The sequence below is a fragment of the Vicugna pacos genome, chromosome 5 (genome assembly GCF_048564905.1).
Source record: "Vicugna pacos chromosome 5, VicPac4, whole genome shotgun sequence".
In the NCBI taxonomy this organism is placed as follows: Eukaryota; Metazoa; Chordata; class Mammalia; order Artiodactyla; family Camelidae; genus Vicugna; species Vicugna pacos.
In genome coordinates this window covers 19,097,858-19,964,681 of record NC_132991.1, presented here as the reverse complement: position 1 = coordinate 19,964,681, position 866,824 = coordinate 19,097,858, and the positions used below count along the sequence as shown (strand labels likewise).

At 36.7% G+C, this 866,824-nt stretch overlaps 4 long non-coding RNA genes and 1 pseudogene across 12 annotated transcripts; 1 reads left to right on the top strand and 4 right to left on the bottom strand.

The window, feature by feature from the left end:
* Positions 1-15,152: 15,152 nt before the first annotated feature.
* LOC140696530 (endogenous retrovirus group V member 2 Env polyprotein-like) lies at positions 15,153-16,429 on the bottom strand (annotated as a pseudogene).
* A 1,299-nt stretch (positions 16,430-17,728) lies between these two features.
* LOC116280648 (uncharacterized) lies at positions 17,729-542,095 on the top strand. 6 transcript variants are annotated; one of them, XR_012072549.1, is made up of 8 exons: positions 17,729-17,840; positions 76,694-76,795; positions 204,903-205,137; positions 273,522-273,643; positions 310,589-310,640; positions 504,718-504,799; positions 518,539-518,675; positions 540,586-542,095. It is a non-coding gene; the product is annotated as an uncharacterized lncRNA (long non-coding RNA). The 6 variants fall into 6 exon arrangements; XR_012072552.1 differs by lacking the exon at positions 204,903-205,137; XR_012072550.1 differs by lacking the exon at positions 518,539-518,675.
* On the bottom strand, positions 255,011-258,896 carry LOC140696581 (uncharacterized). 2 transcript variants are annotated; one of them, XR_012073068.1, is made up of 4 exons: positions 258,821-258,896; positions 257,310-257,425; positions 255,470-255,633; positions 255,011-255,111 (listed from the first exon to the last, which is right to left on the bottom strand). It is a non-coding gene; the product is annotated as an uncharacterized lncRNA (long non-coding RNA). The 2 variants fall into 2 exon arrangements; XR_012073067.1 differs by having other exon boundaries at positions 257,310-257,501; positions 258,821-258,884.
* On the bottom strand, positions 477,698-496,705 carry LOC116280501 (uncharacterized). Of its 3 annotated transcripts, none has more exons than XR_012072556.1 (8): positions 496,468-496,705; positions 496,060-496,133; positions 492,346-492,501; positions 485,476-485,595; positions 484,834-484,989; positions 481,621-481,862; positions 480,620-480,874; positions 477,698-477,990 (listed from the first exon to the last, which is right to left on the bottom strand). It is a non-coding gene; the product is annotated as an uncharacterized lncRNA (long non-coding RNA). The 3 variants fall into 3 exon arrangements; XR_012072557.1 differs by lacking the exon at positions 477,698-477,990 and adding an exon at positions 478,848-478,928; XR_012072555.1 differs by lacking the exon at positions 477,698-477,990 and having other exon boundaries at positions 479,618-480,874.
* A 194,664-nt stretch (positions 542,096-736,759) lies between the features above and the next one.
* Positions 736,760-863,569, bottom strand: LOC116280502 (uncharacterized). The gene is made up of 6 exons (XR_004189843.2): positions 863,466-863,569; positions 805,751-805,913; positions 796,801-796,925; positions 792,778-792,869; positions 766,676-766,821; positions 736,760-737,168 (listed from the first exon to the last, which is right to left on the bottom strand). It is a non-coding gene; the product is annotated as an uncharacterized lncRNA (long non-coding RNA).
* Positions 863,570-866,824: the final 3,255 nt, after the last annotated feature.

The following is an 866,824-nucleotide window of genomic DNA, read 5'->3' as shown; positions in this document are numbered from 1 at the left end:
CGATAAAATGAAAAAAGTGCATAAACGTCAGTGCTCCTGTGTGCTGTGCCATGGGGGTTCTTCCTGTAATCCACACCCAGCCGCACCTCCAAACCTCCCACGACTTCATTAGGAAGAGCACCAGGCACCTTTAGTGTTCCCGCACCCCTTCTCTTTCTCAAAAACAGTGCTCGATGTCTGTCCTGTTTTCTGGCAACATCACTCTTTGAAAGAATGGAGAAGCTTGGGTTGGGGAAGTGCTCTGCCCACCTCAAGGAGTAAAAGGATGGCCATCCACTTCATTCTCTAATGCAGGTCCCAGACCTTCGCATATTGTTGCCAAGTATGGAGGAAACTTCTTTTTCTTTTTTTAATGCAGAGGCTCAGTTTCATGGGGGACATGATTGGTAGATTGCTAATGGTTTCTGTTTGTTTTTTACTTAGCTCCATTTCACCTAAAAACTCTCAATGGCTAATGTAGCATACTGATTTATCAATATGGGGGGGGGGTTCTAAGTGTTTTAGAGAAAATTACAAAAGACTGAGTCAAAGGCTTCTTGTTGGATAGCTTTTGAAATGGCTAGTTTCCTCCATAACCAGTAATAACCAATCTCGGTGCAGTATCCTGGAGTACTGCTTACCCTCTCCTGTGCGCAGCTGTGGCCCCGGTCCTTAGAACTCATCCACAGAGATGAGCCACCCATCGCCTCCCTCCGGACGTCGTCCCCTTAAAGGCGCGTTAGGCACTGCTTGCTTCCCACCGCACAGCCTCACTTTTCATCTTTCTAATTTTGCTGCCGCATTTATCTCTGCATGAGTGCAACCTGAGAACTCGGCCTCAGCTGTGCTTAGTCTCTCTGGATTAGCTCTTTATTGCTGCCGTAACAAATGACTGGTTAGCCTCTTAAAACAACACATGCGTCTCACCTCACAGGACTGTAGTTCTGAAGTCCAAGTTGGCTTGACTAGAGCCCCTGCACCAGGTTGCATAAGGCTGGAATCAAGGTGCTGACTACCTGAGCAGTAATCAGGAGGCTCTGGGAAGGATCTGCTCCCATTCAGGCTGATGGCAGACTCCTGTTCCTTGCAGATGTCCAACTGAGATTCAGGCTGTCACCCTGGGTCCAGCCTTAGCTCCCAGATGTATATTATGGTCCTAGTATTTGGGTCCTTATATCCCAGTAACGTGTTTAAAGCTCTTTGTGTTTAAGGGCTTCTGTGATTAGATTGAACCAACACGGATAATACAGGATAACTCCTTATTTTAAGGTCTATAACCTTAATTATATCTGCAAAGTCCCTTTTGCCGTGGAAGAACATATTCATGGAAGAACATGAATTAACATATTCATGGATTTCCAGGGATTAGGGCACCTGCGTCATTAAGGGGCCATTATTTGACCTACGATACATTCTTGCTTCTGCCCTGAGGCACCCTGGAGCCAGCGCAAAATAACCAGCCCTAGATGCCATTGTTAAATGTTAAACAAATTCTCTTATGTTCTTCCCTGCTGGTCCAACATCTTCATGATCCGCTCTTGAATGTACTCCCCTTCATATCAACCAGGTCTCAAAAATTTCTTACTCAAGCTACATACTTAATTGACTTTGATTATTTGTCTGAAGACAAATGATATGAGGGCAGAATGTGGGGAGGACAAGGAATCCAGCTGGCACTCAGCCATGTGCAACCTGGCGATCTGAAGGTGTTGTTACGCCATGGAGCAACCATTAACGAACACAAAATGTCCCAATTCCAACTCCTAGACAGCTAATTCCATGATTCATTCTTCCTGTCTTTTTGGATGGTTTCTGAGAAACAAGCCCAAGTTCCCCATATCAGGGGTCAATTTGATAACACCTGCTTGTTTGGCGCTTCTATTCCCAGTTTCCAATACCTAGTCTCGAGATCACTGCCCAACATAAGCTGCTTGCATAAAGTACACGTCTCAGGGTCTGCTTTGGGAAATAAAAAGCAGCCTTTAGAAGTAAAGTGTCAGGAGGGAATTCTAAAGCAGACTCACCCACCAGTCGAAGGACCCTATTGTCGGGTTAAGGAGGGGGATGACTACTCTGACATGCAGTGACATCACAATTTCCAAGAGCCTCACGAGTGGTAACCAGGATGAGTTACAGGTAGAAGATGTAGCATTGGCTTACATGGTAGTTGTGGTCCTTGGACAATATGGGGACAGTAGTAATTACAAAGATTATATTGTTGGATAATTTATCTGAGCCTTAACAAAGAAAAAGAAGCTAATGGAACCAGGTTAGTTAACAATCAACACACGTTAGCAGGCCGAATTGGAGGCAGTAGAAGGGACCCTTCCCTCCTCCAGTTTCAGACAGACTAAACTGATAATTAGACTTGGATTTCATTTTAAATGGAGCAGAGCTACAAAGGAGGAACCCTGGCACAGGCTCGACTTACCTCACAACTTAAGGTCAGTGATCTTATAGAAAACAGCTTCAGAAAGGAATATTTGAGTGAACAACTGTGAAAATTTCAAAACCTGCAAATTTCTCTGAATTATCCAGACTGACAGAAGGAGCACCTGCCCAGCTGCTGAAGGAAAACAACCAGCCTTTGCCTGGAGGTTCCATAAAGAACTCACTTGGAACCAATGCCTTACAAGGTCATTCTTGTTCCCCCTAGTTTGTTCCCATCTTACTGTCTTCAGAGCAATAATCAGGTTCAACCAGATCAAGCAGGGAAATAGTCCCTGCTTCAAGAAGAATTAGAAGACCTGGCTCATATGAGAGGGAACATATTCAAAAATGGATCAGGAAGCTGTTGGACCAGCAGGGAAGACTATAAAAGGAGAATTTGTTTAACGTCACGGTACGAGCGCCTGCAGCTAGTTATTTTGTGCTGTGATGAATCCCTAAATCATGGGGAACACGATGGTCCTCAAAAATGAGGTAGAGATGCAGGAACCGCCTTAATAGAGTACTTGGAGTGAGAAGGATCAAGGAGGTAGGTGGGAACGTTAGGCAAGATCTACTGCAAACTAGGAGCCAGCATGTGGATCAACCATGTTTTGTGTAAAGTCCAAGAGGACACTCTCTTCACCAGGTGGTAAAGGATTCCCTGGTAGGGGCAAACATAAACTTTATAGAGTAATAAACTATTTATAGTTTTATGAATTTGTTAAATTATTTGCAAGACTAATGTCATTGTATACAACTATTGGTAGTGCTATAACTCCAGGCATAAGGCAAAATTTAGAACTGAAATATTTTTTTTTTGCCTGAGTGTTTTCATTTTAAACAATTGGACACAAAATTGTTTGTAGTATTCCTAATACTGCCTCCATCCTGCATTCCATTTATTTTCTGTGGAATCCTTGAATCTTGAATTATCTGCCCTTTTTTTAAAAAAATATAATTTCTGTTCAAAGTCAATTAAGATATAATCCTTCCTACAGAGTACTTTCCTGCCTGCTTAATAATTTTTTAAATAACGCACTTTTGTTTATCTTAAAGACTGCAATAGAAAACATGAGTCTTTTTAAACATTTACCTTACCATCATTATTACTTGCAGTGCAATGCCTGCACATCCATTTAAATGCTTCTTTTTGGCCTATATTAGAATGTAAAATGAACTCTGAATCCCATGCTTGTAAGTGGATGTATATAAATATTTGAAATGAATGTCTTCAATGGACTCTGCAAGACAAGATCCTGACCCTTGACTCCCAATTAATTAGTACAAAGAGAGAAAATCTAGACAAACAGCCTCCCTATTCATTTGATAGCTAATTAAAATGCATAGTCTGTAGAAGTCACTTGACTCTCAATTACAATTAAGTATGCAAGGTTATCAGAACACTGCAAGCAGAAAGTTGAAAGTAATCTTCCCCTATGAGAGTGAACACATCAAGGATGGTCCTGTGTAATAAGGAAAGATTTCATGTATCACAGCGAGCTGTCCTGTTCATCAACTGTACCCACAGGGCGACAACAATGCTAACGTCACCCCTGATCTTAGGATCCCATCGGCTGTTGTAGGCTCAAGGTTAAGACCTAGTGAACTGTTAAAACTGTTTGTGGACCCCATCAAATACCAACTGGAACAGTCTAAGAGAAAAAAATCACTGTCAAGATTTGCCTGTTACTCTAATGGTGTTGGGTTAATTTTGCAATAAAATTAATGATGCACTTAAAATGAAGAGATTTATGATACCCACTAGCACTTCTAATTGAGTTAACCCAACAGAGCAGCTCACAAGTCATACAACTCCAAAAAAGAATGATTAATAAGGTGCCCAAATTGTGTCCTCCCTTTTTGACTGAAATCTCCAACAGGCTGTTAACATAATTACCTCATTTTTACTTCAATTATTGTCATTTTAAACCAGATGACTGTGTTTTTCATGAACACCAAGCCAGATTGTCTTCTTAAATTAACCTATGAGTAAAAAGCCTTATCGAGCCTTAGAAGAAAAGCTTTCTCTCTCTCTCTTTATATATTTATGCATATATATGTGACATAGTCCCCTTACTCATTTAGTTCCTATTCTTGTAACATCTTATAACGTGGGATAATTTTATTTAAACTCACTAGTTGAATTTTTAAAATGTGCTCTTCCTTTCAAAAATCACTTTTATGCAACTAGATTTATGATGTGCCAGTTTCCCACTACAGACCTTCTGGCTAAGATGAGACACAGTTTTTGCCACATCCAGTTCACTATGGGGCAAGAGGGAGGGGCCAAGTTCCATACATCGTCTCATGTAGATTTCAACCACGACAAAAAGTAATATTTGGTTTTGTATACATGAAACAGCAGAAATATCTGGCAAATCATATATAAAAAGATATGTGCTCTACATTTCCAAACCCTGCACAGAAAGATGAATTTTAAACTTTAGACCCTTATAATTGATGAGACTATGAATTAAGCCAGTAGAATCTGCTGACCATTAAGTATAAGGCTCTCACTTTATCACTTTGAATTCCACATTCAATAACTATGATTAATAAAGATAACTTGTAATTAATAGAATTTTTAAAGTGTTAATTATATGAAAGGAATCTTAAATTTACTGTTATTTTTTGCATTTTATATTAATATTAATGTATATATATGACATATGCAATTTAATTGAAATTAAAACTGCTTTATTTCACTAGTTTTGGGTGATAAAATCATGAATCAAAAATCATGGATCATCAGTTCAATGATTCTTTGAAATTCTAGTTTTGTCTCTGATGGTCTCAAAGCACCTCTAGGACAAATATGGCAGTCGCTTGTCCTAAAATCAACCTCAGACTACCTGCCATGCTCAAACAGCATAACACAAAGCATCTGACAGCAATTTTAGCCCTGATTGAGTAGATATTTTTAATCTATAAAAACTCCCAGAGTAACTCATTTCATGGTGTTCTTTTCACTCCACGAGGCACATATACATTAACTATGTTTAAACACAAGTAAACGGTGTGTTTGCTAAAATAGCTATTTTCAAGAATCCAAAAAACCGTTTTAGGAATCTGGTATTTCCATGAATTCAGGAACACGTTAGAGGTGTGATGTTCCACACGTCAGATGTCATGTGCAGTTTACCTAATTCATCTCCTTGCAGTCAAAGGAGGCCTAACTTAGGATGATTTCCAAAAGAGACATGTAATAACTTAGGATCTTATCAAGAAGTTGTGTGTGATGAGACACCTTCCCCTCCACCCCCGCCCAGCTCTTTTCAAGTAATAGCTGTGTTGAAAATTTCTATTTTCATTATAGGATAGTCTGAGATTTCTTAGAATGTATTTCAGCTCAAGGTTTATAAAATCCTCATGGCTTACAAATCCTTTCAGATTTCTAGATTTTCTTAGTGGATATCTAAAGTGAGGTACAACATTGCTTTGGTTTTCAAGAAGCTTAGTAAATCCCAGAATAATTCAATGTTGACAGTAAAACCTCAGATATGGGCAGTTCTTTTAGGCATATTAAAATTTAGACACATCACTGAAAATAACTTGATTCCCTAGAAGTTACATGAAGAACACCTGTGTATAAAAAGCCTGCAATGTGCTGGAAATTAATCATGGTTACCAAATATGTGCAAACGTGATCGGTTGGATGGATGGATGGATGAATAAATATTCCTTCCAGATATAAAGCATGGATGAGTAAAATCATAGTTATTTGGGAACACTGCGATTTAAGATTTCCTAGATTATATTTCAATCATGTATATTAATTAGATCACATCGTAAAAGTCAGAATTTTATTCCTGCTCTGTGCAAAATATATAGAGATATTGGAGAACAAGGTTAAAAAAGCATCAGTGTCTATCACATTGAAAGATGACGCACTGACAGCATATTTCTAGTGAAAATTCAATTTTTATGAACAACAAAAAAGACATATAATCCTGATTCCTATCTATTCTTGTGAGTTTCGACTCTTAATCTGAATCCTTGCTTCCTGCATTTTTCAATTCCCACTAGCTCTTCTCTTTGCTTTCCACCTACCGTACTACCATCATCACTGTCAGGGTCACCCACACTCACTCTGTTCATTTTATTCAGGGTTATAGCAATACCCTGTGGTAGTTATCTTTTTAGTTATTTAGCACTCACTCATAGTATCTCCCTTCTGGTTTTTCTTTCATTTACTCTGTCAGAGTAGCAGCATGCTCCTACACTGAAAAAAAGAATGGAAAAGGGAAGGAGTTTCAATGCAGGCCTGGAAAAGGTGATCTAGAAGTGAAGGTGGGATTTGGAAATAAGAATGAAGATTCGGATTATCTTTAAATGTCGATAGTTAATGCTTTTCTTGTTATTACTGTTAATCAGGGAGGGGTCCATAACAGTTAACCTTCTACGTGCAGTTTTTCAAGTGCCTTCATAACCTTCACCTTTGCTCTTCTTCTCCCACACCAGGGAGAGGCCGGCTGGGCCTCCTGGCTACCCACTGGCTCTGCATCATAACATACTGGTTACATACCATAAGCAACCAGCTCTAGAGCAAAGAGTAACAGCGTGATTCAAGCACATCCACGACAAAGGTCTCCTGAACCAAGAATGTCTGTTGGACGAGTTTACATTGGGCAGAACTGGTTAGGCCCTTGCCTCACTGCCTTGCTCAGTCATTGGCTGCCTTTTCTAGAGAAGCTTGGACTTTATACTCCAAAGCTGAGGCAGACTGACGGCTAGAGGCTTTCATCTGACCATCCTTCTCACAGCTGGGCAGTGGGTCCTTCCTTGAAGCAGGGTCTGAGTTGCATGTCTTCATTTCTGGCAAACTAACACTTTTTTGATATTCGCTAGACATCCAATAGACAAAAAATTTCTCTGTACTTTGTAAATAAAACAAAAATTGTTAAAACCTGCTCATGATGAGGTTTTAACTATTTATTTAAATAGCACATACACAGATAACTGAAGTCATCCCTCCTACACTCTTCCTGGCTCCACTCTCTTCCCCTGAAGGCCTCCATCTACAGGCACTGCTGCCAATCAGAACCATCATTTTTGCATTCTGTTGATTAGCTCTGGGTTTCCATTTAGCGTTTTGTTTTAGCTCACGTCTCAGGATTGTTTTCCCATGTTCTTTCTCCTTAATACTGATCAGTTGTTAGTACAATATTTCATAAGTATTCCGGTTTCTCTAGGAACACCTGTACCTGAACTGTTAAGGTACAAGGACCTTAACTGTCCTGACTTTTCTCAGGACACGTCCTCTTCCTCACCCAGGACTAGAACCTTCTTCCATACTTTCCATTTGCTTGTGCACTTTTATATACTACCTAGGACTAGTACTCCCCTTCTTGACTCCCAATTATTTGTGTGTCCCCTAATCCTTTCCTTCCATGTCCCACCCAATTAATGAATGTCATCAAAATGACTGCTTCCAGGACGCAGGAGAGACATCTTACCTTGTGGACCCTGTGCCTCTACGATTTTCACAACTCCGCCCTTTTAAGTGACGGCTCCTCAGACCCAGCAACATGGGGAATTTCCTAAAAAATATAGAACGCTAGGTTTGTTTATCTGGAGGGAAAACAAGAAAAAAATAGTGCATATGTGTTGGTTAATTGCATGAGTAGATGAGGTAAAAGTCATTTTAGTCTTATTATCAAATGTTTTGTTCTCTGTCACTTTAAAACTTTTTTCCCTTAACTAAGATAAAGCCGTTAGCTCATTAATAGTTAAACTCCCATCTGTGTGAACTGAATGAGTCTGAGGAATAAAGAAGCCAATTAAAGTAATTGTCTCCACATTCCTGATAGAAAAACCCTGGAGGCGTGGCATCAGGGGAGCAGGCCCAGCTCCGACAGTCAGGGCTGAAGCAGGGAAGCTGTAGCCCTGTCAGGGAAGGGGAAGGGGCCCTCTTATTTGTTCAGCGACGTTGACAAAAATTGGAACGAGGACCCAGAGTAGTACCCACACCCCTTGCAGTGTGATTTCACAGCTTCCCCTGTGACTACAGCAACGTAGGAGCAGGGGCGTACCCCCGCATCCAGACCTTAGGACACATTGCGCATCTCTGCTTGCTTTCTTGGCATCCTGCTCAGCCACCGTGTAAGGACCTGGCAGAACTTGACGGTAAGTGGGAGACTGTGTGTATAAGAGATAAGTCACCACCAAGGCTCCCAAGACCAGCCAAACTGGTGATTCTGAGACCAGTCAACCCAGAATTAACCAGAACTACCCAGCTAAGCCCAGTCCAAACTGCCATCCCACAGTCATGAGCTAAATAAATGGTGGTTGAGTTAACACCCATAGCATTAAGGTGGCTTGTCATGCAGAAAAACCTCACTGATACATGCAATGATACTCAGAATGGTCTAAAAATGTCACTAGCTGCATAATTACTGCCAGGGTGTCTGGTCCGTGATGATCTTGCCCTGCCACTAGTGGTGGGAGGGTGTGGAGGGCAGAATTTGGCCCTTTTCCTTTTCTGTCCACCATACTAATAAGTAAGTAAAGATATTTTTCTTTTTAATTAATAGTATCCTAGGTGTACAGGTCAATCAGCATGTGTGAATATGTTAAACTACACACACACACACACACACACACACTATGGAGTTTTCCATTTCCATCTAGCTCAGGGCCATCTGCAATATTACCTCAGTTAGTATATTCCCCTCTCCACTGGCTATATCTGAGATCTAACTTACATTAGCAAGGATTATAAAAAAGGTTAAAATACTATGGCTTAGAGAGTTAATGGCTAGAGGTGATCAGTGATAACTTCACAGGAATAAAAGAGGACTGAGGCGATCTTGAAAGCATGAATAGAATCTCTCCAGGGGAAAAATGAGGGACAACTATTCAAGACAGAAGGAGTGATTTAAACCTACAGCCCACATTTGAGATAAGGCAGAGGGAGAAGGGAAGATTTCATGAACAGGGGTCGTTGAAACAGACAAAATAGTTTGAGTCTAGGAAGGGGATGCCTCAAGTGCTACACTGAACTGGTACCTGACATCAAATTTGTACCTGATTTATGCAAAATAAAGTACTCTTAAAAGTTTTTGAATAGACAAAGGATATGAGCAGAAGTGGTCTTGAAAAAGTGAACCAGTTAGCAGATGGAGGGTAGATTTCAGGAGCTGGAGATGGAATGAGCTCTTGCAATGGTTCAGTGAAGAGTTAATGGATGAAAGTAATGACAACACACATGGTGCAGAGGATCTGAAGGACTCAGAGAATGATGGGATGTAGCATTCTGGTGACTGCAAAATTTTAAATTATGGTTCTGAATCTAATCGTATACCTCAGACAGAAATGCAAAACTAGAATTAAGAGCTGTTTGGAGGGTAATTCTTAGTTTGGTTTTGGAATATGATGATTTGTGAGTCTGAAAAGAATGTCAGATAATGGTGACACTAAATCTCAGGAGGTAAGTTGATGCTTATAGTGTTCATAAAGTTTAGCTATTTCTAGATAGACTAAACTTATTGAAAATGCATTAATTGGGAAAAGTAAAAAAAGAGAGAGAAAAATCATGTCTTTACAAAATTTGTTTCATAGTTCTAAATTTTAATTTGCTTGCTTTTTGTTTTACTTTTTGGAAAGAAATCAAAGAAGGAAAGCAGTATAGGAGAAAGTATAAAATGTGACAAATTTAAAACTGAACATCTGCATACCACAGAAAGGAAAGTGAGAGAAAAGTTTGACAAAATGTTTCTTTTAGCTCAGGATTTATTATGAGGTGTTTGCAAATTCTCTATCTAGTTTTGAATACAAATTACAGAATAACTAATGCACACTTGTTATTGGGTTGCTTGTGTCATCTTATAATTTGAATCTTGGAGCTCATTAACTTTTCTTTCTTACACAAACTGATGCAAAGAAGAAAATAATTCCTGAAAAAAAGACATGTCATGTATAAAAAGTATACTCAGTGTTTTGGATAGAGGTGAGCTGATGATAACTACAGAGAAACTGGCTGGTCTTAAAGCAGAATTCTTTGTCGTGCTATAAGATAACTGTAGGTAGTATACGTATTTATACATCTATATACTTTGCAGGAATTTATGCTCATATCTAGCAAATAATTCAGAAATAGCTTTATATTGTCTGAAAGCCAAATGCAATGAAAATATAAAGAAATAAATAGCAGCCTTTTCCTGCACTTTCTGAATATACTATTAAAGCCAAATTGTTTGGAAAAAACAAATCATAGGATGTTGTATGCTATCCAGTTACATCAGAAAACCATACAGTGAAGTGTCAAGCTGGAAAAAAAAAAAACTGGTGTCTAAATGTACCACCTGTGACCAGAATTTGATAAACATGAACATATTCCTACTATTAAATCTTTATTTTCTTAATCAGTGACCTAAAAAAAGCACTAAAATGATAGTTTCCAGACGGAATGTGGTGGGGAAAAAAAGGGGGAAAAAAATCTGACTACCCTTCAGAGCCCTGACTTGGAATTATTAGCATATCAGAGATGTTTATTTCAGATGTTAACACTTTCAAAAAGTGAAATGCTAGAGTGTTCAAACTAGGGAAAAAAGATATCTATCCAAAAAGGACACATTTTATTATCTGTGAGTCTGTTAACCGTATGTGATGTTTTTGAGGTTTTGGAGTGGCTTTGGATATGGTAAATGGAATGCGACCACTTGTCAGAGTGGATTCATTCCTATGGTTACTCATGGAACAGGCACTGCAGGGTCCACTATAGTTATATTGGAGAAAAATACTGATATGCTCTCAAGCAACTAGCTGTAAAGACGATGAAAAGAAAACAAATGGATCACAATGAATTGTGACTAACACTATTAATGATTTAAACAACCTATGTGATAGAGACTTACAGAGACAAGGGGTGTGGTCTATATTTAGACATGGTGGTTTCAGAATGCGTCATTGAGTACGTAATACTTATGCTGAAACATGGAAGGCGAGAAGGAACTACAAGGCAATCCATGGGAAAAAGTCCAGGCAGGGTGAACAGCTTGCTTAAGAATCATGAAGTAAGAATAAATTTTTAGTGTGTTGAAGACATGAGAGGAGGTAAGAATGTCTGGAACACTGAGGGTAACAAGGAGGTCTAAAATAAGTACAGAGATGGGCCAGATCTACTGTCTGTATTAATCACCAGTCTACTATTGCTGAGTAACAAATAGCCTCAGAAATCTTGGTTGCAAAAAATAATGATCATTTATTCATCACCAGTGAATACTTGCTCAACTGAGGAGTCTCTGCTTCAGGCTGGCAGTGGGTGGGGATCTGTCCCATGTCTGTCTGGAACATATTCTCATGCGCAAGAAGGAAGTCCATCCTACAAGCATGTTTTAAGCCTTTGTGTGTGTAATGCTGGTAACATCACCTCGGTCAAAACAACCAGGTGGCAAGCCCAGAGGCAAGCAATGGAGAAGAGGAACTTTGATAAGAAGAACTTCAAAGATACATCGCAAAGAGCAAAAAGTGTGTCTCACATACTGTTGTAAAGTATATTCTTACAATGTTGCCTTGTATATAGCAGAAACTCAAGATATAGTAAGACATTCAAAAATTGGTGAAAGATGTAATGCAAAATATTAGTGGCATTGGTTTTGGTAGTCCCACTACCAGTGGGAAAATGCCTGGGGTCTGGTTCAGTCATCTACACAGATATCATCAAGCATGAGCAAAGCAGAAGTTTCAGTAGCCACTGGAAGCACCACAATTACTTCATGTAAGTAACTCACATATCTACCATGATCTCAGTTCTTTATTATTAACCTTCTAGCAAATCTTTTTTTCCTTTTCTCTTTGTCATCCTTTCCTCTTTTTTCTCCTTTCCTCCTCCTCATCCTTTTTCATCTATTACTTTCCATTATTCTATTAAGAAACTTGGAAGTCTTACGTCCTGGGTTCAGAACTGATTCTATTCTATGATTCAATCAAAATTTATGTTTCTACTATATGAGTTATGCTGAGTGAATATGTATATAAAGTGCTTGGATCAGTGTCAGGCACATAGAATATGCTATATTTAGCTGATCAAACTTATCACTGTGAGAACTACAAATATAGAGTAATGAGAAACCTGAATAATCTTGAGTAGGATGGGGCTAGCAACTGGGAACAGTACAGACTAGAATTCTTAAGTGTCTAACTCATGAGTTGCATGGGCCAAGAAAAGTGCTGGTATTGTATTCAATAATGTAGCTTACTTGGCTTGCTTCTATGTATGTGGCTTGGTTTCAAAGAATTCCTCAAAGTGTAATGAAGATGATTTTCGTACTTTAAATTCCCCATGGAGATTATATGAGATGAGCAATTGGGAAAGGGACCCTCCAGGCTCTACACTCTTAAGAGAAGTCCTTTTATGTGGCATTGGTGGAATTTATTAATAATTGAAGAACTATCTTTAAAGCCTATTTGTAACTGGAAGCTGTGAATTTTTAAAAATTTTTGACCTACACACACTGGCGACTAAATTAAAACACAGACCTAAATACTACTCTGATACAAGGCTGTTCAAGGTATCTAATCCATTACTATGACCTAAATGTATTCTAAAAACAACAACAAAAATCCAACTGGGTTTTGGTAATACTTTAATTCTGGGTGTTTGTAAAGCTGACTCCCCATTGGGTGAAAGTTTCAGTACAGAAAGGGACATGTCTTGACAATAATCATTAGTAAAAATGTCTCAAGGGAGTATAGTTTAGGGCAGTGGGTGGGAGATGGGACATGATTAGAGAAAAAGGGAGGATTCAGGCCAGGAATCTGAAAAGCTTTTCTGGAAATTTGAACATAGGTGGAACTGCAGGAATCTTTAAATGATGAGTCATGAAGATTGTAAATTATAATGGAGGTTTTATAGTTTAGATGATCTGTGACAGCTTCCTTTGTCATAGATTTTCTGTTTTCAATTAGTACCACAAGGATCATGGTTTTCCTCTGACTATTGGACCATTCACAAATGTTTAATTAATTCTGACAGGTCCCATATTATCCTAGAAAGTCAATCAAAAATTACATATTTCCTTGGAAATAAACAAATTACCCCCAGCTTTAAAAACTGATGGTTTATATTTAGCTACAAAACCCATAGGAAGAGTTATTAAACTCAAAGAAGTTAACATGTATTAATTTCTATAATCTTATTAATGACCTAGACCTATTGCTTTATTCTGAAGAAAGCAGCATTCTTTTTGAAGAACATGGATTTTGTATACACAATAGTCTATTATCAATTTAAAAGTTTGTTGGCAACATTACTCTAAGAATGTTATTGAGCTATCTGCTGATAATCAGGGAATCCAACACATATTCTGCATTTCTATTTCCTAACATGAATAAATAAATACATTAGCCAGCAAATGTTAATGACCACTCACAATAAATAGAATTCACAGATAAAATCTGCATTAAAAGATCATTAGCGTTGAGGATTGAAAACACAAAACTATGGAAATGAGTTCTTAATTCTCTCATTCTATCTTCTTAGAGTAGATACATACCTCAAGATATAAATAAATTCAGAGGGCAATTTTAGTGGCATATGGGGTAACTTATTCCTTTTTTGCATTTGTAATTAGAGAAAGGGAGTTTGAGATCTCAGCCACAGTACTGGTTTGTGCCTCATGGACGTTTCCTGAGTTTACTCAGCGATAGGACACTAGCCTCGGATGGGTCCTATACCAGACGGCATCTTTGCACATCACAAAGTACCACTATTTTGCTTTCAGTTCAAATCTGCTTCTGGTTTGGGATGATATGGTCTAATTTTTCTAATTTTTTCTGTCTCTTTTTTTCACTTTCCATCTCGATCTCTTTTTCTGTCTCCCTTTTTCAAGCACTGTTTCCTGATGTTTTGACTAATTCTCTGAAACCTTTCGTTAGTCCAGAATTATCTATAGTTTGTCACATTCTGTCTATTTTATGGAATTCCTGCCATGATTCAGCTAGAGGTGACTTCAGGTGCCGACAGAACTGTAGTGTATTTGGCAAGTCAAAAATCTCCAGCCATAGACAGGGCTGCAGGAGGTGTGTGATTTCAGAAGGAAGGCACACTTACAGGCTGTCACCCACCTTTCTCCAGGCTCCCCCAACCCCTTTTAGAGTAGTGCATTCTCCTTGAGGATATCTGTACACAACACTTGCCATTTTTCTGACTATCAAGCAGCCGAACCCCCTCCTATATGTGTGCGTGTACCTTGGTAAGAGTGTTACACCCTGTTCTTTTAGGAAGTATTGCCAAGTGCAGGCAGATGATTGCAGGTCCCACCCTATCTCACTCCCCCTAAAGGATTCTACATTCCTTAAGGGTCAAGGGGCAGAAGATCTCTTCTTCGGGAGCTACTTCCTGCTAAACAGGGGCCACAGACCCTAACATCCCCTGGAGGTGTAACCGCCCCCTTCAGACTGCTCTAGGGGCCTGCGGGAACCTGGGCCACCATCTGTGGGGATTGGGTGAAACCCTTAGGCTACCATGAGCCTCACCTGAAACTACTGAAGCCTGGAAGACACAAATCTGACTAAAAGATTAAATAAAGAGGGTCCAAATAATAATCAAAGAACTATTGCCACTAGAGGACCCAGGAAAGGCAGGAACCAAATGATGCCTGGAACAAAGACTTTAATCAAGTCCCATGTAGTTTGGACAGTGGGATTGCTGAACACACATAACTATTTAGCTTGTTTGAAAATCTCCTAAATATTTAGTTTGACTTCCCCCTGAGTTGTTAATGCATGTACAGCAAGTTTGGTTAATTACTGCAGAGATACCCTTGATCAGCCAGAAGGTAATCTTGGGCTAACCTACTGTCAAACATCACATTAGCTAAGGAATCTAATGACTCCCAGAGGCCCCTTAAGGCATCACCAATCTTTGAGGCCAGATTCTCTATAGCCTGGGTAAGGATTTTTAAGATTGCTTTGTGATAGGCAACCCCCCCCAGGGCCAGTCCTGTGGTGGCCTCAGGTGTTGTCAGAATTAGTCCAAGTGCCCTGTTACACCTGTTTTGAGAGGTGGCATTATACAGTGACACCTAGTCCTTTAGGGCCCAATTGTCCCAAAGTGCATTCTCCTTGGAAGTGCATAGTGTCTAAGCATGGATAGGCCACTGCCCAGAGAGGCTGGGAGGAGGAACTTGGGTTCCCTTCACAGGATAGTTTATTTTGCAGTGGACTGCAGAGGAATAGATTGGGGGGGGGGTGTGCAAGCTTGGTGGGGTGAAGTGGAATCAAACCAGTGACCAAAAAGGGAGACCCAGTCAGGTGTATTACTGCACATGAGGGACAGGGGCCCTCTGTCTAGTGGTCCCTCATCTAGTTCTTCCCTTTCCCCTATTCCCTCATGCTTGCTGAAGGCAGACAGGAGGCTATAGGTGACTCTCCAGGAAGGCGCTACCCTTCCCCTCCAGTATGTACAAACAAGAGGTGCTGGGTTGGGTGCCTGGGGAGAAGAGAGATGGGTCCACACACCAGTGAGTCTGGTTAGGGATGCATGATGAGTTTAAAGTGGAAAATCACGGATAAACAGAGGGTAAGCTTCCTACATCAGGAAGGCAGATATCTTCCTGGCAGAAGCAACAGAGTTTTCCTTGTTCTGTGCAGAGAGGGGGCTGCTGGACCTGGAGACTAGTTTGGTTCCAGGGGTCTGTAAGCTTCATACCCCTCATATCAGCATGAGCATCAAGTTTCATTAGAAAATGGTGTGCTTCTAATGGGTTCAGAGGTCAGGGTGAGATTAATACCTTTACTAATAGGCACAAACTGGTTGCAAAATAGGTCCAGTTATAAAATGGTGCTAAAATTTAGCGATCCACGTTGGTGCCACCTCTTCTGGTTGCCTAAGGCATATTGGGGCAAAGACGTATTACAAAAGAAAGACAGCTTGTTCTTTTCTAAGCCGTCTAACTTGAACTGTCCCTGTTAAGAATGCAACCCAAGGGGCAGTCTGTGGGAATTCCTGGGACACTTCCTCATTGCTGTACTTCTGATGACCAATGATAAAGGGTCCAGGAGCAGGATGGAGTCCCATAGACCTTGTGTCAATGTAATTATCTGATCGTTCCTGGTCCCCAAAAACTCCCAAGAAGAAGACAGTGAAGGAGTGACAAAGCTACAGAGGACAAAGAAGGAGCCCCAGCAGGGAACAGATCCAATTATTCTCTAAATGGTCTTCACATAGGCAATCTCCCCTGTTTCTAGGGGAACAGAGCCGAAGAGACAGATGGCAGAGGAGATCACATAACTCACCTCCTGTGGTCCAGGGCGCAGAACAGAAAAACACTGGGAGGTAACATAGAGGTCGTCCCAGGAGGGGCCTCTAGGATGGAGGGGAGTGGAGGGTTCGGCTAGGGAGGGTAAGAAGAAAGAAAGGAAATGAGAGAGGGAGAGACAGAGAGCTTGTCCTTTCACCCCACCCCTCTGCGGGTGTCTGTCCAAGCAGTTCCAATCGGGCCCTCCATCCACCGGCCACCGGGAGAATTAGCACCAGAAGCCAGTGCCTACGGACTCTAACCCACAACTGGGACATCCACCCCCGAATGGGACTTCAACCCAGGGAAAAGATGTGGAGAAGTTTGTGACAACTGGGCTTCCAGCCACTGCAGGACATGAGGGCTGAACCTCTCTATCAGAAACCTCACCTCACATCAAGGCCAGCCCGCCGAGGTCTGCAGGGCGCGGCGAGACCCTCCCGCCTCTGGCGGTCACCGTCGGGGTGAGCTGGGGTCGGAGGGAGCGCGGACTCAGGGCTGAGAGGAACCGGGCTGGAGCTGCCCACTGTCCACTTTCTGAACGGATGTGACAGAAAAGCGGAGGGGACAGAGAAAGAAGAAAGAAAGAGAGAAAAACTGGAAGAGGGAAAAAAGACAAAGGGGAAAGGGAAGGGTTGCCTGAATGTGGATAATGAGACCTCCAAGCAAGGAAGGCAGACTTACCAAGCGCAATGATATTGAAACAAAAAAAATTTAGGCGCCGCTTGTCAACTGCGAGGAAGCTGCCTTCAGCCTTCTGGAAGAGAGCCCCCAGTCCTTTAGGGGGAGCAAAAGGTCTCACTGTCATGGTGAAGTTGCCACAAATGATGGTACCAGTCTGATTCTTGGACTCTTTAATCAAAAGAAGTTGCCGAAGAAACCAGAAGAGAATTTCAGGCAAAGCTTTAATGAGGGAGTGAACGCATGAATCAGGAAGCCGAGCCCGCTCCCCGCCGGTTCCATTAATTGGGTGAGTCGAGGGGCGGGGCGGTGGGGTGGCTTGGGCGGGGCTTTGGCCCCTCGGCGTGCCGGCTGCACGGATCATGCGCAGTCCTTCGCGCTTGCGTCGGTCCGCTGGAAAGCCGGGAAGTCCCTGAGAAACTTGTCATGGAAAACCGTCAAGGGGTCCCATCCTGCTGAACAAAGGCGTTTTTTCCTCTTGGTCCATTTCAAACCCTCCTGTTTCTTTCGGTAAGTGTTTCACGGTGCAGTTGTTCTGGAAAATGTATGGGTTTCAGCGTCCCCATTGTTTAACGGAAGTGCTGTCCAGGTGCAGGTGTGTGGGCAGATGACAGCCTGTGTCTTTTGGAGATACTGGCGCGGGCAGGTGACCTCCAGGCCCAGCCTATTTTAAGAGGAAGACTCCTTATTGAAGCAAAACTTACCACTTTCTCTTCCTGGTCCCCCAAAACCAGAGAATGGAAACAGGGCCAATTACATGTACACTGGAGGGACTGTTTCTGGGGGCCTAATGCACCTAAGTCGGAAACACATTAGGATATATTCCTGGAGGGAGAGACAGTGCTGCTTGGAGCATCACTAGGGTCCGGGGTGTGGCCTGCAGCATTCCATAGCATGGCTTGAATGTAGCTCTAGCCTCTCAACTTCATTCGTATCCCATCTGTTTTCCAAAGACTGCTTTTGCAGCCCTTCGGTGAACACGAGCTCTCTTTATCATCCAATTAATTCCTTTTTAGTCTGTTTTAACTGGAACCAAATTCTATTGCTTGTATTCCAGAATCTTGAACGGTGTTTAAATATTACCACGGAAATATTTAAATAATCCCTACTGAATTTCTGTCAATTTGGTGAAAACAAAAAGTACTCTTTTTGGTATGGGGGGAAATGCTGGGGAACATGAGGAGAAGTCTGGGTACTAAAAGGTCAAAAAACACACTTAACTGTCCTAACCATTGTCCTGGCAATAGTCACTGTGAAAACTTTACTGTCCCTCTGATAGCTGCTCATACATTTTGAAAGTAAAAAAAAAAGACCTTCATTTTCAGGGGGATTATGATGAAATGGTTACTTTCTAATTTTTTTTAATTAAAACACATTTTCCTATACTGATTTTGTTTGAAATGCTGGAAACTTTATTGAGGCTTTGAAAACGAGAGTGGGCTATCTGAATGGAAGGGCCTTTTTCCCACTCAAGTGTGGAGATTTGGCTAGTTTCTCCCCTTTGTTTCCCAGTATTAAGTGCTGTTATACCTCTGCAAAGTCCTTGAGTATAAACAGAAATTTCTGTACTTATGTTTGTAGTTCTTTTTGTTTCAGGATATTTTGTCTCTACCTTTCTTTCAGAAGATGTGTTAGGTGTATGTAAATATGTGATTTGGTTGATAGTTAAATACTGGATATGGAGAAGGACTGAAGAACTATCTCTAAAGCCAAATATTAGCACTTCTCCAAGCTATTGGGAGACATTTCAGTCATCTTGAGTAGAGGCTCTGTGTCCCAATAGCAGGAAAGGCTATTCTCAGCTTTTATATACAACCTGGTAAACTGAATCCTTTTGATTCAGTGGCTCTTCCCACTCCCATGATGCTGGTGGTAAATCTCCAGGTAGTCAGAAATTCTCCATCAGTCTCTGCCTCTGTGTTTTTCTGTGACCTCAGAGAGGAAACTTCTACAAAAGGATAGGCTACCTAGTAGTCAACGGTTTACTTGGGTCACAGGCAGAGCACCTTCCCGTTCCCTGCTCCTCCCTCCTGGGTTTTTAATCAACCACTAGGGTCCTGTGAGCCTTCAGTGAGCTAACACATCAGAGTACTCAGCACCCTGAGTGACTGGTCTGTCTTTTAGTCAGCCAGTGTTTACTCTGCACATACATGTGTTAGCACTCTTCTGGTTGCTGTGGGTACAGCACCAAACAACTCATATCCGTTCTCTCTGATCTCCTGATGTTCCCATGTAGAAGAAAGGCAATAAACTTGGGAGAAAGATGTGTAAATATTGATGGGGATGTTATATTAAGTAAGGTGGCCAGGAAAGGCCCTTTGTGGGGAAATGACATTTGAAGAGATTTGAGTCTAGTGAGGCTGAGTAATGTGAATCTGGGTTGGGAGTTGGGGAGGTTCCTGGTTTAGTGACAGGAAGTATAAAAGCAAGGCAGAGGGTGTGATTTTTTTATTTGGCGAGCACGGAAGGCAGGCGTTGCTGAGATGTAGAGAGCAAGTGAAGGAGATGCGAGAACTGAGAGGGAGGCGGCCTGTGACCAGATCACTTGATAGGTTTAATTGTCTCTCAAGACTAACAATATGTCACATACATGAAAAATAAATTTATTATGATTATAGCATTTAAAGTTTAGACATGTGCCTAAGTGAAAATGTTATAATTATACATTAAAATGTTTCTTTTATTTTTTACCATTTTTAGATAATGATAGAATTTTCTATTTTTATAAATATATAAAAAATATATTTTATGGATATAGAGAAATGTAATATAGATATATAGCATGAACATTCTTCTGAACTGTCCTTGTTGAGTGTATTTGAACCAGGAAAACTAGCAATCTGACCAACAGTGAATGTGAATGAACAAACACAAAGAAAACTCTTAGACTGAGTCATTTCTTAAGGTCAAATCCAGCATTATTTTTGAATATGAAATGCATGTGAAATGCCCTTTAGAGATTGTCTCTTTAAACCAAAGAAAATAAAAAATAAATAACTTGTATTTGTATTTTTAGTGGGCATTAACCTTCAGGGAATTGAAAGAGGTTGGAGACTGAAGAGTCATTTTATGTGAAACTAAATGTATTGAGCCAATTAGATGGTAGACATTTTACCTGTGCTTTTTTTAGTATAACCTTTCCTCCACCTTTATATAGTCTGGCATACAAGCTCTGAATACAGGTAGATATCTTGGTCCTGCAGAACATAAAATTAATATGGATATGCTCCCAAAATATATGCTATTCTTTTCCCAAGTTACATAAACAAACAAACAAAAAGTCAGGCTTGGGGTTACCAAAAACTACCTAAATTATTTAAAATTAATACCCTTGGCTTTGCCTGGTCTAACACAAGGTGATGTCACACTTAGAATTCAGAGAGAAATGGCTCCACTAATTAAATATTTTGCAGAAAAATGACTTTTCTTTTTAAAAAGATGATACTTTACTCTGGATGGGGGTATGGTAGATATCAACCTTAATACAGGAGGAATTTCTTGAAGTTCTAATCTGCATATTTCATGGGCATAAATTCTGCCAAAACTGTAGAGATTGTCCCAATTTTATAAATGTCTGCTGTGAAGGTCTGAGCAACTCTGTTGCTGTCTCCTCAGCACCTGCCAAAGCCAACTCCTCCCTCCTCATCCCTCCTCTCTGCACACCCCCAAAGCAGCCGCTGAGTCAGCCGCCACTAGAAGTTTTCTCTGGAAAGGTTTTCATTTGAAACTTGCCTACGACAACCAATTCTAGTTAGTACAATGCTAGATGTGACAGTATTTAATTTGGAGCATCAGAAAAGAGAAGTCAGAGTGGATGCAAACTGTCAAGAATAGCAGCCTGGAATTTCCGGGGCTTTTGCAAGGCTGTAGAACCTATACAAAGGGACTTCTGTTGTTAAAGGTAGAAAGTACTTTAATTCTAGTTCTGGGACATTAGAAAATGTAGAAGGCATTCCAGAGCCTTTTCTAATATGGAACATACCCTTAGAATAAAAAGCAGGACATTTTAAGTCAGAAACAAAGAAAATGATGTAGAAAAGACATTTAGAATGTGATTCTTTTGGGCAAGGGTTAGCCTTCTACCTGGAAAGATATTATCAGTAGCCATGAGGAACGGTCTGTGGTTAAAAGTGAAAACATAAACAAATAACTTAGAAAAAATGCCCCTATAGTATACCTAAGTGACCAAATGTCCTATGAGTTTACTTGATGGGCAAAAAATTTTCCTGTTTTCTCTACGAATTTCTTATTTATGAATTCTTTATGAAACAACTCTTCAGTTAAGTGAGTGTAGAAATGCTTACAAGTAATCTGGAAAGCATGTTTTAGCGTTTGTGTAAACATTGGTTTCTTGGGTCCTACCCCTGTTTCAGACTTGAACGTGGGCCTTTCCAGTTTGATTACTGCTGTGTATAGAAATCTTACAGATGCAGACGTATGACTATGATTAATTAATACAAACTACCTAACAGAGCACCTGGCATGCAGTAGTACTGCATCAGTACCACTGTCCCCGGACTTGAGCAGCCTGCAATAGCATCCAATCTTCCAACTGTTTTTTCAGTGGAAATTTGTACTGGGTTTGTGCATATTGAAAACTTGGTGCTGAACCAATTCAGTTTTTCCTTGAAATAATCACTGGCGTATCATACACATGATAGGGCTGATACATTTAAAGTCAACCCAATCGAAATGAATCTGTTTTGCATTTTTTCAAACCATACGTGTAGGTCTCGACTGCATAAAAATGTAAAATATTACTTTAAATTACAGCCCTATTTTACTGTTACACAGCCCAAGCGCTGTTCTGCACGTAAAAGAAAGTCTATAATTATTATAATTGCTTGTCATCATCAGATGCTTTCTAATCATTAGTTGCTATATGAATTATAAACATGTTGACGAATAGAATAGTCACCATTAACATCATGGTCAATTGTAGGTTTCTTATAGTTAATGAAGTTTTAAAAAAGGAAATTCATGAATCTTCTCTTAGGAACTTGTGTTTTATTGATCTCTTAAAATGTCTTGTGGATTCTATTATTAGAGGATAATGATAGTATTAGGGTGAAAAAGACAGTCTGAGAAATGTGTACTTGAATCAGTAAAACCTGGGTAGTTGTGCCTAATGACAGGTTGTATAATGGTATTTGTATAGAGTATTTCCTTTGACTATGTTGTTCTTCATCAGTTCACCAAACAGAAAGAGAAAAAAATCAACCTGGCATGACTGGAGCTGAGTTTTTAATATCTCTTATATAGAAACTTCGAGCTGCTCAGGAAAATGGTGTCTTCCAATGTGCACAAACCCAGTACAAATTTCCACTGAAAAAATAGTTGGAAGATTGGATGCTATTGCAGGCTGCTCAAGTCCGGGGACAGTGGTACTGATGCAGTACTACTGCATGCCAGGTGCTCTGTTAGGTAGTTTGTATTAATTAATCATAGTCAACCATGTGTTTACAGAAGAGGATACTGGAGCTTAGAGAAGTGAGGTCAGTGTTCCAACGGGCACAGCTGTAATTTGAACCCAGGCATTCTGACTCTGAAACTAGATTCTCTTTCCTCCCCCAAATCATACAAAATTGATGGCAGCATTTATTTAAATATTTCATATGCTAAATACTTACATTACTTAGTGTCTGTAACAAACAATAAAGCTTATAACTATGTGACGTTGTTTATCAAATTTTTTATTTCCTGAAAGCAGGGATTCTGATAGGTATGTGTGTCTCCCATAATGCCTTGCAATGACTCCTAGGTATTCAGTAATACGTAAGAATCATATAAATCATATATCTATTCACTCTATGCCATGAGAAGAAAAAGTGACTATGCATTTGGTGGCTTAATAATTATATAATAGACTCTTCATTCTTTTTGTTATTTGTGTCTGAATTTTATTTGAATCTTTATCATTGCTTATTAGACCCTAAAGTTTTGCCATACAAATATCTTTTCACCATTATCATATTACGATCATTAAGCACACATTTTTTAAAGTTTTTTATTGAGTTATAGTCAGTTTACAATGTTGTGTCAATTTCTGGTGTACAACCCAATTTTTCAGTGATACATGAACATACATATATTCATTATCATACTCTTTCACTGTGAGCTACAAGATCTTGTATATATTTCCCTGTGCTATATAGTATAAACTTGTTTATCTATTCTGTATATACCTGTCAGTATCTACAAATCTCAAACTCCCAGTCTGTCCCTTCTCACCTCCCTCCCTGCAAGCACACAATCTCTTTTAAGTAACCTGTTTAAATATATGTCTCTTAACCTTCATCACTCTCACTGTCTGTTTTACATTTTATTGTTGCTGTTCTCCATGTTAAACAGTAAACTTACAGTCCCAGGACATCCCTGTGCAGTGCGGTGTTCTCATTGAATGCTAATGAAATGGTTGTGTCTAAATGGCAACACTGATTTCTTTAACATGCAGTCACTGTTGTCTCTTATATTTGAGGTCTGGCTCTAGATGCTTTTGCTATAGCAGTGAAGAGAACAAGCTCTTCGACCTTTTCTAGTCAATAAACTCATAATAAACAAATAGTATTTAATTATCAATTAATGATAAATGCTAGAAAGAACACCTAAGCAAGGCAGGGTGATAGAGAATGATGAAGGAAGAGGAGGCAGATTGGTGATAAGGAAAGGTCTATCTGAAGAGATAAAATATAGGGAGAGATAAATTTTGAAGGATATAATCACGTAGGTATCAAGAGGGAAACATTTTAGAAGAGGGAATAATATGTGCAAAAAGCTGGTGTGGAAAATAGCTCAGAAGAACACTGTGACTCTGGTGGCCCATGCGAGGAGGGAGAAGACATGGGTTAGATCGTGGAAGCTGTGGGTTTTGTTCTCACTGTGATGGGAAGAGTATGGACGATTTTGAACAGAGCCGTGGTAAGATCCCATGAGTCTTTTGAAAGTATGATTTTTGCTGTTATACGCAGAAATGAGCTATTGAGGGACAGGAATTTACACAGAGAGTAGTAGAGGAGATGGAAAGTAGCTGGATTTGGAATTTGTTTTCTGAGGTAGGACTGACATAACTTCATAACCAGCTACATGTGGAGGGTCGGAAATTGGAAAAGATGCCACAGCCCAAGCACACTGTCATAGAGAAACCCGAAGAGGCAACATTGATTTGGCGTTCAAGGGGGTGCTTCTCTAACAGCAGAAATTGTTAGAGGCACCTGTTGACTTGCAAATATAATTTTCATTGGAGGAAAGGATATAGGATGAGACAGAGTGAGGAACAGTTCCAGAGGCATTGGGTTCTGCTCCTGAAGTAAGCCAGATGGTTGCAGGAAGGTGATGCCCAGAAATTAGAAAAAGGGAAGTAATTTCAGGATCATTGCCTTTCTTCTTACCAAGGACCAGGCTTCTAAGGGGAGGAAAGGAAGCCAGCAAGATGGAAAAGAAGTGGATGTTCATCTCCCTGCCCCCACATTCTATTTTTAACATGTATAGCCAAGCCGTCTTTGCTGGAGTCCTAATATTATTAGCAGTACTAATATTGCCTTCAGTTACCTGAGGCTTTATTAAGTTCCATGGATTGGCCTGGGGATATACTCACAGCTATTAAACATTCTCTCTGTGGAGAAATCCATGCTGAGTTCTCAAAAGCTTGCTTACAAACTTTGTAAGCATAATCTGTAAACTTTGAAACTGCATATACTCAGCTCCCCTTGTGAAGATGCCCCCAGAACATTTGTATTTACAGCTGTGGTGGGCCCTACATTAAACTGCCCAGCGTTGGGGGAGTCGTTTCCCACACTGGGGTGGGCGGAGCTCTTCCTTACACATGATTTACCTATTTCTGTAATTGCACTTGTGGTCAAAGTATAATGTTAAAAGGAGTGGCTTTGTAGAAGACTATTTGATGTTAGATTTGCTAGTAACAAGAAGGCCCATAGTTCTCTCAAGATGTGTGGGTGTTCTGTCCCTAAACCTAGGCCTTCTCCCACTATCCTCTGCTGTTTTCCTAAAAAAATACTTTGGGGGTTGTATCAGAATCAGAAATTACACAGGGAAATATATACAAGATCTTGTGGTAGCTCACAGTGGAAAAAAATGTGACAATGAATATATGTATGTTCATGTATAGCTGAAAATTCTGCTTTGCACTGGAATTTGACACAACATTGTAAAATGACTATTACTCAATAAAGAAATGTTAAAAAAAAATTCAGAAGTTAGAACAAAGGAGAAGGTTCCAAAAGAATAGAAAGGAAAAGGGAACTACATAGGAACGATCTCCTTCAATACCTCTATTAAAAAGCTGTACTTTACAGGGTCGGGGTACATAGTGAGTCCATCAAACTGGGTTGTCATGGTGGGGGGATGTGGTGCAATAGGGTAAAAAGGTATGAGTGAATAAATCCATTTATAAATTGTAAAATAAAAAAAATACCTTGCTGCACAGAAAAATGATGATGCTGCCACAAATGGAAATATTTGCTTCTTATATGTTCAAAACAACAATAGCAACTAAAAAACAACAGGTTGATATGAAATTTTGAAAGTTGAAATGCATTTTCCCTAAGAAACAAATTTTCACGGTTTCTTCAGAGACCTTATGTTGGGCAATCTATTTACGTGCTTCCTGGCATCCTCTAAATTCCGGTTCCTTCTTTCCTCACCAGCTAGAAAAATCTGCCTTATACCCTACATGGCTAACAAACCTCCACTCTCCTAAGTCAGAGCTGCTTCTTACCTGTGTGTCCTCCCTCTGTAGTTCCTGACTCCACATTGTTATCCATTTCATGTTAGGGTTCAATGTAAGAGCAATGCGAGAGAGGGCAGAATGCATCTACTTTGCATTTCAACTTGGTTTGTGCATTGTTCTTAAAATAATTCACTCCGTTAATTTTTCTCAACAGAAGGGAGACCTTTCTGTGCAAGTTGGACATGCTGATTATAAAGCAGGAAAGAGAAAGAGAGAGATGCCAAGAAAAACATACTATTTTAACATCAAGCAACAAAAAAGAGGCACAGGGTTATTTCTAGCCTAAAGTTGGAGACTATGTTTGGAACACAACTCTAAAAGACCAGATGCTTAACTCAATCTTTTTTAAAAAATTGAGGTAAAATACACATAACATAAAATTAGTCATTTTAAAGTGAACAATCCAGTGACATTTAGTACATTCACAGTATTATGCAACCACCAGCACTTTCAAGTTCCCAGAAGTCTCATACCCCAAAAGGAAACTCATAGCCATTAAGCAGTCTCTCCCATTTTTTCTTCCTCAGCCTCTGGCAAGCATCAGTCTACAACCTGTCTCTGTGGATTTACCTATTCTGGATATTTTATATAAATGAAATAATATAATATGTGAATGTTTTGGTGTCTAGCTTTTTTCATTTGGGATAATATTTTAGAGCTTCATCCACATTGTAACATGTCCATACTTCATTCCACTTTCTTACCTCCATAATAATTGCATTGTATGTATTTACAATTTGTTTAGTTATTCATCCATTGAAATTCAACGTTGTCTTACTCAAGAAACATCTGGAAATGAATATGTATTCATTAATAGACTTAGTAACAAGGGATTGCTAAGATTATGTACGTCAAATACAGCTAACTTATCGAAGTGATGTTTCTTCAACCCACATTAATGCTCTTGACCACTCTTATTTTTTTCCAGAGATTTTCTCATAGGCGTCAAACCTATTTGACCATCCTGTCTGTACACAGTACTCAGTTATCATGCGTCTGCTAATTCACTGAGAGCACATCACTCAGGATTGTGCTTCTGAGAAGTTTCTTACGTATATAGAAGGGTTTCATTTCCTCCTGCTTTCTTATTTCTGTGATTTTTGGTATTGAGGAGTAGGCTGGCACTGAGACGCTAAAGAATAAAAATACCAGCAATAACTGAAATGTTTTTGGAGTTTATACTTTTAACCTCTTAAAAATTTAGTTTCTGTTTCCTCTGTGGCTTTAAATTTACAGTCTTGAAACATGATAAGGAAAGGAATATTGATTTTTTTTTACCCTTCATATATTTGTGGTCCATTTTACGCTGAATTCATATTCTGATGTTGGAAGTTATACAGGAATTATTATTTGCAGAAAAACAACTTGTCTCTCCGCTGCAGAATCGAGTCCAATTAGGGATAAATAATAATGTGGTGCAGTGAGAGACCCCGGACTTGAGGCCCCGCAGACCCTGGCTTCACATTCTAACTCTATTCATTACTGTCAATGCTTCTCCTCCAGGGGGCGCACTTTCTTTCTCATTAAAATAAATTAGGATTAAGAGCTTTCCCGAAAGGATGCCAGTAACATTTTAAATGTTAAAAAAAAAACTTTTCACCTTCAAATAATATGGGAAAGTATTCATTTCAACGATGAGAAAACCATTATTTATAACACCTTTTGCACATTTATGAATGAACATTGCTAGTCTCTAAAAAGACTTAAGACTCTCTGGCCTTTAAGAAACGTATGAAAGCATATTTTTAAAAGAAATATGTAATGGGACTGCTTACTATTCAACATAAATTAAGTTGAGATGGTCTCTAAAGTCCTGTCTAAGGACCAATGAATACCAAAATATATCTTGTCATAAATGAGGCTGAAAGCTACAAAATATGAACATTTTCTGAAAAGGAGAAAATTGTACTTAAATATGGTTTCATGTTTAAATTCTGAATTTGTATTTTTGTCTCCTTCCTATTAGTGACATGAAAGTGTGAGATCTTGGCCAACAAAGAAAAATACGGGGTTATATGACTGCTGAATAAGAACAGAAAGGGTTACAGGATGGTGGAATTAAGAGTGCTGAGTGAGGAGGAGTAAATTACTGAATCTTTCTAGCAGCAAACATTGTGACATTCAAAACTAAACAAACTCTATCACTGTCCTACGCTTGCCTAGAAGTAATCACATACATGTCTACCTGCGCAAATGACACACAAACACACACATACACACACACTCTGATCTGATGATATTACTGAATGGTTATAACCCTGAAATCATCAAAATATACTATTTAGTGTTTCACTATCTCTGAATTGCAACTGCAGATTCCCCATACTCTTCCCCACTGATTAATAGGCATCATTATCTCCCAATTTATGGTTTTCATAAATCAGTATTTATTCAGTGCCAGGAGGCATGACATGACATACTGATGCTTTGGAATAGTGACTTAACAAAGATAGCAATTCCTGCCCTCTGTAAATTTGCAATTTAGAAAAATACAAAATAGATGATGGAGGTTTGGTTAAAAGTTTTCAGTGAAGTTTGGTACTGAGGTAGGTATATGTAATTTGCAGCAAAAACACACTTACATCCCATGGTTAAATACACTCCAGTTATTCACAGAGTTTCTAGGTAGCATGCTGCTAAATAAAACAGGACCCCCCCAGTTTCTTATAAGAGAATAAATATAACTAATTTAGAATACAGAAAAGTACTCATTATGGAACAAAAAGGATATATTCCCTATTGTGTTTATAGGTGAAAATGGCATAGGAGTTTTCTACTATACCAATCAGTTGAATTAGAATTTCAGGGAAACCAAAGTTGGAAATTCAGGTAAATAACTGAACAAACACAAATAAATGAACAAAGAAAGTAGATGTAGTAATCAAGCATAAATACTCACAAAAGCCTCACTAAGAAGGCAAGTGTCTTACATCCGGCTTCATCAATTAAGAAATCTGTTGTATTCAAAACTTTTTGTTTGTTGTCTGGCCGGGGAAACCTGATACCAGTATATGGTCGGAGGGTATCTGGGAGCTGTGCCAGCAGTAACTCAGGGAGGTTGGGGGAATTGGGGAAGAGATTCCATCTGATGGAGATTTCTTTACTACTATGTTACTGATGGTAAAAGAGTGGAAAGTACGTTTTCTTTTGGGATGAGTGAGATCAAATAAAGGAAAAGGAAATTATTCTTTTCATTACATTGTATTTTTCAAAGTGTTAAATATGAATTTGAATCATTTCAGAGCAGCATGTTTTTTGCTTATGGCAGGTATCTGAAATCTAGTGGTGTCTTTTCTGTCCAGGGTAATATGCATTCCCTGCTAGAGTGGAACTGAGCCGTAAGGAGGATCCACCCTGGTGACAGGATGTCCCAGTCCAGGTTGTGTGGCTGGCTTTCCTTCCTCATTCAGAAAGCTTTGCAGACATTGTGATGCTCTGGACCAGAGCAACCCTTCTGCCTCTTCCCAAACCCATAGAATTTTTTACCCTACACTGCCATCTCTACCCTGGATACCTTTAAGAAGTCCCTCTGTAGGATAGGACCCTTCGCAGCCTTCTGCAAACCTGGTGAATGTTTCTCCAAGGTATTTTAGACTCATTTTCAACCTTTTGCAGATATTTGTAATCCTTGGGGCAAAAATTATGAGCAAAGATGATCTATACAACTGGTATTTTCTGAGCACCTACCATGTGTCAGATATTCTAAGAACTGAAGATACAGCAGTAAGCAAAATAGATAAGAATCCATATTCTCCTGAAGCTTAAAATGGAGTGAGCCCATGATAATCAATTAAATGAATACCTGTATGTGTCAGGTGATAATCAATTTTGTGAAAAAAAAAAGGGGGGAGAGAGTATGCTAACTCTGAAACACACTGGAACAAAAACAGCTGCGTTGTCTCGATTATTAAAGTATGGTATGCTTTCAAAATAAAAACAGAAAAATAAAAGACTCTCTCTGGAGAGAGATACATGGTCTACTTGTGGGGGATGCTATTTTAAATACAGTGATTGGGGAAGATTCCTTCAAGTTGGTGTCTTTATAACAAAGGCTGATGGTTGTGAGGGAGAGAGCCGGGATGGTTTCTTGGGGAAAGAGCAAAGAAAGATACGGGACAAAGGGCATCAGTTAATTAGTCTTGGTGTTCTCCTGCCTGATACTGGTGGGAGATGGATGTGATTTTTGCCGGGAATACTCAGAACTGCTTCTTCTCAAGAAATTCTAAACTACAAGAACTGAAGGGCTTTGGTGGACATGGCTTTCCCATGGTTCCTCCTCTTTAAACCCACAGAGGCTTCCTTGCCCACGTTCTCTTCATGGATGCCAGTATACACGACTCTCTCACCTCTGTCTTCATTTTCTACCTAATCTTGACCTGTTTGTCCATCATCCCTACGATTCTCTGGCACCATAGATTCTCCAAGTCCTTATTCTCCTGCATCACCATGCAGAACATCTGACACAATAACTAGAGCAAGAGTTTGAAAGGTTATGAGGGGACAAGAGAGTGGGTGCTGCTGTTGGCTTCAGATTTCTCCCCTTCTCTTTGTCCTCAACTGTGATCATTGCAGCTGAATAACAGTGTCCAGTTTTCCTGAACTTACTTTGGAGGAAATGAATCTTGAAATGGTCTCAGTTTATCTTGGAAAGGATTAGATACTTTTACTATATGCTTAGTGTGTCCCAGCACATCAGAGAAATGGGATACACTGTACTCTGCAGACAGGTAACAGGATTCATAACAGGAATGGGGGCTGAAAGGGCATGTTCCTCCCAAACCCCTTACCCAGATGTTCATAACAGAACAGGGAGAAAGGAAGCCTTATGTGTGACTTCTAAAATCTCTGGTGTTGATACGCCCACCTAAGTTGACAATTGCTGTGACTAGTCCATGTCCCAGCTCTTAAAAATTTCTACTGTACGAGACATCCTGTCCCCCAGAAACGTGCTCATCAGACAGAAGGACTTTCATGGTCAAACCCAAGTTCCTATCCCCAACGCACAGTGAGGCCAAGCAAACTGAAACGTTGGAGTTTGGAGCAGAGAAAGATTTATTGGAGGGCTGAGCAAGGAAAACAGGCAACTCATGCTCATAAGATCTGAACTCACTGACGTGTCTCAGGGAAGAGTTTTTAAAGGCAGATTTGAGGGGAGAGCTGCAGGATATGTGACTTTCTTCTGACTGGTTAGTTAGTGGGGAAGTAACAGGCTGGTGTTCCGGGAATCTTTATCATCAGCCCTCTGGTTCCCACCAGTCTGGGGTCCAGTGCTTGTGCTCAGCCTGAAGTTACCATCTTCCAGCCTGTGTGGGGGCTTTAGCTCCTGTAGAAGAACTCAGAGATCTGAGTCAGATAGCTGTGCACACCCCCAGGAGGAGCCAGCACCCTACCCTACCGCTGCACTATTGTCTCTTGACTGCCTTTCTTTTGTTTCTGCGTCCCCTCACCGCCTTAATTAGTAACTGTTTGAATCTTCCTTTGGAACTCAGGGAAGGTCTAGGAGGCTGAGGTCTTTCCCCTACAAACAAGAAACAGGGGACACTGAAAAGCTTTTGTATCCAGAAGGGCCCTGCAGGGTCCTGCTCCGTTTCACTGTGAGGACTTAGACACACAGGGATGCTGTTACAGCACGTATTTCTCTTCATTCTACAGGATCCTTTCTTTTTGAGGACTATCCACTTCACCAGAAGCTGGCAAGCATTCCTCTGGCTGATCTTGCCTTTCCTCACCATGCGTTTACTTTTCTGAAGCAGTAGTTACATGAAACATGTGCATTTTCACACTAGCATTTCATTTTAAAATATTTATAAGAGGAAATGATCAACATTACATAACCTCAGTCATTTTGCAAAGAGAAGTAAAAAAATATTGATGCCTTTTAAAGGTTAGAGAAAATAATTGAAGTGATTAAAATCATTTCATATACCCTCCTTGGTTAAAATATTTAAGTGCCTGGTTTTTCAACTTGGATAAATAAATGGTGTCAGGTGAAATACAAATCAAAGAGTGAAAAAAGGAATCATTGCTGTGTGGCATCTTTGGTTCAGGAATAGGAGTGGGGAGTGTACTTTGTTCAGTCCCCAGAGGAAAAGAAAAAATTGGTGCTATTAAGGTTACATGGGATTTCAAATTCTGAATCTCCCAAGGATTACTGCAAGTATAATGTAGTTGAACATTTTTTTTTTTTTTATCGAGAACTCAAAATCTGTAGACAGGCACACATTTCTCCCTCAGCTTCATAGTAAGTCAGTTTCACTGTGTGGAAAGCAGATGCTACTGGGAGCAGAAAAGATGCTTGACTGACAAAACACATTACTAAATATGCTAAAAACAAAAACAGAAAACAACAACAAAGAGAAAATTATAATGCATACCTCTGAAGATCAGTGTTAGAAGGCTTGCTGTATAAATGTGTGTTTTTTATGAGTTTTAGCTTGTTTTCTCTTGTACGTTCAATGTCTCATTTAAAAGTTAAATCAGTTTTGTATGTGTATGTTACAGTTATTAAACTTAAAGTAAATGACACGTTTTAACACTTATTTTGAAACAAAAATGGACAGAAATTTAAACTTTCCCTGACTAGCCTGATGATAAGATGTAAATTTCAACTATGGATTTAGGGCTGAATAGTATCACTTACACTTATTTCCAATTCAGTAAAGAAATAAAGAAAAACTCTGTAAAACACTCCCTCACACATGTACACACTCACACAAAAACAACTTCAGGTTTCGTTGTGGAGTACTGCTTTGGAGGGGTCAGCGTCCCTGGGTATCATGCCAAATTAATGAAACATATGCACTTCTCTGAAAGGAGGTGCCTCTGCGGCTGTTTTACCCTGGTCTGTAGCTACAGCTGTGGTCTCAATCGCAAACTCTGTGGACCTTGGTGCAACTTTCAGCAAACTTTAGTAATTTTCGTGCTGGCTTTGTTCCTACTACTTGATGGTCAGGGTGTTCCAAGATTTTGTAGTCCTCGATTCATTTCAGAAAACCCCTTCAGGAGCGATGCTGGCAGGGAGTCTGGCCAGAGCATCAAAATATTGTCATAAAATTCCTGTTTAATTGCTCTTATTCCTATAATAGGAAGCACCCAGATGCTTATCCTGTATCCTAACAGGTGGGGAATGTTTGAAGAATGTTTGGCAGAATCATGTTGGCAGCTTTTAATGACATGCTCAGAATAAGGGTTGGCCTCTGCATCAGATCTCTTTGGCCTTACTTCTGGCTGCCCAGGGTTTACTGTCAAATGATCTGGATTCATTTAGAGAAGAACACCAACAAAAATAAAGAGTAGATGGATAGATAGATAAGGGGAGAAATAGGAAGGAGGGAGGGAGGGAGAGAGAAAGAAAAAGAAAGAAGAAAATAAAGAAAGGAAGGAAGAAGGAAGGGGAGGCAAAGAGGAAGGAAGGAAGAATCTAGGAGTGACTTTTACTTTGTTTTCTTTGAGTCAGACTTTGATATTACTTTGTGGAATCCAACAAATAGAGCTCTGGCTTATCGATCCATAAACAGAGGAATATATTTATGCTCACACACAACTTGCTCCTCTGTCTTTTTCTGAGCCTCTCTGTTTCAATGCCTATTATGAGAGATGGATGTTGACTTTGGATATCTTTCTTGGTTCTGTAATCTAGGAGTTTGATTCTTGCTCCAGACTTGCTTCCCAGCAATTGTGTATTGTGCATTTAATCCCTGGTCTTTAGTCTCCTTTGGCTGTGAAAGTAAGTGGACCCACGAATGCACAGTGCATAGAAGTTCACACAGTGAGCCCTAGATAAAATTAAGTTTTACAGTTAGTAGTACCAATCATCTTATTATTATAGATTCTTTACTCCTCTTTGTGTGCTCCTTTTCTTAAATGACCTCTCCCTTAAACTCCTTAACCATCCTCCTCTGTATACCCAGCTTCGTTGCGAAGATTTTCTAATTACGTATTAGCAAATGAGAATAAAATGGTGTTGCTGTTTTGGGGGGTTTTGTATTAAGCAGCATTCCGTGCCAAGACCCCTTAAATCACAGCATTGTAGATCCATACATGCCATCTACTCTAAAGGCTGATTTTGCTTCACACTTAAAAGCATTTGAATACTTGGGCCAGTTAACTCACTTATGGTATATAGACAATTTTATAAAGCTCTCTGGCTAGAATTTATGGGTTGTTTTACTCTGTTGAGCAGTCATAATTTCAAAAGACTACAAGATAGCAACTCTCAAGGTTGAATAATCACTAGTGGTGTCCTGATGAGCCAAAATGTCACAATAAGGCTAAATAGCATATGCTTTTGACCCAGCTGTCAGGTGTTATTAATAGGCTGACTTAAAAAATGAAAGCAGTAGGGGTGTCATCGACATTTGAGGCCCATATGCTTAATGCAGTAAAACACCTGCCAGGGCTAGTTTCTGGTTCCAAATGAAGTAAATCAAGCCTGCTTCCCCCCCCCCCCCACAGTTAAAAATACATCAACACCTACTCAGAATGTTTCAGTGTGCAGTAACCCTCAGGCTATCACCTCCACTCTGAACTGCTTATGATCCAATGTAAAACAAGTGTTTTAATTCTTCTTGCCTTTGGTATAAACTTTCCCTTTATTAAATAAATATATATTCCTTTACTGTGTATGTGTATGTGTGTGTGTGTGTGTGAGAGAGAGAGAATTGGGCTTCTCTTTTATTATCTCCAAAGTTTATGAAATTGAAATTTTGTTCACTTACAACATAGAACTCAAGGGGGATTTAGAAAATCCCATCTCAAGATGCCAAGTTGTGTTGACAATTAGATCAGAAACTAATTCAAACTTATAAAGTGTTATGTATCGATCCATAGTAGTTCTATACAGAGGGAAGAATGAGAATGAAGATATTTTTCTTACTGAGGATGAAATACACCTCTTTCAGAAGTCACTGAAAGTTTGCCTCTATTCAAACTCTTTGGATGATAATCTAATTTTAAAATCATTTCTTTTACATGGCTTAATTTAAAAGGGAAATATTCAAGTTGTTGTTCATTCTGTGGATGTAATTGATTGAGTGTCACTATGGTGAAGGTGTGGTGGATAGGAGTTTTTATTGAAATTTGTTCAGTCTGAACAATGGAAAAGCACTTAATTGGCTTTTTGACATGAATAGGTTCTCCATACTCTTGTACATATAATTTTAATAGCTATTTCACTTTAGAATCTGTTATTCCTCTTGTCTACTGGTCTGAGGAGTATTGGATTGTCAGAGGAGGGAGATGAGTGGGATAGAGTGATGCTGACAATTCATACCTTATCCCAAGACCATCCTTGAAGATATTTGCTTTAGTATCTTTCATTATTCTGCTTCATTTCCTTTGGTAATCTTTCAGTTTGAATTTTCTATTCATCTTCTTCGTTTTCTTGGATAGTTTAAAAGCTAATCCTCAAGACAATTCCAAAATAGCAGCTCCCCAAATTTTTATCAATGATACATGCAATTCATTACTGTACATTCTCTCCCAGTGACTATTTGACAAGGTGGGTTTTAGTTGACTATTAATATGTTTTTAAATCATTCGTTTTCCCATCTTATACTTGTTATTGTAAACACTGAATCTTTCATATCATTTAACAAATGACTGTCCAATACTGACAACTGTCATTGAACTTCCAAATGCATTTTATATATTCTAGATATTGACCACCAAGCTGAGAGCATCTGATTTACTATTATATACTCTCTCTCTTCCTTTCTCTCTGGAGAAATAACCAATTCCATTTATAGTCATCATCTCTCCTGTTGCCTTATCCAACTAATACTTAGAGGAGAGTTGAAACAGCACTGCAAGTTCATGCCAAATTCCTAGAACACTCCTAATGTTTGAGATGAACTGAGTTTATCTTTCTGTGGATTGTTTGAGAAAATAAAGGTAGTGATAGGATGCCTTAGCAAAGATTGTTGGAAGATAATTTCATGAGTAAATATCAGATCAATAGTATTACGTTCTGCTGACATTTCTTCCTTTGTGATGCCTCCAGCTCAGTTAGAATTTAAACTAGAATTGCCTAATAAGCATAACCAAGGAAGCATTGCCATTGACTGTTGGTCTACTTGAATTCTTTTCCAGGTGTTCACACCACCCAAAAGAAAAAATGTGTTTCCTCTACTTCTGTGATCTCAATGGCATCTTCTTACTCTTGTCCTCACTGTGTTTTCCATCCTTTTTTCTTCTCGGGCTTCATTTCTTCAGAAGCTTTATTATATCCCTTTTATAGCCATGCAGAGGCACTTGCATCTCAAAAATGGTAGTGCCCTTGATGATTATTTTTATATCACTGCTCAATAGCCTTACTTAAAACTAATTTTATGAATACACAGTGGATAAAAAGAGCTCAGGGTCTTCTCAGGCAATAAGCATGACAGGTCCTGCCTTTTGTAAGCTGTGAAAGTAGCTACAGTCTCCCAAGAACCATGTCAGAGGCATTACGATTGCTTCCTGCTGCTAGTCATTTGATTTTTCATTGACAGTGGAGTAAAATGAAAAAATTCTTGATTGCAAATTCTTTGAAACAGGCTAAATTTTTGCCAAATGCAGTAAGTACCATTAGAAATAATAAAATAAATTAAAAATAGAAGGCAGAATATGATAATCATTTTAAAATCTTTGAAACAGCATTTTTTGTGAAATTTTTTGAAATAGCAATTTTTACTTACATAAATAAATGCTAATAGAGACTTTTCTTCAAATAATATGTAAATATCAAAATTGTATTACTATAATGAAATAATGACAAAACTGCATTAAATATTTTCACATTTACTGAATTTTATTGAACTTTTTTACACATCTATTCTATATATTTAATAAAGAACCACGATGATACTTTACATTTCACTTCTTTTTGTTTCATAAACTACATCTAATTCATAGCTAATTCTGTTTTCTGTCTGAAATATATTTCAAATTTCACCACTCTCACTATCTCTGTTTGTGCTTCATTTCAGCCACATCAGTCTCTTACATTAATTATTGAAATATCTTTCTAACTGATCTCCCTACTTTGGGCCTTGTCCCCGTGTTCTCAACACAATAACCAGAGTGATCTTTTCAAAAGATGGTGTTAATTTTCTGATCAGTAATTTTATGACTCATGAGAATCAAAGTCAAAGTCAGGGGTCCATCCTGGTCTCTACCCTGTCTGCATCTCCCACCCCAGTCCTTACTTCTCTGACTTCGTCTTCCCCTTCTCCCATTCCTGCTGCACTATCTTTCTGAATGCATATGCCAACAAGCACAGAATATCTCTTTCCGGTTCCCACTCACACGTCACCAGAGTGAGAGCTTACTTACTGCACTATTTGCAAATGCAACACTCCCACTTTCCCACTGCACACCCTGTATGTATTAATGCATCATCTTTCTCCATAGCACTTGTTAACCAACTGACGTATTTCATGAATGTATTAATTTATTGTCTTTCTCCTTTATTTCTTAAATGGAAATTCCAAGGAAGGCAGGGATTTTTTTTTCCTGTTTTATTTACTGCTAGTATCCCCAGTCAATAGAATATTGCCCGATGATATCTTGTGCTTAATAAGCACTTGTTGGAATGAATATAAATGAATGAAAAGAATGTGCTTGGTGAAATATGTTGGACATGGTAATTACACCATAAATGGTAGCTATTGTTATAAAGATAATTTTTTCCAGGAAAGCTTGATTATACTTAATATCTAGGGGATGTGCTCTATTTTATGGAGTCAAAACTACATTTGAATTCTGCCAATAAAGAAAGCCTGGACAGGTTTTTAAATTTTGATGAACATGTGTTTCTTTATCTATAAAACAGAACTGCTAACACCGCATAGGTTATATATTTTTACAAGTACTAGATGAAATGACAAGTTTGAAATGTCTATTATAGTGTTTGGTCTAAATCAATAGAGATTTGTTGTCTCTCTGCTTCCTACCCATCCCCTCTTAGTGCTCTTTGATAATTGCTTTTTGGGTGTGTACCAGGTGTCAATCACTACGATTGCCATTGGGTATCAAAATATGACATACATGCTTTTAGGTGTTTACAGTTCATTGAGAAGAAAACACATAAGCAAAAAAAAAAAAAAAAAGCCTTCAAAATAATAGAGACTGTAAACTTAATGGAAGTACCGAGGAAGGACACCTAATGGTGGAAAAGACACCTGGATTAGACAGTCCCTAAGCTTACTCTTGAAGGATGACTGACATTTATCCAAGCATCCAAGCATCCAAGCTCAGAAATGAGGAAAGCTCTTCCAGGGGAAGAGAATAACATAAGCATATACACAGAGGCCGGAAAGAACACAGAATGTGTGGAAATTTGTGACTGGCTGGGGGGCAAGGTAAAAACCAGGAGTGGCAAAAGAGGAGCATGGGGATTTTGGAAGACACCAGGATATGGAAAGTCCTGTGTGTCACCCTAAAGAACTTAGCTGTTGTCCAAATGTCCATGGTGGGATGTGTGGGTGAGAATGAGAGTAGGGCAGCGCCCCATCTGTGTTTTAGAAAGATAACTATGCCAAATATGTGAAGGATGAGTTTTAGTGAGTGGCAGGACAATAGGGCTTTGCGTATGGAATATGGAACCAGAATTTTCAGTTCCACCCTCACTTGTTCCACTATTTCCCTTAGTTCCAAACGCACTAAAATATTCATGTTCTGCTAGTAACTTTTGCTTACAAACCATGCAGCCTTGGAAAACTTATTCACTGTTTCAATTTTCTTACCTGTAAAAACAGGATTAAAGTCAGTGTAGTTTCCATCAGTGTGTTACTGTGAATAGGCATTAAACTTATAAATTGTAAGCATATTTAACTAAATAAATTAATTATTAAACACTTAAAATTCATATAAATAAGAAATATGGGAGACTAAATCATTATTTTATTTTATTTTAAAATTTAAAAAGATTATAGACGTCTAAGTAGGAAGTTACTGTTTTCCATTAGGATAGCAGCCATGATAGTGTTGAAGAGGAGGTGGATTCAGAATTATTGTGAAGTAAAAGTGTCAGAGCTTGGTGGTTAACTCGCCAGGTTGGGGAGAAGTTGGCAGGGTGACAGAGCCTGAGACTTCTTGGCCAGAGTCCTTGGTTTCCAGTTTGGGCAATTCTGGAGGTCATTTAATGAAATCTGGGATAAAGAAGGAGATATTTATATTACCCAGTTCTATCTGTCTTTTCATTCACCAAATACATGTTCAGTACCTAATATGAACCTGTACTATGCTAGGTACTGAGAATGCAAGAGTAAACAAGATACTTAAGATTTCTGGCCTCATAAAGCTTTCAATTCGAGTGATTGAGGAAAGAAATGATTGAAATAAACATCTAATGGATGAAACAAGCAACTGATTAAATAAATGATATTCAATTACAAACATAAATGTTATAAAAAAAAGTGTTATAAAATAAGTGGTTAAAAAATGACAGAAAACAGGCCATATAACCTAGGGACTGACCTGGTTGAGGTGATAAGTGAGGCTATGACAGTTAAAAATATCTGAGAAATAAGCAGATGATAACAAAGCTGTATATAAGATGATGCTAGTAAGATAAGCCATGGTCAAATGTGCAGGATTTCTTTTTGTCCAAAGACATTGAAGTGTTAAAATTATAAAATATCTAATCCTGTGTATGTAGTTAAAATGTCCCTGTTGCATACACCATTTTAGGTGAAATGGATTAAAGCAGGATTAGGAGTGAGTCTGGTTACAAGGCTTTTGTAATAGTGCAGGCAGGAGAGAGCGGAAGGTTAGACTAGTGAGGTCATGATGGAGATGGAAAAACATAGAGAACCCTTAGAGGTGAGATGTTATTTGGTAACTGATCAGTAGGTCACAGCTTTCTAATGGCAGGATCTCAGACGTATCCCTTCTTAAGATACATGTTTGGGAGGGCAGAAGGGAGAATGTCAGGGAGAGTAGAAAGGAGACATGTGCTTCATGTCAAAGCAGAGCCACTGCCTGTGTCGTGTAGACCTGCAGCTCAGGTGCCACGGGCTGCCTCTAGATTACCACCGCTGAGTCCCTGACTCTGTCAGTCAGGCCTGCTGCTTTTATTCTTCTCAAGTTGTCCAGGAAGACGTGCTCACCTGTTGGTGATCTCTAATATCCCGCAGGGCTTCTTTTCACTCTCTCTTGTTGCCCTTTGGAGCCTGTTTTAGGTTCAAGTTCCTTATGTCTCTCTCTACCTACTGGGAAAATACTTCCTTTTCCTGGATCCAGTGCTTTTGTGATAACGTATTAGCTGTCTACGGCTCAATAACAAATCACCCTAAAACTTAATAGCGTGAAACCACACACATTTATTATCTCACAGTTTCTGTGGTCAGGAATCCAGGCAGGCTTAGCTAGGTTCTCTGCATCCAGGTCTCTCATCAAGCTGCTGTGAAGGCATTTTGGGTCTGTGGCATCATCCAAAAGCTGAATTGGAGAAGGATCCATATCCAAGCTTGCTCACATGGTTCTTGGCAGATTTCAGTCCTTTGCTGGCTGTTGGCTGGAGGAAGTCCTCAGTTCCTTGTTACTTGGATCTCTTCACAGGATAGTTCACAACATAACTAGCCTCAGCAGGACGGAAAGTGAGAAGAGCCAGAGAAAGAGGGAGAGAGAATGAGAATGAACAGGCAGAGAAGTCACAGTCTTCACAGCTTAATCTCAAAATTGACGTCCCATTGTCATTTATATTCATTAGAAGCAAGTAACTAGATCCATCCTGTGCTCAATTTGAGATCACACAAGGGTGTGAATTATAGTAGACTGGTAGGTGTCATTTCAAAGCTGTCTATCACAAATAGGGTGTATTCAGCGTGTATGAGACTTTTGGTAACAGTTCCTTACTTTCAGCAGTTTTCTTCTCCCCAGGGCCCACAGGCTTTCTCAGAGAGTCAGACAACTTCTGATGTAGCTTTCCTGTCCTCTTCACTCATCCAGGTTCTTCCTGAGTATGTGCAGCCCATAAGCCACATGTCTTCTTGTCAATAGTGATTTCCCCCAACAAATCCTTGAAGTCCTACCGTTGTTGTCCATTTCTGAGTCTCTCACAGTTAGTCATATACGTCTGTGTAGGTCTAGAGCCTAGTGGTGCACAAGGTTCGTCTTTTTCTATGAGATTCTTAGATATCAGTCAAATCAGAGGAACTGGCCAGAAACTAGTTTAATCTCTAAGTATCATAGCATCCTAGAAACTTAAGGTGAACTTCCAAGAGACATCCACCTTTAGAAGTCAGTATATTCAATTGTCAGTGAAAATCAAGGCAGTATGATAATTGTTACTCATTAGACAAATTTATTGTGGAATAAATGTGTTACAGTTTATATTATAGAGTGGTTCATGAATTCAGCAACCTATAAAGCATGTGCTATTTTTAACATATTGCTTTAAACAACAGTTTATAAAAATGTCAATCTGATTATTATACTTCTCTGATCAAAATCCTCGGTCCTTCAGTATCATTATAGCTTTCAAGATGACATTTTAACTGTAAGTGGCCCATGTGTGTTCGTTATCCAGCACCTGCCCACCTCAGTACTCAAATCTAGTTCTTTCTCCTCAAGCTTTCTTCCCTCCAGCCTTTCTGAGCCACACGGAGTACCACCTCAAGCCTCTGTGCCTTTGACTTGCAGTTCTCCTGCTCCACTGTCTCATTCATTCCTAGTCTCCTATCCTTCCATGCTCAGTTCAAGTGCACTGTGTTTTAGAGAGCCTTCCTTGATTTTCCACTGCGAAGGATCAGATCTCCTTGAAAGAGACAGCTACTCTCAGCTGCATGCTGTGCAGTTAGCTGTCAGCCCAGCTGTCAGCCCCTTCAGGATCCACCTCAGCTTCTGAACGGACATCATGCTCTTGGACCAGGGTAGCCCCAGCAGGTGACCAAGCACAGCAGAATTACAAGGGCCTCTCCTTTTATCCGAAGCAGGGCTCCTTGAAAGGGCGATCTTTACTCAGGAACTCCCTGCTGGACTAGACATCGTTAGCTCCACATCTTGGTCTGTCTCTTCTTGTTGTTCGTGCTTCTTCTGCCTCTTATCTTTCTACTGGTATTAGCCCCAGTAAAACTCATACCCTCCCAACTGTCTCACTAGCTGCTTCCCAGCAGATGCACTGAACACACCTGCTGAGAAGTTGATGTTTTTCTTCTGTTATGTACCAGGCAAACATCTGCCATAGCACTCACCATGTTGTATCATAGTGAAGTGTGTCTGTGTGTGTGTGCACTCACATGCTCATGTGTGTGTCTGTCTCTCCCATTGTCCTACAGTGCTTCTGGGAGCAAAGAGCAAGTGTTACTGATTTTTATATCACAGAGCTTTGCACAATGACATGGTACACTGCAGGAGCTCAGCAATGCCTTGAGTGGCAAAATTGCCAATAGGCCAGACACTTGAACTACATTTTCTTCTCTATTACTTTTATCTGCTCCTGTCTCATTTCCTTCCCAACTATTATTTCCATTTATTACAACCACTCATACTGTTCTAAATTCCAAAATTCTGCCTTCTACTACTCTACCTCTTTGCAAGATTTTAGACAAAACTCATAATTTAGTGATTGTGGGAAAAAGTGTTCATTTTTATAAATTTTTTTAACGTATAACCTCTAGGTCCAGTGTGTTTGCTAGTTTACTGACTTCAGAATTATAATGGCTTTATAGACAAAGGCAAGTATTATCTCCTGGGTTGGGTTGGGGGTAGTTCTTCCTTTGAAATATATTACTGCATAACAAATTACCCCAAATCTCAGCAGCTTAAAACAACAGCAATTATTATTTCGTAGGTTCTGTGGGTCAGGAATCTGAGCTTGACTTACGTGGTGCTCTAACTCCAGGTCCCTCGCAGGCTGCAGTTGAGGTGTCGGCTGGGCTTGTAGTCATCCCAAAGCTCTACTGAGGGGGTGGGAAACACTTTCAAGATCATGTACGTGGTTGCTGTCAAGATTCAGTTCTGTGTGTTGTTGGGCTGAGGGGCTGTTGTTGGAGGAGGCCACCCTCAGTTACCTGTTGTTTAGGGGCTTTCCATAAAGCAGCTCAAAGCATGGTAGCTGACTTCCTCCAAGTGGAAAGAGCCAGAGGATGTGGAAGCCACATGAAAACCATGGTCTTTTCTAATCTCTGAAGTGGCATCTCTTCATGTCATACTCTGTTCATCAGAAGTGAGTCATTAAGTCCAGTCCTTACTCAAGGGAGGGGGTTACACAATGGAGTGACTACCAGGAAGTCAAGCTCATTGGGAGCCTATCCCATGTGGTAGACCCTTTGTCAATGCTCTGGTTTCTCTCTTCAGCTCCTCCATAATAACATTTTCAGCTTAGATCACAAGCATTTATTGAACACTTAATTTGTGCACACACTTCTAAACCATAACATAGGTCTTCCTTTCTCATGACTGTATTAGCATGCATATTATTTTATAAAACTTTAATTCCTTTACTCATTCAGTGTATATTTATTAAGCACCTACTGTGCATTGAAATTGTACTAGATACTGGAATTTCCAAAATGAGTAAGAACTCAGAAACAAATTTTTAATCTCCAATTTTATGTATAATTATAATTAGCTTCACTTTACAATAGAAGTGACCTTTTAAAACTTTATCCTGTAACAGTATTTTTATAGAAAAATAATTAGTCTTTGATGTAATATATACTTTAAGAATTACGCTATCAGGTTAGTTATGTGTTTGGGTTTTAGAACATGGCAGGATAAATACCCTTGTTTGAAAGTGCATTATTGCTCCTAATTTTGTTGTTCCTATTAATGTTTTGTTTCTGCCATTAAATTGGCTACAGTGATTTAGATTCCTGTTTATAAAAATGTGTGAACCCAGACATTTATAGTAGGAACATTAAAATGAACTAGACGAGTGCATATTCACAACCGTTAGTCCCCCCTTTTTAATACTACTGATTGATTGTGCATTAGTTTGTATTAAACTTAAAGTTGTATTCCCTTTGCAAATTGCTTTTCTCCTTTACTCCCAAATATATTGTAAATTAATTGTAAAACTACTAGGCACATAGCTATGGCATGGAAAACAACGGCTGTGAAACAAACCAAAATGACACATGTGGTTCCTAGACGTCTGCCTACTGGATTGTGTATCACATTAAAACAAATACAGTGTGATGTGCCCAAGCGTTATCTGGGCTACTTCTCAGGATCATTCTGCCTCCCTCACAGTGGGAAGAGCAGCGAATAGAAAGTAAAGGAGATACGATGTGATAGATCAGTAACATAGAGTAATAATGACAGCTTGGGAGTTTGAGCATAAACAATCTGATGATAATTGAGTCCAAGGTAAAAGACTGAAAAAATGAAACTAGCTAATATGCGATTTATCTAGGGATAACTATATAGCCATTGTTTGGGTATTTTTTACATGGGTTCTACATATATATACACAACTTTTGGAAAAAAAAAGAAGTAAATAATTGCATTCTCCAAAACCTTACAAATGTTTTAATTAACTTTGTGCTCTGAATCCTTTTTTAGATGTCTGGTAAAACCGTTGTAGCAGATGATAGGTAAAATTTTAATTTGTGACATGAAAGTACTAACCAGTGTGAAATGTTTGCTTTGCTGGCCTCTGACTCTCAGTCTGGGAGGTCTGGGGTTACAGTTAACCTCTGGGGGGACAAGGAGAGGGTTTACAGGGTTCAGCAAATAAAACACATTATAGTCCTCCTGAGATCATAGAGAAAAAATAAAACCTAGATTTCAGGCATGAGACTAAAAATATTTCAAAATTGACTTTTGATAGAATCAGTTTTTCTCCTTTGCTCTATAGTGGACAAAATTACTGCTTTGTGGGGCAGGCAGGTGGGTGGTGTTTTACTTGCCATGGGACATTTAAGTCTGGAGACATTTTTGATTGTTGCAATTAGAGAGGTGATAGTGAGTGAGTAGTGAGTAGAGGCCTGCAGTGCCCAGGAGAGCCCCCACAGCAAAGAACTGCCTGGCCTCCAGTAACAGTAGTGCTGAGTTTGAGAGATGCTGAGCTGCGAATAAAGTAGACACTGAAAGAAGAGGTGGAGGAAGGCAGAGTGGAGAAAGTGGTGTTTGGGTTCCCTCTGCCAGTGCAGGTCAGGGGAAGGAAGAAGAAGGAATGAAAGAGTATCTGGCAAGAAAGGAAGGAGGAGGTACTCAGATAATTCCCCGAGTTTCTCACACAACTGAAGGTGGCATGAAGAGATCTGTAAGTTTCCCATAAGCCCAGAGTGAACTATGGAGTCTGGCAGGGGCTGGTGAGCCAAGAAACCATCGCAAGGAAAAGGGGACTCATTTTTGATGGATGCACATGTGTTGCTCATGGGAAGTGGAGAGGGGCTGAATGTGCACCAAGGATGGCATCCAACTCCATCCAAGATACAGAGACGTCTGCACGTCGGCCAGCCTCGACCAGCTCTGGAGTCTACTGCGATGAGCCCTGTAATCCCTAGCACGATTCTTTGCAACTAAGACCCTAAAAAAATGAGCCGCCTCCTTCCCTCACCATCACTACTCGCACTCCGTGCTAACACCGCCTTTGGGAACTGCCATGCAGGGACCACGTCCTGTGCCTTTAAAAGTAAGATGGGAGGGAAAAAATGGAGAAGAGCCTTTCAGGGGAAAACAATGATATGGAGATGAACCTTTGAGCATCACTGATTGCTTAGTTCATGGCTAAGCTCTTCTGAAGTAGCCTGAAAAATTGTGTAGAAGATAGAATTTACCTGAAAGCTGATATAGTAAGTCATCTGACAGACTCAAAAATTAGTCAAGAAAAATTCCATTTTTTACACCTCCGTTATGTGGACTGTTGTAACTATGAAATACCATACACATTACAACACTTCTGGTGCTTCTTATTTCTTGACATTGAATAGTAAACTGAGAGACAGGACCTTTGATATAACTGCTCATTACCATCCCTTGGCTTTACTGTTCTGTTCCTAGAAGTGGTATTCCTTAATGATGGGGAAGCCAAATGCCAATGGCGTACGCTTTGGCATCACTCACCCGAAAGTGATGCTTTGTCATCCCTCATTAATTCTCACTCATTCCTGTCAACTTAAACTCTCTTCCACCTGGAAACTTCTGCTTACTCCTAATAGATTAGGTTAAAAGCCCTGGAAATACATTTTCATAACACTTAACAAACTTTACTGTAATTTTTTATTAAATTATTCATTTTCTTTGAAAACAAGGTTCAGTGTTTATGGCTTGTCTCCAACTCTCCAGGGCCTAACATAGTGCTTAACACTTCACAGGCATTAGCAAGTGTAAGTTTATCTAAGTAATTAAATCTGTTGAAATTTGTGGTGACAGTTAAGTTTTAACAGCTAATTATAGACCTTTTAAAAACACTCCCCCATTTTCTACATTCAAAGGCCTATTTCTGCCACACACATGAGTATCATTTATGAAGATTATTTGTTTTTAAAATTCAACTTTGAAACTGTTTTGCCTTCTACTTCCTGGGTGACACAAAGCAGGATGATGACATGTAAGATAAGAAATGAAAAATTAGATATTTGGGTTAGAAACTCCCAAGGGCAAGATACTGGACTGTTTTATAAAACCAAATGCACGTAGCACATATACAGTTTGTTTCTCTTGACCAAGGGAGAAAATGTGGTGGAAAATACTGTGGGTTTTAGAGACTAACACAGCCAAGATAGGGGATTGGCTCCCCTGTCCGCCAGGTTTGTGATCTTGGAAGTAACCTATTCGAGTGTCTTTTTCTTAATATGTAAAAACGGGCATAACAATACCTACTTGTATTTTTGCTGATTATTTATTTACGTTTGTGTGTATTTTCATCTGTGTCCTGGTAATAATCCAATTCTCCTCATAAAAATATTAAGTGTCTTTAGCTCAGATTTCCAATTTTGCTGAGGAAGAAGTCAATTGGTCTCTTGAATGACACCTTCAACTGACCAGGAAGGGCCCTGCCGCTTTATTTTTAATCTCCAGACTCATCAGAGAAGAGAATAATCCAAGTTGCTCTATAGTCCCATAGCATGATGTGTTCTGCAACATTTACCGGATTCCTGGTGATTAATTTCTGAACCTGCTCCATTACCAAAACATTTAAAGTTAGGGCGTTTCATAAAAACAGGGAATTCCTTTGATATAACTTGGTAATGAAGGTAAAAAAATACATGTCCTTTCTCCCCTTGATAAGCCAGACCCAGGGAACCAAGGTCTGTGGAATGTCAACGTCTCAGTTTCTCATTTTGTCTGAAAAGCTGGTGATGCATGGCGTTAACAGAATGGAAGTGCTGATATCGAGCTATTTCATGATAAAACTGATGACTAAAGATGTAATTTGTCTGACTTTTAATCCTACCACACTGAACTGGAGGAGAAAAAATAATTACATGGGGTCTTGAAATCAGTTATTAAGCTAAAAAATCCTTTAGAGTACAAGTTTAATATCAATTTTATGATTAAATTCTACCATTATATTCCCAGAGCCTCGATAAAGTCCCACTTCGTGGTTTGATACAGCTTCTTGTTATCTGCCTCTTCCGAGTCTCTCCACCTCCTTCCCGATGCTCATTCCTGTTATGTCCTCTGCTCCAATCATGCTGAAATACTTGTGATTCTCAAATAGACTGTACCCTTTGTGACTTAACTTTCCAAAGCAAAGTTTATCACCCCAACTTACTGTACCTCACACTTCAGTGTATTTATTCCACAGACATTTATTCAGTGCGTTGGGTGTCCCAGTGATAGCAGAAGGTTCTTAGGAAATACAGCAGTAATAGCATGACCTTATTCCTAGAAGGTTCAGATCTGATAAAGAGAGACCTGTAGATAAATAAATGCTCAGAGATGATGTGTTGGTATAGTAGATGTGGATATTGCACACAGTGAATAGTGTGGAAAATTCCAAGCGGAGAGCAGATTTGAAAAGGGATTCAGAGAGAGAAAAAGAATTGAGCTGAGTCTTTAAGGTTAGAATGCAGAGAGATCTGTGGAGGAAAAGATAGAGTTAGGAGCTTTCCTGGTCTGTTAGGGAAAATATATGGAGGAACTACAAACATGTTGGAAGAGTGGTTAAGAGGTAACTAGGGTAACTAGGGTACGTCTGGACCTGAGTCCAAGACCTGAGTCTGGATTCAAACTGTGTGGCTACATGTTCCATGTATATATTCTCAAACCTCTCAATTTCTTCATCCCTGAAAAGTGAATAACCATCTTCCACAGTGTCATCAGAATTAATCCAGAACATATAAAGCACTCAGCTTGAGCACATTATCATACCTCAGTTATATTCCCTTTTTGTTTATGTTGTTATTTTGGCGGCTATCGTCTAGTGTGAGGGTGTGGTATGTGATGAGAGAGCTAGAAACATTGAGAAGCATTAGTTAGATACGCAGTATGCCGTGTGTATGGTAGACAAAAGGGGAGCCTCTGGAGCTGTCCACGTGCTCATTTCCGATGTGGACAGTGAGACTGTGTGCCCACGTTAGTTGATGTGGCCAAAGGGACTTTGCACATATAATTAAGAATCTTGATGGGGAAGGATATAGCTCAAAGTGGTAGAGCACACACTTAGCAATGCATGTGGTCCTGAGTTCAATCCCCAGTACCTCCTCTGGAAAAAGTAAATAAATACACCTAATTACCTCCCCACTACACACACACACACACAAAACTGAAAAGAAAAAAAAAAAATCTTGAGATGGAGCCATTACAATGGATTACCTGGATGGGCTCAGTATAGTTACAAAGGTTTAAAATGGAAAGAGGAAACAGGAGAGTCAGAATCAGAGAAGGAGATAAGATAAGGGAAGCTGAAGTCCGAGAAATTTGAAGATGCTGCACTGCTGACTTAGAAGCTGGAAGAAGGCACCTTGAGTTAAGGGACGCACGTAGCCTCCGGAAACTGGAAAAAGCAAGGAAACATACGCCCCTCTAGGGCCTCTCCAGGACCCTGCTACAATGATTTTAGGACTTATGTCAAGAACTGTAAGGTAATAAGTCTTGTGTTGTTTTAAGGGACTAAATTTGTGGTCATTTGTTGCCACAGAAGTAGAAAACTGTAACACATGTAAATATATTACAGATTTATACTCCACCCTTTGGTCAATGGAGAATTATCAGAATTTTAAGAAAGAAATTATAGCATAATTACCTTATACCTATTACATAACTTACAGCATAAGTTATGCAATTTAGAAACAATTGATGAGCAATACTGAGAACAGTGGAAATCAGATCAGAAAACTTCTCAGAGTCTAGAATATAGCTAAAGAGGGTTGGGTAAAGGAGCTATTAAGCAATGGAACCAGGTTTTATGAACTCTGAAGCTTTTATAATTTATCAGTCTGTGAAAAAAATACAAAATTACAAATGCAAAAGTAAGTGAAAAGTGAGTATTTGTTCAGAATGAGAAAAAGTCGAACTGTTTTTCTTTTTTTCCAAAATATTTAAAAGTGAAGTGATAGCTACTATAATTTTTACCAGAATTTTAGATAAAGAACATATTTTTATTAACTGCCTAACTCAAATCTTTAATGCTTTTTTCTGTATATTTCTATAGGCTGTTCTAAAGCCTTAGAAGAAACTGAGCCAACAAGGGGGACTTGAAGTTTAAGCTTCTTTAGTTGAACAGAAAGTCTGCTTCTGTAGTGCATAATATATAGGACTGGAGACTTACTGAACAGAGGGACAAAGAACATTTAGGAGCTATGGTTCGAGTGCTGGGATAGATGCTGCTTCCTCTGACGCAGCATTTAGAGCACGATAATGCCTTTTAAGTTTACATCTGTTCTGGGCTTTTAAAGTTTCCATCTGAATTCCTGGAGGACAGAGACTATCCTGTCTGGTACAGCTTGAATGAATGACTAAATATTACCAAATGTGCAGCTTTAACTGAAATGTGCATACACATTTGCATTTTAACAAAGTACAGCTTATGTTTTATGACAGCATTATATAAACTAAACCATTAAGGTAACTTTACTTAATGTGCAAACTCTGTACTATGACGTGCACTACAGGCTATAATTTCAGTGAAACTATTTTACTTTTTCAGCACAGAAACCTTTTATTTGTTTTAAAGAAAGCCTCTGAAAATTTTAAAACAATCATTTTAGACACAAAAAGTTACGGTTAGAAAGTGACTGACCACTTTGAGTTTAAAAAGTCAGCTTTCATTTTTAAAAACATAGATAATAATATCTTCACAATATGTCAAATGATAAAAAAAATGAAATTGACTTTTAGTATCATAGATTGTGAGATAATTATAATCTCTACTTTATCTTTAGTTGTTTTGATGGTATATTAACTCTCAGGTTTACTTTTGACTAAGTTTTAGTATATTATTTGAAGTATAGAAACAAGCGGTCACTTAACTGCAGTAGATTTATTACATCCAATCAAAATGCATTTAATCCATCAAAGCTGACAATATCTACCCACCAAATATTTTACCAAAAAAATTTTATTTGAATTAATGACTTAGGAGCACTACACCAAAAAGAAGTTTATTCCACAGTAATAATTATCTTACAGCATATAACCAAGTAAATTCTCGTAAGCCTTAAAAGATAAGGAATGTAGATTGGAGAATAAATTGGTATTTTAATCAGCATCTTTCTAAAACAATTCAGAGAACTAGATAACAATTCTCATCATATATTCTGATTAAAGTTATTAATGTCCTCTTAGATGTACTTGGTATTTTATAGATGACTTTCATCAAAGGTAACAGAATGATTCTTGCAACAACCTTACTTGTGTATGTGTAGCTGTGTCCAGGTGTATATATATAGAAGGAGAGAGCAGGATAGTCATAACTTGAGGTGGCGATGAACAAATTCCACGCTCACCACTTTAGAGTTCCAATAATGAGATGACACATCAAATACTAATTCAACTATGGTAAGTACTTGATTTTTTCAAGCATCTCCTATTTGTAGAGTACTGTTTTATGATGTTGAAGAGGATAAACTAGTGTCTGAAATTTCAATCAACTCTCTAATATGTAGATTCAATTTTCAGTACTCTAGATCAAATTAAAACCTGTGAATTTACATAATTAAAAGGATGTCATATTTATTATTATGTTTACATCAATTTATATTAAAACCTGAGACACAATCAATATAGTATCTTTAAAGCTGACAAATCTTCATTCTTTGAGAATGAATTTCCTTTTGAAATAGTGAAAACAAAAACGAATTTGGATGCCATTCTAGTGGATAATGTACCTGATCAAACCGGCTGATACTATTTTTGATCAGAAATAGGATATCACAATGAAGAAATCAACCTGATTTTATTTTTGTGGCTGGGAAAGTAGGTGAGGCAATTCTGAAATGGTTTTGAATTACAATAGGCTCTTGAAAAATGGTTATTCCCTCCCAGGCAAATGACTAGAAAGAGGCATCAAGCTTTTGGATGTGTAAGCTAGTCATTTAGAGGTGTCTGTCACCATCTATCCTTTTTCTCCAGAATTCTAACTCATTTAATTCTTATGTAATATGCCTTCTTATCTTAGAAATATCAAAAGCATGAAAACATACAGACTTTATATTCTATGAAGTATTTATTATATATTACCTTGAGACCAGAATAACCTGATTTAATTCCAATTAGCAGTTAAATAATTGAATTCTAATCATGTCATATGAGCCCTCGATACTAAAAAAAAAAACAAAAAAAAACTGCACAAGTGATGTATAATTTATCCATACCAATTAGAGTTACATGATTATATTACAAACCTCACATTAATCCTCTTCCAGAAAGAAGGTTAGACCAGAAAATACTGAACAGTAACCCAGATGATGCTTGATAGAGAATTAGGGACCTAAATTAAAAGTTAAAGAAAGAAAAGGCTATAGCTTAGTCTTCAAATAAAACCCTTCAAAGTTCAGAACTTTTAATTACTTAGAGACAGAGATTTAATTCAATAAATAGAAATAGCAATTTATCTGCAGATGCTGTGCTAGTGTGTTACATTTCTTGATGTGGTGGATTAAAAATGAAGTGTGACTGGCATTCTGCACTGATAATTGGAACCATTTCTGGTCTTTTGTTATATCTTGGCAGGGAATCACTGGCGTGTTTGAAAAAAAAAAATTCCAGTCCCTCATTAAACACCTGAAACCAAAAGTCTGCCTAAGATTTATTTTAAGGGGTCCATAATTATTACCACTGAATTATTCTGACTGGATTGCATGTTAGCCTCCTTTATTTCAAGGCCCACATATTTTAATAATTTGGCTACTCAGAGAAACTCAGAACCTATGACTACAATTACTAAGACATACCTAAGTTACATTTTTTCTATAATACAAAAAATCTTTACATTTATTTTCCTCTCTTAGTGTTTTAATTTCCAGTTTACGCTAATTTGGAGTAATGTAAAAATCTGTAAACAAAATATTTGAATAAGAAATGAAACATTGAGTGTTTTTTATTCTACATGGTGTTTCATTCAGACAACAGAAAGTATCCATTTATTCTTAAATATTATCTGATTATTGTCTCCTATCTGCTGAAAATAGGTTCACAGAGCAATTTATGCCTCCTAGGTAAGGTTGGCACCAAAGTGTTTTGATAGATGTTTGGCCTCTTCTCGTTTGTATTACCTGCTGACACAAAGGAATTGTTATAGAAACTGGCATTGATACTCAAAGTCTCAGTTTTTATTGAGATATTTATAAAACATGACTCATTTGTGCTAATTGGGACGTATTTACACACACAATGTTGTCAAATTTCATTTTAAAAAAAAATTTCACCTTAAAAATAACCAAGAATGCTTTACTGGCATCAGATTGTCTTAATGTACAATACACCGATGAGCTGTAGAAGGGGTTGGTCCAGGCTTCATCACCCTAGGCTCTCTCTATTTCCCTCTGTCCCACGTCGGTTTCCCCACTCGTCAGTCAGCTTGACCCAGCGTATAGCTGCCAGGGTTTCAGTGGCTTTTCTTCTTTCTTGAGATTATCTTTTATTCTGCTCTAGTTGCCATCTGTTTATCATTTATAGCTCTCACCTGAAATATGTATTCTCTGTCACTGTTCCTCCTCCTAAACTTTTCAAAGTTAGTTTATCTATTTTTTTAACATTTTTATTGATTTATAATCATTTTACAATGTTGTGTCAAATTCCAGTGTTCAGCACAATTTTTCAGTTATACATGAACATATATATATTCATTGTCACATTTTTTTCTCTGTGAGCTACCATAAGATCTTGTGTATATTTCCCTGTGCTATACAGTATAGTCTTGTTTATCTATTCTACAATTTTGAAAGTTAGTTTATTTTTATTTCAATTTTTTTTAACTTCAGAGTAAGTAGTTCCATGTCACGAGATTTTCAAAAAGTTCTCCTTTTTAATTGAAGAAAACTGGATCAGAATTATTTGAATTGTTTAAAGTTAAAATGACAAGCTCCACATATAGAATCACTGCATGCTTCAAATTGTTTGGCAGAATCTAGGGCACTCCAGGTGCTGTGTTTCCATGTTTTAAAAAATCCTTTCTTTACTCATAAAAAGGACAAACAAGTATTTATGAAACTAATGCTAAAAGTCAGAATAAATCCTTAAATCTTCGTCAACTTAAGACTGGAGAAAACAGCTTACAGAGGACTTACACTCTTGTTTTTGAAATACAGCTCATGTCTCCCCAGTGTATTGTTTTATTCGTAATGTGAAATTTTGATATCAAAATGTCAAATAAAGGAGAGAATGTTATTTCTACAAAAGTGAGCACACAGAAGGGGATACAAATTTAAATTAAAGTACCAGGAGCAGAATTCTGTTTTTTAACAGACTGATTAAACATGACAGGAATTCAATACTAAAAATATGTATGCCCACACATCCACAACACAGTTCAAAATAACCATAGTCTATTCAAAATGAATATATATATACATCAGAATTCTGTTTGCTCCATGCATTTTTCTATTTTTCATTTATTTATTTTTATTATGGAAATGGAAAAGAAATGTTGTGAAGACCTTCAACATCAATAATTATCAATAATTCTTGTTACATCTAGTCCACTACTTTTCTTTTCCTAGAGTCTTTTAAAGCAAATTTGAGATTTCATGATAAATATTTTAGTTTCTGTGTGCTAATGATGAGTATATCTCTGGTAAAGGTGAAAAGTGGCAAGCCTGGATATGTCTACTTGAGGTAAGAATCATGTATGTAGTCAGTCATTAACAAGCACCTTGTTTTTTATTAGGTTAATCGACATACCAAACGCCTAGGAAGTGAAGAAATAGTAAAGCTGTAAAATGACTCTCAATTTGGTTGAAATCAGGACCGAAAAGGTCAGGCTGGAGCTTTCAGGCTCGCATTGATCTGAGCTCATCCTCCTGTATTTTCCACCAATCACCCAAGTCTTCAGTCAGACACTTCCCCATCTGATGGGCACCTAAGATTAAACTGCATGTCCAGAAAGAATACGTTATTAATATTAGTCAGCTTTGAGCACACCAGCATTTTGAAGATGATGTAAATGACTTGTTTATTTTTCTCAAGTTCTCTTCTCTCTGTATAGAATTTATCTGAGCTAAGCCAAAGGTCTTCTGGGGCTCTTTAGTCTCCCTTCTTCATTCTCCTCTTCTCACTCATTTGATGTGGGTTCTTTCAGTTGTTTCTTCCCTTCTGCCCTTCCCCAGAGTCACACTCCACCCACCCCAGGACCGAGCATATTCTGTAGGAGGGGTGTTACAGACGGTAGAGGGCGCAGGGAATGGGCCCTAGTAGATGTCCCACTTGTGATATTCAAGACGGGTGAGACTTTGGGAAATGTGCTTAACCTGTCCAAGATTTATTTTCCTCATTTATTTAAAGGGATAAGAAAATAACTTGTAAGTTTTTTGTGTGCTAAATTAAATAAGAAGTAGGAAATGCTTAATTCAGTGCTTGATGCGTATACCAAGGGCTCCTTCAATAGTAGCTGTATTTTGGTGGTACAAAGGCACAGGATTGTGTGTACCACCAGCCACATACAACTGCCGAGAACTGACTGGGAAGAACAGGAAAACAAATTACTCTTTGGCAACATTCTTAGTTACAGCCTAAAATGAGCTTTTTATTCTCTAAGCTAAACTGCAATAACTTATATAGCAGGTATTTTATACTTGATGTTATATTTCTACAAGATCAAGCACAATGCTAAATGTACAGTAGATATTTATTACATAATTGCTGAATTTAAATATTATCTTTGCTGGTATCCATGTCCTAATAGAGGATGGGATGGGCTTCACCAGATCTGAAGTAATATGCTTTATTGGAAAACAGTAAGTTAAAATGCTTAAATCACTCTTAACTCCTGTACTCTCATGCATCAATATTTATCTTTGTTCTTCATTTTTCAGTTTTTGTACATAGACATAAACATTTTTACATCATTTCTGCCACGTGGTATACAGACTAAACAGGACATTTAAAAATGAGATAACTCTTTCAATATAAGGTTACTATTACATTAGTACCATATTAATACTACATTACTGTAGTACTATTGATTTGTCTTACGTCTCCCATTACTCTTGTTCATCACCCAAATGGCTGTAAGTGTGGAAACAAAGATGAGAATATATCATATATGTGCTGCCTCTGCATATTTCAGTGACTCCATTTTGATCCTTTTAAATTATTACCCCAACTTTCAAGAGAAAAATCATGCAATAGTTCTGGTACAGTAAGTGCACTAACTTTGCTTTTCAGAAAAAAAAAATCTAAAATGTTTGGAATTTTTAAAAGGGCACTATCAACTCTGAATCTATTTTAAAATTCCTATGTAGGTGCAATTTACAGTATTCATGGGTTGATGACATAGTGTGAATGGAATTTAATCTCAAACTCCTGTATATAAAACCTTAATCAATTGAGTCTTTAATTAACTATCATTGATGAATAGGGGAGATATTTGGAGGAAAATAAGCTATATATGTTACTAGGAGTACATAATTTGATATTTTCATGCTCAAACACCTCCTAACTCAGAATTTTATGGCTTTAGAGCATATACATAGTTAAATCCTGCTGTGTTTGAAATTAACCATATTAAGCTCAGATTGGTGTGATTAACACAACTCATCAGAGGATTGTTAAATTAATGTATTCATTTGTATCTATACTCTTATGAAATGATGATTTGTATGATTGCATTATTTAAGAATTTGTTTTCAAGTTTATCAAAATTGGACTATTAAAGGGCAGAGGAGAAAAATAATACGTGCAAGCACTTAATATGTGGAAATACTGCCAGTATCTCACTCTCAGTTGGAGACATTCACTGATATTTCCAGTGCACTGAATAGAAAAGCTGCAATCACAGTTGTATTCTGCCAAGAGCAATGGAACTGTTAGTTCTCTTAAATGAGTGAACCCAAAAAACAAATTAAGTAAAATGATTACCTTCGTCCCTAGTTGTCAAGAGTTCCAAAGTGCTCATTTTCAGTGACACTCTGTGGAATCTCACTCCACCCTCTGCAGACGGCCCAGATTCTATTGAAATGCTAATGAAACTAATCAGGTTGTTTCTTTTTTGAACTTCTTTTTGTCTTTAAATCTCTTCCCATCTGAGATGCTAATTTCGTTTATTTATCTATTGTTTGTCAGGTTTATAAATTCCTCTGTCTCTAGGGGTAGAAATTAGAGATGAGGGAGAAAAAAAGAAGAAAGGACTATGAAAGAATGTGTCTAGTCTCTTCAAAGTGATAAATCACTTCCAGATTTTGATTCCACCTGGATGGCTGCAAATATGGGTGCATCAGAATGTAAAGACTAAACAAGTAACAGAAGGGCTGTCAAAGGATTATCATTTCAAAGTTAGACCTAGCAGAAGGCAACTCCTGCAGCTTCTGGAAAAATGGCTCGATTTGGGCTATATTTAGACAGAACTAGCAAGTAAGCAGAAAGAAGCTTTGAAGGTCAGTGTTTCTTTTAAGGAGAGATTATGTCATTTGAGACAGGTGTGATATTTTTGACATGAGCATATTCATTTCATTTCCTACTTTTTTTTCTTTAGTACATTTTACTTTTTTTTACAGACAAATCTACAAAGGATGGTAAAGAGGATTAACTTTCAGATTGGGTCTCAGTCATCACCAATTCTGGAAGCCTCTATTCTCACATGATTGCATCTAGTTCCACAAGTAGTCCTAAACTAGCCCTAAGTTTAGAATATTCAAGAGTATAAGGAAGTAGTGTCATTTTCGGAAGGAAGGTGAATTCCAGATCCAGAACCTTAGACTCATAGATTCTGTGTTGCAAGTCTATGGGCATCAGCTTACTGTGTTCAATTCTAGGAGCACATAACAATAATAAGAATGTTCTACATGTAACATCCTGGAAAGAATATATGTGTGTGAATGTATGTATGTTCATATGTGATGTTTTAGATAAAAATTATGAAACATAAAGGACCATTTCTAATTGTTACCATGGATAATTTATTAGACGTTGGCCAAAAACGATTCAATTGATATGTGTAATAAAATGTTTTTTCCACTTGTTTTGTAGGGGGAAATTTGTGCTTCAATGGAGAATTATGCATCATTAGAACATACGCACTTGGTTATTCAATTCTAGCATTACATTGCCTTTGAGCTATTTTAGAACTCTAAATTATACATAATTGATAACAATGCAAAATCTTGTTTATAGATATGCTAATTCTGTCCTGTAGAGGTTCAGTTTACTTCTCTCTCCCAATGTGGAAGAAGCCAGCTTTGCCTCTATTTGCATATCCACTTCAACATTCCTGAGCTACAAATGTGTGTTTTCTTTGGATTCTCCTTTGAATAGCTTAACATCTTAGCAGTTTCCTCATTAATAGAGATAAACAACTCTATAATATGTGTTAATATATCTCCATGAGAGTCACTCTTCTGTAAAACTATCCTTCAGTGGGCTTTATTCCAGATTTTTAAAATATGAGTAATAGAACATAAAAAATACATCTACTTAAATGTGCATATATTTAATGTGTAATTTACTTTTTGTATTATATATCTTATTTTTTCTAATTTTAAATAATTGACAAATAAAAATTGTATGCAGTTAAGATATATAATGTGATGTTTTCATATACATATATGTTGTTTTTTCTGTTTCTGTGAAAAATGCCACAATCAAGCTAATTGATATAGCCATCACATCACATATATACCATATTCTTTTGTTTGTGGTGAGAATGCTTAAGATCTAGTCTCTTAGCATTTGCCAAGTATACTATCCAGTAGTATAAACTGTAGTCATTATGCTACACATTAGATCTCCAGAACTTACTTATCCTGCATAGCTGAAACTATTCTCTTTGACCAACATCTTCCCATTTTCCCCACCTCCCAGCCCTTGGTAAAAACTGTCTACTCTCTGCTTTTATGAGCTCAACCTTTTTTAGATTCCACACATAAGTGAAATCATACAGTATTTGTCTTTCTGGGTCTGGCTTATTTCACAAAGCGTAATGTCCTCCAGTTTCACCCATGTTGCCACAAATAATAGGATTTCCTTTTTTTAAAAGCTGAACAATATTCCAATGTATATATTTACCACGTTTTATTTATTCATTCATCTGTTAGCAGATACTTCAGTTGTTTCCATATCTTGGCATAATGATTATAAATAATGCTGCAATCAACATGGGATTGCAGATACCTCTTTGAGAATCTGATTTCATTTCCTTTGGATGTATACTTATTAGGATGGCTGGATCATATAGCAGTTCTGTTTTTCATATTTTGAGGAATCTCCATATTTTCTCTAATGGCTGTTTGTAATTTACATTCCCATCGACAGCATATAAGGGTTCCCTTTTCTCCATCCTCACTAACCCTTCTATTTTTTTGTCTTTTTAATAATAGCGGTTTTAACAGATGTGAGATATCTCATTGTGGGTTTTATTTGCATTTCTATGATGATTATGTTGTGGAGTGATTTTTCACGTCGCTTTTGGCCAGTTCTATGTCTTCTTTGGATAAATGTCTATTCAGGTCTTTTTTAATTGAATAATTTGCTTTTTTTTTTGCTGTTGAGTTCCATGAGTTCCTTATATATTTTGGATTTTAACCCTTTATCAGATATGTAATTTGCAAATACTTTCTCCTGTTTTGTAGGTTGTCTCTTCACTCTGTTGTTTGCTTCCTTTGCTGTGCAGAGCTTTTTAGTTTGATGCAATCCCATTCCTCTGTCTTTGTTTTTATTGCCTATGCTTTGGGTATCATAACCAAAAAATGATTGCCCAGACCGATGTCAAGAAGCTTTTTTCTTATCTGTGTTTTCTTCTAATAGTTCTATAATTTTAGGTCTTATATTTAAATCTTAATTCATTTTGAGTTGATTTTTATAAATGGTGTGATATTTTGTATATAGTATAAGATATTCATTTTTCTGCATATGAATATCATTTCTCCAAAACCATTTGTTGAAGAGACAATCCTTTCTTCATTGTGTACTCTTGGCACTTTGATGGAAGACCTGTTGACTGTTAAGGTGTAGATTTATTTCTGGGCTCTCTACTCTTTCCCACTGGTTTATATGCCTGCTTTTGTGCCAGTTCCATATTGTTCTGATTACTGTAGCTTTGAAATAAAATTTAAAGTCAAAATGTGTGATGCCTCCACTTTTGTTCTTCTTTCTCAAAATTGCTTTGTCTTTTTTTTTTTTTTGCTTTGTCTGTTTGAGGCTTTTATCATGTCATACTAATTGTATGTTTTTTTCTATATCTGGGAAAAATGTCATTAGAATTTTGATAGAGATTCCATTGAATCTGTAAATGGCTTTGGTTAGTAGACATTTTAATAATATTAACTCTTCTATTCCATAAAAATGGATTATCTTTCAATTTACCTGTGTCTTCTTCAATCTTTCATCAGTGTCTTGTAGTTTTCATTGTACAGATATGTCGCCTCCTTGATTAAGTTTATTACTAAGTATTTTATTATTTTTATGCTATTATAAATAGGATTTTTTCCTTAATTTATATTTTGGATAACTCATTGTTAGTGCATAGAAATGTATCTGATTTCTGTATGTTGATTTTGTATCCTGCAACTTTATTAAATTTGTTTATTAGTTTGAGTAGTTTTTTGGTTTTTTTTGGTAGAGTCTTTAGGATTCTCTATGTATAAGATAACCTCATCTGCAAATAGAAAAAATTTTACTCCTTCCTTTCCCATTTAGATGCCTTTAATTTCATTTTCTTGCCTAATTGCTCTAACTAGGACTTTCTGGATTATGTTCAATAGAAGTGGTGAGAGTGGGCATTTTTGTTTTTCTCTTGATCTTAGAAGAAAAGCTTTTAGCTTTTCATCATTGAGAATGATGTTAGATGTGGCCTTGTTATATATGGCCTATATTATATTGAGATACTTTCCTTCTATTTCTAGTTTGTCAAGTGTTTTAATCATCAAAAGGTGCTAAATTTTGTCAAATGCTTTTCTGCTCCTATTGTGATAATCAGATAGATGATTTTTATCCTTCATTCTCTTAAGGTCTGTTGCATCCATTTGATCTATAGTATAGTTCAAGTCCACTGTTTCCTTATTGGTTTTCTGTCTGAATGATCTATCCAGTGTTGAAAGTGGAATATTGAAGTCCCCTATCATTATTGTATTGTTGTCTATTTTCTCTTTCAGTTTTGTTAATATTTGCTTAATATATTTAGGTGCTCCAATTTTAGATGCATGTATTTCTGATTGTTATTTTCTCTTGATGAACTGACCCTCTTATCATTATATAATGACCTTCTTTGTCTCTCTTGACTTAACTTCTATTTTGGGTGATGTAAATGTAACCATCCCTGTTCTCTTTTGATTATCATTTCATGGAACATCTTTTACCATCCCTTAATTTTCAGCCTATATGTTCTGAAAACTATATATATTTAATTAATTTAAAGCATCATAAAGGAAAGTAGACTGTTATCTGCCAAATAGTTGTAGTGAGGCAGGAGGGAGAAAAGTTTAAAGTGAAAGTGTTTATTCTCCATTATATCTATTTATTTATCTGACTTTTTAAGATCTAGCATGTGATATTTTTATAATTAAGAAAAAAGAAAAATAAAACAAACCACAGCTACTCATCTAACCAAATAATACCTACTTGAGGAAAAGTTTTTTTTTTTAATTTAATTTTAGGAATACTGTTGCTTTCAAAATTTAGTGAACATAACACCTTGAACTCTAAATTTTTAAGTTACTAAATAATAATGAAAATGTAAGAAAGAAATGCAACAGAGTTCATTGTCATTCACAGATACAACAAAAATAGTCTCAGCTGATAAGTAACCTTGCTTTTCTACCATTAGCAGTTTGCTCAAAAATAACACATTTTTGGTCTTACCACTATAGTATAATCTCAACACTCAAAGGTAGTGAATGCCTGTCAATATTTTTAAAATATCTCTATCTCTGCCATATTCTTACAGTTTACAGATACACTACACTGTTCAAAGACAAAGCCATATTCATTTTTTATTTCTTATACTACAGTTTCAATTATACTTTGATAGATGCTTGTAGGAGAAATTTGAGAATAAAACTGACAATTTGTCATTTGTGGCATTTCTTTCTTTGTAGTTTTTCTGTTAATGATCTGAGTCCATTTTTTAAAATTAGAATGTTTGTCTTTCTTAATTTATATATTCACATGATATATCATTGTTATTAAATTGTATGACATATTTAAAAAATATTTTGTAAGTTTTTATTTTTTGTACTCTTTAAAGCTTTTAAGTGGTGTTGTCTGTGTGCAGAAATTTTATTATGTAGTCAAATCTACTGTTAATGTTTTATGGCTCCTGAATTTGATTTCATTCTTATGTATACCTTCTCAGTTCATAAGAAGTGTATGTATCTGTGTATGTACTTTATATTATGTGTGCTTTATTTCTGTACGTTTCACCTTGTATCTCCTCTGTATTTCATTCTGGCATTAAGTTGTAAGGTAGAGATAAGGATGGATTTTTGGTTTTTGTCTTTTCAAGTATATGGCCCTATATTTTTAGAAACCATCAGGTCATATAGTCACACAGGCAGCATTATTGACTATCTTCCATGTTTCATGCTCTGCTCTAGGCATGGAAAGACAGCAGTAGAAAAGACAGACAAGGTATCTTATACTAATGATGATTAGATGCCAAAGAGTAATAACCGAAAATAAAATAAACAACTAAATTGAAAAAGGTAATGGAGCAGTAAATATTTTAAGTATTCAACAGGGATTTATAAAAGGATAGGGTAGCATAATTCTAAAATGGAGCCCAAGACTGTCATTGTCTGGTACTCAAACCCTGTATAATCCATTTGCTTTGATGTGGGCAGGTCCTGCAAATAGGTTGAAATTGTTGCTCCCTTGATCAGATTACATTACATGGGAAAGGTGATGGCATAGCCACTCCCTTGATTACATTGTGTTACATAAGCCTCTGCCTTTCCAACTGGGAAGAGAATATTCTACTGCCTTCCAGGAAATAAGCTCTATATTGTGAGACACATGGCTAGGACCTGAGGTCAGGCTTTTGCTGCTTAGAGAACACTTTAGCCACCAGCCTGCAAGAAAATGTGAACCTCAGTCCTATACTTGCAAGAAACTGATTTCTGTCAACCACGTGAATAATCTTGGATGAGGACCCTGAGCTCCAGATGAGAACACAGCCCAGCTAGCCCTCAAAGAATTGTGAGGACAGAACCTGGGGCTGGAAAACTAGAACAGATGGGAATAATTTAAAACAGCTAGTCCTGCAATGATCAAAGAGCAGGGCAGTTTTAACCTGCAAGCAGTGTAACCTGACCTATACTTTTAAAGATCATGGTAACTGACTGCTACAAGGGGATTGAATTTTAGAAAGGCAGCAGGAAAACCATTTCTGTAGAAATGCCCCAGGAGAGAGAAATGAGTGACTTGGACCATAGGGGTTGCAGAGAAGAGAGAGAAGTCGAACATATAAATAGGTTGAGTTTCAGAGGTTTCTGATGGACTGGATGTGAAAGCTGCTTCAGTAATTGCTTTAGTTATATATCTGCAATTTGATTTGCAATATTTTTATTATCACTCATTTAAAAATAAAATTAATATCCATTATGAATTTTCCTTTTTTTTGTCCCATCAGTTACGTAAAGATGTGTTCAACATGTATAAACTTTTTTGATTTTTCTAGTTACCTTTTGCTTTTGATTTCTGATAGTCACATTGTAGTCAGAGAATGTGATTTGTATGACAGAAAGCCTTTGGAATGTGTTGAAACAGGCTTTGCAGCTTAGTATCTGACATTTGGGTTAATGTTCCATACTATCCTGTCATTGAGTGTACTGTTATAGAAATGTTCAAAAATTAAACTTGCTAATTGTCTTATTAAAATCTTACCAATGCTTACCAATGCTTACAGGTTTTTTTTGTTGTTTTTTGTTTGGTTTTTTTTTTTTTTTTTTGCCTCTGTTAGAGCTCTCAGTTACTAAGGTGTGCTAAATTTTTTCTAACATAATGAAGTTATTAATTTCTGCTTTAATTCTGTCAATATTTTCTTTATGTGTTTTAAGTCCTCTTCCAGGAGCTTACAAATTTAGACACATCATTTTAAGCTGAACCAAATCTTTTCCTTATTTCTAGTAAGCCTTTTAATATTTAATCTGTTATATATGATATAGAAATACCAGCTTTCTGTTGATAAATATTTGCCTGTCATGTATTTTTTATAATTTGATAAGCAAACTTTTTTTTTTGATTGGGTCTTTAGGTTTCAGACTCTTGTAAATTGTACACAGCTAGAATTTTTTTTATTGATTCTGTTAATCAGTACTTTTTGACTTGGAGAGCTTACTTTATTTACATTAATTGTGATCACTGATATGTTTTTTTTTTCATTATGCAAAAAATTTCAAAATATACAAGAGTAGATTAGTAAAGTAAATCCATCTGTTGGGATTCAATTCTCCATGGATCTCTTATGTTTCTGTCCATCTTATGAGCAGAGGCACTGATTGCCTTTGTTCTGGGCTAGCCTTTAAAGACTTTTCTGTAATGAATAATGTTAAAAACTAGAGATAGTGTCTATCTCTAGAACAAGGGCAGATTTATTTCTTGTCCAGTATAATAAAGACAGTGTCTCCCTCTAGGACAAAGTTTAGGTAAGCTTATAGCCCATTGTTAAGGAGTCTGTTCCCTAAGCTCAGGATTCCTCTTCTGCAGCATAATCTTCTTCATGCGTGGGTGTTATCTGGACCTTTTTGCGTTGTCCAATGGAAATTCAGGCTCAGGGAACCAACTTGGAGATCTGACTATTGCTATTACTGTGAGTGATAAAGTCCTTTGTCTCTGACCATGAAATTTTAAATCTTTTTTTGCCAGCATTTATGAAACTGTGACAAGCTAACTTGTTAGCTCGTAATTAAGGTAAAATCTCAGGCTTTTCAAAATTCTTTTTATCCCCTACCCCCAGTGTTAATCACTAGTGTGTTTCCTGAGGGGGTATAATCTCTCAGGCAAGAGGGTTCCCATTTGTTGAAAGCCAGTTCTTTGGAGAAGGGATCAACTGTGATCATCTGTGTTAACCAGCCCTATAAATGGGATCAGTTGCATCACTAACAGCATCTACTGCAAGTGAAAAACGAACAAACAAACAAACACTACAATTCCATTGTAGTTTTAAGTGATTTATAGTTTTCCCATGGAGAATGGAGAATAGGAATGACCCCTCATAATGGAATAGTTCATACATCAAGATTGGTGGCACATGCACAAGAGCATATGTAAAGATTACTCACACCGCAAGACTTCTGGTACAGGATGGTCCAGGTGACAAGAGTGAAATGAGATGTGGTTGGGAGGTGGGATTGAGGTCGGGGTTCCCACTTGAGTGCTGGGGTTTGCATGGTTTGAGCTACTCCTTGCACCAAGGGAAGGAGCATGCAAGTTTATTTTATTGTATTTTATTTTTTATTGAAGTATAGTCAGTTTACAGTGTTGTGTCAATTTCTGGCATACAGCATAATGTTTCAGTCATACAAATCAGCTTGCCCAAATATGGGGGGAAATTGGGTTGTAGGATATGAAAGCTGTCATTAGTCAGACATCAAAACTGAAATTCTTTTTTATTACAAAGTGTTTTTTGGCCAATACCAAAAATTAATTTAATTAATTTTAATTGAGTTTGCATACCTACTTGAAGTCTGGCTTATGCTTACAAATTCTCAGGATAAAAATTTTTGCTCTGTAGTGAGCACCAAAGTTGAAGTAGATGAATTTCCTCTCTGTCCCCTTCTGTATAGTGTTTTACTTCTCCTTCTGCCTCACACAGATGTTGTGACTCTTTGGGTCTCTGGCTTTATGCATAAATGTCTTACACCATTTTTTACCTAACGTAAGCCCTAAACTTAACCCCTATGCCCTATACATATTCTGGGAAGCCAACAAAATACAAGACATGGGTCTATAGATATATCTACTTGTATCCCAAGATTCCTACTTTCACTTTATGCTAGTTTCCGAAGATTCCATACTTCCTTGTCAGCTCAATTACATACATTTATGAGTATATGGTGTGTGTATGTGAATTTCAGTACTTAACAATTGTTTTTAGCAAGAGTGTTACTCAATGTCTAGACTGTCATTCTCTCAGAAACAATGTTTATTATTTTTTTGGTACATTCTGAAATGGTTTATATGAAATGAAAATACATCAGTCACTGATAAAACTGAAAATCAATTAAACTATGTGGGCAATGTTTTGTTTGTGTGTATGTGAGATGTGTCTTTATTTAGCTCAATTTCTTCCTGTTCTAATTTGTTAGTTAGCATTTTCTAAGAAATTTATCATATAATTGTTTTTCCAGTGTTTTAATATAATATTTATATTGTGTTAAAATGTACTATTTTCTTTATCTTTATTTAATTCATCTTAATTCCTGAATTTTTTATGCCTCTTTATTTGTATCCTGATTACATTTATAAAAGTATTTTTTTTGTTTTATTATTCTTAGTTCATTACATTCTTCTTAAATATAATAATAATTTCCTTACACTTCTACCTTAAAATGCAAACCTTTATGAGATAAACTTAGGTTTTTAATGTCTAGGTGTATTTCTGCTGCCTTTATCCCAAAAGTAATTTTTTGTCTAGGTATAGAAGATTTACAACACAATTTGTATTTTCACCCTCAAAACTACAAAATTATATTCTCAGTCATCTTTTTAGCATTTTAACAATACATTTTAGAGAAGTTGTATCCTAAGAGGATAAAGCAGTAATTGACCTAATTTAGTGGATTATTACTACTTTTTTTTTTCACTGATTATAGAATTAGATGAAATGTTCTATGCCAACAATAGACATACAGATTCAAAAAGAAAGAAAGAGGTCAGCAAATTTCCTGGCAGAAATTTAGCAGCCGCCAAAGGTAATTTCAAAATGTGCATTTTAAAATGGTAATTGGTAGTAATGTTTAAATGTCTGTAGTCATCCACAATATGGGGTGGGTGACACTACTGTTTTTTAAGTACTATACTATATTCAATTAAGTTAAGTAATAAGATAATATTTGCTCTTAATAAATTTGTATTCTAGTTGGAATGCCAGTTTATATAGATTGGAAAATATAAATGACTAAGAATGCAAAATAAACTGCTAGATAGTGTGCTAAATTGTCTCAGATGATGTCAATCCATGGCTGAAAATATTTAAGGTAGGGATACATCATCATTTCTCCTTTAAGGTAACAAAAATAGTACTATGACATAGTAAAGTTTGTTCTAATCTCATTCAGGATTATGTCCCCTTTTCTTCTCTTTTGTGCTTTTGAAGTCTGCATCTATAGTTTTGTCTACATATGAATCTGAGAAGCTTCATTTTAGAAATATTCCCAGGCTCACTTGGAAAGCAAAAAGTTCTTTTCCTTTTAATAAATGTGTGAATAAATTTACTTATTTCTAATAGAAAGTCAGTTTGAGTTAAAATGTTACCCAAGTTTCATAGATTCTTGTCATTTATTATATTTATTTAGAGGAGTTACCATCTTTATGGATTAAATTAAGTGTTGAGAGATAGATGCCTGTCCTGTTTCATTTTAAAATTTTTCCTACCATTCAATTTTATTTTCAAATTATCTTTATACTGTTAACTTACAGGTCCATCATTGAGTAACTACATACATTTCTGTATAAATGTTACATAGAAAAATCATTTATTTTCTTTCTGACTCATTTTTCTTCTGAGGGTTATACAAAAGACAAACTAAAAGAAACAATAAGAGAAATGAATTGAAAGGCCTTTGATGAAACTGAATATAAAATCCCCTTTTTGTAGAGTTCTTGCCAACAGAATTTTTATATGTTGCTACTGAAACCTGAGATTGAGGTGTAGACTTTTACTTTAGAGAGTATTATATTAAAACCAGTCTGTGGTGGTGTTTAAAGATTATTACACATTGCATGTAGCCTTCCTTGTCAGAGGAAATTCAGTCTGTTTGAATCAAATGACATGAGGAACCAAGGTGATTAATTCCTACTGCCTCCCACTTTCCATTGGGAGAAGAATTGAGAAACTCAGGGTTTACACTCTTTACCTAATCTGTTTTAAGGCTCTAACACTTTTATAAGAGTCCTCTGGTAAATCCAGTTATCACAGATGAACATTGTCATCAAGCAGTTTTCCAATCTTCTCTTTTCCATGAGTCATAGTATATACAGAGTATTATGTATCTATTATGAAGAAAAGAAAATTGATCTGAAAAAATTTTGTTTTAAAGTATCTGATAGTTTGTGAAGAGCTTTGAGCCATATTCTTGTAAATTTTTAAGGCATCACTTGAGAAATGAAATAAGATTTTATTGTGCAAATAGAACCCAGTGTTAAAAAAATAAAAGTAAAAATCTCTGGGAAGAGAATTCTGATGTGGATTCTATTCTGTGCTTACTAGATTTCTCCAGCCATCACCATAGTTGTAATAGTTTGACCTGGGGAAGTTTTCAGGTTGTCAAATGATATCTCTCTGAGAGTGTAGCCAGGTTAAACTAGAGATCTGCTTAACTGATTCCCTGGTGTAGTTCCAGCATACACAGTGGTACAGTTCTGAAGTATAAGGTACTTAATCATTGAGCCTGCTCTGGGAAAAAACAAAATTTACACATTTCCCCACCACACAAGTATGTCTAATTAACCTTTGAATGCAAGACTTCTCAAGCTACAGGTAAATTTCTCTTCTGCATTGTATTCACTGACTGAATGCTGTCATGCTGTCATCTGTAATTGTACTGCCTTTATTATTAAATGTCTTTGAGGGATTTTGGTGCAATGTTGAACACCTGCCATATCCACTAAGGAGTAAACAGATGAGTAGAGATTTCCAAACATCAAGCAGGAATGGGAGGTTATGAAAGTCACATAAACAACATATGAAAAACGTCATGTGAACTGTACCAAGGATAAAACAGTGAGCATTGTACAGAGCAGTTATATCATTCAAGAGGCACCAGGTATCACTTTATGGAAGACATAAAATCTAAGATATAAAATGGGTAGACTTAAGAGAGAAAGTGTTTTAAAAAGTATGATATGTTTCTTGGAGAGAATAGACTGAGAAAAAATCAGGGAGGTTCAAAGCTTCGGAGCACATTTGATGAACTACAAGCAGTCCAGTACGGTTAGGTCACCAAAGAGTTGTGGCATTTTTATTTTACTTTTTTTTTCACATTTTTTTGTCTTTACATTCTTTTAAAAAAATTCTTATTGACATATAGTTGATTTATAATGTTAGTTTCAAGTGTACAGCAAAATGATTCAGTTATACATACATATATATATATATATATATATATATATATATATATATATATATATTCTTTTTCAGTTTGTTTTCCGTTACAGGTTATTACAAGGTATCAAATACTGTTCCCTGTGCTACACAGTAGGTCCTTGTTGTTTATCTATTTTATATATAGTAGGATGTATCTGTTAATGCCAAACTCCTGATTTATCTCTCCCTACTCTTTCCCCTATGGCAACCATAAATTTGCTTTCTGTGTCTGTGAGTCTATTTTTGTTTTGTTAGTAAGTTCATTTGTATCAATTTTTTTTATATTCCACTTAGAAGTGATATCATACGATGTTTGTCTGTCTGACTGACTTCAGAGTATGATGATGTCTAGGTCCATCCGTGTTGCTGCAAATGAGTCTTGGGATTTAACTTTAAAAAAAAAATGTTACCTTGATGTCAAGAGTTTTAGTCAGTATAGGAAAACTTTTGAAGACTTTGGGCAAAGGGAGTGACACAGCCAGAATTGTGTTTAAAGATTTGCTTGGCAGAGTATTTAGGGTGGACCGAGTTGGGGAGAGTTAGAAGCCAGGAGGTTTGTTGTGGTGACTAGCAATAGCGTTCATCCAAGTTAGTCTAATAGAAATGAACTAGAGATCTGGGCTCTATGACAGTGCCGAGACTGATGTTGTACAATATGGAAAAGAAACAAGCAACAAAGAGAAGATTTGCAGGGGAAGGTGATGGGTTTTTGAACATGATGAATTTGAGGTAAAAAACAGGAGAAGATATATAGGAAGTAGGAGAAAAGAGAATTAGAGTACAAGAGAGACGTCAGAACGAGTGAAAAAGATTGGGAAGTCATTGGTGGAAGCATGGGGATTGAAGTGTATGAAATAAATAAGAAGTCTAAGGACAGGAGTGGATAAATAAGATTTTTCATCAGAACATATCCAAGCCCACTCACAACCTGGAATAGATCTGTTTGTGTTAAACTTACATAGTTTTTTTTTTCTTCTTGTTTGTTTTAAACTTACGTAGTTTTTTTTTCTTGTTTGTCCTAGAACTGTATGATTATATTTATTTTTGTGTCTATTTCTTTAACATCTGTCTCTACAGTAAGCCCATGTACCAGTCAGAAAAACAGAAACTATAGTAGAAGAGTTTTAAAACAGGAAATTGTTTTTGAGGAAGGAAAATGAAGCAGCGACTCTAATCTGGATGTCTTATTCCCTCTCACAGGACACGAGAGATAGGACATCTGTGCTTAGGCTTCCTGTTTCTGGAGGCCACTTATGAATAGTCCCTAGACTTTTTCAAGTATCTCAAAACCTACCTGCTTTTTCTTCTTTCCTCACTCCTTTTCATTTCTCATTTCCTGCTGCCATTCAGATAACCTGGGCTTTCCAGATTCCCCAACACGTGCCCCTCCTCAGTGTCAGTTGCCCCTCCTACTGAAATAATCCTCTTGGTCTCTATCAGTTCTTTCTGGTGATTTACAAATTTACTGTGTGGAGCGGATGGGTGTGTGTGGGGTGCGGGGAGCGGAGGTTGGCACCTGGAATATACTGGTTTGCTAGAGGACAGTGATAGGTAGGACAAAGGTAATGGATGTGATTTAAAACAGATTTTGAGCTTGGGGAACAAATCATGTTACTAAGGCTCAGTTTTCATTACGACAACAAAGTATTGGGAATAGTTCTAGAGAAGAAGTCCTCCTGGGCTGCTGGGAGCAAGAAGTAAGGCTGGTTTTCCGTGCACAGCCGTGTCTGCGGCCCTTCACAGGAGGCAGATGGGCCCCCGCTCCCTCCTGCTGGGCTCGGCCTGGGGATCTGTGTCTGTCCAGGGAAGGTCCAGAACAAACGGCTGGGACCTCCTGCTGTGGGGGTGTTCTCTCCTGGAGTCTCTAAAATCAAACAGATTTTTACTCTCTGAACACTAGTTTATTTATGGAGAACTCCCTCTTTTTGAGCTAAGTGAGGAATTCATATTTCTCCTAAAAATCACAGTTGCATCTGTTTTTGTATGTAACAACGTCTTGCCCTTACATGGTAAGACAACATTTTCTCCTTCCCACCAGGATTTATGCCACAAGCTATTTTACTTAATTCTGCTATGGAAATGAAGGGTAGTGAAGAAGTTTCAGAGTTTTCGCTGTTGTTGTTTTCCCAGAGAGGAACCTGAACAGTCTGCTGAAATGTCTGACATTTGGTCTCTCTGAGCTTCATATGACCTGTGTGATTCTGTATTTCTAAACAATACCTATCTTATACAAAAACATGATAATTCAACATTCCCTGCATACTTCTGATATCAATGTAATAGAAAGTGATCTTAATTTTGGTCATTTGATGCGATATTGGAAAAAGAATGCTGTAGGTTAGGGAATGAAGACAAAAAACAAACAAAAACAATAAGACAGACAGAATGAAGTGTGAATTGAAGAAATATGTAAGAAAGGAAAAAAATAAACGAGATAAAAAAGGAGATATCAAAGGGAAGACAACAAAAGAAAAAAGTCGAAAGAGAAAAGGTGAAAAAAATGTTGAATAGAAGAAATGTCATTCAGAATCTTCTTGGGCTCAGGCTTTTGGGTGTCAGTTTTAAACCCTAACTATAGGTAAAATTTACCTGATTGTCATATCCCCCAACATGTCAAATGTCATTTCTCAAGACTTTATCATCCATCAAAATGAAGGGGATCAAGTAAGAAGGTAAATAAAGAAGGTGGCACAGGACTAGGAGGGGCAAGGTAGAGTGGTGAGCCTTCCCGAAAGAAAATTAACACCTAAAGAAAACACATGAGAAGAAAATTAAAAATTACCTAGGATCCTAACATGTCCGACACTCAGCGTAAAGGTTGTGATCTCTGTATCCATCTACCCTTGTACCTCTGTACACATTTTTGACATTAATCATACCATGCCTACAATTTGTCACTGACCTTTATACTTTAAAACATAGTATGATCAGTTTTCTGTGAAACTAGATGTAGGAGTACAGTATTTTGATGTGTTAGGATATTGCCTGACTTAGAAAATTGTCAGTAAGTGTTTGCTGAGTGAATTCATTTTAGCAGCTACCTAGAATTCCTTAAACAACATTGTGGAAGTTAGAGTGTGCCTGTTTAGGGAAAAGATTTGTACTGTTACGGTATTTTTTCTAGTGTGTGCACGTAGGAATGGGGTCACTAATATTTTCTGAGATTATAGTTATCCCTTTGATTTTTTTTTTTCACATCACCCAAATTGGCTGTAAATAAGCCCAATTTTATTTTCTTAGTTTGAAAGGCCAGTTTTTATGTCTTGTATATGATATGTCATATCTTCTAGGGTACAATATTACAAACTAAAGAAAATAATCATCTAGATTGTTTATGAAATACAAATAGTGGCCTACCTCTCTTCTACCAGTTATGATACTGTAAGTCTGGGTTGTTGTCTAAGAATCAGTATATTTAAGAAACTCTCCAGACAAGTATTGGTTTTGTATTTTCTCTTCATCTTTACCACATCCCCTGTGGCAGGAGTTGTATGTATTGGCGGAGGCAGTTTGGTGGAGGGGCAGAACATAGTTTTCAAGATGTTTTGGCCTTCCCAGAGCAAGACCTAGGGTTGGCCTTTTTTCTTGACACTTTCAGGTTGAAAGCTGCAAGTCACAGCCTCCAGTTACTCTTAAAATGTTTGAGAATGAGCATAAATATAGGAAGTCATAAAGGGTGACAAGTAGGGAAGTTTGCTATTGGATGCTTTAGAAATTCCTATGTGGGAAGTAAGATTTTAAGAGATATTTTCCATTAGTTTTCATTCGTCAGATGGACGTACTTACCCTTCACAATTATTCTTTGCTTAGAGAAATAAAGATACAGAAGGACAGAATTAAATCCTTGACTTCAGCACACCTTAAGCTTAAGACCTGGAGTTAACACAACTGATTGAGAACTACATGCACTCTATCAGACAGGGGGCTTCCTCTCCCCCAGCCTAGGCTCGCTGCAAGTTACAGTCTGGGGGAAGAGAAAGTCCGAACACAGCTAATGCAATGCCCGTTGATGACACTGAGAATTAACTCTGTGGTCTCTTCCTCACTCACATCCTGCTGGGAAGGGGTGGAAAATAGAAAATCTATATAGATTCAGAATATCTGAGCCAGAATATCTGAACTTCCTCGTCCTCTCTGGAGTTTCTGGCAGCCACTGAGTGGAAAAGATGGCAATGTTAGCAGGTGGGCTTGGTGTAGCCTCAGAATTCCAGTGTAGTTGTATGTCCTCTGTGGTCCAAGAGAGGCAAGGAAGTAGCTAAAAATGAATGAAACATGGTGATAATTTGTTGTCAGAACATATAATGTGCTGTAGTTACCTGTGTGAAACGATAATGATAAAGCAAATGAAAGTGAGGCTATCTCAGTGTGTACATCTTAGACTGATGATGACCATGAACTAAGCCATGAACTTTCTCCCTCAATGACCCACCAAACCAATGCCTTCACCTTCTGTAAGCCCCTACAAATGTAGTCACATCATGGGTAGAAGAAAGAAAAGATTTTAAATACATTAAGTTTCCCTAAATTGTCTGACATGAATGTTCCCCAATGGGAAGAATAAAAGATTTAAGTAGAATATTTATTCAGTTACATAGACATCAAGGAAAATTTTATTTCTCTAAACTGCCAAAAGTATAGTTAAATATTAAGTTCTCTTGGGTGGAAAACAGGTGTTCCTCTAAGCTAAAGGAATTTGAAAGGAGAGTGAAGGTGAGGGGTACAAATCAGAGTAGAGATTTTATGTTTTGAACTGGCCAAGACTTTCTGTGGAGCTTGCCAACTACATTTTAAAACTTGGAGGAGTTTCCTGGGATGAGACATCCGTGTAATTCTAAGCTATACTTACCAAGTTGCCATGCTGCTATTTCCTGGGATGAAGTGGAATTTTAAAATAAATAAATGTCAAAGAATCCACAAATGTGGGATATTAAATGCATTATATTTTGCTCGATGCATATCAGAAGGTTAATTTTACTTATTTACATATTTTAAGAACTTAGCCAACACAATACTGTAAACAATAAAGAATTCGACCAGGAGAAATGAGCCCAAGGCAGGGTTAGCCTCCTCTGCTGCCAACTCTGCCCTTCTTCCTGGGTGTGGGGCTAAGGTTGGAAGGGATCTGCTGACATGCAGATACGGTCTGAGAAAGGTAATCCCTATGCCCTTAACCAGCTCAAGTTTAACTGCCAAATTAGTAAGTAATTCTCTCCTAGAAGTGACCTGACATTGTTATTTGTTTACATTAGAAAAAGAGAAAGTTTTAGAGCACTCAGTATTTTCAGGTGACGGAAATCAAGGACAAGTGCTATGACAAAAGAGTCTGTCAAATTGGGAAACAAGTGTAGGGCTTCTGGGATTTGGGGATGGGGAAGGACAAGAATCTGTGATGTGGTCCAGATAGAGGGCGTAAAATGGGCAGGCGCAGAGAAATTAAGGCAGGCTACTTAAGAGATTCAGTCTGGCTAGAAGTATAAGCAGGTGCTGTATGTGTCTAGCAGAATGATAGCTGTATGAGTGTGAGAATGTTTTTCCTAAGACAGTATGCTTTCAGTCTGATGTGCTCCCTTACTGTCTGTGCCCATTTGTATATATGTTACATGTATGTATGTATGTATGATCTGTCTGTCAGTTATCTGATCAGTCTATCTACCTAGCTACGATTTTGGTTTGTCAGCAGTGGTTGTTTTATACAATTATTCAATTTCTTTAGGCTTACATCTTGAATGCCTTTCTCTTTCTATCTGATATGAGAGGAAAAGCCTTTGAATTGCTCTCTTTTGGAAGTTTTATATTCATTGCTGTCCTTTAGCTTTCCCCAAATGCCCATAAGCCGAAGATTTCATGTGTTATTTCTGTAATTCGGTAGTTTTCATTCGAATTATGCATTAAAAATGAATATCCACCTTAAAACAATTGGCATGATTAATTATCTACTAAATTTTTCATTTCACAAAAGGCAGTGTTTTATGCCAGACACTTACACGGTTAAGGGACTTTGAAGTCAGACACATTTATGTTAAATCAGGAATCAAGCTAAACATTCTTTTAATCTCATATTCTTATTTTAGATTCACTGTTTTTCTCTAGATTTTATGTTGAAATTTACATTTCAATCACACCTATATTTTCAAGAAATTAAATACAGAAAATTAATCAATACTACTCTCAGTAAAACAGTGTAGACAGAATGAATGACAAAAATTAAGATCGTCTAATTAATTCTAAATGCAGATACTAACATAAATGACCTTACTATTTGCATGAAATTTTAAAATAAATGTTAATTCTTATGAATTGAATATCTAAGATGAATATATTTCTGCAATTTTATATTCTACAAGCTGATTAAAAGAAATATTTGATAGCAAAATAATAGTTGAGAAATACACCAATAATAAAGCAGATGTTTCTATTACCAACTATGGAAATGGTTTTATTTTCACAGATCATTTTTCAAATATATAAATATGTGTTTTTTGAAAATCTATTATGTGTGTGTCATATAATGTATATAATCATTAGATGATGTATTCATTTTCTGGGGCTGTTGATCATAATTATTGTATTAAAAAAACATGCACAGGAGATATATATATATAATGAAAATAATAATGAATGTATAATGAAACTAAAACTTTCTCCTTAAAATTTATGTGCAAAACCTGCATTCAACTATGTTTACAGCTTCTGAGCTGTCTCATGAGTCTGTTAGAATAGTGGGACAAGCCCAGGCTTTGCAATTAGACACAAAGCCACCGAATTACTCTTTGTGATCTCAGGAAATTTACTAACCATCTCCCACCCTTTGTTTCATCTGTTTATATATTACAAAATCAATGGACAGTATCAATAAAAAAATCTAAGACCATCTATTTTTAATTATTAGACTAGACTTTCTAAACCAATTACACGTAGTAGATGCACAGTGTATACCTCCCATGTATTTGATTCTATTGTTCCACTACCTCTCTCTCCCTAAAATAAAAATCAGTATATTTTTTAGCTCCTAACGTATGGCTCTGATCATTATAAGAACTAACTCTTCATATATGACCCTACTAATGTCCCATTGTAGACAGTACAGTGTAGCAAACATGGAGGATTGCTGCTCAGGGTCATTATGACTCCATCAAGTATGTCCTCCTATACTGGACAGTTTGGAATAATCACATCATTTTTATGTACTGTAACATATATATCATCATCTCAGAGTCCCTTGCAGCAATCAGCATCCTTTGCTAGCTACTTTTACTCTGTCCAGATCTCATAGTCCTGAAGCCCAAAATCTATTTCCCAGATTTCCTGGTCACAAGGGTGGTAAATCAGATTTGGTGATGACTGATCTGCAAATTCCAAATGATAGGAGTTTTTGTGGTTGCTGAACATAGATGTACCACCATCTAGCCACATCCAGGCTTTGGGACAGCCAACACACCAGCAGTAATTTCTTGTATCTTCCTCACTGTTGGCCTCTGTACTGTATGTACTACAATGCCATTACCTGCAGACTTCTGCTTTCCTACAGTCTCATTAACCTCAGTTCATTATATTACGTCTCTTACTACTCAAAATGATTGGAATAACTTGTTTTCTATATGAAACCCTTAATGATACATGTATATTTTGAAAAATAAATATTTGAGTCATTGAACTAATTTAATATTCTACTATTGTGCCCTCATATCATAAATTTGACTCTCCCCTCCCTCATGTATTTGTGGTAAAATGTTTAAATCTTATTCAGTATCAGAATTTTACTGTTATTACTTTTGTCACCCTAAGGATAAGAACAATTTAGTAAAATTATATAAATACGTGTGGCTCAAACTGACTTTATTTTCACAGCATTATCTGCTAACGCCCAACAACAATCACGAGTTGTAAGAGTCATTCTCAGCAACCCCCAAATGATTCGAAAAGAGAGATCTCTCTTCTCAGATCTCAAGGGTGAGTGACATACAACCAGTTACATGTGTCTAAATGTTAATTTCTAGAGATACACCAAGTATCAGATCAAGAATATTAACTCTCGTCTTCAGACAAATTTGTCTAAATTCCTGTCTGCTAGGTCTAATAGGTAATTAGTGAATAAAAAATCCCAGCTGACTTGGACAACTATCCACTTTCAATCTTCTACTTTGTAAATTAGAGAAATGAAACAAACAAGAGACAAACACAGACACAACTAAATGATTGGTAGGTCTATAATGTACTTTTGTCTCTCTTTTTGTTTTCAGCTGTAAGTGACTGACCTGTAATATTTTGTGCAAAAGTTAAGGGTTACTTTGCTTTTTTTTTTTTTTTTTTTTTTAACCCCCATGCTATGTTGGTTTCAGAAATGGATTAGAGCTCCATCTGTTTGGCAACCTTCATTTTTAAACATTGCGAAAGAAAAATCAGTCATAATGAAAGGTTATTCAGGCCTGAGAGTTCATTTCTGTATCTTGCAGGAGTTGCCTTTTATTGGGTGCTTTCTTTGGACTAAAAAGCACATAGCTAAGTAGCCTCCAACCAAGACTTTAATTAGATGCCTTAGAAACTTCAGATTATAAGCAATTCCATTCAGTTAATTTATGTGCACATCTGAATGTTCACAAGTGTCCATACTTTTCTTAATTGTATTAAATTTTTTAAAACACACTGAAATAGACGTTAACAGGCTGCTTGTAATTCTGGCTCCAGCAATACCACGGCTGTGATCTTACCTTCTTCACAGCTCTAAAGATATCCCATTATTTTCCTCCTTTCACCCTTTTACTTGCAGAATTATATTAATTTGCACCTTAATATTAAGTGTATATTTTACTCAAAATGTTTTTGCTCCTGTTTATTCTGTTATTTAAATACATTGCCTAACTCAGTTTGCTTTTTTAAAAAAAACTTCTTTGTTGATATGTGGGAATGAGCTATGCATTTTTTCTGTAACATCTAAGTTATGTTTCAGTATATGGTCACATTCATTTTTTAAAAAAAGTAACTGGAAAGATTTCATTAGGCTTTGCATTTCCCTCATATAATTTATTCTATCAGCAATTAGGCTGCCCAGATGTAATACCTTATCTAATGGACAAATGATACCTAAATATTTGCTATTTATTGCTGAATATAACATAATTCTTTTATGAAAACGAAGAGACTGGAAACATTTTCTGTATTGCGTTTCAATAACATGAGAGTTTCAGGGTATGGCATTTGAGTATATATATTACCAGAAATCAGAATAGAGTTTATATCTAGTATATATAATAACCCCTGAATGGCATTTTTCAAAGAGAATAGTAATCTTGAAGAATTTTGCTGATATTATTACCATTTTAATTTCACTGCTTGAAAAATCTTATTTCATAAGATGCCTTTCATAAGGTGAAAATGTCAGATAAATGTCATTTTCGGCAGCTGCCTAAGCAGTAATGATATCTTCTTATTTTGAACTCCAAATTAAAAAGAGCTGTCTTCCTGATTATCAAAAGTTAAATAATCTTTCCAGAAAGTTTAAGAACTACACTCATTATTTTTAAGGAGAATATTGAATATGTTCTTTCTAGCAATGATTCCAAGCAATTATATCATGACTCTTTAACTGTGTTCCTTACTCAACACCTAACATATATATACTTGTAAAGGAATATTTTTGGTTCTTAGTAACTATTCATGTCAGCCAAGCTACCAACACTCTGCTTTATAACATGAGTCTTCGGGCTTAACTAGAAATTACTGTGGATATGATCTGAATCTTAATTTTATCATGATGTTAATTATAAATGGTTATGTATATGAGTGAAATTTAATGCTTTTACTTAAGCTTTATAGATAAAGTCAGATCACAATATTATAGAAGTAATTAGATTCTTTACAAATTCAGGACATTCTGAATTAATAATTTTGGGGGGATCCACACTCTGGAGGATAATAGTCATATTCAAAGTGCTCTAAGCGTTCTTCACTTGAGGGCTGTGCTTTTGAGAAATATAATTTGTTTGGAATAAAGAAGTACAATTAAAAGTATAAATACTATTGTAAGTGTATATCTTTTGGAACAGGCTTCTAATTTACAGTTCAAAATTAATTAACAAAAACATTTTTAAAGCTAATTCAAATAAAGCAAATCATATAAGCTTGGGATCATTTAGTAAAGGGATTCACACAAATGTATTATATAAAACTACATTGATTTTTAAGATGCTGACATTGGAAAAAATAATCATAAGAAGTTGTATGAAAGAAGGGAAAATATAAATCAGTTAAAACATATTTTGGCCAATATATGCAAAAAATGCTTTGGTAAATATAGAGAGAGAACTCAAATATGTGGCAAATACGAATATACAGAGAGGAGCAGACTCATTTATTAAATGATAGACTTTCCTAGCATTAGTGCAGAATACTTTATTGTACATTGTTGTGTTTTATCCTCATAATGAAATGATCAGTGAAGTAATATTAATCTTGTTTTCATATAAAGAAAAAGAGACTCATAGAAGTAATTCAGTCTCTTGTGGTCATACCACAGTAAGTAGTGAATCTGGGCTTTGAACCTAGGGCTGCCTGATCAAAAAGCATGATTTCCTGGAGAGTCCTGAATAGCTGAGGTTTTCCTGAATAAGCAGATCTGTGATCATGTCCCTCATTATCTCCTGTGTGCTTTCCTCCCCATCCCAATCCTTTGAGTTTGGTTGGTACATAAACATATTCCATTCACTTTTCACAAAGTGAGAAGTCCCTTCCAATGAAAAAGACAACTGAAGAATTATGGCCTTACAGTGAGCACCCCAAAGCTTTCTAGGTAGAGATCAGAAGTTCAGAGCTTAGTAAATCTGCTGCTGTATTGAATCACTGTATTGAATCAGCTTAAGAGTGCTTAGCAGGACCGAGGGTGCTAAAAACATTTTATCACTTGTATGGTAGACTTTTCAGTGGTTAAAGACCACTGTCTTACACAGTATTAAGTTTTAGCTTCTGTTAATTGCTTTATTTATGAACTTAAATAATTGGACTTTAATTATTTGCATGTGAGTGGGCATGTAACCATCCCTGGATATGCTGAATAACAGATGCTATTGTTTGCCCTGCTTTTGTTAACGGTGACTCTGCTCTTCCTTGCCCGTTAATCCTCTTTTACATCCTTCACTCTTAACCATAATATGAGTGCCATTAGAACCCCATCCTTATTGCCACATCAACCTCAAATTCTTGGCTTTAAGACCTTCTCCTTGTCCACATTTGAGGTGTATGTTATTTCCACTTACTCTTTCTTGATCCAATTCACTTCGTTCAAGTCTCAGATTTCCTTTAATCAGGAGCTTCATTCTGGGATGACTGACATCAAGCACCTTCCAGCCACATTCCTGAATTACCCAGCCTGACTTCAGAGTGGCGCACTTACAGGAGGGAAGAAGACACTTCTACTCGTGCTGCTTCCCAAGCTAACTATTTCCGATCATAAAGTCACTTAGTTTATATCACTGCCTCTGGGAAACTCTCCTTGCAAACCTGGACTTGTAAGACTATTTTCCTCGATTCTAATTGAATAACTAGTCTCTCTTTCGTATCCTTTAATAGGTAAAAATTTAGTTTGCCAGGAAATCAACTTTTTGAGGTCTAACTTATCCCCTTAAGCTTTGTATGTTATTGATTTTATGTTATTTCATATTTATATTTTGAACAATAAGTGAATTACAGTCAAGCCAACCAAGTTTACTTATATTAATAGCTAACACAGATTTTCCTTGTGTCCTTTTTGTTATGTATGTTAAGTAGCATCAGCTGTATGCATTTGCAGAAGGCACACATGTATCGATTGAAGGGGGTCTCATTCTCTGTGGTGCAAATTTTCTCTTCTGTTGCCTGAGCCAGTGAGAGTGACAGCCTTGTTGTGGGGTTGGAAAAAATACCTTTACCTCTTTGTATCTGTAGCAGACACTTTTGACCCTGGCACAGAGAGAGCACTCAACACTGTTGGATGGATCAGAATAAGTGTTTCTTCATTTATCTGAAATAGAGTAGCAGTGAAGTATATATCAGTAGAAAAGTACAAAATAGAATAATGACTGCAGAAGTCAATATGCTGTACTAAAAATGGAAGGTATCAGGCATTCCAATCCTTGCAATTAAAAGAATATTATCTTGTGGTCTACTGAGAAAACTGAAGAAACTTTTAAATCGCTTTTCTGAAACTAATTTGCAAAAAAAGAGGCATTTAAAGACTGATAATTATTAGTTTGCTGTGTTATAGTAAAATATAGCAGCCTGAAAGAACTGATAAGATGGCAAGCTCTTTTTTCTTTAAACTTAATATTTAAAGTAAATTACACAGATTGAGGAATGGTCCATTGAGGAAAAGCTTATTGTTTTATTACCCAGCTGAGCTCAAAATTGAAATAATAGTGATACAACCAAATGCTCTGTAAATAGCTATTACACTACTGAATTAGGACAAAATATATTGATCAATATATTGTTAATCTGCATAGTGTTTGTCCATTTTCTTGTCAGAGAATTTAGCATTGTATTTAGTCTGAAATTATATCTGGTGAACCCAGATTTTTAGAATGAGGAAAGGCTACTTCAGAAGATTGCATTGTCTGTCAAGGTTGTATTTGTTGTCTTTTTTTTTTCCTCTGAGGTAATTGCATGATGAAATTATGTGTGAAAAGAGAATTTTCAGCTACTACGTGAATAAAGGTTGGGGAAAGGTTATGTTTAGCATAACTCCATTTCCAACACATTGTTGCCCTACAGGCAGAATAGTCTAATTTCCCTTTTTTCCTGATTCCAGTGGAGGACTGAATCCTCAGTCTTTCAGTGCATTTTTTGGTCTTTTTCCTCATTGGTATTTTCATTCCTTCCCCATATTGTGTGGGAAAATAAGGTAATATGAATGTAGTGATTTGAGAATAAGTCACTATTTTTAAAATGTCTTTTCCATTCCCGTGCTTGCATTTCTCTTACCGTTAAATACCTTCCAATAATATTTTTTCTCATTAAACTTATGAATTAGTCTTTTTCTGAAATATTGCTAAGTTTGACTCAGAAAGAGAAAAAATGATCAAGGATTCCAGCTTGATTTCTGTTAGCCTGGAATGATGATAGTGCTAGTGTGGTATTAAAATCCAGACCCAAGAATTACTTCTTGATTAATATTGATACATCACTTTCTACACATGAATGAAACGTCCAGTTTTTCATCTATTTATTTATTCACTCGTATGCTATTTATTATTTACTATGTGCCAACCACTGTTTTACAACTATCACTGGTGAATAAAGTGTTTTTTAAAAGCTAGGGGGGACCAATTAAAGAACATTCTACAAAATACCTGTCCGGTACTCCTCAAAACTGTCATGTCATTAAAAATGATAGAAATCTGAAAAACTGTCACAACCAAGAGGAGCCTAAAGAGGCATGATGATAAGATGCAGTGGAGTATCCTGAGGGAGATCTGTGAATAGATAAAGACATCACGTAAAAAGTAAGAAAATCTGAGTAAACTTTGGGCTTTAGTTAATAATAAGGTATTTGTATTGTCTCATTAATTGTAACAAATATATAACACAAATGCAAGATGTTAATAATAGAGGAAACAAGGCATGGAGTATGTAGGAATTCTCTGTACCATCTTGGCAATTTTTCTACAAATCAAAAACTATATATTATACACACACACACATATATATAAACTGGAAGCAATCTTAGCTGTCATATATTTAGCCCTGAACTCCTCATTTTGTAGAGGAAGAAACTGGTGGCCACAGTGATTGTATAACTTGCCTAGGGAGGGATATAGCTCATCAGTAAAAAACCTGGAACCAGAAAGTGACAGATTCTTTGACATAACTGATGATGAATTATTAAACCATTGCAATTTATATCTCAGCCCTTATAGGGAAAACAGCTTTAGTATATATTTTTTATTCCTTGATTTTAATGATATATCATTTTAACTATGTCTTATAGCATCTTTAACTAGTAGTATCTTTCCATGGTTTAAATTGATATTTTTCCACAGCCTTTAAGTAATTTCTGACTGCCCTTTCTTGTCCTTATCAGTGATCCATTTATACACTTTCTTTCCCTCTATAAAACTGATATCTCTAACATTTAATCTGATTTATTTCCATTTATTTCTGAATTTTTTAATTTCTTGCTTTATCAATACTTTTGGCATAGAGATTGTATTGCAATGTCACAAAGAAATGTTCTTTTGTACTATACTGGGTTATGTCTTAGCCTGGCTGAAGTGAACAAAGCCAAGAGAGTGATTAACAAAGCCATATGTAAAATTATATTTATTTATATTTGTATATTTAAATTATTCGAGCCAATAGATCTAGTTACTAAGAAGTTATTAAAAACAAAAGAGGATCATCTCTTCACACCCATCTGCTGGTGTTGCTCTGTTCAGACGGCATGTGGCACCTGTTGAGACGTGAAAGACCCTACCAGGTACATTGAGACTGTGGTTTTACAGGGAATCTTGGTACTTGAAGACTTCTAGGCTTCCTGCCTTACATTATTTATTTAAAAAATACAGGTGAATGCTTGAAATGCTTGAATAAATACACATAAAACCAGAATTGGATGTGAATAAACAGAAGAGAATAACTACAGGTTCATGTAGTAACATCCCCAAAGAAGTATTTAAGAGGCATTCAAGTAAGTAGGGAAGTGAGTTACATTTGCATACTTTCCTGTTTTAGCACAAGTATCGAAACTTCTCCTCTGTCAGCTCAACATGTACCATGAAACTGTAGAGATTAAACTTTACCCATATGCAATTAAATCTTATTTTAATAAACAGGACAAGATTCCCACACAGTTGAAAACCAAAGCACAGACAAAATAAACACTTTAAAACAGATAGAGAAGAAAACTACTTTACAGAATGTAAATACCTAATAGAATAATACAGCAATACTGTGCTAGGGAGAAAGTTACTTGTGTATTAATAAAGACACAGTGTATTAAACTTATACCTATTTCGAGAGGATTTTTATGTTAGAAAATAGTGTGGGTAGGTTGCATTGCTTCAAATGGCCATTTGAAGATGAGAGCTTTTGATATTTTGCAGGGAGTATAATTAGAAAAATGTTACCATATGTTATTAGGACCAGAGTCAGATAATGAGAACTGTGAGACCGTCTGTGCCAAAGTCTCAGTAATGTGATAAAAATAGTAAATGGAGACAGTATATTCTGAAATGAGCAGAGTGGAACTCTTTTTCCTCTCAACAGCTGTTTTTACCAGACCTGAGAATGTGGTTGAGGTTAAGTGGGTGGCTGAAGGAGGCAACGGGAAACAGCAACTGCACAAAAGTTATGGAAAAGGATTTCTTCCTTCTCCTTACCTTTTCACCCAGCCTGGATTTTCAGTCCTTGAGAATTTGATACGCAAAAAAGCAATAAGGCTATGTGTCAAGCTTTTTATCCTTCTGAAAATCTTCAGACAGAACTTTTCAGGGACATCGGGTCTCATTCATGCAGTCGAATGACAGAAACATTCAACATTTATAAGCGCCTTGGAAAATGGGATATGTTACAATTTACACACTTTCTCTTTTTTTTGTGCGTGGGTAGGTTTGAATTTGTTGATTAGGTGTACATAACTTCAAAGGGTTTAAAGCTAACATTGTGTTAGATTGTATGTCGGTCTATAAAATTTCCTTCCTAATAGGAGGAAAAAAGGAAACTTGTGGTAATTAAACATCTTAGCAGACTACCCCTTTCCACTAACCAGATTTGGGATCTTTTATGAAGAGTTTACTGGCTACTCCTCATCACTTAAGTCATTGTGATAATTTGACCCTTTAAAAATGTTCTATGTTCACAGTTCTATGGTGGTGACCGCTTCAGCACCCATGAGGCAAGAGAACCTGGGATTTTCCATGTTGAGCCTTTGTCTCTTTTTAATTGAGCCAATCAAGGAGCTAATTACTTTCCTTCATGCTGAGAATAGATTTTCAAGTCACATATGTATTTAAAATAATACTTTTTTAATTTACAAAAGTGGAAGAGATCATAGACTTGACACTTTCGTAAATACCCTTTCTATATTTGCCCACAAATTCATTCTACAAGAAGTAGATCTAAATAAAAATCCAGAGCATCTTCTCAGAAGAGTCACTGATGCTGACACTGTTTGGGGCCAGTAAAAGGGAGAAATTTGTACTATATTCTGGTTAAGCACCTTATTCCAAGCAATGGGAGGGAAAAATATGTGAGAAAAAGAGCTATGTTATAGCATTCAACACCCTCTTGACACTTGAATTCTGAGGTGAGTCAGGAGAACCAAAGCCTTCATCCGCACACATCCTAACTTACTCTTAAACAACATTCCAGGGTGAACCTAGCCGAGCCCTTGTCCCGGAAGAACCCATACCCTTTCCCTAATAGTCGCGCTCTGAGATAAGGTCCCTCAGAGAAAATATATGAGTACAGTTTTTAAACTGCTGCTGCTTTATTCGTGATTACTATCCTGGAGAGTAGGAGTGAGGAAAGGGGTGAGGTAGGGAAGAAAGACGAATGCATAGCAGCATGTGATACTCAAGGACCACAAGAAACTTGACTGATTGTTCACACTGGTAGGCTCATCTTCTGGGAAGCTGTAGAAAAGACTGACCACGAATGCCATCTTAAGGCCTTACTGGATCTTCTGGTCCAGTAGCAAGTACCACAGGTCTAAAAACGGAAACCAGAGAATTTAAAAACTTGAAAGTCCATATTGTATACCTGGTCCTAGCAATTTTGCAGCTGTATGGCTCCCAGAAACTAATTTTTCCCAGATAGTCACTTCAAAAAAATTTGTTTTATTTTTCTCTTATGTTCCTGTTCTGATACTCTACATGAATAACCACTGGTTCATCAGTCCATTTAGCTTTCTATTTTGATTCATACAAATTGACTGTGTAATCTGTTTTCCATGTTTTGCAGTCATCCCAGGTTTGTGCAAGTCTCCTGATGAATTGAATATACTTATTGTGATATGTATTTTTTTAAATTCCAGCTTTATTGAGCTATAATTGACATAAAACATTGTGTAAGTTTAAGGTATAAAACATGATGATCCGGTACACTTATATATTGTGAAATGATTGCCACCACAGACTTAACGCCTCCGTCATTTTGTGACATTGCCATTTCTTTATTTGTGGTGAAAACATTTAAAATCTATTAGCAACTTCCAAGAATATAATAGAGTATTATACTCCAGTCACCATGCTGTACATTAGATCCTCCCAAATTATTCATCTTATAACTGAAAGTTTTTACCCTTTGACTGACATCTACCCATTTCCCCACCCTCTAACCCCTAGCAACCACCATTCTACTCTCTATTCCTGCATTTGGTCTTTTTAGATGCCATATATAAGTGGACATTATATAACACTGTCTGACTTATACCCCTTAGCATAATACCCTCAAGGTCAATTCACATTGTTACAAGTAGATTTCCTTCTTAATTATGTCTTAATGCGTAGCTGATAGGTCATATTCACAATATAGGTTACTAACAATAGCCAGAATATTGAAACAACCTAAGCGTCCATTGACAGATGAATGAGTAAAGAAGATCTTCTATTGTGAGTAATGCTGCAGTGAACATGGGAGTGCAGATCTCTCTTTGAGAACCTGATTTCATTTCTTTTGGGTATATACCCAGAAGTGGTATTGTGGGTTCATATGGGAGTTCTATTTTTACTTTTTTGAGGAATCTGCATACAGTGTTCCATAATGGCTGCACCAATTTATATTCCTGCTGACAATGTACAAGGATTCCGTTTCCTCCAGAGCCTTGCCAGTACTTACCTATTGTCTTTTTGACAATAGCCATTCTAATAGTGTAAGATGGTAACTCATGGTGGTTTTAATTTGCGTTTCTCTGATGATTGGTGATGTTGACCTTCTTTTCTATATACTGACTGGCCATTTGTCTTTGGAAATATGTCTGTTTAGTTCCCTTGTACTTAAAAAAAAAACGGGATTGCATTTTTTTATTCAGCTACATGAATTTCTTACATATTGTAGATATTAATCCCTTATCAGATATAGAGTTTGCAAATATTTTCTCCCAATTCCATAGGTAGCCTTTTCATTTTGCTGATTGTTTCTTTTGTTGGGCAGAAGCTTTTTAGTTTATTTTTGTCTCACTCATTGATTTTTGCTTTTGTTGCTTGTTCTTCTGGTGTCACATTCAAAAAGTTGTTTCCAAAACCAACATCAAGGGAATTTCTCCTACTTTTAGCAGATTTACAGTTTCAAGCCTTATATTTAAGTCTTTAATCCATTTTGAGTTAATTTTTGTGAGTAGTGTAAGATAGGGGTCCAGTTTCATTATTCTGCAAAAGATGATCCAGTTTTCCTAACACCATTTCTTGCAAAGACTATTTTTTCCCTATCGAGTTTTCTTGGAATTCTTGTCAAATATTAGTTGATCATGTATGCTAAGGTATATTTCTAGGTTCCTGATTTTATCTCATTGGCCTATATGTTTGTTTTATGCCAGTAACCCACTCCCTTGGTTATCACAGCTTTTGTAAGATAGTTTGAAATCAGGAAGTGTGATGCCTCCAGCTTTGTTCCCCAGACTCAGGGTTGCTTTAGCTATTTGAGGTTCTTTGGGATTTCATATTAATTTTAGGATTTTTTTCCTGTTTCAGTGAAAATGTCATTAGAATTTTTATAGGGATTACATTGGGTGGTATGGATATTTTAACAGTGTTAATTCTTCTAATCCATGAGTACAAAATATTTTTCCATTTCTTTGTTTCTTCTTCAGTTTCATTTAATTCTCATAGTTTTCAGAGTGCAGATCTCTCACCTCCTTAGTTAAATTTATTCCTAAGTATTTTATTATTTTTGATGCTGTTGTCAGTAGGGTTGTTTTCTTTACTTCTTTTTCAGATATCTTGTTGTTAGTGTATAGAAACATGGCTGATTTCTGTATGTTGATTTTGTATCCTGCAGTTACTGAATTTATTGATTAGTTCTAACAGTTTCTTGGTGAAGTCTAGGAATTTCTGTATATAAGGTCACATCATCTTACAGAGACAATTTTGCCCCTTTTTTTCCAATTTGAATAGTTTTTATTTCTTTTTCTGACCTATTTACTCTGCTTAGGACTTCTAATATCATGCTGAATAAGAGTGGTGAGAATGGGTACCCGCTGCCGGGTCCATAGTGAGGACCAAGGTTTGTGTGCTTATTACCTAATGTAAGTGTGCTCAAGACTCCTTCCAGGTCTCTTGGTGCAAAGTGCTTGGTCCTAGAACTTCCACAAAGTAATTTTGTCCATTGATGGGTGCCAAATCATTGTTGTTGAGGGAGAGATATAAGTGAGGGACATCTGATTAATTCATGTTGCTGATTTTGCTCCTCTGATATTCTTTACTTTCATTTGCTGACCACAGACAAAGATACTCTCTATGGTTCTGGTTGTGTTCCAAGATAACTCTTGGTTTAGGTGCTTATTCATGTAACGTTTTTTATCTTTTTGAATTGCACAGATATGTCACTTAACATTTTATAAATTACTTTCATATATTTTCTTTTTAGCCTTCACAATAAATTCATAAGCTATATATTGTTATTATACACAATCCATATATGGACACTTTGGCTCAGAGGAACTAAATGGCTTACCCCAAGTCATATGGTTGGTCAATAAAAAAGTACATGGATTTGGAGCAAGGCTAGTTTCACAGCCTTACTTACATCTCTAAGAAGTAAGAAAAAAGGTTGGCTTTGAAAAAAGTTAATTGAGACCACCAGGTCTAAGATTAAAACATGGCATTGGAGAAGGAGAAATCATTTGTAACCAGGTAAGGTGGATTTTGGAATGATTTTTTTTTTCTGTTAGTTATAGCACATTATTTGGGGCAGATACATGTGACTGTCCATGTTGACGCGGCAGCAGATGATCACTGGAGTTCAGTATCACAGTATGAAATGTATTCTGCTACTCCTATTTAATGTACAAATGTGAAAAATCTGTTCCCTGTTGGAAGGCGACTCACAAAATAAACAAATAACATTGTATATATTAACATTAGCAAATGAGAACAGAAAATAGAGGGTTTTAAAAATTATACTTTTTAACATACCATATGAATGATGCATATTCCTTGGGGGTGAAGAAATTAACAATCTGTTCATATTGGTTGCCAGAAAGTTCTTGAATTTTAAATAGGGCTACTTCTATTGTAACTGTGAAAGCTAACGCATCTCTGTCTGAGATTTTAACCAGAATAACTGGTGAGGCTAGCTTAAGAACGGATATTCTGGACACAAAATGTATACCCATTTTATCAGTGCTAATATCTTATGTCTCTGTGTGTATGTTTTGCAATTGGAAGATGATGAGGAAGAATGAAATCACTTGCCTGGCTTAAAACATCTATTAATAAGTAAGAGAGAGAGACATGTCCATGATATATATAAAAATAATTGAGACTTTATGAGAAAGGACCACATACAGAGGTAGGAAGGATCAGAGGGTGAAATACTAGTAAATTCTCAGTATTTCTCTAATCATCATCTGGCTGGGGGAAAAGGTTAGTATTGTCATATCACTCAGAATGCAGTCAGAAATAAAGAATATTAAAACAGTGATATTGTAGCTGAAATTGAAGAAAAGACAGTGCTTTCTTCAATTCATTCAAAGAAATGATCTTTGAGGCTGCCATGCTTTTTCACAGACACCCTCTAGTGAGTGCTAGTGAGTCTATAATCACTATTATATTGTTGTTAGTGGCAAGTAAGTTTCTAGTTAGACTATAATATAGATAGAGGATCCTTGACTTTCCTTGAGAAGTGAGCAGTGGTGCAGACAGATAAGGCTGGGGCCCCTCAAGAAGACCGAGTTACAGGCAAAAGCTGTGTCTAAGAGGGCTCCTTAGACGGAAGAGGGAGCAGTGGTGACCAGGGGTGTTGTGTGAGTGTGTAATCAGGAAAATAGTTGTGTTGTTTATGGAGCATACTGGTCAAGCAGAAAAGGACTTTCAAATATTACTTTGAGGTTTTTGTTTTTTGCTTCTTTTTTTAAACTTGCAATTCTATAGTAGCTTTCCTGAGCATCCTGATTTGCATGGATATGAATAAGTAAAATTTTGTTAATGTGCAATACATAGTATTTTACAGAGTTTATGGAAATTTAGAACATACTCAGAAATGTATTAAATATGCTACATTTAGTGAAAACACCCAATTTATGTATTTTAACATTTTTTAGTTGTTATTGGAAGGAATATTTAGACTGTCCAAAGTAGTAGGTAAGATGAAATTAATTTATTTAATGCTTCATCCTTTCTTCCTTCTTTCCTTCCTTCCTCTCTCTCTCAGTCTCTCTCTCTCTAATTTCTCTCTGTCTATGTGGTTTATTTTCTCAGACTAGAAATGTAGTCTTGCCAGCTCCCACTGCCAGCTCCCACTGCCCACTGTAAGGAGTCCAGATCTCTTACTTTTTTTTTTTTTTACATTCTCTTTTTTCTCTTCTTTCTTTTTTCTTTGAGAGAATCTTCCTTCTCTAAGAAGTGACTAAACATCAATGTCTGGCTACCATTCCTAGTCCCAGACAATATAAGCATTTAAAATGCTTGACTTCAAAGAAAGAGGTTATTATTTATCAAAGGATGTGCACTTTACATCCTTGAGAAGAGATAGATATTTGTTTGAGTAGACATGGTGGCTGTATTACTTAGGGTTCTTCAGAGAAATAGAACCAATAGAATGCATATGTATATTTCCCTCTCTACAAATTATTATACAGAATTATTTATTTGTATCTATATGCATATACTGTGTGTGTATATATATATGTATGTATATGTATATAGTGTGTGTGTGTGTGTGTGTGTGTGTGTGGAGTTGGCTCATGTGATTATGGGGGCTGACAAGTCCCAAGACCTGCAGTTAGCAAGCTGGAGACCTAGGAGTGCCAATGGTATAATTCCAATCCATATGCTAGAAAAGCTATATTTCAGTTTGAGTCCAAAGGCAGAAAAAGGAAAAAGAAAAAAGACATCCAAGCTCAAGGTAGTCAGGCAGGAGGAATTTCGTCCTACTCAGGAGAGGGTCAACCTTTTTGGTCAGTTCAGCCCTTCAGCTGATTGGATGAAGCCCACGTACATTAAGGAGAACAATCTTCTTTATTCAGTCTGTCAATTTAAATGTTAAACTCATTCAAAAACATCATCACAGAAATATGCAGAATAACATTTGATCAGATATCTGGACACCTCACGCCCAGTTAAGTTGACACACAGAATTAACCATCACAATGGGGAAGACAGAATTGGCTACAGGAGGCAATAGTGTGAGGCCAGTGTGGCAATGAGATTAGACAGATGTTTAGTCAGTGTGGTTTCAACCAGGAACAACAACAACCAAAAAGGCCATCTGGGCATCTATGTGCTACAAAATACTATTTTTTCCAAGACAAAACACAAAACTAAGGAACAAGATAAAGTAGCCACAAAAACCATGAACCTTAAAGGATGACAGTCTTGTTGGGGGTCTTCAAAAGATGGACAGTGGAGGCTGACAGGGCACTGGTGGCATCCTCTGGGGCTTTGCAGTCGTGTGATATCCACAACTGTGTTAATCATATCTCTTCTAGGTCTCCATTTTGTACTACCAGCTTGCTGAGTTTTCTACTTTTATCTTTCCTTTTTGATAAATAAAATGTTTTATTTAAGAATTCTTACTCTCTTAAAACTACATAAAGATGGAGGAAAGAGTAAATATTTTCAGCCGATAATATGACCAATTACTTTTTTGAAAAAGTAATATTTTGGTGGGAAGTCGTCGACCAGACTGGGTGAACGGTGGCAGTGGCCTTCCGCTGGTCTTAAAGATGATCGGCACTTTCTGCCTGCCCATGGAGCGGCTTCCTGAGTTTTCTTCCTCCCTTTGTAAATCTCTGTGCCTCCTTGGCTAATGCACAAGGCCCCCTCCTGGGGTTGTTTTAACTGCTCAGCTAATAGGACAGGGCATTTTCCCCGCCCTGTGTCAGGGTTTCCTGTTAATCTTCAGAAGACCTCTCACCCTGTTGCCTATGATTTCTCCTCTAACAGGTAATTCCAAGAAAATGTGCAAGTATGATCTTGTAAGTCATTTACAATGAATGAATAGGTGGGTCAAAAGCAAAGGTGAAAGACACAGACTTTGAGTGCTAAATCTTGTTGAGGTTTAAGAATATCTTCTTGTATTGCACGGATTTCTGTTAAGTAGAGATAGCCTCATAGCAAGAGATTAATGCTGCAGGCTTAGAGGTTGCTGAACCTAAACGATCCTAGGAAGAAGCCATTTTTCACGTGTGGCTATCCAGGTTGCCACTGTGGAATGCATTTTCATCTACTTGGAGGCTGTATGTAGACATATTTCCTGTAACTTCTGCAACCAGAGAGATAAATAGTTTCTATTTGAAACTTTTTCTCACTTTCAAACATGGTATGCTGAGAATTTTTCCTTCTGTGATCACTGAGCCCCAGGTTGGCCATTTTGCTGCTCCTGAGCTGTCTTGGTATCTTATGCACTGGAATCTGGAGGTTCAAAACTGTTGGTCTGTTGTCCTGTCTTACACCTAGCTTTTTAATTTTTAACTTTGAAATAATTTCAGGCTAGGAGTCTTGCAAAGACAGTCCTAATACTTTCCTTGTAAACTTCACCCAGCATTCCCAGATGTTAACATCTTACATAACCATAGCCAATTATCAATCCCAGGACTTACTGATACAACACTACTAACACTACTAACTATAGACCTTACATCAGTTTTATCAGTTATCTCAGTAAGGACACTGTTTTCTGGACCAGGATCTGATCCAGGATCATGCAGTTGTCACGTCAGTTTAGTCTCCTTTAATCTGGAACAGTTCATCAGGTCTTCATCTTTCATGAGTAATAGCCAGTTGTTTGATAGAATGTCCCTCCAGTTGGGTTTGACATGTTTTCTCATTATTAAATTCAATTTTAAGAATTTCTGGCAGGAATAGTACAGAAGTGATGTCATGCCTTTCTCAGTGCATGTATCAGAATGCATGTAATGTGGATATTTCTGACTACTGACAGTGTGAGCTATGATCACCCAGTTAAGATGTCTCTGCCAGGTTTCTCCACTGGAAAGTTATTCTTTTTCCCTTTATGTTTTTCTTTGGAGAGTGTCCTCTTGTCTCACATTTGTTTGTTTGTTTAGACTCATGGATATTTGTTTAGTTATAAGGTACATCCTATCAGAGTATAGACTGTAACCTATATTTGTCAGGGTTCTCCAGATAAACAGAACTAGTAGGGTATAGATATAGATAGATATAGATGTATGGAGGTTTATTGTGAAAGATTGGCTCATGTGATTGTGGAGCCTAAGAAGCCCCATGATCTGGCATCTGCCATCTGAAGACCCAGGAAAGCTAGTGGTGTAGTTCCAGTCTGAGTCCAAAGGCCTGAGAATAAGGAAAGCATAATGGTGTAAATACCAGATTGAGGGCAAGAGAATGTGAGATGTGATGTACCCCTCAGACAGGCAGACAGTAAGCAAAAGGGGCCACCCTCTCCTTACTCCACGTCTTGTTCCATTTAGGTCCTCAGAGGATTAGATGATGCCCACCCACGTTGGGGATGGCCATCTGCTTTACTGACTGCAGTGATTCAAATGCTAATCTCATCCAAAAACACCCTCACAGACACACTCAAAATATTGTTTAATCTGGGCGCCCATGGTCAGTCAAGTTGACACATAAAATTAGCCATCACATAATTCATTAATATGATCTTCTATTATTTTGCTTAAATTGTACTAAGATTGGAATTTGGAAGCTTTCCTCATACTGACTTCTGTTTCATTTGACATCTTCATCACTTTTGGAGACTTCTTTGCTTTCTGAGACCACAAAATGTTTCAGTCTTACTTTGTTCTTTCTTTGCACCAATTATAGAAGCAGACTTTTCTCCAGGGAGTAGTATTTCCTTTCATTGGAGAGTGATATTTAGAAATCAGACTCTGGACACTAGGTGTAATCACTGCTATTGGTGTATCATTATTTCTAGGTGTTCTCTCCAGAAAGAGCTAAGAAATATTTGTATGGAAACATATGAACATACACATCTCTGTTTTTTACTTTATATTTGTATATCTATATTAAAAATAATTATTTTCTTCTGATACCTTCAGTTCTGATTCAGTACAAAGTTTATTCTAGGTTTCCTCCCTTTCTTATTTACAACTTTTTAATATAAAAGTAAGAAATCTGGTTCTCATTATTCACAATATATTCACTTATTGACTCCATTCTAGAATACGTATGGTTTCAGAATTGGTAAACTACATCTATGTGAGAAACAAGTTTACTATACTAGAGTGTGATGGTTGTGTACAGTTTTAATTTGCTCAGAGTATGTAGTTAAAATATTGTTATCCAAAGTTTATTGGTTATTTTCTTCTTTGTCCCCTTTGTTGTGGTAATTTTATTCATTTGTAATACAGAAAGTTTTTTTTAACTATTTCTAGTTCATTCTCAGTTTTCTCATATGATGGAATAATTAAAATTTTTAATTTACCTTTTGCAAATGTGAAATATTAACTTGGTTTTAAAAGCCATACCACAAAAGTATATTTAGAGACATTTCACTCTCTCATCATCCTTTCTGCTGTGTCCTCATTCCTCATCCTTTCCGTGCCATTTTCACTCATCACTTGCATGTAAACATGCTCATTCATTCCTGTCAATCATTTCAGTGGTGCTTTTATTTTTTTCACAAAAAAGCAGATAAATACAAATGTTTCACCTATTTTCTGTCTTACCTGACACAGAAACTACTATAGAGTCTCTTCTCCTTTCTTTTTTCACTTAGCAACATACTTTAGAAATTACTGCATATCAGTTCATAGAGATCTTTGTTCATTTTACAACTGCATTTACATTGTGTTTATTATTTAATCAACTACTTTCCAATGTTTGGGTATTTAGATTGTTTTAATATTTTGTAATTACCAGCAACGTGGCACTGAATAACCTTGTTCATATGTATTTTGCACTGGTGGAGGAGTATCTTCATTGTTACCCTTTTTCAGCGTACCATGTTAAAAAAAAAAAAGAGTAAAAGTGCTTTCTTTAATTAGAAAAAATATGTTATATTCCTCCCACTCATATCAAGCTCCATGTATTTTCACAAATTTATATATATTCAGCAATAATATAATATTTAGGGTAAGAGGTACACGGCTCAACTTTATCATCCGTCACTTCAGTTTACATACACAAAAATTACAAAAGAGCATACTGAGTCTTTTTACATTTTTACCAACCAAATGTATAGTCCTATCCATGTTTTGGCAAATGGAGCCAGGTTGTCTCATCTTTATTCCCAGTTCATGTTCATTGAACAACAGTGATGCTCTCCATCAAAATAGACCATAAACATGTTTCTTCAAATGTAAAGCAGAAGTAATTATATTCTGCACAGTAAATAAGAAAAGAGTAATAGGATAGCATCCAGGAAGTATTCATGTAAACAGCTTTGGAGAAAAGAAGAGACAAACTTAAACACACATTTCCATGATCCCTTAAAACATAAAACTAGAGAGTGGTCAGATGAAGAATTCAATCTTTTTTGATTCTTACCATTTATATTTTTGTGGAATTATCTCCTACTATTATCTTTTTTTTTCATATTTAGTGCTTTCTTTTCATTATCTCCCCAGCTTTCTTTATATCTTTTTACCAAGTAGTCTGTTTAGTGCCTTTCTTCAATCCTTTTTGTCTTTGTCCTGTTTTATTTTTCTCATGACCTCTCTCTGCTTTGACAAACAAGCAAAATACTACTCTATTCCCTTCAGTAAATAACATATTTATTTCTTATTTACATTTAATGTGTTATGGAGCAAAAGACCTTGCTTTGTGTTTCATGCTGTGAAATATCTGATGATAATGTATAATAAATTATAAGAGTTTCTGAAGACAGAAAAATTTTCAATATACATTTATTTAAAATTATCCACCCAAATAACAGCACTGAAACCTGTACATTTTTTATCCATTCACTATCAGACACATGTAATCTGCTTATCATTATAAAAAAACACCTTTGGTTATTGTCAGAAAGGTAGTATTTTGGATATGATAATCAAAGAACACAGACATAACACTATCAGAAGATAATTATTTTTTTCTGAAAACATTCACTTTATTCTGTAGATGATTCTTCAAAAAATCTTAAAATCTGTTAAAAAATACTTTTGCAAGTGTTTTATAATGAGACATAGGTGGGTTCATTTATATTTGTATGTTACGTATATAATATATATTAAAATATATATTTACATACACACATTAGAAGGCTGGGCACTGACAATTTGATTTGTATGATGCTTTCAAGGTTCCACAAGGGTTGATCAGTTCTAAGAAATTAAATCCTGCTTTTGTTGCCAATTCATTAAAAATGGCCATACCTGTTGCCCAGGGCACTGTTATTCCTTCAGACAGCCACAGTGGGAGAAGAGATTTCTTTTCTTTCCTTACCTAATTAAAATAAAACAAATGAGCTATAATAGAAATCATAAAGTCACCATAGGATATTTCCTTGGGCTATCAGCTTTCCCAGATGGTCATTAATACCCAGATTATAACACGCAACAGTTCTCATTACTCCTTGCAATGTACTGCATCTTGAAAATAGGCTTATTAAATATTTGGAAACAGCTAATATCATTGGGAAAATAATCATATACAGTGTTGACTCTTAACTGGTTTAAAGATTGATTAGTTAGAACCTAAGAATCCCTGGAACCAAAAAAAAAAAAATGCGGGCAAAGAAGTATCATTATATGAGGCAACAGGCAAAATTTTGTGTTGTTCGGGGAGGAATATTAGTAGAGTCAATCAACTGAGTATTAATTGGCTGCTTCCAGTGTATTTCTTACTTGCTTTGTGCTTCTGGAGCTACAAAGGAAGGAGGACCACAGTCCTTGTCCTTAAAAAGTAGGAACAGGTTAAAAATGTGTGCCTGTGTACAATCAAGAATTAAGCGGTGTGTTGAGAAGGCTTGGTTGTACAGCTGAACTTGTCTCTAGCAGCTTTCATTCTCCCCCTACCTCCAGAGACAAGTAAAGAACCAAAAGCCAAAGAATAACTATGTGAAAATTTAATTAAAAAAAATGAAATTTGTAAAATTACCTGAATAGATAAACAAGTGATTGTTCAAAAATCGATTATTATGATATTTAAAAAGACAATTTTATTTAAAAGTTAATCAGAGATCCACACGTAGAGATAGCTATAATAAAAATAGAGGAGGAAGGTAAGTTTAAATGTATGATTGTTTATATTTGCTTAGAGGTATATATGTCTGTATGAAGTATTTGGTAGCATTTATCATCTCTAATTGCTCAACCATTACCTGTTAGCACTTGGAAACCATTCCCCATTATTGTGGTTCTTAAATGCCTTCAATATTTCACATACTGAATTCAGAAATGCAATTAGCAAACTGAATATCATATCAACATTTGATAATTGCACCTAAAATATACAGCATATTATGCAGTTTTACTCTGAAAATGCTGTTCCTTGATTCACTCCCAGAAAATTTCCATTCTTTTTGGCATGTTTTATTTTCCCTCTTAATGCAAAAGTGATGGTATTGAATGCTAATGAATTGATTCTTGGTCAAATACCAAGCAGTTATTTTCAAGTAATTAGTTCAGCCTTTTGCATCTCTGACATTCTGCAAACATTTTGTTTGGATTCCTGATTTATCTTTTCTTAATAAATCAACTGCTGACCTTTAATAGGTACCTGTCCTAGGGAATAAGAGGGGCAGGACAAATTTGTCTTTTTCGAATGGACTAATTACAAATTCCGACAGTTGTGTAGGCTTGAGCATTTGCTTGGTGTAGCTTTGAACATTAGCCATTTGGCCAGAGAACATGAATGCTGTGTGTAGTCAGCAAGACCCGCATTGCTGCTCCACCCACCCAACCCTGGCATTTCTGGTGAGGAGAGCTTTTGGGAAATTCACCAAGATTGCAGATGTCTTGGGCCACAAACTCTTTTTGCTTCTCCTGGATGTGTTCTAAATAATTGTGGCCCAGTGCTATGGCAGCTTCAGTTTTACAGGTCCCACTGGCTGCTGTCCTCAAGTCTTTCCCTAGCTGTTGCTTCAAACTAGACCCCTGGGGTTCCTTATACTAACCCCTAGAAGTCTTTTTACCTGTTGTAATTCTGAGGGTTAATCTCCCAAAAGGCCATAGATAATTCTTGCCACCAGCAGAAAGAATGTTCTTTTACTGGTATTCCAGTGACTTCAGAATCCATGAATGATAGACACCTTTGGGAAAACATACTATTTCAGACATTTTCTTCAAAGCAGGTAGACCAAGATGGATATCCAAAGATAGTCAGGAGAGTTTGATTTTCTACCCAGTTCTCTTAGAGACCTAAAAATAAGATTTTCTGTTGTTATCAAGCAAGCATTATTTAAACCTGCTTTAAAGTTTCCCATTTTTTTTAAAGTTTCTGTTATTTCTGTATCAGTATTTTACAATACCTCCAGCTTTCATCATTAATTCATTCAACAAATTGTTCTAAACCCTTTTTAATGTGCCAGACACTAGAATAGGCATTGGAATAGATATCAAGAGAACGTGATTCTTCAACTAGTGGTTACCAGTGAGGAGAAGGAAGGTGGGAGGGGTAATACAGAGGTCGGGGATTAAGACATATGAATTATGAGGTTAAAAAAAGCTACACATATATATTGTACAACACGGGGAATATAGTCAATATTTTATAATAAGTATAAGTGGAATATAACCTGTAAAACTGTGAATCACTATATTATACACATGTAACATATAATATTACTGAACATCAACTATTCTTCAATTAAACAAAAAGAACATAGTTCTTGTTTTCAATAAGCTCGTGGTCTAGTGGGAGACCAAAATTAGTTACACCAGCCATTGGAGCAAGTGGGATCACACTAGAGGGGAGAGGGGGACAGATGATTAAAAAGAAACCTTTTAGAGGAGATAATGTGAGTTGCACTTCAAATGGTAATAAGGAAAACATAGGAAGAATTTTCTGTCCATAACTTAGAGCATCTGAAACCAAGATCTGAGGTGTTGTAAACCATGGACATGTTTGCCGCACAGCCACATAATTAACAGCAAAGACCCAGACTGAGAGTTCTTCCTGGGTTAGATTTTTGTCTTACTACACGTTGTATAAGCTGAAACAGGTTTCTTCTTTTTCATACCTTTGTTTTCTCATTGGCAAAATACGAAAAATGATTCTACCTTCCTCAGAAGTTTGTTGTAAGACCTAAATAAAATAATAAAAGAGTGTACTTAGAATAGTGTCTGGCAAAATGAAATAAGTGCCATCTTCAACTCCAACCATATGGGTCCTTATGGAAGTGTTGGATTGAGATTAATTCCAGAGGGAAGTTTTCAGACTGGCATCATAAAATGAACAAAGACAAATTTATGATCTGTAAATTCCGAAGTTGAAATAAAGGATGCAAGTGGGCATAGCTCAGTTTTGACTCATTCCTGACAGTAAAAAGCCTATAAGCTTTGGAGAGAAAATACAGTTGTATCATATTCTGGTGAGTTTAGCAAGTGCTGAGTGACACAAGAGTCTCTTACAGAATAGAATCCCCCCCTTGAGGCCCTGAAATTTGAGGAATTAGAAAGAAGGGGAAAGCAGTGCTTCTCAAAACTGTGTGAGGGCCTGATAGTCAAACGCTCAGTGAAAGGGTTTAGGGGCAGCATGAGAGCCCATTAGTAGGTCCCAGGTCCTGAAAAGCATGCCATATGACCACACCCATGTGTTCTAAATGAAGCATCATATTTAAGGGAGCAGAGGGAGGGAGGGGAAGAGGGAGAGAGCATGATACCAGGGGGTACTTGAGGGTTAGAAGGCCAGTGTAGACCTGAAGCAGATCTGTATCAAGAAGGAGAAGCCTCCTCCCTAAAATACGGTGGTGGCAATTGTGTACGTCACCCCCACCACCTTGCTCAGTCTCCCAAAGATTAGACTCAACGCCTGGGAGTAGAGTCCAAAGAAATAAAAATAAGAGAGTTTTATAATCCTTTATGAGACTGAAATATAAATCCTAATTGAAAAATCACTTAGTTGGACTGAGTTTAGATGAAAGTAACTAAATTGATTCTGAATCAGGCAGATGTAGTTTAGAATCAGAAAATCAAATTGAGTTATAAGAAAATAAAAGTTCAGATTTTACATAATGGTATCTGTGGTTTTAAATGTCTGTACCCCCTACATAATACAGGGTTTGAACTTCTTTCTGTGGGCAATTAGATGCCATTGAAAGAAACTAAGCTGAGAGGTGGCAAGATCATATTTTTATTTTAGTAAAAAAAAAGTCACTTAGGGAGAAAACTAATTGAATTGGAGTGGGAGGAAAAGCAGCAGGGTGTAGATAAGGAGATCAATTAGAAGAATATTGCTGAAACTCAGGCAGGAAGAATTAAGTTCTCTAAATAATACAGTGAAGTGGGTGGACCTGAGAGATATTAAACAGAAAGAATCCACAAGATTTAATGGCTGATTACACATGGGGTGATGGTAGAGGAGATGGAGGCTACATTCATTCATTCATTCATTCTTTTAATATTTAAATATTAAATATTAAATGCTGTGTGCCAGACACTGTTAGATGCAGGGAATATCTAAAACACAATGACAAAAAACCTGTATGATTGTCAGTGAGCTTACAGCCTAAAAACAGAAATACAGGTACTAATCTAACAATCACAGAAACAAATGTAAAACTACAGCAGGGTTTCATGATGTGATGAAAGATTTAAATGAGACAGAGAGGTAAAGAAAGGTTGTCTAAAACAGAGACAGCTGAGCTTAAAATTGAAGGATGGGGAAGGGTTAATTTAGTTTCTGGTGAGGAAAGATCTTTCTGATATTTTAAGTATTTATGATCAAGACCATCAGTAAGAAATGCATTTTACCTAATGGCCCAGTATCCATGCACACAAAACATATACCAACCCACAGACAGACATACACAGAACCAAAGTTTGGGAAATCAGATTTACTCTGATGACTTGCCAGTACTCTGTCATGCTATGTTGGTCTATCTTATAATTCGATGTTGCAGACAGCCCATGAAATTGATTTCATGATCTGCTCAGGAGTTGTGATCTGCAGTGTGCCAGATACTGACTGACTTAGTGACCATGTTTATTGAAGGTATACTATACTAAATCTATCACAGAAACCCTACAGGGTAAATGCTAACGTGAATCCCATCTTACATATGAGGCAACTGAGGTCACAGGGCTAAAGCCACACAGTTAAGAAATGGCAGAGCTTGTGTTATGAATAAAGCAGAGCCCACATGCTTAACCATTACACTATATTGTCACGTTGCTTACTTGGACATCAAGAGAGATGGGACTACCCCTTAATAGAGACAATAAACTAGAAAGTAAAAGGGAAGATTGTGATTTCTCATGACATATGGATCATACCTTTTCATATCCATAAAAGCAGACCATAGCTTAGCCAAACTTAACTGGTACAGCATGCCACTGACCATATCAATGATTGTGAAGTATTTCCAAAGGAATTTGAGAAAAAATGGAACCAAAGTGATTTGTTTTGTCCAATTAGAATATGGCATAGTAATCCTTAAGATTTCTAATATCCCCTGTGTCCTTATGTAAAATGATGGAAGACCAGCCACTTAGACATTGTGAACTATGTTGAGGTGCACATCATGACTCACTGTACACATATACGTGCACACATACACACACACCCCCCCCAAAAGCTTCACAAGACAATGTTTATTCTCGTTATATGCAATGCTTTATGTTTTCTATTCTCTTTTGATTTATCAAAATGCTGGCCAGGACCCACTAAATTGAGGTTTACCTACTTGTATACATCTTCCCTAAGCATCTGCCACCTTTTGGTGTCATTTTCTTGGGGAAGAGCCATGTCTTCTGTGATTCTCTATTAAAAATTCAATTAGCTTGTGTGAGTAGTGACACTTTAATTCATTATCAATTTTTGACAACTTAATGAGAATTAGATGATCAGATTCAATTCAGTGTAACAAATATTTATTGAAAATCACCCGGAAGACTCTATGAAAGAATCAAATAACTCAGTATCCTCAGAAGGTGATCACAAGAGCAGTGAAGGAACAGGGCAGAGATGGATAACTTTTGATGGGGGGACAGGGAAAGAAGATGGTTTATCCCACCTGTCCCATGGCAAGCTGCTGCTGAAAACCTGTGCTGGATGAGCCACTACAGGAGGGATGGTGAGGGGGTGTGTCATGGACGGTCTGAGTCCCCAGGGGCCCTAGGGAATCAGGAGAAAGAACAAGTGGTAACAAAGCTGGTATCAGAAGCAGCAGCACTCCAGGGGCAACTAGCACACCCAATACCCAGATCTCAGTTGCTAATACCATTCTCCAATAAAAGGATCCAGTGCTCGAAGAAATAACTGATTCCAGAGCTGGTTCAAGAGGAGCCTGGAGTATCTCCTGTTGCCGGAAAGTAAGGAAGTGTTCAAAAAAGCGCCCTAAAACAAAACAACCCACCATGATGCGAATATGTGAAAGGGACATGAGAGCCAGTAGAAGGAGCTCCACTGGCCAAAACTGGAGCGACTGGAGCAGTAAGATAAACACAATATTGGGTTATAACCCGAAGTATATGATAGAACTCTGTGAGTCCATCCTGATGTAAATGATTAAGTAGGTAAATAAATGGGAGAGAATAAACAGACCTCAAGTGCAGATGAAAATCAAATAATTTAAAGAGACATTCTACCCTCAAAGAGATGGAGCATAAATCCTGCCTCTTACATGACTTCCATCCAAAGAGCACAGCTTGGAGAGTGGGGAAAAAAAGAGGAGCTTTACAGTGGAGACACACACCACCTTGGTCAGGCAGTTAAGGTTGACATCAACAGTGATACGTTTTATTGACAGCAGGTCCCCTTGATAGGACATGATGATGAAAATAGAACTTACCTCTGCTGTCTTCTTTACAAAACCCCAAATCTCAGTCTAATCATTAAGAAAAATATTACATAAAAAAATTTAAGGACTATGCTACAAAATACCTGACAGTACTCCTCAAAACTGCCAAGGTCATTAAAAACAAGGAAAATGTGAGAAACTGTCAAAGCCAGGAGGAGCCTAAGAAAGCATGATGACTGAATGTAATGTGATGTTCTGAATGACAGCCTGAAAAAGAAAAAAGGATATTAGGTAAAAACTAAGTAAATTTGAATAAAGTATGGAATTTAGTTCACAATAATGCATCACACTTGCTTCGGTGGTTGCCACAAATGTACCACATATAAGAAGTTAATAATAGGGGAGACTGAGTGTTACATGTATAGGAACTCTTGGAAATAGTTTCATAACTTTTCTGTAAATCTACAACTATTCTAAAATTAAAAATTTATTTTAAAAAAAGCTGCTATTACAAATGGTAAAAATCTGGCATCACAACTTCCAGCAAAACAAAATCTCTTCCGTACACCGCAGCCTCCAGCTGGCTTTACCTGTGTTCCAAAGTAGATTTTCTACTTTTTTTCTACATGAGTGCTAAGTTGCCAAATTAATTCAAGTTTAAAAAGCTGGCAGCGAAAACATCAGGAGTGGAGGTGAGTGACTGAAATGATGCATTTTCAGTATCATCAGAGCCCTCTGGCACACAGCTCCTTATATAAAACAAATAAAGTGTTATGAGACAGTAAATTGAATATTATGTAATGCCAAATGATCAATTCAGCGTGCCTTGTCAACAGAAAAATAGCAACTCCTTGCAGAAAATCAACCAAGCAATTGCTGTATATGACACGAATAGTGTCCTCCTTGGAGCAGCTGCTGCTACCTCAGGAGAGGGGGAGAGGGCAGGTGGCGATAATGTCACTGCCTCTTTTTAAGTCCTTGTTCGATTTTCCCTGTAGTTGTTTCACCCGCCTCTTTTGGATGCAGTCACTAGTTGGTTTCCCTGGGGAGACTTAAACAGATTTGTGACGCTACTCAGCATAGCCAAAGTTGAATAGCTTCCAGATTGTTAATATTCCACACTAGCATTCCTATTGTGATGAGCCACATTCATTCCGTCCCTCTGCCAAACTGCTCTTTCCCCTTGTAGAACAAAAACTTACTGTTCCTCAGAGCTTCCTATGAGGCCAGAATGATGCTAAGACTTTATGTACATGAACTTGTAAAGCCCTCAAAATAGCCCCATTACTGAGCAACTTAGTTACAAGTGAGAAAACTGAGGTTTACACAGCTTAACTAATTTGCTCAAGATTGGAGATTAGCAGTGGTTCAGCCAGGATTTGAACCCAGACGATTTGACTTCAGAGCTTGTGCAGGTTTCCAGTGTACCACCCAGCCTGTACTTGGAGTGTGGTCATTTGAATGCGAGTCGGCTTCCCCCATGAGACCAAAAACTCCGTGAGGAAATCGATGACATTGTTTTTAGTTCTGACTTTTTTACCTAGGTCTCTAGGAACAATAAAAATACTTTATAATTATTTGCTAAATAAAATACACAAAACAGCATATGAGATATTATTTGTTACTGTTTTAAAATGTGTATTATACGTATAACATTACATTGACCTACAAAAAGATAGTGAGGTCTCCCTAACGGTTTTGTGCCTTTTCTTGTTCTTTCTTGTTGTTGACATTAAAGGGCAAAGTGACCAAGAAAACTTTGTAAGCTGAGATGTTTAGAAGGAAATAGCCAGGGACAAGCATTTCTTTTTCATTGCACAAAATCAGGTTTCAAAATAACATTCCCTTGAGAAAAGGTTTCCAGGAAGGATGCTCTATACTGCATTATTTGCATAGCCAGCAGGATAGTGTGATTATCTGGAGTAGAAAATCGCTTTGTGAAGTGACCCAGTGCTTCTGTGAGAGGCAAAAACACGATTAGTTGTGACACTGAGGACTGAGGGAAAATGCCCTGTCTACCTGGGACTGGTGAGCATCCACATGTTCACATGTTCTGAGACTTGCTAATCACTTGCTGTGCACTGAATAACTCTCTGAAGGAAGGAGATTGCATGTCTTTGAAGACATAAAGATGCCAGAGGACCAATGAAACATGTGCTTCAGCATCTTTAAATGGGAACAGCAACATTGCTCCAAGACTTTTCCATCAGTTCATGCATTTTGCAGTATGGACTGAGAGGAGAAGTTCTGAACCTTCTAGGCATTCCTTAGCATTCATAAATAGAAAGGGATCTTTATTAAACAACTGACAGTAGTTCTGCAAGGGAGCAACCAAGAAGATGTCAGATATGGGAAATCAATCAAGTAGGAAGAAATGGTGGCAGGTAACTTTTTAATTCTTGCCACTGGAACCTATAAAAGAAGGTGAGTGAGAGGTGATGGAACAGAATATAAAGAAGCAGAAGAAGAAGAGGGGAGAGGAAAGAAAGAGTAAGAGAGAAGAGAATGGACAAGGAAAAAAGAAAGAGGTAGAAGGGGGTCAAAAGACTCATTAGAGTAGAAGCTCCATAATGCAGAGAGTCTTGGGTTTTGTTGTTGTTGTTATTCACATGGTATCCCCAGTTCCAACACTCTATCTCCAGTGCCCAGCACAGAGTCATCTCTTCATAAATTTCTGTTGCTTAAATGTATGGAGAAGTCAAAGGAAGCTAATGATGGTGGTGACTAAATCAGAGATGCTGGTTTCCAATTTTCACTCTGTGATATACAAATTGTGGGACAACAGGTATGTCACTTGTCATTCTGAGACACCATATTCTCACATGTAATAATGCATCATTACTAAGCCTTTTATGAATATTAAATTAAATGCCAATGGATATAAAGCACCAAGTACTGTGCCTGAAACGTGATGGTGTTCAGTAAAAGTAACTCTCTTTCATTTGGTCCGTGACTACTTCAGAAGTACTGTTGTGAGTACAGGACACCACACAGTTTCAATACTGGGCAGAAATAGGTAAAGACAATGATACAAAATTCTTCACCCCAAAACAATTTCACTAGAGCTAGCTAGGCATGCAAAAGATAAAGTACCGTAAATAATTAGAATAAAAATTGCATCTTGCAATAGTGAGCATAAATAATTGCTCTAGGATTTCAAAGAAATAAAATACATGTTGGAAAAGCCATCTGCTCATTTCCCCATCTATGATACATATATTTCTTTCACACAATGCATGCTTCTAAGTACTCCACAAACCAAAGGGCTTGATGTAACTTAGAGTCATTATTATTTTAAATTATTTTCCCCACACGTTTCTATTCCAATCTGTCAACTTTACATCTTTACCAGCTGCTGAACTCAGTGCTATGTGATATGGTCTGTTTGAGGTCTCTTAGCGACAAGGGACAAAAAAATCTTCAAGAAACCTTAAATATTGAGAGATGTATTGATATTGGGAAAATACACTCACCCAAGTAGCCAGGGAGGTCTCAACAATGCAGTTAGAGAAAGCACATGGTAGGCACGTGAGGACCGTGGAGCCGGACTTCAGGGAGAAGAGGAGTCATAGGAAGACTGCCCCAAGGAGAGTTCCCCTGGGAGGACATTCCACATCAGAGACAATCAGGGGACCGAAGGAGCAAAAGATCTCTGATTCTGTTGTGTTTGATGTTGATCCTGCTCTGGTATGTGCACATGTGCATCAACCTGTTCTTTCTCTCTTTCTCTTTTTTAATTCTTGAAATTCAACTACCATCTGCCCTTTTCACCCTCTGATCAGTGATTCTTTCCCTATTGCATATCTAATTCTGGATATTTATAATTTCTACTTCCTCTTGACTCCAGGTTGTCATGTTAGCTCCTAGACTTTCCAGCAGAACTTGCTGCTGTCTTATTTTTTCTGTTTGTTTCCAGCCTTGAGTTCCTGAGAAGAGTTTCTAGAAGGATCTGAGGGTATGACAGGCACTATGATTGGCTTTTCTGGTCCAGCCCCTTGGTACTGTCCAGAGGAATTTAGAGCTGCACATGATCACATTGTTGAGAGGCCACTAGGAGCTTCAGAGAAAAGACTGTCAGAGCAAGAGGAGGTTGACGCTGAAATAAAGACCCATACTACTCACCTGATCAAGACATCCAACTTTCGTGGACACCAGTTCCCTGTTCTATAAAATGGAAATAGCATATCTAAAGGACAAATGAGATATGGCAGGTGACAAGTTATTGAAAACTTTGAATTCCCATATATACATCAGCTGTTCTACTGTTATTAGTGTACTATTATATGAATCAGAAACCACTGAACTAAAGCATTAAAAAAAATCAAATCAGGGAGATAACAATGGCTTTCTCTGTTTTAAAAGAATATAATTCTAAAGTTTTTTAATCTATAAAATTTTCTCTGTGCTCTTTCATGTGTATAAAATTTCTATATTATGTGAAAGTTAAACACAGTGTCCTACCAGTTTAACATTAACTGATCTGTGTTCTGATTAGGGGTGGAGGAAGCTGAAGTCATATTCCTTAATACCCTCCTGTGATCTGCTGTCACTTTCCCTGGATTAGTGAATAAAGGGCCATTTGTAAAGCTGCCAAACCTGAGTCCCCCATGCTGTAACTTGAGCCTGTTTCCTTTTATTTTATCCATCATAGAAAGAAACAACAGCTGGACACATCCATTTGCATGATAACCTCTCCTGCTTGGAGATTGTTAGAAAGTCAAGTCTCTACTCTTGCTGACACATCTCAGACAGAACCTCTCCTTTTTCCTTTTGTTCTGATAGCAATAAAAACTATCTTTTGGCCAAAGCTATATTTCCTTTAAACATCTGGGACATAATATTAACTGTAAGACCCCTTTTCTAATCTTCTCACATTTTTTAGCTGGGTGGTATGTTTAAAAAAAAAAAACAAAAACAAATAAACAAAATTCCACTCCTGAATAAATTACCCAGATAGTATTCTGGAGTAGTTTGGGTACATTTTGCTGAGTCACTGCTGACATTTTCATAACATATCAAATAAGTGAGATTAAATCGTTGCATAGAAGGGGAATTTGAGAAATAATTTTTTCCTAGTTATACTGTGAAGAATTTCAGAATCTCAGTGACAAATAATGTACACAAACGTCTAACTTTATACAATATTTTCTTTTTTTAACATTTTTTATTGATTTATAATCATTTTACAATGTTGTGTCAAATGCCAGTGTAGAGCACAATTTTTCAGTTACACACGAACATATATATATATATATATATATATATATACTCATTGTCATATTTTTTTCTCTGTGCACTACCATAAGATCTTGTGTATATTTCCCTGTGCTTTACAGTATATTCTTGTTTATCTATTCTACAATTTTGAAATCCCATCTAACCCTTCCCACCCTCTTGCCCCCTTGGCAACCACAACTTTGTATTCTATGTCTGTGAGTCTATTTCTGTTTTGTATTTATGCTTTGTTTGTTTGTTTGTTTGTTTTAGATTCCACATATGAGCGATTTCATATGATATTTTGCTTTTTCTTTCTGGCTTACTTCACTTAGAATGACATTCTCCAGGAACATCCATGTTGCTGCAAAAGGCGTTATGTTGTCAGTTTTTGTGGCTGAATAGTATTCCATTGTATAAATAAGCTATACCACAGCTTCTTTATCCAATCATCTGTTGATGGACATTTAGGCTGTCTCCATGTCTTGGCTATTGTAAATAGTGCTGCTATGAACATTGGGGTACAGGTGTCATCCTGAAGTAGGGTTCTTTCTGGGTATATGCCCAGGAGCAGGATTCCTGGGTCATATGGTAAATCTATTCCTAGTCTTTTGAGGAATCTCCATACTGTTTTCCACAGTGGCTGTACCAAACTGCATTCCCACCAGCAGTGTAGGAGGGTTCCCCTTCCTCCACAACCTCTCCAGCATATGTCATTTGTGGATTTTTGAATGATGGCCATTCTGACTCGTGTGAGGTGATACCTCATTGTAGTTTTGATTTGCATATCTCTGATAATTAGTGATATTGAGCATTTTTTCATGTGCCTATTGTATGTCTTCCTTGGAGAACTGCTTGTTTAGGTCTTTTGACCATCTTTGGATTGGGTTGTTTGGTTGTTTCTTATTAAGTCATATGAGCTGCTTATATATTCTGGAAATCAAGCCTTTGTCAGTTTCATTTGCAAAAATTGTCTCCCATTCCATAGGTTGTCTTTTTGTTTTACTTATGGTTTCCTTTGCTGTACAGAAGCTTGTAAGTTTCATTAGGTCCCATTTGTTTATTCTTGCTTTTATTTCTATTGCTTGAGTAGACTCTTCTAGGAGAACATTTCTGAGATGTATGTCAGATAATGTTTTGCCTATATTTTCTTCAAGAGGCTTATTGTATCTTGTCTTATGTTTAAGTCTTTTATCTATTTTGAGTTTATTTTTGTGTATGGTGTAAGGGAGTGTTCTAGCTTCACTGCTTTACATGCTGCTGTCCAGTTTTCCCAACACCATTTGCTGAAGAGACTGTCTTTATTCCATTGTATATTCTTGCCTCCTTTGTCGAAGATTAATTGACCAAAAATTTGTGGGTTCATTTCTGGGCTCTGTATTCTGTTCCATTGGTCTATATGTCTGTTTTGGTACCAATACCATGCTGTCTTGATGACTGTAGCTCTATAGTATTGTCTGAAGTCTGGGAGAGTTATTCCTCCAGCCTCTTTCTTTCTCTTCAGTAATGCTTTGGCAATTCTAGGTCTTTGATGGTTCCATATAAATTTTATTATGATTTGTTCTAGTTCTGTGAAATATGTCCTGGGTAATTGGATAGGGATTGCATTAAATCTGTGCCTTGGGCAGTGTGACCATTTTAACAATATTGATTCTTCCAGTCCAAGAGCATTGGATAACTTTACATTTTTTAAGTCTTCTTTAATTTCCTTCATCAATGGTTTATAGTTTTCTGTCTATAATTCTTTCACCTCCTTGGTTAGATTTATTCCTAGGTATTTTATTACTTTGGGTGCTATTTTAAAGGGGATTGTTTCTTTACCTTCTTTTTCTGTTGATTCATCGTTAGTGTAAAGAAATGCAACTGATTTTTGAACATTAATCTTGTCACCTGCTACCTTGCTGAATTTTTCAATCAGCTCTAGTAGTTTTTGTGTGGACCTTTTAGGGTCTTCTATATATAGTAACATGTCGTCAGCATATAGTGACACTTTTACCTCTTCTTTTCCAATTTGGATCCCTTTGATTTCTCTCTCTTGCCTGGTTGCTGTGGCTAGGACTTCCAAGGCTATGTTGAATAGGAGTGGTGATAGTGGGCATCCTTGTCTTGTCCCAGATTTTAGTGGGAAGCTTTTGAGTTTTTCACCATTGAGTACTATGCTGGTTTGTCATATATAGCTTTTATTATGTTGAGATATGTTCCCTCTATACCCACTTTGGTGAGAGTTTTTATCATAAATGGGTGTTGAATTTTATCAAATGCTTTTTCTGCATCTACTGAGATGATCATGTGGTTTTTGTCCTTTCTCTTGTTGATATGATGTATTTCATTGATTGATTTGCGAATGTTGAACCACCCTTGTGTCCCTGGGATGAACCCCACTTTGTCATGATGTATAATCTTTTTAATGTGTTGTTGGATTCTATTTGCTAAAATTTTGGTGAGGATTTTGGCATCTATGTTCATCAGTGATATTGGCCTATAATTCTCTTTTTTTGTAGTGTCTTTGCCTGGTTTTGGTATCAGGGTGATGGTGGCTTCATAGAATGAGTTTGGATGTATTCCCTCCATTTCAATCTTCTGGAAGTTTGAGAAGGACTGGTATGAGTTCTTCTTTGTATGTTTGGTAGAATTCCCTGGTGTAGCCGTCCGGTCCTGGACTTTTATTTGTAGAGAGGTTTTTTATTGCTATTTTGATTTCATTTCTAGTGATCGGTTTGTTCAAGTGGTCAGTTTCTTCTTGGTTCAGTCTTGGTGGACTGTTTCCAGAAACTTGTCCATCTCCTCTAGGTTATCCAGTTTGGTTCCATATAGTTTTTCATAATATTCTCGTATGATATTCTGTATTTCTGTTTTATTTGTTGTAATTTCTCCATTTTCCTTTCTTAATTTGCTAATTTGTGCTCTCTCTTTTTTCTTCTTTGTGAGTTTGGCCAGAGGTTTGTCAATTTTATTTACTTTTTCAAAAAACCAGCTTTTGGTTTGATTGATTTTTTTCTGTGTGTGTTTTTTTTTTAATCTCTGTTTTATTTATTTCCTCCCTGATGTTTATGATTTCCTTCTTTCTGCTGCCTTTTGGGGTTTTTTGTTCTTCTTTTTCTAGTTCTTTCAGCTGGTGGGTTAAATTGTTTATTTGGGATTGTTCTTCTTTTTTGAGGAAGGCCTGTATCGCTATAAACTTCCCTCTTAGCACTGCCTTTGCTGTGTCCCATAAATTTTGTGTGGTTGTGCTTTCATTTTCATTTGTCTCAAGGTGCTTTTTAATTTCAGCTTTTATTTACTCATTGACCCATTGGTTTTTTAACAGCATATTGTTTAATCTCCATTCTTTCCTTTTTTTCTCCTGTGTTTCTCTGTTGTTGATTTCCAGTTTCATGGCATTGTGGTCAGTAAAGATGCTTGAGATAATTTCTGTCTTCTTAAAATTGTTGAGGTTTCCTTTGTGCCCAAGTACATGATCAATCCTAGAAAATGTTCCATGTGCACATGAAAAGAATGTATATCCTATTTTTGGAGGGTGTAATGCTCTGAAAATATCCACCAAATCTAATGTTTCTATTGTATTATTTAGTTTCTCTGTTGCCTTATTTATTTTCTGTCTGAAAGATCTGTCTAGTGATATTAATGCGGTGTTAAAATCTCCAACTATGATTGTATTCCCATCAATATCCCCCTTTATCTCTGTTAGTAATTCTTTTATGTACTTAGGTGCTCCTATTTTAGGTGCATATATATTAACAAGTGTAATATCCTCATCTTGTATCACTCCTTTAATCATTATAAAATGTACTTCTTTAATTTTCTTTGTGGCCTTTGTTTTAAAGTCTATTTTGTCTGAAATCAGTACTACAACACCTGATTTTTTGGCTTTTCCATTTGCATGGGATATCGTTTTCCATCCTTTCACTCTCAATCTATATGTGTCCTTCTCCCTAAAGTGGGTCTCTTGTATGCAGCATATTGAAGGTTCTTGCTTTATTATCCAGTCTGCCACTCTATGTCTTTTGACTGGAGCATTTAGTCCATTAACATTTATAGAAATTAATGATAGATGTGTGTTTATTCCCATTTTGAACTTATCTTTGCAGTTGAATTGGTATATCCTCTTTGTTCCTTTCTTCTTCCTTTTGTGGTTTGGTAATTTTCCTATGTATTATCTTGAATTTTATTTAGTTTTTGTGACTCCCTTGTACGTTTTTGGCTTGTGGTTACCATTTTCTGTAAGTCTATTAGCCCATTACTATATCTCGAACCTATCCTACCGAAAACAAAAAATTTAAAAAAGAAAGAAAAAATTACTCTATATTTTCTTGTTTCCCTCTCCCATTCTTTTTTTTTTTCAAGTTCCACATTATATGTTTTTTTTTTACATTTTTTATTGATTCATAATCATTTTACAGTGTTGTGTCAAATTCCAGTGTTCAGCACAATTTTTCAGTCATTCATGGACATATACACACTCATTGTCACATTTTTTTCTCTGTGATTTATCATAACATTTTGTGTATATTTCCCTGTGCTATACAGTGTAATCTTGTTTATCTATTCTACAATTTTGAAACCCCAGTCTATCCCTTCCCACCCTCTACCCCGCCCCCCTCTCCCATTCTTAATGATTTAGATGTCTTCTTTTACAATTTTGTGTTTATTTTATTTGTAATTCATGAGTTATCACCTTTTCAGTTATGAGTTTCTCATTTCTGTAGCATCCTGCTGCTTTTCTATTTAAAGTAGACCTTTCAATATTTCTTTTAGCATGGGTTTAGTGTTGCTAAACTCTTTTAGTTTTTGCTTGTCTGTGAAATTCTTTATGTCTCCTTCTATCCTAAAGGATAGCCTTGCTTGATAAAGTATACTAGGCTGCAGCTTTCTTTCATTGGGGACTTTGAATATATCTTGCCACTCCCTTCTGGCCTGTAGTGTTTGTGTAGAGAAATCAGCTGAGAGCCTTATGGGGGTTCCCTTGTAACTCACTCTTTGCTTTTCTCTTGCTACCTTTAGGATCATTTCTTTATCCTTGACTCTGGCCATCTTGATTATGATATGTCTTGGTGTGGGTCTGTTTGGGTTCTTCCTGTTTGGGACCCTTTGAACTTCCAGTACTTGGATATCTGATTCCTTTTTTAAGTTTGGGAAATTTTCAGTCATGATTTCTTCAAGAACCTTTTCAATCCCCTTTGATCTTTCTTCCCCTTCTGGGACCTGTATTATGCAAAGATTGGCACACTTTATATTATCCCATAGGTCTCTTATGTTGCTTTCATTTGTTTTTATTTGTTTATCTTGCAGTTGTTCTGATTGAGTGCTTTCTGTTGTCCTGTCTTCTGGGTCACTAATTCATTCCTCTGCATTATCTAGTCTGCTTTGCACAGCCTTTAGATCCTTTCTCATCTCAGCCAATGAGTTTACCAATTCTACTTGGCTCGTCTTTATAGCTTTAATTTTTGACATATTTTATATCTCTAAACAGTATCTCTTTTAGTTCCTTCAATATTTTGATCACTCCTTTTTTGACATCTTGATCTAGTTGGCTATTGAAGTCTGTTTCACTGATCGTTCTTTCAGGGGATTTCTCTTGTTGTTTTAATTGGGAATGGTTTCTCTACTTCATCTTGCTCATATCTCTCTGGCACTGTGGCTTATGGAGTATCAGTTACCTATTGTGGTCCTTAAAGGAGTTTATTTATCTATCTATCTAATGCCTATGTAGGAATAAACCTTAAAAAATAAAAAAGGAGAGAGAGAGAAAGAGAATTTTAAAAGAAGGGAGAAAAAAGATTTGAAAAAAGTGTATAATCAATTATAGAAGAGCAATTTGAATCAGACTAGCGTTCGAGTTGAGACATCTTTTTAAAAACCCTTAAAAAAAGGAAAAAAGATCAAAAAATGATATTTGAAACCTGTTTATAATCAATAACAGGAGATCAAACCTGAAAGAAAATGAAATCAGGTGGATTTTTTAAAAAAAAACTAATAATATAACTTCTTTAAAAGAAAAATTTAAAAGGAATTAAAACTAGAAGCCTATACAATTGTTTAGAAAGTAGGAATTAAAAAGGTAATAAAAAATAGAACAGATAAAAAAAGATATGATAGAGAATTTTGAAAAAAGGGAGGAGAAAAAGGTTTGAAAACAATGTATAATGAATAATTGAAGAGCAAGTTGAAGCAGAATAGCAATTGGATTGAGATGTCTCTTAAAAACCTTTAAAAAAGGAGAAAAGAGGAAAAAATATATTTGAATATATATATTGTATAATCAATAACAGGAGATCAAAACCAAGAGAGATTAAAAATGACAGGATGTGGATTTTTTAAAATAATAGTATTATTTTAAAAGAAAAATTTAAAAGGGATTAAAACTGGGGGGATATATAATTGTTTAAAAAGTAAAAATTAAAAAGGTAATAGAAAATACAACAGGTAAAAACAGATTTAAAAAGAAAAAGGGGGGAGCGGGTGTTCTCTTGGAGACTGTGGTCTTAATGAGAAGTCTTTCTGTCTTTGCCCTGTTTCCGGAACTCAGCTTGCTGTTTCGAGAGGCCCTCTGTTGGTGCCCTTGTCTGTGCTGCTCCCAATGCAGATCCAAAGCAGATCGCGCCCCCTCCCAGCACAGCATTTCTGCTGGAAAGGCAGGGGGCCACCCGCTGTCTCCAGGCACTGGTGGCTCCGCAGCTCTGTGCCGCTGCGTGCTCCGCCCGGGGTCAGCGCTCCACAGGCGGATCCCACGAAGACCGTGGAACAGCCTCGCCCCTGTTCTGTGTCCAAACTCAGCTCCTTGTTTGTTCTGGCGGTGCGAACTTTGCGAGGCACCAGGGCAGAAGGATCCTATCTGACTCACACTGCAAACAAGTCACTGGCGGCCACGACTGAGCCCCACCTCTCCTTGCCAAAAACCTCCTGTGGGTTTTCAGAGATGGGGGTATGCACCCTTCCCCCAAGGGCGCATCAGCCGTGCTGTTTAATGGAGGCCCCTGGTGGTTCTGCCCTGTGCACTCACTCATCCATGTTGCCCAGCCCCCTACAGTCCCCCGGGGCTGCCTCAGTGCAGCCGCCCCCATCCTCCGCCCGGCTAGGGCAGCCTGTCCGGGTCCCCAGCTCCCTGCTCGGGTCTCAGGCTGGGTGTGGCAGGGACCCTCTGTGCCCATTTAACTTAGTTCCGTCAGTCAAGGGCTGCTCCATACAGATCCGAGCCTCGGAAGCTCCCTCTCTGTCCCGCTGGCCTCTCGGTTGGAGAGGGGAGACCCAGCAAAGGAGCGCCAGTCCTCCTTTGCTGCTCCCTCCCTGCGGACCCGTCCTGCACTGTTTTGCCTTTTCGTCTCTCTTTTTTTCCTTTCTCCTACCAGAGTTATGGCGTCTTTGTCTTTTGAAGAGGACAATGTTCTGTTGGAGTTCTGCAGGTGCTCTGGTTGGCTGAGTGGGTCCATGGATGTGAGTCTTGGTGTATCTGTGGGAGAGGGTGAGCTACGAGCATCCTACTCCACCATGTTGGCCTCGTCTACAATATTTTCTTAGATGTATAAGCCCAACAGAATCAAGGAAAGACATTTATTTTCGTGTAATAGAAATAACAGCCAACACAGGGTAGGTTGGACAGCTCTCACTTCTCCATGAAATCCCTCAAAATTCTTGATTTGTGTTTGATTTACAGAGAGCTACACTACACAGAATACACAGATATTACTTTAAAGAACTTTATCATAGAGTATTAAACTTTTGAATTGATGAAGCAGGATTGTGATTCATTTCCAGTCAGAAAAACTGAATTTTCACCTTTGAAACATTTTTGTCAAAGAGTGATTTGAGTAGATAAGAATATAAATAAGATACATTTTTATACATTTTAAAGAAAACTTGAATGGATGGAAAATGTTGACTCAAGAATTTAAACAAACCAAATTAAGCAAGCTTTTGGCTCTGATCGAGTAACTAGTATTGGATTAGATGTCTTACTTAGAAACTTTCTTTTAAGTATAAAAAAGTAATAATTTTTAAGAAAAAAGTAATTTTAAAAATAAAATTGTGTAATATATTCACATTGAAAACTGTGGAATTGCTTTAAAAAATGTATCAGGAAATGCAAACAAGGTGGAATAACCAATTCAGTTTTAGAAAAAAAAACACATTTGAAGGACTTAACACTACCTGGTTTCAAGAATTTTTTAAAAGCTTCACTTATCAAATCTCTATGATATTTGGGTAAAGATAAGCACAAAGATTTACTAAGTGGAGAGTCCATGAATAGACCCACATGTATTTATTTTTTTCTACAAGGACTCTAAGGTCATTAAATGATGTTGGAAAAATGGATTTCTGAAAGGAAAAATAATGACAATTGAATTCTACCTTTCACCATAGAGAAAATTAATTTGTAATTGATAATAAACCTAAATGTAAATGCAAAAACTATGAAGCTTTCAGAAGAAAAGTTAGGAAAAAACTTTATGGCCTTGTAATTAAAAACTTGCACGTGAGTGTTCATAGCATCTTTATAAGATCCAGAATAAACCTGATACAACCCAAATGTCCACCAGAAGTACATGAATAAACACATTGTTGTATATTATTACTAATGGAATGTTACACAGCAGTAAAAATAATGAAAGTTCATGAATCCCCAAAATATGATGAACAAAGTCATAAACCAGAACATTCATACAGTATAATTCCATTTATGTGAATTTCAGAGACAGGTAAAACTAATTCTTGGGTGATAGAAATAAGATCTGTGATTTTCTGGGAAGAAGTTGGAAATAAATTGACTACAGAGGGACATGCGAATACTTTCTGGATGTTGTAAATATTTTATATCTTAATCATTACAGTGGTTATACAGGTATAAACATCTGTTAAAACTCATCAAACTGTTCACTTGAAATTTGTACATTTTATTTTATGTAAACTACATCTTTATAGAGTTAAGTTTTTAAAATGTTAATGTTAAACTTGAGAAAGATATTAACTGCTCCTCTATCTTAAATTAGTTCTTTTAAAACAATTTTTAACTGAATATGTTGCTAAATTCTTTTTCTTCTACAGATTTCTAAAATATTCTCTTTTATATTGAGAATCAACAAGAAAATGTTAGAGTAGAATGCTATATAATACTTTATAAATTACTTTCCAGGAATGTATCTTTCACATGATGAGGTATACCTTTATTTTAATGTCTTGTCAACATTTAAAGTAAGTTTGGAAGATAGGAAAGTTTCTACATGCTTCTGTTCATTTACCTTCCACTTTTGCCTTGTAAACTGATTGACAGTCCTCGCAGATTATAGTCCTCGCTATTATCCAGATTATTTATAGTTAAATAACATAGATGTATTTGTTCTTGGATCTGTGTGGCACATTTCATTTCTAAAGTGAGTTTAATTTTTTTTTTTAATTCTGGTTCTTTCTCACCCATATTTGAAATGCATTCTCTAGACTCACAGCCTGCTGGTACATTCATACTTTGACTTCCAATTTATAGACAATGTGTGAGATCATGTGATCACTCAAATTTTGGTATGGATTTGAGACTCATGGAGACTCAAGCCAGGATGAATAGGTTTATTACTCACATAAGGAGGCTTTCTGGAGGAGAACAGGGCAGGTTTCTGAAGCAGGTCTGAAATAGCTTAAAAGAACTGAGAAAGGGAAATAAGTTGGGTTTCCATAGTGGTATCGAGTAAGGCGAGGGTGAAGGTTCTGTCCCAAGAAGAAGCTTGTGTGTTTTGAGTTTTCCACTGGTGGCCAAGGAAAGGGCACCTTTGCTTTCTTATCACCTTACCGAGATGTGGAGCTGGAGAGAGAAGGGAGGGGCAGGGCTCGAGAGTTGTCAGCAGTCAGGCAGCAAAAATGGATTCAGGTTCTTTATTACAGAAAGGAAAAAAGGAAGAAGAATCGGATATCAAGGAAGTTGAAAAATACTACATTAAAAGTACCTTAAGTCATGTTGACAGGCCTTGAATAATTTTTTTTATTGTTTGTTTTTAAAGTATGCTTACCTCAAAGAAAATAGGATTTTATTTTCTGAGAAGATTTGCCTCATGTCTGGACAAGTGTTAGTCTTGACCATTAATCAAATAGCATAGTCGCTGAAAGATTATGGGCAGAGCTGTTTAGATGCTCAGAAGTACTTTCTTGTAAGCCCAGACAAGCCCTATTCTATATGGAAGTCCGTCTGGATAATTACTATAGCCATTTTTAGTTTTCTTTGAGTCTTTGAATTTAAGAATATTTGCTTAGTTTCTTGACACAATTGGATCCTTTCTGGAGAGGAACTCTGAATAGCAGTTATACAGACAATTTTTCCCCCTGCAACAAATTCAATTCATTGATGCTCCAATGCCCTCCATTGATGCATACGCTATTTTCTGTTCAGTGCACCAGCTGTGACAGGAACTTTCAGGTGGTTGTTTGTTTTTGTTCAGAATTGGCTACTTATTATAATTGGCACTGCTAGCTATACACAGGAGGGAGTTTTTCCATCTAAAAAGAGTCCCAAGCCATAAATTATTTGTTGGTCAGAGATCCAGCTTGGATTTGACATCTGCAAACATTAAAGTAAAAATGACAAATACTCAGGTGGCAAACAATTCATGTGACTTAGAATAGCAAAACAAAACAAGCCAGAGAATTTGATGAAGCATTCATCTTTTTTAAACTTAACTGTGGCTGGTCAAATATTCTTTGTTTCTATCTCTTTAGGGAGACTTTTGAGAAGTACTCAAGTTGTCCATATAAGTCATTTAATAACAAGTTCAATATGGAGGGGGAGTTTTATTGAAAAGGCTGGTGTGTCAATTTTAAGAACTGGGGAACTGACTGTTACAAGTTTAACTTGAAGGAGCATGCTTGGCTGCAGTGTAAGCCTTCAGGATGGCGAGCATCTACAGTAATATAGGACTACTTTTGTTCTGTATTATTGTATTTATGACCTATGTTTTCAGAACTTAAATTAAGGATAACTTTGTTTCTCTTACTTTATTCATTAATTACCTCAACAAATATTTACTGAGAACTTATTATAAGCTAGACATCAGGTTAGATACTTTGTACGTGATTGCAAAAGAAAGGTAATGTGTACTGTCCAAAGGAAGTCTCTAGAGAAGCGGTGGAGACAGACAAGTAAACAGGCAATTGCACCACAGAGAGAGAAGTTAGTTACTACAGGCATTTGTGGTCTGAAAGCCTATAGGAGTGAATATTAATTTTGTCTCCAGGGAAGTCTTTCATGAAGAGTAAACTGGGATTTGAGAGTCTACACTTTGGTAGAGTTGAGTGGGGAGATATCGGGCAAAGAAGACTGAATACACTGAAGACAAAAGAGAGCGTGGCACCTCTGAAGAGCCATGAGAGAATGTGAGAGAGGCAATCCTCAGAAATGATACTCGGAAGGAGTGTTCAGACGACAGAGGATAAAGGCTTCTGAAATGATTAGTGACTTTATCCTAAGAAAGGTAGAGAGTTGGAAGAGTTTTAAGTAGGATTATAATTTAATCAAATTTATGTTTTAGAATGCTCGCTCTCTACTTCAGTGTGGAGAATGGATTGGAGGGCGGTAAGACTAGAAATAGTGTGAATATGGAACCCATTCTTTCTGTAAGTCATTGTCTCAGATTTCCTGTTTTATACATTTTGCAAAATCTACACTCTAAGCACTTCTACTGTAAAACAGATTGCATTTAAGGTAGATGGTAAAGCTTCACTACTAAATATTGTCGGCCAGATATCCGGCAGTCAACATAGAATGTTGCTTGAAAACAAATCCAAATGGACAATCTTCTAGAGTCTTCATCAAATAAACTTATTTGCTGGATATAAGTGTGAATGGAAACAGGCTCTTTGAAAAAATAAATGTTCAAACTTCAGATATTTATTTTTAAGTAGATATTTACTTAAAGCAATTTTTAATATTTAATAATCTGAGTATATTTTATTCTTGTGTTAAAATCAGTAAAGGTATTTTACAGTTTAGGATTTCATTTTAGATAATGAGATGTCAGATCTGATTTGGAGTGGAGACTCCTCTTCAGTTTGGGTCCAAATCCACTGTTTTGTTAGGTAATTATGTATGTCAGCATTAAATAAATGCCATATAGGTTATGCCCAAAGCATTTTAAATACATAAACTTGAAACTCTGAGAAGTTTATAGTTGCATTCATACGTATATAATCTTTTAAATCTATTTATTATGATTTGCATGATAATCATAATCTAGATGTATTTTATTCACATTTAAGAGGGACATAAATTCAGGCACATAATATAGATAGTGAAACTAAACAACTCAGTACCAGAGTACTTTATAGATCTTTATAATTGATATGAAATTTACCTGAACTGGAACTTTTAACCATAGTTCTAAGTCTCAGGATCAACTGAAGTATAAATAAACTATTATACAAATATTTCCTGGAGGGATTTGCTATTTTGGGGGATTTGCTATTAATATTTTTAAATAGATGAGTTGATCAGGTGTTTGCTTTGTGAGAAACAGGACATCTGAAAAGTTACATATTTAACGAGAATTGTTTTTATAAAAATAATGTAAATTTTCCAAAAGCTGATTCTGCCATCTTAAGAAAATCAAATACTGTGAAAATTCAAATATGCTTTTGTCCCTTCAAATTAGAGACTCATAGTATTTTTCAGTAAAGATACTGCTGGTACCTGGAGTGAAAAGTCTCATGTTTGTGCTGGAAGAAAGCACAGAGAAATGAGCAGCTTAGGTGAGATTGTAAAGGAGAAGAGTTTGCTTCACAGAGAGAACAAACAGTGTTACTTATATAACAAGGAGCTTATTTTTCTGTAAGGAAGTGATTTAGATTTCCAAACCTATGGAGAAGAGTGCAGAGCCAGAATAAATGAAAGGCAGATTTCCTTTCCTGCACTTACACAACACAAATAAAATCTCCTAATTTAGAGTTTAAGATTTTTATTATGTCTTATTGCCACAATGTAATTATCTCAACCATGTGGCCTTCCAGATTCAATCATCAATTCATTCAGCAAGTATTACTGAGTGACTACTATGTGCCATACATTTTTCTAGGCACTTGGAGTATATCAGTAAACATCATGACCAAATTTGTTAAATTTTCCAGGGGTTATTTTATGCTGGTATTAATTTCCAGACACATCTGCCAGTAAGAAAGAGTTCTATTTTTTTTTAATTTTTACTTTTTTCTTTTTTCACTTTTGTATTCAGGAGGTTCACAAACACACAAAAGTAGGGAAAATAGAATGAACTCTTATGTATCCATCAGACATTTCAACACTTACCAATATATAACCAAATTTACTGACTCTCTCCACCTCTTCCAATCCCTGACTTACTATTTTTGTTACCTTTTATTGAATCATCATAAACATTCAGACAAGTGTTCACACAATATCAATACATTTTCACAAACTGAACACATTTGTGGAACCAGTACCCAGATCCAGAAATAGAATATTACCAGTCCTCAGAAAAGCCGTCATTTCCCCCCAAGTATACTGTTCATCTAACAGCTTAAGTGAATGTTGGCTATTGCTATATTTTTTAGTATATAGGAAGTATATGTTCATGATCACATGTACTCTTTGTGTCTGGATTCTTTTTTTTTTCAATGTTATGCTCTATGTATCATGTGCATATACCATGATTTTTTCCTATATGTTGTACATTTGAGGATTTGTATTTGAATTGTTTTAATAGTTTCAGGTTAGGGCCACTAAGAATAATGCTTCTATGAACCCGAAGTACATACCTGTTAATAAAACATACACACACAGATAGGTAGATAAATACAGGTATAGGAATGGATTCTGCCACACTTGTCTAAAGTGGTTCACATCTTATTCTGTCACCAGCAAAATATTCTTTCCTTTAGTTCTGTGTCCTCATCAAGCCTTGTTTGCATGTTTGTTCCAGTGCAGCTTATCTTAGTAAGAGAGTAATGATCTCATAATGGTTTTAATTTGCATTCTTTAGCAACAAATGAATTGATTACCTCTTCTCTTTTCTTTTCCCCTCCCTCTCCCACTTCCCCTCCTTGTTCTTTTTCATTGTCATTGCCATTATCACCATTTGGATATGTTCTTTTTTTCAAGTCTTTTGCCAATTTTTTCTTTTTCTTAATGATTTGTAGTTCTTTAAATAATCTATATGCACTCTAATTACTTACCTCTCATGATGAAGGTTTCCTTTCAGCCCTCTTAATAGTGTACTGATTAACAGCATTTCTAAATTTCAAAAGTAAATCTAATACAGGTTAGCTTATTTTTAATGATTGGCACTTTTAATGTTTGAATTAAGAAACATCTCACTGCATCAAGGTTACAAAGACGCCCCTCTGTATTTATTTGTATAAACTGTATTGTTTGCCTTACACATTTAGATTTATAGTCCATTTGGATCTACTATCCACAGTATGTGGCACCTTTTAGAAACTTTGATAAATGTTTGATTGTATTATTAATTAGTTAATTTAAAAATGCAGCCTGACTTTTACAATAAAAATAAAAAGTTTATTTTCACTAACTTTATAAAAATGACTGTTAGAGATATTAGAAAATAACTAATTCATTATCCAGTCATTGCAGACATAGTAAATAACCTTATGGTTACTGGGGGGAAAGAGAGTGGGAAGGGATAAACTGGGAGTTCGAGGTTTACAAATATTGACTACTATGTATAAAAATAAAGGACAAATTTCTTATGTATAGCATAGGGAACTATATTCAATACCTTGTAATAACATTTAATGAAAAAGAATATGAAAATGAAAAAAAAAGAAAGCAATACGGAAATCTCTGTTAGAAGACTTTGATGTAATAATTCTGTATTTAAGAATCATTCCCCAAATAAATCATTTTTAAACCAAAGAAAACTTAATTCATAGTAGCGAATAGGGCATACATATTTTTCTCTTCTGTTAATATCTCACTGAAAAAAATGTTTAGAGACTAAAAAAAGTAGTAACTTAATAGCACCAGATAAAAACTAATGAGAATTACCAACAAATTTCTGCAAAGATGGAAATTAGATGGTCATGGGTAACAGATGAGACAAGTTGCAATTTAGAGTAGGATTCTTTTGGGCTTCTTTGCCAGACCATAAGCACCAAAGGCTAAGAGTCAGCAAGTTAAGCAGACAGGATAAGTGAGAATGTGTTCTGGAAAAAATAGTGAGAAAGGCAACTGTAGCCGTCAGCTGTAGTAGCCCTTGTCTCACTGTGACACTGAAAGTATGCATGATCAGTATGTCCTTTCTGGCAAAACACACCACCCCAAAACAACTAGAATGTCCTTCTCTAATGAATTCTAGCCTGAAGAAACTAAGATGACTTTTGGAGACATTAATACACCTGGATAAATTTCATGTACTTTGAAAAATACATTTTCTTTTCATATAGAACAGAAGTTATGTAGACGGAGAATATAAAAAGAAGAGGTGCAGTTAAAAAATTGGAGAGAAGGAAATTACAAAAAGAAATTACAGAACTATTTGCTAGAACTGAAGAAGGGTCTGACACTTGACTTCAGATTGAAAAGGCCCACCAAATGCCCATTTAACACAGTGAATGAAAACAACCACAAATGAACATGTATGATCTTGAATTTAACCAAAGCAGCAATAAAGAGATTATAAATGCTTCCAATATGAGGCAGGAAATAATCGAGAAACAAAGGGATGAAAAACAGGCTGCCATCAGACTTCTCATCAGCAACTCAACACCATACAACAAAAAACAGTGGAGTTTTTAGTGTTTTGAAAGATAATGATTATCTGTGTAAAGTTCTGTATGTCCCTAAATAATCAGTCAGGTAGAAGGGCAGGAGAACAGCATACTCAGACTTTTAAGAATTTAGATAGTTTATTTTCTATTAACCACTTACTTTACAAGTTATTGGAGGGACTTCTCTAACAAAAGGAGAAAACTGAAGACAAGAGATACAGGAAATAATCAGTCTAGTCAAGGAGAGCAGTGAAGGAAAGATCTGGGAGCCACCAGCTCTGAGATGGATGTTTCTTGGACCCAACAAACAAACAAACAAACCCAGAGACTTAACCTGATATAATGGGCAGTAAATATGCAATTCCACCCCCGAATGAAAAAGTAATTAAAATGTTTTGAAAATACTATTATGCATATCTTGCAAACAAATTTGTAGCATAATTTTAGGCATTTAATTGCATATGTAAAGGTGTATGGCCATTTAAATTTGAAGTTAGGGACAATTTTTAGAGTACCCAAGGATATAACAATTGATAATCTATATTTAATATAGTTGTATAAAAATTAAATATTTGGAAGAGAATAGGGGGATGCAGTAATGAAGTTGCAGCATCAGTGAAGGTAAATCTAGTCCAACATCATAGGGGTGATAAATATGATCAAAAACTGAAAAATCAAGAAATAAAAGTGAAAGAATATGACTGTGAATTATGGGGATACCTACCAGAAGAACTAAAAATAAATACGAGAAGTTGCCTCCTTAAGGGATGAGATGGGAAAATGTTACATGTCTGGATAAAATCCCCAATTCTATTCAATTTTTTACCACGTGGCTATATTATCTTCACAAACAGTAAAATAAAGTAAACCTTTGTGGTGACTAAGATGTGCTGAAATACTTGTGCTTTAAGATGCTGTAAGTTTGAAGAGCTGTAGACAGAGGCAGACCATGCTGTAAGGGTAAAAGGAGACTAAACTGCCACAGAAAAGACCACTCAGGGAAGATCAGCTTAGCAAAGGCAAAGTTCTTTGCTCTCAGCATGAAATGACTTAGGTTAGCCTAAAATAATGGAAAAAAATGGATGATTTTTAAATGGAAGAATGACATAATCATTTATAATTGTAATGATAACACATTTTTACAGAGAGATCAGTATGTATGAAGTCAATTGGCCATGTGCAAGAAGTCTTATATAGTAATATATTTTCTAGATAAATAACCACTGCCCTGCACGTTGACTTCACAATTCCCCTTCATCAAGGGAATCTCAAAGCTGCAGAACCCTATTTGGAAGAAAACTTGAGTCCAAATCTTTAGACCAAGAAGCGTATCTGGGTGTGCTGGGTGTTTTTCAATGTCTATATTTGAATGTCCATAGTAGTCATGGTTGCCACGGGGAGAAGTGGTAGAAGAAAGAGATGCACATTATCTTTTATTTTGACTGCTACATCCAATGAATACACCAACACCATCCCTACAGAGTTCTGGAGTTATCTTTACATGCACTAGAGGTTGGGGTCCACTGTGTTAGAGCACCATCTAAGACTCTGACTTAGGATAGTAGTGTGGCAATGTCTCTTTCCTGCCCATTAACACCAATGCTTTGATATCAGTATTGAAATTTTCTCTCCTCTTTGGTGACCTCAAAGATTCATGAAAATAAATATAGTAGTAATTTCTTCTAAAAACATATGATTTCCCTGTTTTGAGATTTTTATCAAGTTATCTGGTTTATGAGGGAAAATGAGGTCACTGCTTATAAAAATCCTCATAATTAATTTAGCTCACAAATATTGTGACATTTTCTTTAAAGGAGAAAACACATAGGATCTCCAGTAATTTATAATATGTGCCTACAGTGTGTTTTACCTTACTTTGGTCAGTATCTTTTCTTCTAGATACCCAAACGATTTTCCCGCAAGATTACGTGAGATAAAGGGTCATGTACTATCAGAAATAGAATTAAAGACCTTCTAGCTAGGAAACCTGTTTAAATCTTACTCTTGGTTATCTGCTATTATATTTCCTCAGGTCTTATGAGGACTTACTATCCAAGGTTATTTACTTAGGTAATGTCCTATCTGACTTTTTCCGTTTTCTTTACTGAAAAACAGAGAACTTACTGAGCTTAGGAGGCTAAAATAAAAATGTGCTGGACTGCTTCAAGACCTTCTCAGGTGGTGAAGTGTTTACCAAATATCTATTTAAAGTATCAAGAATCCTCTGAATTGCAGCAAAGGCATTTTCTTAAGAGCCATTTCATGGAAGTAATCTTGTAAGTCTGTACCCTCGCTGTTTACTACTTCTTTTGTCGAAATCCTTACAAGTGAAGTGATTCTGATTCAAACGAAACTAAGTGTTTCTGTACAATTGGAGAAATGCTCAAAATTATAACTACAAGGTGCCCAAAGGTACACTCTTCAATGTCCATTTTTTTTACTCAACAAATGAGTTGCTTCATGCTTTTTTGACCCTTTTGATAAAAGACAAAATTTAAAAACCAATTAAAATGCAATTGATATATTATTAACAAGATCTATATTGTCAACACCTGAGAAGGTCTTGAAGCAGTCCAGCACATTTTTATTTTAGCCTCCTAAGCTCAGTAAGTTCTCTGTTTTTCAGTAAAGAAAACGGAAAAAGTCAGATAGGACATTACCTAAGTAAATAACCTTGGATAGTAAGTCCTCATAAGACCTGAGGAAATATAATAGCAGATAACCAAGAGTAAGATTTAAACAGGTTTCCTAGCTAGAAGGTCTTTAATTCTATTTCTGATAGTACATGACCCTTTATCTTACAGACCTATATATGTTTACTACTTCTAACACTTACTTTTTTTAATATAAGAAAGTAATATATTTTTAAATGTTTGTTAAAAATTTTTGTTAAATGCCAGCTCAGGCATCTGGTTGAATTTGGAATCAAGTAGCATTAATGGTACTTATTCCCCATTAAAATATTTTTGAAAACTCTTGGAAGATAGAAAAAATGTAATAGTGACAAAGCAAAGAATCCATTTCAGAAATTTGGAGGTATTTCTTCCCACTATCAGACCCATAGAACTGAAATGGAGACTATAATAAACTGCTGTGATGGTTAATTTTATGTGTTGACTTCACTTGACTAGGCCACAAGTTCCCAGATACTTGTTCAAACATATTGTGGGTGTTTCTGTGAGGCTGCTTTTGGACAAGATCAGTATTTAAGTTGGTTGACTGAGTAAAGCAGATCGCTCTCACTAACGTGGGTGGGCCTCATGCCATCATTGAAGGCCTTAATAGAATAAAAAGGCTGACCCTCCCCTGAGAAGGAGAGTTCTTCCCCTCTGATGGCCTTCAAATTGAGACATTGGCTTTTTCTTACCTTCTGATCGAAAATGAAGCATTTTTTCTCCCTGGGTCTTGAGCATTGCAGCCTTCAGACTGCAGCTGCACTGTCAGCTCTCCTGGTCCTCAGGCCTTTGGACTCAGACTGGAACTAAACTTTGATTTTCTGGGTCTCCAGCTTGCTGACTCACCCTGCAGATCTTGGGACTTACCTTCCTCCATAATGATGTGAACCACTTCCTTATATAAATCATATATATAAATCATAAGTATATATTATAACAAATAAATATGATAAATATATAGGTACAGGCATGTCTTATTTAATGGTGTTTAGCTTCATTGCATTTTGCAGATACTGGATTTTTTATAAATTGAGTTTAAGGCAACCCTTGCATCAAGCGAGTTTATTGGGGCAGTTTTTCCAACAACATTTGATCACTTCGTGTCTCTGTGTCAGATTTTGACAATTTTCACAAAATTTCTCACTTTTCCTTTATTATTATATTTGTTGTGATGATCTGTGATCAGTGATCTTTGATGTTAACTATTCAAAAAAATTACGACTTGCTAAAGGCTCGAATTATGGTTAGCATTTTTTAGCAATAAAGTGCTTTTTAATTAAGGTATGTAGATTGTTTTTTTAGACATAGTGCTATTATTGCACACTTAATAGACTATAGTATAGTGTAAACATAGCTTTTATATGCACTGAAAAAGTGAAAGCAATTTATTTGACTGCCTTATTGCAGTGGTCTGGGACCAAATCTTCAATATCTCCAAGGTATGCCTGTATAAATGTAAAAAAGATAATTATTGTGTGTGAATAGGTTATTTCATATATTTATATGTTTAATAAATATATGTTTTATATACATGTTTATATATAAATAGGATATATATATCCAGGTTCAGGTTCTGGAGAACCCTGGCTAGTACAATTGTATATACTTACAATTGAGTTGTAGTGAGGAGAAAAAGACTTGAAGTTTTAGAAAGTTTAGAGCGGTATGATCTGTACCAATCTTGACCTTCCATTTATGAGACAATTTCCTTAAGACAGTCAAAATTATTTACCATCATCATCTTTTGAATCACTATTTTGTTTTTTACATTCATCCTAGAGCTACAATTTCTAAGCATGTGACACATATAGCTAAATAAAACTCACTAAATATGTCACTAGGAGAAATAATTAATATGACTATTAAAGAAATTTTGAAACCCTGGTTACAAACCTTCCCACAAAGAAAGCTCTAGGACAGATGGCTTTACACATAAATTCTATCAAACAGTTAAGAAAGAAAAACCATCAATCTTATACAAATTCTTTTAAAGAACAGGAAAAAAAAGATTAAATATACTTTGTATTAGTTATCTATTGCTGCAGAAAATATCCCAAAACATAGTAGCTTAGAAAAACAAACATTAATCATAGCAGTTTTTGTAATTCAGGAATCCACGTAGGGCTTTGCTGGGTCCTCTAGCTCAAGATCTCTCCCAAGGCTGCAGTCAAGGTGGAGTTGCTATTAACTGGGGGAGAAGACTGCAAGAAAAATAGGTGGGTAAAATTAGGACACAGACTTGGACATTTTAACCTTGAAATGCTTCTTGAGCATTCAGGTAGAAATATAAAGCATCCGGTTGGATATATGAGTCTGAACTTTAGGTAATAGGTCTAAGCTGGAGATATAAAATCATGAGGCTGGAAGAAATCACTGAAAGTGAGTGTGGACTGGAAAGATATGAGGGCTGATCACTGGGGGCACTCCATGTAAAAAGGTGAGGTGAGTGAGGCCCTGAACAGAGATTGCACAGGGCAGCCAGAGAGTGCGAGGGAAACAGCAGAGAGCGGCCTGGAAGTCTGGGGAGAGACTGATTAGCTGTACCAAAGGCTACTCAAAGATGGGAAAGAGAGGATGTTATGCCTCCTACCTAGGCATGTTATAAATATATCTTCTATCAATTCAAAATTGAACAGAAACAGTACTTTAAAAAGTAACACTAAACTGGAAGAGTCTGAATCCATCAACTAAATTGAATGAGCAGTTCACAATTTCCCCACCCCTTTGCTATCAAAAATACCCACCAGGCTCAAGAACTTCTATGAATTCTTCAGGAAATAGATAATCCAGCTCTAAATTAGAATGCCCCCCAGATCATTTTACAATGCTAATATAATTCTGATTTAAAATCAGACAAGGGCAATACAAATAACCAGAATTATGTACCAGTTCCATGTATAAATATAGATGCAATAAACTTAAATAAAATAGCAGAAAATTTAATTCAGCATGTATTAAAAATCCAAGAGGTACTTATCTCAGACTGCAGGATGCTTTAATTTTGAAAATCTATTAAAACAATTCATCACACTACCAAATTAAAGGAGAAAAACAAATACATGAGAGAAAGTAAGCTTTTGAAAAATTCAAAATCCATCTGTGACACAAAGTGTAATAATAAACATAGTACTAGAACAGAATGTCTTTGAATTGATGATAGATACCTTATTAAACTGGTAAAATACATTGTACTTGATGGTGTAATATTAGATAGATTCCTTTAAAGTCAGTGGCAAGAAAAAATATCTCTATTTCTTCATTCCTAGTCACCATTTTACTGGAGAGTTGAGCCAGTCAAATAAAATAGGAATATATATACATGTATGTATATTCAGGGATAAAAAGGGAGAGCCCAAATTGTCGTTATTCATAAGTAATAAAATTGTATAAAAAATCAAAGGGATTCTGTAACCTACTTTAACTATTGGAATATATCAGAGAATTAGAAATAGATCTTAATTTTCGTAGAAGAGTAAGGATAAGGATATTCAAGGCAATGAAGAAAAAAATATGAGCAAAGATTTTCTTTACAGTACATCAAGATTTAATTAAAGTAAAAGTAATTGAAAACACTGTGATATGTTGTAGTACTAGATAAACAGGTCAAAGAAATGCAGTAGGGAACCCCTATGTGCTAGGAACCAGGTAATTAAGGACAAAGCATATCACATTAGAGGAGATATACGAGCCATCTAAAAATAGCATCATGACAGCTGAATACTCATATAGAAAATGATAGATCCCTACCTCACTATATATGCAGTAATCAAATTTTACATTTTCTTACACATATATAGCATAATATCTTGATGAGTCTAGCACAGAAGATTTCTTAAATAAGACTCAATAAACACAGACCATAAATATGTACTAATTTGTGCAAATGTGGCTACATTAAACTTTTAAAGCTATTTACAGCAAAAGTATTATAAACACAATAGATATACAAATGACAGACTTAACAAGATACTTAGTCAAGTGAGAAAAAAATTTTAATTACAGTATACAAAGAACTCCCAAAATTTAATAAGGACAAATGACACAATTGTAAACCAGAGCAAGGTTTTCAACAATCAGTTTACATAAGAAGAATCCAAAAGGCAAATAAGCATACTAAAAGATCCTCGCCATTACTATGAATTACGTAAATTGAAATGTAAATTGAAACACCAATAATATATAATTTTCACCTTTCAGATAGGAAAAAATGTTTTAAAAATCTGTAATACTAGTTACTGGCAAAGTTTCAGGGAACTAAACATTTTTATATGTTGCTCAAGAGATTGTAAATTGTAGCTACCACAAAACTCAGTTTGGCAAAGTGATAAAGTTGAAGGTGCTCACCTTTCGTACTGTAATATCCACCAGTTTTGCTTCCACTTACGGTACTCCAGACAAAATCTTTTAGAAGTTCATCTGGGAACAGGAATGAGTTACTAAAGAATAAATAAATTAATTATTTTGTTAATTCATTATATATAAATTAATTTTCCTCCATATGGAGGTAGATAAGTTAACGGTAGCATATTGCTGGAATCAAATTCTGTATAGTAGTTGAGATGAATAAAGTATCTTCACCATGGATAAAAGTAAAAAACATGAAAGTTCATGAAAAAAAGTTGCAAATATGTTTATTAATATTATATAGACTAAATTTTCAAAGCACGAAAAATTTATATGTATTGCTTTTCTAGTGAAAGTACAAAAGTTAAACGGAGTAGAATAGTTCGTCTAGAAGGTAGAGCATGTAGAAAGGCCATGACAAGCAAAGTTTGTTCTAGTAACTGTAACAGGATCCCTTTGAAATGGGCACAGGGTGAGATGGGCTTGATGGTGTCAGGCTTCGGGGGGCCTGTTAAAGAATTTTGAACAAACAGAAACTAAAGTGTTTATTTAAAACAATGGATAAAGACAAGCATTTTTTTTTTAATTTTTAATTATGGTAAAATACACATAACATAAAATCTACCATGTCCACCAGGTCTTTTTTATCATCTTCCAGAACTCAAATTCTGTACCCTTTAAGTACTAACTTCTCACTGGCCACCCCCTCCACCCCCCTGGTAACCACTATTCTACTTTCTGTCTCTATGAAGTTGACAGCACTAGGTACCCCTCATACAAGCGGAATCATACGGTATTTGTCCTTTTGTGTTTGGCTTATTTCACTTAGCCTAACGTCTTCAAGATTCTTCCATGTTGTAATAGGGATCAGAATTTCATGCTTTTTTTTAGGGTTAAAAAACTTTCCATTATATGGTTGTACCACATCTTGTTTATCCATTCATTCGTTGATGGACTTTAGGGTGGTTTCTTAGTTTTTGGCTATTATGAATAATGCTGGTGTGAATATTGATGTTCTTTTCAAGTTCATGCTTTCAATTCTTTTCTTTACGTACGCAGAAGTGAAATTGGTGGATCAAATGACAATTCTACATATAATTTTCTGAGGAGTAACTTTTTCCACAGTGGCTACACCATCTTAGATTCCCACCAGCAGTGCAATTTCATTACATCCTGACTAGCACCTTTTCTTTTTTTTTAAATAATAATCATCCCAATGGGTGTGAGGTGGAATCTCATTGTGGTTTTGCTTTGCATCTTCCTAATGATTTGTACTGTTGAGCATCTTTTCAGATGTTCTGAGTAAGAGAAAAGGGAGATTGAGAAGAGAAAAGAGATAGTGAGGCCTTCTTTTCCAGCCTGGCATGGATTATGTCAAAACCCCATGGAGAAGGGGCCATTATCCCCATTTCTGCAGAAAATGTGTCTTATGAGGACCGAAGGGAAGCAGCAGAATGTCATTCTGACTCTTGGGAGATTGCAGGCTTGGTAGGACAGTCGTCACCTAGAGAAACATTAGCTGAGCACACATGGAGGTGGCGCCCTGCTCAGTGGGCATGGGATCACCCAGTACAGACCAGCAGAAGATCCTTATCCTGCATGGATATGGGTTTGTTTCTGAACACACATGTAAGCTTTTTGGAGATAATAGTGGTGATGGGTAAGAGAAGAGATTAAACGAATGAAGATGGGAGAACAGAGGGCATTTCCGATTTCTTACTGAATTCATGTCTTATCATATAAATGACTCTGCATGTATACTGGGTTACGTATGAAGTAATATTTTAAAAATAAGACAGAAAAGCAGGGCATCAGGGGTGTTTCCCTAACATGCAGTTACCCCAGTGTTTGACCTTATGGAAACCATTTGACCTTTTGAGGTCTTAGTTTCTTTTCATGTAGCATTTGGGAAATAAGATGTATCCCATTTTTTTACAGAGTTTATACATAAAGATAATATGTGGGGAAATCTTTGGAACAGTAGAAAGCATGTAAGATATGATTATGCCAAAGTTGACAGCTAAAAGGATCCATGACAAACTTGTTCCCTTTCCAACAATGCCGTATTATTTGCTCAAGGATGTTTCAAGAGCGATATGTCTGCTGCAAGTCTAGTGCCAGTCAGAAACAGACTAAGCATGACTTCCTGCTTTCTAAAGAGGATATAGATAGCATGCTTCTTTGTTGGGAAGAGAAATCTAGAATTTATAGGCTGAGAGAAACTGCAATTTATATTTCTCACCTACATGTGACATGAAGGGTGGGTGTACCAAGCAACACATCACCAAGAGATTCAAGAAAGATTCCAGGAAGTCCCACAGTTATTTATATCAGTGATTTTAGGTTCCCAAGTGAGTAATGAGTTAGAATTTGGTAATCTGCAAATCACATCAACCTCAATATCTCCAGTACATATACAAATGAAAATTAAGGAATCGTAATATATGGGAATAAAACTAACATGCCCAGAAGAAGCAAAAGAATGCAAGTCTGTCATCCAGTGTTCCAAAACTGACAGGTCTCTGATAATTGATGACAGTGAAGAAAAACTGTTGCCTTGTGCAGGACAAGATGACTCAATGCCACAATTCTTTCAGAATCAAAGAAACGTCAGATATTATCAGTATTAACAGAAAGCTTAAATATATGGTAGATCAAAATGTGTCAGCACCATTCTATTTGATTCATGTTTTTCAAAGACCCAGTTTCTTGGCCTCAGTTAATGATGGATTCTACTATTAAGGATTGTTGATCTCTGGTTCTTATCAGAGGAAATGGAGTGAGTAGAAATATGAATTGTATTTTATATTGCTTTATGCTCTGTTGCTCATTTGAAAAAAGAATTAAATACATGGCTTGCATTATCTATTATTATGGTCATCAACCAAATAGTTGCAATTTATCAGAAATTTGGCATGCAGTAAGGATTAAAAGACTTTTTTTCGTCATTTGAGAGATTGTGTTTGGCAAAAGATTAAATGTACAGAGAGTGGTGCTGGGGTATAAGTTGGTGGGGAAGGTGTCGAGATTCAGCAATTTGATTCAACAAATATTTTGTGCACCCAGCATGTTTTGTGCAGTGTTCTAGGTGCTGGGGGATATCAGCTAACAAAACCCAAAGTTGCTGGCCCTTGTGGATCTTACATTATAGCTGGGAAACACAGATAATAGTAAACAGACAAATAAAATAAATAAGCAAAGAAAATAAGATCAGTATGTGGGAGACTGAAAACAGAAGCATGGGGTAGAGTGGTTACTTAAATAAAGCATTCAAGGTGGATGTCACAAGAGCAAATCCCTAAAAGAGGTGGGGAAATTAGCTCCATAGGCTATGTGGGTAAAGAGCTTCCCTGACAAAAGGAACAACCAGTGCAAAGGCCCTGAGACAGAAATGTGCCCAGGACGCTCTCGATACAGCAAAGGCTAGAGCGTCGCAGCTGTGAGTGAAGAAGAGTAGGAAAGAGAAGAAAGGGGTGGGGAGGAGGGTGAGGACCATGGAAGGACTTATAGGCTTTTAGAAGGTTGTTGTCGTATGCTCAGATGTGCAGTTGTGGAAGGCTCTGTCAGAGATCTGACTTGCAAATTAACAGGACTTACTCTGACAGCTGTGTTAAGGAGAGAAGCAGAGAGACAAGGAAGAAGAGGTTATAGTAGTTCACACCAGAGTGGAGGGAAGTTTATGAATGGTAAATCATCTGAGGTTTACTAGGTGAGCTGAGAAAAATGCCACTTGGAACCTGACTATAGTAAAATCCGAAGTTCAAGATAAATAGTTATGTATTTTGGAACAGAAGGCCTAGGGAAGTATTTTTGCTTTTGTCTCCCTTTCATAATGTTTTCTCTTCTTGCATCAGGATCTATTTTTTTTTTCAGCTTGAAAAAGCATTACTAATTTGGAGGAAAGATGTAGAATCATCCATAAACTTTCAATAGACGCCCTTGGTTCGTGGAGCACTGCCCTGTTGCCCTGAAGCTAATAGCAGGATGCATAATGCATAATGCACTCCATGCCTTACATAAATACACATAAAACTTCAGCAGTTAAGAGGATGGAGCTATTAAAGAAAACAATGTGCGTATAAAACAGTTTTGCAGAGATTAAAAAATTTTAAGCCAAGAGCTTTTTCTAAAAGAACAGATTGGATTTCTGATTAGGGATTGGAGGAACTGATAACTGAAATACTCATTTCACCAATAGCCTAACATGTGTGAATCTGTCCAACTCATACCTGTTTTGGCTACAAAGAAATTATAATCATATATATTTCTTTCAGTGCATAACTATTTATTTTTCTCTCTTTTGTAGCAGAAATGGGTAGATTTTGTTCTTGCTATTTTTGCTGTTCTAACCAGTTTACAGTTTGCATTTTCCATGTAGTTTTTCATAATTGTGCTTTGAAGCTCATGGGTGTGACTTAAATGATAAAAGGGTGAGCATAAAAAGACAAGGAAGTTTATGTAATGATGTGCTGACTTCTTCATCTGCTGAGGTAACCATTCCTTTAATCTCAATGATTGTTTTATAGCTTTATTATTGAAGTTGGCAGACAGGCAGGGACTTTTGATTATCACATGCTTCGTCTGAGATCAAAAACCCCTAGGTTGCATATTCACATTCCAGAATAGTCTGTTCTAAGTAGAAGATTTTTTTTTTTGAACACCCTTGGTGATGTATGATCTCAAATGTCATACTTTGTGGTATATTTTTTAAATTCTTTTTTTCCACTCTGGTCAAGCTAAAGAGCTTATTTAGTTTTTGAAATTTTAGAATTCAGATTTCTTTTCAGTGTTTTGAAATGACTGAAAATTGTGAACGTATATCTTTCCCCCTAATAAGTTGGAACCAAACCTGGGAGCCCCGATCACTAAGTCTGGACACGGAAAAATGAGTTACACAATGTTGATGGAGGGACTAAGAGGAAGATTCTTTCACACTTACTCTGCAACTTTTAATTTTTTTATAGCTGCCTAACGTTGGAATATACTTTCACAGTTAACCTGTTTACACTTTGAAATAATACCATCCTGCCTCACTGGTAGTGCAGGTACCTTATTACAGAGTATTCCCAGTTCCGCCTCCCCGTCCTTTATCACATTGCGGACCCCTCCATTTTCTTTATCCATATGCTAATATCATCTTATCCATTGTTGATATTATTATGTTAAGCAAATTATTACCTATTTTATCAATTGAGAATGCAAAAAATAAAGAATTCGATTGTATATTTATTCCTTCTCTAAGGCTCTTCTTTTTTTAATGTAGATCTGATCTATAAAATTTTCCTTCTCTCTGAACTTCTTTTACCTCCCCTGAGACTGATTCCCCACATTTTTAACTCTCAAGCTAGTCCATACTGAGCCTCCAGTCAGTGTGATTATAGTTCAGATATTCCTACTGGTACTGGTTCCAGCTGCAGGAATCTGCTCTTAGACTTGTACTGCTGGTAAACTCAGAGCTCTAAATCTACCTGTCTTTCCAGGTTTAGGGGCAGCAGAGTGCCATGTAATCATAATTCTTTTAAAATTTTGTTAATTTTAATTTTTTTATTGAAGTATAGTTGATTTACAGTATTTCAGGTATATAGCAAAGTGATTCAGTTATAAATGTATATGTATTATTTTTCAGATTCTTTTCCATTATAGGTTAAGATATTAAATATAGTTCCCTGTGCTATACAGTATTGCTTATCTTTATTTATAGTGGTTTGTATCTATCAATCATATACTCCTAATTTGTCCCTACTCCCACTCCCTTTCCTCTTTGGTAACCTTATATTCGTTTTCTATATCTGTGAGTCTGTTTCTGTTTTGTAAATACATTCATTTGTATCATTTTTTAGATTCCACATGTAAGTGATATCATATGATGTTTCTCTTTATCTGTATGACTTACTTCACTTAGTATGATAATCTCTAGGTCATACGTGTTGCTGAAAATGGCATTCTTTTTTAATGGCTGAGTAATATTCCATTGTGTGTGTGTGTGTGTGTGTGTGTGTGTGTGTGTACACACATATCACATCTTATCAATTCATCTGTCAGTGGACATTTAGGTTGCTGCCATGTGTTGACTATTGTAAATAGTGCTGCTGTGAACATTGGGGTGCATGTGTCTTTTCAAATTAGAGTTTTCTGTGGATTTATGCCCAGAAGTGGGATTGCTGGATCATATGGTAACTGTATTTTTAGTTTTTAAGAAACCTCCATACTGTTCTCCATAGTGACTGCACCAATTTACATTCTTACCAACAGTGTAGAAAGGTTGCTTTTTCTCCACATCCTCTCCAGCGTTTATTATTTGTAGACTTTTTAGAGGTGGGTCATTCTGACTGATGTGAGGTGACACCTCATTGTGGTTTAGTTTGTATTTCTCTAATAACTAGTGATGTTGGGTATCTTTTCGTGTGCCTGTTAGCCATCTTTACGTCTTATTTGGAGAAATGTCTATTTAGGTCTTCTGCCCTATTTTTTGATTGGATTTTTTTTTATATTGAGCTGTATTAGCTGTCTGTATATTTTCGAAATTAATCCCTTGTGGGTTGCATCATTTGCAAATATTGTAACCATAATTCTTTAAATTAAGAGAATAGTTGATTTTTCCTCTGTTTAGTTTCTTCCTTGTTATGGGGAATGGAGTAATGACTTCCAAGTTCTTTACATAGATTGAAAACTTGAAGTCCTCACTCTGTGACTTTTGAATATCACTAGGTCATAACAATGGCTTACTCCACCATTGAGAGGCAGCGTGACCTGATGGGACATGCCCTAACTTAAAATAAGTCTTAGTTGAGGCACTAACTAGCTGTGACTCACCTGTTTCTTCATTTGAATGTTTACATTACCTATCTCAAAGAGTTGTGTAAAAATGACCCTCTATGAAGAATGTGTGTGTATATATATATTATTTGGTATATAGCATGTATTGAAACTAATGTTGTTTTTTTTCCCTTCCTTAATTATCCATGAAGAATGAATTGTACGTTACTTACCTCAAGGAGGCAGATGAAAAAATGGTGTTTTTTTCTTTGACTCTGCTCTTTGATTAAACTCTCATTTACTTCCTTTCTCAGGCTCTGCTCCTGCAGTTCAATCATAGAATCTTAGTCTACTCCACAGCTGATCACATGTGAACTCTTTCTAAGGTTCTTCTTCCTGGTATTTATATTCTTACTTCTGAAGTTCATGTTTTTGAGTTCATTATGTGAGAGTAGAGTCCCTGGATCTTGGTACTTTGCTGACACCCCCTCCCCACAGAGTTGTTGGGATTCTTCCTTAATTAGTATAAGAACTAAGTGAGCTCTGCGTCACTAAATGAAAGGGTTAGGTTGGAGTTGTTCAGGGAATACATGCAAAAAATTCTTCAGTGTTAATGCCTGCACTGTGACAGACTTCAGAAGTTGTTAGAGGGGACTTCGAGTTTCAAGATGTATGTAACTGGAGAAGAATTCCATTTTATTAGGTGTTGAGTGAGAATTACAATCATTATCAGAACATAGAATGATTTTTAACGTAATGTGAAAATTGTCTCTGAAAGCCATAAGCTTTGTGAATCCCAGTATACATTTAAGTATAAGATGAACATACGCAGTTGAAGTAATCTATTAGCTGAAGAGCTTTAAGCCACAAAATATGAAATTAAAGCAGTATAAAATTGAACAGAAACAAAATAACTCTTCTATGAAAATGGAGGCAGGTTTGCCTAGAATCATCTGTGACTACAAAGGCATAACAGTTTTAATAGAAAGATGGAAACACTGTGGTCTTGTAATTCTTTTTAAATGGTGGATTGCAGTTGCTGTGTGCTTGGGGGAGTTTCTGCAGATGATATCATGAGTGGAGCAAAACATTTGATTTAAGTTTTTATATTACTGGAGTGGAGCTCAATAAAGTAACTCTTTACCACTTTCCTAACCTCTCTGTTACCACTTTTTTTCTTTCATTATCATGGTTTTCTCTGTCCCTTCTTATTCAACTTCTTTCCTTGCACATGCTTTTCAAAAGAATGAAAATCCTTACTTAATCTTTTGCTGACTCTTTTTCTTCAAGTGAGAGTGGAGTTTGTTTTTGATGTTGGCATTTGATGAAATAAAATGGTACAATATCCAGTGTGGAGCCCCACTAGTGCCGACCTGTATAAAAGAAACACAAGATTTCCAATAGATACACTGAAGTGGGCTGGTGTGAATATATTTCAGACTGGGTTCTTTGTTACCTGTTTGCTTTGGGGATTGTATTCCACCTACCTAATCACCTCAAAATGTTTTTTCTTTTGTTTATTTCCACTTAGATTTCTGATGCAAAAACATTTAATTATCTCAAACAGGCAACTTATTAAAAAGAAGCTAAAATTTTGACTGAACTTACATAGAGACTATTTTCTTGCATAAAATTAGAAGACTCTAATATATATTAAGACACAATAAAGGTAGAAATCTTCAACTTAAAAATAATACTGTAGGATTTCTAACAGAAAATATATTTTCATTTTGTTTGGTTGAAAATGTTGTCAAATTGACTTAACAGTGGCGCATGCCTTATGACACTATTTGTCATCTAGTGTCCCAACTATAGATTAAATAAAGCATTCCAGAGACTAATTTCCTACTTGTATGCTATCTTACCTCTCAAGTAATTAATGTAGAATATTTTATTTCATTGAAAGGCACTATGTTACACAGTATACATAAATACTATCAAATTTCTATTCAGTGCTACTTTGTAAAGGAGTGATATGACATATCTGAAAAGATTATGAATAGAAACATTATGTGTATTTGTCCTCGAAAAGGGATTTGAATTTGCACTTGACATGTGTGTCTAAAATCTTGGCCTATCATCTCATTTTCAACTAATCCTTTGTGATGATAGGCAGGGGTAACTAGACAAGATTTGATCAAGTTTATTTCTTATTTTTTTTTCCATAAAAGACTTGCTGATCAGAGAAAAAAAAAAGTGAAAACAAAATTTAAAAAGTGAAAAGAAAGAAGAGACATTATGCTGAATGCCCCCCTCCACCCTAAAATTGCAGTTTTATCTTCATACATTTCATGGGCTATGTAAGATGAGAGGGAGCCAATTAAGTATTTGGGTTTCGAAGGTCCACTACTGGACAGGAAGCTTGAGAGAGGAAAAAAGACCAAGCTAAATAAGAGTCAGAAAAATCAAAGGACAACACCATGGGAAAAATAATCTGAAAATAGTATTTGTGATATATTATCAAGAATTGACTTTGCATTTGTATTTTGAAAAGGAAAGCATTTGTAGATTCAATATACTTGTTTGAATGCCTACTGTGCAAAAGTATTGTGCCAGGTGTTAACTGTAATCTTTATATCTTTCACATTTCATTTCAATTGCTTTCATAAGTCACAGGCAAGACATAATGATGTAAACTTGAGAATACTTCTTGTGTTTTTTATGCTATTAAAATAATTTATATTAGCAATTATCAAACCAACCTACACCCTCCTGGTAAAGAGATAACCATCCTGTTGTATGATTATCTATCCTCATAGCAGAGGGATTCTTACTTTTTTTTCCATAAACAAAGAGAGGACAGATAGTTTGTTACCTTACAGGGTTTCTACCTACTTTTTCTTTGATTACACAAGCAATAAAAATCTGCTTGTGAAATGAGGAAATAACTTCCTAAGCATCTTTTAATATGCCTCTGTAATTATCTCCCCCGTTTTCTCCCTGGTTGCTTAATTTTGACTTTTTTTTACTTTTAATAAAATTTTTAATAAAAATATTTTTAAGGAAAGTTGAAACAATAATTGCATCACTGCCATTTTTGTTATTATCCTTTGCAAACCACAAACTCAGAGCAGGTGTTCTCATTCAGTGATAACTAGTATAAGTCTAAATATGAAAAGTTTAAGATAGGTTCCCTCCCCAGATGCTAAAGATTTATCACGTTTTGTTAGGAACTGTTTCGACTGACATAAATATATGCAACAATTTTGTATTTGGGAGTAACTGAGTGAAAATAAGGAAGCGCAAATGTGGATGTTCGGAAAGTTGTATGTATTATGTTAAATGGAATTGGGACAGACCTATCATTGTAAGTTTTGTTTACAGACTTAGTAAACTTAGCAAATCTTCTGATTTGTCAGATAATTTATGACACTTTTATTGCTTTCTCTAGAAGGCTATTTTTTAATGCAAAAATTATCTCCTAAAACAAATGTCTACTCAACTGAGTTCTTAAAAGTCAAAGGGAATTAGAACTGTAATATCTTTAGTAGTAGAAAGCCCACAACAACAATTTTAAAACCACCATTGGCATATGGGGGAGTTGCAATACAAGTCATAAACTAACAAATCTTCCTTTTATTTAAATTAATTGGAATTATCGAGGGTTGATATACCAGTACTTGCCTTAAACCAGCACAAAAGGACTTGGATTATGAATCAAGAGACTTAGGTTCTATCACTGACTAGCTCTGTGTCTTTGTTGGCCATTTTACATAAGTATCTTGGAACCCAGTTTTCCTTACCCTGTTTAATAGACACTCAGTGTCTTTCTTGCATCCTGTTTTCTGTATGCTCTTTCCCCAGTGTCTGTGTTCTTTAACTTCTAATGACTTGCATCTCTGCTGCTCTTCATAAAGCAGGACACAGTTTGCTGGAAAATGCAAGCAGCCAAAAGTACATGATGATTTGTCCCTGCAGCACCTCGTAGCGAAAGACTCCATGCAGGAGTGTGAGGGCTCAAGGCCCGCTGTTCCTACTTGGAATAGACTCTGAGGTGCTATTTAAAAATCCAGAGCTCCCCTTCCTGATCAGGCTGAGGCTAGAACGTTGCCTGAAATCACACCCTTTCTTCACTTCTTCTCTGTCTTGATTCTTCTATTTTCTTATCGATCTGGCTTAGAGTGCTTCGTTAATACATCACTTACTACAAAATCCTCATCTAAGTTTCTTCTGGGGAACCCAATTCAAAACACCTGTGAAATAAGATGCTGGACTGAAGTCCTCTTCCCCTCTAATAGTCTATGATTCCAGTTAAGTTAAATGTATATATATATATTTATATATAACAGACATACTTTCTCTATGTAAGTTAGACTGTATTGGTATGCTAGACTCATTTCTAATGAGCACAGAGCAGTAACAGCAACATTTCCTAATCAATTTGATTTCATTGTCATAGAGAAGGTGCTACCATTACACTCGTACCTACCATGATATTCATAAAAATTGAAAGGGAATGTTATTTTGATCAGGTATCTGTTGATATAAAACTTGTATTTGGATTCTTTTGGAATTCTAAAGGAGAAATGATATATATAACTACTCAAGGTTAATGCTAAGCTACCGAAGACTAAGGATAAGAGCTTCTCTTTGTAGTTTCTGCATGCTAGTTCTCTGGAAGAAAGAAAATAATGATGAGCATCTGTGGATAGCATTTTTTTTTTGTTCTGCATGTTTTTGTTTTTTTGAGGAAGAGAAAGAACCGCAAGCAATTTGCTATCAGAGAAAAGTGTCAATTGAGAAGAACGCAAAGACACAGTAGGTGTGTGCACTTGTACTGTTATCACCCAAGTGAAATGGGGGCATATAAAAGTCAGACTCCAGTTGGACTGCAAAAATGAGGGCAAATTCTCCAAAATAAGCAGTGATATTTAGGAATCCAAGGTGTGTATTCTCTTGGTGCTCTGATCCTGATATTGAGAAATGAAAGAAGAAAAATATGTCAATAATTTGGAGACCACACATTTACATCATACATGTTGGGGTGGAGCATTCTCATAATCTTTTTTGAAGAGTCCTTTCTTAGGTTAGTCTGGAAGTTCTGGATAATGCAATGATTATGATGAGTTGCATAATTATAATGCAGATAGTTTCTATTTATTTAATTATAACTATCTGCCAAGAATTGTATTAAGGCCTTTACATGCATTAACTAAGCCCATTCTTGCAACAATCCTATGATGTAGGTATTAGCTACATTTGGTTTAGAGAGTTAAGTTCATTTATTTGCCATTTTCCCTTTTGTTGAGCATCCAGCTGTCTCAGAGCTGTACTAGTCCCTGGTAATCAGTGGTAAAGAGTACAGACAAAGTCCTTGCTTTTGTGTGTCTTGCAGTCTAATTAATACAGTTGTCCACATAAGGAATAAACAGATCCTTCAGATGTTGTGGTTTTTGACAACACAGTAATTGAAATTTTACAAAAGACCACTAGTGTCTTTTTTCCCTAATGAACCCATGGTAGGTATAACTATCCAGTTACGAGTATAAGATGTCCATCATTTTCCTCTTGAATCAGAGTGTCATTGAAACCTTAGTAAGAATACTAGTTAGAGGTTAATGCACTGTGCTCACAATATTTAGCTGAACTATTGTGTACAAAGTCCAGATATTTCCCCAGGATGATGTCACAAATAGGAAAAAAAAAAAGAGAGAGAGAGAGAAACAGTGCACAGTTCATTCTCAGTCTAGAGCTTCCCACCAAGGCCGGTTGCTGCTTGTGTGGACTGGATAAATTAGTTTGCTTTCTTTTATTGGATAATGATTCCCAGGTATCTCTTTTTTTCTAAGACAGAAATTCTGGACATTTTTTGGCTCTCAGTTGGAACAAATGTCCACTTTGTGTATTTCCTTTGTTTAAATATTTCCCCTTCAAACACATCTTCATTATAGAGCTCATGTTATTTTATTTGTGTGATAAATGACCCCACCATCACGTCCCTTTCCTTGTAGGCTTACTTACACATGGTGATTCCTGAGACACAGCACAGCACGTTGGGAGCCCCACACTCTAAGGAATGACACAGTGAATTTTCAATCTGGGTTGTATCCTTTATATGTTTGTGTGATGGACCTAGAGAAAATGTCTTAATCCTACTGATCTTCTTTTCATATTAAAAAATATGAAGATAAAATATATATAATTAGCTGTGAAAAACTGACATGAGGTAACTTATGTGAAGCTTATAATGAAAGTAGGGAAAACAAGTTAATCCTTTTAGTAATAGAGTCCCTGGTATATAGTAAGCAGTCCATGAATAGTAGCAGTTATTTATATGTGAAATTATGAAAACTAGTGATGTGTGGTTCCCTATGTTATTGATGTCAGGTATAAGAAAAAACTATAGTCAGACCAGGCCAGTTAAAAATTTTTAGTGTTTATGGTTTGCCATTACTTACCAAACTTCAACAATATTGGTAATTCCTCATGCATATTTCTAATAATGAGTATTTTACAAAACATTGTATTAAACTCAACAATAGTATCTTTTAGCATTTACCTTTCTCAAGTTCTTTGTTTTTTATTGATAATTTACATCTCAAAGTGGTAAAAATAATTCTGCACTTAGAAAATTACTACACAATTTTGAGAAATAGTGTGGAATGAGAGGCAGAAGACTGACTGACTTTACTAAGCAGGTACAAAGTAGACATTACTTTGTTTTTATATTAACTGAAATAAGACATAATCTACCTTGTTTTTTGTTTGTTTTTATCATTCTGCATATATTATAAACATTCCTCCAGGTCAGTAATTATGCCCCTATATTATCATTTTAATTGCCTTTATTATTCATGGTACAAATATTACAAAATTTATACTAACCTGTTTCCAGATAGTTAATTTATTATTCCCATGTGATGAGGAAAAAAAGTACCCATTTCTAACACTCACATCGATACCAATATTAGCAATCTTTTAAAAATTTGTTACCATAAATTATGGAAAATCTATCTTTTTATCAGTTTAGTCAAAAAAACATTTATATAGTACTGTCTGACAAAACTAAGTGGGAGAAATAATAAATATGTTGAGAACCAAATCATAATCTTTCCCCCAAAAAACACAAGTAGCAAAACTCAGGGGTCAAATTTTAAAAAGTAAAATTTAGAGTGCATTGATAGATGTTTACACTTGGTTCTGAAATTCTAAAGGCAGAAATTCAGGATGGGGGAGATGCAGTTCAGTGGCAGCACATATGAACAAAAGATGTAAGAAATTTAGCCATTAACAAGTTTCATATGAATCACTAGAAGTAATTAGGCATCAAAAAATAAACTGTGATTTTGGATTCTGTTGCTATCCATATATTAAATAGAATATTTGGCACTAGCCAGATACGTCTGTAGAAGTATATTTCATTCTCTATGCAGTACTTGAAATGAGATATAAACAAATTGAGTTGGTTTCAGAGAACAGAAATTAGGTAATGAAGAGAGTTAAGGGAGTCTCTAAACCTTATTATATAAGAACAGTCAAGGAAAATTAGGATATTTTGCTTGGAATAGAAAAGGTTCAGAAAGAACAAGACAGCTGCTTGTAAATATTTGAAGTATTGTCATGAGACTATGTGGCCCGAGAACACAAACTAGGACCAATTTTTGGATGCTACAGGGACCAGGATTTCAGCACAAAATAAAGAAGAGCTAACAGCTAGAGCTATTTACACATGAAGCAGGCTCTTTCTGGAGGTAATATGTAGCCTGTCACTGAAACTGTTCAAATGTAGGCAGGGGACCGTCACTTCAAAGGGAATTGCAAGGGAAATCCAAGCATAAAAGGGTAGCTAAATAAGATGATGGTTAATGCCTCATTTCAATCCAAAGATTCTGTGCTTCTATTACTTAGGGTTTTTCTTTGATTGTAATCTCAGTGTGAATTAAAATGGAAGTTTTGTTTTCCCCTCTTGAAACTAAAATCCCAGTTTTAAGGGAGGAGGAGAAGGGGAGATAAAAGTTTCATTGTGCTTTGTTTAAAGCAGATTGCATTGGTGAGGTGAACTTGAAATGTATAAGATAGATGGGGAGCAAGATGGAGGGAACATTTAGGGAAGAATGAATAGATATTAAGAATGTCTTCATATATGAAAGAGTTCTCATGTGAAGTGTGCTCAGTTAATTTTGTGTTGACTATCAACATTTCAGGAAAGTAGATTATACTGGATATAGTCACAAATAAACCAATGATATATTTTATAAAAGACTGCCTGAAAAACACATTCAATATTTATATAGCCATAATTATTATTATTATTATTCAGAGTAAATAGACTCTGATTCCTGCTTCTCTTCTACCTAGCTGTATGTGATATGGAATATGTCTGTTGCCCTCTCCTGGCCTCAATTTCTTCACATGTAGTGGGAAGTCATTTAAAGTAAGTGACAGCTAATTTTCTCTCACTTTGGAAATGCTAAAACTCCCTGCACAGGTGCAGGTCTGTTTTTGGTAACTCATTCCCCTAAGACCTACTTCCATCTTTCCTTCCTTTATAATGTCCAACTCCAGTGATTATTATCATCCTGTTTCAAAACCTTACTGTGATTGCCTGCTCAGAAGTCCAGTGAATTTTATATCGTCTGGATTTGGGGACCTTTAAACTCCCATTAGTCAGTCTAGCAGAACTGTTTCGAAACATGAAAGTGACAGTTACTCATTTGTAGCATCCTTGGGGAACCTCATGTGAAAGACATTCAGGTAAAGTAAAATATTTTTAAAACATAGCTCAAATGCAATTAGTGAATGTTAAAACAGCCGCACAGAGCCCCTCTGGAAATTGAAATGAAATTCATGGTTTTGACATAATGTGACCTTTGGATATGGTGTTTTCAATACCACCTTTTATCACAGCTGGGGAGAGAGAGTGAAGAGAAACAAGCTGACTCTAAACACTGTGTGAGTTAGGAATGCTACCGCAAGTCATCTATCTCATGAGCCACTCTAGTTGGCAACTTTTTGATATTACTGACAGAGTTAGATAAAGTACATACTCAGTAAATGCTGTTGATTGATTGGGTACTTATTTTGAAGAACAATTTAAAACATCTCATTCTCCATCTCTGTTGGCCAAACTCCAGCATAGAAGGTACACTGTTGTCTGATGCAAGAGACAGTGGTAAGACTTCACTGATGTGCAATGAGTAGACTGTGACAAATAAACATCTGAGTAAATAATTCCATTTCTCTGGGTCTGAACTGCATCATCTGTGAACTACGAAAGTGGTATTAAATAAATCAAAAGTTACTTCCTACATCTGAACTTCTTTTACACTCCATTGGGGGGATTATGCTTTGAGGTTAATTAAGAGGGACATATATGTTTTATCATCTGCTGTTTGTTACCTAACCCTGCTGCTTTCAGATGCTCACAGCCACACGATGTTTCGGAAATTAAGCAATGCAATGGTGAAGACAGAAACACCAGCTTTGAGAGTTGCATATGTGTGATCATTTCAGAATCAAGGATACTTTCTTCATCTTACTTTTTTTTCCTTCTTATTTTTTTTTTCTTTTGGTCAAAAGGAAAGGATGCAAAATTTGCAAAGGTTTGAAAATGCTTAATTTAGATCCCCAGATCTTACTTTTTTTCCTAAGAAAAACAATAAATTATTTGGTGAAATGAATACTAGCAATACTACCTTTCAATTCTCTGCAAAAAAATACAAATTGGAAGAATATTTTTTGAAGGACATTTTGATGAACATAATCTTTTGTAAGGAAAAAAAAATCTTTTGCAACAGCCCAAAGTAGACAAAAAGCAGCATCAATAAAAAGTAAATGTAACACACCTTTTATTTGAAACATTAAATGTTAATTTTAACACAGTTTTCATGAGAAATTTGGCAAAAGCAGACATGCTCCTGATTGGAATTTTTGACTTTCACATTTTCTGTTCCTTGAAGTCCGCAAAGATAATAAGGCCTGATATGCAAGAGAAGAAAAGAATCAGAAAAAGATTTAGTTATGCTATCCCAGGGTATTTTAGAAGGGTAAGCATATTCTGTAGTACTTCCAGATGGATTAGTATTGTGGAGAGACCTCAGCTCTGTGACTACTCTGAGCTTCAGATTTTCTCATCTGTGAAGTGAGTATAACAGCTCAGATATTATCAGATTGTTGTGGCATTTAAAACAAACATTAATGAATTACACAAACATGGTGTAATGTTTCATTATATAAGGAAAATAATTATTTTACAAGAAAAGTGCTTTAAGTAAGTAAATATACAAAATATTGTATATATAATAGTCTTGGACATGATTGTAATATTTTTCTAGTTTAGGATATGAGGCAGAATATGAATCTGTGCTAAAATTATTAAATTCTAACAATATAATGAAAAGATACAAAACCTTGAAATCACTAATCAGTTTAGAAAAGTAGCAACATGTTAACTGTAAGAAGCAAGAGATGGAATAGTTTGATACGGGAGCAAGAGAAGGTAGATTTGTAAGTCTGTGCCTCCCCTTGGATAAGACAGAGGCAATTCAACTGATTATTTCTACAGAGTCAGGCAGAGGCCTGAATGCATAATAGTGATGCTATTATTGTTTGCTAAATAAACTTGAAAGGGAAGGTAATATTGAAATTTGAAAAGTAGCTTGCACTTTAGTGTCTATAATTCTTTTAAAATTTTTCTCAAGGGAAATAGAGTCCAGTTGAGGGATCCATTTGTGTTTCTGGTTTGTTATTTGCTGCAAATGGTATGAAATGATGTTGATACTTGAAACCCTAAAATGATAAGAATGTTGTTAAAATTAATTTATCATGTCAAGAGTCATCAGATTTGCCTTTGGGGGGGTTGAAAACATTATGATCTCTACAGAGCAATAGAAAGTCAATAGCCTCCTTTTATAACCTTTTCCAGAATTGACTCAAACTCCTTTCTTTGAAATTCTGTTTTCGAATCATGTATAGACACAAAAGAGAATTCATTATCTCCCAAAAATGAATTTTTCCTCTCTGTGTATTGTTTCTCTGTTGGAGCCCCCTCCAGCCAGTGAGTCACTTAATCTTGTTACCAGGGAGTTATTCTTGATTCTTCACTCTTTCCTACATCCAGTAAAATGTCAAATATTTCAGATTTTATCTCTGAAATATTTCTTACAGAATTACCTCTCTATCATCATTACTGCTACTCCTCTAATACAGGCTTTAATCATCATTCACCTTGACTTTGGCACCAGCTTCTAACATAACTCCGTGTCCTGTCTGCTTCAGATGAATATGCTATTTATTGTACAATCAAAGCAATCTTTCTAAAAATGCGAATATTAACTAATCACTTCCATGCGTGAAACCTTTACTTGTGTATAAAATATCTTCAGAATAAAGCAGGCATTTAAAAAAAAAAGTCACATAAAGCAGTCTATAACCTTTCTCCTGCCTTATCTCTTAGCATTTTTTTGCTTTAAGTATTACTCTTCATCATCATTGACTACCTTGTAGTTTCCAGCTTTTATCATGTTGTTTCATAACTCCACTCATCAGCAATATAATTCTAAAAATCAAAGTTGATTGTATAAATGAATGAGGCTTTATGATGGGTCTGCTGAGTTCTAGACAAAAGTATTTCTAATTCTGTTTCCTTTCCTTAGTCCACACAACATCACTTGTCCCAGAGTAAGTGTAGTTTTCTGCTTTAGTTGGTGATTCTGGAGATCTGGTGAAGAAAAGGTGAGAAAATAAAGGCAGAATGCAAAGCTCTTAAAATGTTTGTAAAGCTGAGAGCTGAGATTTCGAAAACACTTCACCTACATTAGTTAGAATGGTTGGTTAAGAAGTAACTTTTAAAAGTATAAGAAGAGGCTATAAAGTTATAGGAGAAGCATGTCGTATTGCATAATAGTTAAACATGTGACCCATGGAGGCACAGAGCTGTGGGTTCTGTCTTTGTATTGCCACTTACTAAGCATGTGGCATGAGCAGTTACTTGACTCCTTCATGCTTCAGTTCCTTAAATGTGAACCAAGAAAAATGATAGTACGTAACTTCATACACTTATACTGAGGATTTAATTGTGTGTGTGTGTGTGGACTATCACTTACGAGTTTGCCTGGCACGTAGTAATTGCTCAGTAACTTATTATTATTGTTGGACAAATGGGTGCAATAACGTATTTTTTGCGTATGTCTCTAAAGGGAAATAGAATAATCCCATAAAACACTTATTCCTGACCACCTATAACAGAAAATACTGGATTTCAGTGTCCAAAACCAAAATCATTATTGCAACTAAGAAAGTAAGAAATACCTGTTACTCCAACAGTGAATTGTTTTCCAGATCTGGGGAATTTTACTTTTGTATCTGCATTATATTTAATTCTAAAAGGAATAGATAGGTGTATATTATGATGTAGTAAAGATTGAATGAATTGTGAAAATACTTCCCACGTAGTAGAAAAAGTTGCAAACCACAGTCTGTAATTAATTACCTGTGAACTCTTGTGTATTATTTAGCAGTAAGACTGATAATCCAAATACACTGGTTGTTTTCGGACCAAACCGAAATACATGAATGAAAGTAGAAGAAAAGTATATGGCAAGTTTTTCTCAGAATGCTTTGATTAGAATAAGATCCCTGTAATGTATGTGTGTTTCTGTTTCCTTCCTCTTTTGAATGCTCAGAGATTTATTTATGCATACAATCTATGTCTCTTGTAAGCCGACAGGGTGTGCTGCAGTCTCAGGTCAGGATTACATATATGTTAATTTCTGAGGAGTTGCTGGGCAGACATAGACCTGAAAGTCACGATGACATCTCCTGCATCCAAGGACGACTCCCGTAGCCTACTTCTTTGGCATGGGTTTGTTGTGTGCAAAAAGCTATAAAAGAGCAGTGGGCTGGAAGATGGTGCTAGATTTGATATTAAGATTTTGTATTTTAGACATATTTGTAAGAGTGAACATTGCCAATGTTTTAGTAGAAGAGTTACGATTTGTAAAGGTGAAATAATCAGGATGTGCTTATAACTGGCAGAACTATCCACCTCATTGCACAACCTGGTCCATGATCCATATTGTTGTTCTTGCCAGAAATAGACAAAAACCAGTCTCTCCCCCTATGTTTATAGCCAGTCAATCATAACATTCTAGACTGTTACATTTTCTAAATAACTTTCAAATACATCCATTATCAGTTTTGTTTTTAACAACTATGTGAGGTATAACTTACATATACATTTTAACTGCACAATTTAATTAATTTTTGTAAATTACTGAGTTGTGCAACCATCATCACAATCCAGTTAAAGAGATTTTCATCTCTCCAATAGGATCCTTTATGTCCATATACAATAAACCCTCATTCATTCCCTTCCATGTCATCCAGAAAACCACTTATCTACTTTCTGCCTCTGTATATTCACCTTCAATGGATACCTCATATAAATTCAATCATATAATATGTGGTCTTAGTTTCTTGCTCCTTTCACCTACATAATGCTTTTGAGGTTCATTTATGTTGTAGGGTTCATCAGTGTTTTATTCCTTATTGCTGAATAGTATTTCATTCTATAAACGTATCACATTTTGTTTCTCCACTTACCAGTGGATAGACATTTGAATCATTTCCACTTTTGGCTATTATGAATAATACTAGCTTCATACATTATGTGGACATATATTTTCATTTCCCTTAGGTAGCTACTTAGGAGTAGAATTGCTGGGCTGTGAAGTCATCCACATTGGTTCCTGACCCACCTTTAATCATTCCTATAGCCACTAGCATGGTCTTTGTAAGGTAAGGTCTTATTCATGACACATATCTGCTGAAAGCTCTGAAGGGACTCCTCATGTTTACTCACTCTGTCCTCATAGCTAGAACCCCATACGAAACATACAGAGACACTGCTTCATCTTGATCTGCCTCGTTATTATTCCCTTCTCTCTTAAAATGTCATCTTTTAAAAAACTAGTTACAGAAGCTAGATCTCCTAGTACTCCAGGTGCCTTCAGCTAGCTCTTACATGTGTTTGACAGCCTGCTGTGTTATTCCCGCTATATTCAGGTGACTGATTCATCTTTTAGATCTTAACTTCCTCAGAGAAGCTATCACTGGCCCTGAATATTTTTTAGAGCCCATTTAAAGACACAGCCAATCCTCTAATTTTACTTTCTATAATTTCTCACTATTGGTATTAATTAACTGTGTAAGAAAACATTGTTTAAAATGTCTTTCCCAGTATATCTCAAGGTTGGTGAAGCCAAGGACCATGTCTATCATGTCCATCACTAGATCTTCTGTCTCTTACACAGTGATGGAAGTGGCATAGCTACTCAATAACTCTTTTTTATACAAATGAATGGACTCAAGGAGCAACTGATGATTGATTGGATGATAACTGTCAATCTAGATGGTACTAAACTCAAGAACATCTTTAAATATTATAAATGTTAATAGAGAACAGGACGTCAGTCTTCACCAGGAAAAAAGTAACCATCCACAGAGGGCAAAGGAAAGGGGGCAGGGGAGAAAAGTATTATTATTTGCTTGAATAGATGCAAATATTTTTTTCTCTCTTTCTTTCACTCTCTTTTTAGTGGAGAATAAATGTAACTTCATATGGCCTGCTCTCCTGCCTCCCTGAATAACTTATTATGCTGAGAGATAAGGTAGTTTGGGCCTGATGTGAGATTCTAAATTGCCATATGCAAAAGATAGCCACAGGAGTAGGTGGAAAACACATTATGGAATTTGATATGCATTAATGCATAGTGAAGAAGAGAAATTCTGAAATGAGATAGAGAAGAGGAAAATCAGTGTGGGACAGTGTTCTAGGACGCTTGGTAATGAGAGAGCAATGACTAATGCTGTCCAAGGGAGAGCTAGTATTTCCTGGAATTGCAACAGTCAAATTCACAGTGGGAGAGGGTAGCTTATAAGAAATGAAATTTATTTTTTTTAACATCTGAATGCTTACAAAGTGAAATAATTATAAACTCAATTTTTCTTACAAGTTCTGTTTCTGAAAACAGTGTTGTAGTATCAGGGCAGCTATTCTACAGTAAGTTTCAAAGATGGTTTTTATTTTAAAAATATCTTAAAATATGAGCTGAAACTCATTGCATTTTTGAAACAGAATTTAACTTCAATACTGACACGACATTGATTTAAGACAGGGCTCTAATTTTATGGAGGACTGGTGCACTTTTTAATTTTAATGAGCAGACAAAAGTGAATTAGAAGTGTGAAGACTGCAGGCAAGTCATAGAGCTGCAAGTGTCAGTTTAAATAAGAACGACAGTCCTGGGAACTGACTCTGACAGTGGAAACTGAAATTACGGCAGCACATTGAGAAGCTGAGAAAAGCTCTGTGAAACTGACAAAGGAGTGTTTGACTTAAGAGAAAGACATTGTTAAATTTTCTCAGCTAAAAGGGAGCTGAACAAAAGATTTTCCCAGGAAGGCAACTTCTCTGGGCAGTTGGACAGTCACAGTTAAGCCCCATGTACAGGGAAGTTTATGGCTGAGAAGTTATCAGATACAGAGTGGTATAGAAATCCCAAGCAAGTGGTCACAAAGGGAATGTGAGTCTTCGCAAATTCTGATGGAAACATTTGGTCATGGAAATAACTTAAGAATTCAGCAGATTGACTTCTAGCATCTGTTGCCATAGCACCCAAAGTTCACTTCGGTACTAGCTCTTATTACGCTTCTATTGTTCGTGTTATTTTTCCATACATCTATCCCACAATACTGTCAGCCCCTTAGGAGCAGAAACTGGTTTGTGTGTTTGGACCCTTAACACCTAGGACAGCTCCCTGCCCCATAGAATACACTCAGTGTGCCAGATAAATGGGTGGATAGATAAGTAGATGCACGAACGAAAGAATTCATTTATTATTGCAGTTGACCAGTAGGGATGACTTGCTTTATACAGCATACAGGCTTACATCACACATTGAGAGATAATAAGGGAAAGTGAAAACTTGATTCTGTATTATTCTGTTATCTGCTGCCAAGACTTTAAAAATGATGCTTTATCAGATTCTGCACTCTGTGAGTATAGAGGTAATTTTTAAGTGATTTGTAGTGTTTACAATAGGCTAATTTTCACATATTTGGGGTACATATTTTCTTGCATAAAAACCATTTGCTGGCAAATGTATTTCTCAAATTAATGTAATGTTCTTGTCTAGTCTACTGTGCCTAATTTAAAAAGTGGAAGATGGTTTGGAACTTTCTGGCAGGAAGTTGAGTAATAAGACACATTAAGGAAGGCAAAGTGTATGACATATCAATTTAGGTCTCATTGGATCAAAGCATAACTTTCATAACCATGCAGTGTCCTCATTCTGCATCTCCTTGTTCTTATATTCTCAGTACTAAGATCTAAAATGGGGCATTCAAAAAGAATAAATAAAATGGGACATTCTTTCTGTTCTAATGCTGGCAAATAACTGTTCATTGCTATCAACAGGCCATCTATTGAGAAGGAGCAGGGATGACATTTCACGCTTTTCCTTAAAGGGTCATAAAACTTCAGTTTCTGGATGTCTCTGCTACAGATATTGACATCATGAGAAATCACTGCCTTAAGCCTCTAGGGGTCCCTTTTCTATGAGTATATCAGTGCTGAGAAGAGAAGAAAATAAAACGAAATTCAAAAGTGTCTTTGAAATATTTAACTCCTTTTTGACAGATTAACCACTCCCTTTGATTTTTCTTTTTTGTTGTTGTGGATTAATCGCCATAGGAGATATGAAAAAAAAATTTTAATGAAAAAGTCTACCATAAATTTTATTTGATTCTCCAATTAACATAATGTGTTGCAGTTTTTTTAAAGTCTTTATTTCAAAAAACACAGGAATGTAAAGGATTTTGTCTCTGTGTGTTACTTTGCTCTGTCAGCATCAGCTTGGAAGAACACACTGTGGAGCCTGGCGTATCAAGTAGTATAAAGTGTACAGAGCTATATATTGCCTCTAGCACAAAATGTACAGCACTAATAATACCTCATTTATCCTACTACTGCCCGTAGAACACCCGTAAGTGCTCAGCATAATTCATTTTGTCTGAACTAGCTTACTAATCCTTTTGCGTTAGTGCTTTCCAAGACGTTCATTGTTGGGAATTGTCTTCCAAGCAGGAGGCACTTGATGTTCTAGGTGCCAAGAAGTTAAAGTGGTATGGAATTATTAAATCATCAAATTTCCTATTTGAAGAGATGCCTGGGTAAATAAATCCTTTTGCTTATGCAGATTAGGTCCATCAGATATTTTGGGGAAGTCTGTCATCATTAAAGATGTAGAAGCAACTTTGCCAAGCTTTTAATGCTTTGTTTGTCTTCTTGGCAAATTCAGTGTCAGAGTTAGAGAAGTTTTAAGATGATGGAAATGGATTAAAGTGCAATTCAGACAAGGTAAACAGGTTTCAGTGCTATGGGAAGTTACTCTTTGCCACTCTCTAGCTTTGCATCAGTGGTTTGGGGTTTGGTTTTTTTTTAAATTTTTTAAATCTTGGAAACATTTATTCAGCTGAAATGTTTGGAAGAAGTCCAATATGTAAAATGTACCCTAGGGGATTTTCTCTGCTGGAAATGCATGTGAGCAGGAGCAGCCTGGAGCCCTGCCTGCTTGGCTTTCCTTCATGTCTTCCACCCCCTGCCCCTGCAGACCCATATCACCCTCTGAGTGCTCTACAACGTGCAATTTATAAAGCACTCTCCTAGACTGGACCTACCTGAGGGAAAATTGAGTTGAATATCAGTGTCAAAAATCACCCTGTAGTGACCAAGGTAGTAATAACAAATTAATTTAGTTGTTTATTCATTTAATTAGGTTTGTATCTGTGTATGTTTTTCATGCCAGGCATAATACATTTCTCCCTTTAATCTGAATTGACTAAGCAAATGAAATAATATCCAAAAAAAAAAAAGTGCCAGTAGGACTCTGCCATTTATAGTGAAGCTTCTAGTCTTTTTGTAGTTTGAGATTCAGGAGTTTGGATTGTGTATTATTGGGTGAGTTTCTTGCCAAAGAGGGAAATAAGAAAAACAGAATTCAAAGTCCAGGCTAGGAATAAATAAAACAGAAAGTCTGAGAAGTCTCAGGAGAGGAAAAAGCATCAGTATAAGGCTTCAGGACAAAGAGTGGAGACAAGAGATGGAACATCCCTGGTGGGAGAGGGGGGTGGGGGAGGGTAGAACTCAGTGGTGGAGCACGTGCTTGGCATGCATGAGGTCCTGGGTTCAATCCCCAGTGCATTCCTTAAGGAGGGGGAAAAGTTAAAATAAAAACGTCTTTTTTAAAGAAAAAAAAACAAAGGGAGAGAGAGAGATGGAATACCCAGATTCAGAACAGAGATGAGAGTACTTTTCCCAGAGGAACTTCTCTGGAGTTCCTGCAGCAGGAATGAAGGTGAGGAAAGAGCCTTAATAGATGTGGGCACTTGTCACATTATAAAATACATGCATTTTGTGAGTAAGTGGACATTTTCTATTGCACACATATTGTACAAAGTACTGAGGAAAAATAAGAGAAAACATAAAAAAGAGGGGTTATGTCGGGTTTAGGGAAACAATTAAGACCACCTAATGGATAAATAGAGGTATGGTATGTAGACAGAATATACCAAAACATGAATAAGACCAGCAAATAGTTCAGATTGTTGAAAGTCAAAGTAAAAAGTGTAGGAGTGGCAGAGCACAAAATTGTATATTTGTGCAGTGACTGGATCATAAAGGGCAGTGCCTGCCAGCTACTCAATTTAAAGTTTATTCTAAAAAAAAAAGTTTGTTCTATAGCCTATGGAGAGTCATTAAAAAACATTGTGCAAGGGATTAGTCGAATCAGATTTGTGTGCTGGAATAGCATGACGGAGTAAGGGAAGACTAATGTGAGTAACACATTCCTGCAAATGGCAGTTCCAGGAGTGTGCATAGTGGCAATAGTAGCTAATAATTACAATTACTTACTGTATTCCAGTGACAATTCTGAAGTTTTATCTATATCCGTTCATTTAATCCTTACAACAACCTCTAGAAGTACATACTAGTATTATCTGTATTTTACAACAAAGGAAGTAAGACATGTAGAAGCTAAATAATTTTCCCACTATCACATGTGAGAGCAAGGATTCAGACAACAAACAGCAGACACACAGCTAGTTTCTGTACTTAGCTGTTGTGAGTAATGCTGCAGTGAACTTAGTCACACATACCTCTTCAAGAACCTGATTTCATCTCCTTTGGATGTATATTCATAAGTGGGATGGCTGGATCATATGGTGGTTCTATTTTAATTTTTTTGAGAAACCTCCATACTATTTTCCATAAAGACTGCACTAGTTTACATTCCCACCAACAGTATCCAAGTGTTCCCTTTCCTCCACATCCTCACCAGCACTTCTGATCTTTTATCTTTTTAATACTAGCCATTTTAACAGGTGTGTTTTTTAATTTGCATTTCTGTTGAACTGCTCTGTTGAATTTTTCCGTATATTTAAGCTCTGTGATTTCTGTTTGATACTTTCTTATATATTCTGTTTCTTTGTTGAAATTCTCACTGTGTTCATGCAGTAGTCTCCTGACCTTAGTGAGCATTTTTATGACCAATATTTTTAACTCTCTGCCAGGTGAATCACTTATCTCTATTTCATTTGGGTCTGTTTCTGGAGATTTATTGTGTTTTATTGTCTAGAAGACACTCCTCTGTTTCTCCATTTTCCTTGACTCTGCGTTGATTTATATGCATTAGGTATAACAGCTGCTTCTCCTAGTCTTGAAGGAGCAGTCTCATGTAAGAGATGTACCTCATCAATCAGTCCAGCCCAGGCTCTTGGTTGTCTATCAGACCTTTGTGATTCTAAACCACCTCTTTGTTCTTAGTGCTTCCCAGTTGTTGAGAATGTTCCAGGACCCATCCGTGTTCCAATGGGGATGGGCAATTGCAGTCACCTCCTAGATGCTGGCTGATTAGAAGCTGGACCCTCAGGCAGCATCTATGAAAGTATGTAGTTAAGACCTTTTCAGGGAGAACCTGGACAAGTGCATTTTTCCCTACTCTCTCTGCTCTGAGCCTGGGTGTATAACAATCATCGGGTGTTCCTGCACCTGTTTAAAAACTGTTTCTTTGTTTGTTATAGTCTTGTGGGATTTGTGAATGGAAACCCTATTTGCTATTGGTGGTTTGGGGGGTCCATCACTTGGGCAGCAACTGCAAAAGCTGGGGAACTAGACATATGTAGCTCGCTCCAGGGATATAGTGACAACTCGGTTTTATTGTTGTAGTGATCTTGGTGGGAGATGGGGATGGAAATATCCATCAGTGTTCCCAATCTCTGAGAAGAGCTGCAGCCAGCCTCTAGATGCGTTCTGAATTAGAAGCTAGACCACTAAGTATTAGCCTGCAAAGTATGCAGATAGGCCCTTTCATGGAAAGGCTGAGAACTGGACATTTTTGTCTGCTCCCTTGCACTGAGTCCATGGGGGAGAGCCACAGTGGCCCCTCACATGTTCACGCCTGCTAGGAATCGTTTCTTTTTGTTATGGTTCTGTGGGACTCATGGTTGCAGACACCTTCACTATCAGAGCCAGGCCATCTGGGTGCCATCCATTGCATGTCAGCCACAAAAGCTGGAAACCCAGAGGTGTGCACAAGCTCATTCCAGGGAGATGCTGGTGACTTGGTTTTATCGTGAGAGTAGGCTAGAGGGATAAGGTGGGAAATGTGTCTACCAGGCTTCCCAGTCTCTGGGGAGGATCTCAGGTAGCCCCTGGATGCCTGCTAAACTTAGAAACAGACTCTCAGGTAGCAGCTTGTGATGTATGCAGACAGATCCTCTTTATGGAAATGTGGGAGACAGGCATGTGTCTGTTCTCTGTACATTGAGCCCTGGGGAGATAGCCACAGTGGGTGCTCACACGCCAGTTACGAGCGGCTTGTTTTCTCTACATGAGTGGGTCTCCTGGAGGTAACCCTCTGTTTGCCTTCAAATCTAGGTGTTTTGCAGCAGGCTTTTCCCTTGGGTGAAAGTCTTAAAAGTCAGAGTGCTAGATGTACAGTCCAAACCCTTTGCTCCTTGGGAATACTCTGCGAGTTGGGGGTTCCCTCCCAATTGTATGGTGCTGTGCTGACGGCAGGTTTTATGGTGACAGTGTGTCGACAGCCTGCCCTACCTGTTTCAGTGTAGGCATTTTCTCACTCACCTGATGTGTAGGAGTTTCTCGTTTCCAGATTTCATTCAGAAAGGATTGCTCCCTGTGTAGCTATTCATGCCACATGTCTGTGGGGGGAGGGAAGTTCAGGAGCCTCCTCTGTCACCATCCTTGTCAATTCCTCTCTTATTAATACAATTTAAAGAAAATGTACTCCAGATACAGAGAATAAACTCTTTAGAGTTTTTAAAAAAGAAATGAGACTAAATTTTAAAAACCATCACATCATGTTATTAATAGAAGCCAAGGAAATACAGACTCTAAGAAGATTAAGAGATGCTGAAATAAAATGGAAGGTGGTAGAGATGCAGCTAGGCATGAATAAAAAGCCAGAATAGATGATGAAAGATTGCAAAGAAATTAAATAAGCAGAGTTCAAAATCTGACTTTAACACAATAAGCAGAATGAGACTACAGAAAGTTGAAATGGTGCCAAAAAGCACACAATCCAAGTGTTCTTTCAAAAATATTATAGAAATCTCCAAAAACATAGACAGCAGAATAGTGACAGATATAATAGTTAAAAAATGACACTTAGACTAATGGATACTTGGCTAGAATAAAGAATGAATGAAAGTAAGTGGTTTAGAAGTAATCAACAGACTCTGACACTAGAAATAGCTAAGACATTTTCTTTACTAAAGCCACTTTTAAGCCAATTCCACCGTACTCTCATAGGTCTTACTAAACACATCTCCTCCTGCAGGATAACATCAACTCTGAGATCTTTAGCCAAACTTTGCTATTCTTGCTGCTCCTTAGGGTTGTGCTGTAATTTCTCAGGCATGGTTTGGGTTATCTTTTAACTGTTCACTTAAATAGTTGTATCTTTATGCTTTTAGTAAGAAGCTTTTGAATTTGTCTTCATCCAAATATATATCCCTGGTGTCCTTACATGGACCATCTAAATCACTTTAGTAAATGTTTTAAATAATCCTGTTTGGCCAACGTTAATATGAACACACTTATAAAGTGTGCTAAACCTATAGACAAGATCTAGCTGATGATCATGACTGACTTCAGTCTGCAGCACAGACTGTGCACACTTGGTGCTCTGACCAGGAGAATGCCTGGCACACTTGGTAATATACCACTCCTTTCTCTCAACCACCCCAAGACATCATTTTGTCACAATACCTTATACACTGAACATGGCGCTTACTAAATTTTAATATGCATATAAATTACCTGGAAGATCTTGTTAAAATGTTGATTCTAATACAGTATGTTTGCAACAAGCCCTGAGATTCTGCCTTTCTAGCATCTTATGTGATAAAAATGATGCTAGTCCAAGAGCCACATTTATAGCAGCAACGTATTGAAGTAACTAGACTAATGATTTTGAACCAAGGTTGTGTATTAGAATTATGTGGAGAACTTTTAAAATTATCAAGGCACAATCTCTATCCCAGATAATTAAATTAGAATTTCTGTGGCGGGGTGGAGGGGCAGGTATTGTCAAAAACTGCAGGCTATTTGAATATGCACTCAAGAATGAGAGCCTCGGGGTTAGCCTAGCCTGTCTACATCTTGCATCTGAATACATACTGCTAATATCTGTACATTCAAGGCACTTGGCCAGAGTCAGCTGAACATTCCTTGCTTTCAAGAGCAGGGGTACTATCTTATTCATTGATTTTACCATGACACATAACCCAGTGTCTGTCACATAAAAGACTCTCAAATCATATTTGTTGAAAAGGTCAGTTATTCCCCAGGACAGGCCTGTGACTTGCATGAAACTGAATTTTTCCTTGATCAATTTGAGCGAGAAAAGGAGAGAGAGACACTACTCATTAATGTATCCTTTCAGAATTCATTCAACATCTATTGTCTGTCAGGAATTTTGAGGATACAAAGAGCCTGTCCTCAGGAAAGTTGGAGTCTAGTGAATTAAGCGTTTATTTGTCTTATTGCCTCATACTCAGATCAAGATTTTGGAGTCATTTTTTTTGTGTAGTTTTCAAGCATGATTTTAAAACAATAAAATAGACAACTTGCAAGGATGACATTCATAAAATAAGGGCTATCAAGTGAGCCAACTGTCAAATTATGTAAATTTGAAAGTCTAACAACCTTGGTAAAGGTCCTTTAATTGGATGACTTGTATAGGAAGGAAATGAACTGTCATTTAAAAGTTCCTCTCTGTAGCAAGATTTAAAGGAACAGAAATAGTAGTTTAAAAAACTCAAGGTAATATGTGTATATATAGGCCTGACTGGGATATTGTGCTGTACACCAGAGATAGACACATTGTAATTGACTGCACTTCAATTAAAAAAAAAACCGGAATATCTTAAACTAAATAAATTAATTAATTAAAATTAAAAGCTCAATGTAGAATAAAGATCAATAATTTGCAGCATATTTTTGCATACCTAAAGTCTATGTTTTTAATATACTATATATGCTATACATAAGTATAGTCTCCTTTGTGAAAAGAAGATTTTATTGTATGTACTAATAGTGGCATCAGAAAAATTGACAACAGTTTGAACAATGTTTTGTGATTTTTTTTTCTTTTTTTTTATGGATGTACTGGGGATTGAATCCAGGACTTCATGCATGCTAAGTACATGCTCTACCCCTGAGCTATACCCTCCCCCACCAATGTTTTGTGATTTTAATTCAGGGAGATACATAAAATATTAATAGTCTTTATACCTAGATGTTGAGTTTATACAAAATACTTCCTTTATTATTTACTTTTTAAAAATATTCTCACAACTTTCTAAAGTCATTATTTATAATTAAGACATTATTAAAATAATACATTTAATAGCATCTCTGTTTTAATATTAAATTATATAGAAACAATTCATAGAATTATTTTTTCCCAACTATTTTCCCCTTCCTTCTTAACAGGATTCCTCTTCCCTGACTATTGTTATATAACTTACCTGTTTCCTTGACTTTGGGATTGGAAGAATGACATGCTTCATTGAGTGGTGTGTTTTAGCTTTTGGGTGGAAGCTTAACGTGATTGCATGGTTTAGCTAGTGCTCTCATGTCCGTGGTTTCTGCATGAAACAAGGGCATATTTTAGAGAGGCACTGCTTTTTCTGCCTGGATCTTGGAATGAAAAGGAGGAGCGGAAACCCACTCTACCTGCAGCCCCACTGCACTGAACTACAGTGACCCAGTGCCATCACTCAGTGTGAGTGAGAAGTGAATCTTTGTTGTTTATGCCACTGGAATTGTACAGTTCTTTCTTCCCAAAGCAAAAATAGGGAAGAAGAATTACAAGGTAAAGTTAAACTAATAAAACAGATTACTCAATTCCTTTAATGATTCTCATGGTGTCTTTAGATAAAGAAATTGTTAAAGAGGGGAGTTAGGGAGGGGAATTAGGGGGAGGAATGTGGGAGAGATTAGAAGAGAAAAACGGAGAAGTGCACCTTCTCTGTAAAGATGCAAATGTCAAAATAACGGAACCAGACAAACATTAGAAAGAAGCAAGCATGACTCCTTTTATAATTTTGGTGTTGGGGGAAACTTCGTATAACTCAGTACTGTGAGGGAAACCGAGGGGAGCTGGGGGAGTTTCCTCCATTGTTGAGGGAATGCAAAATGGCATTACCCCTGGGAGGAAGAATTTGGCAATATCTACCAACATTACAGTACACTTACCCTTTGACTCAGTCATCCTGAGATAGGAAGAGGGCAGGGCACAGACATTCAAGGAATGCTACAGCAATTAACATCAAAATGGTGGAAGATTCAACCCCCAGTAGGCCTTGAGGCTCAGGATGATGGGAGATTTAATTTCTAATAGATCTTGAGCTTCATTATATACCCATTGTAATATATTAACATAGTGAGTAACACGCCCACAGGCACCATGGCAGTCCCAAGGCTAGCCACAAAAGATCAAAGAGTGGGAAATGGCCAACTTCCTGGGAATCCCAGTCCCTTCCCCAGACTACTTAGACTGGTCCTTCCACTTACTAGCATATGAAGCCACCAAGCCCATTAAAACCTGGCAACACTCGCAGTGGCTGCCTGGCTCCCCACCCCCGGGAGATGGCCAGTACTCTGTCTATGGAGTGTGTACCTGCTTTTAATCTGAACACCCAACCCCCACACCTCGTTCCCTTTCTCTTGCCTTTACTCAACTGTGGCTCAATTTGAATTCTTTCCTGCTCGAAGCCAAGGACCCATGCTTGGTGGGGCACGTCCAGGGGCTCAGCCTAAGTCTGGGACACGGCCCTTCTTATGCCCCAAATCTGTTTTCCTGCATCAGTCCCACTTTTAGGAGTTTATCCTAAAAATGGACCTCTGGCAAGAGGAAAACAAATACAAACAAGATTGTCACTGCAGCATTTTTACACCAGTGAAATGTTAGAAACATCTTACATCACTGTACAGAGGAGATCATTTAAGGAACTGTGCAGTCTCACCATGGAGAACTGTGCAGCTGTAGAGACAGGATGAGGAAAAGTTCTACAAACTGATTCAGTGTAATAGCCCAGATACCCTGTTAAGAGGGAAAAAGCAGAATGAAGTATGTTGCATTTCCTGGAAGAGAGACAGCTCTATTTTTTTGCAGAAGAAGAAATGCAGAAAGGACAAACTAGAAATTAATGAAAATGGATGGATAACTACAATGTTTGGGGCTTCTCTGACTATATCTTGCTTTATACAGAACTGACTTTTCAACTATGTTAATATTTTATATATTCAAGATTAAGTTAGGTGGACAAAGATTGGGGGAAAGCCTTACAGTTGAATACACACAGAAACTAGTGAAGCTGAAAGTCCCTTCCCTGGTGCCAGGTTCTCTTCTCCTTACTAGTGTCTTGGAACCCTGTTTTAGGTAGGCGACTCCTCCAGCTTGGGAGCCTGAGTGAATTTGATGAGCAGAGCCCTCAGGCAGCTGATATTTGGCATGTAGAATGAATAAGAAATAAACTTGTATGTAGTTCAGCACTTAGATTTTTCTTTTTGTTTGTTTGCACAGCATAACTGACCTAGTCTATGCTGATGAATGAAGCAAAATACAGACTGTGATGTCATGGCATTTTAAAGACGGATTATTAGCAAGCTCCAAATCTTTATTACCTCTTCCAGTAGAATACAAAACAATAATTGTAGGTTTCACTCTCAAATCATTATCATAAACCACTGTGCATTTCTAGACATTACAATTGAGGGAGGGGAATTCTTGATGAGCAAAGACACAATAAGGCACTGGCCAGATTGAGAATCATGACGGAGTCTCTGAGGTGATGACAGGGACTCTGCTGATTACAGCTATTCATTCAGAAAGCAGGATAACTCTGGAATATTTCCACTTGTTTACTGCCATGCCTAATAGAAATACACCTCCCTTTGGAAACCAAGAGCTTGCTGGGGAATGACTAGAGAATAAGAACAAAAGAGGTACAAAGAATAAGAGAGGATGCATAAAAGCAAGGACTCTTAAGAGATGTGAAAATAAAAGGGAAGACGTAAATGTGAAAAGCTGGGGACCAAGGGCGGTAAAACAAACAGGTGGTATCATTTTTTACTGACAATTTCTTTAATTTTTTTAAAATTTTGGATGCTTGATATTAAGCTGCGTGCACTAAATCCATTCTGTGATATTCTGATTGAGAACTACATCTTTGATATCCAGGCCATTAAATAGTTATGATTACTTTAACTTACAAATAAATCTTTAGGCAGTAGAAATTCTTATTAAATTAGTCCAAGTGGTCAGCAGCTAGTGAAAACACATTTAGTTGGTGTTAAATATTGCACAGCACATTACAAATGGCTGATGCTCCATAACTGGCCCATTTATAGTTTATGGGGCAAATTTTAAAGTCAAGTAAATGGTGTTTTCAGCAGTAGTTCATGTGTTATGACTTGTCGGGGTTGTAAATAATTTGTAGGGCATTTATGTATTTCTAGATTCCATGTACCTCTTGCTTATAAATCTATTTATTAACCCTTATAAATAATTGATGGCCGTATCTTAAAATGAATCATTCCTAAAATTGCTTAACTGTCTGAAATTTTTCTTTAGTAATCCTGTCCCTCATCTTCTTTTCATATCTCAATCAGGTGTAAATAGAGGAACCTTGCATGCACCTTTTTCTTCTCATTTCCCAGTCTGAGTGTCTGTGTCATTATTCACCTGTATGGTGAGAAGCTATGAATTTATGTCATCAATTCTCCTTCTAGCACCTACAATGAGTAATCGGTTTTCTTCCCAACCCCCATTCTTCGCAGCTTTACAGCTAGCTTCTCTCTCTTTTTTTCTCCCCTTTTCTTTTTTTTTTTCTTTTTCACAACTTTGATATCCTACTAATTTCTTTCCATCCCTTAATAGCAGGGATCAGAATACCTAAATTCATCATCTCACTATGATAGTTTTTTTTTTTTTAATCATAGTAATTCTGTACATTGTGTCAGATAGCATGAAAGTCTTAGAATGGAGTGCAGACATGAGAATTAGATGTTTAAATAAAATGAAACAAATGTGTGAGATAATCTGGACAAAAGATACTTCAGGGGGTAAAAATAAAATGACGCTAAGTGAGTCATAGATCCTTTCTTCTTTCGTGTAGTGCAAAATGCATGTTCCAGAACAATGTTCATCCTTAAGACCATAGAGATGCCATTATTCTTATCTTCATTTGGGAAATCTTACGTTGCCGACCTCTGTAGCTAATGTTACTTCATCCCTCTGAAAATATCCTCATGAAACTCGTTTTTGCTGGACTTTCTTTTGGACGCCGTTATTATCTCTCTGTGTATTCCAAATGTGCTAATACTCTGGCTTTAATGGCTCAATAGAGCAGAGAAGATTATTTATAAGTCAAGCAGGATTTCAAGGGAATTATCCACATAAACATCCCATAAATCAAACAGAGAAGAAAACTTGCTGTCCACAGTGATGGTGGTCTTTGTTAGCAGAACACAGATGAATGCTTCTTTGTGTAGGTGCACTCAGAGTTTCTACACAGAACCAAACACTTTTCCTGGGGTAGAGCTGTTGGAGGGAGATGAAAAATGATGGTGTTCGTGTAATTAAAGTGTTATCTCCCTCCAAGTTGCATTTTGCATTATCCAATGTTTGAATTAGCTGCTGTTCGAAGGTAAAAGTTTCCACCAGGTGGGAGGTCAGACACAGGTAAATGCAGCTTACTAAATCAGAAGGAAATCTCAAACAATGTGCCTGAGAAGTAAGAAAAGCTGTGCAAGGATTTATCGAGGAAACTGTTTAGTTGATAAACGATAACATTTATTTGTAATCTGAGGATTTGACCCACATGACACTCATTAGCTTAGCTTGTACAGAGCCAATTAGTTTTATAAATTTATTCTTTGTCCTGATGCTATTTATAAAGGGATTTTATTATAGTACTGGAAATGAGATTTGTTTTAAAATAAATATGAATTATTTTCTTAATTATGCTATTTTGCTTTCTCTATAAAATTATGGATATCTCATTTTCACATAGCAGACTTATAGATGATTGCCCTACTTAAAAAAATTGACATAATAAAAACTCACCCTTTGTACTTGAGGCAAATTTTTGTAAGCATAGGAGATACTGATTTACTGATTCTATTTTAATTATGTTTCTTCTTTGCCACCCACCACCCACTGATCTTAATAACAAGAGCGAAAACATTTTATTGAGAATTTCCTATGTTCTAAGTAATATCCTAACTATTTGCATGAATTCTCTTTTCAAGTTCACAACTCAATAAAAATATATTCTATTATATATTCACCATTTTGGAAATGAGGAAGTAGAACTTACCAATTATAAATACTTTGTCTATGGACAGACATCAGTAAAATGAGGAGCTAGGATAAATACATGCAGTTTGTTTAGAGCTTTTATTACTTTTAACTACTATTTTATTCTTTCAAATTTGGTGCTATTTAATTTTATTATATTCTTTACTGTTCACATCTAAGTTGCTGTTACTTTCCATAGTAAGAAAGTGTTAGAAAACTGATGATCCCAATACCTGTCTTAATTTAAGTCAGAAAATACCTCAAGTGTCTTTGAAGAAGACATATTCATTTTTAATAAATATCAAATGTAAGTTGCTTTTTTTTCTTATAAAGATTCAGATGTATTTCCTTTCGTTAGCTAGTTTTTCTTATTGAACTCAACTGTTAGGGAAGGCAGGCCCATTTGGTGCCACCATCTGATACTACGAAGGCTGTGAATACAAGGCTTCAGTTTATTTGGTAACTGGTTAAAATGCAATAATTTAGAAAGGGATTTTCATTGAAGAAAGTCTAATGTTGGCTTAGTAAACAGAATTAAAGCATCTGAATGAAAAATTCTGTCGACTACTCAGCCGTAACTCTTTCTAACAAAAACTACCTTCTGTATTTAGAATCATTAGAAAAAAGTGTCTTCTGTGTTTCACTTGCAGTCTTCTACCTCATTGTTTATCTTTTTCTAGCGCTCAAGGGTTTACAATATAATTTAATAATTATTTTCATAGTCAATTCCTACAACAGTAAGGAAGCTAAGACTCAAAGATTAAATACATTTTCCAAAAAAAAAAAAATAGCCCCTCAGTGGCTTTTTTAAGCTAAGCCATAGTTCCATTTTGTATAATAGTATAAATATAGTATGTAGAAACAGTTTTAACCTAAAAACCACAGAGATAATTTGCCCATACTTGTCAAAACATAGAAATGCAAGTAAACATTGACTAGAGACTTTAATCAGATGTTTGAGTTCATTAAAGCCTACTCCTCCCAAACCTCGAACTCCTCACACACACACATTGTTCTGCCATTTTCTTTATATATAAACGTATGTCACATTAAAGCATTTCTTCCAGATTACCACCTTCTTGGAACTTTCCTCAGTGTCTGCTTCCTAAACTAACTTCCTAAAGCTGGCATCTTCAGTCTGCATAGGAGATGCACAAAGACCTCATAAAGTGCTATCTTGAAGCATTTGCTTCTCACTTGCTTACCGGTGCCAGAGAATAGGAATATATAAATTCGTGGGGTCCTGAGAAAGAAGGAGGTTTGGGCTTCATCTTATTCCCACATATAGAACGTGTGTTTGTGAAACAGTGTGCCTGTTTGGGTGGGAGGAAGTTGGGAAAAGTTAGGGAGAGAATCTGGAATTTAAGATATAAGCCGTGCTCTGTGCTGCCCAGGAGTTCTGTAGATTTAGGGCCCGTAGGCAGCTACTCACTGTCATACCAAAGGAGTAAGTAAGGGACAAGACATCAGAAATATGAGTTAGGTGGGTCCAAACACTCATCTAAGAATTTTGAAGATAAGAATCACAGAAATTCTAGTGTAAGGGAAAAGGGGGTCTAAAGGTACAAATTTCCACTTATAAAATAAATGTCATGGGAATGTAATATATAGTATAGTAACTATAGTTGATAATACTGTATTGCATATCTGAAAGTTGCTAAAGGAGTAGATGTTAAACATTCTCATCAGAAAAAATTTGTAACTATGTAAGGTGATGGATGTTAGGTAGATTTACTGTGTTGATTATTTCACAATGTTTACAAATATCAAATCATTATGCTGTGCACCTGAAACTAATATAATGTTATATGCCAAGTATACCTCAGTAAAAATTAACTAAACAGTTTTTTTTAAAAAAAGATAGTAAAAAGAGAGTGTTATAGAGGGTTTGTAAAGGATGCTTATTTTCTTTGGTCATTAACCCTATGAAATGAGGATCAGGGCATGGAAGCAGGTATCAAATACAGCAGGAAAAAACATTATGCTGGTGCTTCTTTGTTATTTTTTTCCTGATAGAAGTTGTTGTTAAATAGTGTTAAAATTGAGAAAGTTATCAGACATTATGAAAACAGTATTTCAGGGTGAGATTATTATTCTGACACTTGTTTTGCACTAATCATAAAAATAACAATGGGGTAGGAATCTGGTTTTAATCGTGTTATCATTCTTGTTACCTCCCATAGTTCTTGGAATATGGAAAGTGCCTCATAAATCTTAGAGTCAGCAAAATACACAATCCCACCAAAATCTTTACAAGTTTGAAAGCCGTAACACAGGATATTAAGATAGAACAGAACTATTTCTCCCTCAGTTTAGACTAAGATGCCAATGAAGTAGATACCAGATTTCGAAGTAATCCAAATTTCCACTACTGACTTTTCAAAAGAAATATTTTAGAACTATGTGGGGGGAGGGAGTGGATTCTACCTTGAACTCCTCAAGCCTACCGCTATCTTGGACTCTACTTTGGGAAGACACAGAGAGTTTGAAATGTGTTCTCTGCTGCTAGAAGACCCAGACATCTGGGACCAGAGAAAGCTAAAGCAGGCAATGTGTGCAGGATGCAGGAAGCTATGTCAGAATTGTCCTCTTCTCTAAGACTTCGTCAAGGCAAGGGATGTGCGAGTGTCTTCCTTGGAATTGATGTGGGCACTGGAAGAACGATAGGACTCCAGAAGGCAGAAGATAAACATACAGACCAGTTTACTAAGAGCTGAGGATGGGGTCACAAGTGACCACCAAAAATACACACAAATCTTCCCAAGTCAAGAGATTTGCATGAGGATGATATCTCAGTGATGAGTCCCAGCAAGAGTCCAGAAAATTACACCACAAGACAATGAGTCATCTTTAGCGTTCACCTCTGGAGAGAACAAAGCCAGTGGAAATAGTATAGCCATTCACTCTCATGCCACAGGCATCTGATGGCCTGAGAAGGAGCTGGGAAACTGCTGGTCTTCACCTTAGTTTGTTGCATCTTTTCTTCTTTCTTGAGTGGGTGGAAATCTGGATATCTAATGAGATTTCTCTAAAATGGAAGGGAAAGTGATAGTCAAAATGTCTAGGTTCATTTGACAGTAAAAGTGTCAGGGCCCCGTCTCTTGGGCCAGCCCACCGTCTTTTGAGGTAAAGAGATAGGAACATCCAAAGAGGAAGGAAATCAGACAAGACAGAATGGTGGTCTCCAAAGATAATCAGGCAGTGACATGACTGGTCCTGATTAACTTTGGGGAAAGCAAATGCCTGAAAGCAGAGAACAAGTTTGCTTAGTGACCAAAAGGACATATTTTCCCTTTCATTTCCACCAAAACCAAACTCTTGAGGTTTCCTTTAAAACCCAGAGGATGCACTGATAGGGAAGGAGATTGTAGTCTTCGGTTCTCTTTGAGGTAAAGTTGACATACAGTACTCTCAGGAACACCAGTTCCGAGAGAAAACACTGCAGTTTCAGAAAATCATTTTAAAATATCTTATTAGAGTACTCAACAATATTTCTAACGCAAGCAGCATAATGAATGCCGTTAGATAGAGAGGTGCCCTTAATTGTTTTTGGACGAAAGGAAATGAAAGCTTTGAGGAGATTCTCACTCTAACTTTGTACCTCAGTCTTGGGTTACATTTAGAACCTTTTTTGATGTGTTTGTGACTGACCAGTGCTTAGCACAGACAGTCCCCATCGCTGTATTCTTGTGATGCTCGATGCGGCCAATTGGCCGTCTCCCTGACGATGTCCTTCATTGAAAACTGGTTCATCTGAATAAAGAGTGTTGTTCTCAGGAGAACTGCTTGTGGGATTGTATGAACCAGTTGGGTCAGTGGGTGAAGTGCAGCTTTAGAAAGAACTCATCTGGTGCAGCTAATGTCTTTTACAGCCCACAGGATTTAATAATCTCCTTAATGACCATCCAGAGACACTAAGGAAAAGAACTTTTCCTGGCCAAGAAATGATTGCTTTGAAGATGTACAGTTCTTCCATATGCAGGTGGCCTTGAGTTGGGGGCTGTGTAGTAAATCCGTCTCGCAGTTGGAAACTGTATGATACATTGTCTTGGAAGTGGGAAGCCTAATTTCACAGTGCCCTATGTGCTCTGCACTCTTATCATTGACTCTTTTTGGTTCTTTCCTTTGGAGATAAGTGCATCTGCTCTTTTGTCGTACAGAAACCTAAAAGAAAAAAAAATGAAAATAATACACCTATAAATTATTTTCCTTTTAAAAAGCATGAACAAGGTCAACCATATTCCACAGGAGATGGCTGTTCTAGCATATTGTGACCACATTTTTCACTTAAAATTTTGGCTGTCAGTGAAGCAATGATTATTTGATGGAAGGAGTGACTTTCAACTTTCCTCACTTTTGTTTTTTCCATTTGGCATGACCTTGGAGTAGTAATATAAAATGATATGCAATATACATAAATATTCATAACTCATTTTAACATTGCTTTTTTAAATGGATTGCAATTTAAGACATTTTTGAAGCAAGCAAATAAACTACCACAGTAAACACAATGCATTGAGAAGTGTAGGGATTGGTACTTTATCTAGGGCTGAATTTCAGAAAATGAACTGATAGAACCCAAGGAAAAAGAGATTCAGAAAATGAGTTGTGTACCACTGTATTGTACTAAACACCTACGGTGTGTATTAGGTACCCAAATCCAATCCTGAAATTTGTGAAGATGCAAATGCAGACTTGTGGTTTGACTGTGAATTGAACTCAGATACTTATAGCTCCTCAATTACTTGCTTTATGCATACAGCTTCAGAATTACCTGCTCCATGAGGGATCCCTGTTGAGAAAGATTTTTACCTCTGAGATGTCTTGAGTTGAAAAAGTGATACACAGCATGACATAAATTCAGCAAAAGAAGAAGAATTTTCCATACTAAAAAATATTGATATCTTTTCTTAGTAACCATTAGTTGAAAAGTAAGTTTCCCTGAGGTTGAAATTGGCAGCCGAATGCAACCTTTTATTTTTTCCCTCAAATATCTATCTGTATTTTCAAAACCAAATGTGGACTTACATTAAAAATATAAAAATATTAAATATATTTATTGAGTGTGTGTTCACTCTTTTTTTATAGTGTGGATATCATATTCATTGCCAGTGAGGATATTTTTGGACCTTGCATTCATTACTGATCCTCAGGAAAGGAAAAATAATTTTAATTCTCAAGATTTCAATGATTTTTCAATGATTTTTAATTATTTGCGTGAACAGTCTCTCTGATAACTCACAATTTTGGTACCAGAACACAGCATTCTATAGCTTTTGTCAGTATTTAATTTAAATAACAAGCATTAAGACATCTAATACTGCACCTGGAGCCTATGAAGTGCTCAATAAATGTTTCCTAGCTGAGGAGTAATAAAACAGAATTAATTGCTTCAGATTCTGTGCCTTTTTCAATCTAGAGAAAAATATAGAAAATATAGAGTGGTTACCTAAATCAGAAAGACAGTTCCAACCTAAAAATGTTGTCTGAATTCTGAATTACTGGATTTTGGAAAGTATTTCCACATTATATATTTTCCACGTTTAGCCCTACACTGGATTCATGACTTTTTTAGAAAGATGGTTTGAATGATTATAACTGAATAAAGATGGATTATTTGGCAGTGAGGTTTGTTTTTTTTTAAACTCTATTTTTAGGGCAGTTTTAGGTTTATGGTAAAATTGAAAGGAAGGTGCAGAGATTTCTCAAATACTGTCTGCTTTCACACATGCATAGCCTCCCCCATTGTCAACACCCCCCACCAGAGTGGTACCTTCATGACAATTGATGAAACTAAATTGGACACATCATAATCACCCAGGGTCCATAGTTTACATTAGGGTTCACTCTTGGTGGTGTACAGTCTAAGGACAAGTATAATGGCATATATCCATCGTAGTATCACACAGAATAATTTCACTGCCTAAAGAATCCCTCTGTGCTCTACTTTTTCGTCCCTATCCATCCTCGCCTCCCTCTCTGGCTATCAGTGACCTTTTTACTTTTGCCATAGTTTTACCTAGCAGCGAGTCTTTAATAACAACAACTAAAACCCTACAAATTCTCAAAACTCCATACCTATGGTAGTGTTGTGATTACTGGTTTATACAGTCATTTATTTCTTTAACATTTGTTTTATGCTTAGTGGATGGCAGAGCAGGTCACCATTTTGTGTAACTCTTGTGGGGACCAGTCTCTTGCTATTCAGTTACCCTCCGGAAAGTCCTACCTAAGTGGAATGCAGGAGGGATGGAGTTATGCAGTGTGGGCCTCTGATGCCAGGCACCGTTCCAGAACACTGAGCCAAGCAAAACCCCACTCTTTCAATCTGAACTTCTCACTGTGAGGCAGACGATGCATGAATTAAGTCTAAAACACATAGTGCATTACAGTTAGGAGTTCTAGGGAGAAATCGAAAGCAGGAGGATATCCTGAGGGTGCAGGGGCTGAGCAGAGAAATTTTAGACATGGTGTGAAAGAGCTCTGTAGGAAGGTATCAGTTGAGGAAAGTTATGGAAAAAAAGCAAAAAGTCACATTTCCTCATCTAGAGGAAGAGAATTCTCAGCAGAAGGAAAGGTCCAAAAGTACGTGTGTGTCCAGAGTGTTTCAGAACTTGTGAGGAGGCTGGGGTGGCTGAAGGAACCCGAGGCCGCAGCAAAGTTGCTAGAAATGAGTTCAGAAAGGTGAGGGAGAGGGAATCAGGTAGGGCTTGAGCTTCAACGTTGGCACTTGGTCTCCTACTCAGAGTGCGTGAGAAGGAAGCATTTTGAGGAATTTGAAGAGAAACGTGGGAAGATCTGAGTTATGTTTTAACAGGGTAACTCTGGCTGCTCGACTGGAAATGGTCTGCAGGGTGAGGAGGGCAGAAACCGGGAGAACAGCGAGGGGGCTGCGGAGGGGACGCGGTCCGGGAAAGCGCCGCCGCTCTGCGTGCAGGGAGGCAGCGGCCGTTGTCCCGGGAGAGAGCTTTCCTTTTTCTTGAAGTAAAGCTGATTTACAAGGTGGTTAATTCTGGTGTGCAGCACAGTGATTCATTTATTTATTTTATATTCCTTTTTGTATTTGTTTTTCATTATAGGCCATTACAAGGTATTGAATATATCTTGAAGTAAGAATCTACTTATGAATGAGATAACTAGTGTCAGAGAAAGAGCAGTGCGGATAAAGAAGTGAACAATTAAAAAGTAAAGTTGCCGTGAACTGGGATGAGAAAGACTAGAAGAATCAGGACAAGCTGAGTCTTAGGAACACAGTTTTGCACAGGCCAAGTATAAGACGCCAACAAGGAGGGGTGCACATCGGGCACTGGCAATGACGATAGTTTCTTTCTCTCTTTTGCCAGAGACTCCAGTGTCAGGCTCTGTTTACCAAACTGATCGACATGCTGTTAATATATATTTTTCATTTTCCCAGGAGCCCTGAGTATTTTGAAGAAACTTTTGTAACCTAGCATACTATTTAGTCAAAATTAGGGTCCCACTTACCCTTTGGTTTTTCACACAGAGAGATCCCAAAAAAGAAGTAAAGTCCTGGAAAAAGTCAAAGCCTTTTATCTGTAAAATTCACTGCTAGTCCTTCCACGTGGGAAAAAAAAGCTATTTAAAATATTTTGAAAATAAAATAAGCTCTATGAGCTAAATCGTAAATTAATATTTTTAATTATTATTAAATATTTTTTGCTTCTAATTAGAAAAAAAACGCTGACCTTCCCCTCTTCACACATAGACATATACACAGGTTCACAAGTTGGCCTACAGGAAATTTAAAAAGAGATGTTTGATGCCATTTCCTCCCTAGAACAGAACTTTACATTGGAATTGCTTCTATAATTAGTCAATCTCCAGAGCAAGGTTTTTGAAGATGGAAAGCTAGACCAGAACTTTGAGTCTGAGTTTACATCACCAAAGTAGAAATAGAAATACCAAATGTAATAAATCTGTGCTGTTTTCACTCTTCTAATGTATGTATGTTGTATTCTGTAATACAATAATGATATTCTGTAGGACAAATGGGTCATTACCAGAACTTGTTTTATTTTTAAAGCATGGAACAGTAACCACCCCCCTCCCCCCCAAAAAAAGAAAGAAAGTAAAAGAAGACAAAATAATCATTTGGCTATCCAAGCAAAGACCATCTAGAGAAATTACATTATCATTATCCACCTTGTTAGTCACATTGATATTTAAGAACTTTGATTAAAATTTTAGAATATTCAAGAGGAAAGGAAAAAAGGAACTAAAAATCTTTTATTCAGCAGAACTAACCTTAAGGTATAGAGGTCACACAAAAATTATTTTCAACATTAAGAACTCAGGGGATATTGCTCCCATGAGCCCTTCATGAAAAATTTACTAGAAACAAGCTTTATAATTTTGTTACTTAAAAAAATTAAATGAACGCATTTCTTCTTCATCTGCATACACTAGTATTTTTTAGGATCTATTTTTAAAGTAGAATTGCTGAGTCTAAGAGTAGACACATTGTAAATTTTGATACTTATACTATATTGTTCTCCAAAAACATTTTAATAATTTGAAGTTTTACCAGTATGTCTTTTCCTCAGAAGGCTTGCCAATTCTGAGTATTAATGATAGTCTTTAAGATTTGTAAATCTGAAAAAAAAATTTGTAAATCTGACAAACACAAACCAACTCTTACGTTATATTTTTATTCTGCATTATTTTATTTATTAGTGTTCATATATTAATGTTTATTTGGTGGAAGGCTTTTTTTTTTTTTGGAAAATGCCTATTCATTTTCATTCTCCTTGTTCACTTAAGAATTTTTCTGTGTTTCTTTCCTGTAAAAGCTGTGTTTGCTTTAAGAACAGCAATGCTCTTTAAAAAAAAACTCACATGGGATTCAATATTATGCTAGTTTATAACCTATTTTAATTTTGTTCATGTTTCTTTTCTCTAAAGACAGTTTAAATATTCATGCAATCCAGTATGTCAGTCTTTTCTAACTATTGGCATGAATGTCAAGCTTAGCAATTACTTCCTTGCTTCAAAATTATGAAAAAGTCTGCACTGAGTTTTCTTCTGATATTTTAATGTAATATATGTGTTTTGTTTAACATTTTAAATTTAATTGGTCACCAGTATGCATTGGTAAATGTTATAAACAAGCCCTCTCCCTGTCTTTCTCGCTTCTTGTATGTGTGAGTGTGTGTGGTAGATACATATCTTACTACATTCTATCTGTGAGTCTGAGAAGGTCTTGAAAAGGAGAGGCTGGTTATCATTGGTCATTTTCCAGATTTAACTAAGTTTTAAATTAATAACATTGTTCATTGCACATGCATGTCAAGAAAACTAGACGAGAACAAGGCGGAACTGAAAATCAGCCTGGTGTCTGCAAGAGTCACCGTGGCATAAATTAATATGTGTTCATTATACTTCATTAAAATGTGAAAATCAAGCACAAATACAAGCAAGAAGGGATTCCAAGAAAATAAACATAAAGGGATGTGTTTAAGGCACAATGGATGTTTGGAACTCTAATTACAGAAGACAGGGAAAATTTAATGTGTTTAGTTCTATAAAAGAAATTGAATTTAGCAAGAGAACAAATAAATATTCTAGCAGTTACAGTTAAGACTGCTTAATGAGCAGATATTTAAGTCAAAAATGGATACAATTGAATAATATAAGGTATACACTTTTCTATATCAGTTTCTAAGGAATGAAAGGAAACAGAGGTACTTGTTGATAGACATTTTTCAGGCAGAACAAAGCCCAGCTGGAATTAACCCTTTACCTGACATTACTTTAAAAGCCAACCTGACTGAAGAAAATGAGGATTCTCAAAACTAATTATTTCACCCTGAGTCTTCATGACTTTATATTTATCCTCAAAAAGAAAAGAGAGAAGAAAAAAGGTCATGTCAAGAAGAAGGAAGAGCATTTGATTATTAATGATTCTCAACTATCTGCCTGATATAGAAAAAATACTTGTGTGGGTGTTTTTTAAGGTTTTAAATGGAAAGTGCTTGAAATTGCAAGTTAATAGCAATAATGATATAACAACCTAAACGGCTACCCTTGAATATGCACTTACTCATGCCAGGTATGGTGCTATGCACTTGACACACATTATATTATTTAATCCTCGTGGGAGTCAGTGAAGCAGTATAAAAATTGAAAAACATGAAAAGGCTGGCTGCTTTACTAAGGAGATCAGTGAGAAGAAGCACAGTGATTTATCCTGAAAATTAGAACATTAACTGTAACCAAGAAATTAATTCTCTAAGGTTTCCTTAACCCTTTCCTGTGAATAGGAAGTGAGTTATCAAAAATATTCGGTGAAAGCCCAGAACTCTCAGTGAGTTTTATAAACAAGCAGACATTTTCTAACAGAGCTGGAGGGTTGAAAAATACAGCACCAATGACAAATGAGAGCAGTGGAGTCGAGATCAAATTAATGAGGGCGGGCTTGCTTCAGGCCCTTTTCTGTCCTGCATTTCCTTTCACCGGGTGTCATTATGACCTATCCCAAAGACAGCAAAATCTTATCAAAAAGTCTACTCATTTCCTATTTCCATGGATACATAGTTGACTACCAGTGTCTTTTTAAGTCCCTAGTCTGAAACTCTACTAAAACCTTTCATGAATGCTGATGCTGAAATTTTGAAAAGATAGGAGATTGACTTTAAGCTATTAAATAATTTGGTTTAGCTTCACTGAAGCAAAAATATAAGGCCTCTAAAGTTCCATTGGGTTTGTTCACTTCTATCTTGACATTGTACAGAAATATGAGAGAAAAACTCTGTTTAAAAGTTATCGTGCCCAGGGAACATATTAGTTGACTTACAGAAGTTTCTTCCAGCACTTTGTGATTTTTTGATAACTGAGATATGACAAGTATATGGCTGAATTTCTTAACAGATTCAGAAAATATTTATTAGGACCTATTTAGAGCAAGAGTGAGTTGGTGCTGTAGAGCAAGCAAATGCAAAGTACGTGGCAGTGGCATTGTCAGTGTGCTCTTCTGGGAATTATGTGTTCGGTGTCATCGATCAGATATGTTAAGAAAAGATTACTTTTGGGTAACACTTGAAATAAATGAAATATGATATGTTTTAGTTTGAAGATCTTTTCTCTGGGTCATTTAATTTCTCTAGGGCAAAGTCTCCTATCTTTTGCCTGGGTGAGCTGGGGAGGGGCTTGTAATTTGCCTGGATGGCAATTTTCCCAGAAAATAGTGGAGGAGGTTGTGGAGGGTCCACAGTTCCCAATGAAAGCTTTCACAAAAATTCCTTTTTTTCTGCCCCTGTCTCCCCTGTTCCTTCCCCTGTGCTTGGAGACCTCAAGCCTCTGTGCTCCATTTGCTTTGCAGAATAAAGCATCCTGTTTCATGCAGCAGTGATGATGAGTAGCAGTCATTTCATGCATGCAGTAGGGAAGGACTCTGGAGGGCCAAACACACTGTGCAGAGACACTCAGCCAAGCACTGCTTGTCATCTCCTGCTAACATGTCCTGTAGTGTCTCCAAGCTCTGAGACCCTCAGCTGCTCTGCAGAGCTCTCTGGCTCACTTCTTGAAGATACTAACCTCTGGAGGCATGTAGATTCACCTTTCTCATCTGTGTGGTCAGTTACCACTTCTTCATCTTCTTTCTAAAAGTTGACTGAGAATTTTCATCCATGGTTGTTCCCTACCACCATTCTCATCATCCTTTGGGTTAATATCTTAAAATTTCCTTTTTTACCTTTCTGTCACTTTCTGTGTTTGGAAGAGGAAGATAACATCAATATGTCTAATTTAGTTGGTAGTCTATATACAATCGATAGCAATTTATATGAATAGAAGATGACTCTAAAGAATTTTGCAAAATGCTTTCTCCTGTAGTCATGAACTAGGAAAAGCTTTTTCATCTTTCCTGTTTCCTTCTTCCTCTGCAACAAACAGATTTGGTTTTCTTCTTGCTTTTTTATTTGCAGTCTCTATTTTAATCAACATTCTGTTCATTGAGGGAGCTGGCTTTTACTCCCTTTTGTGAAAAGTGAAAAATTCCTTGCTGAGGACTGAAATGTGTATAGATTCTTCCCCCACTGGCCAGAAATACAGCTATTATGGTGCTTCCTGTGAAGAAATGTTGCAGGTAGGACCTCTCCTCTCAGTCTCCACCTCTGCACACACTAAAGTCCTGCTTATTTCATGGCAATATCCTGCTGTTAGTGTGTGTGTATGTGCATGTGTCTGTGCATGTGTGTGTGTGTGCATGCTTGCACAGGTGTGCATGTGCTCAGTAAGTCACATAGTACAGGTTATTGGTCATTCTTGCACATCATAGTTAGAGGTAGGAGAAATGAAAGGCTAGGAATCAATAGAAGAAGATGAGCTGTTTCGCCTTCCCCTCTCACCAGCTGACATGTAACAGACTAAACTGATTCATGCAGATACCCAGGGTTCTGTGGTACAAGGTATATGAGGGTTGTGGTTACAGACATTGTTAGGCAGCAGATGTTCTCCATCTCAGGGAGGCTGAAAGTAAAAAAATCACTTGGAAGAGGAGAGGATATAGCTCAGTGATAGAGAGTGTGCCTAGTATGCAGGGGGTACTGGGTTCAATCCCCAGTACTATCAGTAAAATTAAGTAAACCTAATTACCCTTCCCCTACTGAAAACGAAACAAAACAAAAAACAACAAAAAACAAAACAAAACAAAATCAGTTGGGGTTGTTTCAGGACCTGGTTTGCACTAAGGGCTTAACAGACATAGAGCCAGTCTCAGGTCATATGTGCTTTCAAGAACTAACAAAGATGATCAGGGTGGACTCAGTGATTAGCTATGCCATGTTGAATGCTGGAGGATAAGGTATCTCAAACAATATCAGTATGGTTCTTGCTTTGTAGTTCAGGTTGCATGGTTACCTCCTTTTCCATGGTCAGGCATTCAGTCTCCACAAGGGCCAGGGACTGGGCAGTGAGATGCTTCCAAAAGGAGAATGGTTTTAGCACAGAAAGAATTGCATTGCTTGCCAGGCACATATGGCTCAAGCCCAAGGCATCGTATACCACAGCTGTGCTCTCTGCAGAGCTCTCTCTCATCTGGGGCTCCGTTCAGAGCTAGAGGCCTTCTGAGTTGCATACTTAAATACGATCGGGCAAAAACCAGAATTGCCCACACCGTCTTAATGGTGAGGGCTGCAAGGTACAGTAGCACTTATTTTAGAGAGGATATTCCAGCCTTCTGAAGACCAGTGGACTACTAGAAATTTCAGTGATATGACAGGACCCTGAATTTTCATAGGATTTAACTCCCTTTGACATGTAAGTCTCTTAATATGGCACCCAGTGTACTGGCTACTTAGTTTCACTCAGTCCGATTAATATAATGTCATTTATCTAATGGATAATCTTGATGTTTTATAAGATATCACGACATTAGGTTTCTTCTGGAAAATTGTACTACAGAGACCAGAAAAGCTGACATGGTATTTCAGAGCTAGGACATTGAAAGTAATTTCTTTCTCCATTTTGTAAGGCGGACAGCTTCTGATAGACTTTATTAATTATAATCAAGAAACAAAAGAATCTGCCAAGTCAATTGATGGTGGGTGAATTGATCTAGTAAAGATACCATACCTGGAGTGGCAAGTTCTACTGGTCTCCCCATTTTATTAAGTTTTCAGTAATACATGCTTTTTAATCAAAATCCATGATGAATTTTTGCAGTTTTCCATGATGCAAGGAAAGATAAATTGAGGAGTGATAAGAATGAACACCCTTGAATCCTTTAAGGATGTGCTGATGCATTCATCTCGTCATGTCCTCGTGGCATGAGGTAGGCATTGCCTCTTTGTTTTGGTGCAAAAGGGAATGAAATGGAGGTGCCAGGGGTAGTTCCTAAGGCTTTTCTGGCTTTTCCCACCAAAATATCTCAGTTATATGGGAATTCGTTTAGTAGCCAAGTATGTCCATCTCAAGTATACAATAGTTCATCTGATCTACATAATCCCTCTGACCACTTGCTATTTTGATTTTTAGATATCAACACTAAATTCATAATTAGTATCTAAGAAAATATGAGTTTTTACTGGGTACTGAATTTTTCTTAGGTTATAGTCTCTCTGATGAAAGGATACATAGCCTTCTGCGGAAATTTTTATAGCGGAAATTGTGGCTGCATTCCTTAAATTGACCTCGCCTCTCCCTCAATCAGTAGATTGTAGTTCTAATAACCGGTTTAGATGTGGGAACCAGGTGAGAGGCTTAGATTCCCACTGTGATAACTAGAGTCAAGTTTCTGTTTCTAGTTATAGAAAATTTTATTATATGTATCAAGCAACACCTTAGAAAGCTACCCATCTATTTCATTTCACAGTATCTTAAAGACTAAATAATAATCCTGTAGTCTTGAATTTGAATTAAAAGTATCAATATTAACTCATGATGCATTATATATTTTTAAATTACACAATTTCTAGCTCTTTTGACTGAGCAGGAATAGAAACAAAATAGCAATGGGCATCTTCTACACCCAAATTGATGTCTCTAAGTACTGTTTCTAAGTAAGGAAATGAAGCTCCTTAGAAATTATTAATTCTATGACTAAAGCAGGAAATCTGCACAACTAATCTTTCACTATCTCCCGTTACTATGGTTTTGCCTCTATAATTAACATCCATGTACTGCTCCCCTTCTATTGCACCTGCCTACCAAAACCTCTACACTGGAGACATCCCACTATACCTTCTTTGAGAATAAAACTCCTTTCAATCATGTAAAATATCTTGATTCTCAGTGACATAAAAATAATTATTCATTTGTTCTGTTGCAAAATACACATAGAGCTAACCCCTAATAACAAGATTATCGACACTATCAATGACGTGATTTAGGAAAACAGTTTACAGAATTTTTGCAGATTGCCTTTTTGTTTTGTTTTAAAATCCCTATGTTATTATTTTAGTTTATGACATGTTTGTTTAATTTTATATCAATTTTATAAATTGCTTTTTAAATTGTAATTTTATTTTACAATTATGTGTAATATTTACATAGGTTAAAATCATATCTAAAAATAAAAATCAACCAGTTAAATCTTTTGAAAGAGTCTGCAAGCTTTAGAGAAAATGTTCTATCCCTGACCATTCCACCCCATTACCATTATGCTATCTGTGAGTATAATTATTTTTCACTACTTAATGGTTGACCCTTCCATCATTTAAAATTTTTTTGTTAATGTGTAACATATACATAGTGAAAATCTCCCTTTTTAGTGTACAGTTTTCAAGTTTTGACAAACTCATAGAGTTGTGTAATCACAATGGTCAAGATACCACATAAGTCCCTCCCTGCTCCTTCATATTCAAACCCACAAGTACTCCTAGCCTCTGACAACCACTAATCTGTTTTGTCTGTATCATTTTGTCTTTTTCAGAATGTCACATAAATGGAATCACGTAGTATGCTGCTATTGAAGCAGGTTTCCTTCAGTTATCAGAATGCTTTTGATAGTAATCATTGTTATTGTATACATCAGTAGTACATTCTTTTTTATTGTTTTGTGGCATTCTGTTATAGAGTTGCACCATCATTTATTTTCCTTAACTCATTCAGAGGTTGAGGGACACTTGGGCTATTTCCAGTTTTCCAACTCTTCATTGCTGTTATAGGATAATACATTAATTTGTATTAATTGTCCTTATCCTGCAAACATGCTCAACTTGTTAATTAGTTCTAGTAGCTTTTTTGTGTAGATTCCTTAAGATTTTTCTACATAGATAATCATGCTGTCTGTCTATAAGGGACATTTACCTGTAGTTTTCATATATATGCAAATACAACTTTAGATGTTTATTCTCCCTTCCTTAAGCTATGACATTTTATATTTTTTCACCATGCTTTACTAAAACCAAAACCAACCTTACAGTTTATACTGCAAATCAGTCTTAATGGTTGTATATTTATTTCTTCCTTTTATGGATTATGGAATATTGGTCCTCCAGTGATTGGGTGTGCGTCATTTATTCGGTCCTCCCTTGGTGGACACTTAGATTGTCCCCAGTCTTCTGTTATTATGTAAAGAGTACAATGCATAGCTTAGTGCACATATCTTTTCATATTTTTATCAGTGCAATGTTGGAGCAAGTTTCTAAAAGTGGATAGCTGAACTAAATTTATATGTGATTTAATTAGTTATTGATATACTATTCTCCATAGGGGTTATGACAGTTTGCATGTCTGGTAACAATACATGAGAGTTTTGGTTTCAGACATCCTTTAAGAGAACACTCTAGTATAGCTGTAGAATTTTGTCACCCTTGTAGTGAAATCTTGTATTTCGATGTAATTTTTATTTTTAAATTATTTTATTACATATAATAACATGGGTAAGCTCTACAGTCTAAAGTGCGCAATCCATGAACCTATGAACCCGCTAAATGTAACTGTAGAATATTCCAAAAACTACAGAGGATCCCTCTCCTGCCCCACTCCCCCAGAGATAACCACTACTTTGACTTGTATTGGCCATTTGGATATTCTCATTTTATGAAATTTCTATGCAAGTCTTTTGCTTTTACTTATTATATTGTTGCTCTTTTCCTTATGACTTTGCTGAAGCTGTTTATGTATTCTGAAAAGCTTTTATTTTCAGAATATGTATTAAAAATCCCCACTTTCAGTGTTTTACTTTCCTGTTTATTTTAATGCGATCTTTCGATGAACAGAAATTTCTTATTTGATCAATTCATAAGTTTGTTTCCTACATTTGTTGCATTTCATTAGGCATTAGATTCACAGAGGTTCAAATATTATGTTTCTGCCACTATGTTGCCATAATAATTTTTCTTCATTGGGTTTTAAGCATACATTTTGTAGAGGCATTATAAAGCAAAGTTGTATTTAAAATCCTCTCTTCCATAATTTCATTATTCATATCTAGTAATTAACCTGTCTGATTTTTAATTTGATATCACTCACATGTTGATACTTAAACATTGCCTATTTTAAATGGAGTAGAAGATGCTATATCTACAATATGCCATTCCTTTAAGAGAAATAAATGGAAAGAAAAAAATCATGAATAGAGCTTCTAAAAATTGTTAGATAATTCATGACATCATCTTATTTTAATTGCATATTACACATTATATGACACTCCAACCTCAATCATGATGAACATTTTCACACATGAAAAGGAACTATAGTAGCAAGATCTCGTTTTATACATCAGTAATCTGAGAAGTGTCATCTGATTAGACTTGCAGAGTGAGCGACAATAAGGGCTCAAGTTTCTAGCTACTGTATAACTTCCATTATTCTCTGTATATTAACATTTTAAATTCATCAAAATCCCAACATGCTTGTCACCTGTATATGACACTCTCCTTTAAAATTAGAACTAGTGTGTGGCACTTTCCTTTAAAATTATAACCAAAAAAAATGTTAGATGTACAGGAGATGGGGGGAAATGCTTGTCAGATCAATGTGCAAATCCCCTGCCAAAGAAGATTAAGCATTTTCTTCATGTTCACGAGTTTCTTTCATCAGGCTCTTGTAGGCCCTTCTTTGGGCTGCTTGAGGACTTGGGGATTCGGGATCATCCTTCAAGTGTGTAATCAACAGTAGCACAGGGCAGTCCTGAGAGGTGTCATAAATAACTGCAGAATTCATCTTCAACTGTTTACTTAACGATTCATTTAAAAAAAAAAGATTCAAGATTTACTGGACTCAACTGGACTCAGTTCTAGGCACAGAAAGACAGTGGGGAACAGTGCTCTTAGGTTCTCTGTTCAGGTGAAGTTGATACTACAATGTCATCTGATTTATCAAAAATCATCTCTTTTTATAGACATAAGGTACATAGCGGGAAATGAAAAGCTAATCAATCAACTACCAATAAACAGTTTTCATGGCCAGGTATAGGACTAATTATCTGACATTGATCTGACAGGCATCTCTCTTCATCTCCTGTACATCTTACAAAGTTTTGTTAGGGAAGTAACACATAAGGATAGTAATTTGAAACAAATCTCAGTGCTGCTTTATGCAATGTGATTAAAATAAGCCTCATTCTCTCTAGAAGAAAAGAAAACAAGTTACTATTGCTTGATGAAATAGGTATACTAGTCACTCTCCTTAGTCTAGTAATATTTTTTAATATGCTTACATCCCCCAGCCTGATTTGTCACAAAATAGGCAATAAGGTCCTCTCTATAACCAAAGGCATAATGGTGACTTATTTTTGACTTACACAACTGTTTTCTCCTGTAATTTTTAATAAACTAGAAGTATAAACAATTCCATTTTAAGAAGTAATAATTAAAATAAATTTGTTATCTCTCACATGATACTAAAGTTCTTCATAAAACTAAACCAATTAACATCAAAACAACCAATAACCACCTCCCCCTGCCAACAAACCTAACAAATTAAGAAAGTTTTACTAAAACCCATGTCAAACAGGATGTTTGGCTCAGAAACAAGACAAGTTGTTTTTCAGTGAAGACAGGTAATAACTGAGAGTCTTTACAAATTCAGTAACTAAGTTTAGGGGTAGTCTTTACAAATTCTCTCTCTCAAATGGTTTCTTTCCTTACAACATGTGTAACTGTACATGTAAGGAATTTTTCATAAATGTAGGGGTTTTCTCTTTTTCTAAGTTTCAAGTGTACAGCATTATAGTTTAAAATCTGTATAAACTACAGAGTGATTGCCATCACAAGTCTAGTTACCATCCGTCACCATGCAGTTGATCCCTTCACCAATTTTTCCCAACCTCCAACCCTCTTTCCCCCTGGTAACCACTTATCTGTTCTGTCTATGAGATTTTTTGTTTGTTGGTTGGTTGGTTGATTGCTTCTTTTTTTATTTATTTAGTTTTATATTCCACATAAGACTGTAATCATATGATATTTCTGCACTGACTTCTTTCACTTAGCATAATACCCTCAAGGGTCATCAGTGTTGTTGTAAATGGATAGATTTCATCTACTTTTAAGACTAAATAGTATTCCACTATAAATGTATACGTGTGTGTGTATATGCCACGTCTTTATTCATTTGTCAGTCAGTGAACATGTGAGTTGTTTCCATATCTTGGCTATTGTAAATAATGCTGCAGTAAACACAGGAGTGCATATATCTTTCAAATTACTATTTTCTTGTTCTTCAGATAAATACAAGTTCCAACATTCTACTGGAGTTTCCTTTTCTCCATATCCTATCAACATTTGTTATTTTTTTTTGTCTTTTCAGTAGTTGCCATTCTAAAGAGTCTATAGGATTATCTCATTGTGGTTTTGATTTACATTTTCCTGATCATTAGTGATTTTGAACATCTTTTCATGTGTCATGTTTCATATGTCTTCTTTGGAAAAATGTCTATTCAGATTCTTTGCCCATTTTTCAGTTGGGTTGTGCGGCTTTGTGTTGTTGAATTATGAGTTCTTTACATATTTTGGATATTAATCCCTTATCAGGTATGTGATTTGCAAATATCTTCTCCAATTTAGTAGGTTAATGGTTTCCTTCTCTGTGCGAAAGCTTTTAAGTTTGATTAGGTCCTTTTAGTTTAGGATTTTGTTTCACTTATCTTTGGAGTCAGATTGACAAAAACATTGCTAATGAGGTTACTGCCTGTTTTCTTTTAGGAATTTTATGGGTTCAGGTATTACAGTAAAGTTGCTCATTCATTTTGAGTTAATTATTGTGTAGGGTATAAGATAGTAGTCTAGTTTGACTCTTGCGTGTGACTGTTCAGTTTTCCCAACACCGTTTACCGAAGAGACTGTCGCTTCATCATTGTATGTTCTTTGCTTTTTTGTTCTTGATTAATTGTTCGTATTTGTGTAGGTTTATTTCTGGGCTCTAAATTATATTCCATTGATCTATGTGTCTGTTTTTGTGCCAGAACTATTCTGTTTTGATTACTATCAGGTTGTAGTATAATTTGAAATCAGAGAACATGATACCATGATTTTTGTTCTTCTCAAGATTGTTTTGGCTATCTAGGTCTTCTGTGCTTTGATACACATTTTAGAATTACTTGTTTTATTTCTGTGAAATATGCCATTAGCATTTTGATAGAGAGTGCATTAAATCTGTCAGTTGTTTTGGGTAACAGGGCCATTTTAACAATATTAATTCTTCCAATCCATGAGCATGGAATATCTTTCCATTTTTTGGTATCTTCAGTTTCTTTTATTAGTGTCTTACAATTTTCAATGTATAGGTCTTTCATCTTCTAGGTTAACTTTATTCCTAGGTATTTTATTCTTTTTGATTCAGTTGTTGGGATTGTTTTCTTAATTTCTTTTTCTGCTAGTTTGCTATTTGTATATGAAAATACCACAGATTTCCTTTTATTGATTTTGTACCCTGCAACTTTACAGAATTCATTTATTGTTTCTAACAGTTTTTGCTGGATTCTTTAGGGTTTTCTGTATATAGTATCTTGACACCTGCAAATAGTGGCAGTTTTACTTCTTCCTTTCAAATTTAAATGCCTTTTAGTTCCTTTTATTGTCTTACTGCTGTGGCTAAAAATTCCACTACTATATTGAATAAAAGTGGTGAGAGTGGGCATTCTTGTCTTGTTCCTGATCTTCGAGGAAAAGCTTTTGGCTTTTCACCATTAAGCATGACTTTAGCTGTGGTTTTGTCACATACAGCCTTTATTATGTTGAGGTATGTTCCCACTGTACCCACTTTTTTGACAGTTTTTAGTATAAATGGATGTTGAATTTCGTCAGATGCTTTTCCTGCATCTGTTGAGATGATCATATGATCTTTATTCCTCATTTTGTTAATATGACGTGTCATATTAATTGATTTGTGGATATTGAACTGTTCTTGCATCCCTGAAATAGATTCCATCTGATCATAGTGTATGATCCTTTCAATGTACTGCTGGATTCAGCTTGCTAGTGCTTTGTTGAGGATTTTTTTCTCTATATTCACCAGGAATTTTGGCCTGTAATTTGCTTTTTTAGTGGTGTCCTTGTATGGTTTTGGTATCTTTGTAATGCTGGCTTTCTAAAATGTGTTTGAAAGTCATTCTATGTCTTCTGATTGCCAATCAAAGTCAATCTGTTTACATTTAAATTAATTATTCGTAAGTGTGAAATATTGCCATTTTGTTAATTGTTTTCTGGCTGCTTTTGTAGTTCCTCTCTTTTCCTTTCTTCTTTTTTTTTCCTCTCCTTTTGTTTTGGTGGTTTTACAGTGTTATACTTAGATTTCTGTTTTATTTTCTTTTGTATATTTACTATAAATTTTTTCCGTGTGGTTACCATGAGGTTTACATATAACATCCCATGTAGATAGTAATCTGTTTTAAGTTGGTAGCAACTTAAATTTGAACACATTCCAAGCTTTATCTTTTTATCCCCTCCTAATGTTTTATACTTTTATACATGACATATATTACATCCTTTACTTTTTGTACTCCTTAGCTAATTATTATAATTTTAGTTGACTTTCTACTTTTGCCTTTAACCTTCATGCTTGCTGAATAAGTTTTTGATCCACTACCTTTATTATAGATTTAACTTTTTCAGTGAGATTTTTATTTTTATATGTTTTCTGCTTATTAATGAGCACCATTTCTTTTCAGCTTAGAGAAGTACCCTTAACATTTCTTGTAGACCTGATTTAGTGGTGGTGAACTTCTTTAGCTTTTGCTTATCAGGGAAACTCTTAATCTTTCCTTCAATTCTGAGCGATAACTTCGCTGGGTGGAGATTTCTTGGTTGGTAGGGTTTTCTTCTTTTCAGCATTTTGAAAATGTTATGCCGCTGCCTTCTGGCCTGTAAGATTTCTGTTGAAAAATGTATTGATAGCCTTATGGGGTTTCCATTTATGTAATAAGTTGTTTTTCTCTTGCTGCTTTTGGGGTTCTGCCTGAATCCTTAATCTTTACCATTTTAATTATAATGTATCTTGGTGTTTAATCTCTTTGGGTTCATCTTATTGAAACGCTCTGGACTTCCCAGACCAGAATATTTATTTTCTTCTCCACATTAGGGAAATTTTCAGCCATTTTTTCCAAAGGATTTTTCTGTCCCTTCCTCTCTCTCTTCTCTTTCTGTGTCCCCTATAATACAAATGTTTTTCCACTTGACATTGTCTCAAAGATCCCTTAAAGTATCTTTACTTTTTAAATGATTTTTTTCATTTTGCTGTTCTGTCTGGATGAATTTCATTGCAGCTGATGATTTTCAGCTTGCTGATTTATTTATTCTACCTCATAGAATCTGCTGTTGAACCCCATTGTGTATTTTTCAGTTCAGTTATAACTTTTGGTTAGTATTTTCTTTTATTTTCTATCTCTTTTGTTGAAATTCTCACTGCATTCATCCATTCTTCTCCCAAGTTCAGTAAGCATTTTTATATCCATTATTTTGAACTCTTTATTAAATAGATTGCTTATCTATGTTTCATTTAGTTCTTGTTCTTTGGATTGGAAAATATTTTTGTTTCCACATTTCACCTAATTCTCTATATTTATTTCTATTTAACACTAGAAGTATATCAGCTACCTCTCCCTGTCTTGAAATGAGTGGCTTATGTAGAGGATGCCCTATGGAGTTGAGAAGCACAATCCTGCTGGCCACCAGGGACATGTGCTCAAGGAGTGTCCTTTATGTGGCTTGCATGTACCTTCCTGTTGTGGCGAGGCTGTGACTGCTGTGGCATACTGGTGACAGGACTGGTACCCAGGAAGGCTGTGGGGCCCACCCATGGTAGCTGTCTGGCCCCAAAGGCAAGGTTATCACTTGGCCCACTGTGAGACATGGCCAAGGTGCAGTGGTGAGTGGGACTATTGGCAGGGCATGCTCACTGGTGCTAATAGATTAGATAGAGATTTCCAAAATGGTTCCTGCCAGGAACTCAGTCCTCAGGGAGAACCCAAATGGTTCCTGCTTCTTCAGCAGACACTTCAAGAATAGTAAGTGGATCCTCTTCACCTAAGGTGCAAACACTTTTCAATCTGGTGTTTTGGTCAAATGAGTCTGTGCATGAGCCCTTTTAGAGTTCCCTGTAGATCTATAGCTTTCCTAGACACATTCCCCATTGGTTTTTGAAGACAGATATTTTGGGGGCTTTTTTCTCCTGTGCAGATTTTAAATGTTGGGTTTTTTGATGTGGACCTCAAATCCCTTACTCCTCAGGAAAAATAACCCTGTCTTTGTGATCCTTCCCAAGTGTGGGTAGCCTTGGATGAGGTGTGGTTTTTCCTTGGTATGACTGTATTTTTGTTTCTCCTGCTCATCTCAGTGCTGTCCTCTTACCCTTTATTGTGGGGATGCTGTTCATTCAACATTCAGGTCCCTGTTGGAGGGAATTATTCCATATGTGGTTGCCCGTTTGTAGTGTCCATGGGGGAAGGTGAGTTCAGGATCTTCCTGTGCCACCATCTTAAACCCTTTCCCAATGGTTAATTTCTCATGCATTTCTATGAACTAAATATCTTTAAATACTACAGCTATTTTTGAAGAATATTGATTCAAATATTTTCTAAGTGAATTCAACATTATTTTTAAAACTGAACTTGTGTAAATCTTCAGTGATATTTTCTTCTTTTTCCTTATTTTCTCTGTCCTACTTCCTGTACTGATTGATTCTTCTTCTCAAAGCTCAGGAATAAGTCAATAAGTCAAGAGATGTCTTTATATCCCACACTGAAATATGCTTTGACTTTGGATGGCTATTAATCCATGGCAGTGATAGTCACATAGACAGGCATCTCCTGAGTATAGTTGCCATGGGGCATTGCTAGGGAAAACCATGAGGAAGGTGACCTTTCTGTCCAGTTCCCTGTGGCCTGGCTCTCACTTAGTAGACTATGAATTACAAATTAACTTAGAGAACGTCAGGGGAGGACAGAAGACTCTGTAAGCAGATTGACTGACTGATAACAGAGGAGTTCTGACACCACTTGTGTTAAGACATTGAAGAAATGTCAACACCCAGTAGCATGGTCTGGTAACAGACACAAAAGGCTAAAAATGTTTACTGTTCAACTGGAGGGCAGGAATTCAGTCATTCAAGGAATGCCATGCATTTATTACATAGCATTGTTGCATTAACATACAAGCATTTAAAAATTTTTTAAAAATAAAGTATTTAAAGACTTTCGTCAGAAGCTTGACATTTCCTAAGACTTTAATATTATACTTTTCCTCATAGTTACCTTTCTTGAAACATTATCTTGCTTCAATTTTTAACTTGAAAATAATTTAGCCACCTAATTGTTGACTTTTATCAGATTAAGCAAATTGTCTGATTTGATTTTTTTTCTCATCGTTAGAGAGGGAGTAACATTTCTTGTGGTTTTCTGCTTTCTAAGTAGAAGCAGAAGTCTTCCTGTGGTTGGCTTGGCTACCTTCTGCTTAGTGTGGTTCCTAGGGCACCAGAGGGCTTTCTGCAATGTCACTGTCCCACGTTTAGCTCTCAGGAGACCCTGCAGATCTGTGCTTCAGGTGGGGCTGCTTTCCACACAACTGTCCCACCCCTCAACAGCAGCCTGCTAGGCTTATGTGGGGTCAGGAAGTTCTTGATTCTCCTGTTCAGCCTGGTTTGTAGTATCTTTTCTTAAGGTAACAGGACATTGTTTATATAATTTTTCTTATAAAAAAAAGAATCCCAATGGTCTATGAACAAGACTGAATGAACTGAAAAGTTTATAGCATTCAAATATTTATAGAATTTAAAACTAGAGAAAACAATAAGTAAAAACCTCCCCCCAAACTTAACTAAGCATAGAAGAGACACAAGCTTATCTATATCATGTGTAATTTGGAAATATACAGTGAATCAAAAACCATTAAAAATCTCTTAATCTATCTATGAGATATACTTTTTTAAAATTATTATATTAGCTTATGAGTTTAATTTTAAGGACCTTTGAAAAAAAGATTTTCCATCATAAAGACTTTTTATACTCAGTCTAGTTCAAAATGGCTTTGGGAATAAACTCATTTCAGATAAAAATTCAACGAAAGGGATTCATTATTAATCATCCACCCCTTACTGTGAGTGAGTTAACTACTTAATGAGATTAATTTATTGTGGTAGGTAGCTCCACTTTCATCAAGAAAATGGGACACTTAGTGGAGAGGAGTAGAAATGAGGACGGAATAAGGGCAATTCTGATGCATAGAAACATTGAAAACTTGGCCAGAGCACCATTTTGCCAGAGTGGGGCCTCAATGGGCTTTCTGTAGCTAAAGACTAGAATGTGGATATTTGAGTTTTAAAGTAGAGGAGAGGGAGCTTTGGGCAGTAGAGAAAGCACAAAATACGGACTATAAAAAGTAACTGAGATATAATTCACTAATTTAATATTTACCATGTATTAAATATGGGCTAACCATGCCATGAGGTATTCCTCACACAATAATTTACATATATATGTCTGTAAAAAGATAAGCATTAAGTTGTAGTCACCACAAGTTGAAAACTGTATGAGACAGAGAGAAGACTTAAAGAGGAGCTAAATATTTTTTGAAATACTGAAAACCAGAATTTGGGGTAAAACTCAAATCAAATGAATTATTTAGCAAAGCAAAGTGCTCATCCTGGCTACAAGTCTAGGCAATTCAAAAATATCTTAATAAAACTTAATAAGTTTTGTCAACAAAACAATATTTTTTTCAGTTATATGTAATTCTTTTTAAAAAAGCCCAGTAACTCTGAAATAACTATTTTTCTTCTATCCAAGAGTGCCTTTGAGTCAAAAGTCCTCAGAAGGCAACATTCAGAGGTATTAAAATACCTTGGGATATGTTGTTTATGATTCTTCATCTAGACTGAGTCTCAAAGACAAGCTTTTCTTCGCTATTCTGACTATAATGTTCATATGGGTCTAACAAAAACATGATTTCCAACTTCTGAAACAGTCTGTTTTTTAAGAAATTTTTCCATGACAAAAAGTCATGGAAAACTGTCTGCCTTTGGACAAATGCTGGTCTGTCGATTTGTTAGAGCATAGCTAGTGCCTGATAGCTCATTGACTCTCAGCTGTTTCTTCCTGAGGACTAGAGGTACAGCTGTTGACAACACAAGGGGCATTTACAACAGAGCTCATTTACTGTGTAGTAGATAATGGAAACACCCTTTCATATTTTCCTTTCCAGCTAAAATGCATATAGGGAATTACATCTCCCGAAACAACATTAGATGTATATTTATTTTTAAACTCTTTAAGACTCAATCTTTCTTCTCTGCAAGAGATAAGTAAATCATAATGCAAGCCTTAAAACTAGTTTTATCCAAAGTGCACACACACAATCAATATTTTTAATGCTTGTTTAACTTTTATGCAAAGTGCCAGACTAAACATCTGGTTGCTGTGCAACAGGACCCACATGTCTCCCTCCCCCTACATTCTTCCTCTTTCCCATGAGAAAAGTTTTTAAATTTTCTTGAGGCCACAGCTGGATACATAATTATATTGAATATTAAAATGATAAACTTACCTCTCCTTTTCATTGATGGGTGCTTATGTTGAGTGGCAAATATTTTGGCATGATAAATATGTCATAAACTGATTCAGTTTGCAATGTGTTAACCAGGTTAACTTTTTCACCCCAGCTAAATTTATAGAAGTTTTGTTTAATATCTGAACGTTCTTCACTGTCTTTTCTAATGTTAAAGCAGCAACATATGGTGCTTTGCAACGAAAGATAATTAAAATTTTGCCTTGCCTGCCTTTAATGCTCTAGTTTGTAAAAAGAAACAAAAAAAAGTCTGTTAATGGAATTTACAAATAATGGATGGGGTACAGTAAGAATAAGAAAACTTAACTGAGTAAATCATCAATATAGCACCGTCATCTGCACATTTCTAACTTTTCAAGCTTTTGAGTCCATTCCTAAGTAGAAATGTCCTGAATATTTTTAGCATATTAAAAGTAAATCCAGAACTTCTCCTCATACACCCAAGCAAAAAGAAAAACCCTTTCATTGTAAAATAATTGGAAGCTATTTGATAAAATCATGTTCTCCCTTCTCTGCAAAGATTTCATATTAAAACAATATGGTAATAAAATTGTGGCACCTGGAAACTCTTGCTATGTGATCTAGTTTTATTAATAATTTCAGTTCTTGGACATTTCTGGGCCTCATGTTTCTCTTCGTCATTTGGAAGGCCAAATATGGCAACCTGTTAAAAGGATAGTTGCATCATGAATTGTAATTCCAGTGAGAAGTATAGTGCCTAGCAAATAATAGGGACTCAATAAGCAACTGATAAACAAGTTAACAAATTAGATTTTTTCATAAGGTTTCTGTTAGTAACATAACAAGATAATCAGGCTTAAGAGATGACTGAATCTTAACTCTAGGAAAAGACCAGGCTATACCTCAGTCCCTCTTCTCCTTCCTTCTTGATTTTTCTTGACTCTTCTCACTCTTTGACTATATTTCTCTTTTTTTAGTAAGTACATTTTTATTGAAGTATAGTCATTTTTCAATATTGTGTCGATTTCTGGTGTACAGCACAATACTTCCGTCATATAGGAACAAACATATATTCGTTTTCATATTTTTTCACCTTAAGTTACTATAAGATATTGAATATAGTTCCCTGTGCTATACAGTATAAACTTGTTTATTGACTGTATTTCTACTCTTCTTGGTTATTCCTGAGAGAGTTTTACACGAAGTCTCTGCCTTTTGCGTTTTCCCTTTTTATTCTGCTCTTTCTTATTGCAATGACAGAGTCTGATCGTGGCTGTGGCCTAGCATCTTGGCTTCTGCTTCAAGAAATCATGATTCTGGAATTACGCTTCCATCATCCTAGACTTCAGTTCCACAGTACTTGGTTATGATTTTGCATTTCCATCCTTACGCCACTTCTGCACTGCCATACCAACAAAATTAGCCTCTACCAGCGAGATTTGAAATGCTCCCCACCGTGATGAAAGAGAGAATTATAATCCTCATAATGTTTTCACTTACTTTTTAATTTTTACTTAATTTGAAATTGGAGGAGAAAGCATTACAGCCCATCTCCCTAATTGTACTCCACATTTTGCAGTTTCCATTACAGAACATCATGAGCTGACCAGAATAACATAATCTTTATTTATCCATTCCTCATAAATACATGGTTTTATTCAGTGAAAAAAAAAACAAGGAAGCTGGTTTTAGAGGGGATGTTTCACTTCCAAAGTATCCCTAGGTGGTAAGACAAATAGAAATCAGAATAATTTATATCACCACTAAACTAAGACTAATGGATGAATTTAAGCTATATTTAATTTATATAAAGTTAATTTATATAAAGAGTTAATTTATATAAAGTAAATTGATGTTTAGAGAAGTTCTGATTTTAAAACTATTAGAAAGCATAATGACATTAGCAAATGTGGTAATTTACATAACAATTATTGAATTTTAAAATATCGATTACATTTTGAAATTTTGACTGCATGTTAAAAACAAGTATCATAAAATAGAGTGGTACTTTGAGGCGGTAGCTTGCAGTATAGATTGAGGAACTTGACAAGCATGGAGAATTCATAGAGTGTGGTATCCTAATGAGTTTAAACACATTTATGCCAAGATATTTTTGGGAAGCTTATTCACACAGAGGATACTTTCCACTTCAGTAAATATGTTCCCTAGTGCAAAAGCTCTCAATTCTGTTTGAATTCACTGTGAGATTCTGGCTTGCATGCTAGTTTGATGTGTGTGTGCACGAGTTTTCTTTCTTTTTCTTTCTTTCTTCCTTTTTTTTTTTTTGGACAAACACCACATGAATGGTAGTGCACAAAACGCAATTAACTTGAACTTGCTAAAAACTGTCTATGGTGTTAAGAGAAAAAACATAACAAAACAGAAACCTCCCTATTCCCTAATCATACAAATGAAGAGATTTGAATATCTCTTGTGTATAGCTGAAGCTTTCCCATTCTTCAAGTTTTAGCTGACTTTATTGTGTTTCTGGGAGACAGAAGAAAAAGGAAAAATATGGAAACAATAATGTACTAAAAATATATGAGAATCCACGCTCACTTTTTTTTTTCACTTTAATTTTGTAAAGGCATGAAAATTGGGCTCAATTTGATTTTCTGTCCTTTGAAGCAAATCTTTGTTTCACGTCGTTGTTTTGGTTTACACAAATTATGTGCATATCTTTTATGGTCATAAAAGGGCATTAGGCAAAAACTCATTATATAATCATGGACTAGATGACCTGACTAGACTGTGAAGACATGGGATTGTTGTTTGTTTCCTGTGTGCATGATCGGCTACTTCAACAAGATGTAACGCACCAGAGAACAGTACTTGATTTACCACGAGTCACCTGTCAAAATTATGATCACCTAACAAATGATTAATAACAGGTACTTGTTATTTTCATTGAAATAATGTGATCTTGGAAAATCACTGTACAAGGCTCAGCTGCTTCATCTGTTAAATGGAATAACAATAGTACCTAACTCAAAGGACAGTCATGAGTATTGAATAGGTTATACCTGTAAAGTCAGTGAACCTAGTGCCTGGTACGTAGCAATCTCTCCCCCACTTTTTTATCTCTATCCATATTAAAATAGAGAAAGATATAGTGTATTTTATAAATTCTAAAATACATTTCTTCATATTTTATTATCTCTGAAATAACAGTGTGTCTTATTTGCATCTTAGCATTGATGCATAGCTGTATTAGTATTTCTGTTTTTCCTTATTGTATAAAATAATGGTGTATCTTACAATAAATAGTGTCTGGCACTCAATTAAATGAATACATTTTTGATCTTGTAAATGAAGGCTCAAATGTTGTACCTGATGTATATCTTTTCACAGACTATATATAGAAATAGTATTTATCTGATTTGTGTAGCTACCAACAGACTGTTTTGTCTCTAGCTGGTTTTTGGCGAGAGCGCATTTATACTTAATATTGAGGAAGACAAATCTAAACTCAGAAGTTTCAACTGCAAAGGCCATGTCCCAAATATACTGTGGGATTGATAATCAACATTTGAAAATTAATCAGCAGAGTCAATAGAAATGTAAAGTTAATTGCATTCGAATATATACTTTACTGCATTTGTTGTGTACAACACAGCAACATGTCCAGTAAGAAACTTGTGCTGTGATAAAAGAGCACCTTCTGAAAGTTAGGAAGGTGTATTCCTAGTTCTTCTGGTAAACAAAATTATGTGCGCAAACCATTAACCTCTGTGAGCAACTGTTTCTTTCATTTGTAAGATGAGTGGTAGACTGGTTCTTGCTGATGTTTATATATGTTTTTATTGCACCAAGTGGTGTGATTTTTCTCCCAGGGCCAACTTGGGTCAAGCTACTTCACCAGGTAGAATAGCTCAATGTTCCTTGGTCTCCCTTGATGTGGAGGTTTGCCTCAAAAAAAAAAAAAATCAGATGTTTGTGTAGGGTAGTAGAAAGAATACAATACTAGAAGTTTTGCTCCCCACGATTTTGAATTCTTTCAAGAGGTTGTGCTCAGAGAAGTCAGGGGTCATAGTATTAGGTAATACAGTTACTCAAAGTCTTAGTCGAGCTTCCCATGACTTCTTGCACTGTGGAAATACAGGCTGCCCTCTGGAATTAGAAGTAGGGCAAGGCAATTTGTATTCATTTCTGTTCAATCAAGAAGGGTTTAGTGGAGGAGGCTCTATTTCACAAACCTTGTTATGAAAGGGGAAAGAATGTTAGCTTAATGCTCAATCGCATTAAGTGTTCAGTAAACCATACTGTCTAGTTCGCAGACTGGGGAAGCTATTTTCTCACTAGTGACAGCAAGAACAATGATATAGTATTAAGAGAGGTGACATTAAACAAGTCTTCACTAACTTACCATGTGACTTTGGGCAAGTCAGGTCTCCTCTGGAGATAATGGCGATCTGCATTTCTTTTTAATTTATCTTCTGGCTCCCAAGGAACATATTGTAGATACTTACTCGACAATTTAATAATTGAGATTTACTTTATACATGGTCCAGTGAGAATGAAAAATGATTACTAAAACTAACAGCACAGAGAAATGAGAAAAGCCTGGTCAATTGTGGTCATAATTTATCAAGAAAAGCTTTTAGAAATAGATAACCAAACTGATGATTCAAAACACTTTCCTGTAGCATGGGTGGTTCAGTGGTAGAATTCTCACCTGCCATGCCAAAACTCTTTCCTGTAAACATTTGTAGACAGCATCAAGAGATCAGTGTTATAATTCAGATTTCCAGTGTTTTGGCAAAAAGCCAGATATGTTTTTCACTTTTTTAAAAACATGAACTTGTCCATTAGAAGTGACAGATATCATCTCAGTTTAATTTCTTGATTTAGCTGAGGCACCAAACTTAGTTGATTTCAGATTTCCCCTCTATCCTTTTAACTCACCATTTATTATCTCTAAAAGTTGGTGATATAAGAGAGATCATGGTTGTAGGAAGATTAAATTGACAGAAACCAATCTTATAGAAAAAAAAAGGAACTGCAAAACAAATTTTAATAGAAGAATTGCTGATGCTCATTAAGTGTTCTTTATTATATGATTTATAATGAGGATGTATGCTATAAGTTATTCATAATATTTACATAGAAATTTAGGTTAACTTAGCCTAACTTAGTTAAATCCTTAGATTTGGAGAGAATATATAGTGTTAGCAAAAACTATAGTTTAGATTTCAGCTTTACTACTTATTGGCTGTATAATTTTAGGAAATTACCTGGTTCCAATATCTGTGAAATAAGGATAATACCTTTTTCATAATTATAAAATAGAATGATACTGTAGGCATAAGACCTACAAAGTGCCATGTATGTATGATGTTCTGATAATTGATCACTAAGGATTTAAACTTTAAGGTAATTATCAACTCAGAGTGGTAGATCTGAATTTTTCTTACATGCCTATAGTTCATACCTTTAAATTTAAATGTTAAAATAAATTAATATATGTGTTTGTTGTTAGTATAAAAATAGTTATAGACATCCCAATATTTTTCACATAGTGTCATACATGGAATATTAAATGTGTATGACACACTGGGGTTTGTGTACATCTATTTAGGACTTGACATGGTGCAAAAATCCTATGCAATATAATTATGACAAGGAAAACTAAAAGTATTAGTGCAGTGTGTACCAAACTTTACAGTAATCTAAACATGCTCAAGACCTCGTGACAGAATAGCAAAAAACAGTTGTTCCTCATTGTACTCACTGACAGTGGGGTTTGACGGGCATGCCCGTGAACCTGTTCCACTTGGGCAGGCCTTTGAGGAATCCAGATGAAGCTACTTAAGCAGAGCCAAGTGATCTTGTGGACTCTGCCTACAGTTACCTCCTCCAGGGAGTCCAGAGGATAAGGGGTGGCTATTTTAGGTAGCACTCTTATAATCTCTTCATGGCATACCAGTGTGCCATGGCCCACCACTTGAGAATTCCTGAAAAAGATCCTATATATGGAAGCATCTGGCACAGGTTCTAGCAGGACTACTGGATTGGAATATACATAATACTTTAACAGAACCACATATAACATATGAGTCTTTGAAAAGTTATCGAAACAAAATTGGTCACTTGCTTAGTGAATACCTTTAACCTTCATGCTCTTGAGCATTCATTTCCTAACCCCTTACAGCTGTCAGTACTGAACAAATATTTATGTGCTCCCCAAAGTTCATACCTAGGGCTTACAAGATACATCATGAAATTATACACATATGTTTTAAAGAATATATAAGCTCATGGTTTTTCAATTAGAAAGTTTTTTCTCAATATTGATTAGTTTTTAATTACAGTTTATTTTTATTATATAATTGTATAAATCAAAAGGACTTCCATATGTGTTAGTGAAAATGTAAGATTAAGAGAGCTAGTTAAATTTTATTGTGAATTGTACAATAATTTCTCCATAAAGTGGTAATATTCATATATTCTCAACAAAAGTCTTGCCAATGGTCAATTAATTTTATTTTAACCTAGATTCTGCCATAGTTTGATGTTCTCTGGGATTCTAGGATTTTATAGACTCAACAAGAAGAAATAATGACAATTAAAGAGTGACAGTTGAGAAGCTACAAAATGACATAATAGTATTTTTCTAGTTAGATAAAAGGCATGAATTGCTAGAGAAATGTTTTAAAATATTTATAGAAACTAAACAGATGTATGATTGTCTAGACTACTGTTCAGGTAGAAACAAGAATTTTAAAAGATTTTTATTTTATATTAATACAACTCATATTTTCGTGGCTCATTATGTTATTTTTAAATGTTAGATATAAAGTTAGGAAAATAAATTCTCCCATTACTACTTTCAATGTTATGTGTAAATAATTTTGCTGATTAGGCTACTGAAAGCTGGTCAATGTTGGCCAATTTTTCTCTTGATTTTCTTTAAACAAATAGCATTCCACCATGTTGACTCTATCTTTTGCTGAAGAAGTGGTAGAAAAACGACACCCCATGTGTACCCCATCACAATAGTAGTCAATGCTATGCATTAGGAATGAATTCTTAAAATCACCTATTCTGCAAGAAGAACAAGCATATGTTTATTTCATGCTTATCATGTGTCCATCATTTTGCTCGGTGCCTTAGAGAATACAAAGAATTGGATTCTAGATATTCTAGAGTAGTTGAAAGCCTGTTTGAAGAAGTAAGTGTTATATGTGACTCACATATGAAATATATACAAATATACTTGATTACATATAATTTTAAAAATTGGTTTAGAAAAATTAGAGAGAGATGGACTAACTGGAGAAGATTGATTTTTGTATAGTGAGGGCCTGAAGTCACCAGAAAAGGTTCAATGTTGAATTTTTAAGAAATTATCTTTAATTTTATATCATAAAAAATTTTGCTAAAAAAATATTTTTTACTTGCTTAGGAATCCGCTATATGGTGCAGTAATAAAAATCTTTACAAAGGTTACTTTGACTATTCTACTATCAAAAATGTCAAGACACCCATAATGATTTGGTATATTAAGATAACTTTGTCAATTGTTTGGGGGGACTATTAATTTCAGTACCTGGGTCACTCATTCTTTTTGGCATATCCATGATCAGAAAATTTCATGGAATGTCTCTATCCTTTTTTTTTCTTTTTGGAAATTTCAGTACTGTTTTTTGATCTGTTCTTTGACAGTTGTAGTATACAGGTAGGAATATAGGAAGAAATTTAAAACAAATTAAAAGCTCCAATCTATATGATGAAGGAAGCCAAATATTAAAGTAAGAGCCATTGAGAGTGTTTGAAACACAAAAACTAGAAATTTAAAGTTCTTTTTCTAAATATTCAGTTTAAGCACAGCTTATTATGTGCTACTGAATTGTTCTAATTTTATGTAGTAGATAGGCTCATGCTTATCTTATTTTGAATTCCTTAACTGTTGGAAAAATATCTCCCATATCTTAATGCTTAATAGTAAAATTTGTTTCTTGCTGACCTCAGTCATGTGCAGGTCAGAAAGGTGGTCTCCCTGCTTTATAAAGTAAAATAGGGACCTGGGTTCCTTCCAGGCTGTAGCTTTGACCTCTTATATGCTTGAAGTTCTCTCTCTTCAGTTGATTAATCGGAAAAAGAAAGAGAAAGAGCATGGAGAAAGCACACATGCATATAACCATGTCAGCCAGGAAATGATGTGTGTCACTTCCACTTACATTCTGTTGGTGAGAAATGGTGACATGGCACTACTTTGATGTAAGGGACAAGAAAATGTAGCCTAACTGCCAGTCATATAAATGGGAAAAATACATGAGGTACCAGCAATCTCTGAACAAGTCTAATATATATGTACTTATTCAAATCCAGGGACAACTTAGGTACTTAAAATAATGCCAATAAACTGAAAAGAGAATCTGTTTCTCCAGGCAGGCAATATATAACCAAGGGGAGTCCAGTGGGGAATTCTCAAGAAACTGTGCACCAAAAAGGCTTACCATTGACGCTAAATCAGAGATTTATTTTTTGATACATAATATAGCATGAGTTAATACCAAAACGGCATTAAACAAATAAGTTAGAGAGAAAACCAATTTCTTTTATAGTTAATTTATAAAAGAATCTCTTTCCTTCAATATCTGTAATCGAAGATGGGTGAGTGATAATCACATGACATCTAGGTGCCTGCCCTTGGCAAATTTTATCAACCTCTGCGATATTTACTCTTATTTATGAAAGGAAGATGATTTAAAAAGAAATATAAAGCAAAACCTACTTAATTCTTAGATTCTTACTTCCTTCATCAATTATAAATCTTAGAAGGATTATTTTAAAGCAAGTGTAGTGGGTCTGCATGAGGGAAGAAGAGAGAGATCAATTGGAGATGACTTCAGGGTTGAGCCTGTTTCCCTTTCCTTTTCAATCTCAGTTTAAATAATCAATTAATCGAGGGAGGAAAGTCATGGCCATTGCTGTAGTCTGCCATATATGTCCACATCCACCTGAATGCAGGAAGTATGTGTCTGTATACGTGTGTGTGTTCATACGTAAGTGATTTTGTCCTTTTCTAAGAAAATAAGGGAAATGGAAAGCAGAGGAGGTGAGAAAATCTAACTAGAGATAGAATATTAAAAAGTGCAACTTACTTTTAACTGAATTTAGCGTATTATTTTGTGTAAGTATAAGTATTTCTCCTGAAAAATCGAATTTTAAAAATGTATTTAAGAAATTAATCAAAATGTTTTTCTTCTAAATAACTAAGTATAAAACTATAAAATTATATTATAGCACTATTACTTTAAAATACATAGAGTATTTTGAATAATAAACTTTTATGTTAAATGCCATCCAAGCCTGTTTGAGTGAAATAATCTCATTTATAATTAGCAGCATTCAGTTAATTTTCTAAAAAGTCACTTAGGAAAATTTTGTAATTATGATGGTTCAACCTTTTCCTTTCAGTTTTTTATACTAGTGATTTGACTTGCACAAGCTTGCTTTGTAGATAATACAAAGGTAGAATGATAACCCCATCAGGATTGTTGTATCACAAACAGCCAAACTGCAGGGGCTTAGGTGCCCTGCGTCTCCTCCCTTCTGCCCACTGATGACGCTGTCCCCTCCACGGAGAAAGGCTGGGCAAGTTTGGGTCCAGTTAGTTGTGTCCCACGGACTAGAGCCAGTGAGAAGAGCTTGCATGGAATAAATCTGATACACCAGCTTCTCCTTAGTGCAGTCCTCATTATTGACTTCTGATGTCTGTCTGATGTAATTCAGTTCCAGAACAGCAATCACTATCCACTACAAAAACATATCCAAATCCTAATATATGTGTTTGAATAGCTGCTTTTTTGTGTTATTTACTGTTGTGAATTAATTATACCATCCCTCTCTCTTATTTGTAAAGACATTTGAAAGAAGATATTAGTGCTATATTTAGTTGAATTTGTAATTGCATTGCACTGAAGAAAGCATTAAAATCAGTTACTCTGTTTACTCTGAGAGGTTTGATTGAATACTCAATTGTAGGGGAAAAACCGCCTCCGTTTAAATTATCTGTACTGTTCAATTCATTTATTTGTTTCTGCTTTAAGTCCATGAAGTATCTTAAGTACAATGCTATTTAAGCTATTTAAATTGTTCTCTTGTTTCATTCCCAGATTTGTTTCAATCTGTAACTGCATATATTCAAAACCAAATACAACAGCTTTTATCCCAAACAGCTTTTTCCATACTTCTCTACCTCTGTAGGAAGCATGGTTTGCCATGTCGCTTATGGCCAAAAAAGTCAAAGTTATGTAATAACTCTTCAACTTGCCTCCTACATTCAATCAAACAAGACCTCTTATTTCTCCTGCTGCAGTTCCTTCCACATCTGCTTTTACTCCCTTTCCTAGATCGTTTCCTCTATATCTCTCAGTTGCTACAGTGTCCTAGCTTTTTACATTACCTCTCTTGTCTTTTTTCCTATGATGACATTGTACATTGTTCTCAGGTTGGTCCTATGGATACATGATTTGGATCATGACACTTCTCTGTTGAAAAGTAGTAAAATATCATAAACTCTTTAGCAGATTAAAAGCCTTTGTGTTAACCCCACTGAATGCCTACCATGTCGAGCATTATCTAATACAATTGAGCAAAATATCTCTCACTGATTGATTTTAAATAATGTTTTGTACCACTGTGGCATTTATGCCCTTCTGGCTATAATATAATTCTTAAAACAGATCTAAAACAGAACATTAAAGAATTGTTCTAATAATGAAGACATTGACATATCTGCATTAAGCTATGGAGAGAATATGAGAGAACAAACCTTTGTGATAAATTATCAATTTGTGTTTACCTTTTTACAAAAATGTAGTTGCTTTATTAGGTTATTATATATCATGTAATATGAACTCTGTGATTACTCGTGTTTTCAAAAAATCGTCATTGTCATCCTCATCCTCATTTTTTAATACTTGAGATGACTTTAACTTGCATTAATTTCCATGCAGACTAGTGTTGATCCACATAATCTTTCATGCTAATAAAGCTCTGAGCATGTTGCAGATTGTCTTATATCAGAAGCAATATCTGAGACAGTTTACCATGCAGGAAGTTTATTAGGGAACATGCTTGAGATCAGTTCCTGTAGACATGGGAAGGGATGAAATTAGGATTGAGAAGAGGAAGAAATCGAGCTATGATTTAGCTCCAACAAAAGCCTGTGTTGCTGTCCCAGGAGTACTGGAGCTGGAATGGCATTTCAGAGTTGTTCTGAGCTGGGCAAGGGGCTGAGCCTTTCTACCCCATGGTAATCAGTCACTGGATGTTGCATGACCTTAGAAGGACTTTCCACCTTGAGCATAGTAGCTAGATAGTCCCTAGGGAAGGATGAAGGCAGTCTTCCTGCAGCACTCTTAGCAGTTGTGAATATAAAGCCTTTGTTTCTGTTAGGAGATGTTGGCGGTGCCCTATAGCATCCATCTCAAATCAATAGTAATAATTCTGCTTGTTGGGATGCTTCTGACATACCTAAAGTTAACAGTGCCCTATAAACACCATTTGGACTTGAGGGAGCCCTCTTTTGATGCCAACCATGAAACCATCCACCTGTGAAAAATCACTGTCTCTTGAAGCATTACCATATGGAATGATGAAATTGAGATCATTTAAATAAGAACTGCAAATAATCAGCCTCTTTGGAAGTGGTGTTCTTAGATTATTTTATGAAGATGCATATGTGGATTTAACAGATTTACTTGACATATTGAAAAGGCTGAGAATATGCTTTTAAAGACAGGGGAAAATGTAAATGTCAGTAAAATGTAGGTTATCATCAGCATCATACTATGAAAGCAGCATGTTTGAACTGGAAATGCAATGTTTTCTTAGCCCCATCATTTATCATTTACTGGTAAAGAAAAAGAAGCACCAACATTCCACTGTCTTCCTGTGGTAGGCAGAATAATGGCTCTCCAAAGATGTGTGACTCAGGATTTGTTACTATGTTACCATACAGAAAAAAGGACTTTGCAGGTATCATTAAGGTTACAGACCTTGAGATAGAAAATCTGAGATTATCCAGGTGGGCCCAAATTAATCACATGATCTTCTATAACCACAGAACTTACTCCAGCTAGTTAGAGAACTGAGATGAAAGAAGAGAAAGGAGAGATTCAGATTGTGAGAGGGACTCCCCATTGTTGCTGACTTCGAAGATGGAGGAAGGAGATGCCAAGCCCAATGCAGGTGCCTCTTGGAGCTGGGAATAGTCCTGAGCTGATTAGACAGCAAACAAGTGAGGACCTCAGCCTGCAACATCAAGGAACTGAATTCTGCCAACCTTCCAAATGAATAAGGTAACAAATTCTCTTCTAGAGCCTCCAAAAGGAACATGGCTCTGACTACTGTAAGAAAATAAATTTGTTTCATTAATCTGCTAAGTTTGTCGTAACTTTGTATGGCAGCAGTAGAAGACTCTGTAGTAGACTAATACAGATTACCTGCCTTTCTTTAGAACTGGATCAGACAGTCCAGTGAGATGCAGTAAATTAAAGGCAATGGAGTTAAATAGATAGGAGCAAGGGTAGTAAGTACAGAGAAGAAATGTTCAAATGAGAGAATACTATTTAAATGTGTTGAATGGAGCTGTAACAACAAATTTTGCATTCACTATTATTTTCCCTAGATGTATTTTTGGCTAGAAATAAAGATTGTGGTCACAATTTCACTGCTTTTCTTCCTAGGTGTTTTTGAGCAGGTATTTTAGGTGAGTATTGCTTTCAAAACTGCAGAAAACCTATAAAGTTGTAAACAATATTGGTAGAACCAAAACTGAAGAACTCCTGGAAGGCAGCTTGCCTACATACTTAAAAGCAATGTTGCCATTACATTGTCGTCATAGGAAGCGCAAGTGCATAGGAAGGAAGAAGGCAATAATTTTACCTGGTGTTTAATTAGCATAACAAATCTGGGACCTACAAACATGCTAGAATCTCAAGGAAGCTAGAATTGTCGGGCTCATCTAGTGTGCAACTTATCAGTAATTCTCTAGTAATTAATTTATGGATTTGCCAATGTATATTCCATATTCAGATGAACAAATAAAATATTTAAATAAATAAAATATTTACAGTTTTTGCTTTTCATAACTCATCTAAACTATCTTCATGCATCCTCAAGCACGTGTTAACTGGAAAACCCTTATTTTATTCCAATTTGGTAAACACGGTACTATGCAACTAAAAACAAACAAAAGCCTAGGTTCTTTCTCTCTGCCTAAAAACTACCCCCTTACCCTTATTTCTCTGCCATGGCTGTCCAATGTAATGAATGACAGTGTGGCGAGCAGGGATGTATGTCTCCTGCTAGAATCTCAGGTAGAGGTGGAAACACTGATTTTTGGGCTTCTGCCTCTTTAATGGATCTCCCCATTCTGAGACTCGTAGAAGAAAGGCCAGAATATATATCTCTCACCATTTTTGTATGCCTTCCCCTCTATTCTTGCAAATCTGCCAGGACTGTAGACCCAGGCCGTTCACTATGTCTTCACTACGGCCGAGGTGTCATTTACGTCATGTCATCCTCTTTCCCAAGGAAGTTTCCCCCACCTCCTTTTCTTTGCAACTATAATTGCTGAAAAAACAGCCTGAGAACATGATTTCATAGGGACAACATAAAAAGCACCAATATAATAGTTTTAAAATGCTTTTTACCATTACTCTCCCTCTGTAGGAAAACACTGTGTCCCAACAAATCGTGTATATGCTCATTGCGAGCTCTTTTCACCTAAGATGACTGGATTAGCATTCGAGCAGAATTTGTTTTTTTTTTCAATCAGTTCCTCCAGAGGTGAGTGCAGGCAAATTCAGTTTCTGACTGAAGTTCTCTCCGCTTAAAACTGAGCAAGACCCTGCAGGGCCTTCCCAGGGATGGACCCCAGTGTCCCCCACCTCTTGTTTGTAGAAAAACTTTAGATTCCAAGGCGTTCCCCAAGTTCCAAAGAGCAGATTTAGTCAGAGAAATGAGAAAAAGCAGAAACAAAGGAAAACATTCAAGCAAGATAAAATAATAATAGGTTAGCGAATAAACGAAGTCGAGGACCTTTAGTTCCCCCTCAGGAGCTACAGGTAGTATCCTGAGCCGTACCCTTGAATTGCCTTGCAGATACTAAAACCACCACCAAGTGGAAGAAGTAAGCTGCATTCTGACCACCCACATGTAAACCCTAGACCCTTCTGGTCAACCACAGTTGACAACTGAGATTTCTGAAACATCACCCTGTTACCTCACCATCAACCAATCAGAGGATTGTGCAGAGGTTGATAATACACAGCGTCACCCTCTCCCTCCTGCTGCCTTTAGAATCCTTTTTGTTCAGTAACATTCTCATCACTTAGGTCATTCTTTATGCTCCCAAGAACTTCACCTTCCTCTCACTTCTGGTTTGTACCTCACCCACTTTTACTACTTTAAAGGTGCAAAGTCAGGTGGATCTTGCACACCACTGGATGAGATAACTGCCTCTATTTAAAGAAATTTGATATGGGGGCTGGTCCACATCTCTGATTTCCACCAGAGAATTTTTTCATTTCTGTTTTTAAATATCTGGTTCAAGAGGGATATGGGCCTCCTTAACCCAGAATTTCTTAAGACAGTCTTGTTCCCCTCTCTGCCCCCCAAGAAACTTCCAGCTGGCAAGACAGTCACAGCAAAAGTCTGGCCTGGCTACAGAATCATGGACATCCTTTCCAAACACAGCATCTGAAAACACACCCCAGGCCACTGGCACTGGACTTCCCTCCCTGAATAAGGATCTCTTTGCAAAAATTCAAAATTCAAAAGAGCTCTGGAAAGCAACTTGTCATGACTCTTCCCTTCTTCCTCTTGCTCACCAAACTGTATTTGCCTTTCTCTCACATGGTTGTAACCCTGACTTTCCTTGATTAAACTGAAGGTTGCCTGAGGCAAGGGATAAAGTCCCACCTTCTCGGATTTCTTGCAGTCCTTAATTCAGCATGGTGCTCCTTGGCTTTGGGCATGAAGCATGGCAGGAACTTCATGTCGTGCAGGATCTTTTCTGTCGCATACGGGGAGGGCAACTTTGGTAGCATTTTACAGAATATATTGAATCAACTGGCTAACCTCCATAGAAATGTTAAGGCAGGGAATGGTAGAATTGGTAGAAATGGTAGAAATGACATGGATTTGTCTAATTCAGCCATTTAACTGATTCCTGTAGCATCTCTCTACCACTTCCAGAAATTGGAAACCAGATTTTAAAATTAGAGTACTCAGCCATAAACTTGGGTTTTACTTCTTGATTTGTAAACTTGGAGAGGATAGTTTCCTTCTGCATAAAACGGGGCTAATAACACCTATATCAAAAGGTAGTTGAGAAGACTAAGTGAAGCATCATGTGCAGAATAGTTGGCACCTGGCACATAAAAGGTGCTCAGAAGCATTAAGTTTATTTTTATTGCTGTTATCGCATTGTTATTGAACATCTCTGTGAATACCTTTAATGATGTGGATGGACACGTTATTTCAAAAAGCAGCCTTATTTAATTTTGGACCCGTCTATTTTCTATAATATTCTTATAACTATGTAATGTCCTTTTATCTTTAATTTCTAGGCCTGCCTTGTGAAAAGCTCAGACAAAACTGCCTCCTTTCCATGTGCCTGCATTTTCTATTGTTGAAGAGAACTACATAACCGCACTGGGTCTCCTTTTCTCTAAGGTTAACACATGTGGGTCCATAGGTCAGTCTGCACATGATCAGTCCACCTTCTCTCTATTTTGTGCGCTTTTTTTATTGGATTTTGTTGTTGTTATGGCTGTTATTTATTTTGGTTGCTTTCTTTTGTGTTTTTGTTTTGTTTTCAGCCATTTTCTCTACATCTCTGGCTAACAGAACAGAACACAGTATTTACGGCATACTCTGATAAGCATAGATCAGAATATCAGTAGATATCATTTCTCATCTTGTTCTGTTTTTGCTGTTGAGCTTCTGTGATTGCTTCTGTTGTTGAATCACATGTCTGACTTCTAGTGAATTGGCAATCACCTTAAACCTTAAAGTTTATATATTTTTCCCCACAAAGGATGCGTTTGATTAACATTTCCCTTTTCTATATCTCTGTCTTAATTCAGTGGATCCAAAAAGCACTATCTACAGATATAATGAAGGTAGTACATTTCATACAATAGTCTATGGCTTTTCATTTGAAGAAAAACAAGCAGTACATGAGGGAAAACAGGAATCACCTACGTGCATGTTGTTTAACAGGTATCACCATGCAGTGGGGTTCTTGTTGTTGGCTGGCTTCCCTTCCTGCGTGTCCTGGCTCCCTTCATCGCATAGGCCATCAACATTGTGAGCATCTGTCTCCTGACTGGCCTAAGGATGATCCATTCCATGTTTAATCCAAGACTGTTGTTAAAAAAGAACAGACTTACTAGCCAGAGTGTTGTGCCAGTCATTGTTTCAAACGCATCCCTGAAATTTGATTTCTTTAAATTTCTCAGGAGAGAGGCAGAGGTTGGCTATGTGACATTGGAGGGAGTGAAACAATAGTAGGAACTAAATGCTTAGACTAAGGCTGGTTTGATGTGGTACTCAGAAGATTATAATTTCAGGGATTATTTATGAAGTTCACTGAAGAGAACTGTGACAGGAAGTAGAGAAAATGTACTTAAAGTTGCGTCAATTTATACTTATTTCATCATATGTTCTTTTTTTGTTCTTTCCTACTTAGAATGTATTAGAATAACTATCCTCTGAGGTACTTTTAAATTCTTGTTTGTTATGGTTCAGATGTTTCTATTAGTGTTAGAGGAAATTCAGGTGAAAAATCAGTTCACTATCTTTGAGGAAGCATTTAATGTGGCATTCTACTGTTAGTACATTTGCAAAGTTTAATAATCCCTGTTGTTGACATTACTCCAAATACTTCAGAAAATCTTTAAAAACTTGCTCACTCAGAAGTGTCTGAAATTTACAGTTACATATGCAATTGCTGGAACGTCAGATATTATTTTTTGAATAGGTTTTGTTCACAAATTATGTTATTGTCCACATAGGTTGTATCAATATTATAACCTTCATTCTTTCTATGTAATTAAAAATTCTAGTCATTTTGTGTATAATAGATATTGAGCTAAATTTTATATATCCTTCATGTTTCTTGTGCAAGTACTCATAGTTCAATTGTACGCCACCTTGTGCTTATTTTTAAGCCTTTTTTTTCCTGAATTATACTTAGTCAGACCATGCAATTTATTGTCCAGTGACACTTTTCCTAGTAAATTGAGGCACTAAAAGTAATTGCTCTGGGGTAAACGACAGCTATTCTAGGAAATGATGGATATAAGATCACCCTATCTATAACATGTGCTCATTTAGAAAAGTTAGAAAATCAGATAAATAATTAAAAATCACCCACAGTCCCTCGGTCTTCTTTCTGTCTTGCTCTCTCAGTAAGTATCTGCATCTATTGTTGTGCATATATGCTTATACATACATTCATACTTGCCCATGTCCATATTTATATGCACAAATACACACATATTATAGGATTGGATTTGCAATTTTTAAAAAAATCTTTCAATGTCACCATATTATTATGTTATATGGATGTGTGCAATGTCTATTTAATTCCCCTTTATCAAATGTTTAGGTTTTTTCCAGGTTTTGATTATTAATACCGTTGTGATGATAGCCTTGTACATAACTATTTGTCTCTACCAGTGGTTTTGCTTATAGTAGATCACTAGAAGTAGAATCATTGGATCGAACAGTGTTAATATGGTAATGTTCTTGACATACTTTTCCAGGTTGATTTTTATAAAAATTTCCTGAGTTAGCACTATTGTCAGTCTATAAGAAAGCTACTTTACCACTCCCTTACCACACTAGTGCTGGGCCATATCATCTTTAGTTTCTTTCATCCTTAGTGAAACTATAATCACTTCGTTGAAAAACTGGCAAAAAAGTCTTAAATTCACCTAAGTTGAAACGTCAAACTATACTTAAGGTTTTAATTTCCTTGAAATTTGTTCCAGATGCTCATAAGTGAACAAAAGAAATTTAAAAAAGACTATTTTAATCAAATTTAATCTACTCTTATGGTGCAACTGAATACAATGCTTAACAACAAAGCATTTACAAACCAGAAAGAAAGTCTGTTTTTCAGATATAGTCTTTAAAGAAAGAAAGAAAGCAGTACTCCCATGGTTCTAAGGCAGACTACCCTCACATTTCTGGTGGTTTCCTCTGAGATATATGACAGGTGAGAGATATGTTGTTCATATTCTTTCTTGGAACATACTTTGACTACTGGTAGCTACTATATTGGGTTGTTTCTTTGAAGGCATAAGTTTTAAGGCATTTAGGTTAAGGGACAAGAATCATCTCAAACAATCATGCGATAGAGCAAGATATACATGCAATCCTGTGTCTGTTTCCATTGTCACTTCAACATCATGCAGTGAAGCAGTGCTTTAAAGCATGGGCTCCAGAGTTAAACTGCACATTTTTAAAAAGTCTTTGCACTCGTCTTAATTAGTTGAGAGATTTTAGGCATGTCTCTTACCTTTGTAAGCCTCAGTTTCTGTGTAGGGAAAAGAAAAGAAAAGGGGGAAGGGAAAGGAGAGGAAAGAAAAGAAGAAAAAAGAAAAGAAAGAAAAAGAATATAGCAACGTTCTTTTATAAAGATCATATGCAATCATCTCTTTTCCTCTTACTATTCATTAGAAGAAAGCCAAGCCTAACAATCTATAACCAAAACATGTGTGTGAAAGAGGAGAGGTAGAATTTTTGGCTTATAATTATGGACTTTTTCTTGGATTAGATGCAGTATGCTCTTTTAAAAATAATGTTCTAGAATGCTATAAATAAAATCAACATTGTGGTCAGATTATGATACTTAAAAAATGATGTCTAATCATTGTACATTCTTATCCAAAGCATGATCAACATCAAAATATAAACATATTTACTTCATTTCTTATGTTCAATTTTCATAATAAAGTCTTCAGGAAATTCCCCATACACACTCTCCTTGGCTTATCTTCCTAAGTGCATTAATAACAAACAGAACTTTAAAAATGTATCTTATTCAAGAACAGAACCAGTCATTTGCCAGCGGTGTTTTCTTTAGGTGGTCCCATTGTTAGAGATCATATCTGGAAAACGCAAAATAGATGCTGTCATAAAAATACAGGCTTGGGAAGACCTGGTTTTGTATAGAAAAGAGTTAAGATACCAGGTCAAATTGCTAAAAGTATAAATAGAATCAACTTATAAAATGATTTGATGTATTTTAAACACAGGTGATTCACTCCTTTGTATGTTATTTTGGTTTGTGTAACTTTCATGGGAAGTTAGACTTGGAGAAACCTACTTTTTTATATAAGTGGGTTCAGCCTAGAAACAGAAGTCCTCTGAGACTACGTTTCAGTCAGTGGAGAAAGATGAAGGTAGAAAGGGAGAGTAATAAAAAAAATTGAGTTTTGAGGCTGGTGAGTCATAAATGGTTAGTCAACTTCATTAACTTTGGAGACCCTGATCTCGAGGAGAAAGAGAAATGATGAAAGCCTGTGGGAATTCAGCAATCATAGAAAACACACTGGTATCAGAGAAAGTTGCTAAGTTAGAGTCTGTTTATGCAGAAAAAAATACAGACATGGAAATCAGGCTATTAAAATAAAAATAGATAGTAGATAAATTAAAATTTTATACTTTGAATTTATCGGTGGTTTGTACTTGAAATTAAAACTACTTAATGTATGATATGTTAAGGAATTGTCTAATAGACGTATCAAAAATTGATGGTTCAGTGGAAAAGAGCCTAGATATTAAAACTACAAATAAATAAAACATAGTCATAAAAGTTCTTCCTTAAATATTTTTTTGTGACTGTTTTTTTCCAGATTTGTTGAGATATAATTGAAATAGAGCACTGTGTAAGTTTAAGGTATACAACATGTTGACTTGATACACATATGTAATTGCAGAATGATTACCATCATAGCCTCAGCTAACACTTCCATCATGTCACATAATTATCATTTCCTTTTTGTGGTGAGAACATTTAAGATCTTTTCTCTTAGCAAATTTCAAATATAGTATTGTTAACTGTAATCGCCGTGTTGATATTAAACCTCTATATTCATCTTATAACTGGAAGTTTGTACTCTTTGACTAACATCTATTCGTTTCTCCCATCTCTCATTCCCTGGTAACCACTATTCTAGTCTCTGTTTCTATGAATTGAGTTCTGTTCAAGAGTTTAGCCGAGTTTGGGTCTTGTTGCTTTGGTTACCTTCAAAGCATCACATCCTTCAATTTGCTCTAGCTTACTTTGTGTATATCATTGGTGCTGATGTGCTTCCGGGATAGGTCTTCCCTCCGCACCTCACCTTGCAGAAAGCTTCTCTCCAGGTTCTTCCCCCTCCCCAGCAGTAGACTTCTGTTATTTGTTACTTGATGCTTACCAGCCTCGCTAGTGGAGGGGTGGAGAAGTGGGGCACATATGAATCATACTCCACTGTTTTGATTCATCGTCATGCCTAGGCAGGCACATGTTCCTGGGTTTCAGGGATGGGTCCTTCTGAATGATCCCACCTCTCCCCATTAGGGGGTCTCTACTGGTCTGGGCCTAGGATGTTTTTCAGTCTCCTCCCCAGGGGTAGAAAGTTCTACTGTGTTCCCTTTCTCCAGCTGCACTGGGTCTTCACCTGTGCTTTAAGAGTGAATGGTTTACTACTCTTGCCTCAGCAGCTTAAAAGGTTTATTTTGTTCCACTGGGGATCTAGGAGAGAAAGATCGAGGCAGGGCTGCGTGCCTTTCCCCCCAGAGACTGCTGCTGCATCCACTAGGCCTACACCAGGAGGTATCTTTCCCTGTCACCAGTCTTTCTTGTGAAAGGTTTCCAGCCTATGAAGAAAAGCGTGCAAGTGGGATCAAATTCCTTTTGTTTCACAATCTCTTGGTAGTCCATGAGAATTAACAGTTCATTAAAATGTTTAGCCAAAAATGTTTTTAATCTAGTTATATGGCACCTGCCCCAGAAAAACAAGTGTTCGTATTCAATCTCTCCTGGGAAACATCTGTCTTAGCTTAGGTTTCAAATTAGCTGGTAATTTTCCAACTCTATTCTCAAAAGTTGTTGTGATCTTGTGGATTATAGGTTTTTGTTGTTGCTGCTGATGCTGTAACTGTTGTAAGGATACATGGCAGTGGTATTCCTTCTAGGTTTCATCATAAATAGAAGCCAACCACCCATAGAAGTTTGGGGACTGGATTCTTATAATATATTTATTTTAAATGTCTTTAGATGTCTTTTTGTGTTTCATTTTCTCTTTGAATGCTTTCCTAGTTGGAGTTAAAATTTGTTCCCATAAAGACTTTTTACCCTGAGATGGGAGATTTCAATTCAAATGAGGAAATCAACTCTTCTTGGTTAACTTAGGGAGATTTTGGAACTAACTTTAGAAAGAAATCCCTTATGAAACATGTTCAAAAGAGGTAAGGGATTAAGTTAGTTGGAATTTGTTTATTTCCTTTGGTATTTGCTGGATAACTGGGAGTTTATTTATTTTAAACTATTTCAGAGGGTTTTGATGTTTTTCTTTTTGTTGGTGATGTTTCCTGTTTCATTTGGGGGAATGATGGAATTATGTTTTCTGAGGAAAACACTTTGCATTAGCAGAGAAAAGACCTACTTACAGGACTAAGGAATAATAAATGATCATATAAACTGTACTTTATTTTATTTCATTGAATTTTATTTTCAGGTAAATGCAACAGTAGTGTTTACCTCTTTTACATACTCACAAATATAAGGGAAAAAAATATTCCTAGAAGAGCCACAGAGTGAATTCATGAATTCATCCTTCAACTAAGTTTCTATTGAGCGTATTCCCTGCGTCCAGGACTTTAACAGACACTCAGATTCAATAGTGAGCAAAGGAAGGTAGTATCCTTAATCTCATTTGAGTTTAGATTCCTTTGAATTAACCCTGGAGCCTCATCAAACATTATGGAGCTCAGAAAGCAAAAGAGAGAATAGAAAAAGATGAAAAGTTAAATGGAGCTAAAAATTAACTTTTACTGATTATTTACTATGAGCCAAGAACTATAAGTACTTTATGTCTGTTAACACATTTACTATCTCAATATTCCAAATTTCATTTCTAGTCCATTTTGGAGTAACTGGGACTGCCTCCACAACCCCTGAACAACTGAAAAATTGGACAAATTCCATGAAAACATTCTTTTCATGTGTTGGACAATAAGCAGCCTAAGACTGTTCTCAAAAGATACTGTGATCTTGTGGATTATAGATTTTTGTTGTTGTTGCTGATGCTATAACACAACGTCTGGTGTCTAATCAAAAATTATTTAGCCACGGAAAGAAGCAAAACAATATAGCTTATAATGAAGGGGGAAATACCAATCAATCAAAGCTCAGACCAAAGTGATGCAAATAATAGAACGAATAGACAAAGATGTTAAGGCAGTTATTCTATTGCATGGGGTCTGTCTGTACAACGTACAATGGTTGGCAACATCCCTGGCCTCTACCATTAAAATCTGGTACCTCCTACCCCCACCCATTGTGACAATCAAAAATTTATCCAGCCATTGCCAAAGTCCTCTCAAAGAGTAAAATTGCCCTGACTGAGAAACATTGGTCTAGGGAAAAGATTGTGTTGAGTAAAAATAAGTAAGATATTAAAAAGACCTAAATCATACTATTAGAGTTGAAAACTACATTATCTGAGATAAAAAATAAACTGGATGATGTTCGTAGCCGGTCAGATACTGCATAAGAGCAGATTAGTGGAGTGAAGATATAGCAACAAAAATTATCTAAGAATAAAGCCTGGGGGAAAGAATAAAGCATAGGTGAACTATGGGAGAATTTCAAGTGACCAAAATATACATATAATTGGAATCTCCAAAGGAAAGAAGACAGGAGAGAAAAAATAAATAAATAATGGCCCTGAATTGTCCAAATATAATGAAAACTATAAACCTAAAATTCAAGAGGTACAAGGAAACTCAAGCACAAGGAACACAAAAGAACTACATCAGCACATATCATAATCAAGTTGCTTAAAACTAATGATTAAAAAAGAAAAACCGTAACAACACAAAAGCATCAGAGGCAAAAAACACATTACATACAGGGAAAAAAGGTAAGGATGACAGTCCATTTCTTGTTGGAAGCAATGAAATCTAGACGATAGTGGAGTAAAATCTTTAAAGTTGTGAAATGAACGAAATAAAACTTGTCAACCCAGAATTCTTTACCCAACGATGATATCTTTGAAAAAGTAAGACAAAATAAAGAATTTTTCAGAAACACAGAAGCTGAAACAATTTTTCACAGAGGACTTACTACAAAAATGTTAATGCTGGTTCTTGAAGAAGCAGCCAGATAATCCACATGGATACCTGGTCTCCACAAAGGAGTGGAAAGCCCAAGAGATGGTAAAGGCATAGGCAAAATACAACTTTTCTTTGTATTACTTAAGTTCACTTAAAAAATTATTAACTGCTTCTGGAGAAAATAGTAACATATTGTGGAGTTTATAACATGATGAAAAAGTGAAATGTCTGACTGTAATAGCACAATGCCTGAGAGAAGAGAACTGTGAAGTGCTGTCTTAAGGGTATGATTTTATACACAGAGTAATGTAATAGCACTTGAAGATAGACTGTGACAAGCTAAACAGGCATATTATTAACCCTAAAGTAACCACTAAAATAACTCAACGGAGTTATAGCTAATAAACTTACAAAGGAGATGAAATTGCATCATAAAATAGTGCAATCATAAAGAAGGCAGAATTAGAGGAAGAAAAGAAGAATATATGGGACAGATAGAAAGTAAATAGCTAGATAATAGATTTTAAACCAAACCATGTCGTTAATCACATTAAATATAAGTGATTTAAACACTCCCAATTAACAGTCAGAGATTCTCAGATTGGAAAAGAGTGAGATCCAACTCTCTACTGCTTAAAAAAAAAGCCATTATATATAAAGAACATACTAGATTATGGGTGAAAAGATGGAAGAAGACATAAGATACTGACATTAATAAGAAGAAAGAAATTTAGACCGACTTTACAAATATCAGATAAACAAATTTCAGAGCAAAAATAACTGCAAAACAGAGAGCCTTCATTGTATGCAATGAGAGAGTTTATTGTAGCACACCTGTACAATAAGAACTGTGCAAGGAAGTCTTTGGGCTGAAAGAAATGATACCAGCTAGAAACTTGGATCTACATAATGGATTAAATAATGCTGGAGCAGCATAATATGTGGGTGAATAAAACTGGTTTTCCTTATTTATTCATCTTTAAAAAAAATAATTAAGGGGAAAATAAAGATAATGTACTGTAGTGTTTATGAAACATGTAGAAGTAAAATGCATGATAGAAATATCATAAAGAATGATACACAAAGTGGAGTAATGTTATTTGAAGCTGGACTGTGATAAGTTAAAGATGCATACTGGAAGCTCGAGGGCAACTGATAAAAAGCAAGAAGAGTTATTGTTAACATGACATCAGAGTGAACGAAGTGAAATAATAAAAAACTTAAGTAGTCTTAAAAAAAGGAAATGAGAAACAAAATGTAGTACATAGGAAGATCATGGACATAATTAATCAAAACATATCTGTAATTTTAAACTAAGCAGAAAAAACACTCCAGTTAAATGACAGAGTTTGTCAGTCTGGGTAAAGACTCAATTATACGCTACTTACTAGAAACCCACTTTAAATATAAAGATACAGGTTAAAAGCAAAAGGACAAGAAAAGTTAAACAGAAAAAAATTTAATGATATGATGAAGGGGATATGTTAATAACAAAGCAGATTGCAAGACAAGGAATGGTTCCAGAGATATAACAAGATATTTGGTAATAATAAAAGGTACAATTCATCAAGAAAATGTAACAATCCTAAATGGTATATAACCCATAAAAGAGCTTCAAGCTACATGAAGGAAAAACTGACAGAACTAAACTTGGAAAGTGACAAATGCACAATTATAGGTGGAGATTTCAATACTCCTCTCCCAGTTATTGACAGAACAAGCAGACAGAAAATCAGTAAGCATATAGGAGACTTTAACAACACTATAATCTAACCTGACCTAAAGACCATTTACAGAACACTCTACCCAACAAGGACAGAATGCGCCTTCTTTTCAATTGCACGTGAAACATTTAGTAAGTCAGACTATAGACCAGCTTACATGAGTCTCAGTAATTCAGCTAACCTTCATAAGAAATACATGCTGTGTTTAACTTTCATTTTATAGATGAAGAAACTGGGAAAAGAAAAGTTAAATAAGTCACTTAGTTATTAAGGGTCCAAACTGATATTTGAACACAGTGATATTTCAGAGCTCATGAGCTTTCCTTTAAGTTATTTAAAATATTTCCCCAGGCCACCATCTTTACTTGATGTGAGGTTCAGGAAGTAGGCAGATGCACAGGGAATAATTACAAAACAATGACAAAACTCTGATAAGCTGGGCTGGTTTGTGAGACTCTTAAGGTGAGTTTGCCAGATATAGTCTTGATTTATGCCTCTTGTCCTAGCATAATTATTAATAGTGTCCATTTCACTCACAGAAATATCCTGGTTTGGATTATAAATAATGCGGTCTCCAATATAATAGGCTTCTTACTAAAGTCAAGGCAGATTTTGGAAATTACCAAACTCTGGCCATCATATGGAAAAAAGCAATAAAAGAGAAATGAACGTTGGAAGAGCCTGATCTGCTAAGGCCAAAACCTGGGGAAATTGGCATCCCTGCTACTTACTTAGGAGAAGGAGGGAGATGTTTGGTTTCCTTTCCTGATAGAGTGAGTTATGGGCAATTACCCTTTAAACCATTCTGAAAAAGAGAAAGCCAAAGGAATGGGGGTGGGGTGGGGAAATGATAGGTAGAAAAATCATTCTTCTCATTTGAATGGGCTTTTAATAGAGCTGACCATTGCCATCAAATCTGACCCTTTCAGACTTGATTCCTGCTCTCCTTTACTCAAGAAAGAGAATAGGAAAACAGAACAATAGATTGCCTAGTCTATCTGCAACCCCAATATTCATATCGCTGGCCCCACTGCAAGGACTTTAGTTTTTCCTCTTTTTATTTGTGAATAGCCATCCATTATAAAGAAAAAAAATGCACATTGCAGTGTAATGCAGCAGCCTCCGAAGTAAACAACACAACAAGATAGTGGAGCATCAACAAAATGATCAGATTTGAATCTAATTTTTTCAAGATTAATGCTCTAAAAAAATTCCTATTCTTGGAAGGAAATAAAAAAGTAGACATCCCAAAGTATTGGAACCAGAACATGAAACATTTAATATACACAGTGAAACATTAAAACTGCAAGTCAGTCTTCCTGGAGTACTAAATCGGTGCTGCCATAGAAGAGAATTGTGTTGCTCTTAACACTTTTAAAGGGATAGACAATTTGAGGGAAAACTCAATTCAAGTCCCACCTGGTTTGAGTGAAGTTATGCTATAGATGACTTGACATCATGTTGTATAAGGCAGCGTTCTTACATTTCATTATTTTCTATTATTTTTAAAGGAAAAAATGTTTACACAAATAAATCTGTTATTTTGCCATTAAATAATATTTACAATTTGTAAAGATAAATATTTAATTATTTTTTACACACAGCATCAAACTATAACATACTTTTTAATTCTTAAAATATTTTTTAGAATTAAAATAATTTTAAGAATGTATTTAATGAAGTTTTGTTATTTTTGCTGTCCAATAAGAAATGTGATCATCACAGCAAGGCTTTTATTGACATCAAACAATATCTTCACATTCCTCTAATAATTAGTGATGTTAAGCATATTTTCACCTGTCTCTTGGCCATCTGTATATCTTTTTTGGAGAAATGTCTATTTAGGTCTTCTGCTCGTTTTTTTGATGGGGTTATCTGTTTCTTTGATATTGAGCTGTATGAGCTGTTTGCATATTTTAGAAATTAATCCTTGTCGGTCACATCATTTGCAGTGGTTGAATCTGTAGATTGCCTTGGGTAGTATGGTCATTTCAACAATATTGATTTTTCCAATCCAAGAACATGATACATCTTTCCATCTGTTTGTGTCATCTTCAATTTGTTTCATCATCATCCCCTCACACCAGTCAGAATGACCATCATCAAAACGCCTACAAATAATAAATGCTGGACAAGGTGTGGAGAAAAGAAAACCCTCCTACTCTGTTGGTGGGAATGTAAATTGGTGCAACCACTATGGATAACAGTATGGAGATTCCTTTAAAAACTAAAAATAGATTTACCGTATGATCCAGCAATCCCACTCCTTGACATATAACCAGAAAAGATGAAAACTCTAATTCAGAAAGATGCAATCAACCCAATGTTCCTAGCAGCACTATTTACAACACTAAAGACCTGGGAGCAACCTATATGTATGTATGTGTGTGTATATATACACACACACACACACATACATACAACAGCATATTACTCAGCCATAAAAAAGAATAAAATAATGCAATTTACAGCAACATGGATGAATCTAGAGAGTATCATATTATTCTTCAGTAAATTTAAATAATATCTTCACATTTGAAAAAGACAGAATTTTCTCTTATTGGTAGGCCTTAAGGAAGTATTTTTATGGTATTTTTATTTTAAGTATTTTATTTTATGGTATTTTTAAGTATTTTTCCATAACTCTGATCATTTATTTGTGAATATTTCTAATGTATATGGAATTAATGACAGAAAAGATACATAATTGTAAATACCTTCCATTTCTTCATTCTCCTGCCAGTTAAGGGGAAAGGATTTGTCCCTACTACACTTAATAGTTGATCTTTCATAATTTCACTAGTTATTATACATTAAGAATGTGCTCTTGATGAGAAAGACTGCTTTGAAATTCAAGTCCCTATTATTAATTTTTGTCTGTTGTATTACATTTCTTTGAATTCAGTTCCACGGGAGCCTGGAACATGGCCTAGAATGACTTTATTTATACAGGTTATACATAAATAATTCTGCTGATAAAAACAAATAAAAATTTTTCACATTATTGTAACTGCCAACAACATAAACATTTTGAAAGCTACCATCATTCCTTTCTGCAGGAAGTTTCATCCAGTGTTAAAGTGAGATCAAGTTAGAATTCATTATCTGTACCCTTGTGGTATCTCACAGATAAATTCCAGCTGCTAGCCATGATAGCAAGACTAGATTTAATGTTTGACTTTCTGGTTGACAGAGTGAGTGATTTGAGCCTGAGTTGAGAGTAGAGACTCTTATCTAGAACAAATTGATATATTGACAGATTATTCTTGAAGTTAGTCTGAACTCAGTACTTTTTAGTCAAGGAAAATAAGCTACTTTAGAGGAGTATTAAATAAAACAAGCAATCAGAACAAGATCTTTTCATAAATACTTATTTTTACATAGGGTTTCATTGACCTTCAACAATAGAAATGGCAAGCCTGAAGATTTTTTAATCCATCTTGTTATAGAAATGAAAAGGGGGTGGGAGAGAGAAAGAGAAAGGTGGGAAGAAGTAGAAGTAATTAAATAACAAATTGTTGTAAGTCTTTGCTGGTATAAGAACAAACATGAGAATATATTAGATGTGGTAATAATCACAAAAATAAAAATTAAATTGATAGATTGGGGTTCCATGGTAATTCTTAGAATAATATCCATATCTATAATAACTAGAATGGATGTCAAAGGTTTTGTTTTTCTAATTTCCTGAGTAGCAGTCCCACCTGGAATATTAAACTTGAGTTGTGTTTCTTTTCCCCTCTTACATTGCTAATAGTCTTTACAATTTTTTACTCAGAATTCACATAGTCATTTGGTTAGGCATTGTTATAATTTAGGTAAAATTTTCAATGCAGAATAGGAAATGTAAATATAAATTTATATATATTTTTTGAAATTTCAAATCTATGAAAAAAGATTTCCATATTAAAAGGAAAGAAAAATTGACCCAGGTCCTTTTTTTAATTTGTCATGATATGTATCCTCCATTTTAATTCTCTTGCATATGTTTGTAACATTATGTAATAACCAAAGGATACACTGGTAAACTAAAAAAGTTATTATGGATTATAATATGGAAATAAGAGGAAAGTGGTTTTTTTTCTTTGACAAAAACAAAGGACTAGCAGTAATGCAATTTTTAAACAATTAGTATAGAGAAACAATACCAATAAAATTATACAATGGAGATCTTGAAGACAGTGTTTGCTTTGTTGTATTATTTTGATTATTGTTATTATATACTTGAAGTTGATTGAGAAACTTAAATCGGAAGAAAGTAATCGAAGTCCAGTGTTTTATTCAAAAAACTTTTTCAGTGAATATTTTAGGTTGAGTGTCTCCTCAACCTGTCTTTCACTTTCTACATCCAAATTACTGTACATTGAGAATTCATTTTCAATGTAATGGCTGAGGCATTGCATGAAAGCCTTCAAAAGAAGGCAGCTTAGTTCACTGTACTGTATTTATAAAGACAGGAAAGGGGAGCAATAATTATAAAAGATTTTCAAGAACATGAGTTGGAACTAAACGCACTTTCTGATTTTATTTTTAGAGATTAAAACTGCTAGATTTATATACCTTCCAAGAACCCACACAAAGAACATAGGCAGCAACTCAGGTTTCAAACAAAAGAAAGTGAACTTTCTGTTTTTATTTTTTTATATATTTTAAGATTACAAGATTATTTTCTTTCATAGTAACATTATTGTTCAACAGATAGCATTGTGGTATGTGTCCATTCAATTGACTGGCTAGGTTTAATTCTATTAGGTTTCTCACTAACTGATTTCTGCAACATTTGAAAACTGGATCATCAATCTTATTAATGCAGATGCTGTAAAATACTATTAGTTATTTGCTACATAACAAATTGCTGCAAAACTTGGTGGCTTTGAATGGCTCATTTTTTTAAATCTCATCTTTTCTGTAGATCAAGAATCTAAGCATAGATTTACTAAATCCTCAGCTTTAGAGTTTCTCAAAAGGCTGCTTAGTCAAGGTGTTAGCCAGGGCTACAGTCTCTAAAAAGCTTAAATTTAGGAGAAGATCCAGTTCCTCAAAGACTTTTGGTCTGAGAAATTCTGCTCCTTGCTGGTGGTTGGCTGGAGGCCAACTTCAGATTCTTGCTCTCCACCTTGATTCATCAGAGCAAGCACACAGGAAGAATAAGACTTCCAGTAAGACAGAAGTTACAGTCTTTTATGACCTCTTCTCAGAAAGTACATTTTGCTCTCTTCTAATCATTTGAAGCAATCAGTAGGTGGTGCCAACCCTCAGGAAGAAGTGATTTCACCGTAGTGTGAATAACAGAAGACAGGGATCTTTGGGAGACATTTTACAGCTACCTGTCACAATATCAGACCATTTGGTAAATTACTATGTGAATTATGCCAATGAGCCATGCTTAAAGTTTTTTTTCAAAAAAATTTACTTTTTGCTTATTTTCAAAGCTGCTATAAATGAATGTTTTTCTTTTCTTAAAGGTTAATTTGATGGTCATCAGTACAGTGTTTTTTTAAAGAAATAAATGGGGACTTTTTTTATGGATGAGAGGTTAATCCATGACTGTGTGTTTCTCCCTGAATGAATAAGTAGAAAATTGTTTATATTACCAACTACCTGTAATCATTTTCTCAGAATGTCAACATAATTTTTCAAGATTTAAGAATTTCCAAGGGTTTTCTTTTCTCCAAATTTTTACTTATATTCTAGATTTTTATCCTTGAATTTTAGGGCATTTAAGTGATTATTTTTAAATAAAAAAAGATATGCATCCTATACTTCCAACATTTTAACTTATTTCCCTAATATCCATTCATTTGCATACACACACAGTTACACGTATCCAACTCAATGTTCCTCTTGTTTAGAAAGTCCCTTTTAAGACTGTTTTATTGTATATAACTAATGGAAGCACATCCCAAGTTATTACTTACAGCTGTAATTGGCTTTGATTCCTCTTTAGGGCTTGCCCAAGGCAGCCAACTAAGCAGAGGAATATAAACTTTTGGATTTGCATCTTATTTCTTGCTTCATTAATTTCATTAACTTCCAAACTGATGAATTCTTAGAATTAAAATGTCATTTACATTAATACTCAAAATCACTTTCTTTGCATTTAAACCCTTTAATGGTTATTTTTGAGCCCTAGTTCTAAATTGTGTTTGTCAAACTCTTAATTAGATTTATGTCATAGGAATATAGGAGTTAACTGAACAATAACAGGATTGAATGAGGTTTCCTTTATAAGGAATTAGAAAATGGCATAAAATATTTGGTATGCAATGTAGACTTTCTATACTGTGAAACTAAAGATATGTGTCTAAATTGGGCAAATGTTCTATGTAGGTAACTTGATTTATACAGGAAGATCAAATCTGGACACCTGAAGAAGAGACCTTTCTATTTTCCTACAAGTACAGACTGTGTGGGATTTGTATGGAGTCTTATTTAATAAGACAAGATTTTATTTTGCTGTTTCCTTACAACAGTGACAAATGGTGGCCAGAAGGGAAAGCAAAGTATGTCATCAATCTTAACACCTTTGTTGTTTTCCTGAGAGAACAATAACCAAAAACCCCCCACAAAACTAAAAACTAAAAAAAAAATTTTTTAAAAAGACAAAGAATGTACTTTGAGAGAAAAATGCGAAAAGATGTTTCTTGTTTCTGCTTTTAGTTTCGATGATGGTGAGGATCATGATAACAGTGATAGTCACTAGAACAAGGTACAGCGTGCCGACTGGTGTTAATCATATTGTACATTTGAAAGTTGCTAAGACAGTAAATCTTAAAAACTCTCATCATAAGAAACACCAATTGTGACTCTGTCTTTAAAAAATCTGCAATTGCAGATCTTTGAAGGGACACTGAAAGTTAGGTATTAATATCACAGTGTCACAGATGAGGATATTTGAATTTAACAGAAGCTAAAAAATTGCCTAAATTAACACTTCTAAAAAGTGGCAGAAAATATTCAAATCCAGCTCCATCTTTGTTTAAATTCTGGGTCCTTTCCATCAATTCACATGGCCCATCATACAGGGGTACTCATATACAGTTCAACTCATTATTTCCATAGTTGTAATCACATAGAAAGTCTGCTTTCTAGAATTCACTCCTGAAAAGTGCTTGGAACTTATATTCTCCCTTAAAATTTTTTTTTGTTATTTTAAAATCAGAAATATAATTCTACCACTATGTGGACATATTCAAAGAAACTGAAATATATTGTGAAGAAAATATAACTAATTTTGTCTCTATGAAATTGGTAAATCATAAAATAGATAATAAACTTTAGCTCCTGTTACTTGACTAAAATTCCAAGGGTCACCGAAATTGATAAAAGTATAAAAGTACCCATTTAGACTAAGATCACACATCCTACTTTTGACAGTTTTACTGACATTTATTATGTTTTAATAAGTGCTGATTCAGTTTTTGCTAAGAGAAGACATTAAGACCATGAGATTTGGAATCAAACAAACATGGGACAGAGCTTGGTCAATAGCCACATGGTTTAGATTTAGCATCTTTATTTTTTATAGGGAGAGACTAACTGTTATGGACATCATAGTGTGACTGTGCACAGTAAAAGAACAATGTGCTCTATGAATAGACATTATATTACTCTATTATTATCCTCAATATTGATGTCTCAAAGAGCACCAGCTTTAGTTTCAAATATGACTATGTAAGATTGCTTTCTGATGACTTTTATTAATTTATTCAATTTTATTTATTGATATCAGATCATTTGTCTGGTTCTTTGCCAGTCACTGAGATGGAAGGAGAATAAAATACACAGTCTCCCCTTAGCCCTATTCCTAAGTCATGCCTCTTCCCAAACTTCCTGCTGGCTTGAAATCTAGGTGGGGCTTAACAAGAACAGAATATCCAAAGAAACCTATGGAGTAAAAGGCTGTCTTATTCTTACAGTTTAAAAACTTTAAAAGGGAGTGGAATGACCCTATTTAAAAATCACTCTGGCTACTGTAAATGGGGTGTGGGAGAGAGTGCCTGTGGACCCATGCATCAGCTGGCAGTCGTCCCAGGAGGAGATTACAGTAGGTTGGAGATGGAGAGATAGGGATGAACTTGAGATACAGAACAGAGGCAACACTGACAGATGTTCTAATAGTAGATACGTGAGGACAGGTAGACAGAGGAAAACAAGGATGAGCTGATACTGATTTAGGGAAGAACTAACGTTAGATTAACTTTGCTTGGGAAAGTCAAGAGATCAGCTTTGGAAATGCTAAATTTGAGCTGTTTACAATATATTTAAGCACAGATGTCAATTAGGAGATTGGCCAGAGAAAAATGGGGTTCCAAGGACAGGTTTACATGGAGATATAAATTTTGGAATTTTTATCAGGCAGACTAAAAGTTAGTGAGAAAATAAAGGGATGTTTTACCAAGTTGTGAGAAAATCCAACCGAAAAGTTCAGATAAAGAAGAGGATAATGTATAAAAATTACCTAGCAAAGTGCCTAGTGCATATTTAAATGTAAATGAGTTATTTAAGAATAATGATTAATTAAAAATGGTATTTGTGCCCACCTCAGATATCCATACAAATTGAATATTATGCTTAAAACTAAAGCAGCTAAATGCCTCTCATATATTTTAACCATTTGCAGCTGCTCAGTAAAGTTACCATTATGTTTGTAGAGTTACGATTCCACTGATCTACTAATTTCCACTTATGTTAATTTTTCCGTCTTTTCTTTCTCATAAATATTACTTTGTGCTACTTTTACAAACTACACTACAATAGAGTTTTCTGAGTCAAATACCTTTCTTTGTGATTTAGCTGAGCAAGAAGGAAGGCAGAGAACACTGCAATGATGATAAGAAACATATGGGGTGACCTTCTGTTTCTTCTTCCTCTGGTCTTCTGAATTTGGGTGCTCTGAATGCTTTCATTTGGAATGTAAATCTGCTTTTCAACAAAGGCAGCTTTCATTAAGTTCTTTAAGTTCTTGTGTGAAATTCCCGCCAACTCTCTCAACTTTCACATTATTTAGTTTCTCAGATATCTTCAGTCTTATCAAAAGCAAGGCCCTTATGAGTCATGCATTTTTCTGGGTGGAACACTCTATGTCATTTGCTCTTCACTTTTGTACCTACATTTTAAGTTTAGATGCTTTTCCCTGTAATTTTTTTTTTTTTAGATAAGAACTATTTAGAAGAATGTTTTCCTTACTTAGTCTATGAAGTGTTAACTGAAATAAATGCACAGCCTAAAATTTGAGAGTTATGTTTTTTTTGGCCAGAGGACTCGAGCCAGGATGACAGCCTCTCAGATCGCTCTGAGGGGCTGCTCCGAAGAGGTAGGGAAGGAGCGAGGATATAGAGGAGTTTTACAACAAACACCAGGTAGTTGGAACATAAAAAGATTACTTTAAAAAGTAAAAGATTACTTGTTAACTGAAGAAAACCAGACAACTCAAGTTAAAGAATTTAGCGCTTTTCAATGTATGGGAGGAAGCAAACATTTGGGCTCATTGAATTCATTCCTTTGACAAGCGCCTAGCTATCTAGGGCCAGTATCCTGTCCTTTCTTATTCTGAGTCCCCTCAGGGTGCACCACTGTGAGTGGCTGCAGAGGCTGGGCTGCAGGCTTTTCTTCCCGGAGGGGTGGCAGCAGCCGCTAATGACTTGATGGCTTCAGCATTCTTTGCTTACTGATGCGGCTTGTAGTATTTTTCATTCACAGAAGGAAGAAAAAAAAAATTGTTGTTCAGAACTGTATTTTTGCCCATGATTTCCAGATCTATTCATCATTGTCCTATTTGTTTAAAGATATTTCTGTTGTATTTTAAATTGTATAACTGTCAGCGAAGCTTGGAGATAAAATTTTCTGATGCTGAATATGGATGACACAGAGCACTTGCTCAGAGGTCTTAACACACAGATGTCTAAGCTATTATCTTGGGCCAAATCCTCACTTATTTTGCCAAAAGCACATATCAATTAAGCAGAGTTAGAACTTTCTGCAAAATCACAATCACATTTTGGCTCACTGAATGCATCAACATTAACATTTTGGGGTGTGTGTGTGTGTGTGTGTGCGCGCGTGCGTGCGTGCTTTGCCTTTGAAATATCTCTGCATCCTGTCAGTCAGTTTTTTTTTTAATTGGTTTTATCCAAACTTTCAAACTAACACAACTTTTTTATATATCCCTGACTTAGTTTTAGTCTACACTTAAATTAGCTCAAAATTTGAAAATAAAAACCTTAGGTTATACTGATACAATCTTAATTTTAGAGAAACCAAAGAATGGTAGAAAGAATCTCCTTAGCCAAGCCACATTGGACTAATTTTGTGCTTTGACTTTGCATAATTAGTTTGGTGAACTTGGGCAAGAATCTAAAAATTATTGTTATTGTTATTTTTGGCTATTAGCCTATTTATTGTTGAAAGAATAATGTTAAGCTCTGTCTTTAGAAAAAATTAGTTGAAAGTATTAGATGAACAAGCGAAAAGTAATAAACTCATCTCATTTAACACAGTAAATGCTTAATAAATGGCAGTTTTTATTATTACAGAATTTCGGAAGCTGGGACAGATGCTCTCAATTGGTTGACTAAGTTTTCTAGACAGGACTATGCTCCCCAGGTCTCCTGTAGCTATGCTGTCTATGTTCTGTTAGGCATATGTACACATGTGAAACTGAAACTGAGCCTCCAAAAACCCAGTTTCCCTGCCGAGTTTATGATTAACTTCTCTATCCAAAACTTTATTTCTTGTCCAGCCCCTGTTCCCCTCAGGATTGAGAAACATCAAAGAAAAAGGGAGATTGAAACTTGAGTAGGACCCTTTCCTACGTACAAAAGCCCCTTCGTGTACTCTGTTTCTTATTTGTAGAAAAAAGGCTTTAGTCTCCTAGACCTTCCCTGTGTTCCAAAGAGCAGAGTCAAGAAGTCACTAATTCGAGAAGTGAAGGCATGCAGAAGCAATGAAAAAGCAGTCAAGCATGAAAGGTAATGATAGCTTAAATAATAGTTCTGCAATAAAATAGAATCAGTTTTATCCTCCTAAGTTCCTCATCAAGGGATGTACATAACAATCCAACACATATATTTGAGTTGTCCTGCAGAAACTCAGATTCCCACCCCAGTGGAGGATGGTGACTATATGCTGACTGCAGGCACAGAGACGCCAGACTGGTTGGAACCAGAAGGTTGCTAATCAAGATTCCCAAAACATCAACCTGGTAACTCAACACCAACCAATCAAAAGAAAGTCCATAAGCTGATCACACACCCTGCAAACCTCACCCCTAATGTTACCTTTAAAAACCCTTGCCCAAAAGCCATCAGGGAGTTTGGATCTTTTGAGCACTAGCTACCCATCCTCCTTTCTTGGCACCCAGCAATAAGCACTGTACTTTTGGTCACTACAGCCCAGTGCCAGTAGATTGGCTTTGCTGTAGTTTGGGCAGTCTGACCTGTGCTCAGCTCAGTAACACTCAAAAGGACAGAGTTTTCTAGAATACTGATCTGCTTTCAACAACAAATTGTTAAGTTTCTTTACCTTTTAAGTAACTGTTATAACTTTCTGCATTTGCTTTTGAAATCTTTTACTGTCGTTTGTTTAAGTGATTAAGTATTATTTCACAGTGACCTATGATACTGCTTGACCAGGTGTTTTGAAATTTTTTTTGATATTTTTGACAAACTCCTGAGGATCAATTTCTAATTGAAGTCCTTTTGACCCCTAGCTAGCCTTGGGATGCTTCAGAGGGCCCCTGAGGCATGTCACAGAGAGAGAGGTTAAACTCATTAGGATTGTTTGGTGTGTTGGGTTGCATGAGAAGCATTGTCAAATGAGTGGAGATAAACTTTCTTAGGTTATACTGTATGGGTAAATGTCATTATGTAGATATTCTAGAAACTATATGAAATTTCTAAAATTTGTTTATGTCCTGGTGCAATGTTTCAGTCATAATTCTAGTTATTATATTAAAATGTTATATGTCATAGTAGTAACCAAGTTTCTTTGATAACTGCATTGTAATCAAGTGTTTAACCATGTCTTTCAAAGTCTTTTGTCATCTAAAGACAGTTGTTATCCTCTGATGATTTTGCAAAAATGCTTCATGTTCAAGAAGATTTATAGAAAAAATTTTTTGACTAGTACAGATTTCTGATAACTTTCTGATCATATCTCTGTGCTGGGTAAGAAATTAAAGAATCCTAACAGAAAAGCTAATGACTTCATAAAACTGTTAATGAAAAGGATTATTACATAGGACTGAGTGAACTGATGAATATGGTTATAATTTTTATTGGGTTTTTTGTCTGAAATATTGCTGGCTTTTAATCTGTGTTTTCCAGCTATAAGGAAGTCTTTCTTCTTAAGCTAATTATGAGTATGGTAACTTGATAAATTATACTTTTATAAGCAGAATTGAAACATTTATCTTTTCTTTCTATCTGTTCCCTCCAAAATTTGGAAACTCTTGGGTTCCCAACAGCCTTATTAAAGGTGAATAAGAAAGTCCACCTCCTGACTGGTGCAGGAGTCTCAAAGATATTTGGGAGACCTTGAGAAGAAAGGAATTCATCAAAATCTATAGAATGGAATCTGATGGATTTGGTGTGGCTTTGGTGTGGCTTACCTGGCCTTGAGAGACCTTCTAACAGTTCAATATGAGATTCCTTATGAAAAGTTTTAGAACAGCTAATTTAAAAGCACCTAGGTAATGAGGTACATGTAGGTAAATCCTCAGACCAAGTTTATGGAAACTAGATTTACATTACAAACAAATCAGTCTTAATTTAGCTATGTTTGATAGAAATGAGGGTAATTTCAGAGAGAAAAAGATCAGTGAATATTAAATTCTATTTTTGTTAATTGAAATCTGTATTTACTGCCTGACTCCCTTCCTGCTAGCTCCTTGTTGCTGTGTTACCTTCTTGTAAAGTTTAATTGAATTATTAGACACTCTACTTTTGTTTTGAAGCTTATCACAGTCATTTATCTTTGGATGAAGATCAGATGCCCCATGACCTACAATCAGGAGATTATGCATACTGGAAAAGGCATCATTTAAAAAACTGTCTCTAACCTAGATAAAAAGACCCTATTGAGTACTCTTAACTAGCTCATGTGCAGTGAAACTGAAGGGAATTTATTCTTGAATTTTATTTCCCACTTAATAAGGGTGTCTGCACTAGATTGGTCTATAGGAAAAAAAATGCTGACCTCAAACAACCCACACCAGAACAAGAAGACAACAGCAGTGGTAAACAGCTGTCCCAAGAATCTGAACCAGGCCTGTAAGACCCGTCCTACTATTTCAGTTGAACTGTACCAAATGTTTGTGTCTCTATCAAAATTGAAAGTTATTTTTTTACTTCTAACCATACTATTGCTCCTAATATTTAGGATGGAAAGAAAGTTGTCACAGAGTATAACTATTCATGACATGTATCACTGCTTGCTTTAATGATGCTGCTAAAAGCATGTACGCAATGTTTGTGTAACAATCAGTATATTTGATAAAGTGTATAGTCTGTGTATATTTCTCCATTGCTATACCTCTGAGCTTGTTTAATATATCTGCTTAGTTTTCCCTCAGTGTGGATAAATCTGTCTATTTATGTGTGTGTATATGTATGTGTGTGTGTATGTATATGTTTGTATATGTGTGTGTATGCAAAAATTGAGGCCTATCATCAAGAAAAGGCCTGGCATCAAGGGACAAGTATTTTGACCATTAATGCTTTCTACCAAACAATTTGCAAACAGAATGGGAAATGGCAGAAGACATTTTCACATGTTGAGATATGGGGGAGGCACTATGGATCAAATATGATTTAACTGGAACCAGAACAGCCTGCTTTGTGGTCTGTTCAATATTCATTGTACATTTGCTTTAGCCCTTAAGGAAAATAATATATTTAAAAAATCACAGTAAAGGAACTGTGGTTCAGGCATCCAAAATAGAGCCAGGTGTTCATTGTGGACATGATTTTAGACACATTCCAGTATTACTGAGAACTTGAATTTTCTAATATTACTAAGAACTTGAATTTTCTGAACTGTATCAGACTCAAGGATACCACCAGACATTCTCAAAATAATATCTGCTAGCAGCTGCCCACTGCAACCTTATCGTCTCAAGATCTCCACTTGTAACTATTAAATCTACCTCTTACTTTAAGAATAGTAATAGCAAATGAGACAGCTCAAGCCATAGCCTTCCAGCAGAAGTCACTATATTCTTTGGCTAGAATAGCACTAGAAAATAAAATTGCTTTAGGTTAGATTTTAGCTGAAAAAGGAGACATATGTTTTAGTGACTAACAGTTTCTGTTGTGTATATATTAATACTACATTAGAAGGTATGACCTACTTAGATAAAAGTAGGCAACTGGCTACCTGCCTCCAATAATTCTCCCCAGAAGTGCCAGGTCTAGAGTAGTTTTTAGGCTTATTCTCCTGAATTCTTCAGGGAATGAGATCTATTTTCCAAGGCTTATTAAAGTTCACATTATCACTCCTACTGTTACCTCATTGGGTACCTGATTATAAAATGTACTATAAGCTGTTGCACCAAAATGTTGGAAGGGACTGAGATCTTAATCTTGGAAGACTTGGATCCAAAACCAGAACTCAGGAATATTTCCACCATAGTGAGCAACATTCCCGTTCCTCAGACTACGGCAGGGCTGTGCTCCTTTCAGCAGGGAATAACCAGTGCAATCATCATCTCGTTCTCTCACAGGTTTGGGGAACGTTGTCACAGGAATGGGGATTGAAACCAAGTCTCCGTAAAGTCGAGTTCCCCTGCTGAGTTTATGATTAACCTCTCTATCCAAAATTTCCTTTCTTGTCCCCTCTGACCTCAATCCTGTGTTAACTAAACACTGATCTATCAGGGTCAGATGGTGAAAATTGCTGTTGTTAATACCGTCATTAATGAACTAAAGTTGCTGTTGCCAATAACATTGTTGGTGTGCTGAAGTTGCTATTATATGCTATTTTAGATGTCAGCATCAAGGTACAAACTCAGGTTGTTTCTCCAGGGCAAGATGAGATAACAGACCCCTGAACCACCTGCCCAAAGAACAGTAAAACAGAGACATCCTGACTCCCAAAAGCATGATTAAGAAATGTCACAAGAATATGATTAACCCCAACTTTTTTGTTCTTCCTCTTAAAAAAACAAAACAAACAAAACCAAACCTCTAAGAGACAAAGCTGAAGTGGATCTGAGGCTTGTCTCCCACACCCTTGCTTGGTGCCCTGCAGTAAGTCCTTACTTTGTTGCAAACACCCACTGTCAGAGATTGGTTTTCGGTGCCACTGGCACATGAGTCCTTTGCTCAGTTACAAACCTTAGAAAGAGAAAGAGAGCAGCCTGACTCTTGGGTGACCAGAATTTCTGGACAACATGTCACCAGCGGGGTTTGGATTTTTTAAGACTGGAAATAGTGGCAGAGGCCTCCTGATGTGGCTTTCTGATCACAACAAGATTATGTGGTCTAAAGCAAGGGTTAGCACATCTCTCTCAGCAGACCACTTCTACAGTAGTGATCTGGGAGTTGTCCCTAGAATTTCTGCCTGCCTATCAATTGAAATATCTACTATTCCTTAATGAATCCTTTCCTAATTTATGTCACCAGAATAGATTGTTTCCACAACTGACCAGCACAGCAGTGGCTTATATATGATGAAAAAATAAAATGATTAATGTATTTAAGCCACTATTGTTTTTAGTTGTATTTGTTGTGTTGGTGAGGAGGAGAGGGTGCTCTGTGACGTCAGTAACTTTATGATTAGAGAAGTTATGCTCAGGAACTAGAACTTACTACGTAGAATTGACTAAGGGAACAAATAATGAGGTAGATATTTAGAATCAGATATTGCAGAATGGAAAAAATGTCTTCTATCCTTGTTACAGGGTAGTAAAATACTTGGTTACACTGTCACCTAATGTACTTTGAAAACAAGCCACATACTAAGGGGAATTAGGAAAAAAAATCAAAATGTTGACTGCTCTCTGTTAGTATCTTCAGTACCACAGGCCCCAGACATTTAAACTCTTCTTTTCCCATACGGACATCCAGTTATCCCAGCACCATTCATTACAGAGACCACCATCTCTCCGTCATGCTGCAGTGTCACCTTGTGTTAAAGCAAGGGACTGCATATGTCTGGGTCAGCTCTGTGTTCTCCTTTCTGTTGCAGTGTTCTATATGTGTATTGCCAACACCACGTCTTAATTATTGTAGCTTTATCAGTTTTTTATATGGTATTGTTTGTTTTCCTTTAAGATTGATGTGTTATTATTGGGCCTACCCATTTCCATACAAATATTAGATTCCAATTTTTAATTTCTAAATGTATTTATTTATTTTTTTGGAGGGAAAATTTTTGTCTGAAATTGCCTGAATCTGTAGTTTAGTTTGGAAGAATTGACTTTTTAAAAATATTGATTCTTTCAAACTGAGAAAATAGAATTTCCCCAAGTTTATTGAAATAATTTTTAAATGTCTCTCAGCAACATTTTGTTGTTTTATCTGTTTAGGTCTTGATCATCTTTCATTACAGTTATTCCCAGATATTTGAGGGTTCCTAATGCACTATTTAGTTACATCATTTCTTTTTTTTTTTTTTTCTTTTTTTTTTTTTGTGGGCCCAGGGGCCTGGAGGCTTTTATTTCTTGGCTGGTCCACAGGGCGATAGGTGGGCCCACTAGTTACATCATTTCTTAAATTTCTTTTCTAATTGTTCCTAGTACAAGGAAATACAGTTGACTTGTATATATTGTATCCAATAATTGTTAAAGTTATTTTCTAATTCTAATAGTTTGCCTTTAGATGCTTTTAGATTTTCTAAGCACATAATCATGTCTTTGGTAAATAACAGCACATATTTCTTCCTTTTCTTATGTAATAATTTGTACATATTTTTGTTGCTTTATTGTTGTTTAAGACCACTGGTAAAATATTGAAAAGTGTATTGATGGTGAGCAATCTTATTTATTTATAATCCTAGGGAGGAAATTATAGGGGAGGAAAAATAATTTTCCCTCTACCTTTCTAGGTTCTTGGCTGAGATTTCCCCTTTCATAGTAGACAGATTAATAGAAGAAAAACAAACAGAAGCTTAATAAAAGCTATACCTCCTATATACATAGGAGATACTCAGGAAAACAGAGTAACGCTTCAAAATGAGCCAAGCCACTAAGTACCATCTTCAACTAAAGAACATGTTAGGAGGGAGGTCTACCAGATATGGGAGGTTATCAGGTAAAGCAGAGTAATCAAGAGTATGGTTGTCATACAAATTTAAGTCTTTGCTTTCTCCATTGATAAGAGTTTTTAGAGATTTAGTCATTCTTCTCTTCCTGATACAGAGTATATATAAATTTTTCTTACAAAGGGGAAGCTTAGATTTGATTTTCAGAGCTTTTCCTGTGTGTGCTTTTCCTTAAAATAATCAGTTCAAGATAATTCTTATGCCAAAGACGCATATTTTAAGGCAGCATATTCTGCTCCACTTCAGAACCACAAAGGATTTTCAGATTTTGTGAAGGTGAGCAGTTGAATGGTAACATGTATAGTCTTTGACCAGCCTGAGAGTTAAATGAGTGTCAACTGCTATATCTGATCTTAATATGCATTGAGAGTTGTCTAGATTAAAATTTCCAGCCCTAGTAAAAGACATTTAGTCAATTTCCAAACACCAAAAACCAAAACCAAAAGAAGAAATATATAATTATAAGACACACTGTCTGGAGGTTGTGGATAGAGATTTTTAAGAAGAACTTTTTGAAATGAGAAATAAGAGAGGTATTGGGGTCTGGGAGGTCTGTCAAAGACAGAGAAAAATAAAAAGAAATTTAAAAGCCATTGGTCTAGACTATCTGTCACCTTCATGGTGTTTCAAGAAGTATAAGTTAAGTAAAGGGACCTGAATTATTTTGAATTTGTTCTGTTTTCATGTGCTGTGTCATTTTAACTGCAACACTGCCCTTGATCTGAACTGCATGGGTCAGGGCAGTAGAAGTATTTGTACACATTAGATTTATAGCTTTCCTACAAATTGGGGAAATTTTGCCCTGTGATGTATATATCAGGTTTTCACATGGTACTTCTGTTTGCAGCTGTAGGGAAAAAATATTTTTTCTTCTACCCTTCTAGGTTCTTTGGGTGGTCTAAAAGTTAAATTGACATAGACAGATTAACAGGAGAAGAACAAATTTAATTCTGTACCATTAAAAAAACAAAATTCAACTGAGTAAATTTGAAGATTTAATTGGCTTTATCCAATAATTCATGTATTGGGCAGCATCCTATCCAGCAAATAGAAAGGAACTCTGAGAAGCTGTACAAAGTGGAAGATTTTATAGGAGGAAAAAAATGGAGGGACAAAAAAAAAAAGCAAATTATTTCATCTTTCTTCTGGGAACAGAAGGGGTCTATCAAGTGGATTATCTCCCTAGTGCTGACTAGGTAATTCCAGACTGACTGGTTAAAGGTTACATTCCTGAGAGGGGCTGAAACTGCAATTAAGTCTCAGTGTGCTGACTTGGGTTTTAGCACAAGTGACTCCATTTTGGGCCTATTGTTTCTTTTTTTTTTTTTTTTAACAGTTCTCCCCTTTTGGTCATGGCTCTCAGCTTAACTGAGAGGTGTGATCAAAATTTAAGGCCTTAGGGCTGCTCTCAGCTATAGCTCTGGAGTTCTAACAGCTTTTATTGATCCTTTGTGTGATATTTACAGGTCATAACATTTTTTGCTGATTCTGTGTTGTTCACAGGTCATGACTTTGGGTTCACAATTTTTTAGTTGGTCATTATCTTCATTTCTTATTTGATGTTCTAGTCTTAGGGAGATCATTTATTCAGTGATAAGAGGCTACAATCATGCATTTAAAGCTTTTGAGAGAATACAACACATCAGGGAGACTACTATGATTATTACAAGCAGAATAAGTCCCAATGTTTGGAGTGCACTTCACAGCCATGGTCCCCAAGACCCAAAACAATCAAAATCAAATACGTCAAAGAAAGACCCCATTGAAAGAGTCAATTTTTAAGCCAAATGGCTTGCTTAGTGATCTTATATAACTGAGTTTCAACTTCCCTAGAAGTGTTAATACAGATGCAGCAGGTCATGTTGGCCACATCACAAACACTTACTTGCTCAGCTAAAAGATAATCGGGGGTATCCTATAATCAAAAATAATTTTGGCCAGAGAGTCTAAAGATTGTTGTTGTGCAACTATTGCTTTAGCAGCGGATTCTACAGTATTTTCAAAAGTTAAGGAGAGGCTCCTGGTCATAATCTCACTTACATTTACTTTTTTTTTTTTTTTAACTTAATCATACTGCTTTCCAGCTCACAGTCAGTAGAGATAGCCCCAGTGGAGAGAGCTGAGGGATCAGGGCCAGTGTGTGAAGGGTAGAATAAGTCTTGGACACTCTGCCCTGGGCACAGGGAGGGAAGGAGGGGTGTAGAGGTGCAAAGGGAAGAGGCCGTGGAGCACTGGGAACCAGAGGGACATGCTTTCTGGAAAGGACACTGATGACACAGCAAGCAGGGAACCCTGATGCCTGGGTTGGAACCCTCAACTCTTAATACCAAGACCAGAGCCTCCTGGGTGACCGTCCTCACGCAGCCCAGGGCCCCTCCCTCAGCACTAGAATCCAGTGGAGCAAGCCAGGCATCCAGAAGGGCAGAGAGGAACCCAAAATATTTTTTTCCAAGTATAAGCCTGGCCCAGTCCGACAGGGGAATGGGGATGGGACGGGAAGGGGAATAGTTGTGGGGGCAGCGGGCAGAGTCCAGGAGACAACTACCTTAGCTCTGCTCCAGATGCATCAGATTAAACAGCTCCAGGCAGGCAGCCTGCCTTCTCCCGATTTGGTAGGAAGTCCTGACTCAAGTTTGCAAGGCCAGGGGCGTGAAGGGCAGCAGCAGCAGCCAATAGAGAATGCACCCAGCAGACGCATCTCCTTGTCTGGAAGCAAAAGCAGCCAGTCTTGGCGCTATGCAGGACGCTAAGGGGCGGGGCTGAAGAACGGGGCTAGGGGCGGGGCTAAGGCGCCGCGGCGCCGCGCAGAGGTCATCGGGACAGTGCGCCATGGCGCACGGGCTGCAGTCGCCCCTCAGGCTAGGTGCCCCAGGGAAGAGCCTGGCTGGGCTGTGGGAACTTGCACTTCTTGCGGGGTTTTCGGCTCCTTCTCTAGAGCCACCAGGCACACACCACATGTGCCGTCTTCTGGGACTCCCGCCGGCTTCCGTGTCAGCCCTGCCCCTCGGCTGTTTTTATTTCTACGCGGGGAAGTAAGGTTCTGCCAAAAGAAGCAAATCCTGAATCATGGATACCTCCTGGTAAGTCTTTTCTGAGTGATGTAAATTCAGGGGACTTGACCAATGAGGTGTCTCAGTTTGTGAACAGTTAGGGGTACAGTAAGGTAACCTAAAAGGCATTTCCCAGTTACGCGCCAGCCATCCAGGCATCCCTAGGCCCAAGGATGATAACCACTACAGAAAAAGATAAATCCTGTTGGGAGCACAAACCATTGCTGTAAGGTAATACTTCTAGAACCATAGGCATCGTGAACAGGTTGAAGTTTTGATGACAAATCCAGCAGTCTTAAAGCTTACCCTCCTTAGCAGTGGCCTGGGAGATGTGGGTGATGGTGTTTTCTTTCTAGGCCAATGCCAAAGTAAAGAAAATAAAAAGAAAAGCAGGTTTTATGTTTAGAGTGTGAAGTCTTAATCTGGCGTTTTGGAAAGAAGCAGTCTACATTGATATCAGCTGCTTCTCGTCCTTGTCAGTTTGGTTTGGGGTCTCCAGCGTCTGCGCAGGACCAGGTGTCAGGTGGATTTTTTCAGCTGTGAGATATGTATCCAGGGTTCAAGTCCCTGTAGCTTGGCTGCCATCTGGGTAATGGGATCCAGTATAGTCCCTTTCAAGGAGATTCAAGCAGATTACTTGTTCTTAATGATATCAAATCATTAGAGTGGGAGAAAATTGGAAATATTTGGGGAGTCATGGCCAGGTATTTGAGGAAACTAAAAGAATTAAAGATCTAGTCCAGGTATATTATAATAAAAACTTCAAAGAAAATTAACAGAATTAGAATCTAATATTTACAAAGGTGGAAACATAATGTTTTTATACAATTATCCCCATTTTTTTCCACAGATAATTACAGTTAGACTAATTTACTTGTTAAACTTGGCCTGATTGTTTACATAATTGTAGAAAGAACTTATGAAAATAACTATATTGCCATAAAAAGAATACTCAAGAGTTTCTGAATTCTAGAGGGGTCAGGTAGGAAGAAAAAAATAAGTGTTTCATCTTTGTTTACAAAGCTATATTTTACCAATTTGCTGTAAGCCATAGTAAGAGAGAAGAAAAAAAGTTGCCTTATATCTGGAAAAGCAAAACATCAAGGAACCAGCAATGTTTTAAACAAAAAAATCATGAAATAATTATAATCATCTTTCTCAGTTTGTTCAGTTCCATACAATTAATACTTGTTCTGCTTGAATCAAGTTCAATTTTATTATCTTAGAGTTATCAGAAACCTGTACTTGTCAAAATCTTTTCCATGAATCTCCTTGAAGACGAAGCACTTTTGTAGGAATACTTTTGCAAAAGTATCTGAGTAAGACTATGATACTCTGTAAATGACAAAGACTTAAAAATACCAATTGTTAAAGATCTGATGAGAGTTCATTTAATAAGGAAATGTCATTATTTCTGAGCTATACAACATTTTAAGATAATAACTGAAATTATGACTAATGGCATTTTACCAGGATATATCAGATTTCTATGAATTTCACACATCAGGTTCCCAGGAACTTCTGAAACACTTATAAAATATACCTAAACAAATACAGCATAAAGTATTAGTATTACTTTTTATTTGACGCTTCCCATGCAATTTAACATATGAAGTAAGCCTAAACAGTTTAATAACTTCCTTTTTATAAGGAGAGAGAACAAAGCTTTTGAGATGTTTCAGGGATCCGCTGAAAAATCTCTAAATTGGTTCAGGGTCAAATTCATTTAGAATTTGATTTGGGGGAAATTTGTCAAAAATATTGAAAGGTTTTAAAACACTTGGTCAAATAGTATTATAGGTCTCTGTGAAACGGTACTTAGTTATCCACTTAACCATAGTGACAGTTAAAGCTTTCAAAGGAAAATATAGAAAGCTAAACTGTTTTTAAAAAAAGAAAGAAAGAAAGAAATTTAGCTATTTTAATAAGGAAATTCCATTTTATTAAGTAATCAAAGACCACAAGTAATCAAAGATAAAAACAAACATAGGAAATTATTTTGATGAAACACAGAAACTTTTTGTTTTCTAGGCAGATCATTTAAAAGGTGAAAACAACAACAAAAAATACTTTTCTTTATAATTTCTTATTAAAAACAAATACAAAATCCAATAAAACTTGTCATTCCAACAGAGAAAACCAAATTCTAATATTGTACCAGCTTATTTTGATATTAAAACTTGTGATTATCAACTTTTTAAAAATAAATTTACTTTACTCTTACCCATCTTGATCAGACGTACATTTTTTCCCCAAGATTTCCTGACCACAAACCTCTGCAGTTTTGTTCTGGGTTTTCCTCTTTCCCATTTTGAAATAATTAGTTTTACTCTATGATAAAATTACTTTTTTTCCTCATCAAAATGTATCTCTGGTCCTCATATCTTTTTTTTTTTTTTCACTGAAAACATACATCCTACTTTTCTTGCATACAGAGATGTTTCCTTTATTATTTCTAGTAACTTTAATTCTATATATATTTAATTCTATATGTTTATATTTTTTATACATTTCTATAAAATCTTATATATTTTCTAATTAAATATACTTAATTCTAAAAACCTTAATTTTTAGTGAAAATAAAGGAGTGAAAATTTGTGAACTATTAAGATTGTGTGGCTTGTCAAATTAATACCATTTGTAATTTTTGGAAACATATACTTTCTCTTAGTAAACGTTAGAGTGGCACAAAACCTGTACTAATCAACCCAAATATCTTTAGTTCCTCTGTGAAAGGAAGCCAAAAGTGGATAAACCTGTATTTAGTAACTAGTATTTCAGTATTTTTTCTTATTTAGAAATTATTTGGATATTTAATGACTATCCAGAATTTAATTTACCTTAGCAAATCTTTAAGATTTTAGGTTACTGAAAGGATTTGAGGAAACTTTTAAAAAAATTACTTAAAAGCTTTTATACAACCTACATCTATTTAATATGCTTGTTCTCAACAATTATGTTTAGATTATTATACGAAGTTAATTTTTTTGCTGACATGTTTTGTAACAGAAATAACATAAACTTATTTGACTAGTAAACCCAGGTAGAATTAAAGTTGCACATCTGTGTTAATTTTAAAGTTGATAAGTCTAAAGACATTAATTTTAATTAAATCAACAAACTTAAACTAGCTTGTGTTTACCAAAGATTATCTCAGATCACATGAACCTGAAAATCATGTGGTTAGTTTTTATTTTATTTCTGAACTTTTTTGAAAACATAATTCTCATGAGTGTTTAATTTTCTTCAGGCCAACAAATTAATTTTAGTAAAACCATCTGAAGGTAGAAAATATCACATGTCAATAACACATATATAGACACACATAAATACATAGATACAAACAGACACCTTATAGCTTCCATTTTTAAATTACTGCCGTAAATCAGGTATAGGAATACAAAATTCACTAGTTTTAAAAGAAGTTGGATCTAAGTTGTTTTTCTGGCAGATGGAATAAGTTAAAGTTACCTGCTCAGATGGCTAAAACTTTTTATTAATATTGGTGGCTCAAAGGCACATGGGAAAAGAAAGAAGCAAGTTGCTCCATGAAAGGCTTTGAATTGTTTCTATAGCCACATATCTGGTTTTCCTAAGATCTGTAAGGTAGGGACCGTTGCTTTTAATTCCTCAAGGAATTAGGTTGTAATGTAAATGACATCATAGGTTGATCCACTGCTAACTTCTTTTACACGGGCTTCAGAAGGTTTTTTCTTCCCTCTGGGGTACGTAGTTTTATTTTAGCTTAGGCCAGAAGGCCTCAAAAAAAAAAAAAAAACACAACAATTGCTATGTGTCTCTGTCTATCAGCTTTGAATTTTTCCAAATGTCTGATAGTAAAGTTATGAAATCCGTTCAAATATCTTGTCAGGTTTCAGCAATAATGAACAGTAAATATTTCTGGCAGTATTCCTGAGAGAGAGAGAGGGTAAATCCATGCTGGGGAAGGTGCAGGAGATGTCTAAGGAGGAAGGAGCCTGTGCTGTTGGGTCGAATGGCCCAGGATTATCACAGGGTTATCAAGGATCACCAGAAAGGTTACAGAACTCATACTCACCTGAAGTTCTTTTAATTTTAACTTTTGTGATATAACCTAATGAAAGCACCACAGATCACTCTGTTGCTGTCTTCCATGATGAGAAATAGAGGAAAGTCACATCCCCAGCCAGAGGATGTAACCCGTGGTCTCCAGGGTCTAGAGGTAGTCAGCACACACTAATGTAGGGAGAAGAGAGTATCTTCCGCAGCCCGAGAGTCCCAGAAGGCCCGAATAGCCTTCCCCATGAAGAGAGAGGCAGTCTTTCCATCAGCGAGTGCCAGTGAGTACAGTGGTGTCAGCTTGCCAGGAAATACCTTCATTGTGTCAAGACTACACTAAGATAAAAGGCAGTAATTTTCCTTTTGTCCAGTTGAATGGAGCTAAGGTTCTGATTCATTGACTCCAGCTGTTCCCAGATGTTTGACTATTCATTTTGTTTCAACAAATAAACCTACTAATTCAACATTCAAAGCAAAATGGCGAACCTTTCAAGAATGTATTTGACTGGTGACTCTCTCTGGGGTTTCTCACACTCTGATATATGAAAAAACTAAGAAAACCAGGCTCAAGGATGATTTTTCTGGGAATTCTAACTGAAATATAATATATTTCAAACCTAATGGGAAAAATGTCTTCTAATGTAGATAACTGAAATGTAGTATGCTTCATACATACTACAGCAGTTAAGAAATACAGCAGTGGCTTCCTTGTGACTATTTCTAGTCACAAGGTATTTCTTTTCTCAATTCTACCTCCTTTTTACTTGGCACTTCAAAGAATTCAGCTAACCCTGGAATATTGTCATTTAACAACTTTGCTATGGCATAGGACAGATACTGCATAGTACAGGTGTTGGTGACTGAAAGTATTGATTGATCCTACTTCTTTAAGATAACTTCAGTCGGTGGTGAATCACATAGTGTACTTGCTATTGCTTTTATTGTCTTGATAAATCCTGAAGTTTAGTCTAAGTTTATTTCATTTTCCTCTCAACAGAACATTTGCCCCTTTCTGCTGTACCCTTCGTTTTGTCTGATTTAATGGCTATTTTGTTGATCACTTGTCTGCATTTTTATTACTCCCACTGTTCTTTTCACTTAATTATTTGAGTGATTACAGCATTTTCTCTTAAAGTAGAGGTTCATTTTTAAAGGCCTGTCAATTAGTCTTTCACACCTTTAATGATGTTTACTATAGCAAGAAGCAAGATTTATTTCAGATCTTTCTCTCTCCTTTTCCCTCCCTCTTTCTCTCCTTGTAAAAATTTATGAGAATGAGCACTGAAACAATAATGTAATGAAAAATACCATTTGAAAAGTTGTGATTTTATCTTTTGTTGCTGTTAACTTTAGAAATTTAATAACTGAGAATCAGTCACAAAAGGCATGACTTAGAAGATGGACAATGGAGTGATATGAAGAAATAGAAAATAGAGGCTAAACTGAAATACTCTAAAACTAAATGCTCTTAAAGTCCAGACCCCCCCCCCAAAAAAATACATGGTTGCATCATTCCTAATTCATTTGATGTATTATCTTAAGAGACTCAGGCTTGTAATTTTCTCATGTAAGTGCTTAATACTGAGATTCCTCATATAGGCCATAAGTACATAAAAAACTTTATGAGGCAAAAAATATTAGATATTGTGTTTGGGAAACTGATGCCATTTCTGATCAAAGAAAAGCGAGAAGTTATGATGAGGTGTGTTAGGGAGAATTAGCCTCTGGGTAGCCCATAGATACTGTATTTCTACAACTTTGGGGATTGTGGAAACATAAATATATCATATGTCATACTTAAAATGCCTGTCAGGGTGTATCTATTTCAAACCTCAGTCTGCACCACGTAGTCCTTCTCTGTGGTGGAAGCAACTCTCTGACCATCAAAGATTCACACTCTTTTTCCATAGAATGAAGTAGGTGCTGGGAGAAACCTCTTCAGCCAAGCATATGTTTTTCAATCCACTTTAGCTAACAAGACACATTATTAACTCTGACTAATGAAATGTTAGCAAAAATAATGAGCACCACTTCTTCAGAAAGAAAGTTACGTAACCTACGTGTCTTTCTCACACACCACGGTAAACTTGTTGGCCCCATGTGGAAGACTGGACCATCACAAACGCAGAGGGTCTGAATTCTTGAGTCTACTTGGAGGAAAGCTGTCTGGCAAAGCACATCTGTTTAGGCTGGCACATTTTTCTGTAAAAGGCTCACTTTGTAAGTATTCTAGATTTTGTGAGCCACACTCTCTGTCCCTTCTGCTCTTCCTCCTCTTTCTTTAAGACCTTAAAAAACCTAAAAACTTTTCTTAGCTTGAGAATTACATTAAAACAGAATTACATTAAGCCTGTGGTCATGGTTTGTTGATCCCTATATTAAGCTACTGAAATTTGGAGGTTTTGCAATGGCAGTTAGCATAGTCACATTAATGCACTCTGTAATGGGGGTTGCCAGACTTCATCCTGAGGCCCAATCTAGGCTGTAGCCTGTTTGTATAAATAAAATTGTATTTGGACACAGCCAGACCCACTCACTTCCATAATCTGCATGGCTGCTTTTGCCTTACAAAGACCAAACTGAGTAGCTGCAACAGAGACCATACTGCTGGCAGAGACTAAAATACTTGCTATCCGTACCTTCACAGGAAGAGCCTGCTGACCCCTTTTCTATAACTTTGATTAATAGTTTCCCGATCTCTAAAAGTGCTTCTTCATTAACGTGGCAGTCACAACTCTCAAGGCAGCTGATTTTCCAACCTGATAGAAATTTCTCCCTCATATTAAGCCAAAATCTCTTTCAATGTAACATCTTTCCATTGATCCTAGTTCTTCCCCTGTAACCTCACAGCATAAGATGTTTCCTTTTCTTCAGAGCAGCCTCTCAAACATTGGAGTACTTTTGAAAAGAGGAAAATGAGTTACAGGGAGATACAGCACTCATTCACCACAAAGAGGCTCTCCTTTCCTTACAATAATTCCCCAACGTATTTGTTAGAACCTAAAAAAAATTCCTAGTTCAACTTAACCTCAAAGTGAGTTCTTCATGTATAAATCTGAAATTTTGAGGAAAAAAATGGTAATGTTCAGTTTTATATTTCTATTCTGAGAGACACTGGATGTATTTCTTTTTGCTTTAATGACATTAAGGATGAGATTGTATATAATAAGTAATGATTAGCATTTAAGAGTGAGGCTGTGGGGTCAGAATGATCTAAAGTCTAAACATAACTTTGTCACTTATAAACTGTGTAATTCCAGGCAATTTTCTTAAGTCCGTTATGTTTCACTTTTCTTATTTGTGAAATGGGAGAATTATTACTTAAGAAATACTCTCATAAACGTATTTTGAGGATTGAAAGAGACAGTGCATGTATAATGTTCTGTGCTATCCCAAACACATCAGAAGGACTAAGAAAGCATTACTTATTATGATGCTAATGCATGCTTTCATTTTGCATAGATATATGCTAAGAATAGCATATTATTGCCATGTTGCCTACATGTTGTCACACAAGGAGCACAGTGTGTGGATTTTGAAAATTTTATTGAATTTAGTTAACAGTTAACTTACGTTAAGACCATTCTAACCCTTGTGCAATTCTTTATTGCATTCCTACAATATGATTGTATATTTGTATATGAATTCTTAAATGTTATTTTGGTGTGACTGTTACAAAATTTTTCATTTGTTTTGAGGATATGGTACAGACTATCTCCTGTGTGTTGCCATTATTTATTAGATTAAAGGGAGAATCATAAATTCTTAGAGTGAATGAGAACTTAATCTAATGATAGTTCATTTAAGGAATAAATAGCTTTGACAACGTTTATTTAGTGTTCAGCAAGTATCCATTGAGTGTCTGCTCTGTGCCTCACACAGTTCTCATCTATGTTCTCTTGGAACATTCATTCATGGAGAAGAAAGACAATCAACAGACTGACAATAAATAAGCAAGAACAATGCGATAATGTGATCAGTGTTACTGTTCCAAGAGCAGTAAGGAGATTCTCCTTATCACTAGGGCTCAGTTCAAATACTACCTCCTCAAAGAGAAGATGCAAGGGAGAGTACTCCAGGCTAAGAGAACATTGAGTAAAAACAATTCTTGAGTCAGAAATGAGACAATGTGGGGAAAAGTTGCATTAAGTGGCAAGTCATCGTCTTCACATGGCTTGAAGTTGTGTATTTTAACTGGCCTTGTCAAGAGAATTCTTACTGTAAGAAAATATGTCTTTCTTTTACTGATTTCCAGTTATTTCTAGTTTACTTTCAGAACTGTGCAATATATAAGCCTAGTTCTTCTAATATTTGTCTTTTTCAATATTGAACTTCCTCAGTTTTTTCAACATTGCAAGGTAGTGTAATAGGAAGTGACCAAGAAGCCCCTACGTCTTTACCTAAATCTGCCCCTCTAGCAGGGACCTCATCACTCCTGCCTTTGCTGTTAGATAAACTCCAGCTGTAATTATAGATTACCTGTGTGGTCTCAGGAGAATTACATAATCTTCCTTAGCTCCAGTTTTCTCTTTTGTAAAATAAGGGTGATCACACTTGGCTTCCAGGAATACTGTGAGGATTAATTGAGAAAACTGTATAAAGTACAAAGACAGCACCAGGCACATACATGTGAAATGAAAGGCTGCTATGCTAATTACAGCTCCTGCATTCTCTTCCTGGGAGCTCTCCTGTTTGCCAGTGTTCCTCTGAAAATGCAGAATTTAGTACAGAATTCTAGATAGGGTGCATTCAGGTCATCACTTAAGGACAATTGCATTCTTTGTTTTTCGTACTTTACTTATAATTGAAACCTAGGATTTTTAAAATATTTTTGGCAAGTGTGTAATACTTGTATCGACCTTACTATAAACTAAAATTTCTGTCTTGTTTGCATATATCTGCCTTTTATCTTCTTTTCTGAACTGAGAGCTAAGTTTCTGGAACTTAGATGAGAAGCAGTATGTGACAGAGGGTAAAATACTGGCTTTCTGGCCAGATATGGCTTTGAATTTTGGCTTTGTATCTGTCTGAACTGAGACCAGTTGTTAAAAAATTCTGGGCATTTTTTTCATTTGTTGAGTGTGGATGTTAACTAGTCTGGAGGGGTCTTATAAAGTTTAAAAGGAACAACATATTTAAAATGTTAGTATAAGGCCTAGGATATAATGGTAGATCAATAAATGGTAGCTATTATTAACATTCTATAAAACTGTATGTTGTTAGTTTAATCATTGCTCTAGTTAAATGCATGTCTTCTTTTAGATCTTTATTCTGAAATCCTTATACTGTATATATATGTTCTTCTCCATTTTTGAGTCAGGCATGAATTTTATTAATGTTCTACTACATTTATGATGACATGATTGACGCAACTTTGAGAAGGACAGATTAGATATCAATATGAAAGTTAACTTTATTATCCTTAACTTGTGAAGTATATTAGCAATCAAATTTCTATTTTTAATGACTTCCAAGATGCTGTTTTTTAAAGATTTCTTTGCTCAAATCACATTCATTTATTAGAAGCCAATAAGCATACATATGAATGGGCATTTTATTGCAATCACTATACTTTCACCATTTACAATAATTTCTGTTTATTCCTGACTATGGACAGAGCAGTCCTTTATTCCAACAAATTGTAGTATAAGGACATTTTTAACAAAGCATTTTTCATTCTGCCATGTAAAATTGCATGGGCATATTTTTGTAAGTTTTTGACTTATTAAATCCCCTATCAGATAGTGCCAAACCATTACCATTAAATTTTGAGTAATTCATGTCACTACTTAGAATCCCAGTAATGAATCTTTTGACAAGTGGTGCAGTCTGGACTTCTGGATCAGGTAAATGAGATGGGCAAACCATTCCAATTGCACTATAGAAAGTAATCATAATTTTTATAAATGTTTATAGAAAAAGATCAATTGAAGTGAAGTGAGTCTAATTTAAATAATGTAAATGTCATTAAGCAATAGTGATCCCTATGTTTTACTCTATTAAAATCTACATGGTTGAATTTTTTATCTTGTTTTCAGTAACAGTTGCAATATGTCGTCATTATTTAAAATACAAAATCTTTATTTTCCTTTTTAAAGTCTCAAAACAATGAACAGTACTGAAGACTTCAACTGGGAAACTGTTAAAATTTTTTCAGAAATTTTTAAAAATAAAATTTAATTTATTAATCATTTTTAAAATTAGATTGAAAGTGATTTACTAAATGATTTAAAATTATTTCTAAAGATGTGTGAATAGCTTTACTGAACAAGCAAGTTTATGGCTATGGCTTATCACTATTGATGTTAGCACATATATGGCCTGGAAAAAGGCTGCAGTTTTCAATCAAGACTAATTTTGGTGGAGATACATCTCATTGAATAGTTTTTAACAAAATGTATTACAGAAAATGAAATCACACAGTGTGTTTAAAAGGAGGCCAATAAGAATGCATATAAGCTTTATTGATTTGAAATTATATTGGTTTCATTTTACTTGTATGAGTTAAATAGATTTCAATTTTGACTTTAATTCATTGAGTGCCTTAAAATTTATTAAAGAGAATTGTTAGAAGACTGCGGACTTCCAAGGATGGGTACAATTTGGTGTAGAGTGATATACGGTAGTTGTAGTAAATGGGTTCCCATGAATATGTCAGATTAGGAGCTGAGTCTGGTTCACTGTTATAACCCCAGTCATACAAAAAGCTGGATGTGTCTAAGTATTCCATAAGAATTTTCTGAACATTTCATCTAATTATAGATATAATTGGGTTTAAGCCCGTCATCTTTCTGTTTTTTATTTGTTTATATGTGAAGCTTCTGATTTTTCCATCAAATCTGAATGAGAGCCTTGCTGGACAGAGTATTCTTTGTTGTAAGTTATTCCCTTTCATCACTTTAAATATATCGTGCCTTCTGAACTGTAGAGTTTCTGCTGAAAAATCAGCTGATAACCTTATGGGAGTTCCCTTGCATATTATTTGTTGCTTTTCTCTTGCTAATTTTAGTATTTTCTCCTTATCCTTCATTTTTGTCATTTTGATTACTATGTGCCTTGATGTGTTCCTCTTTGGAATAATCCTGTGTGGAACTCTCTGCACTTCCTGGACTTGGGTGACTGTTTCCTTTACCAAGTTGGAAAAGTTTTTAGTTTTTATCTCTTCAAAAATTTTCTCAGGTTCTTTCTCTCTCTCTACTCTTTCTGGGACCCCTATCATGTGAATATTAGTGCACTTCATATTGTCCCAGAGTTCTCTTAAACTATCCTCATTTCTTTTCATTCTTTTTTCTGTTTTCTGTTCTGCAGTAGTGATTTCCACTCATCTGTCTTCTAGCTCACTGATCGTTCTTCTGCTTCATTTAGTCTACTCTTGGTTCCTTCTAGAGTGTTATTCATTTAAGTGATTTTATTCTTCAACTCTGTTTGGGTATTCTTTATATTTTCCAACTCTTTGCTAAAAACTTGGCTCAGTGCCAAGTGCTATAGGTGCTATACTTCTCTTGAATTCCTTAAACATCTTCACCAATATTACTTTAAACTCTTTTTCAGATAAATTGCCTATCTCCTCATCATTTATTTCTTCTTCTGGGACTTTATCTTGTGCCTTGGCCTGGGAGATATTCCTCTGCTGCTTCATATCGTCTATCTTTCTATTTGTATTTTTAAGTAAGTTACTTACGTTTTTTTGACCGTGGAGAAATTGTCCTCTGTGGGAGATGTCTCATGTATCCTAGCAGTACACTCCTCTCTTGTCATCCAAGGGCCAGGGTCCAGCTGGTCCCAGTGTAAAGTCTGGCCTGTGTATGTGAATTCCTTCTACAGGCTCTGGGATTGTTGTTTTCTTATTTCTGGTATCTCCCCCTGGTGGATGAAGCTGGACTAGAGGCTTATGCAGGTTTCCTGGCAGGAGGAGCTGGTGCCTGCCCACTGCTGGGTGAAGCTTATTCCTGGACCTCTGGTGGTTAGGGCCATGTTTAAAGGCTTCTGTGGCTCAGGAAGTCTGCTGATGTATGTGGCTGTGTTCCCACCTTGTATGTTGTTTGGCCTGAGGCTTCCCTATAGGCTGTTGGGTGGGGCTAGGTCTTGATGATATGATCCAATCAAGATGTCAGCCTCCAGGAAAGCTCATGGAGATGAACACTCCTGGGGTGTCTGCCACCAGATTTTATGTCCCCTGGGTGAGCTCACCTGTCCCCTACCTCCCCAGGAGACCCTCTAAAACCAGCAGGCAGGTCCGGCCCAGGTTCCTATGAAATCACTACTTCTGCCCTTGGACCTGGCACCCACGAAATTCTGTGTACGCTTCTCAAGAGAACGAAGTCTCTGTTTCCCCCAGTCCTATGGGGCTCATGAAGTTAAGCCCGAATGGCCTTCAAAACCAGATGTCCTGGGGTCTCCTCCTCCTCCCAATACCAGAACCCTGGGCAAGGGAACCTGACATAGGACTTATAACTCTCACTCCTGTGGGAGGGCCTCTGCGACTTCATTATTCTTCAGCTTGCGGGTCACCCACCCAGGGGCCCAATTATATCACGAGCATGCCCCTCCTACCATCCTGCTGTGGTTCCCTCTTTGTTTCCAGTTGAAGAATATCTTTTTTGCTAGTTTCCAGTCTTTTTGTTTTTTTTTTCCCCCCAATCGTTGTTTAGTAGTCAGTTGTGGTTTTGTTGTAGTCATGAGGTGAGGTGAGCTTGTGGTCCTACTACTCCACCATCTTGACCAGAAATCCCAGGGCCATATGTTTTGTCAATAAATTTGATAGTAGACAAAGTCATTGTCTTATTAAAAAGTCAGTGCTCATAACTGAAACACATTCCAAATTGATGGGATGACATTTTTCATAACTGAAGTTGTGTGCTGAGACCAAAAAGTCATAGATTAAAAAGAACCTATTAATTTTTAAAAATGGAGACCAATGACCAATCATTTATTAATATTTGATAAACAAAAGCTACTTTGTACACTGAGAAATTGAGAGAACAATGTTAGGCTTTTGAAGTATTTATTACTGCTGTGTTCTTTTGAACTGAAACGACAAATAAAAAAGTGTGAAAGACAAAAAAAAAATGTTATCCTAAACAGAGTCTGATGGTTACATAGTAAAGCTTTATAAAATATAAATATGTCTTTGTATCCACATATGTAGTATATACATGCACACATATGCCCAGACATATACATAAAACATTTCATTTTGAAAGTAGTATATATTCACCCCCAAATTTTAAAAAGATTAAGTTTATAAAAATAATCTAAGGAGTCCACCAATGAGAGATAGTAACTCTTACTTGCACTATTACAATCCTGATTTTCCCCGTATGTATGTATTTTATAGGATTGAGATTATGTCTTTCTAATACTATTTTTAAAACAATGTTATATTATAAAGATTTTCTTTTATATTAAATATTTATGCACATAATTTTAATGACTGTTAATGACTATGTACTATACTATTCCACACAATAACATGATTCATTGAACCATTCCCTTATTTTATGGAATTAAGCTTTCTCCATTTTTAAATGTTTATAAAAATGCCATTTAATTTTTTTTAAGTATTTGTAGGCATTTTTATTTCCTAATTGTTTTCTTGTAATGCCTTCCCACAGAGAAAATTATTGGAATAAAAACTACAAACTTTATAAGTCTATCATACATGTCATTCAGTTAATTTCTGAGAAGGTGTAGGCATTTATAACACACACACTATGTTTTAGAATTTCTATCACACCACATACTCACCAGCATTAAGTATTATCTTTTAGTTTGCAAATATATAAAAGAGGGTCCTTAATTTGCATCTCTATGCTCACAGGTAAGATTGAACATATTTTAAATTATATCAATCAGATCTGTATTCCATGAATTGCATACTCATTTATCCATGAGTTTCTTTGATTCTTAGTGTTCATCTCATTATGAGTTCGTATTTATTTTAAATAGTAAACTCTACATTTTTATGATCTAACATTTGGATTAAAAAAAAAATCTTTGCACTATTTCCCTATCAGCTTCCAGTTTCAGTAACAAAGTCTAAAAGGTAGAGACTGACAAATATATTTAACATGGTCACAATTTTTGTAGGGTTTACTAAATGCTACAGAATATTTGCATTCAAAGTTTTAAAAATCTGCTAGCTCTAAATTTCTGTTCTTGCCTTTTCTCACATCAAGAAATAATCTTAGAATAAAATCTAATCATGAATTGTGACTTTCCCTAGATGAGATCCAATTTATTCAGTTATAGTAATTGGCTCAATGGAATAAAACAGAAACATAATTAAAGTCATGGCTATAACCAAAAAGTCTATATCCATAAAATAAAATGTCTGAGCTATTATCCATTACTTTGGCATAAATACCCAAATGCTCTTTTTTTCAAGATAGAGTCAGTGATTAACAAGTATATTGTACCTACAAACAAATCATGTCCAGTGGAGTGAGTGGAGATAAGGTGAATGAAAAAGTACATGTGGTTAGATAAGTAGCCATCTCCTTGATCACTGAAAATCAGATTAAATGATCTTGTTTGGAAAGTGATTGGAGACATAATACAACACAGTGGCTATGAGCAGAGTTCAAGGTCTAGCTCCTCCAGGAAGTTACTCTGGGAGCCCAGCCAAGCCATGTAACATCTCTTGGCCTCAGTTGCTCAAGGTGAGTAACGTACTCAGAGTTGTTACTTTAACCCTTATGCAGAAATGATGCATGCAGGTAAGTTTTTTTCCCTGCAAATGAGGTCACAGTAGAAAACTAAAGACAGATTTTTTTAGTGTTTCATAGGTGAAAGAATATTGAATTGTACTGAAAAATGCATTGTTAGAATAAGTTAAGTTCTTTGGAAGAGGACATTCTTTTTATGCCATGTATAAATTCAGTTAATTTTGCCAAGATGAAAATGGATTAATTATCTTTACTAGAATTTTGTAGCTTGTTTTATATGTGAAATACGTGTGGCTTTGGCAACATACATATACGTGCTTTCAGGTACATGGAAGTGGGAGAAATTGCTTTCGCCTTTTATTTCTTAGTTTCTAAATAATCCTGTACATGTTATACACTCTTTGAGACCAGAACTTTTTTCCAAAGCAGAACAGAGTTCTCTAGCATGTTTGAACCTAGCTCATGAACAGAGTGCTACTAACAAGGAGTCTGTTCTGATTAATAGTTATTTTTAGAGCATCTTTCTCTCTAGAACTAGTACTACTTAGAGCACTGCTTTGAAACTTTAACTTCTGTTGATATCATTCAACCCACCTTAGTTTGTTTCAAGTGGAACTGCCCCTTTGAAAAAACAGCTTATATAAAAAAAGGATGAATTATAACCAGCAATTCAAAAACTGCTACCTTTTAAATCATTGAATCTTTGTCTTGATTATTTTAAGAAGGCTCTCTTCATTTACATAACTTTTCCCTTCCCGCAGTCAGTTCAGTTACCTTATTGTCTTGTTTTATGACTCTGCTAACAGGTACATCATTTATAATCCACGAAACCAGCTCCCCTATTCAGTTTTGTTTGTTTTTATCTCCATCTCCTTTTTTCTTAAACACCATTTGGAAATCAGGTATTTTTAATAGAATTGTTGCTTTCTTATCTGTTGTAACACATTTAAATTCTTACTCAAAAGCTGAGGCCACTGAGACCTCTATATAAGTGCTGCAGTTTAAAAAATTGACTTAATTTTGACTTATTTTAAAATTTAATAGCAGCACTGAAGTTGAGGCTATAGTCTTCTATTTGTAATTTTAGTTTACCTAAAACAAAACAAAACAAAAAAACTGAAGAGTTGATAGCCTGATAAATACATACTATGTTGGTAAAAGAAAAGATATTCTAATTTTCTAAGACCAAACTTACTCTGTGTGGTATAGATAAATGAACTCCTCATTCTGAGATCAGTCACAACCTGGGCTGCCAGAGACTGATGGAGAAGATAATTTAATAAATGAGTTCCAGAAGAACTTCAATGAACTTTATACGAAAGGACTTGAGAATGGAATTTCCTAGGGTGGGTCCATCCCATGTCAGCAGGGCAAGAGCAGGAGGAGTGGCTTATGAGAACTATGAAGTGTCTTTATAGGAGGAGCTGTACACATGTGCTGGGGAATGAAACTCTGATTAACCACACAGAGTTTTATGCCCATTGCCACTTTCCTCCCTAAACTCCTGTATTTGAAGAAATAATTCTCCATTTGATGACTACCCATAGCAGATATTTAAAAATGTATTATTCAACAAATGCACTTAATTTGCACCCTAATGTTCTCCAAAGTAAAAATTATTGATTTTCTTTCCCATTTTCTTGAATACATGGCTTGGCATTATGCACTCCAAGGAAAGGATCTCACTGAATTAAGAGATTGGAGACAAGTGTAATAAAAATGTTTTTCTTTTTCAAATTCTACTTTACTGAAGAAAGAAAGAAAAAGGCCTGAATAAAACATGCATAAATTATATTTTTTCACAAAGAAACCTCCCAATTAAACTAATGGCAGTGCATAACAAAACAGAATTATGCAAGAAACTAGAGGCTGAAAAATGTTGGTCTTTCTTAACGCATTTGTAATAGACACTTCTGTCAATCGGAATGAAAATAAGAGAATAAGGACTAAATGGCGTTCAGTCATATCTATAGCAATTAAGTTAATCATATACTAACAGAATACACTATAAAATATATATATTTTTGTTGTCAATTTCATGGAAGAACCATCTTTCTCTGATCCCTGAGAAGAAAGAATATGGTTCAAACATAGCATTAAAAAATATTTTTATTTTTTCAAGGAGAGAGAAAATAGATTTTCATCTTCATAACTTCTTCCAATTTTGCAGCAATTTCTTAATTTCAGCAATTCTAAACATGAAAGTTTTGTGATCACATTAGATTTTGTGTATATTATCAACTTCCCTTGCCTCAGTTTGACACCAAAAGTATGTGTTGGGAGATGGAGGAAAAGGAACACATCACCTTTGTACCAATCATAATGTATTACTTGGTTCTTGTATTAGTTTTCTTTTGCTACTGTACCAAACTAATACAAATTTAGTGGCTTAAAACAGAATGAAGTTTTTATCTTACAGTTTTTGAATTCAGAAGTGTGAAATAGATTTTTTTTCTGGGATAAAATCAAGGTGTCAGTAGGGCCATGTCCCTTTCTGGAGGCTATAGGAAAAAAACAATTTTCTTGCTTTTTACAGCTTTTAGAGGTTACCTAGATTCCTTGGCTCGTGGCGCCTTCCGTCTTCAAAGCTAGAAGTGGCTGCTTGGGTGTTTCTCACATCACATCTCTCTGATACTAACTCTTCTGCCTCTCTCTTCCCCATTTTAGGACACTTGTGATTACTTTGGGCTCACATAGATAATCCAGGATAGATTCTGTAATATAAGGTCAGCTGATTAGCAACCATAATTCCATCTGCTACCATAATTTTAATGTCTTTCCCATGTAACATGGTCTATTCATAGGTTCTAAGAATTAGGACATAGATATCTTTGATAGGCCATCATTCTGCATTCCACACTTCTTGATAAGGATACTTAAGATTCTTCTTTACAGTCAGCTAGGACAACCTGACTAGAAGCACAGCTCTGCCACATCTCTGGCACTAGTTTATTCATTAGTTGGGGATAGTTTGGGCTCCCCAATTCTAGCACTTAACCCAGTCAAATGTCTCACAGTTGAGATCCTGTCTTATTTCTCTGATGAAGGCCTCACCTGGTAACCAATTTCTTGCATGGATTTTACTATTTTCATTCTCCCAGTATCTTTAATGCTAACCACTACCTCATTCTAAAGTTTTCTTCCCTAGAGCTAAAATTCTGTCTCTACTCTATGTACTGTCCCCTGGGACTCCAATTCATGGAAACTCTATACATGACTGTTTCTAGAATCTAAATCATCTTGTCCCCTTATGTCTGTCAGGGAAATACTAATACCATGTGCTCAAATTTTATGAAGTCAGCCACCTGCTTTGATTAGCATCTCCTCTGTTATTTTGTCCTGAATTCTAGCTTCAGGCCACCACAGAAATTTTGCTTTATGTTGCCTGTAACATTCTGATGAATGAGTCCAGGTTGAGTCCTCACCAAGATGAGTTAATGTTTCTTTTATTTTTTTGGTGGGGACCATCTTTAAGTTTCTCATTTTAAGCAGAATCAATCTTCCTGCCTCCCTTCCTTCGTCTTCCTTCCTTCCTTCCTTCACCTTTCTTTCTTTCCTCCTTCCTTCCTTCCTTTCCTTCTTCCTTCCTTCCTTCCCTTCTTCCTTCGTTCCTTCCTTTCTTTTTCTTTCTTTCTCTTTCTTTCTTTCTTTCTTTCTTTCTTTCTTTCTTTCTTTCTTTCTTTCTTTCTTTCTTTCTTTCTTTCTTTCTTTCTTTCTTTTTCTTTCTCTCTCTCTCTCTCTCTCTCTTTCTCTTTCTCTTTCTCTTTCTCTTTCTCTTCTCTTCCCTTCCCTTCCCTTCCCTTTTCTTTTCTTTTCTCTTCTTTTCTTTTCTTTTCTCCCCCCCATATATCTAGCTTAAACTCCTTCCTTTGATTCTGCCTCATAAACAAATTTCCACATACTCCCTATCTGTCCCCCAGACCAGGAGTACTAATAAAGCAAGAGAGGAGCCTGGTACACAAAACTTAAGGAAGCACTCACTGTCAGGATTGTGCGAGTGCAGAGTCAGACCCTGAGGTTGAGTATCTCCTTAAATTTTACCTCCTGGGCTTCTCTCTTGCCTTACACTAGTTCAGGCCTGGGGTTAACTTCAAATTTAACGAAAAATTTTATTAGATCTTTACTATCTCTACTCACTGCATCATCTGTTGTTATACGAAGAGGAAAGAAAAAGAGCTATACTGTGTCCCACAAAATAAGGAGTGATCTCTTAGATTATTCTTCAGATGAGAGCATGATATATCAACTCTGACCTCCCACCGTGGCTCCTCAAATCCAGTTTCTTCTACCATGACCCATCAGCCCCAGCCTCACCATAACCTGTCCACCTCTGCCTCTCCCACCCTGACTCATCAGTCTTAACTTCCCCTATCATGACCTGTCACCATACCTTCTCATACCACAGCTGTCAGTCGTGACTTCTCCAACATGATCTTCCAACCTGATCTTCTCCAACCATGATCTTCCATCCCTGACTTCTCCCACTATGATCTCTGAATTTTTCTACTAAACATTTTATGCATTTCCTTTAGGCAAGTTTCTTGCAAACACTGACATTATATTGTCTTAACTCATTCTTTGTCTGGATTTGAGATTCCATGGACAGGAGGAGTAAGAGAAAACTTTCATCAATTTTAATTCCCCCCCAGAACTTGGGAAGAGAGGATGGAAAGCTGTTCGTTCCAAACTTCCCTCCATCTAGGTGACTTCTTCCTTTCTGTGCTGTTATACAGTTCCCTCTTAAGGGTCCCTGCTCTGTTAGACTTCTACAGTCCTCTCCATTTTCCTGGCACTTTTTATTCTTCCCTACCATTAATTGACTCCAGTGAAATTTGGTGGGCTTTTGTGCTTACAGAATTATTTACACAGAACACACAGAAAACAAAAATGCTGCCTGTTTGTGGGATTTTCTTCCAGGGACATGATAGCCTATATCTTATATTAGGTTCTTTTTTACTGAAATAAAATTAGATACTTTTATTTAAGTCAATTAGTAATATAAGGAGAATAACCTATTTTTAAAATTTAAGAGAGCACTTTAATAATTTTTATCATCATGGAAATATTTCAATTATTGACTATTTACATCTTATTTAAATCTTTCAAATATGCCTTCTCTTGGGAACCTGATTTGTTTTAGCTCAAGCGTTAAATGTCATTAGTTAATCACATAGTAATCTATAAAAGTAGTGAGATATCTTTATGGGTAAAGGCAAAATTACTTATTAATATACCCAAAACTCATTTTTCTTTTTTTATTTCCCTTGTTTGCATAGTATGAATGTCAAGCTTGATGCTCATGAACTAACATGACCTGATTTCATAGACTCTTATTTCTCTAGTCTTCTCAGTTATAAAATAGCATTAAAATAATAATTTTACTAAAGTAATCTAGGGGAAAAAAAAGAAGGGGGCATGCAGCATGCTCTTTCTTCAAAATTGCTTCCTTAGGTATTTTTACAATTGTAAAAAGAAAAAGGAAGAAAGGAAAAGAAAAAGAAAGAAGGAAGGAAGGAAGGGAGAGAGAGAGGAAGGAAGAAAAGGAAAAGGGAAAGCAGGAAAGAAAAAGGAACAGCAATTCTCTTGTTGGAAAAAAAAGCTTTCAGAGGAGATGCTTCTAAAAATGTTCATGAATAAAGAAAATAAACTATATTTGACAATCACCTTCTAAAAGATTTTCTCTTTTGATGCTATTTTAAGTGTTTTGGGAGAAAGTCTCAATTAGATATTAGTCTATATTTAACATATTTGCATCTGTCAGTTCAGTTAGGGAAGCATGGCTACTGAGTATGAAAAGGTGACTTGTGAAAGGAGTAAGATACTGTACAAGATGGAAGAAGCTGGGAAAGTAAAAAGCTGGACGGTAGAATTGGAGGATGAGAGAAAGGGTCACTAACCTACCCTCCACTGAAAAGCCAGCGCAGGTGAATGAGCCTGAACTTTCAGCAGAATCCAAGGAGCCAAGTACACCCTGCTGCCAAAAGGGGATAACAAAAGGTGAGCTCATGCAGAGGTTCTTGGAACTGCTTCCTCTGTGAGGTGTACAATGTCCGCAGGTCATCAGCCAAGCATCTGGGGTGAGCCTGGAGCCACTGCTGGCCAGCAGGAGGGAAGGGCAGGAAAAGCTGAGGCCGCTGGGCACCTCTGCATTCATCTGTGATTGTATCTGACTGAAAAGACCTTACAGGAATAATGCCTGCTGCTTTACTTTTGCTTTTCAATCTTTTGCAAATTTCTCTTTCACCTAACTTTAACCAAAGCACAAGGCAAGGGGGTCCAGGGAAAAATGGTTCTCAATTTAACCAGTTAAAATAGCACCAACCTCACACTCCTCTGTCTTGCTCTGCGATCCTTGTTAGTTAGAGCACACACCTGCAGGCGGCAGTAACAGCCAGCACTCGCAGGCCCTGGGGTGACTGAAAGGGCATTGCGACAAGTTGAATCCCTAAATGCTTTTAGAGACAAAAATATATTGAACCCAAATATCTTGAATTTATTAATAATTTCATTCAAAGGTTTAGTCAGATTTGCCACTTACGTTCTATGTAACATTGAGTTAATTTGTAAACTCTATGAATCTTCCTTTTTTTTTCTTTCTTTTTTTTTTAGTGGACATACTATTAAAATTGTGTGTCTTGGGATGGGTTTCCTGGGAGTAGCTGGGTGAGTTTTTCTGTGAAAGCGATTTATTAGGAAATATTCCCAGGAAAACCTGGCAAGGAAGTGGAGAAGGGGGAAAGGGAGAGGAAGGAAATCAGACACGGATAAGTTATTAATACGATAAAGAGGAGAGTTTGCTTCAGTCCCACAGGGAACTCTGATGACAATGGAGGCTTCCCCTCAGAGCTGACAGTGGAATTTATACTCTGCACCGTTGTTATGAGCTAAGGCTATCCTGGGGGAATGTCCCAAGAACTTGCCTCTCCATGTGCTCAGGTAGTGTAGCCTGGCAACATGAGGGCAACTCTGTCACTAAGAGACACAAATGTTGGCTGTTGGTAGTAATCACAGATGAGAGAATCTGATGGGATATACTTAGACTACTTGATATACAATAGTTTTAAAAGTTTTTGAGCAAAGTTAATACAAAAACATATTTAAAATACATAGAAAGTTTGCTAACACAGAGTAAACATTCAATAATATGTAGCCAGTAGTAGAAACATTGTTGAGGGAAGGGCGTCCCAATTAAGCCACCTCATGTAAGATAAGGAAATTATCGGTGACAAGACTGGATTTGACAAACATAGAAGTGAGGTTGGTAACTCTATGTATATTGAATGAAAACATAACACTCCTGGGGCAAAGTTGATTCTGGCCCTGCAAATTATCAAAATACACTGTAAAGTTATTATGATTTAAACAGTTTAGTGTTACCACGGGAACTGTCAAATTAAATAAGCAGAACTCAAGGCATTGAAAAGCAGGGCAGAAAATAAATAGTTGTGTACCATATGATAAATGAGGCACTTTTAAATGGTAAAGAATGTTATTCAATAAATTGTCTTTACTGGCAAGTAAAATCTATTTGCAAGTAAAAATTAAACTTTGATTGTTTTTTTCACACAATGTATAGAAATGTATCTCAAGTGTAATTGTGATAAAGATATTTAAACATTAAAACAAAATGTGAGAATCTTGTGATAAGTTCTTACAGAGTATAACAAAAATCTAAATACCCATCATAAACATTCATTGCAGATTTGACAACTAATTTTTTTTAACAAAGGACAAAATATCATACTGAGATAAAGTATTTGAAGCATACATAGCAGAAACAGGATTGATATCCAAAATGTATAATAAACTCTTGGTAAGAAATGAGAAGAAAATCAATAGATGAGAGATATGTCTCTACTAAACATAAAAATAAACTCAAAGCAGACATTAATATATGGAATGCTCAAATTCTATCATAGTAATAAAAAATTACAGTATAATTTTTTCTCTATCAGATAGACAAAATAATAAATCTTGTTAAGATCCAATAGTGGCTGGAATGTGGGTAATAAGTACTCTCATAGACTTTTAGTAGGACTAAAAATTGTTATGGGAGTTTTGGAGAAATTCTGTTATTTATTAAAATGCAGAGTAGTTTAATCAGCAGTTTCATATATAGGTATAGATACCAGAAGTACACAACTGTACAAAGAAGAATATACAGAGACATTTCATGGCAGCATTGCTGTTATTGAGATTTGGAAATAACATAAATATTAAAAGAGAATTGACAGCAGTCTCTTCAATATGTGGTGCTGGGAAAACTGGACAGCTACATGTGAAAGAATGAGATTAGAACATTTTCTCATATACATTATACCATATAAAAAAATAAAATCAGAATGGATTAAAGACTTAGATGTAAGACCAGAAATCCTAAAACTCCTAGAAGAAAACGAGCAGAACAATCTTTGCCATAAATTGCAGCAATATTTCTTTGCATCTGTCTCCTAAGGCAAAGGAAACAAAAGCAAAAATAAACCAACAGGGCCAAATTAAACTTAAAAGCTTTTGCACAGCAAAAAAAAAAAAACCAAAAAAACAAAAAACAAAAAACCATCCACAAAATGAAAAGACGACCTACTGAATGGGAGAAAATATTTGCAAATGATGTGACTGATAGGGGGTTAATATTCAAAATACACAAACAGCTCACAACTCAACATCAAAAAAACAAAGAACCCAATTAAGAATGGGCAAAAGACCTAAATAGTTATTTTTCCAAAGAAGACATACATCTGGCCAATAGACACATGAAAAGAAACTCAACATCACTAAAGAGAAAAGGGAACCCTTGTACGCTGTCGGTAGAAATGCAGATTGGTGCAGTCATTGTGGAAAACAGTATGGAGGCTCCTCACAAAACTAAAAATAAAATTACCATATAGTCCAGCAGTTACACTCTTGGTTATATTTACAGAGAAAATGAAAACACTAATTTGAAAAGATACATGCACCCCATAGCATATGTAACATAACAGCATTATTTATAATAGCCAAGATATAGAAGCAACCTAAGTATCCATCAACAGACAAACAGATTTTTTTAAAAATGTGGTATATATACACAATGGAATACTACTCGGCCATAAGCAAACAATGAAATTTTGCCATTTGCTACAACATGAATGAACTTGGAGGGTATTATGCTTAGTGAAATAAGTCAGGTAAAGACAAATATTTATGTTATCACTTATATGGGGAATTGAAAAAATAAAACAAGCTAATGAATGTGAAAAAAAAAAGAAACAGACTCACAGATATGGGAGACAAATTAGTGGTAACCAGAGGGATGAGGAAAGGGAGAGGGCCAAAATACAGGCATGGGATTAAGAGGTACAAACTATTACAAAATAAATAAGCTACAAGGATATATTGTACCACACAAGGAATATAGCCAATATTTTATAATAACTATAAATGGAGTATAATCTTTAAAAATTGTGAATCACTATGTTGTAAACCTGAAACACATACAATATTGTAAATTAACTATACTTCAAAAAAAAAGAATTGGCAAAACAATATACGATATATCCATAGGAAGGAATATAATGCAGTAGTTGGTGTAACAAATATACTTCATGTACTAACATAAAATAATCTCCAAAATATATCATTAACTGTGAAAAAGCAACTTTTAAAAATATATTGTACAAAATTATCTATTTGTTAGTGTAGAAACATACTCTGTTCAAAGCACTCATCAAACTGTTTAGAGAAAGAAGCAAACTAGGATCTCAATAACTTTGCTAATTTGAGTCTTATTACAGAATTTGATAAATGATGGCTCATGTTTCAAATCTAGAGGCCAAATAAAGTTTGGCCGCCACAATGTTTGTTTTTTAAATTGAGCAAATAAAACATGAAAAATATAAAAACATAACAATACTTTTTAAAAAACACAGAATTATTACCCTTTCTTAAAAATCCGATTTGGCAACAGATTGGAATTCTGCAAGGCAGACATACTTTCAGGCCCACCACAATCTTCACTGACTCCTTTACTTATTTGCGTAATCTGCCTGACACCTGTGGGTTTTGGGTTTTGTTTCTTTGACTGTTTTTATTATTATTATATTTAATATCTAAAATCTTTAACTTAATACGCTTCCTTGGATGCTAATGTACTGCTAGAACTGATGGCACATCTGCAAAATGATGAAGTTAAACTTGTTCCAGTACTCTGTGCTGGCTGTTTTCCTTCTATATATAATAAAGACCCCAGGGTCCATCCCAGTGTGCCAGACACATCAGGGAGCATCAAGGAAAGAATAGATGAATGAAAAAATAAGTGAAGTCAGTGGCTGTGGAACAGAATAAAAGCAGTGGGTTAGATCTTTCATCTCATTAATTGAACATTATAATTGAGCTGAACGACTATAGTTATGGTTGAATACTCTAGAGGATTTGCAGTTTTAGAAGAAAACCTAATGTGATTATGGTTTCTTAGTTCTCTGTGTGGAAACAGAAGTATCCTTTAAGTAGCTGTTAGAAGATTATGAGTTCCTGGCTCTTGTTGTAGATCAGAATTACTATGGCAGAAAAATCCTAAAAACGAAAGCTAGTTATTTAGGTAATCTATGTCAAATGTAAGTGAGTAGGTCAAAATCCAAGCCCATCATTCCAGTTTTCAAAGATGAGATGAAGAGTTTGTGTTGCCTTCTCCCATTCTGGGAAATCCTTAGGCTAAAATTGAGAAGTAAATGTATTTGAAATAAAGCCGTGGACTAACATTCCACAATCTCAATTGACTTTACAAATAAGTTGGGTACCTTGACAATAGGGGTGGTTCCCTTCTAGTAAAACTAATTGAAAATCCATGTATCTCTTAATTTGGCTTAGACATTTCCTATATATAAGGTATTATTGACTTGGAAAATGATTATATGGAAAACCAGGATCCATTCATTGAAATTTCAACTTTTTTCAGATTGCATTTCTAAACCCAGAGAAAGCAACTTAAAGAATGTAATTTATATTATAACATTTTTATTTGACCTATCACTTGATCTTTCTCTTTTGAGCTAAATGGCCCCAGCATACATGCAGGGAGACCAGCATGAAAGTGAAGTCTTACTTCTTAATTAGAGAAAATGTGTTAAATGGATATAAATAATTTGAATACAGCAGAGACCTCTTACATCTCTATCAATAAATCTGGAACTGCAGCAGGTTTATCTCTGCACAATAGATTCAGTTAAGGTTGGGCTTGAAATATGATAGTGAAATGAATTTGTTACTAATGCAATCAAGTGTTTCAGTAATTCATGAGATGGTAATTCCTCAATGTACATGAGTCACTTAATAATTTAGGAGTTTTCAGACTTGACAGTAGAATGAAATCTTCATAGATGAAAAAATAAATTTAGTACCTGCTCCAAGTGCTGTATTCCTTAAGTTCATTTAATTATCATGCTATTTATTTTGTAGAATAAAAATTGTTTGGGTGATGGTTAGAGTCTCAGTGTTTCTGTACACTTTACACAAAAATTGTTTTTTCCTAGATAATTAATGATCAGTTTGGTTCTGATTATATATTAAACATTTGAAAATATGTAATCATCCAACTAGTTGGATGTTCATCCTCTAATACAGATTTATTACATGCGGGGATTTATTCTGAGAAGCAATGATGAGTGTAAAAGAGATAATAGTCAGAGTTTTATAAATATCCATTTTGACTTTGTCTATTTTATAGGTGGCATTTTTTTCTAGAGACATTTATTTGAAAATGCTAGCCAATCTATATTACCGACTCTACAAAGGGGGAAATAATTTGATAAGCTATAAGAGGGTGCAAGTGTGCTTTTTTCTCAACTTGACATTTTACTATATACCCTCTTTGCTAGATAATGTAAAGACAGACCGGTCAAACCATATGTGTTTTTTATCTTTTTTTATATACTTCTCAGTCACCACTGTTTTTTTCTTCTTAATTCAGTGTTGTATGTGTTATAAGAGTTCTGTCCAACAATATAAAAATGCCCTTATTTTCATTGCTTTTGGTATCAGATGTTCAAAAGTCCTTTGAAAAAAATGTAAACTGTATTGTATCTGTTAGAGTCCTTACCTATGTGTTTATTTCATCTCCTTAAAACATTCTAATAGTTTTTCCCTCACAGAAATGATGTTGGCTTTTGTTATTTAAGTTACATGAAACATGCTGAATTTAGCAGTGTGCTTAGAGGGAGAGAAGAGGTTGTTTCCCCTTAATCCAAGCTAAATTCCAACTGCTGAGCACTCCAAGACAATAACTGGATTACTAAAGTTAAATAAAAGGTGTCTAGGAGAACCCTGACAGAAGTTCTAATGTTATTAGTGTTACAATTTTTCTTTATCTAATCTGGGTTCAAGATCAGTGATAGTTTTCACAAATCCTGCAGAAGCCAAAACCGTCCTCTTTATGTTCTTTCTGTATCCCTAGTACTGTAGTGTTTCTCACCGTGGCCTCTGGCTTACTTGCATTAGACTGTCTCCCTAGGAATGCTTGTTTAAAATGCTTGTTACCAGGTATATGCTTAGGCCACCTCAGGATGGCTATACTCTTGCTCTCTGTACATCCCCTGCTTGACCAGTCCCTATCTCACCTACTCACCTGACTGACCTTGCCACTTAATCATAGAGCCTTACTTGTAAATCCTACATACTGTCCATTCTGTGCCCAGCTAGTGATTGTTCTAATCTTTAGATCAGAACTCTCTCTACCATGATAATTTATCAAAGGGGTGTGCCCCTCTCCTGGTCTCCCTGGTAACCCTGACATCAATTCCCTCTGCAACTGGGATATCCCTCCATTACCTCCCTTTTCCCCTGGTGTTAGTGGATGGAAGATGCCCCCTTAGAATGGGGACCCCAGAAAAGGTGGATTCTTGCCTGCCAGCTGGAAAGAATTCACAGCTGAGGCAGAGGGACAGAGTGAAAGCTGCTTTATTTCTCAAAAGAGGAAAAGGAAGGAAAGTACTCAAGTAGGCAGAAGGGAAGAAAAGCACTCTAGTGGGAAAGGAAGCACTCCAGTGGGGAGCCACAGGCCCAGATGGCTAGTCAGGACAGCTCCAGCTGCGGCTTGGGCTACAGGACTTTTATGGGAGGCTTCTGCCATCATGTCCTCATTCCAAATGTGCTGGAGCCAATTGCCTTTCTTTTCCATCCTTCTATGTGGGCTTTTCTGGCTGTTGTCATGGCAATCATCAACTGTCATGGCACTGTTGGGTGTGTCACTTAGCATGCTAAAGTGTTACAATGGGTGTCTAGTGAGGCTCAAAGTCCACGAGAAGTCAAATCCTCTGCCATCTTGGGCTTCACAGGTTCTAACTAGTTCTTGTTTCTTCTCTTTGCAGCTGCCTCCTGAGACTTAATAAGAGCAATTGGCTTCTGTTTGAGTGAGAGGCAGGGGTCCTGATCCTGGGGCAACAGTCTTGGTGACCAGTACCCTGCCCCAAGGCTGCACTGTTGTTTCTTGATTATTCCTCCCTTGCTATTACGTTCCCTCCCTTCCCTGATTAGCAGCTGTTTCAATCTGTTCATTTGTTACTTAGGGAAATTCAAGAAGGCTGAATGAAGTCTATTTCCTACAAACAGGAAATGGGGAAAATAGAAAGATTTGTACCAAGGAGGACCCTACAGGGTCCTGCTCGGTATCAGTTGTACTGAAGGCTGCTGCCATGTCCCACCTGCTGTCTGCTGCACATGATGGGATGTCACTCCAGATAAGATACCCCTGTCCTTTAAACCATCGATGTCTGTGTTGCTGACTCCGGGCTCTTTCTTGAGGCTGGGCAAGTACAGGACTTGCAGGTCTGTGGGGTGCAGCCCAACACCAGGGATCCCTTAAGAACCTAATAAATCACATGTCCAAAGTCAGACAGGGAAACCTGCATTTTAAATAAGCTTCTCATGTGATTTTTAGATATCCCAAATTTTAAAAACACTTTCTATAATCTTCTAATAGCTGAAATCCTTTCAGCAAATTTTAAAGCTGTGAGTCAGGATGCAAGCCATAGGGGTTGGAGATAAATCCTCAGGTATGTCAAGACTCTTTAATTTTGAGATTTTATGGAAGTAATGAGGAATTGATGTCAGTGTCACTGAAAAGTTTTTTTATTTGTTTTTATTGTTGTTGTACTTGATTTACAATGTTGTGTTAGTTTCAGGTGTACAGCAAAATGATTAAATTATACATACACATTATATATATATATATCCTTTTTCATATTCTTTTCCATTATAGGTTATTATAAGATACTGAATATAATTCCCTGTGCTATACAGTAGGACCTCATTGTCTATCTATTTTACATATAGTAGTGTGTATATGTTAATCCTAAACTCTTAGTTTATCCCTTCCACCTACCCCTTTCTCCTTTGGTAACCATAGTTTGTTTTCTATGTCTGTGAGTCTATTTCTGGTTTGTAAATAAATTCTTTTATTTATTTATTTTTTAGGTTTCATATAAAAGTGATATTTGCCTTTGGCCAACTTCCTTCATTTAGTATGGTCCTCTCTAGGTCATCCATGTTGCTGCAAGTGGCATTATTTCATTTTTTTTGTAGCTGAGTGTATATACCATATATCCTTTATCCTTTCATCTGTCAACGAACATTTAGGTTGCTTCCATGTCTTGGCTATATAAATAGAGTGTCACTGAAAACGTTTAATAACACCCTACACCCTGAAGAATGACAATACTACACAAATTCTTTGAGTCTGAATAAAAAGTGTATATGGGTAAAAATGAAGGTACTTAAATTTATGACTATATCTCCACATTCATAATGTACTATTACTCAAAGGCTCTGTTGTCATCATATATACTTATAAATTGCTGACTCTACATTTTTCAGGTTAAAAATTAAGTCAGTGTGTTTTCTTTATGAGACAGGAGGGAAGGGGGTAGGGCACAACCACTGAAGGAATGACACAGCAGCTGAGGACAGGACAAACTGGTTAGAACCAAGATGGTGGAAAATTTGACTTCCAGTAGACCTTGAACCTCATGGCACACCCACAGGCACCATGACATTTCCTAGGCTGACCACAAAAGGTCAAAAAATGGATCAAAAAATCCCTGCCCTTTCCCCAGCATATTTGGAATAATCCTCCTACTCGTTCGCATATGAAATTACCTGGCTAGAAAAAGAATATGAAAATGAATATATGTATGTTTCTATATGACTGAAGCATTGTGCCATACACCAGAAATTGACACAACATTGTAAACTGACTATATTTCAATTTAAAAAAAATAAATAAATTACCTGGCTTATAAAAACTAACAACCCCACATCTCGTAGTCACCTCCATCTTGCCTTCTGAGATGGCCCACACTCTGTCTATGGACAGTATATCTACTTTTACTTTAAGCTAAACACCCCTACTCATCGCAGCCTCTCTCCCTCTCACCTTTTGAGATGGCCCACATTCTGCCTATGGCATGTATATCCCCTAAGCAGCTCTCCCTTCTAGTGAGATGGACCTCACTCTGTCTATGGAGTGTGTATCTCTCTAAATAAACTTGCTTTCACTTTACTATGCCTCACTCTTGAATTCTACCCTGCTCAAGGCAAGAACCTATTCTCTGGCAACATTTATATTTAGATATTTTGCTCTCTGTACTTTATCTTTAATTATGAAGTACATGGATTTAGTAGTTTTTACTAAAATAAATTTAAGCATCAGCATAGAGCTGAATGAAAATTCTCACCCTGCTGTTACTCCCCAAATTAAAATCAATTTAGCAGTATTCTGGTCCACAAGTTGTATGGGAGTGAGCTGTTCTAATATCATTTTTAGTATCTTTCTGCAATTTTTTACTGATGCCGGTCTTCCTTGGAGTCAGTGAACTCTGTGGCTTGGATGGGGCTGCTCTAAGGCAGGTTCTGGGAAGCGATGAAGACAGATCAGTCAACTACTGTTACTACTTCATTCCTGAAACCTGTCTCATTCTGGTTAGAGATACTAGGAGAAACAGCTTACCTTTCCTTCCTATAATTAGAGTCTGGTCCCCTTTAATCTTCTGAAACCCAGAATACCTGAGACCTAGCCCAATGTGTCTGCAGGCCATGAAGAGATAAAAAAAAAGGAAAGCTGTGGAGAAGTTCTGTCTAGGTTTTTAATTGATCTGTCTATTTGTGTGTCAGTGGATTGGCGCATAAGCCAGTCAAGGACATTTTTTTTATCAGTAGACAACAAATAAGTAAGGTTCAGCTTTATAAATATGATTCCAATTGATAGCTATTTGGAGAAAGTACTTTATCATTAATGCCACAAAGCCAGGAAATATCATACTTAAAATGTGTATGGTTAAATGTGTCAGATTATTATGTGTTTGAAGTACAGCATCCTTAATTAGGAAATGGCTTACAGATGTCAAATCCTTGCACCACAATTTATCACCTATCTGACTTTGGTGAAGGATTGAAGAGGATCAGAATATGCTACCCCAAAATATGTTTTTTTTGGGTAAGAATTATTTTGAGCTGAAGGGAATTAAAGAGGAGGAGATAAAGGGAAAACTAAAAAGCATAATTTTCCCTTTTGTAAAGAAGATAAACGTTTTTAGAGGAAATTTCCCTTTGCAAAGGTGTCTCTGTTTTTCTTACTAGGTTTAGGAGGAATACCCTCAACAATTCATCACTGGAGAAGGCACTGATTTAAATCTGCCTTACAGTCCTTACTAAACAACCTTTGTTTACCATTTTTTTACACATTTTCAGATCTCCTTCCCATAATTTACCCACCCCCCTAGAAACCCCAAACTATTTTTCCTTTGTCTAACCAAGATGGTATATACATCCTTCAAATTCAGAATTTCTCCTTGAGTCACATTTCCTTGTGAATTCCCTTGTGTATGCATATGCTTTAATCTGTTCTTTTCTCATGTTATTTGTTTTAATCAGTTTTATGTGTAGGCCCTAGCCATTAAAACTAGGAAGGTGGAGGAAGAGGTTTTTAACCTCCCTTAAAGTATCTTAACATTTCTAAAACTTAGCTTTTCATTATAATAAAAATTTTATCTATCTCTTAGGGCATGTGTTAAAATTAAAATTATTATCCAACCAAACTCAGGTCCACCCTCCCAATGTGCACTAAAGCCAGTCTACTGGCACCAAGTTGTGGTGAAGAAAAGTACAGCATTTATTGCTGGGTGCCAAGCAAGGTGAACTGGCAGCTCATGCTCAAAAGAGCCAAACTCCCTGGTGGCTTACAGGCAAGGGTTTTTAAAGGCAACATTAGGGGTGAGGGCCGCAGGGTGCGTGATCATGGACAGTCTTCTGGTTGATTTGTGGTGAAGTGATAGGGTTATATTTTGAAAATCTTAATCATCAACTCTCTAGTTCCAACCAGTCTGGGGCCTATGGCTGTGTTTGTGGTCAGCATGTAGTCAAAACTCTACAAAGTAGGAATCATAGCTTCTACAAAACAGCTCATGTATGTGTCATATTGTTATGAATATCGCTTGAGGAATAATTAAGAGTATTATTCCTCAGTCCTGAGGGGAACAAGGGCTGGATGAGAAAAGGAATAAAGTTTTGAATAGAGAGGTTAATCATAAACTCATCAAGGGAACTCAGTTTTGAAGGAACTTGGTTTCAAAATTATAATACCTCTAAATCTTTTAACACAATACCTAACTGATAAATTAAAGCCCAATATAAAATGACCATTGCTGTTTTTATCATTATTATTAGAGTAACACGGTGATAGTGGTTTGCTCTCTACCCCCAAATCAGGTTAGGTTGGCTCATTCATTGGTCCTACTACTGTAGCAGTCTAAAGAATGACAGCACTAAGTGTTCAAACAGTATTTGACTATATGTCTTCTTTATATATTAGAATTTAAGCTAAGAAACATTTCCTTATAGGTAGAATGCTGTAAAGTAGTTAAATTAAAGTTAATTTAAAAACTAATCTTACTTGTATTGTAATTGAAAGAAGTAAAAGCCATTATAGAATTTTCTCAGAGTGTGTTAATATTTCCAGTTTATCAATTGGTCATTCCAATTTTCTTGTATTCACCTTGATGTAGAATATGATTAGATTACTTTCAGAAAGCAGGCCAAGCAAATTTTCGTGAAGCTAAACTGTTGGCCTGGTATTTTATACAATTATGCATTTCAAAAGCTAAAAAGGACTCTTAGCTCCATCAATATGAATTGTTCCTTGGACTCATTTGTAAATTAAGCATTTCTAAGAGAGTCAAAACACATATTAGTGTATTTAAATTGATGAAATATCATATTGTAATAAATATATTCAACTTTATTTCCCCAGTGTTTCCAACATTTAACAATAATTCTGTACCTCTCCTATATTCACTTCTTTACTTTACAAAATACCTATTAACATCTTGAAGAATGCATTAATCTTGGGGAACAACTTCTTTTATAGAGAGAAAGCTGAGAACTTGTTAAATTAAGAGAATTATACAGGGCACAGTATTGAATAAATCTGAGAGTGTGTGTGTGTTTAGTTTTTAAATTCCATTACATAGCAAGTTCTTTTGTTCCTTATTCAGCCAGTTAGCTCTGAGAATCTGAGGCATATAAAGATCACTCAGCAATTTGTTTGCTGGAAAGCTTTTAGTTGAATAAAGTATAGTTATGAACTGTAGGAGAGGAAAAAATTCTTTACCCTTTTAGGTTCAATGCTTAGGGGAGGAAGAGGGGCACACAGTTTATGAATTAAACTGACAACAGGCAGATTAACAGGAGAAAAGGTGTATACATTGGTTAATTTTTTATTTTACATGCATGGGGGCATCATGGAAAGAAGTCAATACCCAAAGGAGTGTTGAGCTTTGAGAGCTTGTATACCATCTTACTGGGGAAAGGGAGGGACAAAACAGGTGCTTCCTTGAGAACAAATAACTTGGAAGGGTAAGGGAAAGGCACTTATGAAAACAGAAAGGAATCTTTGAAAGATAATAGGCCCTTAGGAAAAAAGATAGGCTCTATGATAGTTTTCTGACATTTGCTGGGATTTATTGCTGACTTCTTCAGTCCTTGTTTCCAAGAAGAGAATTCCTGGGGAGGGAATTTATGACAGCTGAATTCTTTGGGAAGGTTCTGCTTTTAGGAAGATCAGAGATTTTAGAAACTCACATGCCTTCAGCTCAAAATAATTCTTATGTCAAACTTATAACAATAATAATAATAATAATAGTAATAATAATAATAACATATTTGTTGATGGCTTGATTAATTTTGAAACAGCATGATAGACATTGCTAAAGGGGCCTTTAGAATTTTGATTCTAAGAACACTAAACAACGGTTATTTTAATTATACTGTATAGTCTCTTCTCTTCTGAGATAAAAATTACCTTAAATTGATGTACTCAGTTGTAAATCACATTCTGTATCCTTGACCCGGATGGAAAGTACTCTGTTTTGCAGGTGGAAAGCAGGTGCTCCTGTCTTTTGTGAATGTGGATGTGCCTGCTGTTTGCCTTTACATTTATTGCCGAAGTTGGTGCCAAACGAGTGTTGTTCAATTCTCGTCCATGCTTGAAGTTTACTCCTGTAAATTAAACTTGATGAAATAGGGGGTTGTTTTGAAAACCAGCTGTGTGAATTTTCAAAAACTCTTTTATCTGGCAATATGGTATAGAAAATTGAACCCTGTGTGGCCATCAGTACAGTATATTAACTACAAAATATGTTTGTGAGGGGGCTTTGTTTGTAACTACTTGGCGTCTGTAGATTTGGGATCGTATCTTGTTGAGTAGCTGATTTTATAAAAATCCAGAGGAATCCAAATGGTTCAATAAATTTTCTGTGATTTTTTTTTTAAGACATTCTTCACTAGGGTCATCCTTGCTATGAATTAACTAGGCATATAACCTCAGTGTAAGCTGTACAGAATTACAGTATACTGTTACAGAGAAAGCTTCATTTTTTCCTGACTCATTGTGTACTATTGGCAAAATCCACCAGATACAGAAAAATGGTATATAGGCCCTCTGGTTTGTTGGAGTTTATATTTGATTGTATGCAAAATGGCCATTGGTATATGAAGAAAAGAGACAGATTGTTCTCCTCTGTATGGTCATATAGTTTTAACAATTGCTGCATCTGCCTAGAGGACAAGAAATACATCTCCCAACATATTACTTTGAATAGAAAAAAAACTTAGTGTTTTTAATAATAAATTATTAAAAATTGTGTAAAAATACATTTCAAGAAAATATCACATGTGAATGAGTGCTTGTTCTTACAAAAGAGAAGGTTTCCACCAGTTCTTTAGACCAAGCACGTGGACTGCTTTCCTCTATGTCGGAAAACACCCTGGCCTGGTGAAGCAGAAGTGTTTCAACAGCTTTCCACATGAGCAAATGTGCCCATAGCTAGTCCTGATTGCCTCCTGCCCAGTAAAAAATAAAAGGAAGCCATGAGCACAAAGGTATTTGCAGTGTGACTGAGCCTGTAAAAACAAACAAAAAATATATATATTTATATATATACACGCACACGCACACGTTGAGTACAGCTTCCCTAGTGTGAATTTTGGTCTCCCAGCTTTTCTCATTCATGAGCTCTACGAGGCCCTTTCATGTCATGGTTTATCTTCTTGGAATTTTACTTCTGCTGTTCTCTTCCAGAATCAACTCCCTGACTGAAAGAAGCCTAGTATCTGGAGTCAGCTTCTCCATCCATGTGAGCCATGGGACTTAGAAATAACTGAAGACTTCCTTCGTGGATCAAGATCAAGCCGTTTACGTAGGTAAGAGATGAAAGTAGATATTCTAAGGCTAACATAATTATAAATACCTGATAATGACAATGAGGTTGCTTACAAACAAGGAGATGTATGTGAAAAATGCCCCCCAAAAGATTCTTCTTTGCCTCTCTCTGAAATCATATTTTTTTCCATGGATGAATTAATTTCTAACCAAGGATTTTTACCTTAGGTCAGGTTTACTAGTGACAGTTTCTAACCAGGTAGGTGAATGCTTGGTTCATAATTAATTTTAATAAGCATTAAGGAATTAGAAGATAATCAGAGAAGTGATGCAAAACAGAGATTCTCAGTGAGCTGTCCTCATTTCACCTACAACAGAATAACCTGAGATCCTGGGATGAAGCTGCAAACTTAATTTTTTATGAAAAACATCAGCTATTTTGCCCACTGTTGTCTGTGACTGACCTGCATAAAGAGCCTAGTACAGGCTTTAGAAAAATACAGACTTGAATGAAATTCTGATTTAGTCATTTATTCCTTGTAGAATCTTGGGAATCTTGTAACTTAATCAAGTCTTCAATTTGTTATTTGCAAAACAAGAATACTCCAAAAATGTCAGGATTGATTGAGAGAATAAAATGAGATGTTATATGTGAAGAGACCAACCAACTTTTTAAAATATTGTGTATACTCAGAGATAAATTTAAAATAAAACTCAGTCGTGTTCGGAATACCACTTCTAGAACACTGGAATGGACCTTAGAATTATATGTTTATGTGGTCATATGTGTTTGCCAAATTTGCAAAAAATTAAGGTATTTTTCCTCCAATCAGCTAAGTCCATGGCTCCTTCTACTGTAACTTCTACAACATTGTATGTGTCTATAGGAATGTTTAAGATTCAGTTAATACGTTGTCAGTATTAAATTGAGAATACTTTTAGTTTGGGTTGAACAAGATATATTTATGTGGTTTGCAACTGTCTTAGAGTAGGCTTGGCTTCCAGGAATATGTGGCTCCCTTCCACTGTGAGGACTTCTCCAAATCAAGACCCAAAAGTGTAGGGTTTGGAGTCATTAACGATATTTTTATGTTCAACAGTAGTAGACATTTCTGGGCTTATGGGGGAAGTGGAGATGAAATAAGATCTGAAATATTTGGTACCATAAACCACTACGTAGAGGTTTTTTCTTATTATCAAATGCATGAAATTGTAAGCAAAGGATAAGCTTCCTAAATATGCCAATGAAGAGCATAAGTTCCGTCAGGAATGTGTAGTTTTAATGCACATGTAATTTTAAATGCACAATGCATTATTTTTAGTCTTGACAGATAATCATACACGGTATAACATCACAGTTCATGAGTTTGTAACCAAAAATCTGTAGTATTACTCTAAGCACAAAGTAAGTCTGTATGGGATTTGATGCTGTCCAATTAACAATAATAGTAGTAATAATAATAATAATAATAAATTCATCAAGCAGCATAGAGGAAAGACTGGACTACATTTATAATCTCCTCAGAAAAAGGGATTATGAAATGATTGTCTTACCCAAAGGCAACCAAAGATTTCTAGGTTAAACAACAAAAATGTAGAAAAAGGAATCTTAGAAATATGTTAGATACAAACAATAATATTTTCTGGATTTTTTACTTGCAATAGATCACCTTTTGTGAATTTATTTATTATTATATTTCTTCATTCACACAAAAGAACAGTCATGTTTGTATTTAATTTTTATTTACTCATTCTGTTATTTTACTGTAATAAGACCACATATTTATTTAAGCTTCATGTCCCAGAAAATCTGAACCCACTTCTGCAAGTACATGGTGGTGGGACTGTATTTGTTGCTAATAGACATCATACACAAAGTTAAAAAAAAAAAAAACTAATTCAGAATAATGACTTATATTGTCCAGTATGAACATATAACCAAGCTATAGAAAGAGCTGATGAGAATTAAAACATCTCTATATTTTATTTCAGTTAGAAAATTAATAGAGAGTGGCCAGTTTAGGATAGAATTGGGTGGCAGTTGACCTGTCTTCAATGTTGTAAAAACAAGGTCAAAGCAAAGATGTCACAATAATAGCTCACTTAGGGTTAACCAGCTGTAGGTCAGTGATTCACATACACAAGTGGGTACAAAAGATAAAAAAACAACACTGGGAAAGGGGGGATAGGAATAAAATAAAAGGGGTACTCAGAAGGTTGAAAACACATTCTTATCTCCCATTTTAACATTGCCAAATATTACCAAGATTACATCCTCAATGAAAACCAAAATTTTCAGAATAATCCTCACCAAGTGTTTTTTTATTTTTTGCCATTGATTTCTTTTTTTCAAGAATCTTTCACATTGTTTTAAGCTGTTAAAGAAAAGTTAGACATGATTATATTCGTTGCATAAGTGGACTTAGAGGTCATTAGATCTTGTGGGAAAAATGCAACTTCTTAAAAACTACTGTATTTAGAAGCCAAAGAAGTGCTATTGAAAGTCGGCATCAAAGAGCAAAATTGCCTTAGAGATATAATTCAGATCATTGTGGAGCCATTAGATACAATTACCTTGGACTCACTATGACTTCTGAGGAGTTGTTTTTGAGGAAGATACTGAATTGTGAAGCTACTGGAGTGGGTAACAAAGTGTAATAGGAAGAGAAAGTATGAGCTTCTAAATATCTACCATTAAAAACTGAATTCTAAGACAATAATACAGATTATGTCACATTATTTAAAGTGAATGAGTAAATAGAGTTAAAACTATTTATTCCTCATTTATGGTCTTCATTCATTTCTAAAGGACAGATATTTGCATAGATAAAGCTCTTAGCATTTAACATTACTTTGATCATTACCTGAACTGAATTTTAAATCTGTCCTATTACATTTGAGGCTTTAAAAAGATATACTTCGATTTTATTTAATTGCAGTAAAACTTTTTCTGAATATTTAGTGGTGGTTATAGTTTTCTGCCATTTGTAAGCAGTTGCAAGAGCTTTCTAGTAGGAATAAACAGGAGAAAGTTTGAAACCACTTGCACTACTTTTTCCAAAAGCTCAGAATTAGGTGGCAAAGCATTGAAGTTTCTAGGCATACAAACTTCATGTGCAAAAGAGACTGTTAACCCTCTAGGGTGAAAAAATTAATTGCACCTTATAAAGTTTTTTCTAGGCCTAAATTGTTAGAATATTAAAAAAAAACACATTGGGGAAATCTAAATATATTCAGGTGAGTATGTTAATGGACAACAGGCATTTCAGTTATAAATAATTAGATTTCTAATTGCATTAAAATTCTGGTGATAATTATAGTAAAAAAAATAATAAAAATCATAATTATCATGCCATCTATCACTAGGATTGGGCCTCTATCACTATTGTTTAATCACATTAAAGCTGAATTTTATTTACACATTTAGTTAGGATTTACAGAAAACCCATAGTATGCAAAGTGCTGTCTTTAGAATCTATGACGAAGAGGTGAAATATAATTTACAGTTACTCCTCCAAAAAGTTTTCAATTTATTTAAGAAGATATGAGGCAATCAATTTAAGTTTTACATAACACAGGAAATAACACAGAAGTTAGAAAGAGATGTGAGATGAAAAAGAATGGTCAAAATTAGGTTTCAGGAAAAACTTCTAAAATTGGAAAACTGACTTTCACTCTGGACTTTACATAAGGGAAATCCCCTTTGCAGAGTCAGGGCTTCCACTGAAAACCTTAATAAATAAGGAAATTAAAAAGAGTTTCTTAGCACACCTCAATCTCCAGTACTCAAACACCTTCTCAGTACCCACCCAACATCCAATCTTTCTTATCTGGGAGTTTCTCTGGTTTTGGTTTTCTTTGGCTAATAGGAATGTTTTCAGAAACCTTGAGCTTTTTTGTTGGTAGCTTCTTTTGGAGCTGGTGGTAAATGCTTTAGTTTAAACAGTTGTCCACAACAACCTCACAGAAATAAAGGCGATGCTAGGAGTTTTATTCTTTGTCCTTATCTCAATATTGATTAATAATTTTCTCAACAGAATATCCAAATGATTAAACCCATTTGATTAGGATAACTAACAAAAAATACTTTATATTTGTATGTCTGTTAGGTATTCTATTACATATTTCATGTATATTTTATGTACATGTATTTATAAGAATGTAATCACACCATACGTGGTTTTTTAAACTACTTTTCCACTCGATAACGTATCTTTATGAAATATTTCCTCACTATTTTTAAGAGCATCATATATTCCATTATTTAAATAAGGCAATATTTATCAACTGTTCTGCTTTTTAGGGGCATGTGTGTTTTATTCAACAAGCATTTCCTGTATGCCTGACTTTATTCTTTGAATTTTATAATTATAAATATTCTGTGCACTTTGTAAATATTACAGATATTAATATTAATCATCATCACAGCTGCATGATGTAGAGTCTCTAATTTTTGGTTATAACAAATTTTCAATTAGTATCCCTCGACTTGTATCTTTGTACAGTCTTCAGGAAAGATTCTTAGGTATGGAATTTCTGGATTAAATAGCTAATAATTTTAACATTAATAGATAATGCCAAACTATCCTCTGAAAATGCCCTGTATGATAAATGTATAAAAGTGTACATTTTCCTACTCTTGCCAACATGTACATTCTTTCTCTTTGAGTGCACTCAGGAATCAGCAAGTATTAGCTATATCCTCCTGAACAGCCAGCCAGCTCTGTGAGTGACTATCGTAACACAGAAGAGAAGCTAGAGACAATTAAATATCAACAGCACAATAGGAATGTTGGAGGTTTCTTCACGTAAAGAGAAGGTCTGGATCATTTCCACAACTGGAATGTGTAACCCTCATTTTTAAGAAGCCCTTCTTAATACAAGGAGCAATTTCCATCATGTTGAGGAGAATTTAGAGTACAAGTCAGCAGCTAACCTGAGCATTAGCTGTCTTACTGATGTTCTTTATCTTGACTTGTGCCTCTTTTCTAGGAATTGGTATCTTGATTTGTCCTTTTATCTGCAGATATTCTAAGAGTCCTACCATTAGTAAACTGTCCCTCTGCGTCAAGAACCATGTCCTGTACATGTTAGTCTTCCCAGAATCTTCTGAAACCCAGACCCATGATATCAACCCTGCTAACTCCTACCTGATGACCAGTGTCCACGCTTCATCCAGCTACCTGCTGCCAATCTCTCATTCCCACATTTTGTCATCCTGCCAGCCACTACCTAAACTTCTCACTCGGAATGTCTCTCTGCCTGCACAGTTAGTTGTCTGTTGCCGTCTGTGATGCCCATCTTTTAGCTTGTTGATTCCTGTCTGGAACCCACCATGGCCTGCAGCTAGTTCTGTCATGGAGCACCTGTCTCCCGTGTGTGGATTTCCTTTATTTGGTGCCTGGCTACGGCTAATTTGACTCATTTTGTACTGACAGGCAAAAACTATTTAAAATGTCATTATAAAATCAAGTGCTAAGTTGTATTCTGTGGGCTTTAAGTTGAGCACTCTAATGGGAGGATCTAACCTACAGCAGAGTCAAACATCTGGACCAGCATCTGTAGGTAAAGGGTGAACAGCTGGTGTGAAATTGTATCCCAAACCCAGAGACACTTGAAAATATGAACCTACATTTATCTTCTCCTGATACTGTTCCCCGGACTGGTGAGTAGGGGTAATGCAGAACGCCATCGGTAGTTTTTAGTGAAACCCCTGATTGAGTAGTTATACTGGGAGCATGATACTTGATGCAGATTCTTATGTGGGCTGTATAAGGTGAATAAATACAGAACAGACAGGATGTGTGTCCTGTGTTGAAGAGGGGCTTACTTGTCTAAACTCCTGTCTTACAACTAAGCATGTCCTTTGCAGTGGGAGAGCGTGGAAGCTACACTAAGATGTTGTGAGATTTCCCATTCAGCTGCTGTTTAGCTGAATGTTAATTCCTGCTTCATATTCTTTAAAGCTAATTCAAACAGATGGGGAATTCACTGGGTACTAGAAATCTTTTTGTCAATTTCAGATATATGACCAGTTGGATAACAACTCATTGGTCACTTTGTCTGGAACATCAAATCAGGAAGTTTTCTTTTTTGTTTTTGTCTCTTATTGTGGTAAAATACAGATAACATAAAATTTACCACTTTAACTATTTTTAAGCATTACACATCAGTGACATTAGATATATTCTCATTGTTGTGCAATCAACACCATCACCCATTACCAGAACTATTCATCATCCCAAACTGAAACTCTGTGTCCATAAACTACAACTCCTCATTTTCCCCTCTTCTCTGCTTCTGGTAACCACTTTCTGTCTCCATGAATTTGACTAAATACCTCATATAAGTGGAATAATCCAATAAGTGTCCTTTTATGGCAGGCACATTTCACTTAGCATAATGTTTTCAAGATTCATCCATGTTGTAACATGTATCAGTGCTTCCTTTCTTTTTATAGCTGAATAACATCCCACCATATGGATCTGTGCATTTTCCTTATCCATTCATCTGTTGATAAACATTTGTATTGTTTGCACCTTTTAGCTATTGTGACTAATGCTGTTATAAAAATTGTTGTACCAACATCTATTCAAGTCCCTGTTTTCAGTTCTTTTGGGTATATACCCAGAAGTAGAATTGCTGGATCATAAGGTAATTCCTGGTGTAATATTTTGAGGAACTGTCGTACTGTTTTCCATAGCAGCTGCACCATTTTACATTCCCACTAGCAATACACAGGGTTCAAACTTCTAAATATCCTTGCCAACACTTTGATGTTCTTTGATGCACAACAGTTTTTAGTTTTGATAAAGTCCAATTTTTCTATTTTTTTGTTGTTGTTGCTTATGCTTTTTGTTTCATAACCAAGAAATCGTTGCCAAATCCAATGTTATAAGCTTTTTTCCTATGTTTTCTTCTTAGTATTTTAGCGCTTATATTTACATCTTTGATACATTTTGATTTAATCCTGGTATATGATATAAAGTAGTGATCCAGTTTCAGACTTTTGCATGTTGATATCTATATTTCTCAACAGTATTCATGTGACACACTATTCTGCGTTGAATAGTCTTAGCCCCCTGTCAAAGATCATCTGACTCCGTATGCAAGGATTTACTTCTGGGCTCTGCATTCTATTACATTGGTCTGTGTTTCTGTTTTTTGTCTTTATGCCAATACCACATTGCTTTGATTGTTGTAGCATTGTAGTAACTTTTGATACTAGGATATTTAAATCCTCAAACTTATTCTTCTTTTCCAAGATTATTTTGTCTATTCAGAATCTCTTGATATTCATAAGAACTTTGGCTTAGATTTTTATATTTCTGCAAAAAATGTCGTAAGAATCTTGATCAGGATTGCATTGAATTTGTAGCTTGCTTTTGGGTTAGGAAATGATCGGAATGAAAGATTAAATATTATTGTTACTGTATATAAAGTCTGTGCAAATCAATGCTATAAAGAATATTTATTTGATACATTGATCTCTTGAACAGTTTTAAAATACTTGTAAAATTCAAGTATTATGTGACATATTTTATTACTATATAATTTCAAAAAAATGTACAATTAATTTGTGATTGAGAACATTACCCAAAAGTGTTCAATTATGCCTCATATTTGTCTGTTCTTTCCAAAGAGCACTCTAATACACTGACAGCAGAAATAATAATAATGGCTACTATTAATTAAGGCTGTTTATGTACCAGGTGGCATCCTACCACTTGATTTACAAGTATTTTACTCACAAATACCATGTAAGGCATATATAATTGAGATATTCCCTTTGTATTTGAACAAATTATAATGAAAAAATAATTTATCAGACTCATATCTCCATCAATGAAAGATTATTTTATAGCCATGGCAAAGCTAACAACCTATCGATAGAATACTGTACAACTCACTTTGTGAGAGAAAGATTAATGATTGAGAGGATTTTTATTTTACCATTTTCTTACTTGACAGTTTTGCTTCATTTATTTACCCTGTAAATCAGAATATAATTTAGTCTATAAAATATTACAAATGCGAGCTTGTCAAACATGTGAACAATATACAGAAAATTCACTGGATCTTACCATTATAATTTTTACTATGTATATGTTGTAGTGTTCTTAAAAGAAGAAAATTCACTCTTTATATGTATAAAACTTTACCTCTCATATTGTAAGAGTTTTCTAAGATTTAATCCTTAGCAAAATATTCTGTCATTTTTTCTTAATGGCAATGGACACGTCTGCCTCCCACCTTGTAAAATTGGCGAATAGGTACACGCTGCCAAGGAGGTACCTTATCTTCATTGCTCCAGTGATGTGGAGCTCACAGGCAGAGTTTTGGATGCCAGTGACAAATCTAAGGATAGGGATAGAAATAGTGGTGATGATAATGATTTCCTGACGGGTGAGAAAACCACCTGGGAAAAGTCTACTTCAATCTTTCATTATAAAATTCATCTTTGCAGAAATGCAGCCTTAGAGTGAAACCAGGTTCTTTCTATGTCCTTCACTTTACCTTTGTGTAAAGAATCAAATGAGCAAAACCCTGGCTATCATCAGGGGACTTTCTTTCTTTTTTTTTTTTTTTAAAGAAAGTGCTTGCCTGTTCTTAGGATAAATGCTCATTTACTCCTGTACCCTGCCCAATACCTCTAGCACAGTAAAAGTATTGATTGAATTTATAGTGAAAAATTAAGTGAGATTTAAAAAGTCATCAAGTGAAATTTAAATCATTTGAATATGCTGTGTTAAAGGTGGCAGAAAATGTATATTACAAAAAGAATTACATCAGATGTTTCAAGATGTTAAAGAAATGTATATACTGTATTAAAAGAATTAAACTATTTGAAGGGTTAAACTCTTAAATGTCGTTAAAAATTCACATATCTAGAAAAAACTAATTTCTCAGCACTAGTACCTTTGCAAGAATTGGCAAATATATTCTGTGAAGGGCTAGAGAAAAAATATTTTAGGATATTTTGCTGGCCCTCCTGTCTCTGTTGTAACTACTCAACTGTTGTTTTAGCATGATAACAGCTATAGAAAACAAATAAATGAATAAGCATGATTGTATTCCAGTATAACTGTTTACAACTGGTAGAGTACTGGATTTGTTCCCCAGGTTGCAATTTGCCAACCCTGTTCTATAAAATAGGTATTGAATCTTTGGTATATCTCAGGGATTGGAATATGTTTAACTTCAATGGCAGTGAGAAATGTCTGGGAAGTTTTGATGAAGGTGAGAGTCTTGAAGGAGTAGTGGGCATTTCAGTGGTGCAGTTTATTATTTCTTCCACTATATTTTATTTATTGTAACACTAGCTATCTGGAAGAACCTCGAAAATATCCATTATATAGCTTTTCCTTATTCTACATTATTTTTGCTTAAATTGCGATCAGACATTAATTCAGAAGCTCTGCCTTTGCTTTGCTTGGTAAGTCACTGGTCCCCTAGTTCATCACAGAACCTTCAGGGGACCTAATAGAAAATGGTGTGACTTTCCTATGAGTAATATCATGGGGAGAACGATAAATTCATTACTGTCAGTGGAAGCTAAAGCTTGGTGAATAGCTCTATTCGCAGCTCTCTAAATTTGATTAAAAACCAATGGGCTCATATCTAATAAACATACCCATTCAATTCCTGCATGTAATTTAGAGATAGCAGCATGGAAATACCCATCAATGTGCTGCTGCACAGTCTGGGGGGATGTAAAGACCTCAAGATGTATTCCAAGGCTTTCCTGACTAATGTCTCCAGCATGACTTGTTAATCTCTGCAATGATCAAGTGGCTATTAAAGATAAAACTGTGCTAACCTTTTCAAAAATTACAAGAGCATGACTACAAGTGAAGTGACAGTGGCTTCCTGGAGGGGCATCCTTACAGGTGAAACATCGCCCTATCCAAGCAGGAGTAATGTATGCATTATTTATACAGTGTGTCTGGGGACTGCATGAAAAATGAAATCCCTGTCTGGGAAGTGCCTTTCTCAGCAGGACTGTTTTAGTTAAAGTGCACAACAGAGCCTGCTACATTTCCATAAGCTGAGTAGAAATGGGAAAAAATGGGTGTAATATATTTATCCTTCTCTCTGTGCTTCAGTCTGTGTAAAAAGAAGACTAGTGAATAATATAGGTAAAAATAAATGACTGTTCTAGTGTGCCGATTTTTGAAGGTTATTATAGACGAGTAACAAACAATTACTTAAATTGTTAGCTTCTTTCTCTGTACCTTCTTCTAGATTTACCTTACTTAGTGCATAGTATTCTACTCCAAAGAAGAGAAGATTGTTTTTTTTTTTTTCCCTCAAATCCAACTACTTCTGCTTTCTCCCTTGCTGTGAACTTTCTTGGAGACAATATAGCATCTGTCTTAATACCTGATTGAATAGGTGAAAGGCAGGGAGAAAATTAAATTAAAAACAAATTAGTTAGTTAAAAATATATTAGTATTAAAAATTTTTTGCTACATTGCTTCAGCTAGCATCTCAGAATGTCACATCCTAAATTAATCTGTTTGATGTTGACTAACCATATTAAAATTCTCATATTTCTCTAAACCCAACTGATTTTTTTTGCCATCATTGCATGCCCTTGAAAGTGGTGCTCTTAGTGCCTAGAATAAATTTTGCCCTTTCCCACATGACAACTCAGGATCTTCCAAGTGCAGTTATATGTGTTTCATAGTGGACACCTGTGCATGGGTTCATGATGGCCCTTCATTCATACTCTGAATCATTTTTAAAGAATTAGTTCATTGTTAGTTCCTCTCCAAAGTGTTCTCTAGCTTCAAAGTTGGTGAATGCCTTTCCTCTGTCTCCACATCTCTTTGTATATATCTCATTTTACTTTTAAATTCACCATTTCAAATGATAATTAATGATTTTTTTTACAGCTGTCTCATTAGAGTGAAACAGAATTATAAACCTAATCACATCATTGTTAACTCCAACTTAGATGGGAAATATAATTAAAGGAAAAGATAGAGGCCTCAGTTAGCAGTTCTTAATAAAGTATCTTGAGGGAGACAGTCTTCAGTAAATGAAAGATAAGTACAAACTTTATTACTTTTCTCATTGAAAGAAGATGGACTCCTCCCCTGAACTGGGCTGGTTTTGTGACTTGAGTCATTGAAAGAATACAGTGGAGGTTTACTTTATGGGACTTCTGATGCCAAATCACAGAAGCCTTGATGCTTCTGCCTGGGCTTCTTAAAATGCTTACTTCCCGAGATGCTCCCTTTGGAATACTTAGAGTTTAGTCACCATGTTGTGAGGAAGCCCAGGCAGTTCCTGGAGCGACCCTACATGGTGGTATCAAATCCTCCAACTGATAGTCTGAACTTGATTCCCAATTAATAGCTGTACCAATTTGCCCTCTGTGTGGGGAGCAGTCTTGGAAGTGGATCAGCCAGCGTTAGTCAAGTTGCCCTAGCTGCTGCCACATGAAACAGCAATAAGCACTGTCCAGCTTGTGAACTACAGAGAAAAGGAAATGATTGTTCTCCTAAGCTTCCAGTTTGGGGATATTTTGTAATGCAGCAGTAGATTACAAGAACAATAATGGCACAGATGTTTGAAAAACAAGCTTGCCCTAGTCATAAACATTCTTACACATATGAGGAAAAAGTAAATGCTTATATAATCCTTGTATCAAACATCTTTGATTGATGTTTTCTTGTGAATAGACCTTACTCTTCTAAATATACAGTATACCAAAATGAAGCAATTAGAGAAGAAAGTATGTATATACATATTACTGCATCCGTGATCATCTACAATGTAATGAAAAAATAAATGAAGTTAATATAATTTATCCTAGTGATTTATCCTAGGTTACACAGATGGTGACAAAAATCATCAAGATTTGACTTTGATTCTAGGTCTAAGTTGTTGTAACTTAAATACAAATTTAAAAAAAAAATTCAAGAAGGAAAAGATATTTAGCATATGATCAGAGTTCTAGTTACCCAAAATTCTCAAGTAGAAATAATATATTAGTTAAAGGACTTTTAAACATATAAGTTCTCCTTATCATCATTAGCCTATAATTATAGGACTGTGTTCAGTGACAGATGGTTGGGTCACTCAGTTATTAGGGGGATATAAATATTTCAAGACTGATTATATATGAGCCTTCAAATTAGAGGATTTAAAGTATTTTTATAACTTAGCTTTCCTTGCATTAAGTAACTCCCCTTGTACACTCATAAGCAAAGGTATTCATCTAGGACATCTTGGACTATTTATCTTGCAGAGGAGTCTCACAAAATGAAAATAAAACCACAATAACTCACCATAATAGATGATATTTTTTAAGAGTGTTGCTAGAATAAGACATTCATTTGTTGGCGCATTACAGGTGCCTGCAAGTATTCTATCCCAACTTTATAGAAACTTCAAGAAAATTAGTTGAGAAAATTGAGTGCGAGGAGGATGTGAGAATTGACGGCAAAAGACTGGAGATTAGAATCCCTTTCCCCATTATGGGAGTTACAACATACCAAGGTAATCTGTCAGTGCGTGGCTGTGCATGTGTGTGTGAGGAGTATAGTAGTATGGAGAAGCTACTTCCTCATGGTTAAATTTGTAGACTAAGAATCTTACCAAACACATGTGTTTAGAAATATTTCTAATCTCAATTTGAAAAGCTTATTTTCTAATATCATTGTCCAAACCCAAAGTCCCACCTCCTGCAAGGTCTAAGCTCCTTCCCAGGACATCTACAGATAGTTCACCTCCTTGGTGGTGCTTTTTTCCAAAGGGCTGACCTGTCTTTAATCTGCAACCACAATTAAGTTGTCATCAAAAATAGAACCATCATCTTAAATAAAATTCTACTTTCAGTCCTAGAACAAACATTCTTGAGGGATGAAATAAAGAGCCTTGCTTGAAATGGGAGAAAAAGGAAAATAGTGGGACAAATACTTCAAACTATTTTACTATAAGTTACCCATGTAGTCTTGGATATATGTTAAGGAAAGCGGTATTCTCAAGAATATTTGCCATATATCTGGGTTTCATGTCCGTTGGAAAGGCAAGGCCTCTCCTAAAATGAAGAGCAGGTGGCTATGAACAAGGTTTGGCACAAAAGATCAGTTTCATTTTGTATGTTCAGTTTCAGAGGATAGATATCTAAAGGGAGATGCCGAGTTGGACAATTGTGTCTGAAGCTCTAAAGAGAAGTTTGGACTACAGCCAAATATATGGGAGGGTTGTATGATGGTGAAGGCGATGCCAGTGAAAGCTATGTGCACAGGTGAGATTGTGTGGAGAGGTGCTGTATAGTGAAGACTGATTTAAAGGCTTTACAAGGCGAGTGACATGATAAAAATGATTGACGTAAAAGGGTAGAGAATTAGAAGGAAAACCAAAAAAAAAAAAAAAGAGTATGACATCTGAGAAGCTAGGGGGATTGTGTTTCAAGGAGAAAATGGTAAACAGCATCAATTATTCCTCACAAATGTAGTGAGGTGAGAACTTCTGTCCAGTTTCGGCTTCCCATACTACTTTCCAATCATACTAATTTTTAGATTCCTAAACATGCCATGATCTCCCTTCACCTCTGGGCCTTCACACCTCCTGCTCAATCTGCTTGGAATAAACTTCCTCTCCTTATTATTGGGTTAGTCATTAGTCAGCCTTAAAGTTTTGACTTAAAAGTTAAGTTTTCTGGAAAACCTTTTTGATCTCCCCCAAGGTAGGTCAGGAACTTAACCTATGAGCTCACATTACACCTTGTACTTTATTGTTATTACTTATTACTTTTTTTCCCTAACTGTTATTCCTTCCCATTGAGCAGTAGCCTCCACGATGGCTGGGATCATGATTACGTTGTACACCACCATAGCCTCAGGAGAGAAACTGGGACATAGTAAATATTTATTAAATGTATGTGAATAAGTAAATGAATGGTAGAAAAGGGATTTTACTCAAAAACTGTCCATCTTGGCTTTTTCTTTTAAGGCTTTCCTAATTCCTTCTTGGATGTTCCTCCTTTTCTTTTGCAGCACCAATTCTGACCTTAGATGTTGGTGTTCTCGGAGTTCAGTTCTTGCCCATCTTCTCTTGTCAGTCTATTACTAAGCACACATTCATGCTTTATTTACCATATTGCGATCAATAGGTATTGACCTTTGGCCCCAAGTCCCTCCAGTGATCCTATCTATATATCTACCTATTTATTAAATATTTTCAGTTGTGTATTAAACTCGTCCCTAGGTTCAATATGACCAATAACACAAGAATGAACTATCTCTAATCTATCCCTCTACCTGTGTTCACTGACCTCAGACGTTGGCATCAACGTTCTCCTGCTCACGTAAGGGGATTATCTGGGATTCATCATAGACTAGGCTCTTTGCCCACCGTATCTGATCAGGCACCAGTTTTCTTAATGTTTTGGAAATCTTTGGTCTATGTCTCATGTGTTTTTAGATCAAATGCTTATTGTTTTTCAAAAAGTTTTCTTAAGGTCCTCCTTCCTTAATTGCTTTATACACAGACTCCTTGCCCTTCAGTTTATTCTGTATATCGTTGAGTTATCTTTCTAAAAGGCCTCCTCCTTCAAACTCACCTGCTTCAAACTCTTTAGTGAGATCCCTTTTCATAAACCTCCCAAGCCAGGCAGCAAAGGCCCTTCCTGATGCGATTCCTGCCTCCTCCTTGACATTTGTGTCTTATTCCACCCTCTATCATTACAAAAGTGTTGTTCCCTTAACATGGATGTTCTTTTTATACTGTCATGACCACATATTCCTATTTTCTCTCTCTGGAAGTGTCCTTGCTATGATTCTTGTCAAAACTTAAAAAAAAAAAAAAAAACCAAACCTTGAAACACAATCAGCTGTCAGTTTTTTTGTGAAGCATGTCACTTCCATGCCCAGACAATGATCCATTTCTGAGATGTTCTTCCACTATAATCATAGGTTTGTTGCTACATGTTATCACCAAATTTTCATGGCTTCTTTGCCTTTCTTTGTCTTTTAGCTACTGTATTGTAATTTTTTTCTTTTTGGGCTACTTAAACTTTGTATTTTCAAGGCCTAGCACAATGTACACGCTCAGTAAAGCTTTTATGAATTGAAATAAAACAGCTTCTTGAAACAGAATTGTTATGAACTTAAAAACCAGTTCTCATCTTGCTAGAATTCAGATTTTTTCTGCAATTAGTCTTGTCCCTAAAGCAACTCAGCTACTTTAATACCACATTCAAAATTAATTACTGTTAAATTTAGATAATTAATGTCATTATTTTTAATAAGACACTGGTATATAACTAGCAAGTACTTTTGTTGATGGCGATGGTGTCACTAGATGAATTGCTTATCTTGTTAGGGAAATATTAGAGGCATCATGTTTCCGCTAAACTAAGTCAAAATTTAGTAGCATAGAATTTTTATTGTATGTAAAATACTGTAAAATAAGAGGATGATACTAAAACTGTCAACTAGAAAATTACTTTAGTACTGCAGCGTATCATTTTTTCATGCATAATCTGTAAAGTCAAATGTGAAAAAAATTTTATAAGTCCCTGTGGCAATGGAGAATGGAATTAAAATTCAGGTAAAATTAAATTCTAGAAGATTAATGTCTGTTATATTTGATGACAACAATAAACATAATACAGTTTTGTTAGCTTATTGCTTTAAAGTGCAGGTTGATAGCCAACAATGGTACCATTTTAGCACAGGTAACTAACTACTTGGGTTTGGGTGTCCCAGCAGGTAACCCGAATTGCAGTAACGAGAGATACGTAGCTCATTAATTCTTTTATAGTATCTTAAGTAAAATTATAATTTCTTTAGGGCCCCTAGTATATTCAGTGACTACATGGAGGATGTTGTTATTTCTTTACCTACACACCTATCTACTTATCTTTTTTTTTAAATCTTCAATTAAATATCATTTTCTATTGGGATTTTAACAATTATTAAGAGTTCTCAATTACACAATACGATCTCTTACACATAGGAGATACTTTTGAAGATGTATTTAGTTCATAAATATTGCTCACTAAGTCAGGGGAGGGCACTAACTTTAGTGAAGAGCTGTCCTTTTTCTGCTTCTTGCAGTCAGATAAATTCACCTGCCATTAACTTCACAACTGTGAGACTCTGGTTTGTTAATAAGTTAACACTTTAGTGGGATCCTTAGAGTATTGATCCCGGAAACATGGTCTCCAGATCTACAGCAGCATCACCTTGGAACTCATCAGAAATGCATAGTCGTGAGCCTGCCTCCAAAACTACTGAATCAGAAATTCTGGGGTGAGGCCCAGCAGCTCCTGTTTTAATAAGCCTTCTCCGTGATTCTGATGCACACTAACATTGGAGAAACTCTTCCTTAAAGTAAATAGGTCAGGGAATTTTGGCGTCCAAAGGAAACTTAGTAACTAACTCTCTCATTTTCTAAATGATGCCAGTAATGATTAAATGACTTGCTTAGGGCAACTCCATAGCTAACTGAATTCTTAAATTCCTGGTGCTGTGCAAGCTTATCCAAGCATAGAAGGATCTGTAAAATTGGACACACACGCACATGTACGTGCATGAAGTAAGTCTAGTATTTACTTTTTAAAGGGATTTCTGAATTTTTTATTGACCTCTCAAACGAATTAGGCTTTATACTTTATAAGCAATAGTCAATGTCATTTCCTATTTTAAGAGTTATACTTAATAAGGCTTACTGTTTCATTCACAGATAAGCCATGTTCCTACAAAGAGCTTGGTCAGTATCAATCATGTTTATTAAATAATTTATATATGAGAAACATGTAAGGCAGAGATAGCAAAAAGTCTCCTCTGACATAAGTCATTCTAAAGTATATTTTAAAATAAAATGATTTACATTCAAACCCGTATAGATTTGATTAAAATTACCTATTTAAAGCAGAAACAGATTAAAAATTTGATTCTTTTTAAACGCTTCACTACAATTGCAGTAGTTGTTTTAATGTTTATATAATATAAATATATATATTTATATATTATATAAATAACCTTTTTCCTAGTGCAATCAGATGTAAAAGTTAGTACTTTCCTAATTTGTGCATTTGCGTGAATAGACATGCTATTCTTCAGAAATTAAAATGTTCACAGGGCAAAAGCTTTGTTTCCCCAAAGAGGAGATAGAAGAAATGAATGGCGATAGATCCCCTATGAAGCGCTGACATTGTGCCAGAAGGAAATTGCATTTTCCAAGGAAGCTCTTGTAGATGGAGAAAAGACAAGACACCAGCTAAATAAATCAAAGTCCCATTTCAGTGAGCCCATCATAACAGAATGCATGTACTGGATTCATTACCTCGGAGGATGAGTCAAATCCATGGGGTTTCCCAAGGGTTTCAAATTTGATTTTTAGTCTTATCCTGATTATTAATATGTTTAGTCAACAAGGGAGTTAAAATACCTGCTTGAAAAAGAGTCAGAAATATATATGCCATATTTAGGCCGATCACCACCTCTCTATCCCCCAGTCCCAATAAACAAATCAATATGAATGAAATATACTGTGTTTTTGCTTAACTTACCCATTTTATTTCAAGTCACATACAAGCAAATAGTCACATAGAATGAGTCAGATAGTTCTATAGAATTAGGTTAAATACTGTGGAACTCCTAGTAGTAAAATAATAACATAACTCCCTTGGGGTTTAATGTGCTTTCAAAGATTAGGTTACCAGCTGTAAGTCTAACTGTGAGAATGTTTCTCCTTGAGCCCAGTTAGGACCTGTCACAATATTCTAGGATCCTATGACATCCCTGTAATAAACCAAGATAGGAAAACTGTCTAAATGTTTCCAGGTAATTGGAACCCCTGTTTTCTACATCTAGCAATGCACAAGACCATAGGTATAATAATGATTTGAGTTCAAGTATACAAGTTGAAAGTCAGTTATACCCCATTTCTAGATCAAGTCTTCATAATAATAATATACTGCTCTGATCTGGGATTAGAATTTGTTATTTCTGAGATTTATGAGATGTATAATATTATATAGTCTCTCATGCGGTATAGACAAATCCAACTTTGAGATAGTTCTATCTCAAATATAGTTCCTGTCTGGTACTTTAGGGAGCTGAAGATGTTTGAGCAATAAAATAGCATTTGTTAACTATTTACAACTGAACTCTTGGGATTTGTATCATGTATTAGATAGGAAACATGTGGAAAAAAATCCCAGCGATATCTCCCTCTTCAGAAAGCATGTAGTAATTTAAACTTTCTGCCTGTATATGGTCCCATAAAATTTATACAAGAAGAAATTAAATGTATAAAATGATTTATAGGTAGATTAAAAAAGCTTGCAAGCTTGGGATTTCATACATCTTCATGTAAACTGTTATAAATCTCTGCAACCTAAATTGCTTATCCTAGTTCTACAGAAGCGGCATAAACAGAGCAAGCAATTATCTGTAATAAACTTTTTCTTTAATATTATGGCAATCCCATTTTCTTAACACACTTGTCATAATACATCTCGTGCTCTTCTAGAATCAAAAACTGCATCCTAGTGGCTCATGCTTTTTGCAGTGGGGCCAATGCTGTAGTTACTGTGGATAAGTCTATATGGTCATAATGTTGAGAACAGATTATTAAAAAGAATGAAATTTTAGCTCTACTTTTGAGGGCTAATACATTTTTACATTCCAAACCTTTAAGTTTTTACTACCTATAGGAATTCTTTCAAAATAATATGTTCTTTTTCTAGTTTTCAGAACATTTGTTAAATAAGTTCCAGATTCTGTAAAACATAATATGCAGCTTGAGATATTAAATGACTCGACATGAACTGCTCGATGTAAGTGTTCAATGTGTCACAAAGAATTAATAATAACCCATAATTTTTAATTTGCAATTTAAAATTAAATACATTAAATTATTAAAATGACATTAACTTTAATGTTGGAGTCCCATTGACCATCCTGCAACAAAAGTTAGAAGTGGAGAGCTAACCTCACTACAGACATTTATTTCAAGGAGCATTTTAGTGATTTTTAAGAAAATTTAAGGACATGTGCAGGGTGTCTCTTCAAAACTCTTTATTTGTATCTATCTATTCTTTACAATTCTGTATTATTACTTTTTAAGTGTTAATATTTTATGCAGATTTACTTAGAGATAGTTGTACCTATTTCCTGGGAGGAAGTAGGAAGCAGATGAGATTTAGATCTTGGGAAACAGCTTGAAAACAGAATGAGGTAGAATTGCATTCCCATTGAGATAATTGTTTCATTTCTTTAAGATTAAAAAGTAAACTACTCCTTTTTTTTTTTTTTATTCCTTTTACCGTAGCTCCTCCCTTAAAATCTGAGTCAAGGAGCACTCCTCTCTTGCATAAAGTCACATACTTACAAGCACCAGGCAGGTGAAAATGCTTGAGTGACAATGGCCAGGCCAGTCAGGTAAAGCAGCAGACAGGAGAGCAAAGAGTGGCCCACATGAGCAAGCTGCTTTTCATGACCAAGTCGGGAATGAAGGGCTAGATTTCTCCATTCGGAGGATTAAAAAATCCAGACTTAAGTTGTATCTTACGGTTATAAAATGTTGTCTCAGTTAACTTAAAAGAATATTATCTACCTCTGTTTTTCAGTCTCTGAGCTAGTCTCAACCTCTTCAGGGCATACACGTGAAATTTTAATGGCATTGAAATTAGCATGATAATTATCATAATTATCATGATATTCTAATAAAATTTCTTTCAGATCAATATCCATTAGTGTATTTACACTCATATGGAGTTGGCCCTGAATCTGAATGTTCTTTAACTATAATAAGCACTTACTGTGCATGTGACATAGTTCTTTCTTGGTGTCGCAGATGAGAATGAAGAAAGAGAAGACTTAGTGTCTGGCATTCAGGTTGAGAACTTTAAAACATAAATGTGAGCCATGAATCAATTTCTCTGTTTTATGATTATAAATTATACATAGAATGTACCAGTATGTGCAGTAACTTTGAGATGTCTTTTTTCTTGTTTCTTAATGTATACATTATCTTTGGCTAATCAAAACAAAATATTCTCTAATCACATAATAATGTTTACTAAGTACCTACTTTATGTGCTAAGCAGCAGTATACTATATTTAATAAAATATTTTAGCTTCTATAACTCACAGAATAATATGGAAGAAAAGCACAGAATTGGGGGTAAATTATTTCTGTTACTGTCTCAGATGGTTTTTGACCTTGAGCCCATCTATTCATTTCTAAACTTAGTTATTGAAGCTATTAGGTGAAGATCATAATCATTCACTCCTAATAGGAGATCGTAGAGATGAAAATTCTTTGTCAAATGTACAAAACTATGAACATGTTTATATTATTATCTCTAATCGACTTTTTAACAAAAATGTAGAGAAAGCAAAAAAATGAAGTAGATGTGGCCATAGACATTAAAAAGATCTCAATCCCATTGCAGAAACATCTACAAATATTTATGTCCATTTTTTTATTTCAAGTGTAATTGTCTCTCTCATCTGTCATACACCATTATTTGGGGCAACTTTCGTTTTTCAGTCTATCCATAATTCTTAAAATTACTTCTGCAATATTGACTAGTTTTGTGGGGCCTTCACATTCTCTAATCTATTATCTAATGTATCTACTGTAAGTGACCATTTTTACACTGAAGAGAAAAAAACAATTTTAACTGAACTGAATATAGTAGGTAATGCTCAGTCTTTTCCCTAATATCTTTTTGTGACAAAGTTAATCAGTGCTTATTTCACTGCTTTTTACAGAACCATTTTTATCCACTTTGTGCAGTGTATTTGTTTAGATGTATGAAACCTGTTTTTAAAAGTGACATTGTACATAGTGCTACGGCTCATTCAGATTCAGCAAGATGTCAACTTAAAACCATAACAATTCATACATCATTGGAGACAGTGTTACTGATTCCATATGGAGTGTAATAGGCCTTCATTCTTAGCCCTGAAATCACTGACATCCATCTTCTCATGTTTACAACAACTACAACAACAAGAATTAAATAAAGGTGTTTAGAAGCATTTTTCATTCACCAAAAGTGCAACAGAATAGAAACAGTGTGTGACAAGTTTTAGGTCAACAAGAATTAAAATTGATGTATGATAAATCACTGCAGAATGGAGTCTTCACTAGAAAGCAGTGAAGAGTTTACTATCAACTCTTGTCTTTGTTTATGTAATTAGAGGAGGGACCCATCCAAGGAGTGGATCTGGTAATTGTCAAAGTCAGTAGCTACATGACATGTGAATATCTGGAGATGATGGATTGTGATTGCCTTTTTCACTTCTAATTCAGATATGTTGGCATCAGTTAGAGAGCAATGAGACACGTTTTGAAAATACATTGAGTTCTTCAGGCTAGAATTTCCTCGGTGAATCAAATCAATATTAGCAAATTGTTCAACCTAGATTCCTCTCTATTGAGTGAATAGAAATTACTAGGTGAAATCATATGGTAGATTTTAGCTACTCCATCTGAAGAAAGCAGTGTGGCATGATTGAAAGGGAATAGCCTTTAAACTCACACTCTCCTGGTCTGCGTTCCCAGAGCTGACATTTACCAGCTGTAAAACCATGGATAAATAATCTTCTCTGACCCTAAATTTCTTCAGTTCTAAAAGGGGAAAAATATATACCTCAATAGGCTATTTAAGATTAAAAAACAAATTTGAAGAAAACAATGTCATTTTAATTGTACTGGCTATAACAACACTGGCAGTTGTTACTATTAATATTATCATTGTTGTTGTTGTTATTATTATTATTATTATTATTCCCAACGGAGGTCATAATTAGAACTAGTCCCAATATGCTTTGCATCCCAGTTTACTATAATTACAAGAAGCTCAGCCTTTTCATGTCACTGTTTATGGCTGTGTCTGTAAACCTCTTAAATTGACTCGAACTGCCACAAATGAGACCCTGGCAGTAAATGTTCCACTGTGCCCTATGGAACCCACAGCCTGTCACTGGCAAAATGTCCTATATCCTCAGTGTAATTAAAGTCTGACTTCACCCTGACAGCTTTCAGGTCCTACACCTCTGCCTTCCCCTTTTGTACCACGTCTGACAAGATGAGAGGACAGCCCAGGCATTCCAGTTCTTGGCACCAGCATGGAAGCTCAAACCACGCAAACCCCAGTGCAGGCATGGAAGCTGTCATCCAAGCCCGAGCCCATTGCCACAACCACTCTCACCACCACTCTCTTGGCTTAAGTTCTTAAGGATCTTGGGTGCCTGTTCTCTCCAGAAAGTCCCATTATATGAGCAATACACTTTTTCATAAACTCTTGGCGCATGTGTGGCATAATTAGTCACAGCGTCCAAACAAATGTTAGGTGTTTGTGCTGGGGGGAGGAGTTGCGCCCATTATCTACAGGGTGTCCACGCAAGACTCGGTTTCTTCCTCATAATTCCTTCATGTCTTTGCTCTAGTTGAAACCTGGCAACTCTGAGAACCTTGATCCCATACATCTGTCTCAAGTGGTGGCTGTTCTTTGGCCCACACATGTCTTACCATTGGAGGGGGAGTTTTGTCTTAGATACTTCTCATTTTCTCTTCTAGACCATTGTTTCTTATCCTTCCCAAACAAACAAAACTCCAGATCCTTTGGACCACTGACTTCACACTGTAATTCTGCTGTCCTTTATTATGCAGGGAGCTATCATCATTCCAGTCACTGTCAAGTATCTGGCAAAAATTATATCAATTGCTGATTTTTTTTCTACTGCGATTTCCATCAGCATTTTTGATTATTTCAATAATCAAAGAGATGACATCACTCATCTCATTCAGAGGTGCCTACAATTGCTCAGTTGCTCAAGTTAACAGCATTGGCATTATTCTGACTCCTCTGTAACTCTCCATCAATATCTATGTCCAACCTACCAACAAATCTACCCCACATTCCGAAGATAATTTATCTTGACTAGGCCCTACCTCCACCACTATCATCTCATTCAAGTCACCTACATTTGACTCAGATCCTTGGAGCAGCTCTCTTGTTATTTTCAGGTGCCAAGTTTTGGCAATTTTTGTAGCCTCACTAGAAAATCAATTCATTTGCCTGTTTCTGCTCTTGTGCTGTAACAATCCCTTGGTGATAAGGTATACAGTGTGTTTCTTTTAAAATGCAGATGCAGTAATTTCATTTTCCTGCTCAAAATGCTTCAATGACTTCCTATTTCAGAATAAAATCCAGAGTCCACACCATGGTCTGTAAGGTCTCAGTGCTTTGGTATTGACTACCTCTCTTTACGACTGTCCTCTCTTTCACACCACTTCAGCCTCGCTGGACTCCATGCTCTTCTTTGGACACATCAGTTGTGCTCCTGCCTCATTTCCCCCTCTTCACTTGTATCTCAGCTCAAATGCTCTTTTCCTTAGAGAGCACCTTCCTGACCGCTGCACCCAAACAGTAGCCTCTGTCACTCTCTCATCATTGCCCAACTTTTCTTTGTATTCTTCTGTTTTCAGCTTTAGTTGCTATTACATCACCTATTAATTTGTTTATTTTCTTTCTTCTAGAATGTAAACTCCAGGTCAGGGGCTTTATTTCTTTCAACAGCTCTATCTCTAGCACTTAAAAGTAGCTTCTACCTTATAGTAGGCAATCAATACATGTTTATTGTGTGAATTACTTAACCTCCTATAGTAGCAATATTACTATCTATGCTTTTATATACCTAACAAGCCCCGTATGTTCTTAGTACTGCTTGTATGCCTCACAAAGTGAAATGCATTCCATCCTCATCTCAACCCTGAAAAGTAGGTCCCATTATTACGTAAATTTTATAGAAAAGGGAACTGAGGGACCAATTTGCCCAGAGTCACAGAGCTTATAAGTAACTGGCTTCTGGAGGCCACATGTTTAACCAGTAGGCTATGCTGTCTCTCTATAAGTTCTTTCACGTAAACATATATTGTACTAACTGATCTTATTTTTTCCTAAATATAATGCATTTTTCTATTTAAATTTTTATTTCAGTTGTCTTTTTAAATTTTTAAACCTCTTTTATTTGAGTAATTATAGATTCATAGGAAGTTGTAAAGGTAGAACAAAAGAGCCCTGTGTAGTCTTCACTCACTTCCCCCAATGGATACATCTCACATAACTATAACATAGTGTCAAATCCAGGAAAGTGACATGGTGCAATATGTGTATAAAGTTCTGAGTCATCTCATCACCTGGAGATTCCTGTAAGCACCAAACCAATCAAGATAAAAAAAAATTAGAATCAATACAAAGATATCTTGTGCTACTGTTTTTATAACATCCATCTCCTTCCCATCACTCCTAACCCCTAGCCACCACTAATCTGTTTTCCATCTCTATAACTTTGTTGTTTCAATAATATTATAGAAATAGAATCATGCATTATGTGACCTTTTGAGTTTGGCTTTATTTCCTTTAGTTTAATGCCCTTGAAATTCCTCCAAGCTACTGTGTCCATGAATGGTTCATTCTTTTTTATTACTGAGCTGTATTCCATATTTCAAATATGAATTATGATAATCTTTTTCTCAATATAAAGTAATAAAAGACTAAGAGAGCAACACATGATTAAATGCATGTTTTGAAAGACAGAAGTCTTCTGGAAAAAAATCTATTCTTGTAACAGAGTCAGAATTAATAAAATTCTAGTAGGCACTGTAGAAGCATGTTAACTTCAAAATATGACAGATAACATAGTTTAGAAAATTTAAGATTAATTTCAAATAAATTAAGTAAGCTAATGTTCATAAATGCATACATATTTAACAATAAAATCATAATCTGTCACCTGTCAAGAAACTGTAAATTTGCAGTTGTGCTTTCCAGGAGGTCACTGGGTGATGGCTAACAGGGACATAAAAAGATGCTCAACATCACTAATTATTAGAGAAATGCAAATCAAAACTAAAATGAGGTATCTCCTTACACCAGTCAGAATGGCCATCATCAACAAGTCTATAAATAATAAATGCTAGAAAGGGTGTGGAGAAAAGGGAACCCTCCTATCCTGTTGGTGGGAATGTAAATTGGTACAGCCACTATGGAGGACAGTATGGAGGTTCTTTAAAAAACTAAAATTAGAGTTACCATATGATCCAGCTATCCCACTTCTGGGCATGCATCCAGAAAAATCAAAAATTCTAATTCAAAAAGATACATGCACCCCAATGTTCATAGCAACAGTGTTTACAGTAGCCAGAATGTGGAAACAACCTAAATGTCCATTGGCAGATGACTGGGTGAAGAAGATGTGGGTATATATATACAATGGTATATTACTCAGCCATAAAAAAGAATGAAATAATGCCATTTGCAGCAACATAAATGGACCTAGAGATTATCATTCTAAGTGAAGTAAGTCAGACAGAGAAAGAGAAATGTTATATGATATCACTTACATGGGGACTGTAAAAATATGATACAAATGAACTTATTTACAAAACAGAAATAGACTCACAGACATTAAAAACAAATTTATAGTTACCAAAGGGGGAAGGGGAGCAGGGAAGGATAAATTAGAAGTTTGAGATTAACAGATACATACTCCTGTATATGAAATAGATAAAAATAAGGGCCTACTGTATAACACAGGGGACTGTATTCAATATTTTGTAATAACCTATAATGGAAAAGAATCTGAAAAAGAATATGTGTGTGTGTGTGTGTGTATCTGTATCTGAATCACTTTGCTGTACACCTGAGACTAACACAACATCGTAAATCAACTATACTTCAGTTAAAAAATAAAAGAACCAATGAAGGTGAAATTCAACAGGAAATGACTGAATGGCTGATTAAAGCTCACTTTATTCCCTAATTTAGGTTATGACCAAAAAAAGAAATAAAGAATTAAAGACGAAAAATAAATAAATAAAAGAGATCACTGGGTGCTGGCTAGAGTGAGCACATGCACAGGAAAACTGCCCCAATGAGCATATGTTATATGCTCTATGTTATATAGCAGAACACGGACAGTCATCTGTATATGGCAAGTGATCTCAGCCCTGATTACTTTTATTGGCGAGGGAGGGTGGGGGTTGGAGGCCTAGGCAAGTGTTGGCAAGGCAGGGAGCTTCTAGAGTGCTGGGTGCTGGGGAGGGTGCAGATTAGATAGTCAGTGTGTTCAGAATAATTTGGGATAGCTTGTTGCTAGACTGGTCTTTGCTGTCTGTATCAGTGCCTGTGTCTAGAGACATCAGAGTTGGATATGATCTTTCTCACCATTCTGTTGTTTTACTTAGAAAATTTGCAGTCCCAAATTTAATGTATCTGCAGTGGAATGATCTGTCCAGGACATGAGTTATCATCTGCATGACATCATTGTAGTCCTGGATGAATCCTTGCTTCTCCTTCTAGGAGCTTGATGCCATGGTGGCCATAGCGGGGAACTAGGCGCGGGATCAGTGCCTGCTCTTGTTGGGGCTTAGGCTCCTACTGCCTCAATTCTGTCTCGTGGACCTGGCTATAAAAGCTTCCAAGAGCCACCTCTATCCTTAGAGCCTTTTTTTTCCGTAGCTGTCCAAATTGTAGATTTGAGGAGCCACTACCACTAGAGACTTAACAGATACAATTACTTAATAAGTCTAAGTCTCAGTTTCCTCATTTGTAAAAAGAGGGCAAATATTCTATCTACCACATGTTAGTTGGGGTGTTATCAACATTAAATAACCAAATGAAACATATAATCCATCATCTTGCATGGTAAAAGCATGCAAGATAGTGTTAAAAAATATACTCTATATATTCTAGAGAATGCTTAGCCATGTGTCCCTAAGATTTAGCTGGCTATGTTTTTTTATATGATCTTTGAAGACTTGCATTGTCCTTGGCATTAATGACCACATGAAAACCATAGCAAGAGGCACCCTGGAGAAAGAAGGAAAACCACACTCAGCCCATTTGGGGGGAATACATACTAAGTTTTTGTTTGTAGACTTGATGATTTTTAGTATTGTTAGTTATAGCGTAACATTTTTAGGATATGAAAGAGTTTTTCCATGGAGTTCTAGGTCTTATTTAGATTCTTAGTATCATTCTGAATTAAGTGTTATTGAACTAACATGATTCTTAAGATATGATAGTAAATGGGAAGAGAACAAACAAAACCCATAGCAGCTGCAAAAAGAACAGGATAGGTCCATGAGTATATTACAACACATTAAAAAAACCAAAAGGCAGAGAGTTGATAGAAGCCTGATAATAAGTGAAAAAAATAGAGTAAGATTAATGATATGCCAGCCAGAATAATGCAGGAAGGGGCTCCAATGAATGAACTTTAGAAAGATTTACATCTTGGTGTGCACAGTGCTGGGTGATGGCCTGAGAACAGGGCTGGAGAAAGGGAAGTTTTCTGGAAAGCTGCCTATGAAAGCAGCTGCTCCAGGGCTTTCCCTCCTACCTTCACCATCCCTCCTCCATTTCCTTGTCATTCCACTAGTAGCTACCAGCATCCTAGTGTTTTCTCCTAAGCAAAAACTGGACGACGTTACACTAAATATACTAGCAAACTGTGGAGAACTAAGCCCCCCACTGTTAGCATAGACATCAAAGAATAAAACTCCTTACTCTACAATTTTGGGAGTGAGTAATCTAATGGCTAGTTCTCTATCTGCTGAAATCATACTGGTTATCAAGCCCTGCCCTTGAATGTGGCGTTTCCCCATCTTCTTAATAAGAGGAGAGAGTTAATAAACCACAAATCCAAGCACTGCACATTAGGGCTGGTTGTGGGAGAATACCAGCATTAATAGTCCTATTCCTTTTCTTACATATGAATGGATGTCAAAGGATCACCAGCAGAATGAGAAATGCCTATGTAAGCCAACCAAAGAAAGAAAACTGACTTGGAAGGAAGGGAAGATTTTATAGTAAATAGAAGACAACTAAAAAAAAAAATGCTGATTACTACCAACAAAGGGAAGAATGCTGTGGAAACCAACAAAGACACAATGGAGATGATCAACAAATCCCAAAACTAGTTTTTTCTAAAAATACTAATAAAATAGTAAAAACTCTAAAAAGTTTGATCAAGAGAAATATAGACATGGCAAGAAAATTTAAATACACATGCACACACATACACGTAGAAATATACACACATTTTGGAAATGGAAAATAATGGGTCCATCTCATAAAAACTATCAGATGAAAGGAGTGAGAAAATGTAAGGCTGCTAATTTCATCTGGCATAATAGGGAGCCCAGTGATAATACTGAAAGTAAACAACGTGAAGTAGAGGCTTGCTTATACAAGACCTCAGACTATAGAAATCAGGACGAAGAGGGAAGAAGAGGTGAGGCATAATATAACTTAAATTATTAGCTCACAAAGCAGGAGGGTTTTATCTCAATTAGGGACTCCTAGTTTAAGCTTACACATTTAAATTACTGCAGAAACCATTAAAGATTAAAACAAAACAGTGGGGTTGGTGGGAAGAATATGATGAAAGAGCAAGTGTTTATAAGTCCTCTTGTATTATTTTTTTCATCCTGACATATAAATATTTTAAAAACTAAGATAAAAACACTATTTAATCAGATAGATTTAAAACAATAAAAATAAGTTGGTTAAACTGGTTACATTTAATGTGGTTTGACAAAGTGCCAACTAATCTGACATTTACCTGACTGATTACACCATTTACGAGGCAAAATAATCATGTTCATAGACTACGTAGCCACAGCTCAAAGCTATGTGTTTATTGTACGTTGTGTAGTCTAATGAGTATTTGCTGGTGTTTAGAGGATACCTTTTGTTGCATTTCACTTAAAACATGTTATTTAAAAAGAAATGCTTATTTATTGTAGAGACTAAAACAAAAAAAGAACAATAAAAGTCACTTTTAGTCTAATGGCTGGTCCTTTTAAACTATTGTTTTGCTTTAATACAATTATTTTCCTAAGGAAGGAGTGTCAGGAGGGAATTTGACATTTTATAATGCTCTGTGCATAAGCTCACATATTATTTAAAATAAAATTTATGATTTAGACATATAGGTTATTCCAGCTCTGGTTTTCAGTTATTGAATAATTTAGCCTTTTTTCTTTTTTTTTTTTTGGCTATGTAGTTTCAGAAGGAAAATATTAACCACAGCAGTAGTTATGTAGGAGTCCTAATAAGGAAAAGCAGGGAGTTTTTTTTAAATAATAAATGCAAATTATTTCCATTTCAGATATATATGATGTTATTTGTTCATTTTAAAGTATAATTTCTTTTTATCCTTGAAAATAGAAAATAAACATTAGGGAAAAAATTGAAATTTAGTCTACTACTTTGGCATTGTACTGTTCATATGTCAGTTTAATAGTCCTGTGAACAATTAACAGATATGTCAGTGGAAATGAAAACAGAGCAATCATCATTGCAATGATATAATTTTGCTAATTTTTCAGTGTTGATTGGGTTAATATTTGCAGTAGACCTCTTTGTCATCATAATCCTCTTTCATGAAGATTTGCTGTTTTTGACCTTATTGCTTGATTTCCAGATCATCTGGATTTTTTAAATCTGTGAAATTTGATAAATCACCAAATATAAGACAGGCACGTTGCTGACTGCTAAAAATACAAGTGTACATAAACACAGTATTTTTTCTCAATTAAAAAAAGCATAAATACAAGTTAATGTAGAAGTGTCTAAATAAAATTCATATAGGTACTTAGTAGAGAGGGTTTACTGAAATCTGTTTCCTTACAAAAGCTTCCTTTAAGATGTTGGGCTGGAGAATAAAAAGCAGATTAGGAGGGCATGCTCAGAAGAGAGACAGGTAAGTGGCACAAGGCAGTGAGAAGGCAGATGTAGCTTCTTTCTGTTTGAACTGTAGAATGTTGAAGCCCGTGCCTCTCAGACTTTTATGGAAATGTGAGTCATGTGGGCATCTGGTTAATCTTCGGGCTTCAACCAGTCAGTCTGGCAGTGAGCTGAGATTCTGCATATGAAACAAACTTCCATGTGGGGCCTATGCCCCTAGTCCAAGGACCACAGTTGGTTCAGTCAAGGCTGATTCCATAGAGATTCAAAGCAAATGTTTTCAACTATGTACATATTTACTGAAGCAATGGAGAAGGTCATGTGTAGGAAAATGATTCAGGGAAAAGCTGTTTCTCCTTCTGGGCTCTCCAGCTTCTTAGTTTGCACTTCCTTTCTCTAACTTCCAGGGAGCAGGTTCCACTTAAGTCATAAGTCCTCCTTATACCCTGATGCTTGCCATTGCCTTACCCTTAATTTTTTTTTCAGTTTTAATTTATTTTTATTGAAGTACAGTCAGTTTACAATGTTGTGTCAGTTTCTAGTGTACAGCACAGTACTTCAGTCACATAGGAACATACATACATTTGTTCTCATATTTTTCACCATAGGTTACTACAAGATATTGAATATGGTCCCCTGTGGTATACAGTAGAAACTTGTTGTTTATCTATTTTACATACATTAGTTAATATCTGCAAATCTCGAACTTTTTACCCTTCACTTTTAAAAAACTGATTCTGCCAGTTTCCAGGAAGCAATAACTTGTTTATTTTATAAACACTTACTTATCTTACCTATACTTACTAAAATAAGCATTTTATTTTCCTCCTCAGCTAGTTTCAGTGTTGTTATTTTACCCAAGTAGAACACTTTCAATTTGATGGCTAATACAGCTTTTACTCTGGCATGGTATTTCCAGTCAGTCTATATGTGTTGCCTATAACCCACCCTGAAAATATGTGATCCAATATAGGTAGTCAACTTAGTTACATGTTAAACACCTTTAATGGTAGCTATTTCTCAATATGGTGCTCTGCCCACTGACTTTACCAGTTATGTCTTAGTGCATAAGAAAATTATTATCCTTGAAATATGTAAAATGTAGGTTTTATTGCTCTGCATGCAGAGATTTATATTCAGTGCCTCTGGTATTAGACTGTAGAAGCTGCATTTTTAATTAGCACTTAGTTTAGTCTGACTTTGTGTGTACCTCTGCTTAGGAGTTACTCTTCCCTTGCAACACCAGGACATCAGCACAGTTGACAGGCATGAATAGAGACATCTGACAACCTCTCTGTAGGTGGTGATTCTTGAAAATGAGAAGATTACCAATTTAAGCCAATTGGAGGGCCAGTAATTGAGATTTCATTCATGATCTGACCGTAAACTTAATGAGTTATTTTGTTATTAACAAAGAAAGAAAGGAAGAAATTGACCTTCAAATTGGGTTCATTTTGGACTATGAGGCAGAATGTCATTCAACTAAATGCTCATTATACCTGATCCTTAGATGAAAGATAACTTTTTCCCAAAAGATACGAAAAAAAGTTATGTTAATTTCACATGTTCAGCAGTGGATTAATGCTAAGATGTCAGAATGTCTCAGGAATAGGAAAGTAACTAATGTGTACACTAGAAATATTGCAAATAAGAGATGATTGCCATTGGGAATTTGCATGCATCTGAATCTTAAATAGATCTTCTTGTACTAAAGCTGATCTCTAAAAAAAGAAATTTGAGAACAGAGACTAGGGCCTCCAAGAGGTATTATACTAAGTTAAACTAATTAATCATTAATTATAGAAACATGGATCCAAGATAAATCCCTTATTAGAGCAATATTGAATATGGCAACTTTATGTGACTGTGGATCAATCACCAATTCATCTGTAAATGGCCATTACCCAACTTAATCACCATTTACCCAATTTAAAATTATAATTAAGAATTTTCAAATAGTCGATCTATGGCTACATTTTATACTTTATTATATCTAGTGTTAAATTTCAAGTTTTTAAAAATATTAACCTTTCATATATGAGAAATTAATGTCCTTAGTCTGAGTATCATGTAGAACAAGATGAATAACTAGTATAAGATTTAAACAAAAAATAACATTTAAGGAGAAAAATGTTATTTTTTCTTTAAATCTTTATCAGAATAACTCATCAACATCAAATAAATGACATGTCCTCCTTTTTCTCCCTATGTCCTTTTCTTCCATTGGCATAAATTTTATGCACATTTGAAGCACTTCTACTGGACCCATTATTGGAAGTACAATACAAAACACTAGGAATAAGAGCATAGGAGAAGAATTTCCTGCTGAGACAGGATCTGATTTGCCGGTATGTGTTAGTAAAAAGCTCAACAATACATTAATCACCCTCCATAGTCTAAGTAGTGTCCTAGGTACTGGTGATGTAGGTAGATGGTCCCTACTTTGAGGGAAACAAGTCAAGTGACACCCAGATAAGAAGTTAATTTCAAGTTCAATGTAGTTAAGCTTATAATAGGAATCCATGAAGGGTATTAAGATATAACAAAAGAAAATCTCTTAATCCAGATGGGGGAGAAGTATGACCTCCCAGAGTTGAGTGTCAACATGAAAAGTAGTATTTCAGAAATTAAAGAGTGAGAGACATGTACTTTCTATCAGGACAAGGACCAGTCCTGAAATTCAGGTACCTAGAGGTATACTGACTCCTCTTTGGTAGGATGGTATGTAGGTCAAAGCTGTGAAAGTGTGGATGTATGGAAGTTAGTATTGGATTTTGATTAAAAAACGATTAAAAATATTGATATGCTGAACATAAATTTAAAGTATATAATAATAAAAAAATGTGCTACATCTGTCTCCTGAAGCTTGTGGCTTTGTGAACACATTGAAGTGCTGGGAGGGTGACACACCCAAGAGAGAGGGCATGGAAGCTCCACACCTCCACACATCCCATGTGTTTTTCTATACTTCTCCTCCATTTGGCTGTTCTTAATTTGGACCCTTTATGGTAAACCAGTAGAGGTAAGTTAAAAAACAAAAAAACAAAAAAACCTCCCTATTACTAATTATATGAAAGTACTGCTTATAGAATTTATTTTGATCAGAAAATATTGGTATCAGTATCAAGTCAGTCTGCTTGCAGAAGGAGCCATAATCCTGTTTGATGACTTTTTTTTCTGCATTTAACTGACCACTGGCATTCCCTGATTCATTGCAAGGTATTGTGATGCTTGGGAATGATTTAGAGTTTTTTTTATTTCAGAAGAGATCATCTCTCCAAACACCACAAAGAATGCAATTATATTAATGAAATTCCCATTAGAGGGTTCTTGGGATGATAAAGTGGCAACAAGGATTAGCATTTCAAGGAGAAGCATTACATTTTAATGACAACCATACTCCCCTGTGTTTCAAAAGAATGGAAGGTGGTCCCCAAACAAGGAATTGTTAAGACAGGAGCCAGGCTTTCAATTTGACTGATTGGATATGGTAATTTTCTGCCTGTTTTTGGATTAGATATTTTAAAATAATGTTATCTGACTATAATAACAAGCTACCTTTTATATACAGCATTAGTCTTAAACGCTATGGTTACTTTTACCATACTGTGTGGATGGTAAACTGCCTCCCAGGACATTGGCCACTATATGGAGAGAACTCACTGCTGAGTAATATATTCTCAGGGAGTGTAGTACTAGCCCTGAAAGAAGGTCTAAAAAAGAAAAACATAGCAGAAGAAATCCTTCCATTTATTAAGGTACCAATGAGAAAAAAGTCTAACCAAAGAAAAATAAAATTCCCAACAATTGTACTTTAAGAACAAAAGACTTGTTCATGCTAAACCATGAAATTACTTCAGTGGGTCACTGACTGGGGAAACAAATGGAAATAGAGATTTCTTCTTGGCTGTAAGTGCAGAATTTATCAAGTTGCCTGGCTGTCTTTTCTCTACTTAAATGGTACCAAACTGGCAATTACTTATTTATTATATTTAATAATTAAGTTCTATCGATGTTTTGGCTTTCTTTAATTGTTTCTTCTCTCTCTTTTCTGTTTCTTCTAACTAAATGTTATTTTTGATAGGCTGAATATTTTATTCTGTAGCTGAAATGGCAGTATTTTTTCTGCCAAAACTTTGGTCAGTGGGCACCGTTGTGGACTAAAGTAGCCTTCTAGCTCCAAGACTAATTAAGAATGCAGTCATAATCAGTTTCATTCCTTCCAGAAGTGCCAATTTCCATCTCCACTGAGGCCAAAATCCTACTGAATGAATAGTTTTCTTCTCTCACTGCCTTTACAAATTCAGGAGGCAGCCCTCCCTTACCTAGACTAATACTATCAAATAGAAATATAATACAAACCACACTTGAAATTTAAAATTCTCTAGTTGTCACATTAAAAAGGAAAAAGACATGAGACAAAAATTTTAATAATATATTTTATTTAACACAATATACCCAAAATATTTTCATTTAAAAAATAATTAGTGTAAAAAATTATTGAGATACTTTGCAGTTTTTTTTTTAATTAAGCCTTCAAAATTCAGTGTGTATTTTATACTTCCAACACATCTCAATTCAGACTAGCCACATTTCAGGTGCTCAATAGACACACATGGCTAATGGCTACCACAGCGTACAACACAGTTTCTGGGAATGGTAGTATTCTTAAGAGTGTTCACAAATGCATAAAATCCTATGCCTTCAAATTATCTTTCACAAAATTAATAGAATTTAAGTAGACAGCAAGTAAGTAAATCAGATATATTATATTTCATGCCCATGTTTATAGGGGTATGTACAAAAAGGTGGCATAACTTACCTCAGGAAGAGAAAAAGAAAAGTAAACCAAACAAAAACTAAATCCAAAATGTCATCCATTTAAAAAATATTTCTTATAAACCATCAAAAGGAACAGTGTTATGTTATACTGTGTTAACTTTCTGAGAATATAATTACAGACGAATTATAAATAATATTTATAATTTATTTTTAGGTTAAAAGTTACAAGGCCACGTGCACCTCTGTTGCAAGAAAATTTCTCCCTAAGCTTAAATCTTTAGTCTCTTCATCTCTTGACTGTAACCCTTCTACCACTACTACCTATATTATTTCTCTTTTTCTCAAGCAGCAGTGTGGGCCCAGAAGATAAGGAAGACAAATTTGTAATTAAACCTTCTGTGAAATGGATAGCCACATCTATGACAGAGAGAGAGGGAGAAATGTTTGTACAGAGTTGTTCATGGTAGTCAAAATAGATATTTTGTTTGCATTGGAATTTTCTGGTAATTACTTTTTAAATGCTTGTAATTGTTTTAAAACTGTCCTGCCACTCACTCATGGAGAAAGTCTTTAATAAAACTGCACAGGATTCGTGAAGCATCAGAGAGCCGCCCAGAACTAGCTAAAGAGATGCTTTTATAACCTAAATCCAAAGGCTATTTCTATAAGACTCTGAAACAGCTAATCTGTCACTCCCACTGACCAGCAAGTCAGTGTTGAGGGGTGGGGGGAGGTGGATGCCAGTTAAATTGATTCTTTGGCTAAAAGGAGTGAATACTCATAGGCATAATTATGGCTTCAGCTGGAATGTGACTGACAGTATTCACAGGACAGATGCTTTAAGTAAAGCGGAAAAAAGAAGCAATTAGATGGATAGTTCAGACTTGTAAATGCGTTTATGTGCCTATTTGGATAACTGGGTTAGTGTTCCCACTTAGTTTTATGTATGACGACCCAGCCTCCAGTTGAGAGGTTTGGGTGGGGGCTGAGGCTGGAGAAAGTACCCTGGGAGCTGTGATCTTCAGTGGAATAGGAACCAAAAATCAACAAAAGAGCAGAAATGAAAACACATCAGCACAGAGAATGAAAAGCAAACAGAATGGACCAGAATAGTTTAAATTGAAGAAAAGGTCAATAGGACTGAGGTGATTGGTAGAAAAAATAACATACCTGTTTCTCCAAATTTTCTCCTCCTCTTTTTTCTTTTCCATATTATTTCTTTTTCTATCTAGATTATTCATAAAGACATTTAAGGCAAAAAATTCAGATATAACCTTCAAGTCAACAGTTTATACTGGAGTGATGAATGATTACCAAAGTTTTAGTTTTATTTTGATAAACTGTGCAAAAACAATTTGAGAGTGATTCAATAAATGTTTACAGGTAGATATTCTATTAATAATTAACATATTGGATAACAAAAAAAGTCTTAATGAATCTATCTACCTATTTACCTACTCATCTACCTTTCTCCTCAAATATATGTGTTAAATGATATAGCAGCCACTTCAGAGATGCGATATTTAAGAGAAAAGATGAGTCTACTTTAAATAGACTGATTTTCAGTTTTGGTTATACTTTCAAAATATTACTGTTGGGGACCAGGTACCAGCCACCACCCCTCAACCCTTTATTTTCTTTATACACAGTCTACATTTTCATTAATATATGGCTTAAATATAAACAAACATAGTTTATTGTTAATTTCAAAATCTTAGATGAATTTCAGTTGCAATTCTCATTCTACCGCTAACTAGTTGTGTGACCTTCGGTAGATTTTTTTCAGTCTTTCTATACCTCAGCTTCTTTATGTGTAAAATGAAGGAAATATCCACAATGTGGGGTTGGTATGAGGAATCAGTGATACTCAATAAAAGGATAGATGCAATTGCTACTTTTCTGTGCTCACAGGAAATCCATTACCCTCTGTCCAGTGCAATGGTTATTTATCACATGTCCCATCTCCCCTACCCATTAGCTTCTGCAGGGCAGAGACTGCGTCTCAGTAGTCTGTGCTGTCTGCCTTGTCCCATAATGCAGTTCCATGCAACATTGTGTAAATATTCCCTCTGCCTAGAATTGCTTCCCCTTACTTTGAATGTTAAAACTCCTTTTCATCATTCAGAAATTACCTTTAGCTCCTTTTCTATGAAAATTTTTGATTCCATCAACCAAGGCACTCGTTATGCTGGTGCCTCTATTGACCTTTGTCCATACCCCCTTTGCATCCATCAGCCCATGTGTTTTGTAGGTCCAGTTATCCCACAGAGAATGCACCGAGTCTTTTAAAGCTGTTTTAATATATTTTAATGTAATTATTTTAATAATTCTATAAAGTTAAAAATTAATACTTACATAGTGCTTCTAAGTACTAGGTAATATTCTGACTTCTTAACATATATTAAGTTATTTACTCCTACAGCAACTCTGTGATATAAGTATTACTGCCATCCCTATTTTACAGGGAACCCTGAGGATCAGGAAGATTAAGGAAGCTTCCCGGGACCACAATTTGAGTAAGTGATGGGGCTCATTTGGATAAAGAGCCCTTGTTTCTTATCTCTTCAGTCTAATATGCTTCTGTTTTTTATTACCTGTGAAATAGAATGTTTTGTAGGTTTTGGTTAAAAGAGTGAATTAAAACAAGGAGTTATGGGTGCTCAGGCACCACTAGCTGAAGAAAACTCTGCCCTGATATAGTGAGAAAGTCCAATGAAATACGCCCAATGTGTGGTTGAAGTAGGCTTTAAAACGTTCTCAATACACGATTGAGACAAGAATTAGAAACTGAACATTTTTCTGTTGTGCCTTGCCAAACTTGTGATTGTGATGGAATATTTAGAATGCAACCGTTGTTTCTCTGCTGCTTACCAAAATTGGATCAGACAGATGGGCAGCTCAAGGAATGTCAAGTTTAGGGAAGCCAGGAGCCAACAGTGGCACATATATAGGAAATCTGGCTTGTTGTTTCCCAATATTGGGTCTGTGTGTGTGTGTGTGTGTGCATATGCATGTATTTTTGCTACACAGAAGTTCTTCTGTTTTGCCTGTTAAAGACATAAAAGAAGAAGAATTTTGTCAAGAACTATTAATCAATTAATATGTATTGTTGCCCTGAAGGATTTTACAGTATAACTTAGAAAAGGAGACTAAATTATATGAATCAATTAGAAAAAAACGAAACCTCCGGCTAACTTAAATAATGGACTCTGATTACAAATGCGAAAGATCAGAGGAGAGAGTCTTCATGGAAGAGAGAGTCTTAAACTGTTTCTTAAGGACATGACATGTTGGGTCAGGGAGAGAGGAAGCAAAGAAGGAAGTAAGTGGCAGGATTGCTTGACAGGTTTCAGAAAAGAAGCATAAGCAGTCAGGAAGGCAGAATTCTACTTTTGAGGGATACAGGTATTTGAGTCTGTGTTTGACAGTTAATCAGTAGCCAGAGTGTTTTCAGGACATATTTCCCAGGCATTTCTCAGAGACAGTTGCTAAAGGTTGTCTTTCAACATTGACACTAATTATAATAACAATTCTTTTGTAAGGCCAGTATTTTGAACCTAAGTCACTACGTCTGTACCTTATTTCTATCACATTGAAACACTACCACATTTTCTTTCTCTTAAACTAAGATTTTTTAAAAGCAGATATTAAATGAGCACGGATGGTGCAGGCATGTTCCTTAGGGCTTGTTAACTAGATGGCAATTCCTAAATCTTCTCACAATTCAGCCAGCAAAGGGAGAGGAGGAAACAGTTGATCAATAGTGACATAGCTTTACAGAGGGCTAAATAAAACAAAATGGACTTAAATCGTACTAAGACATTTATGTTAGATGTACAGAGAAATTTCTTGATGGCTAGGGAAATTAGATACTAAAATAGGTTGTCAGTGCAGCCAGTGGAATCACTCTTCTGGAAAATTCAGCGAACATTGAGTAGACCATATGCTCCAACGAGTTTGTTCACTGACTTGCCTGGCTTAGATTGCAGACCTCTCAGAATCCAAGCTTCTGTGGTATGACTAGATTCTGCACTTTAGCTGAGAGAAAGTACTCCCTTTTACTTATTACAGATTCTCAGATATTCTAATTTTTAAGTAGCAAGATACATGGCTGATTGCTTTATTTTTAACAAAGCTGATTCTCATACAAATATAGATATAAGTATAGACATAGTGAAAAACGTGTGTGTGTGTGTGTGTATACACACACACACACACACGCTTTTGAATGTACAAGGAAATAAAGTATTCCTAAGAATAAATATGAAGTCATTTAAATCATTTATCATAAAGCTTGATTTCTGATACTTTGACTCTTGATTTGTGTTTGAATTGACTGAATACATTTTTAATACCCACCAAACTCTCACACTGAGAAAAGGCTTGTTGATAAATGAAATATGACACAGATCCTGCTTTAAAGAATATTTTCGATAGAGCCACACAATGTTGAAATATGTGTACATCAAAACAGTTAAATATAAGTGATTATTAGTTGGCTCAAACTCATACAACCTAATGGAGGGGAAATAAGACAGATACACCCAGAACAGTCAGATCACGATAGAAGAGAGCACATGAGTAAGTGTTGTGTTGAGTATTAGAGACAAGAGTGCTCAGAAGCTCAGGGAAGGAAGAGATCAATGGCGCCCGCAGCAGTCTGGGTAATAAATGTTCATTGATCTGAGTTGACTCGAATTGTTTGTCCAGTTCTGTTGAGACAAATCTTTCTTTCTTTGGAGCCCTATCTCTTCCTGCTCAAGGGTCTAGATACCAAAGTGAGTAATAACATTGGCACTTGATTCGGTGAATCCTTCAATAAAGCATTTCCATGGTAGACACTGGTATTAAATACCTGGGGAAGTGTGAAAAGTGAACTAAGGTCTGATCTCTGCCCTTGAAGAGCTTACAATTCTGTTGATTAAGTAATACTCAGTACATGGAACAAAGTTAAGAAGCATTTAAATACTACCAAGCAGTGTAATTCATAGAGTAGCACTAGAGTTTAGTGGGGAGAGAAATCCTTGTGGACCAATGTGATCAGTGAAGGCTTCCCCAAAGTTTGAGTTATCTGGGTCTTAAAGAATGGGCACACATTTAATTGATAGAATAAGGCCAACTGGATGACTACAAATCTGACAATAACCCTTTTCTGGAAATAGCTTGAACATTTTCAAACTCTAATTATTTTTGAAAAAATGATTAGATATGGTGTAGTTGTACCATTTTTTTCCTATGTAAAGTTCCATTCAGTATTCATTCATCCAGCTGGGTTGAATAAAATTTAGTCTAAGTTCAGTCACACACATTTTAGTGAACTTAAATTTTTTTTATAGTGCTGTGTGACCATAAAAGCTCAGGTTCCAGAGAATTAGTCTTTGATGGTATCTTAAGAAGCAGTTGTATAGGATTCTGAATAAAGGTTTATAGTCAGTAATGAAGGAGAAGTACTACCAAAAACCAGTTATGAAGCAGCAAAGGAAAATTGGACAACTGATTAGATCAGGGGTCATGAATCTACTGGTATCTGTTCAAGGCTCAAGGTTGATACTGAGAACCTGGGTGACTTGTTAGCAACTGTTATTTCAAAAGGATTCCATAATTACCTATGCCTCACTGAGGTTAGTCAGAACTCCAGTGTGACTTAAATATTCTATAACATGTTGGAACAAAACCCTGATTTAAAAAAAAATGAAATCAAGTAAGAAATTCAGAGATCAGAGGGTTGGTGAGAGGTGAGACCGTATTCCCTATTGTGACAAGTCAGGAATCCTACTCAATGCTGGTTTTGTTGTCCAAGTGACTCTTAGCAACTGCTTCCCCAGAGGAATTCTCCTTTCCTTGGTTTTAAGCATAACCCTTTAAGCCAGTTACATCTCAATAACTAAGTTTGTATACCACAAATAATGAATTCATAGTTGCCATGTATAATCATGGAAATTATGTTTTGTTGAATCATAGTACAAAACAGTCACCCCAAGGTGTGCACACGTGTTTATTGGATAAAAAGTATGCATGTGTGTCTTTTGGATATAAGGCACCCATGTGTGTCTGTTGGATACCCTTGCTTATTTTACATTAATGCACAATTCCATTAATATTTCCAAGACAGAATAAAGTTAGCTTCTTGTTCATTACAAAGCAGATGTAATTTATAAATACAGAACCTTATTAAAGAAGAATACTGATTCTCCCAATTTTTAAGGGTGAAAGAAAGTAGTATGCTCTAAAAATGGTTTAAGTCTAACATTATAAATATTTTCCCATACTGTATAAGTGAAAGGCCTCAGGACTAGAGATCAGAGCACAGGCTCACAGTCAGATGGCCTGTGGCTGTATTCAGCACCTCCACTTATTACCTGTACCCTGTGCCAGTTATTGAACCTCTAGGAGATTTTGTCTTTTTATCAGTAAAATAGGCTTAACGGCTATCTTATCCACCTTATATGGTAATTAAATGAGATGTTGAAGATAAAACGTTTAGATGGTGCCCTGAGGATAATAAATACTCAAAAGTTATCAATGTCGTTCACTGTACTGCTGCTGTTCTTAGGGAGGGTAGCCAGCATACACACTCAGTATAATGAAGTATCCTGTCTCCTTTTCTCAATGAAAGAGTTCATGCAGAAGGTACTTTATAAAGACCCTTGTGTATGGTGGAGAGATATCTTGTCTCAGGTTGGGGCCTTGTAGACATTTAAACTCCCAGATACCGTAAGTTTACTTTTTAATTAAACAAAAAAAGCCTGGAGTGTAAGTTTTCTTCGATAAAAAGAAAAATCCAGTGTGATTTTTTTTCCCACAAGAACCCCAAATTAAATCAGGAACCAGTACATCATGTGCATGGCTATCATATTATTTTTTTCATTTTACCTGTGAAGCAGCTGTGTTCCAGAGAGTTAGCGGGACCCCAGTAGAGATGAAAGCTATTTTCACAAGGAACGTTTCCCTTTGTTAGTTATTTGTGTATTCAGACTGTTCCACTTAATTTTTGATAAATCAAAATAATTAACTGTTCTTCAAAATATACTGTGTACTTTTATGTGTGAAATTCCTGTACCTTTGGGGATATAAGCAAGGAATGAATATCCCAGAATGCAGTTAGCTCAGCATAATCTTGAATATCTCCATCTGCAAAGAAAAGCAACACTGTCTAAGAGTGAATTCTTAGTGTTATCAGCAACAAACATAAACACTTATGGATTACTGATTATATTAGAAAAATTATTTTTGAATAACGGTCATCTTTTTAACGTATTTACTATTCCAAAACATTAATCATATCTCCATATGGACCTGCTTTCCTAGGATGTATTACACTCGTGCCCTCTTTTCTCAGAATGTAGTCTGAGTTCCTGATTCTTGAAATTGGTTTATGCATTCATTCAATTCACGTTCTTAGACTGTTCACCCTATACTAGGCACAGTGTCATTTTTTTTTAAATGTTTGGTCATTCAGGTCAGAGCCTTTAAAACCCTATTTCAGTGAAGTTATTTCACAGAATAAATTTGTTCACTGCAATCTGCTAGAGAGTGTTTGCCAGTAATATCAGTGCTTATCAAGTTAGTGCCTGAACTTACATATCAGCACACCAACATCTGATAGCAGGTAATGACATGATGACCTTTTTCTGCTAAGATTTCCTGAGGCTGCTTGCTGAAATAAACTGTAGCTTTGGATACACCTTTCCTTTAGGCAAAACGAAACTTAGAAACAGATCTAAGTCTTTGGAGGCATGAAAGAGAAAATAACTTGAAAATAGAGGTCGAAGAATGGATGAAATATCATAAGAAATATCTGACATAGTTGCAAAAGATGAAGCTGACCTGTGATTCTTTAAGACCTGACCCCTGGTTGGATAGATTTTTGAGGCTTGGGGTATATCTAAAGCAGCTATAAAAGAGCTGAAGGACCATTTTCCAAACAATGTCTCTCACAGATTGTACTGCAAAGTTGAAATTTAGAATTGCGGGGGAAAGCATGCTGTTACTAAGCTGAGCAATTGCTCAAATCCTGTTCATACACAAAAAGAGAAAATGTTATATTAATTCTATGTCCTGTTCATTCCACAAAGATTATTGACTAAGCAGTAGTTCTCAAAATATAGCATGGCTCAGTATCAGAGGACTCGTTAAACACAGATTTCTGAGTCCCTTTCTGAGATTCTCTGATTCAGTACGTCTGGGGCAAACAGAGAATCTGACTTTCTAACAAGTTCATGGGTGATGCTGATACTGCTGGTTCAGGGATGACACTTTGAGAACCACCAGATTAAGGTGACAGATAGGTTTCATTAGAAATTGATTTCAGCCATAAGATAGAAATCAATTTTGAAAAGTTGGAAAGATCATTTGTTTTGAAGCCCAAAAACGCGGACTAGATTTCTAGTTTTCTGTTTCAGTGACCTTGACCTAAAGAGTACAGCTACCTCACTGCAAATTAAGATTATGGTATCTAACATCAAAGGTTGTTGTTGTGAGGATTAATTAAATATTGTATACAAAGTACCTGACACATAGCAGGCGCTTAATACATAGTAGTTATGATTATACTATTGGTGGTTGCAATTATACTATTTTTATAAAATACCTGTACGTTAATCAGTTGTGAAAATAAGTGGATCTAGAAAATTTTTTAAGAATAACTGTGCCCCTTGCTACAGTTGCTGGGCAGAACATTGCTCTCACATTATTAACTGCCCTACCCACCACAGGTTGTTGATTTTTGTATTTTTGCAATCCCCCAGCACCTTCAGTCTGGAGTGCCATCTCAGGGACAATGAAAACTTGTCTTTTCTTGCTTTTATTAAAAGTCAAAGTCCGAGATCCATTGCATTATTAATCAAACTCTCCTTTCACCCTTATCTTTGTGCAAAATCCAAGCATTCATGATCTTCAGTCATTACAGACATTTATTCCCATATGGTGCCAAACATATTCCAAGACCCATCTCCTATTCCTACCTCTCCTCCCCAAACCCTTACTACTATGTCCTGTGGGATTCAGGGTCTGTTTGATCAACAGACTTCTCTACATCGTTAAACTCATCTCCAAAGATCTTTTTTCTGATTAATGGGACATCTCCTGAGGTCCGAGCTTCCCCTGCTATTTGGTCCCTCCCATACTTACTTCATGCACCTCAAGGCACTAAAGCCTAAGGGATCTTATGCTCCCAGTTTTTACATGCAAATAAATTCTCCTTGTCCCATTTTCATAAGTTCTAGTTCCTTTAGAACATGTCATCAGATTTTGCTAGTGTTACCCTGCCTTTTTATTATCTCTGTGTCCTCTTCCTTATCTCTAGACAAATGTCTTCTTTTCTACACAAGCCTGCTTTCATTCTTAGGGATTTTAACAAACAAGCAAATGATCTAACAAATAGAACATCTCTTGACCTTCCTAAAATTTGTGGAATTATTTCTTCCACAAGGATTATTTCCTCCACCCCAATCCAGCCACCTACTCACACACTTGCAGCCTGAGTCTTGCCACTATCAACAACAGCACCACGTGCAGCAAGTTTTTTTTCATACATTGACCACCCTCTGATCATCCCTTCTCTTCTCTCCAGCTCATTCACTCTCACTCCTATCCAGAACTGAAATTCTCTAAAAATAAATTTTATAAAAAACACTGATGTTCTCTGAAGATAGAGCCTGTTCCATCATCTATGGCAGGGATTTGCAGACAGAAAAGATTCAACTAACATGTGAACCTGACTTTACACAACCCTTCTTAGTATTTGATGGGAGAGGACTGAAAGCCAGAAAATGTGTTTTATCTTTTCAACTACAGAAATCAGTAGATTAGCTAGTTCTGTCCCTGGCTATATGTCCCTATAAAAGGAAGCTGGTCCAATTCAGAAGTTCTAGGAGAAAAGAAGCCAGATAAATACCATGAACTAATTCTTGCTCACAACCCACCCTCATCCCACCTCCCCCACCCCCACCCCACCCTGCCACACACAGGGTGATGGGCCCCAGTTGAATTGGAACAGAAATATCCATGTAAAAAGTAAATATTTTAGTTTCTTGAATCTCTGCAACTTGCCTTTTAAAACAAAGCCCACAAGACTTGAATGATGGATGTGATGGGAAACTTCTCCTGTTTTAACTCAGCAATTAGCTCTGTAAATCATATAATTCCTTAATTTCAATGACTGAATTGAACCAATTCTACACATGGAGATGAGGTTAAGGGCTCACGGAGGAAGATGATTCCCCTCTCACTGCTTGTGCCAAGTACAGGACCCACAGCCGTGTGCCATAATAGGTGGTCACAAAAATTTCCCAGAGGAAACCACAGTGATCTTTCATGTGGTTCAAACCACACTATATGGTGAGTGACCAGAGAGATATGAGCTCCTTCTGAGGTTGATGTGGGTGGGGGCTCTCAGGCAGCTCCAGAAGGGTGATTAATAACTGTACCATGACCTCCCTTATTCCCACCTAACCCGTTTCTGCTTTTTGGCAACAAAAGGGACAAGAACAAAAGACAAAGACTATAGAAAATTACCTTAAAATGACAGATTTGGGCTGCTAATATTTTAGAGCTGTCTAGTTTCCTCAAGATAGGTTTTTGGAAAAGGTTTTCTAAAAAGCTGCTTCTCTTTTATATAATACATAAGGGTAGGTCAGGGGAGAGTTAAGAGACCTCATAGAAAGACCTAGGAAGACAGATGCTTGATGATGAGATTCTAACTGTGGATAATAGATTGTCCAGGTGTATGCTAGGGATGTAAGCTGGAACTCCCTACTGCTCAAACTGCTCAGTAGCTACCAAAGTCTTCATTGCATTAAGAGAAGCAATATTCATGAAGAATTGCTTGAATCTATCACAATCCATCCATTTCCTTAGATCTTCTAAAGGAATCCATCCTTGAATTTGGCAGAGACCAGCAGAGAACTCTTCACCTAGGTTGCATGGCATTGTTTCTGCCCTCTCCCTTCCACCTCCCTCCCCCCACCACACTGTCTGGGTGATCAGCCATTTACTGAATCATGCTTTAGTACGCTGCCCTTGGTCTGCGTTGAAAAACCTGATAAAATGCAAGCCAGCGAAGCATAGAATAACATCTACTTTGGGGACACTGTTCACAGTGCTAATGATGAATATCCTTGGGAAACAAAAATCTGTTATCTCAGTATCAAAAAGTTTGCTTGTGCTGATTCACTTGTCTGTTTTTATGCTTAAGATGTGATGAATCATGCAGTGGATTGCACTCTCCCTTTTTCACTGCCCGCTGAGATGCTTAGAATTAACTTTGATGCCTACCTATAATAAGCATAGCAAATTGCCTTAATTATTTTCAATTTTATTTATTTTCTGTTGTCAATAATCTGCTTCTGGTACCAATGAGAATAAAAATATACTAAATATTTAAGATAAGATGAACTGCTTATGTTGATAAGGGAAGTGATCAGGGTGCTATGCAATTAGGTGAGACAATGCACTGTCTCCTTCCTGTGCAACCTGCCCCCGTTCTCCCAGCTCAGCACCGTAGGAGGTGGTCTAACATGCGTTATTTAAGAAACGTGCCTGGCATTGGACAGGATTTTAATGTCCAGATTCTTGATGTTTTAGCTATGTTATCTTAGATTTTAAGCCCTCATCTCTCCAAGTCAAAGTTTCTCCTTCTATAAAGTGCAGATTATAATTATGCCTACTTTATGTTTAAATGAGGATCTGATACAGTGGGATTTTTAAGAGGAATATTTAGTATCACCTTCATTCATAAGTGTATTTAACACAGTGACATACACACACAACACACATATAAATTATGAGATGATCTAGGAAATTATGTTACAATAATATGATTATTTAATAAATGATGGCTTTACTACATTATTCTTCTTCGTTACCGTTGTTACTTTTTCATGCATGAGCTCTAGGTAGTATTGTAGGAATTGAATTCATTCTCAACTCCTCCAGATGGAGCCCCTCTCACCACCAAAGGAGACTTTATTGATGGTAATTATATATATAATGTGATAGAAGTTTTATGGGAAAACATGGATTATGAGGTCAGGTAATTTTGGAAAACACTATATAAAGCAAAGTAAAAACTAATCTACTTAGTTAAGAAATTTTCAGTGTCTTTACGTATTAGTATATACATGAATTCTTCAAACCAGGAGCATAGAGTGCAGTCTTTAACAAACTTATTTTATCACAAAAAAAAAATATCTCTCCAGAATCATTCAGGAAACTGGATTTGGGAAATGTTGCAGTATACTAAAATTCCTCTTATAGTAATCTACTAAAGTGCTTGAAATTCTCATTTCTTTGTGATAAATCAGTCCTTGAAGAAGAACTGATATATCACACACAGTTATACTAAAGCTTTTAAGCCTCAAAGTGTAATCACCTGAGCAGTTTACAAGCTCTTATGCAGGATAGAAAAAGACTCAGACATGGAAACACAGCATGTTATCCAGTGGTAGGGGTCATGGTCAGGAGAACAAATCCAGATGGAGGAACCACAGAAGTTGAGGTACAGAATGAGGGCACAGAGGAAAGGAGGTAGTGGAAGAGGGAGGAGTATGGAAGAAAAGTAGTAGATAGGAGTGTCTTGAATAAACTTTATGAATGTATAGTGATGGATCACGGGCAGACGTGAAAGCTGCCTACCACTTATTAGATGATAATGGAACAGTTAAACCCCTACCCCTGATCTTCTTTTAAGAACTCCTTTTCCACCAAAGGGCACATGGAGTTAGTTTTAACTACACATGTTAGGTTACAAGTGGAGAGAGTCAAAAGATACTAGGATGTAAACCTCCCTACCCAAAGGTAGGGAGAATTATGAAATTCTTTGACTTTATTTCCCGAGCTTTTATCTGATGTATCTTTCCTTTATTCTCTTAACAAATTGCTAAAGGGCAGTTACTCTTGTCAGTATGAACCATCTCCAGCCCCATGTTCCACACTTAAGAATCCTATTTACCCTGAGGCTAGTTGATGGAGTGCAGATGAAATTTCTCCCCAGAGTTCTGGCATCATAATTTGCGTGAGACATCTTTTTTGGAAAATGAAGCTGATTATCAAATAGCTTCAGTTTTATTTTAGATTTTGATAGATTTTCTCTTTGCTTCTTCAGATAATGCTCAGATTTTAGCTGAGAACAATGATGGATTTGGGGATAGTATTTAAGTGATGGTGATTAAGGTAGGAGGCATATCAAGGAGGAAGAGGAACATCTGTCGAGTGTGGGACCTTTCTTCAAAGTGTACCTAAGGCTCTCACAATGGCTGATTTGATGATGATGGTGTATTTTAATGAAACTTACATGACTGAGTTTCTTTGCCACCTGGAATATTGATCCTTCTTTGTAACTTCTCCTTCCTCCAATGAACTTTTTCCAGTGAAATAATTGCTTTGCTTCTTAAACAATACAAGGGGAAAGAAAAAAAATTCCAGTAACTAAAGGCAATTTGATAGCCCGTATCATGATAATAGTCCTATATCTATCGTCTAGATAAACTTTGATGTGCTAGGAAAGAAAGAAGGAAAAAAGGTCTCTTGAAAACTATTTTTTTTAGCCAATTGTAATTGAATCTTATTTTTCCTAATGTGAGAAACATACCTGTACAGAGTTTCATTACTCAAAGTTTTGAATAAGAGAAGCTTTTTTTTTTTCATTTAGAAGTCATGAACACTTTAGGGAGGCAGAATAGAATTATCACAATATGCATCAATCCACATCACTGAAATTTTACACCATACCTTTTTGTTCTTCTCCTGACTGATTCCTACCATAGTATTTCTCCTTGGGAATTAGCGGGAAGATGAAAAGAATGCCAATATAAATACTGTAATAGTTAAGATTAAAAACATTTATACTAGTATTAGCATAAGTGACAATCAAGTGCAAAATGGCTTTTTTAGTAATTTCTAAATAGCCGTAATAACACAGAAGCTCCAGTGATTTGTTTTTCCCCGTTAGAATTATCTCCACATCTTTGTCATTTATACATATGACCTCACAAGTCTCTAGGAGGCAAAGTGGCATGTTCTTTTATATTAGCAAGATATGTTCAACCAAACTAATTTATTAGTATTTGTTCAGACAATTAAAATAATATTTCTCTCTGGGTTCCTTGTTTTTATTTTCTATCTTAGCACAAGCATCCATTTTATCTGACTAACTGGATAAACCCACCATTTAAATAGCTGTGATTATAAGTAACTTTTTTCCCGTTTCTGTTAACAAAAGGACAGATATAAAAGGAGAGAGAAGCATGTTGATCCAACTGTATTCTCACGTTTCATTATAAAGCACTAAAATTGTATATACTTATTCAGAAATATTTATGAAGAACCTATATTGTCCTTAATACTATTTCAAATCCTGGTTCCAGAGCAGTGAACAAAATTGAGCAAAATCTCCTTCCTTCGTGAAACTTACATTCTGAAACTATCTATTTAAATGAGCGATAAAGTTAAAGGAGTTGAAGATAACAGGTCCTAAGAAAACTGTGACAATTAAAAGTACAATACTGAAGGTATGATCCCACATCATACATGATAATAGTATTGTTAACAGTAGTCAAGTCAAACTATGGCCATGAACTACTCATTACATGAAGCTTTCTATTTAATGGTCACAACTTCTTACGAATGTGGTACTTTTAAATTCCCATTTAACAGGTTAGAAAACTGAGAGAGTTTAAATGACTTGTACAGATGCACATAACTAAGAAGGACCCAAACTCATAGAGACTGAACCCCAGATCTGTGCTCTTCACCCTTCACTCTTGGGTACATGGATCCAAACCAAGGAACAAAACTAAGTATTTTAATATGAACCGATTGTTTCACCTGCAGTGCCATGTGTTAGTTATTTTAAATATTAACAGAAAAATTAAATCTTCTTAAAAACCTTAAGACATAAGGAGGTGGACAGTAAGATGAAGGGCCCCTTATGTATCAAAGAATTGTCCAAATCATTGTCATTATTTTCCAGAATCCAATAATACAATATAGAGCACAAACATTTTATACAATTTAGTATTGTGTGGAATAAGCTTACTGTGTTTTTCCAGTTTTATTCTACTTATAATGCAAATATTAATTGAGGCTCTGCTCTAAGTTAATTAGTATTTATATTGCCAATTTTTACCTTTCAAATGAGATTGTTTCATGACCTTCAGTGTGTTCTCTCTTCTTATTATCGACTTGCAGAATGAAGGGAGAGAAAAATTATAGAATGATTATGATTTGTGTAATATGTGGCCTCTGCTGGGGAGCTCTGCTATTAGCCAGTTACAGTGTTTATCTCAAATTAAGCCCCATTCCATTCTTCCTAGTGGGAGTTCCAAACATTTTCCACGCTTCTTTAGCCCCAGTCTAACTACTATCATTGTTGTTCTCCCCAAATAGCATTCATTGAGGTCATTTAACATAAATTCCTCCAATCACACTCCATGTATTTTCAAAAAATTTCTGTATTTTAAACATGTCATCCTCCATCCTCTTTGTATGGCACCACTTTCTAACTTTTTTCAACTATTTCCTCAAATTCCTTGTATTTTTCTTTCTTTTCTTTTCTTTTTCTTTTTTCCCAGGTATTTAAACAGATACTGGTGGACTTACTCTCTTAAAGGAAGGACAAGGCTCTGGGAGTCTGCCTTCCTGAACATCTTCTTCAAAACCTTCTTGGAATATTTCTTACTAAACACATGCCCCTGAATCACTCCTGTGGAACCCTCAAATGCTAAGGAACACAGTTTAGGAACCACTGCATCAGACCACACTCAGATATAATCTGATAGGCTTGCTCCAACTCTTCATGAGGGATCTCAAGGTGCAATGAATTGTAAAAGGCAGAGTGGCAAAGTCTGAGCTTGAACAGGAAGCCAATCCAATTTCCCAGGAGAGACCACCCTTAAAATAGTTCCAGAAACAGAAGTCATCTATTTGGGTTACCCAGTCATTCCTTTTCCTTATTAGGTGCCATTTGCTTTGTAGAACTAAAATTCTGCATGGTTCTTCTCCATTAGATTGTTTCAAAACCAAGTTGAATCCCTCTCAAAAGTAGCTGGTCTGGAAGTGGTATATGTCAGCACAGTAGGAAGAGGAACCATTTGATTTAATTCTGAATTTTCTGAAAACTTGATTGCTAGATTTCTCTGCATTTCTATGGATCATTTCAGTTAATCAAGTGAGTTTTCATCTACTGGTTAAATTGATTCTGTGAGGTAGGAAATTAAGGTGAAGTCAGTAAGTGTTGCAGGTAGATCTTAAATCCAGGCCTCTCTGTGTTTATTTTACTCAGTGGTTATGCCTCCACAGGAAGGAGTTGTTTTCTTGACGTTTGCCCATCACCACAATGATGCTTCTCTTGCTTGCCTCACTTTTCTGGAGTACAATAATACATCATCAACGATTTCAAAATGACACTGAATCTTGAGGAAAGATAAAATACGTCATTCTTGTATTCTCAAAGAAGGGAAAGTTACATATTTTAGAAAGTAGCTAAAAATTTAGCTTTTCAGAAAAAAAACAGTTCTGTTGCTTGAAATTCACATATATGAATCTCTTTATGACCTAATAGCATGTGAATGAATTACATACTTTTTCATATTGATGACAAATAATGAGTTGTCTTTTATTCCTTGCCTGCTATTCACGAAGCTAGACATATCCAACAAGCCTTAGACAACAACTCCAGAATTAAATATTAATATTTCTGATTTACAAGTGGAGCTTGTATTTTTCTTGATGTTTTGCTGCAAAGTCATCTTTTTTTCTCCTCTTAAGTTTATCCTCTATAAGCTCTTTACTCTTCTATCTAAGACACAAAACTTTCTGGAATCCAATTTCTCTCTTCTAAAATATTCTGATTTCCTGATTTTAGTGCAGTTCCAAACTACCTTCCCCCTTATTGCTAGGAGTATCTTTTCTACCACGGTCTGTCTCACAGTACGCGCAGCCACCCCACAGTCTGGTTTCCCACAGTTCTACTCGACTGATAATGCCCTGTTAGGAATAATTGTTGGTCTTCTAATTGACGTATTCATGACTTTAATTCATAAAATTATTGAACACCACCTTCTACCTTTTCTTCATACCTGTACTCATCTAATTTTTCCTACTTCTATAAATATTCTTTTCTAGATGCTTTTTGCTTCTTACTCTAATTGCTTCTTAAGTGTAAGTTCATCCTCTATTTGAATACCTACCTTGTCCATTTTTGTGTAACAGTTTGCCCTGTAAAGTATCACCTGCCTTAAGAGTTTTAACTATCACTTTTAAGTTCATGGCTCCCAAGTCCATGTAAGTAAACTTCAGTCCTTAGCTAGCAATTAAATATCTCTTATTCATGCTTTATATTTTGGGGGGGTGTTAATTAGGTTTGTGTACCTATTTATTTTTTAAGAGGAGGCACTGGGGATTGAACTCAGGAACTAGTGAATGCTAAGCACACACTCTACCACTGAGCTATACCCTCTGTCCCTAAACATCTCAATGTAATCATGATGACAGCTCCCAGTCACAACCCAGAAATTACCTCATTACCTCCTTTTCCAAGACTTCTTGTCTCCTTTCACTCAGTTTTGAGTCACCATCAACTTTTCTCTCTGATTCACTTCTTAAACCCTGTCACTTCTATTTTAACCATGCTGTTTGCTTTAGCGATCTCTCTTCTGTTCCCAATGCTGCTGGACCAACGGCCCTGAACTGCATGCCAGGACTATTATAATAGCTTCCTAATTGGTGTATTGATTTCCAGTCTCCTGTTTTTTCAATCTATGATTCGTATCACCATCACACATCTCTTCTTAAACAAAGAGTAGTGTTGATGATTTCTTTTATCAAGAGCCTATATTGTCTGCACTGTCTCCTATTACACAGAGAGTGAAATACAAACTATTTGGCCTGCCACTGAAGATTCTTTCTTATCAGGTTACCAAAAACCTCCCTACCTACTGAACTTCAGTCATGAGTCTCCAACTACTAGCCCTTAAATATACCTACTTTCCTACTTGACTGATTTCACTTATATTCTTTTCTTACATGATTTTATTCCCTTAGCCCTTCTCATAATTCTCTATCTCACCTTCCTCACCTTCCAATACCTAGTTAAATCTCTTTCTGACATGCACATACTTCGACCCTGGCCTAGTGCATATTGTGTTGAATGAAACTGAATAAAATTAATTATTTTTTCTTGAGTACATTTTAAACAGTGGATTTTTTTTTTGTCAAAGTAACAAACATCCACGCTAGGAATTAGTTGCCGATAGACTAGCTGTGATTTTAAAAACACTTTAAGGAAGACTACAGCTAACTTCTACCTGAAACCTTCTAATACTATAATTAAGAGTTCATTCACAAATTATGTTTTCAAATGTATTAATTTTGAGATACTAATGTGGAAGTTTCAGAGAATGAAATTTAAAGATATACATACATATATATCTACAATGGCATATTTCTATATTTCTGTAGCCTATATCTATATTTATATATCCTATCTATATTTTTATCTATGTATCTTATGTCTATGTCTATATTTGAGATTAATAATAAAGTTTCCTGCTTATACAACCCAATTAATATGTTAAAAAGGTTGTTTTCTACATTTTAGAAGTGAGTTTGAAGTTTGAAAATGGCAGTAAGTATACACTGAGACAGAGTACACCCTGACAGAGCCAAGTGTTGTCTCGCCATGAAAACTCAGTCTGCCTTAAGTTTCAGTAGAGCTTATGCTCCTGTACTTTTATTCTACATTACTCACAGAAATACATAATACTTCCAGTATGAAAATAGTAAACAGATATCACAAATAATAATTAAGTAAAAATAATCAACACAACTGTAAATTTCCTCACTGGCCATCTTTTCCCACTCATCTTTGGGTATTTAAAATTAATGATGCTGAACAAGGAATTCTTTACCCTAAATTTATGTCTGTGAATACAGATTCTTCATTTGCCACTTGACTCACTTCCCTCTCTCATGTGTTGATTTAATATGTATAGTTTTCACTTTTTACTTAGCAGGAGTAATTTATCACTCTGGGTTCTAGGTTTAGGAGTGTCACCAGGTTATCTTGAACTAAGCATTTCGTGAGTCTGTAGTTTGGTTTCTCCATCTATGATAAGTTAGATGTGAAGATGAGGCTATGAAAAATAAACTGGAAAATCAGTGAGAAAGTTATAGTTAAAGTACTTCCGAAAGAAGATTAATCAACTAAATTACAAGCACATATCTAGCAAAAAAAAAAATCTGTTAGGTGGTCTTTTACACTCTCCCAGTGTTTTATACAATTACCCAATGGCATTCTTACACCATTATACCTATTTATCCATAGCTTGTCTTCTCATATGAATCATCATGTGACTGTTTTGCACAGAATACTGGTCACAGTGGGTGGGACTGGACAGGTGCTGGAAGTTGAGTTCCATTTCTCATTTTTGTTCCACAAAGACTGAAACCCACCGATTTTGTGAAGCAGGTTCTCTTAATTATCTGAAGTCTGGAGACCTTGCTAATTAACATTTACCTATAAGTAATGCAAGGGTTAGCCAACGTTAAGACTGTGGAATGTCCTCGCTCAGTGTAAAGCTCAATGAGGTAGGAATCAATCATGGTATGAACTAGGTTTTCTGGACATTGTGTTAAAACCTTTATTAGTACTTTAATGCCAAAATCGTTTCCATTTGTCTTTGCAGTTCTAATGTCATTTACAGGAATTTTAATAGCAGTTTCTACCATAGTCACTTTCAAAGTGCATTTCAGAACCCTCCTATGCTGTTTCTCCTCTCTGTCTTCACTTGTTTTACTTCCCATTTCAGAGGTCTTTCATGTTCTAAGGGAGCCGTAACTCCATATCCCCAGTTGGGAGTTGAGGGTTGTGGATGGAGAAAATGAAGCTAAGAGAATTAGGAACACATTACCAATAGTCTGATTTATGCAGCTAAAATCATTCCTTCCACCAATCATAATTGGTCGTTAGGGCTCTCTATACCCAGGGCTAGATTTTTTGTTTTCTACCACAAAGTCATCAGAATTCCTTCCTACTTGTATGCATTAACTTCTAGCATCTTTCCACTCCCATTCCCTGAGACACTGTTGAACTTTGTCTGAGCCCTGTGCTCTCATCCTTTTGCATTCCAATTAATGGCTAACAGCCAAGGGGCCACCTTTGTCTTTTTATTCCCAGATAGGACCCACCTCTCCCCTTCCTCAGTGACTCACCTCCATCCATCTTCATGATACCCATAAAACTCACAGATGGCTCCCTTGTTTACCTAACTCTCTAAAACTCCAGATCCCCTTGCTTATTTTTTTTTGAGATGTTCCTCATTAATAAATGTTTTCCCTGTTGCAGTAGCCTGAATAAAATAATCTCCATAATTGTTCAGTGCAGCATTTTATCTTTTATAGGTGCAACAAAGTAAAATTAAAACAAAGAAAAAAAGAAGAAAGTTGTCTAAAACACATGCAGCCAAAAAGATCTTTGTCTTTTTTCGCCATGGAACTTACAAGGCTGCTCTAATGGCATAAGAAAATATTTCACTAAACTGGCAACACATAGAAATATGGAAGACATATTTTTGTGTATGTATTTGTGGCATTAGATGTTAAAAGAATAAGTAGATGAGAAAGAAAAGACATAGAATTTCACATAGTATAATACTATATTGTAGTTTGGAACACATATACTTTTTTTTCTGAAATTAATGAGCTTTAGCAAGTTTTAATGCACCCTGAACAGGAAAATTGGGTAAAAATCTTGCTAACTATAGGGGGTTTATGACATTTCATCAGACGGCTTTATAGGTTTCTGAAATGCATTAGGAATATAAATGTTTATTAGACATTTTTTGAAATCTAATGTAGAAGAGCTGAGTCTGTGTTTAAAGTGTGTATCATTAGTACTTGACATAAGGTAGGTATTAATTAAATTGAAGCAACAAAGTACCATAGAAATCCATTAACTTCAGTAAAAGTCAAGATCCATATGATGTTCTTACCTCCCATCTTTAAAAAGTATAGCTAATGTGTCATAAGAGAACAACCACCTGAGAATAAAATGTGTTTGGTAAAGTTCTCAGTGCAATCATAAAATTGCAACAAAATTAAATTTCATTATATCATTTTGGAAACTGATTTATATAATGAAAAAAAATGATGATGAAGATATCTAGAAATTCTAATAGGCTTGATACTAATAGTGAGATATTTTTAGCTGAATTGTTTCTTACAGATTGTTACTAGTCAATCACCCATCACATCCAGTTCACTGTATAAATAACCTAGGGACAGCAAAGAAAATAAGAAAAAAAAAATCCTCGTCCTTCAGAGATCATTTTAAACATTCAAGGAGACAATGTTGGTAAAAGGATAAACAGCAGAGAAGAGTAAGATAGGGCAATTGCCAAATGATTGGTAATAGAAAGCATTTGAGAAAGAGGAGTGACATGTGCTGTAATGTATGTACAGAACTAAGCAAAATGCCTGGCATTGAGTGAGTGGTCAACAGACGATATCCAGGCAAATCAAATTTAAATCCTAGGGAGACCACTTAGGGAAAAGGAATTTAAATGCTCCTCGACAGGAGCATAACTTGACTGAGATAAACTAAGAGGAAGCACCAGAGGACAGTATCTAAACAGTAAGAATAGAAAAAGCAAAGATACCAAGGAACAGTTGCTATCACATGAAAGTTTGGAGGATCTGGATTCCATCTGTGCTCTTCATTGTATTTTCAGGATAGCCATAAACTCATCCACTGCCCTGGAAAACTAAATCAGTGATTCTCCAGGGGCTGTTTCAGTTTGAGGTGAACTTCACAGACTGGACATGTAGCTTGAAAATGACCCTGGAGAGTCTCCTAGTTCTTTTCTCACAGGCTGTAGTAAACCCTTGTAGGAATAGTTGGAAATAACTGTGTATATAGGTGACAGGAATAAAGGTCAGTAGATATCCATCTAAGGAGTGTGGACTGCCCGCAGAGGGAAGGTAGGAGGTGTTTGTGGGGAGGAGAAATTGCAGAGTGACAGGTCAGGGATATACGTGTATGTCAGTTATGCAACTAGTTTGGACCGAGGGAGGAGAGAATCAAGGCAAAAAAAACTGATTAGGAGACAGGAACTAGACATATCTAAAACTAAACATACTCACCTGAATGTCTTGACAATTTACAACTAACAATGCCACTGCAATTTATAACCCAACTCTGGCCAATTGCTAAGTAGCAAACCAAGCCACAACTTAACGCTGAGTGATTCTGTGGCTCAGATATCTCAAAAGGACACAGTGGGACATCAGCTGGAGTGATTTCAATGTCTGGGGTGATTCAACATCTAGAGATTGGAATTATTTGGAGTTTTTTTTTTTTTTTTTTTAACTCATTCTGGTACCTGGGCTGGGATGACTGGAAGGGTAGCTACAGCTGGGACTGTGGACCGGAGCACCTAATCAAGGCATAATCTCTTCATGTAGCTTGAACTTCTCGGAAGGTGGTGTTCTACATTCATGGGTCCTGTGATGAGCAAGTGAGCATTCCAAGAGACCCAGGCAAAAGCTTTAAAACTCCTGATCTTGCCTTGAAGTCAAAGTCATGCGACATCATTTCCTCTAAATTCTGTTAATCAAAGTGACCACCCAGATTCCAGGGGAAGATGCATAGGCATCACCTCTCAATGGTAAGAATGTCTAAGGATTTGAGGCCATGCTTTAAAACTGCCACATACAGATAATAACAGAAAAGCGTGTTTATTATTATGAAACAAAACCAATTTTAGCAGTTGTTTTCAAAGAACCTACTAAAAATTGCATACTGCTTATTTTTAACATTACTCATGCAATTCTATAATCATCAAAGACATATAATGAACACAAGAAGTTACCAATACTGATAGAACAGAATTGTTCATCAACAATGAAAAACCATATTTTTAATTCAAAATGGTCCTGTTACGAGCTCAAGGGTTAAAAGAGATACACCATTTAAAAGACTGAAATTTCTTAGAAATGCATGTTTGAAAATATGGCTGGCCCTCCAGTGCAAACATCATACAGATGAAAGATGGTGTAGTTAATTATCCAGATGTTTCAGATGTCAGCGTTCGTTACTACTTCTGCACTATCACTCATCATCTGGTTTACATTTTTCTTTACATTTAGGTGTTCCGAGTGGTAAATTTAGGTGGAGAATGGGGATGGCCCTTAAGACAGCCCATCACCATATGTTTCGTTTGGGCTTGAAAAATGAGAATAATCTAGACCTTTGCCAGCGAGACAGGTAGAGAGTTCCCGTCAATGGCCATTAAGCCTGAGGAATGGGGTTTTAAACAGACAACTTGTAGCGCTGCTCTTCAGGAACCTCCACAGCAGTTGTGCTTAGCTGCGGGTTCCATGATCCAGCCGTGTAGCTTTGGCTCCACGCAGCCCCTTGCCTGTGTCACCACTGTTGGAACCCCCTCTATGGAGTGCATCTGTTACCAGCTCTCTTTCAGAGAGCATCTGCTGCCAGAAGAGGCACACTTTTAATATGTTGATTTATCACTGTCAGATACAGGGTTTTATTGTTTGCATTTGAATATTGTATTTAAGGTACCTTTGTGATTACAGATATTTTACATATAAATTGCTTTATATTAGAAATATCTTTTTTTCAGTATTTTTAAGGAAACGTCACATTCATGTGTTTTGCATTTTAATATCTTCTGCACTGCTGAGCACTTGTGAATTGCTCTCTGTCTGTAATGGCAGTCGGTATGAGCAACAGCATCTGTGACTGTTGCTGCTTCAAAGGGAAAAAATTAAATGTGGGTATAGCTCTTCTTTTCTAGGGAACCAGAATTTATTAATTACTAAGGGCCGCTTTGATTGTTATTTTGCCCCCAAAACGGACAGAATAGGTCACTGCATAAAAATAGCTTCCCACTCCATAACCTTTGTAAACTAGAAAACAATGTCAAGTTTCACACTTTCCTCTCACTTGTTTCTGTAGTCTTAAAATAATTTTTAAGTCTTTGGGACTGTATGGTCTTTGAAATAATAGCACCATCTACTGTCTGATCCTGAATTCATACATCATGTTAAGGAAAAAAATAAAGATGGTGAGATGGAGGGGGTGCTCTGAGTCATTTAATAATATAGCACTAAGTGAATAATATATAACTAAAAAATGGGAAAATTCTTACCTAAAATTAGAAAATAACACTAATGTGGAGTTAGTTATAGTAAATAAACGTTGTGAAATACTCTTTTTTTAAGAAAGCTCATAACATGGTATTAAAATTTATAGATCAAGTAATTTCTTATTATCATCAGTCATCATTATTATTTTAGTTCATGCTTGTTTTGTATTCATTTGGATGATGGTGAGAGGTGAGAGAGGTGGATTTAAAAAGAAATATCTTAAAGAAATCCCTCCTCTCCACAACGCATCACAATGTAAGCATAATTGCTCCCTTTCTGCAGAGAGCTGGCCGCTCTCAGGACCACCTCTCCTAGTGGGAGTTGCGAGGGGTCCTGATTGTTCCCTGTCCTCAAATTCTTTCCCCAAAAGAGTAATGTTATTTCATTAAAGAAACTCACCTGTCTGGATAAACGATCAGTGAAAGTACGTCTCAGGGCTCTCATAAAAATAAGCTACTAGCTGTTTAAAGAACATAGTGTGAAATTCAGGACATTCTCCAGTCCTCCTTCATGCTGGTTTCTTTCAATGAGCAAGAGGTCGGTTGTCACTCTGCCTCCTGCACAGTTGTTTCCTTAACCTCACAGCTCCCGGAGGACTGTTTTGCCTCCCACACATCAATTGCAGACTGTATATGGTTCTTCCTGCCTCTGGAATTGGCATCAAGTTATTCCATCTACAGCAGGACTTTTATGTTTTCTGTCCAGTTTATTATCTCTTTTCTAAATCAATTCAAAAGGTCTCTTTTCTCTGTGTGGCCTTCTGCTCCCTTTCTTCCCACTTTCATTCTATTTTATTGTTTTTTTTTTAATTTTATTTCAAAATTCCTCATTTTAAAAAATGTTTTTATTTCCAGTTTTTAAGAACCAACGGTGTTTGCAAAAAATAGTTGGTGAAAACATACATTCTTATGATTGATACTTGTTATTCTGGTCCATTTTTTTGAGATGTCACAAAATATATTAAGTAAGAAATAAACAGTGATGACATCATTAAAATGCTAAGCATGATCTTATACTTATTTGCCAAATATACCTTAACGCTCTCCTGTCTACCAAAATATATGAAACACATTCCCTACCTTGAGAGGGGCTTACAATCAGTTAAATATTTCCTTATCCTCTTGTTTTAAATACTTTATTATCTTTTCATCTCCATTGTAGTAGCTAGATACTGACCAACTGCTCAGTTTCTACCTAGTCTAACCTTATCTTGGTTATTATTGTAACCTATAGTAAGGTAATATTTTGACAATATTAACTGTGTTTTTATTCACTGAGAAAATATCTTGGCTTTATGCACCATATATAGGGAGAAAGCAGATATAAAGGGAAAGAATAATAGTAGTAGTAGTAGTAGTAGTAGTAGTAGTAGTAATAATCTAATAACAAATTCAACTGAGTTGCCAAATACATTTAAAAAAAAACTTATTTCCAGTGATATCAGTGTCTTAACATTGATCTAAAGCTGGGTCAGCAAAGTCGTTGTAATGGGCCAAATAGTAAATATTTTAGGCTACAGAATCCATTTTACAACTACCCAACTCTGTTGTTGCAGCACAAAAATAGCCAAGAGAATGAGCATGATTATGTTCCAATAAAACTTTATTTACAGCAACAGCAGCATGACTGATTTTGCCATAATTTTCCAAATCTCATTCTAGAAAGTTCTATGGAGTTATAGTTTCAAAAATAAGGCAGTGGTAGCTAGTGAATAGGGTTGTCCCTCCTCTAGAATCGTTTCTTCATGATTCTTAAAGTCTCTAGCAGTCTTTTGGCACATGCCGCTGAACAATAAAGCCACTCCTGTGCTGTGCAGTCTCAGCGTGCACGCACACACACACGGTGTGGCTTTGCTCTTCTCAACTATAGATAATGACTCATTAAAACCCTTTTACTTATGTTGATAATGAAATTCCTCCATGCTAGCTTTTTATTTGTTATAGCTGGATCTGTGGCATCCTTAAAATCAATATAGAAATATTACATAAAGGGTGTCAGTTGTAGAACTCTTGAAAAATATGAGCCTAACAATGTTAAATAACAAAGTAATAGTAGAATCTTTTGAATATATAATGATTTCACATCTCTCCTTTGTTCCTTTGTTAAACAGGGGCCAGGTAGATGGGAAAAATATTTCTTGGGCTTGGGAAAAATAAATGAGTTGCTCAAGGCCACAAAGCAAATAAAAGTTGGACCTTGGCTCCAATCCATGTTCCTGCTTCCTATCCTAGTATACTTTTCACAACGTAATGTCTTCAACTAGTAATAGGACTATACATTTATGTGGCTGATAAAATCTGTAGTTAAAGTCCACAGTAGTCTACTACAAATGTCCTCAAATTCATTAGTAACCTAGACAGAACTGTTACACGTTTCTGTTTTCTTTTATCTCACTCTTTCTCATTGTGCACTTCCTCTTTACAGAAAAAAAATTTAAATTTGTTTTCAAGGATATGTTGTGTACATTTTATTTTTATGAAAACACAATAGATTATCAGTTTACCAATAATCTTGTCCTTTTGAGTAAGTTATATTCTTTGAATATAAGTAATATTCACAAATGAGTTAATTTACCCAGTGAAGTCCAGAACAAATACTAGTCTTGCATGCCTCTTAAAGATGTATTTGATCTCTCACATTCACACCCATCTGTTGGAGATCATCTGCCCTAATTACCTGGTTCTTCTCTGAGCAAATAGTAGTTGCCCCTGAAAGTAATAATATTGAGCTTTAACTTCCATTAGGAAGGGTCTCAGTTTTTATGTGTTCTCTTTCTCTTTCCATTACTGCCCTGTATATCTTTGGAAGATACTTAATGAAGGTAAGAGACGGAGACTTTTAAATTCTTGGCATGATAGTCTTCCTTAAGGAATTGGGAAACCTTTTAGGCACAGTGGTAAATATGGATAAGATATGCAAAGAATGAGAGGTGTCTCTGTTTTTATTTTGCTTCCTTCTCCCCAAAATACTCTCAGTTCTTTTAGAAAAAGAACATATAGTTACTGAAAAATGACATTATAATGCAGTTCTTTCTTGTTAGCACTAGTGTGATTCTTTTGATACTTGCATATAAAAGTCTCCCAACATGTTTTTGCTGTAATGAATGGAAATGTATTCCCTCAAAAACCTTTCAACTTTCTATTTAATAAGGGGATTCAAAATGAAAGTGAAAACTGGAAAAGACTGGAAACAATAAACCCAAATTAGAGGCACAGGTATACAGTTTGTATGTGCATAATGGACTTAGGTTGTGTCCCTGAAATGATTCAAGTTCTCTAACTGTACTGACTACGTATTTTTTTTCTTTATGAATTTTTGCTGTGTCTTAGAAAAGATTTGAGGCATCGAACAATCAGAACATGAATAATAAAGTGTTGGTAAAAGTAAATAATAAGTAAGAATCAAAACCAGGGGAAAAATGTAAATGGAAGTAGATGGTTATTGTTGAGTAGAGCTGATGAGAGGAGAACGTATAAGAAAAAGGAGTGGCAGAGACCAAGCCAAATCCATGCGCTCAGGCCCCGTGGTCCACAAATTTGTGATCATTGAACCTGAAGTTAGATTCATGTTTACTAACAACTAAAACAGAAAAGCTATTATTATTGTAGAGCAGAACTGCATTATGATCAAAGCTACATTATGACACTAAGATCTATAAGCAAAATTAAGACCTTAGTATTTGTACTGAATTATGTCCCCTCAAAATCCATATGTTGGAGTTGTAACCCCTGGTGTGACTGCATTTGAAGATAGAGAATTTAAAGAGATCATTAAGATTAAGTGAGGTCATAAGAGTGGAATTCTAATCCAATAAGACTGGTGTCTTTACAAGGAAGGGAAGAGATACCAGGAGTATGTGAGCATAGAAGAAAGGCTATGTGAGTGATGGACCTGAAGATCATCATACTAAGTGAAGTAAGCCAGAAAGAGAGACAGAAATACCATATGGTATCACTTATATGTGGAATCTAAAAAAAATGAGACAAATGAACTTATTTACTAAATAGAAACAGACCCACAGATACTGAAAACAAACCTGTGGTTAGTTACTAGGGGGAAAATAGGGGGGAGGGGTGGAGAGATAAAGTGGTAGTTTGGGATTTGTAGATACTAACTACTGTATATAAAATAAATAAACAGCAAGGTCCTACTATATAGCACAGGGAACTACATTCAATACCTGGTAATAGCCTATAATGAAAAAGAATATGAAAAGGTGTATATTCAGGTAACTCTTCAGGCAAGAGATTTTAAAGGCAAGTTTCAGTTAGGGCAGCAGGGTATGTGACTCCTTCTGATTGGTTGGTGGGGAGGTAACAGGGTGGTGTTTCAGGAATATCAATTGTCAGCCTTATGATTCCCACCAGTCTGGGGCTCAGTACTTATGCTCGGACTGAAGTTACCATCTTCCGTTTCGGTATGGGCTGGAGCCCCTCAGTATGTGAAGGCTGTTGTTCAGGTCCCCCAAAGAGGAGCCAGCACCCTGCCTCATCGCTGCACTGCTGTCTCTTGACTGCCTTTCCTTTGTTTCTGCATCCCCTCACTGCCCTAACTAGTAACTATTTGAATCTGCCCTTTGGAACTCGGGGAAGGTCTAGGAGGCTGAAGCCTTTTCCCCTACAAATAAGAGACAGGGAACATGGAAAGACTTTTGTACTCAGAAGGGCCCCACAGGGTCCTGCTCGGTTTCATCCTCACATGGCCTTTTTTTTCTTCTTTTTTTTTTTTTAATTAAAGTATAGTTGGTTTCAAATGTTGTGTTAACTTCTGGTGTAGAGCGTAGTGATTCAGTTTGTGTGTGAGTGTGTATATATATATATTTGACAGTTTTGCATGAATCCAAGTAAATATAATGTCATATAAGGTTTTGTTGCTCTAACTCCACCTAAGGATAGAACTTAAAGAAAAAAATAAAGGATGTCAGAGCATAACCTCCAGATAGGTAGATAGATAGATGGATAAATAGATAGATAGATAGATAGAAATCAGACAGTTGGATAGACTTCTAAATATAAATTTTCTTGATCTAGCTTTGCAAACAGAGAGAAGGTTGTTTTTATGTCATTTTAAATGGCATTTGCTATTTAAATAATATTTGTATAATATAATATTTTAACATTTAATAATATTTTATTTACTGACAATCTTTTATCAACTTTCTGAGTAACTGCCAAATCCTTTTCCAAAGTGGCTGTACCATTTTAAATTCCCATCAGCAATGTATGAAGATTCTAATTTTGATTCCACTCCTGAGTATCTACCCAAGAAAAATGAAAACTTATGTCCTCACAAAACTGGTACATTACTGTTCATGGCAGCATTATTCATATTAGCTTAAAAGTGGGAACAACTCAAATATCTATCAACTGATAAATGGAAAAACCAGATGTAAAATATCCATACAATGGAATAATATTCATTAGTAAAAAGAATGAAGTACTGATCCATGATCCAACATGGATGAACCTTGGAAACATTATGCTAAATGTAAAAAGCTAGACACAAAAGCCACTTAATATTTTTGAAATGTTCAGAATGGGCAAATTCATGTGCAGATTAGTGGCCACTTAGGGCTGGGGCAGAGGTATGGAAATAATGAGAATTGAACTTTCATAAGACAGAGTTTCTTTTGGAGAACAAGAGGCAGGCAAACATATTGTAAAATTGGCTATGGTGATGGTTGCACAACACTGTAAATATACTGAGCTATACAATTTTAAATGAGTGAGTTTCATGGTATGTGAATTATCTCAATAAAACTTCAAATTCTTAAAAAAAAAAAGATTATATAGAATATCCAGAAAATCCACATTAAAAATTGGCTGTAATTTCAACAAGACACAAGTAATCACTGTATATATTTAGTCTCATTTTTTGCTTAAGTAGATTACATCATTTAAAAAAACAGACTATAATATACTGTAAAATAGTAAAAACCATATATATTGGTCTGTGTCCCCAGTTCCCAACACAGAGCTCTTAAAACCCTTATAAGTTTCTAAGTGGTAAGAACACTAGGAACATCTTTTATTCTACTATCGATATTTGACCCCATCCCTGGCACAGGGCTTCTAAAACCCTTGTGAGTTCCTAAGTGGCAGGAGCACTAGGAGCATCTGTTGTTATAAAGAGGCCCCTCTGGGTGGGGTCCTGGATGGCTCCTGGATGGGGGTAGGTCACCAGGAAGACCAAGCATAATGAGAAGCTTGGAATTTTCAGTCATCTCTACCTCAATTTGTCAGAGAGAGGAGAGGAGCTAGAAAAGAAGTTAATCATTGATCATGCCTGTGTGGGGAAACTTCCATAAAATCCCAGTAGTATGGGGTTCAAAGAGCTTCTAGGTTGGTCAACACATCCCCTGGGAGGATGATTCACCCCAACTCCACTGGGCAGAAGCTCCTGGGCTGGGAACCCTCCTAGACCTCAAGTATGTATCTCTTCACCTGACTGTTCATCTGTATCTTTTATCATAATCTTTCATAAGCCAGTTAATGTTCTCTGAGTCCTGTGAGATACTCTCTAGCAAACAGTGGAATCGAAGAGGGAGGAGGCCATGGAAACCTCCAGTTGGTAGCCAAGTAAGACAGAAGTTGTTGGGTAACCTGAACACCTATCACCTGCGATCGACATCTGAATTGAGGGCGGGTAGTCTCTTGGGACTTAATCTGTGGATTCAGACACTGCCTCTGGATAGAGAGTGCCAGAATTGAATTAAGTTGCAGAACACTCACCTGGTGCCAGGGAGAACTGCGTGATGTAGGAAAAAGCCTCCACATGTTTGGTTACTTAGAAGTGTTTTCTGTAAGTAAAGGAGACGAACTGGGTTTCTCCCTACACAGGAGACAGATAAAACTGAGTACTTCAAAACATATACAAAACATTTTTAGCTTTTCTTTTTTTCCTTCTAGAAATAAACCAAGATAATTTGTTATACTACTAACTATTCTTCTGCAGGAGTTCATGGTACATTCTTCAAAGGCATGACAGAATCATCTAGAAGGGCAGCCATTCATTCCCGCTCTTCACATTAAGAACGCCCCTTATTCTCCCTGCTCTCTGGGAGTCCTGTTATTGTGAGCTAAGATTATTAATGTTAGGAAGTGCTGGATCCTTTGTGTGTGCTTCATTAGGAAAAAAGCTTGAGAACCACTAAAAAATATTTGAAGAACCTGGTTGTTTTTGATCAGCCTATCCAGAGATAAGCTTGATTGCCTACCCAGGAATTTATTTGGATGTCCAAACAGATGACACAGTTCACTCAGCAATGAACATGAATAACAGGTATTTAGTACAGATCCATCATAAGATGAAAATTTCGTAAGTTGAAAATGCATTTTATACACCTAACCTACCAAACGTTATAGTTTAGCCTAGCTAAATACCTACTGCTTTGTCACCATCATAAAGTAGAAAACCCGTAAGTCAGGGACTGTCTGTAGTCACAGTAAGCTGGGGGTTCTCAGGAGGGGAGGGACTCAAACCGAGGTCTGATGAGAAGTCAAGACAAGGATGGGGTTAAAAGGACAGAGGCTAGCGTGGAGTTTCACTGTGGTTAGGGAGTGGAGCTGTGTGGGCTGGAGACCGCACTCCTTAAAGTTCTTTGGGCTGAAGAGACAAAGGGTCTGTGTTGACCTTTTTATCTAGTTTGCCCAGACACAGAGCAGACAGGGAAGAGTGATGGGAGTCTAAAAGCTGTCAGTGGTCAAACATCAAAAATGGTCAACTTCTTTATTACAATGGCCAAGACAATCTTTTAGCAAATATTTTTACCCGAGGTGTACAACCGTAATGGCCATAGAAATATTTGTATAATATTACCAGGAAAGTTCTTTAAGGAAATATGATCTCTTTTTAAGTCAGTCTGAATGAATTAAATATAAAATATATCTCAAGTAATTAGACAAAATAAGTTACTATATAAGTCTACTGGCCAGAAGCTCAATAAAATTTGGAGGTCATCTAACTATGGAGCAATTTTAGTTTCCTTGAAAGGAGCCCAAAACTGTCACGTTATGTCCTGGGTCACAGAAATATACCGACAGATCTTAGAAAATTTTATTGCCTTTGTCATCCATCCAATAATGGACTCCAGCTCATAATTACAATAGCCACTTCTACTCCCTGTAACATAACAAATCATCATACGCATGCCCTAGAAGCAACTCTATTTAGAAAGCAATGAAAATAGTTGCAGAAGCAACTTTCCCTTACATCTTAAATGCCTGTCCATTAAACTTAGGGCAGAAGAAGTGGTCAGTATATATATTGAAAAATGCCAACATTCCTGAAAATTTTATCATTGATTTTTTTTCTTTCTCTAACCACATTAGCCTTGGAAAGGAAGCCCTCATGATGAAGACACAATTGATTTTAGCATCCTTCTAATTAATCCCCTTCCTCAGCCATGCTGTACACAGGTATTTCCCAAATGTGTAATGCTGTGACACCCCCCAATTAATTTGTTTTTACCAATTGTTCTCTTGTTCATGAGACAAATCATTTAAAACTCAGTTTGTATGTTCAAGCAGAACATCATTTCTTCTAAAGCCTTTTTTCACCGCCCCAATAACTTTGAGAGTCCATGGTCCTTTGTGTATCCACTTTCTGCTGTGTATCTATAGATTTCACTTTTTTATATCTTCGATTCTGTCTTTCATGCTATGAGCGCCTACAGTGCTGGGACTGTATTTCACTTAACGCTTTATATTTAGTATTGTGATTGTTGTCTATTAGATGTTTAACATTAGGAAGGAGGAAAAGATGGAAGAGAGAGAGGAAGGAAGGAAAGACAGAAGGAAGGCAGAGAACTTAACCTCATCAAAGGTTAAATTTGACTCCCATTTTGATAAAAATAGAGCCCCTCACTCTCCTAATATAAATTTATTCTTAATCTCAAATCCAAATTTAATTCTTAATCTCAAGTTCATTCTACATCCAACTGAAACAAAGATGACTTCAAAAACTCTGTTGTTTGTCCCTTCTACTTTCTAAATATGTACGTTTTCTACCCCTCCATCACCACAATTTTGTTCAAGGCTCCCAGGTTCCTCCCCACAGGTTCCCTGGAGTGTGTATTGTGCCTTCTCTGGAGATTGAGCTCTCTGTGATTAAATCTCTCTCTCTTTTCATCTTTTTCTTTTTCCTTTCCATCAATCAAAGCTTGCTCTTCTTTGGACATATATTTGAAGAGGTCATCTCTCAACAGCTTGTCTTGGTGAAAAGTGCTTGACATTAAACTGATTCACACAACACACTGCCCTCTGGGTCATTTTCCTGGAACAAAGAAAAAAAATTTTAAATGTGTAATCTGAGTGCCTTTACCCATGTTGGGTAAGAGGATTATCTCCTGTAATGCTGTCTAGCTGTATATTAATCTTACCACAACCATAGCAACTGTTTATTGAGTAAGGAAATATAATAATGTGAGTATGAATAATAATTGAATATGTTCGCATAGCAACAACTACAATTACCTATTCTGTGTTTGCCATTGGACTGAGTCCTTCATATCTATTAACTCATTTGAAATTCACAGCGACCCTGAAAGATAAGAATTCTTTATTCCCACATTACACATATAGAAACCAAGGTCTGTAGAGATTAAATTGTTTGCTCTAACTCACATAGCTGATAAGTGGCAGAACAGGTATTTAAATCAGAGCCTTTCTGACCCCAAGCCCTATGAAATATTACCACTCTGATCTTAAGGAATCTTTGGCCAACCTACCAGACAAGGGCAATAAGCGCAATGTGTGGTACTCTCGTGAAAATGTCGGCAACTCGTTCTCTTGTCTCGCAGTAGTCTGAATTTGTTTGCTTTCCCTCACAGCCTCCCTTACTCTGTTGGTGCGGGAGCATTCTGTTTACAAGCTGGACACTCCCACCCATGCACCCCTGTGGCGGTGACATTAGTCTTGGTTGGCTGTAGCTCATTTTATATAATTTGCTGCTGAGGTGGTTCACCTTTTCAACTTATTTAAGGTCACTGATTATAGTAAATTTTCATCAATCTACAGTTATGTAGCTCTTAATTAAAAAAAAAAGAGAAAGTAGCGACTCTGCTTCTAGAGATCATTAAAAGTTGTATTCTCCTGGGTCCAAAGTATTTATGTATTTTTCATGAGCACATTACTTATGATTAAGAGTAATTCTAACTGTTCTCTACATGCAAAATTTTAGTAAATAATTTGTTGCCTATAATATGTGGCTCAAATTTGTTAGTTTCTTATTAATTTTCTAAGCCTTTTTTGGTTGTTGCCTCTGTTTTGTTTTTCTGACTTTTGCTGTATTTTGATGTTTGTTTTTGGACAGGAATAACGCTTAATTCATACCTATTCTCCTCCCTCACAATTATGTTTTGTACTTTTAAAGGACTGGTTTTTTTTTTCCATTTATTCTTGTCTTTTCTATGCTTTGCAAACAAGATTACTATTATGTCACTCCTGGGTATATGTACCTCTTTCCAAAATCCTCTGAATTCTCAGTTCTGGGTTAGATCCATTCTCCTCCCAGTGTGGAAATCTCTATTCTGACTTATTCAGTGTGTTAGGTAGGGCCAAGGGAAAAGGAAAATGTGGAGGTCCTTGTTCAGAGAGCCCAGCGGGGCAAAATGCCATGAAAGATACTGAAATATAAAGCTTTATCTTTTCTCTCCTGTCTGTCAATATGTCAATATGCTTTTTATTTGCCTTTAATTGTGTTCTAATTAAAGAAACATTAAAAATTTAAGTTACTAGCATGAATTTTATTGTTCATATTGTGCAAGGCCAGTTTTAAATACAAATATAAGTGAAATTGTCAAAATTACACAATCTGTATTTCTTAGCTCCTGCATGCATATGTATTTCATTCTCATCAAAAACAGTGGAACTACTACACAAAACTAACTCAGCCATCTTTAATTCCACTTCTTGCTACGTGCATATTCTACTGACATTCCCTATCTTCTGCTTACTGAAGAGTATGGAAAATGGAAAGGAAAAGAAACTATAGGTTGCCCGTTCTTTTTCTTTTTCCTTTATGTCATCTTTTTTCAGTGACAGTGGCTGGCTAACAGGGAAGTAATAGAGTGAAAAAGGATCTGATGTGATGCCTTGGTCATTGGTGTTACTTCGAACACTGTTGCCTTCTTTCTGTATGTGAAGCAAGGTCTGATTCAGATGGCATGTTTGGCCTGTGAGTGCATCTGCTTACTCACAGTAGAGGCAAACACTTAATTTGTACCTTGAGCCTTGCTGAGTGACCATGCCTTGTGCGTGTGCACACAGCAGCATGTCCACTCATTAAAAGTGGAGAGAAACATGCGTGTTGTATGTACCCCCTTTGCCTGTGTGCAGGCTCTCTCGTCGTACTTCATTTACAAAACGCAAGATCAAAGATAAGATTATTAAGAATTTGAAGACAGTGACGGCACAGCATTAAGCCTACTGCAGGGCCCTTCTAAACACCGGTGCTGTGTAAATATCCTCCTGGGAAGCCAGGCCTGACACAGTCCAGCGAGCCCCAGGGGCACTCTTTTACTGGCTGCTTCTGAACTATGTCTGTTCTGACCTTACGTGGATCTTGTTTAGTTTGGTCTTAAGACACTCTTTTGCAAGGTCACCTTTAACTTAAATGACATTTTTGTGAAACTAAAAAAAGGTATGTCTTTTGAGGGGCAAACCAAGCCTCATGATAAGACACGTGACTAACTCATTCCCCACTGAACACCATGGTGGTGGGCTCTTTTGAAGGATATGGCTTGCTCACTCATAGGCATCAGGCTTGCTATTTTCTCACTAATGTTTATGGACTGTTAAAGCCAAGAGTTAACATAAGGAGCAGGCATTATTGCTGTGGCTCTGCCACCAACGTCTTGAATCTTTTTTCATAGATACTTTTTTCTCTTCTGTCCTGCTGCCCTGGCCCCTAGAAGACATCTACTTTCATAGCTCCTGGTCTTTGTGACCTGTAAACAATTAAAGTATCTCCTAACACTGTTAAAAACTGGCCTTGGAGCCCTCTAGAATTCGGCTACCCCAATTCCTACCTCCTCTTCTGCCCATCATAATTGGCAGAGAACCACTGTTGAAGGCTTCCTGCTATTAGCACTGATGATCTGTGTGAGTTCCTCCTGTCCTGGAGCTTTCCTACCTTTGCCCATCTGTTGCGAACATTCTTCCCTTGTCTGACTGGGTGTGGTGGCTGCTGCTGCTGCTACCTCAAAATGCATTGCTGACACCAGCTTCATTAGAATTTAGAATGTGACCTGCCTTGGGGATATGCAGTCCCTACCTTAGTCAAAGGGAAGGAAAAGTTTACTTGCAAAAATGAGGAGACTGGCTCACCAAATAAAGAACCCAGCTAGCGTTTAAAAGGAAAAACACAAAATTTGCAAGGTTACCAAGTGTCCATTATTGTGTTTGTAGTGGAAAATTTTCACATGATTATCATATTCAGGAAGATCATGCTACATCTTCAGACATCACTATAGCAAAAATCAGGGACAAAAATTGTTTTTGCTAAGAAGTTCAGGTTAAAGTAGATGCTCAAAATTTCATTTGAGAACCAGAACTGGAGAAAATGACCCTGTTATTTTTCATTTATATTCGGGTATAAAGTGCTTTTTTCCTCAGTGTGCATAATGTCAGGCACATAGTAATATTTAAAGCAGAGAAAACTGTCAGCTTTTGCTTCCATACCTCTCAGCATTAGAATTCTTTGGACAAATTCTGAACAGATAAGACACATAAACAGATGTGTCATCAGGGGCATCCATAATACAGGTCTGTCTTTTATTTACAACTTTATACCATCAGGGTCCAGACCCGTCAGACAACCCTTGAGGGAGGAGAGTATACAGTTCATCTCACCTCTGGACCAGATCCATCCTCCTCCACGGGTCTTGTCAGGCAGGAGCTATATGATTCTAGGATCTCATGGAACAGGGCTTGTGCACACTGAGCCCAAAGAGGCTCAGAGCTGGCAGACTACCTTGCTTTCCCATTAGCAGAAAAACGTTTCTTGCCGTTATCAAGGTGAACTTTTACTAATGAGACTTATTTGACTGCTTTGTTGCTTTCTCAGAAGCTTAAGTGTCTATGGAGGAGTGAGAGGCCTGGCGATTGGTAATGAATGGCCACATCCCTGTGTCTGAAAGCACATTGTCTCATTAGGTTAGGCAGCCGTGATCACTGGGCTTCGGCAAATCCTGGAGTTCGTTAGGCAACAGGACCCTGCGTTTTAGATTTTTAAAGTGGCAGAATAGTGAGATTTCATCCCTGAATAACTCAGCACTGTCTTTTCAGACCATGATACCTTTATGACATCCAGCGTATTTAACAGTTACACTGTAATACTGTATAGCATTCAGCCCATGTTCAGATTTACCCAATTGCCCCCAAAATGCCCTTTTATAAAAATTCAGAATCCAATCAGAGATTGCATACTGAATTTGGTTTTCATGTCTGTCTAAGCTTCTTGAAGGAAGGTGTTGTATCTAGAATAGTCCCAGTAACTTTTTTTTGTTTGTTTCTTTATGTTTTCTTATTTGTGAATTAATATTTTAAAGAAATCAAGCTATTTGATGTTCTTTAGAATCTTCTATTGATCTATTAATGTATCAGTACCAACTTGTTAAATTATACATGTTCTATAATCTGTTTTAATATTTGATATTAATTAGTTCCCTTACCCTATTTCTCTCATTTTTCGAAGTTTCTGGTATCTTCTTGGATATTTATTTTTTACATTAACTTTAGAATCTAATTTTCTACCTCCAGGGGAAAGAAAGAAATCTTGTTGGAATATTTCTTATGCTCAAATTGATGTTATGTATTGACTTGGGAAAATTGACATACTACCCAGACTCTTAATTATAAAAGCAGTGTCAGAAGACCTCTTAATATTTCAAAGACATACGACTTTTCCCAGCTACCTCAGAATTCATACTTTTGGTCATAGTCTTGAAGAAGCCAATGCTAAAGAACATATTAATTTTGTTTAATTTTTTAAATTATCAGACATACAAATTATGTATACTTGTATAATGAATGCCCCAGAACTCATCACCCACTTTAGACAACAATCAGCAGTTATTTCTTTTCATCTACTCACAGTTTGTGTCCACAGTCTGTTTTTTTGTTATGTTTTGTTTTGTTTTTTCCCTTTTGTGTGATAGACATGTGATCTAGCTTTGCTAAAATATCATTATCTCTTTAAGGATCATTAATATTTTAGTTTTCTTAATTTAAATCATGACTGTAGTAGTCAAAACTATAAGTGCAAACCAGTGCATTAAATTAAGCTGAAAAGTAATTGATTCACTGAATGAACAATCCTCTCCACATTAGTGAACTAGAATAGCCAGGTGTTGGGATAGAGTACCTAAGTAATTTGTTGTTTCAATCATTTCTAGAGATAAAATAAAATACAAGTTATAAATGGAGGTCATATTCGGAGCCTCTCATAATGTGACACATTTTGCTAACGGAAATGTCTTGGAACAGCAGGATACTGATAGTGAAGCACAGGCATTTCTGAGAAGGCTATTGGCATCTATCTAAATTTTTACATTTAAGCCAACAACTAGTTATCTTATTACTTACGTTGAATTCATGGTGCTCTCTGTCCTCAAAACAAAGTAACACAAATCCATGCCTTTTACGGCCTCTACTTAGTCTTCCATCGTGTCTCATTTCCTGCCTCCTCACGCTCTGTGGTCCAGCTTCTGAGCTGTCTATGGTTCTTTGAATGTTGGTCTCTGTCTCCAGACATTTAAGTGTGTCCTCACTCTTCTCACTCTCCCCTCTTCCTCCACTTCTCTCACGTGACTACTAACAGTTCCTCACACAAATCTCTAGATTGATATCTCGTCTCTTGGAAGCCATCCCTGACCCCTGTATTCCAACTTAGAACACTTCAGGTGTCATTATTTCATGCGTATTTACATGTTTTCATCTTCAGTAAATGGTGTGCTCCTTGAAAAAAGGAGCTGTATCTAAGTCATCTTTTTATTTGTGTCTTCTAACTAAATTCTCAATATAAAGTTAGGCTTATAAATATGTATGATTGAACATTATAATAAAAAGGTTTTCTCTATATGGAAATATAATGCAGAGACTGTGATTTACAGACTCTTGCTTATACTCTTATCTGCCTAGAATGGATTCTGTGATATACCAGTCATTGCTCTGTGTATTTTTGGTGGCTCTAAAATGAGAATCCTAATATTAGTCATGCAAAACTTACAAAATTACTATGAGAGTTGGATGTATTAAAAAATGCAAATATTATAAATTTTGAAAAGCAGTAAGCAGAGCAGGATTAACCTCAACTTGGGATCCATGCCCCACTATATTACAAGGAACAGGCACAGTACCTGACACATGTTAAGTGTTTAATATGTATTCATTTGTTCATTTCCTCCATGTATCACCTCACAGCTAAATGGATATAGTTAGAGAGAAATATATTGGACTTGTAATTATTTCAGTATGTCTAAAAAGCTCTGCTACAATGAGCCTATTTTGTATGAAGTCTTTTCAAGGACAAACTGTGAAAGGTATCTCCCTAATATAAGCTTGGTGCAAACAAGCAACACTAAGTTTCAGAGATCTTTGAGTAGTTATGTAGTATACCTAGACACATAGAACTTATTTGGAGTTTTGGGTTGATTATTATTATTTTTTTTTTAGCTTGGTGTGTTTCTTTTGGAAAAGCAAAATATTTTATAGCTGTAGCTTTACTTGGTAGCTGGCAGAACTAATGGAGCATCATCATGCTTGATGAAACACTTCTCCTGCTCAAAGAAATGTATCTCAAAATGAAAGTAAGTGGAGAGATTATTGCTTTTTAGATTAGTGTCTATTATCAATAAACAGAGAAAGTTTCAAGGGCTCTAGCTATTATGATTTCTTTGCCATTAAGGATAATTTATTGTTCTATTGTATGAATAGTTGTCAAATCTTTATACAATGGGTCACATAATTCTTTGTGCAATATTGAGTACCTCTGTAAAAATTGAGGTTTGAATTGTATTGAACAAGGGGCTACCTTTTAACATTTCTTCTCAGATAAAATGCTTGCTGCTTGAACATGAGATACAGATACAATCAGATAATATCCGCACGTGGCAGATCTGTAACTTTTACATGTGGCTGCCATCCTGTTGATTAATCACACATGATCAACATGAATTAATGACTCTGATAGGACCAAATGATCATGTCACCATTACTGCATTGTCAAAACAGGTCAACAAATCAAAGTATTAATTCTGGATTTGTCTACACACGAGCTTTTCTGGCAGTGAGGGAGGTCAATAGGATGTGTTAGTGTGTCTGTCGGGGTGACAGAGTCAGTGTGGGGGAACCACAGAGGTGCAACAGAAGTGCCACAAAGCAGACCATGGCAGCATCTTCTGGGTAACTTTGGTGAGAATGGACCAGGAAAGGGGAGGCTGGTGCTAGGGAGTTCAAGAATGAGTGACAAATTCTATCCCAGAAGGCTGGCTAAGTATTAAGGAGCGGATGATGCAGAGACCCTAGCGAACAAGTTCAGCCCCAGAGCTAAATCTGGGGGTCAGACTTCAGGATTACCAGAAGGGTAAGCAACAGCAAAGCAAACCACAGTCTTAAAAGTACTATTCATGGGTCCAGGAATAGAAAACAGTTTGGAATTCAGTTAGCAGTCCTAGGAACAGGGCTGGAGCTTCACACACCTCAGAATCAAAATATAAAATTCAGAGAACACAGAGAAAAATGGACTTGCTGTTTCAAAATCTGAACTATGAACAATGGCTTCTTAAATAGTCCTTGACCAGGAAAAGCAATTTATCAAGCAATTTACTGAGCTTTTAAAAAGTATAATTATTAATTATTTTTAACCAGTATTTAAAACAAAAATTTTTAATCACTCATAAAATACTGAGTGCCTTCTGTGTACCAGAGCTTATGCCGGCCAGGTTTCTTGAGTCCAATGGAGCGTTTGTTCCAGAAGGTCATAGACTGTGTTGTACATAGGGAATAAACAATCCCTGACTTGTTTTACATTTGGATAGCTAATAATTCAATTAGAAAATTCTTGTACTTAACCTGTTTTGGCAGATTAAATATAGCCACAGATTTGTTGCGACTCCTTCCTCTGAAAGTAAAATCTAAGTCCACTGTCCTTGTCTCTGGCGTGGTGTTAGTACTTGCTTGACCTAACTGAGGGCCTGATGTGTCACAAATATTTAATAAATCACTGGTGAATAGATCACGTTTTTAAAATTTGAGCCCCTTATAACATGCAGCTGGTCTCCAAATAACGTGCAGCTGTTCATAAATTAATTTTGTGTGTTTGAATACGTGCATATTTTTTTTCACAGAAAGAAGCAATCATTTTCATATTAGAATAAGTGAAAAATGAAGTTTTCTCCTTAACTCCTCCTCTCTCCTCCATAGCATAAAAGCTGTAAATAGCCTTCCATTTTCTAAATTCTCAAAGTATTTTATGTGTGATTTGATTGTAACCTCACTGTTTTAGAGTTGTGTAGTCATGCCTGTTTCTCCTCAGGGTCCCCTTAACTTCCTGGAGAGCAGTTTCCATGTCTTATTGTCTCTGGGATCTCAATCCTCAGCACTTATTAGTGAGCCTGATGCATGGTGTGTGCCAAATATCTTTGTCAAATTTATTTAAAATTAAAGTTTTACTACATTCCAATTTATTGCCAATAAACAATAAATTATATAATGAGTAAATATGGTTCTGTCTAGTAGACGTGTATTCCTCCCTCGGAATTTCTGCTGCTTCAAATTATATTAATGTTGATGGTGGTGTTCACATTCTGCTTGAAGCATTTCTAACAACAACATTTCCAAGATGTAAATTACTGTCCAATTAATATAAAGTTGTTAAGATAAATTGTTCAGGGAAATTGCATTAAGAGAAATTTACTGAGATCAAATTGAAACTCATGACAAAGTGATAAGTGGATTTATTTGTATAGACTTGAGGCAGGGATTTAGTAGGACTTGGTTACAGTGGAGATCTTATCCCAGTGCTGGTATGATCAGATTGACTTCAACAAAAGGATACAGGTCACCAGCGAGGGGGAAGAGCTAGTCTTCAGTCTTTCTGTGGCTTCACAAACCACCTCTGCTAATGTTATTGAACTTTTGGTTACAGACTGATATAACCTTCTCATCCAACAAAGTACCTTCATGTTATAAATCAGGATATTGTTTAAGATCTTACTTTTCAATATATAGTGTATGACATTTTCCCTGAAGAGGTGGTGATGAAAGAGGGGATCATAAAAGAACACCTTGTCTTAGAATGCTGTGCTTATTTTGTGAAAGGTTAGGGCCACATTTAGATCCTTAAACCCCAGATTTCAATTTTAATTTAAGCATTCCTTCCCAGTGACCTTTCTCTTTTACTGCAAAAAGACAGTGTTCAGTTTGACACTTTTGTTCTTCAAAATCTACCTGCTTCCTTGACTTTTAAGTAAGAATTGAGAGAGCCTATCAGAATCGTCAGAACGCAGGCATTTTTTTTCTTTTCTTCAGGGCTTTTGAGTTGTCTTTATCAGATAACAGACATTACTTGGCATAAAGCAAGAAAGTCCTAAGAGCAGTCCTAATGGGAGTTGAATGGTTAATCAAAAAACAAACAAACAAACAAACAAAACAGGGTAGCACCAATTTGTCAGTGATGTAGTGTCTACTGTCTCTCACTTCCTACTTCTTTCAAAGCCCGTCAGGTATCATCAGCTTGTTAAGCATATGGGCTGATAAAAAATTTATGTTCATTTTAATTAACACATATTCATTTCTCTAACGGGTGGAGGTGAGTGACAAATTATTCAGTAATAGTTATAGCATATATATTAAACTTAATTTTTCTAAAATGTTGGGACATTTCAGCAACTCAGTGATATACATTAGTTTTAAGGTGGGTTGGTTGGAAAATGTGAGCCTTTCAACGCAAATACTGTTGGAATACTTAGTTAAAGTGTCGCCTAATGCTGGCAATTACATGTCACAGTTGGGGTTATTGTAATGTGTTTTGCTAATGCCCTCTGCACAAAAATACCATGAAATTTTTAAAAATTGCATACATTTTAACAGCGTTAACAGGTATTTATTGAGTACAAAAGTAAGCCAAGACAATACTAATCAAAAGACACCCACAGCAAGCATGATAGATGTGGCCGCTGCTTTCCAGGAGACAATGTAAAAAAGGCCATGTGCCTCGGATGCCAAAATAGTCCAGCTGAAAATGGAAAAATAATCCCCCAGAAGTTTGTTCATCTGAACCAATCATATTTCCATTTGACTTAGTTTTGTTTGGTTTCAGAGAAAGCTGTTTGTCCAAAACTATTTTATTCAATGGAAAATATTTTATTTTATAGCCACAAAAAAATCCTATCAAGAATTTTCTCTACAGTAATGATTGTGTAGTGCTCAGTAAGCATTCTTTCTCTTACTCTTTCTTCTCTCTCTTCGTTTCCTTTTCCTCCTTCCCTTTAACAAATATCCAGTCAGCACCTAATTTGCTCCAGGCATTGTGTTAAACACCTGGGATTTAAAGTATGGTACCTGGTCTTATGGAGCTACTACCAAGCTGAGATGGCGTGAGGAGACTTCTTTGAGAGAAAAAAAAATAAAGTACTTGCTGGAGTAATATAATTATTTGTATTGAACCTCATTAGGAGAACTTAAAGTGAACTAGGGCTAGGGAAGTGGTGAATTCTGTGTGTCAGATCGGGGAAGCCTCTATAAAGCATTCTTCACTAATGTGTTCTGAGAGATATTTGGAATGTTCTGTCTCACCAGGCACTTGACTGAGGCTTCGTTGCTGCTTACCTCCTCACTCCCCAACACACACAAACCCCACGACCACACTTCTCCCTTGTGGCAGTTTCACTGCAGCCCATATTTAACGGTCCAGTTCGTCTTATTAAGGCTTCCTGGAATCTTATAGCAAATGCTGACTCCATCTCTATGGTTCGCTTAGATACAGTCAGTAACACCTCACACTAGTTTTCTAGTTGTTTGTCTCCCCAACCAGACAAGAAAGGAATGGATGGGATAGTTCTGTGAAGTCTCAGTTCTTCTAACAGGAAATTTAGCAGTTGATAACTAGGAACAGCTAATTTGATTCATTTCTCTGAAAATTGGACAGCTAATTATCTCTGTCCCTAATCCTTACCCGACATGTGCACAGTCTACTTACTATAGGCTGTAAGTAATAAGATTTCTACCCAGTTAAAGAGTGCTATGTATCTTCTTTTGCATGAAAAGATATAACAAGAAAAAAGAATTAGAATGGACTGATTGTCACATCACAAACCAAGAGTATGGTCTTAGTCTTTGTAATTTAAATGCCTTAAACACATTTTAGTGGAATTTATTCTCAGCAATAATGGAACTTGTTCTGGATTTAACAGGATTCTTTGAGTGTAAAATGTTAGAGAATAGCCTCGAAGAAAGGTGATTCATACACAGAAAATACTGTTTGTACATAGTCATTAGACATCCCAGGTACATACTGATTTGCCGGAGGAAAATGTCCCCTTTCTGATGTATTTTTTACTTTTTGTTTGGGCTTCTAATCGTTCTCTTTCTGAAGTACCAGGAAGAAAACTGTGAAGGATTTTTAAGAGGATGAAAAAGTTGACTTCAGGTCTCTTTCTCTCCTAAAGTTGCAAGTCTTTTAATGATCTTGTTTTAAAGTAGATGCGCATTTATTCTGCTAAAGGAAACCACGGTATGCTTTGATACCATGTCCTTCCTGCAGCTATGCGCTTCCTTAAGGAGAAAGTAAAAAAGATTTTTTCTGACTTGAAAGATTTGGGGATTTAGGGGTCAGTTTATTATAGTGCCTTTATCTACAACCTCCCCCCCCCCTTCTGTCTGCACTGCACACTAATTTCTTTGAAAGTTTAGGAGGAAAATGACATTTCCCCTCCGTTGTCCTTGAGCTAACAGCTGCAGACTTCAGATTCTTAAGGTAACTCAAGCAGCAACACATGTGAGGAAAGAAGTCCTACCCTCACTTAAAAGTTCAAAGGCTAGAGTAGAAATATGTGCCCGTATCAAGTGGCTTCTGAAGACACTGAACCTGTACGGAGCTAATAAGGCTAAAGGTTGGCAAATATTAGGAGGTTAGGATGAAAAGACTCAATAAAGGCCTTCCGTAAAGGTTGGCCAAAAGAGAGATGATCTAGACGAGGTCAAAAAACAGAAGAGTTGATCAGTAGAAAACACACACTCCGGTCACAAATCCAAGCAGAGAGGAATTGCTGAATGAGATGTCAGCTGATTTGTTTCCCCCTCAAGTTATTAAAATTGTGGGTATATAATGGAAATTAAATATTTTAAAACATTGTATAACATTTATCTACATGAGTTTGAATTGCATATGATTCAGGACTGTTTTGCTCTAGGAGAAGCCATTGGGGACGTGCAGTATCTTTGACGTGTGATCTTGACCTCAGGGCTGCCTTATAAATGAGGCTCACCCTTCGTCACTGTTGTTTCACTACTTAGACAATACAACCTCTGAAATGTGGAAGGTGAATCTAACATATCAAACTTTACTATGTCATTTAATAACATACTTTAAGTTTAACAGAGTTGTTCAATTTTCACAGCCTTCACAGGGCACACAAATTACTTTACCATGTTGCTGTGAATTATAATAAACATTTTTAATCTTCCTTCCACATTAGAGGAACTAAGCATTGAAGAACATCGAGAGAGTCCCAGAATTGTTCTTCAAATAGCCTCTAGCATGATCTCTCTAAAAACACAGATTTTATCATGCTATTAATAATATCGTCCATCCTCATTTTCTTTGTAAGGATTAAAAAAAGTGATGTATGTGAAAGTTCCAGTAAAATGCTGTGCACAAGACAGTGTTCAGTAAACACTGATTCCCTTCCCTTTTTTCTCTCTGTCTTGAATGACGATATACAGACTAGACCAAATGTAAATCCAACTCATCATAATAGAAATGAAGCATAAAATATAACAAGTCTCTTTTAAATGCACATCTGAATGCTTAAGGAAGTAAGACAGATATCAAAGAGCAATCATAAAGAGGGAGTCAAAAACAGAATGATAAATGTGAACCAGCAGTAGGACTTTAATGAAGTGACAATGAGGATTTTCTATTGGGAAAAAATGTATGTCTGAATTGGGATTTAATGGCCACCCAGAGACAGGCAATGAGACCTTTGGTTTAGAAGAGCCAGGGAGCAGGACTCCAAACCAATGCATAGTACATTGGTCCTTGCAAAAGACTACATCCACAGAGTAAATGTGGTCTAAACATAAAAAAAATCAAATATCTATCTTGACTCAAGAAGACCGCTTGTGTCAAAGGAAGCTTGACTCTTTTGTCCTGACTCTCAACTGAAGAAACAAACCTCTCTTGAGAAAAGTAAAAACTAATACAATATTAATTGAAAATTCAATAGAGAATAAACCAGCATAATAAACACAATGGAAAAAATAAATGGAAGGGCTAAAGATAAATTTGAGGAAATTATCCAGAATCCAGCACAGAGAGTTAAAGCAAGGATGCCCACTGTCACCATTTTTTTTTAACATAGTATTGAAAGTCCTAGCCAGAGCAAAGTAGGCAAGAAAATGAAATAAAATGCATCCAAGTTGGAAAGAAGAAAAATTGTCACAATTTACAATTGATATGACTTTATATATAGAAAACCCTAATGACTCCACCAAAAATCTATTAGAAATAATGAGCAAATATAGTAAAGTTACAGGGCACAGAATCAGTAATGCAACATGGTACTGAAAAAGAAATAAACAGTTTTCGGAGTCTGAAACTAACCTTTTCATTCATGGAAAACCTGATGTGGGACAGAGTTAGCCTAGAAAATCAGTAGATAAAATTTGAGCTATGGTCAAATGGTCCTGGTAACATTGGATTTCCAAATGGGAAAGGTAATATTGGATTCATATCTCATTTCACAAACTTAAACAAGGTGTTAAAAGGCCAAACAATAAACTAAATGATTGCTAAATGTGCCTATATAAAATTTTCTGAGAAAAAAAACCTTTAGAAACAAGCTGCAAATTAGGTAGAGTTTTATTTGTGCACAAATACTAGTCTTTGGCCTAGAAATCAATATAGGAGAGGAAAAAAAAAAGGAAAGAAATATGAGTAAATAGTATTAAAAGACATTTCTCAGGAGAGAAATTCCAAATGTCCAGTAAACATATGAAAGAGGTTCCATCTCATTTATAATCAGAAAAAAGATAATTTTAAGCCAAAATGAGATACAGTTTGCCACTGAAGACATTCTAAAGCACAAAACACCTAACTGTTACAAAGATGCAAAGCAACTGCCAACTCTCATACAATAGTCAAGGGTGTATAAACCGCTAAAACTCCCTTAAAGAAAACACTTTTGCAGTAAAGGACCACATACACTATATTCCAGTAATTCCAATTTATGTATCCCAGAGAAGTTATTATGTGCAAATGTAAGGAGAAATATATAAGAATATATTCTTATATTTAGTAGCCAAATGAAGTGGGGCAGGGAGGGGGGTTGGATACAGAACAACCTACATCACAGGAGAATGGATACATAATTTGAGGTATATTCATATACTGAAAGGTTGTTAGTTAAAAAGAGGGAAAAAAAGTGTGAACATGGATAAATCAATATATCTATTCAGAAGTCAAATAATATTGACCAAAAAGGGGGAGGACCGTTACAGAATCAGGTATACAGCATAATACAAATACATTTCAAAACCACAAAATAATTCTATATATCATTTATATATAAATGAAATTGTATGGGATTAAAAGCTAGAAACTTCAGAATGATAGTATTCCTGGACAGAGAAAAAGATAGGAAGTTTCACCTCTTTTAAACCATTTCTTTATTTCTTCTAAAGGATCTCAAGTAAATATGGCAAAGTGCTACTTATACGTATGTATATATGGGTGTATGTGTGTGTGTGTGTTTGGTGGTGGGGCCTTTGAGTGTCAATTATACTATTTCCTAGCTTTTTACATTGAAGTAGTATTTCAATTTTAAAATTTAGTTGCAACAGTAACAGTAATAATAAAAAAGGTAAGAGTGGTGCTTCTTTCCCAGAGTTGTTAGTATCCTACAATCTTAAGGTTGAAAGTATCAATTTTGATATTCAATAAAAAGGCAACAGAGTTCTGAATTCTTCTAAAACAATGGGAATTTTATGGGTAGCTCTTTACAAGTTGTAAAAAGCCATAATATTAATATGAATATCATCCCAGAGTTATAATACATATCAAATCTTTCATGTCACCTGAACTAAATATTTTTTTCTTACTTTACAGACTGTGCAGTAATAGTGACTTCATTAGAATTTGTCCATCCATCTTTATAATTAGAATGTTAGCTGGATTATTTGTAATTATGCCAAATGAATAAGGTCTCTAGGCTCTTGAAAAAGACCAATCAGTGAAAGAAATTTTATAATTAGAGGCAGATACTATAAGGGGAGAAGGGTATGCATCATGTTTATGTTCAAATTCCAGTTTTGCTACTAACCAGCTGTGTGATATTATAAAACTTGATTAACTTCTCTAGGTTTCCGTATTCTCATTAATAAAATGGAAATATCTATTTCGGTAACTGTCATTTAATAGGCATTTTGTAAGTGGCAGTTTATTTTTTAAATTTATTTCTTATTTATTCATCCTTTTTATTGAGTGCTAATATTACACATAAATCTCATTAAAGGCAGCTGGGAGTCTTTCACATTGGGAAAAACACGTAAAGAACTAAAAGTGACTTTTGGAAGTTGATGGCTAAGAGGACAGTTAATTTGCAAATAAAACAAAAGATTCTTGAAAGAATTTCCTGCGTCAGCACACGTAGAAGAGCAGTATTAATGATGAATTTAACAAGCATTATTGTAGCTGAATAAAAATTGAAACGTTCTTACCCAGAACAAATTGTAAGCAAAGCCTGAGGCTTTTCATGAGTGAGGAAAAGACACTAAGCCAATGGTTAGAGAAAAAGCTGATAAAAAATTCAAGGTGGTGAAAGAGTAGATAATTGTTTTACTTCTTCTAACACTTGCTTTAGCCAGTGCCTTTTATATTTTAAACATGGCTTGAAAATTTAAATCATATATATGTTATTGTCTATTTAAACAGTTTATTTCATTTTTAAAGGAGAGGAGTGTGTGTGAACGTTAAGTGCATTATTCATGTTTAAAATCCGTACCTGAAATAATTCTAACTGCTGGGCCTGCAGTACTATAATCAAAGACTCCACTCACTTGGGAAGAAACTACCACTCAGAGAAAAGGCACAGACACAGCTCTGTTTCTGTGCGACTTGCCTTGAAACATCAACTCTTTTTAAAGTAACAGCAGTAACAACAAATAGATCATTAAGGAGGAAGAATCATCAAAGAAAACTTGCTATAAAATGGTATCTTCTAAAAGGTGGCCTTAACGCCTAGGTCCTAAGAAATGCATTACTAAGAAATCACTGAAAGATTAGAAAGCTTTGTTTCTGTTTTTGTTTTTTCAAAATCTTCCCCATTTACAAAATCGCAAAGGCTGAGAGGAACCTTAGCCCAAAGGCAACATAGTCCCCACTCCCGACTCCTGGAAAGCCCAGGCCAAGGGACCCAAGCCTGAGGTTCTGTGCAGACTCCTGAGGCAGTCCTTCCCTTTGCTGGGAACCATCACTGAAAGAAAGTTACTTAAAACTTTAGAAGTCCTCCTCTTGGGATTTTCTTCCTTCTCTTCAAATGGGCCTTCTCTATGTAACATACAACTTTATTTCCCACCGCCATTCTACCTGAAGAGAGGCTCTTCTATGGTTAACACAGGCAGGAGCCAAAGTTGAAAGGCAAGTTCAGAGCTATAAAAGCAATGACCTCTTCTGCAGCATCCCTAGCTGCTACACACACGAAGCTTGTCCTACCTCCAGGCCTTCAAGGATGTCAGTTCTCTCACAGAATCCCCTTTCTTCTTACCGTGGTCTGCACAGGTTTTTCTCGGAATTCTAGATTCTGGTCAAGACTCAAGTTTTTTATTATCAAGCTTGAATGGTTCATTTTTATGCTTTTATGTAATTTTTCTTAAAACATTTCAATTAAGGCATTGATTGAAATATACACACGTACACCACTTTAGGAAGTATAGATCTTTCTTGACTTACGATGGACTTACCTCTCAATAAACCCACCGTTAAATTGAAAATAGCTTATGACGAAAATGCATTCAATACACCTAATCCATTGAACATCATAGCTTAGCCAAGCCTCACTTAAACATGCTCAGAAACTCTCACATTAGCCTATAGTTGGGCAAAGTCCTAGCACAAAGCCTATTTTATAATAAGGTGTTGAATAGTGATAGAATGTATTGAATTCTGTGCTGAAAGTGACAAGAGAGTGCTTATAAGTGTTTCAGTTGCTTCCCTGCATGATCACCACTGCTCCTGCCTTACATCACAAGAGAGCATCATAGTGCATGTTGCTAGCCTAGGAGACAATCAAAATTCAAAGTATGGTTTCTGCTGAACGTGTATCACTTTTGCACCATTGTAAAGTTGAAAATTGTAAGTAAGTCAAACCATCTTAAGTCAGGGATCGTCTGTATTTAAAAGTAGAAGCAACTTTGTCTTATCTCAAACCTAGAAACTTTGCCTTTTAAGCATAGTGAATGTTAGGACACCCTTTTCCCTTGAATGCTCTGCGTGAGCTGGGCAGAAATGTTGGACATTCCCATCCTCACACGAATGGGGTGTAGAAGGTGACAGACTCCATAGCTGTACGTTGGGGTGCCCTACATTTAGAATGGGAGCAGATGCCACATCAGCCCATTTATGGAAGGATAGCTTCACCTGAAGTAGAAGTTTGGTTACCACGAGTGAACTTTTCATGCACGTTGTTAGTAGAGTACCTTGAAAGGGCAGAGACAGCTGATGCTCCACTGAGCTAAGAGGACAAGTTTTATCAATAAATTTGTACCGCTAAATGGTCAGTACCTATATGTATGACACAATTCATTGAGACTTGCTTTCTTCCTTTCTTACCTGGTGGTAAAGTTGGAGATAAGGAAATATGTAATCTTCACCTATCTTTAACTATTGGAGTTCACCAGAATCCTACCAAAATCTACCAAACATAATCCCAGCAATAGTGAATGACCACATTTTAAGATTCCATTCTTACATCCCTAGCCATCAGATGTCACAGGTACTGTTACCTGGAACACACAGTGTAGCACTTATTACAGAAATACATCTGTCCTCTTCCTTTTCCCCATGGTTACCTATCCCCTTTCCAGACTTCCTAGCTGTCATTGATACCTGCTTTCTCTGCTTTATTCACTGTTTCACTTCTTTTTAGTTTTCTCACCACCAAACTGAGGGCAAACTGAATGTGTGTGGGTAAAACTAGTATAAACTTTAGAGTCACATGATACTAGATGCAAATTCTGACTACACAGGTTCCTAGCAGTGGGAACTTGTGCAAGTGACTTATATACTTCAGTTATGTTCTATGTAAAATGCATCCAATTATATCCAACTTACTTGAGTTTTCTAAGAAATAATGAGCTGAGGTGTGCAAAGTGCCTCACATAATAATTGACAAGTGGTTCACTCTCCAAAATCATGGGTCACCTCTTCAACTTAGCATCATACTAAGATACTTGCTGACTGATTAATAGATGCAATATGGATTTTTGTTTAATGTGGGTTAAGTAATATTTTCATTTTGGTTAAATATATTTCATTATCACTTCTAATATTGCCTCACAATTTTCATGTCAGGTGATGTGGAAATAAACACAGATCACAGCTTATTTAAAGTCCATTCAGTATTTATGGAAGACATTGCCACCAGTAAGCCAAGTAACCAAACAAAAAACAGATACAAATGACCAGTCTCTTTTCAAATGCTTCACACTTTTAAGAATAATGTGTTTGACATCATAATCACTAACAATGGTCTAGACAGTTGACCCTGGAACACATGGAGATGCAGTGGAAAATCCCTGTGTAACATAGTTGGCCCTCCTCTCCCTATCTGCTGTTCCTCCGTATCCACAATTCCACATCCGTAGATTCACCCAGTCATGGATCTCAGTACTGGAGTGTTTATCATTGAAAAAAATCCATGGTTAAGTGGACGCCTGCAGTTTAAACTGTAGTTGTTCAAGGGTCAACTGTGTATTTTTTTTCCGAGGGAACATTATTCTCTTACTTGTTTTATTATGTTTCTCAGTTAATGTCAAAAATACATTGAAACTCCAGATATAAAAAATAAACAATGAATTTATCTTAATTATGGTAAGAAGAGAAACTAAAAGAAAAAGAGCATTTACTTAGAATCACATAGTTTAAATCACTTAACATTTATCAGAAGGCGAAAGAAACAAAATGGGCATAATTTTTACTTTTACCTCAACCTGACTTACAAGTTCATACATACAACTCAGATGTCGAAAGAGCAAAAAAAGCATTTAAACACAGATAGAAGGTGGCACATTTCCATTTTCCTTTCTTGTTTAGCGGACCGCAAGCCAATTAATTATAAGCTCTACCTTTTCTGCGTAAAACGACTTTTGTAACATCTGGGCAAAGGTTGATAGCTTCAGAGCTAAGAAAACCTCTCGCTTATTACACTGCTTCATATTCCCTGTCTCAGCTTTCTCTGTCTGTCATTCAGGTCCAAGGAATGTAATCAAGCAGGGGAAATTGTAGTTGGGCACCACACCAGGTGTGATGAGCCTGGTCGCTGTGGTGTGCTGTTTTAACTGTTTGTAACTGTGTCCTTGGAACTGACATCTTGGGGTGAGAATATTTATATATGCATGCAGAATTGAAATACTTCTATGGCCTTTTTTTCTCCCTTTTTTGATTTATGTCTAAGCAACTTTCATAATTTTTAGTATTTTGTTTACATTCAATCCCACATCAAAAGTAATTGATTTTTTAAATTTCGGGTTTCTTCCTTAAATATGTACTATTTCTTTGTTGGTATTAATTATGGAACAGTATTCAAATTCTCAAACACCACATACATGGATTATGGTCTGAGATTTGAAGTGTTTAAAATTTTTGCATTTTGAGATACAGATTGCTATGGCAGTCAACATAGTATAGGAAAATATTGGCATTGATAAGAAAATTCTCAAATTGCAGAAAGATCCAAAACAAACTGATCAAGACTAAATATACAGTTGGTGTGGAAAATGACAATTTTGTTTTATTGTCAGTAGGCTAAGAATATGCTCAGGGTGATTGTGTTGTGCGTGTGTGTGTGTTGGTTTTTAGGCCGTGCACTAGGAATGATGCTTATGTTGGAGTCCTAAAATTGTAAAGTATTCTCAGATCTTTGTCAGTGTGCCCCTCACTCTAATAAGCACACTCTAATAAGCTACTGAAGTCCTTCTCTTTCTCACATGTAAAATGGACATAATAGGAGCATGTACTTCATGGACTTTTTGTGAGATGAAATGAGTCAGTGCATGTGAAATATTTATAATATTAAATATCACAGTTATTATTAGCTATTAGTTGTTATTATTAGGTATTAGCTATTATTATTATACACATTTTCCCCTAATAATAATTTCTCTTAATTATGTTAATTGCTTTCATTTTGGTATCCAGAGGAGTTGCAAAACAAGTGCTTTATAGACCCATAGAATTTGATATTCCATATGACCTGCTTCCAATCTAATTTATCGTAGAAACAAATAGTTTATTAATTATTCACTATGTGCCAGTGAAGAGGGAAGCACTGTGTGTATATATATTAGATATATACTCATTTAATCCACTCAGCTAGATGCTATTATATACCTCCACTTTACAGAGAAAACCAAGGCACACAGAAACTAATAACATTTTACCCAAAATTCTATAATAATAATATTTTAGAGCTGAGCCATGAACCAGATGTATCTTAAGGCCAACATTTGTGCTCTTAACTAAAACCTACCAGTGAAACAGTATTCCAGTCAAAAGATACGATGAACAGTTGACCTGCAAAAATTTATTTTTCTAAATGCTAAAGTTACTTGCTTTGTGCATAACTCATTCTTGATATTTTCTCTTATATAAGATACAATCATAGAGCGTAGCCATACCTCATAAGTATTTGTGAAATTAGATTATTTATATTAACTGATATAGTATCTTTGACGTTTTCTCAAAGTTCTTGATATGTAATTCTTTAATTAGTTTTGTGACTTTTCTTGACCCTCTATTTCTCTAAATCTCTTTTAATGTGTGAAAACCAAAAGTAGATACAGTATTCTAGTGAAGGCATGACTAATGCAAATTCTAATGGATGTTTCCACTTTGAGAAAAAAATGTTCCCATTATTACATTGCAACTCAGTTTTTCCCCATCCTTCTGGGAAAGCTTAGCTTTCCTTCAACATAAGAAATAATGATTTCCTGCTTTCACCATCTTATCCATATTTCTCCTGATTCGCAGGCAGCTAGTTTATAAGATCTGGGAGAAAGCTTAATCTCTAGGCAGGCTTTTCACAAAATGTATTTGAGCCCACGAATCCCCCAAGTTGTCTCTTAGAAATGGGTTCTGTGCACAAAGAAATTTAACTTGTAGCTTCATCTTGTTGATTCCCAATGCAAATTTTAAAATACACATTCCTTATTTTTGCTCAGTCCAGCATGGCCCAGTTTGGTGGCCACAGAGACTTCTGCTTCAGAGCACCTATGAGCACCCACTACCATCCGTAGCAGGGGACACAGCTAACTATTGCTCTTATTTCCCCTCTTTTGGCCCTGCTAACTCTCCATTGCTAAATTTGGGCACTTTACTGAGAAATGAAAGAGATCTAGGGAAAGAGAATATATTTAGTTATTTGACATGAGGTATAATTTAAGATTGTTGCAGAGGAGCAAACTTTGCAACTCCAAATGTCTCTTCGGTGTATATGGATTATTTCGATCTAAAACAATCACAGGCGCAAAAGACTCAGGAAGAAACTCTAACCTTCCCACTAAGAGCCTAAAATAATTTAGATAGAGGGCCTGTTCTGGGAATAGAGCTGTCACCAGAGGAATCTGCAAAGAATATGGGCTTGGTGTGGTGGGAGGCCTGAGGATCAGAGTCCACTCTGTGACTCATCGTCTCTGCCTGACCCGACAAACATTTGTTTACCAAACATTTGCTTTTCCACCAGCATGTGTGTTGCTTTCTTCCCCTTCCAAGTCTCAAACCACTACCCACAACATCCTCTTTTTTTTTTATCTTTATCTGAAGATGGTATTTAAGGTTAGTCCTTTGGTCGTTTTGATGAGTTACTCAGTTTTCCTGGGTCTCTTCTGTGTATACGTGTTCTTAAGCTTTAATTTCCCCCTGTTATTCTGTCTCATGTTAATTTATTTCTTAGATCTGCCGAAAGAACCTAGAAGGGTAGAGAAAAATCTCTTCCTCCAACACCATACTAATGATAATCAACATAGAATCGGGATTTTAGACCACAAAAAATGAGCTTATAGTATGTGTTGGGAAGAAATTTCTGAGTTGTGATTGTTCAGTCTTGATTTGGTCACCTATGACTGCATGCGTGCTAAACTTGATTATAGAGTTCGCTCTTTTAAGATGTGGGATATAGTGTCAAATGTGAGTGGACGCATTTTATTAGTTGTGAAGCACTGAATTAGATTCTGGGAGGTAAGTAAAAATTAATCAGGCAGATGATATGCGCTTATAGTCTGCATAGTAATCTATCTGCACATAAATAACTAATGCATTAAAAATTGTGATCTGGACCATAAGAATAGCAAATAAAGTGCTGAGAGAGTTTAAGAAGGCGGATAATACTTTCAATACTTCCTAGAAAAGATACTGTTTTTAACTAGGTTATAAAGGATGGGAAGAATTTAGACACATCGAAGTAAAGACTACTTAGGTTAGCTAGTAGAAGGGCATTCCAGGGAGAAGGGAGAAGTGTAAGCACAAACCTAGAAACTGGGTCTTAATAAGAACTAATGAGGAGTCATGCATTAGTTAGCTATTCATAGAATTGACAAGAAGATTAAATTAGATAATAATGGAGATGTCTGCTTTAAGTAATATCAGACTGTATAATTTGGGTCAACCATCCCACTCAGATGGAACAATACAGAAAAACAGTATTTTTTTAAATGTATGAATTATTCAGTTGGCTTCCTGTTTCTAATCTCACATGTGCAGAGCTTAGAAGTCGTCAACAACAAGGAAAAAGCTGAACTAAAAATCAACAACTACTCTTAGGTCTATCAGAGAATTTAGGTCACAGGGCAAACTGCTGTCCCCAAAATTAAAGACATAGGAAGATACAGAAAATCATAGTTCACCAGAGCAGAGGCTCACATCCACAAGCAGAAGTCTGCTGCCGGAACCAGCACCAGGTAAAACATAAAGTGTAATTGATGCATCTCCGGAGGCTCAGTGTGATTAAGCTTGAGAGTTCAACACTTTCTGAGTTTTACTTCCAGGAACACCTCCAGGTTCTCAGAATGAAAATCAAAAAAAAAAAAAAAAAAATAGAAAGAGAAAGAAAGGACTAAAAGACTCCTCTTGTGCTTCTGGTGAAGAGATGGGGGAAGTGGGGTGGAGAGGAATTATCTGCTTTCAAATATTCCATAGCATTCTGTTCACCTTAACAAAAGCATTGCCTGCAAGGAAAACTGTTTTGCCAAACTATTTTGGCACCTTGGGTATTATCACAGCCTGACCAACCTGGGGAAAGTAAATACCCAACTCCAGCCCTCTCTAGCCTTCCACCTGTCTTTTGTCTGATCTAAAAGTTTGAGACATTGTGGAAAATGCAAAACTATAGGGACAGTAAATTGTAGTTTTGAGGTGTTCAGGGGAAAGGAGGAAGGATGAATAGTGGAGCACAGGAGACTTTTAGGACAGTGAAATCATCTCTGTATGATACTGTTACAGTGAATACATATCAGTGTACATTCGTTAACACTCATAGAATGTAGAACATAAAAAGTGAACCCTAATGTACACTAAGAAATTTAGTTAAGAATGCTGTCTTAGTATCGATTCATCAATCATAGTGAACTTACCACCTTAATGCAAGATGTTAATAATAGGGGAAACTGCAGGGTGGAAGGGAGTGTCATATTAGAATACTCTATACTGTCTGCTTATTTTTTTCATGAAATACAAACATTTGTTTAAAATATAAAGTTTATTAATTTAAAAATAGATACATTTTATGATTAAAATTCATGAAAGTATATATTTAAAATGAGTACAATTTCTTATACATAATTTATACTTTAATAATGGGGATTTGGGGGAAAATAGCATTATAAAATATAAAATATTAAAACCCCGTTTTACAGTGGCAACAACAACAACAACAAAAACACCTATAAACTTAAAGCATAAAAACATTGTTGGAAAAAATTAAAGAAGATGAAGAAGAAGAAATATATGGAGAAATGAACCATGTTTATGAATTGAAAGACAATATTGGTAGGATGCAAATTATCTTTAGATCTTTAAATAATCTTTAGATTGATCCATAGGTTCAATGCAATTATAATAATCCTAGCAGACCTTTTAAAAAAGAAATAGGTTGATTCAGTAGTTTATGTGGAAATGCAGAGGACTTAAAATATTCAAACAACCTTGAAGGGGAAAAAAGTTACAGGATTTCAAGACTTAGCATAATCCTACTGTAATCAAGACAGGGTGATACTGGCATAAAGGTAGACAAAATGATCAATAGAATAAAAAAGAACTCAGAAACAATCCCTCAATTGTATGTTCAACTAATTCTCAATAAATTTGCTAAAGTAATAATTCCAATAGGGGAATGAAAGTCTACTTAACAGATCCTCTTGAAATACTCATAGCTTTAAATAAAACATAAATTAACTTCAACCCACCCTACACACAAATTAATTTTAGATAGATCATAGATTTTAGCATTAAAAATAAATCTTTAAACTACTAAAACATACATACAAGAAGGGAATATCATCACAACTTGAAAGTATGCAAAGGTTGTTTAGACAGGACACAGATATGTACATATATAATGCACACTACATGTATATACATATATCCTACAGCTCAGTAATAAAAAGACAAACCAAAATTTCAAAAATGGACAAAATTATAGTCACTCACAGAAGAAGATGTGTAAGTAGTTGATAACATCATGAAATGGTTTCAGTATCACTAGTCATTTTGGAAATTAAAACATTCATCAGAATTTTGAAAGCAAGCAAACAAAACACTGACAACAGTAACTGTTGACGAAGATGCACAGTAACCAGAGCTCTTCTTCATTGTTGAGTAGAGTGTGAAAACCTTGGGAAAACTTCTGACAGCGTTTTATAAACCTAAACCTGTGCCCCTGTGAGGTAACGATTTCACTTACAGATATTTATCCAAGAGGTAGGAAAGCATATGCCCATTAAAAGACTTTTACAAGAATGTTCATAGCAGCTTCATGTCTTAGTAGCTAAAAACTGGAAGCAGCCCAAGTGCTTACTAATAGGAGAACAGAGAAATACACCAGTATATGTTAATGCAATTTAATATCACTCAGCAAAAAATGAAAGCATATGTTCACATAACAATATACATGAATCTCAAAAATATACTAATGAAAGAAACTTCACTCAGATAAGCACATACTGTGTGAGTTTTATTTGTATGAATTTGGAGAAGAGGCTAATCTATGTATATATACATAAAAATTATTAAACAAAACACTTAACATTTATGCATCTCACTTGATGTAAATTTACCTCAAAAATCAAACCAAAAAACCATAAACATATTCTGAATTCTAGTTAATGATGTGAATGTTTGTGTCTATAGGGATGAAGTTTACTGAGAGCTGTAACTTACTGTGAAATACCTTAAAAAGATGAATTCACAGATAACCAGAGTAGATAGATGGATAAATATATGATAAAGCAACCATAAAAAATGTTAGTTGTTGAATCTAGGAGGTGGACAGATGGGTGTGTAATGAACAATTCTTTCAGCTTTTCAGTATGTTTGAAAATTTTCATACTGAAATAGTAGGGTAACATAGGGAGTCAGAAAAACTAACCAATGCATAATGGATACTTGGCTTACAACAGTGATTACTTTGCAGAACAATATCTTTTCAGTAAATGGTGCTGGGTCAATTGGATATAATAAAAATGAAATAACCCACAATTCATACTGTACACAGAAGTCAATTCTATTTATGTTTCATGTCTAAATATAAAATTTAAGACAATGAAGCTTTTAGAAGATAGCACAGAAAAATATCTTTATAATCTCAGGGAATTTACCGGTGAAAGTAGAATAAACCAGATACCCATATCATTAACCATCCAGAAAACTTGCTCCATTGGATTATATTAATTGAAATTGAAAGACATCATTAAGCAAGTGAAAAGTGCAAACTAGAACATACAAGAAGATATTTGTCATAAATATAGCCACAATGCACTCATGTCTTGAATATATAAAAACTTGTTTAAATTAATAGAAAAAAGACAGTGAGCTCAATAGAAAAAATGAGCAAGAAGTTTGAACAGGCATTTCACAAAATAGAATATTCAGATAGTCAACCATCAAGTGAAACTGTGCTTATCCTCGCCAGTAATCTGGAAAATACAAATCAAACTGCAATGAGAACTCACTGTACTTCTGTCAGAATGGCCAAAATTAGAAAGGCTTTACTAGAGTAAATGTTGACAGGGATGTGAAACAATGAGAACTTCCACAGATGAATTAAAATGGATTTTAAAATGTCATATTGACGCAATGGAATACTATATAGAATGAAAGTGAATGAATTACAGGTATATGCAACCACATGGATGAACCTCATAAATAAAATATTGGGCAAAAGGAGTCCAGCTCAAAAGAATACCCAGTGTATGTTTGACTAGATACAGATACAGAAATAGATATAGATTTTGAACATCTTCAAAAGTTTTCTAAAATGATTAGGCTAGCTGTCAAACTGGTGGGATTATAAATAAAACCTAGGGAATATTTCCCATAAAACAGGAAATCAAGAAAGTAGTTGTGTTTGCAGGTGGAAGAGCTAGTATTGGGAAGGCAAAGTGTGGCTACTGGAGTTTTGTCTATGTTCTTCTTTTGACCTGGGTGTTGTTTTGTGATGATTGTGAGCTGTGCATATTTGTCCACTTTTCTGTCTTTTTTCTAATGTTTCACAATAAAAAAACAAAAGTTTTGAAAGACTAATGTTGGGGGAAAAAAGACATAGCTGACATGTGTAAAGCACCAAGCATACGGCCTCAGAGCACAACCTCTGAGCGACATTCCGTGGGTTCAGTGTGGTCCCTCGATGTGTGGTTTGGGGCAAGTTACTTCAGTTTCCTTCAGCTTTAATTTTCCACCTGTACTAAAAGGATTGTAATTGTACCTGCATTATGTTTTGAGGTTTAAATGAGTGAAATCATGTACAAGTGATTAGTTCTGGCACATAGGTATGATTAGCTGCTAGCATTGTCCTCATCTTCATCACCATTAGAGCATCAGAACTGCACAGGAAGGAGTACAGCTGGGAAATAAATCAGACTAAATAGATGGAAATTTGAAAGCCACTAAGAGCCGGCTAAGAGCTTTGTGCTTTATTCTGTGACAATGCAGCACTAAATAGTAATAAAATAAAATTTTGAGATATCATTATCATAATTTAACAGATAAGAACCTGAAACTTAAAGAAATTCAGTATCCTGCTCCAATCACACAGCAAGAAAGGGAAGAACAGAATTTTAAACATTGCAGAAAGTTTCATCTGGCAGGAGGCCATCTGATAGATTTGAAGGTGAAGAGTCAGCAAGCAGGAGGGCAAATTAAGAGACTTTCATTTTTCCACCCAAACAAATAAAGACCATGGAAGTGGGAACAGAAAACTGGGGATGGATGAGAATCAGCAGGACTTGAGAAGAGATTTAATGTGGCAGCAAGAGAGGAATTGAAGAGGAGTCCATGCTATTTAGGGCTGGGAGCCTGGAAAACCCAGCGGGGCCATAAACAAGAAGTGGGATCACAAAAAGAGTAGCAGGCTTACACTGGGATGAAATGAAAAATTTAGACCAAGTATAATCATGGGGTCTGTTAGCACACTCAGCATCATCACGAAAAACGTTTATTAAACACTGCATTATGCAAGCCTAGGCTTCACAAAGCAAGCTCGCTGGGGCTGCAGGGCCAGACTCTCGCTGCGGTGGAAGGAAGGTAAAGGCTGCAGCATGGAGCACAGTGGGAAAAGGAGGACCAAAAGCTTGACCTGAGCATTTGGTCAGCATCCTCATGGTGAAGCCCTGGGCAGTTTAGAGGCTTTTTTGAAATCCATGGGAAACAAAAAGCAAGAGAAAGCTTCTGGCAGGATGGAAAGAAATCCATGACACGTTTTGCCTGTGATGTGCGCCATCAGAACTCCCTGAGCCAGGGCCAGGTTCTCTGGAGCCTGGGCTCCGTGTGGGCTGGCGTGGAGCTGGCTACCGAGCGTCAAAGAGGGAGCTGAAGGTCTGTCCAGGAACAAAGCTGGAATCAAGCTAAGCTGTGTGGCAAGACCAGGTGCAAGGCAATGAGGAAGCTAAATCACCGAGGCGAGAGCAGGCAGGCAGCATGTGGAGACCTTCCATGACAGTCTGGAGTTTCAGACTGGGTCTTTTTTATGGGAGCCTCAGGACTTGGCTACGGCTGATAAAGGATTTTATTACAGGAACTGAGCCTGTTCAGACACCACAAAAATGGGCAGAGAATTCCAGTGTGGCAAACAGACTCACAAATGAAGATGAGGAGCAAGGGAAGAAAGAGTGTAGCTCATATTGTTCTTGAACTAAAAAGGAACCCAGAAAGCACTTTTGTAAATCTTTTTCCCTACTTATTTTTATTCTTTTAACTGCTTTGTAAATCCCAACTTCCTCCCCACCTTTTTTTTTTTTTAAGAGAGCCTATCTTGAAGTCTTATCTTTTATAAATGACACACTCTTCCACAGAGCTCTTTTTCCAAGATTTGAAAGCTGGCGTATGGCTGTGAAGAGGGAAGTGTGGGCGGCCTCTGCCTGTATCATGTGCATCTCACAGATAACAGAGGACTTTTGACTCCCCGACTGCCAATCTTCATCTTTCATCTGCACCAAATTCACAACGATGAGGAAGAAAGGAAAGCAATTTAATTCTCAATGGTACTTCATATAGCTGCTGTAAAACATCATTTCTGCTTTATACCAAGTAAGCAGTAATAACATAGGAATACTGAATATTGTCAGTTGGGTGGTAAGAATAGTGGAAGAAAAGTTTTACGGAACAAATCTGGGTAATAAGGAAAAAATATATATGTATGCTACAGTGGGTTTTCATCAAGGATTCCAAAAACACCCACTTATCCTCTGTGAAGAACTTGTTACAGCTCATTTTCTATCTGTGTATGTAACTCCATCCCAAGATGAGCATCTGTCAAGCCTGGAAAGCATAACATTTATAATATTGTTTTCATTTTTGACTGAACACATGAAAAGCACAAAATCTAGTTAGAAGAATGGCATATGTGTGTGTGGGTTTTCTTAAAGCCATTGCCACAGGCTCTCACACACCCTCTTATATAATTTACAGGCTACTGAGGAGTTTTGCTTAGAAGGTTACGGAAGAAGTAAAACGAATCATTGGCATTTCTCTTCAGGTGGCTCCAGGAAAGGCACGGGGATGACAGGTGTTACCTAGTTCCATGGCATCTCCCCACTTTCATTTTTAAGTGTCTCATTATCATCTTAGCAGAAGCCGCAATCTCAGTGTCCCTCAGCCTGGAGATGAGAAACGCAAAGCCTGACTAGATAAGTTCCCGGCATCCCAGCCAAAGTTTCTCTCCGTGGTGGCTTGACTCCGATTTGGATGAGGATGCTGCGGCAGGGCAAGTTACCTCCCCTGGCTCCAGTCGGGAAGTAGAGTGCCAGGACACTCCATCTCTGTTCCTTAACCCCATGCCAACAGCCACATCCATTACATCTCTGTATTTGGCTTTGAGATAAATGTATTCCTTCTCCAGGGCAGGTTGTTCATCTCTGTGTCGTAATTCTCAAGGAAGATACATCCTGAGACAATCTGTTAATTTAGTTGGAAGCAGATGGGGAGGAGAGAGAAGAGAGAACTTGTACCCTTCAGGAACATTTTCTTACTCTTTCAGGAACATTTTCTTACTCCTACAATGTTATTTGAAGTCTTTGTTAGTTACACTTTTCCCTCCGTAAGTGCCCCAGCACCTGATGTAGCATCAGACCCATCACAGTAGTGCCGTGGAGTACCTGTGTCAAAGGGTATGGATTTGTAGTCCAAAATACTGGACTTTGGATCCATCACTAACTAGCTTTGTGATCTTGAACCCATTGTTTCATTTTTCTCAGCCTATTTCCTCTGGTGATACGATGATAAAAATACCTACTTGAGAGGATTTTATAGAGATGAAATGTGTTCATGTATGTGAAGCTTATACTTTGGTGCTGCATTGAATAATCAGCCCTTAACACATTATTCTTGTTGTATTATGGTAGTTATTTAACAATATTTTGTTCATGTGCTAAATAATTATTGCCTGAGATCAGAAGGGTTGAAAGTATAGCAAAATCGGGTGCAGAAATGATTCTGAAGCTGAGCACGCATTTGTAAAGTGTGGTATTTTTCCTCACATGGATTCCCTCCAGGGCTTCATTCTGTTTTCCTTTGCCATAACTCAGGGCCGTGAGGAAAGGACACCAGGAGAAAAAAGCATTACTTTCCTGCAGAGAAGCCGCTGAGAATCTCTCTTATCCTATTAGGATACGTAAACCTCTTTCCTGATAGCAATATTCATGTGCTTTCCTGTGATACATCCGGTACATTCTATATGCCATTCTGATTTTATCGAGGTAATTTAAAAAGAGTCGTATGCAATCCTCAAAGCACTTTTCAGAGCAGTGCTTTGTGTAAACAGTCACTTAAGTTATCGCTTCTCTTACTTTGTCACTTTTTGAGTGGTCTCCTTTTTCCTAGAGCAGTGTTCCTCAGTCTTGGCTACATATTAAATTCACTGGAGGAGAATTTTTTAAGATCCGTGTCCTGGCTGCATTTGGAATTGCGTATATCTCAATTGCTGGAAGTGAGGGCAGCCGTAAATACATTCTAAAATTTTCTCAAGAGATTCTTTTGTAGAGACGGGGTACGGAATCACTCTCCTAAAGGAAATCAACTTCTTTTTCCTGGGCTAATAGCTAACCTGGCTGACCAGATCAGTTAACTGGGCACTTTAGGTGAACAACCTAAAGATGGTGATAGAGGCTTTATTGGATCCTGAGGCCATGTGACAGGCGAGTCCTGTTTGTTGAGAGTTTGAATACCTCCCTGGACTTATTATTCCCATCTCCTAGATCCCTCAACACTACATTTTCCCACTCAGATCTCATTGTTTGATCAGAAATCTGATAAACCAACTCATGCTAATAAGAGAAGGGAGCGATATGCACATTTTAGTTCATATTTTCTGACGATTAGATTTTTTTTTCTTGCCAATTTAGTCTAATGGTGAGAATTTCATACAGATGAAAGAAGGAAAATAGTCCAAGCAAGTAGAGATTGTGAGATGTTGGAGAGCCTGTACTAATAAGCAACTATTTGAGGTGATGTTCGGTTGAAATCTAAATGATGATGTGAAGCCAGGCATGCAGACGTCTGGTGGGAGAGATCTCTAAGCAGAGAGAAGACTGAGTACACAGACTTCAGGCCAGGAATAAGTTTGAAGTGTTAAAGGTACAGAAAAAACTACTCCATCTGAAAGTTAAGGACAAAATGCGGGTAATGAAGGATTCCAGCACTGTCTTCCTCTAGACAGTCCCAGCCTGATCCCATTTAAGGATCTGCTAAATGTCACCCAATCAGAGACAGAGATGAGAGGCTTTCCTCAACTTAAAAAGACATTGAACTACACACACACACACACACAACATGCGCGCACACACATACACACATGCACACATGTGCATACACGTGCTCACACATGCATGCGCACACGTGTACGCACATGCACACACACTTGTTCTCTTCCAACCAATCTGCCAGTTCCACGTGAGCGGATACATTATGGATCCTTTGAGACATGTGATAAGTAGGATAAAAACTATTTTTGGAGTGAATGAATGGGTCAAAGAGGAAGGCAGAAGTTGCTGATGGACACGTAGTGCATGGTAAGGAATTTGGACAACATCAGAGTGTACTAAGCAAGGGAGTGCTGTGGTCTAAGACAGTTGTGAAAGATCATTCCGGTTTCTGTGGAGGGAAATGGTCAATAGGGAGATAGCAGTAGAGGCAGAGACAGAGCTAAGAGCTTCCTGCTGTCATCCAGGCCAGAATACTGAGGTTGGGGCACTAGCATTAGAAGATCTGGGGATAAAATCAAGTGGATTATTTAGGCATTGGTGAAGTCTGAGATGCCTAGCTGACATGTAGGAGGGAGGGAAGAGTTGTGTAAACGGATGAAGGTCAGTGATGAGGCCAGGGCCTGACATAAAAATGTGGGCTGTGTTACCTTATAGATGGCATTTAACAGTCATCTGAGTGGTGAAGTCATCCAGGAAAAGAGTTTAGATGGAATAGTGAAGAAGGTCTACTACGAAGGCCTAGGAGCACCATCAATCTGAGGTGGGGAAGAGGAGGAAGAGTCCACTAGTGCCAGATTGAGAAGTAGTTGTTGAGATAGGAGGAAAATCAGAAAATCTGATATCATAAAAACCCAAAAAACAAATTTCAAGAAGGAGGACATGACCAGATGTGTTGAATGACTGATGCTGAATAAGAAATAAGATGTGCATGAAGAACTGACCAATGGCTTAGCAGGATGCTGATCTTTGGACCATCGTGATAAGACCCATTTGAGCAGAACCACCTGAACAAGGTGTATTGAAAAGGGCATGAGGAGGTGGGTATTGGAGTCCATTAGTAAGTTCACTGATTAACTGAGAAAACTTGGGAAGTATTTGGGGGCTCTACTTCTGCCTTTCTAACTGAGAGTAACAATATAGCAGGTGCTGTACTGACATCAAGTACTTGTGAAGCCTTTGTGAGACCTCATATGTGACTTTCTCTCTACAACCTTAAAGTATATGCAAAATATGTACTATTTTTACTGTTACTTTTTTGTAGAGGGCTGATACTGTTATTCAGAACAATGAATAAATTGAGACAAACCAGGGTGAAACAGTTGTTATACTTGACACTTTATTATTCTTTAAAAAAAATCCCTTTAAAACATATTTTAAAGTAAATATAAATATTTACTTTAGGTATAGATATTAGTTTAGATATTACAGTACATTTATTACTTTCTTTCTTTCTATCTATGTTTTTACATCATTCTTTGCCCAAATTCTCTGGAGCATCTGAGAGAGCACACTGGTAGGATCTAATGAGTGTCTTCTGTCTCCAAAATGTCAGGTGAGATGGAATGCTCGTGGCTCACAACGAAGGAATAAAACATGTCACCGCCAACATCTCCCCAACTTCTTGGGTGAGCAGTGTGACATGATTATCAATGAACAGAATATTGGTTGTGGGAAATGGCCCCTAATGTCTTTCCCCAAGGAGGTAGAAAAGCTTTTCCAGAGCAATGGTTCTCCGTCTTGGTTGCACATTGAAATCACCTAGGGAGTTTACAAAATACTGATCCTAGGTGTCAATCCCAGAGATTCTGATTTAATTGGCCCACGGTGCAGCCTGAGCATTGGAATTTTTTAAATTTCCCACTATTGATTCTAATGTGCAGCTGAAGTTGAGAATCACTGGAGCAGAGGCAGAGAATTACATGCACAAATCAGCCCACAGAGGACATTCTCCCATCAAGGCAATCCAATAAATCCTCAGGTGCAGCCCAGCCTCTTTTCTCCTTGACTTTGTTGTCCTACATTTTGTCATTTTTTCTTTGCAGAACACTAAATTCTGTTACTCTTTAAAGGCAATAGTAACTGAAAAAGAATGATTAAAAGAATGATCAATGCACAGCATTTATAGAAAAAAAAAAGAAAAATCCAAAGTTGGACTTTAATACAACAATTTCCTTTGCTAGACAAGTAATAATAGCTCAAGGGAGAATGGACAAAACTCTACACTGTTGGCTTTAACTTATTAATGTGAAAGTTATTTCCTTAAATTCCCCTTGGTGATTTTTAAAGCACCTTTTTCATTCACTTTACCAGAAGCCACTCATATTTAATCTGAGGTTACAGTGCTTTCAACATTTAATTCAAAAAGAAGTACATTTTAAAAAAATTTTTCTCTAATTACATTCCCTTGACTAAACATGTAAAGATATGCCTAGCACACTAATTTCCACAAGTAATAGGGTTAAAGTTTTATAGCTAAGTTTTTCTCTGTGTTTGAATATTTAGCTAGTATAATGGATCCAAAAAACCAGTGTGTATTCAATTTATATGAGTTATTAGACTATTTGGTTTAATATGAGTAGAGAAGACATTGAAAAGTGCAGAGAGTCTCAGAATTTTGAGCTGCTTGAGGATGTAACAGCTAAAGTTAGCAAACTGTCTACGTTATAGATTGTTTTAAAGGAAATGCAGTGAGACATTCAAAATCATCCTGTCATTGGCTAAGATGAATAAATACAGTGATTTAAGCTAATATTTACATATATCATGTATGTTCTCTGAATTTATAGTCATTATATAAGCATTAATGCATATAACCCTCGTATGAATCTTATGAGGTACGTACTTGTGTATCCATTTTACAAATGAGGAAACTGAGGGACAGGGAGGTGAAAAATATATTCCAATTCCCACAGCTGCTAAGATGCAGGATAGGATTCCTACACAGGCAGTGTGGCTGCGAAGTCCACATCTTGATGACTCTTCGATTTTGTGTTAAAAATACACTTTGCATAGAAGCAATCAGACACCAGCACCCACTGAGGTTCACACCGTTCAAAGTATTTTCTTACACACTATAAAAGACTGAAATTGAGCCCCAAATAATTTAATCTCATTGTATATTTGATCAAATTCCATAGTAATAAAATATATGTGTCCTAGAGGAAAATTGGCTGCCAGCTTTAGGCTGAGCCCAATGTGATGGCAGTTATCTTGAAGTTGTCACCATATATACTCAGGTTCTCAATTTTACAGATGTGAAAGCTCAGTTGTGTTTGTGCACTTGGAGTTGATCAAACTATTAGAGATTGATTTATTAAATAAAGTGCCTGAATGGCAATGTATCCATTGTATATTAGAGGTTATATTCATCTTTTCAAAGATTACAACATTCATGTCTTCTGCCTAGGGAACTTTCAGTGCTTCTTGGAAACTAAGTCCAGATTATGTGGTTTCCTGTTGAATATGGACTCAATGCAAAGGAAATTGAATGCGACTTTCTAAAATAAGGATCTTTTAAAACATAACATAGGTTAATTTTATTATAGAAAACTGGAATAAACAAAAATATACCTCACAAAATACTGCTACCTGAAAGGGTTACTTTCAACATTTTAAGGTATTTCTCTATGCTAAAGAAAACAGTTAGTATAACATGTTTTAAAGAGTTTTATTAAAAGTTAGTTTTTACCTGATGATATAAACATGCTCAGTAGATGTAATTGAATTATATAATTTATATATAATTATAATTATATATTGCATAACTTTTTCTGATTATAAAAGTAATTCAATAAGTAATACATACTCATTATTTAAAAATAGACATTTCAGGGAAACATAAAGATCATAAAATCTTCTTATAATTCTAAACTTTGATTCAGTCCACAAATGTTGATTGTGTACCTGTCATGCATTAAGTACTGGGCAGTCAGCAGTGCAGAAGGCACTCAAAGAGATGTTAGAAAAATAAATGTCCAATTAGCATATATAGCATGGTGTGTTATTATGACAGAATCATAGGATGTGTGGGAGCATGAAAGAGGAGAGCCTAAGTCAGAGAATGCTTTCTGATTCAGCAGCATCCGAGCTGAGGCCCAAAGGTAAAACAGAAATTGATGGGAAGAAAAGTATGTTAATTTATTAAACATACTTAGGCAGGCATGTTGAAAAGCATTCTGGTAGTTTCTGAAAAGGTTAAAGATAGAATTATCATGTGATCCAGCAATTCCACTCTTAGGTATATACCCAAAAGAAATACAACCATATCTACATAAAAATGTGTACATGGGGGAGAGTGTATAGCTCAGTGATAGAGTGTGTGTCTAGCATGCACAAGGTCCTGGGTTCAGTCCCTAGTACCTCCATTAAAAACAAAGAAATAAATAAACCTAATTACTTCCTCTCTGCCCCCAAAATTTAAAAATTAAAAAAAAAACTTGTACATGAATGTTCATAGCAGTATTATTTCATAATAGTCAAAAAGTAGAAATATCCCAAATGTCCATCAACTGATGAATGGATAAACAAAATGTGGGCTATCTATACAATAGATTATTACTTGCCCATAGAAAGTAATGAAGTACTGATACATGCTACAATATGGGTGCATCCTGAAAACATTATGCTAAGTGAAAGAAGCTGGTGGCAAAAGGCTACATGCTGTTATGATACCATGTATATAAAATGTCTGGAATAGGCAAATCTGTAGAGACAGAAAGTAAATTGATGAGTCATTGCCTAGATCTGGTGGGAGTAGGGGTGGGGAAATTGGAGGATTGGGAAGTGAGGACCAAAATGTGTACGGTTTCTTTTTGGGGTAATGAAAATATTCTCAAACTGATTTTGGTGATTATGGTACAACTCTGTTAACATACCAAAAAATTATTGACTTGTGTGCTTTAAATGGGTAAATTTTATGACATGTGAATTTTACCTCAAAAAGAAAACACATTTGGAAATAGATAGTATGTTAAGTATGCCTCACATTGTAGGATTTCCATTTTAAGGGTCTTGACAATCCTCAAAGAAATCCAATGAGGTACATTGAAAGAGCTCAGATTGGTAAGCTTCAATTCCAAGATTTCCCATTTATCATTAGTAATGGGCAGCGCCAGGACTCATACTTAGGACTTCTGATTTCACACAGAATTTTCTTTTGAATTCTTTAAAGCTGATCTAAATTATATTCTTATTTAGTACAAAGAATATTGTGACATGGTGTTTTACATATAATGAGTAATATGTGTACTACCTCAAATATTTTTTTTAAATGGTGCTGGAAAGGTAATGAGATAGTGATTGTATCAACACCAGGCACACAGAAAATGTTAGGACTTCGTTTTCTAGGATATCAGGCGTTGTATTGGCATGTGGAGATGGGGAATGGGAGGTGAGTCCTAGTGGCCAGGAAAGGGAGTTTGTTTCACTCAGAAGGATCAACTTACATGATGCTTGTCATGAAAGAGAAGGGGTCAGGTGGCAAAGGGAAGTTGTTTTAGAGAATATCCAAGTGGTATATCTGGGGAATGGGGAGAAGAAAATGAATCACCTGTTGAAAGGGAGACCTTTGTCTGAATGAATGAATGATCCATAGTGTATATATACACACAATGGAATGCAACAATGGAACTCATAGTAACAGAGAATAGAATGGTGCTTGCCAGGAGCTTGGGGCTGGGGGAAATAGGAGGGTGTTGTTCAAAGGATATCAACTTAAGTTATAAAATAAAAAAGTTATGGAGACCTAATGTACAGCATGATGACTGTAGTTAATCATACTGTATTGTATACCTAAAATTTGCCAGGAGAGTAGATCTTAAGTATTTTAACCATAGACACACACAAATGGTAGCTGTGTGAGATGATAGATATGTTAATTAGATTGATTGTGGTAATCATTTCACATGTATATCAAATCATCACATTCTACACTTTAAATGTATATAATTTTCATTTGTCAATCATAACTCAATAAAGCTAGGAGACTTGGAGAAGGAAAATAATTAGCTGTCATCTCTGCTTGGCCACTTACTAGCTGGATGACTTTAGGTAAGTCAGTTTCCTCCTGCATCATTAGCACACTCCCTTGTGAAACTGGAATTTCTTACCTCATTGGGTTGATATCAAGATTAAAGGACTTACTTTGGTTAAAGCCCTCAGAGAGGTGCCTTACACATAGAAAAGGCTCAATAAACATTTTTTGGCTCTTGGTGAAGTGGGACCTTTGTACACTTGAGGTGAACATCACTTGGGATTTTCACCCAATCTTATCTTGATTTCTTCTAGATATTTTTAACTCATTTCTGTTTCTGTTGTGTATTCTTAGGCCCTTTCCTGGGAGACTACTGTAGGGGAGGAAAAAGAACTGTCCCTGTATCCTTGTAGCTCTTGGCTGAGACCTGCTTGAAATAAAAACATTAATAGGAGGAAAACAAATCTAAACATGTACATAGTTGCAGGAGCCCCCAAAATATATGACTCAAAGAAATGACCATAGCAGGAAGCATTTATACCTTTTAGACAAAAGAACGATAAATTTGTGAAGAATGTACAAGCCAAAGGGGTTTCGGCTACCTGTAATAAAATGGTAAAGAAAGTAACAAGGTTTGTTTATACAGCCTTCTTGTTCCTAAATTCCCTGTCTCTGTTCATAAGGATGCTTCCTAGGTGTGTTAACAGTGCTACTTGCCCCAAAGTATTGCACTTTGTCTTATGCTCTTCTAAATCTTGCCCATGCTTTTGTAAATGTTCTCTTTGTTAAGCTCTACACAAATTATTTAAATGTTGCTTCTAGTCCCTGCCAAGAGCCTGGTTGATATAGTTTCTCTTGATTACAGTAGTAATGATTTACAAATAACTATTATGAGGCAGAGAGACACTACCTCTCCTTACTGAAAGTGATAATGGGGGAAAAGCTGGAAACAATTTCATAAGATGATTTCTATTGTGTGTTGCAAGTTAGGGAGGAAGATGTGAGACATACTTAGAAAGTTTGACTGGAGAAGGGCTTGGAAAGAGAGGGTCACTGATTACAAGGGAAATCCAGATTAGTATGACAACCCTATTAGGAATTGATCAATGAGTATTTCATTTCACACTTACTGTCTGTGCCAGACAGACATGGTGCAGTTGTGGTACTGTGGACATACGGCGATAAAGAAGTCACACGTGATCTCAGTCCTAAAGAGTAGAGACGATGTCTCTGACAGACAAGGGGCATGTAAAAAATCTCGGAGGCAGTGGGGTTGGTATGAGAAAGAAAAGGAGAGCCCATTGCAGTAATTAAAATAAGTTTGATGTGCTTGAGAAGTTTGATAGAGTGCAGAGTTAGAAGAGGTGAGACACAATGCTAGCTTGCATCAGTATTTACATCGTTACTCACGGTAAAAAGAGTACAATATGAGCCAGGCAGGAAGACTTTGATAAGCATGGGAAGAAAGGGATATTAGAATCTGCAATCAACCACGCTATCTTCCTTTCAGCTCCAGACTTTGAAAGTTACATTTTAAGAAGTCCACAGTTTCAACAGATGGAAAGAGATAATGATCTAACTTGGAACAGCCCTTATTTTCTCTACTTGTTAAAAACTACTTTAGACTCTGGAATTTCCTGGATACATTCTGATAGCAAGAGTTGATTTCCTGTGTAACAAACTTGAATTTTTAAGTTATATGCCACGTATTTGTTTCATTTAGAAAAAAAGCTAAGAAAATATGATTTTATAAGAAAGAATGAATCACAAAAAGAAAATGATCTTTTAAAATTGAGGTAATATTTTAGACTTAGAAAATATGGATGTGCAATTAACAAGTTTTTAGATATCCGTAACTATGAGTTCAAAATTCACCTTTTAAAAATATTTGCAATTTAACACAGATAGAATTAAAAGCATGCCTCAAGAATGGAGACAATGTATTAATATATTTGTACAGAATGTCTCCTCAGCAGTTGTAAAACTCTGTTGAGTTTACACATGTCTGGTGAAGTGTTGGCACAAGGTCCAACAGAATCTATTTTGTTCGGAGCTGAGGAACCTTCCAGAGAATAATTCAACTATGACTGCAGTTGAGGTTGACATATGTGGTCTAAGCAGAAAGACTGTCTCTCTGTCTGATGCTGGAACTTGAAGTTTGCTGGGCAGGTGGTCAGGAAAGAAAGATCACAAGCAAGCCAGAATCTCACAAGCATGGGCTTGAACCCCACAAAGATGGACTGAAGCTCGTGCCTTTCTTGTTACCCCTGACATCAGTGACTGTGTATCTGCTTGGTATACAACAGAAGCTGGGGCCCTTAGTCTTGGAGGTAAACACACACACCTAGCCCAGTAGTCAGGGAAAATGAAGAAAAAATACAGGGAAGACAGAGCATCCACCTGCCCAGCTGCTCCCTCTTTCTGTGAAGGAGCAGAGGCTCTCTCTTGTAGTTTATTCTAACAGGAATCATGCAAGGAGCAGGATTTGGGTAAATGCAGTTCAGCCTGGCGAGTACCATGCATTTACTTCTAAAAGTTTTAAAGTTTTTATGTTCACTTGAAATTGATTGGGGTGTATGTATGTTATGAGATAGAAATTCTATTTTCTCCTTGAGAATAATACTTTTTCCAGTTTTTCCAACCTCCTTTATCAGCACTCCGACCCTCAGCAATATTGTCATTGGAAACTTGGCATATGATAGCAGTTGTAATATATAAACATATCATACATATGCGTGTGTGTGTGTATATGTGTATATATATATGTGTGTATATATATAAAATTTTGTTTCTTCCAATTCTCTACCTCCGTGCCAATGATGTGCTGTCTAAATTAGTTTAGATTTTAATAAATTTGGTAGGCTATACAAAGGAAATCTATATGATGATGAAAATGAATTAAGTAGAGTGATAGGTAAGCCAAATTCATATTGAAAAGGAAATACTGAACAAAATAAATGTAGTGTTGAGGGGGCAAAGGCAAAGACAGAACTACATATACCATGATACTATTTATATAATATTTTAATTATGCAAAATTATATATTGTTTAATGATATACACACAGTGAAAATGTAAATGAATATAAGTGATACTGAGAAAAAGTGAGATGCTGTAAGGGTAGATTACACAATGTATTAGTAATATTTTCTTTACCTGGCTGGGTGATACACCAAGATAATATCTTTTCTACCTTTTTATTTATTTGATCATACTATAATAATATGTTCCTAGTTTCAAAATGTCAATCGAAGTAGGTGCTCCAGAGCAGTCCCTAACAATGTTTTGTGTGAAGCACTTTAGCCTGGAAGATCTGTGCATCCTTACTGAGTCAGGCAGTGCCATAGCTCTGTGACCACGGAAACAGGCTAAGTTTTGGAGCACATATGAGACTTCCCCAAGAAACTGCAGAAATATTTGTCATGTTCATGTGGGAATTTGCAGAAGACTGGTTATCCTCTGAGTACAGTTTACACTTCAGGGGCAATTCAGTTTCCATACAGTGTCTTTCATGTAGTTACTCTGATGCATAGTAACAGCCATAGAGAACCATTAAACTAGAATTCTAAGTTTCGTTTATTTTCAGATGACAATAAAATGCTGACTGATAATGGATTAATGGATGGGCCAGTAAATATTTCCATGGTATTGAATTTTCTAGGTTATTTTAATTCCATAATATAATTAATGATACCCAAGATTTCCACTTACTATGAAATACTCTGCCTCAGTGGAGATATGAAAAATAAATGTAATAAGACATTGACATTCAAAAAGAATATACTTATCATCTAGTCTACATACAAAATAGCAGTGATTCAGTATAGAAAATGTACTGTAGTGTTTATAAAAAGAATTCATGGACAGTGTTTTAAAAGTAGAAAGGTAAAGGAATTTAAGGTTCTCTCATTTGAACATCAAAGGATTTACCCTTAAGGTTTACATGCAATGCCTTCATCCTTTTCATCTTCAAATATTGCAGTTGCTTTCAGAACCCTTTTGAAGGGTTGCCAATTTTACTAGGGTGCAACAGCCCCTCATCCAGAAGCAAAGGTTTACACCAAGGATAAAATGACTTTTTCAACTCTCATAACAAAGGAAAAACTTTTCTACCCCGAGTTGCTTATTAAAGACAAAAATGCATAGACATATTGTACTTATTAGGAGATACTAGGGAAGATTTGAGAAAGTTTTATTAATTGGGGGTGAATTAAGATGTGTAAGATGTGTTTTTTTTCCTAAAGCCAAATAAATAGGAGAATTCATTAAAGATGCTCTCCTATCACATTTTACCTTCCTGTGTTATAGTTTAATAAAAGTCTTCATTTCTTCAAAAGCCTCTAATTTCATGGGAACTACAGATGAGTGCACTCACATACACATGTTCTTGAGGAGGAAAGCTTGGCATGTATCTAACTCAGTCTCCCTTGGTAGTAGAAATAGATTGGTGTCATTTTAGTAAGTATGGAGAAGGTGAAACTCTTTCTACTTCTGCTTTTGTATTTTTAATAGGATATGCACATTTTCTCTAAGTTTGTTGACCATGAACATACTCTCTATAAATGCTTGTGTTATCCTGAGTTGGCAGACAAAAAAAGTCATTTCGTAAGCCCTACCTGGGAGTTTGAATGAGCTTGTCAAACACTATCTAAAAATCCAATAAGTCAACTGAAGGAGATTTTCTTTTTTAATATTAACTTGACTGGATGAAAATGTATCTCTTTGGAAGCATAGTCAAATATGTGAAATGTGTAAACCTGGCACCTCATCTGTTGCTTTTTGTTTAAAATAAGCAACATAGAAATTAATAGGTTTTACTCTACCTCAAGTTATTCTCGAAATAAGGAAATATGCTTGGTAGCTTCAAAAGGAATAGAAGTCACTCTAGGCCCTTCTGATGAGATCAGGAAATATATGCCCTTTATTTACTTCTCCTCCCATCCTCATCTGCCCACAGCATTCACAGAATATTCTAGAAAGCTGTGACACTGTTTCAGTTTCATTTTTCAAAGGAGATACCAGAAACTCTCAAAATGTTGCTATTATAGTTTTAATAGTCTGCCTCTGAGATTAATAGAAAATTAGTTTTCAGAGACCACCAAAGACTGGAAAACTGTATCACTTATCTAAAGAAAATTTACTGAGAGACTAGAAAATGCTTCAACAACTTTATGCCTTGCTCCCAGTAGTGAGGAGGTAAGCTCAAGGGTGGAATTTCATCTTAAATTTCTCTCTCATATCCAGTTTCCTGCTTGTTATTCATTTAACGAACATATATTGAGCAAGGATTATTGATTTAACATTGGAGTTGTAGAGGTGAATGACTCATGGGAAATAGCATATTAAGGAAAGCACACACATTTAGGAGCAGATGAACCTAAGTTTTTGTGACAGCCTCCCTTCTATTGGTGAATGACCACACTGAACCTCAGCTTTCTCGTTTGAAAGATGGAAATAAAAAATAGACATCTTGTACGATTCTCTGGTTGTGGTATCAGGTGTTTGATTGCAATTTGAAGAAATGGAATAGAGATAAGGAAGTTGGAGCCAGTTGTGCTTCCTCAGGTGTGTGGGAAAAGTGTTTTGCTAAAAAATTGGGGTTTTATTCTTTAGGCACTGGCAGGTGACTGAAGGATTTGAAAAGACACTGACATCTATGTTTCCACTGAAAGCCATGGCAGGCTGGCAAGTTAGAAAATAAATCAACATACTCCCAAAGCACCACACGATTCTTCATAAAAACCAGCATATGCATACAGGTTAGATTACCCAATATTGTTTTCAACATCTTTGCCACGGCTTCACTTCATGATGAGAACAGTGATTTTCAAACTTACTCATCCCACAGAACCCTCTCTTTAGATGAAATCTTAGCCAGGAGCATAAACAAATAAAATAGATAAAAGCAGAGTGATTCTGTTGAAGATAAATAAATCAAAAGGTTTTTCAGCTGCAAAGTACTAAGTATTCTCTTCATCTTATGAATTTCCATAATACTCGCTGTCTTCATCTGTCACCTCCTGCCAAATCATACACTCCCTTAAATTTTATTTTTAAGTGATTCTGTGGTATCCCTGTAACTAAATTGCGAGCTCTCTGTGACTGGAATCACTACTTCTAAAGCTTTATATTTCCCCCAACACATCCAACAATGTCTCTCACATAGTAGGTGTTTCCTACTATGCACGTGTATTCAAATTAATTGAATACAATGATGAACATATAGGCTTAACAAATGAAAATTCATTTATATCTATGTTTTTAGGAAGTACTCCCTTAGGTTCCTTAGATCCACACAGTTTAAAAAAACATCAAAGTGATATGAGTCATAAATATCAAAGTAATATATGTCAGAAAAATGAAATGTGTGTAAATTTACCAAATGAATCAGGAAACGAATGCATGAAATCATCGTTGACAATGCTTTACACATAATATGGGCACATAAAATACAGTGTAATAGTTACTCCTTTGAGATTATGGCTCAGGTAATAGTTTGTGTTTTTACTTACTTTCACAGAGGGTAAAGCTGACTAACTGTCAGATTCGACCCATTTGTAATTCTCTGAAGAGAGAGAAGGCCAGTACAACAGCTTGGTGCAAATAACCAGGGCTTGAACCAAGAGGATGGCAGTGAGGGTGCAATGGAAGAAGATGCAAGAGTTGCTTCCTTTCTTGTTCTTAGCTCCGGATTAAGCTAAGCTTGTACTACATACAAAAAATAGGCACACGTATTAAGATGAGAAATTGCCTGCAGTTGTCACTAGCCTTTCTATGCATTCAGTTTTATTAAGTATTATTTTAAGACTTTCAGCAAAAACAAGTGTCCTGTGCTTATTTCAGTTAAAATAGGTTCTGCTTATAATAAATAGCAAGAGTAGTATAAGGATCGATGCTGAATTTTAAACAATTCCCCACAGGGGAATACACACACACACACACACACACACACACACACACACACACACACACACACGGAATCTGTATTTCATTTATTTTACATGCTCTTTGCAAGTGGTACTTTGCAAAGAGGCTAGTGGCTTTTGAAATAATTGCGTGATTTATGTTGGCAAACCTCAAGTATCTTTCGAAAAGGTTTACCGGAAAAGTGATGGCAGTTAAGATTATTGTAGCCACATTTCATATTTTCTTTATCCAAGTTAGCATCTTATAGGTGCTCTATTCCATTCGGAAATGCTAATTGTAATCTTGAGCCATGACTACTTCTCAGATGTTTTCAGTTTTCATACAAGCACTCAGTAATCTCTGTAGTGATATAGTTAGGGTGTGTGTTCTTCTAGAAGGGATTACAGTAACTTATGTCATCCCCTTCAGTGGGCTGGAGACCACAAGCATGGTTTGTATATCTTGCCTTTAAAATAGGTATATTCCTTGAGTGAGCTTTGATCTTTGAGGTGATGCATACTATTTAAATTACTCTTTTATTTTTGCCTAAATATTTTGTGAAATAATGTAAAGTCAAAGAACACATTTGTGTCAGTTTAATGAACTCTCCAGAAGTCTCTTTGCTCAGAACACTTTAGGGTCAACCCCGTACCTGCCCCAAATATTTACTGGTCTGTATAGCTTATAATTTATTGAACCTCTTATAATCCCTTAGAAATTTCCAGATCAAGTGACCAAGACTTTAGCACCATCTTCCTTAAAATATAAGAAATATGAAAATGTCCCTTTGGAATCAAATGGAAGATATAACAGTAAAACTATAACAGTTTCTTGTAGAAAACACAAAATCAAATAAAATGCTTTGCGTATTGAGACAAGTAGGACAAATTTGTTTTGGTTTTGCAGAGGAAATTATGACTTTATGAGTTCTGCATAGTAACTTCTAAACTTCTAATGTAAATTGAAATGGTGATGGTGGAAACAAGGACAAAAGCAAGCAACAAATACATGCGAGACTGAAAGGGGAAAAGTGCAACTTCATGAACATGTAAATTGGTAAAATATATCAAAATTTAAAATGCTTAACCTACCCATTAGACTTTAGAAGTTTTCTTCTATAGGTGTATTTTCTCAGATACACACAGATGTACAAGGATTCCATTGAGGCATTGCTTGTAATGATTTATAAAAATGGAAGTAGCTTAAATACACAACAGTTGGGAACCTGTTAAATACAATATAGTATATCCATGTGATGGAACACTATGTAGTCATGAGAGAAACAAGACAATCACAATAATAATAAGGTAACCAACAACATTAATAATCTTTAGTCGAGCCCATGCTATGTATATTTAGAAAGTAGCATAGTGTGGCTTGGGGGCGCTTGTTCTGGAGTCTGGCTGCTTGGGATAAAATCGTATCCCTATCACTTCTGAACTCTGTGAGCCTCAGTTTACCAATCCATAGTAAATTTAACTCTCTCTTATTTTATAAGTCATAGAGAAGATTATATGAGAAGTCTGTTCAGTACAAATTCAATAAGTACTACCTATTATTATAATTACCAAAATAATACTTTTATCTTTACATTTACCATATGAGATAACATTATTATCCCCATTTTTATATATGAAGGATAAAGTTGGTTACCAGAAAGTCACACCATTGATAATCAGCAAGTTAAATAATCATTTCATTCGTTTTCAATAATATTTATCAAGAATCAATTTGATATTAGGCCTTGGAGAATAGAATGGTAGGAAAACCCACAAAGCTTTTATCATCCTGGACGTCACATTTTAATAAGAAAGGTAAGCATTAAGCAGATAAATATGTAACGTCAAGGAGAGTAGTTCTAAGTGCTATCAAGAAAAATGAAGTAAGGCCAGGGGATAAAGTATGATTGACAGAAGTCAACAGAGAACAGAAAGCTATGTTAAAAAGGGAGCTTGGAGACAGTTGAGGAGAGAAATGTATCAGGAGTGATGTAGATGGACAAAGGGCCTCCCAGGCTAAGGGAACCACAAGTGCAAATGCCAAAGTGAGGGTGTTCTCAGTATGTTGAGAGCTCAGGCTTCAGCTGAAGCTCTGTGAATCTGGACTGTGAAGATGCACAGATACTGATTTAGAAAAATATCCAAGACACGTCTAAGTGAAAGAGCTAGTTTATATGACTGTCCCATTTATAGTGTAGTAAGTATTTTCCTGTAAAATCTGTGCCTATGTTTATAAGTCAACGCATGCAAACATTTCTGGAGGCAGGTCACATTATGTTACTGCCCTTCAGATCCCTGACATCTCTGGCTTGAACTGCTGACTTTCTGCTGTTGAATGCGGCCCTAATGCTTGTTCTCCCCACCGCTCCTGGGCTGCTCCAGGTGACGGCTCAGAGCTCACTTGCACTTCTTTTCATCTTGTGACTGCTCTCCCTCAGTCTCCTGTCCTCGCAGGCATCACTCATCTCAAGCCTCGACAAATGCTTTCTAACGCTGGACAACTTGTGTTTAATTTTCTAGTGTGGGTAGGGAAATGTCTCCTGTCACTTCATGGTCCGTTCTCTTTATGGGGTACTCACTACATCAGAGTGACTAGGGTCCCATAGCTTAAGTAAGACTCTTTTTTTGTTTTGTAAGTGGTCCTTTCTTGCTCACTGTATGAATGCCAGTGTGCTGCCATGTTGGCTGAGTCGGGGATGTATTCAGATGGCGTATCATGATACCCTGCTCTGTTTTTCCCTCCGTTTCTTCAGCTTTATTCTTTTTTTTTTTTTTTTAAGTTTAGTCAGTTATAGTGTGTCAGTTTCTGGTGTGCAACATAATGTCATACATATACATACATATATTCGTTTTCGTATTCTTTTTCATTAAAGGTTATTAGAAGATATTGAATATAATTCCCTGTGCCATATGGAAGAAATTTGTTTTCATCTATTTTTATAAATAGTAGTTAATATCTGCAAATCTTGAATTTCCAAATGTATCCCTTCCTACCTCCTTTCCCCCAGTAACCATAAGATTGTTTACTATGTCTGCGAGTCTTTTTCTGTTTTGTAGATGAGTTCATTAGTGTCTTCATTTGTCTTTTTTTTAGATTCCACATATGAGTGATACATGACACCACACTCTTTAAATTCACCCCAGTTTCTGAGTCCTGGTAGTTATACTTATCTCCTTCTCTAATTGTGACTATGTCCCCTGGACCCTGGAGTCCTGCCCACCACTTAGTTTCTGCTGGTCTCCCCCAAGTTCACTGTATATGCTTTTATATTGCCAAACTCCCAAAGCGCTCACACAGTTTTTTTTTTTTCAGGAAACTCATAAACATCAAGAAAACTAGAGTGTATATATACGCGCGCGCGCACACACACACACACATACATACATACATACATACTGGTAATTAGAGTATACATTTGATCTTTTTATGATCACTACGTCTCATATGTTGGAGAAAATACCAGTTTTTCTAGAGCTGGGCAAAAATTCCATTGCATCTTATGGCTTGGGTTGAGGAATAGGGATAATCTTTATTGAGGACCTTGGCAGCCAAAGTTCAGCAAGAATCAAAGGCACAGGTCTGATCCTCGATTATCATCACATAGGCTGGCATTGTGCCAGTGCTCTCACAGCACATGTAGCGTGTCTCCATTCCAGGAAAAGCTCTCTGTTAGGCCATTGCTCTCCCTCCTTACAGAGCAATTGGCAGATAATCAGACTGCTTACTGATGTGCCAGACAGCCAGGGTAAGGTACCAACGCTTTACAGGAATTGTCTGGTAGGGGTCAATGTGGCTCCTGCGGTAGAAAAGAAGGCATCAGTCCTGTAAGAGGTTCATTTATGATGCACCCAGTTTGAATGTAATAAGGTATGAGTGGGGAGACAGGGGGTCCCAAACATCTCAGTCTCCAGAAGCCCAATGTAAGCTCCCAGGGTGATTTTCAGACAAATCTGTTTGTTGTGCCAGCATACCTGAGTTCTGTGACAGCCCAGCGTGTCTTTCCTGCTATGAATAGTCCAAACGATTGAATAAAATAACCAGTCGACGAGTAGGTCAGATTAGTTTGTTCTAAAGTAGAAGTTTTTAACATTTTAGGAATTGTGAATCACATTAAGAATCAGATGAAAGCTGTAGATATTATCCCCTAAATATGAGTTTAGGCAAATATACCAAGTCTACCACATTACAGAGTTTCAGGGGGTGTTCACATGATACTTTGCATATAAACTTCGCTATATGTAAACCACACTATAAATGTCAAAACTAATTTAGACTAGAGTCCCAAGCCATCTTATGTTAAGAATACTTAATTTTTTAATTTATGCAACTCATATTATTCTTTTATATTAAAAATTATTGCAAAAGACCAAATATCTATATAAGTGGTCATGTGAAGTGGTGGGATAAGATTAAAGTTATTCTTAATAAATTTTAATTGCAGTTGTTTATTGTATAAGTAGACAGCAAGAATTCAAATTTGGTGAATCATTCTTGAAAATTAACTCATTGTGGTTGTGGCTTTTATTTGATTAATTTTACTGTGTGACAGTGAAATACAACATTAACCCTCTCTCTCCTATTTAGATCTCACAGTGACATGTCAGGAAAAACCTGTAAAAGACTTTGAAATGAGCAAAAATGATTATTGGTGTTATGAACGCAGGTCTGGCTGCTTGCTGCTCAAAAGCCAGTAATTTAAGAGGCAAGTGTCTGTAGAAGGGAAAGGTGCTTTAATCAGAAAAGCCAGCAGTCTGGGGAGAAGTTGGACTCATGTCCAGAGACCAGCTACAAAGAGTCTGCTCAGCCATGGCAGGTTTTAAAAGGGAAAACAGGGAGGAGGGGGAAGAATCTCATCTAGGCAGAAGGTTAGGTTCTGTATCAGCCTCCATTGTGTGCAGGCTGGCTGACTCTATTCAGATGTTACCTTGCCTGCAGAATTGCTAAGAGGGCTCCTGGGGGTAGAAACCTAATCATTCTTTAATTGCTTTATTCTTCATTCTTACTTCTTTTTATCTAGGAAAAGAATCAACAGGTTAGACAAGGCATGGTGTACAGTCAGGAGAACATAAGTCAGGAGTTAATTTTAGTTGCTTAGTGATCTCATTCCTATAATTATGTTCTTTAGAGCTTAGAGCGGGGAAAGAAATGGGCAAACAGGAAAGGGGTAAAAGAGCTTCTTTCTCTGGTCTCTTGTCCAGAACACTCAGATTATTTTAGCCGTAAATGATGTTCAACCTATTTTACAACCCTGTAAGTTGTAGGAAACTGATGTAATATGAATAATTATTTTTGTTAGAAATGCAGATTTTTTTCTCAGTGAGGATGCAATTGATCATTGCTTTGTGGACATTGGCCAAATTTGCATCTATTTGCAAAGTCACATAAGTATGTCTATTTGTTTATACTTGTCCTTTGAATTCTCCTTTGAACCACTTTCTATATTTTGCTAGTTCCCACATTAATTAGTTTGCTGAATAAAATTTGTGAAGTGTGTTCATTTTATATTTCTATGTCATAGTTTTACCTTAAAAACTCTTCAGTCCATATCCTAAGTTCTCATTGGCAATAAATTTTTTTAAAAAACCATATTATTGCATGGACATGTGATTTTATGTATTTCGGTATAAAGATCCTCCAATTCTATGACTCTTTATTTAGTGTCATGAACTAGGAGGATAAAAAAGAAGATTGACAATTTTAGTTAGTTATTATTTTTAAAATTTGAGATGTGAAAGGTCCTACTCTAAAGTGGTAGAATTTACTGAGACTACTGTCCTGAAGTTCTGCATTTAGCCAGTTGCAATGTTCTTTGCTATTATGTGTTTTGCTTGTATATAGAGAGTTCAGTAACATAATTCACATTCTTCCAAATTCAACAAAACAAGGTTATTCTGGGCACACTTATCTTTGAATATTTCCAGGTGTTACTATAGACTGAAAAGAGAAAAAGTAAAGGTTATATTCACAATATATATTTTTGTTGAATGAAATAAACGTTTATCACAAAGTAGTATTTATTATTTCCAGTGTTTTCATTACAGTTGCATTAGAATTGTTAGATAATTAGCATTCTGATCATTTGGCTAAAAAAAATCATATGCGGTAACATGAGGTATTGTCTGATTTCTGTGGAGTAACTGAATCTTCAGGGAAATGGATTATGACAAAGTACAAATTCATTTCTGTTCTTTCAAAATAACAAGCTTCAATTAGATGTTAGCACCCCAGGTGTTTTACATCTCTTCAATGAAAAGATTATCACTTCAGCTATTGAGACAGAGATATGTCAAAAATCCAGATGCTTCATACATTTCTTTTGGAATTCAATGAAGAAAGTTAAGAAAGCTATCTGCATGTGAATTACTTTCTACAATGGACTGCATCCTGACACTGATTAATTGCTAAGCAAAACCCATACTCACTGGAATGACAGTTATATGCAAATATGAGAGGCCAACTGAAGAAGGCCTGGAATGACATACTACTTACAAGAAATTAAATTTTCGAGAAGTAAATGCAACATACTGAGATAGCAAGGCTTGGAGAAAAATAAACCATTATGGCTTAGAGGTATAATTTTATTTTCTTCTTTTCAAATTGTTTCTCACTTCATATGTCCATGAAAGTGATTTACACTTTTTTTTTTCAATACAAGACATTTTTATTGATCCACTGAACTTTTCTGAAACAGGTTTTAGGAATAGCTAAAATCTATTATTTTTTTCTTGGATTATGGAGATGGAGTAAAGAGGTGTGGTAAGGAGACTACCGAGAGATTATGAAATTTAAAATATAATAGTTCCCTGTAATTATAATTTCTTTTGAAGAATGTGAGGGTGACATGCCAGTCTGGTGCAAATATAACACCAGCACATGATCAAATGCAAAAGTGTTCAAAAAAGGGAAATTTCTGAGGGGGATCTGAATAAATCACTCCAAAATGTGTTCCTTTGGCAGAAGGGTTATTCTGAACGGAAGGCAACTGAGAAATAGCAGACATAGAAAGGACCATCTTTCCTCCCGTTTCTGCCTATGAGTAAGGGGTATATTTCTCTGTGAGTGGGACATAAATTTCCTTTTGTGAAAGTGTTGCTCTTCTCATACCAGGAAGACTAGAAATGACGCTGAGGTCTAAATCTGCTTAACAGACCTTACTAAAAAAACCTTCTTCACCATACATTTCTTAGTCATCTCGTCACAGTTTGTATCCCTTTGTTAAAATGGTGTATAACCCCCTTAGTCTAAACTCTTCTTTGGGTTTTTCATTTCTTTTCTGTGACTCCACTATATGTATAAAAAAATACAAACATTACGTACAATTTGTATGTCGCTTTCCTCCCCTGTGAATCTGTCATTTGTCAATGTAATTCACACACTCCTTCAAAGAACCTAATAGAGAAAAAATATTTCCTTCAATTTATTAAACAATTGTTTTCTATGAAATTCTTTTTTAAGCTCTAAGAGTACATAAAAGGAAAATTCTAAAGTGTATAGTTGCATTTTGAGCATTATGTAACCACCAAGGGTAGTTTGGCGTGGCATGACTGAACAGAGTACATATGGCATCAGGGCTAATTATGGCAAATTCATGGGTTGGATCAGGGCAAACCTTAGTCTATAGAATTTGGTCATAAGCAGATTTCCAGAAGTTCCCAGCCTGGAGCTCGATCACTCATTTACTCAAGTATTTACTTATTTATTTGTTTATTAAGTGTGTATTTACTGAGCACATAGTATTTGCCTCTCTTTTACATGTCAACCCTCCAAAGGTGTGCTGCTCTCCCTAAATCACCTTTCATATGCTGAATTGAATTTTTTAGTAAATCAGATAATGAATAAACACATTAGGCTATCTGATTTTGGTTCTTTAAGTTTGTAAAATTAATTGAGGATTTTGTTGTATTTTACAATTTTTCTTTTTTTACTCTGTGAAAATATAAATGAAACAACCATAGATGCTAATGAGGAAAAGTATCATTCTCAAGATAAAACTGAAACAAAGATAAAACTGAAATAAAGAAGGATATCTGGATATATTACTGAAATTGAAACTTCAGCAAGATTTTGTTAGAGGTTTATGATATTTCTGGTTCTCGTGGAATAGAAAACTCTTTATGTAAGTCTGTCTCATCCTACTGACATTCAGGATACATACATATCTTCAAGAAGGCATTATACACAAAGGAACTATCTTTATTATGAATAACACTGCAGTGAACATCTTTATATATAAATTGTTGTCTGCATCTCTGATTATTTTGCCACGGATAGTACCATGTCTAGTGTCTGCACTGCAGGTAACATTGCTGTGAATATCTTCACAGATAACTGTTTGACAGCACCTATCATTACAGTAGATTGTTTCAAGTGAGATCACTGATTGAAATGATTATATAACATGAAGGTTTGATTATATGTATTATACTCAGTTCTATCGGCAGCAACAGATGAGAATGAATGTTGGCAATCTTCAAGGGATTTTTATATTTTAAAATCATTTTACAATTGATTGGCAAATAAAATACTTCTTTGTATTAACATGCATTTATTTTATTGTATTTTTATTGAAGTATAGTCGATTTACAATGTTGTGTTAGTTTCAGGTGTACAGCAAAATGATTCACTTATACATACATACATATATTTTATATATATATATTCTTTTCCAGATTCTTTTCCATCATAGGTTATTACAAGATACTGAATATAATTCCCTGTACCATACAATAGGACTTTGTTGTTTATCTATTTTACATATATTAGTTTGTATCTGTTAATCCCAAGCTCCTAAGGTATCCCTTACCCCTTTTGTAACCATAAGTTTTTTTTTCTATATCTGTGAGTCTATTTCTGTTTTGTAAATAAGTTCATTCATGTCATTTTTAGAGTCCACATATCGTGATACCATATGATATTTGTCTTTCTCTGACTCACTTTGCTTAGTATGATAATCTATAGGTCCATCCATGTTGCTGCAGATGGCATTATTTCATTTTTATAGTCTAGTAATATTCCATTGTAAAAACCACATCTTTATCCAGTCATTTGTTGATGGACATTTAAGTTGCTTCCATGTCTTGGCTTTTGTAAAGAGTGCTGCTATGAACATTGGGGTACACGTATTTTTTTAATGGAACTCTTTTTTTATTTTTATTCTTTATTTTCTTTTTGAGGGTGAGGTAACTAGGTTTATTTATTATTTATTTTTAGAGGAGGTACTGGGGATTGAACCCAGGATCTTGTGCATGCTAAGCATGTGCTCTACCACTTGAGCTATATCCTCCCCCCTTATTTTTTCAAATTACAGTTTTCTCCAGATGTATGCCCAGAAGTGGGATTACTAAATCATATGGCAGCTCTATTTTTAATCTTTTAAGAACTCTCCATACTATTCTTTATAGTGGTTGCACCAATTTACATTCCTACCAATAGTGTAGGAGGGTTTCCTTTTCTCCTCACTCTCTCCAGCATTTATTATTTGTAGGCTTTTTGATTATGGTCATTCTGACTAGTGTGAGGTGATACCTCATTGTAGTTTTGATTTGCATTTCTCTAATAATTAGCAGTGTTGGGCATCTTTTCAGGTGCCTGTTGGCCATCTGTATGTCTTCTATTTACATCTTCTGACCTTTTTTTGATTGGGTTGTTTGGTTTTTTGATACTGAGCTATGTGAGGTGCATTTCTTTTATTTTTATCAAGCTTGACTGCCCTTAATGTGTTACTTGTATGTATTTTCATTTTTTTGTTGTAGCATTTATCTTATTTTTATTAATCTGTATTTGTTACAAAAGATGAATCTATGTCATATTTATTGCCAAAACTTAACCCAATTATTTTATTGGATTGCATAAAATGAAAACTATACTAATAGATAATTTTCTCTTTTGAATTTCTCTGTTCATGGCATTTTCCCTAAGTAGACCTAAGATTTATTTTGCCTTGAGTCAGCTGGAGTGGAGGCTAAAATTATTTCAAAAAGTCTTCAAAAGGGAGAGTTGTTAAAATTCTGTTCCCTACATTTGGATTTTTGATTCTTCAGCAAGACAGGTAGCAATATTTTGCAGCAAAAAAGGCAAGATTGTCAAGAGAAGATGTTACAGAATTCTTTTTCTTAACACTTGGCACTGGATAATTGGGCTTTTCTTAGGAAGCATGATACCTGGAAAAGAATGTAAAGAAGAAGACTGCTGGGGGCCAGCTATGTAATTTACAGGATGGAAATGCTGTTCCCTTGGTCCAGATGATTAAGAATATCAAAACAGGGACAACAGAGCATTACAGCAAGTACAGGGCCCAGTACCACTGCACAGGTCACATGCCCATGAAGCCAGTTCTGGATCTGCCTCTTCTGATCTCATTGGATTGTGGAGAGAAAAGAGATAAAATAAAGGGGAGGTTGTGGGTCAGAGATGTGCCACTATGTCCCCTCTCTGCCTCACAGTATAGTACTTGTTTGTAGGTTTAGGGAAACTCCTAGGGTGTGGGGGCCCTCCTCCCCCACATACATTCACATTTGGAATTAGGGGTGGAGAATCTCCTCACTCAGTCTCAAAGCAGCAACCTGGAGGGAGGGTGCATCAAGGGGAACTCAGCTCACACTTCCGTCAGGACAGGCTGGACTTTGGTAGAACTCTCAGCTTCCATGTGATGTCAGCAGAACTTCTTCATGCCCTGGAGGAACAAAGAAATCAGTTAATTGAGAGTAAAGGGGAGCAAACTTTGCCCCTCCAAAATGTCTCTTTGGCATGTGGGTTATTTCAAGCTGAAAACAATCAAGGCCCAAAAAACTCAGGAAGAAACATTGGCTCCCTGATGGCCTTAAAAAATAATCTGGAGAGAGGAACAGAATTATCACTGTATCACCAGAGATATCTGCAAAGAATATGGGCTAGAAGTTGTGGGGGGAATAGAACCTAGAGATCAGAGCCCACTCTGTGACCCATTATGTCTGCAGGGCCCAGCAAACGTTTATTTACCAAACATTTGCTTTTCCATCCCAGTGTCAATTGTCTTCCTCCCCTTTGAAGTCCCAAACCTTACTACCCCAAATCCTCTTTTGTCTTTAGCTGAAGATTGTCTTTAAGGCAAGGGTTTTGTCCATTTTGCTGTTTCTCAGTTTTTCTAGCTCTCTCCCATGTATACATGTTATTAAATTTTTGATTTTTCTCCTGTTACTCTGTCTCATGTCAATTTAATTCTTAGGCCAGCCAGAAGAACTTAGAAGGGTAGAGGAGATTTTTTCTTCCTTCCCAACAAGAGTCAGTAGAATGGCTGAGGCACCGGCTCTATCTGGGGGGAGGTGGTCCTGAGCAAAGGAGTGAGCCTGACGAGCCGCCCTGTCTCACAGCAGCTCAGGAGAGGTGAAGAATCCAGCTGCATTGTTGTACTGGTGCCGGTGGAATAGTCACTAGGAGAAAGGACGGAAAATGCTGGTCATGATGATTTGCCTGACACAGATCAGTCTTTCACATAACATCTTGTCTTGCAAATAAGTGAGACATGAGAAAATAAGCAAATCAAAATCCTATCAAGAATATCAAGATATGTCTATCTCCTGAATACCACAGTAGCTGTAACACCCACGGTTGAAAAGCTGTCTTTACTAACAGGAGCGTCGGCTGCCAGCTCCCCAAACAGAGCAACAGAGTAAACTGATGATCAAGGAGAGTTTAATTTATTAACTCATTACTGTAAGGGAGAGCATCACCTTAAGAGAGACTTTGTTTATTAAAGAGGGGACATGGGGAAGTTATTTCTAGAGGTTAAGGCTTTAGTGGTTGAAATTGAGTGTTTAGTTCCTGACTCTGACTGGGCTTGGGCACAGTTTTTGATATAATGGTTTGATCTGTGGACAGAGACAGGTGAGGGTCTTAGAACAGTGTTCCTCAGTTTCCAGTTTTCAGCTGAGTGATCTCTGCCCATTGGAGCAACCTGCTGTCCTGAGAAGAGGGCTTGCATAGAGGCTGGTTGAGCTTAATGCTTTTTAAATAATTAGATTTGAGGGAAGTACCTGAAGCAAACAACAAAGTTACTTACTGATTTGTTCCTTCATCTTCCCGAGAAAAATTTCCCAGAATAAATAATAATCATGTAAATGGAAGCCGATTTCATTTTTAGTCCTTTAAGCTTTGGGACTGCGGGTCATTTTTATCCTCACTAGACTCACAAGAGTAACATCAAAAACACTCCTAAAGAGAGTAAGATTTGCCTCCCACGATCCAGTAAGAGCATCAGACACTCCTAAAGTAATTGCCAACTGTGATCAACATGACCGGCCCTGGGCAAAATTTTAAAGAAAGTAAAGTTCTACCACTTCTTTCAGTAACTTTGTAATTTTATTTTTCCTCAACCTCTTGGATTCCCACCTTTGTTTTGGTTATACCATCTTTCTCATCCACCAAATTTTTAGATATTCTTTGCCAAGGTCTTTCTATAAGAAACTGCTTAGAGGCCAATTAAGTTCCTTTTTAATTAGAACTCCTTGCTATCAGTATATTTATTTGGTGATCGCAGTACTGCTTTGATAAACTATGAACATACATATTTACTTGCCATAATTTATTCTATTGAACAGAAAGTATAACATGCAGAATTCATGTCTTTGCAGAGGATGAATCACTTTGTATGCATAGTGTACTTTTCAAAAATATTTATTAACTGTGTAATAGATTAAATACTAAATCTCTTCAATATTTTTTAAATTTTGATCCCTTCAGTTTTAGTTGGCTTAAGTAAAATTTTGAATTTGTGTTTTCAGACCAATGTAGATTAAATTATATGATCATAGCTCATCAATGGCCTTTTGGTTGTTATTAAGTGTAATGTAGTGAGAAAGCACTGGATTGAGAGTGAGGAAATCTTGGTTTAGTCTTGACTCTGCCACAAATCAAGACTGTGGACTCCATATATCACTTAATTACCCTAAATTCCAGTCTACTTATTCATTATTTGAAGAATTGAACTAACTGATCTTTAAACCTAAGGGCAATTCCATCTTCTCCGATAGTTGAGTCGAAGTTATGCAGCATCTCCTGTGTGAGCTACTTAGATCGAGACAGTTTCTTTGTTTTCTTACCTGCTTTTGTTAGCCATTTGTGTCACATCCACAAAGTCATTTGTTATATATTGCTGGTTTATCATGGTTACTTCTGTACCTCTGTTTAGAGTGCCTACAACCAACGTTTCATAGCAGTTAGAGTTTTTTAGAACATGCTGGAAAAAATAGGAGGCCTCATTTGCCAAGAGCACATTGATGAACTTGTTGAAATAATGAAGATTATTTGGGAGCAGAGGGCAGGACTGTTGATGAACTGTTCAGATGAGCTATTCTGGCTCTTAGCTTCATCTCAGTGAAGATGAACTATTATAGAAGATGCCTGTCTTCTAAAGCAATGATAGCTGGGGATTTAGGGGAAGAGGTGATTAACTCCAAATATTACTGACTCTCAGGTCTGGCTCAGTAAGAATGATATGGCATTGGTTTAAAATACTTTTGTAAAATTTTACGGTAAACAACAAATAAATGGAAAAAGATACCTGCCTTCTATATCAGTATAAATGGTAGTAGTAAACAAAATAAAACAAAAATTTCAAAACAGAAGCAAAGTTAAGCTTCATATTTGTATCCTACCACAGCCAGATTTCAGACCAGAATCAGGGAAAAAGAGAGAGCTTTATCATGACCCACTGTTGTGCACTTCCAGGTTATATTTTGTTTTCTATTTTTAAATATTTTATCTGTCTCTGCTCTATGTTAGGAGCCAAAGGGATGAATAAAAAGTAAGTTTCATGCCCTGAGTGTCTAAATCAAGATTTAGCACTCTCTGCTTCTGGATCCTTCACAGCTGCTGCCTGGACCATGGCAAGGCAAGAGTTGATGGGCAAGGATAGAGATATTGGTTACTCCTGCAATGGTACACCCAACAAAGTATTACAGTTTTGGTCTTTGAGCCCTCTGCCTCTAGCAACCACAAACACCTCCATGTGTGGTCCATTCTTGGTGATGATTCTGCCTTTTTGCAGTAGTCATCTCCCTCAGGGACTCTCAGTAGTCATTTCCTTCTTCAGTTCTCCTTCAGTTGTTTTGGACTTCTAAGGATTTTCACAGTCTAGGGACCAATGAGCTTCTTTCTTGTGTTTTGTGTGTGTGTGTGTGTGTATGTATGTGTGTGTGGGGGTATGTGTGTGTTTGTTTCTGTGATTTTGGATATATTGTCATTCCTTTGAACCATCTGTAGGGACTGGGAACATAAGGAAGACAAGATACAACTTGTGTTCAATACATCATCTGGCAGCCATGGTAAACAGTCAGGTAGAAATGAAGTGGAAGTGGAAATGATGTTAAGACCAAGTTGAAGACCAAATAAGCATGCAGGGAAGTTATTTGTAGCAACAAAGAGAAAACATGTGTCAAAGCAATAATTTTGGAGCACAGGAATGAGGGGAAAAATGAAGTCATGGTGCAGCAGGGCCTATGATATGTAATGGGTAGGGCAGACCACAATGCTTGCAACACCTCACGTCACAACCTCTCTCACACAAGGGAATACAGATTTTAATCAGACTACCTCAGGATAAAATAATTTTATAAATAACAAAAAAAATTTCATACATAATGTCAAGCATAAACCCCAAAGTGTCCTCTTACTCTCAGACTATCCATGGTTGAACTCAACATCCTAGACATTCTCTGCAGTCATGGCCTGCCCAGGCATTTTATCTTCTCTCATGTTCCCCACTCCCCTTTAAATTATTTTTACTTTAAACTGGCTTCTGAGTAAGTTTTAAAACAAGAAACTTGGGAGGGCTTTATTGTAGGGAAAGGGGCTGAATATCTTCCACAGTCCTGGGCAAGTCAGTGCTGGGATGTCTGCCTTGTTTTATTTCAGTGCAGATTATCTTGAAGGTAAAAATATTCATTGCACTGGACAAAAGGGACCCATATAGGTTATTAGAACTGTTTAAAACCAATATATCCATCTTGTTAAAATAAATAATCAATAATTGTATTTGTTACAAGGCCAGTGATATATCTACATCTATATTTGTATATCTAATCTTACTTGGTTTCCATGTACACACCTACTTCACATGACTGTTCAGTTATAATTTTTTTTTAAGAACCATCCTGGAAAATTTATACAACTTTTGAGATAAGATCCTTTTGTTTTCAGAATAACACACTTTTTACCCCCAAATGTATACTGCATGGATATTATGAAGAAAGTAATATTTTGACATGTCAATTTCAAGCAGATACACCCACCAATTTACTCACAACTTCCAGTAAGAAAATATCATAAAGAACAAAACTGAACTTGCACACTCACACTGTGTTTGGATGAACCAAAAAGGTGTGGCTTTGAATTTTATGCCAAACAAGAGTGATGAAAAGTCAGTATTTTCTAGGATTCTTCAGTGCTGTGAATGTGGCCTATTTCCGTATTTCAAAGAACTCTTGTGTTGAGACCATATTTTGCCCTAAAGGTGTTTTTCTGTTCTATGACTTATTTCCAAGTGCAATTTGAGTGAAAGATAAACATGTGTTCCTAGAAGTGTAAAGATGCATCTTCAAAAGAATGATTCTCTTTCAGCTTTCGGCAATAACCCAAAATCAACCTTCTTTTCTTCCTGGTTAGCATTGTAAACCTTCATTAAGTATAATTTATTTATAAACAATAATTATATATTTTATTTTATTACTTATATAATTTTTGTATTATCCAATTAATATATTTTCTACTTGTAAATATTGTGTATCTTGGGTTAGTAAGGAGTATACTGTAATTTCCCCATTAAAATTTATATATGTATAGAGTTTTATTTTTTTAACTTAATGATTTTATTCACTAATGAGCAATGTTTTCAGAAACTAATCAAAGTCCTTAAGTAAGGCATAGGTGTGAATAATTTATTTCCATTGTTACTCCATGATGTTATTTGTTTAAGTATAATTTTCAGAATATTCTAAACAAACGTATGTCGAAGATTTTACTTGGCTCCATAACTAACTAATAAGGGACCCAGTAAGATATTAAAAGTAGTTCAAAACAGATTTCAAGAAATGGAGATTTATGTCGTCTGTCAGTCACAGTAACACTGAAAATAATTTGCAGCTAGATACCAAACTGATCAATGCCATACATGCAATTAACTTTAACATTTTCAGTTACTTTTTCTTCTGGGTAGAAATAATTTTACATTACTATTGAACAAGAGTCAGCTGTATTGCTCTCAGTCAAGAAACAATTGTATCAATGCCAGTTTTCTACAAGTTAACTACTATTCTTAGAGCTGAAAAGCATTCTAATCAATAGTAAAAAGGTACTTTAATAAAGACAGCCACCCCTAGAAACTGAGATAATCTTCAGTCAGGCTAGGTGCCCTCATCAGTGCTCAACATGACATTGAAGGGGCATTCAATAATCTCTTTTGCTTATGTCAATGTCTTGGATAACACTTTTTTTTTTAACCAACCTCAAAAGTAAGGGGTAAGAAAATCAACATTATAAAAGTGTTTATGCCTGTGTAGGCATAGAGTCTGGGGCAGATGAAGTATTAGGATTATCACACCCCAAAGGCAGATTTAATATTCAAGTTTTAACATCCAAAATAGTATTTTTGAGACTGTAGCAAGACAAAAGTTTGGAAGTTAGGTTGTTTCATGAGAGATATTCTTCTATCTACTCATTGAACACATCAGAGGGACGCCTGGAGAACACGGTTGCTGAGTTTCACCTAAGGAACATTCCAAAGAAGAGAAATAGTAGATTAACGAGATGACAGGGGTCAGATGGAGGAGACAGGCAGTCAGGTATACATAGTGGGAGATGAATTCTTTTCATTTAGGGGCATGCCAAGACCTCAGGAGCTTCGCCCAATTTCTCTTCAGGGGTCCTGGCTTAGTCAGCATGGTAGGATACCCTAAACGTCACCAAGAACAGCCATAGAGAAAACTTGATCGTAGGATACCCTCGGGCAGAGAGAGAGCCTGAATTCTTCTCAATCAGTGCTTCCTGACAGTTTTTGGGGACAGTAGTGGGATCCTGAACTTCTCACTCACTGTAGAGCACCCCTCTGGTGCAGGCAAGGATTTTCTGTAACTGCCCCTGGGCCTGGGGCAGAATGGGGCTCACACCCAGATCTCAGTAGGCACCATAACAGTGAGAGCCAAGATGTGTTCGGTTTATTCAAGAGGGCTGCCAGCACCCTGACTAAGTGAGGAAATGACTATTTCCTGGCCACAGATTTCAGCAGAAGATATCAGCAGATCGCTTTGAGAGTGGAAGGCCAAGCAGCCAACACCTCAGAGGAAAGACCAAGTCAGCTATGCTGTGGGGAAATCCAGGGTTGGAGGAGGACCCCAAGGAGGGGTGAGGATGAAGGTAAAGAGAAAGCTACAGGGCTTAGAGACTTTTGTCTCTTCTAAAGCCCAAGCCTGTGAAGCCACACCTCTCTCTAAACACGCAGATACCATCTAGGGAAGAAGACTACAATGAAATTTTATCCAGCATTGTCAGAACAGTTACCTAAAAGCACTTTAATGCATCAGACTAATTTTACTAAATTAAAGCTTCTGAATTTTTATTTTTTTCCTTCTAGCTCAGATGGGTCGGGGCATGTGATAAAAATCAGATAGCTATGGAAATTAATCTATATTTCTTTAAATAGCTGAATGTACTTGATTAAATATACAGTCCTGCTACTAATCTGTTCTCTCTAGTGCCTTAAACTTCCCTTTTTCCTTAAAAACACAACAAAACAAAAATTAAAAAAAAAAACAAAAACAAAAAAGGAAGAAAGGAACAAAGGAAAGAAGGAAAGGAAGGATAAAGGAAAGAGGGGGGAAAGAAGGGAGAAAAGGAGGGAAAGAGAGGGGACAGTTCTGGGCACTGTTAATTAGTTCGGGCTGGGCAGGAAGCCGTCATCCTCTTTGTTTTCAAATCTTTGCATGTATATCCTGCTCATTCAGACTGAGTAATCTACATGTCCTCTTCACATTTGAGTATATTGTAAGTATGGAACAGCAATAGAGGTCCCTCTGAAGTTGGAGAAATTAGAGGAGGTGACTCTGAACCTGGCTTCTTGTCTGGGAGTTCTGAATGGGGTGTATATGCAGAAGCTTGAGTCCAAGAGCAGTGTGAGGAAGCATCGGGGGAGCCCAGACTCACTGGGGAACTGAGATGGCCCTTTGCATGACCACAGCCTTTGTGGCCTCATGTGAAATGCTGAGGTTATCAAAAGAGGAGTCACTTGCTTGTTCAGTTGTGGCTTGATTAGACAAATGTATTGTCAAAAAAAAATGTGGATTGGATGACTGGACAACTAGTTGGGGCTTATAGGGATAAGATGCTTCCCGAGGGTGGGGCACATACTGAGGGAGACTTCACCCAAGCCATCCGTAGGTACCACCTCTGCCGAGCAGGCAGGATAAGCCCACCAGTGGTGCCAGAATTAAAGAACGGGGTGCAGAGACCACTAGGACTGTAAAGCAACCAGAAACAAGGGAAGAGAGGGAGAAGGAGAGAACAAAGATAAGACCTGGGAGAGAATTTTAAACCTGAATAAGACTGAATTACAGACTTGAATTGAATGAGGAACCAATCACTGCATTGTACAGAAGTTAAACCTAGAAATGACTAAATTGAATTGACTACAATAAGCAAGCAAGGAACTCTGAATCAGAATTTAAGACATAAAGAATAATACTTTTTCCCCCATACCCAAGTTTGTCACTAGGATTGTAATTATCAGAAATCTATACACTTGCATTACTTATCAAAGTAGAGGAAACAAACCCAAGTTCTAGTTCAGCAGCTGATGTCATTATACCCAACATTGTGTGTGTGATGTTTTTCACAAGTGTAAGGTAATGAGGGAGCCCCAACCTATTATTGTAGCACTATCTGCCAAATATTATAACTTGAAGTACTTGAAGTGTTTTTTGTTCGGTTGGTTGGTTTTTTTGTTTGTTTGTTTGTTTGTTTTTCTTTTATTCTAATACACAGTAGTTTGTGAGAACCAGTGGCCACAACCAAAACAAAAAAAAACTATAACTGAGAGATAATTAAATTTGTACAAAATCATAAGAAAGTCCAGCATATACCTGAGAAACAAAGATGGTAATTGTGAAAGAAAAAGAAGGAAAAAGAGAGGGGACAGTTTGACAGAACAAAGCAGCATAGAGCTAAAAAAAGATTTGATCTGCTGAAGATCAGCAGTGCATCCTTATTTTGGAAATTAATACCCCAGAGCTTTATTTTTCATTAAGACTACAAATGCTGTTTCTTTACACAAAACTATACAAACAATAATTCCCTTTTCAACTGCTGCTAATAGCTGATAAGAATGAAATTTCTTTTCCCACACATGGTAGGCCATCTTACATTAGTAGGAGGACCCTACTTTGTGTAAATCAAGTCATGATTTGTTTAATTTGTATTAAGATAGACATGATATAAAATATCATTTTAAAGTGTACAATTTATTGGCATGAAGTACATTTACAATAATTGTGCAACTGTCACTACTGTAGTTCCAGAATTTTTTCATCACTGCAGAAGGAAACCATAAATCATTAAGCAATCTTTCCCTATTCTCTCCCTTCCTCCAGGCCATGGAAGCCATTAATTTACTTCCTGTTCTGTGGATTTGCCTATTTAGGTTATTTCCTATAAATGGAATCATACAATATATGGCCTTTTGTGCTTGGCTTCTTTGCTTAGCATAATGTTTTTAAGGTTCCTCCATGCTATAATGTATTTCAGTACTTCATTCCTTTTTATGATAGGGTAATATTCCATTGGATGGATATAGACGTTTTGTTTATCCATTCATCTGTTGATAGATGTTTGAGCTGTGTCTACCTTTGCTTTTTGCATATAGAGCTGCCATGAATGTATGTATGTCAGTTTTTGTTTGACTACCTGTTTTCAATTTCTGGATATATACTTAAGAGTATAATTTCTGTATCATATGATATTTCTATTTATCTTATCGAGGAACTACCAAAAAGAGGCTGCACCATTTTTCACTCCTACCAGCAATGTAAGAGGGCTCCAGAATTTCTTCACAATCTCACCAACACTCATTATTTTCTCTCTTTAAAAAAAATATATTGTTCATCTTAGAAGATGTGAAGTGGTGTCTCATTTTGATTTGCATTTCACTAATGATAAGTAATGCCAAAAATCTTTTCATGTGCCATGTATACATCTTCTTTGGGAAGTATCTATTCAAGTCCTTTGCCCATTTTTTAGTTGAATTGGCTGTACTTTTGTTGTTGAGCCATGAAGTTTTGAACATGAAAGCAAATTAGAAATCATCTTGACAAACATGCTAATCTTGCAAATAAGGAGACAGAGAACACAGGAAGTTACATGACACAACCAAATTCACCCAGGTGTTCCTGAACCTGGGACTCAGATGCAGGTATCCTGTCCTCTACGTGTCCTAGCTGTCTCTAGCCATATTCTTTTGTATGTGATATCGTAAAACCAACAAAAGTTTTTAAGAGAATTGACTGGGATTAGGAGCACAATCTGTAATGTTGAAAGAATGATGACCACTTGAGGTAATCTAAATACTTTAAAATTACAAACACACATTTTGACTTAGAAACAAGATTTAGTGTTTAAGAAGTTAAAGGAATACATGTAAAACACATCTGGATCCCTCAAATGTGTAAAATATGTAGTTTAAGTGTCATTTTGTGATTCATGGAATTACCAAAGAAAATGCAAAGCATACATGGATTTTAATGAACCCAGCCTAAATCTAGAGTTTAGAATATCTAACAGACAAATCAAAATAAAATGGGAGACTAATTTATGTTCTAGCATATGTAATATAAAGTCCTATTAAAAATTAGTTCATTTTTGTCACCTTTAATATGTCCTTACACATTTCTATTCAGTTTTTTTTTATTCCAATTAGTTTTAAAGTAATGAAGAAAGGTACTAAATGGAAAGCTTGAATTCCTTGTTTGAAAATGGTTGATAGCTCTCCTGAGACTAGACTTCTTTGGTAAGGTATTAAGTGGAGTACAAGGAGGCCAGGCCTGTCCCGCTCAGGGCTCTAAAGGCAACTTTGCTCTTTTGTATCAATCAGAGTGTAGAAGGAACATCAGAAACATCCAGGCCAAAGGTCTAAAGCCACTGAGATGGGAGATAAAAGATGGGGCTAATCAGATGCTTAGATGGTCCAGGAACCAAAGCAGGGATTTAGGATGAAAGCAGTCAGCTATTTCAGACACAGCAAACAGAACAGAGCATGACCCTCGGGCTGGGAAGAGAATGCGCCAAGCCCAAAATTTCTCAGAGGTCAGGGATTACAAAAGAAGGACCATTGATAAAAATACGGACAGGAGTAAATTGCCTTAGTGCCTTGTGACCTGAGCAGTATATTTGCCCTGCTATTCCTTCCTGTATAAGAGAGATTATCCTTTATCTTACCTACCAAAAAGCATTCTAACATTTTCTCCTGGAGTCTCCTTTCATTTTTTCAAACTTTAACATAATCAAAATTTGTTGTCCCACTTATATGAGAAAATCTTACTAATTATCAACAGTTAATCTTCATTTTGGACTTTTAAATAATTTAAGCAGTATAAACAAAATTAGGGGGCTTATTCAAGAACCCCCAGGTGTCATGTTCCTTTTGGGGGAGAAGGAGTAGTGGAGCAGCAAGGGAAGCTGGCGATACTACGTGTCACTGGAATGCACTGGGAATCACATTTCTTCTGCTTAGATAGTTAATTTGCTTTGAAGACAAGGAAGTAAACTGTGCAAGAATTCAATTTACCATTGAACTCTTATAAATTTCCCCCTATGGATAATGTAGACCATTAGTTTTAAACAATGGACTCTACCTTCTAAATACAAAATATGTTTCCATTTGATACCTGGCAATATGAAAACAAAATCATGTATTTGTTTGCTGAAATTAAAATACAAACACATTTATTTTGCTATGGAGAGTGTTATAATTCTTTCACATATTTTCTATGTGACCTTCGCAGGCATTATTTTATTTTTACTTTTAAGTAGTTGTCTTGTGTTCAATTTTTAGGGCCGCCTCTAATTCACAGATATTACTATGTAAATCTTTCCATCATTTCTCCATTTGCCAGCTAAAATGTAGTGCAGGAGAAAGTTATAAAGAATATTCAAAGCTGAAAGTAAGCTTGATGTGATTTGTCAGTTTTTGCTCCCTTAAAAATGATGTAGAATATATAACATGTTGTATATTCAGATCACATGTCTATATATTTCTTGCTATATAGAAACACAATTTGTTCAGATATCCAGCTGTCAAAGAAGATGAGCCTTGTTCTAGTTCAGAGGTAAATTCTGATTTTCCTATAGTTCCAGCACTGTCCAGTAGGAATTGCTGTGATGACAGAATATTCAATTTCTACACTGTTCAGTATAGTAGCCATTAGCCTCCTGGGGCTTTTGAATACTTGAAATGTGGCCAGTATGATGGCAAAACTAAATTTTTTATTTTATTTAATTTTAATTAATACAAATGTATATTTAAATAGGCACATATAGCTACTGGCTACATATTGGACAACCCAGCACAACTAATCATGACCATCCCATTACTATTGCCAACAATGGATTGACATCAAGCATGTGACAGAATGTTGGCCAACAGATGGGAAGAGAATGTTGCTGGCACATGAAATGGTCTCTTCTTCTGCTAGACCATGTCCCACCTAGCATGAAACTCTGACAGTAAGCTTTTCACACTATCAGTAGTAACATGTCAGAGCAAGGCTCCAGCATTACTTAGAGACATCTGGAAAATAAGATAATGAATTTTTCATATTGTTTAAGCCCCTTTGATTTGTGTGTCCTATTATTTGTAGAGGAAAACATTATAGCCAATGTAAATGTCTTCCAGATTATTTGATGAAATTGTCAGAAGTATTTTTTTTAATTTTGAAATTAGAATACGCTATTATTTGAATTTTAGTAAAGATTTTTTGTATGTAGTATATATATTTGCTATGGTAAGGGTACTTATGTTTTATTGACAGTAACAATGAATATCGTATTTGTACATGCATTCATAATTGTCTAAATTCATCTTAAAATCTTATGAATAAATAGCACAAGTGAAAAATATGCAATTTTATAGATGAATAAATTGAAATTAGAGATTAATGGGTTCAGACAACTCTTAAATAATGGGGATATAGCTCAATCTTGGATCTTTTTTTCAACAAAATACTCCTTTTAATTAGATTAATTTTCTCTGTAATTAGATTCTTTGTAAGTAGATTCCAAGAATAGAACACAGATCATTTAGGTATTTGTATATGTAATGGTCTACTTGTTTTTGCATTCAGTTTATCTCTGTTTATAAAACCAGTACATTTTGAATCAAGTAAGTAGGGTGGAAAATGTCACCTTGAAGAGAAGAGCAGTATCTGCTTTAATTATATTAAATACAATTTGGGAAAAAAGGGGAATAATTGAAGTAAGATGTTGTTTCTAAATAACCTATAAAATATAAGATACAAATTCCAAAGTTACATGCAGTGAATAAGTAACTAAATTTAACAGCTAAAAAACTGAAGAGTTTTAACGTTTACTACTATTAAAATTAATCATTTACACCGTACATATCTGCTGTTAGTTAAAATATTTACGTAGAATTTTGAAAGTGTGTTTAATAATGGGAGCGATAGGTTTTGTTTTGTATCTTCTTGCCTTCAGAGCAGGAACTGTTGCTTTCCTTGGGTTTCAAGGGGGAAAAACAACCTTTGAACAGCAGCAGAGGCTCCTTAGTTTAGGTGTTACTTTTGTTAAACTTGGAATGGATTGTTGAGAGAGGTTATGCATCTCCTTTTTTAAAGGCATTTAAATACAGATTTGATCCTCATTTGTCTGGAAAATGGTATTTTCAAATGATGTGCTATGTAAAGATAATGCAATAGGCTAAAAAATAATTCAGTGTTTTTCCAAGTTTTCTGATTTCATCACTTAACTTTATCATTATAAATTTAAGACTATCAACATATTCAGATGATGTTGGAATTTAAATATTTTAACCCACTGAGAAACTTTACTAATTTAGCTTATAAAAAACAATTCCAAAATGCAAGTGTGAGAGTAACCCAAGTGAGGGTAAATGAAAGAGGAACTGTTGCTATAGAAGGAACCTATCTAGTTATCACTAAGATACAGCAACACTGAGCAAAGATCTATAAAAATAATAAGTAATTATAATTGTTATTACTAAAATAGTGATAATGACATTAACAGATAACATCTATTAAACTTTTCTTTGTGTTACATACTAGAGTAAGTTTTAAGGTATCTAACTAAATTCTTATAGCAATCCATATATATCCATGACTGGAACATTTATGCTGTACAACAGAAATCGACACATTATAACTAACCATACTTCAATAAAAAAAATCTTATAGCAATCTAATGAGATAGGTATTAATATCCCTATTTTATAAGTAAAAAAAATAAAGGAACTAAACAATTAATTTTAAATCATGAATAATAGTGGAGGAGTTGAAGTGATTGTGGGGCTGGTCTTGTTTGTTTGTTTCCCTTTCCTTGGGGGTCATAATCCTGGTCTGCTGCTGTCCAGTGTTTGAAAACAGTGTTGTTGTTGTTTCTTACATTTTTCTAATCACGGACAGTGGAAGAGTAAGTCAGGATCCTGCTGGGGGAAAAGCAATCTCGAATTCGATGACTCCAAGATCAGTGGGAAATTTTTTCTCACTTCCCATTTAAGAGTCTAGAGACAGGCTCCACCACTCTCAAGAGAAAGCGGCTGCACAGGAAAACGTGGTTAAGAGGACCAAAGAGAGCCTCACAAAGATTTTTACAACCTAGACTGGGCTGCAAGCTGGTGATTAATACCTGTGCCCTAAAACATGGCACATAACTCACGAAAGAGTGACGAAAGCTGGGTGAATGAAGAGGTATTTCAGTTAATACATTGCCCTCAGTTGACTTCCCATCTAACCAATGTTTTGGTAGCATGTAAGCCTCTGTCACTCAAAACTTAAGACAAACCTCAGGGGGAGAAAAGATCAAAAATTGTCTGTGTTTAAGATTCTGCTGTGCTAAAGGAATGGAAAGTTAAATTATTAATTTGCATAAGAACAAATTTTACTTTTGCATTTCAGAATTGTGGACTTACTAATCTCTAACTCATTTGGTGTAATTTCTTAAAATTGTAACCACAGTGGTGATATATGTCCAGATACCTGAATACGTATAGTCAATTTATGTTCCGAGTTTAAAGGTTAACTTAACGTGTGGTGGTTAATGTAAGTGCACAGCTTGAAATGATTAAGTCAAAATTGTGATATTCTGATTATTACATACGATAATGTGTAATTATGATTGTATCCTTTAGAAAGCAGTGTGAGCTCCATGGCTCAGCATGACTATATCCTTAGCACCTAAGAAAGTCCCTGGTCATCAATTACTATTGAGTGAGTAAGTGCAAAAATGAACATATATATATATATATATATATATATATATATATATATATATATATATATGTTTATATATGCATATATGTGCCAAATATTTAGTCCAGTAAGAGAAAAGTTTATGTGAATGGTATGTCAGATTTTTCTTTGATTCTTGTTTTTTTGAAATGTTCTTAGGGCTCGGAAAACTCATACTTGGTTTTGTTTGTTCAAGTAAAATAATGTTCTTGACTCCTCTTGAGTCATATGTCCTCAGAATTTTGCCAGATGAAACTAATAAATCTTATACATTAATTGTAATGTGGTTAGTAAATAGGTTTGCATTTACTATTCCCTATTGATAAAGATTGTTCTTAGCTGAAAGCAATATCTCTAGTACATGGAAGGTAAGATGAACATAGTTTGGATTAAGAAGATTTTCAAGAAACCTTACAGTCATCCTACATGAGCAACTTTTATCACAATCACTTGGCTCAGTCTAACAAAATGAAATATACATAAATTATTCTTACTGATATTTCAGCTAATGGACTTTTTTCTTTTAACTAAAGTCCACCAGCAAACACTCTTCCCAATAATGTTTGAGGTTTGCAAACATGATTGCCAATATATACTTCATATATTTCATAAAGTTTTTAGCCTGCTTTTCACTGAGGAAGATAAATTACTTGTAGATGGGGAGACGGTTCTTAAGTGGCTTTCATTTCTATCACTGTCGTTTTACATTTTAGTGATTAAAACATTTGGCAAGGAATTGGTATTTTTTGAAACTGGAAAATATCTTTGGAATATATGTATTCATTTTCATGTTATCTAGAAGTTTTACAATTATACATCATGCTTTGTTTTAAAAAAATAGGTGTTTAATCAAATGAGCATGCACCTATTGGTGTAAATCAAGCGTACCCTGTAAAGTATATAGAAGTAACAGAAGAGAAATAAAGACAAAGGAAAACCTTCAACTTTCTCGCTATAACAAAAGATTTCTACTGTGCTCTACAACAAAGAGATAGCTGTTTCAAGTGCCGAATGGAGAAAAAAAATTAGGAGTAAGTGTAACTTTTTAATTGAGTTTCATCAGTGACACTGATTAAATCTCGCCTCCCTCTACCAAGTAAAATCATTGTGATATCTCGTGGCTATAAATGATGGGGTTCCTGTTTTAAGCACCTGTGCTTACAACAGGTAAATGACTCTTGAAGCTGCATTCACATTTGCTTCCAAATCCAGTAAGGACAAAATAGGAGGAAATAGGGCTATAAACCAACTGAGTGATTTAGAGCAGACATAAGGTAAAGCACTACTCCCTGAAAGTTTATATATCAGAGATAAGGGGTTACGTGACCAGGATGATATACATCTGGCCCTGCCCAGACTCTGAGTGGTATAGTACATCATGAGTCTAGGCATCACCAAATGAATGAATTAGCAACGAGAGACATTGCTGTGTACTTTGGGTGGTAGGAGCAGGGGGTGGGGGGAGTTTTGGAACATACTGGTTCTATTCTTACCAAATTGATGCATAAATCCTAGATCTGGGATTCTTAATTCAGTAGACTCAAGCAACCATGAGCTTCAGGAAATCTACAAACATAGTGAAATTGAGTGTACACAACTTTATATACATATGTATGTGGTATTTTTACTGGGGAAGAATTCTTTCACATAATTCTGTGTGTAGGCTATGGTCACACACACACACACACACACACACACACAGACACGAGATTAAACACTACTTTTTGTAGATAACTTGGGAATTAGGAAAAAGAAGATTCACATTTTTTAATGTGTTGTAAACTATTAATAAAGAAAGAATTATTCCACAATTTCTGATTCTCATGTTCTAACTTACTTGTCCTTGCAAACTTACTTCTTATCCCACTAAAGAAATTCCGATCTGGAAAAACAATTGTATTAGCAGAATTGTACTCCTCTGCCTATGGCTCCAGCATCCATCTCCCCACAGCCTGCATCCCTCAGGCTCTCTGCCCCAGGCCTCTTGATCCCTTGCAATTTCCAGAGTGTTTTGTGTTCTCTCTGACCTCCTACCCTTTTCAGATACAGCTTTTTTCTCTCTGAAATGTTATCTCCACCTCTAGTCTTCAACTGATTAACCCTACTTGTCCTCTAGGATTCCTCTCTGGTAACCTTTGACCAATTTTCTGCGCAAATCTCTGTCCATGCACATTATCAGGCTGCACTAAAATAATCTGCTTTTAAATTTTTTTTCCATAGCTAAATTGCAGACTTTCTTAAATCATACGTGTTTAGTACTTTCTTTACCTCAGTAAGCTCACAGCCTCTCACAGCATCTGATACATTGAGGGTCAGTAGTCTTTATTGAATGTTGATGGTTTAGAAAAGGTTAACCAAAAAGATTCAGTGAGTTTTCTTTTTTAGGGTGTATGTGTTTTTAAACAAAGGAAAATGAAAGTTGAAGGAATTGATGGCTACCTTTGGAAATGATTTCATGCAGAAAGAAGCAATGTAGAAAGGTATCTGTTAATAAGGGGACCTTCCTGAAACCACTGAAGTGATTAAATTCACATCATATCATGGACACCTTAAGAGACCCACTCTCTTGAATCATTTATCACATGTCCCATTTGAAAGTACCTGAGAACTCACAATTTTTGTAAAAACAGTGTCATTGAAGTTCATAAGGAAGGGATGGAATTTGTACTTTGTCAGATAGCTATCCTAGCAATATTCTACTCTCAAATTAGAACTTAGACAAATTCCACCCACTCCCTCTCCTAGTAGTTTTCTTACGACCAGTGATTCTCTACTGGTTGTGTAGTGGATACAGTGATGTTCCAAAATCTACTCACCCAAAGTCTCACTGTCTCTCTGGGGAAGGCCTACATTCAGTGAATGGTTGATAGGAAGATAAAGTCCCTGCCAATTCTCACTACCTTGGGACAACTTGGAAAGGCCATTGTAGTTTCAGAGATTCTTGTGGAACTGAGGTACTTTTTCAAGACTGTGTAATGAGGATTCAAGAATGACTCCAGTTATGTGGGCCTCAGAACTGAAAAATGGTGAGGGAGGGCCTATAACGAGCAGATTTGGGAAGAGATCATTGAGAATTCATTTTGAAATATGTTGAGTTTGAGATGTCAAATTAGACATCCAATAAAGATATCAAATAGCCAGGTTTACAGTTCTGTGATCTAACGCGGCTCTATGTGTGGGAGGTGTAATTTTAGAAGTCTTTGGCGTATACTAATTTTTAAAGCTAAGAGAATGGGCGAGATCGCCAAGAGAATTAGTAGAGGTAAAGAAGAAGAAAAGACCAAAGGCTGAGACTTGAAACACTCCAATTTAGAGACTGGGAAGAAGAGGAAGAACCAGAAAAGAAGACTGAGATAAAATGACCATTGAGATAGGATAAATACTGGGAAAAGTAGAGTCTTGGTAGAAATGTGAGAAAGTATATTGAAGAGAATGGTGTGGGCAACTACTTCAAATGCTACTTAAGGTCAAGTAAATTGGCTTTAGTTACTTTGATGGTGATAATGATAGCAGGGTTTTTAGTAGCGTGATGATTTTCAAAACATGATAGGAATGTGTTTGTGAGAACATGTGAGGAGAGAAAATAATAACACCTCTTTCTAGATGTTTTGCTATAAAGGGGAGCAGAATAATACGAACGTAGGAAAGTGTCCATCAGCAGATGCATGGATAAAGAAGATGTGGTGTGTATATATACAATAGAATATTACTCAGCTATAAAAAAAGAAAGAAATTCTACCATTTTCAACAACATGCATAGACCTAGAGGTTATAAAGAAAGAAAAATACTCTGTGTTTTCACTTATATGTGGAGTCTAAAGAATAAAACAAAACAAACAAATATAACAAAACATTTTGTACACAGATACAGAGAATTGATACTTGGTTGGCAGAGGGGTATGGGGTGAGGGGAAGATAAAACAGGTGAAGGGGATTAAGAGGTACAAACTCCTATGTGTAAAATACATAAATTATAAGGATGTGAGTACAGCACAGAGAATATAGCCAATATTTTATAATAACTTTATTGAACTATAATCTATAAAAAGATTGAGTTACTGTATTGTACACTTGAAACTAATATAATTGTAAGTCAACTATATTTCCATTAAAAAAAAAAGAAGGAAAGATTTCTGGAGGAATGAAGTAGGGTCAAGCAAAACAGAATAGGGCCTAATACACAAGTGAAGAAAGTGGCATTAGATGTGAACACGACAACGTAGTAACAATAATAATCACTGTTTTTCATGTGCTGGACATGAGCCAGAGTACTTGTATAAAGAACTATTTATGGAGCTGTACTTACAAATTATAGGTTGAAGCCATCTCCATAGTTTTGGTAACTAGAAAAATGTACAATAGATTCAGAAAGCCAGATAATTTTTAAGTCTAAGGTGAAAGAATTTTAAAGATTATTTGAGACTTCTTTGTCAATATTATAATTTTAGCATAGTTAAATTACACCTTACCTTTTTAACATACAGTAGGTCCAAAGCCAAAAATTATATGTATCATTAGAAGTGTAATTGGGAATATAGTATGCTTTTCCCTATCTATTAAGGTAAACACTATATATCACATGTCAATGGACAAAAAGGTGAAAATGTGCCTAGGAAAAATAAGCATGTTAAAGATTTTATTTCATTAATATTCAGAAATAAAATATTTTGCTAAAAGTTAGATCTTAGTCATATATCATACAAAAATGACAAGTTAGTGAAATGACTGTTATTTCCAAAGGCATTTATTAGATAATATAATGCCAAGAATGGGAATTTAATTGTTAAAACAGATTGAGAAAAGTGGTTAGCATCTCCCATATTATCCTTATTTAGCTAATAAGTTTTATGTAAGCCATTAAAACGTAAGTCAGATAACAGTGGCAAATTCTGTAGCACTGGGTCATACCACTTACAAAAAGAGCATCTGGCAACAACTAACCTGAGTGGAAATTTACTTTTTCTCTATTATTATTCACATAAGTTTAAATTCCATTTCTCCTATCATTTGTATTTATCCGGTGGCAAAACAGAGGAGGCTACGTGTAAAAACACTGTCCTTTTCTTCCAGCTCCTTCCCATCTGTTACAAGATTCTTAGTTATAATTTTAGCCCATTTCCTAGTTACGTTAAATGTTCTTCTTTATAAATTGCTAAAAAACAAACATAATCTCAACTACTGTCACTTACACCAGAGGTGAATTATTACCATTAAGGAAAGGGTTATTGGTTGCAACATGAATGTCATATTTGTTAGGCAAAGCAATTTGCTCCTCCCAAGATCTACCTCTTCTGTCACTGTAGAGAAGCCAGGGCTCTAAGAACAGGAATCAGGAACTAATGCTTTGCAGGTACTGTGAAATTTGTAGTTGTCTTGACCCTTACAGTGTCAGTCCATTTCCTTATATAGATCCGCTCCCATCCATCTGTTTGTGTGAGTTTCTGTAGAAAGAGTAACTACCTCATGGTCATTCACTCACTGTCAAACATGTGGTACAATTATTTCTGCAATTGCTAGCAAGCAAGTAGGAGTGGTCAATGTTATGATAAACTGAGATGTCTACAGTCTGAGCAGTTCTGCTTCCAAAGAGGTATGGTGAGGTATTGGAAATACATTTATTTATCAGTGAAGAAACAGAAATCTATGCTTTTCTCTCTAGCTATCCATCATCTGTCTGTCTGTCTATCTATCCATCTAACCGTCATCTCTTTTGACATATATGATACATATCATCTGCCGATCCCCTAATCTCATTAAGAATTCCTGTGACAAAGGTCCACAATAACTAAGCCGCAATAGGAATGGGTACTTGCATTCTGGCTGGACGTTTGATTTTAAAATTCCATTTTTGAGCATTTGTATGATGAATATTCAAAACATGTCTTCCTGAATATTCAGTGGATTTTTGCATTGTCTTTATGACATTGCTTTTTTTAATCCTTTGATCATGTTTCTGCTAGTTGAAAAGTTCCTTTAAAATTGAAAAGCCCTTTTAGAACAACACAAAGCTTTTCTTGCCATTGCTTCAAGGTCAAGCACTGTCAGGGTTCTGGTCTTGAGGGCATGTAGCCAAGAAAAGAAACCAAGAAAATGTTATTCTGTTGGTAGGTGCTGCGTTTATCTGTAGGCCCTGACCAAACAATGCCATCTTTTGTCATTCTTTTATTATTTCTGTAGACCTCCCACTCAAACTGGAGTCTTTTACTCATAGGATAATCTAAACAAGAGTCATATTGATCACGTTTGTTTCTTCCATATATGGAAAGAAAGAAGAGGATAATGAAGTTAGTGTTAGTAGCTAGTTTTTAGGCAACAAGGCAAATCTTGAATTACTTGTTGCCATTATGTTAAACATGGAGGAAGAATATGGGAGGCAGTGTGAAAATTGTATCCTTTAGATAAAATAGAATAAGAGAAATAATTCTATATATTTCTAAAACATCTCTTCAATATCTATTTAGGTTGACGCCAGGACTATTATCTTGGTCTTAAAGACTCATGCTAACCTTTAAAGTTTGTGTGCTTGTGTGAGTTTGTGTGTGTTTACATGAATGCATCTACTAGCATTTGAAATGAAAACGTCTACCAATCTCTTACCATATAACTCAAATACTGCGTGTAGTATAAAACTGCCATATGGAAGATTCACACACTGTAGGGTGTAAATATCAAACCAAATGTCTTGAAATATTTAAAGCCTTATGTGGTAACACATGCTTGCATCAGTAACCTAGATGTAAACTGAGTTTTTGCTTCAGCTTTCTTATCACCTGACTTGATTAATCTATTTTCTTGGTTTTTCTCTCTATTTGACAGTATGAAGATTTATAAGTGCATTTTAATGATCTTTCACATATTTTCTTGTAAGTTCCCTATTTTTAGTAACAATATGAACTCAAGTTCTTGGCAAATTACGTTGGTTCCAGTTGGATTGGGAAAGGCAAGATGAGCTTGAGACAGTGATGTAGTAAGATGCTTTTTGACCAGTGGTTCATGGAAGCTTCATTCCCTTTGGTAAAAGCTAGCATGATAAATTGAATCTTGGGATATAGAAAAGTGCATCATATCACGCATTCTGATGATAAAAGTGGTGATGACAAAGAGGTCATAGATTATAAAATAGCAGAATGTGAGCTTCTCGGATTATGAATTTGTGTTAATATATTTATCAAACCCTTATTTTTAGAAAATATGTCATTTCTTCAAAAATTTAAAGACTGGAAAGGGAGAGCTTTTAACTGTGATGTAGCTCTGAAAAAGCTTTTAGGCAGCTCAATAGGGAGCTCCAGAGCAACTGACATGGGGCCCTAGTATGTTGTCATGTTTTGTCACTGGCTGGGATCTGCCCAGGGAGAGTGTATTTGACACAGATACTGAAATGGACCCCAAAGGTGCAACAACTTAAAGCTATTATCTGATTAAACTCTATGCAACAGGTTCATTCTTGAAGGTATACTGAATGGCATGCCTCCATTGACTCTACCTTAGTAACAGATTTTATTTTCTTTTTAAATTGAAGTATAGTTGATTTACAATGTTGTGTTAGTTTCAAGTGTATAGCAAAGTAATTCAGTTATACATATGTATGTGTATATACATACTTCTCAGATTCTTGTCCATTATAGGTAATTACAAGATACTGAATATAGTTCCCTGTGTTATATAGTAGGTCCTTGTCAGTTATCTATTTTACATATAGTAGTATGTATATGTTAATCTCAAACTCCTAATTTATCCCTCCCCCTTTCCCCTTTGGTAACCATAAGTTTGTTTTCTATGAATCTGTTTCTGTTTTGTAAATAAGTTCACTTGTATTATTATTTTTTTTAATTACACATATAAACAACATGATATATTTGTCTTTCTCTGACTTACTTCACTTAATATCATAACCAATAGGTCCATCCATATTGCTGCAAATGGCATTATTTCATTATTTTTTATGGCTGAGTAACATTCCTTTGTCTATATAGACCACATCTTTATCCATTCATTTGTTGATGGACATTTAGGTTGCTTCCATGGCTTAGCTATTATAAAAATTGCTGCTATGAACATTGGGGTGCATGTACCTTTTCAAATTAAGAGTTTCCTCTGAATATATGCCCAGGAGTAGGATAGCTGGATCATATAGTAAGTCTATTTTTAGGTTGTTAAGGAACTTCCATATTGTTCTCCGAGGTGGCTACACCAATTTACATTCCCACCAACAGTGTAGGAGGGTTCCTTTTTCTCTACACCCTCTCCAGCATGTATTGTTTTAATGATGGCCGTTTTGACTGGTATGTGTGAGATGATACCTCATTACAGTTTTGAGTTGCATATCTCTAATAATTAGTGATATGGAGCATCTTTTCATGTGCCTATTGGCCATCTGGATGTCTTCTTTGGAAAACATCTACTTAGGTCTTCTGCCCCTTTTTTGATTGGGTTGTTTGTTTTTTTAATACTGAGCTGTATGAGCTATTTGTATGTTTTGGAAATTAATCCCTTGTTGGTTGCATCATCTGCAAATATTTTCTCCCATTCTGTAAGTTGTCTTTTCATTTGGTCTATGGTTTCCTTTGTTGTGCTAAAGCTTGTTCCTGTTTTATAGCTGATAAATCTAGAAATTAAAGGTGTCAGAGAAACATTTATAAACTAGTTCTTTTAACAAGTCCGGAGTCTTTACCACTTTTTCATACTATAAATCTTTTGGATAAACTAAAATTCATTTTCTATTTATTCAGACATGAGGGATATTGACTATGAAATAAATGTGTTAATGAGAAACAAAATATGCCTCCATAAAGAACTAAGCATTTGTAAAGCCCCTTTCCAGCTCTTGGGACAGTGAGTTCTCAGACATTTATTCCACATTATGCCAGTTGAAATGTCAGTTGTGTTACAGAAAAACAGATAGTACAGAAAGAAGGGTCAATTAAAGCTCCTACGACCTGATGTAGCAGCCAGATGGCTGACCTTTCTCTGGATACCATCTCAGGGTATCTGGATTCTAATGTCCTTATTTAGTCCCTGTGGCAAGGCATTACATGGTTGGATCAGCCCACACCAGGCTGATGCACTTTCAAACTTGAAGCCAGCTGGAAAGACGCAGTCACAGTTCTGGACCCCAACTCTGCTGTGAGTCAAGCTGTTAGGATAAGCACTCTCTGCATTGTAACCTCTTGGCCACAAAGGGACTATATCCCTTCTCTCAGCATTGCTAAGCTGCTTTCTCACCCATAGGTATATATAATGATGTTGGGCATGGACAGAAGGTCTATTAATTAAACATGTCACTAGACAGAAAGAAATGGTTACAGGCTCGTGATCCAATCTGTAAGTTATCCAGGTTTCCCACCTCTTCTATTGCTCTCTTCTGAATGCTCTTTTTGGCAAATCATTCAGTGTTTCTCTATCACTATCAGAGTGAGAAATTGCAATTTACGAAAGCTCAACATCTGTTAAAAAAGAAAAAAGAAAAGAAAAGAAAAAATAAAGAGAACATTAGGCAGATGTTTAGTGAAGAATTAACCTTACCCAGAGAGGTCTGCCCTTAGTCCTAGCTACTGGAGGGTAACTTCTAAACCCTTGAAATTTCCTGAGTGAATGGAATGTCTGTGTTGGTCATGATGGGTCCATGGACCCAAACCTGATAGCTTATGCTAACAAGATGACCCCTTGGTAGGCTCCTTGGACCCCAACTGATAGTTAATGTTAAAGAGATAACCCACATAGGGGCTGGCCACTCCACAAATGCCAACCAGGTAATTAGAGAGTTAGGACTTTGGGTCTCCTGAAATCAGCCTGACTTCCAGGGACCTTGGTTAGAGATTAAGTTCAACTATGTGGGCAATAACTCAGTCAATCAGGCCTGCCTAAAGGAGTGTGGATTAAATCTCTGGACATCAATGCTAAGTGAACATCCTGGTTTGGCAATATTTCATGCACATTTTGCTACACTTCAGTGCCAGGAGGATAACATATCCCTTAGGACAGAGAAGCTTTGTATTTGAAATCATCCTCCTAGTCCCACATTCTGCATGAAGTGTATTTCTATATCATATCCTTTTGCCAGAAGAAAGCTAATAGTAAGTACACTGCCTTCCTGAGTCTTGTGAGGAAAATTATCACATATGAGGATGGTCATGTTTTTTACGTGACCTACTACATTTGTAGCCAGGAGGTCTAAATTGTGGGTGGCCCTGGGGACCCCTAAACTTGTGAATAATGTCTAAAGACTTGTGTACATTTGGCAGTCTTGGAGGACTGTACCCATAATGTCGAGTTTGACCTAACTCTGGGTAGCAAATGGTGTCAAAATAAGAGTCCTACAATAAACATATATGGAAATGTACATAATCTTCTATACAGTAATTCTAATACTAAAAATTTACACTAGTGCATTTGCCAAAGTGATGTCGTACTTCTCATTATATGATAAAGTGAGGTTCTGACACAAGGGCATGAAATTATCATGATTAACTTAATTTCATGATGATTCATATCCTGGTACTAGTGGAGGAGTCATGTCCCCTCTAGAATCAAGGAGCTTCCACCCTTAAGTAAGATCGAGTAAGATTTGGCTACTGAGTGCTGACAGTATCTACCATGGGAAATTACCTGTAAGCTAAGACACGGTGGATGAGTAGAATTAGCTAGAAAAATACGAATATCAGAGGGATAAAATGAGAGTGAGGATAGCACATGTAATCTTTCATAGAAAAAAATCTTTATAATTGTACTGAAATACCAGCCATTTGAGATCACAGTATTAAAAGTGAATGTTGAGGAATGAAATTATAAAAACTAAGGAAGAATCAAATCGTAAAGTACAACGTATTTACTTATAATGGAATGTTACTACTTAATCAAAAGAGTAACTTAAAAGATTATATAAAACATGTCCATATTTGTGGATAAAATTAAGAAAAATAAATATATGTACTTTGGTGGAAAGTATACAAAATGAATGTATGATATAGTATACAAAACAGAGTTGTGAGAAGATGGTAGGTTTATAGTTGCTATATAATTCACTTATTTTAAGTATTTGTTATGGTTGATTAAATTAAATGCTAATTAGTTTCCCAGCAGCACACTTTTTGCCCTTACTGGCAATTTACAATGTAGAATTGTCAATTACAATTATATTTTCTTCAAAGTTCAAGCTGCCATAAGTAGTTGTACAGATTGTGCACTGTGCAAGGTCATCCAAGAGGCAAGTGGTAGTCCTGCTTGCTCTGCCATTTATCTTGATGCAAGGTTGCACCTGCCAGGAAAGTTTCCATTTTTAATTCCCATAAAGTTATTGCATGGACTAGCCACAGCACTGCCTACAGTGGAAAATTACCTTATTATTTGAAATGAGATATGAAAATAACTCATTTTCCATATTCTCTTCTCTCTCAACTAACATGGCTGGCTATCCAAAAGTAACTGTAAAACTCATGAATTCACAAAAGGAGGGTATGTGAAGCTACACAAAGAACTATAGCAGAGTTCATAGAATAATGAATAGCAATATTCTTATTGGGAAATGAGAAATCTTCTGAAGAAAAAATATACATCAGGCAACTGTGATCCCTTGAGTGACCTCCAGGGATTCCTATAGATGCTGTTAGCAGAGAGCTCTTTTTCTGTTCATTTTGAAATTATTTCCTAAACTTCCTTAGATTCTTTATAGTGCTGTTTGACCTACAAAAAAGGTATTGAAATAGAAGTTTCTTTTCCCTTCTGACCAAATGAGAAGGGCAAGATTTGTGGAAGTTTTTCAAGAAAGAAATGAACTTCTTGTTATGGTGAATTATATGAAGAAAAGGGCCAAAATATAATTTGGTGTCTACTCTCCCTATTTAATCCTATTAGTTCCAGTCTTTTCAACATGTCTTCTGCACTTTTGTGAGCAGTCAGAATTCTCCTTTGCTGTGAGCTGGTGGCATGACCAGCAGAGTACAGCCACAGCATAGGGAAAACTCCTCCTTGGGGGTTCATGTAAGAAAATATGAAAAAAGCTTTTGCCAAGTAGGATGAAAAACGTCTTACAATATATGGACATCATTGTTTTGAAGCAGATATCTTTTCTCACCCTTGGTCCTTGCCTTAAAAACCTGCCTTTGCTATTTCTGGAGGGAAGTTTTAAGTTTTAACCAAGATGCCCTAACAAGATCAATTTCACAGCAGATCAGAATAAGAAGTTTTCAGAGACTGGCATTTTTCTGAAATTACTTAGATTCATCTAATGGCCTCAGCCAGCTCTGTCCTCATGTGAAAGAACTAAAAACAATAATTGCTGTATTTATTAAATGCTTACTATGTGCAATGACCTATTTAAGCACATTGCTTGCATTTACTCACTAAAATACTCACAAAACACCATATAAGTTAAGTAATATTGTGCCCTACAATTTACATATGAGAAAGCTGAGGCATTGAAAGATTAAAGTCAGCTAAATCTTAAGTGATGAAGTTAAAATCAAACCTGGTAGTTTAGCCCAGAGTCTGACCTGTAACTTCTCTGTGATCATAGTTCTGATTGATCAGACTGAATATTATATTTAGGGCAAAGAATTACAGAAATTTATAGATCATCAATGTCGATCTGCTAACTACTGCTTGAATTACCTCTGCATTAACTCCTCTAAGAATACAGTATTTCTAAGGATGAGAAACCCCCTTTTCTTGTAAATCTGGACACTTTATAGAGTTAGAAAAAAAAGCCACTTCTTTTGTTTAAACTGTCTGGTTGACTTAGGCAAATATAAGAAGAGAAGTAGATTGGTTGTTGATGTCTGTTCTTATTAATGAAGAATGCCAGCAATGTGCTATCCAAACAAATAGCTACATTCACACAACACATCTCATCCAGATGAAAGGTTTTGTTTCATTATTTGCTGAAAACAGTTTGTTTTCAAAGATTACAAAGGTCTCATATGCTTCAAGTAGCATTCGTGCAGTTTGTAGCAACACCTTCATTAAAAGATTTAGTGAAAAATCTGACTTCCATAGGGAAAGTGTAAACAATAAAGCTTTAAAACCTATCTGAAATATGAGGTCACCTATAAATTAGCAGGAATATGGTACTGTCTGTAGACAAGCATGTGGCAATAAAGCCTACTATTTTTTTATTGAAGTGCAGTCAGTTACAATGTGTCAGTTTCTGGTGTACAGCACAATGTCTCAGTCATGCATAATACATACCTATATTCAGTTTTCATAACTACTATTTTTGTATCATAGATGAGGGCCATGGTGCTAGCTAAGCAGGTGATAGCTGTGTTACACAACCTAGATGGGGAGTGTGTCTTTGCTTAAAACTCTTCTCCAGTATATACAGTTATCTAGCAGCAGTAATTATGCTGTTTTATAATAGATACTACAATGAGTAGGCAAAATCAAACCCCAAATAAACACTCCTTCCCGTACACTCACATGGCCTTATGAACTAATTTAACAATTAAGTGATAACTCCTGTTTTGAATCATTCTCTTCTTTCCTTGTATATGGGCTCTTGTAATAACCTTCTAATTGAACTCTCTGCTTGCAATTTCTGCATCAAATCCAGCTTCTGCATGTCTGTCTGTGGTGTGTTTGAGTCATATATCTTGTCTGATCCTTTCAGTGCTAAAAGCTTTCAGTGGAAGCTTGATTGCCTAAGAGAATCCCACATTTTTAATACGGAAATCAGGAAGCTTTACCTGGAGCTTCAACTCTCCCCAGTCTTCAATATCTAAATATTCTGAAAGTCTTTTTATTCGTTTTATGATTCACCCAAAAACATGAGGATAGCAAGATAAAGATAAATAAGTGTACAGACTCTCCCAAAGGACGCCATGCAAGGCTCTATGATCACTATGAGGGAAAAGTGATTAGGTGGGGCTTTTTATAGGTAGTGAGTCATAGGCAGAATTATAAAAAATAAGAGAATTGTTGAAAAAATGGAAAGGCACAAGATTTTCAATTATAGAAGCATGCCACCAAATCATTCATCATCAAAAATACTTTGAAAATTAGACATTCTTTATGAATTAACTGACACTGTATAAAATAGGGATTATATGCCACTTCTTTTAAGTGAAGTCAGAGTTCTGCAAAGCTGTCATTTAAAATGCAGGTTGGAAGACATCCAAATAATGGATTTGACAATACTTTAAAAATTTTTATCTGCTTGAAACTGCAATGACTTACGAGAAAGTCAGTAAAGATGAACTGATTGCCTGCAGTTGCTTTATGCACTCATTCGTGTAAATATTTTTATTGCTTTATTAGAATTTTTTCAAATTTTAAACTTCAATCAAAAAAGCTTTTGAAATGTCAATGGAAAAGTATATATATCAACTGCCCATTGTTTTGAAGCCTTTTCATGTAAGTTTAAGGAAACTGATTGTCCTTCATAGAAAATAAACTGATTTACATCAACACCAACAATGTTTAAGAGATCTTGTTTCTACGCATCCTCCTGAATATAATGTATTATCAAACTTTTTGATCTTTGTCAATCTAAGAGATGAAAAATGATAACTCATGGTTATTTTAACTTAAAATTTTCCTCCTGTGAATAAGGCTGAGCAAATGGGTCACATGTTTAAGATCTATTTATATTTATTTTCTGTGCATTGTCTCCTCATTTTTCACCCCTTTTCTTTTCAGATGAGGAATTTTTATATAGTAAAGATATTAGTCTATTGCCTATGAAATGAGTTACAAATATATTTTTCTATAGTTTGTTATATCCTTTTTGGTTTCTTTTAGTGTTTTGCTATGTTTTTTTCCTTCAGTTTTATGTGGTCAAGTTTATTATTCTTGTCTTTTTGATTTCTGACTTTAGGATGATACTTAAAATATGTATTTTGACATCAAGATTCGATTTTTCTCTCAAGTTTTCTTCTAGTACTTTTATGATTTTATTATTTTACACTTAAATTTTTGCTATTTCTTGCAATTTTTATGACCTAAAGGAGGGGTTGGAAAACTTCAACTCATGAGCCCAGTGTGCCTCACAGTAAGCCAAATTCAGCCATGCTAATTAGTTTATGTACTGTCCACAGCTGCTTTGGTACTACAACAACAGATCTGAGTGACAGAAACCTGCAAAGCCAAAAAGATTTACTGTTTGGTCCTTTAAAGAAAAAAAAAATTGCTAACTCCTAAGAAATATGATACATTCACATAACAGAATGCAAGGGAGCCATTTAACCAGAGTTTCTGAAATTTGGATGTTTATTATATATAAACCCTCCATTTCTAAAGATCTGTAAATTCTTAGTACATTATAAAGGTAGCTTTCAAACCAGTGGTTAAAAGGTGAAATAAATCGTGTTTAGTATATATTATAATCTATATATACATATATAAAAATCTACCCATGACCTTCTTGTCACCATGAGCCATCCAGATTTAAGGTACAAAGCACGAATATAGATGACAACCAAGTAAAGATGTCACTTGCCAATAATTGACCCACTATCTCTTGTTTATGAATCAGAGAACAGAGAACATGCCTTTTTATTTTTAATTCCCTAAAATATTTATAAAATACACTCAAGTGCCCCCTGTGACTTTTATTTGTGACAGACTCACAAACAACTCACTCATATGCACAACAGTCCTCACCTCCAGGGGAAATAAATGGCTAAACAGTGCCCAAGCATCCACTAAATGTTCAATATGGAGAGAAAATGGAAGACTAGTGACTGAACTGACACTATAAGGAAAAGAAAGAAGACTCTCAACCTCAAGAGAATCTTAGTTCTTTAAAGGAACAGTCAAAGCTGTAGTTTTCAGGTAGCCTGGGAAGTTTTAAATGGTGGCTCATTGTGAGGAACTCATTTCGAGTACATTTGAAAGGCAGAACATCTAAACGTGCGGTGGCCTTTCCACCTCACAGGAACTTTGATTGGGCCCTGACTGCGAAGGAGAATGCAGAGAACTGAGTCACCAGCACAGCTTCTATAGCACCCCGGGGTCCTTTGGAAATGACTCCTCATCCAACCTCAGTCTGGGATGGGTTAGAATAGTGACTCCTCCAGGCAGGGGTCTCAGATAAACGACCTCCGGAGTTCTTGCTCAGCCTCACGCGTCTTTGATTCTGAACTGACGAAGTGCAAGCCGACTTTAAGTAGGTCATCCGAAGAGCTTACATCCTGGCATGCAGTTGGCATGCACGAAATAATATGGCGCAGAAAGAAAGAGAGACAGAGAGAGAAAGGGAAAGGTAGCAGTGGACATTTTTAAAAGCAGATCTTTCCACGTAGTTTTATTTTTCTTAGAGATTCTACCTCCTTCCTCCTCTGGGAAGCTGCTTCTGTGAGTAGTAGCGCTAATTAGCATGTGTATCAGAATGCAGTTACACATAATTGTTCCTGGCACTTATATTTACAAAGCAACTGTGGGGAATAAAATGATGTTTCTGCCTGTTGTATAACTGGTTGATGAGGGTAGGTGGCACTTGAATTCTTTCTACCTTTGGGGCCAGATACTTTTCATTGCAACAACCTGTAATTATATCGTTGGATCTTTAAATGCATGAATTGAATTCATTATGGGACCTTAGTGAGTGACCAGTAAGTTCCCAGTCATTTAACTCCTTGACCTATCAGCTTTGCAGCTGTTTGGTTTTTTTTTCCAACCTCCCCATAAACCCTCTTGATAAACTACCATCTCCATTGTATACCATAATATAATGTAGAAGAAAAGTCAGATACTACTATAAGTTATTGGTATCTTTGTAACATCTTGTGACCTATGCAATTATGCTTACATAACTTGTCATGGAATTTTAACATTACAACAAGTCTTTGTGCTCATCTAATTCAATGGTTTCATTGGTAAAAATGGAGAATTTGGTATCTATCTGTATCAGTTTTTCCATCCCATGTACCAAAGCCACTGATTGTCTTTCACTTAATAGTGAAATGTACTTTTCACCATTATTTCTGATGAATTATTTTAACAAAAAAATTTCTTATCAAACCAGAACACTAGGGCAACTTTTCTTTCATAAATGTTCTTCTTCATAAAAGATATAGATGCTCACTCATCTCAAATCAATATAGAGTTATTTGAGATGGTTTTTTCACTATAGAAATAATTTCAAAAAGATGCACCTATACTGCATTTTTCTTTCCTCTTTGTTACCTTAACGACCTAAACAAGAGTTGGCTTGAGTTGGGCTGCCCTCTGATATTCTTTCCAAAAAAAGAGCAAAGCTCATCACTCTGAGTCAACATAAAACTCATTTCCTTGCCCTCATTAGCACTCTCATTTAAAGAATGATAGGCTCTGGGACTTTTTTTCCTCTCTCTACTCACAAGCTTTACTTTACTTGGGTGACTCTTCCAAACATTTCACTAATATGAACAGCACGGTTGACTCCCAGCTTACACAGTGTGGGAGTCACTGTCTGCCTCCTGAACTGTTTGTCTCAATGTGTATGTTTATTGGGTGGAATGGAGAAGGCTCCCTTTGTATGGCTAATGAAAGAAATATGCTACAATGAACTAAATCCACACAAACCAGTAAATCTGCAAAAGAATTTATTTACAGAGTAAGAATATTTCTTAATTTTTATTTCAAAATTTTTCTAGAAAGAAGGAAACATGGTAGCCTTTTTGTTTCTGTGTTCTAGATGTACACTATTTCAAAAAGTTGAGGATTATGTAATCTGATAGTTTAAATAGCATAGTAGAAGCAAAATAATATTTGGATAGTTTAATAAAAAAGTGTGGCTTAATATGTTTTTTCCAAAAAATTTACAAATGGATTCCATCTGTTTATTAGGGTGCCTCTTGGTAGGCTTTGTGTTTTTCATATTCTCCTCATAACTTACTTATAAATAATGAAACTGTTTCTGAATCTACATTTGGAATGTGATCAACTCAGCCTGCTTGGTAAATCAAACCCTCTGAAATAGAGGGGATTTTTGGTAGATGGCCTGTCTGCTGCTCATATCCCGCCCATCATTTCTTGGGATTCTAAATTCCATTAGCTAATGATGGTGAGAAATAACAAAGTTAAAGAAAATCACCATCAAAGATGGACAATTACAGATCTACTCAGAACGTTAGAATAAGTGATATTAAGTTTACTGCCCTTGAGGTTAGTAAATTCCATTTAAATGGCTTTGACTATTTTTAAACAACTTTTTTTGTTTTAACCAAATTTGTTGCTGTTGATAAATTTTAAGTGGAGGTTATATAAGCCATGTGAAAATTGTCTTGAGCTATGTAAGGAGCCAAGTTTTCTCCTGAACCAAATAACGGAAGATATATATCCATCCAAAAGATACTCACTTTCTAGATTTTAAAAAATTCATTGATGGCAAAGACCTGCTGTTTCATGTTTTGTAATAACCAGTAGATACATGCTCACAGAGAAGCCCATTCGTTACCTTCATCAAAAGTATAAAGTTCCTCAAAGAAACACCACGTGGGTATAGGGAAACTGCCAACAGACACCGAAATCGTTTTATCATTATTTTGATTATAAAATATGGTAGAAAGCTCGAGCATTTGAATATTCAGAGTGAATCATTACCATGTGTATGGACAGGACATTTGGCAAATGCTGAAAAACTGAACACTGAGGATTTGTGATAAACTATGGTTACAACAAAGCTGTGAGATTTAATGTTTTAATTCATGCTTGGGAATATAAAGTCATAGCTTATCATGCTGGCCAGGCAGACTTGTTGGGTGTTTCTGTTTCTGAACCTTTACATTGGCATTTTAAAAGCTATTCCAACATGACAGTATAGAGTTTCTCCTTCTACTATCTGTTGCATGCTTAAGCAGTGAGAACTCTTCGGATAGATGATCAACACATATCAACTCACATTAGACAACCTGAAGGGGACAGAAACCAAACAAAAATCTTTTAAACAATGGAATATAAGAAACTTGAACAAATAAATAAATTTTTTTAATAGTTACATTGTTGCTCAAAAACACACCAAAATTCTGAAAGGGAAAGCATAAACATCTGCAATTTATGAATGCTTTGGTTTCTCCGCTCCAGGAATGACAACACCTGGAGAAAAATGTCTTCTCTCTTTCCACAAAAGACATTCGTCCACCACATGTGCGTTAAAACCTAGTATGTATCAGGCTTTCACCATGCACTGGGGAGAAAATAGTAAACATAGTCCTCAAGGAGCTTATACTTTAAAATTAAATGCAGTGAGGTTGATTTCAATGAAAAATAGTGTAATGCAAACGTCTATCAAAGTCAACAGCTTTCCCTAATGAATAAAATTTAAGGAGCTGTGAAAATGAGTAGCATTACAGCTAACATAAGCTCTTGGAAGAGATGAGACTGTGCCTTCTTGTCTTTGAATCCTGCCTGCCTAGCAGAGGTACTAGAGGATGGTTGCCAAACCAAAATACACTGAAACCACAATGGTGGAAGATAGGTGCCGTGCTTTCTCGCCATAACAGATATGAAGTATTTTAAGAAAATATTTATACACAGTTGACTAGTCAGCCTTTACAGGATTTCCTAGAACCTGATACTATTTTTATAAAGTCAGAGCCAGAGGTAAAAACATTGAACCGATTCACGTACAGTTTGGGAGGCATGATACAGGCTCAGAGAAAAATCACAGCTCAATGTCAGGTCATTAAAAATTTGATTTCTCTATCACTGTTAGTCTCACTTATTCCATAAATCTGGGAAAGCTAGGTTTTATGTTATTTGCTGCCCAGGTCTCTAACATGGTGGCAGATCTTGCTTTTTTGGAGCCAGCAGTGAGATAAAGAATCATTTCAAGTAGCTTGTAAATGTTGCTAGGATTCACTATTCTTGGATAAACTCTGAATGCATTTGATTCATACTCATTAATTAAATCATGTAAGAGTAACTGCACTGGAGACACACATTCTCAGTAGGAGAAACAATGGAAATCAATTTACATCACAATGGAGCCCTCTGGGCTCAAGAATCAAAGCACCTTAGTTCATTCTGCTGTTACTCTAGGAAAACAACCCTTGAAGATGTATGTTTAGTTGAGATTACTGGTGAGAAAGAACCTTTCGTTATTTTCTCTCCCTTTTTCATTCTTAGAGAAGCAGAATAGGATAATCAATAGTTATAATTACAATTTTCTTTTTATCTGCTCCTCAAATGCCTTCTTATATGTCATCATTACTTTTAAAGATTACAACCTTTGCAAATCCATGAGGCATTTTCCTTTCTTTTCCTGACGAAGTATTTTCATTGATTCTGGTACTCAGATGCTACACAAATTAGTGAAATGGTGACAGTAGTTATAAATGAGGTTTTAATAGTCATTGAAAGCAAATAATTTTTTTGCAAGGTAAGGATAATTTTCTAAATGCAGTAATTAAAGGTGAAAGAATTAGAAGTAAAAATGGAATTTTCTCTATTGCTGCTTTATTAAAAATGGGATGTTGATTTCTGATGGTTAACTGTTAATCATTGCGAGTCATTTTACTCTTCCCCAAATCCTAGTTCTTGAACTCTTGTTGAAAATAGGTGAGACAGTGTAAAGCTTAACACCGGCACCACATAAATGGACACTAAAAATGTATGACTTTTCTTTTATTTATTTCGCTTTCATTCCTTCTTCCTAATATGAACACTTACTCATTTCCATTGAGCTAATAGTTATTGATATAGCCTATGTGTCAAGTACTCTGCCAGGTACTTGAAATTCAGCAGTGAGTAGAAGGAAATTTCTTCATAGCACTCACTAACCAAACTGGCATCCACACTGGGAAAAGGAACACAGATATTGAAACTTAATGGAGTCTGATACTCTTTTATAATCGTACTATTTATCAATGATGACACAAAATACCAAAATTATTGTTGGAATGTATATTAATGAGAACCATTTTCTCAGTGTCATTTAAGTAAAATTTGTAATTACTTGAATCAGCTGTTTATTTATCCTGACCGTGTGGGAAATGTGACCATTTGGGAACAATACATTATGAAGTGTATTGTTGCTGCTAAATAGCTCGGGAGATTAATTATTCTAGGTAGTCTAATCTCTACGGGAGGTAAAAGGACTTGATAGAAAATAGAATGTTATTGATGAAAGAGGCCCCAGATAACACTTGTCCAAATGTAGATACAAGTCTCAGACATTTGAGGTGAGTATCCCTTGTGATCAAACCAGTTGTTAGCAGGCACAAAAAAACTAATGACTACACTGCTTACATACTTTTATATTAATTAGTTGTTAATCCTGAAAAAATTACTGTCTATAATTTCATCCATCTTTATGGATTCTCCATAGGTGAATTTATTTTACACTCCTGCCAAATTAAATGTGGACCAGAATATCTAAATGAGCATACCACAGAGCAATCAGAATTTTGTAGGCTTCCTAATTAGACTTGTTTTTAAATGACTTTTTAACTGTTTAGTTTTTTAAAATGTCAAGTTTTTAAGCAAACGTGTTTTTAGGAATGAAGTGCTAGGAATCCCTGTTAAGTGGAATGTTTTTACTAGGCATGGATTTAACACTATTCCCTTAGTAACTCATTCTTATATGAGCAGTGAAGTAGAGGGGCTAGTTTGTGTATTTAACAGGTCTGACCCAATGATATGTGATAAATACTCACTCCTACCTAGGACATAATAGGAGAGTAGGGTTTTTGTCAGGAACTATAAACATACTGATCAGTTCAAGGAAAAGAAATGATTTTGAGGTGTCTTTTTGGTCTTGTATCTGAATTTTCACCAGATGACTTCTCTGGTATCTGGAAAAATTACAGTTTTGAATTAAGTAAGGAGAAAAACTCCCGTGAACTGTCTTTGGCAGAAATCTTCAGGATCTTGGTAATGTCTAGGAAAACTTTCACTTATTGGTACAATTTTACAAGTATTGATTATATGCCTGGAATGATACTTAATGATTCTATGAATCTATACCAATAGTTGACTCAACAAGACTGAAATCCTTAGAGAAATGAGCCTGTTAAAAACCATATACTTATTAATCTGTTGAAAAACTAGATGGGTAATTGTCATCCATAATTTTAAAAGATATATAATAACAAAAATAAGTAATTAAAATAAAATTTATTGCTTCTAAAGTTACCTTGCAGACGCCTTAAAGACACTCTGATGTCTTGAAATGTCTAGAAGTTTATGCCTTCACTTTCTGCACTCCTTTTTGTTCATTGTACTTCTTTTTTTCTTAGAACCTGAAACAGGAAATGCAACATTTAAAAATATTTACTACCTTACTCCAACCTGTAACTCCCCTGCAGATTTTACTTTGTGTCCGTTATTGGACATAGCATATGGTTTCTATTATCAAATAGTATACATTTAAATTGTATCAATTTAATCATGTAATTGTAGATTCTCTCAGCCTTAGTTCTTTGCTTATACTATGGGGATAACCTGTCCCATATTTACCTGTATAACATCTTGCCACTCCAGTACACTTGGAGCTCCAAGTAACCATGAACTCTCATCTTAAACCCCTCATCATAACACCTAGAATTTAGTAGATGTTCAGCATGACTTTTGTTGGAGGGCTGTGTAGTGGAAAATGGGTTTTAGCATCCTGCTGTACATAGCACGTTTCTCAGTGAAGGTAGTGAATGTCAACTATGAATATGGATTTTTGGCAAAACAGTAAATTTTAAATTCATTTTGATAATTATGTTTCCTTTCTTCAAACATCATTTAGAATATGTCATTATTTCTTAAGTGCAGTGTAAAGTTTATATTATTGTATCTAAAGATAGGGAGATAGACATTGTTAGTGAATTTAAATCTTTGGATATCATTAAATAAATTAAAATAGAATTTAGAGAACTAGAATCTAGCAAAGTTGCTCTGTGTGTTTGTGTGTGTATTTATATATATTTATAGTTATACATAAGTAATAAAAATATGTTAACAGTAAAAAAAATTTGGAAAGGTCTAGCAAAGCTTAGTGCTTTAATTTTGAGACTTTGAACTTCATGTAAAGCTCATCACATTTTCCTTATTTTTCTTATGTCCTTTGGGATTGGTGAAAATTTTACCAAAAAATGCAAAGTGAAATGTGAGTACCACAAGTTCTTGCCCCCTGTTAAGAAAAATAAATTTATATGTATTTTATAGACTGTTTAATTTTTTTATATTGTGTATAATAGCCTTGGAAAAGGCAGTGGTCACACTTTATATTAAACTGTGTACTGTTTAAGATAGAAATCAATGGGTCAAAGGCAGCTTCCATTAATATAGTCTGATCTCAAAAGACGACTGTAGTGCCAAATGAGTACATGCATACAGAACAAGGCCTTAACCAGAAAGAACAAAACCTTAAAATAGATCCCGAATAGCTTCAGTTGCAAAGAGGGCATGAGCTTGGCTGTAGGACAGAGACATATCTTCAGACTCTGGCATGGGTGGAAAAAGCAGTGTGAGCAACAGTGAGCTCAGTTGCAGGCACTGCACCTGTTTGCTCACCAGCCCTGGAGCCCTTGGAAGGTCTTCCTGGTCCCTATGTGGGCCACCAAAATGTTGACCTTAAACAAACAGACTGCCAGATATTGCTCCAGCCTTTAAAGATGGGCTTATTTGGGGTTAACAGAGAATTGCAGTTCGGGGTCTGCAACTACAGAGAGTCATGTGCAAGTCCCCATATGGCAAGGGAAGGAGAGTGCATTTCTAGACAGGAAAAGGAAGTTCACTTTATAGTAAGCAAAGAGTCTGTGGCTTTCCCTTGGCTAAATTCTTGCCAGGAAAGAAGAGTCTGTCTTCTTCTTGCTGGGCTCTGCTATTGTCGTATGGTGTGAGTGCTCCCCGTTCTGATTTCCTGACTCTAGTTAACTGAAGTTTCTATTTATTAAGTTTTTGCAGCATCTTAGTCCAAAAGTTAAATATATGGCTCTAGGATCCGCTAATTGGATTTAGAACCCAACTCAGTCATTTCCTACTATCATATTAAAAATGGGAATAATGCTATTACTGATAGAGTTAAATGAAAATTAAATAAGCTAAAGTATGAGGAATTCTTAGAATAGTTATTGGCATGTAATAACTGTTTGAAAATACTAGTATTAGTAGTGATAGCAATCTTTTACTTAGGCAAAGTACTTTTACTTCTCCATTCTTGTTTCTTTTTCTAGAAAATAGGGATATTGCTATTACCTATTTACATGTTTCTAATGAAGATTAAGTGAAACAATGCATATTGAGCGCTTAGCACATTATGTGCCTGACACATATAATCAATAAATGTTAGCTTTATTGTCGTTACAATCAGTCTTTAAATTCTTCTCTACCACATTGCCACCCTTCAAGTTATAAGCTGCTTTTCTGAGGCTCTGGGTTTTTTTGTTTTGTGGTGGTGGTGGTGGTGGTGGTGGTGTTTAAGGAAAAAAAGTTGTTCAATTCAACCCAAGTTCAACTATACAGAAATGATGGGGGAGGGAATCTGTTGTGTGATTGATTTGCCCAGGTTCCCAGATCCCTCTGGGGAAAGCCTGTGCGTGCGCAACAGCATTTTCTCACAAAAAACCTATGTCCCTGATTCCCCAGCCTTCTATTCCATACACCATCCTCTGCCAACCATTGCTACTGTTTGGCTCATGTTCAAGATAAACAAACGTTCTTGTTGATTGAGAAGCCTCTTTCTGATATTTACAAAGATAGAAAAAAGTGTCCAGAGCTCAGTGTGATAGTTTATTATTTGTAAGACAAAATTAACTTTGCACCATGCAGCTCCTCATCTATTTACTTTTGAATTTTCAATTTCTTTCTTTCTTAGACAATAATTACTCATTACCCCTATGTGCAGTCTTTGACAGACAGGATACTGATATTTATTCCACATAAGAGTTGGGGGTTCTGTTGTTTTTTTTTTTCTTTCTTCATTTTATCTATAAGAGAAAGTGTGTGCTTTACTCTTCCTTGGAGTAATGATGCCCTGTACTTAGTTTCTACTATGGGAGGTAATTTGTTCTCTGTGTACCACTACTATCTGGAGTTTTTCCACTCTAAGTATTTTATTTGTTTGTTTGTTGTTGTTTTGTTTTGTGGTGAGGCTATTTTAACCCTTTCACAGTATAGGTAATCTTCTTTAGATCCCTTGATTATATAAGTTAGGCATATAAAGTCCACCATATAATCTTGAATTCTTCAACTTAATTCCTTCTCCTCCTCCTTCCTCTCTTCTTCTTTTGTTCCTAAACCCAAAAAGAATATTTCAGTTCATCCGAGACCCACCCTCCTACCCAGATGCCACTTGGAAACAGAACTCTGCCTCTTTTTGGCTTCCAGAAGAATCCAAGGCAGCTTTAACATGATTTACTATTTGGTATGAATTGGGCAGGGGTATCACATTGTGGGGCATGTGTCTCTCAGCCATCTCACACACCCACAGCATGCCTCAGTCGTCCCCCCACTCTTCCTGCTATTTGTCAAAAGCCATCGCTCCCCATATGAATCTCATCAACCATAAACCACCACCTAGAAAGTCTAATCCATTCTATTCCTTCTGTCGTCTTGTTCGACTATAATCTAGGAAGGTCAAATAATCCCCTACCCAGACAAAAAGAAAGCTGTACCTTCTCCAGTTAAGGCTGCAGGAAGCAAGTTAACCAACAAACTTTAACTTGCACATTTATTCAAATGATCATTGGCTCTATGGTGTTTGAACAGAAGCATAGACCTCACGTCACTCTAGAGTTGCACATTCACAGAAGCACAACCAGCAACGGAAACTTACTGATCATCATTCATATTTTTACAGGCATTTCTTAAAGAATGCCAAAGAGTTCCAGTAAAAACCAAGGCAGTGCTTCTTTACCATCTGTCTCTTACCACTAGCTCTCACATCCACAGTTCCTAGGAGCCTCTCTTCCCTTGCTTTACTCTACCTGTTCACTGAACATTTTATCCAAATACCCATTAGGCTGTTCTTTTGTCTCCCCCAGATTTTGTAATAACAGAAGCATTAAAAAGTCTTCCTTCCCTGATTTGGTTCTCATATATTTATCGTCACCTTCCCTGTCTGTCTTAATGTACAAAGGCAGCTCACTCCAGTCACTGCAAATACTCCCAGAACCCCCATGCCTAAGAATGAGGCTCAAAAGTTTTCCCATATGCTATATGGAAGAACATATTTTCCTACCCCAGTCTGAGTCATGCCTACTCTTCTGCTCAAGACTACTCAGCCATAAAAAAATAATAAAATAGTGCCATTTGCAGAAACATGGATGGACTTGGAGATTGTCATTCTAAGTGAAGTAAGCCAGAAAGGGAAAGAAAATACCATATGTTATTACTTACATGTGGAATTAAAAAAAAAAGTACAAATGAATTTATTTACAAAACAGAAACAGGCTCACAGACATAGAAAACAGATTTATGGTTACCAGAGAGGGGAAATTGGGAGTTTGAGATTTGCAGGTACTAATTACTATATATAAAATAGATAAACAACAAATGTATAACACAGGGAACTATATTCAATATCTCATAGTAACCTATAATGAAAAAACATATGAAAACAAATATATGTATGACTGAACTATTATGCTGTATACCAGAAATTGACACAACATTGTAAACTGACTATACTTCAATTAAAAGAAAAAAGAATGACAGAAAAAATCCTCATTCAAACGAACTTGTCATGGCCCCCATGATGGGGATAGCCGTGCATTTAGGAAGTCTAAGTCCCTCACTTTTCAGTGGCACCAGGGCACAGACACTTGTACTGTAAACCAGGTAGCTCATTTGTTTATGTTTTGCATTATTTTCTTCAGCAGGAGATAGATCATGCCTGCATCTCTCTAAAACCGTGATTCCAGATGTGAAATGTCTTGCAACAAATTCTGGAAAAAGAAAATAAGGGTATCTGTCTTGTAAAAAAAATAATTGGGGAGAAAAAAATAATAAGTGTAGGTCTAGAAGGAAAAATACTTTTATATGAGTGTGATTCCACTAACATGAACTCACTTTATATTCCCATGTAGAATACCATATCAAAATTAAAACATCTCATTTTAGATTTCTTTATTGCACTTGGGCCTTAGGCAAGAAAACAGGAAATACTTGTCTTTATCTTTACGTCTACAGGTTCTGTTAAAGTGGTGGCCCCAAAACAACAACAAAACCCCAAAACTTAACACACCAACTGGTCACGATTCCCTGTGCCTTGAATATTCAGGTGACTCCATGAATTTCATCAGACATCAGTGCTTTATTGACCCCTTCACCCAGACAATTTCATAGCAGTCAAGTTACGATTTCCTTCCTTCTGGTTTTCTGTTTAGTTATATGTATTAACTATACATATTTATATATTTACATATACAGTTCCATTACATATGCTTATGCATTTAAACAGTTATATTTACATAGTAATTACGTGTGTGTATGTATATATACACACATGTATAATCATGTGTATTTACATATCAATACATGTTTATATGGATGCACATATTTATGTACATACATATATATATATAGTTACCACTATATAGTTACATTAAGTTGTCATCTTTTTTAGGACATATCATAAAGCTCTTATTTATGCTTCAAATATTACTTAGATCTTACCACATATCTCAGGTTAAATCCCATTCTCTCTCTACATGATTTCCACAGAGGAAAATGAGATCTGTTTCATGTTCAGTATTAAGTTTCCCTTACCATGAGCATTCCCTCATGCTGCCTCCAAATCCTAGGGCTCTATCTTCTTTGGTATCTGCAGTGACACCATGAAAAGATGGCATTTCTGCCTCCTATTTGCAACAGCCAACAATCACCCAGAAAGCCAAATGTCTTCCCACTCTCTTAATCACAGATCTGCAGAGGAAGCAGACATCCAAACTGTCTGATTCCTTTGTCTAAGATTCTGGGTGATGGCCAGCCCTTTCTTTTGGCCCAAGGTTGTCTTTTGTTTTTCTGTACCTGCAGGATTCTTGGCTTATGGCTAGACAGATGCCTACAGAGGCCCCACAAATCCAGGCTGAGCTCTCTTTATCTTTGAAGTGTTGTAATTGTAATCAAACACTCTGTGTTTCCTCCCTTAAAGAGGCCTCTAAAGAAAAAGCCATAGGCTCAGTATACAAGAGGAAGAAGGCTTGCCACCAGATTCTAGTACTACTCCAGCCTCCATATTCCTAGAAAGTTAACAGGACACCCTCTGGATGTTCTGTGAGACTCAACCATGTTTTCCTTGACTTCCTCTAATTGTGGGCAAGGATTTAATTGCATAAAGTTATATAAAGAGCAATAAAAAGAGGATGTGTTGGTCAGTAGGTTGTCTTAATTGAGTCAATTTGGTTACTTACCTGCAGCTTCTGTTTAACACACTATTCAATGTTTGCATTTACTGGTGTTTTTGAAACCTGAGATTACTTTTATAAGCAAGTCTTCAGACTAGTTGTCAATTCACTGACATATGGCACACTTTTAAAAATAACTGTTGGAAAATAAGGAATTATGTTTGGGTGGATTGAAGCCTTGTTTTCCCAATATCATCCTCTTCGTTGTCTGCAAAGATCATCCAGCTTCCAACAGGCTTCCTTGTCCCTTTGGGATAAAACAGAAGCCCACACTGGCAAAATGTGAAAGTTCTCACAATTTACCATCGTCTCTCCTATGTTCTCGTATTCCCATAACTGAGAGTTAAAAGTCTAGAACAGGACAAACTTTTTCTATGAAGGGATCTTATGGGTTAGATAATGACCCCCCAAAACTATATCTAACTGGAAACCAAAAGTGATGTTATTTAGAAAAAGGATCTTTGCAGATGTAATTAAGAGTCTCAAGATGAGATGATCCTGAATTGTTCCCTCCATCCAATGACAAGTATCTGTTCTGGAGAAGAACACCCCGAGGACAGACCAGATAAAAACCAAGGCAGAGGTTGGAGTGATGCAGCCACAAGCTAAGGAATACCTGGGGCCTCCAGAAGCTAGAAGAGGCAGAGGATGGAATCTGAGAATCTCTGGGATAGCATAGCTCTGCCAAAACCTTGATTTCAGGATTTTTAGCTTCCAGAACATTGTGAGATTAGATTTCTGTTGTTTCATGCCACCAAGTTTGTGATAATTTTTTACGGTAGTGATAGAAACTTAGTGAAAAGTCTCTGAATAGTATTTTGTTGTAGTTGTTGTTGGGGGGAGGTAATTAGGTTTACTTACTTATTTATTCTTAGAGGAAGTGCTGGGGATTGAACCTAGGACCTCATGCATACTAAGCATGCGCTCTACCACTTGAGCTGTACCCTCTCCCCAATAGTAAGTATTTTAAATTTTATAAGCCATACAGTCTCTTAGCAGCTTTTCAACTCTGCCCTGTAGTGTGAAAAGAGCCATAGACAGCATGCAAAGAAATGATCATGGCTGGAAGCCAATAAAACTTTATCTACAGAAATTGTATTTTCTGATGTCACAAAATAGTACTCGTCTTTTGGTCTTTTTAAAAACCTAAAACTGTAAACACTGTTCTTGGCCCATGGGCCATGTGAAAACAGGCAGCAGGTCAGGTCAGGCCCCCAGGCTGTGGTTTGGAGAGCCCTGGTCTAGAGTGTAGTGGAACACTGACTATGTAGGTGGGCCGGCACTGGGAATGCAGAGGACACCCGCTCTGGAAGCTGGGTTGAATATCTGATCCCCTTTCCTCTTTGGAGATGTAGGGCACTGATTTCTCATTGTCGCTGCAAGCAACAATATGTGGACCCTTGGGAAGAGTCCTGATAATATCCAATAGTAGATAGACCTCAACCAGTACTTGATGAACCTTGGGCCCAGCTCCCAGTTTTCATCAGGCCATGTCAAACTGATATTGTTGGCTTGTTAAGACTTGGAAAAATTGTTCTAAGCTTTGCTTATATATTAAATTCAAATATGATTTTATATATATAATAATTACATCTATATGTAAATATATGCATCTCCTTGTCTGTGGGTGTGGGTGGGTGTGTAAAAACTTAGGCCTCATTTCAGACATTCTACTGTTACTACTCTAGGGTGGACCCTTGGGCATTGGAATTTTTAGACTGTTTCTCCTCAAATCTGGTTAGATGACTCTGACACTGAGAAGCATTTGTTCCCAGAGACCCTGAACCTGAAAGTCAGGCCCTTAACCATCATCCGCATATGTGCAGCTGCAGAGGAATTTGCTCTCATGCCTCTTGGAATTCTAATTCGGCTCACTCATTTTCCAACGTAATATTCTAAACCTATGTCTTTCCAGTGATCCAGAGAAGAAGAGTTACAGCTGTCAGAAACTTGACAGACTGTTGAAAACATGAAACCAGCTACAGGGAATTACAGAATGCCATGGGAGGTTTTCCCGTGACAGTGTAGAGATTACAAACTTGTCAGGGTTAAAAATTCAAAACAAGAAATACCATGTGCAGTAAATGATGTACAGAGAACCAGTCCAGAAAAAGAGTTCTTATTGTCTAGGCCTTCTTGTTGTACAAACAAAAGACTGGCGGCTGCTGGTGTTTCTCTTTTCCCCGTAAGGCTGGAGGTTTGCCGGTTTATAGATAAGGGCAGTCCTGATCATCAGCCCGACTACATCTGCACAAAACAGTAGAGTTAGACTACTCCTTCCCGCCTTAAATCCTAGTGCTCACTTCTCTTCCTTACTAATAAATGTCTTTCATGGCATTTTTTACCCCAAGAATAGGGCACTGTAATCTGCATTAGAAACCTGTTCAGGCAGATCTCAGTGATTTTCTTAATGTCATCTGGGAACTCATCTGCTGCCTCTTGGTGAGCAGAAGCTGTTTCTTATGTGTTATCTTCACATTTTTAAAGCCAAATCTATTTCTGTAATTCTCAAACCATCCTTTACTGGCATAAAATTCTCTAGCTTTAGGGTCTTCACTTTCCTTTTGCTTTGGGTTGTCGTATAATGACTTTGTTTCTTTTCTCAAATTGTATTTGAGTCTAGCGGTATTAGTTTCTTACAGCAGTCCTGCACCCACATAAAAGCTGCCTGTGCAAGGTTTTTTGGCACCTGCTGGTGTAGCAGCAACTGTAACTTCACAAATTTCCTTTCTTTTGTTCTTTTTTTTCACAATGGTCCTTACTCTGAATTTGTGTGTCTTGGGATGGTAGACAACAATAGCTGCAGACCTCAATCTACAGTACATTCCAAGCAATTCAACTTTTTATTGTAATGTCATGATTTTCTTTTCGTAGGAGCATTTTCAGCATCACTAGTAGCTCTTCATAAGAGTCCCAGAGTGTTATTCAAGGTTTGTAGTATTGCACTAAACATGATGGAAAATATGTGAGAACCATGAGCAATCATTTCTTACTGAAATATACAATTTACTGGAGAGAAAATGCTCATACAGAAATGATTAGTGTCTTAGGGTATTTTAAGTGAATACTCGCAACATTCGAGCTCTCCACATCAGCAGCAGGAGGCAGTTATGACATTATTACAATCATACAGAACTTGCTACAGTTAATTTTATGCAGTTATGATTTAATATTACCTCTTTACATTTCTCTCAACTGTGAATGGTGCCATGTATGGTCTGTAAGTGTTTGCATAGGTTTTGATAAAATTTAGCTCTTTATAGTAGATTTGAGTATATTTTATGGCAGTAAATGATAAAATAGACTAATATCTACATGTGTTTCATGCACTCATAACATAACTAACTTTTTCTTATTTTTTGATATTTCTGGGCTACTCACTTCATCTACAAATTTTTTCAAATTTTCACAAATCTCCAAAAATTTTTTTAATACATTTATTGAAGAAAATCCTCATGTAAGTGGACCCGTGCAGTTCAAACACATGTTGTCCAAGGGTCAGCTGTAATGTAATGCATCAATATCAACAGCTTAAAGAAGAAAGTCATATGTTCTTATCATTAGATGCAGTAAAAGCACTTGACAAAATCCAACATCTATTTATGATCCTCTCAGCGAACTAGACATAGAGGGGAACTTCCTCAATCTCATAATGAACGCCTACAAAAAATTTACAGCTAACATCATACCTAGTGGTACAAAACTAGATGGTTTCTCCCTAAGATTGGGACAGGGCAAGGATGTTCCCTTTCATACTCATATTCTACATGTTACTGGATAGCCTAACTAATGCGGTAAGTCAAGAAAAGGAAATAAAAGTCATAAAGATTCATAAAAAACAAACAAAACTGCCTTTATTCACAAATAACATGATTGTCTATGTAGAAAATCTGAAAAAAAAAAGACCAAAAAACCTCCAGGATCTAGTATGCAATTATAGCAATGTTTCATGAAACAAAGTTAATATACAGACGTAACTTGATTTCCTATGTACTAGCAATTAAATTAAAAACATGTTACCACATATAAGTGATATCATATGGTATTTTTCCTTCTCTTTCTGGCTTACTTCACTTAGAATGACAGTCTTCATGTACATCCAGGTTGCTGCAAAAGGCATTATTTTATTCTTTTTTTATGACTGAGTACTATTCTGTTATATAAATATACTACATCTTCTTTATCCAGTCATTTGTTGATGGACATTTAGGTTGTTTCTTTGTCTTGGCTATTGTAAATAGTGCTGCTATGAACATTGGGGGTGCATGTATGTTTTAAAATTAAGGTTCCCTTTGGATATATGCCCAGGAGTGGGATTGCTGGCTCATATGGTAAGTTTAAAAAAAAGACAGACTTATTCACAAGACAGAATCAGACTCACAGACATAGAAAACAAACTTATAGTTACCAGGGGGGAAGAGGGTGGGAAGGCATAAATTGGGAGTTCAAGATTTGCAGATACTAACTAATATATATAAAATAGATAAACAACAAGTTCATACTGTATAGCACATAGAACTATGTTCAATATCTTGTAGTAACTTATAGTGGAAAAGAATATGAAAACAAAGCAAAAAAACACATTACCATTTATATTAGCACCCCCGCAAAATGAAATACTTAGGCATAAATCTAACAAAATATGTACAATAACTATAAGAGGAAAACTAAAAAACTCCGATGAGAGAAATGAAAAAAGAATTAAGTGAAGAGATATCCTGTGTTCATGGATATATAGACTTAATATTGTTAAGATGTTAGTTATTTCCAATTTGTTTAATAGATATAATGCAATCCTACTAAAAATCTCACCAAATTATTTTGTGGATATTAACAAACTAATTCTAAAGTTCATGTGTAAAAGACAAAAGACTCAAAATTGCCAGCATAATATAGAAGAAGATCAGAGAACTGATACTACCTGATTCCAAAGTTTGCTGTAAAGCTACAATAATCAAGATAATGTGATATTGACAAAGAATAAACAGATTAATGGAACAGAACGGAGAGCTCAGAAACAGACCCACAGAAATATAGTTAACTAATCTTTGTCAAAGAAGCAAAGACAATTCAACGGAAAAAGGATGATCTTTTTAACAAATACTGCTGCAACAACTGGATATCCTCATGCAGAAAAGAAAAAAATCTAGACACAGACCTTTCCCCAAAATTAACTCAAAACAGATTATAGATCTAGATGTAAAACATAGAACTATAAAACTTTTAGAAGATAAATAGGAAAAAATCTAGGTAAACTTGGGTTTGGCACTGACTTTTTAAATACGACATCTAAAGCATGATCCATGAATAAAATAATTAATAAATTTTACTTTATTAATTAGATATTAATAAGAGAGATTGTGATAAGGAAAAGAAGGGGCTTATGGAAACTCTTTGCACTATTTGTTCAATTTTATATAAAACTAAAATGGCTTAAAAAATAAAGATGATTAATTTTTAAAAATAGCAAAAACAAAACAAAAGCATAGGGATCCAATCAAGGGCCTGAGTTGTTAACATAACCTAGTCTCATTTCTTCTGAAGAATATGACTTCCTCATCATGGCATTAAATTAACACAGCTAATCAATAGTCTGGTGCTACACTCATCTGAAGGGCATTACTTAATGGGAGACTGATAATTTGAAGTCAGTAGAGTATGCAAGAACTCTGACCAAAAAAAGAAATTATAAGATTTTCATTTTTTGTGGGGTTCCTGCCATGAAAGAATTTTCATTTTTAAAAGATTTAAAATCTAATAAGGCAGGGAAGTAATTTCAAGTCCACTGTAGCTTGAAATTAGGGCCAAATAACTGGTGGCAGAACTGGTCCAAAGATAAACTCTTTCTGTAGACACAGAGTGAATCACAGCATTGTGACCCTAGGTGAGAGTGACACAGTGTACATCGGTAGTTTTCCTGTCTTCATGAGGACGTCCCTATTCCCTGATATGAGATTTAATTAGATGAGCAGTGTTACAAGATTTAAAATAGATACTTATGCACATAAACATGCACATACCTGGAACGACTACTTGCTTTTCAAAGTGACCCAAGCTGGGGAGCATGTCTCTCGAAAATAGCAACAATTTGATGGCGAGCTCATGCATTGCCTTTAACTGTTCCCTAAGGCATGAGCTGTCAGGTTGGAGACCTGGCCACTATGCCGAGTGACATTAGCATCTGACTTCTAACCATCAGTGATAGCAAGTGAGGTTCTTTTTCATTTCATTTGATTCAAAAGAGTCAGACTATGTTATTTAGCAGGAAAGCTGCATATTCTGAGCGAGAAGCCTCCTTAGATATAGTTCTAGCATGTGCTATCAAGTCACACAAAGATCTCTATTATTGGTACAAAAGAGGTGAAAGCTGGTTAATTATTTGGTGTTTCTCCTGACCCCTCATTTATAAATTATGATTTTCCTGGTGCTGTCCTAGTTTTCAGAAAGGTAGCATTAGTTAAAAGCATCATATAAACACAACTAAGTTTTATAGAAATAGTCTACAATAGAGTTGACATCTGACCTCTTTAGTCTATAAACTTCTGTAGGTAGTAGACCACTTACATTTTACCCAAAGGAATATGACATCTATTTTGAGAGCGAGGAAACCATGCAAGACTAGGTAGCAGATATTTGGGATATTTGTGTAATGTCCACTAAATAGGGAAAAAAATACCAAAAGAGTATTATCTTCTGTTTTTTAAAGTAAAATTAGTAAACATATAACATTTAATGTGCTCTGGCCCTCACATAATTATCTCATCTGGTTCCCCACAGCATTCTTGTGGGAAAATATTGTCACCGCTTTATTACTGAGGAAGCTCATGCCCAGAGAGGCTAAACAGCATGAGAAAAGTAAATGATGTTGATGATGATGATAATGATGATGATGATGATGATGATGATGATGATGATGATGATGAAACCACATCCTAAGTATGAGGTCTAGGTTCTATATCTTCTGAATGAACCCCTCTGCTTCTGATGCCAGTGAACTCAGTCTTCCCTCCTTTACATCCCTTCAAGATCTATGTCTCAGTCTTTACCAGCATTTTCTTTGGATTTATTCTTTCTTCCCTCTGATTTTTATATCTTTTACTCACCAGGAGGATGGGGTTAAGCCAGTTAGCTTTGGTCTATTCATTCCCTTTAGAGAGGTGGCAGGCAAGGACATATTCCCCAGAGACAAAAAAGACGGTAGGTGACCAAGCCTAATCTCTTTGTCTAGTGGAAACTTAAGATAAATTGACCAATGATACTTGCTAGGAGGAAGACATTTATGTGGGAAATGCCCTTAACAGGACCTCACTAGTCACTTACTATCTTTACTAAATAAGACACGGGAACCAGGGACAATGGCTGTGATGAGAATGTTGTAGAAGCCCTAGAACCCTCTCTTAATGCTTCCTGCTGTCAGAGAAACTCCACGAATCTCAGAGATTTCATTTTATGTGGACCTGAAGCACATGTCTGATGTAGGAAGGAAAAACTTGGGAGTCTGCCTTAAAAATTCAAGATTTCTATCTGCTTTGTGTAAGCCTCTCAGTAAGCAATATTCTGGCTTTTGTTTTTAGTAAAGCTTTATATATATATAAATATGATTTAATATATGATTAAATATATGATTTGTATCGAAGTTGACAGTCTGAACCTGTGTGTTAGCTTACATGTTGCGTTGACTGTTGTTTACATACGCCTATAGCTGATAAAGTATGGTTGGGAAGAACTAGTGGACTAGGACCTCAGATTCTTTGTTTATGAATGATTGGCACGTCTGCATCCCTGTCTCTGTGTCATCTCCTGAGACCAAGGGTAGGTCTCTGGAAATGTTTTCACACAGTTCTGTGAGGCAGCAACCACTGGATCTCAGGCTGGTAGCCTAAGAGACTGGTTGTGTATCACTATCAACAGATGGTGGAAGAAAATGAACATGATGGAGTTAAGCTCCAAGGGAATTTTAGTCAAGGAGGTTAGAGCTATTCAGTTATATTGTAGTGGGAATTGGGTTCTGCCAAGTATGATGTGAGTAGATTGCTCACTACCTTTCTCACCTTCAGCAACTCATTTCTGAAAATCTGGTCCTCACATCTTTTGCAGAAAGCTTTCAGTGTTCTCACTTGCAGAATAGCAAATATGTTATGTATTAGGACTTAGACCAGCTTAACTATCTTTTAAAAATATATATCAGATTTGCTCATTTTTGACATTTTTAAAACTAGCATTAAAATTAGCTCAGCATTTTTAGCTCCTTTATATGAGCCTCCAAAGAAGCATGGCAGTAGCTTTAACATTTATTACACTTTCTGTGTTATTTGGATCCTCTGAGAAACATGTGCTAAAATGGAATTAAATATACAAGATATTTATCGGGGAAGACACTTGTGAAGAAGCAGGAGTAAATAGGGAGAGCCTGAAAACTGCAATGAATCTCTGATTCCTATAAAGGGAGAGAGGGAAGGATCACTACTATGATTGAATTGTGTGCTCCTAAAATTCATGTGTTAAAGTCCCAACCCTCAGTTATGTTGGTATTTGAAGCAGGTCCCCTCTTCATTTGGGGCTTTGATTCCTATATACTGCAAGACCATGAGAGATTACGCTCTGCTTTTCTAGATGCTTCAGACCTAGCTCTCCAGGTTTCTGTTCTACCACAAATCTCAACAAGTTTCTCATGGAGAAAGCGAGGTGTGCGTTTTGGGCTCCTCTAGTTAACAGCCTGTCACACCAGTGTTCACAACCATCACAGATCTCACTGTTTCTCTTTTCCCTGGCTGTTCCTCTAATTAAATCACGCCTCAGCCTCAGTCTGTGCCCAGAACTGATAGATGCCCCCAACGAAAAAAGTGGCTGGCTGTTGACATTTCCCCTAACAAGTTGAATTTTAATATATCTAGTCCTCTTTCAAAATGTGTTTTCTGATGGATTTAAAATATGATTTTTGGTAACATATCCATGTTTCTAATTGTTGCAGAGAATCATGGTCTCAGTAAATTTATCAGTATATTGTTACATGGATTCTGAGACATAGGTAGAAAGACTTTCTCTCTCTGAAATCATAAAGGGATTTCTCCATGTTTTCCTCTAGTGTTTTAGAAGATTTACTGTTTTTGATTTTAAATCTTAGTCTGTTTGGAATGTATCCTTCTGTTTGATGTGAGGCATAGATCAAAATTAGTTTTAAAAATGGCTATTCCAGTTGTTCCAACACTATTGATTGGATAATTACAGCATTTCCCTACCTGACCTTGAGATGCCACTTTAAATACCTATATATATTCTGGTCTATTTTTGGAACTTCTGTTCTCTTACATTGGCTTTTCTGTTTACTAATAAAACTGCACGCTGGTTTATTTTTGAGGCATATATATATAAACAATATCTGGAAGCAGCCATCTCTTCTCTATTTCTCTTCCACTTCAGAGTTGCCAAAATTTTCTTATCAGTCTTTTTTTCTCTATGAGAGTTAAAAGAACAAAAACAGCATTTTGTTGGGATTTCATTAAACATAAAACAACTTAAGGTAAACTGACAATTTTATGATGGTGACTCTTCTCATCCAGTAATACTGCATTTATTCCATTTGTTTAAGGATTCTTTTGTGCCCTTCAGGAGTGCTTTAAAATATTTAAAGTATCTTTCACTTTTCTCATTTACTGTATTTCTAGAAGTTTGATTTTTGCTGCTCCTTTTATGGGTAAATGGTAGCTTTTCTTTCTTTCATTTTGCCTACTAAGTGGTATATAGAAAAACTCTTGATGTCTGTGTCAATTTAATATCTTAGTAACTAGCTTGTTAAATTTTTAGGTTTTTCTCTTAGGTTTCACACGTGTACAATTACAGAACTTATGCAATAATAGGAGTTTTTACTCTTCTAATTTGTTTTTCATTTCTCATTTTATTCTCCTATCTTAATGTGTTGTGTAGCATCATTGGTAAAGGTTATAAAATAATAGTGTTCGGTTCCTACTTTTCTTGTTTCTGACTTAACAGGAAATGTTCTATTATTTCTTTCATTAATCATGCTGGCTTGGCAAGAGATAAATATATGCTGTGGTTTTAGAGGGATTCATCTATTTCTATTTCTTGAAAATCTTTACGTTTTTATATTGAGTTTATATGCATGTAAGAAGGTACACAAAACATAAATTTAAGTACTGGTAAATAAATTGCCACAAAACAAAATCTATATAAGTACTAGCAAGGTCAAAGGAAAAGTAATTGTCAGGTCTTAAAACCACCGCTCATATGCATTCTCAGTTACTCCTCCTCCTTTATTCCTAAAGTTGAATATTATTCTACTTCTGTGTGGTTAACTATTCCTTGTAAGTAGTTTTTAGGGTTTACTACTTCTTTTACTTGACACTTAGTATGTAGGAGTCACCCATATGGTTGAGTTCATTTTTGTTGCTCTATAATATTTATGGTATAAATTTAATGCAGTTTTTATACTTCATTTACTATTGATGGATATTTGGGATGTTTTCAGTTTGAAGATATTATAAAAATGAGACCATGAATATTCTTATATACATTGCCTCAGTAGACATGTGCATGTTCAGTATACATCTGGGAGTAGAATTGCCGATACAGATAACACATATATTCAATTTTAGTTGCTATATTCAAATTTATGGTTTCCCAGGGTGGTTGTAAAATTTATACTCCCACCAGTGATTTATGAGAATTCCAACTGCTACACGTGCATAGCAAAACTTGGCATTGTTGAGTCAAGTGTGAATTTTAAGGCTAAAAATTGCAGGAGAAAAAAAACCATTCACCAATGGTAAAAAGAACAAATTGTCAATATACATTTAGCTTGTATATGCGGTACCCAACAATATAGTCTTAATCTTACAAGGTAAAATTTGACAGAATTCATAGAATTGATAAATTAGTGACCATATGGTGATATTTTAACATACCCCTCATAAATGAATAGATCATACAGCCTCAAAAACAGGCTAGCAACTTTGGGTAACTTGATTAACAAGGTTGGTCCAAGAAACATTAAAATCCTGTTACTAAAATATTGACATACACATTCTTCTGAAGCACATCTGGAATATTTACAAGTGGATTTGTGATATCACATACACATACTTACAGTTAAACACTGAGTACTAATAATAATGAAGTAAAATAATTTTAAGTGTAAATATTTTTATATGACCAAATTATAAAATGAAGTACGGGAGAGTGAAATATCAGTAGTAAATACTTCCTGATTCTTAAATTCTCATGATTTATTGCAACTCCTCAGTGATAATTAATAATAGTAGTTCCTAGTATATTCTTTCATAAATACATGATTTTGTATGCAATAAGAAGCAATATAACACATTATGTATATTTATTGACTTCCCTTTCTTATTTACACAAATGGGTCATATAATACAAATGATTATTTGGGTGCTATTTTTTTTTGCCTAAGATATAGTAGATATATTGTAATTATATATATGTTATATATATCATTCATTTATATACAAATATTGATATTTCAAGATTTATTAGATCTTAGATGAGAAAAGCAAGTTGCACAATATGTTTTTGTATATTATTCTTTTTATAACTGGGTAAGTTTTTATTACATATTTGTGCCAGAATTATCCACTATAAAGTAAGGGGTGGGGAGCATCTAAACCAAGCTACTTAAAGGGCAGTACATCCATTTTGTGACTTCAAATATTTCTCTCCAAATTCAGAAAATAAATATATTAAGGCAGAAAATCAAGGAGACTTTTTTTACACATGAGACAGGACGAGACCCACAATGGGTCTCATTAATTCTCTGCTTAAAATTTTCATTGACTTTCTGTCACAACCTGATAAAACACAAACTTCTTAAAGATTTTTCCAAAATGAGTCTGGCAGAACCTTCCACGTGAGTTTGTGTTAATTCCGAACCACAGCTCTCCTGGACCAATGGCACGTCCCTGGACGCACCATGTCCGTCTATGCCTCCCTGACTCTGAATGTGCTTTTCTTGCAGCTTGGAATGTCTGCTGCAAAACTGTCCTCTGGACAGACTCCTATATACCTTTCAAATGAACCCTGTAGTGTCACCTGCATTGATCCTCCTCACAAAGCTTGATGTCTTGTCATAAAGTTTTGTCACTTCACTTCCCCTGATTTGCTTCATCTAAGATCTCCATTATTATACCATATTATTTATCTATTATGGTATGTTGTTATATCTCATTATTATAATTATTACCATGTAAACTTTATAAATAATTATGTATTCTTCCCCCTTTTACTCTGTGTTCTCACAACATTGAAATTGCCTCTTATTAATCTTTGTATCTGTATTGCCTTGCATAGTGCATGGCTAAAGCACTGACAAGACATATGAAAGTGAAATGAATAATTGAGCACATTTATAGTTTTGGTATAATATTTTATGTTCCCTAATGTTCTGCTCTTTTCTCAACCAGGATTGATTGGGTGGTCTCATTAACTAATCCTAATGGAAAAAAAATCAACTTTCTCAAAAATGCTTCTTAAACTCCATACTTCAATCATATTAGGAACTCTAAACACTTCTGTAGTGTCCTTTTTTGTTCTTCAAAACAATCTTCATATGTCTCCTTCCTTAAAATGCTAATAGGTCCCCATATCTCATAAATCAGAGTTACTTTTCTCACTTCACCATCAAAGTTATTCACAGTTTTCTTCTAGAAGGAATACATTACCATCCTAAAACCATTTGCCACCTGTCAGTTTGCGCCTTCCCTGAACCACTTAGTTCTCGCTGTTACCTAGAATGCCTTCCTAGGTAAGGAATATCTTTTTGTCCGTTCGGCGAGATTCTTCTTTCTCCACCAAACTTTCCTTTCTCAATGCCAATAAACAAAATTCTCTAAGTAATGTGTATATTTCATTGCTTTAAAAGAATGAAAACATCATTTTGATTGTTTTATAGAATGCCACAGCCACTTGGCAATGTTTGTCAAAAATATGACCTTATGACAGCAATCTAAGCCCAAGAAACAAAAGGGGAATATAAATACAGTCTTATGTATCTAGATACTTAGTGTAGTTCATTATAACAGGAAAAATTTAGACACAGCTCAAACATCCAAAATAGGAACCATTAAATACCACTGCATATGAATTTATTTGTGTATATTAAATAGCAATTAAAAATCATGCTTTGAAAACCGTGTATCATATATCAGACATATGTAATATGATTCCAAGTTTGACATAATTAATAGATTCTTCAGAATAAGATCAGAAGTAAACAAATCAAAATGTTGGCTTCTCAGGTTATGATACAGATACACATAAAATAGATAAACAACAAGAACCTCCTGTATAGCACAGGGAACTATACTCAATTTCTTGAAATAACATATAATAGAAAAGAATCTGAAAAAAAAAGTATATGGATAACTGAATCACTTTGCTGTACACCTAAACCTAACATTGTAAATGAACTACACGTCAATAAAAAACAAAACAAACAAAAAACCTGCCTGCTTTTGAAATGTCTACTTTTATTTTTCCTGCTCTTCTTTATTTTCCAAATTTTCTGTTGTAAACATATACTTTTTTAATAACCAGAAGAAAACTCAACTGCAATTTTAAAGTAATATGGGAAAAAAAATGTGTCATTAATAAAAACACACGAAACAATCACTCATACTCTTTCGGGCCTTAACAGGTACATGATGCTTGCTTATCCATACCACATAAGGTATATTTTCATAGACATGCATATCATCTGGGCTATTTTCTGGAAATATACAGAAATTGCTTCATTGCTCACTTTCATTGTGACCTCTTTGTTGTGGTAATGCCAATGACAAAACACCCCTATCATGGATTAACTCTACATTAAAATTCCAAATAATCGACTCTTTTTAATTAAAGAGGCCAAAAGAACATTTGCCAGTTTTCTTTTTTATCTTTTCTTTACCCTTCAAATATTGTTCAGTTATTTTCTGACAATCTTTGTTAAATCTGTTTTATTTTAGAAGATTTCAAATGTTTAGAGACAATTAATTTTTGAGTTGTCTCTATTTTAAAGATACAGAAGCATCAGAGGAAAGCCCAGTTTGGTGTCTAAACATTGTTTTAGTTGAAGCCCCACAGTCTTTGAGATTTCAGAACTCAATTCTATTCCTGTGACTTTAAGAAATCTTCTACTTAAAAAAAAAAAATTAAGTGCCTGTACAGAGCTTGCAAGCAAGATATTACTCTAGTAACTTAAACTCTCATCTTTAGGCATACTGCTACTCAGTTATAGCTGAGAGTTAATAGAAGTTAATGAATTACTGAGAGTCATTATTTACTAAAAGAAAGCAAATTCTATGATGCATAGTTACAAAAAAATCATTGATATTTTGCTGCATACTTATTAGGAAGGAGGATAATACACTTTTTGTCATTAAACATAAGCTCATTTATGTTTTTGTACTCTTCTTGTTCTAAAATAGGCTAACTTCTGCCAATATTCTGTGTTCCAGCTATGAATTTCTTTGTTAGAATTTTATAGTTTGCTATAAAATTCCATAAGATACAGAACTGCTAGGCTAGGATTTGGCTTCCTTGAAGCAGTAGAAACCAGATGGCATATAGAGGAACTGATACTCAATTACTGAGGAGAAGTTGAAATCTGGTACTTCACTGAATTTCCTCACAGTTAAATTGGAGCCATGTTATTACTCCTGGCCAATGAACTGTTAGCAGACTTGATGTGCCATTTCTTGGCAGGTGTAGTTAAGAACTTCCTGCATCTCTCTTTCTTCCCTGTTACCGTAGCCTTGGAGGTGACATGCATCAGATGGCAAAGTTAAAAGATGGAGAAAGACTGGCTAACTTATATCAGATTTTAGGGATTTATTTGACCCAACAGCGACAAAAGCTGACCCAATACACCCATGCTTTAGGATTAATATCTCAGCTATTACTCATTGCAAGTGACACATATTAAGATGGTGTCACAGTTATTAAATTTAACTAAAGCTTTGCCAAGATATTTAACTAGGAAAGTGCATTTTTTTTGGCCAAGATAGAGTCAAATCTGATGCAATAAACATATCCCACCAAAAATTACTCAACTATTTCCCCTGTTTTTAATACTCTCAGTCATTAACAGCCTGAACAGAGGAAACATAAGAAAGTGTTTGGGTACAAATGTACACATTTGGGTACAAATGTAAATAAAGGAAAACAATAATGTGTCACTAATCTGAAGTGTAACTAAAAGAAAATACCAGGAAAGGGCACTGTCAACCCAAAGGAAAGGAAGCGCTTTTGCAAAGTAAATAAGTATAAAAACCTTGCAAAGAAGAGACTTCTGTTTTCTTTTCATAGATGAAGACCTTCAGCATCAGAGGGGTCTAGAAATTGGCAGAGATCATACAATGATAAATATATCAGTATGTCCTACATATTAAGCTAATTATACTCAGTACAGATAAGAATGCAGTTAAATCAGGGGACACCAAGCTCCCTTGAAGCAGCAGGTAAAACCTCTGGCAAAGTGATAATATAAAACTCAGAGAGGGAACAGATGTGCTGCAGGAGAACATGCTGTTTTTATAGGCACTAAAGTTTCTCTTAAAATAAATACAGTCATTTAAAGTCTTTGAGTCATGGCTGGAGAAGCACCACATGGAGGTGCCGGAGCAATTAAGAGTCCTGTGGGACAAGGAAAGCACTGGGAGAAATTCTCTGTGGAGCACATCTTGAATATACAAATTAAATTGTCTGTAAATAGTAGATTGAAACCTGTCTGAATTCGGTTCCATAATAAGGTAGAGTTCTATAATATGCAAAGCCTGATCTCAGCAAGCCTGAACTAAAGGGAATAAAGAACATGAGTTTCATGTTAACTCCTGCTCGATACCAATATTCTTTCTCAATTTATCACCAGTGGTTGGTTTATTTCTAACTCTGCATGGCTAGTTTCATCAGTCTTTGGGCATCCGAATGTGAAAGATTTTAGTGGCATGGCAGGAAAAAGCACAATTGCCTTTGGATTTGAAGCTTAGCTCTATTTGTTATTAAGGTACCGTTGGGTCAGTCTCTTAATTAGTTCAAAGTTGCTTCCTTATCTTCTAAACGGAAATAATAACTCTTTTCTCATAGAGTTCTTGTGAAAATTCAAGGCAGTGAGGCTTGTAAACTGTCAGCCACATAGGAGGAGCTCTGTACTGGCTTGCTTTCTTCTTCTATGTCAGAAGGCAGACCATGCAGTCAAGGTACAAGACACCCAGAGTTAGGCCCTGAAATAATTTTAGAAATTTACTATTTGGCCCTATAAATTTATATATTGGATGGGGTATAGAAACCCTAGTGAGAGATGCATTGGAGATTACAGTCCTCTTAAGATATTTTAATATTTTATTAAAAATCTAAAACTATGTTTAATATCAGCCATACTGTTTTTAGAAACCATTACAATATTTACTTACTAGCTGGATATATAACCTTCCCAGGATAAAGTCAATGCGCTGTTCTACTTGTATCTTCACTTGGATGTCTAATAGATGTCTTAAACTTGAAATGTCTCAAGGACTCCAATAAAAATACTTCCCCCCATCATTGTAACATGAACCCCATCTACCAGTACTAACAGTAAAATGTACTCTTCTCTTTATCTCATACTCCAAAATCAAGCCAAAAGCTTGTTCTTTCAGTTGCCTTCAAAATACCTCCAAAAGGAACCTTACTACTTTTCATCAAATCTTCTGCTCCCACTAAAGTACAAGTTATCACTGAGTTTCATGTGGGAAATTGCAATTGTCCCCTAAGTGGTCTTGCTTCGACTTAGACCCCTTATAGAGTCTTATTCTTAAAAGAGAAATCAGAGTGATATTTTTTAAACCTAGGTTACATCAGGCCACTCCTCAGAAGACTTCATAGCGTCCCATCTCATTCAGAATAAAAGCTGATGTGTTCACAGTGATTTACAAAACCCTTAATGATCCAGCTCCTCAGTAACTTTAGACCTAAGTTACCAAACTCTCCCTTTCTCATGTATTCCAGCTGTTCCTGCCTCCTTGATGAACGTCAAAAAGAACATGCTCTCAGTCGCTAAATTCCGGAATTGTCTCTCCCATCTTTTCACACAGTTTACCCTCTTATTATTTTTCCTAAATACTGTCTTCTCAGTGAAGCCTGCCTGGTCACACTTTATAAACAGCAGCAAAAACAGCTCTGTCTCGGGAATGCCTATCCTCTTGATCTTACTTTTTTTTTCTCTATAACGCTTGTCACCATGTGAAATATTAGTTTTTTGTTTATTTACTGTCTGATTCCTCTATAATGTATCCATTCCCATATATTTTGTTTATTACCACTTAGTGTCTGGAACAGTGCTGAGTACATATATTCTCAAAAAATACTGGTTGAAAGAAGGAAAGAAAAAAGAAAGGGAAGGAAGGAGAAAAGGTTTAGTTCCTTTTCTGTGTCTGGATTTCAGAAGAGGACTGTGTTTCAGAAGTCACTGTCTGTTTCCAGCACGGTCTTTCTAAGATTTCTGTTGGGTCTTGCAGAGAGAATAGGCTCACTCTTCTAATAAAGCCTCAAGATTTTTCTTCTCAAAACACTGAGAGCAACTCGAGGCTTGAAGGAATAATGTAACCTTAGTACTTTTCCAAGCTATTTTGCTGATTCTGCAAAGCACAACCCATCCCATGAAGGGGGCACTGAAGGTTGTAAGTCTGGATTACCTCATTGGGCAATAAATTATGTGCCAAGTACATCCTGAGTTTTGTGTCCTTAGAAACATGAGGACCAATAGTTACTCTCTGTTCTGTGGACATTTCTCAGAGCTGTAGGGGATTTATTTATCTTGTCAACAGCAATCAATGTTTGTAACAAATTAATGGACACAAAAACATAAAGGTGGTATCAGCAAAACAATATTGGGAAAAGGAGACAGTAGCAGTAACTAGTTTATTTTTCTTCCATGTCTTAAAAAGAGAACTATTATTGTTGAGTGCCTACTAGATAAATAGGCAGTTCACAATTACTGTCTTAATTCTGCAATAGTGCTGTGAGGTAGGTATTAATCTTCCTACTTAACTGGTAAAGAAACAAGGTGGATAAAGTTAAGTGTTTAATCCATGATTCTACCCAGAGTACACATCAGGGCTGGGAATCAACCCAGCATCTATGTGAGTTCACGGACTGTGAGTGCTGTTAAATATGCCAGCTTGCATCGGAAGCTTGGCCTGTGACATCTCTTTAAACCCAAAAGAAAAATTGGCCTGACTTTGCAGGAGAGACTCTGAAAGTATATTAGAAAATACACTGTCTTTTTTTTTAATGAAGGGTTATTATACCAGTGTGAAACAAAACAATCCAGAATTAGGCTTTTCCTATGTGGTAAATTAGATTCAAAGGCACTCAATCTGCTGTCAGAGTGATATCCTCACCATCACTTTCAGCACTTCTGAAGTAAGATTGTGTAATAAGCAAGGACTTACCCTCACCATTTTACAGAAGGAGGTTCTGCAGAGTTCATGCTGAATCAGAGAATGAACTCCAGGTAGCACTCATTAATTGTAAGGGTTATTGCAATCGTTAGTTTCTGTCAATTGACAGTTCCTTTAAGTGAGTCTAGGTATTTGAGTTTTTCAGTCGTGATGCATCCACATTTGTCTTAAAAATGTCCTGCGTTATCATTCTCCCAGGCAGTTATTTGGCTTTGCCCATACACAGCAGTTGGCACTATTCATAAGGGTAGTAAGTCTTTGCTTTCAGAATAGTCGGTTATCTCCTGATCTTTTCAGCATGATACTTTTTTCCCCACTATGGGAATTTAATACACCTTTTTAACTGACATGTTTTGTTCTTAATGTGAAATTGGTTCTTTGTGATGCAATTCACGTAAGATAGAATTTATGTGTATAGACTATATCTTGGATAATATAGGCTACGTCCTGGATAAAAAAAAAACACAAAAATTGTATCAAGCCTTTTATGCACATTATATTTATTCTTATTACATGCTCCGTGTCAGTGTCTGACCAAGGAGAATGCTTAAAGCTCTAATAGACTGTGACCTGTTCAGAGTCACCCTGCAGACTGGCAGAGCTAGGATTCAAATCCACATCTGACTGCTTCAAACTTGAATTCACTGTCCTTTGCTTGTCTCCCTGTAACTTGGTTTTATTTTTTATTCATTAAAATGAAAAAATGTCTGTTTCATTTAATACAGAAGACTACAGTTAAATGAAAAAGACCTCTGTTTGTTTATTTTTTGGATTTTTTTACATATGAAAGATGCTTTCAGTCATAAGGAAACTACCAGCAGATTAAAAGAGGAAGAACCAAATGTATCAGGCTCCTTATAGAACTGCACCAGATGGAGAGAGGTCTGTCTGCCGCGGTGAAACACCTTTCATCTTCCTGAAAACCGAACGATTGTGTTGCAGTGTTAACAGAGCATTCCGTGGGAGTCCACATTTGGCAAATGAAACTTCCAGTTAAAAGCCTTACTTTGAGAGAGAACAAACTCTCATTACATAATAATGCCCTGAGAGCAGGCCTCTGTTTCCAGAATTTACTAAATCCTGCCTTTTCTCAAATTACCATTTTTATGGGTTTCACATACATGGCAGAAGGAAGGCTTCAGTTGATGGAATTCAGTCTGATCTGTGTGGCTCTGAATGGTAATTGCATGTAGACCATGAATATCCATTACTAGCATATTGCTACTTCGTTTCCTCAGGAAAGTGGGAAAGCTAAACGCAGACAGTGTCACATATTGGAAGCTACAGAAATAAATTTCTTAGCCTAGTAGAAGTTCTGAGAGGAAAATAACTTGACTACGGCACATTCAAGTTTCTAACCTGGGCTAGTACATAAATTGAAGCCAAATATGGGAAAGTTCTATGCATAATTTATTATGTCTGTCTCGTGCCAAGAGTGAGTAAAAGCATGGAAGGAAACTAGAAGTGTAAAAGATAGGCACTACCTGCAAGACAGTACCAAGGAAAACTCGGTTCTGAATGAACTTCAGTGAGGTCTGATTTATGTACAATGTACTCATTCATTTAATGGGCACAGTTGGTGAGTTCTGAAACATGAATATACTCAGGGAGCAATCAAGATACATAATAGTTTATATCATCTCAAAACTTTCCTCATCTCCTTCTGCAATCCATCCTACTGTTGGCTACCAGACTCAGGAACCTGCCCGTCTGATTTTTGTCAGTATAAATTACCTGGTGTTCTGTATAATTTTATATAGGTGGAATTGTATAGTATACATTATCTTGTATCTGACCACTTTGACTCAGCGTAATCATTTTGAGATTTATTCATATTGCTGTATCAGGAGTAGTTTGTTCCTTTATATTGTGGAGTAGAATTCATTATTCATGTAGATATTATGTGTATTATTTTTCCATTCAACTCTTAACAGATAGTCATCATTTGATGAATGATCTTCAGTTCTTAGCTATCATGAGCACAGCTGTGAGGAGCATTTGTACACAAGTCTTTATGTGAATAAATGCTTTAATTTAATGGGGGAAATGCCTAGGTATCAAAGAGATAGATTATAGGAAAATGTAAACTTTCAAGAAACTGCCAAATTGTTTTAAAACAATTTGAAGTATTTTTTTTAATTTAAAGTTTTTGAACAATTAAAAATCCTTCCAACAATGAAGAAAAATTTCAGTTGCTTAATATCTTCATCTATACTTCATGTACTCAGTGTTCATAATCCATCCATTCTTATGGGTGTATGATGGTATCTCACATCCATAAGAAAATACAAACGTGATAAATGTACAGCTGGGAGAATTTTCATAAGGTGAACAAATAACTACTAGGCAGGTCAAAAGATGGAATGGAGAGTGTTAGGTTGCCTATAATTTGCTGAAATGGTAAGTAACTTAAAGTAAAACAGAGTGAGGGTTTGCAGATTATGGGGGATATTATTTTAATTCAGATGGGGTAAGTCTAAGAAAATAATGTTGGAACAAAGGATATCTGCATGGTGGGATGGAGTGATTCATTCTTAACTCTGGAGTAAGAGTGTCCTAAGCAGAAGGAAGAGCAAGTGCAAAGGCCCTGAGGCTGGCATGTGCTTGGAGTATACCCAGAACAGCAAAGACACTGCTCCTCTGTGAGATATTTCCAGTGCTTTCATCCAGTTTGGAGAGTGGACATACATGCAGTTACCATTTCTTGTGCTCTTTTTAATTCTGTGTAGGTCCATAGATCCATGTGAGAGCATTTTTCTTCTGCCTGAAAGGCATCCTTTAATATTTTTTGTTGTGTGGGTCTGTGGGTGATTAATTCTTTCAGTGTTCATTTATATATTTATTTATGTCACTGTTTTTCTTCTACTTTTGAAAGATATTTTTTTGCTGGGATAGGACTTACAGATTGACAGTTTTCTTTTGTTGCTTTTAAGATCTTGTCCATTGCTTTCTCACTTGTATTGTTTTCCATGAGAAATCTGATGCCATGTTTGATTTTCTGTATCTAATGTGCCTTTTTATCTGCTGCTTTTAAGATTTTCTCTTTATCAATTATTTTGAGCGATTTAATTATAATATGCTTCAGTGTCATTTTCTTTTTGTTTCTTGTGTTTGGAGTTTGTTGAGCTTTTGGGTCTATGAACTTTTAGTTTTCATTAAATTTAAAAACTATTTTTAAAATAATTTTTGTCTCCCTCCATCCTTTGGGGGCATTAATTATGTTTATTGAGTCACTTGTATCACTGTTCATTGGTGCTTTGTTTATTTTCATTTTTTAAAAATTTTACTTTTGTGCAGTATTTCATTGTAGATGGTTTCTACTGCTATGTCTCCAAGTTCAATCATCTTTTCTTCTTCAATATCTAATCTAATCTGTCGTTCATCCTATCCAGTATCTTTTTCATCTCACATTTTTGAGTTTTAACCTACAGAAGTTGGAGACGGGTTTTTTAGAAAATATTTTCTACAAGTTGTTTAATTTTTTGAGTGTGTAGAATCAATTACAATAACTCTCTTAATTTTCTTCTCCACTAATTATATCATCTGTGCCAGTTAGAGGTTACTTTCAGTAGCTTGATTTTTCTCCTAATTGCGAATCTTGTTTTCCTGCTTCTTTCTGTGTCTGGTAACCTTTGAATGAGTGCCAGATATTGTGAATTTCACCTTGCTAGGTACTGGGTATTTGTGCTATTACATAAATATTTTGAGTTATGTTCTGCTATGCAGTTAATTTACTTGGAAATAGTTCAGTACTTCCCCAGACTAGTTAGGTAGGACAGCAGCGCTGCTCCATCTAGGACTGAGTACTTTACTACTGAGACAAGTCTCTTCTGTGTACTTCACTTAGTACCCCTTAAGTCAGGGGGCTCTCCAGTTTGGCTGATGGAAGCGAGCGCTATTCCCAGTCCTTTTCTGAGCACTGATTACTGTTCCTTCTACTGCTGGTTCTTTCCCCAGCTTGGGTGTTTTCCTCACACACACATGCTGATCAGTACTCAGCTAAATGCTCGAGGTTAGCTGACGGCTAGCCCACAGTGAAATGTTGTGGGAAATAAAAAATCCTGTCAGCTCACAACATGTGACCCACAAACATCCATATACTACGTTAAATGAAATGTATGAATAATTATCTAGATTGACATTCATTTTCTAATGTACTTTTAAATCAGCCATTAAATCATTCACTCAACCTTTATTAATTTTTAATGTACAGTTTTCTTTTTGTAATTTGGAACCAACAGTTTTTTTCAGACCAAATAATTAAGCCCTTGGAAGCATTTAGGTCCTACCTATATGATTACAGGATAAAGTAGATTTATTGTGTAATACAAGAGTGTAAGTCAGTTTTATCCACAATGGCTTATAAATTTCATTTCATGGATGTTTGTATGTCATGTTGTGAGTTGACAGTGGTATAAAAGGGGGGGTTAAGTGCTGGTATTTTGCACAATATCTCATTCTGGGTCACTTTCATTCCTCATTCAATGGTAGGGAGTTTTTGCTACCTCACAAGGTAAACTGTTCACTTCTTTGCAATGCCTTGTTATTTACAATGCACTTCACGTAGTAATCTGTCCTTGTAGCCACTACCTATTGCTTCTGTATCTGATGACTTAAACTATATGGAATGTTTCCTTTCCTTCACAGTTGCTCTGATTTTTTTTAAACAGCTATCATAATGTTAAATGCCTTTTGTTGGTCAGACAACTAGTCATATAACTGGTTTCCAAACTCTTACTGTTCTTTTAATTGTCTGCATTTTATCTGCATCTCTCTTAACACATAACAGTTCCTCACATGTAACTCTAGGTAAGGCTGAACCACTGCAGAGCACAGCAGAATAACTGCCTCCATTAATCTGGTCACTAAATGCCTATTAGTGTAGCAGAAGCCAGCAATAATTTTTATGATAATCACATTCTGCAATTGATCTTCATTTTGAGATAGCACAATGCAATGTTAAGGCCATAAACTTTGAAATTATATAAACCTATTTCCTTGTTCGGCTCTAGACTAGCTATGGAACAAGTATGTCAGCTGAGTTTCATTTCCTTCTCAGGAAAATGGAGGATAATACCCCATACCTTTAAGGGCTGGTGTAAGGATAAATTTAGGTAATGTATGCACTATGACAACTATATAGTGGCTGCTGAATACATCAGTGAATTTCTCTTCTGCTCTAACATACTTACAGACAGCTGCAGTGAGAGCTCAAACAGATATTGATAAATAGGTTGAACAAAATGAGGCCAAGCACAGAGCGCTGGAACATGGCACCAGATAGTCTCCACCTGCCTGACACTGATCCATAAATCACCACCCTGGGAATGGGCACACAGGTGGGCTCCCGTCCATCCAGCGCACTATCAGCTGGCCCACGTTGCTCTGGCTTGTCCACAAGGACAGCTGAGAAACTTGTCAAATGTTTTTCTAAAATCCAGATGCATTATGTCTTGGGTGTTTTTCGCATCTAGCATTCTGCTGGCTGTATCAAAAAGGAAATAAATTTAGTTTGTCATGTTTCACTAACTGACATCATGCTGAGCCTAAATGTTATGTGCTTTTCTTTGCAAGTGTTCGCAGACCATCTGTTTTGTAATCTGGACTAGACATTTTGGGGCGTTTACATTAGGTGTTATCATTTTGGCCTTTCTTAGTGTTTACCTTTTTGGAAACTAAGAAATTCATCCATCTGCAGGTTTTTTGTTCCTTCTCCTGTTTTCCTTCTGGATACTTTAAACATTCTTCACAACTTCTGTAGTTAGTGGAAGATTTCATATTAAAGATTAATTTCCTTGCAAACAGGAACAGCAAAATAGAAGCTCTGTCTCTCTGTCTGATATCTGTTAACCATCAACATTACACATCAAGCTCTAGATTTGTTCTTTTCTAGTTCATTTACTTCTAAACGCAGCATTATAAGGCTTTTTATTGTTCTTAGTCCATTTTGTCACAGTCCATTCTGGGATTTAACCCTCTTCACCTACTCTTACAGTTCTGCAACACAGGTTTGTATTTTTTTCTTGCCGTTTGATGCCCCTTCCTTTTGAAGTCACAGCTCACTGGAAAGCTTTTTCTGTGGCCAAACTGATTTTTTTTATTTTTAGCTATTGTTCCACTTTTTTTGTACTGTGATCACTTGTGATTACATCACCTGCATTCTGGTTTTTATTTTCTCCCCCTAGAGTGCAACACATTTCCCTGGAGACTCAGTCCCTCATAAAGCCTCTACCCAGAGGATTGCGCCTTCCTTTTCTCTGAGAATTTTGACATTTATTTTTGTAAACTCACAGACCTTGCCCCTGAGTAGGGGTTATATTCCCTTCCTTTGATTTTAAGGCTTTTCAATTGACATGGTCAGTTTTTTTTTAAACCAAGTTTTCTTTGACTTCAACTTAATGATTGAGTTTTTCTTTATGGTCCAAGTAGCCACATATAAATTTATTGGTTCATCAACATACTGCAAAAAGAGTGTAGCAATAATAATTGTTATTAAAATGATTAAAATTTATAGATCGTTCCCTTTGTGCCATACTTATTTTAAGTGTTTAACATAAATTCCTACACACATCCCCCACCAAAAAGAAAACCGCTATGAAGCATATACTCTAGCTAGTTATGTTTCAGTCAACTGGGGCTTAGTATGTTCAACTGATATACCTCAGGTCACAATCAGGTTTCTGGTACTCAGGGTGAGGTAGTCTGACTTCAAGTCCACACACTTATGTTCCTGTTCAAGAGTCAATTTTTTAGAGCCTTTACTTTTAATAAAATATGATTATGGATATTTGAAGCCCCTTCATAACTACCTTTTTTTGCTTCTTCTCCTGTTTGAAAGTTTGGAAAATACTGCCTGTATTCTTTTCCCGCCTTACTCTGTGTGTGTTTTATAATGCATCAGTTTCTGATTTTTAACATGCACACCTGCAATACGTTAGATTCTTGTCCATGTATTACCCATGTATTACTTTGGTTCTAGTGGTCTGATACACGTTGTCTTATGTAGGCAATCCTATAACCAGTTTCAAACTTGGTTCTAAATATCTCCTGCCTTGCTTTCATCCCACTGAATTCTATGATGCTTAATATAACAGAAAGAAAATATCTCTAACCAGTGACCTCTGTTTTTAAAAATTTTTTTCTCATTTGTTCTCCAGTACCTCCTCCTGGATAGCTGACTTCTTTACTACATTTTTATGTCTTCTGGCAAATAAAGCTTATATGTAGTAAATAACTTTATCTCTACTATTGTTTCTGTTTTGTCTGATATTAACATAGCTAACCCAATTTTATTTTGGTACATAATTTTACATTTATATTTTCAACTCTTTGTGTATGTCTCTTAAACATAGTTTAAGTATATATATAACAGAGTTTTGCTTAAACACAGTCTGATGATTGCTTTTTTATAGGACTTTTTAGTCTATTTACATTCACTGTGATTGCATATACATTTAGATTTTTTTAACCTTTCCTGCTATTTTTTACTATTCATAATTTATATACAGTAGAGTTCACCAATTTTATATATACAATTCAATGAGTTTTAACCAATTTCTAGACTCATAAAAATATCACTTTCATTAAAATATAAAATATTGAAAGAAGCTCTGTCTTCTTCTTTCTAGTTATTTCTCACTTAACACATCCAGACTTAACCACTGTTCTCATTTCTAGTGCCATATTACATTTGCCAATTTAGACTCATCAATATTTGCCTCTTTGTAACTGGCCCCTTTCTTTAAGTTAATACTTTTTGAGATTTAACCCTGTTGTATGCTTTTCCTTTTTACTATTAACTAGTATTCTGTTATATGAACAAAGCATTATTTGTTTATTCATATAATTCTTGATGAGCATATTGATTGTTCACAATTCATCACAATTTAAAATAAAGCTGCTAGAAACATACTTCATAAGAGTTTTTGGAGATATTTATCATTGCTCTCGGGTAATTTGTTGAATCACAGGGTAGGTGGATATTTAACTTTATAAAAAACAACCAAATTATTCGCAAAAGCAGTTTTACAATTTTTCATTTCTACTAGCAATGTATGAGTAAGCTCTTTGGTACCTCTTCTTGTAAGGGCACTAATCTTGCTGGATTATGGACCCACCCTTATGTTTTCATTAACCTTAGTTACCCCTTGAAGTCCTATCTCCAGTTACAGTTGCACTGAGGGTTAGGGCTTCAACATGCAAATAGGTGGAGGGCACAGTTTAGTCCATAGCATCTCCTTAGTTGTCACCAATCTGACGATTCCTCAGCCTTTCCTTGTGTTCAATCACTTTACAGTTTTGAGGAATACTCAGTTATGTTGTAGACTGTATCCCATTATGGATTTGTCTGATGTCTTCTCATGATTAAATTCAAGTTTTGCATTTCTTGGGAGAGTATCACCAAGGTGAATACCATACCTTCTCAGTGCATCATACCTGGAGGTTCATGATCTTGGTATGCTGTATTACTGGAGATTTATTTACTGTTATATTACTGCCTATTCTCGCTGCTGTAAATGTACAATTTCCCCTTTTGTAATTAATAGATATTCATTTTGGAGCCTCTTTAAGACTACACAGATATCTTGTTTTTCCTCAATTTTTCTTCCACTGATTTTAGCACACATCCATTCAGTAGATCATGTTGCAGTTATTACTGTGGTGTTCTAGTGGTGTGTGCATTCCTTGCACAGTTATTAATTCAAATGTTTTTTAAGAAAGTGTTATCTTTTATCTCTTATTTACTTCTATATTCATTTATTTATTTTTACTAGTATGAACTAAACATTGTTTATTTTATTTAGAGTGGGGAATAAAATCAAATACTGTTGTTACTCATTTTGTTTCCCAAATTGTTCCAGCTTTGGTCACTGGAGTTCTTTCTAGTTGGCACCTGTGCTTTTTGATGTAACATTCTTTTTTTTTTTTTTTTGAACTCTTCCATTCTTTCTGCTAACACAAAGTGTTCCAGATTCAATCTGTATTTTCTCTGACCCCAATTTGGAATCAACCACTTCTCCAAGGAATCCTGTTACTGTTGTTGGAGAATGATGTTTAGAAACCAAGATGTGAATGCTATGTGTGCGCATTGCTAGATCCTTTAACAGAGTTTCTAGTCCCTCTCAGGAGACAAAGCTAGCAAATGTATGTATGTATGTTAACCAATGTGCATACACACACACACACAAACACACACACACACACATATATTTATCTATCTATCTGAAATATGAATTCATATTCCAATCCATATTTTGAGTTTAAATCCATATATATATTCATATCTAGGACTTATTATAGCCTTCTCCTTTTATTTATAGAGCCTTCCTTCAACAGTGAGACTCTCTCATACATTAACTTTTTTCTTCAAACCTAGTAAGTATAAGCTTGTAGAACTGGTAATTCTCACTCCTGTGACAAACGTGTTTACCTAACAGAATATGTTTATGTACCATGCCCTTTGGTTGCAGCCTTACAGTCCCCCATCAAGTCATTGTTTTCTAAAGTTCTTAGGTTGGCTTCTTTCTCTCTGCTCCCTTCAGTGTGGTTATAGGATTGATTTGTGATATAGTGAGATTCATTTGTCACTGTTTGCATTCCACCTTGGGTTTTCCCCAATCTCTTGGTGGATTTAAAGACAACTTACATGTAGAAAAAATTCATTTTGTGGTGCTGAGTCCTATGGCTTCCGATAAATTTCTGGATTGAATATCTACTTCTGCAGTTACTAATGGCATGTTTCCTTTTCCACTAAAATTCCTTCATGCTCCCCTTTTGTAGTCAACCCAACTCCCACTCCACTCAAATCCCTGGCATTCACAGATCCTTTTTTTTTTTTCAATATAGTTTTACCTTTTCGAGAATGTCACATAAATATAATTATACAATTTGGAAAATTCCTGGCCATTATCTCTTCAAATATTTCTTTTCTTCTTTTTTCTTACTTCTCTTTCTCAGATTACAATTATGTATATATTGACCTATTTTATATTGTTCAACAAGTCCTAGTTAATTCTATTTTTTACCTCTCCCTTTCCTTTTTTCTTCAGTGTTTCAATTTGGGTAATTTCTATTAACCTATCTTCAAGTTCACTGTTTCTTTTCTTAGTTTTATTGAATTTATGATGAACCAATCAGTCATTCTTCATTTCTAACACTTTTAAATTTCTAGCATTTTCATTTGATTCTTTTCTATAGTTTCCGTTTTTCTGTTGAAGTTATGTATCTGATCTTACAAGTTTTCCACTAAAGCTTTTAATATTTACAGTTACTTTAAATTCCATGTTAGAAACTTCTAATATCTATGTCACATGGAAAGCTGCTTCTGATGGTTACATTGTCATTGGCAAACAGTTCTTGTTATTTGGTTGATTGGTTTGTTTGTGAGAATATGTAACTTCTGAAAGTCAGACATCTCGTGCAGAACAGCAGAGACTGAGGCAAATCATTTTCACTTCTAGAAATGGCCATGTTTTCCCTTCTTCTAAGCTTAAAGTACAGCCTATTAAATTAGTTTCGAGTTACGCTGTTTGAGATGTATTGTTGCTATGTTTAACCTCAGTTCACCACAAGCTTCAAATTCTTTTATTGATACTTGGTTTTTAGATGGGTAAGCTGGTTTGCTAAAGAGTTTTTCCCTAACCTCTGCTCCACTCTCAGCTTTAGGTGCTGTTTTCCAGACGGGGTCTCTTTGTACGTTCTTGACCCTCTGCTTTCCCTTTTTCAGTGGTTTTCCACTGACTCGTTAGCTAACACTTGTTAGCCTGACGGTATGTGGCCCATTAAGTAGGCACTGTGTCCATGGGTCTTGGCGGCGTGGTCTGTTCAGGTCTCCTGTCCCGTCCCCTGGCCCCATACGTCATCCTTTCCCGCCCACAGTGGGTGGATTTCCACCCCATGCGCCACTTTTCCCACTTCCCAGAAGCAGTGGGTTTTCACCAGTGTCCTTAGGATGACAGTGTTTGTCGTCTGTCCCCCACGGTGCGGGGATGATGAAAGCGCCACAGAGAGCGGTAGAGGCGAGGGGGCTGGGTGTGGTGTGTGCCTCCCACGGCACCTGGTCTTTCCCTCTCCCAGGACTGTACCACTGGGGACATTTTCTTACAACTTTCTCCAGTCTTTTTTTGTGAGGGTCCAACAGTGTTTGAGGAGAAAAACCCTGTAAAGGGCTGATTCCTCAAGGTCTGTGGCCCCCAGGGGCTCACACTCTCTTTCCAGTACACACTGAGCCTCTGCCGAATTCTCCAGCCTCTCTGGATGGACGGCTTCTTGTCAGAGGGCATGCTCTGTCCCCCTGGATGTTGGTGGCTGCCTCTCCTTAGATTTTAGACCCAATTAGCTGACAATAATCTAAGCTTAGGTTCAAGAAAGTTCATGAGTTTGTATTTGTCCAGCTTTATTATTTTGTTGTACGTGTGGAAGTGATGCTCTTTCCAGCTCCCTAGATCTGTAAGAGGGAACCAGAAGTCCTCTCAAAACTCCATGCTCTTTTCATTCCAACAAACTGCTTTCAAGAGTGTTTCATTATTTTCTCTGAAGGACTCATGTGCCAGTCTCATCTCTTGTGCTCTTAACTTGAAAAGCATGCTCAGGGAATTATTATTTGTCCATCTGAGAAGGTGCTTTTTTCCTAAATTGGATGTAGGTGAGGATTAGGGGTAGATAGATGGATGGATGGATAGTTAAAGAATACACCTTCATTTGAATCTATGTATAAAATTGGAAAGAGGGACACAGAGAGAGTGCTCACCTTCATCAACTGTTAACATTTGTGCCAAGTAGTGCACTGAATGAACAATTTCAGTAAAAGACAAGGTACTTGGCCCTGTTTCCTGGTTCTGCTGATGTTCATTCACACTTGTTAATGTGTTCATGTTTCTTTGGTTTCTGACCTTCTGCTTCCTCATCATTCAAAAGACTTTTAACTGATTTTAGAAATAATGTTTAGAAATTATTTGTAAGCCTGGCATTGGTGATGACATAACTATAAACCCTGAATTTTAGAACATTTTAGCAGTATCACTGCAGTAAAGAGTTCATTTATTCAATCATTTAATGGATCTATAATAAATATTTATCGAGCCCTTTCTTTTTTAGCAAATACCATTCCAGGCACAAGTAATTCAAAGTGTCTAAGACAGGCAAGGCCACTGGACAGGTGGAGATTCTATTTTAATTCTGCAGAGTGATTACATAAAAAAGCAAATAAGTGTAAGTTTTTTTAAGGGTCTAGTGCAATTAATAAAATTGGAAATCTGAGATTTACAAATGTTAGCCACTATAAATAAAAACAGATAAAAAACAAATGTCTCCTGTATAGCACAGGGAACTATATTCAGTATCTTGTAATAACCTTTAATGAAAAAGAATATGTGTATGTGTATGCATGACTGGGACATTGTGCCGTACATCAGGAATTGACACATTGTAACTATACTTCAAGTAAAAATCATTTAAAAAATTGGGTAATAATTAATATTTGGGATTAATACTTTAGTCACAGGAGGACATTTGAGCTGAGATCTAAAACAATTCAGAAGATCCAACTGTGTGACTATCTGGGAGGAAAGAATAGCACAGTATAAACATATGTACATAGTATGTAAATATAATAAAAACTTTATATGTATATACCTAGAAAGTAGTAAGTAATAGACTATGACTTATCAGCAGATGGCTTGAAATAAGGTAATGCTTTCTCTATTTCCCCTCTAAGTCATTTACAACTGTTCAAGATAATCATTATTTCTAATCCCGGAACAGATTATAAGGTAGTGTGATCTACAGGATGCACTTTTATCTTCACACAGGTTCAATGCGATTTCCATAAAGTATTAGGCTCAGCCTCTTTGTGCAATTAGGAAACACCTAAGATCTTCCAAGCAATCAAAGCCCTTGATGGCTCTTTATTGTAAGAGGGGAAAGAGATGTAACTTCATGGTCCATTGCTAATAGGTTGTTCCACTGTTGTGGTTAATAGCATGAGTTTCTTCTACATCTAATTTAAGGTTTCTGAATTAAATAGATTAAAAGATTAGTGGGAGCGCAATGATATATTAGTGTGTGTGCAACCAATTATGTCTCCTTTTATCCTAGTTTTATCACAGTCTGAGTTTGTATTAGAAAACTTTTGACTTGGTGTGGGAGGTAAATCTTAACCACATTGTTCACAGCACAAGAAAATTCTTTCACGAGATTTCCTCTGGTGCCTTTGATTTCCTGAATTACCTGTCGATAGCTGCAGATTAGTTAATGTTGTTTTATTTGTAGAGATTGGAGTTTTAAATTCTAATGCATTATGTATTCCCAGTGAAAGTATCTCTAGTAAAGTTATTAACTATTTCCTATTTAATTTTCACATTATTTATTAAAAGTACCAAAATGCATTACCCCACTGATCATAACCTCTAGGAATCTGTTATAATTTAAAAGATTCTAGGCTCTAAGGCCTTTTGCTAGTCAGGATCTGAGGGAATGTGTTTGCTACATGGAATGCTGTATTTCTTGGGAGACAGATGATGTTCTTGTTCATACTTGACTCAGAGAGAGGACTTCACACAGACTTTTATAAATGTTCAGCTTACAGTGAAGTCCCATTGTTTTTTCATCCCACTACAATAAATAGAATGACATAAATGTGGGTGGGTGTTAAATGACATTAGTAGGTAACTTGCTTCTACAAGCTTTTCCTGGGAAATTTGATTTTCCACAGAGTCATGATCAGATTCCTTGGCGCCCCAGGCCATAAGCATCCATTTGTAATCTTTCTCAATCTACAGTCAATTAGCTCCAAGTGAAAGGAACGTAGAAAAGCCATTGTGAATGTATGTCCATTAAGAGTCATCTTTCTTTAAAAGCCAGTGGGGAGGGGGAAGTCCTAATTGCTTGATCTTATGGTTCTGCTTATAGTTAATGACAAGACTCTTATTTTTAGTCGTTTCATAATTCAAAATCTCAACCGAGATTCTGTGCTAGTACAATTTTTTTTCTTACCATGATATTTACAGAACAACTATTATGTGCAACCCCATATGTGTATAGAACTTGTGCTTGCCATATTCCAGTCATAGTCATCCTTGGGTATAGAGATGCCACTTGGAAGTGATTCTGAAAGGTCTCCAGATGTGTAATAGTCCTGAGGAAGTCACTTTTGTAAACTTCAGGCAGTTATTTGGATCTCTGAAATGTTAGGCATTTTTAATTTAAAGTATCTCAAGGGATCTTTAGGAAAACAATAAAAAGGATTATCTGCGAAGACATAACAATTATAAGAAATATGACACATAAACCTACTTAACTGGTAGCTTGTTACATACTCATATTAATTTATGGCATAAACCTGACAAACTGGTTTGATTCATTTAGTCAGTAATTCTGTCTTTCAAAATATTGGCTGTTCTTTAGCCCTGGGTACATAGAATTAAGTACTTGGTTGACCTGGATCATGGACTGCTACTTTCTTAGGGCTCCTCTTTCCTATTTCAACAGGCATTCTTTTCTGAGACCCTAAATTACTCTTGTTTGGACAATTGCAGCAATCATCTAATTGGTCTTCTTACATTTAATGGCACAAGATACTACAATGCTGCTTAAGTTGACCTTTATAAAATAAAAGCTTCTCATGTTATTCATCTCCTTTATATCTTTCAGTGGTCTTCCATTTCCTCTTGGATAAATTCCAAAATGTTTCCTGCAATACCTTGGCTTGTTAATTTATTTTTAATAGAGTAGGCAGTGACTCTGTGTTAGGCCCCTCCCTAGACTCAGGGGCACAGTAGCAAATATAGCATGAGTCTGACCCCTGTTCATGCCTCTGGACTTCCTGTTCTTACAACGTACCCTCTAATCATGCTGAAATCTTTGCTGTCCCTGGAAAGCAACATGATCTGCCAAGTACCCATGATCACAAAATTCTTTTAGCACAAAGTCTAAAAAAACTATGAAGCCTGATAATATGTGTTGGATAAATGAGTGAACTCATCTATTGAGCACTTAGCATATGCCAGTCTCTGTATTAGGTGCTGCCCTGTGGTCAACTCGAGAAACACTTATGTTTTTATTGCTTTAATCTGGGCTTGTTTTTGTTTATCCTTTATATTCTGCTCCATTTGTGATCTGGCTTTGGTTATTTTCTCAATAGGAAGCCTCTTGGTCCTTCGTAAGCAGTACAACTGCTGACTATCGTGTACGTTGTACACATCACGTTTACAAAACTTGAGTCACAACTGGCACTCTGAAGCTGCACAAGTCAGCATCAAACTCACTAACTTAGCAGACTGTCAGAATCACTGGAGCTTAAAATTACACATTTTGAGGCCCCATCTCTCAAGAATCTGATTTGGTATGTCTGGAATAAAACCTGGTATGTGATGTGTTTTAAAGCCCTCCCCCTCCCATCTCTATCCCCTCCAAACCTTCACTCCTCCAATCTCCCCCATCTAATGATTTTGATAGTCCACTATGTCTAAAAATCACTGCTTTAAGTCACTGATGATCGATTCTACAGGGACTCCCTTGAAAATCACTGTAGCAATTCTGGCTGTATTGTGTAATGCTCACTCTATTTCAAGCCTAAACTGCCTCTAATATGAATTTAAATTAGCTTTACTCTCCATATATCTACCCAAGATAGAATACTCAAAATCTTCTTTAACACATTTTTATGTTCCAATCTCCACACTTAGTCATCAAGCCACTGGATTTGGCCACCATTGTGAATTTCAAATTTCTCCTTTCATCTCATTTCTCACATCCACTGCTCTGGTTAATTCTGAGTCATGTCTTTCCAGAACTCTTGTAATTATCTCTTAACAGTTCTGTCTGCTCTACTCGCTTGGTCCCTTTAATCCAGTTCCTGCACTTCCTCATGCGGGATTTAACTGAAAAAACAAACCTGATCCCCACTCCCAAGCATAGAAATGTTAATTGGCTCCCCCTTGCCCATAGCATTAAGTGTAAACTCTCTGATGTGAAATTTAAGGTCTGTCTCAATTCAGTTGGATCTCTTTTCTATTATGACTCTAAATGTGGTATTTACCCTGTATTTTGTCCACTGCCAGCTACTTACCGTTCCCTAAACACATTATGCATTCCCCTCATTCTTTGTTTATGTTATTTCCTCTGCCTGAATGCCACCTTCTTTCTTACTTTTATTTCCCCATCCATCAAGGGACAGTTGTTACTTACACTTTGCTGCTCCAATATGCTTTCTCTTTATTTTGTTTTGTTTTTTTCTTGGTAGAATTATGTAGAATTTGGTAAAATGGGCAACTGCTCGTAATTTAAGGGTTAAAGTAAAGATGTATATTGTACAGTTTAACATACATACACACACACACAATTTGGTGGACTGTGTTGTGTCAGCTTGGCTACGTTCCAGTTTAGTATTTGACAAGAGAGGAAGTTAAGCAAATTTGGAAAACAGGAAAAGTAGCAGTCATTCCTCTGGGAAATTCTTTTCAAGGCCCTGTGCCATGATGAACAGGCACAGATTGCTTGGCAGTTTCCACGTTTGCCTCACTCCCCTCTGTTTTTGTCCCAGTCCTCCAAAACATGGCGCTTGTTTGTGAACCCACAGAGGCAGCAGCTGTACAGACACACCCACCGCCCTCTCCACAAGCTCATCACTGCCCCACTTCATTAGCTCATCATACTTGGCTTCTCAGTTTACTACTTGATGACTCCGTCTCTAAACCTGTCACCTCCCATTCTAGACCTTTAACCCACAGCTGCTTCCTCTCTCTCCCCTCACACTCATGTTGACTCTGTTTCCACAAATGAGCTTGACTAATACATACATGGAGAGAGAGAGAGAGTGGGCAGTGGGTGAGGGATGGGAGATGCAGTGGTACAGAATATAAATACGAAAATATTAAATGTATATGTCTTAGAACAAGCCAACAGACACATCAACTCAAAGGTAGTTTTGTGACTGAGGTTGATCTGATTTTGTGATGCATGAGGCTTCTGTTTCCCATTAGAAAGCCTTTATGTCTGATTATTTGTCTATTTTTGATTACCTAAAGGAGAATACTTCCACCATAGGACCACCCACTGAACTGGAAGTTTAGTTAGCCTTTGGTCATTTGGGGCTTCTCAGAGACAGCATAAACAGGCAGACAAGGAGATCACCTTTTCTTGGGTTGAGGTGATTGACTGCGATCATCAAGGAAATAAGATTGTTACTGTATGATGAAAGCAGAGATGAGAAATAAGACAGAAGCCAAGGTGATTCTCCAAGTACCTTTTTGTGTCACACTAACTTTATACAGTCAAGACTGTTCAGTATTTGCAACTGACATGCTGGCTGAAGGGAAGGGAACAGATACATGGAAAAGAATGTGATAGATCAAGTCATAAATAAATAGAGCCTCAACACCAGTTGCAGAAAATTACCTACTACCCACTTTCATTTTATTCTCAGTTAATTTTTCCTCTAATTTCCCACAGCTTTATGTTGGATGTATTCATGGTAATTATCCCTACAATTTAGCCACCCAATAGGTTACAAAATTTTGAGATGGCATCATAAAACCCAGAGAGAAATGGACATCTGCTCCTGAGTGTCCAGGCACTGTGTTGTACAGATTAGCTGATTTTGGGTTCTGTCTTTTTGGAGATGGGATGAGTGTACTTTCAGTTGTTCATAAAGATAACCTCATGTGATAGTGGATTTTTGTTTGCCTAAAATCTGACTGTGGGTATAAGGGTTTACATATGCTTCAGGAAGTAGAACAAATCAACTGTAAAGCATATTTGTCATTCTTTTAGTACCCCTAAACTTAACTCCCATCTTAATTTGAGATAAATATGTCATCATATGCATCTATGGAAGCTCATAAAGGGAGAGTGCTTCTTTCCATAAATCCCAGGCATACAGATCCAATTTTAGCAAAAAGGATACTTCTATCAATGATTTTTGAAATTAATTGAGTGGCAAATGTGCTTAAGGAGTTTAAAGTTGATTTTCGCTAGCCTGGCCATAATGGCTGTACCCAGAGTCCACAGCAGTGGTGTCCACATACCTGTGGTGATGGCACCAGAAGCAGGGTCCTAGCCACACTCTAACTACTGCTGGCGCTAGCTGTGGCTTCTGTCTCCCACTCCTTGTGCTTTTCTGCCTATATTTCAAGAATTCACTATTTAGTTTTCCCAAACATTTTGCTGCTTTCGAACAAGTTCTTTTTAAAATAATTTACTATTTTTTACAAATAATATAAGGATAATTGACATGTTTGAGAAAGTCAAATACAGTTTTGGTTCAATGTTTCAGCTCTGTATGTGCTTTTAGGTCAGCATCAGTACTTTTTTTTTTTTTAAATAAAAATTTAAGTGTTCAATCCTATCTGTTAGAATATATATGAATACAAACATAAATATATTTATATATATATATATATATATATATATATATAACATTAGGCTAAGTGTATAACCTCTGAATTTGAGAAACATAGTATATATATTTTTGGGGAAAATGAACTGCTGAACGATTACTGAGAATACTATAAAGCAGATAAATGCATGCAACAGATGACAGAGAACAAAACAGCGGGAAACTTCAGATGGTGACATGTAGGTAAAAGCTCTTTCATCAGCACTCTTCAAGGACAAGGTAAGGGTTAGAGAGGATCCTTGAAGCCTGAATGGGATTCTAGTAAACAGAATAGTGGAGAAGGTAATGACAGGAATAGGAATGTAGAAAACAAAACACTGCAGATTATTACCTATTACGGAAACAGTATGAAATTCAATAGAATTCTGCTTTCTCGCCTCCATCCTCATAATAAATGATTATGAATTGTTTTGAAGATAGTGGGAGTTTTAATTATTATCTTAATATATATTAGCAGTGAGTGACTATTGTGTACTTACTGTGCAACTGATACTATGCAAAATGCTTTATGCTTTTAAAAAAGTATTCTTATACCTCCATTCAGTAGCAATCCATATAATTAATTATGTTTTATAGATGGGAAACTGACAAAGGAAACATAAAGTTACTTGCCCAGAGTGGAACATCGGTGGGTGGACAGGCTGGACTCGGGCCCTCTCAGTCCGGCTCCTGAGTCAGTTCCACCATTATGTACCTTTAGCCTCCCTTTGGGTCTGTGCTCGGTCAAGATTCCCTGTTTAAGAAGGTTAAGATCCTTACCACAGCTATTAAATAACCTTTATAAATTATGCTAGTTACTAGTGTGCTTTCATCATTATTTAACAGAGAAATATTTCTAAATATCAGGAGGCTCTCATCAAAGTAAGACTGTTCCCTAAATTAAATGTTTACAATTTTAATAGGAAAAACAATCACTTCAGGGGATTAAAAAAAGTGTTTCAGCTTTTCTCTTTAAAAAAAAATCTCAGTATACAGATACAATGTTATTTAGGTTTCCCTTAATGTAATCTTTCATAAATATTCTCAGTATCCTTCAAGCATTTGTGACTGTTGATGAAAATGCAATTCCCAGCTCTCTCCCTCACCATGTCTTGTTTTGAGATCTTTGTTTTTCTAGTCCAGTGATACTTAAAATTCTCTCCCTTCATTAGCAGCAGATGGTGGACTAAAATTCTCCGGATGAAAATCTGTTTTTATTTGTCTCTCTCCCTAGTGCTGAGGACTCAGACTTCTAGTCCCGCTGCAGAGAAGGCTGAGGGGAGGGGGGTGTTCAGTGACTTCAGTCCTGGGCACATAACACAGCCTCCAGCAGAGAGGCCAGGCACTGGGCCCTGTGAAGGAAGGCACAAGCAGACATATAAGCTTAAGTCTTTTGAAGACTGGTTTACTGACCAAAGAACTGTTTCAAAAGAGGTAGTAGTTGAAAACCCTTAGGTTAGGAGCCCAGTTGACCTAAAGTGAGAAAGAAGGTGTGACCCACATGGAAATGGTAAATCACATTCTCAAAAATAAGTCTGACCATGTTTTCTACTTCTTTGAATTCAAACATCATCAATATTTAATAAATCAGAAAACTGAGCATGCTTCAAGATAATGAGACCCTACTTAGGCTTACAAAACATCAGGACCTCACAGCCTTGGAAGAATGTATTGCTCTGACTTTTTGGGACTTGGGAAACACAGGCATTTGACACCACCACCTTCTTTCTGAATGCCCAGAGCAGTTTATTCCTAAAGGTAAGTTCATCAGGCACATGGAGACAGAGATTTTTAAAAGCAGGTTTAGAGTAGGAAGCAGGTTTAGAGTAGGAGACAACAAGAGGTTTCTGCTTTTGATTTTTATTTTTAATGTTTATTCCTATTTTTGACTTTTGTCCTTTCCTTTTTGCTAAGTCTAAGTAAGAGTAACAGCATGGGAGCTAAAATTGAAATTGCACTAGTAAAGTCACTGGGACCTTAAAGCTTGACAAGGATATTGGTGTTTGCTGACATTAGCTTTGGGCTTATCCGTCTGTGTTCCCTTTCACGCATTTGTGGAAATACCCAATTTTCTGAGACTCTCCCTTGAAAAATTCTCTCCTGCCCCTCCCACTATCTTACCCCATCCCCAAGTACAAACACACAGCTCCACCACATTCGATCTATTCTTAGCCATGACAATTGCTTTTGAAATACTTTGCCAGTCCTAAGTATTGACAGAGGTGTACTTTAGCGGTGGAAATGGCATTGACTGTGGCTTCTCTCAAGTGTAGGTCTGATTATTTCCAGCCTTTGAAAAAAAAATTTCTTCTAGACAAGGGCAGATTCGCTTTTAAATCCTTCCTGCTGCGCAAGTGCGACAAAAGACTGAACAGAGGGGAACGCACTGAAGCGGTCCACATTCACCCTTTGACCTCTGAGCTCAACTGGCTGTCACGCACAAATTTGATTTTTGCTAGAAAGATCCATTTTTCCATCCCTCAAAGGAGAAAACTAATGAGACTGAATGAATTGAGGAATTATTTCTGGAATGATTTCTCACAAGTGATGTATAACAAATTTGGAAGTTTTCTTTTCAATACATATTTTTGTTGGGCAATTTGGGGAGTGAGGACAAACCAGAGAACTTTTCTGCTTTAAAAAAATCAAAAGCATGTTATAGAAACCAACCATATGGCTGACATAGCACAGCGGAAAGCAACTTGAGCTCAGAGTTTGAAGATGTAAGCTAAAATCTTAGAATCCTGGCTGTACCTCTTAAAAGACATGTCATCTTTTTCTGGGTTTCAGTTCCTCTTTGTACCCTAATTGGGTTTAAGCATCCACCAATGGTGTTGAGGCATTTTGCTCAGTCTCTTCCTTCACAAAGTAATTTTTCTGAATAGCAGAGTGATTTTTTTTTCATCCAGAAAGGAGTGAACATGAATGAGGTATGTGCTTTATTCACATGAATTTAAAATTGAGTTAAGCAGGGATAACATGCACAGATGAAATTTGTAAAAGTAGTCATACAATGTTTGCTTGAATTGTATGGTGAGGAAATTTTTAAGGTAGATTTTTTAGGACAGAGAGATGAGTTTGGACTCAATGGAAAGGGGGAGACTATGAAGAAACAGGATTTAGTCTGTGCTTTGAGTTTGTCATAGAGTTTTCTTAGGTTACCGAAGGGGCCATTATGATATGGCGGAAGTTGCACTGACATTGGGGCAAACATTGATTTGAAAATAGCTCTGCCATTTGCTAATCCTATAGAAAAATCATTTAACACTCTCTGATAGTCAATTCTCTGATTTATTAAGTGAGGTAACAACAAGTTCCTCCTAGACTAATTGAGAGCATTCAACAAGGTGAAGACTAGGAAAGATACCAGTGATGTGTGTGGCACATACCAGCTGCTCACCCAGTACTTGATTCAGTGAGGAGGAAGCAAGACATAGAAGCAAAGACTTGGCACTGGTGACAAACATGCCATGCTCAGAGAAGAGTGCAGAAACCAGGCTGGCTAAGGAGGAAGAGTCGGTCCCATGGGTCAGTGGACTGTAGTGAGGAGAAGCTATTTTCCTTGTGTGTCAGACAATGACCTGCCAAGGCAGATTCTCACATCTGAATGGAGTTGCCAGTGGAATTTGGATTTCTAGATTTTTTACCTAAATTTGAATCTGCAGTTTCTTATCTGTTGAACTCACTTGAACTGGCTTTGGTGATGCCTGCACAATGCCAGACCAATTTTGGGGAGTCAGTTTTTAATTGATAAAGACAGAGGGGAAAAATACAAATGATAGTTGATTATGGGTTGTTGAATGACCATATAGGTGAGTTCAGTAAAAGTGTCTGATATGTTAAAGATATCTATTGGGACAGTATGCAATTGTTTTTCTTCTGAGATCACATATTAATTAGCTTTTGCTTAGTCATGCTGTGTAACTAGTAGCCCCTAAATCCCTGGACTTACAACAGCATTTATTTCCCACTCACATGTACCTGCTGCAGGCTGATTTCAGTTCACTTTACTCATGTTCTGATTCCAGGACCCAAGTTGAAGAAACAGTCTGCTGGCAGCAGGCAAAGAGCTAAGGTTGTACCACATGACTGCTCTGAATGTTTGGCTGATAGGGATGCTTGGCACTTCTGCTTACGTTGCATCAGCCAAAGAAAGTCCTACGGGGCAGGACATACACCCCAGCCACAGTGAGGCACTTCAAGTCATAGATCAATGGAGAGTGAAGTATAAGCTTCCTACAGATGAGGAAATGCACAATCAGGAGCAAAAACACAATCTAGACAGACCATAAATTTCTGAATTAAAGTTTTCTAAGAATTAACATATGATTATCTGTCCCCATTCTCTAGTGGAAGATGTAGCTGAAAGCTAACGTGTCATTTTCACTTTGCATAGGCCACCTCTCTTTCACAGATGTACAGAATTAGAAATTACCTTTCCTACCTGCTTGCTCATCCATGGGGCCCTTCCAAGGCCACTGTCCCTTCCTAGTCCCTCTTTCCATCAGATACAGTGGCAGGTCTGTGTTCCTTCACTGAGATTGCACTCTTGGATGTGCGTATTACTGTTCAGAGCATTGAGTGGGCTTCACAGAATCCAAACTTATTGGTAAGATTCTGGATGCTGCTCCTAATAGACATTAAAAGGCACTGTGGTATGCATTGGAGTGACCTTGCAGTTAAAGAATTTCAAGTAATATGCAAACTGTGTAATGGATAAATCAGTCAGTGGCCAGGGTCTTTGGAAAGTCTGACTATCCTTACTGCTTGAGCAATGAGTGAGCTGGTTATGCTTTTATTTTCATGTATCTTTTCAGGCAGTTTCCATATGTAGCTAGTGTTATAAAGCCAATGTCTGAAATGTCTTTGTTTTTATTTTGGCAATATATCTAAGCCCTCTCTTTATCTTAAATAATCCAGTCCCTCTGAAAGATGATGCTGGGACTCTGAAAGAAAAAAAATTTGATAAGATAACAGCTTACAGTGACATCTATATAATTGCCCCAGTCAGAACTCATTTCCAGCTGCCGATGTGGGAGCTTACTAAAGTCCTGTAGCTAGGAAACAAGAAAAGCAAATAGCTTCTTCTCTTTGGCTCCCGCCTTCTGAACTATTCACGCTTAAAGGAAAACATGTCATCCAGGAATGCTGTACTTGCAGTCACACATAGATTTGCCTCTGAAGATCAAGATCCCAATTTTCTTTGAAGGATAATTAGAGAGACCTGTCATTGGAGAGAAAATAGTCTCTTTTTAGACTCAATAAGAAAGTTTCTTTATAATCAATAAAATTCCCCAATTTTCCCTTCAGTTTGTGTATTGTAGAGGAAATAATCTCTAACCCTAAACCCTCTGACTGAATTGTTCATCTCTAAAGGCAGCTGAAGTGTCCCTCACTGCAGCCAGCAGGGATCTTCCACACAAAGCAGGACTTGTCTAGAAACTGGTGTCACAAATTCCTGTCTGCAGAGTTGAGGCACTACACACTCTGAGGCACTCACTCCAGAGACCTCAAGACTTTGCAGGTATCAGAAGTCTGCTTCAATGCTCTATCGTTAGCCTAGAAAGACCCATCTGTGTATTATGTGAGCTGATGGCCAGTAGGAAGGAACATTTCAATGCCCTTTTCAGTATCTGCTCAGAACTGTTTCTGATATTCTAAGAAGTTCATACTGATTCTGTTCAATGTAAAGCTTGACTTTATTCCTAAATTTTGTTCATCTTGCTGTCCCCTGAATAGTCTTTGTTTCCATGACTTTTGCAGGAATCTAGGTCTGCTTACCCCTGGCTTTTCCTTCCCTCAAAGCTTTGGTGGAAGAGCTCTCCATCTGTTCTAGAATCTGACATACAAATCCTAGTACAGTGGCCTGGGTGGGTCAACTGAGAGCAAGGTTGGACCATATCTCCCCTTAAAAAGCTGAAGTCCTAAAGAAAAAATCCATTCTCATTTGCTTCCACTCAGGTGATCTTCATTCTGTCACACTTAGGTCGGTTAAGTAGTGAATCACTCAGGGGAAGCCTGCAACCCCTGTGAGTGACCTAGACTAATTAAGCTTTAAGGATTTTTTACTGCACTTTTGGAAAACATAATATTTGAGCTGTGGAGGGACTCATATAACTTAGCCAGGCAAATAATGTATACAGGTAACTTTGTGCCCATGTGATACCTTTCCACTGTGGTGTGAGATCCCAGAGGACCAGGACTCTGTCTTAGTCTCTGCAGTCACAAAGTGTAGAACACTGCCTGGACCTCCGTGAGTGCTCAATACCCAGAGTATGAATAACGAGCAAATGCAAAAGGAACACATTGTTATACACTACTATAATGCTAATAATAGCTACCATTTATCATTTACTAAGTTAAGAAACTGTGAAAACAGTGCAAGAGACCTGAAATCCATTATTCCTCATTGCACTGGGTATTCTCAACCACCCTCCAAGATGAGAGCTATTTCATCTTCATATTGTCATTGATAAAAAACAAGGTTATGAGATTTTTAACTTGCTTGCTCTTAGTATAGGGCCTCACATACTGTTGGTGTTCAGCTAAGTAAATATTTCTAGAAAGAAGGAAAGGAAGGAAGGAAGGAAGGGACTGAGGGAGGGAGGGAGGGAGGGAGGAAGGAAGAGAGGAAGAAAGTATCCTAGAGGTAGTAAGTGGCAGAACCAGTGAAACAACCAGTCTATCTGGTTCCAAAGCCTTTTCTCTTGTTTCTAAAAATGTACATGGCTCAAATGTGTTTAGATGTATTTTACTTACCAAGGAGCTGGGAGCTGAGACTGTAATAAATAGTATAGAAAAAAGAACATCTACCCTCAGGGAACTTCCAATCTAATGGGAAAGACATTCCCTCAATAGGAGAAATGAAATCAATTCAAAATGTATTGTTGCATTTTGAAATCAAAGGGGAAAAGGACACTTAAAGATTACAAAGCAAGTCCTTTTGCGTGATTAAATGTAAGTCAACCCTCAGGAAAGCTGTAAAACCAGAAATCAGTGATGGGTGCCATGATCTCCAGCAGCTTCCCTGCCAGTCTTATCCCTCTTTAAGGCAAGTTCATCTTCATTCACTTCCCTCTGCCTCTTCACAGTTTCCCTCTTAAAGGAGTGTACTAACAATATTGACACTCAATGTGAATTTAAGTCCTTTAGTTACTTCTTTGTGGTGTATAAGCATTTCAACCATGCTTCCATCTCTGGAATTCAAGGCATGAGCAAGATAGTGGATGGGATTTTTGTGCAGTGAGCACCTTTCTATATGTCACTGAAGATACCACATTTAGAGTCACACTCTCTGCTAACATGTAAACCTAAACTTTGTTGAGACAATACCATCAGAAAACAGAGGCTCCTGGCCCAACAATTCTGATCTGGTATTTAGTTGATATTCACTCCTCAAATCCTGCTTTTAGTCTGACAAAGCTCAACCACCTGAGAATATACCATATAGAAAACACCATAGTCACCACCTAGAGATGACTGCTGTTTGGGTATAAACTTCCCTCAAATTTATATATATATATATATATATATATATATATATATATATATATATATATATGTGTGTGTGTGTGTGTGTGTGTGTGTGTGTGTGTATGATTATATAATAAAATTGAAAAGTTATAATAAATAAATATTTTTTACCCCATTATTTTAAGGGCTATTAATATTTAACAACGTGAATGTATCTTAATTCATTCAACAGTTTCTCAATGAATATTCACTTAAGTTGTTTTCACTATTTTGCTCATAAGTAACACTGAAATGAACATCAGTAGATCTGCACACATGTGCCTAATTATTTCCTTGACTTAAATCCCTAAGAGAAAATCTCTGTACTCTTTTTGTAACACCTGTATAAATCTAAAATTCTTTCAAAATAAGAAGTTAAAAATACTGTGTCAAATTCCATGTATGTATGTATACACACAAACACACAATTAGGTGTTTTCTTGCACTTTTCTAATCATTTCTTCCAGTGGATGTACTTAATTTCCTTCAGCAGCACATCTGAAAGAATCAAATGAGTGATGCTGTGTTTGGCTCACAGGAAATATTCAGAAATACTTGAAGAATGATGAGTGAAAGAATATATGAATGAAAGGCTTCTGTTAGCATGGTCAAGAGTTCATACCATCTTGTGTTTCTTCTCTCTCTCTACCACCCTCCACATTTACCTCCATTTTGACACATACCTCTTGTTTTCACATGGATAGCACATATAAGATCAATAACTTCAGGGATGTTTTCCGTCTGCTTGCAGCTGAATCCCCTGCATAGCTCCCCTAATGGAAAATTAGTGACTCAAAATTACTGCTACTGAAGTCATCCATTGAAGCTGTTTGACTCCTCTGTTGGGACAAAACCTGGTGTCATTATGTTAGAAATTCTTTGTTCTGCATAGAGTTTCTATCTGAGAATTTCTCATGTTCATTTTATATTAAAGAGACTTTTTAATAGAACCTCTAACCTACTCTATCAGAAGAAAAATACGTTATTATCACAACCTTTATGATACCTTTACAAGCTCTTTGGGACTCTAACATGTGAGTAGCCTGCAAAACACTCAGAATTCTTTTTTGAAAGTGTCAGATGAGAAAACTAAGCAGTGGCTCTAGAAGCCAAACGACAAGCCTCATACTTTCAGAATAGGTCTCATTGGCCCTTGAATTGAAGCCCTTGAACTCAGAAATAATTCATTTTTTGTCCTTGTTACTCTGAATCTGATCAGTGAAACCTGCAGCCATTATGTAACTATCTTTCCTTCTTTCCTTTCTCTTGTTGTTAAAGGACTGTTTACATTTTCACTGAAAGTAGAATGAAAAGTGACTCCTTACCCTGGAAAAGAATAGGCTATATACGTATTTCTCTTCCTCTTCTTGCCTTTTTAGATGAGAATCAGGGTGCCAGATGCTCTACAAGCCAGACATAAGTTACTGACTTGTATTTAACTCATCCTGTGAAAAAAATGTTCTTGCAGGATCAAAACAACTTCCTTCAGGCAGCAGAAGAAATTTGTATATGAATCTAACTGTTAGATGAATTAAGATGCAGAGATCCCGAGGAACAAAGAACCCTCACAGAGATATGTTGTGATACATTTAAAGAGGTTTTTCTCCCTAAATTATACATTTTCTTTTAAAGATTATACTTTCTTGTTAAATATGAGCATCTGTTCTTCCCCCCAAGAATGAAGAAAAGAGCAAGGTGTTGCCCTCTCCCCAGTGAGGTTGCTAGTCCAGGAGTGATGCAGTGTAAGAAACCTGATTAGGACACACTATTTTTATTTACTGATATGTCACCTCTTTTAAGGGCAGATCGCTTGACTAAGAAGAAATTCTGAGCTCTAGTCCCAACTGATCAGTAATTCACTGGATATGACTTCGGAAATTTCATTTAAATTCCTTCAGCCTTGATTTTCAAATGTTGAAGTCAGCATAAAAAATCTTTAAGGTTTACTTCTCTTTTATTTTGATGTGATGGTATGTTGAGTAAAGATCTATTTTCGTTCCTGCCCAGAATTCATCCATTCTTCTTCTGATCCCCATATCCAATTTTCCACTGGAGACACACCCCTCATTTTACTTTCACCACTTTCTGCTAGGGTCGTTCACTCCACCCCTTGCATCAGGGGTAGACATCTATTTGAGCAGCATATTCTCTGATTTACACGGATTGTTCAGTGATGACAGATACAAGATGCAGCCAGAGTAAATGAGAGCAAGGAGGGGTTTGCTGGGAATTCTGAGCAAGATTTCCTTGCCTTTTCTATGGGACTTGAGGCTGAGAATTTGTAAAATCAATGGTGATCTTTAGACCATGGTGGGGTGAGACTGGAGTCTCCAGGGCTACTGCATGAAACCAGAAAGTGAATCCAGCAAAGTAGAGGAGAGACTCAAGGTACACAAAGTAACTCGCGGTGTAACTACTCGAGTTGCTCTATCCAGTCATGCCAGAAGAGAGACTGCTTTGCAAAATCTCAGTTACATCAGCCAACAAATGATTTTGTAAGCTGAAGCCAGAGTATCTGTTAGGATGTTTTCGGATGCAAGAAAAAATATACAGTACTGCAAATGGCTTAAATAATAGATCTAATCTACTGGCTCACATAGCTAGAAAGCACAAAGGAAGGGAGAGCTTTCGCTTTGCTTCACTTAGGTAGTCAGTGATGCCAGCAAGACCCGTTTCTTCTTGATTTCTCTTACCAATGTACAAAATAACTGCTCCGTATGAAGACTGGCTTTGTCACAGTGGTAAGATGGCCAGTTATAATCTGATTTACATGTTTCCTTATCTAAGGGAAGAGTGATCCTACTTTCTAGTAAGTTTGTCAGAAAAGCATTTCTTTTTGATAAAATGTCACCTTTATGTCCTATTGACCAAATTGTGTGCAGTGCTCATTCTTACACATCCTCTGTGGCCAGAGGCATGCCAAGACTGAGGGACTTAGAAATAGATGTCCTGAAGCAGTAACTGTGGCCTTGTGGTTTAAACAAAACTGAGCTCACCTACCCAGGTGTTGGAGTGAATCAGTCTGTCCTCATTATGTGGGGGATAACTCATGAAGGAGAGATGAAAAAGAGATTCTGGGGAGACAACCACAGTGTCCGCTACAGCCAGGTGGGTATGAGTCTTCTGTTGCTTGCAGTTTCCAGAACACCTATTTGAAAGCTGTCGGGCAAATCTGGTAGAGAAACTAGGAACTTGCTCTTGCTCTATTTTATTTTTCCCTTTCCTGTGACACACAGCTTCTGGGAATCCAGATAATCTATAGAGGAGACAAAGTGGGAAGACTGCATACAGAAGGAAGCTTTCTGGAAAGTGGAATGGAAGCCAAATAGGACAGGAAGAGTTCCTGGAATCCAAAAGCTGAGGTCCATCCTTGGATCTACTGCCTACCTTGTCTTTTACACAGCCAGAATCTTCTGATAGCTCCTGGAAGCTTTGTCAGGGTTTCAAGTAGTCTCAAACCCTAGTAAGACTTGAAAGTAAACTCTTTAATAGAGACGTTAGCATTTGCCTTCAAACACAAATCATCTTCTGTGACACTGCTTTTGTGATGTAGAGTGTCCATAAGGAAACATATTGTCCCAGTTAACCTGAATCCCTGGCCTGAGTCGGCTGGAACAAGGATCCTTTATCCACCCAACAGGAATCTGAACTAAGGGACAAAGATTCTCTTGTTCTTAGAAACTAAAATATAAAGATATCAAGTCAAGAGGCAGCAGGGCTGAAGTCGTCGTGGTAGAGCAGAAATTACAAACTGCATGGACTAAACTTATCTACAGAGAAAAGAATAGACACACACAAAAGGTAAGGAGAATAGATCTTGTGGTACTGGAAGGAGAAAGATGGAAAAAGGGGCCTGTCTGATGACTTTCTTCTTCCCAAGAAATACAGTTGTGCTGAGAATCCCTAAATTCTCAAAGTAACTCCACCCTTACTCTACATGTTTGCTAGAACTCTTAAGCAAAATTGGATGATTTTTTTTCTTTTAATAATGAATAATCTTGGTCTAGATAAGCCTCCTGATGACGAATGCAGAAAGTAAATTTATAGAAGATTGATTCCTCCTGTGACAGTGCTTGTACAGCCCTCAAGGGACAAATAACACTAACAGAGTCACACAGGCCTTGGCTGGGAGAAAGTCATAAAGGCATGCAGAACACAAACACTAGCATTTACTTTGCCTGTAACATTTCATGTGATCTTACTTAATCCTGGTAGCAATCACATGACATATTATTAACCTTATTTTCTTAGTTTCTCACAGACGAGAAACTAAGACTCAGAGACGCTTAAGAACTTTGCACAGAGGAGAGTAGTGGTAAGGATTTCCTCCATAACATGGAAGGAAAACGACTCTATGTCTATTTCTTTCTCTGCCTTCTATAATAATGACTAGGAATCTCCCTATCTATGTATCTTTGTCAAACTAGAAACACTGTGTCATCTTATTATTCATACAGGTAGTATACAGCACTGCAGGTGTAGGAAATAGCAAGTGTGTGATAGTGGGTATTCTGAGAAAACTACGTAAAATTCTATTTCCAGAATGGAGGGTTCAAAATAAGGAGTGGTTATAGATGGAGCCAGAAAGGTAGGGAGGGGCTCAGTTCTTGGATTTCCTTCTGTGAGATTCTCATGTGCTTAGGTTTCCCTGTAGGTGATAAAACTCACTCAAGAATTTACCGAAAGGAGAAATCACCCTTAAAAGAGTGAGTGTGTTTTTGTTGGAGCTACAAAAACCACATAAAACATGATCATACACATATACGGGAAGAGAGACAAACAGACTGCCCTGGAATTTTAAGACAAGACAAGAGAAAGGTAAAATAATGCCAGACTATCTCTATCCACTGTCCTGTACTTTGATACACACAGACATTGGGGTATAAGCCTATACCTGTGTGATAACACTGCAGTCTTCACAAGTGAACCCATGCCCTTTTTCCCCTAGATAAATATTTTATATAATTGCAATGTATTTCCTAGCAAGTTTACAAAATGAGATTGCTTAGAGAACAAGGGTCCACTTGATGAGCACATATGAAAATGTCTTGCTCCCAAGACCCAGGTAACCTGGGCATTCAATCCCCATCTAGTCTGCAAGCTGATTCCTTGGACTCTGCCTCTCTAGACACTTGCCAGTGTATAGATGGATGGTGTTAATTTCAGATGGGAAAGTCTATTAATGCCGTCCTGGACTCTGCAAACAAGGTCAGACATTTGTAAGAGCTGTAGCCCTCCAGGAAAACATGTGCCTGTTTATTTTGTCTGGTGTATTCTTTTGTATTCTGTCCAGAGATTTCTTCTAAAAAATTTATACGTATCAGGAAATATGATAAATATTCCCATGTCTAAATTTTCTGATTCTCAGCAACTGAAAAAGCATAGGGCTTCCTTGATTTGATTAGAGAGCAGGCTGCCATCAGGCTGGAAAGTGTCAGCTGTCTGGACTAGAGCTGAAATCAATGTACTTTCAGGACGATTGGTCAGAGTGGCATTTTAGGTTTTTTAAGAAGCTCTCATTCCAATAAAAATTGTGAAATGGATGGCACATCTTTGAACACCTCCAAATTCTTTACACTCCTTCCTGCCCTGTGATGCTTCTCTCCCCCTCATGTTTTTATCTTCTTGTGTAACTGAAGGTTGCCTGACCTACCATCATCTTATGAAGATCAATCGATATTTCTTAAGTAGAAATTAGGCACAAAACAGTTCTAGTTACTGTAGGAAAATAAGGTCACTGCCCTTAAGAGCTTTTAATTTAGATGAGGAGACAAGACATTTACAAAAAAAAAAAAGAAAGAAAGAAAAAAAGGTGTAATAACAACAGAAGGTACAAAGCTCCAGTTGGGTAGCTGCTTGGTAGTTTGGTTTCTGCTCACAGTTTTTAAGATATCGAGTAGGAGATGCCAAAGTAGAGCAGTCAAAATGTATAGCCAGCATTGTCTGCCGTAATCCCACTGTCACCCACATGGAAACTGATGGAGAGAAGATTCAGAAGTTTACTCCCAGGCATTGAGCTTGGATGACAGAGTCAATTATTGCATTCTTCACAGAGTTGGGAAGTAAACGAGAGAGAGATTTCTGTAGGAAAATGAATCTCTAGAAGCACCGCTCAGATGACATTTCTCACGCGCCTACTCTAAAAAGGCCCACGACTTCCTGATGGCTGCTTATTGAGTTTGGTAGAGCAAAACTACCACCACAGCAGCCATCATGCTAGGGAGTGGGGACACAAGATTTAATAACTCATACTCTGCCCTGGAACGCAGCACAAGTAGAAGAAAGCCGAGAGGTGGAAGAATTCCTTGTGGAAAAGAATATGATGGATCAAGGAAAGGTGACTTTTCATGAAGCAAACACATCAGCCTTCAGGAGCAGCATCAGTGGAGAAAACTTACCAAATGAGAGCAGCTGCAGGTATGCAGGCTTCTGTGGCTCTTCGCATGCTATGATAGCACACCAAAGTCTGGGTATCTGACTCCTAGGGAGGGACCCTGGTCATTGGTCTGGGGGGCCTTCTAAGCTCCATGACTGGGGAAGTGCCAGCCTTCCCATGGCACTGAGGCAGGAGAGAAGAGGGCGGGGCACAGCTGTTGAATGAATGACACAGCAGTTGAGGACAGGACAAACTGGTTAGAACCAAGATGGCAGAAGGTTTGACTACCAGCAGACCTTGAGCTTATATGCTCACCGTAATACTTTAGCATGCTAAATGACACATCCACAGGTGCCATGGCAGTTCCCAGGCTGATGGTAAAAGGCCAAAAAGTAGGCAGGACCCCAATTCCTGGAAATCCCTGCCCCTTCCCCGAAACAACTGAAGTAATCCCCTACTTGTTAGCATATGAAATTACATGGCCCATAAAAACTAACCATCCCCATGCCTTAGGGCTGCTCTCCCTTCTGAGTGAGACAGACCACATTCTGTCTGTGGAGTGTGTATCTCCCTGAATAAATTTGCTTTCACTTTACTATGCCTCACACTTAAATTCTTTCCTGGGTGAGGTAAGAACCTATTCTCAGGTAACAGCAGGATCAAGGACTGAGATCCAAAGACAGTGTGATATGGTGGAACCTTGGCTCCAAGCTTTGTCAATATCTAAGTGCTCACTGACTGAGAACACCCTCCTCTAGGGTGATCGGGACAAGGAGGGCGGAGCTTTGAGAATACAGCTGTCGGTTGAGAACTGTTCCATCACCCCAGTACTCATGCTTGTGGAAGTTTTAGTCCCTCCACTGGTATCATCAGGGACTGGGGTTCAAGCCACTGAGCATGTAATGTGGTTACAGCTCTTCACCCTGGCAGGACCAGTGCTCTGAACTGACATTGCCGCCGCCTGCCAGGATTGATTGCCTTTAAGCATTCAGTGTAGCCACTGTCTTTGAAGCCTTGTAGCAGCCAGTCTAGAAAGAATCAGTCTTGTAAAAGTTAACCCTAACCTTCAAATGTTAAAAGAACAGAAATCTGATTTGGAAAATGCTGAATTTAGGAGGTAAGAGAAGGCAGAACCACCCAAGGAGACAGAAAGATTATCTGGAGAAATATAAGATGAATGAGATTGTTCAGGGCCACAGAGGCAAAGAGAGAGAGATGAATTTCAAGTAAAAAGGTATATTTAAAATGCTAAATATTACTGAACTTACTGGGAGAATGAAAATATAAACAAAAGATGTAGGATTTAAAAAGAGAGGGTGATAATTAGCATCTATATTTCACTAGAATTATGCCATCAGAAATCAGAGAAAAGTTGTTAAGAAATGAGGAAGTGATAAGAAAACGAGGAGTGGAAGAAAGCAGAGGCATGATAGGACAATAGCTTGAGATAAGAAGAGACTGAAGCAAAGGCTTTTCTGTTCTAACCCAGAGACACTCAAGCACGTGTGAAAGGAGTGTCTGAGGATGATGGAGGAAGGTAAGGCGGTTAGACAGAACCAGTGTTCTCTGCCAAATGGCTTCTAGTTCTATGTATGAGTTACTGTACGTTGAAATTAAAGAGTATCCATGAGGACTTGTATCAGGTAATTGTTTTCATTTGATTAAGGCTAATTTTATGACTCTGTCCTCTGACTCTTGGGAATATTGCTAATGGTGGCCTTTGAGTCATCCAGCCAAGCTAAGAGAGTCATATTCAGGCTCAGCCATTTTTCTGTCACACTTCACATTTCAACTTCATTCTGCTTGCTCCTCTTCTTACCTTTCAGACAATTCAGTCTCCACAAAACGGTATCCACGTACATCTTTCCTTTCTTCTCCAAGCCTCAGTCACAACAACTGTGGCCAAAGTCAGTGGTGGGCAAAATGGACAGGAAATTCTGTCTTCCTAGGAAATCGTATCTCTAACTTCTGTTAGCTACAAAGGAAAGAACAAGGAAAAAGTGAACTGACACTTTTTTGGTTTTTACTTTCTAGTGGCTCAGCACAATACAAATGTAATTTTACGTTTGTAACACTTTTTGAAGAGTAATATGCAGGTACCAAATGAGGAAAAAGGTACGGAGAGTTTAAGAACACTTTCAAAATCAGAAGAAAGGTAAATGACGATACCAGCACTAAACAACCAGATGTTTCTGCTCTTTTTTTAGTTTTCTAAACTTTTCTGTAGATAGAATGTAGTTGAAAATGGCTCATTTCCAAGATGCAGAACCATCATGTCCCAGAGTTTGTGCATTCTAGCTTGGCTGGATTTTTTTTTCCATTCTAGATACTTCTATTTTGAGACTTGGTGTCCTTCTTCAAGATATGTCTAGGCAGTGTGACAACAATAGCCCAGATAGTTGAATGCCAGCGTCAGTCAAAATAAATAGCCTGGCATCTTGTAGAGACTTTAACCAGTTGAATGACTAGTTTTTCTTCCCTTCACTTTTCAGCTTATCATTCAAACACACACACCCACTCCAAAGATCATTTCACACATTATTAAATTGCATCCTGTTAAGCAGAAAGCGTTAAGGGTGTTTCCTGTTTCCTGATTCAGATCCCTGGTTACATCATTAGAAAAGTTCTCAGCACGTGCCTAGGCCATGGGTCTTCATTAGTTTGTATCTGGGACTCAGGTAACGTTAACTAGAGCCAGTAATAATTATATTTGGAAAACAAGCGTATGGTTGAATTCACGCCATCATTTTTTTCCCCTCAAGATTGAGATGCTGAGTTTTTAAAATACATGACCATTCATCCTGTGTTAGTCCGCCTTGCCAATTTGAAGGTCACAGGCTCCTAGCATGCTAAAGCTGGAACTCGTGAATACAGATGGGACATCCTTTCAGTGGTAGAGATGGAGCTTGCTGGGACCAGATGGGCCTGTATTCATTGTAAAACACATGACAGGGAAGATCATCCACTCTTTGCCCCTCATTCTATTGCTCTAAAGAGCTTTTCCCTATTAACATTAAAATAAGTACTAAAAAAGAAGTGTTGTTCCACAGAGTCCATTTAAGGCTTTTTTTTTAAAGGAAATGTTTATATTACAAGGAGAATCATGATCTGAAAAATTCAATTCAAACATCTGTTCTCTTCAAATGATTACTATGTCCCACCAACTCTACCTCAAAGAAAATCCTTCCAGTTGCCGTGCCAATATAGGCCCTCAACACTTCCTACATGGACTAAAATTACTGCAACAGTTGACTCCCGATTCCCTCAGTCTTCCTCTGTACATGCCTGTCAGCACGTGCCCTTGAGGTTGGCGCCATGCCTGAGAAGGCAGGCCTCTTTCTTGGGCTCACATTTAATCACATGACTAAAATGCTCATTTTCCTTTTTTGCAACTGACAGTTTTCCCATTAATTCTTTAGAAATCAGCTCAAATATTGGGAAGAGAATATTGAAAGATTTTATCTTTGAAGGCATATTAAGAACTCCATTTTAGCGTGTGACCCCAGAAAATATTTTTTCTCTATTTTCTTTTGTGATTTTGTTAACTACTCAGATAATATAGCTATAAACTACTAACTGACTCTAGAGAAAATATTTCTAATACTTGTACCCTTACCAAGTGATTACACACATGCATCTCTGCTTCAGACACATGGACTGCCACGGTCTCTGATGTGCCATGTCCTACAGTGCACCTCGCCATGACTGTGGCATCTTCCTTCCTCTTGTCCACTCAGGGAAACTACTCTAGGGTTTATTGTCTGACAGCGCAGGCAGACTCAGTTAGTTACTCCTTATCTTAGGTACTTACAGACATCATTCATGCCACAGATATTAAAAAAAAAATCCCCCTTAATTTTTAAATTTAAATTTGTTACTCTCTTCTTCGACCTAGGCTTTGGACAGTTATCTTCTGACTTTCATATACTGTGTTAGGAACACCGTTGTCTCATAATAAAATACTTGCATTAAGTAAATCTATAAACCATTATTATTATATTATTGTATAAACTTACAGCAGTTCAAATATCTTAGTGTCATAAGCACTGAACAAAAATTTAAAACATAGCAACAAAGTGTTTTTAAAATTTAAAATTTAGACTTAAAAAAGTGTAAAAGGCAGCATACGTGGCAGTATAAAGGATTTGGACGCATCTTTACCAGGAAGGCCAAAAAGAACATAGAAAGTGAGCACAAATGATACAGTTAAATCTACTGAGGGTAGTGAGGAAATCCTTATCAAAGATAGCAGAAGTTCTTGTTCTAAATTTGCATATATGTGTGTTGTATGTGTGTGTATATATATATATATACACATACACATATGTGCGTGCACACAGTACAGACATCCTTCACTTTTAGTCTTTGGTGTCCACACATGACTCCAATATCATGTTGTCCAAATGCAGGGAGACAGAACTATATGAAAGTTGAATGTCTGGATTTTGGAGTCACACTGGCAATGTTCAGATTTGGCTCTGCCATTTTTGTATATAAGCTTTCTGCTCCAGTTTCCTTATCTGTAAAATGGTAATAGCAATAATAACCACACCAGAGTATATTGCTTGGATTAAGTTAAATAATATATAACCATTATAGCCATTCTTGAAAATGAACAGGATTGAGGGACTCATACTATCTGATTTCAGTACTTCCTATAAAGCTACAAGATGACATTCACATAATGATAGACATCAAAATCAATAGAACAAAATGGACTGGTCAGAAATAGACTCACACTTATACCATCAAATGACTTTTGACAAAGATGACAAGGCAATACAATGGGAATGTATATTAATTTTAATTAATGGTGCTGAATACCTTAATATCTATAAGGAAAACAATGAACCTTGACCCATGCCACATACCATCCACAAAAAATTACCTGAAATTGATCATAGACCTACATAAAAGAGATAGAACTATTACAGACCTAGAGAAGAAAGCATAGAAGAAAATCCTTATGATGCTGAATTAGGAAAAAAAAATTTAAAGGATACAAAAAGTACAAAATATAAGAGAAAAATAATAAATTAGTATTCATCTAAATTAAAGCCCTTTGAAAAATACAGTTAAAAACTGAAAAGGCAAGTCACAGACTTGGAGAAAATGTGTATACAACATACATCTAACCAATGGATCTGCATCTAGAATGTATAAAGGACTCATGTAATATTAAAAAGATAACCAAAAAATTAAAGAAAACAGGCAAAAGATGAACACATTTTTCACAAAGAAATATGAATGGCAAATAGGATATAAACATGTGTTAATCACTACTTTTCACCAGAGAAAAGCAAATTAAACCATAGTAAAAACATTACACACCTATTAGAAAGGCTTAATTTTAAAATACCAAGAGTTGGTATAGGTGTGGAATGACTGAAATTCTCATGCATTGCTGGTAGGAGTGCAAAATGAGACCAGCTATTTCAGTTTTGTATACAGTTGACCACTGAAAAACAAGAGGGTTAGAGGTGCCCACCTTCTGCATAGTCAGTGTCTAAGTTATAGTCAGCCCTCTGTATACCTGTTTCCTCTGTATCTGTGCAACTGCAGCCGTGGATTCAGTCAATCAGGGATAGTCTAGTGCTGTAGTATTTACTATTGGAAAAAAAAAAAACCTATTAGTGGATCCACTTAGCTCAGACCATTTTGTTCAATGGTCAACTGTATATATTTGACTCCTGTGTACTTTTCATTTTTCTTTGTCCTTACCTGAACATCAGTTTTGTAAGGGCAGATATTATGATCTTGTTCATTCGTGTTTCCCCATCTCCCAGAATGCTGCTTTGTAAGCCCTACCCTGGGGACCAAGTGAAAAATGTGTTGTCTATTCAAACTCAATTTCTTGAGTTGAGTGAGAGATATGCTTTCTCTCTTTTCTTTCAGCCTGTTCCTTCTTTTTACTGGTTATAGTACAGATCTGACATCTTACCTTGTCTTGCCTTGTCTTTTCTTTTCACTTCCACCATGAAATTTATTCTTGTTTCAAAGTGCAGATCTGATGTCTTGAGCTGAACCAGCTACTTAGAACCACGAGGTAGAACTCATTGGTAAGGATGATGAAGCAATTAAATTGAAAGAGACCAGGTACCTGGTCTCCAAAGCCAACACACCATGATTCACTATGAGACAAAAAAAAAACTTACATCTTGTTCAAACCACTGTTATTTTGGGGTTTCAAGTACAACTGAATTAGCCTTTATGGATGGAAATGTTATATAAACATACCTTATTTGGAGTGATATGTCATATTCAATTTCCTGGGATTTTTTTTTTCCTCTAGGATATTTTGATACTCTCTCATGGTCACATTTAATTTCATAGCTGAAGTTACAAGAAGTTCAGCCATACTTACATAGTATAGAGATATATTTTTGGCCAATAAATTTTTTTAAAGATTTATTTTGCCAGCATTAGAAGTCAAGAATTATACATAAAATCTGGCACTTTGGAATCCAAATTCATCACAATAAATGTTAGAGCTGAGTGTAGGTGGAGTAGATGTTCCACAGTTTGTCATAATCTTCACACCTTCCTATTAATCTTTATTAATCATGATAGCTGGTCTGTTTCACTCGTTTACATTATTTGCCTGATCTCTGAAGGCATTTGAATTTATAACCACCAATCTAGGACAGAAGTGTATTGTATGTATTATGGAAAACTCCACATACAGGATGCTCCCATATGTTCTTTCTTATATTCAACCAAAATTTTGAGCTACTACCCTTCTAAATAATGGAAAAGTGATGGTTACCAGGACTGCCAAACCTTACATTTTAGAAGGAGAAAGTAGACAATAGGCAAGTCAACAGATAGTTGTTGTAGATGTAACTAGATACTGTCTGATACTTCTAAGTGTTATGAAGAGAATGAAAGAAGCAAGAGAGTGATTGGTGTTAGGGAGCCGTGTGCTGTAGATAAGATTATCAGCTTAACCTCTCTGAACAGAGGCCGTTTGAACTGGGACCAGAATGATAGCCAGGAGTCAGCTGTTCAAGATCCATGGAAGACTATTTCAGGCAGAGGGAAAGGCAAGAGTAAGTAACCTGCAGTAAAAATGATCTTGAAATGTTTGAGAAGCAGAAAGATGACTGTGATGGCTGTAGTACAGTTGGGGGAGAGTGATATCAGAACAAGCTAGAGAAGTAGATGAGGTTCTTGTTGTCCAAGGCTTTGGACGCCTTAGAATCCCAATTTTCCTGGGGTTATAAAAGTGTCAAAAGGAAATCTTCCTTTTCCTCTATTTTCATGAAATTTCAATTTCTGAAAAAAAAGAAAGAGCCAGAGAGAGGCTGTTGGCTTGTGATAATGGATCTTCAGTAATCTCACAGACTGGTCAATTATCTGAGGTTTAACTAATGGAGAGAAATAGCAGTCACCAAGCGTTAACCATATGGGCAGCAGACTGATAGGTGTACGTATGCTTCTGTTCAGAGTCTTCTTGTCTTCCATGTTGTTTTCTTCCAGAGATGCTGAAAGTCATTCAGTGTATGTGCCTCAGGAAGTAGATGGGTTGATACTTATCTCTTAATTATGCACCCCAAGCAAATTGACTGAAAACTGAAAGTCACAGTAACAAACTCACCGATGTGTCAACAGCTTTGAGAGAAGAACTGAGCAGTCAGTCATTGTCACACAACCAGAAACACACACACATTCAGAAACACATGATACATGTTTTCTGTTAAAACTAAAGTTCACTTATATTGGTTGAAGAGCTCCTTTCTTAAATTGAAATTTTAAACTATTAAGTGTTAGCATTTTTCCAACAAATCAGTAAACTGATGTTGATTTTTGCCTTTGAAAAAAAAAGTGAGTTAAAAAAATTAAATCTTGACATGTACCTCGTGTAGGGAGCCTACGTGTAGGAGAACAGCCATTCTTAATTAAGGAAACACCATGTCACAAACAATCAGAGCTGAGCCCTTTGAAACATTCCCTCACATGCCAGCAGAATATAAAACCACCATCAGATTTTCTGCATTCTGCATAATGTGCTGGTAATTAACCTTATAAACTTATTTTCTGAGCAATTCTCATAGTTGATAAATGCAGTAAAGGGCAAAATCCAACAAGGTTATTGAATAACAATCAGTGCATCCAGAATGAAGAATAACCCACGTTCTTCTGAAATAAGATATGAATAGACTTTACTCTTGTAATTAATGTTGCTGCATTTTGCTTGAAGATGGGATATTTTTCATTTAAAGCCCATGTGTTAATTTTCCTTCATAGATAAGCCAAAAACTTTGACTCCTTTCATCAGACCTTTGGCATCTCCTTCTGTTTCAGTTTTGGGTCTTTGCCAATGCACAGCTCTTCTGTATCTGGACTTCCATGCTGGGTTTGGGGCATAGACATTCACCAGAAACACTCATTTTGTTTGCAATCATACTGAGATTAAAAGAAGTTACATAAAAAAACAAATGCTTCTCCTACGAATGGCACATATGCCAAATATTCATCTGAAAGGCAAAGAACCCTAAAAGCCTGAATTAATGAAAGCTAAAGTTAAGAACTATTCTAGGAGAATGGTGGTTGAGATCAAGCAGTACCAAGCATTGATATTTTGGAACAGTCTTGCCAGGTCATGGCGATTTTGCATCTCCAAGTAATTCTGGACCATTAATTAGGGGACTTGTGTTCTAGTCCAGCTCTGCATCTGGTCTGTGGTAAGAGTTTAAGAATCTCATTTAACTTCTAAGAAACTTAAATTCTTTATCTGCACAAAGTGGGTATTGGTTTTAAAAAATCCTGTGGTCCTTTCCAAAACTAAAATTCGTATGAATTCGGGAAGATACAGTTGTATTCTTTTTTTCTTTTAGAAATATAAGGTAAATAACATATTTGCTAAGGAGACAAGTAGTGTGTGGGAGAGGTGAGTGTGTTTGAGTATTTTTACCTCAGTTTGTAGCCTTATCTGTGGCTCAGTGCCTTGCCATCATCCACATGTTAAAGAGATTAGTGTGGATTACAAGATTATATAGAATCCTATCATATCTACGCTCCAGAGTTGTCATCTACCTCCTGCTGTAAATCTGCATCTTGGATTCTAGGATACTGAACTACGTATGGTTTCTTGAATGTGCAGTTCTGTTTTCCTTGGTTGTCAATACCCTTCTTCACCACCCCTGTTAACCTAAAAAATTTCTATTTATAATCAAAAGCCCAGTTCAAGCAAGAACTCTTCTGCTGTCAGTCACTCTCTCCTCTGTCCTAGCCCTTTGCCTCATCCTGCTCTTTATTTATCACAGTTATCATATTTGATTTTCTATGAAATAAGACTCATGTTATTTACATTACCTAACGCTATGCTTTTTACATAAATAAGGAAATGCTAAGTATGAATGAAATTTAAATCCTTGAACTTTATGATTTTTTAATTAACATAATTTAAATGTGCTAATTTTGTTCTAACTTAAACTCGTTTGAGAATATCTCTAGGATTTGTTATATTAGTTTAGTAATTTCAAACAGCCAATACTGTTTATGACTGTTAAGTATCAGCTATTAGAATCAAAATTACAACACTAGTAAGTGCATTTTATACTATAACAGGAAGAGAAAGCATCACATATTTCCTCAGTAATCTCATAATATGAATAAATATCCAAAATTCTTAATCCATAGCCAAAAATTTACAAAGATGATCAAACTTTATAATGGGACAATTAAAACAAATTTTCTAAGCTTCTCTTACAAATGTCACATCAGTAGTTTTAGATTCCATAATTTATGGATTTTCAGTATTGGCTCATGACTCATATGCCCAGTGAAATTTCTAGGTTGCTTTTTTTTTTTTAATCACATAGTCACTAAGTATCTCAAAAAAACCAAATATATACTTACTAAATGAGGAACTGTTTCAAAAATTATGGATATTGTACTGTGACTTTTAAAATTTTGCTTACTTTTATATATTTAATTTTTACTTATTTGTGTGTTTTCCTATAGTTAAACTACGAGCAGGATCAAGTCATATCCTCTTATAACTATAGGCATAATTTCAGAGAAAATGAAAAGAATTGATGGTATTGGGAGAGTTACAAATATGTGTTTCCTCTCTTTTGTACTACAGGTAAACAAAGTAGAATTGCTCACTCTTTCCTTTGTGACTCTACTGAATACTGTACATTTTTCTATTTTTATGCTTTAATTCATGATTCTGATTGTATGTTTCATGTATCTGCCTTCCTTCTAAAGAAAGATTGTAGGAAATAATTGTCTCTTTATTGCTACTAGCCAGCACTGGGCTAGGTAAATAGGAGATAGATAATAAGTGAAGAGATAAATGTATGGATGGACAGATAGATGGATGGTTTAGTGTATGATTGAATGACTCATGACAGAAATGAATGACTGCTCACATGACCAAGGCACAAGAGTCTTTTAAGGGGTGGCTGACTAGCTGGTAATATATATAGCATATCAGAGTCTCTGTGTTCACAATACTTCAGGTTTCATTTTTAGTTTTTCAATCCTTCCTGATGGTCTCAGACTAGCCAAGCTCATAAAAGCTAATGCAAAACTGAATGCTAATTTAATAACTTACAAAAAGGAATATAACTGCTAAGCAGACAAGATTTATAGTTTCCTTGACCAACTTATGTTCTTTGCAGGAAATCACATGGGAAGCCAAAATATAAAGACAAGCTTGCTTACTACGTATAAAGAATTAGTACAAAGAGCATAAGGCAAATGATTATAGTGTCAAATGATGTCATGCCAACGAACACATTAGAGTTGACACTGTGATTCTGATCAACTCACTTTCCAATTCTCAGTTTGCACCAAATGTCATGGCAGCATTCGTTTTCTTTAATATGTTGCTCAGAAATGTAGGGGTTTTTTGGTCTAAAAATAGCACATCATCACAAGAAACACTGAAAAATATAACTTATCTGAATGTTAGGAAAACAACTAAAAATCTGCACACCCAAGATAGAATTTATCTTCAAAAGGTCAAAAGAAAGGCTCAATTTAATTGGTGGAGGAGACTCTCAGTACAGTCAATTATCTGATATACATTGATCTCATCAGTACTTTGGGAGGACGTCTATAACAATAAGTAGGATAAGCACTTGCTAATTTTTATTTTTCAGACTCATAAAAGATATAATGAAAATTATATTTGAGGAAATAATTGAAAATGTTATCTTTAAAACCTTATTTAGAATTGTGCTGGCAATATGGCAGCTTTGATGTTATGGAAAACTGTACTGAACTATAGTCAGTTTACAATGTTGTGCTAATTTCTGGTGTACAGCATAGTGGTTCATATGTATATATGTATGTAGGCCATTACAAGGTATTGAATATAGTTCCCTATGCTATACAGTAGGTATACAGTAGGACCTTGTTTATCTATTTTATATATAGTTAGTGTCTGCAAATCCTGAACTCCCTACCCACTTCCTCCTCTGGTAACCGTAAGTTTGTTTTCTATGTCTGTAAGTCTGTCTGTTTCGTAAATAAGTTCATTTTCGCCTTTTCCTCCTTAGATTCCATATATAAGTGATATCATATTGTAGTTTTCTTTCTCTTTCTGGCTTACTTCACATAGTATGGTGATATCCATGTCTATCCAAGTTGCTGCAAATGCATTATTTTATTATTTCTATGGCTGAGTAGTATTCCACTGAATACATGTACTAGAACTTCTTTATCCAGTCATCTGTCAGTGGACATTTAGGTTGTTTCCATGTCTTGGCTGTTGTAAATAGTGCTGCTATGAACATTGGGGTGCATGTATCTTTTTGAATTAGAGTTTTCTCGAGATACATGCCCAAGAGTGGGATTGCTGGATCATAGGGTAAGTCTGTATTCAGTGAAAAACTGTACTATTAACATGAAGAAATGCTGAATACATTTTTACAAACTCTTTTGAATGCGTAAAAGATCTCTTAACAGGATAAAGTAAAATCCAAAGCAAAAATGAAAAAAGTTGAAACCAAAGAGATAAACAAGAAATGAAGCCAAAGACTTCAAATATGTAAATATGTTATCAGGTATGCTACAAAATAAACATTTCTAATTTTCCTTAATTAAAAAATGTGGTTATTATTTCTGATTTTATTGTAAATTAAACTTAAAATCCATTAGGCTAGACTTGGGTTCTCTGTATGTTTCAGAAGCCCTATTATCTAATTCAAAGATTTAAATTATCTGCTTAGCCTCTTCTAGGCATTTAAATTCCATTTAAATGTCTCTCTGTTGTTATGACAATTAAATAACTCATTAATTCATAAATAGGATAATAAAACATTGTTACAAATGATACTAAAGGATATTTGTATAATACAGAAGCATGTTCTTGATAAATAATTTAGTGAAAAAAATCATATGCTGCTTGATCTTATAAAAATGTTTAACTTATAATATGTAATGAAAAAAGACTGAGAAATTTTACCTATTTTAGTAATAAAAGGAGAATATAATATATAAATACAAATAATATAGCATAATTTGTAACAAATATTCCAATTATTTTTGGCTTATATAAATTTTCTAATTTTATATAATGAAAATATATTGCTAACATAATTAACTATTGGAAAGGTTAGAGGAAATAGGAGAGAGCCACCTTTTCTTTCTCTAATAAACTGTGAAACTCATCTATTTTTATTTAATTACTTTCTGTTTCTTGTCAGTAATGACATATTGATAATCAAAACAACAGATTTTCAAAGAACTGCAAATTAAATACAATACTATTATTATGAATGATGAATAAACTGAATGGATCAATTTTTCTTTTCCATTTGATATCAAATGAAGAAATTCGACTATCATAAAACCTAATCTATCTTTTGTTTCTATGGATTTTGAAAAATAATTATAATTCTGTGTGATAGGTTAAATTATTTTAATGGCATAGATATATATGGCAATTTTAATTTACTTTTAAAAATATATTTTCGTGTTTCCAAAGGCTGGACACCACATTTCTATTTTTCTGCCCTCTTACACATTTTATACATACTAACATATGGGGTGATTTTTACCTACACAATATACATTATGTTGATGTGAGTAGCTCTCTGAGTTCAGACCTAAATTTCCCTCACCTTTCATTATTTGTATATATAATATATGCATATTCAATAAAGCAAAGCAATTTTAACCATACGAACATTTACTGTCTCCCTAGTTCTATCCTCCTGGCCTTTTCTTTCTTTCTTCACTATAAAACCCTCATACTTATTGAACACTCTTGGAAACAACCAAGAAGCTCATATTCATTATATGTACAATTTGGTTATTGGAATTCACGTATATTTATATTAGTGTATGATTAAACTGAATCACTTCTTAGCATAGTAAGAAATATGTATTTGATCTCTGTCTCTGGTTCCTGGCACAGAAGTCCTAAAACCCTTGGAATTTCCTGAGTGACAGGGGTAAGAGGATCATCTTTTGTTATTCATGATAAGCCCCTTTCAGGCACACCTGAGTTTGTGCTAAGGAGGTGACTCTTGGAGGCTGGGGACTGGTTGCCAGAGGAAGTAACCCAGTGATTAGAGAGTTAGAACTTTCAGCCCTACTCCCTGCCACTGGTGAAGGGAGAAGGGCTGGATATTGAATTAATCACCAATGGCCAATGAGCTCAACAATCATGCCTATTTGATGGAACCTGTATACAAACCCTAAACAGGGAGCTCAGAGACTATCAGGCTTGGTGAATAGGTCTAGGCGCTAGGAAGATGGCATCCCCGGAGAGGGCACAGAAGCACCACATCCCTTCCCACATATCTTGTCCTATCCTGCATGTCTTCTATGTGGCTGTTCTGAGTCATATCCTTTATAATAAATTAGTAATAGTGAGTAAGGTGACTTTCTGAGTTCTGTGAGCCATTCCAGCAAATTACTGAATCTTAGAAGGGGATTGTGGTAACCCCTGCTATATAAACAGTGGGTCAGAATTATAGGAGGCTCAGATTTGAGTTTAGCATCTGAAGTGGGGACAGTCTTGTGAGACTGAGCCCCTACCCCTTTACCCTGTGGGGTCTGTGCTAACTTTGGGTAGCGTCAGAAGCGTGAGTACAGAAACAGCTTTCCCTTTTTACCTCTTGTAGCTGGAAAGAAAGAACAGTTCTAATATATAGTTCTCAAAATTTCACCTACCCTTTTATACTAATTTGATTTATGCTGGAGTTGAGTTTTTTTGATTTGTTCATAGCTTGGGCATTTCACTGTCCGAAGAGCTGAACTACAAGTTCCTGTTACATGCTTGACCAATTCTTCATTTGATGACAGGGAAGGTAAGATGCCTTAAACAAAACCTTGAAATAACTGATATCCTATAAAAGTCTTTTATTCTACTTCTACCCCACTAGGGAAGTACCAGAACCAAGAAAAGAGGAACTATCAGTATATTTTCTCAAATAAATGAAACTACATAATAGTTTTAATAGTATACAAATAATATTTGGGATTTAATAGCACCCTATGGTTTGAACTTCTATGGACTTTCTCCAGCATAAACCAGCAGATATTTTTCTTCATAATGTTCAAATGTGCTTTTTTGTTAAAAAAAAAATTTTACTCTGAACAATGATTGTGGTATTACAGAAAATATGTTGGTAGCATTTATGTTATTTGAACTATTTTAGGTCTAATAAATAAATCTATATAATCTGTCACTCTTCCTATATAAAACCTGAAAGATTTTTTTTTCTCTGGTTTGAAAAGCTAGCAGCCTTATGTCTTATTTATACAATATTGGCAGAGGTCATTCCCTTCCTGGAACCATGGGCATCTATAAATTACAGTAAGCACAGGGTGTGCGATGAGTTATGCTGGGGATGTTTAATAGGAAACTGAGAAGATTTCCCTGAGAAAGTCAGGTTGAGCATTTACAGTAAACAAAAAATAAAACAAAAACTCCCACTTCCTTAAAGCTACAAATGTGGTTAACTATATTTTCTCTTGATTTCTCACTTTCACTGTTTTATTTTATTGCATTTTGTATTTTGTAGTCAAATGTTGAATTGCAAGATCCTAGTCATGACAAAATTTTCAGTACCTTCTCTTTTCCTTTAAGAGTTTTTATAAATATAAGCAGTCAAGAAAGATCAGAATTTTACAGTCTCATTTTGAATCCCTTCTAAACCGTATACTTACAGTGTTGTTTTGGTCAAATTTCTTAATATTTCTTAATCCAAGTTTCCTCATCTGCAAAATAAAGTTTACAGTCACTTGAAGAAGGGTAAAAAAGATAGTGTTGAGAAAATATCAGACACAGTGTAAATGCCCACTATGACTCAAACGCTTAATTGACTTCCCTCTAGATTGCTTTATTTCAGGTTAATTAGGTTCTGTTGAGGACATTGGAAATACTGATTTCTGCATTATTAATTATATGAATCAGTTGTCTATTCATTTCTGCACTAGAGAGTCTTATTCCCCCAGAAGCCCACCTCTCCCTGCCTGACTTACTTGAACCAATCTTTTAGTTCACCCAGTGTGTATGTTTTGCCCTTTAAATGGTGAAGTCTGCAAGGCTAGCAACTGTGTCTTCCCTTCACTACTGCTGCTCTGAGGTTCATCAACTGTGTCTGACACTAGAGCTGACACTCTAAACAATCTTTATTTAATGAAATTGCTAAATGGTTTGTGGTTACTTCCCAAAGCCATTCTCTGTTTCTCAGGCTCTGTCTCTTCCTCATTCACTCTCTCCTCCCTCACCCCCAATCTTCCCCATTCAGATTAGGCATTCATCATGAGCACATGCCAGGTCTCTGTTATTTTATCATCTTAAAGCAGCAATTGAACTTTTTTGGTTTTGCTCTTTTGAGCCCATTTGCAGTACTGAGCACATGGTAGACTTTCAAAACAGAGCTGTGGAGTGAATGGAAAATTAAAGACTGATTCACTTGTTACTAGGATTTTGGAATTCAAACACGCTTAGGCACTGAAAAACCATGTAACAAACTTGGCAATAACTAAGATAGGAGGAACGATTGTTCTTGCTATTCACCCATCTGTCTATCCATCCACCCACCAGGAAGCAGTTACTGTGACTCTGTTCATGACCTTAGCACTGGGCTTTGGAAGATAGAAATGAAATACATGAACTACATGTGAAGTAGTTCCTTACCTCAAGCTGTTCACAGTTCAAAGAGATATAAGTAATATTGCATCTAGAACTTTGAGGAGTGAAGATCATTCTTAAGTAAGTAATAAGGTGTCACATCAGATTTGTACGTCAGCCCCTGGGTTTCACTGTAATGAAATGCTCCTGATGGTAGTTATTTGAAATGATAACAGAATTGTCTATGAACTAAGATTAGTTTTAGCACCAGTGAGAGTTCCAGTACTCACTGCTTATAAAAAGATAACATGAATAATATAACTAAGAGAATGTGATTTGAGATAAATAATTTACTGAATGTACTATATTAATAAATAACTGCTACCCACTTGCTTCAGAGATGTCATCCCTCAGAAGTGTGCCAGGTCAGTTCTGACTCCAACCCCAAATGTCACTCCGCTGTCAGAATATGACAGTCACCAGTGTTAGATGTTCCTTCCAAGAGCAAATTATTTCCGGCAATAAAAGCCCATCTGTTTATCTAATTTGTGGATGTGCTCTGCCTACATTATCATTTGCCCAACTAGCCATGAATAATCTCTCTCATGTGACAGAACATTATAGGCACCACATGACACCCCATTTCTCTGCATGGCTATCAGAAAAGGCCAGTATCTCCGGTTTGGACAATGAACTAGCTTTTGTAACTGGCAAACAATTCACTCTACAAATTAGGTGCCAACTCATTTTGAAATACTATGCTAGGTAACCAGGGGACTTTTAAAGGTGAAAGATATAGTCAGAACCTTATGAAGAATGCAGTTTTCTGGGAATTAACATAATCTACTGTAGTACATTTATTCATCCAATTTATTTTTTGAAAGATGCTATCTTTTAAAGAAAATACATGAAATTAAAGGTTGGGGGTTAAAAAAAAAACTAACATGTTAATCTTTCTAGTAATACAACCCTAAGGAGTAAGTCCCATGGGAATTAAAAAAAAAATTCTAAATGTAGGAACGATTTATGTTCATTATACGTAATAGTAAAAAATCAGAAATATATTAAATGATCAGTAACAATGGCAAGTCCACACAATGAAACCTTTTTCAATGCATGTCTTTAAAGGCTTCAGTATCACAGAAAAATGTTATGCTTATAGATTTAACAAAAGGAGGTGATATATATATATATATCCAAAAAACTTCAAAAATACAACCAGTGGGAATGGAGATTGAAAAAATACACACTGTCTTTAAGGGGTAGGTCCCTAGATCTGTGATTTTTTTTCCCTATGTTCTCCAAACTCTCTAAAGTGTTTTGTGTAATGGCAAATCAAAATATTATGCCTGATATGAATTTAGGCTTGTTCTGTCTACACTGAATTTTCTGTAACCTGACCAAATGTTTCCACATTAGCAGAAATGTATGGAAACAAAATGATCAAAATGATTAGAGATAGACTTTGCTCTCAGGGATACCTCAAATGAAAAACAGTATCATAAAGAACTTTATATTTTACTGCACCTCTTCAGAAATATGTCATTTTTTTTCCACACAATCTTCCTGGACAATAGATCTTATTCTTATTTTACAAGTAGGAAATTCTAACTCAGAGAGTTTAAATGACTTGCCCCAAGCCAAAGATTTAGTAAATGTCAGAACTGAGCCTCAAATCCCCACTTTATAACTCTGGGTTCAAGATGTTTTTTCTGCACGTATTGTGTCTCACGACAAGAACAGCCTCTGACTTCACTTGTATGTTGGGCTAAGTTACTTGGAAAAATAAAAAAATTTTTAAATTAGCTTGTAAGCATGCTGTTCACCCTCAGTTATGTGCAAACAATTTGCTTTGCCTTTAAATAAAAAACCTTTACCTGTTTTATTTAAAGTAATGCATCTAATCTTCAACATAAACTAAAATATACCTGGGGTGGATATTTCCAGGTTTCAGATGGCTCCTGTCTTCCCTTCCAAGTTTATAGCTCGTAATGTTTTTTTCTGTTACCCTACAAAAAAATAACACAAATGTGAGAAGGAGGCTAAAAGATGAAAGTAGAGTGGGTGTTTTCATGACTGACAAAGTCCAATCTTATTTAAGGCGTATGTGATAACTGCATCCACTCACCTATGACTCAAAAGAGAAGTGATCTTCCAGTAAATTCATTTAAGGCATTCATTTTAGAAGCTGCCCGTTACTTCTGTATCTATATCATCTTATGCTTGTACCACAGAGAACACAACCAACCAATCAATTTTACATGATCTAAACAGGTAACCTTAATGAAGGGTAGTTGCACATGGACCAGTAAGCAGCTAATTTTCTAACTGATTTTCCAGACTAAAGACTTAGATGTCACATGTAGCTAGAGAAATAAGAAACTGCAGCATTAATAAGATCACTTGTTCAAGTTTCACAAAACGTTCATGATCTTGAGTATGAGAGAAGAAATGGTCCAAAAGTGGCTGACACAGCTGTGTGCTTATGGTCCCCATCCAGTGTGTGTCTTCAAGGCCATGGTCAAGCCCTCTTTTGGTCTTTGGCCAACACATTCTCCAGTATCTCCTCATCATTCTTCTTGTCCTCTATTTTCCCTCCCTCCTTCTACTCAGCAGAGCGGGAACTGAAGCAATCCAGGTATCAACTTTCTCACATGACCACCCACTTGTTTATACAGTTTCTTTTCATAATGCTTTTCTCTATTTGCAGAAGATGCAGTCCCCCTCCTATTCAAAGGCAATCAATTTACCCCTTTCTTCCAAGTGCCCCTGGCTCTACTTCCTAGGTCTTGCTTTAGAGATTCTCTCTCTCTCCGTCTCTCTCAAATTTATAAACATCCTATAAAATTGTCCCTCCCTGAATCTAAGTCCTCCAGGAACCAAATCTCCCTCTTGTGCTCTTCATCTAAACTTGTCCAAAAACGGTATATTCTCCTTGTCACCGCTTTCTCACTTTATATTCACTACCTAATCCACTGAATTCCAGCTTCTGCCCCATTATCTCTCATTAAATTCAAAGAACTATCAAATTTTCAAATCCAGTGAGCATTTCTGAGTCTTTATCATACTCAATCTTGCTAGTAAATTTGCCTTTTTTAATTATTTTTTCTATTTAAAATGTCATCCATCCTTCCTTCTGTGATATCATACCCTCCTTGCTTTCGTCATATCTTTATCTCCTTCTAATACAATAGATGGGAGAGATACTGTTTGGGAGGATGATGCAGGGAACACATGAATTGGAAGAGACTCTCCTTATGCAGAAAACTGAAATGGGAGGATAAAGAAGAAAAAAATGTTACTTACATAAAAAAAATAATGAGAATAATAACTATCATCTACAAAGTTACAATTACATCTCTGTTTTGTGCTAAACCTTGTATATGTTGCATCTAATCCTTTAAAATTCTTTGAAAGTTAGATGATGTAATTCATATTTTATGGATGAAAAAATGGTAGTTTATGAAACAAAAATGGCTTCTTAAAGCCTCATAACTATTAAGTGACAATGGCACTACCAATATTAGAATAATATTGAGCAATCTTCCTGGACTTCAAAAATCACAAATTCAAAACAAATGAAATGTTTAAGAAAACTAATTTAAAGTTAGAGTATTCTATTTTTACTGTAATGTGCAAAATCCCTATTCTCCAAAGATCAAATTAATCTTTTTTTTGTTTGTTTCCAAAAAAATTAATTCTGATTTTTTTAAATGTAATTTTTCTGGAAAACACATGAATCTGCTGTTTGGTTCTTGCCACTTTAAAGGAGTCTTCAACTCTATCTTAAAAGCCAAATTTGTTTTAGAGAAAGACCTCTGAGATGCTGCTTACGATGTATCTGTCTGGTGCATGTGTAAGTGTGTGTGTGGTGGTTGCCAGATCCTGACTCCCACAACGGGAAGAAATAGTACAAAAACAGAATCTGTGGTTCTCAAGCGCTCACTTCACTATCATTCAGGCATTGTTGATCTGCCTGTGCAGGGGAGATCTCTCTCCCTATCTTTGTCTGTCACCCACCTGTCTGTCTGACCAGCCTCATCTCACACTTAAATGTTGACTAATAACCTGTTATTTAATTCATTTCAACTGTAATAAATTTTGACCCTAAGCCCAACAGAAAACATTCTTTTCTAGGTTTAAGTTTATTTCCAGGAAGAGAGTACCTTTGCATACCATACCATTACTTGTGAATACAATTAGACATGTCTAGAAAAGTGTATTGTGCAAGCTACTGCATTCATAATTGCCTAATTGTGCTTGCATGTATCCAATTATCAGCTTGATTGGCCACTTACTCCATCAACAGCCAAAGTGGTTAGTTGCTTGTACAATTACCTGTATGCTTCATTCAGAATGCTCAGTTGTTCCTTCATTCATGTTTCAAGAAACTGTGGCTTCCAGTGAGTAAGCAGAACAAACTGTAGAAACAGGTCAATAATAAGAATATAAAAAGGAATCAGGAATTAAGTTGCTTAATTGGTTTTGATCATAATATGATTAACTTGTTCTTATAAATTGTATTATACCAATAATATTCATAGTATGACAGATTTCCCTAGATCGATCTTCCCCACATAAACTCAAGGATTAGTGAAGGAAGTTCACAAATACAAAAATAGATTTTTATTGGCAACTAATAATGATAAGGAATTAAATTACTGGATAATTAGTATGTAAATTGTGGTATGTTTTCAGAAACCTTAATGGACCAGGGTAGAAGATAGCCTAGGAAACACAACAGACTAAAGAAAGTTGAAGTTGCAAATAGCTAAAACTAGACTTAATCCCTGTATGGGGATGGCTGTGAGGAGGACTGACACAATGGAGGGAAGAATTTTATATGTGCAGTGGAAGAATAGTTGGAGTGCTGTTTTTTTTAACTGGACTAATCACACATAACATACAATTTACCATTTTAACTATTACTGTTGTCAAGTACCTTCACATTGTTGTGCAACCACTATGACCATCCATCTCCAGAACTTTTTCATCTTCCTGAACCAATACTTGGTACCCATTAAACATTAATTTCCCATCCCCTCTTTCCCAGCCCCTGGTAACCACTCATTTACTTTCTGTCTCTATGAATTTGACTACTCCAGGTACCTCATATAACTGGAAGCAGCAGTGTCTGTCCTTCTTTGATTTATTTCATGTCATACATTATCTTCAAGGTTAATCTGTGTAGAATATGTCAGACATTTCTTAATAATATTCTATTGTATGTGTATACAACATTTTGTGTATCCATCATCTGATGATGGACACTTGGATTGCTTCTCTTGTTTGACTATTGTGAATAGTGCTGCTGTGAACATGAGTGTATAAATATCTGTTTGAGCCTCTGCTTCAAGTCCTATGGGATATATACCCTGAAGTGGAATTGCTGGATCTTATGATAATTTTATGTTTAATCTTTTGAGGAACTACTGTATCATTTTCACAGGAGCTGCGTCATTTTACATTCTCACCAGCAATGCACAAGAGTTCCAATTTCTCCACATACTTGCCAACATTTATTTTCAATGTGTGGTTATTTTTTATCATTATAATAAACATCCTAATGAGTATGAAGTGTAGGTCATCGTGGTTTTGATTTACATTTTCCTAATGATTAGTGATGATGAGTATTTTCATGTGCTTATAGGTCATTGTGTCTCTTCTTTGGAGAAATTTTTATTCAAATATTTCTTGCTTATTTTTTCCTTTGGATTTTTTTAATTTGGTTTGGAAACAGTGCTTCTGATATCTAACTGCAGATAGGTATTCCTCAACCCAGACCAATTGAACCAGTGTCTGTGTAGGGATGAGCCTGAGCAGATCAATTTTTCCATCAGGAACAGTTAGAAAAACCAGATGAAAAAAATGTTTGATGGCGTAAGTGAGCTGCCAAGGCAACCAGAACTAGAAAAACCAAGTTACCAAGAGAGAAGCAGCACAGAGAAGTGAGCCAATGTTTGGTCACCACTTTCTCTCTAGGTGTATTTGATGTTTCTTAGCCATGGTATTAATCATAAGGGTCCAGGTGGAGGCAAGAAAGGCAGCGTTTTTTGCCAATCAAGTGGCATTTTTTTTTTTGTAGTCAAAAATTAAAGATTCTGTCTGCCATGGGAGCCAAGAAATGAGGAGCTAGGGCATTGGTGAGAAGAGAGGAACAGAGAATGAGCCCAGCATTTGGTGGTTTCTTCCTGTGGCATCTGCTGAATAAACAAGCTCGGGAAGTTAAATGAAAAACTTCAGACAGGCAAGCTTTTTCTTTACTGTGATGTCAAAGAGACAAAACATGGTATTCAGGATCTACAAAAGAAGAGACCCTATTAAACATTTTAAGCTCTCTGTTGAGGCTTAAGCTCTCTGAAAGGCTACATTTTAAGAGGAGGGCAAACTAGAGGTAAATTGGAGACTTACAAAAGTGACAACTTAATTGGAAATATTTTAGGTTTGTTTTATAACAGAAAATCAAGCAGTGTGATTTATCATATTGACTTAAAGTAGAAAATCACATGATTATCTGAACACGTAAAGAATAATTTTTGATAAATTTAAATACACAGTCATAATAACTCTTACCAAATTAAATCTAAAGAAAATTCTTTAACCTGTTTAACATTGCCTATAAAAAATCAACAGCAAACTTCAAACCTAAAGGTGAGAGAGAGCAAAACTTTTTCTGTGAAATGGGGCAAAATTCAAAGACACCTGCTATCAACACTTCCATAAAACTGAATTTGAGATTCCACATCTGTACAATAAGGAAAGATAAAAAACACAAAAAGAAACAAATAATAATTGGAATGGAAAATGTGAAACTATAATTATTTATAAATAATACTGCATGTAGAAAATCCAAATAAATTAGTATGAGAATACTGTAAGGCCTTTAGACATATTATTAAAATAGACAGTTATTTGTACTTCTGTGTCAGTCACAAACAGGAAATTTAATTCTACATGATATCATAAAAAATAAAAACCACTAATTTTCCAGTGAAAAGTCCAAACCATCTACACTGAAACAAACAACAAAACAACAGAAAAATATAGCCAAAAATATAACTGAGATGAATTAAAGAAAATCTGAATACCTGAAGGAAGACGCCACGTTCACAAATTGGAAGGCCTTGTGTTGTAAAGATGCTAATGTCCCACAGATTTTTCTGTACATACAAGGCAATCGATCAAAATCCGTATATTATTTTCTTGGTGTAAATTAATAAACTTCTTTTAAAAGGTACCTGGCAATATAAAGAGCTAAGCACAGCCAGGACAAACTTAAAGAGAAACAAAGCTGGAACACTTAATACTACCAGAAATCAAGATGGATCAGAAAGCCGTACACTAATCAGGACAGTATGATATTGGTACAAAAAAAATTAGTAGGCCAAGAAACAGAAACAAAAAAAAAAGATCCACACAGATAAAGTTATTTGCTTTAGAATGAAATCACCCTCTTAATAACACTGATTGTATAGGGACAAGGATGGTCTTTTAATAAATGATGCTTGGGCACTAGGATTTCCATACGGAAAAAAAGTAACTCCTTATGCCTACCTCACATCATAGATAAAACTCAGATCCAGATAGGGTGCAGATCTAAATATAAATGGTAAAACAATTAGCTATTTAGGATAATATCATGTTTTTGGAGAAAGCAAAGATTTCTTAAATGACACTCAAAAAGAATAAACTATAATGAAAAATACTGATGAACTGAACTTAATAAAACAAAGAAAACATTAAAAGAATGAAAATGCAAGCCCAACAGTGGGAGTGGATGTTTTCTTTCTTTCTTTTTAAATTTTTTTAAAGAGTGATTTATTTATTCATTTAATTTTTTGTGTGGGGGGAGGTATTTAGGGCTATTTATTTCTTAATTTTAGAGAGGTTACTGGGGACTGAACCCAGGACCTCGTGCATACTAAGCATGCACTCTACCACTGAGCTATACCCTCCCCACCAGGAGTGGATGTTTTCAATATGTATATGCCACAGTAGACTCATATCCACTGTATTTAAAGATCTTTTACAAATCTATACACTTGTACAGAATGTTAAGAGCACAGAATGTTAAAAGAAGAAGTGGCAGAAGCTATAACAGATACTTTCCATAAGAAGATATTTAAATGACTATTAAATATATATAAATGTGTTCAACCTTAGATACCAGAAAAATATAAATTAAAACCAGGGTGCAATACCTATCAGACTTGCTAACCGTTAAAGAGACAGACATTCTTAAGTGTCGCTGAGGCTGTGGAACTACAGAGACTGCTGTACACTGATGGCAGTGATGTAACTGGTACAGCATGTTTTGAAACTGGTTAGTAATACCTCCTAAAGCTGATCAGAAACACAAGTTATAAAGTGACCTTCCCAACCCTAAGAACATCTAACAGGAATGCACACATCTGTTCACAAAAAAGCACCTGAAAGAATGTTTAAAAATAGCATCAATTGTAATAACTACCTATTGTTAGTCAACAGTAGAACTGATGGATAAATTATAATATATTCTTCCAATGTAATGCTGTAGATTAATGAGGGAAAAAAAAAACATTGCTGGAAGCAACAGTGGATACATCTCACCAGTGTAATACTGAGAAAAACAAAGTACACACAAAGGAGCATACTCCGATTGCATTTATATAAATGTCAAAAGCCTGCTAAATTCATCTATGGTGTTAAAATACAGAATAATGATTATCTTTAAGGGGGAGTAGTGATGGAAGGGGGCATGAGGACGACTTCTAGAGCACTGATAGTATTCCTTATATTAACCTGGGTGATGGTGAGAAGATTATCTTTGAGTGACTTTATTAAGCTGGATGCTACGATTTGAGCAAGTTTATTATGCGATATTTCAGTAAACTAAATGAAAGCGGGAGAAAGCACACTCCCCTCTCTTTCCTTCCTGCTTCTTGGAATGTGAAGATGGTGGCTGGAGCATAAGCTGCTGTTGTAAATGAGCAGTCTTGACGTTCTCAGGAGGGCAGAGAGGGAACAGAGGAGGAGCCTGGTTCCAGATGACACCGGACAGCTATGCCAACCCTAACCCAACAACTTATGGGCCTGTCTTGATGTACTTTATCTTCTTGCCAAGTAAGAAATGGTTATTTCTTGAGCTCTGAACAGTATGATGAAATCAGTGTTCACACTGCCAGAGAGTTTAGACTGGATACTTCATCTTTGTGACAGAAACAACAACAGAAATTTAAAAGTTAACCATTCTGCAGACTCACTCTTGAATTTCTCCACCATTTCCATAAAAGATAAGGTCTCACAAAGAGATTAATGGAAAATATATAGATTTAATTATTTTTTCCACACACATTAACAAAAGCTGTAAAATGCGTTTTATTTATTGGGGCTGCTCTCTACCCTCGCGATTCTTCGGAGGACTTTTCCTCATCAGCACTCTTTGCCTGAGAAGAGTGATGACTTTTCTGCTGAAGTTAAGGTAATTCTACAGCTCAGCTTTAGTGAACACCCCTTAGCACATTAATGAATAATAGTTGTGCATTAGCAAACATGCTCCAGAGACAAAATCAAATCAAAGGGGCTTGGATGTTCATAAATTCTGACACCTCTAAGCCCTCAGTGAGAAACTACTTTATAATGAATCGCGTGGGTTACATGCAGTTCAGCAGGAGACTTAAGGCTTCACTGTGCTTGAATAAAGTGAAATTTAGTTGAGGATAAAAGAGCAACAATCATTACGAATTTGCACAAATCCTTAAGGATTTTCATTAAAATCGGACTTTCTTATCATCAGCTGTGTACATTCAGTGCTCGTCCAGGCCAGCTGAACTTCGGCAGTGTCCTCCTAGGCACTGTGGTGTAGGGACTGGTCACATAGTCTTTGAAAGTCTCTTACCCGCTCCCATTTATTTGAGTGGCTTTCTGGTGCTGGGATGGTAAGAGTCTCCACAGGGTGGCTTTGAGATGAAGTGAATCTCACATCACAGTGAGAAGATTGCAATGGTTATTGCTTCTTAAGAGGAGCAGGTGAAAGTTTTTATTAATTAAAAAGAAGAAGAATGCCAAGAACACTGGTAACTGGACACAGGTCTTGGTACATCTGCTGTCTTGACTTCTTTGTATAAATCGTCCCTTCCACTAATGTTGATGTCATCTTTTCAAAGTCTTCTGTTCATACCCTTTTCTGTTCTGGTCTTAACTTCTTCCCTTTCCATCCAGATTTCTTGCAGAAGCTGTTAATGTTTGCCATCTCCTTTTTCACACCTGTCATTCATATCTGAATTACAGTCTGGCTTATGTCCCTGACTTGCTAAAAACTGTCTGTTAACCAGGGAAAGTGTAGACATATAATAATTGTCTAAATAATTGTTTCTTAGTTACCTGCTCTGTGTGATTTACTTTGAGCTTACGTTTACTTGAGAAATTAATGTTCTATGCAGTTTCTCCTTGGCCTTCCAAACACAAAAACAAAAACCAAAAACATAAGGCTAGGAAAATTGAAAAATGCTCCACTGGGTTCCACATGACTGGTGAACATTTACTGGTGCCTCTTAGGTCTATAAGACACAGGATTCAGTTTGGACAATAAAAAAATGAATGCAATCCTTTTCCTAAGTATGTCTGGAGTCTACTTGCTTTTCTCTCTATCTCCTGCCACCTACTCGGCTCAGGCCAATTTAATTTCTTGCTTGTACAGCTGCCGTGACTTGCTAACTGGTCTCACCAATTCCTGCTCTCCTGCAATCCGTTATCTAATAATCACAGTGTCCTCCTTCAGACACTTTAATGGCTCTTAAGATAAAGAGCGCCGTTCTGCACCTGACCTCTGAGCCTTGTAGTATCTGGCTCCTGCTTTCCTCTCTAGCCTCATTTTGATGCCTTCTTGCTTCCTCTGCCAGGGGTACTGTCACACTGGCCTTTATTACATTGACATCTTTTCCAAGTCCTTTCCCAGTTCAGGGCTTATACCTTTGCTCTTCTCTTTGCTTAGAACCTTTGCCTCACTCCACCCCTACCAGTCTGGCCAGTTCCTAGTTATTTTTCAAGTTTCAGCTTAGCTATCACTTGTTCGGAGAGCCCTTCCCTTTCTCCACACAAAAGGCAAGGCCACCCTGTTACTTGTTTTGCTCATGGGCCCTGCAGCAATCCAGATGACTAGAGAATTTGGTTAAGAAAGCAACATGGGTTTAAGCATTGATAGGAGGGTCATCCAATACAAAAGCCATTTTTTTAAATGACCAATCTCTGAAAATTATTGGAAACGACGCATAAGCAAAAATTTTTAAACACCAGAAACTCACTCAACGACATGATACAACCTTTTAGTCTCATAATTTGAGATGCAATGCTTTCTAAACTACACTTCCATATCTTTGAATCTAAATCATACTGAACAAAAAATATTAGTTGCCTCAGTAAATTGGTGCTACAATATGAACCATGATATGGAATCATAAAAATAATTGGTAGAATCTCTTAGGGAGCCTCCCAAAACTTGTACCCTTCTTCTCCAACAAGGTCCTAAAAATTGGGTAAGAAAGCAGAAACGTGAAAGAAGAACCAAACTACCAATCTTAGGACTGGCCATGGCTGACGTATATGATGTCACTCTGTGTGACAGCCAGCTGGACCTGCTGCCCGAGCCCCAGAGTCAGGCACCCTTAGTAACTGTCCTGCCCGGTGTTTTCTCTAGTGCATCAGTGCTCCCGGGGGGAAGCCACTGTCTGAGAAAAAAGGGAGAGCTGAGCCCAATATGAGAAATTAATTCCTCTCCAATTTACCAATGAATACATGTCAGGGGACAAATTCTACATGGATTTTTTTATGTCCCTGCAAGGTCAGGGCCTTCTCGGCAAAGGGCATGTTTGAATAGTAAACAGCCTTGGAAGTTAGGGGTCATGTGTTTCTCCAGAAAGATTGGAAGACACACCTTTCCAGAAACATTCCAAGGTAATGATTATAATGCCCTCTCTTTCCCCTTCCCAGGGACGTTTGCTTCCTTTCCAGGGAGAGAGTACTCTCTCCAGGGCCAAGAAGAGGAGCTGTATCGGCAGTCCCGTACGCTGTGCTCAGCCTCCTACCGTCACGGTTCCTCTGCTGGGCTGCGGCCACCGCACACACAGGTCACCCCGGCCTTTCCCACGTTGCCCCTTGGGAACCCGGCTGTGGGGAACCAAGGCCAGATGCCGCTCTGGCTGCTCTGCTCTCTGTAACGAATGATCTGTCTGTTGACCCAGGGATTTTTATCATTTTATCACAGTTTCTGACTTAAGTTATTACCATTTCCCAAAGAGAGAGAGTTAAGAGACAAGAGAGGTCTATTGTGGTCTGGGACAACTCCTCTTTCTGGAAATTAGCAACAGGGAAAAGGGGATTCTTCATGTCTGCAGTGCTGGCGATGGTGATACGGGTGACAACACGGACAGCAGCCACAGTGCAGTCCTGTGCTCCGTGAAATCCTGCCTGTGATCTCTGTTCAAAGGACCTTCCTGTTGTTCCCTCTCTTAGCCCTTTAGCAATTTCATGGGGGAAGTACTTGTATTGTCTCCATTTTATAGAAGAAGAAATTAAAGTTCAGAAAGGTTAAGAAACATGCCCCACGTCATGATAACACGTGTAGAAAAGACTGAAGGTCCAGGTCTGCCTGACAAAGAATCCTTGTACTTTTCTACTAAATTACAGTGAAGGCACCAGAAGGAATGAGACTGTCAGTGTTGTTCCCCACTAAATTTCCGACACCTCTCAGGGTCCCAGACCCTCAAAGTATATGGGGGAGAAATATATATATATATATATATATATATATTCCATTGCTAAACTGTCACATCTCTGATTTCATTGTGCCTCTCTCTACCAGCCCTGTATCACTTACAAGTGAAAAAATCAAACTAGTTTTAATCATATCAAAATAAGTGTACATGGTGAAACTCTGAGGAATCTGTTACTTCTCAAGTTTATTTTGAAACACTAGCAGTGACAAAGAAATGAGATGAGGTTAAGTAAGGGATTATGTATTTATCACATCCTCAGAAACTCCCTGCAAAGAGCAGTCGCCACTTGAGTACAACAAACTGTTCAAACCAAGCCACTCTACCTCGCAGGACTTCTTAAGGAACAGCAGTGCTCACCCATTTCCATCTACCAAACACAAGAAACTTACAGCAAGTAAAGTTTGAAAGACTTTCTGTATGGAAATTCGTATGTTGTAATAGCTGGTGAAATGTACGCATCACACAAAAGTAAAATTTTTTCTTTTGCATTACTTCTAAGAAAAAGTTCTTAAAAAAGTGGGAGCAGGAAGATGATTTTACCTCTTTCTTCTTTAAGGCTGGCCAAGGTGGACTCTGCTTGATTACATGGCACAAGCATATCGACCAAAACAGTATCCGTCTCTGGCATAACTAAACATTTGCCCTCTAGTTTTATGAAACTCAAGTCCTGTGTTAACGATAATAGGTTTTTCCTTTTTTTTTCTTTTTAACTGAAGTATAGTTAATTTATAATGTGTTAGTCTCAGGTGTACAGCAAAGTGATTCAGTTATACTTGTACATATATATATATTCTTTTTCAGATTCTTTTCCATAATATGTTATTACAAGATATTGAATATATAGTTCCCTGTGCTATACAGTAGGGTTTTGTTGTTTTATCTATTTTATATATAGCAGTGTGTAGCTGTTAATCCCAAACTACTAATTTATCCCTCCTCTACATCCCATTCCCCTTTAGATAACCATAGTTTGTTTTCTGTCTGTGAGTCTATTTCTGATTTGTAAATAAGCTCATTCGTATTATTTTTTTAGATTCCACATATAAGTGGTATCATATGATATTTGTCTTTCTCTGTCTGACTTACTTCGCTTAATATGATAATCTCTAGGTCCATCTATGTTGCTGCAAATGCCATTATTTAATTCTTTTTTATGGCTGAAGAGTATTCCATTATATTTATATATTTATATACACCCATTCTTCTTTATCCAGTCATCTGTGGATGGACATTTAGGTTGCTTCCATGTCTTGGCCACTGTAAATAGTGCTGCTCTGAACATTGGGGTGCATGTATCTTTTTGAATTAGGGTTCCCTCCAGATATATGCCCAGCAGTGGGATTGCTGGATCATATGGTAACTCTAGTTTTAGTTTTTTAAGGAACCTCCATTCTGTTTTCCATAGTGGCTGCACCAATTTACATTCCCAACAACAGTGTAGGAAGATTCCTTTTTCTCCACACTCTCTCTAGCATTTATTATCTGTGTACTTTTTAATGATGGTCATTCTGACCAGTATAAGGAGATACAAATTAGTGACAGTATTTTTTATCTCACAGAGTTTCTGTAGGTCAGGAATCTTGCAGCTTAGCTGGGTCCTCTGGCTCAGGGTCTATCCCAAGACTGCAGTCAAGGAGCCAGCTGATACTGTAGTCATTGTAAGACTTTTCCTGGGGAGAATTTGCTTCCAACCTCACTCATGTGCTTATTAGCAGGATTCCATTCTTCATGGGTTCATGGGGCTGTTACCTACGACTGTCCTCAGTTCCGTGCCACAGGGGCCTCTCTATGGGAGCTCATAACTCGGAGGCTTGCTTCCTCAAATCAAGTGGACAATAGAGTGAGAGAGGATTGTGGCAAAGAGGAAGCCACAATCTTGTTGTAACCTGTCTTAGTCTGTCTAGGCTGCTATAACCACATACCTGAGACAGGGTGGCTTAAACAGCAAACATTTATTTCTCACAGTTCCGGAGGCTGGAAAGTCCAAGGTCCAGGCACTAGCAGATCTGGTATCTGGTGAGAGCTTGCTTCTTGGTTCATCGATGGCCATCTTGCTGTGTCCTCCCAGGGCAGAGCTGCTGAGGGAACTTTCCTTTTATAAGAGCACTAATCCCATTTGTGAGGGCTCTGCCCTCGTGACCTAATCACCTCCTAATGGCCCTACTTCCAAATACCATCACACTAGGGATTAGGTTTCAACATACGAATTTGGCATGGGGAGGGGAATTGAGGGGAGGGGGAAAATAGCATAACACACTCTTGGAAGAGACATCTCCTAATCTTTGCTGAATTCTAACTGTTAGAAGCAAGTCTCTGAGTACAGCCCACACTCAAAGGGATGGGACTGATGATACAGAGTATGAATACAAGGAGGTGGAGATGGTTGGAAGCCATTCCAGAAGCTACCACCACAGGTGTAAGAGCATTCCTTCCTGTTACTGAAAGGATACCGGGTTCCAGGTGCAAAAGAGAAGGCACCACCATGGCTCCTGGTCTAGTCTTCTGCACTCTGCGGGCAGAGGCAGGGGCGTGCATTACCTCTGGGCAGGTCTCTACTCTCCCACTTTCATGTTGGACTTGGAGCTCCTGATTTCACCACGTCACTGATCTCCTGTCTTTAGCTACCTTTCTTGGTTCCCTGAAAAATAATTTCTGAAGAGGAAAAATGAAATTACAGCGAGTGCACAGAAACCCTTGTGTTTGCTTCAGCTGCAGTGCCCTCCCACATGATTTCTGAGTCACTTCTTTAAAGGATTAAGGATATCCAGTAACTTAGCCAATAGTTCTTCCTGCAAGTCATGGTATTTTTATGGTTTTTTTGATGGCAGTTGATCCACAGAAAAGCTACATTTTGTGTGTGTGTGTGTGTGTGTGTGAAATAAACTTGTGATAGTGATATAAATGACATTAAACCACAAATTTTTCCTACTTGAAGATCTCTAACTTGGTCCTTCACCATAAAATAGAAGTTTCAGTCTGATTTTTTCAAACATTTCATTTTTTAGAAGACACATTTTATAATCAATGCTGATATATATTTAGGACCAGTTCATGATTTGTTTTGATCTTTGTTTTTCTTTTTCGTACCCAGTTATGAAGCTGTCCTTAACCCAATGGAGATAGCAAAAATGAAATAAAGCAAATACATGAGAAATATTCTTACTGGGAGAAGTGTATTTTGGTTTTGTTGTTTAAGTTTGCTTTTTCATTTGCCTGCTGGCTTTTAAATGACAGCACATACTTTATGCAATCTGAAAATAGAGAATTTGGGGAATCCATTTGTTTTGGTTTTGAATAAATACCAAAAGCTGAAGGTGTGCCTTAAAAAACCTGAAGTTTTGGGGAGAAGGTCTAAACCTTCTAAGAGCCTCCAGTCTGTATGCAATGAGGGAAAAGCCTGTCAATCAACTTGAGACTGTAGTCATGAGACCAGAGCAAAATTCATCACAAAGAGGCTGGGAGATGGTCACTGGAGTCCAGTTGGCTCCACAGCAGCCAATCTCTCTTTTCAAAGGAAAATGAGATAAAATTCCGAGTGGTTTATTCAGAAAGCCTGGGCATCTAAATGGCAATATAACCACTTATTACTCTTATTTTTCAATGATTTCTGGGCTCTTTTCTAGACACAGAATACTTCTAAAATATCCAAAATTCAATCAGCCAAGCAACTGTCTTTCCTGTGTATGTCAATGACTTTAATAGGAAGTGAGGTTTTGTGTCCATCTTAATTGCATTTATTATCACAGACTAACCTTGTAATTCAGATAAAATGCTGACAACCTGATGTTAAGGAAGGGTAAGAATTTTTTAATGCATTTATTCTGTATAAACCAACCATGTATTCTATACAATTTATTACTCTTGGCATTGGGAAAAGAAAGATAAATATCCACTTTTAAGGAGCTCACAATCCAACTGGGGTAAGAAATGCACATATAATAACTCTACTATAAGCAAACTTCTATTTTCCTGGGAAAAAACCATACAGAAAGTTTTTACTTCCACCGATTTCAAATTCAGACCTATAAAAAAAATGGCTTAGAAATATTTTGGTCTTGAGCAGTTTTTGATTAAAATTATGTGATTCATATTTGACAATTTTTAATTGACTTTATCTGTTTTACATATTGGATTTAAATATATAAGTAGAGGAAAAATTTGCTTCCATAATCAAGGAGGTTTGTAGCAATTGTCTTAGACTTAGAAGGCTCTTATCTCAGAAAATATCTTTGTAAACTGCTTTGGTGGACGTAGTAAGGGTCTTTCAACCTGACCTAAATGAGACAGCTTTATATGGAATATGCAAATCGCACTGCATCAAAATACAAGAAACATGTTCAGTTCCTTCTGCTATGTTTGTGAACCAGAATGTGGCCAATATGGTGGTGGGAGTGACTCTCGAGTGCACATGAAGTAGAAAAGAGGATTTTTGGAGGAAAGTTTATTCTGCAACATGGTACCAAGTGAAATCTAAAAAGATGACCAATAAGAAGATGCTTAGTGACTTTTAGAAATCATTTAAATTGTAAGTTGTTCCTTACTCAAATTTTGCTAAAATTATCCAAACATCACCTCCATAATCTGCAAAATGTCAATAAGAGCTTGATACTAATAGCCGTGCTTACTGTGTTAGAGTAGAAATGAAGGAAGAGCTGACCCAACCGGGGTCAATACAAGGGAACGGAGAGCGCGTTTCAGAGGTGCTGAAACAAATACTTATGAGCTGGGCAACCGCAGAAAAACAGACTGCAGACCCTCAGGAGGCAGACTTCAGGCAAGCCTGTCTTCCCCCAGGACAGACAGGAAGAACACACTTGGTAGGGGTTGAGGTGGGAATTAATCCTGCTATTATATGGAGGCAAGGTTTAAGCTTTTCTTTCTTTTGCCATCTCTTTCTTTATTTCTATTTTTTAAGTGGTAAGATTTGGATTATAAGTGTGAGAGACTGAATATACAAAGGGAAAATAACCAGATCATATATAAAAAATAAAACTCCGACCCACAACCTGTATCAACCTGCAGGAAACCTACCTCCTTATCTGTAACACGCAACTCAGGAAGCCTGCCTGCTGCAAGTCAGAATTATAGGAAGCCTGGTTACTCTCTCTAGTGACAGTCCAGCAAGCTGAATAATAACGTCTGTAATAATTGGCCCAGAATGGCCGGCCGAGACTTGATTACTAACTGACAGCTTCCCTGATTTTTACCCCTGCTCCCAATTCAGGATCAACCAGAGAAAGCCAAAATGCATACCTAACCAACCGCACAGGAGTCCCCACTTCTAGTGAGCCCTGCTGCAGTTCCCCAGGACAACAGCCTCTAATTGGGCCATGCCCGAAACCTTCCCTCTTTCCACTAGAAAGCTTTCCCACTCCTCTGTTTCCCTTTGAGTCTCTCGCAAAACACAGGTAAAGGTGGCTGTCTCCCTTGCGAGACAACAACTCTGATAAATAGTCTTTGCTTTCTCATTTGGTTGGTCTTCATTTATTTCCACAAGTGTAAGATTTTGTTTAAAGAATGAATTGAGCAGGGAGGGTATAGCTCAGTGGTAGAGTGTGTGCTTAGCATGCATGAAGTCCTGGATACAATCCCCAGTACCTCCATTCAGATAAATAAACCTAATTACCACCCCACAGAAACAAACAAAAAAAGAATGAATTGAGCTTTGAGCCCTCTCCCCACCCAAAGAATTAAAAACCATTATGTACTCTAACATTTCTGTTACACAGATGGGAAACTTGATTTTGAAAACAATATTTAACTTGCGTTAGGCCAGTGATTCTCAACCTCCTGCACTTTAGAGAATCAACTGGGCGTTTTGCATATGTCTTATGCCAAGGCTTTCCCTTAGAGAAATCAGGGTAAAGTCAAGCAAAAAGATGTATTTTAAGAACTTCCTGGAAAATACCAATGGGCCGTGTCTTAGGTAAAATTCAGATACAAACTCAGGAAACGGAACTCTTCCCTCTTTCCCATTAACTCGTGGCATTTAAACCCCTTCATCTCAATGTGAAATAAGCAGGAGAATCCAAATAAGTCCTGGCTAGAATCCAAGTACCAGGCAGCCTCACCTGTCTGGCTTTCCTTTGTCATATTTGTTACAGTGACCTGTAGGTTGTCAAAATAGGGCCGCTTAGTCAAAGAGGATTCCCACAAAGCTTCACTCAAATAACAGGTCTTCTTATTTTACACACACTTCTGACAGGTTTGGAAATCTGGTTTTCAGATTTACAGCCTCGTTGAAAGGGGCAATGCTTCATGCAGGTTGTTTGATTGCCTTGAGAAATGACACCAAGAGCAATGGAGGAACTGGGAAACCTACAAAGCCACAGGACCTGCAAAACTGCTATGCCACACATCGCAGCAGGTCCTATCTTTGGGAAAAGGAAAAAAAAGTCCAACTTAAGTAACTGAAACATGTATCTGTTATAATTTGGCTAAAGGCATCAATTCCAGTTATTCTGACAACCAGGTATTTTGAGTGGCATGTTCTTTGAGATTTTTGCATAGCAGCTTTCAAAATTTTCTAATACTGTGTACAGTTTAGACAAGAAGAAATGAGAAGAACTGTTCCAGCTTTGCTCCAAAAAAATGGTTAGCTACTGAGGTATATCTTGCAAAGACTAATATGTCAGTTAAAGCTGTGAACTTTACTCCATTAGGAATGTATCTTAGCAAAAGCCATTTTTCACAATGTTATTCCCCTAGAATTTTTTTTAAGTTGACTTCTGGTATCCACATCATGTGAAAGAATCCTTGGTTGCAATATTCTCGGGAAATCCTCAGGGATAAACCACAACTCTAGTCAACACTCAGTATGTAGACACTGTCCTCTACCAAGCCTTGGGTGCCTGCCAGTCCTAATCTTTACAATTTGTGGCCTAAACTAATAAACCATTGCCCTTGACTAACCTGCTTGAAGGGTGTATCTGAATTACACAAAGGCAACAGCAGACAATATGTATATTCATTTAATACTTAATATTCCTTTCCTGCATACACTTTAGTGAACACCTAGCATATTGCCTGTAATGGTGCTTGAAATGAGGTGGCAGCTTTAGTAATAATAAATGTAACAAAAATATTCATTTAAATGGAGATCACAATAAATTTGAAACATTGTAAGCAATGTTTACAAGGTTCCTCAAATCCAAATATGGAAAATATTTGCATGTTTGATGTCACTTTTCATTCAAATATTTGCCACGTAAGATACCTCTGAATAGACTGCAGTTAACAGCTCCCCACAGATAGACATCAAGTGTCACCCTCCTTAGTTCACAGACTACGCCCAGGCTAAGCCAAGTGGAATGAAATTAAAAGGCATTAGTTATTTACATTAGTTACTTTAAGTGATTGTCAAAGGGGTAACTTAAAGTAGGTTGAGTGGCACCTACTGTCTGAAGAGTCTAGTTCCTGATTAAAAACCCATATGTGATTTTTCAGGCCTGACATAGGTGATGACAGAGACTGAAGCCGGGAGGCCTCACTGGGAAAGCTGCACTTCCTGCGCAGACTTGGTGCTTGGCCAGCATATCGCTGCCTCTGCAGGGAGGTGCAGTCAAGGACACAGGCCCGCCTGGCTGGTCAGGCTCTTACACATGTTGAAACCCCCAGCCCAGGCACCGTCATTCCTAGGTCTCTTTATCTGATGCCTGAGGCAGAGATCTTGTTCAGGCATCTCTGCTGAGACCTCCTTACGGGGGTGGAAGGGAGAGGTGGAAAATTTGCAGGCAGTTTTCCCCATGCTGACCCAGTACTTTCCCACTCCTAGTCCTCCCCCTCGCCCTTCCTCCAAATCCAGAGTCCAAAAAGCTACTTGATAAGGCTTTTGTTGGGGATCCTTCAACAGGGAGGGAACCCCAAGTTTGTGCTGATCCACCTGATCCTCCATCAGTATGCTGTTCCCTGGGAGAAAATGGAAGAGGAGGGGTCGGCATCTTCTCTGACTTTAGACTCTTAAACCATCTTAGTAAAGTAAGGAAAGTGGTTAACTCTTGAATCTCTGGCTTGTTACTTTAATCAGCTGCTCCTTACACCTGACGGCTCAGCACTGCCTCTCTGAGCTCTGCTGACTTCCTGACACTGCCCGCATCAGTCTCAATCCATATTTTCATCCAATCCCCAAAGAAGGCGCATGAAAAAACATTTCTACATTATTAAGAAGCCTTAAGAATTTCACATTAGTGTACTTCATTTCTATAATTTTAGGGGAGTGTCTTGTATTAAAACCCATAAATGCTTCAAGAGGGACTGACTGTCAGAATATTTGGGACTTCTCTAAGCCAGAAAGAGAAAGAAAAATACCATATGATATCATTTATATGTGGAATCAGAAAAAAAGACAAACTTACTTACAAAACAAATAGACTCACAGACATAGAAAACAAACTTATGGTTACCGGGGGGACAGGGGGTAGGAAGGGATAAATTGGGAGTTCAAGATTTGCAGATACTAATATACACAAAATAGATAAACAACAAGTTCATACTGTATAGCACAGGGAACTATATTAAATATCTTGTAGTAACTTATGGTGAAAAAGAATATGGAAACGAATAGACGTATGTTCATCTATGACTGAAGCGTTATGCTGTACGCCAGAAATTGACACATAGTAAACTGACTATACTTCAATAAAATATATGTATATATAAGAAATTTGGGACTTCTCCATCCTCCGCTGGATGATTTGATTAATTCCTCTACCACACACTGACTATGCCACTGTCACTCCTTAACAAACCAAGACCCTCCACTCTCATACTCTACCAACCTTGGGATCACCCAAGCCTAATCTCTTTGTATGTTTCAGTTCTGACCCAAACGTTCCTCTTTGATCTGTGCTCATTTTTGACTACATACCTGTTGTTACTATAGCTTAATCTTACTGAGCCACACAGGACAGACTTGTGGAGAGTTTTATTTCAGGAGCCATTCAGCAAGGTTTATACTCATTTTTTGTAGGCAAATACACTTCATCTTTCTTTAAGTCCTATAATTGAATCCAACCCTTCCTGGGAAAGCCTCCAGCATGATTTATACATAACGAGTATTCTAGATTGACAAAAAGCTGTTGGATGCCAAGCAACTCATTCCCAGGGCCCTGGATCCAAAATAGGGAGACTAACCACACAACTGGGAATTGGAAATGGATTATATGGGAAAGCGAAAATGAAATACTGAGATGCTGGTGGTGATGGCGCTGGTAGTCGGGTGTGACGGTGATGTGGGAGGCTGAGACCTGATCTTAATAGTTCTTTGTATCCACAGACAACTTCTTCCGATATGTTTGTTTGAAAAGCACAAAAACAGCTTCACAAAGCCTCTTTATAATAAAAGAAAACATCTTTGTGCTATAAAAAAGCATCACACTTGCTTAAGTAGAGATTTTCCCAGAATAAGAGACGACAGAGAAAGGCTCGGAAGCTCCTAGGCTCTGGTTGTTTCCCTTGTGCCTGAGAGTACATAAAAGCGGCCTCGCCCTGCCAGGGTTGACCCTTTTTCTTGGGGTGAGTGAGCCAAGTAATAGATGCAGGATAGCAGGATCTTTTGAGAAAGTAACCAAGGTTTTGTTTCTTGTTGTTCCTAACATTCCACTCCCCCTCCCCTTCCTGGCATTTATTGCCTCAAGGAGCAGTGTAGATCAGCCGAAAACAAAGACAACATTGACATTCCTAAACAGTTATTTTTGTATGCAGAGAGAAAGGAAAAATAAAGGTCAAAGCACTTTTTATCAGCAAGAGCCTAGTTTTAATAGAATAAAGAGTTTTTGGAATTCTCCAAAGGTGGCTTTGCATATTACGAGGAAATCCTAAAGGAGTCAGAATTTTGACCTGATGCCATAAACCACTGAGTTAGGAAGAAATTGTGATGAAGGAAGAACAGTTTTCCTAACTGCAAGCAAGGCAATGAGAATTTAAGAAACTTTTCAGAATTCTGAATGGAGAGGATTAGGGAGAGAAGAGCTAGAGAATTTAGAAACAAACTTGGGAGTTAGATCAATACCCGATATATATATTCTCTGTAGTTGAAACCCCATTGAAAGTTTAATAAAAAATAAAAAAATGAAAAAGACAAAATTATCTGTCCTCGTATAAGTGGTGCCTCATAGGTTAGTTTGAATTCAGTTATAAGCAACGTAAAGCAAATTCCCAAAATATATCTGATTCAGTGACCATGTATTTATACTTAATATATAATTATTATATGTTTGTATAACATTTAACCTATTAAGTATACGATATTAAATATAAATATATAAAATGGACATAAAATATAAATATATTAAATATAATTAATTATATGTTATATAATAGACATGTATTTAACTCTCTATTAGATATTATACTTTCATTTGGGGCAATGGAGACAAAGGCCCAGTTCAGCAAAACTTGTGTCTAATGCTCACATGATATATTTTGTGACCGTTTTCCAAGGTTAACTACAAGTGTTGGTTTACTACTGCTGCTGTAATAGACTACTACAAACTTCGTGCTTTAAAACAATACAAATTTATTACCTTACTGGTCTGGCAGTCAGAAGTCAAAGTCAAGCTGTCAGCAGGGCCTTTCTCCTTCTGGAGGCCCCAGGGCAGAATCTGTTGCTCACCTTTACCAACTATTAGAGGATGCCTGTCTTCTTTGGCTGATGGCCCCACCCTTCATGTGGGATCTCTGTCCTCAGGGTGAGTCCCAGTAGCCTCCTGCCTCTCTGGGAGACTCTCCAAGTCCAGCATGTGGGTCTGACCCAGGCTCCTTTCAAATTACTGCTTCTTTCCTTGGTCCTGGAGCATGTGAGATTGCACGTGTGCCCTGTAAGAGTGGGCTCTCTATTTCCCACAGTCCTCTGGTTCTCCTGACAGTAAGCCCTGCTGCCCTTCAAATCCAAAATTCTGTGGGCTGGTCTTCCCGGTGCAGGATGCCTGGGGAGCCCGATGAGGGGCTTAGCCCCTCCCTCCTTGGGGAGAGCCACTAAAATTGTCATTATTCTCCCACTTGTGGTTCCCTGCACCTGGGGTGCAGGTCGTGACTATATCGTGACTCCGCTCCTCCTAGTCATCTTGTTGTGTTTCCTTCTTTGTATCTTTAGTTATGGAAGTTTTTTTCTGGTAGATTTGCTCTTTCTCATCAATAGTTGTTCTGTAAATAGTTGTTACATTGTTGTGCCCATGGGAGGAGGTAAGCTTAGGGTTTTCCTACTCTGCCATCTTGACCTTTTCCTGAGAATGATTTATGTTTTTAAAAACTTATTAAACCTTTTGATAGCCAATATTTTTCAAAGGACTAAAGTGGACCATCTGTTCAAGTTAGCACACAATAGTCCTAACCATTAATAGTGTGCCAGACTGATTTGGTGATAAACCACATAGTCACCCCACTGTGAATTCTTCCTATAGTAAAACACAAATAGAAGATGGTTTAGTCTGTTGCTTCCCTTCTCCACGATCAATATATGTAGAGGCTTAAAAGGGAAAATGTTCACATGCCTGGAGGTAAAAAGGAGATGACTTGGAGCAATAGATGTTCTTAAGGATGCATGAGAGACAGCAGGCAATGGGATTTGACATAGGAATAGAATGGCAACTTGGGACTCTTGCTGAAAACTGGGAGAGGATGTGAAGAGATAAGCAGCAGCCTGCAGTACTGTACGATTTCTTAACTGTAAACATGACTAAAGAAAAAAATCTTTTAGATCCAAGAAACACTAGAGCCTGAGGAAATTAAAAACAAACAGAAGATGTTATATTCAAGGAAACAGATGACACAGCAGCCAGAGCAGCAGTCAAACTAAATAAAACTAATGATTTCAGAAAGATGAGAGGGAGCATTTAATCAGTAGAACATCAGCAGGAAGTGTTAGCAATAAATAAATAAATAAATAAATAAATAAATAAATAAATAAATAGACAAACTTCCTGGAGACCTTGAGCATAAAAAGTATATTTTAATTAAAAAAAATAGTCAATACTTGTGAACAGTAGACAAAGTCAAATTTGGATTAAGGTATTTTCCCCCCAATGTATCAGAAAGAAATTGTGAATTGGGGAGTGTAATATAGAAATTGAGACAAAGAAGATAAAGAAGTAGAATTTGAAGATATAAAATAAAGACTTTAATAGTCATTACTGATAAAAACATTACTGCTTTTTATATATTGATCTTGTATTCAGAGACCGTGTTAAACTTTTTTAAAACAACACTTATTTATTTAAATATACTAATTTATTATTTTGGATTTTCTATATAGATAATAATAGCATCTGCAAATAACAAAAGAAAAATATCTTCACTTCTAATCCTTTGACTCTCACACAAACAGAAGATATTCACAATAGTTCACGTAGCAAACACAAAATGGAAAGTCTCCATTCCATCAGCGAAGGAATAAATTAATAACTGTTTGATGAAATGCTATATAACAGTTAGAAGTAATACACTGACTTGTAAATAGCAACATAGATGGGTTTAAAAAAATAGCATTGAGGAAAAATGTTGCCAAAGGAGACTTGTGCCAAATGTGCCAAAGGATCCGCTTTAATATAGTATCCTAGAACAAACATTAAATATTATTATTTATGGTGTGTAGATTTTACACATGTTAGTAACAGCAAGGAAACAGATTAGGAACATTCATCTTAGACATGTTATAATGAATATTTGTTGGAAGAGGGAAACAGAACTGGAACTGGTGGATCAAATGTATACAATTTTTAAAAAGTAGTGTATTGTTTGGACCAGTTAAGAAATAATGCTACCAGCTAAGGAATATTGATTACAACAATGCAATTCTTCATGCTGAAAGCCTGGTGCATCAAGAAAAAAAAAAGAAAAGGAAAGACAAAGGAAAACCAATTTTATCACACTGACTACGGCCTTCCTGGAAGACATCACTTAAAGAGAGAGTGAAATGTATGATTTTACTAACTTTTATTATTTAGAAAGTAGTTACAGTGGGCTTTGCTCAGACTAAACCCTAAGAAATGTCTGCATGCTTTATGGGGTCATACTGTGGAGATAAATGGACAATTTCTCATCAACACCTTCAAAGCTTAAAAAAGAGGTATTCTCACAGTGCTGTCTAATAATAGTCAAAGTCTTGAACATGAAACACAATTCAGTGATGACATTTTGTGAGCGACAGCATGAAAGGTGCCAAGTTTCCTCACTGTACCTCGCTGACGATTACCTATTTGCACCAAGTCAAAAAGAATGATACGGAAATAATACTTATGAATTCAGATGCAAAAGGCATCAAAATCTCATGGAATGATCTGAAACTAAAAAAAGTAAATAACTTAGTAGAGCAGCCAAAACTTACCTCTAAGTAATTAAAGTAAGATCTATCTCTGTGAACTGGAAGGAGGCATTTCTACATGCGAATGACTTTGAGAATAGGAACTTCTTCATCTTTGCAGGTTTTGCCCTGTTAACTTTCTGATTCTCAGAGGAAAAGCACAGTCATGACAAGGAAAGTCTGGACACACTACTTGTGTTCAGCATCAGAAGTCTCAGTGTTCTACAGCCTGTGGAGCTGTTTGCTACCAATTTAACTTCTGTCTCTCAAATAGTGTTTGTATTCTCTGGCTGGTATGAGGATTTCTGGGGATTTGGATGCCAGGATTGATTAAGTCACTGCCAAAGCTTTACTCATAGCCAATCTGGACTGGGCCTGCTGTTTCCCCCAAGGGCTGCTCCTCCATATTAGATATGCGAATCCAGGAGGAAAACGACTCGCCTTGTTGATCAATAGATGGAATCAAACACAGCTGAATGGCAGCCTCTGGGACAACTCTCGGCGACAGTTTGCTTAGATAACTAACTAGCTGCCTCTCCTCGACAAACTCCCCTTGTCAAAATCTCTGACCTGGACAGATCCCACTGATGCTCAGAATTAGGGAAGGAAATTGAAAGACCAGCATTACATTTGTGTTTCTTAAAGTTCCATCTGTGGACCACCTACCTTAGATTCACAGAGACATGCTTATTGAATATTCAGATTCCTGGGCCTTACCTAAGACCAACTAAATTCTCTGAAGTAGATACCCAGAACACACCTATTAACAAGTTCCTCACAGTCTAGAATCCTAACCTAGAGGATTTTAATTATAGTTCAGTTATCTTAATAATTCTTTGTTATTTCTCTATTAGATGCTTAAAAAAATCATTGATTTCTTTATTATAAATGTAATGTGGGCCCTCATGTTATAGGGATCCTTTCTGACTGGAAATCTACCTTTGAATCCTTCTCCCATTATGCAGTGAGCTGTTTTTATGTATTAAAGAATAATGAGTAATTCCATGGGGTAGAAACTATGGATTTCAGATTCCATCTGTAAAGTGACTGAATGTTTTAATATGTGAGAACTCATAAACTTTTTAAACAAATCTCATAGAGTGATCTTTTGACTGAAACTACTGTTAGTTCAGAAAGAATTTTGGTCGGGGTATGCTATTGCATTGCCAATCTTAGTTATTTATGAATTAGTGGTTTAGCTTTGGAGGACCACTACATGAGACTAGGAGGATCCTGAAAAGATAATTAGAGGAAGAAAAAACAGATCAATCTTCTTATTTAAGGCATGTTTTAGCTCTTAGAGCTAAACTGAGCATGCCTAGTTCTACTTGCCTTATTATTTAACAAAAATAAGTAATACTAATAAAAACATCGAAGTAGACAAAGTGAAAAGAAAATGAGTTAAAACAAAATAATACAGATAAAAAAACTTAATTAGCTAAGATAATTTCATAATGCTAAGAAAAAGATAATATAAAAATCTAAAATGGAGAATAAAATAGAGTAATAAGAGAAAAAAGAAAATTGATGAAAGTCAAAAATAAATTGAAAAGGAGTTTTTAAAAAGGGCTAGAAATATAATTTAAAGCATAATATAACAAAAGAAAAATGTAGGAACACAGGAATGACTTATGAGGATGCAAGTTCAAAGGAAAATCTGAACAGTGTTTATGGGAAAGTCCAAAATTTAATACCCATGAGAAGAATTGAAAATAGCCTTCTAGAATGAAGTGGTTACAAATCTCAGAGAACTCTTCTCCTTTATTGCCCTCTCCAAGAATATTCCCCTGAGCTCCAGACTTGAATGGCAGAGAAAGAATCTTAGAAATGTTATCTCAGGTCAGGGAAGAGCAGGTAGATACTCTGTTCCCCACCCTCTGAACACACCAACTTGAGTCTTTTTCATCTGCTCTGCTCCCAGGATTTATATTCATGCAAAAATCTTTTATTAAGTATTTCGTCTCCAACCACAGACCCACAATGAAAACTTTAAAAGAATTTTTTGCAGGTATTATTAGTATAGTAGCTATTATTCAGAATTATTTGAAATAGTCTGATTTTATCCCTCGTTGAACTACAACTACATATGGGGCAACTAAATACCTAAGATTTCCTAGCACAGCCAGCATTTCAGAGATTGTACCAGTGGTGAGACATGAGTCAGTCCATGTGCCCCAGTTGGGGGTTATAAAATATGAATACCATAAACACATACTAAAAAATAAAAATATGTCAGCAATGATTATTTGCCATTTATTTTATTCAAATATATTAAGATTAAACCTCAAAACAACTCTACAAGGTTCATATTATTAGTTCCTGTGTATATATTAGGAAATGAAGATACAAAGAAGTTAACTAAAATGTCTAGGATAACACACCTAGAAAATGCTGGGAATCACATGTGGCTTTCAGTCTCTGTGACCCCAAATCCATGCTCTTCCCTCAATAATACATACTTCTACATGCTGTCTAGGTTTGTAAATGAAGGCAGCCCTTGCCACCAAGCATTGACAACTTCATTCTCCACAGAGCATTTCTTAAATTCCCTTCCTAGTTAGCTATGTAAGGCATGTGATCTGATAAAATTGAGACTAATGAATATAGGAATACAAATTAAATGTGATTATATCAAAACCTGAACTACATTAGGGAATTTTCAAATTTTCCTACTAGACAAAAACTAAAAGTTGCCTATATGGTAAGTTTAAATGGCATGCTTTATTCATATTGGACTTTAGGACATGTATGTAATAACATTGGGTTTTAAACTAAGCTCGATTTTATTGAAATCGTGTGAACATAGATAGATAATGGTTAAATAATTAAGAAATTACCACAGCCATTTTATACAAAGCCCTACACATATGTGGGAGTTGTTTTATAATATTACATGGTCAGTTTATTAAAACATATTGCTCAAACACCATAATTATTACCATAATTCTAGCTAATTTTAAATTAATTTGTCTGTTTTTAATAGACTTCATTTACATCAAGCAAATATGAAATTATTGCCACATTTTCATATAAATTCTCAGGCATTACTTCCGCTTGTTCACTGGTGCCCGCTACATGAAATGGTAATTTTTTTTCCCTTGCTTCAGAGATTCAGATTGCTCCACCTCTTTCTACACTTGTATAATACTGTATATTTTAAGAACGCTAGTTGTAGGCTACATGGCACGTTAATTAATCAAGTTTTGTACAGTAAATATATAAGGTTGCGGTTTTGGATGTGTACTAGTTAGAAAAATACGCTAATGGTACCTAATTGCATTTCACCTTATGGCACACTTCAGGCTCTTCAATGAGGAAATATTACCCTCCAGACTCCAGAGGGACCATTTGTTCTTAAAAGGAAGTTTGATGCACCAGTTTTCTTCCAAAAAGATTTCAGCAGAAAATATAGTATACTGAGATGGGCAAAATACAGCTTTTTGCTCACTCTCTATACATCATTAATGTCAGCTGTTTAAAAATGGATGTCTCTGAGCCAGTTTGCAGCATGTTTTATGGCTGCAAAAGTGTTTAGTGTGGATATAAGTCAGAATATGATTTGTTCTTGACACCAGATGCTGCCTGTGACAGTTTGTGGGGAGATAATAATGAAGGGAAGCTGCTGCATAATTCTGTTCATTAGACTTTTCATTTTAATCAGGTCACAGTTCAGGATGTTCTGATAAGACAGTGCCATGCCTGAACCAATCCAAGGACCATCCTGTTTGATGGACAGTGAGCATTCCACCTCAACATCATTTGGGCTGATGACTTTAGTTCACGGTTTGCGAATGCAGCATTTGTTTTTATATGAGAATATGAGAAGGGTGGAAGATTTCACTGAATAACTTGCTTTGGGAGATTAATTCAATAAAAGGAGAACACTCGGTTTTCCTGTCACTTGTCAACTCGTCTATTAAGCAGAGGGGAGAACTGATACATTTGAAAGTAAATATAGTCAACTTCTTAAGTCTGAAGACTTCTATTTAAACAGCTGCTAAAAGACTAGGATATTTCTAATTCAAAATTCAGTGTAATATGATGAAAGGGGAAGAGTTGAGATCAACTGCAAAAACTGGTGGGGATTAAGGACAGCAGTACCTCAGAGCTAGAGATCTGCATGCAGCTCAGAAGTAACTACTTTTTAACACACTGCAGTCAAATCTGAACGTTCTACTCAACCCTTTAAGACTTACCTGCTTTCTGAGGGAGGTCAATCCTTACTACCTGGGAGCTCTCAGTGTCACTCTTCCTAAGTAGGGAAATCCAACTGTCCTAATCAGCTCGAGTCTCATCTTCTCCACCCAGTTACAAGCTGTACACTGTCATCTTTTACTGACTGCATCTAAATAGCTTTCCAAAATATATTTATTACATATGTGTCTATGTTTCCTTTATTTTTGTTATTTCTGCTATTATTGAATGTCATCACAAACTTATCCTCTACTTTCTTAGACCCTCTCTTAGTGAACTTCATTCAGAAAGGTCCTGGCCACAAAAAATATATCAAATTAATAGTAGGTATAAATGTCAGAGCTAAAACTATGGAATGCTTAGAAGAAAATATAGGAGAAATTCTTTGTTACTTTGTATTAGGCAGTTGTTTCTTAGGTGTGACACCAAGAGCATGAATAACAAAAGGAAAACATAGATAAGTTGGATTTTATCAAAATTAAAGTTTTTGTGCTACAGTTTATACCATTAAAACAGTGAAAAGGCAGACCACAGAATGGGAGAAAGTGTTTCCAAATTATATATTACTGAGAGACTTTTCCTCAGAATTGTAAATAATTCATAACTTACTAAGACAAATGACCCACTGAAAAAAATTGACTACACATCTGAATAGCTATTTCCCCAAGGATGTACAAATGGCCAATAGGCCCATGAAAATATGTGAACACATGTTTAGTTAGCATCATTAGTCATTAAGAAAATGCAAATCACAACCACAATGAGACACGATTTTATACCCACTCGGATGGCTATAATAAAAGAGAGAGACAGTAGTAAGTGTTGGCAAAAATGTGTAGAAACTGAAACCCTCATAGATTGCTGAAGAGACTGTAAAAGGTGCAGCCACTTTGGAAAACAGTCTGGCAGTTGCTCAAAATGCTAAACATAAAGTTACCGCATAACCCAGTGACTCCACTCTTACGTATATACCCAAGAGAAATACACACATACACAAAGCTTATGTGGTTGCTCAAGTATCACTATTCATAATAAGCCCAAACTGAAAACAACCCAATTGTCCATCAGCTGATGAATGCATAAACAAAATGGGATATATCTATACAGTGGGATATTAGCTTAGAAATTGAAAGGAGTAACACACGGGTACATGCTTATGACATGGTTAAAATTTGAAAACATTGTTCTACATAAAAAAGCCAGTAAGAAAAGACTGTATATTTTTAAGCTCCATTTATATGTAATGTCCAGAAGGGACCAAAGTATAGAGACAGAAACTGAATTAGGGGTTATCCATGCTTGGCAAGAGGGAAGGTGGTTGTTTCGGGAGTGACTCTTACTGGGTACAAGATTTCTTTGGGGATGCTATAAATGCTATAAAATTAAAATGTGGTGATGGTCACACAACTCAGAGAACATACTAAAAACTGCTATTGAGTTGTGTACTTTATGTAAGTGTGTTTTGTGACATGGGGATTATCTTTCAATACTGTTGAGAAAGGGGCGATAGCAACAGAAGAGAATATTGACTTTTAACTGCTGCTTAAAAATGACTGGACAAGTGTGATTCACTCTACATCATTTGGTTGTTAAGTCACTGTTGGGACACAATGTCAATTAAGTCTACTAGCATCTCTTTAAACGTGGAAGAATAAAATAAATTGGAATGGAATAGAATAGGGAAAGGAAAGGAAAGGACAAGAAAGGGGAGGAAAGAAATGAAATAGGACACAAGCAGCATAGAATAGGTTAGTGAGTTCATGTAACAATAAGTTACTTTTTCCTATGGCTGGTGATCAAAAGAGTATGAAAGATGCTGATCTTTGCATTCAGCACCAATCTTCTGCCACTTCTCCCAGCCTAGGCAAGCAGATGAGAACGTTGGGCAAGTAGATGAAACTATCTCACCTCCACAGGAAATATCAGACTGAGTTTAAATGACCATTTACTCATTCCATTCCATTCTGTCTTTGTCAGCAGTAAATAGGATTCCAGTAAAAAAACAAAACAAACAAACAAACAAAAAAACACTAGAAGATTTTAGGAGAGAGAGTACTACACAGGATGGATCCAGAGAAACTAACCTGGATTTTAGTCAATGTCCACATGAATGACAACAGTGGCTTAATCTATACTCTTTTTGGCTGGAAATTTAATTGTCTTTATTTTTGTTTATCTGCTGTTTTGCTTGACTTTGGTGCTCCTTGAAGTGTGATGCCTTTTTAACCAAAATGGTACAGGTCCATATTTGGCCGTGTCATTACTGTCTATTGCACAGCACGTGTGAAGTTGTTAAACAGCTGTCTGCTCTATCCAAGGTATGCTTTATGCTAATATGGAAGTATTTTCTGTCAAAGGAAGGAAAATAAAATGATTATCTTTGCCCCAGTATTCCAGTGAGCACACAGCCAACAAAGGACACAAAAAGTAATTCCAAGAGGGTACTCCAGGTAGAGACAGAGGTACCCGGAATTGCAGCCCTACATAGCTATGTTTATTAATTCATAAAGGAGGCAGGGTTTTGTAGAGTGTATTTGAGGGGGGAAATATTCCCCATAAATCTGTTTATTACAAGGTTTTACACAAGATTAGACTTTGCACAAGGGTATAAGCAAATCCTAAAATCTCTCTGGGACTGATTGTAAAACTCTGAAACACAGTCTGCACACTTCATTAGCTGCAGATGGTGTCACAGAGTTTGCCTGGAGACGCGCACTGTATAGTGAACCTGAGATCCATCAGATGAAACTAAAACAGGCAGGACACACATAGACTGTCTCACCTCTATTACTTCCAGCCAGTGTTTATTTTATAAGGAAGGGTAGACTAATCTCACAATCTAAAGCAGACCTCTAAGTGGGGAGGATATAGCTCAGTGGTTAGAGCACATGCTTAGCATGGATGAGGTCCTGGGTTCAGTCCCCAGTACTGCCATTAAAGTAACTACCTAACTAAATAAACCTAATGACCCCCGCCCAAAAAAAAAGACAGACAAAAAATAAAGCACATCTCTGGTTCCTTTTGTGTTCATTTCACCTTGTTAACTATTTTTTAAATAACAGTCAAATTTAGACTAATAAAAGTTCAGTTACTCTTAAGACTATTTTTCTTCTGTGTTAGAAAGCCTTAAACTGAAAAGTAAAAATTCTCCTCTGGTCATGATATGTAAGGTTCCCTAGGTCACATGGCTCCAGAGCATCACTCTGAACATAAAATCAAAATTCAAGTTAATTGCCCCTCTTTGAAAAGGCGGTCTTTATGAGGCTTCTTTCTTCCTAGATGTCCTGCTAAAAATTACAGCCTCTTGAGGTAAAGAACATTTTCTGGGCTTTCCAGGCTGCCAGTCTACATAACCCTATTCCTTCCAAGATCAGACAGAGCAGCCCCTACCACCAACAGAAATCTCTGTTGTGACACAATAAAATGAAATCTTTTCCCCCAACAACTTGATGCTTTCCACCGGTCTGTCTCTGTTGCCTCCAGCACCTGTGAAGTGGTGGATGAAGGCATGGGAGGCAGACAGATCTGAATTCAAATTCCATCTTTTCTATTCATCACTCGTATTACCTCAGTCACTTAAATTCTCTGTCCCCTCAGCTGCATAATGGGAATAATACCAACCAGTAGACTTTCTAAAATCAACACAGACTGTTAAAATATGATAATTTAGGTAAATTTCAGTATTTAATCAATTTGAATTGAATTGCATTACTTGGGGACAGTCATCTTTGTCTTTGTATCTTATGGATCTTTTTATCTTTTCCCTTTCAGAGCTTACTGTGATTTTTACCCAACCACTGGCAGGAAAGTGGTGTTGCTTTTCTTTCTGATATGCCAGAAAATGTGCAGAAATATAATTGAAGCCAAACACAAAATCAGCTCTTATAACTAAGAAAGAGAAGAAACGGTGAATATATTGCTCTATAAAACTCTGGTTATTGTGTACGCCCAAGCTAGAGCGTCTGCACTTTGGCATGCTATTGACATTTGGGTTGGATGACTTACCGTTGTAGGGGACTGGCCTGTGTATTACAGAATGGTCGGCCGCATCCTGGCTTCTATCCACTAGATGCAAGTACACCTCTCTCCTCCCCCCATATGATAACCAGCTTACTCACTGGCCCAGCTTACAGCCTTGAGAGAGTCTCTAGACTGCAGGGCAAGGAGGGAGTCACAGGCAGAGTCCACTAGAATCCATGAGTTGAGAAGATGGAGCTGAGATTCTGAGGAGACCAAGGCATTTAGAGTTTGCAGAACATGATACCTGAGAAGACAGACCTGCGCAGCGTAGGAGAATACGGGGCACCTGAGACCTAATCAAGTCAGCACAACAGACGAGAGTTCTGAGGAAAATCCATGGAGTAAACCAAGTAGGTAGAGGAAGAGGGAACAGAGACCACAAGTCATTTGAAAGCAAATCAAAGATGTGGGTCAAAAACCCATCAAAGACAGCTCTAGAAATGTACAAAAATGGACAAGTAGGGTCAGGCAAGGAAGCCAGCATCTAGGCAAACAGCTGGAGCCGAGCCTGAAGACTCTGGCTGCAGGGTCCGATGGTAATTAGACTGCCAGCTGAAACTGAGAAAGAGTCAGCTACTCTTCCCGTTGTTCTAGAAGTGATTGGAGAGCCTGCAGTCGCATCAAATGAATAAGCTGATGGAACAGTAAGCATCCGAAGAATATGGCAGATCTTCACACTTCACCAATAACTGATACATAGAATCAGTGGATGATCGATCCAGATGCACGGTATTTCTACATCACACACAGTGGAATGGCAGATGTTAAAGTGGTCAAGCCAGCTCTTAGATCCTCCTCCCATTAGCATGCATGAAACTCATTTTTTTTTTTTTTTTGTGAACCTCTGGCATGCTTTCTTTTTGTAAACCTGGCACTTTACTGTGCTGCTTTGTTTGGTTATGTAAGTGTTCCTGTCAACATGTCTTACCTCCTCAGCTAAATTCTATGTCCCTTAAGGTCAGGAATTTTATCTTCTTTGCCTTTCTCATGCTGTCATGAAAATGCTAAGTATTTAGAAGATGCTCTGATAACCTGTCTAGAATGAATAATGAATATCAAGACTCCCCAGGTGTGACCATCTGTTTTAGAAAATGACATGAGAGAACTGAGGAGTTTGGGAACACATTTGAAGGCATTGTGGGCAGGGGGGGTCATTGTTATGGCACTAGAAATGATATTAACTTGGTCACCTGGGTCTAATTTATTATGTAAATCTTAATGAATATCAAATGATATTAAATTAAACAATGAATTTAAATGAGGAGATTGAATGAGAAATTTCCATTGCGTATTTCATCAGGGCCACTGTTTCCCAAACTCTGTATTAGGATATGCAACTGTCTAAGACAGATGAACTATAACAGCCTGGACTTCCCCAAGCAATTTAATGTTTTTAAGACGGCAGAAAAGAACCAGTGAGACACAGCACACATGCACACGCACATGCACACACACAAAAGGGGAGAGATGTGTGCGTGTGGGGCAGGAGAGCAAGGGGTGTGTGCTTGCACGTGAGTGTGCAGACACGAGAAGTCCTTTATGATTTCACATAGAGTTAAATATTCTCTATTTCTCTAGTAATTCACCAAGAAGTTTCCAAGAATAATACATTTATGTCCTCTTGGGCAAACACAAAAGCATATGCTCAAGTCTACCTTATACAACTTGTAATTGGACAGGACGTATGTTGAAAATGGCTGGGAAAAAATAACTTCAGACTAAAATTGTTCAGGTTTCATGGGAATAGATAGTGAAAGTGGTATGAAAGGCAAGCAGGGTCATTCTCACTAGACCAAAGTTTCAAAAGTTTCAAAGTTAGTCATTATTCTCTGACAAACGAGACAAAATCAGTCATAACCATGAAGTTGATCCAACAAGTGGATTAAAGGTGTTTCATTGAGTAAAACTATTTTTAAACAACAACAAAATAACCCACAAGTTTGCTTATAACTTAGCTTTTTTTTCCTCTCCTAAAAATGTTGCTTTTCTTATTACTCAGGTGTTAAAAAGACATTTAAGATATATGAAGAATGTGTAGAATTGTAAAAAAGGAATGTTTATAATGTAGTAGAAAATACTGAATCATCAAATGGGTACATACACCATGAATATAATGATTTGAAAATTTATAGGCTAATGAACAAAATATTAAAGATGTAATAAGAACTTAAAAACAGGTGTGAGAGGTCAGTAGAGATAGAGGTGATTTAAACTATGCTTACATATGTTAAGCTATGATTTGCCTTGTTAAAAACTGTAAGTAAATGTTTTAAAAAATTTTATCACTGCTTTTTGTAGCCTAAGACCATTACAGTTTAAATGGAATCTCAAAGACTAATACATTATTCAAAGAAAATGTCCATTACACTTCTTTGGTGCCATTGCTTTATCTTTTTATTTCCTAATATCTGAGCAAAAAATTCATTTCAAATTGTGCCTTGCCATTTAATAAATATATTCATATGGGAACATTTAACTCATAATTCTTGACTTTTTTCACCAAAGGAAGTGGTTGATAATAAAAAATGCTCCATTTTTCATAGTACAAGCTCTATCAATTTTGAGCTTGTTGATGCATTTAAGTGCAGTGACATTAATTACACTGGAAAAAGCTCCAAAAGTGCACTTTCTTTTACACAAAATGCCTTTTAAATAAAACATTTTCAAACCTGGCAAAAAATGGTGGGGGGATAGGCCTCTTTATTACTTATCAGTATTATAAATATTAAACCCTTTTATGTCATAAATTGTACATCCTTAAAAATGAATTACCAGCTTCAAGCTAAATATTCAAATAATTTTCCTTCATGGCAATACAGCCCAGGGCAATATGTGCATAATTAGAACTTCTGGTATATTACTAGGGTTACATTTTGATTTAAGGAATTTCAAAAAAAAGTATCTTTATATATTTTGTCAAGTTTAAGATTTTCCCATTCTCGTAAAAAAAAAAAAAAGATTACATATTTCTTCACCATAGCTGTGATTTTTTGATCTTTGGTAATTAAAGTCTTGTCAAAGGATGGGTAGAAAGCCGGTCACTAACTATAAACTTATGAAAATGCTAATTCATATAATGAAGGCAGTTTTATTTCAGAAGAGTAAATAGGCCTAATATGTTTATACTCTTCCACTTCCTACCGCTCTAGCTCTATAAACGGGGAAGTCAATTAAGCATATCACTCATATGTGGAGTCTAAAAGAAAGAAAAAAGACACGAATGAACTCATCTACAAAACAGAAGCAGATTCACAGACATAGTAATCAAACTTATGGTTACCAGGGGAAAGCGGGGGGGGAAGGGATAAATTTGGGCGTTCAAGATTTGCAAACATTAGCTATGATATATAAAAATAGATAAAAATAAATATCTTCTGTATAGCACAAGGAACTATATTCAATATCTTGCAATAACCTTTAATGGAAAAGAATATGAAAACGAATGTATGTATATACAGCATGACTGGGACATTGAGCTGTACACGAGAAATTGACACATTGTAACTGACTGTACTTCAATAAAAAAAAAAGGTACTGGTTAACCAAACCATAGAGCAACATGGAAAATATAATTTAATATTAAATAAAATCAAAGACTAAAAAGAAAGGATACACACACAACAACAAAAAAACTGTTCACAAAAATTGTGTTGGGTACATAAGAGTTAAGGATTGCAATGTATCTACGGTAACACATAATCTACTCCTCCCAACACTGTCAAGTTTCTCTCTCTCTCTTCTCCGTTTCCCCACTGGTTACTGAATCTCGAAGCACCCTAAGGCCAGGCTACCTCTGTAGCCAGTGCGGTTTTGACACCAGCTCTGCAGACAGATAAACTAGGATCTTTGGCACTTCAGCATTTACAAGCAATGCATCCTGGAGCTATTTACCCAAACCCTCTTAGACTCAGATTCTGAAGGCCTCTGACTCCCCCAGTCCATCATAAGTTGCCTTTCTGTTGTCGGCGAGAAGGTTCTTGAAAGAATTCAAGAAAGCAAAGCAAGGATCTATGAAGGGACAGGTAGTACACACTCAAGGAAAGAGCGGGCAGACCCAGGTGGGCAGCGGCCCTGAGTTTCTTTGGCAAGCTGGTTATATGGGTGCAAAAATGAACGGGCAGAATATTCATTGGCAGGAAGGGGTTTGGGGTTGTCTTTCCTGATCTTCATCCCAGATCTACCTTTTTAGGTGGGGAGGAGGGATTTTGTATTTATTCAGCCTTGATCGGGAATTCGGATGAGGTCATAATGAACAAAAGGTTGCGTTCAGTTGGGGGTATCATTAGCAAAAGGTTACATTCGTATGGGGGTCATAATGAGTGACACATTTGAATGCTGGGAATTGCTGCCTTGTCCCACCTTTCTTTGCCTTCAGGACACTTGTTAACCCAGAATTTATGGTTTCTTAACAGTCCAGAGGTTCCTGTTTTTCTTAGTCTGTCCAAGGACCCTGTTGTTCACAGTATGTATGGTTTTCTGCCATCTGGCCCGTGTCCCTCTTTCTCTGCTCATACCTAACCACCTGCCTGGTCTAACATTTCCACTGCTTTTCTAGCACAGGCCACTTGTTTGCTTCAGACCCATCTCCTCGTGCACACTTGTGAATTCTTGGTGCTACAGGTTTCTCACAGTGCTGATCTGTGGCTCCCCTCTCTTCTCGCATCACCAGATGAGTCTGATCTATTCTTTCAGGTCCAATCCAAATCACCTCTCTCTGTCAGATGGCACATCAGCCCACAAAATTAGACTGTATTTTGAAGCAGTAACATCCTCAAAAAGCAGAAAGGTAATCTTCAATTACTTATTTTCATTTGTGATAAAATTCTTGCATCGACAAAACTGATTAAGATACAAGCCACGGTTCTAACTTCTTTGTCCTATTCATCAGTCACTCCTTGTTGCATTCAGCCTTCAGCGTCCCCCCACGTGACGCTGACCAAAACCTCTCTTATGGAACAGTTGATTTGTAGCCAAACGTGCACTTTAAAAGCAACAATACTTACAGTGGGAATTTCACTCTTTTAGAGATGTTTTAATGATGTTTCTCTGTATTGATCATTACCTTCCATTTTTTCACACCAGTCAATAAAAAAAAAAAAAGCAATGCTTGAAAAGTCAACAAGCACCGCAAACTTCAGATAACAGATGTTAACCATGTGCAGGCAGCCACATAGCTCGTGGGATGGCTGATTGGATTTGAGACTTTTCACCTCACGGTAATCAGTCTGGATTTTGGCCTGTGGTTGACAGGTCACCCTCCAGCTGTTAAAAGGATGCCCAGTGTGAGAAGCTCTCATTACCAGCATTGTGGGCAGGTGTTTACATCACAGTGAGCACCCTCGTGGCCACTTCCAGGGGCAGCAGAGGCCCTGGTTCCTGGAAGGTGCGGCTACCTATCAAGGCAGCGTGGGCTGCTCTGCATAATGGCTGCAGTGTTCCCAAACTGCACCAGAAATGCTATAAAGTGGGCAGTGGCACCTCACTGTGACTTACTAAGATGTGATAAATGGCACGCTTGGAATAATCTGGTACATTTTGAAATACCCACATCCACTTCAATTTAAGCTCATTCTCTCTAAATGAAGTCACTTTTTTAGAAGACTAACTTTGAATTTGCATGAGGGATTTACTTCATAATATTTAAGATGTGCTATTTAATCTTCCTGGTTACATCCGCTTTGCAAATGAGGGCCTCTGTTTTATGGAATATCATTTGGGAACATTCTATAAACCTGAAACCACAAAGCAGGCAGAGCCAACGTGGTAAACCCCTTAATTAACCACTAAGAAATCTGAGTAAAGCCTCTTAAAATTCAGTCTCTTGCCAGTAGAAGCCACCTAACAAATGTCCATAAAATCAATGCATGAATACATTTGATTTCTTTTTTTAAATAAGGGGATTGGACTTGATGTCTAATATACTTTCTTTTCTGCTTTCAAATGCTAGCTACAAATTCTCAAAAGGAAGAAGCTCCCCACAGTGTGTAACTAAGAAGATACACTCAGTCATTCATGCCGCTCCTAAAAGGACAAGTTCCCCAAAGAAGGAAGATGGTAATGGGTTTTGTCTCCTGTCCCCGCGTCCATCACGGTCCTCTGCAATCCCAGCACCTCAATGGAAGGCTCATGGGTGTGGCTCCTTCTGGTGCAGTTCTCTCCTTAACAACGAACTTGAATGTAGATACAGGCTGCCCGTAGGTGATAGGATCAGCTGGGTTTGTTGATAGCAGATCGGAAAGAGGGCAGTATGTGCATACAGGGTACTTCCATTTGCCTGGTAAGTAACACTTATGTTTCCAATACACAGTCCAAGAAGAATTAAGTACCATATTCTCTGTAGAGAGCTCGCCAGGACCTGCTGATAATCCCCTCAATGCTTGTTAAAAAGCTGTGTAATGAGTTTGATTTTCCTCAACTTTCTCCTCTTGTCCGCACAGCAGTATATACAATCTAACTGGGCACAGGGAGGATAATCAAGAAGAAATAGTGGCGTTGTACACCCTAAATCTCAAAAGGGATCACCAAAGATGGGGAAACCTGCACTCAGTACTTAGAGATGAGGAGACCGGGCATCTCACTTTGTGGCTGGATACTGGCTAAATGAGGAAAGCCCCAGATTCTCCAAGGTTGTGAAGGCAAAACAGCCAACATTCCAGCTGTAAAAACGACCAAGTCAGAACTGCTTAACATTTCATTGTCCTCTCCTCTTCCCTCCCAGCTCATACTTGACCTGTAGTCTATGTCCAACGTACAAGATGATTAGTTTTATTATACTTCCCATCTCCGAGTTCTAGCTCCTCTGGCATCGGAGACTAGGATGAGAACATAGGCAAAATGGCCTCCTACAATGGGCTACCTTTTGGTCCTGGGGAGGAATCCCTTGTCTTGTGTGTCTCTGTTGGGTGCATTTTCTGAGAGTGGAGTCATTGAACGGCTGAGCTTCTGTGCTCTTCAAGGGCACCAGGAGTCTTGGGTCCTGTGGAGAGTTGTTGATGTTTTCTTCCCAGACACGTGACACACATGGGTGTGACGTGTTCCAACAAGCTTCCTCAGTCCCCCCGAAGACTCTGTGTATGCGAGCCCGGCTCCAGGAGACACGCATTAGGTTCACACAGCGATGTGCTCCCTGTGCACTCCTCTGCACTAGAACCTTGGAGAAAGCAGCCGGGCTTGTCCAGAATGTCATCATGATCCAGGAAGGAGAGATGCATGTTTGTATGAAGGCGGCAGCAGTTACTGAAAAAGTAAAACTGTTTTTATATTTATAGCCTGCTGGATTCCAAGTGTTCAGGAAACCCGCTGCACATGTATGGAATAAGGAGAGAGTCACGTGGCATAGCAAGTTTATAATGGGGGTAAAGTGCAAAAAAGAAAAGCGAAAAATCTTTCAGAATTACACAGATATCCATTAAAACCTTACTATTCAAAATGATGTATATGGACCCATAGCCTCAGCATGACCCAGGAACTTGTTAGTAATGTAGAATTTTGGACTTCATACACGGACAACATAGTTTTTCAAAGTTTAGTGTGTATGAGTATCTTGTGGAGAGTCTGACCAAAGCGATTCCTGGGTCTTTTGAATCTGGGTGGGAATGGATCCAGAGATTCTGTCTTCCTCACAAGCTCCCAGGAGAGGCGGATGCTACTCATCTCTGGGCCACGTTTTGAGTTAGTAAGGCAGGAAGAAGCTGAAAGATGGTACTGCCTACTTGTCTGATTTTCCTCAGAATTAAAAATTATCTGAACAGGAGGAAGAGAGACAGGTATTTCTCTTTACCTCCTTCCAACCATCATAACCACGTTAGTACGCAGTAAAGAGATGCTTTCTTCCCTTATTTTATAGTAATGTTAAAGAGCCCGGAATGGATATAGAGCTAAATACAAAAACAAACAAAATATAAACAAAAGCAAAAGATAATAACAAAAGTCACATCCAGTCTTAACTTCTTTCATTCTTCTACTGTCTTATTGGAGTTGGTGTGTGTATAGTGCATTTTCCCCAGCATTTCTTGTTGTCAGTCCCCATTATTCTGTTGCCTTAATAAGGGCCTGAGTATATTCTCTTAACATCTCCCTCTTCTCCTTCACAGAATCTACAGGGGAAAAAAAATGTAACTGAAAAGTGTCTAATAGAACTGAAAAAATTTACATGGAATTAGCTATAAAATTTGCAAAAGTCCCAGTTCTATTTGATGAACACGGAAACTTGAATTTTTTTTTTCCACCAGGCTGGAGAATAAAAAACACATGACGAATAATCATACCATGCTTATGTTAGGAAAATCTAGCACCCACAAAGAAGCAACTGCCATTTCTTTTGGGGGCGAGGAAATTTTCAAAGAGACCGTTTGATAAGAAGTTGGGTGAGGCACCTGAGAGAAAAGAAAAGATAGAAAATCTGCAACCCGCCCTCACCCCCACAGCCCTGCCTGAGATTCTCCCTGGGTACTGGCTGGTGCTTCGTCTGCGCTCGGCGGGGACGCGCCGGGGAAGCCGAGGGCTGCGAGGCATTGCCGAGGTCCCACAGCAGTCCTCGTCATTACCAACAGCTGCGGATTTCACCACTCTGCAGTGTGAATTCTTCGAAATAAAGTTCACAGATACACATCATAACTGACTGCATAAACCAATAATTATATAAACAGCATGTACTTACTGCATACTGGATGGAGATGAGAAGAACAAAACCAAAGGGAAAAGATCAGTCCCCCAACAGTCACTGTTTATGCGGTGCTAAGGATGACCACTTGGATTGCTGATCAAGGAGAACCCTTGCTTTTCAAAACGTAAAAATTAAGCCCTTATTTCTCTTAGAGTGAATATTTATCTTTCCCTATGACACTGTTCTTGTGCTTTAAAAGCAGCAGGTGTTCCATAAGTGGTTGCTGGGCCAACTGGCTATCTCTCCTCCTTTTATATCCAAATAAGATGTTCAGGCAGGTCTCCAATCACGGCAGTCTCTAACCCATGTAGGCACCAAAATAAATACTAAGTTAAAATTCAAGATTCAGGCTTCTCAGGGTCAAGCTTCAACAAGACTCTCAGCCAAGCGCGGCTGAGAAAGTCAAGTGTCCATGGGGAAACCTTATAGATATCTTGATAGCACAGGGGGTAGTTTTCACTTGTCTCACTAAACCCAAAGCTTCTAAAACAATCTTCATGTGTGTCTCATTATATATTAACCTTAAAGTGAATGTTATATCTTTACTAACAGGTTTGCATTTCTCCTATTTTAAGAGTCCCACTCAAGAGTCCTATGAAGGGTAAAGCTTTGCTTTCTATTAGATGCTCATTGCTCTTGTGCATCCAGAGTTCTGACGCTTTCAAAACAGGGCATGAAGTGACTTGGCTTCAATGTCATACGAAGATAAAGAAAGCAGCTCTTTGAAACATGCTGAAGTTGAGAGCTGAGGGAGACCACAGCTTACTTCTCCTTCTCCTGCCCCTCTAACTTTGGCTACAGCCACTATTATCCTTCAGTTAGTCTACATGTAACAGCTTCCTTAGAAATATAATCTCCCTGTGCTGCTCAAGTGGAGTCCATTCTTCACACGGCAGCTCGTATAATTTGTTAAAAATATAAACTAGATCGTATCACTCTCATGTTTTCATTGCCCCAATGATGACTCCATGTAACACTTATTAGAACCTAAATACCACGGCCAATATGATCCAGCCCTTGCCTACTTGTATGGTCTCTACCAGTGTGCCCTTAATTTGCTGTGCCTCGATACCACTGCCTCTCAAGATATTTTTTGAACATGCCAATCCCAGTGGGCTTTGTGCTCAGTGTTCTAGGTGCCTGGCATGCTCTCTCCCAGTTATCCGCACGCCTTCTTTTTCCAGCCAGACCACTATTTCAAATCATGTCTTCAGAGAGGACTTCTATAACTACTCTGATTAAAATAGCCCCCCATCGCCTTCTAGTCCCTTATTCTGTTTTACTCTTTCTCATAGTGCACCCTGGTATAACATGCATTCTTGAGTTTAATATTTTTTTTTATCTATCTCTCTCACTATAGTGTGTACTCTAGTGTGCATTCTGGATTTGCGCTCTCTCACCAGTTCATCCACAGCCTCTGGAAGAGTAATCTGCACATAGTAGGCACACAATAAGTGTCAGCTGAATGAATGGATGGGAGGGAAGAAGCAAGGAAGCAGAAATACGTTCAGCAAATTCTGGGGAGTATTCTCAAGGCTCAGAAACTGAATAAAGAAATTAAAGTTAACGATGGGATTGGTGCACTCATGGACCGCTCTCTTTTCACTTGTGAACTAACTTGTCATACCCTGACAGACTGACTTCCTAACCTCCTTTGGGAAGTGATACTGAATCACTAACAGTCATTAACTTTAATGAATAAATTAAAATAGATTTTAATAGATATTTAAGAGAGGTGCCACATGTACTAGATGTCAGCGGTATTGTGTGTTTGAAAAAGACAAAGCAAATAGAGTATAAGATGTGTCTATACATTTGATTGTCTAATGCAGTCCAACTAACCAAAAAACATAGAAAAACTTCTTCCCCTTCCAATAATGAATAGCTTGTAAAACTTGTATCATACTAACCTTTCTGCTAAAAACAATTATAAACTCAATACAATATATATAAAACAAGAATTTTAAGGCACAGGACAGCAACAAAAATAGGCAAAATTAGGCAAAACTGGAGACTCTATGACCCTTGAACAATGAAACCATCCTAAGTGCGAGCACTAAGGGAATGTCCCAGTCCACAGGGCACACATGGGACAGAGACAAGGTGGGAAGCTGCCATCCTACTGGACCCAGTGGTCAAATGCTGAAGTTCAGGACATCCTTAGCAGCTGCAATTTGAGCAAAGAAATCCTGGAAAAACAGGGATCTTCAAGTTTATGCTTGAAGTGTAAGCATAAACTCCCACATAAATTAGTGTCTGACATCTGAGTTGCTCACACACAAGATGAGACTCCATGCAGTTCAGGAGAAACATTAGTTCCAAAGGAACAAATACAAGGTGAGAAATTTCCATTACCACTAGCTGCTGGGAAGACAGAGTTTTATGTTTAGCTCATGCCAAACTAGAGAGCCTTGGAATCATCTTGTCTGTTCCACTGAATTACCAGAAAGACCATGTTTTACAATTTAAACCCATATCAAGAACGAAGGGATTCTCCTTCGGATTAACAAAGAAAAAAACCCCCATATCCAAATAGACTGACCCATATAAAGTGTAACTTAAATTCAAACCTCAATAAAATAAAAATAACTACTAGTAGCAGCCTGCTGAAACAAAACTCAACACAATTTAGAGGGAAATAACAAAATTCAGTCTCTTCAACACATCACTTAAAATATCCAATATAAAGCAAGTAACTGCCAGACATGAAAGTACACAGGAAAATGGAATAATACATAGTCTAGAGGTAAATAGTCATTAGATGCAGAGAAATGACCCAGATTTTGGAATTCATAAAGTAACTGGAGGAGTAGTTGTGCCCTGTTGCTGTAAACATTTTTTTAAAAAATAGACTAAATATTTAGATAACTATTTTCCAACTTTACAAACAGTCATTGCAAAACTATGATTCCTAAGAGGATGGGAAAAATGAGGTGAGATCTACAATCTCCCTAGCTTTTTGTCTGAACGCATGTTTCAGAGCACAGTCCGTGGTAACACAAAGTATGGAGATTTCACTAAGTCTAAGAGTGAAAGGTCAGAGTTCAGGAAGGATAAGGTTGTTAGAATTTCAGAGTAATAAAGGTGAAAGGGTTAAATAGAAAAAGAGGTCTGAAAAACTGGTCAAGATTCCCTGTGAGTTGATTGCTAAATTCTATGTCATTTACATGTAGGATGAAACTCCATGAGGCAAAGAAAAGAATGGCTATGAAGCAGTAAGCTGTGAGAAACTGGGTTCTGACACATCAGAGTGGACTTTCCTGTTTAATTATGAAGGATGCTCCGTAAAAACTCCAGAAAAATCATGCCTTGATAATAGTGCTAGCCTAGCCCTGTATTAAAAGCTTTGTTAACTCACCATAACTAAAAAGAAGACCTAAAAGGATCAAGCTGATTGATCTTAATTTCCTGTCAGAACAATGTCTAATATTTTTTTAAAAAAGCTATTAATATTCATGACTCAACAATGTAATATTCACAATATGCAATGTCAAATCAAAGATTCCTAGTAATAATGTGGGAAATGTGACCTATAACCAGGGAACAAGTCAATCAACAAAAACAGTTGGAGACATGACAGAGATATTAAATTAAGTACTTTGAAAACAGTTACTAAAATATCTCCAAGGACTAAAGTGTGAAGAAAGAAATGGAAGCTAAGAAATAAAGCATAAAAATATAGTAACACAAAAATACAATATTCAAAATGAAAAATTAATTAGATGGGTTAATAGAAACCTTCAACAAAAAATCAACAAACTTAAAAATGTATTAATAGAAATATAAAAACTGAAACACATAGAGGAAAAAAGGCCAACATAAAGTGAACAAAGACTTAATAACCCATGTAGTAATATCAAGAGGTCTTACATATGTATAATCAGAATTCCAAAAAGAGAGGAGCAAGGATGCAAGCCAGTATTAGAAGAAATAACACCCAAAATTCCAAATTTAATAAAAAGTATACATCTACTAATTCAAAATTCTCAACGAACTCCAGACAGAACAAAAACAAAACCACAAACAGCACTAACCATAAAAACTAAAGATTAGTTAAATTTCATCAATATTAAAATTATCTGCCTATCACAATATATCATTAAGAAAATGAAAATATAAGCCACAAATTAGAGAAAATTTCGTAATATATATAGCATAAAATACTAGTATCTGGAATTCATAAGAGGCTTTTTCAACTCAATAATAAAAAGGCAAACTATAATAAAAATAATGGTTAAACTCATCAGACACTTCATAAAAATTGTGAATTTTGACAAAATACTGAGAAGATACTCAAATTTAAAAATCGTTCAGAAAACTCAAATTGCAAATTAAAATCACAGTGAGGTTCAACGATATACCTAGTGGTATGGCTAAAATGAAGACAGTGTGACGATTTCAAATTTGGTAAGATGTGATTCAACTGTCATATCTTATTGTTGACAGTATTAGTTTCCTCTTGCTTCTCTGAAAAAATACAGCTTGACATAAAACAACACACATTTATCCTCTTACAGTTCTAGAGGTCAGAAGTCTAAAATCACTTGGTGGGACTGCGTTCTTATGAGGCTTCAGAAGAGAATCTATTTCTTTGCCTTTCCTGTCTTTAAAGTCAGCCTGCATTCTTTGGTTCGTGGTCCTCTCCTCCCTCCGACTTCAAAGTGCACTGCTCCAATCTCTCCTCTCTTTATCATATTCCTCTCTCTGATTTTACTGTTCCTGCTTTCCTCTTATTACAAGGGATTACTTGGAATTACATTGGGCCCACCAGGATAATTCTGGATAATCTCCCCACCTCAAAATCCTTAACCTATCACATCTGCAAGATCCCTTTTGTCACATAATGTAACATATTTACAAGTTCTGGGGATTAGGACACAGGCAGCTTTGGAGGGCCATTCTACCACATATTCTAAAATGTAAATTTACTTTAGAGTTTCTCATTAAGTTAAGCACATATCTACCCTATGATTCAGCAATTTTATTTCTAAATACTTGCCCAAGAGAAATAAAAAGCATATTTTTATAAAGAGTTTTTGTTCAAAAATGTTCATAAAAGCATTATTTATGGTAGGCCCAAACTGGAAACAGCACAAATATCCATTAATAGCTGAGTGCAAAAATAAATTGTGCTCAATTCATAAGAGAACGCACTACTCAGAAATAAACTGGAACGAACAGCTGATACATAAACAACATGAATGACTCTTTAAAAACAAAAAGAAAAGTATTGCACTGGCAGAAGGAAACCTTCCATGAAACAGTACACTGTGGATGATTTCATTTACATGAGTTTCCAACAGTAGTAAACTAACGCATTGTGATAGAAATCAGAGCAGAGGTTGCCTCGGAATGGGAAGAAAGGCAGAGAGAGGAGGAGACCAACTGAAAGGGTCACAAGGGAACGTTCTGGGGTCATGAACATGTTCTCTATCTTGTTTAGCATGGTGGTTATACAGGCATTTCCATTTGTCAAAACTCATGAAACTTGGCACTTAAAATTGTTACAATTCATTGCATGAAAATTAAAATGAAACAAACCGTCTATTTCCCAGCCAGATGCTTAGAGGCCTCAAGAGAAAATGTATTTCAGTGATGTTTGAAGAAAGAGGAAATAATCCATTTATAAAAATTCTGAGCTGTTCTATACTTACTTTTTCATTGCCGAAGCAGATCATAAAGGAATGTGATTACGGTACAGAAGGACCAAATAAAGGGACCAGGGATATGGCAGAGGCACTAAAAGTTTATTTTATATCCATTTTTATGTGCCTGATTATTAATTTTAAACTTTCCGGAAGGTTTGGAGGTACTGTGGAATAAGGATGCTGTATCTCTTAGCCAGCTGCCCAAGGAGATGCCTGGGGTGGCGTGTGCCTTCCAATGTGAGGAGGGAAGAGAAGAGCTTTTCTGGCTCTGAGGCAGCCTGCTCAGCCAAGCCCCTAGCCAGGTCTACTCTGCACCCTCAGCCAGCTTTTAGGTACTATTGTGATGTCCTCAGAAGTCAAGTGCTTTCAAGTGGTCAAGAAACTGAAGCCCCTCTGACTATAAACCCTTGCTTTTCTACCCCTTCATTGTAGAAAACTGGTCTTCACGTATCAAATTTTGCCTCATAGTATCTTCTTAATTTTATCATCTCTACCTTACCTAAACCTCATATTTAGATAATTTAATAATGCACTCACTGGCATCTTAGAAATGATTTTCTCAATATTCCACCCAAGGAGAATGGTAATCTACATGCTCACAGTGTACTTTTTCTGCTCTCAAACTAATAACCTTCACCGATCCTCTTCTGATTTAGATCATACCCATCATTCTTTCTGCCTTCTAGCTACATCTTTCTGGATACACTCAGGTGAAATATTTTTATTCCTTTTTTTTTTAAACTTTCTATTTGTAGATAGTCCTTCAAATGCTCACTTCATTTAGCCTTAATAACTGTTGATAAGCAAATGACCTTACTTTGCAATTTATTTACATCAAGATAGTTTAACGTGAGTTTCCTCAATTGTTCACTATTCTGAAGAAAAAAATTTGGCTTGTCAGTTGGCTTAATCTCCCTTTGTTTCAGTGTTGCATCTTACTTGCATTAACTATTGACTCTCTTTTGTCACAGAATAGTTTTCATTTTTAATTATAAAAATAATACATTTTAATTATAAAAGTTATGAGTTTAGATATTCAAAATGACTTACTTATATACAACATATTATTGAGTAGGTATAAGGCGCCAAGTATTTTTCTACCTGATAAGGTATGGCCCTTGACCATTCATTTAACAGGCTGACTCGAATGGGACTTACCTTTTGTTTTCTTTCTATGGAAACGTATGTATTCTCTGAATATGAATAGCACCCTCTTCCTTCCTGGATGCCCTTAACTTTCATCTCTACGTGTTGCTGTAGGGTTTTCAAGACCTAACTCTAACTAGACACTATGAGTTTTCCCAAGGTTCTCTCCATTAAATTTCAAGTTCCCTGCCCCTGTATTCTGGTTGATATCTACAACTTCTGTCCTACTTATCAAATCAATATTGTGTCTAAAGGTGATTTATCATTGTGTCAGGCATTCCCTCTAAAACTCTGAACCCTGGAAAGCAAAGGGCATATCTTATTTATTTTGTACTCTGCATCATGCATAGAATAGTGTAGAAACTCTGTAAATACTTACTGAATTGGATCATATCCTTGGCCTTTACTCTTTTTTTATCCCTCATTTTAAAAAAATGGCTCCCCATTGCCAGTGTAATATGTTAAAATATGTCAGCCATACCTTCCTGAACTGATTCAAATACAATTTTCTAATTATTTTTCCTGCTATTTTCCATTATGTGCATAATCCATAGTGGGCTATTTGCAGGTCTCAAAACTCGTAAAATTTTCATAATCTCCTCTCAGTTGTTACCTGGCAAGTGGTAATATTGTTAAAAATCTCTCAGAAAGCAATTTGACAAGTTCTGAGAGTCTGCAAAGTTTCATTGTTTTGGGCCCAGGATTCTTTCTTTTGGGATCTGGCAAAGAAAAATAACCTCAATTGTAGCAGGGTGAAAGGACAATCTTTAGGCCAAATAAACAAAAGATGTGTAAATGCTTTACATTTTTATTGCAACTTTATTCACAGAAACTGAGAAAAATCAATATAAAGCTTAAATGCTTATTGTTGTGCAGTTTAGATAGGCTTTAAATTATAAAATTTATTTTCAACTAATTTATTTTTAACCAGTATTCTTCTCCAAAAAGAACTTCAACTTGTCAGTCTACTGTCCCTTTTGTTTTGAAACTCTGAGTAGCCCATGAGATCCTTGAAACTGGTAATTACAAATACGTTGTTTACACTTACTCTCTCTTCTATGCGGGACCTACTAGACCGTCTTGAGCTCATTCTCTCCCCTTCTGTCTCCTGCTCTTTCACACTAAAGCATTAGATACAAATTATTTTTCAAAAACTGAAAAGCTCTAAGAGGATATTTTTCAGAAAACAACTGTCCTTCCTCTCCTTCCTGCTTCATTCACCTCAGGTACAACCACAGTCAATAATTTTAGTATCTTTTTCAGATATCTGCATTCATATTTCTAAGTAATAAATGTATACTGTTATGCAACTGTCAAAACAGAACTGTGATATAGCTTACTGAGACATGCTAGCATGGTTAGAAGATAGTAAATTTTTTTTAAACAGAAATGTATGAAGATGGCCTCACAAAGCAGGAGTCGCAGCAGGATGCTCCCAGATGGAAGCATGACTCTGTGGTCTCTAGGACACAGAGCTGCCCGTGATCCTGCCCTTCTGAGTGAAGAGTCCACCAAGAGGCACAGGGACACTTTTATCTCTTTCTGGAACTATGTTGTTCATTAATATGCAAGCAGGGAGTCACCATAAAACACTGGGATCATAATTGTCATGTGATCATGTGCTGCTGATACAAGGAGCAGGAGGGATTCATTACAGAGCAGTTGATGGGCAGGCTGCTCTTTGATCAGTGGCCTGCAAATGTCAATATCAGTAAGATGTAAGAAAAGGATGCTGTGCTGCTTCTTAATATTTATCAACCTTGCTATTGGTTTCCTGGAGGTTTGTGGGGGAAAAGGATCTGGGAAGCTTTTCTAATCAGAAGGCAGAGTTTTACTCAGAGCTTCAGTTTCCAACAGGAGCCCTCAAATTTCTCTTCTCTAATGTGTAGTATTCCAAGCCACAAGTCCCTCTGGTTCAGCACCATAAAAAAAAAATAGTAATATCAAGACAGGGAACAAAGACTGGGAGCCCAACCACTCCTTTACATAACTGTCCAAACTATTTCTGAGCTTTCAACCCCTGTCTTGTTCCCACCCCTGTGCAGTACCAGCAACTCCTGAATCTTCAATGCCTAACTTTTCAGTGGATTCCAGAGAAATCAATGATCTCCTCATTGGTACTTCCTTTGTATGCACTTGTGTTAGAGTCTCTGCTAAGTCATTTACCCCTCTTTCATTTACTTTCTATGTATAGTACAAATTGCAGAGGCTTCTTGTTTCTATCAAAGGTGAAACTTCTATTTCTGACACTTGTGTAATGCATAGGAGAGTGATTCTGGAGAAGAGAGGTGTCTCATAGTATATTAATGTGATTTGTAAGAAATACATAGTTGGTCAGAGCTCCTAAAACCCTTGGAATTTCCTAGATGAGAGCATAAAGGTGTCTTTTGTCATATGCATGAGATGACTTTTGGAAAACACCTAAGGATGAGGGCTAGTTGCCAGCAGCACTGAGTCTGTGATAAGAGGGTTGAAACTTTTCAGTCGCATTGCTCCTGGTCTCCAGGGAAGGGAGGGGGAGTGCTGGAGGTCGAATCAATCACCAATGGCCAGTGATTTAATCAATCATTTAATCAATGAAGCCTCCAGTACTTTTGGGTTTTTACCAAAAGGAGAGGGTTGGAGAGCTCCTGGGTTGGCAAACATGCTGCGATTTGGGAGAGTGGTCTGCTCAGAGTGGGCGTGGAAGCTCTGCACCTTTCCCCATAGCTTGCCCTATGCACTTCTTCAATCTGGGTGTTCCTGAATTATATCCTTTTATAGTAAACTAGTGATCTAGTAAGTAAAGTATTTCTCCAAGTTCTCTGAGCTGCTTTAACAAATTAATCAACCCCAAGGAACTTCCAATCTATATATAGTTGATTGGTTAGACGCCCAGGGGACAACTGGTGTCAGCCTTGTAGGACTGAGCCTTTAACTTGTGCAGTCTGACACTTATCTCTAGGTAGATAGTCAGAATTGGGTTAAATCTTAGAACACCCAGCTGGTGTCTGAGACTTGCTCGGTGAATGGTGTAGAAAATCACCTCCACCCCACATATTGGAATTGGTGACCAAAACACTTTACAATGGCATCTTGAATCCGGAAGTTGGCACAGTCATATTTAGACATGCTGATGCTCACTCCGATATGCCCAGCTAGCTACACAGTAGACATACTACCTTAGTATACTAGCCATGTGGTTATGAGAAGTCCTGAAATTCATTCGGTATTTTCATGGCCACAAAACTGCAATAGCAGCACCAGACAAGAAACCCAAAGAAAATTAAAGGCTTCTTCTTTTCTGCCCCTCTTTTAATGGCCCTTGAAAAATAACGTGGGATGTAGATTTTTATAATGGGGTTGAATTGCTAAAAATGAAAAGTCTTCATTCAAACTCAGATGATATATTATTAAGGAAAAAATGTTTTACTCCATTTGGCTGGGGTTTTGGAAATCACATTGTCTGTCCCCATCATGCCATAGGCATTATGAGTTCAAAAAAAGTTTCCTTAAGTTCTTCAAGTCTAATTGGTCTCTATCTTCTCTTTATTACCTTGAGGCCCCAGGGAGATCTCAACCACTAATGGAGGAGAGACTCCAGGGACTACTAACTACGCATTCATAAGAAATCTCGTTCATGCAGGCTGTGGGGAAAGGCAGCAAGATGCTTATAGAAGAACCGCAAAGAAAGAAATCTGGATAAAATATTTATAATAAAATGAAATAAATACTTTAAAAATAAATATTTTAATAAAATAAAATAAAAGTTTATAATAATATATTTATATTATTTATATTTATAGATATATTTATATTATAATATGTATTTATATTACTTATATTATTAATTTATAATATAATATAATAATATAATAAGTTTAAAAATAAACTTTTATTTTATTTTATTATGTGTAAAAAGACTTGAAGAAAATATGCCAACATGCTAGTTCGTGATTATATTTTGGTGACTGAATAATTTTTAGTCATCGTCTTTTTATGTATTTTTGAAATTTAATTTCAAATGTAATGGATATTTAATAAAGATATATGACTTTTAACATGCACATTATTTGTATAAAGGGCTGAATCTCACAATGCATTTTGAGGACCGACTCAAATGCAGCTTCCCCTTTGCTTTTTCCTCCTAATGCCCTCAGTTGAAATAAAGATTTTCTCCTTTTAAAATCTACAAAATTTGAATAGGTACCACTTCTATGTCACTTATCACATACTGCCTTGCATTTTAATTAGCTGATTTGTTTTCCTTTTCCACTTAAGAGACAGCATTTAGTAGCTTGTGTCTTGGCTCCAATCCCCACGGTGCCAAGCAGGGTGTCTAGCACAGAGCGGTTCCTCACACCCCTGCATAGATGAGTGAGGGAACGGACCTTCCAGGCTCTGCAGCCCTTCTGATAGGTTGCTGGATACTCTATGAGCACATGGCCTCTCTGATTTTTCTTCTAAAACATCATGCTGTGAAAGCCTCCCATTACAAAACTCACTATATTTATTACACCCTGGAGGTAGAGATTTTTTTCCCATTTGCTTTTATCAAATGCTGCTGCTTTTTTTATCCATGTCTGTTGCCATAGTAGCAGCTGTCAGACAGAGCTGAGCGAACCGGAAGAGTTCTTACACACATGGACTGGTTGCTACCGTGGTGGCAGCTTGCTTATGGTGCCAAATGAGTGTTTTCACATGTCCTGGACCGCCCCTTTCTTCAAGGCCAGGTGCCTTACTGCCTGCATAAAGCTGCTTGTATTTTAAAGCTGTAAATGCACAGTTAGGTAGAAAGATGCAGATAGCGTCTGCTAAATTCCGAAGTGCATCTGTTTTGATCTTTTCAGACAACATAATAACTCGAGTTTTTGATTTTTCATTAATTGCACAAGTTCTTCCCTTTACTTAAACCCTGTGCTTGGGAAAGATAACTGCCTCTACATTTCCCAGGAGGAGAGTGGTCACGTAGCAGCGTAACAGTCACAGTCCTCTGGAAGGACCCCTCATGCCTCCCAAAAGGACTGTACTCTTTGTAAACAGGTGTATACCCATCATTTCCCTTCAACAGTCCTCAGGAAGCAGCACCACAGCCTCCCTCATATGTTATCTCTGTGAGATTTTCTTAATGTCTTTCAATTTATATTTTCCCTTCTTTCTTGTCCAGCCTATTGAAAATGGGAGGATTTACTAGTTAAGAGTCAAGGATCGTAGAATGTCCTGTAACAGAAAGGACCTCACAGAGTATCTATTGCAGCATTTTCATTTTATTTGTGTGGAAACTGCAGCATAGAGAGGGAAAGGTAATTTTCAAAGGCCACTCAGTGAGTTAAAGATATACTGTGTTAGAACTAGAATGATCTGATTTCTAATCCAGAGTTTATTCTGCTCACTCATTATGACCTGACATCAACATGAGTTTCAAGCAAGGGAAGTGGGCCTGCTTTAAATAGAAACAACAGAAACTTCCATACTCAGGAGATCTGGACGTGTGGCATGAGCAATGCAGGGTGGGTTACGGCCTTGGGGACAATTACATCAAATCCCTCCCAGTTCTGAATGGTGCCCTAGTCTCCTGTGTTCTTTGGCACTTCCTGGGATGCCCTTTTCCTTTTGTACTACCATCACTGTCTCTTGTCACTCAAGCACCAGCTCAAAGTCCAACACTTCCTTGTGAGATGCTTTTGTTGGGCCTTTCATACCCATCTGGCTTCCTTTTTCTGTAAACTTCTCTAATGCAGCATTTAATCATCACACCATCTTACTCATTTATATTTTCATGCGTTGATTTTGTCAAATATTTATTGAGAACCTACTATATCCTCCCCAGAGTTGTAGGCGCTGTAAAAACTATGATACCATGATGAATAAAAAAAAGAAGAAAAAATTGTACTCAAAGAGACTTCCGTTTAATTGAAAAGTTCATAGCACATATTTATCAGTTTCTGACATTGGATTGTGAGATTTTTGAGACCGGGGTTAAGCTTTGTGTATTATTATAGTCCCAAAGTATAACAGTGCTTGGAGTTTAATAAATATTTACTGACAGAACCAATGCATGAATAAATTAGGTGTAGAATATAAGTACCACAAGATGCAGAGGAATTGCTGATGCAGGCAAGTATTTTTAGATAAATTCATTGGCCATTTCAGACTATAGTTTGATATTAAAAGCTCAGGGAGTAATGGAAAGGGAATGAAGGGGAAGGAAGAATACAAGGCAAAGGAAAAAGCACGAACAAGGCCCCCGAATGGCAGTGATATTCATGGACACATCTCGCAGCAGTCATTGCTGTCACACAACAGCACAGAGATGGATAAATGCGAGTCGAGAAGAAATTGTAAGATTGACCTTAGTAGACTTTTACATAATTGTTTTATGTGCAACAACAAAGTGCCTTTAAGAACCATTAGGTAGAGATAAAACATATTTTAATAAAAAATAGTATTTTAAGATGTGCCTTGTGAGGAGATGATATGTTTAGCCTTTCTCTTCACACATTCAAGCTGGGGGACAATTTATTCTTTTCCGTCTACAAAGATCAACCTGCTGACAGATTATTCATTCAGTGGGAAAGTATTATGTGTAAATTTTTTTTCAAAATTTTGAACACTCTGATGCTGATCATCCATTTGCTCTTCCTCTAAATTCATTTTCACCCATAGTTCAAATTATGAGAGAATTGTAGACAGAGACCATGACCAATAAAAGAGCATGAAATCAACTGACTACCCAGGGAAAGAAACGAGACTAGATACTTGATGGATGGAAGATACGAGAAAAATGACATAAAATCATAAAGAATAAAGAAAAAATCGACAGTCTTGTGTGAGGCAGAGGGATGCTATTTTTTTTCCAACTCTTCTTTTTTTTTCCTAATTTACAAAATGAACGTAAAAGAGGAACTCACTATGACACAAAACTCTTCAGATCCTCATAAAGCCAACTGCCATAAACACAGCCAAGATCTTACAACATTTTCCCTTTATATGTTCTCATTATATGTCCATTTGCTCCTTTCCTTCAATGAAGTCTAGGAATTCATGTGATTAAATATTTGAAACAAGAGAGGATTATGTTATTTTACATTGCATTCACAGAATCCTTATGACTACATGATTACTGGAACTTAAATTTAAAAACCACACACACGTACATTAAAAGCTGCCATCATTAGCAACTCAAGAGATGATATTTCCTACCTCATCATGTTAACATTTAAAGGCAACTGAATTGTAGTCATGTTATGTTTGTCTCCAGGGAGAAACACCTTTGAGATGGCACACTGGCGCAATACATGATGTGTAAATAGTTAAAGCGGACCCCGTCACTTATTTTTGAGAAAAATGCTTCACGTGTCTGTGAAAAAAAATTAATTTACCTAAATTGTGTATCTTTATTAAAATCCCTCAAATTCCAACGCAAATATCTGAAAGTGAAAAAGTAGAATAATTTTCCTTCTCAAAAAGGTAATTTTAAACAAAAAATTACTTTCACATAAGACAATAATTTTAGGAAAAAACCTACCTTAATGTAGCCTCAATTACAGGAAAGACAGCGAATGGTTAGCCTAGGATTTCACTCTGTATGGCTGCCCTTTCGAAACAAAACAGACTGAAGCAGATCCTTAGTCCAAGCGAGGATCAGTCCCAATAAACTGACCTTAACAATGAATTTAGCATGCTGTTTTAATTCTTCAGCAACTCTTTTTTTAATGAATGCTACAAGGAAATAAATTACAACACAATTGGAGTAAAATCTTGGTTATTCAGAGTGACTTTCCCACTTTATTATTTATTTGTGGAAAAGTATTAGTCCCATAACATCCCCAGTGCCTCAGATCTTTTGAGGAATTCCCTCTTTAGGTAATGATGAGTTTGAAAATAAAAATGAATTTTAGTCTAAGCTCAATATAATTTAAAAAGTAACTTAAATCTAAAGAAATCATGTTACATTATTTAACTACCACACACAGAAAATAGCTCCACACATTATTTACAAAAAAAAAAGAAAAAAAGAGGACAGAAATCCTGTCCTCTCTCAACACTGATGGTGCCCCTGGAAGCCACGCTGATTCAGCCCAGAGTAGGAAAAGGATTGGGTGTGGTGAGTTTGCAGGAGGACTGCTAAGCTAAGAAGAATGGAACTGAAGAGGGGAAGAATAGTTTTGATACAATAAACAGCATTATGATTCCCTTTTTATCTTCCTTTAAAAAAAAAATCTATTACCCTATTCTCTTCTACCAAAATCACAGATGACTGGGAATTTACCTCCTTTTACGGCACAGAAATGAATATTTAAAACAAGGATATGGTAGGTGACATCTCCCAAAGAAATATGCTGTCTCCCGGGCTGTGGGACAATTTCAGTCTTCGGGGCACAGCACGGTGCTGTGAAGCTCAAAGCTATAGGTGTCACCCACAGAAGGGGAACCGCAGGGCAGTGGGGATTCATTCATTTATTAAAATTGTCTTTTTTGTCCCAGACGTTATTCTGGTTGCTGAAGTGAAATAAAAAATAAAATAGAATTTAAGGCTGCTGCTTTCACTGGGATAGGATTACTACAGAATAATCTAACCTAACATCTCAAAGCCCTAACACAAGGGGGAGCATATAGCTTAAGTGGTAGAGTGCATGCTTAGCATGCATGAGGTCCTGGGTTCAATCCCCAGTATCTTCTCTAAGAATAAATAAAAAATATAGCTAATTACCTCCCCCTACCAAAAACAAAACAAAACACCAACCAAACCAAACCAAAAAAAACCCCTCAAAGTCCTAACTCACTCCTCACACATACTTCATGTCCAATAAGGGTACTTAGGGCATGTGCTCCACCGGACACTTAGGGATCTAGGTTTATGCAGGCTCCCCTATCTTGCAGCAAATGATCTGGAACCGTGGCTTTCCTGGGCCCTGAATCAGGAGAACACAAACTTGCAAACTGGTGACATCCAACACTCTCACTCACTCTTCATTGGCAGGAACTGATCACTCAGCCCCATGAACCTGCAAGGGGCCTCAGAGAGTCAGTCCTCTGTATGACTGAAAGTAGAGGATAAACAGGGACTGGTAAGCACCACATCCCTGGAGATGACATTTTAGTGTGAAAAGCAGATACAGCAGTCCTCTTTTATCACGAGGGATATGTTCCAAGACTCCCAGGGGATGCCTGCAACCATAGATATTACTGAACACTATACATACTATGTTTTTTCCTATTCATACACACTTATAATAATGTTTAATTATAAATTAGACACAGTAAGAGAAAATCCAAATTTTCGGCATGACTGCTCTTGTGCTTGGCATCTTTGTTAAGTAAAATACATGTTACTTGAACACAAGCACTGCGATACCACCACAGAGATCTGATAACAGAGAGGGCTGGGGAGGGACGAACGGGCAGCAGAGACCAGACAGAGGCATGATTCACTTCCTGGGCGGGATGGAGAGGAATGGTGCACGATTTCATCGTGCTACTCAGAATGGCATGCGATTTAAAACTTACAAGTTCTTTATTTCTGGAATTTCCCATTTAATATTTTTGGACCTCAGTTGACCACAGAGTCAACTGAAAGCGAAAATGTAGATAAGGGGGTGGGGGGCTACGGTAATAAACAAGTAAGCAAATAAAATACTTTCAGTAATAATATGTATTCTGAAGACCCAGAACAGAATACTACTATAAAAAATAACAGCAGAAAGTGAAGGCTATTTTAGATGGGGTAGTCAAAGAAGACCCCTATGAGAAAGTGACATCTGATATGAGATTTGAATGATGAGAAGGACTAAACCACGCAAAAACCTGTAGTCAGTCTGCAGGTAGAATGACAGACAGAGATGTAAGCGCAAATGCCTGAGATGAAAATGCATTTCTGTTTGAGACACAGAACTGATCACTCAGCCCCATGAGCCTGCAAGGGGCCTCAGAGAGTCAGTCCTCTGTATGAGGGGTGATGCGTGGACAACAGTAAAGGGCAGGTGGAGTGGGAAGAGATGAGGCTAGACTGGTCACTAGGGCAAGATCATGTAGGACTGTAATGGGTAGAAAAAGCAATTTAGATGTCTTTTTAAGTGTAACTAAAAGCCATTTGAAAACGTCTCAGTTTTTAGGTGATAAGTGATTCTGTAATTCACATTCTAAAGAAGCCTTCTGTTTACCCTTTGGATGTTGAGTTGTAGGTAGGCGAGTGAAACCACAGGACCCAACTACACGACTGTTGCTGCTCTCCCAGGGGGCGAGGGCAGCTTTCTGAACAAGGAGGAGAGCACTGAAGTCAAAGGAAAAATTAGGGAAGTTGCTATATTCAAGATTTATAAAGAGTTATAGTCGATAGAATTTATTGACACATTGAATGTGGGGAGTGAGAAAAAAAGACAAATAAAGCTCATCTCAATATTTTGCTCTGTGCACCCGAATAAATGCCACTTTTATTTGGGTGAAGCAAGATGAGGGGTAGAAATCAAAAATTGTCCTTGGTGGGGAGAGGGGATAAGTTCTGAGGCAGCTATTCGACCTCCAGATGGTGGCATCTAGGAGTTGGTTGGGTACAGAGACCAGCATCTGAGGCAGAAGTCAAGCTCAGTTTGGTGTGAAACAGATCGTTGTTTAAGGATAGTCTTACAGCCAAAGGTCACAGAAGAACCGATCACATAAGAGAAGCAGGTGGTGATGAGGGACCAGGACTACTGATTGGGGTATTGTTGTGCATTCATGGAGTCCGACATTAGACGCCTACAGCAAGCAACTTGACCAGAGATGATTGCTACAGATACCACAAAATAAAAACAAACAGCAACAAAAAGCAGAAAGAACATAGGAATCACAGAAGAATTATGTCACACTGCCAGGGGACTAAAAATGTCATCTGAGTATTCCAAGGACACATTTCAGATCAGCATTAAAAAAAAAAAAAAAGATTAAAATCAACAACAACCAACACAAACAAATTAAAAACATAAGATTATATCCTAACAACTGATGATTTGCTATGTGTTTGGAGGAGAAAGAAGATGACCTTTCAGTTCTGTCCCAGTAAACATTACCGAAGTGCATTTCATTTGTAATGCTCCTCAAGGCTAGTCATTAGGGTATGAATGGAAATTACCCAGAGAACTCAAGCAAGCAAGCACGAGAAGGATCGTAAAAAAATTATTTACATTCTGGAAAAAGGAAGACACAAGACAAATGGGAATCTGATTTGTTAGGCAAATTTTCCTTAAGTCACTGATAAATAGCTCATTAATCCAACAGTTTGTGTCACTGCATCAGAATTTAGTAAGTCACAGTTCTCTTAAAAAGATGCTGAAGTGAAGTGCATTGTATCATTAAAATGTTATGTGCTTTCTTATCTGGGTCCTCTTGGCATAAGAGAGAATATGGACAATGCTGGGATGTCAGAGGGATTGGTCTAAGTGTATCATAACAATAATTCTAAAGAAAGTTCTCCATGAAATTTACAGGGGAATTGACCCCAGGTTCTTTATACGTTATTGGCAATTTGGTGTGCCCTAGAGGGATTAATAAGGCAAACTTGAGTTTGAATCATAATTCTTCTGGCAAGTTATTTAACTTTTCTGAACTTTACTTTTCCCATATGTAGAATAATGATGAGATAATTATAAGATAATGTGTTAAATTATAAAATATACTTAAAGTGCTTAGGGAAGTGCCTGACATACAACAGATCCACAATCTCTTATAATTATGAAATTCAAAAGGCTCTGAAAAACAGACGTTTTGGTATTGCTTTGTTTTTAATTGCTATTTAGTGGCAAAATCTGACTTGACCTGAACTCCGTTGGCCCTAAAACCTGACCTCAGATGATGTGAGGCTAATCATATTCTATTTATCCCACTAAGGGTGGATGTTCATATTTTTACTGGAAAAATATTGTTTGATGTTAGGCTGCTGTCTACACACCACTGGCAGCGATATGTCAAATTCAGTTTATGCATATATTGTCATTCTGAAATCCCGGAATTCTGGTAACGTTTATCGGCCTTTATAAGGCAGCCCTAACAATTGTAGAAATAGCAAGCAGACAACTAGGACGTCAGCTGTCCTCATTTCTGAGTTCCTGTTTCACATGCCCAGGGGATGCAGTGATCGGACTGGAGTGATAAGGGAGTCCTTTATCAGGGAGTTCAGCTAAACTGTTGACCTCACGTTTGAGTTAGGACAGGAAGCAGAGAACCTGCAATAGCAGAGAAAAGAGAGCCCCTGGCCTGGTAAGAGAATAGAATAGTACATAGTACTATTAGTATTAACTAGTAGTATTAACTCAGTGGTAGCTTAATTCATTATTTAAAATATTTAGATATAATACAATGTTTGGGGGGGGGTCAATTTATACTGTAGGCCAAAACTCTGCACATACTAGGAGTGGGTCTGAGCAGTGGCTAACTAAATAAAGTACCTTGTACCATTACATAGTATGTTAACACTAAAAAAGAGAATGTGAGTATAGTGATGCTCTGACACTTCAGTGTTTGTTTCCGTTAATGTCATTCCCCAATGCCTGTCAGCTTTAGACTGAGGTATTTAATGTGTTTAGAAAGCATGCAACAAATGGTATTCTTCAGAAATAAGTGACTGTTGTGCAGAAAATAACAATAATAAACCTTACTCTTCTTTTGGAAATGATGCCTGGAGCTGTTGCAGCCATTTTGACTATAAGTGCACAAGCATGAGAATGAATTCAAACATTCTGAGAACAGTAGAGTAAAATATGAACAAAAACCTAGATCTTTAATGAATAATCAATCAACTCAAGCTGTCTATCACACAATCTCACTTAAGCCATGGTTAGTGTGTTACTAGCAACTGAACTCCTCATGATTCAAAAAGAAAGGCTATTTTTGACTTAATGTAAAGAAGCCAAAGTAATAGGCTTCTGCCTTTGGAAATGTTCAAGCGCAGACTGGGGGACCGTATCTTTAGGATGTCACAGAAGGGGTTAATGTACTTGGGAGGATACTGAAAAGATCAATTCTAAGATTCAGGATTCAAACGGAAACACGTTTTGTCGTTGTTATTTAGTTGTTTTTTTTAATGACAGATTAAGTGCAATCTACATCTGGGCAAGTAATCTATACTTAACCTTTCAGTATGGCATTCTGGCAATTATAACTGATAGTATAAAAAATTATTTCATTTTTAAAATGAGATCATTGCTTATTAATCAAATTAAAATGACCACTACTTTAAAGACATTGACCTATATTTGAAGTCTACTCTATCAAGCAGAATGAATGAGTCTGCTTGAATTCATTAATTTCAAAACCTCAGCACCTCTCCCAGGTCTGGGTACACAGCAGATGTGTCACGAGTGTTCCACTGAAGAGATTTCCATTTCAGTCGTAGTCCTCCTTCAGATACTCTGACAAGTAATCAATTATTTTTGCTGCTTCTTTTCAGATCCCCAATTTTACTTACACGAGTGTTCACAGTATTAATATAATGTAATACAGTCAAAGTTTGATTATTGCTTTTATCTTTTTTCAAAGGCCATGCCAGTAACTGCCATATGAAATCAATCACTACATTTACAGGAAAGATGTTGTTGAATACACTGCCGCTTGCGTTTCTTTCATGCCCTCTATACAGTTAACTCCTGTGAGAAATTACTTCGAGATTTCAGGGCTAGGAAAAGCCTTTGTCCTGTAGAATTGTTATATGTTTGTTACTTTTCAATATTGAACATAGTAGGTACTCTTTAAATATTCATTAAGTAAATGAATAAAACAGCTATATAACTGATCACTACTCTTTGAAGAGCTATCCTTGTCAACTCAGTGAAAAAGATTAGACTAATCATAAAACTATATTATTCTTTATTGCTATTGTTTTTTTACTTACGTTTCCCATGCTCTTGAATTTCTACTTACATTTATATTTTGCTAAGTATTTATAGTGCTTTTTGTTTCAATTGGCCTGAAATATTTTATGGAAAAGAAATAGAGCAGAAACTTGAAATACATAAGTAAGCATAATATTTAAGTAATCATTAATTAAACAGCAATTTTTTTGTAATTTGTGATAATAAAGTTGTAGGTAAAATAAAACACAAAATTATGCACGAAACAATTTATGTTGATTTTAGGATTCAGTATTTTTTTTGTTACATATTTATTAGTATGGTCTTTTTGCTAAGGAAATTAGCTCATAATCCCCAGAGTTCAGAAAAGAAAGTAAGAAAAATGGCCCCCAAACAAGCAGGTAAAATATAGTTTCCATGATTAATTTTTTTACCAGCATTATGTGAGAACGTGATTAATTCTTAAGTAATAATAACTAACAAGTTTTACGTGCTTATTATGTTCCAGGCACCAAAGTTCTTTTTGTTTATTATTTAATTTATGAAGTAAAAAAATATTATTTTCACTTTAATAGGAGAAATGTTAGGCCCCAGAAGATTAAGCAGACTTCCTGAGATCACAAAGGCAGAAAATTTTGAAATTAGAATTCAAAATCAGGCAGCTTAGCCCCAAAGTTTACACTCATAGTAATAATGGCTTTATACCACCTCAGACTTTCATTTATACAAAAATTACTTGTTGATAGCCCACAATTTTCTAGGTGTGAAGACTGAAACTAGCAACATACCACTGTGTAACAGTCCACAAAGGGAAAATTAAGAAACGATTATGCTTTATAAATGTAGTATCAGTCTTGGTCTGTTGCTACGCCTATAGCAAGTGCAGGCTAAAAACAACGAATGATAAAATCATGTCCATCAGATGTTTAACTGAGAGTTTCAGATTTTAGTTATGTGTTTTATCAGAGAACAGACATAGGCACCCCCCATACACAAGTGTAAAGAATTCAGTTAGCTAATTTGTTTCACAAATAAAACTTCTTTTTTAGGATAATGAAGAACACCAGTTTGCATTTTCTTTCTGTCAGCCTGTTTTGTTGGTCTTACAAAAGTGAACTTGCTTTGATTGTTTGCTTTTTTCCCCTTCAATAGTGTATTTCTCTGCAATCTTCTCCCCAGTTTTACATGATGAACTGCCAGACGGCAGGGGCCCTTAATTTGAGGCAAGCCCAGTCCATGGCCCAGGTGGACGCTTGGGTCATAAGTCTGAATATGACTTGTGTAAACTGGCAAAGGTTGAAAATGAAAATCTTTTTTTTCAGACTGATGGCAACTGAGTAGGAATACAGATTTAACAGTTAACATAAAAGAACCAATTTCCCTTGCAAAGAAACAGTGAGTGACTCAGAGCCACAGTGACAGCTTTGAAACATCAGCAACCTGAGATAAAGTCTCAAAATAAATAATTGCTTATTTTAAATGGAATTCAGTGACGGTGGGCTTGTTTCTCTTGCTGTTATATATTCACACCACTGGAAAACTATTAATAAGCAACTGGAGTCCAGATGTTTAGCAAAATTAGCCAGAAGTCTATTTTGGTCATTGAAACACTGCAGAGTTTTTTTGTTTTTTGTTTTTTGTTTCTGTCAATGCATTTGTACAGAAATTTAACTCACTAAATTTTATATATTTTATATTCTCAGCTGCTGATAACTTATTGGGTCTGACATTGGCAAGACAAGAATGAGACGGAGGTTAGACCCTTCCACATCGATTTGGATAAACTCAGTTGTCCTGGTACATCAATCAACAGTCCTCATGACATCCACAGGCTAGTGAATTGTATTTCCACCCCACCTGGTGTTACATTTAGTCAAAGCATCATTGATTGAGCTTATTGAGATAGAAATAGAAAGATACCTAGATCAAAATCGTATTGCTTTCCATGAATTTTCCTGCATAAAATAAACTCTCAATGATCTACTGAAAAAAAGCCTCATGCTACTATTCTAAAGACAACACTAGGGCCTTTTATCGTCCAACCATTAGAACATGCTTCCTGCTGCGTCACATATAAATATACACCAGACGTTTGGTTCCACAGCACTCAGGGGATCACTCACAAGTTTTGTCCTCAAAGATGCCAACTATCTCTTTAGATTAAAAAAAAAAAAAAACTCCCAACTCTGAGATACTCATCCATTTTGGAAAAAAATCCATAATTGACAGTCAGGTTGAAGAAATATCGTTCAATTTCCTCTTCCTGACATTCTTTCCTACTAATTGCACTCCCCGAATATTAAACAGAGACTTCCTCCATGTGAGAGCAATTACAGAAGTTGTTAAAAACACACAAGTGGCTTGTAAAAGCAATGCACACATTAAAGACAACTTCCTAAAAGGACTCTTAGAAAGGTCTTTGGAAAACATCAGGAGATGAGCAGGTAATGAAAACGCATGGGATCTTTGATGATAACACTGTTTGCTAGAGAATGGCAGGAAGCAGAAGGCAGAACAAGGTCAGAGAGAACACGTGTTACTGAAGTCCGAAAACAACTGCACTGTGACTATGAGGCAGTCTCGCTTTCAGGTCCCATGACACAGCAAGATCAGAGGACCTTAGGGTATTGAAGGAATAAGAAATGAGGCAGAATAATTAACAAGTATGCTTACCTGATGAGAAATTTAGTATTATTATTGCAAAAATTCAATTCATATCTACATATCTTTCTATCTATATTACTAAAGTATATTTGAGCAAGAGGCAGTAGACCATTCATCATTCCTTTATTCAACAAATATTGCCTACCCTGTAATAAGAGATTGGGAATACACCAGTTGTTTAAAAAATAATAAATGTACTTTAAATTCAGACAGATCTGGCTCCTGTCTTAGCTATGTCACTTACTAACAGCTGATCTTGGGCACATGGAGAATATGGAATTTTTGGCCCCAAGACTTCATCTGTCTCTGTATCCACACCCTGTGCCAAGTTATATTTTCCGCACTGGAGGTAGAATATATCTCTTTGTCTCACTGCTGCCAGCCTATGGTGTCAACCTTACTTTTGCCAGTAAGATATTAGCAGCTATGATCCAAGCAGAGGTTTGACATGTGTTGGCATGGCTGGGCTTGTCCTCTTGTATTTCTGTCTTATTTGTGAGACAAGTATGTTTCTGTTAGCCCACTGGCCAAAGGCAGACACTACAGAACAGAACTAGATTCAGCCTGCAATTTAGTCAACCCAGCCTCAATCAGTTGACGCCCATGTATTCCCCAGGGGATTGGCAGATGCACAAGAAAATGCAAAAAACTGTTTGAAGCCATTGGAAATTTGAAGTTGTTTGTTATGTAGCAGTAGCAACTGACTGACCATTCAGTGTTCACGTCTGTAAGATGACACAGTAGAAGTATATAATACATAGGGGGACTGTTGATGTTTTAAACTCCTGAGTGTAACATTAAAAAGTCAATTGCATTTCTACTAACGAATGAATGGAACTGAAAGAAATATGTCAGTAATTTACAATTACTGAAAAGAAGAAAAGAAACACTTAGGTGTAAATTTAAGAAACATGTAGGACCTGTATGATGAAAACTACACAAAACTGATGATGGAATCAAAGAAGATCCAAACAAATGGGGAGACGTATTGTACTCACTGGAAGACCAAACACAGTAAAGATGTCAATTCTCCCCAAATTGATGTCCAGAGTTAACACATTTCCTATCAAATTCCCAGCAGGATTTTTGTAGATATAGACAAGATTATTCTAAAATATATGTGGAAATATGAAAAAATATAGAAAAGCTAAATCTTTTTTGAAAAAGAAGAGTAAAATAGGGGGGATCAATCAGCCTGAGTTCAAGGCATATTACACAGCTTTAGCACTATGACTGTGTGGTATTTGTGTAGAGATAAATACCTGGATGAACAGAAAAGAGAAACTAGAAATGGATCAACACAAAAGTGCTCGGCACAAATATAACAAAAATGCAAAAATAATTCAGTAAAGGAAAGACAGGAGAAAAAATGAACCTTGACCTCACTCTCTCACAGTTTACACAAAAAACTCAAAATGGATGTCAAACTAGAAAACTTTTTTTAAAATAGGAGAACATTTTCAGAACTAAAGCAAGGAAAAGAATTCTCAGACTTGACATCAAAAGCACAGTCCATATAAGGAAAAACTGATAAATCAACGTTATCAAAATTAAAATCTTTTGCTCTAAAAAAAAGTCTTTAAGAAGATGAAAAGATAACCCATAGAGAAGGAGAAAATATTTCCAAACCACATACATTAAAATCAAAATGAGATATCTTTATAAATCTATCATTAGTGACTAAAATAAAATATGGCAACTTCAAATGCTAGCAAGGATGCAGAAACTGGACTACTCACACATTGCTGTTGGGAATGTAAAATGGTAGAGCCATTTTGGAAAATAGTTCGGAAGACTCTTAAAAAACTAAACATGCACTTAACGTATGAACCAGTGATCTCACTCTTGGTCATTTATTCCAGAGAAATAAAGACTTACGTTTATACAAAAATCTGCACATAAATATTTATATCAACCTTAGTCTTAACAAACAAGAACTGAAAAGAACCCAGATGCCCTTACACAGGTGAACAAACGGTGGTACACGATACCAGCAACTACTACCCAGCAATAAGAAGAGAAGAACCATCGACACATGCAATGACCTGGATGAACTTCCAGAGAACTAGGCTGAGTGGAAAAAGACAATCCCAAAAGGTCACTTACTATGTGATTACATTCACATAACATTCTTGAAACAACAAACTAGCATGGATGGAGAACAGATTAGTGGTCAGGGATACAGATGCTCAGGGAAGGAAATCTGAATGGTGATAAAAGAGCAGCAGGAGGGACCTTTGTGGTGATGGCAGTGTTCTGTATCTTGACTGTAACAATGAGAATATCCTGGTTGTGATATTGTAAGACAGTTGTGCAAGATGTTACCACTGGGAGAAACTGAATCAAGTGTACACAGGGTATCTCATGTGAGTCTACCATTATCTCAAAATGAAAAGTGTAATTAAGATATTTATTTAAAACTTGAGAGTATAGAATACATTTTAAGTTTTCTCAGAACCTTAGTAAGTGTAACATAACTATTTTTCCTCAAAAATGTTTTTTATTCTTCAAGTGGTTTGCTGAAAACTTGGATTTTTTTTCTATTTTAGGCAAAGAGAGATGCATCAGCTCATTAGGAAGCTGTTAGACTAGTGGACTCACTGTGCTGAAATCAACATGGGTAGCCAGCTACAAATCCAGTGTTTCAAGTCTCTAAAGTGCCACCCACATATCTTGGGCTCACTCACTGTAGACACACAGCTTCTTTGAGATCACTTCCAATCCAGAGATTCACAAGTGTATGTCCGTTTCAGTGTTGCTTCAATGAGTCTAATACATTTAGGGCTTGCTGAAGAGAAAGTTGTCATTTAGGACAAATTAGTGATTTTTTTTCTACCTCTGAAGTTAACTGAAATTTAGATATAGAAAGAACTTTATTTGTATGTGAGGTATATTAAAGGATGGAAGTCTCTACTTAGCATACAGTGAGCACTCAACAGTTGCTAGGTTTCTCCTTAATGAATGGGACATCCTCTGGAAGTCCTTAAAACAGAACACATATCCCTAGTGGCCTAAGATGATCTATTATATCAGATTTATCATCAAAATGAACAGTACTCCTCCTAGCATTCTCAGATTAAAATAAAATTAACCACTTCATTTTAGATTTATACTTTTTCATTGCCCCTGAAAGAGTCTTGAGCCAGGATTCCACATAACTGATTACATAGTTACAAACAAATCCACAAATCCCCCCCACCTTCCTTTTTTGTATTTTATTCGTCATTTTCCTTGAGGATATGAATATAAGGAGGTTTGCTTTACCTAATCTGGTTGGCCTTTGACTGACTACTGAGAAACACAAGTACGAGAAAAAGCCCTATTATCAGAAGACAGAGCTCAAAAGTTAGGTCCTATCAAGTTCACATGATGGGTCAGCTTTCTCTCATTTTTCTAATGTGAGAACTCAAGCAAGCCATTTACTTTAGTGGGCCTCACTTTCCTAAAGTGTAAAAATGAATGTTGGTGACTATGCCAGACATATCACCACTTTGCTGTCTGTTTTTCTGGTCTGATTCTCTTATTTCAACTTCCTGCTGTGTGTGAACCTCAGTTAATTCCACACAGGTGCATCAGACAGTGCCTTGTCTCATACCCATGATGCCAACTTCTCAGTTTCATCATGGAGCTTCTGATTGTTGCTGATCCTGCTCAGAGACCACACATGTGTAATATGAAGAGGCAGGGAGCTAAGAACCCTGGGGAAAATTCCGACCAATGGGAAATGGCATACTGTGGAGAAATTACTTCTTTCTCCCCATTGGCAGGCAGTCCTGATCATTTTTTGAAAAACTATCACAATGGATTGAGGAATCAGTTGCACTTGATGCTGTCCAGCTTGATAATGCAGCTCATATTGTCTCTTCCCATGGCCCTAACTTATTTGACTTCTCTCACTTCCTGGGGCTGCACTTCCTAATAAAGTGGGAACACATAACCTCTTGATTCAGGCTGTCCTTTCTGGGGAACTCAGGCTAAAATAGTTGGTAAGAGGAGCAGCGATAAAATGTCTCAGGATGAGAGTCTGGAGAAAGACTACTCGCCAGCAGGATTGCAGAAATGTCCATCACTGGTGGCGTCACAATTCCTAAGGCTTTCCCCTGGGATTAACTGGAATGAAGTACGTATGGAAGGCGAGACATGAGGATGTGGCATGCGAACTACATGGGAGCTAAGGTAAGTTTAAGGATTTTAGAGTAGGCTTTTTTAATGCCAGTTTCTTTTTTAAGCTACCTTGACAGCCCCAATTAAAAAAAGAATCTCAACAAGTCATCCGCCAACTAAAGGCAAAGTATGGAAGACAGAAAGTCTTTGACAGCAACTTATAAAATGTAATTGTTTTCCTTAAAACCCATACATGCCACTTTATTGCTTTCAGACTAGCATTCAAAATCAGTCTCAGCAAATCCCAGGGAGGCAAGTACAATTCTTTTTAACAGAAGAGATCACTCATGCACTGGAAAAATTACAGACACTGCCTACATGCACTGCCAGGGACCAGAAGCAGATGTAAGAGTGGATCTTGTGGATTAGGACAAAATAATTGGACTACACATGGGCTCTGGAGTTGCTTATTACATAAGCCACTCACCCATGACTTGGGCTTCAGTGTTCCAGCCAGCACATGTTAAGTTGTTTTTTTTTTGTTTTTGTTTTTTGTTTTTTGTTTTTTGGTTTTTTTATAGAAGCACAATTCTCTGAAGATGGTCAATAGTGAGAAAAGGCTTCCTGGAAAGAATACTGAGAAATTAGTCAGTAGGCTCAGGGAGGGTGGCAATGTTATGTTAAATTTACCATCACCGACTTAAGAACCCACTACCTGGCCCTGTTCCCCAGTAGGCCCAGAGTACTTTCATTCCTAAGATAATAGATGATAGTTTAGCATCATTGAAAACCGTATTCCTGTCGGTCCTTTGTAGCACAACAATGAGAAATGCTGCCTGGCAACAGGACTCTGTCTTAACAGTGAGGATAATGGATTCTGGAACAGCAGAGGTCTAGTGGCTATAATAACTGTCAGTGGTAAGGTGAACACAATCACCACGACAGACAGCAAAGCTGAGTGTCAATGAGGGCTCCTTCCTACAAGGATCTGTGGCAGTGAATTACAGATCAGGATATTCCTAAGAGTGAGAGAACTGGACAGTCAACCTGGGTGTCACTAGAACTGTGTGATAACAATAATCTTAAAAAATTAAGTGCTGACAAGCAGAAGGCTGGTTTCACCTGCCAGAATGGAAATTGAAGTATTTCATCCAGATTCTGATCTATCAGGATTTTAGGTCCAGGTTTTTTCAGGCATAGAATCTGATCGAAGGTGTTCTAGGTTATTCCCTCTAATAGAAAGAATAAGTTGTTGCCCCTCATATCACCGACAAGTAAGAAAGAGGCCTCCGGGGTGGGTCTCTTTGGATTTTGGAGACAGCACATATTACTCCTGGGAATACAGCCCTGATTCATTTATGGGATGACGTGGGAGATTTCCAGATTCAAGTAGGGCTTGGAGACAGTGAGAGCCCTGCAGCAACTTCAGCCTGTGTTAAAGCCACTCAGGCCAGGTATTTAAGCCAAGCTAATGTTGCTAGAGGGGGGCGCTCTCAAATTTTAGTAGGATCATCACAGTGAAGACCCCTAAGGTTCTGAAGCAAGGCTATGTATTCTGGGATAGGAAACTACTATATGTTTAAAAACAGCTCCTAATAGGCTACTGGGCCCTAAATGAAGCTGATTATCTGACCTTGTGTCGTGAAGTGAGAGCAGAACTGGGGCTGCACAACTCTGAGTTATCAGTCCCACTGGATCATAAAGGCAGTGTCTTAGCTGGGCTGCTATAAACAAATGCCAGAGGCTGGGTGGCTTAAACCACAGGTGTTTATTACTCACAATTCTGGAGACTGGAAAGTCCAAGATCAAGGTGCCAGCTGATTCAGTTTTAGTGAAAGCTTTCCTTTCGGCTTGGAGATGACCAGCTTCTTTCTGTGTGCTCACATGACCTTTCTTCAGTTTGTGTGCTGGGCAAGAGAGTTCTCCTGCCTCTTCCTTTTCTTATAAGGACACTTATTCCACCGTGGGGGCACCACTCTTGTGACCTCATCTACATTTAATTACCTCCCAAAGACCCCACCTCCAAATACAATCACATTAGAAGTCAGGGTTTCAACATAAAAATTTAGGAGAGACACAAACATTCAGTCTATACGAGGTAGTTGACAGCATGGAGAAAACGGTATATTTGGGTTTGGGCCCATGCAGTTCCAAAAACAGGACTAAGATACATGAAGTGGTTCCGAATTCCATGTTGCCTACCATTACTGCATTACTGCCCCTCTTCAATTTATTGTTATAAACTTATTGGGGATTAATGAGAACCAAGTGTTGGAGGGGGAAAAAGCTCAGCCTGGTCACTGATGTTGGATCAGCCCCGAATGGACCGCCAGTACACCTGAGGCCCGCTCGTGGGTGACCACAGAGGAGTGTGCTGAAGAGAAATCCTCTCAGTAGACAAGGCTGTGGGAAAACACGTAGTCATCTGCTCTATGTATAGAAAAAAGTGATCTGAGTTGCAGATGTACATGAGCTTTTGGGAAACAGCAAACAGGTTGGCTGGTTACTCAGGGGTCTCGAAGGAATAAGAGAAATTAGAAACAAGGAGGCCTAGAAAAAGGGTATGAAACTGTTTCATGGTAGGGAACATAAAGTGTGTACATTTTTGTATCTCAAGGTAATTCCCTTAAGAGAGGGCCTGGTGAAGAGGAATTTTCTAAGAACAAGAAGATGGAGTTATTCATTCTGTGGAAGTTAGGATGTCTTTCTTCTTGGCCATCTCAGTGGTAATGCAATGGTCCCATAAATAAAGTGACCATTTTAGTAAAAAAAAAAAAAATGGAAGCTTTTAAAGGAAATTATCGTTTCCATCTCCAATTAGTTTCTACTGCTGTTGTAACAATTGCCACAAACGTAGTGGCTTAAAACAACCCATTCATTATTTCACAGTTTCTGTAGGTCAGACATCCAGCGTGCTCTGCTGGGTCTCTGCTTGGAATCTCTCAAGGCTGACATCAAGGTTTCAGCAGAGCTAATTTCTTTTCTAGATACTCTAGGGAGAATCTGTTTCCTTGCTTATGCCAGTTGTTAGAATTTATTTTCACGTAGTTGCAGGACAGAGGACTTATTTCTTTGTTGACTGTCAGCTGGGGGTCATTCTCAGCTTCCAGGGGTCACTTGCATTCACTGGTTTGTGGCCCCCATCATCTCAGAACCAGTAATAACAGGGTGGATCTCTCTCACTCTTTGAAACTCTCTCCTACCTCTTCAGTCATTGCATCTCTCTAACTGGCTCTTCTGCCTTGAGCAAAACAACTGAGGGAAGGAGCCCAAGTATGGTCTAAGAAGAGCATTCAGTGTTCTTCTGCTTTTAACAGCACCCGAGATTACATTGGGTCCACCCAGATAATCCAGGGTAATCTTCCTATCCTGAGGTCCTTAACCATAATTCCACTTGCAAAGTCCCTTTTGCCACATACTATAACACATGCATGCTTAACAGCAGGGGACAAAAATCATGGGGGCTAAAATTCTGTCTACCAATATGCACCCAAGTCATTTTATCATCCAAATTTTAGTACCTTGCTTCATTCTTAAAAAAAATATATATTCTAAAATAGAAAAATAGAAAAGTCCTATGAGATGATAAGATCCCGATTATTCAGGAAATGAGGGTTCCCTTCCGTTTAGTGCCCTGGGTATTTAATGCAGTAAAGCCATGCACAATAGTAAGATTAACAATCAGTGTATAGTCTCTTTCTTCTGTAAAAGAAAAAGAGGTTAAATATTACAATTTACCAGATAAATTATCTTGAATTGGATATACCTGTTACTGAGGATTGACAAATTAAATTTCTTAAAACTGTGCCCTGGAAAACCTTTGACTACCTCCCAGCATTTGAGCATCCCCTGTGTTACCCACCCTACGCTTGAAGACCCCTAAACGGTAACATCTTTAGAAACCATTCTTTGAAGTATTACAGGATTAGCAATTCTTTCCCTGAATAGATGAAGCATTATTTTGTTTCAAGGCAGTTATTCAAACCAAGGAGGCAGAGAATAATCTGTCAAGCCAAATATTTTTGAAGTGGGTAGATCTAAAGCCCTCATTATATAGGAATCTTGCAGTTACAAGCCATAAAAATGACTATCAGATGGAAACTATCAGTTGAATTCTCTGGTTAGGTAATGACATAACTAATGTGACTAAGTTTTATCACTGAGTAAATGGCTTAATTGAACTGATTAGAGTTGAATTGGATTAAATTAATCCTCTGGTGGGTTTTACATTTGTTGTTATAACTGCACATTGTATGACATGTAGGCCAAGCCCATTTGAGCTTTCAAGATATAAAACAGTTTTCCAGACAATCAAGTTAGCTGAAAGAATTAGCTCTGAAGGCACTGTTTGTTCCTGTTCTCTCTAACCTAACCATGTGGTCTAGCAAATAGAAAATCTGTAATATCAAGCATTATATGACAAAAAAGCTACTTATTTTTTGAGCCCATTGTAAAACAAGGATGTGGCATTCACTGTCTATTTCCCCAAATCATAATGGTTAAATGGCCTGTTTATTTATGACTAGAGTAGACGCAGCCAGCACTGGATGTTCTTTTTGAACCATAATTGGACTCCTTTCTTCCATCGCTGTTCAATGGGGGAAGCTGTGACATCTTGACCTGCACTGTCCAGTGGGGGAGCCACTAGACACACATGCTCCTGAGCATTTGAATTATGGTTACTCTGAACTGAGATGTGCTGTAAATTTAAAATGCATGCTGGATTTCAAAAACTTAGCTCACATAAAATCATTGAAAATATTTCGTTAAAAACCTTTCCTGCTGATTATACACTAGGTCATAATTCTATCTATGTTTGAATGAATAAGATATATTATTGCAATTAAAATCATACATGTCGCTTCACATATTTTATATGGCTCACAGAACATTTAAAATTACATATGTAGTTCATAATATATTTCTATTAGATGTCATTTTTATGCTACATATATGCCTGGCAGTCTTGTTTTATGACAAATGCATAGTCTTCTTAAAAACCTCTCTCCTCTACTGTCCAATAGAAGCAGAGTCACAGCGGTCCATACCCTCCTTCCCAAGGCTCGTAGCTCAGAAGAGACTGCTGTTCCCTCATTCTCTTCCTTTCCCCAAGACTTAGAGAATCAGGGGCTCAAATACTTATTGCTACAAAGTTTTCTTAGGGAGATAAGTCAAGTTTAGCTATACTAGAAATCAAAATACTCCTGAGCTCAGATCTTCCCAAAGAATATGAGGTTTTTTTAATCTTGATTTTTAATCACAGAACTCGCTCTTTCCAAGCAAGCTGACACTTGCTCTTTCTCCATTTCCCAAGGCAAGACAACTACAAGCAGAACTTCTTTTCTTTATGAGGACAAGTGATATGTGATTGAAAAAAAATAATTATTACAAGACCACCTATACTTTCAGCACTAAGTAGAGATGAATTCTATCTTTGATTAGCATCTTCAGCTTTTGAATAACTTCTTAGACAAGAGGTCAGCCTAGAGCCTTCGCTCAAGCCAGGAACATGGACAGCAGCAATTCAGGCACAGAATTGCAAATCCTATAATACTTAGAAGCAGAATAGTTTCTAAAGATGTTATCATTCAGGGGTCTTCAAATGTAGGGGGAGTGGCATAGGGAGTGCTCAAGACTGACTTGCAGACCAGAGGCTGCAGTACATACGTGTATACAGTACATATGTGCAGACAGGCCCTGCTGCAGGCTGCCATCCCTACATGGTACACTGTGCCCAACTGTGACCACTGGGCTACCGACAGCTGCCAAGTAAAGAACTGGGCAACTGCAGCCAAAAACATCACCAGGCTTCACTAATCTTCTTCTTGGGACCCAGTCAAAATTAGTCTGTAAAGAGGAAATAAGTGGCAAGGAATATCAAACAGAAAAGACCTGAACCCAAGTCAAAAGAGCTTCTGCACGTAGAGGGGTACACTGAAAAGCCACGATTTGCGCATGGGCACGGGAATGGTAACAAGTCAAAAATATCCCTCATTCAAGAAAGAAGCCAGAAAATATATAGTAAAACCCCTTACTGACCCCAGAATCTGTTGAATGGTATAAACTTGAGCTACACACACAAATTCAAGATCAAAGCAAGGCTGGAGTTGGAACCAGGCAAGATGGAGACCGGCATATGCAAAGAAGCTGAGGCACAGGGATCATCATTCAGAAAATAAGTGGACAGGTAAACAGATGGGATGGTACAAGCAGAGGGGAAAGCAACAAGGTGACAACATTCAGAACAAAAATTAAACAATCAATCAGCCAAACAAACACAAAGGCGTTACATAGAAGCTGATGCGACAGTTAAGACTGGGAAAGTGCCTTTGAAGTTTCAAAGAAATTTTCAAGTAACTAAAACTGAAGGTGATGATAAAGCCAATTACCAAATAGATATGAGGCACCATTATGAAGGAAGAATCTTAATGACAAAGTGAAGAAGATAGAGATAGAAGTGTGTGTGTCTGGAGAGAGAGACTGAAGAAACATAACTGAAGTGTCTGGTGGGGACTAAGATGAGCAGATCCTGACCCTTAGCAGGACCAAGGAGGGGACCTGGTGGACCGGTCCTCTACAGTGGTTTCTCAGTACCCTATGACTTGGCAGTGGTTCTGTATTTCACTGGATCTTGAAAGCATTTGGGATCTGGGGGTGGTGTGGGGTACGGGGTGATGTCCTGACTTGCTTTTCTTTATCCTTTAGCTCAAAATACTTCAGGTGTTTATGCACATCCTGACATCATTCCGTGTGGTGATTTAACTCAGGATGAAGCCCTGCCTGGGACTCTGCGGTCCATGGTTTCATTCTGTGGCTCAGTGATGGTCATGAAGAAAATCAACAAGTGGAGACAAATCCCGTGTGTCCAATATGAAGCTAGAATGGACAGCAGAACCACAGTTTAAATATTAATTATTGTTCCATCAGAGACCCTTAGCTTGGGCTGTACCTAAAGGAATAAAATAATTTATTTTACAAATTTGGTATCTTCTTAAGGAAGCAATGATGTCAAAGGAAGCATAAAAACGAAGCCATCAAAATGGCATTTTATGCTACTATAACCAAGTGTATCATTACGTGATAAAGCTGTATGACACTTTAAAGATTGTCTCTGACGTGGTAAAGGGATAGCTCAGATGGCTTAAGAAGATAGGCTAGTTAGTGTCTTAGAACATTACTGTACCTGGACGACTTCTTAAAATACAGATTGCTATACCCACCCTCAGAATATCTGATCCGGCAGTTCAGGGGCCCAACAACATGCATTTCTAACAAGTTCCAGATTCTGCCAGTGGTATCGGTCCAGGAACCTGACTTTGAGAATTACTGATGTAGTCAGCAGGCCAGTCAAGACTACGATCATGGATGGCTCTGTCGAAATTCACACATTTATGTGTTCTGGGTGATGCTGTTCATTTTTCCAGACATAAGGAACAAAGATTACTTAATAATTCAGACAAGTCTGTTCCATCAGGGGGCACTCTGGGTGAGTTTATTTGACAAGACTCAGAACTCCCCCATGTCAGAGGCACACCAAGAAGGCTGTCAGTGTCACTCAGACCGCTCACTGCCTCTCCTCTCCGTGACATGACACGTATCTTGCTCCTCTCCCGCAACTGCGGGGCTGCCATTAGGATAATGTGGATCCCACTTCAGCAAGCCCCTATCTCGATATGACATTCGAATGTGTCACTAACAGGAAATGGAATCTGCTCTAAGAAATGATGGAGAAGGCTGGCCAGAGTCTGCTGAAAATAGATACCTGCCTTAGCCAGACACCAAGGAAGATAACCCTGAACGTAGATTAAGTCTGCAATACACGCCAGATCTTGATTCTGTCAGGTTCATTAGAGGCAGTGAATTCAGAGATTTGAAGCAGAAGTGATTATGAACACTTGCCTCCTATAGAATTCCCTGGTGCCTGTGAATATTTATCCTTTGCCCTGTGTGAAAACTCAGGCAGACGATCTGGGAAACTACTCTGCTAAAGCTACTTGGGAATACCCGGTCACAGTTGCGCAGCACAAGGTCTAGGTGGCTTTATTATTATCACCGTCATTAAAATGCATATGCCTCCTTTCATGTGGCAAGATGACAGGTGATATACAAAACAAGATCCGTCCATAGTCCACACCCTTGAGCATCTCTGGACAAAGGCAAGCACTGATTGGCAGACAATAACCTAATGGAGCAGCTTAAAATAAGATGTTTTTTCATACAGCATATAAGTGAAGAGTAGCTGTTTGTGTGAAGCGGTGAGTTGGAGAGATCGTTTTCTCCTTTGGGCAGAGTTTGTCGATACTGGATGAGTGTATAGTACACGGGTGTGTAATAAATACACAGGCGCCATCTATCCTCCCACTGCTTTTTCCAATTTACCTGCACAGGATCCTTGTTCTGGGGGAAGGGAGTGAAGAAAAGGAGGGAAATGCTCAGCAAAGTTTTGCGTACATACACATGAATTATTTTCAATTCTACCGTTTGTAATATGACTCTAGGTATGATGTAAAAACCACTTTGGCCAGGAAATTATTTGGCATTTCCCGAGATTTTGCCTGAAATAAAGCTTGGCCAGGAGAGAATAAACTGTATGAGAACTCCATGGGGTTTTGAGTCAGAGAAGACACATGATTATCAGCATCTGCTGAACTCCAGCTCCAGCCCAGGGGCCCCCAACTCGCACCCAGCCACCTGCTGGCATCCTGACAGATCCTACGCCATGGACTCCGCCGGCAGGCAGCCTTCTCTCTCTAACACCAACGCAGAAGTAAAGCTTAGCTGCTGTGGGACTAGAGCCAAGGCATTAAGAGAATCTGCTAGGCAGCAGCCGTTCAGACACAGGTGTCCGTCTGCCAACTGTCAACGCTCTACTGCTGTCCAGCCTGAGGAGTAATTTACCTATTTGCTCTCTTCTGTAATCCAGAAGACTCAGTGGAGTAGCTCTATTAAGTGGTTAGTTCCTCTCGCCCTTCTTATAGGTTGGACCTTGCACTAGAGTCCATGAGATGAGTGACCCTGTGTCCTCTCCTGCCAAGAATTCTTACCGTCATATCCCTTTTAATGATTTCAGCATCTACTTAGAGTAAGAAGGGAGGTGTGCCTCTTCTCGTTCTGCTCTACCTGAGCTTGGGATTTCCCTTCTTTCCGGACGGCAGGGGGGACCACGCACACCAGCACCACCACTGCTATGAATACTCAGATGTCCACTTCTCTTAGTTCTTCCTTCCCCTCTTCTTCCCTCCTCATGCCTTTCTTAAACGTCTGTGCTTATCATTTATTCTCATGTAGATTTTCACAAACTGATCAGGCCACTACCATGTGTGGTGTGCCTCAGTGGTAGAGTAAGCCCACATCCGTGTATGTAGGTCAAGCTGCATAGAATTAATACTTGTGACCCATTGTTGTTCCAGGTCATGAAGGTATTAGTCAGGTTATCCACAGAAACAAGAACCAGCAGAATATAGGATGTGTATATCCTGTATATTATAGAATATTCTATAAATTAAAATGTATAATCTCTCTCTCTATATATATATATGCATGCAAATACACACACTTATGTATATATAAAGATTTATTATGAGGAACTGGCTTATGCAATCATGGAGGCTGAGCATTCCCATGATCTGACATCTGCGGGATGGAGACCCAAGAAAGCCAGAGGTGTAATTCCAGTTCAAGTCCAAAGACCTGAGAACCAGGGGAGCTGATAGGGTAAATCCCAGTCCAAGGGCAGATCAGTGTCCCAGCTCAAACAGATGGGCAGGATGCAAACAGGGGTGAATTCCTCCTTCCTCCACCTTTGTGTTTTATTCAGGCCCTCACTCAATCAGATGCGGCCCACCCAAATTAGGGAGGGCACTCTGCTTTACTGAGTCCACTGATTCTCAGGCTAATCCCACCCAGCTAGTCTCACCACAGGCACACTCAGAAATAATGATTAATCTGGGCACCAGTGGACCCAGTCCAGCTGACATAAAATTAACTCATACCTGTTTAAGTCTTCCCTCAGTCTCCCCAAGCAAAACGGTAGGGGCTAGCCAGAAATGCCATGCTAACTCCTTCTTACGTAACACAGTTTTCTTATTATACGCATGGAGTGGAACAGTTACGAAATAGTCCTAAGTAAATTTAAAGAGATAAATGTAAAGTTTAGAACTAAAGGAGTTTTTAGAGTCATCAATTTTTACGGCCCCATTTTATAAGGCCAGAGAAAGGAAGTCTCGTGGCCAAAGTCTAAGAAACTAGTCAGTGAAGAGGTTGTAATAGATGTTCAGATCCCCCAGCCAATTTTACTTTCCAATTTAGTCATGACTAATCTATATCAAGGCATAAATTGAGCAACTTCGATTTCTAAGACAAAGATAATCCAGACACCTTAGAATATTCAATTTCTTTATAATTAGAATTTGTAATGGTTTGTCCTCTAAACCAGCAGATATAAGTGACATAATAGATAATCATCTAAAACTACTGTAGTCAAAATTTCTCAGGTTTCTCATTAAGAATATTCAAAGTATTTATTAATGATGCAAGTGTTTTTTTCAGACCAGTGAAGGCATTCCTTACAGCAGTAGAAAATTCTGTTTGTTCCATCGCCGTCTTTTTTCTTGAAGCATTAGAGTTATTAAGTACAACATCTGCACAGAACAGGTTGTTTGCTTTTCAAATAACTTCAGCAGAAAGAGATATCTGATGAATTAGTAATGTGTTTGACCTTGAGAAACTGATCAAAATATCTAGTTCTTTGGTCCTTTACTTTGATGATTCAGTAACTTTTTAAAGCTGGATTTTACAAGCCCCTTAGCAAATTGGTTTTGCAACCGTGTTTTTCCTTGTATATAGTACATTACTTTGCTGCTGACAAAACTGCTGGGGGAAAAAAATGTAGGTCTGAGTAACTTCTGAGTAACCAGTAGCCTCTGCAATCATTCTAGATACCCACTGGGTATTTCAAGTTCCTTTAATTGAAAACAAATTATGTAAATCCATTTATGTGTGATGAAAATTTACAAAAATAACTCTAAAGAATGCAGAACCAGACACATCAGCACAGTCGAAAGTTAACTTCTAAGACATTAAAAGATGATCCTATGTCGGTAACTTCTTGTTTTTTGTCCAGGAAATTTATTTTCTAGACAATTACCTCTATGGGGAATACCCAGGGCTGGAGGGAACAATTTTACAGAATCTTGCTGTCATTGAGTCAGCACTGCTAGCTATTAAATACCAGGTGGCAGGCTGTGATTTATATACAGAAGTCACACTGTGCAGTCCTCCTAGGGGGGCTCTGGCCCTCAGGAAAGAAAGGCGAAGACGATGCATCAATTACTATAAAACTAAAGCATCTTGCTTCTTTTCTTAGTCCGAATGTGCTTACCCATTAAGCTATAAAAAATATAAACCATGAGCCAAGATACAACATCACCAGTGTGCACTCACTCTACAGACACGTAACGCTCTTCAGACCTCTCATCACCTTTGGCTTGTTCATCATACATCTCAAACAGAAAGAGGATCACCTAAGAGACAAGAGGGACTTGGCCTTCCTAAGTGGTGTTTGTGGCAGTGAGCCACAAGGAACTTGGATCAAGTGTTTTAAGTGAATGGACAAGTTCCCAAAGTTTATTCAAGTAATGAGTATGACTGTTTTGAGAATTGAGGAAGGGGGGTTATTTTTACTTTATATTAATTTGCATTGGGTATTTGCTGGGTTGTTCAAAATTTTCTATGAATACTGGATGTGTTCAATGTTTTATGTAATTCGTTCAGCCCATCGGTGCTTTGGAGATTATAAACATATGCTGAGTTGATTTATTTCCTAGCCAATCTGATACTGCCCCCAACCAGGGCACATCTGGAATCTTACAGGGGCGTTTTGGGTTTGGAGGGGATGACATTGGGGTTTGTGGAGTGAAGGTCAGAAACCCAACACACAGGCCAGTTCTACCTCGTAAAGGACCGTTGCCCCACGGATGTCTAGGATGCCACTGTTGAGAAATAACATCTGAGTAACCTCACCTCAGAGGAGAGAAAAAACAGTTTACACAAATGGGCCCTATTCCACCTTTATAGCATGAGGATCCACTCTATTCCGGAGCTGGGAACCCATTGTTCTAGAGCAAAGTACAATAAAACAAAGCCAATTAGCAGACTCCTATGAGCTTTCATTGGCCACCAGATAGACTTCATGCCATAGGAGTCAAAAAATACCCAGCCCAAATTCAGAATTTCTTGAAACTTATAGAAGTTTCAAAAGTATAACTTTCTATGACTCCTTCCTTCTGTTTCATGCTGCATCTCCCAGTAAGACTTGACAACAGCGAGGAAGGATAAGGAAACGTTATGAGGAAATCCTCACAATCCTAAGAGAAATGTATTTCAGAAGTTTTAAATTACAACTTTCTCAGTGAGTAGTAAGCTCAGCTTAAAACATACCCTTTATATTCTGCTTCTTGTTGGATATGATTAGTGATGATGGACTCAGTACCACCTAGATTCTTCTTCAGTACTGCTCTCCTTTTTTATTATTATTTTTAATTGAACTATAGCTGATGTATGGTATTACAATAGTTTCAGGTAAATTACATAATGATTTGGCATTTGCATACATTATGAAATGATCATCACAAGTCTAGTAACCATCTGTCCCCATACAAAGTAATTACAACATTACTGACCATATTCCTTATGCTGTACATTACAGCCTGTGACTTAGTTATTACTTAACTGGGAGTTTGTGAACCTCTTAACCCCCTTTCCCCCTTCACCTATCCCCTCACACCCCTCCCTCTGGTTCTATGTATCCAAGAGTCAGTTTTCATTTTGTTCTGCTTATTTCGTTTTTTAGATTCCACATACAAGTGAGATCATGCAGTGTTTGTCTCTCTCTGACTTCTTCACTTAGCACAATACCCTCTAGATCCATCCATGATGTTGCAAATGACAAGATTTCATTTTTTATGACTGAGTAATGTTCCATTGTGTGTGCATCATATCTCCTTTATCCATGTGTCTATCAGTGGATACGTAGGTTGCTTCCATCTCTTGGCTATTGTAACTATTGCTGCAGTGAACATTGGAGTGCATATATCTTTTCAAATTAGTGTTTTTGTTTTCTTTGGATAAATGCCCAGAAGTGAAATTGTGGGATCATACAGCAGATCAATTTTTAATTTTTAAGCAATCTTACTCCTCTCCTTCTTGATGTCCTACGAAAACTATTATAATCCTTTGTAAAAAGGGCATGTGGCCAGTAGAATCCCAAATTAAGTTCTTTTTTTTTTCCTGAAATGCTGCTAACTTACAGAGGATGGGCAGAACGTAAACAATGTATATATGTGAAGTCTAACACAAATTCTGACCCTTCTGCCATTAAAAGTAAACTGAAATATCTGGCAGAATGTTTCCATGTGACATTTCACACTGGAGCACTTGGGTCTCCCAAGGATGTCACCCTGGAGCTGCCCCACAATGCATGATCTCACTTGTATGTGGAACCTGGACCTGCTCTTGTCTTTGATACTTTTTTCATTTCAAATTTCTAGCTCTTCAAAAAGGAGATTTGAGGAACTCCAAGTGTGAAAGTCAATGTTGGAGTCCACCTGTAAAAGTCAAACTGGGCTAGTTCATGCTGCAGTGGCAGCCCCCAGATCTTAGCGTGGCAGAACACAGAAGATTTGTCTCATTCTCACAATACATCCAATGTGGGCCAACATGTCTCCACTCACTGTAGATCCAGTTGGACACAGGCTTTATTTTTAACACAGACTTTCCTCACCTGGGAAGGGAGAACTGAACATGTCTTGCCTTACAGGGTCAATTAAATGACACTTTTTTGGAGGGGGAATGTAGGCTCTTTCTGGGCACTTCTGGTTACATTTCATGGGCCAAAGTAAGACCATAGCTAACTTCAGAGGGTGATGGCAAACACAGTGCCACATGTGGGCAGAAACAGATGGCCGAGAACGTCTGTGGAAAACCTCAGGACCAACTCCCCACCCCTGAGTGCCTCAGGACACTCGTGGGACACAACACAGCAGGCGCATGGAAGGTAAAAGAATTTACCAAACGCCACGAGGAAAGTTTAGGAGAGATCAGTAGGTGTGCTGCTGCAGACAGCAGTGGGCCACACAGAGGAGAGGCGCCTGCTGAGTGCAGAGGGCGGGCGTGCAGACTCTTTTATTGTGGGGAAGGGGCTGTGCACACAAGGAGCAGCGGCTGCACGATCGGTTTGTGCACAGGTACCTGATCAGTTGTAAGATCTGTCAGGGGCTCTACTCTGAAAAATAGGATTTACTAATGACTCTGATAAGGGCAGGATACGAGGCTTGTCCACCTAGGGAGACAGCTATTTCTTGGGGCAGTTTAGCTTTGTTAGGGTAAACACACATGAAGAGATGTTTTTGCCTTGAAGAAATGCAAGCATCCGAAGGGTCCTGCAGTGGGGAATGGGGTGAAGGTGTCCCTAAGCTCCAGGCAAACAGAGAACCCAGGGGTGGGGGTTTTATGACTCCAGAGAGTGCCCACCAGCTCTACAACTTTCCTGGTTTCTGTCTGCCCAGTCTATTGTTCACAGGGAGGAAGATATATATATATAATATATAAGATTCACTGACTTAAATAGTATGAGTTTTAGATATATTAGCACAACCCTAGAGTAAATGTTAAGTTCTTGCTTCATTCGGGGTTCAGTTTTTCATTAGTTCCCATTTACTGCACCTGGAGGAATCAGAAAGTATATTTTGATTTTGAGTCAAGACATTATAATAACTAGAAAAAAATTCCCTCTTTTCAGATTCTCTGTATATTCCTTTAGGAATCATTTCCACCCCAAACTCTCTACAACCATTCTCTGTGATCCTGTAGTTAGCTGCGTCTTCCTGATCTCTCCCACCCACCCCGACTTCCAAATTCAACTGGTGGTCGTTCTCCCCATCATTTTTTCCATTATCCACAGTTCAGCGCATCTCCCAAGCTCAAGAGCTCAGTGCTACCCTCCTGTTATGCGGGTTGTCTCCTCTCAGCTCTTTCAATACTGCGCCCCTTCTTTTCTATGCTAAACACAGTGTGTCTGAGGAAAAAGAAACCAATTGTTGCAACTCCCATATGGAAGCAGCAGAGATGGTGAGAAACTGCTCTCTTCTGCTCCAGGCTACAAGCACCACACTAGGTCTCGCCTGTTTGACAGCCTCACGGCAGGAATCACTGTGAGGAAAGGAGGAAAGTGAAATAACAAGGAGATTGGATGTCAGACTTTTTTTTTTTGAATACCTGATCCCCTAATAAGAGACTGCTTTATTGTTGGATGTTGAAGAATTTAAAAATGTGCCTGGCCCACGCCTCTGACAACCCTGGAAATACGGCCCTCTCTCCCAGCCAGGGGATCTCCTCAGTTCACGGACAGGAAGTCACTCTGGTGTCCTGGGCCGGACCCCAGCGGCCACCTGTGGGCCACAGCCGCATCCTTCACGCCTGGTTCCCAGGCCGCCCTCATCCGGTGCTTAGACACCTGCCACAGAGTAACTCTTGAGATGTTATTTTTACTTTGGTGGAGAGGGAGCTAATTAGAGGTAGGCATTATGTGCAACCCAAACGCCTTTTGTGTTGAGTCTGGGCTGTTAGGCTGGCAATCATTTTTGAGAAATGGGGCCAAAAGCAGAGAAGCGCGGGAACCCAGAGCGCAGTCCCCCACATCCAGGCTGCTGAGAGAGTAAGTCCGCTGAGGAGGCGCTGGTGCTTAGGCGAAGGAAGCAGAGCCGGCTCAACAGCGAGGCGGGGACGGGCAGCTCGGGCGGATGGGGTGCGGAGCAGAGCTGGACCCGGGTCCCACTCCCTCACGGGGCGCCAAGTGACCCCTGGGCCCGTAAGAGCATAACCAAGATGGCGAAACACAAAAGGCCGTGGCGCCGCAGGCTCAGGGAGGCCGCTCCCAGAGCACCACGCCGCCTGGGGGAGAGCCGCCGGGCCAGCCCGGCGCGGGAGGCCGGAGCCCCTCCCCGCCGGCAACTGTTACGGGCGCCTCCGGGGGCGCCCCTGCCCCAAATGTCTGAGAGGATTTCTTGCCGCTTCCGATGGATGGAAGTTTACTTGATTTGGAGAGTAAAATGAGGTGACGTTTTCCTTACTTAGATAACATACTCTAAGGTCATAGCCACCGTACCCTACTCACAGCCTCACACTCTCCTCGTCAGCAGCCTCCACAGGCTCCGAGTTCTCGCTGGACCCAACCTAAGCCCTGTAGGCGGGTGTTCAGGGACCTGTACAGTCGGTTCCGAATCTAAGTACCAACATGTATGTTCTCCCTCCTCCCAATACTCATTCTCTCATCTGCCCACCCTTTACCTTCCCCCAATGAACCACTATTCACGCATTCCCTGAACGCTGACGGTTCTCTGTACCCACCAACTGGCATACAGAACAAACCACGCTACTTACACAGTTCAGAATTCTTTGTGGTCACTTCGTCAGAATTAAGAGTCTTATCGAGATTAAAAGTTCCTGTGGGGCAAGAATCATGACTTACATGTCCGTTACCTTCACCAAGCGTAGCAAGGGGTTAAGCACAAAATAAATACTTATTCATTGATTGTATTATTTGTAAGTTATTCTCATATGAAATCGCATCGGGTTCAGGTATCTTATTCAAGAAGAAAGCATGCTTGCCGTGCAGGGTAATAAACTGACAGAACAAAAGCTATCATGGTAGAAAAGTACCAAAGACAGCCGATCGGTGGTTTCATCAGCAGAACAGAATTTAACCGGTTTGGCAGTTATGAGAGCTGGGCTGACTGAATGCACCCCTCTGCTCCCTAAGGTGCAAGTTGCTGCTGCCTGGGACGTGAACAATGCTACTCCTGAGAGAAGAACTGAAATCCAGTGAAGGGGGCCAGTTGTCCATATCCCCTGACCCCTAACAATAAGACAAAGGCATCAGGTCCTGAGCCTGTATTTTCCCTCAGGGCTACCTTAGTAAATACTAAACCAAAGGAAGTAGAGACTTGAGGATATAACTAGAGATATTACAGAAAGGAAAAGACCAGAGATAACTCCAATAAAGATTTGATCCCTTGTTGCACTTGGGACAAGACAATAGGTGGAGATGTCTCCTTTACCTGGCAAATGCTAATAAACCAGAGAATTACTATTGTTTACTGATCTCTTTTTTGCACAGGGTAATACTAAGGACACCTGCAGACTAATAGACTACTAATATCTAGCAATGTCTGCAGCTTGGAGAATCGCCTTTCCTGTGTGTCTTAAAAAGCAGAACCAAAAAATCTAATGATTTCAAAAAACAGACATTGAAAGGGTGAAAACAAATAACACCATTGTACTGATGTTGTAACTCAATCTTTATTAAAATGCAGACAATAAAAATTAGCACTACGTTTGAATCTGCCTTTGCTATACCCACCATTTTATAGGAAATCTTTGAAAATGACTGGCTCTCACAAGTCTCTTTTTTTCTGCTAACCTTTCTTGTTATGAAAGGCACAAGACAAGAACAGTCATTGATTAGGGAATTGAAGCTCTCCCATAAAAGATGAGTATGTCGACAGAAATACCATCAGTTTCTCGGCAAGCAGGTCAAATATTCCTTAATCTCACTTGTGTCAAGGGATTGCACAGCCACCCTCGGACAAGGACAGCCAATATTACCTGCGCTGGGAGCCAGACCCGTTGAAACGTGTGGGAAAGGGACAGACTGAACTGAAGAACGGCAGTGCCTCCCTCAGACACACAGCATCCTGTCTGGCTGCACTTCACACCCCAAACGAACTATATTTTCGATTTTGCTGCTTGACATTTACCAGAGGGAAGAAGAAACATAAGTAATGAGGCAAAAGGGCATGACAAGCTGGGTGTGTATTTTTACTTTACATTAAGAAATGAGCCTAACAAAAATTGCACATGAATTCAACATTAAAAATGAATTAAATGAGGATCTTTCATATTTGTCAGAGCATCCTCAATAAATTTAGTGATTTTCAATGGATACACATGCAGTTGATCTTTTTAGTGTTTTACCCCAGCAAGACTATCCACGTGTTTTCACTGTATTTCAGTGTATTTCACGCTGCACATTATTTTAGGTTGGTATGTAAACACTGACATCTGTGTCTGTCTCCTCCAACTATTCGATTTTTCTTAATAACACCAGCTGCTGTCATCAGCTGCCTGATGCTGGCTGGGCACAGTATTTGTACTGTGCGAGCATTCCTTCATTTAATCTTTAACACAAATTCTACACAGTAAGTATTGTCACCATCATTTTATGAAGGTGAAGATGTTCAGTGAGATCATGTAGCATATTAAGTGGTAGAGTTAGCTTCTGGAGTGCAAAATCAAATCTCTCTTCCTTCTCAGCCTCCCCCTCAGACCCCAGCACATGTTTGGCTTCCTCTGAGTTCTCAATAAATACAGTGACTGATTGACCAGAACAACAGGTCAAAGCATCATTAGTGAAACATCATTAATGTGACCACAAGTGTGTAAGTAGATAAACCATCACGTCAGCCACTTTGCTCTGGAGACACACACACACACACACACGCATGATTTGGGGCTTAATCATACAGACTCTGATTCCTGATCACGCAGAATAAATTGAACCAGAATTTATTTTTGTAGTTGGGCAGTCACCTGTTCACGATATTCAAGAGGGTTATCTGCAACCTAAACTCTATCAGAATCTGATCCAACATCTATGAATGTCGCTTGCTAATGAATAGGTGTTAATTTCCTGGCTTTTAAAGCCCAAAACACTGAGTTTCCTCTCAGGATTTCCTCGTCCCGGGTTGACTGGTGGGACAAGCAGTAGTGCAGGTGGTCAGGGTTGTAATTATCCTCTAATGAAAACTGCTATTTACAGTTGAAAGGCACCTCTGTAGTCTGGCCTGACTCCTAGAACTTACACTTTCTTAATGCTTTTTCACATAAAAAATTAAAAACAAACAAAAAAAAACCCTCTTCCAGCACCTGTATGAGGTGCTTAAAATGTCATTACCATCTGTAATTACATGGGAGTATCCAATTACCACAGTTAAGGAATCACTGGTATGTACAATTTGTACATGTTGACCATGTTGGCTATAAAAATTCTAACAGGAGAAGCTCACATAGTGGGTGATTGTGTGCAACTCATATAACGCTCTGAAAAGCAATTAGAATATAAAAAGTAATGAGGAATAATAAGAATAAATGAGTTTCACTGAAGTAATAGCATTTTACAAGCTTACTTGTGAATTTTTTCAGCTTCAGAAAAGTAGGAGAAAATTGATCCTCAAATGAAAACACCTCGTATCACATTGGAATAAGCAACAAAGAAATATAAAACAGTGTTCTAATAGAGACGTATTATTGCTTTCATGTCCACGGTGCAGACTTGACTCACAACGAAACAGAAGCATCCTCCGCAGGCACTGAGAGGTTGCCAGGAAAACACGGGGTAGGTGGACCCACGTGAATGTTGGAATCAGTGAAACAGAGCCTTCCAAACCCCTCGTGCCATTCACCATAGCAGTTACGTGAGTTACACTAAATTATGATCCTTTTCCTTATCTATGCAAGAGTGATAAATACTGAACTGTCTGCCAGCTTATTATACGGCCAGCAGAGTGAAAGGAATGGAAAATGACGGGAATAAATAACATAATCTGATCAGTTAGTGGCACACCAAGACTTCTGGGGCTCTGCTTGTTATGACGATCTCTGGTCTCCTGAGAGCCACCTTAGAAAGACTGACTGTTGCCACAGATAATTTCAACTGTGTGAAAGACCGGGAGCATCAGTTTTTAGATGCTAGTTTGGTTTTGTCTGTACTGCTTGCCGTGTGAAGTAAATGGACTCTCTATCCCAGCTCCTTGATATAAAATAAATTACCATACCACGTGGAAAAAACAGACAAGTTTCCTAATCAAATTATATCGTCATGGAAAGAGTTTGTGACAATTTCTTTCTAAAATATCTGCAAGTATCCATAAGTCTATAGGAAATAGATATGCAGTAAATGACATTTGCCAGATTTTTGCATGTACGTTGTATGAGAATATGCAACGTAGTACATCTTGTCTCATGAAGAGTTCCTGGTCCAGATCCAGGCAATAATATAAATTTTCAAAATTGTATTTATTGGTTAATAGTGAATAGCACACCAAATCACACTTGCTCAACTGAAATGCCAGTTGGCTTATTAGCATAAGCATCTTGAAGACCTTGTTTGAGTCTCTCTTTGTATCTTTCACATCATCATGCACTGTTGAGAATTCCTCTCTTTGAAACTCTCTCCTCTCTTTTTCTCATGACACAATGTTCCCATAGTTCTCCTCTGACTTCAGAGATTTGGAGACCTTTTGAATATAGGTCTCCAGCTGAGTCACATCTTCTACCAGAAAAATATTTGTAACTGCTTCCTAGGCAGGTCCTCCTGATTTTCTATAGCCAGGTAAAAGCCAGCCAATACTGAGCACATTGTTTTTCCTTTTCTTACTAGATCCTCCTTTTAATCCAGTTCTTGACTCTAGGCATCACTATCTATCCAAAACCATAAGCCAGACTCCATCATCTCTCGCTCCCTCTCCTCCTTATCACCCAATCTAAGTTTCTACAATCTGCATTGCTTCTTTCTCCACATCCCATTACTATTGCCTGGGTCCAGGACTCTGGCATTTTCCTAAAGACTTCCTGTGACACCGTAACAAATCCTGCTTCCAATGTTGGCTCATCACCTTCATTTATTTATTAACACACTGTAGATCTGATCATGTCATTTTCTGCCACTCTTTAGTGGTTCTCCATCTCACATAAGGCAAAAGCCAAGCTTGTAATTATGGCTCCCTGATTTCCTCCCAACATGGTCACTCCCTGCCTTTCTCACTCCATAATCTCCGATCTCTCTGTGAATCACATAGTTTTATCAACTATGTTCATACTTGTTCTCCAGTGTTGAAAATAATGTACAATTCCTTATCTGCTTGGTAAACTCATCTCCATCCTTCAAAATTCTGAACAAGCCTCATTTCTTCTCTGAAACTTTTTTGGATGCCTTCTGTCAGACCTAGATGTGTCTTTCTTTGAGCTTCCATAGACCTCTCTGTAGATAACTATTATGAGAATTACTATATTATATTGAGATTATTTAATAGACTATAAGATTTTTAAGATAAAGTCCCATTTCTTACCCAGTTCATCTTCCTAACTTAGCATAAGACCCACATATGGTAGAGCTGGATCACTACTTGTTGAATAAGTAAATACATACTAGTTATTCCAACATTTTTGGGGATTGCTGGTGAATCATTAGATGATTGTTCAAAAGTCTGTCCAACCCCTTCAGGTAGTTATGTTGGCTTAAAGCAAATACTATTTTTATGCATTTTCCTTTAGGAAGGAGAGAAAGGGCAGTGCACCAAATGTTGTGTTTATTATTTGTGTCCATTCTTCTGTTTGCTTTCCTCCCATAAATATTTTTTGAGAACTTCCTTCATATGATAGCTATGGTGCTTAGAGCCGCACAGAAAGATCTACATGATAGGATGCAAGATAATTTCTGCATGGAAATGTAATGCTACAAGTTAATATGGGATCAATATCATAGCAACTTGAGAGCTACAGGTGTTTAGAAAAAGAGAAGCTGCGATCCAGTCTGAGGAGGTCAGGGAAGTTTTCCGGCCAATGGTAACAGTGAACTTGGACCTTGATACCTCAATAAATTTTCTTTCCATGGAGAATGATGGAAGGGCAAGACAATCATGGGTCAGAAAAAGAGGAATAAAGGCAGCAAATTTCTTTAGTGGATCTACAATTATTCTCAATTAGGTATCTGTAAATTAAGGGAAGCAGTGGACCCTGAGGCCAGGAAAGATAAAAGTGCTAAAATTGCATAGGCCTTCAACGCAGCTTGGACTTGAGTTTCTGAAGCCATGAAAATGACACTCTATACTTCTTTTAGAACCATAAATATACTAGTTCTTTATATCTCAAGCAAAGTTAAAATCAATTAAAAACTATCACAGTAGTCCAGAATATAAAGTTAAAATATTAAATGTATTTATTAAATAAACTTATTTATTAAAGTCATTTCTTAGGTATGAAAGAAAATGAATTTGAATTTATTCAACATAGCCCTAGAAAATTGGTTTAAATGAAAAATATTTGCATAAGATTTAAAAAATGTGAGTAAGTAAAGGTTTTTCCTTGTGCCTGTCACAGAGTAAGAATTAAACTTACGGTAGGTCTCCAAAGTTTGTTTAAACTATAAATACACTCCTTGCTGTTGTGCCCCCTAGTCCTACATTCTTCTTGATAACCAGTTACAACAGAGCAGCATGGCTAAACAGTGAACCAATCCTTATCATGGGACAGTGGCTACCACAAAACTTTCTACAAATGAAACAAAACAGCCTATAATGAGGCTCACTGCTGAGATGTTCCTCTTTGTTTCTGTAGGTAACAACAACAACAGGAGACATGTAGCGTATCACTGATAACTTGGACTTAAGAGCTCAGCCATGTTCCACTCCTGCGACCTTGGACAAGTCACTTTCCCCTAAATCTGTGTATATCAATTTCTCAACCAAGTTTAGCACACTCTTCTTCTATCTAAGCATCTTGCTGTATATTGTGTGAAACATTTTATTGCTTGAGGAGCATCTAGGTCTAAAAGAAATGTCGATTTAATTCTTAAGCCTTTCATTAGTGAAACTACTCCATTTTACAATTGAAAAATGACTAAAAACTCGTAAATGAATGATAAAAACTCATATTTTTCCTCAAGGTATTCTTAAACTGAGAAAAGACTGGTCATTTACTTAACATAAGCCACAGCATACTGAAATTTCTCTTCCTGCTGTCTCTTAACAATGCAAAAGTTAATGTTGCATTTCTCAAGAATAGGAACTTTAAATTTCACAAGAGGATTAAAAGAACAAATACCTGTAAAGAACTCAGAATAGTGACAAGCACACAGAAGACACTAGAGAAGGACTCGCTATTACCACCATCATTACTAATATGGAACAATTCCTATTCCCTCACAAGCCTTAGAGAAATTACCTGCTTTGTTGCGTTTACATATTGGTTGAAACGTTCCAGAAATAAGTTCTGGGTCAGATGCCAGATTGTAAAAATTACTGTTATGAGCCTTGGTATATTAGTTATATTCAAGTTAAACTAGCCTTAATAGAAACTCTGGGCTTCAAAGAGCAGGTGTCCTGAGATGAAATAAAAGTAAGTGTAGGACAACGGTCTCATGGACTTCACGGAAAAGACAAAGGAAGCCAATCTATAAAACAATAATTTTTACGCTACATTGTTGCAATGTTTTTACAACATTTACGCTAGTGCTCATTCTCTCCTTCTTGTTCTTCTGGTTCTTTACGTTTTGTTTTATTTTGTTCATCTCCAATAAAAGGGAAACCTTGAATTCCTGAATTCAGGAATCTCAGAAATGCTGATTGTTATGGGCTGTGTTGTATTTCTCTAAAATTCTAATCCCAGTACTTCACCATGTGACACAATTTGGAAACACAGTCTTGAAAGAGGTATTTAAGGTTAAATGAAGTCATCAGAGTGGGTCTTAATGCAATATGATTGTTCTTGTAAGAAGAGGAGACTGGGACACACATGTACCCAGAGGAAGGGCAATATGAAGACATGGGAAAACGGCCATCTACGAGCCAGAGAGACCTTAGAAGAAACCAGTCCTGCCCATACCTTGATCTCTGACTTCCAGCCTCCAGAACTGAGGGAAAAAGTCCTGTTGTTTAAGCCACCCAATCTATGGTGCTTTGTTCTGGTAGCCTTAGCAGATTAATACACTGATCTAATACATTTTTGAATTAAGATATAAATTACTTTTATTGGGATAATTAAAATCTCAGTAGAAATTAGATAAAAGAGCAAAACTGTTAAGAGGCCTCCAAAGTATGTTGTATCAGAGTGAAGACAACAGCAGTTCTAACAGCTTTATGGTAAGTTCTATGATACAGGTTCAGATAAGCTCAGAGAGGCGCAGTAACCTGCCCAATATCACACAGATAGAGTAGGGAAACCACCAACCAAATGGAGGTGGTTTAATTCCAGAGTCCATGATGTTAACCAAAACAAAAATGAAACATTCTAATCAACTTTGGGCTTAGGGTGAATCAGGGATTGCTACAAAGGGGGAAATAAAGACTTGAAAAGATTATTCCAAGATCCAAAAGAAAACATAAAGGACGTGTAATTACAAGGACACAGAATAATGCAGATGGGTCATTTTCACACCAACTTATAACTATAAGATATAATGCTGATTATGGATCTTTGCATCATTTAAATTAAAGAAACATAATGCAGTTTACATACACCGTGGAAGAAAATCAACTGACAGGAAAGAAAGACGGCAGGGTCCCTAAACATAGGACTTAGGAAAACAAAACCTCATCTCATTGTTATGAATGACGACAAGGAGGTGATGTAGGCAATGTTGTGAGAAGACTCTGGCGGTGATTCTAACCCTTCTGAGCAAGGCATTGGGTGAGAACCTGGACGGAATCAGAAAGGGAAACAAAGAAAGTGGCGTTTGAGGGTTGGATAGGATATGTCAACTTGGGCAGGCGTGTTAGAAAACTTCTGAACAACGCAGACAAGTTGCTTCTGTCAATTGTGATCAAGTCAGCACTCCTGTTCTCAGCACATGGGGCAAGTCCCACCCTCCAAAGTCATGGCACTGGAAACGGACAATTTAAATAGCAGCATCCTAGCTGTCTGTGGTCCCAGGCCCCAGCCTTCTTACACAGGGAGCCAGGAGAGACATCTCCCTGCACTGTTCTCTCCACGCGGCAGTGTGGACTGGGGTCAGAGCAGGGGAAGCCACACGGAGTCGTCGGGTTCCACTTGAATTATGTAGAATTCAATAAAAATGATTCCTAATCAAAAACACATATGAAAATGATTTGTGAAAACTACCGAGGGAGAAAAAAATAAAGCTACTTAATAGTCATATTCCTAATGGACAAAATAAATATATTTCTGTATTATATATACATAATTTATTCATAATCTATATAAATGTATTTTGCATATATTTAATTTAAAACATTTTATATGATCACAAAGACAACTTTTTAATTATTCAATAAATATTTTCATTTCAGGGGTTTTTTTTGTTTGCTAACTTATTTTTATATCTTGATCTTATTTTATCTTAAAAATACTGTTTTTCTTTATGAATCCTATTTGTGATGAACAGCGAAATGTATACCTAAAAATAAATGTGTTGTTCCTTCCTGGGACCAAAGGCTATTGAGCTCTAAAGAGAATTTGCCTGTCACTCTCCCTTAGCCTTCAGAATCATTAATAACCTTTCAACACACCATTTCTGTCCTACACTGCCTTTTATCTCCTAATCTCCAACACACAGCAAACATTCATTTTCCACAATGGCTTGGTGAAAGCAAGCATGAGTTTTCACCACATTATAAATAAGCAAGGTGAGCTGCAATGACTACCCAAGGGGACGCATGGAGAAGGGCAGAGCACAGAGCAAGCCTCTATTACCAAAAGGTAGCTTGGGTAAGAAATACCACCCACATGTTCTATAGAATCATGTTTTACTTCCATCTGTTAGCTTAAAAGTTGGGAAGACATCTTCACTTTTTTTCCTGAGGGAGCATCTTTCTTTCCAGCTCACTTTGCCCAGCCAAGTTCTAGGTATCAGGTATATTTCAGTGTAGAAAGGATACAAAACCTACGTGATCTATAATTACTGCCTCTGCTTCATACCCACTCAGTCCTCTTTTGTGCCAGCATCCATGATTCCACACTCAATACTCCCCTGGTGACATTTTCACCTCCTAGTCACCAAGCACAACAGTTTGCTCAGTTGAGCAGCATGAGAGGTATCTGACATGGAAGGCTGGGGCTGGATCTTTGTGGGCTTCTAAGTTGTGTAAGAAATTTTGGACGTGACCTTAAGGGCGGTGGAAAGCACATGGAAGGATTATACACAGGAGATCTGCAATATCAGATTTCACTTTTACAAAGATCACTCCAGATGCATGGAGAACTGGCTGGCACCACTGTGCAGAGACCCATTCAGAGGCAATCAAGGAGTCTACAGGGATGGAGTTGATGGGAAAGTGCATGGAATCCGGGTCACAGGAGATGTTGAGAAATAGCTAAGAGACAACCTTTTTATAACGTAGAAATTTACTGAACATGAGAACACTGAACAGAGAGGGGAGATACAATGGAGATTCCCAGGCTTCTGAAAACAAAACAAAACACTATGAAAGTTTTGATACTGTGATTTTAAACAAGCAAAACTTCCATGAGGCAACTGTGGGGTACGTTCACTGTCAGATGAGGAAACTGGCTTTGTACGCCTCCTTCAATGAACCCCTCTTCATTTTCCCACTTTAAGCCTTTGTTCAGAAGGCCTTTGTACAGTAGACAGAATATCATCTTACTATATTTTTTCCTTCTCCAAAAACTTACAGCTGAAGGACATATGACAACTTAGAACAAGTGATGTAGAAAGAGACATTTCAATGAGTGAGAGGGGGGCAATTTTAGTGTCGGTGCCTCTGATACCCACGTGGGACACTGAGTTAACTGATGGTCACCTAACATTATTTGTAATGTGGCAAAAAAGTATTTAAATGTATACAAAATGTATTCAGGATACATTTGCTTACAATTTTGGTGGCAATAGAAATGTTATAGTAGAATTAAAACCAATTTATTCTAAGTGCCAATTTGTAAATTCCCTCTTTCATGTCCACTCCTTAATATAATACAGTTGAAGTGTTTTTAGCTGCCCAGTGGTATTTCTCAGCCAGCAACTGGTTGGGTGAGCTTGTGATTTTGCAGAAAGTAGATAAACTTAAAAAAAAAAACAAAACAACTAATCCATTGGATACGTATGAAAACCGTAACATCCTAGTAAATCATGTAAGTTTAATTTCATTATCTTGCTTTCACTCATCTTTCAACTCTTCATGACAGCTCAACACTATTCTCAGCTTTCAGGATGTTCGTGTGGCTAGAAAATTCGCCAGCACTCGCTATAAAAGTCTCCCAGGTTAACAGCCCTGTGAGGCCCCAGATCACAGACATGAGGAATCGTGTAACTTCCCTCAGTCAAAATTAGACCTTCCTATCCTCTTCACTCAGAGTTCTCTCTCTTTTCACAACACGTGACAGTTAGAAAAAGAATATCTCCAGATTAGAAAAAAATATTCTTAATGCAATTTAAAACTGTGGTACGAGTGATTCTCTTATGGGTGTATCTACCACCAAGAATTGAACACACAAGAGCAGGGAGATAGTGAAGATATTGTAGAAAGGGTTCAAAACAGACAACTGAGATGCATCACCTGTGTGTGTGTGTGTGTTGTGTTTTTGTTTTATGGGCATTGGCATAATTAAGTTGTTGCAAAATTATTAAGAATTTAAAGAATCAAGCCACATCCTTGATAGAAAAAATGAGTAGAATGGGTGTCTCTAAGGCTTATTACTAAAGTCCTAATGATCATTTGGGAAATAGGTATATCCCTGGAACAGAAATCACCCTCATTCTTTTTTTTTTGAGGGGGGGAGGGGAGGTAGCTAGGTTTATTTATTTACTTATTTATTTTAATGGAGGTACTGGGGATTGAACCTAAGATCTCACGCATGCTGAGCACATACTCCAACCCTGAGCTATATCCTCCCCTCCCTGAAATCACCCTCATTCTTGATCAGGAAGTGAAATCATATGCAGTGGGTTTATGTTTACAGCACAGATAATAAACAGAAATTCCTGTGAGCTGCCTATAAAATATGGCTAGCCCTTTTCAGCTATCGTCCTTTCCTGAAAATCAGAAAATAGAGTATTAATAGGCTTGCAACAGCTAGGAATAACCCATCTGTGTTGCCTTATCATCTGTGTTGGAAAACTTTTCAAATTCGCTTTACTTCTTTTTCAATCTTTGGCAAAGTGCTTATATTTGATGTTCACCCACTCTTACACGTGCCAGAGTAAGTAAGTACTTTTATTCATTAGTAGAGAATGTTACAAGCACAACGGTATCCCTAAGAGGTAGCTATAAGCATGGAGGCAATATTTCAACCAGGAAAACCCTCGAGTAAAGATAAAATCTAGGCGTTCAGACATAAATGCTGTTGGTGTACTCCCCTTGCTTGTGAGGATATTCTGTTCCCAGAGCAGGGATTAGAATTTCTGAGGTCTGTATTATGAGAGTGAGGTACAGGAGATTTTGTGTTCCACCTGGATTTGGTGTCTGACATAAGGATCTGTGCAGTTTTCTCCCCTGATTGGCTGAGAAGGGCCTTTTGCTGAGCTGCAGTTACCCAGTTAATTATTTTCTGAGAGTTGTAATCTAGGAACTCAGTTGGGTTTGCTTTCGATTTGCTCAATTTCGAGAAACCATAATACCTACTGATTGCACTGCCACCGCCTACACTGTTCTCTTCTGAAAGAGCTGGGGATGGAGCTCTAAGACGGTCAAAAAGCAGTGAATTTTTATACTTCTGGTTCATGTGGGAAACTGCCTGTGATTGTTTTTGTTGTATAGTTTGTTGATACTGTTTATTTTTAAAGAATAAAGGGTAACTTCTGGAAGGAAAAAACAAACTTGTTGTGAAACTGTCAGGACCCGCTCTATTGAACTCTCAACAGCTGGAAGTGCCATCAACACTTCTCACTTCCTGGGCTGCGCAAACGCTTCTCCCGGCACTACCTGCCCACCCTCCTTTCCTAGATGCCTTCTGCTCATCCTTCAAGTTCAGCTAACAGTACAATTAGCCTGAAAGTTACATGTATCATCAGTTAATGCTCATAGCACCTCTTTTCATCTTCAAAAGTGGATGCTGTTTGTATTAGTTTCCTAGGGCTGCTGTGTAACAAAGTACACAATCTTGGTGGCTCAAAAGAACAGGAATTTATTCTCTCACAGTTCTCTAGGTTAAGTCTCAAATCAGGGTATCAATAGGGCCACACTCTCTGTAGAAGCTCTAGGGGAGAATCTGTTTCTTGCGTCTTCGAGCTTTTGTGGCTGGTGGCTTTTCATGGTTTGTGCTGCCTCCCTCCAGTTTGTCTGCACATTACCTCCTCTTCTGTGCGTCTCTCCCAACACAACCTCTGCTTCTTAGCATGACTGCAAATAGGATTCATGTGGCCAATCCAGGCTCCTCCTCTTGAGATCTTTGACTTAACCACGTCTCTTGTCCATATAAGGTGATACTCTTTTGCCATAGGTAATATTCACCAGTTTTGGAGATTAATACACAAACAGATCTTTTGGGACCCACCAGTAAGCCCACTATACTATTAATACCTCAGTGCTAAAGACAAAGGAACTAAATATTGGAAAGCTGTATTAACATGCCTCAGACCACACAATGCAGTAAAATGGTGAACCCGGAATTTGAACCAACTTCTCTTTAACTCCAAGTCCAAGTCCTTAACCTCTAGAGGTAACTTCCTTCACCTCAAGGCTGATATAGATACCCTTCTTTTTCTTTTTCTTTTTTTTTTTGTCCATTTACCAAAAGTAAACATTTTATTTTTCTTTGGGAAGTATCAGATAAACCAGATAATATGTGGGCTAAAATTTACCAAAACTTTCCCAGAATGTTAATGCTCCTTCTGAGCTTCCACAGGACATGTGAAATTCAAGACAGCAGCTACATTTTTTTAAATTGAAATACTGTTAGTTTACAACGCTGGTGTACAGCATAATAGTTCAATCATACATATATTTGTTTTCATATTCTTTTTCATTAGAGGCTACTGCAACATAGTGAATATAGTTCCCTGTGCTGAACAGTATAAACTTGTTGTTTGTCTATTTTAGATATAGGGAAAGGAGTGGGAAGGGATAAAGTGAGAGTGTGAGATTTGCAGATACCCTTCTTAGTGCTCCCTCTGTGCCGCCCTCCTGGTTCTTACACACTGAGGTGTGTGCCTGGTTACTTGGATGCCTCCTCTACTACAATGTCAACTCATGGACCATGTCTGTCTGGCTCTGTAGTGGCTCCCTGTGCCCAGTACGATATCTGACACATGGAAGATACTCAACAAACATTAGATACCCTCCTTCACTGTGATCAAGGAGCCCTGAGAGAGCGATTTTAGAACTCCCAACTTATTTTTTTAAAGATATTTCTTTCCTACTACTGAACTACATTTCACTTCACTCTTCTACCCCTAAAAAGTCTTTTTTAGCTGTATGTATTGTGGCACTGATCCTAATATAGTACATTAAAAATAAGCTAGTCTGTAGACAATAATCTATTTGATCCTCTGATATTATTTTCTCAAACAGTATAGATGACTGAGTATGTAACTTTCTCTCAGTCTTATGATAAATACTTGACATTCTTTTAAATTCAATTTCTATTGACTGAACAATTGTTAGACTAATTGCTTCACCATAGAGTCAGCTTGGCACTTTCAAGCAGAGAAGAAAAACATATTGAAAATGATAGATTTTTGAAAGCCTTTAATTATTTTAGTGTCATCTAAAGCCTGTTTGTTAACCAGATTTGATTATTATTTATGTTCAAGTTTAATTTTCAGGATGAAGAAGGGAAAAAAAAGTATTTTAATAGGAAAAGTATAGATGAGGTTCAGCCCTGACATCTGTTTGAAACAACTGGCTATTTAAGTCATTTTATTCCATAATCTGAAAATGGCGTATTTCCTAGACACACCAAAATATGAGATGAACGAAAAGATTAGAGAGTGGGCAATCTTGGAACAAACATATTCACACTCCATGCCCAAGTTTCCTAATGAAGACAGTAACTATATCAGGGAATGGGCTGCAGTAGCATGCATGTGTATAATGATTTATGACAAAGAGTGGTAAGAAGTCTCAAACTACGAAGAAAACAAGCTTTAAGAAAAGTTCAGAGGGCAATGCACGGACATACTGCTAGACAGGATTCACTTCAAGAAAGCACATTTTGTTTAGAAATTTTCAACTATTAAGAGACATTTCCCACAATTTGAGTATCCCAAACCTGCATGGATAATATGCATTTTTTAAATAGTCCTGCCTAGATGCCAACACATTCACAAAGGAAACATGTTAATTATTTATCAAGATGTTCCATTTACTTGCTCAAAATAAGCCAAATTTCTAAAAATACTTCTGGTATTTTCAAGAATCAAATGAGAGCTCTCCAATTTTGGTGTGCATGTTTGCAATCTTACTAAGTAAAGAACCATGTGAGTGAAAGGTCAGATACTGCCAAAATCACTTACCTAGAATCAAAGACCCTAAATTCCCAGTTTTGAGTCTGGCCAGTTGTGTGAATTTCAACAAATTCCTTAATTACTTGATGCCTCACTCTGCAAGAATAGTAAAGTTGAAGAACTCCAAGTTTAGCTTGTCAACTGTCAAACACATGACTGGCCAGCAACAGGGATCCAAAGCTCAATGATCAAGAAAATGAGATCAATATATAGAAGTGTTTGATGGCTGTGTGTAAGAAAATGACAAGTGATGGGAACAATGCTAAGTCAAATTTGAATACGAAATTTGCCTAAATCTCATTCAATATGAAATTTCAAACATTGTTGGCCAAATACATGCCCTGCTCTAGAACATTTCAAGTCGTGGTTTTCCAGCTTCTATGCTAGGTACAAAGGAACAAAACATTCCAATCCTGTTTGCCATTCAATATTTAAAAACAACAACAACATTTTTTCATGAATACATAAAGAAAGAGAGCTAGCTACCATTCAAAGTGGCTGAAATCACTTAACACAACAAAAGCGTCAGACGTAGTGGGCTCTAAGACACATCTGGATCTAAATTTCTATATTCTCTAGATCATTGCTTCTCCAAGTGTGGTCGCTAGACTGGCAGCATCAGCATGACTGGGAACTTGTTATAAATGGAAAATATGAGGCCCCACCAGAGACCACCTGAATCACAAATTGCATTTTTAATGAGATCCCTGGGTGATTTGTCTATACTTTAAAATGTAAGGAGTCTTGCATTAAAAGATGTAAAACCAAAAATTAGACTTAACCTAATAAGAAATAAGTCATCTCTCAGTTTTTGCTTAAAGAATTGAGAAATGAGGCTCTTAGAGAATTTATGCAATCTGTAAGATTTTTGAAATTTTCTCCTGGAGTCTTACTTCTCTGATGTGGATGAAGCACATTCTCTCCAAAAATAAGGGGAATGGACTACCCGACCTCTTATGCTGGCCCAGCCTTGCATTCTTAAGATCACCCATGTTAGCTGAAAACTCAGTGTTGTGTTAAACGGCTGCATTCACAGAATAGGTTTCAATTTCTTCCTTTCCTTGAGGGAGCAAGAAAAGGTTGAAAGTTTGGCTTTCATTTACACATACAATTTAAACTTCACCCTCCACAGGACTCCTGGTTTTAAGGAGAAATACTTCTCAAGCAATGTAGATAAAATGGACTATTCTTGGTAAATATGAATTCAGTCCATTGATGAAATGGGTGCTTTTTTTGTCCATAGTCAGTTATAAGCCTAAAATAGTTGTATCAGCATACTTTCTCAATACTAAATTTTTTAGGGTAATTTGGTGCATGTAATTTTCAGATCCTCTGCAGAGAAATCTTTTCAAGGCGGTGCTGAAACACAGTCTTTTACTATTAAGTACAAGGTAAGTCTCGAATGTTCGCTTTAAAAATTGAGCACATCGTCTTATTTTAAACATTCACTGAGGAAATTCTAGGTAAAGAATCACCTCAGTTGTTTAGGATTCAATTTCAAATGCATTATTATATGACGTTAAACATGTTAAGCATGTCATTTTCATCTCTAAACCCCCACTTCCCAGTTCAGTGTTTGAGGTTACATGCATAAGAAGTGATTTAAAATGGCCCATGAAGCCACCTCTTCTCTCTTGTGTAAGAATACATCCAGTGGGTGGGGGTGGGGGAGATGGGGGAAGGAGATCAAAAGGTACAAACTTCCGGGTATAAGATAAGTAAGTTCTGGGGATGTAATGTACAGTAGGGTTACTATATGTAACAATACTTTACTGTGTATTTGAAAGTCACCAAGTGAGTAGATCTTAAAAGTTCTCTGCATGAGAAAAAAAATTTTTTTGTGAGATGATAAAAGGGCTAACTAAACTCACTGTGGTAATCATGTCACAACATGTACATATATCAAAGCACTATGTTGACTATCTTAAACTTATTTGACATTATATGCCAATTATATCTCAATAAAGATGGGAGAAAAAAGGGAATACATCTTATTGTTGACATGTTGTGAATATATTGGAAAGTGAGCTTCTTCACCCTTTGAGTCGAACTGAGAGGTAGCTATTACCAAATCAAACGTAAATTCATGTCTTGACTATTGCAAATAGTGCTGCTATGAACACTTGGGTACATGCATCTTTAAAGATAAAGAAAAGCCAAGACATGGAAACAACCTAAATGTCCATCAACAGATGATTGGATAAAGAAAGTTGTGGTATATATATACTATGGAATACTGCTTAGCCATAAAAAAGAATAAACTAATAATGCCATTTGCAGCAATGTGGATGGACCTGGAGATTGTCATTCTAAATGAAGTGAGCCAGAAAGAGAAAGAAAGATACCATATGATATCACTCATATGTGGAATTAAAAAAAAAAAGACAAATGAACTTATTTACAAGACAGACTCACAGACACAGAAAACAAACCTACGGTTACCAGAGGAGAAAGGGAATGGGAAGGGATAAGTTGGGAGTTTGAGATTTGTAGATACTAACTAATATACATAAAATAAACAAGTTCATACTGTATAGTACAGGGAACTGTATTCAATGTCTTATGGTAACTTGTGATGAAAAAGAATATGAAAACAAACATATGTATGTTGATGTATGACTGAAGCATTATGCTGTACGCCAGAAATTGACACAACATTGTAAACTGATGATACCTCAATAAAAAACTATATATATATATACACACACACACACAAAGTAAATTCAATCCAGATGTTCGAACATTATTTATGTAACTTTCAGAAAATGCCCCTAGGTAGCCAAACAGGATATTTGCATATGGATGACATTCTCATTAGGAATTGTCTAGTTGCCAACTGGAAGAAATGGCATTCTGACCTTGCGGGCACAATTAACCTTCTCTTCTCCATTAGCATCTGTTTTTACCTGCAGAAAAATGCAACTTATCACTCCCTGATTTTCTCTACTTTAGATTCTGTTAATCACTGTTTAACAGGCATTGAAGAGGAGACACAAAGAAAAGTATTTCTTTTGAAAATGATAATGAAATTGTAGGACAACGTTATCTTTCATGGAAAGATTGCTATGACTCAGAAAACTAATTTTGTAAAGAGACTTAAACTTTGGTCATTCTGAAGAGGAAATAGGCTTTGTTAAGCAAAAGTAAGACAGTTTGACATCATGAGTTTCTCAAAGAACACATGAATTTATTCATTCTTATTCAAATACGAAGATGAAGTAGGTAAAGTTAAAGTTTCTTGTCTCCATCTAAATATAAGGCAGCCAGGAAATGCAATCTTCACACACACACACACACACACACACACACACACACACACACACAAAATACACACACATTTTATATTCAGAATTGTAGAATCCTGGTCATTTACTTAATTTTCTCTATGTCTGTGTCTGTCAGGTGATTCAGTCAAGTGAAGAAAAAGAGGGTTTGTGCCACAAATGACAGTCCATACAAGGTGCAGAGTCTGGAGTTAGTTATAACAATAATTTGGTTTAAAAAAAATTCACACACCCACTACATGTTGCTACGCACATTATGAGCTATTCAATTCTACTAGAAATGAGAATTAGTTTGAATTAATAACAGCATTACAGGTTGAATTGTGTCCTTCCACAAAAGACAGGTTGAAATCCTCACCTCTAGCCTTCTTTGGAAAGAGGCTCCTGACAGACGTAAATCAAATTAAAATGAGGACTAGACTGGATTCTAATCTAATATGATTGGTGTCCTTAAAAACGGGGAAGTTTGGACACAGGAAGAAAGAGAAACAGACACAGATGGAGGAAGGTGATGTGAAGACACGCAGGGAGAATGTCACGTGAATCTGAAGGCAAAGGTTGGAGTGATGCACATCTAAGCAAAACACCACCAAAGACGGCCAGCAAACCCCCCGAACCTGGGAGAGAGGCATGGAGTTGGTCCCTCACAGCCCTTGGAAGGAACCAACTCTGCTGACATCTTCAGTGCTAACAAAATTTTCAGAACTCGGAGACAATACACTTCTGTTATTTCAGACACCCAGTCTGGGGCACTCTGTGACTGAAGCCCTGAGAAACTAATACAGATGGATTGTTATTCACAGGACTGGATTACAGCATTAAGCTGGGGCTTTTGGTAAACCAGGAAAATATTGCAATATAAACTTATGAATAAATAAGCAGTACCTTTTGAGAAATTAAAACTATATAAGAATTTTGGAAACTGTTTTGTTTATCAGTCTTCAACAAAGAGTAGATGACTGAATTTGACTCAAAAAGTTCTGTCGTAGCCCTCCACAGAAACCTCCTGAGGGTGGCATGAAAATAAACACTCTAGGAAACGCATTGAGACATTCTTTTTAATGTTGCACAGTGTTGTTAATTTTAAAGATTCAACATGCTCAACAGGCCTTAGCCAAGGCAGGGGTGCTCCTGCAAGCCTTTTCTGTTCTACGTAAAAATAAAATCCATGAAAGTGACATTTAGAGACATTCTTTCAATATTACATTTCTAGGCTCTTGCTATAGACAAAACATAGTTGTTAGGCTAGGTTATGCTTCAGTAAGAAAGAGCCCTTCAATTTAAATGACATATTGTACTAGAGTGTCCCTTCCTCTCCTGCAACATGTCTAATATTGATCAAGTGGAGGTCAAGCCCTAGGTCTCTTAACCGACCAAAGCCCACAAAGAAGCCACCATCCAAATTTACTGTGAGAGACGGAAGGGTGTTCCAGAAAGCATCTGCAGATGATAAACGAACGCTCTGGCCTGAAACTGACACCTTACTGTTTACTGATAAGCAATTGGCCAGAACTAATCATTTGTCCCCACCCAGACCTGAGGCAGCAAGGAAATACAATCCTACCCCATGTTTAGAAAGCAGAGATAGGAAATATTTGGTAAACAGCACCAACAGTTATCAAAATTCTATCATTGAATTTTCACGCTTTTCTGACTTAAAGAGTTATGACACTCAGCCAAGATCCTGTAGTTGATAAGTGGTGGTTCTGGGATTTGGGACCTGATCTGCTTAACCCTAAAGCTTCTAACAGAGATGCTACAGGGCGTTTCTGCTGTTTTTCTGTTGTTCTCGAGATCTGAGTTTTTCTATGAAAAGTGAATTAAAATCGTAGTAGAAGTAGAATAGAAAATAACCGAAAGATAAACTGTGGAAAATGAGATGAGTACACCAGCAGGAAAAAAAAGGAAAATCTACATTTTTATTAGTGATTGACCTCATCTGGTTTAATTTTTACTATGTGAATGTTTTTTACATTTGATATTTTATATGTACAAGATATTTCATTTTTTTAAAAATTTCTGCACAAGAAAAATGCTTTTCTTCCCCCTAAAATCACATCCTGCGCTCCACAGTATTCCATGATGATACTGCTTATTTCTGTAGAATAAATGGCTCCCTGTAGTATCACTTTCAAATGAGATCATATCAGACCTCATAAGCTGAGCCAAGCAGGGGTTGTCCACAAATGAGATCTCCCTGGAAAATCTAGATGCTGTAAGAAAATTCTTTCAGGGACTTGATAAATAACATTTGGAGGTGATTACATAGTAACAACAAGAGAATGTCTCATCCTTAGGAGGCTGTTAAAATTCAATATCATGGTACTTATATTAGACGGAATTAACCCCAAACCCTGGATTATCAAACTCTTTGTGTTCATTTTCATTTGTATAAGCTATGAAAGCTTCAGGAACTATCGAGATTTTTTAAGAACAGAATATCATTATTTTGGTTTGCCCTAATTTCCTACTCTTTCCTTCAGGATTTTCTCCCCTTTGTGTTTGCTGGTAGAGTATTTCTCTCATTTTTGCTCTTGATATGTAAGCAAATTTAAGAACTAATCTATATACAGAAACTTAATGTACATTGCAAAATATTCATACCATTATACTACATAAATGCCTCAACTAATGAAATATTATGTACAGACAGTTTTAAAATCATGCTTTACCAAGGCATTTAGATCTGTTATTTAAAATTGCCTGAACACAGAAATGGGAAAGTCAAGTTCATGAGATTTCTGTTCAATAATGAGACGATCTTTATGAAATTACAATTATCTAATAATGTAAAACTCTTTCAGAGAGAGTAGTGAGCTCCAAAATTAGAAAGGCTGTAATGAGAGATTAAACACTTCCATAGAGTTACTGGAGAAGGGATCATGACAGGGGACTGACCAGATGGCATGTAAGTTATTTCCATTCTAAGATTCTACGATTCAGGTAATAAATGCAATGCAAATGCTCAGCAAACACTATTCAGCATGTCTGGTGACTGAGCAGCCATCCAAGAAAAGACCTAGTCCATTTTAGGAAGTTCTGTGAGGTGAAGGGGCAGACCCCATTAACACAGGAGGTGATGTCAGTTTCCTGCAGCTCTTACAATTCCCAGCAAAACTTTGGAAATGGGGTTTGGAAATGGGGTTTGAACACTTTGAGCCCCCACACTGGAAGACAATAAAGTGATAAAATTATAGAGTGTGTGAGGGTCGGGGAGGAGGAGGTCACATTAGAAGAGAAGAGGCAGGAGGTAGAGAAAACAGATTTCTGAAGTTGGGAAAAGGGATGTCCTACTGTCAGGTTGTACCCTATTATCAGGCAAGTGCTTTCTGAAGAATAATGAATAAAAGATTAAAAAACCCTTTTCAAAGATTGAGCTCATACCAGCTCCCTGAGGAAGGGAGAGAGGGACTTAGCCATTATGATGGCTACTTTGAACATCTCAGGCACTTAGCTAGCACCCTCCTGGGTCTAAAAGACCAAATCAAGTCCATTAAACACTTAAGTTTTAAAAGCTCTGTAAGTTTGATCCCCTGAATGCATGGATTTTAGTGATGGCTTGACAAAGTTCAATAAATAATTCCTAGGGTTACCTAGATATACAAGTATTGTTATTATTCACAATTTAAAGTACCTAAGTACCTCTCAAATAAATGCATTTGCACTCTGGCATTTTAAAAACAGCTTGTTTAGAAAAGAAAGACATTTATATTATTTTAACTCAAGAAGAAGGAGATTCACAATGCAGGAAAAAATTATTCTAGTAAAGGACCAAAGAAAATTCCAGCATATTATTAATAGATGACATAGTGCCTTTCTCTTCAAAGATAAAGGCCTCAGCACAAAGGACAGAATACATATAGAAAGAGATCAATTCGCACATCATTTTAATTGATCCACGTTTTTGACATTCATCAGCATCAGCAACGTACTAGGTTAACAGAGCAGGCAGAAGAAAACTCGTACATCTACTGGGCCATATGTAGGTTACAGATAAAAATATCTCTGGTAAATCATTTTTTCTTCTCCTTCTCTCTTTTATCCTAAATGGCTGGGTTTTGATAACAATATGCTGGAGGAAATGGAGAAGGAAGTAGGATCCTATATGAGACCATCTTTCACAGGCTCTGTGCATTTCTCTGGGTGATGTGGAAGGACCTGGTACCCAACAGGTACAGTAGGAGCTGCAGAGCATGCCTATTTTAGACACCACAACCCTGAAACCATCATCACGGCCTGATATGCACCAGGCACATCTGCTTCTAGCTTGTCCAGCTTTCTGACAACCTGGTGTTGGAAACTATCCATATAGCACAAGTCCTGGACCCAAGTGAGAAATCAAGCCCAAAAAGTCATCACCAGGAAGCTGCCTTCAAATGCACAGGTTATTAGCCATAATGTTATCTAAGAGGTTAAGCAAAGTCATAAATGTTAATGCCAGCTTCTGTCCTGCAGGTCATTGCAACCATCCCTCCCACTGCAATCACCCCTTAAACTTTTATTCATTATTCCTTCATACATTTGTGACCTCTCAACCTCCATTATAGTGCTTGGAAATCACATTATTTCTATTAGATCAAAAAGATCACCAAATTGTATATTCTATATGTTGGCAGCTAGGCATCAATTATTTAGTATTTCTGGTCTCTAAGGCATCCTCAACTCAATCCTTATGTTGAATGTAGTTCTGTCATAGTGAATTTTGAATCTTAAAACAGGATTTAAAACAACAGAAAAGCAACTGAAAAAGGTCGTTCTTGGATTTGTCTGGTTCAATGTTAAGGTATCTTTTTTCTTTTGTATTACCTTCCTGAGTTTACACACCTAAAAACCAGCTAGGATCTGGATGATAAAAATTCCCTTGCTACCCAACTGTAACATGTTCAAGCAAGGACCCTATTGATTCTCTTGTTTCTAAGTCTGTGGGATGACTAAAGCAAGTATCACATTAGTTGAAATATGGTGACTACATCATACAGAAATGCACATTTTCATTCGTCACTTCTAAGAAGAAACAGTGAGTTAAAATAATTCATCCACAGTCATTTTCTGGCAAGCATTTAGCAGTTGTTTAGTTCAGAATTTCTATACTCCAGCTCAACGAAGCTTGAAATCACAGTATTATTTCTCATTTTGCTCATATGTTATCTGTATGCTTGAACGTACTGCTAAATAGATTTGAATGTGAACTATCAGTACTTAGTAAAAGAAAAAAATTCTTTTTCATGATTAGAGCATCTTTCATGCAAATATTCTAGGATGTGCCAGAGCATTTTGTAATGCATGTTAGATTATTGTGTCATATCAATTTCTTAAGTATTTTCGAGAATTAAAGAGTTCTCTACACTAGCAATGTAGATAATACAACAGGGAACTGCATTTTCACTGGCAGTAGGTGTTACACTGGTTAATTAATGAAAAATTACTTGTTTTCAACAATTTTGAAACACTGCTCTGCAGGCAAGACCTCATTTCAAAAAGATCACATGTTGTCTAAAACTTAACTTCAAGTTACTGACATGTGCTGAGGCCTCACTCTTGCCTGCTCATCGACAACACCAGCAGTCACATAGTCCCTGGAAAGCTGCAGCAGCTCACATGTCCACGATTCTAATTCAGGAGATTACCCTATCTTCCTTCCAAGACTGGTATCATCCAATGGATCACTTGACTGGGGCTAAACCATTCAAAGACAAAGCAGCAAATCAAGTAAACTGGAAGTAATAGTAACAGGGGGTAATAAATGCTAAGTATTTTAGGGAATTATAGGAGAGCACAACTAAAAGGTATCTTGAAGGTGATTTATTTCAACCCTCTAATTTTAAAAATAATCAATGTAGAACTCAGAGACTGAATAAGCCAATGAAATACAACCTTTTACGGTTTTGTCATTCTTCAGCAAATTCTCTTGCTCAACCAAAGCTTGTTAGGCCAAAGGTCATTCTTAGAGACACTTTCAAGTGTTTTTTCTAAGCCACGGGGCACTTAAATGTCACTGTGGACTCTTTGCCCTTACCTCTGTCTTGGGAGGGAATAGAATATCTCTACCTCTGTACTGTCCCTTCTTCTTTGGGTGTCTCTTTGTTAGCTTACATGCAGCTTGAAGTTGGAAGGATATCATAAATTAACGATCCTCTTGTTAGAAAAAGGACAAGGACTATTATCTGACTTGTTTACTGATGTGTCCTAAGCATCTACACCTAAGTACTATCACCATAAATACTTGTAGCATTTATTATTTAATTCAGTGTGCAATGAACATATGATTACACACACATATATATATAAGGAGACATCTTATGAAGCTACATCTTGGAACTTTGGAAATATATCATATTTGTAATTTTTTTGCAATATAAGAATTTTTTGATGTTTAATAAGATTATTTTTGCTTAACTTCCAGTCATTTTATTGAACAGCTGCTCCCAAAGTACCACTCAGTTTATGGCATAGTCCCTGTCCCTCAGAACCTTGGAGGCATTGGTCTCAGATGCCACGTTGCTATCTGTGATCCTCCAGGTGGTTGTCTTGTGGATGGTCTGCGTGAAGTTTCACTTGGTAGTAGTGCCAGCTCTATCTCAGGGTATAACAGGAGCCTTCAAGAACGCTGCCTCTGTGTGACTTAGAGGGCCTTCATCTCCCATGGTCTACTATCTAGTCTGCTCTTCATATTTCTCCTTGAGTCAAGGTCATTCTTCAAAGACTGGACTGTACCTCTCATTATTATCTCCATTATATGAGAAATGAGCCTTATGAAGTTCTCCTCAATTTGATCAATCACTTGCTCAGATTCCTCTGGGTCTTCCATATCTGGTCACAAAGGCCCTGGATACTTGGTCATATTTATGTAGAGATCCTCAGATTTGGGGGTTTCCACAACCATGGTCAGCTCAGAGCTAACAGTAGGGACTTGAAAACTCTTCCCTTTTCTCTTTGGTTCTTTCTCATGACGAGCAGCTCCCTCGGAGCCTCAGTCATCTCCATTTGAAACCAGGACAGATTCATCCTTCTTCTCATAAGGGAACCTGGCCAGCTTGGCCTTGCAGTTGACTCCAAAATCATCAGCAGCCACAATGTACTGTCAGTCTGCAAAGTGATGTAGGCATTGTAGAGATTTTGTAAATATTTGAATCCCCAGCTCTTAGCTAGTCTAGAAATCACGCCCTAGTCCCTGACCTGGAGTCCTCTTTTTTTTTTTTTTTTATTCTGTTTTTCCTGTTATTTCAGATTTTCTCTGCTTGTTTTAAATTATCTATCTCCATGTGCTTTCCTTAGACCAGAGAGAAGCCTAGTGTGTTTGTCAGATATCCTTGTTGCCCTGGATACCCTCTACCATTCTGGCCAGGCTCTCGCTCTCCTGTACTCCCATCATGGCGGAATCTGGTAGATAAGGAGACTGGAGAGCCAGGATCCCTGTATCAGCATAGAATCTGGCCGTGAAACTGGTGAGGCAGACCCTGTGGTAGGGGGTCAGGACAACCAACAACTGATGAAGAAGGTGGTTCAGTGGGTGGGGAAACTTAATGGCAGAAAGGAAAAGGGCAAGTGGGACACTGGCCCAGACCACTGGGTGTTTAATCAGAATTATCACTGAAGGTTATTACTGTTGCAATATAGATACTAAGAAAATGTTCATAAATAAATACATATATATGTAAATATTTATATTGACACACATATTGAACTTAAATTAGTTGTATAAACCATTTAAATGATCAACAGAGTCATATAAAACATTTTAGGATAATGAATGTGATTGCTTCATAAATTATGTTGCACAAATGTTAGTTAATATTCTCAAATGACGTTGTCTTTCCTTCCTCCTGTGCCACAACGTAGTGCTGTAATAGTGGATAGTGGAAAGGGCATCTGGAGTGAGATTATCGACTCAACAGTAGGTCTCTGGATTATCACCTCTCTAAAATGGGAATGACATTATGTGACACATAAAGTTGTATAAATGATAAAAGTATAAAGTGCCTGGAATTCAGTAAATCCTGAAAAGTGTATTATTATTATTTTGTTCAGCAAGTGCTTTAGTATATTTTGCATAATAGATTTGAATGTGTTTTAAGAACTCAAAAAAAGGATAAACCAGATATTTGGCATGACAGATAAATATGTTTTAGTTGCACTGATATTCTCTCTCTCATCCTACGCTTACCACACCAACACCTTTCCCTCTTAACACACAGATTTTTTACAAAAATATACAACTGCATTTATATCTGGGCACTTGGAGGAAAGAAGACTTTGATACCAACACGTACCTAACTATGAGCATGAACAGGAATGCCTAACTTTCCACAGATCTCTAACATCTAACACATTTGAACCACACAACAACTTCATGTAGCAGGCAGATACAATGTTATTTCACAGGTAAAAACAAATTGAGACCCCTCCCCAAATAGTTAACCAACTTGCTTCAAGGCTGTACATTATTAGGTTCAAAGGCTTGAGTGAACAATTGTCTGGCAACCAGTGTCCTCCTGTCTCGTGGAAATGTTCTGAGAGTTCAGGGCAGATTTTCTTTTCTCTTAATTTCTTTTTTTTAAAGCAAGCAATCAACCAAAAACAGGTTACCAAAACCTACTATCTTTGGGGAAATTAGTCCAAAGTATTATAGTTTGTTTGAAAGTTTTTTATGACATTCTTGAGAAAAGAGTATTATTCAAATACAATCGGACATAGTTACAGGTTAAGCACTCGCGCTCTCTCAAAACATCTCTTTATATTGTAAGAGTCTGATGATCAGAGAACGGTTCTTTATAAATATCTGAAATCAGCCTCTGAACCAGACACTTTTAATCAAGAATTTAACGCCACTGACTTTCTTAGTATCCTATTTGGATTCCTGGGCTTATTTTTCTTCTGATTTATAAGAATCTTTTTCTATCAGTTTGATTGGATTAAGCAGCATCTTTATTTAAGTTTTTAAATCGATACACATAATCTATGAACCATGAGCTACATTATTTTTAACTAGTTCCTTGATTTTATTTGCTAATTTATCCAATATCTACTCAACTCAATGTCTTAACTATCTACTACATACCAATTATTTTGCTAAGTGCTGAAAATAGATGAATGAACAAGGCTTTCTTACAGTTCACAGTTCTGTTCATGATTTGGCCCTAATACAGGTCCCCTGAAAAATAGAAGCATCAATGTTCTCATTTCACATTCATTCACAAATTAATTTGGTTCCTCTGGTAATAAATGGTCCTATGGCAGAAATAATAGACAGAATTAATAGAATTTTCCCCAAATTCAGCTCTTGTTTTCAAAGCATATATAGTTTGTGTTTATCATTATGCAAACTATCTCAAATCCACTTACTCATCTTTCAAAATTAAATTGCTGCTACTATGACTACCATGGGGTACAAATATTCCCAAACTTCCATCTTATAGTTTGGATCCAAGCTGTTTTCCTGTTACTTATCATGTCTTAGGTGTATCATGTTTCCTAAAAGATTAATGCACACATCAACAGGCTATCATTTATATTTATATTCTTGCCAGCAGCAATAATTAATATCGATTCCCTAGATTGTTCTCGAATCTGTCTTTAAGAGAATTTCTTAAAAGCCACATGTTATTCTAATTTCCAGCTGTTATCTCTTACATCTGTATAAATTCTGTAAAGGACTCAGATCTCTGTCTTTTTCAGTTCATGTCAAAGACAAATAGTATGCATGTCCACACTTGCCCTAGAAGAAAAATACATGTTAAATAAATATGCCTACAATATATATCGGAAAAGTTTAACATACAGTTAAACATTTCCTCAGGGATGGAAATCAGACAATGAATGACCTGGCAAAGTGCTTCTGAAGCAAACTACAAGGGTAGTCATTCTTCACACATTTCCATCAAGAAGGATGTAACATAAAAACAAATTTGAAAACTACCCTATAGACAAGAGAGTGACTATTTAGTCAGTATGTGACCTACAGCACTGTGAGTTTTCTATAATGCTAAAGCAGCAATGTGTTTTGTTTTAAATGTGTTTGATCTCCTTCAAGGAAATAATGCCCATCTAGCCAATGAAAGAAGATACTTTGTTTCTGAAAAATCTCAGGAGCCCTGGAGGACAAGATGGTGCAGAATTTTGAACATGAGGGAGGCCTATGAAGGATATCTCTGGAGATGTTGAGATAAATAAACATGAACTATGGGAATTACCCAGATCCCCAGAGTAATTCCATATTCCCAGGCATTTGTGTGTCTAGGTGTGAACCCTCCTCAGTCTCCTTGTCCTCTAAAAACAGAGACAAGGCGTGTAAAACGAAGTATGCACAATCTGAAAAATTACTTAATGGAGAGAAAATGACATTTTTATTTCCTTCCCAAAATACACCTAGGTCTGAAGCTCTGTAATAGATACAGCCTGGGAAGAAAAGGCACTTTGATTTCAAAATACCACCACCAAGTTAGGTTGAAATCAGCAGGAAATGAAGGGTCCCAAAAGAAAGTATTTTCTCTCCTTTGTTTTAGATGCTTCTGGATTCCTACATGGATTCATGTGCCATGAATATGCAGGTTAAAGGGAAGGAAAAATGACTCTCCCAGAGAAAGATTTTTGCTCAGCCCTCCAAGCTGCCTGCCCTTTAAAAGCGATCATAGACTTCATCTAATTGGGATTGATCTGACTTTTTATGTGTTTGGTAGTTTCAGAGTCTGTGTGTGGTCAACAGGAAACAGTTAGCAAAGGTGCAGAAATAATCTCCAGATTTTTTAATCACGAAAGCTATGTACTATTCCTCTTTAAATTTCCTTAATGAGTCTTAACTGGGTACCCGCTAGGAGCCAGATATAGTTATAGGTTACAGAGATGCAATGGGATACAAAACAGACAAGTTTTGGTTCTTACGAACGGTGTTTCTAATGACAACCAGCAAATTAACAAAATAATTTCAGATGATGATTGGTACCATGAAGAACATTAAACAGAATCATATGATAAAAAGAAGGTCGTGGTTTGGGATGGTTGCATTATGTAGGATTGGTAGGGAAAGACTTTTTGAGGCAGCAGACACAAAAGCAAACTAGGCAGAGATAAGGAGACTGCAGTGGCCTAACTTGAAAAGATGCTCAAAACGGTCAAGGGGCTGAAAGATGCTTAGGGAGGCTGGAACATGGGCGGCAAGTGGGAGAATGTTAAGAGCTGAGCCAAGAATCAGGAAGGGACCAGATTCTATAAGACCCTGTAGGTTATGGTAAAGGGTTGGGGTTAATTATTAGTGCAATGTGCCAGGAGTCCTAGAGTGAGGGTAGGTACATAGTAGGCAATTAAATATTGTTTAGCACTGAAGTAATGTTAGGAGTCTGCTTCTATGTGCACTTGCATCCTTAAGCCTAGTTATTTCATCACTAAAATAAGCCCATGCCTGAGTTCCACTACCCTTTAAAGTAGTCTACTTAACACTCAATCAAACTTAATTTCTATAATCAAGACAACTTAATGAACCAAAAGGTACAAACACCTTCATTTTAAAATGAAGGTTATTTGTCATTAAAGAAAAGGAAAATCCAAGAATTTTTTTCATCCATCTTACTTGCTATGCATATTTGCTACAATTTAGTCATTAATCATACCTTATACATAGCTCTAGATAAAAAGCCTATGTCCAAATTATCCTTTTTAAAAAAATTTTATGTCTACTGATGTGTACATCAGTTATGGGACATGAACTTTGTAACATTTTTCTGATTTTTCCTGGAGGCCAGTTCCCTGTTCTTCTGTCTTTATTCTAGGCCCTCTATGTCTACACTTGCACTTTTTAAAAGGCAGTGTCATCTTTCTAAGCAGAGCATCTGCAAAGAAATAAAAAGATATTCTTATGAATCAAGATTTACAGACTCCTCTCCCATGTCTCCAGCCTTTCATTGTTGAAGCTTTATTTTTATTTATTGAGAAAATATTCCCACAGCCAGCTACTTTTGAGGTGCCAGCTACTGTCCTTCATATTTCACAGAAATGAATTCATTAACTAAAACATGGCAACAGTGTTGAAGTGCTGTCCAGTGCATAGCAAATTCATGAAATACAGGTATGATTTTCATCAGATCATTCTAGGAACCCTTATTCATGGCTGGTTAACAACATCATTAGCTTTCTTAGCGAGACTTTATTTTTTTAAAAAACAAGTAGAACTTGCTAACAAGCTAGAAATTTGTGTAGCATATAATCATTGCTTAGTGTTTATTTATTGAGAGGTACAAGCTTACCAAAGAAACACTGCTTGAAGAAATAATTGGTTTTGGAGGAAATAATTTTTAAGTTTTTAAATTTGATAGAAGGCCAGGCAAGTGAAGATGAGCTCTTGTGTCTTAATGAGCTGTAAAAACCACCAAGGTCTCATACGACACCATCATCTGGATATGTAACTACTGTTATCCTTTTAGGTCAGCCAAAATTCAGGGAACATGGGAAGAATGGACTGACTGACAGACCAGCGCACAACTACAAGTGCCAATACAGTGGTTAATATCAACAGAAGGGGAGAAAATTTTCAAGTCAAATATTGTTTCTGCTTAATAAAGGTTAAACTATCCATTTGTTAAACTGAGAGTTTCTGTTTTGAATAGATCCATCAAAATAATTAATGTGTATTCAGATTCCATGGTGGTGTTGGGGTTGCATATTACATGACAGAGCAAAACTTAGAACATGTATTTCTATGCACAATCAGGAAAGAACTTTTGACCGAAAGCAAGCAGTAAGACAATAGAAGGCTAACAGGAAACCCAAATTTTAATTTGCTAATAATTGAATCATGATCTACTGCTTGCAATATTTTCTACTTAATCAGATAGAGCTTTTCCTCGCCAAGGGCATTCTTGCTGTTTTTTTTCCTTTTCATTCTTTAAGATATATAAGGACTCCATGGAAATGCTTAGCCTTAAAGAAAACTGTCAGTCATGTTCTGCTGGCAAAGAATGGGACCCAGCATATTTAATTGAATTAATGGTGACACTTGGACCTATAATCACTCTAAGCTGCCTCATATTTTAAATCTGCTGTCTGCATCCTGTTGGTATTATAAAAAAGGGTTACTATGCTACACAGTATACTATGTTATTGAATTTCTTAACCCATCTGTGCTAGAAATAATGCTGGAGATCCTTTTCCTAGAGAATCACTAGAACTTGCTTGCTCCCACTCTTCTTAGACCTACTACCACCCCTAACTGAGCCATAGGTGGAATATAAGCTTGAGACAAGCTGGGATAATTGAATTTTCTGTCTCATGAAGTTGGATTTGGGCCATGAAAAATGAGTCACTTAACAATGGTGACCTAAGCTTGAAAAAGTATGTTAACTTCAGGGATTCAGGCGGCCATGAACAAGCGTGATGGACTTGGACACACTGAAGCATGAGCATAACGCCATCTAAAAGAGAACCAAGACACAGCTTCAGAGGAGCATAACCCCCATGATTAAGAACACTGGAACAGATAAAGTGAGTAACTCTTATCTTTCATTTTCATGTTACTTGTAAGATTAATTACTTTTTATTGAAGTATAGTTAATTTACAATGTTGTGTTAGTTTCTGGTGTACAGCACAGTGATTCAGTTATACACACACATATATATGTGTGTATATATATATATATATATTTGTTTTCATTTTTTTTCATTATAGATTATTACAAGATAGTGAATATAGTTCCCTGTGCTATACAGTAGAAACTTGTTGTTTATTTTATACATAGTTTGTATCTGCTAATCCCAAACTCCTAATTTACCCCTCACCTCTTTTCTGCTTTGGTAACCACAAGTCTCTTTTCTCTGCCTGTGAGTGTTTCTGTTTTGTAAATAAACTCATTTGTATCATTTTTTTAGATTCCGCATACAAGTGATATGTGATATTTGTCTTTCTCTGTCTGACTTATTTCACTTAATATGATAATCTCTAGGTCCATCTATGTTGCTGCAAATGGCATTATTTCATTCTTTTTTTATGGCTGAGTAATATTTCAGTGTGTGTGTGTGTGTGTGTGTGTGTGTGTGTGTGTGTGTGTATCTCACATCTTCTTTATCCAATCACCTTTCAATGGACATTTAGATTGCTTCCATGTCTTGGCTACTGTAAATAACATTTCTATGAACACTGGGGTGCATGTACCTTTTCAAATTAGAGTTTTCTCCAAATATATGCCAGAAGTGGGATTGCTGGATCATATGAAGTATATTTTTAGTTTTTTAAGGGATTTGCATACTGTTTTCCATAGTGACTGCACCAAATTACATTCCCACAGTGTAGGAGGGTTCCCTTGTGATTAATTTTTGATACATGTTTTTTATACCTCCAGATCATAAGTGCTTTGAGCTATGTCTGGCTCTATTCATTAGCTTCTCTATTCAACTTCCACTTGCCTTTTCTGTTTGCAGTTAAGTGATCCTTAGCTGAGATATGCTCCTGTGTTATACTCATCCTTCATGGATAACACATCATGTGTGGTGGGGGTGGGGGGGCAGAGTGAGAGAGGAAGGAAAGAGAAAGGTAGACTGTGAGACTGGATAAAATAAATGTGAAAATACTTCCAAAATGTAAAATCAGCTCCCTCTCAAGGAGATCATTCTAATTCCAAATAGAATTATCACTTGTGAACCCACACTGGGAAATTTTCCACCTGTTTATTACATAATTTAGACTTGGAACTAAGCAGGTTTTCCATTTTGGCAGAGACCCAAGTTCTTTCTATTGGTACTAGCCCATTCATATAAAACACATGTAAAGACTATAAAGTTGGTTCAGAAACATGTAACATATTACCTACCGCCAGATCATTTAAGAGAAAAACAAGGCTTCATGAGACAGCACAGTAAGGATTTCTTTGAAGAGAGTCGAGTGAGTCCTGAATAACTCATCTACCTCAGGCCAAGTTTGGGGAGGATGGTTATGTCTGTAGTTCTAGAGTTTGAACAATACAGATCCTACTGCTTGACTCTGACCTAGAAGCCTTCATTGGCAAAAGTTTAGACAGAATTGCCTATGAGACCAGAGCAAGAACAGAAGAGAGGATATACTTCCATTCATGGCACAAATATGAGTTTCTTGTGGGAAAAGAGAGCCCCTGAAAACGTAGCCAAACTTAAAACATCTGGGAAAAAAATGATAGCAGAGCAAGGACAGAGGAGAAGATACACTTCTATTCATGGCACAAATATTTGAGTTTCTTGTGGACAAAAAGAGCCTCTAAAAAAGTAGCCAGACTTAAAAAACATCTGGGGAAAAACCCAGGCTGTTAGTTCTGCATGCCAGAGCTGGGTGACTTCAACAGAAAACACCTCTGTGGGACGTACTCCAAGCCACTGCAACTAAGGGAGAGGGAGTCAGTGTTCTCATCAAAGGCATATCACCCATGGGACACAGAGAAGTGGGGTAGTGATTGCTGATGACACCACAAAAGCCACCCAAGGAGAAAGAGCATTTCAGCATCTGACATACCCAGAGGACACCATGCTGCTTGAAGACTGGATGAAGACCAAACCATCTTAGGATTTGTCTCATAAAGAGCTTGTTTTAGAAACAGAAATTTAGATTAACACTGGTAAACATGACAACTGATTCCAAACTCCAGATTCACCTCGGATGTCACCGCCTTATCTTTTAAATGGCCATTTTTATTTACTTAATAAAACCAAGGGAGCCAGCTCTCTCACATCATGGGCTGTGACATTAATTTTAAGAAAAAGGGTGTGGATGTAGGAGGATCTATCTTTTCCTCTCTGACTAACCAACACTGCCATGGGATGGGGTGGGAAGTAGAGGGGGCAATCCTTTCAAAATGCTCCAATAATTGCAGCAAAATGGAAAAGCGAAAATAGCGTTTCTACTTGGGCATCATTTTTCTATCACCCAAGAGCAGAGGCATTAGCGATGCATCAGAGAGCCTCTTCAAATTCCCCTCAGTTCCATTATGCCATAGGTTTACCTACTCGCACAGCAGAACAGCAGATGGTCTGCCATTTTGGTCCACCATTTTTATTTCTCAATTAGACTCCACATTCATTCCCAGCATTTCCTTTCAGAATAAGGTTAGCCAGGGTTGCACAGGAACACACCTGTCAGATTAAACCCATTTACACTCATTTTTATTCATTGCCACTGTTAATGTTTATAACTATTTGCATACAGTTTAACAGTTTAAGGCTCCTGTAAAAGGAAGACCATTAAAAAAAAAAAAGCTGTGGTGAATATATGTACTTTTCCTCTTCAGAGTAGATTTAATTTGCAAATACGCAACATTTTTAGAAACAAAGCAAGCAGGGTTATCTAGTTTATGTATGAGGTTTTTTTCGTTCCTAATTTGAAGCGCAAAGTCCTTTATCTCACAAGATATCAGCATTCATACCCTATCTCATGAAACTCCATGTTTGAAGACTGCTTGAAGTTTTAATAAAAATGACAGTAATAAGCATTCTTTTCAATTACAGTTCTTTAGAATAGCTTTGTCTCTACACCCAAATTCAGATTTCGAATCCTCTATGAATATAATTACTAGAAAAAGCATGCTGTATTTCTGTTTGTTTTCAAATGAAAAGAATCAGAATGGAATATATTGTTGATCTTAAGAGAGCTGAATGTCACATTCTGGGAACGTTTACTTCATTATAAAGCATGTGACTTCTCTATTTCCCAAGATGATTAACGGTCTTTGGCCAACTTGTCAAATTTATTTATGTATTTTTCACGCTTTTTCATTTGATGTTTTGTTTTATGTCCTTGAAGGTAAATTGAGTTTTTGACTGAGAATACACATATAAGTGATCTTACCTTGTTAACTAGATTGACTGGCCAACCCAGTTCACACACACAAACACACACAGATATTAACAAAGAATCTCACAAGCCCAATCTGTTTTTATGATTTTCCTGATATCATTTATTAATTTCAGAATAGTTTGCCATTTGCAAAGTCTAGAAATGAGAAAAAGATTAATTTTCAACCCAGTAATTCCTGGCTTATATATGTTTCCTTTAGACTTTTGTTAAAAATTGAATAGCCTTTTTTTAATTATTATTATTATTATTATTATTATTATTATTAAGACTAAGATACAGCTGGGGAAGGGTGTCTTTTCTCTGGAAGAGAAGATCTCTTTTTTTTAAAATCTGATTTCTCCCTTTTTACATTGTACTATAGGCAGATAGAAGAAACTAAATCAGATAGTACTGGGACCCAGAAATTATAGGTGCATTTTCTATTTTCCACATTACCATGTGCAACAGTGTTGCCCAACTCGCCGCCACTACATAATACGAATTCTCTGTTTACAGTCAGTAACGTTCTCTCACTCTCACTGACAGCCTCCTTCAAGCCCTTCAGGTTTCTCGTATACAACTCTAACCCTTGTGGGCTTTCACTAACAGAATGTCCTTAATGGTCTTCCGAAGTCTACCCTCCGCCCGGTCCCAACCCCAAAGCCAGTGCACGGAGGTGAAGTTGCTACAGCATCACCCTCCTTCCGGGCACCAAGTCTGTTCCAATCGTCCATTGCTTTATAACCAGCCAGCCCCCCCACAAAGTCATGGTTTAAAACAATCATTTACTTCACTCAAGATCTTCAGTTTTGTCAGGGCTCAACAGGGACAGCTTGTCATTTCATGAGTATATCTACTGTATCTATAGCTATCTCTTCAAGTTTTGATATATAATTAGTAAAATACATAAGTTGACAGATGGTAGATGCACAGAAAATACGTGCCTCACCAAGTCCACTTAAAAGCGTGGACAGTAGAGAGAGAAGACACGGCTGTTACACAAGCTTTGTGGCAGAGGGTAAGTCATCCATCTCTCCTGAATTTGTAAAGGGGGGTATTTGACTAGGGGATGACTTAAGTTCTCTCCATCCTAAATATCTATTAAATATCTTTAGTATTTTATGTTTTTATGTGGGCCTAGGATGCTAGAAGATGAAGGTCCCAAAGGCAGGCTTCTACTCCAGGCAGGGCTATGTCAATGATAAAGCAATGTAAATTTCAGATGGCTACTTTTTAGAGTGGTCCTGATATAAATTAACTGCTTCCATCAAAAGTCTTTTATTTTCAGCAAAACCCTCTTTAAAATGTCACTGCCTAAGGAGTGTCGGTAATTCTGAAAGGATCCTGAAGATAAACTATTCTTGATACTTATAAAGTGTGACAATGATATTCTAATATAGAATGAGTACCTCCAAGCTTTTCCCCTTTATCTGTGCAGTGTGTGTGCATTTCTTTTTAACCTGGCTTTAATAAGACCTTACAGATGTCTGCAAGGCATTTGACTGAATGAAAAGATAATTATTTCATAAAGAGTTATGAAGATATTTATCCAGTGTGAAAATTTGTAAGAATATACTTTGTTACTTTTATAATCTGAACAAATTTCCAAAGAGATTTCAAAACCAGTGTCTTTCAGATTCTTTCCTTGACGAGTAACAAACAAAATTCTAAACTATACATATAATATTTAGTCATATATTTTATATATATGTATATACACAGTGATCAATGTATTATATATTTAGTTCATATATATTATAATTATATATTTGCATATATAAAGCATCAAGATTTTGGTGATTCTCTTCAGTGGACTAGATTTTTCCACTTTGGTTAAATCTCCCTTTATGAATCTCTTTCATCCACTTAAAAAGATCCCATTTCTCTCTTCAGTGTCAGTTCACTGCACTACAAGTAAGACCTTAGTTTCATTGATTCTATATTGTAGTTCTGTTGGGTAACATGAAACCTTAGGTGCTCAGTAACAATGTATTGGAAAAGCATCTGTCCCAAATCCTCCTCCAATCTTCACCTAAATGTTTGAAACTCTGAGAAGCAAAACTAAGATGAGAAAGTTGTCTTGGAAAGTGACACAGCATTTTCATCCATCAACACCCATATTAAAACACATTCCCGATATGTATCCTGGGCTTGGGTTACACTGAACATAGGAGTGGGAAAAAAGGCAAATTTAGGGCTTTCAGTGTCATCAGAAGTGAATGATTCATCAGACTCTGGGGCTTGGGCGTCTTGGGAGCAGCGTGAGCGTCCCAGGGTTGTTGTTGTGGGGTAAATGGAAGGAGAGCGTTGCTCGTAGGAGAAGAGATGGAAACCATGAGAACTAATCTCTATCAAGACCACATCCATGCCACCCCTGAGCTAACTCTAGCTTCCATCTACACAGCAAAGAACCATGGAATTAATTTGAAGGCTCACGATCACCATCACCTCCACGTCTAATGTACTCATTAAAAAATATCATTTCATTTGATCCGTATACCACCTGTGTGGCCACAAGAATTAACATTATAACATGAAATCTCCCATCCAGGCTCCCAGTGTTAGTAGATGGGAGTGCTGGGGTTCAGTACAGGACTGTTAGATTCCAGAGAGCCTGTCCTTAATCACGCCGGTACACTCTTCCCTTAGCAGAGATTTATGGTTAAATGAAGGTATATGAAGAAGACTTTGGTTTTTGCAGCATGAGCAGAGTCAAGATAAACTAACAGCATCTGCTTTTACTCCTGGGGCATAATCGTCTTAAGATCATCTGGAATCACTGAGTAACATACTTGTATCTTAACATATTTGATATATTTTCACAAGGCATATACAGAAGAATTAGTATTTGAATTATCATTAAACTATCAGGCTTAACCACCTGTTTTAAAGCTCTGCCTGTAACTGTTCTTTGTGCACCCCAATGCTTTGGTAATCCCCCTCAAATCAAAATTATGTAACATTCCCAAGGTACCGCATCCCTTCCAACCTTTACTCTGCCCCTAGAGAACCTGATTGGAGTCGTCAGAGATGAAGAGGACAGCTTTTATAGTCTTTATCTTTAGACTTGTTGCCTGGACAAGCAACTTGGGAAGATTCGTCCAATTTCACTATAATAAAATGCAAAAACTCATTTCAAAATGAATCATGCAGTGGAACTGGATTTAAAAGAACTGGTGCACAAATAATAAAGCCATTGGTGAATTTCTCAACATATGCTTTTTAAAAAAAATTATAATGTTGGGATGCATGAAGCAATAATTAGAGAAATTATGACAGCACTAAGAACACATCATTATGCAAAGTTCATGCAAAGAAAGCTTTTTTGGGGGGTAGAAACTGGTTCATTCTAGTTATATCTGTATTTAAACATTGTTTTTGCTGGCAGAGAGCTAACATCATTTCCCTGATGCCTTATAAGTGGTGCTACCAAAAAAAAAAAAATGTACTTTGAACTAATTGGAACCCAGTGGGGAGGAGGGCAATGTAGAAATTGTGAAATGCCAACTTGAATTTTTCCTGAGCAAATGTTCCAGCCATTAGCACAAGCTGTTTTCTAAGCTAAGTTTTCTCTCCATCTCCCCACCCGCAGGATGAGGACAGTAACCCCAGAATCCTCTCCAATTTACAACTTCCCTTTCCAAGTGAGAGCAAAACACCACCGAGGCAGAGGCAAGGAGCTCTGGAAGGGAGGAAAGTTGCTTCGAAAATTATGAATTAAAAAAAAAAATCACATTAAAACTAGCCACCCAGGAGAGAAATCAAAGGGCGTTGAAAAATATGACATAAACGATTCTCCAACAAATAAATGTTGGAGTTCCAAAAAAAAAAAAAAAACAAAACCAACAGGGGAAAGAAAACCAAACATAAACGTAAATGTATTTCCTGAAAAAAGCGCCCAAATGCCAGCCAGGAACCAGCCAATTAGCCATCAGAAATGGTATCGAACTTGAGAACCTGATGGTTAAATTGGTTCGGTGGTGTTAGCAGGTCATGATCAATAGTGAATACATGCCTGCCTTTCCACTGAATAACAAGTTTCCGTTCAGAAGCTACTTTCTTATGATAACACAGTTTGTTCATATATTTTACAGTAGGTATATTCTTTTTTTAAATCATTTTCTACATTCACTGTGTTTCAGTTGCAACTTATGTGATCAATGCCATTGACTGAGTGAACAGCAGCAGGACTTGCGAACCCAGAGAACGTTCAGAACAGGCCAGGCAGACTTCGGGCATTACCATGGCCCCTGGTGTCTCACCCAAGCCTGCTCTCTCTTGCCTGCTGAATGAAGCACAGGCTCGAGAAGAACCTTCCAGGTCACGAGAGATCAGAATGGACGGAAACAAGGAAATAACTCAGGATGAAAATGGAGGCAACTCTGACAAAAGAAGGAGCATTTTATGTTCATTCTCCTATTAGTAAGTAATTGTGACTTAATGAGAAATACTTAAAAGCTTATTTGAACATGAGCCCATATATTGAAGTAATTTATGGAATTAAATACAAGGACATTGTTAAAATTTTCACTGTCAAATACAGAAGCTGCTTCCACTGAATTTCAATTACTCATGAATTCATCTTTCAAATCCTTACCTGTTGTCCACTAGCTTTTGAAATAGTCTATTGTTCTTCTGTGTGGATTTTGATGATGTTTTATAGCAATAAAAACATTTTCCTAGGAAAACTCAGTTGTTTCTTTAAATATTTCTATGTAAACTTTGTTGTACAATCTTTGTCACGTTCAAGAAGCTGAGTTATTCCTGTTTCCCATTAAAAGTAACCAAATTTCTGACCTAGTATTTTAAGGAGACAATGGGTGAAGGTGTGACTGAGTTCAGGGCATGCAGAGGATTATAGCATCAGGGTCCTGCTTCTTCCAGGTGTTGACGTGGCCCTCATTCCTCCACCTTCACGTGCACAGTTCCCGCCTGCCCTAACGGCGCCTCCTGCCTGCTGCAGGCTTCCGCGGTGGTGCTCCTACCTTCACCTTCCTCTCAGGCACAGCCCCGTGTTCTGAACCCACCGTGGTTCTGCAACTATCAGATCTCCCGTCCTTTCAGATCTTCTTCTCTCACTGCCTTCACTCCAGATGAAGAATTTTCATTATTGCTGTTCTTTCTTTTTTTTCAATTTTTTTAACATTTTTTATTGATTTATAATCATTTTACAATGTTGTGTCAAATTTCAGTGTTCAGCACAATTTTTCAGTCATTTATGGACATATACACACTCAATGTCACATTTTTTTCTTTGTGATTTATCATAACATTTTGTGTATATTTCCCTGTGCTATACAGTGTAATCTTGTTTATCTATTCTACAATTTTGAAATCCCAGTCTATCCCTTCCCATCCTCCACCCCCCTGGTAACCACAAGTCTGTATTCTCTGTCCATGAGTCTATTTCTGTCCTGTATTTATGCTTTGTTTTTGTTTGTTTGTTTGTTTTTGTTTTTTAGATTCCACATATGAGCGATCTCATACGGTATTTTTCTTTCTCTTTCTGGCTTACTTCACTTAGAATGACATTCTCTAGAAGCATCCATGTTGCTGCAAATGGCATTATGTTGTTGGTTTTTATGGCTGAGTAGTATTCCATTGTATAAATATACCACATCTTCTTTATCCAGTCACCTGTTGATGGACATTTAGGCTGTTTCCATGTTTTGGCTATTGTAAATAATGCTGCTCATTATTGCTGTTCTTAAAGTTGAAGGAGTGGCAAAGGGATTCACTCCTACAGATGAGATTTTTCCCCCATTTTTTTTTAATGGTTCAAGTCCTTATCTTTTCCTGAAGATCCTAGGCTTTTGAAACTCAAAAGCAAGAAAGAGATTTTCTTATTCTTTGCATACTTCTGTTATATACGTAAGTTGAGGTGATGAGAATACAGAAATTGCCCATGCACTCAAATGGAGAGAAGCGATATGGGAAAATACTGATCAAATTATGTTTCATAAACATTGTTGCATCATTTGCTAAAACCTGCCTTTAGTTACTCCCAAGCACTATTTTAATATCTCTAAATTTACTTTCATTTTCCAAAATGCTCCAATGCCTCCCCTGCTAACCCCTTGCTCAGCCCTACCCGAGAACTGCACACAATGTCAGCCCTTCTCATCCTAAACTTTAAAATATTTTTGTCCACACCTACATTGTATGTACCTTAGATCTTAAAAGGCTCTTCCCTTCAAGTCTAAAACTCTTGTTGGGTCAAAACCAGTCAATTTGATCAATGTAACTGGTTTTAAGGATGTGGACCTAGTCACATTGAAACACTCTTTGTCCTCCCATAAAATATATGCGTATCTCAAAGGACTGCTTTCACGCCTAACTTGGCAACATTTTAAGTCATGTCTGTGAGTTTTGAGATGATCCAGGAGCCCTTTGGTACAGAGATATCAGCGGCCATGTATACTCTTTGTAGCACTGGAGTCAGGCTTGGGTCAGATTGCTGTTTTCCTGAGAGTCAGATACGAAGAAGATCACACTTACTTTCATTACTTCAGGGGCTAATGAGTACATCTAGAAAAGATATAATATTGAGGTGGCAACAAAGCTTAAACAAACACACACACACACACACATCACATGGAAGAACTTACTTTTATCGTGCTATTGCTTGAATGCAGTTTTTGTTATAGGTAATACTCTGTTACTGTCTTCAAAGCTAAAGCTTCTGTTATCTTCTTGTAAATGCACATTATCCAGATAGGCAGGAATGATCAATCAATCAAATAAACATCTCTGGGAGCACAGAAGCTATCCATCCAATGGGAGACAAAGGAGCCACTGACTGTTATTGGAGGGGAAACTCTTGCAGAGCCTGTTAATGGCTCATTAATCTGCTTTCAAATTCAGGGAGTTATTTGAATTTTGGAGGGAAACAAGCATATGAAGGCATAAAAGAGCAGGTTTCTGCTATAAAGAAGGATTCTAATTCATGCACGTTGGTGCTTTCAGAGCTCCTCTCACCACCTCTATGATCTCTTCCTGAGCCTTGAGTAAGCTGTTATATTTGTCCAATTGGTAGGGGGCTATACATTAAGCTGCACGTTCTTAATATCAGAGTAATTTTTTCTGCTCATGAATAATTTTTCATCACTACTTCTGCGATAGAATTGGTAAAACCAGTTAGTGAAATAACAATAAAGACTTAAAGCATTTGTTCCAATTTGGAGTTAAGAAAACCACTTATGCCCTTAAGAGGAACTGAAGCATATCATAAACTGAACAAGAGAGAAGGACGCACAGCAGGCTGACATCCTGCATCTCATGAGAGAATCCATCGGGGCGGATGGCTCAGCTCATTATTAATGCTGATTTCACTTAAATGTTTAAATAAAACATGTACTGTATGTGCTAGCAAATACGCCAGATCTCTGAAGCAAGTAGGTTATAACTCAATGAATGATACATATATGCCACTCCCTTTTCCTGCTACATTTTCAAAGAAAACTTGTGGAGAGACTAAATTATGCTCCCAAATGACTTTTAGTTTATATATTTGGGAAGAGTAAGGACTTTTTAAAAAGGGAGGGAAGTGAGGTCATTGCTCCTTTTGAACTTGAAGAGGAACTTGGCAAGAAAAACACTGACACCACTTATCAATTCTCTGTGAAACAGAAGATGAGATGACACGAGTGATTCTTTGTATAACGTTATACATTTCATTCAATTGCTCCTATATTAAAAAGAAATTTCTGTAAGTTAGAAGCACATATCTTTATGGTGTTTTTGTTTCTTTTTTGTTGTAGTTTTTATTTATTTGTTTGTTTGTTCAACAGAAAAAAAAAGGAGAGAAATTTGACAGTCAAGTCACACAGGCTAGGCTGAGTCAGAATTCACCTTACGTTTGTTGGATTATAGGTTCTATTTGGCACTGTACAGCTGTTATGAAAGGTGATTTATGCAATGAAGGCAAAATATAAAACACTGATCTTACTTTAAAAGATAATCTTAAAATAAAATGACAGCAACAAATCTTAGACAAATTACTTTATCTGCTCAGTACTCAATTTCTACTTCTTCAAAATGTGAAGAAATCTAAAGAATCCCTAATGCTCTTCGATTCAGTATCTTTATGAAACATAAACCTGTGTCTCCACTCTCTATTTTGCAAAATACAAAATATTACACTTTGAGGGGAAGAAATGTCATTCTCATGCCGATACTGTCCATGGTAAGACTAAGACTAAGAGTCAGGGGAAATGGAAGTATTTTAGTGGTTCCTGTTTGCAACTTACATTAGGTGCACTAAACGGGGTATGTCTGGAGAACACATACAAAAATGATTGTTGAACCACGACTTGGTATCTGCTCAGATTTAAGTAGTTTCACTTTGTAAAGATAATTTTGTGGCCTACTCTTCTTTCTTTCCAAGAATCAGGGTTTCAATAAAACCCAAGTAATGGAGCAACTTCAGGAAAGTGAAATAAATTGGTCTCCAGTATTTAGAGAACCAAAGAAATGTGACAGCTCTCTCAAAAAGTTACTATGCAACCCTGGATGAAATTCCTGCCTTTTATAGATCAATACTCAAGGGAAGGTGAGATCAATCCAAACCAGCCAGTGCCGTTTTTTTAAGCCTCTAGCTGCCCATGAAAAGACTCAAGTTGTCTGTGCTAAATTGAGGATGTTTGTATCTTTAGTGAGAAAAAAATTGGTAAAAGAACATACATACAAAACTCTTTCTCTATCTCTTTCTTTATAATGTAACATATTATGCAAAGACCATCTCTACTCTAGAACTAGGTTTTTAAAGTATGAACTATTTAGAGTTATGTATTTTGCATATTATTTCTTGATATTTGTGTGTGTGTGTGTGTGTGTGTCTGTGTGTTGGTGGTGGGGAGAGAAAGAAACAAGAAAGAGAAGGAAAGGAGAAAGGAATGATGGAAGGGAGAAAGGAAGGATGGAAGGAAGGAAGGAAGGAACAAGAAGATGAGAGAAAGGTAAAGTTATTTTTTAAATATATTAAAATAATTTGGATGGTCATTTATCTCTGGGTTTCCCAGTAGCTTAATAACTATGTTTGAACAGAGGGCAGTGAATTACTTGTACTTAGAATTTAGATAACAACGGTAGGGAAACGGGGACATCTCTCATTCTGAGACTGAAACTTCGTCTGGTGGGCTCCCTCGCAGTAATGAGAGATAATTCCACTTGCACTGCAGGGACTGTGAGGTCTTGCGTCAATTACAATGCGGATACCCGACTGTAGGAACTGCTGTGACACCACCAACTCATTTCACCTGGGCTAACAGGAAACTGTCAGACAAAAAGAGCTCTCTGCTTCTCCCACCTCAGGCTACATCTAAACCAGTTGCCTAGAGGTGAAAGATTCAGTATATCCCATTACTGATAATTTCAGCCATCTCGTTTCCCTGAACTGAACGCATTTCAAACTGCGGAGCTGGAAATAACTTCAATGCCATCTCAGAAGAAAGTAACAGTGACTGCATTTTAAAAGAGTAATCCAAATATCCTAGGAAACTTTTCAATGTGTCAGAACTTTGTAGGATTTTATCTTAAAGAATGAATGGCAATGGCAAAGGAAATAATCTCCATGCTAACGTACAGACCTAAATAATGATTTCACAAGATATTATGAAAGCTGAAAATATGAACTGAAATTAGGTGTAGCCTAATAATGCTTTATGTTAAAAATGAAATAATGGGTAAAATTAAGTAGTCAGGGTAGATTTACTTGAAAATAAGGAAACATTTAAGCCAGAACTACTTGTGTATATATGTATAGTGTTAAGACAAAGACTCTAGAATCAGACTAGTGGACCTGAATCCCAGCTTCACCACTAACTAGCTGGCGCACTCTGGATAAATGACTTACACTGTACCTTAGTTTCCTCATCTTATAATTGGTTAGCATAGTGGTACCAATAATAAGCTTACATAACAATTGCAAATAAAATACTTAGAGCAGTGCTTGGCACTTAATGAGTGTACATACCCTGAAAACAATATAATAAATAAAACACAAAGTATCAGTTTTAAAGCAGAAAAATTTCTATAAATTCATGTTATAAAATTTCTCAGAATATAGTTTTATTAGAGTTTAGTCATTCTGCTCTCTTCTTTTTCTGCCACCACCAAATGATGGCACCAGTCATACTTCGCTCTAGGGTAACCTGGGGTTCTCCTCCTTTGTCTTGACAAAGGGAGAAAATTCAGAGAAGCCGTGCCTGTACATTAATGTGAGTTTCACGTACTTTGGGTGTCCGATGTAGTGTTGAGTCCTTGCCTTTAAATTCTGGTGTTTATCATTTAAAAGAAACTATCATTTCTCTCACCTTTATCTAAGGCTCATCAGGCAAGTTCATCAGACAAGGTGATGGGAAACAAACTGAAGCAGCAGTAAGGGAAGGGGTTTCTTACTGATATCTCCTGTCTAATAGATAAACTAGGAAACATTCTATTCTATTTCATTACACATTATTTACTTTCTGAGAACCAATGGGGTATAAATTTTTCTCCAGCATCAGTATTAAAAGTATTTATGCCTTCTTTGAGCATTTTTCCCTTCTACAACTAGAATGGTTTGGGGAATCAAAGTTTATTAATTACTTGTCTGAGTTAACAGTTTCCAACTACCAATGAGTTATTTTCAGATTAAAGAAATTATTATGTCACGTAATCTTTGGAAGAACATGTTTAAAGGTTGTTAAACTGGCAATATAGGGAATAAAAAGTGAAAAAGAATTCGATATTGCTACTCTGTCTTCATTTTTAATAATGCTCACCTATACAAATATCCTCTAATTTGTGGGTGTTTCTTCTATTTCATTCTATAACCTAAGAAGTTAACAGCTAAATAAGAATATGATTGAAGAACATAGGAATGCATCTCAATATTTTCCTAATAGTTGAGAAAGTCTAAGCATATTGAGCAAGGAGCCAGCTGGGCATTAATCATGTTACTTTACAGCAGGTTCAGTAATTCTAACAGTGAAATCTCATCCTTGGTTCTGTGCTTACGTCTCAGTCCTCCAGAAAGCCATCAACAATCTACTGCAGTTCCTTTCCAATGATACCAAGTATTTAGAACTTGAAGAAACTAAGTATGAAACCCTCCGAGAGTTTCCTTGTAAGGAAGACCAGCCCTTTGGGCTGTCTGCCTATTCCATGAGAACACTCTTTGTCTATTCTCAACCACGTGGCCCCAGGATGAACCACTGTTTATGATCCAACCCGCCATAGATCTTTCTCTCTCTTCTCCCTGTTGTTTTTTCTGTTACTTTTATGCATTCTCCAGGTTCCTATTTTCCTTTCTTCCCTGATCTCCTCTCCTCTTTACTCTCTCTCATTGTACCTTGCTGATTTCCTTCAAAGCCCATATTACCATATAACCCCCTCTTCCTTATTTGCTCCGTACTTCTCCATTTTCTGCTCATACTTTCTCTACTGAATGTTTGTGGACAGAATCTGTCACCAGTAAGCTATCTATAATATCAATTTTGAATGAATGAACTAATGAAAATACTGATTAAATCTCTAGATAGAAAAATAAAGCAAGTACCTTTTTCCCCCAATATGAAATAGTTATTTATTAAGAGGAAAACTACAGTAAAATAAAAAGATAAAAATAAAGTGCTTTCTTTATGAACAAGATTTAAAAACTTATCAGCAATCACGTATTGGACTTAAAATAGCACCAGCTACTTAGGGAGCTAAGACATATGCATGGGAGGGACACACAAGAGCAACATGGGACCAAATGACTGCTTAAATCAAAGAGAATAGGATAAGAATTACAACCAAAGTTCTATTCTTGGAAATACTTGGTGTTCTTACTTTTTAAGTAACAATAAATCAAGAGTATGAACAAGTTATATGAAGGACAAGAAAAGGCCATTATCTTTAACTTAGATAATTTCAGTTATATTAAGTAATTTATTCTAATCACTACTTATTATTCTAATCTTTTTGATGTATTGAATTTTTAAAAACTCTTTAAAAAAAAAAGCATTGATCTCTGCTTCTCATGCAGATTTGTAAATTTTACCTACTTCTAACAGATAATGACAGACAGGAGTCTAGGACTTGAGGCGCCCTGTGATTCACTCTGTAATCAATAAATGTGCATTAAGTGAATGATTAACACACTTTGGCCTCCCTGGCCTCTGCTTGACTTCCCAGTTCTCAGATTCTCTTTTCTGCTGTTGCTGACAGAGGCCTGGAACTCCTTAGCCATCCAGAGACTTGATATCTTGATTTCTAGACCATTACCTGAGCCATGCGTCCTTCCTCATGCCACACCCATCACATTTGGTCTGAACAGACCTTGAACGTTGCTTAGGAACTGTTCTCCTACCCCTTCCACTTGGATCAGTGCCTCGGATGTCCACCCTAATCCTTCAGCATTGAAAAACATAGAGCTTTTTCTGGATAGAGCTTTTAGCATCCAGTCTAATAAACAGCCCAACTGAAACTAATGAAGCATTTGACAAAGGTCTCTTGAATCAAGCTTCTAGATGTTTAATTTCAATCTTAAGGGTGACAGTGACATTAGCAAGTGATGATAAAGGGTGATTACAGTGGTATTTGAAGGATGCCAGGATTTAAACAATCAGCCCTTTTCACACCACATTCGAGAAGGATGCAACCATATTGTGTGCAATCCTTCCTTGATTGTTACAAAGTGCTTTCTTGTCAGGAACGTGTGACGAGCTGAAGGATCTCACACAGAGACATTTCAGTCTTGAATCTAGGGATCCTATGAGTGAAAGTTGGAGTAGTTTGCTAATATGAACCATGTCTCTTAGACATGATAGACTGATTTGTTCCACTCCCCACTTTCTATTTGACTGAGCATACATCTACATAGCTTCATTTACTTATTCATTTACTTTTATTTCATTACAGCATCATTTAAAGTTATGCATAAATTAGGATTTAAAAATAGCCCCATAAATTTCAACACAGATTATCCATATCTTATCCCTTGATTACCAATGTGCAAGATATGTGTGTGTTGTTTTGAAAAATTTTAGACAGAAAAAGTCCTGAGAAAATGTACTTCAAATCAGTGACAAGTGAGATCAGGGTTATTAAAGAAGTACAAAAATTTGATTGGAAACGTTTAGGGGAAATTGTCACAGTGCTAAATGAGAGAGGAAATGCTTCTCTCTTCCTCTCCCATCTTTTGAGGTGTCCCTGAGCTGCATCTTTATGTAAAGCAGTTGTGTTTTCCCTCCACGTATTCTAGCACGACTGACGTTGCAGTAACCTCCAAGTCATCTCTAACAACCGAGAGATTTTATTCCAGTAAGTTAAAGTATCCATATTACTTTCTAGACCCTGTACTTTAGGTCAGCTCCTAAGTCTGACGTTTTGATTTCCTAATTATTGCACCAAAATATTCTAGGCCTCCTCCTCTGATAGGTCCTTCCTTCCTATGTATTTCTGAGTGTTGTTTCCTATATTAGAACTTTTTTCCCCAATAGTCAACATTTGCCTTTTGTAAGTGTTATTTATTCAGCCAACTCAAATGACAATTTAATTAGAATTACAGTGGTAACAGGTAAAAAAGATATTACAACCACTTATGGATAACAGAAATAAATATTAATGTGAAACTTAATTAATTTAATATTGGTTCAGTCTTGAAAAATACAGGCCATGGAACAGGCTCTTTTGCAATTCTTCAGGATCTCTCCAAATGCACCATTTGAATGGCTGCCTTCAATAGCCATTATAGGACCCAGGGTCATCAGATACAGTTGTGTAAGTTGTTCACTGCACAACAGCATCCAACTGAGGGAGCAAGTTGGGACTGGACTTAAGATTACACTCTCCTTGTCAAGCATACTCTCCAGTTTGGGGCTATATCCATCTAGAACACAGGGGACCATTTCTTAATTCTTACAAAGAAACTTAGCTGTTTGCCAAGCAGTTTTCCTAGAGGAAAATCTGCCCAGAGAGGATACTGATTCTTTGCTAAATTTGCAATAAAGGCACCAGAGGTGACCCTTTTCAGATCAGCTCTGCTGCTCCTTTGTATAAGGACTATTTCTTTCATTTTATACTTTCACAGATATCACCAAAACGTCCAATTTTCCTCATTGTCTCTTGCTGAATACTGGATTTTGGAATCTTTACAAAGGTGTCCTTACTCTTTTTAATACTTTATTTGAATCCTTTCATGTTTTTAAATATTTACTTCATAATTCTGAATATTTTAGATTGTTTTAACATTAAAGCTTTCAATTGTTACTGGATTTGGAAACTTTTTAAAGCTGTACCTAGACCACACTGCTCATTGAGAATTTTAATTTGACTTTATGAGAAAGTCTTCTGTTTAAAAAAAAACATTGCCAGGACCAATACACATGTGATAGTTATGAGGTCTGAGATATGAAAGTTCTATGATTAATTTTAAAATTTTAAAAATTCATATTATAGTTCTCATCATGGTATGAGCATTAGCTAAAAAATGATGTAGAAGTTCAATTTTTTCCAGTCCTTCATGAATCTTACTTGTTACAGTTGGTATTAGATGTATGCCTATAAGAAAGTGTGCCCATAAGACTACAGTCTGTTAAATTCTTTAGCCTCTCATTTTGTCCAAAGTTAGGGAAATCCAGAGGTACTAAAGTCATAGAAATCATTGACTCCAGAAAAGGCTGAACTATCATCCTTAGCAGATCTTTCTTATCACTATGGGAAATACTCTTAGTGGAGGTGGTGGATTGAGACACTTTTCCAGTCATCAGCAGGGTTGGCTGCTAACTATACAGAGCTGAGTCCCTTTCCAGGAATTGCTCTCTGTCAAAGAGAGCTTGTCCCCTGCTAGAGGGCAGCCCGCACCTAGTAACTGATGAGGAGAGCACAGATGCCCCCACTAAGGGAAAAACACCCAAGTTCCTGAGCTCCCCTGGGGGTCAGCTGAGGTCTTGCTTACGGCTGCATTTCAGTTCAACTGCTCCTTCTGCCCAGTCCCATTTTCCCCACCGTTCCCAAGTCTTATTCCTGGACATTCTCCCTAGTAAACTTCTCGCACACGTATTCCAAAAACTGCTAGCAGAGTTGGTACCAGGGATAGCCCGTTGACTGGCTGGCAGTGAAGACTCTATCTTTAGTGTTAGGTGGGAGATGGACTGAGAGCCTGTGGTGTAGCCTCAGGGTCACTGTTAAAACTTTGACCAATAGTGAAACTAGCATTGAAATCTAGCAGAAGGAAATGCACTAGGAGGTGCAGCAGGCATCTGAGAGGTCCAGGGAGATGGCATGCATAAAGATTATGGAATCAGATAGATGGGAGCCATCAGTGCACTGGTTAATCAGCGATACAAGGTGAACTAGAAAAGCCAGAGGGTCTCCTTAGCCCTACACCACAAGAGTCTCATCTCATCAGCCAAGGAGAAAAACAGCTGATGCTCCATCCCACAACGGAATCCTAAGATTAGCAGAACCCCAGAAAAGGCTGCACTCCCGGCCTTACAATAAATACATACATTTACAGTGAAAAAGCAATGAGATTTCAAGTTTCATATTATGTTAAATTTACCTCTCACCTTGGGAAAAAAAAAAGAGCAACTCGTGACAATAACATTTTTCTTGAAAATACTAACAACATTACACACGCTGATGCAATGGCTATTTTTGGCTTGGCTTTGGTGGTTGAATCCGAGTGAAAACATCTCGGGGAGGGGGAGGTAGGGAATGGGAAGCTTTCATGCTTTGTGGGAGGTCTTGCTTTGTGATGCCGTGGATCACAGCAAAGTTCGAACTTCCCATGTTTCTGCTCAGAGCTGAGGCCTGTGCTCGTGAGTGAAGAGCTTCTACTCCTGACAGTCAGAGCTATGGGTGAACTAAGACCAGCAGGGCAGATACCCAAGACCGAACACATTAGGTGCTTAAGTCTTTAATAAAACAAAAAAAGCAGCACCTGCAGAATGTTTGTTCTCATTAGCTCTTCGCCATATGTATATTCATCTACTTCATCCTGCGGCTTATCTGAGGTAGTGCTTAAAAATACCCCATTGTCACATATTAATATATGCCAACACAGTCTCTTCACTTTAATTTCAAGCATTTGAATAGAAAAATAAAAGTTGCGGCTACGTTTAAACTTAGCTGAATTAGGACATACTTGTCTGATCTGAAACCTTTGCCTGGATTTCAATACCTAGCGATATTCTTCCCCTTCATGTATTTATGACGAGAGAAGTAATTAAGCTGCTATATTTAGAAAGAAGTGGTTTGCTGTTTAGACACATCATTTACTTTTTAGTCCGCTGCTCCGCGGGAAGTAGACAAGACACAGCTTCCTCTGTGCTTCTGCATCTGTGCAGTTTGTGCAAAACAAACACCCAAGCTCTTTGGGGACCACTCCGTTAGGAAGTGAAATAACGAAAATATTTTGTCAAGAGGGAAATACCAGTTTCTGACAGGCTCATCTCTGTGGTTCCCCTTCAACTGAGGTGTCAGAGGAGAGAATACATGGGCCCGTGTCTTTTACAGGACTCTGAACGGCTGCAGGAAGCTTGTACCTTCCCGAGGACAGACTTCAACGAGACCTCTCCCCGCTGCAGAACAAGACCTCACTAGTCAGTGCTGGGAGAGACAACAGGGATCATGTTGCCCAATCCCCTCATACTATGGATGAAGAAAATGAGACTCAGGTTAGGAACATTCTCTGAGAGTTTACACAGCTACAGAGCACCAGCCTTCTTTTCTCTCTGACTGGTTTACCCAGCACATCAAGCTGCCATCCCTGCTGTAATGTAACTTGGCTTAATATCTTTTTAGAGACTCTTATGCACCCTTTTCAGTTTCATGCAACACAAGTTTATTAAAAACCTACTATGTGCCCAATGCTGCGTGTGGTGCTAGAGACCTTATGCCTGACATTGGACACTTGGGCTGAAGGGCAGGTAGGATTCCTAGGAAGATGTGAATGAATTATATGTTGAGTGGCATTTACTGATCAGTTATGCTCTGAACCATCTCTTTGTAAAGAACAGGAAAATGATTGTTGTCAGTAAATATTGATGGCTTGGCAAAAAGTTCACATCAGTGAAACTTGAAGCCATAGTTGTTGGTAGCTTACCCAGGAAGCTTTACAGAATGAGAAAAGGGAAGGAAGAAACATGGAGCCCTAGGACACATCAACATTTAAGATGCAGTATCAGGGAAAAAATGCCTCAAATAACATCAAGGAGCCACAGCCAGGAGGAGGCAGTCAGAAATTCAAATGAGAGTGGTAGATCCCAAACCACGATAAGAAAAGGGTTCTTTCTTTGATTTGGTTGGTTGATTTGGTTTGTTTAAGGGAGGGAATACACAGCATCGTTAAACAATGCAAGAGATGAAATTATCAAGGGGCTTACCAGTATCCATTAGTTTTAGCATTTTAAAAAGAGATTGTTTATATGGACAAGAGTAACTTTGATGAAGTTGTAAAACTGGTACAACAATCACCCTGAGGTAAGAAGCTAATAGGAGGTGAGAAGGTGGTGGCAGGTATTTGTCTCCTTTTTAAAGAAATTAAGCCAGAGAGAAATGTGGTTGAAGGAAGGTATCATCCATAAGAAGAGTTCCAGGGACAAGTCTTGGATTTAGAGGCAAGAGTATTTTTTTCCCCTGGCTCTTTTTCCCCCAAAACATCCCTAGTGAGATAGTGACCAAGGAAATAGAGATTTCTACTAAATAACATATAGACAAATGGGTGTGTGTGTGTGGGGGGTGCAGTACATGAGGGTTGAATGGAGAAGGGAAAAACAGTTCCTAAGTCAGCCTGTCATGTCTCAGCACAAGCACGGGTGCCTCAGGCTTGGGATTTTTTTGAGTCAGTTGAGCACTTCCATTGCAGATGGGAGTACTACCCAATCTAACCACGGTGATTAGCCCTGACAACTCAGTCCTGACAGATTCGCTCGGATCTGTTGTTCTGAAATGACTCCGAGCTAAAGAGAGATATTTACCAACAGAAAACTGCCAAATGACAGAGTGATTGGGGTTAAAAAATAAATTACAGCTCCTTCACCTGAGTCACTCATCTTAGACAGGTTCCTGCCATATTAAATGGTCACTCAGAACCGCCTCGAGACAAAATAGAAGTTTGATAGTTTCCCCCATATTTCTCCAGTTACTGTAAGATATCCTCCTTCCAGGAAGAAAGTCAACAATTTTCCGTAAGAAATGCTGGGTACCGTCTAGCCACATATACAGGTGAATTTAAATCATAATCACTTTTTAATCAAAATTAGTGCATGCTCAGGAATAGTAAATTTGTCTATGCACAGTGAAAATATTCTCGGCATGGGCACATTTCTTGCAAAGGCAGCTTGCTAGACTGTTTAAAATTAGCTCACATTATTATTTGATGATGTGTCAAATGAAATGAGCTAAAATAGACTGATGTTGCTACCTGGTCACTGGGATGCAGCAAGCTGCACCACAGCAGAATCAGACGGTGATGTTAAAATAGCAACAGCCTGACCTTCCCAGACATTCATTGTGTGGTGTTAGTGACAGTGCCGTATCTCTAGTGATTATGGACACGACCTGCCACATTCTATGCTTCTCTGCCCAGTAACAACCTACAACTCTTCAAAATTCAGGAATCCCTGGAGTTCCTGGAACTTCAGCTGAGATCTTGAAGGTCTTACTCCTAATCCAGCTGCAGAAAAAAGAATGCATCAGAACTTCCTTGTGTGTTCAGTTCTTTATGATTGAGGGAGTACTAGCTTTAAAATCATGCTTTCTAGAAAAAATAACCGGAGTGAATCAGATATTTCTTGAGATCTTTGGAACTTTCTTCCGGCCTCCCACCATCCCAGAGACTCTCTAAACTTCCGGCCATCCCAGTCCTAACATGAGCCACCATGACAAGGAAGATACGGACTGAAATGGCTATGGGCCAAGGTCACTCCCAGATGCCAGGGGCCATTCTCACTGCCCAGGAAGTCACTCTTGGCACCAAAGTCTGCCCTATTCAGAGAAGAGATGTAAATGGAGAAGCAGAAGATAGCTGCTCATCCCTCAGCCTTACCCAACATGGGCTTCTACAAAGCAGACTTTGCACTTGAATTCTAGCATTGGGAGAGCCAGGCAGTTTCAAATCTCACCAAATTATCAGGAATTAGGACAAACTCCAGGTTTAGAAAACAAAGTTAAACTTAGGGTTAAGGAAAACATTAATGTGGTTCTTTATTACTTACTAAATATGCTATTCTGGGTGGGTAACAGGACTGTAGAGGATGCTTTGGTGCCCTGCTCTGATCCACTGTGCTGGACCACACACCCAGCCCCAGCTGCTAAAAGAATTCTTTATATTAATTTTATGCCACTAAGATATCCACGAGGTTAGTATCTTCTCATATCTATTGTTTATTTCTATTTCCACTTTTGTACCCTGCCCATCTCAGTGCTTTGTCTATTTGTGCTCTGTCAAATTTTGCATTATATTGTTCATCTTGTCCTTATGAATCACAATAAATCTCTGCAAATTTGTATATTAAGGATTAAATTTTCTGTCACCAGTTTTGCAAAAAAAAAATCACATATTTTCCTGAGTTAGTGTATGTGGTATGGGTCATGAGTGTTTAGACAAATGTTTTGCGCACATCTTTATCACATATTTCCTTTAAGATTAAACATTTAGAAATGTGATATATGATGAGACCTTTAAAATATTCTACCAGTTTTATTCCATTTATAGTTTCATTTTGAAGTTTACATTGTGTGATACAAAAAGCTAGCTAAATATCTCAATGCCATCTATTTAAAAACCTATGCTTTCTCCATATTTAGTATGTATATACCACGTTTATGTGTGAAGATGGCTAATTCTTATCATTACACTTTTTTTAAAAAATCTAAAAATAGAATATTCTAATCATATTTTTATTGCGTTTACATTGGATTCATAGGTCAATCCAGGAGAATTTTTTTTTAACATATTGGGTCTTTCTATAGGATTCTTACAAATATCAGAGTTTTTTGTTTTTGTTTAATTTTGTCCATTTGAATGAGGCATACATTGTCTTTCTTTAACTACTTGAGATATAATTGACATACAAAAAGCCGTACATACGTAATTTATATAACTTAATGAGATTGGAGGTATGTCAATCATCTACATTTTTTTTTATTTGTCCCTAAAGAGCTTATGTTGGTTTCCAATGTGACTGGAATATATCTTTATATTTTATTTTCTCAATGGTTATTGGTTTCATACAGGGAAAATCAAACAATGATCTTCAGAAGAAAATAGGAAAAGGACATTTCTGGGAGTAATTTCAAGTTTGGAAGGATGTTTCTCTAAGTTATTAATGGATGCTCCCAGGGGGAAAAGGAACAAGGTTTCAGTCAGTAGAAAAGCCAAGTTCAATAGGAAGGAAAAGTGAAGTCTGCATGAGATTGAAGGAGTAAAAACCAGGGTAAGTTACAAGGTCCTGGGGTTTCGTGAGCCTGAAGGAGCCTGAGGGCGGTGGGATGGAGTTAGACAATTCATGATTCAAGTCCATGAGTTCTGAACCTGTGCTAGAATGATCTTTGATTCAAGGAGTCCTGCGTGTCCTGCCAGAGCCGAGTGAATCTTGAAATCAACTGCGTTAGACACCACTTAGCTAACCAGTCGCAGCCCTTAAACTAAACTCAGCTACCAGTGAGATGACTCAAGTAGTAGTCAAATTACCACCAACACATCCTGGACATCCACGTGGGTTACAACACAGAATCAATTCTGAAACAGACTCTAGGTGACGATACATTCCTTGACCCCAAGTGTGAAAAGGACACAAAAGTCAGCACTTTCATTGGTACTTAAGCACAAAGAGTGATAATTTCTTCCACAGAAATTTAGATTTGCAAGTTGTCCTAATATTTAAATTTACAGATGAGACAACTGAAGCTACAGAGGCACAAGTTACCACTAATCACTATTATTGTTTACAATAACAAGGTCTTCATAATATGAACTCCAATCCCTTTTGGAACAGGAACAAATATAAAAATAAATACATTAACAACACAATGGAACAATCAGAAGCATTGTGAACATCAGAGGCCCGTGGGTGGGGGCATATGCGTGCTCCCATTCACATCTCACACGGAATTGCTGCAGGCTGATGAAGATGGGTAAACATGCAGCAACAGTTTGATGGGGAGGTGTTCAAGAAGGCAGTCCTTAGATCCCAAGCATGTGTTTCAAAACCCTATGGGCCAATAATAACCTCTTGGTAGAAAGTTCTAAATAAATGAGTGAAAAGAAAGAAAATAGTATAAAAACCCACACATAGTTTATGGAAATCAAGGTAGTAAGTGAATGAAAGGCTTAACACCCAAGTGATAGATCATGTAGGTAATCTGTTCTGCCAGATCAAACCACCTGAGGGCTTTTCACAGACATCTAAGACACTGCGGCTATTTTAGAGGCATCATATGTGAACAAGCAGAGTGGGATTTTTTTAACTATTAATTTTTTTTTAAAGAAATGAGCTAAAATGGTAGTGTTTCCCCCAAAAGTTTTCAGGTGATGGGATGCTTGAGAAGACAAAGCATCCCAAAATGAGGACTCAAAATGAGCCTCAACTAAGGGGAGCTGCACCCAGGTCAGAGACAAGACGAGGCCTCCAAATTCCACCCGTCCGGGAGCACACTTCAGCATGACTCCCACGGACATTCAAGAGAGATCTGCAAATTCCTCTGGGTGTCATCAGCCCCTCTAAACAGAAATTTGATTTCAGCTATTTAACTGCATTTGGAGATCACAGGACCAAAGCTAGTGGTAAGTCGAGAAAAATGACAGTATGTTTCTACGTAGAGCCCCTAAATCAGGTGGGGAATGTGAAGTCTCAGAAGGAGATGAACACAGGAGGTAATCAGGAGGTGCCAAAACAAATTAACCTTTGGGGGCTCTTGTTACTAATGGGAAGTTGAAGCCTCCAGCACTGTGTACACTTGTTAGGTCGGACCGGTGCCCTTTCATAAGTCATAATCAACAGCAGCCTGGGAGGAATTCTCTGACTCAGATGCTCTGAGCTAAGCAATATTCTTGAGAAATAGGCAGCTGTGTGCCCTCCGTCTCATTTTCTCTTCCTCTCTATATGAAATAATTTAAAATACCTGCTTTCTACTTTTCATGACAACCCTGGCTCAGAGCAGATAAAACACGTGGGGCCAATTCCCCTGAAGTCAGTCTACCGAGTAGAACTTGCAAATGTAAGCTGAACACTGATCCTCTCTCCTCTCTCTAATGAGCAGCTTTGCCCAACGGTCACTTGGCAATTATTCAATGGCCCCCAGGACTGTCCAAGCACAGCCCCAACTCCAATCTTGTTTCATCAGAAACACATGAAAAATTGACAGCAACTAGCAATGATATTCAATAAAAACAATCCTGGATATATATTGCACTGGGGTATCAGAAAGGAAAATGTTTCACAGTATTCAGTCCACTGTCTATAAATCCAGCACAATGTACTTCCCACAATTGGCACATTTCAATACCTCTCTCTTCAGAGAGAGTCTAATTACAAATGATTTCAGTTAAAAACAACAGAGTTAGAATTGGAATACCAAGAATGATGAGAAATTGTCACTTATTGAGTCCTTCATTAATTCAGTTAGCTGTTATGAACAAAGCATTGTGGCCAGAAATATAACCCCTTTGATGCAAACTATATATGTATGTGTGTATATATATATATATATTTCATTATAGGTTATTACAAGCTATTGAATATAGTTCAGTAAGTCTTGACTCCTTCTCCTGCCTCATCTGTGTCACCCCCAACCCCTTCTCAGGTGTGCTCCAAGCCCCAGCCACACTAACTGACTTCAAGTTCACCCACAGCAGGACTGCCAGGACTTTCTCTCTAGGAAAGGCGGCCCCTACGTCCTCCCAGGTCCCTGCCTTGTAAGTTACCCTTTCAAGTTATTCTCTCATTTGCAACTAGCTCTCCTCTTCCAGGTCTCCAGTTAGAAGCCACTTTCAAGAAGCTTTCCTCGATACATCAAATAGGATCATGTTCCTCTCCGTTACACTCCTATTACACCCTCTATTGGGAAAGTAGCCCTGTCTCTCTGTGTTGGCTCACTCACTTCTCTGTATCTACCATTCATCTGTAGGTGCTCCTGGCCTCTTAGTCTTGTTTGTGTCTTTATCATCAGGACCTGGTAAGGTACCCAGCCTTTAGTATGTACAGAAGCGACTTAATAAGCCATTGTTGAATAAATGCTTAAAAGATCTTTCACTGATCTTCTCTAGGGCTATTTGTGTGTTAAACATTTTTAAGTGTTAAAATCAAAAGATTTTATTTCTCTAAGGAATCTGAAACATTGTGAAATAGGGGAGGAATATGCACAAGGAGGAATGGATTTCAGCAGAACCCATTTTGAGGAACAATCTCAGGCATGCCTGTGATCTGGTGATACTCATTCTGATGAACTGCTTACCCCAAATCTCTGCAGCAGAGAGGCGCTTCACGGGATAAAACCACAACTACTTTAGAATATGCTGTATTTTATTTTTCTGTACCAAACAGCAGGTTTTAAACCCACAGACTTATTTTCCTCTGCTGCTTTATGGCTGCTTGACCGAGGACTGCTTAAAACTGGCAGTGAGCTTGAGATAGAAAAGTTTCAGCAAGGGGGATATTCCAACAGCAACATATTTTTCAGTCAATGATATAAATGCATTGAGCTCACAAGTGCAGAGGTATTTAGATAGATGTGTGTGTTTGTCTTGTTTCTCACAGAGAGGGTTAATGTAGTGTGTCTTATCTTTTTCGGACCACATGAACCTCTATTATATTCTTGTGTATCTTTATTGAATCATTCATCTAGATTTCGGTGGCAACCTGGGTGCCTCACATAGCGCCACAAAAATATTTATCGAAGTAATAAGAAAGTAGTTTCCTTTATTGTTTAGAAACTTAAAAAAAAAAAAAAAAACCCCATAGCTGTTCCCGGGATAGAGGGAGAGCCATTCTCTTTCGAGATCTGATTTGGATTTGCGAGCCTGTTTATCTGGTATAAGTTTCTTTCAGAACGACAGTGATACTTGAACAACACGGAGCAAAAAGTCTTGGGTTATGTAAGAAGAGGACAGAAAAAGAAACACATAAACTTCCGAATGAAATAATTTCTCCATGTGAATTACAACCAAGGTACATCTGTTATTCTCATCGCCTTTTCCTTTGCCACAAACTATTACTCAATCAAATTGAGAAAAACCCTCTTCCTCGTTATTAAGTCCACATAAAGGTATTAACCTATCATGATAATGGTTTCTGATTTGCCCTTCTTAGCAAATCTACTTCCCTTCTACTTTTAATTTTTTTATTATTTATTTTTATTTTTTTATTACCCTGTCTTATGACAGTCTCTAATGAAGGGTTAAAGGTCATTTCGTGTATTTTCTAATCCTAAAGAATTGTTCATCTCCACCCAGACCAACGTTTCAATTTTCCTGTACAAAACATGGAGTTAAGGACATGGTTTTCAACTTCAATGACAACTTCACCACCACGACTGTTTTTACAATGTTCTAGGAATTGACCTAGTCTCTCTCACATGTTTACTTATCCTGACATATAGTTCACAGAAATATTCACTTTTTCATCTGAGAAAACTGAGGCTGAGGTACTAAGTGACTTGTCCAACTTAAAAACTAAAACGAGCAGAACTTTGATTTGAACTCGGGTTTCCCAATGTCAAACCTAGTTCATACCACTGCATTATTTCGCTTAAACAATCCAGTGTACAAGGAGACCCTTGATGTAAACTACGTATTTCATTTACCACATCAAATATATTGCCTGTGAAGAAATCATGTGAGCTTATAATTTGTATTATGTAGAAAATATTGTTTAAAAATAAAGCTTTGTCTAATTATAGGAAGAGAAAAATTACCAACAATTTTTTCCCTAAAACCCACAAAACAGCAGGTGACATAGAGATTTTCCATTTAGTATTCATCTCATTAGCTCTGTAATGTGTTCAATAGCATAATAAAAAGAGACTCCCCAGTCATTAAAGCCTACCCGATCTCCACTGCTACAAGTACCGGATAAAACAAGTAAACAATCCATCCTGCTTGGGAAGCAATTTTTAAATTCAAAGTCACAATTAGTTAAACACCCTACAAGGTCCATGTGTGTCCCTACTTTGGAGGAAAAAAAGACATGGCCCATATAGAAATCAGTAGTGGCAGAAGGATGAACCTTGAAAATACACCCCATGGAAAAAAAAACCAAACCTCACCGCCAAAGTCTGTGTCCAACTGTCACTATATAAGGTGTCATAGATCCTGATGGAGATATACACTATATATTCCAAAGGGAAATGACTCATTTCCCTTTATTTTAACAGGTCCATAGGGAGCATTTTAACGTAATGGAAGGAACACACTCTGCATCAATGTTCTAATATAAGTTAGGGCAAGTGGCCATCGTCCAAGGAGCAGTTTCCACATCTACCGAACAATCTGTGAGAAATGCTCTCAGTTCTATACTATTACGAGGCAAAGACAGTGTATCCTTAAGCTTACTGTTAGTACTAAGATGGGTTTTGGTGGTAAGATATACTTAGAATAAAAGATGAAAAAATAAGTCTAAACCATTTAGATAAAGTTTGGGTACAACTGATTACATATTCATTACTGTGTGAGATGACTGTTTTCCACAATAGCTATCTACTTCATTCTTAAATTCATTATGTCAATGCATGTTGACTTAAGCACAATGCACAAAATCAGTGTACTGAAATGAGGTAACAATTTTATTTTATATTTTACTGAATATGCAATGCATTCTGAAGTAACTTCCTTGACTCTCATACTGACATCTCAATGTCCCTCATGTGTAGGTCCCGCTCACAGATCCCAAACTGGGAAACTCACTAGGTTGAACTCTAGGGACTGAGCTGAAGTGAGTTAAGATATTAAAGAAGTGTATATACAAATTGTGGGGGGAAAAAACATAAAGAAGTGACAGTAGAGTTAACAAAGGGACTGAGCCATGAACAGCCTCAAAGAAGGGAACCAGAGGTCACTACCAAAGGAGAAGAATCACATGCCAGATCCACATGGTGAGGGTAAATCCTTCCTTCCTTAAACCATCAATTGTGGTTCTACTGTGTCTCAGGTGCTCTGTTAGATGTTAAGTAACGGGTGGTAAATAAAATAGATGTAACTCCTGCCTGCAAGGAGCTTAAAAGTCTAGTAGAAATGGTCAGAGAAGTAAGCTAAACACCAGTCCCAAGAGATCAATCTACTGCATAAAATCCATGAGAAGGAAGAGTTGAATCCTTAGGAGTCAGAGAGGTCAGCAGGGCATCAGAAGTATAGCATTAAAGAGGAATTGTTGACACAAATTGTTCAACAGGGCATGGGAATTAATGAGAGGAAGCAAGGTTTTTGTTCTGATCGATTACCAGCCACGTTAGAGCAGAGGCAGCCGGCCCTTCAAAGCACCAGCCATGCTCTACCCTGCCGCTGTAGCGTAACTCCGCTCTAGCCTCGGGGAATCGTAACAGTAGCCACTAACACATAATGCTTATATTTTATGTTGTGTCAGACACTGTTCTAAGAACCTTACATTAATGACTAAGTCATTTGATTCTAAAAATACTCCTTTGAAGTAGGTGCTATTATTACAGATGGGGAAACTGACGCAAAGAATAGGTTTAAAACTAGTAACACAGGTCACCCAGGTGATAAGTCACAGAGCCAGGATTTGAATCAGACTTCTGGCATCAGAATTTGATTCTTAACTGCCGTGCCATTTTGCTTCTCAGTGCCATTTTCATTAGGCCAGATTATAAACAGCGAGATCTACAGAATGAATAAGCAAGCATCAGAGTGTTATATTTACTATTCCCGTGCTTACCTTCTGTCCCATCTGCTGTGGTATCTTGGCCTGTGCCTTGGGGCTGGGACCAAATGCTCCCCTTAAACCTCAGTTCTGGTACTTGGATGGAGCCCTGCTGCTTCTGCTTTCGAACTACTGCCTTGAACCTACCTGGCATCAAGCTGTCAAAAGCCAAGACTTAGCCTCATTCTCACGAGCGTTCCAAAATCACGTGTCCCGCTTCTGAACATGGAGTGGCTGGCGGGACTTGCAATAGTCATTTGTTGATTTGCACATTAAATATTTTGTCATTGTTCACCATCTAGCCACTGCCTGCTGGCTTTGCTCTCCCCACACGAATAAGCCCATATTCCTTCTGCTCAGGTTCTACCTACCTTATTACTGTAACAGTTTAGAGCTCTTGGATGTGAACTATTCAGAATATGCAGGAATAGATGTCATCAAAAATCTCAGTTTCACATGTATACCTGCTACTCTGAGCCTCTGACCATTGTCCACAACCAGATCTGTCCCCTGACGCATGGGTCACACCAGTGGACATGTCGAGTGTCCAGACTGTAGTTCTTCCACGTACTTCTCTTGCCTCATGCCCACCACACACCAATGCCCACGACACAGAAGCAACTACCAGCAGGGACAGGTGGGGACCAGCGGGCAGTCCACATTTATGTCTCAAGCCATATGCCTCTGGCGCTGTGCTTCCAAGTGCAGGAAGCCTTATTATCTACTTCAGAGTACACCAGGAGAGTACCTTTTTCAAATTTGCATGGAAGGGCCGAGTAAGGAGAGGTTAATGTGCAGATAGCTTAGGTAGGTCTCTGCATATCTCCACCAATGCCCAGGACCAAGGTGCTAACTCGTGGCCAAGACAGGGATGAGCGTTACTAGACAGTGCTTTATAATGTGATTTTTATAGACCAAAACCCCTGAGAGGGTACCATGTACCAGAGTGCTTATAATGTTTACTGAAAAGGTGCAGGTTGATGATTTGCGCCTGATTTGTATGGTTCCCCAGTCTGGACTGAGCGGTGTTTACCGGTACTTCGGCTGCTCTGGGACTAAGGTAACTTGCATGTTTCTTGCAGGTTCATGGCCTGAAAATAAAGCACTTCCTGTGTTCCTGACAAAGCCCCAGGAGCTGTGCCTGGAGGTCTTGGGCCGCTCTGATATTTGTCTGGGCTTGCTTTCTCCTGTTGCGCCGTATCCTTCCTCTTTATTAAAGCCTTATGCGGAGTCTCATGGGCGCGTGGGCCCTTTCCATGACTGACATACATAACTCCCACAGGGCACCGCATGTACAAGCCCAACAATTATTCTGATAATTTCAAGCTGTAGTTCTAGTTCTGTTTCTTGATATTCATTAAGAATAATAATGTCTCCCCTTTGTTAACCAAATGTCACTCGGCAGGCGTTGAACTATTTGCTTTACAAAATTCTTCAATGATTAAAATACGTACCAAACATATTTTATGTGTCAGACAGCGTGGTAGATGTTTGGGAAACAACAGTTACAAGAAGGTTTCCCTGGCATCTGCACAGCGTCCAACCTACCAGTCAACACAGGATTTCAGACTCACTTTCTAACTGTACAAAAATCACTCACATGTTATGTTTTACAAAAACTAAATTATGGTAAATTTCATAGACTGGTCTGTAGTGAATGCTTTTCCTTCTACATCACAACATGGATGCTAATAAATTTACTTCAATAATATTTTTGGTGATATCATTCTATTCCTCATATGGATGCATTTGTCATTATCTATTTAAAATAGTTATTACTGGCCATTTAGATGGCTTCCTGTTTGTTGTCTAGCTTCAATACGAATAGGTGTATTCCCACAATTTCAGTGCATGGAGAACTGTTTCTGATCGGGAGGGAGGGAGGGCGGAGAGCTAATTAGCTGTGTTATCATTGATAATACTGTAACAGCCCTAGGCAGGGTTAGTAGGTATTATGTCTTAATAAAGCCAGCAGAAACATCATACAACCCTGTTTTGGAGGTCATCCAAGAGTGGTAGTTATTACCTTTCCATTATCATCATTATCTCTTGAAACTTCCCAGTGGTTTATCTCTGAAAACTAACAGATTTTAATCATTAGATTGCTTGTTGGGAAGGAGAATGCCTAGACTTACTTCTCAGACTGACAAGAAGTCCTTGAGGATTCTACCGACCTGTTCCATCTTCCCTCAGCTAAGTCTCATGCAACCCCTGAAAACTGAGACCACTGTGGCCACGTATTGCACAAATAAAAAGTAAAGAGAAAAGTGCAGAGAACAGAACTGACTCCTGATGCTAACTGACTGTCTTCACAAAGGTCCTCCATCCTGAAACAATTCTGAAAACGATCTTCCCTTTTGTGATCTCTTTCCTCTTTTCAGATTCTTCACCTATAAGCACCCAGATATATAAGTGTGCACGCACACGCACACACAATCATCTTTCCAGTAACAAAACACCAAAGTTAAACATTATAGTAGTCTACCCTCCATATTCATGGCTTCTACATCTGCAGATTCAACCAACCACAGACACAAGAGTATTGAAGGAGAAAATTTAAAAAGTTTCAAAAAGCAAAACTTGAATTTGCAACTGTTTATCTAGCATTTGCATTGTATCTACAACCATTTGTATGGCATTTACAGAGCATTAGGTATTATAAGTAACCTAGAGATGATTTAAAATATATGGGAGGATGTGCATAGATTGCATGAAAATACTATGCCATTTTTATAAGGGGCTTGAGCATTCATAGATTGGGTATCTGCAGGGAGTCCTGGAACCAATCCCCCACAGATACCAAGGGACAACTGCATGATCTTCATAACCACAGTGTAACACCTAAAGCTGCAAAGACAGGAAGAATTTGTTTATAGAATTTAAAAGATGAATAAATTCTATTGTAAAGATCCAATCCAGGACTGGACTTAAGCAATCATTCTAAGATTTGCTAAGTTGCTAAGTACTCCCAATACTAATGCTATATTTAGCAAATGATGTAGTTCAATAATAGAAGACCAATGAAGCCCAAACTGTAAAATCACCAGGGAACAGACTAGGCTGTATGCCACGAATAAAATTTAGATTCAATCAAAACATCAGGTCTATGTATCCTGAACCAACACAGTGTTTTTTCCCCTCCACCAATTATGAATACCTCCTGACTTCTGTAAGGTAATAATAAATCTATTTCCAAATAATTCTGCAGGCAAACAGCCGTTAGCTTTTACAATTACATGACTGGTTATTTTCCTTTTCATCAAGTGCCTTGTAAACCTGATTTATTTCAACTAATATACAATAAAATCCTCATTACCTCAAATTATTTGCAGAATAAACTGTTCAGACTATGTAACATTTATAAGATAAAAAATTTAATGCATATGATTGACATCTTTGTAGCATGTAACATCTTAAAAGAAATGAGTTGAAAACAATTCAATGTTTTCTTTTCAATTGATGCTCACTAGAAATAATTATATTTTTCCCACATGCAAGTGATGCGGGCCATAAAACAGATGTCAACTTGCTACCATACTGAATTGAATACAGAGAAAACTCAGCAAAAATGCTGACATGAACCATTTGATCAAACTTCAGTCCGATACATTCATACCTTTGGAATCTGATGAAGCACAGGTGCCTAGTTAATGAAAAAGAAAGCACGAGAAAAAAAGTGTTACTAAATCCTTTACATCTTTAAGGCTTCTAACAAAATAAAAGCCAAAAATCAACAAAAAAGACATGGAATGAACCTTCCTGAATTCGTATCAGTCATTCCACATACTAGTTTAATAACTAAACACCCTGATAATTCAACTCTCTTAATTGTACTATGGAGTAAACATCTATCCAGCCTGCTTTTGATATTTTTTAATTTCACAAATAGAACACTGATATCCTTTCTGAAAAATATTCTAACAGTTATGCAGAGAAACATGAACATTATCATTACCCCTCTAAAGTTAAGAATTTGATGTCTAGACATTCAATAATTTGTCTAGGTGTTTATATACAAATATTATTTTTCCTATAAATGCTCTATGTGTTTTTCTAGTACTCTTTTGTAGTTAACCATATATCTCAGCAACATATTCCTATCAAACATGTAGGTTTAACTAATTTCTTAGGAGTGTCCTATAATTATTTAAAGTATTAAAATACTCTCCTATTGATGGAGATGTTACAGTAGCATCTTTAAACAAACACGTAAATATTTCATTGGGGTAAATTCATGGGATTAAAGTTGCTGTATATCAAAGACTGGGTGTTCTAAATTTTTGTATGTGTTTGCAAATTGCTTCTAAAAGGATATACCAATTGTGAGTCCACTGTTTTTTCTTTGTGTGTATCCTCAGCAACACTGGGTACGATCTTGTTCTTTAAAGTTTGAAAATGAGTGAAAAAACTGTTTAAATGTACATTTCTCTGATTGTAATGCTTTTGAACATCTACATAAATGTGTCCTAGCCATTTAATTTGTATATCTTTTGTGAAATATCTGCTTCCTCTATTGGTTTGTCTTTTAGAAATGTTCACTTCCTGAAGGAAATTATAAATTATTTCAGACTTTATACCTCTGTTAGCCAATCTTCAGTATAGTTTCTTGATCTTAAAATTGCTGAGATACGTTTGTTGAAGCTCTTCCCCAATGATTATGACTTGCCAAATATTTTCATATTTTAGTATATGTTTTAAGTTAAACTTGAAATTATTAATATAGTTTCCACTGCTCTATTAGGCTCTTAAATATTTCTGACTAATGTGTTTCTACTAGATGATAACTATTATTATTATAAGCTTATTTTAATCTCTTTTTAAAATAGCATTTAAAGGTTAGTATTGATGAATATTCAGTCTAATGTTAGCGTTTCTATGTGGCAATAATTTAAATTAGCATCTGCCTGGCAAATCTTTTAACATTGCATTCTGTCATTCTCAACCTCTATCTCTTTTATGTAGGATTTACTTTTTCAAAAAATTCAAATAAGAATTTACTTCTCAACACAAAATGTAGCATTCTTTATTAGTGTGGTTATTAATGTATTTAGTATTATTCCTACCATTATATTTAAATTTTGTATTGAGCTTTCTTTCTTCCTCTTTTCTTTTCTGCCATTTCCTTTATTGAATGTGTTTTCTTAATTCCAATAATTCTCCTCTAATGGTTGAAAATGTATATATAGAATTATAATGTGATGACTTCTTTCATATTTCTAGTGTATTTATTAAACAAGATATAATAAATATTTATACAAACTAGAATGCAAACATGCTTTTACTCCTGTTCCTTCTTTTGAGCACAGCTTATATTTTGGTAGAGGATATTGCTATCAATATTTTTCAACATGTAAGTACAGTAATTGTTTAGAGTTAAATTTAAGATGTTTTAAATTCTTTGCTACCATATTGTTTTTGTAGTTCCTGAGTTTTGTTCATAGGCTTACTTTCATCTTTCTATGGTGCATACACCTTCTTAGAAATATCTCAAATATCCCTCATATTAGAATTCTCGTATGGCCAAGCACAGAATTCTAGTTTCAATTCATTTTCTTTCACAATTTTGCTCCAGTGCCAAGTGGCCTCTGATGCTAAGGACACATTGATGATGACCCGAGGACTAGTCTGATTATCCACAAGGCACTGAATCCTCTGCCCTGTTTTCCCACTGGAGTGACAGCCCCCTGGGGTGACCCACGCCCATGGACTAGGACACCTGAAAAATAATGCTGGGTCCTGTCAGTCTATTTATCTCTGAGCTGGACTCTGCTGTAAATATTTGCATTTCCTTTCAAAACCACTCACAGAGAGGACTCCAACCCCATCTGGCATCAAGAACCACCTCCATCAAGAATTCTCAAAGCTTCATTTTCAACACTCCCAAACTTCAGTTAGCGAGGATTTTCCGTGTTTCTTCACCTCATGAAAACGCTACTCATCCCACACTGGTGAGGTTGCTCCCTCACCAAGAATGTCTGATTCTGGCTTGCTTTCTGTCTTCTCCCACAGCAGAATATTCATTCAAATGTCATGCTCACCTTTATATTTAAGGAAATCAGTCTGGTTCAGAAAGAATGACTTGCCTCAAGTCAGCTTTTCTTTAAATCAACCATTACCTAAACTTCATATTTTGAATCAGAAGACATAAGTGATACATTAAGGTCCTACAGTTGGATTGAAATGTCTCTGTTCCTTCTTTATTTCCCTGGTTTAACTTTTCTTTCCTTGAAATTCATCTCAAGTATCATCTTCTCTGAGAATTTCTACCTGCCACTCACAGATTGATAGATGATAGACAGACAGAGTCTATATAGAGCACACCTACATACATATATACACAACATATTCTGAATTCAGAGTGAAAAAAAAAATAATTCCAATAGGACTTAAAAACAAGATGAAAAGCAAGTTCTCCAGCACGGCTCTTCTCCAGACTTCCTTCTATTCCTCAGAAGCAATCTTCCTTCAGGTCACTTATGTTTTCAGTTCTAATCATTTTCCCCATTATTTCAAAATAATCAGTAATCTCATTCAGCACCCCCTGTGAATCTCCTCTCCCTCCTTTTCCTAATTTTTCTTATAGCATTATTTTTAGTTATTCTCTTACTTCCTTTGCAACTTAAAATCACGTACTTACCTTACTTGTCCCTTTGACACTAATCAGTAATTCCATTCTAGTCTGCATAAAATGAACACCTCTGTTTCTTCTACTACCTCTTGAAAAATCATCTGTATTTCTCACTTTGAAACAATTAAGTTTTGCTAAGGAATTTGTTAAGGACTAAACTTTACTCTGCCATGGAAATAAAGTCTTTATTACCCATAGATTGTCAATGAAAAGTAAAGTAAAAAGTTTATTATACTACTCTTGTAAATGTTGTTCAATTCAAGGCCATCTGTGTTAGAGAATTACACATCCTTCTCAAAGTCTCTGGTGTTGTAGCTCCTAAGCCCCTGGTGGAGAATCCTAGAATCAACGGCAAATGCATTCTTTCCTGAGATTCTAACGATTGTTAAAATCATGCCACATTTTACTTTACTTTATATTTGAACCATGATTTTATTTTACAACTTTTATTTTCTAATATATCTGCTTTTATTTTCATTACTCAACTTGGTATTTCCCGTGCATAATATATTTCTAGAATAAGAAAAGAGGCTGTAGAGGGATTATAAAATTATCGAATGAATAAGTGGAAATTAAAGAAAGCATTTATATAAAAGCATGATTTGCCACCATTTCATAATGGACAAAGTATGCTTTTATTCCTTAGGAGTTACCCAATCTCATGTCATTATTTCCCATTTAAGGAAATCAAGGAATAGAGAAGTAATGCACTTGGCCAAGATCAAACACTTGGTTAGCGGGTCTGGGACCTGAACCCATTTCCTTACTCCAAAGCCCAGGGTCCTTTCTACCCCACAACATCTCCTTAAATTGCTCATGGATGATCCTTACTTTTTCCACAGGTCTACGCACAGCCCTCAGTCAGACCTGAAGGTCCTTGATGACAAAGAAATGTTAGTCTTAAGAAAATTAATGTTATTCTTCTAAAACTTCAGAAGAATTACCAGTGAGTATATGCTTTGCAAGAAACCAGTGTTAATTGAGTACATCACATTTGTTTTGATTGTGGAGAGTTAATCAAGTATTATTTCCTACTTCAACTATTGATATACTGAGGTTTCCACGGATGCTTTATCTTACTAGTCAATTAAGTCCAATTTAGAGTTTTTCAAAAAATCTATTTAAGTTATATCTCTGTTTAATAAACTTTTGGGTGAATAAACAATTCATGTTTTGTCTCACTGTTCTTTTAACAAATCAATAAACACTTTTATGATATCTTAATAGATATCAAATGTGTTGAAATTAGATTCTTCTACCTCATTACAGAGTTAAGCCATGTTCAACAATTATATCAAAGACTTCCACTGAGAATGCAATAATGTATAGTTTGGGAACCATATATTCCACATATTAGTTTTAAATATTATAGGATTTGTTAAGTCATTGTTATAATTTCTGTTGGCACAATATTACCAGTACCCACAGGAAAGACAAGTCAAACTCGAACATCTGGGAAAATGCCATAATTTCTTATTGTAAAACAATGAAGAAATTCTCTCAAATAATGTTATCATTTTAGGCTATAACCATTTCAGTTTCAGGCCAGAAAAGACATGTATAAATATTTGACCATGAAGGAACATACCATCTAATTTCTAGACACCATCTGGGTTAAAAGTGAGTTTGAGGCAGAAGCGGAATTGGATGGGCTAAGGTCTAGAAAGATCTGAAGTGGGGAAGGCACCTGGACAAAGACAAGTTCAAACAGGAGAAAAGTATGAAGTAAGAATCCTCACACCAAAGACACTCAGGCTGGGGGACTTGCAAAAAGTCAGGGCCAGCATGACAAAGTCTGGCTCTGATACTATGTCTAGTCAGAACAAAAATGGCACATTTTGTTACCAGGGGGGTAGAGGGTGGGAAGGGATAGACTGGGATTTCAAAATTGTAGAATAGATAAACAAGATTACACTGTATAGCACAGGGAAATATACACAAAACGTTATGATAAATCACAGAGAAAAAAATGTGACAATGAGTGTGTATATGTCCATGAATGACTGAAAAATTGTGCTGAACACTGGAATTTGACACAACATTGTAAAATGATTATAAATCAATAAAAAATGTTAAAAAATGGCACATTTTGTGCACAAGAGAAATTCAGAATTTAGCATGAGCATGAGAAATGATTCATTCACTTTATACAGTAATTATTCATTCACCTTATATGATACAGTGGAATATAATTCAGGATGAACATGAGGAACTATTTATATTACAAATTATTCATTATACACACACACACATATATATCTTATATGGTAAGATGGTAAACAAGATAGGAGCAGATACCTTTTGAATGTGCCTCCAAATTCACTTTTCTCCCTTTATATTACTCTGTGCCCAGGAATGCTTAGCATATAGGGACTTTTGACAAAAAGGACTCCCATAACCCTGGGAGCTTCCAGCCAAAGGAGAGTTCCAACATTTGATCAAAGAGGAAGAAGGAAGGAGAATGAAGTCAGAATATTTACTCTCCTAGTTACCTCTCTCTGTTCAGAGTTGCCAAGGGTACTCTGCACTCTCCAAACTCCTAAAGTAAATGACTTGATGTTAGGGAACACTGTGCTATGCTGACGTCCTAAACCCCAATGTGATGGTATTTGGAATTGGGGCTTTTGGGAGGCAAGTAGGTTTAGATGGTTTAGATGAGGTCATGAGGGTGGGGTTCTCATGTTGGGATTAGTGCCCTAGAAGAGAAAGAAACCAGAACCCTCTCTCTCTGAGTCATGTGAGAACATAGCAAGAAAGTGGCTATCTGTATGCCAGGAAGAGGCCCCAACAACCCTGTCAGACTTTGATCTTGGAATTTCCAGCCTCCAGGATTATAAGAAAATAAATGTCTGTTGTTTAAGCCACCCCACATTTTCTTATGGCAGCCTGGGCTGACGAAGACACTTTGACTTCACCTCTGGATTGTACTTGTCCAGATAAAAGGTAGGAAGCAGGAGAATCCATCTGGGTGACATGTGGCAAGCCGTGGCAGCCCTTCTAGCTGCAGGGCTCCACCCTAGGGTGTCAGCGGCACAGCAGTGGAGGAAGCACTGTGGCAGCCCACTGGTATCACTGCTCCACCAGCTCTGTGGCAGGAGCTTGAGGCTTCACCTCTGGCCACAAATGTTCTGAGTCTGGGTTTCTGTTCTGAGTCTGGATCTCTGGCATTTTTCAGAACTTCCTTTGAATAAACCCAACTTTTGTTTAAATTAGCCAGAGTCAGTGTCTATTACTTTCAGCTAACAGTCTAGCATATGTCAGTAGCTATTTTTAAATGTTATTATCAGTTTTCATGATTATACAACTATCATAGATTGTGTATTTAATATAGGTTATCTTTGTGCTATCCAGAGGAAAAAATAGCTGAATACTTGGGTTGAATCTCTCTCCAGTCTAGCAAAATACAGTGGCAAACTACCTCTACCTTTCTGGGGGGAAAAAAAAAAGCTGGTGTCTCCATCTAAATTATAATTAAGTCTGGTTGTACATCACTAGCTCTGAGGTGAATGGTCAATTTGACCAAATTGGTCAATTCAGTCCAACCATGCAGACGCACCACGACATATAGAACCTCTGCCTGCAGAGGACAAGGTTAATCAACAGCCTCTCCTGTGCTTTATCAGCTAAAACAAGTTAACACGTAAGTTGCTTGTTCTTAGAATACGTTCACCTAAGACCATACAGTGGTTTGGCTCATGGTTTCCTGACTTGGCTAGAAAATCACTCAGTTTAAATTACAATACACCTCAGCACAGTGAAAGCTATTTTCTAAGCTTTATTATGTTAGGGAACAAAAATGGCCTAATCAATTTCGAGTGGTTTTTAAAATCTCCTAGAACTGAATAAAGCCACTGTGTAAAAGCCATTTAGACGGGCTTATGTGATATTCAAGACATCCCTTATTGTTCTTCAACAAAACAGAGTGCAGAGCATTTTTATACTTTCATATGCAAAAGAGCTGTCAGTTTTACATATTTACAGATCAAAATAGTGTAATTATATTTTATTCCAGTTGGTGCTTGAATTAAACTAAAATAAGAGCAGCCAAATCCTTTCTTTTTTCCCTTAGGGTGAAACCTAAGAATTTCCCTCAAAATTCATCTTCTACTTCTCTCTTTTATACATTTAGGTCACCCAGTGTCTGTATGTTTTCTTCTGAGTCTACCCCATTGAATTTATTTCCACATATACCCACTTTCTAAGCATAAACTATGTACATGGATCTTTAATCTTTCTAAGGTATTGTCTGCCTTCCAAATGTATGTACTTGATAACTTCAAAGTCCTTTATTCACTAGGTAAGTTATCTACCTCCTGACACTATTGAGACTACCTAGACTGCCTGTGTAGGCAGTAATGGAAACTTCCTGAAGACAATGTGTAATCCAAAGATGGGAGAAGAAAACGCTTAGACATCTGAGTTCTGCCTGAATTTTGCTACTGACTCTGGTTTTAACTCTCAAGTTTCCTTTTCTCTTCTTTCTCATTGTTAAAATGAGGGAATTAGACAAAGAAAAATTTTAGCTTTAAAACGTAGTGACTAAACGCTAGCAAGCTGTCAAGAAAATTAATCTGAATGTGCGAAAAATCACACTGTGTTAATGGTCAATGACTGTAACTTTGCATATAGGCAGGAACACATTAATATTTTGAGAAACCAAAGTGTGTGACACATTTGTGGTAGATTTAAGGAGGCCACATGTTTTTTTTCCACACTTTTCCTACTAAAAGGTAGGGTCAATATTCATTTTCCCTGGATAAAAATAGGCCATGGCTGCTTGGCCAATAACAAGATGGTGAAAGATGGCCTGTGCCAATTTCCAGATTTATAAAAGACTGGCAGCTTCTACTTCCTGTTTCTTGGAACTTTCACTTTTTAAACCTATGTGCTGAGGAAGTAAAGGCAGTACCATGGAGAAGCCCACATGGACAGGAAATGGCCCCCTGCCAATATCCCTGGCTGACCTCCCAATTGAGAGCCAGTAGCAATTTGCCGGCTTGGTGAGTTAGCCGTCTTCAAAATGCACCCTCCAATCACATTTGAGAAGCCCCAGCTGATGCCTCATAGAACTGAAATGAACATCCTGCAAGGTAACAATCACTGCAGGTTTAGTGTCCGCACACAGAATTATTTCCTCCTAAAAGAACGCATCTATTGTGCTGTTGCTATTGTATTCACATTTATTGTTATTGTTTGGCAGTGGCCATCATTTATTAATGACAGAGATTTAAACTATTCAATTCTATAAAAAATCCAACTGTTATTTATTACTCCAAGTTTAGGCTATGATTATTATTTTCTCAATTTGGCACGGACCCAAAAAGATTTTTAGAAGGCGGCTTCCAAACTGTTGTATAGGTTTGTCTCTAACAAAGTTTCAGGTTTTTTGGAAATTGGAATTTGTAAATTGTTTTATAGTTGGGAATTCTGTCTTTATCTTTTTCAAATAATTAAATACCGACAACTGAGCAACAGATTTAAAATGTAATATTGAGACATTGGAGGAACACTAGAACCATTGTCTATGGTTGTTTTCTCCTTATGTAATTTTTTTTTTCAGAGAAATCCTATATCTTAAACAATTGCAAATGCTGTTTGCAGAACAACTGAATCTGTCTCATTCTTTGTTCTTTTTAAAACTTCTGTTCTTGAGGAAATTAATTTAAGTTGACAGTATCCTGAACACAATAGTTACCTGTTTAATGTGTTCATGGGAAAAAAACAAATAACATTTGTAATGAGATACAGATCTCTTACCTACATTTAATCTAATGTTTTTATTGTAAAACAATATGATTGAAGCATTATTTCCTTTCACCTGCACACACATTCACTGGTATGTTGAAACGTCAATTCTAATGACTTCGGAAAACTTTTTCACAACTTTTCTGGAAAAACAGGTAGATTTTCACATAGAACAATCTGAGGAGAAGGAGAAGCTCTTTTATCATTCCTGTCACACAGTGCTGTCATAAAAGGCCATCCCCTTGAATGAGGTTCTCATATACTAACATCACCAACAAGTAGATTGTTTTTTTAAATGGGAGAACTCATAAAGGGTGAAAAATTAGGGGATTACTTTCCAACATAATTTTGATTCTTATGATGAAATTTGACTTCTGCAGAGTACTGAGATCCATTGTTCAAATACAAAGCCCTTGCATGAACCACGTTTGATTCCTCTTATGGAATCACCATGATATGTGCATAGTGCACTTAACTATAAATCACTGAAGACCTTGAATGTGACATTACTCAGTATCCCTATACAAATTAATGTAGAGTCCAAAGAAAATGTATTTTATCTCCTGAAAAATTTGGCTTGCTTTGTTATATCTGATGACAATCATAAAATCAGTAATATTTTCTACTTTCTCTGGTTGCTAGGAAGCTCAGGATCAAACGATACTGATTTTTATGATAGCTATAACTGTATTATTTTCTTGGATGACAATTTTTACCTTTTTATATTATTGTTTTATTGTTAATTATTAAGGATTGGGCAAATAAAAGCAGTTTGGCATTATTCTGTCTCTGATTATTCTTAAACTGTCATACATTAAAGATTGCCTTGTACTCCAATCCTTTAATATATTTAAATATATTAAGCCTATATTTAATAAATGTAATGTTCTTGTATTAAACTATATAATTTAAATTAGGTAGGGTCCAAATTGAAGGACAGAGGAGAGCTGGGAAAATATAAAGTAAATTAATCTGCCTTAAAATCTCAAGGCCTTTTTTTTTTTTTTTTAAATTGACTTTTGATCTGAGACTCTCAAGGCTGGCAGTTGTAAGCAGTGTACTCCTTTTTATTCTGTGATATCAATTCTCTTTTTTCACCTTTTGTGAAGCAATTTGGTTGGGGAGGCAGCTCACATGTAAAACCCATACAGGAGAAGACTATTTTTCGCTAAATCCTTATGCTTGACTGTATTACAAGAAGAGCATCAGGGTGAGGAATTGTTTGAACAAAATCAAATAAGAAATTGAATATACATTTATAATAAGGTTATCCATGCAGCATTTGTTTCTGTGGGTACAAGTCAGCTCTATTTCCTTTTCCTTATAATTTATTATATAAGGTTCCTGTCATTCTAACAGAGGCAAATTATTTCTTGAAGTACTACTGTTATCTTAACATACTGTATTAATTTTGTATTATTTGAGGGAAAAAAAGCAAATGGGCTGTCTTCCAATGTGCTCGTGTGCCCCCACAGTACTCTTAAGATGTCCCTGAATCACTGAGCATTCATTTTTCTGCTTGGAATAAGAAGGATATTTCCTCCATCTGGAGGGAGCTGGAAAGTGGATGAAGTCACAATCCCTCCTGTTCTACAAGTGACTCTTAGACGACAGAACAAAAGCTCACAAACACTCCAAGGGTCTGCCACTGTGAGCACCAGGATCAGGGTCATATATGAATTGAAGATCCCAGCCTATTGCCAGAGAAATTGTTAGGTCAGCGGTATTTCAGCAAGCTGGTAGCCACTTTTAATATTATTATATCTGAAAAAGTAATCTTAAATATTCAACAAGAAAAAACTTGGAAAGTGGCCTCCAACTGAGGACACTAGAAATGAGGAGCTTCCCACAGTGTATTTCAGGAAGTTACCTTCCCTGGTACCATTCGACGTCACATAGATAGTTTAGAAAGTCTTCACTTCTAGACTAATTTGAGGTTCCCTATTAAATTTCTCTATGTCAGTGGTGTTAATTATCCACACAGCTCTACTCTACTGAGGTTCTCCTTTGCTCTCAATGCTGCATAAATGTAGCAAGGCAACCAGTACCTGGACTCTTGATACTTGTCCTGAATTTTCCTTTAATCAAAACCACAAATTGTCTTCTCTCTGCTAACCTCTCCCTGCCCGAGAGATTTCATCTCTTTATTCTTTGCAATCTTGACTGATCTATTTCTTGATTTTGTGTGGGCCCATTAAATTTCTAGTTAATGGCTCAGCAATTCTTCTCTAAGATGCTTCTTGTTTGGACTGCCTACACATTATCATTAACCCAGAATCTGACCTCAGCCACCATCCTGCAGTTTTACCCCCTGGAGTCCTATGTGGCCTCTTTACAAGGTCCAAAGAATTACGTCCCAAGTGAAATTCTGCTGAACTCCTAAACAGAATCTTCCTTCTTCTGTCCTTTAGTTTATTGGCTTTTGACACTAATTCTTCCCTGGATGTCCTTAACAGAGCATCCCCCTCCAGCCTCACCTCACTGGTCCTGGGCCATATACTCAGAGCCTACTTTCTCTCTTTCTCAGAAATAGTAACTCGCAGTCACAGTTGTATATATGCAGGTGCCACATCTCATTGTTAAATATTCAGACGCTTCACAAGATGCTTGTTAATCCATTAGTAGCTAGAAATCAGCCATGGTAGGGGATTATACCATAGAAACTGTCAAATGTTACAAATCAAGACTTGCTCCAACCAATCTCCAAACCTACCACCCACCTCTACCTCCAGCCACTTTATCAGCACAAGGCTGGTCTTGTCCTCTGCGGGTCATCCTGTGAGGCAGAAATAAATTAGAAAAAGTACTTCAATCTAGCACATAAATGTATAATAATGTCTTATCTCCAAGGATCATTTATATTTAACATGAATCCACTAAAGAATCACTTGAACTCAGTTATTTCCCAAACTATCAGAATTCCGTAAGAAGCACATAAAATTGCAGTAGTCAAGGCTCTATCCAAGATTACAGCTGTGAACAACGTGGGTGTTGGGCGGGCCTACCCTCCTTGCAGTTGAAAGTTGGCGTTTAATTTATAGCTGACCTCTGTGTATATACAATTCCTCTGTATAGTGGTTCCTCTATACCTGAGGTTCAGGATCCACAGATTCAACAAACCACAGACAGTGTAGCATTGTACTATTTCCAACTGAAAAAACATCCACGCGTAAGAGGACTGACACAGTTCAAATCTGTGTTGTTTAAGGGTCAGTTGCCCTTACAGACTATTCTGCATGTGGGCCTTTGGAATTTTTGTTGTTAACAAACTTCCTGGGTGAATCAGAGTCCACTGAAAACCACTGAAAAAATAAATCTCAAGTGGTGAAATTAAAACTATCAAAACAAGAAAAAGAAGAGGCCCTCAGAAGAGCCCTTCCCATCGCAACCTGAAGACGACCATCCATTCTATTCCCACCACACACAGGTGCATGTGAACAATGATACCGAGCCTCTACTCAGCATAACCATATTCATGCTCTTCAGTGATTTATCTCACAATGAATTCCTAAAGGAATTCAAATTACAATAGGAATCAACACTCTTATTTTCAAACTCGAAGAACCTCCCTCCAGACTTTAATATTTTTACTGAGTCTCTCTACATAAGTGAGAAATTTCCATTTTTTAAGCCACACCTAACAGAACACCACATTATTATTATTCTGCATACATCAAAATCCCCAAAGAAAATGCTCCCAAGGATTTAAATATTTCTATGTTGCCATGTTTATGCAGGGACAAATAATCATTTTGATTACTTCCCCCCAAAATTCAGGTTTAAATGCTGTTCTTTAAAAGGTGCTTTACCCATTCTCTCCCTCTTTATCACACTCATTTAGAAGAGAATGAATAGAGAGAAAAATAGGGGGGGAAAATGGTTAACACCAAAAAGGGAAAATGGATGCAGTGATCCCTGAAGTTTAAGTAACAAAGCTCTTTAAGTCAGTGCAATTTTTTTTGCCCTTTTTTTGACACTTTAAATAAGATGTATATGCTGGTGGATGTCTCAAGTTTTAAATGATGAACCAAGGAGTGTAATATATCAGAAGAACATTCCTCGGAAGACATTTTTTCTGGATGAGGAATGTGCCACCCAGAATATGCTACAAAATGTTAATGGCTTCGAGGCTATACAAATTTGAACTTTATTGAAATGTGCTAATAATGAGAAAGATTGTGAAATTATATACTAGGTTGTAGAACAGTAGGATTATGGCAAAGAAAAGCACAAGGAGCAATACATTATCTTGCCACATAAAAGGACCCCAGGCATTCAGCAATCAAGGGATGGGTACCACTAACCTTTCTCTTGCTGTGGTTCCTAACAAACCCTGGCAGCTAGGGAATTTAGTTTGACTTTGATAATGAGATTAATAGCTAAACCAAGAGGCAGGAATGGCTAAGGGGAGTGAATAGTTTAAAAACTCATATTTTGTTGAGTGCTGAAGTCAATGGGTTAGTCACATTTAACCACCCTGTTCCCCTCTCATCTTCAGCACAAATCAACAGAATCACCATGAAGAGCCAGCAGGGATAAGAAATTTTACATTTTATTCCATCAAAGTTTTGAAAGTCAATGCCCATCCTTTTGCAGGCTAGAAAGAGCCTTACACTATCTTGACGGGATAGGCATCAGAACTGGTCATTGTGAGGCGTGCCTCTGGCTTCCTACCCAGAAACCAAGCGTGGTCTATGTTTTTTGAAGTTTAACTATATGTGCATCAAATTCCATTCTTTTGGACTCTGACTTCCAGTTTTATCAAGAAAGCACTCCTTTTAAGTTACCATTCATAACTATATCCGAAAAAAAAGATTTATTTTAAGTTTCACTTTCAAGCTGGATGTTACCTTCTGACAAAATATATTAGGGGTTTATATGGATGGTCTCCACTCCATAGAAATCATAAATTCTTTAGTTGATTCTCATACATTTAGCTTTTGCCAAAAGTAAGTTTAATGTATGGGGTACCAGTGAGATGGCAATAATAGGTAAAAGTAGGAGATACTATTTTAGACAGATGGAGCAAGCTAAATCCCTGTTCCCATTTTGGCTTTTGTTAAGATATCACTTTTGCTTTTAGCTATCCATTATTCACCCTCACAGAAGTGTTAAGTTGGAAAATGAACCCTGCCATTTATCTCTAAAGCTCACTTAACAAAAATAAATGCAGCTACCACCTTCCAACTCTAAATTGTACGAGATGGGGTGTCTGACTATTATAACCTTCACAAGGTGTCTCATCACTTGTCTGAGACACTCATTCAGTCAGCATCTAATCATACACTGAGATCAGAAATAAGTCTGGGACACCCTGAATCCAGCGTGGAGAATTGAGTTCATATTTGGGGAGTAATCTGATTGGCTGGTAACAGACTGCAGATTAAAGCAACAGAACACTTAAGGACTGGAGGAAATTACTGACTTGGACTCCTGACTACCCAATTCCATAACACTCTGTTATTTTGCTATTAATAGTCACAAGCCTTGACATCAAGGTAATAGCACTTTCGTTCAGACTTCTTCCTTTCTTCCATCATGAACTGCAACTCTTACAAGGGGAGTAAAGGTCAGACATCTTGGGGAATATATAATAAATGCAAAACTTTACTTGGCTTATTGCAGTTTAAATACACAAAGGACACTAAAATTTCAATTAAAAAATATAAACCAAATATGTAGCTTGTGGCCCCATTAAAAAGGTAGCTTCAGGCCAACATTGTGAAGCTAAACTAATCAGCCATCTGAAATAGTATTTTCTAAATATCTAAAAGTTTCCACCCCTGATTACTTCTACAATATATGTAATAATTATCTGTCTGTCTGAATCAGAAATCAAAAAATACCAGAAATGCATGTGACTAAAAATACCATCCAGTCTAATCCATTATTAGAGTTTAAATTAGCAATGCATTGTGAAGATATTTGTTTAAAAATACCTACACAGCGCTGATTATGTGTAAGTCACTGCTCTAAGAAATTTACAAATAATATCTTACTGTAGTTTCATACAGCCAGTAAGAATACTATCATTATGCACATTTTACACAGAGTAAACTAAGACATTAAAAGACATTAAGCAACTTGCCCAGAATCACCAGTTTGTAAGCATTAGATACAGGATTCAACCCTGACAGTATGGCCACAATGTCGTGTTATTCTGCAACTCCTGACAGTTAAGACAAGAACTTTTCATGCTCAGTCGATGTCTTATTGACTGATTTCAGAGAGCTAGTGATAAGAACTCAATTTTCCTAGGTGTCATTATAATGATCTTGCTCAAAGAGAGATAGTGGCTAATATTAACTAATCATCACCAGTGTTCAAAGTGGATTATATGTTATCTCATTTAATCTTCACAGCCAGCCAAGGTGTATCTGTTTATATTTTACAGTTAGGAAACTAAGAATCAGAGAAGTCAAGCAATTTACGCAATGTCACAGTGCAAACAAGTACACATTCCAGTCTGCCTGACTCCAAATCTTCCTCTCTACCACATGCCACATTTTCTGAAAATTTTGCGTGATTGAACGATATGCTCTGTGGGTTTCTTTAGTAAAGTAACTTACATTTTTGTTTTTCCCTAGAGACACTAATTACTGTCTTGCCTTTCACATTTACCTATGACCTCAGGTACTCAGGCACAGATTGACCATGGCTAGTCCCTAAGAAGGGAGAAAACCTTGACACAGGGTTGGAGGGAACTGTTGGACGAACTACATATAGCCAAACAACATATCCTCCATATGTGCAGACTTTGAACAGATGAACATTTTCATCAGTCCCAATAAACATATAACTTAAGTGGATCCTGCAGAGAGAAGATCTGCACTGGGAATTCCTGGAAGAGCCTTGGGAAGGAGGAGGCCTTCTGAGAGCACTTCAGGATCCACTTACTGCCCAAGGAGTGGGTGTAAACTAATGATGATGAGACGGCCCCACTGACATTTCTGCCCCACAGGGAAACAGAGTAGGGCAAGGTAATCCCCGTGACTCCAGATTTGTCACACCTGTCACTTAGAGCAGTGGGGCACAAAAAGATCTGGGTGAAGAAGAAGAAATGACCTGGCATTTATGTACCAGGTCTGGTGGCCGATGGCCAGACAGGATGATGGGCGTCTCATCTGAGTGAAGAAATGACCAGAGTCCTCTCTCTCTTTGGTCCTCCATAAAGCTCCTGCAACTCCGACACAAAATTATGGTTGAAAAGATCTCTGAGAAATTTGTATTTTCATCTCTTCCATTCCAGCTGAATGAGAATTTTAAAAATTTGAGTAACAGGAAAATTAAGTTATAGTTCTTAATATATCTGAATTTTGGGATTTGTACCACCTACACACATAATCAGAGATGTCTGTTGTCCTCTTTGCTGTTACCTATACCATGGAAGATTTCCTAAGTACTGGTTTTTCTCCTCCTTCACTTTTATACCCAATTTATTTTAAAGAATGTCCCACTGCAGCACCAGATCACAGTGACATAGTTCCTTTCTGTATATTAGTCTCCTCTCTCCCAAGTACAAGCACTAAGGAAGAAAAATGAAAATGAAAATACTACATACCAAAACTTATAGGATGCAGCAAAAAAAAATTCCAAGAGGCAAGTTCATAATAATAATTGCCTACCTCAAGAAACAACAACCCCCACTTAAGTCAATGGACAGATCATCTCGACAGAAAATCAATAAGGAAACACTGGCCTTAAATGACACATGAGACCAGACAGATTTAACTAATATATATATGAAGCTTTCCATCTGAAAGCAGCAGAATACACATTCTTTTCAAGTGCACATGGAACATTCTCCAGGATAGATCGATCACATGGTGGACCATAAAGCAAGCCTCGGTAAATTTAAGAAATCTGAAATCATGTCAAGCATCTCTTCCGACCACAATGAAAGAAAAGGGGTGTGTGTTTATGTGTTATGTGAGTCTGTGTGCGTATGTCCTTGAATGGCCAGATGGTCAGACACAGTCTCACTCCTTATGGTGACCCGCCATTCTCTCTGCCTGCAGGACTTGATGTGCCAAATGGCCCCATCCAGACTTCCTTTCACTCATGGCTATTTTCTTTCAGAGAGCCATGATCTCTCCTTCTAGTTCCACCCCTTGAGCAAAACCTTGTCCATCTGCCCAGTTTATACATTTCTGACTCACAATGTTAATTTCTGAGTCTCTCCCATGTGCATCTTTAGAGACACACAAGGGGCAGAGCTGGGCACCTGTTTCAGAGTGCTGCTCAGTTAGTGCAGGCTAGTTAATGAACGTGCAGAGCATTCTAAAGCACTGAGGTAATGGGTCTGTCTCCGGAACAAAGAGGATCTCTTGGGGTTTACATGGCCTAACTCCAAAATCCAGCCTCACGGATTCTCATGGAAAAACACCAAATCCTGTGTTTCACGGAACATTCTAATTCCTGAATTAAGGTGGCTTCTGTCTTTGAGACCCACAAGCAAGAAGTGGATGAGGGAATAATTTGAGGTTTCACCATTATAGATGGTTTTCATCTTGCAATGTGAAAATTTACTTCTTTTCTCAAATGACTAATTCAAGCACAAATGCAGAGTAAATGGCTGTTTTCTAATAAAGGAAAAATGCCCTTGTGTCAAGGTCATGGTCCAGGTCGGGAGATAAAGTGCCCTTCAAACACCTTCTCTCTTCCCTAGTCGTGTTTTGATCAGTGAGCTGACCTTGCTTGTGTGGATAACCAGGCTTATTTCTGATAATCAAGACAGACGATTCTCATTTATTAAGCTAGCAAAAACTCCCCAATGAAACATGGTCTTTCTGAATATAGAGTTTAAATGGATTGTAATCCATTAACTTTCATCATTAAGTTCTTTATTCTCTTGTGTTTAAGCCCGTCAAGATGTGAATTTATTATCATAACCATGATTTAGTTAAGAAGGGTTTATGATGTTATGAAGAATTTGAGTCTTTATCACTATAGAAGGGATAGATATTAATTCTCTAGTTGGTCACTGAACGCAGGCACACATGGATCAAATTAATGCATATTCATTCAGATTTCAATATTACATTTCCCTCAAAATGATACTATAAATGCTTACTTTGGAAGAATTTCATTTTACAGAGATCAGCTTAAAATGAAGCTAAGATACTTATATTTCCCTATTTTCTCCAAGCCTCTACAGAGTTTGTAGGAAAAAAAATACTTTCTAACTAAAATTATTTTCATTTTCAATGCATGATAGCTTAGTACTAAAAAAAATAGTTATTCTTCCCTTATATTATGACTGATCAAGTCCCTTGAATAAATGACAAGATTATCTATGCCCTGAAGTTTCTTCCTAGTGTAGTTTTCTATTATGCTGTTGATTACTATCAAAAACCATCATAGTTGGTAAGTCTCTGAGAAGAAAAACCTGGTTTTTATTTCTCTTCTCATAAAACCTCATCAGAACCTTGCAACATCTTTAAAAATATAAGAACCATAAGAATCACCATAATAAAACATTTCCCAGTGGTGGATTAAGCACCAAATTCTTTAGGCTTTGAGGAATTTTCTTTTTCAAGATAAAATGTCATATTATTATAGTATTTATGTATCTTTTGATCACTTAACAAGTGTAAAATAATGTTAACATTTTAATTACGTTTCTATCTTTTTATGGGTCACTAACCAAGCTTTGAGGGCATTATGCTAAGTGACATAAGCCAGACAGAGAAAGACAAATGCTGAATGATCCTATTCATATGTGGAATCCAAAGGGACCCAAAATTACAGAAACAGAGAACAGAATGTTGTTTGCCCTAGGCTGAGAAGATGGGGGAAATGGGGGTGTTGGTTAAAATGCAGAAACTTCTACTTATAGGATAAATAAATTCTGGGCATCTAACATGCAGAATGATGCCTATAGTTGACCGTAATGTATTATATCCTAAAAGATGCTAGGAGAGTAGACGCTAAATGTTCTCACTACATAAATACACAGCAGAATGTGAAGTGATGGATGTGTTAATGAACCTTATTGTGATAATCAGTTTACTATATATATGTATCAAATCATCACATTTATATCTTAAATTTACAGAATACTATATATCAATCATATTTAAATTAAGTTGGTGAAAAAAAGGAAAATATTTTGGAACTAGATAGAGGTGATGGTTTCAAAACATTGTGAAAATACTGAATGCCAATTAATTGTGCAGTTTAAAATGATTCATTTAAGTTATGTGAATTTTTCCATAATCAAAAAAAAATACATTCACATGTATTGACACAGATTGTGCCGGGAAAAAAATTTAGAGCAGTAAATGCAAACATGAGTAAAGGGTAGAAGTTTCAAATCAACAGCCTGAGGTCCCACCTCAAGCACCAACAAAAAAGAGAGCAAAATGAACTTAAACCAATCCACAAGAATGATGCTATTAAAGAGAAGAAATTGATAAAACTGAAACAAACTGAAAGAAAAACAATAGAGAAAAGCAATGACACTAGCTGGTTCTTGAAAAGTGATAAACCTCTAGCAAGACTGCTGAATAAAAAGAGACAAAATACAAATGACCAATACCATAAATGATGAGGATTTTACTACAGACTCTGCAGACGTCACAAACTACCACAACTCATCCAACATGGAGTTGATCATTTGAGTAGCCCTGTGACTGTTAAAGAAGTTAAATTCATAATTTAAAAGCTACAAAAACAAACAAACAAAACCTCTCCACACCCAGATGGTTTCACTGGAGAATTCTTTCTAATATGTAAGAAGAATTAACATACTAATTCTACATAATCACTTCCAGAAAATAGAATAGGAAAGACTACTTCCCAATTCACTTTATTAAACTAGAATTACTCTGATGCCAAATATTAGACAAAGACAAAGGAAAAAGGAAACTAGGGGCCAGTATCATTTTTGACTATGGACAGAAAAATCTTTAATAAAATAGCAGCCAATGGAATTCATATATATATAAATATGTATGTGTGTGTGTATATATATATATGACTGCATAATAATATCAATTTGGCATAAAATTGAATTTGATATTTTGTGCATATTAAAAATAGATATATAGATTTTATTTTTACTTTTCAGTGACTGATAAAAGCTCAGGCTTTAATCTATTTCTGTTTGAGAATCTGCCTTATCTTTTCTAACATTTACTGTGTCACAGTGATCTTCAGACAGCAGTCAAGTTGATCCTGATGAGTAAACATCTGAGACATGACTCTACTCATTATTGTAAGAATATTCTAGTACTCACGCTGACAGTAAGTACAGACATAAGAATCCTTCCTCTCTCCAGCTTCCCTCGCGTCTATACAGTGGGTCAGGCTGCCCTAGATGGCGAACTGTCATCTGTTGAGAAGTTGACCTTTTCACACAGTTCTCATTGCGGAACTGATTAAATCTTAAAAGCAGGTAACTGCCACTCCTTGGCATCACTCCTGAGGGTCCGGCAGAGTGGAGACATGCCTAGCGAGTTTTTGGAAAGTGGTCTTCACTGGGGTGGCCTTTACACAAATGTGAAACAGGCAAAAAAGAATCTGCAGGGCACGCAATCACCCCCTCTATGGCCTTTCTCCTACTGTGACACTTCTTCCTTTCAGCTATTTTTTCTTCTCCCTTCTTTGAAAACAAGTACTCAAAGGGATCTGATACCACCCATTCACTTCCACAAAAATTGAAGTCAATATATGCTCTCTTCCAAAGTATTTAGCTTTCAAGCCTCATCTTTGATAGAGAAATAGGTAATCCCATTGTACGGATGGAATTTCAGCACTGCGCTACAGGAACTGCCATGGTTGGATCCTACAGAAGTGACTTCTATACTACTCCAACGTAGCCTGGACTCCTGTTATACATTCTGAATTTTAAAATACAATATAAAGGTAAGAAAAGTAGTGTATTACACTGAAAACTAGCACAAGTCTGGTTTGCTTTTTGCTTTTTCATAGCATTCAAGTAAGTTAAATGTATTAGAGTTCTCCAAAGAAAAAGAATCAATACAAAACATATCTTCTCTTTCTCTCAAGAACGTTGACTAATACATTTAACTACTGTATATAATATATATAGAATACATGCATACATGCAGATATCATATATAATATAAGGTATTTATTTACTGAATACTAGGGATTGGATCATGCCATCATGGAGGTTGAGAAGCTTGACCTAGGAGAGCTGATGGCATCATTCCAGACCAGGTATGACCTGAGAACCAGGTGAGTTGATGGTATAATCTCCAGCCTGAGTCCAAGTCTAAGGACAAAAGAAGACCAATATCCTAACTCAATGACAGTCAGGGAGGAAGAATTCTTCCTTACTCAGCCTTTTTATCCTATCCAGGCCTTTAGTGGATTACATGAGGCTTGCTCACAGTGGGGAGGGCAATCTGCTTTATTCATTCACCATTTACAGCAATGTGGATGGACCTGGAGATTATCATTCTAAGTGAAGTAAGCCAGAAAGAGAAAGAAAAATACCATATGATACCATTTATATGTGGAATCTGAAAAAAGACACAAATGAAATTCTTTACAAAACAGAAACAGACTCACAGACATAGAAAACAAACTTATGGTTACCAGAGGGGAGAAGGGGGTGGAAAGGGATAAACTGGGAGTTCGAGATTTACAGATACTAAGTACTGTATATAAAACAGACAAGTTTATACTGTATAGCAAGGGAATTATATTCAATATCTTGTAGTAACCTATAATGAAAAAGGATATGAAAACAAATATATGTATGTGTATGTATGACTGAAACATTTTGCTGTATACCGGAAATGACACAGCATTGTAAACTATTAAAATTGAAAAAGGGGGAAAAAACACTGGCTTTAGAAAAAACACATTACTTTATGTTTTGCCCTACTTTTGCTAGTAAAGTTCGTATTGGACAAATCCCATCACCATAATACCTGGACATAGGAGACGTACTTAGGATTCCTAGTTTTAAAAAATTAAAAAAAAAGGAAGAGAGGTGGCAGAAGCAACTAACCTCAGTCTCCAAAACAAACGTCATGAAAATGGACCATGAACACATATGTGTATGTGTGTTAAAAATTTTTTTTCTCATTGCATATTGTGTAATCTCAAAGTAAGACTGCAGGCATGACTAAACATGTGGTAAATTTTGAGTGGCTTCAAAATCTACTCAGTCTCTCAGAAAACCTTGACAGAGGATGGTTTAAGGTCATATTGTGTTCTTCTGAGATAAAGGCTTAAGAAAAGAAGTATCATCCCCATTCTTGTTCAAGTCTACATCACCCAGATTAGATCTAATATCTAGTCTAGTGAACTTTTTAACGATGGAATTAAAAACAAACTTTTAAAATATGTGCAGTATATTGTATATATGTATTTACATGCAATACACTGTATATGTGTAGTCAAATAGTAACAATTCTACCTAATAAAATTGAAAAATGAAAAAAAATTTTTTTGTACTCAGGCATTGATTTCAACTGTATTTAGCACCAAGTCTAAATCTAACTTGTATTGTTTTCGGAGAGAGGCAAGTATTCATCTACATATCAGGTTTATCGCCTTTTTGTAAATTATTCCTGGTAATGAGCAAACATAAAAACAAATGAGAAAAGCAAAATTAAGATATTTTTGCACTTTCATTTCTACTTGCCCTTTTGATCTTCTTTATGGACTTTTCACAAAGGAAAACAGATGGAAAGCTTTAAAAGAAGTTACAAGATGGTGGAGAATTTACAAAATAAGATCTATGTGGGAAGATTAAGAGAACTGTGTGTGCTCCGTCTGGAGGATACAGGAAGACGGAGTGAAACAGCAAAGCTGTCAACACGTATGTAAAAGAATATCAGTGCAACACGTTGTTGCCATTGACCAGACCTAGGAATGCCAGCTGGAAAAATTCTGGAGGGCTTATCTAACTCTTTGGGGACCATCGCCACTCCCATCCAACCCTCAGCCCTAAATCAGTGCCGCCAATTCTCATGTAAAGAAATGAGAAGAATCTAGCCATTGTTCATATTCAATAAGTTCTGAAATAGTTCAAGTTCAGCCATGACAACCAAATGAAAATAGATTAGCCAGTACAAGAATTTGTTCTAAATCCCTGGCATCCATCTCTATGTATGGTTAGCTACTCAATCAAAAGATACGTTGAAAGGACACTCTGGATTGTGAAGGGGTTGAGGGGCCAGGACTTTCTCAAGTCTGTTACCATGTTAGTCTGGGGCTACTGAGAACACATCCCTCTGCACAAAAGCCCCTGGAAAAGACCAAGCACCCTGGCCTGACCATTGGGTTCTGATTCTGATATATGGATAAACAGAGGATCCCATCAAGAAGCACTGGAGAGTCGCTGAGTTTCTTTCCAGCTCTGCTGTCAGAAAAGGGGGTAGTTCTCTGATGAAGAGCCTTTATTTAATTTTGTTCTCTTCTTATTAGAGCAGTTGTGAGCTGCTGTTTAAATATAAAAGCTAGATTTTATAGCACTTTGAATTCTATACTTTGCCCCCTTCCTGTATTTTAATTTAGTAGAGTCTTACAATTTATTGAGGAAGGCATTTTAATTCCCATTTTAATGACTCAGAGTTTCATAACTGAATGTTAACAGTGAGAGCAGATCCAAATAGGACCATAGCGTAGAAGTTTTGCATAGTCATCTCAAACATGAGAGCAAAGAAAACCAGGGGATTGAAGAGAGAGAAGCAGCAACAGATGTACGAGGAAGGTAGAGGTGACCGAGTTGTTGAAATAATGTGCTTACATTATATAATTCAATCTAATTTTGTATTCTCTCAACCATATCAGCTGCTTTATCAAGTCATCCTGTCCCTTGAGATCTCTGTACAATCATTTCAAAACCCATCCTACTCATATGGAAAGTCCAGTACTTTCTCCAATGTTTCCACTAATTCCTGTAATTCCAAATTTGCTTGCATGCTCCTGATGGATTCTTAATTTTCTGTTAATGTACCTTATTGCTGTTTATTCATTGAGTGTCTCTTGATCCGGTTTTCACTTCTTGATTCCACGTCCCTTAACCTAAAAATTGCCTTTCATAGGAGATTCAGAGTTGCTTATAGACTTCTACACAGAAGATATTTAGCGGGTAATGAAGACAAGCACTTCACTGCAAGATTATATTGCAGACAACTTAAAATAGAACCTTACGCTTCCATGTTACACAAAGCCTCTTGGCAATTTTTACCAGTTTATCTGAATAGATGGAATGTCACTTTCCTCCCTTGTTTCTTACAAACTCATGTACATAGAGGTTCACTCTCTCTACTCCAGTTAGAATCTTTTCCTAAAGAAGGACATTCACTCTTTAAGAGAAATCTTGGTGTCAAGCAGGAAAATAATTTTAAGTAATCTTATCTCACAGATGAAGAATTTCACAGTAGGAGTAGTTAATTAATATGTTTGAGGTGTTCTCACATACAAAGTACTAGAATAAACATATAAACCCAAGTCTTTCTAAACTTTTATATTGCCAAGGGAAATATATTTCACCATTTGCGCAGCTCACTCTAAACAAGCCTGATTTGTATTTAAGAAACATTTTGTAGTAGCATCTCTGTTACATTTCTCCTCTAGGGAATACACTAGGCATGTGGAAAGTCTTCCAGTCCTTCTGCAGCTACCCTGACCTCAGCCCAGGGATTCACAAGGCTAACACGAGATCTCCATTTGGTAAACATACAATAATTTCCTCTTGTTTGATTACAATACTCTTTGGAGGTAACTTATCTCTGACTAACTTGGGCCTCATTATAATCACGTAGAATTACAGGAAGGATGCTGGTTTGACTTTCTGAAAACTTCCTTAACACCATGACTAGACAATAGCACCTGAGTTTCAAGGCTATCACCTCCCCAAGGGCTTATCTAACTCTTTGGGGACCCTCCCCACTATTTTTCTGCTGTCAGTGAGCTATCTGTGTGCTCAGATTGAAGCAAAGGATTTTGGAGCATACCAGCCAGTGTCCCAGTGTTCTGACAGAGTGCCCTGGAGCATCCTGTCCTTGCCTATGTCCACAAGTCCTTTTTCTTTAGAACTTTTTTCTTTTTGGTCCTGCTCTTGAGAGATATTCATGTAATATGAAGGAGAAAGTCGATATCAGGTTAAAACAACCTTGACATCACTAACATGTCCTCATCTCTCTTAGTGTCCCTTTAATGCTAACCTCCTGGATCAGTAAGTAAATGGTCTTTAAAAAAGTAAGGACAGAGGCAGAGCTCAGCAGAGAAGGGCTTATTTTCAGAAATTAGGTTGAATTAAGCAGGTTTTAAATTATTTCCCTTTTCTAATTTCTCCTTGAATTACATTAAAATTATTCATTAGCTTTCCAATGGAAAAAAAAATGCCTATTTTAAGACATTTACTAGGTACCCTCTACATCATCATACAGAGGAGAGAATCTTGAAATATGCTGTGCACAGTCACTAAAATCTTTCCTGGAATGTTTTAATAGCATCTCTTGAGTCTTTCAGGATGATGACATTCTAAAGAATGACTATGAACTGGAATAACAATCCTGAAAAATGGCTGTGATCATAAAGTATCTTTGAGTCTAATTTCCTTACCTGGTGCTCACTCCCACTGAGTTAAGGTCAAACAGGACTTTACAAATGATGTGAGTGGAATAAGATTTTGTTGTTTCTCTTGAGCAGCACTTTTTTTCTTTTTCAGAAATAATCATTTCTACCCTTCATTTCTACGTCCTGCTGCCCACTGGGCAACGAGGTCCCAAAAAAGCACCAGCCATCCAATAAGCCCTTACGCTCACATAAGGAGTTATCCAAAATTCCCACCCAAACCACAGCGAAGGTGACACCTACGTGGGAGAGGCTCTACAGTATGCACATACCTTTTCCATATTCTTAAAAGTACAAGATAATTCTAAGAACCTAATGAGAGAGAAAAAGGTGACCACTTCACTTTCAAGTAATGATACATAATTCATGTTCTACTTTCAAGAATTTGGAGTTTAAAATAGAATCCTAAAATACGCTGCACACAGTCCCTAAAAACTCTCTTCGAATATTTTAATAACATCTCTAGAGTCTTCCTATAAGACGATCTTCTGCAGAATGATTAGTAACGGAATACAAGTTGTAAAGCCACTCTGATTGTGAGATAGCTTTGAGTCTGTTTTCTTTCTTGCAGCACTCAGTTCTGCTGAGTCAAGGTCAGCCAAGTCTAACCTTTAAAGTATGTACATACTGGCTGATGAGTTAACTTAAAGAGGATAAAAAATAGCTGTAACGTGGTGGAAAGAAGGTAAGATGAGAGATACCAAGGTGGAAAATGTAAAATAAGGTCTTTCTCCCCAGGAAGTTACAATCTCCCCGGCAGAGTTGAGAATATAAACCAAAACCACTCATGCTTAAAATTTTTACTTTTCACAACGGGGACATCAAAGAATCCCTGAACTTTTTTTTTTTTTAATCACTCCCCTCAGGACAGCCCAACCTAGCATTTTCTAAAGTCTTTTTTTGGGGGGGTATTCTGTATTTGTAAAGGAGTCTGGCTAGTTTCACATTCACACTTATCTCATTAAGCTCTCATTAGCAAATTCAATTTAATTAGTAGACTTCCAAGTCTCCCCAAACTATCCGTAACATGGGAGTCCCAAATATCAAAACAAAAGTATTAGAGATTCTAGTACAGTTTACCACTGATGATCAAAGACTACATGAAGTCATCCAGGGGTTAAATATCCTTTAACTGAAGATGTGAAATCATTCCCTTTTCCTAACACATATGCTAGAAATAGGGGTCCTGTCAGGTAATCTGCTGGAAATTATCAATTATGAAAAAGTACTGCTGAGCTGACAGCCCTGAAGGTGGATTAATGACTCTTTGGTGAACTCTGTATGCTCCTCTCCATCCACGATGGGGGAAAAGCTGTATGCTACCCCAGCCACTGTAATCACACCCCAGTGGCCTCATTCCGGTGGCAAGAAAAATTGGTTCCTAGAATTTATTTAATTGTGTACTGTGATTTCATGCACGCCCTTCACCATGTTTGTGTCCTAAATTTACAGGAACTGAAAGTAACCTCAGCCAAGGTCAACTCATCTCTCTCCACAATTCTCAAACCTTGACCGGGCTTTGCAGTCTGGCCTAAGTCAAATGTTTTTTTAAAACTCATGATCTGGATCTTTTACATTAATGTGTTATTTGCTACATTTAGGGGGCTTTGACCTATGAGTTTTTGGAAGACTTGCTGGGTTTTTCAGTTATACAAGGAACACAGGTATATAAACATTGCTTGGCACAGGTTCACATAACTTTTCTATCTGTATATCTAGCTAGCAAGCCAGCTAGAGGTACAATAATAGTTCATATTCTTAATATTTCTTATCCTTAGGAAAAATGGTATAAATTAAATGAACTTAGATTCTTTTCACAGTTCAATAATCAAATCAAATATTTAATCTGAGAGGGTAACTCCTATCTTGATTAAAATCATTACTGGCCATGAGTAAAGACGACTATTTGAATTTCAGAGCAAGTATCTTTTCAATGCAAGGTGCAAAGTCTTACTGAGGCTAAAAAGCAGTTATTCTTCATATTAGACATGAAGGCTAATATACAGTTAAGGGAATTGATCACTGTTCTTCCTGTAGACACTCCTGGAGGATCTTTAGCTGTGATGTAGATTGCTGCAATGTCTTTAATATGGGATCTTTCCCCACCTAGTCCATAGACACTGCTCTGGGCAGACCCTCATATTTTCTCACCAGGATCCTTTCAACACCATTTAATGCCATTCCCTCTCTACCATCTCACTGATTTTCTACATTTATTCTTTTTCTGTTGACAGAGCCATCTTCTCTTGTATCCAATCTGATTCTGTAACTACCCCATGTCAAATTCTCAGATGCTTCCCTAACATCTGTGAGGTAAAACTTACCCTTCTACTGGATATTCCCTACTTCCCTCTAGATCCCTCTCCACCCTTCCTCACCCTGCTTGTGTGCCCCTGGGCATCTGACCTGCCCTGGCATCATCAGTTGGCTACCCTGTGATCTGGCTTCTAGTTGGGTTTAATAATGAGAAATTGGAGGTGAAAGAAGAATGAGTTTAGGGAATTCATTTCCCCATGTGGCAAGTTGGTTGCATTTCTCTCCTGAAAAAGGAGTCCTCTCCCAGAGCTGCAACTGCTCTCCCTGTGTTCTTGTAATCGCTTTCTCCCCTTTCTCTTCCAGATCTATGAGTGACAACTCCCTGACATTGCCAGCTGTGGGATGGTTCACCATAGCTTGTTGGTTTCCCTTAATCCTACTCATGCTTCTGCATGAACCCCATCACTGATGTATCCTCAAGTATGCCCTGTAGGCATTCATCAGTTGCTTGATAGGATCTTGATTGATACACATGGCACCATAATCTGGCATTCTTCTAGGATTCGAGTTTCTTTCAAGTGCTGTGTCTATTTATTACTGAATCGCTGTGCTTGTAGTTCCCCCAGATAAACCATGCTTTTTAAAGCCACTCTATCCATTTGCTTATCTTTTTCATTCTACCTGGAGATCTCTTCTCTTGTCCATCTGAGTAACCACAACTCATCCCTCAGGTCACTGTCTGAAGTGCCTTTCTGTCAAGCCTTCTCTAGATTTCACAGTTAGATTTGCACTTGCATATGCCTTTATGACCTTACTCTTTGCATTTGTTCATTTACTTATTCATTTATTCATTATTCACTTAATCATTCATCTTCATTCAGTACATATTGACAAGGGGTTTTCTATGTGCCAGGCACTTCTCTGGGGCTGGACTTATAATGAATGGTGAATGAAGCAGATAAAAACCATGGCACAGTTCGTGGGGAGGGAGTGTGGACAGAGAAGGAACACAAGGTGGGAAGATCCTTCCAGCAAAAGATCAGTCAGTGCAAGTCCAGAAGCAAAAGCCTGTCTTGAGTGTTGAAGGAACACGAAGGTGGGCAGGGTAACTGCAGCAGGAAACAGGAAAGAAAGTAGGAAATGAGATTTGAAAAACAAGATCTTCAGGACCAGGTAGGCCATTGTAAGGACTATGGCTTGCACCTGAGTGGGAAAGAGCTCTCATGGAGGGGTCTGAGCAGAGGTGTCAAATGGTCTACTTTATGTTTAAAAGAGTATCACCCAGCTGTTCTGTCAAAAATGGACCTGAAGCAAGAAAAGCTAGAGAGAAAAAAGGAATTCAGCTAAGATATATGATGATATAATAGTTTTGTTGCATGTCATTCTCCTCATTGGCCTGACATTTCTGAATGAAAGGTGAAGATAGCATATTTATGTCTATGAAGAAATCTACATATGCAAAAACACAAACTTTGGAATCAGAATGGTCTTGGTTTTGAATATCAGATCTACTACTTACTGCAGTATAGCCTTGAACAAGTTTTTCAACTTCCTCATCTATTTTCAAAAAAGATTAATAATTTCTACCCTACAGTGTCATTTTAGGGTTATTGAAAAAAATGCATGTAAATATTCTGACACAGAATAAATGCTCAGTTGGTTGTAGCTATTGATATAAAATCCCCAAGTGCCCAGTGAAGCATACAGCACAGAAAAAATCAATGAAAGTTGACTTAATGTTTTGATGTTTACATCAAATACAAATTTAAAAAACAGAAGTATAACTCACATTCCCAACTCCACAGACTAAGTAAAATAGCTAAAGAGAAACTGGATAAGCCCACAGGTTTCATATGTATGATCTGTTCTGATCTCTGCATAAATTTAATTTCTTTCCTTTAACCCCGCTGATTAATGAAATTTCTATACATTAACTTTTATAGCACTGAAAAATGCCTATGTCTGTATTTCTTCTTTGTATTTCTAGGCTTTTTAGCTTAACATATACACAAAAATATAGAGCCCAAAATTCTAATAAATGCAAAATTCCAATAAAGATAGTAAATAGTTTTAAAACAAATCTGCTTAGGTTTGAATGTCAGCTGATTTCCAATGCTCTGTTTCTGTCTTTTTTTCTTCTTCTTCTTCTTAGATGTATTAGAATTGTATTTACATCCTAAGAGGCATACTGTCCAGATGGGTGATTGGGTGCCAAACTCTGAGGTTCCTTAAATGAAGATGTTTCACCCATTCTACCAGGACCCCTGGATATAGATTTGGCCTGGGCCATTGAGACTGGTGGCTCTCCTCTGGCAAATCTTTTGAGGAGTTGGAGCTCTGAGTGAAGTGAAAGGTCAGTAGGAAAACAATTCACGATAATTGTGCGGGATACTGTCCAATGAGGCATATTTTAACTTATTCTTTTGTTCTTGAAATTATTGTAAAATTTTGAATTGAAGCTTCTGCATGACTCAGACTGTTGTAGAGATGCCCTTCTGATGAGGGAAGGTCCACTGTTCCATTTTATAATGGTCCTCATGGACAGTGTGTCTATCCTTTGCAGAGTCGCAAAATTAGAAAGATTTTTTTTCAGTGACATTTACCTACCTGTTTATTACCCTCAAACCATTCTTCCAGTCCCCTGAGGCTACTTCTGATGGATCAGACTGCTATTTTTCACTCAGTATAAAGCAGGACTCCCAACACCAGTTGACCCAAAGTGGGATTACCTTCATTATTGGACAACAATTTGGCAAAAAACAGTAAACCTGACTATGAGCCTATTCTGCCACCAACAATTCTATTAGGTGTTGCAAACCTTTCACACGAGAGACAGGAAACCACACATAAGTATGTATTTGCAACATCTGCTGTAAAAATATAAAAATAGAAATAATAAAATGTTCATCAGGAGTGAAATGTATAAAACATGATGTGGTATGTTCTGTACAAGGTATACAGCAGTTAAAGAGGGTAAGACAGGTCTACAGTGTTGATCAACAGGGATGAATTTTGAAAACACCGTATTAAGAAAATCAAATTGCAAAATGATACATGTAACATCCTGTCATCAACAAAGAATTGTAAACCCATATGGTAAACGACTAACGCTGTAGCATATAAACACAAACGGGAAGGACACGAACCATCTTGAACATGATACTAAACCTCTAAAAGTGAAGGAAGGGAACAGAGAACAAAGAAAGTTCCAAAGTATTCAGTAATCATTTGTTTCTCCCAACAGGAGTTCAGTATATTATTCTCTACACTCATTTTTATAATTGAAACAGTTCTAATTACTCAATTCATAAGGAAACAATAAAACTGATTTCAAAGACTCACAACTGCATAACCACATCAATGAGCTATTGAACACAAATGCTGAGATCACTAGTCTTAAAGACTATTCTGTCAGACCAGGGGAACTGTTGTTTTGAGTCCTGATTGAACCCATACAGTGTGCATGGATTAATATGTCAGAATTGACTAATCGTAGACTCAAAGGTACTAGGAGGAATGAATATTCCCCGACTCTGTTGATGTATTTTTTTATTTTTGACTTCCCAGACCAGCAGGTGAATTCATAGCCAGAATGGTCACATTTGGGACTATACCATAGGGATACATATAACTACTCCTACACACACAGACACCTCCTGGAAGTTGTGATTCTTTAGTAGGATTATCACTCTAGTGAGGCAGCAGTTCACTTTCAGGAGATTTGAAGACCACCAAAGTTGGTCATTTTCAAGAGTGAGAGTGGCTGAGTCTCATAATCACTTTGTTGTGCTAACTGTACAAGTGTAAAAACTCATAAATAAAACATCTGCAAACTAAATCTGACCTTGTAGATATTAAATGCACTAAAAGAATAAAATACCACAACCCCCTCTATTTCAACATTATGAAACCTGCTGATTTTATTCACCGTATCGAAGGTTAAGAATGAAGAAAACCAATTTCATCTCACTAGATGTGCCACAATAGCATTTAATGGAATGTATTATCTATTCTCATTAAAAATCTTGATAGTTTAGAAATGGAAGGGTACACTAAACATTCTTCTTATGGGAAAATATTGTCTGAGTGAGCTAATGGAGACTTGATGAATGGTTAATTTTGCTCCATTAATTGGACCAACAATAGTTTAGTTAAAATAAAACAAATAGTTATTTCTCTTCATATCAGAGAAGTAGAAATACCTCAGATACTTCAGTATACTTATATCTATCCATCTATCTATCTATCCATCCATCCATCTAGAGAATATGGATATGGAAGGAATATGTACAGGGAAGGACAGCACTTGAAAAGCCTGAAGATTAAGCCAGGACTGGTTAGGATGACTGATTTGCTACTTCTTCACACAAGATACTCTGAGCCTTACTTTTCTAACATGCAAGATGGGGGATACTAGAACCAATTTCATGGATTAAATATAAAGGTTAAATAAGATAGCAAATGTAAGTCACTCAACCTTGCGTGACATATAGCAGGTGCCCATTAAATGGAGTTTCGATTCTGTAAATTTCACATACATGCAGATAAATGTACATAATGGGACAAATGGACTCAGTTCAAAGTCCATTTTATCTCTTCTCCAGAATTTATAATTAATGAAGTTTTACAATATCCTTTTACTGCCCACCAAATCTGAGTACAATTTGCATACATTTGCCCAAATGCCTCCTGTAAAAGGAAATGTCCTAGAAAAGGGTCTGTAAATGTGGTAGGTTAATTAACCCTTTTCTTTCTGTGTATGTAAAATACCTCCTGCTTAATTCTGCCTAAGGTTTTTCTTTTAGCTACAATTTCTATTCAACAAAAATTCAAATGAACTTTTAAAGTAATGAGTGACAGTCCCTAGGTAATATAGAACTAGTGTATAATAATATATTTCTCTTCACTATTTAACTAATATTAATATCCTTCTGATTACTTCGAGAATTAGCATGAGAGAACAGACATAATTTCTTTAGAGAACTATAATCATGAAAATACTAACCTAACAACTTTGTTATGCATTTCTTATCTAGATTTGTAAGACCAGAAACATATATGAGTTTCTTTTACTTGAAAGGATATGTTGCTGTCTGTAATATATCTCTGAGAAGGCAACATAGTTCAATAAAGTAAAGGAACAGAAAACAGAAATTTTTACTTCATGGTTCTACCATTAATCCCTGTGCAATCTTGAGCAAATTGCTCAATCAGTCTGAGTGTCAAGAAACATTACAATACACATAAGAAGTGTACTGGAGAAATATGTACCAGAGATCAAGCTAAACAGACCAAGGGGAATCAGGGAAGAATGATTCGAAACTTGAGTTTTTTGAAAGATCTGTCCTGGAACTCACTTGCCCTTGCCCTTAAGAAAGAATAAAAATCAAAGAAGTCAAAACTAATGATGGATTTTTTGTGAAATGTCAAGATGATTCTTCAAATGTAATCACATGCAACCTTGGGCAGGTTATTAACTTCTTTGCAACTCAGTTGCTTCATTTATAAAATGCTGGCAAGAATGCTTCCTTCAGAACAATCCCTGCAATGATTAAATGAGTTAATTCATAAAGCTAGTACAGCACAAGACTGCCTCTGGACATTTTCTTTTCTATCATTAATAACAATTAAGGATCATAAGGTTGTAACTCAGCAAACAATTTTGCCAGTACTTATTACTGTCACTTTGTCTTCTAGGAGATAATAACCAGAATTCGGAAATAGTCTATTCTTGACTAAACACTTCAGAAAAACCTCTCAAATAATATTTGGCCACATACCTGGATACCATGGCCTAGCCAAGCTGACACATAAAATTAAGCCTCATGATTTGTTTAATTAAGATATGCAGATCAAAAAAGCTAAAACCCAAACTCAGGTCAAGTAAAGCAATAAAATATAGGAAAAGTACCAATGCCCCTGGACTATTGCCTATTTCTAGGATGATATGGTAGACTACATACAACAGGGGCTTGATAAATTATCTCCCCAGTCAATCTCTCCCCAGGCATCCTGTGACAATGAAGAGAGCAACTGGATTTCAAAATCCTGAATACAGTCTCAGTTGCTTTAGGAGAAAGACTAAGTGGCCTGGTATGACTCTAAAAAGCTTTGCTTTGTGGCATTAAGAGGACTGGCCTAGTGAGCACCACCAGACTCTGGAGAGAAGGAAGGCTGGGTGAGACCCGCTGGTGAGCAATCCCAGACCTGATATATTTCATAGTGCAGAAAAACTTCTTTAAGCTAAACCTACCTGCTCGCTTAATTATTAATCAGTTTGTACTGTGACTAAATCACGGTAGTATGTGTGTGGTGGGAATGACTGCTATCGTTCTTGTTGAAAGTCTGAGATGGAGTTTACATGCAGAATAAACCAAAGTACAGCAGACCATGGCACTGACGCTAAGTGCGATGAAGAGCTGAGCTTTCACGCCACCAGCTGAAATTAATCAGCAATGTACAATGGTCTCCACTTAAGATACAACTTCACAGAGTAGGCGTACCCTCAAGCAGGTGCAGGAGTAAGGTAGCTCAGATAAAATTAGACCTTAGCTCCTAGAGGCTTAGCTCTAAATTGCTCCTGACATTTTCTTATGTATTGCAATGGAGATTTTTTCTTCCTTGTATTTCAAGCTATGATTTCATTTTTTCATTATCATCCAAAAGGAATGACAAATCGTTATGTCTACTGCCACAGTACAGGACATATATATGAATAACTAGATAATAATGACCAAACGAGCCAATTAATTGAGGCTATATCTAAATGATCTCTTTAGAGTTTTTAAATGAGGGATGTGGCAGCAGTGGGGGCACATTTGTGACTCTCTCAAAGAAAGACAGACAGAGCAACTAGATAGCAAATGAATGAATGAATAAATGAATCAATCAATCAATCAAATCTATGGAGAATAATTACCACAAAAGGTATCCTCACAAGCCACAATATTTAAGCAGGTAAGAATCCACCGACAGCCACAAGACTTGCATGATATCAGTATCTTGGGAGGATGAGAGCAGAGAGAAACGATAGGGTGACTGATGCACCTGAGTATGAGAAACTTAAACTGGCTAACATGTAGTTACTGGGAATCAGGTCAGTTTGAAAACAATAGTTGAAATAAGTAATTGAATTGGTTTTGCCCAATTCTGTCTCCAGGGAGCACAAAGGTCCTGAAATACATCTTAAAGGGAGGGGGACGTCTAGATTTTATGACTCACTGAGACTGAGTAGCCAAGGCTGTATTCCAGAACAAGGATCTACCCCACGAAGAAACTGGTGATGTGACATTAAAATGGAGCAGGAAAGGGACAACTGGGGAAGCAGCAAAGAAAGTGCAGATGAAAGTACATGGGTGGGGAGAGGGGAATGAACCAGAAATCTGAGACGGCAAGCCATCATCATTTTAAACACTACACAGAAACAACAAAGAATGAACTCTGTGAAGTGATCAAAGCTACCCTGAACCATGTTTTCCTCTAAAATTTTAAGAAGATTGCTTTCACATAAAAATGAGCAACAGAAAAGCATCAAAACCAATCTGAACAGCATTATTATAGAAAAGAGAGAAAGAATAAGGAGCAGAATAAAAATCCTTACAGACCGTTAACTGCATACCAGAAAGACATGTCCAAGGAACAGAGAAAAACTAAACCCTTACAATCTTCTATTTTTAAATGAGGTAAAAGATATTAATAAATGATACAGCACATTAAAGGATAATATAGATCCAGGAATCCCGCTCCTGGGCATATATTCAGAGGGAACCTTACTTCAAAAAGACACCTGCACTCCAATGTTCATAGCAGCACTATTTACAGTAGGCAAGACATGGAAACAGTCTAAATGTCCATCAACAGATGACTGGATAAAGAAGATGTGGTATATTTATACAACGGAATACTATTCAGCCATAAAAACCAACAGCATAACGCCATTTGTGGCAACATGGATGTTCCTGGAGAATGTCATTCTAAGTGAAGTAAGCCAGAAAGAGAAAGAAAAATACCATATGAGATCGCTCATATGTGGAATTAAAAAAAAACATAAATACAAAACAGAAACAGACTCATAGACATAGAATACAAACTTGTGGTTGCCAAGGGGGCGGGGGTGGGAAGGGACAGAGTGGGATTTCAAAATTTGTAGATACTGACAGGCATATACAGAATAGATAAACAAGATTATACTGTATAGCACAGGGAAATATATACAAGATCTTGTGGTAGCTCACAGAGAAAAAAAAATGTGACAATGAATATATGTATGTTCATGTATAACTGAAAAATTGAGCTCTACACTGGAATTTGACACAACATTGTAAAATGGACTATTAACTCAATAAAAAATAAATTTTAAAAATCAAAATTTGAAAAATTCATAAGCTATATAATATAATCAAAAGATAAGAATTTGAACTAAGAGAAAAAATAATTTTAAAAATGGATACTAAATAAGAAGGAAACCAAGAAGAATAAACACAGAAAATTATGCCTTAAGAGAAGTACAAAAATTTTTTTAATAAAAAAGAAATGAAAAAAGATATAAGAGATCTGAGAGAAAGTGACAAATGTTAACAATATGCCAGATCTAACAATATGGAAATAGCAATCTCTAAAGAAAACTGAAGCAAAGGAATAGAACAAAAACTAAAATTATGAAAGTGTTTCTAAAATTAAAAAAAGGATACTCCATATAATAAAAGCACATCACATACCCGACACTGATACAATGAAATATTCTATTAAATTTTCTAATGTTTTAGAAAAAGAAAGAAGAATCCCTTCCTCCAGCAAAAACAGTGAATTACTTATAATGGAAAAACTTAAATTATCGCTAGGGCTTTCAACAGCAATACTTTGTTAAAATAAAAGAATTACAAAACTAAAATACTCCAAGAAATAGGAGCCAATGATTTTACATCCAGCAAAACTGACTTTCAATATAATGGACCCAAGCTTGCATTAACAGGCAAGAACTCACAGAATATTGTTTCCATAAGTCTTTCTTAAGAATTCTTACAGAGATCAAATTCCATACAGTCAAAATGACAAGAGAATAGATGGTGATATACTTACTTGTAGAAGTAAGACTAGATGAGGATTATAAGGAAGAGAGACAATATGAAGTATCTATATGCTCAGATAGAGGGGTGATGGTAAAACTATAAAACACGAGGAAAGACTGGAGAATGTATATGTAAGAATGTAATACTGACGGTGATGATATTGGTACAGTTCTGAGGCTAATGTGTGCATAATGTGGCAAAAAGTAAAAGAATAGTTACGGGATATCTAATTCTGCCCTTCCCTGTGTCCTTGAAAAGCAGCTTTCTTAGTGTGGAAGAAAGAGGACATGGAAATAATACAGAAGAGATTAATTAAAAGCACTGTATAGCTCCAAATTTGACTTAAAAGGAAGTGGTATAAACTCATGAGACAGTTTCTAATATATGCACATACATGCACCAACATGTATCTACATGTGTATGTGGATGAATGGATCAGTACACTTTCCAGCTCTAGGCACTGAAAAGGCCTACAAACAATGACCGAGCGCTGTATGAATAAGGGTCCTTATCATCCAGATATCTTGTAGTTTTAAAATGCTATTTTTCACAGTGTTTTCTTCTTTAGGAAATGGCTAATTCCATATCCAAGTCAAGGAAGCGTAAGATGAGCCTGAAACATTCCACAACTCCTCAAGAGGAAACTGTCTGAGACTACTAGTTCCATGACAAAAGCACTCAAGAACAAAGTTGAAGAGGCTCTCACAGGATCAATCTGAGCTTCAAAATAGATAAGTATGATTCATTGAAACTCATCAAATAACATTTAAATCAATGGACTAACAATGATTAAAAGCACAGATAACTAATTGGTGCCCCTGAGAGATGACAGCAAATGTGTAAATGACGTTAAAGAATTGAGCATTTATCTTACCTCTCCTATATCAACCCACTGGGTTATCACATTACAGATGACAGCAAGCATCTTTTCATAAAACTAGTCTAGCTAGTACATGAAAGAGAAATGATAAAAATGAAATATCACCATTTTGCAACTGCCAATGAATACACAGATCACTGACCATCAGTAGCTTCTATTTACAAAGAGGGAAAACCCTGACAGAAAAACACACCCCCACCTATAATCGTGCTGGTGGTATCAAACCTGAGTCTGATGAGACCTTTTGATCCAGCTGCCAAACCGTAGGATACACAGGGCACTAAGAAACATGGAAAATAGTACCATGGAATGAATGGCAGCCATACTAAAAATCTAACTTGGCAAGACTAAAGAGCTGTATCTAGAAATAGGCACATTTGGATGATAAATATAAAATGATTGCTGTAAGTCAGGATAGTGGTACTTGCTGCTAAGAGGACAGGGAATGAGACGGCAGGCACATGGAGGAGCTCCTGGAGTCACTGACAACATTCTAATTTTGACCTAGGTAGTGGGGGTAAAGGTGTTTGCCTCATAATAACTCATTAATATATATGTATATTTCTTTTGTGTGTTTTTCTGTATGCATGTTTTATTTTTATCCCAAAAGGGTTAAACTTTTTACAATAAAATCTGTTCTCTATTTTCCATAAAAAGGTTTTAGAAAAATCAACAAAACTTAATTGTTCTACTGAATGAAGCCATAGTTTCAGATTGTGGCTATAAACCATCTTACTCAATTCACTTATAATAAGATTTTCAAATTATGCTGGTTATATATGTATAGAAAAAAATAGGAAACCCTTACAAGCAAAATAAAAAAAATTAAAAACACCCTTAGCATATCTCCTGACAGACTTTTTCCTATGTGTATGTGATTTATATCAATTTTTTTAATAAGCAGGCTCAAAGAGTGCATGCTATTTTGCAATATGTTCCTATTACTTAAGAAATCATAAATGTATTTCAATTTTATTACATATAATTTACAATATTATTAAATGACTGTGTGTCTATTGATTTTTTTAATGAAAACATTCAGCAAATCCCCTATAATTAAACATTCATATTAGTTTTCGATTTTTATTATATATAGCCTGGAGTAAACATGCTAACAGGTAAATACTTGTACATATTCTTAATTATTTTCTGAGGATATATTCATAGAAGTGGAATCACATGTCTACATGTCAAGGATTTTTTTTTTGTATGAATTGTAAAATTAGCCTTCAGTAAGATTGGGCTATCTTACAGTAGCTTTACATCATGCAATAAGGTTGATTTTTACTATCAGGGCACTAGGCAAGAATCATGTACAGTCAAATCACTCTGGGAACCTGAGTATCTCATAAAATACAATATGCATGGTTTTGTAAATAAATAGTATATAAACCAGTGTAGCTTTATCAGAGAACACACTCAAGATGTTCTCTCATGGTAGATTAAGGGGCAATTAAGAACAACATTCAGATTCTGATCTCTAATCTCTTGCTCTTGCCAACTTGTTACCAAACTGAACTTGTGTCTGTCTGCCTGAGAAGCAGCAAAGCTAACTACTGAACCAGGCTGTGGTGAAGGAAGTACAGCATATAGTGCAGGGCATCAAGCAGGAAGCATGGGCAGCTCACTCTCAAAAGATCAGAATGCCTTGATGGCTTTTAGGAAAGTGTTTTTAAAGGCAACATTAAGGTGTGGATTGCAAGGGTGCCTGACCAGCCCATGCACAATTTTCTGATTGGTTGATGGTGTGGAAACAGGGGTGATATTTCAGGAATCTCAATAATCAATCTCCTGGTTCCAACCAGTCTGGGTTCTACATGCTGGTGGTCAGCATGCAGTTGACTTCTTCCAGTATCCACAGAGTAACTTAAGGATGTGACTCGGGATATTATCTACAGCCCTTGAGGAGGAACTAAAAGTCACTAACTTTCTATTATGACTAAATTATTATTATTCATCTTACTTAACTCTTTTTCTTCATTTCTACATTTTCTTACTTCTCTGATTAAATTTGCTCTTTGGAACTCAGGAAAGCCTAGGAGGCTAAAATTTTCCTACAAACAAGAGGCAGGCGGGGTACATGAGGTCTGTCCCCAGGAAGATCTTGCAGGTCATACTTGGTTTCAAACTCTCTTAAGAAATAAGATATTTCTAGACCCTGCCCACATACTTTATTTTTTTTAACTGTATTTGCCAACATTTTTACTCAAATGGCTTTTAAAATCCATTATGAGTGTTCCCACTTGAATTAAGAGATCCCTGAAGTCAGGAAAAATCTCTGAATTTTCTTAATTACCTCAGGATCTAGCTTAAAGCAACTTGGAAAAATTTATGTATTGAATAAATTCTTATTGAAAGAATAGTTATTTCCATATCAATATACTGCCAACATTTTGCATATTTATTTTTGACAAGAAGTGGACTAAATTTTTTTCTTGAATTATTTTATTTAATACCTTTTGATGTTTATATCATTATTATGCCCATTTTACAGACAAGAAATCTAAGTCTTAGTAAGTAGCAGAACTAAGATTTATATAGATCTAGGCTATTTGACTCCAGAATCAGTTCTTAACCAATACTTACTTCATAAAGAGCCTTAGAGTTATTTCAATTTTTAAGAGAATAAAAGTGGATCTGCTTATAGCTTATCTTTCATATAAATTAGTGAGATTTTACCTTATCTTTTCAAGATTTCCTGAATTTAAAGCTGCCTAAAAGCAAAATAGGAAAACTGTTCAAATTCAAGAAAGCTATTTCCTTCAAAGATACTGGATATTAATTTGGTTTAATTTTTTATTCTATATAATTATGTATTCAGATTAAATATAATTGTGGTTGAAATTGTCTTTGCTCCTTCTACTGTCAGCTTGGATGGGGGGAGAGCAAATGTCAACAGAAGAGCTAAAAACCTAAGGACATGTCAAGAGTAAAGTGGTTATTAATCTAGCATCTTCTCTGAGACTCTCTGGGTATAGCTAAAAATTTAGGAAAATGCATAATCTAGAATTCTTGGACCACAAGAACCAGTATTTCTTATTGGAAAAGATAAAACACCTTTTTGGTGTAGAATTTCTGTTATCTTCACATTCATGTTCCATAGAGTAACATCCTAAATGGGAATTCAGGCCTAAGTCAATACAAAAGGAAAAAAAAAAAAATCCTGGTCAAAATTAACTGTAAGACCCTGTTGTGTGCTGAATTGTAAGCCCTCTTCCTGCCCCCCAAACGTTAAAGTTCTAATCCCAGGTACCTGTGAACGCAATCTTATTTGGAAACAGTCTTTGCAGATGGACTGTAGTCCAATATCACTTGTGTCTTTGTAAGTAGAGAAGAGACAGACACACAGACTCAGAGAGAACACTGTACAACAGACGCAGTGATTGGAGACTGAGAGATGCATCTACAAGCCAAAGACTCTCAAAGACTGCCAGCAACACCAGAAGCTAAGAGGAAGGCCTGGAACTGATTCTTCCCTCTAGAGCCATCTGGGAGAGCATGGCCTCGCCCATACCTAGAGACTTCTAGCTTCTGCCTGTGAGGAAATTAATTTCTGTGGTTTAAAGCCACTCAGTTTGTGACACTGTTACTACAGCCCAAGCAAACTAATGCAGACACCTCACAGAAGCACTACATTAGAGGATTAAGTGCTGTCCCCCAATTACAAGTACCCAACACCACCATTTGTTTTCCCTCCAGATTTGGGATAGATCACTGTTTCTTCACTGCACGCTGGATCTGGGAGTTAGTTGGCTTGTGTTTAGGAGCCAGACGGAATGAAAAATAGGTATATATTTTGAAAGACTAAAATCACTCTTAGTATTATGAGCTGTATGCCTTCTGAGAGGAATCAGGGAACTGAGAGCAGCTGGGGAAGGACACAGATTCATGTCTTTTCTCTTGCTTGTTCCTGGTTCTAGAGAAAGGACAAGCGTTACTATTCAAAATGTTCTCTCTCCCTATCCCTCAGTCTCCCTCTCTATTTCTTTCTCTTCCTCCTCTACGTTGTATATCTGAACTTGCACAGGTGAGATCCAGTGTCCTTAAATTTGCACACTATTCTGTACCGTAAACTTCCTGTATTTTAGTTGTTTTTGAAGAATATGATTTATCATCATTTCAGTTTTCTGGGAAGTTTCAAATATATGCATTTTATTGCCCTTTAATATGCCAAAATTAATTTTTAAATTAATATTATACTATATTATACTCAATACACAAATATTATGTATAATACATAAGTATTTTTGCTCATAAAACTATCATATTTGTTTTATTGAGTATGGACACATGGTATATATTTGGGAAAATAATATATAATAATTTAATTTACTTATATCTATTTAAATTTAATTATAAATAGTGCCAAGATCTGCTTAATTTAAGGCATTTTCATCATATTTTTGTCTAGTTAGAAAAAAGGCAAAACTGGAAACAAAAACAACCCTCAACAGAAAAAGACAAATTTTAAAAAATGCTTGTTGAACTAAATACTTCCATTACGTCAAGCATTTATAGAAATTGCTCATTTTACAAAAGGAAGTAGGGGCCCAGGAAATATGTTTTTTAAAGAAACTGTTCTTTATCTGCTGCAGGAATAAGTGAAGGCTGCTAGCTATGTCTGCTCCAGCATCAGTCTTTAGGGGTCTGGTCTGTAGGACAGGAACACCTACACCGATCTCTAGAGCCAAGGTTAACTTACAGAAGCCTATAAACAGGGAAGTCACTTGATTCTTCACTTCCTTATGAAAAGGACCCCACAGAAGCAAAAAACCATATGCTTTAATGTACGGGCCCCAGGCTCAGCTGGTCCTCTTTGTACATGACCTGTAATGTCCTAACATTGTTTTTTCATAAAGACTTCATATTCAGGCTCTTAAAAATTCTAGTTACAATGGAAGCAATAAAGGAACATCTTGTTTAAATACTTTATTCATCTTTCCAAACACAAGTTTGAAATATAAACCCTACTAGTTTTCAAGCAAACAAAGTGGAAAGGTTATTTTCTTTAATTCTCTCATTTCTTTATTTTTAAACTCTTAACAGATTGGGTTTTGCTGCCAGTAGGCTCAAACTTCCACAGGAACACCTGAATGATTATTTAACAATCCTCTCCTGGGTGCCCTTCTTCCCTTTCTCTGACAAAGTATATAGAAAGAGCTAAAGAAAAATGTGTGATTTTATTATTCAGTTACACCTTCCACATTTTTACTTGCAAATTAAGTCAGCCAAATTCAACTTTCCAGCAAGGTGGAATTTAATTTACCACTTTGTTTATTTTCTTCTAAAGACTCTTCCGATGCGGCTAATAATTAACAGATTAATTTCAGATGTCCCCACATTCCTAGTCTCTGAATTACATTTAATTTAATTGTTTAATCATCTGTCCACTCATGCATGGATGCTAATGTTCAACTGCATTAGGAGAATATGTATGTGTACTTTATACTGTAGCTTATTTACAGAGGAAAGCTGTTCAAATTTTCTAAACATTAAATGCCTTTATTTTACCATCTGACCAAACTTGTTATCATATAAATATTACTTATATTTCACCCCGTTTTACCATATGACTCCCAGATGCATTATTCTAAGGGATTTATTAGGGAGTGGTTACGTAAGGTACATATATAACTACTTCATCCCTTCAAGTTTTTATGAATTTCTGCAGAAATCAATTTTTAATGGACTATTGCTGAGTGGAGTATTCTCTCCCCTTTTCCTAGCACTCCTGGAAAGCCATAAAATTTAGAACAAGTCCTCTTCCTGTGCCGTTATACTAAGAAGTTTAATTAACAGAAAATACTACATAACATATATACCCAGTATTACATGTCCAGGTCTTTATTACTTCTCTTCTGGAAGACTATAAAAACCTCCTAACATTCCCTCCACCTCTGGTGACTCTTGTCCCCATGCCTTGACTCAGCAATGACACTCATCTTTTCAAAGCACAGCCCCTTCAAAGTGTCCCATTGTTGAGGAGATTAAATTCTAATTAAGTGTTTAGATGTTGAGAAACCCTGTGGAAATTTTACTCCACAAAACCCATTCCTCTCACCACCTGGAGGTTTTCCCTCCTGCTGTTTGCTGTTAATAAATAAAATAGGTCCTATCCAGCCTTATATTTCACTGGCCTTGATATACCACCACTTACACAAGGGGTCCCCTGGCTTGGGCAGGAATGTGGTATGCAGGTATGCAGTGTGGTATTTTCTCCCATTTGAGAGACAGCATTTCCCCTCTTGGGCTACACTGAGAACTGAAGCAATGAAGGTAGGTGGGAGTGATCTTAAGAAGGACAGGCACTCTCCTGAGAGGTACCCATCTCAGATGAGGTCTTTTATTATATCCAAGCCAGGGAAGACTGATCTCATCTATTGAGCAAGGAGGGGTGATCTACATCTTCAAGCCTGGAGAGTTCATGAGTATCTAAAAGTTGAAGGTCCTCAGGGGTAGCAATTCATTACCCTCACCCCAGATCACAGGCACCTATGTCTTCCTTACTAGGGACCCTGACTTTAACACAGAGGACCTATCAAGGGTGAGAGTTCAGTCTCCTCTGCAAGTTCTGTCACCCTTTGGTTAAATCCTAAGTGTTATTTTCAGCACAGTCTGCAATCTAGTGGTAGAGGATATGGACACCTCTAAATAACTGCTGTGAGACTTTCACAGCATGCCCTGAACAAATACTTGGCTGAACTAAATTTGTCATAGTTTTGTTTTAAGACACTAGGGCAGTCAACACACAATTCTTAGAATTGTCCTTGCATCCAGAGTGTCAAAGGTTAAAGATTCGGTTCAAGTCAATTCTTCTTATTCAGATGAAATGAATAAATAAAATGCTAAACACACACACACACACACAGGAATATTATTTAGCCATAAAAAGAAGGAAATATTGCCATTTGCAACAACATGAATGAAACAGGACAATGTTTTGCTAGGTGAAATAAGCCAGACACAGAAAGATAAATACTGTGTGGTCTCACTTACATGTGAAATCTAAAAAAGTGAAATTCATAGACTCAGAGGGAAGACCTGTGTTTGCCAGGGGCTCCTGGATAGGGAAAACGGGGAGATCTTAATGAAATGGTATGAACTTTCAGTTATAAGATGAGTAAGTTTTGGGGATCTGATGATGAGTACTGTAACTATAGTTAATCATACTGTACTGTCTACTTGAAATCAGCTAAGTGAGTAAATCTTAAGTTCTCACTCTACGCACATACAAAATGGAGTCTGTGAGGTGATAGATGTGTTAATTAACTTGATGTGGTAATCATTTCACAATATATACATGTATCAAATTAGCACATTGTACACCTTAAATATGTGCAAGTTTTATTTGTCGATTATACTTCAGTACAACTGGAAAAAAAATTTTTTAAAAAAGTGGATTTAGGTTCCCTCCTCTTACCCCTTCCTCCTATACTTTTCCTTTTTTCTCCGTACTGCTCGATATATTTTTCATGTGTAACTTCCCTCAACCTTACTATGTTATGTCTCTAACCTCTCTTCCTTGTTATTCTCAAACGTCAACTAGCACATACTAATCTATATTTCAATGCTGTAGCCTCCAGGCTTTCATTTTCATCTCCTAGAATCTCCAGCGAGAAGTGCCCAAAGCAACACAAGCACATGTCCAAAATACGTCCATCTCAGATCTGCTTATTTTCCCAATTTCTCGTTTCTGTCTGAGACATCACCTCTCAATCCTCAGACTGAAAAATCTCAATTTTGACATCTACGACTCACTCACTCCTTCCCCCATCTCAATGCATTTCCAACTATTATAAGGGTTTTTTTTTTAATCTTCCTTCAAATTTAATTTCTCATTGTTTCCATTTTTGTTCATACCCTCGCTTCCTCTAATTAGGAGAACTGCAAAAGCTTTCTCTTTCTACCTTACCTTAGAGATAGTACACTGTTTCCTTCAGAAGCACATCTCTGATTCAGAAACATTCTTCTAAAATGCATCTGATGACTAACCAACAGTAATTGCTAACATTTATATCATACTTCCCACATACATACACAATACTTCTGGGTACTTTTCTATGGTCTTTGTACTTATTAACTTATTTGATCTTCATAATAATTACTATTCTTGTTTTATAGATGAGGAAATGAGGCACAGAAAGTATAAGTAAATTGTCTAAAATTACTTACGTTGGAACAAACAAATCAAGAGTACAAACATACAGCCTAGTCTAACAGTCTGTGCTCTTAACCACTAAACTGTCTCGTGGAGGCAACACAGACCTAACGACCACAGAATGAAACTACAAGCATTTAAGATCCTATATAACCTAGTCCCCAAATACTTTTCAGAACCAACATCTATTTTAAATGATTTATTTAGGATTTACTGTCCTAAATTCTTGAAAAACATTATTTTCTCTACTCCTCCCAATAATCCCCAAAAGTTCTTATACTGTTGCCCTGATTTTTTTCTCAGGTGGAGAAAACTGAGGCTTAGAGAGGAGGTATTGTTTGTATAAAGTCCCATGAACAGTAGATCACAAAGCTAGGAAGTGAAATCATGTGCCCCTGCCTTCTAAGTCTACACTGGACAACTTTACTATAGTGCATTCATTTACCCCTTCATAGAAACGGTGAACTATATATGTTTCTTAATGACCAGCTTACATGCTATTCCTTATATTTTCTCCAAAGAAAATTCATTTCTTTGTTAGACACTTCTGCAGTCCTCAAACCTGAAAAGATTCAAAGCTTATTTCAATGGCTCCTCCTTCGTTAAGTCTTTCTTGATTGTTATCTTACTTGAAGAAACTCCCTCCATGGACTTCAAAAACTCTACCCCTTTTATGCATGTATCACTGTCTAAGTAGCGTTTATATAGCATCTTCATTGCCCTATTTCTATACACTCACTGAGAAAAAGACGTCTATCTAGATTACATTTGTAGCTTTCATAGCATCTAGCATGATTGTAATATTTTTGGAGAACGAATTCATTTATTTTTATAGCAGTTACCCATCAGGAGGGAGAAATTATTCTCTGTACCCTTCAAAATAAACATGCCTGCATGCTGAAATAAAATAATATTGGGGACAAAAAGAAATATAACACAGGGCAGATAAATTGTATCAATTAAATTCTTAATTGCCTAAACAAAATGTATTACCAAAAAGTGGCGAGAAATCTAAAAGGGTACTTTAAAGCTTATGACTATAGATGCTCTACTTAGTCATTAAATATGTATTGGGTCCACATGCCAGGCACCATGCAGGATGCTGGAGATACAACACTGAGCATCACCAAGACTTCATCGCTGACCTTAATGGGATGTCTTTTCCTATTCTACTGGAAAAGACAAAATTAATAAAAGACCACACAGAAACAGAAAACACTGCAAATGCAGTACACCTCACAAACAAAACTTTGAGTAGGAGGATCTGATGAGAGTAGAATGAGGGATAATTCTGTTGAGTTCTAAAGGATTCGTTGCAGTTAACTGGAAGACAAGGGGAAGGAAGAGTATTCTATGCAGAGAATACGCAAAGGGTCAGTGGGGTGACTACTATAAAAGACACAGAGAACTGTGTTATTTCAATGTATCCAGTTGATGTAATGAATACGATTTAAGAAGCAGGGCTGGTTACTTGGGTACAGAAATGTAAATGTGGTAGAGGGAAATTGTGAGTCATGGCAAATTAAGCTATGAATAGTGATTAGATTCCATAACCCCTAGTTTAGTATTAATGTTCACTATAGTGAAACAATATTTCATGTTTATTATTTTATCCCTTAAAAGCTCTCAGCTGTTCTTCCGGGCAAATTAAGTCCATTCATCGGATGCTTCAAGGTGATCGCTGTCAAAGAATCTTAAATATTTTCAATATTCAATTGATTTTAATTTGACTTGAGGTGCTTTAAGTTGTTCCCCTTAAAACATATTTTTTCTTCACTGAACAACCCCAAATTATCATTAAGATTAATTTTATCTTTTTCTTAAGTTAAATCATTTTAATGAAAAGTTATCTTAAATATTTTGTTGTCACTGTACTTTAGATTTTCATGGCATAACAGAAATATTTTTCTAATATAAAAAATCAAGTTAATAACACTAAGAACTTGAACTTTGTAAATGAAATAAAACACATTTTCATAGGAAAATTATACTTAGTGGGGATTATAAATCTATTAATCTAAAAACATTTCTAATTATTCTCATATTTATTAAAGTTTTGACATCAGAAGAGAAGCTTCAAGATACTTCTTTTCTTAGCCTGTGCTTTCCATTAGAAATACCATGCCAGAAACAAATGCAAGCATATTTGAAATTTGAAATCTTCTAGTAGCCACATTAAAAAGTAAAAAGAGGTCAAACTAACTTTAAAATGTGTTTTATTTAACACAATATAAATAATATAAACACCATAAATGAGAGATTGTACTTTTTGTTACTAAGTCTTCAGATTTTTCAGGTGGATTTTACAGTTACAGCACATTTCAGTTCTGACCAGCTTGATTGCAATGCTCAGTAGCAACATGTAGATAGTGATGACTGTATCGGATACTGTGAGTCTTAGACCAAACCAGCCCCTGGAACAATTTTCTCAAATCATCTCCTACTAGTTAATAATCTGAAATACCTGAATTGTTAGGATACCAAACTATTTCTGCCTGTTTCTCACACACACACGCACGTACACACACACACACACACACACACACACACATGTATATGTAGTATGATGTGCATGTGTGTCATCTTCATTCATTAAACAAATATTTACTAAGCATTCATACTGGACTTACAGTAAATAAATGGTGAATAAAATGTGCATGGATGCTGCCCTCCAGAAACTCACAACCCACCTGTGGCTCTCAGTGCCCATGACTGCATGTGAATTTACCTCCTTTACCTCAGTAACTAGGAACCTGGACACAGAGATCCTTCACTGAACTACCACATTTGCTATTGATCATATATATCTATACTATGCTGATAGTATAGAGCCTTTCCTGATCGCCCAAGTTCAAATTCTTGGATTCATCTTTAATACCTTTCTCATTTTCTCTCCACATTCACAAAGGTTTTATATTTCATAGTCTCAGATTTAAAAACTCACTCAGATCTGTTTATTTTCATTCATGTAAGTACTCTTATCCATGGTTTTCTTTCTCTCTCCTAAATACCATTAGATAATATTTCTGCCTTCTCTTTTCCCCCTAGGATATGGAAATACATATTAATATAAGTTATAAAATCATGCACCTGTGTATTGTAAAAATGACAATTGAAATGTAAAGGTAGAGTAGCAAAATATCTCTGCATTTCCTTGAAATTCAGTTTGCCGGGAAAGGCTGCTAAAATTCTAAAGATGAATTATTGATCATTTGTTTCTTTTATGAATCACCAAAATTGTGACATTAAATTATAATAAAAAGGGAACATGCTTTCATAATTTCTAGTGTAACCTCAAGAACATTACAGTTTAGTAATTATTTTACTGATGTCACTTGAAGTGTGATTTAAAAAAAAATGGATAAATCATATTTGTAGAGAAACCTAATACAGAAGCTGCCCATAACAGCTAAGCCTGTGGATTGTTACAAGCCTCACTTATAAACAAATGTACTATAAATTTAATTAGACTAAGCACATATACATCTACATTATACTTATTAGTTTCATTAATGAAGCAAAAAATGTTTAAAATTTAGATCTTAGTTTAATATCTTTGGCAATGTGTCATTAATAGTGAATCAGCAGTAGGAAAATGCAGCTATTAAGACAAATATGCAGTAACTTTGAACATAAAAATAAATATGATTGCATAAGTCCACTTTCCTTTCACAAAATAACATGGGAAAGGATGAGAAACTGCTAAAATTCAATCTCTAGAAATTTATAAAATGGAGAAAAGCCATTCAATAAGCTGTTTGTCACAATGAGTATCATTTGTAACTGAGCAATACAACTACTTTTTATGTGACTGGCAAAGAAAAATGACAACAAATATAATAAAAACATAATAAAATTCCACAAATCCATTTCTTGAACTAAAAGTAAGAGAACATTTTCTTATTAAAAATGTAATTATGCATTCATGCCACCAAAACATATTGATGGAAAATAGAATAAAATAAGTAAATGCTGTTTGCTGAATGATTATTTCTGATCTCTTAGACTAGCTTCTCCATCATCAGATGAAATCAGTTTAGTCTGGCATGACTTACAGTTACCAGTGATCACTTATTTCATTTCTAAGTGCACATAAATCATCCCTCCAATAATATTTGTTAAGATCTTTTCCAAAACTAATATCAAGAGTTGCAAACTCAAATGCCTAAAGACCAGGAGGATGACAGAAACAAAAGGGCCAAGAACTGCAGGCCTTTTTAAGCTCTGGCTAACGATGGAGATGAACTCTCCTGATTTCAGATGTCAGCAACGAACTCAATACTTTTGACTGTTCATTCCTGTTTTGTTTCTGTTGCAGATACTGGGAAAGCCTAATTGCTTCTTTTTGCCAGGTTCACTTGTCATACAACCTACGACATATGGTTTACACTAAGATTCTGTCGTCATCTTCTCAAAGACCTCCTCGTAACTAACACTTACATCCCCATCCCCAGCGCGCGCGCGCACACGCACGCGCACACACACACACACACACACACACACACACACACACACAGGCTGTCAACAGGCAAGAGAGTGAAGGCAAACAGTCATGAAAATTACATACAGACGGCATCTGACACTCTGATCCCCTGAAGCAATCTGCATTTGAAATTCCCTTTAAGGATGCAAGCTCTTGCGAGATAGTCTTTCAATTACAAAATTTAAAAAAAAATTACTTACATTTAAAAAAGAGGACACAATAATTTTTTAAAAATATTTATATTTGGGCTCCATTTTCACAAGCTCAAAGACACCAGTTAGTGGATTTATTCAAAGAATTGATTCTTCCTCACAAACACACAATTACTTCATACTTACTTCACAGAATTCATTATGCTAGATGTTTCTAAGTGAAAGGTGAATCAAATAAATTATGTGACTGAACTCACTGGCCAACTGATTCGGTTCTCTAGTGGAGAAACAACTCTAGTTTATTAAATAATCCAATTGCTGTACCATAAGTGAACAGTTTTGTTAATTTCATTGCCATAAGCGTCCCTCCACTGAGTAATTTTATGTCTCGGCCTTCTCTAATTATTTAGAAACTTTTAATTCTTTCACACTGCGAGATAGAGAAAAACCTCTCTCACTTTCCTCTTGAGCCATAATTTCCACACCATGTGTTCACCCTCCTGAACACGAGAGAGCTTATCTCAGCAGTAATGTTTTGCTCATGACCTTATAGATTCTAACTGTGAAACAGAAAGACAGAATGGAGTTTATGTAAGACAGTTCTGATGTCTGACCGTAAGACATAAAGTAATTTAGACATTCAGGGTAGAAACACGAGGCATCTTTATCCTTCCATTCTGCCTGTGATCACCCTTGATTTCGACCTCTCAGCACTGCCTTCCTTTTCCTCATATGAGGTCAGATATCTGAGTTGCACCCAAGGTGCCTGTAGACCATGACCTGAAATAAAAATGTTCTGACTGCGAAAGCATTTCTTCTAACACAGTCTCAACTCCATTCACTCTGCACACTCTTTTTTTTAAGGCTTAGTGTTTTATGCTTAACTTCAATTCTTTTACCTGATGCTGAACTGCAAAAATTGCTTCTCCAGCTACACCATCTTCTCAATCTCCTCATTTCTCCTCAATTACCAGCTTTCACTTTTTAAAAGTATTTGTAATAACTCTGAATCTCAGAATGATCTGCACTCTCACACAGCTTTCTGGAGAGATCATAGGATTTTTCTGAGGCATTCACAATGTGTTTCCCTGATTTCTTTTCACCTAGAGTCTTTTTGTGAGGATGATAGTTAACGTTGTAGAACTAGGGAGGCCAATGCTAGCTAATCCATAAAGACACTGGAATGATAAGCTTGACAGAGCAGCACCCATTTTTCTAAAAAACTTCTCTAAACCAGCCCACCTGTGGCAGCCAAAGCCATCTGCCTAAGAATACTCATCCAGGGAATCACTGATGTGCTCTTGATTTAGTTGCAGAGGTGCTCAGTAAATGTTTCTTGAATAAATCAATAAATACTAATGTTTATCTATTTTCTGTCAATGAATGTTTCCACTTGCACTAAATGGTAATAGTGAAACCCAAATCAAATGTGTTCTTCTTTACTTCTTGATTTACTAAATATTGTGACTAAAAAGAACTGGGAAACCAACGCTTCCCATATTTAAGATTATAAACTGGATAATCTGGGCTAATCTATTTTTCAAGGTGCTTTTCTTTCTACGGCATATTTGTATTATGCAAAAATATGCACATACTATATCAACATTTGTAGCGTAAAAGCACTCATGGTAGAAAGATGTTATCTGCAACAATGTCGGTGAGATTCAAAGTTGTGTGGGTGAATGTAGTGCTACTAATTTGGAGAGCGCAAACATAAGCCACTGCCAGGCCGTTAAGATTCATGTTTGAGTACAAAGTAAAGTGGTCTCAATACATGTAGCATCAGAAAAAGTACAAACTTCACCATCTCTGTATTAGTTGATTTTCAAAACATACATTACAATTTCATCACTGCAGTGCTTTCTTCTACTTTAACTATCAGGTTGGCCATGACAGGAGAAAAATACCAACTCAGCTCTGCAAGTAAACAGTCTAAATATTTAAAAGTTTTTATTTTTCCTAAGGAATGATGTCAAAACTTGACAGATTGGGAACTTTTAAAAATATTTAGCAATATTTTCACGTTCCAGTTAGAAATCCCAAGGTATAACATGTCTACTTTTGTAAGTTAGAAGTATGTCAGAAGTACGACAATCACATTAGAAACAGAGGAAAATGTTAAAATAGAATGTGACCCTTTCTAAGACACAAATAGTAAAGGTGATATTTAGTTCCATGTTGATCTCTCCATTTTGTGTTAACAGTAATTGTGTTATACACTCTATATTTTGATATCAGTAATGTTCAATTTCGCACTTGAGTTTTTACTCCTATGATCATTCTCTCTCTTCGTTTTTTGTAAAATTGTTTTGCTCTGTGTATGATATCCCCACCAAATATTTAAAATCTATCTGAGGACAGAGGGTTTCACACAATTCATTTATATTCCCCTGCAGAACCTAGCATATCTCTGGTCAAACAGTAGGAGTTTAATAAGTAGTTAACTAATTTGTTGAAAAATTGAACATTTTATTCACTTATTTACTGAATTAATAGTGCAATTACCATATATAAAGCACTATACTAAAAGTGTTTTCTCTCCTTAAGAATACAAAATACAGTTTTACAATTAGCTTCACAATATTTCTTTGAAACACCAAATTTCTAGAAGGAGATTTTCAACTGATGATTATTTGTAAGGTGAACTCTTTTGAACACTGATTTCTTGCCTCATAGATAATGTTTTTGTAGACATAAGATTGTTAAAATATGCATGCTCTATTTTCAAGACATTCATAGCCTAATGGAGGTTTATTTTAAGCTACTGTAACCCAATTATTTGTAATAATCAATCAATGTTTAACTTTAATAAAAATAAAAATGCATGTTCCAAAATGAGCTTTAAAAATGTGTGAATTTAATTGGCTGACTTTCTCAATGACATTATTTTTTGCATACAAAAGTCCAGTTTTTCCTAGCTTCAAAAATCTGTACTTTCTTCCTAGATAGATCACCCACGTACATGCCTTCTCCATCTGCTAGGACAGTCATCGAGGGGCTGGCATGTTAACAACACATTTCTCACCAGCTGCAAGTTCCTCCGGTAAAGACAACTACACTGAACTCTTGGTGGTCCCCAACTTTGGTTACAAACTAGTTATTAACTTTCTTATCAGGTGGTTGTTTCATGGAATACCATTACTTACAATGTGAGTGTGTAAAGTGTGTGTGTGTGTGTGCACAGATGCCCTCTCTTTAGCTTTTCATGTTTTTCCCACTTTGTGTCAGCGGCCACATATGGCATACAGTCAGTCTCCCTGTCAGGCTTATCCCAGGCCGCATCACGGGAGCATGGTCACACCTTAGGAGGCCAATGTTATCGTCAAGATGAAATTGATCACAAAAGTTATGACTCAGAAATGGCTGTTGCCAGGGGTGAGTTATAAAAATATTATGAGTGTGCTTTCTAAAGCAATCATCTGAAAATCTCATGGTGTTTGAAGGAATGGTGGTGGAAGAGAGAGAGGCTGTGAGAACGGATGAAAAGGTAGATTTGGACTACAACAAATGCCGATTGATCAGATGATTGCACCAAGAATTATATGAGGCGCTGAGGCACAAGCAATGTACTCTAGTCCCCACTTGGACAACTGCTTCCCTAAAAACTAGAACAGCACATTATGATATCTCTTTTAGTCTCCCTTCTCTTCAGCTGCTTCAGAATTAATCCTAGCCATCTAGAAACAGTTTAGAAAATTACTCAACCTTGTCTCCAAATTTCTTCTAAAGCTGAATTTAAATGCCAGGATATTTTAAAAACGATCATACAGCAATACAAGATAACCACTGTCTTCTATTAACAAATTTAATGAGACAAGTCAGGGCCTACCTATAATATCAACTAATTCACTCCAAGATTTTATGTGACAGTAAAACTATCAAAATCAGCAAAAATTACTCTTGAAACTTACAATTTTTACTATTCTAGCACTTATTTTTACACAATAGGCTCCATAAACTTCCCATATGAGCAAAAGAAACACATCCTTTGAAAGTCTTAACTTGATGCTACTTTTCCCATGTAGGTCTTGTTTATATAAAGTATTCGCCAAAGTCTTCCAGGATCTCATCATCATACCTGTCTTATTTCAGGAGTAATCCTCAGGCTAAGCAAATGTTTAGCCATACTAGTCATTAGCATATTCAATAATCTTCTCCAAGGTCAATCCCTATATATATAAGCCTTCTAATCAAAACAAGACTGTGGACATTTAGAAATTAAATTAACTCATTCCATCCTCTAATTAAAATAATTGTAAGTTTTCACATCTTTTTTCCTTAGTCTTTTCTTTTTTGTCAGTGTGATTTAAAATCTTGTTGCATGGATGTTGAGACAGTGGAAAACTAAAGATTAATACAGGAAATGTAAAAATAAAATGTCCTAACTTTGGGAATTGTCATGCAACATGTCTTCATTTCATATTCTCATATATACGAGATCTCTATGTAATATGTATATTATACATATATGTAATATATATATATCTTTTAACCAGACACTGGTATTATTTCTCTAACATACATATTAAATAGAATATTTGGATTGATTTAAGCTCTAATATTCTGGTTTCATACTGTGGCACAGTTACCCTTATACAAAACACGAAGCCTCCCATTTCGGAAGCCGTTTGCACATTCTACCAGCAGGTTAGTACAAATACTCTTCTGCTAAGTGTATATTCAGGGACCATTCACTCAGGCCTGTGTGCTTAACTGTTGTATTCAGGTTGAATACATAGTTAAGAAGTTATTGTTAATTACACTCTTACAAATTCATTGTGGGAAAACAGAATTAAATGTATGTCCTAAATGATGATCTCAATACTTAAAAACATTAAGTCAGCAGTCCTTTACCTAAAAAAAGCAATGCCTGAGCTCTCTGCCTATGCCTCCTGCCTTTTGAAATTATCAGACTCATCCACATTTGAAGTTTTGTGATCTTGGCATTGCCAAAGACTAAGCACACATATCAGTGTTCAACATTCTGTGATCCTGAAGTTCAGTTTGTACCCAGGAAAAAGAGTTAACTCGCTCAAATCTGGCAAAGGAGAGCTTCCCTTGGCCAAGAACAGCTGCAAATTCTCAGTTCTTTGTTTCTGAACCACTCCTTCTCCAAAGAGTTTTCTTTTTTAAATTGAGGCAACAAACACATACACACACAGGAAGTAGATATATAGAGCCTTAAATTAACTTCTTGGGGAAAACAAAAAAGCCTCCCCAGACTTCATAGCCTGCTTTGTCTTCCCTGCAGTGAAGGTGTCACATTCTGTGCGGTTTCCGCCCCCCAACCCTGGGAGCTCTGTGAAAACTCGGGCTGGAAATTGGCTGATGGGGAATAAAACAACTAGGAGGGGCCCAGTTTTGAGCTCTGAGGGAACATCTCATACCCAGCTCTAAACACCATTACACTGGAGGAGGACACAGGCAAAGAAATCCACACTGACAACAAACTGGAAGGGATATCAGTCTGAGTCATCTCACTGCTTCGGCCAGTGTCTCTTTCTCTCCATTTATTCCAATTCCATTTCATGGCTCATTTTCAGAACTTTAAGAGGTTTCTGTCTTTTTATCAACTGCTTTGCTAAAGTAGCTTTGATTTGCCCATAAGAAATGAGCCCAGTGCAAGGTGGGTATTTCTGTGTGTGTGTGGCAAGGGTGGCGATGCCTCTGGTCAAACTTTCTCTAAATTCTCCAAGTCTGTCTGGATTACCAGTGACAGACAGCCTGCGTTGTGGTGTCTTGGACACTGTAGAGTTTAGAAACGTAAAGCTTGAAGGAACTTAAGAATTCGTCTAATCTAATTCCTTCAATAAGATTTTAAGCACTTAGGGGGCTTTGTGCCTTGTTTCTCATTTTAATCTTAGCACTCAGGGTAGCATCCAACACACAGCAGATACTTAAAAAGCACTGGTGTTTGATGGTATAAACCAACACCTTTACTGCTTTTATAAAGAAGTAAATTGAGATCCAGAGAAGCAGAGCGATTTTTCCACTGACACACAGCTGTTAATGAAAGAGCAAGGTGTGAGAAGGAAATGGGTCATTATTTAGTGCACTGCACATCAATTCCACTGAACAACATTGTTTTCAACACAAGCAACTGCTACAATCACCCTCCAGTAACTCAACAATTATTGCTAAATATCATTGTTCATATAGTATTAGTTTTTTACTTCAAAATATAGAAGTATATGGTGGAAATAGCACTGCATTTGGAGTCAAAACACCAGTTTACAGATTTGCCCCTTAAGAATTATGTGAACTTGTTTCTCCACCTCCAAAATAAAGACAATAATTCGGGCAATAATTAGGAACAGTCTAAAAACATTTTTTTCATGTGTTATCTTAGATGTCCAACTATTTGAGCACTGGAGTGCTCAAAAATACTCATAAGAGATTAATGTTTATTACATAATATTAAGAGGTAATATTACATAATATTAAGAGGTAATATTACATAAGTGGTCCCCTACTAATAAAGAGACATTATAATTTATATAATGCTACATATTTAATATAACATATATTATTAACATATTATATAATGTAAATACATTCATTTTTAACCAATTTTTCAGGGTCTGAGTCAAAAAGGGCCTGTTAGGCTTATAAACATAAAGAAATCATTGCTAGAATTTTGAAATACCGGTGACTATATGAGTTCATATTGGCTCCCAGGCAATGCCAAGTAAGAATAATTAATACTAAATAGAAACCTCCTCTGATTTTCTTTTTGCTCCTCCTCTTTCATGTCACACCCTCGGCAGCCTGGTTCACCCTGCCTAGGTTCACGTAGCTCTACCTCTCCCAGACCCAGCCCTCACAGACCAGGAGAATATTATATGCCACATTCTGACAGCGAAAGCTCCTGGTGTGAGACAAATTAACACAGCACCGGGAGCCATTTAACAAATTCCGTCCTCCAGTGCCTATGCTGGCACGATGGTACCCCCTGAGGCTCAGCGTTCACATCAATTAGACCAGCGACTCAGTCCCAGAGGTCGTTTCCTTCATGCACACTCAGGCTGTGAACTTCCCTTCAGAACCAGAAAATGAGAAGACCCAAAACAGGTGGAAGAATTTTTGAAACAATTTCTTTAGGGGAGAAAAATCATGTACTTAGAAACTCTCTAGCTGTTTCAGTGTGGCTGTTTCCAGCTATTTGAACCACTTTTACTTTTTAAGTATATATATATATACATAGAGAGAGAGAGAGAGATACCACACACACACACACACCGTGAGGTCCTTAGTATTTGCTTCCAGCCCCTTTAGTATTTTTTTGCAGTATGAATAATAAGTAACTGCACAATAAATCTTGACTGCAAAGAGTCATCTATTGCTTTTCCTCTTTTCTCTGCTTTTGGTGACCTCTAAAGTCTTTTCGAACCCTGAGAGCATCCGATTGACCTAGTTATTAAACGGCAAACTGAAAAGAAATTTCTTTCAATGAGAATTCTAAAGGAGGAAATGAAAATAGGTAAACTAGAAAGAAAAAGGAATAAAAAAAGAGAAAAAGAAGAGGTCTGAAGCAGCTTAAAATACTCCTGGGGAGGTGTACAGAAATAATAAACACATTTGCTAAAGTCTTGGGGTGCTTTGCAGCAGTGTGAAGTGTCTGGTAAGAAAAAAAAAATCATGACACAGTACTTTCTATAAACACAACACTTTTCTTCAATATCTCAAAGAGCATTTTTTCATTTATTATTTAGTGGATCCTACCACAGCTTTTATTATGAGACTCTGAAATGATAAAAGATTTTCCCTAATTTTCCCCTTTCCTTTGTGGGAGGGTGGAGAGGTTGAATATAAACGAGAGCTAGAGAAGGCAACTCATCAACACTTCTGTGCCCAGTCACCTCCTCTGGGGCAAGGGAGAGTGCACTGTAATTATAGGTGTCTTGATGTCTTGAAGAACTGAGACCAATGAGAGGAGCAGAAAACTAGAGCTGCACTGAGTGAGGTTCCAGCAAACTTCCTAACTCCCAGGTTTCAGGAGAAAGCCTTCCCTTCTATCCAACACTTAGGTGTCCAGTGTCATTATTATGGCAGCCTCCTCTTCCTCATTTTCTTCTTTTCCCCTCTACTCTCTAGCAATTCTTGTTCCGAGCACAAAAGAAAGAATGCATCTTAGAGGGCATAAGTGAATTAAATAGACACAGGAAAGAAACAAAGCCCTCACAAATCCCCCACAGCAAAGAAGACTTTTCAAAGCAAATGTGTACTCCCCAAAGAGCTGTTTGTCTGGCCTGATGCTGGGAGGGGGAAATGTATCAACCCCAGAGCTGTGCAGGGTTTGTGTGGGGAAAACTGGAAGAGAACAAAAGAGGGGCAGGCTCAAAGCGGGGAGGGAACTTACAAGGCACTGATCCTCTTTCAGAATTCTGGCAAACCATTTGGCCTCACAGACCTCACTGCAGCCAACATCATGAAACATGTCAACCCTGTTAATGGGCCTCCCTTCCAATGCCTTATTTGTGGCTAAGGTGACATTGGGCTCAATTATAAGTCTGATACTCAGATCAAGTTTTATTTTCCAGTTTTAAGAAGATAGATTTACACCTTCAAGGAGTTGATGATTTCTTGGCCCTTCTATGCTAAGTCATCCTATGTCAAGGTCATAGCCTTGAATATAGGAACCAAAAAAGGACAGGGAAAAATTGAAAATAATATATCTTACGATATGTTATGCAAATAGCTTTGTCCTATTTTCTGATGCTACATCTGAATCAATAATGTCTCCCAGACAATTGGATATGGGGTTGAATAGAAGATTACTGAACTCTAAGGGGTCATTTTAATTACTTCTGTGATTTATTACTTACTGGGATAATTCCTGAGAGTCAGCAGAGTTACTTACCAGAGCTATGAGAAATTGCTGGTTGCGAGTTACAGGTGAGCCACATTAATCATTTCTGGGGTTTCTGTCAGTGTGGGTTTTCACCTCATGAAGCTTCTACCCCAAACAGCCATAATACGCTAACCCTGCATCACATCAGCCTTCCTTCCGATCAGAAATGAAAGTATTCTTGATCCCTGCCACCCTGATTATATTTTAGAATCAAAAATATTGTCATATGAGACTTATCTGGCTAAGAGGTAATAAAATATGCCAGGTAATATCTGTCCTATGTTTCAATACACTTTATTAATTCATTTATTCAGGAAATAAGTTTTGTTTTGTTTTTAGTGCTTACTCTTTTTTCTTCTCTTTTTTTTGTGTGTGTGTGTGTGCACTATTCCAGGTGCTGGGGTCACAGTAGAAAATAAAATGCAAGTGTTCACTTTCATGGAGCTGACATTGTAGTGGGGAGAAACGGAAATAAATGCATTCATAAAACTCACTGATGATAGTAACTGGATAAAAGGTTAGAATGAGTTATGCTATTTTATATGAGGTGGTCAGGAAAGGTTCCTTTGTGAAGGGGACAGTTGTGCAGAAACCTATGGAAAATGAGGAAGAGACAACAGTGAACATGGAGAAGAGATTGCTAACCAGAGTGTTAAGTACCCAAAGGGCATGAGGTGAATGTGTTTAAGGGCAAACAAAGAGGATGATGTGGCTGGAGGATAGTGATCAAGGGGAGGAGCGGTAAGAAAGGGGGTCAGAAAGTAGGTTGTAGGCTGAAACACCGAGGACCAGGAACACTGAGTTTGAGAAGGTTTGAGAGGGAAGTGGTAAGATCTCACATACGTCGCATGAGCATCACTCTAGCTGAGGTGGCAGAAGATGTAATAGGGGGATATAGGGATGCATCAGGGAAATCTTTTGAGGGGCTCCTGCTAATAACCATGTGATAAATAGAGGTGACTGCAATGGTGAAGAGTGATCACATATGTGTACAATTCAAAGGTGTATTTAATGACATATCTGCCTCCAGCGTGAGAGAAAATAGCCCTGCATGACAATGAGGCTTTTAGCCTGATCAAATGGTAGAAGAGAGATCCACCCGGTGGGACAGTCAATCAGGGAGAGAGAAAGTTAGGTACATTTTGAATTAGAAGTTTATTTCTGAGCATATAAATTTAGAAATCTAAGTGAAGATGTCAAGTGGATTATGGATACGTAAGTCTAGATTTCATTAAAGAGGTCCAGATTGGAGAAGAAAATTTTGCAGAATATCAGATAGAGAAGATATTTAAAGCCACAGGACTAGATGATGTCCAGTAGGGAGAGAGTGTAGGGAGAGAAGAGTTGGCAAGAGCAGGGTGTGTGGTACTCCAACATTCAGAGTCCAGGATGAAGAGGCAGAAAAACAAACAAAGAAAACAAACAAGCAACACAAAACAAAAGAAGCTGGCACTCAGCGGAGGAAGTAAACCAGGAAGTTTTGGGTGAGCAAATTGCTGTGATCACAAATGTGCTATCAACAGTGGGGTAAGATGAGGGCTCAGAAGTTTCTTTAGATGTGACGACATGATGTCATTGTGGATACAGACAAGATTCAGAGTATCCTCTTTATCATGTATCTCAAGCAGCCATCAGCCACAGAGATCCTCATGTCCCATTAAGAGTCCAAAGCATTTTTTAGAAAATGTAGGATCTGAAGGTTAGCTAATACCAACATAAAAATGACACACAAGTAAAACTGATATTAGGACAGAAAATAATAATAAATCAACATTTTTTCCTCTTTTACAGCTAAGATCATTTCAATTTTACAGTCGTATAAAGAAAAAGACAAGGCTTTTATCCCCAGTTTTTCCTGTGAGGGGAAAATATAGATTAATAAGCAAAGTTATTTAAATCTAGTTAAATTTGTGCCAAATCTAAGCGAGTCAGGCATCCAAGAAACTAGTTTGAATGGTTGTTCATTCAAGTGAGTTATTTTTGAGCATCTGAGGCCAGTGTCACTAGTTGAGGGATGTCCTTTCCTCTCTTGTAAAGGAGCTTAACTTTGAAGATGTTCTATTTCTTTTTCATTTTTCTTTCTAATGAGTTGCAATTCCGTGATTAGATCAATATAACATATAGTTAAAATTTTGCTAGTTACAATCTAGAATTTGTTTTTAATTATTGCAGTTATGTTGGTATATGGATGACATCTTTTGTCTTACTTACACTTTTAACTTATGCATTTGTTTTTACATATAACAGTGCAGAACAGTCAAACACCTCGTGAGGCTCAATAAATATCTGTGGAATGAATGCATGGGTGGCTGAATGAGCAGATTTTCCATAGTCTAGTCCCTAAGTTTTAGTTAGACATGACAGAATTGTCAGTGTACTAAGTTTCAATGCAAGAAAAAAAGCATTTAGGCAAAACAAATATTTTGGCTCTATTTTTTACCAGAAAATAAAATATCAAACCCTCTAATGCCGAAATTGCATTTAAAAATCAGTTACGTGGAAAACATTTACAGAATATTGCCAAAAATATATGGAATTCCATATGTTCCACTAGATTTTATTATTGTTATCATTAAATATTTCCTATTAATTACTTAGTACCCGACCCATGCTCTTCAGAAATCCTTCCCTCGTCTACCCTTAAATCTCAGCCCACCATCCATCCAGGCTCCCCACCTACGGATCCATTACACCCTATATTTTCTTATATCGTTGCACCTAAACCACATTACTGACATAATCTATTATTTTGTTCATTACCTAGACTGAACTTTGTAATCTTTGAAGTTGGAACCATGACTTAACCAACATTATATTCCCAATCCTGAGCCCTGTGTCTGAAAATGTATTAGTTACTCATGAAATATTTATGAAAAATAAATGAGTTAAAAAGGGAGTCCTAAAGATTTATCACCTTATATATTGTAAGTGTTACAAGATGCCTTGTCTCATACATTATACAGTGTTTATCTGATGAGAATCCATGGTCGAAATTAAGTTCAATTCATACTATCAGGAAAAGTAAGCCAAAAAATCAACAATAATAAACCTCTTTGCAAGAAATTGGTTTATATGGTTCTTCTTTTATTGACATTTTGAATCTTATTAATAATTGTGTTTCAATCTTTGCTTTCAACATGGAGAGTACAAAACTGAATGCTTAGCTTCCCTCTAGCACCTCTTAAGAAGAGTGTGGTGCACGTGGGCTTGATTTTCCTCTCCAGTAAAGTGCCAGAACCCGTCATCTGTGCACTGTAATAGAGTCTGAATTGGAGACAGATTATATTAATCAATGACCAAAATGAGAGAACAAAGGAAACAAAGTGTTCAGCTGACCATCGAACAGGGAAGAAGACAAAGTGGGATGATTAGTCATTCCTTTGGTTTTTCTCAGTAACTCTTCTAAGGGGAGCCAGGGAAATTTCAGGTCTGCCTCTTAAGAGTGGTTTTTCTTTCTTTTCCAGGCCTGCACACGCACACACACAAACACACCCAATGCCGTAATCTGAAGGAGTTACTAAGCCCCACGGCTGGAGTGCAGTGCCCAGGTCACTGCAACTGAGTGCACTGAGCACACGGGCTGCAGGCACTCTCTTAGGATTTGACTGTTTCTCCTTGGAGACGACACAGGGATGCACTTGTCCTAAAAGCTCGAGGCAAGCTGATCTGTGAATGTGAGCATGTGCATTTCAGAGGAGAGCAGAGCAATACAGTGAGAGTCGTTTCTGTCACAGTGCTTGCCTTTCCTAAACTATGAGAGTGCATTGGAATGTGCCAGTTTCTTGTTTTGTCTGTGTGCACCCATTGCCAAGGTGCCTCCAGGTGCACGGATAACAACAAAGACTCAGTGAATAGCAATGTTAAAAAAGAAAACGACTTAACTGTGACATACAATAAGCACAATGCGTGAGCAGTGGCTTGCAACTTTCACAAGACTGCCCCTCCGAGACACTAATTTAAAATCACAATCTTAAACCACACCAGGAACTTCCATTGAGAGGAGCTATGTGGATTCACAAACAAGTTCCCAGCTTTCCACAGAAAATGTTCATTCCCTCATTTCACACTGGATAAATCCAGGCACCATTATCAGATATGTAAGAACTAATATTAATTGCAAAGTAGTATCACAGACGGAGACCTCATTACAAAACTGGCTGGGAAGCAAACTGATGGATTTTGTGAGAGGAAAGAAAATACCAGACCCTGGAATCAAACCAAAAAAAAAAAAAAGTGCTAAAGTACAAGACTATTTGGTATTTTGAAAAAATTGGCTTATACAGTCAACAGACACTTTGTCAGTAACATTTACTGAGAACCCAACATAAGTTGAACGTTACAAACTATAAAACAAAATGAAATGGGAGCTATTGTGATGTCTGTTAACCATCTATGATACACTGACACCTGGAATTTGAAGCAGGAGGCAAGTGAAGGACATTTTAGATCTACCACACAGATGTCACCTAGAGGTAAAAGCAAAAAAGGTCATCCCAATAATGTCCACGTCAAAAAGGACAAAACTCTTAAAAATTTAACAGTACATATTATTGATCATGCATCCCAGCTGGCTAAGCAAACTGCAGTTTTCAAAGTGTCAAATACACAGTACTGTGGGCTTAACTTCAGAGTCCTTTTTAAATTTTTTTCTCATAAACCTCTAGAGTGTTCTTATTAGCTCGTTAAAAAAGAGAATAGACTATGGTCTAAGATGGCTTGCATATTTGTTTGTTCTTAAAAAAAAATCTTTTGAGTTTCCCCAGACGTGTCATGCTAGAATGTTCTTGCTTCTTATGCTGATGGAAAGAAGTCCTGAAGTTACAGCCCAGTGAAGAGCAATTAAGGTTTTGGGGAAGTCGGTGGATTTAGAATTGTTTGTGAACAGCAGTCAGCCAAATAAGACTGCCTTCTCATCTAACCCCACTAGGGGTGTTTTCCCAACCCTTTACAAATTTAATTGTAGAAATAAAAAGAAAAGAATCTGGTATGCCTCTCACTGCAGACAAGGCTACTTTGAAAAATGCTAAAACACAGAACTAAAGGAGACAACTGGAAAAAGACACCTGGTCTTTGGTTTACTTTCCATTCACATGAGAAACCTACTCATACAAACTGGTCAAACAAATTCACGTAGAGCTGAAAAGGAAAATATCAGAGACTCATCAGTCCGAGGCATACAGAGGACTGGGGAGCATTTTGTACACGAAGTCAAAAGTTGGAAACACCCACAGTTAATTAACAGATCTGCAAATATACCTCAGCGGCCAAAGCAGTTTTGGTATTCTGGCTTATCTTCAAGCTTACTTTTAACTATTTGGGTTAACTTTATATAAACTCAAAAATAATCACACAATTTCTGTACCGTAGAAAGCAGAGGAAGATACAAAATCCACTGGCAAATGGCAGGTGTGTTCAAAATCCCTAAGTATTCTATGTGATTATGTCACCTTGAGAGACAAAGGAGCATGAGCACCAGCAGCTTCTAGAACTGCAAGTTCCACATACTAAGACAGCAGGTGTAACTAGCTTGCAATCATTACTGCCTACCAGTAATGTGTTAGCTGCTCTAGCTGCTGAGTTTAAGTATATTAAGAAAGATTTTTAAAAAATCAGATCAATGTGAAATAAAACCTTGGTTCACTGCAGCAGTTTTAGGGGAGATAAAGGAACAAGGAGCAAGCCTTTGCCTCTGGTCAATGGATCTGAAGGGAAACTTCCTGGCAGAACTGAAATTTGGTCACAGGCTGGGGCTGATGCTGCGTATGTCTGTGTTGTTTTCAATGATGCCTTGAGACCCAGTTTGACTTCTCAGCTTCCCCTTAAACAAGCAACCGAGTTGGGAGAGGTCTTACCAATAGCCAGTGCAAGATCCAAAAGTTACATTTATCAATATATCCTTTACCAGCTAAATTCACAATTGTGAGAGTATATTGCCTTACATACAACGGTCACAAAAATGGGAGTATCATAAATTGGTACTAGAAGTAGACATCTGTTTTGTTTTTCTGCTCAATTCTTCTTTAACCACTGGGGAACTTCCTGTTCCTTTCCCATTATTTCTTGAAAACTGAAATTTTTTAGGCTTACAGAAACCTGCCCAGAAGAATGGAACATAACGTAACCCTACTAGCCACGATACTCCTGATCCCTCTGCAAAAGTGACGGGTCCAGGAGTTAAACATGAACCCCACAGGGAGCTAGTAAGGTCCTTCTGTGTGACTTGATAATTATTTCTGGAAAACAAAATTATTTTCCTTTCTTGGGGTTATCTGTTGTTAAGGTTGTTGGTTTCAAAATATTCATGGCTATCATTCTTATTATGTGACACAAGCCTAACTGTGGCAGGGCAAACGTGAGATCCACAAAGAGAAACAGAAGGAAGCAAAGCTAAAAGTAAGAGAATTAGAAAAAAATTTCAGCTCTTAATTCTAATAGAGAATATGATCAGCCCCTGGATTTTCTGGATATGTTGGCAAATAATCATCTCCCATTGCTTTTAATCTGAAGTCAGTTTGAGTTAGGTTTCTGGGATTTCCAACCAAAGAACTCCTCAATTTTACAGTGCCACTACTTTCTATTTATGAATGTTATCCTTAATAAATAACCCTTGCTTCTAAGACTGGGTGCTTGTTAGCAGAACTTAATTTCATCCATCTAAGTGGATGGCTTAAGAAGGACTATGCTAAGTGACCCATTCCCTCCTCAGTCTACTGTATACATCAGTTCCATCCAAAACAACTGTGCTAGTTCCAAGTCCTCATTTCTGTGTGTAATGGAACGTCACTGAATAAGAACCCCTATACTTCTCCCTCGATTCCTCTTGAATGGTCAAGAGCTCAGACCCCTCTTAGGTAGATACCCCTGTAAGGTCCTTTCTGATCCTCATTCTAGCACTAGAATAGTTTTGGCTAGTTGGAGCAACAGAGTTCCCCTGATACTTTCAGACTGACCCTTGCAAACCCTTTCCCGAGAGTCCCCAACTTGTTCAGTTGTGGTCATTTCAATCTCCTATGGTCATTCAATAGAAAGCCAAATTGGGATAAGGAATGGGAAGAAGTTCAAATGATACCAATCCTACTTGGAGTTGACCTCCTTTCATAAAGGACCTTCACAAAAAGACAAGTATAAATACTGATTTTCTGTTTAGGATTCAAATACTGAGTGTCCTTTAACACACCTAAGTTATAGAAAGAACATGGTAAAGTTTACCTGATCTGACTGTATGTGCTAAATTGAAACTTAAAATGATCAGGTAGTTTGTTCAAAAGTCAACAAGATGCATGCCATTCATTGACCCCAGAATTTCCTGAGGGAAGACCTGAATTTTCAGCAATGACTCTTTAGCAGACAGATATCCAATTCCAAAGGCTGGAAAAAGTGTGTCCTTAGTGATTTTTTGAAGGGAGTCTAGCTGTCATAAAAACAGTAAAAGCCTCAGTATAATATACTTCTGTTGCCATGAATCCATGTGTGTGTGTGTGTGTGTGTGTGTGTGTGTGTGTGTGTGTGTGTTGAGCACAGTGCAAAAATTTGGAGCTCACCTTGCCTAACACTGCTAATTATTCATAGATTTTGCCAAAAACTGTCTCTCAGGATGTGCATATTTAAGGTTTGATGAAGAATTCTGTTCTGTCACATACCATCTCACTCACTCAATTCCTTCCTCCATTTCAAGATGTAAGTTTTATTTTGGGGGGTCACACTTTGCATGACATCTGACTCAGTTTGCTTATTTAGGGCTTTGGTTTTCAATTCTCAATCTATTTCACCTAAATTACAAATTCTTGAGAGAGCCACCTATTTGAAACATTTTAAAAATATTTAATAAGACAGCTTTATAATCATCATATTATCTAGTGTAATTCAAGCATGTATATGTTCAAGTGCCCCCATTAGATCAACACACATATATATACACACATTTTGAAGTGGAATGCAAAAATTCCTTGGGATTAGTAGAATAAAATTGCCCAGAACATTATTGTCCATATAGAGAGAGTAATGTCTAGCCTGGGTATGATTTTCTTTATTAAACCCGTAAGAAAGCACTGGCATAGTCAACGTACATCTCATGATCTGGATCTAACACATTAATAGCAGCAATGTTCCTGACATTAATCTCTGATTGCATACCATATAATTATCATGCTCCATTACCAGTCATAAACCATTTGATTGAACAACATTTAAAATTTTCTCTTTATTAGATACCAAAGCCATCGGCAATTAACACATACATATGCTATAGATACTGCATTGACACGTGTAAATTATTTGTCACCCACTATCATCAGTTGAGAACTCAAAAATCTCCAAACTGCCCTTTCATTACTTCCCCCATGGCTATTAGCATCTTTCTCTACCCAGTTACAATCATCACCACTGATTTCCATGCATTTACGTTCTGCACCCTTAACCCCTCACTTAGTTGTATACTCTTTAAGTGCAGACGCTACATTTGAGAGCAAAACCTAGCACAGCAACATTGACTTTGCAGGTGCTTAATACTTAATTTCTTTAAACTGGGAATCACTGACCAAAAGCATAGCAAAATGAAGGTGCTTCAGTTTGGTATTGTAGAGAAAAGAAGAGTTTTATCATCAATTTTATTGGTAAAATATTGTATTTTTTTAAAGTATAGTAGATGTTTAAACTTCAGAACTTTCAGTGCTTTAATAGATGAATATCCCATATGGCTCATGAAAGTGGAGTGTAGGGGAAAGGACAAGTTATGGCTTACAGTCGTTGTCTAATTTGTTAGAGATATCTCTGCAGATGACTTCAAAGGACACAGTTCTGCAGACCTCATTTTGGGAAAAGGTAGCACAGTTGTCAAGAGTATGGGCTTTCAAGTATGGGCTGTGTTAGACCTTTGTCTCTGCCAATTACTGGCTGTGGAATCTTCCATACACCACTGAACTAAGCCCTAATATAGCTCTAGTCAGATTCCTAATGTGTAAAATGGGGAGAGTAACACTTAAGAGATAATATTGTAAGGACCAAATACAATAATAGATTTGAGCTGTTGATCATAATACCAAATATTTAAAGCATTACTAATTAAAACAAAATTGAATTGAATTGATTTGCATTATAGATCATCTTAGTATTATTTATTGCAAGCTGTTAACTTTCTTATCTACACAGCCATTCTTCACTTTATCTCCTATGGCAATGTCTTTCTTTTCCCATAAGTCTGGACCTGTTTTAAAGGACCTTGCAAAATAGCTAAGCTCCAAGAGCAATTAGAATCAAGGCCAAGCCAAAAGGCTTTACCATGGTGAATTTTACAATATCCTTGGGGAAAAGTGGCCCTGTAGAGCTTCCTGTGGCTCAGCTTTTTAGGTTGCTAACCAGTCCAGCTCCTTCCACTTATAGAAGAGTGTTTTGTTTTCCTTATGGGACATTATTTCCATTGTTTGAGCAAAGTTCCTTCATTAATTTATCCTTGGTCAAAGAGCAAACCTATTGTCAAATATACTTTCCAATGACTCTGCAAGCTCTTTTAAGAGCCGCTCTCTTCCTTGCAGAAGGTTTTGGAGAAAATGTGCTTTTTCTCAAGCTATTGTCAGAAACTCTCCTTCTGTTTCAGAGACAATTTTGTTTAATTTTGGCCTTTTGTGCATGTGCAATAGCAGGTTTAATCCAATCAAGGGACAGCTTTCCTTCAGGAGGTTATCAACTACAGCCAGAATGAAGGGCTATTGTCTGGCCGTGGACCTGACTTGCACAATTTGCATGCTGCCTAATTCCAATTCTGTTCTATTGCACTGCTGTACTTTACCTTCTCAGCTGGAAGAAAAGTCAACCAAATGCAGCAGTGTCTCAATCAATGCAGAACCACAAAAACACGCCTAAGCCAAAGGTCATAATGTGATCTCAGAAGCTTTGAAAGCTATCAGCAGACGAAAATGAAAACTTACATAGGAAGTACTTCTCCCTCTTGTTGCCGCATTCTCTTTACTCCGTCCTCCTCACACAGTAACCCTACTCATGAACAAAGCAATACCTGCCTATCAGCGTGACGACCTCCCATTTGTGGCAAACTGAAAACAAGCAACTCCAACAAAGAGAATAGTCACAGAAGAATATCATTCAGCAGGAGAATGAAAATCTTTCGCAAAATGAACAAGAGGTGCCAAAGAAAGGGATGGATGCTGTGTAAAGAAAAGAAACATGTCACAAGTCCTGTTTCTCATGCCCAGGATGATTTGACACTGAGATTTGTCTATTATAATCAGTATGTAAAGCACACAAAGATAGATAAACAGCAATACCAAGGAAAGGAGCACTTGCTTGCAAGGGCATAGATTTCAAGCTCAGCTGCAGCAGCTGAGGCATCATTTAATAGGGGCCAATAGAGATACAGTCCAGTTAACACTCAGCCGAGGAGATGATAACACTCAATTTTTCCCTCCGCAACTGCATCAATCCTTTACAGGTGTTTACAGGCAGGGGGCCTTTTGCACGGCATTATCACATTCAAGCAAAGTGGAACATCCAGCATGTTCTATGTTGCCCAGAATCTAATATAGCAAAAAGGAGTGAAAAGACCCAGCTAGGGTGCTAGAAATAACTCAAGAATATGATTGGGGGTCATAAAACTCCTGTATTTTAAAGCCTGAATTTTGAATGCATCCATGCAGTGGTGGAAAGGGATGTTGTGATTGACATTCTAATGCAAAAGAATAAAATGCAAAATGATTAGTCTGACGTACAGAGGTAGACCAAGGTAAAATATTGATTCTGGAAATGCATATTGATTGCCTACTACCATAATAAGTGCTAGAAAGTCAATGAATGTTTGGCAGGATTCAAATTAGTACTTGGAGACTGGGCAGATTCCTTAACCCATAACCACTTGATTCTGGTCAATATTAGTGGATGACACAGATTACAGAGTACACAGTAGAACCTAAACGAGAACAAAGACAGAGTTTTACTAAAACCCTAGTGTGGCAGGTTTGGTCCTCAACATCAGACATGATATAGTTAGAACCGCATCTTTTTTACGGAGAGGGAAAGAGAGAGAGACAGGGAGGGAATTATGCTTAAGCTAATTATTTACTCTATAAAAAGACTCAATTTTTTTTAGATATTGATTACCTATTCTATGATTATTATTACTACAGCAAGTTAAAAATAACTGTCATTGTCAATACCTCTGGTGATATCTTGCATCCAGGATGGCTGCTACCAATTCCCTCCATATCTGTACGAGCATCACTGTCTCAACACATCCCCTTAAATGAGACTGAGCTCTGGCACCATCGTTGATATCAATACCTGAAGAATGAGCGTGTGGCTGTGGTTCCTGAAGAATGCTAACACACGTCCTGTGGATGCACACATCCCATCTCAAAATGGGCACCACTTGGATTTAACTGGGTTCTTCTACTTCCAGCTTTTAGTCATCTGATCTTATTGACATAAAAATCTAGCATTAAACCAAAGGAATGTTCTTTCTTTCCTTCCATCTTACTCAACAGATTCCTGCTATAGTCATTATTTTGTTTCCAGGCCACTTCACTGGTTATATTCTAGTAATTTCTGGGTTTTACTGTCTCTCTAGCCTACAATAAAAATGCAAACAACTCTTCAAGAAGCCAATATAAATTCTGATCAAATTGTATATATACTTGTCAAGTTTCAACCATGTCAATACTTCACAGACAGTAATTAATTTGGCTCAGTTTCATTTTACTTTGGCAGCCTTATCTATTTTCCATCCTTCTGAAAATATGCTGATCTTGTGAACCCAGTGGTTTAGTTTCATCAGTCAATGCCTGTGGAAGAAACGTGTGACTGGGTCATTCACCTACAGAAATCCCTTCTACAGTAGAGCTACCCCAACAGCCAACCTAGGAATCTTAAGCTTTACAACCTAGCTCTTTAGCCTTCCATGCATTTATAATAATGTTATGTTCCATATCAGTTCAATGAAAAGCAAAGTCGTATTCAAATCAGAAGAAGGCCCAAATAGAACACCAGATAGATACATGATGCATAACAAGCCCATATAATGCCTTCTTCTCTCTGCACCCAGGTCTTACCCTATGTGTTAGCATGCTTTCGTCCATCTTCTAAAGATAGATTCAAAATTACCCTCTATAGATCTCAATTCCTGGTACTTTGCTGTAAATATCTTTTACAAAGGGACTACCTTTCAGTACAATAAACAGATGTCTTATTTATCCTGCTGTGCAGTGTGGCTGATGTCTTTACTCAGAAGCTAAATTTTCACATCATCTTGAACAAAGCCCTGGTGCGGTGTGAGAGGGACCCGAGTGAGGGACCCGGGTTCCCTGGAGGGCTAAAAACCCAACACAGAACTAATAAATAAATGAACGAATAAACACACAAATAAACACACATGAATACTATTAACCAGTTATATATTAGATGATTTCATAACCATTAACAGAAATAATCCACCTTAACTTTTGATTTTAAATAAGACATAAACATTTCCAACTGACAAACCAGCAGGACAGCAAAACCTATGCAACTCCCTCTGTTATCCCATCTCTTTCTATTTGCCATGAATCAGGCTGTGTGTCCCTGCCACTACTGTCACATTATCTCTCGCCTAGCGCTTTAGAGAACAAAATACGACTTCACGTAGGTATCTCATTTATGCTTCACAGCCAACTTCAGAAACTGGTAGGCATAATATTACTCTTCATGTTTTACAAGTGAAGAAACTGAGAGAACAATTTTTTTTTTCTGAAATACTCCTATTAAGATGAAATGCGTAGACTAAAATCAAGTCTTCTGATTCTGGTTAGTGCCTTTCACCTAATTCATGTCACTGGCAGAGAGCTAACGGGCAAGCTCAGTAGGCTTGGACAGCCCTGGCTACCCCCGGACCACCTTCCATTTGTAGTAATGACGTCTTTAGAAGTAAATGTACTCACGGCGAAAAACTGGACCTGGAGATGAGCCATGAAAATGGCCAGCTGTATCTAAGGAGGGAGATACAACACTTCAAGAAATCATTCATATTCACTGGCCATGAGACAACTGGGCTGGCAACTGAGTAAGAGTAGGATGGCACGAGGGTCCCCAGGTCTAAAGTAAAACTGATCATGACAACTAAAAGCTAATTAACATAAATTAATAAATCAAACTGACTCAGTTTATGAGATTTATATATTTTTTAAAAATTGAGTTTATCTAAAAATAGAAGTGTCTCTGATTTCTGGTCCTGGCAGTGCAGCCAAGCTCACCTGACACTTTCCTTTGACCCTGGAGCATAGGTGCTATTGCTTGGGGCCACTTCACTGCTTTACCTATCGGGGGACGATGTCAGCGGGCCTGTCTACCCACACAGTGGAGCTAGGATGAGCAAGCCCCAGGCTCATCCCCAGTTTTTAGCTCTCCGTCAGCACTGCACTGTGAGGCATGCAGCTCCCTTGTCTCCAGCCAGTCCCTGGAAGCACGCGGTGACAGGTAATTATAAGAGTTAAATAGGCTTGGCACTGTCATTTTCAGAAACTGCTTGCAAAGCACACAAACTCCACTGGCCGCACTCCCCCATTTCAACATCCAAGACACATTAAAGGGATTTTTATTTAGAATTTCATGTTCCACACTCATTTCGTGAATTTTTTTCTCTCTACAGAGACCTTTCATTTGCTCTGAGTAATAGCTTTTGTTCTGTGTTCTGTTTGTTTTTAACCAAGCAAGGTACTGTGGCTGACCAACTGTCCAGGTTACTGTAGCCAATTAAGAATAGAAGATGGAGAGGCTTCAACCCCAGTGATGCAAGAGATAATGGCAAAGTTTCCATTCATCATGCTTCCAAAGTTTTCCCACGAAGGACTTTGTATCTTAAACTGCCATGTTAGATTTGAACAGCTTTTCCATTTCCTGAAGTCTGTTCATTTAGATAGCAATTCAACACAGTTTTCTCTACACCATTGTTGAAGGGTGGGGAATATTATTTTTGCAAAGTGTTTTGGGGAACATATAGTTCAATTTAAAAGAGCAGAAATGGTCTGTACTGGCTTGTCAATTTATTTATGCTTAGGGAAAACATGTTGGTTTCCCACCTACCTTGGTCCTGTTAGTATTCTTCTTTTATATTTGCTAGCTTTTATAATTTTAACTTGAATTATTATGAAAGAACTATTTTCGTATGCCCTCCAAATCTTAATCAACCTTTGAAATGTACACATCTCAAAGTGGTCACTAAACAGAGTTTTGCTTGTTTGCAAAGAGAGTCACACCCTTCCATACATAATCTTTGCCCTTTGTTCCATCTCAATTGTTTTCATTTATTTACCTGCTCAATAATCTTATTGTATAACTCAGCACTCCAAAGTGGGAAATATAAACACAGCAACGAAAACACTGTCAAATCTAATTTGGGGATGGTTGCTGATCTTAAATCCTGAGGGTGTCTGCATAGCACTTTAACTTGTAACTGAGTGTTGAGCACTGTTTTTCAGGTTCTCTGGTAATCCGAGTCTGGACTTCCAGTTATAATGATGTATACTGGTTCTGTGTGAAAAGACTTATAAATTTGATTTGGTGTTCAGAGGTCAGTTCAACAGGAGAGTCAGAGAAATCGGAAGATTGTCAAAGTCAGACATACGCCTGAGAGGACTGTAGTAATTTAGTTTGCTGCCTGAGCATCTGATCATTTATTTAACTTCCCTGAGAGATTTGGTAACTTTTTTATTTGCTATTTTGCAATTGGAATTTATCCACAAAGCTTGTGGAGGGAGACGGGAAAGATCAGAAGTAGTTAGTATCAACAAATGTTGAAATGTTAAAATAAATTGCATTCAAAAACAGGAAAGGGTGGAGGAGAAGAGACAGAGGATGCTGAGTGGGAAAATGGAGAGAGAACGCTGCATTCGACTGCATTAAGGCATCGGCTTCCCATCGTGAACATCATAACAAGTAGGGCAGAGGGAGACAATTAATGTAATAGAGTTTCAGGGACTAACAAAGGCCAAAGTCTAAGTCTTCTGGAATTTAAATGGGCCAAAGGATGTACTCCCCAGCAGACTAAAATAATAATTTATTGATGCCAGATCTACTAGGATAATGTTAATGGGGTCTGATAGAAGAACTTTCATTGAAAATATGACCTACCCTAATGGAAACCAAAGAACAGAGTTCAGAAGGGTGACTGCCTACTTTCAAGGCTACCAGAAGGGAATCTCTGGGTTGTGTGTCCTCTACACTGAAATGCTTGATTAAAAGAAAACCTCCACAGCAACCATGGATGGGCCATTTTTTTCTGCCAAATATGAGGTATCTTGGGAAGTATCAGACCATAGGGCTCCACTGTGAGGCAGATGGAGTCTCGGGGAGTCTGTTCTCACTGGCCAAGACTCTCTCCTTTACGAGCAGAGATGGCAGCTGCTGAAATAAGGGGGTTTGAAGGACATGAAATGTCCTCTTCTTTTGAAAAATGCCCTCTTATGATAGTGTCAGAACCTCTCGCATGGTCATTTCATGTCTGGTCCATTTTTCTTTTTCTCCATATGCCCTGGAACTGTTGGCAGCCTGACTCATCCTGAAGTTGCTCTTATCACCTCTAAACTGATGGTCCACCCTTCCTACCCACGGCTCCAAATACCAACTGTATCCACTGTCTCCTGGCCACCTTTCTGACAGCCAGCAGAACCTCCATCTCAATGTACCTAAAACCCAAGGGATCGCATGCCACACCAAACCATTCATCTTCTGACCTCGCATCTGCTGTTGACAGACCCAGGGAACTGTGCGTTACCTTTTGACTAGTCTTTCTCTTCTACCAGTCATATCCAACAAGCACTCTCTCTAGTGCTCACCCTCATAACACAAAGCTTCTCATCCTGGGCACCGCTGACATACACATTTTGGGCCAGATCACTCTTTGCAGGGGACAGGGGGGCGGGGTTGTGTGTTGTAGAGTGTTTAGCAGCATCTCTAGTTTACACTCACTACGTGCCAATGGCATCTCCTCCCCCCAAGTTGTGACAATCAGAAACGTCTCCAGACATGGCCAAATGTCCCTCAGGGAGTAAAACGGTCCCTGGTTGACAGTCACTATACATAACAGAAAAGGTTTTTTGAGGTTCTATTATTAAAGGCAGGTTAATTGCTGTTCCATAAGCAAGCAAAACACCAAAACTACAATTCCAGAGGCTGAACACAGTTGTCTACTTCTTGCTTTAAAACAGCTGAATGTGGGTCTGGATTAGGAAGGAGTGAGGTGTGGGGCTTGTCTCATCCAGTGACCCAGGCTGCCGGTGGCTCGGTCAGCTTTAAGGTTGCCCTGACTTGATATCCAGTCAGTAGATGGGGAAAGATTTGGGAGCTCCATGTGTGGTAGACTTCAGCCTGGCCTGAAATTGAAGCATAAATTATCCACTCATATTCCTTTGGTTGAATCTCAATCACAAGCCCTCATTTAATTCAAGGGAATCAGAAATGTGTGTAGTTGTGCGGAGGGAAAAAGAAATGATTTTAAATAATATGGTGTCTTCTGTATATTTAATAATACAGAAGGGGGGGTTATATTACAATGTGTCACAGATGAAGGTGAATTTGGCTTGTGTTGGGCCAAGAAAGTAGTTTTTTAGGAGTTAAGGTTCCTTCAGCAGCCTTCAGAGTTAGTCTTCCTGCGCCTGAACTAAGGATGACCTAGGACAGAGAGTGTCTGTCCTGTAATCACTTTTTGGTCTATTTACAGAGTTGGCTAAATTTAGGGACTTAATAGATATTTATATAAATAAATGTATATTTAATGGAAGTTCATTGTAGCCCCTTTGAGATACAGATACATATATATAATCATCCAACACTTGAAGAAATCCAAAGTTAAAAACAAAAATGGATTCCAATAATGACAGCCCTTTGTAAATACAATAGGCTGTGTTCTCAAGAGGGCAGAGAATGGGATGTGTTTCTTAGTTTTTGTGTCTGTTTTCATTTGTGGGAAACGCATCCACTCCTCCATTGAAAACAGATACATAAAAGAACCAACTGGAAGGGAGAGATCTCATTTGTAACTGTGGAGAAGGACACAGCTAACAGATCACACAAGATCAAATATGTGGCCCCAGGCCTGTGACGCCTGTACTTCTACACATGTAACAATGAGTAGACCCTAGGTGAAATATCTTCCTTTCACTTTATTTTTGGATAAATTCTACTCTCAGGAGATTTGTATCCCACCCCAGGGCTTTTTATTTTCCCCCTAAACTGTCTCCTCTCAGTCCAATGTACATTATCAAAAAAAAAAATCTATTCAGAAGCACATGCCTATGTCATGGGGTGATGTAAAAATACCAACTCTGCTCTCCAGAGGAGAGAGTTGTGCAAACAGCTAACCACATTCAACACGACAGAACAGTCAAGCTACAGCAGCTTTCACGTACTGCAGAGTGCAGGTGACAGAATAATTAGTTTAACTGGGGGACTATTAGCAAGTGACTCAGAGAGAAAAGTTTGAGTGGAAACTTGAAAGGTATATAACTTTTAATAAGCAGGGGATAGAGAAAAGAAAATTGTAGGCTAAAGGAATAGTTTGATCAAAGGTACAGAGGTGTTTTGGGGTGTCTGGCGTGTTCAGGGAAGGCTAAGCGGTCAGCAACAGAATACTGAGTATACAGCCAAGTCCCGAACTAAGGATGATCTGTCGACTTCTCTCATCCTAGCTCCCCCATTCCTTTTTAGCCTCACACCCTCTACTTCCTCAGACATGCCCTAAACGAGCTACTTCCATAGCTCTCTTTTCCATTTCCATAATTTTCTTCATGCATCTTCACACCAACAAAAAATGTGCTACCTTCTAAAATGACATTTAGCCATCTCTAATCTCTCTTCTCCTTGAAGTTGTCCCCTTTGATACCAACTTGCTCCTACTGATGCTCCCTGCCAACATTAATTCACAAATATTCATCTCTTTCTTCCTAGACTAGATTTTAACATCTAGAGACAAATAAATTCACGCTACAGATTCTCCCATTTCTGTGGGTACAGTATGTTTCCTTCTTTAACTGACCTGTAAGATCCGTGTGGACAAAAATCTTGACACATTTATCGGCACTATTCTTCACTTCCATGAATGTAATTACCATATAATTTGTTCACAACAAATTTTCTGTTTAATTTCCAGTTAAATGGGTCAGAAACTTGAGGTGATAACAGGATTGGCGTTGGTATTTAATCATAAATTTAAAATGGTAGCCAAAAAAGGAGATACCTGTGGCAAAGATTTACCTTGCATTTGGTAGTTAGTATGATTTAAATTCATCACTAAATATCCCTCTGCCTACTGTGTATCTTTAGCTGACCTAGTAGAAGAGTTTCCATATTTAATCCATTTTCTTTGCCCCCAGGAAGAAATTATGATAGAACTGTTTCTATGTCATCTAAAAAGGACAAGGAGAGACCACCTTCTTCAACTCATGGAATGTATCTAAAAACTCTAAAATTATGACAGCAAAGAAAGTTTAAAAAAAAAATAGAACCCAGACTGACAAAGAATTAAAGGACAAATATAATTTTTCTACCTTTGTTGACACAATAAGCCAAACTTTACTTGTAGAAGATTTAAGGAGGGCAATTCAGGTAATCAGGTTAAATGAGATTAAGTCCACAGACTTGGGAAATGATCTGTAGGAATCTGGATCTTGGTTTTGTGGTTTGGAATTTGTCTGAGGTCTCTGGGCTCAATCTGCTCAACTGCAAGATGGGTTACGGTAGAACTAATGAACTCTAACTCATATTAACTGAGTTAATACATTCAGAGTGCTCAGAGCAGAGAACAGCACAAAGCAAGCCCTTCTTAAGCATTAGAAGAATCACTAGATCTACAAGATTCCTTCCTGGGGCGTGTTCACAATTCTGACACAGAATCTCTTCTTATCTTCTGTTGTCTGCTCGATTCTGTGAAGGAAAAGCCCAGCTGGGCTAACTCATAAATCTGAAGTTTAGTGTCAGTCTATTGGGCTAACGAGCTCAGTCACAAATCTAAGTGTGATTAGTGTTGGTTTACTGATATAAGTTCTGCCGGGCTAACTTGTAAATCTAAAGTTTAGTGTCAGTTTACTGGGCTAACAAGCTAACTCGTAAATCCAAGCTCAACAAGTGTCAGTAACGTGATCTGTTCCAAATTGATAAGCTCCAGTGTACTGATTCCTTGCTTGTTGTTGTTTGAACCTTATTGGCTAATAGCCCCATACTTGTAATTAACCCTATAAAACCTCATGTGCACATCTTGGAGGTGCTCAGAGCTTCGGAGCAGAAGCCCCTCTGAGCCCGCCGGCGTAATAAATCTGAGTACTCCAACCCTCCGAGTGGTGCTTGTTTCTTGGCTGGCCTGTCATTTCCGTAACATTTCCAGTGAGTTTCCTGTTGAAAGCAGATAAACCGTGCTGAGATTTGACGTGAACAAAGAACTGGGATGAATAAATGACTGATGTGGATAAAGAGCTTGGGGCAAAGATCACAAAATTTCACAAGGCTGGAGTGGCAAAAGATCTGTTAAAATACGTAGAGAGCTCACTAGGGACAAAAATAAATTCCAAATTTAAATTGTTCAGAGTCAGACGAGAGGTTTGGTCTGCTTGATGGAATACTTCTATTTTCAAAAACAAAAACTACACATTTCACCATCTTGGGAATATCTTATTGTCAAAAGAAAATAAAGTTCCCTAAACTCTTCTGGCCAACACCTATTCTCAGGGCATTCTTTTGTATGCCAGTCACAAGTGTGGAGTTGTGTTTACCCATCACAGAATAAAACCCTTTAGCAATTAATGGTAATACTTGGGGTTGGCCCACTCTGAACTACTTCCAAAGACTTCCTGTCTGCATCGGTGAGAGTAATTGTAAATAATGGCCCCTTCAGTTCTCTAGTGAGAAAGCTTTTATTGAAGGGTCCTTAAAAGGGTGCCTGAAGGACTGAACTCAGCACACTCTGAAAGGATTTACAGACATCTTCACAGTCCAGGGATTTAAGAATATAATCCAGTTACTTCTCTTCTCCTAACCTAATGTAAGAAAATAATATATTAAGCTTTAATTTTCCTGGTGCTTACAGCAAGCGCTTAATTCCTAAGCAAAGGAAAGACCAACTCCCTATTTTCAAGCTGTTTCAGAAAACCTTTCCAAAGAAAATGGCAGAAGTCAATGTACAATTTACTGCAATTTTAAAACTACCTGTTGTTTATGTGAATGTAATTGGTGATGAAATTTCAACAGACATATACATGGCTATGACAGGGGCTAGAACATGCAGCTTTCTTGGCATGAGAAAGGAAATGATTATGTTTAATTCATTTCCATAGGACAATCAAATGATGAGCTCAGTTTATTTGCCAAGACAGTCTACAATGTTGTCATTTCTTTCAAAATTAGGAAACAGTAACAATACTGCTGCCTCAGTGGCTTTAGGAGGAAAAAAAGGCTTTATGAAAAAAAAAAAAAGAGAAAAGAAAAACAACCTCAGAATGATATAAGCATTTCATATTTTACCCACAAAAACTATCTGCTTTTCTATCTTCAGCATCCATATCTCTAATATGCATATTTTATGGAAATTCATTTTTTATGATATTAAACTTGAGGCATTGATTTTACGTTTTTAATAGCCACACATTTCGTTATATTTTACACAGAAACATAATATATTTAAAAATATAGACCTATTTAAGAGTGGCACTAAACCCTTCTAAATAGATATACTTTCAAGGTTATCAGATGCATCTCGATGCGTAATTTGGAGATGAATGTGTTCTCTGACTGCAGTTCCACTAGATTTGGGCCGTGGTTTACATAAATATACAATTTTTAGAGAAAAAAAATCATCATCTTATCTGAAAATGTTTCTGGGGATAGCTTGTTGCCCAGTGATCCATTCCTACAGATGATAACAGATAAACTGAATATATTTAGAGGCAGGGAATGACACCCTCTGCTACAAGATGAATTAATTTATCAGGTTTTCACCTTAGGTGGTCCACCGGTGACTAGGGCTTAGGAGCTGGATATCTTCATTGCAGTTATGCTCCAGGAGAGCAATCTTCATCATTTTTCTGCTACTGCTTTCAAATTACACAGAGCTCGGTGCAGGAATAAACTGTAATGTATGACTATGGCCCTAAACATGTGTATACAGCTTTACCGTGTGTCATAAAATGAGAATCCTGTGCAGGCAAACATTATTTAAGCTGCTTTACTACAGAGAGAGGCCACGTGCTACATCTAGATTTTTAGCTCTTTTTTCAAATGGAGGTGCACAGAAACATTACTGAGAGTTAACATGTTTCTATACAGGGGATGGAGACAGGTATGGGTTAGGTGCTGAGGAGAAGATACTATATGGGATATAAATTAGCATGCTTTCAAATTCAAGCAACCAGACAAAGAGGCCTTCAATACATACAAATGTATCATTGCACATGACAAGAAGCCCAGGGGAAGGGCGTGTTCTAGGGTTAGTGGATACAGTGGCCAAATGGTAATATCAAGGACCACGCCTCTTTCCAGCTCTTTTCTTATCCATCATTCTTGGAGTGTTGGCATCATCCTCAGATTAGTTTTGCTTATTGTCATAAGATATCTGCCCCAGAGCAATAGAGGCAGAATCTTCCTTATTCATAATCACTGGAAGACGACCTCAGCATTGTGTATTAATCTTTTTCTTTGATCTGGTTGAGCCGACCTTAGTCAATTTCCTATCGAATACAAGTAGCTAGAAAAACATTGTGCTGCAAATGCTTTAGGGTTACAGGGCTGTGTTTCTGGAGTGCTATCAGTTGAGGAATATTTAAATAATACCAGGTCTGTTAATGAGGGAGAAGGGGAAAACTGTCCCTCTTGCATAAAATCAGTCTCCACCAGTAATAACATCAAGACAGACATAAGCACACAATTCAAACAAGCCATGTGCTAATCACTTGACTGGCCTCTGGCAAATTATCAGCCCCTATAACTCATTTTTCATCTGTCAAATAGGGATTACAATTCTTTCTTCCTGTCATGGTTGTGATGATTGAAAACAATATACGGGTACCATTTAGCACAGAGCCTGACACATATGAAGATATGAAAGTACCTGCTCAAAAAAGGTAGTTTTCTTGTTGCTGTTGTTACTAGTGTCACGGACTGTAACACGGAGGCTCTGACTGCAGGCATACAGCTGGGAGAGCACGTTTATTTCAAGGATAAGCAAATGTCACTCTCTAGAATATGCCTAATTATCTTGTAAAGACGTTCACCAGAATCTACTGAGAGTTAACCATTTAGAAAATAACCATATAGGTCCAGCGCCAGCAGACGCTGCTTTAGAAATAAGGCAGGGACTCCCGGGCCCTGGCTGTCACAAGGCCAGCCGTCATCCTGGCTCTCTCTCCATCCTGCCTGGGATGGGAGGGAGTGCAGAGGTTCGGTGTCTTCTGTGGGCCCTAAGGCTATAGGATAGCATGACGGGACGATTTCTCTAGGGAACTCTTCTGAGCTAACAACAGCAACAAGAGCAACAACAAAATATATACATATATATACATGCACATATATATTATATATAATGGATTTATTCTATATATAACCTCAATTTATTAATTTGGCTTGTCTCTTGTCTCAGGGCAAAGTGATTCTTGGCTATCTCTTAACCGATAAACTTACTAGTGTTGCTGAATGCAGTTTTAAATCTGTGAAATCTATTCTAATGATTCCATCAGCTATTCTGTCTTCAGCATGCTCCCTACCTTCCTTTAGAGAATATAAATACCTTCCAAAAAACTTCCTGTTTTTAGTGCTATTGGGTGCATTATATAATTGATTCCTATGCCAACAGGGTAACAGCTGATATTTTAATATAAATTATTTCTCAGACAATGACTCATTCATGGTTTAATTCAATAGATCTAAAATAAATTTAAAGTCTGTCTGGCAAGCTTCCTGCAAAATGCTGTAAACAAACTTCTAACCCCTTCCCTTTTTCCTTTCCTATTTTTATCTCTTTATTCATATTTCAAGGTGTGACAGTGATGTGCCTTCCCCTCACTCTGTTGATGTATGATGTATGATATACACTTTAAAAGGCAGCAATCAACTGCAGGTGCATTGATTAAATTAGGTCCTCATGAGGAAGAGCTGAATGAATTTTACATTTAGGTTTCTTTCACTAATTCTGCCTGCCACTGTCTTTCATAAGATGTTTACTTTGGTTTTGGTGTATAAAACATAAGTTTCAATTTATAGATTAGATATTTGAGAGAAAATAAAATCTTGTATAATTGTTTCTTGAAAAAAAATGGAATTTGTCACGTATTTTGCTTATGAGGCAGAGCAGATATTTGAGTTTAAAGGAGTGGTTTTTTGAGCACTAATAAAGCAGGGAAGGAAATTAAAATATATTAGAAGTACATTTAGCTTACATTTGAAAAGATTTAAAATTTAAGGTACGAATAAAACCTAACTGATAAAAGTAAAAAATCAGAGTTCCATAGAACAACTGAAAGGTTAGGAATATCAAAAATATAGATATACTTAACGTATGTCTTAGCTCAGGCTGCTATAACAAAATACCAGAGGCTAGTGGCTTAAACAACAAACATTCATTTCTCACAGTTCTGGAAGTTGGGAAGTTCAATATCAAGGTGTTGACATTCAGTTCTTGGTGAGGGTCTTCTGGCTGTATCCTCACATGGAAGAGAGGAGAGGCTCTGGTGTCTTTTTTCCACCTTTTAAGAGCAGTAATTCTATCCTTGGAGTTCTACCCTCATTCAAACCTTATCATCTCCCAAAGACACACTTCCCTAACACCATCCCACTGGGGATTAGGGCCCTGAATGTGAATTTTAAGGGGACAAAACGTTTGGTCCATAATACCATGTGATCCAGCAATCTCATGCCTAAATGTTTATGCAAAAAAAAAAAAAAGGAAAGAAAACTTTTGTCCACACAAAGATCTGTACATGAGTATTTACAAAAGCTTTATTAATAATTATCAAGAACTAGAATAAGCCAAAAGTTCTTCAGCTAGAAAAGAGATGAACTATTTGTGATCCAAACATAAAATTAAAAAGTAATCAGTAATGAAAACAGCAAACTATTGATCTACGTAATAACATAAATGCATTTCAAAAGCATCACGCTAAGTGAAAAAAGGCAGACAGAGAAGCAACTCCTGCATAATTCTGCTATGGGACTTTCCAGAATAGGCCAACTATAGGGACAGAAATCAGATCGATTGCTGGCAGTGACTGAGATTGGAGAAGAGCACGGGCTACAAAGGCACATTTAGGAAATGCAGAATTGATGGAAATATTCCACATACTAATTGTGCTAGTGGTTACATAGCTACAGACATCTGTAAAAAACACATTTAACTGTGCATCTATATAAAAACTGTACCTCAAAAAAGCCCACATTAAACAAAAAAAAATTGTGCTGAACACTGGAATTTGACACAACACTGTAAAATGATTATGAATCAATAAAAAAATGTAAAAAAAATAAAATAAAATAAAATAAAAAACCCTTAGATTAACACAATCAAAGGATGCCCTAAGAAGACTCCTTTGACCAGACATCAACTATCACTCCAGTAAATGGTTACTCATTACAAAGCAAACAGAACATTAAATTCTGAAAGCTGGGATGACCTATACGATATACTAGTTTCTACTGGTGAGAAAGGTCACTTATCACCTTGTTGTCTCAGAACTTCAGAGCTATGTGAGCGGACACCAGGGGCTGCCTGGGCAGAGGCAAAGTAACGCTGTGACACGTACCCAAGAACCCCAAGCTCAGCCTGTCCAGAGCCTTCCCCCGTGGTTTGACACTGGGTGTGAAACTCTCATCAGTATCTCTCTTTTGGATTAAGATCCCAGAACAAGAAACTGGGATGGGAATTTTGATGGATGATATCAAGGCTAACATGACTCATCAAGAAGCCACAAGAATGAACACGACATTCCAGGAGCAGCACATTAAAGGACATTCTAACACACATCTGTCCTGCTTCTGATCTGCTCTTTTCACTGAAAAGAGTGCAAGATAGAAGTGATGTAGAAGTGATGAAGAAAGGGGGTTTAAGAGCTGACTTTGCCCCTCAGAGCTCTGCCAGTGTCAGTCAGATTCCTTAACTATTTGAGGTCTCAATTTTCTCATCTATAAAAAGGAGAGTAAAATTTACCATTCAGGGTGATTTTCAGAGGACACCCATACATGGTAACACTCAGTACATATGCAAACAGCAATCCAAACATAGTAAGTCCTCAGTAAATTCAAGCCATTGTTAGTAATTATTACACCATCCCTCCCCACTTTAAGTCCTTTTAAACACTAATCATGTATAATATGTTAGTACTTAGTGTTTCCTAAATAACATATCACTTCCATACTTGGCGTAAATAAAAAATAATGCTTTATTAATGCTTATTATTATTAGCCCGTGGGTCAGCTGGGCAGTTCTGTGGATAGGTGCCAGGCTTCCCAGGTCTAAGCTGGGTTTGCCCTTGAGTCTCTGTTCAGCTGACAAGTGTCTGGGGACAGGCCCTCATCAGAGGAGACGGTGGTGACGGTGGTGACGTTGAATCCCGCCCACGATCCCGCAGTTCACCTGATGGGCTTGTTCACCTGATGGAGGCAGGTTCCCAGGGGGCTAGTGGAAATGGACAGGGCCTTTTGAATTCTAAACTCAAAGCTGGCACAACATCGTTTCCACACAGATGAGCTCTCTCTTTCCTGATGCTTACTCTTAACATTCTTCAGTCTTGAGACATTCCCTGTTTTTTTTTTCTCTCTGCTTGTCATCGGGTTCATAACAGATTTCTAAGCATATCTAATAAACTGCATCCTATAGTCCTCACACATAGCTGCTCTAAACAAAAAATCACGCATGACAGATACCAGGCATGCCAAAGTCCCACATCTCACACATTACTTGATTAGTGGAGACTGCACTTCCCAACTGAACTTCCTTAATTCCTTATCTATCATCTTTTTTCCCCTATATAATCCTTGATTATTCGTACCCATAGCATGACACATTATTTTTGGAAGACAAGGATTCAATTTAATTCTCTTTGTATCTCCATTGTCTGGCACATGTAATATGTACGGCATATATTTGTCAAACATACGTTAATAGAGCCACGATGTAGTGAGTGAGTGAAAGTGAGAGAGAGAGGACTTTGATCAGGGGTTATCAAGGAATGTTCTAAGAATGGAGGTAGACCATGAAGTCTGGGAAATAATTATATTTGGGGAAAACTTTTAGTGAGCAAATGAGCCAGCAAGAAGAAAGCCTCGTGTGGTAATGTGGGTAAAATGGGCAGAGAAGACTCATTCATTTGGTTGGAACAAAGTGTTCTAATGCCTAGAGCATAAATGGGAGTTAGGGCTGGAAACAAAGTCAGGAAAAGAATCCAAAAGAGCCTCAGGTTAAAGAACTTAGTTTAAAACCAATTTATTATTTAATTAAGGAGAGATAATTAACATATTAATTAAATAATGAGAGATAATTAAGCCATTAACTCTCATTGCCCATTAAGCTTATCAGACTAGTTAGCCCTTACCTTTATAAATAAGGACATGGACAAATTTAACCAAGGTAATTATACTCTGAAGACAGAAGGTGGCATTGATGGAAAGGGTCAGAGAATAATGTCTTATATAGAAAAGCTGAGTTTCTGTGTATTATGGGAACGATTAGAAATACCTAAGAACTTCAAAGACTTGAAAAGAAAGTGGATACTGAAAGAAAAGTAGGTCACAGATTGAGAAGATCCTCCGTACTGGAGCCCTCTACTGACATTCTTGGAAACACAGAGGCAGAACTATGAAGATATTTTATGAACCAATCTAGGATGTGGTGCACATAAACTCCCCCTCTATTTCACTGGACCAGAACCTAGTTGCAAGGACTCAATCTCCTGCTAGGGATGCTGGGAAATGTAGTCCTTATCTGGCTTATCCAGTTCCGATTGCTTAAAATATTACACGAAAATCTGCATAACAGAGCTCAACCTTTTTAGCAGGGCACAGCGTAACAGTTAGCAAGCTATGTTCCATACACTTAAAATCCACACAAGTGCACATGTACATATAATTTGACATTTACAGTTTTGACTGTCTCAGATGGAGCTTCCACTCTAGGAACTTCTTATTTATATGGGGAAAAAGCATCACTCTTAGTGAGTCCCAGTACAAAAGGGAGGGAGTATGTAAGAAAACTATAGGCTAATAATTTCCAAATTTAAGCATGAATTTAAATTAGTTGAGGATCTTATTAAACATGCAGATGCCAGGACCCAACCTCAGAGGGTCTAATCCATTTTAAGAAGGTCATCAGTATATATACACTTTGAAAAACACTGTCCAGGACCCTTCCATTGTTGGATGATTCGTGGAATGTAACTCCCTGTTCCCTCCATGTCTGCTGCTGAAGCTCACCATCATGCTGATGACAGTGGCCAACTTAAAACTTCTCTAGCTGCCTGAAAGCAAACAAACCACTGACTTCATAAGCCCATACTTTATTCCTCAATATTTTGCTGTACTCTGGAGACCAAGAACACAGTTTCCTCAGTGGAACTGTTGAGAAAGAACCTGACATTCTATAAAGCTGAAAATGAAGATTCACTCTCTATCTAACACATAGTATCTTAGTATTATAATGCATTTTTTTCTTTTCTCTGAAAAGTAATAAATACTTTTTTAAAAAGTATTTTGGGATTATCAGTTTAACTTCTGATAAATATCAAAAGAAGTGAAAAAAAAAACTCATCTTACAGGGTATAGCAGACAGGGAATAGGACAGTTACAAAAAATCAAGATTCCTTTACTTGCCAGGCTGGAGTTAGGAATGAATAGTCATGCCACATTGTTGACTTAAATAAACTATACAGCCTAAAAGTTGAGAGTTATGGTTTATTCAGCATATTTTCTTAAGACCCAAGCCCAGGACACAGCATCTCAGATCTCTCTAAGAAGCTGTTCCAAAGTGGCAAAGTAGAAGCCAGGATATATGAGTTTTTGCAACAAAGATCAGATAGTTGGAATATCAAAAGACAACTGTTAATTAAAGTAAACCAGGTATCTCAAGTTAAGGAATTTAGTGCTTTTCTATGTATGGGTTGGTGCAAAGTCAGGACTCAGTGAAATCACTCCTTTGGCATGCACCTAGCTATCTAGGGCTAGTATCCTGTTCTTCCACATCCTGAGTTCCCTCAGTGGGCACTGTTGGGGGTGGCTGCAGAGGTGGGGCTGCCTGCTTGTCTGCATCCTGAGTTCCCTCCCTCACCCACTGTCGGGGTGGTGGTAGTGACTGATGACTTGATGGCTATAGCATTCTTTGTTTACTGATTCGGCTGGCAATATTTTTCATTCACACTACTGAGTAACCCTTCCTTCACAGGTCATAGCATAGTTCACTCAACCTGTCATATTGAGTAACTCTTGCCTCACAGTATATCGTGATAATTTATCTTCTCTTTACCTTTGTTGCCTGTTTCATCATTACATAAAATTTTCTGTTTTGTTATTTAATATAGGAATTATTTGAGAGCTTAAGTAACCCCAAAGAACAGGATTCATTTACTTCCCAAAGACTTTTTTATTTTTAGAAACTAATAGAGGTATGTTTTTGTGTAACAAATCTTGAATATAAGATAAAACCTAAGTGTATCTTCAAGACTTTTCATTTTCACATGAATGATCCAAGACCGACTTTTTTTTTTTTTCTCAAATTGAAAGAATTATTTCTTAACTGACATCACAGTCCTCTGCACCTTTGGTACATGTTATATACACAAGCAGCGGCATTCCTGAACCCCTGCCTCCTTATGCTACCTCTCTGCTCAAAATTTTAATGGCTTCCTGTTTCCTAAAAAAGAAATATTAATCCCTTAGCTTTCCACTTAATGCTCTTCCAGTTTACACCCAGATTTTTCACTGCCTAAGCCTTTTTGTCCAGGCAGGTTGATCCATCCCGACATACCCTACCCAGCCTTTCCCTTTTGGGTTTACAACTGATGCAGTTATTTCGTCGTCTTCTATCTCATTCCCACCAAATCTAGACACCTATGCAGACAGTGGATTTCTCACTAGATCAGGGCAACCTCACGAAGCACCTTTCAGTAAATGAGAGCTGAGCCTCTCTCTGTTTCTGCCTCCTTGCTATTTCTGGAAAGCAAGCTTCCTTGGTTCTACAACTGATTGTATGTAAATTCTCATTAATCGTTCAGGATGAAAAGAGTGGATTATTCCCGTGGATTTCTCCCCAGGTGGAACCTGGAGTCCTGTGCTGAGCTCAGTATATTATCTGAGGTCATTTTACCTACTGTTTTCAGATCTTCCTGCCATTGACTTCCAGCAGCTAAGAGAATGATGAATGCACCTGGCTTGGCATGCGTGTGTCCCACCTAACTGCTGGGCCATTCGTTACTGCAGGTAGGAACCCCTGATGCCAGCAGCTTCTTTGATTATTAATTCATTAATGTGGCTTGCTATTTGGGTAAAAACAGAGCTGTTGTAGGCTTTGCTCCAAGGCTAGTCTCTGGGAGAAAGAATTTCTTGGGAAAGCAATAGGTAAGATCCAGAAGCTCAGACCAAGACAGTATTCCATGGAGGAGGCAGGGCATCTGGACAGGGCAAGTGTGATGTTAGACAGGAAATATAAGAGAACCGGATTCTAGGAGGAAAGCTGTAGAAAGAAGCAATGCAGAAATAACAATAGTGAACATTTATTGAGGGCATATTCAAAAAGTGCCTTAGAAGAGGAACTTAGAGGCCCTTTACTTCCATTAATCCACTTATTAATCACAAACATCCAATGAGGTAGGTTCCATTATTATGCACATTTTATAGATAAGGGAGAAGACTCACAGACATTAAATGAATTGCCCAAGACCATACATTTCATAAATGGCAGAGCTAGTGTTTCAAACAAAGGTAGTTTGCTTCCAGAAACTTCATTCTTGAACATTATGAAATACTGCCAATATGTGGAGTGCAATTTCCCAATTTTGTTGAGTACAAAACTTGGCAACATTATGCCTATAATAAAGATTCCTATGCTGTCTGTTACTGTTGTTGCCTATTAAATAATAAATTAAGTAATGGATCAGTTAACACTTGAAAGCAGATTTCCACTTTAGCTCCATTAAGTTGTCTTTGTTTTAAAGGAAACACAGTGATGACTCTTTCTAAGAAATTCTTCTGATTACCCTAATCTACAATTTTATGACAAAGAAGTAATGGAGCTTTAGAGAAGGGAACAAGAATTTATTGAAAATTCATCTTTTAGATCATTTTAAGATTGGGAGCAAAGCTGATGCTGCCAAAGCATTTATTCAGGCCCCTGAGCTTGGCAGGGGAACCCACACCTGTGTCCACCATGACAAGGTTCCAGCCAAAGGTGGATGCACAATGGAACCCAAGCTGGAGCAATGTCCCTGCAGCACCTGCTCTCCCCTGTGCAGCCACGGCTCTATACTCCTGCCAAATGGTGGGAAACGCCAGGAAGAGAATCATGACAGAAGGGAGGAATGTAAAAAGGGGAGTGGTCATAGGATAGGAGTGCGCTTGCAGTGGGGAGCTCAGTCCGAATATGACCCTGTTGGAGTCGTATTCAAGTACACCTTGAGCCTAGTTCTTCAGCTGCACTGAGAATCTGTGGGAGTCTATTAAGCAGCCCTAAGAAATCGCCCACCCTCTCTGCTTCACAGGGCTAAAGGAAGAAGGCACTTTTGTTGTAAGAGAGATGCCTTCATCATTAGACTAGGTAGAGGCTGACGTAGGTTGTTATGTCACCGATACTACGTCAGGAGCTTTACACAAGCTTAACACAGTAAGTCTGCAAAGCAGAATTTATCATTTCCCCATTTTTAGTGGAAAAAAACCCAAGGCTCAAAAAGTGTAACTTTTTTTCGCTTGTTCTAACATTTCTTATCTGGTAGAAGAGGCAAAGCTAAACTTTGGACTTAAGACTATCTGTCCAAATCTTGTGCTCTTTCTGTTAAACTGTGCTTCTTTTTACTTTGAAAAAAGAAGTATCATAGCTTCTGTATGCAAATCTGGCTTCTCCTCTCTGCAAAGAAGTTCAATGGCCTGAGGGGAAAAAAGAGCAAACAGAAAGTACAGTCCTCTGATTAAGGTGGAAAAGTTGTAGGATGAACTTCTCTTCTCTGTGAAAAGATCTAGTTGTCAGTTTCTATTGCCTTGAGGAGAGGAACAAAAGCAGTTATCACCTATCTCTGAAGGCATCCCCTGTCACAAATATAAATGGTCTGAGTAGGTTCATAAATAATGAGCGTGTGTGTTTGTGAATGTGTTTGTGTGTCTGTCTCTGTGTTTCCTTGAGGGGAAAGGATAGAGAAATACACACATACAGAAAAAGAGTAAGAGTGAGAAGGTGCAGAGTCACCTGGATAGCATACCAACTCTCCTTAAGTATGCTTACATGCAGAGTTAATTTCAAAGCTTTCCGCAAACAGAATCTTTGGTAAGGTTACAAAAAGAACCAGGATGTGAGTCAGGTGAAAGGAAGACAACTGATATTCATGGCACATCTATTCTGCTCTGCACTCTGTTAGCCATCTGGCAATGTGGAATTTTTATGTCCATTAATAGATGAAGAAACTGAGGATCAAAAATATTAAATTTTGTAAAAATAATTTATAGTTATATAAAATTTATATAGCTGGAAAGATTTAAATCCATACCTGAAAAAAAAAAATCATGTCTGTCTCCCTGCAAAGCTCATCCTCTTTCTACTAAAGATACTTTAAGTTAGATCTTTATCCAGATACCACTTCAAGTAATCATAACTGTTGAATCAATTGCTAAATTACTGAAGAAATCTATTCGCCTCTAGTATTCTTATACTTCAACCTTTTAACCTTATGTTTCCAAAAGATAAAATCCAGAAGCTCCACTCTGGTCCCACTGCAGGTATCTGACTGCATCTGCCATTCCTTATCACCACAGTGTCCCAGCCAGCTGATCTCCTGAACTGTCTGCCAAACACAAAGCACACAATCTCTCCTTTGAACATTTGTTCTTCGTACATCCACAGTCTGGGTTATCTTTTTCTCCTCTCTCACCTTCAGGTTCAGATTATCTTTACCTTTTACGAGTACTTACTACATTTGCTACTTCTCACGTATGTTTATGTTTCGTTCTGCCCTGACTGCCTACTCAGAGAGACAGAAATTCCAGTTTACATTTCAAGTGAATTTAACAAACAGCCTTTGAGAATGAACTATGAGTCCCACCATATGCTGCATGTTTTAGACAAAAAGATACAAAGAAGTGGTGTCTGCTTAAAAGATTTACCCATACACTTATCCGACACAGCATCTATGGTCATGGCTGTTATATAGTAAGTGGTCAATAGGACACTTATAAAAGGAAAGCTCAAATGACATCAAGAATGATATTCCATTCTGAAGTGTATCTAAAGTGATACAAGTTTTCATCTGTTTAAGTGCCCAGGTCATTACGCCATCAACACCTAATTGCTTTGTCTCATTAGTTCCCCTGTGTAGTACTCTGTATTACGATACAGGTTTTCATCAAGTCTAACCGGTTAACATCATTAATTTCCTCTGTGGTGTGCTTCTGCTCAGGTGTGTTGAATGGCGGTTTGCTTTCTAAATAAATGTGAGTTTCACTCCAGCAAGCGCCTCCCCACCCATTTCCTTTCTTCTCTTTTTTCCTTTTATCTTTGCCACTAATGATACGGCATTTGTCTAAAGAGAGCCATCAAAGCCAAAAAAGAGCATAACTAACAACAACAACAAATAAGGTAGGCGGGTCCTGAGCACTCGTGGTGTTTAACAGTCATGAGGGTTACTCATAGCTACCACGGCCTGGGCACCCGGGTACCCGAGACCCATGTTCTCTCTTTGTTCTCAATTGTTAAATCTAAAATGAATAGCTTCGTGATTTCCTGATCAAGTGCTTTCACTTCAACTACTGAACACAGGCTTGATTCCAGGACTCTTCCGCAAGACTTGCAGACACTACCACCACCAAATGTTTCAGAAATGGAGGTTATACTCTTTACATTTCAGGAAAACAGAAGTTCTTTAGGAATAACTAGTTAAGAGTCATTCCAAAGACTTCCAGCTTAATAAAGATACTTATGAGTAAATCAATGCATAATAACACCTAACTTCTATAGTTTCAGTAGTGTAGGGTCTCCTTTGAGGGGAAATGTATGTGTGTATTCACTTACACATGCATGTACCTGCCCACACATACATGGGGACATACACACCACACATATGTGTGCATGTACAGATGGATGTATACACATAGGTAGACGTGCACGAACATACTCAAGCATATATTTATATGAAGGCATGGTGACTGCAGTATACAAACACATTGTGGTATATTCAAATTCTCTATCTGTCTGCAATATTAACAATAATTATCATTTATTGAACACTTGCAATTGCCAGACGCTATGCTTGGGATTTTACAAACACTCTCTTAGTCTGCTCTGGCAGCAACATTATGAGTTGATTATTCCCCATTTTACAAATGAGGATAATGAACTGCCTCAATATTTAGCCTACAAAATCTTTCTCAATTCAGCTTTTCCCTTTATGCTTACCTCACTTTTTATTTCTCATCATCACATTATTTCCTTCCATATCCCCCTCTTCTAATTAATATCACATATATCTTCTTTCTATTTGAAGAAACTGACTTCATTTTCTACCGTTATCAAGTCTGCAAACGGGTCAGGTCCAAAGATCAAAATCTGGTAGTCTGAACACTAAACAGATGATACAATGCTTATGTGAAATGCTTTTAAGAATCTGGCATCAGTGGTTCAACATTATATCAAATTATGCTGCTGGCTTTAATTATTTTTATTGTTATTCATCTTAAAAAGTCTGTGTCATCCTGAACTCGAAAATAAATTATTTCAGATTTCCAGTCAAAATAGATTGTCTTACCTCTCAAATATTGATACTTGCATAATTCATAATGCATAAAGAGAAGAAAAATATGGTTTACAATTTTGTTAGGAAAAATCATTTTTGAGAATAAAATAGTAAATTTACAAATGTTGATAAAGTTCCTTCTATGTATGGAACAAAGGATTCAATGAAAGAGAAAAAAAAATACAGCAAGGTCCCTACCTTAATGAGGCATACAATATACTTAGAAAAGGAGGAAAAGAACACTGTGATATAAATGAACAACAAAAACTTTTTAAGAACCAATGGGATTTGCATTGAATCCTTAGTTGCTCCAAATAATTTAAATGAAGGAAACAGAAATGTGGTTTTTTCCCAGATGACTATTAAAATGTAAACTAAGTTTTGAAAATAGTGATGAGTGAGGAAAATTCAAGGAATAACTAATAGACTTCTTTAGTTGGAGCATATTTTATGTATATGTTAACCAAGAAACACTGCAAATGTAAATTAAACCAAGATAGCACATCCCTGTGGATGTTTAAGCTAAGGAGTTTGGACTGTCCTATGAATTAAAGAAAAAAAATCATTAAGAGAATTTGTTTAATGAAGTAGCTTAACATAAAATATTTAAATAATGCTTGTCTGGAGCCCTGCTCTAAGTCAGGGATAGAATAGAAGGAGCCAACTAAGAAACTGTCATACCATTTACTTTTCAAACGCACCAAGGTCCTTTAGAGGAATGGCTGGTTCCAGCTCTGAGACAGGAAGTGTACAGTATGAAATATACAACACATCTTAACATTAAGAGAAAGCAAGGAAATTCAAAAAGATCACTGTCTTCATGTCAGAAGGATTCAGGAACCATCTTGAAGATGCTCCCTTTACCAAACATGTGACAATTTGAGCACTGATAAAGAAAATAAGGGCAATGGATCAGAATACATCAAATGCTTTTAAATCTGTGTATACATACTACTACTAAATATTTGGAGGATGCTAGAGAACAAACATTCTGAAACCAATAAATAAGACGAAGTAATTATTATCTCTATTTCACGGTAACCTAATAGTGGGTAAGGGAAGTATCTCTTTGTAAAGTGTTTGAGCTAACACATGGACAAGAAATGACAGAATACTACCATTGTGCAAATCTAACGAATGAAATCAATAGTGTCTAATGTGACTAAAAGAAAAACTAACAGAAATGATACGCCTCTGACTAAATCACACAATGCCTATAAAGTGATCTTGCTAAATGAGTTGAATTTGCTTACAAACTTAAGATGCATACAAATCACTTGGGGATCTTGACAAAATGCAGATTCTAATTCAGTAGGGGCTGGAGGGATGGGGAGATTTTGCAGGTAACATTGGAGCTGTGAGTCCCAGGACCCACCGACTGATCCTGTTTAATGAAACATGTCATGCTTTTTCCTATTTCTGTGCATCCTGTATTTCCTGCCCAGAATGTCTCTATCTTCTCTTCTCTTCTCCTGGTTTACTCCAACCCATTCTTTGAAATTTAGCACAGGAATCACCAAGAAATTGTTCTCTGTCGATCACCTCTAAATTCCCCTCCTCAACAATCTCCTAACACCTTCATTTCTCTATCCTAAATTTCACCACACTCTCTGTTTTCTTCCAGTGACTGTGATCTCCTTAAGGTTAGCTTCTCTAACATATGTATTTTTGTAACTCCAAGATCTTAAACAATTCTAGAAAAACTAGGTACCTTTGACAAATGTTTTTGAATACATGATTCAACTTGTTGATAAGGAATCAATCAGTGGTTCTTGCAGAAAATCAATAAATGAAAAGATTACTCTACCCCCACCCCATATAACCTTTTTTTTCTTATCAGTAGCTGTGGCTTTCTTAAAGTCACTGGGTAACTTAAGCCAGGCATCACTGCAGACTTCAGAATCTTAGAGAACAACAGTTTTCTCATGATGCCAGCCAGCAGCGTGATAGCAGGTGATGGAAAAACTTAAGGAAGAAACACACTTAAGCTAAGTTTAGCTGGATTAGATTATTATACAGAAATATTAACTCTCACCTTCATGAGTAGGGTGTTTTATATGCATTAATACGTATTCAGAGAAGTGTTACCTCTCTGTGTACAGTCCTTTCCCCTCTCCCCTCCTCCATCCCTGTCAGCAACTCTGTTCCAACAGAAGAATAAGCAGCAAACTAATTCAAGGAGAGGCAAGGCACCCACACTCATCTTTTACCCTCAAAGTGGAAATGTCTGTCCTTAGCAGTGTCTTAAGGCAATCTTGTCTTTCCTTCCCTGGGCTTTGGGCTCAGAGAAATCTGGAGTTTTGTTCACATATTATTGCCAGTTGAATCAATTAAATATGTGTAAGACAAAAAGCATAAAATAAATCTCAAGAATTTCAGCTCAAACATCTTATCAATAGCCCAGTCACAAAAAAAGACTGTAAAATGATGAATGATGAAAGAGAATTAAAAATTACAGAATGATAAGGTGATATTTTTGAAATCATAGGAAAACAGAATTCTGGTCAAAGCAGCCCAATTGCCATCTTAAACTGTGTAGCAAATAAAGCTTATCTGATTCTATTTGTTTTATCTGTTTTTAAACTCCTACTATAATGCACATTGCTTTTTGAATAAAAAGGTTGCAAAAGAAATGAAAAATAGAAGTGAAAAAAATTACATACTAATATGGAAGAACCTATAGTATGTACAGGAAGATAGCTATAAGATTGTCTAAATCTCTGTACCTCGCGAGATCAGTAAAGGAGATCTCCTTTAGTCACAAGCAAACAACTAATAAAAAAGAATTCTCCCTGATGTTGTCTGAACCTGTGAATGAAGAAAGCTAGTGCTGAAATACAAACTGAACTCTGACACACAATTGATATTCATAGTATTAAAAAAATAAGCACATTTACCATGCATGTCCCTACTTATTATAAAACCCTCTTAGATAATGCCAATATGTACAGATTAACTACCTCCAATTTCCATATTTTTTTCACTTCCTAATGCATTAAAATTCCATTTCTTTCCTAAGCTTGAATTCTTTAGGTAACCTACGAGGAATTAATGCTTGCTCTTGTTTATAAAACTGTTCCTTTTAGACTACTTATTTCATAATTAGACACTTGCTCTGCGATTTTTCTCATTTTGAAAACAACATATATTTCTACAGCTATGTAAGTTTATATCTCCCATGTAAGTTCATAGATATTTTCTATTCACCTTAAACATTTGACTTGAGGGCAGGCTCTGTAGTTAGACTCTCTCCAGGCCTAACAGCACTTTGCAAATAGGTATTAAAAGTTGCTTCTGCTCCATCAAATCTAGTATAGAAGTCATTCGCCTGTCTCTTAATCACTTGTGGGAAGCAGAGAAATGTTTAGACAATAAACTATTCAGGAAGCTCAGCTCATGAGATCTAATTAAAATAATAACCTGACATGCATGTTCCTCTTGGATTAGTGTCTTATGAATTGGCTGTTCTCTGCTTTTCAATGCCAAACCAATGTTGTCAGAGTACAACTGCTAATTAGAACGAGAAACTGGCTAATTCACAATCAGAAAACTGTTGACTTAAAAACATAAATATCAAGTGTCAAGTGTAATGATTCACTACAAGAGTAACATTAACTCCTAACATACTGGCAAGAATATTTTACAATCACATAATAAGAACAATACGAAGAAAAAGGTGGAGGAGTAGAAGAAGAAGAAGGAAAAGAAGAGAAAGGAGGAGGGTGAGGAAGAGGAGAAGGCAGCCACATGGTAAGTGCACGTAAATGATACAACATATGTCAATGTCCCCATGTGAAAACCCTCACCAAACTGTACGAGAGATGAGCCTTAGAAAGGCTAAAGAACTTGTTAGGTAACACACAGAGAATGAGAAGGTGACATAATCAGGAATAAACCACATGATTACTCACATAATTATTTGATATTTCAATATTGGTTTCTCTATACATAGTTATAAAGGGAGTCATACATCTAATAACTAAAAGATCAGTATCAGGGGCGAACATTAAAATAAAATTTTACTTTACTTTCTGGACTATTTTATAATGTAATTTCTACTATGGAATGCAGCACAGACTTTGGTGGGAAAACATGTGTTTTGGAATTAGACCATCATCCTAGACCTAAATATTAGCACTCCTACTTACTAATCAGGGAAATCTCTAACTTCCTTAAGTCTTTCTTCAGCTGTTTAAAAAGAGAAAACATCAACTTCCAGAGATTTTTTGAGTGTTAAGTGATATATGTTTTTATGACTACTCAGAAACATTTCTGAATCTTATCTACTGGAGATATTCTACAACAGCTTTGCTTCTTTTTTGTCTTCACTGCCTCACTACAGTTGTCCAGGCTTCCACTTTTAGTATTTGGTTATATCACAGTGTAATACATTTTCTGGGCTGAGTCTTTGCAGCTTTCATGTCAACATCAAAAATACTGATCCTCAAATGAAGGCAAACTAAGAGAACTTAAAACCAACACTAACCTAAAAGAATGACTAAATTAAGTTTTGAAACCAGAAGGAAATGATAAATATATATATATCATGGAACATGAGGAAGGAAGAAAGGACAATGGAAAAAACAAAAACATAACTAAACAAAAAGGCTTTTCTTCTTTTTGGCTTCCTAAAACATGTTTGAGGGTTAAAGCAAAAATTATAACATTTTCAGATGTGGTTCTTCAATGAACATAAAATATTTAAGAGAAGTATATTATACATGAGGCAAAGAGATTTAAAGGGAGGTAAAGTTTCTCTATTTTACTGGATCTGGTAAAGTATTAGCAACAGTGATTGTGAGAAACTATGTCAATACATATAATTTATGTAACACCTAGAGCAGCTCCTAACAACCTACAGTAAGTAGTATACACAAAAGCTCTACAGACAAATCAAAATGGAATTTCTTAATAAAGTGCAAGTAACCCACAAGGGCAAAGAATTAAAAAAAGACAGAAAACAAAAAAGAAATGGCAGATTCAAGCTCCAATATATCAGTTATTTACATTAAATGTAAATGGCCTAAATATATCAATTAAAAAGTAGAAATTGGCAGAGTGGATTAAAAACAACAATAATTCAATGCAGTGGCATTAGTTTTTGTTTTTTTTGAAGCCCATCTGAGAAGGGCAAAAACTATAATTCCACTTATATATCATTATTGAAATGACACAATTATAGAGAGGGAGAGCATGGTGTGGTTGCTAGTGGCTAAGGATGGTCAGGAGAACAGGAGGTGGGTGTGACTAAAAAGGGAGAAAATGAGACACATTTTTGTGGTAACAGAATAGTAGTATATCTTGATTATAGTGGTGGTTACATGAATATACACAAGTAATAAAATGACTAGTACCATACACACTTATTGTACCAATGTAAATTTCCTGGTTCGACTATTGCACTATAATTATATAAAATGTAACCACTGGGGAAATCTGTACCAACAGTCCATGAGGACCTCTCTGTCATATCTTTGCAAATCCCCATGCATATATAATTTCCACAATAAAAATTTTAAAGAAAAAAATAGCAAAAATTTGAAAAGAAAAACATAAATATTTTGATTTCCAGAAACTTGAGAAAAGGATCACATAGCACAATACATGCTAGAAAAGGCAATGTAAGTTCAAGATGAGTAGTGAGAAAATTATTGGTTTGAAAGAGCATGGTGGTTAAGTTATACCTTATTTCTGGTGACAACAAAAATTATACTTAAAATATCTGTAAAGAAAAGTGTGTGTATGAGCATATGTGTGTATCAAGCTATGGAAAAGGGCATAATGAAAATGATATAGTGACTAATTCTTTAAAAAGATAAAAATTAATCTGCGTTTTTGAAGTTTCATTTTTATAGAAGAGAATATATTGAAATTTATCAACTGAATGACCTGTTCACCTCCTGAGAATAAATATTTTCCTCTTGAAGGGCTTTGAAAAAATTTTATGATCCATATCAAAGAGTGCAGGACAATTAAGAGGATTTTTGTACTATTTCTTAGTTTATCCCTTGTGATCACTCAATTTGCAGTACAGCATACTTCTAAGAGAAACTCAGCCTTTGAATTTCAATTTCCATCTATCTTCACTTTGTCTTTGCAATTAAGTATCCTTATAACACTGGGCTCACATTATTGATGGTGGAAAAAAAAATAGTGGAGATACAGAAGAAGCCTAAGGGTCATGATAATTTTCTGCTTGCATAAAGATCTATTATAACAAGTGAACTGAATTAAGAAAATAGCTATAGCATTTTTTAATGTATATTAAAGTTTAATTTGACTTCACAAACAGGAAACAATCATTGCATCGCTATGAGATAATTTTCAGAGAACCACTCTTGGAGAAAATAAAATATTCCTTCAAAGGCAAAAGTTCACTATTTATTTTTTTTTCTTCATCATCATCAAAGATATAATCAGTACTTATTATCAGAGAGCAGCTTGGGCTATATAAGGTGAAGGAAACTTTAAGAACATAGTTCCTATCGTAGAAGAGTTGAACATCAAACATATCCAGACCCAAGTCAGCTCAAGAAGGACAGACAGGCAACATCAAATGAAGCTGATGGGTTATAGCTGTCACTTAGTTTAGTGATGGGAAATAAAGGTTTAAAAAACTTGGTGAGGGAGGAGAGAAAAGCAATACCCATTATAATTCTATAAAATGGAAACCGTGACTATTTTGAGGAATGATAGGACTGCTTGAACTCTCAATTAACAGCCGCAAAACTGTTTGGTTTTATCCTGAATCATATCTCCACAGTCACATATGGGTGTTCTGGGCACATCTCACACCTCAAGTTTCCCACTTTCTGAATTTCACTAAACAATTTTCTCTTATTGAGAAATTATTTTACAGTACTTGCTGAAACACTTTTATTAATCCTTTTATTTCTCTCTTTTCCTAGATGGTGAGCTCTCCTAACACAGAAAGTATATTCCAACTTTCCATTTTCTGGCAATGACCTAAATAATTTCTCTTAGCCTTCTCCCTTACTACAGATTCATCAAGGTTCACGCAAGCACGTACATTAGCTGAGTGACAGAGTCGTCCACACCAAATAACTAAACTTCAAAACTATAATGTGTTGAGCTAGATCAAAGCCTTTCATTACGTTTGGATCAGAGACACTCTTTGTTAAAAGCAGACAGTGGGAAAGATTGTATCATATCCTTCTAGTGATTTCCAACAAGATAAACCACACAGTATAGACAGTATATACAGTAATGAGCTATGTAACAAAGTCTGCTTTATTCATTTACAGCTAAAGTAAATTCAATTTCATTTAAGTATATCATAACAAGTAACAATTCATCATTAAAAAATCTGTTGTACAAGTTACTTGGTTATCACAAATTTCCAGGATGAATATGATATTCCTAGGCTACCTGTCTTTCATGGAAGTATAAACCATCACAAAGGGAAACAAAGATTTAATAAACTGTCCTTCACCACAGACAAATTAAGAGCAAGTCGGGAAGACTGATTTCCACATGCTACAAGAAACATGTCATCAGCCTTTTCCTCACTTAATAGAATTTCATGGTCTTGCTTTTTTTTTTCTCTGTTCTAAACTTAAGTCTGTATCACTTCTTTGCAGGATAATAGGTTAAATGACTGACTTTATTGAAAACTAATTGCCAATCTCATTGTCCTTCTCCCCTCATTAGAAATATTCTCTAAAAATCACATCCACTGGTGCATTCTAAGTAGCTCTTTTTGCTAGAACTTCAGAAATAAACCAGCTTGAACAAAGAGGAAAGTGAAGCATGCTATAAATTACTAACTCATATTCTTTATGGTTGTGGGGAAATGTGCAGAATCCATGTAATTTTACGCAAAGAAAATGTATCTATAGTTGAATTTGATGATGGTCTCTTTGAAAGAATATCATATAATTATTTGCAGCTGAGTATTATTCTGGTTCCATTAAGGATAAATTCTTTTTGTATATTTATTATACATTTGAAAGGTTCAAAAATGTCACCTCAAAGTAATAAACCAATTGGCATAATTGCAGAAATAGATGTCTATACAGTTAAGTATTGTGTAGCAATTTTGCAGGTCTAGCCAGGCTATTTCTGCATTCATGTTGGAGTTCCTTTTTTAAAAAAAACTCACTGCAAAATAAAAAAAAGGTAAAAAAATCACTGCAACTTTTCATCACTTCTGCCTCCAACAACATTAGAAAAGATACAGATTAAGTCCATACCAGGGAGAGTAATCTTGCAAGTTCAAGAGTAGGGTCCCAAGAGACAGATGAGACCTAATCACTTAAAAGTCACCTGTAGCAGATGCTCACCATTATTTCCCACTGGCACTCACCACATATTTTATACTTGAAATTAAACTAATACCATGACTGGAAAGATACTGTCCTGGAATTCAGAAGCGGAGGTGGGGAGGAGGTAGATCTATGCAGGTGATTCAACAGACATGCGTTTTCCATTCTGCTTCTTGTCAGATCTATCTGTTCTCGCTTGCGCTTGAAAAATCTAAGGAGGCCAGTCACTTCTGCTAAGCTCAAATAAGTGCTCGCTCTCTCCATACACACACACACACATCTATGCACCTGAACACAGGATCCTAAGCACAGACATTTGCCTTTTTTTTCCTTTTCAAGTTCTGAGTAATTTATTCTTCCTCTAGTTTTGCCTCTGGGCAAACTTAGAAAAGTAATTGTGCTCCCTTGTGTACGGTTTTTGACTTCTCTCCCATCTACCCAGATCAGCACCACCACCACACACCCTGTTGTGTTTTCGTAATAGAACTGAACAGAATACATTTCCCAGGACCTTCTCTGCTGCCTCATCTATCAGAACTAAGTTATCACCCTGCACCTAATCATTTAGATAAGGTAACAAACTAGTTTGAATGAAGGTGTAAATTACTGAGTTACCAAGGGGACAATTCAAAAAATATTTGTTATTATTACTGGGTGCTGAGAGATAACCTTTTCCTGACCTAAATTTCATATGTGTACCCATGACAATGTAGGTCTAAAATGATGAATAGAATATGATAGACTTTTAGATTGAAATGGTAAAACAACTCTCACAATGGGATTCCTCGTACCTGGCTTGTAATGAGAATCACCTGGAGAGTTTTACAGATGTAAATAAGCCCTCAAAGACTCCCTGAATCACATCTGTAATTTTTTTAGAAGCCACATGTATGATTCTGATGCATATCCAGGATTGAAAACCAGTGTTCTAGACTCTTGCCACTCTTAATTGTGGTCCCGTACCAGCAGCAGCAGCGCTGCCTGAAAGTTTGCTAGAGTTTCAGAATCTCAAGCTTAGCCCAGACATACTGGATGAGAATGTGCCTTTTCAAAAGATCTCCAATGATTTGTATGCACATTAAAGTCTGAAAAACACTGAAGTAGAAGCAACTAGAAAATGTAGTATTTTATAGCTAGACCTGACTTAAAACAAGCAGAGAGTCCTAAAAACAAATCAATACTAAGAACTCTTACAATGACAGCTGAATCACCTTATATTCATGCTAAGTGAATTCTAAATGGTCTTCCCTTGATAGTCTTTCCTCTGAAAACAGGGAGTTTCAACGTGAACATCATCACAAGAGTAAACTTACTTCACTGAGCTAATCAGCTCATCCAAATAACTCAATTCCAAGAAAATTTTATTTTAAATTACAGAAATCTTAAGCGAAGGGTCTCTTGGAAGGATCAAAATCAGGCATCTGGAGACACATAGCAATAGATTCCAGAAGGGACTGAAGATGGAAGGAGGTGGCAACAGCAGTAGGTATTGTTTATTTCTTTATGTGATAAATATTTAAAGGAAGCATGACCCCCAGAACACCTACTTAGCAACTTATCAATCCATTCACCAATCAGTAAGTAATTAGTTTTTACTGTATATGCAGTAAGCATTCACTCACACAACCAAGGGAAACCAAAGATGTAATGACATTGGCTCTTCCTAAAATCTTAAACTCAATCAGATAAAGAAAATGTGCACAGTAATTATTTACAAGACCATATACAAATAAGACCTAACCTCTTATGTGGTGTGGCCACAAGCTGAGAAACAACAAAAGTGGAAAACAATGCAGACTGGAAGAACCAAGGAAACCTTTATGGAGAAAGTAGAGTTGGAGCTGGGCTGTGATGGGTAACATGGCAGAATTAAACTAAGCAAAGGAGATTTGAAAGCATCATGGAAAATGGTAATACTGTTACTAAGGGCACCCAGTATTCTGATAGAAGCTTTAGATTTAGAGATGAAAGTACGACCACAGGAATATGTTACTAACTCTCTTAATTTCGTTTTGTGGCAGACATGATGTGAAGTAAGAATGCACTGTTCTCCAATCCTCCTCTCTTGGTTCCCTTACCAATATCCTATCTTGAAAAGCAAAGTGAGCATCTTATTTAATTCAGAAGCACTACATTCCAACAGAAAGTTATTGTCCTAAATGAACATGCCTACGTACAATGAATTCATGTTAGTGAATGAATGGATGAGTGCATTCCAGAATATTATAAAATATGGAGGTTTTAGTTTTTAAAAATAGTATTCAAGTTTCCATACTAGAACTCAACTTTCCTGAAGGAGTAGCTATGTTTTAAGTTAGTTTTTTCAGCACCCAGGACAGGGACTTTAATCTTGCTAAATGGATCACTGAATAAGTGATGAATAAATGAGTGATAATCTGGTTACTTTAATCATGTACGCATTTGAACAAAGAGACGGTAGAATTTTAGGGGTGCATTCCCCACGCTCATCATTCTTTCAAATCCTGTAAGCCTCACCCTAATTTCCTTACCCCTGTTGATCCTCTTTTGAAATACACTATGAATATAAATATATCCAGGCCCCAGCTATGTTCCAAAAGAAATTCCACCACTTAAAGAGTCACAGCAAATGAAATCAACTGATGCATCATATTCTGACTGAGTGTTGGCAAACATCAAGATTGGCAGACAGATGAAATTCCACAGAGAAGGTACAGATGGGCCAATCAGTTCAGTAAAGAAGTCTTTAAATGTTTGTTTGGAAAAGCAAATGTCTCATTTCAACACAGCTATCATTGCTGTTACTGTTGTAGTTGACATTTTCAAACCATGAAAATATCTTCAGAAGTATGAGACTCACTACAAATACCTCCTTACCTTGTATCATTTGCTTTTGATCAGACTTCCAGAAGAGGATTTTTTTTAAAACAAATAATACCTTAAAAGTAATCTGTATCTTACTAGTATTTTTATGCCTTTATTTAGAATTAAATAACTATTTCTAGTATAATGATCACTAAACAATTTTGTTGTAACATAAGATAGTTTTTCTGAACAGATTTCTTAGAGTTAGACAACAACAAATATTTAAGTTTCAGAGAGAATAATCAAAAATGTTTCTGGAATTAGGAACACAGTATTTGACTCTGATTATTTTCAGAAGTGTACAGTGTACAATCAAAGGTGCTGATTGTAGAGAGAAAGACTCTTCATTGTTTAAACATAAATCCCCTGAGAGATGAAATCAATTGCTTAAGGATGTCCTGGCCCCAGTGACACGTTTTATTTTAAACACGTGGGTCCTGGGAGCTAGAGCTGAATGCTGTCACATGTGTTACTGTTTTGCAATGTCTTTAGTATTGTCCTGGGAAGCAGCAGAATCCAACTCCGTTTTTTTGGAGTTGGGCCTTATTAGCGCTGCATAAATATTTAATACTATGATGTGCTGCACATACTAATGTGTTGATTATTTTAATTTTCTGCATTCCCATGTGACTTAGTCATATTGCACATTAAAGAAAGATGTTTGGAGCTTAAACTTGGGCAAACATAGAAAAGTTCAAAAACTGAGTTGAGACCGCCAACCAAAAAGCCCTCTCTTTCTTGGAATTTTAAAAGAATACAATTTACAACAGCAAAAAATAAGATATATAGGAGTAAATCTTTCTGGAGAAGATTTTAAGTTATTTGAAAGATATTCTAAAGGACCTAGGTAAACTAGAAAGAAGCAATATTTTCATGGACAGAAAGACTGAATATAATTTTTAAATGTCCATTTCCTTTAATGTATAAAAAAACAGCAATTTTATTTCTTATATTATCAAGGTATTTTATGGAACCTGATAAGCTGGTTCTAAAATGTACAGGAAACAGCAAAGAGTCAAGGCTATTTCTGAGGCAGAGCTAAGAACCTTGTCAAGTGAGAAAACATGACTCACAACAAAGCCGCAGTGACTAAGACACTGTGGTACTGGTATAAGGCTGGACAAATAAAACGACAGCAGAGAACAAAGAGCCCAGCAACAGACATATTTACTTGGGAACACAAAAATAGTGCCATTACCAGTCACTAGAGAAAAGGTGAATTATTCGAAAAGAAAACTGGTACTAAGACAATTTATTATTCATATGAGAAAAAATAGTATTAGATCACAACTTTACATCCTATAAAAGCATATTACAGAGAGCTTCAGAACCAATATGTTTTAGTTATTTTAAAGGCAAGATCTTGAACTTTACAAGGAAATTTAAGAGAATATATGCATACCTCTGGGCAAGAGAGGACTTCTAAAACAAGACTCAAAGAAAGATCTAAGGAAAGATTAGTAAATCCAATTAACTGAAATGAAAATCAACCTGCTCATCAAAAAGTACAATCAGTAAATTAAAAGGCAAACTACAAGCTGGGAAGCTATATTTGTATTCATATAAGCAACAAACAATTAGCATTTCAAATATATAAAAACTCCTTTAATCAATAAGAAAAAAGCCGAACAATCCAACTGAAACATACCCAAAATACATGAACAGATAATTTGCAGGAAAAAAATATAAATTGCCAATAAATATGATATTATCTGCTCTTTAGTAATCAGAGGTAAAGTGAAAGCAAAATTCAGTATTATTTCAGAACTGCCAGATTCATAACATTTTAATCCTGACAATTCCAAATATTCTCAAGAGTGTAGAGAATTGGGAACTCTGACACATTGATGACAGAAGTGTAAACTGCTACCATTTTTGAAAACAATTTTGTAGTATCTAGTAAAGGTGGACATGCCCTATATTCTAGCAACCTCAAAGTAAAGCAGTGTTCTTAGGATTTTTCAAGTCCACAGAAGAAATTTTTACAGCATACTAGGGTAGTGAGCAAGGATGTCTGCAGCTCCAGGATGGAAGGGGCCAATAACCCTATACATTTGAAAGCCAGTTACTAGATGGGAATACTGCCTTAATGAGCACTTGCAATAAACACCTGGAGACTTGTATGTTTAGAATGGTCAGGGCAGCATTTGCTGTAGTAGAAAAATAAAAATTAAATGAATCTACATATCCATTAGTAGTAGAATGAATAAATTAATTATAGTATATCTACATAACAATAAATATGATAAGTGTTAACAAAGATGAATCTCAAGAATATCATATTGTGTGAAGAATCAAGTCATCAAAAATCTGTGCAGTATGATTAGGAAAACTAAAAGCTAGTAAAACTACACCACAATTTTAGGACTATGTACATTGGTATTGTTATGGGTTGAATCACATCCCCACAAAGTTTCTATGTTGAAATCATAACCCCTAGTCCCACAGAATAGACCTAATTTGGAAACAGAGTCACAACAGTGTAATTAGTTAAGATGAGGTCATACTTGAGTAGGGTAAGTCCCTATTCTGATATGACAGGTATCTTTATAAAAAGAGACAATTTGGCATCAGACACACTTACAGGGAGAAAGTCATGTGAACATGAAGGCAGAGATCAGGGTGATGCATCTCAAGCCTCGAATGCCAAAGATACCAGCAAACCACCAGAAACTAGGGGAGAGCCATGGAACATATACTTCCCTACAGCCCTCAGAGGGAATCAACTCTGCTGGTGCCTTGATCTCAGACTTCTAGGCTCCAGAACTGCACGACAATAAATTTCTGTTGTTTCAGCCAATCAGTTCATAGTACTTTGTTATAGCATAATAAATATATAATTATCATATATTATATATAATATATACTTACTTACATATAATTTTCTATCATATAAATATCTATATATTTAATAAATTTATACATATTATGCAATATGTTGCATTTAATATAATCTATGATATAGTCATATTATGTTATATAATTTTAAATATATCATGTAAATATGTAATTAGATACATCATTTTAATTTACAATTTCTGATGTAGTTGATGATAGATATAATTTAAAGCTCTGATATAGTTGATAGCTTTTTTAATTCAATGTACTTCAGAACTTTATTATGAGTAGTAAGTTATTTTGAAAAACTAGTGATGTTATAGAAAATGACAAGGCAAAAGGTTGAAAGTAATACAGATGTCTATATAATTGAGATAATAGTATTTAACTCAAAAGATTGTTTTGATGATTAGATCAGTTATTCTAAGTAAAATACTCAGAAAAGTGCCTGAAAGTCATGATGATTATAATGATTAGTATAACAGAACAAAAACACAAAACATATTTTTTTTGACTCCCAAAAATTCAAGACTGATTCCATATCACATAATGCATACAATTCATGTTAAAATTTACCCAATTGTGAAAGAGTCTTTGAGCCCATTTTTTCCCAGAGGGGAAGATTTGCAAGACTTGAATGATCCAATAGCCTCTGAGTACTTCTTTGCCTTTGGCACAAAAGATGTTTCAAGCCCAACTTCTACCTTCCACACACCATATCTAGAATCAGTTATCGCTCCACGAAGCCCTGACTTCTTTTCCTAGAAAAAGCACTTAGAAACTAAGATAGGGGCAGTAAATTTGCCCATTGCTGCTGGGATATCATTACTTTTGGATTCCTTCTGTGGAGAGAGCTATAAAAATATTTTTAAAGTTCTAATTGAGTTCCATTTCCAGCCATCCTGAATTTGTTGGTATTGGACTTAACCCCCTACCATAAACAACTGTAAAACTGGACAAAAATATAATACCTTACCTAACTGCTTTTCAGCTTTGGACAACAAACAGTATCCATTTGTGATTCCATGATTCAAAGGAAAAGCTCAAAGTGAACTTTCTACCCAAGGGTGCCTTCCTAATCCAGAGAGCAGACTTCTGGCCAGAGGAAGCAAAGCGTAGTGCCTGCCAGAGAGAATGGATAAATCTTCATATAATATAATGACACTCTACTGAGTAAAAATAAATGAATGAATGAATAAGAAGCCAGACATAAAAGAGCACATATCCGTGATTCCACTCAAGTGAAGATCTAGAACAGGTAACACTAATCCATGGTTAAAGAAATCAGAAACCAACCTTACCATAGGCTAAATTTCTAAATTTTCCATTCTACTCCAATGGCTTGTGTCCCCTGACATACTACACCTGCAGTCGCCTTGTAGAAGGCTTTAAGCTTGGGTGGAGATTTTTGTCTCCCACCCCACCGATGCGCTTCTTTTTCAGTAGTTTCCTAGCTCTTCTTAAAGTTTATATCCCCATATAAACTTTAGAATCAACTTGTCCAGTTCAATAAAAAGTTACTGGCTTTTTATTGACATATTTATGTATTAACCTAGAAGGGGTGACATCTTTATGATATTAAGTGGAACTGTTCAAGAGAAAAGATGTATCTTTATATTTGCTCAAATCCATCCATGTGCTTTTTTGGAAGTGCTTTAACTTTCTCCTCATAGAGATTTTATGTATTTATTCTTAAGCATTTTATCTTTTTGTTTCTATTATAAATTATTTTTCCTACTATATCGTCTGAAGAGTTATTGTTGGTATAAAAGATTACAAAGTTTGTGTATTAATTTTGACATTCTGCTAACTTACCAATTTATTTTTTTAATTATAAATTCTCTTAGAATTTTGACATATACAGTCATAGCATCTCAAAGATAGTTTATCTTCTTTTCTTCCAGTTCTTATATTTTTAACAGTTTTATCTTGTCTGATTTCATTGTTTGATACTACTCATACAGTGGTTCTCAACTGAGTATAATTTTTGTATTCCAAGGAATAATTGGAAATATCTGGAGACATTTTTGGCTGTTACAACTATGGGTGAGGAGGGTTGCTGGTACTACTGGCATCTCATGGGTAGACACTAGGGATGCTATGAAACACCCTAAATGCACAGTAAAGTCCTCACAACAAGGAATCATCCAGCCCAAAGTGTTAATAGTGTGAGGCTGAGAAACCCTGCTTTAACACAGTATTAAAACAGTAGTGAAAATATTGAACATCCTTATCTTGTTCCCGACTCCAAGGGAATGCCTCTTGTGCTTCTCCATTAAGTAGGAATTCTGATTTCATTGTTGTTTTGTTATTTTTGGAAGTTTTTTCTTTTTCTATTCCCTGGAACAAGGTAAGTGGCACTGGGATTATCTGAAAACAGAAAGTTTAGGAGAATTGCCCAGAGAAACGCTCTGGGCCCATATGAACCAAATGTTATTTTCCCTTGGAAATGCTCTCTGGGAAGTAGAACTGTAGGGAAACAACTGGGAAGAACTTGTGATTTTCAACATTTAAAAATTAATTTTAGTTTAAAACATGTGACCTGGAATTTTTCTTGACTCATTAATCAAAAGAAAATGTGTATGTATGTGTTTATGCATATATATATATATATATATACACACACACACACACATACACAAATATATGTATATAATTTAACTCTTTACAGAACCAGTACGACCAGTGTATGCACTAGTAGATAGAAGTGTGTCTTCTGTGGTTCCTGAGTGCTAAGAAAGTTTTCTCATCTAGGATAATGCCTAACTAACCTGTTCATTTATGCCTAAAATGTAATCCAGGAAACTCATGTGTCTCTAGTATCTTCACATCAGTGGATTCCTCCTTTACAGTTATCCAACATAGCCAGATTCATTGCCCAGCTTGACGAGAGGAAGTCTGATCTTTCCACCAAGCATTTCTGAGAGTCCTTTAGATGTCTACCTGCATCAAGCTGTTGTTTTAAAATGTAAAACGTTTTAAACTCCATGAGTCTATTCCAGCTAGTGTGAATGTAACTCAACCATTTTAAGTCATTGCAATCAAAACATTAAAAAATCTAGAACTAATTTCATCTGAGTTTTGTATATTACAATGAATTTGATAGAATGAAGGCAAAATGTCTGCTAAGTTATCAAAGAAAGATGTAATTGGGCTTAAAACAGTTTTATATTTTAAAACATTTTATATTAACTATTTTAACCATTAGGCATGGCAAATTATGTGCAAGAACTTCACACAGAACTAATGAGTGTCCTGTTTTTAAACCAGGCTGTGGAGCTAAGGGTTTTTCATCAGTTTTCTAAAGCAGGGCATGTACTTAACAATCGATATTTTCAACGATTTTTCAGTAGTCGTGTACTGCAAAAGTTAGTAGAAAATACTGATGTGCAGCAATAATATGAATGCATAATAGATGTTATTCTGTTTTATTTTTGAACTTCTTTCTTGGGCAGTTATTTGCCATATCTTCATAACGATGCAATAGCATGAGCCCAGAAAAATTTCCATCTACATTTCATGTATTATTCATATTAATTTAAAAAGCAACTAGCTTTCAAAGGGTTAGCTCCAGAGAACAAAATTTTATGGTCCCCTTTAAATTATATTAACATAGCCAGGAGCTAAGGATTTTAGTTATATTAAACACAACCTAAAATTCAAATTCAAATCTGTTTGATAAATGTCTCGTTTTCTCAGTAAAAGCCTTTTCTAAATCTCTTATGATATTCTAGAATGCAGACAAGGTACTATGACTGCCTGACTTCAAAATGGATAAAGGGTTGCCAATGTCCTTTTATAATTTTCCTCTGAATACCCAAAGAAGAGATAAAATCCTAACCCAATCATAGCTTTAAGTGACCAAAATATAAACAAATCACTAAATTGCCACTATTTAACTTACTTTGGGAGAAACTATTTTGAAAAATGTACGGTATAAAATCATGTTTTAAGGAACGTCCCTCATCTTCAATGGCATGTAAACATTAAGTTGGTAGTATTTCATTTGATCACATCCTATTTTCCTAAAGTAAACAGCAGTTTAGCCAGTTGGTGATTTAAACATATGTTGTAGACATTATAGTCACTGAATGAATGAATACCCACTTATTGGTGAATGAAGACATTCTGGGGTGTGATATTTGGTTTATGCATTAAGAACTGGCATTAATATATTATTTAGGACTCTTCGTTGCAGATGATAGAAAACTTTGCCAAAGGAGAAGGCTTAAACCAAAGAACAAGGCTTGCCTTAAGGGACTTGATTTGGCTTCAAACAATATTTTTTTCAAACAATATTTCTGATACTACTTCTCCTTCTGTGTATTCTGGGCTTTTTTTCCCCTTTCTTTTTTCTCTTCTTTTTCTCCCTTTTTCTTTTTTTCTCTTTTGGTGCTGGCCTTATTCTGGAAAAGGCTTTACTTCATGCTACCAAGATGTCAGAAGTGATGTCCCCTCCCTTTGGCTGGATTTTATTAATCAGAAGTGAGTTACTGGGTCCATCTGCACACAAGGGGAGGGTATTACACAGAGGCATAATAGCAGAAGGCAGGAAACTTTGGGAGACTTTTAAGAAGCTAGGCAGCCACTAAACCACAATAGCCCAGAATAAACAGTACAAACAGTGAGCTCTCTGAGTTGGTAGGTGTATCCAAAGAAGATGAGTGGTACATGTTGCTCAATAAAGTCTTCTCCTTTGTACTTAAGTGTTGAAAAGCAAGGAAAAGGAAAGAACTCTCAAAAAAAAAAAAAACGGAAAATATCTTTAAATTCCTTACTGTACATTATTCTGGCAACTCCAGTGGTCACTCCCGCATGGAACACTGGCGATTTTTTTGCTTTTCATATACTTGCACTTTCCAAATGCTACATAATATATGTCTTATGCTTACTTCCATTTTCAGAAAAAAATACACAAAACCCTGAAAATAATATTTAGAGTTCAAAAAACTTTTACTTTGTGCCTCAGACTCTGGGAGGTGCTAATTTATCTTTAGGAATTCCGCTGTTTGATTTTATAGACTGTTCCATCTTTCACTCTTGCCAGATGGTTTAAGAGCACCATGCCAGCTGCGGGTGAGAGGGCTAATTATCCCATACCCTCCTCAACATGGGGAATTACCAATATTTTAACAAAATACTAAGGGATTAAACATCATACAACTACACTGATGCTGAGAAGTCGACACTGATGTTCAGCAGTAACAGCTGAAGGACCTTTGCTGGGGGTGGAGCTAGGGGAAGGTGTGGTAGGATAACACCGGAAGTGCCCCAGCATAGAACAAAGGGGAGTACTGATTTCACTTCTACATCTGAGAAAAAATTTCAGGGTTCTTTGTTGGTTTTGATTTTTTTTCCCCAACAATGCTTAATAGCACTTCCTGTGACTGCAGCACTAGACAGCCCTCCAAAACACTGACACAGACAGGGAGGTCTCACTTCAGACACAGAATCATTGAGCAGCATGCATTAATTACACTTGGGACCAAGTATCTGTACAAAAGTTTGCTCTGAGAAGCTGCTGGATCGGTATAGAGAGCTCACTGTGAGATCCGAAAGTAAACAACCCTGCCCAGATGACATCTGTTTTCTTACTTACACTGGTTAAAGAATAAACCTTCAGTGAGGAATAATTAATAGGCAGCAATTCATTCATAACTAATTATTACAAAACTAGCCTTCATTATACATATATGCAAGCTATATGCTATACTTCCCATATATTTTTACATTCAATGCCCACGACACACTTGTTCATCTCTGTGTGGGAAACTAAGACCCAGAGTGTTTGAAGTTCCCCAAGGTCACACAAGTACTAAGTTGGAATTTGGGGTAACAGCTTTCCCTCTACTTACTCCCCTGTCCCTCATCATTGCAGGCAGTAAAGCAGAATGCTAAGAGCATGAAGTCTGAACTCATAGTGTAATGATCTAATTTTTGTTCCAGTATTTATTATCTTTATGAATCTGGGCAACTTAACTCTCTGTGGTTTAGTGTCCCCACCTACAAAGTGTAGATAATATTAGGCTCTTTTGTATTGATTATACTAAAGGCAAAACAAGACAGTACTGATAAAAACATATAGAACCTGATCTAGCATCCACTAAATAAGTAATGAAATACAAGCCTTAATTTAGGATATTATGCTAAGGGCATTTATTTTTCTCATTTAAAAATTACAAAAACACTTCAAGGCAGGTGCAATTATCGTTAACATTTTAGAGATAAGAGAGTTAGAGAGATCATGCATATAGCCCAAATTCATACCACTGGCAAGCGGTTAACCAGGATTTAAACCCAAACAGTCTAAGTCAGAAGCCTCTATGCTAAACCACTGAGCTCTATCTGCCTGAGGTCAAAAGCCCTATTCTTTTCACCCTACTCCATCGCCTTATATAGGTACACTGCTTTCACTTGTCCAAGTAGTCCGTTACCTTGTCTCACTTAGTTTTTAAGATGTTTTATTAATTATTATTTTCCCCTCATCTTGTAGATAAATTGAGACTCAGTTAAATTAAACGCTTTCCCAGCTAACCTAGTTCGAAAGTGGTAGAATCCAAGTCTTCGGACACCCTACAAAATGACATCCTTGACCTCACAGCCTCTGGTTCAAATGTCTGCTGGAGTTTCACCTGCTTCCTGACATGAAAAACTTCTGGCTTCTTCCAAGGGAATCAGTCTGAGTGGGAAATAGATTGGAAGAGACAGAAACAGACTGACATGTAAAACAAGGCAGATATGTGACTAAACACAGAATCCATAATTTGCTCCGTCTTTCAGATGTCCCCTGGAATTTACTGCATTATCATTCTAATTGATTTCTACACAGAATGGTTGAGTCTTGTGACTAATCAGTCACACAACGTAAAGCAAGAATGCTGGAGAGGCTAAGAAAAAACGGTCAGAGATAATTTTTTAAAGAGAGAAAACCCCTCCATCTCTCAGAGGTTGAAGAAACATTGACTTTACTCCTTTTAGAATAACCCATGGAGATAGCTCCCATTTAGGAAAACATTAAGACAGGTGGATGCTACCCAGGCCCTCCTCTAGAGCCCACAAGATACAAGGACAAGACCTTGTCCGTCTCATTTATCTTTGTAATGCTGATACCGTGAATGGTTCTTATCACACAGTAGATACCCAAGCAATTATTAAATTAATTACCTAATTAATTAATCCAAAAACTGTCCAGGCCTTCACTGGTTGTCCTGTGGTTAGGGAAGATTTCCAAATACCAGTGCATTCCTGTTGCTGAATTGGGAGACTGTGGTTCGCTCTAACTGATGGATTATGCTAGATAAACCAAAACCATCTAGAACAACCCTTTAAATGACTGTTTTAATTATAGTTATGAAATTTTGGTTAAGTCATTTAAGTTCGCTGTGCTTCAGTTTCCCACTTTGTATGATACTAAATTTTTTATTTAGATTAAATGAGCAAATATTATAAAAATGAAGATAATGATAGCACCAATTCCTAGAGTGATTCTGTGATTCTGGGTATTATTAAATAGGCTAATACAGGTAGAAGCATTTTGATCACTGACTGGCAAATAATCAGCAGTCAATTGATATTAATTACAATATTATGGTCATCAGTATGCATGAAAAATAAATGAATATATCAGTTAAATTGAAATTTGAACATGCAAAGATAAAAAGCAAAGATACTTTATCTGAAAACATTAGGGTCTAGATATGCATTTGGCCTCATGGATACTATTTCTGTCTTATACTTTGCCCTAGAGTATTTTCTCCTAAAGGAGATAGATATTTTTGCTCTATTTTCTGCACCATTTAGCATGGTGCCTTGTAAGTAGATATTTAGTACATATATCTCATTTAGCTCTTTACCCAGGACATGAATCTAATGTTAAGTGATCAAACAGACTACATTTTTAATATCCTAAACAGTGGCCAGTACCAAGCACATAGTAGGTTCTCAATATATTTCACCTCACTTGCCTTCTTCAATAACTACCCCTATTTGGACTTAGTAAGAATTAACTTAGACTAGAAAATGAAAGGGATCTGAAGGCATGTTTGCTTTAAGTAATCAAAGAAATCTAGTTCTGATGAAGCTCTACTAAATGTCAGTGGCCATAATGATGGACGTGTGAGGGAACAGCAAGTAACTGGTTGCTACTAACTAGACATGAGTATCCATGATCTCTCTGGTAGTCAGAGGGAGAAGATAAAAACATTAGAGCTGAGGATGGCAATGGGCACCAGGAAAGCTCTGAAAGATTAAACGTACAGTGGCAATTGTGTCTTTTTTCAGCTTAGAGTCAGTAACACAAGGATTCCCATTACTCTATGTCATGATGTTGATGAGAGTTGATACTGATGAACCAAAAGCTCTTGAAAACTCAGACTTTGCAACCTAAAAACAATTGGTAATTCACAGTTCATGCAGTTCATTTGGAAGGAGAGGTGGTGAGGAATACTTAGGCTATGGCTATGTTGTAAGAGTCTTCAGAGGAAAAAAAAAATCTGTTTTTCTAAAATCATAGCCACCTCCAGTGTTTAATTTCAACAAGTGCTGAATCTAACAGCTTGTGAGATCCCACATATTTCAGGGTCCATTAACGTAGTACATGGCAAACTATGGGGAAGGGTATTTTTTTTCTATGTGCATGTATATGTGTGTTTCATCCTTAATCCAACATGGACCCATATGTTATTCAGCTGTCCATGACTTGTTCATTGTTCACAGCAAGGTAACTCACTATGCAATACTCAAACTAATCTGTACACAGATCAATGAGACAAGTATGAAGCCCATACATTTGAATATCCAGGCAATGTCAAATTGTTAGAAAAATTTCTAAACTCTTTATCTCAGTTTCTGTCATTATCTCATTCCAGTAAGTAACAAACACTTTGTGTATAAGCATTGGTTAGAGAGCATACTTTCAGTGACACTGCTGTCAAGGACCTCTAAGCCATAACCCTGACAGGTGAATTGTGTGATTGAAAATGAAAGAGACACTCAGAAATGTTTGCAGCTAAATTATCATGAATGGAACAGTGAAAAACAAAGACAGAAAATCTTAAGAAGATTAACTCCTGTCTTTGAGTAACAGGGGACCTTCAAGTTTATGAAAGTAATGACAAAAAGGCTACCGTTCAACATTTAAGCTAAGGAACCTGTGCCATAAGTAAGCACACTGATAGACTTAAGTCACCCATTTATATATGTACAAATATATTTTGGGGGTCCATTCTGTGGACAGCCTTGGCCAACTGTAGGAGAGGTACAAAGAAACACAATACTTAGTGGTGGTCCTCATGGAACTTAAAATAGAGATGAACAATTGGAGATATATAAATGAACGTTTAAATTATAATATAGGAGGATTTAATATATATTCATTAGGATTTAATATATATTGTTATAATTATACACTAATATAATTAATCAAAAATGTAAGAAATAACTCCACTCAATATGACATTCAAGATTACTGTCTGCTGGAGCAATTAGACATTTTAGGCTGAGAGTGAGAGAAGCAGCATAATCAAAGGAGCAGAAATGTGTGTAAGATGATTGGAAGATCATAGTGATAACTGAATAATCATTTACTGAATGGATATTAAATGTTAATATATATAGATATTATTCTAAATGCTTTTGAAGCATGATCTTATTTAATATTACAGTAGTACAACAGAGAGATAAGTGTTATTATCCTCATTTGATGCTTAAAGAAGTTAAGTAACTTGTTCAGGACCACATAGTTAATAAAAAGCACAGAAAGGAACTGAACTCAAGTCTGTTTCACCCCAACTGAAACGTCTCTGCTAAATAATGACTGGCTTAGTGTACCATTCAGAAAAGTCAGCTCTAGGTAATTATCACTGGCTATCAGCTATCAAGTCCTTGTATGTCTTATAAAATGTGGGGTGCTATACAAATCTTGGCTATTATTATATCTGTGAAAAAAATTTGCATAGGCATCAAAATACATCTTACTAAATATAAAAATAATTGAGTTGGTAATTCTAAAAGCATTCGTATTCTTATACATAAATATGTGTAGTAGTTGTTTATGTAAAATAAAAACCTAACAACACCCATTATAAAATCACATTATAAAACTTAAATAAAAATGGAAAGGCAAAGAACTTAATCACACTTTCCCTTTCTTTTGAGTTTGTTAGTTAGAATTCATCTTAAACATTATTCAAATATTTATCTCTCACATAAAAGAAGTCTGGGAGTAGACAGCTCAGAATGGGATTGTGGCTCCATATCTATTGCGGATCTCTCAATCCTCAAGGTCACCCCATGGTCCAAGATGGCTGCTAGAATTCCAGCCATCATGTATGAATTCCAAAAAGCACAAAGGATATTAGTCAGCTCCTTTTTAAACGCTTCCTAAAGATCTAACCATTACATTCATTTTCACTTCATTTGACTGAACTAGAAACACAGACTCACATAGCTAAAAGGAGATAGAACACATTGCTGCCCTGAATAAAATCAGGATAAGTAAGGAGAGGAAAATCGATACTGGTAAACAACTAGCATTTCCTAGTTCTCTATTTCATTATAATAAAGCATCCAGGCTCGGGTGGACACAAGTGCATTTATGAACTGAATGTTTGTCAGGCTTTGGACAGCACTGTTGTTCACATTTAAATTTTGGGTATGACAGGAAGTGAAGACGTCAAATTACAAAAGTTGGTATTCACAGGAATATGATTTCCCGTTCTAATTATGTGTACACAAAAATAAAAAGATTAGCACAGGCTCATTATTCACTGAGTGACTGAAAGCTCTTTGTGCTGCCCTTCATCCCATGAGAAAAATTAATAAGATAATCTGATGTATTGAATTGCATGCCTGCCTAAAAGGAGTATTTTGAGTATTAAGACTGCAGCATTTCAGTTATACAGAAAGATTTCTGTCAAGGAAAGGAGATGGATTTATTTGTGAGTTTATGAAGATCAAAGAAGAGGTGGCTAATTTACCAGTCAAAGGTAGAGAGGCACTGGCTGTTGTCGTCCATGTCATAGATGTTGACATGATGGGAAAGAGATCTGAGGCTTTGAAAGGGTGCCTATGAATTGTTAAAAAGCATTCTGGATTAAAAATGGTTTGAGAGCTAGATGGTCCAAGATCTACTGTCAAAGACTTTCTCTGAACAGTCACAAACAAATATTAGAGAAGAAACAGTCATTGTGCTCAAATACAAACATCCTAAAAGATGAAAACAGTTTCACAGGGAACGCTTCTCACAAACAACAGGTGATTTACACTGCTGTATATCAAAGGGAAAAATAAAATTGTTGAACAGGATGAATAATACTTAGAGAAAAATGATCTAGGAAAAAAATCTATCCTCTGACTCCTTTACTATTCATTATTATTCTTATTAAATGTTAAGGAAAATCCAACTGTATTCTCGATTGCCACAAAAATCTAGGAAATACATTTGCATTTTTGAAAAAATTGGAAAAGAGTAAAATAACACATGAAAAGGTGAAAAATTATTGAAGTGTAAAGTTAGCAGACTCATCATGGAAAGTGCTAGGTGAGAGAGGAGATAAGGAGGTAATTTAAAAACAGTAAAAGCATCATGAGGGAGTGACAGCTCAATGGCAGAGCACATCCTTAGCATACATGAGGTCCTGGGTTCAACCCCTGGTACCGTCATTAAAAATAAATAAGGTCAAAGTCCAAATACCTATAGACTTGGTGGTGTCAGGTTTGTGATTCACATGTAAAAGTTACTCAGGCTAAGGTGCCCAGGGTCACTCAAGAAAAAAAGACAGGTTTTCGTCCCTTGTTGAGGAGAGAACATCTTTTGTTTGTTAGCTTGCTTATTTAGTATATTGAGATGTCAATCTTTACGTGAGTTATATCAAGATAATAGTTCAAACATATTCATCAATTAAAAATATCTTTTTGCTTTCAGTGTTTCAGTGGTTATGTTGAATAGCAAATTCATCTTGCTTTTTAAGAAAGCTACAGTATCCATTTGCAATTAACACATATAGAAATACCTTTAAAATAGCATCGGAAAACATAGCATTATCTCTGGAAAACTAGGAAAGCTTCATTTCATCAGTGAAATGTAGTCAGGTTGCAGACAAGCGCTATAGAATGTTTATCACGTAAGGAAGCTCTTCCTCCCTACGTAAATAAACACAGGAGAGAAGGGTATGAATACACCAAAGTCTGTTTTTCCAAAGTGAAAAATCCATGTGATAAAGATGTTGAAACTAACATGCAAAATATCTTATTAATGTTTTCTCATGGACACATTTGGCAGTGAGAAAACATTTCTGTATGATAACTGATAAACATTTTGGGAAGACAATGACAGAGACTATGACAGGAAAAAGAAGATCAAGAACATCCTTCTGTACTAAAATAATAAACATTTCATCCTTTAGGTGATTCAATCAAATGCCTATTACTCTAGCAGGCTACCAGTATTCAATTAATTATGAGAAACACTGATAGCACCTGGACCCAAATCTACTAACTCCTTTAAAGATAAAACAGGTGTAACACTTGAGGCACAGAATGTTCTAACTACTGGAATGCTTGGATATGAATATATAACGTTGGCATCAATTTTTCAGATACTGGTCACATCAAACATGTATCTCTTGATAAAAGACAATATACTAAAACAAAAGAAAATAAGAAAGACTATATTGCCCTTAATTTAAAAATTCAAGCAAATCATTGAACAATGTGAACAGAGAGATGGGTTTGGAGAAAGAGGAATGGGCTGGACTGTGGACGGGAGAATGTGGCCCCAGGACCGATTGTTGCCCAACTTGCTGGGTCTGTAATTTCAGGCAAGTCACATATCTCCAGCCTCAGCTTTCTCATCTATAAACAGGAGCATCAGCACTCACTGACAATTTCACAGGATCATTTTGTGGATCAGAAGACAACATAAATATGAAAATAAATAAGCTAAAATGTAGGACTTAAAATAAACTAAAATGTATGATATATTGGACTGTAGGCAGAGAAAAGAGAATCTACCTGTCTCATCTTTGAATTCACTGCAGTCCTTATTATCATGCCTTAAATATGGCTGGAATTTTAAAAGCAACTGCTAAATTTAATTGTTTCAGACATCCCTTTAAAGCTGCTTGCCATGTGTTGCAAGAGCAGGTGCTTACTGCTGTGCATTTGTCTAAAAGCCTAGAAGACCAATAATGGAACCCAGAAATCTGAGTCATGGGCCACGGTACAGCTCCAAGAAGACCTCTGTTGATGGCTCTGCAGGCCAGCTGCCTAAAGCACCATGCCATGTCAGTGCACAGGTATCCTATCTGGTCACTCTGGACAAAGCAGGGTAACTAGGAAGAAAACTTCCTGAAAAGCTGAAGCCATGCATATGTGGCATCTGTTCATAAAGTGTGTCTTCTATGAGGAAATGCTACAACTGTAGAATGTCGCTCTCATGTGGTTTTAGCCATGCTAATGAGGGTGACACAGGAACTGCTGGGGAAAGGAAGCGTCCCATGCCACAGTGGTTCTAATACTGTGCTTTCCAGGAACTTTGGTTTCTTCATGTTTATTGTTAGTACACAGCAATGTGGTTGACGTTTCGTGTTAACTGCATAATCTGTTACCTTGTTGAATTCACGCATCAGTTGAAGGTGTTTTTGGTAGAGGATTCCTAGTTTCTCCTTTTTCTAATAGGAATTGTGATTGTAATATACCCTTCTTCTTGGATGGCTGATAGCAAAAAATAAAGCAAAACAAAAAAAACCCAAATGAGGCTTAATCCTTTTTTTTTTTGTAATCTTGTTAAGGCTTATAGAGAAAAAACTTTTATAAAAAATTTCCTATCAAAAAACCTCATTTTTTCAAACCAAAAGCTTCAGACTACAAAGATGCTTAAATTTGAGAAGACTATTTTGAGGGACATAGCCGAATATTGAATTTCTTATTCCAATCTGTAGACATCCTTTTCCAGGAGTCATAAAAATTTTTATTTTAATGGGTACAGAGCAGGATGACAACTAGGATTAATTAGTGGATTATAGAAAATGAAAATACTTTGGTTTAATAAATCCCTATTATCTCTGTGACACACTAATGAGTCTTGGAGGAACATTTTCCATTCATCCTTATTAATTGAAATGTGTGAGACAAACAAGAATGGAGACTACATTTAAACTTTATTTATTTTTTATGATACAAACTAGACTTATCAGAAACTCCAGGACTGAATCACACTGATGTCTCATCATGCAAGCTTGTGAGCACAGACTGGCCAGTGCAGCATGTTAATATTGACTGATTGTGTATTTCTCCCGAGATAAACTGACAATGCAAGAAACACTAGAAGCACATTTTCTAGAGGACGGATTGGCAAACTTTCTGTAAGGATTCAGATAGCAAATATTTTAGACTTGTGGGCAAGACCGTTTCTGTGAAAACCACTTAGCTCTACCTCTGTTGCACAACAGCAACCACAGACAATATATAAATGAGTGACCATTGCTGGGTTCCGACATAACTTCATTCATAGACACTGAAATTTGAATTTTATGTAATTTCCACATGCCCTGAAATATTATGCTTCATTTGATTTTTCAACCACTTAAAATTTTCAAAATCACTCATAACTCCCACAAAAACAAGTGATGGGCTGGATTTGACCTACGGGCCCTAGCTTGCCAACCCCTGGTCTACAGCCATTACAACACTGGGTCTCCTTAAGAACTATTAGAACTTTATTTCAAACAAAGCAATATATCTTCTATGAGTACTCTAGCCAACTTTTTTTTAAATCTTATTAAAATACAAAGACACATATATAGGAAGAAAATAAACACATGTCTCTTGCTAGTTAAAACATTTTGATAATTGACTGGAAAAGAATACTGCCTATATCAAGGGACACTGTAATTCAGCTGTAATGGTTTTATCATTTTTACACTATCTTAGTGATTCTTTCAAGTTCCTAAAATAATAAGCTACATAATTTTTTATAAGAAGCAGGCAACAAAAATTAGATCTTGCCTCAATTAAAGAATGGCAGACATGGGTGGGGGGAGGGTGTAATTCAAGTGGTAGAACGCATGCTTAGCATACACAAAGTCCTGAGTTCAATCCTCAGCACCTCCCCTAAAAATAAATAAACCTAACAGACTCTCTCCCCCCCAGAAAAGAACAGCAGACATAGTAAACAATCTTATGGTTACTGGGGAAAAGAGGATAGCAAGGGATAAACTTGGGAGTTTCAGATTTGCAAATGTTAGGCGCTACACATAAAAAAAGATTTAAAAAATTCTTCTGTATAGTACAGGGAACTATACTCAATATCTTGTAATAACCTTTAATGGAAAAGAATATGAAAATGAATTTATGCATATACATGACTGGGACATTGTGCTGTACACCAGAAATTGACACATTGTAACTGACTGTACTTCAATTAAAAAAAATGGTGGCAGAAATTCCTTCAATGTTCCAAATATCTCAGTAAGACACAGCTGTTCAGTAATCTGTTGCCTTGAGAAGTACATCTTCCTCTTTAGTGAAACCCAGCAGAATCTGTTAAACCAATTATTCCATAATGTAACTCAGAGTGTTTAGAAATTTAGAGTGTTTAGTTTTAATTGGGAAACCTACCTAGTGACTACTACGTGTTAGACACGGTGCTAGGTTCTTAGATTCAAAGAGGCAGAAGGAGGGGTTCACATCACAATGTGCCAAATAAATTATCTGTCACATAGATTTATGAATACCTACACTTGGAAACACACAGACTCTCAGTCAGATGCAGATATGATAGGAAACAGAGATAGGACTAAGAAAACGGGAGGAGGACCATGAAAGTAATGCCTGTTCAGAACTGTAAAGAAGGAATAAATATATTCAGACTGAACTAGAGGAAGATCCTTTCAGGCACAGAAAAAATGAGGGACCAAGCCCTGGAACTGGGTCACCTGCTGTCCCTCAGGGAATACAGAGGCTGAAATCATGCTTGGACATAAATGTGCTGGTGCAGTTTGAACATGTTCAAATTGCAAAATTCAAGCCCATTCAAAATTTTAGTAAACAAGGTTTAAAAATCGTTTAAGCAATGTTCAAGACAAATTTCTCCTTTCTCTTCAGACCACACATAGTAGCACTGGTAGCTCAGGGTAGGTAGACTGACTCTCTGAGTGAAAGTCATCCTGCATTACAGCAATACAAGAAGTCTCAGCACTGATCAAGGACCTCAGTTAGGATAGAAAATTAAAAATAATACTGTACATAGGTTCTGGGTTTCCCTGGGCTTCTGGATTTGATTTGGAGGTGTTAAATCATCTTAAGCTCAGGAAGAGAATGCAAGACTGGGCACTGCATACAAGTACCTACTTAGACTTCAAAATTTCAACAAAGATACAAAAATATGGTCTTTGTTAGTAAACTGTCAGTAGCAAACAGTTACACATTGCTTCAAGTGGGAAAAAAAGAAAAATCTAGCAGAAAAAGAAAAAAACATTAGTTTTCTAGAAGCTAAGCATTTTCAAATAGCTTAGTATGATAGAGAGAGCATGGTCTTAACAGCGAGATAAACCTAGGCTGGAATCCCAGATCCACAACTAATTAAATGAGATAAGCAACAAACATGATATTTAATTTCTCTGCACCTTCTTTATCTGTAAAAACATCTACCTCATAAACATGTTGTACAAATTAAACAGTATTGTGTTGATAAAATAATTAGCACAGGCAGTGTGGCCACGATGTCAGAGTAGGGAGACCCTGAGCTCACCTCCTCCCACAGGCAAAGCAAAATTACAACCATTTACAGAGCAACAATTGATTAGAACAATCTGAAGATTAGCAGAAAAGATTTTCTACAACTAAAGATATAAAGAAGGAACCACAACAATATGGGTGTGAGGGACAGAGACATGATATAATGAAGACTCACATCCCCAAGCAGCTGACCAGTACACACTGGAGATAACCACAATTACAGAGGTTCTCCCCAGGGGGTCTCCCCACATCAGGATCCCCAGACCTGGGGTCCTGAACCAGGAAGATGAACCCTCACAGGCTGTGAAGGTCCACAGGGCTTGCATACAGGGGAACCAGAAGGCTACAGGAAACAGAGACTCCACTTTTCAATGGCACAGGAAAATCTCACATGCCCCCAAGACACTGTGCAAAGGCAATGATGTGAAAGGAGCCTGAGTCAGACCCACCTACTGGTCTTGAAGAGCCTTTCAGAGACGCAGGAGGCAACTGGGACTAAGAATAAGGACTCTGGCAGCAGCCATCTGGGGGAGCTCATTCTGCATGAGGATACTGGAATGATAAGACCACTTTGGAGCACTCCCTCTAGGGAATTAGCACAAGGGGATTACCCACACACTACTCCCAGCAGCACCACTCCTGGGACACGCCATTCTAAGAAGCACCAGCCATGCGCCCGGCCACAGGCCTTCCAGACAGCTTCCCCAGAACCCAGCCCTGCGTATCAGTGGGCTGGTACCAGCTCCAGGATCCCCAAGCCCCATAGTTGGCGCACACCAGGACCCAGCCCTCCATGTAAGTGGGCAGGCACCAGCCCCCAGAACATCAAGAACCTGCCCCACCCACCAGCAGGCCAACATCAGCCCCTGGACCAGTGCCAGGTCTTTCTGGGACTTGCTGCCAGTTATGCTGGGACCCAGCCCCACCCACCAGTGGCTGACAGCCTTCCCACAATGCAGGACTGGCAGCCAACCAGGCCGGAGGCCAGCCCCGCACACCAGCGCACCCACGGCAGCTGTGTCGTCAGTCAAGCATACTTCAATAAAAAATAAATAAATAAAAATAAATAAAATAATGAGCGGAGTGGACTTTTATTAAATGGAACTTACAGTAATTAATTCCCCGAAGCTGTACATCTCAGAAAATCCCAGGATTCACTAGTTCTGAAGTAGAGCTCAGGCTCCTTGGCCTCCTCCTAGTCACAGGGTGGTTGAACTGAAAATCTGGTATATTCTCAGCTCATTAGGAGGGTCTGTATTAGACATTAAAAGGTGGAGAACTGCTTAGCTAACTTTACAATGTTCCTTTAAAACCCAAGATTCCACAATACTCCAGCGCCCGAAAATGAGGAGTCTTTCACATTTTCCCTCACCGTTATGTCTCTGCATCAGTCCACGTAGTGGTGCAGCAGAGATGGAGAGGTTAAAGGCCTGGCAACACAATTCAGATTGATAGCTTGCCCCGGGGCAGAAGTCTGACTTGTCAGAGACAATGCTCTCACCCTTAGCTTTGAGATCAAACTCAAGTCTCAATGTCTTGATTTAAAAGAGATCAATAGCACCTGGGAGGGAGGAAAGGAGACATATTTTTCCTCAAGATTCTCCTTCCCTCTCCGGAGTTACTGAATTTTCATCTTGTGTGTATTTTCTAGTTGCCAAATTGTTCGTGCAAAACACTAAGCAGATGAGTAAAAGCAACCCCTTTTTGGAGTTTTTTCCATGCAGGATGCCTCTGAAACAAGCTGTCCCAAGCTCAGTAAAAGATTATTAAAATAATTCCATTAGCATCTCTCAGTAAGAGGCCACAGCCCTCATCATCACTAACCAGCACTGCACAGTGACCCACAGGAGACCCAACTGCTTGCCCAAAACGTCTGCATAGATCAGAAGAGTCACATGTCTTTCTCTTTCAGCAAGGGTCAGATGACTGCTTCATTCATGTCCCAAAGAACTTCCAAAAACATAAAAAAAAAAAAATAAAACCCAACACCCAAGAACTAATTGCCCAAGAAGTGATGCTTCTGGGTACACTTAGAGAGTATCAGAAAAGCCAAAGCCTAATGGAAGAGTGGCCCACCCCCCAGCTTCAGCCAAATGCCCTTGGCCAAACAAAGTAAAAATTGCAGTGTCACTGCCTCGCCTGTAAAACACACAGACGCCGTGTTCCTACATGTTAATACAAAATGCAAACTATAAAAGATACTACAGTTGGTACTTACTTGTGAAATGTGAAGGACAAGAAAGCAAGAAGGTGGACTAAGTGGAAAACCCCTGTCATTTCTTCATTTTAATACACATACAAGTTATGTCACATCAAGCTGCTGAGTTGCAAAGTGAATACTTTCTACAACAGATGAAATCAGGCATCTTTTTTTTTTTTTCTGAAGCTTTTCTTGGCAAATGAGCATTTCTATCCACACGGCTGGCGGTAAGCATTTCCCTCCTAAGCTTTGAGTAAAACAGTGTAAAACTATTGAACTAAAATGCTGTCTCCTTGAACTGACAGACTCCCCAAAAGCAGCTGCATCTGCTTTGTAATAAAACGTATCCAGATGAGAAATGAAAACTTCATAATTTAGACTTTCCTTTAATGGCATTCAATCTCTGAACAAAGTATTGAAAATATTCAAATTTTACAGCTATTTGGAGGACGGGAAGTGTCCTGAAGAATATATCGAAATCAAATGAATTGCCAGAAACATCCAGAGACATTCCAAAATATGTCACGTGCTGGATAAGTGGTAACAAGGCAACAGTCCTGATCATTTAACAAAACCAGCAGGATCATGGGCCTGGCATATAACCAGTTGGTCAAGAAATATTTTCCAAGTGTCTACGATATGCCTAGTATATGATATGTGATATAGAATGAATATAACATTCATTCCTTTTAACGAAATATATATCAGAGGGCAGAAATGTCTGGTATGTTTCATGGGACCCTAAAGAAAAACCTAAAGAGCAAATAATTTCATTACCGCCATGCCATCAAAGTAAAATAAACACTGTGACAAATGAAGGCAAATAGAGTTAGCTCCCTTACTCAGACAAAGGCAGGGAACTGTTTGGTGGTCAACTAAATCTGACCCTCAACTATATGATTAGTATGATTTTCCCACAAAAGAGCCATGAAAGACTCCTGTGATCTTGTCAAATTTTCTAGGGGAAGCATCCTTCATAATGAAAAACTCCATGGTACCTGCTTGAGGGGGAGATGATTCTGACTCGCCAGCTGCCTATCAAGTCTCACCCAGATGCTGAGTAAGCAAATGAAGGGAAACAGCCCTTGGTTTCTCTGACACAAGTAACAGAGCTCAGACTCCTGTGCCGTGTCTGAGTGATGAGATCTATCCATCTAGAGCAGTGAGACTGAGTCAAAAGTGTGAGAGCCCTCTTGCCACAGTTTAATTCTATCCGACTTTCTGAGACACCAGGGTGTGCTGTACAGACAACTGGAGGAGAAGAGATACCAGGAAATTACTGTTTTTGTTGGGGAGGACACAGCATGATCATTATGACCTAAGTGCCCTATAAGATCATAAAAGCACTTTCAAACTGAAAGATTGCATATATAAACCCCACACGAAGGAATGCACAGGAGACTTCACCAAGGTACTGGAGGAAGGAGGCTTTGCTTTAATAAGAAACTATTATTTAAAAGGCATATGCCTCAGGTCTCCTTCAAAATGCAAACGGCTATATGTAATATACTGCCATCGTCAGAGTAATAGAATGTTGTCCATTTTCCTTTTGCATCTTAAGTGCTGCTGTCAAACATGTCTGAATTGGGCATGTTAGCTTTTAATTAGCTTTAGAGACCATCTGCTATCTTGACCACTTTAAAGACATGCTATATCACAAGTATGGTTTTCCAATTAGCTGGGATGCTGGATCAGATTCAAGATCCCCCAAAAATCAATTTTACAACTGCCAAAGCCAATTGCCAGGGGCAAGAGAATCCATGTGATTTAAGGATTTTATGGTGTTTTCAAACCCTAGAAAGTTTACAGCTTCCTTTAATTGGCCAACCTATACAGAAATCATTTTTTTCACCAACCTGAAAATGACACATTTAAAACACAAAATGGAGCATTTTTCCTCTAAAATAAAATTCAACAATTAGCTGAATAGGTATGACAACCATACATATTTTTTAAAATGCTAACCAACTGGGAACATCTTCAAATTAACAAATCATAACTGAAAACTGGCTGGCTAGCATGTTAGTACTGCCACGAGCCACGAATTCTTCCACATGAGAAGTTCCATCGTTACAACTCACTAGTGTTTACTATTTTATTTCCAGATACACCAGTATCTGTAAAATATTAGCATATTTTAAACATTTATATTGCAGTTCTATTAAATTTAATTCATTTTCTCAAATTTATGATCCTCAAAGCATTTCAGTGGTAGGAAAGGAGGATAAAACTTAAATTTTTTTTTTTTACTTAGTGATATAACAGATGGCCTCATTCTTACCTCAAAGGATATTTTTCTTCTATTCTCTGATTTTCACTATTTCCCCTAAACTATAGGCTCTGCCTTGCCCACTACAATTTTCACTTTGGAAACCCTATTGAATTTCAATGCTCAGCTTAATTTTTTTTAAAGTAAGTTTTCATAAGAAAGCTTTCAAAGTAACTACTATAGTTTTGCCTATATGGTATTATTAATAGCCATTTAAAAAGAAAGTTATAAATATATAGTACCAATGCACTTTTTTTACTCTCTACAAGAGACTCACTTTACTATTTTTGTAAGTCTAAGCTGTATATATGATTTTATACACCTATATTTTGCAAAATGATTACAACATAGTTAACACTTCCATCACCTTACATAATTATCTCTTTTTTGTAGTGAGAACATTTAAATAACATGCTCTATTAGCAACTTTCAAGTATATAATACAGTATTGTAACTATAGGCACCATGGTGTACATTAGATCCCCAGAATGTACTCCTTTTATAACTGAAAGTTTGTCCCCTTTGGTCAACATCTCCCCATTTCTCCACCTCCCAGCTCCTGGCAAATTACATGTGTTTGCTTACTGCCTAACATAGGGGTGAGCGAGTATCCTCTGGGTCCTGTGTATGGTTCTGACGATGGAACCAAAGCAAATGAGGCTTCAGCTGATCCCTCCGGGTACAAAGCTGTTTCAGGTTTACAGCTGGGACAAGGTTCGGCAAAGTCAGCTGCCTGCATGCAGATCTCTTCTCAAAATAGCTCTCCTCACTGCAGCCTCCTGGGACTGCACCAAGGTTTCACAATCTCCCACCTGAATTCCACAGCCACCACAAAGGCACTTCTGTCTGAGAATGAATGCCAAGTTATTGTTGTCCATGGAGGGCACAAGTGAGAGATGACTTACTCAGACATCTGGCTTGACAGCACTCCCTAGATGTAACGCTTTTAAACTGAACTTCCAACAATACAAAAATGAGTTAACAACATCCCAGGGCCTTGGTACTAAACTGTTGGCTATAAGGACAAAGAAACAGATGCCATTGAGGGCCACAGGTACCCTTAGGGGTCACTTGTTGCTCCACAGGCTCCCACTCAGTTCATTCTGTGTAGTATTAATAATATCAAACCTAGAGTACTGGAAACAGCACACCTCTCCCACTGTCATTACTACCATCACTATTTATTCAGCTTAACTCACTTTAGTTAAGTTTATAAATAAATACTAAGCAAAACTTTTCTGATCAAACTAAATCACTTTGTATTGTCAGAGACATGACTATACAGAAGAAGAGTCTTTGAAGTCACTGAATAAATCAATCATTCATTTGGTAAGTTATGAAGTGTGAGGTACTACATCTTTTATGAAAAGTTGCACAGATTAGGTACAGACAAGATGACAACCTGTCAAAGAGTCACCTTGTAGAGCCATCTTCTTAATCCAGTGTAATTTTCATTGTTCAAAATACCTTCCCAATTCTCTTTTTGGCTTTGCCTCCAAAACCACTTTATATCCCACGCAAGAAAAGCAGCCCCATTATATTTTAATCACATCTAGACAGTCACCTGGCTATTTCCCAACTTGATCTCTCACTTTATAAGAGTGAATCTAAAAGGTTCTGGCAGTTTCCTGTAATCAAATTCACTTTTCCTTATTATAATAATCTGACATCCTTGATTGTGTGTAAAATGCTCTTTGCTAAATATCTGCTCCTGTCTTCAACAGGAGGTATGTGAAATTAAGGACTCAGAGGATGGAGCAAGAAAGATAAGTGACAGTGCATCAACTGGACCTAAATGCACAGGTCACCCTGTAAGGGTCTGGGATGCAGGAAAGAGAGTCAAGCAACACTTATTTTTGTATCATAGACAGCACCAAAAAAAGCACCAGCTCTGACCTGTCATTTAGAAAATGAAAACTGGGAGGAATTCCCTTTCATCTCTCCCAGATCTATTGTGACCATGTCACAATAGTGACATGTGAAAAGTGAAAAGTGTCCAACTCAAAATCTCTCAGGAAGTGTTCTTCAGATGGCCCATGAATGCAGCAAACGCTTTTCCCACAATGAACTGAAGACAATATATATAGTTGCTTCTTCAAGCTCTTTTACTAAGGAAGTCTTTTAACCCAAAATAATCAGGTCTTCCTGAGTGCAAATTAGTTCTTGATTATTTAGAAAGAGAGTCACCATTCAGAGGGAGAACTCTTGCATATAGGGCTACGCTGTTTAAATTTAGCACAACATCTTGCTTTTATCACTGAACGTACAAAATCAACAAAATATCTAACATCTTCAAGTACATAGTTATTCCAAAAGTGGAAAAAAAAGTTGATGCAGTAATCATGAAAAATATATTCAGCAGAAGCATTTCAAAACATTGAGAACAACAGAAGCCCCTTGGGACTCACCTGATTTCTGAGGTGAGTTTTAACAGCAATAAGCACACTGGTGGTTACTTGTTATATGTCTTATGACCTCATAGTTTATCTTTAATCACATTCATTATGATTAAAGACACTACTTTGAGAATCTCAGTCAGTAGCAGGGAGTTGTTTTGTGGCTTCCTCTTTGGCAGCAAACATGGTCATGCTCTGAATGAAAGTGATCACTGTCTTTGGCATCAGTTGAGGGAAACAAAACTAAAATAAACCACTTTTAGTGCTATGCTTATATAAAATCATCATACTGAGATGTCAAAATTTCCTAAGGAGACACAAAACAAATTTTGAAGGAGGTAAGTTTTGGTCTCATAATCTCCCCTGCAAGATGATGGATCGATCTATCGATCGACCAATTGATAGATAAAAGATAAATAGATATGCAAATTAATAGCTAATCCATCCACAGTGTTCCACTTTATTAATATCATAAAATATCTCCAGACTTGTTCCTCCTTCCATAGGGTTTTTCCCTCCCTAACCACATATTAGTTGCTTATAATCCATGCTCATGCTATAAATTAGCTTTGTTGTATAAAGTATACAGAAGAGCATTAGATCAAGAATGTCATTGAAAAATAGAAATGGGTACGAAATCATGGTGCAAAACACACACATAAGAGCTTGAGACTTAAGGCAAAGAGAATGACTGCAGAAGGCAAGTTTAGTCTTAAGGAGAAGGAGATGGTTCCTTTGCAAAGTTGCTATTGTCTGACTGCAAAGGAATCTCTAGAGAATTAGCACTTTCCTTTCCTTGTATCCACCTTCATGTCCTTGTGTTCATGTGACGTCTAAGTACAGTGTCATCATTCAAACATCATCCTTGCTCCTTTATCACAATTTCCTAGACTTGACCTAAGTTCCCAATGATGGAAGGTTAGTATGGGAATCTGGAAAGCTTTGGTTACTGTGTTTAAAAAAAAAGAAATGTAGTAGCAAAATCTGTTACCAAACTCATCTTCTCACTTAGGGATATCTGTATATAAACAGAATATAGTACTTAATCCTGTCTAATAGCTGCCGATTGAGTGAGTCTTACACGGTAAAAAGAAACTAAAGAGGGAGAGGTTGGGAAAAGGAGTGTTTCTGAAATTTCAAAAGTAGTTCCACTTCACAAACACCAATTCAAACACAAATTGTGAATTGGGCACTTTTGCAACTGAGAGAATGGTAATTAGAACAGATACATTTCTGGGCTCATCCCTTTAAAACAGGAACCCAAGCACGAAGCCAACGTGGATGCAACACTGTGTCCATGCTGCCTTACTAGACCTGCCAGGTCATCCATTTCCTTGTTTGCAAAACAGGGTAATATTATTACCTAAAGCACACGTTTGTATTGGGGATTCAGTGAGTGATTCCAAGTAGGGCACTCTCTCTGGCACACAGTAAGGATTCCACACGTGATAGAGAAAGCGAAAAAGAGGAGGAAGACACCAGTAGGAGGGGGAGAAGGCGCAGGAACAGGTTACTGGCAATCTACCAGAAAAGAATGAGGCCATTAATGCCTCCACAAGATCCCTGTCTGTCCCACTCTTGATCAATGTGCTTTCCCTCCCCTGATTCTGATGCCAGTGATTCACAACCTGAGCTGTACATTAGAATCACCCGGGCAAGTATAAAATCCTAGTGCCGAGGCAAACACTCCAAACCAGTGAAATCAGAAACTCTGGGAATGCAACTCAGGCAGCACGAGTTTGTCAGTCTCTACAGGTGATTCCAACATGAGCCAGGGTTGCGAACAATTTTTCTCTGCTCCATCCTCATCACCATATTCAACCATCATCAGTTGAGCATTTGTTGGCTCTGGTGTAGCACTCTAAGCCCAGTTAATCTAAAACATGATGGAATAAAAATTTTTTAACCGGTATATTATTTTAGCTGAAGAGAGGTGGATGTATTGAAACATATGACTTCGGGCTTCTTGGCATTGTTCTCTATGTGAGGCTTATTTTTAAAAAGAGAAGCCAAGTGACCCCACAACATACTACCAACAAATAAAAATGTCCTTTCTCACTTGAAGAAGAATATCGAATATGGTGTGGAACCCAATGTCAGCCTAATCTTTTAAGGTTTATATACATTCCCAGAAGGAGAAGTTTCAAAAGTCTGACCTATAGTAATTTTTCCAAATGTTTCTTGATTATAAAGTCTTGCTCTGGATCCCTTAAATGCTTGACTGTAAAGTGGCTGTTTATGGTAAAATTATGTGCCATAAAATGTACTTGTAAAATTACATGACAAAGAAAGAGTTCTCAGAATCTCCTCTCAGAAATATCATATGCAAATTCCTGCTTCGCTTGATGTTGATTTGAGGAAAATTTATTTCTATCATCAATTAGAGAAATGCAAAGAGATTTAAGTTATGAAAGCATGTTCAAAAAGAAAACAGAAAAAATTACCTACCTGAGAGTGGAAGAAAAAAGGATTTATGCTTTCTCACCACAATGGGAAAATGGTTACAATTATGAACAAGCCCTTTAAGGTAGTAAATGAATTTTTCATAAGACATCATTTTTTTACTAGCTGTTATAATCATTTTCCCCTTACTGTGTTCTCCAACTTGCCAATAACATCATTTTAACATTCTTATGCAACAAGCCATGTTCTACTACGTGGCCTAATATTTCACTTTAATATCCATTCATTTTCAACAGCTAGGGCTCTGCAAGGCCTTGCAGAAGCACTCTGTCTCTGGCGAGGTGTCAGTTTAAGTGTGATGTATTATTCAACCTGGTAAAGGAGGTGTAGCCACTCAGCAGCAATCATGGGAATCAAGGGGGAAAAGTGTACAAACATCTGGGACCCAAAAGCCATTTCACTGGCTAATAGTGTCTGGGCTTCGCTAATGGATTGTATTTAAAGTGCAGGACACTATTTATACATTTTTAAAAACCTGCTATGACACAACAGAAATGACATCCTATTTCAATTACAGTATTGTCTACAGTGCAGAAAGCAAGGTCCCCAGTGTGACCTTAGTGTTAATTCTGGAGCGGCCACCCCAGGGGAGGCAGCCAGGAGTACCCAGCATGACACAAATCCCAGTGTCTTCTCCTTTCAGAATCAACATGCCCAGTATTTATCCTAACAGATGTAAGTGAGTGTCCAGGCTATGTCCTCCCATAAGAAGACAGGATAGTAGAGGGTTAAAGACACAGGCTGTGGACTCAGAATGGTCAAATCAAAAATCTTACTGTGTGTCTGCGGGCAAATCCCTTCTCTCTGCCTCGACTTCCTCATCAGGTACGAGCTATTATTGCTCAAAGTATTTGCTGCTATCTTGGGGAAAAACTAGATTCTCTTGCCTCACTGACTTCAGGCGCGGATGTGTGTCTTACTTTGGCCAATGTGTGTGTGTGTCAAAGTGGCATGTGCTCCTGAAAGCAGGAGCATTAAGAGCCATGACAAAGCTCCACGACCATCTCTCTTACCTGGACCACGAGATTCAGGATGTTCTGGATGGAAGCCTCTCGCTTTATCAGGTTCCATGGAGCAAGACTGCCAGACACCCCTGATAGACACACTGAGAGAAAAAATAAACTTCTGTGGATATAAGCCCAGACTGACATCCATCTCATATATAATGAGGGTAACTTAATGAGTTAGGCTGTGTGATCACTAAACGAGAAACACCCATAAAGAAATTATAAAGTGTCTGGCACTTGGAGACCATTCAACATTCACCATTTATTACAGGCATACCTCAGAGAGATGGTTCCAGACCACCTCAATAAAACAAGTTTCACAACAAAGTGAGTCACACGATTTTTGGTTTCCCAGTGCATACAGAAGTTATATTTATATTATACTATAGTCTATTAAATGTGCATTATGCCTGAAAAAGACAAATGACATACCTTAATTTTAAAACATTACTAAAAAATGCTAACCATCATCTGAGCCTTCAGTGAGTTGTAATCTTTTCACAACAGTAACATCAAAGATGACTGATCACAAATCACCATAACAAATTTAATAATAACGAAAAAGTTGCAAATACTGCTGGAATTACCAAAATGTGACACAGAGACACAAAATGAGCAAATCTTGTTGGAAAAATGGGGCCGATAAATTTGCTCAATGCAGGGTTGCCACAGACCTTCATTTTGTAAAAAATCAGTGTTTTAGAAGCATGATAAGGTGAAATGCAATACAAGGAGCTTTGGCTGTATTAATATCACAAACATATCTAGGTCAAAGATGAGGCTGTAATAATGATAACATCTGCTCTTTACAAATATGATGCTTTTGTCCCTTCTTCACGAAGTGTCACAAACTTAGATTATGTGTTTTGTCCCACTTGTCCACACAAGAATTGTTAATTCATTTATATTCATTCACTGATTAAATTGTCTTTGTGGCTGGAAAGGGTTGCCAGATTTAGGAAATTAAAAATACAGGCTCCTCAGTTACACTTTAATTTCAGATAAACAAGGAACATTTTTTCAGAGAAGTATGTCCCATGCAATAGTTTTAACAAATGTGTTATCTGAAATTCAAACACAACTAATGTCCTGTATGGTATCTGGTAACTATAAACCAGAACAAAGTACATTCCTGGTCTCATAGTCACAATGCATCTTTTTTCTTTAAACTTGGATCCTGAAATATGTCGGAAAAAATTTGGAACCACAGACACATTTGGTTGTAGAAAGGTAATTGTGTCAGTACGGTGGCCTGAACGAAACACTAGGTCAACACTCAAAATATTTCAGTTTTATTCCAAGTTCTAGTGACTGACTAGCTTTGTATTCTTCAACAAATCACTGCACTAGGCTTCAGTTTTCCCATTAGTGAAGGAGGAAAGTTGGAATTTAAATTTTCTAAGGTATCTTTTAGTTCAAAATTTTAACAATCTTCAAAGGGATATTTATGATGAAAACTTCCTATTTAAATTATAGGAGTTCTTATAAAGCTTTCTAAATAGAAAGGCATACAATCTTGCCAATTAAGCCTTTAAACTATTAAGATCTGTTCTGCTTCCCAATTATAATTAACAACCGTTTATATGGGCTTTCTCCATGCCAGACACTTTATAAATATTAAGTGATTTAAACCTCATAATTACTCTATGAAGTAAATACTATTAATATATCCATTTTACAGATGAAACTGAGACCAGAGAAGTTAAAATACTTGTTAGGATCCCATAATACGTATGGAAACCCCAGAATTTGAATCCAAGCAATCTGGCTTTATCTTCTTTGTAGGATAACATCACATACTCCTCCCTCACATAAGTATAAAACCAAACTAACAAATAATGAGGACAAGCCTCTAATAGTAATTAAGTTTCATGGAGAGAAGAGCAGGTAAGTTCTACTTTGAACAACTGACCTTCCAAATAATTGTCACTTTGAGTGACAAAGAAGTCTCTAGAGTTGTGTACTGTTTTAGGTGTTAAATAAATGCTGGCAGATGAACATTTCCATCAGTTAATAAGGAAGCTTAGAGCTCAGGCTGATTTCCCCTTCACAGTTTTTAATATTTTCACTAAATTGCATAGAAACCTTGAAAAAGCATAGAACAACTTTGCATGGCAATTACAGTGCATCATATGCAATGGTGGTAAAGTTGAGTTTTTGAAAATTCTCAAAGGGGCATCTATTTAGACTCAGCCACCATCTTTCGTTGGATTTGAGCCATGAGCTACTGAAACAGTGGCCACCAGTAAACAGTTCCATCTTCTGCCTTTGCCTTTGAGAGACCCTCAGGATCGACGCATAATTATGCTAGATGGCCAAACATTGGAGCATACAGTGAGACTGTGATGTAAGACACATATAAAAAGTGAGGACATGGATAAGACTGAAACAGATTACAGAAGTTAGGGGCATTACTGTAGGGTACACAGTGGCGGCAAGTGGGCGTGCTTTAGTGCAAAACGGTAACACTGCAAAAAAGAAATAAATTCTAAATTTCTCATGAATTCATCTCAGAGGATAGGTATTATTCTCCCAAGGAGGTGCATATGGGATTCTTAAGCCCTAAGGGTTCAGAGATACCACAAAGAATCTGCAGTTCATGTACTCTTAAGAAGTTGGTTTGTATCCTGAATGAATTATATGTCTCAAATACTTGCCAAATTCATTTGTGTGCTGTTGTGATTAATAAAACAAAAAAGTAATAAAATATTTAGAGAGTTTTTGGAAGTTATTTTTCATTCCACTTTTTTTTTTCCTCAACCCATGGATACTAGCATCATGTCGAGATCTGACAAACCTCTCACTCCTAAAAAGTCGTAAGAAGCAGGATTCGGAAGTGCTCTATATGAAAGCTATTTTCTACACAATTTGTTTTGATACACTTTAAGTAGGGCCTTTGTTCAGAGATAGTTCCCAACCTAGGCGTTTGAAATTTCACCATCAGAGAGCTTCTTGTTGCTTTCAGCAAATCTTAACATTTTGGGGTAATCTGATTTAAGAGGCTGCACATTTTCTTTGCAGGGTCAAAACACACACATTCTGATGTACAGACTTTGTGTCCAAACAATTTTGGATGTTATTGCATGACCCATTTTCATATCAAAAGAATCTGTGTGTGTGAGTGAGCATGAGCGTTCTATTTTCCCCAGAAATGCACTTCCCAAATACCCCAGTATCTGTTGGCCATCTCATATTTTGTAAGAAACAAAGAACTGACATTTTGTCAAATGGGTTACAAACCAATTCCATCAAATCTTACTAACTATAAATATCCTGAAGGTATAGATGTTAATACCCTTATTTTTCACAAACAAGGCAAAAGAAACGCAGAAGCTACACCTGGCCCACAGTCCTTTTGGCTAAGTGGCAGAGTCAGGATTTGACCCCAGAGTTCTGAAGTCCTTCATCTTTCTCCTATAATTTAAGGCAAGAGCTGGCTATAAGCCAAACTTGGCCCACCATCTATTTTTATATGACCTGCAATCGAAAGGTGATTTTTACATTTTTACATAGTTGTACTTTAAATGGTTACATGACTACAGGCATAATGTGTGCAATTCCTTTCTCTTGATCCACAAAGTCTAAAATATTTACTGTCTGGCTCTTTACAGGGTAAGTTTGCCAACTCCCAATTTCAAGCCTCAAGAGCTTTGCAGTGCTGTGGTCAGGAATATTAATGTGAGCCACACATGTAAAATGTGCAATTTTCTAGAAGCCATATTTTTAAAGGTAAAATGAGATGACAATGGAAAAGATCAATGAAACTAAGAGCTGGTTCTTTGGAAAGATAAACAAAATTGAAAAACCTTTAGCCAGACTCATCAAGAAAAAAAGGGAGTGCGCCCAAACCAACAAAATCAGAAGTGAAAAAGCAGTTATAACTGACAGCACAGACATACAAAGGATCCTAAGAGCCTACTACAAACAACTCTATGCTCAAAAAAAGGACACCCAAGAAGAAATGGACAAACTCAGGCCCATCAACCACTCTGCAGGTCTTTACCGTTTTAATTTCTTCACCACACTTACCACTCGGTCACGTGCACATAGATTATGAAGTCTCTTTGCGTGTTGTTTGTCTGACCACCATCAAAATGGGAGATCCACGGCAGCAGGGGTCTATAAGGCCTTGTATGCTCCTACATTTCAAGGGCCTAGAACAGCAGTAGGTATATATAGTACATGTTAAAAAAATAAATATATGTTTCAACAAAAAATGATAAAACAATTCACATATATAAAGTAAGAGGAACAGAAAATATCTCAGAAAAGAGCAACACAGTAAAAAAAAAAAAGCATTAGAAGTCTGGTGTGAACTGGTTTACTCAATCGATTTGGGTGAAACACTGAATTCACTGAAGAAGAAAGGAGAGAACTTTAAAGGGAGAGAGAGAAAAATCGACCTTGGTGGATATCTGCCTGGTAATTTTTTCAAGAGCTAACTAGCAGAATGAACTACAAATGTAAAAGATTCTAAAAATACCACAGGTCTCTCATTGTTATGGGCTGACTGCTGCATTCATTTTTAATTAGATTAACAATATTTTCTGCCACCAGTTTCCTGAGTGGAACAGCAGGTGAGGGAGAAGAGAGCCCTATTTTTCAGTTCATTACATTCACCGGCTATTTCTCTTCCTAAAACTTCTGCCAGCACTCCATGGTGAACTTAGACTAGCAAGATGGAAGTTACATTTCAACGCCCAGGAGAAAAGCCTTGAGAAAGCTTCAAAAAACAAAAACTTTGGTTTTCATTACATCCACCAGGCCTGCAGATTCACCTAAGATTCCCTAAGGTCCTTGGAGACTTCTTAAATGTAGTAAAATGCCTGCCTCAGGTAAAACTGGCAACACTTTAGAACAAAGGCTTTGTAAGTGGTGGTTTATAACGCATGTAGGATTTGAAAAGTACATTTTTTCGTGTCTTGAAGATATGTCTTATTAAGACTGCGTTCCCCCTTGGAGGCAATATAACTTTTTCAATACCTCATGCTTGCCATAACGCTATTTCTTGTGGGGAAGGCTGGGGTATTTTTATCTGGAATAGAATGATGTTAACTGAACAAATATTATTTCAGGAGATTGTAGATTTGCAGGTAGAAAGAGCTGGTCAGATTTTTCAGCGCAGAACTAGGCTGAAAAGTGAAGCGAAAGAAAATCGTCAGCCCAGAGACTGCAACACTTTAGGTGAAAATCTTTCGAAAACGGTGCCCACATCACTAAACCTCCTTATATTTTAACACTCCCTTCAGGACTCTCCTCGCTGCAGCTATTGAAGACATGTTTAAATTTTTCTAAAACAACAGACATGATTCACACAAATAAGCAGAAATTACCAAGCGTGCAAGCAGTTCGTTCAGACCGCCACAGGCTCAATCTAGGTAAGCATGGCGATTTTTAATAATCTGCGAAGACAAATTATATGCATATACACACACATGCAAACCGAAGTGTTTATTCATCTGAAATTTCTAATGAAATAAAACTTTGCATGCTGAATCATAATTATTGATATGTATATTATTTGTGCATATATTATGCATATGCATGAACAGAACAATACTAAAATACATATAAGGGAGTGAATACGATTCAGTCCTGCCAATAATAGCAAGTAAAAACCCTTAGTGGATTATATTTATAATGTTTCAATCTTTTAGGACAGACATGCTAATGAAATATTTAGGTGCACTGGCCACTATTCAGGGATTTAGAAGTGTTTTGTTTACACTGTGAATCACCGCAACTGCTGCTGAACACTTCTGAATGTAGAAGTGATTGGTTTTCTGACTCACCCATGGTCTTTTCTATATCCTATGCCCAGGCTCTCAGCCCCCTGATGCCCCTCATTTCAATCTATGTCTCAATCCATTTCAGTGACCCCTCGGACCTTGTCAAGCACTGGAAATGTTTCATCGTAGGGATGGTAATATCAAATTTTTAATATCAGAGCATAATTGAAATGCATGTAATTCCTCAGGAAACTTGGCAGGTAATTTCTCTACTTCTTCACTGCTAAATCTTTCAAGAAACTTGTTTTCATTTTCTTCTCTCTTAAGTGAGAACCCTAGTGTAAACTGTCTTGGCACCTCCTTCCATTTCCTCCTACCTTTCTCCTTCCATCGATCCAGACCTAAAACAATCCTGGGAAATAACTAATCCACACACTTTCCTTTTACAATTATACTTGTACTGCTGTCCATAGCTGGAGGAAAACACAGAAACTGGGCAATTCACCCCACCGAGACTTCTGAAACCTAAAGCCATCGGAGTGCCCTGCATGGGCCAGTCCAAGTTGCCCATGACTAGCTCCATTTTCCATTATCCCAAAAGTCACTCCACTCATTCACCCCATTTCCTTAAGCCCCTTGCCTGCCAGTCTTACTCAGCATGATGTTCTCTAACTTACTGGGAGAACTTCAAAACAAAATCAAAATCCTTTATCATGCTTTTATTCATTCCCTCCTCAATATTTATGAATAGCTATGGATCAGAAAATGAACTCGACAATGCATATGCAATGACATTAAATTGACCCAGTCCCAGCAGACTTTACATACTGGACCCTAAGAGTAAAACTCTTAGTCATAAAACCTGACATTTGTCATCCATGTAATCAACACTCCAGTTATTCCTCAATTAAAGATTTTACTATAGCTTAATGTGAGTAAGAGTGTGTCTGTGTGTGTGTCTGTCTGACGGCCTGTGTCTCCTCACAGATTACGGCTCACTGAGAGCAGTGACTGAATGATAACCAAGTGTACCTAATATCTGAGTCTTGCTCAGTGACAGTGACAGCAAATCCTGTTATAGTACTTATCGTAATTTGTGCATTATGATAAGTGCTTTCCATGACCCACTTAATCTTCCTACCAGTCCTATGAGGTAGGTACTATTATTGTCCTTATTTTCCTAATGAGAAAACCACCCAGACAAATACCAACATTGTTACTACCTCACACAAAATTATTTTTAATTTCTGCTGGAGGTAGCCTATGGATTAAGATAGCTGTCTTTGAAACCAAAAGCTCTGGTTTATTTTGTTTTGAATATAGTTTTGAAAAATAAAGCTGAGTTTGTTTTTATGAGGAAGCTCAGAGAGTTCATTCCAGATACGAAAAAAGATGATAGATAAAAAGACGATGTGATTAAAAATCAGTAATTTTTATAAACTTATTAATTCCTGTACCATTCAAAGCTTTAAATTGTTAATAATAGGCTTTAACATATATTTCATGATTTTAAACCAACTAAAGCTTTTAAATTATTTTTGTTAGTCAATAACTCAATATGTCATTCTATTTCTTTTGAGGTGGGGGAGGTAATTAGGTTTATTTATTTCTTTATTTAATGGAGGTGCTGGGGATTGAATCCAGGCCCTCATGCATGCTAAGCACACACTCTACCACTGAGATATACCCTCCCCCCCATTCTATTTCTATATTAAATAGCAAAAAAAAAAAGGATAGTTATGAGTAAGTCAGATTTTAATCTTACTTGACATTTGTTTCAACTTTATTTGTAGTAAATTTGTCTTTAGTTCTCTGAGTCCTAAAAGTTCTGTACCCTTAACTTCTCTTAAAGCCAATAGAAGCTATGATTAACATAGTGCCTGAATAATAAAAAGATCAATTAGTCCAAGAGCTCTCTTTCAGTATTTTCTTTAAAGTATTTTCCCTATGGAAAGCAAGACTCACAGTTCCTATTTCAGAAACTTATGTTCCGAAGAAGGAATGTCTATTATCCAGTTTTCTTGGCTAGATGCTACAAAGGAACCAAAAGAAGTATTAGTGGTGTAACCAACAAGAGGGAACTTGACAAGTGAGAGGAAGGAAACTTGCTTATCAGAAAGAACTATGAAAGCAAGTCCATTTTTCTTCGATGGCTATGATTTTTTTAGGAATCAATAAGACTTGATTCTTACACCAAGATTTCCCTGCCTTAGATCAGAGTTCTACCTTGCAGACAGAAGCAATCCCACACCTCTCTTGAGATCTAGCCAGACCAGCTAATGGGAGAAAAATATTGCAAAACAAATGGAAGGTTTAAAATCTACAATATAAAAAGATCTTCTTTAAAATAAGAACATAAAATTTGATTAAAAACAAAAAAACTTAAAGAAAGGGCAAAGATTTGAATAGGCAATTCACAGGAGAGGATATCCAACATTGCTAGTATAATTAATATTAAAGTTGAAAGTGCATCTACACTATAACTTGACAGTTTTATTCTTTATCCTACTCCATTAAATAAAAGAGTACATTCATAAGGATGTATGTATAGAGTGTTTATTGCAGTAATGCTTTTAAGGGCCAAAAATAGAAACAAAATGAATACTCATTAGTAGGAAAATGAATAGTATAAATCCATTGAAAATGAGACATAAATTGAAAAATGAGGTAGCCCTCTCTCAGATGACACAATTTATTCAAGTGAGAAAAGCAAGATGCAGACAAATGTATACACTAGGGTCCGTTTTTAGAACCAAAACTAAATAAACAAATAAGAACAAGATGAGAAGAAAAATCTCATACAATGTGTATTTTGGAGTGAGCCGGAGAAAAATGAGGAAGAATACACACCAGGTGATCTCAGGTGTGGTGAGGACAGAAGGGAGGGAAAGGATGGCAAATGATGGACAGGGCAGAAGAGTGCACACGAAAATCATCTTCCAAATGTAATCCTGTGAGTATAAAACTGTGTGTGTGTTCACAGAGATATGAATGAAAGAGTGCTAAACAATGTGTTTATTTTGGTATATTTATTTAATGAGATTTCAAGGAACTTTTACTTTCTTCCCTAAATCTCTCTGGACTGTTTTTTGCTTGTTTGTTTTGTTTTGTTTTTTACATTGAGCATATATGCAACCAAATGAACAAACAAACCAGAACAGAATATGGGTGTACCAACATACATGTGGATACATAACAATCCTCACTGTCTATGTTTGGTGAGTCAAAAAAGAATATATTGAAAGCATTGTCTTTATTACCTAAAGATGGACTGCCCTTCCTGAGAAAAGGGATACAAAATGCTTTATAAATGCTTTGGTAGAAAATAAGGCAGTCCATACCATTAGAGACAGTCCAAACAAGAGTTGAATCATTGAACTTCATGGAGATAGAAGCAAGTAGTCAGAGAAATAAGTTACATTTGCCAAAGGCAGAAGGTGGAACATTTACAGAAGAGACAGCATTCTACAAAAGTGAGGATGGTTAAGTCATACTCTGTGACATCTTTGTTCTAAGGTCTGCTAAGATCTGGAATTTCTGTCTGAATTCTTCAAACTTGTCATCATACTTTTGTATAAGAATGAGTACTTGTATATATACTTTCAAGTCCAGAATGTAGATAACAAAATCCAACCCCACACAGACATTACCATATGTTAAATCATTCTTTATCTCTTCATGAGGGTAAAAAACTATCTTGAACAAAACTTCAAACTGGTAAGTGTTTCAAGGGGCTATTCATTTAAATACTTCTTTCAAAGACTATGGGACCTGGTTTGCCATTTTAAAATCTAAGACAGAATAAATACACATCTAGGGAGCAATCTTTCTAGTCTTAAAAAGCTATGTTTGTATCAATTACTGACATAAGTCACCTTCAACACTTCATTACAGAAAGTATTCATTTCTGCGCATACTGATCTCTGTCAAAGGCAGCTCTTCCTTTAGGATAAAATACAAATGAATCTCATGCAACTCCCTAAGCTCATTCATTATGTCTGCAGGACCAGGGGATTGGTCTAGGGGGAAAAACAGCCTTGGAAAGAAGCACAGGCTGTTGTGACTACAAATACACTATGTGTATCTTCCCCTCATGGTGTATCCAAGGACAGAGAGCAGACCTTCCTTAGGATTGTCCACAATAAAGGATGAATGCTGTCTTTATTACGGAAAAAGATTAAATACAGTAGATAGATGATGATGATGAAGATGGATGGATGGATAGACAATAGAAGGAAAGGAGGGAAGGAGGGAGGGAGGAAGGAAGGTAGGAAGGAAAGAAGGAAGGGGAAGGGTGAAATGAAAAATAGCACTGTTTCTCCTGAGGAAGCTTATAATGGCATTATCACTTTTAGGAACTTTTATTTACATATTCAAAGTACTTTATAATTTTTAATAAGGCTGTAAACTTCCTGCTCAGTTTTCAAGTGTCTTTGGTTTTAAACGGGTCATTAAAAAGTTACTTTTGCTTTAATTAAATAAACAAAGTACTCAATTTATTCTTACATGAACCTCCAGGATTTTCAATTAGTTATTTATGCATTAAGCTTGAATGAGTTGCTATGCTAATGTGCTTTTATCATTTTGCCAAAAATAAACACGTGATTGGTTTACAGGAGGACACGATGCCTCCGACTTTTATATGTCTCCTGTCATTGGCATTCTGAATATAAGTACAAGTTCCACTGTTCAGTAAACACCATTAATCTGCAGCTTATGCAAATCACAAACCTATTATTTTAACTGTTTTAATAAGCAATAAAATCAGGGCTATTGTTAGCCCACTTATCTTGAAAAGAAGTATTCTGTAACTGCAAAATGTTAATCCACTATTATGAGTGCTTTGTTGTCACCACATTAATAAAATATTACATGATATGATATAGAGATTTCTGTATAAAGTCAGATTACATCTGAGACACTTTTCCTTTTCAACAGCAGTGGTAAAGAGGTTACAGTGATAATGCCACACTTTGTTTATTAATGCCATACTGTTTATGGTTTATAAAACATATTTTATCTTTCCTTTCTAATCACTTCTGATTCATTTCATTCTAGGGGCTGACAGGAAAAGAAAAGATGGAAGGAAAAACTTTAGTTAATTGTTCTGGACAGGATAATAAAAGGGAAGTACTGCATACAATAAAGACATTGGACCATCAAGTGATTTCAACCGCTGTACTGTAAAAATAACTGAAGACTTCCTGAGCCCTAAAACATCACTTACCTTTCCTTTATGAAGAATGTAACATAACAGCAAGTGATGTTCTCAAGATGCCCATGTGCAGCCTACAGATCCCCAGAGCCTCAAGACACTAAATGAATTCTTGCCGTTGAAAACAAAATCACTCCTCTCACTCAGAATAACATGGTAGGTATTTGGTTTATTAAAGTCCATGATTACGTGTGGTTCGGCCCTGGTTTTGTACTAGGTATTGAGTCTCACTGTGCTGGTATTTACTGGGCCTGGCACACACCAAATATGCTGGCACACAACAGGGGTGAATTTACTGAAAAACTAATTTGGATTATGCTTCAGATCCTCTGAACTGCATGGGCCCCTTCCAAGACTCTTAATTGTATACTTGTAATTATATATTTCTATTTTTATAAGGGCGGCAAAATTGCATATGCTTTAAGCCCCGTAAAACTGGATCCCCTTCTATCCATCTAACTATCCATTTATTTATCTATTTATTCTATCCACCTATTTATTTTTTCCAGTTTCATTGAGATATAATTTCTATACAGCACTGTGTAAGTTTAAAGTGTACAACATAATTTCACTCACATATATTGTGAAGTGATTACCACAAAAAGTTTCATTAACATCCATCATCTCATACAAATATGAAAGAAAAAAAATCCTTGTGATGAGAAGTCAGTATTTGCTCTCCTAACAACTTTCATATACCATAGAGCAGCGTTAACTATAGTTATCCTGTTGGACATTGCACCCCTAGTACTTATTTAACTTCTAACTGGAAGTTTGTACCTTCCTCCAATCAATTCCCCCTACCCACATTCTCCACCTCTGATAACCACAAATCTGATCTTTCCTGTGAGTTTCCTTTTTTTTTTTTAGATTCCACCTATAAGTGAGACCACATTGTGTTTGACTGTCTCGGTCTGACTTTTTTCATGTAGCATAATGCCCTCAAGGTTCATCCATGTGGCAGAGTTTCCTTTATATATATATAATAACACGTCATAACTTCTTTACTCATTCATCCAATGACAGATTGTTCCCATGTCTTGGCTATTGTAAATACTGCTGATATGAACATGGGGGTGCAGATAACTTTTCAACTTAATGTTTTTGTTTCCTTTGGATATATTCCCAGAAGTGGAATTACTAAATCACATTCGTTCCATTTTTGATTTTCTGAGGAACCTTCATACTGTTTTCCGTAGTGGCAGTACCAACAGATAGTCTCACTAACAAAGATTCCCTTTTATCCACATTTTTCACCAGCATTTTTTTATCTTTTGTCTTTTTGAGGCCAGCCAATCAAAACCACACTGAGGTGCCATCTCTGTGTGGTTTTGATTTGCATTTCCCTAATGATGAGTGATGTTGAGTTGAGCACCTTTTCATGCATCTGCTGGGCATTTATGTATCTTCTTTGGCAAAATGTCTATTCAGGTCCTTTGACCATTTTTTAATAGTGGATCTACTTCTAGAGTCAGTAAATCTTTGGTGTCTAACTAAATGGATGGATGAACAAACAAAGAAGAAAGGAGGCAATCACTGCCTGAGGATAGTATTTCATCTGCACTTACTGATATCAAAGTACACATGGAGTCTATGTTTTTCTCTCAAAATGTTTAATTTCTAAAATTCTCTAAACTTCTACTTAACTATAACTTCCTGGATCATGTCCCTCCCTTTTCACTCAATCTGATCAATCCCCCATCTCCTTCCCTCTTAGAGGCTCTCTTCTTCTTTACAGGCTATAAGTCTTTCCTATGTTCCTAACTGTTTCCTCTTTAATTCATTTATTCCCTGCTCAGCCTTGTTGCAATGGTGGGTAATTTAAGAAACATTATACAGACACTTTTGGCCCCCCTACTAAGTAAACCTTAGGTGGCTGGGATCCTGCTGAAGGGAACTATTAAATGATATTGAGAGTTTGCCATAAACTTTAATATATCCTTCTATCCATATCTTGGTGATCCTCTATTTAATCCCCCACCATACTATTCTAAATCTTTTCCAAATATTTGAGACTCCAACATCCTCTACTTACCCCTCACTCTCTCAGCTCCTGTTTCCTCCTCTCACTTTACATTAGGTACCACAGGGCTTTGAATAGAGAAGGACCCAACATCTGTAGATGAAAGTAGAAACTACGGAGTCTATGTCCACTTGATGGGAAAACCTTCAATAGAGAAATCTTCAGATGGCATTGGCTGTGAAAAAATAAGATAAAAACAGAAATACGATTTTCATCTTAAACCATCCCTACAGAGAGTCTTTAGTTAAATTAAAAAATAAATGTTAAGGAGACAGGTCACTAAAATGTAACCAGAGATTACTTATTAAGAATTTAATCATGAGTGAGTATTTAAGTCTTCTTTATAGAAGTACACAAATTATCACTAACTTCTATGACTTTGAATTTCAGGGTATATTTCATATAGTGTTTTTACTGGTTATATTTATGTATTCACAGCATTCCAATATAAATTTAACTCTACAGTAAGAGGTTCAGTGCTGATGTCAGTAATGGGTTGGAAAACAGTAAAACACAGGCACTAAAATTCTATTGAGAGTTTTATTTTAGAACAATAATAGAAAATTTGTATTTCATTTAAGTAGACAGGAACCTCATTAAAATTGTCATATACTTCTTAGCTTTTCACAAATTGAAAGTATAAAAAATATTTTGCTATAAAAAAGCACAGCTGCTAATTAGAAAGGACTTTAATTAGCAGATCCACTTAGAAAAAGGTAAACAAATCACATTTCACAAATTTGAGAATTTTGTCATGATATTTGATGCATACTAAATATTTTGTCAATTATAGACCAGCTGATGCAAGATAATTCCATATGGATCATTTGAATAATAGCTAACATGTATTATGCTTCTTACTAAGTATTAAATACTATTCCAGGTGCTTTATCTGTAATTTGCTAATTTTTGTCACCAAGCTAATCAAGGAAACACTACTTGGTCTTTATCTTATGGATAAGCAAACTGAGGCTCAGACAGGTTAAGTAAGTAATTTGCTCATGGTCACACAAAGCTAGGTTTTGAGCCCCAGACATATGATTCAAGAGTTAGTTCTCTTAACCACCTCCCTGTAAGCAAATATGCAGAATTATTCTGGAATTTATATTGTGTAAGTCAGTGCTGTTACTGGAGTCCCTTGCATTGTCTGTAATACAGAAAGGACTCACTAAGACGTATAGCCTATCACTGAAAACTCAGTAGTTGGGTTGATTTTTATTGGCAGCTACAAGACCTGGTGGAAAACTCAGAGGGTTTGGAATCAGTTTCAGATTTCAAAGTGCACTTGTCAGTCACTTAGCTTTTCTGAACTGAAGTCTCCTTATTTGTGCAATATGTTAAATAATGCCTGCTTTTCAGGTTTTGCGTAACTACAGATGTAAGCTATATGAATAAAATGCTGTTTCTGTGCATTTATCTGTTACCTCATGATCTGAAAACAGAGAAAGAACTTTTCACCATTATGGAGGAATGATTCGAGTGACCTGATTTAAAGTGGAGTGTGGACTGTGTACTTTAAATTCACTTTAATGCTTCCAATTCTGAAGTAATAAGGATCACCCCTCCTTTTCCTAAAAGAGGCTGAATCCTGGGGGGCTGGGGGGTGGAATTGTTACAGCAGTAATAAAAATATGCATACAAGTTCTATAGCAAAACAAACAGAAGAGGAAGAGAGGAAGAGAGGAAGAGAGGAAGAGAGGAAGAGAGGAAGAGAGGAAGAGAGGAAGAGAGGAAGAGAGGAAGAGAGGAAGGAAGGAAGGAAGGAAGGAAGGAAGGAAGGAAGGAAGGAAGGAGAAAAAAGAGAAAAAAGGAAATCCACTCACACTAGAAGCAAAGGAATCTGGAAAGTCAGGCCTCTTTTTAAGAGATGGATTCCAAGCCTCTGGCTGTCTTGCTTAGGGAAGTGGCAGGGAATTTTTGTCTTAAATGTATACAGTTGATGGTTGATGGCTGTGGAATCAAATATTTCCTATTGACTTGGGGAAGGAATCCCAAGCTATGAAATTAAAGTAAGCTCTGTCCTGAAATAGTGAACCCTTGGGTCCTGGAGCAGAAGCAAGAGTTCAACTTGCAGGGCGGGTCCTACTGCGTGGAACACACAGCACTCCCACAGAGGAGAGCCGTCGCTGCTGAGTGTGGGCTCACAGCGGAAGTCTACAAAGCAGGTGAGAAATAATTTCCCCTGAAGGGAACACAGACAGTAATTAATGTTTTCTGAGTCTTAATCTAGAAAATAATTTTTTAATGCACCATGATTGTGGATAGTTACATAGCATTCAATTGTATGAATATGCCAAATTAGTCAGTTTCCCAGAGAAACAGGGCCAACAGTATATGTGCAGGGAGAGACAGAAGAGAGTTATTGTAAGGTTTTGGCTCGCATGATCACACAGGCTGAGAAGTCCCACAGGCTGTCATTTGCGAGCTGGAGACCCAGGAAGGCCAGGGGTGCAGTCTGAAAGCCAGAGAGCTGATATGTAGATTCCAGTCCAAGTCTGAAGGCCTGAGAACCAGGAGCACTGAGGGCAGAGGAAGATTAATGTCTCAGGTCAAGCAGTCAGGCAGAGGAGGGGCAAATCTTCCCTCTCCCTCCTTTCTGTTCTATTCAGGTTCTTAACAGATTGAATGATGCCCACCCACTACAGAGGGCAACACACTTTCCCCAGCCTACCAACTGAATTGCTAGTCTCCTTCCAAACACCTTTAGAAATAATGTTTAACCAGATATTTGAGCATCCCTCAATCCATTCAAGGTGACACATTAAATCAACTATCACAGTGTCATAAAGCTTAACTCATCTGAATGTTCTCTGATTCTTAGGACTAATGGCTTCTGTAAAAAGAAATTATGATGTCAAAGATGTAACTAAGAATAAGACACTGTATAGAAGAAATGCTAAGTTTTTTTTTACAGTCAATATAGTTAATTAATAGCATCTATAAAATTTTCTAAATCATAATGTTCAATCATATAGTTTGGGTCCCCCTATGTCTCACATTCACAAGAAAGTGCAATTTAATTCAATATGAAAAAATATATTTGTAAATAATTTATATTTTTAAAATAGAATCTCCATTCCACTATTGACATTTCTAAAAGCTAAAGCATTCTTATCTCTCCTAAATTAACAGTGTAGAATATTGACAATTCAAGCATTATCAGAATGTTTAATTATGAACTGATGATCCAACATTTAACAAAATCTTACTGAGGACATTTGAATGGGATGGACTTTAGGATATATTATCCCATAGCATTCAAATTTCTCTGTGTTGTATTAACTCTGAATAAAGCAGTGTCTCTAAGCTTCACTAAAATAGCTTGACTTCACTAAAATAAAAGTTAATGACAAATTGTCAGTTTTTACACTATAACAATAATATAAATGATCACTCTAGAAGAGCTACATCTTTTGAAAACAGACAGTTCAACATACCATTCTTTACGTCAGTCAGTCTCTTATTTAAAGATTCATATGACGAACCTAGAGTGACATGGCAGGAAAGAGGCCATCCCTTCAGACAAACAGGTATATTCATTTTGTTGTCATTTGCCAGTTTTACTTTTTAAATTTTCACACTAAATCTTTCCCAGAGGATAACTAATTGGGATTTAACATAACAGCATCCCCACTGAAGAGCTGGTAGATGTTGTGTGTATATGCCTTTGGTCATCATTCTTTTCTATTATAAAGAGAATAAACTGATTCACAACAGAACAAGGAAGCACATCAAGTCACTAAACAAAGTTGAATTAAAAAAAAAAAGACCTCATTGCTAGCATCCTGAAAATTAAAATATCTACATATTCCTTTCCCTAACACAAATTTGCATATGCAGTATACAGCTAGAACGCGGAAACTCAAAATGTGGAACTCAAATCTTTCCAAACAGAAATAAAATACAATTCATGAGTGATAGCTACAAGGTTTTCCCATCTTGTGTGTTGTCAGCATGCCAATATCTCCCATCAGTCTATGATTCAACTGGGATGCAGAAAGAGGCGGACACAGGTAGATTAAATCTTTCACAGTTCCCGTCCAGTGTTACATTATTTTAATAGAACTTCAAGAGGCAGCAGGCACACACAATGCACGCCATGTATGATTGATAGAAAGTGCAGGTTTGCTTACCTAATGCTTGACAATGAGGAGAAACCCCTTCTCTGGCATTACAAATTTGAGCACTGACAGCCAAGGCAGGTACAGCCTGCATGTAGACCTTTGAGCCAAGCACATATTTAATTCTCATCCATCATCAGAAACATAGATTTCTCTGAAAACCTTAATGCATCTCATCGTGTTAACAAATGATAAATTTGATAGAATCTATGGAAATTTTTCTTTCTCATATATGAAAGCTGGTTGTCAGTTTAATTTAACAACTACTTGCTAGTGCCTCTGATTTGCTAGACATTGTTTCAAGCACTAAAGAGATACACTAATGAGTTCCTACCTCTCTAGAACTTTTAGTCAGGGGTGGGTTTAGGTTGGAGATAAAACAAGTATAAATTTTACTAAAATACAAGACAGACCAGAACTGAGCTTCATCTCTAGCTAAGGCAATGAAGAAAATCATCATGGAGATTATCTTCATGTGTAACACAGCGACAGTGTCACACTTAAAAAGCAGTAATCATTTTACATTTATATACAAGTGTCCTTTGCTAAAAAAAAAAATCACGTAAGGGAGGTAACTGACTCCACGTTATAAATGGAGAAAACATATTCCATTAAGTAAAGCAAGAAACAAAGCTAGAAATTTTTCATCTTGGATGAAGGCTGTGACTCAAAATTGTACATTGCTTGAAAAACGTCATCGGTTCTTCTAGCATGGATTTGGAACCCTGATCTGAATATTGACGACAGAAACTAGAATATGGAAATGAGACTGATGGTGGATGATTACTGAAATATGGGAGTGGGTATGATACCAAAGGAGAGAACATAAAAAGAAAAGAGAGGGAAACTCAGGAAAGAAGCTTGGAAGAAAAGCCATCTTGAGAGTGAAAATTAGGGAGATGGGAGAATAACAAAAAGTGGTCAAAGAATTTGGAGAGAGAAACAGAAAAGTACCATGATTACTGAAAAAAAGGGTGTATCACAAGAAATACGCTTATGGGTAAGCCATAAGTGAAGGTCGCTGTATTCCCAAAGTCACCTCTGTGTCTCACACTGAGTATAGTCTCAATAATTTTCTGTTAAATGAAAGAATGACCCTGGTCCACCTACACTTTCTCTTTACTATCTGAACTTAAAACCTTGAATATAAAACACAGCATTTTGCCCTTAATTTCATCCTTTTAACTCATGGCAACTCTATATTCTCCTTATACACAAAACACCACTTATTCCAAATCACGATCCCAAGCATGTAGCACCCGTGGCCATACTTCCTGACTCTACTCCTAGTCTGGACATGCCTTGATCTTACTTGTTCTCATTCCACCTTATCCCAACTAATAGGGAAACAAAACATATTCAACAAAGGGAAATATATTTAGAAACAGAAAGACATACTTTAGAATTATGAATCCATACTTCCAACTCACATTTTGGAAAGAAAACTATGTGAGTTATCTGTGTTACAGTTACTTAGTAACAAAACTCAAGTGGAAGAATAATTTAAAACAAATACTTAAAATTTATTTTCTTTGCATCTAAGTAGTCTAACCCAACTATATTTAATTTCTGACCTTCAAGTTTTATTGAAAAGCACTTTTCTCACAGGCAGCCCCATATTAGTACTTGAAAAGAGAGACTTAGGCTCAAATCGACCAGATTTGTCTTCTTTACAGTTCCTTTCACTTTAGTTTTCCTTTCTAGCTGAAATCCACAGAAGTCATATTGCCTTATTTTATACAGAGAAGTTATAGTGAGACAACTTTAAATGCATACACCATAGTTTAAGTTCTACAAACAGGAAAGATTCAAGACAATATTAATTTTCTCATGCTTTAGGCTGTCTTCACTCACAAATCTAGGACTGTTTACTTTTAGGGCTGTTTACTCAATCATACCACAGTTTAATTCTATCAAGTTATTTGTTGTCTCAGCTTAAGAGTTGACTCAAATAGAACAGTTTTTGTTCATCCAGACTGAATGAACACCATCTTTTCAAGTTTAGCTTCAAAATTATGATTTTTAGGGTACTTGTGGAAAATGAACAGTCTTGCCTTTAAAGTAAAACAAACATAGTAGACAACTAGGAAAAGGTATAACCAACAAGGTTAGGAGAAACACCTTTAGAGTATGTGACAGAAATCCATACACTCTGCATGAAATTAACAATCCAGACTCGTTTTCAGAGGCAAACACAAGATGAGCTGTTATCGAATGTTGAACTATCGAATGCTGTAGAAATGTCATACAGTTGTCACTGTGTGGTGGAAATATGGAAATGAGAGGTTGAAGGTCAACAAACAGTTTAATAAGTGGATCCAGGGAGTTGGTTAATAACTAAAGGAGAAGTTTGATTTTAGAAATTCTTACTAACAGTGCTGAAATGAATAATGATGTGCTTAAATTATAAAGACTTCAAAAATACAGAAGATTACCTTCTCCAAAATTGTTTACCACTTTCACACTTAAGAGAATCACTTCAGATGAAGAATGCTCCTTGAATCTGTTAACTTGCTGTTTTTATTCATATAATTAGAGCACACATCCCAGTTTGATTTGTATCATAGGTCATGGTTTTTGAGTGTTTCCACTCCATAAGACAGTCTGAAATTGTATTTCTTAGAGCTGCAAACACAGTACTTTACACAAAATAGGGACTTAGTAAATATTTTAAAAATTGAATTGAAACCAAAGAGAAAAATGTACTATTTTATTTTCCATAGAAGTAATAATATTATAAAATGTAAAATAATGAATACCTTTTATCCCCAAATTTTTATTCCTATTATGGAGGATAAGCTCTATGAATGATTTAAGGGCTCTTAGCCTGATTTTCAGAATACCTGAAGATCTGACCCCCATTTTCAGAAAATAAGCCTGAAAATTTGACCTAAATTCCACAATGCTCAGGTCACTAATGACTACAGATCCCATTATTTTGTCCTGCGACAATTGAAAGTGATGAAAACCTTGTTCATATCTGAGTATAATGTGATCTGACTTCTAATCATATCAAACATCTGCATAACCCTGGGATAATGAAGCAGACTTGGCCTAGGTGTGGTCCTTGTCACTTACCCAGAAAACCCATGTGCCAAACTGTTTGACTTAACTAAAGGATCACCATTATTTTTCCAGAAGGTCTAATATGTCCCTCAGCCACTCAGATGTTCTCATTTGCATCCATGTGTCCACTGAGATACTAGAACAAGAAAGTTTCAACATACGAATTTGAGGGGAATATAAACATTCAGTCCACAAAATAGATGAAATCTTATTTCAGAATTCTCTCTTGAAGTGGTATTTTATGTTTTGCCAACTTCTCCTTCCTATACATCTTCAAGAGTACATAAAATTAACAGTGCCAGTACATGAAAAATCCAATTCTTTCTCCCTAATTCCTACACATAGACCATTGTTTCTCAGTCTTAAAACAGGTCAGGACACAATGTGCCTCAGAATCACTAGGGTGCTTGTTAAAAAGGTAGATGTTCTGCCAAAATCAGACTTATTGCATCAGAACAGATGAGACTACATCACAAGTCAAGAAGCAAGCATTTTCACTTAATTCCCCATGTGGTTCTTTCTTACACTAAATTTTATAAACCATAACTTAGATTTTAGAAATAAATACAATCCAAATTATTTTTAGCATATCTTAACTTTTTTCTAAACTATATTTAAAAATTTACATTCATTCTTTCTTTTTTAATCCTTTCATGCATTAATTTATCCTCAACCATTTCCAGGAGTCCCGAAATCTCACTCCATCCATTTCTGTATGAACTAAAGATATTCTCACTGTTAAAGGAAGCACCCCCATGATGTGTCTCACTTTCCTGTGGTTCTGGATGGCTTCTTTTCTCTCATTTTGTGTTAAAGATGACTTAAGGGGAGATTTTTTTTTTCTCATTTCAAAAACTAGTAAGTGAGTACTTACTAAGAACTATGTTAGGGACAGCTTCTTTATTATCACAGGAATTTCTTGGGAATAAATCTGAAAGTTATTGTCATTCCTCACATCTGGGTGGAGTTCAAAGTAATAAGGGGATCTCAAACTAGGAAAAAATACACATCACTTGGAGACACCGTTCTTTGTGGATTTACATCAAACAGTATACTTGGGGAGTATTCTGCAAATTATATGCTCTCACTTGCCAGCAGTAGTCACCCTAAGATGCAATGTCCTAGGTGCTAAAAGGTCTGTATTTCGAAACAAATCTTCACTGTAACATTCTCCCAGTCCCGTAAATTACTGACACGACAGTATGCTACTGTTAGTTATCTTCAAACTAAGGTGGTAACAATACCAATATGCCTCTCAGGATGAAGTGACATGGAGGTGACCCTATAAATTGGATGTTTATCACCAAAGACAAACATGTTATTATCTTGACATTTTTGCCAAAGTCTAGCCCTAGGCTTTGCTTATAGTAGCACTGATAACATATCCCCATTGTCTCCTCATGATCAAAGACTTCCTCAAGGCTTCACTGGAGTCTATTAAAATCCATATTAATCAAAACATAATGTTTAAGCCTGCATGAAAAAAGACTAGCCTCCATAAAGCCTATCCTGAATGAAACTGAAGACCCACTACTGTTTTCCAAGAAGAGTGAACCTACTACAAATCTCCAAGGAGTAAAATTGAGTATCTGGTAATATTTGGAAAACATTAAACTGCACAGTATAGTATACACATTTTTCCACTTGAGCTAGAGAGATAACTACCAAATTTAGCTGGGAGCAAGTTTCTGTTTCTAAACGTCATGCTTTCCAAACTAACAGGCACCCTTTGTTTAGTGAATGAAGCAAGAATCACAGAACTATAGAGACAGAACAGATTTTTGAGGTGATCTATCCCAGATTTTTCAAGACTTCTATAAAATGTGATAAAACTCCTAGGTATTTATCAAGTATCATTATACTTTAAGTATCCTATGAAATTATTGATTCTTTGAAAATTAGAAGATTATTTCTCTCTCCAGTTTTGTTCTTTACATAAAGAAAGTTTACTTGCATTTTAATATATTTCATGAACTATTTTCCCTAAATGGACACATTTGATCCCAAATGCAATCATGTTACTCAAAGATATAGAGCATATTCGGAAAGTCTGATGACAACAGGAATGACAAAGTGTTTTAATTTATTAATATAAAAATTATATTACATTTGCTTTATGTATCTAGGGGACAAAACATGAAAAAAGTCATATGATAATACCCATTATATTCATGCTCTACCTTGATTACCAATATTTTATCATCATTATTTAATTTTATAAACCATGCTATTTAAAATACATCATTGGGAAAAACTGTCTAATCCTCTTCTTCATTATTAACTGCTTATTAGATTTTATTAGATTACAAAAATTACAGTTTCCTTAATATAACCTCTTTAAAAAATTTTTAGTTAAAGAACTTTTTAATTAAAAATTCCAAATCCGGTTGTTTCCTCACTATTAAGATACAGCAGACAGTTATACTGAGTTGCTGACTCAATGTTCATTTTATCCCCTTCCTCTTACCTGGCTAAATTCACAGAGCCACCCACCTTCACAAGGACGTATAGGTCAGGAGTACACGATCCCATCTCGGGGATTCTAAACTTGTAATAAATCACTTGCTAGTGATTGGTTTAGAAGTGAGCATGTGACCCAATGCTGGCTGGTGAGGCATTTGAGCTATTTTTGCAGGGGGCTTCTAGGAAAGTCACACAGGAAGAGATGACCTCTTCTCTGGGGCATTGGTGTAGCTGGAGGAGCTATCTGAATCCATCACAGCAATATATACGTACGTCTCAGTACATAATACGGTAGAGGGCATATCCAAGAGAATCTGGCACCTACCCCACCTCTGAACTTTAGCTTCTTTAGCTTAAGACAGCATGAAACAGGTTTCTTTGTTACTTAAACAGAGCATAACTGAAACACCAATCCTCCTTAAAAAACAATCAGACAGCAACTGTGCAATATTTAAAGACACCAAGATGATGGTCCATCACTTTCAGAGAGCAAGAACCATTTACCTAAAGCAAATTCTTCCTGGCATCATCTAGCCTAACCTTGCCTAATGCTACAGGTCACTATCGTTATTTCTGACAACCAGACAGAAAGCAATCAAAATTCTGTTAGAGGTAATGCTGTTTGTTTTTCACAATATGTTAATTGGGGCACAAGGAAGCAAAAATAAAAACCCAGGAGATTAGTGCTTTTTTAAAGCCAGGCACCAAAAAACAAAACAAAACAAAACAAAAAACACTATTATTGAACTTAAATACAAAAGAAATGTGTAGTTCCATGGAGAACAAGCACTCTTGGGCAGACTGCTTTGTACCGTTTACAGCTTACTGATACAGAGAATGCCTGAGTACACTTCCAGTACTGTGCATTCAGTAATTTTTTAGAGAAGATACAATCATACTGATGTGTCAGAGTAAATAAAAGCACCTCAAAAAATATTTTTCACCAGTAATCTTATAATCAAGCTATTTTGCCTCCACAGACTTGCTAATGTTAAATATTGGAATGTGGATGAGTGAAGCAAGGATCTTTGCTAAAACAGCTAAATGTAAAGTAAGAGAATGGAAAGGCAAAATTAATAGTGGATGGGCTCAGCCTTCCCTTAAATTTTTGACACAGAAATATAATCACATAGGTTCCATATTTAATTTCTCTGTTGATCCCCTCTGTCATGTTCTGGTATTTAACATAATCTTCACATTTTAAATACTGATTTCAAAGCCAGCCTGTACTTAAAAACACCATGAAACAACATACTGAATTATATTTTTTTAAAAGAAGAAAATCAATAAAAGGAGGGCAAAACAACAAAGAGAGCCATCAACTGAACGGAAATCTTTTGAAGAATTGTTGAAAGATACAGCCTGTGAAGAAACAAACACTTCAGAAAACCATGATTAAAACGTCTAAAAGTATTTTATGAAAATAGGGGAGGCTCAGGGACTTCTAATCTGAGAGTATATAAAGTGAATACAAAAAGCAGGGACTTCTAATCTGAGAGTATATAAAGTGAATACAAAAAGAAGAAAGAGTTGCTGAGATATCTATCATGATGATTAATTTGGGGCTGCATTTGAAGCAGCTCAGTCAGGTAGCCTTGTGCCTTCCTTGTGTTATGCAGCAAGCAGCACTAGCCTCTGCCCTTAGACTGGACTAGTAAGAGTTATTAAGATGGAGAGGCAGGGTTGTATCTATGGCAACAACTGACCACAGGAAGGTACGGAAGTCCCCACATACACAGGTCTGCCACTGACAGGTGGCAGAGATATTACCAGAAACAGTATAACTAGACCTCTTAGTATCTGGAAATCAAAATAGATAGATAGACACCAAGTATTCCATAATCATCATCTTGAAATAGAAGGATCAAGCTCAACAAACACAATTTTTATTCTCCAAAGAGAAAAAAATTACTATGGTGAAATTTCAAAATGTGAAGGATAAAAAGAAAGCCCGAAAGTTTTCAGAGGTCAAAGAAAGAAAATCAAATTTGCATCAAACTTTTTTTATTATCAACACTGGGTGCAATCCTAATGTTTATAGCAGCACTATTTACAATAGCCAAAATATGGAAACAATCTAAGTGTCCATCAACAGATGACTGGATAAAGAAGTTGTGATATATTTACACAATGGAATACTACTCAGCCATAAAAATGTAAATGCCATTTGCAGCAACATAGATGGACCTGGAGATTGTCAAAGTGAAGTAAGACAGAGAAAGAAAAATACCATAGGATATCACTTATATGTGGAATCTATAAAAAAAAAAGACACAAATGAACTTATTTACAAAACAGAAACAGACTCACAGACATAGAAAACAAACTTATGGTTACCAGAAGGGAAAGGGGGTGGAGAGGGATAAATTGGGAGTTCAGGATTGGTAGATACTAATGACAATATATAAAATAGATAAACAAGGTCCTACTGTACAGCACAGGGAGCTATATTCAGTATCTTGTAATAGCCTATAATGAAAAAGAGTATGAAAAGGAATATATATGTATGTATATGTATGACTAAAACATTATACTGTATACCAGAAACTGACACAACATTGTAAACAGACTATACTTCAATAAACAACAAACATACACACTGGGTGCTAGAATACAATGGAGCAACATCTTCAAAATGCTAACCAAAAAAATTAATAAAACATAAAATATCACGTAGCAATCCTATACCCAAGCTAACATACAAACAAGAGGGGAAAAAAAGAACATTTTAGAAGATTCAAAGACTATGTATGAAGAAAGTGCTTGAGAATATACATAAACATATAAATGATGGATTTCAAGTAGATAAAAAGTATATAAGAATTATTAGTGGAAAAACTGAGTCCTCTAATAAATTCATGTTTAATAACTATTGATGAATAATTTGAAGAAGTAATGACTGGGAAATAAAATTCCATGTGATCAAATAAGTAGTAAGGGAGATGGGACAGACAGAAAAGTAAATGTGTAGAAAACCCCGTGGAGTTTCATGAGTGCTTTCATTTGTCTGACCCTGTGGAATTGCTGCAGGTGCTCACACATTTTCAAATCCAGATCAAACGTGTGATATCCTAGAAAGACAAAAATTACCAAAACTGCCTAAGGAAGAAAAAGAAAATATGAATAAATACAATACACCTAGAGGGAAATGGAGATAAAAATGAAAATCTAGCCCAAAAATAGGCATTAGCTATAACTGATTAAGCTGATTCAACCTAACAAAAAGATTACTCCTTTGTTATACAAACCACTTTAAAGAATAAGGAGTGAAAAGATGGAAAGCATTTCAGCACGATCTCTGAACATTTTACCATGATTTCAAAGGCAGAAAAAATATACATATATAAAACACAAAATATATATATATTTTTTCCCCAATGGTCTGTCTTCTAGAGCATTAACCCTTTTTTACAGATATTAATTAATCCCATCAATTGTATTTTAAATTTCAGTCGAGTATTTTTCACTTCTAATGTAACTATAATTTTCCTTATAGTTACTTCTTTTGAGAAATTCTTTGTATTATCATCTCTTTTCTTAAGCATATTCATCATTCTTAAGGCCCATACCTGCCTGATAAATGAAATTCTGAATCACCTGATGAGCTCTTTCCATTTTCTGACTTTGTCTCATGTGGTCTTTTTTTTTTGAGAGGGATTAACTTAAAAGGAAACCTATATGCTTTCAGTTAGGATAGATTAGTAGTAGATCATGAAACTCATCAAAAATAACTAGAAAAGTTGAAAAAAATACAAAAACACCTGATTAAAAGCATTAGAGAAATATAAAGTCAGCATAATTGCGAAGAACTGAAATTCGAGATAGAAAAGAAAGTCACTGAGGTCAACCATACATCCCATGCTACTTTTCACCTGTAGCAATGATGGTAGAAGGACTAAGAGGTGGAAAGACAGAGAGGAGAAGGAGAGAGAAACGCAGGTGTTCTTAGGGTAGAACATTTTTGCAGAGCTTTTAGGAATATTACAGAGCAGGTGAAACAAAAAATAGAGTTCAGAGATACCAACAAATCAAGACTTGTATGTCCACAATCCAGAAGTGAATCCAAGTGCAGAGAAGGAATCCCAACAGTCTGATTCTCTTTGTCCTTAAGGCATCACTTATTTTTAGGCAGCTCATCTGAGAGTCAGAGAAACTAAAAATGCAGCTGCTGAGAGCCTGAGCAGGTAAGCAGATTTATGGGCAGTCTCACCTGGTAGAAGGACAGAAATTAAATAAAGATTCACCAAGACAGAGACACCTTTGTGAAAATCTCAGGTTTTTTACTGGGATCACTTCAGAATGACCCTCTAAGAATAACATCAACCTAAATACAGGAAAGTTTTTACAGATTGAAAACTAACTCCAAATATACTTTATCACTGCTTATATTAATGAGGTCTCATCTTGGTTTAACTACCTATCAAAAAGTAAAGAAAATATTCTCTGATGAATAAAGCACAATTTAGATATTTACAGTTATTAATTTATAATGCCTGACATTCAATCCAAAAAACAGCAAGTATATCAAAAGACAGCATGAGACAAAACCAGAAAATGGAAAGAACATCAGGTGATTCAGAATTTCAGTTACCAGGTCGGGACCTCAAGAATGATCAGTATGTTCAAGAAGAGGTGATAATAAAGATAATTTCTCAAAAGAAGTAAGAACTGTAAGGAAAATTATAGTTACATCAGAAGTGAAAATACTCGACTGAAATTCAAAATGCAATTGGTGGGATTAATTAATATCTGTAAAAAGGGTTAATGCTCAAGAAGACCGACAAATGGAAAATATCCGGAATGAAGTACAAAAGGAAAAAAAATGTAGAATACAGAAAGAGGTTAAAAATCTTACAGTCATATAAGACAAGATGAAAAGATCTTACATAGGTATCATTTGAGTCTCAGAGAAATTTAAGAAAGAATGGTGAGAAGTAGTATTGGAAAATATAATAGCTAATTGCAGTAGCACAACTGATAAAGGATATAAAGCCACAGATTTAAAAAGCATCATGCACTTGAAGGAGGACTCAAAGAAAACTACACTAAACCTATCATGGTAAAACTATGGAAAACTACAAAGAAAAAACACTTACCTTGAAGGGCACAATTTTGCAACTTAAAGCTGACTTCTTAAAAAAAAAAAAAAAAAAGATGGAAGCCAGACAACAATAAAATGACTTTGCTACAGGCTGAATGGGAACCAGATAAAAACATGTCCAGGTATTCAAACAGAAATAAATCTTCTTGCCAGCCAATGAAACTTAAAAAAAGGAGAAAGGACAAAAAGAATTTCTTCAGGCAGAAGGAAGATGCTTCTTGGCAGAGCATAAAAATTTAGGAAAGAATGATGTAAGTGCACAATATAAAATAATCATATACTGAAGGTTCTGAAGTAGAAATAAAATCTATGAAACCAAAAACACAAGACAGGAAAGCTTGGAAGGAATTAAAGTATTTTTATATATTTGCATTACTCAGAATGTTGTAAAAGGTAGCAATTTATAAAACACTTGAAGAAGTCAAATTTATGTATGCTGTAATCTCAAAGGTAACCAGTGATACAACAGTAGTAAAAGAATACAAAAGTAATAACATGATAGAAGAGGAAATGGAATAACAACAAATTAATTGAGTAACTCAAAAAATAGAAAAGAGAGAATAGACATAAAAGAGGTGGGATAATTTTAAATAAATAACAAGATAATAGATTTAAGCTCAATAAATAATCACATTACAAAATAACATTATGAATACAGTAACTGAAAAGCAAAAATGGCAAGACTATTAAAAATGTGACTATATGCTACTTTAGAAACACACATTGAATATGGGGTCACAGAAGGTTGAACTTTAACCTAAGGCTAGAGAAAGATGTGTAATGCAAATACCAACCAAAAGAGGGTGGTTGGCCCTATACTAAATGATACAAAGTTGATCTTAAGATCAGAAGAATTATTAGAGATAAACAGGCAAAGCTATTTGTAAGTCAAGGTCGTGATTACCATGAGGACTGATGGTCACTGGGAAAGGGCACTGAGCAGTCTTCTTGCTCTGCTGAAAAGGTTCTATTTCTTGATCTGTGGGGTGAATATGTGGATCTATTCCCTTCAGGAAATTCTTGACGTTGCACATTTAAGGAAGTACTTTCCTATGTGTCTGATACGCTTTATAAATGTTATTTAAAGGAAGGACCCTACTCCTTAAAAACTATTTAAAGATGCAGAAGTCTCCAGCAGAGGTGTGGACCACTGGAAACCCAAAACCTAGCAAAAAGTGTCACAGAGATTCTGAAAGCCGGAGCAGGGCTCCCTCACAGGGAAATATCAAGGATGTGAAAAACAGCCTCCCACAGAGAAAAACAGCAACAACTTTATACCTGTTGCCAGGAGGACACAAACCAGAAATTATAACCCAACCAAGACCACAGGATGGTGTCCTCTTTTCCTAACACTCTCTCACTAAGCCCAATCCTGCAAGGGTTAGAAAAGGAGGAGGAGAGCGAGGAAGAGAGAAGAATGAAAAGATGAGTTCACAAAGTACGCCCCTCCTCACCGCTGAAGTTTTCCAGCTGGGCGAGAGGAGTTTTAAAATGAATCACAAGAATTAGTATCGATCTGACACGTCATGGAATTTCTCAAACTACTGACATGAGAGTGTGCTAATGATTGAAATGACTGAAAAGGCTATGACACCTAGCCCAGGTTTCATCCAAGGGCAGAAAGGAATGATAACACGCAGGAGCTTTGAAGGGTTGGCAAGGAAAAAAGGAAAATAATTGGGGTTCCTGCATTGCATCGTCTATACTACAGTTCATTCAGTAAACTTTTTATGTTTGAAAAGAGGAGGGTGCATATGAAGGCATCAGGAAAATGTAAATTAATGCACTGACATCATTTTTCACACTTTAGGTTGGCAAAATTTAAAAGACTGATAAAAATCTATTTTTGTAAGGATGAAGGGAAATGAGAACTCCACTGCAGTGTTCATAGGAATGTCAACTGGTGAAATATTTTTGGAAGGCAATTTGGTATTTTTCATACATTTTAAATGCAGACCATTTGATTCCATACTTTCAGTCCTAAGAATTGATCTTACAAAATTCCCACATGTGTGGAAAAGATATTTACACACAGATGTTTAAAAACTGTATCCTGGAATCAATCTCAACGTTCATGAGTAATCAGAGTATGTATATTTATGAAATATTATCAAACCACTAAACAGAATAAGGTATGCACAGATAGAGATGGACACATAAAGAGATAGAAATAGAAACAAAGATATACAAAAGTCTTCAAAACAAGGTTTGTTTTGTACGAGAACTAAGACATTCTAAAAGAGTACTTGGAACAGTGGTATACAGTCTATAAATATTTGTTGAATGAATAATAATGTTCTGCTTATGTAAAAACATGGAGAAAAACAGAAAGGCATTTAAACACTTTATACAGTTCTATATGATGTAAAGTTTTGAAATAAAAACTTTAATTATGTAGTACTCAAAGTACAGCTTCAAAAGTTTTTCAGATTAAAAGTACATGCTTCCTGTATACTGGCTTTGACATTCCCTAGCTTACTAACCTTGGACAAATCTAACCTATTAATATACTACCATCTATGGACATCTTTAAAACAAGATAATGAAATACAACTAATGGGGATTTGGTTAAAATAACAATTAGCCGACCGCTGGACGCATACTGCATAGTCATCAAGTGGTAGTGAGGCACTATTTATCACTTTCCTCATCTCCAATGTCACCCAATGTCCTAGGCTAACCTTTTTTTAACCTAAGCTTCTCAAATGTGGAACCCCACCCAGGTCTGACTTAAGCAGCTATGCCATCACTTTAAAATATTCTATTATTCTAGCCTGCAGAACAGTGAAAAATACATTTCTAGTGTTCAAAGTAAAAAAAAAAATTAACACATATTGGCAAATACTCAAAAACAATTTATATTTTCTAACTTCATTTTCACTAGTGTCTCCACCATTCGAACCACCCATCAGTCCTCACGGGGCACCAGCAAAGTGCTTGGCCCTGAGTGAGGGGCCGAAGAAGAGAGAAAAGGTGATGAGAGTCCTCCCCATCACTAGAGATACCTGATCACACACCTGATGACCATTCATCAGGGATTTTACTTCCCTTGCATTTTCATATGTTTCTATTTACTTTGCTCATCCTAGGAAATGTATTTATCTTCTCCCAATTCGGACTATCCTTCGCAGATGAAGATAATTTCAGTGAATGAGAAGAGTAGGACAGTGTTAAAAGCTGACTTGTCTAGTGTTTCTCAAGCGTTAATGTCCATATAAACTTGCATGAGTGTCTCGTTTAAATGCAGATTCTGACTCAGCAGGTCTAGGCTGGACCTGAGACGAACTATCCGTTTCTAACAAGCTCCCAGATGATGTCTGATGCTGATGCTTTGAGGAACAAGGGGCGACACTGGAAGGTCCCTGAGGGCAGTGTCTCCAGCCTTTCGTGCCTCACTCTGCAACATTGCCTGGCCCACTGCTTAGCATGTAGTAAATGCTCAATAGATATCTTGGGAAGGAATAATTTGTTGTTGAAGAGATGTAATTAAGGAAGAAGGAAAGAACACAGGGAAGGAGCACGCTCATCTCCATTTTTATCTTTCACAGAGTTGGTTAAATCTTTTTTAAACCCAACTTTGCACGTTGGCCATCAAAACTGCTCCATATTTGATTATCCCTTTCCATTTCCCCGTACACCTTCCCCTCAGTTGGGCCATTTTCCCCACGGCACATACATAAATGTACACACATCTTATAAAGCCCCTCATGATCTGCTCCTCTTCCCCCAAAAGCTAGAACTACCAGCCTCTTCAGCTCAAGACCCACCTCTTCCATGAAATTCTGCCCAGTTTCCTCAGCCACAGCCAGTACGCCTTCCCAAGAAGTCTGACTTCACTGATATTAGTTAACAGCTCAGTAAGGGGAAAAAAAATCATATAAGCCAATTTATATGATTGCTTGTATGTTGGCTAAATCTATTAACTCCCTAGAAATATATAATTTAAAAGACTCTGCTTGTAAATTATTGCCCTGCGGGCCAGGAAGAAAGAACACTATTATTCTATTTTACCTCCCAGCACATAGCACAGAGCCAGCACCTAGATTATTCATAAAAATCTATGAAATCAAATGATCTGCAGATATGAAAAGCCAGACGTTTATAGCAGATAATGGGAAATGTTTCAAGGGCAAGGGTCTTTCTCGTGTCCTATATTTTAAACCAAGCAGGAGGTTCCTCACTCAACTGTATCAGTCATGACCCTATCAGGAGACAGAAGCCACCTGGTAATTTAATCAATACAAGTTTAATATAAACATTAATAACTTAAAAAGGAGAATGTCACAACAAAGAATCCTTCTAGTAATAATGAGGAAACCCTTAAAAATGCAGGAATAGCACATATAAGGAGAATGTGCAAGGAAGGGATACACACACACTCCCACTAACACCATCAGGGCTTGAGATACAGATGATAAAGTGGCAAGTAAGTTGCCACATTCTCAGAATTTGAAGGGGCAGAGGAAGCCCTCCAAGGGAAAGATGGTACCTTGGAACTTGCTGCAAAGGTGGCCAAAGGAATGATGGGGAAATCCACCTGCTCCTGGGCACGGGTGGTCACGATGTACAAAAGGACCCAAGGGAGAAGCCACCTGCACTGCAGGAGCCTGGTGCTCTTGAACCCACCTACAATTCAAGAGCCTGGGGATAGAAAAGCAGTGCATGTTTCAGGAGCCTGTCAGGAGAAGCACATGAGAGCCTCTTTCTGTCCCAGTGTCCCTCCAGGGCCCTCTACTGACTGGCCTTCTCCTGGTTGCTAGCAAAAGAAAAACACAGGGCCATCTCCCTTCTCACACAGTAAATGAAGAAGGTGACCTGGGAACTGACAGACATTAAACTGGTAACTAGCATAGTCCACAATCCAGCACCTCAACTTCCACATTCACCTTTCTACACATATTTTACTTCTATGCAACAACAAAACAAATATATTTTCACCCAACGAGGTAAACTTATTCTTTTTAAAAGTAAAGAAGTTCTTAGTTGCTCCCCCAAATGAGGAGAAACACAGCCCCAGCTGTCATTTTATCAGTTACTAGCTTTAATAAATACTCCTCAAATTCTACCACAGTTCCAGGGAATGATCTGTTAACTAAAGACTAAATTTTAAAGTTAACTTCCAACAACTTTCATATAAAATAAAAATGAGTGAGAGAAGAAAATTCTTTGTATTTATCAATAAACACAGGTAGATAACAAGCAAAAATATCTATGACAAGCTCCTACACTCCTCATCTCTGTCACTGGTGACAAGGACCTAACTGACAAACATTTCTTCATTCTTCCACTACTCATTTTGTATTTCCCCTGCCCGCAGCTAGAACTCCATTGCTCAGGAGTCTATCTGCTGGAGTGAGCCAAGTCTTTCAGGGAACGCCTGAGTCCTCAATTAAGCTGCCATTTTTTGTGTGTGTTTTTTTGCTACTGCGGTTTGTCCTTCACCTTTATCACTGAGCATGGAAATCCCAGGAAACAGCATAGAAGATCCTCCGGGTTTCAGATTTAGTCCTGTATGTCATCATTATGGAGCAAAAAACCAATTCCCCTTTGGTAGCTGGGATACATCATTCCAACAAGCACAGTAATACCTCTTTCTGTCTACCGATTCAGTGCCATAAAGAGCCCAGACGGGCCAGGTGGCTGTCACATCTTCCAATTTAATGGAACCATCTTGTGTCCTGTAGTTGAAGCATGCCTGACTTAGAGACTAAGATTTCCAAACCAGCACACTTCAAGGATGTTGGGCCAGGAAGCTAATATTCTGCAAGAGGTTTACTGGATATAATAATGAGAAAACCCACCTTCATGTCCATCCCTAGATTCCCAGGTTCACGTCTTCTCGCTGTGGCAGAGACAGCATCACATAACCATTTCTGCTCCCAAGTGTATACTCACCCTGTATATCAGAGCCTCATCTGCTCAGGGTGTTACCTCCCAGCTAGCACTGGATCTGAGTCTTCACTAAGCCTTTCCATATACCTATTAATCCTATCATTTCTGGTTGTTAAAATATATAGAAAGGCCAATTAATTGCCTGGGCAAGAGAGGTGAGAAAGATGATCCACAGAAAGGATCATTCTGTCCACCTGATTATTAAGATCCTCCTCTGCAGAGGATGAACTTTGGTCAGCATTCACAGGGGCCACACGTAACTTCATAATCTGTGCCCATTCTGTGAGGTCCATCCACCTCCACCTCTTCCCCAGACTTACCTGTTGCCAGCTATCAAACCTTGTTTCTTTCAAGTCCCTGACCATCCAGCCAAACCACTAGCAATTATGCATAAGTTAATGAAAATCTTTACCGCTAGCTATCCTTCATTGTAGGCATACTGGAACACCACATGCATTGCTTAAGGTTTTTCCACTGGGAGGAATTCCTTCTCTATAGTCATTCAGAGACCACCTCTGAGAGGGGCGGTGGTACAGACATACACAGCTCATTTTATTGCACTTCACTTTATTGAACTTTGCAGGTATGGCATTTTTTACGAACTGATGATTTGTCACAACTCTGCACCGAGCAAGTCTATTGATGCCATTCTCCCATCAACATTTGCTCACTTCATGTGTCTGTGTCACATTTTGCTAGTTCTTGCAAGACCTTCAAACTTTTCCTTTACTGTTATATTTGTTATGGCGATCTGTGATCAGTGAATTTTGATGCTACTATTGCAAAAAGACTATGACTTGCTGAAGGCTTAGATGATAGTCAGCATTTTTTTAGCAATAAAGTGTTTTTAAATTAAGGTGCATATATTTTTTAGACATAATGCTATTGCACATTTAATAGACTACAACGTGGTATAAACATAACTTTTATATATAAGCATTGAGAAACCAAAAAATGTGAGTGACTAGCTTTATTGTGACGTTCACTTTATTGTCGTGATCTGGAACTGAACGTGCAGTATCTCCAAGGTGTGCCTGTACTAAAGCTGCTCACTTGTGAGTGGTACCAGCATATGCAAATTACCCATATTTTCAAGACCTGCCTGAGTTCCATCTCTTATGGACCATTTTCACTTTATGATGTTACCAATGAACATGCCCAAATTTATGGCCAAGTATGTCAGACAACACCCAGGTTATGAAGGAAAGCTCAGGCCACATGGTCACTGGATGTCCCACTGTTAGGAATTCAATCACTGCCAAGGCCCAATAGTAATTCAGTAACTCTTTCTCAAAACAGCTGTAAGAGACAGCATGCATTTTCTCCAAAATCCTAGAGCTCTGAGCTATGATTCTTTTATTAGTGCTTTCCAGAGATTTCATACAGCATCTCCACTTGCCATAAACATTTCAGGTACCATTAGATCTGCTGGACCATAAGGTCCAAGTGATAGTGTGGCCTTTACAACTGCCTGAAATTGCTGTAGATAAACTCTGGTTTTTCAGACTGTGACATGAGCTTAAAGTTAAAGGACTTGACCTTATTATTTTATTTCTGTACACACTGAAGGATACTCAAAGAAATCCATCTTATACCATAGTCCTTACAGATATTATTACTGCAATAATGGTCATAATTGGCACATTGGCCAAAAACAAATAAAAGTATTTCAGCAACCTTATTTTCTACTGGTAAGTAAAACCTTTACTGTCAAAACTCAAAGCATTCCTTCAAAGTCAATCCTTGATTTAACCCAGTTTTATGTTTTTGTTAAGGCCTAAATCAATTCAGGATCATCAGGATACCTCTGGTGATTTCATGTACTTTAAATATTAATTAGGCCTATTAGTTGTAATTTTATAATAGTCCATATCCCACTTTCAAATCACAGGTTTCATAGAGCCTAGATCCCAATAGTTATTGCAGCATTTCTACCCCAAAAGCACAGGGACCTGGAAGCCATGTTGTGTCTAGAATTTTAGGAAAGTATTTCTTCTCAGATTCTGAATACAAAAGAAAATCATTTAATACAAAGCCTTGGATGTCCTTGCCTCCTCTTCTTGGGAACTATTTCATCACCCAGTGAAGGTTTAAGTATTGCTCTCCACTCCCAGCTGTCTAATAGTGCAGGGTGATTGGATTTACTCCGGACTAACATATTCAACAAGGAGAAAATGTCCTTTCCTTCCTTTGCACTCTAAACGAAAACAAAAATACTTCCCTTTGACAGAGAGAAATTGGAGCACAAGACGAAGGTGAGGCAGTGTTGCTCATTTGAGGACAGATGTATCTGTTTCACTCATCTTCTCACCGAAGTGAAGACCAACAGGGAGAAAATGATTATAGCTCTATCTGGGCACTGAGAAAGTAGAATCATTAATAACAAGGCAATGTAGCAGGAGGCTCAGCTCTAAACCTGACTCCTGGGAAGCACCACAGGAAGAGGAAAAATACTGGAATTAAGAGAAGCATCTTCTCTTTATCTGTTTTTCATGGTATTAAAAAAAAACGCAATGTAGCTTCATTTTACAATGAAAAAAACTCTTACATAGCAAGCCCTCTAAAATAACACACTCCTGGGGTGACACAGTAATCATGAAATGCCTCTCTTTACCCCATAACATTTCATTTTCAGGATATAGATTTAAAAAAAAGAAAGCTTCAAAAATGTTTGAACTGCCCTACCTTTCTACATCCAAAGAAGAGAGTGTAAGTAATCTATGCTATTGCTAACCCTGACCCAAAAGAACTTCTAAAGCAAAAACTACCCAAGCGACACCTCTTTACTCAATGGCTTCTAGTTGGAATAACTGTGTAACTCAGTATTGCAAAGAAAAGGTATAGTTTAATCATGAGAAAAGCAAGTCAGTCATGAAAATTTAAACATTAGGATTATTATTTGGCAAGTAATAATAAATCCTTATTACCTAATAAGTGCATTCATAATTAAATTCATTTTTCTTCAAAAAGTGAAAAAATGGGGGTGGAGGGTGGGAAGGGATAGACGGGATTTTAAAATTGCAGAATAGATAAACAAGATTATACTGTAAAGCACAGGGAAATATACACAAGATCTTATGGTAGCTCACAGAGAAAAAAATGTGACAATGAATATATATATATGTTCATGTATAACTGAAAAATTGTGCTCTACACTGGAATTTGACACATTGTAAAATGATTATAAATCAATAAAAAATTCTTAAAAAAACAAATAAAAAGTGAAAAAATATTCTATCCTAGCACTGTGTGTGAAATACTGCAGATGAGCTGAGTTGAACTCGTGACTGTTCAGAACAAATAGAAAGGTTAGACAACCTCACAAGGAGAAATGGATATAAGCAAAGGTCAGTAGAGTTTGTTTGCTCATCTAGGCTCTAATTTAGAAGCAGAACCTGAGGAAGAGAGAATGAATGGCAACCCCCATTCCTGGTACAGTTGTTGATGTTAGAGGGAGAAATACAGGCTTTGGCCTCAAAGAACAAGACCTCCCCAACAAGTGCTAAAGGGAGTTTTCCAGGGCATTGGACAGTAGCTTAAAGATCTCTGGTAAAGCTAAATACATAAATCAATATCAAAGCCATACTAATGTGTTTTGGGTTGGTAATACCAGTTTTTATTTCCTATGTGATCTTAAAGAAATGCATAAAAATAATTATAAATCTGTATTACTGGGCAAACAACAATCAAAACAAAAACATAACATACCAAAGCTTATGGAATGTAGTGAAGGCAGTGCTCAGAGAAAAATTTATGATAAAATGCCTACATTAATAAAGAAGATGTCAAATCAGTAACCTGACTTTACAACTTGAGAAAAAGTTTTGCAGTTCCTCAATATATTAGCAAGTATTACCATATTATTCAGCAGTGCTACTCCTGGATATATACCCTAAAGAAATGAAAATAGGTGTTTAAACAAAAAGGTGGATATGAATGCTTACAGCAGAACTATTTATAATAGCCCCAAAGGTGGAAACAACCTAAATGTCCATCAACTACTAGATGGATAAACAAAAAGTGATATATCCACCCAATGCTATAGAATCCAGCCACAAAAATGAATGAAGTACTGATACATGCTACAATATGAATGAATACTGGAAACAGTGCTAACTGAAAGAAGCCATAGATAAACAAGTTCATACTGTATAGCACAGGGAACTATATTCAATATTTTGTAGTAACTTATGGTGAAAAAGAATATGAACACAAATATATGTTCATGTATGACTAAAGCATGATGCTGTGCACCAGCCTGATACAACATTGTAAACTGACTGTACTTCAATATATATAAGTAAACAACAAAAAAAAGAAGCCAGGCACAAAAGTTCATGTATTGTAAGATTCCATTCATATGAAATCTCTATAACAGGCAAATTCACAGGAAAAAAGATGAGTGGTTTCCAGGGTCTGAGAAGAGGGGAGAAATTAGAACAGACTACAGGATTTCCTTCTGGAACTAAACAGTGGTGACAGTTGCACAACATTCTGAATACAGTAAATGCAACTGAATTTACACTCAAATAGTTAAAATGGTAACTTTCATGTTATGTGAATGTTACCACACACACACACATTAAACAGCACCTTTTGCATTTCGTAGTTTAATTTTCAGAGTTATGTTTCAACTTGTCTTTTCTCCCTCTAATTCCATGACTCTTCTCTAGCACTAAAGTTTCATCATCCACCTCTTCCAGGATGGCCTTCTTAAATCTAAGTTCTTTATCTTTAAAGGACAAATGACTAGAGGAGAAAAAAGTTGGTTACATATCCAGAAACAACTAAACCAATGTCAGTGCCATTTTCCCTGGCTGTATTATGCTGCTTCCTGGCTTTACAATCTTTTATCAATGCCCAAGTTGAGCCTACTTCCTCCAAAAAGAGATATTCCTTCTTAATGAAGTACTTCTTCCAATTGAATTCTCCGCTTACAAATGGGGAATTTATGAGTTACTCATTCACAAGAAAATATTTGCATAATTAAGCTAACTCCGAAGAATACTATTTTTAATGTGTTGTGCATGTGGACCACTGCAGTGTGATTTCTATGCATCCTGCCAACTTTTACAAACTTTTGAAAGAGCGACACGTGAAAGATGTGTGGCTGGATTAACCCAACTTGGAAGATGTTGAAGAATCCTCACAGGATTCCAGTTTCTATCCATATGGGCATGCTTTCACTCCTATCTCAGGCCACAGCAACTGAGTAAAACAGAAACCACACACTGCCATCAGCAGAGGGGAAAAGCCAGAGGCAACTTACAAAGTGTGTTTGCCTTTCGAGGTGAAAATCTGCTCTTTTTGCCTTCCTGAGACTCATCCCCACTTCTCCTGAGAGTGCCATCCTGATTTTCGTTATTTATAACGACCTCTCATCTTTTCTCAGTCCTTGAGATTCAGAAAATGTCAGCCTGTATCTTGATTGTGGTGGTGGTTTCATGGGTGGATACATCTATCAAAATTCATCAAATTGTACATCTGAAATATGTGTAGTTTACTGTACAGGAATCATGCCATAATAAAGTTGTTAAATAATGTTATGTCAACTCAGGATGACATAATTAAATAACTAAAAGGGAATTTAGTCATTAAAGATAACAACAATGTTCAAAGAAAGAAAGAAAGAGAAAGAAAGAAAGAGAGAAAGGAAGGAAGGAAGAAAAAGAAAGGTGTCAGCCTGACACCAATCACAGGAGTGGGCACGGGGTAAAAGCCTGCCAAAGAACACTGACTGAGATGTGGCTACAAGCGGGGATGCATGAGTCACTGAGTCTTGTCACTTGGCTCTGAAGCATCCTTCCTTCTCTAAGGACTTTGTGAGAAAATTTTAAAAAGAGCCATGCACTGTCTTTTTACAGGGTTTTCTTCTTCTGTACATATAAGCCTGGAACTGCTGGTAATCACTGTCACCTTATTTAAAAAAAAAAACAAAAAACCTTTAAATAAAGCCAACCTACAGTAAAATGGAGTCAAAAGTCAGAGAGAGAGGATTTGGCTGAGGCCATGGATCTAGCTGACCTCTTTCCTTTGAGCTGAGTTTCAGCCACTCACAAATTAAAGGATCTTGATGCTCAGAGTATTAGTGAGGTGCAGGAGTACCTGGGTTGTGCTAAGGCCAGAAATGATGCTCCTGAGAAGAAAAGAGGGGACAAAAAAACATGGTGGCACAAGAAAAAGTTTCCCCCAACCAACTGTGCTGGCCTTTTAACCCTGTTTGAAAGTTCAACCTCTAAGAATAACCATGCCTTAATTAGTGAGCTAGAATTCCACCCATCTTCTTTGTGGGTGGAACGTCTCAGCTGAATTCTAAAATGTTGGAGGCAGAACAGAGAGATGTAGCCACAGAAGAAAGAAGGATGAGCCTTGGGATTACCCAGAGGCTATGATAAACCATTAGAGACGCTGAAAGCAATGCCTCTACCTCAATGTGATGCTGACAAATTTAACCCGATCAACTAAGACTTCACAGTAGATAAGCCAAAATAAGACATATAATTAGAGATTTTTTAGTATTTTTTAGGAATCTCATTTCTAGTAAGTAAGTTTATTTTAGAGTGATTTTGTCACATTTGACTCTCAAACTCATTCTCAAAGAAGCATTATTTATGAAACGTGGGAACTTTCTGTTTCTCGGTTGAAGCGCGTATTACTTGCAAACCACTTCTTTTTTATGTCTTATATGAAGAGGGATCATATAAGCAGAAGAAAAATGTGTGTACACATATAGACTTCTATGTTATATACATGTAAATACACGGTATATTATATATATATTTACATGCATATTTGTGTATGCATCAACCTGTTGATCTTTCACATCAGAGAATAGATGCTTGTTAAATACGTCTGACAAGAATGGAGGTTGAGTTTGGTAAACTGTGAGTATGCTGATGCTACGTCGTGCAGTCTAATTGAAAGAATTTTAATAAGAAAACTGCTGCATTCAAAACCCTGTGATCAAAGCTCTAAAGAACACAAAACTAAATAAGATGCATATTCTTTTCTTCAAGGAGCACAGAATCAGATAACACCATGGGAGCTTCAATAAGGGTCATAGCACTCGAGCTAGGTATTGAAAGAAGCTAATATTTTACCAGGTAAAAATCTCAATGTAGGTAAAGGAAAAAGTATAACTAGGCCTTAAAGCAAAAGAGCAGATGCTGGTGGCAAGAGCTGAATCCCAGAGAGGAGAGTTAAAGTCAGCAATGCAGCTAGAATTTTTAGGCCCTGGAGAATTCAGGACTGAAAAATCCCAAAGTTGTTGCAAAGTAACAGCTCTAGAAATGCAGAAACCAAAGTTTGAAATTGCTTCTAATTTCTCATGTGTTTTGTATTTAAGCTGCAATGACTTTGGGGCATGTGTTCATAGTCACCAGGGATATGAAAGTTTGGAGAGTCAAAGCAAAAGACAGTTTCTGCTTTAGGGATGTTTAGGTCTACACTCAGCTCAGTTAATTTAAGTGCTTAACTTTTACTGGTTCACTTAGTAGAAGTTGCTGTTAAAAAAAAGAAGAAAAAAAACACTGAATCTCAATTACTATATGACCTTTTGTCACTGGGTTCAAAAGCATCCCTTGCCCTTTTAGGAAACTTTTTCTTCATAGAAGGAAAGGCTTCCCTCCCTTTATTCACAGTTGTGTGTTCTCTAATAAGTGTGCCTTTTCCTTTAGGGCTGACCTGCTTTCACTTCAGTGCATGTTGTTTTCAAAGAGCCATTTGATGTACAAGAAACCTTTTGCTTAAAAATAAAAAAGGAAGCCAGAAGAGTAAAATAGAAAGAAAGGGATAGAGGGAAGGGGGAAAATATATATATAATAATGTTTTGTTATGTTTGTTTTTGTATTTGGGGGTACATGGAGAGATAAATATGAATGTTAAATTTTACGTTAAAATGCTCCAATTTCCAATTAAACTGCAAACTTCAGGTATATATTATTTCATTCTTCTGTAATTCTGTGCCTTACTTTGACCAAACCGGAAGGACATAAACAGACAAAATTCCAAAGAAACTACTCTTTCTTTTGAAATGCAACAAGAAAGGAAGATAAATTATCTCTGCATTGTCTGTTTATAGAATTCAAAGCCTTTTCTGTGACCTTTGGAAATCCCCAGGTATGTCTGTGCCCCAACCAAATATATTGCCTTTATCTTGCTCTCTGAATCTCAGAGACTCTGATTTCTGGGATCTCTGGTCCAGTAGAGTTGTTATATTTATTGTATATACACGGCTTGATTTGATATGGGTACTAATTAACTTTTCTCAACTTCAAAAATATTTTCTCCATTCTTTTCTATCCATTCATCTAATTCATCCACTCAAGACCTATCTTGTCCAGGAGACCAGCCTTAGTTTACTTTCTGTCTATAAACTAACTTTATTTTCCTCTTTAGTAGAATTTATGAACTCCAGGTTTCATATTCTATATACTATAAAGCACATTAAGTATTTTTAATCCGCATTACATATTTGTTTTATTTCTTTAATTAGATAAGTCTTTCAAGAGCAGAAGCAATGTTGTATCCTTCTCCCATCTCCCCTATTAGTTCATAACTTGTCACTTTAAATTGGTGTCCTTCCACACTATCAACAGGAGAGAAACTTGATAATATGTTTTAAAGGCTTAGAATCAACCACACATAATCCAGACACAATTATACCCAGATCACTGAGCCTATACGGAGTTCCTATTTCCTTTGGACTTTCAAATGCTTCACCTAGTGTATGAGTTTCATACATTGTCCCTATAATCAAGATTCACTTACATATACATTTGTATCCTCTACCAAGGATGGCAAATTAATCACTATTTCCACCATTCTACCTATTGCTGATCAATCTTTGTACTCTTTGCCAATACACTTAGAGGCAGCCTCAGAATCACTTTCAACCCAGCAAAGTGCAGTATAGGCAAACACTAATAATGAACTGAAATTGACTTGAGAAAGAAAACCTATTTTTAATTTCTGTAAAACTGCAGGCTTCCCAACGGCAAACACCATGTATGTTTTATTAATTGTATCAGCATGGATTGTATTTGGCTGCACATTAAGAGAAACCAACAAGAGACATTTAAGCAAGAGAAGCTTATTCTTCTCATACAACAAAACACCTGGAAGTAAGCAGTCCAGACACAGTCCAGATACCCAAGGCAGTAATAAAGAACCCAGACTCCTTTCATCTCTCTTCTATGCTATCTTTGCCTTTTATCTTTATGATCACAACATGGCTGCTACAGCTCCAGGCATTGCATGCCAGTTCTAGATAGGAAAATGAAGAAACAACAAAGGTCAAAGGCATGGGCCAGTCCAATCTAAACCTTTAAACAGAAAACTGGTAATTTCCCTAGAAGAGCCATCCTGTGGACATTCACTTCCATCCTATTAGCAAAAACTATACCATACAGCCAACCCTCCTTGCTAAAGCCCTAAAAAAATCAAGTTTTGTTTTGTTTTGTATTGTTTTTGTTGTTAATTGAAGTACAGTCAGTTACAATGTGTCAATTTCTGGTGTACAGCATGCATATATATACACAAATTTGTTTTCCAGTCATACATATATGCACATATATTCATTTTCATATTCTTTTTCATTAACAGTTATTACAATATATTGAACATAGGTCCCTGTGGTATACAGAAGAAATTTTTTTTATCTATTTTTATATATAGTGGTTTACATTTGCAAATCTCAAACTTCCAAATTTATCCCTTCCCACTCCGTCCCCCCAGTAACCATAAAATTGTTTACTATGTCTGCGTGTCTATTTCTGTTTTGTAGATGAGTTCAGTAGTGTCCAGGTTGGTTTTTTTTTTCTTTCTTTCCTTTATTTTTTTAGATTCTACATACAAGTGATATCATATGGTATTTTTCTTTCTATTGCTGGCTTGTTCCACTTACAATGGCGATCTCCAATTGGACAACTAGAAGAAATGGGCAAGTTTCCGGAAACATACAGTCCACCAAGACCGAATCAAGAAGAAACAGACCACATAAACAAACCTATCACTAGAAATGAAATAGAATCAGCAATAAAAACAAACAAACAAACAAAACAAAAATCTCCCTACAAACGAAAGTCCAGGAGCAGATGGCTTCACTGGGGAATTCTATCAAACGTACAAAGACAAACTCATACCAGTCCTTCTCAAACTCTTCCAAAAGACTGTTTTGTTTTTATCTAAGCACATTACCCTAAACAAGTTCAATTTTTTGTTAGTGGAAAAAAAAATATGGAAAAACCCATGTGAGTAGGTGACCAACAGTCTGTTCCACAATGCAGAACTTTCAGTGCATATAGCACAGTGCCTATTGCAGAGGACACACTCAATAAGAATGTAATGAGTGAATTAATGAGTAAATTACTGAATTAATAGTGATTATGTTATATGTAACAGTGGGGTTTTAAGTGACTTCATCTATGATGTCTCATAGCCCAATTAAAAGGTCCCAAGTGACTACTTAAAAAGTTGGTTAAGGTTTTATTTTTAGTCCACATAGAACAGTATCACACAACTGGGCATTTAAACAAAGTTTTCTAAATGATAATAAATGGTGAAAATTCCAAAAGAAAGCACTTGTTTTCTTTCTCTTCAAACATCTCTCAGTAGCTCTAGACCATAGATTAAGGAAAGGCATATTTTCTTTTCCTGTCCTGTGTTATGGATTCATTTCCAGTTAAAAAGATATGCTTTACTCTTCAAAGAAGTATTTCAATCTATGTAATGATTGCTTGTGTCTCAGGAAGAGACATTCACTGTCTAAACGCGAAAGTATCGTCTACCATAGCTCGGAGTAGGCAGGTATAAATCTACTTGCTGATATGACACATCAAGATTCCTTAGTCTTGAATAGTTAACATTAGTTTATGTTATCTCTTTGCAACTAGGGATTTTTCCCCTTGAAGGGAACTACATCCCTACTACTGAGTATAGAGATTCAATTTAGATTATTCTTTTAAAAATCCCTTTTAAAAATAAATGAAAAAAGCAATTTTTAAAAGACTTTTTTTTAAGTAGAGAAAACACTTTCACACACACACACAAAGTTAGTAAAAAATAAAGCATAAGAAAAATCCAAGATCTGTGGGAACAGGTCCAGAAGGATAAGCCAAAATCACTTGTTTCTGTATAACAGTTAGAATAGGCTATGCATATAGAATTTACTGGCTAAGAAAAACTAGAGAAGATAAGATAAAGTTACTTCCCATGTCCCTCCATACTGGAGCTTTCTAGCAAGACCTCCAAGACACCAGAACTGCTGCCAGTATATCTTCAGTTTATAATTTTCTCATGTCAGTCAGTTGAGTGTAGAGGTCACTGGGTTTCATGAATCTGTCACACCTGAATGCACAATTTAAAGTGATTTATATATCTCACTAGGCACTGATTTACATATTTCACCTCATTTAACCCAGATAGCCTTGTGACATAGACATATTGTTATTACCGTATCACAGTTGAAGCACTTACAACATTTGCCCATCCGCCAAATGTTAATTTGGCAGGAAACCCAGGTGTCTAGCTTTAGAATCAAGGCTCCCTACCACTATATTGCATTGCCTCAATATCCCTGCAATGATGCCATGAACTGAGGCACCATATTTGAGAAAAGTCACATCTTCAAAATAATTATTAATACTTTATGGTAAGAAGAACAAGGCTAAGTGAAACGAAAAGCAAGTCAAAAGCAAAGACAGATGTTGGATGTAGACTGTTCCTAAGGGCGACTCAGAAAGGATGTCTTGATTCCTGGGAGGTAGGGAAACTTCGAAATTATCTTAATGATTTTTCAAGTATGTACCCAAGAGGTAAAGGAACTTAGAAATTATCTTAACGATTTTTCAAGTATGTACTATCTACATTTCCATCAAGTAGTCACCAATTCCATTTACTGCATAATCAAAACGGGTCTCCCTGCTTTTCAAGTTTATAAAGCTTGAAAACACCACTCTATCCTTTGAATTCTACGAGAATGTAATGGATATTGAAAAGTTTAGAATGAATAATTTAGGACAGAATTGAGTGTATGTGAATACTGGTATGAAAGAACAATACAAAAGGGTCTTTAAGAATCACATCCCAGCTCTGAAGTTGTAAACTCGGTTACTCTACCGCCAGATAGAAGAACAAGGGAAATCTCTTTGCATCCCACTAAGCCTTTAGCCTCTACGTGTGTGTGTGTGCGCAGGTATGCTGGTGCACGGAGTGAGGAGTCCACTCAAATTAATTAGAGACGGGAAAAAGTCTAAAGACAGAAACATTCAGGCACACCTTCCTGGACATTAATGGTGAAGCACTGGCGTGGACTGAACAATGTTCTCTCCACCACCTCACTGCTGGAGAATTGATTAGCAATTAGCAAAATTAGTAAAATTGATTGGCACAGGCCCTGGGTGGAAATGATGAACTGCGGTTGCTCTTGTGAACTTTGATGAGTCAGGAGCAAGCACTCAAGCTATACAGCAGCCTGTCAAGCACGTGAAACAGCCCCATCACTAGATTCACCCTTCTAGACCTCTCTGGACAGCATACCCTCTCCTTACTTCAACAAATACTCTGGCATAAATTGTGAATTGGGCACTAAATATAGCAATCTTCTATAGCAGTTCAGACTTTTATTCAGTCATAAAAGATTGATTCCAAGATCAGAAGAGTCCAAAGTGGTTTGGGAATTGCCTGGAATCAGGAATTACATGTCTCCTAAGAGAAACAGCCTGGCCACACATCCCCCAGAAAGAAGAAACGGAACTCCGGTTACCAGGAGTCTTTGATTTTTCTCCTCAGTTACATAAACGAGACACTTGATTTTCTAGTGGCCAGTGAGTTAGGAGCTTTTATGCACTTTCCCCAGACCACGACAATGGGAGAAGGACTTTTCTAAGGGGTAAATCTAGCTGTGTAAAAGGAAGAGAAAATCGTAGGCTAATTAGGGAAAGCAACTGGTACCAGTTTGCCTGGGATTTTCCTGGCTTTAGCACAGAATATCCCACATACCAGGAAATCCAGTTTCAGACAAACTGGATAGTTGCTCATCCTAAGATTAGCTTATATACACTTACAGGTGCACACACTCATTACACACACATACATACACCAGAATCTTCCTTCCTTTCCCATCCTTTCACTGGCCACTATCCCATAACATAAAATTTCTTGTAAGTCATTATTTCCTTCTTTTCCTTTCACAATAAATCCCGATGGATTATAAAACCAAGAGCCTCAATCGCTGTCAGTTCTCTCCTCTACCAAAAGAAGCAGTAGGAAAAAAAAAAGCATTCTCTCCTTGAGAGTAAGGAAAGCTTATCTTCAAATACTTCCAGAAGGTGTACTTTCCACAAGCAGGAGAGGGTAAAATAAAACTGCATATTGTAGCAGGTTGAAGGTTGCTGCCCTATCAAAGCCAGTGGAAGATCCCCAGGAAGATAAGGACTCATGGGCACACAGACCACAACTAGATTTAGTGACTTCCTATTAAAGCGTATGATGTTGGCCATATTTAAAATTATTCTGCCAATGCATCACTGTTCTGAATTGTGCATCCAAATGTGACAGAGTTTTCAAGACCCATGAAATCCAGGGACCTCTATATTCATCAACTGACTGACATGTCTTGGAGGTCTTGCTTTGAAAGCTCCAGTGTGGAGGGACAAGGGAAGAGATTCTACTTTATTTTCCAAATTAATATTCTAACATTAAAAAAAGAAAAGTGGAATTAAGACATGAACAGACTTTCCAGTTGCACAGACTTTTCACATGACAGGATCAAATGGAACATTAAGTCCTGGTGCCAAATTATGGACAATACTGAGGAGTCCTGTAAAAAAACTCCTGGAAAACAGAAGCCCTGGTTTCTAATTCTGGCAGAGGTTGGTGTTCTCTTGCAAGCTGCCTAACTCTAAGCCAGAGGCTTAAAACTGAAAAAAGACTATGGGGACCAACATACCAAGAGCACAGCCAACTGGAGACTCCATGTCATAACTAAAGGGAACATTCTCTACACAGCCCCTGCTGATTTCTGCCACCGTCCAGTATGTCACATTTTCTGTTATTTCTTTTCTTTTTTCTTTAATGAACTGATTTATTGATTAAGTCTGTGAAAGGAATTTGAAATTTGTGCTATTTCTAGGGTAACTAAAAATCCAGCTTTTATGTGAAATCCTCTGATATGTTAACTTTACCAAACTAATTCAACACCTTCAAAAATATTGTGAATGTCAAAACACACCTAGAGGCTGGATCTGGCCCTCAACTCACACCTTCACTATTTCTGCTTCTCAGGCTTTGTTTTTATTAGTTTGAGTAAATAGATTTAGAAGAGAAAGGAACCTGATGGAGCATCTAGAAGCATCCAGGGGGTCTCGTGGACTCATGGAAAGTGGTGGGAGGCTAGAAAGATTCTCTCCACAATCAGCATCCTCTTCCAGATACTCTCAGATGATTCCAGCGACTACAGTCTAATGGTTACACATAGTTTTTATTATTATTAAACTGTAGTTATACAACTTAAGAAAATTAAGTAACGAATGGTTTCAAAACAATACTTAATTTTACTGTTAAGGCAAAGATTCAAAGTTAGTGTCACACCTTGGAATACAACCTGGAGCTCCTGTCTTTCATTCCAGCGCCATTTCCAATAATTTCCACAAAATTAGGACCATAACCAAAGTCTTGTTTGGGGGATAAAGTAAGATACTGTATATTGAAGATGTGTATAAGCTATGATATCAGGAAGGCCAGGGAGAATGTGGCTCGTTAGCTAGAGCATTCGGATGGAAAACCTTAAGCTAAAGTTTCAGGAAAGAGTCCTCAGAGAAAGCTGTAAAATCAGGTGTGAAGGAAGCCAACAGGAGTAGCCTAAAAAGAACCACTTTGTAAGCCTCTGCAAATTGAGACAATGACAATAATAAGAAAGAAGAGTGCATAAATATTAAAATAGAAATAGCAAAAGAACATTTTAGTAAAGAAACAATAATGAAACATCATTGTGAAGGTGGGAAGGGATAAATTGGGAGTTTGAGATTTGCAAATATTAACTACTATATATAAAAATAAATAAGAAAACAAATTTCTTCTGTATAGCACAGGGAACCATGTTCAGTATCTTGTAGTAACCTATATGAAAAATAATATGAAAACAAATATCTGTATGTATATGTATGACTGAACTATTACGTTGTACACCAGAAACTGACACATTGTAACTGACATACGGTTAACTGACTATACTTTAATTAAAAATAAAAAAAAGGAAAATCATTGTCATCAGAAGGTGGCTATACAGAAGTTACATTGCTCAGACTTAAGTATGAAACGAGAACCTCATATTTAATTTTCTATTACACCTCCTTTCATTTCAACAAAACAAGACATTGGAACTTAGTACTAAACATTAGCCTTCAGGGAGGGGAAACAACACAGGGCTGGGGGCTTCTTGGAACAACACTAGCGGTGTGAAACCACATTGCAGATGAACTATTTCCTTAAAACACACATTTCTAATTCAATGAAATTCCAAAGTTTTTTTTTTCTTATACAGGTTCATAATTTCTAATATACAGGTGCCACAGAAGAACAAAATAAATCCTTAAATTTTATTTCTTTTGGCGAATTTTAAACATAGGCATCATAATTTTCTTTACAATTGTTACCTAAATAATGATCATATCTGTTTTTTTCCAAGCTGCACCATGCATCTGGATTTAATTAGATAAGCAAGAAAACAGCATCTGGAGAGGATCAGGCCAGCCTGTTCTTTGGTATATTAGAAACATTAAGAGTGAAAATCCCCTTTATGTCAATACGCTACTTCAGAAACAAGACTTAAATGAAGTTATAAAATGTTCCACTCTGGCTAATATGACATTAATATCTTCCAGCAATGGATATTATAACCCATAAAAGCCTTTATTATGAATTTTCACAGTTCTGTTCAAATGCTCAAAAATTTCTTCTGTAGAAATTCAAGTCTGTGATCATGACAGAGCGAAATGTCACTGGTCTGTGGACTGAAATATGACCCTCCTTCTGTCCAAGACTAATCCTGCCACTGGCTCCCAGCCCTGCTCTCCAGCTCCCCAGTCTCTCTTCATCAATAATCTTCTTCTGTTCCTTCCATCAGCAGCTTCCTCATCTCATTTTTTAAAAACACGATACATAATTATTTTCAAATACTTGTCATTAAAAGAAAAATGTTCCTCTCCCCTCCTTTGGTCTACCATACTGTTTCTCCTCTCTTTCGTGTACAAACTTTGGGGGAAACCCAGTCAACACTCCATGTCTTCATTCCCTCACCTCCTGTCCTCAGGCCACCGTATCTGACTTCTGCTTTCACCGAGCTACAAAACTTCTCCCCTGATGTGGTTAATGATCTATGTACTGATCAAATTCAACCGTTAGTTTTCTGCCATTTAAAAATAATACTGGTGGCATTTGACACTCTTTTTTACTTTTTTTTTAATTTTATTTTTTATTAAAGTGTAGCTGATTTACAATGTTAGTTTCAGGTGCACAGCAAGGCAGTTCAGTTATACATGTACATGCATATATATATACATATATATATATACACACACACACACATTTTCAGATTCTTTTCCAGTCTCGCTTATTACAAGAAATTAAATATGGTTCCCCATGCTTTACCATAGGTCCTTGTTGTTTATCAGTTTTATACATAGTAGTGTGTATCTGTTAATCCCAAATTCCTAACTTATCCCTCCCCAATCCCTTTCTCTTTTGGTAACCATAGTTTGTTTTCTATGTCCGTGAGTCCATTTCTGATATATAATTTCTTTTATCTTTTTCTAGATAGTCTTGATAGAGACAACACTATCCTGATTTTCCTCCTGCTTGTCTTGCTATATTTTCTTCCTCACACTGAGCCTGAAATATCGATATTCCTTAATATTCCATCCTTTGCCTTCTGCTCTTGTTACTTTACAGATCTTTCTGGGTTACACCTATAGTTTCGTAGGCTGTTAACTCCCTGAAGTTTTCTCTAATTCATATCTCAACTTCTGACTAGATACAGGTATTATCACTTGAAGACACCTGAGGGATGTATTCAAAACTTCCTTTCCTATTCAAACCCCATCTTCCTTTCCCTCCCTCTTCCGTTTGTGGATGGGGGAGGGGGGGACAGTACCACCACTTACTCTCTCAAGGAAGAAATATGAGCATTACTAACAGTTCTCCATTTTCTCACATCCACTTGTTTATCCATTGACACAACTTTATTTTCTACCTATCTCTTGTTTCTGTCTCTTTCCTAAGTATTTATCTTCATAATACCAATTATGTAAATTGAAACATGTAACTTCCTACACCAGATCTTTCAAAGGCTCACTTTATTTGATGGATGAAATCCAAACTCCTTGCTGTTACACAAAAGGCCCTTTAGAATCAGGCAATTGCTCACTTTGCTAAGTAAATACCTATCAGTTCCCCCGACAAGCACCCAAAACTCCAACCACATGAAATGATTTGAAGGCTCCCGACCATAGCTTGATCTCCCACGTCTCCAGGCTTAACTGCTCTTCCTTACCCCTGGACTGTTCTTACCCCTTCTCCACCAGTATCTCCTTCAAGACTCAAGTTATGTGCTTAGCATGTACAAGGTTCTGCACTCAATCCTCAGTCCCGCAATTAAACAATAAATAAATAAGTAAACCTAATTACCTCTCCCCACCAAAAGAGAAAGAAAAGAAAGATACAAGAGAATTCGCCCAGCTCCTGGTCAGCGCCCAGCAGACCAGAGGCCCATGAGTTACACAGCATGCCATCTCAGGTTATGTTGGCTGCCTCCTCTGCAGCCTGGGTTCCTCCTTGCTAACAGTGTTGTTACATGATAAATACGCCTTAAATGTTTCCATGAGATAAACTCTTAAGAAAGTCAGTTTTTCATTATTTTATCTGTTTTGGACTCTCCTGTATCCATTTCTCTCTCTTTATTGAAAAGCTTTTCTAAATTTCCTTTAGACAATCATCTCTCCAGGATTCTCAGTGTGGCTCGACCCCAGGCCCCAGGGATGGGTCCTGATTGGATTAGCCTATCAAGCATCTCACTTCCCAGATTGCCATGATTGATTCATAGAACAGGTAAAGAAATAAAGCAAATAAAATGTGAAGAGATATTTGTCAAGGATTTCTGGAATAATTCACTTCTGTGATGCTATGTTCCTCCCTGACTCTTTTGGAGTGAAATATGAAATTTAAAATTCAAAAGTCATTGTGTTAACATCAAACAGGGTATCTGGAGCTGCAGGGGCACTCAAAGGCCAAGGAAACAGATGAAGAGAAACCAGATCATTTCTGAAATCTTTTGGGCTGTAAGATCAAGTTTTGCCTTAAACCAGCGTTTGCCTTAAAGCTTTACCTTCAAACCAACCTGTGAACTTTTCAGTGATGTGAGGTGCTGAATTTCTTTTGCTATTTAAGCCACATTGAATTTTTTTCCTCTTATTTGCAACATAAAGGGACTTAACTGATACAACTTATTTCACACATTGACTAGCTTTGTATATTCTGGTAGAATCATTTTCTCTAGTAAATGTCTTCGGCAAGTCACTAAACTCGGATCCTCAGTTACCATATTAATTCATTTGGGAGCCTGTATTTGACTCATATACTTTAGTAAAACCTGTATTATATTGATATTTAAGGATACGTTGCTAATTTCAAATGGTGTAACTCAGATGCATTTTTCTTCTGTGTACAGAATCGTATTTTCCAAGCTGGAAGGTTTCCTGGAGATTATCTTATGCAGTGACTTTAATATACAAGGAAACCAAAGCTCAGAATGTTAAGTATTTTCCCGAAGACACACAAAATACATTAGTTAAAAGGAAAATCTCTGCCCATACGTATGCTAACTGATCAACTGTTTGGCTTGAGTAAACTGGTTATTTCTTATAAACAACTCATTTTCTCTGTGTATTTCTCTACATACAGCAGAGTAAAGAAAGCAATGCCATTTATCTGGAACTCATAGCAGAAAAGGAAACTGAGCCAAGTGACAACAGCTAGAAATAGATGAGTGGGTGGTTCAGGCTTTCAGTAGACGTTTCCAACATGTATAGAACAGGAGCACCATAGCTGGATGCTGGAGGTGTGACCTTGACCGTGAGCAGGGTGCCATGTGCCACTTGTCCAGGTCCTGTTCACATCACATCTCATAAATACAACTGTACTTACGAAATAAGCATAAATTCAGTATGTAAACACAGCCCAGGTGGGGTAAGAGAAGTATCCAAGCATGTCTGAACTCTGGTATGTTCTGAAAGCTCCAACTCTTTTACTAAAACCTAGATATGACGGAGGAAAACTAGGTACTGACTAACTCTTCTTTATCAAAGAGTTAGCAATTGGGAATGCGGCCTTCCACCATTAGAAAGGAAGCCCAGACGCTCCTGTGACCCAAAGTTGAACTGAATTGACAATACTGACAGGTTGTTGCTCTCATGCACATTATGACTGAATGCACCAGATACTTTGCCACTGAGACAAGTTTTGGTCCATTTAATAGTAGTGTCTACGCTTCTTCTGACCGTCATTCACTTAAGAGTGCTGGCTAATATTTTTTCAGAGTATGGAATATTGTGTCAAGGGTAACATCAATTAGAGCCTTAATCATCATTTTGCAAGACTCTGCTTATGATTTCAGAGACTGTTTCATATTTATTGCCTTTTCATGAAGACAGTGCTAAAATGATGCCCTGATGCCTGACCTGCAGGGAACATTGGCAGAGAAGCATCCCATTAGAGCAGACTTGAGAAAAGCAAAGCACACTGTGCCTGTAGTTCAGTAAGAATTACAAGATGAGATTTCCTATGACTTAAAGCTGAAAAAGTGGAAGAGAACATATAAATAGAAAAGTATCTATATACAGCAATAGTCACCCATGCTGTAATGTACCAAATTCACAACCTGCTGCTTTCAAGACCTGTTAAAAGGCGTGAACTGTGAGAGATCAGAAAGTGTATACATGAAACCTTGGAGGATGTGACAGATTGCACTGACACACACGGAATTCACACCGACCTCCTCTGCAACAACCCAGAGATGTGGCTCTCTCCACGCTGCTAATTAAACGTGGCTTCTCCACTCTCCACAATTCCTTCCTCACTTTACAATTCAGTCCCATGCAGAACTGCAACAAAATAATATTCAGCTCAGCATTCTGAAAGACAAAATTCTTTTAAACCAAGGCAAGGCTCTGAAGTCTGTGTGAAAATTTTGGAAAATGTTTTGGTTCTAAACTTGGACCTCAGCTACACAGCAGAGTTTGTCTCCCAACAAGACAAATGGATTCCAAAACTTAAATAGAAACAATGACCATCTTGTATTTGCCCACTACTCAACACAGGCTGCTCGAACAGAAGGCGCTATAATTGCTTTGACAATTAAAAATACAAATACCAAGCTATGGAAAGATTACCAAAGTCCAGCAATTTGCTGTCCCATTTAGCATACAGGCTGCTGAAGGGCATATCATAAGAACACACAGTTTGTTATAAAATGGTAGTGACATTTTCAGCCATCATTATTGCTATAGATAAAAGCCAACCAAATGTATTATGTCAAACCCTAAGGTGGTGATGGTCTGAATTTTAAAAGCGTATTTAAACAAGAACTAGTGAAATGATCATGCAAAGAATCCAATTTTGCCCCTTACTGCAACAGTACCACTTCTGAGTTAACAAGGCAAGCTTAACCTTTCATAGGAACTAACCCGTGAGTTTATTTCTCATAAATGGTTAATACAAAATGTTACTGTCTGCTAAGCTTTTACAAGATAGGAAAGAATTTTTAACATAATAGCGTCAGTACTTCTCTGAGTTCGTGCTGGTAAAATTTGAGAAAACTTAATGATTTTTCCTAACATTTTGTTAATGTTGGGATCTTGAGGCTTACTGCCTGATAGAGGTGTGTATTAACACAATAAAGTGTCTTGTATATGATTATACTTATCATGATATTATCCATAGGTGACAAGGAATATAATCAAATTCTCCTCATCAAAAGGAAGAACAACTATAGCCAATTAAGACCTTGTCATAAGTCAGACACTATACTGAGGTCTTTACCTCACTTAAACCTCAACAAAACCATATGAGGAGGCACTGTTAATTATTCTCATTTTATAGGTGAGTTAACTTAGACACAGAGATGTTACATATCATGCCAATAGTCACACGGGTGTTAAAAGGAGACACCTAATCCAGAGAAAGTTGACCCCATTGAAGTATGTCCTAGGAAACATACACATATTCATTCATCCAACAAATATTACTGGGACTAGAACAGCTTCTGTGTTCTACACAGAACCCTCAGTGTCACTGCACCGGCACTGGGGAAACACCTTAAACAAGACAGTTTCTGCTCTCACAGAGCTTAAGATCCATGAGGAGAGAGACTGATAACCAGGTGAGGTCGATACCAACCCTGCTTTCATTTGTTGTACTTGCACTTGAAAGAGTTAGTTACTATTGTTATGTCTGGCTTTTACATTTAAAGATCCTGTGGCAAAAATCGGAACTTTTAAGCTCCCTTTTTAATACACTGTGGTATACTTAAGGAAACTCTGTAACAGTTTTTGTTCTGTATACACTTTGGCTTCTGACCTCAGCAATTTTGAAGGAAGGGAAACAGGGAAAAAAATATCTGGGAACTTAGGGTCTGGACACTCTCCTGTTTAGCCTCTCCAAAGGCATTGCTTTCTATTGAGATAATGGATTTCTATGTTAATTTTTATAGCTATAATCTGGTTTTGTCACATGATTTGTGACCAAAGTGACTATGTAGAATTAATGTCGATTTGCTTTATTGGAAGTAGGTGAAGAAGAGTTTTGTCCATTTGTTGTAGTCTAAGAATGATTAGCTCAAAAGTTCAAGAATAAAAAGGGTCCCCAGTGTTTACAGCAAACCATTTTCGAGGTCAAAGTTTTGAGGATGCCTTCTCTCCATCCCACAGCCCAGATCTCCCTAATTCTGCTTCTCTGTCAGTGTCCACCTTCCATAAGCATCAGCACATGTGCCACAAACATTCTCTCGCCTTCTCCAGCCCATCAACCACCTGTGTGTTCTATTCACTTGGAAGCATATTCAGTAGCTGTCAGTTACTTCACCAGGTCAACACACTTATGTCTCATCACAGACATCCAAGGCTTTAAGGCCAAGAACTAAAAACATTATTAATTCTAGCTAAAGAGATAACTTGGGAGATAATTTGCAGCAGAAAAACCCCAAATCCTTTATCATGTTAGTCATTTTCAAATCATCTTTTATAAATATAAGTAGTGATAGCTCACACCAAGTTTGGGAGCCAACCCTTAAATTTTTAGGAATGTTGTATATCTGTTCTTAACATGGCAATGATTAAAAGTAAATAACAGCAACTGACATATATTCAATTATACAATTTTAAAAAACAAAGTTAATATTGGTGCAGCCACTGTGGAAAACAGTATGGAGATTCTTCAAAAGACTAGGAATAGACTTACCATATGATCCAGTAATCCCGCTCCTGGGCATACATCCAGAAGGAACCCTACTTCAAAAAGACACCTGCACCCCAATGTTCATAGCAGCACTATTTACAATAGCCAAGACATGAAAACAGCCTAAATGTCCATCAACAGATGACTGGATAAAGAAGATGTGGTATATTTATACAATGGAATACTATTCAACCATAAAAAACAATAACATAATGCCATTTGCAGCAACATGGATGTCCCTGGACAATGTCATTCTAAGTGAAGTGAGCCATAAAGAGAAAGAAAAATACCATATGAGATCGCTCGTATGTGGAATCAAAAAAAAAAAAAACCAGAACATAAATACAAAACAGAAACAGACTCACAAACATAGAATACAAACTTGTGGCTGCCAGTGGGGAGAAGGGTGGGAAGGGACAGATTGGGAGTTTGAAATCTGTAGATACTGACAGGCATATGTAGAATAGATAAACAAGATTATACTGTATAGCACAGGGAAATATATACAAGATCTTGTGGTAGCTCACAACGAAAAGGAACGAGACAATGAATATATGTATGTTCATGTATAACTGAAAAATTGTGCTCTACACTGGAAATTGACACAACATTGTAAACTGATAATAACTCAATAAAAAGTTAAATAAATTAATAAAAACAAAAAACAAAGTTAATACACAAAATTCAGAATTCCTAAATACTTTACCATTTCCTATCCCCCTTTTTTTTTTAATGGAGGGACTGGGGATTGAACCTAAGACCTTACACATGCTAGGCCTGTACTCTACCACTGAGCTATACCCACCCACTCCATTACCCATACTCTTAAGGTTATTTATATCTATTGTGTCTATATGCTATACATAATATATATTGGTATGCTATCATGCAATTCTTCCTAACATTAGTAGTTTGAAACTGACCACAGTTTAAGGACGAATTTATACTCCGAAAATGACAAATAAAAATCAGAACATTTTGTTTGTTTGTTTCCTCAGAGTCTGTTCAACTTTTACCATCACACCACTGAACAGAAGTTTCCTTTACCTAGACAGACAGGGGGCATGGAGCAGTCTGAAATTAAGTACTAGAGGAACAAAAGTCCTAGAAATAGATGTTTTGGTACTACTGGTTTTTAAACACAAGAACCAGAATAATCACTTTATAAGGCAAATACAAGGGAGAAATATTCTGGATAAGATTTTAGAAAAAGAAATGGATAACATTTCTTTTTGCTGAGAACTTTTCCTTGACCAGCCCTCACTTTAAGAAACCGATCAACCCAAAGACTCTCTCTGGTCATAATATCCGCCAACTCTAAGGACTTCTGAGACCAACCTATAAGCTACATAAACTGTACATTCACTTCACATAACAAGATGCCATTTCCGAACTGTCTGTGTGAGCTTCACTCTTGCTGCAATGAGTCAACAAAACTCAGTTTGCTTTCATGCTAACAGATGAGATTTTTGTTTGTTTCTTTAGTTTCGATTTTAGGAGATTACTTTCTAATCTCCGTGTGCGGATGCATCGTGCTATGGATATGTGTTAACCATGTGTCCATGGGAACCAACGTCATACTCAAGATACAATCTGAAAATTCAAGCCCATGTAGAAAGTTTAGCCCCATATTGACTGTTGCCTTCAAAATTCCTCCCAGTCAACACTGCAGTGCTCCCCATAGGAAGGAATGCTCCTCCCCTCTTTCTCTATTGGCAAATCCAAATGCTCCCATTTTACACAGTATTAAGACTTCCACTAATAAGACCCTCTTCTTGTTCCATAGAAGTTTATATGTCTGTTACTCTGCTGACTCTGGTTTCACTGTGTACTGGAGGGGGACACGGAGCAGGACTCAGCGTATTCTCCCATTTCCCCAAATTAAGTACATTGCACAAAGCATTACTGAACGTTACAGATTCACATGAAAAACTGGGGTAACGGGAAGAAAAGGAGACTATTACAATGCACACTATGCAGCAAAATAATTGCTAGATGTTTTGTCTTCCCCAAAGTTCTAATTTCATTGAAAACCTCAGTCTTTATTGTTTTTTTTTTTTTAAATTGACCTTTCTTTCATCCAGTTATCAGGTCTTTCCACCCCACTACCCTTCTTTATCCATCTTTTATTATGAAGAAGTTTTAACTAAATGGCCATTTCCTAAGGAAAAAAAAATTGGTTATATCAACTGTTAAGGAAATATTTACCCCATATTTTACACAATATGACCTAGATTAGAGTTCCTCAAAATCTGTCTTGTAGATCTATGTATCCCTAGATAAAGGAGCAAACTTATTCTATAGTTAATTCAGTTGGGGAAATACTGAGTCCAAAAATGTGTTTAAAGATAATTTTTTTTTTACTATACATTTTTTGGAGTCTTTACTATACTAATATACATGGTACATCTCTAACACAGAAAATTCTCAAACTCAACTTTTGAAGCCTGTTTTCTGTTTTTAAAGATCATATTTTGTGATACTTCTCTTGCACTAAATGCCCTTTACGAAGCACAGGACTGAAACTTCTAGGCTGGAGAAATAGCAAGAGAGCCCTGTGGTCTCAGATGCTATCTCAGATATTGGAAATAATGGTTTCCCTAACACTGCCCTTGAACGAATTGTACCTTTGACCCCTTTCAAAGGAGTGAAGTTCATGTGGAACCCGACTTCTAGACAGGAGAAGGAGTGATGTTATGTTGCCCAAGAAAGGAGGGGGAGAAGAGAGGGAGGCAGTAACCAGGGAGGCGAGTATGTTAATGAGAGACCCAAAGGACGTGTGGGGCAAAGGGATACGGACAGATAGAGATTTTTCAGAGTTGTCTTTACTGTAAAAATCCTTGAGACTTTCAGCATGGCACACTGTAAAGGTGAAGACAGAAAAATATAACTTTAGACTACTCTATTTAAAAATACAGTAAAGAAGAACATTATCCTTCACGGTTTCTGGCATACAGTTTGAATTCTGTTTTGACTATGATTCTCACAAAGGCAGGACTCTGCTTTCACTTAGCCTGGTCAAAGGTACTTTTGAGTGTGTGTGAAAGTAATCACTGATGATTATGTGTTACTCAGTGCATCACGTTCAATTCCACAGCAGCTTTTATGCGGCCAATATTATTATTCTAATTTTAATTGAAGTAACTTGGAATTGGTTGTCCGGGTCACACAGCTACCAAGGAGCAGGACCAAGATTCTGCCTGGAAGCCCCAGGTAAGATTTAAAAGCTCTGGTGCTCAAGAATCTGATAGCAAGAGTCTATTAGACTAGTAGTAATGTTTTAATTTCTAGGAAATTTTCTGTCTTATTTTTTAGTATGTGGTTGCTGTTGATTTTTCTTGGTTTACATTTCCCATGTTAACAGAATATCATCAGAAATGCTAATCTGTATTTATTAAAATCTGTAAATGTTAAAGGCACAGGGGACACAAAGATACAGTCTACAGCTGGACAAAAAGGACAAATAATTTCATGTCTTTCAGTGCCAGAAAAATATAGTAATGTGTCCAAGAACAGTGAAGTGAATGAATACTACAGGAAACAAGCCAAAATGAGGCTGAGCAGTGGAAGAGACTGGCCATGCACTGAGTCTGAAGAATGTGTAAAAGGGACAAAGGGAGAAGGGAGGAGAACTTATAGAAAAACTAGGGAAAGAAAGAGTAACCTGGCACAAATCCATGCTTAACTGAAACATTATTCATGGCCATAAAATTAATGGAGCATCACCTTAGAAGAATCCCAAAGAAAGGAAACAATGACAGATCTGCCTGCATGAGGTTATTCGGGTTCCAGCAGAAATGCCGAATGCCCATAACTGTCTCTTTCTCGTCTCATCCCCCGTGCTGCATATTGTCTGTTTTCTCCTCTTCATTCACTCTCTACCCTTCTTTACCCTAATCTGCAGCAGAGAAGACTGACCTCAATGGACAATATAACCAGGCTCTCATGCCTTGTGGCTTCTGGTTGAGTTCAGCCATTGGAAGGCCCTGGAAGAGACCAGAAGGTGTGCTGAGAGGGTGGTCAAGGTATTTACCCCCGGCTCCCTCCTTGAAGGTTGTGGTTTGGCAGTGACAGCTCCCTTCTCTAAGCCTGTACTTACCATCATTGGCTTGAGCTTCACACTGGGTTCTGGTAGGAAAATGAAACTCATCAAGAAAACTTGTGAACTTCTGTTAGATCAATTTCTTTCCCCTCCTCTATCTGCCGTTGCCTCCACCTTGTATACCCTTGAGTATAACTAGGTATAGATCAACTAAAAAGTGAGGGTGAGGGAACAACCAGAGGAAGAAAAATGGCATAGAAAAGATGGATAGTGGAAATAAATGAAAACAGAATTGAAAGCCAAAAGTGCACCATCACTGACTGACAAATGAAGTGGAGAAAACGGAAAAAGAAAAATTTCCCATTCTGTAGCCTCTTCCTGACCCTGCTTTCCTGGCTTAGCAAAAGGAATAATCAAGGCAAGAATGAATTTCAAAATCCTGAGAAAGGTGCCCCTGTTGAATGCTAATCTGAATGTCCATTTGTCTCTGTTGGAGACTCATCATTCATCTGGAAAGTGGGGTTATCAGACTTACAAGAGTCAGAAGAGTTATCAGGCCAACCGAAGCTCAGGATGCTCAGGGGAAAAAGGAACAGGAAAGACAGATACATATGGCAGACAGGTTAAAAGAGAGGCAGTATACTTTTATGTCAAAGCTAGCTGATGTCTCAAGCCTCCTTCACCTTCAACTGGCCTGACAATTACTCCTGTCCCTCTAAGCAAGAACATATGTTTGACCTACACACAGAATTCAGCTCCTCCACTCAATTTAGATTCTTTCCCCTCGTCTCCACATTCTCAACTTACAATATTTCAGAGACATTTTTAACCTTACTACCATTTAAAACTGTCAAGGAGACATTGTTAAAATAACCAAACTTGAAATACTTAACATTTATTTCTTTTTAAAATCTAATGTCACGTGCAGCCTTGCAATACACCTCGATGGAATGAAGAGTTTTGTTTTTTTTTCCTGATCATTAATCAATTCCACTCTTTTTTTTTTAATGGATGTCTTTCCTTCTCAAAACTTCAAACAATGACTCATCCCAAGTCATGAACATAAGAGAGAATTAGGCTAAAGAGGGAAATTTAATGCTAGAGAGAAGTCTGGCAGGAATAGAACAAAATTGATCCAATTTCCACAAAAGAAAGGGGATAAAGGCAGTCAAAACCATAAGGCACTTGGAAAAGCTCTGATCTGCAAGGAAAAAAAGTCATCAAATCAATCTAAGATAGGAGTAAAATACGACAGACCTCTGTTAAAAATCATCAGGGCTCCAAATATTCATCTGTGTCCAATTTTCCATGTATCTGCATAACGTGTTGATAAGCCCCTAAGACCAAGTAAGAAATATCAAATTAAGTGCATTAATTAGTGAGGCTGTCTAGAGCTGGATCCAAAGCCAATACGGTTAGCTCTCAATTACCTGCTTTATTGGAGAGAAACTGCACTGTGGGGGATAATCCCCTATACATCTCTTCTTGGCTCTGGCGTGTATTATATGCTGGGGCCTTGTTGGATGATTTCTTGTTTGTTTTTAAACAATGTTTTCTTCCCAGTTATTTTCACTTGAGTATAACAAAGTAATTCATCTTCCCACGTTGGCTGACTGTTAGCAAGCGCATGAAAGCAGGGCCATGCTCAGAAATAGGTGGAGAGAACATTTGCTCAGATTTCCCCCCACCTCTTTCTAGTGCTGCTTTCTGCGGCCCCAGATGCTGCAAGGTGCACGCTGTTACTTCCAGGGCTTTCAAAGTCTCTCAAGGATGGATGAGCTCTGTCATCCAATCCAATGATACTTAGCCATTACGGACTGTCAAGGCAAGCATAAAACTTTTTCTGTAGTAAATATGGGTTCAGTTTAATTCTTCTTTCAACTAATCTCTATTTCCTTCCAGTTCTATTAAGATATAATTGACATACAGCACTGTATAAGTTTAAGGGGTTCAGCATAGTGATTCGACTTAACATACATCATGAAATGATTATCACAATAAGGTTAGCAAACCCCCATCATTTCATACAAAAAAGAAATTAGAAAAAATATATATTTTTCCTTGTGATGAGAACTCTTAGGATTTACTCTTAAATTTCATGTATAACAGAGTAGTGTTAGTCATATTTAGCATGTTGTAAATTACATCCCTAGTACTTATTTCGTATAGCTGCAAGTTTGTACCTTTTGATGGCCTTCATCCAGTTCCCCCTCCCCTGACTCCCCACCACTGGTTACCACAAATCTGATCTCCCTTTCTATAATTTCGTTTGCTATTTGTTTGCTTTTGAACAACCTACACTATGTTAGTTATGCAACATAGTGATTCAAGATCTCTATACATTTCAAAATGATCACCAGAAGTCTAGATACCACCCGTCACCATACATAGATATTTATTACAGTTATTGACTATATTCCCCCACACTGTACATTTCATACCCATAACTCAGTTATTTTACAACTGGAAGTTTGTAACTCTTAACTTCCCTCACCTATTTCTTCCCTCCACCCCCTTCTCCTCTGGCAACCACCTGCCTGTTCCCCTGTATCTTCAACTCATGTCTTTTCATCTTCCCTCTTCCTTTAGAATACAGTGTACATTGAGAGTTCTGCCAGAAAAGACTAGTTGTTGAATGAACAAATGCATGGACACCAGAGTGCACACCCGTGTCTATTTCCCAAACATAAAATCAAAGTGCATGCCCTACTGATAAGGGCTCAGAAGGATCATTCTCTCGTATAAGTGACATCCATGGGTCATACATCCCAGGTCAATGTAAATCTAACAGAGTGAGATCCACAAGTCCTTTGTGTTAGCGTGGCTAGAACTGCTACACTAATACAAAGTATCACAAACAGTGGCTTAGACAACAGAAGTTTATTGACACCAAGGTGTCAGGAGGGCCATGCTCCACCTGAGGACTCTGAGGAACGATGTATTCAGGTCTCTCTCCTAGCTTCTGGTAGTTCCTTCACTTATGGCAGCACAACTAATCTCCACATGGTCTTCTCCCTGAATCCATGGCTTTCTCTCCAAAGGGCATTCTTTTTATAAGAACATCAGATATATTGGATTAGAGGTCCACTCTATACCAATATGACCTCATCTTAACTAATTACATCCACAACAATCTTATTTTCAAATAAGGTCATATTCTGAGCTACTGGAGGTTAGGACTCCAACACAGGAATTTTACTGGAACACATTTCAACCCATTGCACCAGATGACAGCCATTACAGCCAGAACTCATCAAAATGCTGAACATAAATTAAGAGCTTCTTTTTCTTTCTAGTTTCTTTTTTTCTCCACAATTGGATAATGAATTTTCGCAAGTCTTTTTTAATCTATTGAGATTTTGATACAATTTTCACATTTGTTGTATTAATGTTGTTAATTATATTGACTAACTTTCAAATGTTATATTAATCTCCCATTTCTAGAATAAAAACAATTTAGGACATATGATCCATCATAGATTCTATTGGTTAATATTTTACGTAGAATTTTTATATCTGATTATAGGAGAGAGAGAAGTAACAGTTTCCTTTCTTGTCAAATCCTTGTCAAGTTTTGAACGAATGTTATCCTGGCATTATAAAACAAGCTGGAAATTTTTTCTTATTTATTCTCTAAAAGAGTTTGTGTAACTTGGCATTCTTTCTACCTTAAGCTGTTGGAAAAATTCACCAATGAAACCACGTGGGACTACAGCTTCTTTGTAGAAAGGTTTTAAATTACAGTCACTGATCCAGGACTCAGTTAAATGTAGTTAATGCCCACGCGCACTTGGGAAAAAATCCATATTCTACAGCTCTCGGGTGTAGCATTCGATAGATGTTAATTTAGTCAGGTTTATTCATTGTTTTATTCACATTTCTCTCTATTATTTTCTCTTTTCTCTGCTTGCACTATCAGAGACTGAAACAGGTATCTTAAAACCTTCCACAATGATTGTGGGTTTGTCTGTTGCACTTCACAGTTCAGTCCAGTTTTGCTCTCAGTATTTTGAATATTAAGTGCATACAAAGGTACAATGTTTATATCTCCTAGATGAACTGAATCTTTTGTAACTACGAAATATCCTTCCTATCTCTAGTAATGTTGATTTGCTCTAAAGTCTACTTGGTATATTAAAAAAGCTACATTCTTTTGTTTAGTACTTGCAACATTTTTCATGCTTTAACTTTCACCTTTTTATTTCTTTTTTATTTTTATATATATCTTTAATTAGTAGTATTTTTAGTTATTTAAACTGATAATCACTGTCTGACAATGGAGGTGCTTAGTACAATGATACTAACAATCATACTACACAATTAGTACAATTTATAGTCAATTTCTTGCCTTCTTTTTTATTAGTTAATACTTTTATTCAACTTTCCCCATTTGTTAGGTCATATTTTTAAGAATTTTTCTGATAGTGTATGTAGTAATGCTTTACTTTTTAAATGTAGTAAGAATTGTTACGTTTATGATCTTGCAGTCAATATAAACAAGTTAGAAAGCTTTAACTTCTGTGCTAATTTTTTACGTATTTAATTCCATAGGTTTTAAACTTGATAATATATATAATTCTTTTGTACAGCCAAATGTTTTTATATTACCCATTTAACTAGCCTTTTATCTACTATTTATTCATTCATCTATGTTTCAGCTTCTATCTGGAATCTTTTTTTTTTTTTTTGCCTACTTTAAAAATTCCCTTTAGTATAAGATCAGCCAATAATGAATTTTCTGAGTTTTTGTTTGTTTGTTTAAAAGTTTCTTTATTTTTCCTGTTTTGCAAAATTTTTCTAAGCAAGTAATTCTATATTTGCAATTAGTTGTTTCAGCATTTAAAAATCATTATTACATAGTCTTCCATCTTCAACTGACTCTATAAAAAGCAAGCTGTAAGTCTTATCATTGTTGGTTTTAAAATAGATCTTTTCTTCTGGCCTCTTTTAATAGGTTCTCTTTTAGACAGTTTTACACTGATGTGACAAGATGTGATTTCCTTTATATGTATTTTACTTGGATCTATAGAAGCTGTTAACATCTATGGCTTGATCTCTTCCATCACTTTCACTTTTCATCCATTATTTCTTCAAATATTACATCTATGCCATTCTCCCTTTACTGTCTTTCTTAGAACACAATATTTGTATGGAATGTTACTGAACCATAAAAAAGTAACAAAATCTTGCCATTTGCAACAACATGGATGGGCCCAGAGGTTACTATGCTTAGTTAAATAAGTCAGAGAAAAACAAATACTGTACAGTTTCACTTACACATGGAATCTAAAAGGAAAAACACCAACCAACAAAGAAACAGAGTCACAGATTCAGAGAATATGGCAGTCACATTTAGATATTACAGAAGACTCCTATAAAAAATACAGTAACAATAGCTTACTTGATAAAAATGCAATGGGATAACACTCTCTTCAGGTCATGGCATACCTTAGTTTCCTTTCACAAGATGGAGAATGTCTCAAAAAGGAGCATGTCCTATTTCCTACCATCACCATATGTTTTGTAATTCCCAAACTCAGTGTTGTACTAACAAGACCTGCAGTCATCTCTACGAGTCTTAAGGAATGCAATGGGAAACTGGCAGTGTTATGTTCCCTGCCCTCTCCCGCCTCTAGTAGTTCTATTAGCTTCACTGTTGAAAAGGCTTCAACTGTCATAAAAATTATGAGGCAGGAAGTGGAAGCTAATTGGTGGTAGTAAAATGCACTGTGTAAAATAGTCAAGACCTACACCTCTAAGTGGAAGGAGAGTCAGAAAAAAATGGGGGGAGGGGGGGAACATGATGAAACTTGGAAATTTTAAGTATAAATTGGGGGTAGGAAGGAAATGCCACCTCAATCAACCAGAGATACACCAGGAGGACTTTTGAGTGGTTGAGTGAACAAGAAACATCTTCAAACATGGCATTTAACTAAGTTACACTGAAAGAGAGTAAAGACAAATCTACAAACTACTACATAGTATACCCGAGATTCTGTCTCCAATTATAAATTCAAGATTTACCAAGGATAAATAAACACACCAAAAAATTCAAGTGTCAAAGTAGAATGTAAAACTGCAGTTACAAGTTAAGAAAATGTGTCCACAACTAGAAACCACATATGAAAAATCATTAAAATTGCAAACCAACAAGTAAAAAAAAAATTAATTTATTTTTAAAGAAAGGATAAATAAATCTAAAAATCTGAAACACAAATCTGGAAAAATAATTAGATGTTAGTAGGAAGAAGAAAATAAAATAATAATAAATATTAATGCATTAGAAAAAAAGAATCAGTTCATTGAAAGTGTTCATAAAATAAAATTCTTTCAGGTCTAAATAAGTAATTGCAATCCCAAGTGAAATGAATAATTTTCTAAGAAAATATATACATATGTATGAAATATATATTATATTTATTAAATGTATAATTTTAAATAAATATGAATAAAGGAGTGAATGATACATGGATAAATGGAAAGAAAGAGCATCTAGAAAGACAGCTGTCAAATTATGAGCAATTATCTCCACTGAGTAATAAGATTAGGGCTGAATTTTACTTCACTGAAAAGTAATAGTATTAAATTCATTAAAAACACAAAAGCTTTGAAATTGAAAATGAAGAAATAAATTATCTCTAGCCATGATGATAAAATTCTACATTAGAAAATCCCAAAGAATACAAGAAAGATCTTAGAGTTAATAATTGAATTCAGCAAGTTGTAGGGTACAAGATCAACACACAAAAATCAGTTGTTTCTGTGTACCAGCAACAATTCAAAAAGAAAATCAAGGAAGTAATTCCATATGCACTATCATCTAAAATAATAAAGTACCTAGAAACAAGTGAACCAAGGAGGCAAGACTTGTACACTGAAAACTAAATACAAAACATTGCTGAAAGTAATCAAAAGACTGAATAAATGGAAAGACACCCCATGTTTATGAATTGGATGACTTAATATTGTTAAGGTATCAATACTACCCAAAGCGATCTGAAAATTCACTGAAATGACCATCTAAATCCCAATGACATTTTCTGGAGTGGAATAAAATATTTTCAAATCATGTATCTAATAAGAACTATTTACTATCCAAAATATACAAAGTACTCCTGCATTAAACAAGAATACAATAAGCTTGATTAAAAAAATGTGCAAAGGACTTGAATAGACATTTCTCCAAGAAAATACGTCAATGGCCAATAAGCACATAAAACATGCTCAACATCATTAGTCACTGGGAAAACACAAATCAAAAACCACAATAAGATACCATTTCACAACTACTAAGATGGCTAGGACACAAAAAAATAGAAAACAAATGTTGACAAGGATGAAGAGAAACTAGAATCCTCTACATTTCTGGTGAGAAAATAAAATGATGCAGCCTCTAATGAAACATTTGAGTGTTTTCTCAAAAAAAATTAAACATACAATTATTACATGACCCAGCAATACCACTACTGGTGTATACCCAGAAGAATTAAAAGCAAGTGCACAAATATTTGTATTTATGTTCACAGCAGTATTATTCATAATAGATAAAATATGGATACAACCCAAGTATCTGTTTAGAGATGAACCACCAAATAAAACACTACACACACACACACACACACACACACACACACACACACAGAGGAATATTATTCAGCCATAAAAAAGGAGATGAGGTTCTGTTACATACTACAATGTGGATGAATCTTTAAAATATAATGCTAAGTGGTGGGGGAGGGTATAACTCAGTGGTAGAGTGCATGCTTAGCAAGCACAAGGTCCTGGGTTCAATCCCCAGTACTGCCATCAAAAACAAATACTAATTAATAAGTAAATAAATAAACCTAAATTACCTCTCCCAAAAAAATCTAAAGTAAAAAATTTCTTAAAAACATAATGCTAAGTGAAATAAGACAAACACAAAAGAACAAATATTGGATGATTATACTTACATGAAATATCTACAATAGGCAAATTCATAGAAACAGAAAATGGATTAGTGATTGCCAAGGGCTGAGTGGTGAGAAAAATGGGGAGCTGTTGCTTAACATTTACAGTTTCTGTTTGAGGTGATGAAAAAGTTTCAGAAATACATGGTGGTGATGTTTGTACAACACTGTGACTATAATTAACACCATTCAATTGTACACTTAAAAATGGTTACAATGGCAAACTTTGTTACATCTATTTATATATATATATTATTTGACGTACATGTGTTTGTTATGTATTATGTTTTGTATATTTTAAATACTTTATGAATTATAATTATATTTACCAAATAGATATAACACATTATATATAACATTTGTTAAATATATTATGTATAATAATATACTATATATAAATATATATAGTATATACATTTTTACCATATTTAAATGAAATAATTTCTTGCTTCAGATTGGTCTGGGTTTGGATTTAATTTCTACCATCTCCTATGTAACAAGTGATTTAATACCTCAAAGTATAAATTTCCTTCCTTTAAAACATGAATCATCACACCTTCCTGATAAGTAAGTCCTGTGGTGGTGACTGGCACAATTTGGTATATCTACCACCTAACACAGATGCTCACTGTGGTTATTACTAACATTGTGTATCCTCAATTCTGAGATGTATTTTTCCACTCATTCTAAAATCAGACTGTATCTTACAATTGACAGGTAGATGTAATGAAATATTTTTTCCTGAGAAATGTTATTAAATATTAGTGTGAACTTCAATTGATATTATCTTATAATAGAGAAAATGCTGTATTTTTATTATACACATCTAAATTATTTTCAATAAGCATATAACCTTTGTATAATCAGAACAAACAGAATTTTGAAAACAAATTAAAATATATAGAGTATAAAATAGATGAATGGCTTACAGACTTATAAGCAATCTATAAATATTTTTCTGGAAACAATATGAAAATGCTATTCAGTGGGTAAAAAGTTTTTGCAGCACACTTAGTCGTATGGAAACAGGTTCATGGGAAAAATTTTCACAAACATTACACATAATATGATTCAGTTTTAAACCAAACTACTAACATGAAGGGTTATTTTTTGCTTTTTTCTTTTGGTTTCTCTGTTTTCTATGATTAATATTTTTTACTCATTCAAAAATATTTATTGTCTATTATGTACCAATCACACAAATATTAAGCTAATAATTTCTTTGGCAATGTTAAATGGGTAAACAGATCAATTAAAGTGAATTTTTAAAAAAAAAGTAGCTCTCCAGAATGTGAGCTACTTCACGCATACAATGCAGCTCTAACATGCAGCAAGCTGTTCGGTAAATTCCTTCCACCTGCTCCAGCCTGGAGTCTCGGTCCTAACTTTTAAAAGTCCTACCTTCGATAGACCAGTTATAGGTACTGCTTACTTGCTCTAGCTCCCCATTTGGAATTACCAGTTGAATGCAATTTTTTTCTATTTACTTCTGTTTTTTTTTAATTAAAAGAAAGTGATCATTTATGTGTGAAGAAAGGATCAGCTTCTCAGTGCTTCTCCCCGATTCTCTGAACGTGAACTCATATCGTTCTCCCTCATCCAAAATCTGCCTCAGCTACTTCTGTTTTGCCAAGAGAAAGTCAGCAGACCTAACATCTTCCAAAAATAAGCAAGTATAAACATGTTCTCTAGGCTGCACTTTAAATAATATGATTCTGGCTGCACTATAAGCCAAAATCCTCTAGATTAAACATTTTCCTGATCTTTCTGTTGGATCCATACAACAGATGCGGATACTCCCTTGCAGGAGACTCCGCTGTGAAACCAAAGGTTGGTGAGAAATTTTCTTGTCTAGCAGACAACATATAGACATGCAAGTCTGCATCTTTTGTGAATTCCAATCCATGCGTCTCTAGGGTGCTGTGCCTAAGATAATTCTCTGAAATCTGTTACACCTAAAGCATACGTCCTCCCTTATGGAGAGAGTAATTTGAGATGGCAAGGATTCTTTGCCTCCTCTCTACATACAACTTTTTTTCAAAGACCTGATGGCATTTATTTCAAAGTGATTACAATACAAAACTTTAAAGAAATTTAGAGTTAAATTTAAATTAAAAGATATTCAGAAATACTCCCTGACCCTGGGCCTATAATGCTTTCAGTTTTTTTGTTTTTGGTTTTTTGGAGGCTAGGTAATCAGGTTCATTTATCTAATGAAGGTACAGGGGTTGAACCTGGGACCTTGTGCATGCTAAACACGCAGTCTACCACTTGAGCTATACCCTCTTCCACTGTGCAGCTTATTCGCCTATATTCTCATGAATAATTTTCTCCCAGGACAAGTAAATAGATAAGGATCCTTTGTCATCTTGGCCCCAGTAATGTTCGTTTCCTTAATTAAGCAAGTTATTTCAGTTGTTTCATCGTCAGCCTGAGATTGTTCTTGATCCACTGCTATTTCCCAAGGGGTAATATAAAACTTCTTTTTCACTTGCTTTTTGTTTCATCTCTCTAATTAGTGCCACCTCAAATGTACACCCACGCTTTTCTGATAACGAAATGCAGACCTGAAAGAGAACTTAAAAATTACCTAACTGAAGACTTCCCGTCAGCCCAGGGAGGCTGAAGAGGGATTCCAGGAGATGAGCTGCTCAACTGGAAGAGACCGCGAGGAGCCAACATGGAGCAAAACAGCACTTTACCGCAGGACAAGCGGGCGGCGTAGGCGGTGCTCAGGTGGACACGCTTGTCCATTTTATAATGTTAATGGCGCATGCGTAGTGTTCATAATGCTGACTCATGCAGCTGGCGCATGCGTATTGTTCATAATGCCGACTCACGCTACAAGCGCATGCGTCTGTTTACCTCTTACCAGGTGCAAACTACTATGAACTTTGGCCTGGGCCCCACGGCCTACTCACTTAAGGCTGCCGACACTTCCAAACTCAAATGCCTTAAGAGCTAGGTAAAAACATAAATGTGTGAAGTAGTAAGTTAAAAAGAAAAGAATAACAAGCCTGTAGAAACTTGAAGAACAGAATTCTCATAAAGCATTACATAAATTAATTCATGCTCTTCTGGTCCCCAGAAAATCCACATTTGCTAACTAGATTAGTCCCAAATTTAAGTTTTGATTTAATGCGATCTCTCATCATAGAGTGGAGAAAGCAACACCCAATGATGATGAGTAACAAAACCATCAGTTTAGTAAAGTGAGAAGGACTCACTAAGCGATAATTTTTTTTAAAGACCGGAAAGAACTGTGCTGCCCGGCCCCTTCTTAACTCTGCAGCCTCATCTCCCATGCACACACACTCCCACCCGTAATCTCACTTTGGCCACCCTGGCCTTCTTCTAGCCCATTTTCTATTCCTGCCACCTGCCTCAGGGTCACTCTCAATGCTGTCTGTCTGTCATAGGTGATTTTTTTTTAATTTTCTAAATTACATGAGTTTGGAAAGTTATATGCTATCTGTGGTAATCTGATTGCACGGATAGTATAAATTTTTCACCTCATTCTCCATCTCTTTGTGGTTACTTCAGAGACCCTCTTATTAAACAGCAGTCTGTTTCCCCACTCCTTAAATCTGGATTGACATCAGAGACTTCCTTCAGCCAATGGGATATTTATTCATAGATATGACTGGGATCCAGGCTTGAAAAAATTCCCCGGCATTTCTGCTCGATCTTGCCCTCTGCTGGTGCCATAAGAACACACCCAGGCCAGCCTGCAGGATGAAAGATACATTTCGCTTAACCCAGATGAAACCATCTTCCTTCAGCCCACAGCCAGCTGACATGTGAACAGGTCCAACCAACCTTACCTGCAGAGGCATAGCAGGCTGCAGATGCATGAGCAAGCACAGATCAGCTCCCAAAGACCAGACCAGATCAGATGAACCCCACAGCCTCAGGAGCCAAATGATTTATTTAATGTTGCATGCTAATGGTATCTTGTGATTGTTACTCGACATAATTGTGTAAATGGGTAACAGATACCCACTTGATAATTTCTGAACACTCCATCTGTGACTACTTTTAGTTGAGTCATGTTGACAGGGGAGCATTCAGACAGGTCTGGGGCCAGTGAGATACAGGTGTAGCACAGACAGCCAGGTGAACCCTTGCTTAGGTTGTGAATAATTTGGGGGCTCAGATGGTAGGTGTAATTACTTTGGAAATGGTTGCTAATTGATAGTTACATTAGATCAGAAGGCAAGCAGACTCAAGACCCAGAGCAGGCTTGGAATATGATCAGACTGATACCAACCAAACGAGGAGAAATCCTAGTCAAAGGCAGCACAATAAATAAAACAGGGAGAAACATACCTACAAGAAGTATGAGCTAGTGCTGGTAATAACTGGCTAGCAGGACAAAATGAATAATACATATGCATTGCTTCTGAAGGGCTCACAGGCCTGTGGGGGAAACACATAGGTCCAGAGATGGGTCCTTGGTCCTACTGGTCCACTACAAACCATGGTGGATAAGAGGCTCACCATCATTGCCACCCCCTGCAAGAGTCAGAAATGTGGTGGGAGTCCTGGTGCTAAACAGTTTGCAATACATGGGACACTTCCGAACAAACAAGGATCATACACCCCAAATGCCAACTGTGCTCCCGAAGAGAAACACCAAGAATGAAAGCATTTCAGGGAGTGTTGTGGAACAAGCACTCTTAGGATTCAGACAAGCATAACAGTACACCTGTTAGAGCAGACAGGTTGCTACGTATGAGCAGAGAAAGGGGGGCACAGGCCAAATGGCAGGAAACCATGAATCTTGTGAACAATGGGGATCATTGGACAAAGAAAAGCAGGAACCTTCAGACTGATAAGAAATCACAAATTTTGGGGTGACAAGTGTCCTGGTGGCAGAAAAAGAAAGGTGGGAAAAGACAGGAATCTCCAGCATTTGAATGTAACCTTTTGTTCATTATGCCCTCATTACAATAAAATTAGCCTTGCATATTAGAAGTACCCATCATGCACCAACACCATGATCCTTCTAATCCAGACTAAATAAGGACAAAAATCCCTCCACCCCTCAGGAAGGTGGAGCAGGGAATTCTTGACTTCCGTGGCTTGTCTCTGAATTCTTTTTGCAAGGAGATGAGAACCTACTTTCCGGTAACACACCCAGCTGTGTGATCTACACCAAGTTACTTAACCATCCTGAGCTTTGTCTCTTCATTTGCACAGTGAAAAATAATGATGCCTGTCTCCCAAAACTGATGTGAAACATTTTGCAAAATATCAATGACTACTTAAGACTCAACAAATGATAACTATTATTAATACTTTCATGATCACAAAGTCATACATATAATAAACTAAGGAAAAACCATACTCTGTATAAATGAAAATTTTCTCATAGGAGAAAAATTAGAAGGCAGAAAAAATAACTTGTTAATTGGAAAGTACAAAGTAAATATAAGATCCCACATTGTAATTGTAAGAAAGACATAAACAGAAATATTTGAATATATATTAAACTCTCTGCCTTTGAGTCATCCCTCAACCAACACTGTTGAGAGAAAAATATTAATAAAGGTCTTTGCATTTATTTTGGGAAGCATTTAAATTCTGTAAGTGTAACCATAATAGGAATTCTTATTATCTTTTTTTTTTTTAACCTTCTCTATTCATCCTTTTGGAGACATGTTTATGGATTTCAGTTTCATTTGTCAGCTAATGAAATCCTCTATTCTCTATTTTTGGTCCTCCTGTAATAAGAAATTTCTCCTCGACCCTTGAGATAAAAATGTAAACTAGATTCCAAAAACATTCCGACTGTCAGTTATGTACTGAGAAAGGGCAGATTAATCCCCAAGGACCTCATAGTTGACAAAGTCCTCATTCAGTGTTTAGCTATAGTGCTAAAAGGAATCTGATAACAACACTCTGGGTGCCTCATTCTGTTACAGGACATAATTACCACCCTGGGGT